The following is a 1153433-nucleotide window of genomic DNA, read 5'->3' on the forward strand; positions in this document are numbered from 1 at the left end:
AACACCTATGCTCATCTAAAGACTTCACCAAAAGAGTAAAAAGACCACCTACAGACTGGGAAAGAATTTTCAGCTATGACATCTCCGACCAGCGCCTGATCTCTAAAATCTATATGATTCTGTCAAAACTCAACCACAAAAAGACAAACAACCCAATCAAGGAGTGGGCAAAGGATATGAAGACACACTTCACTAAAGAAGATATTCAGGCAGCTAACAGATACATGAGAAAATGCTCTCAATCACTAGCCGTTAGAGAAATGCAAATTAAAACTACGATGAGATTCCATCTCACTCCAACAAGGCTGGCATTAATCCAAAAAACACAAAATAATAAATGTTGGAGAGGCTGCGGAGAGATTGGAACTCTTATACACTGCTGGTGAGAATGTAAAATGGTACAACCACTTTGGAAATGTATCTGGCGTTATCTTAAACAGTTAGAAATAGAACTACCATAAAAAAAAAATACAACCCAGAAATCCCACTCCTCGGAATATACCCTAGAGAAACAAGAGCCTTCACACAAACAGATATAAGCACACCCATGTTTATTGCAGCTCTGTTTACAATAGCAAAAAGCTGGAAGCAACCAAGGTGTCCATCAACGGATGAATGGGTAAATAAATTGTGGTATATTCACACAATGGAATACTACACATGGATAAAGAACAGTGACGAATCTGTGAAACATTTCATAACATGGAGGAACCTGGAAGGCATTATGCTGAGCGAAATTAGTCAGAGGCAAAAGGACAAATATTGTATAAGACCACTATTATAAGATCTTGAGAAATAGTATAAACTGAGAAGAACACATACTTTTGTGGTTATGAGGCGGGGGGAGGGAGGGAGGGTGGGAGAGGGTTTTTTCCTGATTAATTAGTAGATAAGAACTACTTCAGGTGAAGGGAAGGACAACACTCAATACATGGAAGGTCAGCTCAGTTGGACTGGACCAAAAGCAAAGAAGTTTCCGGGATGAAATGAATGCTTCAAAGGTCAGCAGAGCAAGGGCGGGTGTTTGGGGACCATGGTTTAAGGGGACTTCTAAGTCAATTGGCAAAATAATTCTATTATGAAAACACTCTGCATCCCACTTTGAGATGTGGCGTCTGGGGTCTTAAATGCTAACAAGCGGCCATCTAAGATGCATCAATTGGTCTCAACCCACCTGGATCAAAGGAGAATGAAGAACACCAAGGTCACACGACAACTAAGAGCCCAAGAGACAGAAAGGGCCACATGAACCAGAGACCTACATCATCCTGAGACCAGAAGAACTAGTTGGTGCCCGGCCACAATCGATGACTGCCCTGACAGGGAGCACAACAGAGAACCCCTGAGGGAGCAGGAGATCAGTGGGATACAGACCCCAAATTCTCATAAAAAGACCAGACGTAATGGTCTGACTGAGACTAGAGGAATCCCGGCGATCATGGTCCCCAAACCTTCTGTTGGCACAGGACAGGAACCATCCCTGAAGACAACTCATCAGACATGAAAGGGACTGGACAGTGGATAGGAGAGAGATGCTGATGAAGAGTGAGCTAATTATATCAGGTGGACACTTGAGACTGTGTTGGCATCTCCTGTCTGGAGGGGGATGGGAGGATAGAGAGAGTTGGAAGCTGGCAAAATTGTCACGAAAGGAGAGACTGGAAGGGCTGACTCATTAGGGGGAGAGCAAGTGGGAGTAAGGAGTAAGATGTATATAAACTTATATGTGACAGTCTGACTTGATTTGTAAACGTTCACTTGAAGCTCAATAAAAGTTAATAAAAAAATAATAAAATAAAAAGAGAAAAAAAAAAAAAAGATTACAGCCTAAGAAACCCCATTGGGCGGTTCTATTCTGTCCTATAGCGTCCATACGTAGTTGCTCTGAGTCAGAATTCACTGGCAGCACACAACAAACATGTTCAGAACAGTACCCGTCACATCATAAAAAAAGCAAAATCAAACCAGTTGCCATCAAGTTGGTTCCAACTCTTGTCAACCCTTGTGTGTCAGAGTAGAACCATGTCCCATATGGTTTCCACGTGACCCTTCAGAAGCAGATCGTCAGGCTTTTCTTCAAAGCCCTCGTGGGTGGGTAAGAATCACTAACTTTTCTGGTTAGTAGTCGAGCAGTTAACTGTTTGTGCCATCCAGGGACCCCTCATTACATTGTAGGTGCTCAGTAATTATGTATTCAATGAATGAGCAAACATTTGAACTAATTCTGTGTTTTTATGAATTTTTAAAATATTGTTAAAACAAATACAAATTTTTATTAAAAATTGAAGTAAATCATTTCATTTTAAAAATTGAAAGAATCATTTCAATTTCATGTGGTTACATTTGGCTAGAATTGTGTATTAAATTATATTAGAATCAAAGTATAAAAAATGACTCTACCTTTACATATAGTTGCTTAATAGCAACATGTACCTGGTTGTCAAAAGTCCTATTACATCACACTGGGCACAGGTGAGGCCTAAGCAATATGCTGCAAAGGTTCCAGCTTAGAAGTTGTCCAAGAGCTTATCTGTTGCCGTCTAGTCGATTCTGATTCTGACTCATGGTGACCCAATAGGACAGAGCAGAACTGCTCCATAAGGTTTCCAAGGCTATAAATCTTTATGAAAGCAGACCGCCACATCTTTCTCCTGAGGAGCAGCTGATGGGTTCAAACTGCCACCCTTCTGGTTAACGGTTGAGCGCTTAACCACATCGCCACCAGGGCTCCTTTCCAAGAGCTTAGAGAAGAGGAAAAAGAAGAGAAAGGGCATTTATTAAGTGTCCTTTTATATACCACTGCGTGTGATACAGTCTAGTTCCATTCATTCTCACAAAAACCTTATGAGATAGATATCATATTTTCCATTTTATAGATAAGGAAATTGAGGCTCAGAAAGGTTAAGTAATTTTCTGAATATCAAACAACTAATAAGTATTATCACAAGAAGCGAATAATACTCAGCTCATCCTTAATTATACTTTCAGAACAGGAAATGTTCTTGAAGGAAGTGTGAGAGCTAGTATATGGTCTGAGATAAAACAAATGAGTCATTCTGAATATGTAAAGAATTGCGTGTGCCTGTATGATTCACTGGGGAAGAGCTTTTTTTTTTTTTTTTTTTAATGACAGGTTCTACGAAGTTTCATAATATCAAGCAAGAATTAAGCTGGCAGGAGAAAGAAAGTTTTCCTAGAATCATTGTTCCTATTATTTTCTTTAACTTACTAAAATCATTCAAGAAAATTTAAATGACAAGCAAACCATGAGAAAATAAACATTCCGTGGCTATGTATCGAAGCACGTTCTCGATCTTATCATCTTGTTTTACTTCTTAGGTGTAAAAAGTAGAACTAGAGGGAGATTGAGCTAAATAATCCTACCACATTCCTTAACCAGAAAATATATTTTCAACTTTTAAAATAAACTAGGCAAATTTAAAAGAATACAAATTCTTGTTGTGGTTAGTTGCTATAGAGTTGGTCCCGACTCATGGCAATCTTATGTATATAATAGAACGAAATGAAATGTTGCCCGGTCCTGAGTCATCTTCACAATCATGGGTATGTTTGAATCTGTTGTTATGGCTCTTGTGGCAATCCATCGAACTGAGAGTTTCCTTTGTTTTCTCTGGCACTCTACTTTACCAACCATGATGTCCTTGTCTAGCAATTGGCCTTTCCTGATGACTATTCAAAGAAAAAGAGCTGAAATCTCGCCATCTTTGGTTCTGAGGAGCATTCCTGTTGTATTTCTTCTAAGACTGATTTGTTTGTTCTACTAGCAGTTCACAGTATATTCAATATTCTTTGCCAACACCACAATTCAAATGTATTAATTCTTCTCTTTTACTTCTTTATCTCTTTTGTGACTGAATTATTTTATGTTTGTAAGTTTTTGATGATGTCATGTTTTTTCAATAATTGAATGCATGCTGAATCATTGAGTGTTGGTAATTTTTGTTATGAATGATGGATTTTTATAAATACTGTGTGGGAAATATATCTCCCAGTGGCCTTGGAGGTAGGATAGGTGGAATGAGGCAGTACGTCAAGGAAGCTCCAGTGAGTGTGTACACTGTAAATGGCACTTACCTGTACCGACGGGTACCAAGTACATCAACGATGCATGCTTACACTGTTTTGCACCTGAAAATAACTTATGCACTTAACTATTACCTAATTCTGAAAGCTGCACCTTTCCAACAACACCCACAGAGTAGTAAATAAAGTTACAAGCCTTATCTCTCTGTTTAGAATGCCAAGAGGCAAAAATGAAAAAGGCATTTATCTGTACCACTGGACATGAAATACCTCAAGAACGTGCACTTACATTGTTTTGACTCTGGAAACAACACATTCACTTGAATATTACCAAATCATGGAAACCATACCTTCCCACTAACACTCAGGAAATAGCAAATGTACTTACAAGCCTTATTTTACAGAAGCTCGAAGTCACAGAAGTTTCACAAAATCACTCTTTCAAGATGCATCCCTTCATATGAATGCCTCTCAACATTTAAATGTGGTGCCGACTAAATTTCTGGTTTTTTACCTAGTTAAGTAAGCCCCAGTCTATGCCAGCACAGTATTAAAGTGAAACTAACGCTGGCTAATAAACCTCCAGAGATGGAAAATGTACATGGTACCTATATGTACCTTTAGTAATGAAAGGGTTATTATCCAACTTCCCCATGCATATGAGGTGATTGAAAAGACCATGGCATCTCATGGACTGTAGACTTTCTGAAGCCATGGGTAGTGGATAAACCCCTGAAACTACTGCTCTGACGTAATCTCTAAACCTTAAACCAAAAAAATATCCTCTGAAGCCATCTTAAAACTGAACAAGAAAAACCTGTTGCTGTTGAGTCGATTTCGACTCAGAGCAACACAATAGTTTAGCTTAACTAGTAAAAAAGGTCGGCCTTGAGCTTCATCCTCTTCTAAGAGCAATCTATGTTGTTGTTGTTGTTAGGTGCCGTCCAGTTTGTTCTGACTCATAGTGACCCTATGTACAACAGAACGAAATATTGCCCAGTCCTGCGTCATCCTCATAATCTTTGTTATGCTTGAGCCCATTGTTGCAGCCACTGTGTCAGTCCATCTCGTTGAGGGTCTTCCTCTTTTTTGCTCACCCTCTACCAAGCATGCTATCCTTTTCCAGGAACTGATCCCTCCTAATAACATGTCCAAGGTATGTGAGACATAATCTTGCCATCCTTGCTTCTAAGAAGCATTCTGGTTGTACTTCCCAAGACAGGTTTGTTTGTTCTTCTGTCCATGATATAGTCAGTATTCTTCACTAACACTGTAATTCAAAAGCATCGATTCTTCTTCGGTTTTCCTTAATCATTGTCCAGCTTTCACATGCATATGAGACACTTGAAAATACCGTGGCTTGGGCCAGGTACACCTTAGTCCTTAAAGGGACATCTTTACTTTTTAACACTTTAAAGAGATTTTTTTGCAGCAGATTTACCCAGTGCAAAGTGTCATTTGATTTCTTGACTGCTGCTTCTGTGGGCGTTGATTGTGGAATGAAATCCTTGACAACTTCAATACTTTCTCCATTTATCATTATGCTGCTTATTGGTCCAGTTGTGAGAATTTCTGATTTCTTTATGTTGAGGTATAATCCATATTGGAGGCTGTGGTCTTTGATCTTCATCAGTTAAGTGCTTCAAGTCTTCTTAACTTTCAGCAAGCAAGGTTGTATCATCTGCATATCACAGGTTGTTAATGAGTTTTTCTCCAATCCTGATGCCCCATCCTTTTTTGATACATACGTATCGAATAAGTAGGATGAAAGGATACAACCTGATGCACACCTTTCTGAGTTCAAAGCACACAGTATCTGTTCTGTTCCAATAACTGCCTCTTGGTCTAACTACAGGTTCCTCAAGAACACAAGTAAGTGTTCTGGAATTCCCATTGTTTGCAAAGTTACCCGTAATCTGTTATGATCCACATAGTTGAATGCCTTTGCACAGTCAATAAAGCACTGGTAAACATCTTTCTGGTATTCTCTGCTTTCAACCATGACCCATCTGACGTCAGCAATGATATCCCTTGTTGCACACCCTCTTCTGAATCCTGTTTGAATTTCTGGAAGTTCCCTGTCGATATACTGCTGCAACTGCTTTTGAATGATCTTCAGCAAAATTTTACTTCTGTGTGATATTGATGATATTTTTTTTAATAATTTTTATTGAACTTTAAGTGAATGTTTACAAATCAAGTCAGTCTGTCACATATAAGTTTATCTACACCTTACTCCATACTCCCACTTGCTCTCCCCCTAATGAGTCAACCCTTCCAGTCTCTCCTTCGTGCAATTTTGCCAGCTTCCAACCCTCTCTACCCTCATATCTAGCCTCCAGACAGGAGATGCCAACACAGTCTCAAGTGTCCACCTGATACAAGTAGCTCACTCTTCATCAGCATCTCTCTCCAACCCATTGTCCAGTCCCTTCCATGTCTGATGAGTTGTCTTCGGGAATGGTTCCTGTCCTGGGCCAACAGAAGTTTTGGGGGCCACGGGACCGCCGGGATTCCTTTAGTCTCAGTCAGACCATTAAGTCTGGTCTTTTTATGAGAATTTGGGGTCTGCATCCCACTGATCTCCTGCTCCCTCAGGGGTTCTCTGTTGTGCTCCCTGTCAGGGCAGTCATTGGTTGTGGCCAGGCACCAACTAGTTCTTCTGGTCTCAGGATGATGTAAGTCTTTGGTTCATGTGGCCCTTTCTGTCTCTTGGGCTCATAGTTATCGTGTGACCTTAGATGGCCGCTTGTTAGCATTTAAGACCCCAGATGCCACATTTCAAAGGGGGATGCAGAATGTTTTCATAATAGAATTATTTTGCCAATTGACTTAGATGTCCCTTTAAACCATAGTCCCCAAACCCCCACCCTTGCTCCGCTGACCTTTGAAGCATTCAGTTTATCCCGGAAACTTCTTTGCTTTTAGTCCAGTCCAGTTGAGCTGACCTTCCATGTATTGTGTATTGTCCTTCCCTTCACCTAAAGTAGTTCTTATCTACTAATTAATCAGTAAATAACCCCCCCACCCTCCCTCCCTCCCCCCCTCGTAACCACAAAAGCATGTGTTCTTTTCAGTTTATACTATTTCGCAAGATCTTATAATAGTGGTCTTATACAATATTTGTCCTTTTGCGTCTGACTAATTTCACTCAGCATAATGCCTTCCAGGTTCCTCCATGTTATGAAATGTTTCAGAGATTCGTCACTGTTCTTTATCCATGCGTAGTATTCCATTGTGTGAATATACCACAATTTATTTAACCATTCATCTGTTGATGGACACCTTGGTTGCTTCCAGCTTTTTGCTATTGTAAACAGAGCTGCAATAAACATGGGTGTGCATATATCTATTCGTGTGAAGGCTCTTATTCCTCTAGGGTATATTCTGAGGAGTGGGATTTCTGGATTGTATGGTAGTTCTATTTCTAACTGTTTAAGATAACGCCAGATACATTTCCAAAGTGGTTGTACCATTTTACATTCCCACCAGCAGTGTATAAGAGTTTCAATCTCTCCGCAGCCTCTCCAACATTTATTATTTTGTGTTTTTTGAATTAATGCCAGCCTTGTTGGAGTGAGATGGAATCTCATTGTGGTTTTAATTTGCATTTCTCTAATGGCTAGTGATTGAGAGCATTTTCTCATGTATCTGTTAGCTGCCTGAATGTCTTCTTTAGTGAAGTGTGTCTTCATATCCTTTGCCCACTTCTTGATTGGGTTGTTTGTCTTTTTGTGGTTGAGTTTTGACAGAATCATATAGATTTTAGAGATCAGGCGCCGGTCGGAGATGTCATAGCTGAAAATTCTTTCCCAGTCTGTAGGTGGTCTTTTTACTCTTTTGGTGAAGTCTTTAGATGAGCATAGGTGTTTGATTTTTAGGAGCTCCCAGTTATCTGGTTTCTCTTCGTCATTTTTGGTAATGTTTTGTATTCTGTTCATGCCTCGTATTAGGGCTCCTAAGGTTGTCCCTATTTTTTCTTCCATGATCTTTATCATTTTAGTCTTTATGTTTAGGTCTTTGATCCACTTAGAGTTAGTTTTTGTGCATGGTGTGAGGTATGGGTCCTGTTTCATTTTTTTGCAAATGGATATCCAGTTATGCCAGCACCATTTGTTAAAAAGACTATCTTTTCCCCAATTAACTGACACTGGTCCTTTGTCAAATATCAGCTGCTCATATGTGGATGGATTTATATCTGGGTTCCCAATTCTGTTCCATTGGTCCATGTGCCTGTTGTACCAATACCAGGCTGTTTTGACTACTGTGGCTGTATAATAGGTTCTGAAATCAGGTAGAGTGAGGCCTCCCACATTCTTCTTCTTTTTCACTAATGCTTTACTTATCCGGGGCTTCTTTCCCTTCCATATGAAGTTGGTGATTTGTTTCTCCATCACATTAAAAAATGTCATTGGAATTTGGATCGGAAGTGCATTGTATGTATAGATGGCTTTTGGTAGAATAGACATTTTTACTATGTTAAGTCTTCCTATCCATGAGCAAGGTATGTTTTTCCGCTTAAGTATGTCCTTTTTAGTTTCTTGTAGTAGTACTTTGTAGTTTTCTTTGTATAGGTCTTTTACATCTTTGGTAAGATTTATTCCTAAGTATTTTATCTTCTTGGGGGCTACTGTGAATGGTATGGATTTGGTGATTTCCTCTTCGATGTTCTTTTTGTTGTTGTAGAGGAATCCAAGTGATTTTTGTGTGTTTATCTTATAACCTGAGACCCTGCCAAACTCTTCTGTTAGTTTCAGTAGTTTTCTGGAGGATTTCTTAGGGTTTTCTGTGTATAAGAGCATGTCATCTGCAAATAGAGATAATTTTACTTCCTCCTTGCCAACCCGGATGCCCTTTATTTCTTTGTCTAGCCTAATTGCTCTGGCTAGGACCTCTAGCACAATGTTGAAAAAGAGCGGTGATAAAGGGCATCCTTGTCTGGTTCCCGTTCTCAAGGGAAATGCTTTCAGGCTCTCTCCATTTAGAGTGATGTTGGCTGCTGGCTTTGTATAGATGCCCTTTATTATGTTGAGGAATTTTCCTTCAATTCCTATTTTGGTGAGAGTTTTTATCATGAATGGGTGTTGGGCTTTGTCAAATGCCTTTTCAGCATCAATTGATAAGATCATGTGGTTTATGTCTTTTGTTTTATTTACATGGTGGATTACATTAATGGTTTTTCTAATACTAAACCAACCTTGCATACCTGGTATAAATCCCACTTGGTCATGGTGGATTATTTTGATATTAATGATATTTTTAAATAATTTCTGCATTCTATTGGATCATCTTCTTTGGAATGGGTACAAGTATAGATCTCTTCCCATTGGTTGGCCAGGTAGCTGTCTTCCAAATTTCTTGGTATAGAAGAGTGAGCACTTCCACCGCTGCATCCGTTTGTTGAAACATCTTAATTGGTAATTACTGGTGATCGGAATGTGAGAGTTGGAAACAAAGAAGAAGGATTGGTAGTTGGAAAATATGGCCTTGGTGATAGAAATGACACTGGAGATCACAGCATAGAATTTTGCAAGACCAACGACTTCCTTATTGCAAATACCTTTTTTCAACAACATAAATGGCATCTATACATGTGTACCTTGCCAGATGGAGTACACAGGAAGCAAATCGACTACATTTGTGAAAACAGATGATGGAAAAGCTCAATAGCATTAGCCAGAACAAGGCCAGGGGTCAACTGTGGAACAGACCATCAAATGCTCATATGCAAGTTCAAGTTGAAGCTGAAGAAAGTTAAAACAAGTCAAAAATAGCCAAAGGATGACCTTGAGTATATCCCACCTGAATTTAAAGACCATCTCAAAAATAGTCTTGATACCTTGAACACTAAATACTGAAGACCAGATGAGTTGTGGAATGATATAAAGGACATCATACATGAAGAAAGCAAGAGTTCATTAAAAAGATAGGAAAGAAAGAAAAGACCAAAATGGATGTCAGAAGAGACTCTGAAACTTGCTCTTGAACGTAGAGTAGCCAAGGTGAAAGGAAGAAATGACAAAGTAAAAGAGCTAAGCAGAAGATTTCAAAGGATAGCTTGATAGACAAAATAAAGTATTACAGTGGAATGTGCGAAGATCTGGAGATAGAAAACCAAAAGGGAAGAACATACTCAGCATTTCTCAAGCTGAAAGAACTGAAGAAAAAATTCAAGACTTCAGTTGCAATATTGAAGGATTCTAGTGGAAAAATACTAAATGATGCAGGAGACATCAAAAGAAGGTGGAAAGAATACACACAGTCACTGTACCAAAAAAGAATTGGTCAACATTCAACCATTTCAGGAGGTAGCATATCATCAAGAACCAATGATGCAGAAAGAAGAGGTCCAAGCTGCACTGAAAACAAGAGCTATCTTTAGGGGATCAAATTGACAAAAGCAGCTGGAAAGATTAGATAGGAACCTTAGGGGGCAGTGAGTTTATGTTAATGAAGGAGGAACAACTCAGAAAAGGAGGATTAGAATGGTTGCACAACTTGAATAAAGTAATCAATGTTACTAAATTGTACAGTTGAATTGGTGTATGGTTTGCTGTGTATATTCTCAACAAAAACAGCAACAAAATAAATAAAATTTGGGGAAAAAAAATAGACCATGGCATGGGCCAGGTGCACTTTTGTCAAAGTGATATCTCTGCTTTTTGATCCTTTAAAGAGGTCTTTTGCAACAGATTTGCCCAATGCAATATATCATTTGATTTCTTGATTGCTGCTTCCATGGGTGTTGATTGTTGATCCAAGTCGAACGAAATCCTTGACAACTTCAGTTTCTTTACCAATTAACATGATGTTTACTGCCCCAGTTGTGAGGATTTTTGCTTTCTTTATGTTCAGATGTAATCCATACTGAAAGCTATAGTCTTTGACCTTCATCAGTAAGTGCTTCACGTCATCTTTGTTTTCAGCAAGCAAGGGTGTATAATCTGCATATCTCAGGTTATTAATTTGTCTTCCTCCAATCTTGATACCACATTCGTCTTTACATAGTCCACTTTCTTGGATTATTTTCTCAGCATACAGATTGAATAAGTATGGTGAGAGGATACCATTTTGCTGAACATCTTTTCCAATTTTAAATCAGACAGTAGCCATTGTTCTGTTTGAATGACAGCCTTTTGATCTATGTACAGGTTCCACATGAGCACAAATAAATGTTCTGGAATTCTTTTTCTTTGTAATGTTATGAGTAGCTTTACAGAACTAGCTAAAATTATGCAGCTAGTTATCATAAAATAAAACTGAAGTTTTGTTAAATATAACTATAACAATCACTTAGCAAGTGATTACTGTGTACTGGGAACTGCAATAAATTCTTTGTGTTACTTTACCTCATTTATTCTCATAACAAGTCTACAAAGTATTATAGCATAGAAAGTAAAATTGAGACCCAGAAGATTTACTACCATGCTCTGGATATCACAGCTAGCAAACGGTGAAGTTGAAATTCAAACTCAGGCCTGTGACTCCAAAGGCTGGTGTTCTTTGCTGTCACTGTTACAAAGGCACATTGCTGAAATGGGTGACTTGACCTGATTTTTTTTATGCTTTTACCTTTCAGAGGAAACCCTGGTAGCATAGTAGTTAAGTGCTACAGCTGCTAACCAAAAGGTCAGCAGTTCAAATCCACCAGGCACTCCTTGGAAACTCTATGGGGCAGTTAACTCTACTCTTCCTGTAGGGTCACTATGAGTCAGAATCTACTCGACGACAATGGGGTTTTCAGGTTACCTTGCAGATATGAGTGCATTGCTGGTTCAGTGGTAGAATTCTCATCTTCCATGTGGATGACCTGGGTTTGATTCCCGGCCAATGCACCTCAAGCACAGCTACTACCCATCTGCAGTGCGAGCTTGTTTTGATGCTGCTGAACAGATTAGAAAGAAAGTTTTGGCAATCTACTTCCAAATATCAGCCAGTGAAAATCTAGGGATCACAATGATGTGATCCACAGCAGATCATGGGAATAGTGCAGGACCAGAAAGCATTTCCTTCCATTGTTCATGGGGTAGCCATGAGTTGGGGGCCAACTCAACTGCAGCTAACAACAACCCTCCAGGTAGCAAAGGCAATGTAGTGCTCTGGGCTCAGAGAAGCCTAGGTGCAGGCTTGCCAGATAAAATACATGCCAACCAGTTAAATTCGGATTTCATATAAACAACAACTAATTTTGTGGTATAAATTTGTCTCATGCAACATCTGGGACCTACATGTGTTGTTGTTGTTGTTAGGTGCCCCCGACCCAGTTCGGACTCGTAGTGACCCTATGTACAACAGAACAAAACATTGCCTGGTCCTGAGCCATCCTCACAATCGTTGCTATGTTTTAGCCCATTGTTGTAGCCACTGTGTCAATCCACCTAATTGAGGATCTTCCTCTTTCTTGCTGACCCTCTATTTTAACAAGCATGATGTCCTTCTCCAGGGACTGGTCCCTCCTGATAACACATTCAAAGTACGTGAGATGAAGTCTGTCCATCTTCACTTCGAAGGAGCACTCTGGTTGTACTTCTTCTAAGACAGGTTTGTTCGTTCTTCTGGCAGTCCACAGTATAATTCAACATGTTTCACCAACACCATAATTTGAAGACATCAATTCTTCTTCAGCCTTCCTTATTCACCGTCCAGCTTTGCCATGCATATGAGGCAACTGAAAATAACCATAGCTTGAGTCAAGCGCATCTTAATCCTCAAGGTGACATCTTTGCTTTTTAACACTTAAAAGAGCAGATTTGTGCCATGCAAACAACAAATAATTTTTTTTGATATAAGTTTGTCACGTGCAATATTTGGGGCCTACTTACACAATATTTTTATTTGCTAAATTTGGCAACCCTACTTGGGTGTGAATTCAGCTCAGCTCTGACACAATACTAGCCATTGTGATCCTGGGCAAATTACCTAATCTTCCAGCCATTCTTTCCTTCTGTATAAAACAAATTATATAAAGTGTCTACTTCACAGGATTGTTTCAAGATTTAAAATGTTCAATTTAGCACTAAAACCCTAAGGAATGTTAAGTCTCTTCCCCTCTTGAGAATTTCTCTTTGTGCATCTATTCATTACTTATTTTATCTTATACCTGTGATTTTAACATTTATTACCACCTCATGTTTTTCAAAATGCTTACAACTAATAATTGCATAGAGATAGTTTTAAGATCCTGTCAGGTTATTCAAGGAAAGGGCTTATTTTCCTAAGGAGATTACATTGCTCTGCTTAAAGAGGAGCATATTATAAAGGGACTGACAATAACCCTTTAGCATAAAGCTAAATTGCAATACAAGATTCAGAGAAGTTTATAACAGGAATGGATTTATCAAAAGCATGCATGTGAAGAACTTAAAGGGTATATGTTTAAGTACAAGAATTCAAAAACTTATTTCAAAATGCATATTTGGTAAAATATTGTTTGATCTGTGAAAAATTGAAAGAAGACAATAACATATAAATGATAATCATTTATTTACCTCAGAAGATATATAGGCTTTAGTGAAAATTGTATTGGCAGTACAAATTGAGAGTCGTCAAAATGTTAATATACTGTAATTTGGTAATCTAATTTCTAAGAAAACACTAAATAATCACAAATGCAAGTACAGATTTAAGAATAAGAACATTCACTGTGAAACTCTTTAGAGGAAAAAATGTTCAATGATGGAGAAATCAATAAATAACTGGAAAAATGGAATATGATAGAATATTTTGCAATCCTAAGAAAGAATGCTTTAGGTAGATACTTAGTAATATAAAAATTATCATAATATAACACTGAATAAAAATCAGAATGACTTTGTTTAAAAATCACACACACACACACAGAAGGAGCTGGAGAGAAAGTTTAAACCAAAATGCTAATATTGATTATCCCAGAATGGTAAGCGTATTTTTATTTTCTTCCTTTCTGTAATATCCAAATAAAATATTATAAAATCCATATTTTATGAAGTGTGTTTTATTTGATAATTAGAAATGAAAAAATTATTTAAAAAATTCTGGACCCCAAAGGCCAATTTTCCAGAAGTACTTAATATTCCCCTAATTTCCTTTGCTAGGCATCTTGGGATATCTCCTTTTTTGAGAGTCTTCTAGCTTCACTGGGAGTTGCAGCCATTTTCTGAGTTGCTCAACAGTTAATCACACAGCAGGACCAGTACCACAAGTACTGGAGAAAGAATGATGTAATTTTGGAGCTGATAGATTTAAATGGAGGCAGTTTTGCCTACGAACACAGCAGTTATTACATGTCATTCTGATTTTCAATAATAAGCAAAATTTTGTGAACATGTAGATTGTAAAATTCTACATACAAAATTCACAGGGAAATTTACTTTTAGGTTATTGGAGTAACATTTAGATACTAACCAGCGTATCTTGATGTCTTTTGTGCATCTAAATCATGAATTATTCTTCCAGGCAAGCTTAACTTCATTCTATCTTATTTGTTGACCAGATACCTTTCAAGTATGCACATTCTTCTGCAAAACATACAATTAAAAAAATCTATGAATAAGTGCACCCTATTTATGTTTCAGTAGTTTTACATATGATAGTATGATACTTGTAAATCAAATCATACTTTGAAAAAACCTAGGCAATTTTTTCACAATGGAACAAGCCCTGGATGAAGTTTGACAGCATAACTTTAAAAAAACTCAGCAGGCAACCTTTGGTTAACTTTACTTTCAAATTTATTGAGAGGTACAACTTTGAGAAACCTCTTTTATCCCTAACTCACATACATATTAATAAGCTCAGACTCAAGCCAAGGATAATGGTGATTCGGTTGCTGTTATTTTCATCCATCTGTAAAGCCGCAAATCCAATACCGAGTCAAGAAAATCCTCCACTGTCAATGCTACCAAACTGCTTTTTTTTCCTCTGGGAATGAATAAGGAAACTAGTTATTTGTACATGTTTAAGGAAAGGAGGAGGGCAGAAGATCAGTATATTTATTACTTTAAAAAAATTAGGGCCTGGATTTTGATAAAGTCAAGACTCACAGCATATCCTTGTTTGTTTTCGATACACCACTGACTTCCGTTTCTAGAAGACACGGATACGTTACTTAGACAGCCAAAGGTAAGAACCCAGTGGCTATTACAATTATACATGTTTCATATATCCTTATACCTCTGTTCTGATTTATTAACAAATTATCTTTTGGTTTATTTTCCATGTTACATTTTTTCCTAGATATAACTGATGATTGCTTGTATTTTTATTGACTTTATTCTTTACTGTGTCCCCATTATTAGATCAAAGAGGTAAATCTATATAATGCCAATGTGTTTCACCTAGGGCGATAATATGTGATAGTTGGGTGGCCATATAGTACTAACCAGACCTTCCAAGGCTGGTACTTTCCTACACCGCAGTAAAGGAAAAGTATAATGTGCCTCTTCATCAATATACAACCATTGTGCCAAGATTTTGAGCTATGCTAATATAGGTACTCTGTAGTTTAGGATAAGTACTTATAATTATATACTGATGATTCTCAAATTCACCATTCCAAAGTACAAATCAGCTTGAGCTTTAACAATTCATATCGCTTTAGTTGATGAAAAGGTAATTGATATAATTCAACACAAGTTTTTGGTAAATTAGGAAACTAATAATAAAAGGAAACTTCCTTGACATAATAAAGAAAACCTACCTGAAAACAATGGGCAACATTACACCATGAAATTCTAGAAACAGAAACAAATCAAGGGGTGCCTGATATATCTATTATTTAATATTGTTTTATAACTTTTACCCGACTCAATAAGACAAGTCAAAGAAAAAAGGTAAATTTCATAAGAGATAAAATTATCATTCTCTGTGGATAATATGATTATCTACCCAGAAAACCCAAATGGATCAGTTTGAAAACTATTAAAACTAATAAGAGAGTTCAGTAAGATGATAAACTACAAATTAAATATGTAAATTAATAGCTTTCCTATAGACCACTAATTAGACAATATTATAAACAGTATCTTATTTACAAACAAAATATTTAAATACCTAGAATGCATTTAATAAAGAAATGTGCATAGCTTATTTCATGAAAATTACCAAGACTTACAAAGGAGTCTTTCAAAAGCTGCCAATAAATAAAGAAATAATATTGCGTATGATGAAAAAATTTAATATGTGAGACTTGTTGATTCTCCCATAATTAATGCATAAATTTAATGAAATCTCATTTAAAAACACATTGTGAATTTTCTTGGGAACTTGATAAAATTATTATAAAGGCAACAGGGAATAACACACATACACATTGCACTGTCATAGGGATAAATAGACTTTAAACGCAGTCATTAGGATGATGGTAGCATGTATGTGTATATATTTTGATTATATACACATGTAATGTTTGTATAATCAAATAAATAATGAAAATAAAAAATTGAGTTGGTTATTATGAATGGGGCACTATGTAAGTAGCCAGAGACAAAAAACCAGAGCCCAGTGGTGCCTGCTCTTGAGTAGGGTGAAAGGGACACTGACATAAATAAGCCACAATAAAATAACGGGTTAGTGCACTGATGATAGCATCCCTGGGTGATGCAAATGGTTAATGCTCTGGGATGCTAACTGAAAGGCTGGAGATTACAGTCCACCCAGAAGCACCTCAGAAGAAAGGCCTGGCAATTGACTTCTGGAAAATCAGCCACTGAAAACCCTTCGGAGCGCAGTTCTGCTCTGACACACATGGGGTCACTATGAGTAAGGCTTGACTCGATGGTTTTGTTTGTTTTTGCCCTGATGATAAGCTCTCTATATTTTGTGAGTGCTGAGGAGGGGCCACAAGCCCCCAGGCATCCTGATTCCAGCCATTAGAAATATTCACTTTTTTTTTCGTTCCTTACCTTTTTCACACGCTGTTTCCTCTTCTAAGAATGCCCATTTCCTCCACTGTCTGGCAAATTCCTTCTCATCCTTCGAGTTCCAGGTCTATACTCCTTGCTTTGGGAAGCTTTTTGTGACTCTCCCAGCTCTCTAACAGGATTGGCCTATGCTTTTGTGATATTCTCATATTGGATTTTTATTACTTGCAGGTTTCTCTTCTTAACTTCTCTAGGGCTGGGAGCCTATTTTAATCAATATTCTATCTTTTCTTTTTTCTTTCTCCCCTTCAAACCTTCAGCAGCTAAAATACTGCCTGTTACACAGAAGATGCTCAGCAGATGTTAAGAAACAAAAATATCTATTAAATACAGATTTAATTATATGGCATCCATAAATTGTTTGCAAGTAAAAATATTAATAATTTAAATGTGCTCCTTTAGGGAATAAGGTATAAACTTGCAAGAAAAATAGAAGAAAATTATCCTAAATTTGAAATACTCATTATGATTGACAAAATCTCTATGTAGTTATAGCCCGGAGGACCACAAGTGCTGGATTCTAAAGATTTGCCTTTTTATGTTTGTTCACCTTTATTATTATCTTAAAAATATTTGTGTTTACTTAGTCCATGGGATGTAAAGAGAAACAAAGGGAATTCCCTGCCCTTGAGGAGTTGAGAGAATATTGGGAGAGAGGGACATTTACATGCAAACATAGACCTAAAGGTACAGAAGTAAATGCAGGCAACACTTCTGAAATTACAGTGGATTTATGGACGATGGAACACAGAGCTAGACTTTCCAAACACATCCGCCATCAGCACACATTTCCCGACTAATTCCATTGCGGGGCAGATATTGAGGTGGATTTATTTAATTTTTATGGTAAGTTATTCTGAATTCTGAATACTTTCTGATTCAGTGGAGTTGGAGAAACAGGGAGGATAGCATCTTAAACCCTCCATTGTGCAGTCTTTGTTTACTCTTGGTTAATATAATGTATTGATTTAAAAAACAAAAACTTTCTTTGATAATGTAGGATCTTGCAATACCCCAGGGTCATAATTAATATATCTATATATATATATCTATATGATCCTATGGAGCCCTGGTTGTGCAGTGGTTAAGCACTTGGCTGCTAACCGAAAGGCTGACAGTTTGAATCCACCAGCCGCTCATTGGAAACCCTATGGGGCAGTTCTATTCTGTCCTATAGGGTTACTGTGAGTTGAAATAGACTCAATAGCAATGGGTTTGTTTTTTTTTTATATAGTTATGTACACTCCTTTATATTTATTTGACAAATACTTATGGACAAATATTCCCAGTTCTAGTCACTGGGAATGTAATAGTGAATAAAACAAAATTCCTGTTTTTATGATGCTTACATTTAAAAAACTATATTTTATTTATTTTTGTTGTTGTTGAGGATATACAGAGCAGAGCATACACAGAGCAGAGCATACACCAATTCAACAATTTCTACATGTACAATTCAGTGATATTGATTATATTCTTCAAGTTGTGCAGCCATTCTCAGCCTCCTTTTGTAAGTTGTTCCTCCCGCATTAACCTAAACTCACTGCCCCCTAAATTTCTTATCTAACCTTTTGAGTTGCTATGGTCAATTTCATCCCATTTAGATAGTTCTTAAAAGGGCACAATGCTCAGGGCAGACATTTCTTAACTAATTAAGGTAAACTGTTGCTTGGTTTAAAGAAGACTTTAGGAGATATTTTTAGTTTAAAGTCTGGAGGTTCATACAGCCTCAGTGGCTCCAGAAAGTCTGGATTCCATGAGAATTTGAAATTCTGCTCTGTGTTTTTCCCCTTTTGATCAGGATTCTTCCATAGGTGCTTACATTGTTTAAGTCTGCGAGGTTCTGTGATATCACTATATTTCGTTGTAAAATCTTTTGGCTATAATAGAAATATTGGGAAATATATTTGGTTATTTGAGAGTTTCTGTTAATTGGCTTCTGACTTATTGAGATTTTATTTTATGATGGGTGCTTTGTGAATTGGTTGATTGTGAAGAAGCAGATAATGATTATAATAACAATGACCTCCTTTGTAAAACTGTTTCTTCATGAGATAGTACTGGGTTTTCTTCAAAAATTGATAACAATTGACTCAACAAGCTTGAAAAGTCCCTGAGTTTGCTATGGGTATACATCACAACTGTGTCTGCTCTGTTTTAGTTTTTCATGGAAATTACAGCTTGTTTATGATCCTATAAAGATAATTTTTATTTTCTTTAGTAATCACAGCTTTGATGGTTTTGGCTTCTTGAAGTGATAATTTTGGGGGAAGGATTAAAGAAAAAAAGATTATTTTACTCATTTTAACTCTCTTTGGCTCCATAAGAAAGTGGGTGGTTATCTCTCTCTGAGCTTGGGGATTATATAATAATACAGTGAAACCTGTGAGAGCCAGAAATCGATGGGGCTGCCTTGTTTTTCCAGGTCTCAAAAGTTTTCTACCTTTGACAGGGTGCAGTCACCACTTTTCTATCACTATTTAGAGGAAAATATTTGAGTTTTCCTTCTCTGACAGATTTCTACCTTAGATTCTGGCTTTCGTAGGTTTTACTGTATTATCAGTTTGCATTTGTATAACTCTTCACAGCCTTCTATATATATATGTATATGTATATTTTTAATTTGTTCCTCATAGAGACTCAATGGAGTAGTCAGGGCAGGTATTATCATTTCCACTTTGCAGAATAGGAAAGTGAAGCTCAGAAAGATCTCTGCCAACGTCTCACAAGCCATTTGGTAAAGAGCTGGGGCTAGAACCCAAGTCCTTGTCTAGTGAGTGATTGCTCTTTTCTGGTGCTATCTGCCTACCTGTGGCAAAGCAGGCAAAGGCAGTTCTGAATGGTTACACAACTCTGTGAACATTGTTAAATATTGAAGAACAGTCTTAGCTCTGCAATTGAATATTGAGATTAGGCAAGGACTGGAAAACATTATTTTAAAGCAAAAAGGCTGACATTTTTGCTATTAATCAGAATCCCATTTAAAAAATGCTACTGTTTTTTTCTCATTAAACAGTTATATGTTAACTTAGAATACAGATGAACACAAAGAAGAAAGAAAAAATATGAGTTATCCCATGACTAAAAACTGTTTAACATTAAAGTGTGATCCTTTCTATGCATATATATACAATTTTTAAAATAAAATGAGATCATGCCATGTTTCACAATCTGCTTTTCCACTCAACAATAGAGCATGTACATTTCTTCAAGTTGTTAAATATTCTTCCAAGAAAAAAATTGAAAGGAACCTTTTTATTATGAAATTAATCATTGTATAAAATTCAAATAATAGAGAGGTGTATGACACTACTCATCAGAAGTAAATACTGCTTACAGTTTAGTGCACAATATTGTGGAATTTTTGTTTGTTTTTTATGAAGCCTGAATTTTGCTGGTTGCATTGGCAGATTAGATTACTGTGGTGCGATTAATTGCTTTTGTGTGTGGCCTTTCTAGCCATGGTCTTGTAACTCCCAACCAGGTGACTGGGCAGAACTGTGTGATAGGGTAATTGTGGCTCACCAAAGGGATCGATCAGTTTTTCCATCCTGCTGAGCTTGAAATGAGCCATCCCTGAGGCAGGAAAGAAAAGAGCTCACCACCACCAAGGAAGGGGAGACCAGCAGGTGAGCCCCAACCTTAGGAGATGGTGTGGTGGGCTTCCTGGCCCACGGAGAGAGAAAACTGAGTGCCTTTGGGCAAAGACTGAGGGCCAGGGAGATGCGTGCCTCAAGCACATCTGGGGAGAGGCTGTCCTGATGGAAGAACTGTATCCTGAGTGTTCCTGAGCCTGAATTTTAACTCTTACTTCCTAATAAACCCCATTATCGTAAGGTCTGTGAGTTCTGTATTATCATTGCAATGAATTATAGAGCCCAGCAAAGAAGTAGAGAGTGATGTGGGAGGGATGGTTGATGTCAGAGATCATAAAGATGGCGGAGAGAGGAGGCTTGTTTGACCCCTGCCTCACAGGAATCAGCCTTGGGCTGTTGATCTTGGTTCTCCTTCCTCCTTGTGGGGTTGGAGGAGGTCAGATACTGCCTCTATGCTGTTTTTACAAGTACCTTCTTTCCAGAAGCTTTGAACTAATGGAGAAGAAAGTATCATTTATTTAAAATAGATAGATATGTATTTTACTTTTTAATTTCAATGTAACAAATAATATGTAAATAGAAAACACATCATTTATAGCAGTCTTTAGAGATAGTCACACAGAATTCTACTCGGGAAGGGCACTCAGATACAAGATATTTTATACATGGTGAATAATCTTTTACCGTCTTCAAATAATACTTAAGTGGTTGAGGGTGCTCTGAGCTGCATCACATATAATTGTCCTTGTTTAAAGATAATGCTTTCAACTCTGTTTACTCTGCCAGCCTCACAAACTGGATTCAATTTCGTTTTCAGTTTTATCCAGAAGTAATTTCTTGCTTGGGTAACATAAGACAGCTTATATATGAAACATAACATAGTTGTGGTGATAATTAAGTGAGATTATATGAATTAAATTGCTTTGTAAATCATAGACTGGTAAACAAATATTTGCTGCTGTGTGATTTAAGGGATTTACAGGTTAGTAGGGAAAAGTGCACAAATGACATGGGTAGATGGCAGAATTTTATACTTACATTAGGAGGGTAAAGCGTAATTGATGGTCAGAGGACCAGGACTGCATAGTTACTTGTGGGATAATAATAACGTCTGACACATAGCAATAGTTTATTAAATATTGGTTAAATGTTGAGTGGATGAAAGAACCCAACTGAAAAAAAAGGTTAATAATATAAACATGCAAGTCACAGAAGAAGAAATCCAAATGACTAATAAGCACATGAAAATCTGTCCAACTTCACTAGTAAATGTAAACCAAAACCTATAGTGCAAATACATTTTCATTCATCAGATTGGGAAAATGTCTAAAATCTGACAATACTAAATGTTGTTTAGGTTGTGGGGGAAACGGTACCATCGGGTAGGGCTGACAGAATGTAAAATGATACAGCAACCTTGGGCAGCCATTTTGGCTGGAGGGAGGGTGAGACTGGGAATGAAGAAACTGGTTAAAGGCTTAGTCAAAATAAGAGATAAAAAGAAGTTGACAAATCTTAGTGATAATTGGAATGAAAAGGTGAGACTAGAGGCATGAACTATTGCAAAAGTAGAACCTGTGAGACTTTGACAAGTGACTGGGGAAGTCAGGAAGAAGAGTTAGTTTGGTAGGGAAGGAAGTGAAAGTCTGTTTTTGGATATATTGAAATCAAGGTTCTAAAGTTGATACTTCAGAAATTAAGCAGTTTGAAGTTTAAGCAGTTAAGGAGTTTGGCTAATAGTAGGTATTAAAAATGTTTATAATGAGTTAATGAAGTATGGCACAGGAGCTACAGAACGTGATCCGGGATGGATGTGTGGGATTGGGAGATACCTATGTGGAAATGACGATTGAAGTTTATGGGAGGAAAGAGAGAAAGTAGGGGCCTCTCTATTCCTCAGCAGTGCTGGTTGATGAAAGTGAAACTGCAGATATTAACTAATTTCTATATAATATGTGGCATTAATCCTCCTAAGCCTACTGATCTACTTAACCGTACTCTTGGATCATTCTAGATGTCTGCCATTTTTGCTCTTTTTCACCTGAACTACTGAGCATTTTGAACCATGATGCCCTGAAATCCTTCCACGAATTCCTCCGCTCTCTCTTGTTGCCTGTAGTGGATGTTGCGTACCTGCACTGTTCTCCTTAAGTTCTCACCAAGTCGGAAAACCGGGAATATCCCAACTTAGAAACTCCAATGACTTCTCATCTTCATTTGGATAACAGAGCATTCAGTACATCTCATGATTTAATCCCTACCTTCCTCTTTACTCACACAAATCTACTGTCCACCTTCTAATCTGCTGTGGTTACCTCAAAGCACTATGCTTTCTCAGTAGAAAGTTGTAGATGCTGCTGCTTCTACCTAGAATCCTGTTCCACAGCGTAATATGCTTAGGAGGCATCTAGCTTTGACTTTTCAGGAAGGTTTACCTAAAGCCCCCTGCAGAGGATTAGGGGCATCTCCTCTTTGCAACCATCTGTGGCTCTGATCCACCTCTACCTGCTGAATATCAGCTGTTGTCTCTCTGGATTCCTTTCTACCCCTTCTTCACTCTGCTCTCCAGAGAAGAGAGCTGTCCTTTATGGACACATTACATACCCAGATGACTGAGGTCATCCAGTCCAGAACCCCAGCAGGGGTTGGCAGTGAGGACGTGAGGCCAGGGAATTGAGTGCCCTGGTGGTGTCCTGGTGGCATCCTTCCTGTAGGCTTGGCTTGTGCCAGCCGTGTATTTCCATGATAAATCACTGCTCTTCACAGGCAGTCCCTCTGCATAACTCTTTCTCCTTCCAGGACCATAACCACTCCCTCTCCTTGTGCTTGGAGCCTAAGAGTGGTAACCATTTGGCTGCTACTAGCCCTAGTTTACTGCTCTTTCCTTTGTGGTCCCCTTATACTCATACCCTTGTAAATAGTCCTTTTGGAAATAATCTCTTCTGGAATTATTCCATCTTGAGTGTGCCTCTGTTTTCACTCAGGCCCCTGACTGATAACCTGCTTCAAAAGTGTTACTTATCTATTAAATATCCTTTCTGTTTAATTCACTATAGTATGCATTTTTTGAAGGCATGTATCGTATATATTTTGTTAATTTTTGTATTCTTAGCACTTAGCACATTTCCCACTGCTAGTGGGTGTTGAATATATATTTTTGGTGGGAGGGAAAGAATAATGAAAGGAAGCTTGGAAGGACTGTAGTCACTAAGCAGTTTTCTGATCTTAATTTAGTTTCTTAACAGCTCCCAAGTCTTCTCACAGTCCCCAAGTCAATTCAGTAACCATTCTTTGTGTAAACCACTTTTCTAGATGTTGTGGAATGCTGGGTTCTTGTGACTAAGATTTGGCCCATTCCTTCTCCAGGTTTTCTCAGTGAACTGACCAGTGTGGCTGGAGTTTAGCAAAGTAGGAGGTGTCTCTTGGAGGTAGGGGATGGAAGTGGGGCTTGAGACTAATGGAGGAGGCTTAGTACAGCTTCTGTGGATGTAAGAAGAGGAGTGACAAGAAATATTAGGGCCCAGTTGACACTCCATAGCAAGAATTTATCGTGTGTATAATCTAATTTGTCCTGCATGCTATTAGCAGATTAATCTTCCTAAAAAATACTTGGGGCAATGTCATTCTCCTACTTTAAAATTGTCAAGACTCCTCATTTCCTGTGGAATGAAGAATGTGCCATTATTTTAACAAAGATTTCTTACTTTCACAGACCTATTTTCTAGTACTTCTCTATGTCCTCCAGTTAAACCAAGTTAATCTCTATTCTCCAGATGTGTTTCTTCCTCTCCCATCTCCATGCCTTTTGTCACGAATTCTCCTTTACCTAGTGTTATGAATAGAATTGTGTCCCCCCAAAATATGTCTTGTAAATCCTAATCCCTATACTTGCGGTTGGAAACCCTGGCAGCACAGTGGTTGAGAGCTATGGCTGCTAACCAAAAGGCCAGCAGTTCGAATCCACCAGGCGCTCCTTGGAAACCATATGGGGCAGTTCTACTCTGTCCTATAGGGTTACTGTGAGTCAGAATCGACTCAACAGCAATGGGTTTTTACGGGTTTATACTTGTGGTTAAAATGCCATTTGGGAATAGATTTTCTTCGTTATATTAGTGTAGAGTCTGTCTTAAATCAATCTTTTATGAAATATAAACTGAGCAGATTAGGTAGAGAGAAGCAAGAAAGATATAGATGCCACATCACATGAAGGTTACCAAGGAACCAATGAACAAGCATCTTCCTCCAGAGCCAACAGAGAGGGCAAGTCTCCCCTTAGAGCCTGTGCCCTGAATTTGGACTTCTAGCCTCCTAAACTGTGAGAAAATAAATTTGTTTGTTAAAGCCACCCACTTGTGATATTTCTGTTATAGGAGCACTCAATAACTAAGATACCTAGGAAGGTCTTTTTCTTACCCTGCTTTCACCTGTTAAATCTTACCCATCCATATCTCTCACCTTCTGTTTGCTCTCAGATCCATTACCCATTGTCTTAACTATCTAGTGCTGTTGTAATAGAAATACCATGAGTGGGTAGCTTTAAAGAACAGAAATTTATTTTCCCACAGTTCAGGAGGCTAGAAGTCCGAATTCAGAGTGTGTCTCTGTGGGAGATCCTTCTTTGTCTATTTCATCTTCTAAAAAACAACCCAGTGCCGTCGAGTCAATTCTTGGAGTTCCTGGGCTTTTAGATTCCTCTGCCTCTGTTTTCATCTGATAGCATCTGTCATCCCCCTTTTGTGCCTACTCCTGTGTTTAATCTGCTCTTTTTATAACTTAGAAGGGATTAGGTTTGTGATACACTCTACACTGTTATGGTCTTAGGAACATAACATAGAAAACCTTATTCCCAAATGGAATTTATCCACAGATGTAGGGGTTAGGATTCCAACACATATTTTGGGGGGACACAATTCAATCCATAATACTCACTCTTCCCCCCTCTGCTAATCCTTGTAACCTTTGTTTCCAGGCTCTCTTCCCACCTGACTTGTCTTTAGGCTCAGCCAATGGGAGGTACTAGTGGAAGATGGAGGGTGGAGGAGTAGTAAAATCAGGACATTTCTCCCCCTCATTCTCTGCTTCAGAAGGCATCTCCCTTAGTGGTTCCGCCTTCCACCAGATAGCCTCTCCTTCTCTGGTCCCAGCTGCTGCCGGGCAGCTCTGGGTTTAGGCTGTAATAATCTCTAGCTTATACCTCTGGCTCAAGGGGCAGTAGGAGTGTCTATTGTTGCTACTCTCTTGTTTTCACCATCCTTTGTTCAACTTTTCCAACACCTATCTTGCTACTTTCTTCGGTATGAAATTCCTTCTGTTGAACCACCTGAGGTTGTTTTTCTCATGCTTTCTGACTTCAAAACATATTACATAGCTACAGTAAACAAAATAGCCTGATACTCGCTTAATGGTAGACACATAGAACAATGGAATAGAACTGAAAATCCATGAATAAATCCAAACATTTATGGTCAGCTGGTTTTCAACAAGGGAGCTAAATCCATTCAATGAGGAAGGAACAGTATCTTCAATAGATGGTGCTGGCAAAACTGGGTTTCCACATGCAGAAAAATGAAACAGGATTCATACTTCGCCCAATACAAAAAAAAAAAAAAAACACCAATTCAAAAAGGATCAAGGACCTAAATGTTAAATCTAAAACTGTAAAGTTTTGGCAGAAAATATAAGAGCAAAGCTTTGGGTCCTAATTTTTTTGATGATAGATTATCAAACACAACAGCAAATGCATGAGCAACTAGGGACTCACAAAAGTTAAATACTTAAGTCCATCAAAAGAATAAAGAGACAACCTACAGACTGGGAAAAAATTGGGGGGAAAGGTATAACTGATAAGGGTCTAACTGCTAAAATATATAGAAAACTCCTACAACTTAACAACAAAAAGATAAATAATCCAATCGAAAACTGGGTAAAGGACATGAACAGAGACGTCATCAAAGAGGGTATTCAAATGGCCAATGGAAATATGAAAAGATGCTCAACATCATTAGTTATCAGAGAAATGCAAACTAAAACCACAGTGAAATACCATTTCACTTTCACTAGAATGGCTAAGATAAAAACAAAAACAAACAACAACAACAATTAAAAAATAAACAGAAAATAACAAGTATTGGAGGGGATATGGAGAAATTAGAACACTCATCCATTGCTGGTGGGAATGTAAAATGGTACAGCCATTGTGGAAGACAGTCTGGTGGTACCTCAAAGACTGGAGGTAGATCTGCCATATGATCCAGCAATACCAGTTCTAGGTATATACCCTAGGGAGCTAATAGACGTGACATGAACAGATACATGCACAGCTGCGTTCATCGAAATACTATTTACAACAGCAAAAAGATGAAAACCACCTAAGTGCCCATCAATGGATGAATGAATAAGTAAAATGTGGCACTACTCAGCAATAGAGAAAAATGAATTCTCAAAGCGTCTTGGAAAGTGGATGAACCTGGAGGGCATTATGTCCAGCAAAATAAGTCAGTCACAAAAAAACCCAAATATTATATGTTCTCACTTTTATGAAATAACATGAACAGGTAAATATACAGAATCTAATGTTCATTAGTGGTTTCCAAGGATGGAGGTAGCGGGAGAGGGGAATTCACTTTCTAGGTAGTAGACACTTGTTATTTTTGGTGATGCGAAAGGTAACACTGAATGAGGGTGAAGTGTTTGCAGTTTGATGATGTCGCTAAAACGCACACAAGAAAAAAGGACCTGTTGATAATTGCTATGGCACATACAATTTTGCAACAACAGCAACAGCAACCAAAAAAATATATGTGCAGATATATATGTGTACATATAATATGAGAACCTGGACTATATGAAGAAGAATGCAGTGCCAGGATTGGAGGAAGACTGATTAACTACCTGTAGTATGCAGATGGCACATCCTTGCTTGCTGAAAGTGAAGAGGACTTGAAGCAATTACTGATGAAGATCAAAGACCACAGCCCTCAGTATGAATTACACCTCAACATAAGGAAAACAAAAATCCTTACAAGTGGACCAATGAGCAACATCATAATAAATGGAGGAAATATTGAAGTTGTTAAGGGTTCCTGTTTACTTGGATCCATAATCAAGTCCTGCGGAACAGCAGTCAAGAAATCAAATGATGTATTGCACTGGTCAAATCTGCTGCAAAAGACCTCTTTAAAAGTGTTAAAAAGTAAAGGTATCACTTTGGGGACTAAGGTGTGCCTGACCCAAGGCATGGTATTTTCAATTGCCTTATACGCATGGGAAAGCTGGACAATGAATAAGGAAGATTGAAGAAGAATTGATGCCTTTAAATTATGGTTTTGGCGAAGAATATTGACTATACCATGGACTGCCAGAAGATCAAAGAAATCTGTCTTGGAAGAAGTACAGCCAGAATGCTTCTTAGATGCGAGGGTAGTGAAACTTTGTCTCACTTACTTTGGGCATGTTATCAGGAGGAACCAGTCCCTGGAGAAGGACATCATGCTTGGTAAAGTAGAGGGTCATCAAAAAAGGGGAAAACCCTCAATGAGATGGATTGACACCGTGGCTGCAAAAATGGGCTCAAACATTGCAATGGTTGAGAGGATGATGCAGGACCAGGCAATGTTTCATTCCGTTGTGCATAGTGTTGCTATGAGTTGGAACTGACTCAATGGCACTGAACAACAACATATGTATATTTGTATGCATATATGTGTATAGGCATATATATGTCTGCATATATAGGTGTATGTATATATATGTGCATGTATGTGACTGTATGCACATATATTCATATATATAATAAAGCACATAGGGGCACAGTTATGGATACTTCTAAGACATAACCAAACACCTCACAGGATTGGTTTTCTGGGTTTGAACAATTAGGGCCATAGTTCCCTGGAAAATCTTGGTCATTGGCATAATATAATTCATAAACTTATGTTCTACATCCTAGTTTTGTGAGTAGAGTCTGGGGTCTTAAAAGCTTGTGAGTGTCCATCTTAGATACAACTCTTGGTCTCTACTTGTTCAGAGCAAAAAAGAAAGAAGGAATTTCCCAAAAACTCAAAGAAGAAACTAGTCTAAGGGACTAATACTAGACACAAACCACTGTCCCATCCAGTCAGGGCCACAGTAGATTGACTCTGATAGAATGGGAGAAAAATGTTGAAAAGAACCTCAAATTCCTTAAAAAAAACAAAACAAAACAAAACACAGACTTACTGGACTGGTTGAGACTGCAGGACTCCCTGAGAATATTGCCCTGAGATATTCTTTAAACCTTGAACCAAAACTAACCCCTGAGGTCACCTTTTAGCTAAATAAGAGATTGGCTCACAAAATAACAAATATCACCCATAAGTACTGTACTCCTTTAAAAAATCATCTGTAATAGGCCAAATGGTCAACAATTACTTTAACACAAGATGAGAATGTAAGGGGACAGGGAAACTCGATTAATGGAAACAGAACCACCAGAACATAAATAACAAGAAAGTCCATGCATTGTGAAAAATGGAACCAATATCACTGAACAATGTACGTAGAAATTTCTGAATGGAAACCTAAGCTGCTGTGTAAACACCTAAAACACAATAAAATATCTAAAAAGAAATAGTAGCAGGTAGGATCCAGTAGCATATGAAATAAGAACTTACCATAACCAAGAAGGGTTTATTCTAGAAATAAGAATAACTTATTAATATAACTCATTATATTAATGATTAAAGGAAAATACAGTTACTTATATAAAAGCGAAAGGGCATTTAATAAAAATCAACATTTATTCCTGTTCCTAATTGAAAATAAAACATTGGTAAAACAGAAATAAATGGAGACTTCCTTAATATGAAGAAAACATCTCAAACCAATAGTAAGTACCAGGCTTCACAGTGAACACTAGAAGCATTTGTATAAAGTCAAAAACTATGCTAGGTGTCTGTTAAGACAATTTTGATAGCAGGATAGTAACACTCTTGCTTATTATGTTCTGCAAGTTTTTAGTCTAGGCTATTAAACATCAAAACTAAATATCTGTGAAAAACTAGGAAACAAGTAATAATTTATGTAATATGATCATATAGCTGAAAACAGAAGTGACTTAACAGAAAAAAATTAGAAATAATTTTTGTAAATGTCAGTAATGTGGTTGGGTTCAAAACAAAGAAAGAAAAATAATTTTCCAATGTAAGAAAAGTAATCATTAAAATATATTAAGAGAAAACTATCCTAATGACAACAGCAACACAAATACAAAACATCGAAGAATTAACAGTAAAAATGAAGGACCTATATGGAAATTTTTTTGAAAGATGTAAAATAATTTCCCAACATACACTATGATTTTAAAGCAAACCCCATAAAAATCTCTATGGTTGACAAGACAATTTTAGAAGGGTGACTTTTTAAATCAGTAGGAAAAAGATGAATTATTGGTTAAATACTGTTTGGAATATTAGAAAATATAAAGTTAGATTCTTACCTCTCATCTTACACCAAGATAAAGTTGAGGTAGATTAAAATTTAAATGTGAAAAAAGCCACAAAACAAACCAACCAGTTGCTGACTAGTAATCTCTGACTCATGGTGACCCCATGTTTATCAGAGTAGAACTGTGCTCCATAGTATTTTCAACGGCTGATTTTTTGGAAGTAGATTGCCAGACCTTTTTTCTGAGGTGCCTGTGGACTCGAACCACCAACCTTTCAGTAAGCAGCCAAGTGCTTTAACCATTTGTACCATCCAGTGGGACTCCAGTGGGGAAAACACATAGATAAATAATTGTGTAATCTGGAGTGGGATTTTGAGGTTTTTTTTCTATTTCCTTTCTTTTTTTCTTTTTTCTAGAGTGATTGTCTTAGTTATCCAGTGTTGCTGTAACAGAAATACCACAAGTGGATGGCTTTAACAAACAGAAATTTATTCTCTCATAGGAGGTTAGAAGTCCGAATTCAGGGTGCCAGCTCCAGGGGAATGCTTTCTCCCTGTTGGTCCTGGGAGAAGGTCCGTGTCATCAATCTTCCTGTTGTCTAGGAGTTTATTAGCACAGGGACCCTGGGTCCAAAGGATGCACTCTGCTCGGGGCTCTTGTTTTTTTGTGGTATGAATTCCCTATCTCTCTGCTCACTTCTTTCTCCTTTTGTTTCTTGTAAGACAAAAGGAGATGCAGGCCACACCCCAGGGAAACTCCACTTACATTGGATCAGGGCTGTGACCTGAGTAAGAGTGGTGCATCCTATCCTAATCCTCTTTAACATAACCTAATCTTGCCTCGTTAACCACAGGCAGGGATCAGGATTTACAACACATAGGAAAATTACATCAGACCGCAAAGTGAATAACAGCCACACGATACTGGGAATCATGGCCTAGCCAAGCTGACACGTATTTTGGGGGGACACAATTCAATCCATGACAGTGATTATGTATTTAAAAAGTGATTTTGTAATAAAAATTTCATGCTAAGTAGAACACGTAAGCTAGTAAGTAAGTAAGACATTATAAGAAATTATAAGACAAGGAAAGTGTTCTTTTTTTCCTTCAGGTCCAAGCAAGACCCAGACATGTTTTGGTCTGACAGATTTTCCTAGTTATTGTGACGGGTGAAACAGTCGCATGTTCTTCCTTTCCTAGTCAGAAAGCATGAGGTGTTTCCGAGGGAGTGTTCACTGATGACAACAGGAATTTGGCATGCAGGTAAACGTAACCAGGATCATCACGTATCCATCTGATGCGGAAACGGAGCCAGCAAAGCAATTCGCTTCTTAAAAAGTGGTTGTTTCATGCTAAAAATTACTCCAATCATATTTTAAAATGGATGTGCGTGTTCTGATGAACATAGCAAAAATTGTTTACTATTTTTTGTTTAGTTTTTTGAATACTAGGTGAGATAAAGAACATTATTTATTGTTATGTTCACTTGAAGCTTTAAAATTTCATGAAATGTACGTCGTTTCACTCTGAAGAATGAAGTATGTTTTGTACATTTTCCCACATCAAATGATTTCTCATTCATCTTAATTTAAAGTCTCCTACTATTATTGTAGATCTATTTCTCCCTTCAATTTCGTTAGAGCTTGCTTTGTAAATTTTGCAGCTCTGATGTGAGGTGTGTAGATATTTATAACTGTTGTATCTTCTTGGTGAATTGACCTTTCTAATCATTATATAGTGTCCTTCTTTGTCTCTTGTAATAGATTTTGACTTAAAGTCTATTTTGTTAGATATTAATATTGCCACTCCTGCCCTCTTTTGGTTGCTGTTTGCTTGGATTTTTTTTTTTCTATCCTTTGAATTTTAACCTATTTATGTCTTTGTGCCTAATGTGTGTTGCTTGTAGACAGCATATGGATGAGTCATGTTTTTAATCCATTCTGCCACTTATATATCTATTATAAGTCTTATGTATCTTATATATGTTACCTTGTATATCATTTCGAGTCTTTTTTTTTTTTTCTCTCTTCTTTCATTTTAATTTAGTTAAGAGTCCTGTGGATGGATATGGTAGGTTCTGCCTCAGGATTTTTCAGGAAAGACAAATATAAATGGGTGGAAATGATGGGCAGTTGACTGTAACTCCAAAGTATATACTGTGAGGATAATGCTTCTTTAAACTGATCATAGAAGTAATCATTAACTGGACTGTTACTATGTGCCAGGCAAATGCTAAGCACTTATTTAATACTCTCTACAAATTGAAATTGTCAAGGATTTCATTTTACTTGGGTCCACAACCAATGCCCACAGAATCAGCAGCCAGAAAATCAAACGACGTATTGCATCTGGCAAATCTGCAGCAAAAGACCTCTTTAAAGTGTTAAAAATAAAAGATGTCACTTTGAAGACTAAGGTGCTCCTGATGCAAGCCATGACATTTTCAATCACCTCATTTGCATGTGAAAGCTGGACAATGAATAAGGAAAACTGAAGAACTGATGCCTTTGAATTACAGTGTTGGTGAAGAATACTGAATATACCATAGACTACCAGAAGAACAAATCTGTCTTGGAAGAAGGACAATAAGAATGCTTCTTAGTGGCATCTGGGGTCTTAAATGCTAGCAAGCAGCCATCTAAGATGCATCAATTGGTCTCAACCTACTTGGAGCAAAGGAGAACGAAGAACACCTAGGACGCAAGATAATTATGAGCCCAAGAGACAGAAAGGGCCACATAAATCATAGACTACATCAGCCTGAGTCCAGAAGAACTAGATGGTGCCTGGCTACAAATGATGGTTGCCCTGAAGGGAACAGTGGAGAACAGTGGGATGCAGACCTCAAATTCTCACAAAAAGACCAGACTTAATGGTCTGACTGAGACTAGAAGGACCCCGGAGGTCATGGTCCCCAGACCTTCTGTTAGCCCAAGATAGGAACCATTCCCAAAGCTAACTCTTCAGACAGGGATTGGACTGGACTATAAGATAGAAAACGATACTGGTGAGGAGTGAGCTTCTCGGATCAAGTAGATACATGAGACTGTGTGGGCAGCTTCTGTCTGCAGGGGAGATGAGAAGGCAGAGGCGGACAGAAGCTGGCTGAATGGACACGGATACAGAGGGTAGAGAGAAGGGGTGTGCTGTCTCATTAGGGGGAGAGCAACTAGGAGTATATAGCAAGGTGTACATAAGTTTTGTATGAGAGACTGAGTTGATTTTTAAACTTTCACTTAAACACAATAAAAATTAAAAAAAAAAAAAAAAGAGAGAAGAATGCTCCTTAGAAGCAAGGATGGTGAGACTTCGTCTCATGTACTTTGGACATGTTATCAGGAGGGACCATTCCCTGGAAAAGTACATCGTGCTCGGCAAAGTAGAAGTTCAGAAAAATTAAAAACATTATGTTTTAACCATAACAATGGTTTCTATCAGTCAGGATTTTTCATTTGTTTGTTTAGACAGATATTATATGTGGCCTTTGGTTTATCTTTTCTTAGTGAGGGTCGGTGATTTTTTAAATTAAAAGTGGATTGTTGAAATGGCAAGCTGTAATTACGAAGACTTTAGTATTAAAATCCAAATACATTTTTTATTTCTCAGTTCTAGCACAAATGATGTTTGGGAAACTCAGATTCAGTTAAAAAGGAATTAAAGGCATGGATTTTGACATCATGAGTACATTGGTTCATATACCTTCTATATTTGGTTTACTTTCTGGCTATGTGATTATCGGACAACTTGCTACATTTTCTGAGCCTCAGGTTTGTTGTCTGTAATAAGTTCAGGAAGTAGGGATGATATTAAAAATATTTAACAATTATTATAGTATGAGCCCTTATTGATCAGCATGCTAACAGTAAACAACTGGTCCAACTGTATCAACACATATCTATTTAGAGTCCCTAGGCCCATAGATGGAAACCCTGGTGGCGTAGTGGTTAAGTGCTATGGCTGCTAACCAAAGGGTCGGCAGTTCAAATCCTCAAGGCACTCCTTGGAAACTCTATGGGGCAGTTCTACTCTGTCCTACAGGGTTGCTATGAGTCGGAATCAACTTGACGGGACTGGGTTTGGTTTGGTTTAGGTCCATGGAGTCTTTGGATACAAATGAATTTGCATTATCATCAACAGCATGCAATTTCTGTTCCTCTCTCCTTGTGCCTCCAGGAGCTCCAGCCATACCACCTCAAAAAGTCTTCTCGAGGTTTTCTAAGGAATTTGTCAAGGGGTACCTCATATGTGCTGAGGCTGTGTTTTTTTTTTTAGGAGATAGACATGTTCTTTTCAAGCCGTGGCTTGCAAATAATAAAGGCCCCTTCAGGCTCAGGTAATCAAGGGCAGCAGGTGATTGAGGAGAGAAATATTCTTCAAATCTTTCAGTCGGAACCACTTGGGTACTAAGGATTGGTAGCCACAGTCCTAGCAGGGGACAGCATCCTTCTAGTGTGTATTGGCATTCTCAGGGTGGGCACATTAGAAGTGACAAGAGAGAGGGTCCATGAACAGAAATCATACCTTAAGAGAAGTTGAAGTAGGACATGCTTAGTGATGCAGTGAAGAGCAATAATATGAGTGCATGTAATATGAGTAAGATGAGTGTGATGGAAGCAGCTGGAAAACGAACTGAGATTTGGCTCTGCTCATCCCTACTGCTCTTAGGAAGTAATATACTCTGACTAGAGTTTCTCAAAATATGTTGCTTGGAAGGATGTTCTTGTTAAGTGCTGTTGAGTCAATTCTGATTCATTAGTATCATATCCTATGAACAGCAGAATGAAACACTGCTGGGTCCTGTGCCATCCTCACAATTGTTGCTATGTTTCAGCCCATTGTTGCAGTCACTGTGACAATACATCTTATTGAGGATCTTTCTGTTCCTCAATAACCCTTTCCTTTACCCAGTAAAATGTCCTTCTCCAGGGACTGTTCCCTCCTGATAACATGCCCAAAGTACATAAGATGAAGTCTCACCATCCTTGTTTCTAAGGAGCATTCTGGCTGTACTTCTTCCAAGACAGATTTGTTTGTTCTTCTGGCAGTCCATGGTATATTCAATATTCTTCGCCAACTCCATAATTCGAAGACATCAGTTCTTTTTCGGTCTTCCTTTGTCCAGCTTTCCTATGCATATGAGGTGATTGAAAACACCACGGCTTGGGTCAGATGCACCTTAGTCCTTCAGGTGACATCTTTTCTTTTTAACACTTTAAAGAGGTCTTCTGCAGCCAGATATGCCCAGTGCAATACGTCGTTTAATTTCTTGACTGTTGCTTCCATGAGTGTTGATTGTGGATTCAAGTAAAATGAAATCCTTGACAAATTCAATCTTTCTCCACTTATCATGATACTGCTTATTGGTCCAGTTGTGAGAATTTTTGTTTTCTTCATGTTAAGGTGTAATCCAAACTGAAGGCTGTAGTCTTTTATCTTCATCAATAAGTGCTTCAAGTCGTCTTCACTTTCAGCAGGCAAGGTTGTGTCATCTGCATATCACAGCTTGTTAATGAGTCTTCCTCCAATCCTGATGCCACACTCTTCTTTATTTGCTTTGCATACAGATCTAATAAGTATGGTGAAAGAGGACTTGCCAAAAATGTAGATCCATTGCATCCTCACAAACTCTAAAGCTTGAATACTACTCAAGATTCCCCCCCCCCCTTTTTTTTCCCTGAATGTTTGTAGCATTTCACAGCTTATTACACTCATTTTTGGTACTTTAGTTTGTGGCTTTTTACTATTACTCGTTTGATGTGTATGTGGGACCCCATAACATTTTGTTCTACACCTACATCACCTAGATATTTCAAAACTGAGGGAAAAAAGTCTATATTTCTGGTACCTTCTTGGATTTTAAAAAATACACACAAAAAAACCGGTCAATGGAAATTAAGGATACAGAGCATATTTGTATTCTATTGAAGAATAATTTCTGTGTATAAATGGAAAATAAGATCAGACCTTCTAGTCACTTTGACATAAAACAACAGAGATTTATTGGTTCTAGTGAGTAAACACAAGAGATAATCTATTTTAAGGGATATGCCTTCCTTATAAAATGGATGTCAACGGAGTTCTGAGAGCCCAGAGCAAGATATTAACATAAGAAGTTGCACTTTCCTGTCTTCCCAGCAAAAATATCAAAGGGGGAACAACAACAAAACAGAAACTGACAGAACAACTTTGTCAGAGCTCTGGAAACCAGTTAAAGGGTTAAAACAACTGAATGTAGAAAAAGGTGACGTGATGTCTAAATGGTAGGAAATCTTTGGTTTTCTACTCAACTGCACCTCACTTCCTCCCTGACTTGGCATGGCCATCTTAAAGTGGTGATGATCTGCACTCCCATGGAGGGTACTTGTTCTCTGGCTCTAGGAGGAGCAGAGCAAATTTGATTAGCAAATTACTGTGTGTGTTTGTTCTAATCTGTCTGGGAACCGGCTGAAAGATTGAAAACAAGGCACTTATCTTGGTTTGGCCTGTCTGGGAGCTCATGTAAGGTGGAGGGTCAACTAATAACACCGGTAGACTATAGCAACTATCTGTAGCCACCTGGAGCTAAATAGTGTCATTAAGGGATACAATCGATGCCTAAAGTATGGAAAGAGAACTAGGGAAAGAGTTTCTTTCAGAAATGGCTTTCAAAAGCACCATGAAAAAGCTACATGCATTCCCAGGGAAAGATGCATGCTTAGAAATTACCTGAGAAAACCCTGTGCTTTTAGTTTGGACAGATCTCTAGGTTCAGTGCAAGCCAGGATAAGTGTTGAAGGAAAACTCTGGCATAGAGCCATCTAGGAAAGACTGGGAGAGATGTCTCTCCCCACCCTCAGCATTCAAGGAAATTTCTGTGAAAACACCAGCTGAACACAAGCTTCAGAGACTCCAGTTTTCACACACATCTAGGAAGGCAGTCTTGGCAAAAATAGTTTGGTGAAGTCACTGAACATATGGGCGACTACAATCTTCAACATATTTATGAAAAAAAAAAAAAAAAAACTTAGAAAACCCCAAGGGAAGAGAAGAATCTGATTTCCAAAGTCATCATATTATAATATTCAAATGTCCTGCTTTCAGCAAAAAACAAGGCATACAAAGAACCCAGAAAGGAAGATCTATTCAAAAGAACAAAATAAAGCAACAGAATTTGTCCCTGGGGAAGCCCAAATAATGAACTTACTAGACAAGGAACAAACAAATCTGTCTTGGAAGAAGTATAACCAGAATGCTCCTTGGAAGCAAGGATGGTGAGACTACATCTTACATACTTTAGACATGTTATCAGGAGGGATCAATCCCTGGAGAAGGACATCATGCTTGGTAAAGTACAGGGTAAGTGAAAAAGAGAGACCCTCAATGAGATAAATTGACACAGTGGCTGCAACAATGGGTTCAAGCATAAAAATGATTGTGAGCATGGTGCAAGACCAAGCAGTGTTTTATTCTGTAGTACATAGGGTCTCTATGAATTGGAACCGACTCAATGGCACCTAACAACAACAAGACAAAGACTTTAAAACAACATTATGTATATGCTTGAAGAGTCAAAGGAAATTGGACAAAGAGCTAAAGGAAATTGGGAAGATGAAACAGGAAACAAATGGGAATATCAATAAAAAGATAAAAATAATAAAAAAGGAACCAAAGAGAGATAATGTAGCTGAAAAGAACAATAAATGAAATGAACCACTCACTTGAAAGTTTCAACATCAGATTTGAGCTGGGAGAAAAACGAATCAACAAACTTGAAGGTAGGACAATTGAAACCATTGAGTCTAAGGAGCAAAAAGGAAAAGGAATGAATAAAAGTGAACAGAGCCTGAGGGACTGGAGGGACATTATCAAGAAGACAAACATACGCACTGTCTCAGAAGAACGAAAGAAAGGGGCAGAAAGAGTATGTGAAGAAAATGAATGTCTTATGCGCTAAAAAAAAAAAAAAAATTGCTGTTGAGTCGATTCCAACTCATAGTGACCCTATAGAACGGAGTAGAACTGCTCCATAGGGTTTCCAAGGAGTGCCTGGTGAACTGACCACCTTTTGGTTAGCAGCTGTAGCTCTTAACAACTACACCACTAGGGTTTCCTCTTATTTGCTAGGTGTTCCTTAATAAAGGGCCTAAGCTTCAATTCATATTCTACCCTGGTAACTTCACATACATAACCAAAAACCAAACCCATTGCCCTTGAGTTGGTTCCAACTCATAGAGATTCTATAGGACAGGGTAGAACTGCTCCATATAGGGTTTCCAAGGAGTACCTGGAGGATTTGAACTGCTGATCTTTTGGTTAGCAGCTATAGCCCTTAACCACTATGCCACCAGGGTTTCCTCACATACGTAGTGAATTGAATTTGAAAAAGAGTTTTAAACAGGAGAAATCCAAAGAGTGCAGATAGGAATGACATCTAGTTCTTGGCATAAGTTGGAACTGAAGAAAAGGAGGTAAGATAGACATACTAGTGTGGGTGTTTTATAATATAGATACTCCTTATCATCAGTTCCTCAAGTTGAAATTTGTAAGTGGTCTTGTCATGATAGTCACATGAGAAAAGAAAGTGGAGTTGACCTCATTGATCATTCAACGATTTCATGGTTTCCTCACTAGAAAACTTTGGAAAGTGGTTCCAAATGACAGACCCTCACCTTCTACCACAGGTAGTTTATTACGGAGTTATCCTAAATGAAGGTGGTTCTTTCTCTAAGAAGAATTCTTGTGCCATCTTTCAAGGTTATGTAATTTCCACCTCCATTGCATTATAATTATGCAGAGCTGCAATACAGTTTGGAAAAAATAAATATAAAGAAATATACATAAAATGGTTTACTGATGTTACATTGCACTATTTGATAATGTTCAGAGACATTACATGATATATTCAATGGATCATTCCTCATTAACAATGCATAATCTAATGTGCTATACAAAACTGCAATGAACATGGTGTATCAACACATTATTTCTATCAATCTCTGTATATGCGTTTGTAATCCATTGCCTCAGATGATTTGTGTCTCTGATTATCACTGAATATGCTTGTCTTCTAGCATGCCCTAGAAGAATTATTCAAGGATATTGGTGGCACAGTGCTAACACAGTTGCTAACTGAAAGTCAGTGGTTTGAAGGTACCAGCTGCTTTGAGGGAGAAAGATGTGGCATTCTGCTTCCATACATATTTAAAAAAAAAAAAAATAGCCTTGGAAACCCTATGGGGCAGTTCTACTGTGTTCCATAGGGTTGCTATGAGTAGGAATCGACTTGACAGCAGAGGGTTTTGGTTTATTCAAATGTGTGTGTGCTTCCAGAATGTATGGCCACCCTGTATGCACATATGCACACTCTTTTTGAAGATAGGGATATGTGGCTTGTGGTTTTTTAGGAGTCTTTTATTATAGCCTTAGAAGAATGGGAGGGGTTATGTATGCAAATGAAAAAAAAAATCTTCCCACTAATAAAAAATTTTTCCCCCAGATACCAAACTAGTCATGAAGAAAAATACAATCAATACACAACACTCCTTTGTGAACATCCCCAATGTGATTGTACCAGACATTGAAATGGGAATAAGAAGGATGGAAAACGGAGCATGCAGGTAAATCCATGCATTTTTGCATACATTTTTAATGCCAGCCACAGTTTTGTAATTTAACTAGGTTTAATCTCAGTTTAGCTTTGTAATTTGTAAGCTTGAACTTTGTAATGTATTTAATTGATTGTATTTATTTATACTTTGGAACAGCAAAACTTCTATAACAAGTAAACATAGATATTATCGTGTTCTTATTTTGGAAGCACCTATTAAATACTTATGCCAAGTATTTTCTCAGTCACTGACATGATCTTTGCTCGTGAGAGATTTCACATCTAAAGGGTAACATTACCATAAATAAATGAAAAAGTACATAGAGTAAGAAATGCGAAAAGCACGTTTTAAAAGTGTAATTTAAAGTGGTTATCCTATTTTTTTTTTTTATCCTATAAATGAATAGAATGTGTTTCTGTGTGGTTGAATTTATTTTAATGGAATGGAATGTTATTATAAGTTAGCTCATATAACGGTATAATAAGACTTAAAATACAGGTAACACTCTTCCTATTTAATAAATATTGCCATCAACCAGTGCATCAAACAACAGGAATATGGTAGACCTTGAAAATAGTTTCTTAATTAAATGCACTTTTACTGAATTGCGCATATACTCTTGATGTAATTTCATGTATTCTGTACAGTTCTCACTTGACTCTAATTAACAATTGTTGTGTGTCTTAATGTGAGAGAGAAAGGAAAGAGATGAGGTCGTGAGGAGCCTGTTGAGAAACGTTACTCTTCTATACATCCAAAAACCAAACCAAACCCACTGCCGTCAAGTCAATTCCGACTCATAGCAACCCTATAGGACAGAGTAGAACTGCCCCATAGAGTTTACAAGGAGCGCTTGGCAGATTTGAACTGCCGACCACTTGGTTAGCAGCCGTAGCACTTAACCACTATGCCACCAGGGTTTCCTCTTCCATACATACGATGGTTTAAAACACTGAACTAATTCATCTCCACCTCCTGTTGGACTGTAGCTCCTTTTCTGATGATGATAATGACGACAGAGCCTCTATATTTGAAGAATCAGAAAATGAAAACTTTCATGAAAGAGGTTCCTTTAGAAAGAGCTCACACAGAAGGAGAGGACCATCACAGAGGTGAGTAGTATGATCCATACCTCAGTATTTGTTTTTAAGCTATTATTTAGATGAAAGATCCTCTACTCCTTCCTCACAGTGGGCTTGGGAAAAGTTCTTGCTATCCAGCCACTATGCAGAAGCTGTGCAGGAGTTTGCTACTTCTGCTCTTTACCCTTTTCCTCTCCGGAGAATCTACCACTCTCCAGTGATTATTCAGGTCATAAACATTCTTGCTGATCAATTTCCCTGAGAGCCACTTCTGTTCATAAGAAACCTCTTGCCCCAGTCTTCTTGATTTCCTGCTTCTTTCTGATCCTTCTTTCACAGTCCTGAAGAAATTGTATGTCAGAAGGATTGTCCTTCGTTTTCTAAAATGCCCTGTTACTTCTGAACCAACTTTCAGGGGAGAAGAGCCCTACAGTGAGTAGCTAGAAGAGAAATGCTAAGAATCTACAAAAAAAAAAAAAAGAATCTATAGCAAGAAATAAAGTGGTCACGTACACTGGGGACTCTGAGGATGTGGAAAGGGTGCAGTGTTGGTGTGGATCACAATCTATGAAAAATATTAACTTCTTTGTTTTTTTTCCACTCCTTTTCTTTTTTATTTTGTTCTTGTTGAGAACATACACAGCAAAACATACAGCAATTCAGCAGTTTCTACATATGCAATTGAGTGACATTGATTATATTCTTTGAGTTGTACAACCATCCTGACCCTCATTTTCTAAGTCGTGCCTCCTCCAGTAGCATAAACCCACTGCTACCTAAGGTTCCTATCTAATCTTTCACGTTACTATAGTCACTTTGATCCTGTAGAGATTGTTTTTAAAGAGCATAATGCTCAAGGCAGATATTTTTTACTAGTTAAGCTAAACTATTGTTTGGTTTAAAGATGACTTCAGGGAATATTTTTGGTTTAAGTTTTAAAGATTATTTCAGAGCAGTAATTTCGGGGATTCATCCAGCTCCCATGGCTCCAGAAAGTCTGGAATCTGCAAGAATTTAAAATTCTGTTCTACATTTTCCCCTTTTTGATCAGGATTCTTCTACAGAATCTTTGATCAAAATGTTCAAGAATGGTAGCTAGACACCATCCAGCTCTTCTGGTCTTATGACAAAGGAGGTATGTTCATGGAGGCCATTATCCACACATCTATACCCTCCCCCTATTCCTGACTCTGCTTCTTCCTCTGTTGTTTCAGGCAAATAGAGACCAATGGTCATGTCTTTGATGGTTGCTTGCAAGGTTTTAAGACTCCAGACTCTACACAACGAACTAAGTAGTAGAACAGCAGCACTAAACATAACATTAGGACAATTAACTGGTATGTCCCATGAAACCATGACCTTAAATCTCCAAACCAAGGAACCAAATCCCATAAGATTTTTGGTTGTACATAAGCAGACTCAGCAGCTACTCTTCTTTTTTCAGTCATCATTGTAAATGTATCTATCACACAACTTTTGCCAATTCAATTTTTTACAGGTTTACAACTTATTGACAACAATTACAATAATTGGCTATGCAACCCTATCCTGAATCGATGCGATTTTTCCATCGCCCTTGTTCTCCCTCCCTCACCCCTGGTAAAAACTAATAAGCTTTGATCTCTATATCTTTGCCTTTTCTTGTCTTTTTATATGTGAAGTCACACAATGTTTCTCCTTTCGTGACTGACTTATTTCACTAAGTATAATGTCTTCCAGTTCCATCCATTTGGTAGCCTGTATCAAGGCTTAGTTTTTTTCTACTGACTGAGTAGTGTTCCATTGTATGTATGTACCACATTTTGTTTATCCATTCATCTGTTGATGGGCATTTAGGTTATTTCCACCTTTTGCCTGTTACGAATAGTGCTGCAAGGAACATTGTTGTACAAGTCTCTGTTTGAGTCTTCCCCTCCTTTTCTTTTTTCTCCTGGCCCTCTTCCTACTGATCATTTCTAGCTTTCAAATTTTTGTTGGTCTTTTCTATTCTTTCCATCCTTCCTGACAATCTAAGTCTTAGATGTCTAGCCAGGAATTAGTAGTATCCAAGATGGTTCACTCCAGGTCAAAGAGAATGCTAATTTTTTGTGTGAGTGTTGATGAATAGGCATTTACTAACCTATTCATGGCAAGGTCTCTGCCAGTAGTGGCACAGAAGAAAACCTGGAAATCTGTTTCTGTAAAGATTACAGCCAAGAAAACTCTATGGGGGCAGTTCTACACTGTAATACATGGGATTGCCATGAGTCAGAATCGACTTGATGGCGACGGGTCTGTTGTTTTTTTTTTTTGGTTTGGTTCACTGCACTGATGTTTGGAAATTCATGCTTCATGGTGGCTCTATATTTTCCAAAAATTTCTAGGTAATCTTTGGTAATGGGTGCAAACGGAAGACAATTTGTTCTTTAAGACTGTTTGCTTACCATAGACATTGGACAAATGGTAACTATTATGATTTCATTGTAGTTTTTCATTTCTCAGGGAGCAGTGCCTGCCTGGTGCCATTGCACTTTTCAATGTTAACAACAGCAGCAATAAGGACAAGTAAGTACATTTACAATGGAAAACTAAAGCTTTGTTTTACAGAAAATCGTAATTAAGGTCTGATTCTGTTATATAGCAAATATTTATTAGGTAAACTCTATCTAATACAATGACAATGATAATCCATTATTTTGTTTGGTTATTTACTTCTGAAAAAAATGCAGTTACCCAAGTTAATTAAGAGTAGTGTTTATTTGTATACGTATGGAAAACTATGATTTTTATAAATAGTATACGTGTAATTACCCTTCCTTTTTGATTGAGTGACTGACAAAAATAAATGAAGCATTAGTAATCTTTCCATTCTGAGCTAATGGATAATGGCACCCCTGGATAGTGGCACGGACCAAGACTCTGTGGTCAATAAAATCAAATCAGTCAGTACTCAAATATAGTTACCTAAGTAAAAGGCCATAGGTTCCTTTTTTGAGCAAAGACTGGGGGAATCATTACTGAATATATTTGGAAGGCATTGCAGAGCAATAAATTCTCTTCATGGGGGCTTGACTTCTCCTTCAGTCAATGGTTTCAAGTCTGAAAACTAGCTCAGGTCTAGAAACTGTTCAAAGGGTTCTGCCTTTTTTTTGAAGTAAGATGCCCTCAACATCCTGATTAACCATTCCTGATTTGTTTTGGTCATACACACTAAACGATACCCTTGTTGGCTGCCCACTTATCTAGGAACACAGTATTCTATTAATTCGCATAGCTCTCTGTGGATTAGGCCCCATGGTTACCATGTCCACCGTATAATTGTTGGCCTCGCTTGGCTTCTAATGGTTAAACACTACAAATGGTCATTATTATTTCTAGATCCTGTTGTCCCCAGAAGCTCCGGTTGCATGGTGGTTAAATGCTACGGCAGCTAACCAAAAGGTCAGCAGTTTGAACTCACCAGGCGCTCCTTGGAAACTCTATAGGACAGTTCTACTCTGCCTATAGGGTCGCTATGAGTTGGAATTGACTTGACAGCAACAGGTTTCTGGTTTTATTATCTCCCGTGCTCTCGGGGAGTCTAGTTATGTAATACCTCCTCCCACTGTCAGCCATGACCCACAGAGGACAGCACCACTGTGTTTCTCAATGATGCTGGTATCACTCTCACCAGCTCATTTCTTTTATATTCTCTGGGCCCTCTCAGGAAGCATGATCACCAGGCAGGCTATCTTCCTTATGTAGTATATCCATCCTAGCGTGCCACTTCTCTGAGTCCTTTGATGCCTCCTCCACCATCTTCTATGGCATTTTGGAATTTCTATTTCACTTAGAGTAGACTATCACTTAGCTCCAAAGAACCATCAGAGCAGTGTGTCCACATCATCTCCCAGGATCCTTGCTAGGGTGTTAAATTCTGTATCACAGGGGCATGCCCCCATGGTGTGCTCCCTTGTCCCATGATCTGTCCCTGCTTGTACTTCACCACCTTACATGCTAAGCCCCACTTCACTTGTCAGTCTTCTCTTCCACTTCTCATCCACTTCTGCAAGGCCATTCTTACCCAGACTAAATCCATTTACAGATTATACCTTAGAATCTTCTCTCTTTTATAATCACCCTCTTCTTTTCAACTTCTCCAACAGTTACCCATATTTCAAGGCCTTAGCTTGGACCTATCTCCCTTTAACAGCCTTCTCTGACTGTAGCAGTAGTAGTGAGATGCGTGTTCATTTATGCTGAACAATATATTTTCCCAAGACATCCAAATCTACGATGGCAGCCTGAAATGACCCAGGTCTGTCCGACTCCAGTATTCATTCTTCTGTTGAAAGAGAAAGCCAGTTGTAGAAAGAGGCCTCTAATCACACAATCTGAACTCAAGAAGAAACTGTATATAGATGAGGGTGGCCTCAAATTCAGTGATTAGTGCCAATAATTGAGATTCCACTGTATTACCAAAAAATTTTTGACAGCTCAGTAAAAATCACTTCAGTCAGAATTATCCCCTCTAAAGAAAATTGATGGACTTTTCTTGAAATTCTTAATGCCTTTATTCAAGGGTGATATGAATGATAAAAAGAAGCTTAAATTTTAAATACTTGCATGTTTTTTGTATATACCGATACTTAGAAAATACACTCTTTTGACAGTTACCATTTCTTAAATTTCCCTGCTTGGGTTTATGCCTTTATCAACCTCCGTTTTCTTCAATTTTCCACATCCACTAACCCATGAATTTTTGTTGCTTGTTTAATTATTTGAGTCTATTTTTAGCAGAAATTTCCATTAGGAGGCCAAGTTTCTGAATTCTGAGCCCTGGGACAGGTCTTTGAAAGTCAGGATGAGAGTTCTTGCTCAATACAAAGGAAAGTAAATAAGACTAGAAGTCAATGTGTAATTTGATTATATGACAGGGATATTGTTTCTTCTTTAGGGAGCCAAAAGAAAAAACAAAAAAGAAAAAAGAAAAGAAAAGGTAAGTTAGACTTTGGCATGGATGACTCCACATTTTTCTGCCTATAACATTTTTTTTCTTTTTGTATTTTAACATTAATTGCATACATAACTCATTTTTTCAGCAAGTCAGATCATAAAAATGAAAGTAAAAAGGACCCAGAGAAGAAAAAGAGTAAAGGAAAAGAGGCGAAAGAGGACAAAAACAAAGATAAAAAAGAGGAGTAAGTATTTTTACTGACATTGAAATTAGGACTGAATTTATGATTGGGTTTTGGATATGGAGGTTAATTTCCATGATACAAAGCAGGAAGAAGCTTTATTATAAAGAGACTATGTGTAAAGATTAAATAAATTGATATCAAATGTAAATTAAAACTTAAAAAATATTTTTCCTAAAATTAGCAATGGTAGTGTTACTTGTAGTTTTCTTATCAAGTATTGCACTGTTCTGGTTAGTTCTCTTCCCCAAGCCCCGGTGAAGATAAACTTAACCACAAGGCAGTACTAAGTTTGAAGGAGAGTTGGGTTCCCAGGATTTTACCTTCATTTTTTTTCAATTGAAATAAAAATTTAATAACTTCATTAACATTTTTGAGTAATAAATGCACCATGAGGAATACTCCAGAACAACAACAACAAAAAAACCTCATTGAAAAAGCTATGTTTAATTTTGAAAGCAACACAAATGCTACCAAAATATCAGCTTCTTAAAGGATCCTTTTCAAAACAAAAATTTGAGAGTTAGAATTTCACAAGGGTAAGGCCAAATTGCCATCCAAAAGATCAGCAGTTCAAATCCACCAGGCGCTCCTTGGAAACTCTATGGGGCAGTTCTACTCTGTCCTATAGGGTCGCTGTGAGTCAGAATCGACTGAGTGGCAATGGGTTTTTTAAGGCCAAGTTACATTGGCCTTATCTTTTTACTTCTTATTAAAGGGAAAATTGTTTACTTACTTATAACTCTTTACCCAGACAATGGTACAATTACTCGTGACTGTTTAGAAAGTTGTTGGAGTTCGGACAAGAGGAAAAGCCCTTAAAAATAGAGATTTGATACCAGAAAAAAAATTTTTTTTTTCCATTTGGCTTTGTATTTTCTTCTCCTTTCCTCCTACCCTTTACTGCCTCTCTTAAAGAATCCTTCCTTCCAGCTTATGAACAAGTGCTTTTTGTTAGATTGTGTTATATTCTTCTTCTTTTCCTACAGGTGAGAAAGAAGGCATATGTCCCCCTGACAGTGTAGTTACTAGTTGCTTTGTTACCTGGTATGGGGTGGCAAAGCCACCATTGTTTCACTACCCACAACCTACCAAAGAAGTCTAGGGAATATCTGTCATTTTGCATGATCTCCATCACTGTTCTGTTTCAGTGGCTGGAGTGATAGAACTGTCTACAGCATCATGGCAAAACCAGGACTTTGAGAAACTTAGTCTAATGCATGGCGTAATGTATGACTGATAATTTAACTATCTACCCATCTCAATAAATCAGTTTACTATGGCTAGTGCACTTATGCAAACCTTATCTTCTCACTGTAGAATAAGCTTTTCCAACTTACTTCTGTTTCATTAGTTATCAGTGATCCGTGTAACCATATTTGATACGTGAAATAAAAATGTTGTTTCTTGGTAACCTTCCCTTTTATTTCTACTTGCTGCTAGGAAGAAGAAAGAAGTCATGGTTATTGATCCTTCGGGAAACACATATTACAACTGGCTGTTTTGCATCACTTTACCTGTTATGTATAACTGGACTATGATTATTGCAAGGTGTCTATGTATTTTTTTTTTTCAATTTTATTTATTTTGTTATTGTTGTTGAGTAAGGTGTCTATTTTTGTGGATGTCAGCCCACTTCCAGTTTTCCAGCTAATTGACTAAGCAATTTGACTTAGAGCTCTTCAGGATATCTTCCTTTTCCCCAACACTGGTCTTAAAGAGGTTACATTATTCTCAATATGCTTTTCCTGAGATCAGGAATAGGTGCTTTAGTTCCTAATATACTTGGGTCTCCATTACTGGGATTAAACTTTTGATTACTCAAACATTTCATTAGAACTTTGGGAGAAATTTTTTATTTTCTTAGACCTATGAGAAAAAGTGTTGCCAACAGTGGAAAAAGATCAAGGATCTAGGTTGTTACAGAGCAAGGTATAGCTCCCAAGTAAATTCCATTGTTCCCTGTCTTGTCCATGGTAAAATTCTCAGCCATCTAGGACTAAGTGTAATTTGCTGAAACATTTGGGGTACAGATAGTCAATATGAACCTGGTGATCAATATGGTTCAACCAACATATTTTGACTTTAGCTTGAGAGTATTTATTCTTATTTATGTTGTTACAACGTAGACTAGTATAATGGAAAAAATGTTGGAATTCAGAAGTGTGAGAAACTAAAGACCTGGGAAAGAGTCAGGAAAGCCATGGTTGATTATATGGACTCTAAGAGTCCTTCCCAGCCTTAGCATATTTCTCATCCTGATAAAAGTTACACAAAGAAGACTTCAAATTGGCCCCCATTTCATTTTAATTATACATGTTTTTCTTTTACAGAGCATGTTTTGATGAACTTCAGTCTAATTACCTAAAATATTGGCTCGTTTTTGATTACTTATCAGATGTAGTCTATCTTCTCGATATGTTTGTACGAACAAGGACAGGTAAATATGTTTGGTTTTAGATATTTTAAAATTTCATGCTTTTATTTCTATGATTTGCAATTTCCTAGATCAAGTATTCTTCAAAATAAGCTCAACAAAATCTGTTTTAGAGGAAAAGGCACAGTTGAAAGCAACAGTAAAATATGCCTACCCATAGGCTTAGGCCAATCCAACAGATTCAGAGGAATGTTACTAGGCAACCTTTTAAATGTGGATTGGTGGCTTTCCCCTATTATCCTGTTCACTGGGTTTATGCCAGGCAGGGAGAATAGAGAGATTTAATATATTCTGTCCGCTCTGCGGGAAAAGAGTAATAGCTACCTAATAGGGAGATACATTGAAGAAGAATAGGGAAAATGTCATTGTACCTTGTAGAGCTGTAACCAGAAATTTTATAAATCAATTTTGTGGTTCATGGTGGGGCATTAATAACCAAGGTACAGCATCTGATAGCTTCCTACTTGAAATATTCTTGTTAGTTGGGTTCAACTTAGCTGTTTTTATACTTCTCTCCACAAGTAAATGTTTAGTTGTGGTTTAAGCTTTTAAGAAGCACCATGTAAAATAGGGACAGTCCGTAAATATCAGGACTCTGGAGCAATGCTGTTGTATTTATAGCTCTATTTGTCCTATTTGACCAAAAGATCAGTAGTTTTGAAACTACGAGCCTCTGGGTAGACTCTAATCTCCAAATTTAATTAGCAGCCAAGAACGGTAACTGTTTGCACCAATCAAGGACTCAGTCTAATGTGTTAAAAAAAAAAAAATTGCTGTCGAATTGATCTGACTCATAGTGACCCTATAGGACAGAGTAGAACTACCCCATAGGGTTTCAAGGGGTGGCTGGTGGATTTGAACTGCTAAATTTCTGGTTAGCAGCCGAGCTCTTAACCAGTATGCCACCAAGGCTCCATGTTAATGCATAAGCGTGGTAAAATTCTGGGTTTAACATACAAGGCCCATGGTAGCAGCATAGGAGAAGGAAATGTCCCAAGAAAGCATAAGAGGGGTGGGGGTGTAAGAAGAAGAGATGAAAATGCAGCCTAGAAGAACACATCCTTCATATTGAAGGGCAAAGCAAGAATATGCACAACAGTCAGACAGCAAGGCTGGTACCCAAAGTTTGAGAGTGCACTTGGGGCTCTATTAAGAGAGTGGCTTGAGGCATTTTGGCATAAAACCAGGGTGTTCAGGAAACATTTCCGTAGGAGAACTGGCTTTACCTAGCTAGGAGACGCTGGATCTAAAACGGAACTTTAGGGCTCAAAGTACATTGTATATAGTCTCTCACATTTTTACATTTACAAATTTATACTTTATTTTGGCAATAGAATATTTCTCAACATGCTATGTTGATTAGAACTCATAACTTATTATGTTATTAAAGGCTTATTTGTTGAAAAAGTGCTCTGGTGGTGCAGTGGTTAAGCGCTTGGCTGCTAACTGAAAGGTCAGTGGTTCAAACCCACCAGCTGCTCTGTGGGAAGAACATATGGCAGTCTGCTTCCATAAAGATTACAGCCTTGGAAACCATATGCAGCAGTTCTCTGTTCTATACAGTCTCTGTGAGTTGGAATCAACTCAATGGTGATGAGTTTGGTTTTTGGGTGTATTTGTTGAAAATGAATACCTTATGTGGCACACAACAAAATTCACTCAGAGTAGCTTTTGGAAAATTCTCATTGGCATAAAAAGGAGAAGCATTAATTTTTTTTTTTTTTTTCTATTTTAGGTTATCTGGAACAAGGACTGCTGGTAAAGGAAGAGCGTAAACTCATAGAGAAATATAAATCGACTTTGCAATTTAAACTTGATGTTTTATCAGTGATACCAACTGATCTGCTGTATTTTAAGCTGGGGTGGAACTATCCAGAAATTAGATTAAATAGACTGTTAAGGATCTCTCGGATGTTTGAGTTCTTCCAGAGAACAGAAACGAGGACAAACTACCCAAACATCTTCAGGATTTCTAACCTTGTTATGTATATCGTCATCATCATCCACTGGAATGCATGTGTATATTACTCTATTTCCAAAGCTATTGGATTTGGAAATGACACATGGGTCTATCCTGATGTTAATGATCCTGAATTTGGCCGTTTGGCAAGAAAATACGTATACAGCCTTTACTGGTCTACACTGACTTTGACCACGATTGGTGAAACACCACCTCCTGTTAGAGATTCTGAGTATGTCTTTGTGGTGGTTGATTTCCTAATTGGAGTGTTAATTTTTGCTACCATTGTTGGTAACATAGGTTCTATGATTTCCAACATGAATGCAGCTAGAGCAGAATTTCAAGCAAGAATTGATGCTATAAAGCAATATATGCATTTTCGCAATGTAAGCAAAGATATGGAAAAGCGAGTTATCAAATGGTTTGACTACTTGTGGACCAACAAAAAAACAGTGGATGAGAAGGAAGTCTTGAAGTATCTACCTGATAAACTCAGAGCAGAGATTGCCATCAACGTTCACCTAGACACACTGAAAAAGGTGCGCATTTTTGCTGACTGTGAAGCTGGCCTGCTGGTGGAGTTGGTCTTGAAATTACAACCCCAAGTCTATAGTCCTGGAGATTACATTTGCAAGAAAGGAGATATCGGACGTGAGATGTACATCATCAAAGAAGGCAAACTTGCCGTGGTAGCAGATGATGGGGTCACTCAGTTTGTGGTTCTCAGTGATGGCAGCTACTTTGGTGAGATTAGCATTCTTAACATTAAAGGCAGCAAAGCTGGAAATCGAAGAACGGCCAATATTAAAAGTATTGGCTACTCAGATCTGTTTTGTCTCTCAAAAGATGACCTCATGGAAGCTCTAACCGAGTACCCAGATGCCAAAACTATGCTAGAAGAGAAAGGGAGGCAAATCTTGATGAAAGATGGCCTATTGGATATAAATATCGCAAATGCCGGGAGTGATCCTAAAGACCTGGAAGAGAAGGTCTCCAGAATGGAAGGTTCAGTAGACCTTCTGCAAACAAGGTTTGCCCGGATCCTGGCTGAGTATGAGTCAACGCAACAGAAACTGAAGCAGAGACTAACTAAGGTTGAGAACTTTCTGAAACCGATTATCGACACAGAATTTTCAACTATTGAAGGATCTGGCATGGAAAGTGGGCCCACAGACTCTACACAAGACTAAAAAGCTGATTATTTTGGTCATGTGATTATAATCAATTGTAAATTGGAAGAATAGAAAGACTCACCCAGGGAATTTTTCTGTAAGGAATATATGATTTGGTACAGGGCACAAAACCCACGCATTCATATGTGAGGTACTGTGAATAAAGAACTATTGTATTTGGGGATTTTTCACAACAATGTGCAAAGATATAACCTGATTAATTTGTCAGTATCTATATCTTCTGATTTTTTCCATGTAAGTCCCATTTATGTAATAATCTTTATAAAAGAGAACAAGTATCCCTCACCCTCAGGCAATTGCATTGTTGAGGAATAAACTGTGTTCAGAGTGCCTGGGAATGACTATATACATCATGTTTGGAATACCATTTAAAAAAAGAATTAGAAAACAATAAAGTAAAATTAATTTTAAAATGATAATGAATATTGTTTATTTGATAATTTAGTAGGAAGCTTAGGATTGTGTAGACCTTTGGGATCATTTTAAGGGCATTAATCATTTTGTACCATCGGACTTAGGAAAGGTGGTAGACAGAAATTCCTTATTGATAAAAGCATGCTAAATCAGACTTTATTATACAAATAAACACACATAAACATTGAAATACATAACACTGAAAATCATAAAATGTGGTAGGAATCTTTTATAGTAAATTAAAAAAAAAAAAGATCTGATTAGCAGTGGCTATTATTTTACCTCTCTGACTGGCAAGTAGTAAGCAAAAGGGACATAGGTAATAATACTTCTGGGAGATTAATAAGAGAATTGCTGTAGTAGTAGAAAAGGAAACCTGAAAATTTTATGGACCATCATCAGTGTCACCTGGAAACTTCTTAGAAATGCAGAATCTCAGCCCCACCCCAGCTCTAGTGTATCAGAATCTGCATTTTAACAAGATCCCCAGGTGACTCATACATGGATTAAAGTTTGAGAAGCACTTATTTAGAGAACCAGGAAGGAGTTAATAGGTGGGTGGTTCTAGACAAGCAAAAGGACTTAAATGACAAGTGTGTGACTGTGGAAGATACTGCTAATTAATCATACAAAATTTTTAGTCCTGAGTGCAGACGTGGTGTAAAAAATTCTTAACACAAATCACCAGAATTAATATAAGATTTCTATCTGTGCCTATAGTGACATGACTTAACATGGCTTTGGGTTAATTTGGCATTTCAGGTATTTACTCGAACCTCAATCAATGTATGTCGAGGTTATAATTTATCCTACCAAAAAAAATCTGTTGAACTACACATTATGTCTTTGCAGTCCTGTGTTTCCTTTCTACGCTTTGCTTCAATATCAGCCAGCAAGCATTTCTTCACTATAGAGGAAGCATCTAGTCTTGCAGTGGGTGAGTCATATGGAATATGTAACATGGTCTCTAACAGAGAAAAATGTTCCTCTTCTTCTCTTTTTCATCCTTATTATTCCTCCTCTTTCATCTACATTCTGTCCTTTTTATTTATGCTCTTTCTTACCTGTTATAAAAACCTTCGAAGATACTTTAAAGAAGTTTGCTGTTACCCATGTATCTGTCAGTTTGTTGTACTGTGGGGGCTTGTGTGTTGCTGTGACTCTGGAAGCTATGCTACCGATATCAAATAACAGCAGGGTTGCCCATGACAGACAGGTTTCAGCTGAGCTTCCAGACTAAGACAGACTAGGAAGAAGGACCTGGTGGTCTACTTCTGAAAAGAATCAGCCAGTGAAAACCCTATGAATAGCAGTGGAACATCGTCTGATATAGTGCCAGAAGAAGAGCCGCTCAGGTTGGAAGGCACTAAAAATACGACTGGGGAAGAGATGCCTCCTCAAAGTAGAGTTGACCTTAATGACGTGGATGGAGTCAAGCTTTCAGGACCTTCATCTGCTGATGTGGCATGACTCAAAATGAGAAGAAGCCGCTGAAACATTCATTAATAATCAGAACCTGGAAAATACAAAGTATGAATCTAGGAAAATTGGAAGTCATCAAAAATGAAATGGAACACATAAAGATAGATTTCCTAGGCATTAGTGAGCTGAAATGAACTGGTATTGGTAATTTTGAATTTGAATTTTGACAATCTACTGTGCCAGGAATGACAATTTGAAGAGGAACTGCATTGCATTCATTGTCAAAAAGGACATTTTAAGATCTATCCTGAAGTACAGTGCTGTCAGTGATAGGATAATATCCATACACCTACAAGGAAGACCAGTTAATACGACTGTTCAAGCTTATGCACCGACCACTAAGGCCAAAGATGAAGAAATTGAAGATTTTTACCAACTTCTGCAGTCTGAAATTGATGATACATGCAATCAAGATGCACTGATAATTACTGGAGATTGAAATGCGAAAGGTGGAAACAAAGAAGGATTGGTAGTTGGAAATTATGGCCTTGGTGATAGGAAGGATGCCAGAGATCACATGATTGAATTTTGCAAGACTGACTGCTTTATTGCAAATACCTTTTTTACCAACATAAATGGCGACTATACACATGGACCTCACCAGATGGAATATACACGAATCAAATTGACTACATCTGTGGAAAGAAATGAAGGAAAAGCTCAATATCATCAGTCAGAATAAGGGCAGGGGCTGACTGCGGACCAGATTGTCACTCATACACAAGTTTAAGTTGAAACTGAAGAAAATCAGAGCAAGTCCACGTGAACCAAAGTGCAGCCTTGAGTATAAACCACCTCAATTTAGAGACTATTTCAAGAATAGATTTGACGCACTGAACACTGTTGACTGAAGGCCAGGGGAGTTGTAGGATGACATTAAGGACATCATACATGAAGAATGAAGAACTCATTAAAAAGATGGGAAAGAAAGAAAAGACCTAAATAGATGTCAGAAGAGACTCAAACTTCCTCTTGAACGTCGAGGAACTAAAGCAAAAGGAAAAAATGATGAAGTAAAAGAGCTGAGCAGAAGATTTCAAAGGGTGGCTCAAGAAGACAAAGTATTATGATGACATGTGCAAAGAGACAGAGATAGAAAACCAAAACGGAAGAACACACTTGGCATTTTCCAAGCTGAAAGAACTGAAGAAAAAACTCAAGCCTCGAGTTGCAGTACTGAAGGATTCTATGGGGAAAATATTAAACAACATAGGAAGCATCAAAAGAAGATGAAAGAAATACACAGAGTCACTATACCAAAAAGAATTGTTTGACGTTCAATCATTTCAGGAGGTTACGTATGTTCAGGAACCAATGGTACTGAAGGAAGAAGTCCAAGCTGCACTGAAGACATTGGTGAAACACAAGGCTCTGGGAATTGATGGAATACCAACTGAGATGTTTCAACAAATGGATACAGCTCTGAAAATGCTCAGTCGTCTATGTCAGGAAATTTGGAAGACAGCTACCTGGCCAACTGACTGGAAGAGATCCATATTTATGCCTATTCCCAAAAAAGGTGATCCAACTGAATGGGGAAATTACCAAACAATATCATTAATATCATGTGCAAGCGAAATTTTGCTGAAGATCATTCAAAAGTGAATGCAATGGTATATTGACAGGGAACTGCCAGAAATTCAAGCCGGATTTAGAAGAGGACGTGGAACCAGGGGTATCATTGCTGAAGTCAGATGGATCCTGCCTGAAGGCAGAGAATACCAGAAGGATGTTTACCTGTGTTTTATTCACCCTGCTAAGGCTGAGTGTATGATAACAAATTAAGGATAACATTGTGGAGGATGGGAATTCCGGAACACTTAATTGTGCTCATGAGGAATCTGTACATGGATCAAGAGTCTGTCGTTCAAATAGAACAAGGGGATACTGCATGGTCTAAAGTCAGGAAAGGTGTGCGTCAGGGTCATATCCTTTCACCATACGTATTCAGTCTGTATGCTGAGCAAATAATCCGAGAAGCTGGACTATATGAAGAAGAACGGGGCATCGGGATTGGAGGAAGACACATTAACAACCTGTGTTATGCAGATGACACAACCTTGCTTGCTGAAAGTGAAGAGGACTTGAAGCACTTACTGATGAGGATCAAAGACCACAGGCTTTAGTATGGATTACACCTCAACATAAAGAAAACAAAAATCCTCACTACTGGACCAATAAGCAACATCATGATAAATGAAGAAAGGATAGAAGTTGTGAAGGATTTCATTTTACTTGGATCAACAATCAACATGCATGGAAGCAGCAGTCAAGAAATCAAAAGGCGCATTGCATTGGGCAAATATGCTGTGAAAGACCTCTTTAAAGTGTTGAAAAGCAAAGATGTCACCTTGAGGACTACAGTGGGCCTGTTTTCAATCACCTCACATGCATGGGAAAGCTGGACAATTAATAAGGAAGTCTGAAGAAGTATTCATGACTTTGAATTGTGTGTGGTATTGGTGAAGAGCACTGAATATACCATGGACTGTAAAAAGGACAAACAAATCTGTCTTGGAAGAAGTACAACCAGAATGCTCCTTAGAAGCAAGGATGGAAAGACTATGTCTCACACACTTTGGACATGTTATCAGGAGGGATCAGTCCCTGAAGAAAGACATCATGCTTGGTAAAGCAGAGGGTCAGCAAAAAAGAGGAAGGCCCTCAAGGAGATGGACTGACACAGTGGCTGCAGCAATGGGCTTAAGCATAGCAACAATTGTGAGAATGGTGCAGAACTGGGCAATGTTTTGTTCTGTTGTGCATAGGGTCGCTATGAGTTGGAACCGACTCAATGGCACCTAACAACAACAACAATATATCAGACAAGTATGGTAAGATAGGAATGAGTGAGGGTTGTACTGCTGGCTCAGGCTTGGCTCCAAGGAGAAGCAGCCCAATCATAGCACCTAAAGGTATGAGTCTGATCTGGGCTAAGCCCAGGGTTCTGATTTGATGACCCTTGACCCATATTTATGAATCCTGGTGATGCCTGCCTTGGACAGGTGGCAGATTCTTTTTTCAAATGCTTGGGATAAGGAGAGTTTACTCAATTTCTTTCTCGTGATTTTCCCCAGTTTTTTTTTAGGGTGTTCTGGCAGGGGCTAAGCTGTCAGTAAGGGCTCCAGTGTAGATATCTCAAAGTACAATGCAGAGGCTCAAGACTGGGTTCCAATTTCATCAGGGAATTAAAAAACCAAACAAGACAGGACACATGTGGCTTCAAGGAGACTTATGCTAAGAATCATGACCTTATATACGTGAGTGCTAAAGCAGGAGCTCACCTGTTAGCAATCCAGACACCAGCCATTTCCAGGCTTATCCCAGACTCTGGAGTCCCTGGGTGGTACAAATTGTCAATGTGCTGACTGCTAATCAGAAAGGTTGGAGGTTTGATTCCATGCAAAGGCTCCGCAGAAGAAAGGCCAGGTGATCTACTTCCAAAAAAACGAGTCATTGAAAACCCTGTGGAGCTGAGTTCTACTCTCACACATGGGGTCTCCATGAGTTGAATCATCTCAGTGGTAATTGGTATTCCAGATGCTAACTGGCTGTCCAGAATTAGCATCGTAATATATTAAGGCTAAGGTCTCTGGGTATTGCAAGTGGTTTGCAATCGGCTGCTAATCTAAAGTTGGGGGTTTGAACCCACTGAGCCACCCCATGGAAGAAAGGCCTGGCAAACTGCTTTTGTAAAGATCACAGCCAAGAAAACCCTATGGAGCTGTTCTACGCTGTAACATATGGTGTCACCATGAGTTGGAATTGACCCAATGGCTACATTACTTTAGGACTTGAACAGCCTTGGCATAAAGACAGAGAAGGTCTAAGGCTGGAGTTTGAAAATCCTTAAAGAGGAGATGAGAGGGTGAGTATTCTAGGAGTTGGACATGCAGGACCGTAAGGCAAGTAGAAATCTTATCTCCTAATCTTGTCGATATGTCTGACGAGTGTTACCCCTCCTCAAAACTTATTATATTGTGACATTCTCATAGTAATATATAACTTCAAAATTTTGTATAACCCAAAAACCCAGTGCCATCAAGTCGATTCTGACTCAGAATGATAAAATTTTCTCTCTCTATATTTTTAAATACCAACTTTTGCAATTTAAAATGTTAAACAATCATCAGATGATGCAATTAAGCTTTTCAACATTAGGTGGCAATGTTGGCTTGCAATTATAATTTTTGACAGGCCACTTTGAGAAGAAACAGTAAAATCAAAGCCTGAAGTTGTATATTTTTGTCCGTAGACATTATAGACAGTAAACTCAGTGCTTTTTAGAAATAAAGGATTTTTTTTCTAATATGGATATTTCCAAAAGGTTTTAGTATAGCAAAATATGCTGTTGTCGTTAGTTGCCATTGAGTCAATTCCAGCTCACAGCTACCCTATGTGTGTAGAGTACATGTGGTGCAGTGATTTACTTAGTATGGCCCTTATAGCCATGCATGCTCTTGTAACTCCCACCCAAGGAGAATTACTTGTGGCCCATCAAGGGAATTGGACGTGAAGAGAGAGAGAAAGTTGTAACACCAGAGATGGCAAGAAGTGGTGGCAAGTGCAGCAAAGAAACAGCAGCAACAGAACCAGGAGACCAGCAAGAGACAATGGGCTTCTCAGCCCACAGGATGAGGTGGCTAGAGTGGACATGCCAACCCACTGAGCAAGACAGCTGAAAGCCTTTGAACCAAGGCTTAGTGGTGGAGTGGTGCCTCTTGGGTACTTATTGGCACAGCTAAAAGGTTTTGTAACACTTGACTGAGGAGGGCAGAGGCCAGGCATCCCGAGACAGGAGGCCTGTCTTGAGGAGGCCAAGAGAAACCTGTCCTGAGGGCGTTGAGAAGAGTATGGCTGAAAGGAGCTGAGAGAGCTGTCCTGAGCTAAAGAAAGGTGACTTTGTCTACATGCTTCCTGATCCTGAGTTGTAGCCTGTTGATCCTGATCCCAAGTTGTAACCTGTTACTTCCCTAATAAACTCCATAACTGTCAGTATGGTCTGTGAGTTCTGTGTGGCCATTGCAACAAATTATTGAACCCAGCAGAGAAGTAGAGAGTGGCGTAGTAGGGATGGCTGGTGTCAGAATTGGTAAAAATATGTTGGAGAGAGGTGGTATATCTGACCTCCGCCTCATAGGAATCAGCCTTGGGCTGATGTTGTTGGTCTTGATTCTCCCCCCTTGTGAAGTTAGATGAGGTCAGACATCCTCACACCATTTTTACCAGCTAAACCAGCTAAAACGAAAACACCACCACCTGTCTGTTAGTTTGTTATACAGCGGTGACTTGTGTGTTGCTATGATGCTGGAAGCCGAGCCACTGGTTTTTCCAAGGAATGCAAAAAGACCTTGGAAACTGTCTAGTTTACCCTTTGTTCTACAAATATACAAGGGTAAGTCAAAAAGTATTGCTACAAAATTATAGAAACCTTTATTAAGCAAAAATATCAAAATGTGAAGCTATTGTTGCTCAACATATCCTCCATTTAGGTCTACACACTTCTGAAGGCGGTATTTCCATCTCTCTAACCTTTCCCTGAAGAATTCTCTGCTTTTTTTTGAGGATCCCAAAATGGCAGATTTTTATCAACCACTGCAGTCTGAAGTTGATCAAACATGCAATAAGAATGCATTGATAATTACTGGTGATGGAAACATGAAAGTTGGAAACAAACAAGGATGAGTAGTTGCTGTCGAGTTGATTCTGACTCATGGTGCCCCATGACTCATGAAAGATTTTCACGGCTGTAAGGCAACCCTGTATATTACAGAGTAGAACTGCTCTGTAGGGTTTTCATGGCTATAACCTTTACAAAAACAATTCACCAGGCCTTTCTTTGTGGAACCACTGGGTAGGTTTGAATTGCTAACCTTTAGGTTAGTAGTAGAGCACAAAATATTTGCACCACCCAGGGACATCTATAATTTAAAACAACCTGAAGCAAATAAGTCCAAATACTAAGATTTAGCAAAGCTAGATACATACCTGTATCTATAAATTTTGCATGTTGCTCTCTATAAATTTTGGTATGTTTCAAAAGAACTATTTCAAAAGAAACAGAGGGTTAGAGAAATTAAGTACAAATTCATGCAGCTGGTTTAGTGATAAAGCCTGGACTTTGGGCTCTTGGCTCAGTGTTTACTTCACTAAGAGTTTGTACTTGATTGCTTTCTACAGAGACCAAATTGAGTGCTTTATGGGGCTCTACTTAGAGATAATATACCTGTCACCTGTATGTTTCCACTTTACGCTATTCAGAACGCGTATTGAGTAAATTCAAGACAATACTTTCTAGAATTACGTTTCACGTCTGGCTCTTGGTTTCCTGGCTAGAGGTGGAAGAATGCATTTTTCACCAATGCATCCCTTTGGGCTTCTGAAAATAGCAATTTACCACAGAATTACTCAGCAGCCTGACAATGTTGGCCCTTAAAAAGAGTTGATATTGGATTTCTTGTCGGTTAGCCAAATTCTCCTCTTTTCAATTAGGTTCATTTTTGTTTTATCTGGGCTGAGCTCCAGCCAGTTGGACTTGATCCAAGAAGCTACTTGGGTTAGTTCTTTAGAGAATAGGGAGCCTATTTCCTGGGTTTGTCAGAAAGATTCATGATGTTGAGGAGCGCAGGTACCTTGGTGGCTCCAAAGTCCATGGTGTTTCATGATCTCCCCCAGTGGCCTTATTGCCAGCTCTCAGTAGAAAGACTGACAGATAAACTGCCCCAGGCATTCGAGCGAGAAACATTTGCCTGAGATTATCAGGAGGTCTTTAGGATTGGAATAAAATTTTTTTTCATTCATTGTTCAATGCCATTAATCACTCCCTAATTCCTTAGTCTGCAAAAAAAAAAAAAAAAAAATACTGACACTTGATAGAACTACATTACAGACACTTCCATTGCTCCATTCAGTTTAATTTCACAATGCCTGAAGAGCAAACATATGTAAAATTACCAAAGAAGCATACTTACAATAAAGTAATATAAAATTCGTTTTGATCATGTTCTTTTTATTTTTACATTTGAAGTAATTGGGCATTTAAAATTCATTGATTAAGAGAGACAAGAACTCTTTGGTGACAAAAAAAATGAGAGTTGGTTTTTACTGAACAGAAATTATGTATATTTCTTCCCTTTTTAGAAATTGCTTATTTAGATTTTGATTGTAAACTCCTTCATACAGACCTCTTGATTTAATACTTCTGATCTAGTCTCATCTCTACCTTTTACTATGTGAGGGGACCTGCTTTCCTAGTCCCTTCCCCAATCCAGAAAGTCATATGCTTCTTTGCAGCTCCAGAGAGAGTGGTCAAAAGTAAATTATAAAAATAAATAAATAAATAAAAATATGTAATGTAGGTTAACTATATTTCAAATATTTATTTGCAAGCAAATATAATATGCCACAGGTATTGGCAAAGTGGATCGAGCATTTGCTCCCTGACCTAGTTAAGTTTGTTCTCCTCAAATTATATGATCCTTTCCAACAGGAAGCCGTATGTAAATAATTTATTTGAGCTCTTGGACAAAAGGAAGTCAGTAAATATCATTTATTTAAACTTTCAAAAGTTATCACAACGATTTTTTTTTGAAATTGTACATGAGATTGGGAGCAGATATCAAACTAAATGGTAAGGATAAATAGATTCTTTAGGCATTGGTTATAGTTAACATCTTTAAATATGAGCTTAAAACTAGTCATTGAGCTTCAGTATGGACAAATTCTATTGGAGTACACTTGGGGTACAATAATTCAAGTTATATTTTTCTTAAAATTATTGGCTCCAAGCAATCCAACGCAGTTGAGGCATAGCTAAGGAGTTTTGTAAATTGTAATCGTTACGGACTGAATTTTGTCTCCCAAAAAGATACGTTGAAGTCCTAACCCTTGGACCAGTCGGGGTGACATCGTTTGGTGAAATAGGCTTTTTTTTTTTAAAGATGTTATCAGTTAACAAAGTCATACTGGATTAGGGTGGGTGTAAATCCTAGTCTCTTCTGAGTAGTATTTTATAAAATAAGACAGACACAGAAATCGGTTCACAAACACAGAGGGAAGACAGTGTGTGATGATGGAGGCAGGTACATCTATAAGCAGCAAAGGAGCACCAAGAAATATCCAGGGCTGTAGAAGCTGAAAGAGACAATGAAGGCTCTTGCCCCAGAGCTGGCAGAGAAAGAGAGAGAGAAAGAGAGAACATAGCCCTGCCAATGGGTAGAGGCTGGAAGGGTTTTGATGAGCTTGATAGTAAGAGCCTAGATTGCCTTGAAGAGACTGTTGGTAGAATTATGGACATAAAGGAGAATTCCGATGAGGGCTCAGAAAGAATTGAGGAGAGCTGTGGGGAAAATTTCCGTTGTCATGAACAAAGTGTTGCTGGAAATGTTAAATGTGCATCTGGTGATGTTTTAAAAGGAAGTGATGGAGACATTATTGGATACTGGAGGAAAGGTGATTTTTGTGATAAGGTGGTAAATAATTTGGCTGATTTATGTTAGAATGTTTTATGGAAATTAGAACTTATTGGTGATGAACTTGGATATTTGGCTGAGATTTCTAAACAAAATCTTCAAGGTGCAGCATGGTTTCTCCTTGCTTCTTATAGTAAAATGCGGGAGCAAAGACATAAAGAATGAACTGGCAAGCAAAAAGAAATCAGAACTTAAAGATTTGGAAAATTTATTTGTAAAAATTAAGAAACCACACTCTGGAAAGGACACCAAGGGTTTGGCTAGACAACCAAATAACCATCTCAACAAAAATGCTCTCAGTTTAAATGAAGAACACCAAAGACACAAGGTAATTATGAGCCTGAGAGACAGAAAGGGCCACATAAATTTGAAATTACATAAGCCGGAGACCAGAAGAACTAGATGGTGCTGCCCTGGAAGGGAACACAACAGAGAACCCCTGATGGAGCAGGAGAGCAGTGGGACGCAGACCTCAAATTCTCATAAAAAGACCAGACTTAATGGTCTGGCTGAGACTAGAAGGACCCTGGAGGTCATGGTCCCCAGACCTTCTATTAGCCCAAGACAGGAATCATTCCCAAAGCCAACTCTTCAGACAGGGATTGCACTGGACTGTAAGATAGAAAATGATACTGGTGATGAGTGAGCTTTTTGGCTCAAGTAGACATATGAGACTATGTGGGCAGCTTCTGTCTGGAGGGGAGGTGAGAAGGCAGAGGGCAGGGCTGGTTGAATGGAGACAGGGAATATAGGGTGGAGAGAAGGAATGTGCTGTCTCATTACAGGGAGAGCAACAAAGAGTATATAGCAAGGTGTATATAAGTTTTTGGATGAGAGATTGACCTGATTTGTAAACTTTTACTTACAGTACAATAAAAAAATTAATTAAAAAAATGCTCTCAGTTTATACTGAAGTAGACAGAGACAGGATGGAATGGAGGAAAATTCTCCGTTCCGGTAATTTTGTTTTTGTTGTTGTTAGTTGCTGTGAAGTTGATTCTGACTCATGATGACCCCATGTGTGCAGAGCAGATCTGCTCCATAGAGTTTCCAAGGCTGTGGCCTTTCAGGAGCAGACCTCCAGGCCTGTCTTCTGAGACACCTCTGGGTAGGTTTGAACTGCCAATCTTTTAGCTAAGAGTCAAGCACGTAACTATATGTGCTACCCAGAGACTCCTTCACATAGTATAAAACTCGTTGCTGTTGAGTCAATTCCGACTCGCGGTGACCCTACAGGACAGGGTAGAACTGCCCCATAGAGCTTCCAAGGAGCGGCTGGTGGATTCAAACTGCCAACCTTTTTGTTTGCAGCCAAGCTCTTAACCATTACACCACCAGAGCTCCTCACATAGTATGATGACCCTGTTGTCGTTGAGTCGATGGGCTAGTAGTTGAGTGCTTAACCATTTGTGCCACCCAGAAACTCCTCCTGTAATTTACAGGTAGGAAAAGTACCAGGGAGCAGTTTGGCTAGGAACATCTGTTGTTCTTCAAGAAAAGGAAAGGATGATACCGGGAGCAGTTCAAAGAACAGCAGAAGGAGGAGGGCGCAGGGCAAGGAGTTAGGACTTTTGCTTCTTAGATTTTAAAGAGTGGGGCCACCATCCAAAGTTGAGGGAGCAGGGCCAGCAATCTGGTAATCTAGGAAAATGGGACCACACAGGGCCAAGGCAGTGTGTTCACCACTTCGAGTGGTTTGGAGAACAGGCCCATTGCCCAAAGCTGAGGGGGTTAGGGGCTATGTACCAGTAAGTCTAGAAAGTGGGGTTGATGCCCAGGGCCAAGGAGGCCTCCACCCAGAATACTACGGCAGGGCCAACATCTAGAGTCTGGAGGGTAGAGCCATTGTTAATACATGCTTGGAGCACAGAGGATTATTTTCAACTCTTGAGATCTAATGGAATTTTTCCTGCTGGGTTTCAGCCTGATCATTTCCCTTCCTCCAGTTTCTCCGTTTTGGAATGGAAATGTCTATTTTATGCCTGTTTCATCATTGTACTTTGAAAGTAGATAACTTGTATTCTAGGTTTCATGGGTCCACATATGGAGAGGAAATTTTACCCCAAGATGGACCATACTCAGAGTCTCACCCATACTTGATTTAGAAGATGAGATTTTAGACTCAGAGTTGATACTGGAATGGGTGAAGACTTTGGAAGATGCTGAGAAAAAGTGGACGTATTTTTCACATGAGAAGGAAATGAATTTTGGGAGGCCAAAGGGCGGAGTGTAATGGATTGAATTTTGTTCTCCCAAGAGATACGTTGAAGCCCTAATCCCTGAACTAGTGAACGTGACCTTATTTGGGGAAATAGGGTTTTTCTTTACACATGTTATCAGTTAGGAAATCATACCAAAGTAGGGTAAATTCTAATCCCACTGAGTGCTGTTTTATAAAAGAGAAGGACCAACATGGAAGGAGAGTCATACAGGGAGAAGACAGCATGAGAAGATCCATCTATGAGCCAAGGAATGCCAGGAAACACCCAAGGCTACCAGAAACTGAAGTGACAAGGAAGAATCTTCCCCCAGAGCCAACAGAGAAAGAGAGCATAGCCTTGCCGATACCCTAAATTTAGACTTTCAGGCTCCAGAACTGGGGGACAACAACTTTCTGTTCTCCAAAGCCACCTACAAGGTAGCCACTTTACCTACCTTGTGGTATTTTATTCTGACAACTATATGAAACTAAGACAGAAATATTTCCAGTGAAGAATTAAAACAAGATCACAAAGAAGCTGGGTTTCATTAAGAACTTTTTAAGAAGGAACAATTTCTTGCCTTTGTAAGAAAATCATGGGGCATGTGAATTTAGAAAGTTGTACACAGTTCTGTTTTGCAAACCCTGGATATATTTTATTGGAGATGGATGAGGTTTAGAGGATGACTAAAAGAGTGATAGAGGTATCACATGTGAATAAATGGTGGTGGGAGCGGGGGCATGAGACTACAGTCAAGAAAGGCAAAGGCTGAGATAAATATCTTTTAAAAAAACAATGAAAGGAACAAAGAAAGAAACCTAGACGATTATTAAGAGGACGGAAAGACTAGCATTAACTAATTCACAACATCCCTTGACACTTCTTCCAGAAGTTTTCCTTGAAAGCTGAACCATCCCAGACATTTGTTTGATCACTAAGAGAAACGGAGCATCTCATCTCAGGGTAGAGAAAGCCCTTAAATCTTGTCTAGTCCTAAAGCCCCAGAGCGACCCAGTAGCCCCTGGATTTGCTATATTGTTTGGAGTTTCCCAAACGTTTCCAAACCAAACCAAACCAAACCCACTGCTGTCGAGTGGATTCTGACACATAGTGACCTGTAGGACAGAGTAGAACTGGCCCATGGAGTTTCCAACAAGCGCCTAGTGGATTCAAACTGCCAACCTTTTGGTTAGCAGCCGTAACTCTTAACCACTATCCACCAGGGTTTCCAAGTGTTTGCTATAGTTTAAGACACACATAACAGATATGTGGATACACAGGAAGGCTGTTCTCACTGGGGAACAAATGATTCTTAGAAGCGAATGTTCAACAGAATTTTGAAGCAAAGAAAAAAAAAGCATTTCTGAGGAAATAGGTGCAATAGTGAAGGTCACCATTTCTAGAGAAATCTTATTCAAAGGTTCTTGATTATAACCTACGATAAAAAAAAAATACATTTTGCATTGTGACCTAGAATACACACAGCTGTAACAAACCTTTCATAAAAGAATACTTACCCTTATAACGTGGAATGAACTCTTGAATTTTCTCTTATAGCTATTCTATTTTAGTCATTAAAAAAATGCTTGTTACAAACCACTGAATTGGTTTCATGACTTATTAATGGGTCACTATGGGCAATTAAAAAAATCTCTTCTAGATAATGGTAAGTAGAATTGCCTAGATGAGGTAAGAATTCATTTTAGACTATGTGGAAGCAGAAAAAAATCATATAATCAGAGGAGGGGAATGGAAGATGCATATTAGTGAAGGTTCTGGAAATCTCTTCAGACAAAACTGTAAGACAATAACTTCTCACAGTGCTGATACTAGGAACGAAACATACTTTATTTAAAGTGGTTGACTGTTATTTCCTGAGTCCAAAACTAATTAATTAACCTGATTCCAGATGGTTCTATTTGTTTTTCACTCTATAGGGGATATCTGAATGTCCATCACACTTGCAGGGTTTTCCCTTCTAGTGCTTAGAGAATTTATTTTCAACACATTCAGAGAAATAAATTATTTAGACCACAGACGAATGACAAGCATGTTTTACAAGGTGAATTGAGTTTCCTCAGAATTAGAATTTGCCAGATTTTTTTCTTCTCAAGAGGAGAACACAGTAATTGTGGAAATGAATGTACCTGATAACTTTAGCAGCATCTGTCTGAGGCACTATCAGTCCATATTAGGAACTATCATGTTTCTAGCATAATTTTGATGCAAACATTGGAAAAATAAATACAACAGAATAAGCCAGTAACAAGCTTGGGAAGGATATTCAGAGGTCAGGTTAACTACTGCTGCACTCACCTGAGCAGTACCTGACAAAAGGGTAACTAACCAACTTAAAGGCTCCAAGGAATTGAAAATTTATCACCTCTTTTAGCTGATCATGTATATTCTCTCATAACAATCTCATTTCCTCTGGAATGTTTTTCTTTCTTTTTTGTATATTGTTATTAAGCATGTGTGTTTGTGTCACACAGTCCACTCTTAATAAAAACCTGTTGAATGATGAACAATTCAGAAGACTCTGAAGTCATTGTTGTTGTTACTAGGTGCTGTCAAGTCAGTTCTGACTCAGAGACCCAATGTACAACTGAACAAAACACGGCCCAGTCCTGCACCACCCTCACAATCATTGCTATGCTTGAGATCATCATCATTGCAGCCACTGTGTCAGTCCAGCTCATTGAAGGTTTTCCTCTCTTTCGCTGACCCTCTACTTTACCAAGCATGATGTCTCTCTCCAGGGACTGTTCTTCTGATAAATGTCCAGAGTACGTGAGACAAGTCTCGCCATCCTCGCTTCTAAGGAACATTCTTGATGTACTTCTTCCAAGACAGATTTGTTTGTTCTTCTGTTTGTCCTTCAGTACTCTTCGCCAACACCGTAATTCAAAGGCATCAATTCTTCTTTGGTCTTCCTTATTCATTGCCTAACTTTCACATGTGTATGAGGCGACTGAAAATAGCATGGCTTAGGTCAGGCACATCTTAGTCCTCAAAGTGACTTTTTTGTACTTCAATACTTTAAAGAGGTCTTTTTTGCAGCAGATTTGCCCAGTGCAATACATTGTTTGATTTTGTGACTGCTACTTTTTTTATTTCCATGGGGGTTGATTGTGGATCCAATTAAAAAGAAATCCTTTTAATGACATTTAATTACAGGTCTGTATTATAAATTTATCTAAATGAGATTAACTTCTTTCCTTCCTCAAAACTATATTATTTATTGTATTAGTTGAGTATAAGGTTCAACTGCAAGCCCAAGGTAACAGTGGCTTAGTAAGCTTTAGGAACAGTGGCTTAAACATGACAGATATTTGTTTGTTTCTTGTGTTAAGGTCCAGGTGTAGGCAGACCAGGATGGCCATGAAGTTTTGCTCCATGAAATAAATCCTCAGGGACACAGGCTCCTTCTATCTTGTTGCTTCCTTATGCCTGGCTTCCCTTTCTTAGCCCTCCACTTCCAAGATTGCCTCATGATCCTAGCTGGCTACTCTAGCTCCTGCCATGTCATTTACACTTTGTTGTTGTGTGCCATCAAGTCAATTCTGACTCATTGCAACCCTGTAGGTCAGAGTAGGACTGCCCCATAGGGCTTCCAAGGATTGCCTGATGGATTCGAACTGCAAACCTTTTGGTTAGCAGCCAAGCTCTTAACCACTGAGTCACCAGGGCTCTATTCATGCTTTTGGCTGCAGGAAAGAGGGATGGAGGAAAAAGGGCTTATCACCTCTCTCTAATGATACCTTTCAGAAGTCACACATCCCACTTTTCACTTACATCCATCCCACTTTTCACTTACATCCATCCCATTGACCAAAACTTAGTCATGTGGTCACACCAAGCAGCAAGAGAGACTGTAACAATATAGTGCTTATGCCCTGGTGGCTCAGTGGTTAAGATATTGGGGGCTGACCAAAAGTTCATGGTTCGAATCCTCCAGGCACTCCTTGGAAGCCCTCTGGGGCAGTTCTACTCTGTCCTATAGGGTCACTATGAGTTGGAATCGACTCGATGACAGTGGTTTTTTTTTTTTTTTTGTAAACCCTGGTGACTTAGTGGTTAAGAGCTATGGCTGCTAACCAAAAGGTTGACAGTTCGAATCTACCAGGCGTTCCCTGGAAACTCTACGGGGCAGTTCTACCCTGTCTGATAGGTTGCTATGAATTGGAATCAACTCGATGGCAATGGGTTGGTTGGTTGAGTATAAGGTCCCTCAGTGGTCCAATGGTTAAGCGTTCAGCTCCTAACCAAAAGGTCAGTGGTTCGAACTCACCCAGTGGCTGTGTGGGAAAAAGACTTGGAGATCTGTTCCTGTAAAGATTACAGCCAAAAAAATAGGGCAGTTCTATTCTGTCACATGGGGTGGGTTTGAATCAAAATGAACTCCATAGCACCTAACAACAAGATGGCACAAATGGTTTATGCTCAACTGCTTACCTAAAGGTTAGTGCTTTGAACCCCCCTACTAGTGCCCCAGAACAAAAGGCCTGGCAATCTACTCCTGTTAGGATTACAGGCAAGAAAACCCTATGGAGCAGTTCTACTCTGTAACATATGGGGTCACAATGAGTCAGAAATGACTCGACAGCAACTAACAACATCAACAATATGGGATACATAACCAGATAAATCCAGAGCCCTGGTGGCACAGTGGTTGAGAGCTATGGCTGCTAAACAAAGGTTGGCAGTTCGAATTCACCAGCTACTCCTTGGCAACTCTACAGGGCAGTTCTGTTCTGTTTTATAGGGTCGTTATGAGTCGGAATCAACTTGATGCAATGGGTTTGTTATTATTATTAAAGGAAGAAGAGAAATATTTCTACTAAACTTTAACTGCGCTAAAACCAAAAAACCAAACTCGTAGCCATCGAGTTGATTCTAACTCATAGCGACCCTATATGACAGAGTAGAACTGCCACTTAGGGTTTCCAAGGAGCACCTGGTGGGTTCAAACTGTCAACCTTTCGGCTAGTACCCATAGGCCTTAACCACTATGCCACCAGGCTTAATGGGGTTAAAACCCAAAAAACCAAACCCATTGCCATCGAGTCGACCTTTTGGTTAGCAGCCGTAGTACTTAACATCTAGGCCACCAGGGTTACTTCTCTGTTTCCCAGACCCGTTAAAAGGCTAGAAATCTGAATTCAGAGTGCCAGCTCCAGGGGAGGGCTTTCTGTCTCTGTTGGCTCTGTAGGAAGGTCCTTGTCTCTTCAGCTTCTGCTGCTTCGTTACTTGGAAACCTCCAAGTGTCTTGCACCTATCTTAAACCATCTCTCCTCTGCTTGCTTGTTTTAACCACTATACCACCAAGGTTTCCTAATGGGGTTAGGAGGAAGAAAAAAGTCTGCCAATTTTTTTGCGTGTCTCAGGGCAGCATTCTAAGGAGAAGGGCAGCATTCCAAGGAGATAGCAGTATCTCAGAGGAAACAGCCAAGTAGATCAGGAAGGCTGGAGCTCAGACCTGGAACTTCCAGTCTCCTGCCCAAAACATGGCCCTGAAGCAAAAAGTCAAAAAGGAAAATGTCCCCTAAAGTTATATGTATTTCAACCTGACTAAGAAAATGAACCCGATTGTTTCATTATTCTAATTTTTCTCTTCCCCAACTATGGCAGAACAATTTTCTTACTTATTTTAGCTGGTATATTTGTACTTCACAATGTTGGATCCTTTTTTCCTTTATGGCTCTTTTTCTTTATATTTGCTGCATTCAGTTTGGTCATATTCAATATTTCAAGTAAAAAAATTGGTGCAAAATATACAGTGTCTGTATCAGCCTGAGTCCAACCAGGCCACTGAAGCCACAAGTTGGTTACGTTTAACATGGACTCTGAACTAGGACGGATTTTTTTTTTCCTCTGATAAAACAATAAGTGGGGCAGACCGTTAAGCACTCGACTATTAACCAAAAGGCCTACTTCTGAAAGATCACAGCTGTTGAAAACCCAGTGGAGCACAGTTCTACTCTGAAACACATGGGATCATCATGAGTTGAAATCTACTCCAGGGCGACTGGTGGGTAAGTATGAGGACACTGTATATGGTATTTCACTATATATAGGGTGGAGGAAGAGTAACTACAGTACCTAAGGAAGGGCAGATTTGGAAGAGGCCATTCCCCAAGGTTGGAGCTCAGGTCTTAATGGAAAAGATACAGTTTAGCCCACGGAAGAGCAGAGAAGTTCACTGATTTGTCCAGGCCAGAGTTGGTCTGCAGTCTCTAGGCAAGCAGGAAGCAGCCCTCTGGAGTGTGGGTGGGGGGCAGGTGGTCAGCACCAGCTGGGTGGGCATGCAGAGCAATCGGCGCCAGAGCACAGGTAAGCTGTGCCCTGGCCTCTGCTAGGGGTGGCACAGGCAGGCAAGCTGAAGGGGTCAGTGATGCAAATCGAGGGGTGGCTTGGTGGGAACCCTCTGGGACACAAGGAATTGGGGAGTCAATGCGAGCAGGTGGTCTTCCAAGCTCATAAGGCTGCAGCAAGGCAAGACTGCAAGGTCGCTGACTTATACTGTTGACCCCTGGCGCAGCCGTCGGAAATCCCAGGAAAGCACCTTCCTTCCTACAATGTCTCTCCAGCGCCCTCTACTGAGAAAGTTTATGCATACGAGCTGAGAGGCAATAAGTTGATAATTGGCAGTGTACTTGTCAGAACAAATGTTTATTTGGGGAATTGCGTATGGATACCCTGGCAAAAATAATCCATGCTAAGACGATATGTCAGTAACAGACAGATAAGTACAATTAAGCCGTATTTTTTAAATGGTTGGAAAATGGAACTATTCAAATATCCTATCTTTTTCCATATTTATTTTAGAATTCTTTTTTAAAATGGAGGTATAACATACTCCACTGCCGTGGAGTCGATTCTGACTCACAGCGACCCTATAGGATGGAGTAGAACTGTCCCACAGGGTTTCCAAGGCTGTAAATCTTTATAGAAGCAGACTGCACGTCTTTCTCCCACAGAGCGGCTGGTGGGTTCAAACCGCTGACATTTTGGTTAGCATAGGGGCACTTTAACCACGGCGCCACCAGGGCTCCTGGGTATAACATACATGTAATAAATTGCACATATCATAAATGTACAGTTTTTTGAGTTTTTTTTTTTTTTTTTACACTCCAGGTAAACCACTACCCAGATGTAAAATGTTTCCATCGCTCGGAAAGGATACCTAACATCTCGTCCCAGTTAAAATCTGCCCAATTTGGCTTCTACTCTTGTCCAGAAATTTCATAAAAATGGAATCACACCTAAGTACTCTGTTATATCTTTTTAACGTGATCTTTTTTTTTTAATCTTTGAGATTTATCCACCTTGCCATGCGCATCAGTAGCTTTTTTTTTCCTGCATAGTATTCAAGTATACAAACATTACTACAATTTTGTGAGCTATTCTCTTGTTGATGGGCATTAAGGTTATTTCTAGCTTTTGGTTATTATAAATAAAATGGCTATGAACAATCTTGTACATGATTTCTTTGTGGAGATACGCACTCATTTCTCTTGAGGGGGCCCAGGAGTGAAATTGCTTGGTCATAGAGCTTTATGTTTAGCTTTAGTAGATACTGCCAAGCATGTCTGGAAAATATTTGAACTAATTTCCACTCCCACCAGTAAGTATGAGTGCCCTAGTTGCTCCACATCCTTCCAACACTGCATATCATCAGTCTTTTTTGTTTTGAGCTATTCTTGTGGTTAATTTTTTTTTAAAAAAAGAATTAAAATGCATTAGAACTGCAGTTATATTTCTCAATCTTTAACCCATGTCCCGTTTTCATAAACACAAAGAGTTCTTGTTTTCCCTAAATTTTATTTGAAATTTCAAACTAAAAAATGACAGCAATGTCACATTTTGAAAAAATGATTTCATTTTACGTATGCTTCCAGATTATGATATACACCAGCTCTATACCACAAGAATTCATCATCATAATAAACGTTTGTTCATTCAGGGAGCATGTAAGAATCTTTCCGATTTGAAATCAATCATAATGCTTTCATGTTTATAAAACCTGTTGCCATCAAGTGGATTCCAACACATAGCAACCGTGTGGGTCAGAGTAGAATTGCCCCATAGGGTTTCCAAGGCTGTAATCTTTACAGAAGCAGACTGTCACATCTTCCTCCTTCAGAGCCAGCTGGTGGGTTTGGATAGCCGACCTCTTGGTTAGCAGCCTGTGTACTTAACCACTGTGCTACCAGGGCTCCATATAAATAAATAAGTAAATGTGTGTATATATGTATATCTATATATGGAGCCCTGGGGGTCAGTGGTTAAGAGCTATGGCTGCTAACTAAAAAGGTCTGCAGTGTGAATCCACCAGCTGCTCCTTGGAAATTCCATGTGGCAGTTCTACTCTGTCTTATGGGGTCGCTAAGAGTCAGAATCAACTCAGTGGCAATGGCTTTGGTTTTTGTAGGTTTGAGATACATAGATATATAAATTCATATTTATATACATATATAATGTGCCGCCAGGAAAATCATAGTATAATATGGCGGGGGAAAAATTCTGATTGTGTGAGCTTTTTTACCTGTTTAAGTGCTTTAAAAACAACTGAAATTTCTAGATAAACACTAAATATATATACATTTAAAGTAATTTTTATTGTGCTTTAAGTGAAAGTTTACAAATCTGGTAAGTCCCTCATACAAAAATTTATATACACCTTGCTATACACTCCTAATTGCTCTCCCTAATGAGATAGCACAGTCCCCCCCACTCTCTCTCCATATGTCCATTCGGGAAGCTTCTGGCCCCCTCTGCCCTCTCATCTCCTCTCCAGACAGGAGATGCCAACATAGTCTCATATGTCTACTTGATTCAAGAAGCCCATTCTTCACCAGTATCATCTTCCATTCCACAGTGCAGTCCAAACCCTGTCTGAAGAGTTGGCTCTGGGAATGGTTCCTGTCTTGGGCTAATAGACCGTCTGGGGACCATGGCCTCTGGGGTCCTTCTAGTCCCAGTCTGACCATTAAGTCTGGTCTTTTTATGAGAATTTGGGGTCTGCATCCCACTGCTCTCCTGTTCCCTCAGGGGTTCTCTGTTGTGTTCCCTGTCAGGGAAGTCATAGGTTGTGGCCGGGCACCATCTAGTTCTTCTCGTCTCAGGCTGATGTAGTCTCTGGTTTATGTAGTCCTTTCTGTCTCTCGGGCTCATAATTACCTCGTGTCTTTGGTGTTCTTCATTCTCCTTTGCTTCAGGTGGATGCATCTTAGATGGCCGCTTGCTAGCATTTAAAAACCCAGATGCCACTCTCCAAAGTGGGATGTAGAATGTTTTCTTAATAGATTTTATTATGCCAATTGACTTAGATGTCCCCTGAAACCATGGTCCCCAAACTCCTGCCCCTGCTATGCTGGCCTTCGAAGCATTCAGTTTATTCAGGAAACTTTGCTTTTGGTTTAGTTCAGTTGTGTTGACGTCTCCTGTATTGTGTGTTGTCTTTCTCCTCACCTAAAATAAAACTTATCTACTATCTAAATAGTGAAAACTCCTCTCCTTCCCTCCCCCCTCTCATAACCATCAAAGAATATTTTCTTCTCTGTTTAAACTACTTCTCCAGTTCTTGTAATAGTGGTCTTATACAATATTTGTCCTTTTGCAACTGACTAATTTCACTCACCATAATGTCTTCCAGATTTCTCCATGTTATGAAATGTTTCATGGATTCATCATTGTTCTTTATCGATGCAGAGTATTACATTGTGTGAATATACCATAGTTTATTTAGATAAACACTAAATATATTTACACAATAATCATATAGATAATGGTTCTAGATTACTTTTGCAGTCCTGGCTCTGCCATTTATTAGCTGTATGACTTTTGAGTAAGAAATTTTCTTTGCCTTTGTTTCCTAATGTTTGAAATGAGATCAAAGGTAGCAATACCTGCTTCATGGGGTTGTTGCGATGATTAAATGTGTAAAAGAAAAAAGGGCTTAGAAGAATGCCTGGTACATAGAAAGCACTAAATCAATGTCAGCCGTTACGATTACTAGTAAACATTTGAGGGAATGGAAGAAATTTACATGCAAGGAGGACTGACGTGAAGAGTCAGGCAATATACTCACCCAAATCTCTGGCATACAGCATGATTCTAAGCAGGATACCCTTCATGAGTCGCCAGTCAGCATCTTGCACACCGATCAGTGACTGTTACTGTGTTCTCTCCCAGACCGTAACAGCTCCTTTCCTGAATCTGAAAACTCCACAGTAGAAAGTCTAACAGATAATGGTTGCAGCTTTAAACTAATAGCCTTTACACAAGGGCAGCAGTAAGAGAGTTCCTACGTACCTGTTAGTTTCTAGCCAAACAAGTTATCGCATCATTCTAAGGGGCATTATTTTTGAATTTAGATAATGTACAGGCAATTCTAAGAAGCCCTGGTGGCACAATGGTTAAGTGCTCAAATGGTAACCAAAAGGTCAGCAGCTCAAACCCAATACCCGCTCCACAGGAGAAAGATGTGGCAGTCGGCTTTTGTAAAGATTTACAGCCTCGGAAACCCTATGGGGCAGCTCTACTCTCTCCTATAGGATTGCTATGAGTTGGAATAAACTCGATAGTAACAGGGTTGGGTTTTCAGTATAAGCAATTCTATAATATCTACGTTTACGAGGTTAAAAGCATAGTCTGTAATGTCAGACTATTTGGGTTTGAATCTTGGCTTCACCATTTCCTAGCCGTATGATCAAGGGCACTACTTGACCCTTGTGCCTCAGTGGCCTCAGCCGTAAAATGGTGGACAATAATAGCGTTATTGTGAGTACGGAATCCCTGGGTGGTGCAAACAGTTAACACCCTCAGCTGCTAACCTAAAGGCTGGAATTTCAAGTCCACCCAGAGGTGTCTTGGAAGAAGAGCTTTAAGTCCACCCAGAAGTGTCTTGGAAGAAGAGCGACGCGGTATTGGTGAAGAATACAGAATATACTGTGGACTATTAGAAGGGTGAACAAATCAGTCTTAGAAGAAATACGATCCGAATGCTCCTTAGAAGCGAGGATGGAGAAACTTTGGCCCACTTACTTTGGACATGTATTCAGGAATGATCAGTTGATAGCAAAGTATATTATGGTTGAAGTCCTAGTCATCTAGTGCTGCTATAACAGAAATACCTCAAGTGGATGGCTTTAAGAAAGAAAAATTCATTCTCACATACTCTAGGAGGCTAGAAGTCTGCACTCAGGGTACCAGCTCCAGGGGAAGGCTTTCTCTCTCTGTCGGCTCTGGAGAAGAATCCTTGTCATCAATCTTCCTGTTTTAGGAGCTTCTCAGAGCAGGAATGCTCAGTCCAAAGGACACATTCTGCTCCTGGAACTACTTTCTTGGTGGTATGAGGTCCTCCAACTCTCTGCTTGCTTCCCTTTCCTTTTATCTCTTGTAAGATAAAAGCTGGTGCAGGCCACACTCTAGGGAAACTCCCTTTACATTGGATCAGGGATGTGACCTTAATAAGGGTGTTACAATCCCACCCTAATCCTCTTTAACATAAAATTAAAATCACAAAATGGAGTACAACCACACAATACTGGGAATCATGGCCTAACCAAGTTGACACATATTTTTGGGAGCACAATTCAAACCATGACAGTTGATAAGGGAGATACCCAAGTAAAATGAGGGAAACCCTTGAGACGAATTGACAGTGGTCAAAACAAGGGACTCGAACATAGCAACGATCACGAAGATGGTGCAGGACTGGGCAGTTTCATAAGGTCGCTATGACATAGAGCCAACTCGAGGGCAACTAACAACAACAAATATTAGGTATTTATTATTAATGTAAGGGAATGAAGTTTGAAGGCTTGTATACAAAAAAATCAATAACAACAACAAAAAACCCAAAAACCCAAACTAGTTGCCATGGAGTTGATTCTAACTCATGGTGAACCATGTCTTTCAGAGTAGAACTGTGCTCCATAGGGTTTTCAATGGATGTGACTGAGTGAGTGTGAGTATGTGAGTGTGATCTTTCAGAAGTAGATCATCAGGCCTTTATTCTGAGGCGCCTCTGTGTGGATTTGAACTATCAACCTTTTAGTCAGTAATCACTTAAACATTTGTGCTACCCAGGCACCAAAGAATATATAAAATTGTATAATCCCAAAATTAATCAAATTATTTTTCAGTCCCAGACACACCTCAAAACTGAATTTTTGACATGAGTTGAAATCAACCACAATGGGTTTGGTTTTGTTTTATATGTATTCTTGTAGCCCAGGCAGTACAGTGGTTAAGAGCTTGGATGCTAACCAAAAGGTCAGCAGTTTGAATTCACCAGCTGCTCCTTGGAAGCCCTATGAGGCAACTCTACTCTGTAATATAGGGTCGCTGTGAGTTGGAATGGACTCCACAGCAAAGGGTTTTTTTTTTTTTGATATATATTCTTAGGAGTATGGGTGGCACAGTGATTAAGTGCTGGCTGCTAACCAAAGGGTTGGTGGTTGGAAGCCATTAACTGTTCCTCCAGAGGTGAAAGACGTGGCAGTCAGCTTCCATGAAGGTTAAAACCAGAATCAACTGTATTGCCATTGAGTTGATTCCAACTCATAGTGACCCTACAGGATAGAGTAGATCTGTCCCACAGGGTTTCCAAGGTCGTACATCTTTATGGAAGCAGACTGCCACATTTTTCTCCTTCAGGGAAGCTGGTGGGTTGAATTGTCTTTCCATTAGCAGCCAGTGGTCTTAACCACCATGCCACCAGAGCTTCTTCCATAAAGATTACAGCTTACCAAACTCTATGGGGCAGTTGTACTCTGTGAGTCAGAATCGACTTGAGGGCAACAACAATATATAGTCTTATTGAAAAATCCAAAGAAGCCAGAAAATCTAGGTCCTGGCTCAGTTACTTAATAAAACCTAGTTCAGGGAGCTGTTAAGAAGGTAAAATGGGCTAACGGTGGGAAAAATACATTGTAAACTATAAAGTACTATCATAGTACTAGACGTTAGGTTTATCTGCTGTGTCCTTTACTAGGAAACCCTGGTGGTGTAGTGGTTAAGTGCTAGGGCTCCTAACCAAAGGGTCAGCAGTTCAATATCTGCCAGGCACTCCTTGGAAACTCTATGGGGCAGTTGTACTCTGTCCTATAGGGTTGCTATAAGTTGGAATGGACTCCAGGGCACTGGGTTTGGTTTTTTGTTTTTTGGTCCTTTAGTAATTCAGAAGGGCACTTTCCTCACTAGAGACACTTCCCAGCAATATTTCCCCACTTTCCCTCCCTCTTTATGGCGGTTGACCCCCGGAGCGTTTTCACTGGCAGTGCTTTTCCAATCAGTGAGAATTCTCCTTTCACTCGCAGTCCAGAAGGCAAGGTTAAAGATTGCGTACAACAAATCACAGCCTCTCCAACTGAGTGTTGGTACCGAACTGGCTTTAGGGAAGTCGCAGGGAAAACAGGAACATTCTCTAAGATCAAGAGCACCTCGAGGACCGCCCGCCTCCCCCACTCTCCGCCCTTTCTGGACGCCGACCCGCTCCGACCTCAGAGCACGCCGGGAATTGTAGTTCCCGATGGCTCGGCACGGTCGGCGCACGCGCTCGGGGCCCCACCTTCCCGTGCACGCGCCCTCTCGGATAGGAAGTGGGCAGTCCTGCCACGCGTTCTGCTGGCAGATGGCGGGGGCTTTTGGGAGTTGTAGTCGCTAGGGGCGGGCACTGTCGGTAAGGAGACGTAGCTTTCCTTGGGGTCCGCTACTGCAGTTGGCTCTTGGCTGGTGCTGCTGGGTCAGTTTGCTGCTCTCCTCGTCACGGGGCTTCTGACGCTGAAGCAGTGCTTTCCTTTTCTCGGGCTCTCCCTAACTGGCGCTCCGTGCTCTTTGCCCCCGCAGTCCATATTTCTTCCTAGTCCTCTCCCTCTGTGGTCCATCTCCAGCGCCCGGGCTTACGTGGGACTCGCCCTCGAGGAGAGGCAGGGCCGCGACCTGCTCAGCCCCGTCCCAGCCCTGCAGGGAACCTTCTCTCCGTTTCCTCACACCAGGTTACCCCTTCACCAGTTTCCTACACGTCGGCATCCGCCACGCTCACTGTTCTTCCACTTATTTTTTTCCTTCTTTGCAGGTATGGAAGCTTCCTGGCGCCAGGTGGCCGGTGGCCGAGGCCGAGCCCGAGGGCGGGCCACTGCGGCCCCCTCCTCGGGAAATGGAGTCCGTCTCCGTGGCGCCGGAGGAGGTCGGGAGAAGCGGTCGGTGGGCGCCGCTGGTCTTGGCCCCAGCCCAGCAGGAACCGTGGCCGCTGGGACTGCAGGTGGCTCAGCAGGGAACGGCCCCGCGGGATCTGAAGCACTGCGGACTTCCGTAGCCAGTGGTGAGAACGGCTCCCCCCCTCGGTCTCACCTGGATGCCTTCTTAGACGCTAGTCAGGACGGTCTCTATCCTCGCCCTTACTCTTTGACTTATTGTCTCCTCTTTTGGGAGCTTATTTTTGGCCCCACTTCTCAAACCTTTCAGGCAGCTGCTCCTCGGCATTCTAGGCAGGTTCTCATCACACCCTCTTCATCTTAGTTTCAGTTGGTATTTCTTTATTTCGCTGCCCAGTACTCTTTCCCTTCACTTTTTTTTTTGTCTACCGAAATTCCTAGAAAAGTAAGTTGCAAATTGTGGCCAGAGATTTGTTTTGGTTGCTTAACACGATGCTTTAAATTTGAATTGGTTGCCAGCATTTAAAAAAAAAAAATGCTCGTAAGATGTGGTTAACTTTTTTTTTAAAAGACCTTATGGCTTGCATACCTTTGTGTATGGCTACAGTCAGCTGAGTTGAGTCTTAGAAATCCCATTTAGGTTGGACTTGTACACTCCATTTCACCGTACTCCCCATCAAGTCCGCCTGTGTCCCTACGCTTGTCTATGCCCAGTGAGCTTTGAGCTGTGGCACCTTCCTCAATTGTTGTTCCTATTTATAAATTTCATGTCATTTCAAGGATGTTTGTGGTGTTGTATCCTAGGATATGGCAGCACCTCTCATCTTGTGTTTTAGTTGACCCTGAGAGCACTTACACACCCAGTCTCAGCTGTCCATAATAAAGGGGACGTGCATGGGGTCAGGGGGATGAGCTCAGAGTTAATTTTATTTTGTGTTTGGAATTTTTTTTTTTTTCCAGAATATATATTCTGAAAGGGGGCACAATTGAGCTTTGGACTTTTTTCTTCTAAGCTATTAAGTTAGGTGGTATTCTCCTAGCTTGCAGTGGTGGTTGTGAGGTGTACAACTTGGAGACCTGTGAACAGTTTTGGTAAACTTGGGTGTTGTGGCTAGAAGGAAAGCAAACATTCTTTCCTGGATAATTGAGATTTGACTGTAAACATACACACAGGTAGTCACCAACTTAGATGAGGTTCCATTCCTTCGACTCTGTCTTAAGTCACTTCTGACTTAAGTCGAAAATGTTATTTTATATTAACAACTGATACTCCTTTTGATATACAACACTAAATAAGAGTCTACAGTGAAGTCACTGTCAGTGTCGTAACAATGAAGCAGCAGTGCCAGTGGTTGTCGGTTGCATGTGCAGTTCAATTGTCATATGTTTTTAGAGTCGAACATTGCCCAGCTTTCTATCTGTTACGACTTCCGACACCAACTTCATTGTAGACCAGGGCAAAGCCTGCTATATGGCGGTGTTTTGAACAGTAAATCATGAAATTGAACATCTTTGAGTGAACATCTAAAAATGATAACATCAGCAAATTCTGTGCTACAACATTGTATGTAGTACATTGATGTAGTACATTTTACTAACGATAAAATAAACGGACGGTTGTGAGGTTCATCCTAGCTAGTTGTAACTCAAGCACATCATAAGTGGGAAGGTTGCTGTGTCAGCTTGTCTGTAACTTTCCTTGAGCCGATGATTGTCCATTACTGTTGAGTTGATTCTGACTCATAGTGACCCTATAGGACAGAGTAGAACTGCCCCATAGGGTCTCTAAGGCTGTAAATCTTTACAGAAATAGGGTACCACATCTTTCTCCCAAGTGCAGAGTGGCTGGTGGATTCAAACCACCAACCTTTTGGTTAGTAGCTCACTACTTAATCATTGTGCCGTGAGGGCTCCTTGAGCTGATGTTTGGTAGATAACTTTATTAGGTTATTAACATTTTCATTATATTTGCCCAATTCAGCCTTTTTTAAAAAATGTATCCGTAAGTGCTAATTTCCATAGGTTAATGACATAAATCATATCTCCTTTTGTCCATCAGTTTTTGAGCCATTCTTTTTCTCCCAGTAGTCAAAGATTCTTAGGTGTAGGCACTGTATTCATTTTGCACCAGATTTAATTACAGCACTGGATAACACCTAACCAAACTGACTGCAACAAGAAAAGGAAACATTTCCTGAGGGAGATAAAAGATAAAACATCATTAAGTGTAAATATACCACCTAAAATAAGAAAGTTTATCCTCGTAGTGACTCTTCAGTTTCAAAGTAAAGTGAATTTTAAATTAGTAAATTTAAAATCCTCTCAGTTATGGGCAATAATGAATTCAGATCAGTTCAACAAGCTTGTGGCTCCTTTCTTAAACCATGTTTGCTGTCTATAGGAGTTTATTAACACTAAGTTCTAGAAGAAGATTCCCATGGTCTTTGCTCTCAAGGAGTTTGATGACGTTTCATTGGGAATATGTGCTATGAAGCAATCTAATTCTTTCTTCCATTATTATTTAACCAAGTAACAAAATGAGTACAGATAATGCTAAAGAGAATATTGGAGGAACTAATCCAAAATATATATAATGTTTCTTTTTGGAATAAAGCTGTTGTAAAAAGCATGTTTGTCATGTTAACAGGAAGGATACATTCATGTTTAATGTGTTTATATTTTTTGACCGTATTTCAGTAGAGGCAAAGTGCCCTTGAGCTTTTTAAGAAGCAGATTATAAACATAGTAGGTACAAGTAAATACTTTTTATGCTAACACTGGGCTGGGCTGTAGTGCGGAAGAGGGTCCTTTGGAAAAGCACCCCCCTCTGGGGATGATGATGTGCTCTCAGTGGGCATGTTTCCCTGCCCTTTAAAAATCATTGTGTATAATATATTTTAAACGATTCCATTTTAATTTTTATTAATGTCCTTATTTTGAGATTGATCACCAGTTTTTTTCATACTCTTATCATACCTTTGTAATTTTTTTTTTTTTTTTTAATATTCACTCTGTTTCCAGAACAATTTGCTACATTTAGCAGAATACTTAACAAAAGTGAAAATTTCTGTTGTGGCACTGCTTAGTTGTATGTCAACAAGTATAGAAAGTACTTTTCCTCATGAATTTTAGTAAAATAGAATACTTCAAAAGTGACTTTTAGATACATGTTTAGAAACAAAGTGTTAGTATATCATGCCTTGCTTTTTGGGAGATGGTTTTGCAGAAATGAAAACCTTTCTTTTCTTTTCAACAGAGTTAATGTCGCAGAGGAAATTTGAGGAAATCAAGAAGGCTAATCAAGCTGCAGCCAAAAAACTTGTTGAAGAACATTTTAGCTCTTCATCTGAAGATGAAGGAGATGACGATTTTGAAGGAAAACAGAGGAAAATAGTTGCTAATACTTTTATAACATACACTACTCAGACAGGTACTTGTCCGTTAAATTTCGTTACTTTTGACATCAATGAAAATATATTCCTGACCTTTTTTTGGCAATACCTTTCTTTACTATATATGGAATAGTTGTTTGCATCTTAAGAATGAGCATTTTGGGTTGTGGAGTTGAATTTCTGTGCTTTTAATTTATGTTATATATTGTGTAAGACTAATAATTTTATAAAGTAAATTGGATGGCATCTTGGCTTTTTTATAGCCCTAGAAGCTGTCTGCATGTGTCTAATGGGCATTTCATTAGAATGCTGTGAAGGGCATGTCAAAGCTTGTGAAAGGAGTCAGCTCAAGTAGTTCCTGGTTGGGATTTGGTTAGATTTGGGGACTTTGGATACCCCTTTCGAGCTATTTTTCATGTCTCTTTCTTTCATCATGTTAAATGTATCTTGACATCAACTTCATTTCTTAACTTTTTTTTTTTTATTTTATATCTTATTTATAGCTTCTGATTTTCATACCTTTTTTTTTTTTTTTAAAAAGCTGTGTTTTCTCAGGTTGAAGTGTACAATCACATTATCTGGCGTGTAAATCTGGATTGCTGTGAAAACCACCAAGTGTTCTCATTGAGTACAATTTAGTTGTACATGTAAAGATAGATTTATTTTTAATGTAAATTTCCACATATTATACTTTAAAGTCATTATTAGAAATATTTTTACATGTATTACCAACATTTATAAATATGTTTGTGTGTATATATATATATATATATATATATATATACTGCTATCTGTGTAATGTGTGTTTATACCCTTGATCCATTTTTTTTTTTTTTCTTGTTTGTCATTTTAGAACTAGAAGAAACCTTAGGAATTTTCTAGGAAACAACTCTGCAGAGGAGAAGCAACTTTCCTATACAATTAGTAAATGGCAGAGCTAGGTCTAAGCCTAGTTTATTTAGCTTTTGGGCCATTACTGGCCTGATTGTGTTTTCTTTGTAAAAGCAAAAAAATCATAAAGTAGATTGACACTGTTTTTACATATCTATTAATGGGAGAAAGACAGCATTATAAGGTGATGAATAACCTTGACTCTGAAGCCAGATTGCCAAGGTTTTAATCTTGACTCTGCTGTTTACTGACTCAGTGACCTTGAGCATGTTTTGTTTAACATCTTGGATCTCAGTCCCTCATCTGTAAAATTAGTAAATACCCTAGAGTTGTTTGGATTAAATGAGTCACTATGTGTAAAGTACTTGCAGTAGTGTCTGTCATGTACTATATGCTAGTTATCTGTTTGCTATAATTTAAATATATTTTGTGAACTTGATTATTAAAGACTTACTTTCTACTATAGCTTCTATCGTTTTTGCCTTTTAAAATTTTTGTCTTTCTTCTTTATCCTGTTTTCCCTTTATCCTTTAGTTGATCATAAGCCCCTGATACCACATCAGCTACTCTCTTTTACTACTCCCTGCTAATGTGTTCCTTAGTTACTATTGTGTGCTTTTTTGAGAATTGTAAGTCAAGTGATGTCACGATCTATAACTGTTAGTATAACAGAATCAGATGCACAGTAGAGTTTGAGTATGAGTTGGAATAAAGGCAGTTCAAGAGTCCAAGAGTCGGGTATTCAGATAGAACCTTTCATGTAGTTCATCCCTCTTCATTCCCCCTCTCCTCAGGACGTTGGTGATGAGGTGATCATGAAGATGGGTACACATTGTCAAGTAGGTTTCCAAGGAATATACTATATCTGCTAAGGAATTAACCCGTTGCTGTCTAGTTGATTCCTATTCGTAGCACATTCTTATGTCAGAGTAGAACCGTAGAATTTCCAATGACTGATTTTTCGGAAGTAGATCTCCAGGATCCCTGGTGGCACAGTGGTTAAGAGCTTGGTGGCTCACCAAAAGGCTGGCAGTTTGAACCACTAGCCACTCCTTGGAAACCCTGTGGAGCAGTTCTCTGTCCTGTAGGTTTGCTATGAGTTGGAATCCACTCTTGATAGCAACAGGTTTGGTTGGTTTTATTTTTTCTGGGTTGACTTGAATTTCCAACCTTTCAGTTAGCAGCTGAGTGTGTTAACCATTTGCTGGCCCATGGACACATATGACAGTATATTGAAAGATAATTCATTTTATTCTCTTATTTTCTTTATCTCATTTAGTAGTACCAGAATTTCCCCAGTCACCCACCCAAGCCTGAACCTGGAAGTACAGATGGCAGATTCATGGCATAAGTGTTGTCATTCACCGCCATTCCATCCTCTGCCCTTGCCAGACATTTCATCAAACGCAGCACTTTATCTTTCTGGGTATTGACATGATCTAATTGTCATGAAGTCCTGATGAGTTTCACTTCCTATATTTCTTAAAAAAGCCACTCCTTTTTCCCTTAACATACTATTAACTGCCTTAGTTCAGACCTCTACAAACTTTAACATATGGATTAAATCCATGTAATAACTGAGGTAGATATTACTACTAATACTAATATTTTACAGATGAGAAAACTGACACAAATTGGGTAACTTGCTTAAGGTTTTTGTTGTATCTACTCTGCCTCTTAACTGATAGAACTTCCTGTTTCCAGGTTTGGCCTCCTCATACTCATTTTTCTTCAGTTGCCAGAGTGAGCTGTTTAAAATGCATGACTTCAAATGCCATGCTAGCCACTGTGACCAGCTGGGCAGTATGTTTTATTGCTGCAGCCAAACTTTAATACAGATTTCAAATAAATCTTATGCAAATTTTGTATGTACAATGTTAGACTTAATTTTGTTAAAAAATTTTAGTCCATCATGTCCTTAAATTCTGTTTTACATGAATTAGCTGGTAAATTAAATGAAATTTAAAGTGTTATAAATTTTGAAAAGCAAAATAAACAAAATGTTTATTAAGTCTCTTTATAAGGGTACTTTAAAAATATCAATATTTAAAGAAAAGCAATTGTCTTTAATAATTTTATAATACTTGATAGTTTGGGGAGTTCTTTTAGATGTATTTTGTTTGGTATCCAACTTAGGCTTATGTATATATAGTGGTAGGGCAAGTTTTTGTAAGTGCTGTGTTTACTGGGTGATTTTAGAAAGAATAAATTATCAAAGTGTCATATTTACTTAATTTTTCTTTTTGGCAACTTGAACCAGTTTATTGCCTTGGTGAGTTCTGCACTTGTGATGGTTGTTGTTAGGTGCCGTTGAGTCGCTTCCATATGTACAGCAGAACGAGACACTGGCTGGTCCTGTGCCGCCATCGCAATTGTTGGTATGCTCAAGCCCATTGTGGAAGCCACTGTGTCAGTCCATCTCATTGAGGGTCTTCCTCTTTCTTGATGAGCCTCTACTTTACCAAGCATGATATGCTTCTCCAGGAACTGTTCCTTCCTGATAACACGTCCAAAGTATGTGAGATAGAGTCTCGCCATCCTTGCGTCAGAGGAGCATTCTGGCTGTACTTCTGACAAGACAGATTTGTTTGTTCTTCTGGCAGTCCATGGTATATTCAATATTGTTTACCAACACCAGAATTCAAAGATGTCAATTCTTTTTTGGTCTTCCTTATTCATTGCCCAGCTTTCACATGCATGAGGCACCTACAGTAGTATATGCTGTTAGTCTTTTGGAGACTTCGTCTTTACTGAACGATCTTTATCGTACTAAAGGCAGATAGGCTGATCTCTCTTACACTAAATTGACTCTGACTACTGCCCTTTGGATGTCATGAGTGCTTTTGGGTAGTTTTTTATGTTTCATTTTGCTGTTACCTGTTATTTCTTGAACCTTTCTGTAGTAACCCTTCTCTGTAGCATAGTATAGTGGTTAAAAAAGCTTCACACTTTGCCTTTTGGTATGCTTTTCCTTGTCACTGTAGTTTTCTTGCTGCTGTTAAGAAAGAACAAGAAATCTGCTAAGGGTTGTAACAGCAGTAAAAGCAAGTATACTGTGAGGGAGGGCTGAGGTGCTTTGGAGTTGGGCTGAAGTTACTTAGTTTGCTGCCTCAGTTTTCTCACCTGTATAATAAAGACAGTAATAGTTCATTTAATCCTTATGGAACAGTGATAATACAGTGCCTAGCAAATAAGTGCTCAATAATTACATCCAGAAAATGAGTCTGGTAATTCTTTAAAAAAAGTCCTTTATGCTCCCTTTTTAAGCAGAAATAGTGAACATGATTTAATTAAACAAGATTAGTGTACTGTAATGACCTCAGAGCCTTCTGAGTTAAGTTCTTCATTCAACAAGTTTTTATTAATGTGCTGTGTGAAACACACACACACTACATGCTTCTATTTAAGTTAAATGGCTCTACTTAGCTTGACTTTCTAGTTGCTTTTAAGCTTTGCTCTTTGGTATCCTTTCCTTTGTTACTTTACATCTTGCTGTTCTTACCTAATTGCCTCCAGGAAATGTGTTAAGGATTGTAACAACCATAAAAGCAAGTATACTCTGAGGGAGGGCCGATGTACTGTTCTTGTATTTATAACAGAAGATTTAAGGCATGGATTTCATGACCTCTTTGCACTCGTAGGTTACTTTTTTTTTTTTTAAGCTTCTTGTTTTCCAGCTATATAACTTGAGCAATGTAAATAGCTCAATAATTATTATATAATGTGGTGCTGTTAGTGAGTTTGTGTTATTTTCAGATGTTGCTTAACATGAGATTTCCAATTTTTGAATTTCAAGATGGAGATACACGTGAATTAGAACGAACAAAACAGTATGTAAATGAAGCATTTCAAGCAGGGGCTATGACATGCTTAATTTGTATTGCTTCAGTGAAGAGAAACCAAGCAGTAAGTTTTCTCCTTATCTGTAGTATCACCTAAAAATATCTTATTTTGCATTTATAATACTGACGCATATATTATTTTTCTTATTTTTTGTTTGAAAATGCTTCATTTAAGAATTTTGTCTATGAATAGATCTTCATTTTGTAAATCTGTAATTTTTCCAAAATTATCCCTAAATGAGCATCCGGTATTTTTGGTGCTACTAATAAACTGAAGCAAGTGTCTATTTTAAATGCACCTGCTGATTGGACAGAGCATTTTTAGCATCTCTACTTCAGAGATTCCCACAAATTCTGAAATGTTAAAAGGTACTATATTTCATTATTTTCAGTAGATTAATAAAAAGATAGGTTCCTGCCTTCAAGGAAGTAGGTAGCAGTTGTTATGGTTTATTAGTGAGCTGTAGAAGGCACTGTGGGCAGTGTCTAGGGATTATAAAAAAAAAAAAAAAAATTTATAGAAGAGCTAAATTCAGACATAACTCATGTTCTCAAAAGGCCATGTTCTAAGGCTCTGCTTTGTGGGGAGCCCAAGCTAAAGAAATTGGCTTTGTTTCTTAATCCTTTTTCCACCTAAGGCAGTATACTACATGTCTGTGATTTTATGAAACAGTTGCGAATGTTATAGTGACAAGAGGACTGATTTTTGTCTGTTATATCAAAGTGTTGGCAGATTTTATGAATTAATTTGCTATTACTAAGTTTTTAAATTTTGTATATATATTCTCAAGTTTTTTAAAAAAAAAAACTAGTTTTTAGCCTACCTAATTTTTAGAATTTAGCACTATGAGTACCAATGGGCTAATATAACAAAAGGGCTGTACAGAGATATATGCATATTCAGGCTTAAGGATTTCATTATAGTATTATTTATAACAGTAAATAAAAATGTCCAACAATAAGAAATTAGTTAAATAAATTATGGTACGTAAATCTACGTTCTGTATTTTGCAATTATAAAAATCATGTACAAACATATTTGATAAAGATAAATGCTTATACTGTGTTAATAGAAGAGACAAAGTTGTGTATTAGTTCATACCATGTTAAAAGAAAAGACTATAAAGTTGCATACCAGTCCATCCAGTTTGATCTCATTTTTTGAGAGTATGAAATATATACAAAACATTTGGTGACCATTCAGATTTTAGCAGTAGTTACTTCTAGGTAAATGAATCTAACTAAATTTATAAATTTTTATGAAGAACATCACTTCTGTTGTACTGGAAGAATTTTATCTTTAATCTTTAAATAGCTCTTGGAAATAATTCGATGTGATGCTCCTTTGTGGTAAAATCATTTTAAAGAGAAATCATTACATACATGTTAATTTCTGACACCTTTCTCTTAGGTCTGGAGCTGTTCAGGATGTTTCTGTATATTTCACATGCCTTGTATCCAGAAGTGGGCTAAGGACAGCCAGTTTCTTGTATCTTCTTTGACTGATGATGACTTTGGAAATAGAGATTATCCCTGGCCTTGGTAACTTTTTCTGATTTAATTGGAATATTAAGTTGTAGAATACATGAAAACTGTAGATCATAAGTTGTTTTATTGGCAATTTCAATATCCATGTTTGGCCTGCCTTTAGTTTTGTGATGAAATGGGGCCTTGGTAATGTTCCCTCCTGCCACTATTTGTATAACTACTAATTCCTCTCTGTAATGAATAAGTTATTTAGACTTTACTTTTCCCCCCAGCAAAACAACTCCTTAGTTTCATAATTCTGGTAGTTCTCTTCTGAAGTTTCTATTGTGAACAGTAGCACATTGTAAAAGACTGTCATCTAACATATTTTTATCATAGGCTTCCCTGATTTTATCCTTGAAATCCCTCCAAAGGGCAGGTGTATATTATCAGTTTCATTAATTTGTCTGTATTTATTTGATTAGTTTGGCATAGTGTTGATCATTATATGATCTTGAACTTCTGTCATATATTTCCAGAAAGAGATGGGAAATGGAAATTTTATATCTTGGTTAAATATAAAGACAATTAAAAAATTCATCCATGCCGGCCCAAAACAAACAAAAAGAAACCCGTTCCTGTTGAGTCGTTTCTGACTTATAGTGACCCTACAGGACAAAGTAGAACTGCCCCACAGGCTCTCCAAGGAGTGCCTGGTAGATTCGAACTGCTGACCTTTCGGTTAGCAGCCAAACTCTTAACCACTGTGCCACCAGGGTTTCCATACTGGCCCAGGGGGTAGATTTACTGTCAAGGTAATGAAGTATAAGCTTCAGGGTCCCTATATATTTACATTAATATTTGCTTTTGTACCTAATTTTATGTTTCTGATTTTGTGTTCTTTTCTTAATGAAGGCCCTCAAATTGTATAAGATTTGTGTCTCACAAAACCTGCATCAGTGTTTGACTTCCCCTTATTCCCGTAAATACCAATATACTTATAAAATTGTGTTGGTATAATTTTTTAAAACATTTTTTTCTGCTGCTAGTTAATTTATAAAAAACAGCTTTCAGAAATCTGTGAGAGATTTTTAATTCTCATGTAACCAATGGGGATATTGATAATTGAAGCTATGTAATGTGTTCAGAGTCCTGTCACTTGGAAATCGTGGCGCCAGGATTTGAAGTTTATGATTTCAAGGAAATTTAGTAGTTTCTATTCTTCTAACTGGTTTTGTCTTACGGTGTTGCGTTTAGAGATACTCTTTTCTCTTCCATGAGTGTCAGCTTCTCTGAAGCAGTTTAAAATTTCCAAATTTTATTTATTTTGATGCTGTATATTATTTATTTATGGAAGGATTTTAGTGTTTTATAGGTATGGAATTAAATCAGCTGTTCTGGCTTGTTAGTTTTAGAAACTTAAACCTTAGCTGTATGTTTCTCAATCTTGCTCTTCTCACTTCTATTTTAAGTAGTCAATTTACCATAGGGGTAGAAAGTAGCAGGTAAGAGAGGAGTGAACTGATCCTCCTCTCTTAAAGCTATAAGAAACAAAATATTTAATCAACTGTGTCGTATCCTTTGCATTCCATATTCCACATTTTTTTAAGAAAGGAAATAGTCCTTGTCCCGGTTGGGAACTCATTTTGTTTTATCATTATCAAACTGGAGCTAGAACTTGATAAAAATGTTAATAGTTTCAAATTAGTTATTTTGTGGAAATCAAAAAGTTTTTAAATACATGTTTCTACCTAAGATATTGTTTATGAGCAAGATATAGCATAATTACATTCATCGTTGGCAGGCCATTATTTTAATTAAAGCTCATGCATTTTCACTTTTGCTGTCACTTCTCCTTGTCCTCTAGAACGATTGAGTCTCAGTGCTGACAGGCGGTTTTAAGGTGTTGGGAGTTGCCTTTTAGCCTTCCGTATCTAAGCTTATTAAAAGTATACGTTCTCCTCCACACTAGCTTAAATGGAATGGTAGAAGTTTTCCCTTTAGTAAGGGAAAATTTAACTTTTCCAATGTTAATACCAATTATTTATTCTAGGTGAGACTTGATATTTTGTTCTTGATTTTTAATTATAAGAACAAATATCTTTTGGTTATTTTGAATATTTATGTTAGAAACAGAACATATTCCCAGGACAATGAAAATCAGCTAATGAAAACCCAATGAATGACAACAGTCTGATCCCATTGTGCATGGGGTCTCCATGAGTCGAGGGCTGACTCAGTGGCAGCTAACAGCAGTACAAAAGAAATTAAGTGATGGTGTGAAACTGTTGTTCTAGTATAGTAATACTAACATTTGTCTAGAGAATAGTAAAGGTTAGAGCCTTTTTGTAGAATAAAGTGATCTATGATCTGTAAGTGAATTTTCGATGAGTTGGAGGATAACATCTCAATCTGGCTGTTTAAAAATCTCTCTGCTTTAGCAGAGAATATGAAACAGTGTTTGAGCTTTTCTTTGATTTAGGCATGTTTGAAATATATCTGTTTTGTGTTAGATATTGAGAATGATGAAATTCTTAGATTACTTTCAAGTTTTTTCCCTCCTTCAGTCTGGGTTTTAGTCGTGTTTCTTGCTGTCATGCTGTCCGCCTGTGACCTGACTGCCTTCTTTCGTTTGCTGCTGCTAATGTATTTTTACTTACTTGTGAACCACACACCAGACTTTTAAAAACTTGAGCTTAATAAAAATCAGGATGAGTACCTCAAGAATAGTGTGCAAGTAGTTAGTAGAAAGCTAATGTTGCTTTCTTTTTGTAACTGTATTCTAGGCACATGCTATTACAGTAGCAATTGGCCACATGTAGCTGTTTACATTTTTGAAAATTAAAAAAAAAAATGTGCTCTTTCTCAGTGGCATCCACTAGCTACACTTCAAGTGCTCATTAGTTATATGTGGCTGATGGCTGCTGTATTGGACAGTGTAGGTATAGTTCCATCATCTCAGGAAATCCTGTTGGACAGAGCTGTTCTTGATGGTTGAAATTAATTCTGGTAAGATCTTGTTTATTTACTAATATAAATACGAAGTAGTGTGCCTTAACTCTTACTAAGTATATTTATATTCCTACCCCCTATGTTGCATTTAAGGATGAAATTAACTTTAGTAATTTCATTCTTCTTTGTAGTCCAAAATGTAGGTTTGAATACAAACGATCTGAAATGCCTAGTAGGTACTATTGCTATTGTGGAAAAGTAGAAGATCCACCTTTAGACCCATGGCTGGTGCCTCATTCATGTGGCCAAGTATGTGAGAGAGAATTTAAACCTCCTTGTGGCCATAAATGTTTACTCCTCTGTCATCCAGGTGAGTGATGTGTTAGATTTTTTAATTGTGAGTGGTTATTTCTTCTTATATTGAGCCCAAAACAAGAAATTGTGAAAGTTGAATTCTGATGTTAAATTTGCCTTTAGAAAATATTAAAAGAGATTGCCTTTTGAAGTTATCAGTAAGGAAAGCTTTAGAAATTACTGATAGATTCAGAAATTGAAAGTTTTAACTTTTGGCTCCTGATTTTTTTTTCCCTCCTTTTTACTGGATCCTAGGTCCCTGTCCTCCTTGTCCAAAGATGGTCACAACTACTTGTTACTGTAAGAAAGCAAAACCAATCCCTCGTAGGTGCAGTGCCAAGGCATGGTCCTGTCAGCTGCAGTGTGGGCGGAAGTTGCTTTGTGGACAACATAAGTGCGAAAATCCTTGTCATGCAGGTAAAAGGTTACACCTGTTAGACTTGAAGCAAAAGTCAGAGCAATCTTTATTGCTTTTCTAATGTTTCTGTGTTAATTTATCATTCCTGTTTTAGGGAATTGTCAGCCCTGTCCAAGAGTTAGTAGACAGAAGTGTGTCTGTGGCAAAAAAGTAGCTGAAAGAAGTTGTGCAAGTCCACTGTGGCACTGTGATCAAGTAAGTGTATGTGCATTTGGAGAGGTGGGTATTAAAGAATACGGAAAGTGTGACAACTGGAAAACAGAAATGCTAATTAGGTTTAGTTAAAGGAGAAGAAAAGCAAATCAGATGAATTATATTTATACTTTAGGAAACTGCTTTCCAATTTAATGTTATTTTAATAACTGGGGAAATTATTTTTCAACTTAACAGCTGTTTGGTGAATTTTGGATCTGTTTCTTATGTACTCTATTACTAGCTCATTCTCCCTCTTTGCCTTGTCTTCAACCAATACCTCTTCCCCCTTCTTGAGTTAATCCAGTTGAGGAAGGAGGATTGATTTTGTAGGTGGCTTGTTCTAGAAGTGACGTGGTTTTAGTACCACTTGAAAAGTTTTGATGAATGGCCATATGAAGCCGTACGTACTTTTTTTCCTTAAAAGATATACTCTTTGTTACGTAGGAAAAAAAGAAAAATCTATGGGACGTGTAAGATATAAAGCACAATAATATAAGAAACATTAATGAGTTTTTTGTGATTAAAAATGAATTATATATTGTATGAAGTCCTTTTGGTTAACTTTTTGAATCCTTCACTAGTGCTTATTGCATTTTATTTAGGTATGTGGGAAAACACTGCCATGTGGTAATCATACATGTGAACAAGTTTGCCATGTTGGAGCTTGTGGAGAATGTCCTCGATCTGGGAAAAGGTTCTGTCCATGTCAGAAATCAAGTAAGACCTCTTAAAACAAATCTTTCCATGGGAAGTGACTTTAGCATGCTAACTACAATAGATTAAGAAAAAAAAACTCACATATTTTCCTAAGTCAGTTAGATTTCTCTGAGAGTTCATAGTGTAGTTTCAATAATACAAATTTGATATTACATTTCTGTACATTTGGATAAGAGTACAATACAGAACACTGGGTTAAGAACTCAGACTTTTGTGTCAGGTCAGGCATATCTGGGTTCAAATCCTACTTCCATGAGCTACAGTTTCCTCAAGTTAAACAGTGACAGTAGTGGTACCTCCTTTGTAAGATGATTGTGAAAATTAAATGATAAAAAGTACATAAATCTTTTAGTATAGTGCCTAGCATATGACCCAGATAAACCCATTGCTGTCGAGTCGATTATGACACATAGTGACTCTGTAGGCCAGAGTAGAACTCCCCCTATAGGGTTTTCAAGGCTGTAATCTTTACAAAGGCAGACTGCCGTATTTTTCTCCTGTGGAGCAGCCGGTGGGTTTGAACCACTAACCCTTGGATTAGCAGCCAATCGCTCTAACAACTGTGCCACCAGGGCTCCTCTAGTACATGAAGGAAACCTGATAATACGCTGTAGTCCTTGTATGTTTTAGATGAATTTATTGACTGTTCTGGGTTAAAGGAATAATAGAGTTACAGTTTTGAGTCTGTTTTCTTGAACTCCACCAATATTAGAAGATGTATTTGTCATACTGTTTTCAACACTTGTCCTCATTTGTTTATTTTAAAAGTGAGTTTCCATAATTTTTTTAAGTCTTCTTTTTTTTCTGTAAAGTTGATAAGAGCAAAACAAAATTTTCTTTTGTAAATCTGCATATCGTGGAAAGTCTTTATAGAAATGAGTAAGACCATGTAAATCTTTATAAGCTTAATGATAACATATCTTAACGTTGATTTTTTTTTTGTCTGCTTGTAGAGTTTTCTTTGCCTTGTACAGAAGATGTGCCAACATGTGGAGACAGTTGTGACAAAGTACTTGAATGTGGAATCCATAGATGTTCACAGCGTTGTCATCGAGGTCCTTGTGAAACATGTAGACAAGTTAGTCATCTCTTACAATAGTTATTTTTTGAGAGCTGTTTATCCTAATATATGAAATAGCATTGTCTTGGGATTGTTTTTTATTTGGCTGCTAACCAGAAGGTTGGCAGTTTGAATATACCAGCCACTATTCGGCTGCTAACCAAAAGGTTACGAGTTTGAATCCACCAGGTGCGCTTTGAAAACCCCATGGGGCAGCTCTACTCCGTCCTATAGGGTCAGTATGAGTTGGAATCTACTCAACGGCAGTGGGTTTGGTTTTGTGTTTTACTTTCATAAACAACTATGTCATAATCTGTATTATCTGTATAAGAGTTTAGTGATCTCATATTTATGGTGAAAAAGCAGTGGAGTGTGTCAGAATCAAATCTAAAAATTACCTTTTGTTTGCTTTTGCTCAGTAAAGTCATTCTCATGTTTAGTTTAGTGTGGCGTTGTTTGTTCCTGGAAGACTTTTAGAACAGTGATGAATTAGACCTAATGATGATGAAAAGAAACTAATGCCTAGACTTAATTGAGATCTTAAAGTTATGTGATTTTGGTTTTAACCTAACTATAAGGTCAACAAATTAGCTTACTAGAAAATCCAGTTTGTTTTATGGAGACAAAACTGTTTTCAGAGTAGTGTGCCTTACAGTATCTCTGGCTCAGTTCAGGGCAAGATTCAGGGTAGATGTACAGATGTTATTGTTCTAACTGGATGTAAGTGAGTTTAATATGGTGATTTTTTTACCGTCTAGCAAAAGATGTCTGCTAAATATAGCAATGGAATTTATATGAAGTTATTTTTGGAGTAAAGTAAAATACAGAAAATATTTTCGGAAACTCGGCTATGGTTTTGGTAAAATCTTTGATACAAATTAGCTATTTAAAATTTTTCTTCTTTTTTTAATAATTACAGAAATCGGAATTAAAAAAAAATCATGTTAAAGGTCAATTTTAACATCATTTTTATTTGATTCTACAGGAAGTGGAAAAGCATTGTCGCTGTGGAAAGCATACAAAGCGAATGCCGTGCCATAAGCCTTACCTGTGTGAAACTAAGTGTGTTAAGATGCGTGACTGTCAGAAGCATCAGTGTAGGAGAAAGGTATGTGCAGTGAACTTGGGCAACTCTGATTCTAAAATTCTCTTGAATTTTTCTTTTTGTGGCCCATTATAAGCACTATCTTGACTTGTTTCGGAAGTGTTCATATTCTTTGCTTTCCCTATGAAATAATAACTATTGTAGATTAATGCTCATTTTTTTGTGGGGGAGGGTGATTGCTTTAGGCTTTATGTAGCATAAGAACCTGATGACTGTGTACTGCTACTTCTTTTCTCCTAACCTTTGTGATGTGATTCTTACACATTTTATATCTGTGTATTTTATAAACCCAAATACAGTATTTTTGCTTTAAGCAATTCTCTTTTAAAAAGAGCTTTAAAAAATAAAAAAGAAGTGTTGTATTTACCCTCGTAATTATTTAAGCTTTTTGGTGCTCTTCACTCTGTTGTATAGATTAACATTTCCATCTGGTTTCATTTTCCTTATATTTGAAAGACTTACTTTAATATTTCTTGTAATACTGGTCGTGAAGTCTTTCAGCTTTTGTGTGTTTGAAAATATGTTTATTTAGCCTTTGTTAAAAACACTTTTACGATAGAATTCTATTTTGATAGTTTTTATTCTCATATCTCAGAGATGTCGCTTTACTGTCTTTTAGCTTATATTTTTCCTGACAGGGTGTGTGCTGTGATTATTGTCTTTGTTCCTCTGTGCGTAATTTGTTTCCATTTCTGCTGGCTGGTTTTTAAGACTTTTTTCTTTATTGCCAGTTTTAGCAGATTATTGTTTACTTGGTGTAGTTTTCTTCCTATTTCTTTAGCATGTTTTTCAATGAGCTTCTTGGATCTGTGGGTTTATAGTTTTCACCAAATTTGTAAATTTTGGTTTTTTTTCTTCAAATATTTTTTTCTGTTTCTCCCACCCACCACCTTCTGAGACTCCAGTGATGTGTATGTTCTGATGATTGAAGTCCCACAGCTTACAGTTGCTGTATTTATTTATTTTTTAGTCTTTCTAACGTTTGGATTTTACCGTAGAGAGTTTTCTATAGCTCCATCTTCTGCTCTGTATCCCATCAAGTGTATTTCTCACATCAGACATTGTGTATTTTCATCTCTAGAAGTTTGATTTGGCTCTTTTTTCTATCATGTCCCTCAGCATGTTTATGGTTTCCTCTGTCTTCTTGAATATATGAGTAGGATATGTTTATAATTTTTATTTTAACGTCCTTGTCTACGAATTCTATCATTTCTGGATCTATTTCTATTTATTGATATTTTTCCTCCTCCTGGGTCGCCTGGGTCATATTTTTCAGCTTGTTTGCCTGCTGCGTAATTTTTTACTGGTTTCTAGAAATCATGAATTTTATATTTTTGGGTGATAGTTTTTTTTTTTCCCCCTTTTAAATATTTTCCAGCTTTGCCCTGGGGCAAAGTTAAGTTACTTGGAAACAGTTCGTTTGGACACATTATCCCTTCTGATAACATGTCCAAAGTATGTGAGACATAGTCTTGCCATCCTTGCTTCTAAGAAGCATCCTGGTTGTACTTCTTCCAAGACAGATTTGTTCGTTTTTTTTGGCAGCTCGTGGTATATTTGGTATTCTTCACCAATGAGGCAATTCAAAAGCATCAATTCTTCTTTATCTTCCTTATGGTCCAGTTTTCACATGCATATGAAGCAATTGAAAACACCATGGCTCCAGGTCAGGCATACCTTAGTCCTCAAAGTGACATCTTTGCTTTTTAACACTTTAAAGAGGTCTTCTGCGGCAGATTCGCCAATACAATGAGTCTTTTGATTTCTTGACTGCTGCTTCCATGGGTGTTGATTGTGAATTCAAGTAAAATGAATTCAACAACTTCAGTCTTTTTCTCCGTTTATCATGGTGTTGCTTATTGGTCCAGTTGTGAGAATTTTTGTTTTCTTTATGTTGAGGTGTAATCCATACTGAAGTCTGTGGTTTTTGATCTTCATCAGTAAGTGCATCAAGTCCTCTTCAATTTTTAGCAAGCAAGGTTGTGTCATCTGCATAAAAAAAAGGTGCATCTGCATAATGCAGTTTGTTAATGAGTCTTCCTCCAATCCTGATGCCCTGTTCTTCTTCATGTAGTCCAGCTTCTCGGATTATTTGATCAGCATATGGATAGAATAAGTATGGTGAAAGGATACAACCCTGACACACACCTTTCCTGACTTTAAACCACACAGTATCCCCTTGTTCTGTTTGAATGACTGCCTCTTGATCCATGTACAGATTCCTTATGAGCACAATTAAGTGTTCTGGAATTTCCCTTCTTCACACTGTTATCCTTAATTAGTTACAATCTACACAGTGGAATGCCTTTGCATAGTTAGTAAAATACAGGTAGACACCCTTCAGCCAGGATCCATCTGATACCAGTAATGATATTCCTGGTTCCACATCCTTTTCTGTATCTGGCTTGAATTTCTGGCAGTTCCCCATCAAAATTCTGCTGCAGCCACTTTGGGATGACCTTCAGCAAAATTTTACTTATGTATGGTATTAACGTTATTGTTTGATAATTTCCGCATTCAGTTGGGTCACCTTTCTTGGGAGTAGGCGTAAATGTGCATCTCTTCCAGTCAGTTGGCCAGGTAGCTGTCTTCCAAATTTCTTGGCATGGTCGAGTGGGCGCTTCTAGTGCTTCATCCATTTGCTGGAACATCTCCGCTGGTATTCCATTAATTCCTGGAGCCTTGTTTTTTGCCAATGCCTTCAGAGCAGCTTAGACTTCTTCCTTTGGTACCATCAGTTCCTGATCACATGCTACCTCCTGAAATGGTTGAACATTGACCAATTCTTTTTGGTATAATGACTCTGTATTCTTATCATCTACTTTTGGTGCTTCCTGCATTGTTTAGTATTTTCCCCGTGGAATCCTTAAATATTGCAACTTGAGACTTGAATTTTCTCATCAGTTCTTTTCACTTGAGAAATGCTGAGCGTGTACTTCCCTTTTGGTTTTCTATCTTAGGTCTTTACGCATGTCATTGTAATACTTTGTCTTCTTGAACCACCCCTTGAAATCTTCTGTTTAGCTCTTTTACTCATTTCTTCCTTTCGCTTTAGCAACTCGACATTCAAGAGCAAGTTTCAGAGTCTCTTTTGATGTCCATTTTAGTCTTTTCTTTCTTTTCCATCTTTTTAATTGCTTTTTGCTTTCTTCATGTGTCATTCCACAGCTTGTCTGGTTTCTCTCCATAAATTCTGGATACCCTGAACTATCTGAGCTATGAATTTTGTGTTGTCAACTTGGTGAGACTACCGGACTGTTTGGGATCTACCTGTCTGCACTACTGCCTGGAAACCTCCAAGTCTAAGCTGGTGCTATCGTTGGACTCACCTTGTTTGTTTTGCTTTTCTTAGGGAATGCCATACTATGCTGCCTTCTTGTCCAAAGTCTGAAAACTTGTTTCACGTATTTTGTCTGGTTTTCTAGTTGTTTAAGGTAGAAGGGTAAATCTTTTTGTTACTCCATCATGGCCAGAAGGGTCTATAGGCTTATTCAAGTTGTGGACCACATATGCTTTTGCCCCACTGCCACTGGCAAAGTGATTGTTGTTGTTAGTTGCTGTTGAGTTGATTCTGACTCATGGCAACCACATGTGTGCAGAGTAGAACTGTGCTCCATGGAATTTTCAGTGCTGTGACCTTTTGGAAGCAGATTGCTAGGCCTGTCTTCCAAGGTGCCTTTGGGTGGGTTTGAACCACCAACCTTTCAACCGTTCAGCACTTAGCGATTTGTGCCACACAAGGACTCTGGCAAAGTGATAGGCATGTGGTATTACTTGGTAAATATTTCTCTAATTGAATGAACTCTTTTGGCTTTTAATTGCTTTTCAATAATGTATGATATGTTTTAAGCTATTTTTATGTAGTGGAACTTGTTTTTACATAGGTCACAACCCTAAGTTTCTTTTAGACAATTGTAGTTTATTTCCTTTCCAAAGTTTGGATATATGGGAAGTTAAGAAGGAGTTCAGTTGGCAGTTTGGACTTTAAGTAAGTGCCTTCTGTTCATAAATGAAAAATTGGGAAAGGTCATATTTATCACAGATAGGTCGGAAATCAGAGAAGTGACAAAATACAAAAAGCTAGAAGCAAGTAACCTGTCTCTGCTATTCTTCTTTTGTTAGTCCCTGATCCCATGGTTTGAGAGTAGCTGCGAAATTAATCAGTACATTGAACTAATTTTATTATTTTAAATAAATTTAAAAATTAGCCACACTAATTGTTTGTCTTGAATTGAGTATAGAATTTGAGCCCATCTATTTCTTTGGTTAACACTGTCAGTCTCTGTAAAAATAAATAAAGCAAAAAACCCATTGCCATCAAGTCAATTCCACCTCATAGAGACCCTATAGGACAGAGTAGAACTGCTCCCTAGTGTTTCCATGGCTGTGCCCTTTATGGAAGTAGACTACCATGTCTTTCCCCTGGTGAGCAGCTGGTGCGTTCAAACTGCGAACCTTTTGGATAGCAGCTGAGCGCTTAACCACTGTAGCATCGAGGGCTCCTGTATAAATAAATAGAAATGAATATTTAAAGTCATAATATAATTAAGGCAAGAAAATTTCAATTGTGATTTCATTAAATTAGGCCATTATCTGTTTAAATTTCTAAGTTTTTTTTTTTTTAACATTTTTTTTCTTTTATTGTGCTTTAAGTGAAAGTCAACAAATCAAGTCAGTCTCTCGTACAAAAACTTAGATACACCTTGCTGTATACTCCTGATTGCTCTCCCTGTAATGAGACAGCACACTCCTTCCCTCCACTCTCTCTTTTCGTGTCTGTTCGGCCAGCTTCTGAACCCGTCTGCCCTCTCATCTCCTCTCCAGACAGGTGATGCCAACATAGTCTCATGTGTCTGTTTGATCCAAGAAGTTCATTCTTCACCAGTATCATTTTCTATCCCATTGTCCAGTCCAGTCCCTGTCTGAAGAGTTGGCTTTGGGAATGGTTCCTATCTTGGGCTAACAGAAGGTCTGGGGACCGTGACCATGGGGTCTTTCTAGTCTCAGTCAGACCATTAAGTCTGGTCTTTTTATGTGAATTTGGGGCCTGCATCCCACTGCTCTCCTGTTCCCTCAGGGGTTCTCTGTTGTTTTCCCTGTCAGGGCAGTCATCGGTTGTAGCCGGGCACTATCTAGTTCTTCTGGTCTCAGGCTGATGTAGTCTCTGGTTTATGTGGCCCTTTCTGTTTCTTGGGCTCATAATTACCTTGTGTCTGGTGTTCTTCATTTTCCTTTGCTTCAGGTGGGTTGAGACCAATTGGTGCATCTTATATGGCTGCTTGCTAGCGTTTAGGACCCCAGACGCCACTCTTCAAAGTGGGATGCAGAATGTTTTCTTAATAGATTTTATTATGCCAATTGACTTAGGTGTCCCCCAAAACCATGGTCCCCAAACCCTTGCCCCTGCTATGCTGGCCTTCGAAGTGTTCAGTTTAGTCAGGAAACTTTCTTGCTTTTGGCTTATTCCAGTTGTGCTGACCTCTCCTGTACTGTGTGTTGTCTTTCCTGTCACCTAAAATAGTTCTTATCTACTGTCTAATTAATGAATACCTTTCTCCCTCCTTCCCTCCCTTCCCACTCTTGTAACCATCAAAGAATATTTTCTTCTCGATTTAAACTATTTCTCAAGTTCTTATAATAGTGGTCTTATGCAATATTTGCCCTCTTGCAACTGACTAATTTCACTCAGCATAATGCCTTCCAGGTTCCTCCATGTTATGAAATGTTTTACAGATTCATCACTGGTCTTTATGGATGCGTAGTGTTCCATTGTGTGAATATACCGTAATTTCTTTACCCGTTCATCTGTTGATGGGCACCTTGGTTGCTTCCATCTTTTTGCTATTATAAACAGTCCTGCAGTGAAATGGGTTTGCGTATATCTGTTTGTGTAAAGGCTCTTATTTCTCTAGGCTATATTCCAAGGAGTGGGATTGCTGGATCATATGGTAGTTATATTTCTAGGTTTTTAAGGAAGCACCAAATTGATGTCCAAAGTGGTTGGACCATTTTACATTGCCACCAGCAGTGTATAAGTGTTCCAGTCTCTCAACAACCTCTCCAACATTTACTATTTTGTGATTTTTGGATTAATGCCAGTCTTGTTGGAGTGAGATGGAATCTCATTGTAGTTTTGATTTGGATTTCTCTAATGGCTAATGATCATGAGCATTTCTTCAAGTATCTATTACGTACCTGAATATTTTCTTTAGTGAAGTGTTGGTTCATATCTTCTGCGATTTTTTAATTGGGATATTTGCTTTTTTCTAGTTGAGTTTTTGCAGTATCATGTAGATTTTAGAGATCAGGCGCTGATCGGAAATGTCATAGCTAAAAACTTTTTCCCAGTCTGTACGTAATCTTTTTACTCTTTTGGTGAAGTCTTTGGATGAGCATAGATATTTCATTTTTAGGAGCTCCCAGTTATCTGGTTTATCTTCTGCGTTGTTAGTAATGTTTTGTATATTGTTTATGCCATGTATTATCCTGATTTTTTCTTCTGTGATCTTTATTGTTTTAGATTTTATATTTTAGTGTTTGATCCATTTTGAGTTTGTTTTTGTGCATGGTGTGAGTTATGAGTCTTGTTTCATTTTTTTGCAGATGGATATCCAGTTATACATGCATCACTTGTTAAAAAGATTGTCTTTTCCACATTTAACTGACTTTGGACCTTGGTCAAATATCAGCTGCTCATATGTGGGTGGATTTATGTCTGGATTCTCAATTCTGTTCCATTGGTCTGTGTATCTGTTCTTGTACCAGTACTAGGCTGTTTTGACTACTGTGGCAGTATAATAGGTTTTCAAATCAGGTAGAGTAAGGCCTCCCACTTTGTTCTTCTTTTTCAGTAATGCTTTACTTATCTGGGGCCTCTTTCCCTTCCATATAAAGTTGGTGATTTGCTTCTCCATGTCATTAAAAAATGCCATTGGAATTTGGATTGGAATTTCATTGTATGTATTATAGATGGCTTTTGGTAGGATGGACATTTTTGCAATGTTGAGTCTTCCTATCCATGAGCAAGGTATGTTTTTCCACTTACGTAACGTGTCTCTCTTGGTTTCTTGCTGTAGTGTCTTCTAGTTTTCTTTGTATAAGCCTTTTACATCTCTAAAACCCAGTGCCGTCTCTGGTAAGATTTATTCCTAAGTATTTTATCTTCTTGGGGGCTACTGTAAATGATACTGATTTGGTGATTTCCTCCTCAATGTTCTTTTTGTTGGTGTAGAGGAATACAGCTGATGTTTGTATGTTTATCTTGTATCTTAATACTCTGCTAAATTCTCTTAGTTTCAATAGATTTCTTCAGGATTCTTTAGGGTTTTCTGTGTATAAGATCATGTCATCTGCAAATAGAGATACTTTTACTTCTTCCTTGCCAGTCTGGCCTTTATTTCTTTACCTAGCTTAATTGCTCTGGCCAGGACCTCCAGCACAATGTTGAATAAGAGTGGTGATAAAGGGCATCCTTGTCTGGTTTTTTATCTCGGGGAGTGCTTTCAGACTCTGTCCCTTTAGGATGATGTTGACTGTTGGGTTTGTATAAATGCCCTTTATTATGTTGAGGAATTTTCCTTCTATTTCTATTTTGCTGAGAGTTTTTATTACGAATGGGCATTGAACTTTGTCAAATGCCTTTTCTGCATCAATTGATAAAATTATGTGATTCTTTTGTTTTATTTATATGGTGGATTACGTTAATTATTTTTCTAATGTTGAACCATCCCTGCATACCTGGTATGAATCCCGCTTGGTCATGGTGAATTATTTTTTTGATATGTTGTTGAATTCTATTGGCTAGAATTTTGTTGAGGATTTTTGTATCTAAGTTCATGAGGGATATAGGTCTGCAATTTTCTTTTTTTATGGTGTCTTTACCTGGTTTTGGTATCAGGGATATGGTGGCTTCGTAGAATGAGTTTGGTAGTATTCCGTCCTTTTCTATGCTCTGAAATACCTTTAGTAGTAGTGGTGTTAACTCTTCTCTGAAAGTTTGGTAGAACTCTGCAGTGAAGCTGTCTGGATCAGGGCTTTTTCTTTTTGGGAGTATTTTGATTACCTTTTCAACCTCTTCATTTGTTATGGGTCTATTTAGTTGTTCTATCTCTGTTTGTGTTAGTTTAGGTAGGTAGTGTGTTTCTAGGAATTCATCCATTTCTTCTAGGCTTTCAGATTTGTTAGAGTACAAGTTTTCATAGTAATCTGATATGATTCTTTTAATTTCAGTCGGGTCTATTGTAATATTGCCCATCTCATTTCTTATTCGGGTTATTTGCTTCTACTACTGTTTTTCTTTTGTCAGCTTGGCAAGTGGTTTATCAATTTTGTTAATTTTTTCAAAGAACCAGCTTTTGGTCTTGTTAATTCTTTCAGTTGTTTTCTGTTTTCTATTTCTTTTATTTCATTTAATTCTGCTCAAGTTTTTATTATTTGCTTTCTTATGGTACCTGAGGGTTTCTTTTGTTGGTCTCTTTCTGTTTGTTCAAGTTGTAGGGATAATTCTTTGATTTTGGCCCTTTTTTCTTTTTGTATGTGTGCATTTATTCATATAAATTGACCTCTGAGCACTGCTTTCGCTGTGTCCCAAAGGTTCTGATAAGAAATGTTTTCATTCTCATTGGATTCTCTCAATTTCTTTATGCCATCCTTAATGTTTTCTGTAACACAGACTTTTTTGAGCAGGGTATTGTTCAGTTTAGAAGTGTTTGGTTTCTTTTGCCTGCTTTTTCTGTTACTGATTTCCACTTTTATGGTGTTATGGCCTGAGAAGATGGTTTGTAATATTTCAGTGTTCTGGATTCTGCTAAGGCTTGCTTTATGACCTAATATGTGGTCTATTCTAGAGAATGTTGCATGTGCAATAGAAAAGAAAGTATACTTGGCTGCTTTTGGGTGGAGTTTTCTGTACATGTCTGTAAGGTCAAGTTGGTTGATTGTGGCATTGAGATCTTCTGTGTCTAATCCTGATATTAGTGATTTTCTTTAGTATTTCTTGTAGTTTTGGTTTGGTTTTTAGAAATTCCCTGAGCTTCTGTTTTTCTGGAGATGTCCTAATTTCACCTTCATATTTGAGAGACAGTTTTGCTGGATATATGATTCTTAGCTGGCAATTGTTTTCCTTCAGTGCTTTGTGTAAGCCATCCCATTGTCTTTTTGCCTGCATGGTTTCTGTCTAGTAGCCTGAGCTCATTCTTTTTTTTTAAAATAATTTTTATTGTGCTTTAAGTGAAAGTTTATAAATCAAGTCAGTCTGTCACATATAAACTTATATACACCTTACTACATATTCCCATTTACTCTCCCCCTAATGAGTCAGCCCGCTCCCTCCTTCCAGTCTCTCCTTTCATGACTGTTTTGCCAGTTTCTAACCCTCTCTACCCTCCCATCTCCCCTCCAGACAGGAGATGCCAACACAGTCTCAAGTGTCTACCTGATACAAGTACTGAGCTTGTTCTTATTGACTCTCCTTTGTATCCCTAGCTGCTCTTAAAATTCTCTCTTTAACTTTGGTTTTGGCAAGTTTGATTATGTCTTGGTGACTTTCTTTTACAATCTACCTTATGTGGAGTTCGATGAGCATTTTGGATAGATATCTTCTCATCTTTCACGATATCAGGGAAGTTTTCTGTGAACAAATCAACAATTCTCTCTATATTTTCTGTTATCCCTCTGCGTTCTGGTACTCCAGTCACTTGTAGGTTATTTCTGTTGATAGAGTCACACATGATTCTTAAGATTTCTTTATTTTTTTAAATTCTTCTATCTGATTTTTCAAGTATATTGGTGCCAAGTGCTTTATCTTCAAGTTCACCAATTCTGCCTTCCACTTGCTCAGTTCTGCTCCTGTGACTTTCTATTCAGTTGTCTAATTCTATAATTTTATTATTAATCTTTTGAGTTTCTAATTGCTATCTGTCTATGGATTCTTCCAGGTTATTAAATTTTTCATTATGTTCCGGAATAACCTTTTTAATTTCTTCACTTGCTGTATCTGTGTGATCCTTGGCTTGTTCTGCATATTGCCTGATCACCTTCCTGATGTCTTGAAGTGTTCTGTATATTTATCTTTGTATTCTGCATCTGGTAGTTACATGAAGGGACTTTCATCTAAAAGATTCCTTGATGCTTTGTTTTGAGAGCTTGTTGAAGCGATCATGGTCTGTTTCTTTATGGGAGTTGATGGTGACTGTTGACTCTGAGCCATCTATAAGTTATTGTACTAGTTTATTTTATATTTGCTTAGTGTATCTTAGCTTCTTGCTTTGTTTTGTTTTGATATGCCCAAACAGGTTGCTTGAATGAGCTAGCTTGATTATTTTCACCCTTGGAACTCCGACGTCCTGTTCTCAGATGGTGTTATCAGGTATATCGAGTCTAGGAGTCCATTCACTTTTCCTGTATGAATTCAGCCCAGGTGTCCAGGTAGCTGATCATCAAGCATGTGGTACAGGCTATGTCCTACAGTCTTAGAGGGGCAGGAGTGGTTGGTGTAGGTACCTGTATCTGGTTGCAGCAGTGGGTCATACTCTGAACAAGGCAGGGGCCTGAGAATTGTCCCCCAAGTGTCTCGGAGGAAAGCGCATCCCTCCTCCCTGTAACGTACAGGTGGGTGGTGGGTGGGTTCTGCAGATGGACCGTAGGCACCCCACATTTTTGACTCTAAGGACTGGGAGGTACCAGTTATCCTTGGACCCTTGTCACAGGTGGCTGGGTGACCTGAGTGGAGCTACCCGTTCTGAGGCCCCTGATGTGGGTAGGTGAGGACGCTTTTTAATAGGCAAAGCAGTGTCAAACATCAAACACCCACCTCTCCACCGCACGACTGAAACAGTTGTAGTCTGCCATCAAGGGCCTATTCTCCTGAAATAGGCCCACACAGGTCCATGCAAGGGGAAAAGGTACTCAGTGTCCTCTGGCCGTTTGTGCCTGGACAGGAGCCGCTTCTGTACTGAGCTCCCCTAGCTAGTGGAGCTTGCATATTATCTTTTCCTCCAATGGTGAATTTATTCCTTTTCCAAGGCCAGGAGCCTGGCTCTAGGTGCTCAACAGAGCCTGTCTCAGCCCAGGGAAATCAATAGCCACTGAAGCTGGCTTGGTGGTACGGGGAGGGGGCGATAAAATGTACGCAAGTACTTAGCTTTTGCTGAGAGCGCCGTTCTTCTCTGGTTCTGGAGGTGTGAGTAGGCTGTGTGGCTGGCTGCTTCTCCCTGAGGAAGCTGCTGCCGAATGCTACTACCAGCCCACCGCAGCCGCTCCTGGGAATGGGGCCTGAGGGCTCCCAGCAATTCAGGTCTGGTAACTCCTCTCTGCTTCTGAACCATCTCTTCCTTCCCCTGCTGGTCAGTCATTTTTCTGACTTTGCCTTTGATGTTCAGGGCTCCTAGCTTGTCATAAACATAATCGTTTCACTTGTTTTTTCGGGTCTTCGTCGTAAGAGTGCTCGCCGCAAGCGTCTGTCTATTCCGCCCTCTTAGCCCTGTCTCTCTAAATTTTAAGTCCTTAATATGATGCATCTGCTCTCCAAAAGAATGTTGATATTTTTGAATACTTTTATTCTTATACTGAAAATAAATGTCTTTTGCTTTCCATAAGTTCTGTGAATAACTAGTAATGACATTCATATTGTGCATGGGTTTTCAAATTACTAGTTCTTTATATATTGTTTTCTCTTCAGTGTTGCCCTGGAAATTGTCCTCCTTGTGATCAAAACTGTGGGCGGACTTTAGGATGTAGAAACCATAAGTGTCCATCTGTCTGCCACAGAGGTAAAATTTTATGTTTGCGTTTACATAGTGCTTTATAGTTGATAGAGTGCTTTCACATTTGTTACCTTACTTGATTCTTCTTAATGATGTTGAGGAGAAGGTAAGGCAGTGACCATTATCTTTATTTTATGAACAAGGAGACTGAAGCTGAGGAGAGTTCAATGATTTACTCAGGGAAATATTTAGTAAAGTAGTAGAACCAAGAATTGATCCCAGATATTGTTCATGTAAATGTTTTGTACTTTCTCAAACACTGTTGTTTCTTCACTCCCAACTTTTCCCACACAGCTTTTTAATTAATTAAGACATTCATAGTTTTTTTAGTTTTATTCTGAATTTTAGACATCTATGTGGAATTAAATCTAGTAAGGGATTGGATATATCCTAAGGCAGTGGTTCTCAAACTGTTTTGTCTGAGGACCCCTTTACATTTTTTGAGACCTTAAAAAGCTTTCATTCGTCTGGGTTTTATCTGTTGATATTAATTATATTAGAAATTGAAAATGTAATAAGGTGTATTTATTAATTTATTTAGAACTAGTAATCATAAGCCTATTACATCTTAACACAACATTTTTTGTGAAAAATAATTATACTTTTTGAACTTAATAAAATTAGTGAGAAGAGTGGTATATTTTTTGTGGAAGTCTTTAATGTCTAGCTTAATTGAAGATAGCTAGATTCACATACCTGCTTCTGCATATATTGTGCAGTAATATATTACTTGTCTTGTAGCCTCTAGAAACCTACTCTTTGCATGTGAGAGAGTAACATCTTAGTATTGTACTGTTATGAAAATAATTTTGACCTTGCAGACTTCCTAGGGATCCCCAGACCACACTTGGAGAATTGTGTCCTAGGTTATTACTAGACATTTAAAAATTAAATGAGTTACCTTTATCCATTTGGAGTATTTCATGCTGCTTAAATGGGCAGAACACTAATGTTGATTGGACATAAAATCTATTAAGAAAAATCCTACAGAATGTATGCAATTATCATTTTTTGATTTGAAGAAGAAAAAGGCAGTGAGACTGTTGACCCGAGTTCACATAACTATTTGCAGGGTCAACCCAAAGTTTATGATATTTCTATTATGCCACATATCCTCCACATTAGGAAAAGTGTCAGATTCTCTTATCCCTGTAGAGATTTACTACGGATGTCTTATTCGGAATCGACTCGAGGGCACTGGGTTTTTTTTGGGGGGTCTTATTTGAATTATGATGTTTAGAACTGGTGTTGAGGTATGTTCTCACTGTCACTAAATGGATTTTATTTCTGCACTGTTAGGGTTCTCTGTAGCTAACCCTGCTTGCTGTACCAGTTCTGTCAAAGCAGTCCAGTGAGGCTAAAGTCATGCATCTTTGATGCCGTATGTGTGATGAATATTGAATCCTACTCTACATTCCAACTATGTCCTGTAAAAATCTCAGCTTCCCTTCTTGGTTGGTCCAGACCCTGCTGCTCCACGCAGGCTTTTCACATCCTCATTCATCATCGGCTAAGTCAACTAGGTCAATGGGTACTGGCCCCTTTTCTGTTTTTTATCCCATAATCTGTTGGAATGACTCACAAATTTCAGGGAAAGGACCATCTTTAATATAGTAGGTGGAAAAAAGGATATGAACACATAGGACGAGGTCAGGGAATGGTATTGGTGCAGAGCTTCCATTTACCCATACTTTCCTGGAGAGTAGGTGTTTGTTCTCACTACTCAGGAAGCCGCACTGGATCTCCTTCTTCCAAGGCCTCACCACCTGACCATGATAGATTACATCGTGCCTCCCGGAGCTTAGTCAGCATCTGGCTCAGGTGGTCTCTCTTGGTGTCGTCAGCCCCCCAGTACTCATTGATTGGGTTCAGGTGTGGTTCAGCTGTCAGGAACCAGGACCAAAGGCCTAACTGTTAACTGTAAGGTGGTTCCACACCTCACAGGTTCCTGTCAGTCATATTATATCATTGACCCATTGAGTTTAAGTTGAATTAAAATTCTAAAGTCAGTCATTCACTAAGTATTTTTTTTTTTTAGTACCTGTTACATACGTGCAGGTGCTGGGATTAAATGAGTGAACAAAATTGACAAAGTCCCTGCAGTTGTGGAAATTATTTTTAGAATAAAGGACATCAGGTAGTGACAGGTATAAAAAGAAAAGTAAGATTGTGATGATAGGAATGGTATATATTATTTTGTATATCATGATTGGGATGGATTCCTTGAAAAGATAATATTTCAGAGGACATCTGAAGAAAGTAAGGGATCAAGCTGTGTGGAAATGGGGGTTGGGGTAGCGTTCCAGGCAAGAAAGCAGTGATTGCAAAGGCCCTGAGACAGGAACATGCTTGACACTTGAAAGAACAGTAGTGAGGCCAGTGTGATGGAAGTAGAGCGCCTAAGGGGACAAGTGGTAGGAGATGAGGTCAAAGACATAGTGCGATAAAGAATTGCTGGGGAAAGGAGAGATGTAGCCTTTAGACCATTGTTGGAGCACTGGTGGCACAGTGGTTAAGAGCTCGGCTGCTAACCCAAAAGGTTGGCAGTTTGAATCCACTAGCCACTCCTTGGAAATCCTATGGGGCAGTTCTACCCTGCTCTGTAGGGTCACTATGAATCAGAATCAACTCGATGGTAGTGGGTTTGTGTTTTTGTTTAGACCATTGTTAAAACACTGGCTTCTACTTTCAGTAGGAAACCTGACTAGTTTTGTCACCATTAAAGAAATTAGATCAGTAGTTTAAAATCTTCCCACCAAGAAAACACAAGACCTAATTGATTTTTACAAATGATTTCTAACAAACATTTAAGGAATATGTAATTTCAGTCTCTATAAACTACTTAAAAGTATATATAAAAAAGGGAACACACCCCAAGTCATTGTATCATTTGATGAAAAAGAGAAAATTACAAATCAACCTAACCCATGAGCATCTTGTAAAATACTAAAGTTTTATCTCCTCAAACCCAGCTATCCAATACTACAGTAGTAACTATCCATAGTCTTAATTTATCATGACCAAATTGGGTTTATTCCAATAATGTAAGGCTGATTTGAGGTGGTTATTTTTATCTGTTGTTGAGTTTGCCCCTGACTCATAGAAACTCCACACACAATGGAATAAAATGCTGCATGGTCCTGCACCATCTCTATGATCAGTTGCCACTTAGACCATCGTGATCCATTGGCTGATTTTTGGAAACACATCACTATGCCTTTTTTCCTAGTCTGTTGTAGTCTGGAAGCTCTGCTGAAACCTGTTCAACAACATAGCAGCATGCAAGCCTCCACTGACAGGTGGGTGGTGGCTGCATATGAGGTGCATCGGTCAGGAATCGAATCTGGGTTTTCCGAACGGGAGGCAAGAGTGCTACCACTTGAAGCATCACTGCCCTATGGTTGAACCTTAGAAAGTATAATAATGTAATTCACCACATTAAAAAAAAAAAACAAGGGAGAAATGAGATCATCTTAGTAAATGTCAGAAAAAAGATAAAATCAACATCCATGTATGATGTAAACTGAACTAGAAATAGGAGGGAGCACCCTGAACCTGATGAAGAATATCTGAAAAAGACCAAAGCAGACATACTTAGTGGAGAAGTTGAAAACATTTCCCCTTCATATTATTTTGAAGCCAATCCCATAAATGTTTTAGCTTTCATGTTTAAAAAATAGACTCTTAACAAAAACCATAAGAACAGAGATACATCATTTTCAAACCTGAGATAATTAACTTATTTCTCAATGTCAGCATACCTGGTGTTCAAATTTCCAGTTGTCTTATAAATGTTATAAGTTTTACTTCAGTTTGTATGACTCAAGAACCTAATAAGATTAACATGTTGCTATTTTTTGGTTTTTTTAAATTGGTTGATGTCTCTAAAAGTCTCTTATTTTATGATTTTCCTTCTTCGTCTCCTTTTTTTCTTCTTGTGGCTTCTATTTACTAAAGAAACTGGATCATTTATTTTTTTATACAATTTTGTTGTTGAGAACATACTTAACAAAACACCAATTTAACAGTTTCTACATGTTCCATTTAGCGACGTTGATTATACATTCTTTGAGTTGTGCAACCATTCTCACCCTCCATTTCTGTGTTGTTCCTCCTCAATTTACATAAATTCAGTGCCCCCTGAGCTTCCTGTCTAATCTTTTGAGTTGCCGTTCTCGATTTGGTCTCATCTAGGTAGTTCTTAAGAGAGTGTAATGCTCAAGGCAGACTTTTTTTTACTAGGAAAGCTAAACTGTTGTTTAGTTTTAAGAGGTCTTCGGGGGGTATTTTTGGTTTAAGGTTTAAAGATTATCTCAGGGCAGTAGTTTCAGGGGTTCATCTAACTTTCATGGCTCCAGGAAGTCTGGAGTCCATGAGAATTTGAAATTCTGTTCTGCATTTTCTCCCTTTTGATCAGGATTCTTCCATGGAATCTTTGATCAAAATGGTCAGTAGTGGTAGCTGGGCACCATCCAGTTCTTCTGGTCTCATGGCAAAGGAGGCAGTTGGTTAGCAGCCTGAGCTCTTAACTACTGCATCACCAGGGCTCCATGTAGTTTTACAGAGTTGGGATATTTCAGATTGCAACTGTGTGGTATTTTTTAATGTGTTCTTCTGTTCTTTATATTTTCTATAAATTGTTAATTGGATCCAGAGGCTTAATCAGATTTAGTTTCAATTTTTTGGCAGGGTGTTTATTTTTTAAAAAGAAGCTTGTTAGCCCACAACCCCCGCCCCCCAAGACAAAGAAGCTCATTAGGCCTTAACAAAATTTTCCTTGATGAAAAGTACGTGGAAGATCCTGTTGAGCAACTCTTATCATTTGTTGAATCCAGTTACGTAAGATGCACGGAACCGTCATTATTTCATACCATTGTCCATCATTTTAGACACCTTTATAATCAAAATTATACTGTAACTCATAGGAAGAGGATACTAATTGCACGTTTGTACTGTGACTATCTGAAATTTTGATTTATAGTTCTTAAGAGAACTGTAAAGGCCATCAAGGTCATCATTGTTCACAGTTCTGGAATTACTGCGATAATACTCATTCTGGTTATTGTCCCGCTGGCCATCTCTGTATGCTGCTTTTTCATTTTGAAAATATTACTGCTGAGTTTATTTAATATCCATTGTATAGGTATCTGTAACATTCTGTTTATCAGTGGGAAGACTTCGGAGAAATTATCCTCAAGATTTAATTAAAAAAAGTGATGCTATATAGAATCGACTCGATGGCACTGGGCACTGGTTATAGTAAAGAATGGCAAAAAGGTTATATTTGATAAAGTTCCTCTTTGAATTGCTGAAAACGAATGAAAAATTATCAGCATGGAAATTGATATGTGATGCTGAATGAGAACCAATTTAAATGTCACTGTTAACTTTAAAAAAAAGTAACATATAGTCATTCTTTTAGAAAGATCAAAATAAAATTTAATCGTTGTGTCGTAATGATTTGGCTTGCATTACTATCAAGATAATAGTAGGTTAAAAAAAAAAAGACAATACTAAGTTATGCTTATCAAAACACTAAAGTGTATTATTTGGTAATTTGTACAATAAATGCTTCCTTTCCTTGTGTTTTTTACTCTTGTTTTCTGTTTTTATTACTTTAACCAAACTTCTTAATTTATAATTGTTTTGTGGAACTATTTTGAGTTTTCAGAGGCATTAAACCAGGCTATTTTTCATCATTAATATGAGTTCCTTATCAGGCTAACTCTTACTGAATATTTTGCTGAGTTCTGACCACCTAGGTAGCAGTCTAAGATATTCAGTTGTTAAATGAGGAGTCTCATTCCCTTTTTATTATTTCGTTTCTATTGAGGTGCCTTATTGGGAAAACTAGAGTGGGAAGAACGCCCTTACGATGGTGTAAAAGCCTCTTGAGGTGAACTTTATAGCTTATTTCTGTGTTTTAAAAGGTTTCTTTGTTTTTAATTTCTACCAGTCCAAAACACAAGAGAGTATACAGCTGAAACCCAAATAATTTTTCCTTTTGAAATGCTTAAAAGAAATATTTGAAATCTTAGCCTCAAATAAATGTTTACAATTAGTCTTTCAAAAAGTGTGAGTCATGGAAAATTGACTATGCTTGTTAATAACCAATGTCACATCATGAGGGAGAAGTTAATTCTTATTGGAGAATTATCTAAGAATAGTATACTTGAATACAAATATATATAAGCTGAAAAGATTATTGTTACCATTAGATTTTCAAAAGACTTAACTCCATTTCTGCTTTGGTAGTTTTGAAAGAGCAATATGTCTTAAATTTGTTCTTTAGAACAGAAGTTTTAGCAAGTTTAAATTTAAAACCTTTGATTGAAGTACAGTGTACATAAAGGTGTATAAACCATAAGTTGATGAATTTTCAGAAACCGTACATAACTCTGTAACCAGAACCCAGATCAAGAAACAGTACTACTGGCATTTCTGAGGCCCTCCTTGTTCTTTGTAACCATCATCGTGATTTCTAACAATATAGTTTTTCCTTTTTGTGTAAACAGAATCACATAGGAGGTACACTTTGTGTCTGGCTTCTTTTACTCAGTGCCATGCACATGAGATTCATTCATGTTGTTGTGGTGTTTTCATTCTCATTGCAGAATATTCCATTGTGCTAATATACTAAACTGATTTATCCGTTCTACTGTTGATGGGCATTTGAGCATTTAAGGAAATTTCTTTTTAAGCCTTGACTTTTTTTTTTTTCAGGCAGTTGCTATCCCTGCCCAGAAACTGTAGATGTTAAGTGCAATTGTGGTATTACAAAAGTGACAGTACCCTGTGGGCGAGAACGTACCACAAGACCACCCAAGTGCAAAGAGCTATGCAGGTTAGTATGAGCTTTGAACATACTAACAGATTACAAATTTAAATTCATGCTGATTTTTAGTAATGTTAGTATTTTCATTTAATTTTGCTCTTTAGTGTTTAAAAATATTCACAGTATGCTCGTGCTGTATGGAATCAGAAGATTATATAAGTAGATAATTGCACTTTAGATGTAATTGTTCAGTGATCAAAAGTAATTTACAAAATTGTACTTTATGATTTAGTCGACCACCAACTTGCCATCACACAAGTCAAGAAAAACATCGCTGTCACTTTGGCTCTTGTCCTCCATGTCATCAGCCTTGCCAAAAAGTTTTGGAGAAATGTGGTCACTTGTGTCCTGCTTCATGTCATGATCAAGCATTAATAAAGCAAACTGGCAGGGTAAGGGAACAATATTATTAAAGAGATAGTGTATTGCTTTAAAAACCCGTGGGTCATATATCGTGCTTTAGTCATTCCATAAGCAATGATTAGACATTTCTGGTTATTGAGCTCTGTGTTAGGACCTGGGTTACAAGGTAAATAAGACTTGGTCTTTTGTCTCAAGAAGCTCACAATGTAGAGAAGGAAAGAAACCAACAAACAAATGTTCGCAAATACAGTGTGATAGGCTCTTTATAATCATGATATCGATGAATTTGGCAATCTTTTTTCATATATTGGGGTTTAAGGTTATAGATGAGGTATCTCCTAATTTCTCCAAAGATTCATCCACCAATTCAGCAAGTATTTATTGAGCCCTTCCTATGCGTCAAACATTCTTCTAGCTTTTGGGGAGACCACAGTGAACAAAAGAATGGTAGCGGTTAGAATTTACAGTTCTGATTCTCATTCTCCTTTTAGCTTATGAGGGGTGAATGATGCTACACTCCCTTTGTTCTACCATTTGAAAGCTGGAGTCTGCCTCAGTTTTTAATATCAAGATGTGTGTGGAGGGAACACATTGATAGAATATGATGGAATAAAATATTTCAGTAACCGCTATGTTGCTTACTTGAAAAAATTTCAGTCTGCTTCAGTGGAGGATACATGGTACTGTTTCTTAAATTCTTATAATGGCCATATGATTTAATCCGTGTGATTTAAGATTGTTACGTGTTTAATTTGTAGTACCAGCCTACAGGCCCTTGGGAGCAGCCTTCTGAGCCAGCGTTTATTCAGACTGCATTACCTTGCCCTCCATGTCAGGTTCCTATTCCTATGTAAGTACTAGTATTTTAACTTTTTTTTTACATAGTCCAAAGTGTATCTTAGCTACCCCCTTCCCTTTTTCTTAGTTGAGGTCATTGTTATTTCAGGGATAACCTATCAACTACTCTCCCTGTTTTCAGCCTCATTCTCTTCCAAATACAGTGAAACCCATGAAAGCTAGAACTTGATGGGACTGCCTTGTTTTTCTGGATCTTGAAAGCTTTCCACTTTTGACAGGGTGCAGTCTTTACCACTTTTCTGTCACTCATTTTAGTGGAAAATATTTGAATTTTCCTTCTCTGACAGGTTTCCACCTTACACAGGTCCCAGTTTTTGCAAGTTTTACTCTGTATTTACCATACTGCATAAAAACTCTCCTTTAGAGGTTTTTTTGTCTTTTCGTCCAGCTGGAGTTTAATGCCCTTCCTCTTAGCTTCCAGAGCAACTTGTGCTTACAATTAAAATAATAATCCAAGAGTTGATCATTGGTTTGTTTTTCTGACTGATTCCCATGTTAGTCTATAAGCTTCTTGAGGATAGAAGAAAGCCAAGTTTAGATAAGGCAAACCTGGAAGAGAATGTTTCAGGGAAACATTGAAAATGAAAGGCTTCTTGGATGGGCCAGGGAATGACTAGGACTGACCTGTAAGGATAAAAGGCTGAGCTGAACCTAGGATAATAGGGGATCCTGGAATGGTTCATACTTTAGCAGAGGTTATGGAATATAGGAAGAAAGGAAGCACAGTGCTGGGAGTCAATGTAAAATTAGGAAAGGGGATGTTATCTATAACTAAGGTTCCAAATGGGATATTGATATTTCTTACGTGTTGATCATTTGAAAAGAGAATTCTTGTTTTCTTTGCTTCAAAAGTTACAGATTTCCTAAAAGCTCTTAATTTTTTTTTCTCCTGCAACTCTCCTCCAAGCTTAAATAGCATGTATGTTTTTATATATAGCTTGTGCATTCAAGTTGGGAGGCAAAGGATTGTTGGGCATTATATCTATGAATGGGGTGATTTTAGTCTGTAGATTTAGTGGAGAGGGGCTGTAGTGGTTAGCACAGAGATCCTTTAAGGAAGATATACATGTATTAGAGACTGAGAACTTGTGGTATGGGCGTGATGGACCAAGTTAATTATCGCATGTCTTACTAAGCTTGAATTATTAGTGATTTTTAGTTCCTTACATTTTTCATTTAAGAGAAACTGAAGAAGAGACATGGATGTTGTGATTCATAGGCACTAAATAATACATACTATAATCAGTTACCCTTGAATTTCTTATTCTGTCTTATAGTAAGATTGTATTTAGGATATATGTCTGTCATATTTAATTCAATACAATTAATTTGCTTGAAATTTTAGGTTGATTACGTATTTTTGTGAAAATAGAGTAGATTGCCTAGCATTATCAAGCCGTATTTACTAGAGGTTTTTAAATTGAATTAAAAAGCGTTTCCTTTGCCTTTGACTAGATGTGCTGTTGGAAGTTGTTTGCGTGTGCATATTAAAACATTTATGTTTGGGAGTATGGATCTACCATTCGATGCTATGCGTCCCAATAACTTCTACCGTGAATTATTCACTTGCCTTCTTTAGTTCTCAGTTTGGTGTAAAGTAAAGAGGTTGAGGATAGCTGCAAAGTTGTCAGTACCTCCGAATGGAGTAAATACTTCTGAAAATTAGGGAGTAAGTACCTCTGAGAATTCACTCCTCTGTTAAAGCAATGAAAAAAGTTGGCAGAAATGATCAGAATCAACTTTTCCAGAACTCTGAAGTTTCACCAGAGACTTGCAGCAATCTGGGAAGCATTTTTTTTTTTTTAAAAAGAAAAACAGCTGAACCTTGGTAAGAATAGCAAGCTTTGTGACATTTTAACTCTTTTGTTTCCAGCTCCTTCTCACCAGCTTTGTGATAGACTTGAAAACTAAGTCATGGTGAAAAACCAGCAGCCTAGTAGCCACTAGAGGGGGCAGAATAGCTTTGGAACACTTTCAGAGCCTTATTTCCAGAGAATTATTTGACCTGGCTTGTGGTTCCATGGAAGACCTCACTTGCAAGACTGTCTTTATTTGACCTGACCTGGAACTCACCAAGTATCAAAAGCCTCGGTGGCGTTTGTTGAAAAACAGAGGAAATTGTTTTGACTTTGTGGCTAATTAGTGCAGTTGGGGCAAATAACAGGCTAACCCAAAAGCTTAAATGGAAACATGGGGGCATCAGATGTCCATAGGGATTTTGAAAAGCACCAACGTGTTCTTGGGAATCTGGAAGGCTACATGCACGCGTAAGTCTCTGCATATGTCCAGGGCTGTGTGCATATTCAGGAAAGACTTGAGACTCAACAGTGGAATTTTCATTCACCTATACGCTAATGACAAACAGTGGATTAGTATAGCAGAAGTCAGTAAATTCATTTTGGTCCAAGGTCAGTATGAAGAGATAATCAATGGGAGTGAGTTCCCCAGGCTTGTAAGAAAATCTTAGCTGACCGCTAAGCTAACTGAGCAGAAAATTTGGTGACCACATATGACGTAGAATACAGACTTTACAGAAATAGGTCAGAAAAGTCATTGAACAAACAACAACAAACCCTGAGGAAGGGAGAGAATTTGATTTCCAGAATTTCTAGATTATACTCTTTTAAAAATTCAGTTTTCAACAAAAAATTACGAAATAAGCAAAGAACAAAGTTATGGCCCATAATTAGGGAAAAAAACAATTAATACAAACCATCCCTGAGGAGGCCCTGAACTTTAAATTAGCTTTATTTCAGTATGTTCAAATAACTAAAGAAAACCATGACTAAAGAACTAAAATTAAATATGACAAGGGTGCCAAGGTAATTATTTAATAAGTGGAAAGACATCCAGTATTTGTGAATGGGAAGATGTCAGTACTCCTCAAATTGATCTACAGGTTAAAAATTTGAGCTGGCTTTTTTGTAGAAATCGATAAGCTGATCCGGAAATTCATATGGAAATTCAAGTGGCCCAGAATAGGTAAAATAATCTTGACAAATAAGAGCAATGTTGGAGGACTCATACTTCTTGATTAAAAAACTTACTATGAGGCTACTGTAATTGAGACATAAGGATGCTGGCATAAGCGTAGACACATAGATCAATGGAATAGAATAGAGAGCCAGAAGTGAACCCATACGTTTGTGGTCAGTTGATTTTTGACAAGAGTGCCCTTGGTAACCACTAATAAAATTTGTTCCCCATACATTGGTCTTTTCTTGTCGTCTATGTAAGTAAGGTCATACGATATTTTTCCTTTTATGGTTGACTTATTTCACTTGGTATAATGTCTCTAGCTCCATCCATTTTGTAGCTTGTATCAAAACTTCATTTCTGCTGCTGGCTGAGTAGTATTCCATTGTATGTATGTACCATATTTTGTTTATCCATTCACCTGTTGAGGGGCATTTAGGTTGTTGCCACCTTTTGTCTATTGTTAATAGTGTTGCGGTGAACATTGGTATACAAACCTCTGTTTCAGTCTCTGCTTTCAAGTCTTTTGTTTAAATACCTAGGAGTGGAATTACTGAGTTTTTTATGGTAGTTCTGGAGCTCTGGTGGTGCAGTGGTTAAGAGCTTGGCTGCTAACCAAAAGGTCGGCAGTTGGAATCCACCAGCTTCTCCTTGGAAATCCTGTGGGGCAACTCTACTCTGTCCTTTCGGGTTGCTATTGGGATCAACTAGATGACAACAGTTTTTTTTTTTTTTAAATGGTAGTTCTATTTTTCATTTTGTATTTTTTGCTGCAGTATTTTCCACAACGGCTGTACCACTTTGCATTCCCACCAGTAATGGGTAAGGGTTCCAGTTTCCCCGAATCCTTGCCAATAACTGTTGTTTTGTTTTGTTTTTTTATTTTATTATTAATTTAATTTCTGGGTAATGTAAGTGAAATGGTATCTCATTATGGGTTTGATTTACATCTCTTTGATGTTGATGGTGCTGAGCATCTTTTCCTGTGTTTGGTGGCCATTTGAACATTTTCTTTGGTGAAATGTCTGTTCAGGTCCTTTGCCCCTTTTTTGATTGGGTTATTTGTCTTTTTGTTGTTAAGTTTTTGAAGTTTATATATATTTAGGTTATTGGATTCTTGTCAAATATATGGTTTCCCAAGATTTTCTCCCAGTCAGTAGCCTGTCTTCATTTTTTTGGTAAAGTCTTTAGATGAACAGAAGTTTTTACTTTTTGTGAGGTCCCTTTTATTTGTTTTGTCTTTTGCCATTTGTGCTTTTGTTATTATATTAGATAATCCATTGTTAAAAGTTAGGTCTGACAGCATTGCCCTCCTTCTTCTTCTAAGAATTTTATGATTTTAGCTTGCACATTTAGGTGCTTAATCCATTTTGAATTTGTTTTTGTGTGTGGTGTGAGGCATGGATCCTGTTTCATTTTTCTGCATGTGGAAATCCAATTTTCCCAACAACATTTATTGAAGAGACACTTCTTTCCCCATTGGATGGACAGAGCACCCTTATGAAAAATCAGTTGACCGTAGATGTGTAGTTTTATTTCTGTTCTCTCAATTCTCTTCCATTGGCCTATGTGTCTATTTTTATACCAGTACCAGGCTGTTTTAATTACTGTAGCTGTATGGTGTTTTAAAATCAGAAGGTTTGAGTCCTCTTACTTAGTTCTTCTCTTGCATCATTGCTTTAGCTGTTTGGGGCCTCTTTCCATTCCATATAAAGTTGAGGATTGGTTTTTCTATTTCTGTAAAGAAGGCTGTTGGAATTTTGATTATGATTACATTGAATCTGTAGATCACTTTGGGTAGCATTGACATCTAATTCATGAACATGGAACATCTTTTCATTTACATGTCTTTAATCTCTCTAGCAGTGTTTTATAGTTTTCATCGTATAAGTCCTTCACGTCCCTGGTTAGATTTATTGCTAGGTATTTTATTCTCTTAGATGCTATTTTAAATGGGATTGTTCCTCTAATTTCCCTTTCAGATTTCTCATTCCTGCTGTATAGAAACCCAACTGATTTTTCTCTGTTGACCTTGTACCCTGCAGCTTTGCTAAATTCCTCTATTAGCTCTAGAAGTTTTCTTATGAACTCTATGGGATTTTGCCTTTTTTTTTTTTCTTTAAATGAGTGGGGAAATCTTTTCAAGAAGCTTACAGCAGAACTCCCTTCACATTTCATTAGTCAGGATATGGTCACAGTCACAGGAGCATTTCTAAATCAGTCCCTGGAAAGAGAAGTCATATTACTGTGAATGGAGCTGTACAGATAGAGAAGACCAGATACCAAAATAAAACCTAGGCTCTTCCAGTGTGGGAGAAGTAGGGAATGGGAGTTGGTTAAAAAAACCCACATTGCCTGCTTTATGATAGTCACCTTAATTGCTGTCAGTTTGAAGAGCCAGTGTGGCATTGTGCATGGATTCTGGTCTCTTTGATCTTCTGTAAATTCCCTTAACTTTTCTGCGCCTTGTTTTCTCTGATTTAAGATGCGTTGGAGCTAGAACACCTGTTTCCTAAAGATCTCTTGAGATTTACAGTTGATTATTTATTCATCAGACATTCATTACGAGTTTACAAGTGAGTGCTTATTTTCTCCCCTTTCCTTATGGAGTTTTGTCTTCTGCTATCCACTATACATCTGAAATTGTTTTTATGAAGATCAGAAGAGATCTTAGTGCTAAATTCAATACTTCTCAATTCTATCTCACTGTGGTTTTTAATCCTTATTGAAGAGGGCATTTTATAAAGGTAGGAGAGTAAAGTAATAGCTTTGTTATCAGACTTTATGAGTTCAAGTCTTTCGTCTGCTACTTTGAGCAAGTTGTTACCAGCCTGTGCTTCATTTTCCTTGTCAAAAAAAATAAATAAATTTTTTTTTTTTTTTTTTCATGAAATAGGAAACCCAATAGCACTTTCCTCATAGGGTTGTAGTGAGGATTAAATGAGAAATGTTTGTAAGCTACTTAGAATAGTGCTTGGCACCTACTAAATACTCAAAAGATACTAGCTATTGGCTTTTGTAAATCTTGCTTCTGATAGTAGCTTAGAAGATTTCTTTGTAGGCACTTCTTCATTTTCAGATAGCTTAAATGTTGGTGTTCTGTTTTGGATCCTTTTCTCTTTTCCTTCTACAAACTCCATGAATGATCTCATCTCTTTCCTTGACTTTTTTTTTTTTTTAATAATTTTTATTGTGCTTTAAGTGAACGTTTACAAATCAAGTCAGTCTCTCACATATAAACTTATATACACCTTACTATATACTCCCATTTACTCTCCCCCTAATGAGCCAGCCCGCTCCCTCCTTCCAGTCTCTCCTTTCGTGACTGTTTTGCCAGTTTCTAGCCCTCTCTACTCACCCATCTCCCCTCTAGACAGGAGATGCCAACACAGTCTCAAGTGTCCACCTGATACAAGTATCTCACTCCTCATCAGCATCTCTCTCCAACCCATTGTCCAGTCCAATCCATGTCTGAGGAGTTGGTTCCTGCCCTGGGCCAACAGAAGGTTTGGGGACCACGACTGCCGGGATTCTTCTAGTCTCAGTCAGACCATTAAGCCTGGTCTTTTTATGAGAATTTGGGGTCTGCATCCCACTGTTCTCCTGCTCCCTCAGGGGTTCTCTGTTGTGCTCCCTGTCATCGGTTGTGGCCGGGCACCATCTAGTTAATAATATATATATATTTTTTTATTAACTTTTATTGAGCTTCAAGTGAACGTTTACAAATCAAGTCAGTCTGTCACATATAAGTTTACATACATCTTACTCCGTACTCCCACTTGCTCTCCCCCTAATGAGTCAGCCCTTCCAGTCTCTCCTTTCGTGACAATTTTGCCAGCTTCCCACTCTTTCTATCCTCCCATCCCCCCTCCAGACAGGAGATGCCAACACAATCTTAAGTGTCCACCTGATATAATTAGCTCACTCTTCATCAGCATCTCTCTCCCACTCACTGTCCAGTCCCTTTCATGTCTGATGAGTTGTCTTCAGGGATGGTTCCTGTCCTGTGCCAACAGAAGGTCTGGGGACCATGGCCGCCGGGATTCCTCTAGTCTCAGTCAGACCATTAAGTCTGGTCTTTTTATGAGAATTTGGGGCCTGCATCCCACTGATCTCCTGCTCCCTCAGGAGTTCTCTGTTGTGCTCCCTGTCAGGGCAGTCATCGATTGTGGCCGGGCACCAACTAGTTCCTCTGGTCTCAGGATGATGTAGGTCTCTGGTTCATGTGGCCCTTTCTGTCTTTTGGGCTCTTAGTTGTCATGTTACCTTGGTGTTCTTCATTCTGCTTTGCTCCAGGTGGGTTGAGACCAATTGATGCATCTTAGATGGCCGCTTGTTAGCATTTAAGACCCCAAACGCCACATTTCAAAGTGGGATGCAGAATGTTTTCATAATAGAATTATTTTCCCAGTTGACTTAGAAGTCCCCTTAAACCATAGTCCCCAAACCCCCGCCCTTGCTCCGCTGACCTTTGAAGCATTCATTTTATCCCGGAAACTTCTTTGCTTTTGGTCCAGTCCAGTTGAGCTGACCTTCCATGTATCTTTCCTTGACTTTTGTTACTTATTATTTACTGCTAATTCTCAGAACTGTATCTCCAGCCCAGCTCTCTTTCCTGAGCTTCAAACGTGTGTATCCAGCTACCTAAACACGGTTTCAGCTGGATGTCTTGCATGTACCTCAAATACAAGGGTGCTGCCTTGAGGGAAAGAGAATGCGTAAGGAAAGACAACGGTATTTCTTCTCTTCCCTTTCTTCCCGCTAATGTTTCTCCAATTATTCTGTGTCATCTTCATAGCATTATAGCTTCTAAACCTTTTCCTTATCACCTCTAGGTCCTATTTTACTCTACGTCCTAAGCTTATTTGCAGCTCACCCAGCTTAGCAGTGTAGCCCAAATTCCAATTCAAGAATCCCCTCGTCTTATGGCTAGGAAGACAAAAACCAAAGAGTACCAAACTCAGCTTAGTATCTCTTGGCTACCTCAGCTTAGAGCTCACCCAGTAGTTTTGATGGTCTGGCTTAATGGACTGGCAGCATCAGCATTTCCTGGGAACTTGTCAGAAATGTGAATTTTTTTTTTTAATTATATTTTCTTTTTTTAATTATTGTACTTTAAATGAAGGTTTACAGAACAAAGTAGTTTCTCATTAAACAGTTAGTACACATATTGTTTTGTGACATTGGTTATCAACCCCTCGACATGTCAGCATTCTCCCTTCTCAACCTTGGGTTCCCTATTACCAGCTTTCCTGTCTCCTCCTGCCTTCTCTAGTCCTTTCCCCTGGGCTGGTGTGATACTTTAGTCTCGTTTTGTTCTATGGGCCTGTCTAATCTTTGGCTAAAGGGTGACCCTCAGGAGTGACTTCATTACTGAGCTAAAAGGGTGGCCACAGGCCCTACTCTTGGGGTTTCTCCAGTCTCTGTCAGGCCAGTAAGTCTGGTCTTTTTTTGATTTAGAATTTTGTTCTATACTTTTCTCTAGCTTTGTCTGGGACCCTCTATTGTGACCCCTGTCAGAACAGTCAGTGGTGGTAGCCAGGCACCATCTAGTTGTACTGGACTCAGTCTGGTGGAGGCTGTGGTAGTTGTGGCCCATTAGTCCTTTGGACTGATCTTTCTCTGTGTCTTTAGTTTTCATCATTCTCCCTTGCTCCAGATGGGGTGAGACTGATGGAGTACCTCAGATGGGTGCTCACAGGCTTTTAAGACCCCAGATGCTACCCCCCAAAGTAGAATGTGGAACATTTTCTTTATAAACTATGTAACGCCAGTTGAACTAGATGTTATCTGAGACCATGGTCCCCACAACCCTCAGCCTAGTAATTCAGTTCCTTAGGGAGTTTGGATATGTCTATAGAGCTTACATGACCTTGGCCTTGTACAAGTTGTGCTGGCTTCCCCAGTGTTGTGTACTGTCTTACCTTCACCAAAGTTACCACTTATCTATTGTCTGTTCAGTGTTTAGAAATGGAAATTCTTGGACCTAATTTTTAATCCCTGATCTACTGAAACAGAAAGTGAGGGGGAGGGGGCAGCAATCTGATTCTGATGTGTACTAAATTTGAGAACCACTTCTCTAGTCTGTTAACTATTAGGGGCTGCCAGAGGAAGATCCTTCATTTGGATTGTCCCAGCAGGCTGATTTGAGCACTGATTAAATCAGTTGGGGAATCAGAAAAATGACTGCTCTGGGGGAAAAGACTTATTTATAAATTAGAGAATGAGCAGTGAGTATGTAAAACCTTGTTTTGCCATATTCAGTGGCTTACAAAACTCCCACTTTTTTTGGCCAGTTTGTTATAAATCTGTTAATTTTTGGCCCCATTATTAGTGAATTGAAACATTTAAATGTAAATTCAGTTAATTTTTAATTGCATTTTGCATGAACTGAAAGGGATTTCTTTGTGTGAAAAGTATTGCTATTTGTCCGTTTTTCCATGAGATATATAGTAACACCTGCAAAATTTGGAACCTGTGTCAGGTGGAAACCTGTCAGAGAGGGAAAACTCAAATATTTTCCACTAAAACGAGCAATAGAAAAGTGGTAAGACTACACCCTGTCAAAGGCAGAAAGCTTGTGAGACCCAGAAAGACAAGGTAGTCCAGTCACGTTCCAGCTCTCACAGGTTTCACTGTATTATTTTTTAGAGTATACAATATTCATAGACACTATGATCCAACCATATTTTCTCTTAATGTTGTTTATTTGACCAGTCAAGTAGAGAAAATGAAAATAAACCAGTTTTACAGATATTTTGCCAAGCATTAAAATTTGTACAGGTATGTAGCATTATGATCTAACGTCATGATGCATGCTAGTTATGAAGCTTTTGTAATTTTAGTCAAAAAAATGAAATCCTTTAGTGTGCAGGAAATAAAAAAAAAGCATGCCTTACTATTCTTGCAGGTAGATATCTCCTTATCTAGCTGTAACTTATTAATAATAATAATAAAGCCACCTAGGTATCAGGGACATATTCTTCTCTGTGGAGGTTAATTATCCAAAATTATCCTCACTATATCTATCAATATGTGTAAATATTAAATAGGTTGGGGTTTTTAAACTAAATATGAGTATGCCACATGATCACTGACAGCTACCATTGAATCTTAGTTAAACCAAAAGTGATTGATAATAGTTGTCGCTATGAGTTGGAATCAAGTCGACGGCAGCGGGTTTGGTTTTTTTTTTTTTTTTTTTTAAGACTACTACTAAGATTACTGAAACCCTGGTGGTGTAGTGGTTAAGAACTAGGACCACTAACCAAAAGGTCAGCAGTTTGAATTCACCAGGCACTCCTTGGAAACTCTGTGGGGGCAGTTCTACTCTGTTCTGTAGGGTTGCTATGAGTCCACATTGACTCGACGGCAGTGATTTGGTTTGGAGTGGGTACCAAGATTACAACACCACCCGTCTGACAATTTGTCATACTGTGGTGGCTTGCACATGGCTATGATGCTGGAAGCTATGCCACCGATATTTCAAATATCAGCAAGGCCGCCCATGGAGGACAGGCTTCAGTGGAATTTTCACAGACTAGGACAGTCTAGGAACAAAGGCATGGTGATCTACTTCCAAAAATTAGGCAGTGAAAACCCTATGGCTTACAACAGAATATTGTCCAATATATTGCTGGAAGATGAGCCCTCTGGGTTGGAAGACACTCCAAATACACAGTGGCCACAATAATGGACTGAAGCATACTATGATTCTAAAGATGGCACAGGACTGGGCGTTGTTTCATTTTGTTGTATATGGGGTTGCTATGAGTTGGAACTGACTTGACGGCATCTAACAAGAAGGCCTAAATACATTTGTGAATATTTTGTTCTTGGATGGGTTTTAAGTATTTGTTTGGTGTTTAGTTGTGCAGCATTAAAATTCAAATTCTCGAAGTGTTCCAATATTTATGAAAATCTTCCAGGACTACTACCCACTCTTTGAAAAAGAAAATGTGGTTTATGGTTTTGCTTTATGAATTTTTTTGAGGTCAAAAACAGAGATTTATTTACAAATCTATCGCACCTTCCTAATAATGCCTTGTAAAAAAGGGAGGCATTCAATACATGTTAAACTGAATTTTATTGGAGCCTATTCCTTATGCTGACACCTCTCATATAGAGTTTTAAAAACTACGTTGAGTTTTAAAAGTAGTCTAATAGCAGAAGAAGTGACATTTTATCAAGTTTTCATTTATTGTGACATCAGATTCTCATTTACTGTGACAAGTAGTAACAGCTTGTTACTAAAAAAAAAGCTTGTTACTAGTTTTTTGTAATTAGTTCTTAATAAATCATACTGATAATTCCAACTTTCATAGGTGGTGGTGTACCAAGGAGATTAGAAGAAAAATAACAGTCACTATGCAGTTTTAAAAGATTTTCCATTATCCCAGCTTTTTAAAACTAGGTAGCCTTACACCATAGCTACTATAAAAATATCCTTGTTGTCATAAGTTTTATAGTGTGTAAATACTTAAGGGAGAATAGAAATTCTTTAATTATTTTATGGAGTCAAGATTTTATTTTGTAAGTGACGTGTTTTATTTAATAAAATGTGTTATGTATATGTTTACTTTTTACTCTTTAAACATACTAGTGAGTTTAGCATCTTTAGAAGATTTTTTTGAAGAATTTATAGTTTTCATTACATTTTATTTTTTTCTTGCAGGGAATGTCTTGGGAAACATGAGGTGAGTCAGGAAGTAATTGTTAAATAAAGCTTGTATTTATTTACTTCTTCTATACTAAGATTGTTAGAAATAACGAACTCAAAGTGTTGTTATTTTAGTGTTATAAAGAGTACAAGAGCTTGTCTGATAATTAAAAAAAATATACACTGTTTTTATTTGAGAATTAGCCTGTCTTTCTGGAGCCCTGGAAGACACAGTGGTTAAGTACTATGGCTGCTAACCAAAAGGTCAGTTCACATCCACCGGGCGCTCCTTGGAAACTCCGTGGGGCAGTTCTACTCTGTCCTATAGGGTCGCTATGAGTCGGCATCGACTCGACGGCAGTGGGTTTATGTGGAGCCCTGGTGGTGCAGTGCTTAAGAACATAGCTGCTAACCAAAAGATCAGCAGTTCGAATCCACCAGCCACTCCTTGGAAACCCTACGGGGCAATTCTACTCTGTCCTATAGGGTCACTGTGAGTCGGAATCGACAGGTGTTTTGTTTTATATGCATTCACTACAGAACTATTATTTTGAATTTCCCTTTTAAGGATGGAATGTTTTGCTTTTAGGCATCTAAAAAGATGGTTACTTTGATTTTAATAGTAACTATTATTCATTGAGTCCTTATTACACAGTAGGCAAGCACTTTACCCATATTATTCATTTAATCTTCATGGCTATTTAGAAAGAAGACAGGGTCACTCAAGAGGAGCTCTGGTGGCGCAGTGGCTGAAGTGCTTGGCCGCTAACCAGAAGGTTGGCTGTTTGAACCCACCAGCCTCGCCACAGGAGAAAGATGTGGCAGTTTGCTTCTGTAAAGATTTACAACCTTGGAGACCCTATGGGGCAGTTCTGCTCTGTCCTACAGGGTCACTATGAGTTGGAATCGGCTCGATGGCAGTGGGTTTGGATTTTGGGTTTAAGGTCACTCAGTTTGTAGTAAAGTGCACCTTCATCTGAAGGACTTGTTTTCTGGTTCCTGTTGTAACAGGCAGTACCGAGAGCCAAAGCTGTTTATTTTCCTCACCATTAATGGCCATCAGAGCTTTGGGTTTGTAGATTTTAGTTCAGTTATAATTGTCTTCAGTTTTTTATTAGTGAAAACTTACTAGATCTTTGTGAAACTTATTCTCAAATGACAGCAGAGTCATTTCAGAGCCATGAGTGCAGAAGATTTTGTGTGTGTGTTGTGCTGATTTTCGTATCTTATTTTAGATAAGCCCACTACCATGCCATGCTGTAGGACCGTACTCTTGTAAGAGAGTTTGTGGACGAACCTTAGATTGTCAGAATCATACTTGTATGAAAGAATGCCATAAAGTAACTGTAATTGATGATTGCACAGGCAAAAATAAGGTAAGGACCTTAGGTGGAATGTACTTACAGTATGTTTGAAGCCTTTTTTCCCCCAACTGTTTTACCATAAATATGTTTCCATTTTGCTATAGCTTCTTTTTTCTTCTTTCTTGCCCACATCCCTTCTTCTTACTTACCTTAAGACAGCCAACTTTAACAGCTTGGTGTGTATTTCATCATATCTTTCTGCTTTTTCATAATAATATGCTTTCTAATGTGGAACTGTTAACATATTGTACCTGTGTTAACACATAGGATTTTATTATATGATAACAATTCAGAAATTATGAATCTTCTTAAATAGTAGTAAGCAATGTCACCTCCATATAGGCAGTGATTAGCAGTACCACCTCCACTTCTGTCCGTTCAGTTCTCTAGTCTGGAGCATTCACTCTCAGGCATTTTTCAAATCTGGTGCATATGATAGATGATGTTCACGATTTCAACAAATTCCTAACTTTTTGTTGGAAAGTAAAGCAGATAGCATCACAGATACGATATGTGTACATATGTGTGTGAAATTTGCTGAAAGTATTTTAAAAGCATATGAGAAATCAACCATTCAAGAATCTTAAGAATTTTACAAGGAAAAGCAAGTATGGTTAATCAAATTTTAAATAATATTAAGCTTTATCTTTAAAATACTTAGTTTTTTCCCTAGACTTCCATTCCTTAGGGAATCATATTAGCAAGTGTGCTTAATGAGGAATAAATAAAAAATTATAAGCTTCATTTTATTCTTTCTTATCTTCTCTGGTCTTGTCCCATAACAACGCCTGTTAAGTTTATCTTCAAAGTAGACCCTGAATCTGACCATTTCTCATAACCTGTACCACTAACATCTTCATTCAGGCCCCTATCACCTCTTCTGCAGTGCTTTCCTCACCAGTCTTCTTGCAGCCACTTTGGAATCAATTCCACAGATTGATCTTTTAAAAAAAAAAAATGTAAATTGGACATCATCACCCTGCTCAAAATGCTTCAGGAACTTTTGGTCACTCTCAGAATGAAATCCAAAGACCTTACCTTGACCTGTAAGGCTCTATAATGATCTAGCTCCTGACTGCCTTTCTCAAATCTTCAGTCATCACTCTCTCTTTTGCTCACTCCTGCTTCTGTTTTGCTATTTCTTGAACAGTCCACATTTGTTCTTATCTCAGGGTCTTGTTCTGATTATTCCTCTTCTGCGGAACTCTGCGTTCTTAGGGCTTTCTTTGTTATTTAATTCAATTTCTGTTCAAATATGGACTTCATCTGACAGACTTCCTTCTTTTGCTATCTTCGTTCTCTCTTACCCGGCTTTATCTTTCTTCATAGCATTTATGAAGGTATTATGTTCCTTACCTCTCACACTTAAATGTGCGATCTGTCTCATCTTATATATACTTAGTGGTTGGGGTAATCTTGGTATATAAATGTTGAATAAGTATTTGTGGAATAAATGAATATACCTTTTAAAATAAATAAATAAACAACTTATAGAAGAATGTTTTCATAATTTGAAACACTTTCTTTTTAATTCTAAATGTCACATAGATCAGAATTTTATTAACATAATGATGATTATAATCATGACTGTACTTAGGAGTGATAGTGTCTTAGTTATCTAGTGCCACTATAACAGAAATAGCACAAATTGGTGGCTTTAACAAACAGAAATTTACTTTCTCAGAGTTTAGGAGGCTAGTGGTCTGAATTTAGGGCGCTGACTCTAGGGGGAAGGCATTCTCTCTCTCTCAGCTCTGGAAGAAAGGTTCTTGTCTCTTTTGAGCTTCTGCTCCTGGGTGATCCTTATGTGGCTTGGCATCTCTACTTGCTGGCTAACTTACTTAATCTCCTGTATCTCAAAAGAGATTGATTTAGGACTCACGCTACACTAATATTTCCTCATTAGCATAACAAAGAAGCCATTCCCAAATGGGATTATAACCACAGGTATAGAGGTTAGGGTTTGCAGTACATATTTTGGGGGGACATAGGTCAATCTGTAACAGGTAATAAAAAATATTTAGCCATTAAGACTTAGTATTTATGCCTATAGCCCTTTGACATATTTATCTTATCTGTGACAATGGATTACACCTGAACCTGAAGAAAATAAAAATCCTCGCAATTGGACCAATAATCAACATCAAGATAAACAGAGAAAATATTAAAGTTGTCAAGGATTTCATTTTACTGGGAACCATAATCAAGACCCATGGGAGCAGCAGTCAGGAAATCAAATGATGAATTGCATTGGGCAAATTTGCAAAAGACCTTTTTCAAGTGTTAAAAAAGCAAAGATGTCACTTTGAGGACTCAAGTGCACCTGACCCAACCTGTGGTAATTTTCAGTCTCCTCATATGCATGTGAAAGCTGGACAATGAATAAGGAAGACCATAGGAGAATTGATGCCTTTGAATTGTCATGTTGTTGAAAAATACTGAATATACCATGGACTGCCAGAAGAACAAACAAAACTATCTTGGAAGAAGTATAGCCAGAATACTCCTTAGTAACAAGGATGGTGAAACTTGATCTTACATATTTTGGACTTGTTACCAGGAGGGACCAGTCCCTAGAGAAGGACATCATGCTTGATAAAGTTGAGGGTCAGCAAAAAAGAGGAAGCCCTTCGACACGATGGATTGACACAGTGACTGCAACAATGGGCTCAAACATAGCAACGATTGTGAAGATGGCGTAGGACCCGGAGTGTTTCATTCTCTTGTACATAGGGACTGACTGAGTAGCACCTAACAACAGCGTAACATATGAAAATAATACCCTGCAGTGATAAACTTTAACCCTCTTGAGTAAATTGTGATATAAGTTAAATTATTAAATTACTAGAGCAGACAGATGACTCAATAAGTTACACTGAATACATTTAATTTTAAATGTAACTTAATTTTAGTTATATTAGAGGGATATTAAATAAATTAAACTGCTAGTCGTTCTTCCTTTATCATTAAGTTGTATTTCTCTTTGGCAAGATAAATATTTCTAAAATCTTAAATGCTTTGGTAATTTTTATTTATGTTAGCAGTGTACTTCTTCAGTTTGATGATCATTGTGCTTGTTGGGTGGAAATGGATATATAACATTTTATTCTGTACTTTTCCTGCTGTCGAGTCTTCTCTAGAAGGTAATTTACATTTTTAGTAGGGACACTTCATGTAGTCCAGTTCATTTTATAGATGAGGCAGTTTGGTTAATGAGGTTCATAGGCATAAAAATCTGTGTGAATAATGAGCCTATTGCTCACCTTGCTGTTCTCCATTTTGAATGTTTTTAAGATGAGTGAGAGCATGTGCCGTTGTATTAACTGCATTTCTAAGATTAGTGGGTAAAAAGGCACAGTGACGCTCTAACTGTGTAACTTTAGCATATAGAGATATTAGAGTTCTCTACTTACCTGGTATATTTCCTTGCTGTTTATCAGGCTGGCCCAGAATGCTTGCATTGTGAAGAAGGGTGCTCTAAATCACGGCCACTGGGTTGTCCTCATCCCTGTGTTTTGCCCTGTCACCCTGGAGAATGTCCTCCTTGTATGCAGATGGTTAGAATAAAATGTCACTGCAAGATCACAAGCCTATATGTGGAATGTAGGTAAGTGGACTGAAGAGATATTCTTGTTTTACTAGAATTATTTTAATTGGTATGTTTTTATAATTCAGAATCCTTTATAGTATGCTGTAATGTTTTTCAGTTTGTTCCGTGGACTGTAACCAAAAAAAAAAAAAAATCCAAACCCATCGCCATTGAATCGATACCAACTCATAATGACCCTATAGGACAGATAGAATTGTCCCATAGGATTTCCAAGGAGCTGGTGGGTTCGAACTGCCCCCCTTTTGGTTAGCAGCCGAACTCTTAACCAGGGCCTCAGACTCTACAGGCCTAGATTTTCCATTACAGACCTAGAAGGGAGAAATGTAGAATACTTCACCTCCTAGGTACTCTACCTGGAGTTCAACCAGGGCAGTTCTGCTTTATTCCATTTGGGGATTCTGTATAAAAATTTGTTAGGAACAAAGTTGTGTTACTGCTTTTAAAAATTAGAGAAACATCCTATAACAAATTGTTCGAATAACAGTGTCAACATAGAATTTTACTAAATCAAAAATTGCCTTGCATGTAGTACTGAGGCATAATTTTTTAATTAATGGATTTTAAAAAGCCATTGTTTATTATAAATTTTGCAGTAATAGCATTTATCATGCTAGGATATATGGCCTGTATGTTCTCCTTATTTTAAAAATATATGGAAATTTTTTTGATTGTAAGTTATGTGGAGGAAAAAATCTCATTTTTTCTACTTAATCATGATCTAACCATTAGCCACTTAGGTTTTCTCAGCCCTATTTCATGTAAGTCTATAAAGTAAGCTTTATAAATATAGTTTACTCAAGTTAAGGTTGAATACAGGTTCCCCCTACCATCTGAAAGTAGAGCATTCCTATGCAGACTTTTGTAAACTGAAATAGCATAAAGTGAAGAAACAATTACTGTTAATCTATATGGGAAAAATTTTTCAGCGTTTCCAGGCCCCAAAAATAACCTATATCCAGTTTTACGGTGAGCATAACACCCTTAGGAGCTCTCTCAGGCTTTTCTGATACTTCACGGCACATCTTGCTAACAGATGCAGAAAGTAAGATAAAGCACAGATGCTTACAGATACAGTACAAGGCTGTGGTGGCTTCATGCTCAGCGTAGGTCAGGGAAGGGAGCTGGGCGACGCCGCCACTCTCACTCCTCAGGGTGCGCGCTGCCTTTTTAATGGCTCCTTGAAGAACAAGTGGTGAATGCTATTTCACCTTTTCACCTTTTTTCCATAAAAGGGAAAGTCCTCTTCGGATTCCTTTTGGTAAGTGAAAGCAGTACTAATGTATTTCTTTCCTAAAAGCGAAGTGGACTGAAGCAAACTTTCGAAAAGTGGAGGATACCTGTATGGCTTTACTTTAGATTTTTTTAGCATAATTACGTTTTGAAAAATGCCCATTAATATTGTCTTGTTTGTTTTTGTCACTTATACTCTAGACTCACGCTTTGTTAAATTGGAAAAGCCAGTCAAACTTGGTTCTTTTTGAATATTAAAATTATTATTATTTTTTAATTTGGAAATAAAGTACTATAATTTTTAACTTTGGAAGTTTTATAAAGGGGGAGCTAAGAGGGCATTTTGCATTATCCACAGTAGTACTGATGAAAGAGGTCAAGCGGGCAGTTGTAGATGCGCATCTCCTTTATTACGGCTTTCCCAACCTTCAGTTTCATTGTTGATCTGATTCTTAGTTTTCATTCCTACCTAACGGTTTTGTTGTAGCTAACATTTCTGTCACCTTTCTTTAACTAGAAATGTTACTATTTTTATAATAGAGTACAGAATGAAATCATTTGTTTAAAATTATTGGACTTAACTAATTTGAGACTTGAATTTATTCATTCTTTAATCTGACATCCTTTTTTGTTCCTTCTATTCAGTGATCGTTGATATTGGTTAAAGTGCTGTCTGCTTGGCTAAGGTGGTGCCTACCAGGTTTCTTCAGTATGAAGTTACTATTTTTCCCTTCGTAATTAATGCGTTTCTGTGGGAAGACACATGAAACTGTGTAAATAACTTATTCTTCATCACACTTTAACCCACTGCTTTGCTAGTTCAGTGATGATTCTAGTGTGAATCAGTTGTTCCTTTGATAGTTACCAAATGTAATTTTCTAACTTCATCTTCTCTTTTACATTATTAATTAGTATTTTAATATAAGGAAACGCTTTCCCTCTCCCTCACTTATTTATATCAGCAGGGGCCTGTGGATGCTTATTTCATTCAATCTATTAAAAATTTTTTTTTTTTTTTATTACTATCATATTGATGTTCAATACATCAAAGGCCTATGGGGGAGCACCTTTAAACCGGTTTCTATGTCCTTTTGACCTGTCTCCATCATTCTTTTGAGCATTTCCTTACTTTCTGGCACAATAAAATGTTCCAGGCTCATTGTGTATTTTACTTATCCTAGCCCAGGAATTAGCCATTTCCCCAAGGAGCCCTTTTAGTTGAGAATGATATTAAAAACCTGACATCTAGGCATTTGGTGTGCTTCTTGCTCCTAGTGTGCCCTTGTTTCTAGGCACTCTTTTTTGATAGGTTAAGAACTACCTTTCTGTTTTTTTTTTGGTAAATTGTTGATATCTTTTGCCCATTTTTTTTCCTTGGTATTTTTTTTTTCCTTAGTTGATTTTAAGTAACTATTTACTGGTGATATAAACCATTAATTGTAATGTATGCTGCAAATATTTTCCTCCATTTTGTCATTTGACTTAGCATATGGTATTTTTTTTTTTTTTTTGGCTATGCAAAGAAATTTCAATGTAATTAATTCTTTGTTTCCAATTCTTAAGCTTTATAGTTGATTTCTCTTGTTTAATATCTTGTTTAATTTCTCTTGGTTAATAGCCCCAGTCCAATGCCAAATACCTGGAGATAAAGACATTCTTCCTTTGTTTCTTAGTGGATATACCTCTTTTGTTTCTGCATTATGTAAGATATTGGCATTAAGACCCACGTTGTAAATTATCCGACAATTCCTGTTTTCTTGAGAGAAAGAGTGAGTGTGTGTGAGTGCCCATGTATGCACGTCTGTGTTTTAAATCAGGAATGGATGTTGAAGTGTCAGAGTATTTTTAGCATCTCTGGCGATCATCGTGTGATTTTTCCTCTTAGATTTATTAATATAGTATGTTATACTAATAGATTTTCTAATATTGAGCCAAATTTTTGTGTTTTTAGTTTTTTTTCATTAAGTTCTAATAGTTTTTACTGAGATGAGTTTTAGAGTTAATCATCTTGGGTAAGTTTTCCCATATACCTGGTTGGCCCTTTCAGTGTGTAGATTCGGTACTTTTATTTCTTCGATTATGATTTTAAATTTTACTGCTGTTCCATTTTCTTCTTCTTCTTTTGTGTTACCAATAATGCATATAGCCAACCTTTTTCCCTCTCTCAGTTAGCCACTTTCTTCTTTACCTCATTTTTATCTTCTGGGTTGTTTTCCTGCCCCTCTTCATTTTCATTAAAACATATTCTTCTGTAAATATGTTCTTTCATGAGCTTCTTGTAATTTAGTTATTTCTGATATGACTTTATCATAAAAAAAATTTCTTGCCTGAGCTCAACCAAACATTATTTTATTTCCTTTTTTTTTGCCTGTTATTAGTTTTTGATATAAGGTGGTGTGTTGGAAATCCCTAAGACCATGTTCAAGTCTGGTAATTTGCCAGGAGGACTCCCAAGATTCAACATGTAAATGTGCTCATGGCTATGATTTATTACAGCAAAAGGATGCAGAGACGACCAGTGAAAGGAACGGGCACATGCTGCGAAGTCCAGGAGAAACCAAGCTCAAGCCTGTAAAGTCCTCTCCCAGTGGAGTCACATCCAAAAAAAAAAACCAAACCCATTGTTGTCGAGTTGATTCCGACTCATAATTCTCCCAGCAACAAGTTGTGACAGCACGTGTGAAATGTTAACCAGGGAAGCTCATTAAAAACTCAGCACTCAGGGTTTTTATTGGGGGCTGGTCATGTAAGCAAGGAGTCCTGGTGACACAGTGGTTAAGTGCTCAGCTGCCAACGGAAAGGTTGACATTTCGAACACACCAGTTGTTTTGCAGGAGAAAGATAATGGCAGTCTGCTTCTATAAAGATTTATAGCCTTGGAAACCCTATGGGGCAGTTCTGCTCTGTCCTGTACGGTCGCTATGAGTTGGAATTGGTAGCAATGGCTTTTTTTTTTTTTTTTGTAACGTAAGCAGCCCTTGCCTGGCATATACCAAAATTCCACATTTTCAGAAGGAAAACAGGTGTTCAGTATAAATCATATGCTTTGTACAAATAGTTCAGGCATATGAGCTACACTTATCCTTTCTGGTAGTGGTGAAAATGCTGTTGAAATCCAGGTTCCCTGATGCCAACCAAGGGCCAGCCTTGTAGGCAGGGCTTTCACAGTATAGCAATTAGGCCTGCTTGTTTAACCTTTTCTGCATAGATAGGTTTTTGTATCCCCAAATGTTTCTATGAGGATATGTAACTAAGTTTGGAATATTGTGTTACAGTTTTCTTCTTCGTAATTATATTTTTGTGGGTTGGGGAAGGTTGTCAGCTGAAAGATGTTATCATTTTCTGTTTATTTCTTATAGTAACATTTTATTGATGAAGATTACTTACATCTCTGCATTTTTGTGAAAGGGCTAGTGGTTTGGGATTCTTTTTAAGATTTTCTGTTTATGATTACTGTCTTCTATCAGTATACCAGAATACAGTTACCTTAATAGTTGACTTTTGAAGTGGAGTTGAGAGGAGGGATTATGTGTCCTTCTTTTGTTTTTGTTTTCTTTGGTCTTACAGGATCCTAAATTTCCCCCTCTTGCTTCTTTTTCCCTTCATCATGAAGTTTCCAAAGGGTACCTTCTCCCTTTCTTTTTATCTTCTTCTTCCCCAGTTTCCTAGATTGGCTCCTTGAATCTTGTGTACTTTTTTAAGTCCCTTTCCCTTCAGTCAGTGCTGTAATCTATCAGGACTTATTCAGTATTTTCATACTTTAAGTGAGCTTTCTTTTTTTTTTGGTGTGATTTTAGCTCCTCCACCTCTTTTCTTTTCTGCCCAGTTTTTATAGACTCCCTTTGTTGTTATTTGCTGCCAAGTCAGCCGTCTACTTGTGGTGACGCCATGCACAACAGGATCAGACCATTATGATAAGCGTTTTCATTGTCCTGTTTTCGGAAGTACATTGCCAGGCCTTTGTGCCTAGTCTGTCTTAGTCTGGAACCTCTCCTGAAACCTGTTCAGCATCATAGCAACATGCAAGTCTCTACTGACAGACAAGTGGTGGCTAGGCATGAGGTGCATTGGAATTGAACCCGGGTCCTCTTGCATGGAAGGCAAGAAGTCTATCACTGAACCACCACTGCCCGCATAGAGCTCCCCTAGCTCTCTGTATAGACCTGCAGTTGGGAGGATGAGAAATACCTCTGCCTGAAATTGATATTTATTTTTCTACTTATACATAATTTGAAATTTTTAGAAACCTCTATCTTCTAGTTACACAGAAGTCATGGAATATGAGTGCTTTTATTTGTTATTAATGAGCTGTATGAGTTTTTGGTGGGATGTGTGGATGTGTTTGAAATGAGGCGACTTCTCTTACCTCAGCTAACCAGGATTCATTTTTCCTTTTCTTAAATACACATTAAAGAGTATGTTCTTATACTCACTTCTTCAGTCTTAGTATTTGTTCTGATAATTTCATTTACTTGTAGTTCAGTGATTTATTTCACAAAACATCTTTTCCTTTTAGTCCTTTTCTGCTGTGTGTAAAATTTTTTTCTAGAAATTAGACATAAAAGACATACGCCTTGAGAAATTAATTTAGTCCTAATTATAGAGTAACTGGAACAAAATGGTATTAACTCTGAGTGCAGAGATGAGCACCATACTTGTAAGAATGAAAAATATCCGACAACTTTTAATGGAGTCAGCATAGAATGTTGAGGTATTAATAAGTAAAACTTTGCCAAGAAAATTCCAGATGTTAGAGTATATTTATAGCTAATGGCACTGGGTTAATTTAATATACATGTTTAAGATAATAGTTTTAATTGACAAGAAGTCTGATGGCACAATGGTTAAGCCCTCAGCTGCTAACCAAAAGATTGATGGTTCAAACCCATCCAGTGGCTCCTCGGGAGAAAGACCTGGCAATTTGCTTCCGTAAAGATTACAGCCTAGAAAACCCTATGGGGCTGTTCTTCTCTGTCACATGGGGTTGCCATGAGTCGAAATCAGCTCAGCAGCACCTAACAAGAACAACAGTGAGGATAGACTTATAGTATATTTTGGCAAATGTATCTAGCGAAAGGAGGGAAGAAATGAAAGAATAAAGGAATGGAGAAGAAGAAAGATAATGCAGAAGAGAAAAGTGAAGTATATGATAAGGAGTTTTAGATTTTCACTAGTTACTGACTCATGGAGTGGTTGTCTATTGTGGTTCTGTTCAGCTGCTTATTAGAAAATGATTTATTTGTTGGTGTTTGTGACTTTTTCTGGATTACCAACTTGAATCAGATATGTTGTCATTAGGTGCCGTCGAGTCAGTTTCGATTCAAACCGACCCTATGTACAAGAGAAGGAAACACTGCCAGGTCCTGCAATATCCTCACAATCGTTATGCTTGAGCCCATTGTTGCAGCCGCTGTGTCAGTCCATCGCATTAACAGTCTTCCCCTTTTTTGCTGACCCTGTACTTTACCAAGCTTGACGTACTTTTCCAGGGACTGATCCCTCCTGATAATATGCCCAAAGCAAGTGAGGTGTAGTCTTGCGCTCCTTGCTACTAAGGAGCATTTTGGGTTTATAAAAAGATACAGATAAAGAAGCATATAAACGCACAGACTGAGTCCCTAATCTTAATTTCTAACATTAACAGATAACTTTAATTATCATTAAATTATAACATTAAAGTCCATTAAATTATAACTTTAAAGTCCATTAAATTATAACATTGATTATAACATTAAAAACTACAGAAGAAAACTTTTCTAATAAGCTTACTGCATTTTCTGCTGAATAGCTTAAATTTCTCAGTTTGAAGCATCATTAAACCATTAGTTTTAATTTTCTATTTAGATGCTTTAAGAAGATCGGAATTGAAATGATTGATCTATAGGGAAAGTCACTAGGAGGAACTTTTAAAAAGAGGCCAGACATAGATGATATTTTTTGTGTGTTTTGTATTCATTTCTTGCATGCATTGTCGTTTTGGCATTTGATTTTGGTAGAAGGTAAAGGCGTGGATGGTGTGAGCTAAGACAACATTTAAGTAATTTAAAGATAACTGTTACAGATATAGAGACACAATTAAAAATATTTCCTGAGGAAAAAAGAAGTAAAACAATTTTATGGCTATTTTGAAATTATGAGTTATTTTTAGAAAGATTATGCCATAAAATGAACTTTGATGTGAATGTCATCAAAACTTCCTCTTATGTTTTTAGAAAAATAACCACAGCTGATGTAAATGAAAAGAATCTCCTCAGTTGTTGCAAAAATCAGTGCCCTAAAGAGGTAAGCCTTAATGGGACCTTTTATATTATATTCCTTGGGCATTTTTTCCCTTGGATATGAATTTTCTCTTGTTTGGTCATCATGTTTTTGTTTAGTTTTATTTTTTGTGTCAGTACATTGGTCCAGAAAGAAAATGCTGCTGGTGTCTGTACAAATGTAACACGTATAGTTAAGGTAGATGCACATCTCTTTATGAAATTTGGGGCTGTTGGAACCAGGAATGACCTTTTAGAAGCTTAAGAAAAATAATTTTAAAGATGGCTTACTACTTACCAGTGTTGACCTAATGCTTACCCCCCAAAATGTGATGCAGGCTTAATATATAAATGGATCAAGAACTCTGTGGGTCACAGGCAGTTAGACAGTGAATTTATGGTAGGTTATTTTAAAAAAAAGAAGTGCGTACATACACACATTTGTGGTATGGAGTGGGTGGGAGACATCCATGATGTCTTGAAGATGATATCATAGAGGATACCTCTGTCCTTCTTTATTCTGGCCTTAAAGTTTTTTATTATCTTAATTAGCATAAGGCATTCATTCCACTTGTATTTTTAAAGATTCTGCTGCTTGTACATGCATTTTATTCAAACTACAAGTGTCAAAAGTAGTTCAGAAAAAAATTCTTCAGAGTAAAAAGGTAAAATTTTACTGGTGATTTATCCTGGCAATAATTTGAGAAACCAAAGTAGTCCCTTTAACATTTGACCATTCTAAAAGTGAGGGTGCTTTTTTTTGTTGTTCTTACTGGGGGTAGGACATTCAAAAAGGGATTTTTTTTTTTTTTTTTACTTACAGATGTACCAGTAGTACCCCTTTTCTTTAAATTCTTTGTACTCAGGCACTGTTACAGATGGAGTTGTGTACCCCCAAAATATGTGTTGTGAATCCTAACCTCTCTGCCTGTGGTTATAATCCCATTTAGGAATGGCTTATCTTTGTTACCTTAATGAGACAGGATTAATATAGGGCATATTTTGAGACAATATCTTTTGAGATATAAAAGAGATTAAATGCAAGCTAGCAAGCAGAGATGCGCTAAGATAGATGCCAAGCCACGTGAAGATTGCCCAGGAGCAGAAGCTCAAAAGGGTCAAGGATCTTCCTCCGTAGCCTACACAGAAAGAAAGCCTTTCCCTAGAGCTGACAGCATGAATTCAGACTTCTAGTCTTCTAAAATGTGAGAAAATAAATTTGTTAAAGCCCCTCATTTGCAGTATTTCTGTTATAATAGCACTAGATAACTAAGACAAGCACTTATCTAATTGTTTATCATCCTGTTTAGAGGTAGGAAGAGATGATAATGAAGTCTTAAATATAGTAATCTTTCATTAAATGTAAAATAAAATTCAAGACATTATACTGCTTGTTAACAATGTTTCTTTTTAACTAAAGCTTTTGACTGTTTTATGAATATCTCTTTATTTTAAGAACTGTTGGAAATTGAACTTTGGAATTCAAAAAGTTACGTAAGATTATAAGAAGAGACCATTTGAAACAATAAATGATTATTTTAATAATCCTGTTTTTGTTGTATAAATAACATTAGGAGAACAGGTTATTTCAAATTTAGTTTTCTGAATTCTTCAAGTACTGAATTTTTCCTTGTTAAAATAAATCTTCTGTCTAATTCAGATTTCAGGTAATAAGTGGTTGAGAATGTTTATTTTTACTCAGACACAGTAACTTGGTATGGTTTGGCAGTTAGAAATACGGTGATTGAATTCAGGGTTTCCTAATTTGTGATTTAGCATTGCCTCGGCTGCTTAAATTACAATACTTTGAGGGCATTTGGTGGACTAGATGCGTGGGTACCATTTATTTAATAATGTGTTGTCCATGTTCGTGGTTTTTGGGTTCTAGACCATTCTGTTCCCCACTCATCTGTCAGTTTGTCATCCTGTGGTGGCTTGCGTGTTGCTGTGATGCTGGAAGCTAAGGCACCAGTATTTCAAATACTAGCGGGATCACCCACAGTGAGTAGGTTTCAGCAGAGCTTCCAGACTAACACAGGCTAGGAAAAAGGACCTGGCGTTCTAAAAAAATTGGCCAGCAAAGACCTCGTGAATAGCAACAGAACATTGTCTGATATAGTGCCAAAAAATGAGCCCATCAGGTCGGAAGGCACTCAAAATAGGCCTGGGGAGGAGCTGCCACCTCAAAGTAGAGTTGACCTTAATGACATGGATGTAATCAATCTTTTGGGACCTTCATTTGCTGATGTGACATGGCTCAGAATGAGAAGAAACAGCTGAAGACATACATTAATATTGGAATGTGGAATGTATGAAGTATGAATCTGGGAAAATTGGAAGTTGTCAAAAGTGAAATGGAATGCATAAACATCGATATCCTAGGCCTTAGTGAGCTGAAATGGACTGATACTGGCCATTTTGAATAGGCAATCATATGATCTACCATGTCGAGAATGACAAATTGAAGAGGAATGATACCATATTCATTGTCAAAAAAATCTATCCTGAAGTACAGTGCTGTTAAACAAACAAACAAAAAAAAGTGCTGTTAGTGATAGGATAATGTGATAGTTAAGATTGTGTGTAAATGTGGCTGGGCTGTGACTTTCAGTCGTTTGGCAGTTACATAATGATACAATTATCCTCCATGATGTGATAAACCAGTGAGCTGTAAAGGGAGTTTCCTCCAAGGTTTGGCCTGTCTGCGATATATATAGACGTTCTGGGAAAGCTTGCTTGCTTGCTCTGCATCCTGCATCTGGCTCGTCATCATCTGAGCTCTGGGTCTTGGGACTTCAGCCAGCTGCCTGCCGTTATTACCCACCAGTCTTGGGATTCGTCATCCTTCGCAGCCTGTGAGTAAGTGGCCTACCATCTTACCTGCCAAAATCTTGGGATTCTTCAGCTTCCACAGCCTGTGGCCTAGCAGCCTTCTGTCTTACCTGCTGATCTTGGATTTGGCAGCCTCCACAGCTCATGAGCCAGTGGCCTGCCAGCTAACATACCAATCTTGGTTTCCTCAGTTACTGCACCTACACCAATCAGGAGAAGCCTCTAGCCTGATGCCTGACCTGTGTACTTGGGACTTGCCAGCCTCTACAACCACATGAGCATTTCTTCTCTCTCTTTCTCTAGAGAACCCAGCCTAAGACAGATAATATCCATATGCTTACACGGCAGACCAGTTAATACAACCATTGTTCAAATTTACACACCAACCATTAAGGCTGAAGATGAAGAAATTGAAGATTCTTACCGACGGCTTTGGTCTGAAATTGACCAAACATGTAATCAGGATACATTGATAATTGCTCGTGATTGGAATGGGAAAGGTGAAACAAAGAAGGAGGATCGGTAGTTGGAAAATATGGCCTTGGTGATAGAAATGACACAGGATATCGCATGATGGAATTTTGCAAAACCAACAGCTTCTTCATTGCACATGCCTTTCTTCAACAACATAAATGGTGACAATACTCATGGACCTCTCCAGATGGAATGCTCAGGAATCAAATGGACTATATCTGTGGAAGGAGGTGATGGAGAAGCCCAATATCATCAGTCTGAACAAGGCCAAGGGCCAACTGCGGAGCAGACCATCAATTGTTCATATGCAAGTTCAAGTTGAAGCTGAAGAAAATTAAAACAAGTCCACGAAAGCCAAAGTATGACCTTGAATATATCCCATGTAATTTTTTTTTTTTTTTTTTTAATTTAGAGACCATCTGAAGAATAGATTTGATGCTTTGAACACTAATGACTGGAGAGCAGATGAGTTGTAGGATGACATAAAGGATATATCTGTCATACATGAAAAAAGCAAAAGATTATTAAAAAGATAGGAAAGAAAGAAAAGACCAAAATGGATGTCAGAAGAGACTATGAAACTTGCTCTTGAACATAGACTAGCTAAAGCAAGTGGAGGAAATGAAGAAGTAAAAGAGCTGAACTGAAGATTTCAAAGAGCAGTTCAAGAAGACAGAAAAAGTATTAAAATGAAATGTCCGAAGACCTTGAATTAGAAAATCAAAAGGGAAGAATATGCTTGGCATTTCTCAAGCTGAAAGAAAAAACTAAACCTGTTGCCATCGAGTTGATTCCGACTCATAGCAATCCTGTAGGACAGAGTAGAACTGCCCCATAAGGTTTCCAGGGAGCGCCTGGTGGATTCAAACTGCTGACCTTTTGATTAGCAGCCATAGATAGCTTTTAACCACTACACCACCAGGGTTTCCTGCTGAGAACTGAAGAAAAAAATCCAAGCCTTGAGTTGCAGTATTGAAGGATTCTGTGGACAAAATATTGAACAATGCAGGAAGCATCAAAATAAATGGAAAGAATGTATAGAGTCGCTGTACAAAAAAAAATTGGTTGACATTTAACCATTTCAGGAGGTAGCACATGATCAAGAACCGATGGTAATGAAGGAAGAAGTCCAAGCTACACTGAAGGCATTGGCATAAAACAAAACCCCAGGAATTGACAGAATATAAATGAGATGTTTCAACAAATGGGTGTGGTGCTGGCAGTGCTCACTCATCTGTGCCAAGAAATTTGAAAGATAGCTACCTGGCCAACTGACTAGAAGAGATCCATATTTGTGCCCATTCCAAAGAAAAGTGATCTGACAGAATGTGGACGTTACCAAACAATATTAATATCACACACAAGTCAAATTTTGCTGAAGATAATTCAAAAGTGGTTGCAGCAGTATGTGGACAGGGAACTGCCAGAAACTCAAGCTGGATTTAGAAGAGGACATGGAACCAGGGATGTCATTGCTTATATCAGATGGATCTTGGCTGAAAGCAGAGAATACCAGAAAGATGTTCACCTGTGTTTTATTGGCATTTGACTGTATGAATCATGACAAATTATGGATAACATTGGGAAGAATGGGAATTTCAGAACATTTTATTGTGTTCATGCAGAACTTGTACATAGACTAAGAGGGAGTCGTTTGAACAGAACAAGGGGATACTGTGTGGTTTAAAATTAGTATTCATCATACTTATTCCATCTCTGTATGCTGAGCGAATAATCCAAGAAGCTGGACTATGAAGAAAATCTTGGCATCAGAATTGACGAAAGACTCATTAGCAGCCTGCAATATGCAGATGACACAACCTTGTTTGCTGAAAGTGAAAAGGAGTTGAAGCACTTACTGATGAAGATCAAAGACTATACAGCCTTCAGTATGGATTATGCCTCAACATAAAACAAAGATTCTCACAACTGGACCATTAAGCAACATCATGATAAACTGAGGAAATACTAAAGTTGTCAAGGATTTCTTTTTACTTGGGTGCTTAATCAGTGCCCCTTGAAGCAGCAGTCAAGAAATCAAATGACACTGCATAGGCAAATCTGCAAAAGACCTCTTTCAAAAGTGTTTAAAAAGCAAAGCTGTCACTTTGAGAACTAAGGTGCACCTGACCCAAGCTATGGTATTTTTAACTCCCTAATATGCGTGTGAAAGCTGAACAGTGAGTAAGGAAGACCAAAGAAGAATTGACACCTTTGAATTACAGTGTTGGTGAAGAATATTGAATATACCATGGACCACTAGAAGAGCAAACAAATCTATTTTGAAAGAAGTACAGCCAGAATGCTCCTTAGAAGAGAGGATGGTGAGACTTCATCTCACATACTTTGGACATGTTATCAGGAGGGACCAGTCCCTGGAGAAGGGCATCACGATTGGTAAAGTAGAAGGTCAGTGAAAAAGAGGAAGACCTTCAATGAGATGGATTGACACAGCTGCAACAGTGGCTGGTGTTTGTTCTGTTGTACATAAGGTCACTGTGAATTAGAACTGACTCTGTGACACCTGATGACAATAACAACCAGACCATTCTGGAAGTCACCGTGGACTTTCTTAAAAAAAATGTATACTTAGCCTGGGAAGAATCCAGATGTCTGGAACAATCTAAAAGTGGACAGGTGAATTTCATTATGTCTAGTAGAACTCTTTCTGGTCTATGGCTTGTTGACAGTAAGGCTACACAGTGGTTCCCAAACCTTAGTGTACATCAGAATCACTTCAAGGGCTTGCTCAAAAATAAATTGCTGGGCCCCACCTCTACCAAAGTTTCTAATTTTTTAGGTCTGGATTGGGGCCTAAGAATTTGCATTCTAATAAGCTCTTACGCAGTGATGATGATGTCGATTCAAGAACCACACTTTGAGAACCACTATAGAATCAAGTCATACTTAGTATCAGCTAAGACATAAAAATAAATAAATAAATAAATCTTGAGTAGATATTTTGTACTCAAAGTTAAAATACGAGATTCTAATAAATTCTAATATACTGATAAATTGTTTACTTTGTTTCCTTCCCCTTTCCTCCTCATCCCTGTACATTCCTTGCGGTCAGGGAGTATGTCTTTTTTGTCTTTGTATCTAGTGCCTAGTTTCCTCATTGTACATGTTAGGCAGTTGGTCAGTGTTTATTGAATGTGAATGAAAGAATGAGGTGTGAGAATGGCTTAGTCATCTCCTTCCAGTCCTACTGCTTCTCTGATGTATACTCTTTGTGTTCTGGACTGTTTAATTAGAGTTGAATTTAGCTAATGAAAATATAAAGATCCCATTAAGAACTACATCTTTAAACTGAGTCCCATATATAAATTTCTACTTTTAATTTCTGAATTTGGTTTTACCATCCCCATGCAGGCTTTTCTTTTTACTTTGGCATGTTATTTAACACCACTGTAACTGGAATTGTTCATACATAAAATGAGAATAATGATAATATTGTCAGAGTGTTTTCTGAGTATTGAGTTAATAATATATAAAGGTCTCAGAACAGTGCTTAGAATATGGTAAATGCTATATATGTGCTAGCTGTGGTGATGATGGCATGGGTATTTATTCACAAACAATATTGTTTTGTAAGTTTAACTCTTAAGAAGAGTTTTTCTTATTATTGGGATTAAAATGGAACATAAAATGAATTATAGATAAAAACAAGGAACATGTAGAAATCATGGCAATTACTGAGTTGGTTTGGCTATGTAAATAATATGTTTTAATGTATAATGGCAAGGATAAATGTTTTAGAGTGAGAGGTTAAGCACTTGTAACAAGATACCACAATATAGTGGCTTAAACACAAGGATGTTTCTTTCTCACATACTGGTACAGGGAAGGTAGGCAGAGTGCTGTGCTTTATGTATTCATCCAGGGAGCTAAGCGAGTTGGGCGGTTCTGTTCTCTTTGACATATACTTTCCATTATGCTTCAGATGTCATCATTTCTAGCACATGGACGAAGGTGGGGCATGAATGTATGTTCCAGAAATGCTTTAAGGCACAAATGATTTATGCTTACATTTCATTCACTAAAACATGCCTGTACCTGGCTACGACAGTGGCTGTGAGGTGCACTCTTGGAGTAAAGCAGAGGAAAATACTAACATTTCTGTGTAATTGAAATAATTCATATTTAAAAAAAAAAGTTGATGAGTTAGCCAGGATTAATTGACCCTTCTGTGATGCACTCTTTCTTATAGTAGTTGTTGGGGGAGGGAGGGGAGTATGGCCAATATGGGAACATGTAAATGCTGTCTTTTGGTTTTATTTTAGCTTCCTTGTGGTCATAGATGCAAAGAGATGTGCCATCCTGGTGAATGTCCTTTTAATTGCAATCAGAAGGTAAAACTTAGATGTCCTTGCAAGAGAATAAAAAAGGTAATTATTCTAAGTTATTGAAAATACTTTTCTGGTTTTTTTTTTTTTTTTGTCTGTGTAGTTTGGTTCTTTGGCTTTATTGCTTCACTTTTAATTTTAAGGCCTTATTTCTCAGAATCTTTTTATTCCTGTTAAAATTAGTATCTCTATTTCTGTAAATAGGAAACCCTGGTGGCATAGTGGCTAAATGTTATGGCTGCTAACCAAGAGGTCGGCAGTTCAAATCGGCCAGGAGCTCCTTGGAAACTCTGTGGGGCAGTTCTACTCTGTCCTATAGGGTCGCTATGAGTCGGAATTGATGGCAGCAGTTTTGGGTTTATTTCTGTAAATGTTTATTTTAAAAGTCATCTTTGGCAATTTAGTGTTTGGCAGTTTAATAGTAGAAAGAGATTGTTTTATGTTGGAACCAACTTCATTGCTCCTTCTTGGATAGAACTAGTGTGCTCTAGATTTCAGTTCTTTGAAGTAAGACCCAGTATGAGTGATAAAGTGAGTTTCATGGATTGAGAAATGGTCTGGGATTAACCTTTGTTGCTCCTGTTCATGAAACTGTTTTTTGCCATCACAATTATCCTTTGAAAGTGTTGCCTTAAAAAGACTTCATATGTACAGCCTTAGAACAAAGCTTCCAAACCCAGAATTAGCTTTAGGATGAAGTAGTGGTAATGAAAGAGTACCCCAACCGGGCAAAAACCGATGATTGGAAGACTGAGGGAAATCAACTCTGTGCTGTTCAACACAACTTAGGATGGAAAAGAGTCTCACTAAATTCTCAAATGTCAGTGTCCTAATGGTCTTTTTTTAGTTCTCATTTTCCTTACTTTTCCTGTTGACAGCGCTGACTCTTTTAAAGTTGCTTCCTTTCTTGACCTCTGATTTATTCTATCTGGAGTTGTAACTCCTTTTTTTTTTTTTTGTTACCATTCCTATGGGTGTTCCTAAGTTGTGTCTAGTCTCCTTTTTCTTCTCTTTAAATTTCCCTAGAGGATTCATTCTTTCATTTATCCGTTCAACAAATGGATTTTTTTTATAGGTGCTTTGCTTTTGATTTATTTTCACAGCTCCCAGGATAATTTCCTGGGTAGGTAACTTCTGAATTTAAATTTTTAGGTCTGACTTCTTCTGGAGTTGAATCCCTAAATTTTATGTATTTAAATTGGACTACCTTTACGTGAAAATCAATACTTAGTCAAGCTACTTCTTTTGTGAGAAAATGTCTTGTAAAGTTTCCTCTTATGTCATTGTCCAAAACGGAGATTGCCCAAGTGCAGTTTGCCACCCTTTAGAAGATCTAGCTCTTTCCTAGACTTTGGCAACAGCTTCATAACCAATTTCCTTGTCTCCAAACATGCTACTTCCCTGATTGAAATTCTTCAATAGTTCTTCATCACTTATGGAAAAAAATATATGCATTCTGTAAGAAACATATATGTATATTCAGACTCACCATATAAGGGAATCTCTGATACAGCCTTTGCCTGCTTGTCCAGTGCTCATCCCCTAGCGTTCATCTCTGTTAATCTGTTAAAGTATCCTAGCGTGTATACCATACTCCCCCTTCTTCTGTGGAAAGGTATACATTCCTTCTTCTGTGTAAAATACAGTGTCTTTTTCTTTACTCCTTTGATATGAAGAGCCCTGCCTGTACTCCAGAGCAAGCATTTCTTCTTTTGTAAAGGTCTTTCCTGACTCCCTTCGGAAGACCGAGGTGCTCCTTTTTTTGGCTTTCGTTGTACTAATTTCATAACTTTGTGATCTATGTCTATAACTTATTTCCTCACTTTTAAAATAGAGTTTATACATGGATTTATTGGAAGGAATAAAATAAGTAATGCATATATAGCATTTAGCTTAATGATCGCTATACTTAATAGCCACCAGTTGCTGTCTTCTCTGACTCATGGCAACCCCATGTGTGTCACAGTAGAACTGTGCTCCATAGGGTTTTCAGTGGTGGATTTTTCAGAAGTAGATAGCTAGGACTTTTCTTTCCAGGTACCTCTGGGTGGACTTGAACTTCTAGCCTTTCAGTTAACAGTCGAATACGTTACGTTTGTACCACCCAGGTCACCCATGCTTAATAAAGGGTAGCTGCTATTATTGTTGTTGTTATTAGCTAACACTTCCCAAATTATTTACAAGTTATCTTCCTATTATACTCTTTTTCTTGTGTCTCCTGCTCACGGCACGGTGCTCAGCATGTGCTTCGTGCTCTGTAAGTACCTTTGGAATGAGAAAAGAGAGGACCCTTCTTCCAGACTGATAGACTTAATGTCTGTAAACACACAATGCTCATTTTTGTTTCTAATGTTTATTCAAGTTATTTTTCCCCTGTTTGGACTGTTTTTGGGGGACAAGATTGTGTTTCTCACCATTGTTAGTAAAAAATGAAGAAGTATGGGGAGGAGGGGAGCCCACTGTAATTAATAAAATGCAGTGCCATAAAGTACTTCCATTTAAAGTATATGCACTTCCTACTTCCCTATTCCCAAATGGGATCACATCCACAGGTATAGGAATACGATTTACAACACATAATTTTGGGGGACACAGTTAATCAACAGCAGTAGTAAGAGAACTACAAAGTGTAAGACTATTTAAAATAAGGACCACTGTTCTGTTCAACTCAGAAGGTCATTATTTTATCATAGCTAGTACAAAGAAACACTGATCATAATGTTGATGTCAGGTCATCAAGAAAGACCAATTTTCACACGTTTCATTAAGGAGGGAGAGAAATGCAAAAACATAGCTTCACGATGATTTTCATGTCAATTTAAAAACAAAAGGTTTTAATAGTTCCGAGAAAAATTTGTAGTTGTCCAGAAAACTCTGTACAACTGCACTGAGATAGTATTCAGCTACATGTGGCTGTTTAAATTGGAATTTTCATAAATTAACGTTAAAATAATTTTTATAAAATCAGTTCTTCAGTCAGGCTAGCCACGTTTCAAGTGCTCAGTAACTGCATGTGGTCAGTACTACTCTATCAGATAGTGTAGGTAGAGAGCATTCCTGTTATTTACCACCAGAAGTTCTGTTGGACAACATTGCTCTAGAACATTTTATTCCCTGGACACTCCAAAAGAGTAAGAAGAAACAATAAAGAAAAATAAAGAGTAAAAATAAAATGGGAGCTAAGTTGGCACGTAGTAAATAATTATTAAATGAATTCCAACTTTATGGTATTTATTTTTTTGCAGTTAAGAGGAAATAATCACTGTTTGAACCAAGACATTCAATGCTGACAATCATTATCATCATTAAATGTTAATGAACATGACTGTCAAATAACATGTGAAACATTGAATTAGGGAATTTTTGCTTTTTTAATGGCATATAGTTAGGACTTTGAGGGAGTTTTTTAAATCTGAAATTTGGATTATTTGTAGGATTTGCAGTGCAATAAAGTACGTGAAAATCAGGTCTCAATAGAGTGTGATGCAACATGCAAGGAAATGAAGCGGAAAGCCTCTGAGGTAATGTCTTAAATGTCATTTTTAATGTGCTAATGGCATTTTCCTATCACGTGGGAATTAATGTTTATTCACTCATTAAAAACATAACTTGAAATTCATCTTTTTGCTTTTATAATAAAAGTGTAGTTTTAAAGGCTTACTTTGAGTCTTTGATGTGCTTTTTCTTGCCTGGCTTTACATCCTCTTTGCCAGTTTCAGTGTGTGTGCTCGGGGATATAATTACCAGTTGGAACATTAGCTAAGCCTTCTGAAAATTAGGTTAAAATAATACAAAAATAAGATTTTGTGATTCTTTGCTGTTCGAGTTACCTTTAGTCTCACTGTTCCTTCTGTCAACCCAGTCAATGAATAAACTCTTATTTTGAAACTAAGGACTCCGTTCCAGATAGGACGTTAAAGATAAATGATCAATCTCCACACTAGAGAAAAGGATGGTATTTAGTAATTGACTAAAGCTTCTCAATATAGTAACTCAAAAAAATAGATCTAGTCTTAAAACTATTTCACTTTACAGTGTTTTAACTCTTTAAATTGTGATCTACCATCTATATCATAGATGTTAAGCTGAAATATTTATATAAAGTGTAACATTTCTCACTAAATTTATTAGACAGTACCTTCATAACATTTCTCAGTATAACATTTTCATTTCATTTCTTTCAATAATTTCCAGTACAGAGCTCCAAACATTGTTATGATTAGGGGAGCCTGAGTGGGAAGAAGTTAAAATTCTATGTAAAATTTGATGATTACAAGGTTAATTTATTTTTAAATGTATATAAACAGATAAAAGAAGCAGAAGCCAAAGCTGCTCTTGAAGAGGAAAAACGAAGACAGCAGGTAACTAAACAACATAGCCAGATTTAGATCTCTTGGCATCATTGTTAATTTACATGGAAACAAGGTGTATTCACGTACAAACTAGAGGATCAGTCAGTCCTAATTTGAACTGAAAATAGTGTAAGTAGTTTCTTCAAAAGAAAAATCAGCCATTCACTTCTTCAATACTGAAGCTTTGAGGAGGCGCAAGATCTCATATATTCTCAGATATTTTGTATTTTTCAATTTACTTCCTTACCAGTTTTATCCATTCTCCAGCCATAAGAATTTGAACTCTTTTTGGGGGTGGGGGGCGGGTAGGGGGTGTTGATGACGGGAACAGCATTCAGTTCAGGGCATCTCTTGGAGCCCATGCCCTGACTCATCTAAAAATATTCAAGTTCTATTTTATTTTAAATATTTGAGTTGTGCAACAGGTAGGTGCTGTTTGCTAGTCAATAAACCAAAATCAAACCAGCTACCTTCAAGTCGATTGCAACTCATGGCATTGCAGAATAGACCTGAGCACCATAGAGTTTACATGGCCGTGACCTTTTGGAAGCAGATATCTAGGCCTTTTTTCCAAGGTGCCCCTGTGTGGGTTTGAAGTGCCAACTTTTCGGTTAGTAGTTGAATGCTTAACCATTTGTGCCACCCAGGGACTCCTTAGAAACCAATTCATTTGTCTCCATAGTACTGATTCTTTATTTCCCTATTAGATTCATTAATGCACGGTTATTATCTGTTCTTTGTTATTACCTGGATAACAAATACACTCCTGATACACCCTGTTTCCTCATATACTGCGCTGGCCATATACTCCAAAGAGTGGCTTAACTTACTACTTAAAAAAAAAAAAAACACAAACCTATTGCCGTCGAATATGTCCGACTCATAGCGACCGTATAGGACTGAGCAGAACTGCCCCATAGGGTTTCCAAGAAGTGGGTGGTAGATTTGAACTGCTCACTTTTTGTTTAGCAGCCGTAGCTCTTAACCGCTCTGCCACTGGGGCTGCGGTAAGGCTGCGGTAACTTACTGGTAGTGATGTGTAATATTTGTCAGTTTGAGATGCATTGTATTTATCCAGCATGGTGTATTATATGCTAAACTACTACCTTTATGAATGAGGGAACTGAAATGGTTATATGACCGGAAGGGGTGATATTAGGAAGAATTCATGTAGCCAAGATGACCTCTGATATTTTATGATTCTATAATATTGACAAGTTCCAAAAAGCAAAACTTGAATTTGCCACAAGAATGATGTGTATACGTACCCTGCTGTATCCTCCTGCCATTTCACACATCCTCAGTCCCTTGCCAGCACTTGTTTTGAGCATGCACCCTTTGTTTCTGTGAAAAATGGCTTGCAAAAAGCAATTATGTGGTCAGAGCAATCCTTCAAAGGCTAAACGTGAGAGAGTTGAGGAAAGCGAGGGGAAGGAGTTTAAGGTTAGTAGGGGTTGGCTGACTAGCTATGTAAAGCACTGCAGCCTCCAGAATGTAAAGATCATGAGCGAGTCTATATCGGCTGATGCAAGGCAGCATCCGTGTTCCCAGAAGAGCTCATGAAACTGACAGAAGAGAAAGGCTACTCCAGAGCAAGTCTTCAGTTGTGATGAAACGACTATTTACATAGTATTTACGTTGTATGAGGTATTGTAAGTAACCTAGAGATGATTTAAAGAATACAGGAGGCTATACATAGGTTATATGCAAATATTATACCTTTTTTTTTTTTTTTTTTAATATAAGGGACTTGAGCATCCGAGGATTTTGATGTCTTTGGGGGGAGGGGGGATCTGGGAATGAATCCCCTGTGGATACCAAGGGATGACTATATAGTAAAATATGGGTTCTCTGGAAATCCTGGGAGACAAAATTATCAGGATTAGTTTAGGGTATTCCCCCACCCCCTCTATAAACTGTTTTAAATGGAAATCTTAAATATATTTCCTATTTACTGATTTTTTAAACAGAACATATAAAACAATTTAAAATACACTTGATAACTGTGGGTTATCATTGAAACATTAGTATTTCAGTGGTTCTCAAGCTTGACTGCTTTTAAGATACTTTGACCTTTTTCTGTATACCAAAAACAACTTGAGAATATGTTGACATTTTGACTCATGGAAAAAGGTCATTTTGTATTAAATATATGATTGCATCTTCAACTGTAGTTTATAGCACAGTAATAGATGTGTTAACTGAAGTTTACATTTCGTCTATTAAGTAGAGTTTTGAGTGGATCTTACACATATATTTTAGTTAATAATTATACTATTATGTATTCCTAAAAATAAGAGAAGTTTAATAAAGTTCAAGCAATAGAAAAGGAATCCTGGTGGTGCAGTGGTAAAGTGCTTGGCTGCTGACCACAAGGTCAGCATATTGAACCCAACAGCCCACTCCTCGAGAGAAAGATGTGGCAGTCTGCTTCCGTCAAGTTTTACAGCCTTGGAAACCCTATGGGGCAGTTCTACTCTATCCTGTAGGGTTGCTATGAGTTGGAATCTACTTGACAGCAATGGGTATGGTTTAGCCTTTAAGCAGTAAAATAAAAATCGGCATTTTGTAATGAATATAATCCAGTTATTCTTTTGGCGCTGTGGTTAAGAGCTCAGTCTGCAGTTCAAATGTACCAGGTGCTCCTTGGAAACCCTATGGGGCAGTTCTGTTCTGTCCTGTAGGATTGCTGTAAGTCAGAGTTGAGTCACCTGCATTGAGTTTTTGGGGGGGCTATTCTTTTTCAGAGCAGTTTTTGATTCTACTTTTTAAAAGAGTCATTTTGATTTAAGGCTTGAAGCATATTTTTCCCCGGAAGACTTTTTATTATATGTTTTTAAATGTTACTTGATAAAGAGAAGAATCAAGTTCTGGCAGCTTTTTCCTCTGTACTCACTTGAATGTCTTTCCTATAAGTCACTAATGTTTATTACTAGCATTAGTGATAGTGTTATAGGTATCCTTATTCTGACTGGGCATCTCTTAGCACTCGATACAAGCTATATCACAGAGCCCCAGTAAGTTAATGAAGTAGAAGACCAGTGTCCATATTTTAGGGCAACTTGATTTAATCAGATGTTTCTATACTTAGAATCAAGGTCAGGCATACAGTCTGAGTTATCACTTCTATTACTCTTCAGTTCCCTTTCTGCTTTCCTAAATTCTGAATTTGTTAAATACAATCAGCAGTGGAGTTTTTAATCCACTTAATGTGTTTATTATATACTATTACAATGAAAACATTTCTAAACTGGTTTATATCTATTTAAATGAGAAATTTCAAATCAGTGTATGTATTGAATTTAATTAAAACGATACTGTTTTGATTTAGGCTGAACTGGAGGCTTTTGAAAATAGACTGAAAGGTCGTCGCAAGAAGAACAGGAAAAGAGATGAAGTGGCAGTTGAGTTATCGCTGTGGCAAAAATACAAATATTATCTCCTTCCAGTGTGTGGAGTTGTGGTTGTAGTATTTGCATGGTACATCACTCACAATGTGGATTAAAAAGTTTTGATCTTTTAATATACCTCAGATTAAATTTAGATGAATTGTTACATTTAGAATACTAGAAAGTATATATTGTAGAACATGACATAATTCACGTTCATCTCTGTAGTCTCTTCCAGCTGTTAGAAGGACAGAATGTTAAGCTTTATCTTAATTAGTGTACTAGAAAGGGCAATATAACAGTGTTTAAGGTAAAAAGCATGACTTAAACTTATAAAAAATATTTATTAGGCTTAGCTTGTGGCAGAATAACATGTTAGTTGTTCACTGTGTTTCCTTGTGTTAACTTAGTTGTTTTATTTAATATTTCAAATCAACTTTTTTTTTCTTTTTTGTAAAATTAAGATGAAACTAAGCCATATATGCAGACAGGAATATTTCTCAATGTTTTATGTACTTAATAGAAGAAACTTTTCTTGATCATGGAACTTTGTACTTTTTTAAAAAGTGATTCTCTAAAAGACCTTCAATTGTAAAACAGATTCCAGAAGTTGATTTACTAGTGAGGAATTTGTATCAGCCATTGATATAAATTTTCGTGTAATATGTTCCTCAGAGGAAAATGTAATTGTTATTAACAAATGCCAGACTAGATTCCTCACACGTGGCTATTTCTTGTGTAAGAAGCTTTTAACTGAAGTTGGCATGTTTTGTAAAACTTTGTGTCTTTTCAAAATCATAATAAAAGGAAACTAATATTTATGAGCAATACGTGCTGAGCACAGGTCTCCTGAGCTTTATGTGCATTATTTCTCGTCACCACCATCCTGTAAGTAGATTTCAGATGGACATAATCAGTTCTCACAAAAACAAACTGATACAGAAATACCAGTAAGCCAAATCTGTTTGAATTGTAAGTCATTTTTTTTATAACTTTTATTGTGCTTTAAGTGAAAGTTTACAAATGAAGTCAGTCTCTCACACAAAAACCCATGTACACCTTACTGCACACTCCCAATTACTCTCCCCCTAATGACACAGCCTGCCCTCTCTCTCCACTCTCTTTTCGTGTCCATTTCGCCAGCTTTAACCCCCTCTACCCTCTTATTTCCCCTCCAGGCAGGAGATGCCAACATAGTCTCAAGTGTCCAACTGATCCAAGAAGCTCACTCCTCACCAGCATCCCTCTCCAACCCATTGCTCAGTCCAATCCATGTCCGAAGAGTTGGCTTCGGGAATGGTTCCTGTCCTGGGCCAACAGAAGGTCTGGGGGCCATGACCACCAGGGTCCTTCCAGTCTCAGTCAGACCATTAAGTCTGGTCTTAAGAGAATTTGGGGTCTGCATCCCACTGCTCTCCTGGTCCTTCAGGGGTTCTCTGTTGTGTTCCCTGTTAGGGCAGTCATCGGTTGTAGCCAGTTGTAGCCGGGCACCATCCAGTTCTTCTGGTCTCAGGATGATGTAGTCTCTGGTTCATGTTGCCCTTTCTGTCTCTTGGGCTTGTAATCGCCTTGTGTCCTTGGTGTTCTTCATTGTCCTTTGATCCAGGTGGGTTGAGACCAATTGATGCATCTTAGATGGCTGGTTGCTAGCATTTAAGACGCCAGACGCCATTCTTCAAAGTGGGATGCAGAATCTTTTCTTAATAGATTTTATTATGCCAATTGACTTAGATGTCCCCTGAAACCATGGTCCCCAGCCCCCTGCCCCTACTACACTGGCCTTCAAAGCATTCAGTTTATTCAGGAAGCTTCTTTGCTTTTGGTTTAGTCCAGTTGTGCTGATCTCCCCTGTCTTGTGTGCTCTTTCCCTTCACCTAAAGTAGTTCTTATCTACTATCTAATTAGTGGGTGCCCTTCTCCCACCCTCCCTCCCTCCCCCTTCTTGTAACCACAGAAGAATGTTTTCTTCTCAGTTTAAACTATTTCTCAAGTTCTTATAATAGTGGTCTTGTATTTGTCCTTTTGCAACTGACTAATTTCATTCTGGGATGCTGGCTACTCAACTTTTTTGTTCTCCAATTGTCATTTTTTTATTAAGCAAAACTGTGTGACATGATGTATGGCCAAAATTTAAATTTTATCTCTAAAATCACTCTTTCACCTTGCCAAAGGTATATTCACTAGTTTTAAGTAAATTTTTCCATAAATCTCTTCAAGGTTTGTATTTTTTTTCCAGATTGTCTAATTAGTTAGATATATGCTTCAAATGCTAGACAATAAAAAATTCAAAAGGCTAGAAATGCTTCTTTTGCAAAATTTAAAGTATTTTAAAGAACTGGATGATGGTTGTCACTAAGTTGACAAATAAATATGGCAAGTTTTTTTTTTTTTTTTTTAAGGGAATAACATGAATATTGACCCAGGTCATTGAAGATTACTGGGACCTTCTGCGTGTTCAAATTAGTTTGACTATATTGTGAGAATTCTTTAATATTTTTGTGACCCCCCTACAAAATAAAAGTTTGTTACAAGGAGTATAAAGATGTCTAGCCTCGTTTTATATACCATTTCTCTGTAAAGCTATGCTAGTCTGTGGAAAAGCATGCAAAGAACTGCAGTTATACCCTCTGGTGACATTAGTAACTAGAGCTGGTTCGATTTTCTTGCTAAAAGGAGCTTTAAGGACTGCTTGGTTTACACCATCAATGCAATCAGCTTTACTTCTCAGAGGAGCACAGTATAGCAGTAGAAGAGAAAGGGAGACTGATAATACCCTGGTTATCTCAAACCCGTTGATTGAGCTACTTTAATTTCATAGTTCACGTAACACTTCCACCAGAGGGCAGAAAGTGAAAGAGAAAGGAGGCAAAATAGAAAATCATACTTGGCTTCAGAATGCCTGCAGAAACCTTGGCAATCAAATCCAGCCCTCCTAGACTGGATTAACCACGGTCAGGAAGACCACGTGATTTGCTCCAGGCAGAGCTAGCTAGCAGATAAACCTCCTCCGCTCCTGATTCCCAGGCTGGTGTCCCTGAGGTGATGATGTGCCATGCGGAAGGATCTTAGGGAGAACATAGTCCTCAAATCACTGCCTTCAGGAGATCCCAGTTCAGCCCCTTTTTAGCTGTGTGACCTTAGGCTGGTTATCTCAACTCTACACATGTCACATTTCTAAAATAAAGGTGATGGTATTTGTTAAGTGCTGTAGACGGTTCCAACCTTCCATGAGCCCATTGTTGCAGCCACTGTGTCAGTCCATCTCGTTGAGGGACTTCTTTTTCCCTAATGTCCTTCTCCAGGGGGCTGGTTCCTCCTCGTAACATGTCCCAAGTAAACAAGACCAAGTCTCACTATCTTCACTTCTAAGGAGCATTCTGGTTACTACCTGCCTCATTAAGTAGTTGGTACATTGTGAATGCAAGTAAAGTGCTTCGTACAAAACCTGCCACCTACTAAGAACTTAATTTTTAACTGTTATGATAAACTCAGATATTGGACTCTAAATCTAATGTTAGAATAACATGAAATCAATATTTCAGTTATCCTACTATACATATCCAGTATTTTCTACTTTCACATCTCATTTCAGAAACAAAATACATTTTACAAGTGTATACCATTTTTTCCCCAGCAGTAATATTCAAGGAATGGTAATGTATTTTGCTATTTGTTGCCTCCTCCAGAATAACAGAGATGGATTTGACAACCTTATGAGTAATTTTGGAAATTTCCATTAAGATCTTGACTGAAGTTGGATGAAAAGTCATATCTAAGAAAAAATCAATGTAGTCTTTATTATTATTTTTTGCCAAACATTTGACAAATGTCGTGGGCTTCAAACCGTACATGAATATCTCCAGTGCCCTACTGTTGACGCTCTTCCTAAGAAGGGAGAGGGGTTGTCAGTGAATGAATGACAGAATGTTCCCCTCAAGTACAGCCTGTGGATGCGCTCCTGGTGCAAATCACCAACTTACTGAAGCGGGTTCGGGGATCCGGGTGGTCTCATAAAAAAAGCAGCTTCTTCACTAAACATAAAACAGAAGGCACGGTCCAATTTGCCTAAAGCAAATAATGCTCACCTTCGAAACGTTACCTCTTTTTTGCTATAACAAACGTGGCCGTTAATTGCCAGAGCCTGCAGTTAATTTTGGCTCAGCTATGCTCTGGCTCTGGCTAAAAGAAAACGGTCTAGGGTGTGGTAAGGTGAATCTAGATAGCTGAAGGAAGAGTAACTCCTTTGCCCCCACCCACTCTGTCTCCCCACAGCCCACTACACGTCCCGTTCTGTTCGTGCTGCTTTAAGCGGTGTGTAACTTTAGGGGGAAACCGGCAATCAGCTTGGCTTTCCATCTACCCCTGGAGAGTAACTTCTTTGAACGCAAAGAGGTGAAGATGTGACGGGTCTATAATTATGGGTGGGACCCAGAACCGAGGGGAGGGTGTGTGTGCGCGGAGGGCGGGGGAGGTGGTCCTCGAGGAAGATGTGTCGAGCAGACAAAACCTGGGGCCCCTGCCCCTTGAAGTTCAATTTGACTCTTTCTGAATGAGAAGCAGTGCATCCGTAGTGCCGCTTCCAGGGGCACATAGAGGAGAGAAAGGTGACCGAGATTAAGAGTGGACAGAGGAATAAGCAAGTCATGTTCTCCTCGAAACAGCCCCCTGCCCTCGCTCCGGAAGAGCGCTACCGCCGCTCCGCCAGGGCTCCAGAGCCGGTAAGGTCCAGGAATCGCGCTCTGCTTGCGAACAGGTCGGATGGCGTCTTAGTCCAGATAAACTCAGGGTCAACCCCTCCCGCCCCTGCCTTCTCCTCCCCTCGGATGCCACCTCCTTCCAAGGCCGTCGGTGAGTTCCGGCTTTCCCAGTCCCGAGCTCAGCATCCTGCAACCAGTCCCGGGGCGCACGGTCCTCCACTCGGCTTGCCCAAAGTCCGGAACCCTCCCGGGGTCATGGGCAGGGTTTCCTTCAGCGCTCGAGTCAGGTCGGCCCGGAGACCCCGCTCTCCTTGCCAGGGACGCTGTCAGCTCTCCTGTAGAGTCCCTCCTCCGCCTGGCGCCCTCCACGCTTCGAGTGGACCCGGCGGTGCGCGGGTGCTCGGGGACATTGCAGACGGAGCCGTCGGAAGCAGCCCTTCGGGGATCCATGGCTTCTGCTCTGCGCCAGCGTCGCAGACGCCCTGCAATTGGAAGGACTGCGCAGCAGCCTTGCCGGCCCCAGACGTAAGCCCCCTTTCTCAATTGCTCGCGCCAGTCTCGGCACCTCTTGGAGCCTAGACTTACGCTCGGTCCCCTCACAACCTATTGTTGTCCCGGGATCGCTGGCGGATTTGGAGGGTTGGCATTCCACGACCGGCCCACTTGCTGAGTGCTGGAAACTCCCGCGTCCCCTGTGCGCAAACTTTCCCTCCGGCGCGTACCGGTCTGGGAACGCCCGGTGCCTGTAGAGCTCCGGCCGCCGGGAGGCGCAGGCTCCTAGCTGCTCCGAGTTTGGCGGGCGCCGATCCAGTCCCTGAAAGGGACAGCGTTACCCCGTGTTCGGCAGAGGAAAGGGAAGAGCACCATGGACGGTCCCCACCGCTCTGAGTCCGCAGGAACAGGGTCTGATTCGTGGCCGCCCTTCTCCGTCGGTGCCAGTCCGGTCCCAAAGCCCGCTAGTTGCCGCGGAGGTTACGGCTGCGCAGAGTCCGGGACCCGTGACAGCTCTATGCGGGCATGGACTGCGGGCAAGGACTGTGGGCTGCGCCCGCTGGAACTCAGTTCCCGGGGTGCGGCAGAGAGCGCCCCTCTTGGGGCGCCACCCGCTCGGGGGCAATGGATGGCGGTGTGGGCACTTTTTGCAGGGCTCTCTATTCCCAGGACTGAATCTGTGTGCCCAGAGTTGCAGCTCCTCAGGGCAGTCCTAGGAAGCTGTACCAGCAATTCGTAAAGTAAAGCTTTCCTCACGCGGAAAATCTCTAAAAACAATCCACTACAAAATCTCACTCCTGTACAAGACTCTGACAACTTCTATGTGCACATTTGTAGTCTGTAGTCTTTTAAAAATAATTTACTAATGGAAGCAAAACTCTGCAAGGAAACTCGGGACTGCTATCAGAAAGGAGCGAGCCTGGCGATAATTGCCCAAAGACATACATTTTAGCTGAAGGTTTGGAAATTAAAGAGCTGCAGACATTAATTATGGCATGACTCGGAGAGAAGGAGAAGAAATAATGCATTTTTTTTAAAAGTTATAAATTCAGTTCTTGTCGGCGTCACAACACAAAATTCACCAGCTCGTTAGTGTTATTAATTTCCCGTTAGTTTTGTTGTGTGAGATTGTGATAAAAGTCAGTCCCCGAACTGGGCTGCTGAGGATTGAGAGGGTAGGATGAAAGTCTGCGTGGACACGTGTGAATGCTGTGCCCAGTTCCATAGAATCTTTCCCAGGACACCAAGAGTTTCACTAGGATGAACTATTTTCAAAGTATTTCGGGTGTGGCTTCACATACACCTCAAAACCTCCAGATGCCAGAGAAGCATTTTTTTTAGGAGAAACGGATCCTCCGCCCCCCCCCCCCCCCCCCCGCAAAGTCTCTTACAGGATAGGATTACAAATAATGAAAGCCTCAGTTAACCTTCAGGTATGTTAAAGAGACCAATTAGATTAAAAAAAAAAAATTGCTTCATTGGTGTCATCAAGCATACTGCCAGGTGTAGTAAAACTTTTTTTTAAAAAGATGTAAAATTAATTCAATCAGAATTCTTGATAGCACCTACAGAAATCTTGATAACAGCAGTTCCTCAGCATTCTGCCACTCCACCAAGCTAGCTGTAGTTTAGTCTTGGAAGGGCCATATTTTTGCCCATTGTGTCTTTTAGATTTCAGCATTTGCAGGCTCTATTGTCCTGCAAGGCCCTCAATTGGCCTCCTCTGTTGTGAGGGACAGAATGGAGGTTGAGGGGACAGCTGAGCAACCAGGAATCTCCAGAAAAGTAGCAAGCCCCTCTCTAAAACCTGTATTTTCAAATCTCCAGACTGTCAATGAAGTACCTATTCCTCATTTTTCCTCTTTCCCTCACCTTCAAACTTCTTAAACACAAAGGCTTCTGGTCTTACAGCTTCTGTGTATCTCCACTGCTGGGGAATTGGAGGTCCCAGAAGACCAGGAAAACTGTAATACAGAAATTTTGCTGAATGTGTCCAAGGAGGAAAGCTTTGTTTAACATGCCACTTCTGCCTTAGTAAGTTATTCAATAAGTAAGCGTTTATGCATCCTATTTGCCCCATCACTATTCTTGATATTCAACTTTTTGTGCCCAAATAGTACATGGGGCTTATTGGCTAAAGGATGCTGACCTGTGTACAATACCGCATCTACACTAAACACTCAAGTAACCTCCAAACTTACCTGCCCTTCAAAATCTACCCAGTCACACATGTACACACATACTTCTGTGTTTTAGGGCTGTTCAGAAAGGGTGAGAATGGAAGGAAACATAAAGGAGAAAGATGCTGTAGATAGGGTGCCTTAGTAGGGAGAGTATGAACTTCGGAGTCAGACCTAAATTCAAATCTCTGGCTCTGTCCCTTGCAAGATGCAAGGTCTTAGGCGTGTCAGGTGATCCAGATGAGCCTTAGTTTCCCCATTCAGAAAATGGGGATGATGTTACTGCCCACCTTTAATGGCACTGTGAAGATTAAAGATATAGATATGTCCTAGATCTATCATGCATAATAGTTGTACATTCTACAAAGGCACCCTAACCTGTTTTTGCTTAGGGAGCTAGTCCCCATCTCAGACTCAAGGAAGGTAGCCACTATCACCATGTGGCTATTGACACAAATTTAAATGACTCAAAATTAAGTCAAATTAAAAACTCAGTTATTCAGCCTCGTTAGCTACATTTCAAGTGTTCCATAATAATAGTAGCTAGTGACTACTGCATTGGACAGTTTAGCTAGAATATTTCCTTTGTCAGAGATTTGCTTTTAGACAGCATTATTCTAGAGCTTTCTTTTCTGTGAGTGACAATGTAATGAGACTCTAGGACGTTAACCAACATGCTCAGCTGCTAACTGAAAGGTTGGAGGTTCTAGTCCACCCAGAGATGCCTCAGAAGAAGGGGCTGGCAATCTACTTCTGCAAAAGCAGCCATTGAAACCCCTATGGTGCACAGTTCTACTCTGACACACATGGGCACCAAGATTCAGAATTGACTCGAGGGCTACTGGTTTTTTAGGATCATAAAATTTTCTTCTGTCCAGCACCTCCCTTTGCTTCTTTTTTCTTTGAGTGGTTTTGCATGGTTAAATTACTTCTGATTTGTTGAGGTCTTTTTTTTTTTACATTGCTGGGGTGTTTCTTGAATGGCAAATGATTATATTCATTTACAAATCAGCCAGCAAGTTTGTATTAATCACAAAATCCTTGGAAATTGTCCCCTTTCCCCTTGATGATTTTTGCTATTGTTTTTTTTTTTTTTCCTTGGTGGTGAACTTTATGGCTGATGGTTTTCCTGGTTTTAGAGTAGAAACTCTGATGTAATACATGGCCTCTTCTTCGCCCATGTACTCTTACCTGTCTTACCATTTTTACAAGAATTGGAATAATAGAATACCAGCTTTCTAGTATTCGAGTCAGTCAGTTTGTCATACTGTGGGGGCTTGTGTGTTGCTGTGATGCTGGGAGCCATGCTACCAGTATTTCAAATACTAGCAGGGTCACCCATGGTGGACAAGTTTCAGTTGAGCTTCCAGACTGAGGTTGACTAGGAAAAAGGACCCGGCAGTCTACTTCTGAAACAAATTAGCCAGTGAAAACCTTATGAATAGCAGTGGAACATTGTCTGATAATAGTGTGGGAAGATGAGCCCCTCAGGTGGAAGATGCTCAAAAGATGACTAGGGAAGAGCTGCCTTCTCAAAGTAGAGTCAACCTTAATGATGTGAATGGAGTCAAGCTTTTGGGAACTTCATTTGCTGATATGGCACGATCCTAAATGAGAAGAAACAGCTGCAAACATCCATTGATAATTGGCACATGGAATGTCTAAAGTATGAATCTAGGAAAATTGGAAATCATCAAAAATGAAGTGGAACACATAAACATCCATATCCTAGGCATTGGTGAGCTGGTATTGGCCATTTTGAATCAGACAACCATATAGTCTACTATGTGGGAATGACAACTTGAAGAGGAATGGCATTTCATTCGTCATCAAAAAGAACATTTCAAGATCTATCTAGAAGTAAAATGCTGTCAGTGATAGGATAATATCCATACATCTAAAAGGAAGATCTTTTTTGGGGGGGGTGGTTTTAAAAGGAAGATCAGTTAATATGACTGTTATTCAAATTTAGGCACCACCCCTAAGGACAAATATGAAGAAACTGAAGATTTTTACAAACTTCCGCAGTCTGAAATTGATTGAACATGCGATCAGGATGCACTGATAATTACTGGTGATTGAAATGCAAAAGTTGGAAACAAAGAAGAAGGATCGGTAGTTGGAAAATATGGTCTTGGTGATAGAAATCATGCTGGAGATGGCATGATTGAATTTTGCAAGACCAATGACTTCTTCATTCCAAATACCTATTTTCACCAACATAAACAGGAACTATACACACGGACCTAGCCAGATGGAATACACGGGAATCAAATTGACTACATCTGTGTAAAGAGACGATGGAAAAGGAAAAAGCTCAATATCATTACTCAGAATAAGGCTAGGGGCTGACTGTGGATGAGACCAGTTCAAGCTGAAACTGAAGAAAAATTAGAACAAATTGATAAGAGCCAAAGTATGACCTTTAGTATATCCCACCTGAATTAGGGGCTATCTCAAAAATAGATTTGATTCATTCAACACTAATGACCGAAGACCAGACAAGTTGTGGAATGACATCAGGGACATAACACATGAAGAAAGCAAGAGGTCATTCAAAAAACAAGAGAGAGAGAGAGAGAAAAGACCTGAACTGGTATCAGAAGAGACTCTGAAACTTGCTCTTGAATGTTGAACAGCTAAAGAAAAAGGAAAAATTATGAACTAAAAGAGCCGAACAGAAGATTTCAAAAGGTGGCTACAGAAGACAAATTAAAGTATTATGATGACATAGGCAGAGACCTAGAGATAGAAAATCAAAAAGGGAAGAACACAGTCAGCATTTTGAAGCTGAAAGAACTGAAGAAAAAATTCCAGCAATTGCTCGAGTTGCAATACTGAAGGATTCTACGGGGAAAATATGAAATGATGTAGGAAGCACCAAAAGAAGATGGAAGGAATACACAGAGTCACTATACCAAAAAGAATTGGTTGATGTTTAATCATTTCAGGAGGTAGCATATGATCAGGAACTGATAGTACTGAAGGAAGAAGTCCAGGCTGCACTGAAGGCATTGGCAAAACACAAGGCTCTGGGAATTGACGGAATACCAACTGAGATGTTTCAACAAATGGATGCAGCGCTGAAGTGCTCACTGGTCTATGCCAAGAAATTTAGAAGACGACTACCTGGCCAACTGACTGGAAGAGATCCATATTTATGCCTATTCCCAAGAAAGGTGATCCAATCGAATGTGGAATTTATCAAACAATACCATTAACATCACATGCAAGCAAAATTTTGCTAATGATCATTCAAAAGCAGCTGCAGTAGTATATCGACAAGAAACTGCCAGAATTTCAACCTGGATTTAGAAGAGGATGTGGAACCAGGGATATCATTGCTGATGTCAGATGGATCCTGGCTGAAAGCAGAATACCAGAAAGATGTTTACCTGTGTTTTATTGACTGTGTAAAGGCGTTCAACTGTGTAGATCATACCAAATTAGGGATAACATTGCAGAGAATGGGAATTCCAGAACACTTAATTGTGCTCATGAGGAATCTATACATGGATTCAGAGGCAGTCGCTTGAACAGAACAAGGGGATACTGTATGGTTTAAAGTCAGGAAAGGTGTGTGTCAAGGTTGTATCCTTTCACCATACCTATTCAATCTGTATGCTAAGCAAATAATCCAAGCAGCTGGACTATATGAAAAAGAACAGGGCATCAGGTCTGGAGGCAGACTCATTAACAAACTGCAATATGCAGATGACACAACCTACCTTGCTGAAATTGAACAGGACTTGAAGCACATACTGATGAAGATCAAAGACCACAGCCTTCTGCATGAATTACACCTCAACATAAGAAAAACAAAAATCCTCACAAGTGGACCAATAAGCAACATCATGATAAACAGAGAGAAGATTGAGTTTGTGAAGAATTTCATTTTACTTGGATCCACAATCAACACTAGGGAAGCAGCAGTCAAGAAATCAAAAGAAGCATTGCATTGGGCAAATCTGCTGCAAAAAACCTCTTTAAAGTGTTGCAAAGCAAAGATGTCACCTTGAGGACTAAGGTGCTCCTGATCCAAGCCGTGGTGTTTTTAATCACCTTATATGCATGGGAAATCTGGACAATGAATAAAGAAGACCAAAGAAGAACTGACATCTTTGAATTGTGGTGTTGGCGAAGAATGTCGAATATACCATGGAACGCCAAAAGAAAGAACATATCTGTCTTGGAAGAAGTATAATCAGAATTCTCCTTAGAAGCAAGGATGGGGAGACTACGTCTCACATACTTTGGACACATTATCAGGAGGCATCAGTCCCTGGAGGAGGACATCACGCTTAGTAAAGTAGAGGGTCAGCGAAAAAGAGGAAGACCCTCAATGAGATGGATTGCACAGTGGCTGCAACAATGGGTTCAAGCATAAACTGATTGTGAGGATGGAGCAGGATCAGGCAGCGTTTTGTTCTGTTGTGCAGAGGGTCGCTATGAGTCAGAACCGACTGGACGGCACCTAAGAACAACAACAGGTTTAATTTCAGAGCAAAACCGTACAGCAAAACCAAAAAAACCCCAAACCCATTGCTGCGAAGTCAATTCCAACTCATAGTGACCCTATCGGAGTGGCTGGAGGATTTGAACTGCTGACCTTTTGATTAGCAGCCAAGCTCTTAACCGCTGTACCACCAGTGCTACAAACCATAGCACATGTTCTGGTTATTCATATTCGAAGGCTAACACTCACCATCACTCTCTTGCCCCTTCCCTGAACTTATCATCATCTGACAGTCAATATATTTTATTTTATTATGTTTATTTCCCCCTACCCGCCACTCTAGAATGTGAGCTCCACAGAGGCAAAGGTTTTTCTATGCTTTTGCTGATTACTAGAATAGGGCCTGGCATACAGTTGGTAGTCATTAATTGTGAATGAATATATAGATTTGGAGCTACCTAAGGACCCTCAACAAGGTGGGCTGACACAACGGCTGCAGCAATGGACTCAAACATAGCAACGACTGTGAGGATGGTGCAGGACTGGGCAGTGTTTCGTTCTGCTGTACATCGGGTCGCTATGAGTTGGAACCGAGCCGATGGCACCTAACAACAACAAGAAGAAGCAAAGACAGAGAGAAAGAAGCCCCGCTGGCACAGTGATTAAGTGCTGGGCTGCTAACCAAAAGGCCTGCGTTTCAAACTCGCCAGCTGCTCCACAGGAGAAAGATGTGGCAGTCTGCTTCCGGAAAGATTACAGCCTTGGAAACCCTATGGGATGGTTCTACTATGTCCTACAGGGTTGCTGTGAGCTGGAGTTGACTTGACGGCCAACAGGTTTTTCTTTTTTAAGATCGAGAGATGCACAGGTAGGTAATTCTTCTCCTCCTCCATCCCTTACACCCTGGGAGCTTATTCTGTTTCTGGGCCTTGGCTGAACGTGCTTTTGAGCAAGTACAGACTGTAGCATTTAGTGTTCTTATAGACAGAAATTACCATGCAGGTTGGGGGATTAGGCTCCGCTAATGTGTGCTTTCCCATGTGTGTGTGGAGTACATGGGGAGACTCGCCTTTGAATTGCTGAGTCAGCTGCCCTTTCCTAAGCCTGTCACAGTCCCCAGTGCTGTCTCCAGTGTCTAGCCTTTCTCTTTGCTCAGAAAGAGCCTCTATTGTCCTGGAGCCCTGGCTTGTCTGTCTGCCTCACTCCTGAGCGGTCTGCAGCTATGTTTGCTCAGCTCTGACCTCTGCTGAAGTGTGCCTGTAAATCCTGTTTTCCTCTGCTGGCATTTGCCCCCATCAGCTCACCTTACAGCAGCTGTTTGAATATTCTCCTGTGATACATTTCTACGTGTTCAAACCATCAGAGCTGGTGGTGACAAACACAGTGTCAGTGCTTGATAGGGCTGCTTGAAGATCGAGGGTGGTCCTGTAGGTGACCCATCTTCCCATTCAATATCAGCACTGAAACTCCATAAGAAGCCCAAGAGGACATCAGTGGAGAAAGGCCAGTCAGCCAACACGTTGGCCTAGGAATGGAGCAAAAAATATAGGGATGAGTGGAGGGGACCATTTTGGTGTCATTTGTTTATGCTTGGCCCACAGGGCCCCTTTAGGTTGACAGCATTTGAGAGTATGTTTTGTTTCAAGAACTTAGAAGAGTTTTAAAGAAAAGTCCATATGCACCTATGAAAGTCAAAGACATCTCTCTGAGGCTATGAAGGTCATTCTGCTGAAGGGTCATAGCAGTGTATTAAAGGTTGACAGTACCAAGAAACTTTGATCTAGTGCTCCATGAACCCCCTAAATGGTATGTAAAATGTTTTCTGTATCAATGTGAATTTTTCTGGCTATGGCTCCATGGCCTCCCAAAAGGTTAAGAGTCACGGACTACACCTAAACAACTTTAACTTATAATTCGACTATACAGCCTAGGCAAAAAGAGGAATTCTTGTTGTTGTTAGTTGCCTCCTGTCAGTTCTGACTCATGGTGACTACCCATTGATTTAACAAGCATTAATGTGCCAGGCACAGTTGTAGGCACTTGGGCCACAGCAGTGAACAAAATGATGATCCATGCACTTGTGATGTGTAGTCTCTAAGTAAGCAATAAGCACTAACTAAATAAGTGAATTATAAATTATGTTTGTTGTTAGCGGCCATTGAGTAGATTCCAACTCACGGCAACTTTATGTACAACAGAACAAAATGTTGTCCGGTCCTGTGTCGTCCTCATGTTTGCTACCATGTTCAAGTCCATCCTTCCAGCTACTGTGCCAATCCGTCTCACTGAGGGTTTCCCTCGCCCTCACTGGCCCTCTAATTCAGCAAACATGATGTTATCCTCTAATGACTGATCTCTCCTGATGATGTGTCCAAAGCAAATGAGTCAGACAACATTCTGTTGTGATCCATAAGGTTTCCATTGGCTAATTTTTTGGTAGTACTTTCTTCCTAGTCTGTCTTTGTCTGAAAGCTCCACTGAAACCTGCCCACTGTGGGTGACCCTGTTGGTATTTGAAATACCAATGGCCTAGCTTCCAGCATCACAACAACATGCAAGCCACTGCAGTATGACAAACTGACAGGCAGACTGAGGATGAAGTATGTTAGAGAGTGATAAGTATTATGGAAAAAAATTAGATCAAAACGAAACAAAACCAGACACTGCTGTTGAGTCAATTCCAACTCATAACGACCCTATAGGACGGAGTAGAACTGCCTCATAAAAAAGCCTCATAGGGTTTCCAAATCTTTTTATGGACGTAGACTGCCACATCTTTCTCCTGCAGAATGGCTGGTGGGTTTGAACTGCCAACCTTTTGAACTGCCAGCACTTTAACTACTGTGCCACCAAGGGCCCTCAAAGGTAGAGCAAAGTGAGGGAGAATCAGGAATGCAAGGAAGAGAAAATCATGTAAATAGTCTGAGTCATTCTGTAGTGCCCTGGAGTGAGAGCCCAAGAAGAGAGAAGGGAAATACTGTCATTTTCAGCACACTGGTGCCTTTTGGCTTATTCGTCTTGCAGTACTATGGGTGATCCTATGTCTCATGGTCTGTGTTTTTTTGTTGAACATGTCCTCTAACCTCAAGCCAATCAGTTAACCTGATCCTCAGGGGATGAACATGTCCCATCTCTGGATTAACTGACTGTGTGGGATTTGTTGGCAGAACCTATAGTGGTCTCCAATGCAGCCCCTTTATAAGGAATTTTCAAGGATTATTTTGACTGTACATGATTTTCATCTTTGGGTGCCCACTTCAGAGCCTAATTCTGTAAGCAAGATGCCACTCCTCTGTAGTGTGGGTTAGAAATCAAGACTACATTATTTTGCCTAATATTTCTCTGTGATCCTTTAAAGCAATTGTGTCTAAGTCAAGCAAAATCAGAAACCTGGAGTTCTTGTCTTTATCTGATACTAAGTTGCTATGAAACTTGAAGGAAGTCCGTTAACCTTTATGATCCTGCCTTCCTCAAGTGTAAAATGAGATAGTTGGACTACACACCCTCCAAGGATCTTTCTAGATCTGAAAGCTGTAATTTTAATGTGGCAGCAGAAAATGAGCTGCCTGTTGTTGCACCATTATCTTTTACTTTCCCTCCTCCCCTCCCAGACCTTTACGTCTGCTTCCTTCTTTGTGGGTGTTTGCTAATTCCTCTTACAGTGATCCTATGAACAAGTGCAAACTTGCCCATTCAACTCCAAAAGAAGACTAATCAGAGGAACGTTGGGAGGCACTGTAAACCACTGCAGCCCAAGTTTCTCTAGGGTATCTTCTCTGGCTGTTGGTCAGAACTTAGCCTTTCACCTTTGTATACATGTGGGAGGGATAGTCATTGGTGTCTAGAGGAGTCTTACCCAAGGTGAGACGGCCCAAGGTCAAGTCAGGAGTGAGGTGTGCCTCTGGGTGCAGCTGAGGGACAGTTTGACACAGGAGAGAATCCTCTCCCTTATAGAGCTTGTTGTTAGCTGCTGTAGAGTTGGCTCCAACTAGTGGTGACCTTACGTATAACAGGCTGAAACATTGCCTGGTCCCATACGATCTTCATGATCATCGGTATGTTTGAGTCCATTGTTGTGGCTACCATCAATCCGTCTCACTGAGAATTTCCCTCATTTTTGCTGATCCTTTACCAAACATGACGTCTTTTTGCTGATCCTTTACCAAACATGACGTCCTTTTCTAGTGATTGGTCTTTCCTGACGATATGTCTAATGTAAATGAGTCAAAGTCTCGCCATCTTCACTTCTAAGGAACATTTTGGTGGTATTCTAAAATTCATTTGTTCTTTCTTCTAACAGTCTCTGGTATATTCAGTATTCCTTGCCAACACCACAATACAAATGCATCAATTCTTTTGTCTATCTTTTACATTGTCTAGCTTTCACATGTATATGATGAAGTTGAAAAGATCATGGCTTAGGTCAGGTACACCTTAGTCATCAAAGTGGCATCTTAGCTTTTTAAAACTTGGAAGAGATCTTTTGCAGCAGATTTGCCCAATGCAATACATCATTTGATTTCTTGACTGCTGCTTCCATGGACATTGACTGTTGATCAAGGAAATCATTGACTTCATTTTTTTCTCCATTTATCACGATGTTGTTTACTGGATTCTTTTTTTCCTCATGTTCAGGTGTAATCCATACTGAAGGCTGTAACCTTCAACCTTCATCAGTAAGTGCTTCAAATCATCTTCATTTTCAGCAAGCAAGGTTGTGTCATCTGTATATTGCAGGTTGTTAATTTCTTTTAATGAGTCTTCCTCCAGTCCTGATGCCACATTTTTATATAACTAGGCAGGACAGATATCCTTCTGCATTCAAAGCAGGGCATTGAATGAACTGGTTCAAACTCCTGCTGGGAATTTGCATTTCCACCCCAGATATACTGAATCAAAATCTACAGTTTAACAAGATCCCCAGGTGATTCTTACATATAATAAATTCTGAGACTGACTTCTCTACTAGTGGTTCTCAGAGCTGGTCCCTAACCAGCAGTGTCAGCATTGCCTGGGAACTTGTTAGAAATGCAAATTCTCAGCAGGGGTTCCAGCCAGAAAGAACCAGTTGAAGCCCTTGAGGCCCTGATTCAAGGTTCAGAAAAATAAATAAATAAATAACAAAGATGTGCTCAGAGTAGCAAAGGAGCAGAATTTTTAGGTAAAGAGAGAAAATTTGGGGATCTATTTTTTTTTTATGGAGTGTAACAAGGTTGAATATAAAATAATTCAGGAAGTAAAATGAATCTGATCAAATCATTAAAACCAAGCCAGGAAATAAGCCAGGCAGCCTTGGCTGCAGAGGCACACAGACCTGGGCTCAGGTTTCAGCTCATCACTTAGGATTCATTCAGCTGCCCCTCTGGCAAGTTAAATTCCCTTAGACTTAGTTCCCTCTCTGAACAGTGGGAACAACACCCCTCTCAGGGGGCTGTGATGAGAACTAGATGAAAGAATGCTCTGTAAGAACACTGGTTGCTAAATCAGTGTTATCTTTTTGTTACTATTACCTAGTGGAAATTTAGTTGTGCACATTCCTCATGTAATACCGTTTTTGGTTTGAAATCTGAATTCTACTTAGAAAGCTGCTCTCCCTAGAGAAGGTCAAAATAAGACATGCTCCTTTCAAAGCCTAGGCTCCTTTATGAGTAAGACAAAAATAAAACAAATGAAAATTAATGTCACCCTGTTTCCTTTATGGTCTACGGCAGCACAGTCTAATACGTCATTTTGAATTTTCTAGTAGCTCCCTTTGAAAAAGTAAAAACAGACATAAAATTAATTTTATTTAACCCAATATATCCAACATTTTATACTTTTTAACATATCAATATAAAAATTGAGCTATTTTACCTTCTGTTTTTCATACATCTTTAAAATTTGATAGTCTTGCAGTATATCTCAATTCAAATGAGCCACGTTTCAAGTGCTCAATAGCCACTTGTGGCTATTTTTTACCCTATTGGATAGTACAGGGCTCTACTGAACGTGGTTGACTGAATGGCCCCCTGCCCCAACATGTCCATGCACTAATCCTCAAAACCTGTGAAAATTACCTTACGTGGCAAAGGAGTCTTTATAAATATGATTAAATTCTGGATTTTGAGAAGGGGAGATTACGCTAGATTACCTGCATGGGCCTGATATCATCATAATGCCTTTTTAAGAGGGAGGAGAAAGGTCAGGGAGTCCTGGTGGTGCGAGCAGTTTTCAGTCGGCTGCTAACCCAGAGGTTGGTGGCTCGAACCCACCCAGCAGCTCTGTGGAAGAGAGGCCTGGCCAACTGCTTCCATAAAAATTACAGCCAAGAAAACCCTCTGTAACATGAATCAGGGGTTGACTCGAAGGCAGCTAACGACAACAGGAGAGTCAGAGTCAGAGGTGAAGGCGATGTGATGATGGAAGCAGAGATTGGAGTGAGGTACTCTGAAGACTGAGGAGAGGGCCACGAGTCAAGGAATATGTGAAAAAGGAGAGGAAACGGATTCTCCTCTCAGAGCCTCCAACTGGTAGCCCAGTAAAACTGCTTCCATACTTTCGACCTCTAGACCTATAAGTGAATAAATTTGTGTTGTTCTAAACCACTAAGTTTGTGACAATGTGTTACAGCGATAGAAGACTAATACATAGAACTTGGTATTAACAGAATTTCTAAGACATTTTTGTAAAGGTTTTCCCTGGCTGCATCATTTTAGACAATTACCATTGGCTTCATCTCAGCTTGGGCTAGTGTATCCGTTTACAGCCATTTCTAGGGTAGGTGTGCTTTACTCCCATCCTACCCAGGACTGGGGTCTACTTCTTACATGGTCTCAACTGCAGCCTTTGATGGCAAAATGTCAGCTGGTGTCTTATCACTGCCCTTGCAGATGAACAGGAGAGAAAGTTTTCACTTTAGGATACAGCACATGGCAAAAAAAAAAAAAAAAAAAAGGTTTAGAAAAAGGTATGACAGGTAGGCTTGTTATGTTGTTGTTAGGTGCCGTTGAGTCGATTTTGACTCATAGTGGCCCCATGTGACAGAGTAGAACTGCCCCATAGGGTTTTCTAGGCTGTAATTTTTATGGGACCAGATTGACAGGTCTTTCTCCTGTGGAGCTGCTGAATGGGTTTGAACCTCCAACCTTTGGGTTAGCAGCTGAGCATTTAACCATTGTACCACCAAGCCTTCTGACATGTGGGCTTGGTAGGGTTAAAATTTTACTCTTATACCTTTATCTATGATGTGAGTGAATACAGTAATTCCCCAGGTTATGAACGTCAAACTTATGGACAACTTTGCCTTGCCCTTTAATTTTACGTAAATTTGCCCTCACTGGGGAAGGATTGAGTTAACCAGCCCCTATCTGCCACAACTTCATCACGATCACCTTCACTAGCTGCACGTGCAGCTTTTAATTCATTGTAAAGGCCTCAGACCTTTTCTGGCACTAAAGTAAAGCGAAACAAGAGCTCTATGCACCTGTTCCAACTTACCTACAAATTTGACTGAAAGACACAGCAAGAAATGGATCTCGTTCATAACCTGGGACTGCCTGTACGTGATTAGGCCTGTGGTTCTCAAAATTTAGCCTGCATTAGAATCAGCATAGGAGATGATATTACCCAGATTGCTGGTTCCCACTGCTAGAGTTTCTGATTGAGAAGGTTTGAGATGGGGCCCAAGAGTTTGCATATTTAACAAGTCCTAGCTGCAGCTAGGAAGTAATGGGCTCTTCTGTGGGTGAGCCCTTGGAATACCTGGCCTGGAGGTGGACTCCTAGGCCCCACCTACATGGGCAAGTATCAGCCCCTTTTCTGGGAAGGACCTGCAGGCTGGCCTTCCTACCCCCACCACAGGGTACACACACAGAGGCCTTCCTCCAACAATAAGCCCAGCAGCTGGTTGCTAGGGAACTTCAGACTCAGCACTGGTCCTCTTGTTTGGCTCTGTTTTGTGTCTCCAGCCCTGAGGTCTAAAGTAGATCACAATCCTGAGCTCCCTAAGTCTCAGCTAAAAATACCTCATTTGCCATAGGCCAGCTGAGTTCTCAGATTTCCCAGCTGGAGTGAATCCCTCAGACCTGGGGCTGCCCCAGTGGAAAGTCTGTAAGCAGAAAATACCATGTTAAAAATAGCTCTGGGGAGGCCCCTCAGAGCTCTACACCCAGCTGCCCACTTGGGGTAACCAATTCCTGGGATGGGGGTGAGAGGCTCTTTTTAAGCCAGGAATAACTGAATGACTGCCTGGCTGTGTCCAGTTTTATTCTATAGGGGACTTAAGCCCAACATTTAGAGATTAGGTCCTTTTATGGTTCCTGGCCTTTGTGACTTTTTACTTTAAATTCTAGGTTTGGTAAATACAGTCCTAAACCTGGCCTATGGTGATTTTTATTCTGCATCCTTCTGCATAGCATAAAACTGAGCTTCGTAATTTTTTTGAGATTAAAATGGAAATGAAACCTTCGTTAACCACTGCACCAACCTTGAAAATCCTATGGGACAGTTCTACTCTGTCCTATAGGGCGGCTATGAGTCAAGAATCGATTCAACAGCAACAGGAAATGGAAATAAAAGGAGCTTTGGTGGCCTAGTGGTTACAGGGTTGGCTGCTAACTGAAAAGTTGGTGATTCGAACCCACTCAGTGGCTCTGTAGGAGAAATATCTGCTTCTGTAAAGATCACAGCCAAGAAAACTCTATGGGGTAGTTCGACTCTGTCACATGGGGTTGCCATGGGTTGGAATCAACTTAATGGTAACAATAACAACAACAACAGAAGTTAGTCCCTGAATGGTGCAAATGGTTAATGCCCCTTGATTTGCTACCCAAAAGGTTGGAAGTTCCCATCTACCCAGAGTTGCCTCAGAAGAAAGGTCTGGCTCTCTATGTCTGAAATATCAGCCAATGAAAACTCTGACACATGTGGAGTCACGAGTGGGAGTCGGCTCCACAGCAGCTGGTTGTAATGGAAGCAAACAGAGATGGAGTGCGGGAAATCAGAGCCCCAGCAGGGTAAGACAGCATCATTATGGAGGGGTAGCGGAACGCAGGCAGGGTGAGGAGGGTGTGTGTGTGTTGGGGGGTCGCCTTGTGTGGGGGTCAGAGCCTGAGTAGACTGAGGAAGACGTCCACACACGGGGGAGCCAGAGCAGGAAGTGGGAGCTGGGGCAAGGTGATCATGGCATTCACGTGGGAGACAGGGCTGGGGCAATGGGGCATAGTTACAGACCAGAGGGTTGATCAAATAAGTAAGTATGTTAAGGATAAGCCAGGTTTCTTTCTGTTGGAAAAGGGCATTATAGAGAAAATCATAATACTAGATCTAGAACCCTGCGATGTGGGCTTGGAATTGAACATAGGGGTGTAAACTATGGTTTCAAGATATAAAGAAATAAATACAGATGTGTGTGTATATGTGTGCACACATGAGTGCAAAACTATACATACATAAGATTGAAGTTGTCAAGGATTTCATTTTACTTGGATCCACAATCAACAGCCATGGAAGCTGCAGTCAAGAAATCAAAGGATGCATTGCATTGGGTAAATCTGCTGCAAAGGACCTCTTTAAAGTGTTGAAAAGCAAAGATGTCACCTTGAAGACTAAGGTGCGCCTGACCCAAGCTATGGTATTTTCAATCGCATCATATGCATGTGAAAGCTGGACAATGAATAAGGAAGACTGAAGAAGAATTGACGCCATTGAATTGCGGTTTTGGAGAAGAATATTGAATATACCGTGGACTGCCAAAAGAATGAACTAATCTGTCTTGGAAGAAGTACAGCCAGAATGCTCCTTAGAGGCAAGGATGGTGATGCTGCATCTTACATACTTTGGACACATTGTCAGGAGGGACCAGTCCCTGGAGAAGGACATCATGCTTGGCAGAGTACAGGGTCAGAAGAAAAGAGGAAGACCCTCAACGAGGTGGATTGACACAGTGGTTGCAACAATGAGCTCAAGCAGGACAACGATTGTAAGGACGGTGCAGGACCGGGCAGTGTTTCGTTCTCTTATGCATAGGGTCGCTATGAGTCGGAACCGACTCGACGGCACCTAACAACAACAACAACATGTTTTTCCTCTAGCTCTGTCTACTGAGAGAGACTGGGAGCAGAGACACCCAATAACAATGAACACAGTCTATGAGTACCAAAGGGCACCCAGATCTTGTTTTTCTCTCTCTCTCTTTTTTTAACCTATATAATTTCCTTCCTTTGAATAATTTTTGTTGTGGTAAATATATATGTGAGAAAACATCTGCCATTTCAGCATTCATCACATGTACAATTCAGTGACATTAATTGTGCTTATCATGTTGCTCAGCCATCGCCCTTATCTGGTTCCCATTTTTTCCGTTGCCCTTAGTGTCCCCTAAGCAATGAGTCCCTCTTTTCCTCTCTCTCTCACTTGCTCCTGGTAACCAATAATAAACTTAGGTCTCTACACACTTCTCTATTCTAGATATTTCATACAAGTGGAATCATACATTATTTGTCCTTTTGTGACTGACTTATTTCACTCAGCATAATGTTGACAGGATTCATACATGTTGTAAATCTTGGTTTTTAAACACCATTTTCTACTAAAGGGAACCAGATCTCCCTGGAGAAATGGCTGATTCCAAGGGTGAGGCAAGGAAAGTATGTGTCTAAAACATCTTGTTCCAGAAAACAAGGAAGGGCTTAAAGAATGACAGGGACAGTCAAAAGGACATAGAACTTAGTCTGATTAGGCTGCTACTGGCCAAATTGAGGGTAATTTGAACATCAAAATAAGTAATGATAGTAACAGATTAAAAGCCATTGAATAAAACAGGAAATCAAAAGTCCATGTTTATAAAAATAAAAAGACAACAAAGTAAAAGTTTGAAGGCATAGATATTTACTTAGTTTCAAAGGACCTTGCCACGAAACACTAATTACACAGAAGGGAAGAGTAATATTACATTAGGGAAGCCTGGCTGTTGTTGTTAGGTGCCATCGAGTCACTTCTGACTCATAGTGACCCTACGCACTACAGAATGAAACACTGCCTGGTCCTGATCCATCCCCACAATCGTGGTTATCCTTGAGTCCATTGTTGCAGCCACTCCATCCCGCTGAAGGTCTTTCTCTTTTTCACTGACCCTCTGCTTCACCAAGCATAATGTCCTTCTCCAGGGACTAGTCCCTCCTGATAATATGTCCAAAGGATGTAAGACAAAGTCTTGCCATCCTTGCTTCTAGTGAGCATTCTGGCTGTACTTCTTCTAAGACAGATTTGTTCCCTCTTCTCGCAGTCCATGGTATATTCAATATTCTTCGCTAGCACTGTAATTCCTCTTCTTCTTCAATTCTTCTTTGGTCTTCCTTATTCATTGCCCAGTTTTCACATGCACATGGCTGGGCCAGGTACACTTTAGTTTTTAAATTGACATCTGTGCTTTTTAACACTTTAAAGAGATCTTTTGCAATAGATTTGCCCAATGCAATGCATCCTTTGATTTCTTGACTGCTGCTTCCATGGGTGTTGATTGTGGATCCATGTAACATGAAATCCTTGACAACTTCAATCTTTTCTCCATTTATCATGATGTTGCTTACCGGTTGAGTTGAGAGAATTTTTGTTTTCTTCACATTAAGATATAAACCATGCTGAAGGCTGTGGTCTTTTATGTTCATCAGTAAGTACTCCAAGTCCTCTTTACTTTCAGCAAGCAAGGTTGTGTCATCTGCATAACGCAGGTTGTTAATGAGTCTTCCTCCAATCCTGATGCCTTGTTCTTCATACAGTTCAGCTTCTTGGTTTATTTGCTCAGCATACAGGCTAAATAAGTACGGTGAAAGGATGCAACCCTGACGTACACCTTTCTTAACTTTAAACCGCACAGTATCCCCTTGTTCTGTTTGAAAGACTGCCTCTTGGTTTAAGTACACGTTCCTCATGAACACAATTAAGCGTTCTGGAATTCCTATCCTTTGCAATGGCATTCATAATTTGTTATGATCCACACAGTTGAAAGCCTTTGCATAGTCAATAAACATCTTTCTGATATTCTCTCTTTCAGCCAAGATCCATCTGACATCGGCAACGATATTTCTTGTTCCGTGTCCTCTTATGAATCCTGCTTGAATTTCTGGCAGGCCCCTGTTGTTGTACTGCTGCAACTGCTTTTGAACGATCTTCAGCAAAATTTTACTTGTCTGTGATATTAATGATATTGTTCAATAATTTCTGCATTCTGTTGGATCACCTTTCTTTGGAATGGGCACAAATACGTATCTCTTCCATTTGGCCAGGTAGCTGTCTTTTAAATTTCTTGGCATAGATGAGTGAGCACGTCCAGCGCTGCATCCGCTTGTTGCAACATCTCAGTTGGTATTCTGTCAATTCCTGAAGCCTTATGTTTCACCAAAGATTTCAGAGCAACTTGTACTTCCTTGTTCAGTATCATCAGTTCTTGATCATATGCTACCTCCTGAAATGGTTGAATGTTGACCAATTCTTTTTGGTACAGTGACTCTGTGTATTCTATCTTCTTTTGATGCTTCCTGCACCATTTAATATTTGCTCCATAGAATCCTTCAATGTTACAACTCGAGGCTTGAATTTTTTCTTCAGTTCTTTCAGCTTGAGGAATGCTGAGCATTTTCTTCCCTTTTGATTTCCTAACTCTAGGTCTTCGCACATGTCATTATAATACTTCGCCTTCTCGAGCTGCCCTTTGAAATCTTCTGTCTAGCTTTTTTACTTCATCACTTCTTCAATTTGCTTTAGCTGTTCTATGTTTGAGGGCAAGTTTCAGAGTCTTTTCTGACATTGACTTTTGTTTTTTCTTTCTTTCCTGTCTTTTTAATGGCCTCTTGCTTGTTTCATGTATGATGTGCTTGATGTCATTACACAACTCATCTGTTCTTTGGTTATCAAAGTTAGGTAACTATTAAACATTTCAAGAAATCTTTTTCATGAGTTTAGTCTATTTTAATTTGGATCTAGAACTTTTCCTTTTCAAAAGAAAATTAGAGGCATTCGTAATACTGTGTATATTTTAAAACATTTATCATTTATATGTTTGGTTTTGTCTCAAAGTAAAGACATCTTTATAGCTGGAAAGGACCTCAGGAGAATTGACAGGTATTATTCTTTGCAAAATACTGTATTATGATTTCAAAGCTGTTCTATTACTTGGGAATATTAACTGTGAAAAGATGTCAAAATAAAACTGAAAAAGATAATGGATAAACCAAAGGGATCTATACTCTCAAAAGTCTTTTCAGCATCAACTTATAATTCTAGAAAATGTTTTGTAATTGTTAAAACCTTGGATTGTCTGATCATAAATATTAAACATTAAGCATAATTTATATGGTAAATATTTACTATCATATTTAAAATCGTAAGTGGAAAGAAGCTGGGAAAGTAAAGGATGTGATTATAGCCAAAATAATAATTCTTATAATTAAATCATAAGTAAACCAACAAAAACCCTCAGTTGCTATCAAGTCAATTCTGTCTCATAGTGACTTCATCTGTGCCAAGTAGTACTATGCTCCATAGGGTTTTCAAGGCTTTGACTTTTTGGGAGCAGATTGTGAGGCGTTTCTTTCAAGGCCTGGGTGGATTCGAACCTCCAGCTTTTCAGTTAGTAGTCAAGTACTTAACCATTTGTACAACCCAGGTACTCCTCAGTTCATAAGTACCGATAAGTAAATATTCGTTAATATTCATTGTCTTTGAAGTATTTTCAATATTAGGCTGTTCCCCGTTATAGCTAAATTGAATACGTTAAGTTTTAGTAAAAAAGTAGAGGTCAGTTTTGTCAGTTCATTTTTCACATTACCACAAATTATTTAGCCTGTCCTTACTCTCTATAGCCTGATTTGAACCCACCAGCTGCTCTGCAAGAGAAAGATGTGGCTGTCTGATCCTGTACAGATTTATAGCTTTGGAAACCCTATGGGGCAGTTCTACCCTGTTGTATATGTTTACTATGAGTTGGATTTGACTTCAGGGCAAAGGGTTTAGTTTTTTTGGTTTTGTAGCAGTTGTCACATTATAATTGAATAATTATTTATATAACTATTTACCCCATTTCTTTCCTGATAGGTGTGTGTCCCATGAGGGCAGGGCCTGTTTGCCTTGCCCATTCCTCTATCTGGACCTCTTAGCACAGATGGGTAGGCCACTTTCTTGTGTTTTTTAAATTTTTTGTTGTGAGCTCATTTTGGGGGTGGGCTGGTAGGAGGGTGGAGGGTAAAGTGTTGGGTATCCAGAGTGGTTTTGTTTTTCTTCTAACAAGCACTCTACTGGAATCCTCATGTCTTAGCCATCTAGTGCTGCTATAACAGAAATACCACAAGTGGGTTTAACAAAGAGAAATTAATTTTTTCACAGTAAAGTAGGCTAGAAGTCCAAATTCAGGGTGTCAGCTCCAGGGGAAGGCTTTCTCTCTCTGTCAGCCTTCTCATCAATCTTCCCCTGGACTAGGAGCTTCTCTGTGCAGGGACCCCAAGTCCAAAGGAGACACTCAGCCCCTGGCATTGCTTTATTGGCAGTATGAGGTCCCCAACTCTCTGCTTGCTTCCCTTTCCTCCTATCTCTTGTAAGATAAAAGGTGGTGCAGGCTTCACCCCAGGGAAACTCCCTTTACATTGGATCAGGGATGTGACCTGAGCAATGATATTATGTCCCACCCTAATCCTCTTTAACCACAGGCAGAGATTATGACTAAAAACACATAGGAAAATCACAAAATGGAGGACTACCACACAATGCTGGGAATTGTGGCCTAACCAAGTTGACACATATTTTGGGGGGACACAATTCAGTCCATGACACCCCAGTTTGGGATCACAAAATTACTGGGAGGGATTCTATATTTGATAGGACTCTGTTGGTTATAAGTTATAGAAACCTCTTTAATCTTAGGTTTACTTGCTGTCTTATGGATTCCAAGGGCAGGAAAGGAGGTGGTCACTAGGAAGGACTGAAATTAGGAAGTAGGCTGGTGAGAACCTGATAAAAGAGAACAAGCTCAACTATGATTACTCTGTGTACATAGATAACACACAATGTACCTCTGGTCTTTGCTTCTGGACCAGGATCTTGTGAAATCCTTTATCAGATAAGATGAATGGGTTCATTTCTCCTTTCCCATCATCATTCACATTTTGTGGGGACTCAGATTCCCTCTATGTGACTTATCATTTTTGTCTCCTTTTTTTTTTTTTTTTTTTAACACAGGAATGTTTATTTCCTCATGTTAAGATCTTTACTTATTATAAAGATTCTACAGTCAGCTAGTGCTCTAAGTTGACATTTCATTTGCTTTAGCAATCTTTTTTCCTAATTGTCCAGAGCTTTTTTCCAGGTCACAGTGCTTTAATTCCTGCCACTATTTGCTCATTTCCCTGGGAATAACTACCCAATCAGTGTCCCTGGTGTCACCGCTTTCTCAGTCTCTCCGTGCATCACCTCTGCTTCCCTGAGTATAGTTGTGGCCTGGACAGGGTTCAGCTGTGCAGGTCTAGTTCTTGCTTTCTAATTCTTTGATCAGGACCATCACCAATTCTTCTCTGGAGAGGAGAGGTTGTGGGACAAGAAGGAAGGAGTATTAAATTCCTGCTTGTAAAAAACAAAACAGAAAACAAACAAAATCAGAGGATTGGGAGACAACTTTCCCTTTTTTTGCTTCCATTCACACCCCCACCCCAAACAGGAAATCCTCAACTTTTTCTTCTTTTAACCCTGTAAACTTGAAGCTGTGGTCCAATAGGAGGTGGCAGTTCTCCTTGGGGTCGGGGGGCAGGGGGATCATTAGTCTATCAGAGTGTCTTGCTCCCATCTTCATGAGGCCAGGCTTCCAAAACTCACCACTGCATCTTTGTGGCTCCCCCTGGAATCCAGGTGTGCAGTTTGGATTTTGCACCCGGAAGGCTCAGAAGTGAGTCAAAACAGTGCTATATTGAAGTAACTCAAGGCCACTCTGAACGCTCTATGTTCTATTTCCCATCCCAAAGTATGCCCAACCACATGATTCAATGTAGCCTATCAGAGATTCTGTAATGAGATCGGATGGTGTCATAAAGACATTCCAAAGAGAAAGTGAACAAAGTTAGTTCTCCTACGTTTGAATATATACATTATCACCTTCTCAGGTAGAAATCAAAGTGCAAAAATCTAAGTTTGAACAGTTAAAGTTGAATGAAGTTAAAGTCTAAAGAAAGTAAAACGCACATCAAATTCTCTTGCAGAGGTGAACTAAATTTCAAATCCCTAAATCATCGTCCTCAATTTCTTATTCTGTTCAATCTCAGCCATAACCGAGAAGAGCTGGAGTTCCTTTAGCAGCTGCGGCCTCATGGTCTCTCACTGGAATGATGGTTGTTCAACACCAGTACTCAATGTATATTTTTTAAAGGAATCCAAAAAGGTTATAGACCATAAATGTGCAGACCCATTTGTTTTTGTTGTTAGGTGCCGTTTAGGTGTTGTTGGGTGTCAGTTCCAACTCACAGCTCCCCTATGTACAATAAGAATGAAGCACTGCCCGGTCCTGCACCATCCCAGGTCCATAGTGCCAGGGTAAGGAATGGGGAGTGAATCCTGAGCTAGTCACATTATCTCAGGCAATGTTTGCATTTCCAGAGCCTAATTCTTAGTATTGCCCAAGAGCTGAGCAGAGAAGTTCTTGTTTTTAGCTTTGCAATATTGTTAGTCAACAAGTGTTAATTGTCGTGTTTACTTTAACTGGGAGTAATCTGTCAGCAAGAGGTGAACTCTGGCATTATTTTGGCTATAATCTGAGGATATATCTACCAATGCAAATTGTCTTCTCTTCCCTAGACTGACTTTTTAGATATTTAAAACCTTCCCATTTGATGCACTGGGTATCTGGCATCCTGGTGCTGAAATGAGTGTGGGCTCTATCAAATAACAGAGCCTCAGTCTACACTTCCTTGTAATCAAGCACTTGCAGTCGTATACCTTGGAGACTAATTCCATTGTTGATTAGACACCTGCTGCATCTCACTTCTGTCCAGCTAGATAATTACCCTTGTGAGGTTCCTGAACTAATGCTTCAGTAGCCGTTTCTGAAGGCTGTACCTCTTGGGGCCTGTTGAGGGCTGTCTTAGTTATCTAGTGCTGCTATAACAGAAATACCACAAGTGGATGACTTTAAGAAAGAGAAGTTTATTTTTTCATAGTAAAGTTGGCTAAAAGTCCAAATTCAGGGTGTCAGCTCCAGGGGAACTCTTTCTCTCTCTGTTGGCCTTCTCATCAATCTTCCCCTGGACTTGGAGCTTCTCTGCGCAGGTCCAAAGGATGCACTCTGTTCCCGGCACTGCTTTCTTGGTGGTATGAGGTCCACCCTTCTCTCTGCTCACATCTCTCTTTTATATCTCGAGAGATTGCCTCAAGACACAATCCAGTCTTATAGATCGAGTCCTGCCTCACTAACACAACTGCCGCCCATCCTCCCTCATTAACATCGCAGAGGCAGGGTTTACAACACTTCGGAAAATCACACAATACCGGGAATCATGGCCCAGCCGAACTGGTACACATATTTTGAGGGGAACATAATTCAATCCATGACAAGGATGAATACCTTTGCCTTGTGCTCCTTAAAATACTGTTATTCCTTAGCTATTTTGTCTCTGTTTTTTCCCCTGCCTCCTTTTGGAAGGCCTAGCTTAGTTTGCAAACGTTCAACCTGCTTCTTAATTTGGTCTTTTTCCATCTATATTTCATGTAGGTCTAGCACTCTTGCCTGTTTTTGAGTGTTCGCTTTCCTTTTAGGGAGCCCTGGTGGTGCAGTGGTTAAGAGCTACGGCTGCTATCCAAAAGGTCAGCAGTTCGAATCCCCCAGTCTCCCCTTGGAAACCCTATGCTGCTGTTAGTTCTACTCTGTCCTATAGGGTCACTGTGGGTCAGAATTGACTTGGCAGCGATGAGTTTCCTTCCTTTCAGTTTCTCTTTGCTTTCTGGCCCACCACTTCTTTTTCTAACTTTCTCTTCTAGATTTCTTCTGTGAGGTCTTCCATAGTGAGATATATAAAGTCAGTAGATTCAGGGTGTTTTAAAAACTTCCATGTTCAAATAAATCTTGTTCATACTTATCTTTCTCAGTTGGCTAATTCCTACTTAGAAGGGATTCTTCTACTAGACCTCATGTTACCCATGTTTGGACTCAATATCTATTATGGACTGCACAGCTCCGTTTTAATACTTCTCATCTTTGCAGTGTCTTCTCTTATTCCTATTTCCATAAATTTTCTATTACATTCAGTAAGTGCACACACAATACTCATGTACCTATAATAAGTATTGTAATAACTGTGTCACGCTGAACCTTGATGCTCAAGAATTTTTGGAGAATTTTATGTTGATTTCCCAGATCTTAAACTATCCGATCTAGCTAGATTTTCAATAGCCACTTGGCATAGCTGCCCAGTCTTTAGAGGGAGGTCCCTCAGTTGCTATTGCAATAAATTCTCAATCTGTAGCTTTAAGAGGCAATCTTTCAATAATTTCTCAGATACTTGTCCTCTTTGGAGAAGCCAATTCATTGTTCTCTGAGATCTTGCCCCTTCTCCTACATTAGATTTCTTTGGGTTCCAATCATACTTTCTTACCTAGTAACCACCAACACATCTCCTCCTTTTCTAGTTGCTGCGTTAAGAGCACTAAACCTAGGTACAACTCTTTGCCCTTCTGTAGCTGTTTCTCTAGACCTTCAGAATTGTATTTTCTCTGTCATATCTGCTCAGCCTATCTGCTAAAAGTTCAACCTTTCTTTCAAGAAAATCTGTCTCTTCTTTTGGTGCCCCTGGTTGATGCAATTTTTTAATGCACTTGGCTAGTAACCAGAAGAATTGAGGTTTGAGTCCACTCAGAGGCACCTCCCAAGAAAGTCCTGGCGGTCTACTTCCAAAAACTTAGCCACCTAAAACCCTAGATAGTACAGTTCTACTCTGACTGGGGTCATCGTGAGTTGGAATCAACGTGATGGCAACTAACCAGCCAACCAGCTGCCATTGAATCAGTTCTGACTCATGGCGACCCAAGTAGTACAGAGGAGAACTGTACATAGAGTTTTTTAATGGCGCCGACCTTCCAGAAGTAGACTGCTAGAGCTTTCTTCTGAGGCATCTCTGGCTGGATTTGAACCGCCAATCTTTCGGTTAGTAGCTGAACACTCGACTGTTTGCACCACCCAGGGACACCACTGATGGCAACTGGTACTGATTTCATCTCTTTATCCAGCTTCTTCAACCTGTTATTCTGAAAATAAGACTGAAATATGTTTTTCAGACGACTCCATTTCTGCTTGCCTTCCTGAGTTAAACCATTTCTGTAGAGGCAGAATATTCAAGACTTGAGCCTTTCAAATTGCCTTTTGAACCTTTGTTGTTGTTGTTAGGTGCTCTTGAGTATAGTTGCCACATGTAACACAGAATAAAACACCGCCCAGTCCTGTGCCATCCTCACAATGGTTGTTATGCTGGAGCCCACTGTTCAAGCCACTGTGTCAATCCATCTCATTGAGTGTCTTCCTCTTTTCCGCTGACCCTATACTTTACCAAGCATGATGTCCTTCTCCAAGGACTGATCTCCCCTGACAACGTGTCCAAAGTATGTAAGACGCAGTCTCGCCATCCTTGCTTTTAAGGAGCATTCTGGTCGTACTTCCAAGACTGATTCGTTCTTTCTTTTGGCAGTCCATGGTATAGTCAATATTCTTCACCAACACCACAATTCAAAGGCCTCCATTCTTCTTCTGTCTTATTCAATTCATTGTCCAGCTTTCACACGCATATGATGCAACTGAAAATACCATGGCTTGGGTCAGGCACACCTTAGTCTTCAAGGTGACGTCTTTACTTTTCAACACTTTAAAGAGGTCCTTTGCAGCAGGTATGCCCAATGCAATGCATCCTTTGATTTCTTGACTGCAGCTTCCATGGCTGTTGATTGTGGATCCAAGTAAAATGAAATCCTTGACAACTTCAATCTTTTCTCCGTTTATCATGATGTTGCTTATTGGTCCAGTTGTGAGAATTTTGGTTTTGTTTATGTTGAGGTGTAATCTACACTAAAAGCTGTAGTCCTTGATCTTCATCAGTAAGTTCTGTAAGTCCTCTTCACTTTCAGCAAGCAAGGTTGCATCATCTGTATAACGCAGGTTGTTAATGAGTCGTCCTCCAATCCTGATGCCCTGTTCTTTATATAGTCCAGCTTCTTGGGTTATTTGCTCAGCATACAGATTGAATACGTATGGTGAAAATGTGCAACCATGACACACACCTTTCCTGACTTTAAACTAATCCGTATCCCCTTGGTCTGTCTGAACAACTGCCTCTTGATTTATGTAAAGGTTCCTCATGAGCACAATTAAGTGTTCTGGAATTCCCATTCTTCGCAATGTCATCCTTAATTTGTTATGATCCACACAGTCAAATGCCTTTACATAGTCAATAAATCCCAGGTAAACATCCTTCTGGTATTCTCTGCTTTGAGCCAAGACCCATCTGACATCAGCAATGATATCCCTGATTCCGCGTCCTCTTCTGAAACCAGCCTGAGTTTCTGGCAGCTCCCTGTTGATACACTCCTGCAGCTGCTTTTGAATCATCTTCAGCAAAATGTTGCTTGTGCATGATATTAATGATATTGTTCTATAATTTCCGCATTCAGTTGGATCACCTTTCTTGGTAATAGGCGTAAATATGGATTTCTTCCAGTGGGTTGGCCAGGTAGCTGTCTTCCACATTTCTTGGCAGAGACGAATGAGCATTTCCAGTGCTACATCCCTATGTTGAAACATCTCAGTTGATATTCCATCAGTTCCTGGAGCCTTGTTTTTTGCCAATGCCTTCAGTGCAGCGTGGACTTCTTTCTTCAGTACCATAAGTTCCTGATCATATGCTACTTCTTGACATGGTTAAACGTCAACTAATTTTTTTTTTTGGTATAATGGCTCTGTGTATTCCTTCCATTTTCTTGTGATGCTTCCTGCATCGTTTAATATTTTCCCCATAGGATCCTTCAGTATTGCAACTCGAATCTTGAAGTTTTTCTTCAGTTCTTTCAGCTTGAGAAACACTGAGCGTATTCTTCCATTTTGGTTTTCTATCTCCAGCTTTTTGCACATGTCATTGTAATAGTTTACTTTGTCTTCTTGAGCCACCCTTTGAAATCTTCCGTTCAGTTCTTTTACTTCATCATTTCTTCCTTTTGCTTTAGCTGCTCAACATTCGAAAGCAAGTTTCAGAGTCTCCTCTGACATTCATCTTGGGCTTTTTCTTTCTTTCCCATCTTTTCAATGACCTCTTGCTTTCTTCATGTATGATGTCCTTGATGTCATTCCACAGTTCGTCTGGTTTTCGGTCATTAATGTTCAATGCATCAAATCTATTCTTGAGATGGTCTCTAAATTTGAACCTTTGGATTTACAATAATCCCATTGAGTTGTTTTCCTAGTTCACCCCAAGAAGATGAAATACACTATAGTAAAGCCTTTCATTCTTTTTTGTTTGGAAATAGAATCTGTCACCTTTCTATGAATGATTCCATCATTTAAGTCTGAACCAGGGTCAAAGGTTATTTAATTAACAAATCCAGAGTGAGTTTAGTACCACATGATAGTAACTGGCCAGAACTGATGAACAAGCCCTACTTATCTGAAAGGTGTCGGTCTCTTCACTTGTTGGAGAATGTAGTTTAAAACAACATAATCGGCAATGAAACTCAGAGCAGTGTATCTTCAATACCTCCCTAAGACTGGCACAAATAATCAAAGGTAGGAGCTCACTTCTACTTCTCTGGAGCCAAAGGAGCTCAGCTTTGTAGTCTACAGGCAGTATGTTTTGTCCTGTTCACCCCTAGGCCCTACAAAGTTTCCATCCTACCCCAGCCTCACTTGTAACACTGGACTGAGCTACATCTGTGTAGCTTAGGGAGCTTGTTCAGGCCTCTTTCTAGAACCTCTTCCTCATAAACACAGCCTAGTCTATTTTATAGTCTATTTAGCAAACAACTTCTCTCATGGACAAAGCTTCTAGGGGCTGTGATGATTGTCCAAAGTTGAAAATCCCACACGGACCAAGCTTGGTATAGGTTCTCCAAGACTTGAATCCTCATACCCTGCCTTCCCAAGAAATAACAATCACTCTATATGTATTTTTCTCCCAAAATACCACTCAATATTCTTTCTTGAAGTTCCTGGTTCAATGTAGCAGATGTTAGGATTTGAAAGACTTAATAAATTACTCCCTCTTTCCTCCTTGATTGACGTTGACATTAAAGTTCTCTTTTGTTATTGCCAGGCAGGCTGATGGTCACAATTAGAAGACATGATGTTTCCTTTCAAAAAATGTATCATGTCTCTGTGGAAACTCTGAGAGCTTATCTAAAGACCTAATATAGAAAGCAGAGGAGCCCTGGTGGTACAGTCGTCAAGTGCTAACCAAAAGGCAGGCAGTTCAAACCCCCTAGCCAGTCCATGGGAAAAAGATGTAGCAGTCTGCTTCCATGAAGATTTACAGCCTTGGAAACCCTGTGGGGCAGTTCTACTCTATCCTATAGTGTTGCTAGGAATCAGAATTGACTCAATGGCCACGAGTTTGGTTTAATTTTTATAGAAAGCAGGAAGAATTTGCTTATTTAGGACTGTGCCTTGTGTCAAGAATATAGAGCTGACCACACAGTAGGTGCCCAATAGATGCTTGCTAAATGACCTAAGGGATTCTCAACTAGGGAAGCTTGTACTCTAGGGACATTTGGGAATAATATGGGGACCTGTTTATTGGTTATAATTCCTAGGGGAGGGAGGGCATTTATTAGGTGGAGGCTAGGAATGCTAAACATCCTAAAATGTGTGAGACAATCCCAGCAGTGAGAAACTGTCCCGCTCAAAATGCCAATTATGTTACTTCCTTTTGGCTTTTCTTCCTCTCCCAGTCAGTACACACAAGGTTTGATACCCATGGGAATGAATGCTCAATAAATACTATTGTCTTATCTTGGCGTAAAATATGCTGTTATCCTGTTGTTAGTTGCCATTGAGCTGGCCCTGACTCACATTGTCCCTATGTACAACAGAATGATACACCCCATCTCATGCCATCCTCACGGTCGCCATCATGCTTGAGTCCATTGTTGCCTTCCAACCTGGGAGGCTCATCTTCCAGCACTATATCCTACACTATTCTGTTGTGATCTGGAGGGTGTTCGCTGGCTAATTTTCAGAAGCAGATCACTAAGCCTTTCTTCCTAGTCTGTCTGGAAGCTCCACTGAAACCTGTCCGCCATGTGTGAATACTACTGGAATTTGAAATACTACTGGCATAGTTTCCAGCATCAGAGCAACACACAAGCCACTATAGTACAACAAACTTATGGGTTGTGGAATAGTCTTTATTTCCCTTAAAACATAACAATGTGGGCTGCCTTTGCCTGAGTTCACTCCGTGTCCATGGTTAATTTGCTTGCAGTCCTTTTTACATGTCCACATTACTGTCCCCCCCCCCCACCAAGTATTGCAGTCATCTGTGAAGTTGTCTGTCTCCTTGGAGGTAGGCTGTCAACTCCCTGAGGGCAGGGACTGTGTCATCCTCATCTTTATATGTAATATAACCCAGCTTCTGGCTCTGAGTAGGTGCTAAATAAGTACTAGTGAAATAAACCAAATGAGTGAGCTTTTCATATGTAACATAGACGTGTTTTGTAATGGAAACCTTGACATAGAATTTCTCTGTATTTTCCAACTAGAATATTCATGAAATCTAGTGAAGCAGATGATGAATGTTCAATTTGGAATGCACCTTTTTGCTCTAGTTATTCAGAGAGAAATTGCTGCTTCATCTAACATGTAAAAATCCATGCTTGTCCTTTTTTTTTTTGGCTGCAGGATTCCTTTCTGGTAGGTTCAGTAGGTTAACTGTTTTAAACATCTGTTTATATTTTACTTTGCATTGAAATGCCTGAAGTGGATTGTTGTAGAGCATAAAATCCATTTTGCCTTGTATGTTTTCCTTGATCATTTTCAGCTGTAGAAAGTCAATATTTTAGTTCCCTACTCACTTTGCCAATTCGTTTCAATTTTTAAAAGTCACAACATTTCCATTGTTTTAGAATCAGTGAGTCAATTAGGGCTGAAAGATTCAAACAAATTCAACAGCCTCCTTTGTGCTACATGATAAATAGATTTGGCTTCATTTTGCAGTAGGCTGGATGCCTCTGGATTTTGCCGTAGCTTCCTTAGAAAGATTGTAACGTCTAATCGGGATTGGAAATTTAAAACATTTTATGAATAAGTTTCAAATATTTAGTTTCCTGAGGGATGGATAACCCAACCTTCTTTCCCCTTCTATATCCTCTGCTGTTTTCAAAAAAATATACTGATAAAAAATGACCTTTAAGACTCTCGAATATATGCAGAAAGAGTCCTGATGTTTTATCTACTTTAAAAGGAATCTTTTATTACTTTAAGACTTGTGCCTGCCATAAAATGATAACATTGACATGTTGGAGACTGGGGGCAAAGCCATCTCCAAGAAGGATTCAGAATCCTTTTTACTTACCCTGGCTATGTAAGGAGGAGCCTGCGGTTTTTTTCCAAGATCATTTCTATAAGTATTACAGAACTCTGATCCTCCCACACTGCTCTGAAGGAAATGGGGTTTACCTTAAACTGAAAGATTCTCCTTATTGCCTCTGAAGCTAACACCTTGCTTGAACAAAGATTGTAACTTTCCTCCAGGGAAACTGAACTGAACAAGCTCTGGTCTGCGCCTTAGAGAAAAATCAGAACTCAACTTGAAAGAAACATTGTTTTTCAGTTTTCTCTTGCTTTACTAATTTCATTTTATTTTTGGAATATGTGTGGTTGGAGAAGACATTTATTTTTTGTCCCTTATTTACAGATATGGTTAGAATGGGGGATGACTTTATAAGGTCAACTGCATTTCCAGTGGTAGAGACAGTATTCTAGAAGTTGCCTCTAAGGCGTTCCAATCTTCTCTCTCATGTCAGACTTCTGCTAAACAATGCTACCCACTGAAGTGATGCCCTGCTTGCATTCTTATCATCTAGTCTTTTTGACAGAATAAATATTTTGTCAGTATTTAGTTTCTATGAGGCATTGGTTGTTCACTCGTAGAATTCTCACCTCCATGTGGGCGATCTCAGTTCAATTCCCAGCCAAAACACCTCATTTATAGCCACCAACCATCTGTCACTGGAGGCTTGTGTGTTGCTATGATGCTGAACAGATTTCAGTGGCACTTCTAGACTAAGACTAGGAAGAAAGGCCTGGCAATATCTACATCTGAAGATCAGCCCAATAGAAAACCCTATAGATCACAGCAGTCCATTGCAACCGCTCATGGGGATAACGCAGGATGAGGCAGTGTTTCATTCTGTTGTGCATGGGGTCACCATGAGTCAGGGTCAAACTCTACAGCAGCTAGCAGTAACGTTTAGTCTCTACATTGGACTTCCATTTTGGCATGTGTGAATACGGAAATTAGGGGAGGACAATGGGGTGCTATTGTTATTATGTTAATTTTCAAAGGAAAAAATGTGAGTAGGGTTGGCTTGCAGAATCGTGCGTTCTGGTGTGAACTGAGTAATTTCATTTTGAAAGAGTGTGTCAGGTATTTGGATTTTGTATGCTTCAATTAAATGTCAGAAAATGGGATTAAAGGATTTACTGAAAACCAGATGCTTGTTCTTTCTGCCTCTTGGGGCATTAAAAACAAACATCACAACAAAAGACATTTGGGTTTGGCATCATTCGCGGAAGATGATTGTGGAGGCATTTTGCTTATTGGTAGGGCGGGGAGCTAATATTATGGACAATGGACAAATGCTCGGATTGAGAAGTATCTAAATTGTTGATCTCTTAACTCAATAAATCTACTCTCAATTCATGTTAAGCACACTTTCACAATTCACTGAAAACAGTGAAGAAGGCCTCTAGCATTGACACATTTTCCTCTTCACTAAGGGGAACAACAGTGTTCTGGCTCAGTGGCCGCAGAGTAGAGATGGGTTAAAGATGCTCTTCATCTCTAATACAGAAAAAAAAAATTCAAATCACATTGCGGAATGGTGGTTGTGGAGGACGATATTCCAAGCCAAATATCTAGCAGCAAGTGGAGTCTTAGTGTCTGCATTTTTTCAAGCCTGTGGGTGTATTAATATGTGACAGCGTAATACCCCCACAGGTTTTGGAGGGAGCTTCTGTGTCCTGTCAGACCACACCAGTAAGAGTGACCTTAGTATCTTTGCAGATGGTGTCCTGCACTGCTGAAGAAGCACAGGGAAAATGCATTAGTAGTTTATCACCTTCTTACTTAAAGAACGAAAGTACTAAGTGAGTCTCAAACCAATACATAGTGCTGATTTTGGATGCTTTTTTCCCTTATAATTGCCTTTAACACTGTAAGCATATCTTTTGTGGTAGGACAGAAGGTCTTTGAATTCTGCCATGATTTTGCATGCAGTGTCATCCATTAATATGTGCCATCTCATATTGGCTTAAGAATGTTTTGATATTTTGACTTGGTAATATAAACATCTAAGCAATAAATCCACCACCTGTCAGTTAGTTTGTTGTACTGTGGTGGCTTGCATATTGCTATGATGCTAGAAGCTATGTCACTGGTATTTCAAATACCAGTAGCATCACCCATGGTGGGCAGGTTTCAGTGGAGCTTCCAGACTAAGACAGTCTGCCACATGTTGCTCCCGCAGAGCCACTGGTGGTTTTGAACTGCTGGCCTTTTGGTTAGCAGTTGATTTCTTTAACCACTGTGCTGCCAGGGCTCCTAGGAAGAAATCTGCTTCTAAAAATTAGCCAGTGAAAACCTTCCGGGTCACAACAGAATTTTGCCTGATAATAGTGCTGGAAGATAAGCCCTCTCCATTGGAAGGCACTCAAAATACACAGTGGCCACAACAGTGGACTTGGGCATGCCAATTACTGTGAAGATGGCACAGGACTGGGCAACATTTTATTCTGTTGTACCTGGGGTGATCATAGTCAGAGCTGACTTGATGGCAGCTAACAACAATGACAACAAGCAATAAATAAAATTCTAATTAAATTCTCCAGATTGCCATATGAACTAGGATAACTTTGGCTAGTAATACTTACGAACCTAAAATTCACAGACTGTGTTGACTAACCATCCTGTCATGAGAAAGTTCTACAAAATTCCATAATTTTAGTTTAGAAATAGCATCATTTTGGTATCTAAGAAAATCCATAGGTATAGTGTCATATTACACCCGTAAAAACTTATTGCCTTTGTGTTGATTCCAACTCATAGTGACCGTATAGGACAGAGTAGAACTGTCCTATGGGGATTCCTAGGATGTAATCTTTATCAAGCAGAATATTGGGTCTTTTCTTCCTCTTAGTAGCTGGTAGGTTCAAACCTCTGACCTTTCAGTTAGCAGCTGAACACTTAACCACTGTGCTACCAGGTCTCTTTATTGGGTCATATTATGAAGGCAGAATTAACCTTCACATTTCAAGATATTCTCTTAATCAGAAACTGTACTTTGTCTTCTTGAACCACCCTTTGAGATATTCTGTTCAGCTCTTTTACTTCATCATTTCTCTCTTTCGCTTTATCTACTCTACATTCAAGAGCAAGTTTCAGAGTCTCTTCTGATATCCATTTTGGTTTTTCTTTCATTCTTGTCTTCTTAATAATCCTTTGCTTTCTACATGTATGATGTCCTTGATGTTAACCCACAACTCTTCTGGTCTTTGGTCATCAGTGTTCAGTGTGTCAAATCTATTCTTGAAATAGTCTCTAAATTTAGGTGGAACATATTCAAAGTTGTACTTTGGCTCTTGTGTACTTGTTTTAATTTTCTTCAGCTTTAACGTGAATATACATATGAGCAATTGATCCGCTTTGCAGTTGACTCATGGCCTTGTCCTGATTGATGATATTGAGCTTTCTCCATCTTCTCTTTCCACGTATGTAGCCGATTTGATTCCTGAGTATTCCCTCTGGCAAGGTCCATGTTTATAGTTGTTGTTTGTGGTGTTGGAAAAAGGTATTTCTGATAAATAAGTCATCGGTCTTGCAGAATTCTATCATGCAATCTTCAGTGCCGTTTCTATCACTGAGGCCATATTTTCCAACTACTGATCCTTCTTCTTTGTTTCCAACTTTACCATTCCAAGCACCAGTAATTATCAATGCATTTTGATTGCATGTTTGATCAATTTCAGACTTCAGATGTCGGTAGAACTATTCATTTCCTCCATCTTTGACATTAGTGCTTGGTTTGAATAAAACTTGTATTAACTGTTTTTTTGCAGGCGTATGGATATTATCCTATCACTGACAGTGTTGTACTTCAGGATAGATTTTGAAATGTCCTTTTTGATGATGAGCATGATGCCATTCCTCTTCAATTTGTCATTTCTGATAGAGTAGACCATATGATTGTCTGATTCAAAATGACCAAAACAGTCCATTTCAGCTCACTAATGCCTAGGATATTGATCATCAGTTGTTCCATTTTATTTTTTACTTCTAATTTTCCTAGATTCATACTTCGTACATTCCACATTCCAATTATTAATGGATGTTTGCAGCTGTTTCTTCTCATTTTGATATGCTGCATCAGCAAATGAAGGTTCTGAGAGCTTTACTCCATCCACATCATTATGGTCAACTCAACTTTGAGGAGGCAGCTGTTCTTCCATCATATTTTGAGTGCCTTCCAACTGGAAGGACTCATCTTCCAGCATTATATAAGACAATGTTCTGATAATATCCATAAGGTTTTCACTGGCTAATTTTTTTTTTTTTTTTGGCAAAGGTGTAGATCACCAAGTCCTTCTTCCTAGTCCATCTTAGCCTGGAAGCACCACTGAAACCTGTCCACTAAGGGAGACCATGTTGGTATTTGAAATACTGGTGACATAGCTTCCAGGATCACAGCAACGCACAAGCCACCACAGTATGACAAGCTGACAGAATATACCGTGGACTTGCAGAAGAATGAACAAATCTTGTTTAGGAGAAGTACAGTCAAAATGTTCTTTAGAAGCAAGGATGGGGAGACTTCATCTTGCTTACTTTGGACATGTTATCAGGAGGGACCAGTCCCTGGAAAGGATATCAGGCTTGGTAACGTAGAGGGTCAGCAAAAAAGAGGAAGAGGCTCAATGAGATGGATTGACAGTGGCTGCAACAATGGGCTCAAACATACCTACTATTGTGAGGATGTCACAGGACCAGGCAATATTTCTTTCTGTTATACTTGGGGTTGCTGTGAGTCAGAACCAACTTGCTAGCACGAAACAACAATGCTATCTCAAGCTTACCTGATCTTTTGTTGCAATTTAAACAAATACTATTTGAAATAAAAATACTGACATATCTTTAAGTCTGATGCTGAATCTTAGGAAATAGCAAGCTGATATTAGTCTCTTTTCAGAAGTTATCTTTGGATGGGGAGTCCCTGGGTGGTACAAAAGTTATTGTGCTTGGCTGCTAACAGAAATGTTGGAGGGTGTGCAATTCCTAGCCACTTCTTCCCACTCTGAATGAGGAGAGTTTTGTGAGGGGATAAAGCTGTTAGTCCCTAAGGAGGCACGTGGTTCCTTCTGGGTTGAACTCCTGTTTGTTGTAAACTGGTTGTTAGCAGCTCTTCTCATCTCTGAGAATTTTCTGGAAAAACCTACCTACAGAGGCAGCCAGAGGAAACGTAAGCATGATGCAATAGTTTCCTAAGGCTGGCATAACAAAATACCACAATCTGGGTGGCTTGTAAGAACAGAAAGTTATTTTCTCAGTTTGTAGTACAAGTTTAGAGTGCCAGCAGGGCTACATTCTCTCAGAAGTCTAGGGGAAGATCCTTTCTTGTCTCTCCCAGTTTCTGGCAGCCCCAGGCATTCCTTGGCTTACAACAACATAACCCCATCATCACAAGGCTTTTTTCCCTCTGTGTCTCTGTGGGTCTTCTCTCCTCTTTTATAAGGCTAAGACTCAGATTGGATCTGGACCCACCCTACTCCAGTATGACCTCATGTTAACGTAACAGATAACATCTTCAAAGATCTTATTTCCAAACAAGATCATGTTCACAGGTATCCGGGGTTAGGATGTCAGCATATCTTTACGGGGACACAATGCAATGCATAATATATGGTAAAAAAGATGACAAAAACATATAGAAGAAAGAGAAGAGAGGAGAGGGGAAGAGAGAGAGATTGGATATATGATAAAAAGGAGCATGTAAGATTCCTGATAAGGGAGAAGGAGATGGAGTCTGTAACAAAAGTGGTAGAATTAATCTTAAATAGGTGAGGGAGAGTGTCTGTATTGTAACAGAAGAGGAGAAAGATAAAACGAGTGCATAAATGGGCAGGTTTGTAGGGCTTGATTAAGAATTATATGCTTCGAAATATGTGCAGGTCCAATCAGATGCATCGCTCCTTGCCCAAACCATGGAATGCTGTGTCTGGGCTTGACTTAGAGTTTCAGGGATGTGCATAGTTGATTCTGGAAGAGAGGCACCATTTGGAAAGAGGGTTGTTCACAGTCCGCTGAAATTTAGGGCTCATCTGACATTATCCATTAGGCAGTAACGTCTCAGAGTTGCATTGCGTTCAGAGGAACCTCCAAGGACCTCTGAATAATGCAGCATTTGCAGTAATAGTCATAAGTGGCCTTGAGAGCAACGTGAATGTTAGGTACTCAAGAGAGCGATGCTGAACTATTGTATTTCTTTCAAGTTATTTCTTCTTCCTCTCCCCCTGTAAAAAGCAATGTTTCCTAGTCAGTGGAGAAAATATTTGGACTAACCCTGAGTATGGTATTTGGAGTTCAAATGCTTATTGATGTACACTTATATACGATATTAAAATGAGCCTCTAGTGCTTTCTCTACTGACTCTTTACCTATGAATACTAAATGAGAAGTATTTTACCACAAGATTTCAGATAGCACTGAGGCCTTTGTGAATTGCCACCCAAAAAATGATCCCTATAATGTTCCTGTAACCATCGTAACCAAGAAATCCTTTCCGTTGTTATGGAAGTCAAAGAAGCTTCGTAATTCCTTACCTCTCTGAATGTATTTTACAACTCTCTTTTTTACATATCATAGGCTTTTTCAGAGGTGTTTTTCTCAGGATTATGGCTGGCTCTAGTACTGCTCTCTTCACAATGTCTTACCTGATCCTCCATCGAGAAATCATGTTCTTAACTTTTGAATTCCCATGGCACTTCAGCTATAAGTCTTGTGATTGCTTATCATCTGATACTTTGAAATATAGTTATGTTGCTATGTACATATTTTATCTCTCCTACAAGGCTGAGAGCTTTCTGAGGGACCATGGGTCGAAATCATTGTTACATCCGTCACCCTGCTTACTACAATTACTTATATATAGTAGGCATTCAATAACTAATTGTTGAGTAAAGGAAATAGACAGGGATATTATGCCTCTATCTCTGTTGGGCTGCAGTCTCACACTTAGTTTTTAACAAGTAAATGCTATTATATGCCATAAAGTGTGCCGCCCATCCAATGCTGGTGTTGTAATCAATATGCTATTGCATATCTCATGTCACACTGCATCAGCGCCATACCTTATTGCTGTTCAAATTGTAAATTAACTCTGAGTGGCCTCATACTGGTAGTTTAAATCAGGTACAGAGGGAGTATATCGGAAAAGACATTATTGTTGTTAGTTGCTATTGAATGAGTTCTGATTAATGGTGACCCCATGTGTGCAGAGTAGAACTGTACTCCATAGAGTTTTCAAGGCAGTGACCTTTCAGAAGCAGATCACCAGGCCTGAGTAAAGATATTAACTTATAAAATTAAGCCATTCACAAGCTAATATCATAAGTTCCTTCAAATAACATCTCTTGTAGAGAGTTCTTAAAGTTATTGAAAGTGTCATCACATTATGTCGTGAACACTGCTTGCAGTATGTGTCCGTGAACAGGAACGGATTCTGATGTTGGGAACATAAAACACAAAGTGTAGTATTGCAGATGCCTTGCTGTTCAGAAGAACCCATCAAAGTTGTCTTTGTATCAATGGGAAATGATTAAGAAATACTGGTCAGGGAGTCCTGATAATATTACAGGACAATGCTGGTAGAACGACTTCCTGATAATGATAAGGCTCTGTATCAAAAGTCATTCATTTTTTCCTTAATCAGATATTTATTGCAGGAAAGGAACTAACAAACTCGGTGATGAATGGCCTGGGGGTGACGGAGAGGTGAGGAATCCAAATTACCCGGGTACTGGAAAGTGGAATTAATGCACATAAGGAAGTCAGAAGAACTGGTTTGAAGGTAGGAGTAGAGAAAGAGGTTAGTGTTGGCTCCAGACATGTTGAGAAGAGGTGCTGTTAACCGCCCTGCTTTGGAAATATAAGAAATAACTTGAAAAGACATTCAGAGCTTGGGAGAGATTTGGGAAATAGTTGTAGAGAGGTTATAGTTTAAGCTCTGGAAACTGCCAGAGGAGAAAAATGAAGAGTCAAAAGTCCAGGGAGTTCCACGAGAAATGCCTCTGTTAGGGGACCAGGTGAGTTGCCCATAGTGACAAAGCAATTTTAATACATCTCAAACTCCTATTAAAAAGTCATAGCCTTAAGGTAGTTACAGTAAAGTCTGCAAAAACCAGAACTTATATTAGGTGGATATACAAGGAGGAAAACTCAAATATTTTCCACTAAAACGATTACTTCAGCCTAATATGCTCTGAAAGCTGGAACCTGAGTGACGCAGACAGGATCAGTAAATCATCGATATTGCAACCCACACACGAGGAAGTACAGATGTGAAAGCCAGAAACAGTTCCAAGAACTGCAAGAGTTGGAGATGAAGGCTCAGTCATGGTTCTTCGAGAATGCTGAAATTAATTGGCTTCCAGTAGAATGGAAATGGAATAAAAAAAGCTTGGATGATGGGAGCAATTTACAAAGTTTTTAAATAAACTCAACAATAGCATGAAAAAACAAAACTGACGTTACTTGTCATCAGTCACTGCCCCGTCCAATGTTAAATTAATTTTTTTCCCCACCATCCAGGACACTGATCCTACAACCTGTGTATAATGACATTATCCAAAATATTAAACTACAGGAAGCTGTTTCTTCAAAAAGTGATTGCCAACATTGAAATGTGCAGGATTTCACAGACATCATTTCCGGCAAGAGATTGAACTAAGCAGATAAAGACTAGGACTTTATCTTGAACCAACACTGTTGCATCTCGTTATCCTTTCACAAATGGATGGGCTTGTGTGCAGTGGAGGGTGTCCTAAGAGATCATCAGAGTTTAACTGACCAACAGGACAGGTTCTCTCTCATTGTTCAACTTGTCACTGAATACCTGCTCAGTTTTTTTATTAGTTCACCTTGCTGAGCTACTATGGAGTAAAGGCTGAAAGCTTATTTTATCCAGATTGATGCAGATTCAGGTTATGACTAATGAGGCAGATAAGAACGAAGTCTAGATCATGTCCTGCCTACCCTACTCACCAATATTCTTTCACTGTATTAGGAAGTCCTTGCTTACAGCTCTGGGCCAAGGTGGGTTCTTTCTACAGTAATGTATAAAAAACCTACAAAAACCCGTAATGTATAGCCCTTGTGAATAACGCTAAATTGGTAAATATGTTAAAATACAAAACAAAACGTATTATCATGAAAATTAGTGCACTCCTGAGAAATGTTTCAGAAATGGATGATTTGCTTTGCTCTGCATTGGATGTAGCAGTTATTTGTTCATTTCTTAGCATGATTTGGTGACTAACCTCAATTCATGCCCTAAAGCACACACAGTAAATTCCTTTAGAAAAGCTGCTGTTCTGGATGGATAGTTGTACTCTCTAATTTTATGCCATGTATTGTGTTTGTTGTAATATTAAAACCATGCTTCATTTTCCTCCTTCACTTTAGGTCCTGGGAGATGATGACGATAACATGGGTGATGGCTGCTCTCAGAAGCTGGCGATTGCTAAGTACCTCCGTTTTCTATTGCTGGTCCTGATTCCATGTATCTGTGCTCTCATTGTCCTGCTGGTGATCCTGCTTTCCTTTCTTGGTGGGTGATGCCATTATGAAAGAAAAATGAGGTTAAAATTAAAATTAGCATGATTTATAAGAGTGATTTCTAGCTAGTATTTATTTAACCTGAAGTGTCAACTAAATGATAGGGTAGTCTGTTGACTATCTTATACAAATCTGCAGTCCCAGCCACTGTAATTATTTTAGGGTTATCATTATTAATGTTAATTAATGGACTAATGAATTAAAAAACATTTATTGAGTGATTACTGGATAGCTGCCCCACAGGGTTTCCAAGAAGCACTGGTGGATTCAAACTGCCCACCTTTTGGTTAGCAGCTGAATGATTAACCACTGCACCACCAGGGCTCCAGTTAATGGATTAATGAGTTAAAAAACATTTATTGAGTGATTACTAGATAGCAGGCATTGTGAAGGTCCCCGTGGTTAAATTAAAAGATAGTTAAATCAGTCCTTTCTTGGAATCTTTAGAGTTGAGAGGAAGAGATAATTATAACACAAGGAAACATACTGATGATAGAGGTATATACAAGATTCTTTGGGGGCAGTCAAGGAAAGATGCACAGAGAAGTTAACATTTTAGCCTCTGAAACTAAGGTAATAGAAATTCAGGTTAGAAGGCAATACCATAGAAGTCACATTTGGCAGAGAAAATAACAGGTCCAAAAAGTATAACGTCATGAAAGATGGAGACGGATTTCGGAAACTGGGTGAAAGTTTGGTAGTGGTGAAAAATGCAGCTGTTGTTGTTGTTAGGTGCAGTTGAGTCGGTTCCGACTCACAGCGACCCTATGCACAATAGAATGAAACACTGCCCAGTCCTGAGCCATCCTTAAAATCGTTGTTATGCTTGAGCTCATTGTTGCAGCCACTGTGTCAATGTACCTCGTTGAGGGTCTTCCTCTTTTCCACTGACCCTGTACTCTACCAAGCATGATGTCAGGACTGATCCCTCCTGACAACTTGTCCAAAGTGTGTAAGACTCAGTCTCGCCATCCTTCCTTCTAAGGAGCATTCTGGTTGCACTTCTTCCAAGGCAGATCTGTTCATTCTTTTGGCAGTCCATAGTATATTCAACATTTTTTGCCAACACCACAATTCAAAGGCATCAATTCTTCTTTGGTCTTCCTTATTCATTGTCCAGCTTTCACATGCATATGATGCGATTGAAAATACCATGGCTTGGGTCAGGTGCACCTTAGTCTTCAAGGTGACATCTTTGCTTTTCAACACTTTAAAGAGGTCCTTTGCAGCAGATTTACCCAACGCAATGCATCCTTTGATTTCTTGACTGCAGCTTCCATGGCTGTTGATTGTGGATCCAAGTAAAATGAAATCCTTGACAACTTCAATCTTTTCTCCGTTTATCATGATGTTGCTTATTGGTCCAATTGTGAGGGTTTTTGTTTTCTTTATGTTGAGGTGCGATCCATACTGAAGGCTGTGGTCTTTGATCTTCATTCGTAAGTGCTTCAAGTCCTCTTCACTTTCAGCAAGCAAGGTTGTGTCATCTGCATAACTCAGGTTGTTAATGAGTCTTCCTCCAATCCTGATGCCTTGTTGTTCTTCGTATAGTGCAGCTAGATTGATAAATAAACTTCAAATGACAAAGGGCCTTGCTCACCACACTAAACAGTTTGGGCTTCAGCATCTCAGCTGTTAACTTTCAAACTCTATTCCATGGAACTCAAGATTCTGGAGACTCAAGGATAGCACAAATGTTTGCTTTGATTTTTATTTTACAAAACAGATCTTAAACTCACACTCCAACTTTGTATTAGATACCGAATTTTAACAAAGTGGAGATCAGCAACCAAGTAATTTGTGCTGAAAGGTTAATCCATTTGTATATGAATCTTGCTATCTCCCTTTAAATGAACAATATCCTAAGTTTGAAAGGTGAGTGGAAAAATATTGTCATATGTAGCTACCTATCGATAGGAATCGGGATCTTTTTGAACCTGTGCAATCAAATAAAATAAAGAAATAAATAGCAAAGTGATGCTGATCTAATTGTATTACTAATGATTTTGAGTTTTTTAATTTCAGCAAAGGTACCTGTTATTTTCTCATTGATTGATTTACTGAGTTATACATTGAGAACTTATAAAATAAATTAATTCCAAGAAAATATAACATATCTATAAAAATTTTTTTAAATCTATTTATAGATATTAATATCTTACATAATATTTATTTGAAAGTACTATTTAACTGAAATCACTGCTGTGAATGGTGGGTTACCATTGGAGGATTTAACTAAGCTGGGAGAAATCTGATCATACTTGCATTAGGAAAAGATAATAGGTCTGAATGCATTGTAGAGGACTGAATGCAGAAATGAAGACAGGGACATCAGTTTGAGGTTTTGGCCATGGTTCAAGTAAAACATGATAAGAGCTTGAATTAAGGCATTTGCTGAATTCAAATCAACAGGAATCATGACCAATTGGATTTTGGCGTGAAGGAGAGGGGGTGGAGGTTGGCTCATGGATTTCTGGCTTAGGTAACTGGGTTGATTTTGGTGCTATCTGCTAATGTAGGGAGTAAAGGTGGAGGGAGTATCTGGGTGGTACAAACAGTTAATGCACTTGGCTGCTAGCCCCAAAGTTGGAAGTTTGAGTTTTTCCAAGGGTGCCTTGGAAAAAAGACCTGGAGATTCTAGTTCTGAAAAATCAGCCATTGAAAACCCTATGGAGCACAGTTCTGCTCTGACACACATTGGGTCACCATGAGTTGGAATCAACTTGATGGCAACTGGTTAATGTGGAGGTGTGTGGTGTAGGTAGTCGGAGGGCAGATGGTAAGTTTGGTGTGGACATGTTAAGTTAGAGTTACTTGTAGGAAAACCAAATATAATAGAAACATATTTTACCTGCATAAATCTTGTACAAATTCAATAGTGCAGCCTGGGCAAAGAATTGGAGGAATATAAGACCTTCAACATGTTGCCTTCCTAAGAGAATGTCAAGGGAGATTTTGACTGTATGCAATTTTTACTTATGTGCTGCTTTTAGAGCCAAACTCCCACCCCACTATTACAGGTGTGAAATTAGAAGGATCCAGAAAGGGTGTCCTGGGTTATGGTCATGAACCTGGAGTCTCAGTGGTAGTTAAAGAAGCAAGAATCAATAAGCTATGTAGAGAATGTGTTCATTAAAAGTTGAGGATAAAGTCCAGGAGGATAAAGAGTAGATGGAAGAAGAGATCAAGAGAGACACAGGAAGAACAGTCAGAGAGGGAGGAAAGGAAGCCAGAAGTGGTGGGTTTTACAGAAGCCAAGAGAGGAAAGGCAGGTCAGAGGTCAGGGAGAGACCAAGCAAGAGGAGGACAGAGAAGGTGCCTGAGCCCAGGAAGCCTGAGGGTTTTCTATTGGAGTTTTAGTCCCTCTGCCCACTGTGACACCGACTGTGTCAGATGATCGTTAGCTGTCATTGAGTCGTTCCTTGATTCATGATGACCCCATGTACAATGGAAAAAAAATGCTACCTGGTCCTGTGCCATCCCCATGATTAGTTGTGGATTGGACTATTCTGATGCATAGAGTTTTCACTGGCTGATTTTAGAAAGTAGACCGCCAGGCCTTTTTCCCTAGCCCTTCTTAGTCTGGAAGTTCTGCTGAAACATGTTTGGCATCATAACAACATACAGGCCTTCACAGACAGTTGGGTGGTGGCTGTACACGAGGTGTGTTGGCCGGGAATTGAATCCAGGTCTCTTGGGAAGAACTTGAGAATTCTACTACTGAACCATCCACCAATGCTTCCTCTGAAACTCGCCTCTGCTAGTCATTTCTTCCAGAAGTTGAATCCTGTTCAGAGCCTGCCTGCTTTTTTTCCCTCTTCAGTGCCTTCTAGTAATTGTTTTTTGTGTGTTTTGTCCAGTGTTTATAGTTGTTACCTGTCTGGTAGGAGCTTACTCAGCTATGCCACTAAGTGTCATTTTTTAAAGTTTAATTTTCATGATACCATGCTCCACAGCTCACACCCACTGAAAAAGTATTTCTTTTCATTCTCAGAGTCTAACGTTAATATAAGTTAAAACCTTGGTATTTACAGGCTTCTGAGCATAGGAGGGATGTTATGAAAACAGTGCTTTAAAAGGGTTGATTTTATTGCTTACGTATGGGAATAGGTTTTAGAACGAGGAAGACCAGAGAAGAATTGATGCCTTTTAATTATGGTATTGGCAAAGAATATTGAATATACCACGGACCGCCAGAAAAATGAACAAGTCTGTCCTGGAAGAAGTACAGACAGAGTGCTCCTTAGAAGCAAGGATAGAAAGACTTTGTCTCATGTATTTTGGACATGTTAGTAGGAGGGACCAGTCCCTGGACAAAGACATCATGCTTGGTAAAGTAGAGGGTCAGTGAAAAAGAGGAAGACCCTCAATGAGATGGATTGGCACAGTGGCTGCGACAATGGGCTCGAGCATAGCAACGAGTGTGAGGATAGTGCAGGATTGTGCGGTGTTTCATTCTGGCGTACACAGGTTTGCTATGAGATGGAGCAGGCTCGTTGGCACCTAACAACATACAACGTCTGGGAGCAGGCAGGCTACCGATTTGTAACCAATTGTAAGTACTCTTTTGCCTTGTATGTAGGCAATCTTTAGAAAGTGAGGTTTCCCCACACGTCTTCTTCAAAAGTATTTTTTGGTAGGTTCTGCACCAGATGATTTGATGTAGACATATTGAAGTAATACCAGTCCAAATACACAATTCCTTTTTTTTTTTTAATAACTGAAATGTTTGTTGTTGTAATGAGCAATAAAACCATTTTACATCTTTGTTTAAAGCCTCATTAAAATTTGCTTACTTTTAAGAATGTTTTGTTTGGTTTGAGTTTATAACTCCATGCTCTTTCAAAGTTTTATATTTAGTCCTGGGTCCGGGAGGGTTACCAAGGGATGCTGGATGCCAACTGTGCATAAATAACAGGAGCTCTAGCTTCAAAAGGCAAAGAGATAATAGTGAGAGGATTATCGATTAGGAAAAGATAATACAAGCCTTATGCTAACAAACACAGATGTACTATGTGTCTCTAATTTTGTCTGTTTTGGCTTCTGTCATGCATGAAGTCAAGATGGTAAAAATATTTCTGAAGATAGGAGAGCTGGATTTCTTGAATACTATTTTAGTAGCAGGCGATAGAAGAAAAAGAAGAAAGCGGTAGCAAATTGTTTTCCCCTCCCTCAAACTGAAGCTGTTTAGTTTTGTTTTGTATTTCTAAACTGGGCAGATGTTTTGAGCTTTCCACATGGCCCCAAAGATTTGGACTCTGAAAGAAGGATTTAGGTTTTCGAAAAAAATTGAAAAGATGACTCAAAAGTGAGAAAGGTACAACATTGTACTTAGCTGTTATTTCTTTAAAAAACCAAAACAAACCCACTGCCATCGACCCTACAGGATAGAGGAGAACTGCCTCATAGGGTTTTCAAGACTGTAATCTTTACAGTAGCAGGTTGCTGCATGTCTGTCCCATGGAGCAGCTGGTAGGTTCAAACCACCGACCTTTCAGTTAGCAGCCTAGTGCCTATGAGGGGCCATATGACATAGAAGAGAGAAGCTGTAACTTGACATAAAAGGGCTGACTTTAGGGTCACACTGTTCCATTTCTGAGATGTGTGACTTTAGGTAAGATACTTTACCTCATCTATGAGATGGGGTACACAGAATTGTCGTGGAAGTCAAATGACATAGTATTTGTGAAGTCAAATGAAATAATATTTGTGAAAGTGTTTTTTATCAATGATGAAATTCATTATGAAAGTAAAGAGTTGAATCTTATTTGCTTAGGAATATCATTATTAATGTCAGATGATTATTTTAAATAATAAGAAATAGTTCTATTATACCCAAATAATGATTAACCAAAACTGTGTTTATCTCGTTTTAACTCTATCCGTAAGCACTAAAACCTTTGTGTTATGATCCATTGGCTTGTTTTCGTTGCTAGCTGCCATTGAGCCAGCCCCCAACTCATGGTGGCTTGATGTACTAAAGAACTAAGTGCTGTGTAATCCTGCACCATCCGCATCATCAGGTGCAGTAGGACCATAGTAATCCAGAGGGTTTTCATCGACTGGTTTTTGGAAGTAGATCGTTAGGTCTTTCTTCCTAGTCCATTTTAGTCTGGGTTCAATTCTGGCCAACGCACCTCAAGCGCAGCCACCCCTCATCTGTCTCTGGAGGCTTGCATGCTGCTATAATGTTGAACAGGCTAAGACAGGCTATGAAGAAAAGCCTGGCGATCTGCTTCCCAAAAATCAGTCCTCTGTGAGCTAGCCATATCTAATTGCTTGCTTCTAGGATTTTCCATGTTTTTTTCCCTTTGCTCCATTTAGAAAATTCTCCACTCCCTTTTACTACACCCCTCCCTTCTTCACAAATGCTTTGCTTCAATGTAGAAAATCCCTAATCATTTTTTAAAATTTACATCTGGGATCACTCTGCTCTAAGAAACATTACCTGACTTTTTCAAATGGAATGACAGCCACTTTTGCCACCAGATTGTCATATGCGTATCATTCTCAAAGCACTTGTAGCATCGTTTGTATTTTTTAGATTATACGCCTGTCTCTCCCAGCTAATCTATAAACATCTTGATGGTAAGAACCCCATACTAAATAATTTCTCTTGTGCTACTCGGCAGAGAGTAAATACAACATTCCTGGCATATATAAAATGCAAAGTAAGCGTGTTGCCCCATGCCTAGAGAGATGAATATAAGGGATTAATTTAAAACTAATATTATAGGAAGATATATTCTGCAAGCATATAAGAGCTGATTTTTTAAAACCTGTATACATTGTCCAGCATGAGAAGTGTGTGTGTGTGTGTGTGTGTGTGTCAGACGTCCCAACTCAATTACTTGGCCAGCTAATTATCTCTGTTGCACTTCATTTTCTTCCTCTCTAAAACTCTGTAAAAAGGAGTTAATTATAGCACCTGTCTGGTAGGATTGTTGGAAGATTAACTCTGTTAATGCCTGTAGTGAGGGCACTTAGCATGGTGCCTGTATTAGTTTCCTATTGCTATTGTAACAAATTACCCCAAACTTTGTGGCTTATTCTTGTTGTTAGTTGCAACGGCGTCTGCTCTGACTCATGGTGACCTTATATATAGTAGAATGAAACATTGCCTAGTTCTATGCCATTTTCATGATTGTTGGTATGTTTGAGCCCATTGTTGCTATTATGTCAACCCATCTCATTGGTGGCTTAAAACGACACAAATTTCTTATCTTTTTCAAAAAAAAAAAATTATTTATTTTTTTGGTGAAAGTTTACACAGGAAATTAGGTTCTCATTTAACAATTTCTATGCATATCGTTCAGTGACATTGGTTACATTCTTCACAATACATCAGCATTCTTGTTTTTTCCATTTTGGTTGTTCTGTTTCTATTAATCTAGTTTCCCTGTACCCCCTTGCCTTCTCATCTTTGGTTCAGGGTAAATGTTAACCATTTGGTTTCATCTAGACACATTTTGAGGAGCACAGTACTCAAGTGATATTATTTATTTTATGGACCAATCTGTCATTTGGCTGAAACCTCCTGGAGTGGTTTGTGTTCCAAATTACAATATTTCAGGTCAGTAGTCTCGGGGTTTCATCTAGTCTCTACTGATTCAGTGAGTCTGGTCTCTTCTTTTTAGGAATTTGAGTTTTGTTCTACATTTTTCTTCCATTCTCTCCACGAGCATTTATTGAGTCCCTGGTCAGAATGGTCAGTAGAGGTAGCCATACACCATCTAGTTCTTCTGGTCTCAAGGTAGATGATGTCGTTGTTTGTGTAGATTATTGGTTCTGTAGACTAGTTTCTTCATTGAGTCTTTGGTTTCTTTAGCTCTAGATGATTAGAAACCAATAGTTGTGTCTTAGATGGCCACTCACAAGCTTTTAAGACCTCAGATACTACTCACAAAACTAGGGTGTAGAATATTGTCTTTACGGACTATATTATGCAAATTGACTGAGTTGCCCCATGAGACTATGGTCCTAAGCCCTCAAACGCAGAAGACCAATCCCATGAGGTGTTTGATTGTGTCTAGGAAGTATCCATAGCTGTGCCCCCTATATGCTTTATTTTATACTTGAAAATATGTGCAGCACACATAAACATGTAGATACATATACCTACAGTTATTCATATATGTCTTCCTGTACGTATTTATGCATACTTATGTATCTATGTAACCAAACACATATTTGTTTAGTTGTTATTGCTGTTGTTACAAAACTGTATATCCTCCAATCAATTTTTTTGTTACAAATTTCCACATGATTGTTTATTGACATTAGTTACATTTATCACAATTTGTCAGCATTCTCTTTAGCTGTGCCTATTCCTTTCCACTTGTGTTTAAACACTCATCTTTACTATGATTGTGTTGTGCTCACTACTTCCACACTTGGAGTCACAATTCTCATCATCAAAAATAACAAGTCTCTAAATTCTAAAGCATATTTACCCATCCCCCCTTTCTCCCTGGTAACCACCAACGAATATCAGTCTCTCTATATTAAATTGTTCTTGTCTTCTCATAAAAGAGGGACCATACAATATTTGTTCATATATGCTTGAATCATTTCACTTAGCACTGTGCCCTTCAGATCCATCCATATTATTTATTTCACAGACTCATTATTGCTCTTTATGGTTGCATAGTATTCCACTGTGTGTATGTACTACAATTTGCTTAACCGTTTATTGGCAGTTCAGTTGTTTCCATTTTTTGCTATTGTGAATAGAACTGTGATGAACATGGGAGTGCACATATCTGGATGTGTCACTAGTTTTAGATCTCTAGGGTATATTCCTAGGAATGAGGTTGCTGGATCATAAGAGAGCCCTATTTCTAGTTCTTCTGAGGAAGCCCCAAGTCATTTTCCATAGTGGTTGTACCATTTTACAATCCAGTCAGCAATGAATAAGGGTTCTAATCTCCCCAACATCCTTGCCAGTTTTTTGTTTTCTGTTTTTTTTTAAATCAGTGCCGTTTTGAGTGAGATTGTATCTCATTGAGTTTTGATTTACATCTCTCTAATGGCTAATGAGGAGCCCTGGTATCACAGTGGTTAAGAGCTCTGCTGCTAACCTAAAGGTTGGCAGTTCCAATCCATCAGCCGCTCCTGGGAAACCCTATGGGGCAGTTTTTATCTGTCCTGTAGGGTTGCTATGAGTCGGAATCGACTTGGCTGCATTCGTTTTGGGTGTGTATGTTTAATGGCTAATGATTGTGAGCATCTTTTCATGTGTTTGTTGGCTGCTTGGATGCCTTCTTTGGTGAAGGTTCTGTTCATGCTCTTTGCCCATTTTATAATTGTGTTGTTTGTCTTTTTGTTGTTGAGTTGTTGAAGTTTTCTATAGTTTTTGGAGATTAGACCCTTATCTGATATGCCTTTTCTGAAATTTTTTTCCTAGTCTGTAGGTTCCCTTTATACTCATTGATAACGTCTTTTGATGAGCAGAAGTTAATAATTTTTATGAGATCCCGTTTATCTATTTTGTCTTCTTCTATTTTTGCATCTGTTGTCATGCTTATTACCCTTTTTTACAGAAGATTAGGTCCCATAGTTTTCTTCCAGAAATTTCATGGTTTTAGGTTTGATGTTTAGGTCTTTGATACGTTTTGAGTTAGTTTTTGTGTTTGGTGTGAGATATGGGTCCTGTTTCAATTTTCTGTAGGTGGATATCCAGTTTTGCCAGTACCATTTATTAAAGGCACTGTCTCTGCCCCACTAGATGGACTTAGACCCCTTGTCAAAAATCAGTTGTCCATAGATTGTGGGGTTTAGTTTCAAGTTCTTAATTCTATTCCACTAGTCTGTGTCTATTCTTGAACCAGCACAAGGCTGTTTTGATTACAGTGACTGTATAGTATGTTTTGATATCAGGGAGTGTGAGGCCACCTGTTTTATTCTTTTTCTTCAATACTGCTTTGGCTAGTCTGGATTTTTTTTCACTCCATATGAAGTTGGTCATTAGTTTTTCTATTTCAGTAAAGAATGTTGTTGGGATTTATGTCAGGATTCCATTGAATCTGTAGATTGCATTAGAAAGTATTGACATTTTCACTATATTAAGCCTTCCTATCCATGAACACATGTTAAACAATGCAGAAAGTATAAAAGAAGATGGAAGGAATACACAGAGTCACTACACCAAAAAGAATTGGTCAATATTCAACCGTTACAGGAGGTAGCATATAATCAGGAACCAATGGTACTAAAGGAAGAAGTCTAAGATGCACTGAAGGCATTGGTGAAAAACAAGGCTCCAGGAATTGACAGAATACCAGTTGAGATGTTTCAACAAACGGATACAGTGCTGGAAGTGCTCACTCATCTATGTCAAGAAATTTGGAAGACAACTACTTGGTCAGCCGGGTGGAAGTGATCCATATTTATGCCTACCCAAGAAAGGTGATACAACCGAATATGGAAATTACGGAACAATATCATTAATATCACATGCAAGTAAAATTTTGCTGAAGATCGTTCAAAAACAGATGCAGCAGTACATCAACAGGGAACTGCCAGAAATTCAAGCTGGATTTAGAAGAGAACGTGGAACGAGGGATATCCTTGCTGACGTCAGATGCATCCCGGCTGAAAGCAGGTAATACCAGAAAGATGCTTACCTGTGTTTTATTGACTAATCAAAAGCATTTGACTGTGTGGATCATAACAAATTATGGATAACATTGCAAAGAATGGGAATTCCAGAACACTTAATTGTGCTCATGAGGAACCTGTACATAGATCAAGAGGCAGTCATTCAAAAAAAAAAAAAAAAAAAAAACAATGGGATACTGTGTGATTTAAAGTCAGGAAAGGCATGTGTCAGGATTATATCATTTCACCATACCTATTCAATCTGTATGCTGAGCAAATAATCTGAGAAGCTGGGCTATATGAAGAAGAATGAGACGTCAGGATTGGAGGAAGACTCATTATCAACCTGTGTTATGCAGATGACACAAGCTTGCTTGCTGAAAGTGAAAACGATTTGAAGCACTTATGATGAAGATCAAAGACCACAGCCTTCAATATGGATTACACCTCAATATAAAGAAAACAAAAATCCTCACAACTGGACCATTAGGCAACATCATGATAATCGGAGAAAAGATTGAGGTTGTCAAGGATTTCATTTTACTTGGATCCACAATCAACAGCCATGGAAGCAGCAATCAGGAAATCAAAGGATGCATTGTGTTGAGCAAATCTGCTGCAAAAGACCACGTTAAAACATTAAAAAGCAAAGATGTCACCTTGAAGACTAAAGTGCACTGATCCAAGTCATGGTGTTTTCAATTGCCTTATAGGCATTCGAAAACTGGACAATGAGTAAGGAAGACTAATTGAGCACCGATGCTTTGGAATTGTGGTGTTGATGAAGAATATCGAGTATACCATGGACTGGCAAAATAATGAACAAATCTGTTTTGGAAGAAGTACAGCCAGAATGCTCTTTAGAAGCAAGAATGGTAAGACTACTTCTCACTGACTTTGAACATATTATCAGGAGGGTTCAGTCCGTGGAGAAGGACATCATACTTGGTAAAATAGTGGGTCAATGAAAAATCGGAAGACCCTCAATGAGATGGATGGATACAGTGGCTGCAACAATGGGATCCAGCATAACAATAATTGTGAGGATGGCACAGGACCTGGCAGCGTTTAGTTCTGTTGTACATATGGGTTGCTATGAGCTGAAACCAACTTAACAGCACCTAACAACAACAACAACAACATCCATGAGGACGGGATGTCTTTCTATTTTTGTAGGTCTTTATAGTCTCTTTCAGCAGTGTTTTGTAATTCTCATTGTGTAAGTTTTTTATGTCTCTGGTTAAGTTAATCCCTAGATATTTTACTTATTTGGGAGCTATCGTAAATGGTGTTATTTTCTTGATTTCTTTTTCAGAGTAGTCTTTGTTAGCGTAGAGTAACCCAACTGATTTTCGTGTGTTGATCTTGTATCCTGCAACGTTGCTAAATTCTTCTATTTGTTCCATGTCATCTGCAAATAGTGATAAACAAATTCATTATTTTTTAACAGTTCTGGAAATCGGTAGTCCAAAATGAGTCTTGCTGGGCTAAAATCAAGGTGCCAGCTAGACTGTGCTCCTTCTGGAGGCTCTGTGGGAGAATCTGTTTCCTTGCCTTTGCCAGTTTCTGGAAGCTCCTCTAGAAACTGGCAAAGGCAAGGAAACAGTTTCTAGAGGCTCCTCCCCCATGTGTCTGTCAGTTTGTTGTACTGTGGGGGCTTGTGTGTTGCTGTGATGCTGGAAGCTATGCCACCGGTATTCAGATACCAGCAGGGTCACCCATGGAGGACAAGTTTCAGCTGAGCTTCCAGACTAAGACAGACTAGGAAGAAGGACCCGGCAGTCTACTTCTGAAAAACATTAGCCAGTGGAAACCTTATGAATAGCAGCAGAACATTCTCTGATAGAGTGCTGGAAGATGAGTCCCCCAGGTTGGAAGGGACTCAAAAGATGACTGGAGAAGAGCTGCCTCCTCCAAGTAGAGTCGACCTTAATAACGTGGATGGAGTAAAGCTTTCGGAACCTTCATTTGCTGATGTGGCATGGCCTAAAATGAGAAGAAACAGCTGCAAACATCCATTAATAATCAGAACCTGGAATTTACGAAGTATGAATCTAGGAAAATTGGAAATCAACAAAAATGAAATGGAACACATAAACATCGATATCCTAGGCTTTAATGAGCTGAAATGGACTGGCATTGGCCATTTTGAATTGGACAATCATATAGTCTACTATGCTGGGAATGACAGCTTGAAGAGGAATGGTGTTGCATTCACCATCAAAAAGAACGTTTCAAGATCTATCCTGAAGTACAACGCTGTCAGTGATAGGATAATATCCATATGCCTATAAGGAAGACTAGTTAATACGACCATTATTCAAATTAACGCACCAACCACTAAGGCCAAAGATGAAGAAATAGAATATTTTTATCAGCTGCTACAGTCTGAAATTGATCGAATGTGCAACCAAGATGCATTGATAATTACTGGTGATTGGAATGCAAAAGTTGGAAACAAAGAAGAGGGATCAGTAGTTGGAAAATATGGCCTTGGTGATAGAAACAATGCTGGAAATCGAATGATAGAATTTTGCAAGACCAGCAACTTCTTCATTGCAAATACCTTCTTTCACCAACATAAACGGCAACTATACACAAGGACCTCGCCAGATGGAACACACAGAAATCAAATTGACTATGTCTGTGGAAAGAGACGATGGAAAAGCTCAATATCATCAGTCAGAACAAGGCCAGGGGCTGACTGTGGAACAGTCCATCAATTGCTCATATGCAAGTTCAAGCTGAAACTGAAGAAAATCAGAGCAAGTCCATGAGAGCCAAAATATGACCTTGAGTATATCCCACCTGAATTTAGAGACCATCTCAAGAATAGATTTGACACATTGAACACTAGTGACAGCAGACCACACGAGTTGTGGAATGACATCAAGGACATCATCCATGAAGAAAGCAAGAGGTCATTGAAAAGACAGGAAAGAAAGAAAAGACCAAGATGGATGTCAGAGGAGACTCTGAAACTTGCTCTTGAGCATCTAGCAGCAAAAGCAAAGGGAAGAATTGATGATGTAAAAGAATTGAACAGAAGATTTCAAAGGGCCTCTCGAGGAGACAAAATAAAGTAGTATAATGACATGTGCAAAGAGCTGGAGATGGAAAACCAAAAGAGAAGAACATGCTCAGCATTTCTCAAGCTGAAAGAACTGAAGAAAAAATTAAAGCCTCGAGTTGCAATGGTGAAGGATTCCTTGGGGGAAAATATTAAATGACTCAGGAAGCATCAAAAGAAGATGGAAGCAATACACAGAGTCATTATACCAAAAAGAATTAGTTGATAATCAACCATTTCAAGAGGTGGCACATGATCAGGAATTGATGGTACTGAAGGAAGAAGTCCAAGCTGCTCTGAAGGCATTGGTGAAAAACAAGGTTCCAGGAATTGATGGAATATCAATTGAGATGTTTCAGCAACCAGATGCAGCGCTGGAGGTGCTCACTTGTCTATGCCAAGAAATATGGAAGACAGCTTCCTGGCCAACGGACTGGAAGAGATCCATATTTATGCCTATTCCCAAGGAAGGTGATCCAACCGAATGTGGAAATTATAGAACAATATCATTAATATCACACGCAAGCAACATTTTGCTGAAGATCATTCAAAAATAGCTACAGCAGTATATCAACAGGGCACTGCCAGAAATTCTCTTTGAGCTATATAACCTTGGTAGAATGTGGCCTTCTATCAGTCACTTAGCAGTTCTCTCACTCCAAATAGGGTTAAATGATTCACTTTTGGAAATTTCCTTAGCCATTATGTGATGCTGGGATGCACTTTTAGTAAAAAAAAAAATTGATATTTATTTAAATACTTTAGTAGCCCTAAGGAAGCAATTTATCATCATTACTCTCCTTGTGCAGTGATAACAGTTGAGACTTACTATGTGCCAGGAGCTATATATGTGTGTGTGTGTTTTTATATGTATATTAAAAAAAATTTTTTTTTTAACTAGTTTAATTCTAATAGCCATCCCCACGAGGTAAGTGCTTTTATTTTCCTTACTCATGGCAATTGGGAGTTTGCTCAAAATTTCAGGGCTCGCAAGTAGAAGATATGGGATTTAAAGCCAGGTGGTCAGAATTTTATGGCTAGTAAGTGGTTGGCACGGGATTTCAACCCAGGTGGTCAGGGTTTCAGGGCTTGTACGTGGTAAGATGGGATTTAAAGCCAGGTGGTCTGGCTCTAGAACCTGTGCTTTTAATCATGACACTGTAAAAACAGGAGTGTGGAAAAGAATGGAGTGTCACTGGGAGAATAAGCACTCTACTTGGGGCTATTTATATACTCTCAGCCTTTTCATAGCTCATAGTGTTTAGTCTTCCTGAGTTCTAATTTTTGTGCTTTCTAAAAAATGTCTAACAGATGACCAACTGTGAGTTGGTCATTTTCCAGGAATGCTTGGAAATAAATTGCCCAGCAAGTCCAGGCTTTTACAGACAGGTCCTTTAGGTTGTGTTCTTGCTCTGTCTTTCTTCCCTCCCTCTCTCTTTAACATATACTTTAGGAACATCAGGTGCAGCAACTATCATATATTATATGTTTCTCGATTCTTCCAAATTGCTTTGCTGCATAGAGTAAGAGCAAAGAAGCTGTCTTTTCTTCAGAAAGTTGTTATCCAAGTCAGCGTCTGAAACCTAAGCAAGTCAATGTTTCAAAGAACTTCTTAGTGTAAAGAAATGTTATCAACAGTTTCATCGCTGCAATTAGGTGAAAAAAGTAAAGATTATTAATAATGCTAATTATTACAAAAATATGAAGAAAACTGTTGTGAAATATTTCGTAGAAAGGACCTCTCTTAAGTGAATTACTTGGGCATAACCACTAGGAATTGGCAATTGCTGAAAGTACTTTGTCGGAGCTGAACCCTGACTCATAAGGATTAAACCCAGACCCAGAGACTCGTCGGTTTAGCCGTAAGTAAATTAACCTTATGGGCCTTATGCATCCATTACAGCCACATTAGTGGAAATAACATGGTATGTGAAAAACCTCTTAATGCCAAAATGAGTGAAGAAGAGAGTAACTAAAAAAGCTGAATAAAAGTAAAATCACACCTAATTGATTAGTACATTTGTCCTTATGAATCAAATATATTTCATATAGCAATCAAGCCTGTCACATGTATTTATTTTGATCCCAAATAAATTCTAAATCATTGTAAAAATCCAAAACAATTAAATGAAATCCTTTATTTCATCTTTCTGCATTTGCTATTTACTCATAGTCTCACAGAGTTTGGAGAGTGTGTTACCTGTATCACGTGGTCAAGATTTAGCTTTTACTTGCCAATGTTTTATTTAGAAATTTTTGGCAGATGAAACTGTTGAATTTAGTTAGCTAGAAAACAGCTGCTTTTCTATTTTGATTTGTAGTTAATGTTTTCTAAGTGTCAAGCACATGTAGAGAAATTTTTTCCGTAGACTGATATTAAACATTTTATTTATATTTCTTTTATTTTTAATGGTCCATGGGACTGTTTAGAAAATCGAGAGCCAATTTGAGAACTCACTGTAAATGTTTTTAGAAAAAAAAAATAATAACTCCTTTGGGTATTTTTATAGATGGATCAATATCACATTCATCTATTTTTGTGGTATGCCCAACTACTGTGCTATATCCTGGAAACATAGTCTGCTGTCTGTTTTGACTGAGTGAAAAATATATCAGCTCTTTCAAAGCTTTCAAAAGTTTCTGCCTAAAGACAAAGCTGGGTGATTCCTAGTAATCTTAGGACTGGCTCTGCATTTTGTCAGTGCGTGAATACCTTGGGAAAGTGACCAGTTGGTAATCTAAATTTAATGACTGTTTCTTGTAATTGTGTTATAGCTTATGGTCAAAGATAAAGATAATTCAGTTTCCTTTTTTAGTTTGTGCTGTAATTAGAGTTTTCCTTTTTTGGTTTCTATGATGTAAGTCTTGGCTAAGAATGTATCTTGGAAGAAGTACAACCAGAATGCTCCTTAGAAGCTAGGGTGGCGAGACTATGTCTCACATACTTTGGACATGTTATCAGGAGGGACCAGTCCCTGGAGAAGGACATGATGCTTGGTAAATTACAGGGTCAGCGAAAAAGAGGAAGACCCTCAATGAGGTAGATTGACACAATGGCTGCAACGATGGGCTCAAGCATAACAATGATCGTGAGGGTGGCACAGGACTGGGCAGTGTTTCATTCTGTTGTACATAGGGTCACTATGAGTCAGAACCGACTTGACAGCATCTAACGGCAACGACATTGTTTATATTTATATGCTGTATACATTTTACCAAAATTCAGTGTAAAACATGGGGAAATATAAGGCTGAATCTAAGCAGGTAGTGGCAGATACGAAGATCTATGGAGTGTGAGTTGTGGGGGCTGAGTAACATAATATGATGGGTGAAACAGAAGCAGTAAGAAACACTGAGGTTCATCATATTTTATTTAGTTGTAGTAGTTCGCAGGTAAAGTCACCACAGTTTAAGGTGAACTTGCCCTAAATTCTTTAGGTACTAGGAAGTTAGGATGGGAGACTCAGTTTCTGTACCTTAAGTCTTGAGAAAGCCAAGTTTTCCCTCAGGTTTATGTAATTTGTGGTACAAAGGAGGAGTAGTTGGGGTCTCCATCATCTTTCTCTCTGTGTTTGCCCGGGTAGAATGAGACATGGAAAAATAACTCCAGAGTTTTCTTAATATATATGTTTTAACATAAATACTCCTCCTAGTTTTTTTTTACTCATACGTATTTATTTAGCTGTTTAGTTTACAAAGATGAGTCCTTCGATGCACAAAAATGTTTAACTTTTATGAGGTCCCATTTATCCATTTTATCTTTTGCTGCTTGAGCTTTTGTTGTTCCTAGTTATGTTTTAAAACATCTTTCTTTGTCTTTTCAGGAACATTAAAAAAGCCCAATTTTAAATCAAATGGGAGTGAACTTTTGGTTACTGATGGTGAAGTCCAAGTGTCTGATGTCATTCTTACAAACACAATTGATAATGAGAGCACTATGTCATCTACCGTACACCCTAGCCAACACATTCCAGCCTGGACCACAGATACTTCTCTCCCAGGGGACCAAAGTCACAGAAACACGAGTAAGTCTGAAGATGCTAAATGCGAATACCCTTTAATGTCTGTGAAACTTACAGGTAAATTTTTAAGCATGGCAACCAAAGCTCTCAGTTCCCAATTACTTACTGGTCACACAGGCAAAAGCTCTACTCAATTATCTTTTAAAAAAGTCAAATGCCTTATTCTTAAAATGCCTTCAGCTCAAGGGTCCAGGAATAGAAATGAGTAAAGAAATGAAAATGTATCAATGGCATTCGACATTTCTGAGGTCTAAAGATTTACACGGCTAGTCCCAATATAACGGTATTGACTTTGTGGTGATTTACGTATGTAAATTTGTTCTTCTGTTTTGAAGTTTTAAGTTACTTATTTTGAAATGGCAGTTTGTTGTTGGTCAACTTGTAGGAGGGCTCCCAATTTGAGAGTATAATGCCAAGTGAGTTCCTGGAATCTATCTTTCCATTTGGAAACCCTGGTGATATAGTGGTTAAGCACTATGGCTGCTAACCAAAAGGTCGGTGCTTCAAATCCACCAGGTGCTCCTTGGAAACCCTATGGGGCAGTTCTACTCTGTCCTATAGGGTTGCTATGAGTTGGAATTGACTAGACAGCAATGGATTTGGTTTTGGTTTGGATCTTCCCATTTAGAAGTTTCTGCGTGGTGCAAATGGTTAAGAGCTTAGCTACTAACCAAAAGGTTGGCAGTTCGAATCCACCTAGATGTGCCTCAGAAGAAAGCCTTGGTGATCTACTTCTAAAAGATCACAGTCGTTGAAAACCCTATGGAGCATGGTTCTACTCTGACACACATGGGGTTACCATGAATTGGAATCGACTCAACAGCAACTAGTTTTTTTTTTTTTTATCCTCCAATTTGCTTCTGGGGTGTTCATGTGTTGTTTTGCTTTTTCCTTACCTTCCTCTTCTTCCTCTTTTATTCTCTGAGCAGTTTATTTTACAGTAAAACCTGCGAAAGCCAGAACCTGTATAAGGTAGAAACCTGTCAGAGAAGGAAAACTCAAATATTTTTCACTAAAACGAGTGGTACAAAAGTGGTGATTTCAGCCTGTCAAAGGCAGAAAATTTTTAAAACCTGGACAAACAAGGCAGTCCAGTCGAGTTCCGGTTCTCACAGGTTTCACTGTGCTTTTTGGTGACTAAGCAATCAGATCTTGAAGTAACTGGTATGTGAGAACTTCTTCTGTAGGAGGATAAGTGGAGAGACTGGTCAGTTATTCCAGAAAAAGGGGCAACAGAGAGAGGGAAGATAGAAAACATGGAGAAGGGACCAGTGCGATTGGGGAGCGGGGGCGGGGTAGAGACTAGATGCTCAGGGATGGGACTCCATCCTTCACTAGCCCTTCGAACTTTAGTAAAATTACTGAGCTCCCAGAATGCTTGGACTGTGTGGAAAGTGCCAAAGAACTTCGGCTATGACCCAAACAGTGCAGATTAAGAAGAATTAGAGCCCAGTCACTTTAAGAACTTTCTCTGCGGTTGTCTTGATTCTTACGTTCTATTTTCTGAAACAAGATTACGTGGTTAAAAAAATACACAAAGCTTATCCATTCCTGATCGTTTTCTTGTTTGTTTCTTCCTTGTTCACGAAAACTCACAATGGGAAATCACATCTTAGGTCCAGGACAGAGTATTTATTTTTATTGTGAGCCAGGAAAGGAAGGATTAAGTTGACTTTCAGCTATCATAGAATATGTTTGTCAGTGATCGAAGAAAAGCAGGATTATTCTAGTTCTCCAGCCCAACGGAGACAGGCTGTTTGGATTTCATTGTTTCATGGGGCACCTATAGGCATTAACTGTTTCTTAGGCTTAGTGTTCCCCAGTGACACATGCTGACTCATTTTCACTCCCTGACAGTAGTGCTGCAAACTAAAATTATGCCAACTCAAATTTACTTTTCTTATGAGTATAACGTTGAGGTTTTATATTTTGGTCATGTTTTTAGCACTTCCTTATTTTTTATTCTAAAGGACAGCGTTTTCCATCAGAAGTGCTAATATAATGGAAATAAAAACTAGGCCCAGTTAATGTGGTTGCAATTACAACAATTGTTATTTTGTTTTTCTAAGCAGATTCATTTCTTTTTTGAAAGTTCTGTCATCTGTTAAGGTTCAAATAGAGGTGACAAGTGAATACACTGAATAGTAACAAAATGTGGTAGTTGTTGCTGTGTTTGGAAATTTGATGGGAGTCTGTTTGATTCATTTTCTCTTTCTATGGCCAGAATAGAACTTCAGAATATGAGTGTAATTTGACATGTCAAGGAAATCCAGGTGGAATTAGAACGATTAAGTGGAGAAAGGCTGAAACCTTTGAATACATGTTATTCTACATTGTTAGTGTACTTGACACTTAGCACTGAGCTTTACTAACTACATAGGCCTCCAGTAGACTGTCTATATCAATCAAAAGTATTTATTGCAAGGGACGTGATAGCTTTGCATGTATTTCAGTAGTAGTGCCAGCCTGTAATTACAGAGATTTTGACAGTTTTCAAGGCATGTTTGAATATTTTCTCTTTGTGATTCTGATATATATATATCTGAGGAGGTATGCAAGACAGGTAATGTTACACACTATTTGTCAAGGTATGAAATTGAGGCTTAGAGGAATTAAGTTGACACATCCCATATTACTTGCCTAGCATTTGATCAGTCTGGAGTTGGGATTCAGACCTTGGGACTCCTAGAACAGTGCTCTTTCAATTACTCCATTCTCCCTGATTTAGTTTTATTCCTTTCTTTTACAGCAACGGGAGCATTACCGAGAACATTTTAAACTCTAGGAGAGCAGGGACTCTGTCTGTTTACTGCTACATAACAATTGCTCAACAAAATGTTTGTTGAATGAATAGATAAATGAACTACATTGATTCTGAATTTTTGGTATCTGGTTTATCACTCTTGTTAGTGATGGTGATCGTACTTCTGCCACTTGATATTTGTTTAATGTTTTTTTTTTTTTTTATATATACTTACACCTCTTAGTCCCTGGGTGGTACAAACAGTTTATATACTTGGCTGATAACTGAAAGGTTAGCAGTTCGAGTCCACTCAGCAGCACCTCAGAAGAAAGGCCTGGCAATCTACTTCTGAAAAATCAGCCATTGAAAATCCTCCAGAGCACAGTTCTACTTTGACACACATGGGGTTGCTTTGACTTTGAATCAAGTTGATGGCAACTGTTTTGTTTTTTTTTTGACTGATGCCTAGCAGAGAATTTGTTTTTATCCTTTAAAATAATTATTCTCATATTAATATGTTATCTTTAATTCCTGGCATACGTAAAAGCTATTTAAGTCCACTTCAATCCAAAAATACAGTGCCCAGGCATTCTTTCCTTCCCAGACATCCTGGGTAGGAAACCAAGGGGAGAACTTCTGGCTGAAGATGCTAGGAAATAGTTTTTCCTTAAGACATTTCCCCTAGAGGGTCCTTATTATCACACCAAAGCATAGAATACTGCAGTTTGTAAAGTTTTAAGTAGAATACCTCCCAGGTTACACTGTATACATTAACATACTTACCTTCAAAGGGTAGAGGGCAGAGCTGAGTTTTGTGAATGTGAAATAGCCTTTATGGGACCTCTAATACTTCTGAAGTTTTATTAGTTGCATTTTGAAAACCAGTGGTAAGGTGGAAGGGGAAAAGGTCCATGGTTAGCATTTATGCTGTGTTTCAGCAAGAGGTTTTTCTAGGTTGCGTTCTATAGCTGGATTTTTATTCTCACGTTTCTCTCCTTAAAGAGTTAATAAATACTTAAACAAATGTTGAACTAAGGAAAGGGAAACACTCTTTGGCCAACCATGAGTTTCTGGGATTAAAGATAATATGGCACGCAATAAAATAACCTAGAAAGTCTGGCAAGGAATTAACGTGACAGAGAGAGCTGGATTAATGTGCTGAAAACTTGAAGTGTCCTGTTTTTTCATCGTTTTTTCATCATGCTGTTTGATAATCATCTCCTAAAGCTTCTATATCAGACCAAAATGCATTATCCCTTTCACTCAGTTTTTTAATAACTGCTTTAATAAGATATAACTCATACCATAAAATTAACCCTTTTAATTTGCACAATTCAGTAGTTTCAGCAGTTCACGGAGTTGTAGAGACATCACCACTATATAATTTCAGGGCATTTTCATCGCTACTATTATTCCATCCTTCCTAAGTCCCCCAGCCCCTGTTAGACATTAATATATTTTCTGTCTCTATGGATATGTCTATTCTGAACATTTCATATAAGTGGAATTTTAAAAAATGTGGTATTTTTGTGTGTGGCTTATTGCACTTAGCATAATGTTTTCAAGGTGCATCCATGTTTACAATGTAAAATAGAAGTAACAAGAGCAGACATCCTTGTCTTGTTCATGAGTTTAAGTGGAAGGCTTTCAGTCTTTCACAATTAAGTATGATTGTAGTGATGGAGCCCATGCGTCTGTCAGTTTGTGGTACTGTGGTGGCTTGGGTGTTGCTGTGATGCTGGAAGCTATGCCTCCAGTATTTCAAATACAAGCTGGGTCACCCACAGTGGGCAGGTTTCAGTGGAGCTTGCAGACTAAGACAGACTTGGAAGAAGGATCTGGCAGTCTATTTCTGGAAAAATTGGTCAGTGAAAACCTTATGAATAGCAGTGGAACATTGTCTGATATAGTGCTAGAAGATGGGCCCCTTAGGTTGGAAGGCACTCAAAAGATGATTGATTGGGGAAGAGCTGCCTCCTCAAAGTAGAGTGGGCCTTAGTGATGTGGGTGGAGTAAAGCTTTTGAGACCTTCATATACTGAGGTGGCACAAGTCAAAGTGAGAAGAAACAGCTGCAAACATCCGTTAATAATCAGAACCCGGAATGCACGAAATATGAATCTAGAAAAATTGGAAGTTGCCCAAAATGAAATGGAACGGATAAAGATTGATATCCTAGGCATTGCTGTTGTTGTTAGGTGCTGTCAAGTTGGTTCCCACTCATAGTGACCCTATGTATAACAGAACTAAACGCTGCCCAGTCCTGCATCATCTTTGTCATGCTTAAGCCCATTGTTGAAGCCACTGTGTCAATCCATCTCATAGTCTTCCTATTTTTTACTTTACCAAGCATGATATCCTTCTTCAGGGACTGATCCCTCCTGACAACATGGCCAAAGTATGTGAGACATTCTTGCTTCTAAGGAGCATTCTGGTCATACTTCTTTCAAGACAGATTTGTTCGCTCTTTTGGCAGTCCATGGTATATTCAATAGTCTTCTCCAACACCACAATCAAAGGCGTCAGTTCTTCTTTGGGCTTCCTTATTCATCATCCAGCTTTCACATGCATAGAAGGTGATTGAAAACCATGGCTTGAGTCACGTGCACCTTAGTCTTTGAGGTGACATCTTTGCTTCAAAACTTTAAAGAGGCCCTTTGCAGCAGATTTGCCCAATGTGCTGCATCTTTTGATTTCTTGACCACTACCTCCATGGATGTTGATTACGGATCCAAGTAAAATGAAATCCTTTATGACTTCAGTCTTTTCTCCATTCATCATGATGTGGCTCATTGGTCCAGTTGTGAGAATTTTTGTTTTCTTCATGTTGAGGTGTAATCCATACTGAAGGCTGTGTTCTTTGATCTCCATCAGTAAGTGCTTCAAGTCCTCTTCATTTTCAGCAAGCAAGGTTGTGTCATCTGCATAATGCAGGTTGTTAACGAGTCTTCCTCCAATCCTGATGCCCCGTTCTTCTTCACATAGTCCAGCTTCTCAGATTATTGGCTCAGCATACAGATTGAATAGGTATGGTGAAAGGATACAAACCTGATGCACACCTCTCCTGACTTTAAACCACACAATCTCCCCTTATTCTGTTGAAATGACTGCCTCTTGTTCTACGTACAGGTTCCTCATGAGCACAATTAAGTATTCTGGAATTTCCATTCTTTGCAATGTTATCCATAATTTGTTATGATCCACATAGTCGAATGCTTTTGCATAGTCAATAAAACACAGGCAAACATATTTCTGGTATTCTCTGTTTTCAGCTAGGATCCACCTGACATCATCAATGTTATCCCTCATTTTACATCTTCTTCTGAATCCAGCTTGAATTTCTGGCAGTTCCCTGTTGATATACTGTGGCAGCCACTTTTGGATGATCTTTAGCAAAATTTTACTTGCGTGTGATATTAACGATATTGTGTGATAATTTCTGCATTCAGTGGAATCACCTTTATTGGGAATAGGCATAAGTATGGATTTCTTCCAGTTGGTTGGCCAGGTAGTTGTCTTCCAAATTTCTTGGCATAGATGAGTGAGCACTTCCAGCACTGCATCCATTTGTTGAAACATCTCAATTGGTATTCCATCAATTCCCGGAGCCTTGTTTTTCACCAATGCCTTCAGTACAGCTTGGACTTCATCCTTCAGTACCATCGGTTCCTGCTCACATGCTACCTCCTGAAATGGTTGAATATCAACCAGTTCTTTTTGGTATAGTGACTCTGTTTATTCCTTCCATCTTCTTTTGTTGCTTCCTGTGTCATTTAATATTTTCCCTATACCCCCCACCCCAAGCATCCTTCAATATTGCAACTTGAGGGTTGAATTTTTTCTTCAGTTCTCTCATCTTGAAAAATGCTGAGGGTGTTCTTCCCTTTTGGTTTTCCATCTCCAGGTCTTTGCACATGTCATTACAATACTTGTAAGAGCAAGTTTCAGAGTCTCTTCTGACATCCATTTTGGTCTTTTCTTTCTTTCCTGTCTTTTTAATGACCTCTTGCTTTCTTCATGTATGATGTTCTTGATGTCTTTCCATAACTTGTCTGGTCTTTGGTCATTAGTGTTCAACACATCAAATCTACTCTTGAGATGGTCTCTAAATTCAGGTGGGATATACTCAAGGTTGTATTTTGGCTCTAGTGAACTTATCCTAATTTTCTTCAGTTTCAACTTGAAATTGTGCATGAGCAATCGATGATCTGTCCCCCAGTTGGCCTGGGGCCTTGTTCTGACTGATGATATTGAGCTTTTGCATTGCCTCTTTCCACAGATGTAGTCGATTTGATTCTTGTGTATTTCATCTGGCGATGCTGCCATTTATGTTGGTGAAAAAAGACATTTGCGGTGAAGAAGTCTTTGGTCTTGCAAAATTCTATCATGTGATCTCTGGCATCATTTCTATCAGCAGGGCTGTATTTTCCAATTACCAATCCTTCTTCTTTGTTTCCAACTTTCACATTCCAATCACCAGTAATTATCAATGCATCCCAATTTCATGTTTGGTCAATTTCAGACTACAGAGGTTGGTAAAAATCTTCAGTTTCTTCAACTTTGGCCTTAGTGGTTGGTGCATAAATTTGAATAATAGTCGTATTAACTGGTCTTCCTTGTAGGTGTAAGGATATTATCCTATCTCTGACAGGGTTGTACTTCAGGATAGATCTTGAAATGTTCTTTTTGAGTGGAACACCATTCCTCTTCAAGTTGTCATTCCCAACATAGTAGGCCATATGATTGTCCAATTCAAAATGGCCAATACCAGTCCATTTCAGCCCACTGATGCCTATTCCATTTCATTTTTGATGACTTCCAGTTTTCCTTGATTCATACTTCATACATACCATGTTCCAATTAATAATGGATGTTTGCAGCTGTTTCTTCTCATTTAGAGTCATGCCACATCAGAAAATGATGGTCATGGAAGCTTAACTCCATGTACATCATGAAGGTTGACTTTACTTTGAGGAGACAGCTCTTCCCTAGTTGTCTTTTGAGCACCTTCCAACCCAAGGAGCTCATGTTCTGACACTATATCAGACAATGTTGCATTGCAGTTCATAAGGTTTTCACTGGCTAATTCTTTTCAGATGTAGACTGCTGGGTCCTTCTTCCCAGTTGTCTTAGTCTGGAAGCTCAGCTGAAACCTGTCCGCTATGGGTGACCCTGCTAGTATTTGAATACTGGTGGCATAGCTTCCAGCATCACAGCAACACACAAGCACCCACAGTATGACCAACTGACAAAGATTGATATCCTAGGCATTAGTGAACTGAAATAGAATGGTATTGGCCATTTTGAATCAGATAATCGTATGGCCTACTATGCCAGGAATGACAAATTGAAGAGGAATAGCATTGCATTCATTGTCAAAAAGAACATTTCAAGGTCTGTCCTGAAATACAATGCTGTCAGTGATAGGATAATATCCATATGTCTACAAGGAAGACCAGTTAATATGACTATTATTCAAATTTACACATCAACCACTAAGGGCAGAGATGAGGAAATTGAAAATTTTTATAAACTTTTGCAGTCTGAAATTGATGAAACATGCAATCAAAAATCATTGATAATTACTATTGATTCAAATGCAAAAGCTGTAAACAAAGAAGAAGGATTGGCTTTTGGAAAATATGGTCTTGGTGATAGAAATGATGCTGGAGACTGCGTGATAAAATTTTGCAATACCAATGAAGTCTTTACTGCAAACGCTTTTTTCACCAACATAAATGGTGACTGTACATGTAGACCTCACTGGATGGAATACACAGAAATCATATTGATTACACCTGTGGAAAGAGACAATGGTTAAGCTCAATATCATTGGTTAGAACAAGGCCAGGGGCTGACCTCAGGACAGATAACTACTCATATGCAAGTTCAAGCTACAGCTGAAGAAAATTAGAGCAGTTCCCCGAGAGCCAAACTACAACCTTGAGTATATCCCACCTGAATTTAGAGACCATCTCAAGAATAGATTTGATGCATTGAACACTAATGACTGAAGACCCAGTCAAGTTGTGGAATGACATCAAGGACATCATACATGAAGAAGCAAGAGGTCATTAAAAAGACAGGAAATAAAGAAAATACTAAAATGGTTGTCAGAAGAGACTCTGAAACTTGCTCTTGAAGTAGAGTCGGTAAAGTGAAAGGAAGAAATGATGAAGTAAAAGAGATGAACAGAAGAGTTCAAAAGGCTACAGGAGAAGGCAAAGTATTATAATGACATGTGCAAGACCCAGAGTGATAAAACTAAAAGCTTAAAGAGCTGAAGAAAAAATTTAAGCCTCCAGTTGCAATATGGAAGGATTCTATGCGGAATATTGAAAAACACATGGAAGAAATAAACAGAGTCACTGTACAAAAGAATTACTGAACATTTAACCATTTCAGGAGGTAGCATATGCTCAAAAACTGATGGTACTGAAGGAAAAAGTCCAAGCTACACTGAAGGTATTAGAAAAAAAAACAAGCCCCCAGGAATTGATGGAATACCAGTTGAGATGTTTCAACAAATGGATGCAGCACAGGAGGTGCTCACTTGTGTATGTCAAGAAATTTGGAAGACAGACTCCTGACCAGCCGACTGGAAAAGATCCATATTTGTGCCCATTCCAAAGAAAAGTGATCCAACAGAATGAGGAAATTTTTGAACAATATCATTAAATTTTGCTGAAGATCATTCAAAACCGGCTGCAGCAGTACATTGACAGGGAACTGCCAGAAGTTCAAGCTGGATTCAGAAGAGGATGTGGAACCTGGGATGTCCTTGCTGATGCCAGATGGATTTTGACTGAAAGCAGAGAATACCATAAAGATGTTTACTTGTGTTTTATTAAGTATGCAAAGACATTTGACTTTGTGAATCATAACAAATTATGGATAACATTGTGAAGAATGGGAATTCCAGAACACTTACTTGTGCTCATGAGGAACCTGTACATAGGCCAAGAGGCAGTCTTTGGAACAGAACAATGGATACTGTGTGGTTTAATGTCAGGAACTGTGTGCACCAGCGTTGTATCCTTTCACCATACTTTCTCAATCTTTATGCTGAGCAAATAATCTGAGAAGCTGGTCTATCTGAAGAAGGAGGAGGCATCAGCATTGGAAGAAAACTCATTGACAACCTGTGATATGCCGATGACACAATCTTGCTTGCTGGAAATGAAGAGGACTTGAAGCACTTACTGATGAAAATCAAACACTACAGCCCTCAGTGTGGATTACACCTCAACATAAAGAAAACAAAAATCCTCACAAACGGACCAATAAGCAACAAAATGATAAATGGAGAAAAGATTGAAATAGTAAAAGATTTCTTTTAATGCCCCAGGAAGCAACAGTCAAGAAATCAAAAGATGTATTACCTTGGGAAAATCTGCTTCAAAAAACCTCTTTAAAGTGTTAGAAAGCAAGGATGTCACTTTCAGGAGTAAGGTGCACCTGATCCAAGCCATGGTATTTTCAGTCACCTCATATGCATGGGAAACCTGAACGATGAATAAGGAAGACTGAAGAAGAATTGACACCTTTGAATTATGGTGTTGGCAAAGAATATTGAATATACCAGGGACTGCCAGAAGAATGAACAAACCTGACTTGGAAGAAGTACATCCAGAATGCTCCCTGGAAGCAAGGATGGCAAGATTTCGTCACACATACTCCAGACATGTTATCAGGAGGAACCAGTCCCTGGAGGACATCATACTTAGTAAAGTGGAGAGTCACCAAAAAAAAGGAAGACACTCAATGAGATGGATTGACACAGTGGCTGCAACAATGGGTCGAAACAGCAAAGATTGTGAGGATGGCACAAGACTGGGCAGTGTTTTGTTCTGTTGTACATGGAGTCGCCACAAATCAGAGCCGACTAAACGGTGCCTAACAGCAACAAATAGTGACGGAATTTTTTTGTAGATGCTCTTTATGATGTTGAGGAAGTTCTCTTTTATTCCTAGCTTGTTGAATATTTTTTATCATGAAAAAGTGTTGGATTTGAGATGATCATGTGGTTTTAGTTGTTTATTTACGTGATGTGTTACATCAACTGATTTTTATATCTTGAACCAGCCTTGTTTTCCTGGGGTAAATCTCACTTGGTCACAGTGTGTAATCCTTTTTATATGTTGCTAGATTCAGTTTGCTGGTATTTTGTTGAGGATTTTTGCACGTATATTCACAAGGGATATTGGTCTAGCATTTCTTTTCTTGTGATGTGTTTCTCTGGCCTTAGTGTCAGGGTAATACTGGCTTAATAGGATGAGTTAGGAAAGGTTCCCTCCACTTCAATTTTTGGAAGAGTTTGAGGAGGGTTAGTATTAATTCTTCTTTAAACATTTGGGAGAATTCACCAGTGAAACCGTCTGGTCCTGGGATTTTCTTTATGGGAAGTTTTTGGATTCATAAGTTAAGCTTTTACTTATTATAAGCCTATTCTGATTTTCTTCTTGAGTCAGTTTCATCAGCTTGTGTGTCTAGTGATTTGTCCCTTTCATCTAGGTCATCTAATTTATTGGCATACAATTGTTTATAGTTTCTCTTATAATTCTTTTTAGCTCTGTAAGGTCGGTCGTAAAGCTGCTGGGAAGTTTTTGGATTCATAAGTTAAGCTTTTACTTATTATAAGCCTATTCTGATTTTCTTCTTGAGTCAGTTTCATCAGCTTGTGTGTCTAGTGATTTGTCCCTTTCATCTAGGTCATCTAATTTATTGGCATACAATTGTTTATAGTTTCTCTTATAATTCTTTTTAGCTCTGTAAGGTCGGTCGTAAAGCTGCTGCTTTTATTTTTCCTTCCTGATTTATAATTTGAGTCTTCTCTTTTTCTCTTAATCAGTCTAGCCAAAGGTTTGTCAATTTCGCTGGATTCTCCAAAGGGCCAGCTTTTTTTTGGCCCTCTATTTGATTTTCTCTATTGTTTTTCTATTTTATCTTTTTTTTACTCTAATCTTTATTTTTTTCTTCCTTCTGCTTGTCTATGGTTAGTTTCTTCTTCTTTTCTAGTTTCTTAAAGTAGAATGTTAGGCTATTGATTTGAGATCTTTTCTTTTTTTTAATACAGGCATTTATACCTATTTTTTTTTAATCATCTGAGCACTGCTTTAGCTGTATCTTACAAGTTTTTATATGTTGTGTTTTTGTTTTCATTTATCTCAAAGTATTTCCTAATTTCTTCTTTGACCCATTACTTGTTTAGGAGTATGTTGTTTAATTTTTACACATAATGTAAATTTTCTTCTGTTACTGATTTCTAATTTTATTTCATTATGGTCAGAGAATATACTTTATATCATTTCAATTCTTTTAAATTTATGAAGACTTGTTTTAGAATTTAACTATGGTCTATATTGGAGGATGTTTCATATCCACTTGAGAAAAATATGTATTCTTCTTTTGTTAGATGGAGTGTCCTACAGATGTCCATTACGTCTAGTTGGTTTACAGTATTTTTTAAGTATTCTTTTTCCTGGTTGGTCTTCTGCTTAATTGCTCTACCAATTTTTGAAAGTGAGGCATTTTGATGTATATTAGTATTATTGTTAAATTATCTATTTCTTCCTTCAATTCAGTCATTTTTTGGTTCATATATTTATTCTGTTGTTATGAGCATATATGTTTATAATTGCTATGTCTTCCTGATGGATTGACCCTTTTGTCATTATAAAATGTCACTGTTTGTTTCTAATAACAATTTTCCATTCTTATATAATCATATCTAAACATATGAACATAGCCATATCCATATATATGTGATTTATCATTGTTTTTCAAAAATTGTGGTCACGTTTATTACATATACTTTTCTACATAATGTTTTTCTCATTCAAGAATAAAACAAACAAACAAAAAAACCCAAAACCCATTGCCATTGATTCGATTATGACTCATAGTGACCCTACAGGACAGGGTAAAACTGCCCCATAGGGTTTCCAAGGAGCGGCTGCTGGATTCGAACTGCCGGCCTTTTGGTTAGCAGCCCAGCTCCTAACCACTGCATATTTCATGTAAATATCTCCAGTGCGACAGCTTAGCATTCATTCATTGTTTTTAGTGGAGGTAGAGTATTTCAAGTTGTCATTATGCCATAATTTATTTCAGCTCTTCCCAAATAATTGGCATTCCCTTTACATGTAGCTTTTTTATTCCTTTTTTCACGATAAACTACACAGTGTCTCTTATATGAAAATAAAATGACTGGAATTGTGACAGTGTTGGTGTCTAAATAGCATCGGTTTATTAACACTGATAAGTGGAGATGTCCTGAAATGCCCTAAACACCCTCCCTGCAAGGATGCTGGCTATAGAAAGTTTATGCTCCAAGACCAAGACTCTAAAGTTATTCTTTCTTCCTAGTTATGTGTCTTTAGCATGTGGTATTCCCTTTAGCTTCAGAATGAGCTCTGCAAGAATACGCAGCTAAGAGGATTGAAGCAGGTCTTGAAATTTTACCTGGTTGTCTACTCATCAGGCAGCTATCCAAGGGGGAATTTGTGAGAGGGACTCTAGTTAGACACCTGAAATCAGGTAAAGTCCATTTTCCTTTTTTCTTGACATTTTCTAATTCTACTAAGAATGAAACCCTGGATGTCTTCATTATATTATTCAAAAGGCAGTTCTGCTGCCCTCGGAACCATGTAATCTGTGTAGATTACTGCGATGTTTGGAGTGTGAGTAGGTAAGTTGGTAAGTGGCTTAGATGTGCCCTAGAATTGTATCCATGTCATTTCTCTGCAATATTGTTGGATAGTATTTCTCCATTTGGGATCTGAGTCACCTCAGATGTTTTCTGAATGGATTCAAGAGTTCTTTAAGAATTTTTTAATTGTGTGCTCTCATTTCAATGATAATAGAAATAACTAATGTAAGCCCAATTTGGAAATCTGGATAACCATTTTATAACAAGTACTGATAGGGAATTTTTGATGCATGTATTTGAGTTTCTATTTATGATTATGTTGCTACCAAGTTGTAGTTCAAGGAGTCCTGGTGGCACAGTGGTTAAGTGCTCAGCTGCCATCCGAAAGGTTGGTGGTTTGAACCCACCAGTTGCTACTCAGAAGAAAGATGTAGCAGTCTGGTTCATAAAGATCTGCAGCCTTGGAAACCCTGTGGGGCTGTTCTATGCCGTCCTATAGAGTTGTGATGAGTCAGAATCGACTCAAGCGCAACGGGTGTTTTTTTAAGTTGTACTGCTGGCTATCAAGAAAAGAACAGAGACTGATTGATAGATATTCTCCCCAGTTGGAGAGCACAGTATGTTCTGGCATGTTATACAAAGGATGCTCAGTAGTTTAAATAGAGAAAAGTGGTGGCGGACTCACTCACTCGGGATACGTGGTAGTTTAGTATAAGTTTCCCAAATACAGAACTGGTTCTGCGGTAGTTAGCACTGCATTCATGATGTTTTAGCAGAACAATGTTAGTATTAATTCATTAATGTACTTAATTTAAATTTTTTATTAATTTTGTAGTTTTGTTTCTATTTAATTTATACATTTTAAGTTTAGCTTTAGAGTTGTGTTAGACCTATAGGCATAAATGAGTTTATATTTAATTTTATGTATATCTGCAAAAACTTTCTTCCTTCAAAGAAGCCTGTACAATTCTTCAGTTTGAGAAATACTGCTGCAGGGTACCAGAGTTTTAGCTGTTTTTGTCATACACCTGGGAAAAAGCAGTGATGCCCTATAGCATCTTTTTTGTATGTGTCAAAGGATCTTTGGCAATCTGGTGAAGCCTATGGACTCCTCAGAATAGTATTTTAGTTGATTAAAATAAATTACATAGAATTCAGAAAAAAATCAATTATACTGAAATACAGTTACCAAAATATTAGAAATATAAATTCATAATTTAGCTTATTTTTTTTTATGCTTATTTATTGGTACCCTGGTGGTGAAGTGGTTAAGTGTTCTGCTGCTAACCAAAATGTAGGCAGTTTGAATCCACCAGCTTATCCTTGGAAACCCTGTGAGGCACTTCTACTCTGCCCTGTTGGGTCACTATGAGTTGGAACCAACTTGACAGCAATGGTTTTTTTTTTTTTTATGCTTATTTATTAACATGTTAAATAATGATATCTAGCAGTAAGTCTAACATCTGTAATTTTATAATAGGGATGAGCATAAAAGATTCTTGAAAATGTCTGCAATAACTCTAAGTTGATATGAAAATATCCATGATTTCTCTTTTGTTTTTGTACGTTTGTTGCCTTCATAGATAATTTAATTAGTTGGAGGTTAATGGACATAAAGATGCAATTTTTCTCCCATCAGAGTTCAAGGTATCTCAAATGTATGGGCCCATTGAAGTCTTTGGACTCTGGTTAAGGGCATCTACTGTATAGACAGAAGAATCTTTTGTTGGTACCTAGGAGAGTCTGAGGTCTGTCCAAGCTATCTCATTAAGTCTTAGTGCTTCTGCAAAAGTTACTACAGTCATGAACCCTGGATACTATCCCTTATGTGCTCTGCTGGACACCAGCGTTAGACCCTAAACAATGTTCAAGTCCAATTAGTTGCCTTTTCCTACATATTAAATCACATTTTTCAGTCTTAAATAACAGCTATGAGATTCAGACATGGGCTTTGGGCCAATAGCAATATCTAAGCAAAATGAAATAAAGCGTTTAAATAATTATTGCATGCTTGCCTGATTGTTAACATTTTAGTAAAGACCTGTGCAGTTCTTGGGAAAGAGAGAAAGAAAGCTGGGGTGTAGAAATGGACTTTTTCTTTTTCATTGCTGTCCTTTCTTTCCTTCTTATCCTGTCTTTAGATGGTTCTGTCCCTGGAATGTATTGGGTTCCTCCCAGAGAGAGCAAACTCAATCAATTGCAGAGCTAGGCTTATTGAAAGGGATAATGGAACAGTGTCTGTTTCACTCTTTCTTGGCTACAATCCTATTTCCCCCCTTCTCAAGGATTTCTGGATATGACTTCCTGACCCTTTCTCCTAAATGAATCCTGTGGTATCCCCTAGGTGACTTGTACCCTCAAAGTTAATATGCCTATAACACATTAATACAGCAAATGAGAGTCAGAATTAAACAGTCATGTCAAAAAGGCTTGTGGCTTAAAATTTTCCACTCCAAATTCATTATCACAGCTTCCTCTTCAGGAAGAACAACCCAATACAACAACCCCTTGATCCACATAGAAAAAAACAGTAGCATGCTGATAACAGCATTGCAAAAACAATCCTGGTCAAACTCAAAGATAAACATGATCTTTTAGAAGCCAAAGACTTAGATAAAAGTCAAAGGACTGTGTAATTTACTTTACTCTCTGGTTCTGAAAGAAAATTGGCACAGTATATACTCTTTTGCCTGAATCATTCAATTTTCTGACAGTCTCTGGTTTTTGGTCTTTGTACAATTTTGTGTTGAGAGCAAAACAACCCATCAGTGGGAATCTGTTTGCTGTTACTCATGCCTTTAGAGAATATGCCTTTTCACTAACTTGTTGTTGAGATGAGTATGATAATGAGCTTTCCAAACCAGAAGCTATGCATCAGTTCACATTGGATGCAAAACACTCCTTGTGTTTTAGTGTTAACATATTTTATTTTTCTATTTTGCATCATTAACCTAATATTCACATGTAGTGTTTGAATTGACAGGGCTTACAGTACTTGTTTATAATTATTTTAAGCTGTGTAAACTCCTTCTGCTACCTATGTACTTGTCCAAGTTTTACGAGACATCTCAATTTCTGAGAGTCTAGGTTAATATTCTGTGAAGCACTATTCATTCATCAGCAGCTATTTATTGGGTGCCAAGTCTTGGGACTTGGTTATGTGGGATCTAAAGGTGAGTCAGATAGAAATCCTGTCCCCAAGTAGCCAATTGTCTAGTAACTGCCTTAAGACATGAACATACTATTTACAACTTGAGAAAAAAAGTGAGAAATTCTGTGAGTGGTTCAGAGGAGGAAGAAAACACGATCCATTTAAATTCTTTGAATCTCTTTAAGAGACAGCATGGCTAATTCATACCATTTTTCTGCTAAAATAAATACATAATTTTTCTAAAAACATGAAGTTTTATTTAAAATTCTAAAACTAAATTTTTATTTAAAGGTCTGTCCTGGAGCCTAACATTTTTAACCAGATTAAAGTGTTTTCTTCTTATGCTAAAAAAAACTTGCTTATAATTGTCTTAGATTAGTTGAATAGAGCCTTTAGCTTTCAATTTTGTCTACAGAATCTGGGAAGGCAGATCTTGTTCTATAGGTATGTTTTAGGCTGGGTTCTCTAGAGGATCAAAACCAGTGATGAGTGTGTATATGTATATGTATATATATATATAGAGAGAGAGAGAGAGATTTATTTCAAGGAAATGGTTTATAGAGTTGTGGGGGCTGGCAAGTCCCAAATTTGTGGGTCAGGCATCAAATGGGAGCCTTCTCCTGACTCACTTGGTTGCTGGGGCTGACAAACTCAAAACCTGCAGGTCAGGCAGTAGGCTGCTGGCTCATGTCCCAAGAACCATTGCTCAGAGGATGAAAATTTGGATGCAGGATCGAGAGAGGGCGTGCTTTGGCAGAACATCCATATATATTGGATGCAGGCCACACCCCCAAGGAAATTTCCCTTTCAGCTAATTGGCTTCTCACATCAGATCACAACATGGTGGATGATTATATAATATCTGCCAAGCCACTGAGAATCATGGCCTAACCAGGATGACACATAACCTTTACCATCACGAGGTATTAATGGGAATTTTGTCACTTCAAGAAGTGGGAGACCTAAGAATTTTACAATTTTCTCCTTGCAATTATTTTTCAATTCTTCCATTGTTTATTAAGTAATAAATTTTAGAGAGTTTGTTACCTATTTATAGATGTGTCCTGGATAAAGACCTTTGGGATATGCATTTTAGGAGATTGATTTATGATGACCTGATGGCTATTATGTTACTGTATAATGTGTCCTTTAAACTAAACAAAAAATTAAAAAGTAAATAACATGGGAGGGTTGCTATGAGAAGGAAATGGAGATCTTAATCAAAAGTCTTTGCTTGTTCTAGAGTTTGAGGATTGTGTGGGTGGCCTCCTTCTCGTGGCCAATTGTAAGAAGCAGTGAAGCTGGTAATGCCCAGGGACACAGCAAGCACAGTCAGGCTTCAAGTAAAATTGACCCACCAGGTGGCAGCTACCAGACAGTACTCAAGACTCTGGAGGAGTTCCATCAGTAGCACTCACTTCTAAAGCTCTTACCATGTACTAGATACTGTTCTAAGTACTTATGTTGACTCTATGAATTTTCACAAGAACCCAATGAAGTAGGTGCTATTACTATTCCCATTTTATTGATGATGAAATTGGCACACAGAGAGGCTAAATAATTTGCTAAAAATTGCACAGCTTGTGAGTGGCAGAGCCAGAGTCTGAATCCAGGGTTCCAGAGTCTAATCTTCACTTTGCCATAATGAACAAAACAGAACAGCATGAATAGTCATTGAAAAAGACAAAAGGAGGCAGGGAAAACTAAAGGGTCTGTTCAGCTGATCTAAGACAACTACATTGTAAATAAGGTTTTGTTTTATTTTTTAATTTAGGAAGTAAAGAGTTTAACCTGGTTAAAAATGGAAGCTCTAGGCTAGAGCTTTAAACTAAAATTTAGTTTTAGAATTTTAAATACAATTTTATGATTTTTTTAGAAAAATTATATATTTATTACAGCAGGAAAAAATGGTATGAATTAGCCATTTCTTCTTTTAAAGAGATAAAAAGAAGTTAAATGGATTATAGTTTTTTCTTCCTCTAAACGTCTCAGAAAATTTTTCAGTTTATTTCTCAAGTTATAAATAATATACTCATGTCTGAAGGCTGTTACTAGACAATTGGTTACTTGGGGACAGGGTTTCTATTTGACCTAAGAGGTGGCACAGTGGTCAGTACCAAGGAGCTGGATTCCAAGCCTGGTTAGCAACAAAGGATATTTAGACGGAAGTTACATGGTCTAGTGTTCAGTGCTAGAGTATAGTGATTTGGGAGAATAAGTGATGTGAAGGATGGAGAAGTGAAGCTATTTAGGGGTATTTGTCTCAAGTCTAGATTGATAGGAATGGAGTATGGTAAGACTTTTGGAAAGAGATCAGTGGGTCAGTCTGACAATGACAGAAACCTATTCCTTCAATGTCCTATAAATTTTGAATCTACTGGCTCCTTTTACAGAAGGAGTCAACACAGGACTTTTAGATGATGATGGTATTAGAGTCTGGCACATAGTAAGCACTCAGAAAATATTAGTCAGAAAAGAATATTAGAAAGTTGCTACTCACTTCTTTTCCCTTTCTTTTTGCCCATCTCTCATGTTCCCCGCTCCCCTTCACCAAAAAAAAAAAAAAAAAAAGAAAAAGAAAAAAAAATACCCAGACATAGAGCAGTGGCAAATTTATCAATTTATTTTAAAGCTCTTTTAAAAATAATAATTTTATTATTTTCAGAAATATTATTAATGCCCATTATTAAATTTCTACTAAGTGTCTGTCAGTTTGTCTTACTGTAGTGGCTTGCAAGTTGCTGTGATACTGGATGCTTTGCCACTGGTATTTCAAATACCAGCAGGGTAACCCTTGGTGCACAGGTTTCAGTGGAGCTTCCAGACTAAGACAGATTAGGAAGAAGGACCTGGCAGTCTACTTCTGAAAAAAATGGCCAATGTAAACCTTATGAATAGCAGTGGAACATTGTCTGATGTAGTGCTGGAAGATGAGCCCCTTAGGTAGGAAGGCACTCAAAATAAGACTGAGAAAGAGCTGTCTCCTCAAGGTAGAGTTGATCTTAATGATGTGGGTGGAGTCAAACTTTTGGGACCTTCATTTGCTGAGGTGGCACAACTCAAAATGAGAAGAAAGAGCTGCAAACATCCATTAACAATAGAAATGTGGAATGTACGAGGTATGAATCTAGGAAAATTGAAAGCTGTCAAAAATGAAATGGAACACATAAAGATTGATATCCTAGGCATTAGTGAACTGAAATGCACTGTTATTGGCCATTTTGAATCAATCATATGGTCTACTATGCTGGAAATGATGAAGAGGAATGGCTTCACGTTCATTGTCAAAAAGAGCATTTCAAGATCTACTCTGAAGTACAATGCTGTCAGTGATAGGATAACATCCATATGCCTATAAGGAAGATCAGTTAAGATGACTATTATTCAAATTTACACACCAACCACTGAAGCCAAAGTTGAAGAAATTGAAGATTTTTACCAGCTTCTGCAGTCTGAAATTGATCAAACATGCAATCAAGATGCATTGATAATTACTGGTGATTGGAATGCGAAAGTTGGAAACAAAGAAGAAGGATCAATAGTTGGAAAATATTGGTGATAGAAACGACACCAGAGATCACATATTAGAATTTCACAAGACCAATGACTTTTTCATTGCAAATACCCTTTTTCGACAACATAAATCATGACTATACATGTGGACCTTGCCAGATGGAATACACAGGAATCAAATTGACTACATCTGTGGAAAGAGATGATGGAAAAACTCAATATCATCAGTCAGAATAAGGCCAAGAATCAACTGCTGAACAGACCATCAATTACTCATATGCAAGCTCAAGCTGAAGCTGAAGAAAAAGCAAGTCCACGAGTGCCAGAATATGACCTCAAGTATATCCCACCTGAATTTAGAGACCATCTCAAGAATAGATTTGACACATTGGACGCTAATGACTGAAGATCAGAAGAGTTGTGGGAAGACTTCATACATGAAGAAAGCAAAAGGTCATTAAAAAGACAGGAAAGAAAGAAAAGACCAAAATGGATGTCAAAAGAGACTCTGAAATTTGCTACTGAACATAGAGTAGCTAAAGCAATTTGAAGGAATCATGAAGTAAAAGAGCTGAACAGAAGATTTCAAAGGGTAGCTCTAGAAAACAAAGTAAAATATTATAACGAAATGTGCGAAGACCCATAGTCAGGAAACCAAAAGGGAAGAACATGCTTGGCATTTCTCAAGCTGAAAGGACTGAAGAAAAAATTCAAGCCTTGAGTTGCAATTTTGAAGGATTCTATGAACAAAATATTAAAAGACACAGGAAGCATCGAAAGCAGATGGAAATAATACACAGAGTCATTGTACCAAAAAAGAATTGGTTGACATTCATCCATTTCAGGAGGTGGCATATGATCAAGAGTCGGTAGTATTGAAGAAAGAAGTTCAAGCTGCACTGAAGGCATTGGCAAAAACCAAGGCTCCAGGAATTGATAGAATACCAATTGAGATGTTTCAACAAATGGATGCAGCACTGGAGGTGCTCACTTGTCAACACTAAGAAATTTGGAAGACAGCTACCTGGCCAACCAACTGGAAGAGATCCATATTCGTGCCTGTTCCAAATAAAGGTGATTCAAAAGAATGTGGAAACTCTCGAATAATATCATTAATATTACTTGCAAGTAAAATTTGCTGAATATCATTCAAAAGAGGTTGCAGGAGTATATTGACAAGAAACTGCCAGAAATTCAAGCCAGAGTCAGAAGAAGACGTGGAATCAGGGATATCATTGCTGATGTCAGATGGATCTTAGCTTAAAGCAGAGAATACCAGAAAGTTGTTTACCTGTGTTTTATTGACTATACAAAAGCATTTGACTGTGTGGTTGATAACAAATTATGGACAATATTATGAAGAGTGGGAATTCCAGAACATTTAATTGTGCTCTTGCAGAACCTGTACATAGACCAAGAGGCAATCATTTGAACAGAGCAAAGGTAAATGGTTTAAAACAAAAAAACGTGTTCATCAGGGCTGCATCCTTTCACCATATTTATTCAATCTGTATACTCAGCAAATAACCCAAGAAGCTGGACTATATGGTGAAGAATGTGTCATTAGGATTGGTGGAAGACTCATTAACAGCCTGTGATATGCAGATGACACACCTTGCTTGCTGTAAGTGAAGAGGACTTGCAGCATTCCCTGATGAAGATCAAAGACTACAGCCTTCAGTATAGATTGCATGTCAACATAAAGAAAACCAAAATCCTCTGAACTGGACCAATAAGCAACATCATGATAAACAGAGAAAAGATTGAGTTGTCAAGAATTTCATTTTACTTGGATCCACAATCAACACCCACGGAAGCAGCAATCAAGAATTCAAAGGACATCGTGCATTGGGCAAATCTGCTGCAAAGGACCTCTTTAAAATGTTAAAAAGCATAGATGTCACTTTGAGGACTAAAGTGTACCTGACTCAAGCCATGATATTTTCAGTTGCCTCATATGCGTGCAAAAATTGGACAATGGATAAGGAAGACCGAAGAAGAATTGACCTCTTTGAATTATGGTGTTGGTGAAGAATATTGAATATACCCTGGACTGCTAGAAGAATGAACAAGCCTGTCTTGGAAGAAATATAGCCACAGTGCTCCTTGGAAGTGAGCATGGCGAGACTTCGTCTCATGTACTCTGGACGTGTTATCAGAAGGGACCAGTCCCTGGAGAAGGACATAATGTTTTGTGAAGTAGTGGACCGGTGAAGAAGAGATGGATTGGCACAACAGCTGCAACAGCAGGCTCAAATATAGCAATGATGGTGAGGATTGCGCAGGACCAGGCAGTGTTTTGTCCTGTTGTACATGGAGTCGCTGTGAGTTGGAACTTACTCGACAGCACCTAACAATAACAACATTATTAAATGTAATCAATGTAGTAAGACAAAAGCAGAAACAAGAAGAAAAGATCACCTCAAATTCTACTATTCAGAGTAGTAAAATCATCTTTAATACTTTCCACCATCTTTTTATACATTAAGTTAGAGGGAAAGATACGTGATAAAAGTAACTTATGAAAATAAAAATATCTCTTTAATAATAATTATCATTAGTAAAATTATTAAATACAATCATCAAGGATTTGAATAGAAGAAAAAGAGGTGAAATTGAAAGAATGGTTGAACTCCAAATATATATAAAATCAGAAGAGGGGTTTGCTCGTAAGTATGTGCTGTTGTAGTGGACATTAGATGCTTTTTTCAGTTGGTGAGCATTTATTATTTCCTAACTTCCCAATTTCCTCTGTAAGGGTGGCCTCTTCCCTTGGTTTTTAGTCTAACTTGAAGAGTAAACGTAGTAAATCTGGTGTCTTCCATTTCGTAATAAAGCTGAAGAAATCCTTTAAGGTTCTTTATGCCACCGTCTGTATAACCAGGGGACAAACACATGACTAAAGCTCAGATACTCTTTCACATACATTCAGTATCATACGGGTCACACAAAACCCTTTTTAAGTTTAGAAACTAAAAAAAATCATCCATTTTTAAAAGCTTATGACATATTATTCAGCCATAAAGAAAAGTGAAATTCTGGATGAATCTTGAAAACATTATGCTAAGTGAAATAAATCAGACACAACAGGACAAATACAGTAAGATCCCATCAATATGAGCTATCTAGAATAGGCAAATACATAGAGACAAAAGTTTATCAGTATAAATAAATTAGGTATATGATTTACATAAACAATTATACCAGAAAAAAAACTCAGTAAAAACTGAAAACGAAGAAACGAATTTTCCTAACTGTATATCAAGTTAGTGACACGTTGTTGTTGTGTGCTGTTGTATTCATAGTGACCTTATATGACACAGTAGAACGGTCCCATAGCGTTTTCTAGGCTGTAATCTATATGGTAGCAGACTGACAGATTTTTTTCTCTAGCAGAGTGGTTGGTGAGTTCAAACTACCAACCTTTCAGGTAGCGCTGAGCGCTTAACCATTTTGCCACCAAGGCTCCTTAGTAACATAGCCACCAAACATAAAGCGTTATCCCAGCTGAATGTAGAATAGAATATTTTGATTGTATATCCTCAGTGGGATGTACGCTAAGTACAAAAAAATTGCAAAGAAAGCTTAAAGCTTCATAATAACCTTATTATTAGTAACAATATTGAGGTTATGATTCTGAAACCATTTTTTGTATATTTTAGTAGAAAGCAAATAAGTATTTATGTTTATGTTGTCAGGAACCAATATTTTCAGCATAAGTGAGAAGAACAAATACAAAAACAAAGTTAAAACCCTGTAATCTTAATTTTGAATTGGAAAGATTAATGTAAACTCAGTATTTTTTCCTTTTTTAAAAATACATACTGGTTATCTCCATTTACTGAAAAGCTCTGGAAGAAGCAATGGCCCAGAAGAAACGAGTACAACTGGTGCCCAGTTTCTGCCTAAATTCTTGAAGAATTCTTTTATTAAGCTCAACAACAAACAGTATATATTTTGATGTCCATCATTTTGGTGTAATGGAATATGGCTACCCTTTTTCATGAATAGATTCATTTATTTCATTTCAGGAAAAACCTTCCATCTTTCAGAACTTTTCTATTTTTGGATTCTTGGATTCAGACAATATACTTTTGTTGGGTTCTTGTTATCTTCTTATATGTACATCTTCCTTATATGTACTCATAGTGATTCCCCAAGTCTTTTCTATTTTTTATTTCTTATTTCTAAATACTTTGTGTTCAATTAACATATTTAGTTTTATCGTCTCCATTTTTCTTTTATTCCAATGTTTTATCCTTTAGCTCTTATTTTATTAAACCCATTTTCTTACTGTTTGCCTATAATGCGCAGCACTTAATGGAAATTTTTTTTCTGTTTCTGGGTGTCTTAGTTACCTAGTGCTACTATAACAGAAATACCACAAGTGGAAGGTTTTAATAACAGAAAGTTATTCCTTTCATAGTCTAGAAGGCTAGAAGTCTGAATTCAGGGCACCAGTTCCAGGAAAAGGCTTTCTGTCTCTGTTGGCTCTGGGGGAAGGTGTTTGTTATCAATCTCCACCTGGTCTAAGAGCTTCTAAGCACAGGGCCCCAGGTCGAAAGGACACACTCCACTCCTCTCTCTTCTTGTTTGGTGGTAATGAGGTCCCTCTCCTTTCTGCTCCCTTCTCCCTTTTATATCTCAGAAAAGATTGACACAAGATACAATCTAATCCTGTAGATTGGGTTCTGTCTCACTAACATAACTGCCTGAAATCCTGCTTTATTAACATCATAGAGGTTAGGATTTACAACACATAGAATATTATCACGTCAGATTACAAAATGGTAAACAGCCACACAGTATTGGTAATCATGACCTAGCCAAGTTGATACATATTTTGGGGGTCAAAATTCAATCCATGACACTGGTTTATTTTTATTTCTTATTTCTTTAAATCAGACTTTTGTTCCTTTTCCTCTTAATCCACCATATGGTGGATAAATATTAACTATCAAAAATAATGCTGTGGGAGAATACATACTGATATGTAGAAATGTTCAAGACATTATTTACTGAATAATTAGGCTGCCAAATAGTATGCTCAAAGTTAAATTTGTCTGTCTGTCTATCATCTATCATGTATCTATAATGCATTGTAATGTTATATATATATATTACAACATGTAATACATATGTGAAATGGAATCTATAATGTATTATATCTTTTCATAACATTATGTCTCTCCCATTGACTATCATGCAGTCTACATTTGAGTCTGGGGCAGTCTTGCTGATTTTGAGTCTGCTTCTTTGCTTTTTTCTTTGCTATCCCACCTCTGTACATTTATCCCCATGTTTAAGCTTCCCATGTTTCTGTTTTTTGGCTTTATTATCCCAGAGCATTTTATTCTACTCACTTCCATAACATCTATTGGGCAAGAGATTCATCATCTCTATCCTAACAGGAAAAAGGAAGGGAGTGAAATGCTTCAGAATTTTTATGTCTCAAGGCCAGGTTTCATAACGAGTCCAATTTTCTGTCATTTGACAAATGAGTTGACATTAATATCTACAACACTTGGTAACAAGTAGAAGAAAGTATGCCAAAGGTTCCTGTTAATATCTCCTTGATCAAGAAGAAAAGTTGTTCTTAATGCACAAGAACTGTGCAATTTGACCAAATTTCCATCATCTATTCTTTTTTTTTTATTATTCTTAGTAGAAATGTAGTATAGTCACTGTCATGGATTGAATTTTGTCCCCTCAGAATATCTGTCAACTTGGCTAGGTCATGATTCCCAGTATTGTATGATTGTCTACCATTTTGTCATCTGATGTGATTTTTCTATGTGTTGTAAATCCTATCACTATGATGTAATAAAATGGATTAGTGGCAGTTATATTGATGAGATCTACAAGATTAGATAGTGTCTTAAGACAACCTCTTTTGAGATATAAAAGAGGAAGAGAGCAGAGAGACATGGGGACCTCATACCATTAAGAAAGCAGTGTTGGGAGAAGAGCATGTCCTTTGGACCTGAGGTTCCTGCGCTGAGATGCTCCCAGACCAAGGGAAGACTGATGCATCACAAAGACCTTCCTCCAGAGCCAGAAGAGAGAGAAAGCTTTCCCCCGGAGCCAGAGCCCTGAATTTGGACTTCTAGCCTACCGGACTGGGAGAGAATAAACTTCTCTTTGTTAAAGCCATCCACTTGTGGTATCTCTGTTATAGCAGCATTAGATGACTAAGATAGTCACTAACTCCTTTGCATCAAGGACTCAAAGTAACTGATTCATGGTACAGTAGTCTTGCTGTGGACACTATAGTCTAGGTGCAGATATGAGGCAGTGAATATTTCAGCATGGCAGTTGGCACACTGGCTTTGTTGTTAGTTGCCATTGAGTTGGCTCCAACTCATGGTGACTTTATGTGTAACAGAACTAATGTTGCCTGGTCCTGCACCATCTTCATAATCATTGATATATTTGAGTCCATTGGCTCATTTTTGGAAGTAGATCACCAGGCCTTTTTTCCTAGTTTGTCTTAGTCCGGAAGCTCTGTGGAAACCTGTCCACCATGGGTGATCTAACTAGTATTTAAAATACCAGTGGCTTAGTTTCCAGCATGATAGCAAAACACAGGCCACCACAGTATAACAAACTCACAGACAAGTGGTGTATAATCTGGGTGCAGATAAAAGGCAGTGAACATTTCAGCTCAGCAGTTGGTACATTGGCGCTAGACCATGTTTTCTTTGCTGGCTTATCTTTGGGAGAGGAATGATGGCTTGCAAAGTCAGGCGAGGGGCTCCCGCCAGTCCTGAGCTCTGGCAGTTTCCCTGGAGAAACATGTGACTCTTCAGGCTAGATTAGAAATGCAGTTTGCAGATACATCTCGTTTCCCTGGAGAAGCACTACTTTTCTGGAATGTTTGAACAGGTCGACAAAGCTAGGGATTCTTATGTGTTTGGTTATCTCTGCCTCTGACATGTTAAAATCATAAAAAACAGGAGACTGAATTGGAAGCCCCAACTACTCTTAAACTGGTCACCTCTAGTTCTTCCCCAATGCTGTAGAGCAATCCTGGGGACTGCTGCTCAGACGTTCCTATGTGAAGAGTTATTAAATTCTCAGGAGGGAGGACTTCTTGTGCAATCACTGGACATGCTCTTGGGCAGAGCCAGCTTAATACGCATGCCAACTTGGCTGTTGCACAGGGTCCATGCTTACAAGGGTTCCATACTTTAATTCTCTGCTGTTGCCTTCTTAAATTAATACTTTTTTAACAAGGAGCCCCACATTTTCATTTTGTGCTGGGTCCCTGAAGTTATGTAGCCCATCCTACTCCTGGGCTTTACTGTCATTGGATCGTCTTCACTGTCTTTTCTGCATTTGAGCTAATCACATTGCCCGGATAATACTGATTGCCATTGGCCAGTTGGGACCCATGTCTGGAGCTGGGGATAGGAAAAATGCTCCCCAAGCTTCATGCTGCTATTCAGTCAAAGGTGGGTAGAGTGATGCAAGGATGCAGCCAATGAGAATTATTCCAAATTCCACCACCTCCCTCTTTTTTTTTAATTGAGTAATTGCTCATTTTTTACTTATTTTTCCATTCTTACATTGATTTGTAGTGAGACAAAGGTTATGTTTATTAAAAAAAGAAATACTCTGATTCCTACTCCTATTTCTAATACTAGAAATTCATTTTAAATATTTTCTTTTGAGTAGAGTATGTCCTTATAATCTTATTCCCTATAAAACTTTCCTTTGTAGATTTAGATATTTAAAAAGTGAAGAAACATTAGCTCAGTTTTAGTCTGACATATTACAGATTTCGAGTTCAGAGGGTTCTAAGTTAGAGAGGGTTATCTGAACAAGCAAGAGGGAAATGGTGATTCAGTGGTGGAATTTTTATCTTCCATGTAGGAGACAAGGTTCGATTCCTGGCCAATGCACCTTGTGCAGTGGCGCCAACCATCTGGCAGTGGAGGTTTGTGTATTGCTATGGATCACAATAGTCTGATCCATAACGCATCATGGGGATGGTGCGGGACCAGCCAACATTTCATTCTGCTGTGCCGGTCGGGGGCCGGCAGCAGCTAACTACATCTGGATAAGTGTAATTACATTGAGAATCACAGTGCCTAACTAGTACAATCCAGATCTTAGTTGCTGGTCTGCCATTAGCTGTAGTGTGTGTTCCTTCAGTATTCGAACTTTGACTGTTGCTAAATCTTAAATGGGATTTCCAATAAAACTGCACAAAGCTGGAAAGTCCACTGAAATCCCATTGTCTTCATGAGCAGCTAAGTTTAAAACTAACCAGACCAAGGTAGTGATTTTACAATAAACCCTACCCTCAATGATTGTTCCACTTGGTAATTTCTTATTCTCCCATGATTATAGGTTTTATTTTTACCATTGTTGGCATAAAAAGCAAATGATTTTCGTATGTATTAAAGTACATTTTGGCTAAATAAATCAACTGTGGTCTAATTTTAAATTCTTTCTTTTAAATTCCGTAGCACCAAGCCCAGTGTCTTTAATAAGTAGTGTCTTGACAAATGTTTGCTTAATAAATAACTTAAGTTTTTAAGCTCTTAGTTTTTTAAAAAAATATAGCACTCAGCATTGTTTTATTTAACAAATAAGCAAAACTACTTATACTTAATAAAAGCTTTCTTAATAAATAACGAATGTTTTTAAGCTCTTAGCTTTTTTTAAAAATATAAGACCCAGCATTGTTTTATTTAACCAATAAGCAAAACTGATGAATTCAATTTTGAATTTAGATGATATATAAATTTTTGTTCTTAGGTGCCGACTCATAGCGACCTTTGTACAACAGAACAAAAGGCTGCCCAGTCCTGCGCTATCCTCACAATCTTTTGCTGTGTTTCAGCCCATTGTTGCAGCCACTGTGTCAGTCTATATTGTTGAGGGTTTTCCTCCTTTTCACTGACCGTCTACCTTACCAAACATGATGTCCACCACTTGTCTGTCAGTTTGGATATATAAATTAGTGGATAATTTATATTTTCACTCCTCAAATGGATTCATCATGGAATCCAGAAAAAAGAGGCAGAATGAAAATTAAATGTCTCTGCCTCAGTTTTCTTATCTACATAACACAGACACAAATACATCTCCCACCTAGTTCACAGCGGCTCCTGAGATAACAATAATAATAGCAAAAACTTCTATAGCTTATACCATGTGTTAGGTATTACGCAAACACACTCATTTAATCCTTGCAATAACCCTATGACAACATATTATTATCCCATTTTACAGATGAGGCAACTGATGCATGGAGAAATTAATAACTTGCCCAAGGTCACTAGAATAGTAAAGGCAATATTTGAATCAGATTGTCGAACAACCATCCTATGTATGGAAAAGATGTTTTACAACTTGAAAGCACCATATAAATTTAAATTATTATTATTATTCCATCCTTTGTATCTTGGTTATCTAGTGCTGCTGTCATGAAATACTACAAGTCGATGTCTTCAACAAAGAGAAGTTTATTCTCTCACAGTCCAGTAGGCTAGAAGTCCAAATTCAGGGCACCGGCTCTAGGCGAAGGCTCTCTCTGTCGGCTCTGGAGGAAGGTCCTTGTCATCAGTCTTCCCTTGGTCTGGAGGCATCTCTGTGCAGGGACCCCCAGTCCAAAGGACGCGCTCTGCTCCCAGCACTGCTTTCTTGGTGGTATGAGGTCCCCACTCTCTGCTAGCTTCCCTTTCCTTTTATCTCTTGAGAGATACAAGGTGGTGCAGGCTACACCCCAAGGAAACTCCCTTTATGTTGAATCAAGGATGTGACCTGTTAAGGGTGTTACAATCCCACCCTAATCCTCTTTAACATAAAATTACAATCACAAAATGGAGGACAACCACAGAATACTGAGAATCATGGCCTAACCAAGTTAATACACACGTTTTTGGGGGGACATAGTTCAATCCATGATACTTCATAATTCTAGTATAGAAGATTAAACAGGGATGGGATGTAATCCATTTCAGTATTTTTTCTGTTTATCATGATGTTGCTTATCGGTTCAGTTGTGAGGATTTTTGTTTTATGTGGAGGTGTAATCCATATTGAAGGCTGTAGCCTTCATTCTTCATCAGTAAGAATGCTCCTTGGAAGTGAGAATGATGAGACTTTATCTTCCTTACTTTGGACATGTTATCAGGAGGAACCAATTTCTGGAAAAAGACATGATGCTTGCTTGGTAAAGTAGAGGGTCAGTGAAAAAGAGGAAGACCCTCAACGAGATAGATTGACACAGTGGCTATAATAATGGGTTCAAACATAGCAAGGATTGTGAGGATGGTGCAGGACTGGGCAATGTTCTCTTCTGTTATACATGAGGTCACTATGAGTTCAAACTGACTCAATGGCACCTGACGACAACAACATAATTTTAGAAAAATTAATTAAAAATGATTAACATGGTGTTATAGCTGAAATGTTACAATTTGCTTAGTTCTATAAAATGTGAATAATTGATTTACAATAAAATATTGACCCTCTCATTGTGTTAGAGCATTGCCATAGTAAATATTTTTTGAATGAATGAATTCCATCAGGTATGAGGCTTTAGTACCATTTAAACATTTTGGAACCAAGTAGTGTGTGTGTGTATGAGTGCATGTGTATAAGGATAGGAAAGAATGACCTAGATTATATACATGTAGGTTGTAAATCTTGAAGCTTGGCAAAGGATGTCACCAAGAGATTTAGGATTGCATAAAAAGACTTAACTCTAGAATATATGTAATAATATAGAAAATATTAAACCCCAAAACTCATGCTTCTCCTGGCAAGAGTGGCTAGCTTTTACTTAACTCTGATAGTTCACACAGCATTGTGCTAGATACTTTATTTATTTATTTTTTTGCATGAATTAGCAAGGCATTGGCTTTCCTATTTAAATACATCTGTAAAGACATTTTACAAATATTCCAATGGACTCATTAAAAACAAAAGTGTCTTTTGTTTTCTTTCTCCTTGATTTTGTCTTATGAGAAATAAATAGCCCCCATGTTTTGGTTTGAAGAACACAGTTAAGACACTGAGATCTTCAGAGGGGCCCTGTCTTTAGCTTTCTGTTTCTACTTATCTCGCTGTAACTCTTACTAATCTTCCTAAGTACACAACATCCTTTCAAATCAGCTTGTCCCAGAAATTATTCTGGCAAAACATTTCTTTATGTGTGAATTATCTAGAATAGAGAATGACCTTCATTATTCCACTCTGCCGACACAGTCCTGACCTGGATTGCCTTCATGGTACAGCCAGGAATAGACACTGAACATTCCAAATCCAATTGGTCCCTTAGTGAGAACTTGAAACGGATTTTCAATAGCATAGTCATTGTTTCCTTTGAGAAGGGTTAGTTTTTATCAGTCTCGGAGAAGCAGCTCTATTGTTAGACTCCAAAGAGATTCATCAAAATATTTTAAAACGAATTAAGGAAATTTACAGTGCTAAAGTGGAATGGTACTTTTGACAGCATGATGCAATGGCAGGAGAATAGGCCATGAAATCAGGAAGACTTGGCTTCCATTCTAACTCTATTATTTACCATTTGTTTTGTTACCTTAAAAACTTTCTTACCCTATTGTATTTGTCTTATCATCTGTAAAATGGGAATAAAGAAATCTTTTTTTTTTTAATAGGATTGTAGGGCAGATTAAATAAGATGCTATTTATAAATTGACTAGCAAACATCTGACCTAAATGGCATTCAAAAATCTCCGATCTGTTCCCTAATCTTTAAATTGTTTCATTTCACTATATAAACAATAAATGGAATTGAAACTTAAAATACCTTTCATATATAGACCCAACTTGAATCGATATTAATGGTTTCTTTCGGCTTTTAGTGTGAAATAAACTTTTCTCATTGTATCTTCTCTGTCAATCCTATATTTTCTTCTTGCTGAAGGTATCTGCACTGCTCAGCTAGCATCAGTTGGACATCAACTATACGAAGGCATTGCTCTAAGTGCTTTATCAAGTTTAATCCTCACAATCCTATGATTGACATTTTTATTCTTTCCACTTTACAAGTTAGAAGGCTTCAAGATGTTAAGTAACTTCCCCAACACCACACACTCTTGTGAAGTAGTTAAAAAAAAACCATTTGTTGGAGTGGATTCTGACTCATGGCTACCCCATGTGTGTCAGAGTAGAACTGCACTCCATAGGGTTTTCAATAGATGATTTTTCAGAAGCAGGTTGGTCTCCAGGCTATTCTTCTGAGGTGCCTGTGGGTGGACTCAAAACTCTAACCTTTCAGTTATAGCTGAGCATGTTAACCATTTGCACCACTTAGGAACACCTTGTGTGGGTGGTAGAGCCAGAGTTTGGACCAGGCTCAATGCAGCCTCTCAGCTTCTGTGTCCCAGTCCTCCAGTAGCTGAGCTTTGACTTAACTCTGATAGTTTACAGAGTTTCCTCCTGCTCTTGTTAGTTATAACTACCATTTCAGTTCTGTTTGAAGCGGTCTAGTGTGCAGGTGCTCATCCTAGTCTCCTCTCTCCAGCCTTTATCACTTGTAAACAAAGTCCTTGGGTGGTGCAAATGATTAAGTGCTCCACTGCTAACTAAAGTGTTGGCAGCTTGAATCCACCCAGAGATGCCTTTGAAGATTGTTTCTGAAAGGTCACAGCCTTGAAAACCCTGAGAAGCAGTTCTACTCTGGAGCATGCGAAATCACCATGAGTCAGGCTGTGTGGTCCTGGGGAAGTTACTTAGCATCTTGAGTTGACTGGACAGCAACTTTTTTTTATAGTGGAGTCTCATGCTAAAAACAATTGAACAGAGGTATCGCCTTTCAGAGTATATAGAGAGTGGCCGCTCCACCTTTATTTTAACTGCCGCACTGTCGTCCAGAGCAGAACCCAAGAATGGAATTGATGTGGTGGTGAGAAGAGGCTGGGATGACTTCCTAGGCCATGGTAAATTCTAAGGAACAGGTTATTGAAAACAATAGACAGTAGCAATATTTAACCATTAGCATTAGTGCCCTCAAGTCTTACATATCCTGATGGTTTCATATCTACCTCATATTGTTCAATAGGTAACATTTTAGTGGGAAGAGTTTATCTCATCTAATCTCCCCTTTCATTCAATGAATAACTATTGGGAGTCAGCTATTTGGAATCCCAGTGACAAGGCAAAGTCCCTAGTTTCATAAGAGGGGATGCTGAGAACAAAGAAGTAAATGAGTAAATATCTAAACCCATTGCCTTCGAGTGGATTCTGACTCACAGCGATCCTGTAGGACAGAGTAGAACTGCCCCATAGGGTTTTCAAGGAGCACCTGGTGGATCCGAACTGCTGAGTTTTTGATTAGCAGCCAGACTTTTAGCCACTATGCCAGCAGGGTTTCCAAGTAAATATTAGGTGGTGTTCATACTATAGTGGAAATAAAATGGGATGATGTTATAAAGAGACCCAGGAGCGCTTTGGATGGGATGCTTCTGGGGATCCTTGCCGTCCTCTGAGAAGGCTGGCTTTCTGAAGCAGGCCTCAGCTGTGGCTTCCTATCTCTGCAGGGCAATTTAGCTGCTGTGAGTGACCTAGTAGAGGGAAGGGACTTGCTTCCCTTTGATGCTCCCATTTGATGGCTGTTAATCCTCAAATGAAATGATGACGGTTTAATATTATAATATGAACCATGAACACAGGATGCAATAGGCAAAATGTTTGAGCACAAATAAAAAGGCTGAGTCAAGTTGCTTCTTAGCAGCTGCATTTTATAATATTCATACTGTCTGAATATTTAGTTCTGGTATATTTCTTAAAGGAGAAATTCACTTTTAAACTAAGAGAACTTAGTCCAATCTTGACAAGAATAGATTTATTGTGATGCTGTTGTTGTTAGCTGTTGTCAAGGCAGCCCCTATGATCAAACCTTTGTGATCCATAGAGTTTTCATTGGCTGATTTTTGGAAGTAGATTACCAGGCCTTTCTTCCTAGTCTGTGTTAGTCTGGAAGCTCTACTGAAACCTGCTCAGCATCCTGGCAACATGCAGGCCTCCACTCACAGATGGGGTGGCTACACATGAGGTGCGTTGGCAGGGAATTGAACCTGGGTCTTCCACATGGAAGGAGAGAATTTTACCACTGAGCCATTAATGCCGGTATACTGTGATTTTTTTTTTTTTTTAAAGATAAACCCCAAACCATTTGCTGACAAGTCTATTCTGGCTCATGGTGACCCCATGTGTGCGGAGTAGAACTGAACTCCATAGGATTTTCAATGGCTGTGATCTTTTTGGAAGAAGATTGCTGAGTTCTTCCAAGGTGCCTCTGGATGAGTTTGAGCTGCCAACCTTTATGGCAGCTGATCACTTAATCATTTGTGTCACCAGGAACTCCTATTGCGATGTTTGTTTCCCCTTAAAGAGACATATCTACTTCTTTGGCTTTTGCCAAGCACAAGGAGCCCTGGTGGGGCAAATGATTAAGGGCTTGTCCGCTAACCAAAAGGTTAGCCTTTGAAACCCACCCAGTGGCTCCATGGGAGAAGGACCTGGCGATCTGCTTCCAAGAAAACCTTATGGGGCAGTTATTCTGTGTCACGAGGTCGCTATGAGTTGGAATCTGCTCGATAGCACCCAATAATGATAGGGTTATGACTTTGTGTATTAATGCCAGACACATTATCTATTTAAGTGTTTGTTTTCTGTCTCCACCCACCAGACAGAAGCTCCATGAGGGCAGAGATATTGTTTTGCTTAGTATCATATGCTTAGCACCTAGACCAGTGCCTAGTACATAGTAGGCACTCAATAACTATTTGTTGAATAATCAGTCAGGAAGGCCCCACCGGCCTCCACAGAACTCACGAGTCCGGCTTGTTGTAGTGGTATAAACACAGATGTGAAGATGTCTGTAACTACAATTATGGGGCAGCTGTTGGTGGAAAGAGACTTGGAGTTGGATGGGATGACTCGAGTTAAATTCCAGCTTAGCCATTTACTAGCTGTGTGAAACTTGGGAGAATCGCTTAACCTTGTTTCTTCAGCTGTGAAAGAGATAATAACTTTCAGGGAGGGCTAACCGAATCAACATATGTGAAAGGACTGAGAACAATGCCAAGAGTTTTATAGTTGCTCAGTAAATATTGAGGACAAAAGCCTGCAGACAAAAGTGGTGAATGTGAGAAAGTTCAAAATACTGAAAGAAGAAAAAGGCTAGGATTTAAACTAAAGAGGTGGTACTAACCAATATCATATGGGAAGCAGCAACAAAATTAATGACAGTGTAGATGAGAGGAATAAACATGGAAAACTTGTGAACAATCCTGCCGTAAACTTTCTCCCTAAGCCCCTGAACAGGCTGCGTACAAAGAACTGTCGGTTAATGACCTCATAGAATTTTCTGAATCTGGAAGTGAGACACTCAAATGCAGAAGCCTCCACAGGCAAATCCATGAATTAAAATGAGTCCATTTAGGTAAATCAGGGCAAACCAACTGCCATTCTGATAGAATATTGCCTCTGGATGCAATGAAGCCCTTAGTTGGAGCCCTCCAATTATACGTGCGATTGTTTTTTTTTTGTATATAGGAAGAAAGATTACTAAGGTTTCTTGTTGGAACATTAGACAAAAGGTAACAAAATACTTTAGAAAGTTGATTTTTAATTTGAGAAGTTCTGTCAAATAATGTTGTTATGTGATATCATCAAAGTGGTTCAGTTACTGCTGCATTTTTATTTAAAAAGTGATTTTCTATTTGATTTTAAGGATATTAATTTTTATAAAAGAATTCACTGTTGCAATAAATAGCATGCAAGTCAAAACCAAATACAAGTATTTAGTATACTGCACTGAGTGAAAGTGGGATCATTTTTAAGTCAGGGATGGCAGAGAGTGTGAGTGCAGTAAAAACCACGAATGTGAAAACTCAGTGTGGAAATGCTTAGTAAATGAATCAATACCCCTCCTTTTTTTTTTCATAACTATTCCCAAGATGCTTTACTAAATGAGTTTGGCTGTGAGTATTCTCACTTTAAAATGAGATATTCAGGACCTCCGAGTGTACTTTTTTTTAGAAAAGTTAATCATGGATCCTTACTTTATTTTTACATTTACAGATTATCATCTGAGTAGGAATTTTTAACTCCACATTATCTAATCCCAGAAATAGACAAAAGAGAATTTATCATAATTTCCAAATGAACACAGGGAAAATTCCTACAACAGACCCATCTTTCCTCTCTAATTTTAGTCTCTTCGCAAATATTAGTAATGTGATATGAATATAGAAAGATCGAGATAGATCTAGAAAACTATTGAGTCTGGTTAAGAAAATAATAATAATCAATAACCCATCTCCTCAATTCCAAGCAACACTTTGTTTTTCGTATTTTAATTTTTTTAACGGGAACCAGTCTTGTCATCAATACGTACCCTGAAAATTTATGATTAAATCGGTGAATGTCTTACTAGCAATGATGTTTTAGAATTGAGGCGCTTATAAGAGTGTTTGTGTCTTACCAGACCATTTTTCCCTTTCTGATCTGTTTCTAAATTCACTTCACCACTCTCCCACTGAAGTAGCTGCTATTTAAGAAAAAGCACATTGAATAATGATGTTTATAGGAGCACTAAAGTTAATTACACCCATTGTATTTTTTATATATTTTTCCGTAGCAATCTTGACCTCCAATTCTATTGATTCAGTAGTAAGTTCTCAGAAAACAAAAATAAACTGCCTCCCGCCGCCCCCGCCCCCCCCAACACCACCGTATGAAAACCGAGTCAGATGGAGCAGGGACAATAAATGAGTCCGTTTCCAAAAACGCCCTTCCCCTTCCCCACAGAGATGTGGGGAACTTACATCTTTGCATGACTTCATATGGTGCACAGCACGTAGCCGGTTTATGAAAACTCATTGCCCCTGGTGAGAACGTGCAGAAATACAATCCTAGAATTTCATATTTCAAAGACAATGGGACATTATAGGAAAAAATAACATTGGACACACATGTTGAGACAGGAGGGATAATAGGAAATTGACCTGATTACTTGAATAGAGGTTATAAAGTCAAGAGTCAGAGGTTGTTGGGTATTAGCGGATTCTCAGCCAAGTTTGTTGAATTCTCTGCCCAGAATCGATTTCTTCAGTTTTTCATTGCCACATGCAATAATGATTCTAGGGTTTTGTAGTGTATTTTTCTCTACCAGTAGTACCTTTTTTTCCCTGCCTTTTGCCAATCCAGACCTTATCTCTCTCAGCTGCCAAAATGAGTTCTTCCTCTTCATTGAATCTCCCCTAATCATTCACCCTACATTAACTTCTTGCTCTTCTGAATTCCATGAGCATTTGCTGTGCTTCTGACAGCTATGGGGTAGTGGGAGGAATGTTGCCCTAAGAGGTTGGGGACCTGAGTAGCAGTCCCAGTTCTGTTTCTGACTCTGTGCCCTTCCACCAATCACTTTTGTTGGTCTATCTACCTATGTATGCATCCATCCATCTATCCATTCATCCGTCCATCCCACCCATCCACCCAACCACCCACAATAAAAGCCCCATTTTCTTCACTTAAAATGAAAGAATAGGCATTATATTATTAGGATTGAATTTTGTAGTATATATGGCGGTACCTTGGAAAACTGTAAACCAGTATACAAATAAGACATTTATGTTTATAACAATTATCTTGATACATACATATTTTTAAGGTTTCATACTACTGTTTTATCATTTCCTGAGTATAGGTTCTCTTCCCGAGGGAATTAACTATTAGAGGGGGAAATATCTTTTTTTCTTTCATTCAACTCACACTGCCATGAACATAGTACAGCCAAACAAAATATGATTTCCTTCTCTATCCTGATTTTTCAAATGGTCTCTCAATATTCAGTGTTTTCTTCAGCTATATGAGGGGAATGAGCCTTTTGCTCATCTAAATGTTTCAAACATGGTCTACCACCAAGTGTAAAAAGATAAACTCAAAAGCTGATTACCTCTAAAGAAAACAGTATTAGATAAAACTAATTATGAAGTGTGATCAGTATATGTGTGTGAACTATGTATTAATAGAAATACCAAAAAAGAGAAAAACCAAACCTGTTGCCGTTGAGTTGATTCTGACTCATAGTAACCCTATAGGACAGAGAACAACTGCCTCAAAGAGTTTCCGAGGAGTGCCTAGTGGATTCAAACTGCCAATCTTTCAGATAGCGGCCGAGTGCTTAACCACTGTGCCACCAGGGCTCCATAATATAAATACAGACCTTGTGTTATATCACTATATGTATTTTAGCCCCTTCTTTTCATGGGATGTTAAGAATGATCTCCTTTAAGAACTGTTTTTAACATAACAACTCCCTTCCCCTGTAGCCTAGAGTGGCTCCAAATGGAGGTTTCTCGGGAGACACAGGCTTCGGGCCTGGCCACATATTAGCTAAGCAAGCCTTGGTAGTTGTCTTATCTTTTCTGAAATTAGGTTTCCTCATATATGAAATAGATATATCTTGTCACCTGTGTTGGTGCTCAATACATGTTTTCTTGAGACTAAGTTTTATGCAGATTATTTCATATTTTTCATAGAGAAAAATTTACTTTTGGCTCTTATAAGCAAGCTTCTCTGCTTGTGGTATAATGCACATAATTGTGTCATTTTGAAGTCCATTGTCTGTACCATTCTCTCCACCTAAAATGCCCTCCCACACTGAAATATGTTTTAACTTCCCTGATTATACGAGCTGAGTGCCATCTTTGTGAAGCTTTCCCCAAACGCCATCAGTTGGCCCCAATCACTACTATATTCCCCCAGCCCTAGCATTTATGTGAAGCTGACTTCATGTATGTTATTGCTGTTTTTGTGGCGTGTCATCGAGTGATTTTAATACTTAGAGACTCATGTGACAGGGTAGAACTTCCCCATAGAGTTTCCTAGATGGTAGCAGATTGCCAAGTCTTTCTCCTGCAGAGATGCTGGGTGGGTTTGAACTGCCAACCTTTCAGTTAGCAGCCAAATTCATGTATATATATGTTTATTTGTGATCTGTCTGCATTTTTTTTTTTTTTTTTGGATTTTTCTTCCTTTCTAATTCTCTCCTTTCCTACTTTGTATTTTGAAAAATTCTAAAAGTCTTTGGAAATTCCAAATGTCTTTGGCTGTTTTTGAAATCGGTAACCATGTTTTGATTATGCCCCTCTGAGCTCAGCACATTTTGAATGATCAATAGATATACCTAACAACGGGGAACTGTGTTTCTTCATGAAGTGTAAGACTTTGAGCTAATAATGGCTACAACCTAGATGTTTGGTGATAGGCTTCCTACATGGGTTGGGAGGTTTTCAGAAAGTTTGAAAGCATAGTAAGATTGGGAAGTGTGCTTATGAGGAGACCTAGAAAAGACAATGAGAGGATCAGAAGTAAAGACTGAAGTGATGCTATCTGAATGAATGATGCTTTCTGCTTGGAAATCCTTCAAACTTTTTGCTCTGTAGTGCAGACTGAAGAGTTAGCTTGGCTATTTTAACAGAGATGCGGCTCTATCTTTTAAAATAATTTTTATTAAAATGGAGTTAGTGTTATGTTTGGAGAGGCTTTTTCCTCCATTTCTTTGACTGGGAATTACATTGTGTCGGGAAAATGCTTCCACTGCTTTTCCAAAGCCTGAAGATTCTGCTTTTAAGTAGCAACAATAACAAAATTTTAATGTCTTCTTTTTTACAAAAGTAATAGATCTTTATTTAGACCAGTAAAAAACAGAGAAATGTAAACGTAAAAATATGTCACCTAAAATCCAATCATTTGGACCCATGCTATACTTTTGGTTTATACAAGATCAATCATGTAAATTTCTGGAATGAAAGAGAAGGAAAGACTAGACGGCATGGTGTCCAGGAGAAGAGCTGGTTATGAAAGAAAATGAAGACAGGGGCTCTGAGCTGATCTAAACTGTTGACATAAGAAGGATTGGAACATCTGGTATGAATGTGCGTTTTTAAAAACAGGATCATTGCATACAAATTGTTTCACAACTTGCTATTTTTATTTACTGCATTATGAGCATCACTCCGTGTGGTTAAATACTCTCTTAAGCCATCTTGATAGTTGAGCTAAGTATTCTGTTATTTGTCTCTAATTTTTGAAACCAATTCCCTTAGGTGATTCCTGCTTTTTGAAAATTGTAAACAATGGAGAGATGAAGATCCTTCTATGCTCTATAATTATCTCCATAGGATAAATTTCTAGGAATGGAATTACAGGGTCAAAAGATATGCATGTTTTAAAGATTTTTATTTTTTTAGATACATTTTGCTCTGCCCAACTATGATCCAAAAAGGTGATTGCCAATTTATATCCCCACACCTATGTATGAGACCAAAATCCAATCAAACTCGTTGTCATTGAGTTGATTCCGACTCATAGCGACACTATAGGACAGAGTAGAACTGCCCCATAGGGTTTTCAAGGAGTGGCTGGTGGATTCGAACTGCCAAACACCGTGCTACCAGGGTAGCTCAGTGTATGTATGAGGGTGCCTATTTTTCCCCACCTTTAGCCAGGTCACAGATTCTCTCTCTCTGTAAATATTGGTAGCTTGCTTTCATTATAACACATGTACATACATACTTACATGTATGTATATAGGTAAATGATTATATATATATAAATACAAATATATATATAATCATTATTACTTACAGAATATATTTTATTTTATGAACATACTAACTTGTCATATAAATGAGTTTTTAACCATTAAATTCTGACGTGTCTGCTCCTAAATCTAATTGTCTTGACTTCTCAGGTGCCTGCATGAATATCACCCACAGCCAATGTCAGATGCTGCCCTACCACACCACGCTAACACCTTTCTTCTCAATTGTCAAAAATATGGAAATGGAGAAGTTCCTCAAGTTCTTCACGTACCTCCATCGCCTCAGTTGCTATCAGCATATCATGCTTTTTGGCTGTAGCTTCGCGTTCCCTGAGTGCATCAGTGATGGCGATGACAGGTATTTTGGAACCCAAATCATTCAGTGATAAGAGTCAATTGTAGCAGAAGTATCTGAGAGGAACAAAATGATCTCAAGCTATTGCTTTTTTTTTCTGGTGTTGTTAAATGAGAAAAACAGCCCTGCACTAGTCATAGCAGGTTGTGATTCTTTTAAATTAGACAGTTTTTGAAAACCCTGAATTATTTTATTTATGGAAAGAAATTATTCAGTAAGGTAGATTGATGTTATCAGCTGGGATACTCAATGGCCGTTTCAGTGATGATCTGGCAGAAGAAGACAGCACACTTAAAGGGGTGATTGAAAAGAGTTTCACGAAAAGACTATTTATGGAGGTGTGGGCAGATTAAGAGAACAAGCTATGTGGAGGCACCAGGGAGTAGCTGTAGGGGATGCAGTGCTACCCAAGTTCTGAAGGGGAAAAGGACAAGTGGTGTCTGGAGAGAGTTGTAGCTATGGCCGGGATCTCCCGAAGGTACTGTGGCCCGAGGCAGAGGAGCACAGCCATTGCCAACCCTGCAGTCCTGTGGGGAGATAGAAGAAGGAGTAAATAAATACCCTGACTTCACACTCTTCCTGCACACTCTTCTGCTAGTGCCCCCCTTAACTGGACTCACCCACAACCAGAGGGCAGGGGAGCACAATTGATGTGGTCCTTCCCGGTCAACACTGGGACCCAAAGCAAGGCGAGGAGGGTGAAGAGCAGATGCAGAGGGGCAGAGAGTATCCAGCATGATATCAAATAGGATTAGAGATAATTTTCAATAAGAATAGTCAATGAAAAGTATGTCATGGGATATCTGAGATACTAAGAATACATTTTTTTTTTCATTTCAAAGCATGTATTAAATACATATTCACATATAAATTAAGAAAAAAAAGTTGCTATCAAGTTGACTTTACTCATGGCAACCCCGTGTGTGTCAGACTAGAACTGTGCTCCATAGGATTTTCAATGGCTGATTTTTCAGAAATAGATCACGAGAACTTTCTTCTGAGATGTCTCTGGGTGGACACCAATGGCCAACTGTTTGGTTAGCAGCCAAGTGCTGAACTGTACCACCTGGGGATGCATATTCAAATATAACATTAATTATTTCCTGGTTTAGAATATTAGGACGTTTTCAGAATAGTAATGTTTTGAATGAAATGCATTTTCAAGTGTAAATAGGTTTCATGTTATTGCATTGATTTAATTAGCGTGTAAAATATGCCTTAAATAGGGCAAAGGCACTCATTTTTGCTGGAAAAAGCGCCCGTTGTCACAGCTTCCAAGTAGAATAAAAACAGTAGGATGTAAATTGTAGAGATAAGTAAAGTAGTAGCCACTGACAACGGTATTCAGGAAATCGTTTGACGAGGAAGAATGAATTGCAGAGGGCGCTTTCACAGTCAAAAGAGAGAAGTGCTGTTAGGTTAAAATATGGATGGGAGTCAAGGCCTCCTTTATGTTCCCAAAAGTGTGGCAGTATGGTGCGGTGCCATATAAATTACCACCAACTGGGTGGCTTAAAATAGCAGAACTTTTTTCTCTCAGAGTTCTGGAGTTCCAAAATCTCAAGCTGGCAGAGCTCCTCTGGGGGTCTAGGGGAGAATTCATTTCCTTCCTCTTCCACTTCTGGTTGCTCCAGACATTGCTTGTGGCCACATCATTCCAACATCTGCCTCAGTCTCACATCGCCTTCTCTGTGTGTGTGTGTGTGCCTTCTCCTCTTCTGTCTCTTTTAAGGACACTTGTTACTGGATTTAGGGCTCACTGGGATAATCTGGGCTGATTTCTCTATCTCAAAATCCTTAACTTAATCCGCTTGCAAAGACCCTTTTCCAAATAAGGTAACATTCACAGGTTCCAGGGAATAGGCTATGGACATACCATTTGGGGACCATCATTCAATTCACTACAGTGGTTGAGAGAGTAGGCGATAGAGCCCAATGTCTCAGTCCCCTAGTCTGTAAAATGGAATCACGGTTGTACTTATGTTACAAAGTTCATGTGAGGATTAAATGGCACCAAGGGCTTGAAACAGTGCCTTGTTCTTACAAAGAATTCAGGAAGTGTTAGCAATAGTTATAAAACAGCAAACTGAAAAGGAGGGCTAGTACTAGTGAAACTGGGACCACAGAAGTATTTATTAACCAACATACACTAAGTAATAAAGGATTGCAAAAAATGTCAAATAATAACTGGATTAAAAGAAAATTAATTGGATTTCTCTAGGCTTCTGGATTCCAGCACTGTTTATGTTTCTGCTTCTGATGTGTTGCATATTTTCAAACAGTTTCACACATATCTCTTTGCTTTAATTTCTCTATGGGCTCATGTGTGCCCATAAGTAAGACAATAAAAGAGAGTACGTTTAGCTTCCCCCCCAAAAAACCCAGTGCCAGGAGACTCTAAATTCATTTTGCTCATCTTCTTTATTATAATTCAACTTCTACTCCCAGTTAAATCAGCTGTGAAATTCTAGTTAATGTGCTCATGGTCTTCAGGGCATTTTTAGGTTAAAATTTGTTTTTCTCTTGACCTGGTTCATTCTGAGAAGTGCTCTAATAAGAGAGTTTTTCATTTTCTCTTATAATAGATAATAATTTATAGTCAGTTTGCAGGTATCCTTTAGAGACTTATCCTATTTTTTGTTATGACATTTAATTTTATAACTATACTTTCGGACCAGTGTTTTTTGGTGTCATTGAGTGTGTGCAAGCTAAATTTAATCAGCAAAATAAATTCAGAATGGTAAAATGTGTTGTAGAAAAGAATTCTAAAGTCAAACACATTTTTTTTTTCTTATTTTTCACTGTTTTGCATCATCCACAATACTCATTTTCTCTACTATTCAAATACTGGAGAATTGCTTATATTTCATCACTAGAGAAAAGAGCTACTGAGTAACATTTAAAATCTAATTTTAAAAGATTATAATGAGATGTAGAAATGGCATAGTTTTTAACCTGATTTCTTTGAGATCGCAGATACTCCTGAACTATATTATATATTTTAATAATGAGCTTTTACAATTTCTACATTAGACTGTGATTGCTTTTAGTAAGTGTATATATCATGTACTGTTAAACAGGCTAATTCAAGTAGAGTATAATTTATTTGGAGTCCTGGTGGCGCTGTGGTTGAGAGCTATGGTGAGCTATAGCTGCTAACCAAAAGGTCGGCAGTATGAATCCACCACCGGCTCATTGTAAACCCTATGGGGCAGTTCTACTCTGTCCATGGATTGGGTTTATTTAACTGACGATCCGTTTGGGCAGCCCTGAGAATATGTGGGCTGGAAGGGATAGTGTACTAGTTTCCCAGAAGTGCAATAACTAAGTACCACCAACTGGATGGTTTATAAGAACAGAAATTTATTGTCTCACAGTTTTGGAGGCTGGGAGTCAGAAGTCAGGGAATTGGCCCTGCTGATTCCTTCTGAGGGTTCTGAGAGAGTATCTGTCCCGTACTTCTACCTTCTGATGACGTACAATGATTCTTGGCTTTCGTGGGCTTGCTGATGACTCCAGTCTCTGCCAAAGTCTTCACATGCCCATCTTCTATATTTCTCTCTGTGTCTCTTCTACTTTCTTGTAAGGACACCAGTCATATTGGATTAGGACCACCCTACTCCAGTATGATCTCGTGTTAACTGATAACATCTGCAAAGACCCTATTTCCAAATAAGGTCACGTACACAGGTACTGGGGATTAGAACTTCACCATATCTTTTGGGGGAGACAATTCAATCCATAACAGATAGCTTAAGAATATGTTTAAAAAAAAAAAAAACTCTCTCTACAAATAGCTAGAGGAAGCAGGTATTGCAGTCACATACTTTTGATGTGTAGCTATGATTCTTTTCCACTTTGTTTAAACCTGTAAAGTTATCAAGGCTAAAATTGGGATAACACGGCCTGGAAGGCCTAGCCTTGGCTTTCCTTCTCAAAGGCAACCAGAAGAACTTAATGACTGTTGTCATTTCACTCTTCTAATATCTTCTACTATCTTCTAGTATGTTGCAGAGAAACTGTGTGCCTGAGAAATGAGGTATTAACATTTAGAACTTGGCGTGTTGGTATTGACTTTTCCTTGGAGTATAGATTTGTCACTAGGTCCCTTAGCAGAAATTCTTAATGTATAGACCAATGAAATGAAAGTTCTTTGTCAGTCTGGATGATTAAATATTATACCTCAAACCTGGGAACTACAAAACAGTTTTCTTATGTAATGTACTCAATCCTTATAGGATTGTGGGAAGGATCAAATTAGTTTCCTCCAATGAATGCCTTTAAAAGGACTAAATTTTCCCCAAATTGTATATAACATGTGTTTACCAAGGGTGAAAGAATTTACTCTAACCTGGAAGCTTCAGAGTACTCTTTTTAAAATTTATTTATTTTGTTGTTGTTGTTGAGAATATACACAACAAAATACACCAATTCACCAATTCAACAGTTTCTACATGTACCATACAGAGACATTGATTACATTGAGTTGTGTAACCATTCTCACTTTTTCTGCCCCCTAAGGTTCATATCTAATCTTTCTATTTGGTGTTGTCAATTTGATCCCATATAGATCTTTTTTTTTTTTTTTTATTGAGCTTCAAGTGAACGTTTACAAATCAAGTCAGTCTGTCACATATAAGTTAATATACATCTTACTACTTACTCCCACTTGCTCTCCCCCTAATGAGTCAGCACTTCCAGTCTCTCCTTTCGTGAAAACTTTGGCAGCCTCCAACTCTCTCTATCCTCCCATCCCCCCTCCAGACAGGAGATGCCAACACAGTCTCAAGTGTCCACCTGATATAATTAGCTCACTCTTCATCAGCATCTCTCTCCTAACCACTGTCCAGTCCCTTTCATGTCTGATGAGTTGTCTTCGGGGATGGTTCCTGTCCTGTGTCAACAGAAGGTTTGGGGACCATGACCGCTGGGATTCCTCTAGTCACATCCAGACCATTAAGTCTGGTCTTTTTATGAGAATTTGGGGTCTGCATCCCACTGATCTCCTGCTCCCTCAGGGGTCCTCTGCTGTGCTCCCTGTCAGGGCAGTCATCAATTGTGGCCGGGCACCAACTAGTTCTTCTGTTCTCAGGATGATGTAGGTCTCTGGTTCATGTGGCCCTTTCTGTCTCTTGGGCTCTTAGTTGTTGTGTGACCTTGGTGTTCTTCATTCTCCTTTGCTCCAGGTGGGTTGAGACCAATTGATGCATCTTAGATGGCCGCTTGTTAGCATTTAAGACCCCAGATGCCACATTTCAAAGTGGGATGCAGAATGTTTTCATAATAGAATTATTTTGCCAATTGACTTAGAAGTCCCCTTAAACCATGGTTCCCAAACCCCCGCCCTTGCTCCTCTGACCTTTGAAGTATTCAGTTTATCCCGGAAGCTTCTTTGCTTTTGGTCCAGTCCAGTCCAGTTGAGCTGACCTTCCATGTATTGAGTGTTGTCCTTCCCTTCACCTAAAGCAGTTCTTTTCAGCTAATTAATCGGTAAAAAAACCCTCTCCCTCCCTCCCTCCCTCCCCCCCTCATAACCACAAAAGTATGTGTTCTTCTCAGTTTATACTATTTCTCAAGATCTTATAATAGTGGTCTTATACAATATTTGTCCTTTTGCCTCTGACTGATTTTGCTCAGCATAATGCCTTGCAGGTTCCTCTATGTTATGAAATGTTTGACAGATTCGTCACTGTTCTTTATCGATGCGTAGTATTCCATTGTGTGAATATACCACAATTTATTTACCCATTCATCCGTTGATGGACACCTTGGTTGCTTCCAGCTTTTTGCTATTGTAAACAGAGCTGCAATAAACATGGGTGTGCATATATCTGTTCGCGTGAAGGCTCTTGTTTCTCTAGGGTATATTCCAAGGAGTGGGATTTCTGGGTTGTATGGTAGTTCTATTTCTAACTGTTTAAGATAACGCCAGATAGATTTCCAAAGTGGTTGTACCATTTTACATTCCCACCAGCAGTGTATAAGAGTTCCAATCTCTCCGCAGCCTCTCCAACAGTTATTATTTTGTGTTTTTTGGATTAATGCCAGCCGTGTTGGAGTGAGATGGAATCTCATCGTAGTTTTAATTTGCATTTCTCTAATGGCTAATGATTGAGAGCATTTTCTCATGTATCTGTTAGCTGCCTGAATATCTTCTTTAGTGAAGTGTGTGTTCATATCCTTTGCCCACTTCTTGATTGGGTTGTTTGTCTTTTTGTGGTTGAGTTTTGACAGAATCATGTAGATTTTAGAGATCAGGCGCTGGTCGGAGATGTCGTAGCTGAAAATTCTTTCCCAGTCTGTAGGTGGTCTTTTTACTCTTTTGGTGAAGTCTTTAGATGAGCATAGGTGTTTGATTTTTAGGAGCTCCCAGTTATCTGGTTTCTCTTCATCATTTTTGGTAATGTTTTGTATTCTGTTTATGCCTCGTATTAGGGCTCCTAACGTTGTCCCTATTTTTTCTTCCATGATCTTTATCGTTTTAGTCTTTATGTTTAGGTCTTTGATCCACTTGGAGTTAGTTTTTGTGCATGGTGTGAGGTATGGGTCCTGTTTCATTTTTTTGCAAATGGATATCCAGGTATGCCAGCACCATTTGTTAAAAAGACTATCTTTTCCCCAATTAACTGACACTGGGCCTTTGTCAAATATCAGCTGCTCATATGTGGATGGATTTATATCTGGGTTCTCAATTCTGTTCCATTGGTCTATGTGCCTGTTGTTGTACCAGTACCAGGCTGTTTTGACTACTGTGGCTGTATAATAGCTTCTGAAATCAGGTAGAGTGAGGCCTCCCACTTTCTTCTTCTTTTTCAGTAATGCTTTGCTTATCCGAGGCTTCTTTCCCTTCCATATGAAACTGGTGATTTGTTTCTCTATCACCTTCAAAAATGACATTGGAATTTGGATCGGAAGTGCATTGAATGTATAGATGGCTTTTGGTAGAATAGACATTTTTACTATGTTAAGTCTTCCTATCCACGAGCAAGGTATGTTTTTCCACTTAAGTAAGTCCTTTTGAATTTCTTGTAGTAGAGCTTTGTAGTTTTTTTTGTATAGGTCTTTTACATCCTTGGTAGGATTTGTTCCTAAGTATTTTATCTTCTTGGGGGCTACTGTGAATGGTATTGATTTGGTTATTTCCTCTTCGATGTTCTTTTTGTTGATGTAGAGGAATCCAAGTGATTTTTGTATGTTTATTTTATAACCTGAGACTCTGCCAAACTCTTCTATTAGTTTCAGTAGTTTTCTGGAGGATTCCTTAGGGTTTTCTGCGTATAAGATCATGTCATCTGCAAATAGAGGTAATTTTACTTCCTCCTTCCCAATCCGGATACCTTTTATTTCTTTGTCTAGCCTAATTGCCCTGGCTAGGACTTCTAGCACGATGTTGAATAAGAGCGGTGATAAAGGGCATCCTTGTCTGGTTCCCGTTCTCAAGGGAAATGCTTTCAGGTTCTCTCCATTTAGAGTGATATTGGCTGTTGGCTTTGCATAAAAATTGCATAGATGTCCTTTATTATGTTGAGGAATTTTCCTTCAGTTCCTGTTTTGGTGAGAGTTTTTATCATAAATGGGTGTTGGACTTTGTCAAATGTCTTTTCTGCATCAATTGATAAGATCATGTGGTTTTTGTCTTTTGTTTTATTTATGTGGTGGATTACATTAATGGTTTTTCTGATATTAAACCAGCCTTGCATACCTGGTATAAATCCCACTTGATCAGGGTGAATTTTTTTTTTGATATGTTGTTGAATTCTATTGGCTAGAATTTTGTTGAGGATTTTTGCCTCTATGTTCATGAGGGATATAGGTCTGTAATTTTCTTTTTTTGTAATGTCTTTACCTGGTTTTGGTGTCAGGGAGATGGTGGCTTCATAGAATGAGTTGGGTAGTGTTCCGTCATTTTCTATGCTTTGAAATACCTTTAGTAGTAGTGGTGTTAACTCTTCTCTGAAAGTTTGGTAGAACTCTGCAGTGAATCCGTCCGGGCCGGGGCTTTTTTTTGTTGGGAGTTTTTTGATTACCGTTTCAATCTCTTTTTTTGTTATGGGTCTATTTAGTTGTTCTACTTCTGAATGTGTTAGTTTAGGTAGGTAGTGTTTTTCCAGGAATTCATCCATTTCTTCTAGGTTTGCAAATTTGTTAGAGTACAATTTTTCGTAATAATCTGATATGATTCTTTTAATTTCAGTTGGTTCTGTTGTGATGTGGTCCTTCTCGTTTCTTATTCGGGTTATTTGTTTCCTTTCCTTATTTCTTTAGTCAGTCTAGCCAGTGGTTTATCAATTTTGTTAATTTTTTCAAAGAACCAGCTTTTGGCTTTGTTAATTCTTTCAATTGTTTTTCTGTTCTCTAATTCATTTAGTTCAGCTCTAATTTTTATTATTTGTTTTCATCTGGTGTCTGATGGATTCTTTTGTTGCTCACTTTCTATTTGTTCAAGTTGTAGGGACAGTTCTCTGATTTTGGGTCTTTCTTCTTTTTGTATGTGTGCATTTGTCGATAAAAATTGGCCTCTGAGCACTGCTTTTGCTGTGTCCCAGAGGTTTTGATAGGAAGTATTTTCATTCTCGTTGCATTCTATGAATTTCCTTATTCCCTCCTTGATGTCTTCTATAACCCAGTCTTTTTTCAGGAGGGTATTGTTCAGTTTCCAAGTATTTGATTTCTTTTCCCTAGTTTTTCTGTTATTGATTTCTAGTTTTATTGCCTTGTGGTCTGAGAAGATGCTTTGTAATATTTCGATGTTTTGGATTCTGCAAAGGTTTGTTTTATGACCTAATATGTGGTCTATTCTAGAGAATGTTCCATGTGCACTAGAAAAAAAAGTATATTTTGCAGCAGTTGGGTGAAGAGTTCTGTATAAGTCAATGAGGTCAAGTTGGTTGATTGTTGTAATTAGGTCTTCCATGTCTCTATTGAGCTTCTTACTGGATGTCCTGTCCTTCTCCGAAAGTGGTGTGTTGAAGTCCCCTACTATAAATGTGGAGGTGTCTATCTCACTTTTCAATTCTGTTAAAATTTGATTTATGGATCTTGCAGCCCTGTCATTGGGTGCATAAATATTTAATATGGTTATGTCTTCCTGATCAATTGTCCCTTTTATCATTATGTAGTGTCCTTCTTTATCCTTTGTGGTGGCTTTAAGTCTACAGTCTATTTTGTCAGAAATTAATATTGCTACTCCTCTTCTTTTTTGCTTATTGTTTGCTTGATATATTTTTTTCCATCCTTTGAGTTTTAGTTTGTTTGTGTCTCTAAGTCTAAGGTGTGTCTCTTGTAGGCAGCATATAGACGGATCGTGTTTCTTTATCCAGTCCGAGACTCTCTGTCTCTTTATTGGTGCATTTAGTCCATTTACATTCAGCGCAATTATAGATAAATAAGTGTTTAGTGTTGTCATTTTGATGCCTTTTTATGTGTGTTGTTGACAATTTCATTTTTCCACATACTTTTTTGTGCTGAGACGTTTTTGTTAGTAAATTGTGAGAACCTCATTTTCGTAGTGTTTGACTTTATGTTTGTTGAGTCGTTATGTTTTTCTTGGCTTTTATCTTGAGTTATGGAGTTGTTATACCTTTTTGTGGTTACCTTATTATTTACCCCTATTTTTCTAAGTAAAAACCTAACTTGTATTGTTCTATGTCGCCTTGTATCACTCTCCATATGGCAGTTCTATGCCTCCTGTATTTAGTCCCTGTTTTTGATTATTGTGATCTTTTACATATTGACTTCAGTGATTCCCTGTTATGAGCATTTTTTTTAATTAATCTTAATTTGTTTTTGTGATTTCCCTATTTGAGTTGATATCAGGACATTCTGTTTTGTGACCTTGTATTGTGCTGGTATCTGATGTTATTGGTTTTCTGACCAAACAATATCCTTTAGTATTTCTTGTAGCTTTGGTTTGGTTTTTGCAAATTCTCTAAACTTGTGTTTATCTGTAAATATCTTAATTTCGCCTTCATATTTCAGAGAGAGTTTTGCTGGATATATGATCCTTGGCTGGCAGTTTTTCTCCTTCAGTGCTCTGTATATGTTGTCCCATTCCCTTCTTGCCTGCATGGTTTCTGCTGAGTAGTCTGAACTTATTCTTATTGATTCTCCCTTGAAGGAAACCTTTCTTTTCTCCCTGGCTGCTTTTAAAATTTTCTGTTTATCTTTGGTTTTGGCTAGTTTGATGATAATATGTCTTGGTGTTTTTCTTTTTGGATCAATCTTAAATGGGGTTCAATGAGCATCTTGGATAGATATCCTTTCATCTTTCATGATTCCAGGGAAGTTTTCTGTCAGAAGATCTTCAACTATTTTCTCTGTGTTTTCTGTCCTCCCTCCCTGTTCTGGGACTCCAATCGCACACAAGTTATCCTTCTTGATAGTGTCCCACATGATTCTTAGGGTTTCTTCATTTTTTAAATTCTTTTATCTGATTTTTTTTCAGCTATGTTGGTGTTAATTCCCTGGTCCTCCAGATGTTCCAGTCTGCATTCTAATTGCTCGAGTCTGCTCCTCTGACTTCCTATTGCGTTGTCTAATTCTGTAATTTTATTGTTAATCTTTTGGATTTCTACATGCTGTCTCTCTATGGATTCTTGCAACTTATTAATTTTTCCACTATGTTCTTGAATAATCTTTTTGAGTTCTTCTACTGTTTTATTGGTGTGTTCCTTGGCTTTTTCTGCAGTTTGCCTTATTTCGTTTCTGATGTCTTGAAGCATTCTGCAAATTAGTTTTTTATATTCTGTATCTGATAATTCCAGGATTGTATCTTCATTTGGGAAAGATTTTGATTCTTTTGTTTGGGGGGTTGGAGAAGCTGTCATGGTCTGTTTCTTTATGTGGTTTGATATGGACTGCTGTCTCCGAGCCATCACTGGGAAACTAGTTTTTCCAGAGAATCCGCTAAAAAAAAATGCATTCAGATCCCTATCAGAACTGCCTTTGGATTATAACCGCCACCTTGTTCCCTGTAAGGATGAAAGTCTGAGATTTGGATCATATATGCTTGGCTGTAGCTGATTCTGTGTTTTTAGTCCAATTAGGGGTGGATTTTTGGTCCCTGGGTTTTTTGTGTTTCCTTCTCTCAGGCTGGAAGAGTGGGTTAGGAAAAGACCAAAAGGAAAAAAAAAAGGGGGGGGGGGGAAGCAAAGCCGCCGCGGAGCCGGAGCCGTTCTCCCTCTGGCTCAGGAAATTCCAATGTTAATGAAGCCGCCTGGGGAGGGTGGGGGAGGGATCAGAGAGATAGGAGAGTAGCACCTCAGAATATAGCCAGAGTTGGTTGTCTTGCTTGGAATGACTATTTTATCTGAGATTCCCGAGGGGCGTGTCGCCTATGTGTGCTGGCTGTGTGGAGATTGCCCCCAGGGATCTGGCCCACTGAAGCCGCGGTCAGATCCTCCGCTGCCAGTCCCATGCCCAAAGTCAAGGTTCCCCTGCTGGGACGGTGCTCTCCCAACTGCAAAATCAGTAGCTGCCTCCCGGGGACTTCTCGTCCGGCCTGCCGCGTCGCTGCGCCGCCCCGGAGAACTGGCTGGGCCCCCTCCCGGGGTTAGTTCAGGGAAGTGGAGTAGCTCTCCGTGCTTGTGCCGTGACAGCGCCCAGTCAAAAGCCCGGCGGCAAGATTCCCCAGCTGGACGCTGCTCTCCCAGCTCCAAGACCAGTCGTTGCCTCCGGGGGACTTCTTCCACTGGCTGCGTTGCCACGCCGCCCTCGCAGACCGGCTGGGCCCCCTCCCGGGGTGAGTTCAGGGGGTTAGGGCTGCGCCCCTTGTTTGCGCCATCAGCTCCCCTGGGCCCTGGCCTAAATCGGGCGCCAAAGGTTACCTGACTGGGACGCTGGCTCCAGGCTCCGAAAACAATTGCTGCTTCCTCGTATTTGTTCATTTTCCGTCTCTAAATCTGTGTTTGTTGTTCAGGGTTCATAGATTGTTATGTATGTGATCGATTCACTTGTTTTTCCGAGTCTTTGTTGCAAGAGGGATCCAAGGTAGCGTCTACCTTGTCCACCATCTTGGCCCCGCCTCCCCCATATAGATCTTATAGGAGCATAATGCCTAAGGCAGACGTCTTTGGCTAGTTAAGTTAAACTATTGTTTGGTTTTAAGAAGACTTTGGGGGGATATTTTTGGTTTAAGGTTTGAGATTAACTCAGGGCAATAGTTTCAGGGGTTCATACAACCTTCATAGCTTCTGGAGTCCATAAGAATTTGAAATTTCATTCTGCATTTTTCCCCTTTTGATCAGGATTCTTCTACAGAATCTTTGATCAAAATGGTCCAGGCACCATCCAGTTCTTCAGGTCTCATGGTTAAGGAGGCAGTTTTTCATAGAGGCAATTAGCCACACATTTCATATCCTCCTCTTACATCTGACTGTCCTTGTTTCTCTGTTGCTCCAGGAGAATAGAGACCTATTGCTGTGCCTCAATGGTCCTTGCAAGCTTTTAAGACCCCAGGCACTACGTAATGAACTAGTAGCTAGAACACAAGTACTAAACATGCTATTAGACCATTTAACTGGGATGTCCCATGAAACTATAACCCAACACCTCCAAACCGAAGAACCAAATCCCATGAGGTGTTTTGGGTACATAATCAACCTTAGCAGCTACTTTTTTGTGTTTTATTGTGGTAAAATATCTGTCACACAACTTTTACCAATGCAGCTTTTTACTGGTTTATAACTTATTAACAGCAATTACAATAATCAGCTGTGTAATAGTACCCTTAATCAGTGTGATGTTTCCATCATCATTAACCCTCCTTTTCCGCCTCTTTCCCATCCCTAGTAACCACTAATGAACTTTGTTCTCTATACATTTTCCTTTTCTTGCTTTTTTATATAAATCAACCAAAAACAACCCATTGCTGTTGAGTTATTTCTGACTCAAAGTGACCCTATAGGACAGAGTAGAACTGCCCCATAGGGTTTCCAAGGAGCGACTGGTAGATTCAAACTCCTGACCTTTTGGTTAGCAGCCAAGCTTTTAACCACTGTGCCACCAGGGCTCCCTTTTTATATAAGTGAGGTTATATACTAGTTGTCCTTTTGTGATTGACTTATTCACAAATGTCTTCTGGCTCCATCCACATTTTAGCATGTATCAAGACTTCGTTTCTCCTACTGGCAGAGTAGTATTCCATTGTATGTACGTACCACATTTTCTTTATCCATTCATCTGTTGATGGGCGTTTAGGTTGTTTCCATCTTCTGGCAATGTGAATAGTGCTGCAATGGACATTGGTATATGAATCTCTATTTGAACCTAACTTCAAGTCTTTGGTTGTACACCTAGAAGTGGAATTGCTGGGATACATGGTAGTTCTATTTTTAGTTTCCTTGGAAACTCTATGGGGCAGTTCTACTCTGTCCTATAGGGTCGCTATGAGTCGGAATAGACTCGACAGCACTGGGTTTTTATTTTTAGTTTTGTGGGGAACTACCATATTGTTTTCCACAATGGCTGTACCATTTTACATTCCCACCAGCAATGGATAAATGTTCTGATTTCCTCACATCCTCACCAACATTAGTTATTTTCTGTTTTTTAAGTTTTTTTTTTAACCTTAGCCATCATAGTGGGAGTGAAAGAGTGAAATGGTGTCTTATTGTGGTTTTGATTTGCATATCTCAGCTAATGATGCTGAGTATCTTTTCACGTGTTTGGTGGCCACTTGAATTTCTACTTTGGTGAAATGTTTATTCAAGTCCTTTGCCCATTTTATGATCGGGTTCAGAGAATACTCTTGAAAATCTTGGGATCAGATTAAACCTGATTCAAATCACAGTTCTGCCAATTACTAGTTATAAGCCCTCGGGCACTTTAGTTAGCCTTCCTGATCCTCTGTTTATTCATCTCTAAAACGAGAGTAATAATAACCACTTCATCGGGTCTGTTTGTGTGCATTTCTGTGTGTATTAAATAGAATGGTTTATATAAGTGCTTAGACAGTCTACATTACACTTAGCCACCAAAGTGATATTTTAAAAACACAAATTGGATTGTGTCATTCCCTTGCCCCTACTCTTTCAAGAGCCCCCCATTGGACTTAGGTGAGATGGTATCTCATTGTGGTTTTGATTTGTATCTCTCTGATGGGTAGAAATAATGAGCGTTTCCTTATGCGTCTGTTCACTGCCTGAATGTCTTCTTTGGTGACGTGTTTGTTCATTTCCTTTGCCCATTTTTTAATTGGATTGTTTGTGTTTTTATTGCAGAGGTGTTGGATTTTCTGGTAGATTTTAGAGATTATACCTTTGTCTGATTTATAATAGCCAAATTTTTTTTTTCCCAGTCTGTAAGTTCTCTTTTTACTCTTTTGGTGAAGTCTTTTGATGAACCTAAGGGTTTAATTTTAGAAGATTCCAGTTATCTATTTTATCCTCTGGAGCTTGTGTGTTGTTGGTTGTGGTTTGTATCCTGTTAATGCTGTGTATTAGGGCCTCTAGTGTTGATCCTATTTTTTCTTCTATAAAGTTCATAGTTTTTGGCTCTATATTTAGGTCTTTGATCCATTTTGAGTTAGTTTTTGTATATGGTGTGAGGTATGGGTCCTGTTTCATTTTCTTGCAGGTGGACATCCAGTTTTGCCAGCACCATTTGTTAAAGAGACTGTCTTTTCCCCATTTGATAGACTCTGGGTCCTTGTCGAAGATCAGGTGACCATAAGTGGATGGATTTACATCTGGGTTCTCAGTTCTGTTCTATTGGTCAATGTATCTGTCATTGTACCAGTACCAGGCTATTTGGACTACCATAGCAGTATAGTAGGTTCTGAGGTTGGGTAATGGGAGTCCTCCTACTTTATTCTTCTTCAATAGTGCATCAAGGATTGCATTATGGCCCTGCATAAATGTGTGTATCAACTTGGATAGGTCATGTGTAGTTGTCCTCCATTTTGTGATTGTAATTTTATGTTGAAAGGGTTAGAGTGGGATTGTAACACCATCCTTACTTAGGTCACCTCCCTGACCCAAGGTAAAGGGAGTTTCCCTGGGGTGTGGCCTGCACCACCTTTTATCTCTTAAGAGATAAAAGGAAAGGGAGGCAAACAGAGAATTAGGGACCTCATACCACCAAGAAAGCAGCACGAGGAGCAGAGTGCATCCTTTGGACACAGGGTCCCTGCACCTGAGAAGCTCCTCAACCAGGGGAAGACTGAGGACAAGGACCTTCCTCCAGAGCCGACAGAGAAGAAGAAAGCCTTCCCCTGGAGCTCACACCCTGAATTTGGACTTGTAACCTACTAGACTGTGAGAAAATTAATTTCTTTTTGTTAAAGCCATCCACTTGTGGTATTTCTATTATGGCAGCACTAGATAACTAAGATAGAATTTGGTACCGAGAGAGTGGGGTGCTGCTCTGACAGATACCTAAAATGTGGAAGTGGTTTTGAAACTGTGAATGGATAGAGTTGTGACAGCAGCAGAGGACCAATGCAAAAGAGAACCTACAGCGGCAGAGAAGCAGCAACAGCAGAGAACCAGCAGCAGCAGGACCAGAAGACCAGCACAAGACGGCACTGGAGCCAACCCACAGAGTGAGAAAACTGAATGCCTGTGTGTAGAAGGCTTCCCGGCAGAGTGGGGTGCCTCTGGACACTTATCAGTGGAGCTACTGAGCTTTGGAACACTTGCCCCAACAAGGGAGATGTGGGTGTGAAGCCCAAGGAGCCGAGAAGCCAAGAAACCAGGAAGCAGAAGCTGAAGAAACAACACAAGAAGCCGGGCTGCCTTAGCATCGAAAGGTTTGGCCATGACCTCAGAGGTTACAAATGGTGGAGCCATGGCCTCTGGTGTTTCTAAGGGTGGAATTGTCACTCAGATGGCCGAGGAGAATGGTGTGTCTAAAGTCAAGGGAGCAGAGTTGCAGTTCCAGGGAGCCTGGAAGGCAGGGCTGAAGCCCAGGGCCAGGAGGCCTCCCCTGAGAATATGGAGAGTGGAGAGTGTGGCCAACACCTAGAGGCTAGAGGGCAGGGTTATTGTGTAAATTGTCTCAGAGAACAGAGGATTATTTTCAAAGCTTTGAGGGCTAATGTAATGTGTTCTGCTGACTTGCTTGGTACCTGTTTTACCTTCTTTCCCTTCAGTTTCTGCCATTTGTAATGGAAATGTCTACCTTGTGCCTATTCTGCCACTGTACCATTGGAAGTAGATAACTTGTATTCTAGATTTCACAGATGAAGAGGAATTTTTGGATTTTGGACTTGGAGGTAAGACTTTTGCTATGATATGATGGGATGAATATGTTTTGCATGTTGCAAGGGTGTGATTTTTTGAGGCCAAAGGGTGGAATGTCATGGATTGGATTCTGTTCCCCCGAAAATGTGTGCATCAACTTGGTTAGGCCATGTATGGTTGTCCTCCATTTTGTGATTGTAATTTTATGTTGAGAGGATTAGGGTGAGATTGTAACATCACCCTTACTTAGGTCACCTCCCTGATCCAAGGTAAAGGGGTTTCCTTGGGTTGTGGCCTGCACCACCTTTTATCTCTCAAGAGATAAAAGGAAAGGGAAGCAAGCAGAGAGTTAGGGACCTCATACCACCAAGAAAGCAGCACGAGGAGCAGAGTGCGTCTTTTAGACAGGGGATCCCTGCTCCTGAGAAGCTCCTCAGCCATGGGAAGATTGAGGACAAGGACCTTCCTCCAGAGCTGACACAGAGAGAAAGCTTTTCCCTGGAGCAATGCCCTGAATTTGGACTTGTAACCTACTAGAATGTGAGGAAATAAATTTCTCTTTGTTAAAGCCATCCACTTGTGATATTTCTGTTATGGCAGCACTAGATAACTAAGACAAGTGCTTTACTTCTCTGGGGCTTCTTCCCTTTCCATATAAAGTTAAGTTTTTCTATCTCTTTAAAGAATGTTGTTGGTATTTAGATCATGATTGCATTGTATTTGTAAATCTCTTTAGGCAGAATTGTCATTTTCACAATGTTAAGTTTACCTATCCATGAGCATGGTATGTTTTCCATTTATGTAGATCTCTTTTGGTTTCTTGCAGTGGTGTTTTGTGGTCTTCATTGTTTAGGTCTTTTACATCCCTGGTTAGATTTATTCCCAAGTATTTTATTTTTTTAGGGGCTATTATAAGTGGTATTGTTTTCCTGATTTCCTTTTCATCATTCTTTTTACTGGTGTATAGGAAGCCAAATGGTTTTTATGTGTTTACCTTGTATCTTGCAACTCTGCCAAATCTTTGTATTAGTTCCAGTAGTTTTCTTCTGGAGTCTTTTGGGTTTTCTAAGTATAGTATCATATCATCCACAAATAGGGACAGTTTAACTTCTTCATTACCAGTTTGGATGTCCTTTCTTTCTGTTTCTTGCCTTATTGCTCTAGCTAGGACTTCCAACACAATGTTAAATAGGAGTGGTGACAAAGGGCATCCTTGTCTTGTTCCTGTTTTCAAGGGGAATGTTTTCAGCCTCTCTCCATTGGGAATGATGTTGGCTGTTGGTTTTGCATATATGCCCTTTATTATGTTGCAAAATTTCCCTTCTATACCTATTTTATTCAGAGTTTTTATCAGGAATGGGTGTTGGACTTTATCAAATGCCGTTTCTGCGTCGGTTGAGATGATTATGTGATTCTTTTCTTTCCTTTTATTTATGTGGTGGATTACTTTGATTGATTTTCTAATATTGAACCATCCTTGCATACCTGGTATGAATCTTACTTGGTCAAGGTGTATCACTTTTTTGAATGATGCTGAATTCTATTGGCTAGAATTTTGTTGAGAATTTTTGGATCTATATTCATGAGAGATAGTGGTCTGTAATTCTCTTTTTTTGTGGTGTCTTTGCCTGGTTTTGGTATCAGAGTTATGCTGGCTTCACAGAATGAATTTGGAAGTATGGTTTCCTTTTCTACATTCTGAAATAGTTTTGAGTAGTACTGGTGTAAGCTCTTCTCTGAATGTTTGGTAGAAGTCTCCAGTAAAGCCATTTGGGCCAGGGCTTTTTTTGGTTGTGAGTTTTTTTTTTTTTTCAATTATCTTTTCAATCTCTTTTCTTGTTATTGGTCTTTTCAGATTTTCAGCATAATTTTGTGTTAGTTTGGGTAGGTAGTGTATCTCCAGAAATTTGTCAATTCTCTCTAGGTTTTCAAATTTGCTGCAGTGTAGTTTTTCATAATACTCTGTTGTGATCCTTTTTATTTCAGTTGGGTCTGTTGTAATGTCCCACATTTCATTCCTTATTTGGGTTATTTGCTCTCTCTCCTGTTTTTCTTTTGTCAGTTTGGTCAGTGGTTTGTTGACTTTGTCAATCCTTTCAAATAACCAACTTATGGTTTTGTTGATTCTTTCTATTGTTTTTCTATTCTCTGTTTCATTTATTTCTGCTCTGGCCTTTATTATTTCCTTTTTTCTGGTGGCTGTGGGCTTCTTTTGCAGTTCTCTTTCTATTTGTTCAAGTTGTGTAACTAATATTTTGATTTTGTTCCTTTCTTGTTTTTTGATGTTTGCATCTATTGCTATAAATTGACCTCTGAGGGCTGCCTTTGCTGTGTCCCAAAGGTTTTGGTATGATGTGTTTTTTTTTTTTATCCTTGTTTGATTCTAGGAATTTTTTTTGAGACCATCGTTGATTTCTTCTATTACCCAGTGTTTTTTAAGCCGGGTGTTATTCAGTTTCCATGTAATTCCTTTTTTTTTTTTTTTCTTACTCTTCCTGTTGTTAATTCCTACTTTGAAAGCTTTGTGGTTCAGAGAAGATACTTTGTATTATTTGAATGTTTTGGATTTTGTTGAGGGTTGCTCTGTACCCAAAGATGTGGTCTATTCTGAAGAATGTGCCATGTGCATTGAAAAAGAATGTGTTCTTTGTAGCTGTTGGGTGGAGTGTTCTATATATGACTGTGAGGTCAAGTTGGCTGATTGTACACTTTAGCTCTTCTGTATCTTTGTTGAGTTTCTTTCTAGATGTTCTATCCTTTACTGAGAGTGGTGTGTTGAAGTCTCCTACTATTATTGTGGAACTGTCAATTTCTCTTTTCAGTGCTGTTGGAGTTTGCTTTACGTATTTTGGAGCTCTGTCACTGGGTGCGTAGGTGTTTATTATGGTTAAATCTTCATGATTTAACCATAAATTTAATCATTATATAGTGCCCTTCTTTGCCTTTTATGGCAGATTTTATTTTAAAGCCTACTTTATTTGAGATTAGTATTGCCACTCCTGCTCTTCTTTGGTAATTATTTGGTTGATACCTTTTTTCCATCCTTTGATTTTTAATAAATTTACATCTTTGTTTCTAAGGTGTGTCTCCTATAGACAGCATATTGATGGATCTTGCTTGTTTTATCCATTCTGTCACTCTGTGTCTCTTATCGCTGCATTTAAGCTATTTACATTCAGTGTAATTATTGATAGGTGTGAGTTTATTGCTGTCATTTTGTGGTGATTTTTTTGTGTGGTGCTAATATTTTCTTTGTTCCTCTTACTCTCCTGAGCTGAGTTCCTTTTGTTTGTGGATTTCTCTTGTTTTTGTAGATTTTGTTTTTATTGAGACTTTATATTTTTCTTCTTTCATTTGATGAGTAGTTTTGTTAACTTCCTTTGTGGTTACCTTGTAATTTACCCTTATTTTCCTAGGTTTGAACCAGTCTATTATTACTTCATATTGCCTTGCCCTCCTCTCCATTAGAAAGTTCTATACCTGTACCATTTATTCCCTCTTTTATTATTCTGACGTTGTTGTCATTTACAGATTAACTTCTCTGGTTCCCTGTTGCAATTCTTTTGATTTTGGATAGTCCTTGAGAGTTCATTTCCTAGGTTGGTGTCTGGCTGATACAATCTTGCATCCTGGATTCAGGCTATGGTCTGATGTTGTTTGTTCTCAGACCAAAAGACTCCCTTTAATAATTCTTGTAAGTTTGGTTTGGTTTTTACATACTCCCTTAATTTCTGTTTATATGTAAATGTCCTAATTTCACCATCATATTTGAATGAAAGTTTTGCAAGATATATTATTCTTGGTTGGCAATTTTTTTCTTTCAAAGTTTGATATATGTCATCCCATTGCCTTCTTGCCTGCATGGTTTCTGCCAAATAATCAGAGCTTAGTCTTATTGCTTCTCTTCTGTATGTGACTTTTTGTTTTTCTCGAGCTGCTCTCTGGATTTTTTTCTTTGTCTTTGGTTTTAGTGAGTGTGATTATGATATGCCTTGGTGTTTTTCTTTTGAGGTCTATCCTATATGGGATTCATTGAGCTTCTTTTGGATGGTCAGCTTTTCATCTTTCATGATATTAGGGAAGTTTTCTGTCAGCAATTCTTCAATGATCCTCTTTGTTTTCAACTTTCTCTCCCTGTTGAACTCTGATCACTCATAAATTTTTGCTTTTGATTGTATCCCACATAATTCTCAGGTTTCTTCATTCTTTTTTCTGATTTTTCCTCAAACAGAGTAGTAGCCAAGTGTTTGTCTTCAATTTCACTGATTCTGTCTTTCATCATTTCAAACCTGCTTCTCATCCCTTCTATGATACTGTCCATTTCTGAAATCTTGTTGTTTATCTTTTGGATTTCTAATTGCTGTTTTTGTATGATTTCTAGTTGTGAATTTATTTTGGGATTTTGTTCCTGTATTATTTTCCTGAATTGTTCCATTTTTTTGTCTGTATTGTCCATGAATTTGTCCATCTTTTCCATAAATTTGTCTATTTTTTCTGCATTTTTGTCTGCTTTTTGCATCAACTTTTGGATTGCTCTGAATATAAGAGATCTGGATTCCCTGTCTGGTAGTTCTAGTGCCTTTTCTTCTACTGGAAAGTCATCTGGTGTGTTATTTTGGATGCCTACTGTAAATATCCTTCTTCTTCTTTTTTTTAACATGTTTTGATATTGTCTGCTGTCTTTGGGACATTTGGTATTTTCTTCGTCTCTTGATTGTAGATTTTTTTTTCATCCTGCTTTTTTGTTTTATTTGGTTATGTCTGAGCAGGTGGAGTGTGTGTTCTTTGTTGTTTGCTCATGTGTAGTCACAATACTCTCCACCTCTTTGTCTAATGGGCAGGGCCAGTAATTCAGCTATGGTGAAGCAGGGCAGGTCCAGCTGAAGGAGAAGGTCTGGGATGGGTTGTTTGTGGCACGTACTAGGGCTGACAGGGTGGACCAGGAATCAGGGCTGGGCAGATTCCAGTAGGCCGTGCCTGTGTTGCTTGGGGGTGTGATGTTCAGTGCAGGGTGCAAGTAGGCAGGAAAGAGAGGGAAAGTTGTGATGTGCGGATATAATAGTGGTATGGGAAAGAGGAGATAGAGGAGAGAGAAAGAGGAGCCAAAAACAAAGAAGCAAGGGAAAAAAAAAATAAGAGTGTTAAGGGAGCTTGCCATTGGAGTGGAGAGAGGAGAAACCAAGAAAGGGAGAAAAGCAAAAAGGAGAAAAAAAGAAAGGAAGGAAAGAAGGAAGAAAGGGAGGAAGGAAGAAAAAAGAAGAAAGAAAGAAAGAAAAAGAAAAAAAATAGATTAAAATTTGGAAAAAAAAAAAAGAAAGAAAAGCCACCAGGAGCCCTGGAGTCCCAGTGGTGGGGCCATGAAGACTGGGAAAGTGGCCCCCAGACTGTGCAGTATAGCTTAGCTAGAGGAGCTATAGATGTCACACAGCTCCAGGTATTCAGGAGACAGGAAAAGAAGGTAGGTGTAGAGAGGTGAGAACTAAGAAATGAAGAAAGACAGAAGGGGAAAAAGAGAGAGAAAAGACAAAAAGAAATGCCGCTAGGGACCCCACCTACAAGCAGCTGCACAGATTGGAGGAGTGGCTCCTAAGTCATGCAGTGCAGCCCAACTAGAAGGGGCTCCAAAGCAACGAAAGGAAAAAGAAAACAAACAAAATGAAACAGAACGAAGCAAAACAAAAGAAACAACAACAACAACAACAAAAAGCCCCAGAGATTCCACCAGTGTGGTGTCACGGGCCGGGGGAGTGATTCCACAGTCAAGCGGGGCTTCACAGCCTTTCAAGAAGAAGCAAAGGTGGCACACAGAGCCAGGTGTTTGAGAGAAAGGAGGGGGAGGTGGTGGGAGGCATGGATGAAACCAAAAGATACTGAAAGAAGCAACACTAGCTCAGGGAACCGGCCAGTGTGGGCGGGGTGAATCCAAGCGGCCTGGGGTGGAAGCAGTTGCCACCTGGCCAAGAGATTGCAGCTGGCGGGAAGCAGAGGAGGCCAAAAGGGGAGGGGAAAAAGAGTGGGGGTTAGGAAAGCTATATTGCTCATTACCAGGTGATCTGCCTCCTGCTGGCAACTTCGTGAAGCTGCTTTCCCTGTACTCCCTGTCCACTGACCTGCAATGTGGGTGGGGCGAATCCAAGAGGCACAGATGCTGCACTTGCCAGCCAGCTGAGCCGCTGCAGTCAGCCAGGAAGCTCAGAGGTAGAGCAGCGATGAGAGAATGGGGGGTGGGAAAGTGTGTATCTGTCTCCTGCTGGGAGCTCCATGAAGCAGATTTCCTGTGCTCCCTGTCTGCTGATCCCCAACAGAAGTCCAAGATAGAGGATCCAAGCTGCCTTAGCTGATAGGGCCCTCTGCACGTATCTCTCCTCGCTCTCTATCCTCTGTCAGTTTCTTATTCCATTTGGTGCTTGGCTGAATTCTTTATCTCTTCACTTGATGCTTCAGGTTCCAGGAATGGCTTTCATCTCTGTTTTACTTAGTTTTTTTGGGTCTTTGCTGTGGAGGTGCAGCGTGGTGCTTCTGTCTGTAGTGCCACTTTGTCTGGAAGTCCACTTTCATCTTTTAAGCTCTTGCTTTTGTTAAGATCCTATATAGGCAAATAAAAGTTCTAGGCATATTTTGTTTCAGACCCTAGCAGAGAAAGAAAAAAAAAATATTAAAAGAAACAGATACCATATTTAAAATTTCCTTTTTGGAAGGCACAATTAATTCAGTTTGTTCAAATAAATGTCCTAGACTTTCTTTCAGAAACTTCAGAGTTCCCTGGCAAAAATGAACCCATACTCCTTTCCTGTTATTTAAAGTTACAGTGAAAGGTTCCTGTCATTTCAAATACACAGATGTTATATATATATATATACATTTCGTTTCAGCCCCATTATCCTACTAAAGAAGTCTGAGATGACTTCCAGGCAAAGGGTCAAGATAGGCACAAAAGTTGTTATTTGAATGATTTTAAAAAAGTATTTGCTACTCTACCATTATAAAGCCTCTCCTCTACTATCTGCTTTATAATCACATTTTCTATTATTGCACTTCAGTATACTGACACACTACTTTTCAGTTGAATGCTACTGATAATATTTTTGTAAAAAGTAACCAATTTGTCTGCTTATAATGTATTTTTAGGTGGCTTACTGTGTCTTTATATATGCAATTTTATAAGACAGAATATGCTAATCTCCTATGTAAATGAAACCCTGAAATCTTCTTAAAAGCCAATTGGAAAATATGATTTGATTTAAAACCACTTTTTTTGAAGAATCCATTTATTGTAAAAAGTCAGCTTAAGCTTATTTTATTGATTTTTTTTTTTCCTAAATGGAGAATAATTACATGTGTGCAGTGGTTAAGAGCTATGGCTACTAACCAAAAGGTCGGCAGTTCATCACTAAAGAGACAATAGATAAGTGGTAACTTTGGTGAAGAGTAAGACAGTACATAATACTGGGGAAGCCAGCAAAACTTGACCAAGGCAAGGCCATGGAAGCTTCATAGATATGTGCAAACTCCCTGAGGGATCAAATTACTGGGCTGAAGGCTGGGGATCATGGTCTCAGGGAACATCTAGCTCAATTGGCATAACAGTTTATAAAGAAAATGTTGTGCATCCTACTTTGGTGAGTAGCATCTGGGGTCTTAAAAGCTTGTGAGCAACCATCTAAGATACTCCACTGGTCCCACCCCGTCTGGAGCATGGGAGAATGAAGGAAAACAAAGACACAAGGGAAAGATTAGTCTAAGGGACTAATGGACCACAACTACCACAGCCTCCACCAGACTGGATCTAGTACAACTAGATGGTGCCTGGCTACCACCCACTGACTGCTCTGACAGGGATCACAATACAGAGTCCCAGACAGAGCTGGAGACAAGTGTAGAACAAATTTCTGATTCACAAAAAAAGACCAGACTTGTTGGCCTGACAGATATGAGAAACCTTGAGAGTATGACCCCAGACACATTTTTAACTCAGTACTGAAGTCACTCCTGAGGTTTACCTTTCAGCAAAAGATTGGACAGGCCCATAAAACAAAATGAGACTAAATGGGCACACCAGCCCAGGGGCAAGGACGAGAAGGCAGGAGAGTACAGGAAAGCCTGATGATTGGAAATGGGGAACCCAAGATAGAGAAGGGGAGAGTGTTGACGTATTATGGAGTTGGCAACCAATGTCACAAAACAATATATGTATTAATTGTTTATTGAGAAACTAATTTGCTGTGTAAAACTTCATCTAAAGTCCAATTGAAAAAAAAGTTCCCATCTGCCAGCTGCTCATTGGAAACTCTGGGGCAGTTCTACTCTCTCCTATAGGGTTGCTATGAATTGGAGTCGACTTGATGACAGCGGGTTTTCTTTTATTTTTTGAGTTTAATTTTCTAAGTATTTTACCTATGTCCCAACAAATGTATTGTGTCAAATTTGGGAAGAAGTAGAAACATCACAGAATTGGATTTCATTTTTCATTATTATAGCTCGTTTAAATTTATGTAGGAAAGAAACCCTGGTGTCATAGTGGTTAAGTGCTATGGCTGCTAACCAAAAGGTCAACAGTTCAAATCTACCAGCCACTCCTTGGAAACTATGGGGCAGTTCTACTCTGTCCTATAGGCCAGTATTTGAAGAAAAGATGATGAGCTTTGTTACTATTACTGGCTAAATATTCTGAGAGTCATTTTCCACTTATTGTTGATTTTATGTGCTGACTTGGAAATGGCACTCTTTATAGTCATGCCAAGGCTAGCCAGCTGGCTGTTCAGGTGGTCAATTTTATCAGTTTTCTTTTCAACATTAGGCTATGCTGGTGATCTAGTCTGCATTTTAGCACTGCATATCATCTATCCTCATTATTCTCAGATTCCATATTTGAGAATTTGCCTACTTGATAAAATTTATTTGTAATCTGCAAATCAGCACTCGAGGTCCTTTCATAGTTATTTGTGGATATGTGCAGAGAGGTGAAAAATTTGAGTCACCTGGCATGCATATTCGTAGCGGAAGTCGAACAAGGCAATACTCTGTCTTCTTGTTTTAGCTCTCAGGCTGTAAACAAGTATCCCTTCTGTGGTCTATTTAGTGCCACATTTTCCACATTTTTTTTGTGCTTTTTGTTGATGATTTTGCTATTTGAAAAAGCCCCCAAGCCTAGTGCTAAAATGTTGTCAAGTGTTCCCAAGCACCAGAAGGCTGTGATGTGACTTATGGAGAAAATACATGTGTTAGATAAGCTGCATCTGGCATGAATTGTAGTACTGTTAGCTCTCATTCACCATTAATGAAGTGACAATATATATTAAATAAGATGTCTTTAAACAGAAATACATAAATCGAACTTATGTATTGACCGATTGATGAAAATTTTGTGACCAGAGGCTTGCAGGAACCTAACCGTGTATTTTCTCTAAGAGCAATGGTTCAATATTCACTAATTCAATGTTTACGGTGACTGTATAGAATATAACTAAGGTGAATAATGAGAATCGACTGTATAAATATGAAATGGTAGATGAGACTTCATTCTATGAAGTAAAATAAACTCAAAATGTGGGTAATATACAGTCAAATAATCCACTTATTTTACAAAGATGTGAAACTTAAGTGTCAGCCTGTGACAGATCAAATCTTTCTGAAAACGCCTTTTCATATTACTGACAGCGTCTTAGGCACAAGTATTTCATCAAACTCAGTGGAGCAGTTTTTCTTTTTCCTATTCAATAATTCATTGGTATCATGTGGATGTGGCTAGAATTTAGAAATAATACTTGTGATTCGATTTATTTGAAGATCCATTTTAAAGGGATCATTTCATGTGATGTGTAAAAACCAAAACAGCTGCAAAAATAATTTAACCATTACAAGTTTCTTCTGTGGTTTCTTGATCCCCTATCCCATGAGCTCCAGTAAGTGTGCCAAATATTAATGAGGTTCAGGAACATGTTGATCATGTTCGGTAGAAGGGTATACACTTCATATTCTCTTTCCAGGGTTGTTGTGTGGCTTTACATTATCCACATCCATCTTAACAACTCAAGCAGTGTTTACCCTTCGGTATTTCCTGAAGTTTCTCTATTTTAAAGGTGACACCCTACAATTGGCATATAAACGAGACACTTAGTCTGTAAGGTTTTCATCCATAGCAATTTTACTGGCACTTTCCTCTTATGTGGCTATGATTTAAAGATTGAATAGCACATGTAGAATTTGCTGACCTAAAGGGGAGGAATCACATGAGAGCAGCAGTCGTGAGCTCTTGTACAACCTAAGTAAAGAGTTAGATGATGATGGTTCTACTTGCAACTCTGCTTTTGACAATTTTATTCCAAGCAGCTCACCAAATCATCCTCCATACATGATTCATTTATTTCAACAAATATTTATGAGTACCTACTGTGGACACTAGGAGTCCTTCATGGGGTAGTGCAAATGTTTAACGCCCTAGGCTACTAAAAGAAAGGTTCCACCCCGGGGTGCCTTGGAAGAAATGTCTGGTGATCTACTTCCAAAAAATCAGCCACTGAAAACCCTATGGAGCACAGATCTACTCTGACATACATGGAGTCACCATAAGTCAGAATTGACTCTCTGACAACTGTTTTTTTTACTGTATACACTAAAGATATAGCAGCAAACAAAGCAGATAAGAGTCTCTGGCCTCATGAAGCTTATATTGTATTGGAGGGGGATAGGAAATAAGCAAATAGATAGATAATAAAGAAGTAAAATATGTAGTTATATATATGCAATTTTATAAATGCAATGGAAAAAATAAAGCAAGGAAGTGGAGAGCTTGGGGAGTGTGAAGGTGAGACGGCAAGAGGTGCAATTTTAAACAGTGTGTTGTTGAGGAAAGCCTCACTGAGAAGGTGACATTTGATCCATGAGGATATGAGCATTCAGGAAGTGAGGGAGACCCCAATATCCTGAGCATCCTGTGGTAACTGAAGTCGGGGATAGTGGGCATGATGGTATCAGAGCTACAAGCAGATGTTGTTGTCAAGGCCGTGAGTTTTGCGGAGTGGGTGTAAGAACAGTGGAGGGTCATGCCAGGAACATGCTTGAAAGTGTCCTTTTAGCTCCCGACATCAGTTTATTGAACAAAGATATTGGGAAAATGATGAATTTATCTTATTCATTTGTTTTTGTTTTTATTGCCATTGAGTTGCCTCTGACTAATGACACCTTATGTGTAACAGAATGAAACATTGCCCAGTCCTGCACTATCTTCATGATCATTAGTAGGTTTCAGTCCATGTTGCAGTTACTTCATAATGCTAGGGGCTCATCTTTCAGCACTATATTGGACAATATTCTGTTGTGACCCATCAGATTTTCATCGGCTAATTTTTAGAAGTAGATCACCAAGTCTTTCTTTCTAGTATGTCTTAGTCTGGAAGCTCTGCTGAAACCTGTCCTCTATAGGTGCTCTTGATGGTATTTGAAATACTAGTGGCATAGCTTCCATCATCATAGCAACACGCGGGCCACCACAGTACGGCAAGCTGTCCGATGGGTGGTGGATTTCTTTATTTAGCAAACACTTATTGGCACATACATATGCTAGGTATATTGTTTGATGCAGGGGATGTGAAAATGAAGAAAACACAGTCTTGCCTTCAAGGGACTGAGCACAATAAAAAAACAAACCAAACCCATTGCCGTAGAGTCGATTCTGACTCATAGCGACCCTATAGGAGACCAGATATGAAAACAATTGAAGTGCTGTACCATGTTATCAGTTTACAAGGTATGAGGGTGTCATGGATTCAATTGTGTCCCCCCAAAATATGTGTCAACTTGGTTAGGTCGTGAATCCCAGTGTTGTGTGGTTATCCTCCATTTTGTGATTGTAATTTTATGTCAGAGAGAATTAGGGTAGGATTATAACACTTTTCCAGAGGTCACATCCCTGATCCAATGTAAAGGGAGTTTCCCTGGGGTTTGGCCTATACCACCTTTTATCTCTCAAGAGATAAAAAGGAAAGGGAAGCTAGCAGAGAGTTGGGGACCTCACACCACCAAGAACCTGGGATCCCTGTGCAGAGAAGCTCCTAGTCCAGGAGAAGATTGATGAGAAGGCAGAAAGAGAGAGAAAGCCTTCCCTTGGAGCTGATGCTGTGAATTTGGACTTTTAGCCTACTTTACTCTGAAGAAATAAATTTTTCTCTGTTAAAACCATCCACTTGTGGTACTTCCGTTATAGCAGCACTAGATGATTAAGTCAGAGGGTAACACAGGGAAGGAGGAGAGATGAATGCCATCTGGCATTGTTAGGGAAGGCTACTGTCAGGGAGGAGGTAATTCCTGGATTGAGTTTTGGAGGATGAATAGAAGTTTGTGGACAAAATGGATAAAAAAAGGCATTTCAGGTAGAGTAACAAACTGGTTTCTTCTTTTTAACAAACTGGATCTAATATATATCAGGGAAACTACAGCTAGTTTACTTTTTCACTAGAACATAAAAAGGGAGAGAGAGGAACAAATAGACTTCAGTGAATTTTAGGGAAAAAAATTGTCATTACTTGAGGATTAATTAATTGCATATGAATGGTAAGGTTGAGAGTAAGGCAAAGGTTTTGAGCTTGGAGACTTATACCAGAGGGGGAGTGGTGGTGGGAATGGAGGAGATAATGAGTTAATATTGAGGTAATGTTTTAATCTTGCTCAAGAAGTGCATGGCAGTAATTTTCCTTTGAGTGGAAAGTAAAAACAGCTTTCCTTTTCTACGATATGACATGATTTATACTTCTTTTCAGTGGTCTGCTGGTAAAACGTCTCTGGAAACAAAGCAACCAACCCTCATTCGTAGCATTTGCTGATTTCCGTGGTATAAATATTCCTACCAGATTTTGAGCTAATAATAGTTTAAAGACTTGTTGGCACACCACTGCGTTTAATCCTGTGACAAGTATGTGCCAGGCGGGCAGCAGTGTGCTGGATGTTTTTCATTTACTTCTCTGCATCTGCTTTCCATCTTTCTCTATCCCACTCTTCCCCAGGAGGTTGGTTTCAACAATGGTTGATCTCTAGCTCCCTGTTGGACTCAGCCAATGGGAGCCACTTGCAGATCCGAGCGTAACATGGTACAGGGGTTAGCTGCATGCCTCTGTGAGTGGCTATGGCTCCTGTCAGGCACCTTTTCATACAACTCTCTCCTTGTTTCAGTAACTGCTCCTTCTCTTTGTCCCTTCTATCTAGTGTGCCAGCAACTCCCTGGCCCAGCCTACTGTGCTGCCCCTTGTTGTTTTCCTAAACCCTGCCTGAACCTCTGTAAGTGGCCTCTTGATTAAATGCTCTACGGTGATCCCAGTTTAGTATGTCATCTTTTTGCTGCTGGAACCATGACTGCTACAAATGATGAATCAGATAGATACAGTCCTGGTTTTCAGACCAATGTGACCAAAAATACCCTGATTTCTCCCATTATTTCTCTTCTGATGTGAGACAATGGAAATTATAAAGTTTGACTTGCACAAAAAAAAAAAAATTTTTTTTTAATGTCTAGTAGAGCTGAGTACCAAGGAAACCTCTGTCCTGACCGCCTTGTACCCCGATTAAGCCATACTTCTCGTGAGGTCTCTCAAGGCCAGCAGAATCTGCTGACATAGTTGGCTGATGCTGTTTGCCCATCATAGAGAGAACAAGCCACTTTTTTTACTCCATTAGCAGTGACGGATTTATGCTCCTGTGTCATTTGTAGATTTCTGCCCTGAGTTATCCATGGCTCAGTGAGAAAAGGCCAGCTACATGACATAGTTTGGAGCACTGAGCTGGAGTCACAGTATCTGGCCATGACAATCCCCTCTTTAGGTTTCAACTTTCTCACAATGTAAATGGAGAAAATGTTGTTAGGTGATCTTGTAAGTCCCTTCAAGCACTAATGTTGTCTTCATGATTAAGTAATGTTACAAGCCAGGGGGTGCAGTGGTTAAAGCACTCAGCTACTAACCAAAAGGTCAGAGGTTCGAACTCACCAGCCACTCCCTGGGAGAAATAGGTGACAGTCTGCTTCCGTAAGATTTATAGCCTTGGAAGCCCTATGGGGCAGTTCTGTTCTGTCCTATAGGGACACTATGAATTGGAACCAACTCAACAGCAGTAGGTTTGGGTTTCAGTTGCTGCTCTAGGAGCTTCTTGTGACTATGCCTTAGTAAACATTGTTCATTGAATAGATCAGCCTAACAAGAATTTAGGAATATATGTATATATTTTTCAATGATTGCGAGACTCATCAATGAGTAGCTCAGCAGCATGACTCTGACCGAGGGATGTTTCAAAGAATAGTGTATCAGTTATCTATTGCTGCATAACACTTTACCACAAACTTAGCAGCTTGAGAAAACACACATCTATTACCTCACAGTTTCTGTGGTCAGAAATCTGGGCACAACTTAGCTGGGTGCTCTGCTTCTGAGTCTGTCACAAGGGTGCAGTCAAGGTGTTGGCCAGGCCTGGGGTCTCATCTGATAGCTTGTCTGGGGAAGGATCCTCTTCCAAGCTCATTTGATTATTGGAAGAGTTTCATTTCTTCAAGGGCTATTGACTTGACAGCCTTATTTCCTAGTTGGCTGTTGGCTAAAGGCCACCCTCAGCTCCTTGCCATGTGGGCCTCTTCAACATGACACTTATTTGTTCAAAGCCAGAAAAGAAGTCTGCTAGCAAAGCAGAAGTCACAATCTTAGCCTAATCACGGAAGTGATGTCCCATTACATTCTATGTGTTTGAAGCAAGTCACTAGGTTAGCCCACAGTCAAGGGAAGGGGATTATACAAGGGCTCATACCAATAGGCGTGAATCACTGGGAGACATTTTAGAGCCTGTCTGCCACAAACAGTGTACCATTCTTCAAGAGTTTTAAAGCCATGAGCTCCTGTAATATATTTAAAGGTTAATTTATTTGCCGAAGATAAAAAGTAAGACCTAAAGGCAATGTGGGATCCTAAATGGAGATCCTGAAGCAACTAAAGGGTATTGGAAGACAGGTGATATTAAAATAAAGCCCTTTGTTTCATTCAGGCTATTGTACCAATGTTAATTTCCTGGTTCTGATAATTGTACTATAGTTTTTAAGATGCAAGCATGAGTGGGGGGCTGAGTATGGGATGTATGAAAATTTTTCTGTACAGTCTTTGTAGTTTTTCTGTAATTCTAAAAGTAGTTCAAAATACAAAGCTAGACAAAAGTGGCTTATAAAATTTTAAAATCCATCAGCCATATAAGCCTACTCTAGTTTTAATTCTGTGTCCTTATCAGAACTTATTTTGCCATTAAAACTTATCTTTTTTGTAGGTAAATTGTAAAATTTCCAGTAAATAAATTCTCTAAAAATTTTATGGGTAAAAGGTACAGTTCTTTTTTGTACATAACATCATTTTAGAAATCCTCCCTAGTGAAAATACCACAAAAGCCTCACTATCTCTCTGTTTAGAAAATGTTTCAACAAGTAATTATAGAGGAGGTGTAAGGGTTTTTAAGGTTTAACTTTAGTTGAAATGTGTTAGGGACTTTTGCACAACATCAAATGCACTTTACCTATCAATTTAAAATAATCCTCATTTCTAAAATAGTATTCTGATAGCCAAACCTGACTCCTCCCCTGGGCTGCACACTGTTTTTTAAGTTATCGGTCTGTTTGTTGCTTGGATATGAGCGCTTGTCTTCCAAAATAGCGTGGTCCATCTCACCACACTGTCCCATGTGATGAAAAGCAAAATACTTCAGCTCCTCATAGGCAGTTGAATTGCATGCAAAGCAAGAACAAACAGCCCCTTATTTCCCTCACTATCTGAAAGGGCTGCTAGGTATTAATACCCTATCACTATTTCTCACGTCCTGGTCTAGCAATTTGAAGCTTATGCGTCTCAGTTGGTTATACCTCTTAAGAGAGCTATTCAGAAACACTCTGGACATTTTTCTTAGGCCATATTTTTAGAATGGAGGGCCTAATGGTGTTTTAATGTCTCTATATATTCCCAAAACAAATCTTGAGAAAAATGTCTCTTACCTTTAGAAATTTAGCAAAGCTGGTAGGATTTTCAGAGCTCCTCTGAGAAGCATTGCATTGAAGAAGGAATTTTGATTTACAGAATGTCAGGCCACAAAAAACTAGCTCTCCTAAACCCCTCGCTTTCAATGAGGACACTGTCTTGGTGCAAGCAAACTGTTGACCCAAGATCAGAGAGTGGACATGTGAAAGTTGTAAGATTGTAGACGGATGCTTTCCTGCAGAAAAATGGCCATGGGAAGGGTCAGTGACAAGAAGTCAGTGTCTGAGTTAAAGACTCAACTGTAGAACAGGAAAACAATCTCGCAGGCCCTTCTGTGAGCTTCATTACTGCCACTATAGAAGATTTTGAGAAAAGACATGAAATGATCAAAAAATATGTGAGTTCAAAAATGAAAAAAGTCCAGGAGCACTTGGGAAGAGTTGGGGCCTCGAGTATTGGTCAGCTTCGCAGTGATCTTTCCGCCCCACAATGTATTTTTTCCCCCTTTAAATAGTACCTGGAATTCCACCAGTTAGATCCAGCAAGTAGTCTTCTTCTACAGGCACAAAAACCTGTGGGAGGGTAAAATGTCCATCATTTATTATGTGCTTCTCAGAATTATTTTCATTTGCTTTCTTTTCTGAAAGCCTAATTGACATCAGGGACACTCCAGGAATGTAGTTTTGATTGCAGAAAGGGAAGAAAATGTTTAAAGAGCAAGTAGTGTTCTAGTGGAAGTGGCCACCTGGGTGAGGTGCTGTAGTGGGGGCCATTAGGATGGTATCAGGACACTGGGGCCCAGGTTAGAGGCTAGGAGGCAGGGGAGGAATGCCCAGGACAGCCCTAGCTTGTTCTAAAACGTTACTGTTGATTGCCTCACACCTGGAAAAGAAAGCAGAAATGCTTTTATCCTTTTCTTGTGTTCCTTAGTCCCTTAAGCAAATACTGATTCATTGCAGGTTAATTAGGCTTTAGTCAATGAATGGAGACCCAAGCCATCATGTATAAGGGTGTTCCCCCGGGAAAGTGTATACTGAAGTTTACACTAGCCCTGAGTTGTGCTTTACAACATATATTTATGAGGAAATAGTTTGTAAGAACTTAAATGCAATTAAAAACCAATTGCTGTGGAATGGATTTCAACTTGTGGTGACCCATGTATGTCGGAATACAACTGTGCTCCACAGGATTTTCAGTGGCTGATTCTTTCAGAAGTAGATTGCCAGGCTTTTCTTCCGAGACATCTCTGGTTGGACTTGAATCTTCAACCTTTTGGTTAGCACCCGAGCGTGTTAACCATTTGCACTACCCAGGGAGTCATAAAGTAGTTAATAGAATTCTTGGGTCAGTTTTCCTGGGCTTGAATCCTGGCTTTTCCACTCATTGATGGACAAGCCTCTTTTATTTTTCCTCTGCCTCAGTCTCCTTATTTGTAATAGCAGGGATGAATGCTAATACTACCTAACACTTAGGACTGTTGTGAGAATTATCACGTGCAACACAACAATGCCTAGCAAAGTGTAAGCAATTACGTAGTGATGATTATTCTATGTTCTCCACGTTCCCCAACCATGTACCTCAGTTTTATTTGAGAAAGTATAGTTTCTGACTCTTCCAGGAGGAGATTTAGAACAGGAAATCTTTAAGAGCAATGTTACTTTAGTGATACTTTCTTAGTCTTGTAAATATCTAATATATTTTCTGACTGGCAGTCAGGTGTTTTTTTAACACCAAAATACTTGCTTACACCGATTCATATTTTATGTCAGAAAGCTACTTCTTCCAAAGGCAAAACTTCTCTTTCCACATGGACACTATTAAATTTAGTTACATATTTAATGTATGTAAATGATTGTATGAATAATTATCAGCATTCTAAAAGGTATGAATTTTGAGGTGAGTTTCTGAGAGGAAGGTCAAAAGCATTTGTATCTGAATGTAATTATTAAGTACCCTTTCCACATTTTTATCTATAACAAGATGTCCCTCCCAAGATTCTTTTACAGACTCCATCAGTTCCGTGTCCGTAATCTGTAGAAGTACAAATGGGGTATTGTAAACATGTTTGTTTGATCAAGGCATTTTGAAAGCACAATTACTCGGGGTTGTGCACACGGTTTGCAACTGACTACTAACCAAAAGGTTGGTGGTTCAAACCTACTCAGTACCACAGAAGAAAGGCCTAATGATTTGCTTTAGTAAAGACTACAGCCAAGAAAACCCTAAGGAGTAGTTCTATTCTGAAACACACGGGGTCGCCATGAATTGGAATTGACTTGATGGCACTGTTTTTTTTTTTTTTTCTCTTTTAAATATGAAAAGAGAATAGAAATAGGTCCTTATACGGGATAATAGGTAGGGCATGGTCTGAAAGTTAAAAACCTGGATTCTGTTCCTGCCTGCATGATTAAGAGGCTATGTGGCCTCAGATCCATCCCAGAATCTCCCTGGGTCTGTCAAAAGTAAAGGATTTGAATAATGTATTGTTGAAGATTTCTTACAGAACTAATATATGATTCTGCAATATTTTATTGATGCTACATTTGTGAAGCATTTGACACACACACACATATATGTATATGCACACATACACACACACATATATGTATATCTTTTTTTTTTTTTTCTTTCCCAGTTTCCTTAATACCATTTGAAATGCCTTTGCCAGATGGCCAGCCAGGGGAAGAGACACAATCCAGAGCTATAAAGTAGAAAAAGCCACCTGGGTCCACAAGAGAATAAGTGTGTGGCCTTGGCATTGTTAGAGTCCTAGTCCCCAAACATAGAGCTATGGAGCCAAGATTACATGCCAGCGAGTAAAGACACCCTCCAGAGGTTCATTGCTTTTACCATTACCAATGATTACTTGCATTTTCCTATTTTGCAGAGGACAAAGTAGAAATATGAAAAGATAAATAATTGTACAAGGTCTTCCAAGTTGCCACTTGTCTGTATAATGTTTCTTTTCCAAGGAGGCAGGGGAAGTTAAGGAACAACTTTCTCTCTGTCTGTCTCTCAGATATATTGGCAAGACACTGAACTTATCAAAGGGAAGATAAAAAAAATAAGAGTAACCTATTTAGTGGCCTACATTTGCCTTTCTAAATTGAGGGCATTATTTCTGTGTTAGCTTGTCTTTTTTGATATTAAATAGAATTATTTTGGTTGATAAGTATATTTTGATACAGGACATTAAAAAATAATTAGGAATAAATTCTTGTACCGGAGATAGTTAGATGATATATTATGGATCTACCTTATTCCTTCTGGAATCAAGGCAATACCAAAAACCAAACTCAACTCATGGCAGCACCATGTGTTATAAGTAGAACTGCTCCATAGTGTTTTATTGGCTATAACCTCTTTTTTTAATTGTGCTTTAGTTGAAGGTTTACAGAGCAAATTAGCTTTTAATTAAACAATTTCTACACATATTGTTTTGTGACATTGGTTGCCAACTCCGCAACATGTCAATACTTTCCTCTTCTCGACCTCGGGTTCCCCGTTTCCATTTGTCCAGCTTTCCTGTCCTCTCCTGCCTTCTCATACTTGCCCCTGGGCTGCTGTGCCTATTTAGTCTCAGATATGTGGTTGAGCTAAGTGTATTATTGTTTGTTTTATGGGCCTGTCTAATCTTTGACTGAAGGGTGAGCCTCAGGAGTAACCTCAGTACTGAGTTAAAAGGGTGTCCAGGGGCCATATTCTCAGGGTTTCTCCAGCCTCTCTCAGACCGGTAAGTCTGGTCATTTTTTATGAGTTTGAATTTTGTTCTAAATTTGTTTCTAGCTCTGTCTGGGACCCTCTATTGCGACCCCTTTCAGAGCAGTCAGTGGTAGTAGCCGGGCACTATCTAGTTGTACTGGACTCAATCTGATGGACGCTGTGATAGTTGTGGTCCATTAGTCCTTTGGACTAATCTTTCCCTTGTGCCTTTGGCTTTCTTCATTCTCCTTTGCTTCAGACAGGATGGGACCAGTGGAGTATCTTAGATGGCTGCTCACAAGCTTTTAAGACCTCAGATGCTTGCTACTCACCATAGTTGGATGTAGAACATTTTCTTTATAAACTGTTATGTCAGTTGAGCTAGATGTTCCCAAGACCATGGTCCCCAGCCCTCAGCCCAGTAATTTGGTCCTTCAGGGAGTTTGGATGTATCTGTGAAGCATCTACGGAGCCCTGGTGGCAAAGTGGTTAAGAGCTCAAGCTGCTAACCAAAAGATTGGCAGTTTGAATCTACCAGCCACTCCTTGGAAACCCTATGGGGCAGTTCTACTGTGTCCTGTAGGGTTGCTATGAGTCAGAACTGACAGGACACCACACAGCAACAACAACTTGAAGCTTTGGTGACTTTGCCTTGGTCAAATTGTGCTGACTTCCTCAGTATTATGTCCTGTCTTACTCTTCACAAAAGTTATCACTTAACTATTGTCCAGTTAGTGTTTTTCCCTCCCACCCACTCCCTCATAGCCATCAAAGATTGTTTCTTTCTGTGTGTAAACCCTTTCAGGAATTTTGATGATAGTGGTCTCATACAGTATTTGCCCTTTTGTAATTGACTTATCCACTCAGCGTAATGCCTTTTAGATTCATCTATGTTGTGAGATGTTTTGCAGATTCGTCATTGTTTTTTATCATTGTGTAGTATTCCATTGTGTGTATGTGTCATAGTTTGTGAGAAACATTCATCCTTTGATGGGCACTTAGGTTGTTTCTATCTTTTTGCTGTTGTGAATAACACTGCAGTGAACATAAATGCGCATGTGCCTACTCATGTGACAGTTCTTATTTTTCTAGGATGTATTCATAGGAGTGGGTCTTGGCTGTAATCTTTCTTCTGTCGTACCACTGGATGGGTTCCAACTGTCAACCTTTAGCTTAGTAGTAGAGTGCACACCATTTGCACCACCCAGAGATCTTAATGAGACAATAGGGTGGCTAAACTCTTCTTTACAGGACTAAATAAAGATAGTAATGTAGCACCGGTGTCTTACTTTTCTTAATTTCATTATTATTTAGAGAAGAAGTCTGTAAAAACATTAATTTTCTCCTTTTTTTTTCCTTCTAGTCATGGTCTCCTGCCTTGTAGGTCCTTCTGTGAGGCTGCAAAAGAGGGCTGTGAATCAGTCCTGGGGATGGTGAACTCCTCCTGGCCCGATTTCCTAAGATGCTCCCAATTTAGAAACCAAACTGAAAGCATCAACAACAGCAGGATTTGCTTCTCACCACAGCAGGAAAAAGGAAAGCAATGTAGGTGCCTATTTCAATTTATTTTGTAAAGCTTTTATTGAATTATACATTTCATTCAGAAATGTACATAAATGATAATTATGAAGTTCAATGGATTTTAACAAAGTAAACAGATCCATGTAACCAGTACCTCGATCAAGAAATACATTATTACCAGTATTCCAGAGACCTGCTTGTGATGGTTAGTTTTATGTGTTGACCTGTCTAGGCCATGGTGCCCAGTTGTTTGGTAAAACACTAGTCTAGTGGTTGTAAAGTAGTTACATGTGATCAAATCAGCTGGCCTTAAGTAAAGCAGATTACCTTCCATAACGTGGGCAAACCTCAATAAAGCAGTTGAAAGCCTTAAGAGCAAAAAGGCCCAGAGGTCGCCTGTAAGTACTGTGTTCCCTTAAATAACCAACTATATGAGACCAAAGAGTCAACATTAACCCTAAAGCAAAGATGAGAAGGTAAAGAGGGGCAGGGAAGCTAGAGTAATGGAAACAGAACAAACAGAACGGAAATAAGGAGAATGCTGACACATTGTGAAAATGTAACCAATGTTATGGAACAATTTGTATAAAAAATTGTTAAATGGGAACCTAATTTGCTATGTAGACTTTCACCTAAAACACAATAAGATATTATTTAAAAAAAAAGGGGGGGGGGAGTTTCCCTAGGGTGTTCTGCCTCTCCCTACTTCCCAACACTGACAATCGCATGAATTAAATCTCTCTCTCTCTCTCTGTTTCTATACCTATACTCATACCCAGAGAAGCCCTGCTGGCACAGTGGTTAAGTGCTCGACTGCTAACCAAAAGGTCGGTGGTTCATATCCACCACCTGCTCCTGGGAGAAGGATGTGGCAGTATGCTTTTGTAAAGATTTACAGCCTTGGAAACCCTATGGGGCAGTTCTACTCTGTCCTATTGAGTTGCTATGAGTCAGAATTGACTCGACAGTAATGGGTATTCATTCCTGTACCCATATCTATATCTATGTGTCTCACTAGTTCTGTTTCTCTAGGGAACCTAAGACAAACCTCAAGCCCTGTCCCCACCATCTCCTATACTCCCAAAATAAACCTCTATCCTGACTTCTATCACCTTAGATAGTTTTGCCTACTTCTTAATTATATAGATAGGTAGATTAGATAGGTAGGTAGACAGACAGATAGATAGGTTAGATAGGTAGGTAGGTAGGTAGATAGATGATAGGTAGATAGATGATGGATGGATGGATGGATGGATGGATGGATGGATGGATGGATGGATGGATGGATGGATGGATGGATGGATGGATGATAGATGAAAGATAGGTTAGACAGACAGATAAATATATAGATAGCTGGGTGCCCTGGCTGTAAAGTGGTTGAGAGCTATGGCTGCTAACCAAAAGGTCTGCAGTTCAAATCCATCAGCTTCTCCTTGGAAACCCTATGGGGCACATCTACTCTGTCCTATAGGGTTGCTATGAGTTGGAATTGACTTGACGGCAACAGGTTTGGTTTTCAGGTTTATATATATATATGTATACGGAATGGTACAATATATACTCTTTTTGTATGTGGATTCTTTTGCTCCCATTATATTTGAGAGATTCATTATATTTTCATTTTGTTGTGGTCCATTCACTCTCATTATATTGTATTCTAATATATGGTTATAGTACAGTATATCTTTCCATTCTACTGTTGATGGACATTTGAGATGTTTCCAGTTTTTAGGTGTTATAAATAGTGATGCTATGAGTAGTTTTGTATATGTCTTTGATTGGACAAGATTAAGTATTTGTTTAGCTAAAAAGTTTTCTAATGTGGTTGTACCAGTTTGTACTTCTACCAGCTATGTGTAAAAGTTACGGTTGCCCCAAATTTTCCCCAAACCCTTGGTATTGTCAATCCTTTTCATTTTAGGAATTCTAGTAGGAGTATTGTGGTATCTCTTGGTGGTTTTAATTTACACTTTCCTGGTAAATTTGATCACATTTTCATATTTTGGTCCCTTCGAATATCTTTTTTTGTAAACTAAGTATTTTGTCCATTTTTATATTGGATTGTCTTTTTATTATCAATTTGTAGTTCTTTTTATACTCTATGACAAGTCCTCTGTCGGATATATTGCAAAAATTGTCTGCTCTGTAGCTTGCATTTTCACTGTCTTATTAGAGTTTGTTATATAATAGAAGTTATTAATTTTGATGAGTCCATGGTTACCTTTTGAGGTTTTTTGTGTCTTAAAAAAAAAATCTTTGCCTTCCCTAAAACAGAAGTTTTTCTCCTATATTTTTTTTAGGAGTTCTATTGTGTTTGAATTCACATTAGATCTACTGAAACCCTGGAATTGATTTTTGTGTGTAGTGAGAGGTGGGGATAATTTTTTTTTTCTGTGTGTGTATTCAATTTGTTTACCACCAAAAGGTGGAGCCAACACGGCACTATAAACAAGTTACTCACCACCATTTACAGTTGATTCTTGTTATTAATAGTAGTTATGTTCTATAAAGGTGCTGCAGACACTGAATTAGCAAACACTGAACTTTGCTATAGGGTAAACAGAGGGTTATGTTCCTGCAAGCCTCTGAACATGTATTCATCAACCAATCAATACTTAAGCTTGTTTTATGTGTATTTCTATTTAAAGACACCTTACTTAATATATATTGTTGATTTATAAGCATTAAATGGAAGGAAAACTGTGCTGTAACTCATGCCTGAATGAAGCTTATCTAAAAACTTGTTGCCATCAGTTAATTCTGACCCACAGAGACCCTGTAGGACATAGTATAACTACCCCATAGAGTTTTCGAGGCTGTAATCTTTACAGAAGCAGGCTGCTGCATCTTTCTCCTTTGGAGCGGCTGGTGAGTTTGAACAGCTAACCTTCCTGTTAGCAGCCAAGTTCTTAGCCACTGCATCACAAGGTCTCCTTGAAGCCCTATCTAACATTTTCTCTATAACGCACATCACAGCTTTCTTGCACTTAGGAACACTAGACAACACTTTAGCACTATGCATGGGGGCCATTTTAAGGGGTGAAGTCACCAACAAAAAGCATAAAAATGTGAAAAACACAGCATTAAATAGGATATTTGTTTATAGTCTGAGAACTAAAACAAGAAGTTAGAGCATCGCCTTGTTTGACCTCAGTTGGAAATGTGTGTGACTCAAGTTTTAGTTTCTTCTTGTTCTTTAGAGATGGTTTTCTTTAGTTCTTTCAACTTATTTATAACAGCTAATTTGAAGTCTTTGTCTGCTAAATTCAATGTCTGAGCTTCTTCGGGGACAGTTTCTATTGATTCCTTTTTTTCTCTGTGTTTGGGCCATAATTTCCTTTTATTTTTTACACCTCTTAATTTTTTTGTGTGTGGAAAATAGGACATTAAAAAAATATAATGTGACAACTCTGCAAACCAGATTTCCTTCTCCCCAGAATTTATGTTCCTATTTGTTGTTGTTGTTTTGTTGTTACTGTTTGTTTAGTTATTTTCCTGAACTAATTATGCAAAGTTGGTATTCTTTGTCAGGTCTGGCCACTGAAGTCTCTACTCAGCTTGTTGTTGTTGCCGTTAGGTGCCGTCAAGTTGGTTACGACTCATAGAGACTGTATGTAAAACAGCGGGACGCTGCCTAGTCCTGCACCATCCTCGTGATCGTTGCTGTGTTTGAGCCCATTGTTGCAGTTACTGTGTCAATCCATCATATTAAGGATCTTCCTCTTTTTCGCTGACCCTCTGCTTTACCAAGCATGATGTCACTCTCCAGGGACTGGTCCCTGCTGGTAACATGTACAAAGTACAGAGACGGAGTTTTGCCGTCCTTGCTTATAAGGATGGCTTTACTTCTTCCAGGACAGATTTGTTCATTCTTCTGGTGCTCCATGGTATATTCAATGTTCTTCACCAACACTATAATTCAAAGGCATCAATTCTTCTTCAGTCTTCTTTATTCATTGTCCAGGTTTCACATATATATGAGGCTACAGAAAATACCATGGCTTGAGGCAGGTGCACCTTAGTGCTCAAGGTAACATTGCTTTTTAACACTTTAAAGAGGTCCTTTGCAGCAGACTTGCCCAATGCAATATGTCATTCGATTTCTTGACTGTTGTTTCCATGGGTGTTGATTGTGCATCCAAATAAAATAAAATCCTTGACAACTTCAATATTTTCTCTATTTATCATGGCGTTAGGAGCCGTGGTAGTGCAGTGGTTAAGTGTGAGGCTGCTAACCAAAAGGTCAGTGGTTCAAACACACCAGCCACTCCTTAAAGATTACAGCTGGCCCTCCTTATCAGCCGGTTCGGCATCTGCATTTTTAATCAGCTGTGAATCAAAAATATTCAGGAAAAAAAAAGTTCCAAAAAGCAAAACTTGAATTTGCCACGCACGAGCACTATGCACAATCCAAACGTATAGGCTCACCCTGCTATAGCCTCCTGCCCTTTCACAGATTCTTAGTCTCTTGCCAGCACTCTTTTGAACATTGTTTCTTTGCGTCTCATTTGTTAGCTACTTGTGTTGTGTTTGCCCTTTGTTTCTGTGAAAAAATGGCTCCTGAAAAGCAATTAAGTGGTCAAAGCCATCCCTCAAAGGCTAAAAGGGAGTGTAACGTGCTAATAGCACTTTACAACTATTTACATAGCATTTGCATTGTATTAGATATTGTAAGTAATCTAGAGATGATTTAAAGTATATGGGGGATGTACACAGGTTATATGCAAATTACATGCAAATACCACACCATTTTATAAAAGGGACTTGAGCTTGGTGGGCGGGGGGAAGGTGTCCTGGAACCAATCCCTTGTGGATACTGAGGGATGACTCTGCAGCCTTGGAAACCCTATAGGGAAGTCCTACTGTACTCCATAGTGTTGCTATGAATGGAAATTGATTCCATGATAATGGTTTTTGTTTTTCTTTGTTTTGTTTTTTAATTATGATGTTGCCTATTGAGCCAGGTGTGAGGATAGTCATTTTCTTTATGTTGAGGCGTAATCCATACTGAAGGCTGTGATCTTTAATCTTCATCGGTAAGTGCTTCAAGTCCTCTTCACTTTCAGCAAGCAAGGTTATGTCGTTTGCATAATGAAGGGTGTTAACGATCTTCCTCCAATCCTGATGCCCTGTTCTTCTTCATGTAGTCCATCTTCTTGAATTATTTGCTCAGCATACAGACTGAATAAGTATAATGAAAGGATACAACCCTGACATACACCTTTCCTGATTTTAAATCATGCAGTATCCCCTTGTTCTTTTAGAACAACTGCCTCTTGGTCTGTGGACAGATTCCACACGAGCACAATTAAGTGTTCTGGCATTCCCATTCTCCGCAATGTTATCCATAATTTGTTATGATTCGCACAGTCAAATGCCTTTGCTTAGTCCGTAAAATACAGGTAAACATCTTTCTGGTACTCTCTGCTTTCAGCCAAGAACCATCTGACTTCGACAGTGATATCCCTAGTTCTATGTCCTTTTCTGAATTTGTGACAGAGATTTCCTTCAAGGTCTTTGACCAATAAGTCTCTTAGCATTTGCCAAGGGGCTCTTGTGCATGTGGGGGCATACTTTCAGTGCTATGGTAGGTACTATACAACTCTGTCTTAGCTTTCAATTCCTGCTTATGCAAAGCCTTGATGTCAGAGAGGTGAGAGATTAGGGCCTTCTTAATTCTTTTGGGCATGTACACAGTGTTGTATATTTGTATGGTCTTCTAGATTCCCAGGATTATATTCGAGCTTTTCAAAACTCTCTGTAGATATGAGTGGCATCACTAGGGTTGGTGTCACCCATGCAGTAACTCATGATGTTTTACCCCCCATGGGCCTCCTCCCGTAAAAGAACGTATAGAATCCTTAGTAATGTTTTTGTACTAATGTTGCTCGTAAATTGTAATTCGCATATATCACTCCTTCTTTTCCTTTAATTACTACTTCATTCTCAAAAAAGGTATTGCTATAGATTCACAAATACCAATTACCACAATATTGTAGCTAAAACACCAGAAAATTTGACAAAATTGGTGACTATGAAAACACTGGCAGCAATAAAAACAACAGCGTGTGCTTGTAGCCAGTGCAGACGAAACCACGTGATTCGAGACCTCATTGTAATTGGGTCATAATGACAGTTCTGACCAGAGCACAATAGAAGGTTCAAAAAGTAAATTTGCATAGAGTTTTAGCTTTGGAGGCATATTGATACATGTGAGCTGGGCTTACAGAAAATGTTTTTATTGTTATAACTAACTAAAGGGACACTTTTATACACAGGCATTTCCCTAGTAACGCCACTGATTGACATCTCAGTTCCCAGCTTTTTGTTTTAAATTTTTTGTTCGGTTTTTTGTTTGCCCCCAATGTTATCCCCATCTCAGACTGGTGTGATGTTACTCAATTGTCACTGATTTTTTTTGTTGTTGTTGTTGTTGACAAATGCCCTAGGGGAACAGGCTATTTATGTTACGGCAATTTGGCGAGTTAGGGCTGCCAGCCGCAAATAGCCAATTCTTGAGACAAAGGTGAGGTGGGTAGCAAGAGCTTTATTAGATATACTGGTATATGGAGACAGAGGGGAATGATCTCCTCCTAAAGTCCTCTGTCTTACCAGACTACCGATTGGTCTGGGTTTTTAAGGGAAAAGGGACCATAAGTTTTAAGAACTTGTGGAATGTTCACTTTCTTTCTTCTGTTTGGTGTTGGTGGTCGAATCTCAAACATGTTGATCTTTTTCTGCCATTATCCCATCAGCTCAGGGGGTAGCTGGCGCCATCCTTCATCTTATTTGACAGGCTTAAATCAATATCACTTGTTTTCCACAGTCTTAGAGGAAACATTGGTTAACACTTAACCATTTGGGGAGATAACATCAGATCTTACTTGGAGGCAGGGATGGGCTAGGGGAGGGAAAGGAGAGAAAGAAGAAAGAAAAAAAATTGGCTCAGGTGCTATTCAAGATACGGCTGAGCAGCCTGTTTCATTCACACCGAGTGAGTTTGAGTCAGGTCATATAAAGACACTCCCTCTGAGAAGGGGTTCCAAAGAAGCTGATAGGCAGGTCAAATAATGATAATTTTCTGGTAATAGGGCTTTTTGGGTATACCTGCAAACCTATTCTGCCCTCTCTAGTGGTATTTGGCTGCTGATTTTCACAGCTACTGTAGTCAAGAGGTTGTTGTTTTCAAGGCTATCCCAGAGCTGGGGAGAAGGCATGGAAATAGGACGAGTTAAAATGCCACAAAGTTTGCTATTGTTACTAAAATTCAGCCATTTTTCATGAATAAATACTCCTGCATTGCTGCAAGCATGTAGCTAGTTTCCAGAATTCTGAAAAAGTTGATTTTGCCAGCTTTTTTCAGTGTTCTCAATGCTTTTATGGATGAAGGGATTTTCAGAGGTTCTTACTTGCCATTCCTCCATGTGTCTGTCAGTTTGTTGTACTGTGGGGGCTTGCATGTTGCTGTGAAGCTGGAAGTTCTACCACTGGTACTCAGATACCAGCAGGGTCACCCATGGTGGACAGGTTTCAGCTGAGCTTCCAGACTAAGACAGACTTGGAATAAGGACCTGGCAGTCTACTTCTGAAAAGCATTAGCCAGTGAAAACCTTATGAATAGCAGCAGAACATTGTCTGATAGAGTGCTGGAAGATGACCACCCCCCCCGCCCCACCCCAGGTTGGAAGGCACTCAAAAGGTGACTGGGGAAGAGCTCCCTCATCAAAGTAGAGTTGACCTTAATGACATGGATGGAATAAAGCTTTCGGGACCTTCATTTGCTGATGTGGCATGACACAAAGTGAGAAGAAACAGCTTCAAACATCCATTAATAATCAGAACTTGAAATGTACGAAATATGAATCTAGGAAAATTGGAAATCATCAAAAATAAAATGGAAAGCATAAAAATCGATATCCTAGGCATTAGTGAGCTGAAATGGACTGGTATTGGCCATTTTGAATTAGATGGCAGTGGAGTGGGTTGGACAGTCTACTATGCTGGCAATGACAACTTGAAGAGGAATGGTGTTGCATTCATCATCAAAAAGAATGTTTCATGATGCATCCTGAAGTGTAACGCTGTCAGTGATAGGATAACATCCATATGCCTACAAGGAAGACCAGTTAATATGACTATTATTCAAAGTTACACACCAACCACTAGGGCCAAAGATGAAGAAATAGAAGACTTTTGTCAGCTGCTGCAGTCTGAAATTGATCGAACATACAATGAAGATGCATTCATAATTACTGGCAATTGGAATGCAAAAGTTGGAAACAAAGAAGAAGGATCAGTGGTTGGAAAATATGGCCTTGGTTATAGAAACAATGCCGGAGATCGAATGATAGAATTTTGCAAGACCAATGACTTCTTCATTGCAAACACCTTCTTTCACCAACATAAACGGCAGCTATACACATGGACCTCGTCAGATGGGACTCACAGAAGTCAAATTGATTACATCTGTGGAAAGAGACCATGGAAAAGCTCAATATCATCAGTCAGAACAAGGCCAGGGGCCGACTGTGGAACAGACCAGCAATTGCTCATATGCAAGTTCAAGCTGAAACTGAAGAAAATCTGAGCAAGTCCACAAGAGCCGAAATATGACCTTGAGTACATCCCACCTGAATTTAGAGACCACCTGAAGAACAGATTTGACCCACTGAACACTAGTGACTGAAGACCAGACGAGTTGTGGAATGACATCAAGGACATCATCCATGAAGAAAGCAAGAGGTCATTGAAAAGACAGGAAAGAAAGAAAAGACCAAGATGGATGTCAGAGGAGGCTCTGAAACTTGCTCTTGAGCATTGAGCAGCTAAAGCAAAAGGAAGAATTGATGAAGTAAAAGAACTGAACAGAAGATTTCAAAGGGCATCTCAAGAAGACAAAGTAAAGTTTTATAATGACATGTGCAAAGAGCTGGAGATGGAAAACCAAAAGGGAAGAATACGCTCGGTGTTTCTCACGCTGAAAGAATTGAAGAAAAAATTCAAGCCTCGAGTTGCAATAGTGAAGGATTCCATGTGGAAAATATTAAACGACTCAGGAAGCATCAAAAGAAGATGGAAGGAATGCACAGAGTCATTATATCAAAAAGAATTAGTCGATGTTCAACCATTTCAAGAGGTGGCATATGATCAGGAACCGATGGTACTGAAGGAAGAAGTCCAAGCTACTGTGAAGACATTGGTGAAAAACAAGGCTCCAGGAATTGAAGGAATATCAATTGAGATGTTTCCACAAACAGATGCAGTGCTGGAGGTGCTTACTCATCTATGCCAAGAAATATGGAAGACAGCTTCCTGGCCTACCGATTGGAAGAGATCCATATTTATCCCTATTCCCAAGAAAGGCGATCCAACCGAATGTGGAAATTCTAGAACGATATCATTAATATCACACACAAGCAAAATTTTCCTGAAGATCATTCAAAACCTGCTGCAGCAGTATATTGACAGGGAACTGCCAGAATTTCAGGCTGGCTTCAGAAGAGGACGTGGAACCAGGGATATCATCGCTGATGTCAGATGGATCCTGGCTGAAAGAGAATACCAGAGGAATGTTTAAAAGAGGAATGTTTACCTATGTTTTATTGACTATGAAGAGGCATTCGACTGTGTGGATCATAACAAATTATGAATAATGTTGTGAAGAATGGGAATTCCAAAACACTTAATTGTGCTCATGAGGAACCTTTACGTGGATCAAGACATAGCTGTTTGGACAGAAGAAGGGGATACTGATTGGTTTAAAGTCAGGAAAGGTGTGTGTCAGGGTTGTATTCTTTTACCATACCTATTTAATCTGTATGCTGAGCAAATAATCTGAGAATCTGGACTATATGAAGAAGAATGGGCATCATGATTGGAGGAAGACTCATTAACAACCTGTGTTACGCAGATGACAGAACCTTGCTTGCTGAAAGTGAAGAGGATTTGAAGCACCTACTAATGAAGATCAAAGACCGCAGCCTTCAGTTTGGATTGCACCTCAACATAAGGAAAACAAAAGTCCTCACAACTGGACCAATGAGCAACATCATGATAAATGGATAAAAGATTGAAGTTGTCAAGGATTTCCTTTTACTTGGATCCACAGTCAACACCCATGGAAGCAGCAGTCAAGAAATCAAAAGACGCTTTGCATTGGGCAAATCTGCTGCAAAGGACCTCTTTAAAGTTTTGAAAAGCAAAGATGTCACCTTGAAGACTAAGGTGCGCCTGACCCAAGCCATGGTATCTTCAATCACATCGTATGCATGTGAAAGCTGGACAATGAAAAAGGAAGACTGAAGAATAACTGACCCCTATTGGAGAAGAATTTTGAATATACCATGGAGTAGATTCCAGCTCATAGTGACCCTATGAGACAGAGTAAAACTGCCTCATAAGGTTTCCAAGGCTGTAAACTTTATAGAAGCTGAATGCTGCATCTTTCTTCTGCTGAGCAGCTGGTGAGTTCGAATCACCAACTCTTCAGTTAGCAGCTGTATGCTTCACCACTGTGCCACATGGGTCCTCTTGACAGTGTTAATCAAAACAAAACCAACAGTATCACTCTTGCTTATCAAGATAACATTATCTACATTCTTTAATAGCTTAAACTAAAATGCTGCTTAATATTGGGTCTCCAAATATCAGAAGACCTACACTACATTATACGTCTTCTGATCATGGAAAAAATGGGTGGTCTTGGAAAAGATCTTGAAAAGATTGTTGAAACATTTATATTTAAAAACTCTTGCCTAAAGAGCACAGAGATTTCCCAGGTATGTTTATCTGAAATCCTGTACTTGTTCATAGATTCTTTTTAGAATTCGTGGCTGCAATAATTTTTTTTCCTGCAGAATTAATGTTCTGAAATACAGTCCAATGGCTGATGCTTTATTCAATATTTTCCTAGAATTTAAAATAATTAATCTGTCTGAGGCTTTATGGTTAAACAGGTTGCTAGCCATCATAGGTATATTCATAGTTATGTCCTAGGGAGAAAGCTAAAGCTGGCTATGATCTTTGTTATATGTAAGAATATAATTTCTAGTACACACATATAGTTTCTAAAAATGTGTTGATGTATTAAGAATATATTGAATGTCTACTAGAAAATTCTTTATTATACAGCTTTAATCATATAAAGGTTTGTGCTATGGAGTTGCTTTATAAATATAACTAATAAGGGACTATTCTCACTCTTTATTCATTCAATAAACATTGATTATCTACTTGGTGCTGAGCATCATCCTAGATACTCTGAAAGAAGTTATTACAATTATCATAATAGTAGATCATATTTTTCTAGTATGTTGTTGTTGTTGTTAGGTGCTGTCGAGTCAGTTCCAGCTCATAGCAACCCTATGCACAACAGAGCGAAACACTGCCTGGTCCTGGGCCATCCTTACAATTGTTGTGCTTGAGCTCATTGTTGCAGCCACTGTATCAATCCACCTCGTTGAGGGTCTTCCTCTTTTCCGCTGATGCTGTACTCTGCCAAGCATGATGTCCTTCTCCAGGGACTGATCCCTCCTGACAACATGTCCAAAGTATGAAAGATGCAGTCTCGCCGTCCTTGCTTCTGAGGAGCATTCTGGTTGTACTTCTTCTAAGACAGATTTGTTCATTCTTTTGGCAGTCCATGGTATATTCAATATTTTTCACCAACACCACAATTCAAAGGCATCAGTTCTTCTTTGGTCTTCCTTATTCATTGTCCAACTTTCACATGCATATTATGCAATTGAAAATACCATGGCTTGGGTCAGGTGCACCTTAGTCTTCAAGGTGACATGTTTGCTCTTCAACACTTTGAAGAGGTCCTTTGCAGCAGATATGCCCAATGCAATGCGTCTTTTGATTTCTTGACTGCTGCTTCCATGGGTGTTGATTGTGGATCCAAGTAAAAGGAAATCCTTGACAGCTTCAATCTTTTCTCCGTTTATCATGATGTTGCTCATTGGTCCAGTTGTGAGGATTTTTGTTTTCTTTTTTTTTTATGTTGAGGTGTAATCCATACTGAAGGCTGTGGTCTTTGATCTTCACTAGTAAGTGCTTCAAGTCTTCTTCACTTTCAGCAAGCAAGGTCATCTGCATAACACAGGTTATTAATGAGCCTTCCTCCAATCCTGATGCCCCGTTCTTCTTCATATAGTCCAGCTTCTCATATTATTTGTTCAGCATACAGATTAAATAGGTATGGTGAAAGAATACAACCCTGACGCACACCTTCCCTGACTTAAAATCAATCACTATCCACTTGTTCTGTCAAAACAACTGCCTCTTGATCTATGTAAAGGTTCCTCATGAGCACAATTAAGTGTTCTGGAATTCCTGTTCCTCGCAGTGTTATCCATAGTTTGTTATGACCCACACAGTCAAATGCCTTTGCATAATCAATAAAACACAGGTAAACATCCTTCTGGTATTCTCTGCTTTCAGCCGGGATCCATCTGACATCAGCAATGATATCCCTGGTTCCACGTCCTCTTCTGAAACCAGCCTGAATTTCTGGCAGTTCCCTGTCGATAGACTGCTGCAGCAGTTTTTGAATGATCTTCAGGAAAATTTTGCTTGTGTGTGTGACATTAATGATATCGTTCTAGAATTTCCACATTCGGTTGGATCATCCTTCTTGGAATAGGCATAAATATGGATCTCTTCCAATCAGTAGGCCAGGAAGCTGTCTTCCATATTTCTTGGCATAGACGAGTGAGCACTTCCAGCACTGCATCTGTTTGTGGAAACGTCTCAACTGATATTCCATCAATTCCTGGAGCCTTGTTTTTCACCAATGCCTTCAGAGCAGCTTGGACTTCTTCCTTCAGTACCATCGGTTCTTGATCATATGCCACCTCTTGAACTGGTTGAACATCGACTAATTCTTTTTGTTATAATGACTCTGTGTATTCCTTCTATCTTCTTTTGATACTTCTTGCATCATTTAATATTTTCCCCTTGGAATCCTTCACTATTGCAACTCGAGGCTTGAATTTTTTCTTCAGTTCTTTCAGCTTGAGAAACGCCGAGTGTGTTCTTCCCTTTTGGTTTTCCATCTCCAGCTCTTTGCACAAGTCATTATAATACTTTATTTTGTCTTCTCGAGAGGCCCTTTGAAATCTTCTGTTCAGTTCTTTTACTTCATCAATTCTTCCTTTTGCTTTAGCTGCTTGATGCTCAAGCACAAGCTTCAGAGTCTCCTCTGACATCCACCTCGGTCTTTTCTTTCTTTCCTGTTTGTTATGATCCACAGAAAGAAAAAAGGAAAGAAGTGGCCTCTTGCTTTCTTCATGGATGATGTCCTTGATGTCATTCCACAACTCGTCTCGTCTGCGGTCACTAGTGTTCAATGTGTCAAATCTATTCTTGAGATGGTCTCTAAATTCAGGTGGGATATACTCAAGGTCATATTTTGGCTCTCGTGGACTTGCTCTGATTTTCTTCAGTTTCAGCTTGAACCTGCATGTGAGCAATTGCTGGTCTGTTCCACAGTCAGCCCCTGGCCTTGTTCTGACTGATGATATTGAGCTTTTCCATCGTCTCTTGCCACAGATGTAGTCAATTTGATTTCTGTGTGCTCCATCTGGTGAGGTCCATGTGTATAGTTGCCTTTTATGTTGGTCAAAGAAGGTATTTGCAATGAAGAAGTTGTTTGATAATGATTTTCTAGTATAGTGCTCCTCAAACAGGGTGAATTTGCACTCCCCTCATTGCCCCCACCCCCCCACCTAGGAACATTTGGCAATGTTTGGAGACATTTTTGGTTGTTACAACTGGGCAGGGAGGTTGTTACTGGCATCTGGTGGTTAGAGGCTAGGGATGCAGCAACACATCCTACAATGCACAGGGCAGCCCCCCAGAACAAAGAATTGTCCTGCCCAAAATGTTAATAGGGCTGTGTTATGGACTGAATTGTGTCTTCTAGAAATGTGTATCAACTTGCCTAGGCCATGATTCCCGGTATTGTGTGGTTGTCCACCATTTTGTGATCTGATGTGAGTATTCTATGTATTATAAATCTTAACCTCTGTGGTGTTAATGAGGAGGATTACAGGCAGTTATGTTAATGAGGCAGGACTCAATTTACAGGATTAGGTTGTATCTCGAGTCAATCTGTTTTGAGATACAAAAGAGAGAAACAAGCAGAGAGGAGAGGGATCTCCTACCACCAAGAAAGAAGAGTTGGTAGGGGAGTGCATCCTTTGGACCCATGGTCCCTGTGCTGAGAAGCTCCTAGACCAGGGGAAGACTGATGACAAGGACCTTCCCCCAGAGCCGACAGAGAGAGAAAACCTTCCCCTGGAGCTGGCACCCTGAATTCAAACTTCTAGCCTCCTAGACTGTGAGAGAATAAATTTCTGTTTTTTAAAGCCATACACTTGTGATATTTCTGTTATATCAGCACTAGATAACTTAGACAGGCTGCATTTGAGAAATCCTGGTCTAGGGTATTAAAAAAATTTTCCTTAAAATAATACTAATAACAAACAGCTACTATGCTCCCTAGCCTTAGGAGCCCTGGTAGTGCAGTGGTTAAGAGCTCAGGCAGTTTGAATCCACCAGCCGATCTTTGGAAACCCCATGGGGCGGTTCTTCTTTATCCTATAGGGTTGCTGTGAGTTGGAAATGACTTGACAGCAAAAGGTTTGGTTTATTTATTTATTTGTTTTATGTTCTCTATCCTCAAGGAGATTAAATATAATTGGGGGCACCTACATGTAACAAACAGTATTATATTTATAAAGAGACACTAAAAACTACATATAAACGTGCTGTCATACTGAAACCATAAAGGGACACAGATTAAATGACAGTGACGTAGAGTGGAGTCAGTTACATAAATCATCCTAAAGATTTTAAAAACGAAAGCACCCAACTTTGAAGATAACGAGAGAAGATGTTCCAGGGTAGTAGGTGGTCAGCACTGTGAGGGGCTTCAGGGTCTTACTTAGCCCATGGAATGAATGATGACTAAATGTTGACTCCTGTCTCAGTCTTCTCCTTCCCACTTATGACCATTTGCCTCAATAGAAATTAATCCCCCCTCCTTTTTTTTTTTTACATTATGTACCCTGTTCTGTTTTCTGAAGTATTTTCACAGCTGTTAGCTCATTTTACCTCCAGAGCAAATCTCTGAGGTATTATCATCTTCATTTTATAAATTAGAAAACTGAGATTGAGGTCATTCCAAGGTTTTTTTTTAAGATCTAGATCTCAGGCTCCAAACCCTACCAAATAGTCCACCATCCTGGGACCATCCTGGGATTGTTATTTGTGCTTGAACATGACCCTCTGATTCCAGCTCACTTCTCACTGGAGCTCTCAAGTGTCATTTCAGACTGAATTGAGCCCAAACTCACGACCTGTGGCAGCTGCTTTTCACAATGCAAGGCTCTGTAAATTCAATCCATCTTTTCTCAGCCACAATTTCCAATATATATATATTTTTCTCTTACAGAAGCCTACACAGTTGTCTTATCCTTTCTCGCTTAGGTTGATCCTGGGTCCTGTAAAGAAAATAACATACTAACATGATAATGCTGTGGGAAGAGTTCTTCAGAGGTTTTAAAATAAACATTTGCGTGTGTTTCCATAGCTGAGTTGTGAGAACTCAGGGGGCTAGAGGTTAAGGTTCATCAATCATTCTGAGCTGTCTGACTAATTCTTTACCTTGTCTGTAATTGTATATGGAAAGTAGTTTTCAAATGGTATTTCTGTGGGTCTGAAGGGCATCTGAGCATCTCCCCTGGCACAAAAGAACTTCAGTCATTTATTCTTTCATTTTCTTCTTCCTTTTCCTAGTGTTTTATTTGCTTTGTCTAGCTCTGGTTGCTGATAGCAACCCTTTCAGTACATTAGCAGCACAATTGTAGATTCAGAATCTTGGTAAAACACATACTCTGAGGTTCTTGCATTGAATTGCTCATTCATCTGGGAGAAATAATACAATATTATTTCTTTGAGATACTTAGTATCAATGTTTTGTCGGAGGTGGACAATTATCATGGAAGTACTAAAAACTGACCAGGCACTTTCCATTACAATGACCTGTCTTATATGAAATGAGGTTTCCCGGAATCTCACATTTTCTGATAATTTTGAATTACTTAAAAATTTAAATTATAAAAGCATATTCGTTCTTCTATATGCAAATGTTTCTTTTAATAGCACCAAATTTAGAGTCTGAAGACTTGTATTCAAGCCCTAGCCATGCCACTTTGTAACTGTGGGGTCTAGAACAAGTTTCCTAAACCCTTTAAACCTCTCTTTTCTCGGCTTTATCACAGGAATAGCAATTCCTCAGTGGCAATGGATTTGGGGTTTTTTTTGTTTTGTTTAGAGTTGTTTTATGGGCTGTCATAGATTGAATTGTATCTCTTCAAAATATGTGGTATAAATCCTAATGCCTATACCTGTGAATGGAAACCCTGGTGGCATAGTGGCTAAGAGCTACTGCTGCTAACCAAAATGTTGGTTAGCAAATGTTCAAATCCACCAGGCCCTCCTTGGAGACTCTTTAGGGCAGTTCTACTCTGTCCTTTAGGGTTGCTATGGGTCAGAATTTATACCTGTGGATGTAATCTCATTTGGGAATAGGGTTTTCTTTGTTATGTTAATGAGACCATAGCAGTGTAGGCTGTGTTTTAAGCTTTGAGATGAAAAAGAGCAGATTAGGCACAGAAGAAAGCAGCCACAGGGGGAACGTCAGCACTATCTGAAGACTGTGGAGGTAGACCAGTCTACTAGTCCGGGAGCTCCAAGAATGGCAAGCTAGAGAAAATGAGACAAGGATTTTTGACTAGAAAGGACAAGACCCTTTCCCTAGGGCCAGTGCCCTAAATTTGGATTTTTAGCCTCCCAACTGTGAGACTCTATGGGGAAGTTCTACTCTGTCCTATAGGGTCACTATGAGTCAGAATCGACTCGATGGCACTGGGGTTTTTTTTTGGAACTGTGAGAAGGAATCCCTGGTGGCGTAGTGGTTAAGAGCTACAGCTGCTAACCAAAAAGTCAGCAGTTCAAACTCACCAGCTGCTCCAAGGCAAAAAGTCGTGACAGTCTGCTTCCACAAAGATTTACAGCCTTGGAAACCCTATGGGGCAGTTCTACACTGTCCTATAGGATTGCTATGAGTCAGAATTGACTTGATGGCAACTTTTTTTCTTTTAACTATGAGAAAATAAATTTATGTTCACTAAAGCCATCATTTTTGGTATTTCTGTAATAGAGCTCTAAGAAACTAAGACATGGACTAATGCATTTAAAAGCGTTTGGAAACCACAAAACACTAAGGACAAAGCTTCAATGCAGTAGACATTTATTAAGTATATTCTAGGTACCAGGCAGTTTACTAGGAACTGGATGATGAAAGATTACATACATGCTTTTAAGAAGCTCATAGGCAAGTGGGGAGATAGACATATAAGCTCAGAAGCAGACCTGAGATAAGGACTTGAGCACAGTTGGTTTATCTGGGAGAGGAGGGAGACACGGGTGGGGAGTGGGAAGATGATTCAAGGAAAGGAAGACAGTCAGTAAAGGGTACATTATTAAACCAGCGAGGATCCCTGGTGGTGTAGTGGTTAAACACTTGGCTGCTAACCAAAAGGCCAGCAGTTCGAGCCCACCAGCCTCTCTGTGGGAGAAAAGACCTGGCGATATTCTCCTGTAAAGATTACAACCTTGGAATGTCTATGGGTGCAATTCTGCTCTGCCATATAGGGCTCATAGAAGTCGGAATCAACTCGACAGCACACAAAAACAACGACATTAAACTGGCCACCACAGTGGGCAACCGCGGCTTAATTCCATGGGAGAATCTGGGAAATAGTATGCAACACATGGCTCAGAATCAGTCTACTGGAGGCATGAGAGGGTTGGGGAATACTTGCATAAGTATAGGGTGCTGTAAGAGAAAAGGCTTAGAACTATGGAGGAAGTACAAAACTTTGCAGGGACTTGCAATGGAAGGCTTTTGTCTCTGTTGATTTCTCCTTCATTTAAAGTGCTCTCTTTGCCTTTGGTTTCTAGAACACTGCTCTGCTTTGGTCTGCTTCCAAGCACTCAACACCCCAGTTTCCTTTCTTTTGCTCCACCAACCCTTTAAATGTCTGTATTCCGCAAGACTGTGTTCTAAAACCTCTTCTCCCAATATTTTACACATTTCTCTGGGAAATTTCATACTTGCTTATGGACTCAGGAGTACTGATGAATTTTAAATCTCTTTTTCATCTCAAATTTCATTCCACTTCTCTAAGCTTCAGACTCATATTCCACTGTTCTTGCTTCCACCTTTCAACCACAGCTACTTTTTCCAGGTCTCCAATGACCCTCATCCCATGATGAGTTCTCACTTCTCCTCTTACTTGACCATCAGCAGCATCTGCCTCAGTTGATAACATCCTCCTTGATAAACTTTCTTCTCTTGGCTTCCAGATGGGGTTTCCTTCTTCCTTGGCCACTTATTTCAGTCTCCTTTGCTGTTTTCTTCCCATTTCTCTCACTTCGATGCACTGGAGTCTCCAGGGTTGAGTCCTTCTCTTTTGCTGATCTAATTCAGGCTCATGGTTTTAAATGCCATTAATACACTGACAACTCTATTTGCGAATCTCTAGCCTGCATCTTTCCCCTAAACTCTGGATCCGTATGTTTATGCATGTTCATGGCATACACACACGTGTGTGTGTGCATACACACACCTCTTCCATTTATTTCCACTTGATGTCTAAAAGGCATATCGAACATAACATATACAAAATGATATGATATTGCTATCAAGCCTGCCCTTCTTCTAGCTTTCCCCATCTTAGTAAATAACAACTGCATTCTTCCAGTTGCTCAAACCAAAAACTTTGGGTCATCTTTGACCCCTTTCTTTCTTTCCTATATCATATCTGATCTGTCAGAAAATCCTATTGGCTCTACTGTCGTAATATCTCCACAACCACTACCTGGTCCAAGCCTCCTTGTCTCATGTCTGGATTATCTTTCTAGCTTCTTACTGACTTTCATGCTATCTCCCTATGCCCCCGCAGGCTATTCTTCAACAGCACTACAAGAGATTTTTTAAACCTTTGTATCTCTCCTCCAATTTTCTAAATGCTTCCTATCTCACTCATTGTAAAACCCACCAGTCCTTACCATCTTCAGGGTCCTCCATCAATACTGGTACAGTGCACTACTTCAGAGGAGTACCAGTAACACAGAATTCAATGTGAATAGAGCCTCCTGGTATTGTGCAACATAAAGATCCTGCCCTACGTTATCTGGCCCCTACTAATTCTCTGACTTCTCTCCTACTTTCTTTTTTGCTCTGTAGGCTCCAGCTACTCTGGCCTCCTTGCTCTTTCTTGGACACGCCAGGGCAACTTTACACCTGTTGTTCCCTCTGACTGTAATGTCTTCCTCCAGCTATGCTCTCTCCATTCTTTATACCAGCTAGAGACGTCAGTCTGTAGAGCTATAACGTAAGGCATGTGAGGGAGACTGGTCAAAGACCAGGGGAGGAAGAGAAGCAATGCAAGCAACAGCCACCATCATCTTTTTTGGTATTTGGGTCATGGTAGAGCTAAAAGGATGGAAGAATTCTTAATAAACTTTGTGATCCAGTTCTCTAGTACTTGTTGTTATTTCCTTGTGATTGAAACTTAAAGTTTTTTAATCATTTAAAGTCCCCAACAACTGGATCCTTGAACCACGAAGAATGCTCATCTTGTGTGTTTCCACTGTTTTTCTGTGAGAACCGGTCTTGTTTTGACTTTGCTATGCCACAAACCTAGCATAAAGGAGGAGTGCCAAATAAAATAGGTTCCTTGTTTAGCCTAAATACTACCTGTTCTCTTTGGGCTCAGTAATTCTTGTTTATAGATCACTTGAGATTAGGTTTCTATTTGCTGCCAAATATTGCTTTGCTTGAGGTGGCACAGTGGTTCCTAAAACAGAAATTTGGAAGATTCCTTTCCTTGGCCTCATTCATTCCTTCTACTCTCTTTACAGGGTAGTTGCATGGCTTAGAGTCTGATAACTCAGGAGCCCACATATTGATCCTTGTGCTTCTTACAGAGTATTATTTTGTTCAGTGGCCGGAGGCCAAGGGCATCAATAATTCATTCAGTACTGTGTCTCACAATCAGAAATCTGCATTAGCAGTCTTATACATGACAATAAAACAATTTTAAAAGAGTGGATTTTTAGCAACAAAAGTCTGATTTTTTTTTCAATATGTAATGATCATAAGTATGTATCTCTAAGCCTATTTCAGTCCATAATCAGTTCTGATCACTCTAACAGGAAGGCTGATCATTCATACCCTGAATGATGCAAAACACCACCTACTTGGATTCTAAATCCAGCTCCCTACCTCCCTTGGTGATCAGCGTGATCATAGTAGAGCTTTTCAGAAACTGGTAGATGCAAAAGTCACTGCTTTTTTTTTTTCACACAGCCAGAAAATTAGCTCAGTTCTTAGTTTCGTACTTGTCTTCAAAAATTCCTGGAATAGGATAGTATCAATGTTTTCTTGGTGAAAATAGTTCCGTAAGCTCAATCAGATCCCTTTGGAATTGAGCTACAATGGTAGGGCAGTTGCCTGGTAATTCAGATATCCTAGAATTTGCACTCTGAAGCCTGGACTGCCCACTGCAATTAATGTACAATTCAGAACCATCCTGTCAAAATCTGCGTATCTTGTCTGAAATTGCGACTTCATTATGCCAAATAGCATTGGAATCTTCATAGCTCTAATTCTGTTGAGCTCAGCAATTGGAATATAACTGCAGTCTCCATTTCCATCTGCTCAATCCATTTGTTTGTCTTGTGTCTGAGCTCCTGCACACACTCAAGCAAAAATTCTTATTGAGAAGACAGTGTAACATAGTGTTTTAGAGCTGCGGTCTTTCTAATATTTTTGTTTGTTTCTCCTAAAAGGATTTAAAAAAAAAAAAATTAGTCTCTCTTCTTGCATAATTTTAAGTTAATGTCTAAAAATTTGAAATTATGATTATAGAAAGTAGCAAAGAATGCAATTTTAAGGCTATTATAATAATTGCCATTTTAAAATGAACCTCTTATATCACTCTTTTAAATGTGTTTAAAGGAATTTAAATACCATAATGATTTGGTACCCACTAACCGTTTAAACCTTTTAAAGGAAACCCTGGTGGCGTAATGGTTAAGTGCTACGGCTGCTAACCTAAAGGTTGGTGGTTCAAATCCTCCAGGCGCTCCTTGGAAACTCTATGGGGCAGTTCTGCTCTGCCCTATAGGGTTGCTATGAGTGGGAATTGACTCGACGGCAACAGGTTTGGTTTTGGTTTTTAACCATTTAAAAATTACAGATACAGCTGGCCCTTTAATATTCAGAAAATTGTTCATTATTTTTCACCCTGAACTCCTATTTCTATTCACCTTCTCCCACAGAATTTCATTACGATGTCATGTATTTCTAATGCTTTGAATTGTTCTTATAGTCCTATCATACATCTATAGGACAAAAATATGTCTAAAAGTGGAAATTATTGCTTTAAAATTTTTCCTCAATTTCTTTTTTATTTATTCATCATCAATAATTCTAAATTAAATTTATTAGAAATTTTTATGGAAAACTGCTAACCTTAAATTAGACATTTGTTGGAAATTCATCTTTTAAGTGGGATGGATATTTTCTTTTAAGACCAATTTGTGTAGAGTGTAATTCTACGGCTATGTTTTTCTTCTGGGTGGTAGAGCTTGCAAGCTTATTTACGTAGCAAAGTACGTTGGAATAGAAGAGGTTTTATTATAGCAGTGGATTCAATTCTTTGAGAAATTTCCAGGTTTTATATTTAAAAAATGACATAATGATCAATCTATCATTAAAATTATTTTAAATGATTAAATGACAACTTGATTAGGTCTTCCTTCCATTTTTGAAAGCAAAGAGTTAAAAAGCACCTGACTTGCAAATGAATTTATTGCCCGATTATTAGTCATTTGGTTTCTCAATTTCTGGGAAGTAGCCAGAAAGCTTTACCAGGATTTATCCATTTTTTTTATTCTTTCACTTAGAAGCACTTTGTTCAGCCCTATAAACTCTGAAAAGTTTGGAAAAAGTAAAATATTGTTAATTTTTTAATTGATCTTTGCTAATACAATATTTTTTATAAAATGCTTTCATGTTATTCTGTTTTAAATCTATGTTTATCAAAATATATATTTAGGAAAACTTTGGAGCTGCCAATTTGATCCATTCAATTTATCTATAATTTACCGAATTGGTAGAGCCAGTCTTCAATGTCAATCTAATCTACTAAATTAGATTTACTTTCTGACAGAAACAGGGTGAGTTTATTTTTCAGTTTATATAAGTATTTTACTGTGTGTTCCTGTGATAAGATTTTTTTAATTTTTAAAAATTTATGTTGTTTTTGTTGTTGTTAAGAGTATACACAGCAGAACATACACCAACTCAACAGTTTCTCCATGTACACTTCAGTGACACTGATTGCATTCTTCGAGTTGTGCAGCCATTCTCACCCTCCTTTTCTGAGTTGTTCCTGCCCCACTGACGTAGACTCACTGCCCCTTAAGTTTGCTGTCTAATCATTCGAGGTGTTATTGTCGATTGGATCTCATATAGATAGATCTTAAAAGAGCACAATGCTCAAGGCAGACATTGTCTTTACTAGTTAAGTTAAACTATTGTTTGGTTTTAAAAAGACTTCAGGGGAAGAATTTTTAATTTTTTTTAAATTTTATTTTTATTTTAAGTTTTTTTAATTTAAAATTAAAATTTTTTATTTTAAAATTTACATACAGTAAAATTCACTTTTTTCCAGTGTACAGTTTTATGAGCTTTAAAACATGCATAGATTTGTGTAGCCGCCAACACAATCAGGATATAGAAGAGTTTTATTGTTCAAAATATATCCTTGTGTGCCCCCCCCCTTTTTTTTTTTATCATGATGTTGCTTGTTGGTCCAGTTGTGAGGATTTTTGTTTTCTTTATGTTGAGGTGTGATCCATACTGAAGGCTATGGTCTTTGATCTTCATCAGTAAGTGCTTCAAGTCTTCTTCACTTTCAGCAAGCAAGGTTGTGTTACCTGCATAATGCAGGTTGTTAATGAGTCTTCCTCCAATCTTGGTGCTCTGTTCTTCATAGAGCCCAGCTTCTCAGATTGTTTGCTTAGCATACAGATTGAATAGATGTAGTGAAACATACAACCCTGATGCACACCTTTCCTGACTTTAAACCAGTAAGTATCCCCTTGTTCTGTCCAAGCAACTGCCTCTTGATCTATGTACAGTTTCCTCATGAGCACAATTAAGTGTTCTGGAATTCCTATGGTGACTAGAAAACACCCATCTCCTCTCCAAACCTATAGCTCCCCTTTTACAGAATGTTTTATAAATAGAATTAGACAGTATATCCCCTTTTGAGACTGGCTTCCTTCGCTTACCATGTTGCTTTTAAGATTCATCCCTGTTATTATGCGTATTGAGTTTGTTTTTTTTTACTGCTTAGTAGTATTCCATTGTATGTATATACCTCAATTTATTATTTATTCACCAATTGAAGGACATTTTGATGGTTTCTAGCATTTGGCAGTTATGAAAATTGCTGCTATAAACATTCACTTAGAGTTTTTGTAAGCAGATTTCTCTAGGATGAATATATAGATTGCTAAGTGTAGGTTTAACTTTTTAAGAAACTGCCAAGTTGTTTTCCAGAGTGACTGTCATTTTGCATTCTGACCAGCAACATATGAGAGTTCCAGTTGCTCCACAATTTCACCAGCACTTGGTATTATCAGATTTTTCTTTTGTTGCTGTTGTGTTAGCCATTGTAGCCGCTCGTTGTGGTTTTAATTTTCTCTAATGAGTAATGATGAGCATCTTTTAACGTGCTTATTTGCCATCAATGTATCTTTTCCAGTGAAGTGTCTGTTCATATCTTTTGTTTGATTTCTTATTGTTGAGTTTTGAGTGTTTTTTTTTTTTTTTAAATCTATTCTGTATACTGGAAACCCTGGTGGTGTAGTGGTTAGGCACTACGACTGCTAACGATAGAGGTCAGCAGTTCGAATCCACCAGGTGCTCCTTGGAAACTCTATGGGGCAATTCTACTCTGTCCTATGGGGTCACTATGAGTTGGAATCGACTCAACGGCACTGGGTTTGGTTTTGGTTTTTGTTATTCTGTATACTAACTCTTTGTTGAATGTGTGGTTTGAAAATGTTTTTTCCCAATCTGTAGATTTCCTTTACATTCTCTTCATAATGTCTTTTATAGGGTAAACATTTTTAATTTTGATGAAGTCCAAATTATTATTTTTTTTCTTTTATGAAACATGCTTTTGGTATCATTTAAGAACTCTTTGCCAACTCACGTACACAAGGACCTGTGCACATACCAAGAAGCAGTTGTTTGAACAGAATAAGGGGACACTGTGTGGCTGAAAATCAGAAAAGGTGTGCGTCAGCATTATGTCCTTTCATCATAATTATTCAATCTGTATGCTGAACAAATAATCTGAGAAGCTGGACTATATGAAAAAGAACTCAACATCAAAATTAGAGGAAGACAGATTAACAACCTGTGATACGCAGATAATACAACCTTTGTAGCTGAAAATGAAGGGGACTTGAAGCACTTACTGATGAAGATCAAAGACTAAAACCTTCCGTTGGGATTATACCTCAACATAAAGAAAAAACTAAAATCCTCACAACTGGGCCAATAAGTACATCTTGATAAACTTGGAAAATATTGAAGTTGTCAAGGATTTTATTTTACTTGAATCTACAATCAATGCCCATGGAAGCAGCAGTCAAGAAATCAAAGGATGCATTTCATTGGACAAATCTGCTGCAAAAGACCTTTCAAGTGTTGAAAAGCAAAGCTGTCACTTTGAGGGCTAAGGTGTGCCTGACCCAAGACATGCTATTTTCAGTCACCTCATATGTATGTGAAAACTGGATAATGGATAAGGAAGACTGAAGAAGAATCAATACCTTTGAATTATAGTGTTGGTGAAGAATATTGAATATACCATGGTCTTCCAGAAGAATGAACAAATCTGTCTTGGGAAAATGTACAGCCAGAATGCTCCTTAGAAAAGAAGATGGTGAGACTTCATCTCATGTATTTTGGATATGTTATCAGGAGGGCCCAGTCCCTGGAGAAGGACATCATGCTTGGGATAGCAGAGAGTCAAGGAAAACAAGGAAGACCCTCAGCGAAGTGGATTGACATGTGGCTGCAACAATGGGCTCAAGTATAGCAACAATGGTAAGGATGGTGCTGGACTGTTGTATTGTTACTCTCAATCAGAATTGACTCAATGGCACCTAACAACAACATCATGATGTAATGTCCCTCTTTATCCTTGGTAATTTTTATTGCTTCAAAGTCTACTTTGTCTGATATTAATATAGCCATTCAAATTTTTCTTCATTAGTACTTGCATGGTATAGCTTTTCATGCTTTTAATTTTAACCTATTTAGACCTTTGCATTTCAATTTAGTTTCTTATAGACAGAGTACAAGTTGGAATCGACTCAATGGCAATGGGTTTGGTTTGGGTTTTTAGACAGAATAGAGTTGCATCTTATGTTTTTATTGACTCTGACAGTATCTTTCTTTTAAAGTAGTTAACTTAAGGTAATAGTATGTTTGTCTTACATTTTATTACATGCTTTCAGTTTCTCCTCTGTGTTTCATTCTCATGTTTCTTCTTTCCTTCCTTTTTGAAGATTATTTGAATTTATTTTTAGAATTCCATTTGAATTTATATTTTCTTGTTTTAATTTTATCTCCTTGTATAATTATTTTAGTCGTTACTCTAGGGATTACAATATACATATTTAACATGTTACAATCTACTTAAAGTAAAAACTCATTTAAGTAAATGTAGAAACCTTAGAAACACACAGTTCCCTTTTATCCCTCTCCTTTATGTTTTAGCTGTCATATGCATTACATCTACATACATTGAATACCTCACCAGACTTTGTTATGATTTTTGCTTTAAATCTTCATATATTTCAAAGAACTTGTTTTTGTTGTTAGTTGCTGTCGAGTTGATCCTGACTTATGGAATAGTGTATTATATTTATTCAAATATTTATCATTTCTGTTGCTTTTTCTTTATTGAAAAAACAAATTTCTCTCTGATACCATTTATCTTTTACTGGATTACTCCCTTTAGCATTTCTTTTAGAGCAGGTCTGACCCGTTGCTGTCGAGTTGGTTCTGACTCATAGCGATCCTATAGGACAGAATAGAACTGCCCCCGTGGGATTACTATGGAGCAGCTAGTGAATTCGAATGGCGACCTTTTGGTTAACAGCCGAGTTCTTCACCACTGCGCCACCAGGGCTTCAGAGCAGGTCTACTAGTGACAAATCCTCTTCATTTTCCTTTATTTGAGAATGTGTATTTCACCATCATTTCTAAAAGATATTTTTGCTGGATACACAATTCTGGATTGACAGTTGTTTTCTCTCAGCACTTAAAATTTTTGTTCCTACGTCTACTAGCCTCTACAGTTTCTGACAAAAAAAAAAAAAAACTACAATCATTCAAAGCATTGTTTCTTTATATGTGTTGCTTTTTCTCTGTCTGCTTTCAAGATTTTTTTCTTTAATTTAGGATCGCAGAAGTTTGATTATGATGTGTTTGGGCATGATTTTCTTTGAGTTCATCCTATTTGGGGTTCACTGAATTTCTTGAGTCTGTAAATTTATATATTTCTCCAGATTTATGAGTTTTTATTATTATTTTTTCTCTGCAAATTTCATTCTCCTTTCCTTCTGAAATTCTAATGCCATCAATGTTAGGTCTTTTAATATCTGACAGGTTCTTGAAGTTATATTCATTTTTTCAATCTTTTTCTCTCTGTTCTTCAGGTTAGATAATTTCTATTAATTTGTCTTAAAGCTCACTGACTTCTTTCATTCTTATCTCCATTATTCTGCTGAGCCCACTCAATAATTTTTTTTTATTTCAGTTATCTTGTTTTAAATTCTAAAAGTTCTGTTTGGTGTTTTTTAAAGTTTCAATTTATCTGCCAAGAACTTCTATCCTTCCATTCATTTCAAAATTTTTGACCTTATTTAATAGAGCATGGTTGTAATAGTTGAGATGACAATCGATTATCACAGGGGTGGTGACTTTTGATTATCTTTTCACTTGGGAGTTACTGAAATTTTTCTCCTTTTTAATGTCAAACCTGTTGCCATAGAGTTGATTCTAACTCATAGTCACTAAGAGTTTTAATGTCAAGCAGTTTTGAATTATATCCTGGGCATTTTGAATATGTTTTATATCCTGTTAAAATCCTCCGGAAAGTGTTCACTTTTATTTGTTTGTTTTAGTAATCGACTGACTGGGTTAGGTTTGAGTCAAAAATCCCATTATATCTGTGGGTTGTGTTTCCAATATCAGTTCAGTTTTCAAAAACTTTGCCGTACTATTTGGCTCCTCTGTATGTGTATACCTTCCAGGGACCAGTCTGGTACCTGGGTCCTGGACTACATCAAAATTTCAGTTTTCAAAATCTTTTATCTTAAGTCGTTTTAAGGTGTGCAGACCCAGAGGATAAACCCAGGACTTCATACACAGCTCTGTGAGATCTTCTCTTTGAGTCCCTCCTCTCTTTGATATGTCCTTGACATTCTCTAACACCCAGAGGCCCTTATTCGTAGTCCTCTTTCCTAAAAGCAATGGCTTCAGCTTCCTTGTACCCGTCATGTCTGCCCCCCTTGGGGTGAGTAGATGATCTTGGCTGCTGCTGTCATTGGTGCATGAGTGCCACTTCAGGACTGGGGTCTGTCTCCAGGGCAGGATCAGGAAAGATAGGAAAAGCACTCTCTTTGTTTTGTTTTGCAGAGCCCCTCCCTCTCATTGTTCTGACTTGGGGAGAGTTTTCTCTTGGCCACACCTGCTGCACAATTCCATGACTTTGCTGCCCTAAATCTATGTTGGGAAATATGGGTAGAAAAAAAGCCACCATAAAACTCACATCCTTATTAGTCTTTCTTTAAGTTTTAATTCCCTTTCCCAACGTGCTTGCTATGATTTACTTTCCATATACTTCAGATTGTTGCCTTATGTATTTTGCCCAGGAGTTTTAGATATAATCAGAGGGAGAGATGAGGTGGAACATTCTTGCCCCATCTTATCTGGAACTGAAAGCTTAAAATATCACTTTTTACATTTGATTTTAAGATACATATCTGGCAGACAGACAGACAAAGCACAAGGCCTTGCTTGATACAAGTTCATTGCCTGAATGAAACGAGTGTCCTTTACCTTCAATGTTTCTTATTTATACTTGTCATGGATTGAATTGTGTCCCCCCAAAATATGTCCACTTGGCTAGGCCATGATTCCCAGTATTGTGTGGTTGTCCACCATTTTATCATCTGATGTGATTTTCTATGTGCTGTAAATTCTACCTCTATGATGTTAATTGGGCAGGATTAGAGGCAGTTATGTTAATGAGGCAAGATTCAGTCTACAAGATTAGGTTGTATCTTGAGTCAATCTCTTTTGAGACAAAAAAGAGAGAAGCAATCAGAGAGATGGGGGACATCATACCGCCAAGAAAGCAGTGTCAGGAGCAGAGTGTGTCCCTTGGACCTGGGGTCCCTGCACTGAGAAGCTTGTAGACCAGGGGAAGATTGATGACAAGGGCCTTCCTCTGGAGTCAACAGAGAGAGAAAGCCTTCCTCTGGAGCTGATGCCCTGAATTCATTCGGACTTTTACCCTACTAGACTGTGAGAGAATAAACTTCTGTTTGTTGAAGCCACCCACTTGTGATATTTCTGTTATAGCAGCACTAGGTGACTAAGACAGTGCTCTTTTACCTTTCCTCTTCAAGAGGTTCCCCACAGCAGCAATATGTTATCTGACAACATTTGAGGAATGAGAGAGACAGTGTAGTTGAATGAAAAATATTTTGAATAGTCTCCATGTTTTGGAACTCCAGATGTTTTACACCCCAGGATTGTGCACCATAGCAGGTTTGCAATGGATGAGGCATGCCTTGCTTTTGTCATATGAAAAAAGGACATTGTGAAAGGGTAGGTGGGAAACGAATGTGACTCCTCCACCGCACGTGGCCCCATTTGGGGATTTATAGAAAAGAGGGAGTTTGAAGATGTGGAAATTGATTCCCTTCAAACTCTCTCTGCCTGTATGTACCCTTGGAAAGTCTTTGTTTACCCTTAGGGAAACAAATTCTACTGTTAGAAGATGGCTGTTGCAGAATCAAACAGACCTGGGCATTATCACAGTTCTACTTCTTTAGTGAAAAACTCAAGGTGAAAATGGGTGCATATGGTATAAAAATGAATTGCAAATGACAAATATACATGCACATATATAAGTTATTACATTAGTATATGTGGTAAATATCAAGAGCAGGAAAGTGCTGAGTGATTGTGAAGGTAGGATAGCTAAATGATGGACGGTGGTGGGGCTACCCTGTGGAAATGACATTTAGAGTAGAAGTTTGTAAGATGGAAAATCAAGTGTTTTAAAACTAAGCTCTCTTATGATGAAAAAGATTTAGTTGGTTTCAGAGAAAAAAAGAAGAATCAGTGACTAGACTTTCCAATCCAGATAACAGTGTTTTAATAATAGTCTTTAATAATAATATATAACACTAGCTGCTGGACATTTGTTATATACTAAGTGCTAAGTGCTATACTGGTGGCATACTGGTTAAACGCTATAGCTGCTAACAAAAGATCAGCAGTTTGAATCCACCAGGCACTCCTTGGAAACTCAACGGAACAGTTCGACTCTGTCCTGTAGGGTCGCTATGAGTCGGAACCAACTTGACAGCAATGGGTTTGGTGTTTTGTTTTTTTTTAATATGAGGACCCCTGGTGGCACAGTGGTTAAAACACTCAGCTGCTAACCAAAAGGTCAGAGATTGGAACCCACAGGCACTCCATGGGAGAAAGATGTGACAGTCTGCTTCTGTAAAAATTTACAGCCTTGGAAATCCTATGGGCACCTCCACTCTGTCCTTTAGGGTTGCTATGAGTCAGAATCAACTCGATGACGGCGGGTTTGGTTTTGGTAAGTGCTATGTTAAGCACTTTACATACATTATCTTATTTACTCCTCACAGCAGCATTGTAGTGATTATGGGTTATTCTTCCTATTTTGTAGATAAAAGAACTGATGCTTAGTGAGGTTAGTAATTTACTCAAGATCATAGAGGTAAGATTTGGTGAAGGTGTGAATTTGAACCTGTTAGACTTCAAAGACCTAGGCTCCATTGTTATAAAACGCGGAACACAATTTTAAAAGGAGAAAAGAGAGTTTCTGTTACATTTAACTTAATACCAGTCAAAAGTAGCACAAAAACCTTATGACTGATTCTTTTACAAAAACTACTTAATTATAAATCATTCTTTTCAAGCACTTAACTAACATAGATTAAAGGTGAGACCTATATCATTAGGCCTGCAAAAGAAGGGGCTTCCTTTGTGCAAAGAGAAGACGTTGTGTAGGGACGTTTCTGTATGGGTTATAAGCACACACCAGTTGCCGTCAAGTTGACCCCCACTCACGGCAACTCCACGTGTGTCAGAGGGAACTGTGCTCCAACAGGGTTTTCAGAGGCTGATTTTTTCAGAAGTAAATCTCCAGAACTTTCTTTGGAGGCACCTCTGGGTGGACTCAAACTTCCAACCTTTCAGTTAGCAGCCACATGGGTTAACCATTTGTACCTCCCAGGGATTCCTTTATGTCTGATTATGTATGTAACACAAACATGGTTTATTAAGCTTATGATTTGCGGTTAGGTGAGTAGTGACCACCTGTACACGCCCCAATCAGCGTCCCTTTTCTTCTTTATGGGCATGTTCCTATTGCTCTTTTTAGGGGTGGCACTTGGAATAAATCCCAACACAGAGGGAAATAGCGGTTAACTTAGAACTGTTGATAGTGACTGGTAAGGAGAAGTTTTGTGGTTTGCTCTCAGCCTCCTCGGACAAGATGTCGGAAATGTATGCCGAGATTTAGGCTAAGACTTTGCACTGAAGATAAGTGTGCCAACTAGCAGGCTTGTAACTGAAGAAAACATGGAACGTTTAGATCTTTCCAGATGGAATTGTTGTTGTTAGGTGCCGTTGAGTTGATTCTGACTCACAGCAACACTATGTACCACAGAATGAAACACTGCCCGGCCCTGTGCCAGCCTCACAATCATTGTTATGCTTGAGCCCATTGTTGCAGCCACTGTGTCAGTCCATCTCATTAAGGGTCTTCCTCTTTTCAGCTGACGCTGTACTTTACCAAGCATGACGTCCTTCTCCAGGGACTGATCCCTTCTGACAGACCCCTATGTGTCTGTCAGTTTGTTGTACTGGGGGGGCTTGCGTGTTGTTGTGATGCTGAGAGCTATGCCACCGGTAGTCAGATACCAGCAGGGTCACCCATGGTGGACAGGTTTCAACTGAGCTTCCAGACTAAGAGACACTAGGAAGAAGGACCCGGCAGTCTACTTCTGAAAAGAATTAGCCAGTGAAAACCTTATGAATGAATAGTATGGAATAGAAGTAATAAAAATAAAAGACCCTCAAGATATTTTTATTTCATGAATCTTCTTATTTTGCAAGTCAAATACAGAGGCAGACAAGAATGTTCTGACTCTGTTTCTGCTTTTTGTACCGTGTTTTTGCTATTTTTATGAAGTAAAGCAATGCAGATTGATTTGACTGGAAACTTAATGCAAAATAAAATGCAAGGCCACGTAGTGACTAATAGGAATCACATATGTCTTTCAGAGCACTGTTCTACTACGGCCAGCTCAAATGGAAATGAGGGAGGGTTTTAGATGAAAAATGAGGTCAACCGCTCAAGAGTCTTAGGGAAGATTTGACAAGTTACTTCTGTTTACCAAATAGCATTTAGAGGGTTTTCCTAATTGCCTAAAACACCCAGCAAGTGGCCCCATAGGACCTGGCTTTTTACTCAATAGGATTTTACGAAATATTACTCTTTTGGGTTGTTGAGCTGTTTCCAGTTTTCTCAAATTGGTATTTTGGACGACTCTGCTAAGTCTAACTTTTGAATAGAGAATTTTATGGATTTTTCTAGCATAAAAATCAGAAGACTAGGAAAATTCTTAACTGTGAAACTCAACAGCCAAAGTATTAGCATTTGAATATTGTTGAAAACAAACAGTATCTTGTTTGTTCTGGTAGAAAACAGTTTCATGTGACTTAGTTGCCTTGTTAAGGAAAAAAAAATCGGAATGATTTAAGTAAACCAAAAAACCAAACCCACTGCCATTGAGTCCATTCTGACTCATGGCAGCCCTATAGAACAGAGTAGAACTGCCCCATAGGGTTTCCAAGGAGCAGCTGGTGGATTTGAACTGCCAACCTTTTGGTTAGCAGCCAAGCTCTTAACTATTGTACCACCAGGGCTTCGATTTAAGTAAGGGAGAATTATTTTCATATTCTGAGAACTTGGCCCAATGAAATGCATTCACTCCTTTATTCAGCAAATATTTGTTGAGCAGCAACTAGATGCCATTCACACAGCAAATGTTCGTGGAGAAACTGCTATGTGCTGGAGATTGTTTCAGACACTGGGGATTCAGGAACACACAAGACAGACAAAGTTCCTGCTCCCATGGACTTGCATCTTGGAGATCTTGGTGATCTAGTGGGTGAAGGAAAGGGGAGAAGGAATGATGACCAAGTGTTTACCCGGAAAGGGGTGGAAGGTGGTGCTTGGTGGTGCCGCTTGCAAAAGTAGAGACCACAGAATAGTTTGGACGCTTGAATTTCTGGTTTTCAGTTAAGTGTATGTACCTGAAATTCAGTTTAGGTAAACAAGAGTTTGGGAGTCATTAGTGTATATTTAAGGAGTCCTGGTGGCACAATCATCATTGTGCCACCAGGACTCCCTTAAAGTGGGTTTGGTTTGGGTTTTTTAGTTTGGTGGCACAATGAACAAGCATGTGGCTGCTCTCTGAAAGTTTGTTGGCTTGAACCCAGCCAGTGGCTCTGTGGGAAAAAGACCCAGCAATCTGCTCCTGTAAAGATTACAGCCTAGAAAACCCCAAGGCGCAGTTCTACTCTGTCACATGGGGTCTCTAAGAGTTGAAATCAACTCAGTGGCACCTAAACACAAAAATGTGTATTTTGGGCTGAAATCAAAGGAGTCAGTGAACATACAGAGGGAGAATGTGACATGCAAAGGAAGGGGACAAGAGGAAAGAGTACAAATGCTTGGGACACTTAAAGGAAGATTATAAAAGAGCTTTTGATGACATCTGTTCTCCTCTGAAACCCACAAGAGTTGTGGGAAGTGGTTCAGTAGACTTATAAAACAGACTAAAAAATACCAAATCATCTGCTTTTCCCTCTGCTTCCTCTCTGTCTTAGTTATCTAGTGCTGCCATAACAGAGATACCACAAATGGATGGCTTCGACAAGCAGAAGTTTATTTTCTCATAGTCTAGGAGACTAGAAGTCTGAATTCAGGGTGTCAGCTCCAAGGGAAGGCTTTCTCTCTCTGTCGGCTCTGGGGGAAGGTCCTCGTCACCAATCCCCTCATCTAGGAGCTTCTCAGAGCAGGGACCCTGGGTCAAAAGAATACACTCTGCTCCTGGCACTACTTTCTTGGTGATATGAGGTTCTCCTGTCTCTCTGCTCACTTCTCTCTTTTATGTCTCAAAAGAGATTGGCTTAAGACACAACATAATCCTGTAGACTGAGTCCTGCCGCATTAACATAACTGCCTCTAATCCTGGCCCATTAACATCATAGAGGTAGGATCTATAACACATAAGAAAATCACATCAGGTAACAAAATGGGGGACTGTCACACAGTATTCGGAGTCATGGCCTAACCTGGTTGACACATATTTTGGGGGGACACAATTCAATCCATGACACTCTCTCATAGATTTTTCCTCAGTGGTATTGATTACAAAGTGGGCTAGTACTCTGTTAGACTCAGGAGAATTGTAAGGAAGTTGTATGGGACTTAGGAAAATTGAAAAATGTGATTCATTGTATTCTATGGGAAGATAGAAAATGCATGTGAATAAATGTTGTTTGATTTAAAAATTAAATTTTATTGGTATAGAGAAAGAGATTACATTGACAACCGTCATCTGTTAAAACCAAGATTCTTATAGTAATAATAATAGAGTCTGGGTGGCTCAAATGGTTACGTGCTCAGCTACTAACTGAAAGGTTGGGAGTTCAATTTCACCCAGAGGCAACTCAGAAGAAAGGCCTGACAATCTACTCCTGAAAGATCACAGCCATTGAAAACCCTAGGGAGCACAGTTCTACTCTGACACATGGGGTCGCCATGAATTGAAATCAATTCAGCTACTTTTTTTTTGTTAATACCCAGACCCAGTGCCATCGACAGTAGTAATAGTTAACTTGTATTGCATGCATACTAGCTGCCAATTACTGTTTTAAGTGCTTTACGTGCACTTCATTTAATTTTCAATGCAACATAATAGGTGTATACTGTTAGTATCCTTATTTTACAAATAAGGAAACTGAGGTTCATTATCTCAGGGTATTTCCTGTCAAAAAAACCTTGATACTCAATACATTTAAAATTTTTTTTTTTTTATTATTGTACTCTAGATGAAGGTTTACAGAGCAAACTAGCTTCTCATTAAACAGTTAGTATACATATTGTTTTGTGACGTTGGTTACCAACCCCATGACATGTCAAAACTCTCCCTTCTCTACCTTGGGTTCCCCATTACCAGCTTTCCTGTCCCCTCCTGCCTTCTAATCCTTGCCCCTGAGCTAGTGTACCCCATTAGTCTCATTTTATGAGCCTGTCTAATCTTTGGCTGAAGGGTGAACCTCGAGAGTGACTTTATCACTGAGCTAAAAGGGTATCCGGGGGCCATACTCTTGGGGTTTCTCCAGGTTCAGGCAGGCCAAAAAAAGTCTGGTCTTCTTTTGTGAGTTAGAAGTTTGTTCTACATTTTTCTCCAGCTCTGTCTGGGGCCTCCTATTGTTGACTCCTGCCAGAGCAGTCAGTGGTGGTAGCCAGGCTCCATCTAGCTGTACTGGATTCAGTCTGGTGGAGGCTGTGGTAATTGTGGTTCATTAGTCCTTTAGTGTCTTTAGTTTTCTTCATTCTTCCTTGCTCCCAAAGGGGTGAGACCAGTGGAGTATCTTAGATGGCTGATACTCAATACATTTTTGAATGAGAGAATGAATGAGGGTACTTTCAGCAATGAGGAAAATAACTGAAAGAGCATGAAATTGATTTGGCTTTTGCACAGCAACTGGGAGTCTCATTAGAATTAGTATTTGGAGCAGTAAAATAAGCAAGTTAATGGTGATGTTTATTGTAGGAAAGGGAATGGACTTTCAGAAACAAACTCTAATGAGATAGTGATTAGTGTCACTAATGTTCTGTGTTTATTTTGGAGTTCAGCATGTAGTCGGATGCCCAAAGGCGGTTCTGCTTGGTAGACTGAACTCTGGTGTCTATTATTATTCCTACCTGGGATACCTTTGCTATGCTTACTTGCTGCCCAGTTTCACCTTCTATAGCCTACCTCTGATCTTTCTCCTCGGCTCTTTTGCCGTTTCATACACTTCCGTGGTGTGATATGTCCCCTTGTTTGCCTCATAGCTAGTGCTTAACTTTCTCACTTTCTGTCTTGGCATGGTCCCTGAAGCGATATCAACTGAACTTCCCACAACCAGCAATTATAAAGTGTAATACCCTGTCTATTATTTTTTTCTATATTTAAATGTGATATAGATGCCTTGTTTTTACTCTGTGCTATCTCTCATATAGGGTCTAATACATTGAACGTCAATGATTAAAATACTCAGGAAATTTCTTTCTGATTCCATTTCATATCTTCTTTTATGTTGGGAAAATATTATTCAGTTGAAAAAACAAAACAAGCAAACAAGTTGGCCTCTTACCTTACCTAACATATGTAGGTAGGTTTGAATCGGATTTTAGGGGAGAAGTAGGTTGCTGAAAGTGGTGTGGGCCAGTGTTAGAAGTATAAGAGGCAGTCTGAATGAAGGATTGGGGACAGTGAAGGGAAGGACTGAAAGCAGGATTTCTTGGCTGGAAGAATACAGACTGTTGAGGGAGGAAATGAAAGCTGGCTGGGAAAACTGGAGGGGGCCTTTGAAGCTAAGAGGAGCCTGCACTTGATAAGGAGGATACAGAGACCACTGCAGGGGAGGGTGACCTGGTCAAAGCTGTGAGCGAGAGAAAAAAAAAACAAAAAAAAAAAACAACTTTTTACCAACTGGTAAAATTGAATATGTACTGGTTTTGCATGCCTCAGTTGTCTACTGGATCCATTGCTGTTGCTGTGAAAAATTTTGAAGTGCATTACAATGGAAAATAAATGAGAAAAATCCATGATTCCGAGATTTCTGAGTTTTGGCACTAAAGTCACTTTTCCTTTAAACAACTTAAATACAACGTCTCTTGTTCAAGTGGTAGATATCTTTTTGCCCTTGCCAATTTAATGCTTAAAAGTATACTTTAGTTCTGATTTTCACAGGTTTCGTTCTATGGGAACTTTGTTTTTAACATCAGTTACAACTAATATGCATTTCTCCATTTTTCATTGTAAAGAACACATTCCAATTATCTGTAATATGTTGGAATATTACAGATAAAAAAATATCTGTAATATTTCAACATATTATTCTTTCAGTTTGCATTTTATTTTTAACAAGTCATTTTCATTGACTTTTTAAGTAATATTTGTAAAGCATCAACATTATTTGTGATAGTTGAAACTGTCTTTTTTAAAGCCGATGCACAGAAATAAAATGCCTATTTGTCGTTGTTAGCTGGCATCCATTTGGCCACCAACTCATGGTGACCCCATGTACAACAGAATGAAATGCTGCCTGGGCCTGTATCATCCCCATGACTGGTTGTGGACCAGACTATTGTGAAGAGTAGAGTTTTCACTGGCACATTTCCAGAAGTAGATTGCCAGCCCTTTCTTCCTAGTTCGCCTTCATCTGGAAGCTCCACTGAAAGTTGTTCAGCACCATAGCAACACGGAGCTTCCACTGACAGATGGGTGGTGGCCGTACGTGAGGTGCCTTGGTTGGGAATGGAACTGGATCTCCCGTATGGAAGGGAGAATTCTACCACTGAAGCATCCCTGCCCTGAAAATGCCTATTACCTATATTAGAAAATGAAGCTTTTCTCATAGCTGTATTTAACTATAAATTATAACTGTATTACAAATAAGGATATATGTATATATGTAATTTTGCATATGTACATGTGCCTGATACAACAGGGACCCTGAAGGTGCAGTGGTTAAATGTTTGGCTGCTAACCAAAAAGCTTGGCAGTTCGAATCCACCAGCCGCTCCTTGGAAACCCTGTGGGACAGTTCTGTCCTGTCCTGTAGGGTTGGTATGGGTCAGAATTGGCTCTATAGCAGAGGATTTGTTTTTGTTTTGTTTTGTTTTGTTTAAAGATCCAATAGCTACAGCAACATATATATGTAAGTATATATGAAAAATGCTATTGTATATGGTTTAAAATTATTTTGGATTTTCATAATTTGTATACTAATGTTTATAGAGGAAAAACTTATAGGAAATGGTACTGTAATACTCAAATAATAGGCTATAATTCTGTTTCTGACTGAGGGCAAATGTGTTTAAATGCTTTTTTGGTAGCACCAGCAAGTTAACTCACAACCCTTTGAATTGCAGAAGGTGTATACAAAAATCATTCACAGTTATAACTCGGTGTCTTGTTCCTTGGTATAGCTTCATTTTATACCTTTTTTCTTTCAAAATTATGCAGCAAAACCAAGCTTAGGTGTGTGAAAGCCCAATGATAAATCACATATTGGAAGATCATAGTTGTTTGCACTAAACACTGAACACTCGCAATGAGTCATTGTATAAACTGAACAGATGTTGGGAGCAAGTTGGCACAATGTAATGAACTTCATTCTGATCGTATATCATCGTATTACTCTTTAGTGCCTCCAAGGGTAGATGTGGGCTTTAAACAACCAATTTACTACTAGAGAGCAACATAAGCATTGGGGAAAATAGAGTACTACATTTAGTTCAATTGAGTATGGCAAATGACAATTTGAATGGTTCCCTTATAATTCAGTTGTTGAAAAGTCTCCTAGTTCTTTCTTTTCTCTTCAGGGAAGATATCTTATGCCAAACAGATGCAAAGTTTTGCCTTCTCCCAAAATCTCCCTAGAGGAAGCTTGAACAATATTCCTTGGCAAACCCATTCCAATCTGTCATACTTCTTAGGAACAAGAAATTTGTCTGTGTGTGTGAGCTAAACCACTCATATTGCAGCACAAGACATTTCTTCATATTTAGTCCGTAATGGGAGCAGAGGTGGTTCAATGACAGGATTCTCACCTTTCAAGTGGGAGAACTGTTTCAATTCCCTGCCAACGCACTTCACGCACAGCCACCGCTAGTCTGTCAGTGGAAGCTTACATGTTGCTGTGATGCTGGACAAGTTCCAGCGGAACTTCCAGACTAAGATGAACTGGGAGAAAGGCCTGACAATCTACTCCTGAAAATTAAAACCCTATGGCTCGCCATAGTCTGATTTGCAACTGATCATAGGGATGGCACAGGTCCAGACAGTGTTTCGTTCTGTTGTGCATGGGGTCGCCATAAGTCAGGGGCTGACTGGAAAACAGCTAAAGACAACAACAATAACAACAACAGCAAAAACAGTCCTCAAAAAAAAGGAGAGAAAATTGTCTGGGCACATTCGTATGCGCCTGGCAAATGTTTTGAAGATCATGATCATGGAGCCAGTTTCATCAATAGGTCCTGAAACAGGCCAAATATGTTTGGTGCCTTTTTTTTTTTTTTTTCCAGTAGATTATCCCTGATTTCACTATCATATTCTTTGACTTTGATTTTAAGGACATTCCCTTGGTGAGATGGCTACTCATACAACATTGTGACTTTGATAGCTATGTCTCCAGTTTGTGGTTATGTATGAAATCAGTCGATTTTGATGCAAATGTTAATTTTTTATTTATTTACTTTGAATATTTTGCTTTTATTTGTTAGGGTTTATATTTTAGCTATTCTAACCAAAATATATTGTTTCATTTAATGTTTAATACTATTTTAGTTCTTTTCACTGTCCTTATTTAACCTAGATAATTTTGAACTCTAATTCTTTAGAATTCCTCTCACTTTCTTATTAAAATTATGTGGTGGGTTTTGGGTATCCCAGTTACTACTAAAGAATAAAATAATCTTGAAGTGAGGATTGATTCTTATCAAACACCATTTTTAAATATTGATCACAATAGCAGCATTTAAAATGCATATACCACTCTCTTGAGTTCTTTTATAGTCATCGAGTTTTTCCATTACATTGTCAATAGATAATAGAAAGATTTGGTGATTGGAAATTATACCATCATGTTTTCCTCAGCTAGAAAAATCTGTCAATTTGTTCTAGATCAGGAGTTGAAAAACTATGGCCCATGGACCACATCCAGCCCACAGCCTGATATTGTAAATAAAATTTTATTGGGACGCAACAACCCTCATTCATTTACTTATTTTATTGTCTTTTTCACTACAACGGCATAGTTGAGCAGCTGCAACAGAGGCCGTATGGAGTCTAAAGCCTAAAATATTTACTTTCTGGTCCATTACAGGAAAAGTTTATTGACCTCTGTTCTAGATTAATTCGTGTTTTTTTTAAGAGCACTGGATTAAACATTAGGAAACCTGGGTTCAAGTCCTGCCTCTACTTTCTAATTAACCGTGTGACCTTGGCCAAGTCATGTTGTCTCTCTGCCCTTGGTTTCCTCATCTATAGGATGTGGAAGCAGAATTGTATGGTTGCTAGTCTCTTCCAGCTTTAAAATTCCAGAAATCCAATAAACTCTTGTTTTTGTTTTTGTTAGTAGATGTTGAGTCAAGTTTTTTTTTTTTTTTTGTCTTGCAGATTAGTTTTAGTGTCTATAATAATCCCCTTTGAGTATATTAGGCACATTTCCAAATTTCCACACATATTCAAGTTTATAAAAATAAAAATACAGCTTGCCCATGTGAACTATACCAAGTGCTAAGTATGGAGGCAGGCACTTTACCTTATCTCTCTTAGTCTTCAGAATAACTCTGCAAAGTGAGTGTTAGTGTTCACAGTTGAAAGATGAGATTGCTGAGACTTAGAGATTTACACAGCTGGTAAGAGGCACAGCTGGAATTGAACCCAGTTCAAGTTTTAAAGTCCAGGCCCTTTCTGCTACACTAACACTGTCTCTCTTTATGTGCCACCTTTATTTTAATTCAGTCACTTGTTGAATATACGGTGGTGGTGTTGTGTGCTGTTGAGTTGATTCTGACTCATAGGGACTCTATAGAACAGAGTAGAAGTGCCGCAGAGGGTTTCCTAGGCCGCAATTTTTACAGGAATAGATCGCCAGGTCTTTTGTCCCGCAGAACAGCCCAAATTCCGGTTAGTAGCCAAGTGCTTAACCGTTGTATCCCCAGGGCTCCTTGAATATATGGTAGCTCTTCATTTATCCAGAGATTGCCACCTAAATTATTCAGAAATGTACCAGTAACTAAAAAGTAAGTGAAAGGTTAGCAACCAAAGAGATGTTCACTTCTGCTCTTAATCAAGAGTCCTTGAGGCCCTTTAGCCTAGCTTGCTGCCTTTCACTTTTGGGAAAAAAAATCTACAAACTTGCCTTTTTTATTTCCCAGTTTCTATAATTAAAAGCAGACACGTTGGAAATGGGGATTGATGGATTTGCTGATGTGGGTACACTGATACCAGTAGAGATAGTGAGTGCCGAGACTGTGTATAGGAGCCCCTGGTGGCACAACTAAGTGCTTGGCTACTAACCAAAAGGTTGGCAGCCCGAACTTACCCAGAGGTACGTCAGAAGAAAGTCCTGGCATTCTGCTTCTGGAAGGTCACAGCCATGAAAACCTTACGTAGTGTAGTTCTACTCTGAAACACATGGGGCTGCCATGAGTCAGAACCAACTTGACAGCAGCTGGTAGTGCTGGTGATGAGACTGTCTACAATGGAGAAGAACGATACATCTTAAAAGGCAAGAACAGAAAGCAGGCAGGAGTCTTAGCCAGCTTAGTATAGGGCCTAACGCAGCCCATGAACCAACAAGCAGGACTGAAAAATAATTGCTGCTCATCATAAGGACCCTGGAGCAGCAAACAAATGTTCCAAATCAACACACTCAATTTAAAAAGAAGAGCCCTGGTAGTGCAAATGGTTAAGCATTCACCTGCTAATGGAAAGGCTGGCTGTTGAAACCTGCCCAGTGGCTCTGTTGGAGAAAGACCTGGTGATCTGCTTCTGTGAAGACTACAGCCAAGAAACCCCTGTGGGGCAGTTCTCCTCTGTCACATGGAGTTGCTATGAGTTGGAATTGACTCAATGACACCCAACAACAACTTATGAAGGTTGAGAATAAGTGATTCATTTAACATAGTCTTAATAAATTATAAAAGAAATTAGGATTCAAAGAAATGAGCCCAGTTATTTGAATTTTCCCTCTGTGGACTATTTCCTTTCTTAAAAATGCTCAAAGAGTGAATTACTACCAAGTCCAGGTTATTGAAGAAATCTGTCCAGATTTTCACATCTCACTTTTTTGTTCTTTGGTATTGTCTCATTCACTGTTCACTTTTGGGAGACAGTGCTCTGGTGATAAGTAACTAAAGTCTGACTTCTCAGTTTCTCCAGTTACTAGATTTTTCTCCTCCATACCTAACCCAGTCTTAAGATTTTTCCATTACCTTTTCATTCTCTGTAGCTTTAAAGGCAGTGTTACTGTTTTCCTTTTATTCTTTTTGCTTATTTTTCAAAGTAGAAGCCCAGCTTTTGTTTTTTGTTGTTTATTTCTGACTTAGCAGATCCCATGTGTTACAGAGTAGAACTTCTCCATAGGGTTTTCCTAGCTACAACCTTTAGGGGAAGGAGCCCTGGTGGGCAGTGGTTAAGTGTCCAGCTACTAACCCAAATTTGGTGGTTTGGACCCACTAGCTGCTTTGGGAAAAAGATATGATAGTCTGCTTCCGTGAAGATTATAGCCTTGGAAACCTTATGGGGCAGTTCTATGCTGTCCTACAGGCTTGCTGCAAATTGGAGTCAATTCAGCAGCAATGGGTTTGGTTTTTTTTTTTCTTTACGTGTCTAGAAGCATATTTTTTGGGGGGTTATTATCTGATAACGTACAGACAATCCAGTTTCCAATCTTCTTTAATGTGCCTATGAAAAAAATGTCTTTAAGAAATTTTTGTATGGTTTTATTTTTTAATTCCTATTTTATTTGGTTAAAATGTTTGTAAGACTTCTTGTATCTGCATTAGATAGCAATAGAATAAATAATTGTATGAGATAAAAACAATATGTTTATTGAAAAACATTTGACTATATTATTGAATTTTTTAAATTTTTATTGTGTTTTAAGTGAAAGTTCACAAATCAAGTCAGTCTCTCATACAAAAATTTATATACACCTTGCTATATACTCCTAGTTGCTCTCTCCCTAATGAGACAGCATACTCCTCTCCACTCACTATTTTCATGTCCATTCGGCCAGCTTCTGACCCCGTCTGCCCTCTCATCTCCCCTCCAGACAGGAGCTCCCCTCGTAGTCTCATGTCTACTTGATCCAAGAAGCTCACTCTTCACCAGTATCATTTTCTACCCCATAGTCCAGTCCAATCCCCGTCCGAAGAGTTGGCTTTGGGAATGGTTCCTTAGTCTAGGGACCACGACCTCTGGGGTCGTTCTAGTCTCAGTCAGACAATTAAATCTGGTTTTCTACAAGAATTTGAGGTCTGCATCCCCCTGCTGTGCTGCTCCCTCGGGGTTCTCTGTTGTGTTCCCTATCAGGGCAGTCATTGGTTGTAGCTGGGCACCATCTAGCTCTTTTGGTCTCAGGCTGATGTAGTCTCTGGTTGATGTGGCCCTTTCTGTCTCTTGGGTTCATAATTACCTTGTATCTTTGGTTTCTTCATTCTCCTTTGGTCCAGGTGGGTTGAGACCAGTTGATGCATCTTAGATGGCCGCTAGCTAGAGTTTAAGACCCCAGATGCCACTGTCCAGAGTGGGATGCAGAATGTTTTCTTAATAGATTTTATTATGCCAATTGACTTAGCTGTCCCCTGAAACCATGGTCCTCAAACCCCCGCCCCTGCTACGCTGGCCTTCGAAGCATTCAGTGTATTCAGGAGACTTCTTTGCTTTTGGTTTAGTCCAGTTGTGCTGACCTCACCTGTATTGTGTGTTGTCTTTCCTGTCACCTAAAATAGTTCTTAGCTACTATCTAATTAGTGAAATACCCCCTCCCTCCCTCCCTCCCTCCCCACTCTCATAACCATCAAGGAATATTTTCTTCTCTGTTTAAACTATTTCTTGAGTTCTTATAATAGTGGTCTCATACAATATTTGTCCTTTAGCAGCTGACTAATTTCATTCAGCGTAATGCCTTCCAGATGCCTCCATGTTATGAAATGTTTCATGAATTCATCACCATTCTTTATCAATGCATAGTATTCCATTGTGTGAATATACCATAATTTATTTATCCATTCATCCATTGATGGGCACCTTGGTTGCTTCCATCTTTTTGCTATTGTAAACAGTGCTGCAGTGAACATGGGTGTGCATATATCTGTTCGTGTAAAGGCTCTTATTTCTCCAGGATATATTCCGAGGAGTGGGATTGCTGGATCGTATGGTAGTTCTATTTCTAGCTTTTTAAGGAAGCGCCAAATTGATTTCCAAAGTGGTTGTACCATTTTACATCCCCACAAGCAGTGTATAAGTGTTCCAGTCTCTCCACAACCCCTGTAACATTTATTATTTTGTGTTTTTTGGATTAATGCCAGCCTTGTTGGAGTGAGTTTTAATTTGCATTTCTCTAACGGCTAATGATCGTGAGCATTTCCTCATGTATCTGTTAGCCACATGAATGTCTTCTTTAGTGAAGTGTCTGTTCATATCCTTTGCCCATTTTTTATTTGGGTTATTTGTCTTTTTGTAGTTGAGTTTTTGCAGTATCATGTAGATTTTAGAGCAGATGCTAATCAGTAATATCAAAGCTAAAAACTTTTGCCCAGTCTGTAGGTAATCTTTTTACTCTTTTAGTGAAGTCTTTGGATGAGCATAGGCGTTCGATTTTTAGGAGCTCCTAGTTATCTAGTTTCTCTTCTGGTGTTTGTGCATTGCTGGTAATGTTTTATATACTGTTTATGCCATGTATTATGGCTCCTAGCGTTGTCCCTATTTTTTCTTCCATGATCTTTATCATTTTAGATTTTATATTTAGGTCTTTGATCCATTTTGAGTTAGTTTTTGTGCATGGTGTGAGGTATGGGTTTTTTTTCCCATTTTTTTTGCAGATGGTTATCCAGTTATGCCAGCACCATTTGTTAAAAAGACTGTCTTTTCCCCATGTAACTGACTTTAGTCCTTTGTCAAATATCAGCTGCTCATATGTGAACGGATTTATGTCTGGATTCTCAATTCTGTTCCATTGTTCTATGTATCTATTGTACCCGAACCAGGCTGTTTTGACTCCTGTGGTGGTATAATAGGTTCTAAAATCAGGTAGAGTAAGGCCTCCCACTTTGTTCTTCTTTTTCAGTAATTCTTTACTTATCCAGAGTCTCTTTCCCTTCCATATGAAGTTGGTGATTTGTTTCTCCATCTCATTAAAAAATATCATTGGAATTTGGATAGGAATTGCATCATATCTATAGATGGCTTTTGGTAGAATAGACATTTTTACAATGTTAAGTCTTCTTATCCATGAGCAAGGTATGTTTTTCCACTTACATAGGTCTCTTATGGTTTCTTGCAGTAGTGTCTTGTAGTTTTCTTTGTATAGGTCTTTTACATCTCTGGTGAGATTTATTCCTAAGTATTTTATCTTCTTGGGGGCTACTGTAAATGGTATTGATTTGGTGATTTCCTCTTCAATGTTCTTTTTGTTGGTGTAGAAGAATCCAACTGATTTTTGTATGTTTATCTTGTATCCTGATACTCTGCTGAACTCTTCTATTAGTTTCAGTAGCTGAGGATTCTTTAGGGTTATCTGTGTACAAGATCATGTCATCTGCAAATAGAGATACTTTTACTTCTTTCTTACCAATCTGGATGCCCTTTATTTCTTTATGTAGCCTAATTGCTCTGGCTAGGACCTCCATCACAATGTTGAATAAGAGTGGTGATAAAGCCATCCTTGTCTGATTCCCAATCTCAAGGGGAATGCTTTCAGATTCTCTCCATTTAGAATAATGTTGGCTGTTGTCTTTGTATAAACAGCCTTTATTACACCGAGGAATTTTCCTTTTCTTCCTATTTTGCTAAGAGTTTTTATCATGAATGGGTGTTGAACTTTGTCAAATGCCTTTTCTGCATCAACTGATAAGATCATGTGGTTCTTGTCTTTTGTTTTATCTATGTGATGGATTACATTAATTGTTTTTCTAGTGTTGAAGCATCCCTGCATTCCTGGTATGAGTCCCACGTGGTCATGGTGAATTTTTTTTTGATACATTGTTGAATTCTGTTGGCTAGAATTTGGTTGAGGGTTTTTGCATCTAAGTTCATGAGGGGTATAGGTCTGTAATTTTCTTTTTTTTTGCATTGTCCTTACCTGGTTTTGGTATCAGGGAGATGCTGGCTTCGTAGAATGAGTTTGGGAGAATTCCATCCTTTTCTATGCTCTGAAATATCTTTAGTAGTAGTGGTGTTAACTCTTCTCTGAAAGTTCGGTAGAACTCTGCAGTGAAGCCATCCAGGCTGGGGCTTTTTTTTGCTGGGAGTTTTTTTAATTACCTTTTTAATCTCTTCTTTCATTATGGGTTTATTTAGTTGTTCTACCTCTGTGTTAGTTTAGGTAGGTAGTGTATTTCTAGAAATTCATCCATTTTTCCTAGGTTTTCAAGTTTTTTAAGAGTACAGTTTTTCATAGTAATCTGATATGATTCTTTTAATTTCAGTTGGGTTTGTTGTAATATCGCCTATCTCATGTTCTTATTCAGTTTATTCACTTCCTCTCTTGTTTTTCTTTTGTCAGTTTTGCCAATGGTTTATCAATTTTATTAAGTTTTTCAAGGAATCAGCTTTTGGTCTTGTTAACTCTTTCAGTTGTTTTTCTGTTCTCTATTTCATTTAATTCTGCTCCAGTTTTTATTATTGCTTTCTTCTGGCACCTGAGGATGTCTTTTGTTGCTCTCTTTCTATTTGTTCAAATTGTAGGAATAATTCTTTGATTTGGGCCCTTTCTTCTTTTTGTACGTGTGCATTTATTGATATAAATTGACCTCTGAGCACTGCATTAGCTGTGTCCCAGAGGTTGAAATAGGAAGTGTTTTCATTCTCATTGGATTCTATGAATTTCTTTATTCCATCCTTAATGTCTTCTAGAATCCAGTCTCTTTTGAGCAGGGTGTTGTTCTGTTTCCAAGTGTTTGATGTCTTTTCCGTGCTTTTTCTGTTGTTGATTTCTACTTTTATGGTCTTATGGTCAGAGATGATGCTTTGTAATATTTCGATGTGTGGATTCTGGTAAGGCTTGCTTTATGACCTAATATGTGGTCTATGCGTACTAGAAAAGAAAGTATACTTGGCTGCTGTTGGGTGAGTGTTCTGTGTATGTCTATGAGGTCAAATTGGTTGATTGTGGCATTTAGATCTTCTGCGTCTTTATTGAACTTCTTTCTGGATGTCCTGTCCTTCACCGAAAGTGGTGTGTGAAGTGCCCTACTATAATTGTGGAGCTGTCTATCTCGCTTTTCACTGCTGTTAGAGTATGTTTTATGTATCTTGCAGCCCTGATATTGGGTGCATAAGTATTTAATATGGTTATATCCACCTGGTGTACTGTCCCTTTGATCATTATATGGTGTCTTTCCTTATCCTTTGTGGTGGATTTAACTTTAAAGTCTGTTTTGTCAGAAATTAATATTGCCACTCTGGCTGTTTTTTGATTGTTTTTTGCTTGATATATTTTTTTCCATTTTTTGAGTTTTAGTTTATTTGTGTCTCTAAGACTAAGGTGTGTCTCTTGTAGGCAGCATATAGGTGGATCGTGTTTTTTAACCATTCTGCCACTTCCTGTCTCTTTATTGGTGAATTTAGTCCATTTACATTCAGTGTAATTATGGATATGTATTAGTTTAGTGCTGTTATTTTGGTGTCTTTTTTTGTGTGTTGACAGTTTCTTTTTCCCACTTAAATTTTTTTGCTGAGTAGTTTATATATTGTCTTTTGGTCTTATTCATTGTTGTTGATTTTGTTTCTGCTGAGTCTCTATTTATTTCTTGTATTTTATTTTGATGAGTAGGATTGTTAGTCTCCTTTGTGATTACTTTGATACTAACCCCTATTTTTCTAAGTTTAAACCTAACTTTTATTTGTTTATATCACCTTGTTTTCCTCTCCATATGGAAGATCTATGACTACATTTCTTAGTCCCTCTTTATTGTTTTAATGTTGTCTTCTTTTTCATAATGGCCTTGCTGTTTCCTTGTTTCGAGCATTTTTTTGTCTTGATTTATTGTTGTGATTTCCCTATCTTGGTTGACATCTGGTTGTTCTGTACTGTGTTCTAGTCTTGGGTTGATATTTGATATTATTGATTTTCTAACTAAAGAACTTCCTTTAGTATTTCGTGTAGTTTTGTTTTGGTTTTTATGAATTCTCTAAACTTCTGTTACCTGGAAATGTCCTAATTTCACCTTCATATTTAAGAGACAGTTTTGCTGGATATATGAGTCTTGGCTGGCAATTTTTTTCCTTCAATGCTTTATATAAGTCATCCCATTTCTTTCTTGCCTGCATGGTTTCTGCTGAGTAGTCTGAGCTTATTCATATTGTCTCTCCTTTGTCGGTCACTTTTCATTTATCCCTGGGTGCTCTTAAAACTCTTTATCTTCAGTTTTGTCAAGTTTTTGATTATAATATGTCTTGGTGACTTTCTTTTAAGATGTACCTTGTGTGGAGTTTGATGAGCATCTTGGATAGATAAGTTCTCATCTTTCACGATATTGGGGAAGTTTTCTTCAACAATTCTCTCTGTATTTTCTGTTATCCCTCCCTGTTCTGGTACTCCAATCACTTGTAGGTTATTTCTCTTGATAGACTCCCACATGATTCTTAAGGTTTCTTCATTTTTTAAAATCCTTTTATCTGATTTTTCTTCTAATATATTGGTGCCAAGTGTTTTATGTTTGGTCTCACTAATTCTGCCTTCTGGTTCCAAAATTCTGCTCCTCTGACTTTCCACTGAGTTGTCTAATTTTGTAATTTTATTGTTAATCCTCTGAATTTCTTATTGCTGTCTCTCTATGGATTCTTGCAGCTTATTAAATTTTGCATTATATTCTTGAATAACCTTTTTAATTTCTTCAACTGGTTTATCTGTGTGTTCCTTGGCTTGTTCTGCATATTGCCTGATCTCATTCCTGATCTCATCCCTGATGTTTTGAAGAGTTGTGTATATTAATCTTTTGTATTCTGCATCTGGTAATTCCAGGAAGGCATCTTCATCCAGAAGATCCCTTGATTCTTTGTTGTAAGAGCTTATTGATGTGATAATGCTCTGCTTCTTTATGTGATTTGATATTGACTATTGTCTCCAAGCCATCTATAAGTTACTGTATTAGTTTATTTTGTTTGTTTAGTGTATCCTAGCTTCTTTCTTTGTTTTGTTTTGATATGCTCAGATAGGTTGCTTGAATGAGCTAGCTTGATTATTTTTGCCTGTGAAGTGCTAATGTCCTCTCACCAGATGGCTAGAGGTGTTATCAGGTATATGAGCCTAGGATTCCATTCACTTTTCTTGTATGGATTCAGCTCAGGTGTCCAGGTAGTTGGTCATCAAGTGTGTGGTACAGGCTCTGTCCTACAGTCTTAGAGGGGCAGGGGTGATTGGTGTGGGTACCTGTATCTGGTTGCAGCAGGAGGTCACTCTCTGAACAAGGCAGGGGACTGACAACTGCCACCTGAATATGTGTGAGGAAAGCATGTCCCTGTTCTCTTGAGTGCACAGATGGGTGGGTTCTGCAGATGGACCATGGACACCCAATGTTTTTTGTTGTAAGGACTGGGAGGGACCAGTTATCTTTGAACGCCTGTTGTGGGTGGGTGAGTAATATGAGTGGAGCCACCAGTCCTCAGGCCCCTGATGTGGGTAGGTGAGGACCCTGCTTAATAGGCAAAGCAGTGTCAACCCTCAAACACCCATCTCTCCACTGCACAGCTGAAACAGTTGCAGTCTGCCAACAAGGGCCTATTCTCCTGAAATAGGCCTACACAGTTGCCTGCAGGGGGAAAAGTTATTCAAAGTTCACAGACCGTTTGTCCCTGGACAGGAGCATCTTCTGTCTTGAGCTCCCCTGGTTAGTGGAGCTGGCAGATTATCTTTTCCCCCAGTTGTGAATTTATTCCTTCTCCAAGGCTGGAAGAATGGTTCAGAGTGCTCAGCAGGGCCTATCTCAGGCTCAGGGAAATGGACAGCCACTGAAGCCAGCTTGGGGGCTTGGGGAGTGGTAAAATATACACTAGTACTTAGCTTTTGCTGAGTGTGCTCTTCTTCTCTGGGTCTGGAAGTGTGAGTAGGCTGTGCAGCTGGCTGTTTCTTCCTGAGGAAACTGCAGCCAAATGCTACCACTAGCCTTCAGCACTCTTTCCCGGAAATGGGCCTTAAGGTTCCCAATGATTCAGGTCCAGCAACTCCTCTCTGTTTCTGAACCATCTCTCCCTCCCTCTGCCACTCAATCCATTTTCTAACTTTGCCTTTGATGTTCAGGGCTCCTAAATATAATATAATCATAAATATAATCGTTTCACTTGTTTTTTGGGGGGGTCTTTTTTGTTGTAAGAGGGATCACTGGAAACATCTGACTACTCCTCCATCTTGGCCCCACCTTCAGTTTTTGGGTTTTTTATAGAGATATAAGTTAAGTGGAAACCCTGGTGGCTAGTGGTTAAGAGCTACAACTGCTTACCAAAATGTTGGCAGTTTGAATCCACCAGCTGCTCCTTGGAAACCTTATAAGAGTTCTATTCTGTCCTATAGGGTATGAATTGGAATTGACTTGATGGCAACAGGTTTGGGTTTTTTTTTGGTTTATAAGGTAGGTATCACATTACAGGCAACCTTCAGCCAATATGCCTTTGTATTTCAAAGGTATATTTGCAAATTTGTTATTTCAAATATGAAAGATATTTTCTCATGGAAGCAATGCTGTGGATACATCTCTAGGCTGGGCTGGATTACCCAAACCTCATAAACTCATGGAGTCCTTGGTGGTGCATAGTGTTAACACACAAGCGGCTAACTTAAAGGTTGGAGGTATGAGTCCACCCAGAAGCACCTGTGAATAAAGACCTGGAAATCTACTTCAGAAAAATGAGCCATTAAAAACCTTCTGGAGCTCAGTTCTGCTCGTTAGAATCAGCTTGATGGCAACTTGTTTGTTTTGAGGAAAGTCATAGCAAATATATGTAAATAAATGTCGCTGTGGGAAAGTAATCCAGAGTTCTCATGGGATGTGAAGATCCATTTTCTTCTTGTGATCCTGACTTTCATACCAGGGACTTATTCTCAGATATGCTTGATAGGCAGATGGGCAAAGAAAATAAAACTTCCTCAGATTCAAGTCACCTGTATTAGTTACAGGAAAAATTGAGCCGACTCATGGCAACCCCATAAACATTCAATGCTCTACAGTCATGGTCTTGAGTTTCTTTGAACTTGCGTTTCATAAGTGAAGTTCAATGAGGCACTGGAGCATCAGTGTAAACAATGGAGATACATTAGGTAGGAGCATGCGTGTGCAGAGGCTCAGGACAACAGGCAGGGCAAGCAACATGCTGGGGGCTCTCAGGGACTCCGGTGGGCTTCACAGTGGCTTGGCCAGGTTGTGGGCCCCAACTGGTGCCAATGATGGTGGCAGCAGAAGCAGAAGCAACAGTGGTGGCAGTGGGGACCATGGCCACAGAAGAGAGGAGAGGTCCACATGGGGGTGTGCTGGGAACCATGGCAGGCCAGCTTCACTGTCTGTCCCTAGAGACTGTGCCTGTGGCATCTGCACAAATATTAACTCTCAGGCCTGAGTACTGGGGCAGGAACTGCTGGCTCTCAGGCAGGAAACTTCATCAGTAAATTGTTACAAAATAAAAACATACACATGAACACTGCAATAAAGTGTATCAGAGAATTATTAGAATTCTCCAAAGAGTTCAGAATCTTCAGTTTTGAATGCTACAACACTGCCAAATGAATATCCACAGGCTTAGAAATGGAAATTAAATTTAAAGATCATAGGAGTCAATGGAAAAGAGCACTATTTTCATATGAAGCTTTGCATGACCCAAGAAGTAATGAGGAAGATAATTTTAAAATTGAAGTATTCCTTGAATAATTGAATAAACAGGCATTTTGAATTATGTGCATATTGTGAAGAAACTTGGTTTCTTGTACCACCTCCATGAGTTCCTGAAAATATCCGAGGAAACATTGAAATGCTATTATGTAAATTTACATTTAAAATTAAATTCAGATTTACACCAAACTTATTCAAAGGAAGAGTTCAATGTTTTTTCAATTAAAATTGTTCCATGAGAATCATCAGCTGTAGATATAAATTGACACAGTGGCTGCAACAATTGGCTCAAACATAACAACGATTGGGAGGACGGCACACGACGGGGCAGCATTTCGTTCTGCTGTACATACGGTCACCGTTGAGTCGGAACAAACTCAGTGGCACCTAACAACAATATTTCAAAATAATTTATCAGAAATTTATTTCAATGTTATCACACCCTATAAAATACTAATAGCTCCTGTAACAGTTGCATCAGCAGATTCTTCTCAAAACGAAAAATTACTAAAAATTGTTTGCAATCTTGCATTTGCCAAGAGTCACTGATGTTGTCAATTATATTGATTGAAAATTATGTTGCAAAAATCATAAATTTCCATGATCTAAGAAATGAATTTGCATAAAAACAAGCCAGAAAAATCTTACAATCAATCAAGGTATCACATTCATAATGTATCATTATTTATTGTATCAAAATAAATTATGACACAAAATTATTATTTCTGTGCAGCTTGTAACTTTTGGCTATTTCTCATGTACCACTATTGTTACTATTATGCTTTATAAGTAATAGAATGTTTTTAGAAGAAAAAACTTTATATTTCAGTACCTTTAGTGGCACTTTTTTCAAATGAGAAAGAGAAGGAAGTCAAGACTTGAGCTCCTCTTACTCAAGCAAATGAATTCATCCTAGAGGCCTGCTGGCACCTTGATCTTAGCTCATTAAGACCCTTGTTGAACTTGTGACTGCCAGAACTATAAATGATGTATTCATGTTGTTTTAATCCATTCAGCTTAAGGTAATTTGTTAATACAGCGTTCTTGAGTGTTTGCATTAAACGTGTGGCCTCTGGAGTCTAACTGCTTAGGTTCTAGTAAGTAGCTCTAACACTTACCAGCTGTGCTACGTGGTATATTACTAACTTTCCTGAGCCTTGATTTCTTTCTCTAATAAATGAGGTTATCACCTAATAGGTGTGTTCTAAAGACAAGTGGAGGGAAAGTCCTCTGGCAAATAGAAAGCACTTGCTAGGTATTCACTGAAAATCACGGAAATTTGATTTGGGGTGAAATTTTTAGCAAGGTAAAAGACTCCCGTCCACTCTTATTCCCTTGTGGTTTACTCTTCCTTCTGCTGCCCCAACGTATACACGGTGACTCTTGGTCCTTAGACCTTCATGCAGGTATGACCTCACTTAGAGGCTCATTCTTTAGATACCACCCTTTCCAATTTCTCATGCTAATTTTCTAATATCCAAATGCTACCCAGAAAAAAAATAAATATATGAAGTGCTATCTCCCAAGGAGAAGGTCCCTGGGTGATGCAAATGGTTTGCGGTCAGCTGGTAACCACAAGATTGATGGTTTGAACCCACCCTGCTGCACCAAGGAAGAAAAGACCTGGCAATCTGCTTCCATAAAGATTATAGTCAAGAAAACCCTGTGGAGCAGTTCTACTCTGTAACACAGGGGGTAACCATGAATTGGAATCAATTTGATGGCACACAACAACAACATCTCCCAAGGTATTAATCACTGATGATGGCTTTGTCTATTAATGGTCTCTGTAAGGCCTTGTGGTTTCTGCCTCTGCATAGAAACTTCATAGGTCTTGGTTAGTTGAATGAATGACGAGTCCCCAGGAATCACTTTTCAGTTGAGGACTTTCGGCTTGAGTTAAATGAGTAAAATCGAAACCGAAGAATTCATCTGATAGGGGAATTATTTTAGGCAGTGAGACTCCCCCCCACCAAACCAATTGCTGTGGAGTTGATTCTGACTCGTGGCAACCCCGTGTGTTTCAGAGTAAAATCATAGTAGATTGCCAGGCCTTTCTTCCAAGGTGGATTTCAACCACAAACCTTTCAGTTAGTAGATGAGTGCGTCATCATTTATACGACCCAGGAACTCTAAGCCTTTCCAGGAGTCCTTTAACTTAAGCCAGATTTTATGAAGCAATTGTCCTCCTGTTCTATCTTCTTATAAATGGCTCTGGGATGACTGCCATGAATGTTTCACAGGAGAATAATTCTTGAGTGAGAAAAAAAATGGCAGATTTCGCTGAAGTTCTTAGAGCAGTTTGGAGTTTGTGGTAACATCAATTTCAGAGGAATTTTTCTACAGCTGTGAAGAGTTTAATTTCAATCTGGGTACCATGGTGAGAAATTCTAACAGGGAATTGTAATGAGACTATTTTGAAATGAAATTGCCTGCTGAAAACTCCATTTAGTCTACAAAAAACTCTGTAATATATAAGTTGCAACTCTAGAAGTATATAAAAAGCCACTTGAAATTAACCTGGCTGAGTAAAAACTGGATTTCTGAAGTTATTGGTTGTTACGATAATGTCAAAAGTTAACTCTGAAATACTTGCACAAAGTACAGATTAGTGTTTTATAAATGCATTGTTCTATGAGGATTCACAGAAACCCTGGTGGCATAGTTGCTAAGTCCTGTGGCTCCTAACCAAAAGGTCAGCAGTTCGAATCTGCTAGGTGCTCCTTGGAAACTCTATGGTGCAGTTCTATTCTGTCCTATAAGGTTGCAATGAGTCGGAATCGACTCGACAGTATGGGTTTTGTTTTTGGTTTTTATGAGGATTCACACTTTTGTGTTTGTATGTAAAGTACAAAATGATTTTTAAAAGAAGTATGATTTTACTTTATTTTTAATAAACACTGAAAATACATAAAATACAGTTATTTTCAAGTACTGTTACACGCCTGGACACTACCCACAAGGATACAATGGACTGTGTGCTTTAAAGTGAGCCCTGGTGGTTAAGAGCTACAGCTGATAACCAAAAGGTCAGCAGTTCAAATCTACCAGCTGCTCTTGGAAACCTTACGGGGCAGTTCTGCTCTGTCCTGTAGGGTCATTGTGAGTCAGAACTGACTCAATGGCACCTAACGACGAAAACAAGAAAAACAACGTATAGGGTCTCTATGAGTTGGAATCAACTTGATGGCAACACGTTGGCTTTAGCTTGCTTCAGTTTATGACGTGATCTCCCTCTGGTGGTTGGTGTTAAGAAAGATCCTGGCTTTAAAAATAGTCACCACATCTCTTCCCTTTGGTGTAAATCACTGAAACTTAGATCTGGAAAGCATCTTGAGAGACCTTTTATTCTATTCCATTAAATCCAGGTCAGAGTATATATTTTATATTTTTACCATTTCAGCATTGTGGGAGGTTTTCTTATTCTAACAAAAGTCAGTCGGTTAACTAATTAATCTGCAGCCTTCCCCCTGTGACCGTGTCAAAATCGCTGTTGACTATTAGGAAATCTGACCTGATTTCCCTAACTCAGTGACCTGTTTTTGCTGTATTTTGGCCAGGATGTATCTCTTAATTTTGGGTGCAGTATTTTCCAACTGCTGTAGACAGGTTCTGGGTTAAATGTGAAGTGTATTTAGCCTAAGCTATGAGGCCTGGTGGTGCAGAGGTTAAGTGCTGGACTGCTAAATGAAATGTTGGCTGTTTGAACCCACCAGCTGCTCCTCGGGAGAAAGATGTGGCAGTCTGCTTCCATAAAATTTATAGCCTTGGAAACCCTATGGGGCAGGTCTGCTCTATCCTGTAGGGTTGCTATGAGTCAAAATCAACTCCATGGCAGCAGGTTGGGTTTTTGGTTTGGATATGCCCACTACTCCTCTAGGTGCTATGGCCACAGCTGAAACATAACAGACCAAACTCCCTGCCCTCATAAGAGTTTCTAGTCTATCACAGATATAGTTATGTCTTATAAAGACAAGCCATAAAGGTTGACATACTTGACTTCACATGTATGTAAAACTTTTGAATAGCTAAAGATACTATAAATTTAAAAGTGAAATAAATGCTGGAATGGGAGAAAATAATTACAACAAAAAGAGCTCCAATAAATCAATAAGGAAAATAAAACACTAGAAAAAATGTGCAAAAGATATCATTAGACATCAACTGTGAGGGATTTTTATTTCTCTGTAGTGGTTAAGGTGCTTGGCTGTTAACGAGAAGGTTGACGGTTCAAACCCACCAGCCACTCTGCAGGAGAAAAATATGATTGTCTGCTTCTGTAAAGATTACAGCCTTGGAAACCATATGGGGCGGTTCTACTCTGTCCTATAGAGTCACTATGAGTTGGTATTGACTCGACGGCAATGGGTTTTTTGGTAGCAATAATTGGAAGAAGTGGGATATTATGATTTCAAATTGCTTAGTTACAGGCACAAGTAAAGTATAACTTTTAGAAAAGATAAGCCTCCTAGTCGTAATTCACTATGAATCTCCACAATCTCTCACATGGTGGGGGTCTCCAGGCAGAATTCTTCTCTGTACCTGCCTCATAGAGACTATGTGCTGAGTATGGCTGCCATCTTGTGACCCTGCTTGGAAACTACGCTTGACCTATTTGGCAAGTGGGAAAAAATGGACTTTACCCAGTAGTATGCTGAGCTCAGTTCTGCCAGTCCACCCACCATTGACTGACTCTCATATCATAAAGCTTCCCAGGATTAAGCACATTAGGATGATGAATGGAGTATTTTTAGAAGAGACTATATTACTGCTCAAGTTGCAGTTAAAGTTTATAATGCGAGCACGTTTTTTTTTTTCCTTGCTTTTAAGAAAACTGGTAAAACATAAAATGACAAAATTTGCCTTTTTAAACATTTTAAGCATACGATTCAGTGACACTCATTACATTCAGCATGTTGTGCACCATCACCACTACCTATTTTCAGTTTTTTTCCCTCCACCTCAAGTAAAACTCATACCCATTAAACAGTGCCTTCTCTGTCCCCAGCCCCTGGTAACCACTTATCTGTTTTGGTCTCCATGCATTTGCCTATTCTAGATATTTCATATAAATGGAATCATGCATTTTTTGTGTCTGACTTATTTCACTTATCACAGGGTTTTCAAAGTTCATTCATGTTGTAGCGTGTGTTGAAACCTCATTTCTCTTTATGGCTGAATAATATTTCATTGTATGTACATACCACATTTTGTTATCCATTCATTTGTTGATGAACACCTGGATTGTTTCCACCTTTTGGCTGTTGTGAATAACGTGAGCATAGTTTTTGTCTTTCCATTATCTGTGGCAATGTTTTTCCTCCTTTCAGCGTTGGAGCAGACTATTCCCCGGTTGATTTAGGGTTGGTCTTAATGCCACATTGCGTTATACATTTCCAGAAACTTCAGTTTCTCTTAACTTCTCACCTCCTGTTACCTTGTTTCATTTTGTATGCTATTATTGGATTGCTGTACCTTGTTCACTGGGGGACATTATTACATTATCACTGTTTACCTGTACATAGGAACATGTGAGGCCTATGAAGATTCTGGAAAAAGAAAAAATTAGCAAGTTTTTTTTTTTTTTTTCTTCCTCTGAGCTTTTGAGTGTTGTGTACCCAATCTTCTAGTCTCAGCAAGTTGGCAGCTATGACTCTGGAATGCAAGTTAATTAAATTGTGCTTATATTTAGTTTTAGGCAAGGCCAATTTTCTTCCATGTTAGGTTTAGTCTGTGTGGCTTTGTTACATACAATCCTGGTAACTAGGGATACTGGGAGAAATTTTATATAGCTGTGCTGTGAAAGGCACGCAACGGTAGAAGAGCAGAGGAAGCATGGGAGACAGAGTTCAGAGACCTCTGTTTTCCACCAGTATGTAAATCATTTCACAGGGCACAAACTATTTAACAGTAAAAGCCAACTTTCCTGGAGCAATAGACTTCCTTTTCTGTTTGTATGAGCCAAACCAAAGTTAGGAATTCTGTCCTCAGATGTTGCTGTATTGGTTCCTGTGTATGCTGATTTCTTTGGAAAGGCTATTTTTTCCAGTTATCTTCGTTTTTCAAAGAATCCAGTTGCTCCCACCTTCCATGTCTACAAAGGCAGGGAAGTATTCACAAGACTGGGGAATGGAAGGCTCTAGTTAATTGCAAGTTAACCCTTTAAGCACAAGGCATTTTTCAATACTTTGTAATGGTCATCTTTCAGAAGTGAGTTACATACTTCCCAACCTTAGTAAACAGATCATATTGGGCCTTACCTGATCTGTTGCCAGGTGTTTCATATTCAAAATCCTTAGATGGTATAATTCAAAATCCTTAGATGGTACAGATGATGAATGTGTTTGGCTGCTAACTGAAAAATTGAAAATTCGAGTCTACCAAGGGGTGCCTTGGAAGAAAGCTCTGGCAAGCTACTTCTAGAAAATCAGCCATCGAAAATTCTATGAGGCACAGCTCTACTCTGACACACATGGGGTCACAACACGTTGGAACTGATTTGATGGCAACTGTTTTTGGCTTCATAGCCATTATTGATTGATATAATTATAGACAATCCCAAAGTAGGTGATGTTACCTTCAATTTTCAGATAAAGAAGCCGAAGCTCAGAGAGATTAAGTAACTCACCCAAAACAGCACAGATAGCTTCATTTAAATCTAAGTTCTGTGCTTTTCCTACTAGACTATTTTTATTTTGTTATCCCAGTGTCACTGCTGTGAATAATTACTTTTCTGGGCCAGTATAGACGTTAGGGTGAATGTTCATGTGCTAATTTCTTCACCATTAACTTTTTACTTTTAGTCAAGATAGTGTTTACAATTTAAAGTTACCCGATAATTTTGGGGTAGTTTAAGCTTGAAGGGTCAGATGGCTAAAAGTATCTATTTTCTCCCCGCCCGCCACCGTGATGCAGCAGATATATGCTGTCACCATGGGCTATAGAGCCTATAGGGTCACTATGAGTTGGAATCAACTCGATGGCAATGAGTTTTTTTTTAATGGGCTACCGCGTGGGAGCATGAGTAGGGTTTGTCATGATCAGGGAAGGGGATGGAGATATGGAAGCACTCCAGCACAGTTGTAACATAAGGCTTGAGAATCATGGGATCCAGCCACAGGCTGTCTGATCTGAAAGATAGGTGGGGTCCTGCAGTACCAGTATCCTGAAAATAAATGCATTTTTAAGAAAGGTAATATTTTAGAATACTGTAAGTTACAGTAATCAGCAGTAAAGAGCAGGTCAGAAAGTGATACAATACAGTCTTCATGGAATTGGAAATGAATTGTTAAACACTACAGTAAAAACGTACATCTGTTCTCAAAAGACTTTTTTGCAAAGTTCTTTTCGCAGTAGATTCTAAGTATACATGTTTATTCAATTTCTAGTTCTCAAGTCACATAAAACTGCAAATTTATAGGCAATTTATTCTAGTCTTTGGATTACCAATACATAAAATGGACTAAAATAAAAATAAACTGGGATTGAAAATAAATTTGGTTTGAGTTGAACATGAAAACCCACAAGCTCTTAACTTGTAAAATGAAACCAATCCAATTTGTATAACCCAACATTTTTTTAACAAATAAGAAAAAAACACCATGATATGGCTCTTCAAACTGATTATTTTCCCTTGTCCAACTTCTAAGTCTTTCTGTAAATGTCGTGACTGATTTATGTATGTAATGAAGGTAAGGAAAATACTAATCTGTGTGACTTTTCAGATACTACCATCTATATGCAAGAGACTGTTATTTTCTTTCTAAATCATGTCTTCTTTTTTTTAACCTTAGAGTTATATGATTTATATGCACTAATTGAACTCTTTTATAGCATTCCCTGGTGGTGTAGTGGCTAAGTGCTACAGCTGCTAATCAAAGGGTTGGCAGTTCGAATCCGCCAGGCGGTCCTTGGAAACTCTGTGGAGCAGTTCTACTCTGTTCTATCGGGTCACTATGAGTCAGAATCGGCTTGATGGCACTGGGAGTTTTTTAATAGCATTCCTACATTTGTTTGAAATTTGTCAAAGGTAATATATATGTGTATATATATATATATATATATATATATATATATATATATATAGTTCCTGTTATGGATTGAATTGTGTCCCCCAAATATGTGTAAAACTGGCTAGGCCATGACTCCCAGTATTGTGGATTGTCCACCATTTTGTCATCTGATGTGATTTTCCTATGTATTGTAAATCCTACTGCTATGATGTTAATGAGGCAGGGTTAGAGGCAGTTATGTTGATGAGGCAGGACTCAATCTACAAGATTAGGTTGTGTTTTAAGTCAATCTCTTTTGAGATATAAAAGAAAGAAGCAAGCAGAGAGATAGGAGAACCTCATATCACCAAGAAAGTAGTGCCAGGAGCAGAGTGCCTCCTTTGGATCTGAAGTCCTTGCACTGAGAAGCTCCTTGACCAGGGGAAGATGATGACAAAAACCTTCCCCCAGAGCCATCACAGAGAGAAAGCCTTCCCCTGGAGCTGGCACCCGGAATTCAGACTTTTAGCCTCCTAGACTATAAGAGAATAAAATTCTATGTGTTGAAGCCATCTACTTTTAGTATCTCTGTTACAGAAGCACTAAATAACTAAGACAGTTTACTTATCATTTTATGATTCATAGTGAATAATTGCAAAATGTCATTTGAGGCAGCTTTGTATAAGGAGAAAAATCTCAAAAATATTTTGAAGTACTGTGAAATACACCACCTACTCCTCATCTATCAACATGGTTAGGTTCCAAAGACCAGGTCCATCCCTGTGGCTTCCCCCTCCTCCATTCACAGCAGGAGCCCCCCATCACCTGGCCCCTCTCCAGTCATCTTGGAGGACCTGCACCTCACCTCTCCATCTTCCTGCTCCATGTGCCCTGGAGATGGCCTCTGTTTAGGGCAGTACCCTGGCCAGAGGGTATGTGAGGCCTGGCCACGTGGGCCCTGAGGAGGCCCCAGAGGTAACAGAGAGGCCTCTTTGGAAGAGGAGACTTCCAAGGCCCCTGCTCCACTCCTGTGGCCCCAGATTCTGCCATCTTCTCATGAGTCTCCTGCGTCCCTCCTTCTCACTCAGCACTCCTTCCCTCAACGTGGTAATACAACCTCCAGGTGCCTGCAGCTTCGCTCCCTCTCACAAACTTCACCCTCCTCCTCTTTCTGCTCCGCTAGCTTCCGTGCCACTCCTTGTTAAGCATAAAATAGTCTGATAGTACATTTTTTGTATTGTCTTAAATGCAAAATGTCAGATAATGAGACAGTTGGTAAGTGAGATGTAGGTGCTAATATATTGGTTTAGAAAATAAAGCATTTATTTCCTAAAGCAAATTCAGAAAGTATCAACCCCCTAAACTTAAATGTCTGAGTAATTATTTCTCAAGTTAGAAATTTCTGCCTACCTCCTCCAGAGGATAAATTACAAGCATGCAGTCTCTAAATTGTCCATTTTCTTTGGAAACTTGAAGTTATTAGACTTCTTTGCAGTAAATAATAAATAACAGAGTCCTGGTGTACATCTGGAGCTCTGGTGGTGCAGTGGTTAAGAGCTCAGCTGCTAACCAAAAGGTCAGGAGTTTGAATCGCCAGCCAGCCACTCTTAGGAAACCCTATGGGGCAGTTCTACTCTGTCCCATAGGGTCACTATGAGTACGAATCAACTCAATGACAATGGGTTTGGTGTTCATCTTATTAGGCAATGACTTTGACAAATTTCCTTCATTGTCCTATTTGGGACTTTCAGACACTAAAAATTGAGTTATTATACTAGTTGTTGTTAGGTGCCATTTAGTCAGTTCTAACTCATAGCGACCTTATGTTCAACAGAATGAAACACTGCCCAGTCCTGTGTCATCCTCATAATTATTGTATATTTGAGGCCATTGTTACACCCACTGTGTCAGTCCATCTCCTCAAAGGTCTTCCTCTTTTACAATGACCCTCTACCTTACCAAGCATGATGTCTTTCTCCAGGGACTGGTCCCCCTTGATAACATGTCCAAAGCGCTTGAGACAAAGTCTCACCATCCTCACTTCCAAGGAGCATTCTGGCTGTACTTCTTCCAAGATAGACTTGTTCGTTCTTCTGGCAGTCCATGGTATAGTCAATATTCTTTGCCAACACCATAATTCAAAGGCATGAATTTTTCTTTGGTCTTCCTTATTCATTGTTCAGCTTTTGTATGCATACGAGGATAATGAAAATAACATAGCTTGCCAGAAAGGGCCACATGAACCAGAGACTTACATCATCCTGAGACCAGAAGAACTAGATGGTGCCCGGCCACAACCGATGACTGCCCTGGCAGGGAGCACAACAGAGAACCCCTGAGGGAGCAGAAAATCAGTGGGATGCAGACCACAAATGCTCATAAAAAGACCAGACTTAATGGTCTCACTGAGACTAGAGGAATCCCTGCGGTCATGGTCCCCAAACCTTCTGTTGGCCCAGGACAGGAACCATTCCTGAAGACAACTCATCAGACATGGAAGGGACTGGACAATGGGTTGGAGAGAGATGCTGATGAAGAGTGAGCTACTTGTATCAGGTGGACACTTGAAACTGTGTTGGCATCTCCTGTCTGGAGGGTAGATAGGAGGGTAGAGAGGGTTAGAGACTGGCAAAATTGTCATGAAAGGAGGGACTGGAAGGGCTGACTCATTGGGGGAGAGTAAGTGGGAGTATGGAGTAAGGTGTATATAAGCTTATATGTGACAGACTGACTTGATTTCTAAACGTTCACTTAAAGCTCAATAAAAATTATTAAAAAAGAAAATAACATAGCTTGGGTCAGGCACATCCTAGCCGTGAAAGTGGCATCTTTGCTTTTTAACACTTTAAATAGGTCTTTTGCAGCAGATTTGCCCAATGAAAAATTCTTTGATTTCTTCACTGCTGCTTCCAGCAAGCAAAGTTGTGTCATCTGTGTATTGCAAGACTTTAATGAGTCTTCCTCCAATCCTGGTGCCCTGTTCTTCTTCATATAGCCTGGCATCTCAGATTATTTGCTCAGCATACAGATTGAATAAGTATGGTGAAAGGATACAACCCTGACACACAGCTTTCCTGATTTTCAACCACACAGTATCCGCTTGTTTTGTTTTTGACAACTCCCTCTTGGTCTATGTACAGGTTCCACACAAGCACAATTAAGTGTTCTGGAATCCCCATTATTCACAATGTTATCTGTAATTTGTTATGATCCACACAGTCGAATGCCTCTGCATAGCCAATAAAGCACAGGTAAACATCTTTCTGGTATTCTCTGCTTTCAGCCAAAATCCATCTGACATCAGCAATGATATACCTGGCTCTATGTCCTCTCCTGAATCTGGCTTGAATTTCTGACTGTTCCCTGTCCATGTACTGCTGCAGACATTTTTGAATGATCTTGAGCAAAATTTATTTGTGTGTGATGTTAATGATATTATTCAATAATTCCTGCAATCTGTTGGATCATCTTTCTTTAGAATGGGCACAGATATGACTCTCTTCCAGTCATCTTCCAAATTCCTTGGCATAGATAAATGAATACCTCCAGCACTGCATCAGTTTGCTGAAACAACTCAGTTGGTAATCTGTTAATTCCTGGAGCCTTGTTTTTCACCAATGCCTTCAACGCAGCTTGGACTTCTTCCTTCAGTACCATCGGTTCTTGATCATTTGCTACCTCCTGAAATGGTTGAACATAGACCAATTCCTTTCAGTACAATGACAGTGTATTTGTTCCATCTTCTGTTGATACTTCCTGTGTCATTCAATATTTTGCCCATAAAAAAAAAAAACAAAACCCATTGCTGTCGAGTTGATTCCAACGTATAGCAGTCCTACAGGACAGAGTAGAACTGCCCCATAGGGTTTCCTAGGAGCACCTGGTGGATTCAAACTGCTGACCTTTTGGTTAGCATCTATAGCTTTTAACCACTACAACACCAGGGTTTTCATTTTGCCCATAGAATCCTTTAAAATTCCAATTTAAGGCTTAAATTTTTTCTTAAGTTCTTTTAGCTTGAGAAATACTGAGCATGTTCTTCCATTTTGGTTTTCTAACTGCAGGTCTTTGCACACTTCATTCTAATACTTTACTTTGTCTTCTCAAACCACCCTTTGAAATCTTCTGTTCAGCTCTTTTACTGTATCACTTCTTCCATTTGCTTTATTCTCTCTGTGTTTAAGAGCAAGTTTCAGAGTCTCTTCTGACATCCATTTTGGTCTTTTCTTTCTTTCCTGCTTTTTAATGACCTTTTGCCTTCTTCATGTATGATGTCCTTGGTGTCATCCCACAACTCATTTGTTCTTCAGTCGTTAGTGTTCAATGTGTCAAATCTGTTCTTGAGATGGTCTCCAAATTTAGGTGAGGTATACTCAAGATCTAATTTTGGCTCTCACGGACTGGTATTAACTTTCTATTTTTAATTATACTAGTATCCTTTAAATTAGACATTCAGTTTGGAAGTTGCTTCTTTTTTCTCCTTCTTTCCTTCTTACTTCCTCTTTTCTTTTCGAGATGCTTCATTGCTTTAAGATTTAAAAAAAAAATTCCTTCAGACTTCTGTTTGCAGCCTATTTCTGGCAGTCTCTGATCATAAAGCTTGACTTCCTGCTTACTTTCTACTCTGTCTAATTAGATTTAAAATCTACTGGGCAGCATTTTGTCCAACTCAACTTTACATAGTGATTTTGCTTGAAATGTTGAATGGTTACATGAAACAGCTGTCTGTGTTTCTAAACTATTTACATTCTCTTTCCTATCAGATTGTCACTGGCTATAGAGCTGTTTTTGTTTCCTGATAATGATTTTCAGATAATTTTACATTGACCAATTCTTCTGTAGAAGCAATAGATCTTTCACCATGAGTTATGTTGTCAGGTAGGCAATAACTATTCTTACCTCTTATTTTTAGAAATCCAAGCTGAAGGCCAGATGGCAATGTTTCCATTGAATCAAAGAATAGCTATTTCAAAGGAAAAATCTGAGTCAAGGAGTAACTTAGCCTTGAGGGTATTTAATTTGAGGAGTTGTTTTGGATTTCCTTTGAACATTTGTTTGACAGAGATGGTTCCTTACTAATTAAAACTTGTTAGATAATAGACACTGACGGATTCTGAAGTACAGTTGTACTCTAGCGACGGGGGAGTGCCAGAGTTGTGCAAATGGTTAATGTATGTGGCTGCTAACCAAAAAGCTGGAAGTTTGAGTCCACCTAGAGGCACCTCAGAAGAAAGCCCTAGTGATCTACTTTCAAAAAATTAACCACTAAAAACCCTATTGAGTGCAATTGTACTCTGAAACATATGGGGTTGCCGTTAGCCAGTCAACCCAACAGCAACTGGTAAAAAGGTAAATAGTTGTCTTGGGTTGAATTGTGTCCCCCAAAAATATGTGTCAGCTTGACTAGGCCATAATTCCAGTGTTGTGTGATTGTCCTCCATTTCTTGATCTGATTATCTTCCATTTTGTGATATGTTATAAATTCTAGCCTGACTGTGGTTGTGGTCCCATTTGGGGGTGAGCTGTCTGTTGTATTAATGAGGCAGGATTAGGTCATGTTAAAGAGGATTAGGTTATATTTGTTATGTTAATGAGGCAGGATTAGGGTGCGATGCAGCCCTCTTACTGAGGTCACAGCCCTGATTCAATGTAAGGAAAGTTTCCCTGCGGTGTGGCCTGTATCACCTTCTATCTTACAAGAGATAAAAGGAGAGAGAAGGAGTAGAAAAAGGGGGACCTCCTGCCACCAAGAAAGAAGAGCAGAAAGTTGAGTGTGTCCTTTGGACCCGGGGTTCCTGTGCTGAGAAACTTGGAGACCCAGGGAAAGATTGATGACGAGGACCTTCCACCAGAGCTGACACAGACAGAAAGCCTTCCCGTGCAGCTGGCACACTGAATTCAGACTTATAGCCTCCTAAACTGTGAGAGAATAAATTTCTGCTTGTTGAAGCCACCCACTTGTGATATTTTTATTATATCACCATTAGATAACTAAGACAATAGTTAAGCGGACTGGTTTCTCCTTGTTTTTGTGGTATATTTATTGACTATACCACAAAATTCCAGAAGAACAAAAGAATCTGTCTTGGAAGAAGTACAGCCAGAATGCTCCTCAGAATTAAGGACAGCAAGACTTTGCCTTGCTTACTTTGGGCATGTTATCAGGAAGGACCAGCCGCTGGAGATGGACATCATGCTTCGTAAAGGATAGTGCCAGCAAAAAAGCAGAAGACCGTCAATGAGAAGAACTAACAAGGTGGCTTCAACAATGGGCTGAAGCATATTTACTTGTCATGAGAATGGTGCAGGACCAAGCAATATTTCGTTCCATTGTACCTAAGGTTGCCATGAATTGAAATTGACAGTATCTAGCAATAACAACAAAAGTGCCACAGACCATAAAAAGAGGAAGTCACTATGGCACTCTTATTTTTAGAATATCTAAGTTAAGAACTCTTTGCATACATTTATTTGACAAGCATTTATTGACCATTTAAAAAAAAATTTTTTTTTTATTTCGATACAAAAATGTGAAAGTTAAAAGATGCTCACTGAGATATTTGTTCCTCCAGTAATGCATGAAAAATCTGTATAATAGAGCGATCTACTAAGGAAACAAAAAGGGCAGGTGCTGTCATGTCTGCATACCCAGGAAAGGGAGGCCAGCATGAAGGAGAGGATTGAGCAGAGATTACATCAGATTGCCTTGCGGGGGGGGGGGGGGGGCGGGTATCACAGGAGAAGTGTTTGGAGGGAAAGCAGAGGGACATGGGAGATGGACACCCCGAAGGCTTAGAAGGAGCCCTAGTGGCGCAGTGGTAAAGAGCTAGGCTGTTAACCAGAAGGTTGGCAGTTGGAATCTACCAGACACTCCTTGGAAACCTTATAGGGCAGTTCCACTCTGTCCTATAGGGTCACTATGAGTCAAAATTGACTCGGTGGTAATGGATTTTTAAGGCTTGGAAGGGGACTGGGTTTGGCATGTCCCTCACATAGTAGGGTCCAGTGCTCACTTGCTTGGAGAAACAGAATCTCATAGGGGATTGGCTGCAAGGAGCATCCAGGGAAGCTGGACACTGAGTTTCCAGGCCCTGTGCCCTGGCTTGGCATGGGCAAAACGGAGCCTTCAGTCTTTGCAGAAACCTTGAGGACTTAGAGACCCTGAGTCCCTCAGCATTACCTCTCAGGAATCAAAAACCCTCCACCTTTCTTACAGGTATCAAGTAAGTCCCTCAGATTCTTGCATCACCCTAAGAAAGGAGAGACCCTCCTTGATGCAAAATATGCTTGAATGAATTTCTCACCACCTTCTTGAGTGGAGAAAGTTTGAAATAATTTGAATTAGAAAACCAAAATGATGTGGCACCGTTTTGCACCCTGGTGTGACAGAGTAAAATCCAGGTCCTCTATGCCTTTAAAGAGGTCATTCTGAGCTCCTTTGTGGTTCCACATCTGGTTCCGCATCTCACTTCTCACCCTTACTTCTCGTGTTTTCTAGACCTTTCCTGAGCTCCCTCCCCCACCTTAAAAGTTACATGTCCTGTGCCCCTTTCTCTCAAGTCTAACTATAATGAAAAGCTAAGCAGTTTATAATTAAATTTATAACTAAGTACTCATAAAAAAAAAATTTTTTTTTATGAGTAGTCCCCCCCAAAATAAGAATTAAAATATAAATTCTTTCAGACTTTACATGAAAATTTATAATCTTAAAGGTGAAAGGGTTTTCAAACTTGGTTTTGAAGAATCCATTTTCAAAAGAAATTTTTCATGGACTCAAGTGTATAAAGCAGACAAAAACAGAGCTCTTTGGTTAAAATGGAATAGGGAACTGAGGATGCCCTTTATCCCACAATTTGACCCCAAGGGCTCTTTCCTCAGAATCTTAGAGTTCTTCTGAAAACTAGTCTTCATTTATTCATTCATTCAGATATTTAATAAACTCTTATCATGCTAATTTCATTCTAGATTCTGGATATAACCCCTTACTCATTGCTGTCAAGTGGCTTCTGACTCATAGCGACCCTATAGGACAGAGTAGAACTGCCCCGTAGAGTTTCCAAGGAGTGCCTGGTAGATTCGAACTGCCAACCTTTTGGGTTAGCAGTTGTAGCACCTAACCACTACGCCACCAGGGTTCCCAGATTCTGGATATAATGGTAAGAAAAACTGATAACGTGATTTCCCCCAAGGAACTTATATTCTAGAAGGGAGAGAGAGACTATAAACAAATAAAAGTCTTCTGCTAATGTAAATTATGGAAACCATAATTAAATGGGCTTTTTAAGCAGATTGAAATTCTGATGGTATTGCATCAGTGTTATTGAAGGGACTAGCTTAGTGCCCTATGTTTAATAGATGTCTGATAGGTGTCGAAGAAGAGAATGAGAAGGATTTCTCAGGTTGGAAGGTAGGTGCTTGTGAGGAAGTCACATTTTAGTGATGGGATTAGAAGGACAGAGGTGGTAAATATAATCTTGACGTTGAGCATCCTCAATTCCTGAGCTCCTGTATCTTCAAGGGATGTCATTGTTTACTTAACCCAAGCCAAGTGGTAGGCAGAACTTAATACCTCTCTATGCTCCCCAAAAGAATGCACTCACTCAAAAGCATTTAAAAAAAGCTTATTCTCTTCTGCATCAGAAAAGCTGTCATTCCTTTCTCAGCTACTCCCTCTTCTCTCATTCTCTCTTAAATGCACATCAATCAGACTTTTGCCCTACCACCCCATTGAAACACCTCTTTGTCAGGGTCCTGACTCACCTCCACATTGCCAAATCCAGTCATCATTCCTCAGTTTTGTCTTTCTTGACCTATTAGCAGCATTTGACACTGTTGATCATTTCCTCCTCTTTGGTACACTTTCCTCCACTCAGTGTGGTGTATTAGTTTCCTAGGGCTGCCATAATAAAGTACCACAACCTGGCTGGCTTAAAACAATTGTCTCAATTGTCTGGAGGCTAGAAACCTGAAATCAAGGTGTCAGCAGGGCCATGGTCTCTCTGAAGTCTCTAGGGGAAGATCTTTCTTTGTCTCTTCCTAGCAATCCTTTGCTTGTAGATGCATCGTTGAAATCTCTGCCTCCAGACGGTCTTCCCTCTTTGTCTGTATGTGTGTCTCTTCTCTCACCAGTCATATTGGATTAGGACCTACCCTTTTCCAGTATGACTTCAAGTTGACTTAATTAATAACATCTTCAAAGAATATTTCCAAGCAAGGTCACATTCATAGGTCTGGGGGTTAGGACTTCATGTCTTTCTGGGGGGACACAATTCAATCCATAACACTTGGCTTACACACAGCTAATGGTTTCCTCCTATTGGACTACTCAATCCTCAGTGTATTTGCTTAGCTTCTTCTCTTCTCCACAACTATTAAAGATGTGATCCCCTACTGCTCATCCCCTAATCCACTTATTTTTTCTGTCAATAATCATTCCCTTGGTGATCTCATCTGGGTGTACTGGATTTAAATCAATATGCCAATGATTCATTCATTTATCTTTCTACCCCTGTTCTCTCTCCTATACTTTGAATTTATGTCTCTGCTTGCCTCTTCAACATTTCCACTTATGTGTGTGCTGTATATGTTAGACTGAACATCTCCAAAATGTAAGAACTGTATATTTTCCCACAATGTTACTCCTCCAGTAGCCTTTCCATCTCAGTGGATGGCAATTCCAGTCTTCCAGCTGGACAGAAAACTTGAAGTCAACAGTGACTTTTGCCTTTCTCTTACGACTCTCACCTAATGAACCAGGAGACATTCCTGGGCCTACTTTCAAAGTACATTCAATATTCAACCACATCTCAGCATCTCCAGTTACTTTACTAGCTTCCTAACTTGTATCCCTGTCTCTTCCCTTGCCCCTCTAGAGTCTATTTTCTACACAGTAGGCAGAGTGATCCTTTGAAAACTTAAGTCAGGTCATGGCACCCTTTACGCAAAACCTTGTGATTGCTTCTCCTTACAAAGGCTGGCAAAGTCCAGTGTGATTGATTGGACCCTCCCTTCCTTTCTGCCTGATCTCTTACTACTTTTTCCCTCACTTGCTCTGCTCTAGCCAAATGGGTCTCCTTGCTGTTTCTGACACCTGTCAGGTATCCTCTGCCTGAGGATACTGTCACTTCCTTTCTGCTGGACTTTTACCCCACAGATGATTAACTCTTTCATCTCTTTCAAGTTTTTTGCTCCCATGTCAACTTTCAACAAAGTCTGCCCTGACCACCTTAATTACTATTAAAAAACCTATCCTACCACACCCTAACATCCCCATCCCCCTTTCTCTGCCATACTCTTTCCTTTTTTTGAGACCATTTATCATCTTATGACATGATAAATAACTTTCTTATTTATCATGTGTATTGATATTGTTTGTCTCCCTAGAATATAAGTTTTGCAAAGGCAGGAATCAATGCTGTTATCACTGATGTATCCAAGCTACTAAAACAATGCCAAGATGGCTAAATAAATGAGAAAATAAATTAGAGAGCCACATAAGGTTTGCTGATCCCACGTGGTAGATAGAAGAAGAGATTATATCTCCTGTTCCACAGCAAACAGTGTAAAATGTCCTATTAGAAATTTCTGTTTTCCAGAGGGTCTTCCCTATGCTGCACCACTGAGGAAGGCTCAATTACCTTTTTACCTCTTTCTCCCAATACAAAGCCCAGCAGCACTGCCTCCTCTCTCACCTCATGGGATCCTCACTCCTTTTGTACACAGAGCTTTCTAACTCCCAGCCATGCCTACCCAAGGCATCTTAATGTTAAACAAAATGAAGGGCCCTCTTTAGAAGGCAGGACAAAGGTCAAATTTTGTTACTTGACTATGTTGTTATTAGCTGCCATGAAGTTAGTCCCTGACTCATGGTGACCTTATGCACAATAGAACAAAATGCTACCTATCATCAGACTGTTGTGATCCATAGAGTTTTCACTGGCTCATTTTTAGAAGTAGCTTGACATGCTTTCCTTTCTAGTCCATATTAGTCTGGAAGCTCCCCTGAAACCTGTTCAGCATCATAGCAACACACAAGCCTCCATTAACAGATGGGTGGGCTTCTGTAAAGATTTCAGCCTTGGAAACCCTATAGGGCAGTTCTTCTCTGTCCTACAGGGTCAGTTGACAGCAATGGGTGTGGTTGTTTTGTTGTAACCTTTACGGAAGCAGACTGCCACACCTTTCTCCCATGGAGCAACTGGTGGGTTCAGACTGCTAACCTTTCAGTTAGTAGCCAGCGCTTAACCACTGCACCACTGGGACTCCTTATGGGGCTGTTGTTGTTGTGTGCTGTTGAGTCAGTTCTGACTCATGGGGCTGTTAAAGAATATCAAATCAGATCCATTTGAAGGACTTCGTTAATTGAACAGTTCTACACAAATAAACGTGGAAAATCTGTGTACAGGCTAAAAAGAAGTCAAATAGAAAGAGATTATACAAAAGCAATTGCAATTTTATGAAAATAATAACAATTAATGGAACTATGAACTTTCAAAGAAAGAATGAGAATAAAGAAAACAATTTGCAATAAAGCGGAGAAAAACCTTATTGTCCTAAAAATCAAAGGCAACCACACAGCCAACTGAGGAACCGAACAAAAGAACTCATTTCTGCTGAATCAGCCAAGTCAAGGGATATCAATAATCAAAACAATGCAGGCAGTGCTGTGTTTTAAATTCAATCCAGATTTGGTATGACCATACACAAGAAATGGCTTTACTAGAGTAAAATATATAGGGTCTTACAGATGGTATCTAGATGTTAGAAGGTATTTAATGTTGAGCTTTCAGCTACATTTCCTGATCAATCATCAGAGCCATAAGGTGGAGAATGTGATAATTCTTCTGAGGCATCACAGCTGCTGATATGCAGACATATGGAATTTTCGCATGCTCTAGTTTTTTTTCTAGCACAACACAGGAACAATCTCACAACAGGATAAATGCTTATGCCTTTAAAATTTTCTTAACCTTAGAGAGAGGGTATCATACAGACCGACCAGCAAAATCTTACTATTTTGGTTTTTCCATCTTGTATCTGGTTTCCTGTGTAGCCTTAGGAGCCTATATTAGTTCTCTGCTGAATCCTCCAGCACTGTACACAATAAACATGTTTAATATTTCAGCAGTTAAAACCCGTAGATGCTACCTGTTTTGATAGTGAAATTGTAGGGTATCACTGGCAATCAGAGTTTTAATGTTGTTAGGATGAAGACTGCCTGGGATGTAGCATCATGAGAAACTCACCAAATCAACTACAGTAGTACCTCATGTTCACGAAGTCTAAATTCTGGTTTTCTTAATAGCACTGGAATATAACCCATTGATTACATTTTTTTCCTTCACTTTGTGTCAATATTTTGAGCTCCATTAGAGATTTAGGTGACTTTTTTTCCATCAAATATTACAGATCTCCCCAGTGAGAATTACTCTGCTTTGTCCCAGGGATACGGTGGTGTTGTTAGGTGCCATCGAGTCAGTTCTGGCTCACAGCAACCGTATGCACAACAGAACAAAACACTGCCCGGTCCCTTGCCATCCTTACAATCGTTCTTATGCTTGAGCTCGCTGTTGCAGCCACTGTGTCAATCCACCTCGTTGAGGGTCTTCCTCTTTTCTGCTGACCCTGTACTCTGCCAAGCATGATGTCCTTCTCGAGGCACCGATCCCTCCTGACAACATGTCCAAAGTATGTAAGATGCAGTGTAGCCATCCTTGCTTCTAAGGAGCATTCTGGTTGTACTTCTTCTAAGATAGATTTGTTCATTCTTTGGCAGTCCATGGTATATTCAATATTCTTTGCCAACGCCACAATTCAAAGGCATTAATTCTTCTTCAGTCTTCCTTATTCATTGTCCAGCTTTCACATGCATATGATGTGATTGAAAATACCATGGCTTGGATCACGCACACCTTAGTCTTCAAGGTGACATCTTTGCTCTTCAACACTTTAAAGAGGTCCTTTGCAGCAGATTTACCCAATGCAATGCATTTTTTGATTTCTTGACTGCTGCTTCCATGGTTGTTGATTGTGGATCCAAGCTGAGTGAAATCCTTGACAACTTCAATCTTTTCTCCATTTATCATGATGTTGCTCATTGGTCCAGTTGTGAGGATTTTTATTTTCTTTATGTTGAGATGTAATCCATACTGAAGGCTGTGATCTTTGATCTTCATTAGTAATTGCTTCAAGTCCTCTTCACTTTCAGCAAGCAAGGTTGTGTCATCTGCATAACGCAGGTTGTTAATGAATCTTCCTCCAATCTGATGCCCCATTCCTCTTCATATAGTCCAGCTTCTTGTATCATTTGCTCAGCATACAGATTGAATAGGTATGGTGAAAGAATATGACCCTGGCGCACACCTTTCTTGACTTTAAACCAATCAGTATCCCCTTGTTCTGTCCAAACAACTGCCTCTTGATCTATGTAAAGGTTCCTCATGAGCACAATTAAGTGTTCTGGAATTCCCATTCTTCCCAATACTATCCATAATTTGTTATGATCCACACAGTCGAATGCCTTTGCATAGTCAATTAAACACAGGTAAACATCCTTCTGGTATTCTCTGCTTTCAGCTAGGATCCATCCAGCATCAGCAATGATATCCCTGGTGCCACGTCCTCTTCTGAAACCAGCCTGAATTTCTGGCAGTTCCCTGTCGATAGACTGCTGCAGCCATTTTTGCATGATCTTCAGCAAAATTTTGCTTGTGTGTGACATTAATGATATTGTTCTATAATTTCCATATTCAGTTGGATCACCTTTCTTGGGAATAGGCATAAATATGGATCTCTTCCAGTCAGTTGGCCAGGAAGCTGTCTTCCGTATTTCTTGGCATAGACGATTGAGCACCTCCAGTGCTGCATCTCTTTGTTGAAACATTTTAATTGATATTCCATCAATTCCTGGAGCCTTGTTTTTCACCAATGCCTTCAGAGCAGCTTGGACTTCTTCCTTCAGTACCATCTGTTCCTGATCATATGACACCTCTTGAAATGGTTGAACATGGACTAATTCTTTTTGTTATAATGACTCTGTGTATTCCTTCCATCTTCTTTTGATGCTTCCTGCATCATTTAATATTTTCCCCATGGAATCCTTCACTATTGCAACTCAAGGCTTGAATTTTTTCTTCAGTTCTTTCAGCTTGAGAAATGCTGAGCATGTTCGTCCCTTTTGGTTTTCCATCTCCAGCTCTTTCACGTTATTATAATACTTTACTTTGTCTTCTCGAGCCACCCTTTGAAATCTTCTGTTCCGTTCTTTTACTTCATCAATTCTTCCTTTTGCTTTAGCTGCTCGACGTTTGAGAGCAAGTTTCAGACTCTCCTCTGACATCCATCTTGGTCTTTTCTTTCTTCCCTTTGCTTTCAATGATTTCTTGCTTTCTTCATGTATGATGTCCTCAATGTCATTCCACAGCTCATCTGGTCTTCAGTCACGAGTGTTCAATGCATCCAATCTATTTATCAGATGGTCTCTAAATTCAGGTGGGATGTACTCAAGGTCATGTTTTGGCTCTCATGGACTTGCTCTGATTTTCTTTAGTTTCAGCTTGAACTTGCAAGTGAGCAATGGATGGTCTGTTCCACAGTCGGCCCCTGGCCTTGTTCTGACTGATGATATTGAGCTTTTCCATTGTCTCTTTCCACGGATGTAGTCAATTTGATTTCTGTGTGTGCCCTATCTGGCGAGATCCATGTGTATAATCACCATTTATGTTGGTGAAAGAAGGTATTTGTAATGAAGAAGTTGTTGGTCTTGCCAAATTCTATCATTTGATCTCTGGCATTGTTTCTATCACCAAGGCCATATTTTCCAATTACTGATCCTTCTTCTTTGTTTCCAACTTTTGCATTCCAATTGCCAGTAATTATCAATGCATCTTGAATGCATGTTCGATCAATTTCAGACTGCAGCAACTGATAAAAATCTTCTATTTCTTCATCTTTGGCCCTAGTGGTTGGTGCATAAATTTGAATAATAGTCATATTAACTGGTCTTCCTCGTAGGCATATGGATATTATCCTATCACTGACAGCATTGTACTTGAGGATAGATCTTGAAATGTTCTTTTTGATGATGAATGCAACACCATTCCTCTTCAAGTTTTCATTTCAGCATAGTAGACTGTATGATTGTCCGATTGAAAATGGCCAAAACCAGTCCATTTCAGCTCACTAATGCCTAGGAAGGAATACACAGAGTCATGATACCAAAAAGAATTAGTCCATGTTCAACCATTTCAAGAGGTAGCATATGATCAGAAACCAATGGTACTGAAGGAAGTAGTCCCAGCTGCTCTGAAGGCATTGGTGAAAAACAAGGCTCCAGGAATTGATGGAATATCAATTGAGATGTTTCAGCAAACAGACGCAGAGCTGGAGGTGCTTAATCATCTATGCCAAGAAATACGGAAGACAGCTTCCTGGCCAACTGACTGGAAGAGATCCATATTTATGCCTATTCCCAAGAAAGGTGATCCAACTGAATATGGAAATTATAGAACAATATCATTAATGTCACACACAAGCAAAATTTTGCTGAAGATCATGCAAAAATGGCTGCAGCAGTCTATCGACAGGGAACTGCCAGAAATTCAGGCTGGTTTCAGAAGAGGACGTGGCACCAGGGATATCATTGCTGATGCTGGATGGATCCTAGCTGAAAGCAGAGAATACCAGAAGGATGTTTACCTGTGTTTAATTGACTATGCAAAGGCATTCGACTGTGTGGATCATAACAAATTATGGATAGTATTGGGAAGAATGGGAATTCCAGAACACTTAATTGTGCTCATGAGGAACCTTTACATAGATCAAGAGGCAGTTGTTTGGACAGAACAAGGGGATACTGATTGGTTTAAAGTCAGGAAACGTGTGTGCCAGGGTCATATGCTTTCACCATACCTATTCAATCTGTATGCTGAGCAAATGATACAAGAAGCTGGACTATATGAAGAGGAATGGGGCATCAGATTGGAGGAAGATTCATTAACAACCTGCGTTATGCAGATGACACAACCTTGCTTGCTGAAAGTGAAGAGGACTTGAAGCAATTACTAATGAAGATCAAAGATCACAGCCTTCAGTATGGATTACACCTCAACATAAAGAAAATAAAAATCCTCACAACTGGACCAATGAGCAACATCATGATAAATGGAGAAAAGATTGAAGTTGTCAAGGATTTCACTCAGCTTGGATCCACAATCAACAACCATGGAAGCAGCAGTCAAGAAATCAAAAAATGCATTGCATTGGGTAAATCTGCTGCAAAGGACCTCTTTAAAGTGTTGAAGAGCAAAGATGTCACCTTGAAGACTAAGGTGTGCGTGATCCAAGCCATGGTATTTTCAATCACATCATATGCATGTGAAAGCTGGACAATGAATAAGGAAGACTGAAGAAGAATTAATGCCTTTGAATTGTGGCGTTGGCAAAGAATATTGAATATACCATGGACTGCCAAAGAATGAACAAATCTATCTTAGAAGAAGTACAACCAGAATGCTCCTTAGAAGCAAGGATGGCTACACTGCATCTTACATACTTTGGACATGTTGTCAGGAGGGATCGGTGCCTCGAGAAGGACATCATGCTTGGCAGAGTACAGGGTCAGCGGAAAAGAGGAAGACCCTCAACGAGGTGGACTGACACAGTGGCTGCAACAGCGAGCTCAAGCATAAGAACAATTGTAAGGATGGCAAGGGACTGGGCAGTGTTTTGTTCTGTTGTGCATACGGTTGCTGTGAGCCAGAACTGACTCAATGGCACCTAACAGCAACAACAAGAACAACATTCCTTCCATCTTCTTTTGATGCTTCCTGCGTCTTTTAATATTTTCCCCATAGAATCCTTCACTATTGCAACTCGAGGCTTCAATTTTTTTCTTCAGTTCTTTCAGCTTGAGAAACGCCAAGCGTGTTCTTCCCTTTTGGTTTTCCATCTCCAGCTCTTTGCACATGTCATTATAATACTTTACTCTGTCTTCTTGAGACACCCTTTGAAATCTTCCGTTCAGTTCTTTTACCCCATCAATTCTTCCTTTTGCTTTAGCTGCTCGACGTTCGAGAGCAAGTTTCAGTCTCCTCTGACATCCATCTTCGCCTTTTCTTTCTTTCCTTTCTTTTCAATGACCTCTTGCTTTCTTCATGTATAAGGTCCTTGATGTCATTCCACTGCTCGTCTGGTCTTCGGTCACTAGTGTTCAATGCGTCAAATCTATTTTTCAGATGGTCTCTAAATTCAGGTGGGATGTACTCAAGGTCATATTTCGGCTCTCATGGGTTTGCTCTGATTTTCTTCAGTTTCAGCTTGAACTTGCATGTGAGCAATTGATGGTCTGTTCCACAGTCGGCCTCTAGTCTTGTTCTGACTGATGATATTGAGCTTTTCCATCGTCTCTTTTCACGAATGCAATCAATTTGATTTCTGTGTGCTCCATCTGGCGAGGTCCATGTGTATAGTCACCCTTTATGTTGGTGAAAGAAGGTATTTGTAATGAAGAAGTCGTTGGTCTTGCAAAATTCTATCATTTGATCTCTGGCATTGTTTCTATCACCAAGGCCATATTTTCCAATTACTGATCTTTTTTTCCACCTTTTGCATTCCAATCACCAGTAGGTGTCAATGCATCTTGATTGCATGTTCGATCAATTTCAGACTGCTGCAGCTGATAAAAATCTTCTATTTCTTCATCTTTGGCCTTAGTGGTTGGTGCATAAATTTGAATAATAGTCGTATTAACTGGTCTTCCTCGTAGGCATATGGATATTATCCTATCACTGACAGCGTTGTACTTGAGGATAGATCTTGAAATGTTCTTTTTGACGATGAATGCAACACCATTCCTCTTCAAGTTTTCATTCCTAGCATAGTAATCTGTATGATTGTCCAATCAAAATGGCCAAAACCAGTCCATTTCAGCTCACTAATGCCTAGGATATTGATGTTTGTGCGTTCCATTTCATTTTTGACGATTTCCAATTTTCCTAGATTCATACTTCGTACATTCCAGGTTCCGATTATTTGTGGATGTTTGCAGCTGTTTCTTCTCATTTTGAGTCGTGCCACATCAACAAATGAAGGTCCTGAAAGCTTTACTCCGTCCACGTGATTATGGTTGACTGTACTTTGAGGAGGCAGGTCTTCCCCAGTCACCTTTTGAGTGCCTTCCAACCTGGGGGGTAGCAGTATATCAGACAATGTTCTGCTGCTATTCATAAGGTTTTCACTGGCTAATACTTTCCAGAAGTAGACTGCTGGGTCCTTCTTCCTAGTCTGTCTTAGTCTGGAAGCTCCGCTGAAACCTGTCCTCCATGACTGATGCTGCTGGTATTTGAATACCAGTGGCATAGCTTCCAGCATCAGAGCAACATGCAAGCTCCCGCTCTACAAGAGACTGACAGATACGTGGGGAAGGAACATTACATGGTGGTGAATGAAATATGGGCCTTACTACCTGGAGCTTTAGGTCTGCATTTTTCTGTATTTCTGATTCTGAGTTAAACCGTTTCACATTTCCAAGTTCCCTTTGGCTAGCCAGCAACGGTATTCTCATCAAGGAATACATGGTTCAAGGAATGGTGGCCGTGACCAAACAACTGACCACACAGCTGATCAATGCACACGCTGCCTTTGCAGAGGCAGATTTGTGGTGGGGTGGGTGGGGGGAGGTTGTAGTCATCTTCTAGTGTAAATCAGTAACTCCATCAGCTGCTAACCAAAAGGTTGAGGTTCAAATCTACCCACAGACACTTCAGAAGAAAGGCTTGGAGATCAACTTTAAAAAACTTAGCCATTGAAAACACTACACTGATGCACATGAGGTTGCCATGAGTTGGAACTGACTCAGTGGCAACTGGTGTTGTTTGTTTATCTTCTGTTACTCCAAAAAGGGAATCAAAGGACCATGAAAAAAGTTATGGGTTTTTTTTTTTTTCCTATTTCTGACTTGAAAGGTCAGACATGATCATAGTAGGAACATTTGTAAAATACTGAGTAAAGTATAATGAAGAAAATAATTACCTTTAATCCTAGTGCCAGAGATAATTACAAGTAACCCCATATATTTATTTCCCGTAAATGGTATCATGCTTTTTTAAGAACCTGTTGATATTTTCCCACTTAAATTATCTTGAACTTTGTCCCATGATATTATATATTTTCTACGGAATGCTTTTCAATGGCCATAACAGTATTCCTTATTATGGAAGTACCAAAATTTGTGTAACCAGTCCCCTACTATTGCATGACTGTTAGGTTGTGGTTTCCTCACTATAAACAATGATGGTATGAATAGTCTTAAAAGTAAAACTGGCACTTATTTATCAGATTTCTGTTATATGAAGTCCAAGAAATAGGATTGCAAATTCAAAGGTTATGCACATTCAAAAGGCCTTTGACACATGTTACCAAATATTTAAGCTTATTTTAACACCCAGTGTATTGAACTGATTCATCCTTTTATTAATGATTTCCCTTAAAAAACCTTCTGGCTTTTGTCTTAAATTTATTGTCCACTATAATTTTGAAACATCTGAGTATTTGTTGAATTTTGAGGAGAAAAAGAGCACTGTAATACCAAAATGCAACAGGGTTAATGAAAAGAAAGGAACAAACATATTATCAGCCAATGTCATTACATAATCCTCATTCCAAAATAGACTGTGACATTTCAGCTGGCACTTTGATTAAGGCAAGGAAATATATTTCAAATACTGGGCATGGGGTCTCTATGCCTGTGTTCAAGTATGCATCAACTGATTGACTCAGTTTTTAAGGTAACTTTCTCTGTCCTTCATAGAGTCCCGTTTTAGGAGACTTTGATGTTTGTTCCATGAATAATAGCACTTCACTTTGAAATAATGTTAAGGAAAATATTCCCATTTGGTATTTCCTCCAAATAAGTTGTGCAATTTCTAAGGCCTCTCTGTTGTGCTCTGAACAGTGGCTGCCTCACTCTGCAAGCCTGCTGGTGAGTTTTCTCTTCCTGTCCTCAGGCACGCGCTCTGTCTGTGATCTAGGTAATTGCACCATGAATGTTCAAGCGTGCCAAAGGAAAATGAGGTAGTTTGGAAATAAATCTGCTCGATAGCAAGGGAAGCTCTTCTTTTGGCTGTTTATTTCTTTCTTCGAATCTGAAAAGAAACAAAGAAAAACACGAGCATATTCTGACGTTGTTTTTCTGCCCTTTCCCGTAGCGTTCTGTGGAGCAGGCGAGAGCTTTTTGTGTGCCAGTGGCATCTGTGTCCCCAGGAAACTGCAGTGCAACGGTTACAACGACTGCGATGACTGGAGCGATGAGGCTTACTGCAGTAAGTGACAACAACTTGAGGTTTGTCTGCATGGTCAGGGGTCCTATTCAGGGACCTAGAAACCAAAGTCATTCATTGTAAAAGCATGACCACAAAAAAACCCACTGCCGTCAGTCGATTCCGACTCATAGCGACCCTATAGGACAGTGTAGAACTGCCCCGTGGAGTTTTCAAGGGGCGCCTGGCAGATTTGAACCGCTGACGTCTTGGTTAACAGCCGTAGCACTTAACCACTATGCCGCCAGGGTTTCCAAAGGCATGACAGCCGTCTTGCATTTGCACAGGCTGCTTTGGGTTTGTCTTTCGAAAGTGACCGAACATGCCTATATTTTTTGTTTATGCTTCGTCTACACCTGGAGATAGTCAATGGCACCAAAAAACAAAAACAAAAAAAACCCGTTGCTGTTGAGTCGATTCTGACTCATAGCAACCCTATACGGACTGTGTTAAATCCCCCTGTGGGTAGATTCAGCCTTAAACATCCTCACTTTATTTCCACATTGATTGGATTAGTTGTTTTAACTGAATTAGCCAGTGGTCTGTTCATCATGGATTCAGATTCCAAGTTATTTTGCATGATTGCCCCAGGTTAAAGGGGAAAATTGGCCTTGAGAATACATTCCATGATCTGTATCCAAAAGAGAACCATATGCAATTGTGTTCTAATTGCTTTTTAATGGTTATATACCCGTTATATACCAGCAATAGTTACTACGGGAAAAGCTGCGTTTTACCCCGGCAGGAGTTGCCAAGGCTAAAGAACTCCAGGTTGCTGACCTCAACTGAGATATTCGTCTACTCTGTTTGCCAGGTGAAGCAAGTCTTTCTTCAACTGAAGGCTTAGGATGCTCAATTGGTGTAATTTTTGAAAGGCAGTGTGTTGTGCTAACATCTCAGGTCAGCATTTCCCGAACTGGTGTTGCATAGTGCCTGAGTCTTGAAAAATGGTTGAGAAAAAAAATAAGTTTGGGTAGTGCTTTCTATCAGATCTACTTATTAGAGAGTTACAATACATAATTGCCTATTAAAGGGTCTGAAAAAAATCCTGCAGTTAAAAAAAAAAAAAAAGCCTTGTTAATTTTGCTTAACTTCATATTTCCTCAAACTCGTTTGCTCACAGGACGCCTCCCCCATGCCCCACCTACCTACGTTTCTGTCTTTCTCTTTCCCCTCTCCTTTCTTGTTCTCCTTCGTCCCTCTCTTCCTCCCTTCTTCCCCTCCCTTCCTTCCTTTTGCATAATACCTAGTGTCCTGTGGAAACCCTGGTGGTGTAGTGGTTAAGAGCTATGGCTGCTAACCAAATGGTCAGCAGCTCAAATCCACCAGGCACTGCTTGGAAACCCTATGGGGCAGTTCTGCTCTTACCTATAGGGTCGCTGTGAGTCAAAATTGACTCCACGGCAATGGGTCGTGAGTTTGGTTTTTTTTTAGTGTCCTGTGGAACTTCAGTTATGCAACACATATTTTAGGAAATGTTGTTTTCAGTAAATCATTTTCTTTTGTAATTTGGAATTTTCTGTTCAGAAAAACCTATGGCATATCATTTTATATATAAGAAAACGTTTTTATCGGATATCTGTTTACATTAGAAAGGAGGCTTTGTGGTGCAGTGATTAAAGTGCTCAGCTGCTAACCAAAATGTTGGTGGTTCAAACCCCCCAGCCACTCTGCGAGAGAAAGATGTGGCAGTCTGCTTCCATAAAAATTTACAGACTGGGAAACCCTATGAGGTTTCTATGAGTTGAAGTCCACTTGACAGCATGGGTTTTGGGCATTTACATTAGGGACTATTACTGGGGACTTAGCAGAAAACATTGTACACAGCAGTCAGAGAATGTTAAATGGTCCAATAGAATTATATCCAATTTATAGGGATCATGGTGGATCGCTAGTTTATCTCCTAATTATGGCTCATGCTACAGCATTATTAAAGTGTGCATGGTGGGCTAAGACTGGCCTCATCAAGATCTTCCTCTATTGCTGTGAGCATCACACTTTGAACAGTGTTTTCTGCTGCAGTTTTGAAATTAAATTTGAGTGATTAAATTTTTCTAGTCCGTGAGCAAATAAGGCATTTTAGTTAATCTAGTGCTCCTATAACAGAAATACTACAAGTCGGTGGTTTTAACGAACAGTAAGTTATTTTCTCACAGTTTAGGAGGCTAGAAGTCTGAATCAGGGTACCAGCTCTAGGGGAAGGCTCTCTCTGTCTGCTCTGGGGTAAAATGCTTGTCTGTCTCGACTTCTCCTCCTCAGTTCCTGGGAGATCTCCCATGGCATCATCCTTTCCCATTTGTGCTTGTTTGCTTCAATGCCTAATCTGTTCCTTTTATATCTCAAAAATGATTGGCTTAAGACACATCTTACAGTGATAGGGCCTAATAAATGTAACAAAGAAAACTCTATTCCCAAATGGGATTACATCCACGGGTATAAGGATTCGGATTTCCAACACATATTTTGGGGGGACACGATTCAGTCCATAACCCACTGCCGTTGAGTCGATTCCGACTCGTATAGCACCTGTGAGAGCTAGATCTCGATGGGATAGCCTTGTTTTTTCAGGTTTCACAAGTTTTCCACCTTTGACAGGGTGCAGTCTGACCACTTTTCTATTTCTCGTTTTCGTGGAAAATATTTGCGTTTTCCTTCTCTGACAGGTTTCTGCCTTACACAGGTTCTGGCTTTCACAGGTTTTACTGTCATATTCTGCAGGGTGTTTAGCAGTGCCCTTGTGGCTGAAGAGCTTATAAAGGAAGTTGTGGGCTTTCCTTATGGACAAGCCTCAAAAACGATCTGGTCTGGTCAGTTGAGAGACACATCCCTTCAGAATGCTTCTCTCAACAATTTTTTGCAAACTCTCATTAGCCACTGAAGGCTCTGCGTGCAGTTATTCCTGACCTTACAAAGCCATCTGCTTCTGAGCTTTACATCTTGTGCTTGTGGCATTTTCAACGTGCATGTTTACTGCAGGTGCCACACTCCTGTTGTCACCTCCCTGCGGTGAAGGAATAGTGTAAGTCTGAATTAGGTCTGGAGTGCAAATCAGAGCACGAATGGGCTCACTGGTACTCAAAAGGGAAGAAGAAAACTTTGCTGCGCATTCACAGTGAGGAGCAGAAGAAATACAGGCTTCTGAATCAGAGGCAAAAATGGTCTCTAGCTACGCACTTTTCTGCTTTCCCAAAGCGTGGGTCACCTTAGATATTTTGTATATTTATGAGAAGGCGGTGGTGATTCAGTGGTAGAATCCTCACCTTCCATGCAGGGGACCAAGGTTTGATTTCTGACCATTACACCTCATACCCTGCTGGCACAGTGGTTAAGTGCTCGCTGTTAATTGAAAGATTGGCGGTTGGAACCCACCAGCCACTGTGCAAGAGAAATATGTGGCAGTTTGCTTCTATAAAGATTTTACAGCCTTGGAAACCCTATGGGGCAGTTCCACTCTGTCCTGTAGGAAGGCTATGAATTGGAATCGTCAGGACTGGGTAGATAGGGTAGTACACCTCCTGCGTAGCCACACCTGTCTGTCAGTGGGGGCTGCTATAATGCTGAACAGGTTTCAGTGGAGCACCCAGACTGAGACAGACTAGGAAGAAAGGTCTGGTGATCTGCTTCTGAAAATCGTTGTTGTTGTTAGGTGCTGTCGAGTCTGTTCCGTCTCATAGCGACCCTATGCACAACAGAACGAAACACTGCCCGGTCCTGTGCCATCCTTACAATTGTTCTTATGCTTGAGCTCGCTGTTGCAGCCACCGTGTCAATCCACCTCGTCGAGGGTCTTCCTCTTTTCCGCTGACCCTGTTCTCTGCCAAGCATGATGTCCTTCTCCAGGGACTGATCCCTCCTGACAACATGTCCAAAGTATGCAAGATGCAGTTTCACCATCCCTGCCTCTAAGGAGCATTCTGGCCACAATTCATCCAAGACAGATTTGTTTGTTCTTTTGGCAGTCCGTGGTATATTCAATATTCTTTGCCAACACCACAATTCAAAGGCATCAACTCTTCTTCGGTTTTTTTATTCATTGTCTAGCTTTCACATGCGTATGTTGTGACTGAAAATACCATGGCCTGGATCAGGCGCACCTTAGTCTTCAGGGTGACATCTTTGCTCTTCAACACTTTGAAGAGGTCCTTTGCAGCAGATTTGCCCAATGAAATGCATCTTTTGATTTCTTGACTACTGCTTCCATGGCTGTTGATTGTGGATCCAAGTAAAATGAAATCCTTGACAACTTCAATCTTTTCTCCATTTATCATGACGTTGCTCATTGGTCCAGTTGTGAGGATTTTTATTTTCTTTATGTTGAGGTGTAATCCATACTGAAGGCTGTGATCTTTGATCTTCATTAGTAATTGCTTCAAGTCCTCTTCACTTTCAGCAAGCAAGGTTGTGTCATCTGCATAATGCAGATTGTTAATGAGTCTTCCTCCAATCCTGATGCCCCATTCTTCTTCATATAATCCAGCTTCTCGTATTATTTGTTCAGCATACAGATTGAATAGGTATGGTGAAAGAATAAAACCCTGGCACACACCTTTCCTGACATTAAACCAATCAGTATCCCCTTGTTCTGTCCGAACAACTGCCTCTTGATCTATGTAAAGGTTCCTCATGAGCGCAATTAAGTGTTCTGGAATTCCCATTCTTCGCAGTGTTATACATGGTTTGTTATGATCCACACAGTCGAATGCCTTTGCACAGTCAATAAAACACAGGTAAACATCCTTCCGGTATTCTTTGCTTTCAGCCACGATCCATCCAACATCAGCAATGATATCCCTGGTTCCACATCCTCTTCTGAAACCAGCCAGAATTTCTGGCAGTTCCCTGTCGATGTACTGCTGCAACCATTTTTGAATGATCTGCAGCAAAATTTTGCTTGCGTGTGATATTAATGATATTGTTCTATAATTTCCACATTCGGTTGGATCACCTTTCTTGGGAATAGGCATAAATATGGATCTCTTCCAATCAGTTGGCCAGGAAGCTGTCTTCCATATTTCTTGGCATGCATGAGTGAGCACCTGCAGCGTTGCATCTGTTTGTTGAAACATCTCAATTGATATTCCATCAATTCCTGGAGCCTTGTTTTTCGCCAATGCCTTCAGAGCACCTTGGGCTTCTTCCTTCAGTACCATCGGTTCCTGATCATATGCCACCTCTTGAACTGGTTGAACATCGACTAATTCTTTTTGTTATAATGACTCCATGTATTCCTTCCATCTTCTTTTGATGCTTCCTGCGTCATTTAATATTTTCCCCACGGAATCCTTCACTATTGCAACTTGAGGCTTGAATTTTTTCTTCAGTTCTTTCAGCTTGAGAAATAAGAAGCGTGTTCTTCCCTTTTGGTTTTCCATCTCCAGCTCTTTGCACATGTCATTATAAAACTTTACTTTGTCTTCTCAAGATGCCCTTTGAAATCTTCTGTTCAGTTCTTTTACTTCATGAATTCTTCCTTTTGCTTTAGCTGCTTGATGCTCAAGAGCAAGTTTCAGAGTCTCCTCTGACCTCCACCTTGGTCTTTTCTTTCTTTCCTGTCTTTTCAGTGACCTCTTGCTTTCTTCATGGATGATGTCCTTGATGTCATTCCACAACTTGTCTGGTCTTCGGTCACTAGTGTTCAATGCGTCAAATCTATTCTTGAGATGGCCTCTAAATTCAGGTGGGATATACTCAGGGTCATATTTTGGCTCTCGTGGACTTGCTCTGATTTTCTTCAGTTTAAGTTTGAACTTGCGTATGAGCAATTGATGGTCTGTTCCACAGTCGGCCCCTGCCCTTGTTCTGACTGATGATATTGAGCTTTTCCATTGTCTCTTTTCACGGATGTAGTCAATTTGATTTCTGTGTGTTCCATCTGGCGAGGTTTATGTGTATAGTTGCCCTTTATGTTGGTGAAAGAAGGTATTCCCAATGAAGAAGTTGTTGGTCTTGCAAAATTCTATCATTCGATCTCCGGCATTGTTTCTATCACCAAGGCCATATTTTCCAATTACTGATCCTTCTTCTTTGTTTCCAACTTTTGCATTCCAACTGCCAGTAATTATCAATGCATCTTGATTGCATGTTCGATCAATTTCAGACTGCAGCAGCTGATAAAAATCTTCTATTTCTTCATCTTTGGCCCTAGTGGTTGGTGCATAAATTTGAATAATAGTCATATTAACTGGTCTTCCTCGTAGGCATATGGATATTATCCTATCACTGACAGCATTGTACTTGAGGATAGATCTTGAAATGTTCTTTTTGATGATGAATGCAACACCATTCCTCTTCAAGTTGTCATTGCCAGCATAGTAGACTGTATGATTGTCCAATTCAAAATGGCCAATACCAGTCCATTTCAGCTCACCAATGCCTAGGATATCGATGTTTATGTGTTCCATTTCATTTTTGATGATTTCCAATTTTCCTAGATTCATACTTCATACATTCCAGGTTCCAATTATTAATGGATGTTTGCAGTTGTTTCTTCTCCTTTTGAATCGTACCACATCAGCAAATGAAGGTCCCGAAAGCTTTACTCCATCCATATCATTAAGGTCGACTCTACTTTGAGGAGGCAGCTCTTCCCCAGTCATCTTTTGAGTGCCTTCCAACCTGGGGGAGCTCATCTTCCAGCACTGTATCATACAATGTTCCGCTGCTATCCATAAGGTTTTCACTGGCTAATGCTTTTCAGAAGTAGACTGCTGGGTCCTTCCTCCTAGTCTGTCTTAGTCTGGAAGCTCAGCGGGAACCTGTCCTCTTGGGTGACCCTGCTGGTATCTGAATATCAGTGGCATAGCTTCCAGCCTCACAGCAAAACACAAGCCCCCACAGTATGACAAACTGACAGATACGTGTCAGTAATTAGCCAATTAAAAACCCTATGGCTCACAAAGATCTGATCCCACTGTGCATGAGGTCGTTATTAGCTGGGGGCTGACTCAATGTCAGCTAACAACAACGATATATTTTATGAAGTTGTTAACTAATTTCTTTTTTAGTCATTTGCAAAGGAAGGAAGTAAATGGACTTAATATTTGTGAATTACCTAATCAACTGTGCCAGAAGCATTTAGCTACATGATTTGACTTAGTTGTCATCAAAGGAGCTATTATCTCTCTTTGTGCAGACGCATAGGCGCAGCTTAGGGAGATAATGAATTTATCAGTGCTTCAAAGGGCTAGATTGGAACCCAGGCTTGAATAGTTCCAAATCTAATGCTGTTTTCTCTAAACAATGATGCAGTTGACTTGTCCTTTTTTATAAAAGTTCAAATTTGAACATTCATATGACAGGAATATCTTTAACTATATTGGATGCTCTATTTTGCTTTGGGAGTGAATTGTTTATTACAGCAGCGCTCCAGCTATCTGGCTGGCTACTGACTTTCTTTCTCCCTTAACTAATTTTGTCTTGTATATCAGTCTCTTCCTAAGTATTTGTTGAATGAGCAGATTTCCAATCACCTGGAACAGTTTTAATGGTATAGTGGAAACATTTTTGAAAATTAGAAAAACTTAAAAAAAATTTCTAGCTCTCTGACATTAGATAGACTACTTCTCTAATCCTCATTTTTCCTCATCATTGAGGGTAGTTGTACATTAGAATCCCGGGGAGTCCCACCTGCAGTTGGTCTGGGTATAGGGCTCTGGCAGCAAAGCTCCCCAGGGGATTCTAATGTGCAGCCCAGTTTGAAACCACTGAACTAGAAGGTATCTTGTGTCTCCTTTGTTGCTAATGCTCTATAAACTTTTGATTCTACAGCTAGCTTCTAGACCAGAGCAGAGGCGGACTAACCAGTAAGCAAGGTATACATGGGCTTAGAGTAAGCAAGGTATGCACGGGCTTAATTGTGTTTACTTACTAATCTGGAGTGCACATCACAGATGAAATTGTGCACTACAGATTAGTAAATAAGCACAAGTAAGCCAGGAAGAACAGGTGAAATTGTGCACCACGGATGAGTAAGTAAGCACAAGAAAGCCAGTCAGTACCTTGCTTATTGGGTAATTGGTCCCTGCATAGTACTTGACACACAATAAGTGTTTAGCAGATGAAGAGGTAAAGAGAACCTCAAGGAAAATAGCTGCTACAAAGTCCGCACATTTTAGACCATATAAAACTACCACCAAATCCTTTTGGAAATCAAATCCTTTTGGGAATCATGAAGGCTACGGTTATCTAATGTGCAAAGACCTGGAGTTAGAAAACCAAAAGAGAAAAACATGTTCAGCTTTTCTCAAGCTGAAAGAACTGAGGAAAAAAGTCAAGCCTTGAGTTGAAATATTGAAGGATTTTATGGGGAAAATATTGAATGACACAGGAAGCATCAAAGGAAAATGGGTGGAATATACAGAGTTACTGTACCAAAAAGAATTGGTCAGCCTTCAACCATTCCAGGAGGAAGCATATGATCGAGAACTGATGGTGTTGAAGGAAGAAGTCCAAGCTGCACTGAAAGCATTGGCAAAAAACAAGGCTCCAGGAATTGATGGAACACCAACTGAGATGCTTCAAAAAAGGTATGCAGCACTGGAAGTCCTCACACACCTACCCCAGGAAATTGGAAGAGATCCATATTTGTGCCCATTCCAAAGAAAGGTGATTCAACAGAATGTGGAAATTATCAAACAATATCATGAATATGACATGCAAATAACATTTTGCTGAAGATCATTCAAAAGCAGCTGCAGTGGTACATATAGAGAACTGCCCGAAATTCATGCCGAATTCAGATGAGGATGTGGAACGAGGGATATCATTGCTGATATCAGATGGGTCTGGGTTGAAATCAGAGAATACCAGAAAGATATTTACCTGTGTTTCATTCACTATGCAAAGGCATTTGACTGTGTGGATCATAAATTACGGATAACATTGTGAAGAATGAGAATTCTGGAACATTTAATTGTGCTCATGCAGAACCCGTTTGTAGGTCAACAAGCAGTCATTTGAACAGAACAAGGGGATACTGTGTGGTTTAAAATCAGGAACGGCGTGCATTAGTGTTGTAACATTTCACCATATTTATCCAATCTGTATGCTGAGCAAATAATCTGAGAAGATGGACTATATAAAGAAGAAGGCAGCACCAGGATTGGAGGAAGATTTATTAACAACCTGTGATATGCAGAGGATATGAAAGGCTTCGTTTTACTTGGATTCACAATCAATGACCATGGGAACAGCAGTCAGGAAATCAAATGATGTATTGCATTGGGGAAATCTGCTATAAAAGACCCCTTTCAAGTGCTAAAAAGCAAAGCTGTCACTTTGAGGACTAAGGCATGCCTGACTCGAATGGTGGTATTTTCAATCGCTTCATATGTATGAATAATAAATAAGGAAGGCCAAAGAAGAATTGATGTCTTCAAATTGTGGTGTTGGCAAAGAATATTGAATATACTATGGACTGCCAGAAGAATGAACAAATTTGCCTTAAAAGAAGTACAGCCAGAAGGCTCCTTAGAAGGGAGGATGGCGAGACTTCACCTTACATAATTTGGACATGTCATCAGGAGGGACAAGTCCCTGGAGAAAGATGTCATGCTTGGTGAAATAGAGGGTCAGCAAAAAAGAGGAAGACACTTGGAGAGATGGATTGACACAGTGGCTGCAACAATGGGCTTGAACATAGCAACGATTGTGAGAATGGCTCAGGACAGGGCGGTGTTTCCTTCTGTTGTACTTAGATTGGCTATGAGTCCAGAATCGAGTGGACAGCTGGTTATCTAATTACACTGACTGCAATACAATGTAGTGATTAATAGTATAAGTTATGGAGTCAGGCTGCCCAGATTTGTATCTCTTCTCTACTACTTCTCACTTTGTGACCTTGGGCAGGTTACTCCACATCTCTGTTCTTCAGTGTCCTCATAGGTAAACTAGAAATGATAATATTAACTATCTCTAGAATTGTTGCCCATATTCATCGTTGAACACACACATAATTTCTAGCATGCAATGCCTCTCAAAGATTATTAGGTTTTATGGTTGTGGTTGTTATCTCTGCTGTTTTTGTTATCCTATTTTCCCCTCCCTCCCAGCACCTCTCACCTCTAGGATGCAGAGGATGATCATTGGAAATCACGGGGACAGCTGATAAAGGTCAGATGTTATGTTGCAAAGGAGACAGAAACACAAAAATATGCACAACGATTATACAAGCAGCACTACATGAAGCTGTTTTAGAAAGAAAGCAACCTAAACAGTACGAAATAAAAATTGGTATCCCAAATGATGTCTCTAAGTCAGCAAAAATGCCTGCATTTACTATATTCTTTCAGAAAGACAAGGATGCAAGTAAATACTAGAAAGATTTCCATCAAAATAAGATAAGAAATATTCTACAGCAAAGGAAAGAGTTTTAGATGGCTGGAAAACTCACTTTTGTGTAGTGACAATCTGGTTATACTGAATCAAAGTATTAAATGTTTTTGAATTCCTATTTGTGAAACATATTCTCGATATCTAGCAAATATAAAGACTGGTAGGGCATGATTTCTTCATGAAGCTTTTAAGCTAATCAGAGAAATAAGCTATAAATGTGGAAACCATTGCATACAGTATTTTAAAATAATATAACACAAGAGATATCACAAAGGAACACAAGATTGGTGTAAACAAAAAAGATAAAAGGCAGTAAGTACTGTAAGTAGGGCTTCAAACCAGTTTAAACCGGTTCAGTCGTGGCTGACAAAGCAAAATCAGAACAGACCTGAATTTGTTAAAATTTGAGTGAAGCGGAAAGATAAATGGAACGGGAAAAATTACAGGTGGAAGCCCTGGATTGGGAGACTCAGAAGAGGTGTAGTGAGGTCTTTCCGATGGGGGAGATTGGATTGTTGCCAATGCTGTGGAGATGGGCATACTTTCAAAGCAGCTCCGTTGGGCACCATCTTTGAGTGGGGCACTGCTGTTTCTGACTCTCTGGGGTCAAGAGATTTGGTTGCTATGCAATGGGCATGCTGCCCTCCTTGTCTAAGAGGGGGATTAAGTTTCTAGCAGGGCTTTGACCTGTAATTTTTCCTGTTCCGTTTATAATTCCACTTCACCCACATGTTAAAAATGGAAGCCAGCTCAGTTTTCACTTTCTTGGTCATGACTGAACCATGCAGAACCGGTTTGAAGCTTTGACTGTGACTGAAGAAGGCAGTAAGGCAGGGCTTCTAACCAGTCCCTCCGGTTCTCAAAGCCCTATTGAGAATTTGCGTTACTAACAAGTTCCCATTCTGCTGGTAAGGGATCAATACTGAGAACCACTAGTAGAGCAGTGGTTCTGAAAATTTATTCTACATAAGAATCACCTGGGGATCTTGTTAAACTGTAGATTCTGATTCAGTATATCTGGGGATGGAAATGCAAATTCTCAGCAGGGGTTTGAACTGGAATGAAGTGGCTTCAAGCCCTCAAGTAGGGTGAGTCACCAGGTGTTGCGTTGGTGTGAAGAGATCTGATGGAAACGATGGGATTAAAGCTAGATCTTGTAGTGATGTTTGTATATTCTAGAACACTGGTTCTCAACTGGGGGCAGTTTTGTCATTTTGCAATGTCTGGAGATATTTTTGACTGTCACAACTGTGGGTGGGGGAGTGTATCTAGAGGGTAGAGGTCAGAATGCTACTAAATATCCTACACTGCACAGAACAGCCCCTCACAACAAGGAACTAACCAGTCCTAGATGTTAATAGTGCTGCAGTTGATAAACTCTACTCTAGAGATAGAAGTCAATAATAGAAAGAACTTAGGGAGTCGAAAATGTGACTTCTCTTGGCTCTGCTTACTAACAAGCTAGGTGACTCTGGACAAGCCATTTAACCTCTCCGGTCATCTGCAAAATGACGGGGTTGGACTAAATGTTCTTTAGTCGCTTCCATGATTAACATTCTATGGGTGGAAATTGAGCCTCCATATTGAATCATGAGTTCAGATTTATTTATGAAAATTTATATTCATTGATGAATTTATGTATTGAACATTTATGTTCATAGAGTCACAGAGGTTGGGTAAACTGAATGAAAACAAAAAATCCAAACCCATTGCCATTAAGTCGATTCCAACTCATAGGGTTTCCAAGGAGTGGCTGGTGTATTCAAACTGCTGACCTTTTGGTTAGCATCCTGAGCTCTTAACCACTGTGCCACCAGGACTCCTTCTGCTTTAGGTGAATGATAATTTTGAGGGACCAAAGTTAATGGTGTGCATATGACATCTGAAAATGAAATAAATATTAACACAAAAGAACATCAGAAGTGACATTTTGTAGCAAGTACTCGTTAAGAAAAAGATCTGTATTTGGAAAAATATCTACCAGAGGTTATGCAAAATTGTGTTTGTATTGAGTAAGAAAATCACAGCAGAGAGCTTTTGAAAATTTTGATTTGTTGGCCCCAAATTGCGCTGACAACATCTCTTTTCAGTTCAAATAAACATTTATTCCAATAAAAGGGGGTACTGTGATCTTTGCTATTTGCCATGTGTTTCTGGCTATGCAGTGCCTCTGGTTAAGGTTTATTTACTAATCACGCAGACCTTAGAGAGGTAACAAGCTGTTTTCCAAATGCAGCTAATTTTGTATCTAACCTCTGAAAATGGCTTCTAACCAAGCAAGTCATAAAAAAAAGGGAAAATTGTCTTCGCCTGTGTGAATGAGAAAAAAATTTTTTGATGCCTGAGTCTCCCTCATTTATGAAATAATTTAATAAATAACAACATCAATTTAAAAAATATTTCCTAATAACTTTATGGGGCAGTTCTACTCTGTCCTATAGGGTCACTATAAGTCGAAATTGACTCGACGGCACTGGGTTTTTTTGTGTGTGTTTTAATAAGTTTTTTAGTATGAATTACCTGTAGTCCCAGCATAAGCCTCACAAGTCTATCCATGAATCTTTTCAAATATTTCGGTGTGTTCTTAGGTAAATCAGCTTCTGAAAGGGATATTTGATTCCCTAACCTCACCACCAAATCAAAGTGAAGTGTACTGCTAAAAAAAATAAATAACATTAACTTTGAAAAAATCTGCCCTTCCCCTTGACCCCCTTGTTATGGTTGATTCTGACATACTGATTCAAAATTTTCCCACAAGAATAATTTAGTTTAAAACAAAACAAAAATCAAAAATATGTTTTGAAACATTCCAAGGAGAAGTATATACCTTGATGCACAAATTCCTCGACTCTGCTCGGTGGGCAGAAGAAACAATATGGTAGCCTTTCTTCACCGAGTTAGCGTGTGTGCAGTAGCCTCATTCAGCAGGGGGTGCATGGTGGGGAGTGAGCGCCCTCTTTTGGGAAGAAGTAGTATTACCAAAGTGAAAACTAAGACCTTTTATATTTTTCCTTATGATGGTCATCCTTGTTTGAAAATTATTAAGCACAGGGGAAAAGCTGCTTACAAAAGTCTGCATGTGTGTAAGTGTGAGTGAATATATATGCACATGTACGTTTGTGTGAGTGCAAATGCCTTCTCAATGAAGGTGCTGAGAAGATGATTTCTAAGGTTCATTTTATTTCTAAAATGGTACAATTCTAAAAGTATTTAAGTAGCTTATTTTTTGAAAAACGGATTTTGGAATAGAAATTCATGGTTCATATAAATAACAAGTATGCAATATGCAGATGACACAACCTTGCTTGCTGAAAGTGAAGAGGACTTGAAGCACTTACTAATAAGATCCAAGGCTACAGCCTTTAGTATGGATTGCACCTCAACATAAAAAAAATCCTCATAACTGGACCAATAAGCAACATTATGATAAACAGAGATAAGATTGAAGTTGTCAAGGATTTCATTTTACTTGGACCCACAATCAATGCCCATGGAAGCAGCAGCCAAGAAATCAAAGGATATATTGCATTGGGCAAATCTGCTGTAAAAGACCTCTTAAAGTATTTAAAAACAAAGATGTCACTTTGAGGACTAAGGTGCACCTGACCCAAGCCATGGTGTTTTCAATCGCCTCATATGCATGCGAAAGTTGGACAATGAATAAGGAAGACTGAAGAAGAATCGACACCTTTGAATTATGGTGTTGGCAAAGAATATTGAATATATCATGGACTGCCAAAAGAAGGAGAAATCTGTCTTGGAAGAATTATAGCCAGAATGCTCCTTAGAAGCAAGGATGGTGACTTTGGACATGTTGTCAGGAGGAATCAGTCCCTGAAGAAGGACATCACGCTTGGTAAAGTAGAGGGTCAGGAAAGAAGAAGAAGACCCTCAATGAGATGGACTGACACAGCGGCTGCAACAATTGGCTGAAGCATAACAATGATTGTGAGAATGGTGTAGGACCGGGCAGTGTTTTGTTCTGTTGTACATAGGACCGCTGTGGGTCAGAACCGGCTCTATGGCACCTAACAACAACAATGTTTAATGTTTTGAGGAACTGCTAAACTAGTGTTTGCCAAAGTGGTTGAATCATTTTAAATAACGTGTTACTCCTGCATACCATCAATGTATGAGTATTCCCATTTCTCCGTATCTTCACCAACATTTGTTATTATCCATCTTTTTACTATGGTATAGCCACCTTGATGTGTGTGAAGTTATTTCTCATTGTGGTTTTGATTTACATTTCCCAAATGACTAATGCTGGGCACTTTTATGTGCTTATATGCTGTACATATGTCTTTGGTAAAGACTTTCTATTCAAGTTATTTGCCCATTTTTAATTGGGTGGTTTCCCCTCTTATTACTGAATGTAAAAGTTCTATATATATATTCTGGGCACCAATTGCCATTGAGTTGATTTTGACTCATGGTGACCCCATGTGTGTCAAAGTAAAGCCGTGCTCCTTAGGGTTTTCCATCGTTGGTTTTATGGAAGTAGATTGCCAGGCCTTTCTTCTGAGATACATCTGAGTGGCCTCAAACCACCAACCTTTTGGTTAGAAGCAAACAAGTTAACCATTTGCACCACCCAAGGACTCCATATTCTACATACAAGTCCTTTGTCAAATATATGATTTGCAAATATTTATCCCTGATTATGGCTTGTCTTTTCATTTCCTTAACAGAGACTTTTGAAGCACAAGTTTTTAAAAACTTAATGAAGTTCAAATTTCTCATGGATTGAATTGTGTGCCCCAAAACTACGTGTAGCAATTTGGCTAGGCCATGATCCCCATTATCGTGTGATTGTCCACCATTTTGTCATCTGACGTGATTCTCCTGTGTGTTGTAAATTCTACCTCTATGATGTTAACGAGGTGGGATAGGTGGCAGTTATGTTAATGAGGCAGGACTCAATCTACAAGATTGGATTGTGTCTTGAGCCAATCTCTTTTGAGATATAAAAGAGAGAAGTGAGCAGAGAGACGGGACCTCATTACCACCAGAGAGCAGTGCCAGGAGCAGAGTACGTCCTTGGACTGAGGATTCCTTCTAAGAGAAGTTCCTAGACAAAGGGAAGATTGATGACAAGGACCTTTCCCCAGAGCTGACAGAGAGGGAAAACCTCCCCCTGGAGCTGACACCCTGAATTTGGACTTGTAGTCCACTAGACTGTGAGAGAATAAATTTCTCTTTGTTAAAACCAACCATACTTGTATTTGTGTTATAGCAGCACTAGATAACTAAGACACATTTATAATTTTCTGTTTCTTTATGGCTTGAGCTTTTGGTGTTGTGGCTAAGAATTGTTCGTCTAACCCAAGGTCACAAAGATTTTTTTCTATGTTTTCTTTTAGAAGCGTCATAATTTTATCTCTTACATTTAGGTCTGTGGTCCATTCTGAGTCAATTTTTGTATTTAGTTTGAGGTAAAGGTGAGAGTTCTTTTTTTTCACGTTTTTTTCAATTGTACCAACGCTGTCTGTTGAAAAGACTATCCCTTCCCCATCAAATTTTCTTGACGCCTTGTTGTTGTTGTTAGGTGCCCTTGAGTCAGCTCTGACTTACAGTGATACTGTGTACAACAGAACAAAACACTGTCCAGTCCTGCACCATCCTCAGAATAGTTGCTATGGTTGAACCCATTGTTGCAGCCACTGTGCAATCCATCTCACTGAGGGTCTTCCTTTCTTTCACTGACCCTCTACTTAAAAAAACAAAAACCAAAGTTGTTGCCGTTGAGTCAATTCTGACTCATAGTGACCTTACAGGACAGAGTAGAACTACCCCATAATGTTTCCAAGGACAGCCTGGTGGATTCAAACTTCTGACCTTTTGGTTAGCAGCCAAGCTCTCAACCACTGTGCCACCAGGGCTCAGACCCTATACACGTGTTATTTTATTCATCTCTTCTCCCAAGTGCTATTAAGAAGTTGATCTTATCCTTGTTTCATAGATGAGTTCACAGAATCAGATTAAGTAACACACTCAAAGTCCCATAGCTAGTAGATTGCAGAAGCAGGATAGGAGTTCTGGTTTATCCAAGTATAGGATCCATCTTTTTATTAAAACTGAGAAACCATTACCGTGCATGTTGTTTATCCCAACATTAAACTATAAACTTCCTTGCCAACATAATCTAGGATAGTACTTGCTTATTTGAGAGTCAAGTCATAAAACACTCTCTTGGCTTAAGTGGTAGTGTTTGTATGAGAGTGGGTAATGTTAATTTTAATACGTTTACCATTGACAAATCTAAACTTTCATGTTAAAGGAAACATTTCCAGGAAAAAAAAAAAAAAAACTATTTACCCCTTATTGAGGTTATTCCTTCTGTGTGAACATGAACTTCATTAGGAACTATGGATTGGGAATATCTGATCTTCGACTATAATGGAGCTTTCAGGTGGTGTAAAATGGAAGTCAGATAACAAATTTCAGGAAGTGATACAAGCAGTGACTTGGGAGCCAGAAGATCCTTGTCCTGGTTCTGCAGTAACATTATTATGTAACCTTGAGCAAGTCCTTGGATCATCTGGGCCACAGTCTCCTCTCCTGTAAAACCAAAGATGTGGACCAGGTTACCTTTACGGCTTCCTTCCCATGACATGTGTTGCTATGTAACGTACTACTACAACATTCTATACTGCTCTAATGACACACTGGTGGCTTCTCTTATTTGCAGACTGCAGTGAGAACCTGTTTCACTGTCACACAGGCAAGTGTCTTAATTATAGCCTTGTGTGTGATGGCTATGATGACTGTGGGGACCTGAGTGATGAGCAAAACTGCGGTAAGTAGAAGCATTGTTTCCCTAAAGGTTTTAATTTAAAATTACAGAAATTTATAACCAACAATTTGTAGCTCATTGTTTGTTAATATGATCAGCAGGTTAAATTACAAAATAGTTCCTTTCTTGTTTTTTTAGAAAGTCTTTTTAAATTACCCATCTGAGTCATGACTTATGTGCAAATGTAATACTTCTTTCATAAACAGCCATATTAAAGAAATGTTAAAAATAGGGGGAAGAAAGATGATTTGCGAACATGAAGTTCAAATTAAAAAAATTAATGTAAGCCCCATTTATAAATTTTTGTATGTACGTATTTTTTCTCTTTGGATACTTTTTGTTTCTTTTCTGATTAGATTCAATGGCTTATGTTTACATTTTGAGCCCTCGAACAAAACTTTGTAGATCGATAGTTACATCATCTGTACCTGATTCTCCTCCTTGTATATCACAAAAGACCCTTTCTTTATTAGATTACCACGTACTATAGGGACCGAAGTCCCTGGGTGGTGTGAGTGGTTAAACGCTTTACTACTAGCCAAAAGGTTGGCAGTTCGAACCCACCCAAACGCACCTCAGAGACAGGCCTGGCAATCTGCTTCCAAAAGATCACAGCCTTGAAAATCCTATGGAGAAGTTCTATTCTGAACACATGGGGTCACCATGAGTCAGAATTGACTTGATAGCAACGAATAACAACTACAAGAACTACTTTTAGAGCTGTAGCTACACCTGGGGTTAGGAACATACATTTGTTTTATGTTCAAATGCAGATCTCCATAGCTTTTTAAGAATGAACCCAATTTTTAAAGAGCTGAATTCAATCCTGGGTGTTGTCTCAGCCTAATTCCTTTTGCTTCTTAACCTTTGCAACTTTGTAATTAGTTTCAGAATTTTTAAGTTGTGTATTATTGAGTGGTACTAGAAACGTCAGAGTAAGAACAAAAGCGCAAGCTGGGATGAGGATTGACAGTGGGCAAATGCTGTGTGTGGTTTTTAGCATTAGAAAACATAGATAGAAACATTGGAAAAGGATCAGAAGTGAGATCAGAGGAATGTCTCAAAGTGACCAGGGTCAGTAATGGCTCACATGCTGGAAAAATAGGTAGTTTTCCAGAATGCCTGTCTACCTACCCCTCACTACATCAAGGCAATACTGGAAAATGTACATAAGTAAAGTCATTCCATAGGCCATCAGATAGATGTGGATTTTCTTCTGGGACTGATCAATCTTGGCACAAAGCGTAAGAGGAAATTGGTGAATGTATACATCAATTATAATTGGAAGAGACCTTAGTGATTGTTTACTCCAACTCCGCCTTTTACCAATGAGATAACTGGGGACACAAGAGGAGAAAATGGTGGGAGGTGAGTGTAGCTTGGGTGGATAGGCCAGTGGAGAGGGTCAGGATATAGTAGATGAAAAAGAAGGGTCCTACCACTCAACACAATTTCTCTGAAGATGGTAGAATATCACGAAGTTCACACATTCAGGGAGGCTACTGTCCCCATTCCCATTTAACGCTAGTAATGGGAGGAGCCCTGGTAACCCCATGGTTAAACACTCAGCTGCTAACCAAAGGTTGGCGGTTTGAACCCACCAGCTGCTCCTCGAGAGAAAGATGTGGTAATCTGTTTCCATAAAGATTTACAACCTTAGAAACCCTATGGGGCAGTTCTATTCTGTCTTATATGGACACTAGGAGTCGAAATCGACTCAACGGCAATGGGTTTTTTTTTTTTTTTTGGGTTTCATACTGGTAGTTACAACTTTCCCTTAGAGATTCATCCCCTCCTGGGCTGCCATCTTTAGCAAGCTGAGTATGCAGTGGCTCTTCTGGTCCCTGCATAAAACATCCTGTATCTTGTGTCTTTCTTCCTTTTTCTGTACTACATCGTCCATACATTTTATGTTATTGCTCCAAAATCCCTTTAAAACCCATGGTCCTTATGACCAGAATTCTGTTTAGGACAGTGGCACTGCTCATGAAAACACATTAGTTTCTCATTGAATCTGTTATTCACAAATCTAAAGACTATTTATATTCAAACTATACTACCTCTGATAGCAAAGAATTCTATGAGATTCTGCCTTCTATGAAAAGAAACTCACCACTTAGTTCTCTCTCTTTTCCAGGAATGTGTAAATTAGGACAGAAGTAAATACAGGCTAGAAAGAATTAAGGAAAAAAAAAAAAAGAACAAATATTTTGCATTGCTTTCCTCACAGTGCTCTCAAAGACGAGTTCTATACTAAGGATAGCTCAATAGAAAACCTAAACTTAGCATTAGGAGAGATAGGTATAAGGAGATATCTGAATTCCAAATTTACCAACTTAAGAATCCAATAGAGCTGTCAAAAATATGTCAAACCAGCTATCTACATGGTGAAACACAAATCACAATTCTGTTTATTTAAGTCGCTGGAAAATCCACAAATTTTTTATGAAGAAAGAAAACAAAGACTAAACAAAACAAACAAACAAAATGAGAACAACAACAAACCATGGGTCCTGGAAAGGCTGGGCAGACCTTATTCATCTGAAAAGCAGACACTCCTTACCCCACAGTGATGGTGGTCAGCAAGGCACACATTTGGGTGGGAGGTAACATCTCAATTGTGCAACATCCATGATACACATTATTGAAGGTATCGGGATGGGCTGTCTTCAAATGGAACTGTGAGCCATGCAGCTAGAAAAGTGTTATGCTGGTTGTTGACATCTATATGAGTTTCTGATTTCTCCAGACTGCAATACCACAAAGAAACATCGCTGTGGAGATGGGCACTGCATCGCGATCGAGTGGGTGTGTGATGGTGACCATGACTGTGTGGATAAGTCCGACGAGGCCAATTGCTGTGAGTGCCGCGTTCTTTCATTTTGCTTATATTTCCTTTTCCACCTGTTTAGACAATCAGTTTAGGTTCACAATTTAAACACATTTTAGTTGCTGTTGTTGTTGTTAGATGCTGTTGAGTTGATTCTGACTCATAGTGACCCCTGTGACAGAGTAGAACTGCCCCAAAGAGTTTTCTTGGCTGTAATCTTTCTGAAAGCAGATTGGCAGGTCTTTCTCCCGCAGAGCCACTGGGTTGGTTTGAACTGCCTTTTCCAGCCAAGTGCACCATCAGGGCTCCCTCTAGATGCTGTTAGGGAGACTCGTAAAAAAACAATAACACAATGTTCAAAGGCAAAGATTTGTATACTTTGGTTCTAGCCTGTAAAGATAACAACTGAGTGGGGTGCTGGCGGTAATAATGCAAAATATCTGACTTCCACTCCTGTCTCCCCCAAAACCCCAAGATTAATTTGGCTGATCCGATCAAGCAGGTGTCTGTTTTCTATTTCATTGCTCCATGCACCGCCCTTCTGCACCCGTGACTTTCTCAAAGGGGATGCTCTTCACGGAGACTCGGGGGACATTTCTTCTGCAAAGGATATATGAGAAGCTGGGTTTCTCTGCAGGAAGCTCCAAATGTGTTTTTAGGGGCTATTTGTGGGAGAACATGAGAGAGAATTGCCAGAGAGAAAAAAACCTTTAATGTTCATCAGTTATACAGAGAGCGTGTGATAATAATTATAATTTTGTAAACTGTTGTATTTCTGGGTGAGTGAGGTCTTCAAGTAGCTGTTATACTGTTGGTGGTGGTGGTTGCCATCAAGTTGCTTCCGAGTCATGGCAACACCATGTGTGCAGAGTAGAACTGTTCCATAGAGCTTCCAAGGCTATGACTTTTCAAAAACAGATCGTCAGGCCTGTTTTCTGAGGTGCCTCCGGATGGGTTAGAACTGCCGACCTTTCAGCTAGTTGTTGAGTGCTTAGCTAATAAAAACAAGTATGACTATTAGCTTTTTTCCCCTAGAAAATACAGCATACTTAGTAGGACATAATAAAAATGATTGAGTCAAGTGTTCAGGTAGACTACTATTGACCTGGAAGAGTTAATATGTATTATTCATGGTAATTAAGCTTTTTATTTCATCTTTTGCTGTCTAATAAAAGTAGAAGAGGTTGATATATTTGAGATCAAATATTTAAGGCAAAAATAGAAAGGCAGATTGCATGGTTTTTATTTTGACATAAGAAAAGACATATAAACTAATTAACAAATACAATGTGCATTGTTCTCCTTCCCTGAATTGAATTTGAACTGGAATATCACAGAAGTCTTTGCTTAGTGGACATAGTGTGACAGAGTGGACTGCATCTCGACAGATCTTGGGAAAGCAAGGGCATGATAATCAACTGTAACACTTCTGGTGTTGAGTCTTGATTCAAGAATGGGGGATTTTAATGTTAGATAGTATCTCAGTGATAGCTGAGGTCACATGGTACATAGTTTCCGGATGCTCTAAATGATAATAGGGATAGAATTTAGTGAACCTACAGGAATCCTTAGGTTAAATGGCCACTAGACCATCCTTTTCAAACATCAGATGTCATAAGCAACTTTTGAAATAAAGTGTTATTGTGTGTTAGGTACTACATAAGTCTTTTCATTTACAAGTAGTCCCCAACTTATGACGTGTTCTTCAAGTTACAACAAATTGCACTTAGGACTCTCCATTTTATTTATTTATTTTGATATATCTTATTGTTAGTAATGGAAACCCTGGTGGCATAGTGGTTAAGTGCTACAGCTGCTAACCAAAAAGGTCAGCAGTTTGAATCCTCCAGGTGCTCCTTGGAAACTTTATGGGGCAGTTCTACTCTGTCCCATAGGGTCGCTATGAGTTAGAATCAACCTGACGGCAACAGGTTTGGTTTTTTTTTGGTATTGTTAGTAATATCTATGTATGTATTAAAATATATCTGCAAGTTTATGTAACGTTTCCAACCCCAGAGACAAAGATTGGGTTTATAAAGATACTGATAATAAAAGGCAGTAATAATGAAAACTAAAAAAAAAAAAAAAAAGAGGTATTCAAATTATGTCAGAACCAACTTACAATGGTGTCGTTGAAACAGGTCCCCAACTTGGGACCACCTGCATATTATTTCCTTGGCCCATTAGATCAGGTAGGTATAGAGTGGAATGCTTGGGGTTGGAGTCAGAGAAGTTTGCCCTCACATTCTGGCCCTACTGCTTAACAGCCATATAACTTTTTTTTTTTTTTTTTAATTTTATTAGTCTGTGGAAGCTGAAAGTCTGGTCACTCTGGGACTAGCCGTTCTCAAAGTCCTCTTTCATCTCTTGAGACCTGTGGTTCTAAAGGGCCTGTTGGTCTTTTTTATTTTTTCTTTTTAAATTGTGCTTTAGGTGAAAGTTAACAGCTCAAGTTAATTTCCCATTCAAAAATTTATACTTTTTTTTTTTTTTGTGACATTAGTTGCAATTCCCACAATGTGACAGCATGCCCTCCCTTTCCACCCTGGGTTCCCTGTGTCCATTCATCCAGTTCCTGTCCCTTTCTACCTTCTCATCCTGCTTTTGGACAGGGGCTGCTCGTTTGGTCTCGTATTGATTAAACTAAGAAGCACGTTCCTCACCTGTATTATTTTTTGTTTTATAGGCCTGTGTAATATTTGTCTGAAAAGTGGGCTTTGGGAATGGTTTCAGTTCTGGGTTAACAGAGCGTCTGGGGACCATAGTTTCAGGGGTTCTTCCAGTCTGTCAGACCATTAAGGCTGGTCTGTTTATGTAAATTTGAATTCTCTTGTACATTTTTTCCTGCTCTGTCTGGGACTCTCTGCTGTGTTCCCTGTATGGTCAGTCATTGGTGGTAGCCAGGCACAATCTAGCTCTGGTCTCAGGCTGGTGGATTTCTGGTTCGTGTGGTCTTTTTGTCCTTTGGGCTAGTATTACCCTTGTGTCTTAGGCTTTCTTCATTCCCCTTTGCTCCAAGGGCGATGGGACCAACAGATAGATGTATAGATTAGATGGCTGCTCACAAGCTTTTAAGACCCCAGAGGCTACTCACTAAAGTTGGGTGTAGAACATTTTCTTTATAAACTATGTTATGCCAGTTGACCTAGATGTCCCCCAAAACTATGGTCCCCAGGCCCAAGGGCCAGCTACTCTGTACCTCAAAGTGTTCGGATATGTCCAGAAAACTTCTTAGCTTTGCTTTGGTCCAGTTGTGCTGACTTCCCTGGTATTGCGTGTTGTCCTATTCACTGAAGTTGACTCTTGCCTACTATCTAGTTAGTGATTCCCCTACCGGGCCACCTTGTAACCACCAAAGAATGCTTTTTTCTGTGTGTAAAACTTTTCTTGAGTTCTTATAATAGTGGTTTCATACAATATTTGCCCTTTTGTGACTGACTTATTTCACTCAGCGTAATGCCCTCCAGATTCGTCTGTGTTGTGAGGTGTTTTGTGGACTCATCATTGTTCTTTATTGTTGCACACTATTCCATTGTGTGTATGTACCAGAATTTGTTTATCTGTTCATCTGTTGATGGACATTTAGGTTGTTTTCATCTTTTTGCTACTGTGAATAGCGCTGCAATGAACATGGGTGTGCATATGTCCATTTGTGTAACGGTTCTTATTTCTCTAGGGTGTATTCCTAGGATCATACGGTATTTGTAGTTCTTGTTTTTTAAGGGACTGCCATATCATTTTCCAAAGTGGTTACACCATTACATCCATATAATTTTAATATGGACACTGAACTCTCTAAGCTTCAGTTTTCTTATCTGTAAAACAAGCATGATAATATTTACCTTGTTAGTTTGTTGTGAGGCTCTGAGATCGTATGTATAATACACCTAGCACACTTCTTTCCATATAAACCAGTTGCTTCAAGTGAACTCTGACTCATGGTGACCCCATGTGTATCAGGGTAAAACTGTGCCCCATATGGTTTTCAATGACTGATTTTTCAGAAGTAGATTGCAGGCTGTTCTTCCAAGGCACCTCTGGGTGAACTTGAACTTCCAGCCCTTCAGTTAGCAGCCAAGCAAGTTAACCTAAATTGTAGCTTTCCTTATTAGTAGTGTTACTACTACCATTATTAATACTACTTCCCCCATTCAGTTATCAAGAAAAAGTTATTTTTCAGTAGTTGCTATTTAATAAGGCAGGAGAAGCTATAATAAGTAAAAGCTTTCCATCCCAGAAATGCTTGGAATTTAAAAAGGATAATGAAATAGACACATTCATTCATTTCCATAAAACGTTCACATATGCAAAGCTCTTCATTTCTCAACCAGATAAGTGGGAATCATTTATATGATCTGTAGATTGAAAGATGTGTTCATAAACACAGTGAATATTATTCTGGCTTCTTCTAGCCTGCCACAGCCAGGGTCTGGTGGAGTGCAGAAATGGGCAGTGTATCCCCAGCACCTTCCAATGCGATGGAGATGAAGACTGTAAGGATGGGAGTGATGAGGAGAACTGCAGTGACAGTAAGTATGTGCTACCTCCCCTGGGACATTCCTTTATGGGTGGACCTGTCTTTCGTAACAAAGCAAAAGGTGTGACTGATGTTTAAATAGGATTCACCCATAAATAATTCCAGATTGCTGAATGCCCTGGCCCTTATACCACTGCTCAGCCAGAAAACCTTTTCTTACAGTAAATATAATTCTTGAACAATCTATACTGAAAAATCATTTCTAATGGGAAACAGCAGAGGTTAAACACTTGAAACAGCGTGGTCAAATTCAGTTAACTGTTTTATGGGGGAAGGCAACACCATGATAAAGAGAAAAGCTTAGTATATAGTATTCCATTAGATTAGATTCCAATCAGAAGGAATAGGCTGCTGAAATTAAGTGTAAGTTTCCTAAAATAACTGCATTTAGAGAAGCTATTTAATGCCTCACATTACCCAGCCAGACAGGGTTGCTAGGAGTTTGAATCGACTCAACGGCAACAGGTATACTTAAATGTACTTTATAAAGAGACTCATATTCCTGTGTGGAACTTTAAAAGGACCAAAAAAAAAAAAAAAAAAAAAAAAGTAAATCAAATAAGTTGGAAAGAAAGTTCTACACTGATTGTTTTATGTGGAAGCATCTTTTGGGTTGGTAAGAATACCCCTAAACTTAAAATCACTACATTTATTTATAATATAGGCATAAAAAAAATAACCTAGCAGTTAAGAATGTGGTAGTTGCAGCCCAGATGCTTGGGATCAAGTCCTAGCTCTTTTATTACTACCTGGTTGACTTCAGGCAAGTTACTTTACCTCTTTATGTCTCAATTTCCTTCTCTGTAAACTTAGGTAATGATAGCTACTTCATAGGGTTGTTGTGAGAGCTAAATTAGTCAACTCAACTAATGAACTGAAAGCAGCACTGGACAAATGGTGAGAACTCCATACTTGTTAGTTTAATTATTTTTACGCATCCTTTTTCTTGTTAAACCATTTTTTTGAGCTGTGTTTGTCTAATGAGACTGGTCATCTGTAGCTAAATTAGTTTTGTCATTATGAATATCAATTATTAAAACAGCTTTAACGAAAATACATCCAAAACCTAAAGCAAGAGTTTTCTAATCACAGATTTATTACATAAAAATAATTTATAAGGCGTGCTTAGTTTTACCAGCTTTCAAATTGGGAAGCCAATCGTTTTCTAGGCATGAGTTATTATTGTCTGCATATAAGCCACACACCTCCTTTTAGATCAAATTATTCTTTCATTAAGCCACACACCTCCTTTTAGATCAAATTATTCTTTCATTCTACATAATTCAACTTTCTCTGCAATAATTTTGGATTCTTCACTATTCTATGGTAGGACTTTTAAATTAGTTCTTTATGTGTGGGATATAAGAAAGTCACATGATAAAATGCTTCAAGAAGTAAAATTCTACCGTCTTTGTATTATTGCTTCCTCTAATGAATTCAACTTAGTACATATTTATTGTGGAACTAATACACCATCCCACCACCTGCCTATCAGTTTGTCGCACTGTGGTGGCTTGTGTGTTGATACAATGCTGGAAGCTATGCCACTGGTATTTCAAACACCAGCAGGGTCACCCATGGTGGACAGTTTTCAGTAGAGCTTCCTGACTAAGACAGATTAGAAAGAAAGGCCTGACAATCTACTTCCAAATATTAGCTAATGAAAGCCTCACTACAGAATATTGTCTGATATAGGACCAGGCAGCGTTTTGTTCTGTTGTACGTGGGGCCACCGTAAGTCGGAGCTGACTTGACAGCAGCTAACACAAAAACAACAATATATGATGATCGCCAGGAAGTCAGTGGGCAGCAAAACAGCTCATGGAGCTTGCAGCCTCCTGGGGAGAGAGGCATTCTACAAATAGTCATGCAAGCTAGTATCTAATGATGAAGTGACATAAGGCTGTGAAGAAAACCAGGGGGCTATGATGCTATATAACGACATGATTGCCCTGGTAAGCTTCCCTGAGGAAGAGATGTTGGAGCTAAGATTTGATGAATGAATGGAGTTTACTAAACAAAGGAGAGGCAGGCCGGAGAAAAGGCTATTATGAAGAGAGAGCTGACAGTGAAGGGAAGCATGACACTAAATAATAATTGTTAACATCGATGGCAAGCTTGTTCTGCTAGGCAAGGCTGGGGAAGAAAGCAGGGACCACTCTGCCAAGACTTTAGAATAGTTTTGGTGGAGTCGATCCTGATCCACGGCAGCCCAATGTGTGTCAGAGTAGAACTGTGTTCAACAAGTTTTCAAGGGATCATTTTTCAGAAGTAGATTGCCAGGCCTTTCTTACAAGCAGCCTCTGGGTGATGGAACCAAACCTATAGCCTTTTTGTTAGCAGCTAAGCATTAACCATTTGCACAACACAAGGACACCCTCCCCCCCCACCACTACCCCCAAGGCCTTGGGCCCTATTAAAGATCTCCAGGCTCTCTCCCAGCCTACTGGTCCAGTCTGCCTCACACCCTCCTTCTCAGGGATTTATGCTCCAGAGGTTCTGACCTTTGCACTTCCCTACCTCCAGATCTTTGCCTATGCTGCTCTGCTTGGGAGACCTGTCCTTCTTCATTATCCCAGCTGACCCCGTCTGCCTGTAAAACTCCTTTGAGGAGCTCCCCCTGACTGCCTTAGTTTGCTTCCACTGTGCTTTATACAAACCTTCATGTGAACAGTAGTCACACAGCATTGCAAGGTTTTGTTCATAACAACATCCCTATTAGAGTAGAATTTTCTCCATAGAAGGTATCATGCCCTTTTACCTTTTAATAACCAGTTCCTCGCTCAGTACTTGTCACGTTAAAAAAAAAAAAAACGTTGCCGTAAAGTGGATTCTGACTCATGGTGGCCCCATGTGTGTCAGAGCAGAACTGTGTTCCAGAGAGTTTTCGATGGCAGATATTTTAGAAGCAGACCACCGGGACTTTCTTTTAAGGTGCTCTCACATAAACCAAATTTATTGCCATCAAGTTGATTCCAATGCATAGCAACCCTATAGGACAGAGTAGAACTGCCCCATAGGGTTTTCAAGGCTGCTTTTAATCTTCACGGAAGCAGAGTGCCACGTCTTTCTCCCATGGAGCTGCTGGTGGGTTCGAAAAGGTGACCTTTCAGTTAGTAGCCAAATGCTTTAACCACTGAGCCACCAGGGCTCTTTGCTGTCATATAGTGGGCGCTTAATATTTGTTAAAATATTGAATTTCCTTAAGAGCCGGAACTCATGGAAATTAGCTGGGCTTGCCTGGAGGAGGAGTTGCTGGGTAGTGCAAATAGTTAATGCACTTGGCTGCTAATCAGAAGGTTGGGAAGTTCGACCTCACCTCGAGGCACCCCAGAAGAAAGGCCTGGAGATCTACTTCTGAAAAATCAGCCATTGACAACACTATGGAGCACGGTTCTACTCTGACACATGTGGGTGAGATCACCATAAGTCAGAGTCAGCTCCACAGCACCTGGCTGCTGGTTGTCTTGCGAAAAAGTTTGAGCCTGCTGACAGTCAAAAAAAAAAAAAAGTGACATCTCTTGTTTGCAATTTTTCAAGGCTCTAATCCATTTTTTTTTTTAATCCATAGTATTGCTCATTAGTGGTCCTGGAAAGGAGGAAGTTTCCAGTAGAATAAACACTGTCTTCGAATCTGTAGATAAGAATGATTAGACATATGTATATTATTTATACTTTAAAATTTCTGGCAAGATTTTCTAAATTCCAAATGACATATCTGAAAGTAATGGACTATAATGGGGAGAGTTAAAAAAAAGGGGGGGCAGTAATTTATTACCTTAGCCATTTAATCTACAAATGACCAGGAAATCAATAGGGAAAGCAGTTTCCTCTCCACATACCTTAAGGAAAATCCATTAGGGCAAAGGCTGACCTTACTGCTGTCATTCATTTGGAAACAAGAAACCCAGTTCTCAGGCATCACAGCTAGGTCGGTGATACTTTGCAGGGACATGCAGAAAATATTGATAACAGCTGCAGAAGACTTGTACTCTAATAAACTATTCTTTTTGAATTAGTGTTGATACCTGGGTTCACTGGGTTGGGTTACCTATTTATTATTAGAGAAAATACTTCCCTTAGAGAGAAGACCAGAGTTGGGAGCAAATGAATCTTTAAAACACAGTGTCATTTAATAATCCAAAATTTCAAGATCTTTATATTTCCCTCTCCCTCAAATCACTTCAATTTTATTTTTAATCAAATGTATGCACCCATGTAAAAATAAAACATTGTTCTGTTTTTCCTCCAAAAGTAACAACAACCTGTTTTGTTGCCATGTATCATAGTTGTTAGCTGCCCTGAGTCAGCTCTAACTCATAGTGAACTCCTGTTTTGTTCCTGTTAAAAGCAACAACCTTTTATTTCTTCATTCCTACAGAATCCTTTTGGAATAAGTATTGTAGTTAGTTGCTGGAAAAAAATTAGTCCAGAAAGTGTCTATTCAACATGTGTTCAATATTTGGGGAGAAATTGGAAGGAAATTAAAGTTGTGTCATTCCTCAGCTCCACCAGACATTCTTAATCCTTTAGATCCTAGTCTAAGGAATTTACAGATGATGAAAGTGAACGTGCCTCTCCCCCCTGGTAGGTCAGACCCCGTGTCAAGAAGGAGACCAAACATGCCTCCACAATTCCTGTCTTGATTCATGTGGCGGTAGCTCGCTGTGTGACCCGAACAACGGTCCGAGTGACTGTGGTAAGTACCACAGCTGACAATGCAATCACCATGTCAGGACTTGCCTTTAGCTTTTTTTCTTTCCTGTGGACTTTAAAATACTGTCTGGAATTCCTCCAAAAGCCTATACCTATTTTCCTTTTCTTTTCTAAAGGTTGCATGTGGTAGCAGAAAAGAAACAAAATGGTCTTCATTAACTTAAATCAGAAACAAATGTGTCATTGGGAAGGGGCTATAAATCCACATTGCTTAATATCATTACCATCACTTTCAACTCAACATCAGGTCCTATATATTATTTTCTTGGCTCCGTCTGCAAGCAGATGCTATCTTTCTTCCTTCTTAAAGCACAGTTTCAAAAATGGAAACCATCCAAGAAGCAAATATGAAGGTTGTCTAAATAGCCACATAGAACTTTGGCGGTCTGTCCTTTTAACAAAATTTATTCTCACCTTTCCAGGAACTTTGTCGACTTCTAATGATCTTGGAGAGTATGTTGATTTGTTCCAGTGACAGTGTAGCAGCTCCAAGTGCTATAAGCAGGTGGCTTTCTCTAAACAGGCTTTTTTGGAGGAGGAACTTTTGGGAGAAGACAGAAGGGAGTATGGTGAGGGCTTTGAACAGGCTCTCAAGGGAAATTTTAAATGAACCAGAAACCTTCCAAAGAGGCTGATTTATAGTAATGATTCCTTACTCCTGGGCCCTCCTTTCATATTCTACTCATTTCTATTACCTTTTATAATTTATTTTTCCTCACCTTTAGCTTGGGGCTAGAAATTTAGAACCAGGTCCATTAGCTTTTGGTTGGCAAATTGGTACTACTTTCTAACACACATCTCTCTCTAAGGCCTTTGGAATTTGGGAAGCTGAAAGGCTGAAGTCTTTGAATCTGCTGCAATTTGGGGGTCCAAGTTTTACTTGATGGCCTTTCTCAGTCAGTGGAGAACTTATAGGGACTGCCTCTGTAACTGTTAGGGAGTCTCAAGGGATGAAGAAAGTGGTCTGAGGAGGGGCTTGTGGGAGACAGCTGATGAAAAACCCAGTCAGGTCTTTTTGTTTGTTTGCATGAGTACTTAATAATTATTTGGCTGAAAGCACAATACCCAACTCTCTCTCCATTTCCAATATGAGAGAAGAGTCAGTGGGTATAGTGTTGCTGTTAAGACCTACTGCCATTTTGCTTGGTGGCACAGTGGTTAAATGTTAAGGCTGCTAACCAAAAGGTCAGCAGTTTGAATCCCAAGCTGCTCTTTGGAAACCCTATAGGGAGCAGTTCTACTCTGTTCTATAGGGTTGCTATGAGTTGGAATTGGCTCAACAGCAGCAGGCTGTTTTTTTTTTTTCTTAAACCGATTAAAGGAGCCCTGGAAGTGTAGTGGTTAAGAGCTTGGCTGCTAACCAAAAGGTCAGCAGTTAGAATCCACCAAGCTGCTCCTTGGAAACCCTAACGAGCAGTTCTCCTCTGTCCTATAGGGTCGCTATGAGTTGGAATGGACTTGATGGCAATGGGTTTAATGGATTTTAAACTGGTTAAATATATGTAATGTTGATTAAATACATATAATTAAATATATATACAATAAAACCTGCAAAAGTCAGAAACTGTGTAAGGCAGAAACCTGTCAGAGAAGGAAAATTCAAATATTTTCCACCAAAATAAGCAATGGCAAAGTGGTAAGACTGCACCCTGTCAAAGGCGAAAAACTTGTGAGACCCAGAAAAACAATGTAGTCCTGTTGAGTTCCGGCTTTCACAGGTTTCACTGTATATATGTCTGTATGTACTTTCAACATGTTATTGAGAGGGACCAGTCTATGGAGAAGGGCATCATGCTTGGTAAAGTAGAGGGTCAGCGAAAATGAGGAAAACCCTTAACGAGATGGATTGACACTGGCTGCAACAATGGGCTTGAGCATATCAACGATTGTGAGGATGGCTGGTGCAGTATTTCATTCTGTTGTACATAGGGTTGCTATGAGATGGAACTGACTTGATGGCACCTAATAATAACAACATATGTATATACAGGAGGGTTTAAGTCAAGAAATATTGCTACAAATTCACAGAGACTTTTATTAAACAAAAATACCAAAATGCAAAGCTATTGTTTCTTGACATATCCTCCATCTAGGTCTGTACACTTCTGAAAGCAGTGTTTCCGTCTCTCTAATTCTTCCCCAACAGTTCTTCAATCTTCGATTTCCACCAACTCAAAACAGCAGTTTCAGCATCCTCAAGGGACTCAAATTTTGTTTCTTTGAGTTTTGGGAACAAAAAGAAGTCTGAAGTTACCAGATAAGGGCTGTAGGCTGGATGGGGTAATGTTTCCCAACAAAATTCTCAAAGGACAGCCCTCGCTACCCCGAAGAATGAGCAGGTGCATTGCTGTGATGGAAACAATTCCTTGGCACAACTTTCCTGGCCTTTTCATCACCAATGCAGTTTTCGATTTTCTTAAAACTTCTTCATAATAAGCCCTGTGATCATCCTGTGTCCTTCGAGAAAATCTATCAAGATTAAAATAAAAAGAAATTCCAAAAAACTATTGCCATAACCTTCTGAGCAGTCTTCCCTCTCTCAGCCTATCATTGAAGTCTTCCTGGCCTTCCTTAAAATGCTTGATCCATCTGAAAACTGTTGTTTTATGTGGGGCAGCATTCCCATAAACTTGGTGTAATGCTTCAATGATTCGGGAAGATGTTCACCTGAGTTTTGTTAAAAATTTAATATTAGCCTTGATCTCAAAATCTTTTTTTTTTTTTTCCCACGGCACAAAAAGTATCCTTTTTTTTGAAGGCACCCTAACAAGGCTAAGGCAAGTGTATTACTGAGACAACTTGTCTGTAGCCCTCCACTGATTGCAAGACATGTTTAAACACATCTCGTTTGGAATAAACTCATGCATGTATGAACCGGAACCTCGTAGCAATACTTTTTAACTTACCTTCATATATATATGTGTATGTATATGTGTATATATATATATATGTGTGTGTGTGTGTGTAATTAGATTGTCATGAAACTTTTTTTGACAACTACACTTCATGCCAGGAAAAATGTAATGTATTGATGATACTCAAGAAAAGAACATGTCAGCCAAGGATTTGTATCCATAAAAACTAACCTTCAGGTATAAAGGGCACAAGCTATCACCAATATGGAGAAATCTACCAGAGAACAAGTTTCAGATAAACAAAGGAATTGAGAGGTATAGACTTATTGTAGAATTAAGAATAAATGAAAGTTATAAGGGAGAGAGGATGTAATGGCTATAACTGTTAATATGGATATAGTATATTGCAGTAGTTGAAAAATTCAGGGAAATAAGGGGAAGCTTATGCAAAAACCTTTTAAAGTTCTTCTCAGTAGTAACACTATTGATGGTAGTATTAGCCTCATTTCATTGAGACTGTTGTGCATGTGATGTGGTATAAAGTAAGTGAGTAATTATGGAATATTCTATTTCTATCAGACACCGTGTCTTTGAGAGCCAAGAATTCTTGGTTTGGAAAAACGAGCAGTGGATGTAATATAAACCAAAAATCCCATTGCAGCCTAGTCGATTCTGATTCATCGAAACCCTACAGGACAGAGTAGAACTGCCTCATAGGGTTGACAAGGCTATAATCTTTTCGGAAGCAGACTGCCAAATCTTTCTCTGCCGAGCCACTGGTTGGTTTGAACTGTTGACCTTTCGGTTAGCAGCCCAGCGCTGTTTAACCGCTGTGTCACCAGGGCTTCTAGATGGAATATAGAAGAGGTTAAAAAATTAAGTAGTCCTGAATGTGAAGTGGAAGTATTAGTAGGAAGTCAAGAATACATTATCTTAAAATATATATATACGTGTGAATATATGTATTCATGTGTATATATGTGTACACAGACACTCACATACACAGACACATGTATGTATTTCCTAGCTCTGTCCACTGAAAGGCCTAAGGAAAATGACTAACCCAGCAGCAGTGAGCATCCCTGATGCACCCAGACTGCAGCCCTGAACTACTATTTCCTATTAAAAGAAACTGGAAACCCTGGTAGTGTAGTGGTTAAGAGGTACGGCTACTACCATAAAGGTCGCCAGTCTGAATCCTCCAAGTGGTCCTTGGAAACCCCATGAGGCAGTTCTACTCTGTCCTGTAGGGTCAGTATGAGTTGGAATCAACTCAATAGCAATGGGTTTGGTTTTTTTTTTTTAATTAAAAGAAACCAGGAACTTTTTGGAGAAATGGCTGATTCTAGGCTTGGGGCAAAAAAATGTGTAAAATAAGCCTGGGACATCTTATCACATCAAGTAGTCAGGAAGCTATAAAGATTATGGTCATGTCAAAAGGATTCAGAGCCCAACCTGAAAAGGCTACCACTGGCTAAAGATAGGGGTGATTTGAACTTCCAAAGAAAATAATAGCATTCGATTGAAATCAGTCCCATAAAGAAACCTATTGCCATCTAATGACCCTATAGGATAGAGTAGAACTGCCCTATAGGCTTACCAAAGCTGTGATCTTTACAGAAACAGACTGCCACAAAGTAGCTGGTGGGCTCAAACAGCCAACCCTTCAGTTAGCCCCCAAGCACTTAACCACTGTGCCGTATGTTCAAATTCATACTTTTATAGTGATATTTAAAAATAACCATTGGTGACCTTTGGAAAGTGATAGGAAACCAATTCATTTGTGTTGAAAAGTTGTCATAAAGGGAAATAATCAAGGATTTTTTTTTACCTTTCCTTTATGAACACTACCGCTGCGTAAGCAAGCAAGTAGTAAGATGAGGGAAATTATCTCTTTTTAAAAGCATTGCTACCTAATAGGTGAAATAGATGATTGATTGAAGTAGAATATCACCATGCTGTAGCACGCAGTGAATTAATGCCTCAAGGAACTCAGCAACTACAGGTGCTGACATCACAAAAAGACAGAAGCCAAACATGGTGTGCCTTCCAATGAAAGAACACCACAGCCACCTATAGTCTTGCCAAAGGCAGGAAGCCTGATCAGTCCTCTGGATTCGCTTGCCAATTTTCAGGGACTAGAGAGGACAGGGGAACATGTTTAACCTCACCGGACTGTGAAGTCTGCATCATCCAAACTCTGACACGGTGTAGTGGTCAAATCCCTGGGTTCTTCTCATTTTGCAAAATCATAAGGAAAAAGAATGGATGGTGGCGCTATTATAAAAGATAAAAGAGCAAACAAGTTTTAAAAAGTGGTCAAGCTTTTAAACTATAGTATCTGCAGGGTTGCACATTTAGGTAATAAAACTGTAAAGAACTGCCTGGAAGTGATAACTGAAACTCAGTGATGATTCTGAGGGAAAAGGAGCAGGTCTAGATGGGACAGGGTACATGGAGGGGTTTCTGGAGTGTCTGGAAAAGTCTGTTTTTGTGTAAGAATAAACTTTAACATGTATATTAAGTAAAAAATATGTGAAATATTTATAATAAACTTTTATAGTTTAAATCAAACTATTAAATATTGATGAAGAGAAATTTAGAATATCTGAATGTTACATTTGCCACTGGATGTATTGACGGCAATGGGTGTGTGTGTGGGTAGAAAAGAGACATTTTCTCGTGAAAATGACCATCATTTCGTACATGATTTCCAGGGGCTTTCAGACATAACATGTTCTTGTCATGTCAATTACTTAACAGTCCTTTCTTGAGATTGAGTTTAACAAATTTTGATGTCAGATTTTGAAAGGTGAAATATCATTGAGGCTCCATCAGGGTCCTTTTTTAATTAAATTTATAAAACTTCGTCTATGTCCAGGACACTGTGCTAGGCACTGGCATCAAACTTGATTTCAAGCACAGTGCCAGTCTTGGGGCAGCCAAACGTCTTCACATGTTTGTGGTGAGATCGCCCTCTAGTGGCAGTCCTAAATCAGGATCATGAGTGAGTCTAATGCTTAAGGTGGAAAAGTTTATTGATATCATAAATCGTAGAATTTGGGTTTGACAGGTATCTTGAGAGTTTATCTTACTTAGCACTCTGTGAAGCATTCCTTATGAAGGAGTAAAACACAAGATTCAATCAACCTTAACACATTCAATAAAGATTTCCAGACTAATATATGACTGCATCTTAATCTTTTCATCTCCCTTAGCTCTGGAACACTTAGAGGTTATATCTGATCCCAAATCAAAAGCCATATGTTCTCCATAGATCCAAAGAGAGAAAAAGTATCCATGTATTATGTTCTATTAATCATCTAAATGAAATATACTGATTAAAAAGTTAACCTTGATGAGTGGTAGAAGGAGAGAAAGGAAGCGTCTGCAAAGAAAAATGATAGCACCAAAAATCTGTGTGAATAATTACATTTGTGTAAAAGTATAAGTATATTAAAGACATTAGGAAAAAATATAGACATAGAGCCACATCTACTGACTTGCAAGATGAATGTGATAAATAATTAAGCAACAAAGGCAAATCGAAGAGCAATAGTAATAGTACAATTCTACTTTGGTAAAAAAGAAACAAATAAAAATCCCTATTTATGTATGTGGGGAGCCCGGGTGGCATAATGGTTACGCACTTGGCTGCTAATCAAAAGGTCAGCCATTGGAACTCATACTTGATCCTTTGGAGAAAGAATTGACAGTCTGCCTCTGTAAAGATTTGCAGCCTTGGAAGCCCTATGGGGCAGTCCTACTTTGCCATATAGGGTCGCTATGAATCGGAATCAGCTTGACAGTGATAGTTATGGGTTTTTTTTTTTTTAATCTATGTAAGTAAATGCTAGTATGTATAAACATGAGGAAGTGACAGGTAAGGAAGGATACATGCCTGTGTGTTGGCTTTGATGGAAGGTGAGAGAAAGGGGAGTGGGCAGATGGTGAACTTTTTCTTTATATATCTTCATTTTTTTTTAATCGTACTTTAGGTGAAAGTTTAGAGCTCAAGTTAATTTCTCATACAAAAGTTTATACACATATTGTTATGTGACCCTAGTTGCAATCCCTATAATGTAACAGCACACTCCCCCTTTCCACCCCGGATTTCCCATGTCCATTCAACTGGCTCCTCTCCTTTCTGCCTTCTCATCTCGCCTCCAGACAGGAGCTGCTTGTTTAGTCTCGTGTATCTATTTGAACTAAGAAGCACACTCTTCACGAGCATTGTTTTATGTTTCATAATCCAGTCTAATCCTTGTTCGAAGAGTTGGCCTCGGGAATGGTTTTAGTTCTGGGTTAACAGAGAGTCTGTGGGCTATGTCTTTGGGGGTTCTTCTAGTCTCAGTCAGACAAGCCTGGTCTTTTTCCTAGAATTTGAGTTCTGCACCACACTTTTCTCCTGTTCCATCAGCGACTCTGTTGTGTTCCCTGTCAGGGCAGTCATTGGTGGTAACCAGGCACTATCTAGTTCTGATCTCAGGCCGATGGAGTCTCTGGTTTATGTGGCCCTTTTGTCTCTTGGGCTAATATTTAACTTGTGTCTTTGGTGTTCTTCAGTCTCCTTTGCTGTAAGTGGGTTGGGACCAATTGATGGATCTTACTTAGACAGTCTTGTACTTCAGGATAGATCTTGAAATGTTCTTTTTGATGATGAATGCAACACCATTCCTCTTCAAGTTGCCATTCCCAGCATAGTAGACCATATGATTGTCCAATTCAAAATGGCCAATATTTCAGCTCACTAATGCCTTTTTTTTTTTAATGCCTAGGATACCAATGTTTATGTGTTCCATTTCATTTTTGACCGTTTCCAATTTTCCTAGATTTATACTTTGTATATTCCATGTTATTATTATTAATGGATGTTTACAGCTTTTTCTTGTCATTTTAAGTCATGCTACATCAGCAAATGTAGGTCCCGAAAGCTTGACTCCATTCAGGTCATTAAGGTCAACTCTACTTTGAGGAGGCAGCTCTTCCCCAGTCATATTGTGAGTGCCTTCCAACCTGGGGGGCTTGTCTTCTGTCACTATATCAGAGAATGTTCTGCTGCTATTCATAAGGTTTTCACTGGCTAATTCTTTTCAGAAGTAGACTGCCAGGTCTTTCTTCCTAGTCTATCTTAGTCTGGAAGCTCACCTGAAACCTGTCTGCCATGGGTGACCCTGTTGATATCAGAATACCAGCGGCATAATTTTCAGCAACACAGCAACACTCAAGCCCCCACAGTAAGACAAACTGACAGACACATGGGGGTTTCAGTGTTTTAGTTTTGATTTATTTTTGTGACTTCCATATCTGGGTTGATATCTGGTTATTCTGTTCTGTGTTCTCATCTTGGATTGTTATCTGATGTTATTGATTCTCTAACTGGAGAACTTCTGTTAGTATTTCTTATAATTTTGTTTTGATTTTTACATATTCCCTTAACTTCTATTTACCTGAAAATGCCCTAATTTCACCATGATATCTGAGAGACAGTTTTGCTGGATATGTAATTCTTGGTTGGCAATTTTTTTCTTTCAAGGCTTTATATATGTCATCCCATTGCCTTCTTGCCTGCATGGTTTCTGCTGAGTAGTCAGAGTTTAGTCTTATTGACTCTTCTTTGTAGATGACTTTTTATTTATCCTAGCTGCTCTTAAAATTTTCTTTTTCTTTTGTTTTGGCAAGTTTGATTATAATATGTCTTAGTGACTTTCTTTGGGATCTACTCTGTGTGGGGTTCGATATCATCATGTTTTTCATGATATCAGGGACGTTTTCTGTCAACAAACTTTCAACAATTCTCTCTTTGTTTTCTTTTATCCCCCCCATTCTGGTACTCCAGTCACTTGTAGGTTATTCCTCTTGATAGAGTCCCACATAATTCCTATGGTTTATTCATTTCTTAAAATTCTTTTATCTGATTTTTCCTCAAATAAATTGGTGTCAAGTGCTTTATCTTCAACCTCACTAATTCAAACTTCCATTTCCTCAGTTTTACTCCTATAACTTTCTATTGAGCTGTCTAATTCTGAAATTTTATTGTTAATCTTTTGGATTTCTATTTGCTGTCTCTCTATAGATTCTTGCAATCTGTTAAGTTTGTCATTTTGGTCTTGTATAACCCTCTTAAATTCCTCTACTGCTTCATCTGTGTGTTCCTTGGCTATGTCTGCATTTTGCCTGTTCTCCTTCCTGATCTCTTAAAGAGCTCTGTATATTAATTTTTTTAACTCTACCTCTGGTAATTCTACTACTTTATCTTCCTGTTGAAAGTTTCTTGATTCTTTGTTTTGGGCAATTGCTGAAGCCATTATGATCTGCCTCTTTATGTGATTTAATATTGACTGTATCTCCAAGCTATCAGTAAGTTATATTTATTTTATGTTTTCTTGCTGTGGCCTAGCTTCTTGTTTTGTTTTCTTTTGATACGCCCAAATAGGCTGGTCATGTGAGCTACATTGATTATTGGCATCTTTGAAGCTCTCACATCCTGTCACCAGGTGATTAGAGCTGCTACTAGGTATGTAAGCCCAGGAGTCCGTTTACTTTTCTTGTGTGCATTCAGCTTAGGTGTCCAGTTGTTGGTCACTGAGTGTGTGGTACAGGCTCTCACATGCAGTCCTAGACAGGTAGAGCTATGTAGAGATGATTGGAGCAGGCACAGGTATCTGGCTGCTGTAGGGGGTTATGTGCTGAGCAAGGTAGGGGGCTGTCAGCTGCCCCTGAGTGCCTGGGTAGAAGGTGTGTCCCTGTTCCCTAGAGCACATAGATGGGTGGGTTTTGTTGCTGGACTTTGGGCACCCAATGCTGTTGGGTGTAAGGACTGGAAGGCACCACTTATTTTTGGACACCTGTCTTGGTTGGCTAGGTGGAATGGGTGGAGCCATCAGTCCTCAGGCCCTTAATGTAGGTAGATGAGGACCCCATTTAATGGGTAGGGTGGCGTCAAATGTCACGAATCTTCCACTTCTCAGCTGTTGCAGTTGAAAATAGGCTTCAGATATGCACCCTGTTGCTAATGAGGGCCTATGCTGTTGAGATAGGCCAACGCAGGTCTAGGCAGGGGTGAAAGGCATTCAAAGTCCGTGGACCCCTTATGCCTATGCCTAGGCAAAGGGGCTATGCCTGCTCTGAGGTCCTGGTTTAGGGGAGCTGGAAAATTATTTTTTCCAATTTTGTTATTTGTGAATTTGTTCCCTCTCCAAAGCTGGGAGAATGGCTCAGGGCAAGTGGTGGGTCCCACTCTGGCCCAGGGGTCGAGGCAGTTGCTGAAGCCAGACTAGGACTGGAGCAGAGTGGGGAGGGGGAGGGTAAATGGGAGAGGTACTTCCCAGAGGCAGAAGGGTTTTTTTTGATCCAGCATGGTAGGTTAGACACTTGCACTTAACTTTTGCAGATCCAGTGCTGCCTTCCCTGGTTCTGAATGCCTGTGTAAACTCTCTGCTGCTCATTTTCTCCCAGTGTAGAAGATGTGTCCCAAGTGGTAATGCCTGCCTCAGCCCATGTGTGCCGGCCGATCCAACCTGCAGTGTGCCAGCCAGGTCAGGTCTGGCAAATCCTCGCTGCTTCTGAACTGTCTCTCCCTTCCCCTGCCACGCAATCCAACTCCTTAACTTTGTCTTTGATGTTTAGGGCTCCTAGATTGTCACATATAATGGATTCACTTGTTTTTTTCAGGTTTTTGTTGTAAAAGGGAGCACAGGAAGTTTCTGACTACTCTGCCATCTTGGCCCTGCATCTGTGTTGTTTTTATTGTTGCGAGGAACATGTGTTCTTTTGTAATTTGAAAACATATGATATTTAAATGCTACTTTTCTCTCAAAATTGAAGGAAAATTATAAACTGAACCAACACAATACCTCCTCTGTCTCCTTAACCTCAAGATTACGCCAACTTTATAGTGTTACATCTTCCCCAGGAAAGAGAGTCATATTTGACTTGGTGTATAACACTTTTAATCTGGCCACCTTCAGTCTTCTTTTAGACATAATATCTGAGAAGCCCTCAGATACTTTTAATTGAAAAGTAGTCTCAGAGCTATTTTATTATTTCACCCTATTGCCTGTTGCTAATCTATTTGCATACCATTTCTTAGCCAAATAGTTAAGTTTAATTTGAATAATTATTTTTAATAAGGCGTGAAGTCTTTGGCCTGCCTGGACTAACTCTACTGAGACACTTGCTTGATTACCTCTTTCACTTCTGGGAATGTGGCACATCTACCTCAGGGAACCCAGAGGCAACAGGAAATCTCTCTGCCACATTCCCTCAAACCGATTCAGACCCCATTTATCTTTGTAAGACTTGCTGAGCCTCCCTTGCTCCACCTTGTCCCTTTGGGCTCCTAGCATTTTGTTTAATACCACTATCCTAGCCTCTTCATGGAACTGCTGGGTGGTGCAAATGTTTACTAACTGAAAGATTGATGGTTCAACCCCACCCAGAGGTGCCTCAGATTAAAAGCCTGATGATCTGCTTCTGAAAGTTCACAGCCTTGAAAACCCTATGGAGCAGTTCTACTCTGGAACACATGGGGTCACTAGGAGTTGGAATTGACTCAATGGCAAGTGGTGGTGGGTGGTAGCCTCTTCACATTATACTGCAGTTACCCACACATGTGTCTTTCTTCCTACCAAGATTGTGGAGTTCTTCAATGGTAGGGATTGTAGTTTTCATTATTTTTGCACTTCCATTGCCTAGAATAGTACCTGACATATTTTTGTTCCTCCTTCTTTCATTCTGACGTTGTGCTGGGTGCAGATTTTGAGATAAAGAGATAAAGTCTCATTTCTCAAAAAATCTCTGAATTGTATGGAAGAGACAAGTAAATGAAGAATACAAGTAGCAAGCAATGAGTGTATGACAGTAAAATGCCTAACATACTATGGCTCTCAGAAGAGACAAACATAACTCTTACTAGGAGGGGTGTGAGGAGAGTGGTTAGCCAGGAAGTCTTCTTGGAAGAGGGATTTATACTGAGTCCTGCAAGTCAAAGAGGGGTTAGCTTGCTGGAGAGAATGGAAAAGGACCATTCTAGGCAGTGGGTTCTGGATGTAACTGGCATCAAGAAACATGGCCACATTTGAAGGGGTGATTACAAGTATGCCAAGAAAAAAAGGAAGAGCAAACAGGATGCATGAAGGCATACAATTCTTAAAATACCTAGTGTCACCAAGGAACAGTATTCAGTGCAACAGAGATGCTGCTGGCAAGATGACTATAGGTAATGAGCTTGGCAATTTAGACTGTATTTGGATTGTGAAATAGCCTTGAATGCCATGTGTCATGGACTGAATTGTGTCCCCCAAAGATATATGTCAACTTGGCTAGGCCATGATTCCTGGTATTGCGATTGTCCATCATTTTGTGATCTGATGTGATTTTCCTATGTGTTGTAAATCCTACCTCACTGATGTTAATGAGGTAGGATAGGCAGCAGTTATGTTAATAAGGCAGGACTTAATCTACAAGATTAGCTTGTGTCTAAAGCCAATCTCTTTTGAGATATAAAAAAGAAGTGAGCAGAGAGACAGGGGGACCTCATACCACCAAGAAACAAAAGCCAGGAGAACTATGCATCCTAACTAGGGGATTGATGACAAGAACCTCCCTCCAGAGCTGACAGAGACAGAAAGACTTTCCCTGGAGCTGACACCCTGAATTTGGACTTGTAGCCTACTAGATTTTGAGAGAATAAATTTCTCTTTGTTAAAATCATCCACTTGTGGTATTTCTGTTACAGCAGCACTAGATAACCGAGACACCATGCTAAAGAGTTTGGATTGTATCTCATTGGTGAGTGGTGTCCAAACTCGGCCTCCTCTTGCTCTGAAATTTTATAGCCTTAATTTAATTTCACTGATCAACAATAAAGCATGTAGACAAGAGTCATCTAATTGCCTGTTTAACCAAACACACTGATTTTTTAAAAATGACTGCAAAGATGATAGGAGGTATACTAGTTTAGAAGGAATCAATAAATCAGAAGAAGAAAGTGAATTGAAGTGAATAAAGGGTATCATAAAAGCAAGTCACTTTCAGATAAGCTGTGCCAAAGGAAAAAATGAGAGCAAACTTTCCAAAATGTGCCTGCTGGGCCCTGTGCTAGCAGTTCTATACACAGGGGTGAGTCTTAGTTTGCTAGCAGCTTCATATTATTCAGAGATGAATCTTGGTTTTGTTAAGGCACTTCACTGAAAATTTCTTTTGCTATTACCAGAGAAATGTTATATACTACTTGCATTCTAGTCTTAGCTACTTTAAAGAAGGAAGGTAAGGTAGACTTCAATTTTGTCAGTTTTTAAACAAATGTTTTACCGTGAAATTTAAAATGCATATATATCTGTATGTGCATTGTCTTGCTAGGTCAATGTGAACCAATTACACTGGAACTCTGCATGAATTTGCCTTACAACCACACAAATTATCCAAATTACCTTGGCCACAGGACTCAGAAGGAAGCATCCATCAGCTGGGAGTCCTCTCTTTTCCCTGCGCTTGTCCAAACCAACTGTTACAAATACCTCATGTTTTTTGCTTGTACCATCTTGGTACCAAAGTGTGATGTGAATACAAGCCAACGTATCCCTCCTTGCAGGTAAGGTAACAGCGTCTCTCCCATGCATCCTCATTTTGCTTCAGGGAGAACCAAGGGTTTGAGGACTTGGTTGAGTTAAGGCAAAGTAAATATTGCTAAGGAACTCCATATTTAACAAATGATGTATTTAAAAGATAAATAAGATTTTGCTATTCAAATTCCAAACAAAAGAGATACAAACTGTTTTTGATAATAGTTCATGCACTCTAATCAAGTAAAATCAAACATGTTTCATTTTGGTGGATTGGAAGCATTTTTTAGAAAAGTGAGTTAGCAGAAAAGGTGTATCTGCCTCTTTCTCTGGCAACATCAATGTGTTCAAAATGCCTCATTCTGATAACACAAATTATAGGTATTACACAGAGAGCTCCACGATACCAACCTAACACAGATTGAATATTGCTGACATTTTTCTGCCTGTTTGAATGAAATAAGGTACAGCGTTTCAAGAGTGTAGCTTGGACTTTGGATGTGAATAATATCCTAGTGGTTATGATCACTGTCTGGAGTCTACTGTCTGAGTTCAAGTCCTGCCTCGTCACTAGCTGCAGTGTAGCCTTGGGCAAATTCCTTAGTCTCTCTCAGCCTCAGTTTTTTCACCTGTAAAATGCAACACTATTCACAATAGCCAAAAGGTAGACACAGCCTAAATGTCCATCAACAGGTGAAGGGATAAACAAGATGTGGTATATACATACAATGGAATATTACTCAGCCATAAACATAAATGAAATCCTGATGCATGCCACGACATGGACGAACCTCAAAAATAGCATGCCGAGTGAAGCCAAACACCAGGACAAATATTGTATGATCTAAGTCATAAGAAATATCTAGAAGAGGCAAGTCTATATAGAGACCTAAGTTTATTGGTGATTACCAGGGGCTGGTGGAGAGACAGACTCATTGCTTGGGGAACACTGAGCTTCTGTTAAGAATGATGGAAACGTTTGGAAACAGCGGTGCTGGTTGCACAACGAGATGAACGTAATTAATGTTGCTGAATTGTACATGTAAAAAATGTTGTAATGGCAAATGTTTTGTTGCATAAATATTTAGCACAATAGAAAAAAAAATCCCCCCGCCCTGGCCAAAAAATAGGGATAGCATCGTTTTCGGATTGGGTTGTTGTGAGATTAAATGAATGTGTGTACCTGTAAAGTACTTCCCATTGATTTTAAACCCCAAATAAACGATAGCTATGAGGATTTTGATAGATAAGACAGAACACGAGGGTTTAGTGGCAGTTTTGTCTCTCTGTATGCCCTGTGCTAGGGGTTATAGACAGAGAACTTGGCGTGTGCATCATGAATATCAGAGGTGGGCTGCTGCTGTCTTCAGGGCTGTTTTCCATCAAGTGGCGCATGTACAGATGTGCTTGCCTAAATATGAATGGTAACTGCAGAAACCATATGTTAGGATCAGAAATCATCTACAGCTTTAAGGAGAAGCAATAATACCAACATAGCAGACAGATGGAAAACAGTAAATTATACATTGAATATCAAATCGGTGACAAGGTAGACGCATCTACAGAGTCAGGAGAGGAAACAATAAAATTGCAGAATGACTTGGGGAACTGAATAAATTCTATACAGAAAGAAAAAATGTAACATTGGCTTGTGCAAAAATAATTCTGAAAATTTCTATTAAGGACTTTTTTAATTAGTAATAAAACATCTACCAGTTTATGTTAAAAGTTATTTTCTAGTCTCATTCCACTGTGGCTAAGCAATGTCAGTAAGAGCGGACAGTTCATTTTAATAGTAGTTTCCAAGTTCTTATATTTGACTTTTTCTCCCATATATATAAATTTTCCCTAAGGTAGTATTCTCTGGAATAAGTTTATATATCCAGATATAATTTAGAATTTCAGGGCTTAACTTTCATATTATAATGCCTAAAATGAATCTGATCTTGAAACACTATTCAATCAATATTTTGGTGGATTTCTTTTAGATACTTTAGTTTGTGTCTTAGGTGTATATACTCATTTTTTAATGAATTTTTTCTGATATTTGTTTATAAGAAAAAGTGATATTATGGCAATAATAATATGCTAACAAGTCATGAAGCAATACATGGTTGCTTTTGCCAAGCCTGTTTATTGATCTTAAAATTTAGTTTTTAAGATATGAGTCTGAAAAAAAATCCAACATTATAAAAAAAAAACCAACCAGTTGCCCTTGAGTCAGCTCGACTCGTGGTGACCCTATGTGCACTAGAGTAGGATTTTCAATGGCTGATTTTTCAGAAATAGCTCACCATGCCTTTCTTCTGAGGCATCTCTCAGTGGACTTAAACCTCCAATCTCTTGGTGGACAGCCAAGCAATTTAACCATTTGCACCACTCTGGGGCTCTGTTGAGCCCTTAAAGTATGCTAAATACATTAGGGTCCTTCTGCTGTCTCATGCTCACAATAACCTTTTGAGGGAGGCACGGACCATCAGAGCGGCTGCCTATGACTGAGTACTGCCCAGATTATGGTGAGAATGGTTCCCCTGGAGTTGTAATGCTGGATATTGTTATTTTCATTTTATAGAAAAATCAAAAATGGCAGAGTCAGATACTATGCAGTTTTCCATATAAGTAACGTATCATATAATCAAATTAGAATATCAGTAGTAATTGAACTATATACATGTTTTATAAATCTTCAACAAAACTATTTGGTCCATTAGACAGTTATTTATATAACTGAACTTTCCATTTTTTTGCAAATCTAACATGAGAAAGCCATGATTTCATCTTCCCACCCCAAATTTCTAAGCTAATCCAGCATCCAGTTATGCTCTGCCTTGACTCCAGACCTAAACTTGGAGCTGACCTTGAAACTTCTCCATTTTATTCTTAAGTTTTTTTCCCTCCCAGTTTGTGACTAGACTAGAGCTGACTTTTCTGGAAGACCTGCCCCACTGTATCTCAAAAATAAGAACCCGATTGAGATTAAGTTGTAGTTTAAAATCTAAAAATTTGAAAGGAAACAAGAAATTTGCCTAGGAACTTAGGTCATTTGTAATGACTTCATTAGGTCATTAAAAAAACCAAAATGACTATGTAACTAATTTCATTGAATATGTTGAGGGAAAACCATCTTTTTCCCCTCATAGAAAGTGAAATCTTTGGTGAGATCTGTTGATACTGTGATTTAAAAATATTCTGGGTACAAATGAGATACCACACATGAAAGCAGCCAGCACAATGTGTAGTATAGCTTAGCTTTTTAAAAAAATGTAAACCCCAAACTTTATTTTAACCAACTTGAGCTCATCATAGATAGGTTTGGGAGAAGTACTGAGCTTTTCAACAATATTGGTCTAAGTTAAAGAAGGGGAAGCAATATATTAAGGAAACTAGGGTGGCACACTCTCATGGCTGGTCACCTGAAGGAGCGACCTCTTTGGATAAAGGTGTTGGGTAGCTTCTGTGACCCTCGGTGGCAGATCATCCAAAATGTTATTGAGGACTTCCTTGCTTGTAACAAATGGGCTAGAGAATCTGCTGCAAAGACAGAAGAGAATGAGGAAGGCAAAGTAGAGAAGGGAAATTGTGTTCTGCCAACTTCCCTCTTTCCATCGCTGCAATGAAGTTCCTTATAGTGAAGGGACGTTGCTGGAATGTATTCTTTTTGAGGAGGTATTACTTGTTTTGGTTTTTCAAATGACTATTATATATGTACATCTCTCTACATATATTTGTATACACACATCACATACACCACAGTCCCACAGAATTAAAACCCTACATACATTACTAACATACCTCTCAGAAGTAGCCTTTTCTGCTTCTAATATTTTGTCTTCCTGGCTCTTTTAGAGCACTGTGTGAGTACTCCAAAGAACGCTGCGAGTCTGTTCTTGGGATTGTGGGCCTACAGTGGCCTGAAGACACAGATTGCAATCAGTTTCCAGAGGAAAATTCAGATAATCAAACCTGCCTAATGCCTGATGAAGATGTGGAAGGTTACTTTTTAAATTAATTACAGTGGGGTATCTATCATGGATGAACATGTCAGCTACCTTTTGAAGTCTCACTTTTTCCAATTTAGTTGACAATCAGGTTGTATAAGTGAGTGAATCTATGAATTGATTACAGTGAAGAATCTGGGGCTCATCTGTTAACTATTTTCATCAATTTAAAAATAAATTGCAAAAATGAATTTAATATTCCAGACATTTCCCATATTGACCACATTTAACTCATAGAGTCCATTATCCATGAATGCTGCTTTCATACTAGGGGTCCTGAAGGTAATGGGTGAACATTAAACCTTGTTTCTTCAAGTGCAAAGTATTCAGGGACCTTGGCAACACAGGATCATTGAGAAATGGAATTGGGACCTGCCTACCAGGTGAAAGGACTGGAACAGAGAAATGATTTTGACATATTGAGAGCTGCTTGGTAGTTAGAAGCATTGACTCCACGGGTTATTTCAAGTTTGGGCAATTGTTAGGTTGTCCATTTGGAAAGATAATTAATTACTGGGAAGAATAAATGCACTAAACAGCTGACCTAGAGAGATAATGTCAAAGTTGGAGAAAGATACTGATAAGCAGAGGGAAGAAAGCCAAGTTAACTTCGGCTGCTTCAGCTTTTTGGAGGACCAGCCTTATCTTTAGTAATAGCTTCTGGACACATTCCACATGTAAATTGATGGATTAGCTGACCTTTCTGAGTTTTCTGCCCATTGAGAGTAATACGGCCCACATGATATATGTTTTTAACAGAGTGCTCACCTAGTCACTTCAAGTGCCGCTCAGGACGGTGCGTTCTGGCTTCCAGAAGATGTGATGGCCAAGCTGACTGTGATGATGACAGTGATGAAGAAAACTGTGGTAGGTACATCGGATGGCACTTACCTTGAATGTACAGTAATACCTGGTTATGGATTACATGTAAAAAAATCTAAACCGGTCACTGGTAGTGATGAGGATTGAATGCCATTTTTTTTTTACTTCTTAAATTATCTAACTGCAAGGCATAAATTTGGTAAGTATTTTTGTCTGTTTCATTGATGTTTCCTAAATTACACTTCCATTGATGATGCACGTGCAAACAGTTAAAAGAGAAGCACTTCACAAAGGTAAGAATTGTTTTTATTATTAGAGATTCTAAAGCAGTTATCCTGTTTTAAAATAAGAATAAGATATTCAGCGTCTTTGCAAACGGTTCCTGAGTTGTTAAATAGGCATCTAGATACACAAAGACAGAGTTCAGGCTTTGATGTTCAAATTTAATTGGGATTCATTGTCATGCCCTCTCTGATTTCATCTCTGTCGGCAAAGGATAAAACTTTTCCTGACGTTTCTGCCATTGAGCTTCAAAATTACCAGTGGAAAGGTCAGAAGTGCCAATGGTAATTTAAGTGGAGCTAATTCCCATTTTATCTGCCTGCAATCCTTTATACTTGCAACCTCAGCATGTGGCAGGGAATAAAATAGAACGATATTCTTTTCTAAACAATATTCGTGAGTAAAGCAAAATGACTGAAGGGCTATCTAAGGAATAGTTCGGTTGTGATTCTTTAGGTTGTTCTGCTTCAAAGATACATACTTTCGGTCATTGAATGCACATAAGGCAATACATCTTTTGAAATTATTTCATTCTTTTGGCCTTTGAGATATGAAATATTGCCTTGCTCCCCAAAATGAATTTTCTGTAGTAGACATTGCCCTTCTGGTCTAGACAAAATGTCAAGGGCAATCAACTGAAATCCTATCAGTGACGACAAATACGGACAAGTGCATCTGCTAGAAATTGTAGTCATCAGAATGATGGCACAATGACCAGGGTAATTTTGTTACGGAAGAACATATGGTGTTTTGGGAGCCTTAGAAGCTACTGTTGTCTGCTTATTTGTGGTCTTTGTGTAAAGATATAAATCAGAACTCATTGACTATCCCCTATATAAGTGACTTATTGAGAAACAATTGGATTTATTCACTAAACTATGACTTTGATGGGTTATGGTATTCTGAGATGCAATTTAAAATGGATCATATGAGATGGTTCAAAGAGTTTACATGATACTCTATTGGAGAGACCAGACCTAGATTTTCAGTAGGGGACTAAATATTTGAGCATATCAAAGCTTAGTTTAAAAAAACAGCTTCTACCAATAATAAAAGGTCTGAGTTCTAGAGTATATCCTGCAAAAAAAGAAATTCAAAGCACATAAATGAATTTTGGTTAAGTTTCCAATTAAGTAATGAGTTTTCATCAGTGTTTCAATCACACAAAGGCACATTGGGAATGATAGAAAACATCATTTGATCTCTGTCAAACACTCAAAATGTTAATGGCACTGTTGAGAACTCTAGTAAGGAAACTTAAAAGTGGGTAAGCTATTATATATTTGGAGTTAAATCAATTGCTCTGAGTAGCAATTTTTGAGAAAACTCTCGTTAAGTTCTTTAAAGCTACCGATAATAGTAAACTCACATACATTCCCCTTTGGAATGCAAACATTTTGAATGGGCATGTCCCATGCTGGGGGGGCAAGGGGAGGGCCAGGACATTTCAAACCAAATAAGGAAGTCACAGCATCCATTTCCTACTTAACCTACTTGCTCAGTTTATCTGTTTCCGTGTGTGGTTTGGCATATCACCTGGTAATGCAAATATCAGCTCCAACAAAATGTTTTTTCAACCAAGCTTCATGTCTTTCTAATTTATTCTGTCCATTGTGACATTGAATGCACTTAACTGCTTGGGTTTTACTGCCCTCCATGGCCCAGCTTCTGCCAAATGGCATGGTGTATGCATCCCTCAGAGAGCATGGGAAAGAGGTCATAACAATCCAAGGTGCCATCCAGCTCCAGGCTACTTATCTGTCCACAAACCACACCTCTTACTAGGAGAGGAGGAAAGAAAACGGCATGATTCCTTCTGACTATTCACAAGGCACCCCTCCTGGGAGAATGGAGAAAAACTTGAACCTTTGAAATGAGCTGATGAAAGACTATAACAAATACAACTTCTGGGGCATAAGCCCTTCTAAATTGCATCCTCATTAATAATAATGATAATAGTAAGAGATGATATTTTTATTCACTATCTATCCACTTTTCATACACTAGTTTTATTTTTTATAAGAACATTGCAGTGTTGGTATTATGATCACTATTTTATGAGTGGAGAAACTGAAGTTTAGGGAAGTTAAATAAACTGCCCCAAGTCATAGTCCAAGGAACAATCCAGTTGGAATCCAGGTGCAGGTCCTTAGTTGCAGACCTCCGTAAAGTGAGAAGATGCATGGAGGAAGAGATGAACATAGCTTTAGAGTCAGGCACCTGGATCTGAATCTAGCTCTACATCTCACGAGCTGTGTGACCTTGGGTACAGTAATTAAATTCTCTGAGCCTCCGAAGTTCTGGGGGGCTGCAGATGCTCAAGAGTGGTAATTGTCACATTATTTAGGGCAGAACTCAGGCTCTCCCTCATATCTCCAGCCACCTGAGGGACTATCATTGTCATAATGTCCCAGATGATATCTGTGTTTCCAAGCTAGTTGAAAGCTCCAAATCATATCCCCATGAGTTCCTGTAATAGATGTGTTAGGTCCTTGGACCTAAGACCATTCCAGATGTACAACTAGTGAAGAACTATATTTATTTCCTAAAGCTTTTAAAAACTGTAAATCTCATTTTAGGTAATAATACAAATTTTTCTTTTGTTGACTTAATTTGGTGACTTTTCATTGGAAAAAAAAATTTTTTTAAAAAACAAAGAATTCTTATGATAGGTTCCAAGGAACTCGAGTTAATTGTCTATGAAATTTCTCTAATTTCTTTGTAGTAGATCAGATGATAAATAGCAGTTTTTTTTTTTTTTTTTAGAAACTCCTTTTCTAAGCACTGCTTTGAATTTCACTCGCTTTAAACTGAATTATCTTTTCCTGGAAATGAGAGACTTTTTGTCCCTTACATGAAATGAAATTCCATTTAAAACACTCATGCATTGAGGGCCTGCTGAGTGCTAGTTGCTCTTCTAGGTAGGGAGATGAAGGGAGTCAAAGAATAGTGCCATGTGGTCTCTGCCCTCTCAGACCTGCCAGGCTAGTGAGGGTAGTGGATCCTACTGGAGGGACTAGACTGCATCAGGCTATTGGTAAGCCCTGCATTTGAATCACATGGCATTTATGAAGTTCATCAGAACTACTTACTTTTGGCAGGCAAATTATAGGTTAAGTGTAGACTTAACTGTTGTTAAAAACCAAACCTGGTGCCGTTGAGTCAATTCTGACTCATAGCAACCCTATAAGACAGAGTAGGACTGTCCTGTAGGGTTTCCAAAGAGCAGCTGGTGGATTCAAACTGCTGACCTTTTGGTTAGCGGTCCAGCTCTTAACCACTGCGCCACCAGGACTCTTTATTGTTATTTATTTATTTACTAGCTGCCATCAAATCAGCTCCCACTCATGGCAACCTTATGTACAACATAACAAAACATTACCTGTTTCTGCGCCATCTTCATGATCAATGATATGGTTGAATCTATTGTGCTACTGTGGTGTTAATCCATCTCACTGAACGTTTCCCTCATTTTCACTCATCCTCTGCTTTACTAAATGTGGTGTTCTTTTCTAGCGATAGACTTATAGCCCTGCCCAGATCGTATGAAAATTACGTTCATTTTTCACATTAATTGATAAAGTTTCTAACCTTAGATATATGACTTCCATAAAGTAGTAGATTTCTCACTTGGTTCTTAAACCAGTCTTGCAAGTATCTGGCATAGAAGGAGGCTCTTTGGATAAACATATAGTTGGCCTCCCCTCCCTATTTGTTGACTGAAGCTACATTTTAAGAATATGCATTTAGTTCACTAGATTTCGGCATATTTGCTTAAAAGCACAACTCATCATTTTATAGAAAATTGTTATGTGTCGGCAAATTGACTCAGAACACAAAAGGAATAGCTAAAGATGCACATTAATGTGTAGTTGCTTTTGCGTTTTCTTCCATTTCCTGTATGTCACTTTTGATCTTCTATTAGGGCAGCCATACTATTTGTACTGCAGTACGGAGATTATTGAGTATTTCTACTTTCAAAATTGCATTATTCATGGTTTCCAAAAAAAAAAAAAACCACTGCCGTCGAGTTGATTCATGGTTTAGAGGAGTCAAAATGCTTTAAGAGAAATCATGTCTTTATGCTGTAGTTTTTCTACATTGTTTGATCAAATTAATCATCATTTCACCTCCACATCTATTGTAAATAAGCTTTTCCTCTGCCTCCAGGTTGTAAAGAAAGAGATCTTTGGGAATGTCCATCTAGTAAGCAATGTTTGAAGCATACAGTGATCTGTGATGGATTCCCAGATTGCCCTGATAACATGGATGAAAAAAATTGCTGTAAGTGCTTACATGAATTTGTCAACACATTTTAATTTTAAACATAAATCCCCTCTCACTTTGAATACAAGCTAGGGATTTGTATGTTGTAGCTTTTAATATGTTTTACCTTTTGACCAAAATATTCACCTGTAAGAGTATATGTTAAAAAAGCAATCAAAGGTGTGTAAAAATATATGCAAGGTCTTATTATAGCATATTTATAACATGGAAAAAATTAAAAACACCCAGATATCCAAAAATAGAGGACATTTGTTATACAACCATAAAAATGAAATAATATGCAAACACTAAAAATTAAGTTAAAAAAACCTGGTGCTGTCGAGTCAATTCCAACTCACAGTGACACTATAGGACAGAGTAGAACTGCCCCATGGGGTTCCCAAGGGGCAGTTGGTGGATTCGAACTGCCGATTTCTTGGTTAGCAGCTGAGCTGTTAACCGCTGTGCCACCATGGCTCCTGGGTTCGTTATATGTTATAGGTCCAGTGAAACAAAATATAAAATATTATGTGTGCTATTATTTTGAGTTTTTAAAGTACTTATATTTACATATGAAAGAAATAAGAAGGTCATAATAAAAAAATTATGGTTATAATCTCAGGGTGGTAGAATTAATAAATTTTTGTGTTTTTCTGTCTTCTCTAAATTTTATAAATGAATAGCGATTACTTTTGGAATCAGAAAATAAGTTATTTTATTTCTTAAGATGTTTTATCTACAAGTAACAGAAAACCCAACTCAAACTGGCTTAAACAATGGAGACATTTATTACCTGTTATTATAATACATGTAACATAGGTCTTATACTATTAGATAAAATGTCAAAGTGTAGAATGGATTATTGAGGCTGTGTATAGAAATTCATTATCTTTTCTGTGATTCTTTTAGTTTTTCTTGACCTCAAGCTGGCTTCCACCAAGGTCCAAAGATGTCTGCCAGCAGCACCAGGCACACCATGCTCCCTCAATCACACTCAGTGGGAAGGATCTAGAACCTCCCCCCCAGCTGTGGAATCCCACAAAGGGGTTCATTCAGATTGGCCAGTTTTGGGCATGGTCAGAGTTGGCAGTCAGGAGTCTTTGTATGGATTAGAAAAGACACCCCCTACAAACAGCTGAATTGCACAAACTTTCCCTTGGAAGACCAATTACAAAAAGGTGTTTCCTCTAGAAGCCACAGTCTCAGGCTAGGGCACTTGTCCTGACCAGGAGAGTTCGAACAGGGGTCCTCTTGCAAAACACAGCCACATTAAACCATCAGCTGAGGCCCTGGTCTTAGATCACAGGCTCTCTCCTAGGCTAAAAAATAATGGTAGTCAGAAAAATGCCATGCCCAGCTTAAACTCATCAGCAGTCTGTCCTGGAGCTTGAGATGGTGTGAGGGCCCCAACAAAATCAGAGTTCCCTTAGAAAAGAGGACGAAAGGAAATGAATGCTGGGTAGACAATCAGGGAGGTTCACTATACTTATTTTTAAAAGCCCAAGAGGTAATTAATATAGAACTCTGAGAGTCATTTCATTGTAGCTAGAGATTCTTTCCTTTTATGTAAAATATAAACATTTACACATAAATGTTTAGAGCTTGTTTTCTTCTTATGATGACTTCAGTCTGCTTATCCCCAGTGCTCGGCTTGTGCTAGTCCAGACTTTAACCCCATTCTTTAATCTTAAAGTCCCTGGGTAGTGCAAAGAGTTTGCACTCTACTACTAACCAAAAGGTTGGTGGTTCCGAACCACCCAGCAGTGCTTCAAAAGAAAGGCCTGGCACTCTGCTTCCTTAAAGATTACAGCCAAGAAAACCCGTGGAGCAATTCTACTCTGTAACTCATGGGGTTGGCATGAGTCAGAATCAACTCAGTGGCAATCGTTTTATTATTATTATTATTATTTTTTTTTTTTTATCTTTAGTAGTTCTGTTGCTGTATCAGTTTTTCAATCCAAATTTTAAAGCTAGAAAATCTCATTGCTTGGAGATAGATAGTAATTCTATTTAAATGCTTGTTATTTGTATAAACTGACATCTATCCAATGAGATTTCACCAATTCTGTCTTCGTTCTGTGTGTCTATTGGCAAACTATAATGTGCATGTTAATGATAATCACATTTATTTCTAAAATGTTTCTGTCTTCTCAAATCTTGTCCCCAGCATTTTGCCAAAGCGATGAACTTGAATGTGCAAATCATGACTGTGTGTCACGTGGCCTGTGGTGTGATGGTGAACCAGACTGTTCAGACAGTTCGGATGAATGGGACTGTGGTAAGCTGCTCCTTTCTGCCATCTGTTGTACATTCTAATGCCTGATTTGTACTAAATAAGTTTATCTAGTACTACTGTTACAGAATCTGACAGTAGTGATTCATATATATTATTTCCAACTCACAGAAAATTTCCCACGTGTTATTTCTTTATTTGAAATCCACCCAAAGTTGCGTTGGAAGAAAGACCTAGAAATCTACTTCTGGAAGATCACAGCCACTAAAACCCTATGGAGTTCTACCCTGACACAGATGAGTTCACCAGGAGTTGGAATGGACTTGGTGGCAACTGGTATATGTAAAAAAAAAAAAATGGATTCAATTTTTATAACCCACCAAACTGCTAGAATTAAAAAAAAAAACAACGCTGTGAATCAATTCCAACTCATGGCGTGCTAGAGTAGAACTGTGTCCCAAATGGTTTTCAGTGACTGATTTTTTGGAATTAGATCACAAGGCCTTTTTTTCGAGATGCCTCTGGGAATACTGAATCACTAGCCTTTTGGTTAGCAGTCAAGCTTGTTAACAGTTTGTACCACCCAGGGTCTAAGTGCTAGAACAGGATTTTTTGAAAACTCTTTACTCTTCCTCCAGCTTCAATAATTACCAGCATTCCGTCATTCTTTTAGCATGTACCCCTCCTGGGGTGGAATACCAAGTGGTCCTTCCATCTCCTCTATGCTTTTGCACCAGACACAGATGGGACGTCTATCATCTACTTCTTTACAGGGATAACATTTAAAGGCACCTCCCACCAGCACCTCCATTGCTGCAGTTTGTAATCTTGACTTTCAATAATTCCATCGTCCCACACTCGGCACTCTCCATTCACTCAGCTCCTATTTCCACTCTTTGTATCATCTAGTCAAATCAGAATTCTACATGTGTTGTGATCAATCGACTGTGTTTTACGAACTCTCTGTACCTCATTAAACACAGAAGGCCCTTAAATAAGAGTTAGCTCGTATACTAAATTATCTCTAAAATAACATCACTCTCACACACTTGCAGTCTCACATGCTTCCTTGAAAGGAAATGATATGGATAGAGTTCCAACTGGGGTGGGAAAAAAAAACCAAAAAAACAGTTGCTGTTTTGATCAACAGGCCTTTCTTCTGAGGCACCTCTGGGTGGACTCCAACTGCCAATCTTTTAGTTAGCAGCCGAGCACTTAACACTTTGGCCCACCCAGGGACATCAGGTTACAACTAGCTTATAATTATGCAAACTCCTAGATAAACTCACAGGAGTGGGTCCTGCCTCTGGGCATCTTCTAACTCATAAAAGTCAAGAACTACCTTCCTCTCAAGGATCATCTTCAGTGAAGGGCACGACAACACAATACAGGGGAAGTGACCACAACTGGACCAAAGCAAAAGCTAAGAAGTTTCCTGAACAAATTTAAACACTTTGAGGGACAGAGTAGCTGGGGCTGGGGCCTGGGGACCATAGTTTCAGGGAAATCTTAGTCAATTGGCATAACAAAGTTTATTAAGAAAATGTTCTGCATCCCACTTTGGTGACTGGCATCTGGGGTCTTAAAAGCTTGCAAGTGGCCATCTAAGATGCATCGATTGGTCCCAACCCACTTGGAGCAAAGGAGAATGAAGAACACCAAAGACACAAGGAAAATATTAGCCCAAGAGACTAAAACCCCCAAACCAAACCCATTGCCATCGAGTCAATTCCGACTCATAGCAACCCTATAGGACAGAGTAGAACTGCCCCACAGAGTGTGCAAGGAGAGCCTGGTGGATTTGAACTGCTGACCTTTTGGTTAATAGCCGTTGCTCTTAACCTTTATGCCACCAGGGTTTCCCAAGAGACTAAAGGTCCACATAAATCAGAGACTCCACCAGCCTGAGACCTGGAGAACTGTTGGTCCCTGGCTACCACCAATGACCACCCTGACAGGGAACACAACAGAGTCCCTAATGGAGTGGGAGAAAAGTGTGGAGCAGAATTCAAGTTCACGTAAAAAGACCAGACTTAACGGTTTGATAGAGACTGGAGGAATCCCCAAAACTACGGCCTCTGGATACTCTGTTAACCCAGAACTAAAACCATTCCCAAATCCCGCTCTTCAGACAAAGATTAGACAGGATTATACACAAGACCAAAACGGTGGCTCCTGTCTGGAGGCAGGATGAGAAGGCAGGAAGGGACAGGAACTGGTTGAATGGACACAGGGAACCCAGGGTGGAAAGGGGGAGTATGCTGTCACATTGTGGGGATTGCAACTAATGATCACAAAACAATATGTGTATAAACTTTTGTATGAGAAATTAACTTGAGCTGTAAAATTTCCCCTAAACCACAATAAAATAAATAAAAAGAACTGCCTGTGCCTTTTACTAGAATCCATGTTTTTTTAAAAATCACAGACCATTTCTAACTCATTTTTTTAAATTCTCCACCACACTTAGAGCAGTGATTTACTCAGGATACGTACTCGTTAAATGATTCATAACTAAAATAAAATGTGTGTATGCAAGTAAAGCAAGGGCATGTAAAGGCATCATTTGGTTCAATGAGAAGAAAGGTTTTTAATTAGGGTTTTCCTTTTTTTTTTCTTCCCAGTGACCCTCTCAAAAAATGTGAACTCCTCTTCATTCCTGATTGTTCACAGATCTGCCACAGTGTACCACGTGTGTGCAGATGGATGGCAGGAGGCACTGAGTCAGCTGGCCTGCAAGCAGATGGGTTTAGGGTAAGGTCAGTAGTTTGTAGCACTGATGAATTTCTCAGAGGGCTTTGTGGAACTTGGCAATAATATCTTCCTTATGAACTCACAGCAAGTTAGTGCTCACAAACCAAGAGCCCTCAAAAGCACGGGGAAATGAATCAGGTGAGAGGGCCGTATGTAATTGCCAGCACCTGTTCTGAAGAGTATGGGCTGAAAACCGACTTTGATGAAGCCTCGAAAAGTAAATGAAGTAGTTGTATTTTAAGTACTTCTGAAATGAAATGCTTTCATTATTTATAAAAGGATTATGATGATTTCCTCTGAGCAACCTGTGTGGAAAAATCTTTCAATTCTCCCCAAGAGGTTATTGAAAATTCCTTTTTAAAGCGACACGTATTTGTTAATAAGTTGGGAAACAGAACTTGAAGCTGCTGGTATTTCAATTAACCTTAAGTATTACAGGAAATGTAAATCGAGAAGTAGTTCACCATTTTTGCTTCTTAAAAAAATGAAAAGACATTCATTTTGGCTTTGATACAAACACACAGATATTTTGAAACTTGGATACTTGCTAATTTGTGGGGTTTTCCTTTTTAGTTTCATCAGAGATAGAAAGCAGTAATTTTCAGGGCCTTAGACTACATACGTGTATGCACAAGCATGAAATATGTGTGTATAGATATAAATATATGCATATGAATGAAATAACTTTTAATGTATACACATAAAGAAACATACTTATTTCAAATATATATTTCTTTTACCACTGATGTGTATGAGAGTTGGGGGAAAATGTATAAATGAGAGAAGTAAAAGAAAAAGGGGTTATAAAATTGTAGAATTAAAAAAATATGTATATCTTGCATGGTAGAAGTTGAATCTTGATTGGACCTTAAGACAGAGCTCCCATAAAATTGAGAAAATAGAGATTCTTGTGGCTGGACCCAACTTCCTACTCTCTCTTCTCTAACCAAGAGGGACTAGATTATAAAACAATGGGAAAGAGAGAGGTGAGGACCAGGTAGACTATCTGGAATACTTGCTGCCTTCTGCAGCTATGTGTTATACATTCTCTTCTCATTCTTTAACTATAATTAAAATCCTATCCAGCAGAGTCCTGTAATCAGGCTAAGCCCTCCACATGCCTCTTTTTAGCCCCTACTGAGGAAATTTCAAAGTGAGGACTACAGTAAATTATTATACTTTCCTGTGAAAGGAAATATCCAATATAAATTGCCTCATGATTAGGCATATCTCTAAGGTACTTAACTTACATTCAAAGAAACCTAAAGGCAAATTCAAATGAAACTGAATTTAAATGTGATTTCCAAAAATCTTTATGTATGGTTCAGGTTATATTCCAGCTTGGATGAGAGAGTGAAAGGTTTTAAAATATTCTGTAAGACTTCTACTTCTTGGAGGGTCTTACTTCATGGTCTCCAAGGGAGGGTCACAGAGGTCCTTTGCTATGGAAAGACTGTTGTTTTATATTTATTTTTGGAAGAGGGGAGAAGGACGGTAACAGAACACTTTCCTGCCCAGAGAAAATCTGTTTCTAGATTTTCAAAACATCTTAATATTATTCTGTAGAATGCTAAAATATGAGCATTTCTGTGTCTCAGAATTTTCAGAAAGTACAACCTACTAAAGAGTCCTAGTAGAGCAACATTTAAGTGCTCAGCTGCTAACCAAAAGGTTGGTGGTTCTAACCCACCCAGTGGTTCCACAGAAGAATGACATGGCAATCTGGTCCTGTAAAGATTACAGCCTAGAAAACCCTTTGAGGGCAGTTCTACTTTGTCACACGGGGTCTCTATGAGTTGAAATTGACTGGGCCGTACCTAACAAGGACATAACCTACTAAATAATGAATATGATATCTTTACCAAGACTGTATTAGGTAGGACCTAGAAACTTTCCTTTTGCACATTTTTCTGAAATAACTTTTATTGAACAGAGATTCCTTCAGTACTTCTACTTGAAAGATCTATTTCACTCCCAGTTCCAGCTACTTTTTGAGTAAGGCTCCTAACAATCATTCTGATGCTTATAGCAAAACTTTCCTCTTTTAACAAAACGGTGTAAATGACATTTCCTGGGATCCCACTGAGCAATCTTGAAACCAAGTTACAATAATGGTTCATTCAATTATGGGATAGCAGCTAGCAGTACATTTTTGTTATCCCAATGTAAAGAATTATGTAAATTCCAGCATCTTGACCCAATTTCTCTCATGTAAAAACTTACATCCTTGGGAAACTGAGTGACTGATGCTAATCTATAATAAGAAAACTTTAAACTCTTCCAGAGTGGAAAAATTATAAGAAAAAACTTCACGGCTTCCTTTTTGTGTCAAAATGAAGTAGGATATGATTGTGATCAAAGAAAATGAAAAACTTTTTGAATATGCTTATTTTTTCTCTTTCCTCTCACCATAGGCCCAAGGTTATTTCTTAATATGAAAACTTGATTATATGATAATGGACAACACCACTGAGAGTTCTAAGGGAAAGTCAGAACTACAAAGATTTTACAACCAGAAACGTTCTCTTGATAAGCAGCCCTGAATGTAACTATTGTATTACAGATAGAAAGGATCCTGTTTTAAATACTCTATATTTCTTCTATTTATTTGTATACTAGACTTCATCTTATTTTGGTAAAATATGCATAACATAAAATCCACTATTCTAACATGTACAATTCAGTGGCATTTAGTGCATTTGCAATGTTGTGCAGCCATCTCCACTATCTAGTAATAGAATATTTTCATTATCCCAAAAGGAAACATCTGTACCCATCAAGCAGTCACTCTCCTTCCCCCTGTCCCCAGGCAACCACTAATCTTCTATCTCTATGCATCTGCCTATTCTGGATATTTCATATAAATTGAATCATACAATATATAATCTATTATGTCAGATTTCTTTCACTTAGCACAGTGTTTTCATGGTTCATCCATGTTTTAAGATGTATCGGTACGTCCTTGTTTTAATGACTGAAGGACATTCCATTGCATGAATATATCACATTGTGTTTATCCATTCATCAGTTAATGGACATTTGGGCTTTTTCCACCTTTTAGCTATTGTGTGCATATTGGATTTTTAGTAAATATTTTTACTCCATTTGCTCCATTTCTTTAACATAGTGGGAAAATGGAACTTCAGTATTTTAGATATTCAGAATCTAAATAGACCTTTAAATATTTTTATTTCACATAAAGGCTAGGAAAATCTAAGAGAAAATGTGGTTGGAAAATCATAACTTAGACAGATAATGGGTAAAAGGGCAAGCAGTGATAGGTTTTCTGAAGAAATGAATAGGAAAGGCAAACCTAATATTTTTATAATTTTGATTGGCTTCAAATTTACTCTTCAGTTTATTTGGGTGACTCATGAATTGACAAAAGTCTGGAGAGCCAGGACAAAATTAACTGGCAATACGAAGTCAAATTTCTACTGTGGGAATGGACTACTTAGAAAGCCGCTCTGTTACCACCATCCCTGGAGACCAGCTGCAAATTCACAATTCTGCCGCTGATGCCTCAGATCAACTCTATGTGATCCTGCACCTTTGCTTCATCTCCTCCAGGTTCAAAGTCTGGTGGGAGGGTCTGGTTAGGACTAGTCACTGGCCTAGTGTTCAAATGCCAGAGGGAATGGCTCTTCTCCTTTAGATGTTAGAGTGGAGTGTCCACTACACTGTCCTGGGATTACACCTTCAGACACATTCTGCACCAGAAACTTGAAGTTTAAAAATCAACCCCAACCAATTCTATGTAGTAGTCTTCTTCTCCCCCCACCCGCCGGCTTTTTAAAGTATCTATTCATGTCCTCATACTAGACTTTGTGTGGAGGATGCAAACATAAATAATACCATCAAAGAACTCACAGTTTGGTGGGGGAAACACATGAGTAAACAACTAAGAACATAAAATTAGAAAAAAAATTCATATTTTTTTCGTCTGAAAATGGGTCAGATTTATAGTATAATACTTAAGATCAAACAAGAAAGATATACAGCTCTATAATCTTATTTTGATTCTATAATATAAATTCATTCATTTATTCATTCAACAAATTTTGTAGAGAACATCATTGTAGTGTAGTGTCCACACCAACATACCCTAACTCCAAGTTGGGTCATTCATCTATTTGAGGAGGTACATTTTGGAGCTAGTTCATCCAGAATGCAAGCCTACCCCAAATTACATACTGAAATGCTTTCATGGTGGAGGCAGCTGATTAAAAAACACTTGCACTGGGACCTTTTCGGACCCAAATAATGTCTTATAGCACAAATGCTAGGCTCTCAACTAAAAGCTTGTCCAAATGAGCAGATTCAGAGTTCTTTAGAATATGAAAAACTTTTTACCCCCACTTGCAAGTACCTCTAGAGTTTATCCTATGTTGGAATTATTATGGCTATCTGATTAAGTAAGGGTATAAATCAAACCCCTAAATTCTCAGGACAGTATATTTACTTTGTTACCTGCCTGTCCAGTATCAAAAACACATGGACATTTATTTAGCCAACAATATAAATCAGAACTTAGGCTGTCCTCTAATAGTTGCCAAATGCTCAGTTGAGACATCTGGCATTTGAGGAAGTTGGTCCTAGGGAATGTGACTCTCTCCATGTCTCTTGGCTCTACAGGATAAAGTTAGATCACCTGGAAATGGTATGCTTGGACTGTACTATTTTGGCAACAATTCCTCTATGGAGTTAGTAGCAATTTGATTTTATGCCCTAATCTTTTAGACCTGGTCAATAGAAAAAAGCATTCTTTTGAAGCATGTTTCTGTGTCTAGGGCAAGTCCACAGTCAAAGGCCGCATCTATTATAATACCTAATAAAAAAGTAATACTACCTGCTAAAAGGATTTACATTGTAATTTCCTCTAAAATTTTCCTCCCAGGAAAAAGTTTCTCGCTTTAGATTTCTTTTGTCATGTAAGAAGTATTCATTGATTTACTTCCATGAAGCTCAAAGACAGACTTAGTCCTCTGTAGCAGTAAACCTAGCCCAGGTTCCTGGTCCTATACGTGTAAACCGTGGAGCAGAAACTCAAAACCTTGCAGTCATTTTAAAAAATTGATATGTAATTCATTTACCATAAAATTCATTATTTTAAAGTATACATCTCTGTGGTTTTTAGTAAATTCACAAAGCTGTGCAATCATCTGCACTATCTAATTCTGGAACATTTCATCACTTCACATTTTCTCAAGTAAAATTTTACTGGAGATCACTCCAAAGTGGCTGCGGCAGTGCATCAGCAGGAAACTGCTAGAAATTTAAGCCGTAATCAGAAGGGGATGTGGAATGAGGGATATCACTGCTGATGTCAAATGGATACTGGCTGAAAGCAGAGAACACCAGAAAGATGTTTCCCTGTGTTTAATTGACTATGCAAAGGCATTCGACTGTGTGGATCATAACAAATTCTGAATAACATTGCAAAGAACGAGAATTCTAGAACGCTTAATTGTGCTCATGAGGAACCTGTACATAGATCAAGAGGCAGTCTTTTGGACAGAACAAGGAGATACTACGTGGTTTAAAGTCAGGAAGAGTGTGCTTCAGGGTTGTATCCTTTCACCATACTTATTCGATCTGTACGCTGAACAAATAACAAAGAAGTTGGACTATATGAAGATGAACGGGGCATCAGGATTGAAGGTAGACTCATTAACAACTTGTGATATGCAGATGACACAACCTGGCTTGCTGAAAGGACTTGAAGCACTTACTGATGGAGATCAAAGACTACAGCCTTCGCTACAGATTATACCTCAGCATAAAGAAAACAAAAATCTTCACAACTGGACCGATAAGCAACATCATGATACATGGAGAAAATATTGAAGTTGTCAAAGACTTAATTTTATTTGCATCCACAATCAACACCCATTGAAGCAGCAGTCGGAAATGAAAAGATGCATTGCATTGGGCAAATCTGCTGCAAAAGATTATCCTGAAAATGTTGAAAAACATAGATGTCGCTTTGAGGACTAAGGTGTGCCTGACCCAAGCCATGATATTTTCAATTACCTTATATGCATGCAAAAGTTGGACAATGACTAAAAAGACTGAAGAACAATTGATGCCTTTGAATTGTGGTGTTGGCAAAGAATATTGAATATAATACCATAGACTGCCAGAACCAAGTCTGTCTTTGAAAAAATACAGCCAGAGTGCTCCTTTGAAGAAGGGATGTCGAGACTTTGGTTTTATGTATTTTGGACATGTTAGCAGAAGGAACTAGTCTTTTTTTTTTTTTTTTTTTTTTTTTTTTTAGCAGAAGGAACTAGTCTCTGTAGAAAGACGTCATGCTTGGTAAAGCACAGGGTCAGCAAAAAAGAGAAAGACCCTTGACAAGATGGAATGACACCATGGCAGCGACAATGGGCTCAAACATAATAACGATCGTGAGGATGGCACCAGGACCAGTCATGTTTTGTTCTGTTGTACATCGAGGTGCTGTGAGTCTGAACTGACTTAGCTGCACCTAACAACAACATTAGCAGCCAGCCCCCATTCTTCCCTCTGCCAGTCCTGGGCAATCACTAATCTACTTAATAGCTGTATGAATTTGCCAGTTGTGCACATATCACATAAATTGTTGTTGTTAGGTGCCATTGAGTCTGTTCCCAATCATAGCAACTCTATGTACAATAGAATGAAACGCTGCCCAGTCCTGTCCCATCCTCACAATCATTGTTATCCTTGAGCCCATTGTTGCAGCTACTTTGTCAATCCACCTTGTTGAGGGTCTTCCTCTTTTTCGCTGACCCTCTACCTTACCAAGCATGATGTCCGTCTCCGGGGATTGATCCCTCCTGATAACATGCCCAAAGTATGTGAGATAGTAGTAGTCTTGCCATCCTTTCTTCTAAGACGCATTTCGGTTGTGCTTCTTCCAAGACAGATTTGTTCATTCTACTGGCAGTCCAAGGTATGTTTGATATTCTTCGCCAACACCACAATTCAAAGGCATCAATTCTTTTTCAGTCTTCCTTATTCGTTGTCTAGCTTTCCCATGCATATGAGGCACTTGAAAACACCATGTGTTGGGTCAGGTGCACCTTAGTCTTCAAGGTGACATCTTTGCTTTTCAACACTTTAAAGAGGTCTTTTGCAGCAGATTTGCCCAATGCAATGCATCTTTTGATTTCTTGGCTGCTGCTTCCATGGGTGTTAATTGGGGATCCAAGTAAAATGAAATCCTTGACAACTTCAGTCTTTTCTGCATTTATCATGATGTTGCTTATTGGCCTAGTTGTGAGGATTTTTGTAATCTTTATGTTGAGGTGTAATCCATATTGAAGGCTATGGTCTTTGATCCTCATCGCTAAGTGCTTTAAGTCCTCTGTACTTTCAGCATATCACAGGTTGTTGATGAATCTTTCTCCAATCCTGATGCCCTATTCTTCTTCATATAGTCCAGCTTCTTGGATTGTTTGTTCAGCATACAGATTGAATAAGTGTGGTGAAAGGATACAACCCTGACACACACTTTTCCTGACTTTAAACCGTGCAGTATCTCCTCATTCTGTTCGAATAACTGCCTCTTGATCTATGTACAGGTTCCTCATGAGAACAATTAAGTGTTCTGAAATTCCCATTCTTCTCAATGTTATCCATAGTTTGTTATGATCCACACAGTCAAATGCCTTTACATAGTCAATAAAACATAGGTAAACATCTTACTGGTATTCTTTGATTTCAGCCAGGATCCATCTGATACCAGGAATAATATCCCTGGCTCCAAGTATTCTTCTGAATCTGGCTTAAATTTCTGGGAATTTCGTGTCAATGTACCGCTGCAGCTGCTTTTGAATGATCTTCAGCAAAATTTTACTTGCATGTGATATTAATGATGTTGTTCGATAATTTCCGCATTCTATTGGATCACCTTTCTTGGAAATAGGCATAAACACGGATCTCTTCCAGTCACTTGGGCAGATAGCTGTCTTCCAAATTTCTTGGCGTAGATAAGTGAGCACTTCCAGCACTGCATCTGTTTGTTGAAACATCTCAATTGGTATTCCATCAATTCCGGGAACCTTGTTTTTCACCAATGCCTTCAGTGCAGCTAGGACTTCTTGCTTTAGTACCATCGGTTCCTGATCATATACTACCTCCTGAAATGGTTGAAGATCGACCAATTCTCTTTGGTATAGTGACTCTGTGTATTCATTCCATCTTCTTTTAATGCTTCCTGCATCCTTTAATATTTTCCTCGTAGATTCCTTCAATATTGCGACTTGAGGCTTGAATTATTTCTTCAGTTCTTTCAGCTTGAGAAATGCTGAGCATGTTCTTTGCGTTTGGCTCTCTACCTCCAGGTCTTTGCAGATGTTGTTATAATACTTTGTCTTCTTGAGCTTCCTTTTGAAATTTTCCATTCAGCTCTTTTACTCCATCATTTCTTCCTTTCGTTTCAGTTACTTGACACTCAAGAACAAGTTTTAGAGTCTCTTCTGACTTCCGTTTTGGTCTTTTCTTTCTTTCCTGTCTTTTTAATGACCCGTTGCTTTCTTCATGTATGATGTCCTTTATGTTATTACACAACTCATCTGGTCTTCAGTGATTAGTGTTCAATGCATCAAATCTATTCTCGTGATGGTTTCTAAATTCATGTGGGATATGCTCAACATTGTACTCTGGCTCTCGTGGACTTGTTCTACTTTTCTTCAGTTTCAGCTTGAACTTGCTTATGAGCAGTTGATGGTCTGCTCTGCAGTTGGCCCTTGACCTTGTTCTGACCGATGATATTGAGCTTTTCCATTATCTCTTCCCACAAATGTAGTCGATTTGATTCCTGTGTATTCCGTCCGGCAAGGTCCACATGTACAGTTGCCCATTTATGTTGTTGAAAAAAGGTATTTGCAATGAAAAAGTAGTTGGTCTTGCAAAATTCTATCATGTGATCTCTGGCATCATTTCCATCACTACGGCCATATTTTCCAACTACCAGTCTGTCTTCTTTGTCTCCAACTTTTGCATTCCAATCACCAGTAGTTATCAATGCATCCTGATTGCATGTTTATATACATATATATATATATGTGTGTGTGTGTGTATATATATATATAGTGCCGGAAGATTAGCCCCCCGGGTTGGAAAGCACTGAAAATATGACTGAGGGAGAGCTGTCTCCTCAAAGTAGAGTCAACCTTAATGACATGGATGGAGTTAAGCTTTTGGGATCTTCATTTGCTGATGTGGCACGACTCAAAATGAGAAGAAACAGCTGCAAACATTCATTAATAATTGGAGTATGGAATGTAGGAAGTATGAATCTAGGAAAATTGGAAATCATCAAAAATGAAATGGAACATATAAACATCAATATCCTAGGCATCAGTGAGCTGAAATGGACTGGTACTGACAATTTTGAAATGGACAATCGTGTGGTCTACTATGCCAGGAATGACAAATTGAAGAGGAAAGGTTTGCATTCATCAGCAAAAAGAACATTTCAAGATCTATCCTGAAGTACAATGCTGTCAGTGATAGGATAATATCATACACCTACAAGTTGATACGGCTATTATTCAAATTTATGCATGAACTACCAAGGTCAAAGATGAAGAAATTGGAGGTTTTTACCAACTTTTGCAGTCTGAAATTGATTACATAAATAGTCTCATACAATATGTGACTTTTTCTGTTTGGCTTCTTGCACTTAACATAATGTTTACAAGGCTCATCCATATTGTAGTATGAATCAATACTTTATTCCTGAATAATAGTCCATTGTATGGATATGCCGCTTTGTTTATTCTTTCATCTATTGATGAACATTTGGGTTGTGTTCATATTTTGGCTATTATGAATAGTGCTGCTATAAAATCTTGTGTTCAAGTTTTTTGTGTGAATATGTTTTCAGTTCTATTGGGTATATACTTAAACGTAGAATTGTTGGGCCATGTGGCAACTCTTTGTTTAATTTTTAAAGAAACTGCTGGATTGTTTTCCAAAGTGGAAGCACCATTGTACGTTACCAATAGCAATGTATAAGGACTTCAATGTCTCCATATCTTTGGCCAACACCTGTTCTAGGTGTGAAGTGGTATTCATTATGGTATTGGTTTGGATTTAATTAATCACTAATGATGTTGAGTATCTTTATGTATTCTTATTGGCCAACGACTTTTGGAGAAATGTCTATTCAAATCCTCTGCTTTTGTAGTATTTTTGACTAATATTTATTTTCATCCTTCATTACATAGGCAGTTTTAAGCCCTATTATTTTCTTTCAAAATGTGTTTTCTGTTCCTTCCCCTCCCCTCCCCCATTTAGTCATTCAGTGAATATTTACTGAGTGCCTACTATGTGCTAGACACTGTTCTAGATGCTTGGGATACACTAGTGAACAAAATGGATAATGATCCCTTTCTCAAAGAGCTTATATTCTGCTATTTGCACTATGAAGTCATGATGAGGAAGTAAATAAAATAGGATTTTAGGAGATGGTGAGTGCTATTAAAAAGAAAAAGGGAGGGTGGGGAGTAGTGGAAAGTACAATATGGAGTACCAAAGTTCTGAGTTGGGGTGGACTTCAGTATTCAGTAGGGTGATCAGGTAAACCTCACTGGAAAGGTCACAACTTAGCAAAGGTTTGAAGGAGATGAGAGAGTTTGCTAAGTGGATATGGGAGAAGCCGTCAAATGTAGAGGCAGCAGTTACAACAAAAGTCTAAGGGTTCCAGAAATAGCAAGGAATTTGGTATGGCTGGGACAGAGTGGGAGAGGGGAGTAGGAGATGAGGTCATAGAGATAATTGGGTGGAAGTTGCAGGTAATGAAGGGCCTTGTGGACCATTTAAGAACTTTGTCTTTCAGTTTGAGTGAAATGAGGAATCATTGAAAGGTGTCGAGGGGAGGAACGTCACTATCTGACTAAAAGGGATCTCTCCAGATGTTTTATTGAGAATAGGCTGTAGGAGGGCAGAGGTAGGAGCGGGAAGACAGGAGGCCATTGAAGTAATCTAGCTGAGAGGCTTTGGTGGCTCAGAACACTATGGTAGCAGAGAATATGGTAAGAAGTGATTTGATTCTGCATACATTTTAAAAGTAGAGCCAATAGGCATTCCTGACGAGTTGAATGACAGGGTGGAGTAAAAATGACTTACAGGTTTTTGAGCTGAGCAACTTGGAAGGATGGAATTGCCATCAACTGAGTTGGGGAAGGGTGCAGATAAAGCAAGTTTGGAGAAAAAGATTAGGAGTTCTGTTTTGGACATGTCAAGTTTGTGATGTCTATTAGACTTCCAAACGGAGACCTTTAGAAGGACCAAGTTTGGAGTTTACTAGAGAGGTCTGGGCCGGCAATATATATTTGGGAGTCATCTGCATAAAGATTATATATCAATTCATGCAACTGAGAGAGAGTGCAGATAGAGAAGACAAGAATACCAAGGGCTGAGTCCTGGGGCTCTCATACGTTGAGAGGATGGGAGAAAAGCAGGAGCCACCCAAAGAAGCTGAGGAAGAACAACCAGTGAGGCAGGGGTGTGTGGCATCCTGAAACCCACATGAAGAAAGTATATAACAAGGACACAATGATCAGTTGTGTTAAATGCTGCTGACAGGTCAGTTAAGGTGAAAACCGAAAACGGACTCTTGGATTCAGTAACGTGCAGGCTATTGACATGAGCCATTTCAGTGGAGCGATGATGCGAAAGTGTGGGAAGCAGAATAAGAGCTACCGGGAAGGGAGGGATAAAAGATTGTGCGTAAAGAAAACTTTTGAAGGGCTTGGCAACAAAGGAGAGCAAAGAAATGTGGGCAGTGGATGATGGAGAAAGTAGAATTAAGAGATGTTTGAAGTCTCCATTTCTGCTGCAGCACAGGCCATGGTATGACTGAATTCCTAATCAATTGCTCCTTGTCATTGTACAAACATCATGTTCATAAAATAATTTTCTGTCAAGAGTCTCTCTAATTGCGTGTGTATGGATTTTTTTTTTTTTTAACCAAATAAGTTTGGACTAGTCTCTTCAACTCCTGGGCCCACCATAAACTAGTTCCGCTTTCTTCAACTTCCTACTTTTCCCTCTCATTCTTCAGTTTCCAGGCTGGTCTGCCTTTTCTCTGTGTTCCATGGGCACGTTCCTTCCTGGCTCTGTCTCTGTGACCATATATGCATCATTTTCTCCACTCCCTGTTTGAATCCTTCAGGGCCTCACTCATACCCCATGGCTTCTATGAAGCCTTCCTTACCTTTTTGATCTTCTTTTCTCCTGAAGTCCTTTTGTACTTAAAAGTCAGTACTTTACAATTTCCTTCTTAGTTTTACGGTGCTGTATATAATTTGTAATTTTTAAAATTCTTTTTCTTATTTCCCAGAACGGGTTATACAAAATAGTAATGGTTAACCTTTGTTATGAGTCAGGCTGTTCCAGGTACTTGATATGTGTTTGTCCACACCATAGCCCTGTAAGATAAGTAGTAGTGTTATTTTTACTTTAGATATGAGGAAACAAAGGCATAGAGAGATTAAGGAACTTTGCTAGGTCACAAAGTTGGAATGTAGGAAGCCAGGATACAAATCCAAGCAAGAGCAAGGGCAAGGGGACTTGCAGGTACTAGGAGTAGACCCTAGGCACCAACTTATTTAATAAATACAATTTGCTTGATGTGGCCAACCAGCTTCTTAAACATAAATTCTTTTTAGTATTGCTTTTCACTGGAGTTTTGTGGCAAGTCTCAATACCACCTTGTGATTTTATCATTGTACGATATTTTTAAATAGATAGCAATGATGAGTGGGGGTTAGGGGAAATTTATCATGCAGGACCACAATCCAAATGTTTTTCACTTTTTGAAAAGTCCCTTAAGTAACAAGTAGGTGCTTGTCATATTCCAAGTAGACGTCAGCTGAAGGAAACCCATGAGGTGTTATTTTCTTTCACACAGCAGCTTTATAGCTCTTCTGGCCGGCATAGAGCTTGGGTACTGGGAATTAATTTCCTACTCATTTCCCGGTCATTAAATGACTGCCTGGGTGAGAAGGGAATCAGAGTCCAATATGTGGATGTAGTGTTTTCTGGAACATGCTATTCTAGGGTGAGAGGGAAGAATTTTTCTGAAAAAGTGCTATATCCTAAAGGAAGAAAAAACATTTTTTAAACTCTTCCCTGATGCCATTGGGGTATCAAGCTTTAATAAACAAAAGCAAGATATATCTACCAGTTGCCCTAAGAGCATTTCCATATGGTCACTAACAGCAAACTCTGCCAAGAATTTGTCTTTGAGTATTTATTAACAAACTGAATTTTAAATTGAGTCAATTGAGTTAATGAATAATTTATAAAATTAAATGGAAACTTCTCAGTGGTATAGAGAAATTCAACATTATAAATGGGAGTGGCATTAAGAAAGATTCTGAACTAATCAGATTTTTTATTTTTTTTGCTCTCTTACAATCCATTTTGTAGTGGAAATGTTCATCATTAAAAAAAAAAAAAATGATTCATGCCAGGGTTTATAAAATCAAAGATGGCTTCCATTGGTTCTTTAGCGTTAAGTACCATCGAGACCCATCTTTAGAATTCTAGTCATGGTCCTAATAATACTAGGGCTCATTGTGAGCAAGAAGCTTCTGGAATGGGAAGAATCAATCTCTGTAAAGCCTTGGGCACATCAGACTCTCTAGTCATCACAATAGATATAGCATTGACATTAGACATGAATATGAATGGACTCTGGGCAAATTAGAACATAGTTTCCAACCTGAGGGATCCATCAGGAAATAATCAAAGAGGGCCTGAATTTTTTCCATTCAAAGTCCTTACACGGTAGTATCCTCCTTTTAGAACTCTACCAGGAGACTCTGGTGATGAGTTAATCTCAGATCTAGTATCTTCTTCATGCTGTCTTTGAAACCTACTGTAATCTGGCTTTTGCCTCCAAGATAAGACTGATAGCAACAGTATCGTCTAAATGAGAAATCCACTGGCCTTTCTATTATTTATGCAACTTGGCCTCAAAACCCAATTTTTTACCCTGCCCTATATCACACATTGCATATTCAGGTCCTTGCCTTCCTCTCTGACTCAATCTCCCAGCACACTCCCACTGGTCCACTAAACTTTAGACACAGTGACCTTAGTACCGACATTCAAATACTTCCAACTCATTCTCTTCTAGGAGTCTTTGCCCTCACTGTTTCTTTTGTTTGGAATACTGATCTCTAGACATTCACATGGTTGCCTCCATCTCATCATTCATATCTCAGCTCATGTCTCAATTCCTTAGAAAAGCCTTCCTTAACAACTGGAGCTGGAGTAGCTTTCGCCCTCACCAAATTAAAGCTTTCACCTTCACCAAGAAGACATTTGCTCATTTTCTCTTCTTCAGAGCATTTATCCATATCTGAAGTTATTATTTTTTAACATATTTGTAATCTATTCTTTACACTAAAATGAAAGCTCCTTGAGTGAGGAACTGCATCTGATATACTACCAATGTGTTGTTTCCATCTCCATCCCATCTTATTAACCAGTGATTCTCAGTTTTAACCCTTGTCCCTATGATTGTGTTTGAACTCTGCCAGAGTAATCCTTCTGGGATCCAGCTGACTTTACAGCATCATCATTTGAACACTCACTGATTTATCATTGTATCAATGTATCATTAATAAACATAAAAACAAAAACAAAAAACCCCAACCCTTTGCCATTGAGTTGATTTTGACTCATAGCGACCCTAAATTAAATCTAATTTTAACGTGTTCAGCATTGGAGGTGCTCACTCATCTATGCCAAGAAATTCAGAAGCAGCTACCTGCCCAACTGACTGAAAGAGATACATAGTTGTGCCCATTCCAAAGAAGGGTGATCCAACAGGATGCAGAAATTATTGAACAATATCATTAATATCACATGCAAGTATAATTTTGCTGAAAATCACTCAAAAGTGATTACAGCAGTGCATTGACAAGGAACTCCCAGAAATTCAAGCTGAATTCAGAAGAGGACATGGAATGAAGGATATCACTGCTGATGTCAGATGAATCTTGGCTGAAAGCAGAGAATACCAGAAAGATGTTTACCTATGTTTTATTGACTATGCAAAAACTGTGTGGATCATAACAAATTATGAATAACATTGCAAAGAATGGGAATTTCAGAGCACTTAATTGTGTTCATGAGGAAACTGTACATAGATCAAGAGACAGTTTTCGTAACAGAACAAGGGGACACTGTGTGGTTTAAAGTCAGGAAAGGTGTGCGTCAGGATTATATCATTTTACCATACCTATTCAATCTGTATGTTGAGTAAATACTCTCAGAAACTGGACCATATGAAGAAGAATAGGGCATCAGGATTAGAGGAAGACTCATTAACAACTTGTGATATGCAGATGACACAACCTTGCTTGCTGAAAGTGAAGAGGACTTGAAGCACTTACCGATGAAGATCAACGACTACAACCTTCACTATGAATTATACCTCAACATAAGGAAAACAAAAATCCTCACAACTGGACCAATAATCAACACCATGGTAAATGAAGAACAGATTGAAGTTGTTAAGGATTTCATTTTACTTGGATCCACAATCAATACCTGTGCAAGCAGCAGTCAGGAAATCAAAGGACGTATTGCATTGGGCAAATCTGCTGCAAAAGACCTCTTTAAAGTGTTAAAAAGCAAAGATGTCACTGTCATGGATTGAATTATGTCCCCCCAAAAATGTGTGTATTAACTTGGTTAGGCCATGATTCCCAGTACTCTATGGTTGTCCTCCATTTTGTGATTGTAATTTTATGTTAAAGAGGGTTGGGGTGGGATTGTAGCACATTCCTGATCTAATGTAAAGGGAGTTTCCCTGGGGTGTGGCCTGCACCACCTTTTATCTTCCAACAGATAAAAGGAAAGGGAAGCTAGCAGAGAGTTGGGGACCTCATACCACCAAGAAAGCAGTGCCAGAAGCAGAGTGCTTCCTTTGGACTCAGGGTGCCTGTGCAGAGAATCTCCTAGTCTGGGGGAAGATTGATGAGAAGGCCAACAAACAGAGATAGAGACTTCCCCTGGAACTGACACCCAGAATTTGGACTTTTAGCCTACTTTACTGTGAAGAAATAAATTTCTCTTTGTTAAAGCCATCCACTTGTGTTATTTCTGCTACAGCAGCACTAGGTAACTAAGACAGTCACCTTGAAGACTAAGGTGTGCCTGACTCAAGCCAGGGTGTTTTCAATTGCCTCATATGCATGCAAAACCTGGACAATGAATAAGAAAGACTGAAGAAGAATTGACACCTTCGAATTATGATGTCTGCAAAGAATATTGAATATACCATGGACTGTCTTGGAAGAAGTATAGCCAGAATGCCCCTTAGAAGCAAGAATGGCCAGACTTCATCTCATGTACTTTGGATGTTATCTGGAGGGACAGCCCCTAGAGAAAGACATCATTTTTGGTAACGTACAGGGTCAGTGAAAAACAGAAAGAACCTCAATGAGATGGGTTGACACAGTGGCAGCAACAATGGGCTCAAGCATAGAAATGATTGAGGGGATGGTGTAAGACTGGACACTGTTTTGTTCTGTTGTATATAAGGTCACTGTGAGTTGGAACCAACTCTAGGACACCTAATAATAACAGCAACAATTTTAACCCAATCTTTATCCCTTCCTACATCTTCCAAAACGAATAAATGAGGGAATATGTAATACTTTGACGTTGAGGCACAATAATTCTTTAATATAAAAAATTCAATTGAAGTCACTTTAGCAAATATTTAATGCATTGCCTGCCTGCATTCCTCCTTTTTTGGGGTCTAGCACCCCTTCCTTTTGGGGACCCACTTTGCATCCCATTGTAGCATTGGGATCCAAATGGGAGCTCAGTTACCATCTTTGTACATGACTTACTTTCTTGGTCTCAGTGATTGGTTGAGGGGTAAATACCTAACCCAAGCTGGGCCAATTAAAATACCTTACTCCCTTGTCACAGTAATTGGTTTGAGAATACTTAAAGTTCTTCAGCAAGATTTGTTTTAATTGGGCCTGGGGGAGAAGACTTCTTTCCTTTTTGGTCACAAAGATGAAAGGAAATGAGTTTAAAGTTTAAAGCTATGGGCAACCAGACCGTGGGCTTGTAGAAAAGTCACTTGGAGAGGATACCTCTGCTCCTCACCAAAGGAAGGTGGAAATGAGAGTGTAGAGTCCTGAGGGTACTTAGGTACCTGGTACCAGCAACTCAGAAGATCATCTACATCCCTTTAGTGATCACATTCCCTGTTTTGATACTCCGACATTTCAGTGCTATTTCTAAGTACCAAAATTCTGATTTTTTAAAATTAGTGTAATGTTGTTAACCCAGTATTAAAAAACAGAAACAAAAACAAAAACCTAGAGTTTGAATTATTTATCTTGCAGTGTATCCAGAGAATCATGGTTTGCCTTAAAATTTTGAATTGAGTAAAGGTGCAAACATTTTTAGGAAGCATTTTTCTGTAGTTTCTATAATCTTCATGAAGAAGAATAAAAGAGTGGTTTGCAAAACAAGGCTTCTGTTAGAAAAATAAATTTTACTCTGGTTCATACTCTTTCTGAACAAGTAGAATAAAATATAGCATATTGAAATTGATACTGGCAATCTCTAGTTTTACATAATGTGCCAAAAGAAGGTGAAGACAAATAAACATTTTCGTTGAGACTCAACTCAAGTTGCTATCAATAAAATATTGAATTTCTCTCTCTCTCTCACTTAAAAAAAAAAAATCCTAATAGATCTCCTCTACCCATTACCCGTTGCCCGTCAAGTCGATTCCGACTCATAGCGACCCTATAGGACAGAGTAGAACTGCCCCATAGAGTTTCCAAGGAGCGCCTGGTGGATTCGAACTGCTGACCTTTTGGTTAGCAGCCACAGTACTTAACCACTATGTTACCAGGGTTTCCAGATCTCCTCTAAATTATCAAAAAAGAGATGGAATATTTGGAAGATAAAATATGCACAGATTCCTCATGAGCACAATTAAGTGTTCTGGATTCCCAATCTTCTGAATTTTATCCATAATTTGTTATGATCCACACAGTTGAATGCCTCAGCATAGTCAATAAAACACAGGTAAACATCTTTCTGGTATTCTCTGCTTTCAGCCAGGATACATCTCATGTCAGCAATGATATCGATTGTTTCACATCCTCTTCTGAATCCTGCTTGAATTTCTGGCAGTTCCACGTTAATGTACTTTTGAATGATCTTCAGCAAAATTTTACTTGCATGTCATATTAATGGTACTGTTCGATAATTTCCATATTCAGTTGGATCACCCTTCTTGGGAATAGGCATAAATATGGATCTCTTCCATTTGTTTGGCCAGGTACCTGTCTTCCAAATTTCTTGGCATAGACGAGTGAGCACTTCCAGCACTGCCTCTGTTTGTTGAAACATCTCAATTGGTATTTTGTTAACTCCTGGAGCCTTGTTTTTCGCTAATGCCTTTAGGGCAGCTTGGATCTCTTCCATCAGTACCATCAGTTCCTGATCATATGCTACCTTCTAAGATGGTTGAACATTGACCAGTTCTTTTTGGTATAGTGACTCTGTGCATTTCTTCCATCTTCTTTTGATTCTTCCTACATCGTTTGATATTTTCTCCTTAGAGTCCTTCAGTATTACAACTCAATGCTTGAAGTCTGTCTTCAGTTCTTTCAGCTTGAGAAATGCCTAGTGTGTTCTTCCCTTTTGGTTTTCTGCCTCCAGGTCTTTTCACACGTCATTATACTTTGTCTTCTTGAGCCACCCTTTGAAATGTTCTGTTCAGCTCTTTAACTTCATCATTTCTTCCATTTGCTTTAGCTTCTTGACATTCAAGAGCAAGTTTCAGAGTCTCTTCTGACATCTATTTTGATCTTTTCTTTCTTTCCTGTCTTTCTAATGACCTCTTGCTTTCTTCATGTATGGTATCCTTGATGTCATTCCACAACTTGTCTGGTCTTTATCAAATCTATCCTTGAGATAATCTCTAAATGAAGGTGGGATATACTCGAGATCGTACTTTGGCTCTTGTGGACTTGTTCTAATTTTCTTCAGCTTCATCTTGAACTTGCATATGAGCAATTGATGGTATCTTCCACAGTCAGTCCCTGACCTTGTTCTGACTGATGATATTGAGCTTTTCTGTTGTCTCTTTCCACAGACGTGGTCAATTTGATTAGTTTGTATTCCATCTGGTGAGGTCCACATCGTTTATGTTGGTAAAAAAAAAGATATTTGCAATAAAGAAGTCATTGATCTTCCAAAATTCTATCATACAATCCCCGGCACCATTTCTATCATCAAGGCCATATTTTTCAACAACTAATCATTTTCGTCTGTTTCCAACTTTCACATTCCAATCTCCAGTAATTATTAATTCATCCTGATTGCATGTTGGATCAATTTCAGACTGCAAGAGTTGGCAAAAATCTTCAATTTCTTCATTTTTGGCATTAGTGGTTAGTGTGTAAATTTAAATAATATTTGTATTAAATGGTCTTCCTTGTAGGCATATAGATATTATCCTATCACTGATAGTGTTGTACTTCAGGATAGATCTTGAAATGTTTTCTTTGACAATGAATGCAATGGCATTCCTCTTCAAGTTGTCATTTCTGACATAGCAGATCATATGATTGTCTGATTCAGAATTGCCAATACCAGTGCCTTTCAGCTCACTAATGCCTAGGATATTGATGTTAATGTGTTCCATTTCATTTTTGACTATTTCTAATTTTCCTAGATTCATACTTTGTACATTCCAGGTTCTGATTATTAATGGATGTTTGCAGCTGTTCCTTCTCATTTTGAGTTGTGCGACATAGCAAATGAAGGTCCTGAAAGCTAGATTCCATCCATGTCGTAAGGGTGGACTCTACTTTGAGGAGGCAGCTCTTCCCCAGTTGTCTTTTGAGTCTCTTCCCACCTGAGGGCTCCTCTTCCAGGACTATATCAGACAATGTTCTGCTGCTTTTCATAAGGTTTTCACTGGCAAATTCTTTTCAAGTAGACTGCCAAATCCTTCTTCCTAGTCTGCATTAGTTTGGAATCTCAGCTGAAATCCATCTGTCTCGGATGACTCTGCTGGTATTTGAATTTTGGTGGCATAGCTTTCAGCATCACAGCAACATGCAAGCCCCCACAGTACGGCAAACTTACAGATGAGTGGAGATGATGTAATATAGAAGATGTTTAATATTTAAGTCAAAAGCAGTATAAATTGTCAAACAAAATTTGAGCAGCTGTTAAGTTCCAGATGCTTTTTAATGGCATGATTTATATTATATACATAGTTCTAAAAATTGAAAAGTTGCTGACATATATTCTAGATGGGTATATAAATTGGCACTACTCTTTGAAGGGGAGTTTAATAATATCAATCAAAGTTGTAAATTTTATTTCTAGAAATTGATTCTAGAATCATAGTTGAGCATCTGTGCAGTGGTGAATGTTTAAGAATGTTAACTGCCACCCTTTTGCTATAGCTCAAAATTGGAAATAACATACATGCGCATCAATAGTGTATCTGTTAAGTCAATGTATGGGCATCCATTTAATGGAACACTTTGTCATTGTTATGTGCTGCCCAATGAGTTGATTTTGACTCATAGTGACTCCATGTGACACAGTAGAACTTCGCCCATAGGGTTTTCTTGGCTGTGAACTTTATGGGAGCAGATTGCTGGTTCTTTCTTGCACAGAGGTGCTGCGTAGGTTTGAACTGCCAAAGTTTTGGTTAACAGCCAAGTGCTTTACCATTGCACAACCAGGACACTTTAATAGAGCACCCTGGTGGTAAAGTGCTTAAGAGCTTGGCTGTAAACCAAAAGGTTGGCAGTTCAAATCCACTAGCTGCTCCTTGGAAACTCTATACTCTGTCCTGAAGGATCGATATGAGTTGGAATCAACTCCATGGCGATGTTTTTTTTTTTTTTTTTCTGTTATTATAAAAAGAAGAAGTGTATGATGTTAATGAAGGAGGACCACATAGCATTCTGTGTTAGAAGTGGTTCGCATCAGACTATAGAGATACAAATCCCACCTCTACCTCCTCCTAGCTGTGTGATCTTGAGCAAGTTACTTATTCTCTCTTTACCTCAAAATATTCATTTCCAAAAAGACGAATAATAATAAAGCCTACTGCAGAGTGGTTGGGAGAATTAAATAGGATAAAATGAGTTAGTCTTTAAGTGCTTGGCATAGAGAAAACAGTTAACAAATGTTAGCTATTATTATGGAAAGAATTCTAAGATTTATCATTAAGTGAAAACATTATCAGCAACACACAGAATAATGTGTATAGACTAAAAAAGGAGGGTATGTATACATAAACTGTAGAAAAAGTTCAGCAATGACACTCAAACACTACAGTGGCTGTTCATTTATATCTGGGATGGGAAGAAGACATTTTTTCATTGTATAATTTTTATTTTTTTGATCATGTATAAATACTATTTGGTCTTGAATGTAGAGCAGCTAAATTGAATGGAAGAAATGATGAAATAAAGAGCTGAAATGTGCAGAGAACTGGAGTTAGAAACCAAACAGGAAGAAGTCACTCAGCATTTCTCAAACTGAAATAAGTGGAGAAAAAATTCAAGCCTTGAATTGCAATATTGAAGGATGCAATGGGAAAAATGGAAACCCTGGTGGTCTAGTGGTTAATTGCTACAGCTTCTAACCAAGAGGTCAGCAGTTCAAATCTGCCAGGCACTCCTTGGAAACTCAATGGGGCAGTTCTACTCTGTCCTATAGGGTCTCTATGAGTCAGAATCAACTCGACGGCAGTGGATTTAGTGGCTATGGGAAAAATATTGAACAATGCAGGAAGCATCAAAAGAAGATGGAAGGAATACACAGAGTCATTGTACCAAAAAGAATATGTTGACATTCAACCATTTCAGGGGGTAGCATATGATCAAGAACCAATGGTACTGGAGGAAGAAGTTCAAGCTGCACTGAAGGCATTGGAGAAAAACAAGGCCCAGAACTGACAGAATACCAATTGGGATATTTCAACACAGAGATGCAACACTGAAAGTGCTCATTTGTCTATACCAAGAAATTTGGAAGACAGCTACCTGGACAACTGACTGGAAGAGATCCATTTACATCCCCATTTTAAAGAAAGTTGCAATGGAATATGGAAATTATCAAAACAATCCAAAAGATTTTCTTCAAATACGGCTTGCCTAAGAAAAGAACCAACTATTTCATGAAGAATCAGATATTTTACATAAAAACCTAAATACTTTTGAAACTTAAGGTTTTAAATTTTGGACACAGTGTAACCATATTTATTTGCATCATTGAATGAGACACAAGAATGTATTGATGGAATACCAGTGAGTGAGAATATAGGTAAAAGGAGAAATATTGTTGTATAACTGTCATCCGTATTTTCAAGAGTTCTTAATTTTTTTTTATTGTGGTAAATATATTTTTAAAGCATAAATACTTGGCAAAATGTTGAAAAAATTCCAGTTCCAATTTTTTATGCTGCATAGACATAAAATTGGTATTGATTATCTCTATTTAATATTTATTTTATTTTAAGATTGTTTGTTATACTGCAAGATTTCAGTGGGCAAGAAAAAGGAGCTAGATAAATTTTATTTTACTTTTGATTTCTGCCTAAAGTTGCTCTGTTTTTTAGATGTCAGAACTTCTATTTTATATATTTTCTATCACCTTGCAAAGTTCAAATACATGTCAGTAGACAGAATGACTAAAACAGCTGTAAAAAAATTGGATCTTTATTGCCTCCCTATACAGTTAGTAACTTCCCCTCTTGCTGATCATATTCCATGCCATCTCTCTCCTAATACAAGTTACTTTTAAGTTGGAATCAGCTCGACAGCAATGGGTTTGGTTTTTGGTTTGTTTTTTCTTGAGATACTGACTTACAATTTCATGCTTCTCTTTGAAAAAGAGTGAGTACTAATTAATGTAACGCCTCATCAAAGATCATTGTACTTAGAATATTTATCTATTTGCTCTTATGTCAGACAGCCATCTGTGACAGAATCTATACAGGAGAAGGAGCAGGAGCAGGAGCAAGATGGGCAGTGGCTGACTTTACGCTCCAACTGGGAGAACCTCAATGGAACCACTGTGCATGAGCTGCTGGTAAAAGGGTAAGAAATCTCTAACAAGAGCTGTGTGGAGCAGGAGGGCCTTTCTTCTGTTTCTAACTTAAGATAATTCAAATTTGTCACGTCAATAAAGAGCTTCCGTATAATGGCTATTGGCATTTACAAGTCAACATTGTTTGGTTTTATTTCTTCTTTCTAAACGTATATTTTCTTCTCTTGGCTAATTGCTTTTTTTTTTTTTTTAATGATGATTACGGAGACATTGTGTGGTAGGGAGGGAAAACTTGGTTTCTAATCTTGGAGCTTTTTCCATATCCCTTTTGAACTAAATTATCACGTCTGCATTTCTGACATTTATGGACCTAGTTAATGGAGTGAATTGAAGTCATAATGACTGATAAAACTTGGAGAGCATGAGAGAAGAATCAAAGGCACAGAATGAAATTACTATCAAGTGACCTTGAAAGTATACTCTGAAAAATTTCCCCTCAAAAATCATAGCATCTTAAACAGGGTTGCTTCCCTTGCGTACGGTGAGGGTTGGGGGTGGGATGCAGGAGTAAGATAAATTAAGGGACTTAAATACAATACTTATTAAATGCTTATTGCATAGCTAGGTAGTTATATATATATTAACTCATTTAACCCTCACAACAGACTTCAACTAGGAATGATTATCCCATTTTTTAGACAAGAAAGCTGAGGTTTCGGATTAATGATTTACTCAAAGCTCACAGCTCATAGATGGTTAAGTGGCAGTCTCTGAATTCAAACTAAGTTTTTCTGACTCCAAAGCTTATAATAAGTGCCAGGGAAATTGCCTCTTAAGAATTCCAAAGAAGAAAACTAAATGTGGGCCATTTCCCTTTAACATGTTTTGACATTTTCTCCACTAATTCAATCTTTATTGTCTCTTTGGTCAAACTTTAAGTATATGTCAACTGAAGTACTTCCTCTAAAACAATGACCTGCACCTTTCAACAGAGTGATTCGTTACCGCAAACTGGGAATCCCAGAACAGTCATTTCAGATCAAATTAATCGATCAATCTAAATTGGGAGTTGGTGGACCTGGTTCTAATCCTAGCTTACTAACTAGGTATGTGATCTTATGCAACACTTTAGACCACAGTTTTCTAGAAAAGAAAGATTGGGGTGGATAGTCTTTGCTGTCTATTCCTTCTCCTAAAAACTATGTTCCTGTGATTTCGCAAATAACAACTCATGAAATATCTCCTCTGTTCCAGGCTCAATTCTAAACTCTGAGGGAATATAGCAATGAACTAGCGAGACAAGGGTCCTGGTCTCCAGGGACATGAATTTTATGAGTGGGGAGAGAGACTATAAACTAATAAACAAAAAGAACTTCAGATTAAGAAAAAAAAAAAAAAGACTTCTGGCAGGTGCTACAAAGGAATTGGTAATTATGAGATGGAGAGTAAGGAGATGTGACATTGGATAGTGAAAAGGTAAAAAGCAAATGTGCTTTTTCAGCATTATATAATTTATAATATACAAATAATTACATATATCCCCATGCAAATTTAGCAGGAAATGAAGCACAGTAAATCTTCAAAAAAGGAATATGGAAGTGATATATTTAGGAACAGCTTCCCCCCGCTTCCCATCCCCGTTCTGACAAATCTAGGATTTTAAGCATATCCCAGGATTTTTGAAAGCCACAATAAAGTGTTTTTCTCTTTCATTTAAATTGTAAATAGATAGTTCTTAGTTGCAGGAGAACTTAGTGATTAAAATTTAACCTGCCCCAGGACAGAGCTGGAGAAAAATGTAGATTAAAATTCTAACTCAAAAAGAAAGACCGGACTTGCTGGCCTGATAGAGACTGGAGAAACCCTTAGAGTATGGCCCCCAGACACCCTTTCAGCTCAGAAATGAAGTCACTCTTGAGGTTCACCCTTCAGCCAAAGATTGGACAGGACCGTAAAACAAAGCGAGACTAAAGAGGCACAGCAGCCCAGGGCCAAGGACTAGAAGGCAGGAGGGAACAGGAAAGCTGGTAATAGGGAACCCAAGGTTGAGAAGGGAGAGTGTTGACATGTCATGGGGTTCTTAACCAATGTCATAAAACAATATGTGTAGAGTTTAATGAGAAACTAGTTTGTTCTGTAAACCTTCATCTAAAGTACAATAAAAAAAAAATTTAATCTGTCCCAGACTGTTATACATTAAGTCACTATGAGTCCGCGCTGACTTGATGGCACCTAATAACAACAAACTGAATTTTTTTGTATAGCCACATTGATAATACTTAACTGTAGTTTGTGTTTTTGCTTTCAAAGGTAACTATGATTGTTAGAACGTTCTTCCCTTCCTGAACCCACATTTTCTGTAAGTTCTAACTGTTGGTTCTGATTCTGCCATCAAGAGTGGCATGGAAGAAGTTTTCTCTTCTTCCTTTTATCTGCTCCTTATATTCCGGAAATCTAACCTGGAAGTCTTGACAGGATTCTTTTTCAATCTAAATATTCACTTCCTTGATCTGATCTGTAAGTTTTTGAAGTTAATTTTGTATTCCTCTCAGACTTTCAAATTTTTTTTTTTTTAACCCGTGCACACTCTCCATAAGCATAAAAATCTGACATGCTGTCTCTTCAGTATAGATTTGGAGAACCAGCCCAATTCCTCTCCTTCCCGTCTTCCTATCTTGAGAATCATGGTTTGAGTCAGCATTCTGGGTGGCACTATCAGCCAAGACAATGTTGGGAAAGTTTGCTAACACTAGTTTCTCCCCCCGCAAATGTGAAATTACATAATAATATTAATTAAACTTAAAAAAATAAGAAAGAGTATACATTCACTGTATATCCCCACCCCAGGTGATATGAGAGCACACCCTGCCTTGAAAATAATTCCTGCATCAAGAGTAATTGTTGTTCAAAGAATAATAGTCGAATCTCTGTCCTTTGCCTTGCACTGATAAAGTGTTTGGAGTGAACTTAATATGCCATTTTATATTTCCAATCTAGGCAGTCTTGTCAGAGCAGAAGTATGATTTCTCTTCTGTGTTCTAAACAAGGTAAGAGAATCAGTGATGTAGCAACGGGATATGAAATTAATTTAAGTGGATTTTGGCTTAGAGGGGAACGATTACTTGTACGTGATAGCAAAGAGTCTAGTATTTAGCTGAGTTTGGTGATGAATCACAAAATGTGTCTTGGCCTGCTTCTTGGTAGACTGTGGGCGCCGCCCTGCTGCCCGAATGAACAAGAGGATCCTGGGTGGTCGGACAAGTCGCCCTGGAAGGTGGCCATGGCAGTGTTCCCTGCAGAGTGAACCCAGTGGACACATTTGTGGCTGTGTTCTCATTGCCAGAAAGTGGGTTCTGACTGTTGCCCACTGCTTCGAGGGGTAAGCTGCACTTTCTTTTTCACTTCGCCTGAATATGATTCTTTTGTCACTTGCGTATTCTTGATGGCATATGTAATTCCGTAAAACAATTTCAGTGCAAAAGCTGCCATTGATCTACTTCCCAGGCCTTTATCTGCCCAGACTTTTCTAACCTTGATGCTGCCATTCAATACAAGTGCCACTCAATACAAGTGCCACTCAATTATTGGCAATGTATGATATACATCCTAAGGAGGGAGGAAGAGGAAGAAGTTTAGAAGGCTTACTCTCCAGCCAGCATTACTCTTTTTTCTAGTCCTGTTAAGTGTATCAGATACCAAGAATTTAAACAGAGATGATTTACTTGGACACTACAGTGAGGTTAGGATGCTGAAGGAACTGATGAGTAGTTTAGGAAGCTGAGTCAAAGGTACAGTATGCCTAAGGGGAACAAGAGGAGGCCAAAGGTAAGCCTACCCCACAGCAACAAATGTCATCACAGAAGATCCACACCTAGTGTTCCAACTGCCTATTGCTGTATAACTTAGGAGCATAAAAGAACCATCTATTATGCTCACAGATTCTGAGGGTCAGAGGTTTGGAAGGGCATAGCTGGCAAAGTTCGTCTCTGCTCCACAATGTCTGGGGCTGGAAGATTTCAAGACTGGGAGATGGAATCATCTCAAGTCTGGCATTTGTTGCTCTCTGTTGGATGGGGACCTCAGCTTCCCTCTATATAGGACACACAGCATAGTGACTGGCATCTCCTGGAGTGAGCTTCTCAGAAAGCAGGCAGGAGGAAGTTGGGTCACCTTTTTTGACTCAGCCTTCAAAGTCACATAGAATCATTTCTGCTGTGTGGTTGGTCAAAGCAGCCACAAACCCCCACTCAAAGGGAAGAAACACTGACATCCCCTCTCAGCAGGAGGAGCTCAAAGGATTTGAGAATATGTTTTAAAAGCCATTATACCACCTATTCTATTCTATTTATTTTAAATAATTTTACTTTATTTGAAAAGTAATGTTAAATAATAGCCAAAATTTACAACAGAAAAATGTAATTTCTCCTCTTTTTTGCCTGTCTTGTTATTATTATTTTTTTTCAGCTTTGCCACTTACTGATTATGTGACCACACGTCAGTCCATGAACTTCCTGGGCTCAGTTTCCTTATTTGTGAAATGAGAAAAATATCAGTCCTTACCTCACAGAGTTGGTGTGGACAGTAAGGGAGTGAGTCCCTTTAAAGCTTTAGAATCATGCATGGCATCCGTAAACCCCTGTTGATGGTAAACTCTTCTTTAAAAAAAATTACTGATAAAATATGCATTTATAATTTCTCTTAACATTATGGCATGCATATTTTTGTATTTTGCTAGCCCTGGTTTTTTTGTTTGTTTAAATTTTATTATGATAAAAATACACATAACAGAAAGTGCCATTTTAACCATTTTTAAGTGTATAATTCAGTAACATGAATCATGTGCACCATGTTGTGATACTATCGCCACTCTCCATTTCCAAAAGATTCCATCACCCGAAACAGAAACTCAGTACTCTTCAGTAATAACTCCCAATCCCTCCCCAAACTTAGCCCCTGGGAACCAGTAATAAACTTTTGTCTCTATGTATTTGCCTATTCTAGAGATTTCATACAAATGGAATAATAGAAATTTTGTTCTTCGCATCTGCCTTATTTCACTCAACATAATGTTTTCAAGGTTCCTTCATGTCATAGCATGTATCAGAACTTCATTTCTCTATATGGATGAGCAATAGTTCATTATAAGTGTATACCACATTTTGTTTATCCATTCATTTTCTTAATGGACACTTAGGTTGTTTCTACCTTTTGGCTGTTGTGAATGGTGCTGTGATAAACACTGGTGTGCAAGTAGTTAGCGATGTTTTCATCTCTTCTAAAACTCTCCTTTACTTCCCCATCACCCTGAAGGTAACCCCTGTTACAGCCTGGTGGATGTTGCTCTACAATTATAAATGTACATTTGTCACAGGGTATCATTGCTTATTTTTTACAATTTGGAATCACTCTATATACTTTTGTTTGTAAGTTGCTTTTCTCATTTAGCAATATATCATGTCCATCCCTGTAGATTAGCTGACACAGCTCTAGCACGTTCTTTTTCAAAGCTAAATGATAATTCATGATAGAGATTTACTACAATTAAAAAAAAATTATTCCCCAGTTGATGGACATTTGGGTTAGTTTCAGTTTGCTGCCATGTTAATGCTGTAATAAATCTTCTTGTAAAAGTAAACTCACTTACAGTTACCCTTGTTTTTAGAGGATAGAGTTCTAGAACATAGTATATGTCAGGCTTCATAGAGGGGATGCAGAGATGGATACACATTTTCTTCCTTGAGGAGCTAACTAAGTGAAGAGACAGACATTTAATCATACAATAAATATACAATATGATTAGTGATTATAAATGGAAATGTGCAAAACTACTTATTACATTGTTCTTTTGGAGGAACTATAAGAAATAAAATAAGTATCTCCTCTTTGAGGGCTTATTTATTTATTTTTAATTGATCTTATTTTTTAAAATTGTACTTTATATGAAGGTTTACAGAACAAACTAAAAAAAAAACAAACTAGTTTGTCATTAAAAAGTTAGTACACGGACCAGAAGAACTAGTTGGTGCCCGGCCACAATCGATGACTGCCCTGACAGGGAGCACAACAGAGAGCCCCTGAGGGAGCAGGAGATCAGTGGGATGCAGACCCCAAATTCTCGTAAAAAGACCATACTTAATGGTCTGACTGAGACTAGAGGAATCCCGGCGGCCACAGTCCCGAAACCTTCTGTTGGCACAGGATGGGAACCATCCCCGAAGACAATTCATCAGACATGAAAGGGACTGGACAGTGGGTGGAAGAGAGATGCTGATGAAGAGTAAGCTAATAATATCAGGTGGACACTTGAGACTGTAATGGCATCTCCTGTCTGGAGGGGGGATGGGAGGATAGAGAGAGTGGGAAGCTGGCAAAATTGTCACGAAAGGAGAGACTGGAAGGGCTGACTCATTAGGGGGAGAGCAAGTGGGAGTACGGAGTAAGATGTATGTAAACTTATATGTGACAGACTGACTTGAATTGTAAACGTTCACTTGAAGCTCAATAAAAGTTAAAAAAAAAAAAGTTAGTACACGTATTGTTTTATGACATTGGATAACAACCCAATGATATGTCAACACTCTCTTTGAGAGCTTTTAATGTGCAAGAAAAAGAATTGATGCCTTTGAATTGTGGTGTTGGTGAAGAATATTGAATATACCATGGGCTGCCAGAAGAACAAATAAATCTGTCTTGGAAGAAGTACAGCCAGAAAGCTCTTTGGAAGTGAGTATGGCCAGGCTTCATCTAATGTATTTTGGACATGTGATCAGGAGGGACCAGTCCCTGGAGAAAGACATCATGATTGGTAAAGTAGAGGGTTAGTGAAAAAGAGAAGGACCCTGAATGAGGTGGATTGACACAGTGGCTGCAACAATGGACTCAAACATAGCAACTATTGTGAGGATGGTGCAGGACTGGGTAGTGTTTCTGTCTGTTGTACACAGGGTCGTTATAAGTTGGAACCAACTCAATGGTACCTAACAACAACAATGTGCAAGACCCAGAATGATTGGAAGAGTCTGTATAATATGTCAGGAGATAAACTGTGATGTTATTGCTTAGAAAGGGGCCAGATGTTTCCAGGTATCTTTTCCAGTTCTGATTTCTAACTACGTAATAAGCAGAAGATTATACTAGCAACAGTACATTCATCAAAGGATGATGACCTAAGCAAAGTCAACATTTCTTCAAGGGAACAACACTCTTTATGTGCTAGTTAATCCAAGTTCACTTTGTTATTTCTGTATGTGGTGTCCACGTTTCTTCTTTCACGGACAGATCTGTGAAGTCAAGACAAAGTCTTGAAATAGAGAATAAATATGTGTTTATAATTAAGGAAATGGATATTATATCAAAGGTCTTGGTGAAATTTCATGGAACATTAAACTTAACAAAACTGTCAAGATGGGTCTGGTCCATCCATAAGAAGTTAGAAATTGCCCAACTTCTAACAAGCCTTTGTTCGAATGTGTGTTAATAATTCTAATTCTATTTTATAATCTCTCCAGTGGCACTGCAAGCTTTTGGGAACTTCTAATTGTAAGCCTTACTCTCTGCTAGAGCCATCAGTAGCTGCAATTAATGAGATTTCCTTCACATTCTAATCCCATACTTTGGCAAGGCCCAGCATGACCCATCTGTAGATCTTTTCAAGCCTGTCTGTTTTAATTATATTGGTGGAAAAAGGACAAGTTTGTTTTGCTCTTCTATGGAAAGGCATTTGAAAACTCCAAATGAAGATTAAAAATAGAGCATGAGATACTAAGTTAACCAGATCAAGTCCCACATGCCCTAATAACTTCTTAATTTTAAAAATTCTAAGCAAGAAACCCTTGGACTTTCACAGGCAATTTAACAAGTAATTTTCCCACCTTCTTCCACCTCTGAAAATTTTAAAGATAAGCTTCCTAGGATGACACACAACTGGTTATTATCAGAAGTGTCTAATTCCCCTCCAGGAAATCTGCATGAAAAACGAGCATTTCACTATGTGACCGTAACACCTAACCCTACCAGACTACCCATGTCTTGATTTCTACCACACCAGCTCTTAAACCCCATCAAGACTTTTGACTACTTGTCTGCCTTCTCACACCCCCACCTATTAGCTTAGTGCTTCCGTCTTCCCCTGATCTCCTTTCCTTCCCCAGCCTACCTTGTTCTCTGGGCTCATCACTTCACTGCTCTCACCAGAATGTTCAACTTCTTGGTCCCTAGATCTTTCTACCATACCCAACAAAAAGACCTCCAACTCTGGGTCAATGTAAATACCTCATTTTCTAGTCCTATATTTCACACTCTTCAGAACTAGGGGAGAACATTACCTAAGAACGCAGATTAGTGTCACGCCCAACTTTCAACATCAGTTGCCAAGACCAAAAAATGGCAAAATCTCATTTTTCAATTCGCTAAATCCCTCTCCACTATTTGATCACTATATCTTTCTTGAAATACTATTTTCAATTTTCTTCTAGAATATTGACAGCCAAAAATCTTGTTTTCCTCTTACTTCACTGACCTACCCTTTTTTTTTTTTTTTTTCCCAGTTCCTTCTTTTCTGGGTCACTGAATGTTTTAGTGTACCAGGGCCAAATTCTTGGTCTTCTTATCTGTTTACACTCACTCATCTAGTCCAAACCCAAACCAAACCCATAGTGACCCTATTGGACAGAGTAGAACTGCCCCATAGAGTTCCCGAGGAGCGCCTGGCAGATTCAAACTGCTGACCTTTTGCTTAGCAGATATAGCATTTAACCGCTATGCCACCACGGTTTCCACACATCTAGTCACATCATTTTAAATATTATCCATTTGTTCATGACTTTCATGTTTATATGTCCTTCCTAGCCCAGATGCCCCTGCAACCATCACCACCATCCACAAACTTCAAACATATATGGTATATACTATCTCTGGACAGCTCCCCCTCTCATGGCCTTTTAATACACTCAGAAAAGGAAGTAAGAGATTTGGTTCGACTTTTTGCTACAGAGCCCATGTTGTCTCCATATAGTCACATCTTTTTTTTTTTTATCTTCTAGGTGTTTCCAAACCGTACCAGTCATTCACAGCTTGTTTTTCTGTTCCTTCTACTTTAGAGATTTGATCAATTCCCATCACTAATAATGTCTCCTAAAACAAGTATTTTCCATTTGGGATCCATACTTCCCTTGAGATGCTGTTTACCCAAATCATTGGAGAGTGAGCAAGTGGGGTTTTGAAAAGCTTTTGACCTGACCCTATGTTCTTTGCTGTCCTAATCTACATGAGATATTCTCTGTCATCCCTCACCTCTCCAGTGGAGAACATCTGGGACTAGAATGTGACCAAGGAGCCCTGGTTGTGCAGTGGTTAAGTATTCGACTGCTAACTGAAAGGTCAGCTGTTCGAACCCACCAGCCACTCTGTGGGAGAAAGACGTGGCAATCTGCTTCTGTAAAGATTACAGTCTTGGAAAACCCTGTGGGGCAGTTCTACTCTGTCCTATGGGGTCACTATGAGTCAGAATTGACTCGATAGCAACGGGTTTGTTTTTTTTTTTTCGGTTTAGGATGTTGCCAGTATTAGGCCAAAACTATCTATCTTTCTGGGCCTCACCCCCTTTTTGAACCTTTGAGGGGAGGAGAAAGGGGAATAAACAAGTAGTTATTTACTTGTTTCTTCTTATCTTACGAGTACCTGTCGTGTACTCTGAACTTGTACCTGAACAGCTGACCATTGCTGCTGACAGCACTCACATCAGATGTAAGATCATGAATCTCAAATGAGTATCTAACACTATGGAACACTTCCACTATACTTTTATAGTAAAGTCACTTTTCTACCTTCTGAGACAACTACTTGTCAACTTCCCCTCTCTACCCAAATCTCTCACACCCTCCACTGACCTCACATCATACTTCAAAGAGAAAATAGATGCCATCAGATCTTCCACCTTATCTCACCCCCAGTTTGAACAAATTACTTGCATTTCAAACCCTCCAGCCGTTCCACGAGAGAAAAACGTGGCAGTCTACTTCTGTAAAGGTTACAGCTTTGGAAACACTATAGGACAGTTCTACTCTTTCCTATGTGGTTACTATGAGTTGGAATTTAGTCAGTGGCAATGGGTATGGTCACATCCCCTATCTTCCTTCAAGGTATGGTGGAAGATTTGTCTCTGCTCCTATTCAAAGCCAACCATATTAATTCTTACCTTTTCAAAGACTTTACTCCTGGCATTATCATTTCTATTTTGTGTCATTAACGTCTACTTTTTGCTGGATTAGTCTCTTCAGCAAACAACATGCCTTAATATTATTAACCTTAACCTTTCCTTGACTTAACTTTTCAACTACTGTCCATTTAAGCTACCATTCACAGTAAAACTCCTAAAAAGAGTTTCCTATAGTCACTGTCTTCACTTTTCCACCTCTCAGTTTTCCTCAATTCATTGCAGTTGGGCTGTCATGAAGGTCAGTACAGAATCGACACTTATCAAAGTTTCTAGTGACTTCCATCTTGTCAAATCCAATGGTCAATTCTCAAGTTTTCAATTCCCTGGTGTACTCCCCAGTACTTGATTACTACATCCTTCTTGAAATACTTTACTTTTCCTCTGTAATAACAAAAAATCTTTTTTTCCGCTTACTTCGTTGACCTACTTTTCTCTCTCTCTCTTTTCAGCCAGTCCTCCTTGCTGCTTCTTTGAATTCTGACAGTGAAATAGAATCATTCCCCTTTATGCTGAAGATTTTCAATTGCTATACCAAACCAGGAAACCCTGGTGGCGTAGTGGTTAAGTGCTATGGCTGCTAACCAAAGGGTCGGCAGTTCAAATCCACCAGGCATTCCTTGGAAACTCTATGGGGCAGTTCTACTCTGTCCTATAGGGTCACTATGAGTCGGAATAGACTCTACGGCAATGGGTTTGGTTTTGTTTTTTTTTTATACCAAACCAAAACAAAACCACTGCCATCAAGTTGATTCCAACTCATAGTACTATAATCTTTACTGAAACAGACTGCCATATCTTTCTCCTATGGAGCAGCTGGTGGGTTCGAATCGCTGACCTTTGGTGAGCAGCTGAGTGCTTAACCACTGTACCACCAGGGCTCCTTTAGTTGGCTTTTTTTTTTCTTTTTAGATCAATTTAGCTCTTTCACTGAGATAGCCATATGAACACAGCCTGTTCACTGAATACTTTTGTACTGATATTGTGGCATTCAAGTAGCCAGAAATTCTCCTACCTCTCTTTGCTCCCACCTAGAAACAGGAAATGGAGCCCTGGTGACACAGTGGGTAAGCGCTCAACTGTTTACCAAAAGGTTGGTGGTCCGAACCCACCAGCCATTCTGTGGGAGAAAGATTTGGCAGTCTGTGTCTGTAAGGATTTACAGCTTTGGAAACCCTGTGGGACAGTTCTATTGTGTCCTGTAGGGTCACTATGAGTTGGAATCGACTCAACAGCAACAGGTTTAGTTTCGGATTTGGAGACAATGATGTCTCTGCCATTATTTCTCACTTGTTTTTTCTAACACAAAGAAAATTACGTATAGCCATATAAACCAAAAACAAAACAAAACAAAAAAAACACCCAGTGCCGTCGAGTCAATTCTGACTCATAGCACCCCTATACCATTTATAAATCTCCCCTGCCTCAGGCTCTCCTTTCAAACATCATGTTTTTGTTTTTTCTGGTTTCTTCCAGACCAGGGGGAAAAAAAAATAATAAGAGACTTCTTTATTTTTAACATCATACTCAAAACAAAACAGTAATTCCTTACTGGTGTACAAGGAGAAGCATGTGACTCTCTGATGTGTTTTATTCTTATTTGTCTTGTTTTTACTTCTGGTGGATATTAATGCCATAAGGATAGAAGGTTATGTAGCAAGAAACTTAGAATTCATTTGACACTAATACAGTAATTAGGTCTGGAATTTTGATGTTAATTCATTTTATTACTAATAATTTGGAGTGGTCAACTGTTTGAAATACAGTCTTATGATTTAAGGGGATGGATTAGTGTTTGTCATAACCAAAATTTAGTAGGTCTGATTCAAGTGCAAGAAGCTATTAAATAGGCAGAGATTTGTGACAAATTATTACTCAATGTCTGGAACAACAGAATCTCAAGTAAATATTGAATTTCCCAAATAGACACGTACTTATCTAGATTAAAAAAAAAGGCCGGGGGGGAGAAGAGGAGGAAGGAGGGAGAAAGAGAGAGAAGGAAGAAAAGCATGTTCTTTGAGTGACAGCCTTCTGCAATGTCTTTTAATTCTCATAAGGTAGCACTTCCTGCACTTTAGTATAATTTTTTATTTAATTGTCCATCTTCACTTAATTTTAAAGTTTGCGTAGGTAAGAATCATGTCTTTCTGGGTTAATTTTTTAACACCTAGCACCACAATGCCTGTATATATATATATATGTATATATATCACTTCCTACTTTGATAGCTCTAAAATTATTTTTGTTTAAAATGGAAAAAGGACAGAATGTATGTTGGAACCTGAATAGTCATATTTGTTCAGAGATCCAGGATTCTGAAGTACTAAATCCTGTCCTGCCAAGGCTTCTCTCTCCAAGGTTCTTGAACAAGACAGCTGCTCAGAGGACAAAGCTGGGCCAATACACGCTTGTTATTTCTATGAGGCTTTTGCTTACACTTCAGTGAAGCCTGGCTGACTGTGTAAAGGAGACTTCTAGGAGAGTGTGGCTCAACCTGTAAAAGCTGGTTGCTATTGAGTCAACTCCCACTAACAGTGACCCTATCGGACAGAGTAGAACTGCCGCATTGGGCTTCCAAGGAGCGGCTGTGAATTCAAACTACCTTTTGGTTAGCAGCCGAGCTCTTAACCACTGCACCACCAGGGCTCCAAGTAGTCAGCAACTGTTAAAACAGGTAGAATGCTGGCCTAGGTATCTTTCTCCTCAACCCCCTGGAAATAATCAACCTTTTCAATCTTTGCCATGCTGATGGTGAAAAAAGGCATGCCAAGGAAAGGTGGGGTGTGGATGAGTTTTTCCTTGAGGGTTCCTAGGGAACTCTTAAAAATACTGATTCCCAGGCTCCCTCCCAAGAGATTCTGTTTCAACTGGTCTGAAATGATGCCCAAGAATAAGTACTTTAAAAGCTTCTCAGGTGGTTCTGATATTCAGCCCAGGCTGGTCTGGTTGGTTAAATCTACCAGGGAATGGGAATACTGGTAGTTGGTCCATAGTGCCACAATGTAAGAAAATGTCCATGTGAAAGCTCCACTCCCAACATTGTGTTTCAATAAATGTGCACACTTTGCACCCTGACCCACTCTGGAGGAAGGGAGTCTGTGAATGGGAGGAGGGAATGGAGGGAACAAGGAAGAATTGTCCTTGTCTTGATGATTGAAGCCTGCCAGTAGTCTTTTAAAACAACATCCACTGAGTCATCATTAAACAAATACTTGTTGAGGACTACATGCCATGTATTGTTTTGTTGGTGGTGGTATATGCTATTGAGTCATTCTGACTCAGAGTGACCCATTGTGCCAGAGTAGAGCTTTCCCATTGGGTTTTCTTGGCTGTAATTCTTAGGGGAGCAGATGGCTGGGTCTTTCTCCCACAGAGACACTGGGTGAGTTTGAACAGCCAATCTTTCAGTTAGCAACAAGACCACTTATCCATTGCTCCTTAAGGCCCTGTGAATATAGCAGTGAACAAGACCAGCAAAGTCCCTACCCTCACAGAACTTACATTTTGACCAGGACAAGTCGATGCATCAATACCAGATGAGTGCTATGAGAAGAAAATTAAAGGAGGGTCAATGGTAGACAGTGATATGGCTAGAGTGAGAGTTAGACATAGTTGTAAGGAAGGAATACTCTGAGTAGGCAATGTTTAAGCTGAGATCCAGAGGAAGAGAAGGAGTAAAAGAAGGAGCCATGTGAGAGCTGGGAGAACAAGCAAGGGAAGAGCTCCTGAGTTGAGGATGTACTTGGCATGTTCAAGGATAGAAAGACAATCCCTGAAATTGTAACAGATCAAATCATATAGAGCCTCGGAGGCAATAGTGAAGAATCTGGAATTTGTCTTAATAGTGACACAAATCCATTGGAGAGTTAAGAGCAGGAGATGGACTTGATCTAATTTTATTTTTAAAAAAGATCTCTCTGATTGCTGTGAGAAATATGGGCTATAGGGGCTAAGAGTCAAAGAAGGCCACCATTTAAAAGGCCACTGCAGTGGTCCAAGTAGAGGAAAAGTGACTTAGATTAAAATTGTAGTGGTGGATGAGGAGGAATGACAAGATTCAGGCTATGTTTGAAAGTAGGGTGGTGACAATTTGCTAATGCATTCAGTGCCTGTAAAGAAAGAGAAGATTCAACGGGGTAACTGGTAGGCAGGCTAAAGCTGGGACAAGCTTGTCGGGGAGGGGAAAGGGGAATCAAGCGTTCTCTTTGGAATCAGAAAACAAGAGTGTTTTAGAATCAGGCTACATAGCCCTGTTGCCTGGATTTGGATCATGGTTCCCCCAATTACTAGCTGTTTAAGTGCTGGCATAGTCTTTACTCTTTGTGCTTCACTTGCCTCATCTGTAAAATGTAGATTAAACATTTTCTACATCATAGGGTAGTTATAGGAATTAAAAAACTGTAAAATAAATTTAAAATGTTTAGCACATTCCCAGATACATGGTAAGCATTCAGTAAATTCTTGCTATTATCAAACTTCCAAGTGAGTATGTTGAATAGTCATTTGGATGTAATATTGTACATATCTGCAGCTTAGGGGAGAGGGTGGATCTGAAGAGATAGATAGCTTTGAGAGTCAGCATGGTATTGATGGTATTTAAAGCCACTGAACTGGATGAAATCATGAAGGGTTGTGTACAGAATGAGAAGAGAAAGTTGAGGGTACAGCCAAAGGGCACTTCAACATAGACCTTGAGGGCAGAGTAGGAGGAGCTGGCAAAGATGACTGAAAGGGAGTGGCCCATGCTATCAGAGGAAGATCTGGAGTGTAGGGGGGTTAGGAAGTCAAGTGAGGAAGGTGTTTTAAAGTGAGAATTGTTTAGAATATTGTTAGCAAGCATTTGTAAACAATGGAGCTTGAGACTGACCAGTGGGTTTGGTAACTTGGGGGTTGTAGATGACCTTTTTAAGTCCCTGTCTCGAGATTTTCAAAAGACTTCCTCAAAAACTTGACATTTCTCCCAGGCCTTTGTTCCTTCTTGGAAGGATCGCTCAGCCTTAATTTTTTTAATTTTCCCCTTGTCTTCTAGCTCTTCCCCAAGTCTTTTCATTCATTTTCTTTCCCCTTCAATCAAGCAGGTAACTACTCTGCCTGCCTTTAAAAATGAACAAGTTTTATTTTTGAGAATAGTCCCATTCAAGAAGTATGAGCTTTGCTTTCCACAATAACACTAATTTATTAATCATTCAAGCCAATATATAAATGCATCTGAAATGAATATATTCATAAATAAATAAATAAAATACTAAATAAGATAAAATACTAAAAGAAAATCACGTGAATTTAAAAAAATAAATGTGGGTGAAGCTGCCAATAACTCTTCAAATGTTATTTCAGGAGAGAAAGTGCTGTTGTTTGGAAAGTGGTGCTGGGCATAAACAATCTAGACCACCCATCGACGTTCATGCAGATGCGCCACGTGAAGACCATCATCCTGCACCCTCGCTATAGTCGAGCAGTGGTGGACTATGACATCAGCATAGTTGAGCTGAGCGAAGACATCAATGAGACAAGCTATGTCCGGCCGGTCTGCTTGCCCAGCGTGGAGCAGTCAGTAGAACCTGATACATACTGCTATATCACAGGCTGGGGGCACATGGGCAACAAAAGTAAGCCAGGATCCTCAAGAACCCTTGCCTTTCAGTTTGTAACTGAAAAATTCTGTGTTACTTCCTAGCCTTTGGTCATGGTTGCCATTTCCACTTATAAAAGTATAGCCATGAATGGGAAATACTTGGCATATGTGTCACTCTTCCCTCCCATGTAAATGGTAGTCACTATACTCTATCATGGCACTTATATCTGCCAAGCCCAGATGTAACCTCGAAAATCTTTCTCCATACCTCAGAGTCTTTCTCCAGGGGGTCACTACCAATACTTTGGACTTGCCATGCAAAATGAGACCTATCAATCAGTCACCCCTGCTTTAGCCTGTCTTTATCTATGATGTGAGCTAACTGCAGTCGAAGTCCCTCGGAGCCTGTATTTAGTGACCAGGCAGTTCCTCTTCTGTAGTCAAGCTACTAGGTCACATTTCCAATTCTTTGGCATGATTTAGTCTTTCCTACTTCTGTAACACAATCTCTAAGTTTGCATTAGAGGAGGAAAATTGATTTGCCTCTTGCTTATTTAAATTGATTAAAATAGTTTGGCTCTCTAGATTATTTAAATGTTAGACATGTTTTATATATATATATATATATATGAGACTCATGGCGACCCCATGTGTTACAGAGTAGAACTGAGCTACATAGGGTTTTCTTGGCTGTAATCTTTATGGGAGCAGTTTGTCAGGCCTTTCTTCTGCAAAGCCACTGGGTGGGTTTGAACCGCCAACCTTTAAGTTAGCTGCCAATAGCAAACTGTTTGAACCACCCAGACTTCTATAAACATATAGGGATTGAAAATTTGTACTACACACTCCCAACATCCGTGTGGAGTCTCTCATTCTGCTTAACCTATTAAAAGTTTAAAGTGATTCAGTCAATGGAACATTTTCTGGAACGGCAAGCGCTGGCTACTATGACTACATCAAGTGTAATGCCGTGGCTTTGGAAAGGATGATGGGTATTTGCATCCTGTCCTTGACCTTAGAATCTGTCAATTTGTAAAGACCTTTTATTTTTTTCCTTCTCAAGATTTAGTCAGATAAGTTTTGAGCTAAGTTGAGTTTTTTTCCTGTAAGATTAATTAAGCATAGACAGGGAAAATCGATAGACAGAAGTTAGTTAATGATTTCTGAAGAGCTCATGTGTAAGAAGAGCTTTGAAGGCAATAGTCACCATTTCTGCACACCTTGTTTTTTAAAAGCCATGATCAGTACTGTAATATAAGCACAGGATATACTTTATATTGCCTCTATTTATATTCCTCTCACAATAGCCACATCAAACTCAGAGCCATGGGTCCACATATTGTCTATACCATATATACAGTATACAGTATAGCATGCAGAGCAATGGTCTGAATTCAGTCAGAAAGATCTGATTGACCTTGACTGCACCACCTGCTAACTGATATAACTTTCAGTTATCTCATCTGTACGATGGGAAAAATAATAGCCAACTGTCTAATGCATAGGATTATCGTAAAGAATAAAGGCAAAAATGTCCAGGAAATGCCAAGTGCAGGTGCCCTGCCTGCTGCAAGGACCCAAGAAATGTTAGTGTTCTTATTACCAGTGTTTTGACAGCTCTGAAACTTTCCCTGTCTGTATCATATTGATTTTTCCAAAAATGATTCTGCCTTCCACTAAGGTATCCTGTATAGACACTGCTTTACTGTCACTGTCTAAAAGGAGAGCAGCGTGTGGGATTTGTAGAATGGCTACACAGCAAAAGATTCATGTCGTCTTTCTTCAAGAAATCCCCTGTTTTGTAAGAAGTCTCAAGCAAAACGGAATTCACATATTTTCTCTACTGGCACCAAGAGATGATTTTGTCCGTTTTAACAGCTCTCTATCATATCCTCTAGGTTATAGGCTCTTGCATCAAATAATGTGTACCGTAGCACATGGAAAGACAGGTTTTCTTCACCAAGGATCAGGATCTACAGGCATTCTGTACGTAAAAGCAGGAGCAACATACTGAGCTGACGCTGAGTTGCCCGCCTCCTATCTGGAGCAGAGCTCTGGCTTCATCTTTTCCCCCTTATCTTTGTTGTAGCTGTTGTTTCTCTGCAGCACGTAACAAAAGGAGGAAAACACAAGTTACCAAACCAATCTGTGCCTCGATATTCTCATCAATAAAATGGAAGTATTCCATTGGATGATTGCTATGAATGGTTCTAATTGGAAAATTTTGAGATGATATTTAAGAAAACCAGTCACCTTTGAGTAGTTTTACCATCATCTATGTATATGTCTTTTCTTCTGCTTTTTTTAATCCAGTGCCTTTTAAGCTGCAAGAGGGAGAAGTTCGCATTATTTCTCTGGAACAGTGCCAGTCCTACTTTGACATGAAGACTATCACCAACCGGATGATATGTGCTGGCTATGAGTCTGGCACAGTGGATTCATGCATGGTAAGTCGCTTTCTGGGGTAACCAAGGAGATTCAGTTCAGCAAAAGCTTCAGTGGGTCTACTGTTGTTGTTGTTACTTGCTGTACAGTTGTTTCTGACTCCTAGAGACCCTATAGGCCCCAGAGGGTTTCTAAGGAGGAGCTGGCAGATTCCAACAGCTGACCTTTTGGTTAGCAGCCCAGCTGTTAACCAGGGCTCTATTCAGTGGGTCTATATAACCTCATTATTAGCAATTCATGTGTTACCAAATGTTTACTTGTTCGAAGTGTGTTTTCCTTCCCCCAGAACCCATGTGATCCTCCTAACCACTCCCATGACCTTCACTTGGGTTGCCTTCAGCTTCCCACTACTATGTGGAGAGCAGTGTCCTTGGTCAGCAACAGAAGGAAGAGCAATTATTCCAGTCCATCTCTCTTAACTACTTCAGTGGCTAAGACAAATGGCAGTAAGAAGGGCTTCAATCAGGCTGCCCCAGGAAGTGGAGGGACACCAGAGGATGTTATCAGTCATGAGCATGATGGTACTGAAGGCTAGTATGTGTGACAGGACTACCTCTATCTCAGGGGTGATCACACTATCACTGTCTGGGCCCTCACTTGATTGACAGCATGTCCTCCAATGTCACTAAACTCAGTTTATTGTTGCTCAGATTCTTGGTCACAACCATTCACAGAACATGTTCCCCTAGCAGTGCAGGGAAGTATTTTTATTTTTACTTAATAAACACTCATTGAATATTATACTGGACTTGTTCCAAGGAGGGCTGCCGTGAGTAGGAATTGACTTGGTGGCAAACGGTTTTTGGTTTACCACTAACCCAACACAATTAAATGACATTTTTGATGTTCAGTTTCAGAATGGGCAAATGAGGGGCTTAGGAACAGTTCAGTGATTCCCTTGGATGGTTCCTTAGACTTCCCTTGGAGTTCACTGAGGGGCCACCCCCTTTTCTGCCTCATGTCCACAAGTTATCCAGCAGTGCCGGAAGGGTCCTTGCCTTCTATGCCAGAAGCCCAGATTTGATTTCCCAAGTCAAGGAAACTGTTTTAGAAGATGGCATGGAATACAGCCTGGGAGAGAGGATTTGAGGCCTGGAAGATCTGGGTTGGATCCCATCTCTGCCAGTGAGAACAGAGTGACCCGGGCGAAGTTATCTAACCTCTTGACACTTTTCTTATAAGAAGCTGGAGATAATTCTATCTAATTTTCAGGGATTTCATGAGGATTAAATGAGGAAGTGTATGTCAAAGCCTCTATCTTTCACATACCTGTGTGAAATGTCTGACACATACTTATATTATACTACTATATTATTAATAGAAAATATTAATAGTAATTATATTACTATTAACGTCTATCAGTTCAGTGTTCTGGGCTCCAGGTTCTCTTCAAAATGCTTTATATTGGCTTGTTTAACCCTCACAATCACCCCATGGGGTAGTATTCTACTGCTTCCCCTATTTTGCAGATCAAGACAATGAGCAATCAAAGAGGTTAAGTAACTTACCCCAGATCGCCCAGCATGAAGGTGGCTAAGTGAGCCCAAGCTTCAGGGCCCAAGTGCTCAGCCGGTATACTATCCTAAAAACCAAAACCAAACCCATTGCCGTCAAGTCGATTCTGACACATAGTAGCAGTTATTAACGTGAATACATTCCTCCCTTTCCCTAACATCATTTGATGGTCTACTAAAAACTATTGCCTCTTGGCACAAGTTCAAGGTCATCTCTTGGTAATTACTAAAGGACGGAAAGGAAACTGATTCTTTGAAAGCAAATTGAAGACCAGATGCACTCATCAGCATGTTCATATCACGATGTCTAAAAGAAAGTCCCTGGGTAGCGCAAACAGATCACGTGCTCTGCTGCTAACTGAAAGTTTGGAGGTTGTGAAGAAAGGTCAGGTGATCTACCTCTGAAAAATCAGCCACTGAAAACCCTGTGGAGCACAGTTCTACTCTGAAATACGTGAGGTCGCCATGAGTTGGAATCAACTCCGCCACAACTGGCTTTGGTAATAGAAACTTGTTAGGTGCCATCAAGTCAGTTTTGACTCATAACAACCCTGTGTAAAATAGAATGAAACACTGACAGACGAGTGGTGGAATAGGAACTAGGGCCTGCCAACATCTATAAAAAAACAAACCAAAACCATTGCTGTCTAGTTGATCCTGACTCATAGTGACCCTATAGGACAGAGTAGAACTGCCCCATAGAGTTTCCAAGGAGCACGCCTGGTGGATTTGAACTGCCACCCTTTTGGTTAGCAGCTGTAGCACTTAACCACTACACCACCAGGGTTTCCCCAACTTCTGTAGTAGTGGGAATTCAGCACTTGTGGGTATCTTAAGGGAGCCCTGGTGCCACAGTGGTTATAGCACTTGGCTACTAACCAAAAGGTCAGAAGTTCAAACCCACCAGCCACTCTGAGGGAGAAAGATGTGGCATTCTGCTTCCGTAAAGACTTACAGCCCTGGAAACCCTGTGGTGCGGTCCTTCTCTGACTATTGGGTTGATATGAGTTGAAATTGACTTGATGGCAGTGGGCTTGGTTTTGAGTGGATATCTTAAATGCATACCAGCTGTTCTTTAACATAACCCCAGGTGGAAAACAAAACAAAACACGAAACAAAGCTATTTTTACTGGATCTAAGGCCGGATTGTACTTCAGAACCTCTATTACATCACATGCATCATTTTCCTTAACTGCATCAAAAGGACACATTGGAAACCACGTGTCCCTCTGTCGAGGTCTATAAATCATGGGGATCAATTTTAACACCAACCATAAACTTTGGCCTAAAGCCCAACATTACGAAAAGGAAAAAAGCCCCAAAGAGACAGAACCAGACAAATTGTGCCTTTAGCTGTATTCTGCCTTTCGTTTTCAATTGCTTCCTCTTCACTTCTTGTTTTCCACCTAATAACCTGCCTCACTAGCTCAAAATCTACACCTTAGGGTTGCAGTTTTCTGTTTTGTTTCTCTTCACCTGGAAGCAATTACTGATCCTTTGATACCATCCTTCTAGCTCTTAGATTTTACTTTTGTGTAAAGTTATTCTTGTTGTCCAAGCTGACTTTTAGCTCCTCCAGTACAAAAATAATTCCTTCTTCCTCTGTGTAGACCCCAGCACAGAACTTGGCAAAGAGTAGGTGATAAATAATTATTTGGCTAATTTTCTGATCTGGAAGTATAGACCAGCCGCTAAACTTGTTCCATCTTAATCATTTCCTGGCGTAATAAGTAGCTCAACTGAAATAACTGAGTGTCTTAGTTTTTCTTTTATTAAAGGGTAGATGAAAAAAAATTTTTTTGAGTGTGTGAAATATATCTGATAAAAATGTCTCCAGTAAATTGTTTTTTAAAAAAAATAAATTCAATTAGCCTTATACGTAGAATAACTTACCAACTCCTTGAAAGGTCTATGCTTATATTTAGGCTTGTTGGTTTTGTGATGGTGTGCCGTCGAACCATTCCAACTCACAGAGACCCAATAGGACAGAGTACAGCTGCCCCAATGCGGTTTCTTGGCTGTTATCTTTACAGGAGCAGATTGCCAGGTCTTCCCTCCCACTGACCTTTCGTTTAGCAGACAAGCACTTAACCATTGCTCCACCCAGGGCTCTTTATATTTAGGCTCAGTCCACTGGAAAGTTATAAATATAAAGAACATCATTTCTACAAAAGTATAGGGCACAATCTAGAATTCAATTTTGCCTTAAGAGCAATAACATTCATAGCATCTGTAAGAAGCAGGATAACCTAATAATTAGAGCTTCCAAGTCCTGGCGCCAGACTGCCTGAGTTCACATCCTCACTCTGCCAGTAAACAAGATACTTAACCTGTACTTCAGTTCCATTGTCTGTAAAATGGATATAATAATAATACTAAAACAACTCATAGGGTTGTGAGGATTAGTGAGTACATGGAAAATATTTAGAAGAGCATCCGTAAACATTTTTACAATTATTTTCCAACATGACCAAGTGGAAAAACCATATGCTTCCAAGTTTAAAATTATTGTGGGCCATGGAGGTTGTGGAAATTTCCACAATGGATTCACATATGTACTTTGTACTTTCTAGGGTTCAACCCCTCTCTTTTTAGACAGTACAGAATACACCTCCCTAACCTACTAAGATCTTTTCATGCATGTTGTTGTTGTTAGGTGCTGTGGAGTCAGTTCTGACTCATAGCAACACTACAAAACAGAGTAGAACTGCCCCATAGGGTTTCCAAGGAGCAAATGGTGGATTTGAACTGCTGACCTTTTGGTTAGCAGATGAGCTGTTAATGACTATGCCACCAGGACTCCTTTTCAGGCATAACAAACAATAACCCATTGCCGTCGAGTCGATCGATTCTGACTCATAGTGACCCTATAGGACAGAGTAGAACTGCCTCATAGAGTTTCCAAGGAGCACCTGGTCGATTTGAACTGCCAACCTTTTGGTTATCAGCTGTAGCACTTAACCACTACACCACCAGGGTTTCCTTTCAGGCATAGTAAATATAGTATTTGTGACATCATAGTGTCTTGCTGTTGATTATATTTTGGGGAAAGAACTGAATAAAACTCAACTGCAATGCCTAAACTTAAATATCAAGAATGAAAATCTCAATATAAAATAAAATATAGGCTATAAATAAATAAATAAAACACCTTATTGTAAATAATTCTTAAGTGGTATTTCTATTCAAATAGACTAGCTGAAAAATCCAAAGAACTGTTAAGAAATATAGTGTTGCTCCTGTTAGCTGCCTCAAGTCAGCCCCCTACTCAGGGGTTCAAACCACTGACTTTTTGGTTAACATGACTCTATGCACGATGGAATAAAACACTGCCTGGTCCTGTGCCATCTCTATCATTGGTTATGAATCGGACTGTTGTGATCTATAGGGTTTTCACTGACTGATTTCTGGAAGTAGGTTTCCAGTCCTTTCTTCCTAGTCCTTCTTAGTCTAGAAGTTCTGCTGAAACCTGTTCAGCGTCATAGAAACTCAAGCCACCACTGACAGACAGGTGATGGCTGAGCTTGAGGCACATTGGCCAATAATCGAACCCGGATCTCCCACATGGAAGGTGAGAATTCTTCCACTGAAGCACCAGTGTCCCCAAGGCAGGTAGCAAGGGACCCTGAAGTGTGTCATACTTAACGCATTCATTCACATAGCAAAATATTGAAAACAGAGAGTTTATTATAAAGCATTTGTCTAATAATGTTTAGTGGGGAGAAAAATCTTTGAATGTTTTATTTTTGGTGATTTTACGTTTATAAGATGAATTGAACTTACAGAATGAGATCAAGTATTAGGTAACTAAATCTGATACATGCATTTTTTAAAAAATTTGACATATTTTGATAAATGCAGGAACTAACTGAAAAATGTCCTCTGATTTCATAGAAAGAATATAGTCCCTTCCCCAGATCACCACCATCCTTTTAAAGATCAGGGTGTAAAATGTTCATTTGAAAGTTCCATTTTTACTGTAAACATCACAGTCCCTCCACAGCCTGACAATGAATGCTTTGTTGAAATTTCCCAAGAAGTTGATTAAGTTGGGTTTGGCTTTATCATACCCTCAGAATACTATGGACACTCTTTGGGCTGTGAACACCAGTGACTAACGCCCATTGCTATTCATTACAGGGTGACAGCGGCGGGCCTCTTGTTTGTGAGCGGCCTGGAGGACAGTGGACCTTATTCGGTTTAACTTCATGGGGCTCTGTCTGCTTTTCCAAAGTCCTGGGGCCTGGAGTTTATAGCAATGTGTCATACTTCGTCAAATGGATTGAAAGACAAATATACATCCACACCTTCCTCCTAAACTAATTCCAAAGAGACTTTTGTCCAACTGTACTCAAAGAGAATGGCTTTCTTGACTGTGGAAAGCTTCATGCAGAGAGCTGGACAGGGTACTTTCCAGGGATGGGAATGCTTGAAAGTGCACTGCAAATTTTCATATTCTGGTCTAATTTTATTCAACTTTTTCTCACTTTATTTTTCTCTTATTTCAGGTTCAATGGCTTTCAAAAAAACAAAGCAAAGCAGATTTTTGTTCTTTGGCCAGGCCTAACCTTGACTGTAACATGGAACTATCAACTCTAGAGAGGTTTAAAATAATGTTGGCACTAGTATGACAGGTCATAGAAAGTTTCTGTATACCCTATCACAAAAAGAACATTGAGATCCAGGCTGACTTATCTGCCAGCTTGTTTCTCAAGCACAATAGCATAGTGGCAAATTTCAATATTAATATTGGAGACTTGCTTTTGATTTATTAAAAGTCAAGGCTTTTACATACTTGGAAACCCTGGCAGTGTAGTGGTTAAGTGTTACGGCTGCTAACCAAAGGGTCAGTACTTTGAATCCACGAGGCGCTCCTTGGAAACTCTATGGGGCAGTTCTACTCTGTCCTATCCGGTCGCTATGAGTCAGAATCGACTTGACGGCACTGGGTTTAGTTTTTTTTTTTTTGGTTATACATGCTTAAATTATTTGCTATTATTCTTCCAACTTTTACATAATTTTGAGAATTTATGAAAGTCAGTTGAAGCCAAAAGGCCAGTAGCATCCATGTAGGTAGCTGAAATAGGGAGACATACTGAGCATAAAGGTCTTGAGACGTCAATATTAGCACTTGGCTCTATAGGACTTTCCATTTTGGATTTAAGTCAAGATGGTAATTCCATTACTTTCTAGAAATGTCTGCATAGAACTGTCCCTATAGCTGGGGTTTGTTCAGTGTTTATCAGTTGGCTGATTGAGACTTCGATAACTAGGTCAATATTCATGGGAAATATTTTGCTTTGCCTATGTAATAATGGAAGGAGCCCTCGTGGTGGAGTGGTTACGTGGCTCTGCTGCTAACTGAAAGGATGGTGGTTCAAATCCACCAGCAGCTCTGCGAGAGACGAGACCTGGCAATCTGCTCCCATAAAGATTACAGCCTAGGAAGCCCTATGGGGCAGTTCTACTCTGTCCTGTAGGATTGCTGTAAGTTGGAATCGACTCAATGGCATACAACGATATTGACAACGGAGTGGAGATTAAACTTTGCCAAGGGAGACGAACTTGGTCTGGAATGAACAGATGCAATTTTTTAAATAGAGAATTAAATCACGCTGCCCACTCCCATTTTTTATTTTCCAATTTTCCTCCATTCATCTATATTACCAAAGTCATGGAAATGTCTCTCAAAGCACTGTAAACCTTTGCATGGAATAAAACATTTTGTAATTTTCTTCAAAAGATGTTTAACATCTGGTGTTGCCATTTCTCCTCATTGATAATGAAAACAAAATTTTAAAAATGCTTTTAAGCACTAGGCCACTTTACAAGCATCAATTTCTGAAGCAATTAAAGTGTTTTTCCCCACTAAAAAGCTTCAAAACACAAATCTTCATGTATACCTAATTTAATTAGTCAGGCGTTCATTTGGAACATCCACATGTCTTTTGCCAAGCAGGATCCCCTACTAAACCTCCACCAGCAGCCTGGACTGCCTCGGCATTCCACATAGAGACTATCCGCGATTTTATTCATGTATTTTTGTACTCTTTTCTATGTGTACACATATTTGAAGTTCAAAAGTTTGTCTTGAAACTGGTAATGTTATTGATCTCCTGTCCTGCAGTTTGTATAAACCTATTGCAAGTGTGAAATATCAGCAACTGAGCTGTGGTCCCAATTGTATGGAAGCTTAAGAGCATCTATCAGCTTTGTTAGAGTTGCAGGTACATACTTAATGGAACAACTTTTAGCCTTGCTCAGCTCATGTTCAGTGAAATGTACATATTGTACTTATTTTCAATGATCCTTAATGCAAATAAAATGGTATAATCTTCTTTTCTGATGGCTTTGAGGCATAGATAGCAATTCCAAGGAAATTGTCTCTCCCACTAATTGCTTGGTGCCCAGTCTCCCATTAATCAAAATTTGCCTGACATATGCCGCACTCCCATGGAACATGCCCTCTTACTTTTGATTAGTGGCTCTTTGATTAGCCTGAAATTAGAGGTTGCTAGTAATTTTTTTTTTTTTAGTAGTCTCAAAGAACCTGTTGCGTGTCCAACAAGAACTTTAGCCTTGGTAAGAGCACATGAATTTTTAATGTATAGAGTGCATTTTCGTAATGAGATTGAAATCTTTCATAAATCCTGTGGTAAAATTATATCCCAAAATGTATGTTAATCATTTTTCCTTGGCTACTAGGAGTAATGGAGTAATGATATAGTTTTTGTCTCAAAAAATTAGGTGAAATATGCTAAATGCCAAAATGTGATTTAATCTCATCATCTTGGGTACTTTGGTATCAATGAGTTTTGAGGCCCTTCAAAGGCTTAATACAAATCCAAAAAATCTCTTTCTCCTGGGGGCCAGATGTATTTCAGAATCCACAATTTGTCGAATTTTAAGACAATAATGCAGTGCCTACACTGCCTGCCGTAAACCCTGGTGGCGTAGCGGTTAAGTGCTATGGCTGCTAATTAAAGGGCCGGCAGTTCGAATCCACCAGGCGCTCCTTGGAATCACTATGGGGCAGTTCTACTGTCCTATAGGGTTGCTGAGTCGGAGTCGGCTCGACGGCAATGGGTTTATACTGCCTACTTTATCACCAATGAGGACTGGGGTAAAAGTAGCACCAATGAGGACTGGGGGAGCATCCAGAAATACATTTTATTTCTGTAGCAAAAGAAATGAATACGTTCAGTGGGATAAATAAAGAATAACCTCATATCTGTTCAGGGCATTGGTTGGTCTGTGTCTTTCTTCTTCTAAGTCTTTTTTGGCTCCTTTTCATTCATAGGGTCTAACCCTCTATTTACGAGTGAATATATCTCCAAATTTTTATTTATCAGGAGATGATGATCTCAGGCAACTAATGCCAGTTGCTATGAGGGTAACGGATGATATGACATCACTGATTTTTTCATAAGAGAAAAAGCCCAAACAGTATTTTGGTAAAAGGCCTGCTTTGGGACTTTCTTTCTGAGTTCTGTTACCAATTACAGTTGGGTTCAGTGGGTATTTATAGGAGTGATGACAACTTTTCAGTACATGTTATGTATTAGTTTATTTTTAAAAAATCATAAGGAAGCAGAGAACAACTTCCATTAGCTATGCGAGATTTCAAAAGTTCTTGAGATTTTTTTATATAGACTATTTGTAATAATATCAGAAGGCTACAAAAAAATCAGACCAGGACAGTAAGCAGTAGCTAGAAGTTTAAGCCCTGAGAATACAAGATGGATAGTCATTAAGAAGAGCTTGATGGAGACATGGGACATTAGCATGGAGATTCATGAAGGAAATTTTGGGTGATTGGTGGCTGACAATTTTCAGATGGAAAGGGAGAGAATTTAAAATGAACTCAACAAGAATACTTTTTTTTTTTTTTAGCCTTATTTGGTACAAACTAGTTTCTTTGTTCCAACTAAAGCCAGCATACGTGATTTGCAACAGTAAATTTACAGATATTCCTAAAACGTATTAAAAAAATAAATTTTTCTAAGAACCTCGCGGAAACTTCCTGAGAACAACCTGTATTAGTTTCAGTTCATAAAAGCTCATTTGCAGAGGCTACGACACCAGAAAAGTTGTAGGGCAGTGTAAAGAGTATGCTCTGTCAAATGGACTTTTGAAGAAGATTGTTTTGATATTGAGTGTCTCATTTTCATCGGGTTATTGTCATTATTGATTGTCTCATTCTGATCAGGTTATTGTCAGTTTTCATGGTGACTCCGTGAGCTTCAGAGCAGAGCTGTGCTCCATAGGGTTTTCAGTGGCTGTAGTCCTATGAAAGTAGATCACCAGGCCTTTCTTCCATGATGCCTCTGGGTGATTTTGAACCACCAACCTTTTGGTTGTAGTTGAACACAAATCTTTTGCACTACCAGGGACCGTGTATGGTTGCTATGAGTCGGAATCAACTTGATGGCAACTGAGGGCAGGGGGGTGGGTATTGTCAGTTTTAGAATACAGGAAATTTTCAAATGGGCTGTAGGCTCAGCTGATTCTGTCTGCCTGACCTATGACTTCTGTTCCCAATTCAGAACATCTGTGCAGAGGTAGGCCACATGAGCGGTCTTCTCTTGATTGGAATGAGAGACAGAAGAACACATTCTTGGTACCTGATGGTATCCTGGCATCCCTCTGCCCCTTCCTGACAAAGGCTCTGGCTCAGAACACTGATGTGAACCCAGAGATATGCCTCCAGTCTTCTATCAGAAGACCAAAGGCATCTTCTCAAAGGAAATAAAAAGCTATTAATGATCACTAACTGTATTTTAAATAGTACAATTATTACCCTATTTTAGGTAGACTGTTGTTTAAAAAGGCTCTTGAGAATTTATCTGGAAAGTAACCATTAATAACATTTTCCATATGGAAAACTCCTCTGAGTTCTAACCAATCAATTTAAAAACTTTTTTTCTTAATCAAAAAAAAAAAAAAAAGATTGGCGCTTGCTCATGTAAAGAACTCAAGAATCTGAAATGATTTCCCATTAAAATAAATATATCTCAAATGAGCTCCCCCCCTTTAAAATACCAGGATTTGAATTTCTAAGACAATTAAAATACTTTTACAAAATCCAAAAAGTTTCATAAAAGCATTTGATTCTAAATGAAATATTTCACTTCCTAAAAATCTGTCCACATCAAACTCTATTTCTCTTTTACAAATGTTATCTACAAACGTACAATGAAGGCCAACATGATGACTTTTTCAAGCCTATTAAAATGTTCATGTCCTTAAGGTAAAATCCAAGTTATCCTTGCTTGGTAGTGGTGCCTCCTCAAAGTCCTTCCTCCAAACTTGAAGGAATACTTGCAACTCCCAGTAGGCCACCCTATATTCTTAATCCTTTGTTGGTCCAGCCACTCCTGAGGTCTGAGGCATGTCTGAGTCAAAAACAGTTTCACATACAGATACGTTTCCTTGCTCAATAGCATAAGAAGTTGCTAACATCATTGCAGAGACAGTGGAATGGCCAGACATGGGTCTTCTCCCTGACGTGGCAGCTGAGTAGCCAGCATACTTAGACATTGCTTGATCCATCTTTCCAGTTTTTTTCCACTTCTTGAGAGCTTCAGTCTTTTCCTCTGGAGTCAGTCTGTCAAGGTGTTTAGCTCTCAGAATTGGAGATGGAAACAGTGATCCCTGAAAAACTCGGTACATAAACCTAGGATACAAAGAGCATCACAGAATTACATAAACCTCAAGGCATCATGGGACACACACACAAATAAACCCATCAACTAGAAAAAGTAAAAGGATCCTATAGCCACTTGCCTACTTGAGGTAAAGGGGGAGGAAAAATGAATTATAAAAGGAAGATAACAATACTAAATATATTTTAAAAACCCATTGCCGTCGAGTCAATTCTGGCTCATAGTGAACCTACAGGGCAGAGCAGAACTGCCCCATAGAGTTTCCAAGGAGTGGCCAATGGATTCAAACTGCTAACCTTTTGGTTAGCGGCCAAGCTCTTAACCACTATGCCACCAGAGCTTCATTAAATAGTGTTTGCAAACCATTTAGAACACTTTAAATGCTCTATAAATGCTTGTTATATTAAAAAAAAAAAAAAAAACGAAAACTGTAAAAGCAAGATATTCATAGCTGCTACATCACAGGCTTGATGTTAGAGTAAATGAGATAATACATATAAAGCCGAGTTTTGGCACAGAGCAAATGTTCAAAAAATGCTAGCCAACTGTATTAGTTTCCTATCGCTACTGTGGCAAGTTACTGCAAACATGGTGGTTTGAAACAACAAATTTATTCTCTCACAGTTCCAGAGGCCAAAAGACTGAAATCAGTATCACTGGACTGAAATAAAGCGGCAAGCAGGGCCACACTTCCTGTGGAGACTGTAGGGAAAAATCCATTCCTTGCTTCTTCCAGCTTCTGGTGGTTGCCAGCATTCCTTGGTTTGTGGCTGCATCATTCCAGTCGCTGTCTTTGTGGTCGCACTGCCTTCTCCTCTTGTGTCAGATCTCCTCCTAGGGCCCACTCAAATACTCCAGGTTAATCTCCCCATCTCAAAATACTTCATTTAATCAGACTTGGAGAGGCTCCTTTTCTATATAAAGTAATATTCATAGGCTCTAGGGATTAGGACATGGTATCTTTGAGGGCCATTATTCAGTCTACTAGAGTTTTGCCTTCTGGATCCAAAGATTTATATCCAATTCACCCTATCCTAACATACCCAAAAGTCTCGATCCATTGCAAGTTCAAAAAATCTCATCTAAATATCACCACCTTAAAAGTCCCAAATCTTATCATCTAAATCAGGTATGGGTGAAATTACGGGGTTATTCATCCCGGAGTAAAATTTCTCTCCATTTGTGGACCTGTAAAACTTAAAAATAAGGCCATCTGCCAAATACAATGGCAGGACATGTAGACGAAGACGGTTACAGACAATCATAATGCAAAAGGCAGAAAATGGAAGAAAGAAAGGATCCTGGAGTTCCAAGCAATTTCCAATCATTTCAATCTCTAATTCTGTGTTCACACTGCCTCTCTTCTTCTGTCTGTGTCAAATCTTCCTCTGCCTCTCTCTTATAAGGACACATGTGATTTCATTTAGGGTCTACCCAGATATTCCAGGCTCATTTCCCCATCTCAGCATCCTTAACTTAATCACATCTACAAAGTCCTTTTTTTTTTTTTGCCACACAAGTTAACATTCACAGGTTTCAGGGATTAGGATGTAGACATAGCTTTCGAGGGGATGTTTTTCCGCCTACCACAGCTGGATTAGATAGAATTTTGTTGTTAATGTGCTGAAAACAATTTTTTAAAGGCAGTTGCCTTAAAGTAATTGCTTCTTCAGCAGTCCTATAAATTCATCTTGCCAGGTTTTAATCTGAGACTGGTACAACAATGAATACTACAGAAGCACCTCAGTCTAACAGTGATATTGTTAAGCATACAACTATACCCACAATAGAATGACTCAAGTGGGATTTTCTTTTCCATTTCAGAAGGAATGCCCATTAGCAACAAAGAGATTATGTTCACTGTAACTTGAGATTTATAGATTGGCTTTGGGAAACTTTGTTCTGTAAAGGAACAGATAGTAATATTTTAGGCTTTGAGAGCCAGATGGTCTCTGATGAACTACTCAGCTCTGCTGTCATAAGCATGAAAGCAGCTACAGACCATATATAAAGGAATGTGCATGACTATGTTCCAGTAAAACTTTCTTTGCAAAGACAGGTAGTAGGCCAGATTTGGACTGTCAGCCACAGTTTGTCAGCCCTGTTACAGGTTAATATGAAATCAGCATGTCATGCTAAAACCTCAGGACAACTCTTGTATTTTTTCAGCTAAACAGATTTTATAAAACTATAAAGAGGATGAGCTTTAATAGAATTCAATCTACAAATGGAAAACTCATGCATACTTCTTAGTTATCTTCAGCTTATAAAAAAAAATCAGCTTATACAATATTCAAAATCAGATTAAGCTGCAATGGGAGGATAATTGAAGTCAGATAAGGGAGGGAAATCATAAGGTTTTCAGTGTTTAAAGATTATTGTAGAGACTGCTGCTTGCCCCTTAGTACCTATCCTCCCCTTCTTCCTTTCAAAAACCCCTAGATTTTAGCCATTCATCTGGAGTCTACATACCTAGGTTCTTGTTAATTGGATAAGACCAATGATGTGTGCAACTTCTGAGTCATGCTATTAAAATATTTAAAAAAGAAAGCTGCTTGCAATCCACTTTCTCTCTTTCCCCTTCCTATGGACAAGGACATGGACATATTGATGGTGAGCCATCTTCACTCATGCAGATGAGGCCAACACCCTTGGGAGATGACACAGCAGAAGGCCAGAGGAAGGGATCTAGGTCTCTGGAAAACCTTGAGGAGCAAAGTTTTCCAACCAGATTAGATTTTTATATGAGAGAGAAAGAGACTTTCCAGCTCGCTGAAGTCACTCTGCTAACATACATAAAACCAGTATTTTAATTAGCATACAGACTGGCTTCCCCACTACTAAACAGAATAGTCGTCTGCCATTCATTCTCGGTTGCTTGAAGGATCCCAAGCCTATGATTCCATTTACTTTCTTGATTATAAAGCAAATACCATACCTGGGTAGAAGTGCAATGCAGGTTGTGAGGACACAAACTAAGTAGAACATTGGATCCAGCAGATGCTCCTGCATAATCCAGTAGGGGTTGGATGGTGGGTTGCAAGTTATACACGTGGCTCCAAAAGCCAAGGCAAAGAGAAAATAAGACAAGATGCTACCAACGATGACCACCATGTGGATCCAAGTCTGTAAGACAAGAGCAGAGGAATATGAACACTCTCTTACTGGTAGGATTTTAGAGCCTGGCAAAAATCTACTCTGTTAAAGAAGCAACATGCCCAAGCATTAGATAGTGGTATAACAATACCTTACAAACAAAACACAAACTGATCATGAGAGAAGACAGACAAGGTCCATGAACAGCCCCCATCACTGGTTAAATTTCATAAAGTGAAATCAAATACCAAAAGGTACTTCTGTTGACTAGTTTATTTCAAAGCAGCCCTGGTGGCACAGTGGTTAAGCACTTGGCTACTAACTGAAAGGTTCGAACCTACCAGCCACCCCATGGTAGAAAGATATGGCAGTCTGTTTCTGTAAAGATTACAGCCTTGGAAACCCTATGGAGCAGTTCTACACTGTCCCATAGGGTCACTGAGTCATAATCGACTTGATGGCAACAGGTTAGCTTACTTCGTATTGTCCATGTGCAATGACGTGTTCAGATTTTCTCTTTACTTATTATTTTTATTCTTTTTTCCATGTAGTCACTCTTTGGTCTGTTTCTTCCTTAAGAAAATGCCTTAATCTATTGATCCCCAAACTTTAGCCATTCTCACAGGTGGTAGATGTTACTGCTGCTCACCAATATTCTCATTCTCCTCCCCTTCTGAGGGCTTGGGAGGATTGCACTTTCATATCCCCTTGAAATTAAGCATGACCATTGCTTGGAAAAATAAAGTTTGAGTGGGAGGAATATGTGAAACTTTCAGTGTAAACATGGAAGAGCTGGTGTGCAGTTTTCCATGCCATCCCCCTTCCTTGTGTGCTGACCAAGAAGTCCAATTCTAGACGTAACAGCTACAAGATGCAGCCTGTTTTGCGGAGACACCCCTCAGAGGGCAATTGTCCTAGAGCTGTTTGTACCTTCAAAGACTTTATATGAGCAAGAAATAAATCTTTGTTGTGTCATGAGTTTTTTTTGTTGTTGCTTATTTTTCAACTGCACCATAACTTAGTTTATGCTAACAGATTCAACATACCACCTTAAATTTTTGATATATCTACATATTCCTTGTAATATTTTTATTAGTATTTTTCTTTAAACTGGCTCACTATTTAATTAAGTAACTTTAAAAAGAAGAGCATATCATTACCTTAAATGTAATGTCAGCGCCCCTTGCCATAAAAGCTTTGAGGCTGGGGTCTGATCTGTATTTTGTTACAAAGAGAAATTATCAAGAGTGATTGTAATAAAAGCCCCTAGTTGGTACAAACAGTTAAGCGCTTGACTATTAGCCGGAAGGTTTGCAATTGAAAGCCACCCAGAGGTGCCTTGGAAGACAGGCCTGGTGATCTGCTTCTGAAAGGTCACAGCCTTGAAAATCCCCTGGAGCAGTTCTGCTTTGCACATGTGGGGTTGTCAGGAGTCAGAATCAACTTGACAACAACTAACAATATTGTGATAAAACATAACAGCACCAGTCTGGCATAACTGGATATCCATCTGCAAAGAAATGAAACAAGACCCATACCTCACTCCATGCACAAAAACTAACTCAAAATGGATCAAAGACCTAAATATAAAATCTAAAACGATAAAGATCATAGAAGAAAAAATAGGGACAACGTTAGAAGCCCTAATACATGGCATAAACAGTATACAAAACATTATAAAGAAAGTAGAAGAAAAACTAGATAACTGGAAGCTCCTAAAAATCAAACACCTATGCTCATCCAAAGACTTCACCAAAAGAGTAAAAAGATTACCTACAGACTGGGAAAAAGTTTTTAGCTATGACATTTCTGATCAGCGCCTGATCTCTAAAATCTACATGATACTGCAAAAACTCAACTGCAAAAAGGCAAATAACCCAATTAAAAAATGGGCAAAAGATATGAATAGACACTTCACTAAGGAAGACATTCAGGTAGCTAACAGATATATGAGGAAATGTTCACAATCATTAGCCGTTAGAGAAATGCAGATCAAAACTACAATGAGATTTCAACTTACTCCAACAAGGCTGGCATTAATCCAAAAAACACAAAATAATAAATGTTGGAGAGGCTGTGGAGAGACTGGAACACTTATACACTGCTGGTGGGAATGTAAAATGGTACAATCACTTTGGAAATCGATTTGGCGCTTCCTTAAAAAGCTAGAAATAGAACTACGGTAGGATCCAGCAATCCCACTCCTTGGAATATAAGAGCCTTTACACGAACAGATATATGCACACCCATGTTTATTGCAGTACTATTTACAATAGCAAAAAGCTGGAAGCAACCAAGGTGCCCATCAATGGATGAATGGATAAATAAATTATGGTATATTCACACGATGGAATACTACACATCTATAAAGAACAGTGAGGAATCTGTGAAACATTTCATAACATGGAGGAACCTGGAAGGCATTATGCTGAGTGAAATTACCCAGACCCAGTGCCCTCGAGTTGATTCCGTAGCGAAATTAGTCAGTTGCAAAAGGACAAATATTGTATAAGACCACTATTATAAGAACTTGAGAAATAGTTTAAACTGAGAAGAAAACATTCTTTTGTGGTTACGTGAGGGGGGAGGGAGGGAGGGTGGGAGGGGGCACTCACCAATTAGACAGTAGATAAGAACTACTTTAGGTGAAGGGAAAGACAGCACACAATACAGGGGAGGTCAGCACAATTGGACTAAACCAAAAGCAAAGAAGTTTCCTGAATAAACTGAATGCTTTGAAGGCCAGCATAGCAGGGAACCACGGTTTCAGGAGACATCTAAGTCAATTGGCATAATAAAATCTAGTAAGAAAACATTCTGCATCCCACTTTGAAGAGTGGCGTCTGGGGTCTTAAACACTAGCAAGCAGCCATCTAAGATGCATCAATTGGTCTCAACCCACCTGGATCAAAGGACAATGAAGAACACCAAGGACACAAGAGCCCAAGAGAGAGAAAGGGCCACATGAACTAGAGACTACCTCATCCTGAGTCCAAAAGAGCTAGATGGTGCCCGGCTACAACCGATGACTGCCCTGACAGGGAACACAACAGAGAACCCCTGAAGGAGCAGGAGAGCAGTGGGATGCAGATCCCAAATTCTCATAAAACCAGACTTAATGGTCTGACTGAGACTAGAAGGACCCTGGTGGTCATGGCCCCCAGACCTTCTGTTGGCCCAGGACAGGAAACATTCCTGAAGCCAACTCTTCAGACACGGATTAGACTGGACAATGGGTTGGAGAGGGATGCTGGTGAGGAGTGAGCTTCTTGGATCAGGTGGACACTTGAGACTATGTTGGCATCTCCTGCCTGGAGGGGAGAGGAGAGGGTGGAGGGGGTTAGAAGCTGATGAAATGGACACGAAAAGAGAGAGTGGAGGGAGAGAGTGGGCTGTCTCATTAGGGGGAGAGTAATTGGGAGTGTGTAGCCAGGTGTATATGGGTTTTTGTGTGAGAGACTGACTTGATTTGTAATCTTTCACTTAAAGCACAATAAAAATTATTAAAAAAAAAAAAAAAGCACCAACCAGACATCCTCTTTGACATAACCAAAAGGTTGGAAAGAGAATCACCTCATGACATAGTATGTATGTAATGTTATTTGGTGCAGTGTCTAGTCCACCTAAAATAATATTGCCTACCATTGGTGGTGGATGTCTGGCACTTTGAGGAAACACTGTGTCTATTTAGTCCTTTCAATTTTCTAGGGCTATAATTTTCAAAGAAGATCCCATTTTCTCCTAATCTTTCAAAGTCTTCCCCCATGGTAGATATCTTCACAAGGGTCACAAAGAATAATCATTTTTTTATAAAAATATATAAACTGTTCAAAAATTTTGGCTAAATCCTTTATCAATATTGTCGTAACTCTAAAACAATCCTTCTTTCCTTCCTTCTTTCACTTCCTTTCCTTCCTTCCCTCATTCCATGCATTTCCTTTCTTTTGAGGCTTATTGCCCCAATTTTTTCCCACTTAAGATATATATGCTTTTTGCAAGTAAGGTAGTAACTCTATTGAGCTCACCCATTTAATGAATCGATGCAACAAATGAAAGAAAAGGAACACCTACATAAAAACCAGCAGGAAGGTGGGGAGTGGCGATGAGAGTGAAGGAGGGCAAGAGCATAAGAACATGAAAGAAAACAGATTCATATCCTCAGTGGGGCTGCTTCTTATTGGTAAGGGGCCATAGAAGCTGTGAGCTCTAGCTATACCTCTGACACTACTAGAAACAATTCTTTAATGGTGCGTCCCTTACATAGCAGTCACTTGTTTTTGGTGCCTAGCTTTCATTCTCCTTCTTCTTAGAAATAGCACCCAGTATGTAGTCTTGACAAAATATTCCTCTCCTAGCCAAAGCCAATAACTGAAGCTAGGGCAGAAGGATTCTGTTACCAGGGACTAAACTTTGAGCACATTTAAGCAAGAGCAGGAAGAAAATGACTGCGGGCAATTCAGCCCAGGCTTCCATCCTGACAAGGCTACTCATTAATATCTGTTCTCTGGATCTCCGGAGTCATTCTGGTTTCCTTTTTTTTTTTTTTAACCATGGTTATTCAGCTTTTCATTCCATATATTCTTAAATATATTTCATATTTGCTCAGCTTACCCAGGTTAGATTACCATTGCTCATAACCAGTAAATCAGGCTAACATACTTTACATGTTAAATTTTCTGAACACTAATAAATGTCAGAACCTATGACATTTCTTTATGTGGTAACCGAAAGTACCTACAAAATCTCTTAAAATTTAAGTAGATTTTTCAAACCACATAAATATTTCACTTCTAGAATTCCTTTTACTTAACTCAGCCTTGGTACTGCAGTTGTTAAAGCTCCCACCTGCTAACTGAAAGGTTGATGATAGTCTGCTTCTTTGAAGATTTACAGCCTTGGAAACCCCATGTAGCAGTTTCTCCTACAGGATCACAATGAGTCAGAATTGCTTGATGGTAATGGGTTTGGTTTTGGGTTTGGTATTTTCAGATACTAACCTTTTACTAACTTCAGAATTGTAAAGATGATGATAGCAGGTTATAAGCTAAAATAAATATGAAAAATAAATACCGTGCCCTACTTTATAAATTATAATTACAGCCTAGGTTCATTCAGTTATTTCTTGTTTGAAATGCATTCATTTCCAGGATGGTAAATATATCCCCCAAACCTGGTTAGTCGTTTGGTTATTCATGTATACATCCAAGTTTTTTGAGTACCCACTGTGTGCCCACCTTGTCCTAGGCACTGGTATACAGTGGTGAACAAAATAGGCATGAACTCTGGCCTCATTGAGATCATAGTCTAGTGCTGAAGATAAACATGAATCAAAGAATGACACAATTAAATGTATAATTACAAATTATCATTAGAGTTATGTATAAAAACAAAAGGAAAATTTGAGAGAATGGACAGTTAGGGAGGGGCTCTTTAGGAAGGAACATTTTTGGTGAGACCTAAAGTAACATCTGAGCTCAGGGAGTCCCTGGGTGGTTGTTATGGGATTGAATTGTGTCCCCCCAAAATGTCAACTTGGCTAATCCATGATTCCCAGTATTGTGTGACTGTCCACCATTTATCATCTGATGTGTTTTCCTATGTGTTGTAAATCCTACTTCTATGAAGTTAATTAGGTGGGATTAGCGGCAGTTATGTTAATGAGGCAGGACTCAAACTACAAGATTAGGTTGTGTTTTAAGCCAATCTGTTTTGAGATATAAGAGAGAAGCCAGCAGAAAGAGAGGGAGACCTCATATCACCAAGAAAGCAGCACCCAGAGCAAACTGTATCATTTGGACCAAGGTTCCTATCCTGAGAATCTCCTAGTCCAGGGGAAGATTGGTGACAAGAACCTTCCTCCAGAGCTAAGAGAGAGAGAGAGCCTTCTGCTGGAGCTGATGCTCTGAATTTGGACTTCTAGTCTCCTAAACTGTGAGAGAATAAACATTTATTTCTGTTATAACAGCACTAGATGACTAAAACAGTGGTCTAAACAATTAACGTGCTTGGCTACTAACCAAAAGGTTGAAGATTCAAGTCTACTAGAGGTGTCTTGGAAGAAAGGCCTGACAATTTACTTCAGAAAATCAGCTATTGAAAACCCTATTATCACATCAGGGTCTCAACATTTACCATACCTTCTGATGGGAATATGGGAAAATTCTTAGTCACACCCCACCACCGCCCCCCCCGCACCTCCACTCTTCAAAAAAAAAAATCAATTGCTGTGGAGTTGATTCTGACTCATTTGTGTGTCAGAGTAGAACTATGCTCCATAGGGTTTTCAATAGCTGATTTTCTGAAGCAAATTGTCAGGCCTTTCTTCCAAAATGCATCTAGTAGACTTGAACCTTCAACCTTTTGGTTAGTAGCCAAGCACGTTGCTGTCGAGTCGATTCTGACTCATAGTGACCCTATAGGACAGAGTAGAACTGCCCCATAGGGTTTCCAAGGAGCACCTAGTGGATTTGAACTTCTGACCTTTGGTTAGCAGCTGTAGCTCTTAACCACTACGTCACGAGGGTTTCCGATGTGATAATGAGCTCAGTGTATTTGAGAAACTGAAAGAGGGATTAGTGTGGTTCCAGCCCTGGAATAAGTGGAAATGAGGGTGGAGAGAGAAGTAGGGGCATCATTACATGAAGCCTTATAGGTCATATTAAGGGCTGTTAGATTTCATTCTAAGTGCAATAGGAAACCATTGAAAGGGAAAGCGCCCAAGGATGACAAGATCTAATTTACATTTTTAAAAAGATGACTCTGGTTACTCTGTGGAGCAAGGTCTGAGGGGTCAAGAGTAAAAGTGGGAAGACAAAGTTAGGAGGCTATAGCAATAGTTCAGGAAGTGATGACAGTGGCTTAGCCTACAGCAGAGGCAATAACAATGGAAAGAAGTGAGCATCATAAATAATCACAAAGGAGGTAGCTTCTTCTCCAGGCACAGGTAGGGTGTTTTACATCTGCAAAGGGAGACTGACAATAAAGCTCACCACCTGAGTCCTACACATTAGCTTTGCAGCAGTGAGATACCATGCAATCATTTTGACCAAAAGACTTCAAGTTTCATCAGCAAGTCAACAACTAAGTTAAAAAAAGACCCACATTTAAATGAAAGGTAGATATTCCGAAGGGATAAAGAGATCCTTTTTTTGTACTATGAGAAAGGCATAAAATCATCACTTACTAAAGCCAGTGTAACAAGGCTATGGCACGACACCTCTTTATTTCAGTTGCAAGGCGTCAACTTGGTCATGAAGAATGCTGCCCATAGAAGGATGGCTGTTTTCCCAGCCTGACTCACACTTCCATGAACTATCATCCACGGTTACCAGTCGGGGGACCCGGCAAGTGTTTTCTAATTTCCCTGGCCATACATCGACCTCAGCATAATGGCAGTCAATGATCAACAAGAGAAGCTGTGGTACCCTTCTTCCTCAGAGTGATTACTCTTCTCAATACTGTTTGTCTTCTAGGCATGAAGGGCTTACAGGGTCACTAGTACTAACAGAAGACGTTTCTTCCAACATAAAGAGTTTCAGAGGCAGGAAAACAACTCACCAAACTCTTGCTTTCAATGACCAGATGGAGTAGAATGATGAAAAGAGCAGCTGTGTTCAGAGGGTTTCCAAATGTAAAGATGTCAATGTCTGAGCCCTGGTAGGTCTACAAAGAGAGGACAACCATCAGTGTCTTGGAGGGTTGCACAAACTCGGCAATGGAAAGCCCCTTAATGATCACTGTATCCTATAGCTCAACTGAGGCTTGAGGCCCTTCTACAATGTTTGCGATACCTGGTCATTTAGGATAAACTTGAATATTTCCAGAAAAGACAAAGCGAATCTCTCCCAGACAGACCATCTGAACTTTGAACTCTGAATGACAATTAGTCATCTGGAAACTTTTACTCATAAATCTATCTGTTTAAAGTGTATAAAAATATCAAATCTCTTCCACTTAATAGAGCTTAAAATCTTTCAAAGTGCCAACCATGGCTACCCAGAGTTTTTTCCTTTCCTAAGTATATGTCTTCAAGTCCTAAAACTATTCCTCAAACAGCATAGCTTTTCAAGTTTCTGATCTTTCTCCATCCTAGTCATTCTCTTCTGAATATATTTCAGACTACACTTCAATTAAAAAAACACACACATGCACACATTGCTGTTGAGTCAATTTCAACTCATGGTGACGCCACTTGTTTCAGAGTAGAACTGCTCCATGGGGTTTTCAATGGTTGTAATCTTAAGGAAGTTGTATGACCCAGGTATCTGACTTGTCTATTTCCCTCTTGAAACGCAGTATACCTGTGCTAATCCAAGTGATTTCATTTAACTAATGAATGAAAATTGTTAACTTAGTGATGATCTTTTTCATTCTCAATATTGTATTTATGTTAACACCATTCATAACCAAATGAGTTTTTTGTTTTAAGGAAGGGGACTGGGTTGGATAGTCAGATAGTTATACCATGCTGCTGTGTGCTTGGTGTTAACCTAAATTGTTTATTCATTTTTACACATTATTTTCTTAGTTACATTTCTGCCCTTCTTTACCTGTAAAAAAAAGGGTTGGTTTTTTTTTTTTTTTTAGTTTGGGGAGACTACATATAGGATCTTAAATTTAATAACCTGAATGTAAAATCAGCCTAGCATTTACTACTCATAGCATTCATATTCTTAATCTCTTCTCTCATTTTTTAAAAAATAATAATTTATTGAGTTTTTGGTGAAAGTTTACACAACAAGCTAGGTTCCCATTTGACAATTTCTGCACAAATTGTTCAGTGATATTAGTTACATTTATCACAATGTATCAACATTCTCTTTGTGTTCTGTTTATTCCATTTCCAATACTCTAGTTTCCCTGTCCCTTATATTCTTATCTTTGCTTTTGAGTAATTGTTGGCCTTTTGGTCTCACTCTGATGGTTTTTAAGTAGAACACCAATCTTATGGGTAATATCCTTTATATTGTGTGCCACTTTGCTATTTTGCCCTGGTGGTGCAATGGTAAAGCATTTGGCTGCTAACCAAAAGATCTGCACTATGAACCCACCAGCCACTCCTTGGAAACCCTATGGGGTAGTTCTACTCTGTTCTATAGGGTTCCCATGAGTAGGAATTGACTTGATGGGGTTTTCTGGTATTTTGCTAAAAGGTAATCTCGATTGGGCTCGCTTCTAGGTTTAAAGCTTGTCTCAGGGTGAAAGTCTCAAGGAGTCCTCTGTTCTCTACTGTTCCAGTTTGTCTTTTTTAAAATAAATAAATAAATAAATAAGAATTTGAATTCTGCTGCCCATTTTCTCCTATTCTATCTAGGACCATCTATTGTGACCCTGGACAGAATGGTCAGTAGTGGTAGCTGGGCACCATCTAGTTCTTCTAGTCGCAGGGTAGATGAGATTGTGGCTTATATAGACTTGTTTCTTCTCCGAGCTTTTGGTTACCTTATTACTGGTCTGTTCCCTGCAATGAGAGACCCGTAGTTGCGTATTAGATGGCCGCTCACAAACTTTTAAGATCGCAGACGTTACTCCCTTCACTAGGACGCAGATCATGATTTTTGTTATGCTAATTGACTGAGTTGCCCCATGAGACAATGGTCCTAAGATTTCAAACCCAGAAAACCAATCTTGGAAGATGTTTGGTTATGTCTGTGGAATATCTGTATTTGTGTCTTCAATTAATAAATGTGCTTGCACCCACATATTTGTATTTACACATACCTATTTATCTGTTCTCACCTATGTATACCTTTATCTGCTCTCACCTATGTATACCTGTACCTACCCATGTACCAATAGGCCTATACTCATCCATTTGTGCTCATTCATTTTTACTTTGGTTGTGCTATGCTTAATACATCCACATTTGGTGCCACTTTTCTCAGAGCCAAAAAAACATAACAAGTCTCTATGATCAAAAGAGTACCCCCCTCAGCATCTCTCATTTTTAACTCATCTAAGTATGTGGCTGCAAGGAAACCCTGGTGGCACAGTGGTTAAAAACTATGGCTGCTAACCAAAAGGTTGGCAGTTCAAACCCACCAGGTGCTCTTTGGAAACCCTGTGGGGCAGCTCTACTCTGTCCTATAGGGTTGCTATGAGTTGGAATCGACCTGACAGCAGTGGGGTTGATTTGGTTATATGGCCAGGCTTTCAATTTTATTTAAGCCATTGACAAAAATTATCAGGTACTAAAGAGAGAGAGTCAAGACCCAACTAGGCACTTATCCCTAATCTAACCCATTAACTAATCTATTTTTGGAGCATTTTACAATATAACCAAAAAACCAAACCCGTTGTTGCTGAGTCGATTCTGACTCACAGTGACCATATAGGACAGAGTAGAACTGCCCCAAAGGGTTCCAACGAGTGGCTGGTAGATTTTAACGGCCGACTTTTTGGTTAGCAGCCAAACTCTTAACACACTGAACTAAATATAGTCAGTTGATAATTCACCACATTATATGAACAATCAAACCTATATGTTGATGCTGGTGGCAAAGTACAAATGAGCATGATTGATTCATTAATAACAAACACAATGAGTAAAAAGTACTCACATAGTAAGGCACAAAGAAGCAGACCAGACTTTGATAAAAGGCATCCAACAAGGTGATCCAGAAGGTCAGGGGTAAATATGCCTGGAAATGAAACAGATATGTGGGAAGGTGTAAGATTAAAAGGGTCAAATCAAAGTCAAGGAACAATATAAGCAAATAGTTGACTTTTCACTCGAAGACACGTGGAATTTGTCAACAGTGGTAGGAAGAACGAGGAGTGGTAATAGAACAAAAAGGGTTTACAGGTGAATGTGGTGAAAAAAAATCTCTGAATGAACTCTTCCTCAACTTCCCTTGCCTTTCTCATTTGATCAATTTTAAATTTAATTGAAATAATACTAAAAACAAAAACAAAACCTGTTGCCGTTGAGTAGATTCCAACTCATAGCGACACTGTAATAGTGCTAGTCTTACTAAATACTGCTAGTATTACTAAAATTCCATATCTTATTGATCAAAAAGTATTGTTTCAAAAGCTTCTCCAAATCCATTCATTTCTCTCCATCTCCACTACTCCTCTCATTCCAAGCCATCACTAGCTCTCTCTAGAAATAACTGAATAGCCATCTAACTGGCCTCTTTGATTCCCCTTCTACCCCCAATCCAACTTTTGATAGCAGCCAGATGATTAAAAAAAATGTAAATCAGGCCATGTTATCCTCCTAATTAAACAAACTGACCCCTTTAATTCCTTCAATGACTTCCCATTGCATTTCCAATACAAATGGATTTCCATTGCAGTTCCTTCCCATGGCCTATAAGGTCCTGCATGGGCTGCCCACTGCATAGCTCTCCTGAGTCACTATGCCCCAGTCACAAAGGCCTTCGTTCTATTCCTCGTGAGCGCCAAATCCATTTTTATCTTGGGATTTTACCTTCCAGGAGTTCTCTCTGCCCTGGGCCTCCCACATAACCAGTTCCTCATTCCTAGTTCAAATATCACTTCCTCATAAAGATAGTCTTGGGCCAGTCTAAGAGGTATAGCCACTCAGTCACTCACTAGTACCATGGTACTCTTAGAAGTCTCTCATCACCATTGGAAATAATCCCTTTTGTTTACTAATTTTCTGGTTCTCTTGCCAGAATATAAACTTCATAGAGTGGGACTTTTTCTTTTTCAGCCACATGACAAACAGTGTCTGATACATAGTAGGTACTCAACACATATTTGTTGAATTAATTAATATTCTCACATAACTTAAATGTGCTAAAATGTTTTCTCCCCAAAGAAAGAGAAGGATCAAGTAGAGACACTAGTCAAGTGATTGAAAATAGTTTTCAAAACAAGAGCCAACTCTGATTGAATGGTAATGTCTGCTATGAGAAATGTGTGTACAAAGGTTCTGAGGCTACATTCAGACCCAGAAGGAAAGAGTACTGGGATTTATTAGTGATCCCTGCCGTGGGCAAAATGGCAGCACATGTATCATATCCCTGAGCTAGTCCTTTCTTTCCTTAACATGTTCCTTTTAGTTTTGTTTCTTTCAAAATGCATAATGAGGCTGAAACTTCTTTCAAAATGTGTTACTCTCTCCTCAAGAATAATATGTTATTGTCTTCTAAATGACTTCTCCTAACATATATATACAAATTATCCATATACATTCTTCCATCCTTCAAAAGACTACCTTTAAAATTTTTACATCTACAATTGTTTATATCTCTTTGCTCTCTGGACAATCAATAAAGAAGATTCATTGTTGTCAGTTCACATTTCCCTGTATCTTCTTTTATTTATTATTTTTTTCTTTTACCATTTCCTCTTTGGAAATGATGGAGCATTCTGCCTCTCTTTCTTCATCTAAATGTCCATAAAATCTAAGCAGAAGCACAATCAAATGGTGCAAGAGACTGTGTCAAAGTCAAAAGGGCAACCAAAGTGCCACTAGACAAGAGAATGATTTAGGGACAAGTTAAAATATAATTTCATGCTTCTGGAGGAATAGAGATTACTCAAAAAACCTATAGCCAAAAGGTAAAAGTACAGTTTCCCCTACAGTTACATGAGTAACTTGGCTTAGAAGAGTAGAGAGAAAAGGGTCAAGGACAAGATAAATGAGAGGCTGAAGTGATTAACTCATGGGATCTGGAAACTGAAAGGGAAAATCTGAAGACGAAATCAAGGGGAGAAAAGAAGACTGTGAAGGTGATGAGAGGTGGGTAATAGATGATTGCTTTTTGGAAGGACAGCCTCTGACTGAAGCCTTCCAGACCCATCTCTTTTATAGGAGAGAGACTCTATCTACCCTGGAGAGTACATTTCTTGACAATGAAGACAGAAAATGGCCCAAGCATAAAATGGATTTGGTTTGGAGGCCAAGTTCAAAGAGAGGACAGCTTCTGGAAGGTAAAGTCAATGAAATCAATTACCTTTATTCAATGGTCACATGCTGGCAACCTACCTATTGTCAGGCATTTTAAAACCAGCCAGCTTAATAGAATAATATGTGCAAAGGACTGATAACAGGGTTCAACAACAGGAAACAATGACCTCAACTTTCCCGAGGGTAAGGACCAATTACAATCTTCAGTCTATACAAATGGGCTTTTAAAACACTAGCTATAAAAACTTTGATTGAGGTTTTTATTCCCCCTTCCCCAAAGGACTTGGAATTTAACCTAGTCCTGGGTTTAGGGACAATTCTCATTGATATCATCCACACATTCCTGTGTCCTGATCCTTGAACTTTAAGTTAGACTGGACTTCTTTAGGAAAAGTCCGTGTTGTTTCTTGCTCTGAATAGATTGGATGATATTAAAGGATTATAAGAATTTCTTCTTCCCTTGAAAGCTGAATGTATGGCTTCTCCTCTGTTTAGGCTGCTACAGATAGCCTAGGGACATTAAATTATTCCCCAGCCTGGTAAGGCAGTTCAAATCAGAGTAAAGTTGGACTAAAATAAACGCATCATTTTAAATTTGGGGATTTCCTCTAAATTTATGGTTAATTCTGGAGGGTAGAAATAACAATATTGAGAGCTTAATATGGCTAGAAGTTTTGCATGGATTATCTCGTTTAATCCTCACATTATCTCCATAAAGTAAGCAAACTAAGGCACAGGCAAGCTAAATAACTTACCAACATCATACACTATAGAATCCAAATTTGAACCCAGATTAAATATCACCCATTTTTTTGAACATGTGCTGATCTGGGTCAGCGTCTTTAGGACAGCAAGTGAAGGCCAACACTCAAATTTATTATGGTTAGTCTGATTTTTTGTCTGTCCAGCATTTCAACAGGGAATCCATCTCCCCAAAACCATTCATGGGGTTCAAGTAGGAATGACTCAGGCTCTGTCCTCAGAGATAGATACATGTCCCAGGCCTGATAATGAGAAATCTAGCTAAAGTGATAAACACAGGGAAAGGCATGGGACTCAAGACAGGCCAATGAGTCACAATCAGGAAATTTACAACTGTTTTAAGAATAACCATGTTGTGTCGCCATTACTCCTGGATTTTGCAGCCATGTGAGTCAATAAATTTTCCCTTTTTTGCTCTGCCAATTTGATCTGGGTTCTCTGTCACTTGCAAATAAAAGGGATCTGACTAACAGAGTACTGTTCTGAAGACTGGAACATCTGATCAACAGACCCACTCAGCTTCGTCCACTTATAAGTGTCTGTAGGTCCCCTGACCATCTCAGCCCTGTGATCTTGATAATGCACTTGTGATAGCACTTTGGACTTGTGGCTATGAAACATCAAAGTGGGAAACCTAAGGTGTAAAGACAGCACAACAGGTCTTTGTATAGCATGGCATAATGGCAGACAGCATGGACTCTGGAGCCCAGGGCTGACTGTACCACTCACTGGTGACTATTTATGGTAACTCCCTGTGCCTGAGTTTCCGCATCTACTAAGTGGACATACTGATAGTACTTACCTGGTAGAGATGTTTTGAGGATTAGATTTATGTATGTTAAATACTTAAAATAGTATCTGACACATAGTAGGCATTACACAAATGTTTGTAAGTGCTATATTAGTGTTCGTTATTATTTTTTTTAAATAATTTTTATTGTGCTTTAAGTGAAAGTTTACAAATCAAGTCAGTCTCTCACGTATAAACTTATATACACCTTACTACATACTCCCACTTACTCTCCCCCTAATGAGTCAGCCCGCTCCCTCCTTCCAGTCTCTCCTTTTGTGACCATTTTGTCAGTTTCTAACCCCCTCTACCCTTCCATCTCCTCTCTAGACAGGAGATGCCAACATAGTCTCAAGTGTCCACCTAATATAAGTAGCTCGCTCCTCATCAGCATCTCTCTCCAACCCATTGTCCAGTCCAATCCATGTCTGATGAGTTGTCTTTGGGAATGGTTCCTGTCCTGGGCCAACAGAAGGTTTGGGGACCATGACCGCTGGGATTCTTCTAGTCTTAGTCAGACCATTAAGTCTGGTCTTTTTATGAGAATTTGGGGTCTGCATCCCACTGTTCTCCTGCTCCCTCAGGGGTTCTCTGTTGTGCTCCCTGTCAGGGTAGTCATCGGTTGTGGCTGGGCACCATCTAGCTCTTCTGGTCTCAGGATGATGTAAGTCTCTGGTTCATGTGGCCCTTTCTGTCTCTTGGGCTCATAATTACCTTGTGTCCTTGGTGTTCTTCATTCTTCTTTGATCCAGGTGGGTTGAGACCATATTCTTAATTCTTAAAAAATTTTTATTGTGCACTTAGTGAAAGTTTACAGAGCAAGTTAGTTTTCCAGTCAATAATTTGTATGTACATAAAGCATTCCATGACTAGGGTTGGTTACTATCGATTTTGTGAAAGACAAGCTAGAAAGAAGAGTTTTGAGATATCCCAGTTAATCAGCTACTACAGTAGTCTAGGTAAGACACAATAAGGGTAGTGACAGAAGGGTGGAAAGAGGGGAAGGGGGACAAATATAAATGATATACCAAAGGTATACTGAGAGGTCTGAGAGACCAACTAAGTGGAGATGGGCATGGTTGCAGGGTGAGGGAGTGGTTAAGATCACTCTACGGTTTGAATGACAGTTGTTAGTGTACCATCAAGTGTGCCCCCAACTCCTGGCAACATGGTGCACAATGGGATTGGACTATTGTGATCCATAGGGTTTTCACTGGCTGATTTTTGGACCTCCAGGCTGTTCTTCATAGTCTGTCTTAGTCTGGAAGCTCTACTGAAACCTGTTCAGCATCACTGCAACATGACAGACGGGTGGTGGCTGCACTCGAGGTATACTGGCTAGAAATTGAACCCACGTCCCCCACATGGAAGATGAGAATTCTACAGCTGAGCCACTACTGCCTTTTTCAATGAATGAAAATAGAACCTGAAATATTTAACTTTGGCTTTGGAACTAGAGGGGATGGGCTCACATACTGGCCCTGCCTACTTTTTAGCTGTGAAATTTTTAGAAAAATTACTTAACCTCTTTGAGGCTTAGATTCCCTGTCTTAGAATGGGGATAAGACTAGGTTCTGTCTCAAAGGGTTTTTGTGAGGATAAATAAGACAGGACATATTTAGTAGTGAGCACAAAAGATGGAACAGGGGTTTACTAAATGCTCCATTTCATTCATTGTAAGATCGCAGAAATTGGATTCCTTCCTGTAAGTATCAAAGGTATTTTATCATTTTATCTGTATTCACCTCGGGGGCAAGAACTTACTATCTGCAGTGTTGGTAGAAATCTTTTTAAATGACTAGACATTTCAAAAAGTTTAAAATAGTTCTTTACGTACCGCTATATTTGGCCTGGGGTGATTGAAAAACACACTGGCATTGACAATGAACGTGGATCAGTCTAAGGATGTGTTCTTGCACCCACCTCTGACTTCTGACCGCTCGTGTAAAGTTCAGGCAGCTGGATGAGTGTCTCTGCAGACACGTCTTTCTCCAAAACACCGTAAATGACAGGAGGGGCAGAGGTGAAGAGGAGGTTGAAGAAGATCAAAACCCAATAGTCAGTCATGGATGTTCCTGAGAACCCACAGAAGAACTGGTACCAGAAAAGGAGGTTCACATAGGCCTAGGGATACAAAGAGGAACATTCAGGTCTTAGTCACAACAGCCCATGATATGACCGCACATTCCTACATGCCATTTTTAGGTGTGTGATCTCAGCCTCTCTGCAATTCAGTCTCCTCACTTATAAAACGGGAGACCACAGCCTACCTTACAGTTTTTCTTGGTAAATGTTTTATTAAATCAAAACACACACGCATACACACCTCTTACTATATGGAGCTAGGTACTGTTCTAAGTGCTTCAGAACAACTTAGGAATTATTATCGTTCCCATTTTATAAGTGAAAAAAAACTGAAGCACAGAGATAGCAAGGGACATGCCCAAAGTTACCCAGATAGTAAGTGGCACAGCCAAAACTCAAATTGAGATATTTCAGCTCTAGATAAAGAGTGCCTAGTCCAGTGCCTGGCGAGCACAAGCACCAAACACACGCTCATTCTTTTGCTTTCTGGTCCATAAATACTTTCTGGTGATGGAGTGGGATGGGGTCACTAAGCTAACGAATTGTTCCAGTTTACCTGGATCTTAGGGAATTCCCAGAATGCGGGACTCTCAATGCCAAAACTGGGACAGCCCCCGGCAAACCAGGACAACTAGTCACCCTAGAGGCTAGATCAAAACATCCTACAGTATTTTGTCTCAGGTAAACTAAGTCTATTACAGCAAAAGCTCTGTACTTTCAAGCATGGCAAGCCACAGGAAAGGACAATGGACTTATATTTAGGGGGTCTGGTTTCAAGGTCTGGGGGTGCATCTTACTGATTGTGTGATTTTAGGCCATTTTCTTAATTTCTCTGAATTTGAGTTTCCTGACCTGTTAAATGAGAACTACAGATTCAGGGATTTTAGTATCAACATCAAGTTAGGGAGTGGCTGTAACCTGTATCAGGTCCCTGGGTCGCACGAGTGACTGTAACCTGTATCAGGTCCCCAGGTAGCACAAATGGTTTCCGCTTGGTTACTAATCAAAAGGCTGGCTGGTTTCAAACCAGCCAGCAGTACTGCAGAAGAAAGGACTGGTGATCTACTTCCACAAGATTACTGCCATAGGAAATTCTATGGAGTGCAGTTCCACTCCTGCACACATAGGTCACCATGAGTTGGAATCGACTCAACGGCAATGGATATGGATTTTTGCAACATGTAAAGTACCTTACAAATGTTAAATTATTATTATCATTAGTGTCATACATTTACTAGAACACCTTAGGACAGCGCCACACTTCTTAGAAGAGAAAACAGAGTTGCTTAGTCTAGAGCATATGATGGACACAAGATATACTCAGCTCCTGGAAATCTATCATTTTTGGGTACATGTGGTTTGGGGCACAATTCTGAGGAGTGAAACCATAGTCTTCATCAGTATCTCAAATGTTGTCCATGGCCCAAGAACCATGGTCTTATTAAGGTAAGTGACTCTAATGGCTCCTGGTACTGGCCCTCTCTCCATAGTCAATACAATATTCCTTGTTTGGCTAGGTAAACAAGAGGTAGTACTTAAGTCTGGAAGATATTGGTATGACGGATTACAGAGCAGAAACCAACAGGGGTCCTTACTCCCTGATGATGTTCTCTCTACAAATGAATACTCCCTCTCTTTCCAAGAGCAGGTAGCATTTCCTTCTAGTATTAGATTTCTTAACCCTTGGGTTTCATCTGGGGATGGTAGAGATGGGGTGGGGTTGTAGCAGAGTGGAAGAGAAGGCAGAAAATGTAAAGATATTTTAAAAAATCAACAGCCTTGGGAAGGGTACTCCTTTGTAAAAGTTACTGGCCACTAAGACCTGGAATTTTAAATTACAAGTCAGACCTTTCTTCAGTATTATATAAGTGAGTCAAACATGATCTCTGTGTACTGGCCCCAAGTTGTTTACATCTTCATAGCCAGGTGAGGCCCATTAGCCCAAAAAGCCCACCAGCCTCAAACTCAAACTTGTACATATTCAATTTTTTTTTTCTTTTAAATAGCCCAAGTAAGCAGATTTTTAGCTACTTAGTACTTGTTTTTGTTATGCTTGCTAACCAAAAGGTTGGCAGTTTGAATCGGTCAGGTACTCCTTAGAAACTCTATGGAGCAGCTCTACTCTGTCCTACAGTGTTGCTCAGTCAGAAACCAACTCGACAGCAACGGGTTAGTGCTTCTTTGCTTAACACACCCAGCAAAACTGTGCCCAATGCCGCTATCACTAGATAAGATACAACCCCTAGCTGCGTGTGTCCTTCAGAGCTCTCTGACCCAGGGACTCCCAACCTTGCTGCAGGAGGATGTCATCAAGTCACATGTAAGCTCCCCCCACCTTTCTCCTCTTCTCCAGGATTTTTCATGACTTCTTCTCCTTGCGGTGGCCTCCTGCACTGGGAGTCCTCCTGCTATGGGGGACCACCTCCTGCATGTGGCTGTCAATGCCTTAGCCCCCATAAATAGCTTCTGCAATGCTATCTCACTATCTTGTGGTCCTGTCTTTTTTCTTGATCAGCCCCAAATTCCCTCAAACTCAATACACCCAGAATCACACACTCAGCAAGAGACTTCATGAATTTAAAATATTTTCTTAAAGAGTCTGAGCTTTATTAAACTCTGAACAAATAACTAATTCTGATTAGTATTTAGTCAGCTTAGTGTAGGATACTTTCTCATTATCCTTTATGTAATTGTGATCGAACCACTGAAAGCTGCTTCTGTTGTGCCGTGGGCAAAAACGTCCTGGTGACAGGCATACACATACACACAGATCTAAATTACATATGTGGAGTATCCTAAAATAATCCATTTAAGTTTTTTCCATAAATATAGCATTTCAATGTTGTTGTGTGCCGTCAAGTCGATTCTGATTCTTAGTGACCCTTTATGACAGATAGAACAGCCCCATAGGGTTTCCCAGGCTGTATCTTTACAGGAACAGACCACCAGGTCTCTCCCTCCTTTTGTTTAGCAACCAAGTATGTAACCATTGTGCCACCAGGGCAGAAGAGACTTAAGTGAAGCAATCTAAGTTCAATACAATTCTATAAAAGAGGAACCTGAACTTTAAATAGGGTGTCAAAGGTTGCACCAGATAGTGTCAGAATTTTAATCAAATTCTGCCTTTTAGGAACTACATAACCCTAACAAATTTCTTTACCAAAAAATAAATATCACGCACAAATACACTATCTATGCTTGCTAGAGAATTCTTGCATCTGTGAGTGCTAGCAGCTACAGGCTAAGCCACAATACTGGTTTTCATCTGTATCTGTGTCTGCAATAAACCACAAGGAATATCATTTTGGGGACAGCAAACGCTTCTTGGTATCGCCTGTAAAATGGAAGCAAACGTTTTCATTCCCTACTGACAGGCAGTGTTAAACATTTCCTAATTCTGCTTGTCACAACCTCTTTATGAAGGTCAAAAACTGGATTTTAAATGAACCAGACAGGACTTAATTGAATTTAAATGCATAGGGAGTAGAAAATGTTAGCAGATGGACAAGCCTAGCAATTTGCTGTCAGTAGATGAAACATAGCACATTCTCCAATTATTTCTGGAAAGACAGCAGGAGTGCTCCTGGCTGCTTCCACACATCAAGGCAAAGTCAGCTTAGTGCAGGGCACTTTCTCTCCATCCTTTATGCAACCATGATTGGAAACGGGTAGGGAAGAATTCTCTGTAGTCACATACCACATTCTTGTAGAAAAAATACAGGATCATGTTGGAAAGTCGCGTGTAACACCAGTGCCCATGGACAAGTAGGAGCTTGCTGAGATGTCTGAACTGAGAAATGGCAAAGTCACTGGCCATCACAGCCTGCAGAGGCAAAGGGGAGAGAAGGCCATCCTGAGTAATCAAACACGTTAGGACAGGGACACAGCATGGGCAACCCGGCCCTCCTCAGGCTCAGACAGGTCAAATCTGTGCTTAAACCTTCTGTACATTCTAAACAAAACCCGTGAACACAGAGCCTTAATGGGCTGCCCGGGGTTGCTACTCAGCTTTCCAATAGGGTCACATGAAACAAGACTTCTTACTTGGTTACTAGTCATGATGCAGTTTCAGCAAATGAACTTTCCAGAACAAGCAGCCCTCAGCAAGAGCCCTGTCTTCTTCATTACAATGTGTATTCGCCTTCTCCTCAAGGAGGAGAATGGCAAGAAGTATCAGAGTCATGACTTTATATAACTTTGTATAATGTGTCAGGCAAAGAGGTATTTGGATTCCTCTTCTTGCAGAGATAGCATAATTTACAATTCTCAGGAAACCCTAAGTCTCATATCCCACCTTCTTCTGACAGCATTCATTCTATGTAAGAAAAACAATCTTTTGGATGACAACCTTTTATCTGAATTTTGTGCCTCAAACACTACTGTAAACACACACACACACCCCGCAGAGCAAAAAGGACACTCCCACCTCTCTATTTCCTTCATTCTCCCTTCTAGCTCTTCCTCCTCCTTCTCTCTCTCTCAGTAATGTTAGGTTCTTCATTCAAATCCTTAGTAGCTTTCTTCAATATCAGGATTTACATAGATATTGCATGGCTAAAAATATGCATTCTTATGATGTAGATAGGCTCTAGTTTTTAAACTGAACAAGTGAACAACACATCTAAAATTAGCCAGGAAGATACTAGGTACATAATGCAAAAACCCTTTGCCTTTGAGTCAATTGCAACTCATGGTGACTTTATAGGACAGAGTAGAACTGCCCGATAGGGTTCCCAATGAGTGGCTAGTGGATTTGAACTGCTTACTTTTTGGTTAGCAGCCGAATGCTTAACCACTGTGCCATTGGGGTCTAGGCACTAATACACACTCAGTAAATAACCAATGAATGAACAGATAAACTCCCTGCCTCCCATTCCTGGGCTATCTGCAGTCAGCCTCACTCTACTGCAGAGATCTTATCATGGAGAATATTGTCCTTGGCAGTGTCTCAGGCTGGGTTCTCTAGAGGAGCAAAACCAGTGAAGCATACATATATAAGTATATATCCCATACCCAAGAAAGATTTATCTCAAAGAAATGGGCTCCGGCAGTTGTGTAGAATGGCTAGTCCCAAATTCATGGGTCATGCATCCATCTGGAGGCTTCTGCTGACTCACTTGTTTGCAGGAGCTGACGAACCCAAAATCGGCAGGTCAGGCAGAAGGCTGCTGGCTCACAGTGTTGCAGGAGCTGAAGAATACCAAGATCTGCAGACCAAGTGGCAGGCTGCTGGCTCAAGTCCCAAGAACCAGAGGTCAGAGGATGAAGAGTCAGATGCAGGATCCAGAAAGAGATTTGCCAGAACATCCATATATATTGGATGCAGGCCACACCTCCAAGGAAACTGATTGGCTTTCAACTGATTGGCTTTCAACTGATTGACCTCTCACATTAGATCACAAAATGGAGAATGATTACATAATATCTGCCAAACCACTGAGAATCATGGCCTAGCCAAGTTGACACACAACTTTAAACATCACAGAGAGGCAGGTCAAGGTCATGGTCTTTGGGTGCACAGTATTTACTCACCTGCATGCCTTCTTGACCTGAGATCCCTATTCCGACGTCTGCCACTTGTATCATACTAACATCATTGGCACCGTCACCTTATGAGATAGAAGAAAATGGCAAGAAACATAATGAGGTGTAAGGTTGTTGTTAGGTGTTGTCGAGTTGGTTCCACTCATAGAAACCCTGGGTATAATAGAATGAGGGGTGAGGAGAGGGTGGTAAACTTTGCAAATCAATAGTGGCCACTAAAGCAAACAAACAAATCCTTCAGAGTTTGTCCCTTTCCTCCAAATTACCTGGAAGCTAGTTAAGCACGAATTGAATGTGGTATCCCAGTAATATCAGGAAGAAGTCTAAACTCCTTAAGACTGCTTCAAAGTCCTTCATACTATGGAACCTTCCTGGATGAATCTCTCCTTTTTCTATACTGCCCACTTTACTTTCAGTTCTCCAAACATACCCTGCTCCTTCTAGCCATTGCACATGCTTTTCTCTGTTCTGATAACACTGTCCTTATCACCTCCACCCCACCTTGCTGGATTTCAAGTGCTTTTGGTCTCTGCTTAGGTGTCACTTTCCTTGGGAAACCTTCCCACACTCCCTCAAGAAGAGATCAGATATCCCTTCCATAGGCTCCAGCACCACCCCATGTGTATCTCTATCAGAATGTATTACATGATATTATAGTTACACATAGATTTATTGGTCTCCTCCACACTGGAAACTTCTTAAGAGGAGGTACTACATTCTTGCTGGTGATGGGCATTTGGTGTTTCCAACTGCCTGCCAACCACTTGCCTGTTTTCTGGGAATAGTACCCTGATTTTCCTTGGGTACTCTGGACCCATGTAGTTTGTTAGGGTGAAGCCAAATCCCCAAATTTACAGGTGGGAATTCAATCCAGACCTCCCAATCAGCATCTTCTGTTCCCTGGCCTCAACGATTGATTCAGGGATGGACACATGACTCAATTTAATTAATATAATTGCAAAGTCCAGGGGTTCTAGCTTCAGGAACATTTGGATCCAGGGGCTTGAACAACTCATTCATCTGTATGTTCATTCAACAAAATAAGTAAAATTAAAATTCAATCCTAATCCTGATATATTACTAGAACAACCTGAAAAGAGGTGTTATATTTTCCCTGAGGTTGCTAATGCAAGAAGATATAAGCTGGGACTTTTCAGTAGCTACATCACCAGTACGAGGGAGAGGCTATCTGAAACGGGAAGCAATCTAGGAGAAGACAGAGATTGAAAGGGACACCTAGGCCCGTGTCTTGCTAAACTCTAAACATTGTGGTGTCTCAAGCCTTAAATGTCTCTTCTCATTTATATTCACTTTTCAGTGATCTCATCTAACATCAAGACTTTAAACATCATCATTAGACTTAAAACTCCAAAATTTATATCTCTAGCCATTTCCTCATTTCTAAATGACAGAAGTTTATACCCAGCTGCCTACTGGATATGATTGCTTAGATACTTAGGCTTTTCAAACTTAACAAGTGCAGCACCCAAATCCTAACAGCCCCTCCTCCATCTTGATACATGGGAGCTTCATTCTTTCTGTTCTCAGACAAAACCTTGGCATTATTTTTAACACCTCTCTCATACAATACAGCTAATCCATCAGCAAATGTCACTAGCTCTTCCTTCAAAACACATTCATTACCTGACCATGTCTTACCACCACCACTGCTACCGCCTACGCCCAAGGCACCATCTTGTTTGTCTTAATTATTTTAAGTCTCCAAACTGATTTCCTTACTTATATACTTGCACCCCAACAGTGACTCTCAACACATAGCTAAAATGATTCCTCTCTTGTTTTGGCTACAGTTAGTGTTAGCATTAGATCTCTGGTTAGGTTTAGAGGTACAGTTAGGGTTAGTGTTTGCTTTAGCATTAGGGTTCAGCTTAATATTAGGACTATGGTTAAATTCAGTGTTAGGATTAAGGTTAGGTTTAAGTTTAGGGTTAGTGCTACTACTGGGTTGTGGTTAGGGCTATGGTAACAGTGTTAGGGGTAGGCTTAGGTCTAGGGTCAGGGTTATGGTTATGGTTGGGGTTAGGGTTAACTTTGGGGTAAGGGTTAGGATTAGATAAAGTAATCTTTTAAAACCTAAGGCAGAGCATGTTCCTCCTCTGTTCAAAATCTTCCAATGCCTCTCTATCTCTCTCAGATAAGAGCCAGAATTGTATAATGGCCTCTAAGACGCTATATGATCTGGCCACCTGCCACCTCTCTGACCTTCACTAACTTGCAAAAATCTCTTCCCCTCCCTCAATCTGCTCTGGCCTTGGACACACCAAGCACAGTCCACCTCATAGATGCTGATTCCACCGTCCACTCTGCCAGGAAGGTTCTCCCCTCACTCACCCATGGATCAATCCCTCCTCATTTCCTTCATCTCTGCTCACATACAACCTTCTCAATGAGACAGACTCTGAAATCCATATTTATACTAGTAGTAACCTTCCCCATCTCCAACCATCCACAACCGTGTAACCCTGCTTTGTTTTTCTCAATAGCATTTCTCACTATCGATAAATTGTATGTTTATCTTTTTGTTTGTTTGATTGTTCCACTGAATGCTCCCTCCCCACTAGAATGTAAGTTTCATAAGAAAAGCCACTTTGTCAGTTTTATATACTCTTGAATCTCCATTGCTTATAAAAATGCCTGGTATCTAGAAGGCACTGAAATATATGTTGGATGGATAAATAAAAGAATTGCTCATGTCTCCAAATTCAACTTTCCTGAAGCTAGAACTCATAGATTTTTCAGTTCTGTGAGTCAGTACGTTGCCCTGCTTAAGCCAGTTGAGTTGGGGTTCTGATGTATAACCCAATGAATTCTGTCTGTTATATTGTCTGTATCACATCCCTACTACCTGGTTCATAGCAGGTCAAACAGGTGATAGAAGGAAAAGAAGAAGATAATGAAAGGGAGGAAGAGAAAAAGGTGAGAAAAAAGTGAAGAGAAAGTAAGGGAGGAAGGAGGTCGAGAAAGACATACAGACACACAGATGTGCAGACAAAAGAACAGATAGAACGATCTGCCTCTGGTTTGGTGTGAAAAGGAGACACATAGAGTCTAGTCCCATGTCTACTCACCAATAGCCAAGGTCATCACTCGGAGATGGTTGCGTACCAATTTTACCACCTCGCTTTTCTGCAGGGGCGTGGCTCGGCAGCAGACCACAGCTCGACACCAAGCAGTCAACTCAAGGAACTGCCTTTGAAGACTTTCTTGCAGGGCAAACTCCAGGGTCTTCCCAGTGATAACAAGTCCAGCCCGGAGCCCCAAGTCCTGGGGGACAGGAGGCTGGTGTAAATTCTCACTTAATGGTATTTTCTCTGGAGAAGCACGATTATTCTTCTGAAGTTCGTTCAAAATTGTACTCATCAGCATCTCACAGGCATCCTTGAAACAGGAGGCAAAGAAAGTCAGCCTTTGGGGCTCCCGTGGTGGCCATATCCACCTAAATTGGTCATTTTCATTCTTTAATTACTGCTGCATCAAGGCAACCCCAAGGGATAAGTAATCCGCTACTTTCAAAGACCTCATAGCTCTTCCACAGGGACTTCTGTCTGTATGTAGGAATGGGTTAAAAGGATGGGGGTTATCTCATCTCTAATTCTACAGCTAGGAAATAGCTAGAGAATTTCTTCTTTATGTGTCCACTTTGCCTTTTCAAACGCTGAATCTCAAAAACCCTTTGGTCTCATTCTGCCATTTACTAGAAGTTCAACCTTAGGCAAATTATGCAATTTCTTTTGGCCTTAATTTTCTCATCTGAAAAAAGGGGATATTGTCTGCAGCATAATATTGTGAGGAATAAGTGAAATAATATATGCAAAGTTCCTAGGGTAAGGCATGACAATAGGAGAGATTTAAAATAATATTTTTTATCTTCTCTTTGATTCAACACCTTATTCATTCATTCATTAACTAAGTATTTATTGAGAACCTACTATATATTATTTGAAGTCCTAGGGAATATGTCAATGAACACAAAAATTCCTGCCTTCATGGAGTGTATGTGCTGATCTAGGTATGTTCTTAGTGGTGCTTATCCCATTTGGTTTGTGTACACATCTCTACTCTCCTCACTCCACCCTAGTTAGTAAGTTCTTTAAAGGCATACGGCATTTTTAATTTACCTGTGAAGCCTTTGTTATGCCAAAAACAGTGTCATAGCAGGCATCTAGTATGTGTTTGTTGAACAAGATCTACTCAAGAAGACTAACAATATGCTTATCCAGAAATTATTCTGTAAATGACCACTAAGGAGGAACTAATATACCCAGGAGCATGAATTTAATTTTACACACAGAGTCTCAAATATTTTATTCATGAAAGAGCCCCTTACTCTTATTTTAAATCATTTTTATCAGCATTTCTTAGCTAAGACAAAATAAAAGGGGTGAGGAAAGAGTGGATACATATATGTGGGCATGGCACAACAAAGACTTAATAACCATTATTATGGATTGAATTGTGCTCCTCAAAAATATGTGTTGTAAATCCTAACCTTTATGCCTGTGGTTATAATACCCTATGGAAATGGGTTGTCTTGGTTATGTTAATAAGACAGGATTAGTGTAGGGTGTGTCTTAAATCAATCTCTTTTGAGATATAAAAGAGATTAAACAAGCAAAGGAGAAAAGCAGAGATGGGGGAAGAGAGATGCCAAGCCACATGAAGATCACCCAGGAGTAGAAGCTCAGAAAAGACAAGGACCTTCCTTCAGAGCCAACAGAGAGAGAAAGTCTTCCCCTAGAGCCAGTGCCCTGAATTTGGACTTCTAGCCCCCTAAACTACGAGAAAATAAACTTCTGTTTGTTAAAGCCACCCACTTGTGGTATTTCTGTTATAACAGCACTAGACAACTAAGACAATCATGTAGACTCTAAACAACAGTCTCAACTTTAAAATGGAGCTACCTGCAGCCTTTTATCCTAGGAACAAATGATCCTACACACCTCAAAAACCCCAAAGGAAAAGCATACAAAGATGAACCAAATATGCTCATCATAAGCTCAATATGTAAGAGTAAAAAATTATTTTTAAAAACCAACTGGGGTTTAGTTAAAGTGGTACATTTGTAAATTAAAATACTCAGCAGTTATTGAAAATTAAGATGTCTATTAAGTTGTCTCTTTACAAGAGGAAAGAGCCTCGTTGTGCAATGGTTAAGTGCTGAGCTGCTAACCAAAAGATTGGTGGTTTGAACCCGCCCAACAGCTCCACAGGAGAAAGACCTGGTGATCTGCTCCTGTAAAGATTATAGCCTAGAAAACCCTATGGGGCAGTTCCTCTCTGTCACATGGGCTCACTATGAGTCGAGATTGACTTGACGGCACCCAACAACAATATTTACAAGAGATGGTATTAAGAATGTATATTATTAAGTAAAAAATATAGCTATAATATTACATATTACTATATAACGTTGTTGTTGTTGGAAACCCTGGTGGAATAGTGGTTAAGTGCTACAGCTACTAACCAAAAGGTCGGCAGTTCGAATCTACCAGGTGCTCCTTGCAAACGCTACGAGGCAGTTCTACCCTGTCCTATAGGGTTGCTATGAGTTAGAATTGACTCGACAGCATCCTCACAATTGCTGTTATACTTGAGCTCCTTGTTGCAGCCACTGTGTCAATCCATCTCGTTGAGGGTCCTCCTCTTTTTCACTGACCCTCTACTTTACCAACCATGATGTCCTTCTCCAAGGACCAGTCCCTCCGGATAACATGTCCAAAGTATGTAAGACGTAATCTCACCATCCTTGCTTCTAAGGATGTACTATAATACTAAGAATGTACTATAAATACAGTCTTTGTAGTGTTCATATGCTTATAGTGCACAGAATATAGTCTAGGTGGATACTCTCTAAAATATGAATGCAAATTATCTGTGGTTTTGTGTTTATAGATATTTTTATTCTCTCTTATTTGTACATACATGTGTCTAGTTTTTATAAATTAACTATATTTTCTTTATAGAATTAATACAATATAGAAAATATACTGAAATAGAAGTCAAAAAATTTAAAGTTTATCCCAAGCTTGAAAATAATCAGCTGTAGGCTCTTGGAGAAATCACAACTTCTTAGAATCTCAGGCTCTCAATCTATAAAATGGGGGATAATTTTATCTGCTCTGTTTACTTGTTATAATTGTCAGTTAGATCATTTATGAAAAAGCTTTCTGGACTGCTAATAAACTATATAAATATAAAGCTATTAACCTTAGGAAAAAATTAAATGGAATTAGAAAAATAAAGCTTAAAAAATTAAATGATAAATCCCAAAATGTTTTTATATATCAGAATGCAGTAAATAATTTAGGATATGATTGTACTAAAGCAAATCAAGAGATCAAATTTTATGAGACTTTTAACTATTTAAGGTTTGCAAGTGGCTACATTTATTTTAATCCAATTTGCAAAGTTAGGCGCGAAAGATGGAGGGAATTTGTAAATTGAGATACTACATGACAGGAAGGACTTTAGACATCCCATCAACTGCCAGTTGGACCACTTAAACATGGCAGGAGCAATTGCTTCAATAAATGAGAAATACGGCTCCAGCACCTCCAAGACCTCTGTAACGCTTTATCACTTTATCGCTGTAAAGTTTAGGGGTTGGGGTAGAAAAAAGGGAAAGGAAATACCAGTCAGTGGGCCTCTACTAGCCTCAACTATGTGCTTGGCATTTTACATGCATGGGCATGAATCATCATAAAACAAAATTATATTCATAGTATTCTATTTAGTTATATGAAAAACCACATAGATGGAATGGCTGTTCATAGCAAATACAAAATATCTTTTGCATGTTGAACAGTCCACAGCAAATACTCAATGAATACTTCTTGAGTTGGTAGTTTTAACTGTCTTTAAATATAAATCATATATTAAGGAATAAATATTACAGTCCTAATGATTTTACTCTTCACAAAAACTCTTTAAGTCAAAATCTGACACCAAGAATTGATTCTTCGTCATCCTTTTTAATGTTCACTGAACCTCTTCCATATGCTGGGCACCTCAGTAAGCAATTTACATTTTCTCCTTTAATGCCCACAACAATCCTATGAAATGAGCATTATTCCCACATTATGGGTAAGGAAAAGGACGCGAGACAGTAAGTAACTTTCCAAGGTCACGGACTTGGTCAATGGCTGGCCAAGTATTTGAACCTGATCTCACCATCAATTTAGGCATGTCCTTTTAAGTTACTAAAGTCGCTAAGCATTGTCCTTTGCTTAGCCCTTTACTGGTGCTGGAGTTGGCTGGAGGTTGTGGTTATTGGGTCCATGGGCCACTGCCAGCTGCTTTGGGAACTCACGCCGTGTAAACAAATAAAACTGTCTTTCCTCAAAGTGTACAACCTATTTAGGTAGATTTAAAAACAAACAAAAAACTAAACCAGTTGCCTTCAAGTCAACTCTGACTCATGGTGACCCCATGTATGTCAGAGTGGAACTGTGCTCTATAGGGTTCTAATGGCTGATTTTTTGAAAGTAGATCACCAGGCCTTTCTTCCCAGGTACCTCTAGGTAGACTCAAACCACTAACCTTTCGGTCAGCAGCTGAGTGCTTAACTGTTTGCACTACCCAGGGGTGATGAGGCCTACCATAAAAACATGGATAATCAAACATGGCACCTATGACAAATGCCCAAGATACAGCTCAGATGTGAAGCTCCAGAGGATTTTAGACGAGACAGGTTTCATGCTGGCACTAATGTTATGGGAGTCTGAAACATGGTTAGGTTTGACTACTGAGGAAGGAAGGAGGAAGGAAGGAAAAAAATGCATAAATATTTGGATGGTGGTGGCATAGAGGTTAAGAGCTCAGCAACTAACCAAAAGGCTGGCAGTTAGAATCCACCAGCCACTTCCTGCAAATCCTGTGGGGCAGTTCTACTCTGTCCTATAGGTTTGCTATGTGTCAAAATCGACTCAGTGACAATGGGTTTGTTTTTTTGGTTTACCGGTATATTAGGAACGTTCTGAGAAAAATGAGATGCCTATCTCACTGATTAGAATGTTTGCATTGAAAGTTAGTGGGAGGCAAAATTGGAAAAGGCTGAGTCCAAACCTTTTAAAATCCTTTCTCCTTAAAAAACACACACACGTATACGGATCTATATATATCCATATTGTATACCCAGCCTCCTCTTCCCTTAAACACAATTCTTCAAACTTTTGATATTCTAAGAACACTAATTAAGAATTACCACTAGAGGGCATTATTATCTTGAGAGCCTATTTTTAGAATTACCATAAAAATATTTATTATTCACCTGATTTCAATAGAAATCATCACTTCTTCTCATATTGAAAGGGAGGTAGACTCTTGTCTCGGGACTTGTTGTATTTTGTCATTATGGGCTAAGTCTTTCCAAGACCTTGCTAATTCATGCAAGTAAATATGGAGGAAAAAAACGCAAAGAAAAATAATTTTTTTTTCCAGCAATGATTCCCCTGAATCGTTATTGTTTTCTGCTAATCCTTTAAAAGAACTATGCATGGCACCCTCCCAAGCATAAGCAAAGTCGCTGGATAGAATAAATAATTACCAGGAAGCTAACGGCTATTGTTTTTTCTTTCTCCTTCCACAAACCAAGTCTCGAACAGTCCATTTGCTTTGCAAAAACAGGACTGGTTTACTCCCACTATACTTACTTTACTCTGAGTATTGAGGATAAAGAGCTTGTCATCTGGCTCCAGAAGTTTGCATGCATAAGCTATGTTGACAGCTGTCTCCTGCTTGTCCCCTGTCAGCATCCAGATCTTGATGCCAGCTTTTTGAAAGGCTTCTATAGACTCAGGGACTCCCTCCTGCAGGCGGTCTTCAATGCCAGTAGCACCTATAATACAACCAACGTGCAACAGGACTTGTAAATAAGAAACTAAAATCTAAACAGGTGATAACTGAATCATATCTGTTCTAACCAACACCATCATGAACAATACAAACTACTCCAGTAGCTTCTACAGAGCCTAGAGAAATGCCAAGGCCAAAATCATATACAAAGTGACATTTTAAAAAAGAGCCTCAAGGATCAATGAGTTTATTAAACTAACTTGTTTTCTTTTTGGCTAGCATTCATTTCTTAAATTGAGGGCATTTGATTTATGTAATCTTGTCTAAAATTATACAATTATATGATTCTAACCCCAAGGGTAAGGGAGGCTTTTAAAGAATGCTCTTGCCATAAGACATAATGTCTATTTACAATGTTGTTTCATAACACAGGTCCACAATTCCCTTTTCCAAAACACTAGTTGCCAGATTTGTTTCATAATTCAAGTTTTTCAGATTTTCAAAAAGTAACATGGTACCTATGCCATGTTTCATAAAACCTGTAAATCAAGGAGATTAACATTTCTGTAGTAAACCTTACAAATGTTCACACTAAGTAGGATAATAAAGACTATAAATAGTCCTGCACCAAACCAGGCTTGATTTTTGCTACCAAATGAGTTTGGCAGTAAACCCATAGGAGCATTTTTTTTTTTTTAATAATTTTTATTGTGCTATAAGTGAAAGATTACAAATCAAGTCAGTCTCTCACACAAAAACCCATATACACCTTGCTACACACTCCCAATTACTCTCCCCCTAATGAGACAGCCTGCCCTCTCCCTCCGCTCTCTCTTTTTGTGTCCATTTCATCAGCTTCTAACCCCCTCCACCCTCTCCTCTCCCCTCCAGGCAGGAGATGCCAACATAGTCTCAAGCGTCCACCTGATCCAAGAAGCTCACTCCTCACCAGCATCCCTCTCCAACCCATTGTTCAGTCCAATCCATGGCTGAAGAGTTGGCTTTGGGAATGGTTCCTGTCCTGGGCCAACAGAAGGTCTGGGGGCCATGACCACTGCAGTCCTTCCAGTCTCAGTCAGACCATTAAGTCTGGTCTTATGAGAATTTGGGGTCTGCATCCCACTGCTCTCCTGCTCCTCAGGGGTTCTCTGTTGTGTTCCCTGTCAGGGCAGACATTGGTTGTAGTCAGGCACCATCTAGTTCTTCTGGTCTCAGGATGATGTAGTCTCTGGTTCATGTGGCCCTTTCTGTCTCTTGGGCTCGTTATCACCTTGTCTCCTTGGTGTTGTTCATTGTCCTTTGATCCAGGTGGGTTGAGACCAATTGATGCATCTTAGATGGCTCCTTGCTAGCGTGTAAGACCCCAGATGCCACTCTTCAAAGTGGGATGCAGAATGTTTTCTTACTAGATTTTATTATGCCAATTGACTTAGATGTCCCCTGAAACCATGGTCCCCAGACCCCTGCCTATAGGAGCATTTTTGATTTTGGAATTGCAGATGAGGAAATACAGACGTATACTACTTACACCATCACAGAGAAATCAATTAGGAATACACATTGCTACTCCATTTGCTAGAAACTCAGTTAGATAATTATTTTTCTTCTAAATAGAGGAATGAGCTCAAAGGCTGGTCTCTTCATGTGTTAGTACTCAGATCAGAATCTAGATCTCCTGACTCTAACGCAGTGCTTCTCCACCTTGGTGACCCCTTAGAATTACATGGGGAGTTTTGAAAAATTCCAGCGCCCAGACTATGCCCCACACCAAGTAAATCAGGATCTCTGAGAATGGGATTCAGGCATCATTGTTTTTTAAAGCTCTCCAGATGATACTAATGGGCAACCAAGCCTGAGACAAGAGGCGTCAGCTGTGCAAGGGTTAATTGAAATCAGCAACAGTTGAGAAATAAATTTTACTAGTCCAGTTGCAGGTACAAAATAAAGAGCATAGACTCTGGAGTTAGTCAGGTAGACCTGTCTCAGTTATTAACATGTGACTTTGAACTAACAAGTCATTGAGCCACTCTGTATCCCATCTTGGGCTAAAAAAAAAATGGAGATTTGCTGTGACGATTAAAAAAGCCAACGCATGTTAAGTACCTTATCCAAAGCCTAGCAAGAAACTTTAGCCTTCTTCTCTTGAACCAGGATATTTATTTGGCTTTGGACTCTATGTTAAGTACTGACATATTAAATGATCTTCACCATGATTATGAAGTCTAGTTCAATGTGGTGAAAAATAGAACGGAAGGGATTGAAGCTGAGTAGAGATCAGACTTGAGAGGTAGGCAGAACCTCATATTAGAGCAATTTTTTTTTAAAGGCACTGGTGAATAACTTAGAGACTATGATGGTTAAGGTTGTATGTCAACTTGGCTGGGCCATGATCTTAGTGGTTTGGCAGTCCTATCATCTTCACGATAGGATCAACTGTGAGTAGCTAATCAGTTGAAAGAGTTTTCTTGGGCATGTGGCCTGAATCCTATATAAGTGGACATTTTGGTAAGGCTCATGGGCTTTTTGCTTGTGCTGGATCCTGCAGCTGGCTTCTGTTCATCTGACCTCCGGTTCTTGGGACTTGAGCTAGCAGCTTACCTGCAGTCTTGCCTGCCGATCTTGGGATTCATTGATCTTTGCAGCCTATGAGCAAAAGCCCTGCTCTCTTACCTGATGACCTTGGGTTTGCCAGCCCCTGCAACTACGTGAATCAGGAGAAGCCCCTGTCCTGAACCATGGACTTTGGAAGTTCCAGCCTCTACAACTGCGTGAGCCACTTCTTTGACATAAATCTCTCTATATATTGATATGCTTTACTGGTTTTGCTTCTCTAGAGAACCCAGCCTAAGACAGAGTTGTACAGTATTTTTTTAAATTCCCCATTTAGAGAGTATAGCATAGTCTACCTACCAAGTAGGGTTAGTTTGTTCTCTAACCTCATGGCAGATTCAAATAGTAATTCTTCCCTGTTGTCAATGCTGGTTTCAGCTAAAAAGTGATTCTTCAGCCACTCTGCATATTCAGTGTCACTCATGACCTATGGTGGGAGAAAATAACAACTCTGATGCTGGCTGCACGATCTTACAGGATTTTAATGTCCCAGGACAAAACATGAAATCCTCAATTTGTTTTAGGTATTCCTCCCTCTGGGCACACTCATGCCAGGTTCAGATCCTCATACCACCCGGTCACAACCTTCTCAAACTGTGTAATTAGACTTGTATAACTTTGATGACAGATGGACCTTATAGTTCAGTATCTCATGGAAATTCTAGGAAACTTATATGGTAAACGTAGGTTGACCCATTCAGTTAAGCCTGGGAGTATGCAGTTGGGAGAAGATTCCACTTGGCAGTTAAATCCACGATGACTCTAGAGGTACAGTGAGAAGGTAGTGTCAGGACTGGTCAGTTTGAGGGATTCCGTAGGCAGTAGCACCTTTAATATCTTTTGACAGTTAGTTTACGTGGTTAGTCATTCATTTGAGGTAAAAACAGAACAAGGAGGGCTACACAGGTAAAGCAAGAAAACTGTTCAAAACAAAAATTAAGTGGACCAATAACAAGAATTCCCATATTTTTCTTTGTCTTCAGATAGTCAAAGAAGGAGAAATCTACATTTCAATTCTTATAAAGCAGGGTGGGGTGAAGGGGCTTAGGCAATTTCTCTACCTATTTATTCTTTATATAATAATTTGATTTGAAAGAATCTGACATCCATTTTTATCAGAGGAAGAATCAGGTCACTGAAAGATCAGAGCATCTGTTTCCCATCATTCCTATGACCAGTTATGTGAGGCAGCTTGATCTTCCATGCAGTTTACTGATTAAGTCTCATGGTGTCTTTAATAGATACCACTCTACCCAAATGAAACTCCCAAGAACTAGAATTTGGAAAGGCAAGGAGAGGTCCCCAATTTGATTTTAGATCCCAGCAACAATCTTGAATTTAGATTTCCAATGAGCCCTGTAGTTTGGGCATTATTGGATGGCTATTAACAGCCCAGTTTTTTTTTTTTTTTTTTGTATTAACAGCATTGATACTTTGATGTCTGTGTATTCACCCTGACAATGAAGTCTCATTCACTGAAGTGGAAAGCAGAATGGAAGGGATTGAAGTTGGGTGGAGATCAGACCAGAGGGGCAGGCAGAACCTCAGATTAGAGCAATGTTTTTAAAAAGCACTGGTGAATGCCTTTTAAAATGAATGTGCTGCTGGCTACAGAATCCTTCAAACTGACCAGTCCTGACACCATCTTCACACCTCTGGAGTCACTCTGGACTCAACTGCTGACTGGAATCCTCTCCTTATCTTCTCTACTGGTTAGAATTCAGGATGGAGGAGAGATAATTGATACTGTGACTTCTAAAACAACTTTAGAGCTCAGAGCCAGGGAGGGGGAGAAAAAGACAGTGGTGGGTAAGATGTGGAGAAGAGGGAGATGGGCAGCTGGAGAAACTTCCTTGGTTCTTCTCCAGTATTTTTCCCATGCAGGCTGGCTGTTCTTTGTCTCTAGCCCTTCGATGTTCATCAGAGTCCCTGTTATAGTTTATAATTAACTTTCTTCCCTCCCCATAAGCACATACTTCTCTCGCACTAGCCCTTATTGGACTGTTTCCCTAAGCTGACTTTCCCCCTCCTTCTGCTGTTCCATCTCTTATTTTGAAATACAATGGAATAGTGGATTTGTACTGAAGGAAGACACATGCTGTCCAGGTTTGCAGTTGGGAATGTGGTTGTGGTCATGGTTGTAGGATGGAGTTAGGGAAGTCTTGGCTTATCAGTGAGGGAGGGCCCTATGGGGGTGTGAGGGCTTGAACAGCCTCATTGCAGCTGAACAGTTTGACTTGGTCGATACCTTAGCCACACCCCATCAGACAAGCGGCACATAAACTTGACCAATTCACTATTAAACATCTCCATCTCCGTTTCTCCCATGACTTCAGGAGTAGTTCTGGTAATAACATCTCTCAAATTCTGTCTTTAGAAGCTATGTTTTCTTTCTTATTACTTAAATTTTTATTTAGAAAGAACACACTATGTCCCAAGAAAACATAACAGAGAATAATTGGTAGTACTGAGATAATATCCTAGTACATTTACCTGGATTTACAGATAAAGACTTATGGGCACTTAGGGAAAATAAATCAAGAATTTATACAAGAAAAATCCAGGCCAGCCTCTGACCTCACTTTTTCCCGAGTACATTTAATGCTGTAAGACAGAGAAGCAATAGTCTCAAAGTCCTTGGAAAAAACAGTAGGATCCAAGGAGTTTTGTTCCCAGCCGAACTGCTGTTCACATTCAAAGGCACTAGCAGATAAATAATGAAACATTCAGGAGCTCAAAGACTATAACTCTTAGGCATCCTTCTGGCAAAGCACTTGGAAGACAAACTCCAAACAAGCAAGATATTGAACAAAGGATTTCCCCAGTGCTTAGATGAGAGTTTGATACATGCTAGTTTTTAATAAATGATGTTCGTACAAGTGAATGAACAAAAAAGATGAATGTACCAAGTGGCCTCACCTTCTTTGCTATACATAAAGTGCGGAGGCCTCGTTTGGCATAGTCATCCAAGTGTTTCTGAGTTTTCTCCCTTATCATCTGTTGCTTTTCCAGACTTGTTCCATCTGAAATAATTAACACAAGTATCCTCAGCAGTCTGTCCTATTACAGACATATCTTTAAAAACAATGATAGTTTAACCCACAATGAACAAAAAACCTTTTTGTTTTGGGGAGGGACCCCCTCAGTATAAATCTTTTCCTTGTTGCTCTCTCCTTGGGGAGAGGAAATCACCAAGAACTTAATACACACACAGTTCCCATACCATTAATAGCAAGAGTAACAATAACAATAATAATGTTAGCTGTCACTTACTGAGCACTTACCTGGTGGCACAGAGGTTAAGAGCTTGGCTACTAACCGAAAGTTCAGCGGTTTGAATCCACCAGCCACTCCTTAGTAACCCTATGGGACGGTTCTACTCTGCCTTATAGGGTCACTGTGAGTTGGAATCCATGGTAACGGGTTTTTTTTTTTGGGGGGGGGGTACTATTTTCTAGGCACTTGGCCAAGGAGTCAACATACACCATGTATATTTAAACCTTTAATTTAAACCTCTCAAGACTATGAAAGAGGTAGTATAATCTCCACTTTATAGAAAATGAGTCAGGCACAGTATAGTTAGGTAACTTCAAGACCCAGCGACCCAGCTAAAGGCAGAGACCAGATTTGAACCCATGTCTCTGCATCCAAAAAGCTTACATGCTTTTCCACCAAGTACTTCACCAAGTGTGACTGATCCCCAAATATCTGCTTCTTTGCCTTTATAAAACCATTGAGCATGGCCTTTTAATCTCAGAGCCCTCCATATCACTACCATCTCAGCTCTGTGTGCACCTACCTGGTGAAGCCACAGAGAGCAACTCCATAATCACAGAATCAGCACCCTTGGTATACACCACAACTTGGTTGGAAAGGGGGTGCCGGACCACAACAGACATTCTTTTTCTTACTGAGTCAAAGGGCAGGATGTGCAGGAGTTGAAATGTTAATGGTCCCAAAGCAGCAAAGTCCACCATGACCTGCTCTGGAGTCCTGGACTGTAAAGTGCATTGGTAAGCTCTGGCAGCATACACTAAGGCTGCTTCATCTGGGCTCTCGGCCTCATAACACAGGTCTGAGGCCAAGGGCTGTCCAGGGAGGGAGTCCACCTTGCCATTGGTGACGCCTGCGCCACTGTTTTGCTTCTCTGTTTCTTCATGGCAAGTTGAGTTACTAGACCCCTGGGGGCTCTCACTCATCTGGGAGCCTTCTTCCTCCACAGGTGAAGCCAGTTTTATTCGACTAAAGAGAGAGAGTCTGTTCACAAAGGCATTTGGCACTCCAGAAGACGGTTCCTTCCCACTGGCAAGAGATGGTGAACTTGATCTTCGGACAGACAATCGCTGGAAGAGGTTTTTAATCTCTTCCAAGGACTTGATGGGCATTCCAGTCAGTGATGAGAGTCTTACCTACAAAAGATAATTTACGAAGGTCTCAATAATACAGTCAAAGCAGTTTATAACAACTTTAAAGTCAAACTGGGAAAAAATTAGATACTCAAATTACTTAGAATTGTCACAGAAAATATTCATAAAAATAAAACAGCTATGATAAAAAAGATCTGCTAATGTTGATGACATTATAAATTTCCACAGATATATATTTTTTTTATTTAGAAAAGCAACTTATGAAAAGCAATAAGACATAAAATGCTAAGATCATTTGATCCCAAGGGAATATTTATAACAATTTTTCCTAAGGAAATAAATTTTGGAAAATCCATAATATTTATTTATTGTGTGTGTCGCAGTAATAACAAGTTAAAAATTATAAGCAAATTACATATTCAATAATAGCAAAATAGAAACATCTTCAAATGTAACATATTTTTAAATAAGGTTTATAAAGGGTATGGGGTAATACTGAAAAAGGTGTGAAAAGAGTATGAACAATGTAAAGACAAATAAGTAAAAATAATTACATGACTAAAAGAAAGTCCAAAAACCAAACCCACTGCCATCGATTCCAACTCATAGTGACCCTACAGGACACAGTAAAACTACACCATAGGATTTCCAAGAAGCAGCTAATAGATTCAAACTGCCGACCTTTTGGTTAGCAGCCAAACACTTAACCACTGAGAGTAAATCAAAACGTTAGCAAAATATATATTTCCCTTTTATTTCCCAATTCCACAAAAGGCTATTATTTGATTTTTTTTTTTTTCCCCAAACAGGCCAGTCAGCAAAATTAGCTTGAGGAAGAAGAGTTATCATCATCGTAACATGAATTCAAATTTCTATTTTTACAGAACTTTCTTTTTTTTGTACATAACCTGCTTTCTTCTAGATGTTAACTTTTATTAGTGATTAAACTTAGAATACAATACTAATTGTGGAAGACTCATTAATTGCATCCTAAAATTTTCCCATTCAGAAATGTCAAAGGAACTACAAAAGTTTTCTCCTACAGCTAATTTCAGAATGAGTATTATTTGGAGAGACTCATGCTGATTAATTTTCAAACTTATTGCTACCTCTAATATGAAAAAAAGAGTGAAATTCAATCTCTGATAAGGTTTCTGTATTCCACATGAGTTCTGATCAACTTCTCATTCACTATCTTTCTATCATTACCTTGAAATGCCATGATGCTTAGGCTTTTATATACCTACACAGGCTTTTCTTTCAGGTAATAGAATTCCTTTGGGGATAAGGCAACAGCATTCCTTAAACAGAACGGATCAAAGGATGCTTGCTTTGGAAATGGATACATGAGAAAAATGTTATGAGGGGGGAAAAAAGACCATCCAGTGATTTATTCTCTAAATATATAATCACTTTTCAAAGGGCAACTTTATAGTTGACATGTAAAACTACAGTTTTCAATCAAGTGAAGCTTAATTGGCAGGAAAATATTTTTGAGCTGAAGTTGACCACCTTTGAAGTCACCAAAAGAAAATGAGCTCACGGAAAATTAAAATTTATTTGGGTCATGCTGCAAACTGAATTTTAAGTGGATGTGTCCAAAGAGGGAGATATTTATACACAAGGAAGCTACCAAAGCAAGTGGTGAATCATCAGTCTCGAAAACAAGTTTTCCTTCTTAATTGGAAATGAATTTTCCACAAATTCTAAGCTACGAATATGATTTAAAAATCTAGCTTTTGTGGGAACTGCAGAACTTTGGTATATTATAGGTGTACCGGATTTTAGATTGATTGAGTTAAAACTAACCTTAATGATACACGAAAAAAGAATTATCTAAATGAAACCAATACTTTATATTCTGCCTGAGGTAGTACATGATGTTGTAGGTCTCAGAAGTCCCAAAGAAAGCTCCAGTTTGGTGAAGAAACCAAAGCAAAATGAACACAGTCACATACTACAAGACTGCTCTCATCAGCTGTCTTCCTAGAGGCAAAATAGTGTAACAGCTCTGAGCCAGACTTCCTTAGTTCAAACCCTACTTCCTCAGATCCAACAAACTGGTAGTGTGACCATGGGCAAGTTACTTAACCTCATCTGCAACAGTATCTAACCCAGGGGTTGTTGGGAGGATTAAATATGCTAATTAAGGTAAAGCACTTAGAATATCATAATAAATGCTGAATAAATATTAGCTGCTTGTGATATTATTTTATTATTATTACCCGTATAACAAGACTAGTACAAGTATATTTAAACCCAAAGTTCACTTCTGGAAGTTGATCCTTGTTTGCATTAGAGATTTTACCTTCTGTCGTGGTTGGTTAGGAGCAGAAACCACTACTGTGTTGCAAATTGCCAATGCAATGAAGAAGTCCATAATACACAAAGTCTCCAGTGGTAGACTGTGGGCCATCTCATCTGGTGGGGTGAAGAGCTGAGGTGTTATCTGACTAAACTTCTCCAAAAGCCTTGTGTCTGGTACCACATCTGTTTCCTGAAGATCCAATAAAACAAATTATAATAACAAATATCCAAAAACGATAATTTTAAATCAATACGAGAAGTATCTTTTATAACCAGAATTTATGAAGCATGAGATAGTAAAATTCATTTTTCTAAAAAAATTAATGTATATGGTGTCATGGGAAGTGAGAATGGGGAAATAAAAGATGTAATAAAAATAAAATGCAAAACCCAGACTACACTAATATCCACATTAACGGAGGCTAACTTGGCTATTATCTTTAAATTGAATAGGAGATAGGAACGACACCTGACACCAAAACCTAGTTGGATGTGTTTTTTCATTTTGAAATGTACTGTGTCAGAGATATATTTTATCGTGTCCAGCATTCTACCTTGCCCATAGAGCCATTCGATGGCAATCGATGAGTGCCAATTCACATTAAAGTGAAGGCATTATTTATACCGTATTATTTTAACAAAATATTTCATGACTCGTCCTTATTATTGTAGAAATCAATCTCCTCAAGTAAAAATTACCATAAGCAGACTAACAGATTTAATTAGGATTTCCTAGTAATATCCTTCAAGACATTAATAAGTGTTCTTCTAAAAGAAATTACTGATCATCAAATACATGTGGTAACCGTGTTTGCACCCTCCTCTTAAAGATTCTTAGTAAAAATTGGCTCCAAAAGGTTCTGTTATTAAAAACAAAAATCCATTTTGTTTAACATAGTGCTTCCCATACTTATCTGAGTACTAGTTTTAACAGAAGAATGTTGTATTACAAATATGTTTATAATCCAGTAATATACAGTCAACTGCTTTAGAAAATTTTCAGCTGAGTCACAAGAAGGACCATTAGCTCAGAATTGAGTTTTTACAAATGAACCATTTTATTTTAGAGGAGTCCTGGACACAGTGAGCCTACAAAGCACACTGGTTTTTAGGAAAGCTAGGCAAGCTGATTTAGGAAAAAAGAGAAAAATATGGAGATGTGTGATACCGGAATCAGAAGAACCTAGCTTGTATTTCACACTTAGGAGTTGGTGAATGGCAACATATGCTTAATAAGAAAAGAGCATGGGCTGGAAATTATATAGGCTTGGGTTCAGGTCCTAGTTCCACTATGGATTAGCTGGTGACCTCCAGCAACTTACTTAACCTAAACCAAACCCAAACCAAACCCATTGCCATCGAGTCAATTCCAAATCATAGCAACCCTAAAGGACAGAGTAGAACTGCCCCATAGGGTTTCCAAGGAGTGCCTGGTGGATTCGAACTGCCGACCTTTCGGTTAGCTGCCATAGCTCTTAACCACTACGCCACAGGGTTTCCTTACTTAACCTAGTGACCTTCATTTTCCTCTTCCATATAATGGTAAAACTAACACCTGTCTCCGCAGGGTTGCTGTACAAAGCAAATGAGATAGCGAGCAAGCCGAGACAAGATAGCAAGTGCCCAAATAATTTAATGATCCTTTTCCTTCCCTCCTACCTTCTCAAAAAACATTCTCACCTTCAGGTATGTTATCAGGCTCATGATGGGTTTAAAAAGTTCAAGTTATCTGCTGCCACAAAGAATTTCTATCTAAATACATCAGTTTCTACTGTCCTGTGATATTTGACCTAGCAGGATTTGAATCTTGTTGCAGTTGATGGAACTCATCTGATCACTGTTCATGAATGAGTCTGTCACGTACTCAGAGAACAACCTTGGCCTCAACGGCCTCCTTGCCAAAGTCGGTACAAGAGAGTGGCAAGTCTGAGACTATCACCCAATGCTTAGTCAGCCAAGGAATACTTGTGAAGATTGTGTAGTATTTTATCAAGGCCTATGATTATACTGTCATCTAATGCTTGTGAGACTCCATGGATTGGGACAGTATTTCCAAAGGCATCCTTCTCAGACTGTAAATAGGTATTAGGGAAACAAAACGAAACAAACGAACGAAAACCCAAAAAACAAAAACAGAGTTCCACAGTGAAATAAGCTTAAGAAATGTTTAAATTGAACAGGCTTCTTTATTGCAGTACATCTCAGAGGCATGAATGAATATTGAGAATATCCAAGAAGAGGCTCCCCGAATTTTATTTTTTAGAGTCCTCTGTCCCATATGTCCCATATGACTCACTTAGGATTGAGTCAGAGACCTCAGAAGCAGTTAGTGATTTCATTGTATCAGTGATCTCAGCATTGACTAAGAATTGGCTTCAGGATACAACTCTACTGCATTCTGAAGTTGATCTAAGACTAGTGAAAAGTTTGTAACTTCTGCCTCTGTGGTAAATGCTATCGATGTAAGTCGATGTAATATGTCTGTCCTTCAGGGAATCATATGGCTGTATGACCTGTCTGTCAGTTTGTCGTACTGTGGGGGCTTGCATGTTGCTGTGATGCTAGAAGCTATACCACTGGTATTCAAATACCAGCAGGGTCACCCATGGCAGACAGATTTCAGCTGAGCTTCCAGACTAAGACAGACTAGGAAGAAGGACCTGGCAGTCTACTTCTGAAAAGAATTAGCCAGTGAAAACCTTATGAATAGCAGTGGAACATTGCCTGATATCGTGCCAGAAGATGTGTCCCTCAGGTTGGAAGGTACTCAAAAGATGACTGGGGAAGAGCTGCCTCCTCAAAGTAGAGTAGAGCTTAATGACACAGATGGAGTCAAGCTTGTGGGACCTTCATTTGCTGATGTGGCATGACTCAAAATGAGAAGAAACAATGGCAAACATCCATTAAAAAATCAGAGGGTAGAATGCACAAAGTATGAATCTAGGAAAATTGGAAATCATCAAAAATGAAACGGAACACATCAACATTGATATCCTAGGCATTAGTGAGCTGAAATGGACTGGTACTGGTCATTTTGAATCAGACAATCATATGGTCTATTATGCTGGAAATGACAACTTGAAGAGGAATGATGTTGCATTCATCCTCAAAAAGAACATTTCAAGATCTATCCTGAAGTACGACGCTGTCAGTGACAGGATAGTATCCATATGCTTACAAGGAAGACCAGTTTATACAACTATTAATCAAATTTATGCACCAACCACTAAGGCCAAAGATGAAGAAATTCGAGATTTTTACCAACTTCTGCTGTCTGAAATTGATGTAACATGCAATCAGGATGCATTAACAATTGCTGGTGACTGGTATGTGAAAGTTGGAAACAAAGAAGAAGGAACGGTAGTTAGAAATTATAGCCTTGGTGAAAGAAATGATCCCAGACATCACATGATAGAATTTTGCAAGACCAATGACTTCTTCACTGAAAATACCTTTTTTTGCCAACATAAACGGTGACCATACATGTAGACCTCGCCAGATGGAATACACAGGAATCAAACCAACCACATTCGTACAAAGGGACGATGGAAAAGAACATGGCTGGGACTGACTGTGGAACAAGCCATCAATTGCTTATATGCAAGTTCAAGTTAAAGCTGAAGAAAATTAGAACAAGTCCACAAGAGCCAAAGTATGACCTTGAGTATAATCCACCTTAATTTAGAGACCATCTCAAGAATAGATTTGATACATTGAACACCAATGATCAAAAACCAGACGAGTGGTGGAATTACACCAAGGACATCATACATGAAGAAAGCAAGAGGTCATTAAAAAGATAGGAAAGAAAGAAAAGACCAAAATGGGTGTCAGAAGAGACTCTGAAACTTGCTCTTGAACGTCAAGTAGCTAAAGCAAATGGAAGAAATGATGAAGCAAAAGAGATGAGCAGGAGACTTCAAAAGGTACCATGAGAAGACAAAGTATTATAACAACATGTGCAAAGAGCTGCAGATAGAAAACCAAAAGGGAAAACACACTTGGCATTTCTCAAGCTGAAAGAAAAAATTCAAGCCTCGATTTGCAATATTGAAGGATTCTACAGGTAAAATATTAAACAATGTAGGAAGCATCAAAAATAGATGGAAAGAATACAGAGTTACTACACCAAAAATAATTGGTTGATATTCAACCATTTCAGGAGGTAGCATATGATCAACAACTGATGAGCTGAAGGAAGAGGTCCAAGCTACACTGAAGGCATGAGCAAAAAACAAGGCTCTAGAAACTGACAGAATATGAATTGAGATGTTTTGACAAATCGATGCAGTGCTGGAAGTGCTCACTCATGTATGCCAAGAAATTTGGAAGACAGCTATCTGGCCAACTGACGGGAAGAGATCCATATTTATGCCTATTCCATAGAAAGGTGATCCAACTGAATGCAGAAACTGTCAAACAATACCATTAATATCACATGCAAGTAAAATTTTGCTGAAGATCATTCAAAAGTGCCTGCAGCAGTACATCAACATGGAACTGCCAGAAATTCAAGACAGATTCAGAAGAGGACATGGAACCAGGGATATCATTGCTGAAGTCAGATGGATCTTGGCTGAAAGTAGAAAATACCAGAAAGATGTTTACCTGTGTTTTATTGACTATGCAAGGCATTAAACTGTGTGGATCATAACAAATAATGGATAACATTTCGAAGAACGGGAATTTCAGAACAATTAATTGTGCTCACGAGGAACCTGTACACAGATCAAGAGGCAGCTGTTCGAAAGGAACAACTGGATACTGCATGGTTTAAAATCAGGAAAGGTGTGCGTCAGGGTTGTATCATTTCACCATACTTATTCAATCTGTCTACTAAGCAAATAATCAGAGAAGCTGAACTAATGAAGACGAACAGGGCATTAGGATTGGAGGAAGACTAGTTAACAACCTGCGATATGCAGATGACACAACTTTGCTTGCTGAAAGTGAAGAGGATTTGAAGCACTTACTGATGAAGATCAAAGACCACAGCCTTCAGTATGGATTACACCTCAACATAAAGAAAACAAAAATCCTCACAACCGGACCAGTAAGCAACAACATGATAAGCGGAGAAAAGATTGAAGTTGTCAAGGATTTCATTTTACTTGGGCCCAAAATCAAAACCCATGGAAGCAGCAGTCAAGAAGTCAAACAACACATTGCATTAGGCAAATCTGCTGCAAAAGACCTCTTTAAAGTATTGAAAAGCAAAGATATCGCTTTCAAGACTAAGGTGCACCTGACCAAAGTCATGTTGTTTGCAATCACCTCATATGCATGTGAAAGCTGGACGATACATGAGGAAGACTGAAGAAGAATTGACACCTTTGAATAATGGTGTTGGTGAAGAATATTGAATATACCATGGACTGCTAAAAAAAAAAAAAAAAATCTGTCTTGGAAGAAGTACAGCCAGAATGCTCCTTAGAAGCAAGGATGGTGAGACTACATCTCACATACTTTGGACATGTTATCAGCAGGGACCAGTCCCTGAAGAAGGACATCATGCTTGGTAGAGGGCCAATGAAAAAGAGGAATTCCTTCAACGAGATGGACTGACAGAGTGGCTGCAACAATGGGCTCAAGCATAACAAGATAGTGAGGATGATGTAGGACCAGGCACTGTTTCATTCTGTTGTACACAGGGTCGCTATGAGTGAGAACAAACTTGAGGGCCCCTAACAAGAGCAACATGATTAGAAGCCTGTACTGTGATAATAAGAGTTGCTGAACTTGCCAAAGCCAGAGCTCTGGTTGGCAAAACTGTGCTTATAAATAGTGTTCCCAAAATAAATGTGGAAAAAATCCAGAAACTAAGGACCAAAGAAGACTTGGAAAGGGCTATAAAGCAATACATATAAAAGAGGAGCCCCAAAAAAGCTCCACATCAAAATGAAGCTACAGGCACAAAGCGGTCTTCCACTTTAGTTGGTCTAAGATATGTTCATCTCTAGTGACTAAGATATTTAGCTGCTCAATTATGCAGAAGGAGTAGAGTTATCACGTGCATCTTATCTACATGACTATTCACAGGCCCTTTTCCTAAAATCCAAATCTTCTTCATTAAGATCCTGTATTACAAAATTGAATTTTGCTTCTTTTTTTTTCTCTGATGGACCATTTCTTCCTTCTCTGAGCTCTTGTTACCCTGGGAACTAGGACTATACCATCTGAGCTCTTGTTATCCTGAGGACTAGGCCTATGCCATCTTGCTTTAAATAATTCTATACAAATGTACTTCCCTCCCCAGGGTTTGTGTTTTTATCGTAAAAACTATACCTTATTGAAAGAGTCCTTGGGTGGCACAAAGGTTAAGTATTCGACCCCAAAAATTGACGGTTCGAAACTACCCAGAGGCACTTTGTTAGACAGGCCTTAAAAACACTATGGAGCAGTTCTACTCTGACACACCTGGGGTAGCCATGAGTTGACCCGATAGCAACTAACAACAACCACATACATTATTGATCTTTGGATGCCTAACTCAGTACCTGGTACATGGATAAACAATAAAAGTTTATTGTTGTATACTACTATAAAACACTTGTTGTTAGGTGCCATTGAGTTCGGTTCTGACTCATCGCGACCCTATATACAATGCCATTCTCACAATCATTGCTATGTTTAAGCCCACCACTCCTCTGTTAGTTTGTCGTACTATGGTGGCTTGTATGGTGCTGTGATGCTGGAAGATATGCCACCGGTATTTCAAATATCAGCAGGGTCAGGGACAGGTTTCAGCGGAGCTTCCAAACTAAGACTAGGAAGAAGGATCTGGCGATCTACTTCTAAAACACTAGCCAGTGAAAACCCTATGAACAAAACACTTGCTGATCTTATATTCCACAAAAAAGGAGGTGGGGGAACAAACAGACTAAAAAGGTGTTACTTTTTGCAAAACAAACAGTGTTCTCACTTGGCCTCAAAAAGACATCTGTTTGAAATTCTGTGAAAATTTCTGCTCCTAATTAGAGCACAGAATATAACACTCACTGTGGATTGCTTTCCACAATGAATCCAAAGCCTTACCTTGGTTTCATGGTGGGCATCTAATATCTTTGCCCTAGTCTTATATTGGCATTTCACCATTTTAGATTTACTACCATGATTCACGTTAAGCTTTCCTACTAGGTTACAGATTTTACTTACAGGTTTCTTTTTCTTGTGTTCTGCCCACCTTCCCCCTCACTGCCGCCCCACCCCCATCCCTATTTAAAGCTAAATTAAGTAAGCTGAGCATTGGCCAAGATGTTTCTAATAGTGTTTGGTGTAGCTTTTGGATGGCATTAATATACTGAATTTTAAGTTTTTTTTTTTTTTTAAACACAATGAGAGGAGTCCAATTTGTGCACAACCCAAAACTACTATGTTTTAATAATGGAGAAAGGTACCTCAGGAGGGAGATAAAGTTGACCAAGTGGCTGTGATTCAGCATCCTACCTCTCCCCTGGTTCCACCTGTACCCAAGATTTTCATTTTATTTCCTATCACCCTCACTCCAGTTTTAGGGGTTCACCATTCTACTTCTATAATTTGGCTTTAGTATGAACACAAATGCCTTCTGCTGGCCCCCCCAGATTCCTAAATACATGGACCTGAAGGAAAAGACAAAGGAGCCCTAGTGTCATAATGGTTAAGTGCTTGGCTGTTAACCAGAAGGTTGGCAGCTGGAATCCACCCAACAGCTCCGTGGGAGAAAGACCTGGAGATCTGCTCCCATAAAGTTTATAGACTAGAAAATCCTATGAGGCAGTTTTACTGTGTCACTTAGGGTTGCTATGAGTTGAAATTGACTCAATGACACCTAACAACAACAGAGGAAAAAGACAAAGGCCGAAAACCAGACATTGACCATTTCTCCTCCACACCAAGCTCTCCCATGGCCCTATGGTTCTGTGCTATTGTCTGCACCAAGTGCTGTCTGTCCTTGCCTTTCCTTCCTTTTCTACTGTGTGAACACCTACTCATCAGTTTAATCCTAACTTGAGTTCTACCTTTTTGATGTAGCCTTTCTTGATCCCTCCTCATTCCCTTAGAGCTGATCATTCCCTTCTTTGGCCCTCACTGTATTCTAGATTAACTACTATTATCACATTTTTAATACAATACTGCAATTATTTATTTATATATCTGCCTTCTCTATCTAAAATAAAACTGGAACTACTGCAAGAAACCAAAAGAGACATACATAAGTAGAAAAACATACCATGGCAATGGATAGGAAGACTCAACATTGTGAAAATGTCAATTCTACCCAAACGATCTACTGATACAATGCAACCCCAACCCAAGTCCCAACAGCATTCTTTAACAAGATGGAAAAACAAATCACCAACTTCATATGGAAAGGGAAGAGGTCCTGGATAAGTAAAGCATTGCTAAAGAAGAAGAACAGTGGGAGGCCTCACACTACCTGATTTTAGAACCTACAGTCTAATACCGGTACAACAGACACAGACCAATGGAACAGAATTGAGAACCTAGATGTAAATCCACCCAGAAGCAGCTGATATTTGACCAAGGGCCAAAGTCCGTTAAATGGGGAAAAGACAGTCTTTTTAACAAATGGTGCTGGCATAACTGGATGTCCATCTGTAAAAAAATGAAATAGATCCATATCTCATACTTTACACAAAAACGAACTCAAATGGATCAAAGACCTAAATTTATAAAACCTAAAACGATAAAGATCATAGAAGAAAAAAACGGGGGCAATGCTAGGGGTCCTAATATATGGCATAAATAGTATACAAACCATAACTAACAATGCACAAATACCAGAAGAGAAACTAGATAACTGGGAGCTCCTAAAAATCAAACACTTATGCTCATCAAAAGACTTACGTTTACCAAAAGAGTAAAAAGAGAACCCACAGGCTAGGAACACATTTTTGGCTATGACGTATCTGAAAAGGGTCTAATCTCTAAAATCTACAAAATACTTCAACACCTCAATAACAAAAAGACAAATAACCCAATTAAAAAATGGGCAAAGGATAGAACAGACACTTCACCAAAGAAGACATTCAGGCAGCCAACAAACACATAAGGAAATGCTCATGATCTTTAGCCATTAAAAAACACAAACCAAACCCAGTGCCGTGGAGTTGATTCTGACTCATAGCGATTAGAGAAATGCAAATCAGAACTACAATGAGATACCATCTCACCCCTAACAATACTGGCACTAATCTAAAAAACATAAAATAACAAATGTTGGAGAGGTTTCAGGGAGATAGGAAATCTTATGCACTGCTGGTGGGAATGTGAAATGGTACAACCACTTTGGAAAATGATATAGTGCTTCCTTAAAAAGCTAGAAATAGAAATACCATATGGTCCAGCAATCCCACTCCTAGGAATACACCCTAGAGAAATGAGGGCTGTCACACAAATAGACATACACACACCCATGTTCATTGCAGCAATATTCACAATAATAAAAAGATAAAAACAACCCAAATGCCTATCAACAGATGGATGGATAAACAAATTATAGTGCATACACACTATGGAATACTACACAATGATAAAGAACAATGATGAATCCACAAAACATCTCACAACATGGATGAATCTAGAAGGCATTATGCTGAGTGAAATTAGTCAGTTGCAAAAGGACAAATATTGTATGAGACCACTATTATAAGAACTCAAGAAAATGTTTATACACAGAAAAAAACATTCTTTGATAGTTATGAGGGTGGGGAGGGGAGAAGGGAAATCACCAACTAGACAGTAGACAAGTGTTAACCTTGGTGAAGGGAAGGATAACATACAGGGGAAGTCAGCACGACTGGACCAAAGCAAAAGCGTAGAAGTTTCCTGGACACATCCAAACACTTTGAGGGACCAAGTGCCTAGGGCTGGGGTCTGGGGACCATAGTCTCAGGGGACAACTAGGTCAATTGGCATAACATAGTTCATAAAGAAAATGCTCTACATCCCATTTTGTGGGTAGCATCTGGGGTCTTAAAATCTTGTGAGTAGCCATCTAAGATACATCTATTAGTCCCACCCTGTCTGGAGCAAAGAAGAAAATCAAAGACATAAGGAAAATAATAGCCCAAAGGACTAAAGAACCACATGAACCAGAGACTCCGTCAGCCTGAGGCCAAAAGAACTAGATGGTGCCTGGCTACCTTCAATGACCACTCTGACAGGGATCACAACAAAGGGTTCTGGACAGAACATTAGAAAATATAGAACAGAATTCAAATTCATGAAAAAAGACCAGGTTTACTGGTCTGACAGAGACTAGAGGAATGCCCAAGATTATGGCCCCTGGACACTGTACTAACCCAGGACCGAAACCATTCCCAAAGCCTACTATTCAGACAAAGATTAGACAAGCCTATAAAACAAAAAATAACACATGTGAGAAACGTACTTCTTAGTTCAATCAAATATACAAGATCAAATGGGGAACTCCTGTCCAAAAGCAAGATAAGAAAGCAGGAAAGGACAGGAACTGGACTAATGGACACAGGGAAACCGGTGTGGAAAGGGGGAGCATACTGTCACACTGTGGGGGGGATTGCAACCAATGTCACAAAACAATACGTGTATAAATTTTTCAATAAGAAATTAACCTGAGTGGTAAACTTCCACCTAAAGCACAATAAAATTTTTAAAAATTAAATGAAATTGGGGAAGGGGCCCATGTTTTATTCATTTTATACATCTAATATCCAGTATTATGTCACTGTCTTCTATTAATCCAGCCACCTCTCAAGGAAAGAGGTGTGCATAAGCCAGACAGGACCCTGGTTTTCATGGAACCCACATTCTAGTTGGGGGATATGTAGGGTTTAAAACTAACCCATAAACAAATAAGATACTCATTGACTGAGATACAGTTAACATGCTTGACCATTGACTGAAAGGTTGGTGATTCAAGTCCACCCACAAGTGCCTTGGAAAAAAGGCCTGGGGATCTACTTCCAAAATATCAGCCACTGAAAACCCTATGGAGTACAGTTCTACTCTGACACATGGGGTCACCACAAGTCAGAATCAACTCAACAGCAACCAACGACAACAAGACTGAGACAGAGACTAGAGTGAGATGGCATCTAGCCAAGACCTCAAAGATGAGGAGACAGCCACACAAAAATCTAAGAGAAAAGCATTCCAGGTAGAATGGACACTAATGAGTGAAAAAAATCTAGAGGCTCATACAAGCACAAACTCATTCTGGCTTACACAGTATTCTATTTGTAAAATAGGTAATATGAACCTAGAATTCACGGGCCTTGATGAAAATCTAAGTACGAAATACTAGTATATCTTTGCCAGGACCCTGCCTAAGATCCTAGCTCTCTGGCTCTCAACTTGTCCCCCCGTGAATGATACCATCTTACAGTGTTCCATTTCTTAGACATTATAGCACTCAGTGTGTTCCCAAGCTGGTGTTCTTACCTGCATTTCATGAATGGCTTTTGGGATCATGTGCAAAATTTTTACAAATGCTCATTTTCAGGTCAAAGGATCTATACCTTTCTCAATGTAATCTTTAGTCCTCAAAAATGATAAAATCAACTCATCTGGAATTAGAGAGGATCTCATATTTCAAAGAGGATCATGACCTCTTCGTCGTACATATGTTTCTGTTTTTAGCTGCTATTGGGTTGGCCCCTGGCTCATGGTAATTCCATGCACAACAGGACCGTTGTAATACATAGGATTTTCATTGACTAATTTTTTGGAAGTGTATCACCAGGCCTTTCTTCCTAGTCTGAAAGTTCTGCTGAAACCTGTTAAGCATCACTGCAACATGCAAGCCTCCAATGAGAGATGGGTGGTAGGTGCACATGAGGTACATTGACCAGATATTCAACTCGGGTCTCCTGTATGGAAGGCTAGAATCATACCACTGGACCACCATTGCCCCCGATCTTATATCTAGGGGTACAGTCTTTCAAAACATAAAACAACAAGAACCCCATAGCATCCATATAATCAGAATAAACACAGCATTGCGGTACAGGGCAAGTGAAAACAAAATTGACTGAGTGGAAACACACTGAGGCTAATAAGCAGCTTCATTCAACAAATTCCAGTATACTTTATTAAGAATGGATGTGCCAGACAATGTGCTGGATTTCATGATCAATGATGGATAAGTCCTTGTTCTCAAGGAGCTAATGATGCAATGTCAGAGTTAAGAACAAGGCCAATGGGGGAAAGAATGTATAAACATTGCTATGGAAGCTGAGAGAAAGGAATGTCTGAGAAGACTTATCAGAAGATGTAATATTAAGGCAGTTTTTTAAGAAATAAATACTTCATCAGATTTGGGGGATAGAGGTAGGCTATGAGGGAAGAACACATTCTAGGCAGGGGAAATGACATAAATAAGGTGCAAAACCATGACACTAATAGTATATCATTTGTTATTAGGGAGGGTTAGGCTGGATCAGGAAAGCAAGAGGCAGGGCATGGCACAGGCTAGGCTGTTTGCCAATATCTTGCTATCTCTGATTAGTGAGTCAAAATGTGGTTAACTTCAGGTGGGTGGAACATGTGAAGGATCACAGGTAGAAAGCTAAAATATAAGAAAATTTCTTAAATTTTGATATAGCCTTAGAATGAGTATAGACCTGGGGCTGTGTGCATCCCTTTCTTATTCAGAAGTCAGAGAAGCACGAAGTCTCAATGTTTGAAATGGCTTGACGTGTGGCAAAGAGATGAGGTCACAGGTTCTATATCTTATGTGCCACAGAAGTGAACGCAGTTGGGCCAAAATGACCATACTAGTTGCTGCAATAGCACATTTGTTGTCTACTTTGAAAGGAGCCTGCAGACACCCCTCAGGGTCTTCTTCAGACAAATCATACCCTTGGGCTCTACTCACACCATGTGTCCACTGGAAAAATCATATATTCAGTGTGGACACACAAGGATTCCTGGAAGCTGATTTATTCTTGACATGTCAGCTATCTCAGAGGTCACCAACCAGATACTAGTGCCATGGCTGGTAAACACAGTGAAAAGTGAAAGCCAAAAAGGAAGGGGTTTTATAGAAGTAATTTTAAGTACAACAAAACTTTTGGTTTGTAACTCTTTCACACAAGCACCTTTCCTCTGCTTCCCATTTTTCATACGGTCTTCCACTTTTTCTGCTGTAAAATGAAACTGTCGAGTTTCCTCAGGGAGAAGGAGCCACCCACACAGCCCACTCACATTTCCGGAACCTGAGAAGAATGGCGCTCTCAGCAAAAGCTAAGTAATGTGTATATTTTACCGCCGTCCCCCCACCCCCAGCCCGGCTACAGCGGCTGAATTCCCTGGGCCAGATATAGGCCCTGTTGAGCACCTACAGCCATCCTCCTGGCCTTGGGGAAGGAAAAAATTTCCAACTGGGGAAAAAGATAATTTGCTAGCTCCACTAACCAGGGAAACTCAGGACAGAAGCGGCTCCAGTACAGGCATAAACCGCCCGTGGACTTTGAGCACCTTTCCCTTCTGCATTGACCTGTGTGGGCCTATTTTGGGCAAATGTGCCCTTGTTGGCAAACTTCAACCAATTCAGCTGTGCGGTGGAGAGTTGGGTGTTTGATGTGTGACACTGCTTTGCCTATTGAAAAAGGTCCACACCTACCCACATCAGGGACCTAAGAACTGGTAGCTCCACTCAGGTCACCCAGCCACCTGCGACAGAGGTCCAAAGATAACTGGTACCTCCCAGTCCTTACAACCAAAAACTCTGGGTGCCCATGATCTGTCTGCAGAACCCACCCACCTGCACGCTCTAGGGAACAGGGATGCACTTTTCTCAGAGACACTCAGGGCTTGGTTCTCAGCCCCGTGCCTTGTTCGGAGCATGACCCCCTGCTGCAATCAGATACCGGTATATACGTCGGTATAAAAGAAATAACCTATGAGTGATTGGAATACCAGAACAGGGATGGATAACAGAAAATACAGAGAGAATTCTTGAAGATTTGTTGGCAGAAAACTTCCCCGATATAGTGAAAGACGAGAAGATATCTATCCAAGATCTCATCGAACGTCACATAAGGTAGATCTTAAAAGGAAGTCACCAAGACATATTCTAATCAAACTTGACAAAACCAAAGATAAAGAGACAATCATAAGAGCAGCAAGGGATAAACGAAAAGTCACCTACAGAGGAAAGCCAATAAGAATAAGCTCGGACTACTTGGCATAAAACCATGTAGGCAAGAAGGCAATGGAATGACATATTTAAAAACTGAAGGAAAAAAATTGCCTGCAAAGAATCATATATCCAGCAAAGTCTCTTAAATATGAAGGTGAAATTAAGACATTTCCAGATAAACACAAGTTTAGGGAATTTGTAAAAACCAAACCAAAACTACAAGAAATACTAAAGGGAGTTCTTTGGTTAGAAAATCAATAATATCAGGTATCAACCCAAGACTAAAACACTGGGTGGAGCAACCAGAACTCAACCGAGACAGGGAAATCCAAAAAAACAAACCAAGATTATTAAAAAAAAAAAAAAAAAGCTCAACACAGGGTAACAGCGATGTTATTATATAAAAGACAACATTAAAATAATAAAGAGGGACTAAGAAATGTAATCACACACCTTCCATATGGAGAGGAAGGTATGGTGATATAAAGAAATAAAAGTTAGGTTTAACTTTAGAAAAATAGGGGTAAACAATAAGGTAACCACAAAGGAGACAAACTATCTTACTCATCAAAATAAAATACAAGGGAAAAATACAGACTCAGCAGAAACAAAATCAACAACAACAAATATGAGGAAAGGACAATATATAAAGATAATCTAGGCACATAAAATTAAGCGGGAAAAAGAAATTGTCAACAACACACAAAAAAGATATCAAAATGACAGCACTAAATTCATACATATCCATAATTTCCCTGTACGTAAATGGACTAAATGCACCAATAAAGAGACAGAGAGTGGCAGAATGGATTAAAAACCAAGATCCGTTTATATGCTGCCTACAAGAGACACACCTTAGACTTAGAGACACAAACTAAGACTCACAGGAAGGAAAAAAGTATATTAAGAAAACAACAATCAAAAAAGAGCAGGAGTGGCAATATTCATTTCTGACAAAATAGACTTTAAAGTTAAATCCATCAGAAAGGATAAGGAAGGACACTATATAATGATTAAAGGGACAATACCAAGAAGATATAGCCATATTAAATATTTATGCACCCAGTGACAAGGCTGCAAGGTACATAAAACAAACTCCATCCGCATTGAAAAGTGAGATAGACACCTCCATAATAATAGTAGAAGACTTCAACACGCCACTTTCGGTGAAGGACAGGACATCCAGAAAGAAGCTCAATAAAGACACGGAAGGTCTAAATGCCACAATCAACCAACCTGACCTCACAGACATATAAAGAACGCTACACCCAACAGCAACCAAGTATACTTTCTTTTCTAGCACACAGGGAAAATTCTCTAGAATAGACTACATATTTTTTAAAGCAAGCCTTAGCAGAATCCAAAACATTGAAATATTACAAAGCATTTTCTCTGACCATAAGGCCATAAAAGTGGAAAGCAGTAACAGGAAAAGCAGGCAAAAGAAATCAAACACTTGGAAATGGAACAATATCCTGCTCAAAAAAGACTAGATTAGAGAAGACATTAAGGATGGAATAAAGAAATTCAGAGAATCCAACGAGAATAAAAACACTTCCTATCAGAACGTTTGGGACACAGCAAAAGCGGTGCTCAGAGGCCAATTTATATCAATAGATGCACGCATCCAAAAAGAAGAAAGGGCCAAAATCAAAGCATTATCCCTACAACTTGAACAAACAGAAAAGAGCAGCAAAAGAAACCCACAGGCACCAGAAGAAAACAAATAACAAAAATTAGAGCTGAACTAAATGAAATAGAAGACAGAAAAACAATTGAAAGAATTAACAAGACCAAAAGCTGGTTTTTTGAAAAAATCAACAAAATTGATAAACCACTGGCCAAAGTGACAAAAGAAAAACAGGAGAGGAAGCAAATAACCTGAATAAGAAATGAGATGGGCGATATTACAACACACCCAACAGAAATTAAAAGAATCATATCAGATTACTATGAGAAATTGTACTCTAAAAAATTTGAAATCCTAGAAGAATTGGATGAATTCCTAGGAAGACACTATCTACCTAAACTAACACAAACAGAGGTAGAACAACTAAATAGACCCATAACAAAAGAAGACATTGAAAAGGTAATGAAAAAATTCCCAACAAAAAAATGCCCTGGTCCAGACAGCTTCACTGCAGAGTTCTACCAAACTTTCAGAGAGGAGTTAACACCACTACTACTAAAGGTATTTCAGAGCATAGAAAAGGATGGAATGCTACCCAACTCATTCTATGAAGCCACCATATCCCTGATACCAAAACCAGGTAAAGACATCACAAGAAAAGAAAATTATAGACCTATATCCCTCATGAACGTAGATGCAAAAATCCTCGACAAAATTCTAGCCAATAGAATTCAACAACATATCAAAAAAATAATTCACCATGACCAAGTGGGATTCATACCAGGTATGCAAGGATGGTTCAACATTAGAAAAACAATTAACATAATCCACCACATAAATAAAACAAAAGACAAGAATCACATGATTTTATCAATTGATGCAAAAAAGGCATTTGACAAAGTTCAACACTCATTCATGATAAAAACTCTCAGCAAAATAGGAATAGAAGGAAAATTCCTCAACATAATAAAGGGCATTTATACAAAGCCAACAGCCAACATCACCCTAAATGGAGAGAGCCTGAAAGCATTCCCACTGAAATTGGGAACCAGACAAGGATGCCCTTTATCGCCGCTCTTATTCAACATTGTGCTGGAGGTCCTAGCCAGAGCAATTAGGCTATATAAAGAAATAAAGGGCATCCAGATTGGCAAGGAAGAAATAAAAGTATCTGTATTTGCAGATGACATGATCTTATACACAGAAAACCCTAAGAAATCCTCAAGAAAACTAATGAAACTAATAGAAGAGTTCAGCACAGTACTGGGATACAAGACAAACATACGAGAATAAGTTGGAATCCTCTACACCAACAAAAAGAACGTCGAAGAGGAAATCACCAAATCAATGCCATTTACAATAGCCCCCAAGAAGAGAAAATACTTAGGAATAAATCTTACCAGAGATGTAAAAGACTTATACAAAGAAACCTACAGTATGCTTCTGCAAAAAACCAAAAGAGACTTACGTAAGTGGAAAAACATGCTGGCTCATGGATAGGAAGACTTAACATTATAAAAATGTTTATTCTACCAAAAGCAATCTATACATTTAATGCAATTCCGATCCAAATCCCAATGACATTCTTTAATGAGATGGAGAAACAAATCACCTACTTCATATGGAAGGGAAAGAGGCCCCGGATAAATAAGGCCTTACTTAAAAAGAACAAAGTGGGTGGCCTTACTTTACCTGATTTTAGAACCTCCTATTTTTTTTTATACCACCAGAGTAGTCAAAACAGCCTGGTACTGGTACAACAACAGATACATAGACCAATGGAACAGACTTAAGAATCCAGACATAAATCCATCCACATATGAGCAGTTGATATTTCACAAAGGCCCCAAAACAGTTAAATGGGGAAAAGACAGTCTTTTTAACAAATGGTGCTGGCATAACTGGATATCCATCTGCAAAAAAATGAAACAAGACCCATACCTCACTCCATGCACAAAAACTAGCTCAAAATGAATCAAAGGCCTAAATATAAAATCTAAAACGATAAAGATCATGGAAGAAAAAATAGGGACAATGTTAGGAGCCCTAATATGTGGCAAAGACAGTATACAAAACGTTACTAAGAATGCAGAAGAAAAACTAGATAACTGGAAGCTCCTAAAAATCAAACACCTATGCTCATCCAAAGACTTCACCAAAAGAGTAAAAAGACTACCTACAGATTGGGAAAATGTTTTTAGCTATGACATTTCCGATCAGTACCTGATCTCTAAAATCTGCATGATACTGCAAAAACTCAACTACAAAAAGACAAATAACCCAATTAAAAAATGGGCAAAAGATATGAACAGACACTTCACTAAAGAAGACATTCAGGTAGCTAACAGATATATAACGAAATGTTCACAATCATTAGCCATTAGAGAAATGCAGATCAAAACTATAATGAGATTTCATCTTACTCCAACAAGGCTGGCATTAATCCAAAAAACACAAAATAATAAATGTTGGAGAGGTTGTAGAGAGACTGGAACACTTATACACGGCTGGTGGGAATGTAAAATGGTACAACCACTTTGGAAATCCATTTGGCGCTTCCTTAAAAACTAGAAACACAAGGGGCGGAGCCAAGATGGCGGACTAGGCAGACGCTACCTCGGATCCCTCTTACAACAAAGACACGGAAAAACAAGTGAATCGATCACATACATAACAATCTACGAACCCTGAACAACAAACACAGATTTAGAGATGGAGAACGAACTGATACGGGGAAGCAGCGATTGTTTCCAGAGCCTGGAGCCAGCGTACCAGTCAGGTACGGCACAAGCACAGAGAGCTGCTCCACCCCCCTGAACTAACCCCGGGAGGGGGACCAGCCGGTTCCGCGGGTGGCGTGGGACGCAGCCGGTAGGAGAAGTCCCCGGGAGGCAGTAACTGGTCTTGGAGCAGGAAGAGCAGCGTCCCAGCCAGAGAACCGTCCCACCGGGATTTGGACTGAACGCAGGCGGCTTCATTAACATCCGAATAGCCTGAGCCAGAGGGAGAACTCTGATAGGGATCGGACTGCATTTTTTTTTTTAGCGGATTTTCTGGAAAAACTAGTTTCCCAGTGATGGCTCGGAGACAACAATCCATATCAAACCACTTAAAGAAGCAGACCATGACAGCTTCTACAACCCCCCAAACAAAAGAATCAAAATCTTTCCCAAATGAAGATACAATCCTGGAATTATCAGATACAGAATATAAAAAACTAATTTACAGAATGCTTCAAGATATCACAAGTGAAATTAGGATAACTGCAGAAAAAGCCAAGGAACACACTGATAAAACTGTTGAAGAACTCAAAAAGATTATTCAAGAACATAGTGGAAAAATTAATAAGTTGCAAGAATCCATAGAGAGACAACATGTAGAAATCCAAAAGATTAACAATAAAATTACAGAATTAGACAACGCAATAGGAAGTCAGAGGAGCAGACTCGAGCAATTAGAATGCAGACTGGGACATCTGGAGGACCAGGGAATCAACACCAACATAGCTGAAAAAAAATCAGATAAAAGAATTAAAAAAAATGAAGAAACCCTAAGAATTATGTGGGACTCTATCAAGAAGGATAACCTGCGGGTGATTGGAGTCCCAGAACAGAGAGGGGAGACAGAAAACACAGAGAAAATAGTTGAAGAACTCCTAACAGAAGACTTCTCTGACATCATGAAAAACGAAAGGATAGCTATCCAAGATGCTCATCGAACCCCATTTAAGATTGATCCAAAAAGAAAAACACCAAGACATATTGTCATCAAACTCACCAAAACCAAAGATAAACAGAAAATTTTAAAAGCAGCCAGGGAGAAAAGAAAGGTTTCCTTCAAGGGAAAATCCATAAGAATAAGTTCAGACTACTCAGCAGAAACCATGCAGGCAAGAAGGGAATGGGACGACATATACAGAACACTGAAGGAGAAAAACTGCCAGCCAAGGATCATATATCCAGCAAAACTCTCTCTGAAATATGAAGGCGAAATTAAGATATTTACAGACAAACACAAGTTTAGAGAATTTATAAAAACCAAACCAAAGCTACAAGAAATACTAAAGGATATTGTTTGGTCAGAAAACCAATAATATCAGATATCAGCACAACACAAGGTCACAAAACAGAACGTCCTGATATCAACTCTAATAGGGAAATCACAAAAACAAACAAATTAAGATTAATTAAAAAAAAAAATACACATAACAGGGAATCATGGAAGTCAATATGTAAAAGATAACAATAATCAAAAACAGAGACTAAATACAGGAGGCATTCAACTGCCATATGGAGAGTGATACAAGGCGATATGGAACAATACAAGTTAGGTTTTTACTTAGAAAAATAGGGGTAAATAATAAGGTAACCACAAAAAGGTATAACAACTCTATAACTCAAGATAAAAGCCAAGAAAAACGTAACGACTCAACTGACATAAAGTCAAACACTATGAAAATGAGGATCTCACAATATACTAAGAAAAACGCCTCAGCACAAAAAAGTATGTGGAAAAATGAAATTGTCAACAACACACATAAAAAGGCATCAAAATGACAGCACTAAAAACTTATTTATCTATAATAACCCTGAATGTAAATGGACTAAATGCACCAATAAAGAGACAGAGAGTCACAGACTGGATAAAGAAACACGATCCATCTATATGCTGCCTACAAGAGACACACCTTAGACTTAGAGACACAAACAAACTAAAACTCAAAGGATGGAAAAAAGTATATCAAGCAAACAATAAGCAAAAAAGAAGAGGAGTAGCAATATTAATTTCTGACAAAATAGACTTTAGACTTAAATCCACCACAAAGGATAAAGAAGGACACTATATAATGATAAAAGGGACAATTGATCAGGAAGACATAACCATATTAAATATATATGCACCCAATGACAGGGCTGCAAGATACATAAATCAAATTTTAACAGAATTGAAAAGTGAGATAGATACCTCCACAATTATAGTAGGAGACTTCAACACACCACTTTCGGAGAAGGACAGGACATCCAGTAAGAAGCTCAATAGAGACACGGAAGATCTAATTACAACAATCAACCAACTTGACCTCATTGACTTATACAGAACTCTCCACCCAACTGCTGCAAAATATACTTTTTTTTTCTAGCGCACATGGAACATTCTCTAGAATAGACCACATATTAGGTCATAAAACAAACCTTTGCAGAGTCCAAAACATCGAAATATTACAAAGCATCTTCTCAGACCACAAGGCAATAAAACTAGAGATCAATAACAGGAAAACTAGGGAAAAGAAATCAAATACTTGGAAAATGAACAATACCCTCCTGAAAAAAGACTGGGTTATAGAAGACATCAAGGAGGGAATAAGGAAATTCATAGAAAGCAACGAGAATGAAAATACTTCCTATCAAAACCTCTGGGACACAGCAAAAGCAGTGCTCAGAGGCCAATTTATATCGATAAATGCACACATACAAAAAGAAGAAAGAGCCAAAATCAGAGAACTGTCCCAACAACTTCAACAAATAGAAACTGAGCAACAAAAGAATCCATCAGGCACCAGAAGAAAACAAATAATAAAAATTAGAGCTGAACTAAATGAATTAGAGAACAGAAAAACAATTGAAAGAATTAACAAAGCCAAAAGCTGGTTCTTTGGAAAAATTAACAAAATTGATAAACCATTGTCTAGACTGACTAAAGAAATACAGGAAAGGAAACAAATAACCCGAATAAGAAACGAGAAGGACCACATCACAACAGAACCAAATGAAATTAAAAGAATCATTTCAGATTATTATGAAAAATTGTACTCTAACAAATTTGAAAAACTAGAAGAAATGGATGAATTCCTGGAAAAACACTACCTACCTAAACTAACACATTCAGAAGTAGAACAACTAAATAGACCCATAACAAAAAAAGAGATTGAAACGGTAATCAAAAAGCTCCCAACAAAAAAAAGCCCTGGCCCGGACGGCTTCACTGCAGAGTTCCACCAAACTTTCAGAGAAGAGTTAACACCACTACTACTGAAGGTATTCCAAAACATAGAAAATGACGGAATACTACCCAACTCATTCTATGAAGCCACCATCTCCCTGATACCAAAACCAGGTAAAGACATTACAAAAAAAGAAAATTATAGACCTATATCCCTCATGAACATTGATGCAAAAATCCTCAACAAAATTCTAGCCAATAGAATCCAACAACACATCAAAAAAATAATTCACCCTGATCAAGTGGGATTTATACCAGGTATGCAAGGCTGGTTTAATATCAGAAAAACCATTAATGTAATCCATCACATAAATAAAACAAAAGACAAAAACCACATGATCTTATCAATTGATGCAGAAAAGGCATTTGACAAAGTCCAACACCCATTTATGATAAAAACTCTTACCAAAATAGGAATTGAAGGAAAATTCCTCAACATAATAAAGGGCATCTATGCAAAGCCAACAGCCAATATCACTCTAAATGGAGAGAACCTGAAAGCATTTCCCTTGAGAACGGGAACCAGACAAGGATGCCCTTTATCACTGCTCTTATTCAACATCGTGCTGGAAGTCCTAGCCAGGGCAATTAGGCTAGACAAAGAAATAAAAGGTATCTGGATTGGCAAGGAAGAAGTAAAGTTATCACTATTTGCAGATGACATGATTATATACACAGAAAACCCTAAGGAATCCTCCAGAAAACTACTGAAACTAATCGAAGAGTTTGGCAGAGTCTCAGGTTATAAAATGAACATACAAAAATCATTTGGATTCCTCTACATCAACAAAAAGAACACCGAAGAGGAAATAACCAAATCAATACCATTCACAGTAGCCCCCAAGAAGATAAGATACTTAGGAATAAATCTTACCAAGGATGTAAAAGACCTATACAAAGAAAACTACAAAGCTCTACTACAAGAAATTCAAAAGGACATACTTAAGTGGAAAAACATACCCTGCTCATGGATAGGAAGACTTAACATAGTAAAAATGTCTATTCTACCAAAAGCCATCTATACATTTAACGCACTTCCGATCCAAATTCCAATATCATATTTTAAGGGGATAGAGAAACAAATCACCAATTTCATATGGAAGGGAAAGAAGCCCCGGATAAGCAAAGCACTACTGAAAAAGAAGAAGAAAGTGGGAGGCCTCACTTTACCTGACTTCAGAACCTATTATACAGCCACAGTAGTCAAAACAGCCTGGTACTGGTACAACAACAGGCACACAGACCAATGGAACAGAATTGAGAACCCAGACATAGATCCATCCACGTATGAGCAGCTGATATTTGACAAAGGACCAGTGTCAATTAATTGGGGAAAAGATAGCCTTTTTAACAAATGGTGCTGGCATAACTGGATATCCATTTGCAAAAAAATGAAACAGGACCCATACCTCACACCATGCACAAAAACTAACTCCAAGTGGATTAAAGACCTAAACATAAAGACTAAAACGATAAAGATCATGGAAGAAAAAATTGGGACAACCCTAGGAGCCCTAATACAAGGTATAAACAGAATACAAAACATTACCAAAAATGATGAAGAGAAACCCGATAAATGGGAGCTCCTAAAAATCAAACACCTATGCTCATCTAAAGACTTCTCCAAAAGAGTAAAAAGACCACCTACAGATTGGGAAAGAATTTTCAGCTATGACATCTCCGACCAGCGCCTGATCTCTAAAATCTACATGATTCTGTCAAAACTCAACCACAAAAAGACAAGCAACCCAATCAAGAAGTGGGCAAAGGATATGAACACACATTTCACTAAAGAAGATATTCAGGCAGCCAACAGATACATGAGAAAATGCTCTTGATCATTAGCCATTAGAGAAATGCAAATTAAAACCACGATGAGATTTCATCTCACACCAGCAAGGCTGGCATTAATCCAAAAAACACAAAATAATAAATGTTGGAGAGGCTGCGGAGAGATTGGAACTCTTATACACTGCTGGTGGTAATGTAAAATGGTACAACCACTTTGGAAATCTATCTGGCGTTATCTTAAACAGTTAGAAATAGAACTACCATACAACCCAGAAATCCCACTCCTGGGAATATACCCTAGAGATATAAGAGCCTTCATACAAACAGATATATGCACACCCATGTTTATTGCAGCTCTGTTTACAATAGCAAAAAGTTGGAAGCAACCAAGGTGTCCATCAACGGATGAATGGTTAAATAAATTGTGGTATATTCACACAATGGAATACTACGCATCGATAAAGAACAGTGACGAATCTGTGAAACATTTCATAACATGGAGGAACCTGGAAGGCATTATGCTGAGTGAAATTAGAGGCAAAAGGACAAATATTGTATAAGACCACTATTATAAAATCTTGAGAAATAGTAAACCTGAGAAGAACACATACTTTTGTGGTTACGAGGGGGAGAGGGAGGGAGGGTGGGAGAGGGTTTTTTATTGATTAATCAGTAGATAAGAACCGCTTTAGGTGAAGGGAAAGACAACACTCAATACATAGAAGGTCAGCTCAATTGGACTGGACCAAAAACAAAGAAGTTTCCGGGATAAAATGAATGCTTCAAAGGTCAGCGGAGCAAGCGCGGGGGTCTGGGGAACATGGTTTGCGGGGACTTCTAAGTCAATTGGCAAAATAATTCTATTATGAAATCATTCTGCATCCCACTTTGAAATGTGGCGTCTGGGGTCTTAAATGCTAACAAGCGGCCATCTAAGATGCATCAATTGGTCTCAACCCACCTGGAGCAAAGGAAAATGAAGAACACCAAGGTCACACGACAACTAAGAGCCCAAGAGACAGAAAGGGCCACATGAACCAGAGACCTACATCATCCTGAGACCAGAAGAACTAGTTGGTGCCCGGCCACAATCGATGACTGCCCTGACAGGGAGCACAGCAGAGGACCCCTGAGGGAGCAGGAGATCAGTGGGATACAGACCCCAAATTCTCATAAAAAGACCAAACTTAATGGTCTGACTGAGACTAGAGGAATGCCGGCGGCCATGCTCCCCAGACCTTCTGTTGGCACAGGACAGGAACCATCCCCGAAGACAACTCATCAGACATGAAAGGGACTGGTCAGCGGGTGGGAAAGAGATGCTGACGAAGAGTGAGCTAATTATATCAGGTGGACACTTGAGATTGTGTTGGCAACTCTTGTCTGGAGGGGGGATGGGAGGATAGAGAGAGAGGGAAGACGGCAAAATTGTCAAGAAAGGAGAGACTGAAAGGGCTGACTCAAGAGGGGGCGAGGAAGTGGGAGTAGGGAGTGAGATGTATGTAAACTTATATGTGACAGACTGATTGGATTTGTAAACGTTCACTTGAAGCTTAATAAAAGTTATAAAAAAAAAAAAAAGCTAGAAACAGAACTACCATACGATCCACCAATCCAACTCCTTGGAATATATCCTAGAGAAATAACAGCCTTTACACAAACAGATATATGCACACCCATGTTTATCGCAGCACTGTTTACAATAGCAAAAAATGGAAGCAACCAAGGTGCCCATCAGTAGATGAATGGATAAATAAATTATGGTATATTCACACGTGGAATACTATGCATCGATAAAGAACAGTGAGGAATCTGTGAAACATTTCATAACATGGAGGAACCTGGAAGCCATTATGCTGAGTGAAATTAGTCAGTTGCAAAAGGACAAATATTTTTGTATAAGACCACTATTATAAGAACTTGAGAAATAGTTTAAACTGAGAAGAAAACATTTTTCGTGGTTACTTGATAGGGGAGGGAGGAGAGGTAGGAGGGGGTATCCCCTAATTAGATAGTAGATAAGAACTACTTTAGGTGAAGTGAAAGACAACACACAATACAGGGGAGGTCAGCACAACTGGACTAAACCAAAAGTAGTTTCCTGAATAAACTGAACATTTTGAAGGCCAGTGTAGCAGGGGCAGGGGTTTGGGACCATGGTTTCAGGGGACATCTAAGTCAACTGGCATAATAAAATCCAGTAAGAAAGCATTCTGCATCCCACTTTGAAGAGTGGAGTCTGGGGTCTTAAATGCTTGCAAGCAGCCATCTAAGATGCATCAATTGGTCTCAACCCACCTGGATCAGAGGAGAATGAAGAGCACCAAGGACACAAGGCAATTACGAGCCCAAGAGAGAGAAAGGGCCACATGAACCAGAGACTACATCATCCTGAGATCAGAAGAACTAGATGGTGCCCAGCTACAATGGATGACTGCCCTGACAGGGAACACAACAGAGAACCCCTGAGGGAGCAGGAGAGCAGTGGGATACAGATCCCAAATTCTTATAAAAAGACCAGACTTAAGGTCTGACTGAGACTGGAAGGACCCCGGTGGTCATGGCCCCTAGACCTTGTGTTGGCCCAGGACAGGAAAAATTCCCGAAGCCAACTCTTCAGACATGGATTGGACTGAACAATGGGTTGGAGAGGGATGCTGGTGAGGAGTGAGCTTCTTGGGCCAGGTGGACACTTGAGACTATGTTGGCATCTCCCGCCTGGAGGGGAGGTGAGAGGGTAGAGGGGGTTAGAAGCTGGCGAAATGGACATGAAAAGAGAGAGTGGAGGGAGAGAGCGGGCTGTTTCATTGGGGGAAATTAATTGGGAGTATGTAGCAAGGTGTATATAAGTTTTTGTGTGAGAGACTGACTTGATTTGTAAACCTTCACTTAAAGCACAATAAAAATTATTAAAAAAACATGAAACTGTCGATGGGTATGACCCTATGGTTAGTTCCTAACCCTTCCTCCTGGTACTTAAAAAGACACGCTGTTGAGGTCTGAAATGGAAATACCAAAAAATGCCCCTCTGGAGGCTAGAGCATGGAGGAGGACATAGGCTTGGCGGGATTTGAGGAGAGCTACAAAGAAATATCAAAGCCTTGGAGGACACAAAGGACCTTTGAATTTCCCTATCACTTAGCCATACTGACCTGTCTATCAGATAACTCTGATAAGCTTTGCTGGTTCTGAGAGTGAGCTATAATCCTTAGGCCAAGGTAGAATTCCTCAGGCTCAGACACGATTGCTCCAACCAGAAATATATTTTTTCAGAAATTATATTCTGCATCTCAACACTGAATTATGTCCATATACTAGGAAGTTTTTATTTTGTTTGCTTGAACTTCTAATTATGTGTGTGGCAATCACACTAAACTGCAATTACGTAGTCTCTTCTGAGGGAGAAAAGACAACAGTGTTGGGCTTTATCATAATTATGAGGATGCTCTTTCATCATACATTGTGGATGTGCAAGATTAATCATGCATTCACACTTACAATGGGGCTACTGAAAGCAGTCTGTCTGGAATGAGGCACTTCACTGGCTCCTTCTCCATTTCCGAGAGCAAAAGAGCTTCCAGAAAGATGATTCAAGGGTTTACTTCCCAAAGGCCCATTATGAGCCGTCCTGCAGCTGTGGGCCTTCGGTTTCGCCATGTCGCTTGGAGAGCCACTGGGGGTGTCTGCAAAATCCTCATCTTCAGAGACAGCCTCCTGATAGGACTCTAACCTCTTGGCTAAGGGACAAAAATCACACTGAGTCATTACCTGAGGAGGACTATTTGCAAGTTGAATGTCAGGCAGTTAAACTGCTATTTCATAACATTTCTTCCCTCTTCAAACCTGGCCTCCAACTCCCTTGTCCCAACCCCCTTTGGTTAATGAACTTACCTCATACCTCATTGAAAAAAACTAGATGAAATCAAATAGGAACACCCTTTTTTCCCATCATCAAATCTACCAATGTAACTGCACCAGTACCTGTACCCAGATCTCTTCTCTCTTACTACTATGGATAAAGTTCCCTTGCTTTTTTCAAACACCAAACACTCCACTTGTGATCTGTATTCCACCCCTCTGCCCTTCTCAAGGACATCACTCTTACAGCTCTCGGATTTCCCCTCAGCTGATTCCATTGCTCTGTCCTCATCACCTCACCTACACTGCTCTTGTCAAGATCGCCAGTGAGCTTCACGTTGCCAAATCCAATGATCTCATCTCTGTGCCTATCTTAGCAACATCCAACATGTTGACAGTTCTCTCCTTCTTGAAATGTCGTGTGTGTACCTGGTTTTCCTCCTACTTTCCTACTTCAATAGCTGCTCCTTCTTTGTCTCTTTTGCTGTTGTATCCTCTTCTACTCAGCCCCAAATATGAGAGAGCAAAAGAGGCTCCTTTCTTCCCCACCTACATACCCCTTGTTGGTGATCTTATACGATATCACCTCTTGATGTACCAAAAACAAACAAAAAACCATGTCATTGAGTCAATTCTGACTCATAGTCTTGATATACATTACCCCCAAATCTGTATCTTCAGCTCTGACTTCTACTTGGAATCCAGGCTCATATCTCACTCTCCACTAGATACCTTCAAGTGGAGATCTAGAGGTTCTTCTACTAGATATCTATCTGCAAGGTTCACTGCCTTCCTTCCTTCCCCTCTCTTATCATGTCACATTGTCTGTGAAGACTTCCCAGTTCTAACCAGACTATTTATTATGTATTTTATCCCAGTATTTCCTATCCCCTCTTCTCTACTTTATTCCACTCCACAACACTTACCATCATTTACATACTTTATTTTTTGAACCCTGCAATAGAAAGTAAACTCCAAAAGGACAGGGAATTTGGTCTGATTTGTTCATGTGATATACCCAGAGCCAAAAAAGTAGCTGATAGATACTAAATATTTATTGATAAAAATAAAGAAATAAATGTTTTAAATTTAACATGGTAAAACAATAACTGTCTCCTTCTTCCAACTCCATACTTGTTCTTTCTATGGCCTTACCCATGTTTGTAAATGGCACTTCCATCTACCTAGTTGCTTAATCTACAAATCTAGGATTCTCCTTAATTTTTCTCTTTTCCCCACCTCCATATTCAAACCATTAGCAACACCTCTCCACTATGTATCCAATCCCTTCACTTCTATCTCCATTACCTCAGTAGTCCAAGCCACCATCATCTCTCAACTGGACCAGTGCAATAGCCTCATAACTGGTCTCCTTGCCCTTTTGCAATCCACTCCTCAAATAGTAGCTACAGTGATCTTCCTAAAAGATAAAGCAGATCAGATCACTACTGCATAAAACTCTCCAGTGTCTCCCAAATCACATAGAATAAAATCTGAACTCCTTTATCTTGGCTTACCCATTTAAAAAAAAAAAAAAAAAAGTTGCCATCAAGTCAATTCCAGCTCATAGTGACCCTATAGGACAGAGTAGAACTGCCCTGTAGGGTTTCCAAGGGGCAACTGGTGGATTCAAACTATCAACCTTTTGGTTAGCAGCTATAGCTCTTACAGAACTCAAAATGATCTGACGTCTCTCACTTTTCATGTTCCTCCATCTGCCACACTCCCACTAAAACACAGCCTCACTGGCTTTCTTTCTTTTCTTTTGAAAATTGCCAAGCTCATTCTAGCCTGAAGGCCTCTATACTAACTGCTCCCTTCGACCTGAAGGCTCTGACCCCCGAAAGTCTCAAAATTTTGTCATTCAGATCTCGGTTCTAATGCCTTCCTTAGATAGGCCTCACCTGACCAACCAAAGTAGTAGCCACTCATTCTATAACACATCGACCTATTTTAATTCTCTGAAAAGTATTTAACATGATTTGATAATTTTTTTAATTAAAAAAAATAATCTATGTATAACTAGCTTTTCCACTAGAAGCTCTGTGAGAACAGGAATCTTGTCTGTCTTGTTCGTCACAGTATCCAGTGTCTGAAATACAGAGTAGACAATAAACACGTGTGTGTTAGACTGCTAGGTGTTTGAATTCAGCCCAAGTCTAGCTACTGAACTAAGCATGACTATGGGCATGTTAGGGGTCCTGGTGGAGCAGTGGTTAAGTTCTTGGCTGCTAACTGAAAGGTCAGTAGTTCGAACCCACCAGCCACTCTGTGGGAGAAAGATGTGGCAGTCTGCTTTCGTAAAGATCTACAGCCTTGGAAACCCTACCGTGTCCCATAGGGTTGCTATGAGTCAGAACTGACTCGATAGCAACAAGGAGGGTTTCTTTCTTTCTTTTTTATGGGCAAGTTGTTTTATAAAATGAAGACAATTTCCATAGTGTCTATACATCATGACGGAAACCCTGGTGGCATGGTGGTTAAGAGCCAAGGCTGCTAACCAAAAAGGTCAGCAGTTCAAATCTGCCAGGTGCTCCCTGGAAACTCTATGGGGCAGTTCTACTCTGTCCTATAGGGTTGCTATGAGTCAGAATTGACTTGGTGGCAATGGGTTTGGTTTTCTTGGTTTATATATCTTGATAATTTTTGTCTGTATTTTTTAAGGGCAAGGAGAGGCTGAGAGGCAATGTTGAGATCCTGGGTTCTATCTCTTCTGAAAACTATGTGGCTTTCAGCAAATTCTTTACTCTGGGCCTCTGTTTTCCCATTGGCAGAATGAACAATTAGATTCAATGATTTTTTGAGATCTTTTCCAATTCTGTAAGTTTCATTACGTTCTCTGTTTAAATATATAGTAAATTCTCTTCTATGTACCTTACAGGAGACATGAAGTCAATTTACCAACACTCGCACTCTGTTTCCCTGAATGACCTTTCAGCTTCAAAAACTGGTCCACTTATTGTCTCCCAAACATTCCTATCTCCTCCAGTCTCACCTGTGACCTTACCTGGAATGCCTATTCTCATCTTCTGTACTTACAAAGCTGGTGCTCTGAGTCCTTATGCTATACTGTTTCTAAGTATAGCCATTGTTAGTGTGCTTTATTCCTTATAATTTTACCAATCTCCCCTTCTTGATTTCAATGAGTTTCAATGATTTCAATGAGTTCTGTACTTTAAATAAGTAAATATTTATTAAATGAATGAAGAATGAGTAAATGAATGGACATATGAATGAAATATGCCTAGCTTAATATTTAATAATTTGAGGGCCTTATTTTCATCAAGCACCTGGCTAGGTCATATATATAGATATAGCTATGGAAACTCTGGTGGCATAGTGGTTAAGAGCTATGGCTGCTAAACAAAAGGTCAGAAGTTAGAATCCACTAGGTGCTCCTTGGAAACGCTATGGGACAGTTCTCTGTCTTATAGGATCACTATGAGTCGGAGCTGACGCTGCAGCAATGGGTGATGTATATATATATACTCTCCCATTGCCATCAAGTTGAAAGAGAGATTGTGTGCTCATGCGTGCGCATGGTACAGTGGTTAAGCACGTGGCTGCTAACCAAATGGTCGGTGGTTCGAATCTACCAGTGGCTGTGCAAAAGAATGGTGTGGCAATTTGCTTCCACAAAGATTTACAGCCTTAGAAACCCTATGGGACAGTTCTACTCTGTCTTATAGGGTCATTATGAGGCAGAATCAACTCGATGGCAGTGGGTTTGATTTGTGTGTGTGTATATGTATGCTGAGTCGAGATAGACATATATATATATATAAAACCAAAACCAAACCAAACCCGCTGCCGTCGAGTATATATATATTCTCATTCCATCTTCAAAACACAGTCACTCCTCCATTTTGCTGCTCAGGAGACTAAGACCCAGACAGATTAAGTGCTTTGGCCGTGGTTAAACAGCTAGTTGATGGTAGACCTAGTATTTGAACTTAGGTCTTCCTGACTCCAAAGCCAGTACACGTACCCACTATATTATAGCTCCTTAGCAGTGACCTGTATATAATGCGCTAGCTCAATGGTTCTTGACCAAGGATAAATTTGCACCCCAGGGAACACTTGTCAATGGCTGTAGACACATTTGGTTGTCACAACTAGGGGAGAGGTGCTACTAGTGTTCTGTGGGTAGAAGTCAAGGATGCTGTTAAACATCCAACAATGTCCAGGACAGCCCTCCACAATAGTATTATCTAGCCAAAAATGTCAAATAGTGCTGAGGCTGAGAAATCGTTGGGTAGCTCAAGAAATTTATTGATGAGATAAGACAATTTTTTAAATAAACAGTACTACAAAACACATGTAAACATGAACCAGGATCTTATAACTTCTCCTAACCGTCACTAGGGAAATCAGTCATCAGGCAACAATATAATTAGTGTAATGTCAGGCAGCTCAGCTCTTACTGTACAACAAACTTGCTCAATAAGTAGAACTGCAAGAGTGGAATCAAGAAGACACAGTGACTCAGCCTTTAATCATATAGCAGAAAGCTGGAAGTAGTAAATAAAGTACCATTATGATGCAGAAAACAAAGCCGTTGTTATCGTTGTTAGGTGCCGTCGAGTCGGTTCTGACTCATAGCGACACTGTGCACAACAGAACGAAACACTGCCTAGTCCTGTGCCATCTTTACAATCGTTCTTATGCTTGAGCTCATTGTTGCAGCCACTGTGTCAATCCACCTTGTCAAGGGTCTTTCTCTTTTCCACTGACCATGTACTCTGCCAAGCATGATGTCCTTCTCCAGGGACTGATCCCTCCTGACAACATGTCCAAAGTATGTAAGACGCAGTCTCGCCATCCTAGCCTCTAAGGAGCATTCTGGCAGCACTTCTTCCAAGACAGATTTGTTCGTTCTTTTGGCAGTCCGTGGTATATTCAATATTCTTTGCCAACACCACAATTCAAAGGCATCAACTCTTCTTCGGTCTTCCTTATTCATTGTCCAGCTTTCACATGCATAAGATGTGATTGAGAATACCAAAGCTATTGGAGCTATAGTCTAGACTCAGTGAATTTTTTTTTTTTTCAAAAATTGGGGATGAAAAGCAAGAGTGTACTATCATATCAGCAAACAAGATCTATCCAGATGGCCATTCAAAATTTTAACAGTTCTCTTAAAGTAGGTTCAAATCATTTCCATGAATGCCTCAAAGTAGGACAAAAATCCCTGCTTTCTCATTTGTAAGAGAAAACATACAAATTCTCTAAAGTTTCCTTTGTCTGAAGTTGCTACTAGGTCAACTACTTTATTTCTTTTCCTTATTTAATCCCTAATATGTCTTCTTTTCCCATTACCATCTTCAAATACCCAGTATCTTTTTCATAGCCTATTACATTCATTAATCTGATATCTGGAAGAAGTGAGCATGAGATTATGGAAGAATAACAACAACAAATTACCACACGTTTCAGTGTGCTCTCCAAAGATCCAAAACAGGAGTGAACACTCTGATGGGCTTCCTTCAACTGTATCATCTACACAGTCTCCATACAAACCTTACGCTATGAACTAATCTCCCAAACATTTCCAACATTCTGACTTTCACCTGTCTTGTAAACAGCACGCTCAGCTGAGCTTCTGCCAACTGTATGATCTATGTATGTTTGATACATAACCTTTTGTTCTAAACTAATTCCCCATATTTCTAGCGTAACAAGAATGCCTATTATCCTGCCTTCAAGGGCCCAAATCTTGATCAGAGCAAAATCCACCTCTAAAAACTAGCTGCCTAAAAACCAAAATAATAAGGAATAAGAACACTGACTTTAATCAGATAAAACTTAACATGATAATTTTATTCTTACATGTCTGCCCACCACATTAGACCATTCACTTTTTAAGAGCCAGGACTATTTCTTATCTTAACAACAGTAATTAAATCAACAATAGTACAACTAATACTTATAGAGAACTTATTGTGTGCCAGGCTCTGTTCCAAATGCTTTTCCATGAATTATCTTCTCTCATCATCTTAACTACCCTACGAAGTAGATGCTATCATTAATCCATTTTTATTGAGGCACAGAGAAATGAGACAACTTGCCCAGGGTTACATAGGTGATTTAGGCTCAGGCAGTCTGATTCCAGAATCCTTGTTCTTGCAAACTATTCAGTGTTGCCTCCATATATAGCAGATTCATGAATTGTTCATTAAAAAGGCATTGTCCAGACAAATCCAAACTGAGGAACATTCTACAAAATACCTGAATAGTACTCCTCAAAACTGTCAAGGTCATCAAAAAAGTCTGAGGAACTGTCATAGTTAAGAAGAGCCTAAAAGATGACTAAGTGTAATGTGGTGTTCTTGATGGGGTCCTGGGACAGAAAAAGGACATAAGATAAAAACTAAGGAAATCTGAATTAAGCACAGATTTTAGTTAATAATAATAATTATTGTTGTTGTTGTTATTAGGTGCCATTGAGTCGATTCTGACATACAGCGACCCAATGTGACACAGTAGAACTGCCCCATAGGGTTTCCTAGGCTGTAATCTTTAGGGGAGCAGATTGCTAGGTCTTTTCTCCCACAGAGCCTTTGGTAGGTTTGAACCCTTGACCTTTATTTACACTAATATAAGATTAAAAGAAAACTGGGTTTGGGGGTATACCAGAACCCTCCATAATATCCTCCTAATTTTTCTGTAAATCTAAAATTATTCTAAAATAAAAAATTATTTTCTTTTAGTAGTCTTTTTAAACAGTGTTTAAAAAATTAACATTCATATAAACCACCTGGGGATCCTGTTAAAATGCACATCCAAACTGAGGCTTTGAAGTGGTGTGTAAGATTCTGCATTTCTAACACACTCCTGGGTGCTGCTTCTATTGCTATTCCATAGAGCTCAATTCTAAGGTGCAAGGTTTTGAATGTATAATGGTGTTGTCAGATGTGTTTAGTTCAGGCACATATGTGTAAGGGTTATTTCAAAGTGGCAATACTTACGGAAATATCTTCTAGGCAACACTTTTGCTAGAAAATCCTGAAAGGACTGGCCATTAAAACTTAGATAATACTGTTAAATAGTCTTCATTTCAGTGAAAACAATATGTGTCAGAATTAAGTTCTAGAAAGAACTGGCCCTCCCATTCAAAGAGTGTGTGTGTGTGTGTGTGTGTGCGTGTGTGTGTGTTTACACATGTGTTTACTTTAAAACACTGCAGAAAAGAGACCAGAAGCTTTGGTGGTGTCTACAGTAGGAAAGTGTTCACAGGCAAAGTCAGCATCTTTTAGAAGTAGCACCATATTCCATGGTTCAAAAACAGTGACTTTATCAATTATAGTTCAGTCACAATAGCATTCAATTCTCAGTCGCTTAGTATTTTCTCTGCTTGAGGGGCCACAGAGAAGAACTACTCACTGGCCGGGAGTGTACGCTCAGGGATTAGGTTGCGAGGGGGTAAAAGAACCTGTATAAACCCTCTTAAATGTTACAAATATAATTTTAAATGTGCCAAATGCAGTGAATAGAAAAATCAATGTACCAAGTACTTTATGAAACATTATCACTGGAAGATCCTTCTTGACAACAGAGATCTACCATCAAGGAATTCTGGAAAACACTAACCACACAAATACACATAGAGGTTTGGCCACGATGATGCTCACTGCGGTATTGTTTATAACAGCAAGAGATTGGTAACAACCTAAACAAAGGGTGCATTAGTTACATAAATTATGGCACATTCTTACAATGGAATATAACAACTAAAAATGAAACTCAACACTCACCATTTTCTTTATGGCTGTAATCAAAGCCTGCCACGCTACATCTTCGAAAAACCATCTTATTCTCTGTGAGGGTTCCTGTCTTGTCAGAAAACAGGTACTGAATCTGACCAAGATCCTCAGTAATGTTCAGGGCTCGACATTGAACAGTAGAATCCATTTGCTCATTGTAGAAGTCCACATCATTCTGAATAAAATATATTTGGCCAAGCTTGACAATTTCAATGGAAACATAGAGAGAAATGGGAATCAGGACCTAAGAAGAAGAACCAAAAAAATTAGAGGGGTCAAAAAAAAAAAAAGGCAGGGGGGTGATGAGAGGCTGAATACAGCTGGGTAAGTAGTAAACATTCTATGATAAACTCAATAGATACTACCTGTAACAAAATGATCATGGTCCAGAACATATAGAATCCTGCCAACAGGGGTGAGGTGAGACGTCCATCAGGCTCAGGGATATTAAAGAAGGGTACATCTTCATACCTGCTCAACCAGATTTCATGACCTTTCAAAAAATGGGCAGTCATCAAAACAATGCTACATATATATACATTATGCAAATATAGAACTTTACTCCTAAAGAAAGAGGTATTAGAACGTTTATTTTGATTGAACACCAATTGTCTGGAGGAACAAATTCAAATTCAAAAGACTATGCATTCTCCTGTCTCTGATCTCTCTTTAAATCTTTTCCCAGGTCCCTTTGGCACTATTGCAATGTGTAATTGGATACAGTCAACATTAATGTTTTTCAGGCCAAAAGATGTGAGAAATAAATATTTGAGAAAAAAAAATACTGGCAAATAAAGGTTTTCTTACAGAAGTCAAACATTCATAAATATTTTAAAAATAAACTACTTTTAAATTAATATACCGCTGAAAAGATGTCAGCAAATACTCAAATTTTACCTACCTAATGCACCAGTAAAACACATAATAATTAGAAGCAGGACACACCAGAGGACATCTGTATTTGCTCTTCTTTCTAATTTACTGCGCTTATACCGCGGCCCGCTGTTATTCAGCATTGCTTTGGTTTCATGACCTAAGTAGGAAGTGCGAAATATCAGAAGACGTACAAATTCAATCCATGTAGCACAAACCACATGGAAAAATCTCTCTGGCAGACAATTTAATAAAACATAGTTACAAAATATATTTTGTTAGTTTGGTCTGCTTTTGAGATCGATTTAGAAAAACAGAGACCAATGATTAAACTTATCAAGACAAAATTTCCTTCCTGCTTCTGGAGACTGCATATTGAGTAAACGAAAAAAATGTTAACTTGTAGAAAAGCAGAGAGGAAACAATGATGAAAGATCAAAGTTTAACCAACCTGCATAAACCACAATGCCCACGACAGCCTCTGTGTTTCTAATGGTGCATCCTCTAAGTAGTAAATTTTCTTTACTGAGGCCCACGCGTTTTTTGTTGGAATGTTCTCTGTAAGATAGACAGCAAGAGTAGGAACATAAAAATAAAAATCACAGTTCTCAAGTTTCCTTGACTTGAATAAATAGGTTGGGCAGCTCATAGAAATGACTTCAAATTCTCTGGCCCATTTGTTTTTTTTATTTCAGAGCTACCTGCTTGGGCTAGGAAACAAACAAAAGTTTCTAAATACCATTGTTTTCTGTTATTCCTTGTTTGTCAACCTGTAGTGCTACAGAAGCTCAAAAATATTCCAAGATAATAATTCTGCTTTTTCCAGTACAAACTGTATTTCAGGACAGTTCAATACTGATGAGGACAAAGCTCTTTATGGAATTAGAAGATCACCATTTTGAACCCTGATGAACTCAAGGAGGATTCTAGGCAATGATAATTGGTGTATACTAAAATCGCTAAGTGATAGGCTGATGGAGCACTTTATACTAAAAGGATAAGGATGATACCACCCATTTTAACACCTCTAACAATTGGACAAGCAACAACATGAGTCTTCTGATGTTATGAGATAGGCAGTTCAGGGCTCCAGAGGAAACTAATCAAGCCTCTATCAGGAGGTCTCCACCTGGGGCCTGTGGTTTCAGGCGATCTGTGATAACCCTGAAATTGTATGCAATTTTTTATAATTGTGTATATACATATATGTAAATTTGTCATTTTCTAGGGAAAGAATAAAATTCTTCTATCAGATTCTAAAAGTGGCCCTTGACACTTTACAGGAAAAAAGGGGGCTAGAGAAACACATTAAAAACCAGTTCAAGGATATAGTTGGCCAAATTTAAAATGAGGTAAGCTCTGCAAGCAAAATGGCCTGGCATCTTCAACAAATGAATGGGATGGGGGAAACCATTAACATAAAAAATTCAGTCAAATTAATCTAGAATGTGGCAGATTCTATACACTCAAAGACCCAATTTCTTAGGAGGGAAAATTTAGAGACACATCAACCAAATGCAATATGTGCCTTTGTTTTGGTCCTGGTTAGAATAAGATAATAACAAAACAAAACACCAAACAAAACTTTTTGGGACAACTGGAGAATTCTGAACAGAGGCTAGGTAGCAAATGATACTTAAGGAATTGTTTTTAATTTTGTTAGGTGTGATAATGGTGCTGTGGAGGTTTTGGTTTGTTTGTCTGAGTCCTTACCTGCTATACATACATAGTGAAGTACTCACAGTTCAGTGGTGTGATATGGGCGTGGGGAAGCAAATGGGGGGATAGCTGAAAAAAAGCTGACAAAAACTGAAATCGTTAAAGCTGGGCGAGGGCACATGGGTATTATACTTTTCTCTACTTTTGTATGTTTGTACATTTCTGTAATAAATAATTTAACGTTATCAAAATAATAACTCGACTAAATTATTCTAGTGGCAAAAATATAGAACAAAACCTTTGGAATGTTTAAACAAATAAGCAAAAAGTAATGTTTTTCAACAAAAAGTTATTATTTTTCACAATCAACACCCATGGAAGCAGCGGTCAAGAAACCAAACGACGGATTGCATTGGGCAAATTTGCTGTAAAAGACCTCTTTAAAGTGTTAAAAAGCAAAGATGGCACCTTGAGGACTAAGGCGCACCTGACCCAAGCCACGGTACTTTCAATTGTCTCATATACATGTGAAAGCTGGACAATGAATAAGGAAGGCTGAAGAACCGATGCCTTTGAATTATGGTGTTGGCAAAGAATATTGAATATATATCATGGGCTGCCAGGAGACCAAACAAGTCTGTCTTGGAAGAAGTACAGCCAGAAAGCTCCTTAGAAGGAAGGATGGCGAGACTTCGTCTCATGTACTGTACTTCGGTCATGTTATCAGGAGGGACCAGTCCCTGGAGAAGGACATCATGCTTGGTAAAAAGTAGAGGGTCAGGGAAAAAGAGAAAGAACCTCAACAGGATGGAGTGGCACAGTGGCTGCAACAATGGGCTCAAGCACAGCAATGACTGTAAGTATGGTGCAGGACCAAGAAGCATTTTGTTCTGTTGTACATGAGGTCACTGTGAGTCAGAACCGACTCTATTACACCTAACGACAACGTTTTTCACATATTTTGAAAATGGCCTCTTAATTTTAGCATTAAAATTAGAATTGTTTTCTAAGCAATAATTTTTATATGATGCCTAGCATCTTCTTATTCTTCAAGATTTAATTCTGGTATTTTCTACTTACCTGGACTAAGCCCCTTTCCTCTTCCTATGACATAGCTCCCTGCCTCTCCACCTGTTCGCATCAGGTGCTACTCAAAGATCCTCCCACTATAGCCTATATTTGCTTCCTTGATAGCTCCTACTCATTAAAAATTTTAACAACTTTATTGAGTAATAATAAGAATAAACTATACATATTTAAAGTCTACAATTAGATAAGTTTTGGCCCTTTTGCCCATGAAATCATCACCACAATCAGGATAATAAATATATCTATCAGCTCCAAAGGTTTTTTCTTGCCCCTTTGTCATCTTCTCCTCCTACCCTCTCTGTCCCCTCTTCCCAGGCATCTGCTTTCTATCACTAATTAGTTTTCATTTTCTAGGGATTTATATAAATCAAATCATACAATATACATTCTTTTTTGTGGGGAGGGGGAAGGTCTGGTTTCTTTCGCTCAACAATTATTTTGAGATGCACCCATGTTGTTGCATGTATCACTTATTCATTCCTTTTTACTGATAAGTCATATAATATTGGAAACCCTGGTGACACAGTGGTTACGAGCTATGGCTGCTATCCAAAAGGTCTGCAGCTCGAATCCCCCAGGCACTCCTTGGAAGCTCTGTGGGGCAGTTCTACTCAGTCCTATAGGGTCCGACTATGAGTTGGAATCCACTCAATTGCAGTGGGTGTGGTGTTTTTTTTTGTTGTTTGTTTTAGTGTTACATTTTGTGGATGTACCCCACATTTTGTTTATTCATTCATCTCTTTTTATATTTCTTTATGTTTTGAATACAAGACCTATATCAGATATATGCATTGCAAATATTTTATCCCAGTCTGTGGCTTGTTTTTCAATTATCTTAAGAGCGTCCTGTGAAGAGCACGAGTTTTTAATTTTGAAGCAGCTCAATTTATCAATTTATTCTTTCATAGACTGTGCTTTTGGTGTTTTATATAAGAAATTTCTGTCTAACCCAAAATAGCAAAGATTTCCCCTGTATTTTCTTCTGAAAGTTTTATAATTTTGGTTTAAATTTAGGTCTATGGCACATTTTGAACAAATTTTTATAAACAGCGGGAGGTATGGATTGAAAGTCTTTTTTATTTTTACATATAGATATCCAATGGTTGCAGCACCATTTGTTGAAAACCAATCTTTCTCCATTGAATTGCCTTTGCACTTTTGTGAAAAACTTGGGATCCATGAAGGGGTGACTCTATTTCTGGACTTTATAGTCTTTTCCATTGATATATTTGTCTATCTTTATGCCAATGCCACACTGGCTTGATTAGTGTAGCCTTATAATAAGGTGGCAGTAGACTTCCAGCTTCGCTCTCCTTTTTCAAAGTTTTTATGATTATTCTAGGTCCTTCAAATCTTCATATGCATTTTAGAATAAACTTACCAATTTCTAAAACTTGCTGGGATTTTGATTGGGATTGCACTGTGTCTATAGGTCAATTTGGGGAAGACTGACATCTTAACAATACTGAGTCTTTTGACCTATGAATAACAAATATCTTTCCATTTATGTAGGTCTTAATCTCTCTCAGCAGTTTTTAGTGGTTGCCAGCGAATGAATCTTTTTTATTTTCTGCAGCATTTATCCATAAGTATTTCATTTTTTCTAATGCCATTGCAAATGTTATGAGGCTTTAAATTTTAATATCTGATTTTCGCTAGTAAATGGAAATACAGTGGATATTTGTATACTGATCTTATTTCCTGAAACATTTCTAAATTAATTTTTTAGTTGTAGTAGCTTTTTTTTTTTTTTTTCTGGTAGATTTCATCAGATGATCTACAAAGACTATCACATTATATGTGAATAAAAGATAGTTTTATTTCTTTCTTATCTAGATTTCTTTTTTTTTGCCCCCAGTACAGTCTTGAATAAAAGTGCTGAGAGTGAACACCTGTCTCGTGCTTGATCTTAAGGTGAAAGCATTCAGTCTCTTACCAGTAAATACGATGCTAGTTGTAGGTTTTGCATCAAGGCCTTTTAATCAGGTTGAGAAAGTTCCCCTCTACTTCTAATTCGCTAAAAAGAAAGTTAGATTTTGCCAAATACTTTTTCTGCAACTATTGAGAGGATCATGTGGTTTTTCTCTTTTAGTTTGTTAATATGGTGAATTACTTCGATTGATTTCTGAATGTTAAAATAACTGCATCCTCGGGGTAAATCCCAAGTAGTCCTTTTTACATATGTTAGATTTAATATGCTATAATCTTGTGAAGAATTTCTGTATCAATGTTTGGAGGGATATTGGTCTTTTCTTGTCTGTTTTTGGCTTCAGGGTAATGGTGTCAGGGTAATTCTGACCTCAAGTAATGAGTTGGGAACTTTTCCCTCCTCTACAATTTTTTCACAAGATTACTACCATGAATTAGGTCTCCTCTTAAAAATCAGAAACGTAAGGATCAGAGAGAATAAATAACTTGGCTCAAGATCATAAGCACTTGTGTGACAGTGGCCAGGCATGAAACTAGACAAGATGCCAAATTCCAGCTATGCATGCATAAAGGATGTGGGTATTGCATGAAGCCTCAAGAATGAAGACTGTCATAGTTTCCCATACTCTGTCTTAGACATGTTTCCAAATCATTGGCTTACCTTTGCTAAGCAAAGTTGTCCACTTGCTACTTCAATTTAGTAGGACACCATTTTACAGTGTTACTTAAGCTGTTAGTTCTGTCTAAACACCTTCATCCAAAAAACTAACCAAGACTTGGGCTTAATAAGGAGCTCATGTAAGAAGTTTTACACCACTGATAGAGACTCTAGGATTTTTTTAAAAACAAATTTTTGTTGTTGTTGTTATTTTTTAAATATATATTGACAAACACTTGCCAAATCATTAAAATAAGCCAAATTTATAGCTAAACGTATGGCCTTTGGTAACTTAACTTGTGTATAACTAGACAAAAGTCTTCTCAATTTAAATATAATTACAACACACAATTTCACTCACAGCCACAAAGTAAGTCATGTAACACTCACAGAAAGCCTCGGAATCTGTTGAGGTCGTTGTTTGGACTTTCACATTCTATCCTACTGGAGAACTTCTCAGGATCAACTTCAGAGTCCTAAATTTTTTTTTTTTAAATCACAAAACAAGAGTTCAAGGTTAAACCCTTGAGATGTAAGTGTTTTATCACTTTCACTCAATTCTCAAGAGAGTACTGAGGCATTCTTGTCACAAAGTTTATGTCATAAATTTCCCAGATGAAGAAAAGTACACATATAATTATGAATGAATAAATGGGACCAGAATGATCCTAGAGCACTAACACACATTTGCATGTGAAGGAAATGTTTGAATCATTCACTAGAACCCATGTGGGACTCTGCAGAAAAGAGAACTACTCATAAACACTCTTTTTATCTAGAAGGCTCTGAAAATACTTTCGCTGTTGTCATTCAACCACATAGGTAGTTTCTGAGATTAAATGGATAAATGAATACCATAAGCACATATACATTTGATCTCAGCAAAGTTTATATTTATTTATAAATATATTTATATGTTTATATAATAGAAAAATGAGCTGTACATTAATATCTTATAAAATTCCATAATGAATCAAATAGATGATTTTGGGATGCCTTATAAAACCAATGAGCAAACAAGCAAAGTACCCTTATAAAGTAGGCATGGACTCATAAAAAATAAGCCACATCAAACTTATCTCATTTTCTTTTTCACATGGCTTTTTAGCTAATAAGAGAAATGTTGATATTTTGTCTATTGTAATATCAATATGTATAACATAGCAAATATATGGAAAATGTAAGGTATATGATCACATGACTTGATTTGCTAATAATTACTATTTATTGAGTTCTTCTGATGTACTGACCGACCCACTGCCGTTGAGTTGATTCTGACTCATAACGACCCTATAGGACAGAGTAGAACTGCCCCATAGAGTTTCCAAGGAGTGCCTGGTGGATTCAAACTGCCGACCTTTTGGTTAGCAACCATAGCTCTTAAACACTATGCCACCAGGGTTTCCTTTGATGTACTAAGACGTATTAACTAATAGCTTTTTCACAAGAAGAAGATACTATACTACCCATGAGATAGGTATTACATTTAGGATTAATCAATAGATGAGGAAAGAGAGATACAGAGAGAATCAGTAATTTGACAAAGGTCTCAAAGCAAGAAGGTGTTTAGAGCCAGGGTTTCAGTCCAGATCATTAGATTCCAGAGCTGTCACCCACAACTGGATCCAAAGTGTGTTGATTAATCACCTGACATCAGCCTCAAAGAAGGTATTTAGAGGTATGTAACAGATTTCAATGCATTCATAATTCCTGGTGATTGGAATGCAAAAGATGGAAACGAAGAAGGATCGGTAGTTGGAAAACATGGCCTTGTGGATAGAAATGAGGCCAGAGATCACATGATAGAATTTTGCAAGACCAACAACTTACTCATTGGAAATACTTCTTTTTCAACAACATAAACGGTGACTATACACATACCTCACTAGATAGAACACACGGTAATCAAATCGACTACATCTGTGGAAAGAGACAATGGAGAATCTCAATATCATCAGTCAGAACAAGAAGGCCAGGAGCCAACTGCAGAACAAACTATCAATTACTCATATGCTAGTACAAGACGCAGTTGAAGAAAAGTAAAACAAGTTCACGAGAGCCAAAGTGTGACCTTAAATATATCCTACCTAAAGTTAGAGACCATCTGAAGAACAGGTTTGACGCACTGAACAGTAATGACCAAAGACCAGACCAGTTGTGAGATGACAAGAAAGACATCATACGTGAAAAAAGTAAAAGGTCATTAAAAAGACAGGAAAGAAAGAAAAGGCCAAAATGGATGTTAGATGAGACTCTGAAACTTGCTCTTGAATGTAGCATAGCTAAAGCAAATGTAGGAAATGATGAAGTAAAAGAGCAGAAGATTTTAAAAGGCAGCTCGAGAAGACAAAGTAAAGTATTACAATGAAATGTGCAAAGACCTGGAGTTAGAAAACCAAAAGGGAAGAACATGCTCAGTGTTTCTCAAGCTGAAAAAACTGAAGAAAAAATTCAAGCCTCAAGTAGCAATATTGAAGGATTCTACAGGCAAAATAGTGAATGACACAGGACGTAGCAGAAGATGATGAAGGGACATGGAGTTACTATATCAAAAAGAACTGGTCAATGTTCAATCATTTCGGGAGGTAGCATATGATCAAGAACTGATAGTATTGAAGGAAGAAGTCCCAAGCTGCACAGAAAGAACTGGCAAAAAACAAGCTTCCAGGAATTGAAAGAATACCAACTGAGACGTTTCAACAAACGGATGCAACACTAGAAGTACTCACTTGTTTGTGCCCAGAAATTTGGAAGACAGTTACCTGGTCAATCAGCTGGAAGAGATCCATATTTATGCCCATTCCAAAGAAAAGTAATCCAAAGGAATGTGGAAATTATCAAACAATATCACACACAAGTAAAATTTTGCTGAAGATAATTCAAATACAGTTGCAGCAGTTCGACAGTGAGCTACCAGAAATTCAAGTTGGATTCAAGAGGATATGGAATGAGGAATACCATTTTTGATATCAGATGGATCTTGGCTGAAAACAGAGAATACCAGAGAAATGTTTACCCGTGTTTTATTGACTATTCGAAGGCATTTGACTGTGTGAATCACAACAAATTATGGATAACATTGTGAAGAACAGGAATTCTAGAACACTTAAGTACGATCATGAGGAACCTGTACATAGACTAAAAGGCAGTCGTTCAACCAGAAAAACTGGTTTAAAATCAGGAAAGGTGTGTGCCAGGGTCGTATCCTTTCATCATACTTATTCAATGTGTATTCTGAGTAAATAATCAGAGAAGCTGGGCTATATGAAGAGGAATGCGGCATCAGGATTGGAGGAAGACTTATTAACAGCCTGCGATATGCAGACGACAAAACCTTGCTTGCTGAAAGTGAAGAAAACTTGAAGCACTTACTGATGAAGATCAAGGACCACAGCCTTCAGTATGGATTACACCTCAATACAAAGAAAACAAAAATCCTCACAACTGGACCAATATGCAACATCATGATAAACGGAGAAAATATTGAAGTTGCCAAGGATTTAATTTTACTTGGATCCACAATCAATGCCCATGGTAGCAGTAGACAAGAAATCAACAGCATATTGCATTGGGCAAATCTGCTGCAAAAGACCTTTTTAAAGTGTTAAAAAGCAAAGATGTCATTTTGAGGACTGAGATGCTCCTGACCCAAGCCATGGTATTTTCAATCACCTCATATGCATGCGTAAGCTGGATAATGAATAAGGAAGATGGAACAAGAATTGATGTCTTTGAATTATGCTCTTGACGAAGAATTTTAAATATACCAAGGACTGCCAGAAGAACGAACAAGTCTGTTTTGGAGGAAGTGCATCCGGAATGCTCCTTAGAAGGGTGGATGGCAAGACTTTGTCTTACGTACTTTGAACATGTTATCAGGAGGGATCAGTCCCTGGAGAAGGACATCATGTTTGGTAAGTCAGAGGGTCAGCAAAAAAGAGGAAGACCCTCAATGAGATGGACTGACATAGTGGCTGCAACAATGGGCTAAAACATAGCAATGATTGTGAGGATGGGGCAGGATCGGGCAGTGTTTCGCTCTGTTGTACATGGGGTCACTATGAGTCAGAATCGACCGATGGCACCTAACAACAACAGATTTCGAACTGACAAGATTTTTTTACCCGTCTTAGATACAGGAATGCTAATAAAACTGACATTGACAATACGCTAATAGGTATATCAAGCACAATAGTACCTAACTGAAATCTTTAAGTACACATATGGGCCCAATGTGACTAGATGAAATTTACCAAATGTAACAGTATTATCAGGTAAAAAACTTTTGGTTTACAAGTAGAAGATGAAAGAGACCTGACCTAATAGTAGTTCATTTTAAAATAAAAAAAGAAAGAAAGGAAAATATTAAGTTTAAAATAATTTATCTCAAGTGCTTTCAGAGAGAGGGAAGTGAAAGCTAAATGTAAGCACTAAGTATGATGTTTCTAGTATATTACTTCATTTGGATCTCACAACAATGTTGTGAGAGAGATTTAAACATTTGCCTTTTAAGGTAAAGAAAATGAGGAATAAATTCTTCAAGGGACTTTTCCAAAGCCACACAGTAATTACAGATTTTAGGAACAATGATCAGTTGATGATTCTGATCACTCTTCATGTTCTAAGGAAAAATGTTAATAGCTCACCAATTAAGAACACATTATTTACCTGCTCTGTATATCCCCGAGCCACCTGCCTCTGCTTTAAATTGCTCTCTCCATCAAGACCAGAAGTCTCAATGTGGCAGATTCCATCCGGATCAGTGGAAAAGAGTAAGACCATATCTGCAGGAATGATCTCGTTGCAGGAGAGACGAATAAAGTCCCCAACAGTAACATCTTTCCAGCACCGGTCAATGTATTTTTTCTCTTTCCTGAATAGACAAACAAACAAAAAAATCAAACTTAAAACACTACAATAGTTTTTTTTTTTTTTAAGTCATATTACATAACATAAAGTACATTTGAAGTATTAGAGTAAATTTTAGTCCATTTGAACATTAAAAGGGAAGCCATGGAATTGGTAAAACCTAAATTCCACAATCTGCTTCACCTAAAACATATTTTATAATTTCTTGTTCCTGTGGGATTTTGGATCATTATGCTGTTTAAAGGTAATTCGGGAGTAAAATGAACATTTGATGAGTTTATTCATATAGGAAGTAGTTCCTATGTGCTATTCCCTGTCAGGCACAGGGATCTGGCAGTGCATAAGACACATTACCTGCTCTCAGGGAACGTTCTGTCTGGCAGATAGGATGGATAATTTAAAAAAACACAAGAGCAAAGAAACTAAAATACCCTGAAGCAACATTTTAAAATCATTCCACCACATTGTTTTTGTTAGTTGCTGTTGAGTTGATTCTGACTCATGGCGAACCCATGTGCAGAGTAGAACTGCTCCATAGGATTTTCAAGGCTGTGACCTTTCACCGATTTTGTCAAATTTTCTGGTGTTTTAGCTACAACATTGTGGTGATTAGTATTTGTGAACCTACATTGATAACTTTTCTTGAGAATGAAGTAGTAATTAAAGGAAAAGAAGGAGTAATATATGGGAATTACGATTTACAAGTAACATTAGTACAAAAAACATTACTAAGGATTCTGTATGGTCTGGTGTAGGGGGAGGCCCACTGAGGGGGGGAGTGACACCATGAGTTACTGCACTTGGTGACATCAATCTTAGTGACGCCACTGTCCCAAATACCTTCCTCTCAAAAAAAAAACTGGTATGTGTTATAAAAATATACTTATTTTAAAAGCAAGGTTACTCATTTTCTATTATATTTATGGTGCTAAATATCCAAATTCACCATCAAGGACACCTGAGAGATAATTATGACAAAAATTATGTAACTTATAAATGAAAATACTAACTTATCAGATTAAATAAAAATGACACCTTAGTCTAACATTTGTATAATTTCTGCTATACAGAATTATATCAGGTATTTCAAAAACAATTTAGCTTAAAGGGCTATATAAGAAGCACTTTTTCAAGACAAATCTTCACAAAATATCTAATGAACAAGGTTGATGCAAAAGAAACTAATAATCAGAAATCCTTGATTACCTAAGAGTTCATTAGCTTATGGAGGAAGGCAAATCTTAGGAAAACAAGCCCCTATCTGTGATTTATTTATTTTCTCTTTACTAGACTTTTCCCTACTGTCTATGCATACCAGTTCATTCTTCCACGGAGGAAAGTAACAGAGAAAAGATCAAAAAGTAGGCACGGAAGATTTGTACACTGAAAACTATAAAACATTATTGGAAGATATTAAAGAAGACATAAATAAAAGGAAGGACATTCTGTGCTCATGGATCAGCAGACTTAATATTATCAAGGTGTCCATGCTACCTAAAGCAATCTATAGATTTAATGCAATACTCATCATAATACCAACAACTGTTTTTGGAGAAATGGAAAAGCCAAATCCTCAAATTTACATACACTTCAAGGTGCCCTGGACAGCCAAAACGATCTTGAAAAAAGAAGAAGAAAGGAGGAGGACTCACACTTCCCAGCCTCAAAACATATTATAAAGCTATAGTAATCAAAACAATCTAGTGCTGGTATAATGCTAGATGTACAGACCATAGAATAGAATTGAGGGTCCACAAACAAACCCATACATCTATGGCCAGTTGATTTTTGACAAGAATGTTAACTCTATCTAATGGCGAAAGAATAGTCTTTGGTAAATGGTGTTGGGACAACTGGATTTCCACAAACAGAAGAATGAACCTGGACCCATACCTCAGGCCACATACAAAAACTAACTCAAAATGGATCAAACACCTAAATGCAAGAATTAAAACCAAAAACTCTTAGAAGAAAACATAGGGGTAATAATTCAGGACCTAGGCATTAATAATGGATTCTTAGATATGACACCAAAAGTATGATCAACAAGGGGCAAAACAGATAAATAGGACTTCAAAAAAGGTGAAAACTTAAAAATCAAAATCAAAGAACTCTATGAACAAAGGGAAGAGCCAACCTACAGATGGAGAGAGAATTCTGAAGAAGTATGTATTGGATAAGGGTTTAATATCCAGAATAAAGAACTCTTACATCTTAACAACAAAAAGATAAACAACCCAATTAAAAAAAGAGCATAGGACTTCAATAGACATTTTACCAAGAAATACAAATGGTAAACAAGCACATGAAAAGATGCTCAATGCCTTTAGTCATCAGGAAAATACAAATAAAATATATAATGAGATATCACTTCACCTCACTAAGGTTTCTCCTCTCCCTACTGTTTTTAAAAATTCTCAGCGAATTTCCTCATAGATTTCCTCATAGAAAAACTAGAGACCATTAAGCATTTACCTCAAATTCTTTCATACACCTTAATTCTGAACTTACTGGTAACCATCCCCATCTTCACCTACTTTCTCCTCATCTGAGATGAAGAGGGAACCCCCTTCCTTGTAATAGCAATCCTTCCATCTATATTCAAGAAAGACTTGAATGATAGGGTTAAGAATTTTATTTTTTCTTTTAAATATAAGAAGTAGGATTCCTGTAAAGAACAAGTTTATTCTACACTAGAGCAGAATTCAAATTGAATTAACTTAATTTTCCCCCATTTGGAACAAATACAAGGATTAAAAAAAAAAAATACCCAACTTTCCCACTAGCTGGGTTGCTTCAGGTCAGTAAACATATATTGATTTTAATCTACGCCAGTTCCCATATTAGGTGATAAGGATACAAAGATGATTATGACATGATCACCACACTCGAGAAGTTAGGCTTTAAATTTGACAGGGACTCAAACTGTAATTTCATAAGAGAGAGGTATGTAACTGGACGCAAGGGAAGCATACAGGAAGTGCATTTAGCCCTAGTGAAAGTGACACATGAGCTGAGTCTTGAAGGATGATCAAGAGTGAGTCAGGTGAAGAAAGGTGGGGCAGGCATATCTGTCAGAGCGCTTACACCAAGAGTGGAACAACAAACACATAAGACAGGAGAGAGCATGGTGTGAAAGCCACCTGCTAACTGACAGTGCTGACTGCTCCATTTACCGAACTCTGAAAATTTACCATTGTGGTAGACTCAAAATGAGGCTATATTTCCTTCCCTGATACAAAATTAAAACCAGTGAGGGGACTATTTTCTTCCAGACCACAAACGGACAACTAAAATTTCTTCCATCTGCTTGGTTGTTTGTACTTGTGTATTAATCTCACTGGTCTGGAGGTAGCTCTCATATCTCTCCTTCTGGAAAAACTTCCAGGTCTACTTTGCTTCTTTAAGAGTTAAACGTTAACAGGTGTATCTGTAGGCATATGTATATACATGTTTGTGCTGCATATATATTCATAATACAATAAAGCACACAGAAGGCAGAGTTACAGAGACTTCCTAAACATATACAAATACCTTGCTGGATTGGTTTACTGGATTAAAGAGCTTAGGACCATAGTCTTGTTGGAAACTTGGTCAATTGATGTAACATAGTTCATAAAGATAATATTCTACATCCTAGTTTGGTTAGTAGTGCCTGGGGCCTTAAAAGGTTGTTGAGTGGCCATCTAAAATACAACTATTGGTCTCTACTTGTCTGGAACAAAAGAGAATGAAGGAAATCAAAGATTCAAAGAAGAAACTAGTCTACAGTACTAATAGCCCACATGAATCACAACCTCATGTACCCTGAGACCAGAAGAACCAGATGGTGCCCAGCTGACCATTCTGACCAGGAACACAATAGATGGTCCTGGGGAGAAAGGGAGAAAATATATAGAACAAAACTCAAATTCCTAAAAATGACCAGACTTACTGGACTGGTAGAGACTAGAGAAACCCCTGAGACTATGGCCCTGAGACACACTTTAAACTTGGAACTGAAAACACTCCCCGAGGTCACCTTTCAGCCAAATAACAGCTTAGCTCATAAAATAAACAACATCACCCATAAGCACTGCGCTCCTTTAAAGAATCATCTATATGAGATGAAATGGTCAATATTTTCAACGTCACACGAAAGCAAAGATAAGAAGGGTGGCGGGGGGGAAGAGAAGCTAGATTAATAGAAACAACAACCAGGATGAAAATAATGAGAATGCTAACACATTGTGAAAAATGTAACCAATGTCACTGAAAAATACTTGTAGAAATTGTTAAATGGGAACCTAATTTGTTGTGTAAACTGTCACCAAAAACACAATAAAATATTATTTAAAAAAAAGGGTTAAATATCAAACAACTCTGCAACCTAAGCATTGTGAAAATTTGGGAAGAATATACACTGAACTACTAACAATGGTTCCACTGGGGGGAAGGAGTGGTTATAATGAAAGATGGAGAACGCAGACTTGCTCTTCTTACTTTACAAAGTCTAAAGAGAGAATGGATATGGTTATAAATGAATTTTGCTTTTTGATGTTTTTAGCATTTTTCTAATACTATACTAAAAATAATGTATAATGAGCAAATAATGAATTATCATTGGACACAACTAAGATTTATTGGATGCTTTATACTGAGCAACACATTTCATTTTTATATCAGTGCTGTTGGTATTATCAAGAGACTATGGCCCCCTTTTTTACAAATGAGGAAACTGGCCTTAGGAGGTTAAGCAAGTTGCTCAAGTTTATACAGCTCTTAAGTGGTCCTGGGATTTGACACAAGACAGGTGGCTTCCAGAGTCCATTCTCTCAAGTACTAGACTTTACTACCAACTATAGTCACTTACTGATGATCATCAAATAAAACCTGGGTTAACTGTGTATTAGAAAGTGAACGTGAAGAAGTATTGCTTTGGGAAATGTCACACAGAAGGTTAACTATTTTAGAAGGTAGCTTATATCTGGTCTTTTTTCATGAAATTCTACGGATTTGTAAAATAATTCTAAAATGCTAGCATTAACTGGTATTTTGAAACTCCTAAGATCAACAACCACCACATGTCTGTCAGGTTGTTGTGCTGTGGTAGCTTACATGTTCTGGTGATTCTGGAACCTATACTACCAGTATTTCAAATACCAGCAGGGTCATCAGTGTGGACAGGTTTCAGAGGAGGTTTCAGACTAAGACAGAATAGGAAGAAAAGCCTGGTGATGTACTTCTGAAAACTGGCCAGTGAAAACCCTATAGATTGCAACAGAATACTGTTCAATACATTGCTGGAAGATCAGCCCCCTAGCTTGGAAGGCACTACACAGTAGCTGCAACAATGGACTCAAACACACCAACAATCATGAAGGTGGTGCAGGACTGGGCAACATTTTATTCTGTTATACATAAGGTCGCCACGTGGTAGAGCCAACTTGAAGGCAAGTAACAACAACAACGACATTAACAAAGTGATGAGTTTTAATGCTCAGAAAAAAATGTAAATTCCGTGAAGGCAGAGGCTGTATCTATTTTTTGTTTTAACCTTTACATCTCTCAGTGCTTACCACAGACTAGGCACTCAAATATTGCTGAAGTCCTACTTTCAAGAAACTTCTATTATCCTTGAAACAAATTCTAAAGACTTCACAAATGGCTAATATTTTAAAGACAATCTTAAGAAATGGTCAGTTCGTCTGTAATTAATTAATAATTCTAACTTAACTGAGGATGTAATCAGATCTAAATGTTTAATTTCTAGGTTAATGTTTATTTCCCAATGATACTTTCACAAAGAAAAGTAAGGACCTTTTGAAAAATCACATATCACAAATAAGAACCGAATTATCCAGATAAAAATGTTAATAAGCTTCCCTCAATAGCTTGCTAAATTTAATGGCCCCATATTTTCATCTTTATTTTGCTGAGAAACAATTTGCTCTCTAAAGTATTTTCTTTGTATTTCATTGGAATTTAAGTTAGGATGGTTAAATCAACAAGGCATAGTTTTATAGCCTCCTTTTCTTTCTTTTTATCTTTATAATAACTGTTCCAAGAACAATTCAGGGGGTGTGGGCAAATGAAAGTACTTTTTCTTCTACAATACCAAATGAGAGCAAATTACATAGAATACAGATACAGATACAAGGAGTTACCTGAGTTTATTAGAAAAAAATGCAATAAAGTGGTATCTTAGAGTAGACTTTTAATAACTGACTAAAATATTGCATTTCATCTTTAAGATTGTATACAAATGATCTATCATAGATCTGGACTATGTTTAAAAGGATACCTGAGAGGAAAGTCATACCAGGTCTCCCATTAGGCAATTTTAATATTAAAAAGGTACAGTGTTATAAGGAATTCTCAAATGTTGATTAAATGACTTGGTGATGTGATAAACAAACTCTAGCTAACAGTCATTAAAAAACCAAAGCCAAACCCAGTGCTGCCAAGTCGATTCTGACTCATAGCAACCGTATAGGACAGAGTAGAACTGCCCCATAGAGTTTCCAAGGAGAGCCTGGCAGATTCGAACTGCTGACCCTTTGGTTAGCAGCCGTAGCACTTAACCACTATGTCAGTCATTACTAACACGCAATGATAATTATGATGGCCAACCTTAGCACTTAACCAGCAACCAGTTGCTACAGACTCAGTTCCAACTCATGGCAATTCCATGTGTGCCAGAGCAGAACTGTGCTCCATAGGGTTTTCATTGGCTGATTTTTTGGCAGCAGATCACCAAGCCTTTGTTCTGAGGCACCTCTGGGTGGAATGGAACTGCAGAAGCTTTCCATTAGCAGCCAAGCACATTCATCTTTTGCACTCCAACTTTAGCAGTTACTAAGGACTAAGTGGAAACCCTGGTGGCATAATGGTTAAGTACTATGCTTATTGCTTTGTTATTATTATATTCATAATAAAGGAACTGGGTAAAATGGGTTGGGGGTAGGGAGTTGAGCTATTTTAGTTAATTTACGCAAGGCTACATAGCTACTAAGAGGTAGAATCAGGATTAAAACATTTTAGAACAACCAGAAAAACAAATAAGCATACATTATCAAGTCTAAGGTAGCACTAAAAATCAGTAATTATTTATATACTAGAATTTGTGAGCCAGAATACATATAACAAGCATTCTTTCCATTTTCTAAGTTTCACGTTAGCTAGGTAATCTTAAAATTGGTCAAAATATGGACATTTTCATCATTTATCTTTGAGAATCCTATTTTCTACAGCTACTTTTGAAGACAGAGACTGTACTAACATTTTACATCTTTATCCCTAGCACAGTGCCTGGCATATAATAAGCACTCAGACCCTATTGAATGATTCACAGTCCTATTTTTGTAGAATGCTGTATGGCTTTAAAATGAAAACAATGGACTTATTTTTCTATACAATACGCACGTATTTCTGGCTTTCTTTAGATTAGCCTTGAGTATAAGAAAAAAAATAGAACTAATTTTGTCCCTATCCAAGTACCTATGACATCATCTCACAAAGGAGGAGAAAAAAAGCTTTTTTGTTTGTTTGTTTGTTTTCTTTATAGCTCTTTAAAATAAGTGCATTTCTCATGAAAGGGAACTCCAGAGATAACTATAAACTTTGTAATTCACTTTCATAAAAAGCCACAAAATAAGGACTTAAGTTTGTTCCTCCTCTCTGATTTACTAACGCTATATAAAAACTTTTATATAAGAATATTCAATGAAGCATACATTTTTAAAAACACATAAATATGTGAAATATTTAAACATACCTTAGAGTCCTGGTGCTGCAGTGGCTAAGCATTTGGCTGCTAACCAAAAGGTGGGCAGTTCAAATCTACCTGCTGCCCCTTGGAAACCCTATGGGGCAGTTCTACTTTGTCCTATAGGGTTGCTATGAGTCGGAAATGACTTGACGGCAGTGGGTTTAGAGTCATGCACATGATGTGACATAATAAACAATGAAGGTATGAAAAATACTTTCTTGAAGGATGGTTAAAGGCATGGGAAATGTTTATGGCTAAAATTAGGCAAAAAAAAAAAAAAGAGTAAAAATAATATATGTAGTACAATCCCAATCTTGCAAAACATAATATGCACAAACATGTGCACATGACTTGAAGCAAATACACCATAATGTTATAAACAGTTGCCTCTGGGTACTAACATTGTGGACGCTTCTTTTTTCTTTCTTGGGTTTTCTAAATAGGTACTACATACATGTTAAACAGCATCATTAAAAATAAACTGGGGAATCTTTAAGTTAACTGGGGAATTATTGAAAATAAATCAAAACATTGTTAAAATAAACATGGAGAGATAACAGTATTTTTCAAGTGGAATACATAACATTTTTGATTTCCAACAAGATACACCCAAAGTTCTAAAAGCATTCAGTCATATTATCTAATACCATTCCAGACTTTTTCTCTCATCTCTTAAGTAGTCACCTTGCGTATCTTCTGATTTAAACATAAACAGTGGTACAGCTAAGCCAAGGAGCCCTAGTGGTGCAGTGGTTAAAGTGATTGCTAACAGAGATGTCAGCAGTTAGGAGCCACCAGCGGCTCCGCAGGAGAAAGATGTGGCAGTCTACTTGCATAGAGATTTACAGCCTTGGAAAGCTTGTAGGGTCATTATGACTTGGAATTGACTCAATGGCAGTGAGTAAACAGCTAAGCCAGCATAAACTGTACCCAGATAATTTTGTATGGGCTGCCGCTTACTTAGTCTACTAATGTGGCCACCAGTACGACATACTTTGTCTGGGTCCATCCAGCTTACTGGCCTCACCTTAAAAGATATTTCACTTGGGACAATAAGTAAACAACCCAAGTTATACCTAAGAATCAAAACCCAGGAGCTGCAGATAATACACAGCTCATTTCAAAACTCACCTTAACTGGCTTTATTTTTGGCTACACAGACTTTCTATTTCATAAATACTACTGGAAATGCAACTCTCCAACAGAGCAAACAGGCTCCTGAAAAGACCTCCTATGGTGAATGCTCTCTGTTGCTGCTCCAGTGGGAAGGGTTTTATAGCCTCCAGTTTTATGCGTGAAAAAGAAGGCTCTTCTCCATTTTTCACATTTTCTTTCCTCCATAGGTAGCTCTTGTCTTCCCTTAGTTTTTGATACCTATCTTATTCTTAATCCCAAATTGTAACATACTGGGTTAAAAACCATCTGCTTGCTTCCCTTCTAATGGATTGAAGTTTAACTCTTTCAACTCCTCCTGTCTATGAGTTCCAGAAGCTTTTGCTTTGTCAACTCCCTGGGTTGACAATGGCTTATATATTTTTGTTTTCCTATGACACCTAAATTAAATTTGCAGAAGGAAGTTAACAAATAATAGTTGAAAACAACAACAACAATACAAAAAGAGTCCTGGTCACACCTAAGGGAAAAAAAAGTAATATTTTGCATGTTTCAAAATGATACATGTATCTTCCTTAGCAAAACCTCCTTACACTTACGGACTGTAAACTTTAGTTACTAAGTTGTTGATCTGTTTGTCAATTTTGTACTTCCGGTAATCTTCCAAGCCATCTTTAATTGCGATAATTGTAAGGACAACCACCAGAGGAAGCATCGTAATTTCCTTTTGGAAGGCTTCTACCAATGGCACCCAGTTCAGGACAACAAGGAACAGGAAATATAAATTGGCGGCTCTGCAATGCAAACAAACACAAGGTGGTCAACAAATCACTCCAAAGGCTGAAACAAAAGACACAAGATATCTCAGGGTGTCTACCTACAAGTTTCTACTAGCTGATTTGGGATGCTACAGAATACAGAAGTGGCAAATCTAGTTCTCTGAACACATCTGAAAAAAACATTTTACTACTCTCCTCGACATTCGGTGCTTGGTGGATTTGAACGACCGACCTTTTTGATTAGCAGCCGTAGCACTTAACCACTATGCTATCAGGGTCTCCTAATAAATGTTAGATATTATTTATTCAGTAATTGTAAATATTTGGGTGTGACAGTCATGAATTACGTAACACATGTCATGGAAGCATAATGGGAAACACGATCTCCTTTCCGAAAATTCAGAGGAAAAAACTTCGAGAAAATTCAGAGTTAATGAGTTGTAGAAAAAAGAAAAAAAACCTCTAGCCTTAATGAGTTGATTGGTACATCTGAAAATTAGACTTAAACAAGCCTGAAAATAAATAGAGAAATTCTAAATTTTTCCCACCTGAGATTAATTCTTGTATTTCTGCTTTTATGCTATTCAGAACCACTTTCTCCAGGAGCTTCTTCTATCCCCTCTATTTCACATCTTCAAATATTTGCCTACTACTCCCTCTTGAGCCATAATGTAAATTCAAGCCCCCCCCACTGCCTTTTTTCCTTAAAACAAATCAAACATAAAATCTCCAATCCTGATTTGCCCCATGAATTTGTATGACTTTTTTTTTTTTCCTGTCATAATAGATACCAAACTTCTCAAAAGAATAATTACACTAAGCCAGGGGCACAGAGGGTAAAAACTCACCTTCATTGCTAACTGTGTGGTAAGGATCAGCATGAACCTAATTCTCAAAGTGTGGAAATGGATCCAGTCCTCACCTACCCACTTCCCCATCCTGTTGCCAGTGGCATACACTCTCTCTGTCCCTAGTCTCCCAGAGATGGGTCAGAGCTTACACATTAGAAGGACACCTTCTTTCATACTCCCAAAAAGGCAGACACCAGCCTCTGCTGGCCCTGCCCCTGTGGATTGTTTAACTCACTAGAACAACTAAGAATCTCATAGAGTGTATACCATGCTTACAACTATAACTTTATTACAACCAAAAAGGATACAAACAAAGAGATGCATAGGGTGAGGTCTGGGATGGGTCACAGTGTGAAGCTTTCATGAGAGTCATGCTACCCTGTCCTGTGCATGGTCACCAACCAGGAAGCCCACCTAAGCCTCAGGATTTAGGGGTCTTGCAGCCTCACTACGTGGCCACCATAGGTTATATTACGCTTTCTAAGGCTTAATTAGCATTGGCCCCAAGGTGGTCCCTCTTGGTCTTGTCAGCCCCATTCATTAGACTCAGGTATTGGTATGGCTGGAAGGAACCAAGAACAAAGGCCTAATTCCTTTCTGCAAGGTGATTCCACACCTCACAATAATCTACACACACTTCTTTCTCACCTCCAACAGCTTTTACTCTGAAAATTTCTTTTTTTCTATTTCAATAACTTCAATTATTTACACATGGACCACACCCAAACCAACTGCTCTAGCCCTGAACTCTGTTCAAGTGCCAGATTCTTAATCCATCACATACTCTAGATTGAAAACTCCAGAAAAGATATAAACACCCACAACATTTAAAACCATTAATTCAATAAACTCACATTTGTACTTTAAATAAATCCATTGTTTAATAAGTATATATGGAATGATAAAAAAGGAATAAATTAAGGAATGAATTTTGTGAATCTCTATATCCAGCTCACACTAGCATCTCAAACTCAACATTTACAAAAACAAAACAATTTTCCAATCTTCTTTTTACTCCTGTCTCTTCTTTTTCTGTTAATCCTCTTGGTCATCACAGTTCAATAAATTCACATTGTTTTGCTCGTTTCACTTAATTCTCCATATCCAATCCATAGTATCTGTAATAGGCTTCTTTCTTTTCACTCCCACATTATTCTAAATTCAAATCTCCATTACAACTCACCAAGATATTTACAGTATCTTCCCAAATCTTTCTGCCTTCAGTTTGCTTCTAAACCCTTCTGTCATGGATTAAATTGTATCCCCCCAAAATATGTGTCAATTTGGTTAGGCCATGATTTCCAGTATTGTGTGGTTGCCCTCCATTTTGTGATTGTTATAACTTTCCTATAAACTGAAGATCCTAATCTCTGCCTGTGGTTACTGAGGCAAGATTGGATTATGTTGAAGAGGATTAGGCTGGTATGTAACACCCTTACCCAGGTCACATCCCTAAGTTTCCCTGGGGTATGACCTGCACCACCTTTTACCTTATAAGAGATAAAAGGAAAGGGAAGCAAGCAGAGCATGGGGGACATCAGAGCACCAAGAAAGCAGTGCTGGGAGCAGAGTGAGTCCTCTGGATCTGGGGTTCTTGCACAGAGAAGCTGCTACCCCAGGGGAAGGTTGATGAGAAAGGCCTTCCACCAGAGCTGACAGACAGAGCCTTTCCCTGGAGCTGACACCCTGTATTTGGACTTCTAGCCTACTAGACTGTGAAAGCATAAATTTCTCTTTGTTAAAGCCATCCCCTTGTGGTATTTCTGTTATAGCAGCACTAGATGACTAAGACACACTGCTTTCATAGTGAAATAACCAGCCAGCTATAGTCAAGTCAATTCTGACTTATGGTAAACCCATGTGTGTTAAGAGCTGAACTGTGTTCCATAGGGTTTTCAATGGTTGATTTTTCAGAAGTAGATTGCCAGGCCTTTCGTCTGAAGTACTTCTGAGTGGAATCAAACCTCCAACCTTTTGGTTAGCACCCGAGCATGTAAACTATTTGCACCACCCAGGGACTTCCCATAGTGAAGTATGGACATGTTATTGCTGTATTCAAAAAGGGTATCTGCAGACTTGGATCTCAACTCTTTATCCTGATATTCAAGTCCTTCATGGTGAGTCATAGCTATCTTTCCAACTTTGTGTCCTTCTGCTCTCCAACATAAACTCTACGTATTATCCAAATTGAACTACTTCATAGACCTCAAGCAAGCCCTCTATACTCCTGCCTTTCTGCCCTTACTCACGCTCCTACTTCCTTTTCCATCTGAAATATGCTTTGTCCACACCTCTGCACTGAAAAACCTTTTTACCTTCCATAATCAAGTTCAAATACCACTTCACCATCTATTGTTCTAGCTAGTATTGTTATTTCTCTTTTTGAGTGCTACTTGTTAGCACTTGGAAACCCTGGCGACATAGTGGTTAAGAGCTACGGCTGCTAACCAAAAGGCTGGCAGTTTGAATCCACCAGGTGCTCCTTGGAAACTGTATGGGGCAGTTCTATTCTGTCCTACAGGGTCATTATGAGTCAGAATCGACTCAATGGCAATGTGTTGGGTTGGGTTTGGTTTGGTTTGGTTAGCACTTTGTAACACTCATCACACTCATTATACCTTTTAGTTCTTTGGATACACATTTTGTTTCCCTGGGTAAACTTAAAATTCCAAAAAGAAAGGAGAAACATTTTTACATTTCATTCAATGACTAAATTCATAGGAAAGCTTCAATAAATACATACTAATTGAATTATGTCATTGTGTCACCTATAACATCTTTTGTATGCACTAGCTTCGGAGCTCTATTTCCCCACATTATCAAGTAAGAAAAATCTGAAATTAAAATTCAGCATGTTTTAGTGGGTGGAAACCCTGGTGGCATAGTAGTTAAGAGCTACGACTGCTAACTAAAAAAGGTTGGCAGTTCAAATCCACCAGGAGCTCCTTTAATGGAAAGAACACTAAAGCAAAAGTCAGAAGACCCAAGGATATAGCCCCTGTTCTGCTACTTATCACTGGCATGACATTGACTAAACCACAATCTAAGAATTCAGTTCCTAATCTAGAATATGAACACAATATTTTCCCTGGTAAAGAGAAAGCATCTTAACAATTGTTAAGTACTATGTGAATGCGAAGTATCATTTTACAAGAGACTCTTACTAGGATCATAAAGATAATGCCACAGGTTTAGGCTTAAATAACATACCGTATACAATGTCAAATTTTTATATATCAACTAGAATGACAAAGAAATAATAATAATAATAATGATAATAATAATAATAATAATAAAACAGTACCTGTGAAATTGTTCAAATAAATTTCTTGGCACAAAGTTCAGAAGTGTGTACTTTGTTGTTCGTATTCGGTTATTCACGTAGGCTCCAGAGAACTTTTCATACTCTTCCTTGAAGGGCCGGAGGTGGGGAACAACAACCCGGTGCTTTCCTGCCAGTTTGGGGGTTTGAGAAGTCTTGCCACCACAGGCAAGCAGCGAGGAATAGTTGTATGGCCTCTCATCGTTGTCCCTGTTGGCACCACCAATCAGCCGCCGCCAGTGATATCTGGTCCATTGAAGAGGCTCAGTCATGTCCAAAAGGCACTGAGATCCAGGCTATGCACGTGATCTGGGCAAACAAAAACTGTTCCCATAAGCTTCCAGAGAGCCTTAAGTGAGGATGGTACATTTTTAGTTCTTCTTTTTTATGTACCAAATAAATATATGACCCAATGGTTCAAGGTATAAATGTGAAAATAAAACTAGTCTTTAGAACTTTACTTTAACCAAATCTTTATTAAATAAAGCATAAACCTTTTGCTTCATGGTGTGATCACCTAAGCAATAAGGGACAGCACGTAAATTGCCACTCCATAACTTGAAACAAACATTTGGGATTAATGTGTGCAAGTCTCTTAACTTCTCAGATCATCAGTTTTCTCATCTTTGAAATGGAAATAAAGCCACCCACATCAGGTTATTATTGTGAGGATTAAATAAAACTCTCAACATAAAGCCTGATAGAGCAGGAATTAAAAAAAAAAAAGTCAATAAAACCCAGTCTATGTAGATTACAAAAATAGTCACAAATTCTTCCCATTCCTGAATGCACAACCATTGAGAGGTGGGGTCTTTCTCCACCCACTGAATCTGGGCTTGGCCACATGCCTTCCTTTGGCTAATGTAACACTAGCAAACATGATACAAAACAAGGCTTAAAAAGTGCTTGCTCACTGGGGCTTGCTCTCTCTTACTAACCTTGAGAATCCTGTGGCCACCGTCGTGTGCTCAAGCCCAGGCTGGCCTGCTGGATGATGGGTACACATAGTCCAGTTACCTCCACTGCTCCTGTCAACATGTGGGGGAGGCCACTGACCGCCAGCTGGCCACTAACATGTGAGTGAGCCCAGCTGACACAATGGAAAACAGCGATGAGCCATCCCAGCTGAGCTCGGCCCAAATTACCAATCCACTGGATTGTGAGATAATATTGTTTTAAGCCACCAAGTTTTAGAGTAATTTGTTACACAGTAGAAGCTAACTGAGGCACACTCCCTTCCCTCATTTCCTTGTGAAGTTTTCATTATTTGTCAAGAAATTCAGCCCTGCCTGGAATGTGAGCTCCTTAATAATAATAATAATAATAATATCATTTATTGGCAGCATACTATATTCTAAGCTCTTTGCAAAGAGCCTTACATGCATTATTTAATATTTATGTCAATCTTACCAGGAAGGTATTATTTCTACTTTACAAGAGAGGACACTGAAGTTTGGAGTGATAAAGTAACTGGCTGAAAGTCATTCTGTTAGTAAGCAGCTGAGGCCCGGATCAATCAAATTTTTTTGACTCAGCAGCTTCTGCTTTTAACTGTAATATTGTCTTATTTATCTTGTATCCAGAGTGCCTGGCACTTAGTAGATGCCCATACAACATTTACTGAGTCTGTACAGAACATGTCAGCAAGCGGAGGGCACAGTCTGGAGAACTTGGTTTCTATCCTCAACTTATCAATGCCCTTGCATTTACTTATCATCTGGGCTGGGAGCTCTTAAACTTCAGTGCTTGCAGGAATCATCTAAAGAAGCCTATTATAAAGGCACTCCTGAAGATTCTTATGTAGTAAATCTATGCGTGGGTTCTGATAATCCGTATTTTTAGCATAACACCCCAGATGAATCTGATTCTGGTGGTCCATAGACTTTGCCAGCACAAAAAGTAGCCTGTGTTTAGACACACACTAGGCTAGGAAGACAGAGATGATTAAGACACTGATCCCATTATCCAGGAGTTCAGGGTCTAGGTAAGGTGATAGGCGTGTGGACACATAAATGTAATCCAGGGTGCGAAACAGCGTTCAAGGAACTGAAGTAGCTTTAATGCCGCTTTCTTCCGAAGCATCATTCCAAGTTTCTAACATGTCTACCAATTCTTTTTATTATTTATTATTACTCATCAGAATTTAATAGTTTACCCCTAAGGACATCAAAATGGTATACAGCTTTCATGGATTGGAAATCACAAATCATAACCTAGCAGCACTAGAAGAACAGGTCAATATTTTTTAATAACCCACTCCTATTAACATACTTGTTTACGATATGTAGACCCTTAAGCAATCCAAGAAATGACAGTTACATATCTCCTTATCACTGCATTTACAGAAAATAAGTTGAACCACAAAGGCGAATCTGAAAAAAGAAAAATTCAAATCTTTAAAAATCATATGCATCTGAAGCAAAAGAATAAAAATACACGAGACAAAAATCACTTTAAGTAGTGAAGAACACAACAGTCTCCAAGTGTATCCATTTGTGCCAGTATACTGCACCCACAACATATAACCTCTTTTTTTTTTATCAGTGAAGGGGGAAACCCTGGTGGCATAGCGGTTAAGTGCTACAGCTGCTAATCAAAGGGTCAGCAGTTCGAATCTGCCAGGCACTCCTTGGAAACTCTATGGGGCAGTTCTACTCTGTCCTATAAGGTCGCTATGAATCGGAATCGACTCGGCGGTGCTGGGTTTCGTTTTTGGTTTGGATCAGTGAGGGGAAAAATATGTAATGTCAGTCTTACCAGTTTTATACTAATGATGGGAACCAGAAGAAAGGAAGTCCTAGCCCTATCAGGTCTTTGTCTTTGGAGTCTGCTCTTCATAATATTTTTCCATAGAGAACTAAGTCAATGAATACCACCTGACCAAAATAATGACCAATATTTTTTCAATATAATTTTTTTTAAGTACACTTCAGAACTGTATTTGAAAAAATGAGTTTTCATTTTCATATATAAAAATAGATAGAACTTCCTTCTTAATCTGTATCTAGTAATAAGAGCTTGGGTTATTAAAGTAGTTCATAACATATCCAGAAACCTCTCACAGAAAAAGGACATATGATAGTGCTTTATCAATGAATCAAACAGATAATGTGAAATATTTAACATTAATACTAAGCACTTTTCATATATTTCATACCACATATATTATGTGACCATTATGGCAATCTCATATATCTTTTAGGTTGAAATCAGCACAATTTGATCTTATTTTTGGAAATTCTGAAAGAGAAGTTTTCATTTGCACTTAAACTCTTTATTAAGGCATAGGAGTATGTGTATTCCTCCAGCACCTAAAATCTAATATAACAACCTAAATCCTACTTTGATGTGTTATTTCATTATACAATTTCTTGAGAATACAAATGTCTCAGTTACCTAGTGCTGCTATAACAGAAATACTACAAGTGGATGGCTTTAACAAACAAATGTATTTCTCACAGTTTAAGAGGCTAGAAGTCCAAATTCAGGGTGCCAGCTCCAGACGAAGGCCTTCTTTCTGTGTTGGCTCTGGGAGAAGGTCCTTGTCATCAATCATTCCCTGGTCTAGGAACTTCTTAGCACAGGTACTCCAGGTCTAAAAGACATGCTCCCCTCCTGGATCTTTTTGCTTGGTGGTAACAAGGTCCCTCTCTGCTGTGTTTGCTTCTTTATTTTATATCTCAAAAGTGACTGACTCAAGATACAACATAATCCTGTAGATTGTGTCCTGTCTCATTAACATAACTGCCTCTAATCCTGCCTCATTAACATCACAGAGGTTAGGATTTATAACACATATGCTAATTACATCTGGTCACAAAATGGAGGAAAACCACACACTACTGGGAATTACGGCCTAGTCAAGCTGACAGACATTTTGGGGGGACACAATGTAATCCATAACAACAAACACAGGAACAAATAATAATTAAAAAAAACTAAAGGTGGGAGGTGTTAACTTCTGGTAATTCATGGCATGTTTAACTAACAACCTCACCCCAGCAAAAATACTGGTTCACAGACACAATCAGCATTTCACTTCACAGACCCAGTCAGAAACAGTATCTTTCCCCAAGTCACCTAGTTCCTAAGAGACAATTCCATAATGTCTAGAAAACACTTCATCTCCAAAGCATTTTTAGGTCTGCACTCCTTTGCGCCTTTTCAATGTCCTTAAACAAATATTAAAAACCAGTTGTTGTTGTGTTGACCCCAACTCATGGTGTCCCAGTGTGTGTCAGAGTAGAACTGTGCTCCATAGGGTTTCAGTGGCTTATTTTTTTGACAGTAGATCACCAGGCCTTTCTCCAGAGGCACTATGGGTAGACCTGAACAGCCAATCTTTTGGTCAGCAGCTAAGTGCATTAACCGTTTGCACCACTCAGGGCTCCAAAACTGACATTTGACTCACATATTGCTTCCTCTCTTCCCCCTTTTCATTATCAAGGAACTTCAGTGAGGACAGAATTGGGGCTGGCTTACTGCCCTCCTCCACACCCTACTTCAGCCATCAACGGTCTGCTACTCTCTAGGCCAAAAAGATTATCATCTCATAATAACTTTCCCACCCTTTAGCACCGTCATCTTTTCCTGAAAAAACGATCCTTGGGATAGAGGACCAACTTAAGCAACATGTGCAAGTTGTTTTTTTCCCAAGGGAATGAGGAAAAAAGATCAAGTTTGGATCAAGTTTAGTGCGAATCCATACAAATTTCTAGTTTTGAATGTAAGCCCATTTATACTGAATATGAAGAATCAAGAAACTACTCTTTCACCACTGCTCAGTGGCTTTCAAAATTTGTTGACTGCCATCCAGTGAGAAATATATTCTATGATACAACCTAGGACATACATACACACATACAGATATAGTTGACAAAAATTTCTACGAAATAATTCTTACCCTTACTATCTACAATGCATGCAAGTATCTTCTATTTTACCCTATTCTCTCCCTTTCTTTCTCATTTTAATACTGGTCAGGATCCAGTGAATTCATTTCATGGGCCATTAATGTATTTCTACAACAAAAAACCAAACCAGTTGCCATAGAGTGAATTCCTACTCATGGTAACCCTATGTGTTTCAGAGTAGAGCTACGCTCTGTTGAGTTTTCAACGGCTGTGACCTTTTGAAAGGAGATTACCGGGCCTTTCTTATGAGGAGCCTCTGGGTGGATTTGAACTGCCAACCTTTGGGTTAGTAGCCAAGAGCTTATCCATTTGTACCACACAGGGACTGCTATGGACAGTTTTAAAAGGCACTTATCTAGCTGATTACAAGTGACTCCACATAGAGCCGAAAGTAGATATGAAGTAGACAGACACACATCTTCAGCATAATAGAGACAGAAAAGAGACTCTTATGGTAGAAAGGCACTGAAAGACAGCAGTTGGACTAGAAGGCTCAGGACGAGAACACTTTCTCACCACGGCCAGGGGCAAGTAGTCTTTTAATCTTTCTATGTCTACCCCCCCAAAAAAACCCAAACCTTTTGCAGTTGAGACGATTCCAACTCATAGCAACCCTAAAGGACAGAGTAGAACTGCCCCCTATGATTTCCAAGGCTGTAAATTTTTACTGAAGCAGACTGCCACATCTCTCTCCCTTGGAGCAGCTGGTGGGTTTGAACCGCTAACCTTTTAGTTAGCAGCTGAGTGCTTAACCATTGTACCACCAGAGTTCCTCAGAGTACATTAATACTTAGATAAGGCTCTGTTATTAATGTTTTTTCACATAAATATTCAGAAAAAATTCTTTAAGATATAAAACTAAAGCAAATCAGAGTAAGTCATATCTTATCAAATATCATCAAAAAATCATGATATCTTAAAGCTTGGACTTTGGAGGTTATTTCATCTGGATTTCACAAACCAGTAGTCCTTAAGCAAAATTCTATGCAAACAAAAACCAATGATGTATTTTGTTGGCCTCAGGGTGCTGAAAAACACATGAAATTTTTTTAATATAGAACCAATATTTAAAAATACAGAAAATTCACATAAAACACTGATATATATCATCTCTTTAAAAAAATACTGGAATGGGAAGGAATAGTCGAGGCTGAGCCTCCACAGACCCTAGGGCTCGCGCTCTCGGGCCCGCCTGAGCTGAAGAAATGAGTGGTGGATTGGCTCCAAGTAAAAGTACAGTATATGTATCCAACCTGCCCTTTTCCCTGACAAGCAATGACTTATACCGGATATTTTCCAAGTATGGCAAAGTTGTGAAGGTTACCATAGTGAAAGATAAAGATACCAGGAAGAGTAAAGGGGTTGCATTTATTTTATTTTTGGATAAAGAATCTGCACAAAACTGTACCAGAGCAATAAATAACAAACAGTTATTTGGTAGAATGATAAAAGCAAGCATTGCTATTGACAATGGAAGAGCAGCTGAGTTCATCCGAAGGCGACACTACTTTGATAAATCTAAGTGTTACGAATGTGGGGAAAGTGGTCACTTAAGTTATGCCTGTCCTAAAAATATGCTTGGAGAACGTGAGCCTCCAAAGAAGAAGGAGAAAAAGAAAATCTCTGAACCAGAAGAACAAATTGAGGAAGTAGAAGAAAGTGACAATGAAGGGGAAGATCCTGCTCTTGACAGTCTCAGTCAAGCCATAGCTTTCCAGCAAGCCAAAACTGAAGAAGAAGAAAAAAAATAGAAACCCAGTTCAGGGAACCCCTCAACATCAGATGATTCAAGACGCCCACGGATAAAGAAAAGCACATATTTCAGTGATGAAGAGGAACTTAGTGATTAAAGTTAGTATTTATTATGTAAATATCATTAAAAGTAAAAAAAAAAAAAAATCTTGGAGTACAAAGTTCAGTTGGGGACTAAAGATTACTTTTGGAACTTTGAGCGTAAAAACATTTGTTACCAAATAGTTTTTAAGTATAAAATAGCTCATAGGAAATTAAAAAATAATTGTAAAACATCATGTTTCTATCTTACCTTAGCAAAGTAATAAAAATCAAGATTTGTCAATAACCAGTAATTCTGAAGACCGCAAATTTTTATAAGAAAACTTGATATGACTTTGGTAATGTTACTGTCATCCCAACAAAGAAAGTAGATATTACAAAGATTTATTTGGGAGGTTCATTAAAAAAGGTGTATATTCATATCTGATTGGTTTACATGAGTACTTTTGAAATAAGTTTAACCTTTAAAACAGAAACTTCTAAAAAACTGAATGATTTATTGTTATTAAATGTTAATAAAATTTTCAAGAGAATTTAAAAAAAAAAAATACTGGAATGGTCTGAGACTGGAGGGATCCCAGAGGTCATGGCCCCCCCAGACTCTCTATTAGCCCAAAACTAAAACCAGTCCTGAAGCCAAATTTTCAATCAAAGATTAGACTGGACTGTAAGACATAAAATGATACTGGTGAGGAGTGTGCTTCTTAGCTCAAATAGACACATGAGACTATGTGGGCAGCTCCTGTCTAGAGGCAAGATAAGACAGAAGAGGGGGACAGGAGCTGGTTGAATGAACACGGGGAATACAGGGTGGAGAGGAGTGTGCTGTCACATTGTAGTGAAAGCAGGCAGGGTCACATAACAATGCGTGTATTAGTTTTTATGTGAGAAACTGACTTGAATTGTAAACTTTCACTTAAAGCACAATAAAAAAACTAAAAAATACTGGGCACATATTTTCACGTGTTAATAAATATTTGAAGTTTTTCACTATAGCCCCTTCCTCTAATCCTATAATTTCTAGTTCTAACTGTGTGAATGAACACTCTTGCTAACCGTTTTTTTGACAAATCAAATGCCCACAGTGATTTAGAGCTCAGGCTGCTAACCAAAAGTTCAGCAGTTCAAATCCACCAGCTGTTCCTTGGAAACCCTAGGGGGGCAGTTCTACATTGTCCTATAGGGTGACTATGAGTCGGAATCAACTTGACAGCAATGGGTTTATATAGGCCCAGGCTTGAATAACAACTGTACCACTTATTCTGTGTGTGACCTAAGTAATTAATCTCTGAGCCTCAGCTGGCTAATTAATAAATTGAGATGCCATTAAGAGTCATGGGGCATGCAGTACGCCAACAATGTTAGTTCCATTCCCCACTCTCCTGGTTGTCTGTTTCTTAGGTCACATATAAGTCAAAGTTGGGAATCCTGTACATTGCACTGATGGCCAAACTTTAAATCATTTGCATTCAACTTAAAGTTTTCAAAGTCTACTAAGTAAATGTTCAGTTCAATGTACTGGTAATAATTAAGAAGAAACCAGTATTAAATAGGAAAATATGATACAAATAGAAAACCAAACAATAACAAGACAGGAATGACATCAAATAACCTTCATACCACCTTATCTCACCCTCATTCTCCCCGACATTCATTCCAAACAATGTCCCTGAATAAGCTACACTCCACTTGTCTGGTGTTTCCCAAGCTCCTCTGAAAAGAATCACCTGGGGGACCCTGTTAATCACATTCTCTCAGGCCCCTCCCTTGAAGATACTAATTGAGAGGATGTAGACTGGGGCTCATGAATGTGTATTTTAATAAGTATATCAGATGACTTATTGGGGAAGTAGCAAATCTCAGCCCACACCCTGCACCTTTCTGGATGGTTGGTCAGCCATATTATCCACTCACCATACCAGCCCCTGCTCATTCTCTAGACTGGTTTAGTCTGACCTGGGAGTGGGGAGATTGGAAAGGGCCCACACGGGAGATATTATATGGCCTTTCCCGCTCTGCTGTCATTATAATCCTGAGCGTGGCTCAGTTACTGCACATGCCACTTTGTGTGTGGCAGGTGCCTTTGTTCTTCAAAGCAGGAGGCATATCTAATTCTTCTCCGTGTGTCTTTCTAGCGGCTGGCCAAAGTTAGATGATCGACAAACATCTGCTGATCACTAAATTTTACAGAAAAGAGATAGTATGGGAAAAAGAAACAGAAACACCTCTGGTTCCTCTTTCATGGCTCAGCCTGGCTCTCTTTCTATGAAAAGTACGAACAAAGGTATAAGTTCGAGAAAACAGAAACAGTTACTTCCAGCTTAAGATTACAGCCTTCCTACTTTCTTAATGAAAGGAACTTGCTTCTCCAGGCCTGCAAGACTATTTCAGAGAAGCATTCTGTTTTTTCTCCATGTGGGTATAAGAAAGACCAATAAGCAGTGTGTTGTTGTTATTGTTAGTTGCTGTCAAGTCACTCCAATTCATAGTGACCCCACGCACAACATAATGAAACACTGCCTCGCTCTACACCATCCCTATGATCAGTTGCATATCAAGTTCTGTTGTGATCCATAGGGTTTTCACTGGCTGATTTTTAGAAGTAGATTGCCAGGCCTTTCTTCCTAGTTTGTCTTAGTCTGGAAATTCTGCTGAAACCTGTCCAACATCATAACAACGTGCAAGCCACCAAAGTATGACAAATTGACAGATGGGTAGCAGCTGCACATGAGGTGCACTGGCCAGTAATTGATCCCAGGTGTCCATATGGGAGGCAAAAATTCCGCTACTGAAACAATGCTTTAATTATCAGTGTAGCAGTAACTAAATGCTGACTGGAGTTAGACATGCACATCAATTCCTGGCACTTTCACTTACTAGCTAACCAGGGCTTTGAACTGGTTCACTCTGATCCTACCCCCTACTGAGAATTTGCATTTCCATTCCAGATATACTGAATCAGAATCTACATTTTAATAAGAGCCCCAGGTGACTCTTATGAAGACATAAGAATCACCTGGAGATCTCATTAAACATTCGTATGCATACATAAGGATCACTTGGAGATCTTATTAAAATGTAGATTGTGATTCAGTATATCTGGAGTGGAAAAGCAAATTCCCAGCAGGGAGTCAACTCGGAGTGAACCCAGTTTGAAGCCCTGCAGCTAACTTTGTGCAAAGGATTGTTGTGAGGATTAAGTAATGTTTGTCAAGTAAAGTTTAACTATTTCGACGTTTTTGTAAAACGTCCTCTTAACTACAATATTTATTCATAAGTATTGTGTTTGTACCCACACTATTGATACTAATAACCATATGCAGTTATTCATCTATGCTTAATTTCTTAAATCCTAACTCATACTCAACTACCTGATCCCACTCAGCTTTAGTAACTTTGGTCTTGATTGAAACAGAGAGACTGCCAGGCAGCCAACTAATTTAGGATAGCGATAACCTCTTTCACCTATTCCCAGGGGTAAATCTGGCAATCTAGTTAAGACAAAAGGTCTAATGAACAATGTAATGTAAAGCATGTTTAGGAATTATCACAAACGTCAATCATAAATCAAAGATTTAGCCCACTCCACAAACACCTGGTTTGTAATGGTTTTATGTTGATAAAACCAAATGTTCCCCTGTTTTATTTGACCTGATACTCTGCCACTGACAGAAATACTACCTTAAGAATTAGCAGAATATTTGTTTGCTTTAATACTACAAAAAGAACCAGGTACTTAAACTTCATTTGTGAACATTTAAAACCAGGAAGAATAATTCAGATTGAGATACTCTACTATCCTGAGTAAGCTGTTCTTTTTAAAGGTAGTGAAGACATTAATATTTCATTGTTTTTAAATCTCCTCAAATAATTTGCCTAGATTTTATCAAAGGCTTCACTCTCAACTGCATTGCTAGTTTAAAAGGAAACTACTATAACATGATAATTTGCATTACAATAAACTTGCTGCTGGTTAGTAGCCAAAAAAACACCGTTCAAGATTAACTGGCTGCGCTTCCCAACAAGAAGCCTTACTTTACCCAGAAATGCAGAGCCTCTGAATCAATACCTTACTTTAATTCACTGACATCAGCCTTCTGTTTAGAATTCAAGTATTTGTTAATGTGACCACAGACCTTGAAGATCAAGAGTCTTAGTAAATATTAACATTGGCAGTGAGGGACCAGGTGTGGGATTAATAAAATCCAAATGCTGTAGACACCTAACTCACAATACTATTTCATGGCAAGGCAATTAAATGGCAAATTAAAAAAAAAAAAGTTTTTATTGCAAGTAATCACTTATTACCAACATATAAATATTTACATTACTAGACATATGTAATGTAGACTTATTTATAATTGTCACCAGGAAAATGTAGACCAATTTCGCTTATGAATATTAATGCAAAAATTCAATAAAATTTAGCAAAATTAAATCCAATTTGGTGTCAAAAGACTAATAAGCCATGACCAAACAGCTTATTTTAGGTATGCACAAATAATTAAACATCAGGAAATCTATTAGCAGAACTCATTGAATAAATAAATTTAAATAGGAAAACTATAGGCTATAAATTTATACTAAAAAGTCATTTGATAAAATTGAGCAGATATCCTAATTTAAAAGCCTACATTAAATAAACAGGAGGGAAAAAAAAAAAAAAACATTGCCGTTGAGTCAATTCCGACCCATAGTGACCACATCGGTCAGAGTAGAACTGCCCCATAGGGTTTCCAAGGAGCAGCTGGTAGATTCGAACTGCCAACCTTTTGTTTAGCAGTTGAGTTCTTAACTGCTGCACCACGAGGGCTCCAATAAATAGAAGAAAGGTACCATAAGATGAGATAAAGACTATTTACCCCCAAAAATAGGAAAATACATTCTAAATGGAATGCTGGATCTATCTACTAACTGGTGAAATGCTGGATCATTAATGAGACAAAGATGCCTGTAATCATCACCCCATTAACATTGTTTAAAAGATTCTAATTTATATAATAAAGTAAGAATTATAAAATTATTAAAAGTATAAGAAAAGAAGAGCCAATCTATCTTCATATGAGAAGATTTAATATTACAATTTGGTAAGATAATTACATAAAAGATGTAAACACAAGATAAATATTAAAAAAATAAATAGCTTTTCTCCATACTACTATAATCAGTTAAAAATGAAAACGGAAAGAAATATCCACTCGTAGGCTGAAAAAAAAAAAAAACAACTGTGAAATATCCCAGGTAAAAATCATACAGAATCTATACATGAATTAAAATATGATATCTTATCATTGGATATAAAATAAAACCTGAATAAACGGAAAGTCACAACATGTTCCTAGAGGGGAAATACTAAATGTCATGCAAAATCAATACTTGTAAATTTATACACACACACACACAAGCACATAAACACAGAAATATATAATACATATATAGTATACATACACATACTCATATATATACAGACATATGGTGATATATTAAATTTATATTTATTGCAATTTTAAATGGCCCCAATGGATTTTTTTTTCAAACAGGATAAAATGGTTTAAAACAAACACAGAAGAATAAATATGATACTAAGAACACACTAAGAAATGAATAATGAGAGGGCTCTTGTTTTAACAAATATTAAAACATAATATAAAGATACTATAATCAAGAAAGCATAGTATTGCCCCAAAACAGATAAACTGGATCAATAAAATAGAGGGTATGGTAGGCAGAATTCTAGAGATGACCCCCAAAATGCTCCCGTCCCTAGTGTATACACACCCTTTCCCAGGCATTCAGTCAAATGCGAACCTGGGTGTTTCTGTGAAGGAATTTTGCAAATATAAGTAAGATCCCAAATCACTTGACTTTAAAATGGGGAGATTATTTGGGTGGGCCTGACCTAATCACATGGGTTCTTTAAATCTGGGTCTAGAGGTTATAGGCAGAGAAGTCAAAGAGATCTGAAGCATAAGAGAGATTTGACAAAGGGAGATTCTCCATTGCTGCCTTTGAAGATGAAGGAGGCCACATGGTAAGGAATGCTGGTGGTTTCTAGAAGTTCAAAGTGGCCCCCAACTGACAGCCAGAAATGAAATGGTACCTCAGTCCTATAACCGGAAGGAACTTGACTCTGACAATCATCTAAATGAGCAAATTCTTCCCCAAACATCCAGACAAGAATTTATTCTGGCTGGTACTTTGATTTCAGCCTTTGAGAACCTGAGCAGAGAATCCAGGCATGCTGTCTGGTCCTCTGGCCCCCAGGACTATGTGCTAATGAGTAGGTGGTGTTTTAAGCTACTAAGTTTGTAGAAGCTTGTTACACTGCAATAGAAATCTAATGCAGATCCATGGCAAAAGTGGAATTTCATTTCAGTTGGAAAATGGTAATTTGTTAAATAAACAACTCTGGAATAAATGTTCATCCATCTTAAAAATAACAAGCTAAACTCTATTTTACATCACATAAAAATAAATTCCAGATAGATTAAATATTTAAATGTAAAAATTATGATAAAATTACTAGAAGAAAATTTAGAATAATATTTTTATTATCTTTAGCTGGGCAAAACTTTCCTAAGTAAGACATGAAACAGAAGCTTCAAAAGACACATAACTTGACCATCCATCTATTCAGCCAGCCAGTCAGCCAGCCAGCCAGCCATCTTATACAGCAAAAGGTATGTTAAACCAAGAGACAACTGCAAGCATAGAATGACTGGCAAAGGATTAATACTCTAAAGAGTGCTCAAATTTACAAGTCTGAAGAGCCCGATAAAACTGGACAAAGAATATGAATAAACAACTATCAGAAGAAGAAATTCAAATGGCCAAAAAATATGAAGAGACATTCAACCTCACTACTTATTTAAAAAAAAAAAAAAAAAAAAAATTTTTTTTTTTTTTTTTACAGAACCGCAAATTAAAGTTATCATGGAGATTCTGCTTTTCTCCATTTAACACATAAAAATTAAAATGGACAATTATAGCCAGTGCTCGCGAGAATGTACAGAAACAAGCCCTCTAAAAAAGGGGATATGAACCACTCTAACCTTTTCCCAAAGAAATTTGTCAATATCTATTATAATTAAAAATAGATACAACTATTGACACAGCAGTTCTGCTTTGGGGAGTCTTATCTAGAAGCATGGGCATATGTACAAGAATATATGTTGCAACTATTTTCTTTCTTTCTTTTTTGTTTGTTTGCAGGAACAACCATCAAAAGAGCCCTGACTAGGTTATCAAAGTCCTTCAACAAGGGAATAGTTGACTACATTGCAATATATCCACATTATGGGATATTACACATCTATTAAAAATGACTTATATTTTTATCCATTGACCTACATTGATGGCTATTATATATTGTAAGTGAAAAAAACAAATCACAGGGAAATATAAATTGAATGATCTAACATTTACAAAATGAGTAAGGAGCAGACCACAAAGATCTAGGTTTAAAGACTGGAAAAAAAAAAATTTTTTTTTTTTTTTTAAGAATGACAGCTTGAACACAGTTTAAGTCTGTTTCACTTTGGTTTATTTCCTAATCAGCAAACAAGATTTGTTAAAGGCACACAGATACACATGAGTCGTCATAGCTCTCCATCACTTCCCCATTGCCTTCCTAATTCCTCACAGAGATGTGGCCATTTAGTAATTTGTCAGCTGTGAGGAACGAGGAGCCTGCCAGGTGAGAACAGCCTGGAACATAAGGCTCTGCCTTTTCACACCCATAGGCTAGAAGAGGGGCCTCTTCAGCAATCAAGGAATTTCTTATTGCTCAGCAGTCACATAGTTGTACGTTCTCTTTCTTAGAACATCGCCGGCCTACTCTTGGCCTACTTCACTTAACAACACAAACTGCCTGGAAGTGTTTATGTTTTCATACATATGTAAGAACATGAAAAAAGGTACAGAGTAATTCACACTAGGTTACAAACACTGGTTATAGTTTCCTCAAGGCACACAATCTTTGACTCCAAACTCACGCCTTTTCAATATACAATGCTATCTATAAATAAATAATCAAATACAATCAATTAAAACCTAGATTAATTCTAATTATAGTATATTGTTTCTAGAAGATATTCAAAAATAAAATCCTCAATAACAGAGTATACCTGAAATATATCATCTTAAAGTCTTTATTGTACACAAATGTACCTGAAAGCAGACTTAATTCTCAAAAATCCGATCTCCCTTAATGAATGTTTAACAAAAAGTTTGCAGCAGGGAATAGTACCAGTGGTAAATACAGAATAATGAATTCCCTTTGGCCCAGTTAGTACTTAAAAATTTCTGAGGTCATCCCCAGCCAACAAACAAGTTAAAATATACACATGAGCTCACTTGTCCAAAAGAGAAAAACATGTATAGTCATTTCAAGACGCTCTACACTTGTGGCTATCAAACTCCAGCATGCGTCAGAATCACCTGAACCTCCCTCACCTCACACCTAGTCTGCCAGTTTCTGATTCAGCAACTCTGGAGTGGGGCTCAAGAATCTTCATATCTAACAAGTTTCTACATGCTGCTGATGCTTCTAGTCTCAGGGCCACATTTGGAGAGCTACTACTCTATGCTAGGTGTCCCTCGGTGATGCAAATGGTGAACATGCTTGGTAGATATCCTAGAGTTTGGAGGTTCAGATGCACCCAGAGGTGCCTTGGAAGAAAGGCCAGGCAATCTACTTCTGAAAGATCACAGCCACTGAAAACCCTAAGGAGCATAGTTCTACGCTGACATACACGGGGTCACCGTGATTTGGAATTGGGTCGATGACAACTGGTTTATTTTATGCTAAGTAACTTTATTTTAAAATATAAAATTAAAATTAAGAATCAACAGTTTATTAGGTATCGGTCAAGTTACTGGAAAGCCCATTTTCTTTGAGTGTATGACCAATTACTTGACAGTTGATACAAGCTGGTCCTCACATCTAAGACTAGAATGAACTAAAACAGTGAAAGTTTAGTTTATGCAAAAATCATCAGAAATTGGTGGTGAGGTCTAAGGATTAATTCTTTCTGCATATTTAATACAATTTCAATCAAGTTCAGTGGGATATTTTCAAAAGCTCAGCAACGGAGAACAATGGGTCTTGTTTCAATCAACTTACAACCTACTTCTTAACCAAGATGAGAAAACACTAACAAAACATGAAAAGTTCTTACATGCGCCAAATGCTGGAATACAGAGAAGTTTTCTATCAGGAAAAAACAAAAAATATGGAGACATTTTATCGCTCTAGGCTTTGGAGAATAAGATAGGAGCTGTTTCACAGAAGGCTCACGATATTAAAGTCTTGCTGGACTGTATGTCAGAGGTAGACCTGCTTGAAGCACAGTGACCCCTTATGAAGCTTTTGCTTGCACCAATCTGTGTCATCTTTGACCACTAGTCTCACACTCTCTATAAGAGGCTTACTACCTCAGGAAGAGTGGTTCCTTATCTTACAGGTGATAACTGTGGCAGGAAGATCAATTGATACCTTTCCTGGTTTCTTTGCTGTCAGGGGCCAAGTCGACATGTTGGAATAGCTCCCATAGTAACCACTGTCCTGTTATCTACTAAAGGAGAAGGTTTTTTCTTTACCCCACACAAATTTGGAAGAGAAGGTAAATATGGACATACCTAATACGGGCCTTAGTGATGACAAGGGCTGGTTTATTTAGTGTGAAATGGTGGCTCTTAAATAATGAAGTCACATAATCCTCAATGTTTCCCATTAGGTGGGACGAATTGGATTTGCTGATTGAAGTCACCTCAGAGTTCTGAGTGCTATTTAATATTTTTTGTTAACTGAACTTCTTAAGCTAACTCCCCAGTAGAAGTGCACATTCTATATTTTAGATATATGCAGGAGGCCAGGCAAGGGTACTACCCAAAAGGCTGACTAAAGAAACTACTTTTGACAATTTATGATTATAATTATGAGAAGAAATGTTACAAGGTTATATAAAAAACTTAGTCATACTATCTTTCACTTTTTCCACTGAGAAAGAAATCTTTGTAATAGTTGTCATTTTTAGTACCGCAACTAGAAAAGGAGGAGCCCTGGTGGTGCAATGGTTAAAACAGATCAAACGGTTCAAACCTACCAGCTGCTCCACAGGAGAAAGATGTGGCAATCTGCTTCTTTAAAGATTTACAGCCTTGGAAACCCTATGGGGTATTTCTCCTTTACCCTATAGGGTTGCTATGAGTTGGAATTAACTTGACAGCAGTGGGTTTTCTGGTAACTGGAAAAGGTCAACTCTGCTGAAGCACATAGCCTTTATGCATCTTTAGAAAAATTAAATCGAACTCATTCATTCCCAGTTCATTCAACAAACATGACCTGAAAATCTATCATGTGCCAGATACCATGGAAATGCCACGGAGACAAAAACAAAGATACCCGGCTATACCACAGATGCAGCCTCTAACTCAGACTGAGGGAATGAACCTTCAATGATGAGTGACACACATCATTGCTGACAAACAGTCAAATTCGAATTTTCAAACTCAACATGTTGATTCTGAAAGAAGACAGGAGTATAAAGTTGTATCTAGATGCTTTGTTATATGCTAGGAAAAGCTACTCATTCTTACTGTTTGCAAATATACATTAGAGTTTCTTCAACTCTGTCGTGAAAATAAAGCTAATGATTTTTTGTTTTATTTTGTTTGATGGATGATCCATTCAGACACTGAAAGCGTTATTACTTCTCCTCTCCAATATATCTCAACTCTTCCTTGAAGGGGTTACAATATTGAGGTAAAATGGAAGGAGAAGCCATGACCTTCTGAAGTCCCAAATGAATTACTTTTTACTGATGCTTAGGCTCAAAGCTGGGTTAAGCTACCAAAAAGGTGGGGGGAAATGTTCCAGCTATATATGTGTACCTCTATGTTTTGGGGAATTAGAAGAAAAAAAAAAATCTTACCCATACTCATGGTGAGTTCCCAATATGCCTTTGTCTGTTGTTGTTGTTGTTAGGTGCCGTCAAGTCGGTTCCCACTCATAGAGACCCTAATGCACAACAGAACGAAACACTGCCTAGTCCTACACCATCCTTACAATCATTGTTATGCTTGAGCTCATTGTTGCAGCCACTGTGTCAATCCACCTCGTTTAGGGTCTTCCTCTTTTCTGCTAACCCTGTACAGTATCAATCTTTAGCACTAGTTTTGAGTTTGGTAATCATAAAAACCAAAAAAACCCACTGCCGTCGAGTCGATTCCGACTCATAGCAACCCTATAGGACAGAGTAGAACTGCCCCATAGAGTTTCCAAGGAGCACCTGGTAGATTCAAACTGCTGACCTTTTGGTTAGCAGCCATAGCACTTAACCACTATGCCACCAGGGTTTCCTTGGTAATCATAGCTACTCTTAAAATATGTTATCTGCAGTGAGAATAGCACAATTCTGAGATTTGGTTATTGACTTCTAATACCAAAAACCAAACCAAACCCATTGCTGTTGAGTTGATTCCGACTCATAGCGACCACATAGGACAGAGTTTCCAAGGAGTGGCTGGTGGATTTGAACTGCCAACCTTTTGGTTAGCAGCCCTAGCTCTTTACCACTATGCTACCAGATTTATTGAATTAATATCTTATTAGAGGTCATAACAATTTGGCTATTGACTTGTAATACCAAAAGCCAAACCAAACCCTAATAAACCAGCCACTCCTTGGAAACCACTGTGGGGCAGTTCTCCTCTGTCCTATAAAGTCGCTATGAGTCATAATTGACTCTACAGCAACGGGTAAGAACATAATAACATCTACCATTGTTTAGAGATGTGCCAAGTCTGTGCTGGAAATAAATATACATTAGCTATAATCCTTACAATGAAGTACATATTACTATCCCTACTTAATCGTGAGGAAACTGAGGCTCACAGTGTTTGAGACAGTCACCCAACTGACACAGCTTGGTAAGTGGTTACCTGAGTCTTACCCAAATATCTCAAATGGGCTGAGAGCCTCTGCAGCTATTGCAGGGCTTTGCACAATGGGTAAAAGCACTTGAGCAATAATCTGGCAGAGGCACTAGCCTGTGGCAGCCCTCCAAGAAATGTGAGGGTTGAAGAGAAGGAATAGAAGAGAACTAGTACAAAAACTTTGAACTTAAGTCATTCAAGGGAAAAGAGTTCTAAAGGCATACTTCATTTGAAACAATAAGGTTAACAAATAAACTCAAATATTTGTATTAATTTAAAAGCATCCACTGTGTATTCAATAGAAAGCTCTTTACATGTATTTGAAATATGATTCAATACATAAAAAAAGTGATTTACTTTTAAATAAGAAATTTGCTTGCAACCCGACTCCAATATCCTCTAACCTTTGTTGTTGCTGATAGGTACTTTCCAGTTGATTCCTACTCATAGCAACCTTATGAACAACAGGATGAAACATTGCCTGGTCCTGTGCCATCCTTACAATTGTTGTTATGGTTGAGCCCATCATTGCAGCCACTGTGTCAAACCATCTTTTGCTGACCCTTGATGTCCTTCTCCAGGGACTGGTCCCTCCTGATAACATGTCCAAAGTACATGAGACGAAGTCAAATCATCCTTGCATCCATGGGCCTTCTGGCTGTACTTCTTCCAAGACAGATTTGTTCATTCTTCTGGCAGTCCATGGACTATCCAATATTCTTCACCAACACCATAATTCAAAGGCATGAATTCTTCTTCGGTCTCCCTTATTCATTTTCTAGCTTTCACATGCATGAGGCAATTGAAAATATCATAGTCCTCAAAGTGACATCTTTGCTGTTTAACACTTTAAAGAGGTCTTTTGCAGCAGATTTGTTTGATTTCTTGACTGCTGCTTCCATGGGCATTGACTGTGGCTCTAAGTAAAATGGGGTCCTTGACAACCCCCTAACCCTAAAGTGACTTATAAGCAATTGGCCCCACCATCTTTTCACTGTCCCTCATTCCTGCGTACCCTCACTGCAACTTGGTTTAAATGGCATGTTCAGCACTGTAATCACTCTCTTGAATATATTCTCTCACTTCTTTCTTGGTAAAACCTTTACCCTGGTTATGTTCAAACTGGTTATATTTAAATCTCTGCATGTTCTTCCAATGCCTGCAGTTTGAAAGTGGCTGGAGAGAAGCATATAACATCACTGACAACTGTCACTTTCAATCCTTGATCATGAACCACAGGATGGCCATGAGTTAGCCGTGCATGTCAACTGTAATCATACTGCATTTCTAGTCTGTTCACTCCCACACTTTCCTGGATAATTGTTCCATACCTTTACCTCTCTCCTCTAACTGCCCATGTTTCCCTCCCATCTGCCTTTCAGCTGATGACCTTGCTTCTATTTTATAGAAAAATCAAAACATCAAAAGAGAATTTCCACAAGTTCCCTCCATGTAACTGTCCTCTAGCAGAGACCTTTCCCCCAAATTCCAGACTCGTGCATCTGACTGCCAACTTGACAGTCCATCTCCCAACAGCCACTTCAAATGTAACATGTGCAAAACGTAGCTCCTTATATTACTTCAAAACCTGTTTCCCCCACAGATTAGCCCTTTCAGGAAATGGCAACTCCATTCCTCCTAGATTAGGCCAAAAGCCTTGGAGTTGTCCTTGGGTCCTGTCTTTCTCTTACAACCCACATTCAATCAGTCAGAAAATTCTGTTGAAATATATCCAGAATCTCACTCCTTCACATCACCCCCACCACTATCACCCTAGTTCTGTTAAAACATAAGTTAGATAATGACATTTTCACAACTTCAAATCCTTTAAAGGCTGCCATAATAATAATCACAGTAATAGCCTCTAATGCCCCACATGATCTGCTTTCCCAGGCCCTCTCTGGCCTCTTATTACTTCTTCCTCCTACACAGCCTTGCTCCAGCAATCTCTACACTCCTGGCCTACTTCATTTTTCTTAGAATTCTCCTGTCACTTTGCAGCAGTATGTAATTTACTTTTGTATTTTCTGTCTTGTCAGTCTTACCCCTCCATATTGGATTTCTCTCTTATTTGTTCACTGATGTATCCTAAGCCTAGAACAGTACCAAGAACAGAGCAAACATTCCATGAACACTTGTGGAGTGAACGTGTGAATTAATGAATAAAATAGCACCCCTTTTGTATGCAGTAAAGGCTAGAATACCTGTAACAATTGTATACATGCTGACTCTAGAAGTGATATAATTAGTTCAGGTATTTTGTGATATCTCCTACAGCTTTTATTGTGCATGCTACGGTTATTATATATTAAAAAAAACCTGTTGCCATGGAGTCGATTCTGACTTACAGCGACCCTACAGGACAGAGTAGAACTGCCCCATACAGTTAACAAGGAGCGCCTGCTGGATTCAAACTGCCGAGCTTTTTGGTTAACAGCCGTAGCACTTAACCACTATGCCACCAGGGTTTCCATGGCTATTATAGATCACATTAAAATCTGCAACATGTAACCCTAAAATGGACACTAATGAAACTCTGCAACAGGAAGACACTGAAAAAAGGAAATAAAAGTAGAGGCTATTTTTAAAAAAAATAGCTGAGGTATGTGAATGTCATTGTTCTAAAACTCTCATGGAGGAAGGTCTTCTGAGTGTAAGGGGGAGGGGGAGAGCTTGCACTTGGGGAGAGGAAGAGGCAGGGGGATGGTGACATTCCTCAATAAGATGGTCCCCACATACTTAAACTTTAAGCCAAGGAAATGATCTTTATAGGGGTCTTTGATTTGATAAAGCCCTTAACTTGATAAGATCTCTAACTTGGTAATTAAACCTTAAGCCAAGGAAATAGTCTTCATATGGGGGTCTTGTCCTGGCTTTTAAATGTTAATAGAGACAGATCAAGAGAAAAAGAGTATAAAACCCTAAGAAAATGACTATCAGGGCACTCAGATTCTTTCTCTACCTGAGTAGCCCGCTTGACGCTTCCTAGTCAAGTACACTTTTACTACTAACCCTCTGCTTGCTAATAAACCCCTGCTTGCTTGGCACTATTTGTCTCAGTGTTTGAATTCTTTCCTACACCAAAGGCAAGAACTGAGCCATTCTCCGGTAACATAAGTAACCCATTTTTTTCAGACAGCTTAAAGTTTATTGCTTTACATAACAAAACAATTTTATCTGGAGTGGAAATCATTACATAATGTGCAATAAATTTTCTTATATTTGACACAGCATTTTAAATAAATGTTCTTCTCTGACAATTCAGCACCAGAGCTCTGAACACCAATTACTGCAAAGGGCTCTATAAACTGATGCCTTCAGGGCATTCAGATGCTCGTTCATAAGATTTCCTTCTAGTAGTTGAAGACCTCCTTGTTCTGAATGCTCAAACCTGATTTTATATGATTCCCACCGCCAACAAGTGTCAAAATATCTGCCCTTATCAAGGTTTACATCTCATATCCAACTATCTTAAAAAATTAATAAACATAAATAAATTGAATTAAAGACCTCAAGGGCCTTTAAAGAGTAGAATATAGCAATGTAACCACACATATTATTTTCACTGTTCAGAAATCTCTTTTCCTTGTTGTTGTTGTTGCTGCTACGTGCCACGGAACCACTTCTGACTCATAGTGAACCCATGTTCATACAACAGAACACTGCCTGGTCCTGCACCAGCCTCACAATTGTTGCTGTTTGAGTCCGTTGTTGCAGCCACTGTGTCAGTCCATCTCACTGAGGGTCTTCCTCTTTTTCACTGGCCCTCTACTTTACCAAGCACGATGCCCATCTCCAGAGACTGGTCATTCCTGATAACACATCCAAAGTACGTGAGATGAAGTCTTGCCATCCTCGCCTCTATGGAGCATTCTGGCTGTGCTTCCTCCAAGACAGATTTATTGGTTCTTCTGGCAGTCCGTGGTATATTCATTATTCTTCACCAACACCATAATTCAAATGCATTAATTCTTCTCTGGTTTTCCTTATTTATTGCCCAGCTTTCACATATGAGGTGACCGAAAATACTATGGCTTGGGTCACAGGCACCTAAATCCTTTTTCTTACACATGTTTAACAAACAGGTATTGAAAGACTACCATGTGCCAGCCAGGCTCTTTACCAGACTTGGAAACAAATGATGAAAAGTCCTGTGGAAATTCCATGGTTCCTCTAGGAATACACAGTCCAGTAGAGGGATTGGGTGTGAACTCATGAGATTTCCTCATTACTTGGAACACTTCAGAGATTAATTCCCATGAGGGGAACTTTGACACTTATGTGGCCACACTTCAGAGCAGCAAACACTAAGAGCATTAAAACACTAACCAATAAATAATACGAGTATGTTCTAAAATTCTGAAAAAACACTAATACCCAGATAAGTGCTCATTTTGAAAATTAGAGCCAGAATATCTTTTTTAACTAGCAGAGGAATGCAAATCTCCTGGTGTGCCATCTTTAGTCATTCATACTAAAGATGGCAAACTCCAGCTCTATGTGATGAGCTGTGTGTGTGTGTAAAATATGAGAAACTGATAAGCACACTGGACTGTGATTCTAAAGATAAATGTTGAAATGATAAACGTTTTGTTACATATATATTCACCAAAACAAATAATATTAGAAAGATAAAGAATGGGGAATGAGCTATAAGTATTTGTTTAATATCTGCTTCCTCTATAAGGCCATCTTGTTCACCCTTTTAACCAGTAACTGGACAAGCTATGGCATGCTACAGCTGGTAATAAAAAAGGTCGGCAGTTCAAATCCACCAGCTGCTCCCTGGAAACCCTATGGGGCAGTTCTACTCTGTCCTATAGGGTCATTATTATTCAGAATCAACTAGACAGCAACAGGTTTGGTTTTCATTTGGACAATGCCTGACACATAGCAAGCACTCAATAAATATTTTTAAATTAACTAATGCAGTGAGGTAGGTCCTAATGATATACCCATGCTCCTAGGAATGAGTACTCTTCAATAAGGAAAATCTCCATAGGATAAAGGCCACACAGGTTATAAGTATGCGACAAATATTTGTTGAAGAAATGGGATCTTTTGCTAAGGGTCTTGTTGATCAATTACATCTTGACCCTTGAAATTCAAGATGGCCTAATGCCATTTCATGTTGGCCAGAGATAGAAATTTTATTTGTCCTTAGACTGTTGATGACTTAGATTGTATTAGATCAGCGGTCCTCAACTGGGAGCAGTTTTGCCACCTGGAGGAGATCTGGCAATATCTGGAGACGTTTTTGGTAGTCACAAGTTGGGAAGGAGGGGCTTCCTACCAGCATCTAATGAGTAAGAGGCCACAGATGGTGCTAAACATCCTACAATGCACAGGGCCGCCCCTCACAACGAGGAATTATCTAGTCCAAAGAATCAAGAACTAGGAAGCCATCACATTTTTCATGAGAGGTAAGCTACAGGGAAAGAGCAAGAACTTTGTGGTAGGACATTTCTGGATTTGCATCCTGGCTCTAACCACTCAGGCCCAGTGGTACTTCTTCCGAATCTCAGTTTCCCTACCAGGAAAATGAGGATACTAATAACTACAGGTTTATTGTGAGGATTTAATAAGAATACATGTAAGGTATCTGGCAAATAATAGATCAATAAATGGCGGCTTCATTCTTACTATTATGAGAGGACTTAAGTCATTTGATGCCAACATTTGTGCTGAAGGAAAAGCGTTTTAAAGATGATAAGTCTTCGCAAGTTAAACAGAAATAAAGAATTTTAAAGATGGAAAAAACTCTTATTCTGTAACTAAATACTTCACTTTTATATACTAGCAAATTGAGATTCAGAGAGATTGACTTGTCCAAATTTACACAGCAAGCTAGTGGCACCTAACATAAAATAATCCAGCTGTTCCTACCATTTTATTACTCATGCAGATACTGGAGTAGTAAATTAATTCTTAAACTATGTCCTTATATATGAATGTGTCATAAACTAGTTCAGGCAATTTGAATACAAGAATATTATTACTGCTAAAATTTTTTACAAAGCATGTGTCGTGGACCGAATTGTGTCCCCCCAAAATGTACGTTAACTTGGTTAGGCCATGATTCCTAGTATTGTGTGGTTGTCCTCCATTTTGTGATTTTCCTATGTGTTATAAATCATAATATCTGTCTGTGGTTAAAGAGGATTAGGGTGGGATGTAACACCCTTACTAAGGTCACATCCCTGATTCAATGTAAAGGGAGTCTCCCTGGAGTATGGCCTGAACCACCTTTTATCTTACAAGAGATAAAAGGAAAGGGAAGCAAGCAGAGAGGGGCACCTCACACCAGCAGGAAAGCTGCACTGGGAGCAGGGGGTGTCCTTTGGACCTGAGGTTCCTGCACTGAGATGCTCCCAGACCAAGGGAAGACTGATAACAAGGACCTTCCTCCAGAGCCGACAGAGAAAGACTTCCCCTGGAGCCGATGCCCTGAATTTGGACTTATACCCTTCCGGACTGTGAGAGAATAAACTTCTCTTTGTTAAAGCCATCCACTTGTGGTATTTCTGTCATAGCAGCACTAGATGACTAAGAGAGAATTCTTAGACTATAAAATAACTAGAATTTATTGAGCTTTGTAAAATGTCTTAAAATTTTCACAGTCTATTAGAGCTAATGTGTAGGATCTGCCCTACAGTTTTGGTGACATTCTCACTAGTCATATTATCACACAAATAATCTATATCTTTAATTACTATATTTTATAAAAGTAACATTAGAAATTATTCATTTCTAGTTTAAATATTTACAAGAAGAGCATACTTGAGAAAAGGACATGAACACACCAGGAGTCGACAAACTGCAAATAAAAAGGAAAAAAATATTTTTCTCCACTAGTAACCTAAGAAAAGTAACTAAGGCAGAGTTAGCATTTTTTGCCTCTGAATATAGCAAAGGATTTCTTTATTCATAATGTTCAAGGAACATAGGCATTCATATAGGCTGTACAGAGTCTACTTTAATTTTTTTTTTTTGGAGCCACAAGGTAATGAGCTTTGTAAATATTTATCCTCTTCAACTCTGAGTAGAAAGATACTCAATTCAGCATTGGAAAGGTCATTAGCCCAATGGTCCAAAATAGGGAAATGATTAAATTGTGGTATGTCTAAATAGAGATAGAATGCAGCCAATAAAAATGATGTTTAAAAGAATTTTAACAAATGAATAAGAAAATATTTAAAGTTCATTAGGTTTTAAAGCATGACTTTGACTTGTATATAAGCATGATCTCAACTGAGAATATACCATATTTTTATGCAAATAATGCACAGCTTCTATGTTTACTTACCAACCACTCCCTTCCCCCATGACGTATTTTCATAAGCGCTGCTATGTCAATTTCTTTTTATAACGTGTTGCTGTAAAAAAAAATTAACACAGTGTGCCTACGAAAATATCTCACAGAGAGGGAGGGAGTGGTTGGCAAACTAGCGTATAAGGCGTGTGTTATTTGTGTAAAAATATGATATATAGATATAGAAAAATTTTAAATATTTTTTAAAACATTGGTTATTTTGAGGTAGTATATTAATAGCTTATTTTTATTCTTAAAACTGTCTGTGTCCATGACCATAAATATTTCTTTTATAATCAGAAAACAGATCTTCATTTTAATTTAAAAAAATCCAAAACTCTAATCCCACAAGATCTACTCAACTTTAGATAATCATGGGGCCTTATTTATGAGGGAGAAAAGCATACACAGAAGCTAATGTGTTGTTTCTACATTTAGGATGCAGAAAAAAGATGCAATCCTTCTCTCCATCCATCCATCCATCCATCCATCCATCCATCCATCCATCCATCCATCCATCCATCCATCCATCCATCCATCCATCCATCCATCCATCCATCCATCTATTCCTCTCTCCTCCCTTCCTTCTTTCCTTCAAAACAATTTCAAAAAATGCAAAATAAGTATGCTGTCTCAACACTGAAAAAGAATGTCCACATCTAAATCCATGAGCAGCATGTATACATACTAATAACAACACCTGATGTTATGTTAAGGAAAACAAACAAAATAGAATTTAGTATATAAGGTGTACCATAAAGGCAAATACACAAGTCTCTACCAAGAAGGCCTGCATGTAACTATAAATGTTGTAGAGCCAATTAAAGCATTCAGCTCTCTTTTGGTCAAAAGACAATTACCAAAAGATATCTCAGAGATACAGCTGGTTAAATTTTAAGAGCTAGCTTACTTAAATGCCCAGATAGTTTTTGGAGACTGTTTTCTCTATGAAAATTAGTTGTGAAATTGGATTTAAATAATATTCTGCAAAAAAGTTTAAATAATTGTTGCAGTAAAACATTTTAATACTTATAGAGGACATACACATTTCCTAGATATCAAAGTAATTTCAAAATCTCAAAAAGAAGTCTTATGCTTTTCAAGTATTACTTTCACTGCTCTTTACATCGGAAATTCAAGTCAGTGGGGGGAAAAACCTGTAGGTCAGAAGATTTTCAATTCCTATGTACGCTATCCAAAAATTCTTTGTGCTGATCCCTAATATCTTCCTGACATAGCCAATCTACCATACCTGAAATGGTCACAGAATTATATTCATCATGTGGGCCCAGTAAGACAAAGGCAGCTTGGCAAACAAAATTTCCAGCAAAAAACGAGGGACTTAAACTCACGCGATTAAATCAAAAGTATATCAAAAGAATACAGTCTATGTTACGTACAGATGTACTATGAAAATACTTTTATGCTGGGACTCTACTTTGTTGTTATTATTAGGTACCATCAACTTGGTTCCAACTCATAGCAACCCTATGTACAACAGAACAAAACATTGCCTGGTCCCGTGCCATCCTCAAAATCACTGCTATGTTTGAGCCCATTGTTGCAGCCACTGTGTCAATCCAACTCCTTGAGGGGCTTCCTCTTTTTCACTGACATTTTACTTTACTAAGAATAATGTCCTCCTTCTCCAGCAAGTGCTCATGCCCGATAACATGTCCAAAGTGTATAAGAAAAAGTCTCTCCATTCCCCCATCTAAGGTGCACTCTGGCTGTACTTCTTCCAAGACAGATTTGTAAGTTCTTCTGGCAATCCATGGTATATTCAATACTCTCCACCAACACCATAATTCAAAGGCATCAATTCTTCGGTTTTCCTGATTCATTGTCCAGCTTTCATATGCATATGAGACCACTGAAAATACCATGGCTTGGGTCAGGTGCACCTTATTCTTCAAAGTGACATCTTTGATGTTAACACTATAAAAAGATCTTTTGCAGCAGATTTGCCTGATGCAATCTGTCATTTTATTTCTTGACTGCTACTTCCATGGGTGTTGATTATGGATCCAAGTAAAATGAAATCTTGACAACTTCAACCTTTTTCCCATTTATCATAATGTTGCTTATTGATCCAGTTGTGAGGATTTTAGTTTTCTTTATGTTGAGATGCAATCCATACTGAAGGCTGTAGTCTTTGGTCTTCATCAGTAACTGTTCCAAGTCCTCCTCACTTGCAGCAAGCAAAATTGAATCATCTGCACACAGGCTGTTAATAAGTCTTCCTCCAATCCTGATGCTCTGTTCTTCATATAGTCCAGCTTCTCGGATTATTTGATCGGCATACAGACTGAGTAAGTACGGTAAAAGGATACAACACTAACACATACCTTTCCTGATTTTAAGCCATCCAGTATCCCCTTGTTCTGTTCCAATGACTCCCTTTTGATCTATGTACAGGTTCCTCATGAGCACAGCTGAGTGTTCTGGAATTCTCATTCTTCACAACGTTATCCACAATGTGTTATGATCCACACAGTCAAACACCATTACATAGTCAATAACACACAGGTAAACATCTTTCTGCCATTCTCTGGTTTCAGCCAAGATTCATTTGACATCAGCAATGATAACCCCTGTTCCATGTCCTCTTCTGAATCCAGCTTGAATTTCTGGCAGTTCCCTGTAGATGTACTGCTACAACAGGTTTTGAATTATCTTCTGCAAAATTTCACTTGTTTGTGATATTAATTGTTCAATAATTTCCACAGTCCGTTGGATCACCTTTCTTTGGAATAGGCAAATTATAGATCTCTTCCAGTCAGTTGGCCAGGTAGCTGTCTTCTAGGTTTTTTGGCATAGACAAGTGAGCACATCCAGCACTGCATTTGTTTATTTTGGCTCTTGTGGACTGGTTTACCTAACTTTGGGGTTAATTCATTATAACTCGGAGTCCCAGGGTAGTGGAAAAAATTAAAACACTGAACTGCTAACTGAAAGGTTGGAGGTTCAAGTCCTGGTGATCTACTTCTGAAAAATCAGCCATTGAAAACTGCATGGTGCACAGTTCTATTCTGACATGAATGGGGTCACCATGAGCTGGAGTGGACTTGAGGGCAACCGATTTAATTCCAACTTTATACATCACAGTAGGACTCTGTACTCTTTTTCCCTGCCTCTACGAAGACATGTAGGATATCTGAAAAGAAATCCTGATTCTCTGAAAGGATTAATGCCACAACCTCCATCAGACTGAGCCCAGAACAACTAGATAGTACCCGGTTACCACCACTGACTGTTCTGGTGGCAGGGATCACAAATAGAGGGTCCCAGACAGAGTGGGAGAAAAAATATAGAACAAAATTCAAATTCACACATACAAAAAGAAAGACCAAGCTTGCTGGTCTTACAGACTGTAAAAACCCCAAGAGTATAGCCCCGGACACACTTTTAACTCAGAACTGAAGTCACCCCTGAGGTTCACCCTTTAGCTGAAGATTAGATAGGTCTACAGGACTAGCAGTAACACATGCAACGGTCAGACTTCATAGTTCAATAATGTATACGAGACTAATGGGCACATCAGCCCAAAAGCAAAGACGAGAAGGTAGGATGGGACAGGAAAACGAGATGAATGGAAACAGGGAAACTGGGGTGGAGAAGGGGAATGTTGACACATCACGGCAACCAATGTCACAAAACAATTTGTGTATTATTAACTGTTTAATGAGAAACTAAATTACTCTGTAAACTTTCACCATATCAAAATTAAAAAAAAAAAGAAAACCTGATTCCCTAGGCACGAACTCCCTACTGACAGTCATAAGGATTCATACTTGCTTCTTTTAATCATCCTCCAAAAAATATACCCAAGTTCAAAGAATGGGGACGGAAAATGTCCCCCTTTCTTTCCCTTTTGAAACACTTCTAGCTTAATTTTGTTTTTAAAAGAAATTTGTTATCAGGGGGCAAAAAATGACATGACACCAATTAAGACAAATCTGGAAGTACTGAGAATTATATTTTTGGACAGTTTTGTACATTTTGTTTCTTAAATTGATGGCTTTTGCAGTCAACCAGTAAACACAGGTATTTGAAATGGCATACAACAAAGTCAATGGACTTGTCATTTAAAGGTGGCATAGTGGTTAAGGGTGAGTCGGAATCGACTCAACGGCACTGGGTTTTGTTTTTTTTTTTTCTGCTAACCAAAAGGTCAGCAGTTCGAATCCACCAGGTGCTCCTTGGAAACCCTATGGGGGCAGTTCTACTCTGTCCTATAGGGTCAGAATGAGTGGAAATCAGCTCGAAGGCAATGGAGTTTTTTTTTTTTTTTTGGCTTAAGCACCTTCCTGCCAAGCCCAGTGAATATGCAGGCTCACTCACCTAAGGATTTTACTCTGTGTCCTCAAACTTTACAACAGATCAGAATCACCTGGAAAGCTTGTTCAAACACAGATCGTGCACCCTCAAACCCCCAACCCCTGCCCCAGACACCAGTTTCTGGCTCAGTAGGTCTGCAATGAGGCCTGATAACTTGCATTCCTAACAAGTTCACAGAAACCCTGGTGGCATAGTGGTTAAAAGCTATGGCTTCTAACCAAAAGGATGGCAGTTCGAATCCAGCAGGCGCTCCTTGGAAACTCTATGGGGAAGTTCTATTCTGTCCTATAGGGTCACTATGAGTTGGAATCGACTCAATGGCAACTTTTTTTTTTTTTTTTTTAACAAGTTCACAGGTGATACTGATACTCTTGGCCTGGGGACAACACTTTGAGGACTAGTAAACTAGGCAATTCTAATTTGCTCTGGAAAGAGAAGTTTTTAATTTATGAATATATTTTACTCATGAATTCACTGTCACATGTTATGTAGCTAATCATTTGCCATTTAAATGAGTGTATTATTATTTAAATAATAGTGAAATTATTTTACACACACGAGAAGTAAGGAAATTAATTTCAGTATGAATAACCATAGAATTAAAAAATAATAGTAATAAGGCAGAAGAAAACAATATGTTTAAAAGAACAAGGAATGACAAGAGAAAAAACAATGGATAGTGAAATGTAATTATTTGTAGCCAAAATGGAAAAAAATTTAGCCACTAAAAGACTATATGTACTTATAAGCCTAAAATATAAAATCAATACATTACATAAAACCACCACTTGTCTGTCAGTTTGTGCTACTGTGATGGCTTGTATGTTGTGTGATGCTGGAAGCTATGCCACGAGTATTTCAAATACCAGCAGGGTCACCCTTGTTGAACAGGTTTCAGCAGAGCTTCAGATTAAAACCAACTAGGAGGAAGGACCTGGCAATCTGCTTCAGTAAAATAAATTGGCCAGTAAAAACTGTACGGACAGCAGTGGACATTGATATAGAGCCTGAAGATGAGCCCCTCAGGTTGGAAGGCACTCAAAATACGGCTGGGGAAGAGCTGCCTCCTCAAAGTAGAGTCGACCTTAATGACATGAATGGAGTCAAGGTTTTGGACCTTCATTTGCTGATGTGGCATGACTCAAAATGCGAAGAGACAACTGCAAACATCCGTTAATAATTAGAACATGGAACGTACACAGTATGAATTTAGGAAAATTTGAACTCGTCAAAAATGAAATGAAACACTTGAATATCGATATCCTAGGTATTAGTAAGCTGAAATGAACTGGATTGGCCATTTTGATTTACTATGCCAGGGATGATAAATTGAAGACGAACAACATCACATTTATCATCAGAAAGAATACTGTGAGATCTATCCTGAAGTATAAGGCTATCACTGATAGGATATCCTCATTCCTACAAAGAATACCAGGTAATACAACTATTATTCAAATTTATGCACCAACCACTAAGGCCAAAGATGAAGAAATTGAAGATTTTTACCAACTTCTGTAGTCTGAAATTGATTAAACATGTGATCAAGATACAGTGATAATTACTGGCAATTACAACGTGAAAGCTCGAAGCAAAGAAGCAAGGTTAGTAGTAGGAAAATATGACCTTGGTGATAAAAATGACACCAGAGATTGCATGATGGAAATTTGGAAGAAAATGACCTATTTATTGGAAATACCATTTTTCAACAACATACATGACAACTATACATGTGGACCTCATCGGATGGGATATACAAGAACCAAATCGACTATATCTGTGGAAAGAGATGATACAGAAGCTCAATGTCATCAGTGAGGACATGGCCAGTTCTGTTAACCCAGAACTGAAACCATTCCTGAAGCCAACTGTTCAGACAAAGATTAGACTAGACTATAAAGGAAACCCTGGTGGCATAGTGGTTAAAGAGCTATGGCTGCTAACCAAAAGGTTGCCAGTGCAAATCTACCAGGTGCTCCTTGGAAACCCTGTGGGGCAGTCCTACTCTGTCCTATATGGTCGCTACGAGTCACAATTGACAGCAACGTGTTTATAAGACATAAAATGATACTCTGAAGGGTGTGCTTCTTAGTTCAAGATACACGAGACTAAACTGGTAGCTCCTGTCCAGAGGCAAGATGAGAAGGCAGAAAGGGATAGGAGCTGGTTGAACAGACAAATCCAGGATGGAAAGACAGAGCATGCTGTCACCTTATACAGATAGCAACTAGGGTTACATAACAGTGGGTGTATAAATTTTAGTATAAGAAACTAACTTGAGCAGTAAACTTTCACCTAAAGCACACACACACACACACGCACACACAAAAAAGGCCTGTGGTCAACTGCAGAACAGGCCAGCAACTACTCATTTGCAAGTTCGAGTTGAAGCTGAAGAAAATTAAAACAAGTCTGGATCTTAGCAAATTATGGATAACACAAGGCCCGAGGGCCGAGAAGCCAAGAAACCAGGAAGCAGAAGCTAAAGAGACAGGAAACACAGGAAGCTGAGCTGGCTCAGTCTCAAAAGGTATGGCCTGGACCTCTGGTGTTTCTAAGGGTGGAGTCGCCACTCAGATGGGCTAGGAGAATGGTGTGCCTAAAGCCGAGGGAGCAGAGTTGCTGTCCCAGTGGGCCTGGAAGGCGTAGCTGAAGCCCAGGGCTGAGGGGACTCCGCTCAGAATCTGGAGAGTGTGGCCAATATCCGGAGTCTGGAGGGCAGGGCCGTTGTATGAATTGTCTCAGAGAACAGTAGATTATTTTCAAAGCCTTGAAGGCTAATGTAATGTGTTCTGCTGACTTGCTTGGTGCCTGTTATGCCTTCTTTCCGTCCAATTTCTCCCATTTGTAATGAACATATCTAGCTTGTGCCTGTTCTGCCATTGTATCCTTGGAAGCCGATAGCTTGTATTCTAGATTTCATACATAAAGAGGGATTTTTGGATTTTGGACTTGGAATTAAGACTTTTGCTATGATATGATGGGATGAATATGCTGATTTTTGAGGGGTCAAAGGGTAGAATGTCGTGGATTGAATTATGTCCCCCCAAAATGCGTGTATTAACTTGTTAGGCCATGATTCCCAGTATTCTATGGTTGTCCTCCATTTTGTGATTGTAATTTTATGTTAAAGAGAATTACGGTGGGATTGGAACACCCTTACCAGGTCACACCCCTGACCCAATGTTTTCCTGGGATGTGGCCTGCATCACCTTTTATCTCTCAAGAAATAAAAGGAAAGGGAAGCCAGCAGAGAGTTGGGGACCTCATGCCACCAAGAAATCAGCACCAGGAGCAGAGTGTGTCCTCTGGACCTGGGGTCCCTGCGCTTGAGAAGCTCTTTGACCAGGGGAAGGCTGATGACAAAGAATCTTCCTCCAGGGCCAACAGAGAGAGAAAGCCATTCCCTGGAGCTGACACCCTGAATTTAGACTTGTAACCTACTAGGCTGTGAGAGAATAAATTTCTCTTTGTTAAAGCCATCCACTTGTGGTATTCCTGTTACAGGAACTCTAGATGACTAAGAAAATTGCAAAGAATGGAAATTTCAGAACATTTAATTTGTTCAGGCAGAACCCATACATAGGCCAACAGGAAGTCATTCGAACAGAAGAAGGGGATACTATGTGGTTCAAAAGCAGTAGTGTGTCAGGGTTGTACACTTTCACCATACTTATTCAAACTGTTTGCTGAGCAAATAATCCAAGAAGCTGGACTATATGAAGAACAGGGCATCAGGACTGGAGGAAGACTCATTAACAACCTGTGTTATGCAAATGATACAACGTCGCTTGCTGAAAATGAAGAGGACTTGAAGCACTTACCGATGAAGATCAAAGACTACAGCCTTCAGTATGGGTTACACCTCAACATAAAGAAAACAAAAATCTTCACGACTGGGCTAATAAGCAGCATCATGATAAACGGAGAAAATATGTAAGTCTTCCTAATATACTTCTTTGCTGCCACACTGGAGTTCCCCACTTCTCTCTTCCGTCTCTCGCCACCCTCCATTTTGGGAGACAAATTTGAAGTTACTGGTCCATGCCTGAACAAATTGGGAAAGAAAAACGGGCAGGCTTCATGGAAGAGAAAACTAGCTGCTATAGAATCGAATCTGACTGACGGCAACCCCATGTATGTCAGGGTAGAACTCTGCTTACTGAGTTTTTAATGGCTGATTTTTCTGAAGTAGATCACCAGGTCTTGGCACTTCTGGGCAGACTCCAACCTCCAAACTTTCAGCAGTTGAGTGCGCCAACCATTTGCACCACCCAAGACTCCCCTCATGGAAGACAGCACATTTTAAATGATCCTTTGGAAATGTCTAGAATCTTGACAGAAGATTGTTGATTTTAGAAAAAGTAGTAATATGAATAAAGGCAAGGAGTATGGAAAACCTTGTATCCATTCTAACAGCACTGAGTGGTTCATTTGGAGTTTCAAGTACAATTTAAGGAGTAATGGCAGTTTAAGATTGAGATTTAGGTTGCTAAGATGAAGAATTTATACTTAGTTTGAAGGAGATGGAGAGTCATCAAAAATATCTTAGAGAGGTGTGATATGAACAGGGCTGTATATTTAAAGGGCCTCCCTGGGTGGTGTAAACAGTTAAGCACTTGGCTACCAACGGAAAGGTTGGCAGTTAAGTTCCATCTTTCACTAAGAGGCACCTCAGAAGGAAAGTCTAGTGATCAATTTCTGAAAGATCACAGCCATTGAAAAGCCTATGAAGCATGGTTCTACTCGACACACATAGGGTTGTCTATGAGTTGGAAATGACAGCAACTGGGTTTTTTGTTTGTTTGTTTGTTTGTTTCATTTAAAGGATTTCTTTGCAAGAAGTGTGTAAAATACATTGGAATGGAGGAAGAGAAGGTAAGAAGACTAGCATGGAAAAACTGAGTAACATGTTTCAGAACACAGTTCACCAATAACCTAACGAGGAGTGGGATCATTAGAGAGTTCCAAAGGCATCTCTGAGCACACCTCATCAACAACAGCAAAGCAAATTGCTGGCAAAAACAACCCCACAGCCTGGTGTGAGCCACACTCTCATGTTCTCCAATTGGCCCTGTCCTGTGCTTCTTGTCCTGGCTCCACTCCTGCCCCTCTGCCAGTTAACAATACTACATCCTTAACACTACATGCATCATCCATACATGCATTTCATTGCTCCATTCACCTTGACCATGTCCCAAATCAAACAGGCAAAGAAAATGTGACAAATTTGTCTTGCTCAGAGAAAATGGGAGAGTTTGAGAGGGGAAACCCAGTCTGGGATCAGGGTAAGAATTACTTTTCAAAGTTCCTTTGTCCCCATTGAAAGCAATTTCTGCCTTCCACTAGTCCTTGGTTTTGGAACTTAAAAGCATAAAGTATAATAATGATTCAAATTTAAGACTAGTCAGTCATTCTGCTACCCTACCTGGCAAGGTAAAAATGTTGTTTCTCAGCTGAGGACATCATCTGTGAGTAGAGCAAATCTTTGTGATAAAAACACCTGAGAATACATCTCTAAGAAAGACTGAATAGGGAAGGATATTATAATTAAGATTATTAACTACAGCAGTTGCCTTTAAATTGACTCTGACTCACGGCAACCCCATGTGTGTCAGAATACAACTGCGTTCCATAGGGTTTTCAATGCCTGATTTTTTCAGAAGTAGATCTCTAGGTCTTTCTCTCAAGGTGCCCCTGGGTGGGCTCGAACTTCTAACTTTTCCGTTAGTGGCCAAACACATTAACAGTTGGCATCACCATGGTAATCTTCATTAATTTCATAACCTCGTATATATGTTATTATATTCTATTTAAGGAGAATTAGAATATTTAAAGATAGTGCTTAGTAATTATAAGTACTCTACTTTGAACAAGAGGAGCTCTGGTGGTGCAGTGGTTAAGCACTCGGCTGCTAACCTAAAGGTCGGCAGAGAAAATATAGAAGTTGTCAAGGATTTCATTTACTTGGATCCACAATCAACACTCATGGAAGCAGCAGTCAAGAAAACAAATGACATACTGCACCGAACAAATTTGCTGCAGAGCACCGCTTTAAAGTATTAAAAAGCAAAGATGTCACTTTGAGGAATAAGGTGTGCCTAACCCAAACCACAATATTTTCAATCCCTCATATGCATGAGAAAGCTGGACAATGAATAAGGAAGACTGAAGAAGAACTGATGCCTTCGAATTATGGTGTTGGCAAAGAATATTGAATATATACCATGCCCTGGTGGCATAGTAGTTAACAGCTTGGCTGCTAACCAAAAGGTTGGCAGTTCAAATCCGTCAGCCACTCCTCAGAAACCCTATGGGGCAGTTCCACTCTGTCTTATAGGGTCACTATAAGCCGGAACCAACTCGACAGCAAAGGGCTTGAGTTTTGGCCAGAAAAATAAACAACTCTGTCTTGACAGCCAGAATGCTCCTTAGAAGGGAGGATGATGACGCTTTGTTTTACGTACTTTGGATATATTATCAGGAATGACCAGTCCCTGGGGAAGGATATCAAGCTTGGTAAAGCAGAGGGTCAGCAAAAAAGAGGAAGACCCTCAACAAGATGGATTGACATAGTGACTGCAACAATGGGCTCATACATAGCAATGATTGTGAGGATGGAGCAGGACTGGGCAGTGTTTCGGTCTGATGTGCATAGGGTCACCATGAGTTGGAACCAACTCAACAGCACCTAACAACAACGAATCTCTGAAGAAAAAGTAGAAAAGTACCTGGTACATAATAAGAACTTAAAAAATATTTATTTAATAAATGAATATCTTTATATATGTTTATTTGAAAAATGTATTTTACAAATTCAAAATAACACAGTATAAATCTTGCTTTTTTCTCTCAATATATTGCAAGCATCTTTCCACATTATTAAATTAAAAAGAATATTTTGGTAACTGAATTTTACCAATACAGATATACAGTACATTAATTCATTTAAACATTTTGGAACAGTTCAAAACTGATTTTCACCTTTCTTCTTATAACGTGGGGTCCCTGGGAGGTGGAAATGATTAACTTGTTTGGCCCCAAACAGAAATGTCAGAGGTTCTAGTCCACCTAGCGGCTTCTTGGGAGAAAGCCCTGGCAATCTACTACTGAAAAATCAGTCACAGAAAACCCTATGGATCACAGTTCTACTCTGATACACATGCGGACATCATGAGTTGGAACTGACTTCACAGCAACTGGTTGAGTTTTTTTCTTATAACCAAGAAAAACAGTGCTTTTTGTTACTTTTCCTACACAAAGTTAAAGAGTTGAAAATTTGTAAGTTTGTTTTACTAACAAAAAATTAGTTGTACTCATCTTCCTCATTAAAAAAGGCCTTAATATTAGAGAAATGCAAATCAAAACTACAATGAGATACAATCTCACCCCAACAAGGCTGGCACTAACCAAAAAAAACACAAAATAATAAATGCTGGAGAGGCTGTGGAGAGACTGGAACACTTATACACTGCTGGTGGGAATGTAAAATGGAACAACCACTTTGGAAATCAATTTGGTGCTTCCTTAAAAAGCTAGAAATAGAACTGCCATATGATCCAGCAATCCCATTCCTAGGAATATATCCTAGAGAAATAAGAGCCATCATATGAACAGACACATACATGCACACCCATGTTCACTGCCACATTGTTGACAATAGCAAAAAGACGGAAACAACCTAGATGCCCATCAACAGGCGAATGGATAAACAAATTATGGTGCATATGGTGCATACACACAATGGAATGCTATGCAATGATAAAGAACAATGATGAATCCGCAAAACATCTCGCAACATAGATGAATCTGGAGAGCGTTATGCTGACTGAAATTAGCCAGTCATAAAAGGACAAATATTGTATGAGACTACTATTATAAGAACTCAAGAAAACGTTTAAACACAGAAGAAAGCATTCTTTGATGGGGAGGGAAGGGGAAGAGAATTCACTAGACAGCAGACAAGGATCATCTTCAGTGAAGGAAGGGACAACACACAATACAGGAGAAGTCAGCACAACTGGACCAAAGCAAAAGCTAAGAAGTTTCCTGGACATATCCAAACATTCTGAGGGACAGAGTAGCTGGAGCTGGGGCCTGGGGACCATAGTTTCGGGGGACATCTAGGTCAACCGGCATAACAAAGTTTATTAAGAAAATGTTCTGCATCCCACTTTGATGACTGGCATCTGGGGTCTTAAAAGCTTGCAAGTGGCCATCTAAACATCTAAGATGCATCAATTGGTCCCAACCTACTTGGAGCAAAGGAGAATGAAGAACACCAAAGACACATGGAAAATGTTAGCTCAAGAGACTAAAGGTCCACATAAACCAGAGACACTATCAACCTGAGACCAGAAGAACTAGATGGCGCCCTGACAAGGAACACAGCAGAGAACGCAATGGAGCAGAACTCAAATTCACGTAAAGAGACCAGACTTACTGGTCTGACAGAGACTAGAGGAACCCCTGAAACTATGGCCCCAGGACACTCTTTTAACCCAGAACTGAAACCATTCCCAAAGCCCACTCTTCAGACAAAGATTAGACAGGACTATAAAACAAAAATAATACATGTGAGGAGTGTACTTCTTAGTTCAATCAGATACATGAGACCAAATGGATGGCTACTGTTCGGAGGCAGGATGAGAAGGCAGAAAGGTACAGGAACTACTTGAATGGACACAGAGAACTCAGGGTGAAAATGCTCTCACATTGTGAGGGTTGCAACTAATGTCATAAAACAATGTGCATAAATTTTTATATGAGAAATTAACTTGAGCTGTAAACTTCCACCTGAAGCACAATAAAAAAATTAAAAACAACAACAACAAAAAAAAGGTCTTAATAGGAATAAGTAGATTTTAGAGAAATTAATTAAGGTATACTTAACTAAGGCTGTTAGCACCAGACCCCAGCAGATGTGATCAACAGAAAGGAATGGGAAGTAGAACTAAATCTGTCCAACATCGTTTATTATTTCAGGAGACAGATGGCGACAGACAAGTGAATGTGACTAAAATAAGCTTTATCTAATCTAAATGTTCTTCCTAGTAAATATAATTCAGAAACAATGATACTGGACATAAAATTACACATAATAAGGGAAAGATGTTATCATACATGCTCTTCATTCCAGAATAAATTGCTTTGTCAGCATACAGGCTTTTTTTTTCCTGATTACTAAAATATATTCACTGCAGAAAATTTAGAATTACATATTAGCATCAAGAGAAAAATAGAAATCACCTATAATTCCACCAGCCAAACATAAGTACTATTAACATTTGATTTATTCCCCACTAATAAAATTTTTTATTTTTTTCTGTACATAGGTTGAATTTTTTTTTAAATAGGATATCATTTTGGAGCTTGCGTTTGCCATTCCTCATACCATGCACATTCTTCTGTATCATTTGAATAGTCTTTCCAACAACCTCACACTTTTTGTTTTGTTTTCCATGTTTGTTAATTAGATGTGTAAAAAATATGGTAATTTGCTACTATGCTGGTTATTCTTTATTTATTAAGGAGGTTAATATCTCTCTCCAACTTTGGACCATTCATAGTTTTTTCTTTGTGAATTGCCCATCTATGTCATTTTCTCAGTGGGGATCATTTTTTATTGGCATGTTCATCTATCTGTCACTGCTTTGTTTATCTTTTCAAAAAGGCAAAGTAACATAAAATGTAGAGCTTAGAGTTTGCCTTTTCATTTTGCTTACAGTATTTCTTACTAATATTTTTGAGATGATATTTTTGTAATTATTGTATTTCTGCATCTGTGTGTCAACCACTCCCTCCCCCTGTGAGATATTTTCATAAGTGCTACTATGTCCATTTTTTTTTTCATGCTGCCGTAAAAAATAAGCATAGCGTGATTACCAAAATACCTCGTGGGGGGAGGGAGCGGCTAGTAAATGACACAGAAGGCATGCATTATTTCTGTAAAAATATGGATAAAAGAAATACTTGCTGTAAAAGATCTGAGAATATCAAGAAAATATACAAAAGAAATTAAAACAAGCTATAATTCTGCCACTTAGAAACCCCATCTTTTTTGGTATGTATCAGTGGGTATATCCTTTGATTCAAACAATATTTATGCAAACAGGAAATGCAACAGTTTTATTTAATGTTTGTTGCTTTGGAACAGTCCCTGGAACATAGAAACAGCTTAATAAATATTTATTTAATAAATGAGAATTTTCATATATGTTTATTTCAATATATGTTTTACACATTCAAGGTAAAAACAAAGCCGTTGCCATCAAGTCGATTCCGACTCATACAAATCCTGTAGGAAAGAGTAGAACTGCCCCATAGAGTTTCCAAAGAGCGCCCGGTGGATTTGAACTGCTAGCTTTTTGGTTAACTGCTGTAGCTCTTGATCACTGTACCACCAGAGTTTCCACATTCAAGATAATACAGTATTGAGAGCCAAGACGGTGGAATAGACAGACACTTCCGGCGAGCCCTCTTTACAACAAAGACCCAAAAAAACAAGTAAAACGAGTATACTTGTGACAAGCTGGGAGCCCTGAGCATCAAAGGCAAGCTTAGACAATGAACTGAGGGGCAGGGGTAGGAAGAGACCGTTCAGAAGTGGAGAGGAGTTACTGGACTTGAATAGCAGGGAGCCCTCAGGAACCATTCCCAGAACAGCGGTGGCAGCGGGCTGGTACTAGCGTTTGGTCACAGTTTCCTCAGAAAGAAGCAGCCAGCCACACAGGTTGCTCACACCTCTGGAACCTGAGGAGAAAGGCACTCTCGGCAAAAGCTAAGTATTTGCATATATTTTACTGTGCCCCTCCCAGCCCCAAGCCAGCGTCAGTAGCTGAATCCCTGGGCCTGAGATAGACCCTGGTGAGCACCTAGAGCCACCCTCCCAGCCTTGGGGAAGAAAAAAATTTGCAATTGGGGGAAAAGATAATTTGCTAGCTCCATTAACAGGGGAGTTTAGGACAGAAGCAGCTCCTGTCCAGGCATAAACCATTCGTGGACCTTGAGCACCTTTCCCTTCTGCATGGACCGGTGTGGGCCTATTTCGGGCAAATAGGCCCTGGGTGGCAAACTCCAACCATTTCAGCTGTGTGGTGGAGAGGTGAGTGTTTGATGTTTGACATTGCTTTGGCTATTAAACAAGGTCCTCACCTACCCACATCAGGGACCTAAGGACTGGTAGCTCCACTCAGGTCACCCAGCCACCCATGACAGGGGTCCAGAAATAACTGATACCTCCCAGTCCTTACAACCAAAAACTTTGGGTGGACATGGTCTGTCTGCAGAACCCACCCACCACCATGCTATAGGGAACAGAGATGCATTTTCCTCAGAGACACTTGGGGATTGGTTCTCAGCCCCCTGCCTTGTTCAGAGCATGACCCCCTGCTCCAATCAGATATGGGTATATATGCCAATCACCCCTGACCCTCTAAGCCTGTAGGACTTAGAGCCTGTACCACACACTTCTTGATCAGCTACCTGGAAACCTGAGCTGAATTCATACAAGAAAACTGAATGGACTCCTGGACTGATATACATGATAACAGCTCTAGCTAGCTGGGGACAGGACACCAGAGCTCCAAAGACAAAAATAATCAAGCTAGCTCACTCAAGCAACCCATAGGGGTATACTAAAACAAAACAAAGCAAGAAGCTATGACATAGTAAGCAAGCATAAACTAATACAATAACTTATAGATGGTTTGGAGACAACAGTTAATATCAAGTCCCATAAAGAAACAGACCATGATCACCTCAACAGTCTCTCAAAACAAAGAATCCAGGGATCTTCTAAATGAAAGTGCATTCCTAGAATTACCGGAGCCAGAATCCAAAAGTTTAATATATAGAGCCCTTCAAGACATCAGGAAGGAAATGAGGCAATACGCAGAACAAGCCAAGGAACACACAGATAAAGCAATTGAAGAAATTAGAAAGATTATTCAGGAACATAATGAAAAGTTTAATAAGCTGCAAAAATCCATAGACACACAACAATCAGAAGTTCAGAAGATTAACAATAAAATTACAGAATTAGATAACTCAATAGAAAGTCAGAGGAGCAGAATTGAGCAAGTAGAAGCTAGAATTTCTGAACTCGAAGATAAATCACTTGGCACTAATATATTTGAAGAAAAATCAGATAAAAGAATTTAAAAAATGAAGACGCTTTAAGAATCATGTGGGACTCTCTCAAGAGAAGTAACCTACGAGTGATTGGAGTACCAGAACAGGGAGGGATAACAGAAAATACAGGGAAAATTGTTGAAGATTTGTTGGCAGAAAACTTCCTTGATATTGTGAAAGATGAGAAGATATCTATCCAAGATGCTCATCGAACTCCACATAAGGTAAATCTTAAAAGAAAGTCACCAAGACATATTCTAATCAAACTTGCCAAAACCAAAGATAAAGACAGAATTATAAGAGCAGCGAGGGATAAAGGAAAAGTCACCTACAAATGAGAGCCAGTAAGAATAAGCTCGGACTACTCGGCAGAAACCATGCAGGCAAGAAGGCAATGGGATGACATATTTAAAAACTGAAGGAAAAAAATTGCCTGCCAAGAATCATATATCCAGCAAAACTGTCTCTTAAATATGAAGGTGAAATTAAGACATTTCCAGATAAATACAAGTTTAGGGAATTTGTAAAAACCAAACCAAAACTACAAGAAATACTAAAGGGAGTTCTTTGGTTAGAAAATCAGTAATATCAGATATCAACCCAAGACTAGAACACTGGGCAGAGCAACCAGAAGTCAACCCAGAGGGTGAAATCCAAAAAACAAGGCAAGATTATCAAAAAAAAAAAAAAAAAAAAAAAGCCCAAAACAGGGTAACAGCGATGTTAGTATATAAGAGAAGACAACATTAAAATAATAAAGGGGGACTAAGAAATATAATCATACACGTTCCATTTAGAGAGGAAGATACGGCAATACAAAGAAATAAAAGTTAGTTTTAAATTTAGAAAATTAAGGATAAATAATAAGCTAACAACAAAAGAGACAAACTATCCTACTCGTCAAAATAAAATACAAGGGAAAAATACAGACTCAGCAGAAACAAAATCAACAACAACAAATATGAGGAAAGGACAATATATAAAGAAAATCTACTCAGCACATAAAATCAAGTGGGAAAAAGAAACTGTCAACACACAAAAAAAGACATCAAAATGATAGCACTAAATTCATACCTATCCATAGTTACCCTGAATGTAAATGGACCAAATGTACCAATAAAGAGACAGAGAGTGGCAGAATGGATTAAAAAACACGATCCGTCTATATGCTGCCTACAAGAGACACACCTTAGACTTAGAGACACAAACAAACTAAAACTCAAAGGATGGAAAAAAAATATATCAAGCAAACAACAATCCAAAAAGAGCAGGAGTGGCAATAGTCATTTCTGACAAAAAAGACTTTAAAGTTAAATCCATCAGGAAGGGTAAGTAAAGACACTATATAATGATTAAGGGACAATACACGAAGACGATATAACCGTATTAAATATTTATGGACCCAGTGACAGGGCTGCAAGATACATAAAACAAACTCTATCCACGTTGAAAAGTGAGATAGACAGCTCCACAATAATAGTAGGAGACTTCAACACACTACTTTCGATGAAGGACAGGACATCCAGAAAGAAGCTCAATAAAAACACGGAAGATCTAAATGCCACAATCAACCAACTTGACCTTGTAGACATATACAGAACACTCCACCCAACAGCAACCAAGTATACTTCCTTTTCTAGTGCACATGGAACATTCTCTAGAATAGACCACATATTAGGTCATAAAGCAAGCCTTAGCAGAAACCAAAACATTGAAATATTACAAAGCATCTTCTCTGACCATAAGGCCATAAAAGTGGAAAGCAGTAACAGGAAAAGCAGGCAAAAGAAATCAAACACTTGGAAACGGAAAAATATCTTGCTCAAAAAAGACTGGATTAGAGAAGACATTAAGGATGGAATAAAGAAATTCAGAGAATCCAAAGAGAATGAAAACACTTTCTGTCAGAACCTTTGGGACAGAGCAAAAGCGGTGCTCAGAGGCCAATTTATATTAATAAATGCACACATCCAAAAAGAAGAAAGGGCCAAAATCAAAGCATTATCCCTACAACTTGAACAAATAGAAAGCCAAAAAAAGAAACCCACAGGCACCAGAAGAAAACAAATAAGAGGCGGGGCCAAGATGGCGGACTAGGTGGACGCTACCGCGGATCCGTCTTGCAACAAAGACTCAGAAAAACAAGTGAATCGATCACATACATAACAATCTACGAACCCTGAACAACAAACACAGATTTAGAGACGGAGAACGAACAAATACGGAGAGGCAGCGATTGTTTGCAGAGCCTGGAGCCAGCATACCAGACAGCGGATTTTCTGGAAAAACTAGTTTCCCAGTGATGGCTTGGAGACAGCAGTCCATATCAAACCACATAAAGAAGCAGACCACGACAGCTTCTCCAACCCCCCAAACAAAAGAATCAAAATCTTTCCCAAATGAAGATACAATCCTGGAATTATCAGATACAGAATATAAAAAAACTAATTTACAGAATGCTTCAAGACATCACAAACGAAATAAGGCAAGCTGCAGAAAAAGCCAAGGAACACACCGATAAAACTGTTGAAGAACTCAAAAAGATTATTCAAGAACATAGTGGAAAAATTAATAAGTTGCAAGAATCCATAGAGAGACAGCATGTAGAAATCCAAAAGATTAACAATAAAATTACAGAATTAGACAACGCAATAGGAAGTCAGAGGAGCAGACTCAAGCAATTAGAATGCAGACTGGGACATCTGGAGGACCAGGGAATCAACACCAACATAGCTGAAAAAAAATCAGATAAAAGAATTTAAAAAAATGAAGAAACCCTAAGAATCATGTGGGACTCTATCAAGAAGGATAACTTGCGAGTGATTGGAGTCCCAGAACAGGGAGGGGGGACAGAAAACACAGAGAAAATAGCTGAAGAACTCCTGACACAAAACTTCCCTGACATCATGAAAGACAAAAGGATATCTATCCAAGATGCTCATCGAACCCCATTTAAGACTGATCCAAAAAGAAAAACACCAAGACATATTATCATCAAACTCGCCAAAACCAAAGATAAACAGAAATTTTTAAAAGCGGCCAGGGAGAAAAGAAAGGTTTCCTTCAAGGGAGAATCAATAAGAATAAGTTCAGACTACTCAGCAGAAACCATGCAGGCAAGAAGGGAATGGGACGGCATATACAGAGCACTGAAGGAGAAAAACTGCCAGCCAAGGATCATATATCCAGCAAAACTCTCTCTGAAATATGAAGGCGAAATTAAGATATTTACAGATAAACACAAGTTTAGAGAATTTGCAAAAACCAAACCAAAGCTACAAGAAATACTAAAGGATATTGTTTGGTCAGAAAACCAATAATTTCAGATACCAGCACAATACAAGGTCACAAAATAGAATGTCCTGATATCAACTCAAATACGGAAATCACAAAAACAAACAAATTAAGATTAATTAAAAAAAAAAAACAATACACATAACAGGGAATCATGGAAGTCAATAGGTAAAAGATCACAATAATCAAAAAGAGGGACTAAATACAGGAGGCATTGAACTGCCATATGCAGAGTGATACAAGGCGATATAGAACGATACGTTAGGTTTTTACTTAGAAAAATAGGGGTAAATAATAAGGTAACCGCAAAAAGGTATAACAACTCCATATCTCAAGAAAAACGTAACGACTCAACTAACATAAAGTCAAACACTATGAAAATGAGGATCTCGCAATTTACCAAGAAAAACATCTCAGCACAAAAAAGTATGTGGAAAAATGAAATTGCCAACAACACACATGAAAAGGCATCAAAATGACAACACTAAAAACTTATTTATCTATAATTACGCTGAATGTAAATGGACTAAATGCACCAATAAAGAGACAGAGAGTCACGGACTGGATAAAGAAACACGATCCATCTATATGCTGCCTACAAGAGACACACCTTAGACTTAGAGACACAAACAAACTAAAACTCAAAGGATGGAAAAAAATATATCAAGCAAACAATAAGCAAAAAAGAAGAGCAGCAATATTAATTTCTGACAAAATAGACTTTAGACTTAAATCCACCACAAAGGATAAAGAAGGACACTACATAATGATAAAAGGGACAATTGATCAGGAAGACATAATCATATTAAATATTTATGCACCCAATGACAGGGCTGCAAGATCATAAATCAAATTTTAACAGAATTGAAAAGTGAGATAGACACCTCCACAATTATAGTAGGAGACTTCAACACACCACTATCAGAGAAGGACAGGACATCCAGTAAGAAGCTCAATAGAGACACGGAAGACCTACTAACAACAATCAACCAACTTGACCTCATTGACTTATACAGAACTCTCCACCCAACTGCTGCAAAATATACTTTTTTTTCTAGCGCACATGGAACATTCTCTAGAATAGACCACATATTAGGTCATAAAACAAACCTTTGCAGAGTCCAAAACATCGAAATATTACAAAGCATCTTCTCAGACCACAAGGCAATAAAACTAGAAATCAATAACAGAAAAACTAGGGAAAAGAAATCAAATACTTGGAAAATGAACAATACCCTCCTGAAAAAAGACTGGGTTATAGAAGACATCAAGGAGGGAATAAGAAAATTCATAGAAAGCAACGAGAATGAAAATACTTCCTATCAAAACCTCTGGGACACAGCAAAAGCAGTGCTCAGAGGCCAATTTATATCGATAAATGCACACATACAAAAAGAAGAAAGAGCCAAAATCAGAGAACTGTCCCGACAACTTGAACAAATAGAAACTGAGCAACAAAAGAACCCATCAGGCACCAGAAGAAAACAAATAATAAAAATTAGAGCTGAACTAAATGAATTAGAGAACAGAAAAACAATGGAAAGAATTAACAAAGCCAAAAGCTGGTTCTTTGAAAAAATTAACAAAATTGATAAACCATTGGCTAGACTGACTAAAGAAATACAGGAAAGGAAACAAATAACCCGAATAAGAAACGAGAAGGACCACATCACAACAGAACCAAATGAAATTAAAAGAATCATTTCAGATTACTACAAAAAATTGTACTCTAACAGATTCGAAAACCTAGAAGAAATGGATGAATTCTTGGAAAAACACTACCTACCTAAACTAACACATTCAGAAGTAGAACAACTAAATAGACCCATAACAAAAAAAGAGATTGAAACGGTAATCAAAAAACTTCCAACAAAAAAAAGCCCTGGCCCGGACGGCTTCACTGCAGAGTTCTACCAAACTTTCAGAGAAGAGTTAACACCACTACTACTGAAGGTATTTCAAAACATAGAAAATGACGGAATACTACCCAACTCATTCTATGAAGCCACCATCTCCCTGATACCAAAACCAGGTAAAGACATTACAAAAAAAGAAAATTACAGACCTATATCCCTCATGAACATAGATGCAAAAATCCTCAACAAAATTCTAGCCAATAGAATCCAACAACACATCAAAAAAATAATTCACCCTGATCAAGTGGGATTTATACCAGGTATGCAAGGTTGGTTTAATATCAGAAAAACCATTAATGTAATCCATCACATAAATAAAACAAAAGATAAAAACCACATGATCTTATCAATTGATGCAGAAAAGGCATTTGACAAAGTCCAACACCCATTTATGATAAAAACTCTTACCAAAATAGGAATTGAAGGAAAATTCCTCAACATAATAAAGGGCATCTATGCAAAGCCAACAGCCAATATCACTCTAAATGGAGAGAACCTGAAAGCATTTCCCTTGAGAACGGGAACCAGACAAGGATGCCCTTTATCACTGCTCTTATTCAACATCGTACTTGAAGTCCTAGCCAGGGCAATTAGGCTAGAGAAAGAAATAAAGGGTATCCGGATTGGCAAGGAGGAAGTAAAGTTATCACTATTTGCAGATGACATGATCTTATACACAGAAAACCCTAAGGAATCCTCCAGAAAACTACTGAAACTAATAGAAGAGTTTGGCAGAGTCTCAGGTTATAAAATGAACACACAAAAATCACTTGGATTCCTCTACATCAACAAAAAGAACACCGAAGAGGAAATAACCAAATCAATACCATTCACAGTAGCCCCCAAGAAGATAAAATACTTAGGAATAAATCTTACCAAGGATGTAAAAGACCTATACAAAGAAAACTACAAAGCTCTACTACAAGAAATTCAAAAGGACATACTTAAGTGGAAAAACATACCTTGCTCATGGATAGGAAGACTTAACATAGTAAAAATGCCTATTCTACCAAAAGCCATCTATACATATAATGCACTTCCGATCCAAATTCCAATGTCATATTTTAAGGGCATAGAGAAACAAATCACCAATTTCATATGGAAGGGAAAGAAGCCCCGGATAAGCAAAGCATTACTGAAAAAGAAGAAGAAAGTGGGAGGCCTCAATCTACCTGATTTCAGAACCTATTATACAGCCACAGTAGTCAAAACAGCCTGGTACTGGTACAACAGGCACATAGACCAATGGAACAGAATTGAGAACCCAGATATAAATCCATCCACGTATGAGCAGCTGATATTTGACAAAGGCCCAGTGTCAGTTAATTGGGGAAAAGATAGTCTTTTTAACAAATGGTGCTGGCATTACTGGATATCCATTTGCAAAAAAATGAAACAGGACCCATACCTCACACCATGCACAAAAACTAACTCCAAGTGGATCAAAGACCTAAACATAAAGACTAAAACGATAAAGATCATGGAAGAAAAAATAGGGACAACGTTAGGAGCCCTAATACAAGGCATAAACAGAATACAAAACATTACCAAAAATGATGAAGAGAAACCCGATAACTGGGAGCTCCTAAAAATCAAACATCTATGCTCATCTAAAGACTTCACCAAAAGAGTAAAAAGACCACCTACAGACTGGGAAAGAATTTTCAGCTATGACATCTCAGACCAGCGCCTGATCTCTAAAATCTACATGATTCTGTCAAAACTCAACCACAAAAAGACAAACAACCCAATCAAGAAGTGGGCAAAGGATACGAACACACGTTTCACTAAAGAAGATATTCAGGCAGCCAACAGATACATGAGAAAATGCTCTCGATCATTAGCCATTAGAGAAATGCAAATTAAAACTACGATGAGATTCCATCTCACACCAACAAGGCTGGCATTAATCCAAAAAACACCAAATAATAAATGTTGGAGAGGCTGCGGAGAGATTGGAACTCTTATACACTGCTGGTGGGAATGTAAAATGGTACAACCACTTTGGAAATCTATCTGGCGTTATCTTAAACAGTTAGAAATAGAACTACCATACAACCCAGAAATCCCTCTCCTCGGAATATACCCTAGAGATACAAGAGCCTTCACACAAACAGATATATGCACACCCATGTTTATTGCAGCTCTGTTTACAATAGCAAAGAGCTGGAAGCAACCAAGGTGTCCATCAATGGATGAATGGGTAAATAAATTGTGGTATATTCACACAATGGAATACTACGCATCGATAAAGAACAGTGACGAATCTGTGAAACGTTTCATAACATGGAGGAACCTGAAAGGCATTATGCTTAGTGAAATTAGTCAGAGGCAAAAGGACAAATATTGTATAAGACCACTATTATAAGATCTTGAGAAACAGTAAAAACTGAGAAGAACACATACTTTTGTGGTTACGAAGGGGGGAGGGAGGGAGGGAGGGAGAGGGTTTTTTATTGATTAATCAGTAGATAAGAACCGCTTTGGGTGAAGGGAAAGACAACACTCAACACATGGAAGGTCAGCTCAATTGGACTGGACCAAAAGCAAAGAAGTTTCCAGGATAAAATGAATGCTTCAAAAGTCAGCGGAGCAAGCGCGGGGGTCTGGGGAACATGGTTTGAGGGGACTTCTATGTCAATTGGCAAAATAATTCCATTATGAAAACATTCTGCATCCCACTTTGAAATGTGGCGTCTGGGGTCTTAAATGCTAACAAGCGGCCATCTAAGATGCATCAATTGGTCTCAACCCACCTGGAGCAAAGGAAAATGAAGAACACCAAGGTCACACGACAACTAGGACCCCAAGAGACAGAAAGGGCCACATGAACCAGAGACCTACATCATCCTGAGACCAGAAGAACTAGTTGGTGCCTGGCCACAATCGATGACTGCCCTGACAGGGAGCACAACAGAGAACTCCTTAGGGAACAGGAGATCAGTGGGATGCAGACCCCAAATTCTCATAAAAAGACCATACTTAATGGTCTGACTGAGACTAGAGGAATTCCGGCGGCCATGCTCCCCAGACCTTCAGTCGGCACAGGACAGGAACCATCCCCGAAGACAACTCATCAGACATGAAAGGGACTGGTCAGCGGATGGGAGAGAGATGCTGATGAAGAGTGAGCTAATTATATCAGGTGGACACTTGAGAGTGTGTTGGCAGCTCTTGTCTGGAGGGGGGATGGGAGGATAGAGAGAGAGGGAAGCTGGCAAAATTGTCATGAAAGGAGAAACTGAAAGGGCTGACTCAATAGGGGAAGAGCAGGTGGGAGTACGGAGTAAGATGTATGTAAACTTAGATGTGACAGACTGATTGGATTTGTAAACGTTCACTTGAAGCTTAATAAAAGTTAATAAAAAAAAAAGAAAACAATAAAAATTAGAGCTGAACTAAATGAAATAGAAAACAGAAAAAACAATTGAAAGAATTAGCAAGACCAAAAGCTGGTTTTTTGGAAAAAAACAACAAAATTGATAAACCACTGGCCAAAATGACAAAAGAAAAACAGGAGAGGAAGCAAATAACCTGAATAAGAAATGAGATGGGCGATATTACAACAGACCCAACGAAATTAAAAGAATCATATCAGATTACTATGAAAAACTATACTTGAATTAGAAAACCTAGAAGAAATGGATGAATTCCTAGAAACACACTACCTACCTAAACTAACACAAACAGAGGTAGAACAACTAAATAGACCCATAACAGAAGGAGATTGAAAAGGTAATGAAAAAGCTCCCATCAAAAAAAAAGTCCTGGTCTGGATGGCTTCACTGCAGAGTTCTACCAAACTTTCAGAGAAGAGTTAACACCACTACTACTAAAGGTATTTCAGAGCATAGAAAAGGATGGAATATTCCCAAACTCATTCTGAGGCCACCATATCCCTGATACCAAAACCAGGTAAAGACACCACAAGAAAAGAAAATTATAGACCTATGCCCCTCGTGAACGTAGACGCAAAAATCCTCAACAAAATTCTAGCCAATAGAATTCAACAACATATCAAAAAAATAATTCACCATGACCAAGTGGGATTCATACCAGGTATGCAAGGATGGTTCAACATTAGAAAAACAATTAATGTAATCCATCACATAAATTCAAAAAAAGACAAGAATCACATGAATTTATCAATTGATGCAGAAAAGGCATTTGACAAAGTTCAACACTCATTCATGATAAAAACTCTCAGCAAAATAGGAATAGAAGGAAAATTCCTCAACATAATAAAGGGCATTTATACAAAGCCAACAGCCAACATCACCCTAAATGGAGAGAGCCTGAAAATATTCCCATTGAGATCGGGAACCAGACAAGGATGCCCTTTATCACCGCTCTTATTCAACATTGTCTTGGAGGTCCTAGCCAGAGCAATTAGGCTAGATAAAGAAATAAAGGGCATCCAGATTGGCAAGGAAGAAATAAAAGTATCTCTATTTGCAGATGACATGATCTTATACACAGAAAACCCTAGTGAATCCTCCAGAAAACTACTGAAACTAATAGAAGAGTTCAGCAGAGTATTGGGATCCAAGATAAACATACAAAAATAAGTTGGATTCTTCTACACCAACAAAAAGAACATCAAAGAGGAAATTACCAAATCAATGTCATTTACAGTAGCCCCCAAGAAGATAAAATACTTAGAAATAAATCTTACCAGAGATGTAAAAGACTCATACAAAGAAAACTATAGTACACTTCTGCAAGAAACCAAGAGAGACTTATATAAGTGGATGAACATACTTTGCTCGTGGATGGGAAGACTTAACATTATAAAAATGTCTATTCTACCAAAAGCAATCTATACATTTAATGCAATTCTGATCCAAATCCCAATGACATTCTTTAATGAGATGGAGAAACAAATCACCAACTTCATATGGAAGGGAAAGAGGCCCCGGATAAATAAGACATTACTGAAAAAGAAGAACAAAGTGGGAGGCCTTACTTTACCTGATTTGAGAACTGATTATACCACCACAGTAGTCAAAACAGCCTGCTACTGGTACAACAGATACATGTACCAATGGAACAGTATTGAGATTCCAGACATAAATCCGTCCACATATGAGCAGTTGATACTTGACAAAGGCCCCAAAACAGTTAAATGGGGAAAAGACAGTCTTTTTAACAAATGGTGCTGGCATAACTGGATATCCATCTGCAAAAAAATGAAACAGGACCCATACCTCACCCCATGCACAAAAACTAGCTCAAAATGGATCAAAGACCTAAATATAAAATCTAAAATGATAAAGATCATGGAAGTAAAAATAGGGACAATGTTAGCAGCCCTAATACATGGCATAAACAGTATACAAAACATTATAAAGAATGTAGAAGAAAAACTAGATAACTGGGAACTCCTAAAAATCAAACACCTATGCTCATCCAAAGACTTCACCAAAAGAGTGAAAAGACTACCTACAGACTGGGAAAAAGTTTTTAGCTATGACATTTCTGATCAGCACCTGCTCTCTAAAATCTACATGATACTGCAAAAACTCAACTGCAAAAAGACAAATAACCCAATTAAAAAATGGGCGAAAGATATGAATGGACACTTCACTAAAGAAGAAACTCAGGTAGCTAGCAGATATATGAGGAAATGTTTCCAATCACTAGCCATTAGAGAAATGCAAATCAAAACTACAATGAGATTTCATCTTACTCCAACAAGGCTGGTATTAATCCAAAAAACACAAAATAATAAATGTTAGAGAGGCTGTGGAGAGACTGGAACACTTACACATGGCTGCTGGGAATGTAAAATGGTACGACCACTTTGGAAATCGATTTGGCGCTTCCTTAAAAAGCTACAAATAGAACTACCATTCAATCCAGCAATCCCACTCCTTGGAATATATCCTACAGAAATAAGAGCCTTTACACGAACTGCTATATGCACACCCATGTTTATTGCAGCACTGTTTACAATAGCAATAAGATGGAAGCAACCAAGGTGCCCATCAATGGATGAATGGATAAATAAATCATGGTATATTCACACAATGGAATACTACGCATCAATAAAGAACAGTGAGGAATCTGTGAAACATTTCATAACATGGAGGAACCTGGATGACATTATGCTGAGTGAAATTAGTCAGTTGCAAAAGGTCAAATATTGTATAAGACCACTATTATAAGAACTTGAGAAATAGTTAAAACTGAGAAGAAAACCTTTTTTTGTGGTTACGCGAGGAGCGGAGGGAGGGAAGGTGGGAGAGGGGCATTCACTAATTAGATAGTAGGTAAGAACTACTTTAGGTGAAGTGAAAGACAGCACACAATACAGGGGAGGTCAGCACAATTGGACTAAATCAAAAGCAAAGAAGTTTCCTGAATAAACTGAATGCTTTGAAGGCCAGCGTAGCAGGGGCAGGGGTTTGGGGACCATGGTTTCAGGGGACATCTAAGTCAACTGGCATAATAAAATCTAGTAAGAAAACATTCTGCATCCCACTTTGAAGAGATGCGTCTGGGGTCTTAAATGCTAGCAAGCAGCCATCTAAGATGCATCAATTGGTCTCAACCCATCTGGATCAAAAGACAATGAAGAACACCAAGGACACAAGGTGATAACGAGCCCAAGAGACAGAAAGGGCCACATAAACAAGAATCTACATCATCCTGAGACCAGAAGAACTAGATGGTGCCCGGCTACAACTGATGACTGCCCTGACAGGGAACACAACAGAGAACCCCTGAGGAGCAGGAGAGCAGTGGGATGCAGACCCCAAATTCTCATAAGACCAGACTTAATGGTCTGTCTGAGGCTAGAAGGACCCCGGTGGTCATGGCCCCCAGACCTTCTGTTGGCCCAGGACAGGAACCATTTCCGAAGCCAACTCTTCAGACATGGATTGGACTGGACAATGGGTTGGAGAGGGTTGCTGGTGAGGAGTGAGCTTCTTGGGTCAGGTGGACACTTGAGACTATGTTGGCATCTCCTGCCTGGAGGGGAGATGAGAGGGTGGAGGGGTTTAGAAGCTGGTGAAATGGACCGAAAAGAGAGAGTGGAGGGAGACAGTGGGCTGTCTCACTAGGGGGAGAGTAATTGGGAGTAGGTAGCAAGGTGTATACGGGTTTTTGTGTGAGAGACTACTTGATTTGTAAACTTTCACTTAAAGCACAATAAAAATTATTAAAAAAAGATAATATAGTATTAAATCTTGCCCTTCTTTCAATATATTGCAAGCATCTTTCTGCATCATTAAAATAAAAAAAAAAAATTGGTAAATGAATTTTACCAGTACGTATTAGTACATTGATTCATTTAAATATTTTGCCATGGGGGAGGCAGTTATTTTCTTTCCAACATTTTTGTAATCACATTATAGAAAATAGTACATTAATTCATTTAAATATTTTGCCATGGGGGAGGCAGTTATTTTCTTTCCAACATTTTTGTAATCACATTATAGATAATATCGTAATGAACATATTCATTTATAAGTCTTCATATGGAATTAAGATGATTTCCTTGGATTATATTTCTAGACTCAGGATTACTGGGTCAAAGGGTGTAAATATTTCCAAGTTCTAATACATTGGCAGTTCAAATCTGACAGGCGCTCCTTGGAAACTCTACGGGGCAGTTCTACTCCGTCCTGTAGGGTCCCCATGAATCGGAATCGACTCGACGACACTGGTTTTTTTTTTTTTAAATACATAATATTGCCTTGAATAGCTGTATTAATGTACCCTTCATTAAGCAACATAAAATATTCCAGTAAGGCCACAACTTTTCTTCGAAACTACTATCACCATTCCTTCTTACTCTTATTGGTGGTGCAAACAGTTAAGCGCTCTACTACTAATCAAAATGTTGGCAGTTCCAACCCACCCGGAGGCACCTCAAAGGACAGGTCTAGCGATTTGCTGTCAAAAGGTCACAGCCTTGAAATGTGGACAATTTTAACTCCTAGTTTTTAAAAGTACAGTTGTCTACCAGATGAATCTTCTTTGTGTTGTACTATAAATTATAATCAAATCCTGAGCATTTTCCCAATAATATCAAAGTAAATAATATCCTACTCAATTTCTATTTAGTTATTAGGTAATTTCATTGTATTGAAAAAATATTGTTCTTGCTACTTCAAGACCAAAGACTCCAGACATCCCTGTACAGACTGCTTAGATGCTCTTTCTCATACAATTTAGCAAATGTTAAATTAGCAGCTACAATGTTATTTTTAAAACTCCCTAAAACTTTTTGAATGGTGACAAGTCATTCTTTAGAATGGATAGCATGATCTCATTTGAAAACAAAACAAAACTATCTGAATGTAGATATGAGGTATGAATTTGTAATGAGACCAGAAACAAGTCCGGAAGGAGCAGTTACTAGCTCTTGGGGTGGACTGGAGTGATGGATCACTCTGGGATACTGTATGAGTTTACTCTGTTACAATTATCATGTGGTACTTTTGTGATCTTAACACATGCCAACCAAAATTTTTTTATGAGGCTACTCTTCACAGGAATGTAATCACTCCTTTGGAGTTGCTTTTCTAATACAGTAATACTGGTGGATAAAGAGCCCCTACTCCTGTTTTTTTTTTTACTCCTGTTGGTCCATCTTTCAATGTGAATAAGAGTCTGAGGCTTGGTCCAAAGCTATAGAAGAGCTTTTCTCTTTGCAAAGAATTTGCTTGCAAAGAAGCAAGAAGAAACTCTGGTTTCATTTAGATCACATTTCTAAACACCCTAGCTAACCTGCCCTTACGAGTAAAAGAAGCTTCAATACATTCTTTCTAAAAGGCACAGGTAGCTCCGGAGTCATCAGTAAGATCCTGTAGACAGGAGAGCTTCCCTGACCAACCAGATGTCTGCCCACCGCACATACTAAAACATAAGTTTTATAATGCAAGATGAAGGGTGCCCAAACAACTATTAAGTTCTTCAAAGTTTGTGTTTTGGGGGGAAGAATGCGAACTTTAAGGTAGTACTTCAAAAACTATTTCTGAGTAAGCTCTAACACAAACACCTTTTCCTTCCTAAGGAATCAACGCGTGATTTATTTACTGGGTTACATTTTCAACACCCTTTTTCTTCATCACCTTTGGAGCAGATAGCCAAAATTGTTTTAAACTGCACGATTTCACAACGGGATGACGGGTTTTTACGTGTGTGTGCGCATAATTTACCTTTATACAAATCCCAGCATTCAGAATAAATAAAATAATTACCCTTCATAAATCAAATGACTGAATATGGTGTGATTTTGGAGGCTTCTCTCTCTTTTTTTTTTTTTAAGTTCAATAACAGCCCTGAACTCTAGTTTTAAGCCTTTTTATCACATGTCTCGCTTATACGGAACCTGAACACGATTATGCACAGACAGGGGGTGGATGGGAGGGTGGATAAAGACGGAAAAGGCAGAGAAATAGTCAAAGGGTTCACTCGTTCACTCTTACCAATTCCTCTCTCGGCGCACATCACAGCATGACGATCACAAGTCCGGAGATGCAAGAAAAGAACAAAGCACAAATCCGAAGGGCGGGGGCGGGTTATGCCTGTAGACCAGCCATTTGCCTTTTAAGAAAAATCTTCTTTTAAGAATAAAACTCTTCTCAGCTCTGAATCTCAGCTGCCAGAACCGAGCCCGAACTCGGTCAGAGCCTGCGACCTCCTTCTCCCCTCTCTTCCTGGGCTCTCAGCCCCGGCACAGGGGCAGCCGGAGTTTCCGCCAACAGCCAATCGCCCGCTCCGCCTTCCATGACGTCATCAGGAGGCGGGGCCTGGCTCCTCAGTTCCAGCTGTTGAACTGAGCAGCCCATCTGCCCAGCACAGATGCCCCACTGGCCGCGAGTCCCTACAGTCCCACCTCTGACACGTTACAGCACAGATTGCCTACGATTGAGGGTTTGGTTCTTTCTTGCTTTGCTGCAATTTTGTTTAACCATTCACGTATTTACCTAGACTTTAAATACTTGGCAGTTATTTATTGAAAGGTTAAAGAACCAAGCCTAAAAATCTAAAATGTAATGTTATTGTTTTATAACTAGAAAAGAAAGTGAAAATAAAGACCATGGTTCTGATTTGGTCTTTTTCTCATTCCTTGTCTTTCTCTTCTCTCACTCAGGAGAATGTGGCTTTGGTCAGGGTCTGTTGGGCTTTAAATTTACCATTTTTATTTTTTTAATTTTTATTCCTAAATAAATTCCAACAACCTGTCCCGTCTTTCAAAACTTTTGACCAGCTATGTGCTTTGACTGAGAAAGGGAAAAGCTATTTGGAGAAGGCAGAAGTCACTGTGCCAATAACTCAGACCAAACCTACTATAAATTACTGGCTGTAGGTTGTTTTATCTCACAAAAATAAAAATCAAGGGTGGGTTGTGTCTATCTCCCATTTCCTCAAATATGTAAGTGACAGAAAAAAATTAAATGGTCCTGCAAATGTTTCACTACAAGTGAAGAGCTCAGTGGAACAGACTGATGAAGCTGATTGGGAGACCTGAAGACTCTCTGAGACCATACTGGAGAGGCTCAACAAGTTCTGGCATCCACTGAGAAGGTGCCTCTCCCAGAGGGGGAGAAACAAGTTCTGGGTGTGGCTTCCCCCACGCCCTATTAGGGAAACCTCTCTGCAGGCAAGGGCAATCTCCGGAGTTCAGTCAACTCAGGGAATACACCCAGCCAGCCTAGCAGACTGTGAATTACGTGGTCTCGAAATACCTGGCAGTACTAGCACTTTTTGGAGTTATGTGAGTGTTCCTAATTTAAGGTGAAAGAAATTTCCCATCTGAAAGCCAGGATTAAAACTTCAGAGGGACCTCTCTGAGCCCCTCAGTCAGCACTGATGTTGTAACCTCGGTAGAGGACTTACTAGGAAGAGGTATATCAGGACAATTCAGGGTTGGAGCTGGCGTTTGCGGCCTGTTTGGATTGCTTAAATCAGTGGTTCTAACTCACTACATAGAGTCACCAGGGGAGCTTGGTGCCAGGGCCCCACCCAGACCAATTAAACCTGAATCTCTGAAGGTGAGGCTATGGCAATTTTTTTTTTTCTTCTCCCTCCCTCTCTCTCTTTTAGCTCCACGGGTAATTTTAATATGGAGCAAGTGTTGAAAATCACTAGTCAAGATTTAGATCTTTGTCTTGGAGGAAAATTCAAGTTATATTTAAGTGAAAAGAAAATGCAATTGCAGAATAATGTGAGACATTTTTGTAAAACAACAAAAATTATTTTCTTAGAGGAAAATCCATGTTATATTCCAGTGAAAAAATGCAACTAGTAGAATAACATGAAACACTTTTGTAATACAACAACTTATCCATATATGTGTAGTATATATTATTGTTGTTAGCTGCCATTGAGTTGGCCCCTGACTCCTGGGGACCCTGTGTGTTAATGAGTGGAACTGCTCTCTGTGGAGTCTTCCTGGCTGTAATCTTTACAGAAGCAGGCTTTTTCTTCTGCAGAGTGGCTGGGTGGGTTCAAATCACCAACCTCTGGGTTACCAACTGATCGCAAACTGCTTGTGCCACCCAGCCTCCTTATATATTTGTAAATAAAATATAGAAAACATGTGGCAGGATGCACATCAAAACTGTTTACTCAGTGAGGGAAGGATGAGAGAGTGTGGAGAGATTACTAGCTTTCTATTTGTGTCTGCATCATTTGACTGAATCAAGGGAATGTGTACCACTTCTATAATTTGAATATATTTAATCAAATTTTTAAAACTCATATTTATGAATGCCATTGCAAACAACTACTATCGAAATTTTTTTTTTTTGCAAATGTACCTCTAATATCCAATTTTCCTTTTAATGCTATTTTCATTTTGTAAAAAAAAAAAAAATCTTTGACTAAGACATTACTTACTGAAATGTATATTGATCCACACAGTCATTTCTAAACTTAAAAAAAAATCCTTCCAATAGGTATCCTTTCATGTAATTTCTGAAATATATTCAATTTTTCTGTACGTATCATCTCATGAAGTTTTTAAAAAATAATACGCAAAGTATATAAGATAGATATGAGGTAATTTCATGTTTGTCATCTGGAAAATTATTTGGGCTCTTGATACCAATAACTTCATGATTAATTACCAAAGAGAAACATATGACATAGTACTCAAGTGTCTAGGTATGACCTAGCTTTAAATCTTAGCTCTGTAATCTGTTAGGTACATGACCTGAAGTTACATCTCTAAGCTCCATATATAAAAAGGATCCAGTAGAAAGTTATGTGGCACGAGTGTTTATCATTGTGCAAAGCACATACCACACCCATTGCCATCATGGTGACCCCATGTGTCAGAGTAGAACTGTGCTCAGTAGGGTTTTCATTGGCTAATTTTTCAGAAGTAGGTCACCAGGTCTTTCTTTAGAGCCACCTGCGGGCAGACTCAAACGGTCAACCTTTCAGTTAGCAGCTAAATGCATTAACCATTGCACGACCCAGGGACTCCTGTAAAGCACATAATATGTGTTTAATAAATGATAGTATCAATCCATTAGGTCCTTGGGTGGCACAAATGGTTTGCTGTTGGCTACTAAATGAAAGATTGGCAGGTCAAACCCACCCAGCAGCACCTCAGAAGAAAGGCCTGCCAATGTGCTTCCTTAAAGATTACATCTAAGAAAACCCTATGATGCAGTTCTACTGTGTAACACATGGGGTCGCCATGAGTCAGAATGGACTCGACAGCAACAGGTTTGGTTTTTTATCAATCCACTGACTTTGTTTTCCTCTCTCTTTTCTCAAACAGACTTGAGGATTATCATAACAGCAACAGCTTAAGAATTCCTCAGAAAACATCTTTATAAAACAGTAAGCATTATCCGTCCTATGACATATGATACTTCTTATCCAGCTATATGTGAAAATGAAACATTTTCATTCTTTTATTCCATTGCTTTAACATGTAACACATGTTACATGTTACAATGCAGTATTTTTGGCTTCAAAATGTTTTACATGTGTTTCCTAAAGTGGCACACGTGGTGATTTTTCATGATTCATAATCAACCACTTCTTTTTATAAACAGTGTGTGACTCAAGCACAGGAGAGGACATTTCTCACGCTCAACTTTTTGACTAACTTCTGACAAAAGAGAAGAGAGACATGCCTCAGGCAATTAAGCTTGTCCCTTATAAATGATCCCTGATTTTGGTAACATCACCACAGAATTTTTTTTCTCTCTCTTTTTTTTATCTTTTCTTAATATTTACTGAACACTAGTGAAACATTTCATGCTAGGCACACTTCTAAGCACTCTACATCTCTGACTTTGTTTAATCCTCTTACCAGACCTATGAGGTTAGTCTTCATTTAAAGATGAGAAAACTGAGACAGAGAGGTAAAGCAACTTGCCCAAGGTGGCACAGCTAGTACACAAAAGTGCAGGGATGTGAACCTGACCTGACACCCCATATTCTTAGCCCCATCATTCCACCGTGTACTATACTGCATAGCTTTTGATGGATTAGAAAGATGTGTATTCAATGGTTTTTATCGATGAGGGGTAAAACATATACTATGACTATAACTGCCCTTTTGAGAGCAGGAATTCTATATTTTTAAAAACAACAAGGATATATACATTATTATTACTACTTGTAAACTTAGATTTTGTGTGCATGTGCCTTTCTTTAAAGATAAATTGTATTCCCTTCCCTTTCCATCAGCTCAGTCACTTTCTTCCATATGAGAACACATTGGCTTTTAACCTTGTGAAAATCCTTGAAATGTAATGATTACACAGAATATCAGAAAGAGAAGCTCCAGACTGGTAGAGTTCCAAGCTGGCCCCAGAGTTCTAGATAAGTCCATTGACTCCTGGATCCCTTTTATAATGTGAAGAAAAGCAGTGATGACAGAAGAGTAGCAGAATTTTTCACACAAATCCATGGTCTTTTGGTCTAGAAAGGATAATTTGTCAGTCTCTTACTTAGACAAAAGTAGGCCCTGGAGCTTTTGTCTGAATAGATGTGGTTGAGATTTACAAAGAAGTATACAATGCTCTGGATAATATTTATTCCCTCTGCTGGCCAGAGAAAGGGAGCCTTGAGAAGGTGAGAGGAGGAGGGATAGATAGGTCTCCCTCTAGAGAAAATTGGATCCAGCCACTAAGGAATGGTTTACGACCTTGAGCCAGAGGGGAAGATGGACAATGACCAATTCCCTGAGCAAATATGGCTGAATGACTTTAAGAAAGTGATGTCTCATATTCGCTTTTCAGCTGTTTCTCTCTCCTTCTGGGCTGATATATTATTTACAAATCAGAGCCCTTCCACTCCTCCAAGCATCAGATTATGCATATACTGCAAGGTAATGATCTTTCAGCTTTGGGGCAGCTGCATGGAACCTTGGTGACTAGAGCTTATCATGGACAGGAAACCCATGGAGTTTATGAAGGAATCTGTGTTCCAGGTTTCCAGAGAGCCAGTGAGTAGCCTGAAGGAATGTTTGGTGGGGCTGGTGAGGAGGCTGGGCAGGGGCTGCTGGCAGGCCCAGTTCCAGACCTTGTCCCAATTCTCTATTTTCACATATATATTTGATAATCAGAAACCCTGGAGATGTAGTGGTTAAGTGTTACAGCTGTTATCCAAAAGGTCTGCAGTTCGAATCTACCAGGCGCTCCTTGGAAGCTCTAGTCTGTCCTATAGGGTCGCTATGAGTTGGAATTGGTTCAATGGCAATAGGCAGGCTTGAACCAGTTGCTATAGAGTTGATTCCAATTTATGGCAAGCCCACGTTTGTCACAACAGGAATGTACACCATAGTGTTTTCAATGGCGGATTTTTTTCAGAAGTAGTTCACTGGGCCTTTCTTCCAAGACACCTCTGGTTGAATTAAAATGTCCACTTTTCAGTTAGCAATCAAGTGCATTAACTGTCTGCACCACCCAGGAACTCTTATATATTTAATACCTCTCTCTCTTTACAGCTGACATGACCTTTTGGTGGAATTCAGGCTGGCGGTCGGGACTACTACTAGCACATACAGCCTGCAAATTAGAGCTTGATATGAAAACAGTGAATTGGATTCAAAATTCATTCACATTAAAAAAAAAAAAAACCACACGAAATTTCTGTATCATATTACTCGGTGAAATATTATGCAGAACCATATGAAACTGCTAATATTCAATTATTTTTTACCTACAAAAAAGGCAATTTTATATGGTTCAAATAATAAAAGGAAGGGCTGTTAGGCTCTTTAAATATAATTTTAATGGCTGCAAATTCTGGTAAGGTTATAAAAACCATTTACAATTTTTTGTACACATACTTGTGTGATCACAGTTTCTTGTTGGTGGTAATTATTAAGAATTTGAAGTGTAAAGTCTTTATTTGAAATTATAAGTAGCCATTTCAAGCATATAACCTAATATAAAAGTGCTCACAGAAAGAAACCAGACACAAAAGTCCACATGTTGTGAGATTCCATTTATATGAAATGTCCAGTATAAGCAAATACATAGAGACAGAAAGTAGGCTATTGCTTGCCAGGAGCTGAGAGAAAAGTGAAGTGGGAAGTGACTGCTAATGGGTATGGAGTTTCTATCTGGGTGATGACAGTGATCTAAAACTAGATAGAGGTGGTTGCACAACTCTGTGAATATACTAAAAACTACTGAATTTTACACTTTACCCTTGATCTTAGCCAAAAGGCCAAGAAGTGATTAAATTTTACACTTTAAATGGGCTAATTCTATGGTATGTGAATTATACCTGAATTAAAAATAAAATTACAGGAGAAAAAAATGTTCACAGAAGTAACAAAAGATTCTCAATAAAAATTTTAAAACGTTTTACATGAATTCAAAGTTTAAAGTTTTTCTTAATACTTACAGTTTCAAAATATACTATAATTATGTTACAGAAAGAATATGCAGTAAATTTTTCTGCCAAGCTTCATACAGATCAGTTAGTTTACGATATTGTGCTGTGCAAATAGTATCATTTTCTATGCATCCCAGTGTGTGAAAAGTGCTGGAAAGCTCTGTGCTGTATTATCCCCAACTTTTAATAAAAGTCTGTTATATTCACCAGCCTCTATCAATAGGGCTTGGGAGAGTTGTGGGGCAATGTCTGTGTCAGAGCGGAAGTATCCAGACAGAAGACGGCAAACTCCGGAGACAGTGAGACCAGCAGGGATGTTGGGATTATAAATTCAGGGAGAGCATAAATTCAGGACAAGAGGTGATCAGCCCCTCCACCACCACCCTTCCCCTGGGAATCAATAAACAAGATGGAGTTCTACCTGTTTCATTTGAATTATAAGGGTTAAAGTAACCTCAGAGGGTAGAAAGGTATTAAGACACTTGAATTAAAAGTCAGTTCTATTCTGCATCCCACTTTGAAATGTGGCGTCTGGGGTCTTAAACGCTAACAAGCGGCCATCTAAGATGCATCAATTGGTCTCAACCCACCTGGAGCAAAGGAGAATGAAGAACACTGAGGTCAAACGATAACTATGAGCCCAAGAGACAGAAAGGGCCACATGAACCACAGACTTACATCATCTTGAGACCAGAAGAACTAGATGGTGCCTGGCCACAACCGATGACTCCTCTGACAGGGAGCACAACAGAGAACTCCTGAGGGAGCAGGAGATCAGTGGGATGCAGACCCCAAATTCTCATAAAAAGACCAGACTTAATGGTCTGACTGAAACTAGAGGAATCTCCGCCGTCATGGTCCCCAAACCTTCTGTTTGCCCAGGACAGGAACCATTCCCGAAGACAACTCATCAGACATGGATTGGACTGGACAATGGGTTGGAGAGAGATGCTGATGAGGAGTGAGCTATTTGTATCAGGTGGACACTTGAGACTATGTTGGCATCTCCTGTCTAGAGGGGAGATGGGAGCGTAGAGGGGGTTAGAAACTGGCAAAACAGTCACGAAAGGAGAGACTGGAAGGAGGGAGTGGGCTGACTCATTAGGGGGAGAGTAAGTGGGAGTATGTAGTAAGGTGTATATAAGCTTATATGTGACAGACTGACTTAATTTGTAAACGTTCACTTAAAGCTCAATAAAAATTATTAAAAAAAAAAAAAAAAGTCAGTTCTACAGTCACTAGAAAAAGATGGCGCAAACTGAATCAAGTCTTCAGTTGTAACCCCTCTGTGTCCAGATCCTCCAAATCTCTGCTTATTCATTTATTTGTGTAACAAATGTTTATTGAGCAGGTAATATGTAACAGGCAGCATTTCAGGTACAGGGACTAGAGGGATAAAAAAAAAACAAACAGCCCAACCTTCATTGTTGTTCGGTGGCAGCGAGCCGATTCCGACTCATAGAGACCCTGCGTTCAACAAATCGAAACACTGCCTGGTCCTGCGCCATCCTCACAGTCATTATGCTCGAGCCCATTGTTGCAGCCGCTGTGTCATCCATCTTGTTAAGGGTTTTCCTCTTTTTCGCTGACCTTCTAAAACTTTCATTGAGTAGATGTAAATTATTTGGTGTATCAGATTATAATAAGTGTTATGGGGAATACGGCAGGGAACTGGGAAAGGAGCATCAGAGTGAAGGAGAGGGTGACTTTTAAGTTTCGATAGGCCTACCAAGAAAGTGACATTTGAGCCAAAGATTTAAAGGAGGTGAGGGAACAAACCATGAGGGTATCTGGGAACTGCGTACTTCAGGCAAAGGGAGCATTTGGTGCAAAGATCCTGAGACGGAAGTACGCTTGATACGCAGCAGAGACAGCAAAGCTCCAGTGTAGCTGGAGCACGTGACTGGATGACGGTGTGGCGGTGGTGGGACGTAGAAGAACTTGAGATCAGAGATGAGACAGAGATGAGATCAGAGATCAGGACATGGAACAAGTTAAAATTTTGGAAGACCCTGCAGTCTTTGTGAGCACTTTGGATGTCGTTGTTGGTGGTGGTAGTTGCCCTTGAGTGGACTCGGGCTCATGGCGACCTTATGTATACAATGAAATGTTACCTAGTCCTGCACCATCACTGGTATATTTGAATGACTGGAATATTTGATCATGGTATATTTGCATCCATAGTTGTGGCTATTGTATCAGTCCATCTCATTGAGAGTTTCCCTTATTTTCACTGACACTCTCTTTTACCAACATATCCTTTTCTAGCTATTGGTCTTTCCTGAGGATGTGTCCAAAGAAAACAAGTTAAAGTTCCATTATCCTCACTTCTCAGGAATATTCTGGTTGCATTTCTTCTAAGACTGATTTGTTCATTCATTTTGGGTATAGCCCTGAGTAATTTGGAAAGAACTAGGTGGGTTCTGGGTAGAATATTGACATAGTCTGATCCATGTTTTAACAGGATCAATCTAGCTTTTTTGTTGACAACAAACTACAAGGAACGATGGTTGATGCAGGGAGTCCAATCAAGAGGTGATTTTAATAATCCAGTATAGAGATGATTTTGGACTAGATCAGTATGGTAACTGTGAAGATGGTGGCCAGCTTCTGGGTACATTTTTGAAGACAGAGCTAATAGGATTGCTCATAAACTTTGTGTGAGGATAAGAGGAGGAGAGTCAAGGATGATTTCAAGGTTTTGGCCTGCACAACTAGAAGGTTGAAGTTGCTTAATCATCTTCATATTGCTCATCTCCAGGATGACCTGTTGTTACCGTTACCTAAATCTGACCCTAATAGGAAAGCAAAAGAATATCTGTATGTCAGGGTAGTAAGATTTTCATTTATTTTCATGTGTGTGTCAGTACTTGCTAGTTGGCCGCTTGGAATCAACAATTATGAACCATGATATCCTTTCAAAGATAAGTCTGGTAGCACATTGTCACCCTCCAAGAGCATTGCTGTTAAAAGTCTGTTATATAGCTACACATTTTCCTTTGTTTTTCTATCTCCTGTATGGGTACTCGGAGCCCTGGTGGTGCAGTGGTTAAGCATTTGGCTGTTAACTAAAAGTCAGTAGTCTGAATCCATCAGCTGCTCCTTGGAAATCAGATGAGGCAGTACTACTCTGTCATATACAGTCTCTATGAGTCACAATTGACGGCAATGGGTTAGGTTTTTTTTTAATGGATACTTTAGTAACTAAGTTTCAAAAAAATGCTGTACTCTTCAATTGAGTATCTTTAGCTGAATCTTGCAAAAATATCAAAATATAAAACAATGGTTTCAAAATTCGAAGTGAAATTCACAGAGCTGTCATCCTTTAACACTTAACAATTTAAAGTATTTAATATTTTACTGCATCCTCCAAGATCATCCTGTTGATCTTGGGGGTGGGAAGGCCCAAGTTCTAGAACTCTAAAAATCACCCTCTGTAACCATAGTCTCATGTCCTTCTGTAAGTGCTCTATCATTAGCACTTTGAAACCTTCATTTGCCACCCAGTCCAGCCTGGATCCTCTTGTCACGCAGTTCAATGAGGTACTGAAAACAGGTGTACGTGCGGCAATAAGACATTGTGGATTTCAGACATCCCGAGAATGTTTTCTTAACTTTGTTGTTGTTATTTGTCGTTAGTTGCCATCTGTTTTAGTCATCTAGTGCTGCTATAAGAGAAATACCACAAGCGGATGCCTTTAACAAAGAGAAATTTATTTTCATGCAGTCTAGTAGGTTACAAGTCCAAATTCAGGGCATTGGCTCCAGAGAAGGCTTTTTCTCTTTGTCGGCTCTGGAGGAAGGTCCTTGTCCTCAATCTTCCCCTGGCCAAGGAGCTTCTCAGGCACAGGGACCCTGTGTCAAAGGACACGCTCTGCTCCTGGTGCTGCTTTCTTGGTGGTATGAGGTCCCCAATTTTCTGCTTGCTTCCTTTTCCTTTTATCTCTTGAGAGATAAAAGGTGGTGCGGGCCACACCCCAGGAATACTCCATTTACCTTGGATCAGGGAGGTGTTACAATCCCACCCTAATCGTCTCAACATAAAATTACAATCACAAAATGGAGGACAACCACACATGTCCTGACCAAGTTGATACACACATTTTGGGGGGGACATAATTCAAACCATGACATCATCGAATCAATTCCAACTCATGGTGACCCCATGTGTGCAGAGTAGAACCATTTCATAGGGTTTTCAAGGCAGCAACTTTTTAGAAGCAGGTCACCAGGTCCGTCTTCTGAGGTGCCTCTGGGTGGGTTCAAACTGCCAATCTTTTGGCAAGCAGACAAGCACACCAGTCAGGTACTCCGTTAAATGCTCAAAATTGAATGGGGAACCATAGTGGCTGACTCCTGTCTATATGACTTGATACTAGGAAAAACATAGGTGAATGACAGCAAGTGATCCCATTTTTAGCAGTTGCTGTAGAGCAATTTTGACTCATGGTGACCCTGTGTGTGTCAGAGAACTGTGGTCCATAGGGTTTTTAATGGGTACTTTTTCAGAAGTAGACTGTCAAGGCTCTCTTTCAAGGAACCTCTGGGTGGACTCAAACCTCTAACCTTTCAGGTAACAGCCAAGTGCATTAATGATTTGAACCACCTAGCGACTCTGTCATCCCATTTTAGCAAGAGACAAAAATGACCAAATTCCACCAAACCCCTTACTTTCTTGACAAGACTGAAGCTTAGAGAAGCTTACAGGTCTTACTCTTCCTCTAACTCAAGGTCTTGCATTTTCCACTGAGAGATGCCATTTTGCAAATAGCAAAATAGAATTAAATTCCAGGTTGGAGCCTGTTACCTTGGATGGGGTTTCCTTTTGTGGTGCCAGGGTCTAGTCACAATCCAGGTGGATGTCTAATCCTCGTAATTCTTGTCTAATTATCTTGGTTTAGAACATCACCCTCTTTAGGGATCCTATGCATTCTGGTACCTACTATCACTCGTTTCCAGCTAGCAGAAAAGAGTGCAGGGGCTTCATATATTGATTCAACAAATACTTACTGACAGTGTACTATGTAGTTGACTAGGGGCTGAAGACTCAACAGTGGACAAAGTCCTTGACCTCCTGGACCTTGTAGTCTAGTTTGAAAGATAAGCAATAATCAGACAAGAGGAATGCAGTATGAAAATTGCTATGATGGGGAAAGTTCAAGTGCAGCCTAGGTATTGTTGTTGTTGTTAGCTGCCATTAAGTTGGTCCCCAACTTATGGTGACCCCATTTGTTATAGAGTAGAACTGCTCCATAGGGTTTCCTTGGTTGTAATCTTTAGGAAAGGAGTTCACCAGGCCTTTCTTTCACAGAGCTGCTAAGTAGGTTTGAACCACCAACCCTTAAGTTAGCAGCTGATCACAAATCTCTTGTACTACCCAGGCCCCTTAACCTAGACACAGGTGAACAAGAAGGCTTCCTTAACAAAGTAATATCTAAGTTGAACTCTGAAGGATGAAGAGTCAGCAACCAAATGGAATGTATATATAAGAGAAAACATTTGGGAGATGAAAGAGCTATCATATTTGGGAATTTATATGGCATGTTTGTATTACAGCCGGGAGGTTTCCACAGATATTTGAGGTTTTGGTCTGATTAGGGCAGCCATCTCAATGATGGGTTACCATTTCTGGCTCCTTATCCCAAGGGCCTCCTACATAATCATCTTCTACTCCCAGCTCCACTGCCCCTTTTCTTTCTACAAATCTACCTTGTTAACCCCCAACCCTGGGAAGACTCTACCAGCCTCTTTTTCCTCCTGTATGTCCAGGCTGTGTTGTGGGAGTGCTGGGAGATAATGTCATAAAAAATGAGCCCATTGGTTCCTCTGGAAAGTTTTTTAACTCAACCAAGTCCACACTCCTGATTAGCAATCTTTCTGTTTATCTCTAAGTGGCTCCTTATCACATTCTCAGTAAGACATTCTCTTCCAAAAAACATTTATTGAGCACCCACTGGGTGCCAGGCACCATGTATCTTAGGCCCCTATCTTACCACCTTCACTCTCTACAGGTGATTTCACCTGTAGAGGTGGATTTCACCTGTATTGAGATGGATCCAAGTCATCATGATGTATGAATACCTTTAATTCCATTAATCCATGATGAATTCAACTGGAGTCCACACTCCTGATGATCAATCTTTCTATTTACCTCTAAATGATGCCTTATCACATTGCCAGCCAAGTCCTCTTCTAACAAACATTTACTGAACTCCCAAGTGCCTGGCACCAAACTCTCTAAGCCCCAGTGCCACCATCTTCACCCTCCACAGGTGATTTCACAATATAATGAGATAGATCCAAGCCACTATGACGTGTGAAACCCATGAATTCCCCTTTCACCATCTTTATAAACTGTCCTCCCTTCTTTTTTTAGAAAAAGGAATTTCACTTCTCTCTGAAATGAATACTCCTGGTCACCAGATCTCGCCTCTTCCAGGGCTTTCTGTCATCAATTATCACCTCTCTTTAGTCATTACTCTGTTCTTTTTCACTGGATTATTCCAGTCAGTGTAGAAATATTCTAACTGGAGATGAATAAGTATGTTCTCTACCCTAAAAAAAAAAAAAAAGAAAGGAAAGAGAAAAAAAAAAAAAACCTTTCTTTTGATCTTGCTATACTATGGTTTTATCTCTTGCGTCACCACACGACCATATTTTACTGGAACATGTCTCAAACACATGCTAACTCCTTAAGGTCCAGCGCTTTGGTATCACTCTCATTGGTATCACTCTTTGGTATCACTCTCCTAAAACTGTCTTGCCAAAGGTCACAATTCCAGTTGTCAAATCCAACTGTTTTCCTCTCATTCTCCCTTGACACAACTGACATAGATGACTAACCCCTACTAGTGGGACTCTTACTTTGAGGAGTTACTAGTGTTCTTACTGGACTTTTTTTTTTTTTTTTAATTTAAACTCATCAGGCTCGTCTTCCTTTTTCTTTACCTCAAGTGTAACTGATCTTTCCAAGGACAGCTCTGGTAATCTCATTCATTTTCATGGATTTAGTTATGTTCTCTAGGTTAAGGACTTCTCAGGCTTTTTCTCTAGCCTGCCCTCTTCTGAGCTTCAGGGTTGCATCATCAATTGTCTGCCAGCTACCTCCTCCTGGATGGTAATGTCGCCTTAGTACCCTGTATTCTAAATTATAATCTTAGCCTCCCCAAAAAAGGAAGATATTAGTTGATTTTAGTTTTTGTATTATATTCAATATAAATTTACAATTTAAAAGCAATAATAAAAGGTAGATTCATGTGCCCACCTGTCTTAGTTATCTAATGCTGCTATAACAAAAATAGCACAAGTGGATTGCTTTAACAAAGATAAATTTTTTCTCTCACAGTCTAGTAGGCTAGAAGTCTGAACTCAGTGCACCAGCTTCAGGTGAAGGCTTTCTCTCTCTGTCAGCTCTGGAGGAAGGTCCTTGTCATCAGTCTTTCCCTGGTCGAGAACCTTCTCAGCGCAGGGACCCCCAGTCCGAAGGACGTGCTGTGCTTCCGGTGCTTCTTTCCTGGTAGTATGAGGTCCCTATGTCTCTCCTCTCGCTTCTCTTTTATATCTCAAAAGAGTTTGTTTTAAAACACAATGTAATCTTGTAGATTGAATCCTGCTTCATTAACATAACTGTCACTAATACCATCTCATTAATATCATAGAGACAGGATTTACAACACATAGGAAAATCATGTCAGATGACAAAATAGTGGACAATCACATGATACTGGGAATCATGGCCTAGCCAAATTGACATACGCATTTTTGGGGGACACAATTCAGTCCACGATACCACCTTTCTACTTAAGAAATAACAGAACTTCACCAGTAACTTTGAAGTCCACTGTGTGCCCCTCCCTGGTCATACTGTATTTTTATAGTGAAATTTCCATGAATGAACATCATGATAATGGAGATACTTGACCAGCAAAATCACCTGAGGAAGGGATTTGACACTCCACCCAGTAAGTAGGTGGCAGGAATGTCACCACATTCAGCACTGAAACTGCAGTAGGCTTAATGATGCTCATGAATTAATGGAGTGTTGTTGCTGCCTATCATTCATTCAAATCATCGATCATCTGTCAGACCAAAAAGGCATCAGCTAGGATTTGGCTAGTGCTGTCTGCCCAGGTTGGGGCTCCCTGGCCGATCCTCTTACTGCACAGTGGTAACATTCCTGCAGGCCTCACAACCTAAATTGTTGGGTGGAACTCTGTTGTTTCTCATTTTTTCTTATCTTAACAGGGGAAATTTGACCTTGCAAGTCTCCGCTCACTGCCAGTTCCTTGTTTCTAGCCCTCACTTTCATTTCTCTCTCTCCTACCCACCCTGCTTTTAGATTTGTTTACGGGTTTGATCGCAATTCTCTTACTCCTTGAAAACCTTCATAGAGGAGCCATCATTCTTTTCCTCTTCTTCTCTACCATGCTCTGGCCATATAAAAAGCTCCCGAATGAGCCATATGCCCCAACATATCTGTGTTTTTCCTCCTGTTTGCTGGGTTTTTTTTCTTCTGTATTTAGCCAGTGGTCCTCTCTCTATTTTTCCATCAGGGCCCTCCTGTTCTCATATTTTAAGGCCTACTTAAACGACAAATCCTATATAAAACTTTTGCTAATCTCCTGTCCCACGAGCAGAATGAACTCCCCATTTTCTGCCCTCCCATAACACCTGATTCATATCTCCATTATAAACATCTGTTATATTAACACATTACAAACTGATATTAAGGCTCTGTGTTGGTATTTTAAGGGAAGTGGTGGAAGATGATTCAAGATGAAAAACATCATGCTGTACTTAATATCATCCCAACCTCACAAGGATGAAGGGTTTTTGCTAGGCCAATCAATCAAGTCTGCATAGAATTTTCTTTTAGGATGAGTAATTCCTATGAAGCTCCTGGGTCTCCCTTGCTAGTCAGCTTCTGACCTCCTGCCCTACCAGTCTGCACATCCTACTGTCTTAGTGTCAGAGCCCTGGTGGCACAGTGGTTAAGAACTCGACTGCTAACCAAAAGGTCGGCAGTTCGAATCCAGCAGCCACTCCTTGGAAACCCTACAGGGCAGTTCTACTCTGTCCTATTGGGTCACTATGAGTCGGAATCAACTCAATGTCAGTGGGTTTGGTTTGATACTGTCTTAGTTATCTGGTGTTGTCGTAACAGAAATATTACAAGTGGGTGGCTTTAAAGAACAGAATGTATTTCTTCAAAGTTTAGGAGATAAAAGTCCAAATTCAGGGGACCAGCTAGAGGGGAAGGCTTTCTCTTTTTCTGCCTCTCTCTCAGCTCTGGGGGAAGATCCTTTTCTTCTGCAGCTTTTGTAGCCCTGGCATTCCTCTGTTCCTTGGTGATCCATCTTCATGTGCATCTATCTTGCCCCCACCCTTGTGCTTGCCTCACTGTCTAATGTGCTCTTTTTATCACTCAGTAGTCTTAGGACACACCCTACAAAAGTATGACCCCATTAACATAACTTTAGATCGCATTATGAAAAGTGATTACATTATATCATATTACCTTCACAGGTATAGGGGTTCGGATTCCAACACATAATTTGGGGGAACACAATTCAATCTATAACACTTACCTAGGCATGACTGAGCCCCAGCTGTGGACAAGTGGAAACTGACAGGGAAATACCAATACCAAACATATTGCCGTCAAGTCAATTCTGACTCATAACAACCCTATAAGGACAGAGTAGAACTACCCCATAGAGTTTCCTAGGTGCAATCTTTATAGAAGCAGACTGCCACATCTTTCTTCTGAGGAGGGGCTGGTGGGTTTGAACCACCAACCTTTCAGTTAGCAATTGAGTGTTTAACCACTGCACCAAGAAAATGTTCTCTGGAATGCTAAGGGGATCAAATATAGAACCAAAACCAAACCTGTTGCTGTCGAGTCGATTCCAACTCATAGCGACCCTATAGGACAGAGTAGAATTTCCCCACAGGGTTTCCAAGGAGAGTCTGGTGGATTTAAACTGCCGACCTTTTGGTTAGCAGCTGAGCTTTTAACTACACACTGCCAAATGATGAGGGTCGTGGTATAAGCAGGCCTTTCCTGCTCTCACATGGTTGGCTTGGGCACACATCATCAATCTTCCATTGATTCAGAAGGTTGTTAATAAGCCTCAAATTGGAAGCTGAGAGTATTTGCTGCAGTGTTAATTGGGACCTGAAGGGCAGAATCCAGAAAATAACAAAGAATTGAGAGGCAGAAGAGAGGACTGACTTGGCCCCCGAGGAGCCTGCCTCCCCTTGCTGTGCCTGAAACGGCTTCTGCTGGCACATGCTGGCATTGACTATTCATCTGGAAACTGCTATTGCTGAAACCCACCCAGGGTATAATGTCTAATGTTCAGAATAATTTGGGCCATCTGTCATCTTGGGGATACATTTACTGAACCCACAGTGAGTGCAAAGCAAGGCAAATATTTATTTCTCTGTTCAGCAAAAGGATATTCCTTAAAAATTATTGCTCACTGAAGTTCCATAAATTACATTGTATTTCCAGTGTTCTAGAGATGTTCATTATCAAAGAAGCCTAGAGATGAATCCTTTTACAATTTCAAATTTTGTTATGTTCCTTTTCTTAAAAGAGGGCAATAATTATGTGTAGTGTGCTATCTGGCCCTACTAGGTTCTGAGTTTGGTCCTTTACCCAGCCCCTTGCTAAGTTATTACTGTTTGCATAAAATCAGTGGATTTAATCAATCAGCATATAGCCTTTATAAGAGCTCTTAAAAATATTTTGTTTATGTATACTTTATTAGGAGCCCTGGTGGCACAGTGGTTAAAACCTTGGCTGCTAACCAAAAGGTTGGGAGTTCAAATCCACTGGCGGCTCCTTGAAAACCCTATGGGGCAGTTCTACTCTCCTATGGGGTTGCTATGAATCTGAATTGACTCAACGGCAACCGGTTGGTTGGTTTGGTTGGTTGGTTGGTTGGTTGGTTGGTTGGTTGGTTGGTTGGTTGGTTGGTTGGTTGGGGTGGGTGGGTGTGTTGGTTGGTTGGTTGGTTGGTTTTTTGGACATTCTGTAAAGCCAGCTTTTACAGATGCTTAAGATACGGACTTATACTACCCTTTTATATGCTCTCAATTTCATGGTTCATGCTAAAATTCCCTTGATTTTTATCTTTCTTTGCATAAAACAGATTGTTGTTGTTGTTAGGTGCTGTTGAGTCGATTCCGACTCATAGTGACCCTATGCACAACAGAATGAAACACTGCCGGGTCCTGTGCCATCCTTACAATCGTTGTTATGCTTGAGCTCATTGTTGCAGCCACTGTGTCAGTCCACCTCGTTGAGGGTCTTCCTCTTTTTCTCTGACCCTGCACTCTGCCAAGCATGATGTTCTTCTCCAGGAACTGATCCCTCCTGACAACATGTCCAAAGTATGTAAGACGCAGTCTCGCCATCCTTGCCTCTAAGGAGCATTCTGGCAGCACTTCTTCCAAGACAGATTTGTTCGTTCTTTTGGCACTCCATGGTATAGTCAATATTCTTTGCCAACGCCACAATTTAAAGGCGTCAATTCTTCTTCGGTCTTCCTTATTCGTTGTCCAGCTTTCACAGGCATAAAATAGATTAGAATAAATTAAACTTAACAACAATGACAAGCTTCACGTGGTTGAATTGTGTTCTGGTGTTGGTGATGGTATAGCCAGTGTTTGGCGCTGGACTGGATTTGACCAGTTTGTGACTTGAGCTTTTGAGGGCCTCAGTTTCCTTATCTGTAAGAGACAGTTGGATTAGATGCCTTCTAAGGTTTGTTTGGAAACCCTAGTGGCATAGTGGTTAAGATCTACAGCTGCTAACCAAAAAGTCAGCAAATCCACCAGGCGCCTTAGAAACCCTATGGGTCAGTTCTACTCTATCCCATAGGGTCACTATGAGTCGGAATCAACTCGATGGCAACGGGTTTGGTTTGATTGGTTTTGTAAGGTTTGTTTGGGCTCTAACACTGTGACTGAGTTCTTACCTGCTCTTGCTGTGTTCTATTATTTAGCAACAATGCCAACAGAAGGACTATCTTAGAAAATCCCACCTGCTTCACCCTGGATCTGAATAGTCCTCAAAATACTACATATAGAATTTCTTGCTCTGGGACATCAACTTTTATTAAAAAATGTACTTATTTTTGGATATATCCTGACATTGGATTTTATTGCCCGTCTTTTAAATGTGTGTGATTCATTCCAATTAAATTGTTACACTCATTCATTTTTGGCTATGGATAGTCAACCCATCTTCGAAGCCCTGCTTCTTCCTTTAGCAGAAAGTCTCTGGGCACCTGCATAATGAATTCCCCTTCTTCTAAACTCCTGGCTTGGACCTACTGTGTGACCTTCGCTTTGCTTTTGGAAATTTAAAGAATATAGAAAATTACAATGAACTATAAGACAAATTTACACAATTTCACCATTCAGAACTAATTTCAACTACCATTTTGAATTATGTGCTTCCAGTTTCTCTTTTCTTTAATGCAACATTACAGATATTGCTAGTCTCCTTTAACACTACAAGTCCCATTTCTGACCATTACATGTACATATTATGTAACCTCCCATACCTTTTTAAAAATACATATATATGCACATGCTGCCACATAGGTTTTTTTGTTTTGTTTTATTTTTGTATTTTAACTAAAGCATATGACTGGTATGTGACATGCCGCTATATATGGTTCCATATCTGGTTTTTATTTTTACTCAACATTGTATTTTTAAGATCTCTTCTCGCTTACATAGTGATCCAGTTCATTCCTTTTAAGAGCATACATCACTCCATTATATGACTATACCAACCCAACCCACCGCCATTGAGTTGTTTGCAAGTCATAGCAACTCTATAGGACAGAGCAGAATTTCCCCACAGGGTTTCCAAGGCTGTAAATCTTTACGGAAACAGACTGCCACATCTTTCTCCCACAGAGAAACTTGTGGTTTCGAACCACTAACCTTTCGGTTAGCAGCTGAGTGCTTAACCATTGCACTACCAGGGCTCCTCCCTATATGACTATACCCTATTTCATTTATAATGCCTATATTAAAAGAACACCATAATATGTATGTCTTTTATATTGTAATAATGGTCTTTGTAGTTAGGTGCTGTCGAGTCGGTTCCAACTCATAACGACCCTATGTATCACAGAATGAAACACTGCCCAGTCCTGCGCCATGCTCACAATCGATGTTATGCTTGAGCCCATTGCTGCAGCCACTGTGTCAATCCACCTCATTGAGGGTCTTCCTCTTTTCTGCTGATCCTGTACTTTACCAAGCATGATGTCCTTCTCCAGGGACTGACCCCTCCTGACAACATGTCCAAAGTATGTAAGATGCAGTCTTGCCATCCTTGCTTCTAAGAAGCATTCTGGTTGTATTTCTTCCAAGACAGATTTGTTCATTCTTTTGGCAGTCCATGGTATCTTCAATATTCTTCGCCAACACCACAATTCAAAGGCATCAATTCTTCTCTGGTCTTCCTTATTCATTGTCCAGCTTTCACATGCATATGATGCGATTGAAAATACCATGGCTTGAATCAGGCACACCTTAGTCTTCAAGGTGACATCTTTGCTTTTCAACACTTTAAAGAGGTCCTTTGCAGCAGATTTGCCCAATGCAATGCGTCTTTTGATTTCTTGACTGCTGCTTCCGTGGGTGTTGATTGTGGACCCAAGTAAAACGAAATCCTTGACAACTTCAAGCTTTTCTCCTTTTATCATGATGTTGCTTATTGGTCCAGTTGTGAGGATTTTTGTTTTCTTTATGTTGAGGTGTAATCCACACTGAAGGCTGTGGTCTTTGATCTTCATCAGTAAGTGCTTCAAGGCCTCTTCACTTTCAGCAAGCAAGGTTGTGTCATCTGTATAACGCAGGTTGTTAATGAGTCTTCCTCCAATCCTTATGCCTCGCCCTTCTTCATATAGTCCAGCTTCTCAGATTATTTGCTCAGCATACAGATCAAAGAGGTATGGTGAAAGGATACAACCCTGACACACACCTTTCCTGACTTTAAACCACTCAGTATCCCCCTGTTCTGTCCAAACAACTGCCTCTTGATCTATGTACGGGTTCCTCATGGGCACAAGTAAGTGTTCTGGAATTCCCATTCTTCACAGTGTTATCCATAATTTGTTATGACCCACACAGTCAAATGCCTTTGCATAGTCAATAAAACACAAGTAAACATCCTTCTGGTATTCTCTGCTTTCAGCCAGGATCCATTTGACATCAGCAATGGTATCCCTGGTTCCATGCCCTGTTCTGAGTCCGGTCTGAATTTCTGGCAGTTCCCTGTCAATATACTGCTGCAACCACTTTTGAACGATCTTTAGCAATAACTGTAATAATTGGTTCATAAAAAAATTTCTCTTACTTTTTTTTTTATGAACCAATAACTGTAATAATTGGTTCATAAAAAAATTTCTCTTACTAGATAGTAAATTCCTTGAGTTTCAAAGGTATTTGACAAGTAATCTCTTTCTCAAGAAGAAACACAAGAACGTAACAACTGAAAAAAGAACAGAAAGGTAAGTTGGCAGAAACCAGAAAATATATACCTGAAGACATAGACCTGAGGTTGGGCCCTGCTGGACAAGCTAATTAAAGGTTAAAAAATCAAGTGCTTAGACAACAAGTTGTAACGTAAACCGTTTGGCCTAACAAGCCCAGGGCAAACTTACATGTGGCTTTCTTGGCTGTAGTAAAAGGCTTGGAATCATGTGTTTTGAGCAGGGCTTCAAACCAGTTCGTTCTCATCTGAACCCCTGCCAAGAATTTGCATTTCTGCCCCAGATATACTGAATCTACATTTTAGCAAAACTCCCAAGTGATTTTTTTGTTTAATTGTGCTTTAGATGAAAGTTTACAGCTCAAGGTAGTTTCTCATTCAAAAATTTATATACATACTGTTTTGTGACAGTGGCTGCAACCTCCGCAATGTAACAGCACTCTCCCTTTTCCACTCTGGGTTCCCTGTGTCCATTTGTCCAGTTTTCCCCTCCCTTCTTGCCTTCTCATTTTGCTTTCGGGAATGAGTTGCCCGTTCGGTTTCCTATATTTGATTGGACTAAGAAGTACATTCCTCATATGTGTTTTTGTTTGTTTTATAGGCCTGTCTAAACTTTGTCTGAAAAGTGGGCTTCAGGAGTAGCTTCAGTTCTGAGTCAGCAGACTGCCCAAAAGCCATAGTCTCAGGGGTTCCTCCTGTCTCTGTCAGATCAGTAGGTCTAGTCTTTTTTTGTGAATTTGAATTTTGTTTTACATTTTTCTCCAGCTCTGTTAGGGACTCTATCGTGATCCCTGTCAGAGCAGTGAGTGGTGGTAGCCGGATACCATCTAGTTCTTCCGGGCTCAGGCTGGTGGACAGGTGATTTTCATGTACAATAAACTTTGAAAACCACTGCTGTACTAGTGATTCTCAGAACTGGTCCCTAACCAGCAGCATTAGCATCTCCTGGGAACTTATTAGAAATGCAAATTAACAGCAGGGGTTCGAACCAGACTGAACTGGTTTGAAGCACTGATTATGACAGTAAGGAGCCAAAAGTTACATTTCAGTGGACTCCCCCACCCCCAATAGACTAATTAATTAACAAATTAGAAGGGCAAATTCAGGCCAGTTGAAGATTGCAACTGGAGAAGCTACAGGATAGAATGGAATGTGAAGCTGAGAATTCCTTCAGGAAGAAGAGTACAGAAGGAGGAGTTCCTGTTTCATTTCCTGGATGTACGGCAGGAACCCTGGAGGCACAGTGTTAAGAGCTGAGCGCTAACCAGAAGGTCAGCAGTTTGAATCTACCAGCTGCTCCTTGGAAACCCTATGGGGCAGTTCTACTATAGGGTCACTATGAGTCAGAATCTACGCAACAGCAACAGGTTTGGTTTTTTTGGTTTGGATGGTAGGCAGGGGCCTGGGAAAAGCTACAAAATATTCTCCCGCCAGCAATTCCCCAAGTCCTTTTCTAACGCACTTCTTCAATTCTGCCAAGTATCCAATACTCTCATGCTAAACCTTGCTGCTGAAAGCTCATCCTTGAGGCATTAGTTTGTCAGCCCTCTGGGGCCTGACCTTGTTTACAATCCTCCATGCTTCAAAATTCCCTGTTTATTTGCCTTTCCATTTTCTACCCAAATCAAAACTGCTATTTTATAATGGAAAGTAATTTCAGTAATTTTTACTACACAAATTATCGATACTCTCTCTCTTGAGCCTGAGGGGCTTCTTTTTATTATTATTTTAAAAGAGATACTTGTTAGTTCATGTGTATTTCCGAGCTCTTCTCAGGCAATGTAACAGGAAATAATTTAAACATTTCAGATGATGGGGCAGGGGTATTTTCAGTCAAGAAGACAATTTTGAACAACCCTTTAAGGTTCTAAGGCTATTCACAATTTTGATTACACATTACAATCACCTGGAGAGTTTTAAAAAAATACTACTGGTTCCCGTCCCTAAAGATTCTGATTTAATTGGTCCAGGTGTTAACCGATCATAGGGATTTTAAAAAGCTCCTCAGTACCAGAACCGTTGCCCTCAAGTTGATTCTGACTCATGGCAACCAATAGGGCAGAACTGCCCCCATAGGGTTTCCAATGCTGTATATCTTTATGGAAACAGATTGCCATATCTTTCTCTTATAGAGTGCTGTGGGTATGAACCAATGACCTGTCAGTTAGCAGGCGAGCATTTAACCACTGTGCCACTGATTGTAAAAGGTAGTCAAGGCTGAAAATCATTGCCTAAGCTGTTCAGAGTTTTTTCATCATCTCTTCTGCTTCTGATTTCAATGAGCACTTATTGGGAATCTGCTTTGTGGCAGACACTGTCTAGAATATTAAAATGAATGTGGCATGGCTTCTGCTTTCAAGGAGCTCTCAGGACAATGGGATAGGCAGACATAAACAAATAGCTGAAATGCAGTGTAATAAGAACTACAATAAATGTTTATTCAAAGAGTTATGGAAACAAAGGTGAGGCAGCAATTAAAATTCTCTGGGAATGTGTATAAATTCATTTGGCAAATGAAGTGTGCATGAGGGAGCTGCTAGGCAAAGTGAACAATAGGAATAAAAGCAGTGTTCAGAAAACTACCATTCTCTAAGTGTTCCAAAGGCCTTTGTTACTGCTCTGCTGTTGTTGTGACAACCTTGGTCTAAGTTGACCACACCTCTCGGTAAGTAAGGGGCAGAGGAGTCACATCTGCATTTTCCAGATATCCGTCTTTTCTACAAAGTTTTGTCCCAATCAGTGGATCTCAACTCTGGCGTACATCGGAAGCATTTGGGATGCTTTGTAACAGCAAAAAAATGATGTTGGTGTTCTGCCCTCGAAGAGATTCTGATATTACTGATCCGGGTGATAATGTCTGTGCATTATTTTTTTTGAAAGCTCCCCAGATGATTGGCTATAAATGGGCACGAAGGACTTTTTTGGGGGGTGATGGCAGTGTTTACAAACTGAATTATAGTGATGGTTGCACAACTCTATAAATTTATTAAACCTCATTGAACTGTATGCTTAAAAATGGCTGAATTTTATTACCATATACTTTATACTTCAATAAAAAAAAAATAATAATGAAGCTATTTAAAAAACAAAACAAAATAAAATGCATTTATGGTAAAATAAATAAATAAATAAATAATCCTGAGGTGACTCGAATGTACCACCTTGACTCAGATCAGAGCTTTAAACCGGTTCAGTTCATTTCAACCCCCTGCTGAGAATTCACATTTCCTCCCCAGATATACTGAATCAGAATCTACATATTAACAAGATCTCCCAGGTGATTCTTATGTAAATGCAGATTCTAATTCAGTGTATTTGGGTGGAACCGTAAACTCTCAGCATGCGGTCAAACCAGAACAAATTGGTTTGAAGCCCTGATTAAGATCCACTGTTTGAAATATTAACAGCTCACAGATATGGAGGTTCTCAGTACAGTGATTAAAAGGGGTGTCAACTGAGAGGAGGGAGGTCTTAAAGCCACAGAACTTTCATCAGAAGGAATAACTGAACACCTGACATGCCATTTCAAAAGACTGCCAAGCCTTGAGGATATAGTGTGGATTACGTTAATTACATCTAAGGTCCAAAATTGCAGTTTGTGCTACTATTTCACTTTAACAGAGCAATTTCTGAGCTTTAATATTTTGTATTCTTTAGTTCTACACTAAAATAATGAGTCTATGCTATCTCTATTGCCCTTTTTAAAGCAAAATGTCTACTGGTTTCAAAGATCACTTTAGTGGAGGTTTCAGATGGATTAACCTATAAGAATACTTTTTTTTGTAAAGAAAACAATGGAATAAGGTGTTAACATAATTTCTTAATTATGTATAAACCTCTAAAAGAAAGACGAAGACCTTTAGTTTATGAATTTCATTCACCAAAATAAAATGAGACACGTATCTAGCTGATTTCTAAGACAATGTTTTTATGGGCAGTCAAATCTTTGTAGGTTTATATAGGCGAGACCAAATCCAATACTTTCCAAGTCTTTGAAATTTGCCAGTCTTTATTTCTATCAATGCAATAGAGCCGATGCCAAGGTAACACTTAAATATTTCCTGAATGGTTACAATAATTAAATTTGAATCATTTGAACTTTAAGTCCCTTTCTTCTCAACAATTTATGAGCAGAAATAATTCTGCATAGATTGCAGTGCAAATAATTAAGCATATTTATATTGGAACACATTTAATTAAGGTGAACAAATTAGTCAACTTCAAGTCATAGAATAACCTGAAAAAGCAGGTTTGAACTTAGAATAGATACAGAGGGGAGAGTTACAGACAACTTCTTTTTACTAAAGGATACCTGAAGTCCTGAATAAGTTGATTCCTAGAACATTTGTCAGAAATTTTAATTACCGGCCCTAATGTCAGTTCATAGGTGCTAATGTCATTAAAAGAAGTTGTCATATGAAATTAACTAGTAAAACTCAACCTATCATGATGGGGAATAGTAATTCCCACAGTTAACCTCTGGAACAGAGATTTCTAGTATTTCCTTGGTCAAGAGCCCATATGAAGTAAGTATAAGGGTATGAGATCTAGTTAAAAAGGAGAGTCAAAGAAACAAAGATGGTCAGGATTGATCTGGACAGTCAAGAGGAAAATAGGCTTTGCTCTTTCTTTACCCAGAAATATCCCTGGGCCATTAGGTCATCAGCGTGTGAGGGATATTTATTTTTGATCTATTCCATTTTCTTTAACTCAGTGTTATATTCACTAAGCATCCTTTTTTTTTTTTTTAATTTTACTGTGCTTTAGGTGAAAGTTTACAGCTCAAGTTAGTTTCTCATTCAAAAATTTATACACATATTGTTTTGTGACACTGGTTGCAATCCTCACAATGTGACAGCACTCTCCCCATTTCCACCTCAGGTGCAATTGGGTCCATTTAACCAGTTTTCCTGTCCCTTCCTGCTTTCTTTTCTTGCTTTGGGGCAGAGGTTATCTATTTGGTGTCATGTATTTGATTAAAGAAGCACATTCCTCATGTGTGTTACTGTTTGTTTTATTTGAAAAAATCAAACCAAACCCATTGCCGTCGAGTTGATTCCAACTCATAGCAACCCTACAGGACAGAGTAGAACTGCCCCATAAGGTTTCCAAGGCTATGATCTTTATAGAAGCAGACTGTCACATCTTTCTCCTGGTGGGTACCTGGTGGGTTCGACCCGCCAAACTTTTGGTTAGCAGTCCAGCACATAACCGAATGTCTTCTTTGGTGAAATGTCTGTTCATAACCTTTGTCCATTTTTAAATTGGATTATTAGTCTTTTCGTTGTTGCGGTGTTGAAGTGTTTCACAGATTTTAGAGATTAGACCCTTGTCAGATATGTACTAAGCATCCTTTTGATTAATAAAAAAAGTCACTTAAAGAAATGTGTGCATCGAGAGAGCACCCGAACGAGAAATAATGAATTCCTATCCGTGTGACATTCTGGTTTATCAATCAGTCTCTTGTGAGTTCAGTTAGAGTGAGTCAGTCTCTTCTGAGTGAAATGAGGAAGTTTGAGGACCTAAAAAGCTGAGGGCCAAGACCTTACCTGCAGTGATTCTGAATTAGTGCAAACCAGAGGATTACCTAAACAGCCAGCCAGCCAGGTTCACCTCCTTGCCTTTTCTCAGATACAAGTGCTAAAATCAGATTTTAATCTAACTTGATTGTGGCAATAAAATGAAAAAGGATTGAGTGGAATACCAACCCCTCAGATTTCTACTTAATAAAAAGCTAAATCAATACTAACCTGAAGCAGGGACAAGATGTTGATTGGAGCCCAGCTCTATACTTTGCTACTGGTACTAGAAAGCTATTAAGCATGCTTGCTGCTGATGAAAATGTGGAAGGAGAATGATCATTAACAGTGTTGATATATCTAGTAGCTGAAATTCTCAGTTGTCTTTTAAAAAGCATGATTGTGGTACAGACAACTATGTGCTTATCAAATTCTATTTCTTTTCTTCTTAGGCACACAGCTAAACTGTATTTCTAAGATTCCCTTATAGTTAGGTGCTGCCATGTAATGGAGTTATGATGGAATGTTGGTGAAAGTGATGTAAACTATTTCTAGGTCTAGCACATAAAAACCTCCTGGCTAATCTTCCATACACCCTCTCCTCCTATCCACTGACTGAATAGAAAGAACTTTGAGGTCTTAGAGAATATAAGAGCCACCCAACCACCTATACCTGCATTAGACTATTATATAAGCAAGAAATAAGAGAATACTATGTTAAGTTACTAAAATTTGGGGGTTGTTATTTTCTGACTAATACAGAAACTGGTATGAGGAATTTGAGGCTCTGTACCATAACCTAAACTACACGGCATTGGCTCAGTGGTTGGCAGCAGGTTGAAAGCTGCAGTGCTTATGACAACCTCGGAGACACACTCCATGCCAGTTGAGATTGTAGCTGGAGGCAATGGGGTTGGAAAACAATTACCAGTGTATATTGCTTGTTATTGGTTGTATGTAGCAAGATGTTGGAAAAAAGGGATGAGTTCAAGCAACATTTAGATGGTTTGAAAACAAAATTAAAGGGAACAGTCATAATTCATCATAGCTACTATAAAGATTTTTAAAATAAAAATTTTAATAAAAATCTAGAAAAACTAAGAGAATCAAATCACTTGTAATCCCTACAAATGAAAAATGACTATTGCTAAAATTTTGGATATTCCTGTGCCTAGAAATTTACACAATATACACACATACAATACACACCATGGATCATACAGTGCAAGTGGTTTTGAAACGTAACATTTTTTCCCAATAATCTATTATGAACTAGTTTGTACTCCATTAAATATTGTTCTCCAAAACCACTTTTTTGTGGCTTCATTTTATGTTGTGTCATAGTTTACCAGGCCAATGACTTATTCCTAGTTATTTGTTATTATAAACAACGCAGTAATGAATATTCTGAGAGCTAAATATTTCCTTCTTATGTGTTTATATATTTCTAGAACTGGTATTACTAGGTCAAAAGTATGTACATTTTGAATGCTTTAGATATGTAATCACTACCCTCATGAAATATTTTGCTAATCTACATTCCCAGCAGCCGTATATGGGAAGACCTATTTTGCCAAATCTTCACAATTTTTATTTTATAATTCAGTTTTTTAATCTTTGCCATTAAGATTATAATCATAACCCAAGACCAAATGCTTTACTAATCTGTGGATGCAAATTAGGCCATATTAACTTCAATGTCTATATTAGCTAGGATTAGGTCGGATGAGATTGACAGGAAGCTCATGATAAAAGTGGCTTTAGCCAGAGAGAAGGGCATTTCTATTTCACATACATATACATGTAGGTGGTCCCAGGCTGACACGATGCTCAACAATGTCAAGCATCTTGAATCCACTGTTGCTTCTCCCTACCTGATCCATGACCTCCTGGTCTAAAATGTCATCATCTGAGTTCTGGGAAGCAGGATGGGGGCAGGAACAAAAAAGGCCAAGGATACACTTGGGTCGTTTGTTAAATAACAAGCGCTTTTTTTTGGAAGTGCTGCAGGAAACTTCCACTTTCATCCTATTGGCCAGAACTTGGATGCATGGACACACCTACATGCAAGGGAGGCTGGGAAATGTAGTCCTCTTTCTGACAAACTTGTAACCAGGTAAAAATTTTATTACTATGGAGGAGGAAGCAGCTGGCAGTCTCTGCTGCAATGACCAATATTAAGAAGGCTCTCAGCTTGTGTCTAAATAATTGCAGGCCCTTCCTTCATCTTCCCCTCTCTCCCCGATCCCTGCTCAAGTCAGTCATTTATGAGCATTCACAGGGATGAATCAGCTCCATTTCTCTCCTTAGCTTTCCTTATCAGTGAACCCTCACCTGTCTGCTGCTCATGGCTGCTTTGAATCTGTGGTCTAGGTGTGTGAATGTGTTTCACCTTGTCCTCAGGGGTCCATAATGGCACTACTTGTGCCCCAAGCATTACTACCACTGCTGAAAAGAACAGTTAATCTTTACTATGGGCAAACTACATTCCAGGCACTAAGCTAAACGCATTATATGTATTATTTTCTTTGAGCTCCACAACCACTTGACGAGATAGGTGGTATTACTATCTCCGTGGGCAGATGAGGAAACGGAGGCACAGGGAATTTACACGAGTTGTCCAAGGTCATCTGGTTGGTAGATGGCAGAGATATAATTAGAACCCAGGTCTGTCTAACTCCAGAGTCTGTACATCACTCTTCCTCCAAACGTCCTTCACTAACACAGCAGCTACAGTTTATTGTTCTAGCCCTCTGTAAAGGCTTAAAACCTCAGGCTGGTTTAGAAGACAGATTCCTATAGTCTACATTTTACATCTACCTCTATTTCTCATCCCACAAGCATCCAATCTTTCACTAAGTTCTATACGTTTGGAATCATTCCACTTCTCTCTGCATTACAGCTACCACCCAACATCTAGGTCCCTGAAATCCTACAACAGGCTCCCAACTGGATCCCCTGCTTTCACTCTTGCACCCTGCCAACTGTTTTCCACAGTATATTGTTTTCTGGACTGTTACCATTTAAAATGCAAACCAGACCATGTCAGTTCCCTGATTAAAATCCCTGCCTGTGTCCCTGACGTCATCTCCCACCACTCTCGCCTTACTCACTACAGTCCAGTCACACAGGCCTGGGGTCAATGATTTTGAATAAGCCAAGTTTCTCCAGCCTCAGGGCCTCTGCATTCTGATAGCAGCCTTCTTTCCCCACGGCCTTAGCATTTTCTTCGAGTCCTTTAAGCCTCAGCTTAAATGCTACTCCTCAGCAAGGCCCTCCTTGACCAATCTAAAATATACCTCTACCACCACCCTATTCCATTATCCTGTTTCATTTTCTTCAAGGCACTTCTTAAGAGCTGACATTATCTTGTTTCCTTGTTTATTATGAGACACACCCTCCCCCTCCCATTAGAAGTTAAGTTCTTCTTCACTGTTTGTATCCCCAGAGCCCCTAGAGTGCCTACTATACGGCAAGTATTTAATGAATAATTGTTAAAGAATGGGTAAACAAGTGCATGAATGGATCTCCCAAGATACAGTTCATGAAACTCCCTTTTCTTTCTTTCACCTCAAAACAAAACAAACAAAAACCATTTAATCAACCTCAGGAAAAAACCACCAAATTAACTCTTTCACAAACAGCCAGCATGAGCGTTATTTTCAGTGCAACAAACACACCCATTGGGGTTTATCTAAGGTCTTTTGACATCCCTCTCAAGTATGATCACTGATCTGCAGCCTAGATGGGTTTTAGAAACACAGCACATTCCTAAGGTGGAGATCACCCAATAGTATGTCTACAAGGGTAAATAAGGAGACACTCTGCTTTCTGCAACCTACTAACCTTTGGCCAAATAAGAGAAGAGGAAAGAAGGCCATGCAGAAGGGAATATAATACTGTTTTCTATATACCAGGAAGAAACCCTGTGCTGTAATGGTTACGTGCTACAGCTGCTAACTGAGCGGTCGGCAGTTCGAATCTGCTGGGTGCTCCTTGGAAACTCTATGGGGCAGTTCTACTTTGTCCTATAGGGTTGCTATGAGTTGGAATCGACTCAACGGCAGTGGGTTTGGTTTTTTTTTTTTTGGTTTTATGTACCAGGCTTCTTTTCAAGAACTTTCCATGTATGAACTTACATCAGCCTTCTAAATTTGGTGCTATCATTATATGCAGTTACACAGCCAGAGAGGTGAATTACAGAACCAAATAGGTGAAATAACTTGGCCAACATCACACAGATAGTAAGTTGCAAAGCTGGGGTTTGAACCTAAGAAGTTTAGCACCAGTGTCCATGTTTTTAAACACTACCACAAATAAGAGCCAGAGGAGAGGAACCAGGATACATTTAGCAGAGACGGGACTAGAAAAGGCTGGAATATGCTTTAAAAACTTCCTAGAATACACATGGAAGAACACCTTCTTACTAATCAAAAGGAGAACATTAAGCTGTGTGTGTGTGTGTGTGTGTGTGTGTGTGCATGAACTATTTTAGAAGCCGTATTTGTTACAGGTTAAATTGTGTTATAAGTTAAATTTTGTTACATTCAAGTTCCAAGGGAAAGACCTCATTTTTCTTGATGCCCAGTGTCGCTATGCTACTGCTCTGCCATTGGCTCACTGTGTCATTTTGCCTTATTTATGAATCTGTTATGTCGCCTTCTTGTTGTTGCTGTGTGTTGTCGAATTGATTCTGAGTCATAGCGACCCTATATGACAGGGCAGAACTGCCCCGTAGGGTTTCCTAGACTGAGGAGCCTTGGTGGCACAGTGGGTAAACTGATTGTCCGCTAACCAAAAGGTCAGTGGTTTGAAACTACCAGTGGCTCCTCAGGAGAAGGATGTGGCAGTCTGCTTCCATAAAGATGTACAGCCTTCGAAACCCTATGGGGTCACTACGAGTCAGAATTGACTCAATGGTAGTGGGTTTGGTTTTGTTGGAATCTTTACAGGAGCAGATCATTAGGTCTTTTTTCCCCCAGTGGAGTGGCTGTTGGGTTTCAACAGCTGACCTTTCAGTAGCAGATGAGGCTCCTTTATGTGGCCTTAGGTAAGTCATATCACCTCAGCATGTCTTTATTTCCTCATCAGGGGCAGTAAAACATGCAGCTGAGAACATCAGTTCTGGATTCAGACCAGTGACTTTGCAACTATGTGACCTTGGACAAGGTATATATTACTTCACATAGTTTGTTTCCTCATCTTTAAAACAGGAATAGTATCTACCACACAAGGTTATAGTGAGGATTACATGAAGTATAGGAAGTGTATGGTGTATAGTAGATGCTCAATGAACATTTTTATTGAAATTATTACAAAATATAAAATTTAGCTTTTTTTCTTAAAACAGAACTTATCCATCAATAGCCTTGCCATCAACAGATTAGTTTTCCAAACTCTTTCTCGTTTATTAACCATTACTTGGATAGTTCCTATGTACAAGGACAAAGACTAGTGAATACTGTTAAGACAATTACATTTCAGTTGGGGTAATGAGATTTGTACATACCTATCTAAAATGGAAACCCTGGTGGTGTAGTGGTTAAGTGCTACAGCTGCTAACCACAAGGTCGGCAGTTCGAATCCACCAGGCACTCCTTGGAAACTCTACAGGGCAGTTCTGCTCTGTCCTGTAGGGTCGCTATGAGTCGGCAGTTCATTTGGTTTTGGTTTTATCTGTATTAAATAGAGCCCTTGCTGCCCATTGGTTAAGAGCTTGGGTGCTAACTGAAAAGTCAGTGGTTCAAAACAACCAGCCAACTGTTCTGTGGGAGAAAGTTATGACAATCTGCTTTCATAAAGATTACAGCCTTGGAAACCCTATGCGATAGTTTTATTTTGTCCTATAGAGTTGCTACGAGTCAGAATGGGGTCAACTGGACAACGGTTTGGCTTTGGTGTCTACATTAAGACCAGCAAGTGGTAAATATTTTAAGTGACAGACAGCTAAAGTGCCATGAAAATGCAGAGGAGGAAGAAACTTTTCACTTCCAAGAGGTGGGGCGCAGTGTAGAGAAGGAATATTTGAGCTACACCTTGAAGAATGCCACCAACGAGTAGTTTTTCTCTTCATAGCCTACAGACTGAAATAATTACTCTCTCCTCTGTGGTCTGCTTCATCTTTTGTATACTTCAATCGGTAAATTTATATTAGATTCCAGTTTGTGTGTCTCCTACTTCCGGGTGGCACCTGATTAAAAGGGTAGCTGTAATAGATGAGAGGTCACAGAAAGGCTCCTTGGGTTTTAGGTTTAGTCCAACATTATGAGTGTGACTCTAGAATCTGACCAACTTCTGGCTGCGCCTGCCACTAGACTGGGCATCACGTGACTCTTAGGGGATAAAATACAGGACACCCAGTTAAATCTGAATTTCAGATAAAAACCGATACCCCATGCAATATTTAAGGCATACTTCTACCAAAAATTATTCTGAAATTTCATATTTAACTGGGGGTGCTGTAAATTTTTACTTGCAAAATCTAACAATCTTAACTTCTGGGATCATATCTGCTACTTGTAAAATGAAGATGAAAATCATACTTTCTTCATACCAAAAAAGAAAAAAAAAGACCAAACCCGTTGCCATGGAGTCGATTCCGATTCATAGCAAATAATGCGTATAAAGCATTATTGCATTGCACTTGGTAAATCCTCAACCTTCCAAAAAGGGGACTTTAGTACAAGACATATATTAAACTGTCGGGTCAAGGGCCCGGGCGCACGCAAATATATGGTAAGCCTTATCAGACTGTTGCCTAAACAGTGCTAAGTTCAACAGAAGACTGCAGATATTTGTAAGCTGCGTTGAGAGATCTGCAACTTTGCTTTCAAAATTACTAGCCTGAGAGAGTTTAAGCAATGCCTTCATACCAAGCGGCAAAGGACTTTCCTCCGTTACGAGTACATTGTCTGTGTCCCTGCGCAAGCGCACAAGGGCCTCTCCGTCTCCTTCCTCCTCCCCTTGGCCCCCGCCCTACCCGATAGAAAAGTCACGTGGGCGAGCCGTCGCTAACCTGGAGAGACGGGGCCTTGTCACGTGACCCGGGACCAGCCTCGCATCAGGGATGGAGTCGGAAGAGGGGACGCCCTTGTGGCAGCTGCAGAAGCTGCCCACCGAGCTGGGCCCGCAGGTGAAGTGGGGTGCGGTTGGCGGCGCGGCGCCGGGGTTCCAGGGCGGCGTGGCTTTCCGGTCAGGCCCGGTGCCCCCTTCGCGCGGCCATCTCGGGGTCCCTAGGAAAGGGAGGCGGAAGGGGCGTGCTTTCGGGTGGCCGGCCACCTACCTCCTCTGTGGATCTGAGGAGGCCGAGGCTTGGGGTGTCGCCACCCAGGCCTGACTTTGCGGGCAGATGTTTCCCGGCCGCGCCCGCATCCCATTGAGGACGGGCCACCCGCTCCCATGCACAGCCCGGGACCTAGTGAGCCTGGGCAGGAGAATAGAGTTGCCACCTATTCTTTGACAGCTTGTGATGTGGAGTCCGTGGTTTGCAGCCTCATATAAGTTTCATTCATTGGATACAGACGTCCCCAGTGCTCGCTATGCACCGGGCACAGTGTAGGTGCTGAGGGTACCATGGTGACTTCGAAGCAGGCCCTGCCCCCTTGAGGGCGACCAAAAAAAAAAAAAAAGTTAAGTGCTGTGAAGAAAGTAAAATAACCAGGAAACTTACATTAGTTAGGGTGATGCAAGATGGCCTTTCCCTCAGAAGGCGGCATGTATGTTGACGCCTTGAGGATGAGAAGAAACCTGGCCTGTGAGGATCTGGAAAAGGCAGCTTAACTCTGGGCCACCCAGGCATGGCACCAGTGGGTTCCTCCTCCTCTTTGGACCATCCCAAGAGAAGGTGAAAAGAAGAAGCCAGAACACTACACTTTTGTCTTTTGCTTTCCTTCTTTATCTCCCTTTCTGCATCATCTCCTACCCACCCCAGCCTATACCCTACCCCCTACACACAAGACTGCAGAATGTCAGTGCCCTCTAAGGCCGTCATCTATTGTCTCTCTCAAAACCAGAATGAATAAAACTACGTATTTACATATGATGCTTGAAATGCAATACTGAAACTGAAACTGCAACTACTTCTACAAGAGAAGACCCAGAAACCATCTCTAAAGATCTACTCTAATTTAGAGAGTAGCCCCAAGAAGAGAAAACCAGGGCCAGTTAGTTACAGGAGAGTTGTAACATAATTATACACCAACACTGTTTCCAAACAGAGCCAATTTAATAAAACTTTTAACCTCTGAAATATTTTCTTAAAATAAATATGTAATTATCCAAAAAAGAAAAGCGGCTTCATTGATTCGTTCAGCTAACTTTTCATTGAAGTCTACACAGTGCCAAGTGCCCTGATGGGATAAGGTAAAGTGGTGAGTGAGGCACAGCCTGAGCCCCAATGGAGCTGGCTTTCTAATAGAAAGCCAAACTGAGTTATCCAGTAATCCACCTGTGGAAGGGAGAGCAACCCACACTAGAAGGGGTAAAGGAAACCTTTCCAGAGCACAGACACGTAGTGTTCTAGGCTGAGTCCAAGGAGGACTAGGAACTACACAGGTTGGAGGGAGGAAGTATGCACCCACCAAAAAAAAAAAAAACCAAACCTGCTGCCATCAAGTCAATTTCAACTCATAACAACTCTGTAGGACAGTAAAACTGCCCCCTAGGGTTTCCAGGGAGCAGCTGGTGAATTCATACTGCTGACCCTATAGGACAGAGTAGAACTGTCCCGCAGGGTTTCTAAGGAGCAAGCTGGTGGATTCGAACCGCTGCACCACCAGGGCTCCCAGCATCTAAAAAAAAAAAAAACTAGGTGTTGCCAATTATGTAAACTTTTCCCAACAACATGTTTGCTACAACGAAGATAAGTATGTTTCATGATAATACTTAGAATTATGCTTATTTTCTTTTTCCCCTCTAGCTTCTTCACAAAATAATTGATGGCATTTGTGGCCGGGCTTATCCTCTCTACCAGGATTATCACAGTGTTTGGGATTCAACAGAATGGGTACACGTTCTAGAAGATACTGCCACATTTTTCAAAGTTATAGTGGGTAAAAATTTATCTGATGAAGAGGTAACATTGCTTCAAATTTCTATCCTTTATAATAAACACATGCTAAGTTTTTTTTTTTTTAATAAAGCTGGTGTTTAAGACGTTGTACAAGGGTCATCATGAGTCAGTATATATTATATGAGCAAAAACCTCAATAATTTTGAGTAAACAGAAGAACTGTGGAAGTTAAGTTTTTTCTTTTGGGGGGGTTGTGTTTTTTAAATTGTGCAACAAAGCATGCAGAAAATGACAGAAAATTAATATGACAGATACCTATATTCTTATTACTATGATTAAACTGTTGTTAATATTTCATATTATGTTTTTCAGATCTGTTTGTTTTTAGAAATAAAGCATTACAGATATATCTAAATACTCCCTTCCCTTCCCCCACTGACTGCCATCCCCCCACAGTACACTACTCTCCTGAAGTCGGTGTGCATGTTTTGTATTCTGGGAGCCCTGGTGGGGCTCAGCTGCTAACATGAAGGTCAGCAGCCGCTCCTTGGAAACCCTTTGGGGAAGTTCTCTTCTGTCCTGTAGGGTCGCTATGATTCTGTATTGTATGTACTTTTGTACCTTAAACAATATATATATATAATTATTTGGGATGTTTAGATGTGTAACTTGTCAATAGCATTTGCGTATTTTTTTTCATACAACATTGTGTTTTGAATTTATTCTTGTTGATAGATGGAGATCCAATTCGTGTATTTTAACCCCTTGTATTATTTTTTGTAAGATTTATCTGTCTAGTCCCCTGCTGATGGACAGTTGGGTTAGTGCTTCTTTCTCACTATAATGAATAGTGCTGCTGCAAGCAGTCTTAATATGTATCTCCTTGTGCATATGTTGGACAGCTTTTCTAGGGTAGACACCTTGAAATGAAGCTGCAGTGTCATGGGTGTATTTGTCTTTAACTTTACTAGGTTGCTTTTATTTTTTTATTTTGTAAATATTTGGATTTTTTTGTTTTCTTTTGTTGTCCAGTTATGATTTAATTACATAGTTGCCAAAAATATATAAAATGTTTGATTTCAATCCTTTGAAATTGTCCTGACTTGCTACATGGCTCAGTGTATGCTATATTTTGGTGAATGTTCCATGTACATTTGAAAATAATGTGTATTCTATAATGGTTGAGTGTAGTGTTCTATAGGAGTCACTGGTAGTGCAAATGGTTAAGTCCTAGCCAAAAGGTTGGCAGTTCAAACCCACCCAGAGGTGCCTTGGAAGACAGGCCTGGTCACCTGCTTCCGAAATTTCACAGCCTTGAAAACCCCATGGAGCCCAGTGCTACGATACACACGTGGGGTCACCACGAGTCAGAATCTACCCAGCAGCAGCTAACAACAGTCTTCCACGTGTTGACTAGGTTAAATAGAATGGTGGTATTTTCCACTTCGATATTGATTTTTTGTTGTCTTTCTTCTGTAAGTTATTGAGAGGTATGTTAACATCTCTTTTTAGTTCTGCCAAGTTTGCTGTGTATACTCTGAAACTATTATTGGGTTCACACAAATTTAAGATCGTTGTACCTTTCCGTTGAGCAGCTATTTTGCCATCCGTCTGTATTTCTTGGAATACTCCTTGCCTTGAAAGCTACATTGTCTGATCTGTTCATACAGCTTCACCACCGTTTGTGTTCTCCAGGCATATTCCAGGCTGTGGCTTCCTTGCTGCTTCAACTGTCAGCTCGTTCCTTTATTCTCTGCTGTCTAGAAATTTGTTAAAATCTCTCGTTTGCAGGTTATGCATTCTCATTTTAATCTTTTCATAGTGAATAGAAATATTTCTTTTTATTGTTTTGCTGTCATTTTTAAGGGGTATGTGAAAGGAGAGTGAACTATGTGTTTATATTTTAGACAGAAAGTTCCTTTTGCTTATTTCTAACCATTTATTTTTATTTTCATAGATATCTCAGCAGTTGAATCAGTTGAATTCATTTCATCAAGAAGCGATCATGAAATGCTTGAAAAGTAGAAAAGATGAAATCAGACAGGCTCTCTTAGGAGAAATAGTTGATATTTCCTCTGCACAGCTTCAGGATTTTGATTGGCAGTTAAAGGTGAGAATATTTACCTACGAGTATGTATGCTTTTATTTTATTTTTTGAATATAATATTATGTATCTAAATTTTCTTTCATTTTGAGAATATATCATTCCAAAGAAATATCAAAGATAATTTAAATTACATCTTTTGGCATTAGCTTGGGCATAAGTATACTACATATCCAAATGATGTATAATAACATTATATTGATAGTAAATTTAGTTAACTAGATCTGTAAATAATGGTCATAAATAGTAGAGCAGTATATATTCAACATATAGTATTTTTGAACTTTATAGACCTTAAAGCCTTCTTGGTATTGGTAAATATGGTTCTACTTGCAGGGAGAAAATAAATATTATTAAACAAATTTTATAAACATTTTGAAAAGAGAGTCATGATGAGTAGGGTTCGTAAAGAGCAATTTCAGATCAGCTTTCATCCTTTTTAGGTACACAGCAGCAAGAAAGACTAGTAGATGAGAAAATAAATGCAGTGTGTTTCTTGACTTTAGCATGACACTAGATGAAATGCCTCACATTGTCTTTGTGGATGAAAAATAACAGTTAGGCAGATTTATAACTAGATAAATAACCACCTGAAGACAGATGAATTTGTGTTAGCCAGGAAGGCGGTTTCTATGGCTCTGGCCTTGGCCCAGTATGCTTCAACATTTTCATGAATATTATGCTTATCAGATCTGAAACTAGAGTTATATTTAACATAAACGTGATACAATCAAAGTTTAAAACTATTTTACAGCCAATTACAGTGATGAACCAAATGAAGCAAAATAAGTTGAGCAGAGGTAATGTAAATAGAGGATTTTTTTATTTAGATAAAGCCAACTACAGATTTAAAAGGTAAGAGAGATATGCTAATGGTAACATATATGAGAATTTTTTGTTGCTTTGGTTTAACAAAGGCAGCTTGAGTCAACAGTATGTTGATTTGGTACAGGTAGTCCTGGGCTTATGAGGGGGTTATGCTCTAAGGAGTCCATTGTAAGTTGATTCTGATGGAAGTCTAGTACTTCTTTTTTTTTGTTTTCACTGTTATTGCTTTTTATTATCAGTATCTTTATAAATTTGATATTTATTTGTCTTTGGGAGTTAGACACATTACATAGAAACCTACTGACATATTTTAATATATACCTAAAGAAATACACAAATCATAAAATTTACTCTGACACTGAAAAAGAGTTGGTCAACGTTGGCATTTTGTCAGTTGTCATAATTCCACTTGTAGAAGGTTCTGGATCACCTGGATTATTCCTGGGAATGGGGACGACGTTTCTAGTCAGAAAATTAGTGTGGGTTATCTGTACGATCCTTTTATTTTTTTCTTCCTATATTTTGTGGTAATATCTTACTGCTTCCCAGATCTGCCTGTCAACTTTAACAAAGTGATCAGTGCTTGGGTCCATGTTTTCAAGCAGCCGAAGGTCCTGATTTAGTTTAGAAAAAACTCTAGCTAATCCTTTCACTGTAAAATTTTTTGGTAACATCTTTCCTTCCTCTTCCTTATTGCTTGTTGCTCAGCATTTCTTTCCTCTTTAAAATCCATTAAGTCCTTATCTGCCAATTCTCCTTCCTGATCTATGAGCTATTCCACTTTGGCAACATCAAGTTCTAAATTCAGTGTCTTATGAGTGATTTTTCCACTGATCTCTTCCATCATTTTATCCTGATCAGATGCTTGGGGCATGTTCACATAACTCAGCAATTTTTGTCATATCCCCGGAATGTATTTCCTGTAACTTCCTCCCAGGAAGATGCAGTGATCCAGATGCAGTGATGGTTGTAAATGTGGTTCATTGTAACTCGAACACATTATAAATCAAGGACTACCTGTATTGTATTTTGTTGGTGGAAATGCAGTATTTCAAGGAAAGTGTAGTTCTAGTATATTATGTTTTGGACAATTAATCCTTTTTAGTTAGTTTAATAATCTTTTTTACTTGTGACTGCCAAACTTTAAGAGATCTTTAAACAAATTAGAATCCAACCAGAAAAGAATGACCAACATCTTAAAATCATGTTAACATGAAGTTCCGTAAGATGAGAAAACCAAGTAGAAATATGACAGTTCTCTTTAAAGGACTAAAAGTCATATGGAGGGGGAAATAAATGTATTCTGTGTAGATACAGAGGCTAGGAGAAGAGCTAAGGTACATCATTTGCAATAAGATGGATTTGAATTCAACATAGGGAAAAACTTTTTAACAACTCTCAGTATCTCAAAATTATTTTGTCCTTTTGAGGTAGCATGTTACTCATCATAGGTGACATTCAAGTATAGGCTGAGAAACGACTTACACCCACTCACTTACTCATATGGTTAGTTCCAAAGACCAGGTTGTTATGTGAAAATTTGCATTATGCAAGAATGGAAGGGGACCACATCAGATCACAAAATAGAGGATAAGTATTATATCATTACATAACTGCCAAACCACTGAGAATCATAAGATAGATAACCTGAAGGTGATACTTTCAAATCTCAGATATTCTGAGTCCTTTTTGGAGAGAAAATGGAGGAGATATGTAAGGATTGCATTTTTGTGTGTGTATGTGTGTGCTTTAGGTGAACGTTTATAGCTCAAGTTAATTTCTCATTCAAAAAGTTTTTACACATACTGTTTTTGTGACATTGGTTGCAATCCCCACAATGTGACAGCACACTCCCTCTTTCCACCCTGGGTTTCCCTTTGCCCATTCATCCAGTTGCTGTCTGTTCCCACCTTCTCATCTTGCTTTTGGACAGGAGTTGCCCATTTGGTCTCGTATATTAGATTGAACTAAGAAGCACGTTCCTCACGTGTATTATTTTTTGTTTTATAGTTCTATCTAACCTTTGAGAAGTCAGCTTCAGGAATGGTTTCAGTTCTGGGTTAGCAGAGTGTCCATGGGCCATAGTTTCAGGGGTTCCTTCAGTCTCTATCAGACCAATAAGTCTGGCCTTTGTGTGTGTGTGTGTGTGTGTGTGTGTGTGTGTGTGTGTGAATTTCAATTCTGTTCTACCTTTTTCTCCTCTGTCCAGGACTCTCTGTTGTGATCCCTATCAGGGCGGTTGTTGGTGGTCGCTGGGCACCGTCCAGTTATTCTGGTTTCAGGCTGGTGGAGTCTCTGGCTCGTGAGGTCCTTTAGCCCTTCGGGCTAATATTTTCCTCGTGTCTTTGGTTTTCTTCATTCTCCTTTGCGCCGGATAGGATGGGACCAATGGAGATGCGTGAGGATTTGATTCTATAGCAGATACTGCAGGGAGGATCCTTTGAGGTTGGTTGTTAGGGAAGGAACCTTTTATCAATACACAAGTAATTTTTGCCAGTGGTGGTGCTCCAAATAAGGATTCAATTATTGTGGAGTTTTTGGCTCAGATTCCAAGAAAATTGAGTTTCCTTTTGGCATTTGCCACTGAAGCTACAGAGCTTGTTTCAAAAATATTAGTACCATAAATACTTGATTCTTCCACTTCCCTTAAGATATTCAGTGGAAACAGAAAAGTAAGAAGTAAGGTAAGTATCTTGAGGATTTTTGTTGGGTGGTTGTATTGAAGACGGTGGATAGATAACATTTATCAACAGTTTAGTAGACAGCTGATCATGAATTAGCATCTTAATATCTTAGCATTTATCGGTGCTTTAGTCTCATTTATTTTCGTAAATGGACTTTCGTCCTCTTGGTGGCTTCACCCTTTGTTAAGAGTTCTGCTGCTTGTTACATTTGTCCCATCCAGTATTTCCCAGCAATAGCTCCACTCTAGATACCTGCTTCTGCTGTAAAACTGCTGACTTCATGGTTTTTTTTTTTTTTTGCTGACTTACTTTCTCTCTGGTGTTCATTCTTCTTTCTCTTTCTGTCGCTCAAATATGTGTTGTTTTGGCATGGGTTTAATTTATTTCTTCCACTTTGCCTTATACTTGGCAGCAAACAGGAGTACTTTTTTTTTTTTAACGTATTGTTATTAAGCTCTGATGCATATTTAGTACAGTCCTTTTTAACTATTAATTCCCATTTTCCTAATTTTAAACAGCTTGCACTTTCTAGTGACAAGATTGCTACATTACAAATGCCGCTTTTAAACCTTCATCTAGATGTAAAAGAAAATGGTGAAGTCAAACCGTATTCTGTTGAAATGAGTAAAGAGGAGCTGCAGAATCTGATAAATTCATTGGAAGCAGCTAATAAGGTATTCATTTTAATTTTGTTGTATGGTTTAAGCTTTTATAGTTTTGATGCCTTTAGAACAATATAACAAAAGCTCATAGTTCACTTTTTAATATTTCTTTTTTTCCTGATATTTAATGTCAACCACAGAAAGTACTTTGTTGATGTGTTCTGCATCTCTACTTTTTGGTATTAAATTAATTAAAACTTGTAATTTTTAAGTGTTTAGTTTTGAGCATAATTTATCAAATAGCTGTTTTTGAAAGAATAACTGCTATTCTAACAGCTGAATTTGTTATGCTTCAGTGCTTATTAATGATAAAAATAATTTTACCCTGGGGCTGTGAAATTAGCTTATTCTCAGGTTTTTATGGTTAAAAAATGGTTATAATCCTGAAGAAAAGTGTGTCTTATTTTAACTGGACAAATAATAGAAAATTGCTTTTATAAACCTGTAGCTGCTGGAGACAAAATATGCCTTGTAGTTATTGTGACAAAATCAGGTTGAGATTAGGTAGGGCTAATGAATGACGGGAAGGGCTTTACATTGACAAAGGAAAGGCTAAATAACAGGAACCATTCCTGGTGTTTAATAAATGTGGAAAATAATTTTTGAACAGTAGAAACTGCTGCTGTGAGGAAGAAATAAAAATAATTCTCTTTATGTATATGTGTTTCTGTCATTAGTGCCCTGCATTTTCTCAGTTGTTCTTACTAACATGTCTTTACCCCTAACCAATCTTCATGGCTGTGTCCTTTGTAAACCCTTATGTTCTTCAGCTTCTCCCTGTACTCTGCAGTTGCACAAACACTTTGGTGCCTTGATGACAGGTCCACATGCCCAGTAACCACAGTGCTGGTTGAAGCCTGGCTTGGCATTTTGAGGCTAAATGTCTGGAGAGGGTGTGTGATAGAACCTGGTGTAAATGTTAAGTGATTTTGAATCATACATCCTAGTAGGCGTGTGTTACCTATTACCGTGCATTGTACTTGCTTGTTGTTAGTTCTTTCAGCATATTCGGATATATCAGCGCCATTCTGATATAACCTAATTTTTCCTCCAATTTCTGTTTTAAGGTGGTCCTGCAGCTGAAATAACTAGAAATGATGAGTACCAATGCTATTAAATTTCACTGCTACAGCTGATATGGTGAAGTGAATACTGTGTGTTCAGAAAATCTGCAGTGTATTATAACAAGCTGAGAAAGCAGCAGTGATGAGATTACAAAGATAAAAATTTATCAACTTCCCTAAAGAACATGGTTGACAGCAAATACATAAAAAATGAAGTAAAGTTGAGAAAACTCTAGTAGTGGTTTATATTTTCATAATGACTGTTTTGCCTCATTTATTTAATATTTGAGAAATCTTTGTAGATGTACAGTTTAGTATAATAGCTAAAAATAGATTCAAATGGATATAAACATGCAAAGCACAAATGTACTTGAATATTGCTTAAAAAGAAGTATGTGAATAGCAAGGACATGTACTACGTAATTATTATTTTGTGGTATTTCCAAAAATAACTTTTTTAAAGAATGGCTAAGCTGCATATATATAACTCAGGTGATTCCATATTTCAAAAGAAAGATAAAATTTCTTTGAGAAAGATGCTCTTCTTCAGACATGAACAAGAAAAAGTACCCTTAAATTTGTGTAACAATTCTGTGCGTGAATTCTAGAAACTAAAATCTTTTACCAGAACACCGGAAAAAAAATGAAAATAACAGCTACTTCTGTACTTCTATGTCTGTTCAGAAAAATATGTTCTGATGAAAAGAATAGATGTTATTGTATAGTGTATACATTACCATCAAATATCAGATACGACCATAAATAGGTCCATTTTTGTTATAATCTCTAATACTGAATTTAGCAATTTTGGATATTAACAACTTCATTGGAAAACAAACCATTTTTAATTTCAATTAACTTTACAATTATTCTAAACAAATAAAGAATGTCATTTTATTTTTGTGTATTGTTTTATTCTTTCAGATGATTTTCCCATAACTCAGTAATCAGTAACTCAGTAAACATAAATTAGTTGGTACTGGTGTATGCAGGGTTCATAGCTTATTAGACGCATTGCTGTGGAGTTGATTCCAGCTCGTGGGGACCCCGCATGTTTCCGGAATAAAACTGCTCCATCGGGTTTTCAGTGACTGCAATCTTATGGAAACAGAGTGCCAGGATTTTCTTCTGTGGAGCTGCTGAGTGAATTTGAGCCCTGAACCTTTTGGTCACTAGCCTAGCACTTAACCATTTGCATCACCCAGGAACCTTTATAGCTCATTAGAGTATTAGAATATTCTTAGAGGTGATCAGAGCAGTCGTTACTCTTCTCATTCAGGTGAGGACAGGCTTAGAGAGGTGAATAAATACCTGAGTGTGATAGAAGCAGTGCTGCTCAGAATGTGTTCCGCAGACTGGTGCCAGCCAGTGAACTGTTTGTTACTGGTCAGTGGTGAGAGAAGGAACTTGTTCCAGAAAGTTCATCGATATATACTGCCTCCTTCATGGAAAAAGTTTTGTTATGAAAACAATACCAGCTGAACTAAACAGTGTGCTTAATAAAGTAGTTAACTTCTGGGGCAAATTCCTTATACTGTGAAACCTGGAACTTGACAGGACTGCCTAATTTTTCCAGGTCCTGCAAATTTCCTGCCTTTGACAGGGTACAGTCTTTATCACTTTTCTATTGCTCGTTTAAGTGGGAAATACTTGAGGTTTTCTTCTCTGACAAGTTTCTGCTTTACACAGGCCCTGGCTTTTTTCAGGTTTTGCTGTATCATCACAGACTAGTAAAAGTTTATAGATCAGCACTTTGGGTAGCACTGTTCTAGAGCTCTCCTGAATTTCCCATGTAATAGCTATTTTGATAAGAAAGAAACAAACTCATACTCAGTCCTGATCTCAGCACATAGTATCATTTTTTTTTAAATGATACCAAGCGATGATATCATTTTTAATGAAATAAAATTGACATACTATAAACTCTGCATATTTAATGTGTAATTTCTAAGTTTTGGCATATACACCCATGAAAGCATCACCACAATCAAGAGAGCGAACATTATCAGTCATTCCCGGAAGCCCCCTCTTACCCCTCTGTAACTCCCCCTGGGCACCTACTGATCTGCTTTCTGCCAGTATAGATTAGTTTGCATTTTCAAGAGTTTTATATAAATGGAATCACACAGTGTGTACTTTTTTTTCGTCTGGCTTCTTTCAGGATAATATTTTGAGTTTCGTCCAGTTTTTGCATATATCAATACTGTGTTTCTTTTTACTGAGAAGTATTTTGTTGTAGAGTTGTATCACCTTTTTTTTGTTATTCTGTTCACCTATCGTCGGATGTTTGTGTTGTTTCAAGTTTTTGGCTGTTGCCATACTTAAAATGCTGTGAACATTCTGGTACATGACTTTGTATAACCGTATGCTTGCTTTCCTTTTGAAAAGAAAATACTTCAGAGTGGAATGGTTGGATCATATGGGAGGTTTATGTTTATCTTTTAAAGAAACTCTTAACAGCGGTGAATGAGAGGTACTGTCACTCCACATCCATGACAGCATTTGGTATTGTCAGTTTTTTTGGCTTTTAGCCATTCTAATAAATGGGTAGTGCTGTTTTATTTTGTAATTCTCTAGTCACAGATAATGTTGAGTTTTTTTATATGCATGTTTGCCATCTATAAATCTTATTTGTGAGGTGTCTGTTAAGATATTTTGCCCATTTTGTAATTGCGTTGTTATGTTGAGTTTTAAGAGTTTTCTAAATATTTTGGATACAAGTCCTTTATCAGATATATATTTTGCAACTACTTTCTTTTAGTCTGTGGCTTGTCTTGAAGAGCTGAAGTTTTTTTGTTAAATAAAATTTTATTTATTTTATTGTTGAGAATATACACAGCAAAATGTACACCAATTCAACAGTTTCTACTATACCGTTTAATGAGATTGATAACATTTTTTTGGGTTGTGTAACCATTCTCTCCTTTTCTGAGTTGTTCCTCATCCATTAACATAAATTCACTGCCCCTTAAGGTTCCTATCTAATCTTTTGAGTTGCTGTTGTCAGTTTGATCCCATATGGTTAGTTCTTAGAAGAGTAATGTTCCAGGCAGATATTTTTTTACTAGTTAGACTAAACTATTGTTTGGTTTTAAAAATACTTAAGGGGATATTTTTGGTTTAAGGTTTAAAGATTATCTCAGGGCTATAGTTTCAGGGATTCATCCAATCTTCATGGCTCCAGGAAGTCTGGAGTCTATGAGAATTTGAAATTCTGTTCTGCATTTTCCCCCTTGTGATCAGGATTCTTCTATGAAATCTTTGATCAAAATGTTCAGTAACGGTAGCTGGGCACCATCTAGTTCTTCTGGTCTCATGGCAAAGGAGGCAGTTGTTCATGGAGGCATTTAGCCACATGTTCCATTTCCTCCTATTCCTGACTCTTCTTCCTCTGTTGTTCAGGTGAGTAGAGACCAATTGTTGTGCCTTGCATGCCCACTTGCAAACTTAAGACCCAGACACTGTGCATCTTACTAAGAGGTAGAACAGAGGCACTAAGCATGTTATTAGGCCAATTACCTGAGATGTCTCATGAAACCATGACACTAAACCTCCAAACCAAGAAACCAAATCCCATGAGGTTTTTGGTTGTACATAATCAGTCTCATCAGCTACTCTTTTTTTTTTCGTCGTTGTGAATGTATCACACAACTTTTGCTGATTCAACTTTTTACAGGTGTATAGCTTATTGACAGCAACTACAATAATCAACTGTGCAACCCTGCCCTTAACAAATATCTCCGCCACTGTTGATACGCCCTTTCCCCCTCCGTCCCACCCTGGTAACCACTAATAAAATTTGTTCTCTATATTGTTTGTCTTTTCTTGTCTTTTTATATAAGTGAGGTCATACAATATTTGTCCTTTTGTGATTGACTTATTTCACTCAGCATAATGTCTTCCAGCTCCATCCATATTGTAGCGTGTACCAAGACTTTATTTCATCTACTGGCTGAGTAATATTCCATCATATGTATATGCCACATTTTCTTTATCCATTCATCTATTGATGGGCATTTAGTATATTTCCACCTTTTGGCTATTGCAAGTAGTGCTGCAATGAACATTGGTGTACAAATCTCTTAGTCTCTGCTTTCAAGTCTTTTGGGTATATACTAGGAGTGGAATTGGTGGATCATATGGTAGTTCTGAGGATTCCTGGTGGCACAGTGGTTAAGAGCTTGGTGCTAACTTAAAGGTTGGCAGTTCGAATCCACCAGCCATTCCTTGGAAACTATGGGGCAGTTCTAATCTGTCCTATCAGGTCGCTCACTGTGAGTTGGAATTGACTCAATGACAATGAGTTTTGCGGTTATGGTAGTTCCATTTTTAGTTTTTTGAAGGACCACCACACTGTTTTACATAAAGGCTGTACCATTTTGCATTCCCACCAGTGGGTAAGGGTTCCAATTTCCCCACATCCTTGCCAACATTTGTTTTCTTTCTTTCTTTTTTTTTTTTTTTTTTAATTCTTTCATCTTAGTCATCCCAGTGGGAGTGAAATAGTTATCTTGTTGTGGTTTCGATTTCCATCTCTCTGATGGCTAATGATGCTGAAAGCCAAAGTTTTTAATTTTGATGAAGTTCAGTTGAAGTTTGTGGATCATGCTTTTGTTACTGTATCTAAGAAAACTTGCCTAACCCAGATTAACAAAGATTTTCTTCTAGAAGTTTTATAGTTTTAGGTTTTCACATTTAGGTATATGTTCCATTTTGAGGTAATGTTTGTATATGGCGCAAGGTATGGATCAATGTTAATTTTTTGCATATAAATAATTGTACCAGCACCATTTGTTGAAAAGGTTTTTCTTTCTCTACTGTACCGCATTTGCATCTTTGTAAAAAATCAGTTGTCCGTATATGTGTAGGGCTATTTCTGGGGCTCTATTTTGTTCTTTTGATCTGTTTGTCTTGATACCTGTGCCACACTGTCTTGATTACTGTAGCTTTATGATAAGTCTTGTAACCCCGTTGTGTTAGCCCTCTTTGTTTTTTTCTCCAAAATTGTTTTGACTCTTTTAGGTCCTTTACATTTCCACATGAATTTCCGAATCAGTTTGTCAAATACTGCTAAAAAGCTTGCTGGAATTTATTGGAATTGTATGAGATCTATACATCAGTATGGAGACAATTGATATCTTAATGCTATTGAGTCTTCCACCCTATAAACGAAGTACAGCTCTTCTTTTAGTTAGATTTTCTTTCATTTCTATGAGCAGTATTTTTTAGTTTTTAGTGTAATCTCACATTGTGAGATTTATCCCTAAGTATTTCATATTTTTGATTTTTATTTCATATTTTTGATACAGTGGGATTTTTGAAAATTTCCGTTTCTGATTGCTCATTACTAAAGAAATAAAATAGATTTTTAAAATATTAATCTTATATCCCCCAACCTTGCTAAGCTCACTTAGTTCTAGAAGCTTTTTTGTAGATTCTGTCAGATTTTCTACACAGATGATTATTTAATATACAAATAAAGGCAGTTTTACTTCTTTCCAATCTGGATACACTTTCTTCCTTCTTCCTTTCTTCCTCTGTTTCCTTCCTTCCCTTTTCTTCTTTTTTTTTGGTTAGATTTTTTACATCAAAGCTCCTGTACAGTCTTGAATAGAAGTGGTGAAAGTTGACGTCCTTGCTCTTGATCTTAGGGACAGTTCATTCAGCCTTTCCTCATATTAAGTATGATGTTAGCTGTGGGTTTTTTGTACATGATTTTTAACAGGTGGAGGAAGTTTCTTTCTAATTCCTAGTTTGCTGAGAGTTTTGATCAAAAATAAATGTTGGATTTTGTTAGATGATTTTTTTCATCTATTGAGATAATCATATTGTTTTTTATTTTGTGATGAGTTACATCGAATACTTTTTAAGTGTTAAACCGATGATGAATGCTTCAAATAAACTCAAATAAACCCTCACCCACCCAAATAAACCCTAGTCATTATATATTATCCTTTTTATATATTGGATTTGATTTCCAAAGTTTTTTAAAGAATATTTGCATCTGTTCATGAGGAATATTGGTCTATAGTTTTCTTGCTAATAATGCCTTTGGTTTTGGTATCAGGATAATGCTGGCCTGACAGGATAAGTTAGAAAATATTTTCTTCTCTTCAATTTTCTAGAAAAGTATGTTTAGAATTGATGTTATTCCTTCATTAAACATTTCGTAGAATTGTAAAGTTATCTGGGTTTGGAGCTTTTTATATGGAAAGATTTGTTAACTACAAATTTAATTACTTTCCGTAGATATAGGACTATTAAAGTTATGGTTTTTCTGGAGTGAACTTGGTAATTTATTTTTTTCAAGGAATTTGTCCATTTCATCTAAGTGTTGAATTCATAAGCATAATTATATTATACTTTTAATATCTATAGATTATGAAAAATCTCTCATTCCTGATTATGTTAACTTGTGTTTTCTCTTTTATTTCAGGTAAGTCCAGCTAGAAGTTTATCAATTTAATTGATCTTCTTAAAGAGCCAACTTTTGATTACATTGTTTTTTTCTATTTTCTGTATCATGGGTTTCTACTTTGATTTTAATTTCTTTTTTTCCTGCTTACTTTTTTTTTTTCCCTTTGCTTTCATAAGGTAGAAGCTGAGATCATTTGATTTGAGACGTTTCATTTTTTCTAACAGACATTTAGTGTTATGAATTCTTCCGGCATACTGCCTAGCTGTATTGCACAAATTCTGATTGGTTGCATTTTATTTTTATGCAATTTTAAAAAACTTTCTGTTTTCCCTTTGGATTTCCTTTTTGATCCATGGGTTATTTAGAAGTATGTTATTTAGTTTCCACATATTTGGAAGTTTTCCAAATTTGTTTTTCATTTTTAATTTAATTTCACTCTGTTCAGAGGACTTACTTTGTATGATTTTAAACATTTAAAATCTCTTGAGATTTGTATAATGACCTAGAATATGGTCTATCTTGGTTTGTGTTATATGTGGATTTCAGAAGAATATATATTCTGCTGTTGTTGGGTGGAATGTTCTATATATTTCAATTAGGTCAAATTGGTTGTTATTGTTGTTCAAGTCTACTGTATCCGTGATGATTTTCTATCTATTATGTCAATTATTGAGAGATGGTTATTGGAATCTCCAGGTGTAACTGTGCATTTGTCTATTTCTTGAGTTGTATAAGTTTTTGCTTCATGTATTTTGAATCTCTATTGTTAAGGTCATAACGTTTAGGATTGCTATATTTTCTTGATTAATTGACCCTTTTATTATTATGAAATGATCATTTTTTATCCATGGTAATATTTTTTGCTCTGAAATCTACTCTGGTATTACTTGACCACTCCAGTTTTATTTTGACTAGTATTATCATGTTTTATCTTTTTTTCTCTACCTTTTTACTTTTAACCTATTGTGTATACTTAAACTGAGTATAGACAATGTATATTTATTTCTTGCTTTTTTAAATCTAATATGACAATTTCTATCTTTTTAGTCAGGATGTTTAGACCATTTATATTTAATGTGATTATCAATGTGTTTAGATTTAAATATTAAACCTATTTGTTTTCTATTTGTTCTGTTTATTTTTTGTTTCCTTTTTCATCTTTTTCTAACTTTTACATTAACTGAGTGTATTTTACAATTCAATTTTTATTTCCTTTGTTTTTTTTTTTTTTGTTGGTTTATTAGGTATCACTCTTTGTTTTGTTATTGTAGTGATTGCTTTACAGTTTATGATATATATCTTTAACTTATTACCATCTGCCTTTAAATGCTATTATCCCACTTCATGTACAGTTTAAGAACCATTCAATTGTGTACTTCCAGTTCTTCTCTCTCAGCTTATGCTATTGTTTAAAGTCAACTATCTTTTAAATATATTTAGATAATAATAAAAATATTATTTATTCATTTAGTTACCATTTCTGGAGCTCATAATTCATTTGTAGGGACCCATATTCCCATTTGTTACCATTTTATTTCCTGCTACCTGAAGGATGTCCTTTAACACTTCTTGTAGTGCAGGTCTGCTGTGATGAATTCTTTCAGCTTTGTGTGCCTGAAAATATGTATTTAGCTGCTGGTTTTGAAAGTTAATTTTTACTGAGTCCAGAATTTTTATTTTAGTACCTTAAAAATTTTGCTCCACTGTATTCTCACTTGCATTATTTCAGACAAGAAAACTGCCATCATTCTTATCTTTGTTCTTCTGTAAATAACATATCTTTTTTTCTGTATGCTTATAAGATTTTCTTCTTTCACTTGTTTTGATCAATTTGATTATGATGTGCGGGTGGTGGGTAGGTGCCTTAGTATAGTCTTCTTTATGTTTCTTGATATTGCAGTTTGTTCAGCTTCTTGCATCTGTGAGTTTATGAAAAATTTTCAGCTGTTATGTCTTGAAATATTTTCTGTCTCTTCTCTATATCAGAGACTCCAATTACACATAACTTAGGTTACTAACCACAATGTTGGCAGTTCAAATCTACCAGCCCCTCCTTGGAAACCCTACGGGGCAGTTCTACGCTGTCCTATAGGGCTGCTATGAGTTGAAATCAACTCAATGGCAACAAGTTTGATTTTGTTTTTTAGGTTGCTTAAGTTATCTCATAGTTCACCAATACACTTTTCATTCTTGTTTTTTATTTCTTTGTGTTTTATTTTAGTTAGCATTTATTTCTTTTTCTTCAACATCAGTTATCTTTTTTTTGCATCATCTAATGCACCATTAAAATTGGTGTTTCTTCATCTCAAACATTGAAGTTTTTATCTGTAGAAGTTTGTTTTGGGTCTTTTTAAAAAAATATCTTGCAATTCTGTACTTAATTTTTTGAGCATATTGAATATAGTTATAGTAACTTTCCAATGTGTTAATTCTCTTATCTGCATTAATTTTGATTGATGAATTATGTATATCATCATGGGTCTGTTTTTCCACTCTTTCCATGCCTGTTTATCTTTGATTGGATGCCAGACATTGTGAATTTAACCTTGTTGGATGAGGGATATTTTTTTATTCTCATAAATATTCTTGACCTTTGTTTTGAGATATAGTTATGTTCCTCAGAAACTGATTTTTTAGGTCTTGGTTTCATGATTTGTTAGATAATCCCAGGGCAGTGCTCAGTAATGGGCTAATTACTCACACCACTGAGGAAAGACCTTTCTTAGTGCTTTGCCCAATGTCCTGTGAATTATGAAGTATTCCAGGCTGGCTAGGAGAAGCAGGCACTATTTCTATGATTTATGAGCACCAGGTCTTGTTCCCTCCAATTTCTTCAAATGGTTCTTTTCCCAGCCTTGTGTTGTTTTCTCATGTATATATGCTGGCCAGTATCTGTTGAATACTCAAGGACAATCTTTGGCAGATATCTTGGGTTGTCTCTTTGTGCAGCTGTCTTCACTCAGTTACTCTCTCCTGCGAATTCTAGCTGCCTTGGTCTCCCTGGACTGTCGACTTCTATCACCTCAACTCAGGAGTTCTGCCAGGCTTTGCCTGGTTTCCTCCTTCCTGTAGCATTGCCTGGAAACTCTCTTATGGCAGTAATCTGGGGCAGTTCTAGGCCTCACTTTGTTTGTTTCCTGTCACTCAGGAATCACTATTCTTTGTCATGTGATGTCCAGTGTCTTTAATACCATTTTTTGGGAGGGCAGGGGTGGAGGCAGTTAGCCTTTTTTCAGTTGTTTTTGGTTAAAGGATAAATTCAATATGTTAATCCATCTTGAGTGGAAGCAGAAGTCCACTTCATTAGAATTTTAGAGCAAAGAGAAAATTGTTTTTTGTCTATTTCCTGCTTTTACTCTTAGTGAACTGAGTGAGAAATGCTGTGGACATTGAATTGTAAAGTTGTGGAATTATGACAGTTATTAAGTCATTAGAGAAAATGGGAAAATTGAATAAAATGTTTATGTTATCCCTGCAACTATATCCTGATACATTAGAATCTTAGAATTAGGTGCAAAAACAGAGCTATGATTATATAACATGGTTTTCCCTGTTTAAGGTTCTTTCAGGAAAATCATCCTAAAAGTATTTAAAACCCATTTAAAGAGAACTGGTGCAAAATAAACTCCTTTAAGAGGACAATCTCCCCTTGCAGATGTCGAGAGTGGATAACTGCTAGGCTGTATCCCACAGACTATGATCTACGGTCTGACAAAAGTTATCCAAGCTTGTGATAGCTGACCTTGCAAACCTAAACATATTCCAGTGATAACAATGTCCCTTATCACTATGGTAACTGAAATAAGTAAGGTTATACCTAAGATTTTAACAAAGCTGAAGTTTCTGTTAAGAAAACTCTTGTTTTCTTTGAAAAAAATGTTAATTTCTCTAGCTAATAGCTATGTTGAGAATGTGATCTCATGATAGAGCTTATTCATAGACTCAATGTCCATCAGAGATGGACATCTCTTGCTACTGATATTTTGTCTTTAGTATATGTGATAAAAGGAGCCCTGGTGGTACAATGTTTAAGCGCTTGGCTGCTAACAGAAAGGTTGGCAGTTCAACCCCACTGCTCCTTGGGAGAAAGATGTGGCAGTCTGTTTTCATATAGATTTACAGCCTTGGAAACTCTATGGGGCAATTCTACTCTGTCCTGTAGGATTGCTACAAGAAGAAATCTACTCAACAGCAACGTGTTTGGGTTTTTATTATTATTTTTTAATATGTGATAAATATTTTTATTTTAAGGAAATCCTGAGCTTAGTTAGACAAAGGATTATTGCCTTTTGTCTATATGCTTCCAGTAAACCCAAATATGGGCTTGTAACCGTTGGAGAGGTTCTATACTATTGTGTGTGGTGTTGCTATGAGTCAGGGGCTGACAAGACAGCAGCTAACAACAAATACTTGGATATGTTGTATGTTTTCTTAATTGCTGGTAGCATTTTGGATTTTTTTATCATAAAAAAAAATCCATATGCCATTGTCATCAATTTTGACTTGTGGCTACCCCATGTGTTACAGAGTAGAACTGAGCTCCACAGGATTTTCTTGGCTGTAATCTTTATGGACTCTGATCACCAAGACTTCTGTGGAACCACCGAGTGGGTTCAAACCATCAAACTTGTGATTAGTAGTCAACCACAAACCATGAACACTTAACTACTAACCAGAAGGTTAGTGGTTCAAACCCACCCAGAAGTGCCTGGGAAGAAAGGCCTGGCGATCTGGTTCCAAAAGATCACAGCCCTGAAAACCTTATGGAGTGCAGTTCTACTCTGCATGCATGAGGCCACCATGAATCAGAATTGACTTAACAGGAACTGGTTTTAATCAGTTGCCCGTTGCTGTTGGGTTGATTCCGAGGAGCTAGTAATTAACAGAGGCTGGAAAATTTCTATAGTCATTTGGGTTTCCTTTAGCTATAAAAAAGTATGTAGGTATGTTTTGCTACAAACCAGTTCCTCCTTGGAACATCTCTGTAAGTCTTTAAAATTGCTTTAATCTCAAACATCAAATATTCCTATATTAAAAAAGCCTTTCAATATGTGTTTAGTGGTATCTTTGGATTTGATTTCTTTCTGTTTTATAATAATTATACTGTAAGTGTTCCTGATAAACTTTTTTTTTAGAACTGTGAGTTTTTCACTGATAACGCCTATGTACATATGTTGAAACTGAACAAAACTGTTTTAGATTAATTTAGTTCTATGTGTAATTGTATTGTGAAAGATGATAGTTTCTAAGCTTAAGTCAGAGTGTGAACCTTGGAGTTAGACATCTGGCTCCATCACTTACTTGGCAAACTTTCTGAGCTTCCATATCTCCATGTACTAAAATGTGAAAAAGAAAAATCTTATAATTTGTGAATTAATTTTCACAAAACATCTATGAAGTAAATTCTAATGTTATCTCCACAGAGAAAAATGGGCAAACTAAATAACACCACATGGAAACATGTGGAACATTCTAGAGAAGAATCCACGGTTTCTTCAAGTCAGTGGCATTAAAGAAGTGGGGAGGGAAACTGCTCTGGAGTCAAAGACATCTAAGAGATAACCAAATGCAACACATGGAACATGAGGACCTCACTTGGATCATGATTTGAACAAACAACTGAAAAAAGGCATTTTTGAGACAACTGGGGAAATGTGAATAAGGGCTGGATATTACGTGATGTGCTGTTTTATTTTATTTTTTCAAATTTAAGTCATTTAATGACAATTCACTTTTCTAAGAAAACACTAAAATGAGTATAAAAGGAACACACCAAAACTCAATGGTCTGTGCAGGATGGGAAGAAGCCTGGTCACCCAATGTTTTTCCTTCTACTTAAGACCTGAGCTTCCTTCCTCCCTTGTTCCAGGCCTCCATGTTTTCTCACCTTGCGCCAGGAGGGGAAACTGGCAAGATTCATGTACAAGCTCACAAAGACTTGAAAGCTATTTGATGCTAAAGGTTTGTACATTCTAGTTTGCATCTCTAGGAAGCACTGTCAGTTAAACATTACCAAATCCACTCCCAGCTAATGTTTCCTCCTTGATGTTGTATCTTTGGGACTGCATTAATATTCCTTCATTGTAGCTTTTGTTTTTCCTAGCACATAGACCCTAAAATCCACATGCAATCTCCAAGTTCAAGTATATATATGTGTTTCAGGACAACAGCAAATTGCTGTAGTGTTTCTTTATCTCTCTGTAGTGCCACCTGGTGTCATCCCCTTGTACAGGCTAGGCAGATGGCAGCACAGTGCAGGGGCACCTAGTCCATTTCCCCACTGCCAAACTTGATCCCTGTTAGCCTGAACACTGCTCCACAGTCATTATTATTATTACTTTTTGTTAGCTATGACAATGGCATTATGGTTAGGTTAAAAAAAATGCCCATAATTAATAGAGATTATATATATTTTTTATATAGGGATGAAATGACATCAGATGTGGAATGTGCTTTAAAATACTTCAGGAAAAGACAAAAACAAAAACCGATTACATGAAGTAAGTGTGGCAAAATCTTGATAGTTTTAGAATCTAGACAGTGGATATATTTGAAATTTTTCAGAAAAAAAAATTAGTTAAAAGAAATGGTACAATGGACTCCGATGTGAAATAACTTGCCCAAGGGAAGAGTACCACCAAGTTGCAGAGCCAGGATTTGAATTCAGGCATATTTTATCATCATATGTCTCTACCTCCCTCAGTTTGAAGTAAACATTAAACAGCTTATAAAATGAACACGCTGATGATGGTTATATCCTGTTTATGGGTTTTCAAAGCAGTCTTCAAAGTATTTTAAGTAGAATAGATGGGCAAGCTTCCTTTTGACAGCACATAGGGGCCTTGCTTATACCACAGTTCACCAAACTAAGTTAAATTTTCTAAAGGCTACAAGATGTGGATATATTAATAGAAAAGTGGAGGAAAAGAGTAGAGAATGAAAACAGTAGTCATGGCCAGTAAGAGATGAATGTGTTAGGTGGAACAGATGTTGGGAGATAAGATGGGAGAGGAGATCCTTCAGCAAAAAGAATAAATAAAAAAAAAAAAAGAGGGAAAAGAAAATTTAGTATAGGGATAAGGGAAGAGTGAGAAGTGGGGGAGGCAGTGTTCAAAACGAAGGGAATAAACAGCATTTTGAATCAGATAGCAAGCCAGCTAATGATGTTGGTGGTATGTTGGCTGACACTACTGACGGCAGCGATGCGCTGTGTGCATAAACACACACTCCCAGGTGTCCAAAGGAGAACCCTCCTTTTGTTCCTTTTCTGATTTAAAGAAAATGGATGTCCATTTATTGCTTCCATTGATACCATGTTGTTTTTGCTATTTGCCATCAAGTTGGCTCTGACTCATGGCAACCCCATGTATAACGGAATGAAGCATTGCCTGATCCTGCACCACTATCTTCACAATTGTTGGTATGCTCCAGTCCATTGTTGCAGCCATTGTGCAATTTGAGTGCCCTCCAACCTAGGGGAATCGTTTTCCAGCACTGTAGCTGACAGTATTCTCTTGTGATCAATAGGATTTTCATTAGTTAATTTTCAGAAGTAGATCAGCAGGCCTTTCTTCCTGGTCTGTTTTAATTTAATTTGGAAACTCTGCTAAAACATGTCCACCATAGGTGATCCTACTGGTATATGAGATACCTATGGCATAGCTTCCAGCATCACAGCAACACAGAAGCCACCACAGTAAAACAAACTGACAGGTGATAAATTCATAGCATAGTCTTATGGAAATAGTGGCCAGTGAAGGATGCCTCAAAAATCAGGGGTAACAGCAGGCTGAGGCTCAGCTATAGACATTCTCAGTTACCGTGTTGGATGGATGTGAAAGTGTTTTCTAATGCTAGCATTTAGACATTTATTGAAAAGCTATTTTAATAGCAACCAATTTTTTGATAAATAAGCTTCACACCTTCGATCTGTTCAATATTTTATTACAACACATTCTTTCTGAAGGGAGAGAATGAGTTTGGAAGTTGGAGGTCTTCAAACTAGCAAAGACTGACAAATAAGCCAATTTTAATATTCATATGTACAGTGGATATTTTAAAAGAAAATTGACATAATATACCTCACGAATGGATGCCATTAAATCCATTTTACACATCATTATTAAATACAAGGAGACTGTTCCTTATTTTTTTTTCCTGATACATAAACACTCTATATGTTTAAATGTAAGGCGTGTTGTCTTAAATATTTAAAAAAAAAAAAAAGAACAAAGTGGTACAGAAATAAGCTCCAGGTAAAGTGCTGGTATCTTTTTTTTTTTTCCCCAATTGTTGGATAATACTGTAAAGAATTTCTTCCAAATAAAAGGATTTGACTTTGTATTAAATTTTACGATAAAAGCTCTCAAATGATAGATTCAGAATTCCAAACATTTGTAAAGATTACAAAAAGATATGCCTGAAATCTTGCATGTTTTAAAACATAGTACAAAGTAAGCTTTTTATATGTAGGCATTTTTAATTAAAAAGAAGTTTTCTTTGTGTTTTAGGAATAAACAAGCTAACACAAATTATACATATTTACAGCAAAAAAAAAAAAAAAAAAAAAACCCTACATTTCAGAAGCTGCACAACAACTTTTGTAAGTACAGCTGATGGTTTTTGACACCAGCCTTTAACTGTGTTTTCTTTCTCTCATTGGCTGCAGCATGTAAAATCAAAGCAAAAAAAGTCAGCAACTTACAGCAAAGCTATCTACTTATGAAAATATTGAGTGAACTAATGTCTTGTGACTGCTAGGGTATCTGTGAGTCCTGAAGTCGAGAGCACAAGCATTTCTTGTGTCCATACCTGATTGCATGTTAAGTTGATTTTGTATTTTACAAGAACACAATGCATGATTAAGAACAGAAAAACGGCCACGAGGGATAAAAGGGTCAGGAATTAGAGGCCACTATATAGATTCTTATTCACTGATTTACTGCTTAGGGGGAAATCTATTTCTTCTTTCATATGCATAAGTCACAGTCTATGGGTTTCATGGATAGTGTCCACAGATAGCTTTTGAGATAACAAAAGTATAACTTTACAAGTGTTAAGCACGTAAAAAGAAATTAATGAGATGGTTAGAATATTTTAATCAAACCCTTAACTGAAAGGCACATTCAAGCACACACTGTATGAAAGTTTGATTTCAAATGTAAAAAGCAACTACAGAAATTCACAGGTCTCATTGGACAGAACAGCAGTTTCAATCAGAAAAATGCAGCATTATTGATACAAAATAGAAAACTTGAATTATAAAAGTAAGTAGTCCACCTTTCCTTTCTTGGCATTTCTTAAACCTGTCCCATTTTGTTAACGTTTCTACAGGTTTCCAGAAATAGTCATTCTTGCCATTTAGTTTCTTTAGTGGTCTGATAGCAATACAAAAGTATTACCTGCTGTGTAAGAAAGCAAATGGTTATGTCAAGAGAGAAAAAGAGCATTAAAATATTGACATTTATGTTTCTTTGCAATTAAAGAAGTTCTGTCTGCTGAAAAATAAAGAGGGAGCAAGGGATTATTTTTATTTACAAGAACTGCGTAATACCGATCAGAATAAGAATTAGCTAAATCAGTTCAGCAAATTGATTAGTGGAGATTTAAAAACACAAGGAATAAAATGTTGAACATCCTCTAACGTATTTGGTGAATTTAGCATAACAGATTTTAAGAGACCAGGAGAGTTATGCATTTCTTTCTGTATATATATAGCACCTGCTTTTGAAAGCTCCACCTATTTAGAACAGGGTGCTATGAATTAAAATCTTTGTAGCAGGAGACTGGTTTGGGATGTTGAGCTAATTTTTGGATTCAATAAAATTTTAGGTGAGATGGTAGCCAAAGAGGTGTTCCATTGCTGGCAGGATCATAATTTTCCTATTCTTTAGCCTAATGAGTCCTGCTTTCCTAAACCTCCCGAATCACTGTGTTCATTTTTGCCTCAGGTTGAGTCTCCAAATAAAGTCAAAGGAGCAAAATCACAACACAGAGGTGACGGACAGTCAAGAGAATGTTCCAAGGAAGCCACCCTCAACCTAGATGCTTTTCTCTCAAAAAACAGTTCTATTTGTATTTAAATAATATTTAACTTTCCAATTTACATTTTCATTAATCTTTTAACAGACACAAGAACATTATTCCACATTAGCCATTAAGCTCCTATCACACAGGCACGAAATGCTCCCTGGTGGTCAAAAACGAAAAGCTTATCTAAAGATGTCAAAAAGTTTTCGGTACTTGTAAACATTTATACCATTTGAAATTTCCGAAATAAAAGGAAACCCTCATGCAATCCTGACTTTTAAATATTATGTTACGAACTACCAAACGGTAGTTTTTATTAAGAGGGTTATTGGCTCTCTTTAAAATAAGGAGGTAAGCAACACAGTCAATAGATATACATATACATATATATAAAATCATGAGCATTCCCTACTGAAAGGAGTATGGATGCTGTGAATGAAATCCATTGCCATGGAGTTGATTCCGGCTCATAGCGACCCTACAGGACAGAGTAGAACTGCCCCATAGAGTTTCCAAGAAGAGCGTGGTAGATTGAAACTGCTGACCTTTTGGTTAGCAGACGTGGCTCTTAACCATTACCTCACCAGGGTTTCCAATGCTGTGAATATGAAAGATTATTTGGACATATAATTCTATTTTCCAAGACATTCCAGTGAGTTAGAATAATCAAGTGGCTTCCCCGAAAATGTTTCAGGGACTTGTTGCAAAATATAAGACATTTCAAGTATTAACCAGTAAGTATTTCAAAAAAAATGTAGGACATATTAATGATGAGGTGATGAGCTTAAAAAAAGAAAAAGCAGTTACAGTACAACTTGTGTTTTGGGGGAGTATCAAGTAGAAAAATAAATGTGTTATCTAGTAAAACTAGGTGACTGGTTACCACTCTGAGGTAAGACTTGAAAATGATATATTTCTTTTATGCAAATAAGGAAGTAATATACACAGCTGGAGAACGAGAAGGTTAGCAGATGAAGGGGTGGATCAGAAAAGGCATTTCCCTTTCCATCTATTTTACGTAGTCTTGAGGGGCAGTGGTGAATGTCAAGAACTGCTCATACCAATTAAATAGTTCTAAAGCCTCCATTTTTTATATCTTGACAGAAATAGAATTTGGCGTGCAATACTCTCTGGGGGTATTCTCTTAGAATCCACTGCAGTGCTCTATCAATAATGTAGCTTAGTCCCAGCTCCAAAAGTAAACACAGCATAGAAACTAGATTCAAAAGGCTTTTAATAAGGCAAACGTGTGTTATGGAGTGGTGATAGGTGGGATGGAAGAGGATAAAACTTTAAATAAATAAAAAAAAAGCCTATAAAAGAAAAGCAGTAGTAATTAGCGTGGGAAGTTCAATTCTGCTAGAATTCGTAAGCTCTAGAATGGTGGTATTGTCAGGATTCAGACCGTTAGCTCATAGACATTAGACATAATCTCAATGACTACTTTGTGCAGATCCCCAACCTGGGCTCAACTGTAACTCTGCACATTTTTTATCCATATGGAGGTTGTTTGGTATGCAGGTTTTAGGCTCTATAGGTCTAAAATAAAAAGAGTATGTAAGGGGCACTTGTGTCGCAAATATTATGGTGGTCCTGAACTACTACCTGTTATGGGAGTGTCTCTATTGCTACATTTACCATTGTAGGTCATTAATCAGCATTTATGGATTTTACTAAAGGTTTCAGGCAACACAAAAGAATTAGAAAATGTAGTGCTTACCTTTAAGGACCTTACACTTTATTTAGGGAGGCAGAATACCTATTTGCAAAACCACTGGAAAATACACAAGTGAAATACTGTTATTGGACAATGCAGCCGTGAGAATTGAGGGCGTGCTAGCAGGAGGATGAATAGAATGAGGGAAGATTGCTCACGAATGTCTTCTCGGAAGATGCTAATCTGGGCCAGAATCTGTGATGGGGTGGGGCAGGGAAGACAAAAATCTGGGCAGTGGAAATAAAATGTAAGAACTTCAGGCACAGCAATGAGAACGTTTTGGGATGATGTGTGGCTGTTGGAGTAGATGGGTGGGGAAGGCCTGAATATTATTTTGCTTAAAGCTGAGTAAGTTGGACAATGAGAAGTAGAGTAAGAATGAGTTGTGGAGGGGGCTGATGTCAGAATTCATAAGTGATTCATAGGAAGCCAAGACATATATTTTCTCTACTGAGTTAATATTAAATTTATTTATATTTCCCATAACTTTCAGGTTTCTGAGGCCCTCATAATTAGGGTTATCCAATATAAGTTATTGGAGCCCTGGTGGCATGGTGGTTAAATGTTTGGCTGCTAACCAAAAGGTTGGCAGTTTGAATCTACCAGGTGCTCCTTGGAAACCCTATGGGGCAGTCCTACTCTGTCCTGTAGTGTTACTGTGAGTCAGAATCGACTCAGTCGCAACGGGTTTGGTTTTTTGGTTCAATGTAAGTTATTGAAGCCTCAGTAGTGCAGTGTATTATCCAAAAGGACAATTTTGAGAGTAAAAGGGGGCTCTATTAGTAATTACACACCGGGACTGTCTCAGACAAACCGGGACATATGGTCCCCTAACAATGTTATACAAAAAGAACTGGGGCACTTTCCATGCTATTCGGTTACTATTACACAAGCCATTCCTTCTATACTTCCTCTCAAGGGAATGATAAAAGCTATTTTGTGTGTGTGTGTGTGTGTGGTAGAAAACGGGAAGCAGAGGAAAAAGAAGAGTATAGTATCTAGTTGTTGGCAGTGGGAACTTATTTTCTCTTCACTTACTTCCCACTCATCTTTGAGCTACCCAAAACCTGAATCATCAAGATGGAGAGTATTAAATCTAGGCAGTGTACTGGCATGAAGAAAGGTGTGTCTTTGGAGCCAAGAAAAGCTGGGATTGAATACTAGTTCCACTAACCATTGATCGGATCCTGGGTAAATAATTTAACCTCTTTGAGGCCCTATTTCCAGATATAGGTATAGTCATCGTAACTTCACAGAGGACTAATGAAGATCAAATCATGAAGCTATATGTGGGAAAGTGTTTTCTCACTCCTTGGATCAATGTGTGGCAGTCATCATTGGTAGCCTACCCCAAAGCCATTCTTCTTTGTTAATGTGTCCCAGTTATTTTTGGACACTTGGCAGCTCTGGGGGTCAAAGTTATAAACCAGTCATGATAACGCCATTCCTTTTGTCAGTGACTGGTTCAGGAATGGATTTGCTCCATTCCAACCCTAGCCATGGGACAAAAGGGAAGACTGCTGGGGGAGTTTTGGGAAAGATTTCCTTGCTCTTAAAAAGAAACCCAAGGCAAGACTTGCCCCTGTTTCTGTCTTTTGCTATGGGTGCATGAGGACAGTACTCACAGCGAGTTTGCAACCATAAGGGCGCTGAGGATATGCAACCATAAAGGAAGAGCTGATGATAGAAGGAACCTGGGTCCCTAAGGAAATCATTGTGCTATTGAAATAACCAACCCAGTAAACACTCTACTTCTGAACATATTTTATATGAGATAATAACCTTTTTTATTGTTAAAGTTACTTTTAGCTGCAGCTTTTGTTACTTGCACTTGAATGAATCTTAACTGATATATATATATTAACCCGTTGGCATTGAGTTGATTCTGACTCACAGTGACCCTATATTAGTATTAATCCAGGTTTGGTTTGGTTTTAATCTCAATTTGGTCAAAATTTGAAGATTTAGGGGTGCTTCCTCTGTTTTCAAAAAGCCAATATCAAATACAAAATCATCTCTAGGTAAAAAGGATGGGAAATCAGGAAAACAAAACAACGAAACTAAGCTAGTAAGTCACTACTTTAAAAGAATCAGCATGTACACGGGGCAGCTGGAACAGTGATCTTTGCAGGGTGTGAAGTCAAGGGCCAGGAACACGAGGCTAACTTCATAACTTCACAAATTGGCCTAAATGTCAGGAAGGAATTTCTACTCATTCTCCTAACTAGTTTGAATAGTCAGGAAGCTCTCAATGAAAAAAAAAAAAAGTTTTTTTTTTTTTTGGGATCACAAAATTTAGAGTTGTGAGGTATCTTTTTTTTTAAGGTCAATTAGAATATATGTTTGCAGATATTGTGTTAGGGGCAATGTTTGGAGGCTGGAATAGGGAGGACAGCATGCTTAAAGAATACAAATAGGTAGGAAAGCTTATAGCAATTTAAAAAGTAAACCTTTAGTTGTGTCCTGTGCCTGAAACAGGAGAGTGAGGATGGGGTGGGGCAGAGAGAGTGGATAACAGAGATTCTGGAGATGCAGAAGGATTCCCTGGTGGTGCAAATGATTGATGCACTTGGCTGCACACTGGAAGGTTGGAGATTAAAGTCTACCCAGAGACAATTTGGAAGCAAGGCCTGGCAATCTACTTCTGAAAAATCACCATTGACAACCCTTTGGAGCACAGCTCTACTCTGACACACGTGGGGTCAATCCATGTGAGTTAGAATCAACTTGAAAGCAACGGAAGACCTGGAATCTTTTTCAGCTAGATGGGAAGCTGCTACTTATAGAACTCAAGCCAGTGGTGGGGGAGTCCAGGACTGGCCAGAGTTCCTGGACTAGGAAGGAAGATTGAAGGGCGTTGAGGCAGCATTTCTGCTCTGATGCAAAGAAGTTAGCTTTTTCCACCCACGAGGGGCTGTTTCATGGCTTTTCCCTGGCTGGGTTACAGAGATTTATCTGCATCTTCCAGGAAGCTAAAAGGGAGACTACAGCATATTACTTTGTGTTATATCCAATGCACCAATGCTTTTAAAGATAAATATCATAGTATAGGTATTTAACTATATGTTTGCCTACAAATTTAACTGTATGTTGTCTCTTTTTTTCCTCTCTCTGTATGTATATATATATATATATATATTTTTTTTTTTTTTTAAGGGATATGAACAAGTACTGAACTCAATTCACCTGACACCAGATGGCTTACTCTCAAAGACACATTACAAGGAATATTACTAATTTGTGGGCTATATTAGCAGAGGCCATGGGCATAGACCACAGTGCTCCTGAATCTTTCTAGTAACCTCCTTATATAAAGAAATCTTTCTAACGTTAAATTTGAAACTTAGCTGTGTAAGGTAACTTGGAGATCATCCGTTAGGCAGAGCCAGCATAAAGGCCAGGTCTCCCATTCTAATTCCAAGGTGTCGTCCACCCACCAAAATTTCCTCCCTGCCTACCGTATATCTCCACTATTATAATCTTTCAAAGTTAGGCTGCATATTGCCTGGTATATGTTTAGAGAACTCTCTGGTCTTGAAATCTATGAAAAACGATGCTTGGGGGAAAAAGAATTTTTCATACTTTATAGGGGATTTTTAGTTTGCATTACAATGTGTCCAGTTACCTTCTATGTTTAAGGTATGCTGGAAGGCTAAGGGGAATTAGGCAGGGTGATGTGTAGAGTGGAAATCTCTAATAGGAATAAGATATATTAGGAAGAAATAGGTCAAGTTTTAGAGGATAAAGCCAATGGTGTGCTACTTGGGTGCTAAGCCACTCTGGGAGCAATAACAACAGATTTTAAAATGATGTACTATTAAGACTGAAGGATAGCCTGAGTAAACAGTTTGAGTAAGAACAATTGAGTATGACTTCACCATATTACAGCTATAATACAAGGAGATGGCCCTAGCTTCAAACTCGGATGAAGATAATGTAAATGTCCATAGGTTTCAGCTGATGCTTTTACTTTGAAATAGGTTGCTGCAGAGGAGGTTTATGTAAACATATTTGCTTTTTATATGAGGGACAGGAAGGCAGAAAAGAAAAGCAACCCAAGGCATTTGAAAGGAAGCTACTGTGATTCTACAAGCTGCATCCAAAGATTTTTTTTTTAAGTAGTAAGAGCAAGAATTTAGACAAATCTTTAAAAACAGTTGTTTTCAAGAACTCAGTTGAAGATACACAATATAAGTTCAAAGAAACAAAAGCTTCTGGCTGTTCATTGGTAAGATAAGAGCGTTAAAGATGAGAGAGAGAAAAAAAAAAAAGAATCAATTTCACTGAGTTAACATGAGGCAGGCTGGTGTAAGGTCCTGGGAAGAAATGAACACAAAAGGTAATCTATTTTATATAAGCCAAACCTGCAAAATCCATACACATAGTATATTTTAATAATTTTCATCTATAAAAATTATATTGGGAAATTTTCCCCTTCCCTGTTTCTCTTCACAAGGAAACCCTGGGGGAAGCAGGAGACAGGTAGCAATATTGATTGCTCTTGTTCGTCCTTTGGCTTCCAAATGGGGCTGTTTTGAGCTAGTGAATCTCTAACCCTCTGTACGTAAGGCAAATGCATAATGTTATTTGGCCTCTCTTTTATTGATTTATTTTGATTGATTTACTTTTCAATTGTCTGCATGACAGGAAACGCAGATAGAGTTGCTACATGAGAATGGTTTTCTTTCTCAACTGATTCGGAAATACATCTGCTTTTTCCACATTTGAATTCCGGCTGAAGCCTTTGTGATGAATGCTGGTTGTTTCAGGCTAGAAAAGGTATCTAGAAGCCAATCAGGAATGGTTGCCAGTCCCTTGATGTACCCAGACTTTTTGATCAGGAGAAAAAACAAACAAACAAACAAAAAAAACCAAAAACTGTTAGACAACTTCAATAAGAAGAAAGAAATTCTTTCTATAGGAGAAGTAAAAATGAACGCAGAACTATTTTTATCCTTTTCTTTCCACGAACCTATTTTCCAGTTTGCAATCCTTTTATTAAAAAGAATTTTCTTTACAGTACATGCTTGTGAAATTATAGCCTCCAAGAATTAAGTTCTCCTATCAGTTTAGTTGATGTCATTCATCTAGAAAAAACACTGTTAATGTAAAATCAAAAGGTGTGCTGAACCTAGAAATGGATTGACTTGATTAGTTCAGCCAGGGCGTTTTTGTTGTTCAGTTGATGGGGGACCCTAGCTGGCACATATTGGAACCAAAACATCTGACCGTAATGGCTTCCTCTACTCTCCTGGCACTTAAAATGCTGTACCTCGTTAAGTACTTACCTTCAAAAAGACAATGTCCTCTCTAAAACATCACTAAGAAATCAATCTGTGTCCCTCTTTCTTAGAACTTTTGACTTCCCAGAGACACCGTCACCCACTCTGGGACTGCCAATTTGCATGGGAACACATCTTGTAGCATAATATCCCACCATTAGGAAGACTTTTGCAAGAATATCAGGACTTCTGAGAAAAAGATATCTGAGAACAATTAATTACCAGACTCTTGTATGTTTAACTAGCACACATCAAAATATCCCTGGCTTCCAACAGACAAACGGTTGTTTTTATTTCCAGTCAGTTTATATCAATATTTGTCTTTACCTTTAAACATACAGCACAGTTTCCTGTGGATCTTTCGGGGACAAGTTGTCCAGTTGGTGGATTATCAAGGTCATTTGCTATTTCTCTTCCTTCCCTCCTTTCCATCATTTGGACATTTGGCTGTCTATCTATCCTGGTCAAACTCATCCAGCCACGTGTATTCTTATTAGCAGTTCTGGGACATATTTTGGAAGGGAAGAAGTTAGAAGCTAAAGTTATTGGCACAAATGAAGCTTTGGATTACCTGTGGATTTTGATCATCTCTTCAATTCCTGACCCCTCAACAGCATGGATAAGTCAGTATCTTAGTATATGAATAGCTATTAGTGACTGATAGAAAACACATCTACTTCTCATGGCACAGTTCAAGAAGCAGCTTGCCACAGTTCCTGTTTCTGCTGGTGCGCTGTTCCCGGCCCCACAGGCTTGCAGCCTTCTTGGCAGCTGCAGTCTTTATCAGTGGGGTAGGGACATGAGGCAGTGATCACAGACACCTGGCTATGGCTTGCAGCAGAGTTACACAACTGCACACACAAAATGGCAGAGAAAGAGCAAGAGCTAAAAGGATTCTGGTTTGGGCCCAAATTACTAGCCGTTTCACTTCATGAAGAAAAGCAAGTGCCTTATAAGCTTACATTATTTACAATGCTTGGGTTTTTCAAACACCCATCCAAAGCTAAGGACCACCAAGCAACAGGGAACAGTTCAATGAACTATGTACAGAATTTACAAGAAAGTTTACATAATATTCTACATTCCATTAACAAGTTTGCCTTCATGTTTACTGTTTGCTTTCAGGAAACTCAGGTATTTTTGTTTGTTTTTCTTTCCTCTTCATCCCAGTAACTGGCGATTGAACCAACATGAGCAAATGCTGGCACGTTTCTTTTCCCTCCATCTTGGGATATTTAAACCCACTGCCGTCGAGTCGATTCCAACTCATAGCTACCCTATAGGACAGAGTAGAACTGCCCCATAGAGTTTCCAAGGAGTGCCTGGCGGATTCGAACTGCCAACGCTTTGGTTAGCAGCTGTAGCACTTAACCACTATGCCACCAGGGTTTCCTTACATTTTATTTAGGGGGAAAAAAAATGGTGGCACACCACCTTTGGTAAGAAAATAATCAAAATAGTCCATATAAGAAATCTTGGAGATAGTTTCCTTCTAGCATTATAAATATTTCGTTTTAACTTGGCAAATTTTAATTGAGCTCTTTCTTAAATGAATATTTATAAAATAGACATTGATTTTAGAAAGACGGAATTGAGTCAATATCTCTATGTATTATACATAATATTTGTTTAAGGAAATCCTATCCTTGGACCCATAAACCAAAGTTTATTCTCTGCACCACATTTTTCTCTTAGCAATCTCAAAGTCCTTCACTGATTGCAGTGCACAATAAAGATGGCATGTATGCAAACACATATCATTCAGTCAGCAGAATTATCAGCCAGTCTGCTGTTTCTATTTGGCAACATAGTGGGTGGAGGCAATGATCCTGGATAATTCAACCAAAAAATATGTCTGTACCTGGGTCTTTGCCTCACAAAGCTGGTAAGGCTAATGCACATGTCACCCCTGATATTTTAAGCCAGGGAACATGAATGGGAGGAATGAGCGTGTATCCTTCATTGCGAAGGAAAGATGAGATTTCTGCTGGCTCTACACAGGGTTTAGACAAGATTTATGAGCTGTGAACATGGGTTTGGTTCCCTGGATGTGACTATGGCATCAGAGAGAGAATCCTTGCAATTTTCAGCCTCTGCTGCCACTTAAGTAACGCAGCAGATTATGGCTATTTTCATGGTAAAAAGAAAACAACCAGAAAAATAATTAAATAGCAACTCCTCTATAATGTAATGATCTGACTCTTTCAGGAATGGGGAGCAGTTTGAGAGTACTTAGGAATGTCCAACCACTTTCATATTTTCTGTAGATCATTTTGGGCAAGACAAGGGAGAAAGCTGGAGAAGGAAGGATCTTCTTTTCCATGAGCTGTTTGGCCTGGAAGGGAAGTAGATGAGGGCCAAGGAAGGAAAAGTTTACCCAGGACATGTCGAGAAAGAAGGAAATGGAGACTGAGGTCAGAGCCAGAAAGCTGTCAGTTTCTCTGTTTTTTGGCTGCCTTTGGCTCTAAAATCAGAACCGTTTAACAGGATTTTAAAAGTGTGGCTCTGACCCCTCTATTGGCCAGGAGGAGACATAGTGACACTGCTTTGTGCCTGATGGGCAGATTCAGGAGCACTGATTTCAATTTAACAAAGGTTAAGGTGTGAATTCAAGATCTTCTTTTTTTCTTGAAGATGCTTTACCTTTAAAATTATAAGCATCAAATTCTATATGCTCCTAAGGCAAGATAAAAAAAAAAAAAAAAAAAAGAATAGAAATTGAAATGGCCTCAGTCTTTTCCAAGGAGAATGATCCAAACAAAGAAATCAAGAGAAATTGTTTTGTTAAGGAGCACAAATCACAGACAACTACCTTTTGGATTTAGCTTTTTACCCTTGAAAGCTTTCAGAAGTGCTTTGACATCAGAATAATTCATTTTTTATTAGGAATCAGCACAATGTCTTTCTTGCAGCATTTAAAATAAATGGCTGCACAGTGGTTCCTGGTTGATCACTTGGAATATGAACCTTACAGTCACTGGTATGGCCTTTTTCCCCTCTATTTGGGCGTTTTGTAATTTATGATTACCTACAGCAAGGCAGCTTACCCTGCCAAGGGACTGAGAAGAGTTTCAAGATGGATCATTGATCCGCAGAAGCTGGGAATTTCCTTGAGCAGGGAACTCTGATAATTCAATTGAAAACCTAAATGAAAATTTGGTCCCCATACCCCACTAATTTCTCATGAGACCATTTTTTCCAAGTAAAGCAGAGGTCTGATATTCTTACTAAACACATGCTGTCTTCAATCATAATCATTCATTCATTTTGAGGTGGGCTGCTCTTTTCCTCTCGCTATCTAAAAGAGTATTCATAACTCTCCCCTTGGGCTCATCAGTGGGAATTTAGCCTTATCTTTACAATTAAGATCATAATTTCCAGCAGCTGGTACTACTACAAACATGGCCCCCATCACAGCCTTTGGGAGAAAGCCAGGTCATCACATGAGGCAGCCATCCTCATCACTACCGCAACCCTTATTTCACATCCATGGATCAGGCTCCAAATCTCCTTCATCACTGGTTAGTCTCCTTAAGATTTCACTCAACCTTGAAATGATCACATAGAGTTCTTAGATTTGTTGTTAGCTGCTGTTGAGCCATAATAATAATCATAATGATAAAGTTTCAATGACATACAAGGGGACAAACCCCAACTGTAGTTGTGTAGTTGGCTGTACTTGTTTAGAATTGTGTTGGTGCGCTACTGAGGGATGCCGTTTCTATAAGAACCAAGCACAAAAGTGATATAGGAACAGAGATAAGGCAGAACAATAATGAGAGTGATTAATGGTATAGACAAAGCTTACACTTTAGAGGGTGGTGTCAATGTTTGAAGGCCCAGTGCTTTTATCACTACTGTTGTTATCATTTTGTTGGTTGTTATCTGTGATTTTGCCATTTTGAAGGTTTTCTGTAAAAGGTAAATCTGGCCACAGAGGAGAATGACACCAAAATGAGTGTCGACGCATTTCCTGAAGCATTCATTTCTGTTTCCCATTTTGGAATGCAGAGTACAGAGAGCAGAGCCATCAAGTGCTAACTGAGGCCTGTTTGTGTAGCCTGTCACCATTAGATACTGCTCTCTGGAAGGCTAAGAAATACATACTATTTGATTTAAGATTTCGCAGTTCAGGTAACTCCCCGGGCACCCTTTTCACAGCACATGAATCTTGCCTTCCTCATGAAAAGGGCAAAGCTTTTCTCAAGCAGAAATTGCCCACCATTGCCTTCATCTTCTCGCTGGCCCCTTCTCTTACTCTCTCTGGAGCAGGAATGTGAGATGTGGTGGCATGGCTTCACGGCACAGCATCAAGTGATTCCAGGATAATGAAATGAATTCAGGGCTCCTCGTTTGATATGGTCAGTTAGAAAAATGCTCATTGCCCGCCCACCCCGCCAAGAACTCCTCATTCTTCAGAAAAAAAAAAAAGTTCTCAATGGCTACCAGGTTGGATTCTAATGCTAATTTAAATTTTGCCTGAAAATCTGAGAGAGAGGAATTTTTCAGAATATCCAGCTAAAAGGTGAGGTGAACGTGGCCAGCTCGTTTTGCCTAACCTTGATTAGCACTTGCCAATCCCTCCCTCCTCTTCCCAGGGAGCCGAGGACCCCTCTACACCGGACTTGAGGGGAATGTAAGGGTGACGAGAAGTCTTCCTTCCTCTTCTAGGCTCCTTTATGTTTTCTCCTCTTCCTGGAAATCTGTAACTTGTCAATGGCTTTGTTTTTCTTCTGAGATCCTGGGAATTGTGTTTTTGTTTTGTTTTTTTTTTGGCAGCATGAGACTGTTACAGTTTACCAGGAAGCAGTACAGGCAGAGAGAGCTAGGTCCTCTTCTCATACCCGTTTAAAAAATAAATCAGTAAAATCCAGGGAGACTAGGAAAGGCTGCACAAGATCTGCCTGTCTAACTTCTCTCTTTGTGTTTGTTAGTTGTTTTTGTAAACATGGCAATTAATAGAGCTCTTAAAGAGCTGATAACCTGGACCACAGTAGACTGAAAAAAAAAATAGAGTTTTTTTTTTCTTCTATTTTGAAGTAAACATGGTGCAGTAATAAAATTGATATGCAAGACCCAAAACCAATTGGATGGCTGAATCTCCTACCTCAAAAAACAGCAGAATCGCTGCAGGGGACCTGCGGGGTTAAAAAAAAGAGAAGAGGAAAGTAGCCTAAACTGAGCCGTGAGGAGAGACCTTAGTGTACATAGTAAAGCCAATAAACGACGTTAAAAAGAGAGAAAGTGATGGGGAAAAACATCCGGGACCACTTGTCTATGGAGTTCACATCAGTCAAGTCCGGGATTTTGACTTTGAGCTGCGAGGCGCGCCTGCGGATGCGGCCCTTGCTGTGCACGCCATGCCGGTCCAGGGCGCGCCCGTAGGCCTCGCGGCTGCTCAGGGGCTTACGGTACTGGATGCTGGCGCTGTCGTAGGAGTACATGGTGGCCTTGGGGTCGCTCACGCCGGTGAGCACTTCCGAGCCGGTCGTCTCATTCCTGATTTCCAAGGTGCTGAGGAGAATGTTGCCGTGGGCGTCAACCTGACGACAGAAAGGATATGCTCATATACATTTCGCTTGTTTTAGTTAACCTGTTACTGATGACACCGCATCCAAAACCAAACCCGTTGCCGTCGAGTCGATTCCGACTAAGGGCTCATGAAACGCTGTCTCGCTAGACGTATGGCTCTATGTGCTTCCAGAACATGGAAGTTACCTCCCTTCTCTCTCTCTGCCTACCTACCTGCCTACTACCTATCTATAGATCAACTATCTAACTCTACTCATAAAAGACCAAAACTCCAATATATGTGTGTGTGTATGTTTAGTGGTGTTTCTATATCTATCCATCTACCTACCTACTACCTGCCTATCTATAGATCAACTATCTAACTCTACTCACAAAAGAGCAAAACTTTAATGTGTGTGTGTATGTTTAGTGCTGTTTATCTATCTATCTATCTATCTATCTATCTATCTATCTATCTATCTATCTATCTATCTATCTATCTATCTATCTATCTATCTATCTATCTATCTATCATCTATCTATCTATCCATCTATCTATCATCTATCTATCATCTATCTATCTATCTATCATCTGTCTATCATCTATCTATCTGCCTATCTATCTACCTATCTATCTACCTGCCTACCTATCATCTCTATCATTATATGGCATTTTTACTTGTTAAAAAAGTACATAGAAACATTTAAACTATAAACAAACAAAAAAAACAAAGCAGTAAAAATTCATCATCTCACCTTCAGAGTCAATTATTACTAATATCTTGCTAGCCTCTCATTCTTTTTTCTATTCAAATATACTTACACCCAGTATGTTTTGCTTTGCAACCTGCTTTTATCAGTGAGTACTATCACCTGGTCCTCTTTCCATGTTAATGAATATTCCTTTGTGGCATGATTTATTAAAGCTTATATGGATAAATCACAACTAAGTCTATTGTTACGGTAAGGCTGTTTTAGAGATCCGTAGTGGCACAGTGTTAAGCACTTAATTGCTAATTGAAAGGTTAGCTGTTTGAACCCACCAGCCGCTCCATGGGAGAAAGATGTGACAGTCTGCTCCCACGTAGATTTACAGCCTTGGAAACCCTATGGGGCAGTTCTGTTCTGCTCTATAGAGTCGCTATGAGTCAGAGTTGACTCCTTGGCAATCGGTGGGGTTAAGGCAGTTTTACTCTTGTCATATTATAAACAAGGCTGCAAGGATCATCTTTAAGCTGTATCCTCGTGCACATCTATAATCATTTCCTCAGGTTAATTTGACTACGCAAAGGCATTCGACTGTGTGGATCATAACGAACTATGGATAACATTGCGAAGAATGGGAATTCCAGAACACTTAATTGTGCTCATGAGGAACCCTTACATAGATCAAGAGGCAGTTGTTCGGGCAGAACAAGGGAATACTGATTGCTTTAAAGTCAGGAAAGGTGTGTGTCAGGGTTGTATTCTTTCACCATATCTATTTAATCTGTATGTTGAACAAATAATCTGAGAAGCTGGGCTATATGAAGAAGCTCGAGGCATCAGGATTGGAGGAAGACTCATTAACAACCTGAATTATGCAGATGACACAACCTTGCTTGCTGAAAGTGAAGAGGACTTGAAGCACTTACTAATGAAGATCAAAGACCACAGCTTTCAGTATGGATTGCACCTCAACATAAAGAAAACAAAAATCCTCACAACTGGACCAATGAGCAACATCATGATAAACGGAGAAAAGATTGAAGTTGTCAAGGATTTCATTTTACTTGGATCCACAATCAACACCCATGCAAGCAGCAATCAAGAAATCAAAAGACGCATTGCATTGGGCAAATCTGCTGCAAAGGACCTCTTCAAAGTGTTGAAGAGCAAAGATGTCACCCTGAAGACTAAGGTGCGCCTGACCCAAGCCATGGTGTTTTCAATCGCGTCATATGCATGTGAAAGCCAGACAATGGATAAGGAGGACCGAAGAAGAGTTGACACATTTGAATTGTGGTGTTGGCGAAGGATATTGAATATACCATGGACTGCCAAAAGAACAAACGAATCTGTCTTGGGAGAAGTGCAGCCAGAATACTCCTTAGAGGCAAGGATCGCGAGACTGCATCTTACATACTTTGGACATGTTGTCAGGAGGGATCAGTCCCTGGAGAAGGACATCATGCTTGGCAGAGTACAGGGTCAGCAGAAAAGAGGAAGACCCTCAACGAGGTGGACTGACACAGTGGCTGCAACAATAAGCTCAAGATAACAATGATTGTAAGGATGGCGCAGGACCGGGCAGTGTTTCGTTCTGTTGTGCATAGGGTTGCTATGAGTCGGAACCGACTTGACAGCACTTAAGAACAACAATTATCAAAAGTAGGATTAATGGTTCAAAAGGATATGCCTGGCTATATTTTGACTTTTGTTTTGTTCCTCCACCACAGTTCCTTATTACTTCTTGCCATTCCAGTAATCACTATTCCAGGGTTCCTAGTTCTTCCCTTCGGTCTGCCTACACATACACTTTTGGAAGCACGGGAACTTTCAGCACAATTTGGCCAACAATAAGGTTTTATTTAACTTCAAGCTAAGGAGCTCTGGTGATGCAAAATGGTTAAGCACTTGCTGCTAACTGAAAGGTTGGTGATTCAAACCCATCCAGTGGCTCTGTGGGGGAAAGACCTGGCCATCTGCCTCTGCAAAGATTACAGCCAAGAAAACCCTATAGGGCAGTTCTACTCTGCCACATGGGCTTGCGATCGGTTGAAACTGACTTGATGGAACCTAACAATAACAACTTCAAGTGGATATACTTTGCAAATAGATTTGCACGGAAAGAACACGGCTCCTACATGCAAATGAGTTTCAAGTACCTTTGAGATGACTACAGGCAGCTGTGTTTAAATCTAGTGTTACCACCACAGTGCCTGATTCACAGTAAGTGCTCTGTAATTGCTTTTTTACTGACATCATTCTCAGTAAATACTTGTTGAGAGCCCAAGATATGGGTGCTATTGTTGTTAGGTGCCGTTGAGTCGATTTCAACTCATAGCCAACATTTTGGTTAGCAGCTGAACTCTTAACTGTTGCATCACCAGGGATCCTTAAGATATGGGTAGGGAGGCAAAGGCTTGGTAAAGAAGAAAGAGATAGAGAAAAGCATAGGAGGAGGCGAAGACAAACAAGAGAGAGAAAAAAGAAAGGTACAGAGATTGAGAAGTGCTGGTGGCACCTGTAGACGGAAAAGGAAAGTAAGACTTACTGAGTGTCCACTATGTAGCCAGCACGATGGTAGATTCTTCATATGTATGATACTTGTTTAATACTTACAGAAAACTTATCTTTAAAGGCAGGTCATTTCACCCTCATTTTATAAATAAGGCCACTCTGACTTAGAAGAGTTAACAAACTTGTTCAAGTTTACTTAACTAGTAAGTGCCAGAACTGAGATTTGAACCCATGTCTGTCTGACTCAAAGCTCACGTGCCTTCTAATGAGAAAGGACCACTTTACAGTCCTTGGCCTTCACCACATGCCCCAGTAAAATCAGTGATGGCTTGATAACTTTAAGTCTTAAGTTGGTTGGAGAGAGAAATGGTGACTATATGACTCTTGCTTTCTCGCTGTTTCTCTCTCTATGCTCATCTCTCTATGTTTCTCTCTATGAAGCGTTTTGCACACTTTATTCAGCTACCCACTATGCTCCAGACATAGCCCATCTATTGGATCATTATTCAGGGAGTCCTTATTTTTGTTGTTGTCAATAGCTCACTAGTTATTGAGTCCTACTCTATAACTTATCTCAGTAATTTCTTACAGCAGCACTGAGTATATTATATTATCTAGTTCAAAAGATAAGGAAACAGAGGCTCAGAAAGGTTAAGTAAACTGCCTAAGATTAAGTAGTAAGTATACAATTTGGGATTATAACACAGGGCACTCTTTGTCTCTGATACCTTTTTTTCCTTCCTCTTTGTATTGCTAATCAATCCTTCAAGGTTCAGTTTAAACTTTACTTCCTCATGTACCCCTTCTGGCCGTTAAAAAAAACCCCAAAAACAAACCTGTTGCCCTTGAGTGGATTCCGATTCATAGCGGCCCTATAGTAACCCCCAAAATCTTTTTCTCTCTCTCATTCAACAAGCATTTATTTATTTTTTAAAATAATTAATTTTTTTATGTTGTTGAGAATATACACAGTAAAAACCAACACCAATTCAAGTTTATACATGTACATTCCAGTGACATTGATTCCAATCTTCAAGTTGTACCACCACCTTCACCCTTGTTTTCTGAGTTGTTCCTCGTCCATTACCATACACTCACTGCCCTGCTAAGGTTCCTATCTAATCTTTCCAGTTACTATTGTCAGTTTGATCCCATATAAAACCCCAAAACCAAACCCATTGCTGTCAAGTTGATTCTGACTCATAGTGACCCTACAGGACAGAGTAGAACTGCACCATATGGTTTCCATGGCTATAATCTTTCTGGAAGCAGTTGGTGAATTCAAATTGTTCAGATGTCTACAGAGACCAAGAAGCATAAATGAGTAGGGCCAGGTGAGTGTTAATAACTAAGTGAAGTTAGAGAGTGGTGAGGACTATGGTGGACTGGACAGTAAATGTCTAAAAGAGGGCAGAGCGACTCAGGTCCAGCTGATAAATACCCTGGCTTTAGAATAAGCAGCAGAGATAGGACCTAGATTGCAAAGGATTAAGGACTGAATTGGTGGTGAGGAGATAAAGGCAGTTTGTATACACTCCCTTTTTCAAAAGTTTGTAGGTTAAAGATAGAAAAGAAAGAAAGCATTAAGCCATGTGTCAAGACAGGGTGTCAAGCGAAGCTGGAAGAGACCCAGTAGTCAGGGGCAAGGAGAAGGGTTGAGAAAGGCAGATTCTGTGAGAGTAAATGGAAGGCGTGGGAGAATAGCAGACTATGCGCAGAAAATGGGAATTTTATACACGGAGATCTGGGATGTAGAGCATTTCTGAATGATGGGGACATCTATTATGAGGTTGTGCTAATGTTTTCTTGAGGCTGGGTGATGGTGACGGTCATTGGAGGTGAGGATGAGCTGGATGCAGTCTATGGCCACAGGGTTGAAAAGGTCATGCATATGGAAGTTGGTTTGGAGTGACAAGGAGCGAAGTGCTGGATTCATTAGGGAAAGTAAAAGTATGTTAAAAGATAAGGACAAGAATGCAGATGCTCTTGCTAGGTATTGTGGAACAGTCAAGAGAAGCATAGAACTTGGATTTTGTCCTCAAGAGATAATAATCTCCTTAGAGACAGAAGATAAAGCATAGTATTGGGAGTGAGAAGCAAATACTTTTAACCAAATGCTAAACAAAGTAGTGACTGTCGTTGTTGTTGTTAGGTGCTGTTGGTCGGGGCTCTGACTCACAGCCGCCTTATGTATAAAAGAACAAAACATTGCCTGGTTCTGTACCATCCTCACCAGCGAGAAATCATCGGGGGTTATGGAAGGCTTTTTTAAGGAGGTGGGGCTTGCACTGAGTCTTAAAAGATGGGTAGAGGACAGAACAAAGGATTGGGAGTTGAAAATTGTGTTCTAATCCTGGCTTTGCTATTAAAAAAAAAAAAAATTGTTTTTTTTTTACTACTTGGAAATGACAAGCTTGGGGATCAATTCCCTCAACTATAAATGAAGGGTTTACACTAGGTAGTCTCAGGGGTTTGTTTCCGGTCTTTGATGATGAAAAGCATTCCAGGGAGAGGATGCAGCATGCTAAAAAAATACTTGTAAAACTGAGTCATCATCACTTGATCTGTACTGTATGCATCATTAAGTTACATTATTATGAAATCTCTCTCAGTTTATTAAGTTGCTAGAATTTAGAATCTGCCAGTGATGCAAGCAGATGCTCCTCGTTAAACAGCAGTCATAGCAAACAAGGTACGTTTTATTGCGATATTTTGGATAATCCTGGTGCAGATTCAAATGCCTTTAAAAATTGTATGAGGTTTATTAGTTTGTGAAAATATCTCAGAATGTTCTCTGTTGTTGAACTAGAAATCATAGCATGATGTAATTTGACATTGAAAACAATGAATCCAGTCTGCAACTACCCATGAAAGCTGACTCCATTACTGTATAGTCAAATTAACATCACCATGCTATTTATTAGGAAAAAAATTAATAGTCACATAACAATTCTTGCCCACCTCCAATCTCTCTCCTACACAGTCTAGAGCTTATCCTAAAAGTTGGTGTTACGAATTCTGTACGTGTGTGTGTGCGTGTGTGCACGCTCACATATTTCTTCTGAAATGGGAAATTTCATTCTCTTACCTTCCAAGCTTTTTGCTATCTGATAAAGTGAATGTGTGTTAGCCACACGACTGCTGATATCAGCAAGTCTCCAGTTGGCTCTGCCCTAACCTCTCTCTGCCCCTTGGAGAAGGGTGTCTTTCCACTCATGTCAATCATATAAGGATATCCAAGATATCCTTATATCCAAGGCTGACACGGCTTTTCAAAAATAATTTTGACAAGGAAAGTGGTCATTATTGCCATCTGTCTTCAGAAGCAACAAAAAGCCATGTTGCATATTGCTTCAGCATCTGCGGTAGTCAAATGCCATCAAATTATTTAGAAAATATCAATACCCAAGTTGGGCAAGATCCAGACATTTAAGCATTTAAAAGTTATGGCAGAAGAGGGTGAGGTAAATGAAAATGCTAACACATCGGAATCTAGGGCAGAAGCCTGGATGGCTCAAGTGGCTTATGATCAGCTGCTAACTCAAGGTTGGAGGTTTGAACCCATCTGGCAGCACCACAGAAGAAAGGCCTGGCAAACTTTTTTTCCATAAAGAGTGCAGCCAAGTAGACCCTATGGAGCAATTCTACTCAGTAACATATGGGGTGGCTATGAGTTGGAGGTCAAATCTACAGCAGCTAACAACAACATAGACTAACAGATTTCCTAAAGTATTGCTAATGTCCAAATAACTGTTCGGTGGTATAATTATTACCCACTCCTCATTACCATGTTGTTGTTAGTTGCTGTCAAGTCTATTTCAAATCACAGTCACCCCATATATGCAGAGCTGAACTGCTTCACAGTTCAAGGTTGTGACTTTCTGGAAGCAGGCCTGTCTTCCAAGGCACCTCTGGGCAGGTTCGAATCTCCAAATTTTTGGTTAATAGTCAAATACTTAACCATTTGTACCACCCAGGGACTTCCCGTGTGTGTGCAGGTGGAAATTCCACTCCAATTCCCAGGACAGAAGCTATGGGCAGAACACTTCCATCTAGCTTCTTTTCTCCTTCTCCTCTCTCACTCCTCCCCACTGACTTCTCTGATGGGTGCATTTGGAAGAAGAAAGTGGGGATGCTTGGCTCTGTGCCTCCTGGGATTTTTCTCTCCCTCTGATTTGCTTGCAGACAGTGTACAGTCACAATCCAGTTAGGGATCAGCATATTAAACCTTGCTTACACTCGTGGGTGAAGTCTGTAATTGTTTGGTGGTACCAGTGACTGGGAAGTCAGTCTGTATAATATTGGGATGAATGGCTGCATTATACTAACCACATACTCCTCAAGCCAGTATCACTGGGTTTTTGTTCGTGGTGTTTTAAGTTTAGAATATTAATGAACCTAAATATAGAAAAAATGAACATAGTTATTAATAAGGCTTCAGGAAGGCCAGTAAATAAACACTTCCTCTTCCCCTTTAGAGTCCCTGAGTGGTGCAACTGGTTTGGCTAATCAAAAGGCTGGCAATTTGAGTCCACCCAGAGGCTTCTCCAAAGACTTGTTGATCTACTTTTGAAAAACCAGCCACTGAAAATCCAGTAGAGCACATTTTTACTCTGACACACATGGGGTTGCCATGAGTTGGAATCAACTCCATAACAACTGGTACTTCCCCATCAGATGGATGATCAAAATGCAAGTTTTTGACATCTAATAAAAGGAACCAGAGAACATGGCTTTACAGCTGCAGCCCCAGGAATTGCTAACAGTCTACCTCCACCCTCTCCCCCACCCCACTAACTAGACAGGCATACTTCCTGCGCCACAAGAGGTAGAACTTGGATAAAAGTTCAGTATGTTAATAGTTCCTTAATTCACTCATTCTTTTACCAGTTAAGTTTAGGGAATGCCTACCAGGAATACTGGTGGCATAGTGGTTAAGAGTTCAGCTGCTAACTCAAAAGGCCAGCAGTTCGAATTCCCCAGCCATTCCTTGGAAACCCTATGGGGCAGTTCTGTTCTGTCCTATAGGGTTGCTATGAGTCTGAATTGACTCAGTGGCAATGGGTTTGGTTTTTTTTTTTTTTTTTTTCACTATGCACCAGACACTGTTGGACAGTGATGGAGAAGTCATCCTCTTCATAAGCAATAGGACATCGTATCCCATGATTTAGAAATGTAAAGATCTCAACAAACAACACCCCTTAATGTCTTCCTCTCCTGGACAAAAACTGTGACATCCCCTGTCTTAGTTTTCTAGTGCTGTGGAAACAGAAATATCACAAGTGGGTGGCTTTAAAGAGCAGAAATTTAATCTTCTCACAGTTTAGGAGGCTAGGGCACCAGTTTAGGGGAAGGCTTTCTGTCTCTTCTGGGGGAAGATCTTTGTCTGTTGGCCCAGAGTTCCTTGGTTTCTTGAAGACCTTCATGTGGCACCTATCCTTCCACCCTGTGCTCCCTTCTATATCTAATCTGCTCTTTTTAGAGTTTAGAAGTGATTAGGTCCAGGACACACCCTGCAATAATGTGGCCTCATTAACATTAGAAAGAAAATCCTATTCCAAAATGGGATTAGGCATAAGGATTAGGACTCCAACTCATATACTGGGGGAGGCGAACACAATTTAATTCATAGCGCCCTGCAGACCCTATAGATTATAAATGTTTTACTGGACAAGTACAAAAAGCACAGGTTATCAGTGCTCTGGGAATCCTGGTGGCACAGTAGTTAAGTGCTACGGCTGCTAACCAAAGGGTCAGCAGTTCGAATCCACCAGGCGTTCCTTGGAAACTCTATGGGGCAGTTCTACTCTGTCCTATAGGGTCGCTAAGAGTTGGAATCGACTCGGCTGCACTGGGTTTTGCTTTTTTTTTTTTGGTTTATCAGTGCTCTTTCAAATCACCCTTTTGGAGTTTGCTCCCTTGTGTCCATGAGGCCCATCTTCCCTTTGCCTCTGCTGTGCTTCTCTTTCATCTTCCTTCCCGAAGGTCATGAGACCTGGTCCTTTCTGCTGACCACAGGCACATCTTAGTAAGGCTCAATATAAAGGAAAGCCTGCTACAGGGTTGGTATGAGTTGGAATTGACTGGACAGTGGTTTTTTTTTTTTTTTTTTTTTTGGTGTGATTTTCCTGCATTGATGACCTCAGATGGGAAGGAACAGCCCAGCTTCTGTCTGGTGAATATTCTCCTTCCTTCCTGCAGTGCAGTAATTATAAACCATAAGATCTTGTTTTTAAATTCTGAGTCTGAGCAAGTATTTCCACAACAGCACTGGGAAGAAGGCAGTAAACAAAACAGACCAGTTTCTTGAGCTATTGGCACTTACATTCTCAAGGGAAAAAAAAGGCAATAATCTCACCCTCCCCTAAAATTATCCAAAAAATAAAATAAAAATCAGGCAGCATTATAAAGAAAACCCAGCATTTTCATGTTTCTTTTAATATGTTTAGAAACATATAATCAGCACATTGATTAACCCTGTGATTTTGTATGTGTTTTTCTTAGCAGTACCCTCATGTGGAACAAGGGATATCATCGTTGATGTCAGAAGGATCATGGCTAAAAGCAAAGAATACCAGAAAGATGTTTGCCTGTGTTTCATTAACTATGCAAAGGCATCCAACTGTATGGATCATAACTAATTATGGATAACATTGCAAAGAATGGGAATTCCAGAACACTTAATAGTGCTCATGAGGAACCTGTACATGGATCAAGAGGCAGTTGTCCCAATGGAACAAGGGGATACTGCATGGTTTAAAGTCAGCAAAGGTGTGCATCAGGTTGTATCCTTTCACCATACTTACTCAATCTATATGCTGAGCAAATAATCAGAGAAGCAGGACTGTATGAAGAAGAACAGGGCGTCAAAGGAAGGCTTATTAACAACCTGTGTTATGCAGATGACACAACCTTGCTTGCTGAAAGGAAGAGGACTTGAAACACTCACTGATGAAGATCAAAGACCACAGCCTTCAGTAGGGATTACACCTTGACATAAAGAAAAAAAAATTCTCACAACTGGACCAATAAGCCACATCATGATAAACAGAGAAAAGACTGAAGCTGTCAAGGATTTCATTTTACTTGGATCCGCAATCAATGCCCATCCATGGAAGCAGTAGTCAAGAAATCAAATGACGTATTCCACCGGGCAAATTTGCTGCAAAAGACCTCTTTCAAGTGTTAAAAAGCAAAGATGTCACTTTGAGGACTAAGGTTTTGCCTGACCCAAGCCATGGTATTTTCAATCACCTCATATGCATGGGAAAGCTGAACAATGAATAAAGAAGACCAAAGAAGAACTGATGCTGTTGAATTATGGTGTTGATGAAGAATATAGCATATACCATGGACTGCCAGAAGAACAAACAAATCTGTGTTGGAAGAAGTACAAACAGAATGCTCCTTAGAAGGGAGGATGGTGAGACTTCGTCTTACATACTTTGAACATGTTATCAGGAGGGAACAGTCCCTGGAGAAGGATGTTGTGCTTGGTAAAGTAGAGGGTCAGCAAAAAGAGGAAGACCCTTAATGCGATGGACTGATATAGAGGCTACAATGATAGGCTCAAACATAGCAACAGCTGTGAGGATGGCACAGGACCGGGCAGTGTTTTGTTCTGTTGTTCATAGGGTTGCTATGAGTCGGAACAGATTAGGTGGCTCCTAACAACAACAATCCTCATATATATATTTTATTATATCAAGTGAAAATTTTAAGTAAATCACACTTCCTTATTTTTCCCTGGACTTTACTACACAGTGACCTACAAGGTGGGTCTCTATGGATGTTTAAGGACATCGACATCTTAGTCTTAACATGGCCAGTGCAAATCTCTTGAGACTCTCTGCTCTCATCCAACCTGCACTCCCTCCTCTGAGTACTCCACTAATGTTGCTCCAGGAGGACAGAGACTGTCTTGTTTCCCCAGAGCTGAGAAAATGCTTGGCATATAGGAGCATTCAATAAATATGTGTTGAATAAATAATAGCATACATAGTAAAATAGCATGGCAGAAACTGTGAGGGTTTAGGATACACAGATGTGATGGCTGTATTTCTTACCTCTATGCAATATACAAATTCATTTTCTGGCTTGAGTTTAGTCTTTTTCCCACCCTTTCTTCCTCAGCCACCCTCTCCTCTTCCTTGAACTCACTATCCCCTGAAGAATGCTTCTAAACCAAACCAAACCAGTGGCTGTTGAGATGACTGACTCATGGCAACTCCACGTATGTCAGACTAGAACTGCTCCACAGGTTTTCAATGCCTAATTTTTCAGGGTTGCTATGAGTCGGAATTGACTCGATGGCACTGGGTTAGATTGACAGGGCTTTCTTCTGAAGCAACTCTGAGTGGATTAGAATCGTCAACCTTTTGGTTAGTAGCTAAGCTCTTAACCATCCAGAGACTCCAAGAGTGCCTTATTCTTGTTGTCATCCAGTCAACTCCAACTCGCAGCAACCTTATGTATAATGGAAACATCGCCCAGTCCTGGTGTTATCTGTAGGTTTTCATTAGCTAATTTTTGGAAGTAGGTCATCAGGCCTTTCTTCCTAGTCTTAGTCTGGAAGCTCTGCTGAACCCTGTCCACCATGGGTGACTCTCCTGGCATCTGAAATACCAGGGGCACAGTTTCCAGCATCATAGCAACATAGAACCACCACAGTACAACAAAAAGTGTCTTGTTGTTGTCGTTAGGTATTGTCAAGACAGTTCCGCAGACTCACAGCAACCCTACGTACAGCAGAACGAAACATTACCTGGTCCTGTGCCATCCTCACAATTGTTATGCTTGAGCCCATTGTTGCAGCCACTGTATCCATCTTCTTGAGGGTTTCCTCTTTTTTGCTAACCCTATATTTTGCCAAACTTGATGACCTTTTCCAGGGACTGATCCTTCTTGATCACGCGTCCAGAGTATGTGAGACGTAGTCTCGCCATCCTTGCTTCTAAGGAGCATTCTGGTTGTACTTCTTCCAAGACAGATTTGTTCGTTCTTCTGGCAGTCCATGGTATATTTCAATATTCTTTGCAAGCACCACAATGCAAAGTCGTCAATTCTTCTTCAGTCTTCCTTACTTATTGTCCAGCTTTCGCATGCATATGAGATGATTGAAAACACCATGGATTGGGTCAGGCACATTTTAGTCTTCAAGGTAACATCTCTGCTTTTCAACACTTTAAAGAGGTCTTTTGCAGCAGATTTGCCTGATGCGGTAAGTCCTTTGATTTCTTGACTGATGCTTCCATGGGTGCTGATTGTGGATCCAGGTAAAATGAAATTCTTGTCAACTTCTATCTTTTCTCCATTTATCATGATGTTGGTTTTTGGTCCAGTTGTGAGGATTTTTGTTTTATTTATATTAAGTTGTAATCCACAGTGAAGACTGTGGCCTCTGATCTTCATCAGTAAGTACTTCAAGTCCTCTTCATTTTCAGCAAGCATGGTTGTGTTATCAGCATAATGCAGGTTGTTAATGAGTCTTCCTCCAATCCTATGCCCTGTTCTTCTTCATATAGTCCAGTTTCTTGGATTATTTACTCAGCATACAGATTGAATAAACATGATATACACCTTTCCTGACTTTAAAACACCCAGTATCCCCTTGTTCTGTTCAAATGACTGCCTTTTGATCTACGTACAGTTTCCTCATGAGCCCAATTAAGTGTTCTGGAATTCCCATTCTTCAAAATGTTATCCATCATTTGTTATGATCCACACGGTCGAATGCCTTTGCATAGTCAATAAAACACAGGTAAACAACTTTATGGTAATCTCTGCTTTCAGCCAAGATTCATCTGACATCAGCAATGACATCCCTTGTTCCATGTTCTCTCTTGCATCTGGCTTGATTTCTGGCAGTTGCCTGCTGTAACCATTTTTTTTTTTCTTCTTCCTTTCTTTTTTTTGTATTTTTTTAAATTAACTTTTATTGAGCTTCAAGTGAACGTTTACAAATCAAGTCAGACTGTCACATATAAGTTTATATACATCTTACTCCATACTCCCACTTGCTCTCCCCCTAATGAGTCAACCCTTCCAGTCTCTCCTTTCGTGACAATTTTGCCAGCTTCCAACTCTCTCTATCCTCCCATCCCCCCTCCAGACAGGAGATGCCAACACAGTCTCAAGTGTCCACCTGATATCATTAGCTCACTCTTCTTCAGCATCTCTCTCCTACCCACTGTCCAGTCCCTTTCATGTCTGATGAGTTGTCTTCGGGGATGGTTCCCCTCCTGTGCCAACAGAAGGTTTGGGGACCATGACTGCCGGGATTCCTCTAGTCTCAGTCAGACCATTAAGTATGGTCTTTTTATGAGAATTTGGGGTCTGCATCCCACTGATCTCCTGCTCCCTCAGGGGTTCTCTGTTGTGCTCCCTGTCAAGGCAGTCTTCGATTGTGGCCGGGCACCAACTAGTTCTTCTGGTCTCAGGATGATGTAGGTCTCTGGGTCATGTGGCCCTTTCTGTCTCTTGGGCTATTAGTTGTCATGTGACCTTGGTGTTCTTCATTCTCCTTTGCTCCAGGTAGATTGAGACCAATTGATGCATCTTAGATGGCCGCTTGTTAGCATTTAAGACCCCAGATGCCACATTTCAAAGTGGGATGCTGAATGTTTTCATAATAGAATTATTTTGCCAATTGACTTAGAAGTCCCCTTAAACCATGGTCCCCAAACCCCCGCCCTTGCTCCGCTGACCTTTGAAGCATTCATTTTATCCCGGTAACTTCTTTGCTTTTGGTCCAGTCCAATTGAGCTGACCTTCCATGTATTGAGTGTTGTCCTTCCCTTCACCTAAAGCAGTTCTTATCTACTAATTCATCAGTAAAAAACCCTCTCCCTCCCTCCCTCCCTCCCCCCCTCGTAACCACAAAAATATGTGTTCTTCTCAGTTTATACTATTTCTCAAGATCTTATAATAGTGGTCTTATACAATATTTGTCCTTTTGCCTCTGACTAATTTTGCTCAGCATAATGCCTTCCAGGTTCCTCCATGTTATGAAATGTTTCACAGATTCGTCACTGTTCTTTATCGATGCGTAGTATTCCATTGTGTGAATATACCACAATTTATTTACCCATTCATCCGTTGATGGACACCTTGGTTGCTTCCAGCTTTTTGCTATTGTAAACAGAGCTGCAATAAACATGGGTGTGCATATATCTGTTTGTGTGAAGGTTCTTGTTTCTCTAGGGTATATTCCGAGGAGTGGGATTTCTGGGTTGTATGGTAGTTCTATTTCTAACTGTTTAAGATAACGCCAGATAGATTTCCAAAGTGGTTGTACCATTTTACATTCCCACCAGCAGTGTATAAGAGTTCCAATCTCTCCGCAGCCTCTCCAACAGTTATTATTTTGTGTTTTTTAGATTAATGCCAGCCTTGTTGGAGTGAGATGGAATCTCATCGTGGTTTTAATTTGCATTTCTCTAATGGCTAATGATCGAGAGCATTTTCTCATGTATCTGTTAGCTGCCTGAATATCTTCTTTAGTGAAGTGTGTGTTCATATCCTTTGCCCACTTCTTGATTGGGTTGTTTGTCTTTTTGTGGTTGAGTTTTGACAGAATCATATAGATTTTAGAGATCAGGTGCTGGTTGGAGATGTCATAGCTGAAAATTCTTTCCCAGTCTGTAGGTGGTCTTTTTACTCTTTTGGTGAAGTCTTCAGATGAGCATAGGTGTTTGATTTTTAGGAGCTCCCAGTTATCTGGTTTCTCTTCATCATTTTTGGTAATGTTTTGTATTCTGTTTATGCCTTGTATTAGGGCTCCTAACGTTGTCCCTATTTTTTCTTCCATGATCTTTATCGTTTTAGTCTTTATGTTTAGGTCTTTGATCCACTTGGAGTTAGTTTTTGGGCTTGTTGTGAGGTATGGGTCCTGTTTCATTTTTTTGCAAATGGATATCCAGTTATGCCAGCACCATTTGTTAAAAAGACTATCTTTTCCCCAATTAATGGACTTTGGGCCTTTGTCAAATATCAGCTGCTCATATGTGGATGGATTTATATCTGGGTTCTCAATTCTGTGCAACCATTTTTGAATTATCTTCAGCAAAATTTTACTTGTGTGTGATATTAATGATATTTTTCAGTAATTTCTGAATTTGGTTGGATCACCTGTCTTTGCAATAGACATAAATATGGATCTCTTCCAGTTGGTTGACCAGGTAGCTGTCTTCCAAATTTCCTGGCATAGATGAGTGAGCACTTCCAGTGCTGCATCCGTTCGCTGAAACAACTCAATTAATATTCTGTCAGTTCCTGGAGCCTTGTTTTTCACCAGTGCCTTCAGTGTAGCTTAGAATTCTTTCTTCAGTACTATCAGTTTCTGATCATATGCTACCTCCTGAAATGACTGAACATCGACAAATTCTTTTTGGTATAGGGACTCTCTGTATTCCTTCCATCTTCTTTTCATGCTTCTTGCATCATTTAATATTTTCCCCGTAGAATCCTTCAATATTGCAAGTTGAGGCTTGAATTTTTTCTTCAGTTCTTTCAACTTGAGAAACACCAAGTGTATTCTTCCCTTTTGGTTTTCTATCTCCAGGTTTTTGCACATGTCATTACAATACAACTTTGTCTTTGCAAGCCACCCTTTGAAATCTTCTGTTTAGGTCTTTTACTTCATCGTTACTTCGTTTCATTTTACCTACTCTATGTTCAAGAGCAAGTTTCAGAGTGTCTTCTGACATCCATTTTGGTCTTTTCTTTTTTTCCTGTTTTTTTTAATGACCTCTTGCTTTCTTCTTGTATGATGTCCTTGTTGTCACTCCACAAATTCTCTGGTCTTCGGTCATTAGTGTTCAATACATCAAATCTATTCTTGAGACAGTCTGTAAATTCAGGTGGGATATACTCAAGGTCATACTTTGGCTCTTGTGGACTTGTTCTAATTTTCTTCAGCTTCAATTTGAACTTGCATATGAGCAATTCATGGTCTGTTCCAAAGTCGTCCCCTGGCCTTGTTCTGACTGATGATATTGAGCTTTTCCAACATCTCTTTCCACAGATGTATTTGATTTGAGTCCTGTGTACTCCATCTGGCGAGGTCCACGTGTATCATCACCATTTATGTTGGTGAAAAAAGGTATTTGCAATGAAGAAGTTGTTGGTCTCGTAAAATTCTATCATGCAATTTCCGGCATTATTTTTTATCACCAAGGCCATATTTTCCAACTACAGATTCTTCTTCTTTGTTTCCAACTTTTGGATTCCAATCACTAGTAATTATCAACGCATCCTGATTGCATGTTTGATCAATTTCAGACTGCAGAAATTGGTCAAAATCATCAATTTATTCATCTTTGGCTTTAGTGGTTGGTGTGTAGATTTTAGTAATAGTCGTATTAACTGGTCTTCCTTGTAGGTATATGGATATTGTCCTATCACTGACAGGATTGATCTTAAAATATTCTTTTTGATGATGAATGCAACATCCTCTTCAAGTTGTGTTTCCTGGCATAGTAGACCATATTATTGTCTGATTCATAATGGCCAACACCAGTCCAATTCACCTCAGTTATGCCTAGGATATCAATGTTTATGCATTCCATTTCATTTTTGATAATTTCCAATTTTCCTAGATTTATAATTCATATATTTCATGTTTGGAGCTCGCTCTTCTCATTTTGAGTTGTGCCACATCAGCAAATGAAGGTCCTGAAAGGTTGACACCATCCATGTCATTAAAGTTGACTCTATTTTAAGGAGGCAGCTCTTCTCCAGATGTATTTTGAGTGCCTTCCAGCCTGAGGGGCTCATCTTTGGGCACTGTATCAGACAATGTTCAACTGCTATTGATTAGGTTTTCACTGGCTAAATATTTTCAGAAGTAGACTGCCAGGTCCTTCTTCTTAGTCTGTCTTAGCCTAGAAGCTTAGCTGAAACTGTCCACTATGTGTGACCCTGCTTGTATTTTAATACTGGTGGCATAGCTTCCAGTATCATAGCTTCCAGTATCATGGCAACACTCAAGCCCCCACAGTATGACAAACTGACACACAGATGGGGGAAGAGTGCCTTAGGGCTGTGAAAAATGTTGCGATTCACTGAATTTAACTGTTCTAGATATTTTCAGCATATAAATGTAGCAGAATTCCTTTCAGTATAATTGGAATAAAATATAAGCTTGTTTTTAGTGGCAGTTTTAAAGCCCTGTTGAGAAATGCCTCTGGGCTCAATCTACTTTGCCAACATTATTTCCTTCTTGCTAGTCAGTTCAATTAGATTCAGATTTACTGGGTGCTCTGAAGTGCACAGGGGTAGGCCAAGTACAGTGGTGCTGGCTGCAGAATGAGCTAAGTCACTGCCCTCCAGGAGCCAGTAGCCTACATAATGACGCTGTCCAGTGGGAGTGGCTGCCTGCACCTATAGGGAGCAGGAAGCTTAAACAGCCACATCCTCCATCTTCCCATCATTCTCATGTGACGTGTCACAGTCACGCTGCTCTGTAAGTCATTAGTCTCACCAGGGCTGGCCAACTCTGCTCACTTGGTCTGGAATTCCTGAAACCTTTTGTCAGGGTAAGAAGGGTGGAAAACTCTACTAGGGGCTATTTGTATTTCTCTTTCTGACTAGTCCTGACAATAGTAGCCGAAGTTGAAACTTAGATCATGGCAAGAGGCAGTAGACGGTTAACTATAAAAAAATATATATATATTTTTTAAACCTATGTTTTTTTATATCTAAATAAATATACATTATAGTATTCAGGTAATATATTTATATTATATATTTATAATTATATTATCATTTATAATTAGGCAGATGATTATATTATTCAGGTAATAAAGAGGGAAGAAAGAAAAAGACAAAATGAAAAAACTGGCAATGTTCCAGAACATTATCCATGAAGTTATATTTATCTCAGATTCCATTTTTTCCCTCATTGCTTCCATTCAGTTTATTAGCAGGTCTAATGGATCTACCTTTAACTACCCCCTAACTCTGACCACGTCTCTCCATCATCATCTGTAGCTTCATAACTGATCTTTCTCTTTTCAGGAATGTAGCTCTGAAGAATTTTTTCTACATAACAGCTGGAGTGATCCTTTTAAACTGTAAAATAGATCACGTCTTCTCTGTTTAAGTCTAGGTGGTTCCCAAGACACAGAATAAAATCCAGATTTCTTCCAGAAGAACTGGATGGGGCCTGACTACCGTTACTGAACATTTTGATCAAAGATTCTTTAAGAGATGTTGGGGGAATGGTCTGTCTCTACGCCTCCCATCCTGGCTGCCTAAGTAAACGCTTTGGGCCCAGAGCATTTGCTGATAAGGAGGCTGGGTATTGGGTCTCCTTTCCAAACCTGGTTCCTTCTTTTTATTGGAGAAGACTTTCCTCTGTTCTGGGCACACAGTAACTTTGTCTCTTGTATGTTCACAGGTACCATATGGCACCTGGCCAACCCCACTTCTAGGTCTGTTCCCAGCAGGGAGGGAACAAGGTCTCTCATACTATAGCACAAGAAGGGGAGCATGCCAGATTGTAAAAGCCAGCCTTGAGGGTTGGACAGACAGGAAAACAGGCTTTTCAAGGCTGAACATGAGTTTCCTCATGTGATCTGCTAGTTCACTACTGTTTGCTGAGTCATTCTTATGTAAGCCCCTGGCTTGTAGCCATTATTGTCCCCTGCCCCTATAAAACCTCTGCTCTCCCACTGCCAGGCACAGAGGTCTGCCCTGGTCCTGCTGCTACCCAGGGCTTGGTCATGTCTGTAAGTCTCCACCACACTGGAGTTGCCGTCCTTTCTTCGGTCTCTCAGCAACCTCTAATTTTGGAGGCAAATTTTAGTTACTGGTCCATACCTAGACAGAAGAATCCTGATCAAAAGGGGAAAAATATAGACCAGAATTTCAAATTCTCATGGACTGTAGACTTTCTGGAGCCATGGAGGCTGGATGAATCCCCGAAACTACTACCGCCCTGAGATAATTTTTAAACCAAAAATATCCCCTGCAATCTTCTTAAAACTAAACAATAGTTTAGCTTAACTAGTATTATGCTGTTTTCATAACTATCTATAGGGGATCTAAGCGACAACAGCAACTCGAAAGATAGGAATCTTAGGGAGCAGTGAGTTTACATTAATGGGGGGAACAACTCAGAAAACGGGGGTGACAAAGGCTGCACAACTCAAAGACTGTAATCATTGTCACTGAATTGTATATGTAGATATAGTTGAACTGGTGTATATTTTGGTGTATATATTTTCAAAAGAAAAAAAAAATTCCCAACTTCTTATCCTGACCCACAAAGCTCTGTATGATTTAGCTCCTGTCCACACTTTTGCCCTCATTTCTCACCATTCACTTGAGCTCTCTACTGTAGACACACTGGTCTTTGGGTGTGTACGTGTGGCCCTTGATTCTCCTAAATTCTCAGGGCATGTTCACCTGATGTTCCTCTCTCCTAGAATGCTCTTACCCAGATTATTACCTGGCTGGCCTCTCATCAGTGAGGCAGTTAACAAGCGTGTAAACAAATATATGATATAGTAGGAATGATGGCATTTAATAACCAAACCAAACTCATTGCCATTGAGTCAATTCCATCTCATGGTGGCTCCATGTGTGTCAGAGAGGAATTGCATTCCATAGGGTTTTCAATATCTATGATCTTACAGAGAAGAAAGGCCTCACTGGAATGTAATCTACAGGAGGACAGATGCTTTTGTTGCTGTTGTTGTTGTTTATCACTGTACATATATTCCCCTCATTTTCCCAAAACAGAGCCTAAGGTTCTCCTAAGGCAGGGCTGAGGAAATGTTTGTAGAATGAGTAAACAAATATGTACTACACTCTGAAACTCAGACTTTGAGCTATCTCTCTGAGCTCTGTTTGAGTTTCTATGACCAAGAGCACTTCTGGGTGGGTGGGATCTCTAGGACAGTAGTTCTCAAACATTAATGTGCATCTGAATCAATTGGCAAACTTGTTAAAAATACAAATTCAAGTTCATTTTGTTCTGGATTGGGGTCCCCCCAATCTGCATTTGAGGAGTCCCTGGGTGGCACAAATGGTTAAGTGCTAGACTACTAACTGAAAGTTTGGCAGTTCAAACCGACCCAGAGACACCTTGCAAGAAAGGCCTAGTAATCTGCTTCCGAAAGTCCTTAAAAATCCTTTGAAGTACAGTTCTGCTCTGACACACATGACAGTCGCCATGACGGAATCGACTTGACGGCAACTAACAACAACAACTATCTGTATTTGACAGAAAGATTCCAAGTGTCCTAGTTAATTCTGGTACAGATGGCCCTTAGCTGAGCTCATGGCAGATACAAAATCCACAAAGCAGTTACTTTATTTCCAGACAACTAAGAAGTAATTACAAATATGCACTGCTCAAGCTTGGGAAATATATGACATGAAGATTAGAGAGTAATTTCCAAGTTGATGTTAGTGGGAATTTATTGAGCTTTGAGCTGAGAGTGATAGAGCCAAGAAACAGAAAGACTATTTTGTACATAGGGGATGGTGTGGTCAAAGCTTCCACTGATTGCTTAGGGAGTCCCAATATTTGAGATGAGTACTTTTTATAGTTATATATAAAATGCGTTATAAACAGCAAACTCATTCAATTCTGAATGATTCAAAAAAGGTCATTTTTTCCAATTCAGTTTCAATGAATTCCTTTAAAATGCTCATTGAAATTCCCATCAGTAACTTTTTGCTCTTCAGGTATAGAAAAGAGTGATTTAAGCCAAAGTTTTTTTAATGACTTAAGCCAAAGTAGTGATTGCATTTCACATAGTTGAAAAGCAGACCTTTCTTTTGTACGTGTAACATGAATACACATGTGAATGTCTTGGGCTTTATAGAATAGTGAACCTAAGTGGATAAATTCTCGTTACTGTAGAATCAGGTAGAATCTGTCAGTTCACTGCATTAGCCAGGTTTTCCTAAGACAATCAACACAGTATTTCTTCACTTTATTCCTTACAACTGGGGAAGGTCATACACTAAATGCAGGCAGGAATTATCGGTCAGCTTAGATGCTAACTAACATAAGGTTTCAGGTTAAGAGTGGCAAAACATATTTAGAGTCACTTAAAGTGCCAACAGGAGCCCTAGTGGCACAGTGGTTAAAAGCCAGGCTGTTAACCAAAAGGTTGGCAATTTGAATTCACCAGCCACTCCTTGAAAACTCTATTGGGCAGTTCTACTCTGTCCTATGAGTCGGAATTGACTGAATGACAACGGGTTTGGTTTAGTTTACTCTGTCCTATGGGGTCCCTATCGGCCGGAATCTACTCCATGGCAATGGATTTAAAGTGCCAACAAGGACCCCTGGTGGCGAAATGGGCTGCTACTGAAAGGATGGCAGTTTAATCCCACCCAGCCACTCTGGGAAAGAAAGTTGGGTGATCTGCTTCCCTAAGGATTACAGCCAAGAAAACCCTATGGCGCAGTTCTACTTTGTCACATGGGGTTACCATGAGTCAGAATCAATTTGACAGCACCCAACAAGAAAATGTGCCAACGCAGGTTGAAAGCAATCTATTAATACACATATGTTGTTACCACTGGCTATCGTTAATCAAAATAATGTTTCATTAGAAAATATTTATTCTGTATATCTGCTTTCATTTTGAAAAGTGTCAAATCACAGAGCTTTGTAGGTCACAATAAGAAATTTGGATTTTATCCTGTGTCTTGGAAACCACCTGGAAGACTTAAACAGGGAAGACACGGTCTGTTTCATATTTTAAAAGCATCGTCCCAGCTGTTAGGTAGAGAAGTGACTGCAGAGCTGCATTTGTGGAAAGACAGGTAGCAATTATGAAGAAGGGAGTGATGGTGGAAAGCAGCAGTCAGAATCAGGGTACATTTCAAGGTAGAGTCCTTAGACCTGCTAATAACTTGAATGGGAGATATGAGGCAAAGAACAGACTCCAGATAGATATAAATATATATATATAACACATACTTATATATATATATTTATATATAACATATTATATATAATACAAATATATAATGTATTATATTTTTATACATATTTATATATAATATAAATACATCAGTAATATATAAATATATATGCCGGGATAATGTTCTGGAAAATTGCCAGTTGTTTCATTTTATCTTTATCGTTTTTCTCTGTATTACTTGAATTATATAAAATGCACTTAGATACTTAACCTTCTATTGCCTCTTGCCAAGATCTTAAAGTTTTTGCTTCTGCCACTAGTTGTCAGGACTAGTCAGAAAGAGACATACAGATAGTCCCCCAACAGAGATCCCCCACTTCCCCTCTCCCCATCCCCCCTCAAAAAAGTTTCAGGAATTCCAGGCCAAGGGAGCAGAGTTGGGCAACCCTGGTGAGACTAATGATGACAGAGCAGCATGACTGACACGTCACATGAGAAGAATGGGAGGATGGAGGAAGTGGCTGTTGAAGCCCCCTGCTCCCTGCAGTGAAGGCAGCCTCTCCCACTAGGCCGTGTCCTCATGTAGACTGTGGGCTCCTGGAGGGCAGTGACTTAGCTCATTCTGCAGCCAGCACCATTCCACTTGGCCTCCATTCCACTTCACACTACTCAGTAAATATAAATCTAATTGAACTGTCTGGCAAGAAGATCAGGTCACATAACCAAGATCTGATTCTGAAGGGGGAAAATCCTAATTTCTTGACTGTTGAAGATGCAGCTGCATATTTGGCGTGAATCTCTGGTGGATTTCTCCAGGGTCCCCATGCCGTTGAATCAGTCCCTGGTCATAGGCAACGCATGTAACCATTCCGTCTTAAGTCGATCTATTTGCAGATGGGCAGGCATCATGAGCCAGTATATACAATCATATACGATCCAGGGTAGTATAAAAATGGCCCAGAGGTAGCTTACTTACAGGCCAGTTGTACTGTGAAATCTGTCTTTCAAAACTCTAAATACTATCTCTAGTTTCAAATGATGCCTGAGGGGTTCATGAATCATAGTCTTTATCACCTTGGTGGTTGAAACCCTCCTAATGTCTAGATTCAGCATCAACTCTCATATAAAAAGACACTTCAGTACAGCTGGTGGAAACATAAATCAAGACAAAGCAAGCACGTCTGAAACTTTGGTACAGATGCCGCTTGACATGACTGGCCAGCCAAGGCTAACAAAAGTAATGTGTAATAAATGAACAGAGCCACTCCATGCTCCAGGGAACCAAAGCAAGTACTAGGGATGCCTCAAGTGAAAATTGGCTGAGGCCAGATCACATATGACACTTAAATACAACTGTCTGTAAGCACCTAAAACGAAAGGGGAGGATCACCCAACCATTGTATGAAAGGAAAATCTAATTTTCTCTTTTATTGAATTTAACCAGGGGATAACATTTTTAAATACCACGTAGGTGGAATAATTAACTAATGGAGATGATTCAATTGAACAGATGAAGTCATACATTTGCTTTGTGACCAGCACATTGCCTATGTGAGCCCCTGGTTTTAGAAGAGAATGAGGGAGGTGGGAACTGGAAACCCTAAGCAGCTGCAGGGATGATTCTAAGGTACATGAAATGACATTATTATTATTCCATGTAAGTATGAAGGGATTTATAAACTCTTAGTCATAACATCTCTTTGAAGATTATATCTATCTGATGTTATCCTATACTGCGATTCAGAAAGAATGCCAGAAGTTGATGCAGAGCATGCTATTTATTTATTTATTTAAAAAAACCCACACCGCCATCAAGCTGATTCTGACTCGTAGTGACCCGACAGGACAGAGCCGAACTGCTCCACAGAGTTTCCAAGGGGCACCTGATGAATCTGAACTGCCGACTTCTCGATTACCAGCCGTAGCTCTAAACCACCACACCACCAGGGGTTAAACACGCCTAAAGCCAAAGTGGTAGGAAGAGTAAGACAGTCAGGGGCAGACGTTAGGGTGGGCTATAGTACAGAGACTAGTTGTGCTGGGTTGATGCCAACTCATGGTGACCCCATGTGTGTCACAGTAGAACTGCACTCAACTGGGTTTTCAATGGCTATGTTTTTGGAAGCTGGTCACCAGGGCTTTCTTCCCAGGCTCCTTTGGGTGGGCTCAAAATGCCAACCTTTTGGTTAGAAGTAAACACATGAACGTCTGTGCCATCCAATGCTATACATAGTCTCTTTCTCCTAATTGTCATTAATATATAAGAGTTTTATAAAACATTATGAAACAATGCTCAGTAACTTGTGTAGTCTCCAAGCTCTCATCTTTAATGGAGAAGGCCTAAACACTAATTCATTAAAAAATACCTCTTTGATATTTGCCCTGTTCTAGCTACTAGAAAAAAAAAAAAAAAAAAGCTACTAAGGAAAGGACAATTAACATGATGGACAAAGGCCCCAGTACCTATCTTCAGGAAGTTTACAGAGTAATAAGAGAGAGGGACACTAAAAATTAATCACACAAATAAACATATACTCATTGTTATGGATTTAATTGTGTTCCCCCAAAATATGTGTCAACTTGACTAGGCCATGATTCTCAGTATTGATTGTCCTCCATTTTGTGATGTGTCATAAATCCTAGCCTCTATGCCTGTGGTTTGCTATGAGCCAAGTTACCACCTTTACTCTGGTCATTGCCTTTACCACCCTTATTTAAGTCATGCCCTTTTTTTTTTTTCTTACTTGAGTCACACTTTTTATCTTATAATAGATAAAAGGCGAGAGAGAGAAACAGAGAGAGAGACCTCACTGCCCCCAAGAAAGAAGAACTGGGAGCAGAGTGCATCCTTTGAACCCAGGGTCCCTGCACTGAGAACCTCCTAGACCCAGGGAAAGATCAATAGCAAGGCACACTGAGATCTCCGAGGAATACTGGGCCCATAGTTGTTGAAAGGAGATAAGGACCTTCTCCCAGAGCCAATGGAGGGAGAAAGCCTTCCCTAGATCTGCTATCCTGATTTTGGCCTTCTAGCCTTCTAAACTGTGAGAGAATAAATTTCTGCCTGCTCAAGCCATTCACTTGTGGTATTTCTGTTATAGCAACACCAGATAACTAAGACAATCACCATAGCGGTAAGTCCTGTGGTGGAAAAGAACAGAATTCCCTGAGAACAGGGGTGCCAGATATAAACTGTGAGTAGGGTTGCCAGTTAAGGCATTCCCCAAAAAAGTGACTTTTTTGGTGAGAACTGGTGGAATGGAGAAATTGAAGAGGCCAGAAGGACCTCCAATTTCACTCGTCCTTTCTTCTACTACATCTAACCTAGTGTTAATCCATTTTTCAGTTCTATGATTTGCACTTGGTTCTATTTTTATAGTTTTAATTCTTTTCTGCAACTCCCTATCTTTTCCTGCATTATATTGATATTTCTTGTGGAACGTTTTTGTTTTTACTTTTTATTTTGAAATAATTTTATAGTCATAGGAACTGCAAAGACAGCATAGGAAAGTCCTATATATTCGTAACACAGTTTCTCCCATTGATTATATCTTACCTACAAGATCAAAACTAGTAAATTGACATTGGTATAAAGTATGTGTATAGTTCTATGTCACTTTACTACATGTGTAGATTTATGTAACTACCACTGCAATCAAGACACAGAACTATTCCATCACTGTTAATTTTTCCCTACTGCTATCCGTTTATCATCAGTCACACTCATCCCCTCCTACTCTCCATCCTTAACTCCTGGCAACCACTAATCTCTTCGCCATCTCTATAATTTTATTTCAAGGAAGTTATAGAAATTTAATAATACAGTATATAACCTTTTAAGACAGGCTTTTTTCACTCAGCATATTGCCTTTGAGATTCATTCAAGTTGTTGCAGGTATCAATAATTCATTCCATGGTACCAACATATACAGTTTGTTTAACCATTCAGTTACTGTTGGATATCTTTGTTGTTTCCATTTTGGCTATCTCCTATGAAAAGTTAAATATATTAATTATTTTATTTTTATAGTATAGTTATTTTATACTTATTTAACATCTGAGTCTTTTGCAGGTCAGTTCTATTAACTAATTTTTTTTTCTTCTTGACTATAGGTCATGCTTTCCTATTTCTTCTCATGTCTATTAATTTTTTATTATACACTAGATCTTCTGGATGATGCCTTGTAGATTTTATATCTGTAGATGAACTCTAGATTCTGTTATATTCCTTTGAAGAATGTTGGCTGTTGTTTTAGTAGACAGTTAAATTATTGACAGATCACCTAGAATGTGTGCAGGTTTGGTTTTATGGGTTTTAAGGGGGGGTTGATCGTAGTTTCCCCCTTAGCCAAAGGGAACTCTTATTCTTGTGTCTTAGTCTTTATTCCTAAGGTGTGGTCCTTTTGGGATTTTAATGGAAAGCCTTCTGTACCTTGTAAGTTTACAAGTCTCACTGGAAAGAAGTATAGCCAGAATGCTCCTTAGAAGCAAGGATGGAGAGACTTTGTCTCATGTACTTTGTACATGTTATCAGGAGGGACCAGTCCCTGGAGAGGGATATCATGCTTGGTAAAGTAGAGGGTCAGTGTAAGAAGAAGACTTTCAACAAGATGGATTGACACAGTGGATGCAACAATGGGTTGAAACAAAGCAACAGTTGTGAGGATGGCATAGGACCGGGCAGTGTTTCATTCTGTTGTACAGAGTCACTATGAGTCAGAGCTGACTTAACACCACCTAACAACAACAACACCATTCTTACCAAGCCCCTCTAAATTGACAGTCCTCAAACTCTAAATTGTCTCCTACATGGTGGACAGTAGGTGAAACCTCTGTTCATTTTTTTTTTCCTCCAGCCTTTCAGCTGTTTTTTCACCTCTGATTCTTGGCATTTCACTTGTACATGTGTATAAACACAGGGATCAACCAAGGATTCAAGGGAAATTTATTAGATTTTGGGTCCTGCCCTATGGTTCCCTTCTTTCTGAAATTTTGCCCATCAATTTCCAGGCACTCTGGAAGTATTAAACTCCATGCTCTGAATCCTCAGGCCGATAACATTGCTGTTTTCTGCTGAAGTTCTACTGCCCCATATGTCCCAGACTTGGGGGTGACCTCAAGGCAAACACTGTACAAATATGGATTTCACATAGTGTGGTTCTTCTTTTTTTTCTTTTCTTTTTAATTTTTATTGTACTTTAAGTGCAAGTTTACGAATCAAGTCAGTCTCTCATACAAAACCTTATATACACCTTGCTATATACTCCTAGTTACTCTCCCCCTAATGAGACAGCACACTCCTTCTCTCCACCCTGTATTTCCATGTTCATTCAGCCAGCTTCTGTCCCCCTCGGCCTTCACATCTCTCCTCCAGACAGCAGCTGCACACATAGTCTCATGTGTATACTTGATCCAAGAAGCTCACTCCTTACCAGTATCATTTTCTGTTTTATAGTCCAGTCCAATCCCTGTCTGAAGAGTTGGCTTTGGGAATGGTTTCTGTCTTGGGCTAACAGAAGGTCTGGGGACCATGACATCTGGGATCCTTCTAGTCTCAGTCAGGCCATTAAGTCTGGTCTTTTTATGAGAATTTGAGGTCTGCATCCCACTGCACTCCTGTTCCTTCAGGGATTCTCTGTTGTGTTCCCTGCCAGGGCAGTCACTATTGTAGCCAGGCACCAGGTAGTTCTTCTGGTCTCAGGCTGATGTAGTTTCTGATTTATGTTGCCCATTCTGACTCTTGGGCTCATATTTACCTTGTGTCTTTGGTGTTCTTCATTCTCCTTTGCTCCATGAGGGTTGAGACCAAGGGATGCATCTTAGATGGCCACTTGGCAGCATTTAAGACCCCAGACGCCACTCTCCAAAATGGGATGCAGAATGTTTTCTTAATAGATTTAACTATGCCAACTGACCTAGATGACCCCTGAAACCATGGTCCCCAAACGCTGCCCCTGCTATGCTGGCCTTCAAAATGTTCGGTTTATTCAGGAAACTTCTTTATTTTTGGTTTAGTCCAGTTGTGCTAACCTCTTCTGTGTTGTGTGTTGTCCTTCCCATCACCTAAATTAGTTCTTGCCTACTATCTAATTAGTGAATCCCCATCTCCTTCCTTCCCTCTCTCCCTCCCCCTCCCCTCTCGTAACCACCAAAGAATATTTTCTCCTCCGTTAAACTATTTCTTGAGTTCTTATAATAGTGGTCTCATATAATATTTGTCCTTTTTCAATTGACTAATTTCACTCAGCATAACGCCTTCCAGATTTCTCCATGTTATGAAATGTTTCATAGATTCATCGTTGTTCTTTATCGACGCATAGTATTCCATTGTGTGAACATACCATAATTTATTTATCCATTCATCCATTGATGGGCACCTTGGTTGCTTCCATCTTTTTGCTATTGTAAACAGTGCTGCAATGAACATGGGTGTGCACATATCTGTTCGTGTAAAGGCTCTTATTTCTCTAGGACATATTCCAAGGAGTGGGATTGCTGGATCGTATGGTAGTTCTATTTCTAGCTTTTTAAGGAAGAGCCAAATCGATTTCCAAAGTGGTTGGACCATTTTACATTCCCACCAGCAGTGTATAAGTGTTCCAGTCTCTCCACATCCTTTCCAACATTTATTATTTTGTGTTTTTTCCTTGTTGGAGTGAGATGAAGTCTCATTGTAGTTTTAATTTGCATTTCTCTAATGGCTAATGATCGCAAGCATTTCCTCATTTATCTGTTAGCTACCTGAATGTCTTCTTTAGTGAAGTGCCTGTTCATATCCTTGCCCATTTTTCAATTGGGTTATTTGTCTTTTTTGTTGTTGAGTTTTTGCAGTATCGTGCAGATTTTAGAGACCAGCCGCTGATCAGAAATGTCATAGCTAAAAACTTTTTCCCAATCTGTACGTAATCTTTTTACTCTTTCAGTGAAGTCTTTGGATGAGCATACGTGTTTGACTTTTAGGAGCTCCCAGTTATCTAATTTCTTTTCTGGTGTTTGTACAGCTTTAGTAATGTTTTGAATACTGTTTATGCCATGTATTAGGGCTCCTTGCACTGTCCTTATTTTTTCTTCCATGATCTTTATTGTTTTAGATTTTATATTTAGGTCTTTGATCCATTTTGAGTTAGTTTTTGTGCATGGTGTGAGGTATGCGTCTTGTTTCATTTTTTTTGCAGATAGATATCCAGTTATGCCAGCACCATTTGCTAAAGAGACTGTCTTTTCCCCATTTAACTGACTTTGGGCCTTTGTCAAATATCAGATGCTCATATGTGGATGGATTTATGTCTGGATTCTCAATTCTGTTCCATTGGTCTATGTGTCTGTTGTTGTACCAGTACCAGGCTGTTTTGATTACCGTGGCAGTATAATACGTTCTAAACTCAGGTAGTGTGAGGCTTCCCACTTTGTTCTTCTTTTTCAGTAATGCTTTACTGATCTGAGGCCTCTTTCCCTTCCACATGAAGTTGGTGATTTGTTTCTCCACCTCACTAAAAAATGTCACTGGTATTTGGACCAGGATTGCATTGTATCTATAGATCACTTTGGGCAGAATAGACATTTTTACATTTTTACATGAACAAGGTACATTTTTCCACTCATGTAGGTCTCTTTTGGCTTCTTGCAGTAGAGTATTACAGTTTTCTTTGTATAAGCCTTTTAAGTCTCTGGTTAGATTTATTCCAAGTATTTTATCTTCTTAGGGGCTATTACTTTTTTCAATCCCTTCTTTTGTTATAGGTTTATTTAGCTGTTCTGCCTCTCTTTGTGTTTGTTTATGTAGGTATTTTGTTTCTAGAAATTTGTCCATTTCCTCTGGGTTTTCAAATTTGTTAGAGTACAACTTCTCATAGTACTCTGTTATGATTCTTTTAATTTCAGTTAGGTCTGTTGTGATACTGCCCATCTCATTTCTTATTCAGGTTATTTGCTTTGTCTCTTGTTTTTCTTTTGTCAGTCTGGCCAATGGTTTATCGATTTTGTTAATCTTTTCAAAGAACCAGCTTTTGGTCTTGTTAACTCTTTCAATTGTTTTCTGTTTCATTTAATTCTGCTCTAATTTTTATTATTTGCTTTCTTCTGGTGCCTGAAGGTTTCTTTTGTTGCTCTCTTTTTGTTTAAGTTGTAGGGATAATTCTTTGAGTTTGGCTCTTTCTTTTCTTTGTTTGTGTGCATTTATTGATATGCACTGACCTCTGAGCACTGCTTTTGCTGTGTCCCAAAGGTTCAGATAGGAAGTGTTTTCCTTCTTTTTGGATCCTATGAATTTCTTTATTCTGTCCTTAATTTGTTCTATAATCCAATCATTTCTGAGCAAAGTGTTGTTCAGTTTCCATGTGTTTGATTTCTTTTCCCTGATTTTTCTGTTATTGACTTCTAGTTTTATGGCTTTATGATCAGAGAAGATGCTTTGTAATATTTCGATGTTTCAGATTCTGTTAAGGCTTGCTTTATGGCCTAATATGTGGTCTATTCTAGAAAATGTTCCATGTGCACTGGAAAATAAGTATACTTGGATGCTGTTGGGTGGAGTGTTCTGTATCTGTCTATGGCATCAAGTTGGTTAATTGTGGCATTTAGATCTTCCGTGTCTTTATTGAGCTTCTTTCTGGATGTTCTGTCCTTCACTGAAAGTGGTGTGCTGAAGTCTCCTACTATTATTGTATTTTTTATCTATCTCACTTTTCAATGCTGTTAGAGTTTGTTTTATATATCTTGAAGCCCTGTTATTTGGTGCATAAATATTTAATATGGTAATATCCTCCTGGTATATTGTCCCTTTAACCATCATATAACATCCTTCCTTATCCTTTGAAGTCTGTCTTGCCAGAAATTAGTATAGCCACTCCTGCTCTTTTTTGATTGTTGTTTGATTGATATATTTTTTTCCACGCTTTGAGTTTTAGTTTGTTTGGGTCTTTAAGTCTAAGATGTGTCTCTTTTAGGCAGCATGTAGATGTATCGTGTTTTTTTATCCATTCTGCAACTGTCTTTGTCTTTGTTGGTGCATTTAGTCCATTTACATTTAGCATGATTATAGATGAGTTTAGTGCTGTCATTTTGACGCCTTTTTTTATGTGTTGTTGACAGTTTCATTTTTTCACTTACTTTTTTGTGGTGATAAGTTTTTCTTTGTAAATTGTGTGTTCCTCATTTTCATTGTAGTTGAATTCGTTTTTGCTGAGTCTTTATGTTTTTCCAGTTTTTTTTTATTTTGAAGTGTAGAATTGTTAGTCTTCTTTGTGGCTACCTTAGTGTTTACCCCTAGTTTTCTAAGTTTAAACCTAACTTGTATCTCCCTATATTGCTTTTATTTCCTCTCTATATGGAAGATCTATGCCTACTTTATTTAGTCCCTCTTTATTGATTTAGTGTTGTCATCTTTTATATAATGACATCACTGCTTCCCTGTTTTGAGCATTTTTTAATCTTGATTTATTTTTGTGATTTCCCTATCTGACTTGCTATCTGGTTGCTTTGTCCTGTGTTCTTGTGTTGGGTTGATATCTGATATTATTGATTTTCTATCTAGAGAATTCCCTTTGGAATTTCTTGCAGTTTTGGTTTGGTTTTTGAAATTTCCCTAAGCTTCTGTTTATCTGTAAATGTCTTAATTTTGCCTTCATATTTGAGAGACAGTTTTGCTGGATATATCATTCTTGGTTGGCAATTTTTCTCCTTCAATGCTTCATATATGTTATCCCATTGTCTTCTTGCCTGCATGGTTTCTGCTGAGTAGTCTGAAATTATTCTTATTGATTCTCCTTTGTAGGTAACTTTTTGCTTATCTCTGGCCGCTCTTAAAATTTTCTCTTTATGTTTGGTTTTCGCAAATTTGATTATAATATGTCCTGGTGACTTTCTTTTGGGATCTACCTTGTACGGGGTTCAATGAGCATCTTGGATAGATATCCTTTCATCATGCACGATGTTAGGTGAGTTTTCTGCCAACAATATTCAACAATTCTCTCTGTATTTTCTGTTATCCCTCCCTGTTCTGGTATTCCAATCACTCGAAAGTTATTCTTCTTGATAGAGTCCCACATGATTCTTAGGGTTTCTTCATTTTTTTTTAATTCTTTTATCCGATTTTTCTTCGAATATATTGTTGCCAAGTGTTTTATCTTCAATCTCACTAATTCTGCCTTCCATTTCCTCAATTCTGCTCCTCTGACTTTCAATTAAGTTGTCTAATTCTGTAATTTTATTGTTAATCTTCTGAATTTCTGATTACTGACTTTCTATGGATTCTTGCAGTTTATTAAATTTTTCAATATGTTCTTGAATAATCTTTTTAATTTTTTCATCTGCTTTATCTGTGTTCGTTGGCTTTTTCTGTGTGTTGCCTGATCTCGTTCCTGATGTCTTGAAGAGTTCTGTATATTAATCTTCTGTATTCTACACCTGCTAATTCCAGGAATACATCTTCATCCTGGAGAGTCCTTCATTCTTTGTTTTGGGAGTTTGTTGAAGTAATCATGGTCTGCTTCTTTATGTGATTTGATATCGACTATTGTCCTTGAACCATCTATAAGTTATTGTATTAGTTTATCTTATGTTTGCTCACTGTGTCCTAGTGCCTTGCTTTGCTTTGTTATGGTATACCCAAATAGGCTACTAGGGTGAACTAACTTGATTATTTGGAACCTTTGAAGCACTAATATCCTGTTACCAGATGGCTACAGCTGTTACTAGGTATATGAGCCTAGAAGTCATTCACTATTGTATAGATTCAGCTAGGATGTCCTGATAGTCGGTCACCTACTGTGTGGTGTAGGCTCTCACCCACTATCCTAGAGGAGCAGTGGTGATGGGTGTACACACAGGTTTCTGGTAGCAGCAGGAGGTCATACTCTGAGGAAGGCAGGGGGCTGACAGCCTTCCCCCAAGTGTCAGTGAGGAGGAGTTTCCCTGTTCTGTAGAGCGCTCTGGTGGGTGGGCTCTGCAGCTATACCTTAGGCACCCAATGCTTATACCTGTAAGGACTGGTAGCCACCATCTTCCTTGGACCTGGCATGGATGGAGCCTCCAGTCTTCAGGCCCCTGCTGTGGGTAGGTGAAGGCCCTGTTTAATAGACAGAGAGGTATCAAACCTCCAAAACCTGCCTCTCCGCCACAGAGCTGAAACAGTTACAGTCAGACCTCAAACAGATTTGCCCTTGCAGTATAGTAGCCAGATCCTATCCGGTGTAGTGGAGGCACCTGGATCCATGAAGGGGTGAAAGACAAAGTCCATGGATCACTTGTTCTTGGACTGGAGCCTCTTCTGCTCTGAGCTTCCAGATTAGGAGAGTAGGTAGAGTATTTTTTCCCCTGTTTGTTGATTTGTTCCCTCTCCAAGGCCAGGAGAATGGCTCAGGAAGTGCAGCAGAACCTATCTCAGGCCCAGGGAAATCAACTCTTAATGAAGTTGGCTGGGTCAGAGGGAGGCAGGATCAGATAGATAGGAGCAAGTTCTTTCAAAAGAAGGAGCTATTAGATCTGCACAGTAAACTAGACAAAATCACTTACCTTGTGCCAAGAATGCCATTTTATCTCAGATTCCAGAGGCACCTGTAGCTCGTGTGCGTGTAGACTGTGTGCGCAGGCTGGGTCCCCGCTGAAATTGCCCCAGGGGGTTAGGGCTGCATCCTGTGCTTGACTTCTTTCGCTGAAAGAGCTGTGTCTTAAACTCCACCACCAGTCCTGTGGCTGTCACACCAGGGGGTCAGGGGTGCCAGCACTTTAGTTGCCTTCTTCTGCTGAAGCAGCCACTTCCTAAATGCCGTGGCCAGCCCTGCTGCAGATATGCGACAGGGTCAGGGGTGCGCCACTCTGCTTGCCTTCTTTTGCTGAAGCTGCTGTGTCCAGGAAAACTACCATCAGCCCTGCTACAGTCTCGCCAAGGAATGTGCCAAGGAATTGGAGCTGAGGTGCTTCCATGGGCTCTCCAACTTCAAGCTGCTTCTGCACCATCTCTCCCTCCCCCAGCACTCAGTCCGATTCCTTAACTTTGGCTTTGATGCTCAGGGTTCCTAGCTTGTCGTATATATTATCAATTCACTTGTTTTTTTAGGTCTTTGTTGTAAGAGGGATCACCAGAAGCGTCTGACTACTTCATCGTCTTGGTCCTGCTCCCCGTGGTTCTTCTTTTGAGGGTTGATTCTCTTCTAGTTTTTGCCTGTTTTCTGTTACTCTCCAGTTTCTTCATAGATTTAAAAAGGTTTTTTTTGCTCAGGGTTTATAGTTGCTGTCTATAGGAGGGTTAGTTTGATACATGGTACTCTGCCATGACTTAACACGATTTGCTTTTACTTTTAGCATAGTTTTGCCTATTTATGTTTCTGTGAAAGGCATTTGTGGAGTTCCTTATCTAGCTCTTCATGGCTAAAAATACTTCTTTATCTTCTTTAAATATTTAGTTTCCTGGTAATTGAGGAATTTTGTTTTTCCTTGAAATCAAATAAATAAATAAAAGTTCATCTGGAATAAAAAGTTTCTTGATTTGAGATCTCCTTAAAAGTTGCCATGTTTAAGCCCAGGGTACTCAAATAGCCTGTTTTTAAGTGAAGGTCAGTTAAATAATGGTTAGTTAAGCAGAAACATTTTGCTATTAGTAGCCAGTTACTAAGTCCTCCTCAGAGCAATATACATTATATGTTTAGACATATGAGGCTTTCCTCTTGCCTTTATTAACCCTTAGCACTCACCTGATCATCTGCTTAGAAAAGTTCTCTGATGTTCTGGTGTGGAATCAAGGCAAAGGCCTAAGAAACTTGGTTGAAATTTGTTTTATAATCTTTTCATTTTATCTGAATAAACTGATTCCAGTTTCCTTTACCTTTCCATTTAATTACTGTCCCTAGAGAACATTGCTTTCTAGTAGGTGGAAAAGCCCTGCTTCATCTTTTTTACCTTCCCAAATTCTACCTATTTTTGAGTGTCCATTCAGTTTATGCCTTCTGATTTTTCCTGCCAATGAACCTACACTACTATGTTTTTGCAGGGCTTTTCCTCCATGATTTGTCAGTTCACACAAGCTGTATAGCTATTAGGTTTAAAAGGCAGCTAGGACAAGGATGGGAAGAGAAAAGGGGTAGGTTTAAAACTACTGCTAAAATAATTTTAAAACTGGTATGGTTACAGTCAGACAATGGAAAGCTTCTTCCTTTCAGGTATGCTCCTTATGCTAAATATCCTGCCTTATTTTATAATTAAGTCACCTCATATGAGTATAATTTCCTTTTCCAATAGGATCAAAAGATACTCAAGTGCAGATATCATGCCTATTCCTTCTCCCATATCATCAAGCATAGTGTTTCACATAAGGACAAACAATCATTTAAATGATTTGGTTTGAACCTTGCCCATTTTGCTAAATATCCATGTCTTCTTCACTTATAACTTTCTAATTACTTCAAGTGTTTGTCCAAATTTGATATCTTACTAAAGAACATGAAGATTCGCCTTAAAGACTCATAATTTGGTTTGTCCCTAGCTCTCCAACCCTATCTCAGACAACTCTACTACTTTCTCCCTCACTCACTATGATCTTGGTATGTTGCTCTGCTTTCAGTACTTTCACGCATCAAGCATTTCCTGCCTTAGGATCTTTGTACTTGCTATTTCCTCACCCCAGTATGGACATGGCGTGGTTAGCTGCTTATCATCACATCAGTCTCAGATCAAATGTTAATTCCTCAGAGAGGCCTTTCTGATCACCTGATCATCCTATTCCCTTAAATCTTCCCCAAGTTATTCCCTTACCCATTACCTTGTTTCACTTCCTTCATAGCACTTACCAGAACCTGAAACTATCCTCTTAGTATTTGGGATATTTGTCTGTATGTTTACCAATTGCCTCCCCATGCTAGAATATAAACTCCATGAGGGTAAGGAACTTGTCTGTTTCATTCCAAGCAGTAGTAGCCTCAATGCTCGGAACAGTGCCTAAATGGATGAATATTTGAGTTGTCACCCTGTGTGCCATCTTGAAATCAATTGTGTTGGATATGGTATTTCAATGCACATAATTTTAAATTGATTTCAGTGAAAATGGCACAGAGCTAGTGGCTACAGAGATTAACAACAACAAAAACCAAAAACTAAAACAAAATCTTATGCCATTGAGCCAATTCCAACTCACAGTGACCCTATAGGACAGAGTAGAACTGCCCCATAGTGTTTCCAAGGAGAGGCTGGTGAATTCGAACTGTAGACCTTTTGGTTAGCAGCTGAGCTCTTAGCCACTGTGCCACCAGGGCTCCTTTAAAGAATCAGCTGGCCATTAATTTTAATTTACCAAATGAGATCACTGGCCATAGGATCTACCAGTGGAAAGCAAAAGAAATAATAACAATGCTTTTATATAATGATGATAACTAACAATTATCGAGTAATTGCTATGTTCCAGGTCCTGTTCCAAGTACTAGACATTTTTACTCCTTTAGTCCTCACAACAACTCTGCAAAATAGGTATAGTACAATAATCTCCATTTTTACTGATAAAAGGACACTGAGGTCAGAGGTTAGCTAAGAAGTTACATAGGTTGATTTGCCTGGGGCTGTAAAGTTAGTAAGTCCACAGCTAGGATCAAACCCAGGCAGTTTGATTCCAGTCTGTGGTGTTAACCATTGTGCTATTATATTGTCTCATCTCCATTTAGGAAATTCAGAGTGTATTCACTTTCATTCCCTCGTTTTTTTACCAAGCAGATCTGATATTTTTTTTTCATATAGTTTTACAAATATTTTAGAATAAAGAATAATGGACTTGGGCTTGAGTTCCAGGCCCAGGGATGTCATTAATCTATGTAACCCCCAAACTAACTTCTTCCAACCTTAGTTCTTTAACTGTAAAACGATGGGGTAAACTACAGTTTATCAGCAGCATGATATCCAGTGCTCTCGGGGCAGAATAGTTAATCTTTAATAAGATTCACAGTTGGATTAAGAGCTCTGGAAGCTCAAACACTAATAATAATAATAAAAAAGACGTTAGAACTTGTCTTAGGAGATTCTAAGATAAATTTAGGAAGAATATTGTTAGGAATATTTAATACGTTAAAAAAAATTAATACATTACCTGGACTTTATTCATCTCCAATTTGTTCTTCTCATTAGCACTCTGGTCTTGTTTGCTAGCTCCCTTTTTCTGAGGGCCCTTCCCAAAGAAGATGTAATTTACAAAGGCATATTCCAGCAGAGCCAGGAACACAAACACGAAGCAACCCATTAGATAAATATCAATCGCTTTGACATATGGGATCTTTGGCAAGGTCTCCCTGAGGTGAGTGCTTATGGTCGTCATTGTCAGCACTGTAGTGATTCCTGTGAAAGAGAAAAACAAGGCTTAGCTGAAGGTTCCCCTTTTAACCACAAGAGGACAGGTACCATTTTGTTATTGGGGCCTCAGAATGATCACAGGAACACAATAAGCCATTGGCAAAGTAAAGAAGGCATTTCAAAGACAAAACTTCAGACTGTCTACATAGTCCATTAATGAATTGTAAAATGGGATGTGCAGTTAATGGAGGGGTGAAAACTATTTTTTGTAACACACGCACACACACCCATGCAAAGAAGATGCAAAGGCAGATGAAAATCCCATTGGAGGCTTACTTTCAAATGTCCCTCATTCTGTTATATGCCACATCTTTCTTCTTCCCTTTCTCAACATCCCATTCACCTCCCTCCTAAATCTTCTGATACTAATCTCTGTAGCAGCCACTACTAAACTGAGAGCTGGCAATCAGTTTGCGGATACGTACTTCATTCCCATGAACCTATGGGTATATCCCAGGTCACAAAGTCACTATTACATTTTAAAGTAATAATGCTTCATTCACAGTAAGAAAACACCAAAAGAATAAAACATATAAGAAAGCTCATGATTTGTATCAAGTAATTGATTTATATGCTTTTTAGATATAACATAACCTTGTTACTTCAGTTTTTCAAATATCACCTTTTGATTTCAGAGGCTAGAATGAGTTAGATCTCTGACTTTCTAAAAAAAAACTCAACTCAGATTTATTAAAGAAGTTGAAGACTTTAAGCTCTTAAGCAGTAGATTCCATTTTGTTTTGTTCTTCTGGAAGCCCATGGTATATGCAATATTCTTCGCCAACACCACAGTTCAAATGTATATTATTTGAGTGTGAATATGAATATGTGTATATGTTATGTTTTAGAAAAACACACAGAATAATGCCTACTGTATAATGTTTGTGTGATCGCATAATAAATATTTTGTGTTGGTGATGGTAATGGAATGATAATTGGGAAAAGAAAGAAGTGAAAAAGAAGTTGGAATCTTGTGTCGATAGCTTGTGCTGTAATATTAATATTACATGTTTGTACAGTATTTTACAGTTCTAACATTTTATAAATTATCTTATATGGTTGTTGTAACTGAGAAAGATGGGGTAGGTATATTATTCTCAGTTTAGAACTGAGTGAATGAAGCTCTGAAATTAGTTATTTTGCTTTAGCTCTTTCAGCTGGGGACAAAAGCAGGAGGGTATTAAACAAAGGCATTTAAAATAAAAACAGACGAAAAGGTAAAACCTGAAACTTCATGAAGGTACTTAAAAGTCATGGCAGGAAATATGAAACTGATATTAAAGACAAAGGAAACTGGTAAGGCAGATGGAAGACAGTTATACAAAAGAAGAGAAAAAATAGTTTATCACTTATTTATTTGCCAATCAGACGATCCTAGATGTATTGACCTCCTGATTTGACTATTCAAGTTTTAGAAGAAGAGATAAAGTAGGAAGTCAGGACTCCCATACACAAAATTAAAATGATTCAGATGAGTGATACATTTGAATGTACTGGTTTGATATGAAATGCTATCCAGGGTGGTCTTACTTATTTCTTTGAATAGAATTTTAAGTTTCACTTCTGCTTAACAGAAATGAATAATTTATTTACAAATTCACCAATTGCATTTCTGCTTCTACTCTTTGCTTTAAATTTTTGTTTAACACGAAAGTTTAGTAGATGGAAGTCTTTTTTTGAGTTACATAAGTTTTTAAATAGCTCAGGCTTTACATTTGAAGGAACAGGTCAGTACTTTTACATGCTGGCATCTCTAATTAAAAAGTCACAGCTTTGAGGGTAGAAGTATAAAGAGAATCGTAATTCATGAACTTGCTACTTGTTATTTCCTGCTGTGGACATTATCCTGTGTTTTTTCCTAAATCATAACATATACAAATATGCATATTCATATTTAAATAATATGCATTTGACCTGTGGTGTTAGTGAAGAATCTTGAATATACTGTGGACTTCCAAAAGAACGAATAAATTGGTCTTGGATAAAATGGAAAGGGACTGTTCCTTAAAAGCGAGGATGGCAAGGTTTCAGCTCCCTTTCTTTGGACACGTCATTGGGAAAGACCAATTGCTAGAAAAGGACATCATGTTTGGTGAAGTAGAGGGTGAGCAAAAACAAGAGAAACTCTCAGTGAGATGGATTGACATAATGGCCAAACCAATGAACTCAAACATACCAAAGATCACGAAGATGGCACAGGACTGGGCAACCTTTCTTCTGCTATTCATGAAGTTGCTATGAGTCAGAGTAGGCTCTATGGCAACTAACAACAACTACATATGTATGTATGATGTGTAAGCTATTTGTTTACTTTCTGGAGTCCCAAACTGTTCAAAGATTGAAAATGAGCTGCCAGCACTTAACTTTGTGCGCCTTATGTCCTCAGCCAATAGAAATAAGCTGTAGATATGCAGAGGTGAATATAACCCAGATATGAAAGATTACACTGATCATCTAATCCAGTTTGACAGCTTTAGAAGAGATGTAACATGTTAGTTTAGCCAGAAATGGTGCTCTATTGTGTGTGTGTGTGTACGTGTGTGTGAATAAGCTTGAGAGAGTGAGAACTGAAATGACTCTAGGATCAAATAATAAGGCAGATGCCCTCATGACCAGGATAAGATAGATTCATCAAAGAGAGTCTGCACCTTTAACTTTCCAAAGTACGCTTTGAGGTCTCAAATATAGCCTTTCGGTTTGCAGCAATTACTCAACCATGGCAAGATTAATGCTGAATTTTGTTCTCCCAGGAAGGAAATCATTTTTATTCTGTCCTAATCACAGATCATTAATACAGCTGATGAACTGCCTATGTCTTAATTCAAATACTATTAGCTCCATTTAAAGGAGACTCATATAATTTAGCTTTAGTTAATATTCAATAGATAGTATTTCCCAACAATTACATAGGTTGTCAATAATCAGGAGGCTTAGCTTTCTCTAATTCCATCTGAGGATAATGCAGTGTAAATGTTCTCCACTACGCAAATCAGCAAGGAATCCTGGTGGTGCAGTGGTTAAGGGCTTTTCTGCTAACAAAAAGGTTGACAGTTCAAACCCACCAGCCGCTTCATGGCAGGAAGATGTAGCAGTCTGCTTCCATAAAGATTAAAACCTTGGAAACCCTGTGGGGCAATTCTACTCTGTCCTACAGAGTCACTCTGAGTCAGAACTGACTCATTGTCAATGAGTATACAGATCAGCAACCAAAGAGGTAGTCTTCACAAAATTGGTAAAAATTGGTATAATAAGAATTTAAAAATATTCTCCAGAAGCATTTATATAGTGCTAACTGTACTCCCAGATAATCTTCTTGGTAAAATGCTAAAAATATATAATGAAGAACATACACCCTGCACAGTATTTACACTTAGGTGTTTTATAACCAAGTACTCTTCTGGTAATCTAACTCTTTGGCTTGCTATAAGAGGAGCCCTGGCTTCTAATTTCTAATATGGGTTGTTTGTTTGAAGGCAAATTAACGAGCTCTCTGCAATGCTAGGAATGTATTACCTAGTGCAACTCTGGCTGCAGATGCATCATAGTTGATCCAAAAAGACACCCAGGACAGAATTGTAATCAGTGTAGAAGGCATGTAGGTTTGCAGAATGAAGTAACCAATGTTCCTCTTTAGTCGAAAACTTAGTGACAGCCGTGGATAAGCCCCTGAATTGAAAAAAGAAAAAGATTCATATCATCATTTAGTCAGAACCATCTTCTTCCTTTAACAGCAACCCTAGTTCATTCTGTGGGAAAACATCCTTACCTGTTGTGAACTCCACCTTCTTGGATACCATCTTGTAGTCGACAATTGAAAACTGTGGAAGCTCAATTTTATTAACTCCTGTTACTGCTCCCTCTCCTCCATTCCAGTAAAACTCAATGTCATCAGTAGTATAGCCATCTGAAACCAAGAAACACAGCATAGTTAAGTAAGTTCTGTTGGTCTAGAAATTCACTTGAAGACAATCTGGAAGCTGGAGAAAAAATTCCCGGCAAGTGACAGTAAAGTGACTATTACAGATTGAATTGTGTCCCCCCAGAAATGTGTTGAAATCCTAACCACTATACATATACAGGGTTGCTATAATCAGAATTGACTCAAAGGCACACAACAACATCCTGTGGATGTATTTGCATCTGAGAATGAAGTTTTCTTTGTAAGTTAATGAGGCCATGTAAGTGTAGAGTCTATACTAAACCTAATCACTTATGAGTTATAAAAAGAGTAGACACAGAAGTAAGCACAAATGGGGACAATAGATTCCAAGTGAAGATCTCCAAGGAACCCTTGAATGTTAGGGTTGCAGAAGCTGAGGCAGGGACCTTTACCCTGGAGCTAACAGAGAGAGACCCCTTCTCTATAACTCATGCCCTTCTAGGCTTATAAATGTGGACTTCCAGACTCATAAATTGTGATAAAATAAATTCAATGTTCTATAAAGCCATGTGCTTGTGGTATTTCTGTTATAGCAGCACTAGGAAACTAAGACAGTGTCATTGCTTTAATTCAGGATGGCAGATAGGCCTCAGGTTGAGTGCTGTTTCTGATGGCTTTGTAGTGGCTGCATTGAGCACTTGGTTGAGAAGAGATATAATTGGATATAATTGGCTTTAGTAGATATAAACTCTGAGATGTCACCGCTATATTTATTAACTCCATTCTCATCATGCTTACCAATAGATACTTTTTGGCTAGACTGATGGATGGCTAGATTCTAGGTGCCTGGGCATAGATTTTGGCTCTGGATTATTTAACAACAACAATAGCAGAAACAAGCAATAATAATTGAACACGTATTTGTTAGACGGGGAACAGAAGTGGCAAAAAAATGGAACACCCAAAGAAAAAAAAGAAAAACTATCAAATTTGTACCTACCCATTAAACAATCAAGACATTTTAAAAAGAAATATACATTTACAAAATTGGGCTAATTTGTCTTCATATATGATGATTTTCATTTAATATATGGGTAAATATTTTAGAAATTATATCAATTCTTGATGATACTTTCATATGTCAGTCCTTGTGAGGGTGAGCTTTACTTATTTTAATTAAGGGGAATGTATAGAGGATTGTAGATTACAATAGAAGGGCCCACCCTGAGGTTTTCAGCTTGGTAGGCCCTATGTTGAAAACCCATCCTCTTCTTCCTTTTACTTCCGCTTCTGCTTGCCAGTGGTCTAGCTGAGTTACAAGCATATAAAAGAAACTTGCATTGAAAAAATGTGTTGTTGTTAGGTGCTGTCGAGTCGGTTCTGACTCATAGTGACCCTATGCACGACAGAACGAAACACTGCCCCGTCCTGCGCCACCCTTACAACGGTTGTTATGCTTGAGCTCATTGTTGCAGCCACTGTGTCAATCCACCTCGTCAAGGGTCTTCCTCTTTTCTGCTGACCCTGTACTTTGCCAAGTGTGATGGCCTTCTCCAGGGACTGATCCCTCCTGACAGCATGTCCAAAGTATGTAAGATGCAGTCTCGCCATCCGTGCTTCTAAGGAGCATTCTGGTTGTACTTCCTCCAAGACAGATTTGTTTGTTCTTTTGGCAGTCCACGGTATATTCAGTATTCTTCACCAAAACCACAATTCAAAGTCATCAATTCTTCTTCTGTCTTCCTTATTCATTGTCCAGCTTTCACATGCATATGAGGTGACTGAAAATACCATGGCTTGAGTCAGGCACACCTTAGTCTTCAAGGTGACATCTTTGCTCTTCAACTCTTTAAAGAGGTCCTTTGCAGCAGATTTACCCAATGCAATGAGTCTCTTGATTTCTTGACTGCTGCTTCCATGTGTAGATACATTAAAAAATATTTAAAGCATATTTAAAGTCTTTGTCTCTTTCTATCTGCTAGAAATAAAGAAAACTTTTCTAAGTTCATTTTCTATTTATATTTGCTTCAGAAAAAAACCAAGTCTTTTTAATATTAGGATTACTAGGCTTTGCGTTTCAAAGGAAATCATAAAGTTCTTTGTAGAAGGCATTACGCTAACCTACTTTTGATTACACCAGTAACATCTTTTCAAGAAATAATATATATATACGTATATTTAAAACTTAGAAGTTGATTGCCAAGGGCCAGGGGGTCACTGTCAACTTATCAATTCAAGAATATAAGAAATTTTAAGCTATTCTTTTCTTTTTTTTTTTTTTGAGGGGTAACAAAGTTGTCTTAATTTTACTACTTCAAACATTTCTAACTTCTCTCCAGAAAGCTCTTGTTTTGAGTTCTAATTCCTGGACTCACTCATTGAGAAGTTCTAAACTCACAAATATTTTATATGGGTTATTTTCACAACCTGATAGTGACTATCCCCCCAAATGTCTCTCAGTTTGTCCTACTGTGGGGGCTTGCATGTTGCTGTGATGCTGGAAACTATGCCACAGGTATTCAAATACCAGGCAGGGTCGCCCATGGTGAACAGGTTTCAGCTGAGCTTCCAGACAAAGATAGACTAGGAAGAAGGACCTGGCAGTCTACTTCCAAAAAGATTTAGCCAGTGAAAACCTTATGAATAGCAGCAGAACATTGTTTGATATAGTGCTGGAAGATGAGCCCTTCAGGCTGGAAGGCACTGAATATACGACTGGGGAAGAGCTGACCTTAATGAATTTTTTTTTTAATGATGTGGATGGAGTAAAGCTTTCTGGACCTTCATTTGCTGATGTGGAATGACTCAAAATGAGAAGAAACAGCTGGAAACATCTATCAATAATTGGAACATGAAATATATGGATTATAAATCTAGGAAAACTGGAAGCCGTCAAAAATGAAATGGAACACATTAACTTTGATATCTTATGCATTAGTGAACTGGAATGGACTGGTACTGGCCATTTTGAATCAGACAATCATATGGTCTACTATGCTGGGAACAACAACTTGAAGAGGAATGGCATTGCATTCATTGTCAAGAACATTTCAAGGTCTATACTGAAGTACAACGCTTCTTTCACTGATAGGGTAATATCCATACACTTATAAGGAAGACCAGTAAATACAACTAATATTAAAATTTACACACCAATGATGAAGGCCAAAGATGAGAAATTGAAGACTTTTACCAACTTCTGCAGTCTGAAATTGATCGAATATGCAGTCAGGATGCATTGATAATTATTGGCAATTGGAATGCTAAAGTTGGAAATAAAGAAGGATCTGTAATTGGAAAATACGGCCTTGGTGATAGAAACCATAATGGAGATAGGATTTTGCAAGGCCAATGACTTCTTCATTGCAAATACATTTTTCACCAACATAAATGGTGACTATACACGTGGACCTCACCAGACAGAATGCACAGGAATCAAATCGATTACATTTGCGGGAAGAGATGATGGAAAAGCTTAATATCATCAGTCAGAACAAGGCCAGTGGACGGCTGTGGAACAGACCATCAATTGCTCATACGCAAGTTCAAGTTGAAACTGAAGAAAATTAGAACAACTTGATGAGAGGCAAAGTATGACCTTGAGTATATCTCACCTGAATTTAGAGGCCATCTCAAGAATGGATTTGATGTATTGAACACTAATGACTGAAGACCAGATGAGCTGTGGAATGACACTAAGGACATTGTACATGAAAAAAGCAAGAGGCCATTAAAAAGACAGGAAAGAAAGAAAAGAACAAAATGGATGTCAGAGAGACTCTGAAACTTGCTCCGAAAAGTTGAATAGCTGAAGGGAAAGGAGGAAATGATGAAGCAAAAAAGGTGAACAGAAGATTTCAAAGGGTGGCTGGAGAAGAAAAAGTAAGGTATATAATGGCATGCACAAAGGCCTGGGGGATGGAAAACCAAAAGGGAGGAACACACTCTTCATTTCTCAAGCTGAAAGAACTGAAGAAAAAATTCAAGCCTTGAGTTGCAATATTGAAGAATTCTATGGGGAAAATATTAAATGACTCAACAAGCATCAAAAGAAGATGGAAGGAATACACAGAGTCTCCATATCAAAAAGAATTGGTCGATGTTCAACCATTTCAGGAGGTACCATATGATCAGGAACCAATGGCACTGAAGGAAGAAGTCCAAGCTGCACCAAAGGCATTGTCGAAAAACAAGGCTCCAGGAATTGACAGAATAGCAATTGAGATGTTTAAACAACAGATGCAGCCCTGGAAGTACTCAGTAATCTATGCTAAGAGATTTGGAAGGGAGCTACCTGGCCAACTGACTGGAAGAGATCCATATTTATGCCTATTCTGAAGACAGGTGATCCAACCAAATGCAGAAATTATTGAACAATATCATTAATATCACATGCAAGTAAAATTTTGTGAAGATCATTCCATAGCGGCTGCAGCAGTATATTGACAGGGAACTTCAAAAAATTCAAGCTGGATTCAGAAGAGGATGTGGAACCAGGGATATTATTGCTGATGTCAGGTAGACCCTGGCTGAGAGCAGAGAATACCAGAAAGATGTTTACCTGTGTTTTATTGACTATGCAAAGGCATTTGACTGTGTGGATCATAACAAATTACGGATAACATTGTGAAGAATGGGAATTCCAGAACACTTAATTGTGCTCATGATGAACCTGTACTTAGATCAAGAGGCAGTTGTTCAGACAGAACAAGGGGATACTGCGTGGTTTAAAGTCAGGAAAGGCGTGTGTCAGGGTTGTATCCTTTCACCATACTTATTCAATCTGTCAGCATAATCCAAGAAGCTGGGCTATATGAAGAAGGGCGAGGTATCAGGATTGGAGGAAGATTCATTAACAACCTGTGTTATGCAGGTTACACAACATTTCTTGCTGAAAGTGAAGAGGACTTGAAGCACTTATTGATGAAGATCAAAGACTAGAGCCTTCAGTATGGATTACACTTCAACATAAAGAAAAGAAAAATCCTCACAACTGGACCAATAAGTGACACCATGATAAATGGAGAAAAGATTGAAGTCGTCAAGGATTTCATTTTACTTGGATTCACAATCAACACCCATGGAAGTAGCAGCTAAGAAATCAAAAGACACATTGCATTGGGCAAATCTGCTGCAAAAGGCCTCTTTCAAGTGTTGAAAAGCAAAGAGTCACCTTGAGAACTAAGGTGCACCTGACCTAAGCCATGGTGTTTTCAATTGCCTCCCATGTATGCAAAAGCTGGACAATGAATAAGGAAGACCAAAGAAGAATTGATGACTTTGAATTGTGGTGTTGGAGAAGAATATTGAATATACCATGGACTGCCAAAAGAACAAACAAATCTGTCTTGGAAGAAGTACAACCAGAATGCTCCTTAGAAGCAATGATGGTGAGACTACATCTCACTTGGGACATGTTGTCAGGAAGGATCAGTCCCTGGAGAAGGACATCATGTCTGGTGAAGTAGAGGGTCAGCAAAAAAGAGGAATATCCTCAATGAGAAGGATTGACACATTGGCTGCAACAATGGGCTTAAGGATAATGATTGTGAGGATGGGGCAGGACTGGGCAGTGTTTTGTTCTGTTGTACATAGGGTTCCTATGAGTTGGAATTGACTCAATGGCACCTAACAACAGCAACAATATAGGGGCTATTATTTACTATGTTTGAATTTGTTTTATTTGTCTTTAAGCCATCTCTCCAACAGATAATCTTCCATATTCAGCAACCCATATTACAACAGCCCAATTGTAGACATGAAAATAGAAAATACTTACTTGTAGATATGATCTTCGATGTCTCAGAGGCTGTGAGACCCTCTTTACCAAATTGGACTTAGGGATATATAAACCATAAAGTCTGAAACTGTTGCTACTGAGACAATTTTGACTCATGGTGACCCCATAAAGGTGATCTACATGGGATGAATAAGCATATTGGTGATTTATACTAAGTTTAGATATAGCTTTGTAAGGCTGTGATTCATAACATCTCTTTGAGACTCTGAGAAAAGCTTCCAAAGAAATTCCCCGGGGGAGGGGGAGAGAAAACAAAACAAAACATATGTACACATAGACACAATTTGATGGCATTTTCAGGGTAATGTATGTCCCCTAAGGCCCATTTATGGATGTGAGTATAAGAACTTTTCTCTGAGGCTGAATACCTAGTGGCAAAATGACAGCTTGAACTCATCACTGATGTTCTCTCCCCAACCTCCAATTCAGCTATGAACTACTTGTAAACCCAGGAGGCGAGGCCTCAGCTCTCTTTTGATCTAGTGTACAATGATGTCGTGAGTTTTTTTTTCCCCGTTAGGAACTAGAGAAAACCTGAGGGCTATTGACATGGGAGTCCTTGAGTGGTGATTAATCAGTTGCTATTTTTTTTTTTATTGAGCTGATTCCAACTCATGGCAACCCCATGTGTGTCAGAGTAGAATTGTGCTCCATAGGGTTTTCGATGGCTAATTTTTTGTAAGTAGTTCACCAGGCCTAATTTCAGAGGAACCTCTGAATGGACCAGAACCACTAACCTTTCAGTTAGCAGCTGAGCGCATTAACATTTTCACCACCCAGAGACTACTGGGTAGGGATTAGAACACTGAGATTAACAAAGAGAGCTGGGTCTAGGGGCTTTTTGGCAGTACGAAATAAAGGGTGCGACCACCTATATGGAAACCCTGGTGGCATACTGGTTAAGTGCTATGGCTGCTAACCAACAGGTCGGCAGTTTGAATCCACCAGGCGCTCCTTGGAAACTCTATGCGGCAGCTCTACTCTGTCCTATAGGGTCGCTATGAGTCAGAGTCGACTTGATGGCAGTGTTTTTTTTTTTTTTTTTCCTTTAGTACCACCTAAATGGAAACCTTGGTGGTGTAGTAGTTAGGAGCTACAGCTACTAACCAAAGGGCCGGTAGTTCGAATCTACCAGGTGCTCCTTGGAAACCCTATGGGGCAGCCCTACTCTGGTAGGTCGCTATGAGTTGGAATTGACTCATCAGCAACAGGATTTTTTTTTTTTTTTACTACCTGTGTGACAGTTTGGGAAAAAGTGTTACCTTCTAGAACCCTTAAGGAGTCCTGATGGCACAGTGGTTAAGAGCTTGCTGCTAACCAAAAGGTGGCCAGTTAGAGTCCTTCAGTCCCTCCTTGGGGGCAGTTCTATTCTGTCCTGTAGGGTCACTATGAGTCAGAATCCACTTGAAGGTAACAGGTTTTTTTTAGGAGCCCTGGTGTGTAAGAACTTGGCTGCTAACCAAAAGGTCAGCAGTTCAAATCCACCAGCCGCTCATTGGAAACCCTGCGGGGCAGTTCTACACTGTCCTATAGGGTCGTTATGAGCTGGAAGCTACTCAATGGCACCTAACAACAGCATTAACGAGGAACTGTATGAAACACTCTAATGCTGAGACAAGAAGAGTTGTAGCCTTTGCAGCTGGGGAGACCTGAGAAAGAAAGGCTACCTCCTGGTGACTCGACAGAGGAATGATAGCTTGCCTGGAGCTTGAGCGCTTTTCATCTAGAGCAATATTACCACTTCAGGTGCCCCTGCATCTGGACTCAAACCCCAAGGGGAATGCAAAAGGAAAAAACAAAAAACCCCCCAAAACACGGCATACATGGGGACCCAGAAGTTGCAGAAAACAAAATTAAACAGAAATCCCAGATAGGTGGATTTTTATGAAAAGAATTGGAGGAGAAAGCAGATCATAGTTTAAACCTTTTGTTTCTTGTCCTCCTTAAGAATGTTAACAACACTTGAGTATATTTGATAAGAGCATAGAAAACTTCCTTGTACTAAAAGTCAAATGTTATTTAATTAAAATATGTGGTAGATGAATTAAGGAGGAGATGGCTGCTGCAAAGGTTGTAATTAGTGGCTTGAAAGACCAACTAAAAGACTTATTTTTAAAGAGAACAAAACTATTGAAATTTGGAAATAATAAAGAAATTGTAAAGGTTTTAAGGTCTTATATATTAGATATCTAATATATGAACAATGGGAGTTTCTGAAGGAAGAGGAAGGACATATGGAGAAGGAATCATAATAAATAACAAGAAAATACAAACTTCCCTGAGCTTAGTAAATTATTTTGGAAATTGAAGAGTTCATTATATCAGGTAAAAGCCCAAATTGATATAATATCTGAACTCCAAGGGTAAAAGAACAATCTTACAATCTTCCAGACAAAAAGTATAAAGGTACTTTCAAAAAGGAAAAAGATTCACACTGGTATTGGACTGCTTATGAAAACTCTGGAAAGGAAAAAATAATATAGAATAACATCTACAGAACACTAGAATACAGACAGAAAAGGACTCCAACAATCTGAGCCAAGAATTCCATTCCCTGAGAAAACACCACTTGTTTACAAGAAAGATACTTAAAGATTCAGAGGATATATCACCCAAGTACCTTTTTGAGGAAACTATTGACTCTAATCATTGACACTAAACTACTGACTCTAATCAAACAAATGAATCAGGACAGATAAGTAAGACATGATAAAGGGAAACCACCTTAGAAACAGAGGAATTTAACAGAATCCTAAGACTACAGTGCTCTGGTGGTGTGATGGTTAAGTGCTTGGTACTAACCAAAATGTTGATGGCTCAAGGCCACCCACTCCGTGGGGAAAAAATACCTGGTGATCTGTTCCCATAAAGATTATAGCCTAGGAAACTCTATGTGACAGTTCTACTCTGTTAAATAAGGTTGCTATAAGTCAGAATTGACTCGATGGCACACAACAAGAAGACTACTTTGTTTAACTGTATGCAATTAATTTGAAAATACAGACGAAATGAATAATTTTCTAGGAAAAAAAAATTTACTAAGCCCAAATCAGGAGAGATAGAAGATCAAAACAGCTTAATTTTACCCCCACACAAACAAACAAAAACAAATAATCGCCAGGCTCAAATGTTTAAAAATGGGTAATTCTATTGCTATTTAAACAGTTCCAAAGTATAAGTTATAAAGGAAAATTTCCAAGTTTTTATTTTAATAAAGTAAACAGAATATATTAACAAACAAAAGCCAGCAGCACATTAAAAAATAATAAACCATAACTACTGGGTTTTTTTTTTTTTTTTAACTGGGGTTTATTCCGAGAGTGGAAAAAGTTCAATATTAGAAAATCTAGTAATATACTTCATTATATTAACAATCTGAGGAGGATCTACGCATACGATTATTTACACAGATGCTAAAATGGCATTTGACAAATTCAACATCCATTCTCACTTTTAAAAAAGCAAGAAATATGAACAGATGGTGTCATAGGTTGAATTGTGTACCCCCAAGACGTGTCAAATTGGCTAGGCCACGATTACCAGTATTGTGCAGTTGCCCTCTATTTTGTGATCTGATTATCCTCCATTTTGTGATGTGTTGTAAATTCTGGCCTCTGTGCCTGTGGTTATGGTCCCATTTGGGAGTGAGTTATCTGTTATGTGAATGAGGCAAGATTAGGGCATGTTAATGAGGATTATGTTATGTTTGTTATATCACTGAGGTAGGATTTGGATGGGATGCATCTTGAGTCACCACATTTCACCACCCTACAAGAGATAAAAGCAGAGAGAAGTGAGCAGAGAGAGGGGGACCTCCCATTACCAAGAAAGAAGAGCTAGGAGTGGAGTGCACTCTTTGGACCAAGGGTCCCTGCACTGAGAAATGCCTACCCAACCCAGTGCCGTTGAGTCGATTCCGACTCATAACGACTTGATATAGACCCAGGGAAAGATTGATGATGAGGACCTTCTCCCAGAGCCAACAGAGAGAGAAAGCCTTCCCCTGGAGCTGGTGTCCTGAATTTCAACTTCTTGCCTCCTAAACTGTGAGAGCATAAATTTCTGTTTATTAAAGCCATCCACTTGTGTTATTTTTGTTACAGCAGCACTAGATAACTAAGACAGATGGATACTTCCTAAACATTGTAAGATATATCTACTTTAGTACCAACATCACACTTATTGTGGAAACACTTCAACATTCCTACAAAAGTCGGGAACAAGATATGAATGCCCACTATCACTGTTATTATTTAAGATTGTTCTGAAAACACTAATCAGTGCATTAGACGAAAGAAAATAGAGGCATAAAATTGGAAAACTGCTGGTTAAACTATCAGGGTTTGCAACTTACACAACTACATACTTGGTAACCCCCCGCCCCGCAAATTAACTATTACAAACAATAAGAATTTAGCAGGGTAAAAGGATATAAAATTAATATATAGAAACTGGCAGCCTTTGTGTGTATATATATGTATGTATTGTATAAATATACAATATATAATTCTAACATATAATGGAAAAAATCTCTTTTTAAACAGACAAAAAAGATAAACCAGTAATAAATTTAAGCATATGCAAGATATACATGAAGTAACGTTTAAAACACTTTGGAAAGGCACACACCAAAATAAACACTGAACAAATACAAAGGCATGCCATATTTCTGAACAGGAAGACTCAACATCATAACATACTTTTGAGTTTAATGCAATTGCTTAATAACACCAATAGCCTTTTTGTTTTTGGAACCAGACAAAGTAATTCTTAAAGATCAAATGGAAAAAATAAACAAGTCAGAAAATCCAAGAAAACTCTAAAAACAAAGAGAAACAAGGGGCAACTAGCTCTAAGCAGGCAGTAAAACAAACAACAAGTGTCAATAACAACAACACTGTGATTCTAGTGTATGGATAGACAAACAGATCAATGGCCACAGTAGGACATTCAGAATTAGAGCCAAATAGTTAAGGGGATCTAATATATGATAAAAGTGGCACCCCAAATCATTGGGAAAAACATGGAAACTTTAATAAATTATGCTGGGAAAACTGAGGAGCTTTTTTTTAAAAAAAATTCTTAGATCTATATTTCATTACGCATACAAGGATAAGCTTCAAATGGATTGTAGATCTAACTAGAAAATATAACCATATATGTAAAGAAGAGATCATGGGAGAATTTTTTTTTTAAATAAATGTGGCCTGAAGGAGGTCTTTTTTAACTATGATACAAAATCCAGAAGACATAAGAAATTGATGTATTTGACTACATTAAAAAACAAACGAAATAAAAAGCGTGGTATAAAAACCATAAATAAAGTCAAAAGCAAATAAGAAACCAGGGGATAATAATTGCAGTGCATATTGCTGAAGAGGGCTAATTTTCTTAATATATAAAAAGCTTCTAAAAATAAAAAAGAAAAGAACCAACAACCCAGTGAAAAATGTGAAAAGCATAGCCTTGGGAGCTCAGCAGCTGGGACTAGCCTGTGCTTCTGTTGAATTAATTCAGATCTGCCGAGTCTGCTTTCTGCCAGGGAAAAAGAAATGAGCTTCCAGAATCATCTGGACCGGTCTCTCCTCAGAGCCATAAAATTGATTTTCTATCAAGTATACAAAATCAGTTAAAAAATTCATAGTGCTCACAAGATAAAAACAAACCAATTGACTTGGAAAGAGAATTGTTGGTACCCAAGCCTAGCAGAAATTTCTCCCACGGACTTTTCTTATATGATGAAACATTCGTTCAGCAAGATGACATGAAAGACAATATTTTCATAAAAACAGATGGACTCGAAAGGGATAAGAAGCAAAGGGGATAGATAATAAGCACGAGAAGGCAAAATTTAATATATACGGACACTATAAAACCCTCAAGGGTTTCACTATGCAAAGGTAAAACTGAGTCTCTAAAAGTGATTAGATAGCCATGATGCAGTGTAGGAGGAGGCATAGCCAGATAACTAAGTCCTTCCTGCTGCTAAATGCTCCTGAATTCTATCTACTTGACTACGTGCTTGCCTTGAACAAAGTATGCAATCACAGTAAATTTTATTTGACTTCTTTGTCTTTCTCCCCCAAGGCTCTGAACTCCTCAAGGCCAGTGACTGTGTGTCATTAAAATTTGTACTTCAATGGCTATAAGAATTCCTAGCATACAGTCATTATTCATTAAAAGCTTGTAGAATATTACATTCTTGCTTCTCGTCATTGGGACACCTGGCTTTATGCTACTGACCATAACTTGACAGCCAAGTATTGACATATATATGTAGATCTACTCATTCAATATCATTCAATATCACACACAAGTAAAAATTTCTGGAGATAAATGGCTGCAGCAGTACATTGACATGGAACTGCCAGAAATTCAATCCTGATTCAGAGGAGGACATGGAAGCAGGGATATCACTGCTAATGTTAGATGGATCTTGGCTGAAAGCAGAATACAAGAAAGATGTTTACCTGTGTTTTATTGACTATGCAAAAGCATTTGACTGTGTGGAACATAACAAGTTATAGATAACACTGTGAAGAATGGGAATTCTAGAACACTTTAATTATGCTCAAATGGAACCTGCACATAGGCCAAGAGGCAGCCATTCGAACAGAACGAGGAGATACTGTGTGGTTTAAAATCAGGAAAAGTGTGTGTCCAGGTTATATCCTTTCACCATAGTTATTCAATCTGTATGCTGAGCGAATAATCCAAGAAGCTGGAATACATGAAAAAGAATGTGGCATCAGGATTGAGGATTGGAGGAAGACTCATTAGCAACTTGAGATATGCAGATGACACACCCTTGCTTGCTGAAAGTGAAGAGGACTAGAAGCACTTACTGATGAAGATCAAAGACTACAGCCTTCAGTAGGTATTACATCTCAACATAAAGAAAACAAAAATTCTCACAACTGGACCAATAAACAGCATTATGATAAACAGAACAAACACTGAAGTTGTCAAGGATTTCATTTTACTTGGATCCACAATCAACGCTCAAGGAAGCAGCAGTCAAGAAATCAAAGAACATATTGCACTGGGCAAATCTGCTCCAAAAGACTTCTTTAAAGAGTTAAAAAGCAAAGATGTCACTTTGAGGACTAAAGTGGGCCTGACCCAAGCCATGGTATTTTCAATCGCCCCGTATGCCTGTGAAAGCTGGACAATGAATAAGGAAGACCCAAGAAGAACTGATGCCTTTGAATTATGGTGTTGGCGAAGAATATTGAATATACCATGGACTGCCAGAAGAACCAACAAATCTGTCTTGGAAGAAGCACAGCCAGAATGTTCCTTAGAAGTGAGGAGGGCAAGGCTTCATCTCATGTACTCTGGACAAGTTATCAGGAGGGACCAGTCCCTAGGGAAGGACATCAGGCTTGGTAAAGTAGAGGGTCAGTGAAAAAGAGGAAGACCCTTGATGAGATGGATTGATGCAGCGGCTACAAGACAATGGGCTCAAACATAGCAATGATTATGAGGACGGCACACAGGTCCAGGCAGTGTTTCGTTTTATCGTACCTAGGCTTGCGATGAGCTGGAGCCAACTCAATGGCACCTAACAACAACAAAGACTCATTCAATGGAGTCCCTCGGTGGTGCAAAGGGTTAACGTTTTAGGCTCGTAACTGAAAGGTTGGAATTCGAGTCACTTCCAGCCACTGAAAACCCTAAGAAACACAGTTCTTCTCTGAAACACATTGGGTCAAAATGAGTGGGAGTTGACTCAAAGGCAATTATTTCTTACTTATTTAATGAGCAGATATTTATTGGGTGCTGACAATGTGCCAGGTGGTGGAGAAGTACTTTAGATACAGCAGTGAATAAAACTAGTTCCTTACAAGCTCCATCTAAAATGCTACATGTTGTATCCCAAAATCCTTTCTGAATTCTTCTGAGGCAAGTACTGTGTGCTTTAGCATTTACTCTCGCCTCCTTCAGTAAAACTAAAAACTACACTACATTTCCCGGAGTCCCTTACACTTGAAGTTGTGGATGTGCTCTATGTTCCCTGGATTAGATGGAGATAAGTGATGTCAGAGGTGCTGTCTGAAGCACCCGTTTTGCTGGTGCGGATCACACAGCACAGATGGCTTTGGAGCCTAGAGTTCTGGTTTTAGCTGACTGTGGTCCTGGAGCTAACATGGTGTCCAGAGCTACCTGGTTCCCCACTTCCAGACTATGGTGGAGCTCTCAGTCCCCTTGGAGGCCCATTTGCAGTGTGGTTCTAGGAGTCATTTCTAGTGGCCTAGACTAGAGCCTGCTACTGCAGTCCTGTAAGTCTGTAAAGTCTTCCTGTATATTAAATCATGCTTATATTAAACCCCTTCCTGCTTAAACTAGCCAAACAGGTTGTTGGGATCTGCAACAGAAACTGGATTGGTAAACACACTTTCTCCTCCAGGGAAGAATTATTTGCTCCAGTTTTGGGGTTATCACAGGTTTTCATTAAAATCTCTGCTGTAGTAAGTGCCAATTGTTCACTTGATCTTTCTGCCCCTCATACCCTTCCTTCTGTGCTCTGTACAGGAGCCCTGGTGGTGCAATGGTTAAAGCAATGGACTGCTAACGGAAAGGTCGGCAGTTCAAAACCACTAGCAGCTCTGCAGGAGAAAGATGTGGCAGTCTGCTTCCGTGAAGATTTACAGCCTTGAAAACCCTATGGGGCAGTTCTGCTATGCCCTACACGGTTGCGATGAGCAGAAGTCGAATGGACAGTAATGGGTATATTCTGTACTGCTGTGGCTGGGTTCCCTGTCTCTCTGGCTGATGTTAGATTTTGCCACTAGGGAGGCGATGGCTAGAGATCAGAAAGTGGGAGAAAGAGGGAAGGCTCTTGCTTCTGGCTCTGGCAGCACGATTGTGCTTGTAGTTACTGGTTATTTCTGCAGGGATGGTGGGGGTAATTTTGGACATAACCTCATCTCAAGAGGACGTAGCACCTGTTTTGATGGTTCCAGAAACAATGAGGACTCCATCTCTCATAGGATAGCAGCAGATTCAGGCTCATGAGCTCTAGCACAGGGTGTTAGCAGCTTCTCGCGTTTTGGTGCTTTAACACTCCTTTCTCTTCCCTTTTGCTTTCCCAGACCTTCCAACCTTTGTAACCAATTCTTTGTAATTAAATTCCCTTTTTGACAAACCTTGAATGTTTTCTGTTTTCCTGACAGGATCCTGTCAGATACACAGAACGTAGTATGCTGCAAATATTTCATCTGTTGACATAGATTTGTATGTTTATCTCCCTCTTTTGTCTCTTCCATCTCTCATTACACTATAAGCCCTTTAAAGGCAAAGGCCTTTTTTTTTTTCTTCTTTTAAAAATTTTCTAGAGTTTAGAACAGATTCCTCTCACAGGAAGTATTCAACACAAAGCTTGAAAAGACAAATTAGGGATTTATTGTTTTTCAGCTTAGAGTTCCGAGTTTACTCTCCCAAAACGTTAACTTGAAATAGGTAGCTTGTTTAATAGCATTCTTGGTCCTGAATTACTCCTTATTAAGATGATTCTGCTCACAGGGTCATCATAGGTGGGGTTAGCATTTCCTCATCTAGAGTTGTCTATGCACCAAGGAAAAGGACAAAACACAGCTTGATAATTTTTGACTTACTGAGTAACAAGGTGCCAAATTACAACCTCAAGCTGGCCTTTGAATTTTAGGATACCAGGGGAAAACAAGGAGTCCTGGTGGCACAATGGTTAAGCGCTGGACTGCTAATTGAAATGTCAGCGGTTCAAACCCACCCACCACTCTGTGGGAGAAAAGACTTGGCAATCTGTTTCCATAGATTACAGCCTAGGAAACTCTATGGGGCAGTTCTACTCTGTCCTGTAGAGTCGCTATGAGCTGGAATCGATTCGATGGCACACAACAGGGACAAAACATGTAAGCAACAGTTAGAATCCAGAGTCAGAGGTGGCTCACAGTTTGCAGCTGAGCGAGAAGGGAGTGAGCCAACAGTACCTCTCATTGTCTCCTACATTTGAAATGCAGCAAAACAATACCACACAATAAAAGAGCTGGGCTATGGCTACACATCAATGCAGATTTTAATAGTACTCAACTATTTATACAGTCAGTGATCTGGGTCTTTATTTCCAAGCTGACTTTTACTTTGTTTAACTAGAATCTGTTAGGCTTAGTGTTCAAGGTACTGAGATAACTATGGATGATTTCGGAGAAAAAGAGTGCTCACTCCATTTCAGGTGGAAGCTTGAGTTCTCACAGGAGCAACAAATGGCAGCTGGATCCAAAGGGAAGAATAGAGGCCTAGAAATTCACTATTATTCACAGGTTACACAAGAACATTTTGCCACAGAGAGAGAACATCAATTTACTCACACCTAAACAACCTATTTACCAAAGGTTTTCCTTTATGAGCCAGTGACTTCACACAGCGTCTCAAAGCCTGAACCCTGGGATACCAAGGATGCTGTTTCCTAGCAACAATAACTACACAGAAGCTCTCAAAATTTCCTCTCGGCCCCTGGGGACATCTTAGTGGCGCAGAAAGTACAGATAAAATTAAGTTCATGTCGATGGATAAAGATGCGTGGAGCTAGCACAAACGTAGACATATCTGGATGTTAGTGTTCCTTTCTGCTATTTGGAATGTTCTATTTTGGATGCACCTCCTAACCTGGAAATAAAAATTACTACTCCCTCCATCCCTGTGCTTAACAGAGCTAGGGTGATGGTGTAGAAGTGTACTTAAATGTGTTTTAGATAATGTAGAGATTTAAGCTTCGAATACATTAATGGGTATAAGTACATATATTTCCCTTTGCGGAACAGCCATAACCCCGTCTCGAGTTTCAGGGGATGGGTCTTGACTGGCTTATACCATCTTAATATCATCCTCTTTGTCATGGTGATTGACTCTTCGATAGGCAGTAACCCAGGTGTAAGACAATTAGCTTAAAAGAGTCCTCTGGCTAAAGCAGTTGTTCAGGTGTGGGCATATGACCCAGGCTGGTCTAGTCCTAGCTAAACCCTAGACTTTTGTTCAATAGTTGGAAAAGAGTTGCTGTTAGCAAATAAGAAAGGCTCAGTGGAGGGGGCTGGTCCAGTTACAGGAGCTAGTATTCCTCTTCATGTTCACATCAGTCATTACTTGGAACTACTGCATCCTAAGTTACATTCATGATCAGAATCTCAGCTCTTGTTAGAAAATGACCTCGTGAAATAAGCATAGTAATCTGCCATTTCCCATTTCCTTCAACATTTCCTACATGAAGGGAGAAGTATTAGTAATGTATTAATATCTCTACTCATGTAGGTCAACGGGTGGCACAAACGGTTTGCAATCGATTATTAATGTAAAGGTGGGTGATATGAACCCACCCAGTGGTACCATGAAAGAAAGGCCTGGTGATCTGTTTCTGTAAAGATTACAGCCAAGAAAATCCCACGGAGCAGTTCTACTCTGTAATACGTGGGGTTGCTATGAGCTGAAATCAACTCAACAGCAATAAGTTTGGTTTGGTTTTTGGTCTACTCATGCAGCAGTGCAGATCGTTTATGTTATAGGATTATTAGATATCTGTAATTGTGTACCTCAGCCCCAGATAAGTAAACCAACTAGATCTAACCCTGATCTGGCCCCAGATCAGCTGTAACATTTTTTCTAAAGGCTATTTTGTATTCTTTTTTTTCACCCATCTTCATATCTCCATGATATCTTAAGAAGCAGGAAATAAACCATGGAAAACAGGTTTTTTAAAACATTGTCACAGTATTAAGAAACCTTAAATCCAACAACCCACTTAATGTTTGATTTCTGTCTGACAACGCACTGTTTGACTGGTCATTGTTACCTAGGAATGGATATCTCACTATTTTTTGAGCCAACTCAGTAGTTAATTGCATTTCTGGATAATCAGTAGAAAATATTCCCCTATATTAAGTATGGAGCCCTGGTAGCACAGTGGTTAAGAGCTGGGCTGCTCAGCAAAAGGTCAGCAGTTCGAACGACCAGCCACTCCTCGGAAGCCCTATGGGGCAGTTCTACTCTGTCCTATAGGGTTGCTATGAGTCAGAATTGACGTGATGGCAATGGGCTTGGTTTGATTTATGATAAGGAAAAATTCATCTTCTTGAAGAGCATCTACCATCTGTCACTTGTTACCCCAAGTGCTAAGAGAAAACAAGTCAAGTACCTTTCCGTAAGTTATTGTTGTTAGCCGCCATCCACTCATAGCAACTCCACGCACAATGGAATGAAACACTGTGCCATCCCCACACTTGGTTGCAGATTGAACTGTTGTGATCTATACAGTTTTCATAGCTAATTTTTGGAAGTAGATCACCAGGGCTTTCTTTTTAGTCTGTTTTAGTCTGGAAGCTCCAGGGAAACCTGTTCAGCAACACGTCAACACGTAAGCCTTCAGTGACAGAGGCTATGTATGAGGTGCTTTGGCTGGGAATGGAACCTGGGTCATGCATGGAAGGCAAGAAATTCCACCACTGAAGCACCTCCAGTTTTGAGGACACCTCTCATTCTGTCTTTCAGTCTTTCCTTGTTCAGCCACTGGTCCTTCACAGGACAAGTTCAGTCTACTAAGTTTTCTCTGCTCGGTAGTTTTCAGTTTGATAACAGGCTCTTGAAGTGTGGACCCCAAAACGGAGAGGTAGCCATTTCCACCTTGTTTCTTCTGTCTCTCATTTGAGTTATCTGGCTTCTTTTTCTATTTTACCGCCCTATCCTCAAGGTTTATCTTCCCCTGGTTATTGACCGAATCTTGACTAATGCAAGCATTTGAGCCAGCAGTTGACTTGGAATTCCCTCATGTTCCTCAAATTTGGGATTTTGGAGTACAGGTCTGTTTTCTGATTCCTTAACCATCACCTGAGAGGCACCTTTATTTCTAAGTAGGTCAAGGACCTGATGTATCTGTAGCGAGGTCACGAGACTCAGGCTCCCCCTCACTCCTATCAAGCCTTGGCATCTACCATATTTGACCAGTGTGTAAATTCCCAGGAGTGACTTTCCTAGAGTCTTGCTCTGTTGCATCTGACTGCTTATACTGCCTAGTCCATTAATTTCCATTTACATTACATCATGCTCATTTAAGACTTTCAGACCTCAAGCACTCTCACCTTTGGAGACATCATTCAACTATACTAAATATATTAAAATGCATCTACCTCCCATGTTAAACATAATTTACATATAACTGTAAAAAAATTGAATTGCGGTTGACTTGACATAATATATTGGTTTTGATATTATAATTTTATTTATGTATTTTGGAGCCAATTTTTTTTTGGACCCTTAAGAAGTTAGCAGCATTTAGACATTTTGCCTATAGTGCTTGATGGTTAAAATGGCTTGGCTGTCTCTCAGCCACCAATGGGGCTTTAGCGCTCTGCCCAAGATCTTCTTCTAGCTCTTCTTTGGAATAAATCCAGCTCCTCTTAAATTTCCCACTAGTGGAATTTCTGCTGCCACCAGCAGATCTACTGACCGTGATTGTGGCCTGGTCCTGACTTCTAAATTGGCTAGCTACCTGTAATTTCTCAAGATGAAACTGCTTGCCAGGTTGGACTGTATGCAGCAGTTCTACTCTGAGGCTGTTCAGTGGTCCTGTGTGGGGTGGAGCCTCTGTCTGATCCAATTCTGAACTCCTCTACCATTTTCCTGGCTCCATGATGACGGGATCCCCGCGTGTGTTACACCATTCCTGTCCAATCTATGGTGTGACCGGCTAGTGAAGAACAGAACTTTTCTTATTCTAGTTACTGGTTTTCTGTTAAAGCAGCACAAGTCAAATTAACTTTTCAACAGTCACATGAGTTTTTTAAAGACTCAGTTATAGGATCTATTGTTTATCCCCATTGAACTTTATCTAATTAGATTTGACTGACTCTTCTAGCCTGTTGAGATATTTTTTGCTCACCTTCTTAGTTCCAGGCTATCTGCAAGTTTGACAAACATGCGTTTTATCATGGGGACAAATGTGGAATGGCAGAGACAAGGATAGAGCCCTCTAACACCCTCCTGGCAATATCCTCTAGGCTGATATCAAAAGTCTTTAATTAGGGCTTTGTGGGGTACCACAATTTACTCATCTAATATTTACCTAAATGTTTTCGCCTCTAGTCTGTAGTCTATATTTATCACAATTTCCAAAACCACTGTTTTTGCAACCCTAGCAAATAAGAAAATGAGATCTGTCTTGATTCGTGTTTAGAGATATCAAGCTGCCTCCATAGATTACTCATTCTCCTTCTGTGGGGATTCAGGGCTAGAATCTTGTCCAGATTGAATCAAGTCTCATCAACTTCAGTGTCACCAGAATTTACCTTTCTTACCTTTTGGAACAATGGAATGTCATCCTCCAGCCTAGCAACACCAACAACCTTGTGGCATACTAATGAAAGTCTATAGGCTCATGATAATAACCCTTCACCTCACAATGTCCAGCTTCCTTTAATAAATGCTAATGGAAATGTAGTACATTAATTTATGCAAGCATATATGTTTTAGGGAAATTATTGGCCAATAACTAGTACCAGGGTTATTCCATGATCAAAATTAGTGATGAAGTAAAAGATAATAATGCCTGGAAATGCTAAAATCTTATTCTTAAATGCTTGCCTTGATATTTTTGTTACCACTAAGACAAATTTTCTCAAAACCGCCACCAGCCATCTACAGATAATCTGTCTTAATAGACAAAGGAAATAATACATCTCATAAAACAAAAAAATAAACCCAAACTCTTACCTCTTTCCAATTTATATTAACAATCAAGAGATAGACTTTTCCGGGAAACCTATGGTCAAATGCTCAGTCCCGAAACTCTTTTGCACTCTGTATGCATTTAACGTAGGTGCCTAGGTGGTACAAATGGATTGCACTTGAGTGCTAACCTAAACTTTGGTAGTTCAAATCCATCCAGAGCACCACAGAGGAAAAGGTCTATCAATCTACTTAAGTGAAGATTGACTCCATGGCAACGGGTCTTTTTTTTTTTTTTTATAGCCAAGGAAACCTTATGAAGCAGTTCTACTCTGTTACACATGGGATTGCCATGAGTTAGAATTAACTTGACAGCAACTAACAGCAACATTAAAAAAAAAAAAGCCACTGCCATTGAGTCAATTCCGACTCATAGCGATCCCATAGGACAGAGTAGAACTGCCCCATAGGGTTTCCAAGGAGCACCTGGTGGATTCAGACTGCCGACATTTTGGTTAGCAGCTGTAGTTCTTAACCACTATATCACCAGGGTTTCTAAAAACAACATACATTTAGTAAACCCCCGACTCCTATACCTTCCTACCTTAAAAAATAACACAGGCAAAAGATGGAAATAAATTGTGACTGTTAACTCTTATTCTTAAGTTCTGCCAATATCTGGCTACAATCTTGTCAAAAAAAGATGAATTTCATAGGACTGCAACCAAATGTAACATGTAATTCTTACAAATTTCTGTGAGAAATCTCTATTCCAAAAGTGGAACAGCCTTTTGTTCAATAATGCTATCAGGGAACAGAGAGGGCCTCGCCTATTCAACCCACCTCAACTGAGGACATGGGATTGTTACGACTGGAATCATCTCTGCCAGCGACTTCTGGTCTCATTAAAAGGAAGACCTAAATCCCTCACCACTTTATAACAGTTGTTTGGTTGTGGGCAACATCTTTTATGCCTGTGTTCTCCAAAAAGTGGAAAGTCCACATCCACTTGGACGCATGGAAAAAGAATTCACTTTGTAAGCAGAGAATCTAACCTAGTGTGTCAATATCAGAATGTTGTTGAGAGTTGTTTTAAATAATGACTGCTGGTGATATTTGGCACCCTTAAAGATGTGTATCGTTTTTTTAAAAGAATACAATACAAAATTGGGCCTAGCCTAGAGAATGGAGTCACCCTGGTTTTGACAAGCATCTAATATGCTACATATGCCTTTAGTTTCTAAAACGTGTAATACCTTTGAGGGTAATTAAGATCATGAAACCAAAAAACCAAGGCAAGTATCCAGCTAATTCAAATACAATTTTGCTTTACCTTATTGCTCTGGCAGTGTTCTTGTTGGCCCGAAACCCTAGATTAAAACTTTGGGTAGTAACCTCAGTTATATAATTTAATTTTTATGTCCACATTATATCTTAAAAAAAGGAAAAAACTACTCAGTAGATCTGTATGGTGTTTTTATTATGATGAGTCACGTTTTATTGCTTGAGATGCTACCGCTGAGTGATTACCAAGTTCTTATTGTTGTTTAAGTTCTTCTTCTTTCCATTTTTAGGGGTCACTTTCCATGGCGGTGCACGTGGTTAATGTGTTCAACTGCTAACTAAAAGGTTGTGGTGTCTAGCCCACCCAGAGGTGCCTCAGAAGTAAGACTAGGTGATCGACTTCTAAAACCCTACAGAGCACAGTTCTACTCTGACACACGTGGGGTCACCATGAGTCAGGATCAACTCAGAGGCATTTTTTTTTTTTAACTGAGAAATTATGACAAGAAACCGTGATTTGTCATAAAACACATTTTTGGAGATCTCATTAAAAACTAAACAAACAAAAAACCCCAAAACTAGTCATGGTAAAAGGTTTACAGCATGTTGTTAAGAGAAAACAAATAGATTATAAAAAGTCTTTTAAGTAATCAAGGATATATATGGAAATAGTTAATAATGTTTATCTCTGGGTATTAGGATTATGCGATTTTTATTTTTTGATTTCAAAATTATTGTGTGGTGAACATGTAATCTTTTAAAAATAAAACCCTAGCAAGTTATTCTTATGCTCTCTTGTTGGTTGCTGTCCCGTTGATTCCAACTCACGGCCATCTCACGTGTGCAGAGCAGAACTGCTTCAAAGGATTTTCGAGGAAGCAAATCTCCAGGCCTTACTTCCAAGGCACCTCTCTGAGGGTTTGAACCACCAACCTCTCAGTTAATAGTCCAGTGCGTAACCATTTGCACTGCTAAGGGATCATATATCTTTACAAGTTTCTTAAACATATTTTAGGAACCCTGGTGGCCTAGTGGTGAAGCACTGGGTTGCTAACCAAAAGATTGGCAGTTTGAATCCACGCTCTGCTCCGTGGGAGAAAGATGTGGTAGTCTGCTTCCATAAAAATTTACAGTCTTGGAAACCCTATCGGGCAGTTTTACTCTGTCCTTCAGGGTTGCTATACTGGTGCGTAGTGGTTAAGAGCTACAGCTGCTAACCAAAAGGCTGGCAGTTTGAATCCCCCAGGCGCTCCTTGGAAATTCTATGGGGCAGTTCTACTCCATCCTATAGGGTCACTATGAGTCGGAATGGACTGGGCGGCAGTGGCTTTGGGCTTTTTTTTTTTTTTTTTTGGTTTAAATGTATTTTGTGAAAGTAAACATCAAATCTGTGAAAATTATTCAGATAACCTGTAGAGGGCACCCAAGACCTTCCAGATTGGTAGGCAGGGACTCTAGCTATTGCCTGTAACTTTGATTCCTTTCAGTTACAGGATTTTTAGATTTTTCTTTACGATTTTTAGCTTTGGATCCCCGAGTCTCACAAAGGTTTTATTCTGAAATTCACTTATCTTTAAATTCACCAGAACAATTGTGATTAACATACCTCGTCACAAATTCAGATTTTCAGCTAGAAATATGCTTATATCTAAATACGTCCAACTATAACTGATGAACGGAAGTAACTGTAACAAATTGCCTCTTTTGGTATATTTAATGCTTAAATTATAATCTTTTCACCAACATCTTGAAACGGACCCAAAACTAACACCAAACCCATTGCCATCGAGTCGACTCCGACTCATAGTGACCCAATAGGACAGAGTAGAACTGCCCCACAGAGTTTCTAAGGAGCGCCTGGTGGATTCAAACTGACAACCTTTTCATTAGGGGCCGTAGCATTTACCCACTACGCCACCAGAATTTGCCTATGGTATTTTAGCATCGCATATGATTTAACAAAAATCTATGTGCAGCAAATGATACAGAACCACTCTTTCCAACTTTTAGTTATTATGAATATACAGCTGGTAGTAATATAACACGTTATATTAAAAATTACGTTTCTTATCAGGCCAGAATATATTTTCCATTTCTATTACTTTGTCTAGTCTCTGATTTCTTTGAGAAATAATCTATGTTTTTTGGTCACGTATCTTTTATTCACTCCCGTTTAGACAACATGTATGGAGAGCCAATTCATTCACTTTTTAAATCTCCTGCCTTCTCTATTTGTGGATGCCGAGTATATGCTCCCTGCCCTGGATTTTCACAGATGTACTGCATCCAACCTATAATAATCATCTATATCAAGCTCTACCTAAGGAAGGTAGATATTTGTTTCCCAACAAGAAAGCTTTTCCCTGGCAATTCTCAGTTGCTTTTTAAATATCCCATGTTTTCTTTGGATTTCCGGTGGGATCAGTTAGGATAGTCTTAGCAGCTAGCAGGACATGCATTTTTATGGTCTCTGAACCATTATGTTCTTGTGTCATTTCTTGACTTCTGAAATCCATGTGAATAGAATGTTATAGAACTGACAGTTCACAGTGGTTTCTATCTATGGCTTATCTGCCCTCACTCCCAAGTTGCTAGATTGGTGTCACGGAGGTTATTGTGGGAGGCATGTTGGGACATTAATATCTGTGTTCTAAAAATTGCATTGTGTCTGGGTGTGATAAAAAAAAAAACTACTCAATTATTATTGGTTTTGCTGGAATTGATTTTTCACTGTGAAATTTGGCAGTTACATTGATGAAACCTGTGGCTTGCTGCCATTTTATTTATGTTGATGGCTTTATTTCTGTTATCCATGAAATAGGAAGGCAGACAAATATACACTTATCTTTAGAGCTGCCTTGTGTGGAATAGTTTGGGAATAGAAATTAGGATAGGATATTGCTCTAGAGTTCCTGCCCAATCTCAGGCGAGGGGAGCAAAGCAGTGATTACAATTTTCACTTTTCAGATGGGGAAAATGAAAAGTACAGAGTTACATGACCTGATTGGAAGGCTGGATGCTTCCAAGTTTCTATCCGTGGAAATAGGGGCAATAATCTGTGCTACCTGACTCAGAGTGAAGATAAAAAAGGTCATTTTGCAAAGTTAAGCTATAGAGTGCTTCTTAGAGGCAATCTATCACTGAAATGTTTAGAAGCATTACGCAGGCTGCGTGTGTCGCTCCAGGATGGGTCTCTGGCAGTACTTCTCAACTGTGAGTGATTTTGCCCCCCAGGGCACATTTGGCAATGTCTGGAGACATTTTTGGTGTTCATAAGATGGGAGTGAGGATGGTATGAGTATCTAGGTACTCGTACCTGAGGATGCAGCTAAACATCCTATGAACAGTACAGTCCTGCACAAAAAACAGCTATCTGGCCCAACATATCAGTAGTACTGATGTTCAGAAACCTCAGCCTATAATGGCATATAATTGCACTATAGAATGCTGTAATTGGTAGAATTGCTCATGATAAAACTATTTGTGTTGGGAATGTGACAAGTGGTGTATAACGATACCTGGATCTCATTCTAACGTTTGGGAAGAGAAAATGCAGGACTGTCCTGTGCTTAGACTCTACCTGATACCCAGATAATAATGAGTATTTTCTTCGTCTCCTCTCACTAACCATCCCCCATCCAGCCACAGGATATGGAAAAAGGAATAGAAGGCATGAGGGAAAATCCTGAATGTGACCCTGAAATGAGGAGAAATCATTGAATTTGACGAGTTCATCTAGGAGTGACTCGATTAATATTTTTATACCAGGAAGAGTAGAGAAATAGCATTTGAAATTAAACTGGATTGTTGAAAATAAAGAAACTAAAATGTTTGACCATTTACATTCATGTCCTCTGTAATTCATACCCAGTACAGGTGTGGGACTGCATAGGAGTTCTAAAATTCCTCATGCAGTTTATCTTATCATGTTGGGTTGATCACCAACGCTGACTAGCATTAGAACTAGGTTATCTTGACACCGTGCACGTAAAAATTGGTTGTGGAGAGGAGGAATACTCTCAGAGTTAAAACTGAGTTTGGATCAATGGGCAGGAATATGGCTGAAGGTCTGAAGGTCTTGCACAGAATGCTTTAAGTTTCCTAAATAGATGCAATTTATTAGCTTGTGAACCAAATGAATTTCAGACTCTGAAATTAGGAAACCACTGGGCCTGTGTAGTAGACATGGCTATTTTTCTGGCATATATTTAGGTCAAAAGAGAGATAGATTCCATTATCTGGCCAAACAAGTATGTATCCCAGTTAATTTACCAACAGTGTTTTAGCTTAGAGATGTCAGTTGAGGTGTCAGTCTACATTGTCTGACTTCTTTAAGCAACTATAGTCATTTTCTGCTTTTGTGGTTATTTAGGTCTCATCTAGGGGCCCTGCAGTGGTTAAGCGCTTGACTAGTAGAGAAATTGGTGGTTTGAACCCATCAGGCACTCCACAGAAGAAAGGTGTGTCAGTCTGCTTCTGTAAAGATTCACAGCCTTAGAAACACTATGGGGTAGTTCTACTCTGTCCTAAAAAGTTGCTATAATTCGGAAACGACTTGACATCAACCTTTTTTTTTCTGTTCTTTTTAGGTCTCATCTAAAACTCACTGAGATGTGCTCCATGGGTTCAGGAGCTTGGGCAGTCTCCTTTGTGGGGTGAAGAATAGCGACCCCTAGTGGAAGGAGGCATGAACTTCTCCCAATGCATAGGATCTAAGCCATACTGGGATACCCTGCTGCTGGGGTGCAAGTGTGGGGGCGTGCAATAGAGAGGGTAATCTATAAGCATAGATTTTTAATAGAGACTTAGTTAATATGGAAACTCTGGTGGCACAGTGGTTAAGAGTTCAGCTGCTAACCAAAAAGTCGGTAGTTTGACTCTACCAGGCGCTCCGTGGAAACCCCATGGGGCAGCTCTACTCTGCCCTATAGGGTTGCTATGAGTTGGACTCGATGGCAAGGGTTTTTGGTTGTTTTTTTTTTTGTTTTCTTTTTTAAGCACGTACAAAAGCACTGGTAAATGTAGCGGTCCTTTGTGGGATGCAAGTTTTATTGGAGATTAATATTTTAAAATAACAATAGATCTAACTTTCAATGATTCTTCTACACAAATAGAATTTCTTCACTAATAATCCAAGGGTGTCCTCCCCACTTCCAGCCAAAACAGTTGTTGTTGTCATTAGGTGCCATTGAGTAGGTTCTGACTCTTAGCAACCTCATGTAGGACAGAATGGAACAGTGTCCGGTCCTGTGCCATCCTCACAATGGTTGCTATACTTGAGCCCATTGTTGTAGCCACTTTGTCTCATCTAGGGTTTTCTTTTTTGCTGACCCTCTACTTTACCAATCACAATGTCCTTCTCCAGGGACTGGTCCCTCCTGATAGGATGTCCAAAGTACGTGAGATGAAGTCTTAACCACCCTTGCTTTCAACGAACATTCTGGCTGTACTTTTTCTGTTCATTCTTCCGGCAGTACATGGTATATTCAATATCCCTTTCATGATATAATTATTTTTTGCTTAAAATTTATGGTATATATATGTGTGTATATGGAAATATACATATATGTATACGGTATATATATGTGTGTATATGGAAACCCTGGTGGCGTAGTGGTTAAATGCTACGACTGTTAACCAAGAGGTCAGCAGTTCGAATCCTCCAGGCGCTCCTTGGAAACTCTATGGGGCAGTTCTACTCTGTCCTATAGGGTCGCTATGGGTCAGAATCGACTTGACAGCAGTGGGTTATATATATATATACACACACACACATACATATTTTCATTAATGGAATATGTGCTGTATCATTGTGTCTGAATTGAATGTGTCCCTCTGGACTCTGCGGGTTAGGATTGGTGGAATGCATACGCCCTGTTAGACTCTGGGATACACATGTCTCTGTGGACTCATGTGCAGGTGTTAGGACAATTATGATCATACAGAATGCACCTGGATGTATCCTGTCATACGATACACTATAAAAACAGTAATTTGTGGCACATCTCCTTTTCTTCCACTTTAAATTGTTATACACGTCCCCTCCTGACGGCTGCACATACTGCTAGTGGGAAAGCAGCTTTCTAATAAGCCCAAGAGGTGAAAAACATAGGTGGGACATATATGTCCTGCCAATCATGAAAGTGATATTCTTCACCAACACCATATTTCAAAGGCATCAATTCTTCTTTGGTCTTCCTTATTCATTGTCCAGCTCTCGCATGCATATGAGGTGATTGGAAATACCATGGCTTGCATCAGGCACACCTTAGTCCTCAGGGTGACATCTTTGATTTTTAATCCTTTAAAGAGGTCTTCGGTGGAAGATTCGGCCAATGCAATGGGTTGTTCGATTTCTTGACTGCTGCTTCCATGGGTGTTGATTGTGGATCCAAGTAAAGTGAAATCCTTGACAACTTCCATATTTTCTCCATTGACCATGAGGTTGCTTATTGGTCCAGTTATGAGGATTTTTGTTTTCTTTATGCTGAGATGTAACCCATACGGAAGGCTGTAGTCTTTGATCTTCATCAGCAAGTGCTTCAAGTCCTCTTCACTTTCAGCAAGCTAGGTTGTGTCATCTGCATAATGCAGGTTATTAATAAGTCTTCCTCCAAGCCTAATGTCTTACTTTCTTCTTCATATACTCCATTTTCTCAGATTATTTGCTCAGCAGACAGACTGAAGTATGCTGAAAGAATACAACCTGACAAACACATTTCCTGGCCATTTTGAACTGGACAATCATATGGTCTACTATGCCAAGAATTACAAATTGAAGAGGAACGGCATCACATTCATTGTCAAAAAGAACATTTTCAAGATTGTAGGACAACACTGTGACAGGATAATATACATATGCCTATAAGGAGTTTTTTTATAAGGAAGGCTAGTTAATATGATTATTATTCAAATTTACGCACCAACCACTAATGCAAAGATGAAGAAATTGAAAATTTTTACCAACTTCTGCAGTCTGAAATTGATTTGTCTCTATTATCTTACTTCTATTCATGATTGCTTTCCAGGATTGCTTCTACAGCCTCTTAGCTTTGTTCACAGACAATCTGATTCTTGATCCTTTCAAATCCATCTTCTATGCATCTACTAGAGTGTTTAATTTAAATTACGAATATGACAATGACACTCTCAGCTTGAAATATTTTAATAACTCCTCATTACCTATAACAGTAATTTTTAAAGTTTGTTTCCTGGAACAGTTAATTGACGTTCTGAAAAAATAAAAATCTCTAAAAAACTAATGTTTCCAGGTCCAAGAAGATTGGGTAGTAATACAAACCATCTTGGAGATTTACAAAGGCACATCAATAGGATATTAAAATATCTTGTGGTAAATAAATTAGCATAAATTATTTTAAATAGTCCCCTCCCCCAATTATTGGACCCTCAACTTTTTTAGAAGAATGCCTTTTAGCACCGGAGTATCACAGCAGTATCTAAGCACCTCCCGATGGCCTACAGGGATCTTTACGATCAACCCTCTGTCAATCCCTCCAGTTTCTTTTCCTATCACTTTATGCTTCTGCAACATTAAATGTGTACAGATCTTGCATACATTCTCCATGGTAGAAATTTGTCTTTGGCAGCGCTGTTCCCTTCAACTGAAATGCCATCCTCCAATCCTTACTCCAGTCACTTCAATAACTCCTAGTCAAATTCAGGTGATACTTATTGCAAGAGACCTTCCTAGGTACCTTGCCTCATAGCTGTCCCAGTGCAACCTGATCCAGTAAGCACTCCTTATATATCTTCCCTTCTTTGCACTTGCCACATTTTATTGTAATTATGTCTTTATGTATCTGTCTGTATGTTAGATTGTGAACGCCTTGATGCTAGAGACCAGGCCTTACCTGGCCCTGTGTCACATACCTAGTTGCCACAATTCTATTTGTAATTCTCATGACAATATTAAATAATGTATATTGAGCACTTATATAAGCCTCGGCTCAAGAACTCCACAAGGTTGGAATTGCCTCTATTTTAGAGAAGAAGAAATCAAGCCTTAATTAACCAACTTGGTTCAAGGCCGCACAACATGTTAAGAAGCAGATCTGGATCTTGACCTCAGGTCTGTCTTTTAAGACTGTCCTTTCTGTATGTAGACAGAGGTACTACACTTCTCAGTTATCTAGTCTGTGATGGACCAAGTGACTTGGTGAAGTAAGAGCTAACTCATACTAGTGCATAGCACGTGAAGTGAGACTTTTCCTTTGTCCACAATTTGGTGAGTAGAATCCAGAACTGAGGCAAAAGCATTACTGAGTACCTCCCATTCTGGTGATAACCACAAACAGTGGGACCTTCCTGGGCGTATTGAGAGGCAACTGAACTGACATGGTCATTTCAATCATTGCTCTCACCCTAGTCAAAATAAAAAGGATAGAAAGAAAAGAAGAAAGGAGAGGAGGCATGGAAAGAGAAAGTGAGTGAGAGCAAGAACAAAAGTGAGAGTGAAAAAGAGAGCAAGAGCAAAAGGAAGAGAGTGCGAAAGAAAGAAAGACTGAGAAAATTGTCAGAGTGTGAGTTATCCATTAGTGGGGGAAGTTGTGGCTTTCTTTTCACCTCCTTAAGAGGAGAAAGAGACAAAATACTTAAAGACTGGTGTTATGGATTGGATTGTGTCTCCCAAAAAAGAATGCTAAAGTTGAAACCCCCAGTCCCTGTGAACGTGGCCTTGTTTGGAAATAAGGTTTTGAAGATGTTATCAGCGAAGTCAATGTGAGGTCCTACTGAAGTAGGGTGGGACCTAATGTAGTCTGAGTGGTGTCCTTATAAGTGAGAAGAGACACAGAGAGACAGACAGAGGATGGCCATGTGAAAATACAAATACAAACCAAGGAATGCTTGAGGCTACCAGAAGCTGGGAGAGACAAGAAAGGACTTTTCCCCAGAGACTTCGGAGGAAGCATGGTCCAGTGGACAAATTATTGAACTTCTAGCCTCCATAACAATGAGACAATAAATTTCTGTTCTTATAAGCCATCCAGTCGGCGATATTTTGTTAGTGCAGCCCTAGGAAACTAAGACAATTGGGAATGCCTGCAGGAAGGGGACTCTTAGCACCTCATTCTGCAGTGTTTGTTTTGTGGACAAAGATTTGATGATATGGTCCTTTGCCTGCAGGGAAAAAGGATGTGAGATTGCTACTACAGGATAGAAAGAAATATGGGCAGCAGGGGAGCAGCCTGCCCTCCATTATTTTGCAAGATTAAGTTTCCAGTGGCTGTCTGTGGGGCAAGTGAACCCAGAAGAAAAATGCTTGGGGATTCACCAGGGTCAGGGTATGTGAGTATGTGTGTGGGCTGTGGGTAGTTGTTTATCTTCACATTAGTGAACTGTGTAATGAGGCAGCCCTGCACCAGAACTCACTCATACCCAGAGAGATAAGTGGTCTTTGGATGCTTGAAAGTACAGAACATCTTTGGCTAGCTTGGGTTAGCTGGAGAAGCAGAGACACCTGGCACAGGATAATGTTATGGATTTAATTGTGTACCCCCAAAATATGTGTTGCAATCCTAACCCCTATACCTGTGGATGTAATTCAATGTAATGTAATGTAATATAATGTATTGTAATCTCATTCCATAATGCAATCTAATGTTATGTCGATGAGACCATACCACTGTGGGGTGTGTCCTAAGCCTAATCACTTCTGAGTCATAAAAAGAGCAGATTAGACACAGAGACAAGCACATACAGGGGAAGAGACTGACAGATGCAGGAGACGATGCATCTACAAGTCCAGGAACTCCAAGGATTGCTACTAGAAGTTGAAATAGACAAGGAAAGACCACCCCCTAGAGCTACACACTGAATTTAGACTTACAGCCTCCTGAACTATAAGAAAATAAATTCCTGTTCTTTAAAGCCACCCACTTGTAGGATTTGTGTTACAGCAGCACTAGGAAAATAAGACAGACAGCAATCACTCGGCCATTAAGCAAAGACTGCTTGCTTCTAAAACATGTATTTCTCTCCCAGTGTCTGGTTCCAGAGAGGAAGGCAGAAGGCAGAGTGACAGAACGGACCTCATCCTTTTCCCTCCCACTGCAGTTCCTTGAGTACAGGGTGGGGAGGCATGGTGGGTGGGAAGATATTGAAATTTTAAACTGCACTGAGCATTTTTTTTTTCAAATGCATACAGTCCTTGGATTAGGAATGTCTGATTTACATACCTGTAGTTCTGGACCATGCCCCCTCCACTCCGCCCCTGTAAAGCCTATTATATTAAACATTTGAAAGAAAAAGAGGAGAGGAAGCAAATAAGCCAAATAAGAAATGAGTTGGGTGATATCACAATAGACCCAACTGAAATGAAAAGAATTATAACAGAATACTATGAAAAATTGTACTCTAACAAATTTGAAAACCTAGAGGAAATGGACAAATTTCTAGAAACACACTACCTACCTAAACTAACACAAACAGAGGTAGAACAACTAAATAAACCTATAACAAAAGAAGAGATTGAAAAGGTAATTAAAAAAAACTCCCAACAACAACAAAAAAAAGCGTTGGCCCTGACAGCTTCACTGCAGAGTTATACCAAACTTTCAGAGAGGAGTTAACACCCTACTACTAAGGGTATTTCAGAGCATAAAAAAGGATGGAATATTCCCAAACTCATTCTATGAAGCCAGCATAACCGTGATACAAAACCAGGTAAAGACACCACAAAAAAAGAAAATTACAGACCAACATCCCTCATGAACTTAGATGCAAAAATTCTCAGCAAAGTATCTAGCCAATGGAATTCAATGACATATCAAAAAATAATTCCCCATGACCATGTGGGGTTCATACCAAGTATGCAGGGATGCCAAGCTGCTCTGAAGGCACTGTGAATAACAAGGCACCAGGAATTCATGGAATATCAATTGAGATGCTTCAACAAACAGATGCAGCTCTGGAGATGCTCACTTGTCTCTGCCAAGAAATATGGAAGACAGCTTCCTGGCCAACTGATTGGAAGAGATCCATATTTATGTCTATTCCCAAGAAAGGTGATCCAACCGAATGTGGAAATTATAGAACAATATCATTAATATCACACGCAAGCAAAATTTTGCTGAAGATCATTCAAAAACGGCTGCAGCAGTGTATCAACAGGGAACTGCCAGAATTTCAGGCCGGTTTCTGAAGAGGATGTGGAACCAGGGATATCATTGCTGATGTCAGATGGATCCTGGCTGAAAGCAGAGACTACCAGAAGGATGTTTACCTGTGTTTTATTGACTATGCAAAGGCATTCGACTGTGTGGATCATAACAAATTACGGATAACGTTTTTAAAGAATGGGAATTCCAGAACGCTTAATTGTGCTCATGAGGAACCTTTACGTAGATCAAGAGGCAGTTGTTCAGACAGAACAAGGGGATACTTATTGGTTTAAAGTCAGAAAAGGTGTGCGTCAGGGTTGTATTCTTTCACCATGCCTTTTCAATCTGTATGCTGAGCAAATAATACAAGAAGCTGGACTATGTAAAGAAGAATGAGGCATCAGGACTGGAGGAAGTCTCATTAACAACCTGCGTCATGCAGATGACACAACAAAGGACTTGAAGCACTTACTGAGGAAGATCAAAGACCACAGCCTTCAGTATGGATTGCACCTCAACATAAAGAAAACAAAAATTCTCATAACTGGACCTATGAGCAACATGATGATAAATGGAGAAAAGATTGAAGTTGTCAAGGATTTCATTTTACTTGGATCCAGAATCAGTAGCCATTGAAGCAGCAGTCAAGAAATCAAAAGACGCATTGCGTTGGGTAAATCTGCTGGAAAGGACCCCTTTAAAGTGTTGAAGAGCAAAGATGTCACCTTGAAGACTAAAGTGCACCTGACCCAAGCCATGGTATTTTCAATCACATCATATGCATGTGAAAGCTGGACAATGAATAAGGAAGATCAAAGAAGAAGTGATGCCTTTGAATTGTGGTGTTGGCAAAGAATATTGAATATACCATGGACTGCCAGAAGAACGAATAAATCTGTCTTGGAAGAAGTACAACCAAATGCTCCTTAGAGGCGAGGATAGCGAGACTGCGTCTTACATACTTTGGACATGTTGTCAGGAGGGATCAGTCTCTGGAGAAGGACATCATGCTTGGCAAAGTACAGGGTCAGCAGAAAAGAGGAAGACCCTCAATGAGGTGGATTGACACAGTGGATGCAACCATGGGCTCAAGCACAACAACGATTGTAAGGATGGCGCAGGATGGGGCAGTGTTTCGTCCTGTTGTGCATAGGGTCGCTATGAGTCAGAGCCAACTCAACAGCACCTAACAACAACAACAACATGCAGGGATGGTTCAACATTAGAAAAACAATCAATGTAATCCATCACATAAATAAAACAAACGACAAGAACCACACGATCTTATCAATTGATGCAGAAAAGGCATTTGGCAAAGTCCAATACTCATTCTTGATGAAAACTCTCAGCAAAATAGGAATAGAAGGGAAATTCCTCAACATAATAAAGGACATTTACACAAAGCCAACAGCCAACAACATCCTAAATGGAGAGAGTCTGAAAGCATTCCCTTGGAGAATGGGAACCAGACAAGGATGCCCTTTATCACCACACTTATGTAACATTGTGCTGGAGGTCTTAGCCAGAGCAATTAGGTTTAGCCTCGAAAAAGAAATAAAGGGCATCCAAATTGGTAAGGAAGAAGGCATTATGCTAAGTCAAATTAGTCAACTGCAAAAGGACAAATATTGTATAAGACCTGTATTATAAGAACTCTAGATAAAGTTTAAACACAGAAGAAAATATTATTTGATCGTTACAAGGTGGGGGGTGGGGGGGAAGGGATAGTCACTAACTAGATAAAAAAAAAACTAGATAGTAGACATAAATTTTTTTAGGTAAAGGGAAGGACAACATACAATACAGGGATAGTAGTACAACTGGACGAAACCAAAAGCAGTTTCCTGAATACAACCAAATGCTTCAAAAGCCAGAGTAGCAGGACGAGGCTGCGGACCATGGTTTTGGGGAACATGGAGGTCAACTGGCATAACAAAATATATTAAGAAAACGTTCTGCATCCCACTTTGGTGAGAGGCATCTGGGGTCTTAAACACTAGCAAGCGGCCATCTAAGATGCATAAATTGGTCTCAACCTACCTGGAGCAAAGGAGAATGAAGAACACGAAAGACATATGGTAAAGATGAGCCCAAGAGACAGAAATGTCCACATAAACCAGAGACTCCATCAGCCCGAGTCCAGAAGAACTAGATGGTACCTGGCTACAACCGATTACTGCCGTGACAGGGAACATAACAGAAAATCCCTGATGGAGCAGAAGAGCAATAGGATGTAGATCGCAAATTATCATAAAAAGACTAGGCTTAATAGTCTGCCTGAGACTGGAGGGACCCTGATAGTCATGGTCCCCGGACCCTTTGATAGCCCAAGATTGGAACCATTCCCGAAGCCAACTCTACAGACAGGGATTGGCCTGTACTATAAGATAGGCAATGATACTGGTAAGGAGCAAGTTTTGTGGCTCAAGTAGACACTTTAGAATATGTGGGCAAGTCCTGTCTGGTGGCGAGATGAGAAGGAAGAGGGGGACAGGAGCTGGTTGAATGGACAGGGGGAATACAGAGTGGAGAGGAGGAATGTGCTGTCTCATTAAGAGCAGACCAGCTAGGAGTGCACAGCAAGGTGTATATAACTTTTTGTATGAGAGACTGACTTGATTTGTAAACTTTCACCTAAAGCACAATAAATAAATTGAAAAAAAATTGGTAAGGAAGAAGTAAAAGTATCTCTATTTGCAGATGATATGATCTTATATACAGAAAAACCTAAAGAATTCACAAGAGAACTACTGGAACTCATAGCAGAGTTCAGCAAAATACCAGAATACAAGATATACATACAAAAATAAGTTGGATTCCTCTACACAAACAGAACATTGAAATTACCAAATCAATACCATTTATAATAGCTGCCAAGAAGATAAAACACTTAGGAATAAATCTAACCAGAGATGTAAAAGACCTATACAAAGAAAACTATAAAACGCTACTGCAAGAAACCAAAGGAGACCTACATAAGTGGAAAAAAATACCTTGTTCATGGATAGGAAGACTCAATACTGTGAAAATGTCTATTCTACCCAAAGCAATCTATAGATACAATGCAATCCTGGTCCAAATTACAATGGCATTTTTTAATGGGATGGAGAAACAAATCACCAGCTTCATATGGAAAGGGAAGAGGCCCCAGATAAGTAAAGCATTACTGAAAAAGAAGAACAAAGTGGGAAGCCTCATACTACCTGATTTTAGAACCTATTATACCACCACAGTAGTCAAAACAGCCTGGTACTGGTACAACAACAGATACATAGACCAATGGAAAGAATTGAGAATCCAGACATAAATTCATTCACTTATGAGCAGCTGATATTTGACAAAGGCCCAAAGTCCATTAATTGGGGGAAGGAAAGTTTCTTTAATACATGGTGCTGGCATAACTGGATATCCATATGCAAAAAAAATGAAACAAGACCCATACCTCACACCATACACAAAAAAAGAACTCAAAATGCATCAAAGACTTAAACAGAAAACCTAAAATGACAAAGATCATGGAAGAAAAAATAGGGACAATGCTAGGAGCCCTAATACATAGCATGAACAGTATACAAAACATTACTAACAATACACAAACACCAGGGGAGAAACTAGATAACTGGGAGCTTCTAAAAATTAAACACCTATGCTCATCCAAAGACTTCACCAAAGGAGTAAAAAGATTACCTACAGACTGGGAAAAATATTTTGGCTATGACAAATCCAATCAGCATTTGATCTCTAAAATCTACATGATGCTGTAAAAACTCAACTACAAAAAGACAAATAACCCAATTAAAAAATGGGCAAAAGATATGAACAGGCACTTCACCAAAGAAGACAGTCAGATATCTAACAGATACACAAGGAAATGCTCATGATCATTAGCCATTAGAGAAATGCAAATCAAAACTACAATGAGATACCATCTCACTCCGAGGCTGGCGTTAATTAAAAAAACAGAATAATAAATGTTGGAGAGGTTGTGGAGAGACTGGAATACTCATACACTGAGTTGGGGATATAAAATGGTACAACCACTTTGGAAATCGATTTGGCACTTCCTTAAAAAGCTGGAAATAGAACTACCATATGATCCATCAATCCCACTCCTTGAAATATATCCTAGAGAAATAAAATCCTTCACACAAACAGATATATGCATGCTCATGTTCACTGCAGCACGGTTTACAATAGCAAAAAGATGGAAGCAACCAAGGGGCCCATCAATGGATGAATGGATAAATAAATTGTGGTGTATTCATGGAATGGAATACTATGAACAATAAAGAACAATGAATCTGTGAAACATCTCATAATATGGATGAATCTGGAAGACATTATGCTGAGTGAAATCAGTTGCAAAAGGACAAATATTGTACAAGACAACTATTTAAGATCTCTAGAAAAGGTTTAAACACAGAAGAAAACATTCTTTGATGGTTTTGAGGGTGGGGAGGGAGGGAGAGGGGTATTTACTAACTAGATAGTGGACAAAAATTATTTTAGGTGAAGGGAAGGACAACACACAATACAGGGAATTCAGCACAACCAGACTAAACCCAAAGCTAAGAAGTTTCTTGAGCACAACCAAACACTTAGAGGGACAAAGTAGCAGGGGCAGGGGTCTGGGGTCCATGGTTTCAGGGGACATCTAGATCAATTGGCATAACAAAGTGTATTAAGAAAACGTTCTGCACCCCACTTTGGTGAGTGGCATCTAGGGTCTTAAAAGCTAGCAACCAGCCATCTAAGATGGAACAATTGGTCTCAACCCACCTGGAGCAAAGAAGAATGAAGAACACCAAAGACACAAGGAAAATATAAACCCAAGAGACAGAAAGGGCCACATAAGCCAGAGGCTCCATCAGCCTGAGACCAGAAGAACTAGATGGTGCCTGGCTCCCATCAGTGACTGCCCTGACAAGGAACACAACAGAGAATCCCTGAAGGAACAGGAGAAGAGTGGGATGCAGAATTCAAATTCACATAAAAAGACCAGGCTTAATGATCTGACTGAGACTGGAGGAACCCCAGGGGATATGGTCCCCAGAATTTCTGTTAGCCCGAAACTAAAACCATTACCGAAGCCAACTCTCCAGACATAGACTGGACTATAAGACACAAAATGATACTGGTGAGGAGTGTGCTTCTTAGTTCAAGTAGACACATAAGACTATGTGGGCAGCTCCTGTCCAGAGGTGAGATGAGAAGGCAGAGGACAGAAGCTGGCTAAATGGACACGGGGAATACAGGGCGGAGAGGGGGAGTATGCTGTCACATTATAGGGAGAGCAACAAGCTCACAGAACAGTACGTGTATAAGTTTTTGTATGAGAAACTGACTTTAATTGTAAACTTTCACTTAAAGCACAATAAAAAAAGCAAAAAATAAATTTTTGAGATACATACAAAAGTTTGTAATAACAAACGGCGCTACTTTGCAACTCACAGAAAGGTACACTATGTATTAAGACAAACATTTGACTAACCGTTGTTAGATATGAACACCACCTAATGTTCTGACTTACACACAGATTTGACTTAAAAAAAAACCCAGTGCCCCCGAGATTTAAGGACAGTACTTGTTCGTAAACCAGAGACTGCCTGCAACTGAAAGTGGCCAGAAAGTTATGAAACTGGCTTGAGAGATTCTCAAGGACAGGGAAGAGAGATTCAATAGCACATTGGGGACAGGACTGGAGAAGAAGTAAAATTTCTCCCTTTTTGTACACATTGAATTCTGACTGTTGAGTAAACCCATCACCTAAGCTTATTGTTACAGCGATAGCCTCGGTTGCATCACAAAAAGTGCCTTTAATTCAGTGAGTGGAATGTGGAAGAAAGCTTTGAACCTTTGTTTACTTCTTAGGTGACTGCCTGAGATCTTGTTCCCCTCCACTGATTATGATCCACTTATAAGCAGCTTGGAGTCTCTGGGTGGTGCAAACAGTTAACGTGCCCAGCTGCTAAGTGAAAGGTTGGAGGATCAAGTCCTTCTATAGGCACCCTGGAAGAAAGGCCTGGTGATCTACTTCCAAAAAAATCAGCCATTGGAAATGCTATGGAGCGCAATTCCACTCTGACACACATGGGAATCAACTTGACAGCAACTTTTTTTTTTTTTTTTTTTAAATAAGCAGCTTGGAGGTGTGCCTGGGAAAGCAATCCCTAGAATTTAGAGGAAATTAGCAACTTACACTGGAAGGTAGACCTTGGAAAGACAAGCACCTTCACAGCGATGTCTTCTGTCTCTAATGCTCCAGGTGTTTATGCATATGGGGTACCGAATGCACCTGCATGTCACCTGGTGCTCAAAGCAATTCCCCCAGAACCTAAAGTCATGAATATTTTGAATTTCTTTCATCATGAACCTTAATTTTGAGCCAGTTAGAGCTTTGTTGTTGTTGGTAGGAGCCGTCGAGTTGGTTCCGACTCATAGCGACCCTGTGCACAACAGAACGATACGCTGCCTGGTCCTCCGCCATCCTCGCAGATGTTGCTACGTTTGAGTCCACTGTTGCAGCCACTGCGCTGAACCACCTCGTTGAGGGCTTTCCTCTTTCTTACTGACCCTCTTCTTTACCAGCCATGATATTGTTATTCTGAGGGTAACCTAGACCCTCCCACAATTTATCCTTAAACTAAAAGTGAGTTACTGAGGTACAGAAAGATTTGTTTACCAAATTCCAAAGAGCCACTTTTGAGAATCTTGAAGGAAAAAATAAAAATTATATATATATACGTATATATGGATATATACGTATATATATAATATAGGACATCAGATTGGAATGAGTTACTTAGGAAATAGAAGAGAAGCATCTCTATGATGTGTCTACATTTAAATTTGACTTCTCCTTCTATTCCTTTGAGTTTTGGCTACAAAATAAAGCTAAAAAAAAAAAAAAAGGGAAATAAGACCACAAAGACGAAAAACAAAAAATAACTAGCTGCATGTTCATGCTAACTCACCATTCTTGGAGTTACAACAAATGAACATTTCTCCTACTTCCATTTTATAGAATGCTGACGGCTTCATTTGTAAGTATTATTATATTTCCCTGGCACCGATCATCTCAGGCTTAGGAGGTTAAGCCTGAAGATGTTCTGGGTAGGAAAAATATATCAAAATTGGAAGGGAATTTAGAAATTAATGCTCTCATGTTGCCAAGTGGAAACTAAGGCCCAGAAAGATTAAAAGACTTGGCTGAGCTCGCACAATTAAACTGGGGGGTGGCAAGTTTGAAATTAGAAAAATGGATTAGGTGAGGCTATGGGTAGATTTGCCTGTTGGCTTAATAACTGTTGTTGCAAACTGCTACTGATTTAATTCTAGGGAATATAAATTTAACTGAAGAAATCACTATTTTGTGAAAATGAGTGGATGCCTGTGTGTGTATGTGTGTGTGTAAATAAGAGAAAAGAATAGGTAATCACTGAAGCGGGGGACTGGCCACAACAAGAATAATTTAGTTATTTAAATAGTCCAAGCCTTCTTTTTACTGAAAGGGGAAACTGAGGCTTAGAAGGATTATCGTTTGTTCAAGATCACACAGCTAGTTCTTGGCAGATTAAGAGGAAGAACCTGGTCCCCAGTCCTATGATCTGCCCACTGAGCTAAGTGCCTATATTCATTCTTTGTTAGTATTGAGGACAAATTTTAATATTCCACAAAAGATAATAAAATTTTCCTTCATTAGAAAAAGACCAGCTTGACCAATGTCAATGGGCATGGATTACGGAGACTGTTAGCTTTTATAAGAACCTAGACCAAGGGTTTGAAGAAATGAATGGTGAGAAAAGCAGGCCAAAGTGTGGGTGATCATATTCAAAGGGTGTGGGTAAAGACACAGCACCAGCTGTCAGCACCAACTACGAAAATCTACAGCGCTGACCACCTGAGCCTGGCTCTCAATAACTTTTCCAGGAGGAATCAGAATTGGCCTAGAGCAGGGTTTCTCAACCTTGGCACTATTACACTCTGGGCCAAATAATTCTTTGTTGTGGGGATATCCTGTACATTGTAGGATCCTTGTCCTCTGCCCTCTAGATGCCAGTAGCACCCTCCCCCAACCTGTTTGAACAACCAAAAAACATCTCCAGACATCACCAATGTCCCCTGGGGAGGGGATAACACACCTAGGTGAGAATGGCCTGGAGTGTTAGGTCTGAGCCCATGGGTGCTGGTGGAGTAGATAATAACAATTAGGGACAGGGCATGAGGCTGAAGAAAGAGAGCATGGCAGTCTGACACCCTTCAATTATCAGGCATTTATATATTGACTCACATTAAGGCTATGTATTCACAAAAGCTGGGACAGAGATGCTAACTCTATCATGGAACATGGTTCTGGGTGCCTTTAAACAAGGACTTCAGGTTTCTGGGAGGGAGTAGTGGCATTCTACTGGGCTTGGAGCACTAATACCCAGAGCACAGTCTACCTCCCTATTGCCTGTATACAACCATGGCTGACAACCTGATTCACCTTTACCAGTAAAATAAGTTGCTGTTGAATCAACTTTGACTCATGATGACACCATGTGTGTTGGAGTAGAACTGTGCACTATGGGGTTTCCGATGGCTGATTTTTGGAAGTAGACTGCCAGGCCTTTCTTCTGACATGCCTCTGGGTGGACTTGACCCTCTAACCTTTTGGTTAGCAGCCAAGCACATTAACCGTTTGCTCCACCAAGGGACACTTGATTCTTTCTTTGTTGCTGTTGTTAGTTGCTATGGCATCAGCCCCTAACTTATGATGAGCCCATGCATAATGAGATGGGACCACTGGGATCCATAGGGCTTTTATTTGCTGATGTTTCAGAAGTAGATCACCAGGACCTTCTCCTAGTCTGTCCTAGTCTGGAATCTCTGCTTGAAACCTATTCGTCGTCATAGCAACATGCAAGCCCCCACAGACCAACAGGTGGTGGCTGTGCATGAAGTGCGTTGGCTGGGAAACGAATCCAAGTCTCCTGCAGGGAAAGTGAGAATTCTACCATGGAAGACTACCAGTAGGGTTCCATAATGTTCCGGTTGTGAAAAGAACCTTACCTGGTGTGGCAGAGGCTGCTAATCACTTCCCCCACCCCATGCCTGAGTCCATTATCTCCTTTTTTCTTTTGAGAATAGATGCTTCCAAGTTTTAGCAGGCCATGGGCCAGCCCAGCCAGAGCCTAATTTTTAAGTCCCTTGCAGCTAGGTGTGATCACGTGACAAAGTTCTTACCCATGAAATGTAAACAATAGCCACGTATACAATGCCGTGTCGCTTTGTTAAAAGGAAATTGCTTTCCCTCCCGTTCTTTTTTCCCCACTTCCTGTGGCCTAGAATGTGGATATGGTCAGCTGACCTTGACCACGTGGGCAAGGACAAAAGATAGAAGGAACCTAGGTCTCTGAACATCCCTGTGGAGAAGAGCCACATACCCAGTGTGGACTATCTATCTACCTCTGGACTGTCATATAAGAGAAAAACAACTGTCTTGTTTGAGTCAGTGAATTGCAGGGTTTAGAACACTGAGGAGATTAAGGCTGAAGACAGGATGGGGACTACAAAGAGTTACTGTATGGCATAGCAAAGAAATCATTTGGAAAGAAGAGGCCAAGTAAGGTTTTAGGGAAAACATGACACTAACTTGACTAGACTTTTCCTGCATTTTTATTCTGCTTAGGTAGAAATCAATGTCAACACTTTCCTTTTAGGGATAGTTCAAAGACTCCAAGACCATATAAGAGGTGTACAGTGAAGGTATTCCTCTTCTATCAGGTTGAGAGGGCCTGGCTCCTTACAGCTACCTTCAGTAGGTAGAGCGAGCATTGACTTTAAATAAAAATTTTTCATTGAGCCCCAATTCTCTGTCAAGTCCTGGTGCAGTGTGCTGATGTGGGACAGAAAGAGGTATCGGACGTGGTTGTTCCCTAAGGAGCTTATGTCCTAGTCAGCAAAACCTGATCTATATTAAAAAATACATGCTATAAGGTAGCATGTGATAATTGCACTGATAAACAGTTCTTTAGAAAAGGTAGAGCTTGAAATGAGTTTTGTTGTTGTTAGTTGCTGTTGAGTTGGTTTTGACTCATGGTGACCTTTTGTATAACAGGACAAAATGTTGCCTGGTCCTTCACCATCTTCATGATTTTTGGTATGAGTTCATTGTTGCAGCTACTGTGTAGTGTCTTCCAACCTAGAAGCCTCATCTTCCAGCATAATAACTGGACAATGTTCTGTTGTGATCCATATAGTTTTCATTGGCTAATTTTCAGAAGTAGATTGCCAGGTTTTTCTTCCTAGTCTACCTTAGTCTGGAAGCTCTTCTGAAACCTGTCCACCATGGGTGATTCTGCTGGTATTTGAAATACCAGTGGCATAGCTTCCAGCATTATAGCAACGCACAAGCCACCACTGTATGATAAACCGATAGGCAGGTAATGTCTATTAACTATTTGGCACATAACATGTGGCAGTAGTACTCAGGTAAGTGCAGAAGAGGATACAAGACATTTCAGTTTTGGAATAGTGAGAAGGAAGGCTTGGAAGTGGGAAAGTACATGGCAAGGATGGTTGGGGTTGGCTGCAAAAGGAATATGTGAAGCTTTGAGATTGGAGGATATCATCCAACTTTGGAACCTGAGCCTGTAACTCACATACAGTGCTATAATCTAACATCACAAGCTCTCAAAAAAATTAGAAAACAGGCTAAAACATTAGAAACTGAAACTTGATAGCACATGATATCAGTTAGGAAAATGGTGAAGTACAAGTCACAGTTCTAATTTTTCCATGACAGTGTAAACCTTACATCTTTTCAAGATAGAAACTAAAGTCAAAGAAAAATTATAAATGCCTTCTTGTGGAGGGGTCTACCTCTGCCATGTGATGTTATTCTTTTGTCACTGAAGAATACAAAGAGAAAACATTTTAGGAAGGTGGCAATAATCTTGAAATTCTTTCCTCTCCCCACTTTATGCCATTCGCCTGATACTAAGCCTCTCTGTAGTAGCTGAAAGGTTGGAGTCTTAGTCTAGAGCCAGATCATGGATCTTAAATGGTTGAATTTATCCCATGGACAATGAGAAGCAATTGAACCTTTTAAAATCAGTGGGTAGTATAATGAAAATGTCTTTACAGAGAAATTAATCTGATGGAGGGCAAGTCTGGAGGAAAGAATGCTAATTTAAGAATTTTTTTTTTACGATAATTCAGGCCTATGTTGTAATTTGAGGGCCATTAAGAGACTTTCTGCTACCTGGGTGAGAAACAATACATTTTCTGGCAGAAAGTAGCTTATATGAACTCACCTGCATGCAACCTAAAAAGATCTGAGCCTTTGGAAAATGACTCCATATACAGATAAGCCTGGATGAGAGAGAAAGGCACACACATTCCAGATAAGGCAGTGGCTTTCTGGGCCCTGGAGGTGTGTCAAAACATGGACAGGTAGCCAGCCTATGGGTAGTATGAGGGCACTGAATGTTAGGTCAGAGTTAAATTTGCCTATGACATACTTTTACCTAATGTGCCAATCAGGTTCCCAGCAGGAAACAGATGGCACACTCAAAGGGAGTAATTGAGGAGAGTTAATAAAAGGGCATTTACAACCCTGAGAACAGGGTTAAGGGAAACCAACAACATATGGTGAAGCCTCCCAGGGCTAGCAACAGCTAGGGAGCCGGTTACCAACCACACCTAGGCCTGAAGGGGAAAGGGAAGAGAGCAGATCGCCTGTACTCAGGTATAGGAGAAGTGGCTGCAGAAGGCCATCACGTTAGGGCTATGGCCTTGGTGGGAGAAAGTAGTCAGTCCACGGCAGTGAGGGGGCCGCTGGAATAAAGGCCTTGATCTCACTCTCCTCTCATTTTCTGATCTCTTGACTATGTCTCTCATAGGCAGAAGCAACCAGAAGGCCAACAACAAGCGAACCCTTAGATACAGTCAGCCCCTCAGGACACAGAGCAGGGTGGCGGAGGATAGAGAGGATTTGGGGAGGAGAGAACAAAGGGAAGAGATCCAACATAGATCTTCCTGGTGTTTCTAATCACTAAAACCAAGGACAGGCAGGAACAATTCCTACCCAAAATACTTCTCCAAGGTACCCCCTTTTAAAGGGAAAATTATTCTGGAAATGGTAGAATTAAATTAATTCATGTTGTTGTTGTTGTGTGCTGTCAGGGTGATTCAAACTCATAGCAACCCTATAGGACAGAGTAGAACTGCCCCATAGAGTTTCCTAGGCTGTGGAACACTGGTTAAAATGTCATGGTGTTAACCCAAAAGGTCAGCTGTTCAAATCCACCAGCCACTCCTTAGAAATACTACGGGGCAATTCTACTCTGTCCTCTGAGTTGGAATAGATTCAATGGCAATGGGTTTTTATTTTGTTTTTTAATCTTTAAGGAGGAGATAGCCAGGGTTTTTCTCCCATGGGTTCCAATCGCCAACATTTTGGTTAGCAGCCGAGTACTTAACCATCGTGCAATCAGGGGTCCTTAAATTAATCCATATCAAATGGCAATTAACTAATGAATGTGTCTTAGCCATCTAGTGCTGCTATAACAGAAACACCACAAGTGGATGGCTCTAACAAAGAGAAATTTATTCTCTCAAAGTCTGATAGACTACAAGTCCAAATTCAGGGCACCAGCTCTCTAGGAGAAGGCTTTCTTTCTCTGTTGGCTCTCTAGGAAGGTCCTTGTCCTCAATATTCTCCTGGTCGAGGGTTTCTCAGGCACAGGGACCCCGGGTCCAAAGAATGAGCTCTGCTCCCAGTGCTTCTTTCTTGGTGGTATGAGGTCCCCCACTCTCTGTTTGCCTCCCTTTCCTTTTATGTCTTGTAAGATAAAATGTGGTGCGGGCCACAACCCAGGGAAACTCCCTTTGTATTGGATCAGGGATGTGACCTGAACAAGGGTGTTACATCCCACCTTAAACCTCTTTAACCACAGGCCAAGATTATGATTTATAACACATAGGAAAATCACAAAATGGAGGCCAACCATACAATACTGGAGAATCATGACCTAACCAAGTTGACACATATTTTTGCGGGACACAGTTCAATCTGTGACAGAATGCATGATAGATTGTAGGATAGGGGAATATTGAAAAGGACAAACAAAAAATAGACTATGTTTTGGAATTTTGCCTAGGGCTCACCATATCTAAGCTGCTGTGGCTTCTATCTGTGTCACTTATTGTAAGCAATTATGGAGGCTGAGTTAAGGATAAGAGAAAAATAGTATTTTCTTTTCCACCTCTGAGTCAGAGGTACCTCCATGGGAACCAGAGAGGTGGATACATGCACCGGAACCAAGAATACATTTTCAGAGTGGGCTTTACTAAAAAAAAAAGGAGGATCCTATCTTTGCCTTCTTTGGCTTGTTGCTTTTGGCCCCTTATTACGTCAGAGTATCTTCTGTGGTACAAACCAGCTTCCCAACATTGTTTGAGAATTACTTGTTGCCATGGGATATGTTGGTTACTGAATCTCCCCCCCATTTCTATTTTAGTTTGTTCTGCTTTTACTCTTTAGTGTTCTTGCTTTTCCCTTGTCTCCATTTTCTATCTAAAATCCTTTTTTCTATTCTGTATTAAGGAGAAAATGGCTTTTTTAAGTACTCTGCAAGAATTTTATGCTCAACTTCTAAATATTCCTTTTAACTTGTAGTTTCTTATTTTAGTTTTTATCTTTCATCCTTCTAACTTTCATGTTTTGGTTTTTAATCTCACTGGTTCTAGTCCTTTTATGTCTTTTATTTATGTGAGTTTTATCTTCAAATTTTCATCAATTTTCCTTTCATTTTCTTTATATTTTAAAATCTCATCGGGTAGCTTTTCTTCTATTTCTTAGATTTTTGTCTTTATTGAACTTCATACATTTTTAGTTTAAAATTTTGCTTTATTTACTGATTTTTTCATTTTTTTACTCTTAATTTTGTATTTTGATCTACATCTTAACTTTCTTTCTGCCTTTATCATTTTGCTATAATTTTCTTGTTTCTTCCTTCTCCTCCTCTTCATCCTGCTTCTTGTCTTCCTCCTCCTCTTCTTCATCTCTTTTTCCATCTCCTTCTCCTGCTTCTTCCATTATTTTGTAACTTACTCTGTCATTACAAGAAGGCACAGAGCTTGGCAACATGAAGAAAGCCCATAAAATAAATTGGCTGGTTTGGAGGCCTTCTTCCTCCTAACTGAACCTGCAACTGCTTTCTATTATCCACTTAAGGACCCCTCAGTTTATTTAAAAATAGTCTCTCCAAAATCCCAATTCCAGAAGCCTCAGAAAATCCACAGCAATACCTGTCTCTTCCAATCCCTGTTCTGTTGGCTGAGTCCTCAAGGCAAGGACTCTGTTGCATTGCTTTTCTGATGCATCCAGTTTGCACTGTGTGATTATAGTCTGTTTCTATCTCCAGTGGTCAGATAAAAGAGTATCTTTGGATGAAGGATATAGGAACTCTTTTCCCTCTCTTGATCTCAAGACTGTTATTGATGTCCCCAGCTCATAAGACAGAATTCTCTTCTGCCCTGACTCAGTGTACTGGGAAGTTGGCTGTATCTACCTGCCCCTGTCAAGGTGAACACTGTTTCTCTTTTATAATCTTCTGTGGTTTTAAAAAAAAAAAAATGTTTTTTTGTTCTTTGCAACTCACATTGGTGTTAATCACCTCTGGGGCCCTAAATGCCATGACTTTCAGGTGGTCTAATGAGGTCTAAAACCATTCCACTGCCATCAAGTTGATTCTGACTTATAGCAACCCTTAGGACAGAGCAGAAGTGTCCTACAGTGTTCCCAGTGAGTGGCTGGTGGATTTGAACTGTTGACCTCTTGGTTAGCAGCCGAGCTCTTAAACACTGCACCACCAGGGCTCTAAGTTGGAATTATTAAGGAAGGAGTGGGATTGTTCCCCTATGAGCTGTTTTTCTCAAGATGGACCTATTAACCTAAACAGAAAATTTTCTTCCAGTTCATCCTTATCAAACTTTACTTTAAAAAGGGCAGAATCTGCTATTCATTGTATTTCTATTCCATAGTTCTAATCTGGAGACCAGCATCATAAATTGCATCTCAATAAGCCCCTCACTGCTTTCTGATATCCTTACACTATTTTGGACCTGGCAGGAAGTAGTCATGTCTCCCTCCTTTTAACCCTAGGAGAGCTGTTTCAGCATCCTGAAATCAGAGTGATTAGAAAATAGAGCAGAGTAGGCCCGGCTAATCTCTAATCATATGTTACAGTAATATTCAGATAAGCACAGAGGAGGATAAAATACTATAGTACGGTAGTACAGAATAATACTTTTAAAAATACTATAGTATGTGGTACAGAAAAATAATATATTTTATAAATACTATAAAATACTATGGTGGTTCAGAAGACAGGCGCTGGAGGAAGACTGTCTGGGTTCAAATCCAACTCTGACACTCACTAGCTTGTGCCACCATGTGTACTTTCTACCTCCAACTTCAGCTCTAAAGGTGAATGTTCCTGGGTAGTGCAAATAGCATGCTTGGCTGCTAACTGAAAGGACACACTCTCTCTCTCACACACACACACACACACACTTACACACACTCACACATGCTCACACCCTTGTGACTTCTGGTGTCCCTTCTATGTAGCATATTGTATATATCTATTCATGGAATTTTCATAAAGTACTGTTGTTGTTACTGAAGTCGTTAAGGATTTCATTTTACTTGGATCCGTAATCAGCACACATGGAAACATCAGTGAAGAAATCAAACGACATATTGCATTGGGCAAATCTGCTGCAAGAGACCTCTTTAAAGTGTTAAAAAGCAAAGATCTCACCTTGAGTACTAAGGTGCGCCTGAACCGTGCCATGGCATTTTCAATTGCCTCATATGCATGTGAAAGCTGGACAAGGAACAAGGAAGACTGAAGAAGAACTGATGCATTTGAATTATGGTGTTGGCGAAGAATATTGAATATACCATGGACCGCCAGAAGAACCAACAAATCTGTCTTGGAAGAAGTACAACCAGAATGCTCCTTAGAAGCAAGGATGGCGACACTACGTCTCACATACTTTGGACATCTTATCAGGAGGGATCAGTCCTTGGAGAAGGACATCATGCTTGGTAAAGTAGAGGGTCAGCAGAAAAGAGGAAGACCCTCAATGAGATGGATTGACACGGTGGCTGCAACAATGGGCTCAAACACCAATGGTTGTGAGGATGGTGCAGGATTGTAGTGTTTCGTTCTGTTGTATACAGGGTCGCTATGAGTCGGAGCCAACTTGAGAGCACCTAAAAACAACAAAAACTGTGGTTGTTGTTGTTGTGTGCCGCTGACACTACATGAGAGAGTAGAGCCCCCCCCCCCATAGGGTTTTCTAGGATGAAATCTTTACAGTAGCAGATCAGGTCTTTGCTCCCATAGAATGGCTGGTGGGTTTGAACTGCCAACATTTCAGTTAGCAGCCAAACTCTTAACCACTGCTACGCCGGGGCTCATTTCACAAAATACTAACCAAACACCAAAACTGGTTGCTGTTGAGTTGATTCCGACTCATAAGGACCCTATAGGACAGAGTGGAATTACCCCCTAGGGCTTCCAAGGAGGAGCTGGTGGATTTGAACTGCTGACCTTTTGGCTATCAGCTGTTAACCACTGCATCACAAAGTCCTAGAAGTATTTACATGTATTTTTTCCTGTTATTCTGTGAGGATTTGGAGGTCATGAACTGTTTCTTATTCATCTTTTTATTTTCAGTATCTAGCACAGTAGCTGATATGAAGTGTGTGCTCAAGAAATATTTAATAAAATATGATGATGAACTATTGATGCCTGAGGAATTTTAAAGAACTTATGGGAAATAATATTACTTTTAATTCCTAACCTACAAATGGATAATACATAAACTTCCGTATGTCCACTGTTGTTCTGTCCTCTGAGTGTCTGGATAAATAGTGATTCTCTGCGGTCAAGATCATGGCCAGCTTAATGGATCACTGTACAAAAGAAAAAGAAATCTTCTGGGACCATATAAAAATTTTTAGTCTATTATAAACCACTCATTCTTTGAAAAATGCTCAAATATTACAATTCCATATGAGAGTTAAATCAATAGTCTAGACATCAATAGAGGGAGGGAAAGACAGAGAGAGAGAGCTGTAACACAAGAAGGTGAGGGCAGAGAAACGGCAGCAGGAGAGGCTGGCAGGAGATAGTACAGTGGGCTTCCCGACCCATAGAGAGAGAAAACTGAGTGAGAGGCTAACTGGTGGAGTGGGTGCCTCTGGGCAGTTATCAGCAGAACTAAAAGAGTTTTGTAACACTTACCTGAGCAGGGCAGAGGTCTAGGGCCAGGGATAGGCGTGCCTACGACCACAGCTGGGAAAAGGCTGTCCTGATGAAATTATAACCTGAGCATTCCTCAACCTGAATTGTAACCTGTTACTTCCCTAATAAAGCTCATAAATGTAAACGTTGTCTGTGAGTTTTGTGTGGCCATTGCATTGAACTACTGAACCCAGCAGAGAAGTAGAGAGTGCCATGGGAGGGACGGTTGGTGTCAGAATTGGTAAAGATGCCTGAGAGAGGAGGCGTGTCTGACCGTTGCCCCATGGGAATCAGCCTTGGGCTGTTGATCTTGGTTTTCCTTTCCCCTTGTGAAGTTAGAGGAGGTCAGACACTGCCCCCATGCCATTTTTACACTTCCAATATCTGTCTTTTTTTTTTTTTAAATGCCTGAACATCTCCTCAGTCAGTTCACTTTTCTCTAGCTCTACTGTCATGACTGTTTTCATCATTTTGGGCCTATGCTACTACAAGATTTTCCAAACTGGCCTAGTCACTTCCAATTTGCACCCTTCCAAACTCTTTTCACAGTGGCAGCCAGAGTGATTGATTTCAAAGTATGCATCTGTTCACGTAACCCTCTTGCCGAAATCCTGTTGGCAGTTTCCCGTTTTTTTTTAGGTCACAGACCAAAACCTTAAACATGGACCCCCAAAGCTCCGAGTAGAATGTCTCCTCTCTTTTTTTATTCAACCTCATCTCCTTCAGGCTCCTTCACACTTCCCCTCCAACCACTCTGGCCTTGGCTTCAGCTGCTCAAACACCCCGTTTCCTCCTGCCACAGACCCTTTGCATATGCTGCCATTTCTGTTTGAATCTGGGATCTTTTTTATCCCTGTCTCTTTGGCTAGTTTATTATCAGACCCTAGACATTTCTATAGGCATTTCTATAAGTCACCAGAAATTCCTTTGTTATTTAGGCCAACAATTGTTGGACTTCCCTTGCTCTGCTTTTTATTTTGTTTGTTTCAATCTTACAGACACAATGAACCACATAAAGCTTCCTTCTTCTTACCAGCATCTCGAGAGCCTGTGTTACCTAGTGGTTACCTGCTAGGATTCTGGAGTCAAATTAACCAGTAAGTTTGAATCCTGGCTCCAGCATTTACTAGCTGTTAGACCTTTGTCCTCTCTTACAAAATGGAAATAATAGCAGTATTTATTCTCTAAGGGTTGTTGTGAGAAATAAATGAATTAACATGTACAAAGCACATAGTGTCTGGTGCATTCTCAGTGCTCAATAAAAGTTGGTAATATTATTGTATGCTATCTGATCACGGAAACCCTGGTGGCATAGTCGTTAAGTGCTATGGCTGCTAACCAAGAGGTAGGCAGTTCAGATATGCCAGGCGCTCCTTGGAAACTCTATGGGGCAGTTCTACTCTGTCCTATAGGGTTGGCTATGATTCGGAATCGACTCAACGACAGTGGGTTTGGTTTTTTGGTTTTTATCTGATCACAGCTTGAATTACCAGGGTGCTTCATGTGAAAGGGACTTTTGCTCTTAACTATCTGGATGCTTGGCTTAATATCCCATTTTACTTTGTTTGCAATATCGCACATAGTATTTTAAGAATAGTTTTGAGTATTCAAATTCAGATTCTAATGAAACACAGTAGACTACTCATTGTAATGATTGACATTTTATATTTAAATAGGAGAGATGCTATTTGTAGGACTAAATGTAAAGACATTATGATTTGCTCCACAGAACTGTATAATCAAATCCAGAGCAGAAAGTGTCTTTGAAGCAAGGTTTTATCTGCACACTCACCTCAACAGATAGATTGCTGTGCACCATAATTAGAACCAAGGATTAGAAGTGTGTTATGTTATCAGCACAGGCTATGCTTTCCACACTTGCTATATGAAATTAGCTATTTCCTTAGGTATATTAGAAGGTTGGAGTCCGTTTTTATTTTCTGACACCAAATAAATGAAAAAAAAAAAACAACTCAGAATTGCAGTATTCCTGCAATCAATAGTTTACAAAATACTGGCAAAAACAAGGCTATTATTATTATTGTTAGGTTTTAAGTCCTAAAAATGATCTTTCTACTCTGTATTTCAGGAAAAAAAAACAAAAACCTTCCTTATCCCACATCACAGATGTCTCCGTAGCTACAGTCTCCACCAGCAGAATAACAAGCGATTTTCAAGATTATGTGACGTCAGTTCATTTTTTTTTTTTTAAGCTTCCCCGCAAAGAATAGAAACAGTCAGTGCCTTTGTTGTACATCGTGTAATTATATTTGGACAAATTAGGTGATTTTTCCCTCTAACGTTGGTCAATGTAATAGACTCCCAGAGTGAAACAAAATAGAAATGCGTTTTTACTTCATGTCTGAGGCAGAAGGAACAGAGGCAGAAGGAACAGAGGCAGAAACACAGATCATTCTTTTGTTTAAAAAAGAAACCACCATCTGCTTCTTGTAGAGAGAAGTAGTCAGGCTCAGTCTGACTGTGGAAAGCATTTTCAGTTTAGGATCTTTGACCACAAATTACCCTTAGTTTTTCTTTAAAGGGTATGTGCAGGTTCAAAGACTAATGGAAAAGGCAGAAAGGGAATACTGGTACTGTGAGTCAGTCAGTAGGGATTTTTTTGGTTTGAAATTTTTAATAGGGTGAAATTGGCTTGGAGAGCTAGTCCTACAGAAAATGGTGTTAAGAACAAAATAAACAGTAAGGGATGCAAAATCTCTGTGCAATCCCTGCAATTCCCTTCAGGATTGATTTTAACTCAGTAGCCAGGCTATTTATGAATATGGATATTAATGGTGCCTTGATTTTAGAGAATGCTTTCAGAGCAATTTCTTCACTTTGGGTCATGTTTTTTCAGCTCATAAAGTGTTCTCTGAGATCGTTAGGCACGTTGGGAAGCTGATTTAACTTTTAGGCCAATCAAGGAGCATTTAGATTAAATGAACTAATGCATGTGCAAGCACTTTGGAAAGTACAAAGAGTTCTACAAATGCAAGGTGATTTTGCTGCTATTAAATAAACGTTGGGAACGTGAGGGTGGCTTTTCCAAAAACCCGCCTTCAGTTGCAACCACCGAATAACAAATCTCCAGATGAAAAATAACAAATGTTCCCGTCATGATGTTCATTGCTAAGCGGAGTACTTCAGACCTCATAATACCGTCTGGTCCCCTTGAGGTTCGAAACCTTCGCCAGAGCTGTGAGATTACAGCCAAAAGCCATGAGCCTTTGCAAGTGAAGGGTGGTCTGGACAGGTATTTCACTTCCTGTGCCATAATGCAGTTTATTTCATTTGATTTTCCCAACGGGTTTAAGTACTGGGAAACCCTAGTGCAACTTGTTTTTGTCTTGTTGCTTGTGGAGAACACAACCTAAAGCTTCTGTGTAATAGCTATCATTGTCCCAAAGCTATTTTAATTAGGACTCAGGAGATCTTAGTTATCAATGATATTGTGATTATGGTTTTGGTACTGGTTATGAGAAAGGATGGTCTTTAGGAATCTGAGGGGTCCCTGAACAAACTATAGATATTATCAACACCCAGAAACTTCCTGGGATTACATTTATACTCCAGTGATTTCAAGAAAGTTGCATATCAGTGGCGTCACTAGGCTTAGTGTCACCCAGTGTGGTAACTCATGGTGTCACCTCCCATGATATTTACCACAATAAAAACTTGTGCCATTGAGTTGATTCTGACTCATAGTGATTCAATAGGACAGAGTAGCACTGCCCCATAGGGTTTCCACGGAGTGGCTGGTGGATTCGAACTGCTGACCTGCGGTTAGCAGCTTTATCTCTTAACCACTGTACCACCAGGGCTCCATAACCAGAAAATTTGACAAAATCAGTGATAATAAAACACTGGCAGCAACAAAAACAACTCTGTGTGCTTGTAGTGTATGTAGATGAAACTGCGTGATTCAAAGTGTCATTGTAATTGGGTAATAATGACAGCTCTCACTGGAGCACATTAAAAGGTTCAAAAAGTAAATTAGCATAGGGTTTTAGCCTTGTAGGTATACTGACACATGTAAGCTGGGCTTAAGAAAAAAATTTTTTTGTTGTTTAACTGACTATAGGGATATTTTTATTAAAAAAAAAAAATTTCTGCTGAAACCCTGCACAAAAATTTTATAGACAGTCATTTTGCTGACATACCTTCTGACAGTGTCACCTGGTGTGGTGTGCACCCTTCACACCCTCCTAGTGGTGCCACTGTTGCATAAATGTTGAAGTTACTACCTATACACATTTACATTCTCAAAAATATGAACTCAAACTTTCCCTAAATTAATGTTCAAGTTTAGGGGCTAAGTGAATTGGCTTTGGAGTCACATTGCTAGGTTCAAATTTTGACTCTGCCACATTTTAGCAATGTATCTTTGAGCAAGTTACTTCATCTTTCAATGCCTCAGTTTCCTCATCTGTAAAATAGGAATAGTTGAGTTGTGGTAGGGATCAGAGGAGTAAAATACTTTTAAAATATTTAGTATACTGACTGGCCATATCATAAGCTCTTGAGTTATGTGAGTTATTTTAATCATTATTGTTACTATTTATATATTATTTTAGCTGTGATTCTTAGGTATGGGTAGTAGGAACTGACTCTGGCTAATCTAAGTAGGAAGGAACTTATTAAACATTGTTGAGGGGCTCACAGAATCTCTGAGAGGGTCAGAGAACTAACTAGGCTCTGAGGTCACAAAGCCAGGAACCATTGCCCAAAAAAGATGCCACAGAACCGGTTCTGTGAAGGCCCACTGCCACTGGCCTGGACATCCCTTGTACCATCAACACCACTGAGGCTGCAGAATCGATAGAGCCACTGGAGCCACTGCAGAAGATGCTGCTATGGGGCTCTTCTTGTCGGGGTGAATTATTTGTGTTCTGTTCTTGTTCACGTCACTAACTTCTGATTGAAAGTCTGGAGGGGGTGTGAGTGATTGGTGGAACCTAGGTTTGTCCCATGCACTAGATGCAAAGGGCACTGTGAAAGAGAGAATTTGGTACTTTCCATTTTGAAAGCAGGAGACAGGGTCTGCCTTCCAAGACGGACGATACCTGAGACAGAAATGTTGGGTGTTCAAAAAAGTGGCCAATGTTCACCACATGTTTGACTAGACATTTAGGGTCAGTGAAAAAATTCTCTGCTTTACTTCTATTTTTTATAATTATTTTCCAGTGCCTTTCTGGTTGCCTTCTCAAACACTGCTGCTTAGAAAAACTCCTAACTTTCACTTTTAACCTTATTAACCCTTTTTGTATGTGTGTTGAGATTTGGTCTGACAGATGTCAGATAAACAGACTAACATTATTTCATTGTCTATTTTTTTTTATGGAGAATGGGGCATCAGGATTGGAGGAAGACTCATTAACAACCTGCGTTATGCAGATGACACAACCTAGTTTGCTGAAAGTGAAGGGGACTTGAAGCACTTACGAATTAAGATCGAAGACCACAGCATTCAGTACAGATTATACCTCAGCAAAAAGGAAACAAAAATCCTCACAACTGGACCAATAAGGAGCATCATGATAAATGGAGAAAAGGCTGAAGTTGTCAAGGATTTCATTTTACTTGGATCCACAATCAACATTCATGGAAGCAGCAGTCAAGAAATCGAAAGACATTACATTGGGCAAATCAGATGCAAGAGGTCTCTTTAAAGTGTTAAAAAGCAAAGATGTCACCTTGAGGACTAAGGTGCACCAGACCCAAGCCATGCATGGTGTTTTCAATTGCCTCATATACATGCAAAAGCTGGACAATGAATAAGGAAGACCTAAGAATTGGTGACTTTGAATCGTGGTGTTGGAGGAGAATATTTAATATAGCATGGACTGCCAAAAGAACAAACAAAACTGTCCTGGAAGAAGTACAACCAGAATGCTCCTTGGAAGCAAGGATGGCGAGACTGTGTCTCACATACTCTGGACATGTTGTCAGGAGGGATCAGTCCCTGGAAAAGGGCATCATTTTTGGTAAAGTAGAGGGTCAGTGAAAAAGAGGAAGGTCCTCAATGAGATGTATTGACACAGCAGCTGCAACAACAGGCTCAAGCATAGCAACAATTGTGGGGACGGCGCAGGACTGGGCAGTGTTTCGTTCTGTTGTGTGTAGGGTTGCTATGAGTCAGAACCAACTAGACAGCACCTAACAGCAACAACATGGAGATATCGTATTGTGATTGCTAGTGGAAAAATATCTCATTCAGTCTCTGGGTGGTGCAAATGGTTAATTGAAAAGTCAGAAATTTGAGTCCACCCAGAGGCACCTTGGAAGAAAGGCCTGGCAATCTATTTCTGAAAAATCAGCCATTGAAAACTTGATGGAGCACAGTTCTACTCTGACACAAATGGGGTCACCAGGAGTCGGAATCAAAGTATCAGAAAGACCTAAGTTTGTATCCTGGCTTTTCTTACCTCATCCTGGAACATTTCTTACCCTGGATCTTAATATCTCCTTTGTAAAATAGAAATAACAGTAAATAACTGACCCTGAAAGTTGTCTGTGGGATTTAGACATAGTGTATATCACATAGTGTGAGGCCGGGCAAAAACAGGACCTATTGCAATCACTTCTCAGCATTCAGGGGCATCAGAAAGACCAACGGAACAATATAAAAATGATAAGTTTTACATTTTTTTATCCACAGAAAAAGACAAATAAATTTTAATTATGTTTTTGAATTTCTTTGAGTGACATTCTAAATGAATATTCCATGGATACTATCTGGATAGAAGAACAGAAAAAAAAAAAAAGATTATCAACATCTTCCAAGCCATTTTTATTATGTTTCATGACTCACTCTCCCCCCCAAAATAAACCAGCAACCCTCGCCACACAAGGAGCATAAAGGTCATCTTAGGCCTTGTACTTTTCAACCAATAAACAATATTTTCCAGTTTCTCCTTTTGTCCTTAGTACAAATGCAGGAAGAGAGGGCACTACAGACAATAAGGAGTGAGTATTTCATGACCAGACAAAAAGTTTGCCTAAAAGTTGAGCCTTGGAAGAGTCTGTTTGCAGACTCAATTTTGAGAAGCAGAGAATATTCGTAAAACAGCAAACTGACAGTCCTAAACATATGTACTCAGTAGTTTGCTTGAAAAAGAAAATATATATATTTGCATCTTGAAAAGAAATGTGTACACATGTCCATTCATTTATTTGTACATTTATTTAGTAAGTATTTGTCAATTTGTGCTACATGTCAGGCACTGTGCGTAGCACCAGGTTAGAAAGCACAGGAATCAAGACATGATCTCATTATTCGTGGAGTTTATAGTTAGGTTGCGGAGCCAGATCTTAATCAAATTCAGTTTCCTTCTTAGGAGTAAGTGTTCATTCGCCCATTAATCAGTTCATTCACTCAACAATTATTTGCTGAATAGCTACTGGGTGCCAAGCAGTGTGTCATGTGCTGGTTAATAATAACCACATTCACCACACAACTTGTGATGTACCAGGTCCTATACTCGGTGCTTTGCATGTTTTTAAACTTCACAACAAAGCTGTGAGGTAAATACTACTTTGTAGACAATGAAAACAGAGGTTTAGAAGGGTTAAGCGGCATAAGCGGAGCTGTGAGCCTTTGACTCCTGGGCCCAAACTCAACTATTGCTTTACAGCTTCTCAGGAGAAGTCCATCTTGCGATTCACACAGTTGATGAATCAAATGACTAGATCAACTTAAGTGTACGGCGGGAGAATTACTGCTCCCTCAGGGCCCTTGATGTATCTGCAGGATTGGTGCTAACAATTTCTATAAATTAGGAAAACAGTAATTAGGCCTACTGAGTTGAAACCCAGGGACAGAAATGGTATTGTAATAGATACAGCCACAGATAGGGAGGGAGGCAAAACCCATAGAAAGCAACTTGTTGCCTTGCTCAATGACCCCAAGAAGTCTTCGGACCACATTGTGTTCCTGTTTTAGTCTCTGTAAAATGAAACAACTCCCCCACCCTCTAATTCTTTCTATTGTGAAAACTGAGTCTCTTCTTTCCGGAAGGATATGATCGAAATCTGGAAAGGTACAGAAGCACATAAGGTGAGCGTGAACTTATTCACAGACATTTAGACATTCAAAGAAGAGTTTCTTGAGTTTGAGGTTGGTATGTCTACACTAATTAACTGATGAACAAAAGAAATTATGGCAGTGAGAAAGCAGATGGACAAGTGGGAACTGTCTTAGCACATTCAAAAAAATTGAAACCTAAGATGGCAATGGGGAAAAACTGAGAAGCACTTAATTTTCATTATGGAGCCACAGAAAGCTTCAGCAATTGGGAACACCTGGCACCTCTGAAAGTGGGATTACAAGTGTCCAGCAACAGCGGATTGTGATACAAACTATGATATATCCACATAATGGAACACGATGCAAGTGTACAAAAAAATGGGGAAGAGCTCTATGATATGGCCTGGAGAGAGGCCTGAGATAGATTGTTAAGTTAAAAAGCAAGGTGCAGAACAACGCATGTGAAATGCCACTTTTGTTAAGAAATGGGGAAAAAAAAAAATAGATACTTGTGTTTTCATAAACAGACCCTTGAAGCATACACAAGGAACTAAAACAAAAAAAAAAAAAGGTGAGGAAACAGTGAATTTAGGCAGGAGTCGGGGTGGGGAGAGACTTCTCAGTATTTACCTTTGCATTTTGTTTTTACTTTTGAACTATGTAAAAATTTACTATCAAAAATAAAGTGAGAGTGAAGGAGGGGTCAGAACTCAGAAAAACGAACTGAAAATTAGTTTATGAACAGAATCATCCCACCTGTGGTTCTTTCCCCAGCCTAGTGCAGCTGGGTGCCTCTCCTTTTCCCACCTAGGCAGAAGTCTGGATGTTCATTCTCTGAAGACAATGAGCCAGAGGGCTTCTGGTGGAGGGATATCGGGCACAGCTGGGCACCCAGATGCCATAGTGAAAATGGGGGAGATAAATGATGTCTGAATGTTGGACAATGAGATGCCCAGCCCCCTTTCCACACCAACTCCTATGCTTCTGTGCTCCAGGGAGGAGAGTGATAGATTCTTCTCTAGAAAATGTGACCTACCCAAGAGAACTAGAGATGAAGCAGTTGGAGATTAAAAAAACCAAACAAACAAAACCCTTTGCCATTCAGTAGAGCTGGGTTTTCAAGACTAAAAATCTTTGTAGAAGCAGACTGCCACATCTTTCTCTAGCAAAGCAGCTGCTGGGTTTGAACCTCTGACCTTTTGGTTAGCAGCTGAGTGCCTAATGACTGTGCCACCAGGACTCCTTCACAGTTGGGAATTAGAATCCCTCAATTCTGCTGCCCTGCCAGGACTCTACATTGAAGCCCACCAGTTGACAGCCCACACCTTTGCACCTGAGGATACAATAGGATTTTTTAACACCTTCCTCTTAATTGTAAGTAGCTAAGGCAAAGGTCATCAGACATTTGATGAAAACCCCTAACATAAACTGCAAAGACCAAGCCAAACCAATCCAAACATAAAAACAGAAGTAGGAAGAAGAAAAGATACGCATACAGAAGAGTGTCCTATAAGGAAATAAAACTGATTGGCGGAGCTGGTGTATTTTCTCCTATACCACCTTGCCTACATTAGAAGATGAAATCTAGGCATTTATCCTGAGAAGATTCCCAAATGCATTAACTGAATTAAAAACTGACTCTCAATTTCCTTAAACATAGTTTGTAATGATCAAGTTATGCCCTTACTTGTGATGGAAATCAAGAGTCATTTACTATAACCTCCCCCAAAAGTATGCCTTGACTCCACTGTCAGAGAAAATACTGAGGTTGAAGGATCTTTGATGGAATTCAAGTAGAACTGTGATCAAATCAAACGAAAGTTAACTGTTCATATTGACCAGGTTCATGATATGTCTCAGTTCATAGGCTATGAGATGACCATGAACCCAAAGTCAATTTATTATCACCATGTCACCAGGGCTCATAGCACTCTGAATATACTGAAGAAAATATAATTATTTTTTGGGTGTCTAATGACGTTTGCCTTGGCTCATTACAATTAAGGGTTCAACAGTCTATAATACAGTCACTATTAGCTAAGAGTTCAAGTGACAGATTTTGCTGTTTCTCAAGGTGGCTATCCTGGCATCATATTCTTATGTGATCTTAAGAAGGCATTAACATTTATGGATATGTGGTAGAGATTTCTTTACAGAAACTCCATAAGGTAGTATTACTGTCCCTATTTCACAGATGAAGCAATTGAGGCACAGGGTAGTGTAATGACCTATACAAGTAGCAAAGCTGGGATCAAACTCAGGGTTGTATAATTCTTACACCAGGTGTTTTCTACTACAACCAGCGGGGTGTGTTATGTTTGTAATAAATTACGGCCAAATATATTAAAACTATACACATAAACTTAAATTACTTGGGGAAATGTATATTGAAAATATAGTCCTTAATAGATTTAGATATATATTCATTAATGAATGCTTTAAAAACTCATTTTTCTGTATCTGTAATCTTAGCCCAGAAGGAAAATATTTTAAATAATGAGAAAATAAGAACTGATGTAATGTAATAAATGAAGTATATTTTCTTTAAGCATTAATTTGGTTGAGACCAATAAAGCATATTGCAATAATTTTGCAAAAGATTTCCTATAGTCTGAAAAGTATAGATTATTATAGTCCCTTTCCTTAGCATTTTAATTGACTCCAAGTCAGAATGTATTTCTAAAGTTGCTAAACAACTAACAGAAGCAAAGACCAGTATAGGTAAGAAGGTAATGAGGAGTGTATGTGTAAATATATTCTGATATTATTTTCATAATTTTGATGAGAGAAATGTATCACAAAGATTGATTTGTCTAAGGTCCTGGAAGTAATATCAGAGCTAGGATTCAAAACCCATTCTCTTTCCTCTAGTCCATTTTGACCTTGATTAACAGGTATCTTACTGATTGAGCTAAGATCATATATATATTTTTCAGGTTAGAACCTGTTGCACCCAAGAGTTGCTTAACTCTCTTTCCTTGGCTTCCATGACACAACTTTCTATGGTTTTCTTCCTATTTCTCTCTGGTCATTCCTTCCTTGTCTCCTTTCCATGCTCATCTTACTTCACCCAGTCATTAAATAAATACTGGAGCTTCCTAAGCCCTCTCCATTCCTTACTCTGTAGCTTTCTTTGGGGAAACTTATCGATGCCTATAACCATAATTATCATCAAAACATGCAGATGAGTCACAAATTTATACCTTCAGAGCAGACCTCTCTCTATGCTCCACACCTGTATCTAAATGTCTATGTGCCATTTCCTCTTAGAGACGTAGCAAAGACTCTTCAAACTCAAGAAGTCCAAAATTACACTTGTGATCTCTTACTTTTAAAAAAATTTCCTTATTTATCAATTTTATTCTTTTATATGTATTTATATATTTTTTATTGTGTTTTAGACGAAGGTTTACAGAGGAAATTATTTTCTCATTAAACAATTTATACACATATTGTTTTGTGACATTGGTTACCAACCCCACAACCTGTCAACACTCTCCCCTTGTTGACCTTGGGTTCCACATTACGAGCTTTCCTGTCCCCTCCTGCCTTCTTGTCCTTGTCCCTGGGCTGGTGTGCCCATTTAGTCTCATTTTGTTTTATGTGCCTGTCTCATCTTTGGCTGAAGGGTGAACCTCAGGAATGAATTCAGTACTGAGTTAAGAGGGTGTCTGGGGCCATTAAAAAAAAAAACCCACTGCCGTCAAGTTGATTCCAACTCATAGCAACCCTATAGGACAGAGTAGAACTGCTGCATAGAGTTTCCAAGGAGTGCCTGGTGGATTCAAACTGCCAACCTTTTGGTTAGCAGCTGTAGCTCTTAACCACTACGCCACCAGCAGCATACTCTTGGGGTTTCTCCAGCCTCTGTCAGACCAGTAAGTCTGGTCTTCTTTTGTAAGTTAGAATTTTGTTCTACATTTTTCTCAGCCCTGTCTGGGACCCTCTATTGTGATCCTGGGCAGAGCAGTTGGTGGTGGTAGTCAGGCACCTTCTAGTTGTGCTGGACTCAGTCTGGTGGAGGGTGTGGTAACTGTGGTCCATTAGTCCTTTGGACTAATCTTTCCCTTGTGTTTGTAGTTTTCTTCATTCTCCCTTGCTCCAGACAGGGTAGGATCAGTGGAGTATCTTAAAGGCAGACCCAGCGAGGCCATGTGCCAATGGAGCCTACTGGTGGGGGTGGTGCAGATCCAGGGAGGGTGTGTGCTGGTGGCTCTCTAGCCAAGTGGTGTGGCACAGCCCATCAAGAAGGGAATGGGATGGCACACATGACTAGCTGGGTGGGAAAAAGGAAAGAAGGGAAGGGAAAGAGAGACAAGAAACAATGAAAGCCAAAAAAGCAATAACAACAACAAAAAAGCAAAAACAAACAAAAAAATCAAGCTCAAACCAAAAACAGAAAAAAACAAACAAAAAAATGGCACTGAAGGAGCCAGTCGGTGTGGGTGGGGTGGACCCAAGCAGCAATGAGGTGGTGTCTCCGGCTGAGCAACTGTGGCCCATTGCAAAGCATGGAGGCCATGTAGAGGGAAGAAGGGTGGGGGTGGAAAAGCATGTATCCCTGGTTATTGGGTGCTCTGTCTCCTGTTGGGAGGCGAAGTTGCTTCCCGTAATCCCTGTCTGCATTCCTTGGCAGCTGTAGTCCAAGATGGTGAATCTCTGCCACATTAGCTGGAAAGAAACCTCCACTTTATAGCTCTTCTCGTTCTCTGTTCTCTGTCAGTTTCTTATTCCATTTGGTGTTTGATCGAGTTTTTTTTATCCCTTCGTTTGATATTTAGGGTTTCAGGATTGATGTTTATATCTTTTTCACTTAGTTTTTCAGGTCTTTGGTGTAGAGGGATGGCATGGTGCTTCTGTCTACAGCCCCGTGTTGGCCTGATCTTTTATTCTTTCTTATAGCATCTGCATCCATCCATTAACAAGCAGAAAGGTGGAAATTGTGGAAGTTATTCTTTATTTCTTTCTCCTTCTCATTCATCTCATTTATATTGAATCCTTCACCAAGTCTTATCTGTTTTATTTTCTAACTCTCCCATTGATCTCTTTACTCCTTTCCATCCTGATTGAAGCTAGCATCATTTCTCCCTGATCCATTCTGATGGTCTTCAAAATAGTCTATATACTTTCATTCCAGACCTGCTTCCATCCTTCTCCACACTACAGCTACAGTGATTTTGCAAAATGCAAATCTTATCACGTTAGCCCTGCTTCCGCCAGCTAAAATTTTCTTCAGTGGCTTTCCCCTTTCTTAGGATACGAACAAAACTTCTATAAGATCCTGATAAATCCTCTATCTACCTTTCCAGAAGCAACTCACACCATGGTCTTTTTTCTTTTACTGCTACAACCACATTGGTTTTACTTCTCTCCCTCATGTTTGTCAAGATGCCTCCTGCCACCGGGTCTTGAACTTGATATTCTCCCCGCCTGGATAGTACTTTCTTATTTTTGCGTCATTAACTCCCTTATCCTTTAAATCTCTAAGTTATAACCACGTCTTTAAGGACACCATCTTGACCTTCCTAAATCCAGTCTCCCTAATTTACCCTTTCATAACAGGAAGTACCACCATTTCATAGCAATGTTGACCTTTATTGGTATATGCGATAAATACCTGGTAGAACCATTAGGGCCCAAACAAAAAACCAAACCCACTGCTGTTGAGTTGATTTCAACTCATAGCAACCTCATAGGGTTTCCAAGTTTGTAAATCTCTATAGAAGCAGATTGCCACATTTTCTCCCGCTGACCTGTTAGTGTTTTTGATCCACTGACATTTTGGATAGCAGCCGACCACTTTAACCACTGCACCACCAGGGCTCCTCATCATTAGGGCAGAGGCCCTCTATTTTTGCTCATCACTGTCATCTTACACAGTGCCAGGCTCCACCCAGGCTGTAATGAGTGTCTGCTGAATGAATTAATGAAATAATGAACTAGCTAATCAAACATTTCTGATAATTTGATGCCAATTCTAGAAACTCTTTTTATGTTTTTAAGAAAGGAAATTCACTTATTCAGAGGAGAGGGAAAGCCACATATTTTGGTAAGATCAGGTGTAAATTTTACTAACAACCCCCCAAAAAACCAAACCCATTGCCATCGAGTCAACAGTGTAGTTAAACATTTCACTAGACACTGAAAATAAGACTTTGTAGACTGCTGGTTTCACTTATGCACTAACAGGTTGGAGATACTCCACTGATACATAAAAATATTTTAGAATTTTTGAATCCAGATATGAAAACTGGCATTTATACTCAGGCTCATCACTAAACTCAGAGGTAATTGACTGGAAGCAGGTTCAATAAGTTTTATTTTAACCTAGCTACATATGATTTTATATTCTGTGATTTTTCCCCCCACCAAATTATAACGAATCTTGGGTCTTTATGACATTTTCATTCAAAAAAGCAGAAACCCAGCTTCTAGTACCCAAACTTGAACCATGAAATACCATGGTGGCACCTGATTAAACCTGGTATTTTCTGTTTTAAGTACCTTTTATGCTCAACCAAAGGTCCCTGGGTGGCGAAAACAGTTTGTACTCAGATGCTAATCAAAAGGTTGGTGGTTTGAACCCATCCAGCAATGCCATGAAAGAAAGACCTGGTGATCTGCTTCAGAAAAATCAGTCATTGAAAATCCTATGGAGCACAATTCTACTCTGTAACACATGGGGTTGTCAGCAGTCGAAAATCAACTGGATGGCAACTATTTATACCTAAGCACAGTTTTTTTCTCACGCTCTACAAGTAATTGTTGACCTGTTACAGACCAATAAGCAACATCAAGATAAATGGAGAAAATATTGAAGCTGTTAAGGATTTCATTTTACTTAGATCCACAGTCAATGCCCATGGACTCCTCAGTCAAGAATACAAACCATGTATTGCATTGGGCAAATCCGCTGCAAAAGATCTTTTTTAAAGTTTTGAAGACTCTGTTACCACACCCAGAAGCTAATCATATGTCTTACTTCACACAGAGGCTTTGAGAGCAATGTGAAGTATGTGAATTATAATACCTGGCATAGAGTTGGTCTACAGTTAAGTATTAATATAATTACAGTTTTTATTAATAATAAGAGAGCTATCTCACTACTCCTTCAGACCCTCTGTATTCTCTCCAGTTAACCCCAGACATTATCTTCTGGTCTATACAAGACATTCTAGGCTGCACATTTCTGGGCCTCATTTTGGAACCATAGCCCATCAGTCATTCTCAGTCATTCTCTGAATCAGAACAGCTGACAGAATCTTCAGTGAGGTCATTATTTTTAGCTTTGGAACTGTTAGAAAATCTGCAGGGGATTTTCACGGCATTCAACAAATTAGCAAAGGTCATCAAAACAAATCTACTTACTGAATTCATTGGCTTGAAATTCTATCAAACCAGCACTGTCATACTAAATTAAGGAACTTTCCACTGGCAATATTTCCATAAAAAGGGTCAGACTCAAAGGAGTTTAGATTTGATTCATTGTTGCTGAATCTTAAAGCCACAAAAATTGACCCTATACCAACTTGTCTCCTATCTACATTGTCTCTCCATGTGGTCATGGGATTTTCCGGAGTCTAGAATTTCCTGACTTATCTCCTCTGCTTGTCTAAATCAAGTACCATTTTCTCGATTTCTTTTTCTCAGGTCTGTTTTGCGGTTCATCTAGAACACTATTTTTTTTTTTTTTTTAAGTGGGGGAGATGGTGATTTTGACCTTATGCAGCCCTGTACAATGGAGTTCTGGCAGGACTTGATTGTTGTTGTTAGTTACCGCGGAGTCAACTTTGACTCATGGCAACCCTATTGACAACTGAACAAAATGTTGCAGATTCTGTACCATCTTCACAACCATTGCTATGCTCAACTCCATTGGTGCAGCCACTCTGTATTTTGATTGCCTTCTAACTTAGGGGGCTCATCTTCTAGCACTACATTGGAAAATATTCTGATGTGATCTATAGGGTTTTCATTGGCTAATTTTTGGAAGAAGATAGCCAGGCCTTTCTTCCTAGTCTGTCTTAGTCTAGACGCTTGACTGAAACCAATCCACCATGGTTGACAGTATTTAAAAAAACTGATGGCATAGCTTCCAGCATCATAGCAACACACAAGCCACCACAGTATGACAAACTGACATACAGCTGGTGGATGACTCCATTAGGCTTCTACATTTTCACAGATACCCTTAAGTATACTCACCTCTGTGTGGTTCTTGGTTGATTATCAAAGCTTGTGGCACAGCCATCATCAGTATGGCAGACCGTCCATATCACAGGATCTTGCCAGATGTTACAATGTTGAGCTCCTTACTGTCTAATCTTTATCAAAAGTCTGGTTGCTATAAATAATGTTTTGGAAGGAACAATTGAGGGTCAGGTGTTTGATCTATTTCTCTGCCTACTCTGAATGATGCCTTGGAATCAATCCAGACCACAAGATTGGTGAGTCCTTCAACAATATCATTTTGGATCTAATTGCTTTACTGATTTGTACTTTGGAGTTATGCCAATGGACCACAATGTTGGGTTGTCTAAGAAAGAACTGGGTGAAACTCAGGGCCTTCTTTCTGAATACCTACTGAGGAAATATCTCTCATATGTCATCAGGAAAACTGCACATCTTCTAAACAGTAAATTAGGTTTTCATTTATGGACTATTTCAATCTTACAAATTATTTGTGTTTGATTTGGCCATTAGAAAACTTAGTCATAAATATGGGGTTTAATTATTTCAACTGTATAGTTCACCCCTAGTAACAAGTGTGGCTTTATTATTTTTCTACCCATAGTTTTTCTTTGCTTCAGGTGCCTCAGTTGCTTACTTTAGTCCTTTTGCATTGAAAGTATTTTTGTGAAGTGCCTCACATCTTTCGTAGAATGAGGCAGAAATTAAAAATAAAGTCTTCAGTGAATTACAGCAATTCTAGCTCACACACCACTATTTAGCAATTATTTCCTGCCTTGTGTTCTTCTTTAATTGTTTTACGTCTCTACAACTAGGTTTAAGCTAGAGAACATTCTTAAGGCTTTTCTGTATCGCCCACATACTGGTAGCACAGCATGTGTTCATTGAATCTTTAAATCAGACTTCAGCACACAAGTCTGCTTCTAACTAACTAGCTGTGTGACTTTGGCCTGAAAGTCATTGGGCCTTGCAGGATTTCACTCTCCTCACCTCTATGTGAGGGAGTTGGCCTATGTAATCTGCTGTGTTCTCTCTGTCTCTGACACTCTGTCAAAAGGGCTTGTGCCCCTATAAGGATTTTTGCCAAATATATTTTAGGACAAACACAACTTAATAAACTACTCACAGGTATGGATGTGACCAGGTGACCTGTTTATTGCAGGGGATGCTCATGAAAGAAAGGGCTCTGTCCAAGGAAGATTTGTTCATTTTTCTGTTAAATAAAGTAGAAGACTCTTCCAGATACTTTGGTTTAGAATTTAAATTGGAAGAACAATTGCAAGTGGGCAATAAAAATGAGTTAGAAGGCCAGGAGCTTTCAATTCTATAATTTCACATATAGCAAGTGCTGATTTCAGTTCTTTTAGTACAAAAGAGGCAGTGACGTACTGTGGAAGGAGCCCTAAGTTGAGAGAACATTGGTCATTAACTAGTCAAGTTAAACTTATTGCCCTTCTCTGCGTCTCAGTGTTTCCATGAATGAAAAGAGGAAAATGATCTGCCCATAACTGACAGATGTTTTGTGAGGGTTCATAAGAGAACACCTCTCAGTAAGTACAAGGTGCTGTACGGATGTTGTGGGTTATTTTGATAATTTCCCGAGAGCAAGGGCATTGGTATAGGACCAAAACAAAAAATCAATAAATGACATTTAATGACTCAGTGGCATTTTGGATTGTTTTCATGGCTGAACTGGATGATTTTGCAAAGTTGATCATTAAGATGGCTGAAGAAGTAGACCACTAATATTCCCTGAACTTGTGAATGACAAAACACAGAGATTGATAAATATTCAATAAAAGTAACTTCCAGAGTGTTGAAGCATTTCTTCTACCCCTGAAGGTAAACTGTGTATGCATACTCCATGAGGCATAGCCCAATGTGGCCCGTCAATATGAACATCAGTGGCTGAGATAGACATCACACTGCAAGGACTGTGACAAAGATTGAGACTCCTTGGGACAATAGTGGGAAATACTGCTTTAGTAGTGGACAGTTCTCGAACCACTTCAGACCACATACGTCGAGAAGTAAACTGTTGCAATCACATTTTATCTTGAGGAAATTGGGGCAGGAAAAGCCATATAAACTCCCCAAAGCACCGAGATAAGCTCTAATGCCACATACTTACAGGCAATTATCCTGAAATTATTGAGTAAACCTGGTTAGGATTTCATACATGTGGCTTACTCATTGGCATGTGGCAAGGCAGGGCTGTAGGCTACAATAAGGGAAGAAAAGAGGCAGAAGTTTAAATTTATTGGGGTGTCTTAGTGGCACTGAGCCGATCTTTCAATACCTCAGTGCCCAGTTTTCGTATCTATGAAATGTAGCAATCAATCACTCTGGCTTATCTTTCCTTGACTAGTTTTGAAATTACTGACTCTTCATGACTTCCCCAACCAAAACAGTGGCACATGTGCCTACACATACACACCACACACACCTCTCCACTCCTGTAAACTGCTTTTCTTTTCTTCATTGCAGTTGTCACAGAACATCATGCTTAGGTATGATGTTGTATATCAGTGACTTTGTTTTGATTACTGCCTGTCCCTTTCTAATAGATTATAAGGAAAATTATGAGAGAGACTGTTTTGTTCACTGCTGTACACATAATGTCTAGAACAGTTCACGGCACATGGTAATGACTGCAGAAAATTTGTGAGTGAATAAATAAAGTTATTGGCATAGGAATTATTAGCCAAGATGTTTTTGACATCTTCTACTTGATTCTCCAAACTATTAGTTTTAATAATCCACAAAGGGAAAATTTCTGGAAAAGTACCAAAAGATGAGACTACCCCCTCCCCGCATTTTCCTCCCTTAGGGAAATGAAGGATTTATCTACATTTGTGCAGGGACCACAGTTGTTCAAATGCAACACGTAATGAACATTGCCTTCCTGGGAATTAGAGAGAAGGGCTGTGGGCCAAATACCTTGTCACATTGCTTCCCTGTCTGTCAAGCAGTGCATGTAAACATTCACGTGGTGCAACATAGAAGAACACACATACAAAATGTTGGAAAGTGGTCTGCTTAGCAGTGAGATGCACAGGAAAAAATGCTGAAATCAGTAGCTGTACTTAGGCTGCCAATGACAGGGAGAGATACATGGCCCCATACTCTTTCCAAGCGATCCCAAGCTAAACCAACAGCAGTTGAGTCCCTGCTCTCTTAACCTGAAAGAAAAAGTACATTGGAATTTAATGCTAATTTAAAATATCAACAGAATGTTTCTCTAGTTGTTGGTCCGTGATCTAATTCCTAATACTTTAAACTCTTGAGAATGGTATTCATGTGTCTGTGAAAAGGCTTCTTTAGGAATGTCGCCACTGGGCACTATGACATAGCCATCTTTTCATCCCCGGAAGTACCGGCAGTACTGGGAATGGAATGTGCATGATAAACACTTGCAGGATGAAAGAATCAGAAACTTTTGGGAACCTAGAAAGAGACAGAAGTAGCCAAGAAGAGAAAGACAAGTAGTTGCTCCTGGCACTCAGCTCAAAAGCAGAGGAGAAGAGGGCTTTGATTGTTGGTGATGTACGGAAAGAGCAGCTCTTTAGGTGAAATCGGAGAAGGGAGAAAAAGTAGGCTGGTAATGAAGAGGGGAGAGTGGTGATGACACTGACAGCAGACACAGTAGCAGCAATCAGAGTGATGGCAACTGTGACAAAACTGAAGAGAAGGAGCACTTACAACTGATACTGAAGCTGGAGCAGTTCAGAATGCTGGGGGAGCAGACAGCTGATTCTCTGCACTTGAGTAATAGTTGGGACTATTTATTGAGCAGTTGAAATGTGCCAAGCACTGCACCAGGCCCTTTACGTGTTCTCTCAGTGAAACCCCATAAGGTTCAGAACGTGATCTATTCAGTCTCCATCTCTCAGCCCTCCATAATCCCCAAGCCCTGGAACATACAGTCCCTCAAGCAAAATCCCCTCTGTTCTCAATGCCCTCATCCTCACCACTTACCCTCCTTAAAACCCCAGTCTCTGTGAATACAGATTCCCAAACAACCTTCTCAAGTCCTGGCTTCTTTTTCTCCTGCACCTCTGATACTGGGCTTGGGAGTTCCATAAATGCCCTCTTTGCTCCTTCTTGCCCTGTCTAGACCATTCTCCCTTCTTCTTTTTAAAAAAAATCCTAACTTTGAATCTTATGTCATCTTGTTACTGTTGTTCTACCAACCCAAGGTTCAGGTTAATTTTTCTCCGTTCTCTACATATGTTTAGCTTCTGGCTCACCTTCATGCTACTGTCTTATTTGTCATTTCAATATACACGTAGACTATTTTCCTATACCCCAGACTCTAAATTCCCTGATTTCCTTTCCTGCAATGACCATTTCCTCTATTTTACCTTGTCACTCACTCCGTTTTTATTACCAATAACTGAAACACCTTCACATTATCAATTTCATACATCTTTTTCTCTGACCACCTCCTCTTACCTTTCCATTTAATTGTCTCTAGTACCCAACTCCAACAATCCCCTTACTCCATCAGACCCTGTGGCACATTAATTTAACCACTTTCTGATTGTTCCCTCATCTCCCTCAAATTTTTAACTTCTCCCTTGGCCTAGATTAAATTTCATGGTAAATCATTATAAACAATCTCTTTGTACGCCCTCATGTTCGTTGTCCTACCCCTCTTCATGGCACTTACATGGAAAAAAGTCCAAACCTGATTAAATCCAGCATTCTACTTCATCCAAACCTGAATCCACACAGCTAAACATGGCTGAAGAGAAACAGAAACATCCTAAGCGGTTCCACTTAACGTCCTCGATGCTGTGTGTGAACATACCACATGCTTAGCTCATTCCCTCTCCTGCTTCCTTAGGTGATTATTTTATAGCTTCTCTTCTCTCCTGAGCTCCCAGTACTTCCTTTCCCATCCTCACTCTAGGTGATTTTCATTGCTTCTTGCTTCATGGAGAAAACAGAATAAATTAGAAGAAAATTTCCACAAGATCCCACCATCACATCTACCCACTTACCAGCATTTGTACCCATGTACTCTGTCTTTTGAACTTTTATCTCGTACCAGCCCTTCCACTTATTACGTAGTCTCATCTCCTCTGACCAATTCAATGGCATCTGTCTATCATGAATTTCCCCCCCTCTATTGGATTATTACCGCCAGCATACAGACATGCTGTTATTGCTTCCATCTTAAAACAAAGAAACACAAAGAATTCTCTTGATCCCACATTCTTTTCTGACTATCACCCAATCTCTCTTATCCCTTTGCAGTAAAATTAATTGAAAAAGTTTACTCTACTTCCTTTATCCACTTTCTTGACTCCCATTCTCTCTTATATCCACCCCATTTAGGCTTTCACTCCAAGCACATTATGTTGCTAAACCCAATGGAAAGTTCTCAGTTCTTATCTAACCTGCCCTATCAAGTGCATTTGCCCCTGCTGATCACCCCTTTCCCTGAAACACTTTTTTGCCTTGGTTTACAGGATACCCTTCTCCCTTGGGTTTCCTCTTACTTCACTGGTCACCCCTTCTCAGTGCTCTTTGCTAATTTTGCTTTGCTGTTTACTAGCTATGTGGCCATGGACAAATTAGACAACCCCTCTGTATCTCAGTTTCCTCGATGGCAAAATGGGCGTAATAATGGTACCTACTGATTTTTTTTTTTTTTTTTTTTTTACTGATAGAGCCATTGTTGAGATTAAATGAGTTATTATACATAGTAATTGCCATACCTGTGTTTTCTATTATCTCTCCAAACTCTTAACGCTGATTTCGTCAAAGCTTAGTCCTTGAGCCTCTTCTATATATATACTAATTATCTTGGGGATGTCACCCAGATTTATGGATTTAAATACATCTGTAAGTTCATGATTTGCAAATTTATACTTCCAGGTAGGCCCTCTCTCCTGAACTCTAGGCTTGTACTTTCATCTGTAAACATGATATTATAACTTAGATGACTAAAGCTGTTGTTGGGTGCTGTCGTGTCAACTTCAACTCCCAATGACCATTTGTGACAGCGTAAAGCTGCCGCATAGGGTTTTATTGTCTGTAATCTTTACCGAAGCAGATCACCAGGTCTTTCTCTTGTAGAGCCACTGGATGCGTTCAAACCACCAACCTTTTGTTTAGCAGCTGAGGACTTAACCATTGTGCCACCAGGGATCCTTAGATGTCTAATAGTCAACACCAACTTAAAATGTCCAGAAACTGGTCTGGGAAGCTTTTCTTAACTCAGCTGATAATAAGTCCATTCTTTCAGTTTCTCAGAGGTTAGAGTATATCAGGCTACTTTTAAGTATAGATCTTGAAGGTCTAAAAGAGAACCTACCACAAAGAATGTTGCCCATGTGATTGTGCTTGGGCTAATGCATACGTCTCAGGGCCCTGTGTCATATTTGAGCCTTCTACTTTTATGCCTCCAGACTTATTCACAGGTAGCTTACCTTGGTCCATTTTTGGCCGTGCCATTTCTCATAATCTAAATATCAGCATCTCAAGCGTGTTATCTGAAACATCCTATCCCAGTCTGCTCTTGCTTTAGCCGTTTCTACTTACATCCTAATACTGCTAGTCACATGGTGACCTTGTTTTATTACTCAGCTCGAAATGGAACAAAAGATAAAATTTTTATTTTTTTTGGGCATGAAATTCTGTTCAAAGTAAAACTTTAAAAAGAGTAACGTTATGACTTGATGTCACAGTATCAGAAGAATACTCTCCTTCTTAAACTTCGTGTAAGCTAGGAGGAACATTTAGTTTTATTATGACTGAACATGTTGGTTAGGAAATTGTTAGGCTTCATCCTTTGATTATGCTACTAAAGATTTGAAGTAAGTAATGAGGAAGACAATGGGAAGAGCATCATTTTGCATTTCTTGGAAGAGACCCTTCCAAATACTTGCAATCTAAAATCACAAGACAGTTATGTACAATACTCACCTCTCAAAAGGAAGAGGTAATGTCCTGGCATACATGATATGCACAAATTCAAAGCAGAGGAGATAAAGAAGAATGATGGTAGGAGCTGTGAAAACCAAGCAGTAGGTGTAGAAAACCCTTATCACTCAATAACTGGATACTGAGTGAATTTAGGTGACTTCTGAGAACCCCATCGCCACTGCAGTCAGGATGGAGGAAAGTGACACGGAGGCAGACACTGGGATCTGATTCATGGCTGAGACTTTGAAGCTAACAATTCCTGATAGAGATATTACTGATCCCTAGTGAAGAGATGACATCCCCGGGTGGCACAAGCTGTTTGTGATTGGCTACTAGCCTAAAGGTTGGCAGTATGACCCCAACCAGTGACATGGAAGAAAGCCCAGGGGATCTGCTTCTATAAATACGACAGCTGAGAAAACACTATGCAGCAATTCTAGTCTGTAACACAGAGTCATCAGGAGTCAGAACCAGCTAAACAGTTATGGGTTTGGTTTTTTGGTTTGAGTGAAGAGCCCAGTTTAGATAAGATGACAACTACATCAGGAAAGCACATGCCTTGAGTTGTGCCTAAATTAACTAGAGATGGATAATTCTTCTGTTGACACGTTAATTACATAGAAACGGGCCTTCATGACTCTCTGCCCAGGAAGACACTTATAAAAAATTGGCTCTTAAGGTCACTGTGCAGATCAGAATAAAATTCTTTTACACCTATCTCCCTTTGCGCTTGAGCTTCAGCACATCACGGGAAATATTCAAAGTTATAAGCCTGAATCATCGAGTAAAAAACCAACCAAACCCTTTGCTGTCGAGTCAATTCTAATTCATAGCAACCCTATAGGACAGAGTAGAACTGCTCCATAGGGTTTCCAAGGCTATAATCTTTATAGATGAGCCCTGGTGGTGCAGTGGTTAATTGTTTGGCTGCTAACCAAAAGGTTGGCAGTTTGAATCCACCAGCTGCTCACTGGAAACCTTATGGAGCAGTTCTATTCTGTCCTATAGGGTTGCTATGAGTTAGAATCAACTCGATGGCAATGGTTTTTTTTTAATCTTATGGAAGCAAAACTGCCACATCTTTTTCCCACAGAGCTGCTGGTGAGTTTGAACCACCAGCGTTTTGGTTAGTAGTCAAGAGCTTAACCACTGCTCCACCAAGGCTCTTCTCATCAAGAATGGGTACATAATTTTCAGAGTTCTCCATTGAGAGAGAGATTTACAGCAAGAACGGTTGAAGTCTGGAAAACTTGTGCTCTTTGCAAAGACTCATTAAATCCCAAGACTGGATAGCTGAGGTGTAATTGTATATACATCTTCCACTAAAACCTCTAGTTTGTGGACAGCTAAGTTGAATCAAAATTGAATGTTTTTATTATTTTTTCCTTTCTTAAAATTAAGTGTTATCTAAACATACACACACACACACACACACAAAAAAAAAAAAAAACACCCAAATATTATCTTTAATGTGGGCTTATGAGTGCTAATCACATACTACATTTCTGGGAATCCTTCACATATATATAGGTAAATTAGCCAGGAATGATATACACCCAGGGTACTTGACAAAATCTGAACTGCCCAGATTTAAATGTTTGGGAGTTATTTGACTCATCTGAAAATGACTTTTCTGCCTCAATTAATTTAAAACTCAAACTCTCTTGAATCAAGTGCTGAGCAACCAGTGTGACAAATGCTTTTAGCTAATTATTTAGATCTCAGTAGGAACCAAACAGGCAGAGAAGGTAGATTGAGCACAGATGAGAGGCTTTTTTACTTACTCCAGGATCTTGCAACTCAGAAGTGTGGTCCATGGGCCAGCAGCACTGGCATTGCCTTTGGACTTGTTAGAAACGCAGACTCGTAGGCCCCAGCATAGCCCCACTGAACCAGAATCTGCATTTTAGCAAACCCCCATATGCTCATTAATGCTTGACAAACACTGCAGCGAGTACATTTAACAAGTGATGAGTTTCTGGTCTGACAGTTCCTGAGGTGAGAGCAGGCAATCCTTCTGCTCTAATCAGTTAGTTTTTTTTTTTTTTCCTGAAATGTTGTTGTTGTTAGTGGCCATCAAGTTGGCCATTGAATCAACCTGAAACTCATGGTGGCCCCACGCACAGCTGCATGCTGCCCAGACCTATGCCATCCATCCCCATGATCAGCTGCAGATGGGGCTATTGTAACCCACAGGGTTTTTGGTGGCTGGTTTTTGGAAGTATGTTATTAGGGTGAACTTCCTAGTTCATATTAGTCTAAAAGCTCTGCTGAGATCTGTTCAGCATCTTAGCAACACAAAAGCTCTGCTGAGATCTGTTCAGCATCTTAGCAACACTGACATGAGGCACATTGCCTGGGAATCAAACCTGGGTATCCTGGAGGGCAAGAATTCTACCACTGATCCACCACTGCCTCCATAATCTAGGTATTGGGAAGGCAGCCAATGTGGAATCAATGTGGTCATCTAGTGGGAGCTCTGTGAGATAGTTGCTCTTTTACATGATCAAATGAGTACAGTCAGTGTGCATAGGAGAGGGTGTGGGGGGGATGAAGTTGAACACGGAAATCTTTATTATATATATATATTTTTTTTTTATGGTTGAAAGGAATAGGCTGTACTCGATTTTGGTTTAATAGATTATTCCTGTAATGTCTGTTACTGTGTATTCATTCAAGTATAAATTTTAATTAGTCTTTTTTTTTTGAGACAAGATAGAGTATGTCATTAAAGCAGTTGATGCCCACGCTTCTCTTGCCCAAGTAGATAACTCCATTTCCCACAATGTCATTATACAAATTAATGTTTCATTGATTCCAAATGAATATATGTGGTATATATATAGGGGTCTTTTAAATTGGGGTTCTGTAACACCTTGACTTATCATTACATGGATTTGAATATTTGGTGAAAGTACTAAATTCCAATGTAAGGCAGAGGCCATTGGTCTACCTACTGATCTATTTCAAGGCACACACTTTTTGGGGGGTGGGAGAAAGGGCCTCTGCAGAGGAGATATAGGAAAGAATAGTTTAAAAGTTTTTCCTTTGATCATTTCAATGATTTCTTTCTTTGAAAAGCATACTATTTTCTGTTCTTTGCTGTACTTTCTTCTCTCATTTCTATATTTCTATTCTTCTCTTCATATAGGGAATTGGGTCTATTAGAAAAGGAGGTTAAAGAAAAAGAGAGGAGCAAAAAAAATCAAAGAATGACACCTTTAGAGCTATCAAACTTGGCTGCATATTGAAATCATCTGGGGAGCTTTTTTTTTTTAAAAAAAAAAAAAAAAGTAGTTTATGCCAGGACCAACTTTCCACAAATTCAGACTATAATATAATGGCTAAATTTACTGGTCTGGGGTGGGGCCATGGTATAAATACATTTTAGATGCTCTTTTTTAAAATCTTTGGCCTTAAAGATAAGTACAAAGTAATCGGAAAGTGTTATATATATTTTGATATTGTTCCTATGTCCTACACGTGGACACAGTTCATAGGAATACCCAAGTCAAGATCCCTCATGAGAATACACCCATTTCCAAGGTTATAGATGTTCATGCATCTCAGTCATGAGTAATGAGTGGACTTTGAAACTATAGTTCATTGCAGTGTCAGTCAGTCCCAGCACTGAACTAAAATGCTTTAGGGAACAATACATGTAGCCATTTAGAGGAGAATGGATTTCTGACCATCATGTGATCTGTTACATTGATAGAAGTGATTTGGCAGAATAATGATAATTGGTACATTATATCAATATTCCGTTTAACTGCCAAGAATGCCAGAAAGCAAATGCCCACTTATGAACTGAACCGGTAGATAGAAAGAACAATTAGAATCTGCTATATCTCAGATGGAAACCCTGGTAGCGTAATGGTTAAGTGCTACGGCTGCTAATCAAGAGGTTGGCAGTTCAAATCTGCCAGGCACTTCTTGGACACTCTATGGGCAATTCTACTCTGTCCTATAGGGTCGCTATGAGTCGGAATTGACCTGACGGCAGTGGGTTTGGTTTTGGGTCTACATCTCAGATGTTGCTTTATGACCAGATAGAGTATACCCACAAGCCATTGAACTCACACGTGGTGGGCAGAAAGATGGAGAAAAGAGTTTGCTGAGGACAGTTTAAAGAAGTAACTTTCTTAACAAACTATGTAAGGGCTAAATCATAGACATTCAAGTCATATTGCCCGAGTTCAAAACCCACGTGATTCACTGAAGTTATGTGATTTGAGGCAAGTTAGTTACCTAGAAGCTTTGATTTCGTCATGTAAAATAAGGGAGACCAATAGGGTTGTGGTGACAATTCAGTGGAAAATCTTTGTAAATTGCCTGGCCCATAGTACATAATCAACAAATGTTAGGTATTATTATTTCCTGTCAGTTTGTCATACTGTGCTGGCTTTCATGGTACTGTGATACTGGATATTTGCCACCAGTATTTCAAATACGAATATGGTCACCCTTGGTGGACAGGTTTCATCGGAGCTTCCAGACTAAGACAGACTAGAAGAAAGCACCTGGTGGTCTACTTCTGAAAAAATTGGCCAGTGAAAATCTTATGAATAGCAGAGGGACACTGTCTGATATAGTGCAGAAAGATGAGCTACTGCCCAGACCTATGCCACCCATTGCCATGATAAGCTGCAGATGGGGCTATTGCAACCCATAGGGTTTTTGTTGGCTGGTTTTTGGAAGTATGTTATTAGGGTGAAGTTCCTAGCTCATATTAGTCTAAAAGCTCTGCTGAGCTTTTATGGCATTGGGGAAGAATATTGGGAGGCACTCAAAATATGACTGGGGAAGAGATGCTTCCTCAGAGTAGAGTCAACCTTAATGACGTGGATGGAATCAATCTCTCAGGATCTTCATCTGCTGATGTGGCACAACTCAAAATGAGAAGAAATAGCTGCAAACATTCATTAATAATTGCAACATGGAATGTACGAAGAATCTTGGAAAATTGGGAGTCATCCAAAATGAAATGAAATGCATAAATATTGATATCCTAGGTATTAGTGAGCTGAAATGGACTAGTATTGCCATTTTAAATCACACAATCAAATGGTAAACTATGCTGAGAATGACAAATTGAAGGTGAATGGCATCCCATACATTATCAAAAAGAACATTTCGAGATCTATCCTGAAGCAGGACACCATCAGTGATAGGATAATATCCCTAATCCTACAAGGAAAACCAGTTAATACTATTATTATTCAAGTTTGCATACCAACCACTAAGGTCAAAAATGAAGAAATTGAAGATTTTTACGAACTTCTGTAGTCTGATCAAACATAATCAAGATGCATTGATAAAGTTGAGAATGGGAATGTGAAAGTTGAAAACGAAGAAGGATTGGTAGCTGGAAAATATGGTCTTGGTGATAGAAACAATGCCAGAGATCGCATGATAGAATTTCGCAAGACCAACGACTTCTTCATTGCAAATGCCTTTTTTCAGCAACAACAATGGTGACTTTATATGTGGACCTTGACAAATGGAATACACAGGAATCAAATCAACTACATCTGTGGAGAGAAATGATGGAAAAGCTCAGTATCATCAGTCAGAAAAAGGCCAGCGGCTGACTGTGGAACAGACCATCAACTGAACATATGAAAGTTCAAGTTGTAGTTGAAGAAAACTAGAACAAATCCATGAGAGCCAAAGTAAGACCTGGAGTATATCTCACCTGAATTTAGAGGTCATCTCAAGAATAGATTTGACACACTGAACACTAATGACTGAAGACCAGCCAAGTTGTGGAATGACATCAAGGACCTGACACATGAAGAAAGCAAGAGGTCATTAGAAAGGCAGGAAAGAAAGAAAAGATCAGAATGGATGTCATAAGAAACTTTGAAAAGTTGCTATTGAATGTAAAGTAGCTAAAGCAAAAGGAAGAAATGATGAAGTAAAAGAGCTGAACAGAAGATTTCAAACGGCCACTCTAAAAAAACAAAGTAAGGTATTATAATGACATGTGTGAAGACCCAGATTTAGGAAACCAAAAGGGAAGAACATGCTTGGCATTTCTCAAGCTGATATAACTGAAGAAAAAATTCAAGCCTCGAGTGGCAATATTGAAGGATTCTACAGGAAAAAATATTAAATGATGCAGGAAGCATCAAAAGAAGACCGAAGGAATACACAGAATCACTGTACCAAAAAGAATTGGTCGATGTTCAACCATTTCAAGAAGTAGCATATGATCAAGAACCAATGGGACTGAAGGAAGAAGCCCAAGCTGCACTGAAGGCATTGGCAAAAAATAAGGCTCCAGGAATTCACAAAATACCAATTGAGATCTTTCAACAAACAGATGCAGCTCTGGAGGCACTCATTTGTCTATACCAAGAAATTTGGAAGACAGCTACCTGGCCAACCAACTGCAAGAGATACATATTTGTACCCATTCCAAGGAAAGGTGATCCAACCAAATGCGGAAATTGTTGAACAATACCATCAATATCACACACAAGCAAAATTTTGCTAATGACCATTCAAAAGCAGTTGCAGAAGTACATCAACATGGAACTACCAGAAATTCAGGCTGGATTCAGAAGAGCACATGAAACCAGGGATGTCATTGCTGATGTCAGATGGATCCTGGCTACAAGCAGAGAATACCAGAAAGACGTTTACCTGTGTTTTATTGACTATGCAAAAGTGTTTGACTGTGTGGATCATAACAAATTATGGATAACATCTCAAAGAATGGGAATTCCAGAACACTTAATTGTGCTCATGAGGAACCTGTACTTAGACCAAGAGTCAGTTGTTCGAAAGAAACAAGGGGACTCTGTGTGGTTTAAAGTCAAGAAAGGTGTGTGTCAGAGTTGTATCCTTTCACCATACTTATTCAATCTGTATGCTGAGCAAATAATCCAAGAGGCTGGCCTATATGAAGAAGAATGTGGCGTCAGGATTGGAAGAAGACTTATTAACACCCTGCTATTTTTTTTTTTATATGCAGATGACACAACCTTGCTTGCCGAAAGTGAAGAAGACTTGAAGCACTTACTGCTGAAGATCAAAGAACACAGACTTCAGTATGAATTACACCTCAGCATAAAGAAAACAAAAATTCCCACAGTTGGAACAGTAAGTAACATCATGATAAATGGAGAAAATATTGAAGTTGTGAAGGATTTTGTTTTACTTGGATCCACAACCAATGCCCATGGAAGCAATGAAGAAATCAATCATATTGGGCATTGGGCAAATGTGGTGCAAAATGTCTCTTTAAAGTGTTAAAAAGCAAAGATGTCACTTTAAGGACTAAGGTGGGCCTGACTCAAGCAATGGTGTTTTCAATCGCCTCATATGCGTGTGAGAGCTGGACAATGAACAAGGAAGACTGAAGAAAAATTGATGCTATTGAATTATGGTGTTGGTGAAGAATATTGAATATGCCATGGACCCAGAAGAGTAAACAAAACTGTCTTGGAAGAAGTACAGCCAGAATGCTCCTTAGAGGCAAAAATGGCAAGACTTTGTCTCACATACTTTGAACATGTTATCAGGAGGGACCAATCCCTGGAGGACTTCATACTTGGTAAAGTAGAGGGTCAGTGAAAAAGAGGAAGACCCTCAACCAGATGGATTGACACAGTGGCTGCAACAACAATAGTGAGAATGGCACAGGACCATGCAATGTTTCGTTCTGTTGCTATGAGTGGGAGCGGACTCAATGATACTTAAGAACAACAGCTTAACAACAATATTGTTATCAAGTCTGGACTTCTATTGAACCCAAAATCCTCAGTTTTGCAAAAATTTCCAGTTCTAGAAGATCAAAGCTCCATTATAAAATGTGTCTCTAAGTGTTTGGCTAATACCTAAAACCTTAAGAAAAAAAAAAAAAAGAGCTTTATTTTGCACTTTCTTTTAGGAAGCTGCTAGCAAGATGGCCATCCAACAGAACACCAAGGAGAGAAGAAACTTCCTGAAAAGTAAATCTGTAGATCAGAGATATCCACATCAATCTACACAACCATTACACATGCATGGCAAATGAACTGTCTATATGGTAGAAGTGAGCACCTATAATGCTAACTTTATAGTTTAGTTTCCCCACCCATCTGTAACTTTGCTGTACTGTGGTGGCCTGCATATTGCTACAATGCTGAAAGCTATGCTACTGGTATTTCAAAGACCAGCAGGGTCACCCATAATGGACAGGTGTCAGTGGAGCTTCTAGACTAAGAGAAACTAGGAAGAGAGGCCTAGCAATCTGCTTCTAAAAATCATCCAATAAAAACCCTATAGATCATAACAGAATATTGTCTAACTAGGTTGCTTTAGACATATCATCAGGAGGGATGCATCGCTGGAAGAGGACATAATGTTTGATGAAGCAGAGAGCCAACAAGGGTGAGGGAGACCATCCATGAGATGGATTGCCATAGGAACGGCAACAATGGACTCAAACATGCTGGCGATAGTGAGGATGAAGCAACATTCTGTTTTGTTGTCCAGAGAGTTACTATGAGTTGGAGTCGACTCGACGGCAGCGGTTAGGGAGTTTGGCTCCTAACCAAAAGGTCGTCAGCTCAAACTCACCACCCACTCCATGGGAGAAATAATGTGGCAGTGTGATTCCATAAAGATTACAGCTTTGGAAACAGTATAGGGCAGTTCTATTCTGTCCTACAGGGTCGCTATGAGTCAGAATCATAGCGACAGCAGGTTTGATGGCAGCAGGTTTTTTTTGCTTTGTTTTGGTATAGTCAAGTTGATTGCGAATATAATTTTCATAAAAAGCTACTTCATTTCCACACTGGCTTTTATTTTATAACTTTAGAGATCAGAGACTTTTCAGAGAGTATTTTTTCACAGTTTGAAAGATGAAGCCTGGAAAAAGGAATAAATTAATTCAGAAATTTTTTTTTTTTCCTCCCTACACCCACCCCTCTGCTCATCAAAAAAGCTACAGGCACTAAAATTCATTAACATTTCTATGAACATAAATATGAAACATTCATTTTCATTAAATAGACTACTGAATATGGCAAAATCAAATTTATCTAAGGAGATATCCAATGCTGCTAATTTCTTTGACAATGGGACACAAAGCAAGGGAAGTCATGAATCATTCATGAAGTTCAATTTACTTCTGTTATTTTTGGTGTTTAGCATTCGCGAATAGAAAGTGTTCAACGTGTTGTAGATGCTATTTTTAAATTATTCCAGATGAGAAATAATGATTTGGCAGGCAGCAATAAAGTCTAAGAACGGTTCAAAAGCTTTTGCTTGTAATTGTCCTATATTTCATATTTATCTTGTGAGTATTTATATGTTCATGTGTTCATGACACTTTTTTCTGTATTTTAATTTCTTTAAAAATTACAATCACTTCAAAGTCAATATTGTAGGAAAGCACATAAAGTAATTTATTGGTGATGTAACTAAACTGAATGCTCCCAGAGTTCCAGGTTTTAGAGCTGAAAGAGATCTTCAAGGTCATATAATTCAACTGGTCTCTCAATGAATAACGTCTTCTATATTAGTCCAGGTAGGTGGTCATTTCACTTTAGCTGAAGTGCCTCCGTAGAAGGGGAAGTTCTTAAGGCAGGACTTATTTCACAAATAAACACCTCTGCTTAAATTCTAAATCCATTTCTCCAACTTTTGCTCACCTGACTGCGTGGTTGCTGCTACGTGGTAAACCAGGGATTACTCAGCACACGGAGCTTCTGCATGCATAGAGGTGGCTGAAAATACCATGGCTTGGGTCAGGCGCACCTTAGTCCTCAAAGTGGCATCTTTGCTTTTAAACACTTTAAAGAGTTCTTTTGCAGCAGATTTTCCCAATTCAATACTCATTTGATTTCTTGACTGCTGCTTCTATGGATGCTGAACTATCTATTGGGTAGAAGTGACCAAACTATAAGGCTAGCTTTATAGTTAAGTTTCCCCACCCATCTATCAGTTTGCTGTTCTGTGGTGGCCTGCATATTGCTATGATGCTGAAAGCTATGCCATGGGTATTTCAAGTACCAGCAGGGTCATTCATAATGGGCAGGTGTCAGTGGAACTTTTAGACTAAGACAGACTAAGAAGAAAGGCCTGGCAATTTTCTTCCAAAAATCAGCCAATACAAACCTTATAGATTACAATAGAGCATTGTCTAACTAGCTTGATTTGAACATGTCATCAGGAGGGATTGAATCCGAGTAAAATAAAATCCTTGACAACTTCAACCATTTTTCCACTTATCATGATGTATATTGGTCCAGTTGTGAGGATTTTTGTTTTCTTTATGTTGAGGTGTAATCTCTACTGATGGCTGTAGTCTTTGATCTTCATTAGTAAGTGCTTCAAGTCCTCTTCACTTTCAGCAAGCAAGGTTGTTTTCTCTGCATATCACAGATTGTTAAAGAGTCTTCTTTCCAATGCTGATGCCACATTCTTCTTCATGGCTTCTTGGATTACTTGTTTAGCATACATATCGAGTAATATGGCAAAAGGATACAACCCTGACACACACCTTTCCTGATTTTAAACCACATAGTATCCCCTTGTTCTCTTTGAACAACTGCCTCTTGGTCTATGTACAGGTTCCGTATGAGTACAATTAAGTGTTCTGGAATTCCCATTGTTTACAATATTATCCATAACTTGTTAATGATTCACAGAGTCTAATGCCTTTGCATAGCCAGTAAAACTCAGGCAAACATCTTTCTCGTATTCTCTGCTTTCAGCCAAGATCCATCTGACATCAGCAATGATATCTCTCACTCTACATCCTCCTCTGAGTCTGGCTTGAATTTCTGGCAGTTCCCTGTTGATGTACTGCTGCGACTGTTTTTGAATTATCTGCAGCAAAATTTCTCTTTTCACAGTTGAGTTATGCCATTTTGTCAAGGAAATACATTTTTGTTATCATCTGTTATCTTTATGGACAAGAAAACTTTGCTTTTGGAAATGATCAAGCATCACTATTGCCTGCCATTCCATGCACGTTTGTTACCACTAAGACATCTAAATTAACACAATAACATTCAGAGGCTCAGAAAACCAAAGACTCAAGGGAGCGATTAGTCCAACGGATTAACGGATCACATGAACCACAGCCTACACAACCCTGAGACCAAAAAAACTAGATGGTGCCTGGCTACCACTACCGACTGCTCTGATTGTGATCACAACAGAGGGTCCTGGACAGAGTAGGAGAAAAATTGTAGAACCAATAATCAAATTTACAAAAAAGCCCAGACTTATTGACAGAGACTGGAGGAACCCCTGAGACTAACGCCATAAGACACTCTTCTGAACTGGAACTGAAACCATTTAAGAAGGCCATCTTTCTGCCAAGCCATAAACAGGCCCATAAAATAAACAATAACACCCAAGAGGAATGTGCTCCTTAGATTAATCAATTATTTGAAATCAAAAGGGCAATATTTGCCCAAAAGCAAAGACGAGAAGCTAGGAAGGGATAGAAAATCAGGATGAAAGGAAAAGGGGAAAATAGGACAGAAATGGGGAGACTACTGACATATTGTGGGAAATGAAACCAATGTCATGGAACTCTCGATTGGGAAACTAATTTGCTCTGTAAACTTTCACCTAATACACAATTAAAAAAAAAAACTCAGAGGCTAACAGATAGATTGAACATAAGTTTCATTAAATTGAAAACATTAAGACAACACCTGGATTAAAAGTTGCCAAATGATTTTTTTAAAAACAAGAAACCTATGCAAAAATAACCAGTTATTACTAAGTTAACTTTGCCTGATAACTTGGCTGTGGCTCAAGTAGGAGGATCATAGATACTTAATGACTCATGGGGAAGCAAAACATAGTGAGTAATCACATTTCTCAGCCTATTAAAATTCCTAAAGTAATTAAAATGCTAAGTTTTCCACAATCTGGCTCTTGGTTGGCATATTTACAATGTTAATTTTTTGAGATAGTCTTAAAGCATGGACCTAAAATTATACAAACAAAAGAATATTTTATTGCAAGTAATAAATCCCTGCCCTAATTCATGTCTGAAAAAAATTAAAAATAGATTTATCTTCCCAAATTCCAAAGACTTGAGTTTAGAGCTAAGAAATTTAACATACCTTCACTCACAAATATTTATTGTCTGGTAAAAAATTAGGTCTTAACTATTGGATATTAAACAAAATGATGAACCCCTTCCCTTGTGGAGTTTATAGTCCACAGGGGAGAGAAACAATAAACAAGGAAACAAACAAATACTACAAAGTGCCATATGGGAAACCTAATTTAGAAAGGAATAACTTAAATTCCTAATTTAAATTACTTTAGGAAAGCCTTTTATTGGAGGTGGCAACTTAGGCGGGATCTGAAGGATGAGAAGAGGAAAGCCAGAGGGAGAAAAGCATTTCAGACAAAAGGAACACAATGGTGAAGGTCATGAGACAGGAGAAAGATTAGTCTGCACTAAACTAAAAGAAGTCCTTAGCGTTAGAATTTAGGGTGGTGAGCAAGGAGAAGACAGCAATAGATGACATTAGAGATATGGAGGAAGGACAGTTCACTCAGGAGCTTGAAAGTTAAATTAAGATATTTGGAGAGTTTCCTACATGCAATGGGAAGTCTTCAAATATTTTTAAGCAGAGAAGTAATATGATTTAATTTACATCTCACAAAGATCGTTCTGGCGGGTAGAGAATGAGTTGGAGATAGTCAAGAGTGAAAGTAAAAAACAAAACAAAACAATAAAAAGACTTCGACAGTTCAGGTAAGAAGACTTGTGGCAGAGGAAGTGGAAAGATTTAAGGAATATTTAGCAGGTAGAATGAACAGTACTTGACAATAGATTGGATGGGAGAGGCATAAGGGAGAGGAAGCTGTCTACAGTTATTTCTAGGATTTTGGTTGAATAGTGAGAGTAGGGAGATTGGAAAAGAAACTGACTTGGGAGGGAAAAAGCAAGAGTTAAGTTTGGGGCACATTAAGTTTAAGATCCCTTTGAAATATCAAAATATTTATGTCAAGAAAAGTGTTATGTATATCAATCTGGGGCACAGAAGAGAGACATGAGCTGGAGATATACATTTGGGAATTACTGGAATGTAATGTGATGTGAGCTGAATGGAAGATTTCAAAGGGCTGCTAAAGAAGAAAAAGTACTATGATGACCTGTGCAAAGACCTGGAGATAGAAAACCAAAGGGGAAGAACACATTCAGCATTTCTCAAGCTAAAAGAACTGAAGAAAAAATTCAAGCCTCAAGTTCAATACTGAAGGATTCTGTGGGGAAAATATTAAAAGACACAGGAAGCATCAAAAGAAGATAGATGGACTACACAGAGTCACTACACCAAAAAGAACTGGTTGACGTTCAACCATTTCAGGAGGTAACATACGATCAGAAACTGATGGTACTGAAAGAAGTCCCAAGCTGCACTGAAGGCACTGACAAAAAGCAAGGTTCCAGGAATTGATGGAATACCAATTGAGATGTATCAGTAAATTGATGCAGCACTGGAAGTGCTCACTTGCCTATGTCATGGAATTTGTAAGAGAGCTGCCTGGCCAACTAACTGGAAGAGATCCATATTTATGCCTATTTCAAAGAAAGGTGATCCAACCAAATGCGGAAATTATCAAACAATATCATTAATATCACACACACAAGCGAAATTTTGCTGAAGATCATTCAAAAGTGGCTGCAGCAGTATATTGACAAAGAACTGCCAGAAAGTCAAGCCAGATTCAGAAGAGCACATGGAACCAGGGATATCATTGCTGATATCAGATGGATCTTGGCTAAAAGCACAGAATACCAGAAAGATGTTTACCTGTGTTTTATTGACTATCCAAAGGCATTTGACTGTGTGGATCATAACAAATTATGGATAACATTGTGGATAATGGGAATTCCAGAACACTTAATTGTGCCCATGAGGCATCTGTATATGAATCAAGAGGCAGTCATTTGAACAGAATGAGGGGATAGTGCATGTTTTAAAGTCAGGAAAGGTGTGCATTTGTTTTGTATCCTTTCACCATACTTATTCAATCTGTATGCTGAGCAAATAATCCAAGAAGCTGGGGTATATGAAGAAGAATGGGGCATCAGGTTTGGAGGAAGACTCATTAACAACCTGCGTTACACAGATGACACAATCTTGCTTGCTGAAAGTGAAGAGGACTTGAAACACTTACTGATGAAGATCAAAGACCGCAGCTTTCAGTATGGATTACACTTCAACATAAAGAAAATAAAAATCCTCACAACTGGGCCAATAAGCAACATCATGATAAATGGAGAAAAGACTGAGGTTGTCAAGGATTTCATCTTCCTGGGAACCACAATCAACACCCATGGAAGCAGCAGCCAAGAAATCAAAAGACACATTGCATTGTACAAATCAGCTGCAAAAGACTGCTTCAAACTGTTGAAAAGCAAAGATGTCACCTTGAGGACTAAGGTGAGCCTGACCCAAGCCATGGTGTTTTCAATTGCCTTATATGCATGCAAAAGCTGGACAACGAATAAGTAAGGGCGAAGAAGAATTGACAACTTTGGTGAACAATATCGAATATACCATGGACTTCCAAAAGAATGAACAAATCTGTCTTGGAAGAAGTACAACCAGAATGGTCCTTAGAAGCAAGGATGGCGAGACTATGTCTCACATACTTTGGACATGTTATCAGGAGGGATCAGTCCTTGGAGAAGGACAACATGCTTGGTAAAGTAGAGGGTCAGCAGAAAAGAGGAAGACCCTCAATGAGATGGATTGACACAGTGGCTGCAACAATGGGCTCAAGCATGGCAACAATTGTGAGGAGGGAGCAGGACCGGCAGTGTTTTGTTCTATTGTACATAGAGTCGCTATGAGTTGGAGCCAACTTGAGGGCACATAACAACAGCAACAACGATGTGACCTTTCTAAGAACAGTTTTGGTGAAGACAGGAGGTGGGTAGACAGGTTCCAGATCACGGTGGGTTGAGAGGAGGTTGAAACAATAGACAATATATTAAGACCATTCTTTCAAGTGGTTTGGAGAAAAAGAAAATAGGAATATTAGGAAAAAGCTTAATGGAGATGTGGGAGTAGAGTGGAAGTGTTTTAAGAGGAAAGGAGATTTCAGCTTGTTTGTAAGCTACAAAAAAGTGCTAGTAGTGGACAAAATTGAGGATCTGAGAGACTAAGGGGGATGTTTGTGTGGTCTTGAGATAACCAATTCCCAAAAGAGGAAGGAGATGGAATCCTGAACACAGGGGCAAGGTCAACCTATGAAAGAGCTAGGAGCACCTCTTCCTCTGAATACAGGTGACTAACTCATAATGGTGATGACATAAGGAAGTTTAGAGGAAGATGGGTGAGAACCCTGAGATATCAGGCCTGAAATGGCTTGTGATACCATCTGCTGGAAGTGGACAGTGAGATTAGGGTGAGCTATTCCTCAATTACTGCTGTAGAAAATAGGTGAAGGGACCAACTCCTCCATGACTGTTACCCCAAGCACTCTCCATTTCTTCATGAAGCTTGTGGATATCAAACCTTCACATGATAGCTTTGTTGATTTCAAATTCAAAATCTTCTTTACACTAAATTCCTTCATTGACTTTTTTCTATATGTCATTAACTCATTTTATAGCACTGCAGGGTTATGAAACTGTTAACCTGTTCCAAGTTCAAGTAACTTTTCAATTTAACAAGCCTTTATGGACTTTCCAATTTTACTTGATTAGATGACATTAGAGAAAAACAAAACATCTTTAATTTGCCTCAGATGACCCAACCAAGGGATGTATTTCCTCAGCTTTAGAATGGTGATGGTAGGGCATACAAACTAGTAAATTCTGTAAGGTAGACAAAATTTCCACTTTGTTGGTCATAAAGGTATGATTGGTTCAATCTGACAGCAATGAAATGACTACTTTATCATTCTTATTTCCCAACTGACACTAGAGCTTCTCATTTGTAATCACTTTAGAGCTAAGTTGTAGTCTTGATAAATTGTCAATTCAGGGAAAGCTGTTTCAGCAAATAACACAACATGTTTCTTCATGAAGAGTTAAAAAACTGATGAGTACCTGATATAGCATTAATGCTTAGTGAAGTATCCTTTACATAGAAATAATCTAGGCTCATTCAAGCTCCATATTATCGGCACATATTGCTTCACTGCTTAAAATTATTATTCTTCAGATTTAAGGTCTGTTTACATTTTTTTTTTACATTGGTTTATCTACTTTTAAGAAGGGATACACTTTAAAATATTAACATAAAACAATCTTGTCATTTGAGGCTTTTTTTTTTAGGGTAATATCAGTGGAATGATGGCCTTCTTCGTTTTCTATATTCACAGGACACCCTCTCTCCACAGCTGCAATAACTTAATCTTTGAACTAAAAGCTAAATTCATCTTCAGATTCTGGGACCAATTCTGACATTTACCAGAGGCAATTTTAGGAAATATAGACCAGTCTTGGGGTGATTCAGCATCCTCAACCTAGCTGGGAGTGTTTCCAACTGCTGCTATAGTTCTAATCATCGATGCTCTGGTCCCTTACTCAGCTGTTGATTGCAGCGTTCCATGATGGAAACGAGATCAACTGGAGTTGAAGCTGTACTCCACTCTCTCCTTGTCCTCGTGGCTCTGGATAAGTTATTTTACTTCTCTGAGCCTCAGATACACCATCTCTCAAATAAGTGTTCAGTAATACTTATTGTTCCAACTCATGGTGACCCTATAGGACAGAGTAGAACCGCCCCATCAGGTTTCCTAGGCTGTATGGGAGGGAGTCCCGGTGGCACAGCAGTTAACTGCTACCCAAAAATCTGCTAACCAACGGGCAGTGGTTCGAACCTACCAGCTGCTTCACTGGGGAAAGATGCGGCAGTCTACTTCTGTAGAGATTTACAGCCTTGGAAACTCTAAGGGGCGGTTCTACCCTGTCATATAGGGTTATTATGAGTTGGCAACTAGTTTGGTTTTAGTTTTTAATACTTGTAGAGATGTTTTATAATGTTTACCTATGTGTCTGGAAGGTAGAAATTACTTAAAAAAAAAAGAAAAAAAAATTTTAAGTGATTTCTACCTTCCAGACACATAGGTAAACATTATAAAACTTACTAAACATTAATTTCATATTTCTTTCCTTTCTCCAAAGTTTCTGCTTTCATTGTCTCTTCATCCTGCAAATTGTTACAAGCCTGAGTGTCTGCTTTGCTCAAGGTAAATGTCTTTAGGGACTGGAGCCCTGCAGTGGGCCACACTGATGATGGTCACCATCTGCCTGCATCCTTACTTATTAGTCGATTTTAAAGTTCCCATTACTATGCCTCATCCATCTGTCCAGACAGCTGGTTGCATCTTATGGGACTATCTTGATGATAATTATTATTTGTCTAGGTTATCACCTATTGCCTGCCCCCATACTTTATGGTTACTGTGGGGCATCTTGCTGGCTGGGCTCCTCTCCCCTATTCCTGCCCCACTCCACAATTATGTTCAATTTTTGCTCCAGTTATCCTTTTTGTTTTTGATCATTATAAGATCATTATATGAAAAATGGACCTAAAAGTCTATGAAGAAACTTGCTTACTTACAGAAAACAGTCAATGTATCGTAACAGAAAATCTCACTATGCATTATACATTAAAATATGTATTTGAGGATATAATGGTGCTAATTTCAGCACCTGCAATTTACAGCACAGAATCAATTGAAGTACTTGTCAAAATTCACTGTTCCTTTACCTGAATGATGTAAGTTCTAGGATATTGAAATATCAAGAGGTGGTCATATACTTATGCTGTCCAGCAGATGCCAAGGTTCAAAAATCACAGTCATTGGAAAAGAGATCAGGGACAAAAGGCAACTCATATGCATGAAAATTCCATGAGTTACCTTCTCTTTCTTCAACAGTTCCAAAAACTAACGGTTCACTTGTTTAACTAAAGTTCTCCCTTGGCTATAGAACATTATTAGCCATTAGTAAATGTTTGGGTTTGTATTTCATTCCTGTGATTCAAACTCACTAGGTTTTGGCATTTAAATTAAAAGTCACCGTCAATATTTTTATATATTAACACCTTTCAATACATACCAAATTCCTTATATAATGAGCTTTAAAATTAGAATATTAAGCAAAGAACAGTAATGAATTTTCTTGTTGTTTACCCCGGGGTCTAGTGACAATAGATCTACGTCCATGTCTATATCTATCACTATGTCTACATAAGCATCTTCATCTATTTCTGTGTTTGTATATAGTAGAACTAGAAAATTAATGAACTTGCTTAATAATCAGACACTGGAGGGTCACTTGGAATTTTCCCATACCTTTTTTTTCTTAACCATTTTTTTCGTTGTGATAAATATATAGGTAATGAAACATTCGCCATTTCAAAAATGACCTTTACCTTTTTGTGCTAAGGTCTGGAAAGTACTTTAGATAACCTAAATAAATATATGACAGTTTACCTCATTACATTAAGTGGTAATGCTCTCCCAGGCCCTGGGAAGAGCAAACGGTTAAGCTCTGAACTACTTGCTGAAAGACTGGCAGTTCGAATTAACCCAAGGTTGCCTAGAAGACAGGTCTGGCGATCTGCTTCTGAAAGGCCACAGCCTTGAAAACCCTATGGAACAGTTCTATCCCGCAAACATGGGGTTGCCATGACTCAGAATCGACTCTATGGCAGCTAACAACAATGCTCTGAATTAGCCACCGCACCTCTCTGTACCCCTGAGAGCCAGGAAATGGCTTAGGACTGGTATTCACAATTAAAGAGCTCAAATACCTGCAAGTTGATGGCTTAGAAGCAATAACACAAAAGATAGTCAATCAGATTAAATCTTAGTGACTAAAATATTTTCATGGTTGAGAGAGTAATCAATGAAATCCAGTCCAAGAGGACTAACCAAAATCAGCCACTAGAACTAAAAACATTGTTTTTGGCCCAAAGCAGAAGCTCCATGAATACCATTGATCATCATGTGTCCCATGAGGAAGGGCACATGCACACAGTACTCCACCATATTGTTTTTCTAAAAGACAATAATTGACAATCTTCCTGGAAGACAGAATATTGAACCAAAAGTCATCTCAAAAAGTCTTTTCATATTGAAATGTTTTTCCTTTCTTATGAACGCAGTGTGAGTATTGGAAGGTCTTGGGAGAAACTCAGCTCTGAGAAGGAGAAAGCATGAGGTCATAGATTGTCGAGCTAAAACAAGTGGACTTTCTCCAATGGTTCAAAAAGATAGCTGCACTGAAATGACCTGTAAGCCACCAACATAGGGGAAAATTTCACTAAACTGTGAACCCCTTGAAAAGTTGGCAGAGTAGTATAGCTAAAACATCCTACCCGTTGCCATCGAGTAGATTCTGACTCACAGCAACCTGTAGGATGGGGTAGAACTGCCCCTTAGGTGTCCAAGGAGCACCTGGCGGATTCAAACTGCTGACCTTTTGGTTAGCAGCCAAACCCTTAAGTTAACTTAGTCCAAGGTTGTGTTTAGTTGGGTCAGGCAGTTTAATCCAAACATTCCTCTTTCTTATTCCCCTGTCCAAGTAACTCACAGCTTTCAATCTCCAGGGTGCAGTTTTGTTCATCCAGAGGGTATCTTCGCAGATCCATCATGCACGCAGCTGTGGTGGTGATCCTGTCAGGGCAAGAGAGAAAAGACAGCATCAAAAGGATGGCGGCGTTTCATTTCCAGACTTCCCAGCCTCCAAAATGTTTACCAGTTGGTAGAAATGAGGCATCAAAATTTTAGAATTGAAATTTTTGAAGGCAGGCAGATTGGGTTTGAATCTTACTTTACAGCTCGCTAGCTGAGTGAACTTGGACTAGTTAATTTATCTCCACGAGCTTCAGTTCCCTCATCTATCCAAACACCTGTATACAATTGCTGTAAGGAGTAAAAGATAATGTGCACAAAGTTCTCAGCCAGCATCCCATATAGCACGCACTCTGTGATAATGATAGTCTTCATTACAGCAGTTATTATCCCATGGCCCGTCCCATATTTGCTAGCATTCTAGGAATGTCTCTGCCTGTATCTGTGGGAAGTCCAGCATTAGGAGTAGGAAAACATCTACCTTATGCATCTAAGCCTACCTTCTCTTCCTAGAACATAATAACAAAGAAACAAAACACAACAACAAAACATATTCTCTATGACTTTTGGTGGAAACCCTGGTGGCATAGTGGTTAAGTGCTACAGCTGCTAACCAAGAGGTCAGCAGCTCAAATCCACCAGGTGTCCTTGGAAACTCTATGGGGCAGTTCTACTCTGTCCTATAGGGTTGCTATGAGTCGGAATCAACTCGACAGCAATGGGTTTTATGACTTTTGGTGTCTCACATTCCTCTCCAAGGCCCTCGTCCACCCATACTCAGCAGGGAGCATAGAATAATGAATACTATTTTAGCATAAAAATTTTAGTGTTTTCATATTTTAACAACTACACTAAGCTACTTACACCCAAATATTATATGAGGCATACTTAAGCTACAAAAAATTTATTTCAAAATTTTTTATTTGAAACTCAAATTTAACTGGGTATCTTATATTTTATCTGGCAACCCTAGGTAATATTCTTTGCAACAAAAAACTGCAAAGAATTATGAAAGCCTTGTTATATCAAAAATGCTAAAAACAATTGCCAAATAACCTGTGCTCTGGAGCTGATAAAGCTGTGCTTTTCCTAGTTTAGGACGGAAGGTTGAGGCCCTGTCAATGGCTTCCAGCAAAGAGCATTTAGGCATCATCGGAGCAATTCGGGAGTCCCTGGATGGTGCAAATGGTTAAGGCACTCAGCTACCAACACAAAAGTTGGAGGCTCAAGTCCACTCAGAGGTACCTCAAAACAAAGGCCTGGCAATATACTTCTGAAAATCACTCACTGGAAACCCGATGGAGCACAGTTCTACTCTTACACACATGAGATCACCATGAGTTGGAATCTACTTGATGGCAACTGGTTACTTGTTATAGCAACTTCTGTTTCAGGGGGAGACACAGGCATTTTATGTCCTGTGGCAGCAGGGAAATCACAATTTAAAGGAAGGGACAATGTAATTATACTTCATTATATGATAAACGAACCATCCTTCGCTCTCCCTCTCACCCCTTCCCTTCCTCAGACCTGTGTATCTAATCAATATCCTATCTTTTGTGCAACTGACTAGAGATTACATCTGCGAGGTGCACTGGAAGAGACCTGGGTTCTCATTTGGGGTCCCTTTGGTGAGTTTTGGGACCTTAGGAAACTACCCTATTCATTCTTTCTAGGCTTTCATATTTGCGACATGAAAGGATTGGAGTAGATGGCCCCGCAGAGAACTTTGATAGTGCCTGGATTTATTTTAAACTGGTGTTTGTTTAGCAGTGTTATACTTCACTCAGAGTGGTACATTATCTGCTCAACTTTTTTTCCCCTTGTTTTAATGGTTAAATGTGCTCATTACAAAAATAAAAAAAATAAAAATAGAGTGAAAGGAAACGAAAGTTGTTGGAATATCCCAACTATCAGAAGCAATCGTTGTTAACACCTTAGTGTATATGCTTCCAAATCTCTCTTTCTGTGAATACACACATATACACAAACATGCACCCAACAAGTTTTATTTTTTTTCAAATATGCTACCATACCTACTTCCTACTTTGTAATCTGTTTTTATTCACTGAGCAGTGTGTCATAATACACTTTGTTGTCCAAAAGCAGTTTTACAACATTATTTTTATGGTCCACATAGTGTTTCAAATATCCTAAATAAAACAAAACAATAAACATTAAAAAAAAATTTAAAAACTTAAAAAAAATTCATCTGTCTATCCTTTGTTTAACAGCTATTCAAGAGTTTTTTTTTTTTAATGTGAATAAGTAAACATCCTCTGGGAATTACTAGAGTTGGTGTCTCAGTCTTTAGTGCTGCTATAACAGAAATACCACAAGTGGATGGCTTTAACAAAGACAAGTTTATTTTCTCACAGTCTGATAGGCTAGAAGTCCAAATTTAGGGTGCCGGCTCCAGGGGAGGGCTTTCTCTCTCTATCGGCTCTGGAGGAAGGTCCTTGTCATCAGTCTTGCCTTAGTCTGGGAGCATCTTAGTGCAGGAGCCTCAGGTCCAAAGGACACGTTCTGTGGCTGGCATTGCTTACTTGGTGGTATGAGATCCCCCATGTCTCTCTGCTCACTTCTCTCCTTTTTATCTCAAAAGAGATTGGCTTAAGACACTACCTAATCTTGTACACCTCATCAATATAACTGCCGCTAATCCATTCTATTCATCATAGCGATAGGACTTACAACATATAGGGAAATCAGATCAGAAGATAAAATGGTAGACAATCACACAATATTGCGAATCATGACCTAGCCAAGTTGACAGATATTTTTGGGGGGCACAGTTCAGTCCATGAGAGTTGGCCAGCTATACGATCTTATGACTTATCAGCACAGCCAATACTTCTCAAACAAGACTGATTTTGCCCCACAAGAGAAATTTAACAATGTCTGGAGACATTTTTGAATGTCAGGCCTGGACTGTAAGTCGTTACTAGCATTTAGTGGGTAGATGCCAGGGATGTTGCTAAACGTTCTACAATGCCCAGAACAGCCTCAGACAATAAAGAATTATCTGGTCCAATACATCAATGACGCTGAGGTTGAGAAACCTTGCTATAATAGCAGTTTTCAAGTATTTTTTCCCTGTACAAATCTTTAATGAAATGAAATCTTATAGTGAACCTCAATATATAAAGTACATATGAAATGAATGAAAGCCATATTTTGTTACTATAGAAGTACTTTGTAAATTCAAATCTTGATGTCTATTTTAATAAGCACATGACTTTGAAAGCAGGGATTATGATGAGAATTACAGTCTTGAATCTCCTCAACACCAATTTGTGTATTAGTTAATATTTATAGTATCAAAACAATCCTAATAAACAGTGAAGTAATTGCTTCTATAGTCTTACATGATCAGGCATGGGCTACCCTCAATTAGGAAAAAAAAAAAAATCCTTGTGCTAAGTAACCCCTCTATAATCAATGACACCTTTGCAAATGGTTCCCATTCATTCAGAGGTGACTAGCCTCTAGTAGGTAGTCAATAATGGGTTAAAAATAGCTTTCTTGCTGCTTTGTGCTCTGCATTAAATTAACATGGCAGCACAAATTAATATTACGGTGGTTCTTGAATGTATTAACATATGGCATAGAACACATTGTGGTGTAATGCTTATTATGGTTTAAAATAGCTAAAACATTAAAAAAAATAAATTGGAATAAAAAATTTATTAAAAAGCTTTAGGAATACTTAAGATCATCTTTTGAGCATCACTGGTCAGCATATGTCCTTTAATTTATCTCATTTTTAGACCGGTGTCATCTGGTTAGCCACATCACATAAAAATTAAACATGCATTAGAATCTTATACTGTACCACAATCACTGATTCACAGATGGTGAGGCTCTGGAGTTTTTACAAACATACATATACATTTTGGAAAGTACAACTGAATTTACTGTTGCTATTTGGAGCCCTAGTGGTACAGTGGTTAAGTGTTCAGCTCCTAACCAAAAGGTTGGCAGTTCAAATCCACCAGCCTCTCCTTGGAAACTCTATAGGGCTATTCGACTCTGTCCTACAGAGATATTATGAGTTGGAATTGACTCAATGGCAGCAGGTTTGCTTTGGTTTTATTGGTTATTAAGTGTCTCAGCAATCAATAGCTATAAGAATATGATTAATATCACCTTGGGAGCCTATATATCAAAGGTTTAACCATGACCCAACATTTTTTCTATTATGATGGATTGGGATAATTTATTTCTCCTGTCCTAAGCCCCATATGATATTAAAGAGAATTGAGTAATCACAGTTAAGAAAGGGAAGAAACCAGGCCGATCCAGGAACTCTAGCTGTGAGAGTCGGTTGACTTTCTTTGGCGTGCACTGACATTAGTGAAGCAACTTCCTTCTTGGGGTTACTCTGTTCCAAATTCCAAATTCTTAAGAGAATTTAACTGGTCCAAGGTGCGAATTCTCCTAAAATTATTTAGTAAGGGCCAGGGGAAAGGCCACACAAATGCAAATATGGCTACCAGGGACACACATGGATCTCTTATCTGAAAAAGAAGGATCATTGCGAACCAAGAAGAGACCGTTACGAGCGCGCAGGATTATATTTGCAGACTGTAGAAATTTATGCAATGGAGTGAGGAGCCCTTTGCTACTTTAAGGATTTGACATTTCTAGACTTTAGAATGCTTGTGGCTGAGTGAGTTGAGTGCACTGAACCGTCTGTGAGAAGAATTTGCTCAGCAAGAATTCCCAGGATCATCAACAAAAAGAGAGATGTCCCTGTGCAGGGTTCTGCTCATCTCTTCTGTCTTCTCTGTGAGAAGCAACAATGAACATCTCTAAGAATGATTGCTCCTTGTGTTTTTCATTTGTTCTCCTTGCCAGAAGTAATTGCTCAGCAGTTAGTCACCTCTACAATTAATTAACACATCTACATGGAAATGTCCTCACACTGGGGCTGAAGTGGCCTGATATTCTGAATCTATGGAATCAAAGGCTCAAAAGATAGCAAGGCTAGGTGGGTTGAGGGCTGCAAGGCTGAACTGTTATGTGAATTTTGCTTTTGACTCTTCACACTCAGGATGCTCTTTCCCAGTGTATGAAAATATTATTACGTGGCTGATAGCAAATGAATGTACAATAGGGTAGACCCAGCTAAAGAAGGAAGCACTTAACTGATGATTCTTCTGAAAACAGACTTCCCCGAGGAATGAATTCATGACAGCATAACATTCATATATCTTCTTTCAAAAAAACATTTAGAATGACTTGCATTATAATTCAATTTATTGGCGTTTTCAAGGTTAGGTCAGAATACAATAATAGGTTGTTAATTAGAAAATATGGTCCCCTGATACTTGGAAATGGATAGAAGTCATGTTGCTGTGGTATTCATTTATTAGGATTTATGCTGCATGATCGTTGACCTGAAGAGTCACTAATACCACAAATCATGAATATTTGCTGTCTGAGTGCAGCATGATTTTCATTGCTGACAATACACTATTCAAGCAGTCCTGGCCCATAGGTAGCTTAAAATTTAGGTACACACACACACACACACACACACACACACACACACACAGGTACCTGCACACACATATGCACATGTGGAGGTCCCATCTGCAAATCTGACATCTACATAAGTATGTGAATTCAAATAAGTGAACAAATTATGAACAGAAGGTAGAGATTTTCCTATAGCTTTCAGTTTTATAGTTAAGAGCTGCCAAGTTTTAAAAAGAATTACCTCATCTAGGTAGAACATAACTGTACAACTTTATATGATCTCTTTCAGTATGAAGAGAATAAGAGAAAGAAGACCCACGGCTGTGGAGTTGATTTTGACTCATAGTAGCCCTATAGTGAAGGGTATAACTGCCCCACAGGGTTTCCAAGGCTGTAATCCTTATGGAAGCAGACTGTCGTATCTCTATCCTGAGAAGTGGCTGGTGTGTTCCAACCACCAACCTCTCAGTTAACAGCTGAGCGCTTAGCCACTGTGCCACTAGTTCTTTATGAGAAAGAAAAAAAGCTGCCATTGAGTTGTTTCTGACTCATCAGGACCCTATAGGACAGAGTAGAACTGCCCTATAGGATTTCCTAAGCTGTAATCTTTACGAAGCAAACTGCCACATCTTTTACCCATGGAATCGCTGGTGGGTTCAAACCACCCACCTTTTGGTTAACAGCCAAGGGGTAAACTGCTTCACATAAAAGCTTGAAATTGCCGAACCCTACTCACATGCATCAGAATCATGAGATTGATGGTGAGTAGCAGTTATAAGATTAATATCAGCATCACTTAGTGAAGTTTGTTTGAAAAATGGGTTTGTGGCTTGTTAGGCCTCTAGGCTGCACCTTTAATCTGTTAGGTATATCACCAAAAGAAACCAATGAGAGAAGACAGATGGATGGGTCAATGCAAGTCATGACTAATGAATACATTAATTTTTTTTCATTAGCTAATATTTATTTAGTGATCACTAAAATAGAATGAAAAGAATACATATTATCTTCATAGTTGGGACCAAAATTTATCATAGGCAGGCTTCTAGGTTTAGAAAAATACCTTGGTATTTGAAGGTAAAATTCTGAGGACATGAGGCATGGATGACAAGAAAACAAAAAGGGATAAACTGCTGTGTAGTAATTTTAGACCTTAGATGCAGGAAAGTGTGACGGTTAAGATTGTGTGTCAACTTGGCTGGGCCATGATTTTCAGTATTTATATGTGATCACTCCCATGATGGAATCTGCTGTGAGTAGCCAATCAGCTGAAGAGGAATTTCCTTGGGGATGCGACCCGGATTCGAATAAAAGCAGACATTCTGGCTTTTTGCTTGCTCTAGATCCTGTGGCTGCCTCCTGTTCATCTGACCTCCAGTTCTTGGGACTTGAGCTATCAGTTTATCTATAGATCTTGGGATTTGTTCATCTTCACAGCCTGTGAGTGGGAGCCCTGCCCTCCGGCCTGCCGATCTCGGGTTCACCAGCCTCCGCAGCTATGCGAATCCAGAGAAGCCTCTATCCTAATCCATGGACTTGGAACATTCCAGCCTCTACAATTTCATGAGCCATTTCCTTGATATAAATCTTTCTCTCTATATATTTGTACACTTTACTGGTTTTGCTTCTCTAGAGAACTCAGCCTAAGACATTTGGTACTGAGAGTGGGCTGTTCTCACAACTAAAAAGGAGGCACAACACCTAGTGAGCCTCTTTGTATTTTGGAGGCAACATATTCTTCATTTCAGTGTGCTACTCCAGCCTGGAGCTGGAGATAGAAAATGAAAAGGGAAGAACACACTTGGAATTTCTCAAGCTGAAAGAACTGAAGAGAAAAATCAAGCCTTGAGTTGCAATAGTGAAGGATCCCATAGGGAAAATTTTAAACATTGCAGGAAGCATCAAAAGAAGATGAAAGGAATACATAGAGTCATTATACCAAGAATTGGTTGATTTTCAACCATTTTAAGAGGTATCATATGATCAGAAACCGATGGTACTGAAGGAAGAAGTCTAAGCTGCACTGAAGCCATTGGTGAAAAACAAGGCTCCAGGAATTGACAGAATATCAATTGAGATATTTCAACAAATGGATGCAGCACTGGAAGTGCTCACTCATCTATGCCAAGAAATTTGGAAGTCAGCTACCTGGCCAATCAATTGGAAGAGATTCATATTTATGCCTATTCCCAAGAAAGGTGATCCAACCGAATGTGGAAATTATTGAACAATATCATTAATATCACATGCAAGTAAAATTTCATTGAAGATCATTCAAAAGCAGCTACAGCAGTATATCTGCAGGGAACTGCCAGAAATTCAGGCTGAATTCAGAAGAGAACATGGAACCAGGGATATCATTGCTGATATCAGATGGATCGTGGGTGAAAGCAGAGAATACCAGAAAGATGTTTACCTGTATTTTATTGACTATGCAAAGGCATTTGACTGTGTGGATCATAACAAATTATGGATAACATTGCGAAGAATGAGGATTCCAGAACACTTAATTGTGCTCATGAATAACCTGTACATAGATCAAGAGGCAGTCGTTTGGACAGAGCAAGGAGTTACTGCATGGTTTAAAGTCAGGAAAAGTGTGCACAGGGTTGTACCCTTTCACCATACCTCAACAATCTGTATGCTGCACAAATAATCCGAGAATCTGGACTAGATGAAGAAGAATGGGGCACCAGGACTGGTGGAAGATTCAATAACAACCTGCGTTATGCAGATGACACAACTTTGCATGCTGAAAGTGAAGAGGACTTTAAGCACTTACTGATGAAGTTCAAAGACCACAGCCTTCAGTATGGATTGCACTTCAACATAAAGAAAACAAAAATCCTCACAACTGGACCAATAAGCCACATCATGATAAATGAAGAAAAGACTGAAGCTGTCATAGGTTTCATTTACTTGGATCCACAATCAACACCCATGGTAGTAGAAATCAAGAAATCAAAAACTCATTGCGTTAGGCAAATTGGTTGCAAAAGACCTCTTTAAAGTGTTGAAAAGCAAAGATGTCACCTTGAAGACTAACAGTGCCTGACCCAAGCCATGGTGTTTTCGGTTGCACCATATGCATGTGAAAGCTGGACAATGAATAAGGAAGACCAAGGAAGAGTTGACACCTTTGAATTGTGGTGTTGGCGAAGAATATTGAATATACCATGGACTGCCAAAAGAATGAACAAATCTGTCTTGAAGAGTTACAATCAGAATGCTCCTTAGAAGCAAGGATGGCAAGACTATGTCTTAACATACTTTGGACTTGTTGTCAGGAGAGATCAGTCCCTGGAGTAGTACAGGGTCGATGAGCAAGAGGAAGGCCCTCACTGAGATGGATTGACACAGTGGCTAAAGCAAAACACGGATTGTGGGCATGGCACAGGACTGAGCAGTGTTTTGTTCTGTAGTCCACAGGGTCACTATGAATCAGAACTGACTCGATGGCACCTAACGACAAGAACCTAGATATTAAGAGGCAGAGTGACTTAGCTAATATCATTAGAATGTTATATAATGGGCACCATGCTAAGCACTTTCCATGCTGTATTAGTTTCCTATTGCTGCTGTAACAAATTACCACAAAGAGGCTTAAAACAACACGTTTAATTCCGTACAGTTCTGGAGTCAGAAGTACTAAAATCAAGGTGTCTACAGAGCCGTGTTCTTTCAGGAGGCTCTAGGGGAGAATTCATTTCCTTGACTTTTGTAGCTTCTAGGGGCCGCCTCCATTCCTTGGCACATGGCACCTTTCTTTGTCTTCCAAGTTCATTATTACAACCTCTGTGTCCATCCTCACATCACCTCACCCTCTGACCTTCTCGCACTCCTTTTATAAGGAACCTTGCGATTGCACTGGAACTACTCAGAAAATTCAAGTGGTAATTTCCCCATATCAAAACCCTTAATTTAATCATTTCTGTAAAGCTCCTTTCGCCAAGAAAGTTTCCAGGTTCACAGGTTCCAGGGAATTAGGAAGTGGACATCTCTGGGGTGGGAGGGTATTATTCTGTTTACCACACATGGGTTATTTAACTTATTCTTTACAACTGCCTTATTTGGTTGATGTCCTTTTCATCCCATTTTCAAAGGTAAGGTAATTGACACTTCTTGGGGTTAAGTAATGTTACCAAGTTTATATAGTTCGTAAATAGCAATCTTGTGGTTCCAATTTAGATATGCTACACTCCAAATTCTAAGCTTTTCTGACTCTCTAGTTATTATTTTCAGGCCAGATAAGTCTAGCAGAGAACAACTGGTCAAGCAAAATTTCTCCCACAAGCAGTTAAACAAATTGAAATATTTAAGAGTTGACTTTACCAAATAATTTCAGTGTTCATTTAATTCTCTGTAATTTGGAATATCCTTTACTCAATCAATAATCAGAATGATAATGATAGAGAGCTTACCAGGAGTCAAGCAATATTGTGAGCATTGAAGGTATAAACCAGTAAATCAGTTACTGTTGAGTGGATTCAGACTTATGGGGCCCCTATGCGTGCCAGAGTAGGACTGTGCTATATAGGGTTTTCATGGTTGACTTTTGGAAGTACATTGCCAGTCCCTTCTTCCAAGGAACCTCTGGGTAGAACTGAACTGCTAGTCTTTTGGTTAGCAGTCAAGAGTGTAACTGTTTGCTTCACCCAGGAACGTTACGGCTGTTTATGCTGTTACAGTTTTTTTTTTTTTTTTTAATTTTGTCCAGCCTCAAAAGTTAAAGCTACTGACTACTGGTTTTATAAAAAGAGCCAAGTAGGGTATGTTTGTCTCTCATTTTGGACTATTTGCCATTTTTTCCTAGAAATACAAATATCTCACATCTGAAACATGTTTAAATTTTCAAGGAAGTATTATGAAAACCACTAAGAAGAAGGGAGGTTAATCTTACTCAGTTGATGGCAACATAGACAAAAGTTTCCCTGATCTGGGTTTACATGTAGCTGGGATGCAGCACGAAATAGGGCACAAGAAGAAGGTCACTATATGCACATAAAATGGCAATGCCTCATACATTGTAGTCACTGAATTAATTGTATTTAGTATTTTTAAACTATATATTTCTAAAGAAATAAACAAATACATGTTATGATTGTAAAAATAATACATGACCCTACTAAAAACATCTGAAAAATACAGAAAAGCATATAGGTAAGAGAATTAAAATGACCCATATACTCATGACCACAATCTCATTACTTTCCTTTCTTCTATGTACATTGTTTAATAAAGCTGAAATTACACTAACCATAACAATTTGATTTGCTGCTTTTTGGTTAACCATATAGTGAGAATTTTAGGTCATTGATATTCTCCATAAACACCCTTTTAATGGGTACTCAGGATTCTGTCCTATAGCGATACCTCACATGTACTTAAGCAACCCTCTATTTGAGGACACCATTAGGTACTCTGCAGATGCTTTAAAAAAATCCACACAGACCAAGGAATATTCTCATTGCTACTCTTAAATTTCTTCTTTTTTGATTCCAGGTTTCTGCTTTCTTTTCTCCCTTTGTTTTGTAGACTCAGTGCTGAATTCTAAGGACACTGTTTCAGTGCAATCCCAGGCAGTCATTTTCAGGTAATTAGCTCCATACCAAATGTTGTGTAAATGGGCTCATTATTATTCATTTCTGTTGGGCCAGGGTGATTCATGAACCACTTTGTGAATATGAAAAGCAGTTCATAAATCAGAGCAGAAAAAAAGCAAAAAAAAAAAGTAATAACAAGGCAATAGTAATTAACACAGCCTTGTCAAGGATCCAAGAAGCTCTACTGGCAAAGTGGTTAAAACAGTTGCTAACCAAAAGTTCAGTGGTTGGAAACCACCAGCTGCTACCTGGGAGAAGGATGTGGCAGTCTGTTCCCATAAAAATTTATAGCCTTGGAAACTGTCCTATAGAGTCACTCTGAGTCAGAATTGATTCTATGGAAGTGGGTTTTGTCAAGGATCCAGCACCAGCCTCAGCTTGTGTTTCCATGGATGTTGGCTTAGTTCAAGACAATTTTTCCCAAATCCCGTCAGTTTATTCACATGTGCACAGGGTACAAACCAAAAAAAAAAATAAATAAATAAAACAAAAACCCATTGCTGTCAAGTAGGTTAGAACTCATAGTGACCCTATAGGATAGAACAGAACTGCCCCATAGGGTTTCAAAGGAGTGGCTGGTGGATTCGAACTGCCAACCTTTTGGTTAGCAACCAAACTCTTAGCCGCTGCATCACCAGACATGGGGTACAAGAGCCTGTATTAAATTTCTATCATATTTAATGTTTCCTAGTAACCAATTAGCTAAAATACATATTAAACCCCATTGCTGTCGAGTCAATTCCAACTCACAGCGACCCAATAGAACAGAGTAGAACTCCCTCATAGAGTTTCCAAGGAGCATCTGGTGAATTCGAACTCCTGACCTTTTGGTCAGCAGCTGTAGCACTTAACCATACGCCACCAGGGTTTCCGAAATACATATCAGAAAGCAGAAAAATAAGGTTACCTCTTCCAAATCAGAGCATCTTTAGTCTAAGCGTCATGATCATCAGGAATTTCTGTAGTGAACAAACTGTGAGGCATTATGATAGTAAAAAAAAAAAAAAAAAAAAGCCTTAAATAATGGGAAGGGACCTAAAAATTGAAGTAAAAACAGAAATTAAAACCAAAGAAAATGTTGACCTCAGATGGAATGCCATGGCTTGGTAACTACTATGGATTGAATTGCGTCCTCCAAAAGTCATTTTGAAGTCCTAACTTCTGGCATCTGTGAAAACGACCTTGTTTAGAAATAGAATCTTTGAAGATATTATCAGTTAACACGAAGTCATACTGGAGTAGATGGTCCTAATCCGATATGAATGATGTCCTTATAAAAGTGAAAAGACACAGAGACAACAAGGGGAGACGGCCATGTAAAGATGGAGACAGAGATTGGAGTTATGCTGCATTTAATTCTGCAAATAGAAATATGGGAGTGGAAAGAACGGTGCTAATCACTCTGTGTATACTGCCTCACCAATTTTCACAGCATCCCTCTATACAGGGAAATTTGGGGGGATCAGGAGGTTTTATCAGAGGCAAACATACAATATTTTGTAGGGAAAAACTGAGAAGGACTTTGAAACGAGGTAAAAAGATTACTAGGTGTCTGGTCTAGTGGTCAGGGTTACCTCACCTTTCATTGTCTTTCAGTTAATTTATGATGCTGTATGTTGAAGAAAAATGACAGAAATGAAAATGATTCTTATCCATAAACCAAAAACCAAACCCAGAGCCGTCAAATTGATTCTGACTCATAGCGACCCTATAGGACAGAGTAGAGTTGCCCCATAGAGTTTCCAATGAGCGCCTGGTGGATTCAAACTGCCGACCCTTGGGTTAGCAGCTGTAGCACTTAACCACTACTCCACTAGGGTTTCCTCTTATCCATAGAACTGCAAATTGTCTGTGACATACAACTGATTATTGCCCTATGGGCACTGACTAGTTTCCCAGTTTGCATCTACATGTAAATTCCTTTCAGTATGCGATATACTTGTCTGACCCTTGGATTCTCCTTTGAATTGTTTGTCAACATTTTACTAGATCGCTCATTAATTAATGAGTTAAACACTAAAACATTTGTTTTATATTTTTACAGCAGTCGTGATTTTATGTTTTTAAAATGATTAACCTCTAACAAATTTGGAGATCATCCATCAAGATGCCCCATTGATTTACCTAACAGAGCCAGATAACATGTGTTGCCAGAAAATCACACCTTATAGGTGGCTTAAGCCCCAAAATCAGTTGTCCTCAAGTGGATTCCAACTCATGGTGACCCCATGTGTGTCAGAGTACAACTGTGCTCCAAGGGGTTTTCAGTGGCTGGATTTTGGAAGTAGATCGCTAGGCCTTTCTTCTGAGGAGCCTGTGGGTGGACTCCAATCTCCAACCTTTCTGTTAGCAGCTGAGATTGTTAAGTGTGCACCACCCAGAGGTGAATCCCAAGAGGCAACAGAAGTTACCTATGACGATTCTGTTTACCTATTTTTTTCCCCCTTTTCTATTGACTTTTTGTTTTGCCTTTGTTTTTGGTTTGTTTACAGCCAATAAGTTATTTCTCATTGGTGGCAGCAATGACTGGGAATTTGTTTTCATGATCTGAAATTTTGTTTTAATGATCTCTGTAAATAGGCTTATGGATTAGAGAGTTAGACTTTTATACTGCCTTGTGTGAGAGACACCAGAGATACTGATTTGTCAGTCTTTTTTTGTTTATTTTGTCTATTTTGAGCTCATATCAATTAAGAATTTTGTGGCCACTGAGTTAGAAAACAGCTGTTTGATATCTGGGTCATGAGATTTGGTTTCTGTGTCTACTCTTGACCTGTGACAAGAGTCGTCAATCAGAAGTTATAAGCACTCTGTCTATGTATCTGTAATTTGGAAAGGTCTTTACTTCTCATTGTATGAATATAAAATATTTTCCTGCCTCTGGAAGGTATTAATACATTAAACGATGAGGTCTGTTAATATAAAGGAATTTTGTCCTGATTGTTTTTTTAGATAAATAAGTGCTAACATAAATCAAGGAGCCCTGATGGTGCAGTAGTTGAGAACTACAGCGAGCTATGGGTGCTAACCAGAAGGTCATCAGTTTGAATCCATCAGCTGCTCCTTGGAAACACCTGGGGTAGTTCTACTGTGTCCTAGAGGGTCACTATGAGTCAAAATCAATTCAATGGCTACAGGTTTGATGTTGATTTTGTTTAACATAAATCAAATAATCTCAAATTCCTAGAAAATAAGAAAAACTATACTTCTTATATTTTAAATGTGCTATTTGTAAACATGGGAGCCCTTATGACACAGCGATTAAGAGCTTGGCTGCAAACCAGAAAGTTGGCAGTTTGAATCCACAGCCACTCCTTGGAAACCATGGAGGGCAGTTCTACTCTGTCCTATAGGGTCACTAGGAGTCAGAGTTGACTTGATGGCAGTGAATACATGTAAACAAAATATTTTCTTATAGAAGGCTAACTCAGAAACACTTTAAGGATCCTAGTTCAGCTAATTAAGAGAAATTGTTGGTAAATGAGCCTAGTTTAAAAAATCTGGTCAAATAAAAAAACAGCTATATTTTTTTGATTTATCAGTGTTAAGTATAATGCAAATATACATGTTATACTACTTTGATTTGCTTTCCTTAAACTTATACAGGTTTACTGATCAAATATGCTATCATTAATCCTGCCTTGGCTGCTAACCAAAAGGTTGGCAGTTCGAATCTACCAGCCACTCCTTGGAAACCCTATGGGGCAGTTCTACTCTGTCCTATAGGGTCACTAGGAGCTGGAACTGACTTGATGACAGTGTTTTTTTTTTTTTTTTTTAATTAAAGTTAGTAAAATACAAATTTGTGTTAAATAAATTGGACCATTATTCTGAAAAACTTCAACAGTAATTGCATTTTGAAATATATCAACTTGAATACAATTTTCACAACATTTTCTTAAAGCCTTGGACTGAGATTAAACTAAGTTAATTAATGGAAAAGTCATTGGGTACCTACACAATTTCTAAGTAAAATGGAAAAAGTAAACATTGATTACTCACCATAACTTTAATTTTATATAACTTTGCTTCTTATTTTTATATGGAAATCCTGGTGGCATAGTGGTTAAGAGCTGTGGCTGCTAACCAAAAGGTCAGCAGTTCAAATCCACCAGGCACTCCTTGGAAACCCTATGGGGCAGTTCTACTCTGTCCTACAGGGTCTCTATGAGTCGGAATCAGTTCAACGGCAGTAGGTTTTTGGTTCTGGTATTTTTATATGCCGTAGGGTGGCTATAACTTTGGAGCATGTTAATGAACATGTTTATTTTTGCCACTTTAAAAAGATGTTAAAAGTATGTGTATGGCTATCTTAAACAGTTGTGTTATGAGCTCTGTTAGTATGCTGAACTGCTTGTGTATAACAGGTATTTTAAATTTTCTACCTTCCAGATTTTTTGTAAAATACGAATTCATTATTTGGTTAAAACTAATTATTGATAGAACTGGCTGAGACTATTCTAGGAGCAACAATGTTAGAGGAATACAACTGTATATGTGCGTTTTTCTTATTCAAGAAAAAAAAAAAAACTTTATCCTAAAGTTATGGTTCTGAAAATGTCTGGTCTCCAGACCTATTTATATTCTTAAGCTTTATCAGTATTTACCATATCAGAAATTGAAATTTTAAATACTCATTTATTGATCTATTTGGAGAGCAATGGCAAATGAATTGCATATTAACATCTTAATCTTATTTTTCTCAAAATAAGAAGAAACAGCAGCAAACATCCATTAATAATTGCAACATAGAATATACGAAGTATGAATCAAAGAAAACTGGAAGCTGTCAAAAATAAAATAGAACACTTGAAGATGGGTATCCTAGGCATTAGTGAGCTGAAACGGACTGGTATTGGCCATTTTGAATTGGACAAGCATATGGTCTACTACGCTGGGAATGAAAAATTAAAGAGGAATATTCCTAAATCTATGCTGAAATACAATGCTGTCAGTGACAGAATAATATCTATACGCCTACAATGAAGACCAGTTAATATGACTATTATTCAAGTTTACACACCAATCGCTAATGTCAAAGATGAAAAAATTGAAGACTTTACCAACTTTTGCAGTCTGAAATTGATCAAACATGCAATCAAGATGAACTGATAATTACTGGTGATTGAAATGTGAAAGTTGGAAACAAAGTAGAAAGATCTGTAGTTGGCCTTGGTGATAGAGACAACGTGGGAGATCGCACGACAAAATTTTGCAAGACCAATAACTTATTCATTGGAAACACCTTTCTTTAACAACATAAATGGTGAATATACACATGGACCTCTTCAGATGGAATACATAGACATCAAATGAACTACATCTGGGGAAAGAGATGATGTAGAGGCTCAATATCAGTCAGAAAAAAGCCAGGCGCTGACTGCAGAATAGACCATCAATTACTCAAATGTAAGTTCAAGTTGAAGTTGAAGAAAATTTTTAAGAGTCCATAAGAGCGAAAGTACAACCTTGGGTATATCCCACCTATATTTAGAGACCTCTGCATGATAGATTTGATGCAATGAAAACTAATGACTGAAGACCAGATGAGTTGTGGGATGACATCGAGCACATCATACATGAAGAAAGCAAAAGGTCCTTAAAAATACAGGAAAGAGAAAAAAAGATCAAAATGGATCTCAGAAGAGATTCTGAATCTTGCTCTTGAACACTGAGTAGCTAAAGCAAAATGAAGAAATGATGAAGTAAAAGAGCTAAACAGAAGATTTCAAAGGGTAGCACAAGAAAACAAAGTAAGTATTTTAGTGAAATTTGCAAAAACCTGCAGTTAGAAAACCAAAAGGGAAGAACATGATCAGCATTTCTCAAGATAAAAGAACTGAAGAAAAAGTTGAAGCCTAGAGCTGCAATACTGAAGGAGTCTACGGGCAAAAACTGAACAACACAGGAAGCATTAAAAGAAGATGGAAGGTTAAACAGTCACTGTACAAAAAGAACTGGTCGATGTTTAAACATTTCAGAAGGTAGCATATGATCAAGAGCTTACGACGTAGAAGGAAGAAGTCCAAGCTACACTGAAGGAATTGGTGAAAAACAAGGTTCTAGGAATTGACAAAATACCAAGTGAGATGTTTCAACAAACAGATGCAACGCTGGAAGCGCTCACTCATCTATGCCAAGAAATGTGAAGATAGCTACATGGCCAACTGACTGGAAGAGGTCCATATTTGTGCCCATTCCAAAGAAAGTTGGTCCAAAGGAATGCAGAAAGTATAGAACAATATCATTAATATTGCCTGTAAGTAAAATTTTGCTGAAGATAATTCAAAAATGGTTGCAGCAGTACATCAACAGGGAACTGCCAAAAATTCAAGCTGGATTTAGAAGAGGACGTGGAACAAGGGATATCATTACTAATGTCAGATGGATCTTGGCTGAAGGCAGAGAATACCAGAAAGATGTTTGTTGTGTTGTTGTTGTTAGGTGCTGTCGAGTTGGTTCCAACTTATAGTAACCCTATGCACAACAGAACAAAACACTGCCCGGTCCTGAGCCATCCTTACATTCATTGTTATGCTTGAGCTCATTGTTGCAGCCACTGTGTCTATCCACCTCGTTGAGGGTCTTTCCTCTTTTCCGCTGACCCTGTACTTTGCCAAGCATGATGTCCTTCTCCAGGGACTGATCTCTCCTGACAACATGTCCAAGGTATGTAAGACTCAGTCTCGCCATCCTTGCTTCCAAGGAGCATTCTGGTTGTACTTCTTCCGAGGCAGATTTGTTCGTTCTTTTGGCAGTCCATGGTATATTTGATATTCTTCACCAACACCACAATTCAAAGGCATCAATTCTTCTTCGGTCTGCCTTATTCATTGTCCAGCTTTCGCATGCATATGATGCGATTGAAAATACCATGGCTTTGGTCAGGTGCACCTTAGTCTTCAATGTGCCATCTTTGCTTTTCAACACTTTAAACAGGTCCTTTGCTGCAGATTTACCCAATGCAATGTGTCACATGATTTCTTAACTGCTGCTTCCATGGCTGTTGATTGTGATCCAAGTAAAATGAAATCCTTGATAACTTCAATCTTTTCTCTGTTTATCATGATGTTGCTCATTGGTCCATTTGTGAGGATTTTTGTTTTCTTTATGTTGAGGTGCAATCCATACTGAAGGCTGTGGTCTTTGATCTTCTTAGTAAGTGCTTCAAGTACTTTTTACTTTCAGCAAGAAAGGTTGTATCATTTGCATAAAGCAAGTTGTTAATGAGTCTTCCATCAACCCTGATGCTCCCTTCTTCTTCGTATAGTCCAGCGTCTCGGATTATTTGCTCAGCATACGGATTGAATAGCTATGGTGAAAGGATACAATCCTGACGCACACCTTTCCTGACTCTACACCAATCAGTATCGCCTTGTTCTGTCTGAACAACTGCCTCTTGATCTATGTACAGGTTCCTCATGGGCACAATTAAGTGTTCTGGAATTCCCATTCTTCGCAATGTTATCCATAATTTGTTATGATCCACATCGTCAAATGCCTTTGCATAGTCAATAAAACACAGGTAAACATCCTTCTGATATTCTCTGCTTTCAGCCAGGATCCATCTGACATCAGCTATGATTGATATCCCTGGTTCCACGTCCTCTTCTGAATCTGGTCTGAATTTCTGGCAGTTCCCTGTCGATACATTGCTGTAGCTGCTTTTGAATCATCTTTAGGAAAATCTTGCGTGGGTGTGATATTAATGATATTGTTCTATAATTTCCACATTTCGTTGGATCAGCTTTCTTGCGAATAGGCATAAATATGGATCTCTTCCAGTCAGCTGGCCAGGAAGCTGTCTTCCATATTTCCTGGCATAGATGAGTGAGCACCCCCAGCACTGCATCTGTTGAAACATCTCAATTGGTATTCTGTCAATTTCTGGAGCCTTGTTTTTTGCCAATACCTTCAGAGCAGCTCGGACTTCTTCCTTTGGTACCATTGACTCCTGATCGTATGCTACCTTCTGAAATGGTTGAACATTGACTAATTCTTTGGGGCATAATGACTCTGTATATTCCTTCCATGTTCTTTTGATGCTTCCTGCATCGTTTAATATTTTCCCCATAGAATCCTTCACTATTGCAACTCGAGGCTTGAATTTTTTCTTCGGTTCTTTCAGCTTGAGAAACACTGTGTTCTTCCCTTTTGGTTTTCTATCTCTAGCTCTTTGCACGTGTCATTATAATACTTTACTTTGTCTTCTCAAGCTACCCTTTGAAATCTTCTGTTCTGTTCTTTTATTTCATCATTTCTTCCTTTTGCTTTAGCTGCTCAACATTCAAGAACAAGTTTCAGAGTCTCCTCTGGCATCCATGTTGGTCTTTTCTTTCTTTCCTGTCTTGTCAATGACCTGTTGCTTTTTCATGTATGATGTTCTTGATGTCTTTCCACAACTCGTCTGGTCTTCGGTCACTAGTGTTGAATGTGTCAAATGTATTCTTGAGATGGTCTCTAAATTCAAGTGGGATATACTCAAGGTCATATTTTAGCTCTTGTGGACTTGCTCTGATTTTCTTCAGTTTCAGCTTGAACTTACATATGAGCAATTGATGGTCTGTTCCACAGTCAGCCCCTGGGCCTTGTTCTAACTGATGATATTGAGCTTTTTCATCATCTCTTTCCACAGAATTAGTCAGTTTGATTCCTGTGTGTTCCATCTGGTAAGGTCCATGTGTATAATCACCATTTATGTTGGTGAAAGAAGGTATTTGCAATGAAGAAGTTGCTGGTCTTGCAAAATTCTATCATTCAATCTCCGCCATTATTTCTATCACCAAGGCCATATTTTCCAACTACTGATCCTTCTTCTTTGTTTCCAACTTTTGCATTCCAATCACCAGTAATTATGAATGCATCCTGATTGCATGTTCCATCAATTTCAGACTGTAGCAGCTGATAAAAATCTCAGTTTCTTCATTTTTGGCCTTAGTGGTTGGTATGTAAATTTTAATAATAGTTGTATTAAGTGGTTTTCCTTGTAGGTGTATGGATATTATCCTATCACTGACAGCACTGTACTTCAGGATAGATCTTGACATGTTCCTTTTGATGATGAATGCAACACCATTCCTCTTGAGCTTGTCATTCCTGGCTTAGTAGACTATATGATTTCCCGATTTAAAATGGCCAATACTAGTCCATTTTAGCTCACTAATGCCTAGGATATCAATGTTGATGCATTCCATTTCATTTTTGATGATTTCCAATTTTCCTAGATTCATACTTTGTACACAAGTCGATTCTGACTCATAGTAACCCTGTAGGAAAGAGTAGAACTGCTCCATAGGGTTTCCAAGGAGCAGCTGGTAGATTCAAACTGCCAGCCTTCTGGTGCAGCTGAGCTCTTAACCACTGCACCACCAAGGCTCCAAAGGGATTACTACATGGTTTAAAATTAGGAAAGATTTGTGTTAGGGTTGTATTCTTTCATCATACTTATTCAAACTCTATGCTGAGCAAATAATCCAGAAACTGGACTAAATGAAGAAGACTGTGGCATCAGGATTGGAGGAAGACTCTTTAACAACCTGCAATGTGCAGATGACGCAACTTTGCTTGCTGAAAGTGAAGAGGTCTTGAACCACTTACTGATGAAGATCAAAGACCGCAGCCTTCAGTATGGATTGCACATCAACAGAAAGAAAATAAAAATCCTCACAACTGGAACAATAGGAACATCATGATAGATGGAGAAAATGTTGAAGTTGTCAAGGATTTCATTTTATTTGGATCCACAATCAACACCCATGGAGGCAGCAGTAAAGAAATCAAATAATCTATTGCTTTGGCAAATCAGCTGCAAAAGATCTCTTTAAAGTGTTAAGCAAAGATGTCTCCTTGAGGACTAAGATGTGCCTGACCCAAGCCATGGTATTCTCAATCACCTCATATGCATGCAAAAGCTGGACAGTGAGTAAGGAAGACCAAAGAAGAATTGATGCCTCTGAATTAAGATGTTGGCAAAGAAAATTGAATATACTGTAGACTGCCAGAAGAATAAACATATATGTTGGCAAGGTTTCTTTTTGTGTACTTTGAATGTGTTACCAGCAGGGAGCAGTACCTCTAGAAGTACATCATGCTTGGTAAGGTGGATGGTCATTGAAAAGGCGGAAGACCCTCAATGAGATGGAATGACACAGTGTCTGCAACAATGGGTTCAAATATTTGCTAAGTCTTCCTACTCACATTGTTTCATTCCTTTGTACGCAGGGCTGGTATGAGTCAGAACCAACTCAGTGGTACCTAACAACAATAATAACATTACTATGGAAATAGCTCTGACCTCACGAACTCTCATATAAAAGCACTGTCCTAAAATAAAGTGTATGTTTGTTCCCAAGTATTAAAATAATAAGGGACGAAACTTAGAAAGTTAATTTTATTTGTCATCATAAAAGCTCTGAAATATAGGAAAATTTTAGCAGAGTTTCATAATCTTGATGCATTTGTCTACTTGACTTACTGATTAATGACTATACCTATGGTATGAAAGATTATTCTTTACCCTTTGTGTAATCTACCTAGATAACAATTTTCTGTGGTTTATGTTGACTTTATTAAGTTCTTAATTATTAAAGAAAAAAAAACAACAAAAAAGCTAGCTTCCATGACCCTATCTTAACCAAGTGAATCATGTCCAAATCTCTGACAACTTTTAAAATTTTGCCTTCCCTAAATTAGATTACACACACACACACACACACGCACACACACACATATATATATACACACATACATCCTTCAGGATATCTTTTACATGAAAAACTATCTTTTAGTTTTCTCAGAGGCCTCCTGAAATATTACAAAGCAATTTGTTCTTTCATCTTATAGAAAGATGCTATAAAAAAAATTAGCTTCTTTTATGTGCTAATTTTGTAAGAATTGCATGTGAAAAGTTTTCGAATAGAAAGATATGCTCAGTCTACCCAAAGATGAATTGGAAAGGCTAAAATGTTGCTAATATAAATATTTCAGAAATTCTAAGCTTTATAGCAAGTCCCTGGAAATTTGTCAATACCCTTGCTTTCCACAATGTTTTAACCTCAAAGGAAACACCTAACAAATTTCTCAAAAAATAGTTCTGTCTAGTTTTCCTAAATTTAGCAGATACCTGAAGATATTAAGCAACAACAGTATAATGTTTTCAGTCATAATTTCAGTTATTATTTAAAATGTTTATTTGGACAAAATCTTCCTCATTAATTTGAATCTAGCATCGTCTAGATGGTAAGTAAACCTGGCCACACGTATGGTCTAAAGAGCTAATTCCAGACAAAATTGCCAAGCAGGGAGACTATTCTCTCAGCACGCTTCACTGCATTTGGGAACCAGACACTTCATTTGCTGGATCTTCCTACTCACAGCACAACTTAAGTGCCTTGAGTCCCATTCTCTGAAGGCTTCCAATGCCCTTTCTGCTTCTGGGTGATGCAATACCATGACACAGTTCAAACATAAGGGTGTATAAAGGCCCCAAGCCTAAAGATGATTGAGAATTCTCATATGTTAAGCACTGGTGGGGCCAGATTTTCAGGTAGTTTCTCTCTTGTTATAATTTAACTCACCTCTCAGTCTATATATATATCTAGAAGTAGTTAGACTGGTAAACTGTCCTATACTGCACCTGGGCTTCTGTTGCTCACTCAGGGTTCCCCTATTATTTTGAAAGTTGAATTTACTAATTGGTAGACCAAGTTGCTAAAAATAAAGCCCACACTATATTAGGAAGTGGCCAATTTACCATACTGAGCACAGGTCAAAGACTAAACAGAAACAGGAATTCATATGGTAAACTCATTAATATCACATGCAACTGAAGATTTGCTGAAGATAATTCAAAAATGGTTGCAGCAGTACATCAACCGGGAACTGCCAGAAATTCAAACTGGATTCAGAAAAGGACGTGGAATGAGGGATGTCATTGCTGATGTCAGATGGAGCTTGGATAAAAGCAGAGAATACCAGAAGGGTATTTCCCTGTGTTTTACTGACTATGCAAAGGCATTTGACTGTGTGGATCATAACAAATTATAGATAACCTTGTGAAGAATGGGAATTCCAGAACACTTGGGGAGTGTTCTCAGGGGGAGCTTGTACATAGACCTAGAGGCAGTCATTTAGACAGAACAAGGGGATATTGCATGGTTTAAAATCAGGAAAGGTGTGTGTCAATGTTGTATCCTTTCACTATACTTATTCAACCTGTATGCTGAGCAAATAATCCAAGAAGCTGGAGTATATGAAGAAGAGCATAGCATCACGAAGGTAGGAAGACTCATTAACAATCTGTAATATGCAGTCGACACAACCTTGCTTGCTGAAAGTAAAGAGAACTTGAAGCACTTACTGATGAAGATCAAAGACCACAGTCTTTAGTATGGATTACACCTCGACATAAAGAAAACAAAAATCCTCAACACTGGATCAATAAGCAACATCATGATAAACGGAGAAAAGATTGAAGTTGCCAAGGATTTCATTTTACTTGGATCCGTAATCAACACCCATGGGACCAGTGGTCAGGAATCAAATGACACATTGCACTGGGCAAATCTGCTTCAAAAGATCTCTTTAAAGTGTTAAAAAGCAATGAGGACTAAAGTGCACCTGGCCTAAGCCGTGGTATCTTCGATCATTTCATATGCTTGAAAAAGCTGGATAAAGAAGACAAAGAAGAATTGATGCCTTTGAATTACAGTGTTGGCAAAGAATATTTAATATAGCATGGACTGCAAGAAGAATGAACAAATCTGTCTGTAAGAAGTACAGCCAGGTGCTCCTTGGAAGTGAGAATGGTGAGATTTCATCTCACATGCTTTGGACATGTTATCAGGAGGGACCAGTCCCTGAAGAAGTACATCATGCTTGGTAGAGTACAGAGTCAGTGAAAAAGAAGAAGACCCTTGACGTAATGGATTGACACAGTGGCTGCAACAATGGGCTCAAACATAGCAATGATTTGAGGATGGTGCAGGACTGGGCAGTGTTTTGTTCTGTTGTACATAGGTTCTCTGAGAGTCAGAACTGACTCAAGGGCACCTAACAACAACACGATGATGTTTAACTGATTTTTTCCAGAATGCATGCTGAAGGTTAAAAATACAAGGTATCAGTTGTTCACATCATTTGGTCTGTTATAGTACATGAGAAACCTTTCCCTTCTCCAATCATAATAGAAACAAAGTCTTCAATTTGTTATTGGAAAGTGATTACCACTCTTCATGTTTGATTACAACTATGATTTAATGTGTTTGCTATATGACAGTTGGATCTTATTTCAAAGAGATAATGTACCTTTTTCCTGAGTGAGCTAATTTAAAATAATAAGTTCAAAATAGAGCAAAAAATTGCCAGACATAAAGGCTGTTAAAATGTGGTATATCTTCAGTTTTCACTCATACAGAATGGGGAACTGAAAGAGTCCCTGTGGACTCATGGTCTCTGCTTCACATCATCACAGATGATAATGAATCCTCAGGGAAGAGTCAAAGAATTCCTTAGTTGCTGATGTGCATGACTCCTTTACTGAGAAGATAAAAACTCAGCCAGGAATTAAAAAAAAAAAAAAAAAAAAAAATCCCTGATACTGATTCCTTCACTCACTCATATTTTTTGATCATCTCTACGCAAGGCAGTATGCTAGGGAAGGTGCGTAAAACAAAAACGTGTAAGATGTAAAGAAGATGTGTCGTAACCTAAACCTATGAATGACAGTAAATTTCTGTTAGTCCTTAAACTAGCCCAAACCAGATTTGGCCCATCTCGCACGCGCAGAAGTGCTAGCTGTGACCACTAGTTGACTTCAACAGTGGATGCAGCAACAGGTGGAATGAATCAGAAGGAAAATCAACACCCAGACCCTATTACAAAGCAAGAGGTATGGCAAGAACCATGTCACCTCCTGTTTCCTGGCCGCCTTCTAGAATTTTCCCTCCCCAGTATGCTGCGCGGCCACTGTCTTGCTGCCCAAATCATATATAAGCCCTGCTTCCCTATAAAAAAAAAAAATTTTTTTTTCCCCCCATAGCTCAGGGAGTCAGATCTGAGAAACTTCCTCCCGGCTCCTTGCTCTGCACATTGCAAGAAAGTTACTTTCTTTTTCTCAAAGACTTGTGTTCAGATAATTGGCAAGTATGAGCACACTGGACAAGGACCCACCTTCCCAGGTTTGGTAACATAGCTAGTATTAAAAGTATAAGATATGGATGCAGTCTTTGAGGCCGATAATGGGAGCTATAGGTAGACTGCTTCTGTTCACAATCAGGCTCCATCATTGTTGTTGTTGTGGGCCATTGAGATGATTCCAACTCATAGCTACCCTATGGGACGTAATAGAACTGCCCCGTTGGGTTTCCTAGGCTATAATTTTTATAGGAGCAGATTGCCGTATTTTCTCCTGTGGAGCAGCTGGGTGGGTTTGAAATGTCAGCCCTTCAGTTAGCAGCTGAATGCTTAATCACTGTGCCATCAGGGCTCCTGGCTCCATCATTACTGGCTATTAATCTTGGCAAGTTATAAGATTTCTCTATGGCTTAGTTTCATCCTATCTAAAATGGGGTAATATTAGGATGAGATAGAATAGTACTTCTAAAGCATTTAGAAATTTGCGCTAGAAGGGTAAGGATTCAAAAAATGCTTCCTATTAAGATTGTATTACTTCCCACAAGGAAATTCCAAATCACAAAACATCTCAGTCGTGTACCTAACACATTCTAAGAACTGTTGGTCCCTAAGAAAATATCACTAAGTAGCTGTGTCTTCAAGGCGCTGTCATGGATTGAATTGTGCCCCCCAAAATATCTGTCAACTTGACTAGGTCATGATTCCCTTGCATGATTGTCTGCCATTTTATCTTCTGATGTGATTTCCTTATGTGTTGTAAATCCTATCACTATGATGTAATAAGATGGATTAGTGGTAGTATACTGATGAGGTCTACAAGATTAGATAGTGTTTTAAGCTAATCTCTTTTAAGATATAAAAGAAATAAGTGAGCAGAGAGACACAGGGACCTCATACCACCAAGAAAGCAGCATCAGGAGCAGAGGATGTCCTTTGTACCTGAGGTTCTTGTGCTGAGACGCTCCCAGACCAAAAGAAGACTGATACATCATAAGGACTTTCCTCCAGAGCCAACACAAAGAAAAAGCTTTCCCCTGGAGTTGGTGCCCTGAATTTGGACTTCTAGCCTACTGAACTGTGAGAGAATAAACTTCTATATGTTAAAGCCATCCACTTGTGGTATCTCTGTTACAGCAGCACTAGATGACTAAGACAGGTACTAACAATCTCAAATCTTAAAACAACAAATATTTATCTCACAGTTTCTGGGGCCAGGAATCTGAGCATGATGTAGTTGGGTGCCTCTAGGTCTTTTACAAGGTAGAAATCAAGGCATTAGCTGGGGCTGCGGTCTTAGCTGAAGGCTCGACTGAAAGGAAATTTACTTCCAAACTTACTTACATGGTTGTTGGCAGGATTTAGTTCCTTGCATGCTGTTGGACTCGGGACTTTAGTTCCTTGCTGGCTGTTCACTGCAGTTCTGCTTCAGTTCCTTGTAACATAGGCCTCTCCATAGCCCAGCTGATGGCATGACAGCTAGCTTTCATTAGAGACAGCAAGAAGGGCAAACAAGATGGAAGCCAGACTCTTTTTGTAATCTAATCTCATAAGTGACATCATTTCACTTTTGTCATACTCTATCTATTAGAAGTGAGTCTAAATTTAGAGACAATCTCAAGAATAGATTTGACACATTGAACACTAATGACTAAAGACTAGACAAGTTGTGGGTTGACATCAACGATGAACATGAAGAAAGGAAAAGGCCATTAAAAAGACAGGAAAGAAAGAAAGGACCAAAATGGATGTCAGAAAAGACTCTGAAACTTGCTTTTGAATGTAGAGTACCTAAAGCAAAAGGAAGAAATGACGAAGCAAAGAGCTGAACAGAAGATTTCAAAGGGCGGAACAAGAAGACAAAGTACTATAATGAAAAGTGGCAAAGACCTATCGTTAGAAAACCAAAAGGGAAGACCATGCTTGGCATTTCTCAAGCTGAAAGAACTAAAGAAAAAAATTCAAGCCTCAAGTTGCAATACTGAAGGATTCTCTGGGCAAAATATTGAATGACTCAGGAAGCATTAAAAAAGATGGAAGGAATACAGAGTCATTGTAGCAAAAAGAATTGATTAGTGTTGAACCATTTCACGAGGTAGCATATGATCAAGAACTAATGGAGCTGAAGGAAGAAGCTCAAGCTGCATTGAAGGCATTGGCAAAAAACAAGGCTTGAGGAATTGATGGAATACCAACTGAGATGTTTCAACAAATGGATGTGGCTCTGGAAGTGTTCACTTGTCTATGCCAAGAAATTTGGAAGACAGCTACCTGGCCAACTGACTGGACAATATCCATGTACATGCCTATTCCAAAGAAAGGAGATCTGACAGAATGCAGAAATTATATAAAAAAAATTAATATCACAGGAAAAAATTTGCTGAAGATAATTAAAAAATGATGACTGCGGCAGTACATCGACATGAAACTGCCAGAAATTCAAGTTGGATTCAGAAGAGGATGTGGAATGAGGGATATCGTTGTAGATGTAAGATAGAGCTTGGCTGAAAGCGGAGAATACCAGAAAGGTGATTACCTGTGCTTTATTGACTATGTAAAGGCATTTGACTGTGTGGATCGTAACAAATTATGGTTAACCTGGTGAAGAATGGGAATTCCAGAACACTTAATTGTGCTTATGTGGAATCTGTACATAGACCAAGAGGCAGTCATTCAAACAGAATGAGGGATGCTTTGTGGTTTAAAATCAGAAAGGTGTGCATCAGGGTTGTATCCTTTCACTTACTTATTCGATCTGTCTACTGAGCAAATAATCCAAGAAGCTGGACCTTAGGAAGAAGAGTGTGGCGTCAGGATTGGATGAAGACTCATTAACAACTTGTGATATACAGGTGATACGACTTTGCTTGTTGAAAGTGAAGAGGACTTGAAGCACTTACAAATGAAGAACAAAGTCTACATCACTGATTATGAATTACACCTCAACATAAAGACAACAAAAACCCTCACAATTGGACCAATAAGCCACATAATGATAAACAGAGAAAAGACTGAAATTGCCAAGGATTTTATTTGACTTGGATCCACAATCAACACCCACAGAAGCAGCAGTCAAGGAATCAAGTGATATATTACATGGGGAAAATCTGCTGCAAAAACCTCTTTAAAGTGTTAAAAAGCAAAGATGTCCCTTTGAGGATTAAGGTGTGCCTGATCCAAGCCATAGTATTTTCAATCGCGTCATATTCATGTGAAAGCTGAACAATGAATAAAGAAGACTGAAAGAGAATTGATGCCTTTGAATTATGGTGTTGGCAAAGAATATTGAATATGCCGTGGACTCACAGAAGAACAAAGAAATCTGTCTTGGAAGAAGTACAGCCAGAGTGCTCACTGGAAGCAAGGATGGTGAGATTTCATTTCAAATAGTTTGGAGATGTTATCAGGAGGGACCAGTCCCTTGAGAGGGGCATTATGCTTGGTAAAGTAGAGTGTCAGCAAAAAAGAGAAAGACCTTGACCAGATGGATTGACGCAGTGACTGCAACAATGGGCTAAAACATAGCAATGATTTGAGGATGGTGCAGGGCTAAGCGATGTTTAGTTATGCTATAGATAGGGTCCGTATGAGTTAGTATTGACTGGATGGGACTTATCAACAACAGTAGAGTATCAGTTACAAATGTAAGAGCTAGTACAAAACTTGTGAGCTGAACAGTGTAAGAAATGACTAAATGTGCAGGAGAAAGCACCAATAAACTGAAGTTTACAAAGATATTCATTGGGTGCAGAGGCTTTGTCGGTTCCTGTTTCATGGTGCTTTGTGTTTCTCTCCTAGTGAGCAAGGGAGTTGTCTTTCCATACTTTTCCCGATTGTAGAAAGGCTCAGGGGTGGAAGTTAGAGCACTACTAGTGAAGGGTCAATGAATTGCTTTCTAGTATTCAGATCTTGGCCACGAAACATGTTGATTTCAGGAGGCAGGAGCATCACAAACCCCTGCTCCGCACCAATCCTGCCCTGAGGAAATAATGGGCCTTGCCTCTGATTGGCATCTTCAGTGCTGTGAGAATAACCTACTTCAGGGAAGAGCCTGAAGCCAAAAAAGTTGAGAAGGTTTCTGGGTTCCCAAGACAGGCAATTCCTATTGGATGGTTTTGAGTAAGTTCGCCAACCCATAAGAAAAACATGAAAACTTTTTTATACTATTTTTTACATTATTTTTGTAAATTGATTATATTTTGACATGAATTGTAATAAATTAATTGTGATTTTCTACATTGTTACTAAAAAAAATAGTACATAGTATAAAAAAATATACTAGTATATAGTATATAGTCTTAATTCTTCAGATTTTTGTAGAATAAATTTATAAAATCCAGCATAATTCATAGAAACCCATTGTCGACCCACTGCCATTGATTTGATTCTGACATAGTGGCCCTATAATACAGAGTAGAACTGACCAATAGGGTTTCCAAGGAGCGGCTGATGGGTCCAAACTGCTGACCTTTTGGTTAGCAGCCTAAGCTCTTAACCACTGTGCCATCAGGGCTCCATAATTCACAGAAAGGAAAAGATTGTATGAGGAGGGGAGCGATCCTTGCTTCCCTTTGTTATCTAGAAACAACGTGTAACATGTTATTATAATCCTAATTTTAAATATTCAGTGTCAAATGATAAACTAAAGATCAAAGTTACAGCTATTATTTCTGAACTCAAAGGAAAACGATTCAGTTAACAAGAAAAATGGCATCTGGATAGTCTAAAAGATACAGAATATATATAATATGCTGACATTCAGAAATTGTATCCTCTTTTCTAATCATTTACTCCTAATTACTTCTCATTTTTTACTCCTGGGCCTGACCCCGTATGCATGCTTACTCTGGCGCTGCCATCTTTATGTCTGCCGTCAACCTCGATGCTCTCCACGTTCAGCGGTATATTCATTTCCTATCTATGCTTTAACAAATCGCAACAAACAGTAGCTTAAAACACCACAAATTTATTCTCTGGAGGTCAGAAGTCTAAAATCAATGGGCTGACGGGGCTGTGTTCCTTCTGGAGGGAAGATCTTCAGGGAAGATCTGTTTGTCTTTTTCAGCTTCTTGAGACCACGTGTATTTCTTGACTTATGACCCCTTGCTCACATTACTACAACCTTTTGCTGCAATAGCTGTATCTCCTACTACTGACTCTGGTTCTCCTGTCTCCCTCTTATAAGAATACTGTGATTACATTGGGCCCACCTAGATAATACAGAAAAATCTCCCCAAGTCAAGATCCTTAACTTAATTACAGCCGCAAAGTCCCTTTTACCACGTAAGGTGATATATTCACATGTCCCTGGCATTAGGGCCAGGGCATATCTTTTTTGGGGGGCCACCATTCAACCCACTACAAATTACTTCTTGGTTTTATCTACTACCATTTTAAAATTCAGATGTCTTTGATGTACAGAGAGGTTAAGCAACTTACCCAAAATCACACAGACGATTGCCAAGTCAGGCAAGAGATATGGCTCTTCAGTTCAGATTCTTAAACACTATGCTCTGTGTTCCATGCGAATGCCTCTGACCTTCACCTTATTTTTCAACCACTTACACACACGTACAAACCAAGAATAATTTAAGCAGAACCGTTTCCTATCATAAGTTTGAAACTCCAACCTGATGTTTTATTTTTTTGCTTCAACTTTTATTTAGAAAAAATAAAAACCTATATAAAAGCTGGAAAAAAAAAAAAAGTACAACAAATACCCGCTCTTCACCTGGAATCAACAATTGCTAACATTTTATCATGAGTGCCCTCTCTCACTCACTCGCTCTATTTTTACCTATATTTACATACACATATAAAAGGAGTCTGGGTAGCACAAATGGTTAAACACTTGGCTGCTAACCGAAATGTTGGTGGTTCGAAATCACTTAGAAGCTCCGTGGGAGAAAGACCTGGCGATCTGTTTCCGTAATGATTACAGCCAAGAAAACCCTATAGGGCAGTTCTACTCTGTCACATGGGGTAACTAGGAGCTGGAATCGACTTGATGGCACCCAACAATAACAGCTTATATACATAGATAATCTATACAGATGTAAATATATATGGTCCTTATGAGTTGGAATGGACTCAACAGCAGTGAGTTTGCTTTTTGGTTTTGGTGTATAAATAAGTGCAGTGCAATGGATTTCTCTTTATATATGGCCTTTCTGGCCTTGTGTTTATAATTCTGCCAAAGTGTTTGGCTGGGCCTCGGTCTTACAAAAGGATTGGTTAGTCTACTACGTAAATATGGTATGTAAAGCCACCAAATGGGATTAAGTGACCTTGAGGGAATTGGTAGATTATTATGCAAATTAAGTGATTATGGTTTACTGGGGGAGCCCTGGTGGCACAGTGGTTAAAAGCTTGGTTGCTAATCAAAAGGTTGGCAGTTCAAATTCACCAGCTGATCCTTGGAAACTCTATGGTACGATTCTACTTTGTCCTATTGGGTCGCTACAAATCAGAATTGACTAGATAGCAACAATTTTTTTTTGGTCTACTGAGGGGATTGGTCAGTTCATGGTCTGGCTGAGAGGGTCAGGCCTTGAAATTCAATATAAAGGCCAATTCCACAGAGGCTGAGGGAGACCTTACTAACATCATTCTCTGCCTGGAGTACAGTGCATCTTTTGGACCTCGGGTCCCTGTGCTGAGAACCTCCTAGATCCAAAAGAGAGAACTGTAACACTGAAGGTGGTGAAAAGTGGTAGCAAGCACAACAAGGCCCAGTGGCAGAGAAACAAGCAGCAGTATGAGTGGCGGGTACCAGGAGACCTGCATGATTTGACTGCAGTGGGTTTGCTGGCCCACGGAGTAAAAAGGAGAGCTGAATTCCTTTGGGAAGGAGGCTTGTGGGTGGAGTGGGGTGCCTTTGAGCACTTGGCATATCTAAAGTGCTGGAACCCTTGCCCAAGCAAGGCAGAGGTAAAGAGAAGGCCCGCTTACCTGCAGGCATGGCTGAGAAGAAGTTTAAAGTTCTATTAGTTAGAAGCTGTCCTGATTGATGTACTGTATCCTATCTCCTGAGCTGTATCCTGTTACTTCCAAGTTGATCCTGATCCCAAGTTGTAGCCTGTTACTTCCCTAATGAACCACATAATCATGAGTGTGGTCTGTGAGTTTTATGTAGCTATTGCAAAGAATTGTGGAACCAAGTGGAGAAGTAGAAAGTGCCGTGGTGGGGAGGGGGGCAACTGGTATCAGAAATGGTAAAAAAGTTGGAGAGTAGAGGTAAGTCTGACCTCCATCTCATAGGAATTAACCTTGTGCTGGTCATTGTCACTGTCTTAACTCCTTGAAGTTAGCTTCTGACACAAGATTTCTATAAAATATATATCTAGTATTTTACTGTGCCATTTGAAAGTAATTGCAGCCATCATCATGCTTTACCCCTAAATATTTCATATATCCCCTAAGAACAAGGATATTTCACATTACAACAAAATTAAAAAACCATTACTACATTGAAGAAATTTAGCATTGAACACATTTAGTCCATAGTCAAATTTCTCTTGTTATCCCAAAAATGTCCTTTACAACTTTTTTAAAATCAAGAATTCAATCAAGAACCAGACATTGCATTTCATTTTCATAACTGTTTAGTCTCCTTTAACCTAGAATTGTTACTCTGCCCCCCCACACCCTTTTTATCTTTTACGACATCATTGAAGAGTTCAGGCCAGCGGTATTGTAGAATGTCTCAAATCTGGATTAATTTATTGCTTTTCAAGATTAGTTTCAGATTTAACACTCTCGGTAAGAATACTACATACAGGATGTTGTGTACCTCCAGTTGCATCATACCAGGAGGCACATAATATCAATATGCTATATTATTTGTGATGCTAAGTGAAATCAATTGGTTAAGGTATTGTCTACCTCTGTCTTTATCTACATCACATGATTGATTATTTGAGACACTTCGTCAAAACTTACCTGTTTGAACCCATCTAGGGTGGATGTTATTTGTCAGCTACACTGAACCTATTCCCAACCTCTGCCCCACTATATAGGGACTCCTACTCATCTAAGATTAGCAGTGAGATGTAGCAAGTCAGCTGGGTCTTCTAGGAAGGCTTTTGCCTTCTTAGTAGAAGGCACCGATGACACTGGCACTATCCCCCCTCTACCCTCTTCCTACTGGTTATTTTGTGATCATGAGGGAAAAACAGAAAGACTTACAGAGGGGCTGGTCCTACATTTATCGAGCTGTTGGACCAATTTATGCAGCCACTGACCTCCAGACTTGATCATGGGAGAAAAAGAAACATATTTATTTACACCCAGTTGAATTTTCTGTTTCTTGCAGACAGAATGCACCCTGATTGACCCTGTCATTGTGAAGGACACCAATCTTGGAGTGAGCAATTGGAGAATCCACTTTTGTACTTTGATTTGGGCAGCTGAATACTGAAGGCCAACATGGCACAACTATCCTGGACAGTTTCACCACAAATTTATGGCCATCAGTCCCTGAAACCAACTCTATATTCCTTTCAGTGGTCTTTGGCAAACTCTCTCCCATATCAAGCAACTGTTCCAAATCTTATCTATTTTTCTTACGTCCCCTGGATAATAGCCACCACATATGGACCCTGTAGGACAGAGAAGAACTGCCCCACAGGATTTCCAAGGAAAGCTGGTTGATTCAAACTGTTGATTTTTTGGTTAGTAGCCTGACCTTGTAACCACTGCACCACCAAGGCTTCATATAGAATGTTACCTAGCAGATAACTTCAACAAGAAAAGCGAAGCCTCTTACCCTCATCTAAAAATGCTTCTCTACCCATCCTTTGCTTGCTGTGTGAGGTAAAATCCTCAGTTGTTTCCATAATCCTATCCCTCTTCAAAAGGTCCCCGGGTGATGCAAATGGTTTGTGGTCTACTAGACTAAAGGCTGACAGTTCATACCCACCTAGAGATGCCACAAGAAAAAGGCCTGGAGATCTATTTCCACAAAGATTACAACCAAGGAGCTCTATGGGGCAGTTCTACTCTGACACACACAGGTTGCCACGAGTTGGAATTGACTCAACAGCAATGGTTTTGCTTGTTTGTTTTTTGGTTTTTATCCCTTTCTACCAACTCTAGGACCTTGATTAGTTAGTAATCCATCCTCTCTCCTGCATTTCTACTTCCCTTGTTCTGAAATGGTTCACTTTTTTTTTTTTAGCCTAGAAATGTGCTCAAGGCTTTACAATATGGGCAGACAAACAAAAATAAAACCCTAACAATAATAATAAAACCTCTTCCTTTGACCATGTCTCCTGGCCCTTCCCTCTCTCCTTCCATTCTTGGTAGTGTCTACATATCTCTCCCCTACTGTACACAGCTCAGCCACTGCTCCTAGAGATCACCACTGACTGTCATACTGTCAAATCCAATGGCTACCTTTCAGTTCTTACCTTACTGAAACTTTCTGAAGCAGAGACACTGTTGGTGAATCACTGCCTCATGAAACTCAATTTTCTTGGTTTACTTTCTATTTCTTCTTGTTTTATTCATTTCTGTTTGATTTTCCCATTTCTGGTCTCTTAATGGACTCCTCTTTTGTCTCTCTTCAGCAATGTCATTGCTCTCAGTGTCCTCTTTGGTCCACTGACCTTCCTGTGTGCATATGTTCTCTAGGTACTGGCAAGTTTGATCTTCTCCTTGAGGGATCTTGCTCTCCATCTTCCTAACTGCTGGACTGTTAGCCAACAGTGGCTACAGTCCCACCACTAGACACTTGGCTGTGGACCTACAGAAGTGGTAGCTATGCAGAGGTAACATACTTCCAATAGACCTTTCCACCATCTCCCCTTTATAGCCCCACTGGCATCTGAGAGTATCTGGCTTCCCAGATTCCCTATAAGATCTAACTTGTCTATACACAGCTGTGCATCAGGAGACCTCATTAGTGAGTTTTCTCTGATCCTCCAGCATCACCTTCTGGACACTTCACTTCTCCAGGTTTTCCTAAAAATGTGTAAGGTCTTATTCCTACAATGATTTTCTTAATCCTGAATACTCCTGATATCTCTGTTTGAGCTCTGCCTGATACCACCACCTATCTAGACATTTATGTGTGAGAGAAATTAACTTCACTTTTATTTTAGACAGGGTATTTTTTAGTTTCTTTGTTACATCAACTTACTCTATATCTTAACTAATTCAGAGGGGATCATTAAGAGTTTTGTTTCAGACATATTGATTTTGAGGTGCTTTTTTTTTTTTATAGTCATATGGGAAACCCTGGTGGCATATTGGTTAAGTGCTATGGCTTCTAACCAAAAAGATCGGCAGTTTGAATCCACTAGGAGGTCCTTGGAAACTTTATGGGGCAGTTCTACTCTGTCCTATAGGGTTGCTATGAGTTGGAATTTACCAGAAGGCAACAGATTTGGTTTTTTGGTTTTATTGTCATGTAGGGTTGCTGTAAGAATCAACTCGAAGGCAATGGGATTTTTTTTGGTTTTATTGTTGTTAAGGTGTCCCTAGGTGGTTCAAACGGTTAACACACTGGACTGCTACCCGAAAGGTTGGGGGTTTGAATCCACCCAAAGGCACCTTAGAAGAAAGGTGATCTACTTCTGAAAAATCAGTCACTGAAAATCCTATGGACACAGCTCTACTCTGACACCCATGGGTCATCATGAGTCAGAATCTACTCAAAGGCAATTGGTTTATTGTCATTGAAATAAAGGTCTTACATAAACAAATCTGGACCTGGAGAGGTCAGGGCTGGAAATAATTGAGGACTGTATTAAAAACCTAGAAATGATTGTAGATTGAGAAGAGTGTTAAGGGGTGACAGGGAGAATCCAATATTTATAGATCTGTTAGAAGAGGGAGTCAGTAGAAGAGACTGAGAAGGAATAATCACTGAGTTAGAAAGGCATGGTTAGAAGTTAGAGAGTGTAGTGTCCTTGAAGCAAGAGAAGATAATGTTCCAAGAAGGAGGGTTGGAGTTAAATGCTGCTGAGAAGTCTGCCATTTTCCACTGAAATTACAAAGATGGAGGCCATTGATTACTTTGACAACTAGAATGATGGGAAGGAAATCCTGAAGAAATAGAGCCAACTCTTCCCTGGATTTAACCATAAAGTATGGAGTGATAGCTGGTGGGCATAGTTGGTTAAAGAGGATATTACAAAATAATTGTGTGCTGTAAGAAATATAAGAAATGATCCAATAGAAAAAGAGAAATTTGGTGCTACAGGAGAGAGATGCACTAACTGCAGCAAAAAATATCCTTGAGTACCCAGAAGGGCTGGAAGACAGTGGATAGGTAGAATCCTTGGCCTTAGATGACTGAAGCATAAAAATTTCATTTACTGTAACAAGGGAAGTCAGTATATATGGGAATATTTCCAGGGAGTTGGCAGGCTTGGTGGTGAAAAAATGTGACAGTTCTCTTCTTATTGTTTCTTATTTCTTAGTGAAATTGATGCAAGATCAGTTTCTGTAAGTGAGAAAGAGGGTGGGTATTGAAGATTTGAGGAGAGAAGAAAATAGTAGTCTCAGAGCATTGGAGACTCAATTGAGTAAGAAAATGTAGTAGGATTGTGGGACAGTGCTAAGAGCTTCTTAAAGTTTGCTGATAAATTTATAGTTTGATTTGTTGTCATTGTTAAGTTCCCCCTCCTCCCCCCACCAACTGTATTCCTCTATTTGTTGCAGGCATGGGGTAAATGGTTCTAACTAGGGCTGGAGATTTCCCAAATATTATGCAGTAGGGATAAGGGAGTTGAGTATATGTGCAATTAAATATCAGAGTGATGGACAATAGAGTCTAAGCTCAGTAAGGAGGGAATTGAGCACATTAACAGGGGTTCTGTTGCATTTACAAATGGGATAGTCAATGGATTAGAGGTTTGATTGGATTGATAAATTATTAAAGAATTACTGCTGAGAAGCTGGGAGGGCTTGGAGAGATATGAGCTAATGGGTTCCGTGAGCTACTAGAATCTGTAAAACGTTTGATATTCTTGAGAGATACTATTAGGTACTGGCAACTGAAAAGCAAAGTCCTATAACCTGGCTGTTGTTATATACCTTGGTGTTTCCCAAACTATTGTTGTATGCATACATAATCGAATTTTTATATTGTTATCATAATCATCACCATGTACTGAGTATTCACTATATTCAGATGCTATTATTCTAAGGGCTTTATATATGGTAACTAATTTGCAACAACACTATGAGATAGATAGTACTCTTATATCTATAATTACCGATAAAATAACTGAGGCATAGAGAGCTTCAGTAACTTATCCAAAGTCACTTAAACTGAGACTGCCCAGTTCTAGGTGTCTGTCTTAACCAGTATATGTATGGCCTCCTAGTCTTTGTACTCATTGTGCTGTGATTAACTCAGTATTTCCCTTCAATAGATTCATTACATTAATATTTTTTTTAAGAAAAAATTCACATCATTACCGTTTATGAAAAACAATTTTTATTGTAAGTTATAAATTGTTTTTGTTGTTAGGTGCTGTCGAGTTGGTTCTGACTCAGCGACTTTATGCACAACAAAATGAAACACAGCCGGGTCCTGCACCATCCTCACAATCAATATGCTTGAGCCCATTGTTGCAGCCACTGTGTCAATCCATCTCGTTGAGGGGCTTCCTCTTTTTTGCTGACCCTCTGCTTTACCAAGCATGATGTCCTTCTCCAGGGACTGATCCCTTGTAATGACATGCCCAAAGTATGTGAGACGTAGTCTTGCCATCCTTACTTCTAAGGAGCATTCTGGCTGTACTTCCTCAAGATAGATTTGTTCATTCCTTTGGCGGTCCATGGTATATTCAATATTCTTTGCCAACACCACCATTCAAAGGTGTCAATTATTCTTTGGTCTTATAAAAGATAAGTATAAAATGATCACAATAAAAACAAAATGATATTATTAAATTCCAGCTAGTCATTGCTGCATGCCAGAGGATTTGTGAGAGAGGTCTGCTCTCTGTTACTAAGGAGATTAGCAAGTCTTGGAGGGAGACTAAAGACTTGCACTAGTCTGGAAAAAATTATAAGACTTTGTTATGAACCAAAAACATAACCCTTCTCAATTATCTCAGTCTTTCATTGTCTTTGAGACATTTTATAATTCAGGAAGTTGTAGAAAATGGATAATAGTGCAAATAATTCTTATCCATAGATACACAAATTAGTTGTATCAGGTGAGTTAAAACTGGTTATTATCCTGTGGATAGGCCCATTTTGCATCTATTTGTAATATCATTTCAGCATTCCTTATTCATCTGTATGTGTCGGGTCCTCTTAACCTTCCTTTGATCTGGATGCGACATCTTACTGATTCTCTTATTAATTGATGAGTTAAATCAAATCTTACACACATGTTCATTTTATATTGGTTTGAGAGTCATAACTTTAATTTTTTAAGCAATATACCCTTAAACACACCAAAAAAGATATTTCTCCATTTTGTAATCAGTAGAATGGGAAAAAGATTTGCAAAGGAACAATTACATAATTGTGTGATTCAATAATATTTAATATTATTTATTAATATTTAATGTTACTTACAATCCACACTGTAGCCAAAACCCATCTGGTATTCCACCACCACCATTAATAAACATCTCAGACTTTGATATCACTGTACTAGATCATTGGTTCTCAGGCCTGACTGCTCTTCACGGTCACCTGTGCAGTTTAAAAGCTGGGGCTACAACAACCAATTAGTCATGTTTGTGATCTTTAACACTATATCACTGATGAAATGAAAGACAGTTAAATATAGTGCTAGGATACATGAGTGACATAAATCCCTAGATGGGGACTCAGCCCAGGGAAGGCTTCTTGGAGGAGGTGTTGTTGCTGGTGTTGTGTGCCATCGAGTTGATTTTGACTCATATCTGAATCCTAAAGCCCAAAGAGCAGTGAGGCAGGCACTGGTGAATGTGTTGTGAGGGAAATTACCAGTACGTTGTGCAGGGGTCTGGAGTGATGAGAGGGCATGTATTTTTAGAAAATGAGTAGCACAGCATGACTAGAAAACAAATTTTGATGTAGCGATTATAGGTGGGGTTGGGAGAAGGTAAAAGGGCCCCCTCTGCCAGTGACTTTCAATTTTTTTTCATTTCACTTTCCAGTAAGAAATAGATTTTACCTTGCAACTCAATAGAATACACAAAATTGAAAAAAAGGTTTCATGAACCAATATCTACCCTTACGATGCACTGTTTCATTCTGTTCTATCCTATTTGTTTGTAGGGTATCCTATTTGTTTGTCACCTCCCACCAAATTGGTTTCAAGACCTACTAATGACTCATGACCTGCAGCTTGAAAATCATGGGATTTTGTTTGTGTGTTTGCTAAACTAAGGAATTTGAACATTATTGCCCCAGGGAAGTTTCTGCTTAGAAATGACCTTATGATTAAACATTCAATAAATGTTGACTGACTGACTGAATAATAAAACCCATCCATCCATCCACCCACCCACCCACCCACCCACCCACCCACCCACCCACCCATCCATCCATCCATCCATCCATCCATCCATCCATCCATCCATCCATCCAAGAGAAAGGGTAGAATAAAGACTTGTCTATGCTCAGATTACACTTTTGTTTGGTTCCCCAGGCACCTCAGAGGGGAGGATGTAAATAAAAGTTATGAAAATGAGCAATCTAGCATCCAGCACACTGGCTGCAGGAACACAAGTTCGGCTTGTGCTTGTTGACCCCCAGATGCCATCTTTAATGAGCAGTGAGACAGTTCATCTAAGTCATGAATTTTTGCCATAGCTTCTGTTTCCTTAGAAACAGGGCAACTGGTGAGGATCTTGGCTCCAGAAGCCACTGTAAAAAATCCAGTAGCCAGATGGTCTGGCAACTGAAATTGCCATGCTTTTGTGAGCATTTATCATGAATTGGCATCACATAAGAAAATAAACTACTTCAAGTGAGAATAGAGCAAGGACAGAAAAGTGAGATCAGCAGGGGTTGGTTGTTAATTGGTATTAAGGGGAAAGTGAAAGGCAGAAACCTCAGGCTTGGTGCTCTAGCCAGTGCAACTATTTCCAATTTACATCTCTTGCCATTGTTCTGACTCTCTTCTCACCCACCAAGCACAGCACTGGGGAATAAATGCCGTCCCTATCCACACAGAATCTAGGAACCAAGTGGAATTTTGTGGGCTTTCAAGTCCCTCTTCAAGGAAATGATTTTCTTATATATTCCCTGCAAATGGAAAATGCTAATTAACACTTAGGCTTAGGAGTCCCTGGGTGGCACAAACCATTAAGTGCTCAACTACTAGCCAAAAAGTTGGTGGTTTGGACTCACAGAAAGGTGCCTTAGAAGACAGGCCTGGCAATCTGCTTCCAAAAAGTCACAGCCTTGAAAACCCTATGTACCAGTTCTATTCTGCACATGTGGGGCCACCATGAGTCTGAATCAACTGAATGGCAACTAACAACAACACTAGCCAGAAGAAGACTAATGTAAGCATTTTATATTTCCTGGTATGTGTTTCTGACATTTCTGTGCTTTGTCAATGCCAGTACTATTGGCAAAATACTTACCAGACAATTATATCTAAACAAAGGCCATATTATAAAATACTAAAGGAGTAATAATAATAACTTCTAGTTATTCAATGCTTACTATGTGCCAGGCATTGTGCTAAACACTTAGGATGAGTACCAGTGTGAGAGGTACATACTGTTATTATTACAGTACTTTATTTTACAGAGAGTTACTTAACCTGGTTAAGGTTACGGTTAGTAATTTGGGTCCAGGTGGAATAGAGCCTGTGCTCTTAGCCATTACACAACTTTACCACTTGTCTCCCAAAATATAAGGTGGTAAGACGCAGGGGTTTTAAAGGGAAGACTTTCAACCTTTATGGCAGTTAAGTAACATCTATGAACATCTTCCCAAAGAAAATGTTCGGATGCAAATAATTTTTAAAAGGTTTATGAAGGCAATCAGTTATATCAAGATATAATTAACAAAGTTAAAAAATTATAATATGATATATATATATATACATTTTATATATACATTTTGGAAACCCTGGTGGTGTAGTGGTTAAGTGCTACAGCTGCCAACCAAAGGGTCAGCAGTTTAAATCCATCAGGCACTCCTTGGAAACTCTATGGGGCAGTTCTACTCTGTCCTATAGGGTCGCTATGAGTGGAATCGACTCGACGGCACTAGGTTTTTTTTTTTATATATGTATATTTTATTAATGTATTAAATAAGATTAAGCAAACGTCTACCATAATTTTAAAGTAGTAATGAGAGTGAATTATATTTCAATATACCTGCAACAAAATAATTAGACATAAATTTGGTGTATCTAGGCTTTCTATTGGTTATAAGTCATAAATACTGCTGCTACTACTAAGGTTTGTTGTCTATATTTATTACAGATTGAAATGTTAAATTTCTAATAAAGGTTAGTGAAAATAAATGAAACCTTTCTCATTCAAATTCAAGGATCCCCAGATTTCTATCCATGGGACCTTTTCAGAGAGGTCCATGGACATTAGGTTAAGAACTCCAGCTTTAGAGCCTTGGCTCTCTGCCAGGGTCATTTTGTCCTCCCAGAGCATCTGGTAATGTCTGGGGACATTTTTGATTGTTATGACTGGGGTAGGGTGCTACTGGCACCTAGTAGGTAGAGGCCAAAGATGCTGCTAAATATCTTACAATGCAAAGGACAGCCCCCATAACAAAAGATAATGTAGTCCAAAGTATCGATAGTGCCGAGGTTGAGAAACCATGCTTTAGAGCAAGATTTGGGCTTGAGTACAAATGCTGGCACCATAACGTGAGTGATCTTGAAAACTGTTTCACCTTCTGAATCAGTTTTTTGATCTGTAAAATGAGGGTGATAATATCTACATCACAGGGTTGTTGTGAGGATAAAATAAAATAGTGTGAAAGGGCCTAATAAAGAGTAATGCATTGTACAAGTTGTTTTTAAATTATCTTCTTTTGGTTCCTTGGATTCCATAGGGCCATCTCAGGGGCCATTTCTGGGGACTGATTGGGAGGCTGCAAGGTCAGAATTTCAGGCATCTAACTCCCACTTTAGGAGCCCTGGGTGGTGCAAATGGTTAATTGCTCCGCTGAAAAGTTGGTGATTGGAACTTACCTAGAGGCACCTCAGAAGACAGGCCTGTCATTCTGCTTCTCAAAGGTCACAGCCATGGAAAACCCAATGGAGCAGTTCTACTCTGACACATGGGGTTGCCATGCATTGGAATCTACTCGATATCAAGTAGTATGTTTTTATTATTATTATTATTATTTTGACTTCCACATTAGCCAGAGCCTTTCTGCTTTTTTATCGCTTTTACATATTGAGTTTCTGTGAAAAATCTCACTTCTAAAGAAAAACTGTCCTGATTATAAAAGGGAGTTTGAAATCCACTGCTCAATATAACACTAGACATAATTATTTTAAGTATATCCTGAAAACCAAATATAAGAAAGGGATTCTGACTCCTTTATTTCTTGGCATTTGTCTTAGTTACCTAGTGTTGCTATAACAGAAATACCATAAGTGGGTGGCTTTAAGGAAGAGAAATTTATTTTCCCACAGTCTAGGAGGCTAGAAGTTCAAATTCAGGGTGCCAGCTCCAGGTGAAGGCTCTCTCTCTCTGCTCTAGGGGAGGGTCCTTGTCACCAATCTTCCCCTGGTAGAGCAGGAGCTTCTCAGGGCAGGGACTCCAGGTCCAAAGGATGTGCTATTCTCCTGGCTTTTGTTTCTTGGTGGTATGAGGTCCCCCTGTCTCTCTGCTTATTTCTTTCTTTTATATCTTAAAGGAGATTGATTTAAGACATACCTTAATTTTGTAGATTGAGTTCTGCCTCATTAACATCACAGAGGCAGGATTTACAACACATATCATATCAGATGACAAAATGGCGGACAATCACACAATACTGGGAATCATGGCTTAGCCAAGTTGACACACATTTTTGGGGACACAATTCAATCTGTAACAGCATTTAATTCCTTGGATGGGCACATTATTGCAGGGGCTATATTAGCTAGCATTACTTTTGGTCAACGTTTGAAAGCAGCACCTTGAAAAGAAAAATACATAATTTGTTTTTATATTTGTGTCATATTTTGGCGGCCATTTTCTCTGTACCAGCATTGAAAACATATAAAATAAAAGTAGCAAGACATTCATATTTTAAAAGCCACCGTTTCCTCCTACTGCTCACACAGAACAGAACTTTCTTTCTCAGTTTCATGCATATGGTAATCAGTTTGCTTTCCTTTGAACTAGATAATTGTCAGCATCACAGAATCTCCAAAGCCTGTCCATGTATATTTATGTTCACTAGCACAGTTACATGAGGGATCAGCAGAAATACCAGTGGTTCTGTTGGTTTAAATTAAATTTCTTAATCAATCCCTTGAGAAGAGTTATCCAGGAAATAACGGCTGGATGTGCATGAATCTTTTATGTGCTTCATCCTGTAACAGTTTCTGAGAGGCCTGCAAATGTGAATTTTGCACAACAAAAATGAGTTGCTGACATCAGATAAGGCATCTTGTGGTTTCCCAATCTTGTAAACCTTGGTAGAGCAGAACACAGATACTATATAGCTTTCCTGCCTTAAACCTCCCCACATCCAAACTTCCTAAACAGTATCAGAAATTAATATCCATTGACTGCTTCCTTATGCCAAGACTTTATTATTTAGTCTCCCAAAGAATCCTGTAAAGTCAGAACTATCATTATTACTTTATCAATTGAGGAAACCAAGGCTCAGAGAGGTTGAGTAATTTGCCAAGGTCACTTAGCTTATATGCAGTGGAAGAAGAATAGGAACCTAGGCCTTTCTGATTCTATAATACATGGTCTGAACCAGTACTATAGACTGCCTCTCCTAGCCTAACCCTTTACCCCAGCTCACCCCAGCAATGTGAAGATTATTTAAGAACAGCATTTGCAGTTGGTCTAGGAGTGGGATATGTTACAAGGGAACAGGCCATTCCAGAGTACTTGCTTCTCTGTGGCTCTCTTATGAAGGATAACTTGATATAAATGTAGAAAGGAAATACATCCTCTCCTCACTTATCAAAATGGTTAGTTTCCAAAGACCAGGTTATCATGTGAAATTGGTGTTACGTAAAAATGGAAGATGATCACACCAAATCACAAAATGGATGACTACATGATTACATAACTAACAAATTACATCATTACATAACTGCCAAACCACTGAGAATCATGGCCCAACCAAGTTGACACACAGCCTTAACCATCAAAGCCAGCATTACTCTCTCCTTACACCTCATTATTCATTACTGACAGATGAATGTCGTTAATGTACAAAATAGTCAGATAGTAGATTTTTTACTATTTTTGTAAACGTAAAATATCAGATAATGAGATGGTCGATAAGTGACGAGAAGGTAATTTTAAGTTGTAGCCTTTGTGTTTCTCCCTTTCTAATGCTTCATTAAATTGTACTCTGAAGTCCTCCTTTACTCCCCTATCCAAGTAACTGGGGTTAACCACCCATTGACTCAAAAAGAAGTTATCAAAAAAAATCCGGAGAACAAAGCTGTCTAAATTTCAGCTTTTGCACTTTTCAAATGCTTTATTGCAAGTGTAATATAAACGCAATTTGAAAACAGAGTTAATCCAGTTGACCTCCTCCCCTAGACTAAAACAAATTCTCTTAGCTGAATGGGGCAGGGGCACTTGGACAGGAGCTAAGTTCAAAAAGAAAGACTCACAGATCCTCTGCAGCAAGTATAGTTGCCCAGCAGTATATAGTTGATGAGGCACCCATGGGAAGGCTGATCTTTGTGAGTAAGCAGGGACAGAGTTCATGCTGTCAGCTTTCCTTCTCATGGCCCACTAGTGAGAACTTTCCATGGAGAGCAGTCAGAGCATTTTCTTTTGAATGTCCTACAGGAGCAATGCCTGCTTAGATGCCTAAGACATTGCTCAACCCCCAGTTTGACTTACTTCCACAACACAGAATTGGGCATTGGGTCATGTGACACTTAGAGGGGTGATGAGGGTGGGGGGAGAGAAGAGTTCCCTATCTAGGCAACGTAGTGTACACAGAAGCAGCCCGGTATCTCTAATAGTTAATGATAGAAGATAACCCCTTCTATGCATTGTTGTTGTTAGCTGGTGTCAAGTTTTGTCCCTGACTCATGGTAATCCTATGCACAGAAGGAAACACTTTCTGATTCTGCATCATCCCCATGATCCATTGCAGATTGGATCATTGTGTTACATAGGATTTTCATCAGCTGATTTTCAGAAGTAGATCACCAAGCCTTTCTTCCTATTTCACCTTAGTTTGGAAGCTCTGCTGAAACCTGTTTAGCATCATAACAACATGCAACCCTCCAATGACAGATAGATGGTGGCTGAACTTGAGGTGCATTGGCCAGGAATTGAACTTTGGTCTCCCCCATGGAAGGGTGAGAATTCTATCACTGAACACCATTGCCTCATCTTCTATGCATAGATTATTATGTATCTCTTATACCAAAACCAAAAACCAAACCCGTTGCTGTCAAGTCGATTCTGACTCATAGTGACCCTATAGGACAGAGTAGAACTGTCCCACAGGGTTTCCAAGGAATGGTTGGTGGATTCAAACTGCCAACCTTTTGGTGAGCAGGTGAGCTCTTAACCATTGTGTCAGCAGGACTCCCATCTGTTATAAGTGTTCAATAAATGTTTTCTAATAATTGTAAGACCCCAAAGGGAGGTGATAATAATGAGCTTTGAGTTTATGGATGATTACTATCTTGACTGAGGTAATTTCAGTAATAATTGCAAAAGCAGCTGACATTAATTAAATTCTTAATTATGTGCCAGCCACCATGTAAAGCATCTTATATGCATTATCTCCTATTATCTGCGTAAAAGCCCTATGAGATTATACTGTTTTTAATCTTCATTTTATAGATGAAGAAACTGAGGCTTAGAGAGAGTAGGTAAATTTGAGATCAGAAAATTGGCAAGAGGTAGAATTTGAATGTGAACCAGATATTCTTAATTGAGCAAGGAAAAAATAAACCTGGAATAGTAAAAAAAAGAGGGCCAAATAATAAAGAGAAATGGAAGGATCATCCATTCATTTTTGCCTGCAGGAAAAAAAATTATGTATATATGTAAATGTGTATATGTGTGTGTGTATGTGTGGCGTGCATGTGTATAGTACAGCTTCAATGTATGTGTGTGTGTATGATGTATGTATACAATCACTCCTCACTTAATTACATGGCTAGGTTTCAAAGACCAGTTCATTATGTGAAAATCGGCCTTGTGAGAAAATGGAGAATGACCAATAAGATTAAAAAAAATGGAGGATGACTACATCATCACATAACCACCAATTATATCATTACATAACCGCCAAACTACTGAGAAGCATAGCCTACCAAGTTAACACACAACCTTAACCATCATGGACAGCGTTACTCTCATCTTGCTCCTACGTATTTGTTGCTGCCAGATGTATGTCGTTAATATGCAAGATAGTTGGATAGTAGATCTTTTTACTAATGTCATAAATGTGAAATGTCAAACACTGAGACAGTCGTTAAACGAGGAGTAGGTATATATAAATTTTTTTTTTTTTTTAGGTATATATAAACACACATACGTTGTTATTGTTGGGTGCTGTAGAGTCAATTCCAACTCATATTGACCCATGTGAAACAGTAGAACTGTCCCATAGGGTTTTCTTGGATGCAATCTTTACAGAAGCAGATTGCCAGGGCTTTCTCCCACGGAGCCACTGGGTGAATTGGAACTGCCAACCTTTCAGTTAGCAGCCAAGCGCTTAACTGCTTGTGCCACCAGGGCTCCTTTACATATGTACATATGCATAATGAGAGAGTGAATCTACCTTCAAAGTGTGTGTGTGTGTGTAGGCTACCTTCAAAGAGATTTAATCTCTTACGGGAGATTATAATATAATAATAACTGGTGATGCCCCGAGGCTGTGTAGGATGCCCTGACTTTTGTTCTCTTATATAATAATATCTGTTTTATAATTGTCTGACTCTCTCTAAACTCTAAGTTTCCAGTTGGATAGAGGCTATAACTTACTTACTCTTCATAGGATAGCCCCGCCTCACCATAGGTGTCTGGCATTTAGAGAATAGGCAAACAAGTGAATGAGCTAGCTAACAGAATCTTTGTAATTCCCAATACCAGAAGATGCATTTCAACCTTGGTAGATACGGAAAGACTTCACGGCATTAAGCCTTGAGTTTCTGAGAGGGGGATTTAAAAGGTAAAATGTGGATAAGAACATTTTTGGTGGAGGGAACAACAAGAGTACAGCAGTATGAAACAGCAGGTTGTATGTAGGTCTCGTGTAAAGTAAGAGGGCAGTGGAAGACACCCCAGGGGGAATGCATAGGTGTGAAGCCACATGAGGAATAATACTAAAAACTAAGAAAAATTAGTTGCCACTGAGTTGATCCCAACTCATGGCGACCCCATGCGTGTCGAAGCAGAGCTGTACTCCACGGGGTTTTCAATAGCTGATTTTTTGAAAGTAGATCACCAGGGCTTTCTTCCAAGGTGCCTCTGTCTGAGCTTGAACCTCTAACCTTTTGGTTAGCAGCTAAGTGTGTTAACTGTTTGCACTACCTGTGACTCTGAGCATAATACAAGTGCTGATAATTATTGAGAACTTCCTTGCCAGTCTCTACATAAAGCAATTTATAACATAAATGCCCTAACAACTTAATGAAAATAGGTCCATTTATTTGGCCTATTTTACAGATGGGGAAACCGAGGCTCAGATATGTTAAGTAAGAAATTAAGTGGCTCAGAAGTGCCTAACCAGCAACTGGAATTCAGACTTAGGCAGTCTAGCACCAGAGCCAAGCTCTTAACCACTACTCTGGCCTGCCTCTCATAGCACAGTCCTCTCCCCTCCCCACCACATTGTGATTTTAGGGAACAGATCCTTCTTCAGTGTGGGTGTAAATCTGGTTCTCCTTAGATTCTGTGCAGAAGTTTGACAGGAAATAAACAACCCAGAGAAATGTTTTTCCTGACTCCAAGTTTAAGAACAAAGCCGAGTATCCATAGCCACTTGCATCATCTTGTCAATTTCTTCTTTAGCGTGTGCAATGAAACATGAATAAATATAGCAGATTAGGGTGTCCCAGATGACGAGGAGCTGCCTGGGGGATTTTATTCTGCAAAGCTTCTGCATAGCATGATAGATGGAAATGTTCAAGAATACTGTACATAAATAATAGATGCATGTGAAAAAAAAAAAGGAGGTTCTTAAATTTTTTTAAAGCCAACACACTATGAGATCTGTTGTTTTTTTTTTTTAGGATGCTGTAGCTAGGTCATCTAAATTATGTATTCTTAGTTTGTGGATAATTGAGTAAGCTAGAGTTCATAGCAGTCATGATTTACATTATCTAGTTTGTGGATAATTGATTGTGGGGCTCCTGCCCTGATTTTTGGCCCTGTTTATTGCCTATAAGCAGTCCCATAAAATTAGACTGAGGCAAAGTCAGAAAGTGGGAATAAAATTTATACCAAGAAATTCAATATAGCACTATTTATAGCAGCATAGCCCAGAAACAAGCTAACTGTCCAACAAGAGTTAAATAAATTCTGGCATACCCAGATAAATGAATATTACACAATATATAATAGAATTGTGTTTATAATGAAAACTTAATATCATAAATGCTCAGAATATAACACATACTGGCATACCTAGAATATTTGACAACCATCCTCTATATGACAAAATTATTTTCAATAATAATAATGGAATGAAACAAAATAGTAAGCGTCAGAAGAGAAACATGGACAGTAAAATTCATATTATCTTGAACTTTTTATATGTAATCCTTCTATTAAAAATATCATAAAGTAAAATAAATTTAAAGCTAAATAACATAATACAAAAATGGGAAATGTAATAAATTAATATTTTAAATTACATTTTCTCAAAGAATGGAAAAAGCACACGGAAAAATGCTTCCAAAAGGCTGAATTCCCCAAGTTGCAGAGAATGACTTGCACGTAGAACGACAGAATTGAAATAACTCAAGCTCTGTTTCCTCAACTTTGCAGCCACTGTGTTATCACTGTTTAATTCAAGTCTACTGTTTAGGTGCAGGAATATATAAAGCATAGAAGTTGGACACAGGAATTGCGCAAAGAGTGAGCTCCGATGATTCTGAACCATATGGAACTTAATTTTGAGACAAGAGGAAAGTGTGTAGCTAATTCTGTGCGTCTCAGGGACCAACTGTACAACTGAGGTCCTTTGAATGAACTTCCTTGTAAGATAAAAATATATTAAAGAATGATTAACTAAAATGTGTTAATTGAAGCTTAATTACACATTAGTAAAATCCATTAGTGTCTTCACTAATTTGTTGAACTTAAACCAACAAAATACTTTTTTTTTTTGCAGGCGAGAAATGTTTTACCACTGATATTAAGAATTACTGGGACATGGTGATAATATAAAGCAGGCTGAATTTTAGCTGGTTTTATTATTGTTTTAAATTTGCCTATAATGTTACCCTTTCTTGTTTGCACCCAGGGTGAACCACACCTACCACCTCACCCTTGAAATACCATTGATATAAAATTGTATATAAGGTATACTGGAAAGGAACCTTGGAAGCTGCCTTCTGTACAGGAAGCCTGAAATGGCACCGTGAGGTTGCTGTGATTTCTGTCATTTGTAATATTTGATATAAGCTTGCCCCATGGCAAGGTTTGCTTAGACCAGGGGAAGGTATGCTCCATACTGAACGATGGCCAGCAGAGCCAATCAGAGCCTCTTCCTGAAGAGCTATGAATGCCAAATGCACAGAGGAGGTTGGTCATTTTCATTTTTGAGTGTTCATTAAGCTACTGTTTTGGTTTATTATAAAGTGATAGAAGCACTACCACCAAAGTGATTATTATGTGGGATTTTTTGGGGGGGGGACAATAACCCCTCCATTAGCCAAGGTTATTATTTCTTTGGGTCAAAGAATGGTTTTGTTTTTCAAAAAACTGAACAAACGAAATAGAGGTATAGTATATATAAAAATTAAGACAGGGAACAGAGGGCCCCCCAAATCTATGAAGTAACAAGAAATGGGCCAGGGCACATAAACAAAGCCATTCCCCAGAACGATGGGGGAGGGTATCAGAAAATAGCCCCCAAACTTCTTTAAAATCGCCTTTTATAAGCAGCTGGAGAAAACCAGTCCCAGGGACATGCGCACAACATCCACCTGTGACCACTGTGTGACCTCGACCAGGGGCAGTGAGGGGCTACAGCAGCAGCCAGAAGACTGTGCAGACACAACACCCCATAATAAGCCCTGCTATGAATCCCAGAGGCCTCTAGGACAGGAGCCATTTTGGAAAGCTGCTGAGCGGGCACCATAGTTAACACATCCCCACCTATGTCTGTGAATAAACATGAATCTTTTCCGGCCCAAGAACTTTAAAAAACCTGGGTGGGTCTTTTGTTTTGTGAGATTGGGTATGCGTTGCTTAGGTCCTTCTCGTCTCCTCTTGCAATCCTCTTCAACAAAGCTTTGCTCGTGTGGAAAATTCTGCATGCCTTACCTGCTCATTCCTGACCAGTGAGAGGCAAGAACCTTTTTCCGGTAACATAAACATTAGCAGGGAATATATAAAAATTTTAACAATTTAGGCTCCCTGGATTGTGAATAAATATGTGTATATATATATTTTTTTTCACTTAGCATGTTTTTATATTTCTTATGTTATCTACTGTAAGCATGTGTTGCTGTCATTTCACGGAAAAAATTACAATGAAATAACTATATTCTATTCTATTTTCAACTTGATTGGCTTTAAAAAGAGAGAAGAAACAACCTGTGTATCTATAATTCCTTGCATAGAATTGTCTTTCTTCTGGAAAAACTAATGAAAGCACAGACTAAAAAGATTATAAGCTGCAGAGAGTAAACACAGTTTATCTTGGGCTGGGTATCTTAATTTTTATTCCTAGGCTGTAGGATAAACAGATCATTTGAAGTTCTTCCAAGGTAGTTTGAGACCAAGATAATGGTTGGGTAGTTACCTTGGACTGGAAAAGTGAGGTAGGTTAGTGCTTTTAACAATCTCTTGCCTATAACTGAAAGGTTATTTTTGAAGGCAAGAGTACCAAATGTTCCAAGTTCCCATCGTTGTCATGGAAACCTTTCAGCTGGCTGAATAGGTTAGCAGGATTTTATGTTCCCTACTTTGACAAACACAAGAAGACATGAACCCAGCTTTGCATTACTAATCAGAAAACTTGTTTTCAAGTCTCCTAGCATTTGATTAGTCACATTTTCTTAACGCTTTTTTTTTTCTCTACAACAGAAAGCAACAGGCAAGTTCTCTTTCAAAAATCATCCCCACTTTAAAAGCAGAGGCAAAATCGTGACTGGGCTGACCTTGTTGCGCTTAGGAGCAATACTGCTTGCAGCTCTGAAAAGCTCCTGCAGGTTAATTCAGGCTCCTGCCAAAACTCTTCTGATTTGTACTGACTTTCAATGGTTTCCTGGAGGTAAACTCACCTGCTAATAGGCAGGAATTATTCCTCATTTTAGGAGCAACAGTCTGCCCACACCAGCTTATAAAGCACAGGTAGCGTTAGGAAAAAGGCACCCTAAGGCTAAAGCCAAAACAGCTACATCACGTGGGTAAATTCAGAGCTAGCAAATCGTACTTTTTCCTTTTGTCTGCAACAACTCCCTACATTGCTTTGGAAGGTAGAAATGGTCTAAGCATCCAAAGGGAAATTGGAAAACTAACAACTGCATTGCAGGCAAAAGACTGACCAATTTGCATGAGATGGTTAAAGCCAGAATTTGTTGCATTGTTTTAAGAGTCATCAGACCCAGAAAGCTTTGTCTGTGTGTGTGTATGGGTTAGGTAGTTGACCAGGGCGCTTGAGTATGGAGCTTGTTAAGCAGCAGATAATTGTAACAATTAAGTATAACGTAACAAATAAGAATGTGGGCTCTTCTAGCCTGTGAATTTGGGCACCTCCTCTTGTGTCTCAGTTCTTCTATCAGTATAATGGGAATATCAGTAATACTTATACATTTGTGGTGAGGATTAATGAGTTAATACGTGTATACCGCTTATCACCCGTAACACATAAATATCAGTTGCTATCTAGTGATTCTGACTCATGGGGACACCATGTGTGTCAAAGTAGAACTGTGCTCAATAGGGTTTTCTTCATCTATCTTTCTCTCTTTCTCCATTCCTTTCTTTTTTTATTGTGATGAAAATATATACAGTATAACATATACCAATTCAACAATTTCTACATGATCCACAGAGTTTTCGATGGTTGATTTTTTTGGAAGTAGACCACTAGGCCTTTCTTTCAAGGTGCCTCTGAGTGGATTCGAACCTCTGACCTTTCAGTTAACAATGATCTTGTTAACTGTTTGTACCACCCAGGGACTCCCTCCTCTGGCTGTAGGGTAGTGTCATTTCCAGCTGTTTCAGGATCCCATCAACTGTTGGACATTGCTAAAAATCCCACCTAGTCTTAAACTCCACTAGACCCCACATCTCTCATTGCCATTGGATGCAACTAACTGAATTAATTTTACAAAATTCATTTGACAAACACAGTGGTTTTCACTACTTAATTACATCCCAATAAAATCCTTCTGCTTTCTGTTGTTAAAACGTTTCAATGTCTGTGCTTCAATAATACAATGATGATGTCCTAAGACACCTCAAGTTAATAAAGAAGTGCATGATAAAAACCACCGATCGAATGGGGCAAAAAGGATTTGGTGTTAGGGGGTTCGGCCTTGCCACAGCAAAGTTATATTTTTTTCTGGGGATTTATACAGCAAACGAAAATTGTTGTTGTTGGTTCCGACTCATAGTGACCCTACATACAACAGAGGGAAACAATGCATGTGCATGATGCAGCTTGTTACTGAGTCTTCCTCCAATCCTGATGCCCCACTCTTCTTCATATAGTCCAGCTTCTTAGATTATTTGCTCAGCATACAGATTGAATAGGTATGGTGGAAGGACACAACTCTAATGCACACATTTCCTGACTTTAAACCAGGAAGTATCTCCTCGTTTTGTTTGAGCAACTGCATCTTGGTCCATGTACAGATTCCTCATGAGCACAATTAAGTGTTTTAGAATTCCTGTTCTTCGCAATATTATCCACAATTTGTTATGATCCACACAGTCAAATGCATTGGGTAGTCAATAAAACACCGGTAAGTACCTTTCTGGTATTCTCTGCTTTCAGCCAGGACCCATCTGATATCAGCTATGATATCCCTGGTTCCACGTCCTCTTCTGAAACCGGCTTGAATTTCTGGCAGTTACCTGTCGATATACTGCTGCAGCTGCTTTTAAATGATCTTCAGCAACATTTTACTTGCGTGTGATATGACATTGTTTCATAATTTCTGCATTTGGTCGATCACCTTTCTTTGAAATAGGCAAAAATATGGATCTTTCCCAGTCGGTTGGCGAAGTAGTTGTCTTCCAAAATTCTTGGCATAGATGAGTGCTTCCAGTGCTGAAACATCTTAACTGGTATTCTGTCAATTTGTTTTTCACCAATGCCTTCAGTGCACCTTGGACCTCTTCCTTCAGTACCATCAGTTCTTGATCATATGCTACCTTCTGAAATGGCTGAACATCGAACAATTCTTTTTGGTACAGTGACTATGTGTATTCCTTTCACCTTCTTTTGGTGCTTCCTGGGTCATTTAGTATTTTCCCTGTAGAATCCCTCAATATTGCAACTCGAAGCTTGAACTTTTTCTTCGATTCTTTCAGCTTGAGAAATGCCGAGTGTGTTCTTCCCTTTTGGTTTTCTATCTCCAGGTCTTTGCACATGTCATTATAATACATTACTTTGTCTTCTTGAGCTGCCCTTTGAAATCTTCTGTTCAGCTCTCTTCATCATTTCTTCCTTTCAGTTTAACTACGTTTAAGAGCAAGTTTCAGAGTCTCTTCTGACATCCATTTTGGCCTTTTCTTTCTCTCCTGTCTTTTTACTGACCTCTTGCTTTCTTCATGTATGATGTCCTTGATGTCATTCCACAACTCATCTGATCTTCGGTCAATAGCGTTCAATGCATCCAATATATTCTTGAGATAGTCTCTAAATTCAGGTGGGATATACTCAAGGTCATACTTTGGCTCTCGTGGAACTGTTCTAATTTTCTTCAACTTGAACTTGAACGTGGATATGAGCAATTGATGGTCTGTTCCGAGGTAGGCCGCTGGCCTTGTTCTGACTGACGATATTGAGCTTTTCCATTGTCTCTTTCTACAGATGTAGTCGATTTGAGTCCTGTGTATTCCGTCTGGTGAGGTCCATATGTATAGTCACAGTTTATGCTGTTGAAAAAAGGTATTTGAAATGAAGAAGTCATTGGTATTGCAAAATTCTATCACTTGATCTGTGGCATCATTTCTATCACCAAGGCCATATTTTCTAACTACTGTTTATTCTTCTTTGTTTCCTACTTTCACATTCCAATCACCAGTAATTATTAAGGAATCTTGATTGCATGTTTGATCAATTTCAGACTGCAGAATTTGGTAAAAATCTTCAGTTTCTTCATCTTTGGCCTTAGTGCTTGGTGTGTAAATTTGAAAAATAGTTGTATTAACTGGTCTTCCTTGTAGGTGTATGGATATTATCCTATTACTAACAGGATAGATCTCGAAAAGCTCTTTTTGATGATGAACACAATTCCATCCCTGTTCCATTTGTCATTCCCAGCATGGTAAACCATATGACTGTCTGATTTAAAATGGCCAATAGCAGTCCATTTCAGCTCACAAATGCCTAGGATATTGACATTTATGCATTCCATTTCATTTCTGATGACTTCTAATTTTCCTCGGTTCATGCTTCGTATGTTTCATGTTCCACTTATTAATGGATGTTTGCAGCTGTTTCTTCATGTTTTGAGTCATGCCACATCAGCAAATGAAGGTCTTGAAAGCTTGAATCCATCCATGTCATTAAGGTCCACTGTACTTTGAGGAGGCAGCTGTTCCCCAGTCGTATTTTGACTGACTTCTAGCCTGGGGGCTCATCTTCCAGCACTAGATCAAATAATGTTCCACTGCTATCCATAAGATTTTCACTGCCAATTTTTTCAGAAATAGACCGTCAGGTCATTCTTCGTACTCTGTCTTTGCCTGGAAGCTCTGCTGAAACCTGTCCACCAACAGTGACCCTGATGGTATTTGAAATACCGGCAACAAAGATTCCACCACAGTACGACAAACTGACAGACACGTGCTTGAGGACTAGTTATCATTTATCTTGAAAACATGTATGAAATGGGCTGCATCTGTTTGGCTATATAAAGTTCTTTTCTGTCTTTGCAAACCCTTTAGTGGATTGCCTGTGATGTGTATCACTTTTTGGTTTAATGCTTATTCAATATAAAACCATTTCTTTCTCTTCTATATTTGTGGAATATTTGTCTGACTTGGCAGTATATTTTGTTTTTAATTATTCTCTCCCAACAATGTGCAGAGCGACAAAAATTTTGAGTCACCAAAATGGATGTTTCCAGCTGAGGTAGAATAAGGCGACTCTCTTCTTGTTTCAGCTTTCATACTGTAAACACGTGTTCTTTTCGAGGTCTATTTAGTGCCATGTTTTTTGCTTTTTTTTTTTTTTTGATGATGCCCCGATTTAAAATGGTCCCCAGGCATAACACTGAAGTGCCGTGTAGTGTTCCTAAGCCCAAAAAGGCTGTGTTGTGCCTTATGGAGAAAATACGTGTGTTAGATAAGCTTTGTTTGAGCATAGGTTATAGTGCTGCTGCCTTGAATTCAATGTTGAAGACTCAACAAGGTATATTACAACATAAATGATGTAGATGAATATTTTTAATGGGTAAAAATGCAGTCAGAGAGTGAGAAGTACATTTCTAAAGCATTTCTTTTCATTTTTTCATGTTCATATTTCTGTTTGGTTAAAAGAGCTCATCGTCTTACAGCATGGGTGTCATATTTCTGATTATAGAGTGTAATATACAGTAACACACAGTTATATGTCACAAAAGTTAACATTCTTGTTAAAGTTAAATGTTCAAGCTGCTTTCCATTATTGACAATTTGGAATAAACTTCAGTCTTTTGGTAAGATTTGGTAGGAGTTGGGCTATCAGGGAAGTTGGCTGTGAAGCGTCGTGATGGTGACCTGAGCTAAGAATAGGGGATCTGTAGTACTAAAATCCAGTGTTGCTCTGGAACTTTCCCTGGGTCTGAGTCTTGCCTCAGCCACTTGCTGTATGACCTTGGACAAGTTATTTAACCTACTGTAGCTTTATTACAAATTGCTGCTAATAATACCTACTTGGTAGGATGTTGAGAGGACTGAATAACAAATTAAAAAATCTTAGAACTCTGCTTTGCCTGTAAAAGAGTACACTAAACGCTGGCTATTTCTAATACACAACTATACCTTACGAATATAATAGAACAAAATTACTTCTTGTTTTAGAGGCCACATTTAGATTTGCTCACTATTCTCACCACTTTTTTTTTTTTTTTTTTTTTGCCATGCTATGACTATAAAAGGTGGATCATCCAATCATTAACCTTAGAATTCTAGGACACTGAGCAGAATTCTCTCTTGCCCAGGAAAACCTCTGGTACAACGTGAGGGTCAGACTTGCCTGAGGTCGAAAATGAATCGACAGAAACATGCTGGGACTGTTAAATGTGGCTGTCTCAAAGATGGATGTCTGCTTCTGCGGGATCAATTTGGCTGTGGGGACTAGAATTGCTTACATCGATGGCAGCAATGAAAGTCCCGTTCAAGGCTGCGGTCCACTTACTTAGCTGCGCATGGGCGTGACCTGGAATAGGTTCCCTCGATTAAAGCCAAGGGAGCAGGCGGAAAGTTGGGTAGGGAATTGTGAACTAAGACATTTTATTAATAGTGTCTGTGTAATTTGTTAGAATAGAAATTTACTTGAGTGAAAATAACCCTGGGCTTAGAGGCAAGAGATCTAGATTTTACAATGCACCTGGGTATCATTCATTTCCAATTTAACAAGAAACTTTCTGGAAGAAGTGAAGTGCTTTTGAATGTGATTATCTCAGTGGTTTCGTAGAAAATTGCACATTATTTTATGCATACAAACAAAATTTTCTGCATATTGTAACTCAGTAGAAAATATGGTCTTGATGAGTAAATTGTCACTCTTATGAATTCTGAATTTTTAAGCTTCTTTTGTATTGTATATACATTTATAGCCACTTTATAAGTTACCTACAAATCTAGACTTGCTATATCTAGTAACTTTCATTTGTTCTTATTTTCTCAAATCTTTATTATTTTCCCAATGATGGTTACATTGCCATGTTTGCTTTCAATGTCTAACACTCAATATTATAGCAACCCTGTCATACCTTTTCATTTCTAGGTTAAGGAACTAATAGTTATATGTAAAATGATAAACTTATGCTAATAAGCTCAGGCATCTGTGTCTTATTTTGTTAAGAAAACTACCAACAGCGTGTGGAACTGGTATCTTGACTGCAATTGCACCCCTTCTCTGAACTCTGATTAGCAATTCTAATCAGTTCTGGAAAGTTGAACATCCATCTGTTTTCTGATGATTTCATGTATGTTAACTTTTGTTACATATAACTGTAGGTGTCACTGTATATTACACTCTATAATCAGAAATAGGACACCCCACGCTGTAAGAAGATGAGCTCTTTTAACTGAACAGAATATGAACATGAAAAAATGAAATGCTTTAGAAAGGTGCTTCTTACTCTCTGACTGCATTTTCACCCATTAAGAATATTCATCTACATCATTTATGAGGTTATTAGTGTCAACAGCCTCCTCAGAAACTTCACAGAAGTTTTGGCTCCTTCCTTTCTCATTTTGTTCACTCGCTACACTATTTTAATTGCTTGTCTTGCTGATGGAAGGGACAGGCATTGGAGGGAGGTGTGAGCTTGACAAAACCAGGTGTTGCCACTTGTTATCTTTATAATGGTGGCACCTAGACCCCATCTGTATTTAAATAGCTTGTGGTGTCATGGAAAGGTGTGAAGAACTGGGAGGAGAGTCTTCTTTTCTTTCCTAATTAGAGTGAACTGGTCATAAAGCCATACAGTGGATTTTCACTTTTTTTTTTTTTTTTTCTGACTCCTAGCATTTCTTGATGGGTGGAAATCTGTTTAACTAGATGGCTTATTCTTTGCCCTTTTCTGCACTCAGTTCAAACATAAGAGAGAAAAGATACCTCTCATCGATCCATTCTGCCCCCCTAGTGCCCCCCCCCATCTCTCCTAGAGCAGGCTCTGGGAGCACAGTGCCCAGAGTCAGACTGTGGGAGTTCAAATCCCTGCTTTCCTTACACTTCAGCTGTGTTTCCTTCAGGAATTTTATCAGTCAGGATTCCAATGGGAAAGAGATGGCTGCTCAAAGTAGTTCCTAAAGGCACTAATTTTATAAATGTAAGCAGTTGGTAAAAAAAAAAAAAAAAAAAACCTACAAGGGATAGTGTAGTACCTCTTTTCTAGGTAACAGTAGAGCTATTTCCCCCATTAGCCCTGAAGATGGAGCCCTGATGGCGCAGTGGTTAAGAGCTTGGCTGCTAAACCAAAGGTCAGCTGTTCGAATCCACCAGCCACTTCTGGAAATCCTAGGAGGCAGTTCTACTCTGTTGTATAGGGTCGACAATGAATTGGAATTGACTTGATGGCAAAGGGTTATTTTAACCCTGAAGAGAAAAGGAGAAGAATTGTTCCCTGGAATCAGGAAGAAGAAAGTTGTGTAGGCAGGGCCACTTTTAGAGGATCTGTGAAATTTTGTTGAGGGTCATAGCCAGTGTGAGACATGTCAGGAAGAAGCTCCTTTCTCATTTTTATCTCACACTTTTTTTTCTACCTGTGATCCTCTGTTGGGTTCTCCCACTGTCCAGTCTATACAGGTCCATCTCCTAGGGTAGAAAGCAGGGTGGAAAAGAATGCAGAGTAGATTTAAATAAGCAAATATCTAAAAAAGCAAATTATTTAACCTGTGAGTCATGGTTTCCTCACCTGCAAAGTGGAGGTAACTATAGTTCATACAGCGTGGTGAGAACTTTAAATGAGATACTGGAAATAGAGCGTGTAGTAAAGTTACAAGCTCAGGCAAGCATGAATGCACATTGGCTACCAGTATTATTCTTACACACATGGGGAATTCTTTTCCAAATGGATGAAGATTGCCAAAGTGGCCAGGAGTCAAATGCAGTCTATAACTCCTTGAAACCTGTTCTATTTTAGCAGAGATTTAGATATGTGAAATAAATCAGAATAATTTTATACAGATAATTAGAGCTATTGTAGTTAGAATCCTTAAATAAATAGATCACGAGCCTATTTAAGCAGGATTCATGATCTATTTAAGGATTGTAACTTCAAACTAGGCTTCTTCCATCCTTTCACTGAATACATCATCAAGTCCTATTTTCATACCCACACTTACTTAGCTCAAGCCCCCATCATCTCACTCCTGGATTATTACACCAACTTCCCAACGAATCAACCAGGTTTCAAGCTTCCCACTTCTCTATCCATTACTACAGCACAGATCCTTCTAAATTGGGTCTCAGACTAAATTTACAGCTAGCTTAAAGTCTACTCAGTAGATATCCAAGCCGCTCCATGATCTGGGGCCTTTCTTTCTCCACTGGCCCATCACTGGACATGCGCTCATTGCACTGCTTCAGTGGAAATGAACCACACTCACTGCTACTCCCAAGCACATCATCCCATTTAATGGTTCTCAAAGTGTGGTCCTGAACCAGCAACATCAAAATCAACTATGAATTGTTAGAAAGGCAAATTCTCAGGCTCTTTTCCAAACTTACTAAATCAGAAACTCTGGGTATGAGATCCAGAAATCTGTTTTAACAAACTCTCCAGTTAATTCTGATGCATGCTCAAGTTTGAGAGATACCACCAGGACTCAGGCTTAAAAAAGGCTTAGGTTATGTTAATCCCTCTTTTTGGAATTCCCATTCTACTTACTTCACTTCCAAGACTCATTGGCATCAGCAACTTCAGGATTGGCTTCCTTACTTTTCTACCAAAAAGAGGGTATAACAATAAATACTTGCTGTTTGCTTAGTGTCCCTGGGTGGTGTGAACGGTTAATGTGTTTCTCTGCTAACCATAAGATTGAAGGTTCAACTCCACCCAGAAGCATCTAGAAAGAGAGGCCTGGCAATCTCCTTCCAAAAAATCAGACACTGAAAACCTATGGAGCACAGTCCTACTCTGACACACATGGGGCTGCCATGAGTTGGAATTGACTTGACAGCAACTAGTAATTAACTTTAGTTTCCCTGAACCTAAATAATTATTTGTTCAGATGACTCCCATGTTTAAAAAGAATGTACCTGACTCTTACCATAAATTATCTTGAAAAATATTATTGTACAATTTTTTTTTTTCAGAAGGGTCGATGTATTTGTGAGGAGAAAGGGAGGAACTTTTACGTAATCAGTTTTTTCCTGAAAATGGACCAGACAGTAATGAACAACTACTCTACTTCTACTACTAATGGTTAATGGTTTAAACTCTATTTAGTTGGCCTCATTTTATAGATGAAGAACTGAATCCCTCAGAGGTTACGTAACTTGTACAATGGTAGTAGATAGCAGAGCCCAGTGCAGGAACTCAGGTTTTTCTCAGACACTTAAATATTATATTATCTTTGAAACACATATAAAGCAATTGTCTCCATTTTTATCTCAAGAATTTTTTTTCTTTCTTTTTTTTGGAAAGTTTTCTTTCACTCAGCTTACAGATATTAAAAACATTTGCCTTATGCAACTGAACATTTTCAAATAGTATCATAATGCCAGTTAAGTTGTGCCTCATTTTGAGACCATTCAGAGGTTAAAGAAAAAAGGAACTGAATAATTTAAGTGTGTATATTATGAGTCCTTTAAGAACCAAACATTATCACAGCTTTTCAAACTAGAAATGAAAAGGCCACTGATGCATCCTACGGGTTTCAATATGTAATAGGGTAAATAGTAACATCTATAACATGCATAAAAAGCTCTTTGGGGCTTTCAATAACTTTTTCTTTAATGAGTAAAGGGCTCTGGAGACCAAAAAGTGAGAAAACCACTGTGAACTATTCCCAGTCTTGGTTGGTTCATCTCTTGCCATGACCTCATAACGAGTCATTGTTTTGTCATTCCAAGTCCCTTTAGAAGTCCTTTGCTAACTAGGTTTAGTGGTCCTTCTAGCTCAGGAAACTGGTTTTCAGTGCTCAGGAAACTGGTTTTCAGTGATCCCACGTACTGTGACTGAAATTAGTTTCTTTTCTATTGGGATTTGAGTTCTTTGATTATCAGCTTATTATTTCTCTCTCTCCTGCTTGCATTTGCTTTTTTTTTTTTCCTTTCTTTTCAGTTTTTTTCACGTCTTTTCATTTTTTAATTTATCTTTTTTTCTTAATTCTTTTTGCTTGTTCTGTTTTATTCTTTTTTCTTTATTTTCTTTCCCCATTTTTACCTATTTCTCACTTATTAATTTATCTTTCTAACATATTTCTTTTAATTTCTGTATACTTATTCTCATTTTTTCTTCTAAATTTTATTTATTTCGTTGTCCTTGAGAACGTATGCAGCAAAACATATAACAATTCAACAGTTTCTACAAGAACAATTTAGTGACATTGATTGCATTCTTTGAGTTGTGAAACCATTCTCACCCTTCTTTTCTGACTTCTTCTTCTCTAATTAACATAAACTCACTGTCTTCTAAGGTTTCTATCTAGTCTTTCAAGTTGCTGTTGTCAATTTGATCCCACAGAGATAATTCTTAAGAGAGCATAAAGCTCAAGGCAGGCCTTTTTTACTAGTTAAGCTAAACTATCGTTCAGTTTTAAGAAGGCTTCAGGGGATATTTTTGGTTTAAAGCTTAAAAATTTGAAATGAGCAATAGTTTCAGGGATTCATCCCTGCTCCATGGCTCCAGCAAGTCTAGAGTCCATGAGAATTTGAAATTCTGTTCTGCATTTTCTCCCTTTAGAGCAGGATTCTTCTATGGAATCTTTGATCAAAATGTTCACTAATTTTTTTTTTGCTTTTTGGTAGCAGGTCACCATCCAGTTCTTCTCATCTCATGGCAAAGGAGGCAGTTGTTCACAGAGGCAATTAGCCACACATTCCATATCCTCCTCCTATTCTTGACTCTCTTTCTTCCTTTGTTGCTCCAGGTGAATGGAGACCAGTTGTTGTGCCTTGGATGGCCGCTTGCAAGCTTTTAAGATCCTAGTCACTAGGCAATAGACTAGGAGGTAGAACAGAAGGACTAAACATGTTATTAGACCAATTAACTGTGATGTCCCATAGAACCATGATCCTAAACCTCCAAATCAAAGGTCCAAATCCCCATGAGGCATTTGGTTGTACATAAGCAGACTCAGCAGCTACTCTTCTTTTTTTTTTTGTTCGTTCTTGTAAATGTATCACACAGTTTTTGCCAATTTGACTTTTTATAGGTGTACAACTTATTGACAGCAATTACAATAATCAGCTGTGCAATCCTCCCCATAATCAATCTGACTTTTCCATCACTGTTAATTCCCCTTTTTCCCCTCTCTTCCATCCTTGGTAACCACTAATAAACTTTGGTCTCTATACATTTGCCTTTTCTTATCATTTTATATAAGTGAGGTCATACAACATTTGTCCTTTTACGATTGGCTTATTACGCTCAGCATGATATCTTCAACTCCATCTATACTGTAGCATTTATCAAGACTATTTCTCCTACTGGCTGAACGGTATTCCATTGTATGTATGTATATATCACATTGTGTTTATCCATTCATCTGCTGATGGGCATTTAGGCTGTTTCCACCTTTTAGCTATTGTGAATACTGCTGCAATGAACATTGGTGTACAAGTGTGTTTGAGTCTCTGCTTTCAAGTCTTTTGGGTGTATACCTAAGAATGGAATTGCTGGGTCATATGGTGGTGCAGTGGCTAAGAGTTTGGCTGCTAACCAAAAGGTCGGAAGTTCCAATCCACCAGCCACTCCCTGGAAATCCTGTAGGGTAATTCTACTCTGTTGTATAGGGTCACTACGAGTCAGAATCCACTCCACAGCAACGGGTTTGATTTTTGTTTTTATGGTAGTTCTATTTTTAGTTTTTTGAGAAACCATCACACTGTTTTCCTCAACGGCTGTACCATTTTGCATTCCTACCAGCAATGGATAAGGGTCCAATTTCCCCACATCCTGCCAACATTTGTTATTTTCTGTTTGTTTGTTTTGTTTGTTTATCTTGGCCATCCTACCAAACCAACTATTGCCATCCAGTAGATTCTGACTCATAGTGACCCTATAGGACAGAGTAGAACTGCGTCATAGGGTTTCTAAGGAGAGGCTGGAGCATTCAAACTATTGATCTTTTGGTTAGCAGCCAAGCTCTTAATCACTGTGCAACCAAGGTTCCTTAGTCATCCTAGTGAGGGTGAAATGGTATCTAATTTGCTTTTGAATTGCAACTCTCTGATGGCTAATGATGCTGAGCATCTTCTCATGTGTTTGGTGGCCATTTGAATGTCCTCTTTGATGAAATGTCTATTCAAGTCCCTTTCCCATTTTATGACTGGGTTGTCTTTTTGTTGTTAAGTTGTCAAAGGTTTATATATATTTTGGTTTTTAGATCCTTCACAAATATATGGTTTCTGAAGATACTGTTTCAGTCAGTAGCTTTATTTTCACTTTTTTGGTAAAGTCTTTTGATGAACAAATTTTTTACTTTTTATGAGGTCCCAATAATTCATTTTGTCTCTTTGCTGTTTGTGCTTTTGTTATTATATTATATAATCCATTGTTGAAAGCTAAGCCTGATAGTGTTGCTCCTACTTGTTCATCTAAGGTATTTTCTTTTTAATTCAAGCAAAGGAGAGAGAAAGGTAAACACTGTGCACTTGTAGTCAATGAAGTATAGTTCTAGTTGATCACTGGGCAAATGGTGGAAATGTTATGTTATGGTCTAGCTTCAATTATCTCTAGCACTGCCATGGCAAACTAGTTCATTCAAAGAGGCTAGGTGTAAGATATACTGCTAGTAATCAAAGATTTTAGCCTTCAGCGTGGATTACATCTCAACATAAAGAAAAAAAAAAATCTTCATAACTGGGCTAATAAGAAACATCATGATAAATGGAGAAAAGATTAAAGCTGCCAAGGGTTTCATTTTACTTGGATCCGAAATCAGTGCCCACTGAAACAGCAATCAAGAAATCAAATGACACCTTGCATTGGGCAACTCTGCTGCAAAAGACCTCTCTAAAGTGTTAAAAAGCAAAGATTTTACATTGAGGACTAAGGTGCACTTGACCCAAGCCATAGCATTTTCAATTGCTTCACATGGCATGTGAAAGCTGGACAATGAATAAGGAAGATCAAAGAGGAACTGATGCATTTGAATTATGGTGTTGGCAAAGAATATTGGATATACCACCAACTGCCTGAAGAACAAACAGATTTATCTTAGAAGTACACTCAGAATGCTCCTTAGAAGTGAGGATGGCAGGACTTTGTCTCGTTTACTTTGAACATCCTATCAGTCCTAGAGAAGGACATCATACTTGGCAAAGTAGAGGGTCAGCGAAAAAGAGGAAGACCTTCAATGAGATGGATTGACACAGTGGCTGCAACAATGGGCTCAAATATAGCAATGATTGTCAGAACGGCACAAGACTACGCAGCGTTTTGTTTGGTTGTACACAGGGTTGCTATGAGTTGGAACCAACTGGATGGCACCTAGCAACAACAATATTTAAAATAGATTTTACTTCTGATCTATTCTTGTATAAATTGATAAAAATTCAAGGTTACTTAAATAATAACCTTTCTCTCAGTTACTTACATTTTTATATACTTTTGTAAAGAAGGGAGAAAGAGGCTGGAATATAGCTATTCAGCAAGGATTTGTGCATAAATTACACTTTATTTTGCAGGGACAGGAATGTCATACATCAAGAGGAAATGGTTGCCATGTTGTACAACTTTATAGAACTGGTGAGAGTATAATGGGATATGGTAGAGGATATCAGGGTTAGTGGGAAGGTTTCTCGTGGTTTTATTTCTCAGTAAAGACAGGAAGATTTTCTGATAGTACACTCTTTGGTGCAGACATATTGGGCATCAACCTTCTTGATCATGGGCCCGAGATTAAAAAAAAAAAAAAAGTGATCTATCACATTTACAAACTAATTACCTTAAGGTTTCAATTCATTTCCTCTTTTTAAAATAAGACTCGCCCATTGTCAGTCCAATTACCTATATTTTTATTTTTAAACATTGTTAGCTCATTTGCTACTCTAATCTCAATAACACAAGAGATGTCATTCATTTTATGGAATCACATTAATGATAAGTATCAGCTTATTCAATAAAGTACACAATTACAAGTCCATTAGCTATTTTACTAAGGAAATTTCATTATGACATTTCTTTGGAGAATATGACTATTATGACCTTTTTCTTATGTACTAGAAAATTGTATCCTAAAAAGTGAGCTCCCAAAATCTCTTCTTCATTAGTTTTCTGCACATATTTCACACAGACTACCTTAATGATTCATTTTTATGTTTTATTTAATCATCTTAATTTCATCCTTGGACAAAAAGCAAGAGTAATGGAGCCAATCAAATGAAATTGTTACTGTAATAATGAAGGGGCGGGTAGTGTTCAAGATGTTATTATTCCTTAAGGCACTTGAATATGCTTGATCATTGGAGAGGAACAATTTGTAAATAAGACTAATCAAATGGACTTAGAGGACAGGAGACATTGTATCACAAAGACAGAATGATAATGGTGAAGATGGAAAGTTTATATACACAAAGTTACTTTGCAGAGTAATTTAAAAAATGATTTTTTTTATTAAAAAAAAAAGGAAGATCATGTTTTCAAAGTCGCTTGCACAGTTTACAATCCAGGGTTTCTTCAACCAATTGTCAAATACTTTCATACGTAAAATTCCACTTCTTTCTGCTTTCATTAGAGCCTATGGATTCTTGAATGGTTCTCTGTGACATAAATAAAAAGTATCCCCCTCCCCTGTAAAATTCCTCATATGCATGAGAATAAAAATTATATCCTCTTTTAGCCTTTCCTCCTTTATCACACTTACTTTGATAGTATTTTTGTTCAAGAGCCCAGAACCTGGAGCCAGACTGCTAGTTCTTAAAATATGGCTCTCCACTTGCCAGGTGTCTGACCTTGGGCAAGTTATTTAGCTTTGTGTGTGTGTGTGTGTGTGTGTGCACACCTCCCTTTGCTCATCTGTAAAATGGAGATAATGATTGTTTCTACCACTGAGGTTATTAAAAACAAAGCCAAACCCACTGCCTTTGTCGATTCTGACTCATACTGACCCTATAGGACAGAGTAGAACTGCCCCATTGGGTTTCCAAGGAGCAGCTGGTGGATTCAAACTGCTGACCTTTTGGTTAGCAACTGAGCTTTTATCTAAGGTTATTCTGAGGATTAAACAGTTAATGTATATAAAATGTTTAAGGCAGTGCAGGGCACAGAGCAAGCACTATAACGTGTTTTCTATTATTATTGTTGTAGTTAATTTTATTTTTATCATTGTATTATAAATTACCTCTGCATTTCTCCAAGCAATTTTTAAAAATCTCTCATTTTTTTAAGTTAAACAATGTATAGACATGGTAAGGAATCTGAACAATAAAAAGATGTGTCACATTAAAAACACACGCTAACACCACACCGGCTTCTCAAGTATTCTTCCAGAGAGTTTTTATGCATTTTTTTTTTTTAATAAGTAGGTCATAGTATGCACAATGCTTCTCATTCTCCCATATTTTACAAAAAATATGTTGGTTAAAATTGGACATGCTACCCTAGTAGAAAGGTCTAACTATTTAGGAATAACCTGATTATATTTTAGACCTTACAGGTTGTTTTCTTTACTGTATACTGTAGCTTTATATTAAGTTTCACAGAGCAGGGACCCACTGCTGACTAATTAATTTATGGATTGTCCTCTGGTGGAGCAGGCACTTGGTTTCCCCAATTTCTCGTGGAACTGTAAATTTTGCTCCACCCCATCCCTCGTTAACATCCAGATTCCCTAAAAAGTGTTCCAGGAGGCCAGAAACACTATGAGTTCACTATATGACTATCTTAGATGACGGATACTTCAATATCAGCATCTCCTACTCTTTGACTACTGAGAAATTATAATTGATAAGGCAAAACTGCTAGACTATCTGAAAAATTTTAATACTGGCCCCTTGATACATTTTAATTAGTGTTTATATCAGGAAATACTGCATATTGCATTTTATCATACTAGATGCAAAAGTATAATAAAAAAATCTAACCTATGAAATTTCTTACAAAGAATATTGGATTTAAAATTCATAAGGAGGCAGACTCATCATTGTTGTCTCTTTGCATAATCCAAGAAAATAGGACCTCTGTCAAATGTTAACAAGTGTTTTCATAATTCATGTTTCATGACCTGAGAAGTGAGAGTTGGAGGGAAAGTTCAGGACCCTATGGGCCAAGTACTACAGCACTCTGGGAAAAACCACATGACTCAGGCAGTCCTCTCCTCAGCATTTTGATTCCACACCAGCGCACCTCATGAGCAGCCACCACGAGTCTGTCAGTGGAAGGCTAGCATGTTGCTGTGATAATGAATAGGTTTCAGCAGAGCTTCCAGACTAAGGCAGGCTAGGAAGAAAGGCCTGGCAATATACTTTAGAAAATCAGCCAGTGAAAACCCTGTGGATCACAATGGTCCAATCCCCAACCCATTTTGGGGATGGCTCAGGACTGGGTAGTATTTCATTCAGTTGTGCACGGGGTCACCATGAGTTCAACAACAACATACAATAATCACTGAAATGGGCTAACATGCTCTAAGGAAAAAAAATTTTATAAGAATAAAAATACCAACCCTATCTATCCCACAACTTTTTGGCACCTTTCCTCTAAACTTCAAATCACTTTCGGAAAAAAAAAAAAAAGTCATTTTCAGCATGAAAGCTATATTGTTGTAACCCACAGCATGAAATCATTATACATAGATTTTCAGCTTCTCTTATTGGAAAAATAACTTGTAAAGCTACGAATGATGCTGCAGAGCTAAAAAACAGGAAGAAAAATAATAGCTTTCTCAACTGCAAAATTCAGAAACTGATCTGCAAGGGAAATGAGGAATTCTGATTCGTTATAAAGAAAGGCTACATTCTATATATCTGGATTTTCTGTGGCTCTTTCTAATCACACAGGCCTTTTCGGCCTGTGTGATTAGAAATTGTGTATAACTGACAGTTCCATTATGTAGGGATTGGAGGCTGGAGGAGCAGGAGCCAGGGGAGGGCCAAGGGGAAAAAAGGCAAGGGTCCTAACAGTCACCATAATAAAGATCGCTAATATTATTGAATGCCGCTAAACACTATGTGCTGTACAACGCACTTGAAAGGCCTGATTCCATCTCATCCTCACCAAAAACCCTATGAAGTTGTTACTTTGCATGTCAGAAGGGTGAGGCACGGAACATTTAAATTACTTGCCTCGGCTCCCTACATATATTCTGAATCCATGAAAAGAAGGACACTTACTCTCTAGTGCTTGGTGGATGTGGATTCAACCCCTTTCCCTGTACAGGTACATCTTTAGGATTAAAGGGGAGAAAACTCTTAGTTGTGTACTGTCACCACTCCTAGATTGCATCTGGAATAGACTTTCAGGGAAGTTGCCCCTTCTTTAGCTGCAGCCTTAGCTCAATAAAATGTATCCCTCCCCCATTCTCCAAAACACTGAATTTCACATTTATTAAGTATGCGTACACAGCGTATAGATAAAATATATCTGAAAACACAGCGCTTAATTTCATGATGCTTGACTTTAGAGAAAAACGCCCATAAAGCCATTGCCATTAAGTTGATTCCGACTCACAGCAACCTTATAGGATATAGTAGAACTGTCTCACAGGGTTTCCAGGAGAGGCTGTGGGATTCAAACTGCCGTCCTTTTGGCTAGCAGCCAGAACTCTTAACCACTGCACCACCAGGGCTCCAACGTAAGAGAAGGAGACTGATAATCACGTTAGCAAAAATAGGGACCTTGGGAGGTGTTTCAAGATCAGCCAAGTTGTTGACTTTTTAGCCTGTTTTCTAAAAATTTTCACCTTTTATTTCCTTGCTCCCTCCTTGTTTTGTGAAACTAGCTCATAAAATCTTAGAATCCAAAAATGATTCTACTAGTAGCTGGCTGCAAAAGGGGGGGATAATCATTCCAAATAATAAATAATCACAAACACGTGATTTAGACAGAGCTGCAGGGTCCGATGATGGGAGTTCTTAACAAGGCCAGCAACTGAATAAATTGCCTCTTGATCTCTCCACTGAGAATAAATCCATGTAAATCCAAGGAGGCTGAGCTGCTGCTGCTAATCCACCATGTGTGGTGACTAATTTTATTAAGTGAAATACAAGAAAAAGAAAGATCCTTGCAGTAGAAATGAACACCAAGATGATTGCCTTGGCTTAAGCACTGAGCCCTGTGGCAGTACAAAGAGTGAGCAAGGCCAATTAGGCTGCTCATCAGGCCACTGAGCAGAGAGCATGTGGACCAGGGCCAAGATGCTGAGGGAAGCTCACGCGCCAAAGCCTGCATCCTCTGTGTGCATCACCAGGAAAGTGATAAACAACGACTGCTCTTGACTTTCAGATAACCTTGCTCCTGAATAGATGCATTGACTATACTTGGAAGTTTATCTTTCTGTGACAGAAATGCTTCAAGGTTATTACCACTGTAAATGTGATGCATATAATTTAAGGTAAATCAGTTTGCTAAATTCTTTCTCTACTAGGAGTTGCAAACTCAAAGACTTTCTGGACAAAGAAATATACCTAAGGCAAAAGAAGTGATAGGATTCATTGTTTACTGGACAGGCCCATTACTAGCTTTTTTTTCCTAAAACAATGTTCCAATATCTACTAAAGCTAAACATACACCTAGCCTATGTCTCAGCTATTCTAGTCCTAAGCATACCCTAACTATATACATAAAACAAACAAACAAACCCATTGCGGTCGAGTAGATTTCCACTCAGTCATAGATTCATAGTGATCCTATAGGGCAGAGTAGAGCTGCCTCATAGGGTTTCCAAGGTGCAGCTGATAGATTCAAACTGCCGACCTTTTGGTTAGCAGCTGTCGCTCTTAACCACTGCTCCACCAGGGCCCCATCCTAAGTATACCAAGAGATAGGCGTGTGTATGTTCACCAAAACATCTTTATAAGCAAATTTGCTTATAATTGCCAAAACCAGGAGATTACTCAAAAAACTACCAAGTATACATAAAATATACATAAAGTGTGGTATATTCATACAACGGAATGCTACACAGCAGTTTAAAAAAATGAACTACTGATGTACTCAGCAACATGGACAACTCCCACAGATACTATGATTCTAAACAAAACAGGCACAAAAGAGTACAGACTACCTGAATCCATTTGTCTAGTTCAAGAACAAGCAAAACCAATCAATGATAAGAGAACTCAGAATAGTGGTTACTTCTCAAGGTGGGGTGTTATCTGAGAAGAGCCATTGGGAAACCCTGGGGAGCTGAAAATACTCAATATCTTGATCTAGGAGGTAGTTATATGAATGTACACATTTGAAAAACTGCATCAAGCCGAGCATTTAATATTGGTGTATTTTACTCTATGTACGTGATAGCTCAATTAAAAGGTAAAAGATACACCATAACAAAATGAAACAATACAAAAAAATAAAACCAGTCTCAGTCAAGTAAAATATTTCTGAGTTACAATTCTCACTATTTTTCTGACCACATTTGAACCCTTAACATCCTGTCTCTGAGCTAATATTTCCCATTTTTGAAGAATGAAGGCAGCAAAAGAGATGGTATCTCTTTAAAACATATATTCAGCATTTTATGCTTAATAAAGTTTTGCATAAACATTTACCAGCACTGACATAGTTCACATACTTGTCATTTCATACTACATTTTATTTATATGCTATTAACTATCCTGTACTTGTAAGCATTTAGGATGTTTCCAATTTTTCATTCAGAATAGACACTCTTGTTTTTCCTTTTGCAGTTAGCTTATTTTTGAGCTATATTCCTTGAAGTAGAGTTATTGCAAAAGGTGGGATAATCTTCCCAAAAAATAAGTAATTGTAAAATTTTATGAGCTAGTTTCACAAGCGAAAGAAGGAGCAAGGAAATAAAAGATGAAATTAAAAAAAAAAGGCTAAAAAGTCAACAACTTGGCTGATCATGAACACCTCCCAAGGTCCCTATTTTTGCTAACATGATTATCAGGCTACTTCTCTTAAGTCGGAGCCCTGATGGTGCAGTGGTTAAAGGGCAGGAGCAAATTTACAGCATCTGTTTTAATGCCCAGGCTATTTCTGAGGGCTGACTCTATTTATGGTGTCATGAGCAATTTATAAGATTTCTTGGTTGCTACATCTTCACCAACACTGAGGCTGCTTAAAATTCGCTTTTTAAAAAAATCAAAATAAATGATTCTTTAAAGTTATTTGAAGCAGATTTATTTTCTTACTAGGAGGGAGGCTGATTTCCCAAACACTACCTTACTTTCTGTATTTCTCCATTTGTGTACTATTTTTGATCACTTAGTAAACAGAATTTGAATAATGACAATAATATATATATATATATATATATATATATATATATATAACATATACATGTATCTGGAGCCCTGGTGGTGCAGTGGTTAATAGCTCTGTTGCTGACCAAAAGGTCAGCAATTTGAATTCATCTTGGAAACCCTACAAGGCAGTCCTATAGGGTAGCTATGAGTTGGAATCAACTCGACGACAGTTTTTGATATGTATGTACGTATGTATATATATATGTATACATATATAAATTTCAGATTTTTCTATTTAGAATAGTGAAATTTTATCAGTATGTTTATATATTTTTTCCCATTTTGCTATTTTTGTTTTAATGCATTTTGCCTTACAAAAAGTTACCTTTATATGTTCAGTTATATCCATTTTGTCTCAAATATCCTTCATTTGTTTGAGACAAAATGGATATGCCTGAACATATAAAGATAACTTTTTGTAAGGCAAAATGCATTAAAACAAAAATAGCAAAATGGGAAAAAATATATAAACATACTGATAAAACTTCACTATTCTAAATAGAAAAATCTGAAATTTATGTATGTATACACATACATACATACATATGAAAAACTGTTCTCGTCGAGTTGATTCTAACTCATAGCTACCCTATAGGACTGTCTCACAGGGTTTCCAGGATGAATTCGAACTGCTGACCATTTGGTCAGCAGCAGAGCTATTAATTGCAAAGAATGGGAATTCCAGAACACTTAATTGTGCTCATGAGGAACCTTTACGTAGATCAAGAGGCAGTTGTTCGGACAGAACAAGGGGATACTTATTGGTTTAAAGTCAGAAAAGGTGTGCGTCAGGGTTGTATTCTTTCACCATGCCTTTTCAATCTGTATGCTGAGCAAATAATACAAGAAGCTGGACTATGTAAAGAAGAATGAGGCATCAGGACTGGAGGAAGTCTCATTAACAACCTGCGTTATGCAGATGACACAACCTTGCTTGCTGAAAGTGAAAAGGACTTGAAGCACTTACTGAGGAAGATCAAAGACCACAGCCTTCAGTATGGATTGCACCTCAACATAAAGAAAACAAAAATTCTTACAACTGGACCAATGAGGAATATCATGATAAATGGAGAAAAGATTGAAGTTGTCAAGGATTTCATTTTACTTGGATCCACAATCAACAGCCACGGAAGCAGCAGTTAAGAAATCGAAAGACACATTGCATTGGGGAGATCTGCTGCAAAGGACCTCTTCAAAGTGTTGAAGAGCAAAGATGTCACCTTGAAGACTAAGGTGGGCCTGACCCAAGTCATGGTATTTTCAATCACATCATATGCATGTGAAAGCTAGACAATGAATAAGGAAGACCGAAGAAGAATTGACGCCTTTGAATTGTGGTGTTGGTGAAGAATATTGAATACACCATGGACTGCCAAAAGAACGAACAAATCTGCCTTGGAAGAAGTACAACCAGAATGTTCCTTGGAAGCAAGAATGGTAAGACTGCATCTTACATAGTTCAGACATGTTGTCAGGAGGGATCAGTTCCTGGAAGGACATTATGCTTGGCAAAATATAGGGTCAGTGGAAAAAAGGAAGGCCCTCAACGACGTGGATTGACACAGTGGCTGTGACAATGAGCTCAAGCATAACAGTGATTTTAAGGATGGCGCAGGACTGGGCAGTGTTTCGTTCTGTTGCGCACAGGGTCACTATGAGTCAGAACCGACTCAATGGCACCTAACAACAACATCCTTCATTTCTTGAATGGCCTTGAGATTCTCTTTTGAAGTATTTAAATATGCTATTGTACTTTCATTTATCATTAAAAAAATAACTTTCATGTTCCTTGATTCCACTGTTATAGCAATATAAAGTGTGAAGTATGAATCCAAATTACTTTTCCTACAAACACACAATTATCCCAAAATAGCAACTATTACAAATTGTTATTTTTGCAAAATGTTCATAAAACAATAAATATGTTTTAAAAGTCTCATAACAGGGATCATATCACCCCCCGGTTTTTTAAAGTTCAATACCATGTGGAGTTGTATTATAATATTAAAACATTTTATACAATTAGTAAGCAATTCCATCGTCAATCATTTGTGTGTGACTACTATCTATCATCTATCTAAACTATCATCTATCTACCCATTATCCTTCTATCTTCTTTGTTCTTCCTGCTGCTCATGTATTCCTATTTTAGTATTTCAATGTTTACCTTTAAAGGCTCATAAAATATCCCATGATTTCTGTAACTAATATTTTATTGCATTTATTTAAAGTAGTGCAGCTGAATTATGTTAAATCTTCCCAATTAGAATGCGTTTATACTTCCATTTTCTTCAGTCAGAATGAATTTTTCCTTTCTCCATGTTGCCAAAGACCTTACCTGTAGTTCTGGTATGGCATTTATTTCATTTTTCATTGTACTACTCAATATTCTGCATCTATCTCCTTCAGTAAATGGTGGCATCCTATAGGCTATGGATCATAGTTTCTCTAATTTTTCTTGTGTAGTCTTCTTGTATAGTCTTTGACACAAATTGTATTGGCAATAAGTGTTGAGTCATTTATTAAAATTATTGATATCTTTCTTTATCATTTTCACTAGAATTTTATTTTTTCCAATAACTAAGTCTCATGTGTTTAAATGAACTGCCACATGTTTAAATATATATATTTTGGTATTTTAAAATTATAACTCCTTTTCATTATATTTCCTGGCTAAAATAGGCATCCAAATAATTATTATACCTTTTATTACTGTGAAAATTATAGTTTTGAGAAAATTTCAGTTGATTTCTTAAATTTTTAATAATTTATTAACTCATCTTCACAAAATGCCATTTCTTCCCATTCTTATATTTATATCTTTTACATCTTTTACTCCCTGGAGAGCTCATATCAACATTTACAGTGTAGCATTAAAATCAAAATGTTTACAAACAACAGACATACACCTTTTATTCTGTTTCTAATAGCAATTACTTCAGTGCAATTTTGGATAGAATTGTTATAGAAACAATAGACTAAAATGAAGAACATGATTACATTCAGGAAAGCAAGCACTCATCTCTTAGATCTACTGTGCATTCGCAATGATGGAGCACAGTCAAAATAAATTCACTCTCCTTTAACCTTTGCTTGACCTGGTTGGCGCACATAAGCAAACTAGAGAGACAAAATCTCTCATGATATAATGAATCCTGTGAAAGCCAGAATTCTATGGGACTGCCTTGTTTTTCCAGGTCTCACATGTTTTCTGCCTTTGATGGGGTGCAGTCTTAAGACTTTTCTGTCACTCTCTATTAGTGGAAAATACAGCAAAACCTGTGGGAGTCAGAAATCGGTGGGACTGCCTGGTTTTCCCCGGTCTCTCACGTTTTCTGCCTTTGACAGGGTGAAATCTTGCCACTTTTCTATCACTCCTTTTTTAGTGGAAAATTTTGAGTTTTCCTTTTCTGACAGGTTTCTGCCTTACATGGGTTCTGGCTTTCGCAGGTTTACTGTTTATCCTTGTGGACAAATAGATCAGAGAGAACAATGTTCAAATTCTATCTCACTATTCTATAATTCGGAAACCCTGGTGGCATAGTATTTAAGAGCTATGGCTGCTAACCAAAAGGTAAACAGTTCAGATCCATCAGGCACTCCTTGGAAACCCTATGGGGCAGTTCGACTCTGTCCTATAGGGTCGCTATGAGTTGGAATCAACTCGATGGCAATGTTTTTTTTTTTTTTTTCTGTAAGTTTGGGCAAACTGACTTAAATTTTTTAAGTTTTAGCCTTCCCATTGGCGAAACAGGGAAAAATACCACCTTCATGAGTATCATCTGGGTGTTCATTGTTTTCTTCCTTGATACACTGAGAGACATAGAAGCATATTGTTTCCACTATTTAGTATAAAATTGAAAGTATTAAATTATGTAGGTTTTTTTCAATTTTTATTTAGATGTTGTTGAGAATATACATAACAAAACATACGCCAATTCAAATGTTTCCACATGTACAATTCAGTGACACTGATTACATTCTTTGAGTGTGCAGCCATTCTCATCCTCCTTTTCTGACTTGTTCTTTCCCCATTAACATAAACTAAGTGCCCCCTAAACTTCCTATCTAATCTTTCAAGTTGCTATTGTCACTTTGATCTCATATTGATAGTTCTTTAAAGAGTATAATTCTCAAGGCAGACATTTTTCTTACTAGTTAAGCTAAATTATTGTTTGATTTTAAGAAGACTTTAGGGGATATTTTTGGTTTAAGTTTTAAAGATTATCTCAGGGCAATAGTTTCAGGGATACATCTAACCCCCATGGCTCCAGGAAGTCTGGAGTCTGTGAGAATTAGAAATTCTGTTCTGCATTTTACCCCTTTTTATCAGGATTCTTCTATAAAATCTTTGATCAAAATATTCAGTAATAGTAGCTGGGCACCATCTAGTTCTGGTCTCATGAAGAAAAAGGCACTTGTTCTCAAAGTATTAAATTACTCAGTTGTTATGAATTTAATTGTGTCCTCCAAAATTATGTATTGAAATCTTGGTACCTGGGTGGTACAAACATTTTGCACTCGACCCTAACCTACCCAGCAGCACCATAAAAGAAAAGTCTAGTGATCTGCTTCTGTAAAGATTACAATCAAGAAAACCTTATGGAGCAGTTCTACTCTGCAACCCATAGGATTGTCACCATGAGTTGGAATCGACTGGATAGCAATGGTTTATAATTACTATTATTATTTTTTGGTACACCTGTAAATAGTATCTAGTTTGGAAAGACAGTTTTCTTTGTTATGTTAATTAAGTCATACTCATGTAGGGTGGGTTCTAAATCTAATCAATTCTGAGTTATAAAAAGAGCGAAGGGACACAGAAACACACACAGGGAGTAGAGGAAGACAGACAAGAGACAGCTACATCTACAAGGATTGCTGGTAGCTATTAGAAAGTTGAAGTAGGTAAGGAAGGACCTCTCCCTAGAGCCACATTCTGATTTTGAGCTACTGGCATCCTGAACTGTGAAAAATTAAATCTGTATTCTTTAAAGCCATCCACTTAGGTTATTTCTGTTACAGTAGCTCTATGTAATCAAGACAACAAACTATAGATTTATTTATGCAATTTTTTTGCTAAGATGGCTTTTCCCCACCAAGTTGTAAATTTTTTTTTTTTGGATGGCAGGGAATGTGTCTAATTTGTTTACTATTGTATCCTTCATGATTAGCATGTGCTTTCAGGGTAGACATTTAATAAAACTTTGCTGAAAGAAGAATGATGTTAAATTTTGAATTAACATAGCTTCCCAGAGACCAAACTGATGAACTTAAATTACAATATGTAATTTGGTTGTTGTTGTTAGGTGCTGTCAAGTCAGTTCTGACTCATAGCAACCCTATGTACAAGAGAACAAAACACTGCCTGGTCCTACACCATCCTCACAATCCTTGTTATGCTTAAGCCCATTGTTGTAACAACTTTATGAGTCCATCTCATTGAGGGCCTTCCTCTTTTTCACTGACCCTATATTTTATCAAGCATGATGTCCTTCTCCAGGGTTTAGTCCCTCCTGATAACATGTCCAAAATACGTGAGACAAAGTCTCGCCATCTTTGCTTCTAAGGAGCATTTTGACTATACTACTTCCAACACAGATTTGTTCATTTTTCTGGCAGTCCAGGTATATTCAATATTCTTCACCAACACCATAATTCAAAGGCATCAGTTCTTCGGTCTTCCTTATCCATTGTCCAGCTTTCACATGCGTATGATGTGATTGAAAATACCATGGCTTGAGTCAGGTGCACTTTAGTCCTCAAGGGGACATCTTTGCTTTTCAACACTTTAAAGAGGTCTTTTGCAGCAGATTTGCCCAATGAAAAACGTTGTTTGATTCCTTGACCACTGCTTCCATGGGTGTTGATTGTGAATTCAAGTAAAATGAAATCCTTGACAACTTCAATCTTTTCTCCATTTATCATGATGTTGCTTATTAGTCCAGTTGTGAAGACTTTTGTTCTCTGAAGGCTGCAGTCTTTGCTCTTCATCAATAAGTGCTTCAAGTCCTCTTCACTTTTAGCATGTGAGGTTGTATCATGTGCATATTGCAGGTTGTTAATGAGTTTTCCTCCAACCTTGATGCCACGTTCTTTTTCATATAGTCCAGCTTCTCAGATTATTTGTTCAGCATACAGCTTGAATAAGTATGGCAAAAGAACACAATCCTGACGCATACCTTTCCTGACTTTAAAACACACAGTATCCCCTTGTTCTGTTCAAGTGACTGTCTTTTGGTCTATATACAGGTTCCTTATAAGCACAATTAAGTGTTCTGGAATTTCCATTCTTGCAACTTTATCCATAATTTGTTATGACCGACACAGTCAAATGCCTTTGCGTAGTCAATAAAACACAGGCAAACATATTTCTGGAATTCTCTGCTTTCAGCCAAGAACCAACTGACATCAGCAATGATATTGATTGTTCCACATAGTCTTCTGAATCCAGCTTGAATTCATGGCAGTTCCCTGTCAACGCACTGCTGCAACTGCTTTTGAATGATCTTCAGCAAAATTTAACTTGCATGTGATATTAATGACATTGTTTGATAATTTCACATTCTGTTAGATCACTTCTCTTTGGAATGGGCACAAATATAGATCTCTTCCAGTCGGTTGGCCAGGAAGCTGTCTTCCAAACTTCTTAACATAGACGAGTGAGAACCTCCAGGGCTGCATCTGTTTGCTGAAACATCTCAATTGCTATTCCATGAATTCCTGGAGCCTTTTTTTTTTTTTGCCAATTCCTTCAGTGCAACTTGTTTGGATATTTGGTTAGGTATTTCATTAGATATTACATAAAGAAAAAAAATCCTCACAACAGGACCTATAAGTAACATAATGATAAACAAAAAACATAATGATATACAAAGCAAATATTGAAGTTGTCAATGATTTCATTTTACTTGGACCCACAATAAACACCCATGGAAGCGGCAGTCCAGAAATCAAATGAAGTATTTCATTGGGAAAATCTGCTGCAAAAGACCTCTTTAAAGTGCTGATAAGCAAAGATGTCACTTCGAGGACTAAGGTGCACCTGACCCAAGTCATGGTATTTTTAATAGCTTCATATGCTTGTGAAAGCTGAATAATGACTAAGACAGACATAAGAATTGATGGCAAAGAATACTGAATATACTATGGTTCGACAGAAGAATGAACAAATCTGTCTTGGAAGAAGTATGTCCAAATGTTCCTTAGAAGCGAAGACTGCGAGACTTCCTCTCATGTACTTTGGATATGTTATCAAGAGGGACCAGTCCCTGCAGAAAGACATCATGCTAGGTAAAGTACAGGGTCAGTGAAAAAGAGAAAAGCAATTCAACAAAATGGATCAACACCTGGCTACAACAAACATAGCAACGATTGCGAAAATGGCCTGAGACCGGGCACTGTTTCGTTGTGTTGTACATAGGGTCGCTATGAGGTGGAACCAACTTGAACAGCACCTAACAATTACATCAACAATTTGGTTAGGCAAAATCTATGTGCTTTAATGAAGTACGGTGTTTAAAACAAGGGGGCTAATCAGTGCACTGCAATGTATACTAGTCAGACCACATCTGAAGTATATTGTCTAATTTCAGGAACCATATTTTTAAAAGGCTATTGAAGTAACAAAGTTCCCTAGGTGGAATAGTTTTGTGCTTGACTACCAACCTAAAGGGTGGCAGTTGGAACCTACCTAGGTGTTCAAATATTTAAGGGTTGTATATGGTACACTGCAGAATTTTTACTTTATGTGTAATTAATAGTGAGGAACTAAATGACTCTTCTTTGGTGACTATAAAAAGCAGTGATTTATCTTGTTCTCAGGTTCCTCACATGTACATTTAGGGGTTTAGCCCTCACTCTCCTTAAAGAGCTTTTCTGGTTATAAAATACTATGAGTCTAGCTTTTGTAGTCGGTGGGGAACAAAAGAGTGTTTCGAACATGGAAATTCTAACTACTAAATGTCTTCCTCATGAAAATTAATGAATCTGCAGGGTAGATGGGATGGAAATGGATGAAAAGCAGAGAAACGGTCAGGACATTATGGAAAAAAAACTAGGCATGAACTAGCTAAAATAGCAGTGAAAGAAATAGAGAAGAAGGATATATGAAAGTGGGTGTTTTAAAGGCAGCAATAATAAGAACTCAGTTGATTGAATATGAAGGATTAAAGAGAGAACAGAATGAATTATGACTTCAAACATCATTGGGAACCTGTAAGTTCCTGGCATGCGAGGACTGTATTTTTTCATCATTGCACTCTCTGAAGCAAGTAGGACAATGACGCGTATTCCCAGGTGCTCAATGAGGGTTTGCTGCTCAAGGATGGATGGAGAAGAGGCGATGCTAGCAATCATGAATGTGGAAATGCCATAACCCATGCCCACTCTCAGGCATATCCATAGAGAGAAGGGTGAATTTCAAATGTTCATGTGGCAATATCAAAACACCTGCTGAGATCCAAGATGTCAATAAAGTGGGGTAACAAGTTTAAGATTGCAATTTTACCATCAATACAAAGTTTTACAAAGCAGAAAAAGCAATGAAAAGGAAGAGAAAATGGACTCCTTTTAAAAAATAACATAAAAAGAAGCCAAGGCAATGAAATAGATCATTTATTTTTTAATTTGGGGAAGAACAGAAAACCTTAAATGATGGAATTATTGCCATATTTTAGAGTGTGGAAACATTGCCTTATCCCTTAGAACTCTAAGTTTTATTAAGTTCTCATAAATAACCTCACAGTTTGCATTTAAAATAATTCATCACCCCCAAGGAAATCTTCCGTTAAAACCAGTGAAGAGGAAGGTCTATGTTTAAAATTTTCTTATTATTCTGTCACACTTCAAGTAAAATTTCATAGCAACCATTAGATTTCACAAGTGAATATTTCAGGGAAAAACTCAAGACAATGGAGTTTATTCTTCAAGAGTAGGTTAGTAATGTTAAATACGATTTCTTGACTGGCCATAAAGTACTCTTATTTGATGTCTATAAGCTTTAAATGCGTAATAAACATACTATTTGTACCATTTAAAACCATAGTTTTTTTTTTAAAGGATAAAATTTAAGTAGTATGTAATTTCTAAAATATACCACATATCATTTTCCACTTTCATATTTGCCGAGAATCTTATTGTATGTATCTTGAATTTTTAATATAATAGGCTTTACTGGGGTCAGGTTCCTAACTACAGGTTGTGTGTAAGTTGGATGTTTGTAACCCAGAGACTACCTGTATTATATAAAGACTAAAAGCTCCAAGAGCTTAGCACATGAACAATTAACCAGTCTATAAAAAGAAAGAAAATTCTTTAGAATTTGTATATATCATGAGCAAAGAATTTGTTTAGAAAAATAAAATCCTGAAAAGGCCTAGATGTGACGGGAAAATTAAAGTTTTAACTTCGGCATGTCAATAGACCACATCCTTGACAAGGAGCAGCAAAGGACAAAGCTAGAAAAGTATTTTGGGGACCAGACTGTAAAACCACTTACATGTGAAATGCAAAGTTAGGATTTTAATTCCAAAGTACTGAAAGTTCAATGAGGCTTTTCAATGAGAGTGATGCAGTCAACTTCATTTTGTAAGAAAGTGATGTTTGTAGCAGTGTGATGGTCAGAGTAGAGAGAGACAAGCGAGGAAGACCAGCATTGTAAAACCACAGAAGAAAATGATAATCTGGGTTAAGGCAAAAGAAGTAGGGACAGAGATAATAAACAGAATTCAAGAAGCATTTCTGAGGTAGAATTTGAATAATGTGATGGTCCATTGAATATACTATGCGTGACAGAATGAAAACTTGAGTTTGCCTGATGAAGATGTCTGAAAGATAGGATAGATGTGGATGCTAAAACAGAAGTGGAGATGTTGTGAGAAGGAGCAGGCCTGGAGGAGGAGATCATGAGTTCCATATTGGAATTTATAATGTGTGTTAAGTGCTAAATCTGAAATGTGGGCAGGGCATCCAGGTGGAGGTGTATATAACCAACTGTGAGGTTCAGATGATAGACCAGTGTTTTCAGCATAAAAGTGAGCATTAAAGTCACAGAACTGGGTGGTCATGCATCTACCAAATGAGAAGAGGGTTGCTATGCAAACCCGGGGAAGACTAACATTTGAAGGATTATTAGAAGATGACTAACCAGCAAATAAAATAAAGGGAAAAAAGAGGAAAGTTCTGCCTCAAAAGTCAAACAACAGTGAAAATACATAAATATGTAAATGCTTAAAATATACCTAGTAGAATTGGGCTTTCACAGGCCAATTTTTTCAGAAGTAGATTACCAGGTCCTTCTTCCTAGTCTGTCTTAGTCTGGAAGCTCCACTGAAACCTGTCCACCATAAGTGACCCTGCTGGTATTTGAAATACCAGTGGCATAGCTTCCAGTATCACAGCAACATGAAAGCCACCACAGTACGAAAAACTGACAGGTGAGTGGTGGCTTGTCCAGTGAAAGCTGGGCAATGAATAAGGAAGACTGAAGAACGGATGCCTTTGAATTATGGTGTTGGAGAAGAATGGTGAATATACCACAGACTGCCAGAAGGGCAAAATTCTGTCTTGGAAGAAGTACAGCCAGAATGCTCCTTAGAAACTAGGGTGGCAAGACTTTGTCTCATGTATCTTGGACAAGTTATCAGGAGGGACCAGTCCCTGGAGAAGGACATCATGCTTGGTAAAGTAGAGGACTAGTGAAAAAGAGGAAAACCCTCAATGAAATGGATTGACACAGTGGCTGCAACAATGGGCTCAAACATAGCAATGATTGTGAGGATAGTGCAAGACTAGGCAGTGTTTCATTCTGTTGTGCATAGGGTCGTTATGAGTCAGAACCAACTTGATGGCACCTCACAACAACAACAAGAATTAGGATTAAAAACAAACATTTTAATTTGCCATTTAAGAATTCCTGGTGATCTCAATGAAAGAAATGTAAGAAGGCAGTTTTCTATCCCTTGAAGACCAAGCTTAGGACTACTGTGCTCTAAGGATGAAGAAAAGTGGCTTTCGTGGTAGTGATTTTAGAGCTGGACAACTGTTAAAAGCATTAAAAAGAATTTTGGCCTTGAGGCTGCTGTGATAGACAAGAGAAGAGTTAATTTTAATACCATGGATAAAACCCAGATTAGAAATCAAGTTCATAGTTTGCTCCCCCCAGTTGCAGAACAGAAGAATAATGTCTGCTACTTTGTAGGCAATTATTGGAAAGAATAAGTTGCTGTACATAAAGGTCTTGAAGATATTTGAAAACTTGGATGCCATATTTTTAAAACACAATGTGCTAACTATAATTATGACCATTACCAATTTGTTGCTATGGAAAACTTTTACTGAAACTCTTAAGAGTTGCACATAAATACCAAAATTCTATAAGTAATTGCAATTTTTCTCATCATGCCTGTATCTGGAAATAAAGGTCTAACAATAGGCTTTCAAGTAGGCATGAGTACCCACTATTATGTTCCCGGCATGGTGAAAGCACAGTTCATGTACTCAAAGAGCTCACAATATTTCTTTGGTCAATATGAAGAGTTAATCTGGTCCCCCCAAAAATCATTGATTTGTCTGTCTCTATGGTTTACATTAGCCAGAAAATTGTTGTGTTATTTCTTCGTGTTGTCCGATAATAAAAAGCACCACATAATAGACTAACTTCTACTTCCATCCAGTAAATTTTGATTTCATTCTAAGTACATTTACAGCAGTAATGTAGTGAGTTACCTTCATAGAAGCAGGACACACCCAGCCTATAGTGATTACGCCACCGATTGGTAAACCATTGGTGGCTATAACATGGCTGATAATTAGTTTTTCAATCTCCTCATTTTACAGATGATGGAACTGAGGCCCAAAGAACTCAAATGACTAATTCAGAGAATTACTATGATTTAATTTAGGCAAATGATATTTCTATTTGCTAACAGCTATAATTCTCTTGAACTAGCAAACTTGTCCTAAACTTCCCTTATGGAAAAACCCATTTTGCTAAACATCACGCACTGTGGTTTTCGTTCAAAAGGCCTTAAGTAATAAGTTGATAAGAATCTTCCAGTGACTTCTAATGCCTCACTGGTGGCAGGGTGAAGCTAGGAAGGAACAAAGGATTGGGATTCAGAAACTTTTGCATCTGGTCCAGCATTTGGACTCTTATCCCTAGCTCCAGAGTTTCTGTTTTCTTACCTGTACATAGACCTATAGGTATGTGTGGAAATTCTCAGAATTCCACTCTTCCGTCTTCAACTATGAGAATGTAACAAGTTCAATATATACTTTTGCCACTTTTCAATCTGTTCTGACTCCAGCCATGGGTGCGGTACTTGTTTCTCTGCCTGTAGGCATCCAGAGATAGGTCAGATCTCACAGGTCAGATCTCACAGGTTCAGCATCCTTCAGATGTATTGCCCATGCAGCACTACTTTCCCTGACCCTAGCCACTCAGAACTAGATATCTCACAAATTACAAGGACACCACACTCAGACAACCAAATAAGCAGATGCTAGCTGCAAGTTTGGGAGTCCAGTGGCAACCTAACTTCTGAGCTGCAAGCTATGAAATCAGAGTTTTCCCTCTATCACTTCAGGATACCAGCCACAAGCCTGGGAGTCCCCTGTGAGCTCCCTAACTTCTGACCTACCGGCTCGCATTACTTCTTTGGGTTTGATACTTAGCTGCAATGACTCACATCACTCACAGAAAGTACTGTACTTATGATTACAGCTTTATTATAGCACAAAAGATACAAGTGAAGAGATATATAGAATGAGGTCTGGTATGGGTCCCGTTGCAGAGCTTTTATGTCCCAAAAAAGGGCATGCTACCTCCCGCATGCATGGATGTCTTTCACTAACCAGGAAGCCCATGAAGTATCCTTGTCCAGATTCTTTACTGGGGCCTCATTGATTAGCAGCCTCATTGCATACTTACAAAAATGATTGATTGAGTCATGCTCCTCTCCCTCCCTGAGGTCAGCTGGTATCTTTCTGGTCAGGCAAGCCCCTCACTCATTTGCACAAATTCTCAAGTGTTGATGGGAGGTTTTAGATAATAAAGGAACCTTGGTTACTCATGGAATTCCAGGGGTTTAGGGTTTTGTTTTTTTTTTTCAAGAAACAAGAGCAAAGACCAAAACTAAAATTTCTCCCAGAGAAGGAAAGACCTTAAAGATTTTTGCTTTGTAAATCTAGCCCTGATAATAGTCCTAGTCATTCAAGATCTTCAAATGAGGGTCCATTATACGGAATTGGACGGTCCCTTGACTGCTCTCCATCGGGCATTGATAAACTGTTCTCAAGCCATTGAGGGCCCAATTCCATATAATAGATCCTTATCAATCATAGCACTGATTTCCAAAATGGGTTCCACTGGGAGTTCATTCTCTCAACAATTGGTGAATACCTATAGTATTCCAGGCATTGTTCTAGGCACTGGGATTTCTAACCAGTGGAATGGAGCCTTGTCCTAACATTCTTATGAGAGGACAGAGCCCCACAAGAGGAAACACTTAACCAGCTAAGTGTTAGGCATTGGTATTCATACCTTCTTTGACTTGACCCATAAAACTCTGTCTCTGGTCATCTTCCTCATTTCTCTGCTTGAACCTGAACTGATTCATGTCATCACAGTTACTGAAATTTCAGCCCTTCCCAGGGGGTGCCACTCTGTATCCTCTCTCTGCCTCCTACTATATCTCTCATAATGCCCCTGCCACTGTAATGCTCAAAGGCTCTTCTAACCTCTGTGCATGGATTTGGGTGTTTTTTTTTTTTAATCACCTCTCAGAGGTAATCATGGTATTGGACTTCTAGCTGTAGTTTATGGGAAGATACAGTGGGCATCTCCTTCAGCAGCATTATGAGCACTGCCCGCCTTAAGACTCAACTAACTTCCTTCCTCTTTCCCTACCTCCCTTCCTTTCTTCCATCACCTTATCTAACATTCCCACACAGGACACATTTAGCAGCCTCCCTTTTAACTAGTCTCAAAAAAAAAAAAAAAAAAAGGCTTTAGGGAAACGAAAAGTAGCTCTTCTTCAACAAAATGTTGGTGTTCCTTATTTTTATAGCAATTAACAGTGTATTGCCTATAGAATCCAATCTTTATTATCCACCCCATTGCCATTGAGTTGATTCTGACTCATAGAGACCCTATAGGATAGGGGAGAACTGCCCCATAGGCTACCCTCCCTGAGCAGCTAAGGAGTTCAAACCGCTGACCTTTCAGTTAGCAGAGGAGCACTTCACAATTTCACCACTGGGGCTCCTTAATCTTTATTATTAAACCACCCTCACCAAAAAAAAAAAAAACTGCCTTGGACTCGATCGTGACTCGTAGGAACCCAGTAGGGTTTCCGAGACTATAAATCTCTACAGAAGCAGACTGCTATATCTTTCTCACACGGAGCTGCTGGTGGTTTCAAACTGTCAACCTTTTCAATTTGCAGTTGATAGCTTTAACCACTGCGCCAATTTTGTCAAAATATTAGCTTTGAAAGCTAGCACAATCCAATAAAGTATCACTTGTAAAGACATTGTAATAGTTTCCGAGGGCTGCTGTAACAAATGATTACAAATTTGGTGGCTTAAAACAATATAAATTTATTTTCTCAAAGTTCAGGAGGTCAGAAGTCTGGAATCAAGGAATCAGCAGGGCTTCGCTCCCTCCGGAGGCTCTATGGAAAAATCCACTCCTTGTCTCTGCCTCTGATCTTACGAGGGTATATGTGATTGCATTTCAACCCCAGCCAGATAATCTAGAACAAACATATTCTGTCAAAATCCTTAATCGCATCTTTTTGCCATATAAGGTAATATTCTAAGGTTCCAGGGATCAGGCAGTGACTATATCTTGGTGGGGAGGGGGCATGTTTTCAGCCTGCCACAGACATTATGGCTACCAAAAGTCCATTTTCCCTTGGACATAATCACTTTCTTGCCAAAAATCAAATCAATGTAAAATTATCCTACACTTGGATATACAAACCATTCAGTATTTGTTATGGTTTTATAAGAAAGGGTCTAATGTGTGGCACTGAAAAAGGATGATGACAGAGTTGATATTTATTTGGCAGTGGCTATTTTTTTTTTATCACTCAAATGCAATGGGGTTGGGTTTTTTTTGGTTATCACATGTCTTAGATATGTGTGGTTTACTGTAAGGGGACATTCAGCCTGCGTTTCATCCACTCATTCAATTTCTCTCAGCAAATACATTTTGATGTCATAGGTATGCCAAGTATGAATTAGTTTCTTCAAATACTTTAGTTCGCTTAATTCTCCAAAAAGCCATTTGAAATAGACCTTAGCACTGTGATTAAGATTTTGAGCCTGAAGCCCGACAGACTAGATTCAAACCTTGGATCCATCATTTACTAGTCATGGGAAAATTATTTCATCTCTCTAAACATCAATTTCCTCATCTATAAAATGGACATGTGAATACCTACTGCACTGGCACATGGCCTGGCATATAGTTGTTGTTGTTGTTGGTTGCTGTGAAATTGGCTCCGACTCATAATGACCTTATGTATAACAAAATAAAACACTGCTGGATCTTCAGGCATCTTCAGGATCATTGGTATGTTTGAGTTCATTGTTGTGGCTATTGCTTAGTGCCTTCCAACCTAAGGGACTCATCATCTAACACTATGTAGCACAATGTTCTGTTATGATTCCTAAGGTTTTGATTGGCTAATTTTTGGAAGTAGATTTTCAGGCCTTTCTTCCCAGTTTGGCTTAGTCTGGAAGCTCCACTGAAACCAGCCCACCACGGATGACCCTCCAGCATCATGTCAGCACACAAGCCACCACAACATGACACAATGGCAGACACGGTGGTGGTGGCACATGTTAGGCAGTCTATAAATGTTAGATGTTATCATACCCATTTTGGAGAATAATCTGGACTCACCTGAGGGGTTGAATAATTTTCCCACTCTCACAGAGCTGAGTTTGAGATATCCATTAAACCTAATCTGATGATACCTAACACACAATCTAACAGAGTTACAAAGTGTGCTCCATATTTCCTATTTGCCTCATCAGACCCACTATCCACCCTTTATCCACCACCCATGCTGCGGGAGGCTACCCTGTACAAGGGCTCCCATACCTTCTGGGCTGCTTTTGAATTTAGCCAGTGGGAAGCACTAGCAGGAGATTAGAGGGTGGGACAACATTGGTGAGCAGGAGGTGAGATGGAAGGGTCCTCATGGTGTGCTGCAAAATCCCCTTCAGGATAGAGACAATCATTCTCCTACCTAACAGGATGGTTTACAGCTTAATTTCTCCCTGGGCATTGCCTTTAGCCAAAGAGCACTCTCTTGCTCCATGTTATGATCTTCATCCAATTATTGGTTAATGTGAGAGTACAAAAGTCCAACCCTTGGTTTGACTCAGGACAACTCTGAAGGGCCATCTCAGGTCCAGGACTCTTTGAAGGATTAGCTAATTCCTTTGTTATAACTGCTGCGATTCAGATTCTCTCTCTACCCACTCCTGTCTCCTGCCTTCTTACTTTGTCACGGGTATTGTTCCTGACAGCACCCCCCAATAAACCTCCTGCATGCAATTCTCCTGAAGACCTGACTTAAGAGACTCATAAAATATATAGGAAAATGCATGAAACATAGCAAACATTTAAATATGTAAGTAATCACTGTGAAAGTTATTTGCATCCCTTCCAGTCCAGGATGTGGCACAAATGTTTATTATCTATTTGCTTACTCATGGAATATATTTTTTTTCATAAATGAATGAACTATTATTGTGTTAACTCTTTCTTTTCCAAATGACCCATAATGAGTGAGGCTTGATGGATTTACATCAAGAAAGTATAGCAAGGAGCAGAGGAGGGAGAAGGTACCAGTACTAACAGCCTCAAACCCTTGCTGTCTAGTATAAAAAGGAAAATGCTCCATTCACTTGCGTAAAACCCCCCTTTCTCTTATAATCATTTCAATTTCAAAATGAAATAAATTGAATGGATATGAAAGCAATGAGTTCATATTTTTATGACAATTGATGATTACATATCGTTCCACCTCTTTCCATTGCCCTACTCCCTTCTAGTCACATGGTTTAACTATTAGTATTAAATAGAACCACTAGAATAATATTAAAAATATTTGAAGAAGTATACACATTGGTTACAGATAAAATTTTTACCAAATTTTATTTGGTTCACATACATATAGTTCAGCTACTGGGGCTCAGCTAGAGAAAATATATGTGGCAAGATTATATACTGAGATATTTATTTACAGCTGTGATTTTTATTTTCTTTTGCCCTACCCTCCACCCCTGCCCCCCAATCTAAGAACACACACAAGGCTCAGGGGTGTTTGGATGGAGGTTCCTTGAGATAATCCCTCTTTCTGTGTTTTGTAATAGAGGAGCTCACTGAGGAAGTTATGCTAGGTAAAATGCTAGGAAGAAGGAAAAAAAAGGCAGGAAGAAGAAAATGAGCGAAGACTTCTTGAGAGTAAAAGCAGGATGGAGTTTTATACATTCTTTGAGTGAAGAGAAGTTGTACTCTGCTATTTGGAGATGCTCTTAGTTCCCACCTCAGGGCCTTGCACATGTTGTTTCTTTACCTGGAATGTGCATTCACCCAAATATTGTCATGGTTTCCTCCCTTACTCCCTCTAGGTTTTTGCTCAAAATGCTACATTCTTCAGCATTCCTTGGTCCTCTGTTTTAAATGACAACCACCAACTATCATCTAGCACTACCTATTGCCTAACTAATTTTTCTCTATAGCATTTATTTCAATCTAACAATACCATACATTTCAGATATTTGTATGTCATCTGTTTCCCCACTCTAGACATCTAAACTCATGCGGACAGAGATTTTTGCTTGCTTTGCTCCTCATTGTATTCACAGTAGCTGGTACTGTGCCTAATGTTGCTGTTGGCTGCATCAAGTCAGCCCCCAACTCATGGGGACCCCATGCACAATGGAACAAAATGCTGCCCAGTCCTGCATCATCCCCATGTTTGGTTTGGGATAGAATCATTATGATCTATAGGATTTTCTTTGGCTGAAGTAGACCGTTAGGCCTTTCTTCCCAGTCTGTCAGTTTGGAAGCTCTGCTGAAACCTATTCAGCATCATAGCAACATGCAAGCCTCCACCTATGGATGGGTGGTAGCCGTGCACGAGGTGCATTGGCCGGTAACCAACCCAGGCCTCCTGTAAAAGGCAAGAATTCTACTGCTGACCCGACATTGCTCCTGTTGTGTTTAATAGCAGGTATTTAATAAATGGATGTTGAACGAATGACTATAATCCCCACATTGATGTTCATTTCTGGGCATTGTAGGTAGCCCTGGTATTGTATGAGGTTGAATTCTCTCCCAATCCACTGGGATGGTGATTTGAAGTTAGATTTAACCCAGTTTAGAGAGTCAGAATCAACTCAATGGCCCAAAACAATGCAAAGGCAATAAAATATTTGATATTTTTGGTGTCCAGTGTTTGTGGTTGTAAATTCAGGCTCACTATATGAAACTTCACTTGAAGAAAGTTCCGTGGAAGGTTGAAACTAATAAGGTTTGCATGAACTATTAATTTGTTCTGAGAGTGTTCATGGTAATTAATAGAACTGATCAGAATTTAAAAGGACAATGATAACAATATAAATGGAATAAGATTTTGTTATCTACCATTCCAAAGAGAGGTATTTTCACCTTCACTTAAACTGTTTTTTTTTCTTTTAAGATTGTTTAACCTCCTAGAATTACCATAGGAGATTGTTCAACCTCCAAGAATTAGCATAGAATTACTAATTCTGTGCTTGAGAAAGCTAGAATTTCTGGAATTTATTGATCTTCCTACCTATTCCTCAATCTCGACTCAAAAAAAAAAGCAAAGATACTTGTGCGTTTAAACCTTGCCAAGAAAAATAGAAGAGATCCCTTCAATTCTGAGTAACGAATCATACAGAATCAGTCTCATTCCACCCTCAAAACAAAGCAAACATGAAAAGCATCTATCAATGATTCTTAAACTTTTATAGGGGTACAGATTCTCCTGGAAATTTGATGTGCGCTATGAATGGAATCTTTATTCTCCAAAATAAATTCACACCTCTACACAATTTCATCTAGATCAGGGAACACAGACTCCTGAAACTTCCCTATGACCTCAAGTTAAGGATCTCTGCTCTAGGATATTACAAGCAGGTTAAACACTCCAGTATCATTGTCAAAGACAAAATGCACTAGGAGATCAAGGATATGATTTTATTCAGGCTAAATTGTAATAAGGGAATATTCATTTATGAGAAATATCTCAAAGATGGGGGGGCAGAGGTTTTATAAAAATTTTTTTTTTTTTATAGAAGAGGGTAAAGAAGGAAGTCATTGTGAGTTTTTGGAAGTCATCAGAAAGAAGGGACAGCAAGTCTAATACAGGGAAGTGTTCTTTGTGGTTAGCTATTTCCCAGAACACAAAATGGTACGGGGACTTTCGAAAACCAAATGGTGGGAGGGGATTTTTCAAGAGTCCCTGTTTTCTGGGAAAACAGAGCTCAGATAAAGTTCAACAGTATCATTTTATAGCATCTTTAAATTGACATGAGACTTCAACTCCTAATAGTACCAAGTTTCAGAGTTTTGGAACAGTAGCCTATCTAGGCAGGAATTATGTGGAGATTAAAAAAAAAAAAAAGAAATCTCATATTTTTTTTCTTCTCAAAACCAGAACCTAGCAGTTAAAGGGCAGAGGTTTATGAGAAATTTGCTATGAGTTAGGATGTTATTCTTAACTTTAATGGAAGGGAGCTTTCTAAATTGGAGACAGACCTCTTAACACTTTATGGTCTAGATTTTTTTCCCTCTGCCTTTCTCTGTATGAGCTGACTTCCTAACGTTACATTCTAAACAAAAAGAATACTACAAGGAAAAGGAACACACAATTATGTGGGGTCAGAATCCCCAGCACCCCAGACTACACAAATTTTCTCAGAGTCCTGAAAGTCTGAAGGTCACAAGTCTATTCTTAAATGTTATAAAAAACCATGTCTTTACTTTTCTTAATTCCCCTCAGGGCCCTTTCTTTCAATAAAAACAAAAGTACAACAATCTTTGGTATGCTTTATAATTGTTAGGCTTACTAGAAAAGAATAGGAATCTCACATGCCAAAATAAAGAAAAATACACTAAATAGTGCAATAAGATCTCAAAGTATTAATTCATTTTTACAGTCACATTTATATATACATGTTTTATTTCACTATGTATTTTATCTACTTACATTACACATCCTGTATTCAAGAAGGAAATGCTAGGTCTTCTTCCCTCAACTCTCACTGAATTTACCCACATGTGGGTATGCACACATACCCATAACAAATGGAAAATACTAGTGTAGGTACTGCTGCAAATCCTTTAATAAAACTAGATGGTTTTAGTCCCTATGACTCACAATCTAACTAGGGAGGGAAAGAGTTAAGGGTATTTAAACAAATTATGTTATTGAATTGTGTCCCCCAAGAATTCACATCCTAACCTGGTACCTCTGAATGTCACCTCATTTGGAAATACGATCTTTGAAGGTATTAGCAGTTAAATTAACATGAGGTCATACTGGAGTAGGGTGGGTCAGAATCTCATCTGTGTGGTGTCCCAATAAAAGAGAAGAAACACAGAGAGGCAGACAAAGGAAAGAAAGCATGCTAAGATGCATCTACATGCTAAGAAGCCCCTGGGGCTACAAGAAGCTGAGAGAGACAAGAAAGGATCTCCCCCCAGAGGATCTGGAGGAAGCATTGTCCCGCTGACACCCCAGATTTGGACTACTAGCCTCCAGAATGTGAGACAATAAATTTTGATTGTTTGAAAATACCCAGGGTATTTTTCTAGCAGCCCTAGAAAAAAATATATAACTTGTTTTACAAGTTAGAATGATTTGGAATATTGTCGGTGCTTAAGAAAACAGAGGTGCTCTCACTGCTGCAGAAGTGGTCCCAGTGGGAGATTGCAGAGGCACGAGCAACTGCTTGGGGATATTGCTCCTCCCTGCTGGACTATGGGGGAACTGGGAAATTGCATTTCTTAAGATGAGCCTGGATGGTAAGAAGCCATTTAATAATTTCCTTCTTGAGTACTCATGCTACTAAGAAACTAGAGAAATCTATTTTAATATAAAACATAGCAGAGGAGTGAATTTTTTAAGGTTGGAGGAATGTCTGCTTGCAAATAAAATGCAGATTAAAACAAAAACTTGAGAAATTATAGACCTGAGGACTATTGAGGCTGTATCAGCTATCTATTACTTTCTAATAAATTACCTCAATGTTTAGTGGCTTAAAACAACAATCATTTTATTTGCTCACAATCTGTGGATTAGCAATTTGGAATAAGTTCAGGTAGATAGTTTTCCAATTGACTTTCTGGGGGTAACTCACAGGGCTGAAGTCATCTCGTGATTTCAATATGGGTAGATGGTCTAAGATGGCCTCAGTTACATGTCTGCAGGCTGGTCCTGGCTGTCAGCTGGGCTGTTTGTCTTCATCCTAAGAGCCTTAGCCTCTTCTTATGGTGGTAGCATTTCAAGAGGGCAAGCCCTGATGCCTGCCTAAGAGATTCTCAAACCTTTCATTGCTTCACATTTGATAATGTCCCACTAGCCAAGGAAAATCCCATGGAAGGGGACTGCACAAGGATATGGATGGGGGAAGGGGGAGCAGGATTCATTAGGCACTATTACCGTAATAATATATCACAGAGACACATATACCACTTTCCATCTAGTGTAGTATTAGAGTAGTATGTCTATATTGTCATTGGGTGGTGAAACAGTTTGTGCTCAAGTAACCTAACGGTTGGCAGTTTGAACCCACCCAGAGGCTCCAAGAAAGAAAGGTCTGGCGAACTGCTTGCTTAAAGATTACAGCCAAAAACACCCTATGGAATCAAAAACACTCCTCTGGAATCAACTTGATGGCAACTAATAACAGCATGTTACTTCTAAAAGAATTTAAAGAAAATCAGTAACCACTTTTATAAATTAAGCAACAAAATATCAAGTGGCAAATTCAAGCTGAACTGAAGTAGTTCAATCATTCAATTTGATAAAAATATTTATTAGGTACTTAAATAATTGGGAAAGGCAACGTCACTTACAGATACCAGAGATGCTAAGAAATATGAACAACTCTTGGTTTTATCCTAAAGAAGCTCTGGATTCCGTAAAGGTAATACAGCATTTGAGAACATAATTTGGTCTAGAGGAGAGATGTTGACAAAATGTTTAGAAAACTCAAAGGTGCGAAATGCATTTGAATAGTGAAATCAGCGTAAGTTTTGTGGAAGAGTTGACATTAAAATGTGGATGGTATTTTGACAAATAAAGATGAGGGAGAATGCTATTTCTTTAGTAAGGAAGGATCATCATGAGCAAAAGATATGTCGGAGACAAGGCGTTTTTAAAAAAAGGTGTTGAATTTGTTCTGACTCATAGCGATTCTTAACAAAACACTGCCCCATCCTGCCCAATCCTCACAATCCTTATGCTTGAGCCCATTGTTGCAACCACTGTGGCAATCCATCTTACTGAGGGTCTTCTTTTTTGCTGACCTTCTACTTTAACAAGCATGATGTCCTTCTCCAGCAAGTGATCCCTCCTGATAACATGTCCAAAGTACGTGAGGTGAAGTCTCGCCATTTTCACTTCTAAGGAGCGTTCTGGCTGCACTTCTTCCGAGACAGATTTGTTTGTTATTCTGGCAGTCCATGGTTTATTCAATATTCCTTACCAACATCACAATTCAAAGTCATCGATTCTTCAATCTTCCTTATTCATTGCCTAGCTTCTGCTTGCATATGAGGCGACTGAAATACCATGACTTATGTCAGGCCCACCTTAATAAGCAAGGAGGCATCTTTGCTTTTCAACACTTTAAAGACATCTTTTGCAGCAGATTTGACCAATGCAATACATTGTTTGATTTCTTGACTGCTCCTTCCGTGGGTGTTGATTGTGGATTTAAGTAAAATGAAATCTTTGACAATTTCAATATTTTCTCAATTTATCATGATATCGCTTATCAGTTCAGTTGTGAGGATTTTTGTTTTCTTTATGTTGAGATGTGAGCCATACCAAAGGCTGTAATCTTTGATCTTCATCAGCAAGTGCTCCAATTCCTTTTTGCTTTCAGCAAGCAAGGTTGTATCATCTGCAAATGTTGTTGTTGTTGTTAAGTGCCATCCAATCAATTCTGACACACAGCAACCCTATGTACCACAAAACGAAACACTGCCCAGTCCTGCACTATCCTTACAATCCTTGCTATGCTTAAGCCCATTGCTGCAGCCACTGTGTCAATCCATCTTGTTGAGAGTCTTCCTCTTTTCTGCTGACCCTGTACTTTACCAAGCATTACGCCCTTCTCCAGGGACTGATCTCTCCTGATGACAGGTCCAAACTATGTTAGACACAGTCTTGTCATCCTTGCTTCTAAGGAGCATTCTGGTTGTACTTCTTCCATGACAGATTTGTTCATTCTTTCGGCAGTCCATGGTATGTTCAATATTCTTCACCAACACCACAATTCAAAGGTGTCAACTCTTCTTCGGTCTTCCTTATTCATTGTCTAGCTTTAGCATGCATATGATGTGACTGAAAATACCATGGCTTGGTCAGGCGCACCTTAGTCTTCACGGTGACATCCTTGCTTTTCAACATTTTAAAGAGGTCCTCTTCAGCACACTTGCCCAATGCAATGTGTCTTTTGATTTCTTGACTGCTGCTTCCATGGCTGTTGATTGTGGATCCAAGTAAAATGAAATCCTTGACAACTTCAATCTTTTCTCCATTTATCATGATGTTGCTCATTGGTCCAGTCGTAAGGATTTTTTTTTTCTTTATGTTGAGGTGCAACTGATACCGAAGGCTGTGGTTGTTGATCTTCACCGGTAAGTGCTTCAAGTCCTCTTCATTTTCAGCAAGCACGTTTGTGTCATCTGCATATTGCAGGTTGTTAATGAGTCTTCCTCCAATCCTGATGCCCTGTTATTCTTCATATAGTCCATCTTCTCAGATTATTTGCTCAGCATTCAGATTGAATAGGAATGGCGAAAGTATACAACCCTGACGCACACCTTTCCTGACTTTAAACCAGGAAGTATCCCCTTGCTCTGTCCAAACTACTGCCTCTTGATCTATGTACAGGTTCCTCATGAGCACAATTAAGTGCTCTGGAATCCCCATTCTTCGTAATGTTATCCATAATTTGTTATGATCCACACAGTTGAATACATTTGCATAGCCAATAAAACAGAGGTAAACATCCTTCTGGTATTCTCTGCTTTCAGTCAGAATCCATCCGACATCAGCAATGCTATCCCTGATTCCACGTCCTCTTCTGAAACTGGCCTGAATTTCTGGCAGTTCTCTGTTTATATACTGCTCCAGCTGCTTTGGAATGATCTTCAGCAAAATTTTGCTTGAGCGTGATATTAATGATATTTTTGATAATTTCCACATTCGGTTGGATCACTTTCTTGGGTGTAGTCATAAATATGGATCTCTTCCAGTCAGTTGGCCAAGTAGCTGTCTTCCAAATTTCTTGGCATAGATGAGTGAGCACTTCCAGCACTGCATCCATTTACTGAAACATTTCAGTTGATATCCTGTCAATTTCTGGAGTATTGTTTTTCACCAATGCCATTGGTGCAGCTTGGGCTTCTTCCTTCAGCATCATTGGTTCTTGATCATATGCTACCTCTTGAAATGGTTGAACATTGACTGATTCTTTTTGGTATAATGACTCTGTACATTCCTTCCATCTTGTTTTAATGCTTCCGGCATCGTTTAATATTTTCCCCATAGAATCCTTCAGTATTGCAATTTGAGGCTTGAATTTTTTCTTCAGTTCTTTCAGCTTGAGAAATCCCAAGCCTGTTCTCCACTTTTGGTTTTCTATCTCCAGCTCTTTGCACATGTCATTATAATACTTTACTTTGTCTTCTCAAGCTGCCCTTTGAAATCTTTTGTTCAGCTCTTCTACTTCATTATTTTTTCCTTTTGCTTTAGCTACTCAACATTCAAGACCAACATTCAGAATATCTTCTGACATCCATTTTGGTATTTTTTTTCCTGTCTTTTTAATGACCTCTTACTTTCTTCATGTATGATGTCCTTGATGTCATTCCACAACTCATCTATTTTTTGGTCATTAGTGTTCATTGCATCCAATCTATTCTTGAGATGGTCTCTTAATTCAGGTGGGATATACTCAAGGTTGTATTTTGGCTTTTGTGGGCTTTCTCTCATTTTCTTCAGTTTCAACTTGAACTTACATATGAGCAATTGATAGTCTGTTCCACAGTCAGCCCCTGGCCTTGTTCGCCTGATGATATTGAGCTTTCCCACCATCTCTTTCCACAGATGTAGTCTATTTGATTCCTGTGTATTCCATCTGGTAAGGTCCATGTGTATAGTCACCGTTTATCTTGGTGAAAAAAGGTATCTGTAGTGAAGAAGTCGTTTGTCTTGCAAAATTCTATTATTAGCTCTCCAGTGTTGTTTCTATCACCAAGGCCATATTTTCCAATGACTGATCCTTCTTCTTTGTTTCCAACTTTTGCATTCCAATCACCAATAATTATCAATGCATACTGATTGCATGTTCCATCAATTTCAGACTGCAGAAGCTGATAAAAATCTTCCATTTCTTCACCTTTGGCTTTAGTGGTTGGTATGTAAATTTGAGTAATAGTTGTATTAACTGGTCTTCCTTGTAGGTGTATGGATATTATTCTATCACTGACAGCACTGTACTTCAGGATAGATCTTGAAATGTTCTTTTTGACGATGAATGCAACACCATTCCTCTTCAAGTTGTCATTCCTGGCATAGTAGACTATACGTTTATCTCATTCAAAATGGCCAAAACCAGGCCATTTCAGCTCACTAATGCCTAGGATATTGATGTTTATGCATTCCATTTCATTTTTGACAATTTCCAATTCTCCTAAATTCATACTTCATACATTCCAGGTTCAATTATTAATGGATGTTTACAGCTGTTTCTTCTCATTTTGAGTCCTGCCATATCAGCAAATGAAGGTCCTGAAAGCTCAACTCCATCCATGTCATTAAGGTCAACTCTATTTTGAGGAGGCAGCTCTTCCCTAGTCGTATTTTGAGTGCCTTCCAACCTGAGGGGCTCATCTTCCATCACTATATCAGACAATGTTATGCTGCTATTTATAAGGTTTTCACCAGCTAATTCTTTTCAGAAGTAGACTACCAGGTCCTTCTTCCTAGTCTGTCTTGTTCCGGAAGCTCAGCTGAAACCTGTCCTCCATAGGTGACCCTGCTGTCATCTGAATACCAGTGGCATAGCTTCCAGCATCATAGCAATGCACAAGCTCCAACAGTACAAAAAACTGACAGATGCTTGGGGGTCTGCTCATAGCAGGTTCTTAATGAGTCTTCCTCCAATCCCAATGTCACGTTCTTCTTCATATGGTCCAGCTTCTCGGATTATTTGCTTAGCATACAGATTGAATAATTATAGCAAAAGGACACAACTCTGATACACACCTCTTCTGATTTTAAACCAGGAATTTAAATTCACAGTATCCCTTTGCTCTGTTCTAACGACTGCCTCTTGGTCTATGTACAGGTTCTGCATGAGCACAACTAAGTGTTCTGGAATTCCCGTTCTTCTCAATGTTATCCATAATTTGTTATGATCCACACAGTTGAATGCCTTTGCAGTCAATAAAACACAGGTAAACATCTTTCTGTTTTCTCTGTGTTCAGCCAAGATCCATCTGATATCAGCAATGATATTCCCCGTACCACATCCACTTCCGAATCCAGCTTGAATTTCTGGCAGTTCCTTGTTGATATACTACTGCAACTCTTTTTGAATTATTTCCATCAAAATTTTTCTTGTGTGTGATGTGAATGACACTGTTCGATAATTTCCAGATTCCATCAGATCACCTTTCTTTGGAATGGGCACAAATACAGATCTCTTCCAGTCAGTTGGCCAGGTAGCTGTCTTCCAATTTTCTTGGCATAGATGAGTTAGCACTTCCAACATTGCATCCATTTATTGAAGAAAGAGGGGTAGAAAATTATAGTCTTTGGGAAAGGATGTATCATGAAGGCCTAGTGTGGTGGTTACATCTAAGGAGGTTACAGCTACCATTTACTGAGCACTTAATATCTTCCAGGCACTCTTTAAGTGCTTTGAATTCATTATTTCATTTAATCCTTACTAAGACTCTCTGAAGCATACTATTGGTATCATTGTTTCAAAGGTGAAGGAACTGAGATTTAGGAAGAGTAAATAACTTGCCTAAAATCACAGTACCCTTCTATCACATAAGCTTTCCTTTTTCTCAAATAATCCCAGATCATTCTTGCTATAGGGAATTTGTACTTGCTAATCCCTCTCCTAGAATGCTTTTCCCCTAGTTCTCAACCTAAGTATCAGCTCTTTAGAGAAGTCTTTCTTGAATAGCCTAATAAATTTTGACACTACTTGGAATAATGTATATTTATATATCTTATATTTGTCTGTTTTTATATTCATTCATTTACTTGTTTGTGTGTTTTATTCACAGCTATATCCCCTGTACTCAAATAGTGCTTGGCACAAAGTAGACTCTCAACAAATATTTATTGAAGGAATGAATAAATTCCATAAGAGCAAGAAACTTGTACGTCCTGTTTGCCTGTGTTGTTTCCAGCACTCCAAATCATTTCTGGAACGTTGCAAGGCATTTAATAGCATTTGTGACATCAGTGATAGTTTGAATAGCTAAGATTCAAACTATGTTCACCTAACTTAAAACCTGAGAGCATGAACACTATTTTGTGGTGGTTACAGTAGCATAAGGCCAGAAAAGGTGAATGGGATCCATATGAGGAATTTGCAATTCCATATTTAATACTTTAAGCTGTAATACATAGACAACTGATAATTTATAAGTAGAGGAAACAATCTGATCAGAGCTTTGCTGTGATGAAAAGTTCTTTTTGTCAGTAGCTGAGCTAGACTGGATTAAAGAGAAGAAGCCAATAGAGAGGTAGGGAGAAGAGTTAACATATTATTACACTTGTTCAGATAACAGATTGTCTGTTAAGGAATTAGGATTGAAAAGGAAGGTAATGATTCCATAGACATTGGAGAGTTCCAACTGATAGAATTGTGATGTGAGAGATAGAAGAGTACAGGAAGCAAAGACAAACATGAGGTTCTGAGCTTATCTGAACAGCAGGCTGATGAAGCTGTTATCTGTAATTAGGAAGACAGGAGGTTTTAGGAGAGATTCAGAATCTGGTGTTGGTCATGCTAATTTTGTTGTTGGCAGAACCTCTAGGGAGAGATATCCATTAGGAAACGGAAAATTCAGAAGAGAGGTTAAATCTAGGGTATATATTTGGGAATTCTCTGCAGAGATGCAGTCAATGAAGTCATGATTATAGATGAGATTGCCAAAGGAACAATTGGACAAGAGGGTTTAAAATATATATGTATATATATATATATATACACACACACACAAATATGAAGGATAAGCTTTCAATTAACGGGAAGAAAAAAGCAAAAGGAAAGTGCCAAGTTATGATAATGCATTAAAGAAAGGCTATTTAGATGATTAGAAATTACTTGAAAACCATAAAGGAACTGGTTTAAGAATGTTGGAATGAGAGATTAGATTACGAGGGGCTAAGAAATATTTGGTATCTAAAGAAATAGATGAAATGGTAGTTCAAGAGAGTAACTAGTTGAGGGAAGTTTCTTTAGGATGGAATCTCCTTTAGAGGCATGGTTTGAAGATATATTTTTGTGATTTGGGAACAGAAGGGGTTGAGTAAGACAATGGGCTTAATCAGAGTTAAAAAAAAAATCAGAGTTGAGAGGTGGAAAGTTGGCATGGCAGAAATTTTAGATAAAGAATTCTAAGCTTCTACCCCATGTTGGTGAGCGGGGTCTTAAAAGCTAGTGAGAGGCCATCTAAGATGCAACAATCGGTCCCAACCCACCTGGAGCAAAGGAGAATGAAGAACACCAAAGATATAAGGAAAATATGAGCCCAAGTGACAGAAAGGGTCACATAAACCCCAGCCCTCATCGGCCTGAGAGCAGAAGAACTAGATGATGCCCAGCTACCACCAATGACCACCGTGACAGAGAATACAACAGAGAGTCCCTGACGGAACAGGAGAAAAGTGGGGTGCAGAACTCAAATTCTAGTAAAAAGAACAGACTTAATAGTCTGACTGAGGCTGGAGGAATCCCAGAATACATAGCCCCCAAACTCTCTGTTAACCCAAAACTAAAACCATTCCTGAAGCAAACTCTTCAGACAAAGATTAGACTCCACTATAAGACATAAAATGATATCGTGAAGAGTGTGCTTCTTAGCTCAAGTAGATGATACATGGGACCAAATGGGCAGCTCTTGTCTGGAGGTGAGATAAGAAGGCAGAAAAGGACAAGAGCTGGTTGAATGGACACGGGAAATCCAGGGTGCAAAGAAGGAGTGTGCTGTTACATTATAGGGAGAGCAGCTAGGGTATAAAATAAGACGTGGGTGACAGGCGCTGGATTAAAGAACTGGAGAAATAGGGTAAAGAGAAAGCTGTAGCATAAATGTTGACAATTCATATATCAAATATCAAAGGATAATTATCAAAGAAAAATGAAAGGGAAAACATTAAAAGGGAATTCTCTGCAGAGATGCAGTCAATGAAGTCATGATTATAGATAAGATTGCCAAATTGGAACACAGCCAAATATGAATAACATTGAGTCCATAAGATTCCATGATGGGCCAATTATGATGAACAAGTGTACATGTGCTTGCTTACAAGGTTTATAAGGCACTTAATGGAAGTAAGCTAGAGGAGTAAAAATAATAACAAAACATTTTCCCTTAGAGGTTTACAATGCTTGTATCATTAGGTGCCATCAAGTTGATTCCAACCCATAGTGATGCCATGTGACAGAGCAGAACTGCCCCATAGGGTTTTCTTGGCTATAATCCCTAATGGCAACAGATCTCCTGGTCTTTCTCCAATGGAGCTGCTGGGTGGATTCGAACTACCAGACTTTCCGTTACTAGCCACAAGGTCTCCTTATACGTACAATACATCTGTAGACTATGCAGCTTAGGTACAGGACCTGTGAGAGACTGACAGATCTCCATTTGATGCAGTAGAGCTCTGTTTCACATGAGCATAACCAGCTCCTTATAGAATTGTGTTCAGTGACTTGAACTTTGATATTATGTCATGAGATGTTAACTTGGTCATCATGCTTATGCAACATTCTGCAAAAAAAAAAAAATTAACTGTATTTTGATCAGCATTTACCTATTCGATTTCATTTGATTCTCATCAGAATCCCGCAGAGACTATTCTTATTTTTAAAATGAGGAACAGAGCAGGAGGTTGTTAAATGCTTTCTAGAGGTCATATAGCTCATTAATCACAGTGCCAAGTTTTGAAACCAGGTCTTTTGACTGCAGACACCACTTTGTTCATATATTAATTTTCAGTAATGAAGAGGGGCCATCAGGTTCAAAATAGTCAAACTAAATGACATAAGTTCTAGAAAGGGCCAGGAAGGGACTTTGACAAGGTCCATGAGGTGGCTTGTGTATACTTGACATAAGATTAAACCCCTGCCCTAGTAGCATGGCAAGGAGGGAGAGCCATGGTTAAGGGTAGGGCAGGTGACATTTTGATCCTAGCACAGTCACAAATAACTGGCTGTGTGACCTTTGCACTATACTTAAACTTTTTCTCTTTCTTTAGTTACCTTCATCAGTGAAATAAAGGCATCTGACTCAGATATTCCTGAAGTCTACTCCAGATCTAACAATGTATGGTTGCCTGTTTCTTACATCCGGAAGTGGCTCAGTGAGGACACTAGAAACGTTCTGATGGGATTTTTTGTTTTGTTTTTATGTCCAGACTTTTCAGGTCTGTTTGTTTTTCTATGCCCCCATCCCCAAGGTGTAACTAGTTGCCTTGTGGTAGAGTCAGCTTTCACTAATGGAGACCCCATATGTGTCAGAATAGAACTGTGCACCATAGGGATTTCTATGGCTGCCTTTTCAGAATTAGATTGCCAGGCCTCTCTTTCAAAGGCACCTCTGAGTGGACTTGAGCCACCAACCTTTCATTTAGTAGTTGAGTCCATATATTGCTATTTCAGGAATACTTTGCATCTATATTAGATAGTAGGGCCCTGTTTTATTGTTTATCAGGCATAAACTTTGGGATGAAACACACATATAATATTGTCAGCCTTGGAATGGGACGAATATATTTAAAAATGAGCAAGACACAGTCCTTCCCATCAAAGAAAGGAAAGCAGATTTAAAAACAGACAAGCCAGGAAAGGAAGTGAAGAAATGAAGAGATTGGGAAAAGTTCCTATGATATGATTATAGAAGAAATCAGCTCTAGGGTTCAAACATAGAATTTGTAGTATTGATGGGTTGCTTCTAAATCACGTTTCTGGGTAAATGCTAGAGAGGAGCATGAGCTGGTGGATGACGTCTATGGGTGGCACCTCCTCATTTCTTCTTGGAGTTTTCATCTCCGAGGCAACACCATCAATTAGAAACTTGGGCCTGTATAAGGTCCAAGTTTCTGATATGAGAACTCTTTCTTACTATGCAACCCATTGCCATTGAGTAGATTCTGACTCATAGTGACCCTATAAGACAAAGTAGAACTGCCATAGGGTTTCCAAGACTGTAAATCTTTACTGAAGCAAACTGCCACCTCTTTCTCCTGTGGAGTGGGTGGTGGGTTTGAACTGCTGAACTTTCAGTTAGCAGCTGAGCACTTTAACTACTGTGCCACCAAGGCTCGCCTCTTAATATGCTAGGGTACTAAGTTTATTTGTTACTATTATTATTACTACATATATCAGATGTACAAAATTATAGAGAAAAAAGCAAGCATGTAGTCATCTTCCAAACTGGAACGGTAAGACTACGAATATAGTTGAAGCCCCCCATGTTCCTGTCCTTGGTCACATTGCCATTCTCCCTTCATTCCTGGAATTGTTGGTTCTCATTCTCAAATATGTCTTCATTCTTTTAAGTATATATTCCTGCACAATAGTACTGCTGCCCATGCTTCAACATTTATATGAATTGTGTCATATTGTACTTTTTTTCTTTGTTTCTTTTCCATTTAGGCTTCTGTAACTTGTTTTGTTTTTCCCCCACACTATATAATTTTTTCCATATCAACACATGTAAATTTAGCTTGTTTATTTTATCCGCAGTGCAGCATTTTGTTGTATGAATATCATATTTTATTTTTCCATTGATAAATATTTAGGCTGTTTCCATTTCTTTTCACTATTACAAATAATGCTGCAATAAGTGTTCTTACTTAATTCTTCTTAAACACCTTTAGGAGTATAAACCTAGTGCTGGAATCACTTGGTTGGAGAATGCATAAATTCAGTTTATTATATATGGCTAAATTGATTATTAAAATGCTTGTACCAAATTTATATTCCTCCAGCAATGCACAAGAGTTCCTATTGCCAACACATTATTGCCAGATTTTTAAAAAATTGTGTCAATCAGATGGGTATGAAATAATAAGTCCTCAATTAAGTGCGAAGTTGAGTATTTTCTTATATGCTCATTTGCCAGTGGGGCAAACATAATATTATTAATTTCTCTAATTCTCCTTAGAAATTGATGAGCAATTTCAGATTCTTGGTCTAGATGTTAATCTGACCATAGTTTTTGTTTTACTGAATTCCTTATATGAGTGAAAATGGCAGCAAAGGGTTTCATATTACAAGCCCTGATGCTAAATGAGGCTCAAGGTGGTTCTGCTGCAGCTCAGCAATACCACTGAGGTTAACTCTGGGGTCAACTGCTGAAGAAAGCTGGGGATAACTCTTTCCCCACCATGTTTTCTACAGTCACCATGATTTTTTCTTAATGTAATAGAAAAAAAAAAAAAAAGTGCCATTTTATAATTGGTTTCAGGCACATTACAAAGGACAGTCTTTCCTCTTATCTGGAGCATCTCCAAAATAACAAGTACAATAAAAATGTATTATCAATATTTTGGGATATTATAATGAACTTTCAATGAGCCAAGGATGATTCACTCTGAAAAGGCTGCCTTTGAACTGTGTAAAAGAGAAAAGTTTTTCATAAACTCTGGCATATTTTTTCAACTCTCTTCTCAAAAGGTGATATTTATGCATGGTCTGTTTTTTCCTGTTTGTTTCCATTTTCTAACTTGGAGAGCCTATTCTTTATGACTAATATATTCTGCTCCCATCTGTCAATAACAGACAGGCACCCTAGCCATTAATTTAAGGTAAAAGACTTCATAGAATGTGGTATAAGCCACTTGAAATAATTTATGCAGTTGCAGAACTCCTGTGTGAATAATCCAAGAGGAGCTGTGCCATCCAATATGAATGAAGAATTTGACTGAGCTGTTTTCTGAAGAGGTAGTATTCATTCCTCCTCCAAGACCATGCTGGAGTGGCTGAGAATCTATCCAGTCTGAATAAATCTTTTGCAGTGGGCTTTTTTTCCTGAAAATAAGTTACAGTTATCAACCTAGATGAATTCTAGCAATTAAAATTGCCAGTTCACTTAAATTCTCGGGGAATATATATCAGAATTAAAGATTCTTCTGCATGGTACTTCCAAGGATATGATTTAGTCTTCTTATTCTCATTTCAGATAATAGAGAAACTCGACATCTTACAGTACGTCAAAATGTATTAGCTTTCACTGATTCAGGGTGTTCTGTTGTTCTTAGGTGCCGTCAAGTCGGTTATGAGTCATAGTGACCCTATGTACGACGGAACAAAACACTGTGCGGTTTCAGGGTATGCTTTATTTATTTATTCATCTTTTTATTTTCTCCCTCCATTAACTAGTATAACACTTTAGAAAGGTTGTTGCTGAGTAAATAAATGAATTTATCCAGCTCCCGAACATTTTAAACACAGAATTGGGTTACCTACAGGTAAATTTTTAGAATATGAGAATTCAGCAAGGTTACTGGATACACAATTGGCTCATAAAAATCGGTGGCAATACTGAATATAACTAAATAGAAAATATAACAGGAAATAAAGAGACTTAATTTTCAGTAGCAACACAAATTATCAGGTACTTAGGACTCAATCATGCAAAACAGATGCATGAACTTTTTAAAGAAACAGAATTGGAAGAAATTGTGGTAATTACAAGTCAGAGATAATAGGTCAAACATATTATAGGGTCAATTACCTAAACAAGATGAAGGAAATTTATACATACATACATATATATACACACACACACACTGTAGGAATACACAGTTCCTTGCGTAGACAAGACTATATTATTCTCAGTGATGCCAAATTGAGATAGACTTTTATGAGCCAATGGTGATTTTAATACTATATTTAGCAATTACATCTGATGCAGAAACAGTTGCTGATACCTGTAGTTAACCCCAATTCACTGCCTGTTTTTAGAATTAGGTTGGCTGAGAATGACAGAAAACCTAAAATAACAGTGACTTAAAAATCACAGATGCTTATTTCTCTTACTTAAATGCAATTGGGAGTTTAGCATTCCTGGAATGGTATGACAGCTCCACAGTCATCAGGGACCATGATATATGTATCTTGTTGCACTGCCATCTTGAATATTTTAGACTTCCACCTCCTGGGCTAAGATGGCTTTTTGAGCTCCAGCAGCTGTGTTGGTATTCTAACCAGCAGAAAGGATGGAAGGTGAAGATGGGAATATCTGTTCCCTTTAGGGAACCTTACAGAAGTCAAGCCTATGACATGTCTGGCTATATACCACTGAACAATATATGTCTCATGGTCATACTTTGCTGCAAAGGAACCTATGAAATGTAGTCTTTATCTAGGGCAGTCGTGTGCCTAGCTAAATCTTAGAGGGAGAGGAAGCAAAGAACAGATACTTGGGTACTTCTAACAATTTCTGTCACACCACTAACAAGCATTCTATTACGATGGTAAAATTCTGTTGGCTGATGCCTTTAGAAACAAAGCTGAGGATTAGGAAGGATACTGTTGTTGATATAGCTGGCTTTAAGTTGAGATAAATTTTGAGAGAAGACTATTTTGAATATAATACTAAAATATAACTTCATTTAATACAATATGTAATCATTGGGCACTTTCATAGCCAGATTTTGCATAAGAGAGTCTATTAATGTTTATTCTTTCAAAACACATTTAAGGTTCCCATTTCTTACAAGATATTGGCATCCTTCTACATCTAAGTTTATCCACAGTCTGCAAAAATCCCTCCAGATTCACAAGAAGAACAGATAAAATCACTCATAACCCATGCCTACAGCATGACTGGGAGAGAACACTACAACTTCAATTTGCATGTATGTTGGGAACCAAAACCCTTTGCCGTTGAATCGATTCCAAACATTTCCAAACCAGCAGATCCAGCTCCAAAAAGTGAGATGGAGACTGCAAGGAAAAGAGGAGAGGGCCACCAAGGGCTAGTAGTGATAGAGCACAAAGAAAATTAACCCCAGGCAAAGGGAGTTCCACTCTGAGTGGGGAAATAATACAGACTTAATAGAACAGAAAGTTGAAGGGAAGGAGACGGGTCTTGTTAAGACACTATTTCCGTAGGCAGAAAACAACCCAGAAAAGTGAGGCATCCTTGAGGGCTTAGTGATAGGGAGAAAGAAAAAAACAGTGAAAATTACAAGTTTTACCAAAATAGAAAAGAATCACAAAATAAGGAGGGATACCAACACCTTCTCTAAAGAACTATCGATTTTAGAAATTGTGCTTCCTGATACTAACAGGAAAACAAAAAGCTATTTTCGGCTAAGAAGCTTTGTAAATCACACAAATTATTACATATGCCTATTACTGGTGGCCCAGAAAAATATATGACATTTCACAATGAACAGAAGATGACATCCAAAGCTAATAAAAGAAGAAGGAAAAAAAACAGAGGATGCCAGCTGATACAATTTTTTCCCAAAAAATCCTCCAAGAAGCAGAGGAAAACTACGATGAAACAGTTCAATATTGTTAAACAAACATTTTCATATGTCGCAAAACAGTTTGAATTTGAAATTAAAAATTTAGGACATAAATAGACTAAAAATAGTTGTAAAAACTGAATTTAGGAGAGAAAATGAAGTTAATGACAAAATATCTCAGAAAAAAGGGCAAAACTGTAAGCTTCACAATGAGAATAGAATTGTCTGGAAATAAAGAAAATACACAGAAAATACATGGAAGAGTTAAGAGAAAGAAAATCAAGCAATGAAAGTGATAAAGAGGATTAGAGAGAATGTAAACAATACAGAAGAAAGATATGGAGATCCAAATTATATATAAAGGAGAAACTAAAGAAGAAAACAAAACAATGCAACAGAAATAACAGTTAAAACTACAATTCAAGAACACTTACTAGAAATAAAACAAGAAATGAATCTTTATATTGCAAGGCTAAACTAACCCAGAAAAGGTGACCCAGAACAATGAACTACAAGATATACACTAGTAAAGTGATTAGAATTTAGTGGTAAAAAAAAAAAAAAAAACTTCTGGACCGTCAGAAAAAAAAGAACAAATCCCTTTTGAAGGAAAAAAAATCAAGTTGGCATAAGATCTCTCAACAGAGAAATCTTTTGAGTTGCCGTCAAGTCAATTCCCACTTACAGACAGATATCAAAAAAAATGGAGAATCATTATGAAGAAATAACCAAGGATTTTGTATACAGATAAACTATCCTTGAAGTATCAGAGCTATACCAAAAAATAAGCTTTAAATGTAGAAGAACTGGGAGAATACTGTACTCCTGAGTCCTTCCTTACAAAAAAAACCAAAAACCCATTGCCATCGAGTTGATTCTGACTCATAGAAACCCAAAAGGTCAGAACAGAACAGCCCCATAGGGTTTCCAAGTTGCAGCTAGGGGATTGGAACTGCTGATTTCTTAATCACAGCACCACTAGGGCTTGTTCCTTATGATAGAATGAAAATAATCTCTGGAAATTCATATGATGCAATTTTCAGGATATATTGCTAAATGAAAAAAAAAAGTACAAAAGAATGTACAGGGTACAATATGTTTGGGTTAAGAAATAAGGGGGAAACCATCGGTATTCGCTTATTTTTTGATAAAAGAAACATAGAAAATTGAAAGGAGAAAATAATATAAATGGATACCCATAAGAGCGTGTGGGAGTGGGTTGTGAGACTTCTCTTGGTATGTCTTTTTACATAGTTTGACCTTTAAACAATGTAAATGTTGCATATTCAAAAATAAAATTAGGTTACACAGGATAAAAAAGCACATCTTAAAATTGGATACAAACAGAAACAATGAAGCTATTGCCTAACAAACTGATAGTATGACCGCATATAAAACTACTTAGTACACGTAATTTTGAGATACAGTACACTGACTATACCACCGTAGTGGGATATATTCTAACGTTCAAAAAAACCTGCAAAAATTCTGAACTGCTTAGTAGGTTTGCCAATTCTAGTGGTACTGGTGTAGGAATCCTGGACTAACTTTGGGTATAACGTAAGATAAAGCAAATGAATAAATACATTGATGTTGAAAACCAAGGTTCTTGCTGTGGGAGAAGGAAGATATAAACAAATGGGTGAAGGTGAGGAAGAATCCTGAGTGGCTAGGTGGGAACTGAGAGATCAGTATGAATTCACAATCAAAACAAAATGCAGTTTATTGCTTCGTCCTCTCTAAGGATCTAGAAACAGTGATACTCATATAGCAGTGAGCAGATACAGCTCCTACATCTTGGTTTCTAAATGCCTTCCTCAATAAGAGGAAACAGGACTCCCTGGAGATATGCCTGATTTGAGGCCTGGGACAAGGAAAACTATAAAGTAAACCTGCTTAAAGACTGTTGTGGGCATATTAAAAGGATACAAGAACTGGTTTGAAGAGATTCCCACTGGCTAAATTTAAGGCAATCGGATAATCAAAAAGAATAATAGTGGTAATATAACACAGAACTAAAAAAAAAAAAAAAAGAATCATGAATTTAGAGTAAGAGATTGGAAAGCTCTTCTTTAAGAATGCCAGCAAATGTAGAAATCACCAATACACACTCCTAATGTAATAACAGATTTGGGAAAAAATCATCAATGGATGACAAAAGCAATGAGTAAAAGTGTGTTAGGGAATAATATATTCACAGTGTTAAAGATTACAAAAGGAATTAATGTCCCTGCAAAATGGATCGATCTGGTAGGCATCACCGTAACCAAGGGAACACAGTTAACATCACTAATGATGAGACAAATTTTATGTACCTCCTGATGTGATTTAGGGAGAGGCACACAGCCTTACCTATGAGTATGCTTAGAGAAAATGTCAACCTTAACCTCATCATGAGAAAATACTCAGGCAAACTCTCAGACAAATCAACATTTGAGACATTCTACAGAAAAAATTGGCCTTAGCACCTCAAAATGCCCGTATCATGAAAGACAAACAAAAGTGGGAAGACGATTCTAGGTTTACAGAGACACCATCTTTCTGTCAGTGTGTCATACGGTGCTGGCTTGCTTGTTGGTGTGATGCTGGAAGCTATGCCACCAGGGTCACTTATGGTGGATAAGTTTCAGCAGAGCTTCCAGACCAACACAGACTTGTAAGAAAACCCTGGTGATATACTTCTTAAAATTAACCAATGAAAACACTAAGGACCATAACAGAATATTGCCTGATATAGTGCTGGGAGATGAGCTCCCTAGGTTGGAAAGCTCTTGAAATACAGTGGCCACAACTATGGACTCAAGCATATGAACAAGCATGAAGATGGTGCACAACTGGGGAATGTTTCCTTCTGTTGTCCATGGGGTCCACATGAGTCAGAGTCAGCTATATTGCCACTAACAACAACAACATCAACAATGAGACATGACAATCAAATGCAAAGTGTGATCCTTGATTGGATTCTGGATTCAAACAAAAATGAAAGTGGAAACACACACACACACACACACACACACACACACACACAAAACCAAAACAGCCATAAAGGACATTACTGAAAAAACATTAAGAAAATCGCCTTATGTTCTATAATATTATTGTAGCAATGATACATTTATTAGATGGGATAATGGTATTGTAATTGTTGTTAGGTGCCATCAAGCCCATTCCTACCCATAGCAGCAACTGTATACAACAGAACGAAACATCACCCAGTCCTGCGCCATTCTCACAATGGTTATGCTTGAGCCCATTGTTGCAGTCACTGTGTCAGTCCATCTTGTTGAGGGTCATCCTCTTTTTTGCTGACCCTTTGCTTTACCAAACATGTTGTCCTTCTCCAGGGACTGGTACTTCTTAATAACATGCACAAGGTATGTGAGACAAAGTCTTGCCATCCTTGCTTCTAAGGAGCACTCTGGCTGTACTTCTACTAAGACAGATTTGTTCGTTCTTCTGGCAGTCCATGGTATATTCAATATTCTCTATCAACACCATAATTCAAAGGTATCAATTCTTTGGTTTTCCTTATTCATTGCCCAGCTTTCACATGGATATGAGGCAACTGAAAACACCACGACTTGGGTCAGGTGCCCCTTAGTCCTTAACGTGACTCTGCTTTTTAACACTTTAAAGAGGTCTTTTACAGCAGCTTTGTCCATGCAATGCATCATTTGGTTTCTTGACTGCTGCTACTATGGGCATTGATTGTGGATCCAAGTAAAATGAAATCCTCCCACGTGTCTGCCAGTTCGTCGTGCTGTGGAGGCTTGTGTGTCACTGTGATGCTGGAAACTATGCCACCAGTATTCAGGTACCAGCAGGGTCACCCGTGGAGGACAGGTTTCAGCTGAGCTTCCAGACTAAGACAGACTAGGAAGAAGGACCCAGCAGTCTACTTCTGAAAAGCATTAGCCAGTGAAAACCTTATGAATAGCAGCAGAATGAAATCCTTTACAACCTCAATATTTTCTCCATTTTTCATGATGTTCCTTATTGGTCCACTTGCAAGGATTTTTTTTTTTTTTTTTTTGATATTGAGGTGCAATCGATATCAAAGGCTGTGGTCTTTGATCTTCATCGGTAAGTCCTTCAAGTCCTCTTCACTTTCAGCAAGCAAGGTTGTGTCATCTGCATATTGCAGGTTCTTATTGTAATTATGTAGGAGAATGTACTTGGTCTTAGAATATATATGCTGAGGTATTAAGGGGTTATGTTTCTTGATGTCTGACACATACAATTCAGCAAAAAATATTATATATACAGAGAGAGTAAAGACCAGAAGGGAGGGAAAGGAAACACGGGCTTACTTTGTACTATACTTTGAACTTTCTTTTGTTAGTTTGAAATTTTTCAAATTAAAAAGTTGGAGAACACACACAGACACAAGAAACACTTAATTTCTACTATGTGTTAGCCACCACTGTACTAGGGGCTGGGACTGCAGAGGGCAGGTAAAACATTCGTGGTCTCTGGTGTCCTAGGGCTTAGAAACCAATAGGGAGTATATATAATGAATACATAGTGACTGAAAGGAACGAAGGAAGAAAGGAATAAGATGCAAGCATCTATAGCTAAACCTACACGTCACTGTATAAAGAAATCACCACTCCTGTTAATTTCAGGACTTGAAATTAACAGCTTTCATTAGTGCCCAGTAGCCCTATGCAAGACTCGAGAGCAAAAATAATGCAGGGGAAATGCCACAATGTAAAAATAGTTACCGTAAATGGAACAGCCAGACGTCAAACACAAATGCTCACATGAAATCGAAAATCTCTAGATCCCGGAGAGATTTCTCTTCTGCTGGCTAAATTTAATGTGGATAATTTGTTGTTCTATAAATACATTTCAGCTACAATTCATTCACAAGCTTTAGAGACTCTATGCGCATTTTGGCTCTTGGCTTTTCTGAGAGCATAAGCTATAAAGTTAAAGAACTTACATAGATTTCCTATTTGACTTGAGTGACTCTGAAATCTGTATGCATATTATTTAATGCACATTATGTCTTAGAAAAGAGATACAGGATCCTCCCATTACTAGGCACTGGAAGTTCTTTATTCATCCCTTCTTGATACACATTTCATGGAAAAGCAAATGAGTAATAGTTCCAGTGATTAAGAAAAACAGAAAGCACTTTGGAAGAGGGAGAAAAATGAGTTAGCTAGGGCTTTGATAAATTTCTGCTATGCTGCTGGCAGGAAACTATACTTTTTTTTTTTTTTTTAAACTGTGTCTTGCTCTTCTTTAAGAAGGCTGAAACTTTTAGAAAATGTTAACACAGCTAATAGGGAAGGAGAGTTTGTAGGTATAGAGGTTACAGGGGGTACCAGGAGAATAGATCTGCTCATCTTCTCTACCCATGTGATGGCTGAGTGGCACTGAGTATCTTACTACTCACAAAATTTTCCTGAAATGACTCAGACAAGCAGTAAAGGATTTACTTTATTAACTGGTTCTGTCTACATCATTCATTCATTTATACATATTTTTTATTCACTGCTTCATTCAACAAAATATTTCTGTGGATTTATTACATGCTTCTCATTCTGGTTGGAGTAAGAAGGTAATAACACATAGTCCCCGCCATTGTGGATTCATAGTCTACTGGGAGACTGACATAGAGGATACAGGGGCACAACACAATGGAAATCTGCATAAATGTAGTTGAATAGCTGGCTATGGGGAGAAGGAGATGATACTTACAAAGCAATGTATATATTATACACAAGATTGTACAGTGAGATGTACACCATATTAGTAATATTGTCATTCCACAGTATAGAAGTAGTGTAACAACAGAGAGTGCCAGGACATTGGTTTATTTAGAAACAGCAATGGATTATCGAAGAATTTGGGATGCAGAATTAAATTTGAGTCCAAACTTGTGAAATGTGGAATTAGCTTAATTGGCTTGAATTTCTTTCTTTAGTGAAAATAAAATAGCTGAAGCTATTGGTTATAAAATCTCTGGGACACTTCAGTCAAGAGGGAGGGAATGGAAAGCTGTGAAAATAATACAATAATTAATGCCATCAAGGTTCAGATGTGGTGGTCAACTCTGACTAGGTTATGAAATGATGGTTGAGTAACTGAAGGGAAGACAGGAAATATGAGCAGTTCTATGGTCAGCACAGTCACGTCCACAGAGACATGATGGTTCAATATCGAGTCAGTCCCTCAACTCTTAATAACATGTCACAATGATGGTATCAATAATTTAGCAAAGTAGTTGGTCTCAGGCCCTTGGATCATATGTATCTTCTTAGAAGGGACCTATCTATAGGGTAGAAATGAAAATTCCACAAGAATTCAAAGCATGTGGTTATGGATTGAATTGTATCCCCCAAAAATGTGTGTCAATTTGGTTAGGCCATGATTCCCACGATCCTGTGGTTGTCCATCATTTTGGGATCTGATGTGATTATCCTATGTGTTGTGAATCTTAACCTCTATAATGTTAATGAGGCAGGATTAGAGGTAGTTACGTTAAGGAGATAGGACTCAATCTACAGGATTAGGTTGTATCTTGAGTCAATCTCTTTTGAGATACAAAAGAGAACTGAGCAGAGAAGACAGGGATCTCATACCGCCAAGAAAGAAGAGCCAGGAGCAGAGCGTGTCTTTTGGACCCACCATCCCTGCACTTAGAAGCTCTTAGACCAGGGGAAGACTGATGACAAGGACCTTCCCCCAGCGCCGACAAAAAGAGAAAGCTTTCCCCTGGTGCTGGTGCCATGAACTTGGACTTCTAGCCTCCTAGACTGTGAGAGGGGCCCTGGTGGTGCAGTGGTTAAGAGCTACGGTGTGCTACAGCTGCTAACCAAAAGGTCAGCAGTTCAAATCCACCACCTACTCCTTGGAAACCCGACGGGGAAGCTCTACTCTGTCCTATAGGGTTGCTATGAGTTGGAATCGACTGGAAGGCAAAAAGTATAGACTATGAGAGAATAAATTTCTGTTTGTTAAAGCCATCTACTTGTGGTATTTCTCTTATAGCATCACTGGACAACTAAGGCACATGTCCAACAGGAAAAGAATCAGAGATAGATCTGAGCAATTAATGGAACTATGATAGTATCAGTGACAGTGTCAGCTATCACACATATATCACATCTTCCTCTCCACAAGTACCCCAAGTATTTTTCACATCACTTACATTTTTAGTTATTGACATCCATTTGAACTTATGAAAATCCATTTTTTAGCCATTATTTAGTTATTCTAAGGCAAATCCATGGATTTAACAGGCCAAGTGTTAAGTAATTCTCGCAAAGTTGATGAAGTCATTAGCATAGCCAGGAGTAACAACTAAAGACTGCATACATTCCCAGTTGCACTCTATTTTCTAAGACCAACTTGCCTTTCCAGGTTAAATATATAACTACAACTTCACTAAGGTATGTTTGGGGCTTGTGTGAGCTGGAGTTCCATGTGCTTTAGAGGAGTGGCATAGAATGGAAACTTGCATAAATGTAGTTGAATAGCTGGTCATGGAGGCAAGGAGAAGGCACTTCTATATCAATGTATGTTATTGGCTATCTTGTGAATACTTTCATTATGTTCAGTAAAAAGTAACGTATTTTTTATACTTTTAGACCCTGTATCAAACTACTGGATCACATCACTTTCAGTATCTGCAATATCCGGATTTTACAAAACAAAGACTGACCACCAGCTAACACCTATTTAGTTGTATAGAGATCCAAAAGGGATTAAGAGATGAGATTTGTCTGAACTTTATATAATTTCATGATACTTCTCTGAGAATAAATTTCAATAAAGAAGTCTATTCTGATTCATCCACTTTTCTTACTGGTGTAAGATGCAAAACATTATGGTAAAAGTAAATTATGGAGACTAGCATTGGAAGTACCATGATTTTGGCATAGTTTTCCATTTCTATCACCTAATCAGAATTTACATACTAATAAGTAAACAAAGTCAGAGGTTCGTATTTTAGAGAAATGAGAAACAGGGAGACACTGAAGTTAAATGTAATGCTACATTAAATCAGGTTAATGGATTGACTATGGAGATAAATGAGCTCACATTATACGGCATTTGTGCAAGTCACACCATGAGACTACAAGTTAAATGTCCTGTCAAAGTCATGGGTATATATTACTGAATTCTGTCTCATTATAAAAATATTTTTCTTTTCTTCACCATCCTTCTTATTATGTTTGAATTCATTTCAAAGTAATATAGACTGCTGAAAAGATGATGGAAAATCAACTCACTGAGACATCGTCATGGTGACCTAATATATTTCAGACTTCTGCATCAGATTTTAATTACGGAAAACTTTCTGTTGTAATCTTTTTTACACATATATTGAAGTTATAATTCAATAAAATAAGATCTATTCTCTAAAATATCACCTACTGATGAAGGTCAAAGTCTACAGCTTTCAGTGTGGATTATACCTCAACATAAAGAAAACAAAAATCCTCACAACTGGATCAATAAGCAACATCATGATAAATGGAGAAAAGATAGAAGTTATCAAGAATTTCATTTTACTTGGATACACAATCGACACCCATTGAAGCAGCAGTCAAGAAATCAAATGACACATTACATTGGGCAAATCTGCTGCAAAAAGCCTCTTTGAAGTGTTGAAAAGCAAAGATGTCACTTTGAGGACTAAGGTGCACCCGACTCAAGCCATGGTATTTTTCGATCACCTCATGTGAATATTGAATGTACCATAGACTGCCAGAAAAACAAGCAAGTCTGCCTTGGAAGAAGTACAGCCAGAATGCTCCTTAGAAGCAAGAATGTCAAGACTTGGTCTCACGTACTTTGGACATGTTATCAGGAAGGACCAGTCCCTGGAGAAGAACATCATGCTTGGTAAAGTAGAGGGTCAGAAAAAAAGAAGACCCTCAATGAAATGGGCTAACACAGTGGCTGCAACAATGGGCTCAAATGTAGCAACAATTATGAGGACGGCACAGGACCAGGCAGCATTTCGTTCTGTTGTACACAGGGTTAACTATGAGTCAGAACCAACTTGATGGCACCTACCAACAATTAACAACAAATATACTAAATGTGGACTCTCTGCCCATGTATTTGTATGCTGTACTGTGTGTTTGTGAGTTAGGCTGTGTGGGTCCTATCCTTAACTGTCCTATACTAGCTCTGTAACTTTAGATAAGTGACCTACTCCTCCATCCTTAAGGTTCCTCAGAAAAATGAGAAAAATAATAAAGCCTAGATATTAAGTATTGTTGTGAGGATGAGGATTAAATGAAATATGAAACACGTGCTTTATATGTAGTAAAGAGTTAAAAAAAAAAGTTATCCATTTTAGTTATTATCGATGATAATTTTCACTGCTTTTTAAAATAAGTTTAAATACATACATCTCCAGACATTTTATTAACCATTGTCTTGAGACACAGTTGCAAAAGTTGAGCAGGACTAGATACACAGTTGAAAGAGGTGTGAGATCATTGTGTATTTAAGGAGATCAGGTATCATCCAGCTCCCATGCAGAGAAATCCGTTTCTAACCTTGGCATTCTTTACTAGGATTATTTATAGACTGACAGGGTTTAGAGCATTCGTGAATTAAAAAAAAAAAAAAAAAAGAAGAAAGAAAGAAAAGAAAACAACAACAAACAAAGACCTAACATCAAGCATTTTCATCTTAGCTCTATCATCCCTACTATGTTAACTTATTCTTCTTTCTAATCTATGGTTTTCCAACAGAGTCTGACTCAAAAAGATTAACAAGCTCCATCATGGCAAAGGAAAGGCTCACAGCAGTAAGGTCAGTTGATGGTTTTAAGAAATTCAGTGTTTTTTAATACTGTGACCCTAACACTCAAATGTGAAGTGATTTATTAAGAAAATCACCATGGTTCTTTTGTAGTTAAGTCTGTAAGGTCATAGCTAACTCTGGGAATATACTCCTAGTATTCTTTTTAAGTGTTTATGGATCAGTTGAATAAAAAATTGGAAAATGACAAAGTTAGCTTTAAAACAAATCAGTAAAATCAAATGCTTTACATACATAAAAATTTCCTTAAATGGCTTCTTAAAGGGGGCTTTACGAACTAAGTAGAAGATATTTTATTCCCTTCCATTACTCTTCCTTCACTCAGTAATTGCAGAAGCTCAAAGATGATTGTTGTTGTTAGGTGCCATGGAGTCAGTTCCGACTCAGAGTGACCCTATGTACAACAGAATGCAAACACTGCCCAGTCCTGCAACATCCCCATGATCGTTGTTGTGCATGAGCCCATTGCGACAGCCACTGTGTAAACCCATCTTGTTGAACGTCTTCCTCTTTTTTTTGTTGATCCTCTACATTACCAAGCATGATGTCCTGCTCCATGGATTGATCCTTCCTGATAAAATGTCCAAAGTATGTGAGACAAAGTCTCGCCATCTTTGCTTCTAAGGAGCATTTTGGCTGTACTTCTTCAAGAAAGATTTGTTTATTCATTTGGCAGGCCATGGTACGTTCAATATTCTATGCCAACACCATAATTCAAAGGCATCAGTTCTTCTTTGGTCTTCCTTACTCATTGTTCAGCTTTCACATGTATATGAGGTGACTGAAAACACCATGGCTTGGGTCAAGCTCACCTTAGTCCTCAAAGTGGCATCTCTGCTTTTTAACACTTTAAAGAGGCCTTTTGCAGCAGATGTGCCCAATGCAATGCATCTTTTGATTTCCTGACTGCTGCTTCCATGGGTGTTCATTGTGAATCCAAGTAAAATGAAATCCTTAATGACATCAATCTTTTCTCCATTTATCATGATGTGTATTGGTCCAGTTGTGAGGATTTTTATTTTATGCTGAAGTGTAATCCATACTGAAGGCTCTAGTCTTCGATCTTCATCAATAAGTGCTTCAAAAGTCCTCTTCACTTCCAGCAAGCAAGGCTGTGTCATCTGCATATTCCATCCAGGTCGTTAATGAGTCTTCCTCCAATCCCGATGCCCCATTCTTCTTCATATAGTCCAGTTTCTCAGATTCTTTGCTCAGCATACAGATTGAATAAATATGGTGAAAGGACACAACTCTGCCGCACACCTTTCCTGACTTTAAACCATGCAGTATCCCCTTGTTCTGTTCAAACGACTGCCTCTTGATCTATGTACAGTTTCCTCATGGGTACAACTAAGTGTTCTGGAATTCCCATTCTTTGCAATCTTATCCATAATGTGTTATGATCCACAAAATAGAATGCCTTGACAGAGTCAATAAAACATAAATAAACATTTTCTGGTATTCTCCGTTTTTAGCCAGGATCAATCTGACATTAGCAATGATATCCCTCCTTCCATATCCTCTTCTGAATCCAGCTTGAATTTCTGGCAGTTCTCACTTGATGTATTGCTGCAATCACTTTTGAAGGATCTTCAGCAAAGTTTAATTTGCATGTGATATAAATTATATCATTTGATAATTTCCACATTCATTTGGATCACCTTTCTTTAGAATAGGCATAAATATGGATCTCTTCCAGTCAGTTGGCCAAGTAGCTGCCTTCCAAATTTCTTGGCATAGATGAGTGAGCATTTCCAGTGCTTCATCCATTTGTTGAAACATCTCAATTGGTATTCCATCAATTCTAGGGTCTTGTTTTTCACCAATGCCTTCAGTGTGGCTTGGGCTTCTTCCTTCAGTACCATCAATTCTTGATCATATGCTACCTTCTGAAATGGCTGAACGTCAATCAATTCTTTTTGGTACAGTGACTCTGTGTATTCCTTCCATCTTCTTTTGATGCTTCTTGTACTGTTCAATATTTTGCCCATAGAATCCTTCAGTATTGCAACTCAAGGCTTGAATTTTTTCTTCAGTTCTTTTAGCTTGAGAAATGCCAAGTGTGTTCTTCCCTTTTGGTTTTCTAACTCCAGGTCTTTGCACATGTCATTATAATACTTTGTCTTCTTGAGCCACCCTTTGGAATCTTCTATTCAGTTCTTTTACTTCATCGTTTCTTCTGTTTGATTTAACTACTCAGTGTTCAAGAGCAAGTTTCAGAGTCTCTTCTGACATCTATTTTGGTCTTTTCTTTCCTGCCTTTTTAACGATCTCTTGCTTCCTTCATGTGTGATGTCCTTGATGTCATTACACATCTCATCTAGTCTTCATATGCCTTTGCTATAGGCATGTTCTTTCCTTTTGGTTTTCTAACTTTAGTTCTTTTTACTTTTCATTGCAATACTTTGTCTTCTTGAGCTGCCATTTGAAATCTTTTGTTCAGCTTTTACTTCATCACTTCCTCCTTTTTCTTTCCTTCTGACATCCATTTCAGTCTTTCCTATCTTTTTAATGACCTCTTGCTTTCTTCATGTATGATGTCCTTGATTTCATTCCACAACTCATCTGGTCTTTGGTTATTAGTTTTTAATGTGTCATATCTATCCCTAACATGTTCTATAAATTCAGATGGAATATATTCAAGGTCATATTTTGGCTCTCATGGACTTGTTCTAATTTTCTTCAGCTTCAACTTGAATTTGCATATGAGCAATTGATGGTTCGTTCCATAGTTAGCACCTGGCCTTGTTCTGACTGATGATGTTGAGCTTTTCCATGGTCTCTTTACTCATGTGTAGTCATTTTTATTCCTGTGTATTCCATGTGGCAAGGTCCACATGTATAGTTGCTGTTTATGTTGGTGAAAAAAAAGGTATTTGCAATGAAGAAGTGGTTGGCCTTGCAAAATTCTATCATGGAATCTCCAATATCATTTCTATCACCAAGGCCATATTTTCCAACTACTGATCCTTCTTTGCTTCCAACTTTTGCGTTCCCATTACCAGTTATTATCAATCATCTTGATTGCATGTTTGATTGATTTCAGACTGCAGAAGTGAGTAAAAAATCTTCATTTTCTTCATCTTTGGCATTAGTGGTTGGTATGTAAATTTGAATAACAGTCATATTAACTGGTCTTCCTTGCAGGCCTATGGATATTATCCAGGGGTAGATCTTGAAATGTTCTTTTGACAATGAAGGCAATGCCATTCCTCTTCAATTTATCATTCCCCGAATAGAATATATGACTGTCTGATTCAAAATTGCCAATACTAGGACATTTCAGCTCACTAATGCCTAGGATATTGCTGTTTAAGCGTTCAATTTCATTTTTGATGATTTCCAATTTTCCTTGATTCATACTTCATAGATTCCACATTCCTGTTATTAATGGCATTTGCAACTGCTTCTTCTCATTTGGAGTCATGCCACATAAGCAAATGAAGATCTAGAAAGTCTGTCTCCATCCACGTCACTAAGGTCGACTGTACTTTGAGGAGGCAGCTCTTCCCCAGTTGTATTTTGAGTGCCTTCCAACCTGAAAGGCTCATCTTCAGCACTATATCAGACAATTATCATAAGATTTTCGCTGGCTAATTTTTTTCAGAAGTAGACTGCCAGGTCCTTTTTCCTAGTCTGTCTTAGTGTGGAAGCTCAGCTGAAACCTTTCCGCCATGGGTGATCTGCTGGCATTGGAAATACCAGTGGCATGGTGTACCATATGGATGCCTGATTCCAGCATCACAGTAATATGCAAGCTGCCCCAGTAAAATAGACTGACAGACATGTGGGGAATTACAAAGAATTGGTAATTACATCTGCTCCAGATGGTCACTGGAATTAAAGAAACTTCAGAAAGGAACTAGTATACCAAAATTTAAGAGCATAAATTACATGACATAGAATTTTAAAAAGTATTTCAGAACATACATTATATAAACCTTAAGCTGGATTGTTCGGAAATTTGAAGTGAAATTAAGATATGTTCAAGCATTTGTTTTGAACAAAATTAATTAAAAAAAAAAATAAGGAATAAAGGAAAAAATGAATACTTGGACAACAGAAATGTCTCATAATTTCCACAAGCCAATCTATTTTATGAAAGTGACATAAAACAAATCTAGCTAAGTGATTTAATCATAGTTCTTTTGAGCTGCACATCCTACAAAATTGGAAAATATATAGCCTGTCTTTTCTGCCTCATTTTCCCTCCATTCATTAATAAGTCTAGTGCCTTCTCTCTATAAAAACTATTTTCATGAAAGAATCTGTTATTAGTCAGTGTAAGTTTGCATTACCTCACTCAGGAGTTTTGGGAGGTTAGGCCTTGGAATTGAAAGTAGCATCTATTGCTACAGGGATTTAATATGCTAGCAACCTAGTAAGAATACCCACGCATGCCCGTGAAATGGTGAGTGAGGGGAAAATGCAGAGAAGCTGTCCCTGAACTCCTAATAAGTAGTCATTTATTTCACTATGTGTGAAGCCTTTGATTTATCAACAGTTTAAAGCTTGAGCTAGACCAAGAAAACTGTTCGATTAGGTGAACAATTTTCTTGATGGGTATGCTTGGAAAGCTCATCACAGGAGGAAAGTGAGAGAAGAATTATGTAGCATCCCAAGATCTCTTCTAATTATGGTAAAACTATCCAAACTGTAATTTCTGACTATTTGACCTTTGGTCCAAGGTTCAAGTATCATCATGACTTCTTAACCCTGGAAACTCTAGAACATTTGTCCAATCCATGCTTTTTGTGGCTGTCTTTCTTTCCTGTGCTTGATTTTGATCATCAAATACGTACCGAAAAATCACAACATGCAGTCAGTTGGGAGCTGAAACACCAGACCACATGTGTGCCAAACCTGTAACCACAAATCCCAGACCTGAAGTGTTAGAACACTAATTATGTAATCCTCCAGTTTGGAATAATCGAACCACTGCATAAAGATGACCACAGTTTTTTACCACTGAAATGCAGATGCATCTGCTTCCTTTAAACCTCAAGATCATATCCAATTTTCTCTTTTTCAGTGTTTTCCACAGCAATAATTTCAGAGGGAGAGGGAGATTATTCTGCTGGTTTTAACCTAGATGCTTTATTTTTTATTCTTCAGACCTATCTAAGGTCTTCTGAGAATCGTGCTTTCATTTTCTCAAATCCAGAAGGAACAAATGGAAAAGGCCCAGAGTAGCATGAGAACTGTTTTAAGGATGGTGCTGTAAGCATACATTTGTCTGGCTCTGGAGTGAGGTCTCACCTCACTCATGCTGGGACGGGGCAGCTGTGATGTCTCGTTGGGATGAGAGAAAAATCAATATGCATGGCAATCTGGTGTTGTGCCCATGCGTCCACTGAGAAAAGATATGCTGTGTGCCATCACTGTGTCACAAATCAGGGTTGCCACCAGCAACCAGGGCAGCTCTGTTTTAAGACCAGCAGTTGCTAAAAGGGAGGAGGATGGTTATAACAGCAGAAACTTCATGTCTTCCTCTCTTCACCTGCTTCAAAAAGTCCTCCTCAAAACCAGACTTACTGGCTCTATTGAGGCTGGGGGAAACCCTGGATCTAACTGGAAATAATCTTTAAACCTTGAACCGAAACTATCCTATGATGCCATCATTAAACTAAACAACAATTTAGCCCAATTAATGATGTTTGCCTTGAGCACAGCACTCTTGAAAAGATTATCTATACAAGTGTAAACTGACAACAGTTAATCTAAAGCACAGATGAGAACTTTAAGGAGCAGAGAGCCTAAATTAATGGTGATGAAATAACCCAAGTAGAGACAGAATGGTGACACAATGTGAAGTATGTGACCAATGTCATAGAACCGTTCATGTGAAATTGTGGATGGATGTATACTTGGTTGCGTATATTGCCACCAAAAAATAAGTAAAAATATTATTAAAAACAAAAGTTCTCCTCACCCCTCTGTCCCCACCCCATCATCATGATATACGTCTGGGTATTTAGCAAAGAAATGGATTCTGGGATGGAGACGCTTATTTGCTGACGAAATAATAGAAATGAGAGGCTCACCTGCTCTGATAATTCATTCAACATTTAGGGAAAAGCAGAAAATGACATTTGACTAGAAATGTGAAGCATCACAATCATTTTACATGTTGAATGACTCCTCCCAACGTGGCAGCAGAGAAGTTGCTTCCTGTGGTGAGAGACGGACTTGTGGCGTAATTAAACGACCTAGTGTGGGAGGTAGCACAGAGAAAATAATTTCTCCTTATTTAGAGGAGATTTTTTAGGATTGATTATTTTCTTAAATTGCATAGTCTGGAGAGGAGTGAATATGAATGGAGCACACAAGTGGTTATAGGATCAGCATTTTTCTTCAGGAAAGGCCTACGCCTGCTTAGAAGATGTGAACTTCTCATAGGAGGAGAGGGAAAGGAAGAGTTAGGTAGCATCTCAAGATCCGTTCTTATGAGGGTAAAATTATCCAAACTATAATTTCTGAACATTTGACCTTCGGTCCAAGGTTTAAGCATCACCATGACTTCTTAGCCCTGGAAAGTCTAGAACATTTGTCCAATTAGCACTGTTTGGACAGTGCTGTCTGGCAAGTGGATGCATCAGAGGCCTCATTACTTTTCTCTGCTAAGCCTTGCACACCCATACCATAGACTCATGGCATTGTGTCCCTTTAATGAGTGAATGACCACCACAGCAATCCTCTGAAGTCTTTATACGAACACTATGGGCTTCTCCAATTCATGTGGGCAGATGCCCAAGCAGGCAGTCCTTGTTGGCTTCTCTAGTTCATAAAGGAGTAGTCAGTTCAAAGAACTAGGGCTGGGGTTTTTCCATCACTGGGAAAGAGTTAAGAAAAGTGTTTAGATCACCCCTTGGAAATTAACTGTTGCCTTATACAAAAGAAGTGATCTTTTGGGGACGGTCATGCAAATTCTATGCTTGTTTTCCTTTCCCTAGGTCCCTGTTCTCAGAAAGTTTTTCAATTATCCCCTTTCTCTGTAGGAACTAGTTGATTACTGAAAGAGTTTATGCACTTGTAAAACTCAAAGTGGATTATTCACATAAAATAGAAAAGCATCTCAGAACTATAATTCCTTATCCATCTCCACCACCTAGTTTGAAGCCAAGGTGGTGAGAGTGGAGACACTAGAAACAGCGCATTACTTGTGCAGTCAAGGCAGCACATGTTGGATCAGAGTGGGAGGACCATGTTAATTCCTTCAAGGTTACCAGGCATCCTTTTCTATACCAGTGAATTTAAAATAGGGTGAAGCAGCAGATGCTCATATTTTTCCAAAAGATTGGAACAGATAAGGACATAAAGGACTATATTACATGCCACTAAAAATAAGCACATGTGCTATTTTTGGTTGACTTTGTTCCTCTTTGATCTATATAGGGTTTTAGGTGCATGCCAGATTATATCATTTTTTTACAACTTTTTTTTTTGTGAAATATTTCATATATTTAAAAACTATTTGTCATAAATATGCTCATTTTCAAGCATAATAATAAAACACATGTTTACCTAACAGTTTAAGAAACATGACATTTCTGATGCTGCTGAATCCACCTATGATAACACTGGTGCTTCCACTGCTTTTTTCTAAGAGGGAACCAGATGCAGGAGTACATGCTCCATCATTTTTCTCATCATTTCATTCTAAAGAAAAGAGTGACAAAAAATAAATGATAGTTTACTGACTCCACAATAAAAAGCATTCATTTTTTTTAATTTGGAGAGGCAGTAGATCTAGGTACCACCAGTGGTCCCGTCAACTCTGACTCCTGGTGACCCCACGTGTGTCAGAGTAGCACTGTGTTCCATAGGGTTTTTAACTGCTGCTATTTCAGAAGTAGATTGTCAGGCCTTTCTTCCAAGGTGCCTCTAGGTAGAATTGAATCTCCAACTTTTGCTTCTGGTTAGCAGTCAAGTGTGTTAACTGTACCACCCAGGGACTAAATCTAGGTAGGTATGCCATAAATTTAGCCATGCAGTAGCAGTGAGTGACCAAGAGCTGACTTAGCTTGAATTTCTTTGCAGATAAAGTTTCTCCATGAACTTTAACACATTATCCAACATTTTTGTATAGGCTGTTTGGTAAATTTCATTAAAATACATGGTAATATACTATATGAGATTGTCAATAATTTATTCCTTAAGAAATTATTGCCTATCTAATTTTTTATTCTTCCACAATATTGGGTTTATTTCTATTTTCACTAGATTTAACATATTTAAAAGATATTGTATGGGTTAGAGCAGGTGCATTCAGAATGAATAGTCATCAAATGAATACATACTCAAAGTAAAATAAAAGTTTCTCCAAATAAATACCAATTATCTCTATTTCTTGAAATGTAGTATGTCTAATTTTTTGTGATCTTTTAAATTGTAAAACTGGCTAATGGCTACACTAGCTGGTTAATATGATATTAACCTGTCTGGCTAATTTAAATCAAAGTAAGAGGAAGAAATTAAGTATGTACATTAATATAATACACAAATGATTGATGTTGAATTAACATACTAGAGCTGACTTCTAAAGATGTAGTTAATATTAGATAACATCAGCGAAAGTTGTGACTTTAGGTGTGCTATGTATTTTAAAGGCAGCATACATTTACTGAACAATTGTTTATTTCCTGGCATTGTGCGAAGCTGTGGGAATTCAAATAGAAAAAGCTTTTGCATGCAGGGGCGACCTCTATTTTCAATCAATTCATCCAGCAGTAATTTCCACAACATAATGTTGTTGTTGTTAGTTGCCGCTGAGTCAATGTCAACTCATGGCAACCCCGTGTGGTCAGAATAGAACTGTGCGCCACAGGGTTTTCAGAGCTGTGACTTTGGGAAGCAGATTGCCAGGCCTGTCTTCCCATGCAGCACTGTCTGATGACAAAGCTCATAGTCTTAACTATTGCACTTCAGATAATGCCCTATAGCCCTTATAAATATTGACATGACCACCTTTCATAAAGCAAAACTTAAAACAAAGATACTGCCATTTAACGGTGAATGTCTTACTCTCTTCCTGTCATCCTCTTTTCTCTTGTCCATTCAGAAAGACGTAAAATAAGGCTCTTGGGCTCTTTCTTACACTGACAATTTCTACCTGTATTTGTTTCTTATTGCAGCTGGCCCTACTATTCTCTTTCTCCAGGCTCTTGGGGAGAATTTGTTTCCTTGACTTTTATAGCTTCTAGAGGCTGCTTGCATTCCTTGGCTGATGGTTCCTTTCTGTCTTCAAAACCAGTACCAGCTGTTTGAGACTTTCTGCAACAATGAGCTTAAGCATAACAATGATTGTGAGGATGGTATAAGATCGGGCGGTCTTTCGTTCTGTTGTACATAGGGTCACTATGAGTCAGAACCGACTTCATGGCACATAACAACTACTACAACATGACTCTCTGGCCCTCCTACCTCCCTTTTATAAGGACCCTATTTTTTTTTTTTTATGATTACATTGGCCCCACTGGATAATCCAAGATAATTTCACTAATATCAAGATACTTATTCACTCCTGTAAAATCCATTTTGCCGTAATAAGTAACATAATCACAGGTTCTAGAGATTAGGACATGAACATCGTTGGGGAGAAGCATTATTCAGCCTACCATAGTCCACCCTCTGGTCCTCAAAGATTCATGCCCATCCAAGATGCAGAATACATTCACCCATTTCAGGGTCTCCAAAAGCCTCAAACCATTACGGCATAAACTCAAGCACAAAAATTTAATTTTGGTCTCATCAGGTTCAAAAGCCTCAAAGCTCATCACATAGTAACCTAAAGCATCTAAATTAATTACAGGTAAGGCTTTGTTCTAAGGAAAAATTTTCTATCCATCTATGGACTGTGAAACTAGAGAATAAGCTCTTTGCTTCCAAAATACAATGATGGGACAGGCATAGGGTAACATTCCCATTCAGAAGGGGAGAAAATGGAAGGAACAAAGGAGTTATTGGTCCCAAGAAATTTGTATATGAGTAACTCCATTAGGTTTGAGGATCTAGGAATAATCCTCTGTGGCTCCAGGCCCTGCCCTCTAGTTCCAAGGCTCATCATTCAGAGTCTTCCTTTCATTATTATGAAAGGCAGCTCATGGACTAAGTCTGCTATCTACCTGTGGAAACCATGGTGGTGCAGTGGTTAAGAGCTACGGCTGCTAACCAAAAAGTCAGCAGTTTGAATCCACCAGGTGCTCCTTAGAAACTCTGTGGGGCAGTTCTACTCTGTCCTATAGGGTCACTATGAGTCGGAATCAACTTGACGGCAGTCGGTACCTACCTGTAGAATTTTGGGAGTCTGACAGCCTTCTTTTATTTGTCATCTCTCCATCCCTTTCACTCCAAGTTGGCAATGTTTGCTGTGATATTCAAGTCTTAAAGACTTTGTGAGTCTTCTGTATATGTCATGGGTATTTACTCCATTAGATAATAGGCTCTATCACAAATCTTTCCTGTATTATCTGGGCTCTATTCCTAGCTTCTGCTGGAATGCTTGAGAGGATCTACTAGTCACATTCCCTCAGCGAGATGCACTGACACAGTGGCTGCAACATGGGCTCAAGCATAACAATAATTGTGAGGACAGTGCAGGACCAGGCAGTGTTTTGTTCTCTTGTGCATAGGATCGCTATGAGTCGGAACTGACTCCGTGGCACCTAAAAACAACAACAATCTCTTCAAAAGACATTCCCTGTAAATGCATATATTCTGACCACTTGGTTATCAGAGGAACTAGCAAAAGGCTGTCCAGCCACACCCTGAATCTTCTAGTTTAGTGTCTTTTGCAATCTGGATAGGCTGATAATTTGGAAAATTATCAAGTCCTAGTGTCTTTCCTCAATTTCTTTCTTTCTTCTCTTTTCACTATAAGCAGCAAGAAGAAATGAGGGCAGATCTTTAACACTTTGTTTGGAAATCTCCTCAGCTAAATATCCAAGTTAATTGCTTACAAGTTCTGCTTTCTGCATAAGTGTAGGACACAATTCAATTAATTTCTGCCACTGTCTATCAAGGGTCCCCTATCCTTCGGTTTACAATAATATCTTCCTCGTTTCCTTCTGAGTCCTTACCAGCAGTGTTTTTAACATCCATATTTCTACCAACAATCTGTTTATGACTATTTAGATATTCTCTAAGATGATACAGGTTTTCTCTGTCATGCTCCTCATATGCTTCTGAGCCCACACTGACACAGGCTTTAACATCCATATTTCTACCAACAGTGTGTTCAAGGTAATTTCAACTTTTTCCACCATGTTCTTCAAAATTATTTCACCATCTATCCATTACCCAATTCAAATCAATTCTATATTTTTAGGTGCTACAGCAGTACCTCAATTCCAGGTACCAAAATCTATACCACATTACTTTACTTGCTTTCTGTCTGTCTCCAGACCCACATTTCCTCTGAGTTCATTCTATGCTTCACAAATTTCTTCTCTACTTCACCAACTAGGACACTTCATCATTTAGGAATTCACATCATTCCTCTGTACAACACCTGGGCCTTGGCTGAATTTTCCTAAGCTTGGAAGCCTGCAAACTCTGAGCTAAGTGACCAAAAGAGGTATCAGTTTATGGAGTACTTCCTTATACCTGCTGATGCCTGGTAATATTGCTGACCCCTAGGAAACTTCTCCTCACTGCTCTCTAATGCTGTTCAGATTCATTCTTGGATGGGAGGTTGGAAATGGAAACAAACGGGGGTAGGCCCTTGGGGTGTGCTGTGATTAAAGTATCTATGGTGACATTTTATACTGGGAGGAGTAACCTTTACAAAATTGAGGCTCAAGGGTACAAACAGACACACTGAGTGCCACACCCAGAATGGAAAAATATTACAGGTATTTTTATGAGTAAAATTATTTCTAAAGTTACAAGAGGCTCATATTTTGAATGAGGTAGCATAAATGACCAAAATAGTCATGTATTTTTAATTTTCTCAAAAACATGTATTGAATATATATATTATGGGCCAGGCACTAGCCTAGGGCTTAAGAATAATAAGAAAAACAAGATATGATCCCTGACGTCAAGGAGCCTATATTTCAGTGGAGGAATCATAACTTATATATATAGACATAATATGACCTTAAAATCACTATGATAGAGGCATGAGTCTAGAGCCTACAGTGTATATTACAGCAGCATTATTGATTCGGCCTGGGGAAATGGACATTTTAGCACCATTTGCTATCATCAGATTCAGTTGTGAATATTAAGGAAACACCAGCTCTAATAAGCCACCTCATTAGATCAACAAAAATGGGCCAGCAAATGGGGCTCATTTATTGTGCCACATTGCCATTAATGAATTGGGGCAGAGCCTGGAAGATACAGTTAATAAAAAAGGGTATGTCTTTTTTTTTTTTATTTTTTTTTATGTCTTAATTACCTAGTGTTGCTGTAACAAAAAATACCATAAGCGATGGCTTTAAAGAACTTATATTCATTTTCTCTCAGTTCTGGAGGCTAAAACTCCAGAACAGGACACGACTCAGAAATGATTAGATTCATGACTCACCCTACTTTGGTAAGACTTCATTAACATAAAAAAGAAAATTCCTATTTCCAAACAGGGTTATATTTATAGGTACTGAGGTTAGGAGTTCCACATTTCTTTTGGGGGGGACACAATTTAATCCATAACAGGGTAATCCAGGAAAATAAAATCCAATGAACAAATTCACTGAAATGACATAAAACCGACTATGGATTAGGCATACATTATGGCGTTGGTGAAGAATATTGAATATACCATGCACTGCCAGAAGAACAAACAAATCTGTCCTGGAAGAAGTACAACCAGAATGCTCCTTAGAAGTGAGAATGGCGAAACTTCCTCTCATATACTTTGGACATTTTTTCAGGAGGGACCAGTCCCTGGAGGACAGGATCAGGCTTGGAAGAGTAGAGGGTCAGCAAAAAAGAGGAAGACCCTTAACGAGATGGAGTGACACAGTGGCTGCAACAATGGGCTCAAACATAACCATGATTGTGAGTACGGCATATGACCAGGCAGTATTTCATTCTGTTATACATAATGTCACTATGAGTTGGAACCGACTCAATGGCACCTAATAACAACAACAACACAGAGAGTTCTGGACTTTGAAACAAAACAAAACTATGTAGAATATAATACATAATCTTTCCACATTTGGTAATGCTAGATGCGTCAGAGAACTCCAGCAGTTCTCAGTGATGTCTAGGCATATCCAAAGGACACTTAGCTGTTACTGCAGGTTCTAAGAAAACCCTGGCCAAGATGTTGTGAACCTGGTTCTAATTCTGCTTCTATCACTGATTTGCTACCGCACCCAAGTTACTTAAACCTCACTGTGCCTCAGTTCTGCAAGTTCGTACTGCAAGTATGCATTGAGAAAGAGCTCTGTGTGAAGCACAGAACAGAGTGTGGGACTACAAGTAAGAATAAATCTTGAACATTGCCCTCAAGGAGCTCACGTTCTAGTGGGCTTGACAGACAAGAAAACAAACAACTGCTTACAGTGTGTGTTCAGTGTTAAAACCTATGTATGAAATACAGAAGTGCGACTGAGATTTTATCTATTTTGTCTATACCATAATCTGATAAGAGGAAAAATATCTTGAATTTCTATTTTTAAAACACCATTTTGATGAAAGTTTTTTTTTATTAACTTTTATTGAGCTTCAAATGAACGTTTACAATTCAAGTCAGTCTGTCACATATAAGTTTATATACATCTTACTCCTTACTCCCACTTGCTCTCCCCCTAATGAGTCAGCTATTCTCTCCTTTCGTGACAATTTTGCCAGCTTCCAACTCTCTCTATCCTCCCATCCCCCTCCAGACAGGAGATGCCAACACAGTCTCAAGTGTCCACCTGATATAATTAGCTCACTCTTCATCAGCATCTCTCTCCTACCCACTGTCCAGTCCCTTCCATGTCTGATGAGTTGTCTTCGGGAACCGTTCCTGTCCTGTGCCAACAGAAGGTTTGGGGACCATGCCCGCCGGGATTCCTCTAGTCACAGTCAGACCATTAAGTATGGTCTTTTTATGAGAATTTGGGGTCTGCATCCCACTGATCTCCTGCTCCCTCAGGGGTTCTCTGTTGGGCTCCCTGTCAGGGCAGTCATCGGTTGTGGCCGGGCTCCAACTAGTTCTTCTGGTCTCAGGATAATGTAGGTCTCTGGTTCATGTGGCCCTTTCCATCTCTTGGGCTCTTAGTTATCGTGTGACCTTGGTGTTCTTCATTCTTCTTTGCTCCAGGTGGGATGAGACCAATTGATGCATCTTAGATGGTCGCTTGTTAGCATTTAAGACCCCAGACGCCACATTTCAAAGTGGGATGCAGAATGTTTTCATAACAGAATTATTTTGCCAATTGACTTAGAAGTCCCCTTAGAGCATGGTTCCCAAACACCCGCCCTTGCTCTGCTGACCTTTGAAGCATTCATTTTATCCCGGAAACTTCTTTGCTTTTGGTCCAGTCCAATTGGGCTGACCTTCCATGTATTGAGTGTTGTCCTTCCCATCACCTAAAGCAGTTTTTATCTACTAATTCATCAGTAAAAAACCCTCTCCCACCCTCCCTCCCTCCCCCCCTTGTAACCACTAAAGTACGTGTTCTTCTCAGTTTATACTATTTCTCAAGATCTTATAATAGTGGTCTTATACAATATTTGTCCTTTTGCCTCTGACTGATTTCGCTCAGCATAATGCCTTCCAGGTTCCTCCATGTTATGAAATGTTTCACAGATTCGTCACTGTTCTTTATCGATGCGTAATATTCCATTGTGTGAATATACCACAATTTATTTACCCATTCATCCATTGATGGACACCTTGGTTGCTTCCAGCTTTTTGCTATTGTAAACAGTGCTGCAATAAACATGGGTGTGAATATATCTGTTTGTGTGAAGGCTCTTATTTCTCCAGGGTATATTCCGAGGAGTGGGATTTCTGGGTTGTATGGTAGTTCTAACTGTTTAAGATAACGCCAGATAGATTTCCAAAGTGGTTGTACCATTTTACATTCCCACCAGCAGTGTATAAGAGTTCCAATCTCTCCGCAGCCTCTCCAACTTTATTATTTTGTGTTTTTTGGATTAATGCCAGCCTTGTTGGAGTGAGATGGAATCTCATCATAGATTTAATTTTCATTTCTCTAACGGCTAATGATCGAGAACATTTTCTCATGTGTCTGTTAGCTGCCTGAATATCTTCTTTAGTGAAGTGTGTGTTCATTTCCTTTGCCCACTTCTTGATTGGGTTGTTTGTCTTTTTGTGGTTGAGTTTTGACAGAATCATGTAGATTTTAGAGATCAGGCGCTGGTCGGAGATGTCATAGCTGAAAATTCTTTCCCAGTCTGTAGGTGGTCTTTTTACTCTTTTGGTAAAGTCTTTAGATGAGCATAGGTGTTTGATTTTTAGGAGCTCCCAGTTATCTGGTTTCTCTTCGTCATTTTTGGTAATGTTTTCTATTCTGTTTATGCCTTGTATTAGGGCTCCTAGGGTTGTCCCTATTTTTTCTTCCATGATCTTTATCGTTTTAGTCTTTATGTTTAGGTCTTTGATCCACTTGGAGTTAGTTTTTGTGCTTGGTGTGAGGTATGGGTCCTGTTTCATTTTTTTGCAAATGGATATCCAATTATGCCAGCACCATTTGTTAAAAAGACTATCTTTTCCCCAATTAACTGACACTGGGCCTTTGTCAAATATCAGCTGCTCATATGTGGTTGGATTTATATCTGGGCTCTCAATTCTGTACCACTGGTCTATGTGCCTGTTGTTGTACCAATACCAGGCTGTTTTGACTACTGTGGCTGTATAATAGGTTCTGAAATCAGGTAGAGTGAGGCCTCCCACTTTCTTCTTCTTTTTCAGTAATGCTTTGCTTATCCAAGGCTTCTTTCCCTTCCATATGAAGTTGGTGATTTGTTTCTCTATCACCTTAAAAAATGACATTGGAATTTGGATCGGAAGTGCATTGTATGTATAGATGGCTTTTGGTAGAATAGACATTTTTACTATGTTAAGTCTTCCTATCCATGAGCCAGGTATGTTTTTCCACTTAAGTAGGTCCTTTTTAATTTCTTGTAGTAGAGCTTTGCAGTTTCCTTTGTATAGGTCTTTTACATCCTTGGTAAGATTTATTCCTAAGTATTTTATCTTCTTGGGGGCTACTGTGAATGGTATTGATTTGGTTATTTCCTCTTCGGTGTTCTTTTTGTTGATGTAGAGGAATCCAAGTGATTTTTGTATGTTTATCTTATAACCTGAGACTCTGCCAAACTCTTCTATTAGTTTCAGTAGTTTTCTGGAGGATTCCTTAGGGTTTTCTGTATATAAGATCATGTCATCTGCAAATACAGATAATTTTACTTCCTCCTTCCCAATCTGGATGCCCTTTATTTCTTTGTCTAGCCTAATTGCCCTGGCTAGGACTTCAAGTACGATGTTGAATAAGAGCGGTGATAAAGGGCATCCTTGTCTGGTTCCCGTTCTCAAGGGAAATGCTTTCAGGTTCTCTCCATTTAGAATGATGTTGGCTGTTGGCTTTGCATAGATGCCCTTTATTATGTTGAGGAATTTTCCTTCAATTCCTACTTTGCTGAGTGTTTTTATCATAAAAGGGTGTTGGACTTTGTCAAATGCCTTTTCTGCATCAATTGATAAGATCATGTGGTTTTTGTCTTTTGTTTTATTTATGTGGTGGATTACATTAATGGTTTTTCTGATATTAAACCAGCCTTGCATACCTGGTATAAATCCCACTTGATCGTGGTGAATTATTTTTTTGATATGTTGTTGAATTCTATTGGCTAGAATTTTGTTGAGGATTTTTGCATCTATGTTCATGAGGGATATAGGTCTGTAATTTTCTTTTTTTGTAATGTCTTTACCTGGTTTTGGTATCAGGGAGATGGTGGCTTCACAGAATGAGTTGGGTAGTATTCCGTCATTTTCTATGCTTTGAAATACCTTTAGTAGTAGTCGTGTTAACTCTTCTCTGAAAGTTTGGTAGAACTCTGCAGTATAGCCATCCGGGGCAGGGTTTTTTTTTTGTTCGGAGTTTTTTGATTACCGTTTCAATCTCTTTTTTTATTATGGGTCTATTTAGTTGTTCTACTTCTGATTGTGTTAGTTTAGGTAGGTAGTGTTTTTCTAGGAATTCATCCATTTCTTCTAGGTTTGCAAATTTGTTAGAGTACAATTTTTCGTAATAATCTGATATGATTCTTTTAATTTCAGTTCGGTCTGTTGTGATGTGGCCCTTCTGGTTTCTTATTCGGGTTATTTGTTTCCTTTCCTGTATTTCTTTAGTCAGTCTAGCCAATGGTTTATCAATTTTGTTAATTTTTTCAAAGAACCAGCTTTTGGCTTTGTTAACTCTTTCAATTGTTTTTCTGTTCTCTCATTTAGTTCAGCTCTAATTTTTATTATTTGTTTTCTTCTGGTGCCTGGTGGATTCTTTTGTTGCTCACTTCCGATTTGTTCAAGTTGTAGGGACAGTTCTCTGATTTTGGCTCTTTCTTCTTTTTGTATGTGTGCATTTATCGATACAAATTGGCCTCTGAGCACTGCTTTTGCTGTGTCCCAGAGGTTTTGATAGGAAGTATTTTCATTCTCGTTGCATTCTATGAATTTCCTTTATTCCCTCCTTGATGTCTTCTATAACCCAGTCTTTTTTCAGGATGGTATTGTTCTGTTTCCAAGTATGTGATTTCTTTTCCCTAGTTTTTCTGTTATTGATTTCTAGTTTTATTGCCTTGTGGTCTGAGAAGATGCTTTGTAATATTTCGATGTTTTGGATTCTGCAAAGGTTTGTTTTATGACCTAATATGTGGTCTATTCTAGAGAATGTTCCATGTGCGCTAGAAAAAAAAGTATACTTTGCAGCAGTTGGGTGGAGAGTTCTGTGTAAGTCAATGAGGTCAAGTTGGTTGATTGTTGTAATTAGGTCTTCCGTGTCTCTGTTGAGCTTCTTACTGGATGTCCTGTCCTTCTCCGAAAGTGGTGTGTTGAAGTCTCCTACTATAATTGTGGAGGTGTCTATCTCACTTTTCAGTTCTGTTAAAATTTGAATTATGTATCTTGCAGCCCTGTCATTGGGTGCATAAATATTTAATATGGTTATGTCTTCCTGATCAATTGTCCCTTTTATCATTATGTAGTGTCTTTCTTTATCCTTTGTGGTGGATTTAAGTCTAAAGTCTATTTTGTCAGAAATTAATATTGCTACTCCTCTTCTTTTTTGCTTATTGTTTGCTTGATATATTTTTTTCCATCCTTTGAGTTTTTGTTTGTTTGTGTCTCTAAGTCTAAGGTGTGTCTCTTGTAGGCAGCATATAGATGGATCGTGTTTCTTTATCCAGTCCGAGACTCTCTGTCTCTTTATTGGTGCATTTAGTCCATTTACATTCAGCGTAATTATAGATAAATAAGTGTTTAGTGCTGTCATTTTGATGCCTTTTTATGTGTGTTGTTGACAATTTCATTTTTCCACATACTTTTTTGTGCTGAGACTTTTTCTTAGTAAATTGTGAGATCCTCATTTTCGTAGTGTTTGACTTTATGTTTGTTGAGTTGTTACGTGTTTCTTGGCTTTTATCTTGAGTTATGGAGTTGCTATACCTGTTTGTGGTTACCTTAATATTTACCCCTATTTTTCTAAGTAAAAACTTAACTTGTAATGTTCTATATTGCCTTGTATCACTCTCCATATGGCAGTTCTATGCCACCTGTATTTAGTCCCTCTTTTTGATTATTGTGATCTTTTACATTTTGACTTCAGTGATTCCCTGTTATGAGCATTTTTTTTTTTAATTAATCTTAATTTGTTTTTGTGATTTCCCTGTTTGAGTTGATATCAGGATGTTCTGTTTTGTGACCTCGTGTTGTGCTGGTATCTGATATTACTGGTTTTCTGACCAAACAATATCCTTTAGTATTTCTTGTAGCTTTGGTTTGGTTTTTGCAAATTCTCTAAACTTGTGTTTATCTGTAAATATCTTAATTTCGCCTTCATATTTCAGAGAGAGTTTTGCTGGATATATGATCCTTGGCTGGCAGTTTTTCTCCTTCAGTGCTCTGTATATGTCGTCCCATTCCCTTCTTGCCTGCGTGGTTTCTGCTGAGTAGTCTGAACTTATTCTTATTGATTCTCCCTTGAAGGTGACCTTTCTTTTCTCCCTGGCTGCTTTTAAAATTTTCTCTTTATCTTTGGTTTTGGCAAGTTTGATGATAATATGTCTTGGTGTTTTTCTTTTTGGATCAGACTTAAATGGGGTTCGATGAGCATCTTGGATAGATATCCTTTCGTCTTTCATGATGTCAGGGAAGTTTTCTGTCAGGAGATCTTCAACTATTTTCTCTGTGTTTTCTGTCCTCCCTCCCTGTTCTGGGACTCCAATCACTCGCAAGTTATCCTTCTTGATAGAGTCCCACATGATTCTTAGGGTTTCTTCATTTTTTTTAATTCTTTTATCTGTTTTTTTTTCAGCTATGTTGGTGTTAATTCCCTGGTCCTCCAGATTTCCCAGTCTGCATTCTAATTGCTCGAGTCTGCTCCTCTGACTTCCTATTGCGTTGTCTAATTCTGTAATTTTATTGTTAATCTTTTGGATTTCTACATGCTGTCTCTCTATGGATTCTTGCAACTTATTAATTTTTCCACTATGTTCTTGAATAATCTTTTTGAGATCTTCAACTGTTTTATTAGTGTGTTCCTTGGCTTTTTCTGCAGTTTGCCTTATTTTGTTTCTGATGTCTTGAAGCATTCTGTATATTAGTTTTTTATATTCTGTATCTGAGAATTCCAGGATTGTATCTTCATTTGGGAAAGATTTTGATCCTTTTGTTTGGGGGGTTGTAGAAGCTGTCATGGTCTGCTTCTTTATGTGGTTTGATATCAACTGCTGTCTCCGAGCCATCACTGGGAAACTTGTTTTTCCAGAAATTCCGCTAAAAAAAAAAATGCAGTCAGATCCCTATCAGAACTGCCTTTGGATTAAAACCGCCACCTTGTTCCCTGTAAGGACGAAAGTCTGAGATTGGGATCATATATGCTTGGCTGTAGCTGGTTCTGTGTTTTTAGTCCAATTAGGGATGGATTTTTGGTCCCTGGATTTTTTGTGGTTCCTTCTCTCAGGCCGGAAGAGTGGGTTAGGAAGAGACCAAAAGAAAAAAAAAGGGGGGGGGGAAGCAAAGCCGCTGTGGAGCCGGAGCTGTTCTCCCTCTGGTTCAGGAAATTCCAATGTTAATGAAGCCGACTGGGGAGGGTGGAGGAGGGATCAGAGAGATAGGAGAGTAGCACCTCGGAATATAGCCAGAGTTGCTTGTCTTGCTTGGAATGACTATTATAACTGAGATTCCCGAGAGGGCGTGTCACCTATGTGTGTTGGCTGTGTGGAGATTGCCCCTGGGGGTCTGGCCCACTGAAGCCACAGTAAGATCCTCTGCTGCCAGTCCAAATCCTCGCGTCAAGGTTCCCCTGCTGGGACGCTGTACTACCGGCTCCAAAATCAGTCGCTGCCTCCCGGGGATTTCTCGTCCCACCAGCGGCATCGCAGCGCCGCCCCCGTGGACTGGCTGGGCCCGCTCCCGGGGTTAGTTCAGGGGAGCAGGGCTGCGCCCCGTGCTTGCGCCGTGACAGCGCCCAGTCAAATACCTGGCGCCAGGGTCCCCCGCCTGGGACGCAGCACTCCCGGCTCCAAAACCAGTCACTGCCTCCCGGGGAGTTCTCCCACCAGCTGTGTTGCCACGCTGCCCACAGGGACCGGCTGGGCCCCCTCCCGGGTTCAGTTCAGGGGGGTAGGGCTGCGCCCCTTGTTTGCGCCATCACAAGATTTATGAGTTCAGCTCCCCTGGGCCAGATGCCCGGCGCCAAGGTTACCTGACTGGGACGCTGGCTCCAGGCTCCGAAAACAGTCGCTGCTTTCCTGTATTTGTTCGTTTTCTGTCTCTAAATCTGTGTTTGTTGTTCAGGGATCGTAGATTGTTACGTATGTGATCGATTCACTTATTTTTCCGAGTCTTTGTTGCAAGAGGGATCCGGGGTAGCGTCTACCTAGTCCGCCATCTTGGCCCCGCCTCCCAAAAGTTTTTTTTTTGTTGTTGTTTTAATGCCAGTACTCAGATTTTAAATAATCTGGGGATGCATTTCCTTAATACTCTAGCACCATGTATGAAACTTTTCTCAGTCCCTCTACACATTACCTTTTCTCCCTAGGGATACCTCTGCTGTCTGGTAAGTCTTAACTCCAGGAGGTTTTGGGGGGAATATCAGGGTCTATTTGGGAGTGAAAAGAGATTCTTTCCACTATTGTTTTTGTGACCATTTCACTTCCTTATTTGCATATATACACAGGGCCCTGAAATGCTCTAGCTGGTCTGCCCCTGCGGTAGCATCCAAGGTTCTAGGCTCTTAGTTTTCTGATCTTTTGTCAACACCTTCTCCACCTCCAGCACACATGCTATAGTAGGTGCCACAGCACCCTTGGCTTCTCCCATCAAAGCTCTTATCACATTCTACTGTAACTTCCTGTCTCCCTGTTCTTAGCCTCCACTAGAGGGTGAGCACCATACATATCTTGCTCACCATTGGACCCAGTGACCATGTCTCTCTTGCTTACTTAAAGCAAAGCCACATACAAGAACTATATACTAAATGAATGTATATCTTCCACTCACTCATATGAAATTTACCTTCCCTACGTTCTATTCTTTCAGGGTGTAGCCACATTTTGATCTACTCTATTAATAGATTACTACTTCCAGATAGCATGTATGTTTTAAACAGGGGATCATTTAAAGTTAATGCCTTATTCTACTGATTCTAACTGTGGGGATTTCAATTGTTAAGGAAGATAATCTTTGAGGACTCCTCAAATCAAATCCATAGGCTGTCATCCACTCAATGCTGATTCTGCCTGGAGTCTCCACTGTGGGCATGATGGCCAGAGTGTGAGCCTTGTGAAGATCCAGGCCCAAGTACTTGGGCCTCGATAGACTCTGAAAGTCCTTGAAAAAGGATTCCTAGAGAAGTTGACCACATATCCCAGCCTGTGAGAATTCACTTAAATTCCTCTTAAGGTTGTTCAGTCTCACAGATAAAAATCTACTCCCTGTTTAAGAATTAGCTTTCAGTGGAATATTTGAGGGTTCATTATCTCATTTATCTAGATCCATATCCCTTGCTTTCCAAGGTGAAGTTCTAGTTAGGGTCTCTTAGGATGCATTATTTGGTAAATGCGTTGCTGTTAATGCCACGAGTTTGGCTTAGAAAATCTTAAAATGTTGAATGCTACTACATACGTTTTGAGCTTTTCACACAACTAGGAATGTCTATCAAGTTCTGCTTTTACTTTCTATATTCACTCCATGCCACAGAAGCAGTATTGCAATTTGGGTTAGAGAAGGGATGATGTCAAGACATACTGGTTTTGCCACAGAATAACCAATGATCTTAGGCAAATTGCCTAAACTGTTTTCAAGTCTCAATTTCTCATCGGTAACACAGAAAAAAATCATGTTTTCTTCCCCACTGCTGAGAAAATTTAATTATATAATTCAGTCAAGTTTTCAACACAGTGTCTGGAAGTGTTTAATGTTAGCACTATTGGTTAAAAAATAGAATCAGTTATTGTACTGCACTTAGAAGCTTGAGTCTTTGTGGTTGCAGAATTCTATGAAAATATTAGGGTCCATGATTTTAAGCCTTACCAACATTTAGACAGGTTTATGGTGCAATGGTTAAACACTAAGCTGCTAACTGAAGGGCCAGTGGTTCTAACCCACCCAGTAGCTCTACAGAAGAAAAATCTGGCAATCTGCTTCCATAAAGATTACAGCCTATAAAACCCTATGGTCACACAGGTTTGCTATGAGTCAAAAATCAACTCAGTGACATCTAACAACAACAAAAAGGTTGGAGCATGAGGTAGGAGTATTTGAAAACTAGGAATTAGAATTTGGGATACTGACTTATGTAGGTGGGGCACAATCACCACCCACCTCTCCCCCCTCTGCTCACCGAAGGTCAAAAGGCAGATTCACTGTGAAGCTATGAAATTTGAACTTCAGGGCCTCTCATTTACATTGGCTCCTTCCAAGACCTTGAGCATAGAGAGTGAGGTCTAGCCATTTTGTATTAAATTGTATAACCTTTGGGTTTCTAAAATCTACATATTTCTTTGTCATGGTTCCATGTCACTTAGTACATGACTATGGCTATTGAAGCAGGTTTACACACTTTAGACATTAACTATACTATGTGTTGAAGTCTCATCAACACCAAATCTTTTTCCCATGAGTGTTTTCATAGAGTCCTGTACCAGCTTTTGACAACATCCTCATTGAGATGGTCTTCAATAAAATATCTTATTAAAGGTTTATGAATATACTCCTATTTGGTAACTTTTGTGCACTGATGTACAAGTTTGAAAAACACCTGCCTCAGGACTTTCATCACAGGAAAAACAGTATTTACCATAAGAACATAGAACACTCACTGTATTGTTAAAGCAAACACAAAGATTCAAAGGTTAATAAAATATATTTCTGGAACAAGAAGAGATAAAACAACCCCAAATGATAGCTTTATGTATTTTCTCTCATTTTAATAACAGAAATGACAGATGGAAAAGGCAAAACAAGAGGACCAGCAGAAACAACTACCATTCTAAATAAAATTTAGCCAATGAAAAAATGGAAGCTTTTTAAAAGAAGCATGCATAATATCGTGTGGTCCTTAGGCTGGCTAAAGAAACACATTCCAAATTTGGATTACATGGCACAGGCTGCTTTTTGATTCCAGGCGAAGGTACCATCTGACAAAATGACGTCAATTCTATTTCACACTGTTGAACTTATGTCCTGCTTTAATCAAACTGACATAAGTTTTGCAAGAAATAAAAGGAGTATATTAATGAGCTTGAGATGACAATGCTAGAGACAAAACACAAGCTATTTTATAGTTAATGATTTTACAGTTATTAATTTTATAGTTAATAATTTAAAGAGAAGCAGAGTGCAGTTTAATTCTGTCATTTCCAAAATAATCATCCATTGTATCTAAGATTTGAGCATCGCGTCTGAAATGATGCATTTTTGTATGAAATTTAGGAGATAAAAGAGTTGCTGACCTTTTCTTGGTCTTAAAAATTGCATTCAGGTATCAATCATGTTTTGCATAATCTTGCATTAGAGTGAAGATTCTAACTCCCAACGAAGAGTCATGGAATTGGAAATTAATTTAATTTGAACCCATCTGCATATATATATACATATATATGTATGTGTGTGTGTATATATATACGCACTTTACTCTATTTCCACAGCATCTTCCTTGCACAAACACATTATATTGATAAAAAAGGATTAGACTAAGTATTTTCAATGTAGACTGGCTACTTCAATTTGGAAAATACTTAGATTTAGATGATACCTTCAATAAAAGGCTATTTAGAGAGAATCTACTACTTGCCAATCACTTTACATATATGTTTTGCTTTTAAATCTCCCCCAAATCCTTTGAGATACTTGGTGTTATCCCATTGTACAAGTGAGGAAATTGAGACTTAAAGAGATTAAGTTACCAATGCTAACAGATAATATGGGGCCTGATCCTAAGTTCCAATTTCTTCATTTCTAAAGTGGGATAACACCATGTATCTCATAGGGATGTGGGGAGAATTAAAAGCCTATGCTTATTTATATATTGCAGACTCTGTGTGGATTAACAATTTCTTTCATGACTAGTGGATAGGCATGTGGGTTCTGAATACTGAGCACCTATTCGAATTTGTACTTTATCTGTACTTTAGCTACATAAATTTGAAGTTATTCAACCTCTTTATACCTCAGTATCCTCATCTGTGGAGTCCCTGGCTGGTGCACACGGTTAACGCACTTGGTTGCTAATCAAAATGTTGGAGGTTTGAGTTGTTCTACAGGTACCTTGAAAGAAGGCTCTGCTTATCTACTTCTGGAAAATTAGCCATTGAAAAATTCAAGGAGCACAGTTCTACTTTGACACACAAGGGGTTGCTACAAGTTGTAGTCTACCCACCAGCAACTGGTTATCCTCATCTGCAAAATGGACATGAAAATAGTACTCACAGCATATAACTCTCATAAGGATTAAGTTAATACATGTAAATCACTTAGAACAGTACTTTACAACTTTATTCCATAAAGTTTAACAGTTAAGTTTATCAATATTATTATTGATATAATCTCTTGACTTCTGAATCCAACATTAATTTTACATTCCTCCATTTTGATTTTTTAAAAACTTTACATTAAAGAAAAAAGATCATAGATCTACTTTGTATGTGGGACTATAATACCTAATTGGAATGCACAACCTCTCATTCCAAGGTTTCTTTACGTGGAGGGAGAAATTTAATAACACATTTAATGATAATGACTCCCTAGATATTTAGGATTTAGGCTTTGATACCAGCCGGGCTGTTTGGGCTCTCCTCGTGACCTTTTGGGAGTCATTTCAAGGTAAATAACCTCTTGAATCCAAACATCACTCTCTTACGTTAGAAGCTCTTCGAGTTTTATTGCAGGATTTATTTTGTGCTTGCAAGTAAGTTTTTCACTATCCTATGGGAGACTGGGGAATACCAAATTTAGGGGCAGCATGGAGCCACCTTCTGAGACTCCTGCCCACTACATGAATAAGAACTTTGGCCCCTTAACGTGCAAATTTCTCCTCAGTTGGCATATCCTTACTAAAGATAATTTGGAAAATCAGTGGCCACTTTGAAGTTCTTTGGGTCTTCTGCCCAGTAAATTAGAGAATCAAGGCTCCTGGATTAAAACAGTCTCAATGGAATGCCTATTTTGATTATTTGTATTTGGATTTTTGTTTGAGCTTCTTAACAACACTTTGTTAAATCAATGGTCACTTTTAAGTACTTTATAATTAAAAAGACTAATATGTTCAAAATAAGAAACTAGGTCTCTAGCCAGCAAAATGAAATTGGGTTCAGAAGGAATGAAACCAGATTTCATATTGTTGTTACAAAGGAATCCCAGAGTCTTTTGGCCACAAATATGTGGGCACAGGTCCGAGCATCTTAAACAGTCTCTAGGGTGATAGCCACCAATAGAAAGACACCTGCAAAAGGATAAGCTAGGACACAAGATGGGCCAGAGCATTGTGCTGCCCACCAGCCACAAGACAACTCTCGTGCAACGAAGGCACTCTGAAACGAAACACTGACCATACCCCACGGCAGATGATTGGGGGCTCTGCCAACTCTGCCCATGCCTTCTGACTTTCACAAATAATTAAGACTGAGGAAATTAAGGGAAGCAACTTTGCATATGGGGCAGCTAAACAAGCTGCTTCTCAAATTACTGTTGCCCTTACGATGAATAAGGAAAGAGATTTTCCAGATTTGTTTATTGATGACTCTCATTTTCGTGAATTAACTTTAGAAAGACTTTTAGAACACCAAACAATAAGCTCAACCAGAAAAAAACAACTGGAACATGAAGAAAGGCTAAACTGCTTACAAAAAAAATCATAAAAATTAGAAGGAAAGAATTTAATTACCCCTTGTCTTTCAAAATACCTATGACAACTTAAATACATGCAAATGAATTGAGATTAACTGACTTTTTCTTGATAATGAGCCTCTGAGACTCACATTGCTCCAGAGGAGGTTTTGAAAAAACCCCTCCCAAACAGGTAAAAACCTTTGTAAGACAAAAGAAGATAAGATAAATAATGTGAGCATTAATGAGGTCTAAAATAAAAAAAAAAAAATGTTATCTTAATACAGTTACCAGAAATTGGGTAGATCACCACTAAAAAAAAAAAAAAAGGACAAATCTAAAGTTAGATTGAGAAAATATAAGAAATGGCAAAGGTTAAAATGCAAATATAAACTGTTTAGACAAACTTTACCTCAACAGTAATTATGTTTTGTAATATATTAAAAAAAATAGCTTTAAATTAATTTCCAAAATTTTTAGGTAACTTACTGATATTAAATTGAGTTGATAGTGACTTATTATTTTGGAGGTTTATAGGCTCTCTAGAGAAGGACATCATGCTTAGTAAAGTAGAGGGTCAGTGAAAAAGAGGAAGACCCTCAACAAGATGGACTGACACAGTAGCTGCAGTGATGGGCTCAAACATAGGAGATGGCACACAAATGGACAGTGTTTCATTCTGTTGTACATAGGGTTGCTATCAGTTGGAAATGACTCAAAAGCACCTAACGATAACAACGTCATAGGCTCTTCTTATGCCATAAAAAAAAGGTATATATGTGTACATATATGCACATTTAGGTCTGGTAATGAGTGTGTTCATTCTTGCAACTTAAAGGGTTGTACTATAAGAGATATGTAACAATGACAAGAAATTTAAAAGGCTTATTAAAAGATAATTTATTTAATATGGTCAAAATTTTTATTCACTGCAGCTAAAAGTTTGATAGGTTAATTTATGAGAACTCTTAAGAGCTTTAATGTCAAATAGCAAAGAATTTAGCTTCTTGCTGTTAACGAAATTTTCTTTAATTCCTAGTTTGAAACTTTAATTTTATTCTTTGTACCATATGTCTGGAAGGCAAGGATTTGGCAGAATAAATTACTATGTCAAAAACCAAGCCACTTGGCTTTGGAAAAAGCTAAGGTTTTTACCTTTAAGATCTTTGGATAAATAACTCAAGTATTGTTTCTCAGTGATCTATGACAAACTCTTGACAACTCTGAAACTTCATGGAAGACCACCTTAAGAACTAAGCTGAAAGTTTTAGCAAGAGGGAAAGCAAAATGACTGGTAATAAGTTTTCTTTTTTAAGGGGAAAAAAGAGTAGCTTTGTTTTAAAGTAGAATGGTTGTGCCAGAATATGAATGATAATAGAAGCTAAACTTAAGGGTGTGTAGTAAGTTATAGAAGGCATGAGAAGACGTGAACTTTATTTGCCATGGTTTATAATACTGGCAAATAATGAGTTGGAAAAGTCACAATGAAATGTTTTGAAAATTTTATAATACTAGATCAATCTTGGTGGATTTATTCATAAGGTGGAAAAAAGAGCAGTGAATTTTTTACTGCAAAATGTTACATGAGTGATACACTTTCTATTAAAATAGCAATGAGATCATAGTCTTTAAAAGGAGTTAAGTGGGGAGGACCAAAAGCTCTATGTCGCGACAGGTTTATAACAGTGGTCAGTTCAAGTAAATGTTGACTATTACATTGGCCAGTGGAAATGTATATTAGAAACGACATCAACTAAAAGACTCTTTACAGCCTTACTGAAGGGGCAATACCAATTCGTGTGCTGCGAAACTAAAAGGAGACAAGCTTAAATTCATTCCTCTCAGCTAAAAAGGGCTAACACACCTCTGTGGACTTGTCAACCTGTGGAAAACTAAAAATCACCAGAGAGGAGCCCGGGTGGTGCAGTGGTTAAGCACTTGGCTGCTAACCAAAAGTTGGCAGTTCAAGCCCACCAGCCATTCCGTGGAAGTAAGATGTGGCAGTCTGTTGCTGTAAAGGTTTACAGCCTTAGAAACCCTACAGGGTAGTTCTGCTCTATCCTATAGGGTCACTGTGCATCAGAAGTGACTCAATGGTAGTGGATTTAGGTTTTAGTGGCCAGAAGCAGACATATGAGGTAGACAGCTGATTCCAAGATCCCAGGACAAGATTTCATGCATCTGGCTGAACTTTGTGGACTTTATAATTGTAATTATTCTTATGTTGTTAGCTTTACTTGTGGTCTTTTTCCTTAGTAAATGGCTCAGTATGAGAGTCTATCTGAGCTTCATTCGTCTCTTTTGGTACTTTCCTCTCAGGTAATGGCTAAAAATGTACTTGTCTGGTTAGCCCAATCAATGAGGAGCACTAGCAATTAGACTGAATATTGGATCTGCCACCCCTACCTACGATCTGAGAACAAAAATTCAGATCCACTGGTGTCTCCTGTATCAAATTATAGTTTTGTACCTGAGGCTAATGTTAATTTTAATGCAACCTTTAAACAAGCCATATGTGTGTGCGCCTATGGCACTGCCCTGGAATGTTGGCTTGGCCTCATATATCCTGCTTTAATCTGACCCATGTTGTAGAATGGAGACGGAATTGTTCCAACCATAGGAACTTTCCTGGTCTCTGATGCAGTTCTAGTTGCCTTCTGTAATATTGCCAAAAGGATCTCCCAATCCAAAATGCTGATTCCCCTAGATATTTTGTCTCTGAAGACAACCCAATTACCATATTGCTTAAAAGAAACCAAGACAGATCTTAACAATTTGTCCCCTCTCTGCACTAAGCTCTGGAGCCCTGTAAGACTGGGATGATTATCTGTTTGTAACAATTCTCTTACTGAAAGCTGGTTTGAGCAGGCCAATAGAACTATCTCCTTCCCACACAGGAAGGGGAAATACAGGAAATGGTATGTTTTATGCTCCCTGGGGTTATGTGTTCTTATGTAGAAAATCCAATTATAACACGATAAAGGAAACAAACCCTGATGATAAGCCCTATGCTTGGGCATGGCCCTGCTTGGAAGAGATAGAGAATGAGAGGTCAATGCACATTAGGTTTACTAGGAGTGCCCCTGGATATCCATTCTTACAATAAAAGTATACATTGGACTCCTGCTGCTGCCGAGTCGATTCTGACTCATAATAACCCTGTAGGACAGAACAGAACTGCCCCATAGGGTTTCCAAGGAACGACTGGTGAATTTGAACTGCTGACCTTTTGTTTAGCAGCCAAACGCTTAAACCACTGTGCCACCAGGTCTCCTTATATTGGATTACTCACTGCCATCAAGTCGATTCCGACTCATAGCAACCCTAAAGGACAGGGTAGAACTGCCCCCATAGAGTTTACAAGGAGCACCTGGTGGATTCCAACTGCCGACCTCTTGGTTAGCAGCCGTAGTACTTAACCACTACGCCACCAGAGTTTCCAAAAACCTGTTGCCGTCCAGTCAATTCAGACTCATAGAGACCCTAGAAAACAGAGTAGAACTGCCCCTCAGGGTTTCTGAGGAATGCCTGGTGGACTTGAACTGCTGACCTTTTGGTTAGCAGCTGTAGCTCTTAACCACTACGCCACCTAGAAGACTATATTGGACTAAACTAAAAAAAAAAAAAAAACTAGCAGCCTGAAAATTCTTACTCAAGATAATAGGGATAACGTGTTAAACAACAATCCAAGACTTGACAAACCTGGACTGGGGGGGTCTTCCTTTGAGCACCCCTGCCCAATTACGGCATTCCCCAACTTGAAAATCCGTTTGAAATCTGTCTACCACAACAGCTTAAATTGCCGAAGACGTTGCAGATGGGATGGCTGCTCAGCCAAGATCCTTAGAATCTCTTGCTAAGGTTGCACTGGAAAATAGTTCTTGATTTTATTTTAGCTCAACAAGGAGGGGTCTGTGCCATTGCTAACTCCTCTTGCTGCACCTGGGTGAATGCTTCAGGAGAAGCAGGAAAAGATATCAGAAAAATCCTCCAGAGAGCTACTTGGCTGCATTCAATGCCTCCGATGCCTGACTCTCCTTTTTTTTTTTTTTTGGTATCTTCAGTTGGCTACCCAATGGCATTGGTTCTTGGTTATGCTCATTATTACAATGCACTAGTTCTTTTTTGATCATTATAATTTTAATCATAGGACTAATGAAATACTTGTCTAATGCTTGTAATCAGGATAAAGCCCCTCTTGTTATGCAAAGAACTATGTATCTTGAAAAAACTTACGCTCTGTAGTGGCTAGCCTTTTGTTTCTTCCCTTCTTTCCCTCTAAAGCATTGCACATTGACCCTTGCTATTGTTCCTCAAATGTGGCCATATTTGCTACCCCAGTAAGAACTAATCTAGCTCACCCTGAAGATGAGCTCTATTAGCATGGCAAGGTGAAGAGTCAGCCCCTTATTAAAAGGCAGATAAAAGCCCTTGCAGAAGAAAGGTGACTTTATTGTGGGTGATGTGATCAGCGGCCCCTAGTGGAGGCTTGATCAAAATGGGAAATGTGCTAGCAGATCTGAAAACTAAGAGGTTTTTGAGCTGAGCTCAAAGTAATGGGTTAATCCACACTCAGAGAGGATGGGGAGGGGGAAGGCAGAACTGCAGCTGTTCTTGGAAAGAATGCTTGTGCAAATAGCCCCCTGTTCTTGAGAGATATGGGCTCGCTCCAGGAAGTCTGTAGATCAGCTGATATGTAGAAAATAGTTGAAAAGAACACGCTTGTGGTCGTACTGACCACGCTGAATCTCCAGTATAAAAACCCTTCTTGCAACCAAGCTTCAGACCATTTTGTACTTTTGCTTTGTGCTCCCCAACTAGAGTTGTATTATTCCTCAATAAAACTCTTTGTTCTTAATCCTAACAGAGTACAAGGTTTTGCTCTTTTATACTACTTATGGTGACCTTATGTATAACAGAAGAAAACAAAATTGCCTGGTCCTGTGCCATCTTCCAGCATTGTATTAGACAATATTCTGTTGTGATCCATAAAGTTTTCACTGGCTAATTTTCAGAAGTAGATCACCAGGCCTTTTTTCCTAGTCTGCCTTAGTCTGGAAGTTCTGCCAAAACCTGTCCACCATGGGTGATTCTGCTGGTATTTGAAATACCGTTGGCACAGCATTCAGCATCAGAGCAACATGCAAGCCACCACAGTACGACAAACTGACAGATGGGGTGTGGTATGCAAAAAATCCAAATTCATTGCCATCGAGTCAATTCTGACTCATAGTGACCCTATAGGACAGAGTAGAACTGCCCCATAGAGTTTCTAAGGAGCGGCTGGTGGATTCAAATTGTTGATCTTTTGGTTAGCAGCCTGAGCTCTTAACCACTGCACCACCAGGGCTCCAATACTAAATATTTAAAGTGTGGTCCCTGTAATCTCAGACCCCACCCCAGACCTACTGAATCATAATATACATTTTAACAAGACCCCCAGTGATTCAAATGCATTCAGGTCTGACAGCCGTGGAGTTTTGAGTCAGACTTGCTGGTGTTTGAGCCCTGGTCTTGCTTCTTACCCACATGGCCTTGCCCAACTTAATCTCTCAGGATTTTAGTTCCATAGCCTTTTACTTTTGTTCTCAAAAGAATATATTCACTAAGCTTTGAAGCAGGGCTTAGAACTGGTTCATTCTGGTTCACACTCCTGCTGAGATTTGCATTTCTAACAAGGTACCAGGCAATGCTAATACTACTGATTAGGGAGTAGGGACCAATTCTGAGAACCACTCACTAGTAGAGTAGTGGTTCTTGAAATTTATTATGCATAAGAATCACCAGGTGATCTCGTTAAAATGTGGATTCTGATTCAGTCTGATCAGAACTGGACCCTAATCAGCAGCATTAGTATCGCCTGTGAACTTTTTAGAAATGCAAATTCTCAGCATGGTGCAAACTGGAATGAACTGGTTCAAAGCCTTGCTTTGAAGGCAGGGGATTTAAAAGCCTTTGAAAGTGGTTGTGATGGCTGTCAAAAGCCCACATGGGGGGTGATTATCAGTGCAGGTGCTGACAATTAGGTTTGTTAGAAAGATTAAAAGAGGTAATGTGGATAAAGCTGTTAGAATATACTGTGTATTGGTTTACAGTATGTGCACAGTGATAGCTAAACTTCTCTTATGTTTACTAAAACAATTAAAAATTAACCATCAATTGAACTAATTTAGATAGATCTGAGTAGGGTTAGCAGTAAAGAGGTGGGCAGGACTTATTGCCTACGCTGTTGAGTAAGCTGCTGGAAGATGCACGAAATGACACATTCAATTATTTTCTTAGCCAATTTTCCCAACAATTACTCCAGCCGCCTTTTCAGGGAAATCTTGCCAGGTTTCTTTGCATTGTTCTATTCACTGAATCTAGTAGAGCTAGAATATTAAGGGAGTTAGATCAAATAGAAATTCAACGTTGCCACTAATTGGACTATTTCTTATGGTTTTATCCTGCTGCAGAGGATAAGCAGACCAAGGTGGCCTGAAGTGCTTTCTCTGCACTTTCCAACAGCTGTCTTGAGTCATGAGTGCCAGCATACCTGCATCTTATCAAAGATGGGCTACTGAACACCAATGTAAGGCTTATCTCCATCTTTGGTTGTACAACAGAGTTTGGGAGTTCACTGCATTAAAAATACAACACAAGTTTTTTTCAATTCAGAAATTATTTATTAAGCACCTACAGTTCCAGGAACTCTGCTAAGCTCTGGAGAAATAAAGATGAATAAGACTCAGTACTTCACCGTTAGGAATGTGGAGTCTAGTGCAGTGTGGGAGGCATGATATTTGATATTTACAGTGAGTCTGTGGATAAAAATGCCTAGCTCCTTAACAAAACTCCTGTTTAGAAATGCAGGTCAGGTACTAAGATCCAACACAGCCTCATCCTCCCTATACACCATGTTCCACTTTGCTCCCAGAAAGGGACTTGTTAAAACACGGTTCTGAAGCAGTCACTTGCCTGCTTCCTAAACTTGGATTGCTCATCACAACTGTTAACATCGCATATAAAACCAGTTGCTGCAAAGTCAGCTCCAACTCATGGTGGCCCCATGTGCATCAGAGTAGAACCGTACTCCATAGGGTTTTAAATGTGTGATATTTTGGAAATAGATTGCCAGGCCTTTCTTCCAAGATGCCCGTGGGTGGACTCAAACCTCCAGCCTTCTGGTTAGTAACTGAGTGCTTTAATCGTTTGCACCCCCAGGGACTCCAACATTGCATATAAGAACGTCACTTATCCTTGTAGGCTTAACCCATACACAGTACTCTCCATCTACACCAAGACTTTCCAAGTATTTCCCTTGCCCTGATGGCCATTTCCTTCCCCAGAATGCCTTCCTTTTTGGTAACGTTTTAAGCATTCCTCACAACTCAGCTCAAATGTCACCTTCAAAATCTCTATTCTGCTCTTAACTTCTCTTGGAAGCCTTAGACTCCTGTTCTCTTGTGCCCCTATACCTTTTTGTACATTTCCACTCCCAAAATACATTATACATTGCACTTCTTTCTATGTTCTCTTCCCTTCTAAACAATGATAAGTCTCACTCAACTTTATATCCCCAGAATCTAGTAACGCTTCTGGCACATAGCTGATGTTCCATAAAATTTGTAGAATGGATAAGCAGAGATTAACTACAGAGTATATTTGTCTACTATTGTCTATTTGTTGTTAGTTGGCAACAAGTGAGCTCCAATTCCTGGAGACCTTACGTATAACAGAATAAAACATTGTCCAGTCCTGTATCATCTTCATGATCATTAGTCTGCTTGAGTCCATTTTTTTGACTTTTGTGTCAATCCATCTCATTGAAGGTTTCCCTCATTTTCACTGACCCTCTACTTAACCAAACATGATGTCCTTTTCCATCAATTGGTCTTTCCTGATGACCTCTTGTAACAGCCAAGCCCAATGCAGAAGGAATTCATGTAAGCAAGTCACATATGAACTTCTGCATAAAAAAGTTTGAATAAAATTTTATTTGGATACTATCAATGATCTTTGTAGGTACTGAAATCATAAAATTTTTTATTTACTAAAGTTTATCTTGGCTCAATAGTATGCTTCTTTTCTGTCCTTTTTAGAATTTTTTGAACCAGTCTTCAATGTCATATATCATAGAAGAGGAAACAGAGGGAATGGTTTCTTGATTTTCCTTTAAAAGTGTATTGGATTTCTGACAGACGAACAAACTCCAAGAGCAACAATATTTTTTTGATATATAAGAATTTGCAGATAGGACTATTGATCGCAGTCCAACAAGTACAGCACCATTTACCTTGGCACCTGAAATATAATCTTCCCTTTTGAAGGCCAATTAGATTTGGGATGAAAAATCAACCACAGATACACCTGGTGAGTAAAATGGCCAACCAGGGATATATCTGGTGAGGAATCTAAACAATATATCTTGCATTTAAAAAAAAAAAATCTGAAATGACTACAATGTAATGAAACTAAATTCACGAATGATTTAAGAGCTAATTCTGAACTAGCTCCGAGGACAAATAAATATCAGTGTCTTTTTAAAAAGTAGTTAATTTGACTGGGAAGACACTCATTTGGGTTTATACTTTGTACCACACTTACTAATAGTCCTCTCTGTAGTTCATTCTTTTATTCCACAGAGACTACATGAGCGCCCACTATGGATCAATGCCAACGATGATCTAGTTACTGGATTACAGCAGTGAACACAACAGTGTTCATGGACCCACGGAGCTGATGATCAGGGTATTTGGAGACAGGAATTAAGATGCAAAGAAATACATGAACTGAAAAATAGTGATAACTGATGAGATGGAGATACATCTGAGAAGAGGATGGAGAATGATGCCTCTCTGATCAGATGGCATTTCAGGATCTGGATGAAGTGAAGGACTCAGCATTAACGGGTATCTGTGGGAAGAGCCTTCTAGGCAGAGGGGATAATGAGAACAAAGACCTTAGGTGGAAGTCAGCTTCACTTATACATGAGCAAGAATGCCTTTGTGGCCAGAGTGAAGTGATTGAAGGAAAGTAGTAAATGAGGCGCCTGGAGGTACCCTGGAGCCAGATAATGTGGTGTCTCATCTCAGATTCTGTTCTGAGTGAGGCTGAGAGTCACTGAAAAGTTCTTAGTGAAGGAGCAGCATGGCTTCTATTTTAAGTATCACTATGGTCGTTGTGCATCTAACAGTCTGTAGAGCAGGGGTTAAAAACTTAAGGGAGGAAGTCTTAACTTGGGAGGGTGCATGACACTTCATGCTAAATTGTGCACAAGCCAGTGTGTGTGGAAGTACATGTACGTTTATTTTCCTGGAGGACAAAGTTCATTTCTTACACTACCTTCTCAGAAAGATCTCTGACCTCAAAGAACTGCTGTTACAAGTGAATGAGAGCAGGAAAGTTCACGTAAGGAAGGATGATGGCTTTGACTAAGCGGGCAGTAACAATAAAGTTGGTGAAACGTCGTTGAATCTGGGAATTATCCAGTATATAATTAATTTATAATCAATGCTACATATGTATGTAATGGATCTAACTAAAATAAACATGTATTTTTTAAGGCAGATTGATCTAATTCCATAATAATTTTAGGTGACTTGAAACAAATTTGGACCTGTGTCTTACTTTTTCCACTAGCAAGCTGTGTGAGCCTCACACCTTTTCACATGAACTTACTTATCTGCAGACTGGATTGTTATGAGAACAATACGTAACCTGTAGATAGGCATGCTTTGTAGATTAGAGAGGAGATCCTGGGAGGTGCAAAAGATTAATGGACTGGGCTGCTAACCAAAAGGTTAGAGGCACCTCGGAAGAAAGGTCTGGTGAACTACTTCTGAAAAATCAGCCATTCAAAACCTTACAGAGCACAGTTCTACCCTGACACAAAGGGGTTTGGCATGAGTCCAGACTGACAAGATGGCAACTCGTAAATTAGAGAGATTGTTATGTACAGCGCCTAAATGCAAGAACACAGGAATCACAGTTCCTAGGGATTCATAACACAGTTTCTGATATTTATTAGATATGCAACCTTTTCAAAGTTACTTAGCCACCCTCTGGCCTTTATTTCTTCATTTGAAATATAGATACTAGTTTACTTCAGAGGGATTTTGTGAGAATGAAATGAAATAATCCATGCAAATTGTTTTTATTGTGCCTGGCATATAGTGAGCCCTCAATAAAACCTAGCGTTTTATACAAGTTTTGGCTACTATGATGTCACGGTTTGGAAAAAGCACCCTCAAGAGTTTTAAAAAAAAAAAAAACCAAACCCATTGCCATCCAGTCAATTCCAACTCATAGTGGCCCTATAGAACAGAGTAGAACTGCCCCAGTGGGTCTCCAAGGGGCACCTGGTGGATTCAAACTGCTGGCCTTTTGGTTAGCAGTCATAGCTCTTAACCACTATGCCACCAGGGTTTCCCTATAAGAGTTAGTCAGCCACAATACCAAAGGAATACCTCTAATAAGAGTTTATAAATTATCTCACACATATAATACCACCCTTTTTAGATGAAAAGGTTATTGCATTTTTTAGGCTATTCTGTTTGAGTTATTTGTCCAAGGTGGTAATTACTGAATTTCATGGCTGTTATCTGAGCATAATTGTCAGTTTGGGATAGACGAGCTACTTAAAGATTCAAAAATACAAATTGGCTACAAATATGATTAATTGCATGAGACCTGGCAAGAGCACGGACCATTTCCTTCGACATCTGTTGCTACTTAGATTCCCTGAATTGTTAATGCATTTTTACAAACACATTTGAGCTTGCCCACGTTCTCCACAAATTTCCTCCACAAATCAGTGTTTACACCAGCCTTTCCCATTTTTGCCATGTGAAAATTACAAATAGGTTCCTGTCTATGATTTTGGGTCCATCCTTTGATATCTAGTATGTGTTCTGGGGTGCTGATAGTTATTGACTTTCTGACAGATGGTTAAAAGTTCATTTAAGCACAGCGATTACAAGAGAGAGCTCGGGACTCCCCAAGTTTGGTTTAGTGATGTTTGCTTTGAAACACTTCCACCTTCCCTAGTTGCAACCTTGAATTTGTAAAACTGAAGGCACATTCAGGAAATGTCAATCAAAATTTGTACTTATTAGAACATGTTGAGAGATGAGCTTAGTGTCGGTGCACATATTAGGGTTGCAAGCACTATTTGGGAAGATATTCAATTAAGCACTTTGGAGACCTTCTGAAAAAGACTATAAATAGTCCAGTCATGACCAGTTGAACATCACTTGACATTTTCACTGGTTAAGTATAACAGAGCCACACACGGGACTTCTCCAGGAGACATCTGAACAGAAAGATCATGTCCCAAAGACAGCAGCAATCTGTTGCTGCTAGTTTTAAAGCATTCTGCCCGGCAACTTGAGAGCTAGATTTGGAGGCCAAATTTTGATCACTATTTTCGCCCCTACAGGTCACATTTTTAAAAGGAGATGATAACTACATTCATTTACTGAACTCTTGCTATTTGCAAGATGCTTTACAAATAATTATACATAATATGAAGATCTTGTAAGGTGGTTGGTGTTAATAGCATCTTCAGATGAGGATACTGAAGTTTGACTGGTAGTAGGAAGAACTAGAATTTGAACCCAGCTCTGCGTGACTCCATTGTTCTGCTTAATAATACACTACACTATATTCTATAACAGAGTCCCTGGGTGGCACAAATGGTTAAACACTTGGCTGCTAACCAAAAGCCTGGAGGTTTGAGTCTACCCGGAGGTGCCTTGGAAGAAAGGCCTGGTGATCTACTTCCAAAAAATCAGCCATTGAAAACCCTTCGAAGCATAGTTCTACTCTGACACACATGGGTCTCCATGAGTGAGAACTGAGTAGGCAACAACTGGAAACACAGTCTTTTACAACAATAAGAGAAAGCAGTGAATATATTTTATGTCAGGAAGTTTGAACGGTTGACCTTTAGATTTGAGGCTGAAATTTAATTTATTCCTTTAAATGACTGATTTCACATAAACTGTGACCTTTTACTCCCTGGTAGGGGAGTGGTATAGATAATCTTCCAAGAAGCAGTAGTTTGGATTCTTCCTGGGAATTTATTTGCGAGGAAGGAAAAGGACTAAGCGAAGGGAAGTCACCTTTCCTTGGATGGATCAGGGGAGCTCTGCTATGGTCAATCTGCCTATGAATAGTCTTGGGAAGAGGTGTATAAGGAACAAAATGGAAGAATTTCAGTTAGTTTTTATGTTCTAAGGACTGACACATTTTATAAAGTGCTGAGAAAACAACTGCATGGCAAAGGAAGACAAAAATAATATTTGCTAAATATCAAATGCAAGCAGAATATTCTCTGAGGTACCATAGAAATGAACCAAAATATAAATATAATTCTTATTTTAGAGGAATGAAAGCAGGTATACTAAGCTGTGGACAGGCCTGCTGCACTGTAACCCAAGCCATGGCACAGGAAGAAACAAAAAGCCAAACACAAAACTGTGGTATAGCAAGGTAACCATTGCAATAACAAGGTAACTTCTGAGTCCTCATCTGTTCTCTAACTACTCTGTCCAAAAGGTAAAATGCAAATATGTGCATACTTGGGCTCCTCTGATATCATAAATCTTTCCCTTAGAAGAACCATTGAAGCCACCAAACTTCAGATATATCACCATGTGGGTCAAAGGAGGCATCTGGGGGCAATGGTCACTCATACCATCTTGTAACCTTAAGCTCTGCAGGTGGAGGAGCAAAATCATGTGAAAGTAACCTCAGCTGAGAACAAGTCATTTTTTTCTCTTACCCTTAAATCAAGATAGGCTTCTGTAGTCTGCCCTAGTTCTCCAGGGTGCACGACCAAAGTTGTTAATAAGAAATCAATTATATTGGGAAAAGGATTGAGTTGAGCAGGGCTTAACATTGCTTCAGTATAGTGCTAAAAGCTGTTCGACCAGCATGACTTGGAGTGAGGTGAAGTGAGGTAAGATGGAGAAACTAAGTTCTTAATGATTTTAGGGGGATCCAATCATCCATCCATCTACTCATCCATCCATCCATTCACTTATCAATTCATTCACTCAAAAACAATTCTGCACTTGTGCAACGTGCCAGTTCTTATGGGATTAGACAAATGTATAAAATTTAGTCTTTGATATCAATAATCTAATAGCCTAGTTGGGAATATAACATATTCACAAGACAGTTGAAAGGTAATTGGATATGGCAGTTATGAGAGGACTAATGACTAAAAGGATGGCTGCTTTGGTAGAGGTGTGGGGTTATAGAGTATGTGATAAGAGTAGCTTCCACCAATATTACTAGAAGATCACCAGAGTGAATAAGGGTGGCCATTAGCCTTTTAGAAATGAAAGAAGGCTAAAGTCTGGTGGGAACCACAGGCTAGTGGCCAGTAGTAGCATTTTGACTGAAAAAGAGTCTAATATGAGTGAATTCAGAGGGGAATGGAAACTACTTACGGAAGAACTTCCAGTTGAAGGCTTGTGGAGGACTGGGTGAAGAGATTAAAGTGAAAAAGACAAAGCCAGTGTAAACTTGTTGGTATGCTTTTTATATGGATAAAACCGGAAGTCAATGAACTGTGAAGTTAAAGGGTCCATAGTATGATCTACTTGGATGTAAAATCCACTGGATTGAAGGTAGAATAGGATAAAACACAAAAAATTGAGTTCTGTAATAACAAATATGTAAGTTGTATAGGAAAGTGGCTGTAATTTCATGGGGATGGCAGACAAGACTAGCAGGGATTGAAAGAGGGTGGTACAGGCAGGCAAATAAAGTGGAGCCCAGATAAGATCTATAAAGAAGAGAGTGATTCAATAGTTTAGAAGTAGCAACTGGGGAGAAGACAACAAAATGTCTACTTGGCACACCATTTCCAGAGTTTTGGAGAATAAGGGAAGGTGGGGAACCCATGAACAAAATGAAAGGATAGTTCATGCTTTTAGCAGAGTAGTAGGCCACAGGTCCAGAAGACGGAGGGATGGGAGGCTAGCTTGTTATCTCACATTATGTGTAATTACAGAATGTGAATCAAAGAACTAAGCTTAAAAATAAATATGCTAAATCAGTTATGTACATTAGCATGACGAGCTGAAAATGCTTTAATGTTAGGAGTTCTCTCACCTCCCCTGATTCCCATAAAGTGCTTGATGACCATAGAGATGTCATAGAAGCATGTGACTGATATCACCTCATTTCTTTAATACCTTCACCATGTGATCAATACCCTATATGAAGCATCCCACTGACAATAGTGTTGGTCCATCTCAGAGAGCAAGCAATACACAAGAGATTTTTAATTTTCACAGCAAAAGGAAATGCCCAAACAAATGGATCAATAAACTATTGACATAAGAGTACTTCCAGACACTGAAAAGGATAGCAGTTCCTTTGGAATTTATGTATCTAGCCTACTTTATGCACTGAGATTTAGATTTTAAAAGAAATATGCAAAATCTCTGCAGTGCCATGCTAGAGTCTGCACTGTTGTTGCACTTACAATGAAGTATTTGCATAAACACACGATGAAAGAGTATTGTTAAAATATTAAAGCAATTTAAACACCTTGCTTTGATCATAGTTATTTAGCCACCCTCTTTTCCTGATTTGAACCTAGTCAGCAGGGAGAGTGTGGATGGAAAGAAATAACCTAAACTTCTACGTCTACTTCTGTATTATGTACCAAGGAGCCCTGGTGTCGCAGCAGTTAAGAGCTATGGCTGCTAACCAAAAGGCGGATCGTTTGAATTCACCAGCCACTCCTTGGAAACCCTATGCGGCAGTTCTACTCTGTCCTATATGATTGCTATGAGTAGAAATCAACTCAATGAGTTGGGTTTAGTTTTGGTTACCAAGACTAAAAGAAAAAGTTTGAGCAAAAAATCAGAGTAATTATAACAAAATTTCCTATTAAATCTTCTCACTATGCCATGAAATAAGATTTTGTCTTTGGAGTTAAATAATGTTCTATATGTGCATAAGAAGCAAAATGTCTTCCTTTCTAAATATCAAGGAAAATTTGTAATGTGGGCATTACTATTTTGTACAAGAATTTTTACAGGATCATTCATTCACCAATGTTTTTAAAAAGAAAATACGTGTATTATCTTCTTTGAAAATCTGAGTTCCATGCTTTGTTTTCTATATTGCAAGACCATGAAGGTCTATTGTTTGTGCTTTCCTGCAGTACATCATCCTGACACAAGGACATCATATTAATATAGATAAATACCCATCCTGGTTATCATCAACTCCCTCCCTGAAGATATTTCCTAATAATTTTTTTTCATCTGCTTCTGTAAAGATTTACAGCCTTGGAAACCCACTAGGGTCAACCAGACAGCAGTGAGTGTCCTAGTAATTATTTCCCATGTTTCCATGAACAAGTCCTTTTAGCCTCCAAATCTGAAAGGTCACTCACTTTTGGATAAAAAGTTATCAGTGACTCTAGTCATAGTCATAGTGTCCAAGCAAAAAAAAAAAAAGGGACTCAAATTATGCCCTCTGTGCTCCAAGATCAGTGTTTCTGTTGAGTTGCTGCTCTGGTTGGGGCCACCATAATAGACTTAGGTTGCTGTAGATTCAAGGAAAGAGCTAGAACCTTGCTGTCTATAAGGGCTGGAGCCTTGAACTAAGTAACCTGGAGTGAGATGTGGGCTGTAGTCACTCCCCTCTTTAAGTCTGGGGCTGAAGAGTCTCCACAGGTCAGTCCTACTGTGAGGTCATTATAGCCCAGGATGCTTGCAGAAGAAATTTCCCTTGGAAGATGAGCTATTGAGCAAAAATTACCAAACACTCAAATGAGTATTGATTCTTAAAAGACCATAGTAATAATGATAAATACAGGTGCTCTAAAATGAGCTGGAATTCAAATATTTACAATAAATATTGGGGAAGAATAAAGAGGGTTGTTGTATTAGTCAGCGTTTTCCACAGAAGCAGAATCTATATATGTATACGTATATTGATTTTATTTATTTATTTATTTTTGTGTGTACATACACACACATATATGTATACCAAAAACAAAAATAAACCAAACCCATTTTCATCGACTCGATCCTGACTCATAGCCAACCTATCAGACAGAGTATAAGTGCCCCATAGGGATTCCCAGGAGCAGCTGGAGGATTCTAACTGCCATCCTTTTGGTTAGCAGCTGTATCTCTTAAACACTGTACCACTGTATATACGTAGATAGATAGATTCCGTTTCTGTGGAAAACACCGACTCCCTCTCTCTCTCTCTCTCTCTATGTGTATATATATATATATATATACACATAGAGAGAGAGAGAGATGTGGGGGGCAGGGATTGATTTAAGGAATCTGTTTACAGGCAGCAGGCTGGAAACTCTGGAAGGATGTCTATTTTCAGTCTTGAGGCAGAATCCTTTCTCTTTGGGAAACCTCAGGTTTTGCTCTTAAGGCTTTCAACCGATTGAATGATGCCACCCACATTATGGAGGGTAATTTGCTTTACTTAAGGTTAGCTGATTTAACTGTTAATCACATGTAAATATTTTCACAGCAACATCTAGACTGGGTTTTGACCAAGCAAGTGGGCACCACAGTCTAGCCAAGTTGACACATAAAATTAACCATCACAGTAGTTAGAGGAGAAGAGCTTGTATTTATGAATGGACTAGAAATACAGATTCACTGTAGACTTTTCAAAAACAGAAAAAAAGGATAACTATAAACATGGTGTTCGAGCATCTTCTGTTCACACACACAAGCACACATCCTGCAGACCCCATGTGTTACAAAATAGAAGCAGGTTGCCAGGCCTTTCTTTTCAGGCACCTCTGGGTGGGTTTGAACCACCAAACTTTCAGTTAGTAGTCAAGTGCTTAACCATTTGTACCACCCAGGTATAGCCATGGGTCAGAACTGACTCAACTGAAACGGGCTTTTACATATATAAGAATTGATTCTGACTCACTGAGACCCTGTAGGACAGAGTAGAACTGCCCCATAGGGTTTCCAGGGAGGTTCTTCTCAACACATAGCCTTGTAGTTACAGAAGGTCAGGGGAGAAATATTTCTCCAGCATCACTTCAGACCCTGGTATATTCCAGAAATCATCCAATGGCTGATGGTATCACACCTCTTTGACTAGACATTGTTTGTGTACTTTCTTCAGGATGTATCATGTAGGTTAATTATTTTTGCTATTATTTCATTTTATTTTTGGATAATAAAAACAAGTAAAACATCCACTTTGGGGAAAGTAAATGACCTAAGAGTATAGGCTGTCATTCTCTTATTCATGAAGTAGCAATATTTTGAATTTCTTAACAGTAAAGATGGACATAAAAGCAGATTATGGAAGTGGAATCTGGAACAAAGCTATAAATTCATTAGACTATTTCTCATCATGAAATACTACATTCAACCATAGTTCCCAATTTTCTTAAACTTCTTAGCAGAAAGCAAATCTCTTGGCATCTCATTTGGCATGTTTTTTTCTAGATAAAAGAAGGAGGCTGATCTTCAAAAGACTTTTTATCTTTTTCTAAAAATGGCATTCTTCATTGCCCTTGTTATATAGGATGAATAAAAATGACTATATTTTCAGCACATAGTTTCTTTGGTACAAAATTATCCTGTGACACAAAGGACTAAAGTATATAATACTTGAAAATAATGAGCAATAACATAGTTTCCTGCACCAAGATAATGGCTTCATTCTTCCCGGACCCCACTAATCCAATGACTCAAAAAACTCAAAACATAGAAAAGAATGAAATTTCTCTTCATTGTCCAGTTTGAACAAACCTGGAGGTATTGTAAAGGGCTAGGAACAGATATCATCAAAGGTAATCCAAATGGTTCCACAGGAGCCATTAAAGAGCTTTCCATTTAATCTTGAAAGCAGTAGCACCTCCCCAGAAAGTGGAACAGCACATTACAGAGACAGATTCTCAACCCACAGGGCAGTTCCTAAGAATAAAAATACCAATACCAGTTCCTGTCAAGTACATTCCAACTCATGGTCAACTCATGGGTGTCAGAGTAAAACTGTGCTCCATAGGGTCTTAAATGCCTTATTTTTCACAAGTAGATCACCGGGCTTTTCTTCTAAGGGGCTTCTGGGTGGATTCAAACCTCCAACCTTTTGGTTATCAGCCAAGCCTAGTAACTGTTTGCATCACTCAGGGTCTCAAAGAATGGGAATAGCTACCATTTACTGAGTGCTTACTATGTGACAGACTCTTTGCTGCATATTTCAAACGTATTTTCTCATTTAATTATCACAACAACTATGTCCTTTTGGTACTATTATGATCCTGTTGATGAAACAGTGGCATAGGCAAGTTAGGTGACGTGTCTAAGGTCACATAGTTGGCATACTGGAGAGTTAGGGTTATATCCAAGGACTGCCTGCCTCCAATATCCATGCTTTTAATTTCTATGAACAATGCTTCCCTTAGCTCTATGCAACAAGCAGTTATAATGCACCTTACAACCTATATACTCAACCTCACACTCAGGGCTAGAGTTCCTTTTACAACATCCTTGATACGTATCTATGCTCATCCAGGTTCTGTCTAAACATTTCTGGTGATGAAGGTGCTGACAAAAGAGAAGTGTAAGAGAAAACCAAGCCAACAAGATAAACGAACAAAAACCACATATTATTGGTTCTCTTGAGAAGGAAAGGTGGATTTAATTAAGGCCATTTTATAAATGAGGTAACCGGTCTCAGACTGAGTAACTGGTAGTAAGGCATTCAAATCTCAAGTACTTTCCATTCTACCAGCCTCCCCAGTTATGGACAGACACTTGTAACAAGGCATTATTTCCATGTTTGAACAGATGGGTAGAAAAACTATTATTGTGAACATTGTCACATTTGGTTTACTATGGTTGGTAAATGGAACTGACACCTTCCTTGAAAGTTTCACATCTTAGTTACAGATCTTCCACCAGAAGCAACACAGAGTAAGTATAAGGATGGTAGACTTTCAAATATTTCAGGTGACATCACATTTCTCATCTTTAGTTTCCTCATCTCTAATTCCTTTGACTTTTTCCATTTCTGTTGAATATTTAAAATCATATAGTTCTTTGTTTTCTTAAAATTTTAAAACACAAGTAAGCTATGTTGGCTTCTCATCTATGGAACGAGTTTTTAAAGATAAAAATATTTAAAAGTAATAACCTTCAGGTTCATCATCTCTGCCATCTAGAACATGGTTCTATGCTTTTGCTTGAACCAGCCTGGTTATGCTCCTCTCAATACCCCCTAGATCATCAATGTTGTTCTCAAAATGTCAAAATGAACCATCGAGAACAGAGAAAAAATAGTTTACATGAGACTTGACCTTGTGTTGGAACCTGTATTTCTATTAGAATAGTGATTAAACATTTAAGCCATGAAGTTAGATTTCTTGGGATCAAATTCTATCTCAGTCACTTTCCAGATATATGATGTTAAGCAAGATCTTTAATCCTTGGTGCCTCAGTTTCCTCATTTTAAAAAGGGGGGAAATGGGACTATCTATCTTCAAAGGTCACTGTCATGATTAAATATTACCACCACATTGATCCATTTATTTTACTTTATACCCACTGACTCTGCCTTCTCTCCTGTTATGATGAATGAACCATCCATACTCCTATCTAAGGCTAAGCCTCTACTTTTGTAGTAGATCCATACCTTCTTGCTGCCTCAAGGACATTGCCCCAGTATCTTTTCCCTCTCTCTTCTGAATTATCAAGTTTTCCTTTTTGAATCTATCTTTCTCATCAGCAAACTGACATGCTCATTGTCACCTATTCTATTCCTCTCTTTCTCTCCTAAATCTATTCTTATTAGACTTTTTCTTCCACCATAATACCCAATTTGCTCATGTCAAAGTCACCAATAACCTCCATGTTGCTAAGTACAATGGTGAACCATCAGTCTCCAAATCATTTGACCTATTAGCAACACTTGGGGCAATTGATTACTCCCACCTCCTTAGAACACTTTCTTCACTTGGCTTTTTGGAAACCATGCTTTACTTATTTCCCTCCTCTCACTGGCTGTTTCTTCTTAGTACCCTTTGTTATTTCCTCCTCTTTTTTCCAAACTCTAAATGTTGGAGGATTTCTTTTTCCTAATGTTGGATATATTTTCTCTGTTCTACCGATCTCATACCTTTGGTGATCTCATCCACTCACATGGCTTTAAAGGCCAAGCAAAGATGTCAATTTGATAGCCAAGGTGAATCTGACCCAAGCCATGGTCTTTCCAATCACCTCATATGCATGAGAAAGATGGACATTGAAAAAGGAAGATAGAATATGAATTGATACATTTGAATAATGGTTTTGGCAAAGAATACTGAATGTACCGTGGACTGCCAGAAGTACAAACAAATCAGTTTTAGAAGAAATACAACCAGAAAGCTCTGTAGAAATGAAGATTGCGAGACATTGGCTGATTACTTTGGACAGGCCATAAGGAAAGATCAGTTGCTAGAAAAGGCATCATATTTGGCAAAGAGGAAGGTCAGCAGAAAATGAGGGAAACCCTCAGTGAGATGGATTAACACAATAGCCACCACAATGGAATCAAACATACCAATGATCATGAAGAAGGCATAGGACCAGGCAACATTTCATTCTGTTATACATAAGGTCACTATCAGTTGGAGCTGACTCAATGGCAACTAACAACAACAAAAATAAATGCTGATGACTCCAAATCCAGACTTCCCTCTTGGCTCACCAGCTTTCACATCTACCAGCCAATCAACCTTTCTACTCACTTGCCTATCAGCCATTTAAAATATAACACCTCTGTAAAAACGGCATGGGGGCGATGTCTGACCGCTAACTTCACAAGGGGGAAGGAGAATCAAGATAAACAGCCCAAGGCTGATTCCTATGAGGCAGAGGTCAGATATGCTGTCTCTCTGTGCCATCTTTACCAGTTCTGACACCAACTGTCCCTCCCACAGCACTCTCTATTTCTCTGCTGGGTTCAATAATTCATTGCAATGGCCACGCAGAACTTGCAAACAATACTCATGATTATGGGGCTTATTAGGGAAGTAAGAGGTTACAATTCAGGTTGAGGATACAGTTCTTTCATCAGGACAGCCTCTTCTCAGCTGTGCTCACAGGCATGCCTCTCTGACCCTTGACCTCTGCCCTGCTTGGGCAAGTGTTACTAAGCTCTTTTAACTCTGCCAATAAGTGCCCAGAGGCAACCTACCCTGCTAGCAAGACTCCTGCCCCAAGGCAGTCAGCTTTCTCATTTCATAGGTTGGGAAGCCCACCACACTGTCTCTTGCCATCATTTCTCTGCCATAGCTTCTTGAGCTCTCTTGCTGTCTCCTGGTTCTAGAAACTTCTCAGTGCAGGGATCCCAGATCCAAGGACGTGCTCTCTGCTCCTGGCTGTTCTTCCTTGACAATGGTGGAATTCTCTCTCTGCTCTGGAATTCACTCTCTTTTAAGCTTAGCAGGATGGCAAAACTGACAAACCCCCTTGGTGGGCCACAATTACGCTATCTGCACAGTCTTGCCCAAACACCTGGGTGGGAGTTACAAGACAATGGCAAGAAAGGCCACCCAAAAGCAATCCATTGTGCTGCAGCCCCCAAAACAATCCTTAGCTTCTCCCTGGATGTGCTCTGCCTACAGTCTTTTCCAACTCTGCTCTTCAGTTCCTTAGGTCAAAAATCTTAGAATTGTCATTAACTCCTCTATTCTGTCACAACTGATACCTAACCTATGAGCAAAATCATTCAGTGTATTGATTTCCACATCATCTGGGTAACTAAATGTCCTCCTACAATTTGGCATTATCTTGGCTTTAGTATCTTCTAAGTCATATTTACTTGAGCCATCACACTGCTGTGATGCTGGAAGCTGTGCCACTCACATTTCAAATATCAGCACGGTCACCATGGGGGACAGGGTTCAGTGAGGCTTCCAGACTAAGGCAGACTAGAAAGAAAGGCTGGGTGATCTACTTCCAAATATTAGCCAATGAAAACCTTATGGATCATAACAGAGTATTTTCCAACTCACTTGCTTCAGGCATGTCATCAGGAGGGATTAACCTCTGGAGGAGGATATCATGGTTGGTAAAACAGAGAATGAGTGAGGGCAAAGGAGACCCTTAGTGAAATGGATTTGCACAACAGCAGTAACAATGGACTTGAACATGCCAGTGATTGTGAAAATGATCCAGGACCAGGCAATGTTTTGTTTTGTTGTTCATAAAGTTGCTATGAGTTGGAGTCAACTCAGCGACAGCTATCTGTCTGTCTATCTATCTAATTTGTGCTAACTGTGGTACACACTATGGGTAAAAGAACTACAAGGAAAAGACTGTTCTCAAAAATATTAAGATTATACTGTTTACACTATTTTTGGGCAGATGAGGCTAAAACACATGAAATGATAGCTTTTTTTTTTTTTTGGTGGTACACACTGTGGGTAAAAGAACTACAAGGAAAAGTCTGTTCTCAAAAATATTAAGATTATACTGTTTACACTATTTTTGGGCAGATGAGGCTAAAACACATGAAATGATAGCTAATAGGAGAAGGTGTTTTATAATTAAGGGCTACCATGTAATAGTTCTCTATAACTTTGCAGCAGGGCTTTGAATTGGTTCATCCTGGTTTGAAAATCTGCTGAGAATTTGCATTTCCACCTCAGATATACTGAATCAGAATCTACAGTTTAACAAGACCCCCAGGTGATTCTTACATATAATAGATTTTGAGAACAACCGCTCTACTAGTGGTTCTCAGAATTGGTCCCTAATCAGCAGTATTAGCATCGCTGGGAACTTGTTAGAAATGCAAATTCTCAGCAGGGGTTCGAACCTGAAGGAACCAGTTGGAAGGCCTGTTTTGTGGAGGGAGAACTACCAGGAAGGGTTGAGGTAGTTATAGAAGATTTTAAGAAAGGGGTCATCTCTGAGTTCCATCTTGAAAGATGAGCAGTATACAGTTAAAAAGAGGAGGAATGACTTTTCATTGTTTAGTAAAAAAAAAAAAAAAAGAGCAACTGAACAGAGGCTTGGGAGTAAGAGTCTTGTAATTATGAAAGTGAAAGGAAACCAACACTTGTGGTGTAAGGCTTCATGGTTGGATGGAATCTTAATTGAGGCTGTATAACAAGGGAAGATCTAATTGTGAAGTGTGACAAATGTCTGGAGAGGATTTAGACTTGATGTGGTGGGTAACTGGGAGTCAATAGGTTCCTGAGCAGGAGAGTGGTGTGTTGAAATGGTGCTTTAGAAAAACAAATCTGCTAGTGGACTGCAGGAAAGAACTGAAAGAAACAGAATAGAGGCAAGAGGTCAGGCAGAAAACTCCAAAGTAAAGGAAGCAAGAGTGAAGGCTTTGCGAGCATTCTATTGGCCTGATGCATTCCTGAGCAAATGCAGTAAATATAATTTTAAGAATAACTTTTATCATTTTGAGTTTTGTGAAATTTTTTTTTTTATTCACAAGTGACTTGTACATATAATGTCACAGTTGGAAACATTTAATTAATAATTCTAATTTTGATCTTGCAGTCCTCCTTTCTATTTTGGAACTTATTAAGCTTTCCTTTTCATGTCTTAAATATATTCCCAGAACATTAAAAAAAAGTTGGTAGGCCCTGGAATCTGTGCTGGTCATGTCTAAGAATAAAATATTCTTGAACTTGAAGGAATGAAGTTCTTTGCCCTGGTATTATCCACTCTTTAATTGAAAATGCATAAATATGTAAATAACATATATCTGGTGGGTTTTTGGGTCATAATGCTTTAAGTGGCACTCATTAATCTTTAGGATTTTTACCTTAGTTAGTGAAGTGTAATAACCTAGATTTTCAAAGCAATCCATTGTTTGGGTTCTAGACTGATACATTTCTCTCTGTCTTCAGTAATCCTTTGATGTTTACTAAGAACTAACAACTCTGCTTTAAGCAACTTTATATGAATTTGAAAAAATAGGCATAAGAAATATGAAAGTTTACCACTTGTAAAAGATAAAACCTTAAAGTCTAAAGATTTGAACTCTATCCACTGAACTAATATTGTAAACCATTGAACTAACAGATTGTAATTGTTAATTCTGATTCTGCAGCCCTAAACGAATGCCTTGAGGTCTTGCCTGCATGCCCTGCCATGACCACCTTGCAGTAAACAAAATGAGTTTATGTGACATAAACTTGAGCATTACAGCTAAATCCCACAGAGTACGTGTCATTAGGAGTAATCAATCATTGGAAGAGGACATCATGTTTGGTAAGGTAGAGGGCTAGTGAGGACGAGGGAGATCCTGGGTGAGAGGGATTGGCATAATAACTGCAACAATGAACTCGGACGTGTCAGCAATTGTGAGGACGGCATAGGACTGGGCAATGTTTCCTTCTGTTGTACATAAGGTTGTCATGAGTTGGAGCTGACTCAATGGCAGATGTTTATCTGTCTATCTTGCAATTAGAAGAAAATGAAGTGGACAGCTCTATCAGCTTCAATTAATGGCTTCCTTACAGGTTTGCTCTATTTCAACAGCTCTATTCCTGTCTTTATTAAAAAGGAAGAAAAAGTGTTTAGGAAAGGTAAACTTAAAATTCTCCTAAGAGAGCTAGAGAAGTAAATACTGATTATTTGGACAAAGTGCTGAGTCTCTAACTGTCTCTGTCCTAGAAAAGACAAAGCATGTTCCACTTGGAAAAGCAACACTGGCTGTTTCTAAGTGGGGAGGTAGGAGGGTGAGTCCTGTAGGAAAATATTGTTTTCTTCTCCAAATGTGTTTTTTGGGTTGAGGAACTCAGAAGGATGGGACACTCATTCAATACATATAATACTCGTTGTCTCATTACTTCTTTTAGATGCAAGAAAGCAGTATTGAGTTTACTGCAAATACATAACATTAACTCCGATAAGACTACATAGGTTGATATAAAAAATAAGGTAATATTTTTCTAAAGATCTGGCCTTAAAAATATTTTTTACTGTATTTTAGTGGTTTATATCCTTTCAGAAATCCTCTGTGACATTTCTGTTTTATTTTAAAGAAGACTAAACCCATTGCCAGTCTAGTCACTTCTAACTCATGGCAACTCCATGTGTATCAGAGTAGAACTGCTCCATAGGGTTTTCTCGACTGTAAGTTTTATGGAAGCAGATCACCGGGCCTTTCTTTCAAGGTGCCACTGAGTGGGCTCAAACTGCCAGCCTTTGGCAACCCTGTTGGACAGAGTAGAACAACCTTTAGTGACCCCATAGGACAGAGTAGAGCTGCCCCACAGGGGTTCCAAGAAGCACCTGGTGGACTCGAACTGCTGACCTTTTGGTTAGCAGCTGTAGCTCTCAACCACTACACCACCAGGGTTTCCTTTAGGTTGATAGTTGAGTGCAAATCATTTGTGCCACTCATGGACCTTATGGTAATAGGATTCCATATATATATATATATATATATATATATATATTCCAGAAACGCCAGGTTACATCGATACAAAATACTCTGATGTGAAATCTAGAATGTTATAATGTCATAAAACTTTAAAATAAAAGTGATATATTAAGCTTAGTAGTTTAAGGTGAAAGTTTTAGGTTTGAGAAACATTCTCTGACTTCCTTTGGTATACAAAATAAGAAACCGAGTTGCAATAGTGCCAAGTGGTAGCTTCTGGGGCAGCCATTACACAATCTGGGATCCTAACACTGATTGAAGGAAAGCTAGCTTTAGCTTGGTGTCTCAAAAGGTTAAAGGTTAGTAAATAAAACTTAGGCTTTTATTTTGATGGTAATTATTATTATGTAAGTAGCACGATTTTACTATTTAAGTATAATGCATGTAGCACATGGGTTATAAGTATTCACATATCTGTTACTCTGTGTCAGTGACTGTTATGTCTTTAACTTCTATTAACTTATTTAACCTTGATAAGTATCCCATAAAATAAGCAATATTTTTGTCTCAATTCTATAAGCGAAGAAATGTCATTGTAGGTGTAATATGGACAAGCATTTTTTAAACTTTAATAATATATGTAGTTTAGATTTATTTTAATGTCTAAAATAATGATTTTCCACAAACAGAGCTAAAAATACATATATGCATATACATAGACATACACATACAGTCATGCATACAAAAGTAAAAAAAAAACTGAGTCAATATTTTTAATTGATATGCAATTGTGGAAAAATCATGGAGTGGTACTGGAATAGTGAAATTGGAAATGATCGTTTAGTGAAATAAGTTGAAGGCACTGGAAAGATTACTTTTAAAATTTCCAAAATGGTTGTAAAACCTAATATGTCCTCTTGGGAAATGCTGTCATTGGTAATAATATAACTAAAAAACCAAACCCAAACCCAATGCCGTTGAGTTGATTCCGACTCATGGCCACCCTATAGGACAGAGTAGAATTGCCCCACAGGGTTTCCAAGGAGCACCTGGTAGATTCGAACTGTGGACCTTTTGGTTAGCAGCCATAGCACTTAACCACTACGCCACCAGGGTTTCCACAATAATATAAAGGATCTAAAATTCATACCATATTTCTAAGATTTTGGTTTTCCTTTTTGTTCTCTCGTTCCTTCCTTCTGTCCTTCCTCCCTCTCTCCCTCCTTCTTTCTCTCCCTTCTTCTCTCCCTCCGTTTTCCTTCATTCTTTTCTTCTTTCCTGAGAGTTTATATTGGATGTTCTTCCACAAAAGCCTCAATTAAGGTTAAGAATTTGAGTAGACATCGTCCTTTTCTAGATTATTTCTGATCATTGTTTTTATATCATCTTCCACATTAATTTAATAGAAGAACTTTAATCATGATAAAATATCCACAGACCACATGGTCACATAACAGCTGGAATAACCACATCATTATTTAAATTACTTGTTTAGTTTTGAATTAGTCATAGTGCCATATTTACCAAAAAAGAAACCCTAACAAATATTTCATCATAAAGTTTTCCATATAAAAATAGATCAACAAAGAGCATTAAAAATAAAAATTAAAAAAGAAGAAAAAAAAACCCATGAAGCAAAAATAGCCACCCTTTTACTCAAGAGCATTTTCAATAGCTTTCTCTGTACTCCTCTGATCAAACTCTAAAATATAAGTCAGCTACACTGGAGAGAAAAGCAACGTTGTGCCCTTTGGTGGGAATCATAAGGAAAGTCTCCAGGCGTTCTTTTTAATAAAGCCAGCTACCTATTCTTTACGCATGGCCTGTTTTTCTCTCTTCCATTTGAAGCAACAAGTTTCTTTCTCTTAACAGGTTGCATTTGTCAAGATCAGCCAGTCCTCTTCTGCAAATATGACATCAGCCCACATATTCATTCTCTGCAATTGACTCAACAATATTTTTGCCAGGCACATCTTACAATAAGCTCAGTGGGATCTGTCCAGGACTCTCGAATATAACCATAACCACCTCTGCACGGGAAAGTCACTGGGAAAGAGAAACCATTTTTTTTTTCCTGGGTATACAATCAATGTAGAGCGCTAACATGAAACATTTAGGACCCTCAAACTGCTTTAAAAATCAATAGCAGCGTTATTTTTTGGATCTGTATTATCAAGATAATTGCCTCTACTTTTTACTGTGCTTTATCTTGAGAACCAAGGCAAGACGAGATGGTCCTCAAAGGAATACAGGGAAACTCTGTCTTTCTCTTATATTCAAGAGGCATAGCCATCGATTTTATTCTCACAAACAACCCATAGTCAGGCGCTGTCAAGAACATCAAAAAATTGATTTAGAATAGACCTAGGTAAGCAAATGTGGTGAGGAAGTTCTCAAAATCCACAACAGGTCACAGGTTTCTGTTTAACACAGACTTTCATTTCTGAAACCTGAAGCAGTGAAGCTTCCCTTTGGAAGTTGGAGTCAATAGTGTGTGTTGGAGAACATGGAAAAATCATGTCCATTTTTGCAAGCTCACACATTTGCCAGAGCTATGCCCGTTTATGTCATGCACCTTCTGTACTTATTTTCATTTCTATAATGGTAAACAATGAAATCATCGTACATAGAAAATGATCTTCCTAGAAATGATGTGTATAAACTGTGAAAGGGTAAGACTTGGGTTAAAACCTCTCTTTCAAAATTTATGTTAGCTTTGCAAAATCACTTTACCAGGTTCAGAGAAATGGGTACAGCATGTTACCTCTCTTTGAGCAAAGGTAAGGAATATGAATATATATATATATGTGTTGGTTACAGTGGAAGGGAAATCCAAAAATGAATAAAAATACCTATGGGGGAAGAAGGGACTAGGAAGGGGAGGACAGCAATGGAAGTAAAACTTCTTCTATCTTATAATTTGACTTTAAAACCAAAACCAAATCCATTGGTCTCGAATCGATTCTGACTCATAGAGACCCTATAGGACAAAGTAGAACTGCCCCATAGTGTTTCCAGAGAGTGCCGATGGATTCAAGCTGCTGACCTTTTGGTTAGCAGCCTGAGCTCTTAACCACTGCGCCACCAGGGCTCCAATTTGACTTTATAACCATGTAAATGTTTTACAGGATTATGAAACAAAATTAACTAAAAAAAAAAAAAAAAAGCAAAATGAAGCAAAACTCTAAATGTAACTTAAAAAGTATTAATTTGACTGCATGTCCTAGATGGGATATAGACAAAAGTCATTGTTGTTGTCAATTCCAACTTATAGTGACCCTATGTACCACAGAATAAAAAATTGCCACATCCCGTGCCATCTTCACAGCTACATTTGAGCTCATTTTTGCAGCCACTGTGTCAACCCATCTCATTGAAGGTCTTCTCTTTTTTGCTGATCATCTACTTTACTAAGCATGATGTCCTTCTCCAAGAACTGGTCCCTCCTGATAATATTTTCAAAGTATGTGAGATGAAGTCTTGCCCTCCTTGCTTCTAAGGAGCATTCTGGCTGTACTTCTTCCAAGACAGATTGTTTATTCTTCTGGCAGTCCATGGTATGTTCAATTATCTCCGACAACACCATAATTCAAAGGTATTAGTTGTTCTTCGGTCTTCCTTATTCACTGTGCTGCTTTCACATGAGTATGAGGTGATTGAAAATACCAAATTTCTTGGTACAGACAAATGAGTGCTTCCAGTGTTTCATCTGTTTCCTGAAACATCTCAGTTGGTATTCCAACAATTCCTGAAGCCTTGTTTTTTGCCAATGCCTTCAGTGCAGCTTGGATTTCTTCCTTCAGTATCATTGGTTCCTGATCATATGCTACCTCCTAAGATGGTTGAATGTCGACCAATTCTTTTTGGTACAGTGACCCTGTATTCCTTCCATCTTCTTTTGATGTTTCCTGAGTCGTTCAATTTTTTGCCCATAGAATTCTTCATTATTACAACTTGAGACTTGAATTTTTTCCTCAGTTCTTTCAGCTTGAGAAATGCCAAGCATGTTCTTCTAAGTTTTGGTTTTCTAAGTCTAGGTCTCTGAACATATCATTATAACACTTTGTCTTCTCAAGCTGCCCTTTGAAATCATCTGTTTGGCTCTTTTTATTTCTTCATCTCTTCCATTTGTTTTAGCTACTCTGTGTTCAAGAGAAAGTTTCAGAATCTCTGCTGACATCCATTTTGGTCTTTTCTTTCCTTCCTGTCTTTTTAATGACCTTTTGCTTTCTTCATGTATGAAGTCTTTGATGTCATTCCACAGCTAGCCTGGTCTTTGGTTATTAGTATTCAGTCTGTCGAATCTAGTCTTGTGATGGTCTCTAAGTTCAGGCAGGATATACTCAAGGTTGTACTTTGGCCGTCATGGACTCATTCCAATTTTCTTCAGCTTCAACTTGAACTTGCATATGAGCAATTGATGGTCTGTTCTGCAGGCATCCCCTGGCCCTGTTCTGACTGATTAAATTGAGTTTTGCCATCATGTCTTCCCACAGATGTAGTTGATTTGATCCCTGTGTGTTCCATCTGGCAAGGTCCATGTGTATAGACGCCACTTATGTTGGTAAAAAAAGGTATTTGCAATGAAGTAGTCACTGGTCTAGCAACATTCTATCATGTGATCTCTGCCGTTGTTTCCATCACCATATTTTCCAACTACTGATCCTTTTTGTTTCCGACTTTCACATTCCGATCACCAGTAATTATCAGTGCATCTTCATTACATGTTTGATAAATTTCAGCTGATAAAAATCTTCAAGTTCTTCATCTTTAGCCTTAGTGGTTGGTGCATAAATTTGAGTAATAGTTGTATTAACTGGTCTTCCTTTTAGGTGTATAGATATTATCCTATTATTAGTGATAATAACGTTGGTAATTTTATTTTGAAACTATATATATATATATATAAAATAGAATAGCCGTAATCAAACTTGCTGACATTGGGTCAATTCTGACTCATATCCATCCTACAGGACAGAATAGAACTGCCCCATAGGGTTTTCAAGGCTATAATCTTTAGGGAAGCAGACTGCCACATCTTTCTTTCAAAGAGTGGCTGGTGGATTCGAACTGCCAACTTTTCAGGACCTTTTGGTTAGCAGCCAAGTACTTTAACCACTATGCCACCACAGCACCTTTAAATATACTTATATATATATACACACACAAAAAAAAAAGCAAACTCATTGCTGTCGAGTTGATTCTGACTCATAGGGACTCTACAGGACAGAGCAGAACTGCCCCACAGGGTTTCCAAGGAGCAGCTGGTGGATTGAAACTGCCAACCTTTTAGTTAGCAGCCGAACACTTAACTACTGTGACACCAGGGCTCCATATACATACGCACACATATATGTATGTATATATGTACATATGTATATATATATATATAGTATTCATATGTATGTATGGATGCATGCATGTATATATATACATATGTATACGCTGTGTGTATTTAACATGATAAAGTAAATAAAAAATCAAGTTAACATCATTAAAAAAAACCTGTTGCCATCTTGTTTATTCTTACTCATGGTGACCTCATGTGTTACAGAATGGAACCGCTCCATAGGGCTTTCTTAGCTGGAAGCAGATCACCAAGTCCTCCCTCTGTGACACTGCTGGATAGATACCAACTGTCAACCTTCAGGTTAGTAGTTGAGCACAAACCGTTTCTGCCACCCAGGGAACTTGTTAATATCATTAGGAACCAATATTTTCAATGGAAGAGCAAAGAAACATAAAATACAAAATCAAAGAGTTTAGTAAAAACTCTGTAATCTTAAATTTGAATTAGAAATGTTAGTATTTTCTCTGTTTCTAGAAACAAACCAAAACCAAACCGGTTGCCATAAAGTCAATTTTGACTCATGACAACCCTACAGGATAGAGTAGAACTGCCCCACAGGGTTTCTAAGGAGGGCCTGGTGGATTAGAACTGCCAACTTTTTGTTTAACAGCTATAGCTCTTAACCACTATGCCATCAGGGTTTCCGTTTCTGGAACAGGGAATGTATAAGTTGAATCTAGAATATCTTGATGTATTGGGAAACAAGGAAGCTATCAACAACTACTGAGATCATCTTAAAAGAACTCAGGAAGGATAGAGAGAGAGGGAAGCTGGCAAAATTGTCACGAAAGGAGAGACTAAAAGGGCTGACTCAATAGGGGAAGAGCAGGTGGGAGTACGGAGTAAGATGCATGTAAACTTATATGTGACAGACTGATTGGATTTGTAAATGTTCACTTGAAGCTTAATAAAAGTTAATAAAAAAAAAAAAAAGAACTCAGGAGACAACTTCGAAGAGCTGCTTCTGGCCAAAAATAAGACAGAGTGAACATTAAAAATAACAATAGCTGCAATGGATTAAAACAGCCATACATGTTAAAACCCAGGCTTTCTTAATGATAAACAAAACAAACAACAAAATGCCAAGCCTCAATGGTCAAGTTTGGGGGATACTAGATAAACAACTTGCCATTTTAAAAACTGCTAAATAAAAGGAAATAAGCATTTGTCTTGTTTTTACTGCACAAACTATACTTTAATTCTTATTTATAAAATAATTATAGATAATAAGACATAATAATAAAGAAAGAATAATAGAGTATCATCATTCTGCAAACTCTAAATACATTTAGGCAATGATCTTCAGTGGCTTCTAAAACCACTAGGTAAAAATTAATGGGATTCACAGCCTCCACCAGACTGAGCCCAGAAGAACTAGATGGTGCCTGGTTACCACCACCAACTGCTCTGACTGGGATCAAAATAGAGGGTCCTTCACAGAGCAGGAGAAAAATGCAGAACAAAATTCAAATCCACAGGAAAACCCAGGCCTATTGGTTTGACAGAGGCTGGAGGCACCCCAGAGACCATGGCCTTTAGACAACCTTTTAACTCAGAACTGAAGCCACACCCGAAGTTCACTTTTCAGCCAAAAATTAGACCAAAAAACTAAAACCAAACCCATTGCTGTTGAGTTGATTCTGACTCATAGTGACCCTATAGGACAGAGTAGAACTGCCCCATATGGCTTCCAAGGATCAGCTGGTGGATTTGAATTGCCAATCTTTTGGTTAGCAGCCATAGCTCTTAACCACTACACCACCACAGTTTCCAAAGATTAGACAGGCCTATAAAATAAACAATAACAATAACACAGGTGAGGAGCACACTTCTTAGATCAATCAAGTATACGAAACCAAATGGGTAATCCAAAAGCAAAGCTGAGAAGGTAGGAAGGAATAGGAAAACTGGACGAATGGGAACAGGGAACTCAGGGTAGAACGGGGAAGAGTGCTGACACACTGTGGGTATTGCAATAATTGTCGCAAAACAATTAGTGTATAAATTTTTGAATGAGAAGCTAATTTACTCTGTAAACTTTCACCTAAAGCACAATAAAACTAAAAAGAAAATTAATGGGATTATTTTAATGAATAGATCAGGCTGTCAATACCTGAATGTGCTGATCAATCTTGACATCGGACAAAGAGAGACAGCAGACATTTTGTGTTTTATGATAGAAGTACAGAATACTACCTATGAAGCAAGCTTGCCAAAACAATAACAACAACAAAATAATTGACCTAAATCTGACCAAGCTTCACATAGGGACAGAGGAACACATTTACGTCAAGTAGACACAATCAGAAAAGATGACACTGTTTCTTCAAAAAATAAATTACAAGGGATAGGGAGAGGATCACCTGTGTGATCAAAGAGACAATTTATCAGTTAAATGCGATGTGTGTACTTATTGGAATCTATCTTCTAAGAGTAAGCAAATAAAAACTTATGAGATAGGAAAAGTTACTTTAAATTTCCCAGTATTGGTGTCTGCAGAACGAGAATAATGGTACATACTTCATAGTGTATCTCATAATAATAGTATGTACCTCTATCTCTTTGAAGGTTAAATATGACAAAATGGGTAGATCATTTAGCACACTGCCTGACATACACACTTTCAATTATTTATATACAGGCATATTGGTTAAATTCCATATATGATTGATATTTAATTTAGAATATTAGTTAAAATGATGCCTTATATATATCTTACTATGTATATGCTTATAGGTATGTGCACACAGGCAATACACACTCTAAAACAAACATCCTGAGTCCTAACATGAGCCAATATTGGGCTGGAAAGCTTTTCACTGCGCATTCTCACATGGCCCCTCAAAATCACCTGGCCCTGGGCTGGGTTCTTCTAGGTGGTGAAGAAAAGAGGCATTGTGGAACTCTGAAGAGAAATCCATGCCAAAGGTTAAGAGTCAAGGCAAAAACAAGGACAATTTTAGCAATGTTAAATACTCCACTGAATATCTTCCCAGAATTAAGTCATTCTCTGCCTCCATTTTCAGGGAAAGATAAACACAGTCTTTCAGCACCCATGTGGCTGGGCCTTGGAGGGAATCAGTGTGTGCAGCCAGCTGGAGCACGAATGGACAAGAGGCAGAACACATCTGGTCATTAATAGTGATAACTGATCTTTGGTTAAAGCAATGAGTTAGATATAGGAAATAATATTGCAGCTGACAACTATTGAGAGCCAGGTGATTGCATCCTAAAATTTTTATTTCAATTTTAAAAACATTTAGTGGGCATCTATTTGGTTTGCAAGATGGGATACAAAGATTAAACAAATACAGTTCACATTTTCAACAGACATACAATTTTGTTTACATTACACTGCATGAAAACTGTACAAATAACTCTAAGACATAGAAAGAAACATTATAAAAGAGTTATAAATCCTATGGGCCTACATGAGATTACATTGTAATAGGATATTCGATGAGAGAAGGTGTTCACCAGGTTAGGAAGATTGTGAAAGTCTTCACAGAGTAAGTGGAATTTGAGAGACACTTTTAAGAAAAAGGGCTAAGTTGAGAGAAAGTGGTGGGGTGAGGGAAAGAGTGTTTGGGGGCAGAGAAGGCAGGGCATTTCAGTGGGACCATAAACTGCGATGAAGTCATGTCTCCCATCAGATGCCATTCTGTTATTTAAGAATATTTAGAGTATTTATGCAAAATCTGATTTGACATAGCTCCTAGAAAATGACCAACTCTATTCTTGTGGCTTAATATAAATTACATTATAGTATCTCATATTGTGTTTGAATATAGGGAAAAAAAATTGTTTAGTGTAATGACATGGTCTTTTAATTACAGAATACCTGGCCAAAGGGGCTTTTGGTTTCACTCAGGAAATACCATAAATCTAACCATTGTTGAAAACAACCTATCAATGTATAACCTCGTTTCACGGTTAGCATTAACTGGACTTACTGAAAGGAATGAGGCAAGCAATTTCATTTTCCTGATTACCCATGTCTAAAGTAAGTACAGCTATACATATGCCAAGGAAGATGATACATGATAAGAATTTTCTACTATGGGTGTTTAGGAACTGATACATGGCAGATATTCTTTAAAAATGCTATTACAAAGAAAAATGCAAATTGTCATTTTTAAGGCTAGGAAATCTTGCATCAGAGGAATTAAAATGGACATTACTTTTCCTCCTCATCTCCCTTCATCCGTACTGCGTCCCTCATAGGTTTGGTTTTCTTTTCCCTGTTGATCGTAAATATCCCAGAATGAGGATAAAGCACAGTAGAGTGAGTATGACATCTGGAATCAGAGGATTCAAGTTGGGCTTCAACCCCACCATTTTCTAACAGCTTGAACTTGAACAAGTCATGCAAATTTACTGAGCCTCAGTTTTATCATTGCACTTGTTGTTGTTGTTGTTATTAGGTGCCATTGAGTCAGTTCCGACCCATAGTGACCCTATGCACAACAGAACGAAACACTGCCCAGTCCTGTGCCATCCTTACAAGCATTGTTATGCTTGAGCTCATCGTTGCAGCCACTGTGTCAATCCACCTCGTTGAGGGTCTTCCTCTTTTCCGCTGACCAGGTACTCTGCCAAGCATGATGTCTTTCTCCAGGGACTGATCCCTCCTGACAACATGTCCAAAGTATGTATAATGCAGTCTCGCCATCCTTGCTTCCAAGGAGCATTCTGGCTGTACTTCTTCTAAGACAGGTTTGTTCGTTCTTTTGGCAGTCCATGGTATATTCAATATTCTTCACCAACACCACAATTCAAAGGTGACAATTCTTCTTTGGTCTTCCTTATTCACTGTTGACCTTTCACATGCATATGATGCGATTGAAAATACCATGGCTTGGGTCAGGCGCACGTTAGTCTTCAAGGTGAAATCTTTGCTCTTCAGCACTTTAAAGGGGTCCTTTGCAGTAGATTTACCCAGTGCAATGCATCTTTTCATTTCTTGACTGCTGCTTCCATGGCTGTTGATTATGGATCCAAGTAAAATAAAATCCTTGACAACTTCCATCTTTTCTCCATTTATCATGATGTTGCTCATTGGTCCAGTTGTGAGGATTTTTGTTTTCTTTATGTTGAGGTGCAATCCAAACTGAAGGCTGTGGTCTTTGATCTTCCTTAGTAAGTGCTTCAAATCCTCTTTACTTTCAGAAAGCAAGGTGTCATCTGCATAAAGCAGGTTGTTAACGAGTCTTCCTCCAATCCTGATTCCCTGTTCTTCTTCATATAGTCCAGCTTCTCGTATAATTTGCTCAGCTTACAGATTGAACAGGTATGGTGGAAGAATACAACCCTGGCACACACCTTTCCTAACTTTAAATCAATCAGTATCCCCTTGTTCCGTCCGAACAACTGCCTCTTGATCTATGTAAAGGTTCCTCATGAGCACAATTAAGTGTCCTGGAATTCCCATTCTTCTCAATGTTATCCACAGTTTGTTATGATCCACACAGTCGAACGCCTTTGCATAGTCAATAAAACACAGGAAAACGTCTTTCTGGTTTTCTCTGCTTTCAGCCAGGATCCATCTGACATCAGCAATGATATCCCTGGTTCCATGTCCTCTTCTGAAACCGGCCTGAATTTCTGGCAGTTCCCTGTCGATATACTGCTGCAGCTGTTTTTCAATGATCTTCAGCAAAATTTTGCTTGCTTGTGATATTAATGATATTGTTCTATAATTTCCACATTTGGTTGGATCACCTTTCATCATTTTATCATTGCAGTAAGGAGCAAACCATCCCTAACTGATTATTTGGAAGATCATACGAAAGAATGAATTAGGGGTTATTAGGAAAAGGAATAACAAACCTCTGAGGGAAGAGGTTGGGAGAAGACAGGGGAGAAGGAAAAGGGAGATATCAGAGCTGATGTGACGCTCTTATATAGAGAGTCGGAGCCATAAACAGATCAAAGTGTAGATAAGACAGGAAGGGTTTGTGTTTCTCTTTAGAAGGTCTATGCCTATTCACAGGCTATAAGCTACAAACCATTGTGCTGTCCTTGAAGAGGAGAAAGTGATGTTGCACAACTTGGAAGGAAATGTTACCTTCTAGGTACATTTGAGAGGCAGTGTAATGGGAAAGGTACAGGTATGGGAAACATGAGACCTGATTTTAGCTCAACTCTGCCATTACTTTATTGTGTTCCCTTAGCTAAGCCCTTCCTCCCTTTGGGCCCTCAGTTTTCCCATTTGTAAAATGAGATGTATTGAACTTCATGGTTCTCAGATATTTTTCTTCCTCCACATAATTCCCATAAGTTGGGAAATGCCAAAGTGAGACTCTATAAACTGAGAATGCTACCTACATTCTTGTTTGCAAAATGTTGCTTTAAAAAAAATTCTTGAAATGTGGCGTCTGGGGTCTTAAATGTTAACAAGCGGCCATCTAAGATGCATCAATTGGTCTCAACCCACCTGGAGCAAAGGAGAATGAAGAACACCAAGGTCACACGACAACTAAGAGCCCACGAGAGAGAAAGGGCCACATGAACCAGAGACCTACATTATCCTGAGACCAGAAGAACTAGTTGGTGCCCGGCCACGATCGATGACTGCCCTGACAGGGAGCCCAACAGAGAACCCCTGAGGGAGCAGGAGATCAGTGGGATGCAGACCCCAAATTCTCATAAAAAGACCATACTTAATGGTCTGACTGTGACTAGAAGAATCCCGGCGGGCATGGTCCCCAAACCTTCTGTTGGCACAGGACAGGAACCGTTCCCGAAGACAACTCATCAGACATGAAAGGGACTGGACAGTGGGTAGGAGAGAGATGCTGATGAAGAGTGAGCTAATTATATCAGGTGGACACTTGAGACTGTGTTGGCATCTCCTGTCTGGAGGGGGGATGGGAGGATAGAGAGAGTTGGAAGCTGGCAAAATTGTCACGAAAGGAGACTGGAAGGGCTGACTCATTAGGGGGAGAGCAAGTGGGAGTAAGGAGTAAAATGTATATAAACTTATATGTGACAGGCTGACTTGATTTGTAAACGTTCACTTGAAGTTCAATAAAAGTTAATTAAAAAAAATTCTTGACTATTCGGGGCACTTATACAGGTTGAGTAGCTTACTGAGTTGTCATAGAATTATTCTTCTAGAATACTTCAAAAGGGTAATTCATCTCTTTACACCTTGAGTATATCTGATAGAAGTATTACATAGGTAGCAGAAAAATTAATACCAATTTCCAGTGTATGCACCATCACTAATGACCACCTTTGATCTCAAATTAGTACATTTTTTTCTGTAGTAATTGCTGCTAGACTGAAGGGAATTGTTAGTTTATTTCACCATTCTTCTGAGAGATTTTTAGGTCAGAGGTTTTTGACTGGTGTTGAAAGGTCTTGGAGTATCCGAGGAGTGAAAAAATTCTAAAGGTCATTTTGCCAGGATTAATGGATGACATTTTACTATGAAACTTAAGAGAAAAACTATCAACTAATAAACCAAATATTAGGGTAAGGTCAGAATTTCAGTCACAGCTACATTTTTTCACTTGCTTATTGTTTTTGTGTCAGTGAACTTAGCATCATGGTGCATGCAATGACTTTAGGATACTTATGACACAGTGGGTGCAACAGTGGGCTCAAACTTGGCACAGTTGTGAGGATGGCTCAGGACCAGGCAGTGTTTCACTTTGTTTTACATAGGGTCGCTATGAGTTACAACCAACTCTACAGCACCTAACAAAAACAACACGACCACCCTGAAATTGTAGGAAAATTTTGGATATATTTGAATTTGCGGATATACAGTTTTCATCATCTTCTCAAAGGAATATCAAATCATGAGTAGAAAGGTTAAAGAACTACCACTTTATATATCCTACAATAAAATGTCACAGTTCAGATAGTTCTTTGGTAGAAATTGAAGTTACTTTTAAAACATAGCCTAAATTTTTTAGTAGGACTTTAACTACTTTGAGGTTAATAATTTGCCTTCAGCTTTATACTTGATTCTTAAAACAAAAACATAAAAGCACTATGGTGCCAAACATTAGTGAGATAAATTAAAGGTAGCCTAAATAAATGAAGATATATATCATGTTCATGAATTAAAAGACTCGATACATTTTTTAAAAATTTTGTTAAATATATATGTAACAAAACATTTACATGTCAGCTATCTAAGACTTAATATTTTTAAGATGTCAGTTCCCCCCCACACTGATGTATAGTTTCAATGCCATCTCAATTATAATCCCAGCAGGATTTCTTGGTAGAAATAGACAAGAAGATCCTAAAAGTTACAGGGAGATAAAAAGGATCTAGAATAGCCAAAGCAATCTTGAAAAATAAGTACAAAGCTGGAGGACTTACACTACTTGACTTCAGGACTTACTATATGTGGAGCCCTGGTGGTGTAGAGGTTAAGAGTTTGGCTACTGACAAAAAGGCCAGCAGTTCAAATCCACTAGTCACTCTTTGGAAATCCTATGGGGCAATTCTACTCCGTCCAAAAGGGTCTCTATGAGTCAGAATTGACTCAACGGCAATATGGGTCGGAATCACCTTGATAGCAACAGATTTTTTTTTTTTTTTTTTTTTGGTATACAGCTACAGCAATTAAAATAGTATGATACTGCCTAAGAATCAACAAATACACTGATGGAACAAGATCCAAAAAGTCCATTGCCATTGAGTCAATTCTAGGTTTCCAAAGAGCAGCTGGTGTATTTGAACTGCCAACCTTTTAGTTAGCAGCTGAACTCTTAATTACTTTGCCACCAAGGCTCTTAATGGAACAGGATAGAACCCAGAAGAACACCCCCACTTATATGCTCAAAGGCATCAAAACAATCCAATGAGCAAAGGAGAGGCTTTTTAACAAACAGGGCTGGAATAGCTAGATATCAGTATGGGAGAAAACTGAATCTCAGCCTCTACCTCACATATAGACACACACAACAAATATCAATTAATATATGGACCATAGACCTAAACATAAAAACTAAAAACTAAAGCTTTTAAAAGGAAAAATAAATAAACCCACTGTGGAGCTTGTCAAAGTCACCACAAAATATTTTCCTACTTTTTCATCAAATGTCTTCCCAATCCACTTTCATAATTAAGTAGCTATATGCAGCACCTAAAACATCTTTCAGCTCAGTCTGGTTGTTACGTGATAATCAAGCAATTGGCTAAGAAAAGATATAACTTCTAGAACAAACTAGATGTGAAATATGGCTGGTAAAAACATATTTTCTTATTACTATACTTATTATTTGAAGTTCAGGGCAAATAATTCACTTACCTTTGATGGAGAGAGTTGCCTAGATTGAGCTCAAATTGTTCTAAAAGACCATTTTCTGGTCTTTAGTACAATTTTATTATAAATATGAGAGTGTCTGTATACTCTTCTACTTGCTTCTCTCACCTCTGCCCCTTCTAAAAGTAAAACAACAGCAACAATAACAGTAAAACATGCAACATAGAGCCATTTACCGGAGTCCATAGAGAACTGTTCCATCTGGATGCAGCCGGATCATTCGGTTTTTCACCGTAACCCCATGCACGAATGATTTCTTGTCATTCAGAAAGTAGGTGTCTGGTACCCAGAGCTGGTCAGCTACCCTGTTGTCTAGCGTAAGGTTTAGTGGGATTCCAGAATAAGAAAGTCTTTTGTCTTTCCAAGACTGCTGGAAATACATGGTGAGTGTATAGTCCTGTGAAATAAAAGAATCCAAAAAGGAATTTTACTACCATCATCATCTAAAGCCTTCTGTTAAAAACTTGTTAACGTGTGGTATTGTAGGTGCCCAGAGACCCACCATCTCCCCGTCCCCAAAGAGATTATATTTTAATACATTTAAATTTGCATCTCCAAGTATAGTGCACTCAATAGGTTAAAAGTACTAGAGCAATACTTGAACTTATACACAAGCATTTCCACCATTATAGAGTAAATACATTCAATTGAATTTTATGGTTTGAAGGTAAAGTAATGATTTCATGGGGAAAACAATAAAGGGACTTTGTACTGAGAGGTCCATGTTCACAAAAGGTCATCTCTGGATATGATATTTACAGCACTATTTGGGGGGAATGTTTGCTAAATAATAGCAATGGATGTACTCAAGAGGCGAGAGTGTTTTTCAAATTGCAAATGTCCTTTGAATGACTAGTGCTTTGTTTGATTAGCCAAGTTTATCAGTTACCATTATATGGGTCTTTCTAGAGAATTACAACTTGTCTATCAGCCCTGAGTTTATAAAGCACCTGCAGATAGAAATGTTTTATTTGGCTTGAGAACTTACTTCGGTGGTGGAACTGCAGTTCCTCTCTGACCTAATTCCTACTTCTTTTTAGGATCTGGTTTGAATTCAGAGTTAGGGTTCTACCTGAGAATTTGTTTCCTCGCCTTCTGTAAAAAATTATCCTAAGGACCTCCCTCTGTACTTTTCTTTTTGCTCAGGTTTCATCAGACAGTGAGAGAAAAGGAGGATTTGGGCTCAGTAAATGGATCAAGCTACTGAGAGGGAATGGTGATGATAACCTGAGAGTGTTAGTTGTCATCTGCTGGTAAAGAAAGATTCCTACTAACGCCAAATGTTATTGTCCTTTGAAAGAAAATAAATGGTAGCAGTAAAATCATAAATTCTTTAAGATTTGGGTCCCAGTATAATAAAAACAGAAGGTCCACATTTTTTTAAAGGACATTTATATGCCAGTAGTGACTTTTTGAATGTCTCAGGAACTGTTGAAAAGACACTGAAATATTCCTATACAATTTTACTGACATCATTAGGTATAGTCACTAGCTGAGAAACATTGACTCAGATCACGCTTCACATCTGGGCAAACTGCATTTCAGCTAGACCCTGAAATGGATAAGTATACATTTCTGAAGAATCCTAAAAGATAAAACAATATTTATTGTGAATAATAAATACCTTTAACCATTATATTCAAGAATGCTTACGTTGTTGACTCAGAAAACACCTTGCAATAATTTAAAAAGATTTTTTCTTTTTCAATGTCAAGAAGACTTTCTCTTCACTATTACTCATACAATACTCCCCTTTAAAAGTCTAAAACCTTATTTCACCTTACCTTCATCTACAGAAGAGGAAGCTAGAGGGTTATATACAAATCTCTCCTCAATTGCTACCATTCTCATTTGTACCCTCTTGATGTTCTTAACACTATGCCCTTTTGGAAGAAAATGATTTGGACAGATTCTGCATCTTAGTTTCCAAAACATCTTGATTCCAAGCTCTATCACGTTAGATATACAACCATGGACAGCTAACATAACTTCTTATACCTCAGGTACCTTATTTCTAAAATGAAGTTAATAGCATTTTACTGATGTATTGTGAGCATCAATTGAGAAAATTAAGGTGAAGGCACTTTAGAAATTGGACCATGCTAAACAAATAAAAGATACTGTCTTAAAAATTGTTCATTGCTGGGTATAGATGAATTCACACTGCCAAATTACTTGAAGTCTTCATATCTTCTAAAGCATACCTATTTTTAAAGAGATGTTTATGAAACAGTTTGTAGGCAGAAGATCTCTGTTGGCCATGGAAATAAACAACTAGCTGTGATCAATTCTAAGTCCTGGTGTTAGGTTCTTATTTGTAATTCAGGCAGCGTAAAAAAATTAATAAGTAGCCAAAAAATATGTTGTCGTAAACTTTGCCTTGGTAATCAGCACAACTGACAATGCAACACACGTTTCAGGACTCACAGTGAATCCTCACTTGCTTCCAGATTATCAGGGGTGCTACAGAGAATTTCCACAAAATGAGACCTTGTGGGGAAATTCTTACTCTACAATTCTCCTCAATAAAGAACATTTAATCTGTAATGGGGAGAAATTTTATTACTGTGATATATAAAGGATTAAGATGGCAAAATAAGACTGTAATGATAAATGTTATAATTAAAATGCAAGTGTGGTAAGTAAACAATAGAGTAGAAAAAAGAAAATAACGTAAACACCAGTGATCTCTGGATAGATATCAACATGTTTGTGTGTGTGTGTAGACTTCTTTCCTTCCCTCTCTGAGGACTGATTCCTGTAGAGAGAAAACTATAAGCGTGTGGTGAGAGTTGTGCTCTACACAACTTGCTATTTTCAATAAATATTGAATAAAAATCACATCACAGTTCTTAATTAAAGCAATATAATTTACACTATTTACATTAAGAAGTAACCAGTGAAAAATTTATATACACTAGTATGTTACATTTGGAAGTGGCATAACCCCACTGCCATTGAGTTGATTCTGACTCATGGCGACCCCATGAGTTACAAAGTAGAATTGCTCCGTAGGCTTTTCTTGGTAGTGATCTTTAGGGAAATAGATCCCCAGGCCTTTACTCTGTGGCATTGATGGGTAGGTTCAAACCACCAACATTTAGATTAATAGTCAAGAGCAAACCATTTGTGCTACCCAGAGACCTTGAAGTGGGGTGAGGTGGGACAAATACCATTCAGACCTGTTCTTCCTATCCATTTTTAGGGTTATTATCCTGATCTAGGAAACCCTGGGTGGTGTAGTGGTTGAGAGCTACAGCTGCTAACCAAAAGGTCAGCAGTTTGAATCCACCAGGCGCTCCTTGGAAACTCTATGGGGCAGTTCTGTCCTATGGGGTCGCTATGAGTCAGAATCGACTCAACGGCAATAGGTTTGGTTTTTTTTTTTTTTGGTATCCTGATCTAGGACCTGATTCTTTGATAAATGGAAATGTAGACATATGCAGTTGATAATCTTTTTGGAGATAAGGATAATTATGGGGAGAATGGTGAACACCATGGAAACACCTAGAACACAGCAATATCTACTTTTTGTACTATCTGTGTTATACTACATGCATGACAGTAATCCCTTTCTCCCGGAGAATGCTCCATGCTCTGGTTTTCCTAGTCCTCTCATATCTATTACCACATTCTGTTCTCACAACAACCTGTGAGATAGGCAGCTATGAGATAATTTATTACTTCCATGTCAGAGAGATAATGTACTGTTTTTAATATAAATTATTCTTTCTATCTAAACCTTATATAAATACTAACAGTGGTGACAACTGAATATACTAAAGCCTAAGATTTCATTTTACTCTATTTTTATCTGGAAAAAAGGCTTAAAAATGCTGTATTTTGCTCTCCCATACAACAAATTTTCTATTAATTCTTTAACAGTTCGAAGAATAAGTACTTTAGAGAGGATGGGAAATCTTTCAGAAGGAAATTAAGGTATTAATATTTAGTCCAAGAGCATTAAAATCATCTGTCTTGCAGGTATATTGACAAGTGACCAACCAGCTTTCTCAAATGTGCAAGCTACTCCCTGAGAAGAATTGTGACATATTTAGAAACTGTGGGCCATAGGGGATTCTTTGACACTGAAGCAAATTAAGGGTGTGAGGTTGCTAATCAAATTGGTCAGGCTAACTCAGGCATGAGAGAATTTAATTCATTGGGGAAAGGCAAGAGAGAAGATATCAAAGCAGTAGTGTTCAATAAAACTACAAAAGAACCTACTTTTAAAGTCTAAATGAGTGTAAAGTTGCAAGAAAATAATTATATTAAATAGAAGTAATTGTTTGGGGAAATGAAAGTAACATTATTTTTTTTAACTCTGGTGATTTTGCCTCCCAGGGGACATTTGGCAACGTCTGGAGGCAGTTTTGTTTCTCACAGCTGGGGAAAAGCCTGTGCTACCAGTATCCCGTGGAGAGAGGCCAGGAATGCTGCTTAACATCCTGCAATGCACAGCATAGCCCCCCACGATGAAGAATTTGGCTCAAAATGTCAATAGTACTGAATTGGAGAAACAACGTCTTAGATAAAAATATCCTTCTCTTTATTGTCAGTAAATAATCTCACAACCTTTTATCATTATTTATTGTGATAAATAAATATATACCCTAAGTTCCTAACATTGAGCTAGGGAATGTTGACGTAAGATGGTTTGTAGTTTTACTCTAAGAAATTATTTGATTAAAACGTTCATTAATTATTTAGCACTGGGGTAGGAAAAAACAGCCATATATTTTCGGCAAATATACTGAGTCATGTATCTTAGCAGGATGAGCTCTAAGAAGACCACAGTGTGCTTGAAAAGTGAGAACCCCTTATTACTACCTGCCTCTACAATCAGCATACATCTCAGGCTAATTACTTAAGTGAAGAAACCAAGTATTGCCTCAACATCTTAAAATAATGCACCCACTCCAAGGGACCGTATAAGCAATCCCTCCTTTTCAAACTGTTCTCAAGAATGGCTTTATTACGGTGTTTTAGAAAGAACCAAGGCTCTTGTACACATTTGTATTTTATTTTTCATTGATTTCAATATACACCATTAGAAGTCCCAAGCACAACCCCTCTTCCCTGCAAAGTATTGAGACCAGTTTAGTTGAACTCAGATCTGCTCTTTCCAAAGCTGAGGCTGCTTTCCCCAAAGGCTGACCATAGTAGAGCTGAGCATCATTCCCGTCTACAGTCCCTTCCCTAATGGAAACTGCCTTGCCTACAACACCTGCTGACTGACTGAGCACAGCCACATTCTATATCCCATGACCCTACCTTCTTCCCACGTTGGCCAGGGCTGCTGAGAACAGAGTGAGACACCTGATTCAAGAGTAGCTGATCACAGGCAGGCAATAAACCTGTGCTCAAGATGAAGGTGAAATAGAACAGTCAAAATCCTCTCCCAAGAATCTGCTATTGGACAAAGAAGAATCTGAGACAAGAGTTGTGGGATCAAGAGCAAAGGTATGACATAGAACAAGAGCTGCACTGCTATTATGAGGTTGTGAGAAAGGAGAGTATGAATAAAAAGAGAGAGCCAGTTTAGAGAGGAGGAAAGAAAATGGGGAAAGGTATAGAAAATAGCTGAGTGAGGCAGAGTCAGGTATGGATAAGAGAAAGAATAATCAAGTTCCTGAAGACTTTCTATTTCTAGCTCATGTGAGGTCTAGACATGTTCAGTACCCTCTTTGTATCATTATGCACCCTCTTTGTATCATTATAACAAACTCCACTTTCCTTAAGTTGATCCCATTTTTCTTTCCTCCAACTAGAAAAAGCCATAATAATGATGCTTATGAACATACATATCAAAATCTTATAATTAATAATCATAGCTATTAACCCCCAAGGAAACTTCAATCATCTAGTCCATCTCTCTGATTTTAAAAGGGAGGTATTATGAGACAGCTGAGACCCAGAAATGTTAAAGGACTTAACAAAAGGACGACATATTTAATTTTGGTTTTGTTTATTTCCCAGAGAAGCAAGAAGAGAGATGGGGCATATATTTACTTCCTATCAAAACATTTCCACATGAAACACAATGAAAATTATCAAGAACAACAATTAACACCTCTTACAAGGATGGGGAAAAATAAAAATAACCCAACTTGCATCTCATGAAAACAAGGTTTAGTGAAAAATGGTCTAATAAATAAACCAATTTAAGCTGTAATTGAAATAAACCACACAACATCTGTTTCTAATGGAACCTCCTGTTTAAATGAATGTTTCGTATGTCAGTGTCACTATTAAGTACATTCTGCAGCAGAAATTCATCATTGTACTCTCCAGGTTTGCTGTTATAATCTGTTATCCTTACATCATTTAGAATTATGTAAACTATGTGTTTGTTGTACTTATTCCTTAGTGATCTTATACTACAATACCTTTTAAACGCATGCATTCTTCATTACCATTGCTAGCAAAGCCCATATTCTTATTTATTATTGATGTTTCTCAACAACTGTAACTTAGTACTATGCCTCAGGGAACACATCTGCTTTTAAATTTGCTAATCCTAAATGGAAGCCCTGGTGGTGTAGTGGTTAAGAGCTACTGCTGCTTACCAAAAGGTCAGCAGTTTGAATCCACCAGGCATTCCTTGGAAACTCTATGGGGCAGTTCTACTCTGTCCTATAGGGTCGCTATGAGTTGGAATTGACACGACGGCAATGGGTTTAATCCTAAATAGCCCCATTTGTTCTATCCATCTGTGTAGTCAGACTTTTTGTTAGTCTTCTGTTGTCTCCTGAACAATTTTAGTATCAATCAACACAGTGGGTGACAAAAGCATTTTAGAGTTACGGCCCTATACAAAGTGAGACTCACCCACGGAAATCACATGAGGCACACTGTAACACCAGTGTCATCTATGATGTTGACATGACAAATAGACTAAGCATTTGTGTTCCAGTGCAATGAACTCCATGAGATTCATTATCCGGAACTTTAAAGCTACACTAATGTAAGGATTTTAGTATTGTCATCTAAAAACTACAAAGGTTCATTTTCTTTAAAAGTTTAAAAGCATTTTTTCTATCCAATGAATCCATTTGAATTCTTAAAATAGGAATAATGAAATTTATGTTTCACACAGTGACAGTTTTAGTGTTGTATATTCTAGAATCTAAATAACCAGGTTAAAATAATTAGAATTGTTTCCATGGTAAAATATAATTAACTGTTAGGCCTGAAGCAGGGAATGTTTTCTAGAACTTTCTGAGCTAAAAATACCTTAGGTTATTAGAATGATTAATTCATTCTGTTAACATTTAATGATTGTTTACTATATTTAAGGAATTATATTATGCAATGCTATATCCCCAATGCTACATTCACCATTCATCTGTCAGTTTGTTGTACTGTGGTAGCTTGTGCGTTGCTATGATGCTGGAAGCTACGCCACCAGTATGTTAAACACCAGCAAGGTCATCGATGCTGGACGGATTACGGTGGAGCTTCTAGACTAAGATAGAATAGGACGAAAGGTTTGGTATTCTACTTCTGAAAATTAGCTAATGAAAACACAATAGATCAAAAAGAATATTGTCTAATATGGTACTAGAAAATGAGTCTCCTATGTTAGAAGGCACTCATATTACCCAGTGGCTGCCAAAATGGACCTGAGCATACAAATGATCAAGAGATGGTGTATGACCGGCAATGTTTCATTTGTTGACCATGAGGTCGCTATATGTTGGAGGCCACTCAATGGCAACTAACAACAACAACAATTCTGCTAAATGCTGAGAAGAAAAAGTATTCCTGTATCAAAGAGTTCATAAGCTGGTAGGTGAGACTTAGCATTGCTAATTTTCAGGACATCCCACTGTCTCTGTAAGCTTCTCAGTTCTTCCATCTCTTGTGTAATCAGCTCCCTACATGAAATTGCCTCCATTTAAAACACTCAGAAACCTCAGAGTGGTTTCTCTTTTCTTCATTTGCAGCTGCCTGATAAAGGAGACAAGATCATTGAGTAGAAGGATATTAGTTTAACAAGCTCTGGCATTAACCTAGAGAATAAATAAGTCAGGGTTGCCTTAACACAGCACTAAAAGGGAGATAGAGGAAAGGATAAATACATGAGATACTTAGGATAGGAACTGGGGGCTGTCTTATTCATGCAGTACTGCTCTAACAGAAATACCACAAGTGGATGGCTTTAACAAAGAAAAATTTATTCTCTCACTGTCTAGTAGGCTACAAGTCTAAATTCAGGATGCCATCTCCAGGGGAAGGCTTTCTCTCTCTGTCAGCTCTGGAGGAAGGTCCTTGTCATCAGTTTTCCCTTTGTCTGGGAGCATCTCAGCGCAGGAACCTCAGGTCCAAAGGATGTGCTCTGTTCCTGGTGCTGCTTTCTTGGTGGTATGAGGTCCCCAAATCTCTGCTTGCTTCCCTTTCATCTCTTGTAAGATAAAGGGTAGTTTAGGCCACACCCCAGGGAAACTCCCTTTACTTTGGATCAGGGATGTGACCTTAGCAAGGGTGTTACAATCCCACCTTAATCCTCTTTAACATAAAATTACAACCACAAAATGAAGGACAACTGCACAATACTGGGAATCATGGCCCACCCAAATAGATACACACATTTTTGGGGGGACATAATTCAATCCATGACAGGGACTTTTAATATTGTGAGGTTAGGGAGGTAATCCAATGTAATATGTAAATTATCAAACAATATCATTAATATCACACTCAAGTAAAATTTGCTGAAGGTCATTCAAAAGTGGTTGCAGCAGTGCATCAACAGGGAACTACCAGACATTCAAGCTGGATTTAGAAGAGGACATGGAACCAAGGATATTACTGATGTCAAATGGATCTTGGCTGAAAGCAGAGAATGCCAGAAAGATGTTTATCTGCGTTTTATTTACTATGCAAAGGCACTTGACTATGTAGATCATAACAAACTATGAAAGAATGGGAATTACAGAATACTTAATTGTGCTCAAGAGGAACCTGTACATAGACCAAAGGCAGTCATTCAAACAGAATAAAGAGATTGAAAATCAGGAAAGGTGTATGTCAGGCTGGTAACCTTTCACTATACTTATTCAATCTATATGTTGAGCAAATAACCCAAGAAGCTAGTCTATATGAAGAATTCATCATCAGGATTGGAGGAAGACTCATTAAGAACCTGCAATATACAGATGACCAACCTCGCTTGCTGAAAGTGAAGAGGACTACTTGAAGCACTTGAAGCACTTACTAATGCAGATCAAAGACCACAGCCTTCAGTATGGATTACACCTCAGCATAAAGAAAACAAAAATCCTCACAAGTGGACTAATAAGCAAGATCATGATAAACGGAGGAAAGGCAAGTTGTCAAGGATTTCATTTTACTTGCATCCACAATCAACGCCCACAGAAGCAACAGTCAAGAAATCAAAGGACATATCACACTGGGCATATATGCTGCAAAAGATCTCTTTAAAGTGTTAAAAAGCAAAGATGTCACCTTGAGGACTAAGGTGGGCCTGAATCAAGCCATGGTATTTTCATAGTATTTTTGCCTCGTATACATGCGAAAGCTGGACAATGAATAAGAAAGACCAAAGAAGGATTGATGCCTTTGAATTATTGTGTTGGTGAAGAATATTGAATATACCATGGACTGCCAGAAGAATGAACAAGTCTGTCTTGAAAGTACAGTCCAGAGTGCTTCTTAGAAGAAAGGATAGCAAGACTTCTTAAGTACTTTAGACTTATCAGGAGGGACTGTAAATCTTTGTGGATGCTGACTCATAGTGACCCTATAGGACAGAGTAGAACTGCCCCTTAAGTCTTCCAAGGAGTGGCTGGTGGATTTGAGCTGCCGGCCTTTTGATTAAAAGCAGACTAAACTCTTAACCACTACGCCACCAGGGCTACGACAAAGTAAAACTTCCCCAGAGGGTTTCCAAGGCTGTAAATCTACGGAAGCAGGCTGCCACGTCTTTCTTCTGGTGGCTTCAAACCGCAGAATTTAGTTAGCAGCTGTGCACTTTAACCATTGCACCATCAGGGCTCCTTGGTAAATTTCTAGGATATGATAAAAGTATATGAAGTTTAAAACAAACCTTCCCTTTAAAAAAAAAAAAATTTCCCTTTAGGGATGAATTAATAGTGACTTTATACAAAATATTAATAGACATGTTTTGAATTATATCAAGTCAAATATCATTGATAGTTCCAGCAATAACTCCAGTCACTTTGGAAGTATAAGACTACTTAGGATGTTGTCATTAGTTGTCATGGAGTCAGCCTCCAACTGATGGTGACCCCGTGCACAACTGATCAAAACACTGCCTGATTCTGTGCCATCCCCATATCTGGTTGCAGACTGGACTGTTGTGCTCAATAGGATTATCGTTGATTGGCTGATTTTCAGAAGTAGTTCATCAGGACTTTCTTCCTTGTCCATCTTAGTCCTGAAGCTCTAGTGAAACCTGTTAAACATCATAGCAACACTCAAACGTCCACTGACAAATAGGTGGTGGCTGCACCTGAGGTACATGAGGTACATTCCGCGTGGGAGACAATCCTGCTCTCCCACATGGAAGGCAAGAATTCTACCACTGAACTACCAATGCCTCCAAGGCATAAAAGCTTTAAAAATGGATCTCGAAGGGCGGGGCCAAGATGGCTGACTAGGTAGATGCTACCTTGGATCCCTCCTACAACAAAGACTCGGAAAAATAAGTGAATCAATCACATACATGACAATCTATGAACACTGACCAACAAACACAGATTTAAAGAGTTGACCTGAGTGACAGAGACTGAGAAAGAACAACCACGGGGAAGCAGTGACTGTTTTCGGAGCCTGGAGGCAGCAACCCAGTCAGGAAACCTTGGCGCCGGGCTTTGGATTGGGCTCAGGGGGACTGAGCATGGCATCCTGAGGTGGCGAAAACACGGGGTGCAGCCCTAAGCCCTTGAACTGACCTCAGGGGAAGCCCAGCCAGTGCACACAGGCAGCGCAGCGATGCAGCTGACAGGAGGAGAAGTCACCGGGAGGCAGCGACTGGATTTGGAGCTGGGACTGCGGCGTCCCTGCCTGGGAACCTTGGCGCTGGGCTTTGGACTGGGAGCGGAGGAACTAACCGTGGCTTATGAGACAGCGCAAGCATGGGACGCGGGCCTGACCCTCGGGGGCAATCTCTACCCAGCCAGCACACACAGTCGATGTGCCCCTCAGGAATCTCAGATAAAACAGTCATCCCAAGCAAGATAGGTAACTTTGTCTATATTCTGGGGTGCTACTCTCTCCTATTTATCTGAACCCTCCCCTCCCCTTCCCAGGTGGCTTCATTAACATTGGGATTTCCTGAGCCAGAGGGTGAACTGCTCTGTGGTTTTTCTTTTCCTTTTTTTTTTGGTCTTTTCCTAACCCATTCTCCTGGCCTGAGAGAAGCAACTACAAAAAACCCAGAGACCAAAAATCCTTCCCTAACTGAACTAAAAACACAGAACCAGCTCCAGTCAAGCATATGTGATCCACAGTCTTGGGCTTTCATCCCTACAGGGAACAAGGTGGCTATTATAATGCAAAGGCATTTCTGATAGGGATCTGACTGTAATTGTCTTAGCGGATTTACTGGAAAGACAAGTTTCCCAGGTCTGATATCTCTGCGTATTCAACAGAGCCCTCACTGACCCACAATAGGGAACTGAGGGCTAAAGCTCCTCCCAGACGACCTAACCTCCTGTCTTAGAGGTCTAAGGAGGGTGACACCTACCAATCTGTAGAGGTACTTGCATTGGGGGCCTAAGGTACAGCTGCAGAGCCCACCCACCAAAGTGCTTTAGGAATACAGACACACCTGCCTCATTGACACTTGGGGGAAGCCTGTCAGCATCCTGCCCCCCCCCGGAGTGTGAACCCCAGCTGCTACTAGAATCTGGTGCACACAACTATCACCACTACTTCTCTAGGTGGATAGGTGACAGTCTGCTCCACACACTTGATGACCCAAAATCAGATTCTACTCAAGAATAGTGAACGGACTCAGGCTTATATATCTGGTAACAGCACAAACCAGCTGGTAATAGGACATAAGTGAGTCAAGGGCTACAACAATCAAGACAGTGCAATCTAGTAGACCATCTACGTATATTGAAAGAAAACAAAACAAGATAAGACTCAGTGAGCAAATATAGAATAAATCACTACAATATCTTAGTGATGGCTCGGAGACAGCAATCGATATCAAACCACATAAAGAAGCAGACCATGATTGCTTCTACAACTTCCCAAACTAAAGAATCAAAAACTTTCCCAAATGAAGATACAATCCTGGAATTGCCAGATAAAGAATATAAAAAAATAACTTACAGAATGCTTCAAGACATCAGGGATGACCTCAGAGATGAAATAAGGCAATCTACAGAAAAAGCCAAGGAACACACTGATAAAGCAGTTGAAGAAATCAAAAAGAGTATTCAAGAACATAGTGGAAAAATTAATAAGTTGCAAGAATCCATAGAGAGACAGCATTCAGAAATCCAAAAGATTAACAATAAAATTACAGAATTAGACAATGCAATAGGAAGTCAGAGGGGCAGACTCAAGCAATTAGAATGCAGAGTGGGAGATCTGGAGGACCAGGGAATTGACACCAATCTAGCTGAAAAAAAATCAGATAAAAGAATTAAAAAAAATGAAGAAACCCTAAGAATCATGTGGGACTCTATCAAGAAGAATAACTTGCGTGTGATTGGAGTCCCAGAACAGGGAGGGATAACAGAAAACACAGAGAGAATAGTTGAAGATCTGTTGGCAGAAAACTTCCCTGACATCATGAAAGACGAAAGGATACCTATCCAAGATGCTCATTGAACCCCATTTAAGATTGATCCAAAAAGAAAATCACCAAGACATATTATCATCAAACTTGCCAAAACCAAAGATAAAGAGAAAATTTTAAAAGCAGCCAGGGATGAAAGAAAGGTCTCCTACAATGGAGAATCAATAAGAATAAGTTCAGACTACTCAGCAGAAACCATGCAGGCAAGAAGGCAATAGGATTACATATACAGAGCACTGAAGGAGATAAACTGCCAGCCAAGGATCATATATCCAGCAAAACTCTCTCTGAAATATGAAGGCGAAATTAAGACATTTACAGATAAACACAAGCTTAGAGAAAGTGCAAAAACCAAACCAAAGCTACAAGAAATACTACAGGAAATTGTTTGGTCAGAAAACCAATAATATCAGATATCAGCACAACACAAGCTCACAGGACAGAGCATCTGAATATCAACTCAAACAAGGAAATCACAAAAACAAATTAAGATTAATTAAAAAAAAAAAAACTCTCAAAACAGGGAATCATTGAAGTCAACATGTAAAAGATCACAATAATCAAAAAGAGGGACTAAATACAGGTGGCATAGAACTGCCATATGGAGAGGGATGCAAGGCGATATAGGACAATACAAGTTAGGTTTTTACTTAGAAAAATAGGGGTAAATATTAAGGTAACTGCAAAGAGGTATAACAACTCCATAACTCAAAATAAAAACCAAGAAAAACATAACGACTCAGCAAACATAAAGTCAAATACTATGAAAATGAGGAACACACAGTTTACAAAGAAAAACATCTCAGCACAAAAAAGTAAGTGCAAAAATGAAATTGTCAACAACACACACAAAAAGGCATCAAAATGACAGCACTAAAAACACATACTTATCTATAATTACGCTGAATGTAAATGGACTAAACACACCAATAAAGAGACAGAGAGTCTCAGACTGGATAACGAAACACGATCTGTCTATATGCTGCCTACAAGAGACACGCCTTAGACTAAGAGACACAAACAAACTAAAACTCAAATGATAAAAAAATATATATCAAGCAAACAATAAGCAAAAAAGAGCAGGAGTAGCAATATTAATTTCTGACAAAATAGACTTTAAAGTTAAATCCATCACAAAGGATAAAGAAGGACACTACATAATGATAAAAGGGACAATTGACCAGGAAGATATAACCATATTAAATATTTATGCATCCAATGACAGGGCTGCAAGATACATAAAACAAATTTTAACAGAACTGAAAAGTGAGATAGACACCTCCACGATAATAGTAGGAGACTTCAACACACCACTTTTGGAGAAGGACAGGACACCCAGTAAGAAGCTCAATAGAGACACGGAAGACCTAATTACTACAATCAACCAACTTGACCTCATTGACTTATACAGAACACTCCACCCAACTGCTGCAAAGTATACTTTTTTTCCTAGTGCACATGGAACATTCTCTAGAATAGACCACATATTAGGTCATAAAACAAACCTTTGCAGAATCCGAAACATCGAAATATTACAAAGCATCTTCTCAGACCACAAGGCCATAAAAGTGGAAATCAATAACAGAAAAATTAGGGAAAAGAAATCAAATACTTGGAAACTGAGCAATACCCTGCTGAAAAAAGATTGGGTTATAGAAGACATTAAGGAAGGAATAATGAAATTCATAGAATGCAACGAGAATGAAAATGCTTCCTATCAAAACCCCTGGGACACAGCAAAAGCAGTGCTCAGAGGCCAATTTATATCGATAAATGCACACGTACAAAAAGAAGAAAGAGCCAAAATCAGAGAACTGTCCCTACAATTTGAACAAATAGAAAGCGAACAACAAAAGAATCCATCAGGCACCAGAAGAAAACAAATAATAAAAATTAGAGCTGAACTAAATTAATTACAGAACAGGAAAACAATTGAAAGAATTAACAAAGCCAAAAGCTGGTTCTTTGAAAAAATTAACAAAATTGATAAACCACTGGCCAGACTGACTAAAGAAATACAGGAAAGGAAACAAATAACCCGAATAAGAAACGAGAAGGGCCACATCACAACAGACCCAACTGAAATTAAAAGAATCATATCGGATTATTACGAAAAATTGTACTCTAAAAAATTTGCAAACCTAGAAGAAATGGATGAATTCCTAGAAAAACACTACCTACCTAAACTAACACAATCAGAAGTAGAACAACTAAATAGACCCATAACTAAAAAAGAGATTGAAACGGTAATCAAAAAACTCCGAACAAAAAAAAGCCCTGCCCCGGATGGCTATACTGCAGAGTTCTACCAAACTTTCAGAGAAGAGTTAACACCACTATTACTAAAGGTATTTCAAAGGATAGAAAATGACGGAATACTGCCTATCTCATTCTATGAAGCCACCATATCCCTGATACCAAAACCAGGTAAAGACATCACAAAAAAAGAAAATTACAGACCTATATCCCTCATGAACATAGATGCAAAAATCCTCAACAAAATTCTAGCCAATAGAATTCAACAGCATACCAAAAAAATAATCCACCGTGACCAAATGGGATTTGTAACACGTATGAAAGGCTGGTTTAATATTAGAAAAACCATTAATGTAATCCACCATATAAATAAAACAAAAGACAAAAACCACATGATCTTATCAATTGATGCAGAAAAGGCATTTGACAAAGTCCAACACCCATTTATGATAAAAACTCTCAGCAAAATAGGAATTGAAGGAAAATTCCTCAACATAATAAAGGGCATTTATACAAAGCCAACAGCCAACATCACTCTAATGGAGAGAGCCTGAAAGCATTTCCCTTGAGAACGGGAACCAGACAAGGATGCCCTTTATCACCGCTCTTATTCAACATTGTGCTAGAGGTCCCAGCCAGAGCAATTAGGCTAGACAAAGAAATAAAGGGCATCCGGATTGGCAAGGAAGAAGTAAAATTATCTCTATTTGCAGATGACATGATCTTATAAACAGAAAACCCTAAGGAATCCACCAGAAAACTACTGAAACTAATAGAAGAGTTTGGCAGAGTCTCAGGTTATAAGATAAACATACAAAAATCACTTGGATTCCTCTACAACAACAAAAAGAACATCGAAGAGGAAATCACCAAATCAATACCATTCACAGTAGCCCCCAAGAAGATAAAATACTTAGGAATAAATCTTACCAAAGATGTAAAAGACCTATACAAAGAAAACTACAAAGTACTACTACAAGAAACTAAAAAAGCCCTACATAAGTGGAAAAACATACCTTGCTCATGGACAGGAAGACTTAACATTATAAAAATGTCTATTCTACCGGAAGCCATCTATACGTACAATGCACTTCCGATCCAAATTCCAATGGCATTTTTTAATGTGATGGAAAACAAATCACCAAATTCATATGGAAGGGAAAGATGCCTCGGATAAGCAAAGCATTACTGAAAAAGAAGAAGAAAGTGGGAGGCCTCACTCTACCTGATTTTAGAAACTATTATACAGCCACAGTAGTCAAAACAGCCTGGTACTGGTACAACAGGCACATAGACCAATGGAACACAATTGAGAGCCCAGGTATAAATCCATCCATATATGAGCAGCTGATATTTGACAAAGGCCCAGTGTCAGTTAATTGGGGAAAAGATAGTCTTTTTAACAAATGGTGCTGGCATAACTGGATATCCATTGGCCAAAAAAGGAAACAGGACCCATACCTCACACCATGCACAAAAACTAACTCCAAGTGGATCAAAGACCTAAACATAAAGACTAAAACGATAAAGATCAGGGAAGAAAAAATAGGGACAACCCTAGGAGCCCTAATACAAGGCATAAACAGAATACAAAACATTACCAAAAATGACGAAGAGAAACCAGATAACTGGGAGCTCCTAAAAATCAAACACCTATGCTCATCTAAAGACTTCACCAAAAGAGTAAAAAGACCACCTACAGACTGGGAAAGAATTTTCAGCTATGACATCTCTGACCAGTGCCTGATCTCTAAAATCTATATGATTCTGTTAAAACTCAACCACAAAAAGACAAATAACCCAATCGAAAAGTGGGCAAAGGGTATAAACACACACTTCACTAAAGAAGATATTCAGCCAGCTAACAGGCACATGAGAAAATGCTCTGGATCATTAGCCATTAGAGAAATGCAAATTAAAACTACGATGAGATTCCATCTCACTCCAACAAGACTGGCATTAATCCAAAAAACACAAAATAATAAATGTTGGAGAGGCTGCGGAGAGATTGGAACTCTTATACACTGCTGGTGGGAATGTAAAATGGTACAACCACTTTGGAAACCTATCTGGCGTTTTCTTAAAAAGTTAGAAATAGAACTACCATACAACCCAGAAATCCCACTCCTCGGAATATACCCTAGAGAAATAAGAGCCTTCACACGAACAGATATATGCACACCCATGTTTATTGCAGCTCTGTTTACAATAGCAAAAAGCTGGAAGCAACCAAGGTGTCCATCAACAGATGAAAGGGTAAGTAAATTGTGGTATATTCACACAATGGAATACTACGCATCGATAAAGAACAGTGACAAATCTGTGAAACATTTCATAACATGGAGGAACCTGGAACGCATTATGCTGAGCGAAATTAGTCCGAGGCAAAAGGACAAATATTGTATAAGACCACTATTACAGGATCTTGAGAAATAGTATAAACTCAGAAGAACACATACTTTTGTGGTTAGGAGGTGGGGGAGGAGGGAGGGTGGGAGAGGGTTATTTACTGATTAGTTAGTAGATAAAACTACTTTAGGTGAAGGGAAGGACAATACTCAATACAGGGAAAGTCAGCTCAACTAGACTGGACCAAAAGCAAAGAAGTTTCCAGGATAAACTGAATGCTTCAAAGGTCAGCGGAGCAAGGGCGGGGGTTTGGGGACTATGGCTTAAGGGGACTTCTAAGTCAATTGGCAAAATAATTCTATTATGAAAACATTCTGCATCCCACTTTGAAATGTGGCGTCTGGGGTCTTAAATGCTACACAAGCGGCCATCTAAGATGCATCAATTGGTCTCAACCCACCTGGATCAAATGAGAATGAAGAACACCAAGGTCACACGATAACTATGAGCCCAAGAGACAGAAAGAGCCACATGAACCAGAAACTTACATCATTCTGAGACCAGAAGAACTAGATGGTGCCTGGCCACAACCGATTACTGCCCTGACAGGGAGCACAACAGAGAACCCCTGAGGGAGCAGGAGATCAGTGGGATGCAGACCCCAAATTCTCATAAAAAGACCAGACTTAATGGTCTGACTGAAACTAGAGGAATCCCGGCAGTCATGGTCCCCAAACCTTCTTTTGGCCCAGGACAGGAACCATTCCCGAAGACAACTCATCAGACATGGAAGGGACTGGACAATGGGTAGGAGAGAGATGCTGACGAAGAGTGAGCTACTTGTATCAGGTGGACACTTGAGACTGTGTTGGCATCTCCTGTCTAGAGGGGAGATAGGAGAGTAGAGAGGGTTAGAAACTGGCAAAATTGTCATGAAAGGAGAGAATGGAAGGGCTGACTCATTAGGGGGAGAGTAAGTGGGAGTATGGAGTAAGGTGTGTATAAGCTTATATGTGACATACTGACTTGATTTGTAAACGTTCACTTAAAGCTCAATAAAAATTATTAAAACAAAAACAAAAAAAAATGGATCTCTATTCAGTTGAAAGTTTGGAGCCCATCTACAAGTTAGTCAATATTCAAAACTACCACATATTAAATCGATGATTATTTCCCCAAGGGAATGATTCATAAACTTCACTGACATTTGAAACCACAGGATTAACTGCATATGACACGCTAGTATTAAGTGCTTTAGTTCCAGAGGTTCAAAGAAAATTAATGTTTCCATTTTCCCCAGTACCTAAGTAAGAACAGAAATAAAATAAGATGTGTAGAGGATCTGATGGAATATTGATTATGTAGTGGTTTTGGCTATGTCTACATGATCGGAATGGCAACCAGTATGTGGTGTGCATGGCAACGTGAGAATGCCAAGCTAGCTATGAAATGAGCCAAGCTGTGAAAGGATGTGAGAATCAGAATTAAAACAGGATTCTTTCAAAACACTACTTAGAAGAGATGAAAAAATTCATATGTTATTTTCTAACGCAGCTTTTTAACACAAGAGGAAGTAGTTTTCTCTTGTGGTATGAGCTCTTCTAATGTGTATAGAGGTTAAAAACAAGCAGTATCAAGCAAGGATTCTAGGTCTGGTAATATTTTATTGGAGGAGACTGAGTTCTTATGAACTCTTAGCTTGAAGTTTATAGGGTGGTAAAGAAGGGATTATTTAGGGATACAGTAATATCAACAGCACTGGGTAGTAACATCCCTCTCAAAAATCAAGTATTTTTGACATCTTTCAAGGCTTTCCATCACCTTTCCAGGAAAGAACCCTTTCAACACTCTTAGGAACATCATTTTCAGACTTTCTACCAGGAGGAGGGATTTCTATCAAATTATCCATCAATTATCATTCTGAAGAGACTGTGAGTAAGGGTCCTGGAGAATCCCTGGGGAGCTTTCAAAATAGAATGGGTAGCTAAGTTGCAATGCCCAAATGTCCATTTTACCACGTTCACTCTCTTGCTCCATCCTCTCTCATCTGTACCATCTTTTATTTTACTTTTTTTAATTTACTACCTAGAGACAGTCACTACCTTTTCTAATTAAAAAAAAAAAATTATTATATAGATACTACTTTCTATCATGAGCATCTTTTACCTTTTTTTCCCTACAGCTAGCTATTATTTATTCGGTAATTTGTCTGTTTATTGTTTATCACCTATCCTCCTCCATTCTACTTTCCTTCACTAAGAAATCACTACCTTGATGAGCAGCCTTTTATACGTTTGCTCATACTCTTACAATTTTTTATATAGGAACATATCTGTAGGTTCCCATACAGATGATAATTTTGTAATCATAAAAAAGCATTATATTATATTCACGTCTGTGAATCTTTATTTTCTTAACTACACAGAACAGAAATCCCTCTACATCAATGGATACAAACACCATACCCAAATCTATCAAATGAGTATACTATTATATGGATATACTATAAATTAATCAATCACTCTCTCAGTGATCACTGAAGTCGTTTTATTTTTTTGGTACTAAAAACAGTGCTGCAATACATCTCTCTACATGTATCTATTCATAAACCCATTGCTGTCAAATCAATTCTGACTCACAGTGACCCTATAGCACAGAGTAGAACTGCCCCATAGGGTTTCCAAGGAGCACCTGGTGGATTCGAACTGTGGACCTTTTGGCTAGCAGCTGTAACTCTTAACTACTATGCCACCAGGGTTTACATATATAAATACACTGGTCCTTTATTGCATCTTTTGCTCTATATGATGCTATAATCTACAGCTTAATATCATAACTTGCTAAAGCCAATAAAAATAAAACCATAGGCTACGCCTTTGAAATCATCATTTTTGAAATATCAAACTAAACTCAAATTTATAAAAAGCATCAAGTTAGGCCTCAAAGTCAGGTTTACAGAACCAAAGGGCTATGTAGTTACCCGGATTGGCTTTCTGTAGTGGCTAAACCTCACCAAGCATCTGTTCAAACTTCTGTTGGTCTTTGACTGGGCCTGGCTACAAAGTGACTTGGCAGACATGCCAGACATTGCTATAGAGAAGGACCTTGGCAATTTTATACCTAACGAGAAAAAATATCTCTAGAACTTTCTTTGGTGGTAAAGAAAAAAAGTTTATGAATTCTAAAGCTAACAATTCTGATCAATCTCTGATGTTGGGCCTGTACCAAACATATCTAAGTAGATTTGCATTAGGGATACAGACTAAACTCAGCTAAGGATAAAAATCTCCTATCTTGGGCTTCCAAACACTGTTAAAACAAACCGAGATATCAACTAAGTATTTGATTAACATAGACATTCAGTATAATAATGAAATGCGGCATTAGGAATTGGGAAACTTGGAATCTAATTAAAATTTAATTAGTTATTAGGCTTGTGGGTTGGAGAAAACCTGTCAACTAGTTTAAAACTCAATGTTTATTTGTGTGATGGGCAGTGCATTATCAACACGATTATTGGAATGATTGATTAACATAAGTAATACTTGTAAAAACTACAAATGAACAAATAAGGAAAATGAAGTTCATTAAAGCATGTTACAGAACAATGCAGTGCTTAATAAATATTTTCACTTCATTCAACTAAGTATAAATTTGTTCCCCTAAATACTTAATACTCATTTGTCAGTTTCTCATACTCTGATGGGTTACATACTACTATGATGCTGGAAGCTTTGAATACAGGGTCACCCATGTGGACAGGTTTCAGTGGAGTTTCCAGACTAAGACAGACTATGAAGAAAGGTCTGGTAATCTAATTTCAAAAATTAGTCAGTGAGTACCCTATGGATCACAACAGAATATAGTGTCAATATAGTGTCCAATATAGTGCTAGAAGATGAGCCTTCTAGGTTGGAAGGGGCTCACAATGCACAGTGGCTACAACACTTCAATGATCATGAAGATGGCACAAGACCAGGCAATGTTTTATTCTGTACCCCAGGTTGCCATGAATTGGAACCATCTCGCCTGCAACTAACAACATCAACAAACACTTAACAATAAGAGGTGCGTATTACCAATCAGCACTTTACTAGGTCCTTTGCATATATTACATTGTTTAAACCTCACAACAATAGTTATTGTTGTTAGATGCCATCAAGTCAGTTTGGACTCATAATGACCCCATGTGGGTAAAACTGTCCCATAGATTTTTCCAGGCTGTACTTTTTACAGGAGCAGATCTCCAGGTCTTTCTCCTACAGAGCTGTTGGTTGGGGTCAAATTGCCAACTTTTGAGTTAGCAGCCAAGTGTTTAATTGTTGTACCACAGGGCTACTTCACAGCAATGGTAAGATATTGAGATTAATGTCTCTCTTTTGTAGATGAGACTCTGAGTTTGATGGATACCCAAGGTGACTGTGCTTGAAAATGCTAGATTTGGGATTTGAATCCAGGTCTCTCTGGCTCTAAAATCTTAGTTCTCTCCACTGTATCACATCACAAGCAATAAAGCATGTACCACAAGCAAAAAAGGTTTTCCTTCTAGAACATGGCCTTTATCTCTTGCCTAAGGCTAACTTCCGCCTTGCTTTTTTATAGATGTCAATTAACATTAGCATATTGTTCTATATGGACTTTTCAGTCTTTTATGATGTTTTATCTATGAACTTCCCTTAATCAGCCAGTGATGGTAATGAACAGTAGCACTGCCTTGTTACCAGGGAGAGCTCTTATCTGTGTATCATTGACATCTCCATGAAATGCTAAATGCAATCCATTGTTCATCACTGCCCTGGAGTATTCTTCAGATTTTAGCCAAGGGAAAGCCAACATTTTTGTTCCATCATAATCCCTGAGGAATACAGGGAGACGAATAATTTTCTCGTGGTAGGATAGCTTTCACACTCAAAAGCCTGCCAAAGTATTTTACCACTTCCAGGTAAAAACCTCATTAATCATTAGTTATGATGGCAACTTTATTTCCCTTGCTAAAAATTATTTCTAAGTGACAGTAAGATGAAAGACAAATAGCATAAGTATTTGGAGGCTTAAAAAAAAAAAAGAATCTCTTAATTTACATTGTATGTGCATGATAACACTCTAGGAGAAGTGGATGAGCATAAACTGGGTAAGGTAGGGACGGTTGTGCTTTACTCCTTGAACTAAGCTGATAGAATGCTGGAAGGAACTATTCATAGCCCAATATAAAATCATGCCCACTCTTAAATCTGGCCCTGCACATCCATCCCCATTCTCAGTGAATAGAACAATCATCCACTCAGTTTACCAAATCAGAAACTAGATATCTTTCTTGACGCTTTTCTATTTATCATTTTCCATATTAAATAAATCAGCAAAACCTGGCAATTCTATTTCCTAAAAATATCTCTGTCTACTGTTGCTACTCCCTCACTTGGCCATTATCATATCTCACCTGGTTTACTTCCATAGGCTCCTAACTAGTCTTCTGCTTCTAGTCTTACTCTCCTCTAACCTATTAGCTGCATGGCAAGCAAAATGGTATTGCATTTTCTTTTCACTGAAAATATGATCATGTTACTCCAAAGCTTAAACCGTCAACGGCTCTTCGGTGATCTGAGGATAAAATGTAATTTTTATCTGCTCCTACCTTATCTCTCCAGCAGCACCTCTTACTTGTTACTGCTCGCACTCTATTATTCAGCTACCTTCATCTTCTCTTAGTTCCCCAAACACACCATGTTTTTCTTTTGCTATGAAACTTTCTTGACCTGAACACTGATTCATTCTCTTTCCTCTTTGCCTGGCCATCCTTTACTGATTGATACAGGCCTTAGATTGGAAACCTGGACAAATAATACTTTTTTTTCCTTCCCAGGAGCCAGAAAGTTTGGGTTTGGCTCTTTCTATGTGCTCCATGAAGTCCCTGGGTGGTGTAAATGGTTAATGCCCTCAGCTGCTAACCAAAAAGTTGTAGGTTCATGTCTGCCCAGAGGAACCTCAGAAGAAAAAACAGCCATTGAAAACCCAGTGGAGCACAGTTCTACTCTGACACACATGGGTTGCCATGAGTCAGAACCTACTCAACAGGCAACTGGTTTTATGTGTTCTCATATAGGGCATTGATAGTTCAGTGGTAGAATTCTCACCTTCCATGAGGAAGACTCGGGCTCAATTCCCAGTCAATGCCCCTCGTGCGCGGCTACCATCCATCTGTCAATGGTGAAGAGTGTGTTGCTATGATGCTGAACAGATTTCAGAGGAGTTTCCAGATTAAGATGGACTAGAAAGAAAGGCCTGTAGATCTACTTCCAAATACTAGCCAATGAAACCCATGGATCATAATGGTCTAATCCTCCACCTGTCACGGGGATGGTGCAGGACCAGGTAGCATTTTGTTCCATTATGCATGGGGTCACGCTGAGCAGCTAACAACAAGACAACATGTGCTCCCATAACACCCTCTCAACATAGCCTTTATCACCCTGCCGTGAAATTACTTGGTTGCTTTTTTTATTTCCTCCATTAAACTGTGAGCTCCATGACGGCATACCTGTCTTCTTAGATACCCAGTGCTGAGGGCTGGCCTGCTATCTAGTAGGTGTTCACCAAGTATTTCTTTAATGAATCGCTAATTAGAGTGGGGCAAATTTAGAGATAGGCAGCTTAGTTAAGAAACAATTAAAATTTGTAGTAGGTGCAAAGCACAATGTGAGCATAAATGGGCATAGAAGGGGTAGTATGAAAGGAGAGATAAAATATTGAAAAAGAACAAACTTAAATTGGTTGCTGTGGAGATAGGAGGTGAAGAAAAGAATGCAAGTACTGGAAGAGGACCAGAATTTTGGAAAAAGTTGATGTATTCATGTTGGATATTCATTCCAAGTACATGATCCAATCTGCAATCCATCACAGGGATGGTGCAGGACTGAGCAGCAATTCATTTTGCTGTGCATGAGGTCTCTGTGAGCCAGGAGCCAACTGGATGGCAGCTAACAGCAACAACAATTTAATCATATTCTAAATTCTTTTAAAATTTTTTCTAAAAACACTGCCTTTAAGAAAATTTGAGTGAGAAACCTGGTGTGCTAATGAGAATGAACTTAGCCTGAGCGTCTGAAGTTGGATTTAGTCCTGGGACAATTTTTGTCCAGCCAAATTTTCAGAAAGTGAGCTCCTTCATCTAGTAAAATGAGCGGGTGAGCCTAGGTCAGTGATTCTCACACTCAATGTGCATAATCACTACAAGGACTACCTGGACTATTAAATATGATCGTGAGAAAAACAGTCCTGAAATCTGTATTTTTGGATAGATGCTTCTATGGAGATTACACGCTATTCATTTTCAGATCATAGTTTGAGAAACGGTATCTGAGGTATTCCCTAAGAGTTCTTAAAAATTCTAAACGAGTAATGTCTATGCTTTCATGCCATCATTAGGCATATAAAATCTGTTTGTTCCTGTTCCCGTACATGATGTCTTCTGTATATTGCCTCTTGTACTCTCTTCTGTCTTCTGTCATTTTCCTCTTATACTCTCTTTCTCAGGAAAGCGACTATAAGCTTGGAAATTTCTCCAAGTGTTGCTCTCTAAAGACACATTTTCATGAAAACTGTAAAGAAGAAAAGAAATATACAGACAACAGAGAGACCTCTATTATCTTTACGTTCTGCTACTGTGTGTTTTCCTGTCCCTCTAACTTACTTACTTCTGGTTTCGTACATTTGTTTTTAAAATGAATAACTCCAGAACATCCTGAAAATTGAATATCCACCTAAGATATGAGTGGAAATACAAATCAGCAGGTGGTGTGGCCCCTAAAGTGCTATCTGCGACTGTAATGCAGAATTTTATTTTTTGTAGAGCACTTTGAGTTCCCTCCAATCCTCCACACCTTGTTTTGGCCATTTCCCCACTCTGAAGATGGGGAAGACTGGAGGGCAAAAGTGGTCTTGTGTAGAAATAGCATAGAAAGCCTTAGGGAGAAAAAAGGCTGTGCTGATAGATTTTTCATCTGCATGAGGCAATGTGTATTTTGGTACAGTGTTAAAAATCCTCAAGCGATTTCTCTCATGTTACAGGTTTAAGGGGTTACTTATGAATTAGTCAGCCTGGGAGTTGCCATGGTAACAATTCTTATCCCTTTGGGTCCATCAGTCTCCTTCTGATGTCACCAATGAAATGCCTTAGTTTCAGGAGGATCTGAAGTTCCCGTTGCATTTAAATATTCATTATGTTATATCTGCAATCCCTGATTTTGCAAGATTACCTGACTTGAAATCCTTTTTAGAGATCTATAAATAGGAATGCTACGTCATGCTTATTTCTTCCACAAGATGAGATGAAAGACAAATCCATAAAAATCCTTCCTGTGCTCACAATCAATCTATCACTGTCTCTTCCTCCCTCTCCTTCTCTCTCCATTATCTTTCCTGGGTGTAAGTGTTGTGCTGTGTGTGTGTAATCAGTGTTCTTCATATTTGAAATACTTGAAGAGGACACTCTGGACAGCTATCATGAGCCTCAATTTTCAGGAGAGTGGTTGAAAACACTTGCAGGCTTGCCAGGCTGCAACTGCACATGAATGCAAATGATGCTGTAGTTTCATGTGACGCCATTATGGGCAGCATTTGTGTTGTTTCCTAATTTATATTCCAGGAAAGATCTGCTTGGCAGAATAGAATTGCTTGTAGCTGCCATACTTCCAAAAAAAGAAGTCTAGCCTCATCTTTGACAAGCAAGGTCCTCGATAATCTGGCTCAGCCTCTTTTCCTCCTTGACTACCTGCCCATTCATGCGCATTCTCCTGCAGACACAAAGGTATATTCATTATTTCCCCAAATTCTTATGTTTTTCACTTATCTGTGCTTTTGTTGTATTCTTTCTTCTTTGAGAAAATTAATATCCTACTTATATACAAGCCTCAAGTTGATTCCAGTTCCCTCAAAGACTTACCCATTTCCCATTCCAAGCCAAATCAATCTCCCTCTTATTCTGCTCCTTGTTATTTTACTTATGTCTCTACTACAGCATTTGCACATTCCGTTTGGTATGTTCATGACTTGGATATTCATCCATCTCTCCACTCTAAGGGCGTGGTCCATGCCTTATTGCTGTATACCCACAGTACCCAGCATATGGTGCTATTGTTGTTTGTCGTTGCTAGCTACCATAGAGTTGGCTTTCAGCTCGTGGTGACCCAGTCCTGCACCATCCCCATGATTACTGTGATCCACAGGGTTTACACTGGCTGATTTTCAAAGTAGTTATGTCTTAGTCTGGAAGTCCACTGAAACCTGTTCAACATCATAGCAGCACACAAGCTTCCACTGACAGATGGGTGGTGGTTGCACATGAGGTGCATTGGCTGGGAATCAAACCCGGGTCTTTGGCATGGAAGGTGAGAATTCTACCACTGAACCACCACTGCCCCTCTACCTAGTGTATTATAAAACCAAACACCAGTTGCCATCACACCAATTCTGACTCAAGGTGACGTAGACACCAATAAATGTTCACTACCATGTTCACTAGATTTAAATAAATTGATATGTACTGAATAAAATGTTACGCTCACTACAGCTCAGAAAGACGGACAACTGAGTTTTAGGGTCTGAGTCTTCAAGATCTGGTAGACCAGTCAAGATGCACATAGTCCTAGTTTGAGGCTAATCTTCTGATAGAGTCTATTTGATTGCCCTAGTTCTGAGTTAAACATGTTGTTGTTGTTGCTGTTGTTAGGTGCCATCAAGTCGGTTCCGACTCAGAGCGACCCTATGCACAAAAGGATGAAACACTGCCTGGTCCTGAGCCATTCTTACAATCATTGTTATGCTTGAGCTCACTGTTGCAGCCACTGTGTCAATCCATCTCGTTGAGGGTCTTCCTCTTTTCCTCTGACCCTGTATTCTGCCAAGCATGATGCCCTTTTCCAGGGTCTGATCCCTTCTGACAGCATGTCCAAAGTATGTAAAATGCAGTCTCGCCATCCTTGCCTCTAAGGAGCATTCTGGCTGTACTTCTCCTAAGACAGATTTATTCGTTCTTTTGGCAGTCCGTGGTATATTCAATATTCTTCGCCAACATCACAATTCAAAGGCATCAACTCTTCTTCGGTCTTCCTTATTCATTGTCCAGTTTTCACATGCATATGATGCAATTGAAAATACCATGGCTTGGGTCAGGCGCGCCTTAGTCTTCAAAGTGACATCTTTGCTCTTCAACACTTTAAAGAGGTCCTTTGCAGCAGATTTACCCAATGCAATGTGTTGTTTGATTTCTTGACTACTCCTTCCATGGCTATTGATTGTGGGTCCAAGTAAAATGAAATCCTTGACAACTTCAATCTTTTCTCCGTTTATCATGATGTTGCTCATTGGTCCAGTTGTGAGGATTTTTGTTTTATGTTGAGGAGCAATCCATACCGAAGGCTATGGTCTTTGATTTTCATTAGTAAGTGCTTCAAGTCCTCTTCACTTTCAGCAAGCAAGGTTGTGTCATCTGCATAACGCATGTCTGTCAGTTTGTCATACTGTGGGGGCTTGCGCGTTGCTGTGATGCTGGCCCCCAGGTGTCTGTCAGTAAACATGATAGGCTATTCTATTAGCTGTGATGGTTTCCCTAAAATTCCGGCACTTTTAGAAATTATATAGTATGATAACATGATGACAGTATAGAATTTGAAGTCAAATAGATCTGAATTGAATCCCAGCTTCATTTTAACTAGCCTTGTTACCAAGTTGCTTAACATTTCTGAGGTCCAGTTTCCTCATCGATTAAATTGTGATTAATTGAGATAATGTAATAAATGGCTTAGTATAGCATTTTGGTATATAATTATATACTCAACAAATAGTAGTTATTATTAACTTACTACAAGGATACTATGAGAAATTGCCTTATTTTAGTTGTTCTCATAAATACCACTGGGCAACTCCTCTGTGATTGCTATACTGCACTTAAAATAACCCCTTGAGGTGTCTGTGTCCATATGTACATTTTTTATACAATTTTTTTTTTTTTTTTTTTACCATGCTTTGGTTATATGACCTTCTCAGGCTGGCCACAACTCTATGATTAAAAAAAAAAAAAAAAAAAAAACCTTTGCCCTCGAGTCAGCTCCTACTCACAGCAACCTTAAAGGACAGAGTAGAGCCTCAGAGGGTTTCCAAGGAGTAGCTGGTGGATTGGAACTGCCTACCTTTTTCTTTTTTGGTTAGCAGCCTAGCTCTTAACCACTGTGCCACCAGGCCTCCTTCTATAGATTGGGTGACCCAAAAAACCAAACCCACTGCTATTGAGTCAATTCCAATTCATGGAGACACTATAATACAGAGTAGAACTGCCCCATAGGGTTTCCAAGGCTTTAAATCCTTAAGGAAGCAGGTTGACACATCTTCCTCCTTCAGAGCTGCTGGTGAGTTCAAACCACCGACCTTTCGGTTAACGGCTGACTGCTTTTAACCACTGTGCCACCAAAGACTGGGTACCTAAACCCAGTGCCATCGATAGACTGGGTAGTAGGCTATAAATTAGCTTTGAGAAAATATTAAGCTTACTACACATACTCTGTACTGGATAGAAACTGACTCTGTACTGGATAGAAACTGACTCTTAAATTTTAATTGAAGGCACACAGAAAGGGACACAGTAGCATGAAGCACAAGCCAAGAAACACCAGAGAAAGCTGTATGTATGTTAAAAAAGGAGACTAGCAAGAGAAGGAATAAAACGAAGAGATTCAGAAATGCTTACAGACAAAGCAAAGGTAATGAGGGGAATGGAATGGAAGAGCAAGAGGAAGTAAAAACATTGGAGTTGTTTTGGTGTCTGAGAATTTCTACAGTTGGGTCTTAGTTCCCAGGGAAGCCCAGCTGTGGTGGGTACTATGACTGTTTTCAGTTCTTCCAGACGCCTCCATGTATCATTCACTAAAATAACTGGAATCTATCTATGCTGTTTACAACCTGAAAGTGCCTACCTTCCAAACCAAACTCATTGCTGTTGAGTCAATTCCAACTTATAGCAACCCTGTATAGGACAGAGTAGGACTGCTCCCATAGGGTTTCCAAGGCTGTAAATCTTTACTGAAGCAGACTGCCAGGTCTTTCTCCAGTGGAGTGGCTGGTGGGTTAGCAGCCCAGTGCTTTAACCACTGCACCACCAGAGCTCCTGTGCCTACCTTAGGATCACAATATTTCTGATTTAGACATGCCCACTCTTTGAAACTTTCTCCTAGGCAATCATCAACTAATTTTTGAGTAGCTGCTACCTGCCAAGAACTCTGATAGGCATTGAAACTTCAAGAAGAGTTTACTTCCTTCCTCCTCTATATTTAGTATTAATCTCAGTGTACTGCATTTGCATTTAACTAATCTATCTTCCTAGGATTTGATTTCCTGGAAGGTGATATTTATGTTTTGTTTTGTTTTTATTTCCATGTCATGTACAATGTCTATAATAGGAGCTCATTAACAATCTTATGAATGGATGAATATATTAATCGAATAGTGCTAAGTGTGATTTCTTGGTGACACTGATATAATTTCTTGAAGAGCAGTATATAATACATACAGAGGTCTGTCTTATATTATTTCTAGCTATGAAGTTGTGAACACCCCCAAGCTTATATTAACTGATATGGCATATAAATAAGCATTTTTGCAAGTTAAATATGTCTGAAAGTTCTATATCATGCCCATTTTGTTAAAGTCATTAAAACCATTTACACTAATATTATCAAAAAAAATAATAAAAGTTGCCGTGGAGTCTGTTCCAACTCATGGCAACCCCACGTCCAGCAGAGAACTGTGTTGCATAGGTTTTTCAATGGCTGATTTTTCAGAAGTATATGGCCAGGCTTCTTTTCAAGTGGGTGGACTTGAACCTCCAACATTTTGGTTAGCAGCCAAGCACTTTAACTATCTGTACCACCCAGGGACTCCATGCTCATATTAATCATATTTGATTTTACTCTAAGTACAGTCTATCTAGTGAGATACTCAGCATTGTCAAAAAAGGACTTCAAGCAAGTATTTCTGGTATTTCATGGGAACAACTTTTTTTTTTTTTTGGTACAGTGTCATAGAAGACACAATAATATACTTAAAATCCATTTAGTTTTGTCCAATTAGCAATATTAAGGAAAAATGGCCAGTTTCCTTCATTTATAATTTCTTCCCGATATCCCGAAACGAATGTGATTTCAAATTCTTATAGAAGCCTAGTTTTAATTTCTAAAGGGCTTTTGTTGTATTTAGTTGCAAGAATATATTACTTGGTAATTTGATTACAAGATTCAATAGTAGGAAGATGCTTGAGATTTAGCCATTAAAATATCGTAAGAATACAGCTGGTACCCAGAAAGATACCTTGAATTAGTAAGTACCTTCCAAAAAATGCTTCCAAAGTGAGGAGGGATGGAATTAACAATTTTGAAATCTGCAATGGGTCAGACACTTTGCTATGCACTTTTTATGTATTATCTCACATAGTCCTCTGAGCAATCCATAAAAGTAGATATATAATGATATTACGACTGAGGTTCAGAGAGAATAAAAGAGCTAGTTGTAAATTTCTGAGCTGGGTCTTGAATCTACCTGAATCCAAAGTTGTACAAGTTCTACTATACCAGGCCTCCTATACTGGGCTGAAAGGTAAAATCAGCCCAAAAAAGACATGTCCATGTCCTAACCCCAGGAACCTGTGAATGCAACATTACTTGGAATAAGGGACTTTGCAGATATAATTAAGTGAGGAATCTCAAGATAAGATCATCATGGATAACTGGGTGGGCACTAAATCCAAAGACAACTGTCCTTATAAAAGACACACAATGTTAATGATGGTGAAATGATTTGGAAAACGAATAGTGAGAATGGGTGCACAGCTTAAAGAATGTAAGCAATGTCACCGAATTGTATATGTAGAAATTGTTGAGATTGCATATGTTTTGTTTATATATCTTCATCACAAAAAAAAAATTAAAAAAAAAGACATACAGAGGATAGGCTCATAGGGAGAAGAGGAGAAGGCCATGTAACGATGGAGGCAGAGACTAGAGTTATGCAGCCATAAACCAAGGAATGCCTCGAGCTACCAGAAGCTGAAAGTGCCTTCGGACGGAGTGTGGGCCCACCGATGCCTTGATTTCGGACTTCTCTCCATAACTCTAAGAGAATAAATTCCTATTGTTTTAAACCATCCAAACCAAAAAAAAAAAAAAAAACCCAGTGTAGTCAAGTCAATTCTGAGTCACGGAGACCCTAAACGACAGAGTTGAACTGCCCAATAGGGTTTCCAAGGAGCGCCTGGTGGATTCAAACTGCTGACCTTCTGGTTAACAGTCATAGCACTTAACCACTATGTCACCAGGGTTTCCATTTTGCCATCAGGGTTCCTTAAACCACCCAGTTTGTGCTAATTTGTTATAGTACCCACTGGAAACTAACACACTCCCTTAAGCTGTTCTTTTGAATTTTGAATAATTTTTGGATATTCACAAATAGAACTAGCCAGTCAGTAAGCTTTATCACTAATATTTTGGTACTTAGAGTTTTAGGTCCTATCTGGCTTTTTTTTTTTTTTTTTTTACGGCATATGGAATTTATCATAGTCTCTGCCTTCAGTATGGTCAGGCAGAAAGGATAAATGCACATAAAACAATTCATGAACAGTACTCATCCATAAGTTCAAAAATATTTATCCAATGAATGTTATGCAGCAAAGACTGTCTTAAACAAACAAACAAACAAAAAAAACCATTGCTGTTGAGTCAATTCCAACTCATAGTGACCCTACAGAGCAGTGTAGAACTGCCCGCATAGCGTTTCCAAGGAGCAGCTGGTAGATTTGAACTGTTGGCCTTTTGGTTAGCAGCTAAACACTTAACCACTGGCACCACCAGGGCTCCAAGACTGTCTTAGGTGCTGAGAATAAAACAATGAACAAGACAGAAAACTTCTCCATTCTCAATGAGATTCCAGGGAAAACTAACTGATGGTTGCAGGCCCTAAGATAGAAACAAGTTCAGTGAGTTTGAGGAAGAAAAAGGCCAGCATGGCTGCAGCATCACAAGCCAGAAAAGCATCAGTTGTGGCACAGAACGGGCATGCCCCATCAGACAATAAAGCTGAGTTATGCTACAGTACAGAGTATAGACTTCAGAGCTCCAGGATTTCAGAAAAGAGATATATCATGAGGGATATAAAACCTTGGGGAGTGCTCTTGAAAGAAACAGAACTGGGCAGAATCCTAAAGCACGAGCAGAATTTGAAAACAACATAAAAATAGGAGTTGAATGTACAGCCACTCCTCAGGACCCCTTCCCAGGAACAAAATACAGTTGAATTTTTTTGTCAGTCTCTCCTCGTTTAGTTTCTCATCTAAGAGTCCTTAAACCATAGACTGAGTCGAGTAGGTTCTGCAGTCTGACTAGATGGGTTTGAATTCTGACCCTGAATTTTACCAGCTTTCAAGTTATTTTAACCTCTCTTAGCCCTGGTGATGTAGTGGTTAAGAGTTCAGCAGCTAACCAAAAGGTCAGCAGTTCCAATCCACCTGCTACTCCTTGGAAACCCGACTCGGCAGTTCCACTCTGTCCTATAGGGTCTCTATGAGTCGGAATCAACTCTGCGGCAATGGTTTTTCCTTTGTTTGTTTGTTTTTAGAACTCAGCTTTCTCATCTGTAAAGTGGAGATAACACAGAATATATCTCATATAGTTTTTGCAAGAATTAAATCAGATAATCTATTTTACACACTTAATAGCATGCTTAGCTAAGCATTTCAGTAGTTGTGAGGTGCTCTATTATTAGCAATAGTATGGTTGTTCTTAAACATTGTCGTTCTTAGCTTCTGTGGAGTCACACCCCCACACACACATTTATGGAGACTCCATACACAAAGGATCTAACCATTAAGAACAACAGGGTTTTTAATGGCTGATTTTTTGAAAGTAGATTATCAGGTCTTAGCCTTAGCATTACATTAGCCTGAGTATTACATCACTCAAGTAGCATCTAAGCAATGTATTTAAAACTTGCTGACCAAAAGACTTTTTTTTTCAATATGCAAATACAAACACCAAAATACAAGGTCAATTTCACTCCAAAATGAAGTGGCTGCCTATGGGGTCTGATGTGATAAATACCTTCAAACTCTTTCGCCATACATGTGCCAGGCAGGATCCACAGTGTATCAGGAATTCAAGAGGAGAGCACACTAAGAACAATAGAATGTATTCAGTCCCTTTACTTCTAAGATTTAATCTCAAACTTTTCCTGTAAGTGTGTATTTGTGTGTTCCTGTGTATGCGTGCATATCCTTCTTGTCAAGATAGAGCAATCTTGTCAAGATAGAGCAATCAGTAGAAACCCCTCCACACTTTAGAACAGGATGCCCTGAAAGGGAAGGGAAATAATCCAGGCAAGGAAACCCACTGTTGGACACATGTTATGCAATCCACAATATGCTGGAGTCAGTACTGCTGGAAGGACACTGCCTTCTCCAGTGAGATGTTCAAATGAGAGAGAAAAAAGGTAGAATTCTTGTTTTTGTAGCGTCCTCCTAGCTTTCTGTTGTTAGCCACTAGGTGGGGAAAACATTTTCGCTTGCAGCTCTTATTTCGTAATATCACAGAAAAGTCTTACCAGAGCACCGTTGCTAAAAGTACAGTCGGCGCTCAGTATCCGCAGGTTCCGCACCCTTGTATTCAGCCAACCGCAGATGGAAAATATTCACAGAAAAAAAAGCTCCAAAGAGCAAAACTTTTGTGTATGTGTGTGTGGAGCGGGGGTGGAGACCAGTAGATGCTCATTTATGTATAATAATTACTATACTAAGTGTCATTCAAACTATTAGAATAAGAAAAAATACCTTTTCTGAGGGGGATGAGGTCCCCAGCCTTTGCTCTGGACAGGGGGTCCTGGGTCAGCACCATTAGGCTGCAAGGACAGGGCTCTGCCGCAGCCCGTGGTGAGGGGCTGAGGTCTGCATCAGGTCAGTCGGTCGGTGGTTCTGTGTGTCCTGGCCTGGCCTGGGCTGGGGCACAGGTCAGCAGCAGACGACCCACTGATGATGGCAGACTGGACACTGCAGCCAGACGAGCGCCACAAGCTGCCCCACTCGCTGAGGACGGTGGGCAGCTGTCAGCTGCCGGACCCGCGCAGCGTCTCACAGAAACCAAATGGACTGGTGGTCGGGCTGGCAGCGCGGGGCTCGGCGGGCTCATAGCCCTAAGTGCCGCACAGCCGGGAACTCTTCAGCCAGGCCTTGCGGCCACACTGGTCACTTTCTCTGACAGCCCCTTCTGCGCATTGACACACTTGACCAGGCGCCGCTGGACGGCACCGCCACAGGGTCTTAGCACTGTCCCCACCACCCACTGCGTGCAAGGATGGGTGTTGCAGGGACGAATGGCGTTGGGTCTCAGCACCTCCTCGCATAGGCCGGACTCCAGGCAGGTCACCAAACGCTGCTGTTTGCCACCACCACAGACCTCAGAGCACTCCCACCAGGAAGAGATGTACCCCCTGAGGCATGGCTGGGCCACGCAGGATCCTCAGGCAGGTGGCTTGGCAGGCCCAGGCTGGCAATGGAAGGATCACAGCGGCCAGAGGTCCCTCGTGTCCACACACTGCATGTTCCACACTGAGGCACCTCTGCCACAGCTGCAGGAGCACTTACTCCAGCTTCCGGTGTGCCAGGTGGCACAGGGTCACAGATGATGGAGCACTCGCTCCAGTTCCTCACTTCCCAGGTGGCATTCTTGGCAGTCAGCAGGTCCGTGGGGCGCCCTCCTCCGCAGGCCTGGGGTCCAGAGGTTGGGCCTAAGGGGCTCTGTTGCTGCTGGCGGAATTGCCCAGAGCTGCTGTGAACAGCAGCATGGAGCTTGGAGCGTCCTAGGGCCAAGGGGAGGATATGGTAGATTATATGTAAATACTAGGCCATTTTATAGAAGGAACTTGAGCATTGGAGGAGCCCTGGGGATGCCGTGGTTAAAGTGCTCCAAACGGTCTGCTGTTGGAACTCACCAGTAGCTCTGTGTGGGAAAGATGTGGCAGTGGGAGAAAGATGTGGCAGTCTGCTTGTGCAAAGATTTACAGCCTTGGAAACTCTGTCTTATCGGGTTGCTATGAGTTGGATGGACTCCATGGCAGTGGGTTTGATTTAGGTTTTTTTTTCAGCATCTGCGGTTTTTGGTATCTGCAGAGCGTCCTAGGACCAATGCCCCAGTGAATACTGAAGGAGGACTGTATTGGTAAAAACTTTCTGAATGCATTTCACACCATCTTTTTTAGTTTATAACAAAAACCACATCTGCAATTCTGGCTCCCAGCAGGAAGGTCAAAGAAATCAGGCTTTCCATGAGGACCAGGTGAATATGATGCAGAGATGATTTCAATGGAAGGAAATTGATAAAGAAGAAAAATACTTATTCTATAATATAAAAACACATACTAATGAAGGAGTAAAAAATCATTGAGTCATCTCAGTTATTTCCTTTTCCCATCCAAGGCACCGTCTTCATCATCCATTTACTTGAGTATAAACTTTGACTTTGTCTTTCCCTTCTTTACCCCTTCCCCCCACACCCAATCAATTATCAACATCTGTCATTTATAACTTTTAAATACACTTGAAATTTATCTACCTCTCTCCTATTCACTGCCATGGTCTTAATTCAGGCTACAGTCTACTCTTTTGAATAACTGCACAATTTTAACTGGTTTCCCTGCCTCAAATTTACTCACTCCTCCAAATCCATTTTTCACATTATGGTCAAAGTAATTATGTTATAAAGTGAGAATCTGCTCACGTCCCTATCCAAACCCAGTGCCGTCAAGTCGATTCCGACTCATAACGTCCCTACTTTGCTTAAATGTCCTTCCCCCAATTGCTCTCAGGATTAAATTCAAATTTATTGGCATTATTTTTCAGATTACTTAGAACCTGCAATTTATCCGTATGTCTAGTCTCATCTGTCCTTTCTCTCCCTACATTGAATTCTGCCGTCTAGCCATAAATGCTCTTTGCTATTTTTGAAAGGATCATGTTCTTCTAATGCATTCTGTCTCATGTTCTCATAAACTAGCACTCAGAATACACTTTTTGGCATTTCCACTATTCTTTGCTTTTATCCCAATTCAGGTTGCACGCTCCATTCTGGCTTTTCTTTATCTCCCATTATTTAGTCCTCAGTTTAGATGTCCCTTAATCTGGGAATAATTCCTTTATTTCACATGACTAGAGATACTCTTATAGCACCCTGGATTTACCTTTATGTTAGCATTGTTGTTGTTAGGTGCTGTCAAGTCAGTTCTAACTCATAGTGACCCTGTGTGCAACAGGATGAAACACTGCCCGGTCCTGTGCCATCCTCACAATCATTATACTTGAGCTCACTGTTGCAGCCACTGTGTCAATCCATCTCGTCAAGGGCCTTCCTCTTTTTTGCTGACCCTCTCTACCAAGCATGATATCCTTCTCCACAGACTGGTCCTACCTGAATACACGTCCTAAGTATGTGAGACAAAATCTCACCAACCTTCTTCCTAAGGAGGATTCTGGTTTTACTTCTTCCAAGACTGATTTGTTTGTTCTTTCGGCAGTCCGTGGTATATTCAATATTCCTCACCAACACCATAATTCAAAGGCATCAACTCTTCTTCAGTCTTCCTTATTCATTGTCCGTGTTAGCATTTAGCACATTTTATTGAAATTACTTGTTTTCTTAATGTCTCCCCTTTGCAGTGTAGGCTCCCATAGGAATGGAATTCTATTTTAATCACCCATGCTTTCTACCATCTAACCAATGCTTGACTCACAGTTACTGCTTTCAAGAAGCATTTTCTAAATTAATTGATACATGGGTAAGACAAACAAAACATTTATTTCCAGGAATCAGACACTGCTGGGTTAATGTAATCAAATGGGGATGGAGGGAATAATGGTTTTACTGGGAAGGGTGAATTAGCAAAGATAATCTCTTTAGATGCGAGTGAGAGGACTGGCTCTGCTGCCAGGGGTGATTCAAAAGAATTTAGGGGTTCCATGTCCCCAGTTTCCTGATTATCTGCCCATATATTCCCATTCCAAGTTTCAGGATCCCATTTCTTTCCACTCAATTCCCTTACTTTAACATTAGACACCATTCAAGATTGGGAATTGAGCTGGCATTGTAATTCAGCCACTCTTAAGACCCTGGGTTTGGTTTTTGGCAATATTCCCTCTGTTACCACAAAAAATAAGGCTTTCTTTCAAAGCACAAATGGAAGCTTTGAGGTTGTTTATGCAGTGCTTCAGCTTTGACTCTGAAGCCCTGAGCTCGTCTCTTTCACCACTTTGTCTAGCGTAAGTAGGACCAACCCGCCACCTTCCTATACTTCTCATTACGACAAAATTGTAAAAAGATATCAAACGTGCAATCAGCCAGTGCCTCATCTCTCACCAATACCTGATCTATTGGTGGTGATATCTATCGGTGGTGATATTTCAACTGTCACCTCACACCATGGATTAGCAGTGCCCTCTTTACTACTGGAAACAGTCATCAACATCTTTAAGACTGATGAGACTTGAAAACCAATTTAGAAAATTCATCCTTACAATTCTGTAGAACCATTCTTGGTACCAAATGGCTTAGGTACCAAGAGAAGAAAACGCAGTGAAGCATCTCTCTCTCTCACTATATATATATATATATATATATATATATATATATATATATATATATATATATATATATACATACACACACAGAGAGATTCATATCAAGGAAATGGGTCACATGGCTGTAGAGGCTGGAACCTCCCAAGTCTGTGGGTCAGGCTGGAGGCTTCTCCTGACTCACGTAGCTGCAGGGGCTGGCGAACCCAGAATCAGGAGGTCAGACAACAGGCCTCTGGCTCACAGGCGGCAGAGCTGATGAATCTCAAGACTGGCAAGTAAGCTGCTAACTCAAGTCCCAAGAGCTGGCAGTCAGATACACAGGAGCCAGCTGCAGGATCCAAAACAAGCACAGCCCAGGAGACTTGCCAGAAAGTCTACCGTCATAGGATCCAGACCACACCCCCAAGGAAACTCCCTGTCAACTGGTTGGCTATTCACAGCAGATCTCATCATGGAGGTGATCACATTATATCAGATCTCATCATGAAGTGATTACATCATTATACAACTGCCAAACTACATCATAACTGCCAAACCACTGAGAATCGTGGCCCAGCCAAGTTGACACACAACCTTAACAATCACACAAGGGGACTCTGGTTAGAGAGTCTGCCTTTGTGTGATCTGAACTGGCTCAGGGTCATCTTTAAAGAGTTAGTCACTTATTAAGACCTGGTTTGGGGATGATGTTCAGTGGGGACGATGTTTATGTTTACTTTAATTCACCTTGAGGTTAATAAGTGGCATGAGTTTCTGGAGATGAAACCAAGTACCCAAGGAGCTAATCTTTTTAGTGCTAGTTTAAAAGCTGTTAATATTAAGTATTTCTGAGAAATGATTACCAACTTCAGAAAAATTAGAGAGGATTGTAGGATTTGATAAAATAATAACGTAGGCATATGAATGAAGATAACAGCAGTATATGAAAATAATGTAAAAAATGAATTTCACAGTACATAAAATATAATATGCGTAATGACCACCTGGGTTCCCAAAAGCCATATTTATTAAATATGACCCAGCATCCTTGGCCATAGTTGATTGAGCTAAGAGAAAATCTCTGACCTCAGCTGGGACAATCAGCTATTTTCTCCTGGAAATTCTGAATTTCAATAAAGAAATTATAATGTGGTGCGAGATTTAATTTCAGACTTCAGCCATGCTCATCTTCTACTTGTCATGTAGACTGAGAAGCAGAATCTAGTTTTAAAAAAGAAGAATGAAACAGTCATGCAGAAAGGATCAAAGATGAGAAATGGAAGAGCCCTAATGGCTTTTCAGTACCAGTTTCTAATCTCTCTGTGAGGCCTATGTATAGTTCAACCCTGAGTTAGCATTTGACATCTCTGTGTTGTTGTTGTTAGATGCCATCAAGTCAGTTCCAACTCATATGGACTCCAGGCACAACAGAAAGAAACACCAGCTTGTCTTATGTCATCCTCACAATCATTGCTATGCTTGAGCTTACTGTTGCAGCCACTGTGTCAATCCATCTCTTTGAGGGTCTTCCTCTTTTTTTGCTGACCCTCTACTTTACCAATCATGATGGCTTCCTTCAGGGACTGATCCCTCCTGATAACATGTTCAAAGTATGTGAGATGAAGTCTCGCCATCCTCCCTGTACAAGGATGGAATTCAGCTGAATACACAGTACAGTATATCCATTTTTTTAACAACTGTGGTTCCTTCAGATTGGATGGCATCAACACTATAAAAAAAAAAAAAAATACTGACTATTAAATATCTTCTATCCTCCAGTCCTGCTCATTTTAGAGCCCTTTGTAGCAAATTCTGATTTATTTTGAATATCTTTTTTACAAACACTCTGAGGGGATTGAAGATGAAATATATGATAAAGAATCAATGAACTAGTATTTAGGCATTTGACCAGAAGGCAGCAATTGGGAATTGTTAAATATTTTGAATATCATGTCCACCTCTATATTTATATAGGATATGCCCTATTTTTTGATAAAGTAACTGTTTTAGTTATCTAGTGCCACTATAACAAAAATACCACAAGTGGATGGCTTTAACAAAGAGAAGTTTATTTTCTTACAGTCTAGAGGCTACAAGTCCGAATTCAGGGTGCCAGCCCCAGGGGAAGGTTTTCTATCTCTGTCTCTGTCTCTAAAGGAAGACTCTTGTCATCAATCTTCCCCTGAGTCTAGGGATTTCTCAGCACAGGGACCCCAGGACCAAAGGATGTACCCTTCTTTCTTGGTGGTATGAGGTCCCTCTCCTCTCTGCTCACTTCTCTCTTTTACATCTCAAAAGAGACTGACTCAAAATACAATCTAATCCTGTAGTTGTTCCCTGCCTCATTAACATAACTGCCTCTAATCCTGCCTCATTAATGTCATAAAGGTTAGGATTTACAACACATCAGATCACAAACTGGAGAACAACCACGCTAAACTGTGAATCATAACCTAGCCAAGTTGATGCACATTTTTAGCGGACACAATTCAATCCATGACACTCCACCCTTTGGCCCCCCAAAATTCATGTCCTTAACACATGTAAAACACATTCATCCCATCATACCATCCCAAAAATCTTAAATAAACTCTAAGTCCAAATTCCATCTTGGGGCAAAAGTCCTCTTCATCTGTGAAATCTGGAATACAAGCTATCTGCTTCCAAAGTACAATAGCGGAATGGGCACAAGGTAGACATTTCCATTACAAATGGAAGAAATTCGAAGAGAAGAAGAGATTATGGGCAAGTCCAAAATCCAGCAGAACAATTTACATTAGCTCTCAAGGCTAAAATAATTTACCATTTAGATAATGGCCCTACCCTCTATACTCTGTGTTCTCTGGATTCTTAGTGGAGGTCTCTTGGCCCTGGGCTTCAGCTCCACTTTCCAGGCCCACTGGGATGGTAACTCTGCTTACTTAGTTTTGGGTGGCCCCATTTTTCTAGTCCATCTGAGCAGCAACTTCCCCCCCTCCACCCAACAGTCCCTGTTCTTCTGCCCCTTGGGCATGTATCTTAGGCTGGGCTCTCTAGAAAAACAAAAACAGTGAAGCATATAAATATATATATCAAGGAAACAGCTCACATGATTGTAGGGGTTGGAATGTCCCAAGTCCTTGGATCAGGATAGAGACGTATCCCAATTCACAGAGCCGCAGAAGCCGGTGAACTCAAGATGAGCATGTCAGCAAGCATGGCTCCCACTCACAGGCTGTGAAGTTAGAGGAATCCCCAAGGTCGGCAGGCAAGACCACAAGGTTTCTCCTGATTCACGTAGCTGCAGGGGCTGGTGAACCCCAGATCAGCAGGGTGGAGAGCAGAACTCTTGCTCACAGGCTGTGAAGATGGATGCTAGGTAAGCTGCTAGTTCAAGTCCCAAGAACCAGAGGTCAGACAAAAGACAGGTGCTGGATCCAAAAGAAGCCAACAACCTTTGGAAGACGAGCAGAGAGGAAGTAGGTGGTAGAAGGAGGAGAGATGAAGGCTGAGAGGGCAGTGATCCACCACAGGTCCTACCGCCACAGGTACCGCTCAGCAGATTCCATCAAAAAGGTAATCACATATCAAATTTTACAACATTATACAACTGCCAAAACACTGAGAATCATGGCCTAGCCAAGCTGACCCACGATCTTAACCAGCACAACGTGGTAGCCCTGCTCCTTCAGCTTTGGGTAGCAGATCCGAACCCATCTCACTGGTACTCATGAACAGCAGTCCCACACTCCGGAACCAAGTTGATGAAGATTTGACTCTCCGAAACCTAGGAAGCTGTGTCCCCCGCTTTGAGACTGAGGCAGCTCTGCTTCCTGTGCTCCTTGTCTTTTCAGCCTCTCCTTCCTTGTTCCTTGGTGTCTTGGCCTAAAAGCATTCAATTCTCTTGCTCCATGGGTTTGCAAACCTAGCTCCCCAGATAAGTGCCCAGAGGCACCCCACTCCACCAGGAAGCCTCCTGCCCAAAGGCAATCAGCCCTCTCGCTCTGTGGGTTGGTTTCTGTGCTGTCTCACAACGGTCTCTTGCTTCTGCTGCCACCACACACTGCTTCTCACCATCTGCGCTGTCTCTGGTATTACAGCTCTCCTAACTTCCTTCTGAGCCCTAACCAGAATTGTCTTTGATGTCCATAATTCCACCAACAGTCTTTTCAAGGCAACAGTTTAGGAGGCTAGAAGTCCAAATTCAGGGTGCCAGCTCCAGGGGAAGGCTTTCTCTCTCTGTCAGCTCCGGGGGAAGGTCCTTGTCCTGGGTCTAGGAGTTTCTCAATGCTGGGTCCAAAGGATGTGCTCTTCTCGCTCTTCTTTCTTGGTGGTATGAGGTTTCTCTCCTCTCTGCATGTTTCTCTCTTTTATATCTCAAAAGAGATTAGCTCAAAATACAACCTAATCTTGTAGATTATGTACTGCCTCGTTAACATAACTTCCCCTAATCCTGCCTCATTAACATCATAGAGGTTAGGATTTACAACACATCAGAGCACAAATTGGAGAACACCACACAATACTGGGAATCATAGCCTAGTCAAGTTGACACACGTTTTGGGGGACATAATTCAATCCATAACACTAGCTTAAGTGAGTTCTGATTTTTAGAACCAAAGATCCTTTAATCACAGAAATAATGGGCTAAGGTACACAAGTCCAAATGTAGAGCAAAGAAGGGGAGTGGCTCTATCTCCTCGTGGGAGTTAAGAGAAGAATTAATAATGAAAAACATGGGGTATCAGAGCTAAGTAACTCATATTTTGTGTGATCTGATTACCCATTTTATCTTGCATTTTACCACCAGGGTTGCATATTTACCTCATACCTGACAAATATGATCATTGCTAATACAATCTTATCTTTTCTTTTTTTCCACAGTAGAAAACAAGAGTTCTTTTAGGATTGTCTAGATTTCCCCAGTACCTAACCTGCTAGGAACACATGCCATCCATTTCTCCAGCTATTATGAATTTTACATTTGTACCCAGAAAAGCCATCAGGGAATTGTATACTTTGATCAGAAATTTTTGGCTCCAATAGAACTAATCTTTCTTTTTTCATTTCCTTATTATGCCATCAAACTTGATACAAGAGATACTGTAAGAAAAAGTCTAACAAAGGTTTTATATTGTGAACTAATACTTGAGGACAGTATTTATTACATCTCACAGTTCAGAGGATTTGTACTTCTCCTGAGGCTTATTTTGCTTTATGTATCCAAAGAATCTTGTATGAGTGTGTTTTTCTTCATTTGATTTAGTTGCCAAGAAAACAAAATGGTAGTGAATTACAACTGTATGCCATCATACAACCTGTATTCCCACCCAGCCCATAAAAGTGGTGTTCTTATCCCTGTGGTCCTACTTTTATTTCCCTGGAGTCCAGATTTACTATTTATTTAATCTTTTTAATTGCATATAGTTTCATGGGTTCTTTCATATTCTTTGTGAATGCACTAGAACCTCCCTACTCAAAGTATAGTCTAGACCAGCAATATTGGCATTACCTGGGAGCTTGCTGGAAATGCAGAACCTTGGGCCCCACTCCATACCCTATTGAATCAGAATCTGCATTTTAAAAACATTCTTAAGTGAGTTATGTGCACATGAAAATTAGAGAAGCAGTGCAGTAGAGCATTAAGAAATAAACTAACAAATGTATCTAAGTTAGTGTTTAAAATTATATACTGACTTCTACTCTGGTAGTTTCAAAGTATAGACTTAAGGCACTTGTTCTCACATTTAGTAAGAATCACGTGTGAAGTTGGTTAAAAACGAAAATTTCTAGCATTCACCCTCAGATCTTTTAATCCAGTAGGGTCAGAGTGGGACCTTGGAATCAGTATTTGCCCCATTCTCCAGGTAACTGGGATGCAGGTGACAGACTTAAAGCCTACGATGTTAACTTTTTCAAGGATATGACTTCAAAATAGCAGTTCCTAATGTCTTTATGAGTTGGGATCAACTTGACGACAGTGGGTTTGGTTTTTTGTTTTTGTTTTTAGAATGTCAACCAGTGAGGACCCCTGGTGGAAACTTGACTGCTAACCAAAAGGTTGGTCATTCAAACCCACCAGCTGCTCTGTGGAAGAAAGACGTGGCAGTCTGCTTCTGTAAAGATTACAGCCTTGGAAACCCTATGGGACAGTTCTACTCTGTCCTATAGGGTCGTTATGAGTATGAGTGGATGGCAGTGTTTTTTTTTAATGTCAATCAATGTAAAGCTTATTCAGGTGTTCTGAGGTAAATATTTAAAAGTTGTTTGTATCCCTCACCACGTTAATAAATCAACAAAAAACCACTGCAGTTGAGTTGATTCCAACTCATGCTGACCCCATGTGTTGCAGAGTAGAACTGCTCCATAGGGTTTTCTTGGCTGTAATCTTTATGGAAACAGATTAGCAGGCTTTTCTTCTTTGGCTTGAACCATCAACCTTTAATTTAGTAGTCAAGTACAAACCATTTGCACCACTCAAGGACCTCAGACCATAAAAAAAAAAAAAATTTTTTTAGAGGTACATAAATAACGCAAATTTGTAAGTTGATGGTGAGTTAAAAGCAAAAGGACTGAGACGATAAGGACCTTACAGCCATAGGAACTATTGTCTGGAAGCCCTTGTACAAGTCTGATCTGCTGAGAACTGAGGAATATTAGAGATAATGTATTTATTTACTGCTGGGAACTGTTTTAGAGCGATCCCTGTCTTGAAGCCTGTTCCTTCCCACTGATACACTTCTAGGTCTGCCTGAAGGATTCAAAGAGTCTGTAGGGGGAGTAATAGACATAATTACAATCCTGAAAAATTTAAAAAGTTCATCTATCCTTGCTAGAGAAATCAATTCTACAAGAGAATGAAGAAGAAGTAGAAATGATTACAATGTGTAAGAAGAGGTGCAGTGCCAGAAGGTTGGTCTTTGAATTATTGCTCTTTCATCCCAAATATTTGGGAGCCACTGATTTAAGCTATTTATGGTGAATTAGTCAGGCCTCCTTTAATTTCAATGGCAGAAACCCAACTCAAACTAATTTAAACGTAAAAGAAAACACCCAGTCTCACAGATGGGAAGGCCAAAAGGAGCATTTTCCTCATTTCACACTCAGCTAGGTCCAAGTGTCAAATGATGTCAGAACTCTGCCTCACTACATCTCTCAGCTGGACTCATCTCTGCTTGTCTTCATTCTCAGACAACCCAGCTCCATATGGCTGAAGAATGGCTTCTGACAGCACCAAGTAAATGAAATCATTATAGCTTGTGATTACCAAAGAAAGAGAGGATTTTACTTGATAGCTCTGGCAAAATACCCAGGAGAAGTCTCAGTGGTTTAGCTTTGGTTATGTGCTTATGTCTGAAAGGATCACTCTGGCCAAGCAGAGGTAGGACTATGACTGGTCAGGGCTAGGATACCTCCAACCTTGGGATTGAGGAGTAGTGTCAGCTCCAACAAAACCATGTGGACTGAACAGGATTAATGAGAAAAAGGAGCAAGGTGATTCCCCTAAAGCAAGGGGTTCTGGACAAATACCTGTACGTCAACTAAAGTGGTCAAGCTGAATTCACTCAAATCTTAGGATGCTAATCAATAAAGACCACCTTAAAGACATTAATTCCAAATCACCCTTGGGTTAATAGAACATACTCCTCTTCTCTTTCACTCTTTAGACATTACTCCTATAACCTTAATGAATAAATTTACTACTTCTCTAAGTGTCCAGCAGAAATTGTCTTAAGAACTAGAGACCATAAAGTTCCATCGGTTTTATTTTGTTTTACGGAGAATAAGTGGTAAGTTACAACTTGCCATTCATGCAATCTTAAATACATACTGACCAAACATTACTACACTACGGGCACATTTTGATTTTTTTTTTAATGGACAGGCCACCTCAATGCAGTGGAACTAGCCAATTTAATCAGAATTGCTTTAGTATTCATGGATTTTTCTAGTACCTGTACATTTTGGGGTCAAATTATCTTTCTTTTCCTTTGCTTATATGTATTGAATTGAAATAAATTGCATTTTAGTTTAACAATTCCTGTGATGCAAAGAATTGCTTTTGTCCCACAAAATGATTGGCTGGGCCACAATCTTGCAAGGGATTGGTCAATTTACTATGCAAAGAGTGGTTTGAAAATCCACCCAAAAGGATTGAGCCCCTTTTGGTTCAGCTAGGGGATTGGTCAGTTTACCATACTGCTATATAGGAGCCAGTCCCACAGAGGTTCTGGGGGGACCTCATTACCATCAAGAAGAGACTGGAGCGAAGCATGTACTGTGGACCTGGGGGTCCCTGTTCTGAGAAACTCCTAGACTCAGAAAACAGAGCTGTAACACTGAAGAGGGAGAGATGCTGGTCAGCCCAGAGAGAGAGAGCTGAGTACCTCTGTGCAGAAGGTTTGCCTGCTACTAAAGAGCTGTGACACTTGCCTGTGCAGGGCAGAGGCCTGAGTGTGTTCCGAGCAACATGCCTCCTCCCCTGGGCAGTGTGATGGGAACCAGCAGCATGCCTAGAAAGGCCCAATAGCAGAGGCTCAGGTGATCCTGAGTAGGGGCCTTCCCACTGGCAAGGCAAGGCCCAGTGAAGTTCAGTGGCAGAGCAGAAGGCTTGGGAGCCCTGCAGGCCCCCAGGGCAGCATGGTGGTAGCCAGAGGCAGCAATGACGTGAACAGAGCATCTGACATAGACCATGGTACAGAGGCCTAGCAACCTAAGTAAGAATGGGCATGGGTGATTTGGAGAAGAGTAAGCATTTCCCCTTTGAGAATCTGTTGTTACCATTTACTGTTTGCTTTCCATAAATAATAATAATGGCTTTCACTTTGCCAACACTATGTAAGTGTCTCATGTGTCCAACTTGATCACAAATGAACATAGTACCCATGGAATGGTTGATGGCAGTACATGTCCCATGCCTAGCCGTCTTATGGCTGCCTAGAAGTTTAAGGAACAGCCTGTCTGCATATGCAATGCAGACAGACATATAGGGATTGTTGTGGTTAGATGCCGTTGAGTCAGTTCTGATTCATAGCAACCTTATGTACAACAGAACCAAACACTACTCGGTCATGTGACACCCTTAAAATTATTGCTGTGTTTGACTCCACTGTTGTAGCCACTGTGTCAATTCATCTTGCTGAGGATCTTCCTCTTTTTTGCTAATCCTCTACTTTACCCAGCATAAAGTCCTTTTCCAGGGACTGGCCCCTCCTATTGACATGTCCAAAGTACATAAGAAGTCTCACCACCCTTGCATCTAAGGAGCATTCTGTCTGACCATCTTCCAAGACAGATTTATTTGTTTTTCTGGCAGTCCATGGTATATTCAATATTCTTCACCAACACCACAATTCATAGGCATCGATTCTTCTTCAGTCTTCCTTATTCATTGTCCAGCTTTCACATGCGTAGACGTGACTGAAAATGCCATGACTTGGGTCAAGCTCACCTTAGTCCTCAAAGTAACATCTTTGCTTTTTAACCCTTTTAAGAGGTCTTTTGCAACAGATTTGCCCAATGCAATATGTCCTTGGTATTGTTGCTTCCATGGGTGTTTATCGTGGATCCATGTAAAATGAAATCCTTGAAAATTTCAATCTTTTCTCCGTTTATCATGATGTTGCTTATTGGTCCAGTTGTGAGGATTTTTGTTTTCTTTATGTTGAGGTATAATCCATACTGAAGGCTGTGGTCTTAGATTTTCATCAGTAAGTGCTTCAAGTCCTCTTAGCTTTCTAGGTTGTGTCATCTGCATATTGCAGGTTGTTAATGAGTCTTCCTCTAATCCTGATCCCTCATTCTTCTGCATGTAGTCCAGCTTCTTGGACTGATTGCTCAGCACACATATTGAATAGGTATGGTGAAAGGATACAAGCCTGATGCACGGCTTTCCTGATTTTAAACCACACAGTATTCCCTTGTTCTGTTCAAATGACTGCCTCTTGGTTTATGTACAGGATCTGCAGAATAATTAAGTGTTCTGGGATTCCCATTCTTCACAATGTTGTTCATAATTTGGTATGACCCACACAGTCAAATGCCTTTGCATAGTCAATAAAACACAGGTAAACATCTTTCTGGTATTCTCTGCTTCCAGCCAAGACCCATCTGACATCAGCACTGATATCCTTCATTCTATGTCCTCTTCTGAGTCTGGCTTGAATTTCTGGCAGTTCCCTGCAACCATTTTTGAATTATTTTCAGCAAATCTTTACTTGCATGTGATATTAATGATATTGTTTGAAAATTTCTGCATTCTGTTGGATCACCTTTCTTTGGGATGGGCACGAATACGGATCTCTTTCAGTTGGTTAGCCAGGTAACTGTCTTCCAAATTTCTTGGCATAGGGATTACAGTTTCTTATTTTCTGTTTTTACTTATTTCTACATGGTTCAAATTTTAGGAGATTTTGTAAGAAAATTGGTCAAGTAATTAAATGCCTTAAATTCTTGCCATTTAGTATGAATATTTAATAAGTATTTGATGGATGTCATAGTCTATATTACTCCATATTTTTGGAATTGTGATATAAATGTCATGATTGCTCATTACCAACAATGAATTTTGAGTAATTTGCAAACAATAATAAATGTTTCAAACTAGAAAGGCAATTATTTTCTTGGCTACTTCCAGTTGATGGTACCATCATTATGCATTTCAACATGACATGGACATCTGTACAAATGTGGACAGATCTGGTGAACAATAATAAATATAGAATTCCATTCCATTTGAAAAAAATTTTTTTTTTTTTTTAATGTTGCTTATTTAAGATGTCTCACCACCTGTCTGTTCAATCCTCAGTCCTTTAAATGGTTTCATCGACCCACATACCATCATGCCAGAAACCAGGCAGAGGGCTGACATGGGCAATCATGATGATCCCTGGTGTTTATCAGACTGCCTCTGACTCCTTTCCTGCTGTTCCTTTTTCTCCTCTACTTCCATGATACCTGTTTAGTCCGCATTTTCACCCTCCACTTCCTAAAAAACAAAAACCAAACTCATTGCCATCAAACCAATTCCGACTCATGGCATTCCCATGTGTTACAGAGTTACTGAAAGTATAACTGAGTATAAAAAGTAAGACTAAACAGCAAGATTTAATGATGGGGTCCTATCACTAGAATCATTAGAATAGACTGGCCCTACCTTTTTGTTATTTCTCTGTACTGCAAATTTCATTTCGGTGAAACTATTATTATGGCCTTCCCCGGCCTTCTAGAGAAATCCAGCAGTCATTTTTTGGTTTATCTTTGTTTTTATCAGTTCTCTTTCTTTTTTATCTCTCTGAAGGTCATGCACTCCCTGTTTCTTAAGCCTCCCTAGGCTTGTCTTCATTCATTCTTTTTTTTTTTCATTCAACAAGCACTTACTGAGCAGTATTTATTTTTCAGACTGTCCAAGTCACTCAAGGTAATCATAATGTGACAGAACTATAGCAAAGAAAAGCTAAGAATATTATATCATCATATAGAAATGACACTTGTCCCAGAAAAATGGAAGGCTTCCAAGAGGTGGCATTTGACCTAAATTTTTAAGGATAAGTAGGAACTAGCCAGGTAAAGAAGGAAGGAGAGGCTGTTCTTGGTAGAGTGTCTAGTAATTTTAGAAGAAACTCCATGTTTAATAGCATGAAGTATTTGGGAATTTTTGAGTAGTAATCATGTCCATATCATAATTTGGATTTTAATTTGAAAACATGAGGGAGTCACTAAAGGGTTTTAGATAGGGGAAGCTATGGTCAGATGAACATTTTATAAAAATTACTCTGATAACCTGGAATGGGTTGAGGGAGGGGAGGTTTAAAAAAAAACAAAAAAAGCCAAAGGCAGGGATATCACTTGGTTTACTGATGCAGGAAATAATGAAGCCTTGATTCAAGGAACAGGCAGTGAGGATGCAGAAGAGACACATAGATTGCAGAGCTACTAAGAAGGGAGAATCATTTGAACTTTGGTGACATAATATCTAAGGATGTGTTTTCATTTATTTCTTCCAACCCCTGAAATGTCTCCAATGGCTTCTCTTCTGTTTTTACACATTGAGTAAGCCACGACAAAAGTGGAATCGTTGGTGCTCTGCCCTCCTTCTGTCCTTGCTTCCCCTAGAAGCCATCTGGGCTTCTCCTTTGTCTGCAAGAAGGATGACTCAGTGGTACTAGCATTGATACCTCTACCCATACTATTGTTGGGCTATCTCCATATGTGTGTCTAGTGAGTTTTGAAGCATATCATACTTCAAAATGAAATAAACCTGCATCAACACTTTTCCGCTAAAAGTAGTATCTGTATTAATATTAAAAAATATCAGCCAAACTGCTGGTGGGAATGCAAAATGGTACAACCATTTTGGAAAACAATATAGTGCTTCTTTAAAAAGCTAGAAATAGAAATACCATATGATCCAGCAATCCCGCTCTTAGGAATTCATCTTAGCGAAATAAGACCCATCACATGAATAGACATACGCATGTTCAATGCAGCATTGTTCACAATAGCAAAAAGATGGGAACAACCCAGATGCCCATCAACAGATGAATGGATAAACAAACTATGGTACATACACACAATGGAGTACTATGCAATGATAAAGAACAATGATAAATCTGCGAATTGTCTCACAACATGGATGAATCTGGAGGGCATTATGCTGAGTGAAATAAGTCAATCACGAAAGGACAAATACTATATGAGACCACTACTATAAAATCTCATGAGATAAACAGTCTTTGATGGTTGTGAGGGAGGGGATGAATGGGGATGGAAAAAACATTAGATAAGTGATAATTTTGATGACGGGTAAGACAGTACACAATACTGAGGAAGGCAGCATAACTTGTCCAAGGCAAGGTCATGGAAGCTCCGTAGACACATCCAAACTCCCTGAGGGACCTAATTTCTGGGCTGAGGGCTGTGAGGACCATGGTCTCAGGGAACATCTAACTTAATTGCCATAACATAGTTTATGAAGGAAATGTTCTACTTTCTATTTTGGTGAGTAGAATCTAGGGTCTTAAAAGCTTGTAAGCAGCCATCTAAGATACTCCACTGATGTCACCCTGTCTGAAGCAAGGGAGAATAAAGAAAACCAAAAACACAAGGGAAAGATTAGTCCAAAGGACTAATGAACCACAACTACACAGCCTCCACCAGACTGAATACAGCACAACTAGATGGTGACAGGCTACTACTACTGACTGCTCTGATACAGATCACAATAGAGAGTCCCAGACACAGCTGGAAAAAAATTCGGAACAAAATTTTAACTCACAAAAAAAGACCAGACTTATTGGCCTGACAAAGACTGGAGAAATCCCAAGAGTATGGCTCCCAGACACCCTTTTAGCTCAGTAATGAATTCACTCCTGAGGTTCACACTTCAGTCAAAGATTAGACAGGCCCACAAAATAAAATGAGACTAAAGGAGCACAACAGCCTACGGGCAAGGTTTAGAAGGCAGGAGGGGACAGGAAAGCTGGTAATAGGGAACCCAAGGTTGAGAAGGGAGAGTGATGACATGTCATGGGGTTGTTAACCAATGCCACAAGATAGTATGTGTATTAATTGTTCAATGAGAAGCTAGTTTGTTCTGTAAACCTTCATCTAAAGTACAATAATAATTTTTTAAAAAAGTAAAAAATCAGCCAATAAACAAACAGCCATGTTTCAGATTTTCCAGGATCAAAATAATCTGTTATTTTTACTCATCTATCATTTGTTCATGAGATCTACTAAGTTTTCAAGTCTTACGTCTCCTTCCTTGCATTTCCAGTCAAAGCTTTTTGCTAATGCCCCTTTCTTTCCTTTTCTACACACTGTGCTATCCACTTAAAAAAAAAAAAAAAAGAACTATTTCTCTTTTATCACTTCTTCAAGACTAATCTCAGATTTTCTAGGGATGCAAAACTGCATATATCTGTCAGTTTGATTTGACTGCGCTTTTTTCTATGGGTGTTGATTGTGGATCCAAGTAAAATGAAATCCTTGACAACTTGAATCTTTTCTCCGTTTATCATGATGTTGCTTATTGGTCCAGTTGTGAGGATTTTTGTTTTCTTTATGTTAAGGTGTAATCCATACTGAAGGCTGTGGTCTTTGATCTTAATGAGTAAGTGCCTGGAGTTCTCTTCACTTTCGCCAAGCAAGGTTATGTCGCCTGCATAACAAAAAGTTTTTTTAATGAGTCTTCTTCCAATCCTGATGCATTCTTCTTCATATAGTCCAGCTTCTTGGATTATTTGCTTAGCATATAGATTGAATAAGTACGATGACAGGATACAATCCTTATGTACACCTTTCCTGATTTTAAACCATGTAGTATTCTCGTTCTGTTCAAACAACTGCCTCTTTGTCTGTGTACAGTTTCGGCAAATCTGTTACAAAGATCTCTTTAAAGTGTTAAAAAGCAAAGATGTCACCTTGAGGACTAAGGTGCGCCTGACCCAAGCCATGGTATTTTCAATCCCCTCATATGCATGTGAAAGCTGGACAATGAGTAAAGAAGACTGAGGAAGAATTGATGCTTTGAAATTATGGTGCCGGTGAAGAATACTGAATATAACATGGACCGCCAGGAGAACAAACAAATCTGTGGTGGAAGAAGTACAGCCAAAATGCTCCTTAGAAGCAAGGATGCCGAGACTTTATCTCACATACTTAGGACATGTTATCAGGAGGGACCAGTCCCTGGAGAAGGACATCATTCTTGGTAAAGTAGAGGGTCAGAAAAAAAGAGGAAGACCCTCAACGAGATGGATTGACACAGTGGCTGCAACAGTGGGCTCAAACATAGCAATGATTGTGAGGATGGTGCACGACTGGGTAGTATTCCGTTCTATTGTACATAGGATCACTCTGAGTTGGAACCAACTCTACTGAACCTAATAACAAAATAAGTTTGACAGAGAATATTTTTTATTGGTAACACCTTTAAATTTGTATGATATTTACCTATTGAAAAACTTAATAAATCATTTATAATAATACAATAAATCACTTATAAAATGATAAAATAAATAAATTTATATATTATATATATGTATAAAGATATAACTATAGATACTATTTTCCCAAGGAGATTTATTAATTGTGTTACTGATTTTTGATAATTTTATTTCTAATTATTGTTTGTTTTCTCAATCTCGCACATTGATAACATCAATTTGCTGTCTGGTTTTCTTCTTCCCTTCTTTTCCCTTTTCTTTCCCTCTTGTCTTGATTTCTTCTTTTAAGCCAAGCTAGTTAAGTATGGTTTTATTGTATATATTTGATGTGATATAATTCCACCTCCTAAATATTAGTAAATAGAGAATATAATTTTCCATCTCTGATACTGACAGGATAAACAGTCCTAATCCTTTTCAGAGTATGAATAGAAAACATAGCATAAAAAGTTTCACATTTAGTAATTCAGAGTACTTCTACCAAAAGGTTTATTTTCAACTTTGTAAAGATTCCGTGGAGTATGATCAAACAAATAATTCCTCACCTTTTGATTAAAGTATTATAAATTACTAAATGTGTTTTTTAGAATAAATTATAAATACAATGCCATATATGAAACAAACACTGGTTGTTTTGAATCTCCCAGTAAATATTTTGAAATAGTAAGCTATTGACTGTTCTTAAATACTGAAACAAAAATAAAATATTACTTTTCCTCAAAACTTTTACTACATATATGTGATGGTTAAGGTTATGTATTAACTTGGCTAGGCCATGATTCTCAGTAGTTTGGCAGATACTATGTAATCATCCTCCATTTTGTGATCTGATGTGAGCAGCCAATCAGTTTAAAGGTGTGCTTCTTTGTGGGGGTGGCCTACATCCAATATATATGGATGTTCTGGCAAAGTTTGTTCTCTCTTGAACCTGCATTTGATCTTGCATTCGCCTTGTCATCCTCCGACCTCCAGTTCTTGGGACATGAGCCAGCAACTTGCAGTCTGACCTGCTGATGGTAGGTTTGTCAGCCCCTGCTACCATGTGAGTCTGGAGAAGACTGCAGCCTGCCACCTGACCCATGGCTTTTGGACGTGGCAGCCTCTACAATTGAGTGACCCATTTCCTTCAAATGAATCTCTCTATATTTAGTGTTTATATATATGCTTCACTGATTTTGCTCCTCTAGAAAACCAACCTAAGAGAGTAGAATAGCATATTTCCATGCTTCAACTACTGGATGAAAATGGAATGAGGAACAGGATATTTATATAGTGTCACAAGATTCCTTATTAATTGTAAAGCTAGAAACTCTTAACTTTTTAATGGAGAAATCTGGAAGACACCACCTTAACAGAATGATCAAAGATAACATCACCAGTAATGGAAGAAACCAACATCACGTACTTTCTAAGGTGATGCACTGAGAAGAATGCAGCATTATTTCTGTTATCCCTGCCAAAATGCATAACCTGTATCTAATCTTGAGGGAACATCAATAAACTCAAATTGAGATCTAGTCTATAAAACACCTTGCTTGTCTCTTAAAAATGTCAAGGTCATAAAAGACAAGAAAAGACTGACAAACTGTTCCATGTTAAAGAGACATGATCACTAAATGCAGTCTGTGCTCCTGGATTACACACTAAACTGGGAAAAAAATAGCTACAAAAGGCATTATTGGGACAATTGAGGAAATTTGAATGTGTACTCTGGGATAAATAATAGCGATGTACCAAGTTTAAATTTTCTTATTTTAATAATTATAATATGACTATGTAAGGGAATGTTTCTTGTTCTTAAGAAACATAAACTGAAGTATTTAGGGGTAAAAAAAAAAACTCACACTATCTGCAGCTTATTCTCAAGCGGTTCAGAAAAAAATTGAGTATGTGTGTTATGTGTGCAGAGAGAGTAAATAATGGAGAAAATAGGCAAAATATGAACAAAATGGGATTCCTGATATTATTTTGTAACTTTACATTTGAAATTAGATCAAAATTAAAAGTTACAAAATTCAATATTTTCTTTTATTTATAACTTTCACTTTTAATTTTTAAAAAATTTAGCTAATTCTAGTATTCTAGCAGTTGGTGAAAAGATCTCTGCATTTTTAAAAAAATTATTTTAAACTGTATTCTATTTAATTATAAATTAATTAAAATTTATCAAAATAATTCATGTACATTGTTTAAAAAAATAGTGGAGGAAGGCTTTCCATTTCCTGTTTTTTCCCAAAACTTTTGACCATTTCTATTTTAGTTCTGGCAGGTGCTTCTAGTCTAAATAATACGCCTTTTTTTTTTTCTGTTTTGATTTATCAGTTTAAATACTCTCTACAGACCTTTTTGCTATTGTAGATTAAGATTATCTCACGTGCTACTTCCCTTTCCCACAATATAATTATGGCACTACTTTCTTCTACTAGTAATTATATTTGAAATATTCTTATATTTCTCTTACTTATTCTATAAACTATACACTGTATTTCTTGACTCTTCACTTTTCAAAATAAGGATACTTACCGTGTTTTTCTCTATTCCTCTTCCTAACCACCTCCCAATTTTTCAGTCATACTTTTGCTCTCCCTTTATTAGGGTTGATTTTATAGCAATTATGTTGCATTACATAACCACAATTAAATTGTAGTTACTTTGCCTATGGATTTAGACTAAAAGTTCAAAACTGATACACAACACTTACCTTCTTGTAACTATAAGGATAGAGTTCAAGACAAAGTCAAGTATGACTACGATTACATTTCCTTCCCTCCAGTTTTAGCGTCAAATCCTCAGGGTCACTCACAGGGAATGCTCAATGGAGCCTCCTTTCCAATACTGCACCAGTAACTAAAATGATGCCATTTTGGTTTGCTTCATTTTAGATTATGCCTTTTTATCTAGTTTTTCTGTCGAGACTCCCTTTTTTCTATGTGTATATTTGGAAGATGGGAGAAGAAACCATATTCTTGATGTCTTGTAGTTTTGGGCAATGACTGGAATTCATTCCTTTTTGTTGAAGAACATTGGCTTTTAACTTAAATTGTGTTTTTCTTGAAGATTCTAGTTACCTTTATTTTTACCTGTATTCTGTCCTTTTAATCTTAAAGTCTTTCTAGGTTTCAGTCATATTTTCTTTCTATAAAACCACACCTGCCTCCCACATTTATTTCTGTAAAGACCTCGGTCCTAGAGTTGATCCTATGTGGATTGGTTCCTCTTCAGCCTACTACAAAGATATCTTTTTGAGATTTCTTTTTACTACTTTTACTAATCTATGGATCCCAAATCTTGCTATTTTTTAAAAAATTACTTCCTTAATTTTCTGGTAAACATCCTCAAGTGATTTTCTAAGTAAGAGCTTTTGATAGGTAAATTTTCTGAGCCATTACAAGTCTTGAAATGGCTTTACTCTCTTAACTTATTGATTGTATTGCTGGCCATTGAATTTCAGATTTGAAACTATTTTTTCATAAGACTTTGAACACAATTATCTATGTATGCTGGCATCTGGTGTTGCTGAAGAGAAATGCATGCAGTCTGATTCTCATCCTTTGGTAAGGAGCTGTTTTTTGTCGGTGTTGTTTTTGTTTTGTTTTTTCATTTCACTGGAGGCTGTTGAAATTTTTTCCTTATCCTGGTGTTCTACGGTTTCATGATCATGTTCCTAATTGTGCTGCTTTTGTCATTTACTCATCTTTATATTTAGTAGACCTTTTCAATTTAAAGATTCACATTTCTCTTCATTTCCAGGAAATGTCCTTTAGTTAATTTATTGAGAATCTCCTCCCTTTCACTTTCTCTTTCTGGAATCCCTATTAGTTGAGACTTACTCAAAAAACCCATTGCCATTGAGTTGATACTGACTCATAGCGACTCCATAGGACAGAGGAGAACTTTCCCTTAGGGTTTCCAAAGCTGTAATCTCTATGGAAGCAGACTGCCACATCTTTCTCCCATGGAATGGCTGGTGGGTTCAAACTCCTGATCTTTCAATTAGCAGTTGAGCACTTAACCATTGTGCCACTGACTCTTTTTGTCTTTTATTTTCATTGTCTCTCTCTCTCCTCCCCCTGTATTTTGGGAAACTCCCTTGACTTCATATTCTTATTATTTTGATTTTCATTTTAAAATGTTATCTACTATATTTTTAATTACCAAGAGCTCTTTATTATTTTTGTCCCTTCTTCATAGCATCTTGTTGTAGTTTTGAGTATGCAATATTGTCTCAAACTTCACTAAGTATATAAATTAGATTTTGTTTAAAATTTTGTTTTTCATTTCATTTGGTTCTTCTAGGGTCAGATTTTCTGTTTGTTTATCTTGATTTTTGTCATGCCACATACTTTCTTCAATCATATGATAATTCTTGATTGAACTTTGTGTTTAAGATTGAGGTAATAAATGGGTTAACTAAGAGTTTTATGTACATGGGGAACTGAAGCCAGCCATTATATTGCAAAGCTCTCATATGCCCAAAGCATGAACATCTACACTAGTTGTTCCAGTTTGCTTTTGACTCCTTATTCCTTCTTTGCAGAACTTACTCCTCCCACACTACCATATTGGGTGTAAGTGTCTGTCTACTAGGCATTCTAAATGTGGAGGGCAGTGAACAGATGGGGACAAGGTCACATATACAAGTTCGTATTCACACTTCAGTCATTGATTCATTTAATCAATCAATACATTTTTATTGAGTGTCTAGGTTTTTTTTTTTTTTAGTATCTCAAGCACTACCTGAGGTGAGGGGATGCAGAAGTCAAAAAAAAAAAAAAAAAAAAAAAACTTCATGCTTTTATGAGTATTACTTTCTTTTACAAGAGAGACCTTGAACAAATTAAAACATAAATGCATAACATACCGAATATTATTAAACTAAAATGTTGGCAGTTGGAATCTACCAGCCATTCCTTGGCAACCCTATGGGGCAGTTCTATCCGTGCTATAGGATCACCATGAGTTGGAATTGACTGAAGGGCAATAGGTTTGAATTTGGATTAAGAAAATTAAAGCAGGGTAGAGTGGATAAAGAATGATGATTTGAGATGAAAGGGTAGAGAGAGTTCTCATTTAGACAACTGTTTCCAGAATACCTCTCTGATAGAGCAGCAGTTGAGCAGGGTCTTGAAAGAAATGAGGTAGAAAGACATGGAGATGTTAAAGAGAAGTGTCTTCTAAGCAGAAGGGTCAGGAATGCAAAACAAAATGAGATTTGTCCTGTAGGGATTCTAGGAACTTCTCACTTTTGCCTTGGAGACTTTCTGGGGTTTTTGAGGCACCCTGACTTCCTCCTCAGTTGCAGGCCTCTCTGAACACATTCTAGATGGTGGCTATTTCCCTGTAGTTTCCTCAAACTACCCTTACTTGTCTACTTGCCCTCTTTCCAGGAATTTGCTAAGATTTCTAGTTTATAAATGGCCTAACTCTTGGCTTTTTCATTGTTGTGAAATTGTACTTTATAAAAGTTTTTTTTAATGGACTCTTTAGAAGTAGAGAACATAAATGAATGTGCTCAGTTTTCCTTCTTGAACTAAATAGTAATTTTCTCAAAACTAGCTCTAAACTTTCTTTAAAGCAAGTCCAATACAAACAAAAAAGAGGTAACTTTTACAAAGAGGTTCTTGACCAGCCCAAGGGCATTGGAGGATTTTAATAGTAATGTTACAATGAGACCTGCGAGTTGTGCTATCTCTCACATCCACGGTAAAATAGCTAGAAAGAAAGTTAACCTACAGTGTATAAACAGTGATCCATATTGCCAACAAGAAAACAAAACTTTAAAAAAGGGGGGGGAACTCAGTCCAAGTGCTAGTTTCCCAATGAAACCAGCCCAGTACAATGTTTTATGAATTGATTTTTATTCTTCTGCAATATCACTGTAGTTAAATATCAAATAAATTCATAGTTTAATAAATCAAAGCAGATTTATTCTAAAAATATGAAAACATATTAAACTACTTCACTTTCTGAGGCAATAGTTAAGAGGCAGTTTGTCAAACTAAATTGTAGATTATAAAAACAAAGGAAAGAGAAAACATTACATCTAAATATGGAATTCTGATTTTAGATGCTATAAAAAAATGTGTTCTGCCCTTGCAAAGAAATCAGTATTGGTTCTCAGGTATTGTACTTGTCAGCTAGAAGACGCTCAGAGTCCTTAAATCCTTTCTGATAGTCAACTTTATCTAAGGTTTCAATAGTTTGCACAAGTTCACGTGGAGTTAGTAATGAAACGGAAATAAAAACTGGGCCATCTGACTCCAGGTACTGGTTCTTTCATTGTACCATAGCACTGCATGGCTCATTTGAAAGTAATGACTACTTCCTACATCCAAAATCTGGCAGATTTGTCTACTGCCTTCCCAGTATCATAGAGACAGGCAATGATGCAATCTATAGCAAGGGCTCCATTATGTAAAACTGGTTTGCACTCAGAAATAACAAGACTCTCCAAAAGAAACATTGGACTTAAGCACTCAGAAAATGGCCTGTTTAGTTTTCTTCAAGGACAACAAAATCTTTGAGTGAACGTGAGCACAAAAAAAAAAAAAGAGCCTTTAAATCAAAGCAGTGTGTTACACACGAAGAAGGTTTTGCAAAAGCTTAGATTTAGTGATTCTATCCCACTTGTCAATCTGACCACTGGTCAACCTCTAATAGGCCTGTTCTCTACACATTCACCTAAGGGACATCAACAACTTGTCTTTCAACAAGCTTTCTTGAATATGGGACTAATTTCTTCAATAAAGAAATCTTCATTGACACCCTACTACGTGCAAAGCACGGTGCTATGAACTGTGAATAGAATAATAAATAACATATAAGAGTCCTCATCTTTATGACACTTAGAGCCAATGATGTCCCTGCCCTCATGGCACTTATTACCCAGTATAGCAGACAGACACTGACTGAATAATTGCATAATCAAATATGTAAATACAGGGGTAAGAAATATCACGAAAGAAAGGTTTTATGGGTCTGTAGAAGCATGTAATACTTCTTTGTTTTTTAATTCCTGGTTTGGGGAGTAGGTAGATGGTCAGGAAGGTCTCACAAAGAAGGGATATTTGAGAAAAGCTGAATGAGTCAAGCAAAAGTAGGGCAGAAGTGGGCTTCAGGCTGAGAAGACAGCTTGTGCAAAGGCTATGCTGCAGTAGGGAGCACTGTATTTTACAGAAATTGAAGAAAAGCAATACCGACTGGTGAATAGAGATCACAGGGGAGTGTGCAGTGAGATAAGGCTGCAGAGGAGAGCAGGAACCATTCTACACCAGACTGGTTAAGGTTTCGGATCTTATCCTGAGGACAGCGGAAAGACATTGAAGGGTTTCAGCAAGGGAGTGACATGATCAGATTTGCATCTTGGAAAGAAAACTCTTGCCTTGATATGGGGGAGAGTCCGTTGGGAAGTAAGAGCTATGGGAGATTCCTTACGAGTCTGTTGCAGGAAACAATGGTCCAGGCAAGAGATGTGAGAGCATGTGAGTCCCTGGGAAATTTTAGCAAACTTTTCAATATACTTCTCAAAAACTGAGTGATTGAAAAAAATGTGACAATGATTTATACTCTTGAAAAGTAAAACCAGGCTATCTATCTATTTACTCATACATTTATGTTCTTGCTTTTTGGTGCAACATTTAAGCACTCAACTGCTAACCAAGATTGGCAATTCAAACTCACCCAGTGGCTCCACAAAAAGATCTGGCAGTCTGCTTCCGTAAAGATTACAGCCAAGAACACTCTATGGGACAGTCCTACTCTGCCACATGTGGTCACTATGAGTCGAAAATTGACTAGAAGACACCAAAAAACAACAAATACTGATTTGTTTCCCATTCCTGGAATGAATGATTCTCTTTCCTTTTCTCTGGGGTCATGGAGCACATGCTGCATCCTCTTCCAGGGAATTCTCTTCCTTGGCCATCTTTTCACTTGGCCTGGCCTAATCATTCTTTGGCCTTAGTTTAAGTATGTCTCCAGGAAGTTTTCAATGACTCCCTAGACTGTGGCTACCATTGCACAAGGTAGCCCAGGACCCTTAATTAACTATTCATAACTGCTCTTTTAATTTTATATTTCTACCACTCAACTCCAAGTGCCTTGAAGGCAGGACCTGTGTGCAATACATCACCATTTTATATATATTCAGTACGTACAGTGCCTGGCACATCTTTGGAACTAAAGAGAATTTGCCAACTAAACAAATGCATGAAAATATAACTTCTTCGACAAGACTAAATCCACATTTATCTTGGAAATATCTCTTTCATGTTTGGTATTTGGTCTGTGTCATGGCAGAGGGGCATCTAAATTACTTCAGAGTTTTTTTTGTTTTGTTTTTTTGTTTTTTGGGTCTGCTTTGCCAGTGATGTTCCATCATGTCTCTTTTATGATGGATCCTCCTAGAGAGCGGGCTCTTTTAGGGGCGTGGTGTTCACTGAAGGTGATATTTACTTTCTTTACCTTAGGATGGAGAAAGCAGAGAGGGGTAAGTGAACAAATAGAAAGGGACGATGTGTTTGGAAATAAATGATGTTGGAAGTTCTCTGCCTGTTATGGACTGAATTGTGTCCCACAAAAAGTTATGTTGAAGTAAGAACCCCAGTACCTTATTTGGAAATAGGGTCTTTGCAGATGTAATTAGTCAGCATGAGGTCATACTAGAGTAGGGTTGGCCTTAATCCAATACGACTGGTGTTCTTACAAAAGAGAAGACACACACACACAGAAGGAACATGTCCATGTGAAGATGGAGGCAGAGATTGAAGTTATGCTGCTATAATTCATGGACTTCCTGGGGCTACCAGGAGCTGGAAGAGATAAGGAAAGACCCTTCCCTAGAGCCTTGAGAGAGAACACGGCACCCTGAATTTGGACTTCTAACCTTCAGAACAGTGAGAGAATAAATTTCTTATGTGTTAAGTCACCCAATTTACGGTAATGTATTATGGCAGTCCTAGGAAGCTAATGCGCTGCCTAAGGAATGATTTTGACATTATGTACCTGTGAGATGTTCTCTGGTAAGCAGATAGTGTACCTGTGAGCTGCCTTTGGTAAGGATTTTCTCACGGCAAAGCCACTTAATACTCAAGGGTTACGTGACATATTCGCTCACATGAAGATATTCTACCTTCATTTGTCATATACGAGGAGGGCCGCTGCTATGCTTAAGTTACTTCACCAAAATTGATGGTTGCCCTAAGAGTTGAAATTGAGGTATGGAGTCACCAGGGTCACTCTTTAGTGCATTCATATGAGATTTCTCTAAAAAAAGTTTTTTTTTTTTACCATAAAAATTCTCACAATAGTACTGATACATATTTATGAGACATGAGGGAACGCTAACTATGGTATCTGAGTTATCCATTAAAGCATAATCTATGTCTAAGAAAATTCATGATCACCATCTGAAATCATTAATTCAATGGCTGGCCTAAAAAAGGATGCTCTCAACCTCTTTACAGAATGGAAGGAACAACACACAACAGCATTTATTTGCTCTATAACTTATTAGCTCTAGCAGTTTTGTTTTTTTTTTTTTTTTTTTTGTAGGTTCCTGAAAGTTTTGTGGATTCCTTAAATATATAGCTTTAATTTAATATCCTAACTGCAATGGCTAGGACTTCCAAGGAAATTCACCACTTGTTGAATATAAGTGATAAGAGTGAATATCCTTGCAAGTGAATATCTTCCACACTTGGGAAGAAAGTGTTGAGCTTTTAATAATTAAGTAAAGATGCGTTTATCAGTTAAGAAAGTTTCTTTCTATTCCTAGATTTCAGATAGTTTTATTATAAATAGATACTGAATTTTGTCAAATGCTGCTTTTTTTCCAGCTATTGAGATTTTTTTTCTTTTATTCTGCCAATAATGTGACTTACACTGATTGATTTTTAAAAGTTAAACCAACCTTACACTCCTATGGAAAAACTTGCACTTAGTAATGAGATATTATCCTTTTAATATATTTTGTTTTGGTGGACTAGATTTTCTAATATTTTGCTAAGGAATGTGCATTTGTGTTCATAAGAGATATTGGGCTGTAATTTTTTTTCTTGTAATATTATCAGGGTAATATCTTGCTCATAAATTAACTCCAAAGTATTCCTTCCTCCATTTTCTGAGGAATGGTGTCATTTTTTCCTTAAATATTTGGTAGAGCCTACAAGTGTAGCCATCTGGACCTGGGGTTTTCTCAGTGAGAAGGTTTTTATTTACAATTTTTTTTCTCTTTATTCAAAAAATCACTGCCATCAAGTTAATTCCGACTCACAGCAACCCTATGGGACAGAGTAGGAGAGGAAACCTGCCTCACAGGGTTTCCAAGGCTGTAAATCTTTACAGAAGCAGACTGCCACATCTTTCTCCCATCAAGGCTGGTGGGTTTGAATCACCGGCCTTTTTAGTTAGCAGCTAAGTGCTTTAACCACTGTGCCACCAGGGCTCAATCTCTTTAATAACCCCCCAAAAAAACCCATTGCCGTCAAATCAATTCTGACTCATAGCAACTCTCATTCAAATTTTATATTTTTTCTTGAGCCCATTTGAAAAGTTCTGTCTGTCATGAAATTGTTTTCATATTCCACAATCTAAGTTGTGGAATAATTTATTGACATAAAGTTATTCCATGTCTGTAGGATCTGAAGTGATATCATTCCTATTATTTATGGTATTGATAATTCATATTTTATCTTTTTATCATGAATAGCCTAGGTAGAAGTTTTTCTATTTCATTCATTTTCATGCATATCTTATATTTTCCTTTCTTATACTTGTTGTTGTCAGGTACCATCAGGTCGGTTCTGACTCATAGCAACCCTATGCACAACAGAAGGAAACACTGCCCAGTCCTGCACCATCCTTACAATCATTGTTATGCTTGAGCCCATTGTTGCAGCCACTGTGTCAAACCACCATGTTGAGGGTCTTCCTCTTTTCCGCTGACCCTGTACTTTACCAAGTAGGATGTCCTTCTCCAGGGACTGATCCCTCCTGACAACATGTACGAAGTACATAAGACCCAGTCTCGCCATTCTGGTTGTACTTCTTCCAAGACAGATTTCTTCATTCTTTTGGCAGTCCATGGGTATATTCAATATTCTTTGCCAACATCAACTCGTCTTCGGTCTTTCTTATTCATTGTCCAGCTTTCACATGCATATGATGTGATTGAAAACACCACAGCTTGGGTCAGGTATACCTTAGTCTCCAAGGTGACATCTTTGCTTTTCAACACTTTAAAGAGGTCTTTTGCACCCAATTTTCCCAATGCAATGCAGTCTTTTGATTTCTTGACTGCTGCTTCCATGGGTGTTGATTGTGGATCCAAGTAAAATGAAATCCCTGACAACTTCAAACTTGTCTCCGTTTATCGTGATGTTGCTTATTGCTCCAGTTGTGAGGATCTTTGTTTTTTTTTATGTTGAGGTGTAATCCATACTGAAGGCTGTGGTCTTTGATCTTCATTAGTAAGTGCTTCAAGTCGTCTTCACTTTCATCAAGCAAGGTTGTGTCATCTCCATAACGCAGGTTGTTAATGAGACTTCTACCAATTCTGATGCCCTGTTCTTCTAGATATAGTCCAGCTTCTCGGATTATTTGCTCAGCATACAGATTTAATAAGTATGGTGGAAGGATACAACCCTGATGCACATCTTTCCTGACTCTATGCCATGCAGTATCCCCTTGTTCTGTCTGAACAACTGCCTCTTCATCTATGTGGAGGTTCCTCAGGAGCACAATGAAGTGTTCCAGAATTCCTATTCTTCGTTATGTTATCCACAATTTGTTATGATCCACACAGTCAAAGCCCGCTGCACAGTCAATAAAACACAGGTAAACATCTTTCTGGTGTTCTCTGCTTTCAGTCTAGATCCATCTGACACCAGCAATGATATCTCTGGTTCCATGTCCTCTTCTGAATCTGGCCTGAATTTCTGGCAGTTTCCTGTCGATATACTGCTGCAGCTGCTTTTGAATGGTCTTCAGCAAAATTTTGCTTGCATGTGATATTAATGATATTGTTCTATAATTTCCACATTCAGTTGGATCACCTTTCTTGGGAATAGGCATGAATATGGATCTCTTCCAGTCAGTTGGCCAGGAAGCTGTCTTCCATATTTCTCTGCATAGACGAGTGAGCACTTCTGGCGCTGCATCTGTTTGTTGAAACATCTCAGATGATATTCTGTCAATTCCTGGAGGCTTGTTTTTCACCAATGCCTTCAGAGCAGCTTGGACTTCTTCCTTCAGTACCATCGGTTCCTGATCATATGCTACCTCTTGAAATGATTGAACATTGACTAATTCTTTTTGGTATAATGACTCTGTGTATTCCTTCCATCTTCTTTTGATCCTTCCTGCATCGTTTAATATTTTCCCCATAGAATCCTTCACTACTGCAACTCGAGGCTTGAATTCTTTCTTCAGTTCTTTCAGCTTGAGAAACGCTGAGTGTATTCTTCTCTTTTGGTTTTCTATCTCCAGCTCTTTGCACATGTCATTACAACACTTATTTTGTCTTCTTGAGCCACCCTTTGAAATCTTATGTTCTGTTCTTTTACTGCATCATTTCTTCCCTTTGCTTTAGCTGCTCGACATTTAAGAAGAAGTTTCACAGTCTCCTCTGACATCTATCTTCGTCTTTTCTTTCTTTCCTGTCTTTTCAATGACCTCTTGCTTTCTTCATGCATGATGATCTTGATGTCATTCCACAACTCATCTGGTCTTTGGTCATTAGTGTTCAACATGTCAAATCTATTACTGAGATGGTCTCTAAATTCAGGTGAGATAAACTCAAGGTGATATTTTGGCTCTCGTGGACTTGCTCTGATTTTCTTCAGTTTCACCTTGAACTTGCATATGAGCAATTGATGGTCTGTTCCACAGTCAGCCCCTGGCCTTGTTCTGGCTGATGATATTGAGCTTTTCCATCATCTCTTTCCACAGAATTAGTCAGTTTGATTCCTGTGTGTTCCATCTGGTAAGGTCCATGTGTATAGTCGCCATTTATGTTGGTGAAAGAAGGTATTTGCAATGAAGAAGTTGTTGGTCTTGCAAAATTCTATTATTCGATCTCTGGCATTGTTTCTATCACCAAAGCCGTATTTTCTAACTACTGATCCTTCTTCTTTGTTTCCAACTTTTGCATTCCAATCACCAGTAATTATGAATGCATCCTGATTGCATGTTCCATCAATTTCAGACTGTAGCAGGTAATAAAAATCTCAATTTCTTCATCTTTGGCTTTAGTGGTTGGTATGTAAATTTGAATAATAGTTGTATTAAGTGGTCTTCCTTGTAGGTGTATGGATATTATCCCCTCACTTACAGCACTGTACTTCAGGATAGATCTTGACATGTTCCTTTTGACGATGAATGCAACACCATTCCTCTTGAACTTGTCATTCCCGGCTTAGTAGACTATATGATTTCCTGATTTGAAATGGCCAGTACCAGTCCATTTCAGCTCACTAATGCCTACGATATCGATGTTTATGGATTCCATTTCATTTTTGAGGATTTCCAATTTTCCTAGAGTCAAACTTCGTACATTACAGGTTTTGATTATTAACGGATGTTTATAGCTGTTTCTTCTCATTTTGAGTCATGCCACATCAGCAAATGAAGGTCCCAAAAGCTCGACTCCATCCATGTCATTAAGGTAGATTCTACCGTCAGTTTGTAGTACTGTGGGAGCTTGCATGTTGCTGTGATGCTGGAAGCTATGCCACTGGTATTCAGATACCAGCAGGGTCACCCATGTAGGACAGGTTTCAGCTGAGCTTCCAGGCTAAGACAGACTAGGAAGAAGGACCCAGCAGTCTACTTCTGAAAATAATTAGCCAGTGAAAATCTTATGAATAGTAGTAGAACATTGTCTGACATAGTGCAGGAAGATGAGCCCCCCAAGGTTGGAATCACTCAAAAGATGACTGGGGAAGAGTTGCCTCCTCAGAGTGGAGTTCTTATACTTAATATGGCTTAATTCTTCTTTTCCTAGCTTTTTAAGATGAAAGCTCAGATCACTGATTTGAGATTTTTCTAATTTTCTAATATTAGCATTTAAAGTTCTAAATTTCCTTCTCAGCACTACTTAGCTGCATCCCCAAATTTTGATTTGTGTGTTCTTTATTTCATTTAGTTCAAAATATTACTATTTCATCCTTATTATTAGTGTTTGAAGGTTGCATCTTTCTTCTATTATTTGACTTTAACCTACCTCTGCATTTAAAATGATTTCTTACAGCTGTTATTATAACACTCTCTACCTTTTCATTGGAGTGTTTATATGTGGTTTACACTTAATGTAATTGATGCTACGGTTAGGTTTAAATATATCTTAATGTTATTTGTTTTCTATTTGTCTCTTCTTTGTTTCTTTTTTCTCTTTTCCTGCCTTCTTTTAAATTAATTAGAATTTTAGTATTCTACTTATCTCCACTATCAGATCATTAGCTACTCATCTTCATTTTGCATTTTTAGTGGTTGCTCTATGGTTTATTCTATGCATCTTTAATTTATCACAGTAGGGGACAACATTTTTAATCTCATTTTACAGATAAAGTAACTGGTCACGGCAAGCTTTATATACTTGCCCAAGATTATACAGCTTATAAGAGACAAAACTGTTGTTAAAAGGGAAACGGTGAAGTTTAGCCAGCTGGGTCAGCTAATGTGGATTCTTGTTCATGTGCAGAATAATCAGTAACTAGTTGCTGTCAAGTTAATCCTGACTTACGGCGATCCCATGTGTGTCAGCGGAACACCAAAAATCCAAAAACCTTTTCCTGTCAAGTTGATTCCAACTCATAGCGACCCTATAGGACAGAGTGGGACCAAGCTCTTTTGGTTAGCAGCCAAGCTCTTGGACACTGTGCCACCAGGGCTCCGTCAGGAGAACAGCACCTGAGAAAGCTAGTGAGAAAGATAGTGAGAAAGCATGCAGGAAAGAGAGTAGGAGAATGAGACTAGGTGCCAAATTACTTTATTGCTTAGTTAATTAATTCATGAAGAAAGAAATGGAGACTAACAACTGTGGTAACAGTGAATAAAAGAAGAAATAATTTCCTTAAACTAGTTAAGCCTAATCTAATTTGCATATCAAGTGTTCTAATGCTCAGTAATTTCAAGTATGTATATATGTAGGTGTGTACATATGTATCTATACATATACATTGAGAGAGAGAAAGAGAGAAGTCCCTGGGTGGCACAAACAGCTCAGCATTCGACTATTAGCCAAAAGGCTGGCAGTTCAAACCTACCCAAAGGCACCTCAGAAGACAAGCCTGGCAATCTGCTTCAGAAAGATCACTATGGAACAGTTATAAACTGTACACATGGGTTCATCATGAGTCGGAATTGACCTGATGGGAACTAACAACAATAGACCCTGAGTGGTGTAAACAGTTGACACTCTTAGCTGCTAACCAAAAGGTTGGAGGTATAAGTCCCCCACAGGTGCTTCAGAAGAAAGGTCTAGAGATCTACTTCTGAGAAAGCAGCCACTATGCAGTACAGCTCTACTCGGACATATGCAGAGTTGCAATGAGTCAGAATCAATTTGATGGCAATTGGTTTTTTTTAATACATATTAAAAAAAAATTGCCATCAAATATATACATATATATATTCACACGTCCACATACATATCTATGTTTTCATATACATGTGTAGAGAGAGAGAGATAAAGAAACTTCCTCTAGTCCCTTATAAATTAGGAGCACAATGATATCATCCCTGTATGTTGACTTAACAAAATCCTTTAATCTCCTATTCTCATAATAAATAAATATTATACAACCACTCTTTACTTATCAACATGGTTAGGTTCCAAAGACCAGGTCATTATGTGAAAATCAGCATTATGCAAAAATGGAGAATGACCAAATCAGATCACAAAAATGGAGGATGACTACATCATTACATAACCGTCAAATTACATCAATATATAATTGCCAACTTACGTCATTACATAACTGCAAAACCACTGAGAACCATGGCTCAGTCAACTTGTCACATAACTTTAACCATCACAACCAATGTTACTCTCACCTGGCAACTTGGCATTCAATACTGCCAGATGTATGTCATTAATGCATAAAATACTTGGATAATAGATTTTTGACTGTTGTTGTGAATGCAAAATATCAGATAACAAGATAGTCAATAAGTGAGGATTAGGTGCAAATATTTAATCCATACAATATAATATACTCAGGACATGGAACTTAATATAAAGTAGAGGACACATAAGAGGCATCCCTATGTGTGTATTTTTTTTTCTATTCCAACTGAATCTGATTTTAGCATATTTTTATAATTCTTAAAATAATATAGAAAGGGACAGCTGTATTATGAACATGGAAGTAGAGGCTAACCACCTACATAGAAAATATTTTTAGTACCTCATCTAGCTTATGTACAGATTGGATTCTCACTGTAAAGAAGAATAAAAAATAGATGAAAAAGAATATATATTTTTTTCAGGTCCTCTATTCTTTCTTTTCTACTGGATTCATTACTAATCTTTCTGGAATATTTGCTAGTATGGTCTCTCTCCTGTGCAGAGTCCTTAGCTTAACCTTATGATGCTTTTTCACTCTTCAAAAATTTCCAGTAGCATACCTACTAAATAAATAACAAACTCCCTAGCAGGGTATCAAAAAGATCTACAGTCTGACTCAGATTTTAATCTCCTTTCCTACCTCTTTTTCACCATTCTCTTACATAAACACCAGAGTCAATCAAAATCAGATAGTTTTTTTTTCCTACTTTTTAAATGTATATTTTGTTTTACTACAAGCTCAACTTTAATATGCCATTCCTCTGTCTCTCTCCACCACCACATCCAACTTTAAAATCCTATCCATTCTTCAAGACCACAAAGTCTCTCCCATGAGGTCTTTCTCAAATGATCTCTCAGCCCTTTTAAACTCTTCTAGCATCTTTGTTTAACCAACCTATAGGCCTATCTGAAGACCTTATGACCTCAAGTTGTACTGTAATATTTCAAGTGCTTTTAGTCTCATTACGGCTTTATAGCTTTGTCTCTTTTTCAGGTTTTAAATTCTTTGAAAAAAGGATCTGTGTTTATCTCATCTTTAGCTCAGAATAGCATACCATGTAAAGTTCTTGATTAATACATTTTATTTAGAAGAATAAATAAATAAATATTGGATTTACTGAGCACAATTTTCCAAGGGATATTTATGACATCATAAGGTTAGAGAGGACATTCTAGCCAAGTTGGTGGCTTAGGCACACATACCATAACATCCTCCTGCACCAAAGAACAAAAAAGCAGGTGAAACAAAAGCAGATAACAATCTGGGAACCCTGAATATAAAAAAGAAGGTCTAAGAGCTGAACCAAACACTAACTAGAAGGAAGAAGTGAGTGAATGCAGTGAATAAGGAGTAACACAGAACAGAAGAGCTCAGCCAACTGTCCTGGCCTGATACACCATCTTAGGACAAAGCCAGCAGCAAGCCTGGGTGAAGAAAACAGCAAGGCAACTTCACGGCTTTCCCAAAAGGCACAGAGAAGTTTCTGTAGACACACAGGGAAAGAAGCAGAGGCAGGGAGGGAGCAAGGACCCAGAACCAGAGATAATCAGGAGTAGTGGCTCCTGACCTCAGGGATGAGTGGTGCACACGAGCCAGTGCACCCATGGTTGTCGGCAGGAGGCCTGCCACCTAACCAGTCTCCTGGCAGCACACCCTGAGAGGGGACAGGTCCTGCTTGCTGGCTGCAGTGGACACGAAGTGCCCTGGCACCCATGTATCATAGCCAGAGGGATGAACTTCCCCTTATCCCATCCTTCCAATCATCTGTAGCAGGGGGTCTCATATCCCAACTGCATCACCTGACCAGGAGCCCACAACTTGAGCCTCTCCTCTTTCCCTCTACCCCACCTAACCCCACTAACCCCCGTTACCCACCTGACCAGCAGGACTAGCATGCCCTCATGCACGCACCTGCTTGCTACCTGCACCCACCACTAAGGGCCTGGTTGGGGACAGAGGTGGCAATACAGCGAGAGAGCCCACCCTCCACTCCTCCTTCTTCCCCCCATCTGGTGAGGGGCAGAGGAAATTCGACTGTGTAGACACACCTCTGCTGTTCCTTCCTCCCACCCCAGCCCAGCATGAGGAGGAGGTGGCAGCACTGTGCAGGCATCTGCCTGACATGACTTCCTCCCTTAATTCACCCAGCAAGCAGCAGAGGAGCCACAACTGCATGTGCATCCCCCCTGAGGCCCTTTCCTCCCTCCTGCTGCATCATGCAATATGGAAGCAGAGTGAGTGCACACACATCCACCCACTGCACCTTCCTGCCTCTCCCCATCCACCAACAAGCAGATGCTGTACACATAAGTGCACATCTGCCTGTCGTTCCTTCCTCTCTCCCCCTGCACACAAGGAGGTGAAAGTAGCTTGCCTGCATGCATGTCCACCTACCACCCTCCCCCTTACCACCAATACCTTCCCCCCAACTAGTGAGAGGTGATGACCATGTCCCCACTTGCTGGCCACACCTACCACACTGGATGCTCTACCTGCAATGAAAGCACCACTCTCTGCCCCTGCACCACTGAACAGAAGAGAGATGGAGGGAAAAATCCAACCAACCCACACTCAGCTGCCCCATAAGACCAGTAAACAGAGACCCAACCTCCCACACCAATGCATCACTCCACTCACCCTGAGACAGGGAGTGCTCCAGCAAGGACAGTCCAGCAACCAGAGCACCATACTAGCCAAGTCTGCCAGGAATCATCAAAACAAAAAAAAAAGAAAAACAGGAAACAACAAATAATTATACAAATCAAAAAATAAATACAATAACCCTTTAAGGTCCAGGAGACAACAGTCAATAGCAAACCACCTAAAGATGCAGGGCAAGATGGTCCCAGCAAGGGACCAAAATGAAGGACCATAAAACTTCCCAAGGAAGAAAAGTTAATGGAGCTTTGTGATACAAAATTCAAAAGACTTATGTATAGGGTCCTCAAAGGAATCAAGGAAAACACAGACAAAACTATGGAAAACACAGACAAAACCAAGAAAAGCACAGACAAAATGTTAGAAGAATTCAGAAAAATAATACAAGAACAAAATGACAAAATAAATAGGCAATTGGAAAACACAAAAACAGCAACTAGAAATCCTGAAGCTTAACAATAAAATTTTAGAAGTAGCTCAATGGAAAGTCACCGGAGTAGAATTCAAACAATGGAAGACAGGATCAGTGGAATGGAAGACAAATCCTTTGACACTAACCTGTTTGAGGATCAAAAAAAAAAAAAAAGAATGAGGAAAGCCTAAGAGTTATGTGTGACATTATCAAGAGGAATAAGTTATGCGTGATTGGAACCCCAGAGGGCTAGGAGACAACAAAAGGCAGAGAGAATTGTTAAAGATTTGCTGACAAAAAACTTTCCTAATATCATGAAAGACAAGAAGATAACCATCCAAGAAGCACAATGAACCCCATATAAAATAGCTCTCAAAAGAACAACACTGAGACATGTCATATGCAAACTTTCCAAAACCAAAGACAAAGAAAGAATCCTGAAAGCAGCTCGAGAAAGGTGAAAGATCAACTACAAATGAGCACCGATAAGACTAAGTTCTGATTATTCAGCAGACACCATGCAGGCAAGAAGGCAGTGAGATGACATACATAAAACCTTGAAAGAAAAAAACTGCCAATGAAGAATTTTATATCCAGCGAAATTATCCCTCACTTATGATGGTGAAATTAGAACATTTCCAGACAAACAGAAATTAAGGAAATTTGTAAAACTCAGGCCAACTTTACAAGAAATAATATAAAGAGTCCTTTCATCATAAAACTAACAACACCAATCTACAAGTTGAGATTAAACACATGACAACATCAGCCAGATATCCACCCAGATAAAGAACTCTCAAAAATAAAATAAAGCTAAAAGATAGAAAACAGGGAACCAGAGACGTCAATCTGTAGCTGACCACCACTTCGAAACACAAAAGACAAATAAATGATATAGGTTTAGAACTTCCATATGGAAAGGAAGTCAAGGTGGTATCAAGAAATAAATGACTGCTTTAAACTTAAAAAGATAAGGGTAAATTTCAGAAAAAGCACAAAGAAAGTTAATAACTCTACTCATCAAAATATAAAAGAAGAAAATCATAAAGATTGAGTACACAAAAAAAAAAGCCAACAATGAGGAAAGAAATGAAAGAAAAAGCCACAATCAAAAAGAGCTCAGCCAGAAAATTAAGCAGAACAAAGAAATCATCAACACCATCAAAAATTTTTTTAAAAAAAGCATAACAAGATGACAGCAATAAACTCATATTTATTAATAATTACACTGAATGCAGATGGCCTAAATGCACCAGTAAAGAGATGGAAAGTGGCAGAAAAGATTTTAAAAAAACACAAACCATTGATATGCTCTCTGTAAGAGACACACCTTAGACTTCAAACAAACCCAGTGCCGTCGAGTCGATTCCAACTTATGGCGACCCTATAGGACAGAGTAGAACTGCCCCATAGAGTTTCCAAGGAGCACCTGGTGGATTTCAACTGCTGATCCTATGGTTAGCAGCCGTAGCACTTAACCACTACGCCACCAGGGTTTCCACCTTAGACATAAGGTGAATACACTGAAACTTAAAAGATGGAAAAAATATGGCCAGGAAACAATAACCAAAAAAGAGCAGGAATGTCAATACTAATCTCTGATAAAATAGACTGTAAGGCAATACTAATCTCTGATAAAATAGACTGCATCATAAAAGACAAGGAAGGACATTATATAATGATTAAAGGGTCAATTCTCCAAGTGAACATAACCCTAATAAATATCTACACACCCAATTACAGACCCTAAAATACATAAAACAAACTTTAAAAACTTTAAGAGCACTGAAGAGAGAAATGGATACTTCTACAATAATACTAGGAGATTTTAAAACATCAGGACAGAGCAACTAGAAAGAAATACAACAAAGACACAGAAGATCTAAATACACAATCAAGCAACTTGACCTCATAGACAAATACAGACTTCACCCAACAGTGGCAAAGTACACATTTTTCTCCAATGTTCATGGATCATTCTCCAGAATAGCCCACATTTTAGGCCACAAAGCAAGCTTCAACAAATTCTAAAGCATCGAAATAATACAAAGCATCTTCTCTGATCAAAATGTTATGAATGTAGAAATCAATAACAGGAAGAGCAAGGAAAAAAAAATAAGACATGGAGATTGGATAAAATCTTGCTTGTAAACTATTGAGTATTAGAAGAAATCAAAGCTGAAATAAAAAAGAATTCCTAGAATCAAATGAGAATGAAAACACAACATACCAAAACCTTCGGGAGACAACAAAAGCTGTGTTCAGTTGTTAATTTATAGCAATAGATACACACATTAAAAAAGAAGTGGCAAAATCCAAACATTAACCCTACAACTTGAATAATCAGAAAGAGAGCAACAAAAGAAGCCCACAGTTGCCAGAAAAAACAAAATAATAAAGATTAAAGCATATATAGATGAAACAAGAACAGAAAAACAATGAAAAGAGTCAACAAGACTAAAAGCTGGTTCTTTGAAAGGAGCAATAAAATTGACATACCACTGGCCAAACTGACAAAAGAGCAATAGAAGAAAATACAAATAACCCAAATAAGAAATGAGAGAGGTGACATTACAACAGAACTAACCGAAATAAAAAGAATCATGACGGAATACTAAGAAAAACTGCAGTCCAACAAATTTGAAAACCTAGAAGAAATGGATGAATTTCCTGAAACACATTAACTGCCTACACTAATACAAACTAAGGTAGAAAATTTGAACAGACCTGTAACAAAAGAAGAAACTGAAGGGGTCATAAAAAAACTCCTAGCCATAAAAAAGCTCCAGCCCGGATGGCTTCACTGGAGAATTCTACCAAACATTCAGAGAAAAGTTTACAATTCTACTCAAACTATTGCAAAACATAGAAGAGGAAGGAATATTCCGTAATTCATTCTATGAAGCCAGCATAACCCTGATACCAAAGCCAGGCAAAGACATCACTAAAAAAGAAAACTACAAATCAAAACCCTCATGAATATAGATGCAAAAATTCTCAACAAAATCCTAGCCTATAGAATTCAACAGCATATCAGGAAAATAATACACCTCAACCAAGTGGGATTTACAGCAGGTATCAATCAATCAATGTAATCCAACATAAAAAAAAAAAAGAAGAAGAAATTACATGATAATCTCAATCAATGCAGAAAAGGCATTTGATAAAGTCCAACACCCATTCCTGCTAAAAACTCTCAGCAAAATAGGAATAGAAGGGAAATTTCTCAACATAATAAAGGGTGTTTATACAAAACCAACAGCCAATGTTATTCTCAATGGAGAGAGACTGAAAGCATTCCCCCGAGAATGGGAACCAGACACTAATACTCTTTATCCACACTCTTATTCAGCATTGTACTGGAAGTCCTAGCAGGAGCAATAAGGCAAGAACAAAGGGCATCCAAATTGGAAAAGAAGTAAAACTATCCCTATTTGCAGTTGATATGATTCTATACATAGAAAATCCCAAAGATTCCACAAGAAAGCTACTGGAACTAATAGAAGAGTTCAGCAAAGTGGCAGAATACAAGATCAATGTACAAAAATCAGTTGAATTCCTCTACATCAACAACGACAACTTTGAAAAAGAAAATCAGGAAAACAATGCCATTTACAATAGCCTCCCAAAAGATAACATACTTAGGAATAAGTTTAACCAGGACGTAAAAGACTAATACAAAGAAAACTATGAAACACTACTGCAAGAAACCTACATAAATGGAAAAACATGCCATATTCTTGGATAGGAAGACTTAACATTGTGAAAATGCCGATACTACCCAAGTGATATACAGATAAATTGCATTCCCAATCCAAATCTCAACAGCATTCTTTAACAAGATGGAAAAACTAATCACTAACTTTATCTGGACAGCAAACAGGCCCTGAATAAGCAAAACATTATTAAAGAGGAAGAATGAAGTAGGAAGACTCCCATTACCCTATCTCAGAACCTACTATAGACCCACAGTAGTCAAAACAGCCTGGTACTGGTACAGACAGACACACAGACCAATGGAACAGAATTGAGAACCCAGATGCAAATTCATCCACCTATGGACAGCTGATCTTGGACGAAGGACCAAAGCCTATTAAATGGGGAAGAAACAGTCTCTTCAACAAATGATGCTGGTGAAACTGAGTATCTATCTGTAGAAAAATGCAACAGGACCCATACCTCACACCATACACAAAAACTAACTCAAAATGGACCAAAGACCAAAATATAAAAGCTAAAACTATGAAAATCATGCAGGAAAAAATAGGGACAATGCTAAGGGCCCTAATACATGGCATAAATAAAATACCAAATATAACTAAAAATGCATACATAGCAGAAGATGAACTAGATAAATGGAACCTCCTAAAAATTAAACACTTAAGCTCAACAAAAGATTTCTTCAAAAGAATAAAAAGATAATCTACAGTTTGGGAAAAAAAATTTGGCTACCATATATCCAACAAGGGTCTAATCTCAAAAATTTATAGAATGCTTGAACACCTCAACAACAAAAAGACAAACAATCCAATTTAAAAATGGGCAAAGGATATGAATAGACACTTCACCAAAGAAGACATTCAGACAGCTAACAAACACATTAAGAAATCCTCTCGATCATTAGTCATTAACACTTGCCATCAAGTCAAGTCTGACTCATAGCGACCCTATAGGACAGAGTAGAACTGCTGCATAGAGTTTCCAAGGAGCGTCTGGTGGATTCGAACTGCTGACCTTAACCACTACACACCAGGGTTTCCCGTTACCCATTAGAAAGATGCAAATCAAAACTACAATGAGGTATCATCTCACCCCAACATTACTGGCACTAATCAAAATAATAATAATAACAAATGTTGGTGAGGTTGTGGGGAGATTAGAACCCTTATACATACACTACTGGTAGGAATGTAAAATGGTACAATCCTTATGTAAAATAGTATGGCACTTCCTCAAAAAGCTAGAAATAGAAATACCATATGATCCAGCAATCTCACTCCTCAGTATATTCCCTAAAGAAATAAAAGCCATGACACAAATAGCCATATGCACAACCATGTGCATTGCAACATTATTCACAGTAGCAAAAAGACAGAAACAACCTAAGTGCCTATCAACAGATGAACGGATTAATAAACTGTGGTACATACACACAATGGAATACTATGCAATGATAAAGAATAATGACGAATCTGCAAAACATCTCACAACATGGATGAATTTGGGGGAAATTATGCTGAGTAAAAAAAGTCAATCATAAAAGGACAAATATTGTATGAGATCTCTATCATAAAGTAACAACAAAAGGATTACACACAGAAAAAACAAGAAAAAAACATATTCTTTGATGGTTACAAGGGATGGGAGGGGGAGGAAGGGAAAATTACCAAATAGATAGCAGACATGTGTTAATATTGGTTAATAAACAATATGGGAGAAGTCAGCACTATATGACCAAGGCAAGAGAGGACATGGAGAGGAACACAAGAATAAAGGGAACTACAGTAACTACTATAGCATAGACAATGCTGCAACAATAGTGTTAACTAAAAAAACACAAACCCAGTGCTGTCGAGTCGATTCCAACTCATAGTGACCCTATAATAATTTATGAACAGATATAGATAGATATGCCAAGAGGTGTGGGAGGGTGTAAGGGAGCACACCAACCAACAGATACAGGTTTGGTGGTGGATATTTCAGTATACATGACTGTAGATGCTATTCATATGTCAGTATAGACAATAGGGGCACGGTCAGGGAAACCTCTTAGACATAAACAGCTCTCGGGATGAAATTACTAGGTTCAAAGGCAAAAGACCATACACTCAGGAGACATCTATGATAACTGGCACAACATAGTTCATAAAGACAATGTTTCGCATCCTGCTTTGGTGAATAGTGTCTGAGGTCTTAAAAGCTTGCTAGTGGCCATCTAAGATACAACTATTGGTCTCTTCCAGTCCAGGCAAAGGATAGTGGAAAAGAACCAAAGACTCAAGGGAATAATTAGTCCAAAGGATTTATGGACCATATGAACCACAGCCTACGTGACCCCAACACCAGAAGAACTAGATGGTGCCCAGCTACCACTGCCAACCACACTAACTGGGATCACAACAGAGGGTCCTAGACAGAGCAGAGAGGAATGTGGAAGAAAACATCAAATTTGGAAAGAAAAAAAAAAAAAAAAGACCAGACCTACTGGTCTGGCAGAGACTGGAGGAACACCTGAGATGACTGCCTTAAAACACCCTTTGACCTGGAACTGAAGGCATTCCCAGAAACCACCTTCCAGCCAAACAACATTGTTGTCAGTTTCCCTCAAGACAGTTCCTACTCATAGCCACCCTATGTATAGCAGAATGAAACTGCATGGTCCTGCACCATTCTCACAATAGTTGTTATGCTTGAGCCCACTGTTGTAGCCACTGCGTCAATTCCTCTCATTGAGGTTGAGGGTCTTCCTCTTTTTCACTGACCCTCAACTTTACCAAGCATGATGTCCTTCTCCAGGGACTAATCCTCCAAAGTATGTGAGCCAAAGTCTTGCCATCCTTGCTCCTAAGAACCATTCTGATTGTACTTCTTCCAAGACAGATTTGTTCCTTCTTTTGATAGTCCATGGAATATTCAATAACCTTCACTAACACCATAATTCAAAGGTATGAATTCTTCTTCAGTCTTCCTTATTCACTGACCAGCTTTCAAATGCATATGCCAAACCAAACCAAAACCATTGCCATCTAGTTGATTCTGACTCATAGTGACCCCATAGGACAGAGTGGAATTGCCCCATAGAGTTTCCAAAGAACACCTGATGGATTTGAACTGCAGACCTTTTGGTTAGCAGCTGAGGCTCTTAACCACTTCGCCAGGCATATGAAGACATTGAAAACACCATTGCTTAGGCCAGGTGCACCTTAGTCTTTAAGTAGACATCTTTGCTTTTCTACATTTTAAAGACATCTTTTGCAGCAGATTTGCCCAATGCAATACGTCTTTTGGTTTCTTGACTGCTGCTTCCATGGATGTTAATTGTGGATCCAAGCAAAATGAAATCCTTAACACTTCAATCTTCTCTCCATTTATCATGATGTTGCTTATTGGTCCAGTTGTGAGGATTTTTATTTTCTTTACGCTGAGGTATAATCCATACTGAAGGGTGTGTCTTTGCTCTTCATCAGTAAGTGCTTCAAGTCCTCTTCACTTTCAGCAAGCAAGGTTGTGTCATCAGCATAACGCAGGTTGTTAATGAGTCTTTCTCCAATCCTGATGCCCTGTTCTTCATAGAGTCCAGCTTCTTGGATTATTTTCTCAGCACAGAGATTGAATAGGTATGGTGAAAGGATACAACCCTGACACGTACCTTTCCTGACTTTAAACCATGCAGTATCCCCTTGTACTGTTCGAACGACTGCCTCTTGATCTATGTACACGTTCCTTATGAGCACAGTTGAATGCCTTTGCATAGTCATTAAAACACAGGTAAATATCTCTCTGGTATTCTCTGCTTTCAGTCAGGGCCAGGACCCATCTAATATTAGCAACGATATTCTTCATTCCACATCCTCTTCAGAATCTGGCTTGAATTTCTGGGAGATCCCTGTCGATGTACTGCTGCAGTCGCTTTTGAATGATGTTCAGCAAAATTTTACTTGTGTGTGATATTAATGATATTGTCCGTGGACTTGTTCTAATTTTCTTTAGCTTCAACTCGAATTTGCCTATGAGCAACTGATGGTCTGTTCCACAGTCAGCTCCGGCCTTGTTCTGACTGATGATACCGAGCTTCTCCACCATTACTTTCCACAGATGTAGTCAATTTGATTCCTGTGTGTTCCATCTAGAAAAGTCCACATGTATAGTAACTATTTATGCTGTTGAAAAAAGGTATTTGCAATGAAGATATCATTGGTCTTGCAAAATTCTATGATTCGATCTCCAGCTTTGTTTCTGTTACCAAGGCCATATATTCCAACTACCGATCCTTCTTCTTTGTTTCCAACTTTCACATCCCAATCACTAGTAATTATCAATGCATCCTGATCACATGTCCAATCAATTTCAGACTGCAGAAGTTGGTAAAAATATTCAATTTCTTCATCTTTGGCCTCAGTGGTTAGTGTGTAAATTTGAATAACAGCTGTATTAACTGATCTTCCTTGTAGGCATATGGATATTACTCTATCACTGACAGCCTTGTACTTCAGGGTAGATTTTGAAATGTTCTTTTTGACAATGAATGCAATGCCATTCCTCTTCAATTTGTCATTCCTAGCATAGTTGACCCTATGATTATTGGATTCAAAATGGCCAATACTAGTCCATTTCAGCTCACTAATGCCTAGGATATCAATGTTTATGTGTTCCATATCCTTTTTGATGATTTTCAATTTTCACAGATTCATACTTCATACATTCCAGGTTCTGATTCTTAATGGATGTTTGCAGCTGCTTCTTCTCATTTTGAGTCATGCCACATCAGCAAATGAAGGTCCGGAAAGCTTGATTCCATCCATGTCATTAAAGTCGACTCTACTTTGAGGAGGCACCTCTTCCCCAATCATCTTTTGAGTGCCTTCCAGCCAAAGAGGCTCATCTTCTGGCAGTATATCAGACAATATTCCTCCACTATTCATTAGGTTTTCATTGGCTGATTCCTTTCCCAAGTAGACAGTCAGATCCTTCTTCCTATTCTTAGTCTGGAAGCTCAGCTGAAACCTGTCCACCATGGGTGACCCTACTGGCATTTGGATACTGGTGGCACAGCTTTCAGCATCACAGCAACACATAAGCCCCTACAGTATGAAAAACTGACAGATACGTGAGGAAGCCAAACAATTGACAAGCCCATAAAATGGACAATAACATGAGAGGAACATGCTTCTTAGAACAATCAATTATATAAGATCAAAAGGGACAATATTTGCTCCAAAGCAAAGATGAAAAAGGAGGATGGAATAGAAAATCAGGATGAAAGGAAATGGGGAACCCAGGGCAGAAATGGGTAGAATGCTGACACATTGTGGGGAATGAAGCCAAGGCCATGAAACATTTTGTGTACAAACTATCAAATGGGAATCTAATTTTCTCTGTAAACTTTCACCTAATGCACAATTAAAAAAAAAAAAAAATTAGAGAATTGGAAGGAATCAGGAGTATTTTGATTTGTACATCTATTTGCTTACGGACAATCGTAGAACGACAGTCTCTTACTTTTGTGTGTTAATACAGACAATATGACAGCTATTAAGGTGCCATCTCTCAACTCCAAACATAACTGGGGCTGGAATTCCACAAAAACACATTTTTGCTTGTCAGCCAAGTCCTCTTAAACTCTTCCAATAGAGGGAGATAGAGGGAAGCTTCAAGGCTAAAGGAGGAAACAGGAACTTCCTCCTTCCCGTCCGTTTTCTGTGCACTCCCTATCCACTTGTGGTTTCTGTGAGCTTCACCTCAGGAAGGTTTCTTCACTATAGCAGTGGTAGTTTTGTTCTGTGACAGCGTCTGTTGCAGTTTCTTCAACACTTATATTACCAACTCCATCGTGCTTCCCTCAGAAACACGAGCTCCAGCTGAGCAGCGCCCACTTCTCAGAGGCCTGAGCTTCAGCTCTATGAGACTCCTCCTCTAAGTGTCTATTTTTCTAGCTATAGGGGTGGTAGCTGCTTTCTGAAGCTGATGCTTGTATGATACCTTTAGAATTCTCTTTTACTCTTTCAATTACCTCATTAATAACTTTAGACCTAGTTAACAATTCTTTATGTTAAATTCTCTTCGTTCAAGTAAGTGATGTGGTTTCTGTCTTCTGACTGGACCCTAACTGGTAATGACAGGAAAGTTATCAAATGCAAAAAGATGAAAAACTTTTTCTGCCAAAAATGAAGAACCAAACAGTCTGAAAGCTATTCCACCCAGAATGAATTGAGAAAATTGAGATTCAACATTGCCAACTAAAATTTTAAAGCTCTCTGCATTAAAGTATTTCCTCAGTCACTGATGAGTCCAAATTTTCAAGCACAAATCCAGTTAAGTGGTTTTGGAGGTACATGCTCAGGACGATATTACAGAAACAGGATGGTCACGTATTAGATGCTGACAGGGCTTCCTCCAGAAGCTCTGCTCTAGGCTGTTTTTAGAGTCTGAAGTACCAGAGAGTAATCTGGAGAGGAGTTAAGGATATAGACATCATGAAAATGGATTAGAAAACCAGGGAATGGAAATATCTATTTTCCTGAATCTGTAGGAAGACCATGTCTAACAAGCTAATACTGTTTAACTATTAAAAATAAAAATTAAATATTTTGAAGAGGACTTAAGTCAAAAAATAGTGCTTGATTACACACATTTGGTGTTAACTTAATCATTTATTTTACAGGCAAGACCCTACCATAAGAAAAACCTGGGAATAAAGTTCCAAACAAATAAGCTTTGTTTCATTTACATAAAATAATTTAAATATAACTCAGCTTAATGAAAATTAGTTTGTATACTCATCCTTTGAAATGGAATCCATTCATATATGTAAGAAATATTTTCATAGTCAAATATTTTAGGTACTTCTCAGCTTAATGGTATTTAATGGCATTAAATGGTATTTAAATGCCATTAAGCTGAGTGGTACATAAAATACTTCACTATGGAAATATTTGGCTATGGAAACGTTTTGCATTTATGTGTACAATTTTTGAAAATCAAATTCTATTTTAAACCACCCAGGTGATATTAACATTTAAGGAAATACACAAGGAATTCTTTTGTAAAGGTGATACATTTTTTAATTGTGAACTATCTTTTACACTGCAAAAAAATTATAGTGAATAATGAACACCGAGAAGCCACCCAATTTTATTAAATCTTAAGAGTTTGCTATATTTTATTTTGAATTTTCAGAGTAAATAAACAATTATCAATTTAGTTGAAGACCTTTGCATTCCCTCAGAGCCCTTTACCTTTCATTCCTAAAGTAACCACAGTAAAACCTCCGAAAGCTGGATGGAACCTATGTGTCTTAGTGATTTGGTGTTACCACAAGCAGATGGCTTTAACAGACAGAAATTTATTGTCTCACAGTCTAGGAGGCTAGAAGTCTGAATTCAGGGTGCCAGCCCCAGCAGAAGGCTTTCTCTTTCTGTCAGTTCTGGGGAAATGCCCTTGTCATCAACCTTCCCCTTGATCTAGGAGTTTCTCAGTGCATTGACCCTGGGTCCAAAGGATGTGCTCCACTCTTCATTCTTGGTGGTAGGACGTCTGTCTCCTCTCTGCTTTCTTCTTTTATATCTCAAAAGAGATTGACTCAAGATACAACCTAATCCTGTAGATTGAGTCCTTCCTCATTAGCATAACTGCCTCATTAATATCACAGAGGTTAGGATTCACAACACCTAAGATAATCACATCAGATCACAAAATGGTAGACAACCACACAATACTGAGAATCATGGCCTAGCAAACTTGACACACATTTTGGCGGAACACAATTCAATTCATAACACTGTGTAAGGCGGAAACCTGTCAGAGAAGGGAAACTCAAATATTTTCCACAAAAACAAGTGATAGAAAAGTGGTCAAAAGCAGGAAACTTGCAAGACCAAGAAACACAAGGCAGTCCCGACAAGTTTCAGCTCTCACAGGTTTACCTGTATAAGCTGATTTTGATATTTACATTTTATATATATGTTTTTATACTATTACTAACATATATGCATGTATTTTAAAGTACATATAATTATTTTGCAAATTTTCAAACTTTATGTAAACGTCTCATACTTTACATGTCATTCTTCAACTTCTTTTTTCTCAAAATTAACTTTTTGAGGTTTTTCTTGAGAAATATGGTAGCCCTAGTTCATTCATGCTAACTGATTTCAAGTGTTTCACTATGAATATGCCACAATTTGCTTATACATTCTCCTATAACAAACATTAAAGCTGTTTCCAATAGTTTCTTAAACAAACAATGCTACAGTGAATGTTCTCGTGCATATCTCCTCATGCATATGAGCTTAAGTTCTCTAGTGTGTATACCTGGAAGGGGATCCCTTAGGTTGAATGTTGTGCATCTCTAACCATACTAATTATTATCGGTTAATGCTTGTACCAATTAACATCCCTTCCTGCAGAGAGTAAGCATTCTTCTTTCTCCAGTATCTCACCAGTATCTGGTTGACTTCTTAATTTGTGCTTACATTATGGTATTTAATGATATTCCATTGTTTTATTTCAAATGTCGCTGATTACTTAGTTACTTTAAACATCTTTTCAGATGCTTATTGGCCACATGGGATTTCTTTTCTGCAAATTGCCGTTTAAAACCTGTTACTTATTTTTTTTTTTTTCTGGGTAGTTTTATATATTATGGATAAAACCCAAACTAAACCCATTGCCATTGAGTTGATTCGGACTCAGCAACCCTATAGGATAGAGTTTCAAGGAGTGCCTAGTGGACTCAAACTGCCAACCTTTTGGTTAGCAGCTGTAGCACTTAACCACTATGCCACCAGGGTTTCCATACTGTGGATAGGAGTGCTATATTTTTATACACACACACTTTGAAAACGTTCCTTTAGTATAAGTTTTGTGTTTGAAGGTTATTCATGGTGTCTTAGGTTGAAGTGAAAGGTTTTATTTTAATGCGGTCAAATTTAGTAAACTTTTATTTTATGCTATTTTTTATCTTGTTTAAAAAAGTGTTCTCTCTCCTAAAATCATATAGATTTGCTTCTATTTTCTACATAGAAATAGAATAAAAAAGTATTTTCTAAATAGAATTTATATATGTTATGTTATGTTGTATTATTATATCATATTATTAATATACAATTAACATATAGTATGAGTGAGTTAATATAATATAAATACATAATATAAATAGGAATATTTTTTATAAATAGGAATAGAATTTTATTTTATTCCATATTTATAATCAGTTTTCCCAGCATTTTTTATTCAATAATCAATCTCTCCCTCCCCTTATTTATTGTTATCTCTATTATGTACAAAACTTTTATGTGTGGGTAGATACATAGATAAGTAGGTAGGTAGACAGATACACAGACAGACAGATAGACCAATAGATAGATAGATGTTTATTAGTACAGATTTTGTTCCATTGGTTTGCCTTTTCCTGTATCAATAGCACCCTGTCTTAATTACATTAGCTTTATAATAAGTTTTGAACTCTGATAGTACATGTTTCCATATGCATGTATAATTTGCAGGTGTTACCAGAAAAATAAAGCCTTAATTTCTTTCATCACTGAGCAGTTCCATACCCGTTTTAGTTAAGCCTCCCTCTTCCATATCTTTCAGTGTGTGACACTTGCCCCCATTGAAAGATGTAGTTGCTAATACAAGATGCAGGTGTTTGTCTCAGTATGCATCACCCAGCTGGCATATCTCTTTTTAGCTATTCAGCTTGCTGGCACAAGCCTCTGATGCTCATTTCTGGAGGTACTGGGAGATACGTATGTGCATATGCTTGCCATGTATGCTTTAGGGCGTGCGTATGTGTGTGTGTGAATGTATGCATGTACAAGCATTTCTCAGGCTTGCCCTTCAATAATAACAAGTCACATTTATTCCTAAGAGGATTTAAGCCTAAGAGGCTGTGCTTCATCAGGAGCCATGCATACCTAACCAAGAATTAACTATAGAATTTTCAATATTGTTTTTATTCTAGATAAATTATTTTCTATTATATTCGACACAATATAATAAATACAAACAATTAAATACTTTATAACATGAAAGTGTGTGAAGTCACTTGTATAGTCACAAGAAGTCTGGCTTTTTATGACCTTAGGTTATATCCTTCTAATCAACAAATTGCTCCTTGAGTCTTGTGAATGATGAGACTCTTTAGTTATACTCACTGGAATTGGTAGACAGAAGTGCAAGCAAACTCAATGTGATGGCTAATGTTATGTGTCAACTTGGTTAGGCTATCATTCTCAGTGGTTTTGTAGACACTGGATTGTTGCTCTTCCATAATATAATATAATATAATGTAATCACCTCCATGATGTGATCTGATATGATCAGCCAATCAGTTGAAAGGGGAGTTATCTTCAGGGTGTGCCCTGCCTCCAGTATATAAATGGATGTTCCAACAAGGCTCACTCTCTCTCTCAACCCAGCATTCTTTTTGTTGCCTGACCTCCAGTTCTTGGGACGTAAGCCTGCAGATGTCTTTGGCCTGCCACCTGACCTGCAGATTTGGGATTCACTAGCCCCCCCCCAACCCACTGAGCCAGCAGAGGCCTCCAGTCTGCCCCCTGACCTGCAGATTTTAGGTTCATCAGCCCCTGTAACCATGTGAACCCGCAGAAGCCTTCAACCTGCCCCCTGGCCCATGGATTTAGGATTTGCCAACCTCCACAATTGTTGAGACATTTCTTGAAGTAAATCTCTCTATAAATACTTACAGATACACCTCACTGGTTTTCCTCCTCTAGAAAACCCAAACTAAAAAACTAATATTTTGAAGAACAAAATGTCCTATAAACTTTTTAGCATTTGAACTCAATGATTTTTACTATAAACTCACCTTCATCTTTATTAACATAGATTGTAACACTGAGATAAATTCCAAGCATTTCTTTTGGACCCAAATCATCAATCAACAATAAAAAACAGTTAACTATTTACACTCTAATGATATCTTTAATGTTTCATTTTAATAAATAATACTAAGCAGCACCTGAGCACTAGGTTCTGTTTTAGGTGCTGGGCATATATATAGGTGACCAAATCATAGACACTGCCTTCAAAGAATTTCATAAGAAAAGGAAATAAATACTATAAAAACAATATGGTAAATGATTTAATAATAATTAGCATTCACGGATTGTCATCTATGTGCCAGGTACTTCACTTAAAATGTCTCTGATTATCACAACAATCCTAAACATGCCCCCTCCTTTGCATACAAATGAGGAAACTGGAGCATATGTAGTCTGAATAATTTCACCATTGCATTTCATAATCCATGAGTGTTTCACAGCCAAACTTTGTTACATGTAAAGATTTTCAGTTGACTCTTTAATGTGGAAGTTTCCTAGAATTTAAGGCCAAAAATGTAGCCCTATGGATATTAAGCGGCAGTGCTATTAAGTAGTAGAACCGGAAATATCTCAAAGCTATTGCCTTTTCCTGAGTTCCATGATGTCTCCTAAATGGAGTAGGCGTTTGGCAGTTGAAATGTGTAGATGTGGAAGAAGACATTATGGGGGGAAGGTTTCATAAAGGAATTAAATCTTGACTACTGGCTCACCACTGAGGATCAACACCCTTCCCAACAATCAGAAAGACTGAAGGAGGCATCCGGCAGAGAGTCCTACTCATGCAAAGGCCTGGAGGACTGATGGTACATGCCACATCTACTTTTGTATGGTTGAACCATACAAATCGAACATGCATGCATTGATGCCCACGAATTTCAAAAAGTAACGCAAATATTTTTCTAAAAACTCAGAAGACCTGCTTCTCTTACATCATAAAAAAATAAAAAATCTTTAGTGGCCCTTATTATACACAAAAGTGGTAGTTTCTGAGCTTTCTAACAGCTTACACTTTATTCTCCTTGCTCAAAGAAAAGTGTCAGAATAGCATAATAAAAAATATAGAACCAATTAGCCACAATAACTAATCAGACACACCACGAAAAAATTCGTAAGGGCGTACTTTAACAGCTAAACTAATTCACTATTACATGTTCCACAAGATTTAGCAGTGACAATTCTGCTGACTTAGAAGAGCAGATAAGTAGAGAAAGTGAAAGAAGACAAATCATAGCACTAAACATTATGGGTATAGTGATCTTCTCTGCATGACCAAAGACATAATTTGAAATGGTTTTTGCACATCTTTGCTGCCAGGTTGAGCACTGGCAGATGTCTGCGGCAACTATTTTGTAAGTGAATGATATTCCATATTAAGGGCTATCTGCAGGGAGCCAATTCAAATAATTGAGATGAATGTCTTCAGCTAGGAATGAACTTCCAAATACTTCGCCAGCAGAACAGAAAAATAATTCTCAAGAAAACAAAGCAAAACAAATCTTCCTCTTTGTGAACTCCCATAAATACTGCATTAAGTAACTAGCTGTAGGATATACCAAGTTTGGCAATTTATTTTGTTATAAAATGCATTTGTAAAGGTTGAAAGTTACTTTCTCTCAAATTAGCAAGATTTTGCTAATCTTTTGCTACTATTAGTGGTTCATACTAGAAACCCTGGTGGTGTAGTGGTTAAGAGCTAACCAAAGCTAACCAAAAGGTCGGCAGTTTGAATCCAACAGCTGCTCCTTGGAAACCCTATGGGGCAGTCCTACTCTGTCCTGTAGGATCGTTATAAGTCAGAATCGACTCGATGGCAACGGGTACTGGTTAAATGTAGAAAATGTTCTGAGGTTATCCTTGGCAAAATGACACAGCCCAGCTAACCTGGTCTTTCACAGTAAGACTAAGAAGAGGTAAATAGAATGGGAAGCTAGAACGTGCAATACAAATAAAAGCATAGTCCTATGTGTTTTCATTTAGCATTAATGTAAATTTGGATCTAATTTATAGGAAACAATTTTTCTATTTTAAATAATCAGAGAAATTTCTGATTGTTGTAATTCTGTTTTATGACATTCTGTAACAGAACAGATTTGTTTGATTAAAAAGTCCTGATGTCAGAAAAAGTCTTGTCCAGTTGGAAACCCTGGTGGCATAGTGGTTAAGTGCTACGGCTGCTAACCAAAGGGTTGGCAGTTCGAATCTACCAGATGCTCCTTGGAAATTCTATGGAGCAATTCTATTCTGTCCTATAGGGTCGCTATGAGTCAAAATCAACTCGATGGCAATGGGTTTGGTTTTTTTGTTTGTTTGTTTTATATATATGTTATGGATTCAGTTGTGTCCCCTATACCTGTGGACATAATGCCCTCTGGGAATAGGGTTTTCTTTGTTATATTAATGGGGCCATATCAGTGTAGGGTGTGTCTGAAACCTAGTCACTTCTGAGCTATAAGGAGCAGCACAGACACAGAGACAAGCGATCACAAATTGGAAGGGGGTGCCATGTAAAGATTGCCAAAGAACTGAGGAAGCTGGGGCTACAAAAGATGAAAAAAGACAAGGATCTTCCCGCAGAGCTGACAGAAAGAGAGCATTACCCTAGGACTGGCGCCCTGAATTCAGACTTCTAGCCTCTTGAACTATGAGAAAATCTATTTCTGTTCTTTAAAGCCACTAACTTGTGGTATTTCTGTTACAGCAGCACTAGGTAACTAAGAAGGGGACTTGAGGAAGAAGAGAAGTAAAGTCAGTCAAGGAATAGAAAGTTTTATGAAAGATAAAAGGAACATCAGGAGATGGCAGTGACATCAAACCTGATGTTGGAGAAAGTTTTAAGTAGGAACGGCATCATGGGAATGTGACCTGGACTCCGAGCGTAAAAGGCCTGCATGTTTGATTTAGCACTCTGTTTTTTGCTATATCCTATCTTAAGAATTTCTGAACAAGGGGCCCTACATTTTAATTTTGCAGTGCATCTCACACATTATGTAGCTGGTCCTGGTTTCAAAAATGAAGGTTGGAATGACTTCCTAGTCAGTATAGGGGTGGACTGATAATTGTCTCCCAGGGTTCCCACTGAAATACCTGTGAACTATATGAAAGCAGACAAAAACCAGCAATAATACCACAAACTAATAAAGAAGAGACGCCACATGCCAAAAATCTGGGCAGAATGTCAACTATCTGCCCCCTTAATGAAGATAGATGGAAAAGCACATTCTTGGACACTATATCTAATATTACATGCCCAGAATCACAGTCAGGCAGATGGCCACAAAAAATATAGGTGGAAATGGGGATGAACACTTTGATTCTTTGACACTTTAGTACCTAACCTTGGTATGTAGAAACTTGTGAGACCAGAGAAACAGGCCTCCTTCCCCTGAGCATTTAGAAGCTATCTTTGAAATGACCCAAAGCTAGAATCCCACACCTTCTGAACCAATCAGTTTTCTTAACCTCTGCATGCATTTAGAGAATACTCTGAGAATGACATGTACAGGAAATAGAGGGCAAGAGAGGTGCAAGAATTTCTCTTGGTATATCCTGAAATACTTAGCTGCCTAAAGAAACCACCATATATAGGCATGAAGACAGAGAGATGGCCTGGAACAATGCATGATGCTGATGGGATGGGGGTAGATTATTTCATAACCAAAGAAGAACTGCAAACTGCACATGCATCTCCAGCTCGGTCAGACAACACTGGCCATCAAAGTTGAAGGAACAAAGGCCTGTCAAGCATCACAAATTATCGTAAGGCTATGGACACAAGCCTTACCTTCTTCCTAGAATGTAGAAGACAGTGGACCCAAGCAGACAAAAGGAGGTCTTACGGATACATCATGCATCCTATTATTTAAAAATTGAACTGGAAGGATATCACCTCATTTATGGCTGAATCGATAGAAAAATCAAAAATGATATCTGGGAAATTTGGATTTATTCATGAAGCCAACAAACGACTTTGGTTTCCAAGTAACTTGACAAGGTTTACTCATCTGAAATCTAGCACAATTAGAGTAAGGATACTAATTAGAGAGCTGGGCATTAGGAACTGAGAGAAAAAAAAAATGTTACCCTTCATGATTGTTTTCCCTTTCTCCATGCAGCTAAAATTAAAAATTTTAAGCCTTTAAAGTTGGCATAAATCCACCTCTTTTTTGAAGTGTATTTTGACTAATTCTATTCACTTATTTCTTCCTTCTCGGAATTCTCATTGGCTATATTATCATTTATCATTTGACTTGTTAATATGTATTAACTCGTGCTGTTATTATATGTTTTCTTTCTTCACTGTGACATCCTGCATCTTGAGAGTAGGGATCTACTCTCCATCCAACCCTCCCATTCCATCCCAAGCTTAATATAGAGGACTTGTAAAAGAAAAAGGAAAATAGAAAGTATTGCAGTTGGTAGGTGTTGAGTTGCATCTCCCAAAAATATGTGTTTTAAATGCTAACCTCTATGTCTGGGTTATACTCATATTTGGGAATGGGTTGTCTTTGTTATGTTAATGAGGCAGGATTAGTGTAGGGTGCTTCTTGACTTGATCTTTTTTGAGATATAAAAGAAATTAAACAAGCAAACAGAGCAGAGGTAGGGAAAGAGAGATGCCAAGCCATATGAAGACTGTCCAGGAGCAGAAGCTCAGAAGAGGCAAGGACCTTCCTCCAAGGTTGGCAGAGAGAGAAAGCCTTCCCCTAGAGCCACCACCCGAATTCAGATTTCTAGCCTCCTAAACTATAAGAAATAAATTTCTGTTTGTTAAAGCCACCCATTTGTGATATTTCTGCTCTAGTGGCACTGGATAACTAAGACAGTAGGGAAAATAGAAAGGGCTAAAAGAAGGGAAAGAAGAGGTAAATAAAGATGGCTTTAGAAAGATTTCTCAGATGTGATTACTTATAATCTCAGAGAGAAACCATAACATTACCTTTCTAACCAAGAATGTAATTACGTTTCACAAATAAGAATGTAAGCTCCACAATCAAAACTGAAACCTAATGCCACGGAGTTAATTCTGACTCATAAAAACTGTATAAGACAGAGTAGAACTGGCCCGTAGGGTTTCCAAGGCTGTAAATCTTTATAGAAGAGGACTGTCACATCTTTCTCCCGTGGAGCAGCTGGTAATTTCGAATCGCCAACTTTTCGGTTAACACCAGAGAATTTTGCCATTGCACCACCAGGGCTCCTTAAGTTCCATAACGGTAGGTTGTTTTTTTGTTTTTTTTTTTCACTGCTGCATCCCCAGTGCCTAATAAAATTGTGTCTGACATAAGGTGGGTGCTAAATAAACACTGGCTGAATTAATGATGAATGGATAGAATATGGATACTGGGTACCCAACAAAGAAATGGAAAGAAACTCATAGGCACTTCTTAGGCATTATTTTCTTTCCACCCTCAGATCTATGTGTTTTTTGTTTTTTTTTTTAACAAATGGGGAAACAGTATTAAAAGGCTAAATAATCAAACCTGCCTGACTCCCGCCAAAGGTCATGTACTTTCTGCTATAGAATAATAAAATAGCAGAATGCTACTTTCTTATTCACTAAGGAAAGCAAGAGAAAATGGAGCATTCAATATTTCAAATCATAGCGACCCTATACGGCAGAGTAGAATTGCCCCATGGGGTTTCTAAGGACTAGCTGGTAGATTTGGACTACTGACCTCTTTGGTTAGCAGCCAAACTCTTAACCATTGTGCCACCAGGGCTCCACCATTTAAAATTGGACAAAAGTAAAATTTTCCTTAAGAGTATTGAATTTGCACTGGATTCCTAACATGGATTTTTCTTTGGTGGGCAACAATATGGTATCCTAGGCACCAATTTCAAGTTTACAATTATACTGTCCTCCACATCCCAAAGTGACATTAAAAAAAAAAAAAAAAAGATTAATCCTACATCTTTAAAAGCATATGGTTGTGTCTCTCAGAAATATACATTTCTATCTTGGTCTTCACAGCTGTTACATTTCTTAGGCAAAATTCCACTTTGAACTCTCCCACACAGAAGCTTAATAATGCCAGATATTTGAAGTTGTGAAAACTGTTCTTTAACTTATACCCCCCCTCATATTTTAAAGTAAGAGGGCTATAAAACTACATGCCAGAACTAAAACTAATTTTTACCTCAACATTCTTACAGCTCAGAGCTACAAACTTCTGAGGAAAAACAGAAAATAAATAAAATAAACCATGGTGAGAGATATCTGTAACGAGATCCAATTCGTTTTTGTTCTTCTAGGAATAAAGGATCTTTGCCTTATGTTATAAAGTATCTTTTTATTATAAACCTTATTTGCAATTATAATCAGGATTCATTTTTTGAACCTTACTCAGCTTCTTCAGAAAAATATAGGTTAAAAAGTGTGTGGCATATGGTGAGAACCCAATAAATATTTATTGAATGAATTGAAACTCACGTACTTTCACATTTTGGCAACTCATTCTCTAAATACCAAACTAATGTTGCTTCATTTTCTTAGATTCCATTAACAGAATGAATGGTGTTTCATAAACCATTGCTCTACCAGTACCAAAGAGATACGATTTAGCAAATTTGGCTTTCCCTTAATATGTTAAAATACTTTAATTGAGTGAAAATTTAATCCGATCTTATTTGCCATGAATAAAAGTGTTTCTCACTTAGAAAATAGATTCCTTTCAATTCCTTTCAGAACAAAATATCTATATGGGTTATGACAGCTGACTATAATAAACTTGTTTAATTAACACTAAATGTCTGATTAAGTGCACATTTGACTAAGATATATTTTATATAAAAAAGCTATTCAAAATGATCTTATTCACAAAGCTGTACACTAATGATTGTATATCTTTTCTATTATGTTATAATTCAATTAACAAAAAGAAAAAATAGCTTTGACAATGTGTCAGGAAAATGAAGCTGCCACCTTTATGGGAGAAGGCTGTATTCAGTGGTAAGAGTATGTAAAGTTAACAGTGTGTCTTGAGATTTGTACATAGTTAAAAACTTTTTAAGGGAGATATTGACAAGAAACATATTAGAGATGGAAGATAGGCTGATGGTCTGGGTAAATATTTCCTACTCTCAGATTTGACCCAATATCTTTAGAGATTCCTAACAGCATTGTTGTGTTCCCCAAAATAGTCAAGGATCATTAACCTCAACCTACCGACCCCTCAGGTCTCTATCTGTTCCTGAACTAATTCATCTCATTCTTACACCTTGACTAATTTCCTGATTATAGCCTCCTTCTTGGCTTAAACCCAATGCTAAATCTCTGATTTCTGGTTTTCTTCTTGCACTACCATGCTAACCTTTTCATTTTGTTGCTGCAACTGTTTCATCTCAGAACACAAGGACCTTGAACATTGACACAAGCTCTGGAGACCAGTGCTCCATGAGGTTTGCTAAAGCCCCATAATAAGGACCTGGGAATGTACAACCAAAATCCTGGTAATCCTTGAGATTGAAAGAAATAAGAGTTACCAAATGATCAGAAATGAACTACACCAGAAGATTGCAAATTCCACCACACATTTATCTTCGGTATGCAGGTAACACCCAAATTTACATCTCTAAGTCTATCATTTTCATGAGGTTCAGAACCCCATGTGAGATGCCTGATATCTACGGATATATCCTAAGTATTACTCTCCCCTTAGATATCCTTCTTGCCTTTAAAATTTCTAAATGTCTGAAACTTTATCTTATTTTCCCAGTCTTTCACCCGCAGTCTTACCTATGCTCTCTACCTGTAGATCTCCTCTCCTAGTCACTGTTTTACCGAAACATCATTGTTCTTCCAAATCAACCTGTAACCAAAACCCTGGGTCATCTAGCATTTCCTTCTCTCTCCCATTCTGTATGAAATTTAGGTGTTTGTACCTTTCAGATGAAGTCATGTAAATCTGTATATAAACAAAGAGCAAAGGCATAATTTTTATCACATTCTCAGATTCTAATCAATCACCAAATCATATCTAAATATTACAGACTCAGAGTCTCAATGTCAGAAGCAACTTTATTGATGGCCTAAGTTATCCATTTCCATGTTATTTGTCCTGTTCTTTCTTTTTCCACTGATTTACTCACAAGCCAATAATCTCTATTATAAATAGCCTTCTATCCAGTTACCCAGCCTATTGTTCAAACCATCCACTCCAAATCATCCTTCAAACTACATTAGCATTAATCATCTTAAAATAAGTCTCTGATTATATCACTATTCTATTAACAATATTAATGACGTGCCATAACCTACCAAGAAATATATCATGCTTATAAAGTACTTGAGGAGTGCTGGTGGCATAATGGTTCAGCACCCAGCTGCTAAATGAAAGGTCAGTGGTTCAAACCCACCAGCCACTCCATAGGAGAAAGATGTGGCAGTCTGCTTCTGTAAAGATTCCAGCCTTGGTTGCTATGAGTCAGAATTGACTCGACGGCAGTGGCCTTGGTTTTTTGGTTTATCATTAAATAAGGACCCCTGGTGACACAGTCGTTAAGGGCTTGGCTCCTAACCAAAAGGTCGGCAGTTTGAATCCACTAGCCACTCCTTGGAAACCCTATGGGGCAGTTCTACTCTGTCCAATAAGGTGGCTATGAGTCAGAATCGACTCGATGCCAACGAGTTTGATTTTTTTGTTTTGGTGGCATAGTGGCTAAGCGCCCAGCTGCTAAATGAAAGGCCGGTGGTTCAAACCCACCAGCCACTCCATAGGAGAAAGATGACGAGGTCTGCTTCTGTAAAGACTACAACCTTGGAAACACTCTGGGGCAGTTCTACTCTATCCTATAGGGTTTCTCGATGGCAATGGGTTTGCCTTTGGATAAGGTGCTTTAGTGTTTTCAAAGAACTTGTTGAATCATCACAACAATCTTGCTGTTCAAAGCAGCTCAAGGTCATAAACACTTGGCTCACCCCCCATACACTTCAGGAAGCAAGCACCTTATAAAAAGTTCATCAAACTTTACTACAGTAGCTTAATTAATCTCATCCAGATCCTGCCTTCTACCCTTCATTCTGTGCATTTTTGCACTAATTTAGAATCTCATTTTACCTTTCATAGATTTGTAGTCTGTTTCGCTCTGTGGTATATAGGTTTACTATGAATTGGAATGACTCAAATACACCTAACAACAACAACACATTTGTAGTCATTCACTCAACAAATATCTATCAATTGTCTCCTTTGAACAAGGTTCTCTGCTGGGTACTGTGTAACAATGAGGTCAACATGGTAACTGTCCTCAGGGAGATTTATAATTTTGAGAATTCATCTAGTCAATATTTCTTATTGACTTCACTTTCCATCTGGCTTTCAGTTTTGGTTGTGTCCTTGAACGCCATCTTTTAAATAGTCCTCCATGCTCTGTAACCTGCAAGCTAAGCACTCTATCATCTTAGCACAGGACTCAGGTCCTCAGCCTATCTCTAGCTTCCTAAATCCTGTATCAGAGTATGATGACCTATAAGATAGAATGTTATTGTTGTTAGATGCTGTCCAGTCAATTCCAACTCATAGCAACCCTGTGTACAACAGAACAAAACACTGCCTGGTCCCGTGCCAACCTCAAAATTGTTGCTGTGCTTGAGCCCACTGACTCAGCCACTGTGTCAATCCATCTCATTGAAGGTGTTCCTCTTTTTCACTGACCCTCTACTTTACCAAGCATGTTGTCCTTCTCTAGGGACTGATCCCCCTGGTAACATGTGCAAAGTACGTGCGACGTAGTCTCAGCACCCTTGTTTCTAAGGGACGTTCTGATTGTGCTTCTCTAAGACAGATTTGTTTGTTCTTTTAGCAGTTCATGGTATATTCAATATTCTTCATCAACACCATAATTCAAAGGCATCAATTCTTCTCTGGTCTTCCTTATTCATTGTCCAGGTTTCGTATGCATATGATGCAACTGAAAACACCACGGCTTGGGTCAGGTACACCTTAGTCTCCAAGGTGACATCTTCGCTTTTCAACACTTTAAAGAAGTCTTTTGCACCCGATTTTCCCAATGCAACGCACACTTTTGATTTCTTGACTGCTGCTTCCATGCGTGTTGATTGTGGATCCAAGTAAAATGAAATCCTTGGCAACTTCAATCTTTTCTTCATTTATCATGGTGTTGCTTATTGGTCCAATTGTGAGGATTTTTATTTTCTTTATGTTGAGATGCAATTCACACTGAAGGTTGTGGTCTTTGATCTTCATCAGTAAGTGCTTCAAGTCCTCTTTACTTTCAGCAAGCAAGGTCGTGTCACCAGCATAACACAGGTTGTTAGTGAGTCCTTCCCCAATCCTGATGCCTCGTTCTTCATATACTCCAGCTTCTCCGACTATTTGCTCAGCATACAGATTGAATAGGTATGGTGAAAGGATACAACCCTAACGCACACCTTTCCTGACTTTAAACCACATAGTATCCCCTTGTTCTGTTCGAATACCTGCCTCTTGATCTACATACAGGTTCCTCAAGAGCACAATTAAGTGTTCCGGAATTCCCATTCTTCACAATGTTATCCATAACTTGTTATGATCCACACAGTTGAATGCCTTTGCATAGTCAATAAAACACAGATAAACATCTTTCTGGTATTCTCTGCTTTCAGCCAGGATCCATCTGACATTGGCAATGATATCCCTGATTCCACGTCCTCTTCTGAATCCGGCTTGAATTTTGGGCAGTTCCCTGTTGATATATTGTTGCACCCACTTTTGAATGACCTTCAACAAACTTTTACTTGTGTATGATATTAATGATATTGTTTGATAATTTCTGCATTCTGTTGGATCACCTTTCTTGGGAATAGGCATAATTATGGATCTCTTCCAGTCGGTTGATCAGGAAGCTGTCTTCCAAATTTCTGGGCACAGATGAGTGAGCACTTCCAGTGTTGCATCTGTTTGCTGAAACATCTTAATTGATATTCTGTCAATTCCTGGAGCCTTGGACCAGATGAGTTGTGGAATGACATCAAGGACATCATACATGAAGAAAGCAAGAGGTCATTAAGAAGACAGGAAAGAAAAGACCAAAATGGATGTCAGTAGAGATTCTGAAACTTGGTCTTGAATGTCAAGTAGCTAAAGCAAAAGGAAGAAATGATGAAGTAAAAGAGCTGAACAGAAGATTTCAAAGGACACCTCGAGAAGACAAAGTATTATAATGACATGTGCAAAGAGCTGGAGATAGAAAACCAAAAGGGAAGAACAGGTGCGGCATTTCTCAACTGAAAGAACTGAAGAAAAAATTCAAGCCTCGTGTTGCAATATTGAAGGACCCTACAGGGAAAATATCAAACGATGCAGGAAGCATCAAAAGAAGATGGAAGAAATACACAGGATGACAATACCAAAAAGAATTGGTCGACTTTCAGCCATTTCAAGAGGTAGCATATGATCAGGAACTGATGGTACTGAAGAAAGAATTCCAAGGTGCACTGAAGGCACTGATGAAAACAGTAAGGTAGAATGGGCAGGTATTATTATTTGCATTTTCAGATGAGAAAATAGAACTTCAGAAATATGTTATGATTTAGGTAAGTTCATCCAGTGGTGAAGCTAATTCTAGAAGCCAGTATTTCTGTTCTTACTATTCAGCCGGGCTGCCTACAAAATACCCCATCTCCCTAGTCTGAAACATGAATAGTTACACAGGCATGGTGGTAAACATTTAGGCATATTTACTTCATTTATGAACATTGTAATTATCTTCACTTTGTTGTTATTGTTAGTTGCCATCAAGTTGATTCTAACTCATGGTGACCTCAGTTGTGCAGAACAGAACTGCTCCATAGAGTGTTCAAGGATATGACCTTTCAGAAGCAGATGGCCTATGTTCTTGAAGGGCTTCTGAGTGGGTTCAAGCCACCAAACTATTGGCTAATAGTCGAGCACTTAACCATTTTTGCCACTCAGGGAAAGATGAGTCAATTGAGGCTCAGGAAGCTTACGTGACTTCTCCAAATCACAGAACCAAGATATTAATTCAAATCTTTCTTAGGAGCCTCTATTTCACATCTCTTTTTGACTATCACTGCCAATAAAACAAGACTTCCTACTACACTTGGCATAGAGCAGTCATTCAAAAAATATTTGTTGAATGAATAAATAGATGCTAAATATGCTTTTTGGTATTCTGTCTTCACATCTTACCTATTATCACTCTCTCTGCACAGAAGTTTCTACTATCCCTATTTCCACTTCATCTAGTTCTTTCAAAGCCCAGATCTAGTGCAAACTTCTTTTTGAGACTATTTTCTACTAACTTGAAGTGTTTTTTCTCTTAAATTTTCTGACTACCTTAAGCCTATTTTAGAAGTCTTTATCAAATTCTGTCTTGGCATTCGATTACATGACTTTCTTCCCCTGTTTGATTGCTTTGAGGCAGAGACATCATTTTATTTGTAATTGCATTTTCTTTAGTGCTAGACACATATTAAAAACAAAACAAAACCAGTTGCCATCAAGTCGATTCCGATTTATGAAAATCCATGTGTTGCAGAGTGGAACTGTTCTCCATAGTGTTTTCAATGGTTGATTTTTCAGAAGTAGATTGCCAGGACTTTCTTCCAAGGCACCTCTGGGTGGGCTCCAACTGCCAAACTTTCAGTAAGTATTTGAACGCTTAACCATTTGCACCACGCAGCCCTAACCCTAGACACAGTATATTCTACGGATACAAAATGAATAATGTGGGCCCAGACCCCAAATGCCATATACCAAACACTACCTTTCTAAATCAGATATTTCATGGACTTTCTAACTTCAATAAGATGTGTTAGGGTAAGAAATTCCTTGAGTTTATAAGGGCCAAGTTTCCTGCCTTCTGGCATGGCTCCAGGAATTCTGTACTTAGAAGTAGAGTGAAGAATGCCTTGAAGTTATCTTGAAAGACAGCAGAGCTTTTGGAGCTCTGGAGCCCTTTCTTCAAAATTTCCAAAGTTCCAATCCTTGTCGACTCAGGTTGAATAGTGAATTCATCTAGTCTTTCTATGTCTACATAACAGAAAGTTGAAGAGAAAGCATTGTGGATAATTTGAATTCTGTGGGAGATGGTGTACATTTTTTCCATGATCCACATGAGTGTTCTGGCTCTTAGGGATTCATCGATTTTTCCAGAAATTTGTTGAAGAAAACTGGTAAGGCAGCTCCTACGATGACGTTATGTCATTGCATTATTACTCCCTGTAAGGGAAACTAGTAGGAATCCCTGAGTGGTACAAACAGTTATGCACTCAGCAGTCCAGATCTACCCAGAGGCTCCTCTAAACAAAGTCCTGACAATCTACTTTTGAAAAGTCAGCCACTGCAAACCTTATGGAGCACAGTCCTACTCTGACATACACCGGGTTGCCATGAGTCAAAAATGAATCAACAGTAACTGAAAAATTGCAAATGAAAACTAATACTCATTAAAAAACCTCCTCATAAAACTAAAAAGCAATAATCATCATCATTATAACACGTAATTCTAAACTAGTTAATATGATAGTATGGCTGAAGAGCAATAAATTTCTTGCTAAAACGTGAGTAGACAAAAAATTCCCTCAGCTTTTTCTTTGTGATCAATAATTATTGCTATATTAATAAACCTCTGAAATTTGTAGCCGAAAATTTATGCTTTTTTTATTAAAGAAGTAATGAAATGTTAAAAATTCATAATGTGCTGTGTACACCTGTGTGATTCTCACTAAATTTGGATTTATTTATTTGATTTGACTTGAGAGCTATTTCAGCTCAAAACCATAAGGCATCCATTACAGAAGGTTTTTCAATGTTTTCTCTCTGTTAATCTGTTCTCATTTCTTTCTTGGATTCACTTATTATTTAAAAAAAAAAGAAAAAGAAAAATAAGCCTGGATGCATTAATGCAGATGACTACTGAGATCAAAGCTAAAAGTGTTATTTAAAAATTTCAATGACCTCCTCAACCTTTACAGAATTAATTTTCAAGTGTCTATGAAACACATCTAGGGGGATTCTGATTGTCAGTGGTAGAAAGGCAAGTTCAGAGACGATGAATAGCATCTCGTGAATATAAAATTATAAAACTGCAACTGAAGTGGATTAAAAGTGAATACATTTAAATTAGAAAGGAGATGGGGTTTGGGTTATTGTAAATACAATTGCTGGTTCCCAGATCATGGAAAAAGATAACAAAAACAACATAATTAACCAAAAAGGTGTCAATCTTTAGAACTTTTGTTAATTTCTTCTAGGTCCCACTGTCATTCTTGGACAGAAAATACTATTTAAAAGTTTTGTTCACATAAAGTTCAGTCTCTTTTAAGTTTCCTGAAAATTCTAAGTTTTAAGAAAAATCTGTAGATATTTGAGATCGCTGCTAGAGAGCTATTTTTGTTTCTTCTCCAGATTGATTTTCTTCCCATCCCACAAAGAGTAGCTGATTTTTATAGATCACTATGTTCCAAACACTGTTCTAAGGGTTTTATATATGTAAATTCATTTAATATGGCAAAGCAAAATGGTAGATAATATTATTGAGTCCATTTTACAGATGAGTAAACAAAGATAGAGAGGTTAAGTAAATTTCTCAATGTCACAAAACTATAAAGTAGTGCAGTCATAATGTCACTATTATGCTGAAAACAATGATATCCAATGAAAATATTATTTCTTATTAGGTTTCCCAATTCTGATGAATGAACATAAAAATTTAAATAATCTCAATAATATTGTAAACCAGAATTTGTCCAGAGGAAGGTAATAAATTTGGTGAGCAGCCGAGAGAAGCATCGAGTAAAGGTTGATATCATCAGAGATATTTTAGTAAAAATCCCAGAAGCTCTGCCCAATTATAAGAATCCAGGATTCTGAGTAAGGAGCCCTGGTGGCACAATGATTAAGCACTCAGCTGCTAACCAAAAGGTTAGTGGTTTGAACCCACGCAGCAGCTCTGCAGGAGAAAGACCCATTGATCTCCTTCCATAATGATTAAACCAAAAAAACACCAAACCCAGTGCTGTCGAGTTGATTCCAACTCATAGCAGCCCTATAGGACAGAGTAGAACTGCCCCGTAGAGTTTCCAAGGAGCGCCTGGTGGACTCGAACTGCCAACCCTTTGGTTCGCAGCCATAGCACTTAACCACTACGCCACCAGGGTTTCTGTCCATAAATCATTATTATTATTATTATCCATAATGATTACAGCCCAGAAAATCATATGCGGCAGTTATACCCTGTCACATGGGGTCACTATGAGATGGCATCGACACACCAGCACTCAACAACAACAACAAGGATTCTAAGTATATCACTACTGACTGGAAACACTGCAACTGCGTTAAGGAGCCTTCAATTGCAAAAGGAATGACGAATATTCTATGTTTCTGTTGAGCTGACCTCTTTGAGCAACATTTTGTAGAGTCCATTCAATGGTTGCCTTCAAAATCCTAAAATCCTTGAGATGCCCTTTGGCTAGTAAACTGTAGTGTTACAGACAGGGTGTGATAGACTTCATTTTTCTGCCCAACAGGAGGCTTCTTTCCAATGATACTCAAGTTCGAAGTTCCTCTACCCCCTAACAGCCACACAATTACCACAATGTGGTAAGGAATAGAGAGCAGAACATGAAACAGTTATTCAGAGAACAAAGGTTGCTCAGAACAGGAGTAGCCAGTGAAAAGCAATTCATACAGAGACAATGATACCATATCTTGGAAATAAACAACATAGTTACAGCAACTTTTGTAGGATTTACTGTAGGACAGTCAAGCCTATTTAACATGCATTAACATTAAGTTACTGTGAAAAGAGATGGGAGATATCTAAAATTAGTAATATGAGCCCTTATGCAAAAAATTATATATATACACAAACCAAACCCAGTGCCATTGAGTCAATTCTGACTCAAAGCGACCCTATGGGACAGAGTAGAACTGCCCCATAGAGTTTCCAAGTAGTGCCTCATGGATTCAAACTGCTGACCCTTTGGTTAGGAGCCATAGCACTTAACCACTATGCCACCAGGTTTCCATATATATTTATGTATATGTATACGTATACGTATACGTATATGTATATGTATATCTCAAAGTGTTGCAAAGTGAATATAGCCCGAAGCCATTATGAAGCACAAAACAGTTGGTAGGGTTAGCAGAACCTGGGAGAAATTCAGACTGAACCCAAAATAAAACAACATCCTATAAGACCTGCTAGTCTTAATGAAAATTATTTGAAGTTCATTACCACATTCTACTATAAACCATCTGTAATTATGTTATATAATGAAGCTTAAATTAATTGAATAGTGAACTTAATCTAGTTTTTTTATAACATTAATAAGGCTCTAAAAAGATTAGTTCAATAAGCATTCGAGCTGTTGTTAAAGATTGGTATGCAACAAATATCTCCAGGAATTCCTAGTTCTGCCTATGGAATTATAAACACACACCAGGGTGGAGTTGACTCTGGTGTTTACTTCTTTTTGACCTTGGGTAAATTAATCTCTTCAAACTTCAGTTTCTTCACCTGTAAATTAAGCATAAAAACAACACTATTTCAAAATATAGCTGTTAAGATAAACTAAGAGCCTATTAAGATGTAATGAACTGAAATGAGTGTCACCTCTAAACTTAAAATAACAAAAATATCAGCCAATCTATAAAATTACCTTTTTCTTTAATCAATGAGAGTGTTGAAGTCACAGGGTAATCAACTAAACTAAAATCTAAGGAAAAACAGACACCTCCAAGGAGAGAGAGGATGGGAGCACTTGTTTATCTGTGGCAGATGCCAGATTTCACACAAACCAGTTTAAAAAACTCAGCTAAAAATCTGAACTGCTAAATGCTAGCATAACAGTATACAGCTGAATACTCAAGGGAAGTTTGCACTCACTTGCAGGCTCTTCTCCACAGATCTCATGAAAGAGATTGGCGCCAGGACAAGAGATCTGAGGAAGCCTCCATCATGGCACAAGCCTGAGAGAAGGAACAGCAGCTGCTGGAAGAAATGCATGAAGACTTATCCAGATCTTTCTCCCCTATTTCCCTTATGTAACAAAAAGCTTTACGTGCTAGAGGAAGAGAAACAAATTCTGTTACCCTTAGAGCATGGGTGAAGATCCATCAAAGCTAGCGAAAGGGAACAGAAAGAAATCTCTTTAATATTAGGCAAGGGGCAGGGATACCTCATCTGTCAGACCATTAGAGGTTTCCTACAGCTGAAGGATGGGTAGGATCACTGAAGAGGCCTCATCCATAAGACTCACAGACAAACATCTGCATTAGACTGAGTCTGAACTAGAATGTCAGAAAACACCATCTTCATTCTCCATCACTAGTTTAGCAAGTGTTGGGTAACACAGACTAGAAGTATTACACTTCTGAGGGTGGGTCAAAGGCAGAGAGAGAGAGAGAGCTGTTCTCTGAGGGTCAGGCACAAAGAAAAGACATAAAACTGAAAATGGAGAAAACACTGAGGAAAATCCTTTGGCAAACCAGCAACCACACTAAATACAAGCTAACACCACAGACATCCAAAGCCAACAGTGTGCTGACATTAACCTTAGCAACAACAAAACTCAAACTAAGAATGACTCCCCCCTTCACACAGAAGGCCTAGGAAAAGATGAGATGTGTTTATTTCCTAGCATAATAAATAATATTTGGCTCAGACTTTACTATCCTATGCAGGATGTCCAAATTTCATCCAAAATATATGAGATACACAAAGAAGCAACAAAGGAAATATACTATCAAGGAACAAAATAATTCACAGACCAGACTCAGATACGATGCAGATGTTGGAATTATCAAACAAGAATTTAGAATAACTATAATTATTATGTGAAACTTTAGTAGAAAAGGTGGACAATATGCATGACCAGATGGGTAATTTCAACATAGAGATTAAACCGATACCAAAAAAAAAAAATCAAATGCAAATGCTAGATATGAAAAACATAGTAAGAGAGATAAAGAATGCCTTTGATGGTATTATCAGTAGATTTGATACAGGCAATCAATGAAAAAATGTTTGAATTTGAAGATAACTCCATAAAATTTACCCAAAGTGAAAAAGGAAGAAGAAAGATAAACAACAAAGTAACAGAGCATCCACGAGGTATGGGACAATATCAAATGATCTAACATTTATTAGTTGGAATTCCAGAAAAAGAGAAAGAGAATACAGCAGGAAAAAAATATTTGATGAGAAATGGCCAGTAATGAGAATTTTCCAAAATTAATGAAAGACACCAAAGTATAGACACATGAAGCCTGGAAAAGAAATAAGTAATAAATATAAAATCAAATAAACAACAAAAAAAATATATTCCCACAGCTTGAAACTAATCATAAAGAGAAAATATTGAAAGCAGTTGAAGAAAAAGACACATTACATGCAGAACAAAGAAAAAAATTACAATAGACTACTCATCAGAAACTATGCAAGTCAGAAGAAAATGGGTTGATATCTTCGAAGTGCTGAAAGAAAAAAATAAGCAAAAAAAAAACTAAACCACTGGCATCTGAGAATTCTATACCCAGTGAGAATATCTTTCAAAAATATAAGGAAACTAAAGGCTTTTTGAGATAAACATAGACTGAGAGAATTTACTAGCAATAGATCTTTACTAAAGGAAATGTTAAAGGGAGTTCTTCATGCAGAAAGAAAGAATACGATACCAGATAGAAACTTGGAATTACATCAAGAAATAGATTGCTAGAAAAAGCATAAAAATATAAAATTTATTTTTGTCCTATTTTTGATGGCTTCTATTTTAATTTTTTTTTACATTATTTTTAACTATTTAAGCAAAATAGTAGCACTGACAGGTATTGTCAAGGAAGCCAAGACACTGGAACTCTCATACATTGTTGATGGTAATACAAACTGTTACAACCAGTTTCATGAACGTGTTTTTGTTTCTTGTAAAATTACATAAACAATTATCACTCAAACAGCAATCCTACTCTTAGGTATTTACCAAAATGAAATGACACTATGTTCACACAAAAATCAGTACATAAATGTTTATAGTCACTTTATTTTTAATTACCAAAAAAAAAAACCAAATGCCCCTCAACTAGGAAATGGATTTAAAAAAAAAACAAAAAACTATGATACATCCATACAAAGGAATACTACCCAGCAATAAAAAAGACCAAAATAATGACACACAACAACATAGATGAGTGTCAAATGTATTATGCTAAGTGAAAGAAGCCAGACTCAACAGATTATAAACTGTGTGATTCCATTTACAAAACAAAATCAGGGATTGCCAAGGGCTGAGGTGGGGGAAAAATTTGCCTGCAAAGGGACATGGGATTAGGTTTTGGCTGACGAATTTGTTTTCTGTTTTGATTGTGGTACTTAAATAACCGTATGTACCTGTCAGACATTCAGGACTATATACTAGAAAAGGAGGCTTTTACTGTATATATATTACATTAATCAAAATTCAATAAAATATTTTTGTACCACATAAACTATACCAAAAAAGAGAGAGAATTCAGGATAAATATTTACCATTGTCTGGCACACGGGCAGTACTTGACAAATGTTAACTGCTGCTTTATATGTCAGACAAAATGCTGGTAATCAGAGTAAGATCACCAATAGTTAGAATTCTGCCTGGCTTAGTTCTCTACAGATTTATCACACGTTATATCACATATAGTTTAATGTTGTTAGGTCCCATCAAGTCATTTTCGATTTATAGCAACTCCATATGATAGAGTAGAACTCCCCCATAGGATTTTCTTGGTTTTAATCTTCACGGAAGCTGATCGCCAGGCCTTTCTCCCACGGAGCCAGTGGGTAGGTTTGAACAGCCAACCTTTCAGTTAGCAGCCAGGCACTTAACTGTTTATGTCACCAGGACTTACATTTATGGTAGTAAAGATAATTTTGTACAATGGTATCAAAAAAATTATGTTTTAAAACATTTGTATTATTGCTTCCAGTTAGTTAATATAATTCATTTGTTCTTTGCCATCTACTAGAGTTTCTATATGGAAATATAAACTATAACTTGAACTAGTCTAAACTTTCTTGTGGTGAGCAAAAACAAAATTGTAGAAAGACAATTCCTTCAACCAAACATACCATGATACTATTATGAAAAAGATTTCCAGCCAAAGACTACAAAACATCTCTGATATTTCAGGGGTCCCCAAGTCTGTTCACACTTGAAACTGAGAAATAACTAATAATAATGACTCTAGCATATAAAAAGCAGGAAGTCCTTTCCTTACTTTGTTCCCATGTACTTAGAGCTCTTACGTAAACTGCCTAATTAAACTCAGTGTTTTTGAACATCTTTATTGGGTGTCCCATACATTACTCAAACCCAGCTTGTCCCATCATTCCTCATCTCCACCCACATATACATCTGCCTCAGCCAATCATGCTCAGCATCTATGTTCCAGATCTTAAAGAAGGCACAACCACTCACTCAGCTGTCCAGTTCAGAAACCAGAAGTCACCCTTAATTTCACCTCTTCCTCTTCTCTAGGTAATCACTACAAAGAAAAAAAAAAAAACCCAAACCCATTTCCATCGTTGATTCCGACTCATATCGATCCCCTAGGGTTTCCAAGATTATAAATCTCTAAGGAAGCAGACTGCCACATCTTTCTCCTGTGGAGCCACCAGAGGTTTTGAACTGCTAACCTTTTGGTTAGCAGTCGATTGCTTTAACCACTGTGCCACCGGGGCACCTAGATAATACACTAAGTCTTGTCAATTCTGTAGTAATACCAGTTGCTGCTGAGTCAATTCCAACTTGACCTCATGTATGTCAGAGTAGAACTGTGCTCCATAGGGCTTTCAATGGCTGATTTTCAGAAGTAGGTCACCAGATCTTTCTCCCAAGGCACTTCGGGTTGGGCTCAAACCTCCAATCTTTTGATTTAGCAGCCAAGCATGTTAACCATTTGGACCACGCAGGGACTTCTTGTTAATTCTACCTCCTTTAGATTTTTTTGAATCTCTCCACCACTGATATTACTGTGGTCCTCATTGTTCGTGAAGATTATTGCAATAGGCTTATTCTCCTTGGCTCCAGTTTTACCTCCTCCAACCTGGTCTTATGTGTATAGCTAAAATGCAAATCTGATTCTTCTACTCTGCTGCTTTAATTTCTTTGTCTTCCATGTACTGGCCCCTGCTTTTTCCTCTGTCCTCATCTATCCACAGTTTTGGACCCTTTATGTTTCAGCCACATTGCACAATTTGAAATTCTCAGAGATTCCATTTTCTCTCTCATCTCTGGCTCTTTGCATTTGCTGCACTCCTCTTTCAACTGGATAACACTTGCCTGCTTTTCAGGCCTCAACTTAGACCTCAGTTCTCTGGACTATTACTCTGACCCCCAACCCCAGGCTTAGTGAAACGACTCTTCATACCTATTCTCATGTGTCAGCTACCTACCACTGCTGTAACAAAAATGCAACAAGTGGGTGGCTTTAAAGAACAGAAATTTATTGTCTCACAGTTCCAAGAAGCTAGAAGCCCAAATTTAGGTCATTGGCAGGGCTATGCTCTCTTTCTCTGTCCACTCAAAAAGAAGATCATTCCTAGTCTCTTTCAGCTTGTGGCAGCCCTGGGTTCTTCTTGGTGTTCATTGGTTTATAAACTGATCCTCACATGGTGTCTTCCCCCTGTGTGTATGTGCATCTCTTGGTATCTGTTTCCCCTTTTTATAGGACGCCACTTAGAAGGGATTAGTTTAGGGCCCACTCTACTCTGATATGGCCTCATTAATATAACAAAATAAAAATCCTATTTTCAAATAGCGTCATATTCACAGGTACAGGTACATATCTTTTGGGGGGACACAATTCAATCCGTAACACCTTAGTTCTCTGTAATCCTCCCTTTTAATGTGCTTTCATACTGCATTCTAATTGTCTATTTAATTTCTTGTATTCCCAGCAACCCCTTCAACTCCTTGAGGATAGGGTCTAGATTGTGTTCCTTCTTAGATCCTCAACCCTTAGAAGAGTGTTCTTGAGGGTAGGCACTATGTGGTTATTTGTTGTGGATGGTATATAGTTGAATAACACAAGACAAAAGCAAAATATTATACCCTAAATTGAAACTTCCCTTCCTAGTTGGCTCTCTAAACCGTCAACCCAGTTTTAGCATGCTCTGAGAACCTGTGGAGTTCCTTTTGTCCTGTAACTTCACAGCCAAGTCCGTAGGACAACTTGTCAAGTGTTGTTTGACTCCTGGTCATTTCATTTTTCCATTTCTAAAGTAGAAACAAGGTTCACTGCTAATTAAAATGGCAGAGTGAAGTATATTTTCAGCTTCCACAAAGAGCAGCACTCTCTTTCTTCCCATCTCAAAACACACTTCAGAGATGAAGGGCCTGCTTTTGTAAAACTATGTTCCTAACTTCAAAGACAAAATGGGTGTCCATCTGTCATTTCACTCTCTTTCTGAAACAAGGATTCCACATCTAAGAACTAAGGTTTCAAAACCAGAATATGAGACACTCTAAAGCTGTATATTTCCTATCATTTGATTGGTTGCTTTGGCTCTTAAAATAGAAAGGTGCTTTCATCTTGCTGTGATGTTTATTGCCATGGCATCTGTATGCTATTTCCCATACAAGCACTTAGAGAGAGCTAAACATAATAGTTGCTAAGCCTCATGGGACGGAGATCAGCTGAGATGAACTCGGATAGAATCTGTTTTTTTTCTTTCTTTTTTTTTTTTTTTTTAGTTCTACTGTTAAAAGGGGGTGTTGGTTGGTGTCGTAGTCATCTAGTGCTGCTATAACAGAAATACTACAAGTGGATAGCTTTAACAAAGAGAAACTTATTTTCTCACAGCCTAGTAGGCAAGAAGTCCAAATTCAGGGTGTCAACTCCAGGGAAAGGCTTTCTCTCTCTGTTGGCTCTGGAGGAAGATCCTTCTCATCAGTCTTCCCCTGAACTGGGAGCTTGTCGGTGCAGGAACCCTGGGTCCAAAGGACAAGCTCTGCTCCTGGTGCTTCTTCTTGATAATATGAGGTCCCCAAATCTCTGCTTGCTTCCCTTTCCTTTCATCTCTTGTGAGATAAAAGGTGGTGCAGGACACACTCCAGGGAACCTCCCTATATATTGGATCAGGGATGTGACCTGAGCAAAAGTGTTACATCTCACCCTAATCCTCTTTACCCACAGGCAGAGATTATGATTTATAACACATAGGAAAATCACAAAATGGAAGACAACCACATAATACTGGGAATCATGGCCTAATCACATTGACACCTATTTTGGGGAGACACAATTCAATCCATGACAGTTGTAGTAGGGGATTTGGCCAGAATAGAAGTTAAAATAAAGGTACTCTGCATCTCAATTAAATGCAGCATACAGAAATCATATATTGTATATATTCCACCAAAATAGAACAAAGAAATGCTAATTTCTGAATAAATGTATTCTTTCTGATAGTTCTTTTTTTTTTAATCTATTTGTTTTACATAATTTATAAGGCAAAGCAGAATTTAACTGCATTTCTTTTCTTCTTGTTCTGAGGCTGCTGCCTGACATGTTCCTCTCTTGTATCCTAGCTTTTGATTAATTTATAATGATCTGGTTTCATGCATGATTCATGTTTTCATACATTTATTCACTGAATATTTACAGAGCACTTACCATGTGGTTGTCACTAGGGAACAGCGTCTACCTCAAAAACACATGAGTGCAGACCCTATCTTAAGGGAGTTTACTCTAGTGAAGGTAAATGCCATGTAATACCACCATTATATGGAGGACTGAGCCCAATCTTCTTAACATGGCATACAAACTCATTCACATATCCAGCGTAACCTAATCCATAGGTAAGGCCTCACCTACATCCACCCTCTCTATATTCCCTGCTATTGACACACTGTCCTATTTTCAGATCTCCCCATATGTTATGTTGGCTTTTACACAAGCTGACCTCTCTTCCAGAAATACCTGTACACTCCCTCTATTAAACATTAAATCCTAGTTATTAGTGTCAACTCTTTTATGATTCTTTCTTTGATTCTGATATTTAGGTAGACTTGGACTCTAGTGGTTGAGTGTTTCCATAGCAATAAGTAGGTACTTCTATTAGAGTTTTTTCTGTATTATAATTTTTTTTTTTTTTTTTACTAATTCTTTCCCTTACCTTCCCCATCCCTGCCCTCTGCAATATATGGTGGCAAAGCACAGTAGAGAGATGACTCAAATCTTATTTAAATTAATGAATTACTTAGTATGCTATGGGAGAAGATAAAGGAATAACTGATTCTAAATGAGGAATCGGAAAAGATTTCCAGAAAGTAGGAGTGGCCTAGTGGTTAGGAGTTACAGGTGCTAACCAAAAGGTCAGCAGTTTGAATCCACCAGAAGCTCCTTGGAAATCCTATGGGACAGTTCTACACTGTCCTTTAGGGTCCCTATGAGTTGGAATCGACTTGACGCCAATGGGTTTGGTTTTTTTTTTGTTTGTTTGTTTTAGGGGCTCCATTTCATTGAAAACGACCAAAATTTAAAATATGTCCCAAATTAGTTGTGTATGGAAACAATTAAAACATTTCAGACTCAATTATAATACTATTCAAAAGATCCAGAAAAGGACAGTACATTGCTTCTTTCCTCAGGAAAGTCCAAGCAGCTTTTCTTTGTTGATTTTTTTCCCGCATAGACCCTGTATTCCAAAGAGCCACAGAGCCTCTTGAAATAAAGCAGTTTTAAAAACTGCATCAGTGGTTTTAGGCTTTTAGATAAATTTTTTAAAAGGCTAACATACATAAACATGATCCTGTGTGAGTTATTATACTTAGAATGTTATTAAGCAAACACTTTGTTTAAAAAACTTCTTCTAGAAATAATTTCCTAGTTATTTGATTTTTATTGCACTTTAATTAGAAATAGGTCCCCATTCTCTGAAAGTATAAAACAAAATAGCATTCTCTTTAACTGTTCTTAAGTCTTTGAAATTCTGAGCATATAACTTTTTATTAAAAAAAAAAAACTTAAGTAAATATATATAATCACTTTGCTTTATTATATTCCTCTTTTGGTAATCTCTGAATATATTTTCTAAAGTAAAATAAGAATATAAATATTTGTAAGCCAAATTATGTAGATGAATTTACAGCTAAGTGCCTTTTCTGTAATCACTAAATAAGGCATTTAACTAAGAAGCTTGTTTATAGGAAAGTGTTTGGTTGGCTTTTTAAAGTGAATTTAATGCGCATTAAAGCAGAGCATTGACAAGGCTAGATTTCTCAGTCTTCCCTAACTCGTGTGCTCTGAAATCACCCAGAAACCTTAGAGAGTTTTCTCTGCAGGTATGATGAGTGGAAAATTTAAAACAATTTCGGCTCTGAAATACTGCTTGCTTTTCTATAGTACTTAGTGGACAAGCATGGTTCTGAAGGTAGACTACAAAGAGCAATATATTCACTCAAAAATGGCTGTAAGTATATTTTTAGCATGAGCTTCAGCTACTTGTACTTAGGAGAAGAGTTACAGTTTTAACGGTCTTTATGAACTGCGATTACCCAGTGCCATCGAGTCAATTCATGAACTGCGATTAGCAGGTTGACATTTTTTTTTATCTTTGTCTAGCTCAAGGAGAGGGCGAGGAGCAGGGTAGCAATATCTTGTACATTCATGTTATGTCTGCTGGAGCTTAAAGTCGAGTAATAAGAAGTCCAATAAAATTCATAGCCTGTCACTGGAGAAATAGAAATAATTCCCTAATGTAGTAATTCTAGTCTTTTTTCTCTTTAATACACCTAAAGAATATGACCAAACTCTTATTGTCCATCAGATACAATGGCTTTCTGAGGTCAAGAGGCTGATATGCTCCTGCCCTTTGAAAGTCAATGATCTGCAATTTACTTAAATTTTTGCTTCTTTGATGGAATTGTCAAACCCAAGAAGGAGATTCTTTACCATGGCTTTACCTATACAGTGTTGGTACCTATATTGTCAAATATGGAGGAAAAAATAGAATACTTTATATTGCCCCAGAAGGACCAAAGGATGGAAATCACTAGAAAGTACTTTTTTTTTTTCCCCCTAAGTATAAGAACTGCCTAACAGTAAGAGCTATCAGATAATGGAATGGGCTGCTTCTAACAGCACTGAACTTTCTTTCAATGAAATTTACAAGCAGCTACTAGATGACTTACTAGATGACATCTACCTGGGGGTGTTATAGAAAAAGGACATGGCTCATTGAGAAAACACTGGGTTGGCCTAACAATACAGTATATAAACTCCATCTCAAATTCCTAGACCATTATTTAACCTGAGGCAATTTATTTGACCTTGAGTCAGAGTGAGTCAGGTAATTTTTACATATGCCTCTCTACTGTTGTGAGCCTGGGATGAAATAATGGATGGTAATATTCAATTTAAAACCTAGTCCTATTTGATATTGAGAAGTATAAGACATCTACAGCCTTATATTGGAGCCCTGATGGCACAGTGGTTAAGAGCTCGGCTGCTAACCAAAAAAGGTTGGCAGTGTGAATCCACCAGCCGCTCCTTGGAAATTCTATGGGGCAGCTCTTTTCTGTCCTATAGAGTTGCTATGAGTTGGAATTGACTTGACAGCAACAGGTTTGGTTTTGGGTTGGTACAGCCATATATTATAAATTTGTCTCAATAACCTACCCACCTTACCAGGACTTTTATCTGCAAAATCCAAATAAACAGAAAACAGCACTTGCTAGGAACCCTAATTGGGGAAAGAAACAGTTCCAAATGGCAGGTAGCAGAAAGTTTTGGAATTATTCCTGTGAGAATGACAACATTCACTTATAAAGTTTCATGATAGAATGCCAACACAGCAATGAGCTCTTTAAAGTAGGTACAGTGAATCAATGAACCCCCAAAGTAAATGGTACATATATTGATTTGGGATGAGGCAAGGAGACCTAACTCCAGAGAAGACTTGGTAGTGCTAATGAAGTTGAAATAAAGGGAGAAGGAAGAAAGAAATTCAATTGAAAAACACGTTTTTTGTATATGTTGACAAACTACATTCCAGGGAACTATGCTGTTAGTGATTGAGAGAGAAACGATACACACCCCTTGTGTCCAATGTACTTCAGTTTAAGAAAAGGCTGTGGGAAGACAGACACATGCACAGCTCAGTACATCTCAATTCAACTACTGCAAAAGAGTTATACAGTATGCCAAGGAAAATTTCACAACCACAGGAACTTCTACATTGTAACGATGCTTAGTTTTTGAGAAATAAACTGGAGGGCAGGGAGATCTTGGATTAGAGAAAAGCAAATTGTGAACCTAAGTAACCCAGTATAAAGTATAAAACTGCTGGATACTGTAGAGATATATGTGTTGTTTTTAAAAGACTTACAGCTGGATTAGATCGAATATAAATGTTATTATGACATTAATGAAAAAATAAATATCAAGGTGTTTCTCTTTTAATTCTCACAGCACTTTCATTCATTTATTGAATAAATATGTATCTAGTGCCAACCATGTGCCAGAAAGGAACCCTAGTGGCACAGTGATTAAAAGCTCAGCTGCTAACCAAAAAAACTGTCAGCAGTTCGAATGGACCAGCCACTCCCTGGAAACCCTGCGGGGCAGTCCTACTCCATCCTATAGAGTCGCTTTGCATCACAATGGACTCAACAGCATACAACAACATGTGCCTGGAAATGTTCTAGGTAAGGGGGAACCAGCAATGATTGAATAGAATAGACAAACTCTCTGGTCTTGTGGGGCTTACATTCTAATGGAGGGAGAAAGACAATGAACAATATAAATTATGTATGTGTGTATATATACACACATATACATACAGTGGTGGTTCAGTGGTAGAATTCCTGCCTTCCATGAGGAAGACTCAGATTAAAATTCCCAGTCAATGCACTTCACGGAGAGCCACCACCTGTCAGTGGAGACTTGCATGCTGCTATAATGCTGAACAGGTTTCAGTGGAACTTCCAGACTAAGATGAACTAGTAAGAAAAGCTTGACAGTCTACTTCCAAAAATCAGCCAGTGAAAACCCTACGGATCACACCAATTCTCTCTGCAAATGTTTGTGGGGATGGTCGTGGACCAGGCAGCATTTTGTTCTATTATGCATGGGGTCGCAATGAGTCATGGATCAACTAGAGAGCAGCTAACAAGATAATATTATATATATGATGGCACTGTTTTTTTTTTTTTTTATATATCATATATACGATATACGTGTGTGTGTGTATGTATAACCTAAAACCCATTGCCATCAAGGCGATTCTGTCTCATAGCAGTCCTAGAGAACATAGTAGAACTGTCCCACAGGGTTTCTAAGCAGTAGCTGGTGGATTTGAACTGCTGACCTATTGGTTAGCAGCCAGACTCTTAAGCACTACACCACCAGGGCTCCTGTATATATGTACATACATATACGTATATGTGTGTATGTACATTATATATATTATACGTGTATGTGTGTGTCTATAAATATATATACATATATAAAAAATGGTGAAAAGTGTTGTAAAGAAAAATAAAGCAAGAAAAAGGGATATGCAGTGCTAGGGTGGGAATGGAGGGGGCTTTAATTCCAATTTATTTGTGGTCATGGAAGATTTGCTTGATTGGATGTCATTGGAACAAAGACCTAAAAAAGGAACATAACTGAATCACGCAGCTATCTGGGGGAAAAACTGATTTTCAGGGTAGAGATGCCAAGAACAGAGTCTTACGGCAAAAGCATGTCTGGTGGGTTTCAGGAACAGCAAGGAGTTTAGTGGGGCTCGAACAGTGGAAGTAAAGGGGAGGAGGGGAGGAGATAATGGCAGACGAAATGAAGGGACATTTGATGCAGGCTTTGAGGAGACATTGTGAGGTTGTTTGTTTTACTCTCAGAGAAATGGGAAACCACTGGAGGATTCTGAGCAGAAAGAGACATAATCTGACTTTTGTTTTAATGAGATTACTCTGGATACTATTTTAAGAATAGAATACACGCAGACAAAGGCCAAAAAAATGGAGGCCCAATTTTCTATTGCTACTGTAACAAATTACTACAAATTTAATGGCATAAAATAACTCAAATTTCTTATCTTACAGTTTTCTAGGTTAGATGCCTGACATGAATCTCAAAGGGCGAAAATTAAGGTGTCAGCAGGGCTGCACTCCTTTCTGAAGGCTTTTCCAGCTTCTAATGGCCACCCATGTTTTTTGGCTTGGGGGCCGTCCTTCATCTTGAAAACCAGTAAGGCTGTATCTCTCTGACCATTCTTCCATAGTCATATCTTCCTCTGACTTGGACCATTCTTCCTTCTTACCACATCCAGGAAAGGTTCTCCACTTTTAAAGACTCCTGTGATTAGATTGGGTCAACCTGTATAATCCAGGATTATTTCTCCAACTACAGGTTCTTAACTTAATCACATCTGCAACGTCTATTTTGCCACATAAGGTAACATGAACATAGATTATAGGGATTAAGATATGGACCTCTTTGGATAAGTGGCCATTATTCTGTTCCCTACCAAGCCAATTTACCTTTTATTTATATTATCGTTTATGCACATGCCATGTTCCCTTTACTAAACCAGTAATTCTTTGCAGAAACAGACTTGATGGGTCTACCTCAGTAGCTATGTCTTATTTCCAGTGTTTTGTCCACCTTAGGGTAACTTGTCTCACAACTTACTTAGGTTTGAATTTCCATTCTAACAAAACAGAATGACAATGAAACACCAAAAATACTTTTAGAATCTAAAAGCAATAGAGTATAGGAGGCTGTATTTTCTCCCCATGCATAGGAAGTTTTATATACATGAGCACAAAGAAAAGAGATCACTGAAGATACACTAAGGTATGTTAGATCACTCTCTGTTTGAAGGCAGAGGAAGACCATATGACATATGGAGCTAATGTTTCCAGGTCTATGATTCCATGACAAAAGGCATTTAAATGGAATCAAAGTAGGCTCATTATAAGTAAAGTAGAATATTTATCATTGTTCTACATTAAGCATTTTATGTTTGGAAAAACTTTACATTATTCCTCAAATACATGGCTAGTCTATCAGCTGTCCTTTCCCCAAGATAAAGTTTAAGTGAATATAAAATAATGATACTCATTTCAGTTCCAGGTAAGGACTACCCAAGGCTTGTGGAATCTGATGCATGTGATTGATCTCTGGAATAAAAGTCCTCATTAAGTTAGCAAAGATAATAGTCACTTCCACTGAAGAATAAGCACAATTTGCAAAGAATACATTAAGAACCACATCTCAGATATTTCAAGATAGACTAACTCAGCAGTGACAGCTAATGAAAGTGACTGAAGAATGTGAAGATTAAAAGATCACTGTGAATCAAGAATCAATTTATGAATTTCATGAGTCATAAATATCCCTGGTGTTTCCCCCAAGCCTCACCAGCCTGTGGGTACAAATGGTACAGCATTCGAACAGTCATGTGCCGACTGTTCTTGCTCCCCATCTGCATGTGCAGGACACCAGCTTCTTATAAAGTTCGTGCATGTGAACGTGAACCTGGCTTCTTGCTGCAGCCATTGTTTGCCAAGTACAGTACTTTTTTTTGGTCCTGGTCTTCACTTCTGGGAACTGAAGAATCAACCATGTGTTGCTGTATCCACAGACTACTGCCGTGGTTCTTGCCAGATACCACTACCTCTGCGAGGTGCCCATAGGGCTTCTGCTTGGTGTGTCAGGATTACTGGCACCTGCCTAGCACCACCATCACTTCTGGGGCTTTCAAGTTGTCAGAGCTACTTGGTATTCTATCAGAATGAGTAATTTTATTTACCTCCCTCTCTTAGGTAAACCCACCAGCCCTCTGTCAGTTTGTTGTATGTGGTGGCTTGTGTGTTGCTATGATGCTGGAAGCTATGCCACTAGTATTTCAAATATCAGCAGGGTCACTCATGGTGGACAGGTTTCAGTGGAGCTACCAGACCAAGACCGACTAGGAAAAAAGGCCTGGTGATCTACTTCTGAAAATTAGCCAATGAAAACCTTATGGATCACAACAAAATACTGTCCAATATAGCGCTGGATGTCCTTCTCCAGGGACTGATCCCTCCGGACAACACGTCCAAAGTATGGAAGACCCTCAACGAGGTGGATTGACA

General features: G+C 38.8%; 7 protein-coding genes across 10 annotated transcripts in view; 5 read left to right on the forward strand and 2 right to left on the reverse strand.

Annotated features, from left to right (window-relative positions):
- The first annotated feature begins 39451 nt into the window (after positions 1–39451).
- Positions 39452–51377, forward strand: CNGA1 (cyclic nucleotide gated channel subunit alpha 1). Its single transcript, XM_049886314.1, has 8 exons — positions 39452–39561; positions 40542–40664; positions 43116–43178; positions 45550–45591; positions 45695–45793; positions 47234–47341; positions 48124–48230; positions 49963–51377. The coding sequence occupies exons 1-8, from the start codon at positions 39455–39457 to the stop codon at positions 51375–51377; spliced, it is 2064 nt and encodes a 687-aa protein (XP_049742271.1). The 5' UTR covers positions 39452–39454.
- Positions 51378–77552: 26175 nt separating this feature from the next.
- On the forward strand, positions 77553–154634 carry NFXL1 (nuclear transcription factor, X-box binding like 1). Of its 4 annotated transcripts, none has more exons than XM_049886294.1 (23): positions 77553–77638; positions 78035–78280; positions 81370–81543; positions 86193–86302; positions 87650–87780; positions 90849–91027; positions 91267–91428; positions 91524–91624; positions 92227–92341; positions 93295–93419; positions 94387–94509; positions 106184–106274; positions 112992–113112; positions 113336–113495; positions 114225–114316; positions 125975–125996; positions 127195–127335; positions 130764–130930; positions 138376–138445; positions 146010–146114; positions 149507–149593; positions 150380–150433; positions 153756–154634. In XM_049886294.1, exons 2-23 carry the CDS (start codon positions 78037–78039, stop codon positions 153927–153929), a joined length of 2748 nt encoding a protein of 915 aa, XP_049742251.1. In that variant the 5' UTR covers positions 77553–77638; positions 78035–78036; the 3' UTR covers positions 153930–154634. The 4 variants fall into 4 exon arrangements, with proteins under 4 accessions (XP_049742251.1, XP_049742250.1, XP_049742249.1 ...); XM_049886293.1 differs by having other exon boundaries at positions 77635–77701; XM_049886292.1 differs by lacking the exon at positions 77553–77638 and adding an exon at positions 77711–77954.
- Positions 154635–158765: 4131 nt separating this feature from the next.
- Positions 158766–479661, forward strand: CORIN (corin, serine peptidase). The gene is made up of 22 exons (XM_049886291.1): positions 158766–159035; positions 199571–199715; positions 217217–217417; positions 258218–258425; positions 295655–295836; positions 375409–375522; positions 392543–392650; positions 395397–395507; positions 399890–400006; positions 404606–404713; positions 417948–418179; positions 421997–422142; positions 422908–423015; positions 427423–427536; positions 429686–429796; positions 432376–432505; positions 455500–455628; positions 458576–458625; positions 458783–458957; positions 471129–471400; positions 473680–473813; positions 479466–479661. Exons 1-22 carry the CDS (start codon positions 158766–158768, stop codon positions 479646–479648), a joined length of 3348 nt encoding a protein of 1115 aa, XP_049742248.1. The 3' UTR covers positions 479649–479661.
- ATP10D (ATPase phospholipid transporting 10D (putative)) lies at positions 479092–645655 on the reverse strand. The gene is made up of 23 exons (XM_049886290.1): positions 645390–645655; positions 588293–588619; positions 583958–584152; positions 574295–574499; positions 570017–570102; positions 564743–564849; positions 564320–564451; positions 563784–563911; positions 563410–563662; positions 555296–555534; positions 528250–528438; positions 525374–525983; positions 524494–524597; positions 521875–522001; positions 518823–519007; positions 513240–513549; positions 510139–510215; positions 508304–508429; positions 504445–504645; positions 498646–498726; positions 495644–495748; positions 487929–488116; positions 479092–485001 (listed from the first exon to the last, which is right to left on the reverse strand). Exons 2-23 carry the CDS (start codon positions 588580–588582, stop codon positions 484677–484679), a joined length of 4263 nt encoding a protein of 1420 aa, XP_049742247.1. The 5' UTR covers positions 588583–588619; positions 645390–645655; the 3' UTR covers positions 479092–484676.
- On the forward strand, positions 594409–595187 carry LOC126077207 (zinc finger CCHC-type and RNA-binding motif-containing protein 1-like). Its single transcript, XM_049886324.1, has one exon. It carries the CDS (start codon positions 594429–594431, stop codon positions 594972–594974), a length of 546 nt encoding a protein of 181 aa, XP_049742281.1. The 5' UTR covers positions 594409–594428; the 3' UTR covers positions 594975–595187.
- A 33115-nt stretch (positions 645656–678770) lies between the features above and the next one.
- Positions 678771–689005, forward strand: COMMD8 (COMM domain containing 8). Its single transcript, XM_049886322.1, has 5 exons — positions 678771–678952; positions 680738–680893; positions 682788–682940; positions 686965–687120; positions 688176–689005. Exons 1-5 carry the CDS (start codon positions 678887–678889, stop codon positions 688194–688196), a joined length of 552 nt encoding a protein of 183 aa, XP_049742279.1. The 5' UTR covers positions 678771–678886; the 3' UTR covers positions 688197–689005.
- Positions 689006–714313: 25308 nt separating this feature from the next.
- GABRB1 (gamma-aminobutyric acid type A receptor subunit beta1) overlaps positions 714314–1153433 on the reverse strand; it is a 511452-nt gene continuing 72332 nt past the window's right edge. Inside the window, exons 4-9 of the mRNA XM_049886310.1 lie at positions 1035850–1036070; positions 851339–851421; positions 758332–758469; positions 758079–758231; positions 754306–754550; positions 714314–717161 (exon numbers count right to left, since the gene is read on the reverse strand). Coding sequence (XP_049742267.1) covers positions 716817–717161; positions 754306–754550; positions 758079–758231; positions 758332–758469; positions 851339–851421; positions 1035850–1036070 — 1185 coding nt within the window. The 3' untranslated portion in view covers positions 714314–716816. The remainder of the gene's footprint in view (positions 717162–754305; positions 754551–758078; positions 758232–758331; positions 758470–851338; positions 851422–1035849; positions 1036071–1153433) is intronic.

This window comes from Elephas maximus, chromosome 5, assembly GCF_024166365.1.
Source record: "Elephas maximus indicus isolate mEleMax1 chromosome 5, mEleMax1 primary haplotype, whole genome shotgun sequence".
Taxonomy (NCBI): Eukaryota; Metazoa; Chordata; class Mammalia; order Proboscidea; family Elephantidae; genus Elephas; species Elephas maximus.

Bases quoted from the DNA above. Each gene is read 5' to 3' on its own strand.
- CNGA1 (XM_049886314.1), top strand. From the start codon at position 39,455: ATGAAGAAAAATACAATCAATACACAACACTCCTTTGTGAACATCCCC. The intron at 45,592-45,694 runs GTAAGTTAGACT...TCATTTTTTCAG, and splicing joins AAGAAAAAAGAAAAGAAAAG to CAAGTCAGATCATAAAAATG. The intron at 45,794-47,233 runs GTAAGTATTTTT...ACTTGCTGCTAG, and splicing joins AACAAAGATAAAAAAGAGGA to GAAGAAGAAAGAAGTCATGG.
- NFXL1 (XM_049886294.1), top strand. From the start codon at position 78,037: ATGGAAGCTTCCTGGCGCCAGGTGGCCGGTGGCCGAGGCCGAGCCCGA. The intron at 125,997-127,194 runs GTGAGTCAGGAA...ATCTTATTTTAG, and splicing joins AATGTCTTGGGAAACATGAG to ATAAGCCCACTACCATGCCA. The intron at 149,594-150,379 runs GTAATGTCTTAA...GTATATAAACAG, and splicing joins TGAAGCGGAAAGCCTCTGAG to ATAAAAGAAGCAGAAGCCAA.
- CORIN (XM_049886291.1), top strand. From the start codon at position 158,766: ATGGGCAGGGTTTCCTTCAGCGCTCGAGTCAGGTCGGCCCGGAGACCC. The intron at 422,143-422,907 runs GTTACTTTTTAA...TGTTTTTAACAG, and splicing joins GCCTGATGAAGATGTGGAAG to AGTGCTCACCTAGTCACTTC. The intron at 429,797-432,375 runs GTAAGCTGCTCC...TTTTCTTCCCAG, and splicing joins TTCGGATGAATGGGACTGTG to TGACCCTCTCAAAAAATGTG.
- ATP10D (XM_049886290.1), bottom strand. From the start codon at position 588,582: ATGACTGAGCCTCTTCAATGGACCAGATATCACTGGCGGCGGCTGATT. The intron at 574,500-583,957 runs GTAAGTGTAAGG...TTGTCTATTCAG, and splicing joins GTAACTAAAGTTTACAGTCC to GAAAGAGAAAAAATACATTG. The intron at 570,103-574,294 runs GTAAATAATGTG...AAAAAAATTTAG, and splicing joins CTCGGGGATATACAGAGCAG to GACTCTGAAGTTGATCCTGA.
- LOC126077207 (XM_049886324.1), top strand. From the start codon at position 594,429: ATGAGTGGTGGATTGGCTCCAAGTAAAAGTACAGTATATGTATCCAAC.
- COMMD8 (XM_049886322.1), top strand. From the start codon at position 678,887: ATGGAGTCGGAAGAGGGGACGCCCTTGTGGCAGCTGCAGAAGCTGCCC. The intron at 678,953-680,737 runs GTGAAGTGGGGT...TTTCCCCTCTAG, and splicing joins CCACCGAGCTGGGCCCGCAG to CTTCTTCACAAAATAATTGA. The intron at 680,894-682,787 runs GTAACATTGCTT...TTATTTTCATAG, and splicing joins AAAATTTATCTGATGAAGAG to ATATCTCAGCAGTTGAATCA.